The sequence below is a fragment of the Schistocerca serialis genome, chromosome 4 (genome assembly GCF_023864345.2).
Source record: "Schistocerca serialis cubense isolate TAMUIC-IGC-003099 chromosome 4, iqSchSeri2.2, whole genome shotgun sequence".
Lineage (NCBI taxonomy): Eukaryota > Metazoa > Arthropoda > Insecta > Orthoptera > Acrididae > Schistocerca > Schistocerca serialis.
The window spans coordinates 219,874,163-220,998,830 of NC_064641.1; the positions used below are offsets into that span (position 1 = coordinate 219,874,163).

At 41.9% G+C, this 1,124,668-nt stretch overlaps 2 protein-coding genes and 1 non-coding gene across 8 annotated transcripts in view; 2 read left to right on the forward strand and 1 right to left on the reverse strand.

The window, feature by feature from the left end:
• Window positions 1-11,981: 11,981 nt before the first annotated feature.
• LOC126474018 (putative mediator of RNA polymerase II transcription subunit 12) lies at window positions 11,982-963,341 on the forward strand. Of its 6 annotated transcripts, XM_050101418.1 has the most exons (17): window positions 11,982-12,040; window positions 92,753-92,828; window positions 203,565-203,626; window positions 275,775-275,824; window positions 370,031-370,074; window positions 528,169-528,224; window positions 598,745-600,041; window positions 711,840-712,034; window positions 820,950-821,029; window positions 832,980-833,154; window positions 873,833-874,022; window positions 889,282-889,458; window positions 907,603-907,865; window positions 911,804-911,854; window positions 926,367-926,547; window positions 935,773-936,059; window positions 962,548-963,341. In XM_050101418.1, the coding sequence occupies exons 6-17, from the start codon at window positions 528,221-528,223 to the stop codon at window positions 962,648-962,650; spliced, it is 3,003 nt and encodes a 1,000-aa protein (XP_049957375.1). In that variant the 5' UTR covers window positions 11,982-12,040; window positions 92,753-92,828; window positions 203,565-203,626; window positions 275,775-275,824; window positions 370,031-370,074; window positions 528,169-528,220; the 3' UTR covers window positions 962,651-963,341. The 6 variants fall into 6 exon arrangements, with proteins under 6 accessions (XP_049957375.1, XP_049957378.1, XP_049957377.1 ...); XM_050101421.1 differs by lacking the exon at window positions 275,775-275,824; XM_050101420.1 differs by lacking the exon at window positions 92,753-92,828 and having other exon boundaries at window positions 12,010-12,040.
• Window positions 389,780-389,853, forward strand: Trnal-caa (transfer RNA leucine (anticodon CAA)). The gene has a single exon. It is a non-coding gene; the product is annotated as a tRNA-Leu (tRNA).
• Window positions 963,342-1,026,421: 63,080 nt separating the features above from the next.
• The window catches only part of LOC126473594 (NADPH--cytochrome P450 reductase), a 204,628-nt gene continuing 106,381 nt past the window's right edge, over window positions 1,026,422-1,124,668 (reverse strand). The window contains exons 2-15 of the mRNA XM_050100741.1: window positions 1,121,009-1,121,194; window positions 1,112,142-1,112,331; window positions 1,079,014-1,079,163; window positions 1,053,104-1,053,228; window positions 1,052,201-1,052,389; window positions 1,050,817-1,050,944; window positions 1,047,669-1,047,776; window positions 1,047,175-1,047,308; window positions 1,042,467-1,042,664; window positions 1,034,721-1,034,881; window positions 1,028,616-1,028,719; window positions 1,027,749-1,027,855; window positions 1,027,518-1,027,639; window positions 1,026,422-1,027,428 (exon numbers count right to left, since the gene is read on the reverse strand). Of these exons, the coding sequence (XP_049956698.1) occupies window positions 1,027,284-1,027,428; window positions 1,027,518-1,027,639; window positions 1,027,749-1,027,855; window positions 1,028,616-1,028,719; window positions 1,034,721-1,034,881; window positions 1,042,467-1,042,664; window positions 1,047,175-1,047,308; window positions 1,047,669-1,047,776; window positions 1,050,817-1,050,944; window positions 1,052,201-1,052,389; window positions 1,053,104-1,053,228; window positions 1,079,014-1,079,163; window positions 1,112,142-1,112,331; window positions 1,121,009-1,121,193 (2,046 nt within the window). The 5' untranslated portion in view covers window position 1,121,194 and the 3' untranslated portion in view covers window positions 1,026,422-1,027,283. The remainder of the gene's footprint in view (window positions 1,027,429-1,027,517; window positions 1,027,640-1,027,748; window positions 1,027,856-1,028,615; window positions 1,028,720-1,034,720; window positions 1,034,882-1,042,466; window positions 1,042,665-1,047,174; window positions 1,047,309-1,047,668; window positions 1,047,777-1,050,816; window positions 1,050,945-1,052,200; window positions 1,052,390-1,053,103; window positions 1,053,229-1,079,013; window positions 1,079,164-1,112,141; window positions 1,112,332-1,121,008; window positions 1,121,195-1,124,668) is intronic.

Genomic DNA, 1,124,668 nt, shown 5'->3' on the forward strand with positions numbered 1-1,124,668 from the left:
GAAAGGATGTGGGTTTTAAGGGAGAGGGTAAGGAGTCATTCCAATCCCGGGAGCGGAAAGACTTACCTTATGGGGAAAAAAGGACAGGTATACACTCGCACACACACACATATCCATCTGCACATTCACAGACACAAGCAGACATTTGTAAAGGCAAAAAGTTTGGGCAGAGATGTCAGTCGAGGCAGAAGTAAAGAGGCAAAGATGTTGTTCAAAGACAGATGAGGTATGAGCGGCGGCAACTTGAAATTAGCGGAGGTTGAGGCCTGGCGGATAATGAGAAGAGAGGATATACTGAAGGGCAAGTTCCCATCTCCGGAGTTCTGACAGGTTGGTGTTAGTGGGAAGCATCCAGATAACCTGGACGGTGTAACACTGTGCCAAGATGTGCTGGCCGTGCACCAAGGCATGTTTAGCCACAGGGTGATCCTCATTACCAACAAACACTGTCTGCCTGTGTCCATTCATGCGAATGGACAGTTTGTTGCTGGTCATTCCCACATAGAAAGCTTCATAGTGTAGGCAGGTTAGTTGGTAAATCACGTGGGTGCTTTCACACGAGGCTCTGCCCTTTACTTCCGCCTCGACTGACATCTCTGCCCAAACTCTTTGCCTTTACAAATGTCTGCTTGTGTCTGTGTATGTGCGGATGGATGTATGGATGTGTGTGTGTGTGTGTGTGTGTGTGTGTGTGTGTGTGTGTGTGTGTGTGTGTGTGTGCGCGCGCGAGTGTATACCCGTCCTTTTTTCCCCCTAAGGTAAGTCTTTCCGCTCCCGGGATTGGAATGACTCCTTACCCTCTCCCTTAAAACCCACATCCTTTCGTCTTTCCCTCTCCTTCCCTCTTTCCTGACGAAGCAACCATTGGTTGCGAAAGCTAGAATTTTGTGTGTATGTTTGTGTGTCTATCGACCTGCCAGCGCTTTTGTTTGGTAAGTCTCATCATCTTTGTTTTAGATATTTTTTCCCACGTGGAATGTGATACCTTGTGTACAGGCTACAAAGAAGAGCAGTGTGTATGGTGACAGACTTGAGTGTATATATATATGTTTTGCAAGTAATCTCCTTCAAAGACTCATTGCACTTCCTCAGTATCCTAGCGATGAACTGAAGTCTACTCCACACTTTACCTACAATTAAGCCTATGAGACTGTTCCATTTCACACCCCGACAAATAGTTAGAGCCAGGTATTTCCATGAGTTGACTGATTTTAGATTAGGGATATACATACGGAAACAAACCTAATGCTTATCACAACATTTTTCATACATTGAATCCCAACAAACTACATCTAGTGTATTAATCTTAGGAGTAGGCAGACACATTTCACATGGCCTCGCTTAATATTAAAATGTGGAGTGCTTTTTAGATGAATTGTGGGGCAAGTAGGAAAGCATTTAAATTACAGAAAAAATAATTAGGCTAGTGGGAGGCAAACAAATAAAATTTTACAGGCAACTGTTTAAAAAAATTCTCCCACTTCCACATATGTGCACACTAGAAAATTTAGTTATAAAAAAGACAGTGTGCACTTACAGATTTACAGTCACACAAATAAAATAAATGGGACTATCCATCATACACATCTAACTGTTCCTCTGCTGAAACACTGACAAACCAATAACCATGTTTCACTCATTTTAACATTCAATGTCTATCACAAACTTTAACTACAGTCAGAAAGAGTCAATTTTTCAACAATTATTAAACGGACAGACGGCTACTCACTGTAAAGATGACGTGTTGAGTTCAAGACAGGTACAATGAAAAGACTGTTACACACTAAGCTTCCGGCCAAAGCCTTCTTCAAAAAAAGAAAGGAAAACACACCTCATGCTCACAACTGCTATCTCGAGCCACTTTAGCTAAGGCAATCAGAGATAATGGTCATATATGCATGAAGTGTGCCTGCTTATGTGAATGTGATAATGTTTTCCTTTCTTTTCTGGATAATGCTGGGGCCAAAGACTTAGTGTGTCTCACTGTCTTTTTGCAGTGCCTGTTTGCAACTCAAAGTGTCATCTTTATGGTGAGTAGCAATCTGTTCTTTTCGTAACTGTTGATATTCCAACCTGGACTTTCCAGGTTAGAGTCGACTTTTTATTGGTTTTATTTGAAACGTCATTCTAACAAGTTAATGATGGAAACTGAATATTAAAACAACTGCTACTTTGTATCAGAATGTTATGCGCACAAGGGAAATTGTACACTTCTGAAATTTTTTGCTAACAGTACTACGTGAATTCCTTCTAGCTGCCAAAGTTTGACATTGTATTATGAGGAGATGAACAGATCACTAATGTCAAAAGAAATACTTGTGTTGAAGAAAAATATAGTAATATAGTTTTGAAACAACTGCTGAAGTCAACACAAAGTAAAATCTTCTAGACATTCTACAGCTGCCACAAATCAAGATTACATGCACTTTCAGTTTTCTGTGACTTTAGGAACAGGGGACTACACAGACTATGTAGCAGCAATTGTATATCCTTATTATGCCTACATGCATTTACTACTCTCTGAATTACAACCTTCATTGCACTGAGAAAGACAAATTATATGTCGAAATGTATTTTCAAAATCATATAGAGATAGACGTCGAGTGACTAGGGCCTCCCGCCGGGTAGACCGTTCGTTGGGTGCAAGTCTTGCGATTTGATGCAACTTCGCTGACTTGCGTGTTGATGGGGATGAAATGGTGATGATTAGGACAACACAACACCCAGTCCCTGAGTGGAGAAAATCTCTGACGCAGCTGGGAATCGAACCCAGGTCCTTAGGACTGATATTCTGTTGCGCTGACCACTCAGCTACCGGGGGCAGACTGCAAAATCATGATCTGAGAATATTACCTTTCTGGTAACCATGGAGGTACAATTATGTCAATAACAATACACCATCAACCTTTTATTGCTAGTGTTGGATCTCCCACACCCAGAGCTATGTTGGTGATTACTTTTTGTTACACATAGAACACTGAACCCGTGCCACATTTCATATGGCCCCTATCTTTCACAGTTGTGGAACTTGATTTTTGAGTGTTGGTTGAAGTTGACTTTTTACAAGTAATATTATCATGTTTGCATCTGCCAGAACTAACAGTAACAAACAGTTAAGTACTGTTTTGTTGTACAGGAACCAGACGGCAATGGTTATCTCTCTTTTCATAATACAAATATGATTTTAGCAAATACTCAAAATTCTGAATCAGCTTATTTATTTCAGGAAAGGGCTAAAATAGAAGAAACAGAATATCTGTGTAACTATGTGCTGCCAAATGAAATGGCTAGTGAAGAATCAAGTGAAAGAGGTGTAGACTCAAGACTTTGAACTATACAGTGAACACAATGCACAAAGTGGGGACAACAGTGATATGACTCAGAACAATGATAAACATTTTTTGTTAAGAACAGTCACACTAAATAGATGAAAGACATTCCTAATCCTTGTATCAGAAGTAGGTCACTAATATTGTATCACATATTGCAGCTATGAGGGGAACTGTGAAGATAAAAAAGAGAGAAACAGAAATATAGCAATTGTTTTTCAGTGATGAAGTAACGGATGACATAGTGATATGTACTAACCTATGCATTCAAGGCCGTTAATTCTAGATACTATTCTTCTCAGTCCTTCATTCATGAGACAGAGAGAGTTGAAGCTGAAGCATTTATTGGTCTGATGTATTTGAGTGAAATATATAAGGTTGGTAGAGTAAACTTAAAATAACTCTGGGACAGAAATGGTACAGGATTAGAAATATTCTATTCTACAATGACCCTACAGAGGTTCAGGTTTCTAGCACAGTGTCTAAGACTTGAGAAGTCGACTAGGGTCGACGGATGAAAGGAGCCCAAATTGATTCCCATATGAAATATCTTTGACTTCTTCACCAAAAACTGCATGGTGCACTATTCTCTTGGAGAATATCTGACTGAAGATGAAATGATTGTAAAATTTCAAGGACAATGTAGTTTTTGAATGTACATTCTTTTCAAACCTGCTAAATATGAAATAAAAGAGTTCTTTCAAGCTGATGCAACAACAGCTTACACCTCAAATTTGGAAGTTTATTTAAATGAGAAACCAGATGGGCCTTATAAGCTGAATTACTGTGTAGCTGATGCCTTGAAAATATTTTGTTATCATATTTCCAGACCATCAAGAAACATAACCATAGATAACTGATTTATGAGCTAGGAGCTAGCCCTGTCACTTTGAAAAGACCATCAACTAACAATTTTTGGAACAGTAAGAAGGAACAAGAAAGAAAGTCCTCCATACTTCGTGAACAGAAGATACAGATCTGCTTCTACAAGCATCTTTAGCTTTCGAGAATATAGCACAACAGTTAATTATGTACCAAAGAAAAGCAAGCGCATAGTTGTAGTGAGTACTGTGCACCATGGCAAGAAAATGTATGAAACCAATAGAGAAGAAATGAAGCCTGGGATTATAACCTTGTATAATGTTACTAAAGATGGAGTAGATTTAGTAGATAAATGTCTGCCACTCATGAAGTAGCAAGAACTATAAGATGGCCTTTGGTCTTACTCTTATGCTTACTGAATGCAGCAAGCATGAACGGTCACGATATTTTCAGAGGGGTATCATATAAAATATTTGATTGGATTGAGGATTTCTTGGTAGGCAGGATGCAGCATGGTATCTTGGATGGAGAGTCATCAACAGATGTACAAGGAACTTTGGGTGTGCCCCAGGGAAGCATTGGGTCCCTCACTATTCATGTTGTATGTCAATGATCTGGTGAACATTTTTAATAGCAACCGCAGACTTTTTACAGACAATGCAGTTATCTACAAAGAAATCAACAAAAATAGAGGCAGAAACACCAGCACAACTGCCACCAGTGTCACTAAAAGCAGCAGTACCAGAAACAGCAGACACAGCACCGTCAGCAGCAGCACAATCAACAGAAGCAGTACAGACAACAGGAGCAGCAGCAGTTCCAACATCAGCAGTGGCAGAAAAGTACACAACCTCACATGGAGCAACAAGCAGACGGAAGAGAGTGCCTCCCTCCCATCTGCAAGATTTTTTAGTTACAAGCATGATGAAAAAGAAACCTCCAAGATAAGTAACATTAAATCTCTAACAGTGCTTCACCAAAACATTCAGAGTATAAAAAGCAAAGTGCAACAGCTAGAAGTTGAGTTACAATCCTTAGACAGTCCAGTTATCTGCATCACAGAGCACTGGTGCAAAGTCAATGAAATTCAATACATAAATTTGCCCTCATATGTACTAGCTTGTTCTTATTGCAGAAACTCAATGAAAGGTGGAGGATCATGTATTTTTGTTAAGAGTGGTATTTCATTTAAAGTCAGGAATGATATTATCCTACTAAGTGTAGACAAGCATTTTGAAGTGTCAGCAGTAGAGATACCAGCTGTAGATATGCCCAAAAAACTAATTGTACTATGTGTATACCGTTCTCCCAGTGGTGATTTAGAAACATTCTTTTCAAAACTTATGCAAAGCCTAGAACAAGTGTCATCCCTGAAAAGTAATATACTCTTGTGTGGTGACTTAAACATTAACACAGCTAAGGCAGATGAAACCAGTAACACTTTTCTGAATATTCTGAATAGTTTTGGCATGTCCTCTTTAGTTAATTGTGCAACAAGAATAACCAAACACTCAACATCTACCATTGACCATGTAGCTACAGATATAGGTGGGGAAAACTGTGTCATAACTGTCAAAAATCTTGGACTGTCAGATCATTTATGCCAAATCATAAAAGTAAAAGCTTCTGTAGAAAAACCAGTAAACCTCCACATGTTTAAAAGAGTCTACTCAGACGCAGCAATACAAAAATTTTGCTTACAATTAAGACATGAAAGATGGGAAGAAGTATATTCAGAAAATAATGTGAATCAGAAACTCTCCAAATTCATGTCGGAGTTTAAGATAATATTCGAAGAAGGCTTCCCCAAAGCACTAAGTTCTACTGGAACATCCACCAAAAATAAGTGGATTACCACAGGAATTAGAAAATCTGCCCAAACTTTTAAATACCTAAACTCTATAAAAAACAACAGTGATCCAGATTTTCTTCATTACTACAGAAACTACAAAAAAATCTATAGGAAGGTGCTCAATGTTGCAAAAAAAAGGCCAATGATAGACTAATAAATCTAGCTAAAAATAAAAGTAAAGCTACATGGACTATAGTGAAACAAGAGACAGGAACAGCAACACAAAGGCAAATAAACACCCAAATCAGGAACAAAGAAAACCTAACAAGTACCCCAAAAGAACTAGCAAACTTTGTTAATTCTTACTTTAGTAGTATAGCTACAAAGTTACAGGAAAATTTTTCAAAATCTCATAATCCACGAACACGGGAATATACATCAAATTCAATGGTATTGCTACCCACTACTGAGGAAGAAGTATGTAATGTGGTAAGGAAATTAAAGAGCAAAAATTCAGCAGGTTTAGATGAAATTCCAATGTCTGTGCTGAAAAAATGCATAAATAGTATCAAAGCCCCCCTAACCAATATCATAAATGAATCTTTCAAAGCCGGTTGTTTCCCTGATTATCTGAAACATGCAAAAATTTTACCTCTACACAAAAAAGATGATGTAGAAAACATTGAGAACTACAGGCCAATTGCCCTACTGTCATCATTTTCCAAAATAATAGAGTCCATAATGAAGAACAGGCTTATGAGCTATCTAAACAAATACAACCTTCTTTCAAATGACCAATTTGGTTTCAGACCAGGCAGAGATACAGAAATGGCAATAGCACATTTCACTAAAGTGGTTCTAGAAGCACTGGATGAAGGCAACTATGTATCTGGCATATTCCTTGACCTGTCAAAGGCCTTTGATACAGTTGACCACCAGAATCTATTACTTAAGTTAGAAGCACTAGGAGTAAGAGGGGTAATCAACAAATGGTTCCATTCATACCTTAAAAATAGAGTACAGTGGGTAGAGATCTCGCATGTCTCCAGTAGATCAAAGTTCATAGAAAAACACCTGTCAGATCCACAGCATATTAATATTGGGGTCCCTCAGGGAAGTGTGCTGGGTCCGGTGTTGTTCTTGATTTATATAAATGACTTTCCACAATATATCCGACATGGAGAGAAGATATTGTTTGCCGATGACAGCAATATTATAATCACCAGTGAGACATCAGCACAAATGTTGGAAAGTTGTAATGAATCACTGAAAGATGTCTACAAATGGTCTACAGAGAATAAAGTGACCTTAAATATTAAGAAAACAAATAGCATACGCTTTAGAATAAACAGAAAAAACAGTCCCCTAAAGTTAAAGCTACATAACACCTCTGTAGACGAAGTGCCCACCACAAAATTCCTAGGGTTGCATATTGACAGCCAGCTTAGGTGGAGTGAACATGTTAAAAAACTCACAAAAAAGATATCTACAACGTGTTACGCACTTAGAGTTCTCTCCTCAGTATGCAGCGATGAATGTCTAAGAACTGTATATTTTAGCTATGTACATTCAGTCATAAGCTATGGGATAATTTTCTGGGGAAATAATGTACTCAACTTACAAACAGTTTTTAAAGTGCAGAAGCGAGCAGTGAGAATTATAACTAAAAGCAGTAAGTGGGCTCACTGCAGAGAACTATTCAAAATACTTGGTATTCTAACTGTTCCCTGTTTATTTATGTTCCACACTATAGTATATATAAAGAAAAATATAGTGAATTATAGTACAAACAGCATTTTACACAGCTATAGCACAAGAACAAGCCACTGCCTTCATCTAGATAGAAGAAACAAGCATAAGACCCAAAAAAGTTTCTTGTATCAGGGTGTAAAATTGTATAACAAGCTGCCACAGGAAATCAAAGAAATTAACAGCATGTACTGTTTCAGAAAAACTCCTAAACTGTATTTTCAGGAACACTGTTTTTACACAGTAAGTGAATATTTAAATGTTTGAATGTAATTTAAGTGACATAATGACATTGTATTGTATATTCTGTAAATGTATAACAAGCTGCACAGGACATCAAAGAAATTAACAACATGTACTGTTACAGAAAACCCTTAAACTATATTTTCAGAAACACTGTTTCTAAACAATAAGTGAATATTTAATTGTTTGAATGTAATTTAAGTGATAAATGTCATTGTACGAGGGCGGTTCAGAAAGTAACCTCCGATTGGTCACAGTGCGGGTTGTGGGGGGAGTAGCGACGCCATCTGTGCATTCAAGCACTCAACAGGTCAGTCGGCATCAAGCCGTGGTCGAGTGAACGTCGTACCTGCGCTAGTTTAGTTTTTGTGGCAGTTTGAAATGTGTGCTGCAATAGAAAACCCCGCCAAATGTGAAGTGCGTGCTGTCATAAGGTTTTTTACAGCCAAAGGATATTCTGCAGCAGCTATTCATCGTGAGCTTTGTGCCGTGTACGGACCAAGAGTTATGAGTGAAGGAGTTGTCCGTGAATGGGTACGTTTATTTAAAAGTGGACGAGAAAACGTTCATGATGAAGAGAGGAGTGGTAGACCATCATTGGTGACTGACGAACTCGTTCAGACAGTTGATGCAAAAGTTCGTGAAAATCGACGTTTCTCAATGTCGGAGTTGTCTACTGGTTTTCCACAGATTTCTAAGACTCTCTAGTACGAGATAGTGACAGCAAGATTGGGTTACTGTAAGTTCTGTGCACGATGGGTGCCCAAAATTCTTACCGACCACCACAAAACTCAAAGAATGGCCTCTGCATTAGACTTTCTGTCACGTTATGAGGACGAAGGAGAACCATTGTTAAGCAGAATCGTGACCGGTGACGAAACCTGGATTAAGTACGTGAACCCTGAGACAAAAGAACAATCAAAGATGAGGGCACATTCAAATTCGCCTACCAAACCAAGAAAAGCCTCGCAAGATTTTTCTGCCAGAAAACTGATGGCAACGGTGTTTTGGGATGCCAAAGGGGTGTTGTTGGTTGAATTCATGGAACGTGGTACGACCATTAATCAAGACGTGTACTGTGAAACAATAAAAAAGTTACGACGGGCTATACAGAACAAACGCCATGGTATGCTGACTTCCTGTATCGTTTTTTTGCACGATAACGCCCGTCCTCACTCTGCTCACAGAACAACGGCCCTTCTTGAGTCCTTCAAGTGGGACGTTATCAACCATCCACCTTACAGCCCAGACCTGGCGCCAAGTGATTATCACCTCTTCATGCATTTGAAGAAATGGCTCGGGTCACAGCGGTTTGATGACGACGAAGAGCTCAAAGATGCGGTCACAGGCTGGCTCCAGGCACAAGCGGGTGATTTTTATGCAGAAGGAATTTCAAAGCTTGTGAAGAGATATGATAAGTGCCTCAATCACTATGGAGACTATGTAGAAAAATAGTGCAAAGATGTAGTTGTAAGATGTATATATTAAAACATTTTTATTTAACTTGGTGTATTTTTTTAAATCAACCGGAGTTTACTTTCTGAACGGCCCTCGTATTTGCATACTCTGTAAATGCATATAAAAGTGTCAATGTATCTGCAAAAATCACTGTATCCAAACTGACAACATCCATACATTGCAAAATGTCTACGGATGGCTAATCAAATAAATAAATAAATAAATAGTCTGAATGAAGTTGTACAAATATTGGCAGATACTGATAAGATTTCAAAGTGGTGCGATGATTGGCAGCTTGCTTTTAATGTTGAAAAATGTAAAGTTATGCACTTCAAAGAATGAAAAAACACAGTATCCTATGAATACAATATTACTGAGTCACAGATGGAATCTATAAACTCATACAAATACTTGGGTGTAAAACGTAGAAGGGACATGAAGTGGAATGATCACATACACTCAGTCGTGAGTAAAACATGCAGCCAACTTCAGTTTATTGGCAAAATAATATGGAAATGCAATCAGTCTACAAAGGCGACTGCTTACAAATCGCTTGATGTGAATGGTCACACGTTTGTTTGATGCACAGGAGAGTGTCACTGAATGGTGAATGAACTGAACTGGCAGACTCTTGAAGATTGATGGAATCCTTCCCAAGAAAGTCTACTAACAACATTTCAAGAACAGGCTTTACAGATGGCTCTAGGAATATACTACAACCCCCTACATATCGCTCCCTTAGGGGCTGTAAGGTTAAAATTATTTTAATTACAGCACAGACAGAAATATTTAAAGGCATTTTTCCCGATCGGGAAAAGCCCTAATATCGGGTACAGGGGGGCGTACCCTCTTCACATGCAATTCACTGTGTTTCGCAAAGTGTAGATGTATTTGGCGACGTAGCTAACAACCAGCGAATGATGAATACGACAGTGTTTCTGAAATGCGTTGGGGAGATTCTTTAATAGGTCAGTTGCTACAGTGGGCTGGCTACAAGTATATCAACCAACAGCTTGTAAAATCTGTGAACAGATTGACTGAACCCACACATGATAGAAGTGTAAAGCATAGTACAATGTCTAAGGGAGTTCGGTGTTACGGGTGTGACTATAGTAAAACTCAATATTTTTATTATATGTGCCTCAAAAAAACATTTCAGTTGCATATTGTAGTCTTACGCGTTAAAAAAAAAGACACGTGGAGACATTCGGATCATTTGCAATGTTACCGTATATGACATTTAACTCTCAATACCTCACTGTGATTTTCTTAAATATAATTGTTCCACTTAATTTGCCATTATACAGTTTTTGTGAAACAATAGAATCGTGTTAATTCGATTTCTACTGCGTTCATGTAAATTCGTCCTTTTAATCTTTTATGTTATAGGACGTAATTTTAGAATTGTTTTCTAAATTGCATATACGTTCTAAAAAGGGAAGGCAAAACGTGTTTGCTCACTTTATACACACAACATATTTAAATGTAAAGCCCTCATTAAAAAAAAGGAAAAATGGGGAGAAAGCAAATTATCACAGCGAAAGATGATACACGTGAAGTCGTGAACATAGCAATGCAAAGTTAAGCAGTTTCGCATGGTATCAGAGATGTGACACAAATACTTCTTTCTGTCACAAATCGTCAGTGTAACAGTAATCCATAACAGCAAATTTTAGTGAACACTGAACAGTATCTCAAAATTTTTCCACCTGTTTGAGAAATGGGTATAAAATATGTCTCTGAAATTGGTTGGCAGCGACGCACTGTATTTGTTAAACACATCCTGACACTCTTCGTGTTCACAGAAACGAAGTGCTCATTACGATGCATGTTAGTGGTGCATTTGGCGACTGGAAAGAATTATAAATGTTATTTCCGTAGTATTAGAGATACGGAACTTCAATCTGTGAAGTCGGCTGTGGTTTTCGGTTGTTAACGAAGAAATGCGCATGTTTGTCTTGCAGTTTCATTCCTCGTAGGTGGACCTCGAAAAATTACACGATTTTCAGTCTTTAATGAAACCGAATATTAACTTTTGATCAGGTAAAATTAAAGCACAGAAAGTGATTTATGTGCTGGATGTGATGTACTTTCTCTTGCGGATTTTCAGCGCCGGCCACCGTTTTACTGATTGCGTTTGTTGATATATTGTGGTATAGAATCAACTATCGAGGTATTTCTACTCTTACATTTGTGCACCTGAAGAATTAACCGTTGGCTTCAGTGTGAAATAATAATTCATTCTCTCCCAGTTAAGGAACTGTAGTTAAAGTGTAGTGTAAACACATCTTACCTACGCTTGTTTATTTTTCGTATTGCTAAACCACAGGATGATCGGTGTGGCTGCTTTTGGCGAAGGCAGTTGTATTATTTTTCGCAAATATTTGTCCATCAGGTTGTCGATTTACGTGACTGGAGTGTAAATAAATGGCAAAGATGTAATTATTCGATATCAAAGTGGTATGCTGAGAGGTAGATCTTGTGATAAATTATTTAATTCTTATTTGTTGTATTCGATAATGTGAATGTGCACTTGTTTCTTTGGTTGTTCCATCGGTGATTTTTTTCCCCCTTCCCCACCGTCTCCATGGCAACTTGTCAGTCGGGTGTGCTCACTTCCGTCTGAATCAATACTGCACCATCAGAGGTAAGCGTATTACCAGTACTGAGAAAAAGTGTGCTACATAGTGGACACGAAATTCAACCTACCTTTTCAGCCTGTTTTTCAACTGATTACCTCCCGCTACCTAACATCAGTACCTACTTTCGTTACTTAGCGGACTTCTGATGACTGCAAGGATGTCAACAATCAAATTGCAACCAAACAAAAAAGAGATTCTCGAACTCTTATTTTGTATGCAATTATGCTGTACTGTACGTACAGCTAACCCATATCTTGAAAAATAGTGGTAGTGAACATTAAATGAAAACATTCTAAAGTTCATGTTTTTATAAGTAGAGCCATATCGTAAATAGAGAAAGGCATTTAGAGTAAGGAGTTCCTTGGAACATAAATTCTCATGTATCACTTCACATTTCGAGCACCAGTCGTCGCGATAAAGTATTAGTACGTCATCGAATAGAGAAGCGAAGTGTTTTCTTAGCATGTAACCCTTCTATTCAGAATTTTGTGTTTATCAGAGTTCAATGACCACAGCACTTCCCCTCACTGTTACAGAAAAGTGATTGCTTTCCTCCATCTTAAACGTATGTTAAAAATTTGGTACAAATTTAATAACCTTAATCTACAGCGGTTTACGTATTCGGAAATTTTTATCGATTTGTCACATTGCCGAAACCAGCTGCCTTCTTCGGTGCTGGGAGACATGAATGTTACTAAAGCGTGACTCATGTTGACATTGTACTAACTTTGCAAATTGTCTACAGCGTTCGTCTGCCCAAGCGTACAGAGTAATTATGTAGAATTAATTAATTAATTTGCCCTTTCACAATACAGAATAGTAGTAGCCTGTTAATAAACTTAAAAGAATGTACGTGTAGCCTTTGTGTATAGATTAATTTTCATGTGAAACAGCACGAAAGCAGATTTCGTATGTACCCGGTTGGTATTTATAAACGTCATGTACGATTAATTCGAAAATACCACTGCCTTCGTACTTTCGTTACCATTGGGAAAGAGAAAAGCACCACCATATTTGGTAAAGAATAAACACGAGGTTTTGAAAAGTATCAAAACAGCTGCATATTTACAAAAGGAAATAGACATTACGCACGTGGAATCCAGAAACCTTTTACAAAAGTAAACACTTCCCAACATAACATGAAGTGCCATTTGTGTTTGTACACCAGTTATTTGGACAGTTTCTGATTTTCGTTTTCCTTCGTAGGCGGTAGCACGCTCCACTTAATTTTTACATCTGTCTTGTAACTTGCTTTCGCAAGTATGATTTTGCATGACAGCTGCTTGAACATTAATATGTAATACCAAGAGAATAATTGAAGCTACCGAAGATGAAACATCTGTGAAAAGTGTTTGGGTATTAAACCAAGAAGAGGTTTTGGTCGCTCAAAGCAAAACCGCATTTCGTATTGTAAATTAGTATAAATTAGGAACTAAACGCAGGCAAAAAGTGCTTCAGTTACAAAATGATTTAAATTTTCATTGCTGGAAGCTTTTCTCAGTACTTTATTTTGTATTCATACATCGTCATGTTTCTCCTGCCTGAATAGCTGTGTGGAAGGATAAGTATTTTAGGCCAACATATGGTCTTTCCTTCACATAGGCTGAATACTGCGATAACATATGGTCTTGTCGCCTATTAGTCCTTGTCAGCAACTTACGACAGTGGTTTTCAAATGGTTGATGGAGCGTGTACAGCTTCTCTCCAATAAATGCAGGCGACCTTTTCAGTTTGACCTCCCACTGCCACCCCCACCCTCCTTCCTCACCGTCCACCGTCATCGTCCAACCGACACTGACACTCGCTCCCGCCCTGCGCATTAATCTCAAGAAGTTTCATAGCCTACACAGCGCTCTTATTCATAAATCAATCAATCTGTTCTGCATATATATCTTAATATATTATTTGCTTTTGTTTCGTTCACAGTGCCTTATCGTAGTCTAATCTTCCAAACTACCACAAATCTTTGAAAATTTTCGCGTACTAATCAATTTAGAATAGGCAGGTAACAAAAAGCTGCCCTCCGATTGCTGGTATGAACATCGCTGTGTTTCAATGGGCATGGTACTTTCGAAGGTGGCATAACTTGCCTCTCGCCGCCCACCGAAGTTACTCACCCAGGTGCAAGGGGGGATCTGCAGTTCAACCCAATAGCATTATTATTTATTTTTTTCACAAGCACAAACAAATGCCACAGGTAAAAGACGTGGTAAGCGGCCAAGTTCACTTACCATATAGGGACTGAACTCCCGTCCTTTGGACTTTGCCCGACACGTACCTTCGATCTACTGTAGCCCTTTCCTTCTGTACTCAACCATCTGATTTCGGCTGTAGAACGACGAATTTTTACAAAATTCGATGAGCGTAAAATGTTATATCGCTGTTTCTCCAGTTTCAGGTAATGGTTCTTTCCTCTAGTATTCTTGCAGTCGAACGGTTGTACGTTACCTATTTGAAATGAATGTCTTGAGAGGATCCTATGTTTATACGAGTGTTGGAACTTTAATAGTGGGACTTACTTATTTACAGCTCGTACAAAATAGATGCGTGTTTCAAAGTTTTACTGAGCTTCAAAGTAATCACCAGCATTGTGTATAACCCGTTACCAGCGATGTGGAAGTCGTAGGATATCTTAGCATTGCCAGTTGTGTTGACAGTTCGAACGGCGCGGTCTATTGCCCGACGAATTTGTAGCAGTTCTGAAGCGAATGCCGTGAAGTGTTCCCTTCAGTTTAGAAATCGAGTTGGACTTACGAGGGGTTAAGTCAAGGGAGTGCAGTAGGTGGTATAGCACTTAGCAGCCCCAGCAGTCAAACAAATCAGTAACAACTTGCACTGTACGTGCTTGAGCATTGTCCTGCAAAATGATGGTCAGGTCCTGCAGAAAGTTTCATCACTTCTGTCTCTAAGCTGGTCGTAGGTTGTGTTCCAAAAATGAACAGCATAGAGACAGAAGTAATTACACTTTCTGCAGGACCTGACCAACATGTTGCAGGGCAATGCTCAAGCACGTACAGTGCAAGCTGTTACGGATTTGTTTGGCTGTCGGGGCTGCTAAATGCTATACCACCTCCTGCACTCCCCCGACTTAAACCCTAGTGAGATCAACTCGATTTCTAAACTGACGGGAACACTTCACGGCATTCGCTTCAGAACTGCTACAAATTCGTCGGGCAATAGACGGCGCCGCTCGAACTGTCAACACAACTGGCACTTCCAAGGGTATCCTACGACTTCAACATCGCTGGCAACTGGTTATGTACTGGTGATTACTTTGAAGGTCAGCAAAACTTTGAAACACGTATCTATTTTGTACGAGCTGTAAATAAATAGTTGCCACCATTAAAGTTCCAAACCTCGTAGCTTACCCAGTGACAAATCCTACACTGGTCTTTGTACGTTCGTTATAAACATATCGTCTGCATTGCCGTATGTTTCGTCAGCTACAGGTTACAGTAACTCATTTTTAATTAGCAGCAGAAAAATCCACAGTTGTATAGCCAGCGCGATGAATACGTTATTCTTTATTACGAAGTGCGTGGAATTGCAGGCCTATGATTTAAAGTATCACGTAGGTTTGTTTATTTATGCAACTGCTGGTTTTACTGTCTATCTTCATAGATGTCATCACCATTATTGTACACATCTGTAGGTTCTGTGCAGTGTCACGAAACATACAGGTTGATTCTGATTCTGCTGTATCATCTACTACTTTTCCAAGCGATAGGCTGTTTCTCGCAGATTCGTTTTCACTAAACGGGTAACAGCTTTTATAATACCCACCAGCCGATCGTCAGATAGTCTGGTCCTTCCTACTCTTTGCCCCGAAGCGAACACAAGTGAACAAGCATTCGCAGACAGTTCGCAAGAATGTTAAAAATTTGGTACAAATGTAATAACCTTAATCTACAGCGGTTTACGTATTCGGAAATTTTATCGATTTGTCACATCGGCGAAACCAGCTGCCTTCCTCGGTGCTGGGATACATGAATGTTGTAATGAGCACTTCGTTTCTGTGAACACGAACAGCGTGAGAATGTGTTTTCTCAAACAGGTGGAAACAATAGAATCGTATAATTCGATTTCTACTATTCGCTAGTGTCTGTAAGCAAACGTTTACTCCACGAAAGGGAACTAAAAAGAGATAACGAGAATAGCCTATGAATGGTGCATTGTGGGGTCGTGTGGGACAGCAGGTAGAGTCTGCGCAGGATAAGGTAGCCGATGCAAAATGACCAATTTTCGTCCAAAGCATTGTTAGAGTTCGTTCATTCGGCAGGGGAGACCGACACTGTCAGCTGCCTTTCGGCTGGTCGGCGATGACAATCTAAGCGTACACTCTGCAATCTTTCGCAAACTGTTTTGCAGAAACTATTCGGTAAAAAGTTTAATTTTTCTTTTACTTGTAACTTTGTATGTCAGATTAATTATGTTGTTTCCGTAATTTCGTTAATGTTCATAGTTATTGTGATATTTACATGAAAGTAAGACACTGCGAGATTCGGAAAGTGTGCAATGAAAAATAGGGGTTGCTAAGATTTTGCGTTTGGTGCGTATTACATAACATCTTGCTGCACATAAATTCAGCTAACGTATTGCGTATTTCTTTACACTTGGGTGGAGATCTCTGTTACCAATTTCGAGAAAATTTCTCTGACATAGCACACTCATTTGCGATCGCGCTGTGCCAGTGATAAAACCAGAGTGAAATATCCGTAACATTCTTCATATTTCATAAATGGTATCATTTTGGCAAATAATAGCATACAAAGAGGAGAGTATTTTGCCATATGGTTATTATGCAAAACTTTATTATCTACAGTGTTATTCCACTAAGTACAGACTTTTTCGATGAAGGAATCTAATCTGTAAGGACTATTGATAGCGGGTGAAACGAGAAATGCTGCGGGTTTTTGAGAAACATAAGTGAAGACATTACACGTTTATTTTGTACCGAGGATGTGCTTTTTCATGAGGCACTGACCTTGCTTTCCCTCAGTTCCTCACTTAATAAACACACCACTTTCTCAGAATTCTCTCGCAGCTGCGTTTACATAACATGTTAAGAGATGAGACTGTATAAACCTCGCTGTGTTTCGGCAAAATAAGTAGATTTTAACATGGCAACAAGAGAAGTGTGTAGGTTTTGCTCAAAATTCGCTTCTCGTACCACTTCTCTGAAAAAGACAGGCGAAAATAAATCGCTGCATTTTTGGTGGAATTCCTTTTGGACACTAACCAAAGCAGAGGTGGCAGATCTTTTTGAATTGCAGACATGCAAGTGTGGGCGTGGAGGGGGCCCACTTAATATTTACAAAAAAAATGTGCGTAGGCTTCAGTTTAGAACAGCCCTACCTCCAGCGCTTGGCATCACCCCTACAGTGCCTGCCCGCAGCCCCCACCCCCTATCGCTCTCCCCAGGCGTGCCCTGCCGTCTGCGCATCCACCGGCCACGGGATTCTGCGTGTGCTATAGCGACTAAAAGTCAGCAACGTAGGTGAAGGGCGAGTGAGAAAATGAGAGGACGGTATGTAGAACACGATACTTCCTACCTACTTTTATATTAGCGATTCCGCCTCTCGTGACACCTGGTGGTCAATCGCGCATTATATAGGGGAGTCCAGATATTTTTGTTCGAAAATGTCAATAAAACACGGTGAATGAGATGTGAAATATACACAGAGCCTGTCACACAGGCTACCCGATGAAATCTTCTAGCACTGGTCTACTTTAAGGGAAATTTATTGAGCTTTTTCTGAAAAAAAGAAAATAAAGAAATACAGAGCTTCTGCTGGTTCAGTCTCTTACAGTGGCCCCAAGACAGTCAATAATATTGCGTAGTATTATTGACGGTCTGTTGATGAGATTGAAGGTTGTGCAATACATTGACGGATCTAATGATATTAGATTTTTATTGAGCAAACTGCCTAGATTGTATGGGGCGTCGGTGTGCGGATACGGCCAGTCGTACCTAACCACCAGCAAGGTTGAACCACCTGAAGATGTCTGACAGTTGCTCCGAGGAAATATTGTGGAATTTGCACAACGTGATCCGGCAGCAAACCCGTGAAGACTATTTACAACACATCAGCCGGGAAAGTTTGAAGAATCACAATATTATATATCTTTTGTCGGCTCAGTCTCGTATGCTAAACTGTTTATTTTGCGCGATTTGTTGTGTTGTGAAGTGGAAATGGCTTCGAAATTAGCGGAACACACGTTCATTTGAGAATTACTGGAAGTATATAGTGATTTGCTAGCCTTATGCTGTATTAAATGAAACGATTGTAGTAACCGCCAAAAGGAAGCAAATCAATACGATTAACTGTTGTCCAGATATAGCTGGAGATGTACCTGGAACCACATAAGCTTCAATTAGTAAAGGAATTAAATTTAATGCAGCCGAATTACAGGAATGAATAGAAAAGAAATAAGATTGCATCGAAAAGCGGAGCTGGTGCCGACGAGTTACTGGATTTTTCTTTTTTTTTCCGCCATGAACGTATTGCAAAGGCAAGAAATTTGTGGTGTGATTTAAATAAAAACGTATGCACTTCTTGTTTATAAAATTGGATGTAAATAAATGAATGTTGCGTAGACGTAATCTTAATTATGGGTGTAACAATTTGCAAAAGTTCATAAAATGAGCGAGCGCCCATGCTTAGAACGTATAATCATTCGGCACACTTATCCACAAGTCCTTCTCCTTTTACCTCTCCTTCATCCATCCAGGCTCCCTCTTTTTCCTTACGTGAGCGCAAAGCCAGCCCGAAAGACAAATAACAGCTAGCATCCGTATCCGCCATGTTTGCACATCAGAGATTCAACGCTAATATTGATTTGCTGTCTGAAACCAACCGTCAATATGTTCCCCAATATCATTGCCCAATATTATTGTTAATCTAAGGACCGAGTAATGGATCTATTGCCTTTCTCAAGACTCCAGTTGGATCTTTGAACACTTCGGTACGTTTCTAGGAATGATTTTTAATTGCCTTCGGCATTTATGCTATGGATCTCTTGGATGCCAGAAGCACTTGAGATATCTGCAGTTGCTTTTGAGACCACTCCATCGTTCACGCTATTCATGTCAATATTGTCAACAACAAAAGCCTAGACAAGTTAGCAGACGAAGGATTTCTGTATTGCTACGCAGAAGCAGGGCGGATTCGAATTTCATTTGATAGTTCCCTTAGGAACCGACGACCAGCGAACGCAAACGAATGAAAACCTAATGTGACCGAATGCCGTTCGCTTGTGCTCGCGTACCGTTTACGCCAGAGTGAGTTCTCATTCAGTGATGCTTGTTCGCTTGTATTCACTCCGGTGTAAACCATTTTTATTCTATTTATTTTCATTTTTTTTACCAGTCAGTCACCAAAAGCGTGTTTTACAGTTGTTCATAATGATATTAAAGAACGGAAATTATGGGAGAACTAATAAATCCAGCACTTGTTCAGATTAAAAAAGAAGCGCTATGCAAATGAGGCCGCCAGCACATCAGGCAAACACAGCGCTGCATTTCGGAACGCTGCGCAGAACACATTAGATGCGTACGCCTGGAGCATAATGATAAATCAGCAGTGACAGAACAGCCTCAACGCGGGAAACACATTGGAATGTGGGAAAACAAGAATGTGCTGAACTAATGGCTTTTGGGAGAACGTCATCAAAGAATCGCGTGAGATAATGCTCCATGACAATCTTGTGAACAGGAACGTGGGCTAGCAGTTAAATTCGGTATGGAACCCTGCACTAGCAGCTACGCGAAGAACGCACCCAGTATTGGAGGCTTCGCGATTCTGGGCAAGAATGAATGCACTGTCAGTCGAACATTTCCCACCACAGGTCGCCGAATCCTGCGCACGGGGGAAGGCGTGGGGATAGAGAGCCGCCGGCAAGGGAAGCCCACGCAATCTCCAGCTGACGAGAGTGACACTCATCGGAACGTCGCGGAATTTAAAGGCAGCCATCGAAATGGAAGCCCGAGAAAATTTAATTAACTTTATTATTGTTGTGTGATGGATTAAGCATGCATCTGTGCGCTAGTTACGTATTAGGAATAATTACTGATAAGAAATATAGAACGCAATTTGAGGCTTACATAAAGATGTTCACGCCAGTTCACAGAGAAAATATTCTTCTTTGCAGAGAAATTATAAGAAGAGAAATCCAAATCGCTGCTATATTAAAAGTGTTCAGTGCTTTACTGGTTTCCGATGGGCAAATTTAGGCTACAGCGCCATTTTCTAGCTGCGTCCAGCTTTTTTCGACGTCCATGAAATATCGATTGATTTGGTAACAATGCCTTATAAGTGTACTTGTAAACAGAACAAAAAAGCCATATCCAACAAAAAAAACCTCGTCTACAACAACATTAACGATCGACATATCGCGGTATAGTCGGTACAATAATATAATCACGCTACCTATAGTCAGTGACAGCACCAGTAGATGTTTTACCGACGCCAAAAACAGCTACACGCAGCTAGAAAATGGCATTGTACTCGAAATCGGCCCGTCGCAAACCAATAAAGCCATAAAACTTTAAACATAGAAGCGATTTGGATTTCTCTGCTTGTAATGTCTATGCAAGACATACATCGCACTGCGGGCCCTCAGGAATACAAAAAAAGCCTTCCTTTGCATTATTTCGCAATTAGGAAGGCTTGAAACGTATACAGCGATTTGTTATTACCACCTATCTTTCTACAGAGTAACGGGAAAGGTCATACTTTCTTTGGCGTTTTAATTGTTGTCCATAGTAAAGTTAAGCAGAAACATCATCAGCACTGCAAATATTAAAAAGGGAATGAAATCAGCCAAACTAACCCAAATGAAATGAATTAGAGTTGTAGTCGGTTTTGTTTTCCTAAAATGCACAGTGGTTACAGTTTTTGAAACTTCACATAGACGTGTTTTCGAGTACCGGATTCGTGTAAACTCAGTGCCTCAATAAAACGCAAATGATGTCCTACACCTAAGAAATAATAGTGTATCAATGAGCTGTTGCTGTGGATATAATGAAGCTAGCAAAGAACGGTTACTGTTGGCAAGGCAGATGAGAATTTCAATGTAATGCAGTCTTGTTCAAGGATTATGTGAACTATTTGGCACTCAAACCACCAAGCAACGGGTTGTACTCCAAGTCTCATCTGCACGGAATATAGAATCAGGTAATGTAACTTTCTCGTCTTCAGTGGCCATGGATTCGTATAGGGCGTATAACAAATAGCATAGACCCTTGAGGAGTACCTTTGATGCCCCTTACGACATGGCTTATCAGAAACAGTCCTACTAAAAGTAGGTTCATAGTAAATCAAAGATAGATTTTGTACGCAGAATTTTTTTTCCGAGTTTTTGCTGAAAGCATAGGCAGTTAATAATTTTTGTTCAGTTGCCATAAACATGCTTGAAACAAGACAAGACACTCTTTTGAGAAGTGAAATGATTGGTATTTCAACGAGCTGCCCGTCCGTATGGCGATTAATCCGAGGACAAAGCCACGCAACGTATGCGAGACAGAGAAAATAAAACTTGATTCGTGTTCCCCAGTGTAATTTTAAACAGTGCGCTAATACTAACGACGTGGACACTAGGCATGCTTTTCAAAAGTCAAGGATGCTACCCACGATTTCTTGATGCCCCAGTGGCGACACAGTGCTCACGCTAGTGCTACGTTTTAGGCAAAGAACGTAGTAAAGCAGATGAAGAATTGGTGTATTAACGAGGACCACGGAGCTCCTTTTCGTGTAGCCGCTGTGAAGATACGAAGTTAGGTATTGAGTCAGCAGCTACTTGGGACTGTTATTTAGTAACATTTCGTTTATTGATGTCCAAAACTTAAGACACTAGAACGGCACAGTCTTTGTATGAAAGTTGTTACTTCACTGGCACATACGTTTTGAATTTGCCTAGTTTTTCCCTTGTTCTTGTTGTGTCGTGTCCAGTAGCCTAATGTTTCTGGGAACAAATATAGGGCGTTTCAAAAAGAACTTTACAACTTTAAAAATTCATATAAATTTATTGAAAGAAGTGCTAGGTTTAGTGTTATTTTGTAGGGGAACACACAAATTTTTCTTTAACTTAAACTAAAAATGTTGTACGTGGCTTCCGTTGGTTATCCTGCACATGTCCCATCGGAAGTCAGTTTCTTCCCAGACTCGCTGTAGCATTGCAGGTGTAATTTGCTCAGTGGAGGCGTAAATTCTTGCTCTAAGTTCATGTAGAGAAGCCGGCACAAGAGACACAAACACGATATTCTTGATTAATCCACATAAAAAAAAAATCGAGTGGTGTCAGGTTTGGGAAATGTGGGACCATGCAATTGGCCCATCACAGCCAATCCATTGGCATGGAAAGAGGTCACTGAGAAAATCCCCGACGTCAGCCAGGTAGTGGGGTGGTGCACCATCTTGGATGAAGTACACATTTAGTTCTTGGTAATTCTCATCGATCTGTGTTGTGTAACATACCCAGGTACACTGTCCTATTGACGATTCTCTCACAGAAAAAAAGGGGCTGTACACTTTGTTCTTGCTCAATGCACCCTGTTTCTACAAAGCACTTATGCCACTCATAAATTGTAGGCCTACTAGGAGGATCTTTAGCATACTTGGTACAGAAATTACGCTGAACTGTTGTCGCCGACTTCGATTCATCAAACCAAAACACACAGCTAGCACGCTAGGGTCCGGTGAAGACAGCCGGTTTTAACGCAACTGCCTCTAGCTCACCTTACGGTGCGATTCGGCACTAGCGAATTATGCGAGACAAAACTCAAAACTTGATGTATTTCCCTACTAATTGAAACTACAATCACCTCTGTATGTACTATGAATTAATTTATATGAATTTTCAGAGTTATTAAGTCCTTTTTGGTATACCCTGTATTTATTTATATGGACATATTTCTGGAATAATCTCTCATGATAACAAAACAGCACAGGTTTACATGTATTTATTTTGAAGCGTCGTGCTTGTAGAATCTCTCAACATTAACTCTCTTTGTTCCCCCTACAGAATAAAGGAAAATTTTGCAGCCTAATCGACTGCATTTCCACGTTTATGATAGCGGGGAGACGACACACTGTCCGAGGCTGACAGCAGTGTTGATGCCAGACGTTTAAACAGGTAGTCTGACGACCTGTGAAGATGCTCAGGCGTGTCAAGCATGGAGTAAGCCACGGTAGAAGGGAATGTCCGCTGCGTAAATAAATTCCTGGCGGATGCAACAACTGCAGTGTACAACACCTTGCTAATTACAAGGGATGTGTGACGATATACAACACAAAAACACAACAAAGTGGACGACCTGCTCCCAGTGAAAAATACTTTCGTGAGACGCAAGCACCCTGCGACGTGCACTCCACAAAGACGATGACAGCGATACTTATCTATTTCTATTTGTTAACCTATGTTTTTGCAGTAGGTCACTTTAGAGTCTTTGAACTTGCTATATGATATAATTAATGACAACGTTTCATTTCCGCATTGAGTCAATAATAATAATAATAATATAATAATAATGTTAGGTGCAGTTCACCAAGAGGCGCAAGGAATGTACCAATAACGAGACAGAAGCGATGATACTGATACACGGTTTACTGAACAAGCACGATACATGAAACACAGTTATTCACTAGCATAACTCAGAATATACTAGCGTCTTTGTCCCGTGCAGAGATGAAACAGTCCTCGCTCGTCAGCGATGCTCGGAGGTATCGATATCCCCACAAATCTATATAAATGTGAATGCTCGTTTGTTCAAAATCGTAAATCTCCGAAAGTTCTTCACCGATTTCATTGAAATTTTGACACAACGCTTCATTCAAATATGTGGTTGTTTTCATATATCTACTGGAGCGCCACAGATAATACACACATAAATGTGTTGTATATAAAGGGGAAATGTTGTTATTAAACAGTCGAAAGGATCTGGCCGATTTACTTCAAATTTTTATACAATACTGTGATGAACATCCGGAAGGAAATAGGCTATATATTTTTTAAATATACCTAACGGCACTGCAGGCGTTTACTCTGGCATCCAGTCGATCATGGCGAATACTGTTATGCCACGACTGCTGGGCCTGTTCAAGTAGTTCTGTAAGAGTTGGTTGACAAGTTGCACGAGTTACTTCTCGTCCCATTATATCCCACAACTACGCGATTGTAGATAAGTTCGGTGATTGTGCTGGTCAGGGAAGTTGCTGAATGTCTTGTAGAGCACGTTGAGTTTGAACGGCAGTGTGTGGCTGAGCATTATCCTGTAGGAAAAAACACATCACCTTCCTGCTGCAAGAACGACAGATCAACAGGTCTAACAACATTCTGCACTTACCGAGTGCTGGTTAATATCCCCTACAGAAACTCTAAAGGTAAACGAGAGTTGCAGCTTACTGCACTCCAGGCCATAAGGCCTAAAGTGGGGCCAGTGTGTCTTGCACGAATGCACTCCACGAGACGACGCTTACCAGGTCTACGTCGTACGCGCAAACGACCATCACTTCCGTGCAGTCAGAATCTGCTTTCATCGCTGAAGACAACGGCAAGTCATTCCATCTTCAAGAATGGGGTGCCGCAACGTTCGGTCTTGGGTCCTATGCTGTTCTTAATATACACTCCTGGAAATGGAAAAAAGAACACATTGACACCGGTGTGTCAGACCCACCATACTTGCTCCGGACACTGCGAGAGGGCTGTACAAGCAATGATCACACGCACGGCACAGCGGACACACCAGGAACCGCGGTGTTGGCCGTCGAATGGCGCTAGCTGCGCAGCGTTTGTGCACCGCCGCCGTCAGTGTCAGCCAGTTTGCCGTGGCATACGGAGCTCCATCGCAGTCTTTAACACTGGTAGCATGCCGCGACAGCGTGGACGTGAACCGTATGTGCAGTTGAAGGACTTTGAGCGAGGGCGTATAGTGGGCATGCGGGAGGCCGGGTGGACATACCGCCGAATTGCTCAACACGTGGGGCGTGAGGCCTCCACAGTACATCGATGTTGTCGCCAGTGGTCGGCGGAAGGTCCACGTGCCCGTCGACCTGGGACCGGACCGCAGCGACGCACGGATGCACGCCAAGACCGTAGGATCCTACGCAGTGCCGTAGGGGACCGCACCGCCACTTCCCAGCAAATTAGGGACACTGTTGCTCCTGGGTTATCGGCGAGGACCATTCGCAACCATCTCCATGAAGCTGGGCTACGGTCCCGCACACCGTTAGGCCGTCTTCCGCTCACGCCCCAACATCGTGCAGCCCGCCTCCAGTGGTGTCGCGACAGGCGTGAATGGAGGGACGAATGGAGACGTGTCGTCTTCATCGATGAGAGTCGCTTCTGCCTTGGTGCCAATGATGGTCGTATGCGTGTTTGGCGCCGTGCCAGTGAGCGCCACAATCAGGACTGCATACGACTGAGGCACACAGGGCCTACACCCGGCATCATGGTGTGGGGAGCGATCTCCTACACTGGCCGTACACCACTGGTGATCGTCGAGGGGACACTGAATAGTGCACGGTACATCCAAACCGTCATCAAACCCATCGTTCTACCATTCGTAGACCGGCAAGGGAACTTGCTGTTCCAACAGGACAATGCACGTCCGCATGTATCCCGTGCCACCCAACGTGCTCTAGAAGGTGTAAGTCAACTACCCTGGCCAGAAAGATCTCCGGATCTGTCCCCCATTGAGCATGTTTGGGACTGGCTGAAGCGTCGTCTCACGCGGTCTGCACGTCCATCATGAACGCTGGTCCAACTGAGGCGCCAGGTGGAAATGGCATGGCAAGCCGTTCCACAGGACTACATCCAGCATCTCTACGATCGTCTCCATGGGAGAATAGCAGCCTGCATTGCTGCGAAAGCTGGATATACACTGTACTAGTGCCGACATTGTGCATGCTCTGTTGCCTGTGTCTATGTGCCTGTGGTTCTGTCAGTGTGATCATGTGATGTATCTGACCCCAGGAATGTGTCAATAAAGTTTCCCCTTCCTGGGACAATGAATTCACGGTGTTCTTATTTCAATTTCCAGGAGTGTATATTAATGACTTGCTATTCTATATTTAGAAAGATGCAAAGCTGGTACTTTTTGCCGATGATACAAGTATAGCTATCACACCCGACAGACAAGAATTAACTGGTGAAATTGTAAACGATGTTTTTCAGAAGATCATTAAGTGGTTCTCTGCAAATGGGCTCTCATTAAACGTTGACAAAACACAGTATATACAAAAAATGGTTCAAATGGCTCTGAGCACTATGGGACTTAACAGCTGTGGTCATCATTCCCCTAGAACTTAGAACTACTTAAACCTAACTAACCTAAGGACATCACACACATCCATGCCCGAGGCAGGATTCGAACCTGCGACCGTAGCAGACGCGCGGTTCCGGACTGCGCGCCTAGAACCGCGACACCACCGCGGCGGGCACAGTATATACAGTTTCACACAGTAAATGGAATGACCCCATTAATAAATATAGACTTCGATCAGAAATCGGTAGCTAAGGTAGAATATTCAAAATTTCTAGGTGTGTGCATTAGTGAGGGGTTGAACTGGAAAAAACACACTGAGGATCTGCTGAAACGTTTGAGTTCAGCTACTTATGCTACTGGGGTCATTGCAAATTTTGGCGATATACATCTGAGTAAATTAGCTTACCACGCCTATTTTCATTCTCTGCTTTCGTATGGCATCATATTCTGGGGTAACTCATCATTGAGTAAAAGAGTGTTCATTGCACAAAAGCGTGTAATCGGAATAACTGCTGGAGCTCATTCAAGATCATCCTGCAGATACTTATTTAAAGAGCTAGAAATCTTCACTGTAGCCTCACAATATATTTATTCTCTTATGAAATTTGTTATTAACAATCCGAACGAATTCAAAAGTAATAGCAGTGTACATGGCTACAACAATAGGAGAATGGATGATCTTCACTACTCAAGGTTAAATCTAACTTGGCTCAGAAGGGGGTAAATTATGCTGCCACAAAAGTCTTTGGTCACTTACATAATAGCATCAAAAGTCTGACAGATAGCCATATAGCATTTGAAAGGAAATTAAAAGAATTTCTTAATGGCAACTCCATCTACTCATTAGATGAACTTTTGAATATAGTAAGTGGGTAATTTCCCCAACCTCAAAAAAAAATTGAGTGTCATGTAATATTTTGACTAATGTAATATCTTGTATAGACACCTTTTATTAACCTGACACGTTCCACATCATTACGAAGTGTCGTATTCGTGATCTATGGAACAAGTACTAATCTAATCTAATCTAATCTTCAAGTGATCCTCTGACGGCACGAGTCGAGCCGCGCATGTCGATACTATGGCGTGAGTGGAAGACGGGCTAGAGACCACTAATTCGCTACAGTTCGTGTTGAAATGTCTGGGCTCGCAAGCCTTCTTGTCTGTGCTGAGGTAGTTGATTGGTCTGCCACTACTGCCCTTTCAATACGACGATCCTGGCGGGCGTGTGTGCTGCGTGGATGTCCACGGGTCTACGGGTGTAAGAATGTTCACGTGACCACTGGTACCTGCATCACTGCAAAACCGACAGAGCACGTCCAACCTGTGTTTCAGTTCTCCGAAAGGATCATTCCACCACTCGGAAGGCCACAGTCTGACCCCTTTCAAACTCCCTCACTTGGCTGTAAGAAGCACGAGTGCGTCTCCGTGGCATGGTTGCCAGCTTGCTTCACACGTTTGCACCACACTGAGCCTTCTGGCTGTGAGCACTCCCTATTAAAGCGTAGACACAGGTGGTGTTCTGGTAGCTATGCCACTGCGTTGTCAGTTGGCAGACGACGTTGAAACCATTATCAATATATCCATTATCCCCCAGGTGACATATGCTGTTATCGGATTGAAATCAACGTCGGCTTTCCTGGTGTACTATTTTTTTCCACAGTGTATTTTTGAAACATAAATATATATAAATACATAATAGTGAGACGTTGTTAGCTAACAGGAAAGTTGAATTTATGGATATAAATTATGTGTCCCTTTGGAAGTCAGACCTGGAAGCTGGAGAGATTGAATAAGAGTCTCTGATCGTCCTTTCCACCAACCTGTCGTCTTCTACAGTTATGTCCCCAGCGCAGAAGACAGCTGTCGGTCGTGGGATCTTCTTCGGTGGAGGCTGCTACGCAATCAATTCGAACCTGTGATTGTGCTTTTGCGGGATGCCCCTTGCCAGGTCAGTCTCTATATGTACAGAGGGCAAGATCTGTAGTACTGAGAGTGAAGGTAGGCGACACTTCTCATTAATGTATCCTGCTTGGTTATTATTCAAATATTCACACATTTACCTTGTCTTTTACAACACTCGACATAGCTTTCTTAATTGTATGGTAACTTTTTCATCCAACGAGCGAAATATGACACATATGTCCAAGTCTCCGGTACGCACTAGACAGAATGAGTATTACATACAACACAGTTACACCCGATATAGAGTACAATATGTCCCGTTCTGAAGAACATCTGAAACAGAGGGGTTATTACATATTTATATCTAAGTAACGCACGATACTGACATACGTGTCCGGCCCTCCAGAACGCCCGAAACAGAGTGACTATCGCATCCAAAGTGCTTCGTCTCCCAGGCGCCCCAAAGCGACCCGAAGGTGTCCGAAATACTTCGGTTATAATATCGTTAATATTATGTTTCTCGAAACTAGTGAAATTTAATAAACAAAAACGATAGACTCGTAGGGTAACAATGAAAGATTGTCATACTAAAAACTGCGCTAAATACAATGAAAAGTATATAAATAGTTAATAAGAGAAGTTAGGTGTTTTGGCGCCCAGCACCCGAACGTGTCGACCAATCAGAAGCAAGTTCAGTACAACTGGCGGAATCTCCCACGGGACTGGTACATACTGAAGCTTGTACCTCACTCCACTTTTGTACCATATGGTACTTCACGTGTATCAAACTGCATCAAGGCGCGCTTCTAGCAAAATAAAATACCGGCGGCCACAGCCAGAAATATCATATGGGTTATCGTCTTATGGTTAGAATACTACTACAAAATCTGAATTTGCTACAATAATAAACAAGGCTCAAGGTCAGGGAGAGTACAAAGAAAGCGGAAAGGAGGTGACGGAGAGAGAGAGAGAGAGAGAGAGAGAGAGAGAGAGAGAGAAGAGGAGAAGGACATAGAAAGGGGAGGGAGGAAATGGACAGAGACAGTGGGGAGAAGGACATCGGGACGTATATCTAATTCCCCTACATATTTGAAATGTGCGCTTCCTCGTTTCTTTCTTTTCCATTTAACCAGATTGAGCCACAGCAACGTGTGACTTGAAACAGCTAGTAATAATAATAATAATAATAATAATAATAATAATAATAATGAGTATACTGCTGGATATTAAAGTTGAAACACGAAGTAGGATAGCAGATAACGAAACTGTATGTATCGCCCGTACACAGGATAGCAAGCAGAACGTATGATTACATTTGTAGGTGAAATTGAGGGTGCGAAATTTAGTACACAGAGCTCCCACCTCTAACATCAACAACAGCTCCAACCTGATAGCGAGTTGAGTCGGGATGAGCTAGGTTGACATGTGCCAATACGCTACTGCTTGCTGCTTCAGCTCTGTGCCAGAGTTCACCAATCGTAGTGGCTAGCAATTGGTGGCGTACTACTCTCTTGGCAGCCCATAGTCAGATGATGTCAGTGGCTGAGAGGTCTGGGAAATGCCATGGCTGGGTCAACAACCGAACGTTGTATGTACTGAGGTAGGTAGGCACAGCACTCTCAACATGGGGCTTCGCATTATCAGAAATGTTAACTCGTGCTGTCCAAATTACCGACCATGAGAAACAGAGGTGACCGGGTTGTACCCAGTGGCACCCTGTCCCATGAGAACAGGTGCTGTACTTGATGACGATGTATGGAGATCTCAATGGATAGAGGAAATGTTACCCGTGACTGGACCTCATCTGCAATTATCCACATCTGCAAGTCTTTTATTCTGCATCTGAGGATAATAAAATATTGTTAACAGTTTAAAGCCGTTCGATATGTTGGAGCCAGTTTTGTTATTTCGGCTGTTGAAGTCAGATGTCGTAATTTACGTTCCACTGACGAAGAACGAAGATTTATATGATGATCATAGCCTCATCCAACATTTTTTTGTAGTGGTCTTCAGTCCTAAGACTGGTTTGATGCAGCTCGCCTGCTAGTCTATTCTGTGCAAGCCTCCTCATCTCCAAATAACTACTGCAATCTACATCCATTTCCCTGCTTACTCTATTCATCCTTTAGTCTCCCTCTACAAACTTTAACACTTCACACTTCCCTCCATTACCAAATTTGCATTTAATTGATGTCTCAGCATGTGTCCTGTCAACCAATTCCTGCTTTTAGGCAAGTTGAACCGTAATGCTCATTGCATCCCAGTTTGATTCAATATCACCACGTTAGCTACTCGAACTATCCATCTAATTTTCAGCATTCTTCTGAAGCACCATATTTCAAAAGCTATTCTCTTCTTGTCTGAACAGCTTGTCGGCCGCGTTTGACTACCGTACAAGGCTACATTCCGCACAATAATATTGCCTTCAGAAAAGACTTCCTAACGTTTCGATTTATACTTTATCGGCCATCATAATCTCTTTTGCTGCTCAAATAGCAACAGTCGTTTACTACTTTTCGTATCTCGTATCCTAATGTTGTGCGTCACGTTCTTGATAAGTTCTTTAAGTTACAACGTCCTTGCATATTTTTGAATATTCGTCATTATTTGCTTATCACAGGTACGATAATTCACCACAATGTTAAATTACATAAACGTTCTACAACTCTCAGTGTAACAAGCGCTTCACTGTACAGTTTTAATGCATTTAACTGAAATCATGGTAGATTCACTGATTTTGTACCGAACATTATTTTTGTCTTTTGTAACACATAAACAGCAGTCACACCACGAAACGAATATTCCAATGGACGTAGTGTGTCAGATCAGCCTTCATGTAGCTTAGTAGCAGCTTTCCGTTGTTACATAAATGACCTCCCCTAACGTAAATTTAACAGGAATGACTCTGACTTAAGGCAACTGTGGGTACTATGCGAGAAAGCTGTACGTGTAATTCCGCCCCCCCCCCCCACAAAAAAAAACAGGAAGATGGATATGTTGTCGCCGGTACCCCCAAGTTTTTATACCAGTAGCGGCAAAACATTTTTCCCATACATGCGATTTACGATTTAGAAATTTGGAAGACATAGTTATCTGGTCATCATTTTTCTTGTTGATTTCTACAGTGCACATTTAGTATCAAAAATGGTTCAAATGGCTCTGAGCACTATGGGACTCAACTGCTGAGGTCATTAGTCCCCTAGAACTTAGAACTAGTTAAACCTAACTAACCTAAGGACATCACAAACATCCATGCCCGAGGCAGGATTCGAACCTGCGACGGTAGCGGTCTTGCGGCTATTTAGTATTTGGTCAGTGTTATATACAAGGGCTATGCGGAAAGTAAGGAACGATAGGTCGCGAAATGGAAACCACAGTGAAAATCAAAACTGTTTCATTTGCAACAGTAGCTACAACTTCCAGCTACTTGTCGCCGATCCGACTTAGAAGTTTGTCGTAGCGTTGTACCAACTTCCCAATGCGCTCGTTATAGAAGGCAGCCGCCAGTGCTTTCCGCCAATTCTCTGCGCTGGCCCACAGCTCGTTGTCTGTGCCAAAATGTTGTCTTCATAGCCAGCGGTTCATGTGAGCAGAGATGAAACTCAGAGGGAGACAATTACGGGCTGTATTGTGGGTAATCAAACATTTCCAATTGAAAACGATGCAGGAGCATCTTCATTGCCCCTGCAGAATGCAACTGAGAATTGTCTTGAAGAAAAAACGCACGACAGTTATGTAATGTTGGCTGCATAGCTTCAGGCGAAATTTCGCACCAGGCCCTCGTACTTGGCGGGAGACACTATTGTTCTAGGTATCTTTATGTGCTCCCTGCGTGCTCAGAACTAAAAAGAACGACGTAACGCGATCGACGGGCATACTAGAGACACTGACCAACAATCATGGGCAAAACTGCATCGAATTTTCACTGTGGTTCCTTACTTTCCGAATAACCCTCGTACATGAACAAGCTAATGGTATAATTATAGTAAAACCTATTCCCACATTTCAGAATTTCATTTTTCGCGCCATTTACGTGTTTTTTGTTCAATTCTCTGAATTCATTGTTGTCCTGCCCTTAAAAATTTCGTGTAAGGTAATATTTCCCACAGTTCGCGCTTTTCAGCCGCCAGCACAAGCTTTTTCATCGATTTTCAAATCGATTTCTGTGGAAAGGTAAGCATGTTTACGATCACGCACAACATGTAGGAAAATGCATAACATAAAACTGTACATGTCCTCGGAGTTCTACAAGCCGTGTGACTTCAAATGAAAAACTCCAGGCTTTCGATAGCTGTCTGCTCCATTCTCATCAGGAGTTAAAAATCATTGACTGTTGGGGCTGGCATGGTGTTCTGCTTATTCTAATGCAATGGCATCGTCCTCAACCTTCCAGAGAGGGCATTGAGTGATGGGTGCGCGGAGGGCGAGATGGACACCTCGTAGCAGCTCTGTCCCGCCACGGGACGGAATGACATGAGATGCCGCAGGGGATATTTCTAAAAATACTTAGAATCCGATACATCGATATTTAGAAAAGTCATTATCAGCTCTCGATATATCGATATAAGTATTGTTAACTAAACACAATCAAATATTAGATATCAAAATTTTTCACCGGCAACGATACGACTGGAACTGAAATGAGGTATCAAAATTTTTCATCGACAGCGGCATGACTGAAACTGAAATGAGGTATCAAAATTTTTCATCGACAGCGGTATGACTGAAACTGAAATGAAAAGACGAAAAAATTTTACCTAACCGAGATTCGAATTCAGCACTGGGCCAATGTTCTTTCCACAGATGAGTCCCGAATTGGTCTGGAGAGTCGTTCTCGACGGATTCGCATGTGAAGGGAATATGGAACGCGGTTTCGAAACCCGAAAATTGTGGAAAGAGATCGATATCGAGAAGGATCGCTAATGGTGTGGGCTGGGATTATGTTGATCACTCTAAAGTCTCTTCACGAAATTGTACGGGTGAATCGGAAAGGTTTATCTGATGACAGGTGTCGTAACGAGGACTTGGGACTTTATGTATGGTTGCTGCGAGGTGCTGTGCGCCCAGACTTCGTATTGAGGACGATGACAAGACGAACGCATTCTGGCAGTCTTAATTCTCTTTACAGCCTCCACCCACGGATACGTCCATCGTGATGATGTGTGCGGAACCAATATTTGTCTGACTAGGCGCCATCAGTGTGTCCAGCGTCGTTGATGTGCACATCCACAGTCGGCGCGCCTCTAACAGCTGTAGCGTCAGCGGTCCGTGCTACTCCAGACGTCGTCGAACTGTTCGTGTAGTTATTTGTGTAGCCACAAAAAAAAAAAAAAAAAGGTTCAAATGGCTCTGAGCGCTATGGGACTTAACTTCTGAGGTCATCAGTCCCCTAGAACTTAGAACTACTTAAACCTAACTAACCTAAGGACATCACCCACATCCATGCCCGAGGCAGGATTCGAACCTGCGACCGTAGCGGTCGCGCGGTTCCAGACTGAGGCGCCCAGAACCGCTCGGCCACCCCGGCCGGCTGTAGCCACAGACGAGATAACTCAAGGTGAGCGAGGTCGTGCTGTTGAACATCAGGATAGCGGATATTATTTCGAAAGAACTATTCATGTTGTTGGACGTGAGACAGCAGCCGTTTCTCATTCTTGGTGCTGTACATGCAAGGTAAATTTGGCGCTGTAGGTGCAGCTGCTGTAGATGCAAGATAGATGTACTCATTCGTCGTCCCAGTTCTGGATATGTGTGGTATATACTCGTATGTTCACGTTTGAACCTCTGCATACGAAGAGTAGCCATTGCAAATCGTAGTGACCAGAGGAAGATAGGATCCAGTGTTGGACGCAGAATGTCTACTAAGACCATCGAAAATAACGCTGATCAAAAACTTTAGCCCCACCGTCACGAACTGCATAGACAGAGTCGCTGCATACAGCCTGCAGTGCAATGGAGGTAAAGCTGAACCTTCATTCTCAATGCAGTTCGCTAGAGTGTACTGTCTATCTGACAGTGAATGTGTCAGTGCGGCTTGCGTACAGTGCTCGATCCGTTAACATGCCTCGGAAAGTTGTTTTAAGATTACACCATTCACGCTTTGCCAATTCATGTCAAAAGGGATTGTCACCACAGGTAGTTGCCCGCCGAATTGGCGTTCGCAACAACGACTTCATATTAACGTACATCTGCTATCGTGAAACACGAAGCATTGAAGATCTGCCTCGTGGCGTTCGCCTGCGGTCAGAAACAGCGACCATCCAGGAGTCCGTCTATCCCGTGGAACGATCCAGTCGTTCAGTGGTGTTTGTCTGGACTCCAGAACACGTCGGAATCCCAGGCAGTGAACTTGCTGGCAGGCTGGTCAAACAGGCTACGCGGAGACCACTTCTGGAGATCGGTATCTCTGAATCTGACCTGCGTTCGATATTACGCCGCAAGGCTTTTCGGCTATGGGAGACGAAATGGCATAACCTCGGTACGCACAATAAACTGCGTGTCATAAAGGAGACTACGAATGTGTGGAAGTCTTCCATGCGGGCCTCTCGCAAATACTCTGTGCTTCTCTGCCGGCTCCGCATCGGTCACGCTTGGGTTACCTATGGCTGTCTCCTGCGCCATGAAGACCCACAGACCCACCCTAGTGTCGGTGCAGTGGCCGGTTGACGGTGGCCCACATTCTGTCGCACTGTCCTGCTTTGGCTGCCCTGCGACTCGTTACCGTTAGTTTTAGCTGACAACGCCTCATCGGCTGGTTTAGTTTTGCGTTTTTACTTGAGGGAAGGGGGGGGGGGGGGAGGTGTTTATCGTTCTAAGTTTTAGCGCATGTCCTTTGTCACTCTGTGTTCTCTACCTTAGTGCTTTTAGGCTGGAGGTTTTAATGTGTTGCAGAGTGGCTGGCTCATCCTTTTTTATTCTCATGATCAGCCAGCCACGGTCATCTGCCCTCATGTTTTAATCCCTTCTGCTTGTTTCTTGCGTCTCTCTGTGGTTTTCTTGTCCTATTTTGTCCATTGCAGTGTTTGTTGCCTTTCTGTCGTCTTTTGATTTTTCTTTTCTCCCGGTTTTGTGAGGTACGTCTCGTTTGTTTTATTATTTCGCTTGTGTTTTATAGGAACAAGGGACCGATGACCAAGCAGTTTCGTCCCTTCCCCTCCCTTTAAACTAACCAACTAACCAGAAAAACCAGCTAATGATCACTACCTACAAATTATTCCTTGTGGGTATCCTCAGGTGAATGCAACTGAACTAGACGCTGCGTTTTTAGAAGTACTGGGAGGGCTGCGTCGATTCAGACGGTACATAATCGTCTCCAAACGATCACTTTGGCATCGCGGTCTGTTATGCACAACAGCAAAAACGCCTCAGCGTTTGCCTGGTGCTGGTGCGGGACCCAGGTTTCCCAGCAGGCGAAGTGTGTCTCACTACGTTAGTTTCAGTTTCAGTGGAAGACAGCACCTCAAACCTATTGGTTAGAGGGATGGGTATAATACTCTGAGTTCTTCCTAGTCCCAGCCCCTGTACAGGGTTCCTATACCCACCACTGAGACTCACCTCACAGTCAAGAGGCGACAGATTCTGTACTTCTTGTAGAGGAGGCAGGGCCTACAAAAGACGATAGTACTCGATGTGCCTTGCGTATCGCTGTTACATGTAACTCATTAGCCGACCCAACACACCTATTTGCGGAAGCTTCCAATCATGTCAGGGCGATTTCTCAAGAGTTGTCGCTACGTGTTTCGCTGAAACAGAGTCAGTTGCTATTTTCAGGGTTCCGTACGTCAGTCGGTGAAAATGGAGCCCTTGTAGGATCACACTGTTGTCCGTCAGTCTGTCTGTCTGTCCGTCCGACTTTTCAAAACCCTTCTTCTCAGGCACAGGTATAAGCATCAAGCTGAAATTTATGTCACATATAAAGGTCTACGCTCCCTTGGCGATGTAAAAATGTAAAGCTTCTAAGTCAATGCAATCAAAAGATGGCCAAATATGTCACATATTTTGATACCCAAAAACTCACTCATCAAAACCTACAAGGTACTTCCCGTTGACCTAGAAATATGAAATATGCCAAGAGGTTTCACACTGCAACCAAAGGAAAAGAAATCCAAAAATTGTTAATTTATAATTGTAGAACACAAAAGACATTTTTGGGCATATGTTGGCTGTTAAGACCTCGTTATCAGGAGCGGGTGGACCTACAGTATCAAGTTGAAATTTATGTCACATATTAAGGTATACGGACACTTAACAATGAAAAAAAGTGAAGCTTTTACGTCAGTGCAGTCAAGATATACGGCAGTGTACGTCAGATTTTTTGGTACTCGTTCCTCATTAAAGCCTGTAGGCTACTTCGTCTTGACGCAGAATCATGAAATTTGGCAAGAAGAAAAGTTTCACAGTACAAGTAAAGTAAAAAATGACGAAGTTGTTAATTTGTAGTTATATAACACGGAAAAATATTATTTTGTCATTTGTTATCCGACTTCAAACTTGAAATAAAAAAAAAATCTCGAAAGTCTTGGAGTCCCGTAGACCGATATCTCGACAGTATCATTATCGATAACAGGCAAAAATCTTCGACATTCTCGATTTCGGGAATGGATGAACTGTCTGTGTACGTAATTAAATGTATACTGTACTCTCAGTGCGCAAGTCCTACTCGCACACGGCCAAATTTTTTAACGTATGAAACCTAGGAAAAGTGGTAATTCATTTTTTTCTCCAATGTATAATTTTATTAGTAATTTGTAAATTATCCGGGGCACTATATCCTCTTCTAAATCCTTTATTGAAGATATGTGTAAAAGAGTTTTGCTATCTGGGGAGCAAAATAACTGATGATTGTCGAAGTAGAGAGTATATAAAATGTAGACTGGCAATGGCAAGGAAAGCGTTTCTGAAGAAGAGAAATTTGTTAACATCGAGTGTAGATTTAAGTGTCAGGAAGTCGTTTCTGAAAGTATTTGTATGGAGTGTAGCCATGTATGGAAGTGAAACATGGACGATAAATAGTTTGGACAAGAAGAGAATAGAAGCTTTCGAAATGTGGTGCTACAGAAGAATGCTGAAGATTAGATGGGTAGATCACATAACTAATGAGGAGGTATTGAATAGAATTGGGGAGAAGAGGAGTTTGTGGCACAACTTGACAAGAAGAAGGGACCGGTTGGTAGGACATGTTCTGAGGCAACAAGGAATCACAAATTTAGCATTGGAGGGCAGCGTGGAGGGTAAAAATCGTAGAGGGAGACCAAGAGATGAATACACTAAGCAGATTCAGAAGGATGTAGGTTGCAGTAAGTACTGGGAGATGAAGAAGCTTGCACAGGATAGAGTAGCATGGAGAGCTGCATCAAACCAGTCTCAGGACTGAAGACAACAACAACAACAACATGTGTGTCTTCTTTCTGATGAGGTAAAGCCCTGGATGTCTCATGGCCTGAGGCCATCGTCTGAGTTACCTCAGTCCACGGCTCCCAAGTCTTGCACTTACCTGAATATCGACGTCCTAGGACCGCGCAGACACGTTTGAATATTTCCAACCACCAATTTAATTAGTTATGGATGCAAAATACTGATGCGAATTATTTACAGTGGAATGGAGAAACTGGTAGAGACCAACGTCGGGGAAGGGAAAACCGTAGGAACAAATGAGACATTGCTGACCCTACGACTTGTCTCGTAATATGTGTTGAAAAAGCAATCGTGGATTTTTAGCAGTTATAGATCGATAGAAAACTTCTGACAATGTAAACTGGAATATACTTTTTGACGTTCTGAAGGTAACAGGAATCATACATGGGAGTAAAATTTTACCTGCAATTTTGAAAGAAATAAGGCCGTATTTCACACAACAGACACCTTGATGAATGTACGGATCCTTGACTGGCGTGCCTAGTTCCCAGCCAGCTTATTTTTCAGGCACAGCTAGAAATTCCTCAAGGGGACTGTTTGCTCCCTTCCCACACGAACACAAGAGTGTATTCGTGTCTGTGGGGGTCACATCTTAAAGTGGTGTTGATGAAGTATATCAGTTACGAATGAAATAAAATTTTAACCTGTTACGTGATCAACATCACAAAGTTTCATAAATATCGGACTGGTGCTTCACAGTGTAACACTTTCCATTTCCATTAGCGAAGATTGTCACACTGGTAGCCTGTACAAGATCTTGCTCGTATGGGAAGCCAAACTATTCAGTTTCCCGTGGAGAGAGGAGCGCTCGCCGTACAACTCAACAGCTGTCTACAATTTTGTTGTTCAAGAATATACAGGGCGATTTTATCCAACGTCTCTAGGGATTGATCGATGAGAGGATATGAAACAAAAAAGACCTAATGAACTTATTTCCGGGAATGCATGGTTTCCATGCTGTTATTCTTACGGTCTTCAGGACAAAGACTGGTTTGATGCCGCTCTCCATGCTACTCCATCCTGTGCAAGCCTCTTCATCGCCGAGTAACTACTGCAACCTACATTCTTCTGAATCTGCTTACTGTATTCATCTCTTGTTCTTCCTCTATGATTTTTAACCCCTCCCCCCCAACTCTTCCCTCCAATACTAAATTGGTGATCCCTTGATGCCTCAGAATGTGTCCTACCAACAGATCCCTTCTTTTAGTCAGGTTGTACCAAAAATTTCTCTTCTCCCAGTTCTATTTAGTACCTCCTCATTAGTCACACGATCTACCCATCTAATCTTCAGCATTCTTCTGCAGCACCACATCTCAAAAACCTCTATTCTCTTTTTGTCTAAACTGTTTGTCGTCCGTGTTTCACTTCCATACATGACTATGCTCCACACAAATACTTTCAGAAAGGACTACCTGACACTTAAATCTATAATCGATGGTAACAAATTTCTCTTCTTTAGAAACGCTTTTCTTGCCATTTCCAGTCTACATTTTATGTTCTTCCTACTTCGACCATAGTCAGTTACTTTGCTTTCCAAACAGCAAGAGTCATCTACTTCTGTAAGTGTCTCATTTCCGAATCTAATTTCCTCAGAATCACCTAATTTAATTCGACTACATTTCATTATCCTCGTTTTGCTTTTGTTGATGTTCATCTTATATCCTCATTTCAAGACACTGTCCATTGCGTTCAGCTGTTCTCCCAAGTACTTTGCTGTCTCTGACAGAATTACAGTGTCATCGGCGAACCTCGAAGATTTTATTTCTTCTCCCTGGACCTTAATTCCTTCTCTAAATTGTTCTTTTGTTTCTTTTACTGCATGCTCGATATACAGATTGAATAATATCGGGGATAAGCTGCTACCCTGTCTCAATCCCTTCTCAACTACTGCTTCCCTTTTGTGCCCCTCGACTCTTATAACTGCCATCTGGTTTCTGTAATTATAAATAGCCTTTCGCTACCTGTATTTTACCCCTGCCACCTTTAGAGTTTGAAAGAGAGTATTCCTATCAATATTGTCAAAAGCTTTCTCTATGTCTACAAATGCCAGAAACATAAGTTTGCCTTTCCTTAATCTATCTTTTATGAGAATTCATAAGGTCAGTATTGCCTCAAGTGTCCCTACATTTCTCCGGAATACAAACTGATCTTCCCCGAGGCCGGCTTCTACCAATTTTTCCATTCTTCTTTAAATGATTCGCGTTACTGTTTTGCAACCGTGACTTATTAAACTGATAGTTCGGTTGTTTTCACACCTGTCAGCACCTGCATTCTTTGGAATTGGAATTATTATATTCTTCTTGAAGTCTGCGGGTATTTCACCTGTCTCATATATCTTGATCACCAGATGGAATAGTTTTGTCATGGCTGGCTCTCCCAAGGCTATCATTAGCTCTAACGGAATGTTGTCTACTGTCGGGGCCTTGTTTCGACTTACGTCTTTCAGTGCTTTGTCAAATTATTCTCGCAGTATCATAACTCCCGTCTCATCTTGATCTATGTCCTCTTCTATTTCCATAATCTTGCCATGAAATACATCTCCCTTGTATACTCCCGTTATATACTCCTTCCATCTTTCTGCTTCCCTTCTTTACTTGGGACTGGTTTTACATCTGAGCTCTTGATATTCATACAGGTGGTTCTCTTTCACCCAAAGATCTTTTTTAAATTTCCTAAAGCCAGCATCTATCTTACCACTAGTGATGTATGCTTCTACATCCTCACATATGTCCGCTAACCATTCCTGCTTAGCAGTTTTGCACTTCCTGTCGATCTCATTTTTTAGAAGTTTGTCTTTCGTTTCACCTGTCACATCTATCGCATTTTTATATTTTATCCTTTCGTACATTAAATTCATTATCTCTTGTGTTATACAAGGATATCTACTAGCCCTCCTCTTTTTATCTACTTGGTCCTCCTCTGCCTTCACTATTTCCTCTCTCAAAGCTGCTCATTCTTCTTCTACTATATTCCTTTCCCCTGTTCTTGTCAGTCGTTCCCTAACGCTCCATGTAAAACTCTCTACAACCTCTAGATCTTTCAGTTTATCCAGGTTCCATCTTCTTAAATTCCTGCCTTTTTGCAGTTTCTTCAGTTTTGATCTGCAGCACATAGCTAATAAATTGTGGTCTGAGTCCACATCTGCCCCTGGAAATCTCTTATAATTTAAAATCTGATTCCGAAATCTCAGTCTCACCATTATGTAACCAATCTGAAACTTTCCGGTGTCTCCAGCTCTCTTTCACGTGGACAACCCTCTTTCATGATTCTTAAACCAAGTGTAAGCTATGATTAAATTATGCTCTGTGTAAAATTCTGCAGACGGCTTTATCTTTCGTTCCTTTCCCTCCAGTCCATATTCACCTACTACTTTTCCCTCTCTTCCTTTTCCTGCTATCGAATTCCAGTCCCCCTTGACTATTAAATTTTCGGCTCCCTTAACTATCTCAATAATTTCTTTTATCTCATCATACGTCTGCTAAATCTCCTCCTCATCTGCGGAGCTATTTGACACATAAACGTACTACTGAGGTGAGTGTGGCCTTCGTGTCTGCCTTTGCTGCAATAGTGCGTTCACTATGCTGTTCATAGTAGCTCACCCGTGTTCCTGTTTTGTTATTCATTATTAAACTCACTCCTGCATTGCCCCTGTTTCATTTAGTATTTATAAGCCTGAGACTGCGGTCTAATATTCTCTGTACCATGCAGCCACAGTCCCAGTATGTGCTGAAAATGGTTTCCATATGCCTCAACGCATGCGTATAAGCGCCGTAGCAAGTTCTGTCTCAAACGTTCACATCGGCCAGGCTGCATCAGAACAGAGTCAAAGTCAGCATAAATACGCTGCTCCAGTGCCTCCACATCTGCAATGAACTCTGCATACTGCATGCACGATACTTTTGAGATAGCCCCATTGCCAGAAATCGCACAGGTTTAGATCCGGTGAACGAGCAGGCCATTCAACTGGATCCCATCGTCCTATCCATCGCTAAGGAAAGACGCGATTGATATGCGTCCTGACGTTAATGGAGAAGTGGGCTCGAGCACCATCATGTAGCAGGCACATAACCCTTCGAATCATCAATGGCACTTCTTCCAGCAGGGAGGCAAATTCACCCACAAGAAGCGCCGGTAGTTCCGGCCTGTTAGGCGACGTGGAAGGAAGACTGGTCCCAAAATACGGTCGTCAATTATCCCGGCCCACACATTCCGGCTGCACCGATGCTGATGAGTCGCTGTCACCGTACCATGGGGGTTCCGCGTACGGAAGTTGAAGAGACCATTCTCCGTAAAGGTGGCCTCATCTTTAAATAGGATGGATGACAAAAATCGCCAGCCGTGGTGGCCGAGCGGTTCTAGGCGCTTCAATCTGGAACCGCGCGGCCGCTACGGTCGCAGGTTCGAATCCTGCCTCGGGCATGGATGTGTGTGATGTCCTTAGGTTAGTTAGGTTTAAGTAGTTCTAAGTTCTAGGGGACTGATGACCATAGATGTTAAGTACCAGTGTGCTCAGAGCCATTTGACAAAAATCCCGGAATAGTGGTTGCCTGGTGAACAATCCAGTGACAAAACTGCTCCCATTGTGAAAAGTCTGTCGGTAGTAAGCCCTGCACACGTAAGTGATGAGGGTAGTAACAGTTGTCATGGAGAATGTTCCACAAAGTCGTCTGGCTTATCCCGTACTGGCAGGCCAACTGTCTGGTACTGACACGGCGGTCGCCGCCCACAGTGTTACCCACATTTTCCTCCAATCCTGCCAAGTACAATTCAGGTACGTACTTCTTAATGATTTCCTGTTTCCTGAAACGACTCTGTCTCAGACAAACGGCGAAACACTGTTGCAAACATTGACTGCTGTGGCTGTTGTCGGCGGGGATAGGTCTCCCGACAACCTTGCTGCCCGTTGCGATTTGCCTTTGCACAATACGACGTTGGAAAGCTCTCGATTCGAATACGAAACCATTGTGTACAACGCTGTATCACATCGACTGCTAGGTTAGTCAGGAAGAGCAGTGAGTCGGACATAAAATTATCAATTACTGTGGCAGGAGAGGACGCTAGGGCTGCCGCGCGGGATTAGCCGAGCGGTCTTAGGCGCTGCAGTCATGCATGGACTGTGCGACTGGTCCCGGCGGAGGTTCGAGTCCTCACTCAGGCATGGGTGTGTGTGTTTGTCCATGGGATAATTTAGGTTAAGTCGTGTGTAAGCTTAGGGACTGAAGACATTAGCAGTTAAGTCCCATAAGATTTCACACACATTTGAACATTTGATTTGACGCTAGGGCATGACGTATAAGGAACAGTACCACCCTCTAGGATGAAACCATGCATATTCTAACTGTGGCTGCATGGTAAACCGCTAATTAGACTGCTGTCTCTGTAACAAAGAATGATTGAATAAATGATCTCTAAAATGGAAACCATGCTTTTCCTTAGTTCGTTAGACCTTTTTTGTTCCGTATCCTCTAATCGATCAATGCCTAGAGTTTGTACACAGTGGAAAAGTCACCCTGTATACAGAAATGAACCGTAATGAATCCTAAGTGTATCACGTGGTTGTTTGGCCGAGGAGGCAACGAGAGTAGCTAGGGGCGATGCAGTGTGCGAGAGGAAGAAGAGTGTGGAAAAAATTATGATTGTAGTATACGTAGAGTGCGACTAGAACCATGTTCCGTACACCAGGCAGCAAATACCGCGTCTTTACGACCAGTTACAACGAAACACAGTCACTAGCAAACATTATCATGTCACCACTCAACATCAGATGAATTTGCAGATGCGGATAACTTGGAATACAAACAGTGGCCAACAAAATACTACAAGATCTTTTCTGTGAAGAAATGTTAACAAGAGACATAAATTAAAAATAATACATTTTCTTTACAATAATTCTAAAACACGCGGGACAGAATATTAATCTCACTCCTAAAACACCACGCTGGTCGCTTTAGGGCGCCGAGGACAGTATTGTATCGGTACAAGCGGCCGAAACAACACTCCACCGCTGACATATGCGCGAGTCGGCTGTACGAAGGGTACAGCAAAATGGGTGGATGTGTGACAGAATAACAGAAATTAACTATCGTGTTTGGGCGAGCCCATGCCAAGACCGTGAATGAAGCTGCCTGATTTGTTGGTATATGAACCCGGATTGTCGAAAATATCTGCAAAGGATGGTGTATCACTCACTGTCAAGTAACGGAACGTAAGACCAATGATCGTAAAAATATCCTATCCTACAGTGACCGAATACGAGGGCAATGTCCTGTCAATCATAATCGGTTTCAAGCGCAATCCGAATTTCTGCTTTCAGTTAATGCAAGTTAATGTGTACTAGTTTTCGAGCGAACAGTGCGAAGAAACCTTCATTCAATGGATCTTCGGTATCCGGTACCTCGCAGAATGCCACTGCTCACAGCAGCACATGAAGAAGCACTTATTTAATGGGCCAAATATCACAGAAACTGGGCAGTGACTGACGGAAAGCGTTCGAGTGTAGTGTGGTTCGACGGCCGCGGCGTTGCTCTTTTCAGATGATGCAAGACGCTGAATACACGACACCATGAACTGTTTAACCCGCAGTGTATGGAGGGTGGGGTACAGATCCAATAAGCTTCCGTGATGTGTTAGAGGAGTTTTTCGTACCATTTCTTGGGCTCAATTATTCGGGTTACCGTGATCAAGTTCATTTCAACATTCTCAGAGTTCAAGTGTTGCCTTTTCTGGAGAATGGTCTGTGGACACTCTGGTCTTCCAAGATGACAACTTTTTCACATGGCTTCACACATACGTTACTGATTTGACGAAAACTCAAGAATCCTATGGCATCTCGACTGTCCCAATAAGTCAACAGATCTAAATCCCACTGAAAATGTCGGGAACTGTTTGGAAAAGCGAGTGAAACGTGGCAGTCAACATCCTCGCAAATAAGAACATCTGCAGGATATAATCATGAATGAGTGTCTTCAGCTGGATATGGCATACATGAAGAAATCCATGGACACCCTTCCTTACCAAATAGAGGCAGTGTTACATGGTATTAGCGTGATGTCTCCTGGAAGTGACTATTTTTTGTCCAGTGTGCTTATAAGAACCATCAGGTAACTTAATTTTATTATATATGTATTATATATTAATTTAATATGTGAGACACTAATGTTTCAGAGGCTGGACCGGACTTGTGGTATCCCTTGGCAGTACATCAGCGTAGACTAGACCACGTGAATCCAGTCGACTGAACGCAAAATTCAGGAATACAGTAGTTACTGCTACAGGGACTATGTCCTAGCTGGTCGCTAACACGACAATATAGTTGTCCGCTAATAGAAGGCCAGCAAACTACAGAAGCTAGCAACAATGTAGGTTACAGCAATTGGTAAATGAAGTTCTAGCACTGTCGGTAGAGCACTTTCCCGCGAATGGCAAAGGTTTCGGGTTGAAGTTCTGGTCCGGCACACAGTTAACATCTGCCAGAAACTTTCAAATCAGCGCACACTCCCCTGCAGACTGAAATTTCATTGTGAAAATTCTCTTCTCTTTGAGAACACCGGTGACGTCTGTATCATGTCTAGCCAAAACGCAATTGAAATTTATTCCGCATTATGAAACGACAATAATATCGTCTGCAACAAAAATTACTTTCCCGCTAGTGTTCTTGTGTAGCTGACAACCTCTGAATATAGTTGTTGGCATTTCTCCTGTACTTCCCACACGCGCTGTGGTCAGTGGACACCATCTTGGTATTCACGTAGCAGTATTCATTCTGATATGATTTAGAATCGACCAATAGTGATGCTGTTTATTTTGGAACACTACAATAGCTTAGTGGTTACTAACACTGGTGTTAGAATATGTTGTGGCATAACAAGACAGCTACGCCACACTGAAGTAGTCGAAAGGCACGCGTAATCTCACGTAGGCTAGATAGAGGTCTGAAACAGGATACGTAATGAATGGTAGCAAGAAAAGTACGTAGCTGCTTTAATACTTAACTTTTAATCCATTATTTGTGTACAGCATTCCTTGATGATACAAGTGAGACTCTATCTTAAAATGGTTAATGGCGCCTTGCTAGGTCGTAGCCATGAACTTAGCTGAAGGCTATTCTAACTATCTCTCGGCAAATGAGAGAAAGGCTTCGTCAGTGTAGTCGCTAGCAAAGTCGTCGTACAACTGGGGCGAGTGCTCGTCCGTATCTCGAGACCTGCCTTGTGGTGGCGCTCGGTCTGCGATCACACAGTGGCGACACGCGGGTCCGACATGTACTAAATGGACCGCGGCCGATTTAAAGCTACCACCTAGCAAGTGTGGTGTCTGGCGGTGACACCACAGAATACATTCACTAACAAAAGAAATAAGGACTTATAAGGTATGGTCCAATCTAGACGCAGTTCCGTGCACATATATACTATCAATGGGAGTGTATATGATTAGCGACACAATCATTTGTGCCGACGAGAACGGCCACTAGAGTGCGTTAGTGTTGTCATCAAGTGACCATATTATCAAGCCTGACATTGTATATAATTGATATGAACTTGTACTGATAAGTGAGCATTGTGAAATACCACGCAGAATGTCGAATGTTCGCTTGGGACAACCTTAATTGCGCTAGACAGAGACTAAAATGTGCATTATTACGATCTACATATGGCTTCATGGTCGAATTGTGCAATAACTAGGTATTAGTACATAACAGACATTTTTATGACAGATACCTGATGCTGGACTGAATGGAAATATGAGGAAAACCACTAGCGTCGCCAAGACTGTGGTCGGCGAAGTCTGACTATATCAAGGGAAGATTTCCCAGTTGTGCAGCGAGCACTTCATAACACGTTCACACGTCTGCTGACCATCTGGGCACAAATTATGGGCTCGCTACAAAATCTGGGCACAAATTGTGGGCTCGCTACAACACTGAATCGCCATCCAGTGATTCGGCTGCCGTTAATAGCACAACACAGTCGGATGCTTTGGAGTGGTGCCGAATTTGGAAAGCATTTACTGCTGACCAGTGGCGTCGCGTCATTTTTATGGATTAGATTCGGGAGATGACACATGCTGCCACTGTTTGGGAGAGAGACACCGGTGTTGTCTATTGCGTGTGTAAGTGCATGGGACCATCACGTAAGGCTTCAGCTCAGCTCTGGTGGTGATTCAGAGAACTCTAACGGCACAGCCACAGACATCTTGCTTCCTTGTGTGTTACCTTTCGTGAGACGGTGTACTGGCACCATCTTTAATGAGGACAATGCTCGTTCTCAAAGGCCATGTTTCTGTATGAACTGTCTGTGAAATGTTGAGGTAATCATTTGACCAGCAAGATGCTCCGCTCCCACAGCTGCAACACGTGTGGAACCTAATCGTATATCAGTTCCATCACAATACCAAAGTTCAGGATATCGAGGCCAGTTAAAGTAGTTTTGGGCGAGCATACGTCAGGATAGGATCCAATGTTTGCATAGGGGGATTCAGTATCTTACTGACAAAAGACCAGCAGTGTGCTCACAGTGCCAGTCTCACTCTTCATCCTACTTGATTGTGTAATACACGAAGTAAAACGTCACAACCGGTTAAAGCGCGAAGTTACATTCCACTTCTTGCTCCCCATCTAGGTGCTTAACGTTTTTGTATTTCGACATTTTGATTGCAAAATTAGGGATGTGCCACTGCTTAAGATTGAAATTTGTTAGCAAAACTCATATCATAATTAGCTTACGACGAATGTTTATTTTAACAAGACAAAAGTAACCACGAAATAAACGTCTCTGAGACGTCTCAGAACAGTCAGATAGACCTCGTATAGTATATGAGTAGCATTTCGGGATTAACGCGATGATTTAGAAATGTTGACGTATAAGAAAACTCACCTTACGAATTACCTGAGAACAGGAGTTAATAATCAAACTGCATGCTTACACAATAATGACTGGAAAACGTTCTTACAGTTCGAGTTGCAGGTTGTCTATCTGTTGGCTCCCAGCAGCAACAGCAGATTTTATTATTAACACGCTACTGGCCATTAAAATTGCTACACCAAGAAGAAATGCAGATGATAAACGGGCATTCATTGGACAAATATATTATACTAGAACTGATATGTGATTACATTTTCACGCAATTTGGGTGCATAGATCCTGAGAAATCAGTACCCAGAACAACCACCTCTGGCCGTAATAAAGGCCTTGATACGCCTGGGCATTGAGTCAAACAGAGCTTGGATGGCGTGACAAGTACAGCTGCCCATGCTTCTTCAACACGATACCACAGTTCATCAGGAGTAGTGACTGGCGTATTGTGACGAGCCAGTTACTCGGCCACCATTGACCAGACGTTTTCAGTTGGTGAGAGATCTGGAGAATGTGCTGGCCAGGGCAGCAGTCGAACATTTTCTGTATCCAGAAAGGCCCGTACAGGACCAGCAACATGCGGTCGTGCATTATCCTACTGAAATGTAGGGTTTCGCAGGGATCGAATGAAGGGTAGAGCCACGGGTCGTAACACATCTGAAATGTAACGTCTACTGTTCAAAGTGCCGTCAATGCGAACGAGAGGTGACCGAGACGTGTGACCAAAGGCACCCCATACCATCACGCTGGGTGATACGCCAGTATGGCGATGACGAATACACGCTTCCAATGTGCGTTCACCAAGATGTCGCCAAACATGGATGCGACCATCATGATGCTGTAAACAGAACCTGGATTCATCCGAAAAAATGACGTTTTGCCATTCGTGCACCCAGGTTCGTCGGTGAGTAAACCATCGCAGGCGCTCCTGTCTGTGATGCAGCGTCAAGGGTAACCGCAGCCACGGTTTCCGAGCTGATAGTCCATGCTGCTGCAAATGTCGTCGAACTGTTCGTGCAGATGGTTGTTGTCTTGCAAACGTCCCCATCTGTTGACTCAGGGATCGACACGTGGCTGCACGATCCGTTACAGCCATGCGGATAAGATGCCTGTCATCTCGACTGCTAGTGATACGAGGCCATTGGGATCCAGCACGGCGTTCCGTATTAGCCTCCTGAACCCACCGATTCCATATTCTGCTAACAGTCATTGGATCTCGACCAACGCGAGCAGCAATGTAGCGATACGATAAACCGCAATCGCGATAGGCTACAATCCGACCTTTATCAAAGTCGGAAACGTGATGGTACGCATTTCTCCCCCTTACACGAGGCATCACAACAACGTTTCGCCGGCCGGTGTGGCCGAGCGGTTCTAGGCGCTTCAGTCTGGAACCGCGCGACCGCTACGGTCGCAGGTTCGAATCCTGCCTCGGGCATGGATGTGTGTGATGTCCTTAGGTTAGTTAGGTTTAAGTAGTTCTAAGTTCTAGGGGACTAATGACCTCAGATGTTAAGTCCCATAGTGCTCAGAGCCATTTGAACAACAACGTTTCACCAAGCAATGCCGGTCAACTGCTGTTTGTGTATGAGAAATCGGTTGGAAGCTTTCCTCATGCCAGCCAGCCATTGTGGCCGACCGGTTCTAGGCGCTACAGCCTGGAACCGCGCGACCGCTACGGTCGCAGGTTCGTATCCTGCCTTGGGCATGGATGTGTGTGATGTCCTTAGGGTGGTTAGGTTTAAGTAGTTCTAAGTTCTAGGGGACGGATGACCACAGCTCAGAGCCATTTGAACCATTTTTTTCCCTCTCATGTCAGCACGTTGTAGGCGGCATTTTTATCGCCGGAAGTACAGTCGTACTTTGAATAACTGATTACAAAGGTGTTAGAGATCTAGTGAAATCAGTTTCCATTTCCATTTAATATTCCGGAAGGAAGAAAGGGTTAACGTCTCGTCAGCGGCGAGGTCATTACGGACGAAATAAGTATGCGGTCTGGACAAGTTGGAGGAGGAAATCAGTCGCTCCCTTTCCATAGAAACGTTCCCGCAATTCTCCTCAAGCAGCTTCGGGATATCGCAAAAGATCTAAATGCGGATGCCCGGACGGCGGTTTGAACGCTGCTCCACCTGGATGGGAAACCAGTGTCTCAACACCGTCAAACCTCACTCTGTTTAGTAGGCCGAAGCGACCGTCTGAGCCAACAGCAGAAAATTCTAGTCGGGCGATAGCCGTAGTTTTCAGACAGCAGTAGAAGGGGACTTATTAGTCATTCGGTAACATAGTATGATATGAATTTATTTCATATTACTGTTATAAATTAACAGCAATTGTTGCAGATTTACACTCCTGGAAATGGAAAAAAGAACACATTGACACCGGTGTGTCAGACCCACCATACTTGCTCCGGACACTGCGAGAGGGCTGTACAAGCAATGATCACACGCACGGCACAGCGGACACACCAGGAACCGCGGTGTTGGCCGTCGAATGGCGCTAGGTGCGCAGCATTTGTGCACCGCCGCCGTCAGTGTCAGCCAGTTTGCCGTGGCATACGGAGCTCCATCGCAGTCTTTAACACTGGTAGCATGCCGCGACAGCGTGGACGTGAACCGTATGTGCAGTTGACGGACTTTGAGCGAGGGCGTATAGTGGGCATGCGGGAGGCCGGGTGGACGTACCGCCGAATTGCTCAACACGTGGGGCGTGAGGTCTCCACAGTACATCGATGTTGTCGCCAGTGGTCGGCGGAAGGTGCACGTGCCCGTCGACCTGGGACCGGACCGCAGCGACGCACGGATGCACGCCAAGACCGTAGGATCCTACGCAGTGCCGTAGTGGACCGCACCGCCGCTTCCCAGCAAATTAGGGACACTGTTGCTCCTGGGGTATCGGCGAGGACCATTCGCAACCGTCTCCATGAAGCTGGGCTACGGTCCCGCACACCGTTAGGCCGTCTTCCCCTCACGCCCCAACATCGTGCAGCCCGACTCCAGTGGTGTCGCGACAGGCGTGAATGGAGGGACGAATGGAGACGTGTCGTCTTCAGCGATGAGAGTCGCTTCTGCCTTGGTGCCAATGATGGTCGTATGCGTGTTTGGCGCCGTGCAGGTGAGCGCCACAATCAGGACTGCATATGACCGAGGCACACAGGGCCAACACCCGGCATCATGGTGTGGGGAGCGATCTCCTACACTGGCCGTACACCACTGGTGATCGTCGAGGGGACACTGAATAGTGCACGGTACATCCAAACCGTCATCGAACCCATCGTTCTACCATTCCTAGACCGGCAAGGGAACTTGCTGTTCCAACAGGACAATGCACGTCCGCATGTATCCCGTGCCACCCAACGTGCTCTAGAAGGTGTAAGTCAACTACCCTGGCCAGCAAGATCTCCGGTTCTGTCCCCCATTGAGCATGTTTGGGACTGGATGAAGCGTCGTCTCACGCGGTCTGCACGTCCTGCACGAACGCTGGTCCAACTGAGGCGCCAGGTGGAAATGGCATGGCAAGCCGTTCCACAGGACTACATCCAGCGTCTCTACGATCGTCTCCATGGGAGAACAGCAGCCTGCATTGCTGCGAAAGGTGGATATACACTGTACTAGTGCCGACATTGTGCATGCTCTGTTGCCTGTGTCTATGTGCCTGTGGTTCTGTCAGTGTGATCATGTGATGTATCTGACCCCAGGAATGTGTCAATAAAGTTTCCCCTTCCTGGGACAATGAATTCACGATGTTCTTATTTCAATTTCCAGGAGTGTATATCTACGTCATCAGACTGCCGGCTTTTGCTTTTAAGACTGATGTTCCTCCTAATGCTTTTAAGGTCACTGAATGGCCATGGTAAATGTGGATTTACTGTCCAGCGAAACATCTAATTTATTTATTTATTTATTTATTTATTTATTTATTTATTTATTGTTCCGTGGGACCACATTTAGGAGAAGTCTCCATGGTCATGGAACGAGTCAATACATGAAATTATAACACGATTGTAGAAACAGATAAAATGAAACAAGTCGTTAGTTTAAATAAAGAAAATCAAGAATGTAACACTGGAATTTGCTTAATTTTTTATCTCTTCCAGGAGCTCCTCGACAGAATAGAAGGAGTGAGCCATGAGGAAACTCTTCAGTTTAGACTAAAAGTGTTTGGGCTACTGCTAAGATTTTTGAGTTCTTGTGGTAGCTTATTGAAAATGGATGCAGCAGAATACTGCACTCCTTTCTGCACAAGAGTCAAGGAAGTGCATTCCACATGCAGATTTGATTTCTGCCTAGTATTAACTGAGTGAAAGCTGCTAACTCTTGGGAATAAGCTAATATTGCTAACAACAAACGACATTAAAGAAAATACATACTGTGAGGGCAATGTCAAAATTCCCAGACTATTGAATAGGGGTCGACAAGAGGTTTTCGAACTTACACCATACATAGCTCGAACAGCCCGTTTTTGAGCCAAAAATACCCTTTTTGAATCAGAAGAATTACCCCAAAAAATAATACCATATGACATAAGCGTATGAAAATATGCGAAGTATACTACTTTTCGTGTTGAAATGTCACTTATTTCAGATACTGTTCTAATGGTAAATAAAGCGGCATTTAGTTTCTGAACAAGATCCTGAACATGGGCTTTCCACAACAGCTTACTGTCTATCCGTACGCCTAGGAACTTGAACTGTTCCGTCTCGCTTATAACATGCCCATTCTGTCTGATTAAAATGTCAGTTCTTGTTGAATTGTGGGTTAGAAACTGTAAAAACTGAGTCTTACTGTGATTTAGCATCAAATTATTTTCCACAAGCCACGAACTTACTTCATGAACTACATTATTTGATAATGTTTCAATATTACACACAAGATCCTTCACTACCAAGGTGGTGTCATCAGCAAACAGAAATATTTTTGAATCACCTGTAATACTAGAAGGCATATCATTTACATAAATAAGGAACAGCAGTGGCCCCAGCACCGACCCTTGGGGAACGCCCCATTTAACAGTGCCCCATTGGGACTGAACATCATTACCACTCTCAATATTGCGGAGGATTACCTTCTGCTTTCTGTTCTTAAAGTAGGAGGCGAACCAATTGTAAGCTACTCCCCTTACTCCATAATGTTCCAACTTCTGCAGTAATATTTTGTGGTCAACACAGTTAAAAGCCTTCGTTAAATCAAAGAAAACACCTAACGTTCTCAACCTTTTATTTAATCCGTCCAAAACCTCACAGAGAAAAGAGAATATAGCATTTTCAGTTGTTAAGCCATTTCTAAAACCAAACTGTACATTTGACAGCAAATTATGTGAATTTAAATGCTGCAGTAACCTTGTATATACAAGCCTCTCGATAACTTTAGCAAACACCGATGGCATAGAAATAGGTCTATAATTGTCAACATTATCCCTGTCTCCCTTTTTATAAAGTGGCTTCACTACCGAGTACTTTAATCGGTCAAGAAACCGACCACTGCTAAAGGAAAAGTTACAGATATGGCTAAGTACTGAGCTAATATACGTGGAACAATACTTCAGTATTCTGCTAGATACCCCGTCATATCCATTAGAGTTCTTGGTCTTTAGTGATTTAATTATTAACTGAATCTCCCTCTTGTCAGTATCGTGGAGGAGCATTTCAGGTAACAATCTCGGAACACTTTTTTCTAAGAGCGCTATATGATTCCCTGTTGGGACTAGGTTTCTATTTAGTTCACCTGCTATATTCAGAAAGTGATTATTAAGTACTGTACATATATGCGACTTATCAGCAACACGGACATCCCCACTACGCACTGATTCTATATCCTCGACCTGTCTCTGCAGACCAGCCACTTCCTTTACGACTGACCATATGGTTTTAATTTTATCCTGAGACTTAGCTATTCTATCTGCATACCACATACTTTTTGCCTTCCTAATAACTTTTTTAAGCACCTTACAATACTGTTTGTAATGGGCTGCTGCATTTAGATTTTGACTGTTTCTAACGGTTTGATATAATTGCCACTTTGTTCTACAAGATATTCTTATCCCTTTAGTCAGCCACCCAGGCTGCCTGTTTGTGCTAGTACCCTGTTTTAAACGTTCTAACGGAAAGCAACTTTCAAAGAGCACGAGAAAAGTCTTGAGGAAAGCATTATATTTATCGTCTACTGTGTCAACACTATAAACATCTTGCCAATCTTGTTCCTTGATAAGGTTTACAAAAGTCTGTACAGCAACTGGATCAGCTTTCCTAAAAAGTTGGTAACTATATTTAACATGTGTTGAAGCACAAAAATCTTTTAGACTTAAAATTTGTGCATCATGATCTGAAAGGCCATTCACTTTTTTGCTAACAGAATGCCCTTCTAATAATGACGAATGAACAAAAATATTGTCTATGGTTGTTCTACTGTTCCCTTGCACTCTCGTTGGAAAGAATACGGTTTGCATAAGATTATATGAATTAAGGAGGTCTACCAGCATCCTTTTCCTTGCACAATCACTTATACAATTAATATTGAAGTCACCACATATAACTAACTTTTTGTATTTACTATAAAGTGAACCAAGAACCTCCTCTAGCTTTAGCAAAAATGTTGTGAAATCGGAGTCTGGGGATCTATAAATAACAACAGTAAGAAGTTTAGCTCCACTAAATTTAACCACACCTGCACAACATTCAAACACCTTTTCAGTGCAGTACTTTGAAACATCAATTGACTCAAATGGGATACCGTTTTTCAGATACATGGCTACTCCCCCACACCGCAAAGAGCTCCTAGAAAAGCTGCCAGCCAACCTGTACCCTGGTAAAGGAAGCCTCTGAATTATCTCCTTATTTAAGAAGTGTTCAGATATACCAATAATTTCAGAGTCAACATCTATAAGCAGTTCACTAACTTTATCTCGAATACCTTGTATATTTTGATGAAATATACTAATTCCCTCATTAATCGGATACCCAAGCTTTGTAGAAAGTGGTTTCTTTGTTAGAGAGACTTCCCTTAAGCAGGAATACCTATCAGCTGACTTCAATCTAAAAAAGGTACAGCTCTAACACCCACAACTACCGGAATTTTCCCATGAGTGATCCCACCACCCCCACCTATGCTGTCACCTATAAGTTTTGCCAACCTCCCCTTCCCATACCTGTTGAGGTGCAGGCCATGTCTAGTGAAACCCGTCCTACTGATAGACTCCACCGACACCACTGAAATGTGACTCATGCCTTCTGTCATCAGCGCACCCCCAAGTCTCATGTTATTACGCCTGACGGCTATATTAAGATGAGGCCGATCGTGACGCTGAAACAGTTCCACGAAATGCACATTCGTGTTGCCAGTCTGAGTGGCTATCTTTTCCAGGTCACCATCTATGTCATACTTCCCATCCCTATCAATACTATTACCAGCCCCACCCACAATCACTACCTGATCCTCTTTAGTAAAATCCCTACATAACCCCCCTATGTTAAAAGTCACCTGAGCCAATCCTGCATTAGGCTTCACAATTCACAATATTTCATTGTTCCAGATTAACCATTTGTGTACACCAGTGAAAATAATGAACAAGTAACATGTCACGAACCAGTTAATAATAATAATAATAATAATAATAATAATAATAATAATAATAATAATATAAGAAAAAATAGACAAAGACTAATAAAAATGCTGAAAACAGAATTGACAGCAAGAAACAAGACAAAAGCTATAAATACGTGTGCTATACCAATATTGACCTACCCATTTGGAGTAGTGAAATGGAGTAACACAGAACTAGAAGCACTCAATACACTTACACGATCACAACGCCACAAATATAGAATACATCACATACATTCAGCAACAGAAAAATTCACATTAAGCAGAAAGGAAAGAGGAAGGGGATTTATCGACATAAAAAACCTACTTTATGGACAGGTAGACAATTTAAGAAAATTCTTTATAGAACGAGCAGAAACCAGCAAGATACACAAAGCAATCACTCATATAAATACATAGGCTACACCATTGCAATTTCATAACCACTTCTACAACCTTTTAGATCACATAACATCAACAGATACGAAGAAAGTACATTGGAAAAAGAAAACACTACATGGCAAGCACCCGGATCATCTAACACAGCCACACATCGATCAAGACGCATCCAACACATGGCTAAGAAAAGGCAATATATACAGTGAGACAGAAGGATTCATGATTGCAATACAGGATCAAACAATAAACACCAGGTATTACAGCAAGCATATTATTAAAGATCCCAATACCACAAGAGATAAATGCAGACTTTGCAAACAACAAATAGAAACAGTAGATCACATCACAAGCGGATGTACAATACCAGCAAATACAGAATACCCCAGAAGACATGACAATGTAGCAAAAATAATACATCAACAACTTGCCATGCAACATAAACTAATAAAACATGTTCCCACATACAAGTATGCACCACAAAATGTACTGGAGAATGATGAATACAAATTATACTGGAACAGATCCATTATAACAGATAAAACAAGACCACATAACAAACCTGACATCATACTCACTAATAAAAAGAAGAAATTAACACAACTAATCGAAATATCCATACCCAATACAACAAATATACAGAAGAAAACAGGAGAAAAAATTGAAAAATACATCCTACTGGCCGAGGAAGTCAAGGACATGTGGCATCAGGATAAAGTTGACATTATACCAATTATACTATCAACTACAGGAGTCATACCACACAATATCTACCAGTACGTCAACGCAATACAGCTACATCCAAGCATATGTATACAACTACAGAAATATGTAATTATAGACACATGTTCAATTACCCGAAAGTTCCTAAATGAAATGTAACATATACCATACAGTTAAAAGGAAGTCACGCTTGATCAAGGTCCGCGTCACTTTCCATTTTTAACCAGACATAACGTCTGAGAAAGGAAAGAAATAATAATAATAATAGTAATGAAAATAGCAATCAATGAAATTTGTCGTAGAAGGTTGCCGATTATATAAATCTTATAATAACAGAGATTAAGCAGCAGTAGTGACACAATTGTTTTGTTGTGATTTCGTTATTAACTTTTGTCACGATCGTTTACAGCTGATTTAAAGGAGAAAATTGAAGAAAAAAAGACACGAAGCTCGCCAACGAGATCTGGCAGCTTCAGTAGCCTTCGCATGAGGAGACGAGGTGCACTGGTCCAACAAAGCTGACGAAGCTAGACCAAATATTCTGTTACTGCTGTAGTCGTGACTAACAATAAGCCACACAGTTCACAACGTTGGGGACAAGTTATCTCCGTGTGGTGCGACATTACTGATCTTGGAAAATTCAGTTCAGTGACTCAGAAATAAAGGATTTCAGGACCGAAATGCTCTAATTTTAATTTGCCCCAAAGGAAAAATTAAGTTACAGAAGTTTATTTCATTGTGAAAAATAAAATGCGTCGCACAGACGCCCGCAGCAGACACAATAGGCATAATCTCTGATAGTATGTCAGCCCTACAACTGATTAGAAACTGTTATAGTAGTGGTACCAACCCCATAGTTGCAGCAATTACTGACGTTTATTTCGGGTCCAGGGAAATTATCGCAACACCGGAATGGTGTTGATGAAAGGTCAGTCTGGAATACTTGGAAATGAAGAAGTAGATGTTCCAGCAAAACAAGCATCTCTACATGGAGCTATTAAATATGATAAACTCCCTCTCAGAGATATGATACTCATCCTTAGAAAGCGGTTGCCATCAGACTGGCAAGAGGAATGGTCGAGATAATCTAAAATAAAAGGCAGTCACTACACACTAAATCATCCCACCATTCCAAGTGTACCGTAATACAATAAAACAAAACGTCGAGAAGCTTCAAAACAGTTATAGCACGGCTGAAGTTTAATCATTGGAAGTTCAACAAACACCTCTATTGACTCAGCTTAAAGGCGCACCCCTCTATGTGTTTGCGGAGAGGAAGAAGATCCAATCCATATATTCCTACAATGTCCTCGGAAAACGTATCACAAAAACGTACTTGCAAATAATCTTCAAGCTCTTGGTCATCAGTACCTAAGCAGCCTCCAAACCCTATTAGCATCCACCGATACAGCACCGTACGTGCGTGTACGTCAATAGTGCCAACAACTCGTTATAGCCCCCCTGCGTTGCTAATCTACTGCTCCGGGTAATTAGAATGTCATGAGGAAACCAAAGCACAATTAACTGACTAGATCTACACGTGCTACTCAGCAGGATATGGAACGTTCGACCTGTAAATGTAGCCTATGTCCCTATTCACCTCCTATATTTAAGTGTCTGAGTACAGGTGTGTCTATACATGTAGCTGTAATACCCAAATCCGGTCCGCCGCGCGGGATTAGCCGAGCGATCTAAGGCGCTGCAGTCATGGACAGTACGGTTGGTCCCGGCGGAGGTTCGAGTCCTCCGTCGGGCATGGGTGTGTGTGTGTGTGTTTGTCCGTAGGATAATTTAGGTTAAGTAGTCTGTAAGCTTAGGGACTGATGACCTTAGCAGTTAAGTCCCATAAGATTTCACTGACATTTGAACACCAAATCCGCTCCTTGTATTCTGTTCTCATGTTCTGTCTCGATGGTACGTACAAATATTCAATTCTTTATCCACAACTGTTGAAACAATTCTTACAGGACATTTAGAGACACAGTCATTAATATGAATTGAATTGAGAATATCCCAAATATGTACCAACAGCGGTTTATAATTTCTTATTGTGTTACCAATAGGATTATTAGCATACTGCCTTTGTATACCCTGTATTAAATTTCCGTTTTGTTTACTCGTTTCAGTATACTTAGGATGTAAAATTTGTTTTACATCATAATTTGTCCTTTGCTAAGCCTCTGTAAATTCGTAAACTAATGTATCTTCAGATTGTCAAAACAAACTGTAGAATAACATATCCAGTGCTCAGATGGTTGAATGGGCACATTTAAAAAGCCAATAAATGTAAAAAAATTATAAATAAGTTTTACGTAAAGTTTCCAAAAGATTACAAAATCAAAACACTTCCATGCTAACCCCTACGGGGAAGCGAAGACAGTTTAGGCTATAGTCTAGTTTCATCTATGTCCACTGCAACATCTCCGGAGGGATGGTGCTGATGAATTCCACAAACCAAGTATGGAGATCTTGAAGGTCCAGTGCTGCAGTGGCCAATACCATCTGCTTCACATAGTCCAAGAGAAAAAAAATCCAATGTTGTGATCTCAGGCCGATTCATAGGCCCATCGCGGCCAATCCAGCGTCTTGGAAGTGTTCGATTCAGAGTTTCCTGTGTGTGTCCGGAAGCTGCCTATGTCATGCTTTTGTCCTCTTGGCGTCTGGTGTTACAATCTCGTAAACACAACGAAACTGCCTTTGCACCGTACCAAAGTACATTTTGTACCTTCTCATGAACTGACGCCATTTTCTAGTGGGCGGACAACAATGAAGCAATGAAACACGTGAAACGTTGATGCAAATTAGGCAGGAACTTTAGATCCTTCTGCATCGAAGGGACGAGTCGGAACTGAAAGAAAGAAAGATTTACTATTTTTAAACTGCCTAAAAATAGGGCCTTTCGGTCTAGACACTCTACACGTTTGACGTGAGAGCTATCCAGAATATTTCACTGAAATGGCGAGAGAACATCAAGTGAATTTATGCAAATTTCGGAAGTCAGTGGAACGGTCTATGCATCTTAACAGAGCCTGTGCTGGCTGTCAAAGATAGGAATCTGTAATGAAATGAGGAACAAGTCAAAGTACCGAAAAAAGACACCACTGAGTTTTGTTAAGTGCGTATGATTCTGCTGCCAGAATTCTGTCGACAAAAAAGTTTCCTAGGCGTGGCACGGTGGCATATTGGAAAGTAACTATAACTGAACAAAACTGACATTTCGGCCAAGGTTGCAGTCCATATTACCGATTGAAAGAACCAGGCGTGTTCATGTTGTGTGCCCAGGGACTTTCCACAGCTTTTAGCCAGGTACTGTGTTCATATGGTAATAACGAAGGCACTCTCACAACGTTTGGTCTTGGGAGCCTCCACCCATGGACACGTCTATCGTGGTAATTATGCAGAATCGCTATTTGCCTTTAAAAAGATGTGATGTCACTCACCTGTCCAGTATCGTCGTCGGGCGCCCACCGGTAGCTTTTCTCTCCTTACTGCAGCGTCAAGGGAGGCCGCAACTATGGTCGCCGTGATGACAGTCCGTGGTGGTCCAGAAGTTGTCGAACTGTTCGTGTAGTTGTCTTGACGAAACCGAGCCTGTCACTTGATTCAAGATACGCGACAATGCTGTACTATACTACATGGTCGGAAGAACATTGTTAGCGCCTTCTCGGTCGCTAGTCTTGTGGCTGTTGAGATCTCGCATGGTGTTGAGTATGGTCCTTCTGAACCCTTCGATTCCATATTCCATGTTAGCAGTTGAATGCTGACTAACGCGAATAGGAATATCGCTGAACGATTAATGCTGTCTCGACAGGCAACGATCATGCCGCTGTCGAATTTCAGCGTGTACTAGCAGATATCTCTCCTTCTTACAAGAGGCATAACAAGATCTTCTCTCTAACAAGCAACACTCAAACGCTATTCCTGAATGTGAAGCCCGCTGTCTAACCTGTCTTATGTCCGTTATGTGGATGGCGGGACTCCTGTCTACTTTGAACGGTTACTCTGAATTGCTAAATATTAGTATATCCAAGCATGTAGCTCACTGCATGCCAATTTGATGTCTGTTGCATCTCGCCTTTACGTTGTTGCAGTGACTGGGTATCAAAAGCTGTTGATATATCTACGTCTCCAACTACTGCGCACAGTGTTGTGTGCACCCGGTTTAATGTAGGCTTGCTTCAAGGGGAGTCCTGTCAGATTAGACAAAAAATCGTCCCAACCGGAAATTCTAAAAAACTGAAAAATGCCAGAAACAATCAGGATGATTTCCAGATCAAAATACCTAAAGTCTCCAAAATTCTGCTTTGGGAAAATTCGTCGTTTCGGAATTTTCGAATTTTATCCATAGTAACTGGTCACGTGTCCGGTTGGCTTCATTTTTGTGCCAAATTCTCAGCTAGTTGGAAGGAAAAGCGTTTTCTGTTTCATAGGGAAAGCTCACCAGATTCTCAGTGAAGCGTGGTACACGGAAGAAAAGCCAAATGAAACGGAAGAAACGATGAGAATCGTCGAAACACCGGCTAGAATTACTCGCGGGAACATCTGCTTCCAAGTTTACGAGTTTTCCACCTGTTCAACGTTAGAACAAATTTCATCTGGAAATGGGGAACTGATCCCGTCGCTCTTCAGGGCTTTCTGAAAGTTGTTCTTCAAACTCGGAAACCATTTGAAGAAGACAATCTACGAAAAGAAAGACCACAACCATCGCACATTGGACAGTTACTGTTACCAGTCTTCGTTTATTCGTTTCTCCATTGCAACTTTGAATAGGGATACTGTTCATAGACGCAATGACTCGAAGCTTTTGTTTGATATGCGTTCAAGACTTGGTGTAAGCATGTCGTATTATGCAACAACACATTTGAAAGCCTCCATTGCACAACAGTCAACCTAAAGTGAAAGAGGATGTGTTCTTACAATTCGTGTTTGACAATGCAGATTACATCTTGAGGACATTGGACGATCATGGTACCTTCCATACTCTGAGAGGTATAAGATTAATCACGTCTGCAGGAGCTGCTGAAGCAAGCGCCCCGGTCCCAAGAAGCAACAAACCACCTTATACAGCAGAGTTGGCGTCTTTGGGTTCACTCGATCTGATTCCAGTACCCTATGAAAACGCCAGACTCTGGACTGCACACATCGTTGCGCAAGATGTCAGCGTCGCAATCCTAGCACCCACATCAGCCAAACAAGCTCCTCTCATTGACATTCTTTGGATGTGGCGGTACCAGCTTCAAGAAATACCAGGACGCCGCTGGAATGGATTCATGGATCTAATTACCGCTACCCATCAACATTTATTCGAAGAGTCCGAGTTCATCCATTGCCGTTCGTCCGTCTAGCGCCTTCCAACCGTGCAACCATATACACCTGTCTTCTTTCCGCCGTCGATATATGCAGAGGTAGAGGGCAGTCGTCATGCGTGGTGACGTTCAGTAACCCTCTGTACACGAAAGCACTGGGCATCGTTTTTGCAGCTGGAGAAAACAGGCTCATTGTCGTGTGCTGATTTGCGTCTCTGTAGGTTTCACATGCTCACGTCTAACATGCGAACAGCTGGACCAATCATGGCAGGGAGCGGACTGGAATAGCTCTGGGAGACTGTGTATGCAAGGAATACGGAGACTCACATGATGATCGGCCATGCTTACTCTCGAGCTATCCACGCGCATTTTCTGACGTAACTGTTGTTGGCGATCTTGATCATTAAGGACATGGGAGAAGTCGTATCTTGTCTTAGTGATCGATTGGAACAAACACACTTGGGCTTTCTTTCGGAGAGATATGTGGTGACAGTTTTTTCGTCAGAGTTCGTAGTCCACGGAACAGGTCTGTTCGGCGCAAAACTAAAACGCCTTACGTCATCTTGACGGCATACTACGAAGCTTTGCATGCAATACTTCGAAATGGTAGGATGCAACTCTTTGTCGGAGCCGAAGGTTCGGGAGACCTTTTCCTTCGCCTGTTCTGTGTCCAAGGCATGATTCCATTTTCCCACTCCGCGGGACATATCAGATATGCGCAATGTTGCAGTTTGAAAACATTGTGACTGTTGCAAAGCAGTCCGTCGAAAGAACATTTGATTTTGCTGCACTTCCACCAACATTCGCAGCAGCTAAACAGCATCTGTGTCGAGTTTACTGCCAGGTGAGAAAGACATTATCTTCATTAATTTCGTCTCATATAAACACAATTCCTCGGATCCTTAACTGGTTTCCACCATTACCTTTAGTTTTCGGAAATGGAAGTGAGCGTACGGCATTGTGGGCCGGGAGTCCCCCATTCGGGGAAGTTCGGTCGCCGAGGGCAAGTACTTATTGCATTCGACGCCACATTGGGCGACTTGCCCGTCGGACATGGGGATAAAATGATGATGAGGACAGTACAACACCCAGTCCCTGAGCAGAGAAAATCTCCTGCCTCAGCCGGGAATCGAACCCGGGCCCCTTGGCGTGGCATTCCGCGGCGCAGACCACTTAGCTAACGGGGGCGGACAGTTTCCGGAAAAAGAATAGGGATGGGGTGTGCATGCCAGACAGCTTAAACCACTTCCGAGTGAAGACGAACCAGCAACGGAGCAAGTACTTCACCTTATATCCATCAACTGTAAACCTCACTGCATAAAAGTGCCTATGCAGAAAAAGTGGCTTAAATTGTAGAAGTACGTGTGGCAGTTGCGTTGGCGGTAAATGCACAAACTATTTGGACTTCACAGACTCTGACATCGAAGACGAGGTCAAAACTTTGACTGAAGTGTTTACATGAAAATGGTAAACAACAACAGAATGTAAAAAGTCCTGTTCATTGTTCCTTTCATTTTTATAAAAGCAAGTCTAGTCATATAACGTCTTCCTGTAATTAATTTTCGGCCAATGAATGGGCATCGCCTCAGTGAACTATTCGAGCTTACAACAGCTCTGCCCACTTTCATGAAAAACAATGTATTATTGCTTTCCTTCCCGTTTAAACTGTTTAAATTCCATTTTGTTCCTATTTTAAGTAACAACGTTACTCGTAATTAAAAAACAACAACGTATGATCAATGTTGCAGAATATGAGGTCAGTTTTTTAACAGTAGTTGAGTTCAAACAAATATTAGTTTCCTGAAAAGCAAAACTAAACTATAATAAATGATTTTCTCGTTTTAGACGATATCAGTGCGTAAACTCATTAGTTTGGCTGAGCGTGAACCCAATCGGACTCGTGGTTCTGTTACTATGGCTAAATCTCGAAAATTCGAAGAGCACGGCGCTCTTTTGAAAATGGCGGATTTTCCCCACAGTGGACTTTTTTGGGATTTTTGAGTTTTGATCTGGACATTGTTCTGAACGTTGTCGCCAAATTTCAGCTTTTATTTCTTTTATTTTTGAAGTGTCTGGCTAAATGTCTAAATTGAGTGGACTAGAAAGAAAGTACTCAGTAAGTACTCGTAAATAAGGTTAGCAAGTTTCAGAATCTCATTCAAAAACGCGATTGCTGCCGTGTTTTGAGCGACAGTGCGAAAATATAAACCAGGTATCTAACTTATATATTAATGTAGACCTTTCTGATAACCTAGTAATTAATAACAGCAACTTAGAAAGTCTTCTCTAGCGATGGCCAAGTGTAGTGGGCCTGTATACCGATGGTTCAAAATATGTTTACTTCATTGGCTGTGCCTTTGTAAAAGCTAAAAATACAAAAGTGGACTATTCCACTTACCGAATAACGCGTTAGTTCCGACGGTGGAACTCTAAGTCATGGCCAACATACAGTATGACAGTCCAAGGAGATCATATCGTAATAGTGAAGGACTCGATCTCTGTGCTGCAATCGCTAACATCAGCTGGTAAAGAAATACAAGTTGTTATGTGCCGTACCATGTAGCTGCTGCTATATCGGAACTACAAAAAACAGTGTAGAACTATCATTTATATGGACCAAGTGGTGCGCTGGGATTGTGGGGAATTAGAAGGCTGACCAGCTGGCAAGGAACGCACTAAAGAATGGAGTATAACAGAGTTGTATCCCAGCTGTTGGTCCGATTGCTGTACTCAGCGACACGGGCAAAAGCAAATGGATCAAGGAGTGTGAGACTCAAGATCTATACAAGGGAACCTGGTCAGACAAATCCACTTAAATATATAGAAGCCACAATGGTATGCTGAAAATTGAGACATGAAACGTAACTTCACTGGCAAAGGGAACAAAAGACGGTTCATAATGACCATTGCCAGATTGCAATTCAACCACGGCTACTATTGACAACACGTGCGTAGAATTCATATCATTCCATCAAAGATCACAACCTCATATACTTTGGCCGACGTAGACGAGAAAAGGACTTAGAGTGACTACTTACAAAGCTGTTTAAAATTTAGTGGGAACTCCCCCTCATGAACCATGGAACTCTGCGAGCCATAACGGTACAGATAGCCGTACCTTAATTGCAACCACAATAAAGGTGTATCGCTTGAAAGGCCAGACAAATGTATGGTTGCTGAAGAGTGGCAGCAGTCTTTTCAGTAGCTGCAGGGCAACAGTCTAGACGATTGACTGATCTGGCTTTGTAACAACTTACTTGCCCTTGCTATGCTGGTACTGCACTCAAGTGTGTCGCCAGCTTTCAGCAAGGACAGAGCAAATAATACCTTATGTATGAAATGTATTTTATCAGTAACTTTTATGAGTGGTTACAACAATTATGGTTTTATTACTTGATGTGTGATGCTACGCAGGTGCGTCTGCTACAGCAAGTTGGTACATATGCTCATGACTAGATGACAGAGCGCTACATAGAGTGTCACAATATTTGATGTTTATAGATAATCTCAAGACAGAATTTAAAAATGGTTCAAATGGCTCTGAGCACTATGGGACTTAACATCTATGGTCATCAGTCCCCTAGAACTTAGAACTACTTAAACCTAACCAACCTAAGGACATCACACAACACCCAGCCATCACGAGGCAGAGAAAATCCCTGACCCCGCCGGGAATCGAACCCGGGAACCCGGGCGTGGGAAGCGAGAACGCTACCGCACGACCACGAGATGCAGGCACAGAATTTAAAATCTGCCGAGACTAGTCGCCTAGTATATATCTAATTACCCGCGACCTGAGCACATAAAACTTCTCTAACAAGAAGATTATTTTTCTGAAGATTCGATACTCATCACTACAGGTTACGCGTGGACGCAGCGGCCGTGCTGACACTTTCTCTCTTTCTCTCTCTCTCGCCCTCTCTCTCTCTCTCTCTCTCTCTCTCTCTCTCTCTCGCTGTGCGCTGTCTCACCTTTCACACACCAAGAACATTCAACTATGCTCTCTCCATCTCTCTCTCTCTCTCTCTGTCTCTCACTCTCATCCACAAACACCTCGATCCCCCTCGAAGGATTTTGTCGCTTCGCCATCTGTGTACCACCGCCTGGGACTGTATAAATTCGCGCCGCACAGCACAGAGTATAGTTTCTACTCGAGTCTACGAGTGTAACGCACAGTCCAGTTCGGCATGGTGAATCCACGTATCGCTCTCGGACTGCAGTGTATTCGATTCGTGTTTGTTGTTGACTACGGTTGTAAAATTCAGTATCTTTTGGCGGCATTATTCTATGCTCGTCCGGCTGTTGATTTTAAAAGATAGACTGGATCGTTGGCTTAAAGGCGTTGCGCAAAATCTTGCATTGAAATTTCTAAGGTGGTTCACTCAGAAGATGCGGCATCAATCTCAAAGATTACCGATCAAGACTGTGAGATTCAAGAAGGTGGTGTAACGACTTCAGGCTCCATTGTTTCAAGCAGTGAGATATCTAACGACTCACTAAAGATGAAAAAAGAATGTATGATGAATCTTCATGAATCTCGGATTTATCGATTCTAACGGCTCACCTCTCTTCATATTATGGAGCATGCTACTTCCGAGTAGTTCCATGGTACCTGCTGAGATGTGCCAATGTTTAGAAACTATGCACCCCGTTTGGAAAGAAAAGAAAGAAGAATTCTTATATGTAAGAAAAACAATTATTAAGAATTCAAAAAACTACGAAGTTACTACCCAAAATGTGACTGCAAATGCTGGGGAAGCTTCATATTTGATCAGCTATCACATTCTTCAAGCGGGTGAAGCGCTCACTGTCGCAGTAAATTTAATGAAACCGTGTGTGGCAGCCATAACAGACTATATGCTCGATGAAAAATCTGCAAAACATCTCTCTGTAGTGCCACTTCTGAACTAAACTATTAGGCATCGAACTAACTATCTCGCAGGCTGTATCAAACAAGAAATAGTTAATTGGCTTCGATAGGACAAACTCGTCTTGCAAATGGATGAGTTGACTGATGTTGCTGGATTGTCCAGCTTGTTGATAATTGTATGATATAAACACTCACTCCTTTGTGACACAACTTGACTAGAAGATGGGATCGGTTGATAGGACATGTTCTGAGGCATCAAGGGATCACCAATTTAGTATTGGAGGGCAGCGTGGAAGGTAAGAATCGCAGAGGGAGACCAAGAGATGAATACATTAAGCAGATTCAGAGAGGATGTAGGCTACAGTACGTACTGGGAGATGAAGAGGCTTGCACAGGATAGAGTAGCATGGAGAGCTGCATCAAACCAGTCTCAGGACTGAAGACCACAATAACAACAACAACAACAACAACAACAACAACAAACATTCACTCAAAGAAGGATTGTTTATGTGCGCTGCGCTGCCCACTAGCACTACCGGAAAAGAAATTTCTAACACGATTGACATTTGTTTTTAAATGAACCATGTCGAGTGGAATGATTGTAGCAATATTCTACTGATGGGGCCAGGCGAAGGTTGGTAAACAGCAGGAGCTGTATCACAGACAAAAAGTAAAGCACTAAACTGTAGTCCCAGATATTGTATGTTGTTAGACAAGCACTCGCGATAAAGAAGATGACGCAAAATATAAAATTAGTAGTTGATGAATCAGTGAAAATAAATGTTAAATCACACCCTCTTCAGTGCCGATTGTTTTCAGTATTATATGAAGATTATGGGAGCAGACATAAAACACCACCTCTCCACATCGAGGTTAGTTGGTAAGACCTTAGCAACATTATTCGAACTAATAGCTGAATTACACGCTTTTATGATTGACATTCCTTTTAAATTAAAAGACCGTTTGAGCGCTGTGACTTGGTAGTTCAGACTAGTTTTTTGATATAGATATTTGGAAAAAATTAATGCAATACGTCTATCTTTACAAGGAAAATAGGCAACAGTTTTCAGTACTCGTAAGAAACTATCCGCCTTCAAAAACATTAGATTTTTGAACTGTTTTTATTGGCAAGAAGAATTAGAAAGCTTTTTAACTCTGAATGTGTTCGTTGGTGAGGCAGCAGAATTATTAAATGAAATATTTGAAGCGTTGGTACAGTGTCTCCATGATACGCACACATCTCTAGTTGGAAATTTGTGGTCAGGTTGTGTGGGACCAAACTGCTGAGGTCATCGGTCCCTAGGATTACACACTACTTAAACTAACGCTAAGGACAACACACACACCCATGCCCGAGGGAGGACTCAAACCTCCGACTGTGGGAACCGCGCGAACCGTGACAAGGCGCCCTTAAATGCACGGCTACCCTGCGCGGCCACACGTCTCTGCAGACGTATTTTGCTGAAGAACAGAATATAAAACTAAAAATGAATCCGTGGGTAGAAGAATCCTTTTGCACCCGATTTGCAAAAACCAGAAAATACGTCAAACCTATGAATCTTTTTTAAAAATGATATTAGATTTAAGCATGGATTCATTGTTCAAAACATTCACTTGACTTTTTTTGCGCAGGGTTTGTGGTTGACATCCACAACTTGCCGCACAGACTGACTGTCCTTCTCCCGTTCCCAACAACATACTTGTGTGAAATGGAATTCTCAGTAAATGCAGCTACAATGACAAAATACCGCAATAGACTGGATGCTGAACTTGACATGCGCCTTCAACTCTCTTTCTATGAAGCCCACAACTTGTGGTCTTGTGCTTAGCATGGATGATACTCGATTACTGGGTCAGGGGTTCGATTCCCGGTCGGGTGGGATTGTCTTCGCTCTGGAGTGTGTGTGTGTGTGTGTGTGTGTGTGTGTGTGTGTGTGTGTGTGTGTGTTTGAGAGAGAGAGAGAGAGAGAGAGAGAGAGAGAGATCCTGATCCTCCTCATCATCATTTCATCATCATCGACGCCCAAGTCGCCGAAATGGACTCAAATAATAAGACTTGCACCAGTCGGTCGAACATCTCGAACAGAGACTCCTGACCATACGCACAAACATTCTATTAAGCCAGACATTTAATAGATGGTCAAAAATAAAAATAATTGCATACCTCTCAAATGAAAACAAGTTTATCAGTTTCTAGTGAAATCAATACAGTGTTGTTTTGTGTTTTATATTGGGTTGGTGCATAAGCTCGTAGCGTTTATGTTTTGCATCTTGATATTCCGGTTGCTGCATGTTTATTTATCGATTGTGATTTTTTAAATTTGTAGTTCACTATTGCTATTCGAGTCCATATATTATCATTTTGTCATTTGGAGATAGTGAGTGGAGCTATGGACGCTAGAAAACAGAGTAACAATTGGAGAAATCGGAATATTTCCGACATATTCTTCAGTTTGAGTTCATTAGAGGTCGGGCAAAAGCAGAGGCAGCCAGAGTCGTTGAGCCGTATAGAGGGATAATGCCACAGGAAAGACCTCTGCAAGAAAATGTTTTTTTCGTTTTAAGGAGGATCGTTTTGTCATTAGTGACTATCCACGTTCAATAAAACATTCGGGTTTTGATAAAGATCGTTTAAGCCCATTGCTCCACAATGGCCTACGTCAGTGTACTGGAAAACTGGCAAATGTGATGAGCTGTGATCATTCCACTATCGTGCGACATTGACATGCAATGGGAAAGGTTCTAGAGTCGGGTGTATGGGTACTGCATGCCCTAAGCCAAAATCACAAAAATCTACAGGGGGCCATATGTGCACCTCTGTTTGGTCGTCATCAGTTGGCTCGTGGGAAACGCCGACCAGTGCTACTCTGCTGACGGGAAATGTTGCTGTAACAAGTGGCATACAATGCTCGCTATATTCACAATTGGTAGATAACTCCGTCCCAGTACTTGAGCACAGTACTTAAGCTGTCGCGTCACAGCAATCGACATATACACTCCTGGAAATTGAAATAAGAACACCGTGAATTCATTGTCCCAGGAAGGGGAAACTTTATTGACACATTCCTGCGGTCAGATACATCACATGATCACACTGACAGAACCACAGGCACATAGACACAGGCAACAGAGCATGCACAATGTCGGCACTAGTACAGTGTATATCCACCTTTCGCAGCAATGCAGGCTGCTATTCTCCCATGGAGACGATCGTAGAGATGCTGGATGTAGTGCTGTGGAACGGCTTGCCATGCCATTTCCACCTGGCGCCTCAGTTGGACCAGCGTTCGTGCTGGACGTGCAGACCGCGTGAGACGATGCTTCATCCAGTCCCAAACATGCTCAATGGGGGACAGATCCGGAGATCTTGCTGGCCAGGGTAGTTGACTTACACCTTCTAGAGCACGTTGGGTGGCACAGGATACATGCGGACGTGCATTGTCCTGTTGGAACAGCAAGTTCCCTTGCCGGTCTAGGAATGGTAGAACGATGGGTTCGATGACGGTTTGGATGTACCGTGCACTATTCAATGTCCCCTCGACGATCACCAGTGGTGTACGGCCAGTGTAGGAGATCGCTCCCCACAACATGATGCCAGGTGTTGGCCCTGTGTGCCTCGGTCGTATGCAGTCCTGATTGTGGCGCTCACCTGCACGGCGCCAAACACGCATACGACCATCATTGGCACCAAGGCAGAAGCGACTCTCATCGCTGAAGACGACACGTCTCCATTCGTCCCTCCATTCACGCCTGTCGCGACACCACTGGAGGCGGGCTGCACGATGTTGGGGCGTGAGCGGAAGACGGCCTAACGGTGTGCGGGACCGTAGCCCAGCTTCATGGAGACGGTTGCGAATGGTCCTCGCCGATACCCCAGGAGCAACAGTGTCCCTAATTTGCTGGGAAGTGGCGGTGCGGTCCCCTACGGCACTGCGTAGGATCCTACGGTCTTGGCGTGCATCCGTGCGTCGCTGCGGTCCGGTCCCAGGTCGACGGGCACGTGCACCTTCCGCCGACCACTGGCGACAACATCGATGTACTGTGGAGACCTCACGCCCCACGTGTTGAGCAATTTGGCGGTACGTCCACCCGGCCTCCCGCATGCCCACTATACGCCCTCGCTCAAAGTCCGTCAACTGCACATATGGTTCACGTCCACGCTGTCGCGGCATGCTACCAGTGTTAAAGACTGCGATGGAGCTCCGTATGCCACGGCAAACTGGCTGACACTGACGGCGGCGGTGCACAAATGCTGCGCAGCTAGCGCCATTCGACGGCCAACACCGCGGTTGCTGGTGTGTCCGCTGTGCCGTGCGTGTGATCATTGCTTTTACAGCCCTCTCGCAGTGTCCGGAGCAAGTATGGTGGGTCTGACACACCGGTGTCAATGTGTTCTTTTTTCCATTTCCAGGAGTGTATCTGGTACTGAAACAGAGGATGACAGACTAAAGGCCGAAATACTAAATGTGTTTTTCCAAAGCTGCTTTACAGAGGAAGACTGCACTGTAGTTCCTTCTCTAGACTGTCGCTCAGATGACAAAATTGTAGATATTGAAATAGATGGCAGAGGGATAGAAAAACAATTAAAATCGTTCAAAAGAGGAAAGGCTGCTGGACCTGATGGGATACCAGTTCGATTTTACACAGAGTACGCGAAGGAACTTGCCCCCCTTCTTGCAGCGGTGTACCGTAGGTCTCTAGAAGAGCGTAGCGTTCCAAAAGATTGGAAAAGGGCACGGGTCATCCCCGTTTTCAAGAATGGACGTCGAACAGATGTGCAGAACTATAGACTTATATCTCTAACGTCGATCAGTTGTAGGGTTTTGGAACACGTATTATGTTCGAGTATAATGACTTTTCTGGAGACTAGAAATCTACTCTGTAGGAATCAGCATGGGTTTCGAAAAAGACGATTGTGTGAAACCCAGCTCGCGCTATTCGTCCACGAGACGAAGAGGGCCATAGACACGGGTTCCCAGGTAGATGTCGTGTTTCTTGACTTCGACAAGGCATTTGATACAGTTCCCCACAGTCGTTTAATAGTCCGCAGCTCGTGGTCGTACGGTAGCGCTCTCGCTTCCCACGCCCGGGTTCCCAGGTTCGATTCCCGGCGGGGTCTGGGATTTTCTCTGCCTCGTGATGACTGGGTGTTGTCCTTAGGTTAGTTAGGTTTAAGTAATTCTAAGTTCTAGGGGACTGATGACCATAGATGTTAAGTCCCATAGTGCTCAGAGCCATTTGAACCATTTTTTTGAACCAGGTAGGATTGCTAGAAGAGAGAGAGAAGATCCAACGGAGAGCAGCGCGCTTCGTTACAGGATCATTTAGTAATCGCAAAAGCGTTACGGAGATGATAGATAAACTCCAATGGAAGACTCTGCAAGAGAGACGCTCAGTAGCTCAGTACAGGCTTTTGTTGAAGTTTCGAGAACATACCTTCACCGAGGAGTCAAGCAGTATATTGCTGCCTCCTACGTATATCTCGCGAAGAGACTATGGGGATAAAATCAGAGAGACTAGAGCCCACACAGAGGCATACCGACAATCTTTCTTTCCACGAACAATACGAGACTGGAACAGAAGGAAGACCCGATAGAGGTACTCAAAGTACCCTCCGCCACACACCGTCAGGTGGCTTGCGGAGTATGGATGTAGATGTAGATATAGTTCCCTCCTTTATAATATGATAGATGCTTTTTTGCAAAGAGAATAGAACCTATTGGAGCACAAAAAAGGCGAATATGCCACTGTTTAAAAGGCTCTGGCTGAAAAGCTAAATAGCAGCTGTCTCATTCTAGATTCTTCAGCACCTTTAAAAATACTCGCAAAAATTTTCGCATGTGAACACGTTCAGGTTGTTTTTAACATGTAACACATTTCTCGCGCCCACAAGCTCACCTAACTGAAACTCGCTCGCACTTACTAGTCCATCGCTTTAAGTAGTTCATGCATATCCACTCCCACTTGGCCATTCTCACTCACTCATTCAGTCCATCTCATTGTCATTACCTCTTTGTGTCTCCTTCAGTCTCCTCCGTTCTGTCCTACTACAACCATCTCCTCTCACTGTCACTGTTTCCTTCTTGCTCTGTCTTATTGCTACTATCTCAGTCATTCTTTCCGACTGCTACAGGTCTCTTCTCACTATCATTATCTCTCTCGCCCACTTCCACTTTCTCCTTCTCTTTATTCCTCTTTCGTTGGCACTTCTTCTTCAGTCTTTGCCCAGCACTGTTCCGTCACTGTGAACTACGTTCCACTACCGCTCTGTCCTCTCTTTCTCTCACACTGCAGTTGTCTCCTATGCTCTTTCTGTACCACAACCACTGTCTACTATCTTCCAGTATTTATTACTTTTTCCATCTCTTTTCAACTGCTAATGTCTCCTTCTGCTTCAGCATAAAAAAAGTGCGCATATGTTCGCATGTAAAGAGTTGTGGGAAAAGTTTTGATGATGCTGACGAAGATAGAACCCCAGTTTTCGGTCAGAGTCTTTTAAGCAAGAGCATGTTCGCCTTTTTTGTGCTTCAATGGGAGCATTTTTCCGCTGGTTCCCTTCTCTTCCCTGTCACAAGAAGGCATGTCACTCACGTGAAAAGAATTCTGTGGATCAGCAATATTTTGGTAGTTTACTTATGTGAGTTTGAAATAATGCAAAACTAATTTTACACCTGGAACCGGATTTTTTGTGCACAAAATTTTTGCATATGCTTCAGTACTACAACGTGGAAATCCCAGAACCCTTTCGATGATAACGGATTTACATCATATTTTTGTGTGCTACATCACTTTATAAACTACGTTTTCACCCTACACCGGATATTAAGAGTGTATTTTAAGCGTAGAAATAGGGTAACTTTGAAGCTCTGTTTCTCGGTAAGGGATTAAAATAACAAGAACATTTTCAAGGCTATCGGAATGTTAGAAATATATGGCAAACATTACACCTGCCGGCTGTGCATAGCCGTTTTGGAATCCGCCGCTGTGTTTTGCTACACAAAGTAAGTTTTTGGGGTGTTTCTGGATAAAGGATAAAGATTTTTGAAAATTGGAAGATGGCAGTTCCAGGTAAATACCTCGAGAATATACCGTAAAAATTTGGGCAATTAGCCGCAGTTATTTATTATTTAGATTTCGCCTTATACCGGATTTTACGTGCAGTTGTTAGCAACACTTGAAACTCTATAAGTCGTAAATAGATAAATATAGCAAGCAAATTTTGACGTATGTTCGTGATCTGGATCGTAGCAATATATCTTAAAAATTTCAGCCACTTTCTGTGCATAACTTTCTTGGAATCCGCGGCTCTGTTTTGGTACGAAGAAACAGCAAAAAAAGTTTTTTGGGCTTTTCTGAGGAATAGCCCACGAACTAATGGCGCCTCCATAAACCCCTTAAGATACACTGTAGACCATATCAAATGCAAAAAGAATCAACCGATTAGCTCTATTTACGTAAGCAAGAGGAAGTGTGTAACATTGACGCATTGGCCCTGTACTGTAGGCCAGTGACACTAAGACGATCCTTCTGTTTGGTATACAAATGCTCCCTAGACAAAGGGCTGTCCAAAACACTTGATGCTACCTTTCTATTACCAATAGAACCCGAGATATAAGCCGCGGAAGAATCTCGTTTTCATGCGTGGCGATTTTTTAATCAGTCCCTTACTAGGCGACGTATGTTATTTTGGAATTTTTTATAGGAATTCATTAGACCTCGGATAGAGAAAAGCCACCTGCCACATAATATGAGAGAGGAATGATTACATTGATTGCTGTTGTGAAACTATAATTTAAATGCTGTACTCACGCAATGTTGCAGAGACATATAACAGCTGCGAATACTGCCAGCACTTTCAGAGAAACTCCTTCAGAATTGTTGTGAGAAACATTGGAACACTAGAAGACTTTGTCACAGCATAGAAATGATAAGTCGTTGTAAATTTTGGAATAAAATGACATACTGCTCATGATACGGCTACCTGAGGCACGCAAGCCACCCTACCAACGGCAAGGTCTATGGTTCCTGAAGAGGGGCAGCAGCCTTTTCAGTAGTTGCAGGGGCAACAGTCTGGATGATTGATTGATCTGGCCTTGTAACACTAACCAAAACGGCCTTGCTGTGCTGCTACTGCGAACGGCTGAAAGCAAGGGGAAACTACAGCCGTAATTTTTCCCGAGGGCATGCAGCTTTACTGTATGGGCAAATGATGATGGAATGTAGCCATGTACGGAAGTGAAACATGGACGGTAAATAGTTTTGGCAATAAGAGAATAGAAGCTTTCGTAATGTGGTGCTACAGAAGAATGCTGAAGATTAGATGGGTAGATCGCATAACTAATGAGGAGGTATTGAATAGAATTGGGGAGAAGAGGGGTTTGTGGCACAACTTGACTAGAAGAGAAGGGATCGGTTGGAAGGACATGTTCTGAGGCATCAAGGGATCGGCAATTTAGTACTGGAAAGCAGTGTGGAGGGTGAAAATCGTAGAGGGAGACCAATAGATGAATACACTAAGCAGATTCAGACACTAAGAGATGAAGAAGCTTGCACAGGATAGAGTAGCATGGAGAGCTGCATCAAACCAGTCTCAGAACTGAAGACCACCAAGAACAACAACTGTTCATGGAGGTTAAGTAACTTACTGATTATATTCTTGTAATATCTAGACTTTTTCCGGTACAGTCATGAACACTTCATAGTGCATCGCGACACTAGGGTATACTCATGTGAATGTGTCATAAAATATCGATAATACAACAACGCAGGAAATTTTATTTGGGTACCACTCATTAAAGACGCTCTCATTGGTTTATGCAGATAATATTGACCAGAATTAGAACGAAGTCACAACTTATGTCTTTGTCTGCTGCCGCAGATCTATGAAGATGATTTAGTTTGTAAAAGAAAAATAGAATATTTGTAACCAAGAAAAGCAGTGGTACCTGGAATTGCCACAATATTCGATTCTTCCTCAGCCAGCTTCTGGATAAATCGGCAAAATAGTTTTTCATCCTTCCGTATGTCTTAAAGAGCTATACTCGTCTAGGTTAGCCAGATCAGTGGTTTCTAACTATTGTAACTGATTGAATATATTTTTGCTAATCCTAAATTAATTTCTGCTCTGCCTATGTCGGAAGCTGTAAACATGAATATCCGATAATAATTTTGTGGTAAAGATACCTGAGACGAAACGTTAATCAATTCTCACAATGAAAGAATGTTCCGTCATTTAAGAATGGAATGAACTTTTTCTATAGTGACTTTTCTTATATCACACAAAAATGCTGTTAATTGGATAGTTGGCCTTTTTCGTAACAAAAGTGTCAGAAGAAAAAAAAATCCATTTATTACGTCTGCGTCTCCAATGAATAAACAAATTCTAGCATAGATAGCGAAAAATGAAAATCTCATCAGCGAGTTAAAAAATGGAAATAAGTTGACAAAACTATTTAAATAATTATTCACGACAATGAAAAAAGTGTTTAATATTTCTGACAAGAAACATATCTCTGAACTAACAAACTGAAATGCAAATGGCACATTCAGATAGTCTGAGCTTACAGATCGCTCATAAAAAATTATCATATTTAATTTTACCTATTTCTACTTCATATGGACAAACTGATGGAAATCCTAAGGAAACATGGAGTTGACTGGAGGGATAGACGGCTAATTAGAAATTTATTTTTGAATCAGAGAGTAAGAGTAAGAATAGGAGGGGTGATGAGTGAATAAATTGAACTGGGAAGAGGTGTAAGGCAAGGTTGTTGTTTATCACCAACACTGTTCAGTATATATCTGAAGGAAATTATCAGTGAAAGTTTTGATGGAAGGAGAGGAGTTTGTATAAGGGGTCGGAGAGTGGAGTGTATAAGATTTGCAGACGACATGATTGTGATGGCAGAGAGTGCAACAGAGCAGGAACAAATGTTAGATGATCTAAACACAAAATTAGAAAAATATGGAATGAAGATTAAGAAGAGGAAAACAAAAAGCATGGTAATTGGAGGAAAGGGGAGAAAATGCCGTACGAAAATAGGGGGAGAGGAAACAGAGCAAGCGAATAACTTCAATTACTTGGGAAGTGTAATAATGGATGATATGTATTGCTCAACAGAAATTAGGAAAAGAATTGCAATGGCAAAAGAAGGATTCAAGAGGAAACAGAAATTACTTTGTGGACCACTAAACAAAGATCTGAGGAAAAGACTTGCCAAAAGTTACATCTGGAGCGTTGCGCTATATGGTGCGGAGATCTGGACATTGAGTAAGGAAGATGTAAGAAGATTGGAGGCACTAGAGATGTGGATATGGTGAAGAATGGGAAAAGTGAAATGGAAAGACCGAGTAAGGAATGAAGAAGTATTAAGAAGAGTTAGGGAAGAAACATGCTGAAAGTCATGGAAAAATTGAAATGGAAAGACCGAGTAAGGAATGAAGAAGTATTAAGAAGAGTTAGAGAAGAAACATGCTGAAAGTCATCAGAAAGAGAAAACGGGACTGGATTGGACGTTGTTTGAGGAGGGACTGTATATTGAAGGAAGGAATAGAAGGAATGGTGGAGGGAAAAAGGGGAAGAGGAAAAAGAAGATATCAAATGCTGGACAATATCAAAGGTGGCAGATATTCAGAAATGAAAAGACTGGCTATAAACAGACAAAAGTGAAAGAGGCTTAACCCACGACAAGACCTGCTGTAAGGTAGAATACCATAATACTACGACTACTACTACTACTACTACTACTACTACTACTACTTCATATACATTCTAAGACAATAAATAAATAAAAAGAAAGACAACGCACCACGAAACAATTATCCGAATGGGATGAAAATCGGTAGACAAACAAACAAATGTTTACAATTGCGGAAAAATTGTTTATTCAAGAGGAAGAGCTTTATAAATTGAGCAAGTCTGTAGTAGGTGGGTCTGCCTCTGCCCTTTATGCAAGCAGTTATTCAGCTTGGCATTGACTGACAGTGTTGTTAGATGTTCTCCTGAGGGATATAGTACCAATTTCTGTTCAGTTGGCGCGCTAGATCTTCAAATCCAGAGCTAGTTGTAGGGCCCTTCCCATAATGCACCAAAAGTTTGCAACTGGGGAGAGATCTGGCGACCTTTGGGCTTGGCAAACACGAAGAGAAGCAGTAGAAACTCTCGCTGTATGCGGGCGGGCAGTATCTTGCTGAAATGTGAGCCTAGGATGGCTTGCCATGAAGGGTAACAAAACGGGGCGCAGAATATCGTCGACGTAACGCTGTGCTTTAAGGGTGCTGCGGATGCAAACAAGGAGTGTTGCTGTGAAAAGAATGGGCACCCCGGGCCATCGCTCCTGGTTGTTGGACCGTATGGCGAGCGATAGCCAGGTTAGTATCTGACTGCTGTGCAGGACGTCTCCAGACACGTTGTTGCTGGTCATCGGCGCTGGGCAGGCCATCCTGGGCTTACATTTCTGCAAAGTGATGTCCGCTCACACACGGCGAGAGTTTCTACTGCTTGTCTTCGTGCCTGTCAGTACCGTGAGCATTTTGCCAACACTTTATCAGTTGTGTTATTGTACGGATATCAGAGGACGCTTCACTTACAGTGAATACTTTCGCTAGAAGTATCCTTTTTATTTTTATTTCCTCATTTGTTTTCCATTTTGTATTAGTTTCTTACCTGACGCACTTATTTACATTTTGTTTCCATTTCACAACACATACTGACTTTTATTTAGAATTGTTACTAAAAGCTTTCTGTAAATAACTTGTCATACATGTCAGTTGTATTTATTTCTGTTCTTAAAAGATTTCGATTACGTGAAATATTGACCCAGCTATTCATAATTACATTTTTCAGTACATGTATTATTGTAATGATGTTATGTTCATAAATAAATGCAAAAAAAGTGCGCGTAACTTGGGAGCATAATTTTGGTAATCGGGATTGCCTTCACGCTATCCCGAGAAATTTAAAAAAAAAAAAAAAAAAACTTTAGCCAGAAATGTGGCCGGTTCCCTTTCTCACTGAGCACGTTTGGAGTTTTATGTGCAGGACCCTCCAACCAGCACGGGAGTTTGACGATCTAACGCACCAATTGAACAGAATTTGACACTGTATCCCCGAGAGAACATCCAACAACCCTATCAATCACTTGCAAGCCGAATAATTGCTTGAATAAAGGCCAGAGGCGGACCATGAGTTAGTGACTCGCTCAATTTGTGAAGCACTTTCTCTCGATGAAGTCATCCAATTTTTCTGAAATTGTTATCCTGTGTTTTTCTGTACATGTACATCACGTCTACCGATTTCTGTCCCATTCGGATTATTCCGTTGTGGTGCGTCCTTTTTTTCTGTCCTACAGTGTATCTTGTTCCCTCGTACGTGTTTTTCTCACAAAAAAAGCAAAACAATGTAACAAAACATTCCAGCTGAACCAAGCGCTGTGCCCAAGCGTGACACCACCTTACTCAAACATGATCTCAAAATAAAGAGGTCATTACACAAAATATCATTGCTTACATACTGTTTTCTACGAAATTAATTAAAGTCTTGCCAACAAGTACAGGGCTACTTTAAATGAGTCATTCGTTTTCAGAGTTCTTTATTTTCCAAAGCACTGAATTTAGAAGTATGATTGATTAATGAGTAGAACCATAAAAAATGGTTCAAATGGCTCTAAGCACTATGGGACTTAACATCTGAGGTCATCAGTCCCCTAAGGGACTTAGAACTGCTTAAACCTAACTAACCTAAGGACATCACACACATCCATGCCCGAGGCAGGATTCGAACCTGCGACCGTAGCAGCAGCGCGATTCCGGACTGAAGCTCCTAGAACCCCTCGGCTACAACGGCCGGCAGTAGAACCATAATAAACTCACTGAGTTTGCAACGTACCCATCAGTTGGCTTTACGAGTGCAGTGCACTGACAAAATGGGGACAGAGTAAGAAAAGAGTCTTTATGTGCTGAAACATGAGAGATTTTTATCTGTTACAACAGTACTATGCTCATTCAGAAGGAATTATAGAAAAGAACCGCCATGTAAACTGAGTATTCTATGTTGGTATCGACAATTTAGGGACACCGGTTTTCTCTGTAGTCGGAAAAGTAACAATCGACCAAGTGTACCAGCAACAGACGAGAGGGTGAGCGAAAGTTTCGTACGCAGTAAAAGAAAAAGGTCAAGTCTCTGCACAAGCCACCCACGTGGAATACCGTAGCGAACAGCGAACAGTGTGGAAGATTTTGCAACGGCTGTTACATTCCAAACCGTACCGTCTGCACTTCGTGCAAGAATTGGCTCAAATGGTTCAAATGGCTCTGAGCACTATGGGACTTAACTTCTGAGGTCATCAGTCCCCTAGAACTTAGAACTACTTAAATCTAACTAACCTAAGGACATCATACACATCCATGCCCGATGCAGGATTCGAACCTGCGACCGTAGCGGTCGCGCGGTTCCAGACTGTAGCGCCTAGAACCGCTCGGCCACTCCGGCCGGCGTGCAAGAATTAAAACCGGAAGATTATAGGAGCCTTCAATTTTACACCAGATGGCAGGAAGCACTTGAGGATGAACATTTCGCCTCCAAGCTGATATTCAGCACGGAAGCAAGCGTCCTTCTATCTGGAAAGGTTAACTGCCACGATGCGAGACCTCGGGGGCACTGAGCATCCTTATGAACTCTGGAGCATGAACGAGATACACAGAAGGTTAACGTTTCTTGTGCAGTGGCACAGGCGAAACTGTATGGGCCATTTTTCTTCTGCGAGAAGACCTGTCAGTAGCTTGGAAGAGGATGTCAAATTAAACACCGTGCTTTCCAACCTTATTTTCTTTGGCCATCAGTTTCAGCGTTTTACTACGCTTTCTTCAGGCCCCTGACCGACGTGTAGGAAGAATCTACCTCGGTTGTGATCAAAACAGGGCTATCAATACTGGTATTAGTGGAAATTTGCTACAGTGATCACTTCAACCATCACCTGCCGATTCAAAAGTTACGCCAATACGAGGGGCGTTTGAAAAGTCTGTGCAAAATCCGAGAGACGGCACCGCCGGCGCGTATCGATGTCATGTTTAGTTAGTAGCATCTTTGGAAAGAATGACACCAAGTTTTATACATATTGGTCTATTTCTTTGTGTTTGGCAGGAAGTCGAGTGACTGTCAAAAAATGGACGAAGAAGAATTTCGTGTGGTGATTAAACATTACATTGTGAAAGGCAAAACGCCTCAGGAGACTAAAGAGAAGCTTGATAAGCATTACGACGATTTTGCACCTTTGATTAGAACACAGTATAAGTGGTTTCAAAATTTTCGGAGTGGCCATGAGGGCACAAGTGATGCTGAACGTTCTGGACGCCATGTGGAGGCTACGGCTCCAGAAATCATTGATAAAATCCACGATACGGTGATGAATGACACAAGAGTTAAGGTACGTGAGATTGCTAGTTCTGTGGGCATCTCGAATGAACGGCTACATAATATTTTGCATAAATATTTGGACATGAGAAAGCTATCCGCAAGATGGGTTCCGCGATTGCTCACGCTTGACCAAAAACGGAATCGTGTGAAGTGTTGCAAAGTCGGTTTGTTGCAGTTCAAGAAGAATCCGCAGACTTTAAGCATTGTTTCGTCACTGTGGATGAAATATGGACACATTACTATACTCCTGAGACCAAACAACAATCTAAACAATGGGTTACCAAGGGAGAATCTGCACCAATAAAGGCGAAGACCATTCCTTCGGCCGGAAAGGTTATGGCGACTGTCTTTTGGGATTTGCAAGGGATAATCCTCATCGACTATCTCGAAAAGTGTAAAACTATTATAAGTGCATATTATTCATCGTTATTGGACCGTTTGAAAACCGAGCTGCAAGAAAAACGCCGGCGATTGGACCGCAAAAAAGGCCTTTTCCATCACGACAGTGCACCAGCACACACCTCAGCAGTTGTGGTCGCAAAATTATTGGAAATAGGATTCCAACTCGTTTCACGCCCCCCCCCCCCCCCCTATTCCCCAAACTTGGCTCCCTCGGACTTACTATTCGTTGCCCAATTCGAAGAAATGGCTGGCGGGACAAAGATTTTATTCAAACGAGGAGGTGATTGCAGCAACTAATAGCTATTTTGAAGACTTGGACAATTCCTATTATTCGGAAGGGATCAACAAATTAGAACAGCGTTGGACGAAGTGTATAAGTCTAAAAGGAAACTATGTCGAAAAATAAAAAATGTTTATCCCAAACACGTAAGTAGTTTTTATTTTTGCACGGACTTTTCAAACGCTCCTCGCATTGTCAACATTTTTACGAATTTTTGAAAAAAATTTCAGACCTGGAAATAAATTTATGACACTTGGCGTTAAAAAGCTTACGTATTTTTGATAAATTATACAGATGTGGAAATACTGTAAATTACTCCAGTATTGTCATCATCTTAATGTATTTTTGGCAAATAATACAGATGTGAGAATAACATTGACATGAACATTGTGTGTGTGCTTACATATTTTTGATAAATAATATAGATGTGGAAATAGTGTAAGTTACACACTGTTGTCAATAAGTTTCCGTATTTTCGGACAAATAATTCGGATTGCTTGGATGATTTTCTACATGGAACCAATTTATGCACTTTGGATCGTTTGGATACTTTTTAAAAAGACACTAGTTTATGCAATTCACGTCGTTTAGATACTTTCGTACAGGGCTACGACGGCGTCTCCGAGACCACATACTGTCTGACAGACTATTTTTAATAGATAGTACAAAATGGGCTGTGAGAGACCTAAATATGTGTTTAAATACACCCGCGCGCGCGCACGTGTGTGTGTTTGTATGTGAGAGAGAAAGAGAGAGAGATGAAATTTACTGACGAGGCAGAATTATTTGCTGACAAAACTGCAGACACTATGTACATTGTTACGCTCTGCATGTGTGTCAGGTTTCTGCGAAGTCAGACAAGTCCACACCAGATAAAATTTGCCTCCATCTGCAACAGCTTTCGACAATCACTGTACTCACTACAAAACTACCAACAAGAATAATATCATCGTTGATTTAGAGAGCTCTCTGTTTGGCTGATTCACTATAATGACTGGTAAAATATCGGACTGTGATTGGGGAGAGCAAAAAATGTGTGTTTTCGTTTAGAAGCTCTTGATTGGACAAGTATTGTGGCTTAAGATGGAGTTGAAAAAATGTAAGTGTACTCTAAAATACTGGGCTGTGATTAGAAGGTCAAAATATATGTGTATTGGTTTAAAAGTTCTCTGACTGGCAAAAGGGGCGTGGCTTAAGAAGAAGTTGGAAAAATGTGATTGGTCGTTAACATACTGGTCTGTGATTGGGAGATATAAATGTGTGTGTCGGCTTGGAACCTCTCTGAATGGTGTAACACTCCGGTTTAATCTACTGACTTATCCCGCTCGATCTGGATCTGATAGCAGCCCAAATAGATAATAATTAATGTGACCGTGTGCCTAATGGGGCTGGCAATCGGATTGGACTGCTACGGAGTTGTTACATTCCATTTTGTCCTTCGCAAATACTGTAATAATGTACTGTTTGGTGGCAAGATGAACAACAAACACAGCTTCATTAATCGACAACCTATATTTATCACCAAAAACACAAAGTAAGGAGACAGCCACTGCCTTCGTCAATACACTGTTAATAACGGCTAATCTCAGCACAGGCCTCTTTGTTATTCATTATCGTCACACGCAACATACAATCACTGTAATCCAACACTATAATCCAAATAATGCCGGCGCGGTAGACGCGAAAATACAAATATCGGCACAAAAATGTCACTGAACCACACTAGTAATTATACTTTCTCACTTTCCCGTATAATACTAACACAAAGGGGTTGAACCGCGGCGATGGCCACTCCCTTTGTCGGTAATTTCTATCAATTGCTGGCTTCTGCTCAGCTCTGCCCGCCTCGCGGGAACCTACAACACGCACTGACTTGACTCAACTCTCGCTCTCGCGACCCGACACACTAATCGATAGTTACCCTGTCGACCTGTGTGAGTGCAAACCTAGTAGTAAGGGCCTGCGGACCCCTTACATCCCCGCCCTCGAAAACTTCTTTAGAGCCGCAGGCGAAAAAGAATCGGCAAGGGAATGAAACATTGCTACATTTGAACAAACACACAGTGTAAATAATTAATGAAATTACAATTCATCAAAGAATCCCTCGACTCCAGTAGTGGGCTGCCTCCACAATAATTTTTACAAAAGGTTATACATCTCATAAATATGGCATTGTCCAAATTACAATTTTTATATCAACCAGCAATAGTCCTCTCTAGCCCAATATTGAATGAAACACACAACATATACACTCAAAAATTATTACTTAAACACAGGACATATGAATTACTATACTACAAATTAGTTATTACAGGTTTTATACTCATTCTTAGATAATCTTCGACATGAAATATGCAATTCTAATTGTAATACATCACAAAACACAATGTAAATAAACCTTTCCCTCTTTCAAATGTTCATTTTACAGCTAATGTCCTAAATATATCTTAGCATGTTTGTACGAGTCATTAACTACATATCTGTTATAACTTGCTATAGCAAACACAAGAAAAGAAACTAGTTGAATGCCAGCTACCCCTTTGGTATGCCGTCCTTTCAGCGGGGTTCGTGCTGTCCATACTACTATCACTCTAATTTATAACTCACTTGGCCAACACTTATAAAAGTTAAGGAAGAAATTCACGACTTATTGCTACAGCAAAGACAAGAAAACAAACTAGGTGAATGCCAGCTACCCCTTTGGTATGCCATCCTTTCAGCGGGGTTCGTGCCATCCATACTACTACCACACTAATTTATAACTCACTTGGCCAACACACATAAACATTAAGGAAGAAATTCACAACTTATTGCTACATTGTACCGCTAAGCATGTCTTACATAGTTATTTGCAATACTACAACTAATGTGGTCATCCAATGAAAAATTTTAAACTATTGATTATTTCATTTTGCCAAACCTTACTGCCATATGTGAATTGTTATCAAGAAAGCTTAGATGAGAGGTACAATATTCCTTGTTATATTCACATTAATTCAAATCCACTATATGGATTTTTGTCATTCATTACTCAGTACCAGAATCCTGCTTCTAAAGCTTGACCTACGTATAACCATAATTAACTTTGATAGCTAATTGGGTACATGAATTACTAATTATTCATTAATTACACTTGTTTTATCAGCATACTTCAGATAAACATGTATACCTACAAATAACTTGCAAACAGATGTTGCTCATGTGCTAAATGACATACTTCAATATTTCAAACATCCCATGCTCAATATACATCATTACACATAACTCCCTCAACTTAATAGCAACTTCCACTGATATATATCTCTTCAACCTACATCAACCCTCCATATTTGCTGCAATAACCACATAAAAATACTACTTCAGGCTCCTTAGCCTCTCTATTCATCATATTTCACATCATTTATTCGAACAACTATCTCCTTGTGTATTTGTTTCTTTATATGTTCATCTACTTACAAGCTGATACATTACTTCAATTTTCTTACAACAGTTTGACCTTTTCATGTCTCATAAAACAACTCTATAAGATTACACAAAATCTTGTTTGACCAATTAGCTTCCCACGACATTTTGTATACATTAGCTTTTTTATTTGGTTCTCATTTTATTACTTCTGGCACTATTCACTTTGTAATGTACTCACACTAAACTGAGCTTTCAACTTATTGTTTCTTTGACACCTCACACACTACATCAACAGTAACTACTTATCCTTATTTTAAGTCAACTATAAATTTACTACATGGTTCCTGACTAAATTACTTGGATGACCACTACCAATCCTAACTACTACTCACTAACTTTCTTAACCTAAGGATAGAGAAAGATGGTAGAGGAGTGAAACTTGAAATTAGAAATAAAGTCTCACCCAGCTGGGAGTGTACCAGTCGCCACTTGGTATACCAGCAAAAGAGTTGCTAGCTCCCTACACCTAACTTTCTTCAATTCGTACCTCTTCCTCATCTGGGTTATCCCTGTTCTCGTGTGAGTAGTACCTTTTTATGTTTTCCACATGTTCCTTACCATGCACTCTCTTTGTCCGTGCATACTCCAACTCCACAGTGTTAGGATGATCAATTTTTATAATCCTATACGGTCCCTTATAAACGTGGTTAAACTTATGTATTTCAGAGTTTATTTTCTTTGATCTAGCATGAACCTTTACTAATACCAGGTCTCCCACTCGGTAAGTTATCGGTTTCACTAGCTTGTCGTGTCTTTCCTGTCTTTTCCTAGCCTTCTCCTTCATACTTAATTCCACCAGCTCCAATTTCCTTTCCCAGGTCAATGAACTTCCTGGTGGGTAGACTACCAACTCACGAAAAATACTATCGGGTTCTTGATTGAGCAATACTTCACATGGGGCAAACCCTGTAGAATCATGTGGGAGGTGATTCCTAACCCGCTCAAATTCTTCCAGATATTCTTTCCATGAACCATGCTTCCTATGACAGTAGGTTCGGCATAAACGGTTCAATTCCTTCATTGTTCGTTCCGCTGGGTTAGAAGCTGGCCTATACCTAGAAATGGCAATTTGCTCTATTCCGTGCTCACTTAGCATCTCTGTCCATTCCTTTGACCTGAACTGTGACCCATTATCACTCAAAATTCGCTTAAGAATACACACCTTTTGAAAATAGTCTTTCTCAAAATGGTTAATGATGGCTCTACTAGTAGCTTTCTTCAATGGGTAAAATTTTATGTACTTGGAAACCAGTTCTTCCACTACTAAGATTTGTGTGTAATTCCCTCGTGAGGCAGGAAGTGGCCCAAAGAGATCCACTGCAACTATGTCCTTAATTGCTGTTGGTACATTTGGATGCATATATCCCTTGTGCTGTACTGTAGTCGTTTTAGATTTTTGACAGGTGTCACATGTACTCAGTATTTTACGTATACGCCTTCCCATGTTTTTGAATGCACAATCTAATTTCAACTTTTCCAGGCACTTCTTCGGTCCATAATGCGCATTACTATAGTGCGTGTACCAAATTAATTTTTCTACCACATGCTCAGGCACACAGAGTTTCCAGTTCTCCTCACTCTCCTTGTTTCTTTTATAAAGTATCCCATTATGAATATAATAAAATGTGCGAATCCTTTCCTCTCCTGCACACCTGTATTTGTTTTTAATTGTCTTTAATTTCTCGTCCTCGTTCTGTTCCCTATGCACATTCTTTAGGAACTTCTTATGCAGTCTTCATACTGTACTCCCCTCATCAGGTTAATTCTAACTCCTTCTCTTTCCGGCCTGTCCACCAACATTCCTCTTGAGTCAGCTGGTAATCTTGACAGAGCATCAGGTATTATGTGTGTTGCTCCTGTTTCATAAATTATCTCGAAGTCATAGTCCTGTAATGCCAGGGCCCATCGCGTTAGTCTGCTATGCCTCAACTTGCTTGTAGTCAGAAATGTAAGGGCCTTATGGTCAGTCACGACTTTCACATGCCTCCCGGCCAAATAGTACCGGAAACGCTTAAACCCCCACACAATTGCCAATGCCTCCCTTTCAGTAATCGAATATTTCCTCTCCCAAGCATTTAAACTTCTGCTACCGAACGCTATTGTTCTTACACTCTCACCATTTCCGCTCCTCTCTATTTGGTACAAATGTATTCCTAGTCCATAGTCAGAGCTGTCTGCTCCTAAATAAAAATCCTTGGAAAAATCCGGGTGGTACAATATATCCGCACTATATAGTGCTTCCTTGATATTCTCAAACTCTGTTTGGCACTCTACACTCCAATGCCACGGCATCCTCGCCTTAGTCAATTCCCTCATACTCGGGGCATTAAGTACAGATCCTTTGACAAATTTTCTATAAAACTCACAAACCCCGAAGAATGCTCGCAACTGTTTCTTACTATGGGGGGTCGGAAAATTTCTAATAGCCTCCATTTTACTAGGATCAGGATAGATACCCTCCTCGGATATTATATGGCCCAGAAATTTTATCTTTGATTTGCCAAATTCCGACTTGTCCAGGTTTACAGTTACCCCTGCAGTTTCAAAAGCTGCCAAGATTGCATCCAGTCTATTCAAATGTTCTTCCCATGATTCGCTTGCTATCAAGAGGTCATCCACGTAGACGGTGACCTTCTTAAGTAACTCCTCGCCTAGTATCTTATCCATCACTCTTATAAATTCAGACACTGACACATTAAGTCCAAACGGCAACACCCTAAATTGATAGCACTTTCCTCCATAAGTAAATGCCGTATACTGGCGAGACTCTGTGGCCAATGGTATCTGCCAGTAACCAGCAGTCAAGTCGATACTACTAAGCACCTTTGCTCCTCGGAATTTTTGAATCAGTTCTTCTATAGTCTCTGGTTTGTCCCTCTCCGGTTCGATGATTTTGTTCACTGTTCGTGCATCCAAAACTATCCTCACCTTTCCATCCTTCTTATCAACGACAAATAGGGGGTTGTTGTATTGACTATTGGTCCTTTCTATAACACCAAGGTCCATCATCCTCTGTATTTCTTCATCTACTGCTCTTCGTATCGCCTGGGGAATGGAATACTGTTTTATATTGAACGGTTTATGGTTCTTTATCTTTAGCTTACACTCCACCCCTTTCATGATACCTGGCCGTCGAGAAAATACTTTACAACGCCTGTATAATACTGTGGCTAATTTCTTCTTAGTCCTCTCATCTAGGTGTGTCATCTCCTCCAACTTTTTTCTGATCTTATCCTCTTTATGCCTATCCTCTCGTGCTAATCCCTCAAGGTATATCAACACTTCTCCTCCTAGTTCCTCTTCCCCGTATCCCGTGGTGGGTTCCTCTTCATGACACAAATTTACTCTTCTGAATTCTTCCTCTTCTTCGATTGCACTCCCCTCAGTAAACTTTAACCTCTTCTCTTCTCCCTTTCTTCCTTTGACCTTGATAGTACCTTCATCAAAACTCACTACTGCATCAACTTCATTCAACCAATCTATCCCTAAAATAATTGATGTGTTCAATCCGTGACCACCACCAAAAATGTTGCTTCGTATTCTTCTCCCTCTATCTCGAAGGTAATCAACACTTGTTCTTTAATAGGTTTACTCCTTGCACCCAACGCGTTCACAATTCTCACTCCACTCACTGGGAAACTAGGCAAGCTAATATTTGCTTTTAGTATCTGTTCATATAACCTTTTGGATACTGCACATGCTTCACTTCCTGTATCGACTAATGCCTCGATATTCAGTCCACATAACTTGATCCCTATCATGGGTAGCATGGGTTCTTTGGGAATCCCACTTCTTTCCTCCAGTAGATCTTCTCTTAGGTCTCCACCATTGTCGTGTCTTAGTAGGTTTACCCTGGTCCTCGTAGCTCTCACTCCCGATCGGACCTCATCTGGAGTGTCATTCAGTTTTCCGGTCTCTCCACCTCTTCTATATGCACCGTGTCATTCATTCGCCTATCCCATCTTCTCTCATGATCTCTTGGTTCTTCACTCCTTCTCCAATCATTTCTCCATTGACGTTCACCACCATGGGTCCTGTACCTATGACCACCACCTCTTCCTCTATAATTAGACGAATTACCAAAATGATTCCTTGGGTCATTACCTCCCCCTCGGTTTTGATCATTAGCTTGATTGTGTCCCTGTGATCGAACAGATTCCAACTCTTCCAGTATCTCCATCAAGGCCTCCCTATTTTTAATTAGGCTCCCAGATACAGTTTCTTGCATTTTCTGATTCAATCTTCTTTTTATCGCAGATATCATTACGTCATCACTCAGGGGTTGTTCCAGGGTCTCGTTCAATTCCCACAAATGTTCGGCAAACTCTCTCAACGTATCTCTCCATGTACTAAGTGACTTGCGATGGAGTAGGTCCTCAATTGCTGCACATTGATGGCTTTTGGACCAGTATTTCTTCAAGAATTACTCTTCAAACTGATCATAACTAGTAGTCCCTTCCTTCTTCCTGACTCCCCAAGTGAAGGCCTCACCTTCCATTCTATCTATTGCAAATTGAATCTTGTCTGAGTCCTTAAGATGTGCTGGGAAAACTCCTTTTAGCCATTTCATAAATATCATTGGGTCCAACCCTCCTTTCGGTCTAAATTTCTGCCCTGTATTATTAAGGACGCACCAATTATCACTGCTCATCAATGTAACGACCTTACCTCCCCCAATGGCTAAGGTGGCATTGCTAATTCGTGTATCAATTTCTTATGTCTTGCTCTCCAATTGCTGCACTCTCTTGTTATCCTCTTCTCGTTGCGCGGCTATAGCATTTCTCAGATTGATAGCCAGTTGGTTTTGCCTATCTCCTATCCCCTTAACCGCATCATTGCATTGTCTCTGCATCTGCGTCACCTCGGCGATTCGATGATTGCAATTTGTTTCCACTTCGTTGATTCTTTCTCCCAATTCGGCTTTCGTTTCTTCAATATCGTCTTCTATCTTTTTTGTTAACTTTCCTTCCATCTTCTCCACGTCTCCCTGGACTTGGTCTATGCTCTTCTGTAGCTTTCTCTCTCTCTCGTCGACGTCCATCTTCAGTCGCTCTTGTAACGCCTGCATTTCCTTCTTCAGACTACATTCCATCTTCATCTGCGATGTTTTGATCTCTTGTGCTATAGTTTCTTGTAAACTTTTCTCTAACGATGCGTTAGTTTCTTGTAAACGCTTCTCTAACGATTCTCTTGTTTCTTGTGAATTCTTCTCTAACGATTCTCGTAAATCTTCCTTTAGTGATGCGTTATTTTCTTTTAGCAAGGCTGCCAACATCGACCATATATCTGCACCCTCGGAAACTGGCTTATCTCTCGTTGTTCGTCCCGGTGTCTCGGGATAACTAGTTGAGTGTGCTAATGGGCTATCTGATGATACTCCATAATCACTGATACCCGAATCATCTTGGTCTTCCTGTCCTATCCCTTTCCTCTCAACTACTGCCTCACAAACCTGCTTATCTTCAGTAGAGATGTTTGTTTATTTTTAATGCACAGGTAGTAATATAGAATAACCTCTAGTAACCCAAAACACTCCTAATTACCATGAAACTAATCAAACAGCACCTGCAGTATTTTCAGTTAATCCCTAAATTGATACAATATGCAAGAGCATCGAACATAACAACTCTCAAAACCTAATCACTTACATAGCTTATGTAAAATGTTTTAAATAAGATAAATCATACCATTCATAAAATCTTTACATATAAAATCCCCCAAAAACAATGAGCATATCTGTATAATTACCATTTAGACAGCGCAGTATGCATAAATAAGTATGCTCAATTTCAGAGTATGCTTCGCAAATTTTTCGGAAATTACTACAATTGGGCACTTGTCCTAATGTAAATATCAGTTAAAAATTGATTATTTATCGCGAAGACTGCACACCGCAATTTAATGTTATGTCAACCAGTCGTCTTTACTCTCCCAACTGACGTTACTGCGACTCGCGATGTTTTGACGTTTGAGGTGGGCGTGGCGCTGTACTGCCGCTGGAGCTGCATGAGGTCGCGCCGCTGTTGCAAGTCGTCGTAGTTCTCCGTCGGCCGCTCCGTGGCGTTGCAGGCGGACGTAGTTTGTAGTTCGGCTGCTAGATGTCGGGACGGCGCTCGGTGTAGTGCGTCTGTGCTTGAACTACTCTTTGCACAGGTAGTTGGGATGACATGTGAAATCACCTCGCAGATTGAAGCTCTTTGGCGCAACTGCTACACGTGTCTGCGTGACGTCACTCAATAATTGCGTCGCCACAATACGTTGTCGTCTGCATAACAGTTTATGGGTCCACACAAAGCTGTCCGATTTTCACTGTTCAAAAAGCAATTTCAGTCAAAATACTATTATTAAACACTTCTGTGACACTTTCGTGACGAATTCTCGGTTCGTTTTGCTATTTTAATGTTCACACGTGTCTTTCTTTAGTGTCCACTTTTCACAGTTTTTCGCGCGGATTTACGCATTTGCTCATTATAACACAGTTTATTGACACTATATTCCTATTTAATATGGCAAGAAAAAGTTTAGTCACAATCGTAAGATATTATTACTTCGTATTGTTCAAAAATGCACTGTTCCTTGTCGCGATTTTAACGTTCATGCACTGTCTCGATCCAAACTGAAAAAACACTTTCTTGCGTTAAGCAAGGTAAAATTATCTATTGTTCTTTACTACTCGTCCGAAAATTGCACTAGTCCTTTCACGGTAAGCCAAGGGTGTAACACTCCGGTTTAATCTACTGACTTATCCTGCTCGATCGGGATCTGATAGCAGCCCAAATAGATAATAATTAATGTGACTGTGTGCCTAATGGGGCTGGCAATCGGATTGGACTGCTACAGAGTTGTTACATTCCATTTTGTCCTTCGCAAATACTGTAATAATGTACTGTTTGGTGGCAAGATGAACAACAAACACAGCTTCATTAATCGACAACCTATATTTATCACCAAAAACACAAAGTAAGGAGACAGCCACTGCCTTCGTCAATACACTGTTAATAACGGCTAATCTCAGCACAGGCCTCTTTGTTATTCATTATCGTCACACGCAACATACAGTCACTGTAATCCAACACTATAATCCAAATAATGCCGGCGCGGTAGACGCGAAAATACAAATATCGGCACAAAAATGTCACTGAACCACACTAGTAATTATACTTTCTCACTTTCCCGTATAATACTAACACAAAGGGGTTGAACCGCGGCGATGGCCACTCCCTTTGTCGGTAATTTCTATCAATTGCTGGCTTCTGCTCAGCTCTGCCCGCCTCGCGGGAACCTACAACACGCACTGACTTGACTCAACTTTCGCTCTCGCGACCCGACACACTAATCGATAGTTACCCTGTCGACCTGTGTGAGTGCAAACCTAGTAGTAAGGGCCTGCGGACCCCTTACAATGGTCGACGCCCAAAAAAATTTGGCGTGTCTTAGTAGAGGAGAGGGGAATGATGATACTACAGAAAGAGACATATCTTGTTACAATATGGGTACGCCACAAACACAAACACGGTATGTATTCCTTCACCGAAAAGTGTTGTAGAATGGGCTTAACTATCGTACTACTAAGGAACCAAATTATTGTCGTTTCAAGTGCATGTATAATTATTTATTGATAAATTGTCTTAATGAACGAAACTCAAGTCCCAGTAAATGGTAAAAATGCACACCTTGGAAGTTCTGTTAAGCAGACTATTGATGCATCTGACAGCTGTTCACCTTTTAAGAACTGTAAATACTATTTCAGTAACAAACTGCTCTAATGTTAGCTTCTGATACCTTAATGTGTATAGTAAGGTGTGTTTTATTGTAAATTAATGTTTTCTTATTTTTTGACCTTTTGTGACTGCAGCACCGGCGCCACTACAGCCTACACCACCACAAGCACAGCTTGCTGTCGCTAAATTGTTCATAATTACGACTTAAAGGTAAGTAATATTTCTTTTTATTTAAGTTTATAACGACTGCAGCTTCGCTTAAGAATTCGTATGTACACTCTCAGTGATGCTCTTTTGCGATTTCTTGTAAGTGACATTGCAGTGGGACGCAAAAAAGTGAAATTTTATGTGCTGTTCGCCACAGCATTTCCCCTGACTCGTACCTCACACCTCTCTCTCACTACAGACACTCCTAAAATAATATGTGTCGCTTGAGAGCAACCTGATTTACATTCAAGATTCTCTCTTTCGAGACACGTGGCTCCTTCTCGGTTCTCAAACCTGTGCTCCCTCCTGTGCAACATTATTAACGTATTTTGTGGTTAAACAGGCCACTTTTGAAAATGAAACGATGTAATGAAATGAAATGATGTCATGATCATGTTCTGTCCTGTCACCACCACAACTTCATCTGATACTTGATATACACTCCTGGAAATTGAAATAAGAACACCGTGAATTCATTGTCCCAGGAAGGGGAAACTTTATTGACACATTCCTGGGGTCAGATACATCACATGATCACACTGACAGAACCACTGGCACATAGACACAGGCAACAGAGCATGCACAATGTCGGCACTAGTACAGTGTATGTCCACCTTTCGCAGCAATGCAGGCTGCTATTCTCCCATGGAGACGATCGTAGAGATGCTGGATGTAGTCCTGTGGAACGGCTTGCCATGCCATTTCCACCTGGCGCCTCAGTTGGACCAGCGTTCGTGCTGGACGTGCAGACCGCGTGAGACGACGCTTCATCCAGTCCCAAACATGCTCAATGGGGGACAGATCCGGAGATCTTGCTGGCCAGGGTAGTTGACTTACACCTTCTAGAGCACGTTAGGTGGCACGGGATACATGCGGACGTGCATTGTCCTGCTGGAACAGCAAGTTGCCTTGCCGGTCTAGGAATGGTAGAACGATGGGTTCGATGACGGTTTGGATGTACCGTGCACTATTCAGTGTCCCTTCGACGATCACCAGTGGTGTACGGCCAGTGTAGGAGATCGCTCCCCACACCATGATGCCGGGTGTTGGCCCTGTGTGCCTCGGTCGTATGCAGTCCTGATTGTGGCACGGCGCCAAACACGCATACGACCATCATTGGCACCAAGGCAGAAGCGACTCTCAACGCTGAAGACGACACGTCTCCATTCGTCCCTCCATTCACGCCTGTCGCGACACCACTGGACGCGGGCTGCACGATGTTGGGGCGTGAGCGGAAGACGGCCTAACGGTGTGCGGGACCGTAGCCCAGCTTCATGGAGACGGTTGCGAATTGTCCTCGCCGATACCCCAGGAGCAACAGTGTCCCTAATTTGCTGGGAAGTGGCGGTGCGGTCCCTACGGCACTGCGTAGGATCCTACGGTCTTGGCGTGCATCCGTGCGTCGCTGCGGTCCGGTCCCAGGTCGACGGGCATGTGCACCTTCCGCCGACCACTGGCGACAACATCGATGTACTGTGGAGACCTCACGCCCCACGTGTTGAGCAATTCGGCGGTACGTCCACCCGGCCTCCCGCATGCCCACTATACGCCCTCGCTCAAAGTCCGTCAACTGCACATACGGTTCACGTCCACGCTGTCGCGGCATGCTACCAGTGTTAAAGACTGCGATGGAGCTCCGTATGCCACGGCAAACTGGCTGACACTGACGGCGGCGGTGCACATATGCTGCGCAGCTAGCGCCATTCGACGGCCAACACCGCGGTTCCTGGTGTGTCCGCTGTGCCGTGCGTGTGATCATTGCTTGTACAGCCCTCTCGCAGTGTCCGGAGCAAGTATGGTGGGTCTGACACACCGGTGTCAATGTGTTCTTTTTTCCATTTCCAGGAGTGTAATTTGAATGAACATCGTCAATTTCGTGAATGTCTGCAGTTTCGCCTCATTTGAGGAAGAATATGCCAAAGAAAGAAAAATTGTTTTATGTGGGCACTCTCAGATATTGCCGTAAAATTCAGTTACTGATTTTATTCGTTGCCCATGGATGACAAGCACCCAACAAAACGAGTGAATCGTTCATTTCTGTTCTAGCAGCTATACTTGAAATTAATATTTTCTAATTTTAATAGACCATAAGATTGTTTTCTAGGAAGTCTGAATGTAAACTTCTGATAAACGAACACTTTGTATCTCTTTGCTTTCTTTTCCTTGAAACATAAAATTGTTATTTTGTAACTAACCTTGACAAGGGAGTGAGACAGGGGAGCAGCTTATCCACAGTGTTATTCAATCTGTACATTGAACAAACTATGAAGGAAACAATGAAGAAATTTGGAAAGTAAATTAAAATTCAGGGAGTAGAAATAGAAACTTCACAGTTTACCAGTGACATTGTAATTGTCCCAGAGATGGGAAAAGGACTTGGAAGATCAGTTGGACAGAACTGATAATGTTTTGAAAGAGGTTATAAAATTAATATCAACAAAGTAAAAGAACAAAAGCGGAATATAGTTGAAATAAATCAGAAACACTGATAAGAGTCGGATTAGAAAAACGAGACACTAAAAGTAGTCTATGAGTTTTGCTTTTTGGGCAGCAAAATAACTGATGGTGGCCGAAGCAGAGAGCATATAAAATTCAGTCTAGCAACAAAAGCAAAGTGTTCTAAGAAAGAAAAATTTGTTGACAGCCAACATAAATTTAAGTTCAAAAATAGCTCTGAGCACTATGGGGCATAACTTCTGAGGTCATCAGTCCCCTAGAACTTAGAACTACTTAAACCTAACTAACCTAAGGACATCACAACATCCATGCCCGAGGCAGGATTCGAACCTGCGACCGTAGCGGTCGCGCGGTTCCAGACTGTAGCGCCTAGTACCAGCTGGCCACCCCGGCCGGCATATATTTAAGTGTTAGAAAATCTTTTCTGAAGATATTTGCAGTGTAGCGAAAGTGAAACAAGGACACTAAGAAATTCAGGCAAGAAGAGAATAGAAACTTTTGAATGTGGTGCTATAGAAGAATATTAAAAGTTAGATAAGTGTACCAGTTGTAATGCTACAGGGTCTCAAGTCTACCACTCAGCCGTGGTTGCGAGTCTAGAGTTCCAAGCCTCAGGAATTGGTGAGGGTGGTCTTGCCAATATCTGCAGATTGCATAGATGCAGGGGTAGAGCAATGGCATCACAATCCAAGCTGTTTAAATCTAAGATAGCTGTCACAAGAAATTCAGAAATGGAAGGTGACGGTGGTGGGAAATTAATAAATGCAAGATTGCGGAACAAACCTAGTTGTGCTAGGTGGAAACACAAAAAAATGCAAGATGACATAACTATGTCACTTGTACTGGTGGTCATTATGGCGCCATGTTCAAAAATATCTTAACGATTAGCAATTTACGTCATATTCGAAAGTATACAAAAAAACTTGTGTTTTTTCATCAAAAATATGTAATATTGACAGTACTACTATAAATTACAGTATTTCCACATCTAAAATATTGGTATTACCAAGATACTTATGACACAATGCTAATTGCACATACAGGTTAAGTAATGCTTATCAATGGACAAATATTTCATTTGTACTTTACACTCAAATGAAATATTTCAACATTTACATTATCTGCATTATTTTTCTATAAAACACATTATGCCTAGCAACTGTCAGAATGTAATTTCCATATCAAAAATATTTGCTACAATTCGTACCAAAAACATAGCCGTAGACTCTCATATTAAGTGCCCCAAGCTATTTTGTGGTCTAAATTGTTCTATAACAGTACAAAACACACGTATCTAAAAATAACATGCTAAGCAGGTAGTTGAAATTTCATTTTAAATCTAAATTGACACAAACAAATAGAAATTTTGGATTATTGTTGGTTGCTGGAAGAGTGTAATTAATGTGTAACTTAACTTGACATCTAAATATGACTGTAGATTCTCAGATTGCACAATTATATTTCCACCACATTTAAATTATTCTATATCAGTAAAAAACACATGTAGCAGGTAATGTAGTAGTATCTGACTGTTTCGCTTAGGCCTTAATGAGACATAATTATTGGTAGTACAAAACTAAGCTGATCAATCACCATTTTGGGGGAGGGGAACAATTATTCTATAACAGTGCAAACCACACATGGGTAAATGGCTCTGAGCACTATGGGACTCAACTGCTGTGGTCATAAGTCCCCTAGAACTTAGAACTACTTAAACCTAACTAACCTAAGGACAGCACACAACACCCAGCCATCACGAGGCAGAGAAAATCCCTGACCCCGCCGGGAATCGAACCCGGGAACCCGGGCGTGGGAAGCGAGAACGCTACCGCACGACCACGAGATGCGGGCCACACATGGGTAAAGTAACATGCTAATCAGGCAATGCAGGAATAGTTGACACTTCCTCTTAGGCCTAAGTGAGGCTATGTTACCGATAGTATGAAATCAAATTTTCAGCATTTGATTAAGTACCATTCTAGGGAGGGGGAAGATGATAACTATCTTGTTCTCCATTAGAAAAACATGACTGACATAACTGACTGGCTGATATAGTTTTTTTTAATTATTGTTTTTCTTGGACATACCTGGGGTTGTGTTCAACTGGTGATCTATACACCACTCACATTTTCTCGCACACTTACACAACAAACTGTAGTAAAAATGGTGAGTTTTGATGAGGTGTTTAATGTGTTGTATCACTTAAACTACATATTTTCGTAATACACAAATATAGATTCATAATACGAACTGTAGACGTAACTCAGTCAAAGACAATGATATAACAAGCTTCCACACAAATAGGAAAGTTCGATATCATGAAAATATTATCTCAGCATCCAAATAAAATTATCAAAATATGAAAAACTTGGGGTATAAAATACATGCAGATCGCTTATAGTAATACATAAGTACAGGGTGTACATAAAGTCTTGGAACACTTTCAGTTATTTATTGCACAAGAACCAAACATCGTACAGGTATCATACATATGTCATTTTGAAGAGAAACCTTGAAAGTTTTTTTCCATGTATACAACCACAGCGTAGTTTGGTAATTTGCCAATAGTCAGTGCTAATCGCAAACATGGCAAGTTCAGGTGTGTAGCGAGCTTTCTGTGTTGGATTTCGACAAAAACAAGTGTGCTACAGCTATTCAACAGATGTTTAGAACGAAGTACAGTAAGAAACCACCAACAAGGAAGGCCATTTACCACTGGCACAACAAATTCATTATGACGGGTTGCTTGTGCCTGACAAGCAGAAGCAGACGTCCCAGTGTGAGTGAAGTTAATGTGGAGCACGTACGAGAGACATTCATAAGGAGTCCAAAGAAATCGGTGCATCGTGCATCCTGTGAACTCGAAATGGCTCCAGTGATGGCGTGGAAAGTTCTGCGACAGAAGCTGTCTATGAAACCATTCAAATTGGAGCTAGTGCAGAAGCTCAATGACAACGACAAAGACAAGCGTTTTGAGTATTGTTCGCAGTTGCAATAACTGAATGAGGATGGGGATGGTATTGTTGATCGCTTAATTTTTAACAACTAAGCCACTTTTCACACTAATGGGAAAGTGAACACGCATAATTGTCGAATCTGGGGTACAAAACATCCACACGAATGCATTGAATTTGAGCGTGATTCCCCAAAGGTAAATGTGCCTTGTCACGTCGAAAACTGTACAGGCCATTCTTCTTCGCCGAGAGCACTGTCACTGGATATTCCTACTTGGACATGTTGCAGCAATGGTTGATGCCTCAAATGCAGTTGGACTCTCCGTTCATGTTTCAGCAGTGTGGGGTTCCACCCCATTTTCAGTGTGAAGTTCGTGGGTACCTGAACAAGGAGCTGCGCATCGATGGATTGGCCGTGCTACAGAAGGAGACAGCTGTTTCGTGAAATGGCCTCCCCGATCACCAGATCTCACTCAGTGTGACTCTTTTGTGTGGGGACACATTAAAAACCGGGTGTACGTACCGCCTCTACAATATGGGAAGCGACTGCCACAGTCTACGATGCCATGCTGGGACGGGTATGAGAATTCGATTACCATATTGACGTCTGCCAGGTCATTCATGGTTCGCATATCGAATGTTTGTAAAAAAACTTTCAGAGTTTCTCTTCAAAATGTATGACATCTGTACAATGTTTAATTCCTGTGCAATAAATAATTGGAAGTGTTTCTGGACTTTATGTACACCCTGTATAACTGCAGATCTCTGATCATGAGCGAAAATCGTCTTCCACCAAAATAAAACTATATTCATTGTTGATCAACAACAAATGTGGCACTGCTGTTAAAACTTAACTATTCTAGAACAGTAAAAAAGGTTCATATGGCTCACATATTGGCACTGATGGTATAACTTGCAGGTTAAGCAGCAGCTGTCAATGAGCTTAGTTCGATCTTTGTACCACACATTAAAGAAACCAGTATTATATGTGAAAATATGTAAATATTTGTTCTAAAACACTACACACTACTGATAGATATCTAACTGCTGATCCAGCTTACACCTAAAACTGTACTTGTTGATGATATAATTTGATTTTTGTACTAAAAGTAATAGCGTAATTCCCATGTCTAAATTGACTGTGTTATTTGTCAAAAACTCATAGTTTGACTACAGTTGATAAAGTAAGTCGGATATTGTGCTAGGGTGTTAACTTTATCTTGCAGCACAGAAGTTTCAGTGTCTTATGCATATAATACTGACTTATGCTGTCAGACAGTGGAGACTACACGTCACTTCGATGAAATAACATTCTGAACAGTAGTATACACATTGTATGAGTAAGAAACTAAGATTTCTGAGCTTTGATCCATCCACTGTCAGATACCTGTTAAAGTTAGCCATATACTGTAGTGACTGCATGCTATGGTATTAACTTTATCTTGCAGCACAGAATGTTTTTCATCTTCTGCTGATAATGTTAACTTATGCTATTCCACAGTTGAAACTACATGGTTCTTTGTCCCTGTACATTGTCACGTAACGAACTGCTCCATACATCAACAAAATTATAACAAATTGCTCTATACATAAGCATATTACAGCAAAATTGTAGCAAATTGCTTCATAAGCCACTGTATTATAGCAAATTTGTGACAAATTATTTCACAAATCGTCATTTAACGGCAAAATTGTAACAAAATGCTGAATAGACGGCTATGTTACAGATAAACTGTAACAAATTGTTCCACACGTCGACATTTCTTGCTTCATAAGCCACTGTATTATAGCAAATTTATGACAAATTATTACACAAATCGTCATTTCACGGCAAAATTGTAACAAAATGCTGAATAGACGGCTATGTTAAAGATACTCTGTAACAAATTGTTCCACACATCGACATTTTAAAGCAAAATTGTAACACATTGCTCCATATATCGCTATGTTCAGCAAAATTGTAACAAATTGTCCCAGGCGTTGATATGTTACAGTCAAACTGTAAAAAATGGCTTCTTATATCGCCATATTATAGCAAAATTGTAATAAATTGCTCCATGCATCACCAAGTTACAGCAAAATTGTAATAAATTAACCCTTACATTGTCACCACACAGCAAAACTGTAACAAAATGCTCCATAGGTCGCTGTGTTACAGAAAAATTGTGACACATGGTCACATATATCGACATATTACAGCCAAGTTGTAACAAATTACCCCATGCCTCACCACTGTTACATGAGGAAGAAACATTCACCAAACGGTGTGAGAATGCAGAATGATTTGATCGTCTATCGAAATGAAACAACTGAGTGGTATTATGTCACTGGACTAGCACTTGCTGGCCACATGCAAAATCTGATAGGTATGAAAAGGGTTGCTTATCCTGCCAATACGTGAGAATTGGTGAATGAGTGTGTCTGTACAGGGACAATTTGAAAGTGCCCAACGAAGGATGGGTCAGAGAAAAAACCAGTTAAGCCACTTTTTCTTTAAAATTGAGTTAATGCTACAGCTTGATTTGGACTGATCATAGTCATCTGTAAAAGTGAAAAGAAAAACAGATGAGTCCAGAGATATTAGTATTCGAAGTTTTGCTGTAAGGGGAACTAACCGTGTTAATCAATTTTACATTGGAAATCAGCGTTTGGCGGCTTTAGTGCAGGTCTTATTACATTCGACGCCACATTGGTCAACCTGCGCGCCGGATGGGGATGAAATGAAGATGATGACAACACAACACCCATTCCCTGAGCGGAGAAAATCCCCGACCCAGCCGGGAATCGAACCCGGGACGGCAGTCTGTCACGCTGACCGTTCAGCTATCGGGGCGGACCATTTTTATATTAAGCAACAACTTTTAATACGTTCCCTCAGTATGCATGTTCTTGCGACTGACAAATCTTTTTTTCTGTTTATTATGAATACGTTATGAAAAAGGGAACAAATGAAGTGAGGTCATTATTTTTTCACTTCATCACTCATGCCTTGGATGAGGACGCTGAATACCTCTATACAAGGTGTCCTAGGAGGAATGGTTAATATTAAGGAATATGACAGGAACGACCATTTGAAGCAAAAAAGTCTGTTAAACATGGACTCTGAAATGCATACCTTAAGAGCTATGAGCACTTGTTCAATAGAAGAGATGTTTTATGTAGTGAAGATGAACAAATGCTCACAGCTGTTCAGGGACCAACTTTAGAGACCATGTTCACTGTAAATTTATTTCTGTTCTGGTCCATACTATCACCACTCACAATATGGAAAGCAAAAAGCTTGCAATAGAAGAAATTTGTTTCGCATTTTTGTGAGATGAATTGCTCATAGCTCGTAAAGTATACATTTTGGAGCGCATTTTTAATTGACTGTGTTGCTTCGAATGACCATTCCTGTTATATCCCTCAATATTGACCACTCCTCCTTGGGCATCCTCTATATTTTATGATTCTGCTGGTGGTCAAAATAAAAACTTCACTGTCTTCTCCTTTTGTTCATTATGTAACTCTTAATCGAATTAGTGGCTTTGTTGGTTCCTGACCACTTGTCTTGTATAGGTGCCTAAAGGATGCTGCGTTCTCGGAAGTTTAACGTTGTTTCCAAAAATCTCGAGAAGTTATTGACCGATTTACTTCAGACTTTTACACAATACTTTCAAAAAACATTCAGACGGACAAAGACTACCTATTTTTCTAATATATACTGTATATAAATATAAGTATACTATAAAAACCCGAGATGTTAGCAAAAATCTCTTTAAGTTCTTGACCAATTTACTTCAAATTTTCAAACGATGCTCTACTAAACATTTGGTTGTACATAGACTTAGAGCATCGTATAAAAGCTTAAATAACATGGAAAAGTTGTTATCAGAAATCTCGACACTCTCTTGACCAATTTACTTGAAATTTGTACATGATATATAGGATACATATTTTTTTTAAATATATATGGTACGTAAATGTACAGTATAACTAACACACAAAATGGAAATGTTTTTGCAAAAGTCACGAAAAGTTCTTGTCAGATTTGCTACAAATTTTTACACAAAGCTATAACAAACTTTCAGACGGACAAATACACTACATTTTTATACAAATGTACGTACATACATAGAAAAATAGTTGTCAGCAAAAAACTCCAAAATTTCTTTATCAGTTACTTCAAAATTTTACACGGTACTCTACACACTTCCTTAATATGTATAGTATAAAAATATATTATATACTGATTTGGAGGAGGTGGACAGAGTGGAGGAGGAGATGAAGAGAGAGAGGGGTAAGAGGTGGTGGACGCAGAGAGGGGAGGAGACGGACAAAGACAGGGGGAAAGATTAGGCTATACACTGGTGTCCAAAATATAAGCAACAAACTGCTCGTTCCCCGTCCTGTGTCTAATTCACGATATAATCATAGAAACCGTCAACAGTTGTCGTTACGATCATGTTCTGCACGGAAGATAGCATCTGATCACGAACAACCACGCCAGCAATGACGTCAGGGCACCTATCAAGCGGGTTAGTGTTTGCAGAGTGGTGCAATATCCACAATCGCTGCGTACACAGTCACAGATTGTGCTTTGTGGCACTTAGAAAATGCCAACAGACTCTCTGCTGTGGAGGATCGTAGGAAGAATGGAAGCAGGAGAGTCGCAAAGAGATGTGACCCGATGGCTTACTGTGAATCGTTATGTTGTTTATAGACAGTTTATAGAGACCGAAATTGTATCCCGAGACAAGGACAGGGTCGACCACTTGCGACATCAGAAAGAGTTGAATTTGTCTGTAAGGACACGACGATACTGCCTTCGTGCTGCACTGCAGCTGGCATCTGACCTCGCGACAGCCCCTGGGCGAGTTGTATCGAGGCAAACGGTGTACAGAAGGCTTCATCAGAGTGGTCTTTATTGTTGGAGACATGTTGTCTGTTTACCTCTGGCGTGTCTTCACAGAAGGGAATGTCCAGAGTGGAGCCGTCAACATGCCACCTGGACGGTCGAACAGTGGACCAATGTTCGTTTCACAGATGAGTCCCGATTTGGTCTGGTGAGTGATTCTCAACGGATTCGCAACTGGAGGGCACGTGGAACACGATTTCGTGACCCAAACATTGTGGCAAGAGAACGACATCGAGGAGGATCCCTAATAGTGAGGGCAGGAATTATGTTGACCACTCGAACATCTCTTCATGAAATTGTAAGGATGAATCGGCGAGGTTTAACTGCTGTCAGATACCGTGAGGAGATCTTGGAATCTCATGCGCGATTGTTGCGAGGGGCTGTTGGCCCAGACTTCGTACTGATGGATGATGATGCTTGACCTCTTTGAACATGATTGGCTGATGGTTCTTTGGAATGCGCGATTGTTGAGAGATGCTGTGGGCCCAGACTTCGTATTGATGGTCGATAATGCTCGACCTCACAGAGCATGGGTGGATGATGGTTTTTTTTGGAAACGGAAGATATCGCACGCATGCCATGAGCTGCTCGCTCTCTCGATTTGAATCCCATAGAGCATGTCTGGGATGCACTAGGGCGACGTGTTGCACCACGCCAGCAAGCAACAACCACTCCTCAAGACTTGTGAGCAGATCTGCAGGGAGAATGGGCATTATTGCCTCTACTTGACACTGATGACATCATTCACAGCGTGTCCCGTCGATGTCAGGGAGAATGGGCATTATTGCCTCTACTTGAGATTGATAGCATCATTCACAGCATATCCCGTCGATGTCAGGCCCGTATTGCTGTCAGAGATGGTCACACCACACTGTGAACACATTAACCAGTTGTCAGAATCTGTGTGCAAATCGGTTATGTTGAAAAAAAAAAAAAACGAAGAACATATTCGTCTATCGTTGTGCATGTTGCAGTTGATTACGTTCTACATTCTCTACATTGTTTTTACCTTACTATACTGTTTTGTAGCAAAATAAACACAACCTTGCAGAATTTCCGTGTGTTGCTTTAATTTTGTTTCCAGTGTATATCCAATTCCAATACGTATTCAGCTATAGCGAAGCATTGCCGGGTTCACTAGTATGCAACATGAACAACAAGATCTCAACACTCTTACCTGCGACATGCCTGAAGTTCACTTTCTCGTACTAACTATTCGTGATAACATGCTGCGTCCTCTGTTTTAAAAAATCCTCAATGCAGTCACAAATTTTATTTGATGCCCCAATAATCGTAATTTTGTTAATAAACGTTGATCTGGTATCGTGTCATGTGGTTTTCGGAAATCCTGAGATAAGTGCACTAGTTAAATTTCAGATGGTTGACGTTTTCGGTCCTAGTTGGCATGGAGCAGGTGATACAGTTCGAAATGCCTGAATATGTTCGAACTCAGATTATGTTCAAGGATTCTACAACAGATGCGCGTGGATGGGATTTGGTGACAGATTTGTGGGCTATTTCCGCAACCCTTGTTGTAGACCAGTATGACCAGTGCCGTATTCCAGTCACTAGTCACAGATTTTTTTGTTCAAAGGATCGCCGGTAAATAATGATGAAGACAGGAGCTAACACAACAGCCAAGTCTGTACAGAATCCGACTGGGATACCATGTAACGCTGTAATCTTATTTATTATTAGTTATTTCAGCCAAGTCCCATCGTCACTAACACTAATATCTGTACTTCTCGTTTTTGCGGTTGAGTGATAATTAAATATCGAGCAGTACTTCTGCAACTTATCTTCCATGGTAAAAGAACATTTGGAAACGCTGTTTTGCATTTATGCTTTTGCTTTGCTACTCTCAATTTCACTTCTTGTGTCATCCATGAGCTTCTAAACGCAAAGTTTGGTGCCACAGGCAACATTTAGATAAGACCAGAATTTAATTGGTTATGTGAAGGATTGTTTTCTGTATGATTCTGCTATCTGGTATGTGTTCTGATTTACAGTAAATGAACTTAGTTTATGGATAACGGAACAACAAGCCACAATAAGAATAACGAGAAAATCAAGGCCACCGAATACTTTCCTTAGTCTATAGTGTTCTGACTGTAAATGGGAATAGTGTTGAAGTTATTGGCATAGAAATTACAGTGATGAAGCAATGGTAATGCAGAATGGTGTAAAAAGCATTGGAAAGCTTATGATACATAACAAAAAGTGAAAAAAGTGTTTTCTGTTCTTGTTCAATTCTTGCTCAACATAGGGTGCTCATCGTGCTGCATCCACATATGGCTTCTAACGTCTAGACAGCAATTTTCAAGGAGAGCACCGAAATTTTCGAAGATGAAATGTCAATATAGGGTGTATTCCCTATCACAGTAGGGCCTACTTGCGAAATGGTGTGGATCAATGAATTCATGTCCTAGTATTCCACACCACACATTAATGGACTATTTATTTGGCGATAGACTAGATGTACCCACCTAAGGTTTCTCCTGCCCAGAAATGCATATTATGATGGTCCACTGCACGATAATTTGTGAACTTAGCTCATTAAAGAACAAAACACTTTGTAAGACCTCCAGAGTGACATTATTCACGGCTCATTTGCAAAAACTATCTCTTTGATTGAGATGATTCTTATGCAACTCCTATGTCAGTGACCGGCAGTGCAGCTGAAGCTTGTGACCACGCGTTATTCGCCACACTGATGTACAGTTGATTACAGTGACTGCAGCAACTTCTCGTAAGATGACAGGCGGATCGTGGTGTATTGCAATACATCCTCATTTCTTGCTGGTCTTCATTTATTACCGCCGTACCTTCGCAAACTACAGGGTGATTCAAAAAGAATACCACAACTTTAAAAATGTGTATTTAATGAAACAAACATAATATAAACTTCTGTTATACATCATTACAAAGAGTATTTAAAAAGGTTTTTTTTTTCACTCAAAAACAAGTTCAGAGATGTTCAATATGGGCCCCTCCAGACACTCGAGCAATATCAACCCGATACTCCAACTCGTTCCACACTCTCTGTAGCATATCAGGCGTAACAATTTGGATAGCTGCTGTTATTTCTCGTTTCAAATCATCAATGGTGGCTGGGAGAGGTGGCCGAAACACCATATCCTTAACATACCCCCCATCAGGAAAAATCGCAGGGGGTAAGATCAGGGCTTCTTGGAGGCCAGTGATGAAGTGGTCTGTCACGGGCTGCCTGCCTTGAACCAATTTCAGACGATAAGGTTTCATAACTAACCTTTTTCGTAGGACTCTCCATACAGTTGATTGTGAAATTTGCAGCTCTCTGCTAGCTCTGCGAGTCGATTTTCCTGGGCTGCGAACAAATGCTTGCTGGATGCGTGCTACATTTTCATCACTGGTTCTCGGCCGTCCAGAACTTTTCCCTTTGCACAAACACCCATTCTCTGTAAACTGTTTATACCAACGTTTAATACACCACCTATCAGGAGGTTTAACACCATACTTCGATCGAAATGCACGCTGAACAACTGTCGTCGATTCACGTCTGCCGTACTCAATAACACAAAAAGCTTTCTGTTGAGCAGTCGCCATCTTAGCATCAACTGACGCTGACGCCTAGTCAACAGCGCCTCAAGCGAACAAATGTACGACTAAATGAAACTTTATAGCTCCCTTAATTCGCCGACAGATAGTGATTAGCTCTGCCTTTTGTCGTTGCAGAGTTTTAAATTCCTAAAGTTGTGGTATTCTTTTTGAATCACCCTGTACTTGTTTCTCGAAATCAGTGTTCAGCATGTAAGAAAGTAATGGCTGATGAAGCTCTTCTACCAGGACATCTCTCAGCATAATCTTGGCCGATGCATTGGTATCGTGTCGGGATTCGCCGAGCATCGACAACATGTCAACATACTCGTTTAACGTGTATTCCATGATTATTCCACTTTAATTTCCATGGCAGACCGAACCTCCTTCGTTTGGGCGTTCCGACCTCCCTTATAAAAGGCAGTTGTAAGGCTGTATTCTACAATCGAACCGACCATGACATCAGGCACCCAGATTTAGCACCAGCAGATTTCCTTTTGTTGGGGTGTCTATAGAAATGAAAACACTACTCCTGCCGACTTCAAATAGCGTATCGTGGAAACTTGCAACCCCATCGCACCAGCAACTTCATGCACAGCATGTTGCATCCAGCACTAAAACTCTGACCATTTTTAGCACCCTCACTAGAACTAATAGAAATTTGTTTTGAATTGATTTATCCGTAGTTGGCTTCAGTACATCAGCTACACGATCAAAAATGTTCTGTTTAAAAAATTATAGTCCATTCTGCTACTTCCTGAAAAATAACCAATAAACTTCTTTCAAAACTCCGCAGACGTTTCCTACGTTTAACTATCTAAATAATTATTAATTTCATTTATAATTTCGTACGTTACGGAGAAAGGCACCGTACCTGAAACAACCTGTATATCGGAATCTGATCTGGAAAAGAATTAAACAGAAGAATGGAAATGATCTAGAGTGCTTTTGGTAAATTAAAACTAGTTTTCAGAACTAATCTTCCGAAATATCTGAAGCATAAAGTTTAGTATTAATGTGCATCACCAGTTTTCATTTACGACAGTTACGAAACTATGTAAAACTGAGGTGTTGCTCGCTGAACAGTGGGAGGATATAATACATACTTGCTGCAAAACACCTGAAGAGCATACTAAACCGTTATGTGGATAAACGCCCGCATCTCGTCCGTAATTCAATAGATTTTGTGAAACGCCTCAACAACTTCAAGCTTAAGGACTCAGAAATCCTACTGAACTTTGATGCCGTTTGGCTGTCCACCAGAGTGCCTCTACGAGAGTCACTACAATTCATCGGTCAGAAATTTGACTCGAAGAGCACCAATCTTTTCAGAGATGTCTCCTTGTATTTTCTATTTAATAGAGGATAATATGAACAAATGAAGAGAGTGGCAATGCGCAGTTCACTCTCGCCTGTGTTTGCGAATCTGTATAAGGAGCACTAAGAGAAGAAAGCTCCGAAGCCCTCCACATGGAAACCCATTTTTTTTTTCCTTTATGGGGACGACACGTAGTCATCTGGCCTGATGGAAGAGACCAACTCCGTGATTTATTCGCACATCTAAACTCCGTACATCCCACCATCAGATTCACTATGCAGACCGAGGCCGAGGGAAGACTACTGTTCATGGACGCCATGATCAAGAGAAGTCCGGCTGGCACTTTGGAGCACAAAGTATATTGGAAGAAAACGCACACTGATCTGTACTTGCACGCAAACAGCTGCCACCACCGTGCACAGAGGAATGGAACGCTCGAAACTTTAGTACACAGGGCGGGCACCACCTCAGAAAGGGAGTCTCCCCTGGGCAGCCGACCGGTGTGGCCGAGCGGTTCTAGGCGCTTCAGTCCGGAACCGCGCGACCGCTACGGCCGCAGGTTCGAATCCTGCCTCGGGCATGGATGTGTGTGATGTCCTTAGGTTAGTTAGGTTTAAGTAGTTCTAAATCTAGGGGACTGATGACCTCAGATGTTAAGTCCTATAGTGCTCAGAGCCATTTGAACCATTTTCCCCTGGGCACTGGAACACCTCAAACAGTGTTCCGGAAAAACAGTTGCTCGAAATGGCAGACTAGGCGCCCTCTGCGCCCCATCACTACAGTATAATCTACGGAGACAGACGAAGTTAAGAGAGAAAGAGGCAGCCATTGCCTTTACACTGTATATTGACGCACTATCGGGCAAAATCGTGCGCATAATCAAAATGCACCGAGTATGAGTTACCTTTGCACACACAGAAGTGCCTCTGCCACGGCAAAAAATATGAACTACGATACGAACTGTTGCCACACCGCCTCATTCGTTTGATTCGTCTCCGTCAGACTTCCATCTCTATCCCGAGCTCAAAATGTTCCTCCGTGGGCGGAGATTCTTTTCAAACCAATAACTGGCAACCGAAGTTGATAGTCATTTTGTATGTCTGTAGGTAGCGAATTTTCAAGATGGTTGGTTGCTTTGGGGAAGGAGACCAGACAGCGTGGTCATCGGTCTCATCGGATTAGGGAAGGATGGGGAAGGAAGTCGGCCGTGCCCTTTAATAGGAAACATCCCGGCATTTGCCTGGAGTGATTTAGGGAAATCACGGAAAACCTAAATCAGGATGGCCGGACGCGGAATTGAACCGTCGTCCTCCCGAATGCGAGTCCAGTGTCTAACCACTGCGCCACCCCGCTCGGTTTTCAAGATGGTATCAAGGCATTGGAACATCGCTGGCCCAAATGCATTAGTGTATAGGGAGAGCACATTGAAAAATAGTACAGTTTCAGTGAGGTAAGCCGTTATTTTCTATTCCATTCCGAGAACATTTCAAAATACATTTGTAATAACACAGAATACACTCCAAGTACGGCTGTCAAAGCTCTATACATACTATAAAGATACGAGATGTATGTAACAGATGGAAACAATGTTCTGGTCAACTGCAGTTATCAAAATTGCAAGTATTTATAAAATACTCTTAGACAGAAAAACTACGCACTATGAAGGAATTATCCGAATGGCGCGGAGACCGGTAGATATGAAGCACATGTACAGACAAACAAGTGATTACAGTTTCAGAAAAAATGGAAGATTTATTCAAGAGAAAGAGCTTCAACAATTGAGCAAGTCAGCAACGCGTTGCTCCACCTAAGGGCGTTATGCAAGCAATTATTTGGCTTGGCACTCACTGATAGAGTTGCTGGATGTCCTCCCGATTGACATTGTGCCAGATTCTGCTGAGTTGGCGCGTTAGATCGTCAAGATCCCGAGATTGTTGGAGGGCCCTACCCATAATGCTCCAAACGTTTTCAACTGGGGAGCAATCCGGCGATCTTTCCGGCCAAGGTGGGTTTGGCAAGCTCGAAGACAAGCAGTAGAAACTCATGCCGTGTGAAGGCGGGCAAAAAGAAACGATCTCTCTTCTTTAACGAATACTGACTTTTCATTTTTTGTAACACCTGTTATGAAAACTTTCTTAGTGAGCTTTTTCACCAGTACCAATTTTCTGCACAAAGACCCTTTAACCCGGAAAAGTGACTCCCGTTACAAAAATGCAGTTCAAAAGTTTGAAGAGATGATTGTTGTGAGTGATGTTACATAAAGAAGTATTAAACTTATTCAGGACTACAATAACGTTCTCATAAAAGCCGAAACTGAGAAACAGTTGTTGCTGGAGACTATGAGAAACACGCAGCTGCTACTACTAAATCTTCTCTTAGGTATAAATAATGTTCAGTGTGCATTCAATCAAATCATCTTTTAATTCCACAGAATGAATATAGTAAAATGATCAATGTAAATAAAAAAGTTTCTCAAATTGAAAATGTGTGTATTACCAACTGAAACTGATACTTCTTAAATGTTTCGTGTTGTTTCGAATTCCTCGAATGAACATATCAGTAATATGAGGTTTCTTAAATGTTTCGTGTTGTTTCGAATTCCTCGAATGAACATATCAGTAATATGAGGTTTGCTTGAATGTGCCACATACATTATTCTCACAAAAGACAAGTATGTAGTGGAGATAAGGGAGAATACAGTGAGTTTTAACACAAACAGTTGTTGCGGATGTTATTTTACAACTTAAAGACGTTTGAAGGTCACAACCATTCCAGCAATGTCGTTAGGGCACCTGTCAAGCGGGGTACTGATTGCAAGGTAGTCCAACTTCCACAATTGCTGTGTACTTAAATACAGATGGTGTAGTATTCCACTGTGGAGAGCCTTAGCAAGAACGGAAGCAGGGGAGTCGCAAACTGATGTGATCCCATGGCTCTCGGATGACCATGGAGACCAGGACCAGAACAGGGCCGACCACGTGTGACATCAGAAAGGGGAAACCGTTACTTCGCTGGAAGGGCACACGGTACCGCCTTAGCACTACACTGCAATTGGCATCTGACCTCGCAGCATCCTCTGGACGTGTTGTGTCGGGGCAAACGGAGTACCGAAGACTCTATCAGAGTGCCCTTTGTTGTTGGAGACCTGCTACCTGTTTGACTCTGGCGTGTCTTCATAGGAGGCAACATCTAGAGTGGGCCCATCAACATGCCACCTGGACGGTCGAACGATGGGCCAATGTTCTTTCCACAGAGGAGTCCCGATTTGGACTGGAGATTGATTCTCGACGGATTCGCATGGGGAGAGCACGTGGAACACGATTTGGGAACCCAAACGTTGAGAAAAGAGACCGAAATGAGTACCACTAATGGTGTGGGCAGGGATTATGTTGAGCACTCGAATAGCTCTTCAGGAAATTGTATAGTTGAATTATCAAGATGTAACTGTTGTCAGGTACCGTGAGGAGAGCTTGAGATCTAATGCGCGGTTGTTGCGAGCTGTTGTGGGCCCAGACGTCGTATTGATGGACAATAATGCTTAACCTCATAGAGCAAAGGTGGCTGATATACCGGATGATCAAAAAGTCAGTATAAATTTTAAAACTTTATAAACCACGGAATAATGTAGATAGAGAGGTAAAAATTGACACACATGGTTGGAATGACTTGGGGTTTTATTAGAAGGAAAAAAAAAGTTCACAAAATGTCCGACAGATGGCGCTGGACAGCAAAACGTCAGTGACTGCGCATGACAATCGTGTATAAAAGGAGCTGTAATGAGAGAGAGAATCTGATACGCCAGCAGTCGCAGCATGTTGACGTTACCTGAAAAAGCGCTTTTAGTGAAGCTGTATTATCATACTGGGAAATGTGCTAGTTCAGCGTTACGACCCTATCGCCATAGGAAGGGAATTCGAAAGGGTAAAGGTCCGTTGACAAATGCAGTTGTGGCGAGAAAGATTTCGAAGTTCGAAACCACGGGTTGTTTAGACGATAGACCCCGTAGTGGCCGACCGAGCACAAGGCCTAATGCTGCTGAGACAGTTCAGAAAGAAATGGAGACTGTAGCGTGTTCGTCTATGCACGGGGAAGTCAGCGCTCGTGCAGCCGCACGCCGCAGCGGCATTCCATACACTACTGTTTGGTTAGCACTGAGGCGTACCCTCCGACGCTATCCGTACAAAATCCATCGGCATCATGAACTGTTACCTGGCGATTTAGGTAAGCGGAGGGCATTTGCGGTGTGGGCGTTTCAAAAGATGGCGGAAGATGACGAAGCTCATTTCACGCTCCGAGGGTCTGTCAACGCCCACAACTGCAGAATTTGGGCTACCGAAAATCCTAGAACTGTCGTGGAAACTCCATTGCACGACGAGAAAGTCACGGTACGGGTTGGATTTACCACATCTACCGTTATCGGGCCTTTTTTCTTCGAGGAAATACGTGATTCTGGTTTCGTAACTGCTACCGCCACGGGTGAGAGATACGCCGATATGTTATAGAATCGCATCATCCCCAGCCTGGCCGATAAACACCTGCCGGAACGTACAATGTTTATGCAGGATGGCGCTCCACCCCATATTGCTAGACGCGTGAAAGATCTCTTGCTCGCGTCGTTTGGTGATGATCGTGTGCTCAGCCGCCACTTTCGTCATGCTTGGGCTCCCAGGTCCCCAGACCTCAGTCCGTGCGATTATTGGCTTTGGGGTTACCTGAAGTCGCAAGTGTATCGTGATCGACCGACATCTCTAGGGATGCTGAAAGACAACATCCGACGCCAATGCCTCACCATAACTCCGGGCATGCTTTACAGTGCTGTTCGCAACATTATTCCTCGACTACAGCTATTGTTGAGGAATGATGGTGAGCATATTGAGCATTTCCTGTAAAGAACATCATCTTTGCTTTGTCTTATTTGTTATGCTAATTATTGCTATTCTGATCAGATGAAGCGCCATCTGTCGGACATTTTTTGAACGTTTGTATTTTTTTGGTTCTAATAAAACCCCATGTCATTCCAAGCATGCGTGTCAGTTTGTACCTCTCTATCTACATTATTCCGTGATTTATTTTGTTTTCAAACTTATACTGACTTTTTGATCACCCGGTATTTTTTTCGGGGGAGGGGGGGGGGGGGGGGGAGGGGAGAGATACTGCACGCATGGCATGGCCTGGTCGCTCTCCCGATTTGAATCCCTTTAGAGCATGTCTGGGATGCACTAAGGAGACAGGTTGCACACGTCAGTAACCACCGACCATTCTCCAAGACCTGGAGCATCTCTGCAGGAAGAATGGGCGTTGTTGCCTCAACATGAGATTGATGACATTATTCAGAGCATGTCCCGTCGATGTCAGGTCAGTATTGGTGCCAGAGGTGGTCACACCCCGTACTGAGCACATTAACCAGTTGTCAGAATATGTGTGCAAATCCGTTGAGTTAAAAAAAAAAACTAACATTTTTGTCTACCTTTATGCATGTTGCATTTAATTACGTTCTGTATTCTGTACATTTTATCTACTTTACTGTCATCTGTTTTGTGGTAAAACCCTTCAAAATTTCCGTTTGATGCTTTAATTTTGGATACACACACACACACACACACACACACACACACACACACACACACACACACAGAGAGAGAGAGAGAGAGAGAGAGAGAGAGAGATAGGGTTTTGCCACAAAACAGATGACAGTGAAGTAGAAACAATGGACAGAATACAGAACGTAATCAAATGCGTCACACACACACACACACACACACACACACACACACACGCGGACACGCGCGCGCGTATGTGTGTGTGTGTGTGTGTGTGTGTGTGTGTGTGTGTGTACACTGTATAGATATACAGGGTGATTATAATTAAACTTTCAAAACGCTGTAGAAATAACACCACTGGTCAGAATGACGTCAAATTGCAACGGAATATTATCGGAGAAGGGGGAAAACGTATGACAAGAAAAAACTAGTGTGAAAATTGATCAGTAGTTGGCGCTGTATGTGTCAGAATACGTAAATGAAAACACCTGTAATGCGCACGACCCACTGAATTTGGTATAAACACGCCAGGTACACAGCTTTTCCTCCTTTCGCGTCAGCTATGTTCACCATGACTGTCTCAATGCAGGATCGCGCTCTGCTTGTAAAGCTGTATTAAAAGAATGATGACTGTGCACACGTCGCTCGGCACAAGTTCCGGATACTGAAGGGTTTGAAAAAATGCGTTGGTCCAATGACTGCCGTGGGTCTAGAGAAAATGATTCGAAAATTCGAATAGACGGGTTGTATTGGTGTGCAACTTAGTAGAGGGAGGAAACTAATTGATTCGATCACTGGAAGCAGTGGCCACAGCAGTGCAGGAGGAGACGAGTGGTGGTGTGCAAACGTGTAGTGCATGGAGAATTGCCCGAAAGTTGAACATACCCATGAGCACAGTGCGTATATTCCTATAGAACATCCCTCTCCGCTATTCATTCAAAATAACCTATGTGCATGAGTTGCTTCCTGCTGACCTGCCAGCAAGACAGACCTTTGCTTTAGAATTTCTTGCTCGCATGGAAGTGGACAATGATTGGCGAAAGATTTTGTGGACAGAGACAGGATATGTCAATACACAGAATTGTCGAACACGGGCAACGGAAAATCCACACGCAGATCAACCAGTACCACTTCTTCCTGAAAAGGTCACTGTGTGGTGTTGGTTTACGGCATCATTTATCACAGGGCCATGTTTTTTCGAAGAGACAGTTGCTCCCGGTCCTGTTACCTGTACGGTCACTTGTAAGTATTATGACTGTCTTTTGCGCAACCACGTCTTTCCAGCTCTCCAACAGCGTGGATGTGTGGATGGGATCATTTTTATGCAAATGGCGCACCTCCGCGCATTGCAAATCCAGTTAAACAGCTGCTGAAGCGCCATTTCCGAAATGCTAGAATTATCAGCCGCCATTTCCCTACAGCTTGGCCGTCCCGATCACCTGATCTTAATCCGTGTGACTTCTGGCTGTGGGTCTCTCTGAAAGATGTTGTGTTCAGCGTTCCGGTTGCAAACTTAGCTGCACTGAAGGCATGCATTGCGCAACACATTCTGAATTTGACCCCAGAAACACTTCTATCAGTTGTGGAACATGCTGTTTCTCAATTTCAACTTGTTGCAGAAAACAGTGACAGCATATTGAACATGTTTTGCGCCAGTCACACAGAAATTAATAACCCAATTTGATTTTTAATTGCTTTTTTGCGGTTTTTGACTTCTGGACAGTGGAAAACCGATGTGAGTGATGCTTTTTCTGCGGTTTTTGGCCTCAGGACAATTGAAAACAAATTTTTCCCATCTGATGTGTTATGACTCTGCTGTGCTGGATGGTCTTACGTAACAAACAATATCACAACTGCACAACCATGCACATTGAGTAGTACAGTTTGTTTAACGTCAAATGAACACCTTAGGCATTGTAGTATGATTCATTTGTTATTTGTAGTCGACCACTGTTAAATTATGATACTTACAGCGCCATCTCTTGCTACATTTAGCAACTATTTATTTTTCTTCTGCCATACGTTTTCCGCCTTCTCCGATAAATGGAAATGTCGTGTGGCTAGGGCCTCCCGTCGGGTAGACCGTTCGCCTGGTGCAGGTCTTTCGATTTGACGCCACTTCGGCGACCTGCGCGTCGATGGGGATGAAATGATGATGATTAGGACAACACAACACCCAGTCCCTGAGCGGAGAAAATTTCCGACCCAGCCGGGAATCGAACCCGGGCCCTTTGGATTGACAGTCTGTCACGCTGACCACTCAGCTACCGGGGCGGACACCATCTCCGATAATATTCCGTTGCAATTTGATGTCATTCTGACAAATGGTGTTATTTCTATAGCGATTGAAAGTCTATATATTGGTGTCCAAAATATTTATAATGTAATGCATGGAACTGACTTAATCTACTTGTAAACACAAATAGCCCAATGGTGCTGTTTCCTGTGGGTCTGTGTCAGTCTCTCACTGGAACCACCACTATCCAGGGTATGTTCAGGTGATCTGGATCTACCAGTGTTACATCCAGGGTAGCATCTGGAGGTGTAGCCACCATTGTTACATCTGTTATTAGCTATTGTTTGGCGTGGATCTACCCTGGATACAGTTCACAACTGCACAACCATGCACATTGAGTAGTACAGTTTGTTTAACGTCAAATGAACACCTTAGGCATTGTAGTATGATTCATTTGTTATTTGTAGTCGACCACTGTTAAATTATGATACTTAGAGCGCCATCTCTTGCTACATTTTGCAACTATTTATTTTTCTTCTGCCATACGTTTTCCGCCTTCTTTGATAACATTCCGTTGCAATTTGATGTCATTCTGACAAATGGTGTTATTTCTATAACGACTGAAAGTCTATATATTGGTGTCCAAAATATTTATAATGTAATGCATGGAACTGACTTAATATACTTGTAAACACAAATAGCCCAATGGTGCTGTTTCCTGTGGGTCTGTGTCAGTCTCTCACTGGAGCCACCACTATCCAGGGTATGTTCAGGTGATTTGGATCTACCAGTGTTACATCCAGGGTAGCATCTGGAGGTGTAGCCACCATTGTTACATCTGTTATTAGCTATTGTTTGGCGTGGATCTACCCTGGATACAGTTCAGGGGGTGGATCAACCAGCACTACACCCAGGATAACATTTGGAACTGGATCCATAAGCGTTAGGCTTGGGATAGCATCAAGAGGTCGATCCACCTGCCTTACATGTGGGGCAATGTCTAGAGGAGTCTCCAACATTCAGAAGTACATCCACCAGTGTTAGGTACAGGTTAGCTTCCCGCGATAAAATCACACACACACACAAAACAGTGCGACTAGGCTACCTATGTTACAATAGTTCATCAAACGCTATTTTCTATGAGAAAGTACAAATGGACTGTTATCGTTGCTAGGTGGTTCACGGAGTGGTATTTTGTAAGACTTAGTAGCCATAAAGCTGTATATAAGGTATCTAATGTCAGAATTCGACCTCTGCCATAATTCATGCATGTTTTATGGTGTATGGTGTAAGGCAGGTGGCATTATGTGTTTATATAAAAAAATTTCTGGGTTGACATTTGGAAGAAGAAGAACAACAACAAGTGATCTTGCAGCCACTTGGCAGATTCTCTCTGGCTTGGTGAGGAATCCGAATCCCTGTTGGATGCCAAAGAAACTGGGCAGAGCAATTAATAACAGCACAAATATTTTTGCACACTTAAACTTGGTAGATGGATAAATATGACAAATATGGAAAAATATTGAAAACATATGAAAAGCAATTAAAATGTGGAAAAAATCCATATAGAAAATGGGAAGGCAGGGTATCTGTATTTACACAGAGGGAGTAATCGAAATTTGCTGCATACATTGTACGACTTAAATGAAAACACTAGATAATGGAGACGGATGATACTACATGCACGCACTTTGGAAGGGATAACATCACATATATGGTCTTTTAATAGTCACAAGATGGGACATTCTAGAGACGTGGTTTCAAGATGAAATTACGATATGCCCCTAAACATGGGCTGTATTGCACCAGAAATAGATATACCAGAAAGAAATTAGAAGGGAACTGCGGGAAACTACACACATCAAAAAAAGGTTAGCATCACCTCGGTTCCGCGAGTTCCGGAACCTGTACAGAAAATTGGAATAGCGATCACCATAAACATCATTTCCGCCCTTTTTATTGCTCATGAAAACCACACATTCATTGCATCTTGTACCACCATACAGCAAGACCTGCAGAGGTGGTGGTCCAGATTGCTATACACACCGGTACCTCTAACACCCAGTAGCACGTACTCTTGCATTGATTCATGGCTGTATTGGTCGTGGCATACTGTCCACAAGTTCATCAAGGCACTGTTGGTCCCGATTGTCCCAGTACTCAACGGCGATTCGGCGTAGATCCGTCAGAGTGGTTGGTGGATCACGTCGTCAATAAACAGCTCTTTTCAATCTATCCTAGGCATGTTCGATAGGATTCATGTCTGGAGAACATGCTGGCCACTCTAGTCGAGTGATGTCGTTATCCTGAAGGATTTCATTCGCAAGATATGCACGATGGGGGCGCAAATTGTCGTCCATGAAGACGAATGCCTCGCCAATATGCTGCCGATATGGTTGCACTATCGGTCGGAGGATGGCATTCACGTACCGCACAGCCGTTACAGCGCCTTCCATGTCCACCAGCGGCGCACGTCAGCCCCACATAATGCCACCCCGAAACAGCAGGGAACCTCCACCTTGCTGCACTCGCTGGAAAGTATGTCTAAGGCGATCAGCCTGACCGGGTTGCCTCCAGACACGTCTCCGACGATTGTCTGGTTGAAGGCATAGCGACACTCATCGGTGAAGAGAACGTGATGCCAATCCTGAACGGTCCATTCGGTTTGTTGTTGGGCCCATCTGTACCGCGCTGCATGTTGTCGTGGTTGCAAAGATGGGCCTCACCAGGGACGTTGGGAATGAAGCTGCGCATCATGCAGCCTATTGACCACAGTTTGAATCGTAAGACGACATCCTGTGGCTGCACGAAAAGCATTATTCAACATTGTGGCGTTGCTGTCAGGGATCCTCTGAGCCATAATCCGTAGGTAGCGGTCATCCACACAGTAGTAGCCTTTGGGCGGCCTGAGCGAGGCATGTCACCGACTGTTCCTGTCTCTCTGTATCTCCCCCATGTCCGAACAACATCGCTTTGGTTCACTCCGAGATGCCTGGACACTTCCCTTGTGGAGAGCCCTTCCTGGCACAAAGTAACAATTCGGACGCGATCGAACCGCGGTACTGACTGTCTAGGCGTGGTTGAACTACAGACAGCACGAGCCGTGTACCTCCTTCCTGGTGGAAGGACCGGAACTGATCGGCTGTGGGACCCCCCCACCGTCTAATAGGCGTTGTTCATGGACGTTTACATCTTTGGGCGGGTTTAGTGACAACTCTGAACAGTCAATGGGACTGTGTCTGTGATACAATGTCCACAGTCAACGTCTATCTTCTGAAGTTCTGAGAACTGGGGTGATGCAAAACTTTTTTTGATGTGGCTATAATGTGAGATTCAGCTAAGATTTTTAACAAACTGGAGACATGTGATTACGTTACATCAAACCACGAGTTCTCTGTACAAGAGGAAAACAATGGGAAAGTGGTAACGTTATTCACAATCCATGTTTGTTTTGTGTGTAGGAGTTGGGTTTAGTAGTTAGCACTATTTGTTAACAGAAGTTTTTTTCTGTGTGGACCTTTGGAGGAAGAGGGAGATGTGATCTTGCAAACAGTCTGTTTATCTGGCTTGGTGGGGGAGTCCAAACCACTGTTGGATGCTAAAGAAGCCTGGTAGGGCAAGCAATAAAGGCACAAATATTTTTGTGTATTTACACATAGAATATGAAAAAAATAAAAATATGAAAAAATTTCAAAATATAGAAAATATGGGAAAGGGGAAATATGAACATATTGAAAAATATGGAAAAATACGGTTGATGAGTGAATAACGTAACGTAGTCGCTTTCCTCTCAGGTCATTACCCACCTGCAGAGAGATAAAACACATCCATAAGCGCTATAAAGATATGCAGAAGTTGAAGCTTAGCTAATAGGGTCACTTCTATTACAATACCGAAACAGACAGTAATAGTTTCAAATTAATTCACACAAAAAATAGGATACTATCTCCCTATCTGGTTAGGTTGTAATGAATGCACGTATGTTGTTTAAATTCATTTCCGTTACATAAATCAGCAAGTACTGCTCGTTCAATACAAAATCAAATGACAGCTCTTGACATCAAGTTGACCGATTAGAGAGGATTGTGATCACTTGTTGGTGTACAGGCGTAAAAATGATGGATTCAATGCTGTTTACTGAATGAATATTAATTTACGCAATACTTCAGATATGAAGGACATAGAATATGAGTTGTTGCTGTGGATATTTTGCACAAAACCTTTTTGGCATATTAAAACTGTGTACCAGAAAGGGACTCAAAACAGAACATTGTGTTCCACAGACAAGTTCTCTACCAACTGAGCTACCTACCTGAGAATGACTCGCGACCCGTACTTGCAGCTTTACTTCCACTAGTACCTAATCTCCTAATTCCAAAAACCGGAAGAGTTCTCATGTGAAACTTGCGTAACTAGCGAGCCTGGAAGAAGGGAAATTGTAGAGACGTGGTCTTGCCACAGCCTGGGGGACTACTGCCAGAATTAATTTTCACTTTGCTACGGAGTGTGTGCTGATACGAAATTTCTTCCCAGACTAAAACTGTGTGGCAGACTGGGACTCTAATCCGCAATGTTTTCTTTTCTTGCAGGATTGCTAATTCTGCGAGTTTCGCAGGAGAACTTCTGTGTACTGGAAGGCAGGAATGTAGTACTGGCAAAAGTAAATGAGTGAGGATCGGTCGAGGGTCATTCTCGGGTAGCTCAGTTGGTAGAGAACTTTAAGGCAAATGCTGAGTTCAAATCCCAGTGCACACACGTTTTAATCTGCCAAGAAGTTTCATGTCAATGCACACTGCGGTGCAGACTGAAAATTCATTCTGGAAATAATCCCCCACGATGTGGCTAAGCCATGTCTCCGTAATTTCCTTTCTTCCGGGTGTGCTACTCCAACACGTTTGACAGGAGGAGAACTTCTATGAGGTTTGGAATTTAGGAAATGAGGTATTGGCGGAACTGAGGCTGAGGGTGTGAGGGCGGGTTGTGAGTCGTGCTTGGGCAGCTCATTCGGTAGAGCACGTGTCCACGAAATGCAAATGTTCTCGGCTTGTGTCCTGGGCGGCCACACAGCTTTAATCTGCAAAGAAGTTTCATGCAGGGTAGTTACAATTAAACTGACACTGTTTTGAGTACTGTAGTGGGAGCTGAATACATTGCAGGATGCTGGAACATCACTGGTACATTCATTTATCAGTGTACTCGTGGAGTATGCTGAAAAAATTAGTTCCATCTTTTGCCACTGGGAGAAAATGCGAATCTGTAAGGAGCCAGAATGTGAAATATTTCCTTTTTGACGTCAATTTACTGTTTGTCGCTTAGCGATGTGTTGATTTATTTTCTGAAATGACTGTTGGTGTAAAGGATTAAGAAGATTGAAATTTTCCATACGAAACGCAATGGGTATTGAGAAGAAAGGCCGTGACTGCTGCGAAAGTTGTTTTTATCGGAAAGCAGCAATAGCAGCGCTGCATTATGGGAATATCACCGATAGAAACAGATGCGAAAAGTCCCCGTGTCAATAAATGGGCTAAAGAATATGATCAAGAATTTGGAGAAACAGGTGAAGCAGGTGGTGCTACAGGGAGAGGGAGTCTGCTCGTTCCAATGGCAATTGTTGATGAAGTTGCTGTAGCATATCCGACCACAGGCCTCAAATTCTGCAGCTAGTGCTCGAGCTGTGTCATGGGAACTATCTCCGTTGGTCACAGTTCAAAAGATTTTGTGATTCATTTTGCTCTTTTATCCCACAAGATTCAGAATGTGCACAAAATGAAGCCATGAGATAGGCTACAACACTGACTTTCCCCTTCGTTTTGGCTGCTTGGAAATGGGTGACATGTGGACATGGATGGACGAGGCATATTTTAGTCTGCACAGTGCCGTGAATGCACAGAACTGTCGCAAATTGGATTTTACTCCGCCACTTGTGCTGGAGCATCCATTGCACTCAGCTTTGTGGCTTTGTGGTGAGGTGTCCCAAGCTCCTTTATTCTCGGTCCTTTTATTTTTGAAGAGATGACACCCGGTGGGCCTATTAGGTGTGCAGCAACGGCGCTTTGTTAAGTCCCTTCTTGTGCAACATGTGATTCTAACTTGGTAGGAGTTCAACTGTGTCCACGAAAATATTTTCATGCATGACGACGTGACACAACTGGTCGCTCGAGAGGTGAAATATTTGTTTCTAGAAACCTTCGTTTCTGATCACATCGTCTCTAGCCAATTTCAATATTTATGGTTCTCCAGTAGCGTCTACCTAACTCCTTATGACTTCTTGTTGTGAGGATATCTGGAAGATCGGGTCTATCAGGGATGTATCTGGACACTTCCTGATTTGAAATATTTCCTTTTTGACGTCAATTTACTGTTTGTCGCTTAGCGATGTGTTGATTTATTTTCTGAAATGACTGTTGGTGTAAAGGATTAAGAAGATTGAAATTTTCCATACGAAACGCAATGGGTACTGAGAAGACGGTATCTCGCTGTGATCACACTGGGTATTCTGCGAGTAACTATCGACCATGCCATTTTACAGCTGCAGTATGTTGCTGAGTCGGGAGGTCATATTGAACACATGTTGTAAACTGTGACCATGTTCTAATAAACATGCTGGAACCACTGTTTATTGTGCTTTTGACTGTTCCTTCCCTTTTCTTGCACCCACAGCATATTCTGACTGTCTACAGCACCATATTGTCACCTGGTGACGGAAAGGGAAACTATTGTTTTCTCAGCATACTAGGTAAGTGCACCGGTTAATGAAAGTACCTACGATGTTTCGGCGTCCTGCGATGTATACAGCCAGCATTACAGAACTTGGAACATCATCAGTTTAATTTTAACCACCTGATATCAATAGACACCAGACTGCAGAGTGAAAATTAACTCTGGAAACAATCCCCCAGGTTGTGGCTAAGCCACGTCGCTGCTACACTCCTGGAAATTGAAATAAGAACACCGTGAATCCATTGTCCCAGGAAGGGGAAATTTTATTGACACATTCCTGGGGTCAGATACATCACATGATCACACTGACAGAACCACAGGCACACAGACACAGGCAACAGAGCATGCACAATGTCGGCACTAGTACAGTGTATATCCACCTTTCGCAGCAATGCAGGCTGCTATTCTCCCATGGAGACGATCGTAGAGATGCTGGATGTAGTCCTGTGGAACGGCTTGCCATGCCATTTCCACCTGGCGCCTCAGTTGGACCAGCGTTCGTGCTGGACGTGCAGACCGCGTGAGACGACGCTTCATCCAGTCCCAAACATGCTCAATGGGGGACAGATCCGGAGATCTTGCTGGCCAGGGTAGTTGACTTACACCTTCTAGAGCACGTTGGGTGGCACGGGATACATGCGGACGTGCATTGTCCTGTTGGAACAGCAAGTTCCCTTGCCGGTCTAGGAATGGTAGAACGATGGGTTCGATGACGGTTTGGATGTACCGTGCACTATTCAGTGTCCCCTCGACCATCACCAGTGGTGTACGGCCAGTGTAGGAGATCGCTCCCCACACCATGATGCCGGGTGTTGGCCCTGTGTGCCTCGGTCGTATGCAGTCCTGATTGTGGCGCTCACCTGCACGGCGCCAAACATGCATACGACCATCATTGGCACCAAGGCAGAAGCGACTCTCATCGCTGAAGACGACACGTCTCCATTCGTCCCTCCATTCACGCCTGTCGCGACACTACTGGAGGCGGGCTGCACGATGTTGGGGCGTGAGCGGAAGACGGCCTAACGGTGTGCGGGACCGTAGCCCAGCTTCATGGAGACGGTTGCGAATGGTCCTCGCCGATACCCCAGGAGCAACAGTGTCCCTAATTTGCTGGGAAGTGGCGGTGCGGTCCCCTACGGCACTGCGTAGGATCCTACGGTCTTGGCGTGCATCCGTGCGTCGCTGCGGTCCGGTCCCTGGTCGACGGGCACGTGCACCTTCCGCCGACCACTGGCGACAACATCGATGTACTGTGGAGACCTCACGCCTCACGTGTTGAGCAATTCGGCGGTACGTCCACCCGGCCTCCCGCATGCCCACTATACGCCCTCGCTCAAAGTCCGTCAACTGCACATACGGTTCACGTCCACGCTGTCGCGGTATGCTACCAGCGTTAAAGACTGCGATGGAGCTCCGTATGCCACGGCAAACTGGCTGACACTGACGGCGGCGGTGCACAAATGCTGCGCAGCTAGCGCCATTCGACGGCCAACACCGCGGTTCCTGGTGTGTCCGCTGTGCCGTGCGTGTGATCATTGCTTGTACAGCCCTCTCGCAGTGTCCGGAGCAAGTATGGTGGGTCTGACACACCGGTGTCAATGTGTTCTTTTTTCCATTTCCAGGAGTGTATTTCCTTTTTGCAGGACTGCTGCTTGTGCAAGTTTCTGTGAAGCTTGGGAAAGTAGGAGATGAGGTAAAAGTAAAACTGTGAGGACAAATCGTAAGTCATGGCCAGCTATATTAGTTGGTAGAGCACTTGCTTGTGAAATGCAGAGGTCCTGATTTCAAGTCCTGGTGCAGCACATAGTTCTAATCCACAAACAATTTACATATTAATGTACAGTCCACTGTAGAGTGAAAATTCATTCTGGATATTCTGCATAGTTTATACTGAATTAGAGATATACATTCACAGACGATGACTGTAGGATGTCGTTCTTAACTGAGCCGCCTAACCATGCTCCTTTACAGCAGGTCAGTGCTGTCATCCCTGCGTCACCAGAATGGTAATGCTGCCTAGCAGCCTATGAGTGCCTGCCAGCACCCGATGTTTTAACAGTTACCATAGTGCATTATAAAAACAAACAAATACACTCTTGCTATAAGCGGAACAGGACCACGTTGAAACAGATTTTCTAATCACTCAGTTACCTATACTTTTGTAACAGCTTTGTGAAGGCAGCTATTGCCTTTGGCAACACACATACTACACCTAAGTGCCACACACAATTTTTTCCCAATTGAGGATGTTGTTGTTAACAACACAAACAAACATATTTGGATATTACTGAATCAGGTTTCGTTTGTTTTGGGTATGAAACACATATTTAGCACCACTGTCATTCTGCAGTTTGTCTGTGGAGGAATTGTGAGCACATGGAAGTTGGCTGGTGTGGAAGTACACCTTGCAGTACTCGAACCTCCGCCAGGACCAGCCGCACTGTCCATGACTGCAGCGCCTTGGACCGCTCGGCTAATCTCGCGCGGCAAGATGATGGAAGTTGGTTGTCTATACATCATAGAAGACTGTAATTTTTAATTGAAAATTTTGTTGTAGGTGGTAGGCAGCACCATGCACAAGAGTACTCTGCTAAGAAAAGATGACCTCCTGAGTGTTTTAGACCATCTCTTGTTAGAAACCTATGATATGCATCCAGTTACATTACTCTGTTGGAGTAATTGTTATTTGCCATAAGCAAATTGGATTTCAAAATCTGGGGTGTGGAAGCTGGGGTGTAGATGCCTTAAAAAACTGTAGTTTTAGTGGAACATTTGTTACTGGTGGGAGGCATTCACACACAGCAGTACTCTACTAAAAGTAAGGAGGCAGACAGCTGCACGTAATACAACTTTTAGGATACTCTACTAAAGAAAAGGATTGACGTTTGTAATGTAGACAGTCTTTGTTAACACAAGACTCGAACACAGACTACATAGATGTTATACCTACACTGTGTGATCAAAAGTATCCGGACACCTGGCTGAAAATGACTTACAATTTCGTGGCCCCATCCATCGGTAATGTTGAAATTCAATATGGTGTTGGCCCACCCTTAGCCTTGTCGACAGCTTCCACACTCGTAGGCGTACGTTCAGTCAGGTGCTGGAAGTTTTCTTGGGGAATGGCAGCCCATTCTTCACGGAGTACTGCACTGAGGAGGGGCATTGATGTTGGTCGGTGATGCCTGGCACAAAGTCGACGTTCCAAAACATCCCAAAGATGTTCTATAAGATTTAGGTCTGGACTCTTTGCAGGCCAGTCCATTACAGGGATGTTATTGTCATGCAACCACTGCGCCACAGGCTGTGCATTATGGGCAGGTGCTCGATCGTGCTGATAGATGCAATCGCCATCCCCGAATTGCTCTTCAACAGTGGGAAGCAAGAAGGTGCTTAAAACATCATTGTAGGCCTGTCCTGTGACAGTGCCACGCAAAACAACAAGGGGTGCAAGCCCCCTACATGAAAAATACGACCACACCATAACACCACAGCCTCCGAATTTTACTGTTGGCACTACACACGCTGGCAGATGACGTTCACCGGGCATTCGCCATACCCACACCCTGCCATCGCATCGCCACATTGTGTACAGTGATTCGTCACACCACACAACGTTTTCCCACTGTTCAGTCGTTCAATGTTTACACACCTCACACCAGGCGAGGCGTCGTTTGGCATTTACCGGCGTGATGTGTGGCTTATGAGCAGCCGCTCGACCATGAAATTGAAGTTTTCTCACCTCCCGACTGTCATAGTACTTGCAGTGGATCCTGCCTGAAGCAGTTTGGAATTCCTGTTCGAAGGTCTGGATAGATGTCTGCCTATTACACATTACGACCCCCTTCAACTGTCTGCAGTCTCTGTCAGTAATCAGACGAGGTCGGCCTCTGCGCTTTTGTGCTGTACGTGTCCCTTCACGTTTCCACTTCACTATCACATCGGAAACAGTGGACCAAGGGATGTTTAGGAGTGTGGAAATCTCGCGTATAGACGTATGACACTAGTGACACCCAATCACCTGACCACGTTCAAAGTCCATGACTTCTGCAGAGCGTTCCATTCTGCTCTCTCACTATGTCTAATGACTGCTGAGTTCGCTGATATGGCAGCACAATGCAGCACTCATATGAAAAACGTATGTTTTTTTTAAAGATTTCGTTTCGCTGTTTTTATACTGGGAGGGGTTGGGGAGGACAAGGAGGACACAAGAAAGTTGGCTGACGAGAAAGTACATCTTCCAGACAATCAAGACCGAGAAAAAGATTATAAACTATGTTCTGCTGCCTATTTTTTTAATTATATACCTATAAAACAGAGCAGACTGAGAAAAGGTTATAAATTATTCTCTGTCTGTCTGCCCATAGTTTTAATTCTACACATATAAAAAAAGAGGAGATTGTTAACAGAGATGATGCAAGTATTTTATAGAAGTTCTGCTATGTATTTTTTCAAATTACCTAGCAGTATTTGGAATGCATCCCCTGCAATATGCTTATCTTGCGATGTAAACTGCTAAGCATCCATTCGTTTGCTAAAGTGCTAGAAACATTAGTTCTCTATACACAAAAAACAGTAAGATAAGTTGCTGACATATGCTAAGTACTCTTCCTTCAAGTCATTTTATTACTGATGTTAGATTAGTGGGGTTGTGTCAGCAGCTCATCTTGTATTTAGCATTTCTGACTCTCGACCATATTGGTTTCCTGGATTTTATTCCAGCCAAGTCTGGGATTTTCTCTGCTTTTCTTTGACATATACAGGTCTTCTGTTTCTGTACTTGTTCCAACACAATTTGGTGATTGTTCAGCAGTGTACCATCCTGTACATGATGAAGGGTTCAAAAATGGTTCAAATGGCTCTGAGCACTATGGGACTCAACTGCTGAGGTCATTAGTCCCCTAGAACTTAGAACTACTTAAACCTAACTAACCTAAGGACATCACACACATCCATGCCCGAGGCAGGATTCGAACCTGCGACCGTAGCGGTCTCGCGGTTCCAGACTGCAGCGCCAGAACCGCGCGGCCACATGATGAAGGGTGGTCGATACCTCAAAACTCCACACAGCACACTAGTAGCCACAACATCTGAGTAACTAAAAGAAAGTGATCTATTAAAAAACTTGGAGCATTGTAAGGTTTTGTACTAAGAAATGCTAAGGTTATAAACGAGAAATATGTGTATGGGGGCACTGTATAAGAATAATCTAATAGAGAGAGTGACGTGGATAGATACCATTTTGCTATGTTGGGGGTACTGGCTATTCTTCGTGTTTTTAATGTCCTTGCTTTTACATACCAAATAAACAAATACCGAGCCAGTCAAATCTGGGACAGCTATATCGAATGACCACAAGAAAAAATCCGCATTAAAATAATGTTTTTCATTATGGAAAGACCTTAAAAGTTTAGTATTTATTTTGGCTTTAATTTTTCTTTGTAGAGAACTATCACAGGTAACAAAATTTGATAAGCGATACACAATCAGTGGCATTAGACAGCTCATTGGATACACCGATCATACTGTGCCCCTGTATTCATAAAGAAAACGCGAATTTAATGACTCCACTCGGTTATTAGTCACGGTCAGGCTCTCGTCATGAAAAACACATTATGTTACTGACATTGCCAATGTCCCATAACGCTTTTTAGTACAGTTCACTTAATTAAAAATGTTACTGTAAAGATAAACTTTGTGTGGCAAGGCGGTTAAATGTTAATAACAAATAATTACTGAAAAATCTTCAGGAATCAGAGAGACATGTAATAAAAATATTAGAGTGGTTAATACAGCTTCCATTCCGTGTCTTATTGAGGCTGATCTCTCTCTCTCTCAGTATCATCTATCAGATGCATAGGACGCTTTTTACCCATGGAAGTTATTTTTATGCTGGTCTTGCTGGTTAACGGCTCAAGTGTACTAGAGGCAATTGTTTACAGTGTAAATTTTGTGCGGTGTGTGTGTGTGTGTGTGTGTGTGTGTGTGTGTACATATTTAGATTTTGCGCTTTTATTTGCAAGTCTACTATAATCGTATAGTGCCAGACTTCTCTAAGGCAGTCTCAGAGTGATGTTAGTGTTTTTAGCCCGTTAATAATGCAGGGATAAGTTCCTCGTAGACTTGGTATGTAACAAGAGCATATTTGATTTAGTGTGCTAATTGTATAAAATGAGATATCAGTGTATTTGTTAAAGTATCACACTGTGCTTATTGTTCAACATTTAAAGTGTCATATTTGTGCATGTCTTTGGCTATCTAATTTTAAAAATGGGACAAATCACTCAAAAATGCAAAAAAGTATCCCACATTGTAAACAGCAACTGGAAATGGTCATACGTTGGAGTGCTTACAGAAAATGCCGTTGTTTTTAACACAGTATGATATCACACATTAATAATGCATGGACAAGTTTCCCATAGACTTGGTACATATCAGTTGTTTATTTGTTTAAATAATGCTTTGTGATAACTGTTAAACATTAAAAGCCTTGTATCTACACGTGTCTTTGGATTTTAGTCTTGTAAAGTGGGAGAAAATTGGTCAAAAAATGTAATCAAATTGTAAGTAACAATGGGAAGTCGTCATACGTTGAAGTGCTTACAGAAAAGTCATGGCATCATTAAATTAAGTCAGACTTGCCACTTCGATTTGCCCAGTCACACACTCTAATGTCGGAGTACTTAAGTCATAAATTAAGCTAATATTTACTACGACTTTTAAGTAGGATAACCTGCATGTGATCTCTCTGACGATCCTTCTACTACGGTGCACAGATCTTGAATGATGAGGCTCGCACAGTTAGTTCAGTGATAAAAGAGGGAGGGAGAGACGGAAATTTGATTTAAGTCTTCCTGTTGGCTGAGAGAGAGAAAGAGAGAGAAAGAGAGAGAGAGAGAGAGAGAGAGAGAGAGAGAGAGAGAGAGAGAGAAGGGATGGGGGAGGGGGAGAGGGTGACCTTTATTTTGGAGCAAGAATGGGCGTAGTGAGTGAGTGAACTTAGAGGAGGCCTAGTCTTGACATGACAGGTATCAGGTTACATAGTGACTTGAATATATCACACAGAATTGCCCGAGGGTAGCGAATGGGGCATCAGTTTGCACCATGACTATGAGATAAGACCGTTATCTCGGGTAGAATCGGTAGTGTTCTCCTGCTCCAGTATTTATCTGACAACCAGTACAGCTACTTTGCCGATGCTCATTCAAAATGGTTCCAATGGCTCTGAGCACTATGGGACTTAACTTCTGAGGTCATCTGTCCCCTAGAACTTAGAACTACTTAAACCTGACTAACCTAAGGACATCACACACATCCATGCCCGAGGCAGGATTCGAACCTGCTGCCGTAGCGGTCGCGCGGTTCCAGACTGAAGCGCCTAGAACCGCTCAGCCACCCCGGCAGGCGCGCCAGTGCTCATTGTCTGATATGTCAAGAGCCATGCGTGTGTGCAAGGTAAGAGTAATAATCGATCTCCATATTGTGCAACGTAATTCTTTGTTCGTTTTTGCTGTTGGACCTAAGAAAAACCTAAGCTGGGAATTTATAGAAAGCTAACTTGATTATTAATCGCCAAGATCAGATGAGCATCTAACTGCTTTACCTTGAATAATCTTTCTGTCACAAGTACAAAGTACATAATGAACAAAAGGGAATCGATCATTGACACCAGTTTATAGACCGGTTGATCAGAAAGCGGCCATGTCGAGCGTCGCGCTCGTCAGGTCTCTCATGGTGCATGTGGCTTGAGATGAACAACACTGTAGCAGACAGCTGTTAGTGTGCGCAGCACCGCACATGCTAAGAAACTGACTCCATCGGAATACCCCATTTCTGCAGTAGTATTATGAGAGCCCTTCGCGTTGTCCACTCCTCTGAATGACCAGGGAGGAGATTTCCCTTCTGAACCAGCCATTTCTCCAAATTTGGACATTTCCCTCGCCAATCTGAGATCGCTGCTCGCTGTGGTGTTCCTGTAGGAGCTTCAGTAGTTGCCAACAAGATGTTTCTTGATTTCAGCCCAGGATGTGCTGCCTCACGGCCATATAAAGGGTGGACTTCCGTATACGCAGCCTCGCTTTTCTCGAATCTAGCAGCTATTTCGCGTCTCATTTTAGGAGGGGCTATGGCACCAAGATAGTGGAGTATATCTACGGGTGTGGATCTTAAACAACCAATGGTAATGCGACAGGTCTCATTAAGCGCCACAACGAAGTTTCCGGCATGGCCGGACTTGTACCATGGCGAACATACAAATTCAGCACTGGAGTAACACAGCACTAGCACGCTAGTTCCCATGGTACATGGGTGAGCTCCCATGTGGTACTTGACAGTTTCTGCATTATGTTTTTCCTGGCGAATATTTTCTGTTTCATGTTTAGGCAGGGTTTCTTATATGTACACGTATGGTCCACAGTCACCCCCAGATATTTTAGAGTCGTTCACGAACATTTACTTCTCAGATAATTTGAAAGGTTTTTGCTGCTTGTTTGTTCGTGAGGTGGAATACACAAGTTTGAACATTGGCAGGATTCAGTTTCAGGTGATTTTCGTTATAGTAGCTGGCAAATTCTTCCAGGGCTTTAGACAAGGTTTGTTCCACTATTTCAAAACAGTCGGCGTGAGCAGTGATTCCACAGGCATCATGTTGACGAAACTGAGTTGTTTCAGACAATGGCTGATCGTTAGAGTTTTTTGAGTCATCAATCTTTTGCTGGTATGATGTGGCCCGCCACGAACCCCTCTCCTGTGCCAACCTCTTCATCTCAGAGTAGCACTTGCAACCCAGTTCCTCAATTATTTGTTGGGCGTATTCCAATCTCGGTTTTCCTCTACATTTTTACCCTCTACAGCTCCTTCTGGTACAAAGGAATTTATAACCTGAAGTCTTAACAGATGTCCTACCACCCTGCCCCTTCTTCTTGTCAGTGTTTTCCATATATATTTTTCTTCTCCGGTTCTCCGGGGAACCTCCTCATTCCTTACCTTAACAGCCTACCTAATTTTCAACATTCCTCTGAAGCACTATATCTCAAATGCTTCGATTCTCTTCTTTTGCGGTTTTCCCGCAGTCCACGTTCCACTACCATACAATTCTGTGCTCCAGGCGTCCTTCTCAGAAATTTCTTCCTCAACTAAGGCCTATGTTTCATGCTAGTGGACTTTTCTTGGCTAGGAATGCTCTCTCTGCCATTGCTAGTCTGCTTTTCATGTCCTCATCTGCTTTTTATGTCCTAGCTCCGTCCATCGTGGGCTGACTTGCTGCCTAGGTAGCAGAACTCCTTAGCATCATCTACTTCGTAATCATCAATCCTGATGTTTAGTTTCTCACTGTTCGCATTACTTTCGTCTTTCTTCGATTTACGCTCAGTCCATACTTTGCACGCACTCGTTAGACTGTTCATTCCATTCAGCAAATCCTGTAATTTTTTTTCACTTTCACCGAGGATAGCCATGTCATCAGAGAATCGTATCACTGACATGCTGTCACCTTGACTTTTAATTCCACTCCTGAACCTTTCTTTTATTTAAATCATTGCTTCTTCGATGTACATATTGAACAGTAGTGGCGAAAGGCTACTTTCCTGTCTTACATACTTTTTATCCCGAGCCCTTTGTTCTTGGTCTTCCACTCTTATTATTCCCTCTTGGTTCTTGTATACATTACCTGTCTTTTCCCAGAGCTTACACCTATTTTTCTCAGAATTTCCAATATCTTGCACTATTTGACACTGTTGAACGCTTTTGCCAGGCTGACAACTTCTTTGAGCATGTGTTTATTTTTCTTTAGTCTTGCCTCCATTACCAGCCGTAACATCAGAATTGCGTCTCTGATGCCTTAATCTTTCCTAAAGCCAAACCGATCGTCATGTAACACATTATCAACTCTGTTTTCCATATTTCTGTACATTATTCTTCAGCAACTTGGATGCATGAGCTGTTAAGCTGCTTGTGCGATAATTCTCGCACTGATCACCTCTTGCAATGTTCGGAATTGTGTGGATGATATTTTTCATAAATCAGATGGTATGTTGCCAGACTCATATATTCTGCACACCTATGTGATAGTCGTTTTTTTACCATCTCCCCCAATGATTTTAAAAATTCTGGTGGAATGTTATCTATTCCTTCGGCCTTGTTCGATCTTAAGTCTTCCAAAGCTCTTTTAAATTCTGATGCTAATACTGGATCCCCTACATCTTCTGTATCGACTCCTGTCTATTCTATCACGTCGTCAGACAAGTCTTCCCCACCAAGAAGCCTTCAATGTACTCTTTCCCCCTATCTGTTCTCTCCTTTGCGTTTAACTGTGGAATTCGCATCGCACTCTTAATGTTACCACCCTTGCTTTTAATGTCACTGATGGTTGTTTTGACTTTTCTGTATGTTAAGTCAGTCCTTCCGACAATCATTGCTTTTTCGATTTCTTCACATTTTTCACACAGCCATATCGCCGTAACTTCTGTGCACTTGTTTTTATTTCATTCCTAAGCGACTTGTATGTCTGAATTTCCGTAAACGTTTTGTATTTCCTTCTGTCATCGATCAACTGAAGTATTTCATCTGTTACTCATGATTTCTTCGCAGTTACCTTCCTTGTACCTTATCTCTTTCTTTCAAACTTCTGTGATTATCCTCTTTAGAGTTGTCCATTCCTCTTCAACTGAAATACCTACTTAGCTCTTCTTTATCGCAGTATTTATAGCCTCAGAGAACTTCAAGTGTATCTCTTCATTCCTTAGTACTTCCCTATCCCACTTCTTTGCGCACTGATACTTCCTAACTAGTCTGTTAAACTCCAGCCTACTCTTCATCACTACTAAATTGTGATCTGAATCTATACCTGCTCCTGGGAACGCTTTACATTCTGTATCTGATTTCGGAATCTGTGCCTGACCATGATGTAATCTAACTATTCTTCAACAGAGAATTTGCTGTTACAAGCTAAAATTTATTGCAGAAGTCAATCTTTCCCCACTCTCATTCCTAGTATCAAGTCCATATTCTCCCGTAACCGTTTCATTTACTTCTTTCCCTACAACTGCATTGCACCCCCCATGACTATTAGATTTTCATCTCCCTTAACGTACTGAATTACCTGTTCAGTACCGTCACATATCTTCTTTATCTCTTCATGTAGTTCTTTTGACGTTGGCATGTATACCTGAGCTATTGTTGCTGATGTTGGTTTTTTATCGATTCTGATGAGAACGACCCCATCACTGAACTGTTCACAGTAACTCACTCTCTGCCGCAACTTCCTCTTCATAACGAATCCTACTCCCGTTATACCATTTTCTGCAGCTGTTGATATTATCCTATGCTCCATTGACCAGAAATCCTTGTCTTCTTTCCATTTCACTTCACTGATCCCCACTACATGTAGGTTGAGCCCTAGATTTTCCCTTTTCAGATTTCCTAGTTTCTTTACCACGTTCAAACTTCTAACATTCTACGCCCCGACTTGTAAAACGTTATCCTGTCGTTGGTAATTCAATCTTTTTCTGATGGTCACCGCCCCCTTGCCAGTCCCCTCCCGGATATCCGAATGAGAGACGAATTCGGAACCTTTTGCCAATAGTGATTATCATGACATTTTTATCAATTACAGGCCACATATCCTATCGAAACACATTCTGTGTCTTTAATGCAGTGGTTTCCATTGCCTTCTGCATCCTCATGCCGTTGATCATTGCTGATTCTTCCGCCTGTAGGGGCAGTATCCCACCCCAAGCGCAAGAGAGTGTCCTGAACTCTCTTTGACAAGCCCCTTGGCTGAATGACGGTTATTTCTTTTGCCGGAAGTCTTCGGCCGCCATTGCTAATGATTTTTATTCAAAATTTAAGCGATGTTGGGGTTAGAACCCGGTAACGAGGGCGTTTTGTTTACTAATAGTTAGAGTAGATGTCGAATAACAATGGTGCGAGCATACTTTCTTTTGGTAACCCATTCTTCTGTGTCCTCCATCTGCTTCTTCGTTTCTGAAATTGCACAAATAATTCCATTTAACTGAGTATTTGCATTTAACAGTTCGTAGAAGAAAGTCACTATGGACAAAGGTTCGTGGACGAAGTCGAACACACAACTGAAAAGATGAAGTAGAACACAGTTGAAACTGAAACTGAAAATATTATTTCCAAACCAGGTTCGACTAACACGAAAACTGAGATTCTGTTATGGAATTCCTTTCACGACACAAACGTATAGGAGTTTCGAACACTGATGTAGATATCGTATACTGAAAGCAAGGAAAAACTACTGCCTCTGCTGTTTTCCCTGAGGGCATGAAGCTCCACTGTGTGGCTTTATGAGGACGGCATCCTCTTGAGTAAAATAACCAGTATGTTAAATTCTCGATCATTCAGATCTCTGGCTGGAGACTATTCACTAGGATGTTGTCATCAGGAAAAAGAAATCTGGCGTTTTTCGGGTTGGAGCGCAAAATATTAGATGCTTTAATCGGGTTTGTAGGTTAGGGAACGTAAAAACCGAAGCGGGTGGGAATTAGTGGCATGCAATCGCAGAACGAACAAGATTTCTATTCAGGCGAATACAGTGTTATTTACACAAAATCAAACAGGAGCAATGTGAGAGTAGGTCTAACAATGAATAAGGATATAGGAGTGCTGGTTAGTTGCTGTAAACAGTATGATGAAAACACTAGCACAGTCAGCATAGCCACAAATCTAACACGCATCACAGACGTACAAGTTTATATGCGTAACAACTCTGCATATGATGAAGAGACTGAAAGAATGTTCAAAGAAAGAAAAGAAATTATTCAGATCGTTAAAGGAGACGAAAAATTAATTCTAATGGGGGACTAGAATTCAATGGTAGCAAATTAGCTACAGAATATGACGTGAGAGGAGAGTAACAAAAGCGGAATTCGTCTGGTAGAAATTTGCACGGAACACAGTTTAATTTCTAAGACCTGGTTTAAGACTCTTGAAGGACGATAGTGTACGTGGAAGAGACCTGGAGGTTTCGGATAGACTGTGTAATAGTAAGAAAGAGATTTCAAAAACAGATTTTAAACTGAAAAACATTTTCTGATGCAAATAGTCTCTGATCATTATACATTGGTTACGTACTGAAGATTGAAAATGAAAAAATTGCAGAAAAGAAAAAATTAAGGAGATAGAACCTAGACAATTTGAAATCACCAGAAGTTGTGAGTTTCAAAGGGAGCACAACGGAACTATTAACTGAAAGAGGGGAGAGGAACACAATAGAGGACGAAATGCTAGTTGTGAGAAATGGTATAGTAAAGTCAGCAGAGGAGGCACTAGGCAAAAACACGAGCTGAGTTGATATTTTTGAATAACACATGAGATAAATTTAATTAACGAAAGGAGAAAATATAAAAACACAGTAAATGAAGCTGAGAGATGGGAATGCCGATGTCTAGGAAATGGCAGAGCAGGAATGCAAAGAGGAGATATAAAAAGCTGTAGAGATATGCATGACTGTGGGAAAGACAGACGCCCCCTACAGAAAATTTAAAGGAACATTTGCAGAATACAGAAGCAGCTGTACGAATATCAAGACCTCAGATGGCAAGCCAATGTTAAGCAAAGAAAGACCGCTGAAAAGTGGATGAAATATACAGAAGGGCTATACAAAGAAACAAATTTTCAGAGTGTATTCATATTATGGGAGAGTTAGAGGAAGCAGATGAAGATAAGATACAAGATATGATACTGTGAGATGAATTTGGCGGAGCACTGAAAGACTTGAAACAAGGCTTCTGGAATATACGACCTCACCTCAAAATTGCTGAGATTCCTGGGAGATCCAGCCCTGAGAAAACTATTCCATCTGATATCCAAGATATATGAGACAGGTGAAATATCATGAGACTTAAAGAAGAAAGTAACACTCCTAATTCTACAGGTGTGTCATTGTTACAACATAGTGGCACTAAGTACTTAGAGAAGAATAGAAAGACTCCTGAAACCCGACATTTGGATAGATCAGTTTGGGTACAGCAAATTGTAGTAACACACTGGCCAATACTGTCCTCATGATTTACCTTAGAAGATATGCTGAAGACGTTTGTAGCATTTGTAGATTTAAAGAAAGCTTTACCGAGATTCGATTGGACTACAGTCTGTGAGATTCTGAAGGTAGCAGAGTAAGCGACAAACGTTATTCACAGTTTGTACAGAAACCAGACTGCGGTTACATGAGGGAATAAGTTGTTGAGAAGGGAGGGATTAATCTTCAATCTTCGGCCTTAAGACCACTCACAACAACATGTTGAAACTGACTAAAGGTTCTGAAATATTGTTTGTCTCGGTGCAAATTCAATTTCTGGCTCCGCTGTCATATTGGGTATGGCAAGTGTGGGTTCAGTTCGTCTGCATCCACCGTTAATGCACTCTCCAATTCACATCAATCCACACATGACTTTGACATCTCAGGTACTGCGTGAATCGTCCGAGCGCCCTTACGTAGCCTGTATTACTGGGAGTTGTATGCGCTGGCTTTGGGCCCGAGCCCTTTCGGTTTTACTTGCACGCTCTTTCGAAATTCGTGCTGTGTGCAATAGTCCTTGGTATTTGTAATTCTGATTCTACTTTGTTCTCGTACATCGCGACATTTTAAAGATATCGAGTTTCTTCTAACTTTTTTTGAAACCAACAGACTCGCAGCTTCCACTCTTGGAGCGCATGAAAATAATAATTGAGGCGTTCCCTGTAATAGCGACCTCAAGTCCATTATGTCGTTTTCCCGTTTCCTGCATTTATTGAATCAAGTATTGAATATGTATTTACAAGTCTTTCTGTTGACAAAATATTACTCCCCCATAGATACAACGACCTCCAGAAACATTTTGCCTGCTGTGCCGGACTACGTCGTTGTTTCACAGACTGCTATAGGGTAGACAAACAGATTCGATGCTGCTCGAACCTGTGTTTCATGCGCGCTGTGCTGAAACTTATTTATTAGTGACGTGAAATTTTTGTTGAGACCATCTCATTTGAAGCTAATAGAGACTGTAAGAAATAAATATGGGACTGATTGTGATAATACACCCAGTACAGAGAGTGATAATGAGAAGCAACCTATTGGAGCGCAACGTAAATTTTAGAAATGAAAATGGAAGAAAGAGGCTGTGAAGAAGAAGAAGAAGAAGAAAAAATTCCGGACAATGTTATGTTTTGCCAAAAATGGTTTAAAAAAATCAGTTCGAAGAAATTTGAGGCTGGCCAAAAATGTTGCGCAAAGGATGTTTTGTAAAAATAAACGCAAAGATAAGGAAGACATCTATGAAAAATTTTGAGCCATAGGTGAAAAGAACAGGGAAGATACATTGATTTTAACTTAAATTGAAAATTTACCTAATGAAACCAAGTCTGCTCTGTATAGTAGTCGTTCGTGCATTTATCATCTAAAATCCAACAAGTATAGTACTGTGGTTTGTAAATCCCTGTTCCAAAGAGTTTCGTATGTTACTAATAGTCGTTTAAGAATAGTTTCAAGGGCACTGAATGTTGATGTTCTCACAGTAGAAAATAATAAGGGCAAGACAGCAACAGACCGGATAAAATTGCAACGGAAATATCAGAAACGGTCCGATTTCACTGAGATAACTTTTCTTTCAAGCCATCGCATTATTGTCAAGATAAATCGCAAAATAAATATTTTGACAGCCCTGATCTAAGTGTTACAAAATTATTTAGGTGTTCTCAAAATTATTTTCTCCGCGAAACTAACACGGGACCCTAGATCAAGTTGAAAACTTATAAATGTGTAACTGCGTAGGCTTCCGCGGCCAGAGTCAGTTGACATAAAAGTTTTCTAAACATCATACCGCGTTATAATGTAACAAAACAAAAGTGCTATGCTGGAGAAACCAACGTTTAGGCCATGGGTACAGTGGCCTTCTTCTGGGTCTACAAATGACAGTAGAAGGGTATAATTATGACAGAAGAAGGCCACTGTAAATGTGGCCGAAACGTTGGTTTTTATTTATTTACACGTCAAGTTCCGCAGGACCAAATTGAGGAGAAAATACAGTATAGCTTTTTTTTTAACATTATGACGTTATACGATACACAGGTAACTTTTATGATAACTTATCACAAATTCTTTAGAGCGAATAGTCCATATTCATTTCAAAATTTATTTGTTTAATAAAAATATAGTTTTGTTTCATTAAGGTCTGAAAACATTACTTTTAGTCTTAACGACTTTTTCATAATAAAATATGGAAAATATCGTTGTATTTTTCGTGCTATACAATAATCAATAGAAAAACAACTTAACTTTGGTCTATATTGGCACTTCAAATCAGTCAGCAAGTCTTACATACTACACTTTCATGAGATATACTTGTTTTCTAAAATCACGAGACTTCCTTTAAATTTAACGGAAATTTAGTACACATATGAGAGTTTTAAACGAATAAAAAAGTATTTAAAATGTTTGATTCGCTGTATCTAGGTGCCAACACATTTCAGTTAAAGTCGTAGCAGAAAATGCCTCAGCTGATTCACTGGGATTGAATAACGTGTAACCGAGATATGATGCCACTTATGGTCAACTGTTGAATACGTACAGCAGAAAGTAAACTCTCGCCACGAATGTCGGAACTCTCTTGGCATAATCATTTCTCTTTAAAGCGAAACTAAGAGAGCCGCATTGTGCCTATTTTTAGGCGAGTTGTAGAAGTTTAAAATTGCTTCGAAAAGAATCAGGCGCTCACTTGAGAGCGATTGCCCCCCTTACTGTACATTGATTTTAACGGATTTTTCGCTCTGAAATGGCTCACACCATCTATTTGATAAGTATGTACCACAGACTTCCGAAAGACGAGTCAAATCAGTGACCTGTTGGGCGTACGCTTTTTTTGTAAGACAATGCAGCAAACAGTTGAGAACATTATTGAGAGCTTCAGCGGGTATACTACATGTGCAGTGGAGGACAATGTCTGCTGTGCGTAACTTTCTAACATCGGTAATTTCAATCCAAGTCTCTTAAAGTAACTGGTATTGGTATATTTCTTATCTGTAAAATATTACTGATTTTCTTGAAACTTTTTGGAATCTAGAAAAATTCGCTTTTATGTTTTTCTCCTTTTTGTGTATCACTCAGTATTACCAGACATGTACAAATGTGTGTGAAATCTTATGGGACTTAACTGCTAAGGTCATCAGTCCCTAAGCTTACACACTACTTAACCTAAATTATCCTAAGGACAAACACACACATCCATGCCCGAGGGAGAACTCGAACCTCCGCCGGGACCAGCCACACAGTCCATAACTGCAGCGCCGCAGACCGCTCGGCTAATCCCGCGCGGCTCAGTATTACCCATCAGCACTTCTCCAGTAAGTCTTTCCTGTTATCATGGAGAGAGTGTGTATTGTGTCTTTTAGTGCAATGTTTAGTTCGCAATAATTTTTATTGTATTTCACAAATGACTAGTTTGTATCGTTAGCCAACATCAAACCTGTTGAAATGAAACAAAATTTAATTTTTCCAACCTGTGGTAAAATGTAGGTAGAATTTAGTAAAATAACTGCTTATCATACGAATTTGATGTAAGCCTTCTGATGCAAAACATATCGGCGTAATTACAGCACAGACAAGGGCTTAAGTTATATTCACAAGGCCCTGCATTCATGTGCGTCTCCCAGAGGCGGTAGGCGATGCTTGTGAGCTGCGGAACTACGGTTCGGCCAGTGATAAACACGCGACGTAATAACAATATACCTATTTTTATCATTGTCTTTGCAATGCACTCTAGCCAGGAATTACCACACGTCGCTAAAAAGCAAATAGGGAAGCAGTACAAAACCAGGCAAAGTTTAACAGCAGAAAAATAAAATATAGCAGAACGATCAAAGTATCACTACAGGCGATATATTCGTCCAACAGAATTCAGCAACTGTACTGATAATTCTTTTAATATAGCGTTTATTTTTCATCTCCAAACGCGTTTTTTTTTTCCCCAATATGATCAGTTTCGATGTCCCTGGATCCTCGTCAGGGTTACATAGTTGCGTCAGCAACCTGTCGTGTTTGTATCGGAACTACACACTATTCTGATGTGTAGCTCCCACATAATATCGTCTTTGTGGAAATATTTTATGATTTTCTAACTATGTTTCTGTGCAACTAAATGACATAATTATGCGCATTCGTAAGCTGCTAACTTTAAATGTTACTTCACCTAAGGAAGGATCTCTGAATTTACAGTGTAGTGTTCGCTGCAATGAAATTTCCTGGCAAAATTGTTTGTCGCGCAACTAGCTGAATTCTAATATTTGCATTCCGCAAGTTACGTTCGTACCGAGCGAGCCTGCTGAACACACTTCGCAGCTACACTCCCGTTTCGGTCCACCACTATCGCACTTCTTCTAACATTTATAAACGCTACAGTCTCTCCTGAAACACAAAGTTTATCAGCAGTTTGAAAGCGATTCCTGCAGTAAGTGAATATCACTAAATCTGACCCACGAGTGATTGCGTGGAGACTTTCCACCCGCTAAACGATTCTTCATTGGCTCAGAACTATTTCAAATTCTTTGAAAGATCTCACTGTAGAAGTTGTTATTGACTTTTCACGGCCCCCTTATAGACGGCCGGTTTTTTATTTCAATGTTTATTTTTTACTTATAACTAGCTGTACCCGGCCACGTACTGCTGTGGCTCAGTTTGGTCAAATGGAAGCCGGCCGAAGTGGCCGCGCGGTTCTGGCGCTGCAGTCTGGAACCGCGAGACCGCTACGGTCGCAGGTTCGAATCCTGCCTCGGGCATGGATGTGTGTGATGTCCTTAGGTTAGTTAGGTTTAACTAGTTCTAAGTTCTAAGGGACTAATGACCTCAGCAGTTGAGTCCCATAGTGCTCAGAGCCATTTGAACCATTTTTTGGTCAAATGGAAAAGAAAGGAAAGAGTAAACACACGCTTCTAATATGTATGGGGATTGGATATAAGTCATAGTCTCCTGCCACTGTCCCTCTCTTGCTCCCCCTCTCTTTGTCCATTTCCTCTTCCTCCCCCCTCTTTCTATCAATTTTCTCCTTCCCCCTCTCCCCCCATCTCGTCCCTTGCTGCTTTTTGTGCCCATTGCCTCCAACCCCTCTGTCCATCTCCTCTCTCCCTCCCCCCCCCCCCTCTGACCTTGAGCCTATTTTTTTATTGTTATAGCAAATTCAGGTTCCGTAGTAGAATTCTAATCATGAGTCGATAAGCCAGAAATACAACTCTCCTGTTTTCTGCGAAAACTGTCTGTGGAGAAGAAAGCAGAGCAGCACATTATTGTGTATACAATTTATGTTTAAAAATATTTATAATGAGAAAGAATATATATGGGAGAAACAATTTATTTTCTGGCTTAAGTGCCCCGCTATCGTTGTTAAAACTGTCTGCGACAAAGGAAAGAAAACCACACGTTTTTACAGCTTAACGTTTTCTCGTTGCAGTCGGCTTTAACAGAAAACCTATACATTGCTGTTTAAAATACGTGAGTGTTTTTATATAACAGTTTTGAATATAAATAATATATTAATAAATATGTAATAAATAAAGGGCAAATGTTGTTCCCAAAAATTTCGAAAAGTACATGATTACTTTGCTTCAAATTTTTACATTTTACTCAAATAAACATTTGGACGAATATAGGCGTTATATGTTCTTAAATGAACATAATATATAACAGTGAAATGTTGTTAGCAGTAGTCCTGACAAGTTAGTGGCCGGATTTACTTCAAATTTGGAACGACACTCCATTAAACATTCAGACGGACATAGACTCCAGTTTTTTTTTTTAAACAACAACGTACAATTTTTTTTGTTAAACCCAATTGCGAAGAAGAAAAAGCTATGCTGTAAAAATGTGCGGTTTTCTTTCCTTCATCGCAGCCGGTTTTAACTACCATAGTGGGGCATTTAAACCAGAAGACAAATTGTTTCTCCCATACATATTCTTTCTCTTTATAAATATTTTTTAACAAAAATAGTATACACAACAATGTGCTGGTCTGCTTTATATATACATTCGAATGCAACGTGGTGTGAAAATGTCACAGGAATCAGTGAAGAACTTTCGGAGATTAACGATTTTGTACTAACTAACTTTTACATTAATATAATTTTTTTAAACCCTCCACACATTCTCCTTTGAAGAGACAGTCCACACTCTGTTGATTCTGAAGTTTCTGAATCGTACTATTATACCTGACTCTGCTTTTGCCTATTTCATTACGTTAGCTTGTACTTATTTATACAATTCCAGTACGTGCAACGTGTCCAAGCTAAGTGTTCTCATTTTTTAAGGTGGGACGTTGATAACAATCTACCTGCCTTACCAAAACTCTTCTGCTCTTCTTCATTCGTTTTCGCCTGTAATATTTATCGTGATTCTACTGGCGTTCTGATTGCTAATTCATGACTACTTGAGTACAAAACGGAAACAATGCTCTTGTTATCAGGTGAAGTCAATTACTCCTGTTGCTTATCCTGCAATATCAAGAGAGATGGCTGGTGAACTTGACTCGGCATACTGTAGTAACTGGATTTTCTTCAAAGTGTTTTGAAAAATCAGGAGAGCTGGCAGGTTTTTTGGGCCCAGTTCCTCCCGAAAGCCAGTCCAATGTTTACCCATTCTGCCACATCGTTGGGTAATGTCGGATGTGTTCAATCGTTTGCCGATCATGCACAATCTTTTATAGGTGTTTATTATTATTATTATTGATGGATTGTATCATATTGTTTTTCTTTCCTTTTTTTTACAGTGTTCTTTTAATTCTATCCCTTTTATTTTTGATGGCTATGTAGCATTCCTTTCTCCGGCTTGGTACAAGTAAAATATGAACAAGTTTACATAGTCCCTGTAACGATCTGAGAACAAAGCTCTTAATGTGGATTAATAATGTAAAGAAGACGCCGAGTGAATTTTAATTATTACATTTTATTATTTGGCTTTCCTCGCAGCTATGATAATGGATATTTATAATTTCTTACAAATATTAATATGTACAAAAGCGCCGTATCTCGTGAGCTTGTACTTAATGGCGGAAAATAGACTCCTTGGTATTACATTATTGCTAATAGCAGACTAGTTGGCGAATGGGTCTTATCTGTTTGAATGACGTACTGGACTGTCTGTTCATTGTCTCCGTCTTCGGAAAGAGGAAAACAAAAGCAAGGAATCCGTAGATGAATTATTATTATTAAGATCTGTGGGATGCGCCGCTGTAACTTCTTTTCCGTAGGGCTTATCTCGTCTAGTACAGGGTCCTCTTTGTGACAGGATACTCTTTCTGACGCCACGGCCGTCAGGTAACCAAAGGGAAGGAACACGTATGGGCTGTCTGTCTTCGAATATAGTAGTAAAATTTGTTCTGTGTGTTACCGTATATCAACTGTGTGCGTAACGTATCCTGTACGTAATCGTGACTAATAACTTTATTTACATTTAAAACAATTTTAAGATATCGTTTAGTTTTCAGCCCAAGTTGTTTTTTTTCTAATACATAACGAGTTTCGATCTCCCTGGATTAACTACAGATCTATGTAGTTGCGTCAGCAACATGTGTCTACATCAGAACAACAGCGTCAGAATACCGTATTCTGATTACGGTATTCTGATGTGTTGTTCCGATGCAGACACGACACGTTGCTGACACAACTATATAGATCTGAATATGATCCAGGGAGATCAAAGCTAGTCAAATATTTTTAAAAAATATGTAACCGGGTCAGAAAAATAAACTACATGCTAGGATTGTTTTAAATATCGATGCAGTCGCTGTTCTCTCGTGTCGAATATGTCGGCTATAGTGAACTTTATTTCAAAATTACTGATCTGATTCATAACCACATTCAGCAGCGCCCGCAGGGGGCTGTCGTGGTGGGGGGAAGGGGGGGGGCGGAGGAGGAGGAGAACGGGGCAGCTGCTCCCAGTGAGAATTCATGTGATTTAAGAATTTGAAAAACGACCTTTAGCCTCAGGGCCAGTATTTTTATGTCCTACAATACCTGAAAATTTATCATTCATAAAAACTGTGTAGGAGACTGGAAGCGAAATTACGGAAGAGATACTACTTAGTACTAAGTTGGCCACACACGAACTAAAGTTGGTTCATTGCCCCTTACATTGGTCTCTGTCGCTCCCAGGATCTGCAGGTCGTTCGTGATTCCATCCATGCACCTCATTTTTGGTTTACCAAGGGGTTTCGGTCCTTGCGGATTCCCTTATAGCGCTGCCTTCACCATCCTTTCTGCTCTTGTCAGTACACGTCCCAGCCATTCAGCCTTTCTGATCTTTATTACAACTATCACATCAGATTCATTAAAGGGCTTGTGGATTTCTGTGTTTCTTTCCTCTTTGTAAAAATTCCATTTTCTGACACAGGTCCAAAGATTTTTCTTAACACCTTGCTTTCCCAGGTCATAATTTTTCTCTCCATCTGCTGCCTCAATGTCCCCGTTTCAGCCACCTACATTAATAACGGTCGCACACTTGTCTTCTAGATGAGGAATTTTGTTGCTCTTGATAGTGGTTTGCTGCTGATAAGTTTGCTCATTGAGAATACACATTTACCAGCGGATGTTACCCGGTTCATTATCTCCCCCTTCATATTATTGTTCGCCATGATAGTACTTTCTAGATATGTCTTTGTCTTGTTAAATTACCTCCCTTTTATTGCCTGTGATACGTCCGTTTCCTCTTCATTGTTTGTTGTTACAGTCATACACTCTGTTTCACCTTGATTGATCCTCAGACGCACTTTTCGTGCCATCTATAATATCGGTTTAGTTGTTCATATTCCTCTTCCTTTGTAACGACAATATCATCGCAAATGCTCAGAGTTTCACTTGGCCACCTATATTTACACCTCGCCCTGTCTTCAACCCTTACTTTACGTTTAGTTTTCACAATGCGCATTCTGGTTAGTCTGATTAGTTTCGAAGGCACACCTGATTCTTCTATTATCCTTCATATGCTTTCTGTGTGAACACTAACGTAGGCTTTTTTGTACTCTTATAACAGGGTTTCTTTCTTCTAATCAAATTCCCACATCTTTTCCATTATCGTGTTTGTCTGCGAATGACTATTTGGTCCTTCGTTAACATGCCTTTCCGAAATCCAGCCGGACGCTTTTGAAGGTTTTCGTCTATGTACGGGAAGAGCCTTTGCAAAAGTACGCGAGCAAAGATCTTGTATGCGCTACATAAAATGATATATCCCTGTAATTCTCTCACCTTGTTCTTTTTATTTTCATGGATATTGGACATATTACTGCTTGTTGCCATTCCTTGGATATCTTTTCATTTTTCCAGAATTGCAGAATGGTTCTATACATTGCTTTTCTGCATGCTTCTCCACATTATTTCAAAACTTCTGGTGCCATGCCATCGATTCTTGGAGCTTTATTGTTCTTCATTTGTCTTAGAACGTCATCCATTTCCGCCGTTGTAGGCTCCTCGGCTTTTGATTGGCATCGTTCGTAGGTCATAGTTTCCTCAGTCAGACCTTTCCCTACAAAGACATTCACCAATTCTTCGAAATAGTTCAGGCTCTATAGACGGCCACCATGCCAATTTCGTTGTTTTCCTTCATCGTAATTTTCAGTCTGTATCCCGTCTTGAAATACCTTCACTTTCATTAGCCTTTTTACGAAAAGAATAATTAATTTGAAACTGCCACGTTTTCTTTATGAAATGTCATTCTTTAAAGATGTACGAAAGCACTGTTGCAGTGTATGATAGCGTGCGTATGGTGTCGAAAGTAAGGGAATGTCTGTTGACGGACAACATGTGCTTGTAGTTAGAAAATAATTCAACATTTGCTGAAACAACTGGAGGGTGCACTTTGATATTTTTCTTTAATTTCAAAAACTAATCTAATATATGGGCATACGAATATCGACATAATGGACATTACGTTTAGTACAATATCAATACAAAATGTAGATATTTTTGTCTCACTAACAGTATCTAATACAAGTTAACAACAGTAGGTCACGCGACAATGACGGTAAGCAGACAAACCGTCAACTAGTTCTAAGGACGTACATATACATTCTTGAAGAATTTTGTTGCATTTTTCTTAGTGACATGTGCAGTGTTCGTTTTGCTCGACATTGAAGAATGGGTTGTTGTGTCATAAACCGCCCGCATCTCGTGGTCGTGCGGTAGCGTTCTCGCTTCCCACGCCCGGGTTCCCGGGTTCGATTCCCGGCGGGGTCAGGGATTTTCTCTGCCTCGTGATGGCTGGGTGTTGTGAGCTGTCCTTAGGTTAGTTAGGTTTAAGTAGTTCTAAGTTCTAGGGGACTGATGACCATAGATGTTGAGTCCCATAGTGCTCAGAGCCATCTGAACCATCTGTCATAAACCGACGCTAAAAACAAACATGTAAAACGTGAAGCAAAATCTTAAAAATAACATAATCGTCGATAAATTATACAAAACCGTACCCAAACGAGCTAAAAACGCATAGTTAAATTTACATTTCTATAGTCAAAATATTTTGAATTTTGGCACTTGTGAACAATGCGTAACTCATAAGGACAGGAGTATTAAAATGTCAACACACTTCCGCTGTTGCTAATGAACTATAATAAGATGAAATGCAGCTGCCAATCTATTACGTGACGAAAGTACTACATGTGCGGTCGTATTTAAGAAGGCTACACATGGTTAGAGCTCCGCCTCACAGATGTTTCCTTCGCAGGAAAGGGAAAGTCACCTTCCCTGTTCGCACGTTACTAGGTAAGCACATCTTCATTAACCTCAAATGGCTATATTCGCAACAAAGCAGTGAATGACAAAGTACACTCCACAAAAGCATGCTATTTCAAAATCTAAATAATGGTTAAAGAACTGTCAGGCGCTAATTTAAATCAGCATATTGTGTTATATATCTTTTCATATTCGTTCGGATGTGTGGCTGCTGAACGGTATTTGTTGGCAGAAGCAGTCCTTCGTCGTTACTGGGACTAATACCAATCTATCCGAGCTAAGAGTGGATGGCACATATTGAGTAACAGCATCCTCCATTAAATTAATTTCATAATCACTACTGCACACAAGCAACACATTTGCACATGGACAACTCTACAATGTGCTGTCATGGAGCACAGCTGATTAGTACGGAGTGACAGTGTTGTCAGCAGCGAGTGAAGTTTTCAACATTTGAAATATAGGTGGCATTTCTAGGAGCACTTTCAAAATTTTTCCGCATTGTTTCGTCACCTGACTAAACTCTGCATTGCAATAAATAATCAAAAACAGCGTTCGAATTTGTTTCTTCTCTTGAATACAAGTTATATATTGCAGAAAACAATATGCAAAAAACAACTTATTTCAGCTTAGCAACTCTAGTTTGTACTAACTTCGCAAAATTTTCGTTGATGAATTCTACACTCTTAAGCCTAGACACGAGTAAGGAACCCACAAAACGACGAAACTGAAACTGGTTTCGCCGTGTCGACAGTCAGATATGAAACCATTTGCGTGCAGCTCATTCCACGCAACGTGTGGCGATACCCAATGTCGTCGTGTAAACTAGGCTTAAGAGTGTAGAATTCATCAACGAAAATTTTGCGAAGTTAGTACAAACTAGTGTTGCTAAGCTGAAATCAGTTGTTTTTTGCGTATTGTTTTCTGCAATATATGACTTGTATTCAAGAGGAGAAACAAATTCGAACGCTATTTTTGATGATTTATTGCAATGTAGAGTTTAGTCAGGTGACGAAACATTGCGGAAAAATTTTGAAAGTGCTCCTGGAAATGCCACCTATATTTCTCCTGAGCCCAAAATGATTTATCTTCTGGAACAAACTGTACAGCTCTATGTTACTGATTATACTACGGGTTGCAGGAGCGGGAACACGATGTAATTTCCGCATCAATCGATCGGAAAATTGATGTTAAAGCTGTTGGTAGCGGTTCAAAAGCGCAAAATGCTATCCATACGAAATTTTTAATGACAGGAAAACAATTGAGAGAGTAGGACTTACGACGGGATGAACATAAAATAACGTAAATGGAGGGAAACTAAAAATCTGGGAATGTTAAGGCAGGTTTTACTATAAATACGTTGTTAGATTTTTTTCGTTTATGACATCGGCAAGGTACTAAACGTGCTCTGTATAAAACAGTAGGAGAAAATGATGAGCAGAAAACAGTCTCCTCAAAATTGGTAAATAACATGCATGGGGAAAATGTTTTTCCCCCCTGATATAAAAACCTGCGGGCGCCCCATGCCACGTTGGAGGCGGGAAATAGCGATGTGGTGCATCTGTTTATATGAAAGAATTAAAACTGTGGTTTCAGCATGTTGGGAGATGTCACTTTGCCTAGTCGCACAGTGCTTTCGCGGAGTGGGGGCAGCTTTCTCTTGGAAGCCTGGGACGGCGCGAAGCGACGCGCGTCGGCCAGCACCGAACAAAGAGGCCACGGCGCGAGCCCAGGAGCTGACAGTCAGGGGTTCGAGACCCGTCCGCGTTTCTCTCCGAAGGAAAAATGCGGGCTACCGGAGGGGGACGCGGCGGCCGTTGAGCGTCGCCATGTAGCGAATAACCTCTTGCACGTGCTGGCGAGGGGGCGCGGCCGGCAACAGGAACTGGGCGTCATCTGTCAGCAGCCGACCACGCCGCCTCCGGCATCCCACGCTACGCGCGGTCGGCTGTCGGCCGTCGGCTTGTCTGTCCACCTTTCTCAAGGCACTTTCTTGAAGGTCGAGGACAAATATCACCATTCAATGTCAAAAACAAATTGTATTAATTGTGTAAGAAATACGATGGCGTATTCGAAAAGTAAAGGCCATTGGCCTATACAGGGTCATTCTCACTAACGTTTAAAAACCCCCAAAGTGCCGTAGATGAGTCTGAGACAAGTAATTTAGTATGAGACACAAGTGGCCGCAAATGTCGGGGAAAACCCTAAAAGTGGGTGACAAATGTTGAACATGCGACGTCACCAGATGACGTACCTCTCCCACGTGCAGCAATTGAGTTTCCTCCGGCCTTATCCATTCCCCCCTTTCTCCGGCTTTCATTTTGTCTGTTCTGCATCCATCTCATCAGAGGAGTCTACAGATAACGCTGTGCGTAGCTGGACGCACGAAATAAATCCCTTTTTTTGTGTAACGTCGTTTGCTCCGACGAGTCGACATTTTATGCGATTAAAGCAGCCTTTTTTGGTGGGGAGGGGATGATGGGAAGGACGAGCAAGGGTGTTACTTGGGGAATTAGGATTTTCCGCTACGGTATAATATCTGTATGGGAATTACCGAATTCAGATTTTTCTGGAAAAACTACAAGCCTAACCTCGTACTGGTATCGATTATCAGAAAAATTGAACGCCTAATGGCGCAAGATGACAGCAACCAATAACACATTCACCGTTGAATTTCATTACATCCGATTATGTAACATATTCGTCGCTGGATTCAAAGCTTCCAGGAATCTACACGTCTTTCTCTGCAGGGAAAAATCGACAAATACAAAAGTAACTTCGGTAGTACTGCAAGGGCGTGATAAACGCCCGGTTCTGTTAATATTCTGTACTGACGGAAAAAAATCACAAAATCAAGAAAATAATTAATATGGAGTGATTAAATTTCGTTGCACCAGATTATCCCGATCGAAGTCAAGACACGTCGGTGTGGCTCCGCGCCTGTATGCGCGACTTTTCCACGTGGGGCTCAGGGTTGGAGTCCTGCGTCTTGGCGGTAGTATTTTTTTTTCTTTGCGTGAGACAGTTATGTGCTGACAGCGAGGTATTAATTTATTCACCAATTGCACGGCCTTTGCTGGTTTATTGCAAAGTACGCCATTACAAGAACTTACCATGTCACGTCACAAGTAAATGAGTATATGCTTCCGAACTGCGTTCTTACCAGTAAATGAAATACGTTTTCTTGCTTAAATAACATTCGAAAACAAAAAAATAAGGGACAAAAGGCAACAAACTCAAAATGAGAACAGATTTTCCTTGGTTACAGTGAGGACATCACTTTTGTAACTAGTACACTACTGGCAATTAAAATTGCTACACCACGAAGATGACGTGCTACAGACGCGAAATTTAACCGACAGGAAGAAGATGCTGTGATATGCAAATGATCAGTTTTTCAGAGCATTCACACAAGGTTGGCGCCGGTGGCGACACCTACAACGTGCACACATGAGGAAAGTTTCCAACCGATTTTTCATACACAAACAGCAGTTTACCTGCGTTGGCTGGTGAAACGTTGTTGTGATGCCTCTTGTAAGGAGGAGAAATGCGTACCATCACGTTCCCGACTTTGATAAAGGTCGGATTGTAGCCTACCGCGATTGCAGTTTATCGTATCGCAACATTGCTTCTCGCGTTGGTCGAGATCCAATGACTGTTAGCAGAATATGGAATCGGTGGGTTCAGGAGAGTAATACGGAATGCCGCGCTGGTTCCCAACGGCCTCGTATCACTAGCAGTCGAGATGACAGGCATCTTATACGCATGGCTGTAACGGATCGTGCAGCCACGTGTCGATCCCTGAGTCAACAGAGAGGGACGTTTCCAAGACAACAACCATTTGCACGAACCGTTCGACGACTTTTGCAGCAGCATGGACTATCAGCTCGGACATCACGGATGCGGTTACCCTTGACGCTGAATTACAGACAGCAGCGCCTGCGATGGTGTACTCGACGACGAACCTGGGTGCACGAATGGCAAAGCGTCATTTTTTCGGATGAATGCAGGTTCTATTTATAGTATCATGATGGTCGCATCCGTGTTTGGCGACTTCTCGGTGAACGCACATTGGAATCGTGTATTCGTCATCACCATACTGGCGTATCACCCGGCGTGATGGTATGGGGTGCCATTGGTTACACGTCTCGGTCACCTCTTGTTCGCATTGACCGCACTTTGAACAGTGGACGTTACACTTCAGATGTGTTACGACCCGTGGCTCTATCCTTCATTCGATTCCTGCGAAACCCTACATTTCAGCAGGATAATGCACGTCCACATGTTGCAGGTCCTGTACGGGCCTTTCTGGATACAGAAAATGTTCGACTGCTGCCCTGGTCAGCACATTCTCCAGATCTCTCACCGATTGAAAACGTCTGGTCAATGGTGGCCGAGCAACTGGCTCGTCACACTACGCCAGTCACTACTCTTGATGAACAGTGGTATCGTGTTGAAGAAGCATGGGCAGCTGTACCTGTACACGCCATCCAAGCTCTGACTCAATGCCCAGGCGTATCAAGGCCGTTATTACGGCCAGAGGTGGTTGTTCTGGGTACTGAATTCTCAGCATTTATGCACCCAAAATGCGTGAAAATATAATCACATGTCAGTTCTAGTATAACATATTTGTCCAATGAATACCCGTTTATCATCTGCATTTCTTCTTGGTGTAGCAATTTTAATGGCCAGTAGTGTACTTTTACAACAGATCACATTTACAAAAGATGTTCGAAACATGTACCATTTGCTTGAATGCAAGAATTGCATAACTTAATCATCCCTTCATGCAGACGCTCGAACATACCCTCCGTATTTTAGATGTGACGTAACATGCTCAAAATGCGTTACCCACTTCTGAGGTATCTCCGACATTTGCGGTCCCATGTGTTTACTAAATTACTTGTATCGGTGTCATCTGCGTCTCTTCGGGGTTTTTTAAACTTTTATAGGATCACACTGTATTCTTAAATATTGGCATTTCAAAGCCAAGATATTGCAGTGCAGCTCCCTCTGTTGATTATTTACGAAGCTACAGAACTCATAGGACTCATTGTTTTATTCAGTAGCCGTTTGACTGTGGGTGAAAGTAAGCAGGTCTTTCGAAACTCATTGCTCTCGCCAGTCGCAGAGTGCACCTTCGTGCCCAAAAGAAACCATCCGGAGCGACCTAAAGTGGAACGACCACGTTAAACAGATAATTGCAGTAAGAAAAGCAGATGTCACGCTGAGATTCATGGGAAGAATTTTAAGAGAAATGTAATTCGTGGCATTAATGTTAGTCATCGGGCTTTACAAAACATCTGTCTTATCGTTTCATAAGTATTGCTCATCTGTCTGGGACACTTGCCGGCTTGGATTATTTAAAGAAGATTGAGAAGATCCAACGAAGAGCGGCGCGGTTCGTTTTAGTCGGCACGAGACCATTACGGAGATGCTCCACAAATCCCAGTGGCAGACGGTAAGAGATAAGTACTGCGCATCACGGAGAGATTTACTATTCAAATTCCAAGAGGATAGGGTAAGGTGGGGCTAGATGAATCATTTCAAATTTTGGGCCTCAAAGGAGTAGTGAATGTTTTACTGCGCATGTTAAATTGTTATGGTGAATTTATCATAGTTATAAGTTTTGTATGATAAAGGTACATTGGTTGAAGATATATTCTTCTCTACTGTAAATAGCAAAATTTAAAATCTTGAAACAAAGAAAAAATTAAAACTTTATGGGGTTATTTGAATCGCAAATGGCCCTGCGCCGAATAATGATAAACCGTCATACAGATACACAAAATGTAGGATTACACTTAGTTACTTCAGTAGTTGTTATGTGCATTTACCGCAGCGGAATTCTTTATGACCAGCAGCCCCCCCCCCCCCCCCCCCCACACACACACAGAAATTTCGTGAAATCACATCTGACATCTGTCACAACTGATCGATTCGCCTTTTTTCACACATTTAGGGCCGTAATATTTTATGTTGCAGAAACCAAAAGGTATGTTTTCTTCCTCCGACTCAGCTATTTGTGATGATGAAGACGAAGCCTGTTCTGGATTTGACAGTTTGTCTTGAACATGTAGCGCATTTCCGCAACCCTCAAACTTCTGTCTTTGAGAGTTTTCAAAATAGAATTTTCTCTTTCCTGTTGTAAGACTGCGACGAGCTAGTGAAGTCAGATGGCAAAATGGATTCTTCTCTCCCCTCGCACATGTGTTGTAACCTTCCCACCGCAATTTTTAAAAGAAATAATGCAATACTTAATAGAAATGGGAGCCAAGTGTAACCTCGCCCACAAAATTGTGTTGACAATGGCAACCAAAACGTGAAATTCGCAATCTGACTCAAATATAAATCCTTCAAAATTAAAGTCCATTCAGTGACAAGAAATTTCAATTAAACCGAAATATTGGTCTTTGGCCCTGTGTAAAACAATCAGAATTAAAGTCTTACCTCAGAATAAATAGATGTCACATATCTGCTCTTGTCGTTGCGCACCGCTCGGAGGAACTGCATTGCAAATAATAATATTCTCTTTTTTTTTGTGATTCTAGTGAAATTTTTTCTTCAAAAGAAGTGGAATGAAATGGGAAGTGCAACGAGATCTTTAGTTCAATAAAAAATTAAATTTTTGAAAAAATGCTTTTGAAATAAAAAAATTATTATTGGGGAACTTGTTGGAGAATAATTACAATAAATAAAATTTTTCATTATCTAATGATTATATTAATTAACAGTATACCTTATTCCTCATCTTGACCATTGTTGCCGACCGCCTACATCACACAACCGCACTGGGCTGCTACTACTGACCGACCGCTCTGCATGACGACTACAGACCGAGAACTGCTCTCAACTAGACAGAGCTACAGACTCGCAACGACTGAACTGACTGCTACTCTGCATAGCGACAACTAACTCGCAAAGACTACTACTGACTGAGAACCGCTCGCAACACTCGCGCGGTCAAGCGCATACTCTCTGGTCACAGATGCTACAATGCCTCGCCATCGCTGCTGCGTTACATACGTGTTTCATAACCCTCCACTCGGGGGGCAAAAATTTGGCAGCGATGGTGAGTCATTTGGACTTGCCAAGCGCGGCAAAATTTTTCTTTAATTAACAAAATCCTACAACTTACAGAATATTTAAATGGTGTGCACACGCACTAAGTACAAAATATATCAGACAAGGACAAAATGTGAATACTAAACATAGTAGCAAATCAGAAAAGTATATACAAACTTTTTGACAGATAAAGTGCACAGGCACTGAAAAAATTCTTTAGCATATGCAGAACAAATAAACAGACTGGCAAGAATAATTAGATGTAGTACATAAAGTAAATGTTGTGCACACGCACTAAGTACAAAATATATCAGACAAAGACAAAATGTGAGTACAAAACATAGTAGCAAATCAGAAAAGTATATACAAATTATTTGACAGATAACAAAGTGCACAGGCACTGAAAAAATTCTTTAGCATATTCAGAACAAATAAACAGACTGGCAAAAAATATTATGTTGACAAGTGTACATGCACTGAAAAATGTCTTTAGCATTGTCACAACAAATAAACATAATGGCAAAAAAAAATTCATGTCCAAAGTGCACATGCACTGAAAAATGTCTTTAGTATTTTCACAACAAATAAACATAATGGCAAACATCATGTCGACCAGTGACATAAGTGTACTCACACTGGAGTTTAGCGAATCGAAAAATGTATAACCTATGAACATAAATGATGTTACCAAAAAAATATTTTTTCTTTATGTGACAAGAATCAGGATAGGAAAGGGAAGGATTGCATCATGGTTGTAGCACTTTAGATTGCACACAGCTGCTCTGAAAGTCCATATCTTTCCACAGTAGTACAACACCAAGTGACACAACTTGAAGTTCTTTTCCCATCAGAATTTATCAGTGTAGCCAAGACACTGAACTGTCGTAGTAATGTTCCATGTTTTCATTTTGGCAGTACATTAGGTACACCAAACAGTGGGACCATAATAATGTCTTCATCGCTCATGGTGGTGGACAGCATGTCGTGTCAACACCACACTCTTACAAGGCACACCAACGTAGAATTAGTGCAAAACCAAATATAGTGCTCCATGATCACTGGGATAAACAGGACAAATGGACATTGCAGTAATTCAGGGTAGTCAGCTTATGAGGTGAAGGACATCAAGTCACATAATATTGACAATTACAGTCTTCATTGATAGTTCGTGGCATTCATAGCCCAGTTATTGAACATTTCTGTACCAAGTATGTAGTATTACAGAAAAATGTTCATTAATTGTTTTACATAGAATCAGTAGCCTTCTTTTCCTGGTTACAAAATATTATGAAATAATCGCATTCTTTTCAGTTACAGAGTATAATTAAGAATCATTAACCTTCTCCTAATTACAGTTAATTAATCATTTGTCATTCCAATCTATTAAGAATCATTAGCCTTCTTCTAATTACAAAGCATTATTAAACAATCACATTTATTTCCAATTACAAAGTATGAACATTGAAAACAAGAGTTAATTAATGGCATAATTAATAACAATTTCGTTGATTGACATTAATTATTGGCACTCAGTGGCCATCAAGTATTGAATAGAATAAAACATAGTTCATCATTCAGTATTATTCAGATCATTACAAAGTCATTATTAAAAATCAGTTAATTACAGTCAAATCATTAGTAATCACAGGCATTACAATAAACAGTGGCAGTTATTAGCTAGTGACAAAGCATTATTTTGAATATAGTCTCATTAAGAGGTCATTACTCGAGTGACATGCTATTCAGAGTTGATCAGTATTATTCAGAATTATCATAAACTAGTGACATTATGTGGGACTGGTAATACATTTTTTTGGTAGCAATGCATTGCGTTGGGATCGATAATTAATTGCTGAGGCATAATACTTTTTGCTTTTGACCTATTGCTGCAAATGAGGATAGGTAACGTCATTCGTCATGAGTCTGCTGTAGCAAGATTATGTAACAAGGCAGTACATGTGATCACATTTATAAATGATAAACACAAATGGGTAAAAAATATAAAAATGCAAGTACTAGAACAGGTATAATAAGTAACAGGTTTAGTAAGTGTCATGAAAAACTTCTCCTGGAAAAAATACAAAAACGGATTATTGACCTGAAAGAAGAAACGCACACTATGCTGAAAAGTAGTGAACTTCGAATTAACAAGTAGTGAAATGTGTATAAAATGTGTTCCATAGCTGTCCTTTCCAAAACTTTCAGTCATCCTACTATGCAATGTAACACCTGCTGTCAAAGCAAACTGCAACAAATACTTAAATAACTACGTAGCATAAATACATAACTTCAACACTATCCTCATCTGTAAAGAAAAAACTTCATTATCCATATCATCATAACTTCACTATTATCATCACCTGTAAAGAAAAACTTCATTATTCATAACATCATATCCTTCATCATTATTCATCAGTATTCATTATCATCTGCAAAAAATCACTTCATTACTTATTACACAACTATTCCTTATCACTAGCATATTTCATCACTAAAACTAAGATGTGTAGTTCAGTCTGACAGCCTGCATCAATCACCTTGTATTCTGAAAGAAAAAATTAGTTAAGACTGCTATTCTGTGATGAGTATAGTATAGTCTTGTTAATGCTTGTTAATCCTGATCCCTTTACTCTTCCTCATAAAGTTATTGCATCTCCTTTCGTTTATTCCGTAGGTGAAATTCCCATTTATGTTAAATTTATTTCTTAGAATCATCATTCCTTTCTGAAATTGATCAACAAAGATTAATGTCTTGCATTTAAATCCTATACCCACTAAATAATGACTGGTTTATGGTGACACAATTAACCATACAGCATAACATGACAGAAAACGTAATATGTCCAAGACATTGACAGTGTTCGGATGCGAAAAAATGTACACAGAATAATACAATGCAGTAGCAAAAAAAATGTGAAACAGTCACGATGTTGAGATGTCATAAGGCAAAAAAAAATGTCAAAGTCGACTGGTGTGTGTTATATCTTAACTATTTCATAGTGCATACAAACAAAACTGTAGTACAGTCATATACACAAAAAAATGGAAAATGTGCACGGTCTGATGTGTAACGACAAGAAGAGCGACCTGCTAACCTTACCTTGCCGGGCACTTGCCAAGAAAAAAAAACGATAATCATCAATAATTAGTCAGGTGAATTAATTGCATTAGTAAATGGCATCATAGTGTGTTGAATCATACAGTGGTTTCACTCAATAAACGGTTTAATGTTTGAGATATGGTGATTGCCTTTCGATTTTCTGGTTCTCAAAGTTTCGACGTGTACAACATTGGGGTGAGGGATGCTGCGAATCCGATACGGACCTGCGTATAGAAGTTCAAATTTACTGCACTTACCTTTTAATTTGCTGGATAAATAGTGTGTACGTACTAATATCTTCTGTCCAACGTGAAAGTCGCGGCGTGTACAAACCTGTTTTTGCTGTCTTCTCCGGCGCTCTGCGGCACGTTTGATGTTGTTCAGCGCAATGTCAATTATTTCGTGGTGTCGTAGGCGACGATTTTTGGGGAATTCTATTAATTCTTTAATTTTGTTCGGTGGTTCAACGTTTTTCAGTATAACAGTCGGAGATAGCATAGTGGATTCATTTGGAATGGAATTAATTACATCTTGGAATGAGAGTATGTGTGTATCCCAATCAATATGTCTTTTGTGGCAGTATATTCTGCACAGCTTACCAATTTCCTTCATTAATCTTTCACAAGGGTTCGAAGAAGCGTGGTACTTGGATATATAGATCGGAGAAATGTTTCTAGCTCGTAACATGCGTGTCCATACACTACTACGAAATTGAGATCCATTATCAGAAATTACTTTCATTACATGCCCTACATGAAATAGAAAATGTTTTACAAATGCTTTCGAAACAGTTTTAGCAGTAGCTTTGCGTAACGGAGTGAAAGTAACAAATTTTGAAGTGAGCTCAACAGCGACAAAAATGTAGCAAAAACCTCTGTTAGTTCTCGGAATCGGACCAAAAATATCTACTGCGGCCATGTGTCTTAATTTCACAGGTATAATGGGATATAAAGGAGGAATATGTGAAGTGGTGTCTGATTTAGCTTTCTGGCAAATTTTACAAGACGCTAAAACTCGTCGTATACGTTTTTCCATGTTGGTAAAATAACAGTTCTGTCTCAGTATAAGAAAACATTTTCGTGCTCCGTAATGTGCGTAACTTAAATGAGTGTACCAAATTAGTTTGTTAACCAGTTCGTCAGGAATGCATAATAACCAAATGTTGCTGTCAGGATGAGAGCGGCGAAACAGAATGTCATTGCGTACAGTGTAGTGGTTCCTAATCGTAACATTTTTCCTATCTTGCCAAAGGTGTTTAATTTCTTTCCACACATTGTCCTTATTTTGTTCTTGTGCTATGTCCTGTAATGACGATGAAATAAAGTTTTCAAATGCAACTTGCTGAATGTACATGACACTGAAATTTGTTTTGCAGAAGTTGGTTGCTACGTCTTGCTGATTGTTGCCGAGAGAACGCGATAGTGCGTCTGCTATAACATTTTGCGTACCGGGAATGTGAACAATCGTAAAATTAAATTCCTGTAAATACAGTTTCCATCTACTTAATCTATCGTGAGTAAATTTAGCTGAAAGCAAAAATTGTATAGCTCTATGGTCTGTGTAAACGGTGGTATGTCTGCCATAAAGAAAGTGCCGAAATCTCGTAAAAGCCCATACAACGCATAATGTTTCAAGTTCTGTAACAGAATAATTTCGTTCAGCGGGTGACAAAATGCGACTTGCAAATGCGATGTTTTTAATTACTGTAGAGCCATCTTCTTCAATTTCCTGAAAAATGTGTACGCCTAAAGCGGTATTGGAACTGTCGGTGGCAATGGAAAAATTTCTAGTAAGATCTGGGTGCGATAAAAGTGGTGCATTCAACAAAGCATGTTTCAGGTTCATGAATTCAGAGTGTGCTTGCTTATCCCAAGACCAAATACTGTTTTTACCTGTTAATTGGCATAATCTGGGTATGTCTAAAGCAGAATAATGAATAAATTTACGAAAAAAGTTAATTAAGCCCAAAAAACTGCGTAATTGTTTCTTCGTCGTAGGAACACTAATGTCACGTAGAGCCTGAAGTTTTTCTGGATCAGGCGCAATGCCTTCTGCTGAAATCACGTGTCCAAGAAATTTTATAGAAGTTTTGCCAAAGTGCGATTTACTAAGATTAACTGTAAGTCCTTGTGCATAAAAAGTTTGTAACAGTTGTTCAAGAATCAGATTGTGTTCAGACCAGTTAGCTTCTGCGATAAGAATGTCGTCTACATACGTCGTGATTCTGTCTCTAAGTTCTGTCGGAAGTATTGTGTTCAAACCGCGAATAAAAGCTGCAGAAGAAATAGTTAAGCCGAACGGTAGTTTGCAAAATTGATAACAGTCGCCAAAACAGAGAAAAGCGGTGTATTTTCTGCAGTTCGGATGAAGTTGAATTTGCCAAAATCCCGATTTCAAATCTAATGTAGAATAAATAGCTGTACCATGAAATTTCTGTAAAAGTTCCTCTAGTGTCTGTGGTCGATCTGTTTCATTAATAATAATGTCATTAATGTGACGTGAATCAAGTACAAGGCGAAGTGAGCCATCTTTTTTCTTAACAATATGTAGCGGGTTTATGTACGGACTAACTGCCGGTTCAATAATGCCTTGGTCGAGCATATCCTGCAATTCTTTTTTAACCTGTTCTCTGTGAATGTATGGAATAGGATAATGCTTTGCTTTAAATGTGCCATGCGGTTTGACTTGAAATTCATACATAAAGCCGGACATAGTACCAGGAATGTTGTCAAAAACTGGAGCTTGCTGTAAAAGAATTTTGTGTAATTGCGTTCGTTCGTCGTCTGTAATTGCACTACTCTCTTTAACTTTATCGGAAATCATTTGTATTACGTCGTAGTCCATTTCGTCTGGAGTATTATAGTTGTGTACGTACGTATCCGTTAACAATGTGGGATTACAGTCTATGTCACGTGTTGCGGAAATGACCTCTGTGCGGTTAATTGTTTGTTCTTCCGCAGATAATGAGTGCTGAAATTCTAAAGCAAGTTGTACATTTTCATCCTTTAACATTAAATAAGAATTCTGAAAATCAATGACTGCTTCGTGTTGTACCAGAAAATTCGTACCTAAAATAACGTCTGTTGTCAATAAAGGAACAATCCAAAAATTAGAGTGAAACGTGTGACCTGCGATACAAAATGATAAATGTGTCTGTAATTTAACGTCTACTCCTTTACTCGATACTGCTCCTTTCACTTTTGTTTTGCCTAAAGGTAATGTCGGATAAGTATTCTCTTTGTTGCACTCATTAAAAGTCTCCTCATTTATTACTGATATAGGTGATCCGGAATCAATTACTGCTGAGAATTTCGATGAACCAATTTTAATTTCGATAACAGGATGTGAAATGGTTTTCTGAATAACTGGTCTTTCCTGTAAAAGAGTGTCTCTGATGTCGTCAAAAGTAATTACATTTTCGTGAACAACATTTTGCGTGTCTAAGGTAGTGCTTGTATTATTGCAAGATGCGTCCTGTACATTATCTAGTCAGATTCTATCTGACGTGTTATTATTATTAGGAGGATTCTGTGGCATTTCGACTATTTGAACTGTCCTATTACTTCTTCCAGGCGTGTTACGCTCTGGATGGTACCTACTGTCGGGTTCATTCGTGAGAATATGTTCTTGCGTATGATTTTGCTGTTGGTATGACCGACTGTTGTTAGACGTTCGCTGAAAATTGTCTTCATTATTTTTACGTCTGTCGTAATAGTCATTCCTATACGGTGCATTACGATAGGAATTGAAATAGAGTGTTGTCTGTACGTAGTTATTTCTTTGCTGCCATGCGTTACTATTTGTTGGGGCTGGGACTATACGTGCACGCGGCGAAACATTAAAGTTTGGTTGACCTTGTAGACTGCATTGTTGGTTACGTATGCTAAGCGGTTGACTTTCATGCTATTGTGGTGGAAAACGTCTATTGTTACCAAAAAATGCGTTTGCTGTTAATTTTACACATACTGATGATTACGATTTTTATCTGTCATTAAAATTACGGCGGTACTGGAGTGCCTACTGAAAATTGTCACATTCGGTAAAAGTTTGTCACATCGGGTTTTCATTACTCGTTTCTTAATACTAGGTAGAGCAATAGTTAAAGAGCAGTTTGGATAGATATAAAGGATAGTAGAAGAAAAGGCAGCAGTGCAGAAAACTAAAGATGAAACAGCACTACTACAGCTCGGGGCCCTATGCTCGCTACGGCACATATTCATTAAAGCGTAATGAATCCCCTGAGGTCTATTACGCACTGCAAATAAATTTTAGCTTTTGCGTTACAGGCAATAGCGGTAAAATTTCAAAGGCACATTGTTGTATCCGTGTTAATTCTGGTTTCTGCATAATACGTAACGCTGATGAAAATATAATAGCAAATTGTCGCATCAGGTTCAAAACTCGTTTCTGCATTACAGGCAATAGCGGTGAAAGCATAAAAACAAATTGTCGTATACACCTCAAAGCGTGTACCTGTGTTCTGTCATTATTAAATTCTTTACATTTTCTTACAAATACAAATTGCTTATTACCAACGCTCTCGTCACTCGGTTTGATAACACGTTCGGGTTTGTGAGTGAATCTGTTCGTCTGTGTCTTTTCTGATTTCAAGTTGCATAGCTTTTCAGATTTTAAGTCGCGTGGCTTTTCGGATTTTATGTCTCGTAGTCTCTGTAAATTGCTCACATGATACGCGCTGCGTAAGTCTGACAAATCTTCGCAACGTGGCGGGTTCTGTGACGTATTGGTGACTGAAATAATTTTCAACTCTGTTACTGTAACACTTTCGACATTTTGGTTGTTCTGTCGTTCACTCTTATAATTAACTTCCGTATTCGCAGTGTGTGAAACTTCCACTGACTCTAAATTAACTTCGTCGCAAATCTGTACTGCGTTTTTAGGGCATTGTTCAGTGACTGCATTAATTTCGTGTATCTGTGTTTCGTTCGTTGAACATTGTTCAGTGACTGCATTAATCTTGTCTTTATGTGATTCTGTTGTGCCTACACGTGTGCTACTTAATTCTTGTGCAACAGTGCCAACTTCTTCATTACTGTTATTAGCACAAGTCTTAGTATCTACACGTAATTGATCTTTCATGTCCTGGCATTGAACGGTAATAGCTGTATTCTGTTCACTAACTTGTCTGCTCCGTTCGTTAAGGTTGTCTTGTTTTTCGTTCGTCAGTTTGAAACTTTCATTAATTAGTTCGCGAAATTGTTTGTTCCGTTCATCAAGTTTTTCATTAAGTTGTTTATACTGTTCATTAAGTTGTTTGAAACCATCATCCATTATTTCCTTCCGCTGTTTATACTGTTCAACAATTTGTAGCAATATTGCCGTAATTTGACCCAATGTAACATTATCTACTCCATTCTCTGTACCGTTTGACGGTGTATTTGCAAGTGTCGCGTTTTGTGTGACCATTTGGTCATTTTGCAACTTACAAAAGGGATTATCAGTCGGATGTACACTGTCGGTCATTATTTCTGAATTAAATAAATCCGTCGTACTTTCAGTACACTGACCATTTTCACTAGACAAATTTGTCCGTACATTACTTGAGTTTTTCGAATCGGGTGTGTTAAGCTGGGCAGCGCTCATTACAATAGAGCGTTCTGCGTCATCAATTGTCGTCAAATTAACAGACGAGACAATTGAGTTCGTTTGTTCATTATCAGGGTAAAAGTCATCACTAGTTGTTGGAATGCACTGATTGTTAGCGGACGCAGGATTGTCATCACCACGCTGCGTATCACAATTACTATCGGTCACGTTGTTTAAGTCGGTAATTTCATTCACAATACTTCGCGATACACTATTCACAGTCTTTCGCGGCATTTTTGCAATAGTCACAATTATTCACAAAACAAAAAAAAGCACAATGCAAAAGCAACACACAAATACAACAAAGCAACAAATTGCCGTTGACCTGTAGAGAGAAAGTCACAAGATTAATAAAAGCGTAGCGCCAAATCCTAATTATACTTAAGCAAATAAGAGCAGATATCTGACTGTTGCTCAAAAGACTCTCAACGAAATACGATCCTGGCAGGGTCGCCAAGTGTAACCTTCCCACCGCAATTTTTAAAAGAAATAATGCAATACTTAATAGAAATGGGAGCCAAGTGTAACCTCGCCCACAAAATTGTGTTGACAATGGCAACCAAAACGTGAAATTCGCAATCTGACTCAAATATAAATCCTTCAAAATTAAAGTCCATTCAGTGACAAGAAATTTCAATTAAACCGAAATATTGGTCTTTGGCCCTGTGTAAAACAATCAGAATTAAAGTCTTACCTCAGAATAAATAGATGTCACATATCTGCTCTTGTCGTTGCGCACCGCTCGGAGGAACTGCATTGCAAATAATAATATTCTCTTTTTTTTTGTGATTCTAGTGAAATTTTTTCTTCAAAAGAAGTGGAATGAAATGGGAAGTGCAACGAGATCTTTAGTTCAATAAAAAATTAAATTTTTGAAAAAATGCTTTTGAAATAAAAAAATTATTATTGGGGAACTTGTTGGAGAATAATTACAATAAATAAAATTTTTCATTATCTAATGATTATATTAATTAACAGTATACCTTATTCCTCATCTTGACCATTGTTGCCGACCGCCTACATCACACAACCGCACTGGGCTGCTACTACTGACCGACCGCTCTGCATGACGACTACAGACCGAGAACTGCTCTCAACTAGACAGAGCTACAGACTCGCAACGACTGAACTGACTGCTACTCTGCATAGCGACAACTAACTCGCAAAGACTACTACTGACTGAGAACCGCTCGCAACACTCGCGCGGTCAAGCGCATACTCTCTGGTCACAGATGCTACAATGCCTCGCCATCGCTGCTGCGTTACATACGTGTTTCAGTGTTACAGGTGGTTTTCGTTGGGGTTGGAAAAACAAATGAAGATGATGTTGCTGAGCTCTGTCTTTCCGAATTTCTAGGTGGATTAGAAGGAGTTGCAGGGCCTGAGTTTACTTCTGATTGTGTGGTAAAAGAACGATACTCGTCATTCAGGAATCTGGACGAAGGAAGAAATTTGTATGATGGTGTTTTATTGGGATTGAAGGGGAAAGTTCTAGTCCACTGAAATCCCTTCACAAGATTTCCTCCTTACACGTTGAAAATTTTTCCAAAACAAATTTGATAATGGAGACGGATGGATTATTGTGTATAATTAAACTACATGAGCCGGCCGGAGTGGCCGAGCGGTTCTAGGCGCTACAGTCTGGAACCGCACGACCACTACGGTCGCAGGTTCGAATCCTGCCTCGGGCATGGATGTGTGGGATGTCCTTAGGTTAGTTAGGTTTAAGTAGTTCTAAGTTCTAGGGGACTGATGTCGCTGGTTGCTCTGTTGACCGACCTGGTCGATCCCATATAACTTGCAGCGGAAAGATTTATAATTAGCATTCATGTATTTCAACAATAGACCTTATTTTAAACAGACTTAATACTGTATCTCGCTTTGTTGTAAGTAGTTCTGTCTTACCTTTCCTTCTGGGTGATGCGTCGTGTGGATTCTATACAATTTGGAAGCAGCTCCTTGACGCTTGTGAATGACTTGTCTAGCAACGATCCTGGAACATACTGGCATCCGAGTTGTACGCACGGGCTGAGCAGTAGAATATTATCTTATTTGTTTCCACAAAACCCCTCGATTCAGAAAGCCCCAGCCTACCTTACGCTCCGGTAAGAGTCGGGCAACATGTTACTTCCTCTCACGTACGTCTCGCGAAATGACCACATCGAGAAATTCCTAGAAATTAGAGATAATACGGAGGTTAATCGAGGGGCAGGAGGGTGGGGTGGCGCTGGAAGTACTCTTCGCTACGCAGCGTGAGTTGCATTCTGGAGTATAGATGCAGATAGATGGCTCTGAGCACTATGCGACTTAACTTCTGAGGTTATCAGTCGCCTAGAACTTAGGACTAATTAAACCTAACTAACCTAAGGACATCACACACATCCATGCACGAGGCAGGATTGGAACCTGCGACCGTAGCGGTCGCTCGGTTCTAGACTGTAGCGCCCAGAACCGCAAGGCCACTCCGGCCGACGATGCAGATAGATGTGCGCGCTGAATTCGATTTCTTTGTGCAAAAGACTGGTTGATTTGAAGGAAGGGGTCCAAACAGCGAGGTCATGAATCCCATCGGATTAGAGAAGGAAGTCGGCCATGCCCTTTCAGAGGAACCATCCCGACATTTGCCTGAGGCTGTTTAGGGAAATCACGGAAAACCTAAATCAGGATGGCCGAACGAGGGTTTGAACCTGCGTCCTCCCTATTGCAAGTCTAGTGTGCTAACCACTGCACCATCTCGCTCGGTCTCCAGCGATAAAGCCAGAGTGAAATATCCACGACATTCCTCAATTCCTCATATTTCATAAATGGTTTGAGGTATGGAAATGAGATTTTCGCAAATGGCAGCACGCAAAGAGGAGAGTATTTTTCCGTATGGTTATTATGCAAAACTTCATTTTTTGCCGTGTTATTCCACCAATTACAGACTTTTTCAATGTAATTTTTAAGAGCCTCTGATATCTGATGAAACGAGAAATGCTGTGGCTTCTGGCACAACATAAGTGATGGTATTACACGTTTATTTTCTATCGAAGATGTGCGTCTTCATAAGATATTGACCTTACTTTCCCTCTGTTCCTCACTTAATAAACTTAAAGAACTAATGTTTGAGAATTTTCTCGCAGTTGCGTCTGTGCAACATGTTAGTGAGGTGACAGTGTGTAAACTCCGATGAGTTTTGCCGAAGGAAGAAAATTTTAACATGGCAACAAGAGAAATGTGTAGGTTTTACTCAACATTCACCACTCATGATGGTTCTCTGAAAGTTAGAAATCGTTAACAAGCCAGGCGGAAATAAACTGCTGCATTTTCGGTGGACTCCTTTTTAGATACGATCCAAGGTAGAGGTGACATCTGTTTGAATGGTCGTCATGCAAGTGTGGGTGTGGAGAGACCCCACTTAATATTTAGAAAAAACGTGAGTGTAGGCGTCTGTTTAGAACAGCCCTTCCCCTCCAGCACTGGGCATTTCCCCTACAGCGTCTGCCGGTAACCCCCACCACTACTGCTCCCCCAACCCATGCCCTGCCTACTGTGCATCTACCGGCCACGGTACCCTGCGCGGATTCTACTGTGTGCACCGACTTTTGGTTCATAGAAGTTGTCACCAGGCGGCAACTCAGTAAACATTCAATACTTTTGGCAGAGCGAAACAATAAAAAAAACCGAATAAAATGCGTTGTAGTTTAAAAATAGATGTAGAGTACATCACAAAGTACTGCACATAAAAATATGAAAGCTGCAAGATAGCTACAGCCAATCGATGGTGTAGGCGATAAATATTTGACACTCTGATAGTGCACTACATTTGACTATAGTATGTACACAATTTAATGTAAAGTCCCAGACATATCATACAGTAATACGTTTAAAATTACAAAATCGATATACAGTTTGTTTATACAAAATGTTCATATGTATTTTTTCATAGAGAGACGCTATGCAAGCAGAAGATCGTCGACATAGTCGTGAAGTAAATTATATATGAAAAAAAAGTTTGACTGACGTTAAGGATACCTGAAAGCATATTCAGTTATCGACCACATTTAACTGCATGTGAGTACTTTTTTCTGAATTACAGAAAAATATACAATACTTGAGGTTCTGACTATATCCTGATAACTATGTCTAAGACAGTTAAAGATTTTATATAAGAAATGCAAACAAATACATATAAAGGCACGTATATAATGCTGTATAATGAGTGGGCGAAGAGAAATGAAAGTGGTAGCTTACAAATTTTATTTGTTTTTTGTTGTTTCACTCTGTAAAAGTATTGTACGTTTACGTGCACCTGGTGAGAGCTTCAATGAAGCCAATGACTCTGGGTTATTTCCATGTACAGGGTGTTTATAAATGAATATCCGTATTTTAACGCTTTATACAGTTATAAATGACATGTCAAATGAAAGAGCAACTCAAACAGTTTTACCAAGAACCTTACAAATGTTCAATGTGAGCACCATTTGTCACACGGCACACATCAAGTCTATAGCAGAGTTCTTCCCAAGCGCTGGATAGTCCGCAAGGGGCCGAATGACAGGCCTTGCTTTGCATGGCCTCCACGTTCACCCGACCTAACGCCATGAGATTTTTTTCCTTTTGGGCTTCATCAAGGATCGTGTGTACGTGCCTTCGCTACCAGCAGACCTCCCGGATTGAAACAGCTGTTGCTACAATCACCGAAGACACACTTATCCCTTTGGGAAGAACTCAGCTATAGACTTGGTGTGTGGCGTGTGACAAATGGTGCTCACATTGAACATTTATAAGGTTCTTGGTAAAACTGTGAGTCGCTCTTTCATTTGACATATCATTTATAACTGTAAGTTTAATATAATAAATATTATAAAGCGTTAAAACCCCGACGTTCATTTATAAACACCCTGTATTTTACTCGATTTCATCTTGTAGTTTGGAACTGTAAACGTGATTGTGGCAAAGCACCTCGCTTTAATAATCGATATAAACACTTATGTGGTATGACCCTTACATTTATTATGGAACCATTAATATCGTGTATGCTTTATGTTGTAAATATTGACGTATAGCCTTCAGTATATTTTCAGACATGAGAATGGCCATTTCACTGGTCGAAATTAGTAATCGTTGCACCCTTCGTTGCGATCTTGGCAAATAAGAATTTTCCAAAAGAAAACTGCAACACTATATTTAAAGATCGTCACCTGCATCACAGACCCTGTCACGTAGTTATGATGACTCATATGATAAATCTTTCACTATGCAGCGGAGTGTGTACTGTTTTGGAATTTCCTGTCAAACTAAGACAGACCAGGACAGGAAACAGGAAGCAGTTTCTCGTATAGAGGCAGTAGCTCTCTCAGTTGGTAGATAGTAAGGAAACACAGAAAGACTTGGATAAAACTTTCACTTGGTGTTGCGAGTAATGTACGAGGGCAGTTCAATAAGTAATGCAACACATTTTTTTTTCTCGGCCAATTTTGGTTGAAAAAACCGGAAATTTCTTGTGGAATATTTTCAAACATTCCCGCTTCGTCTCGTATAGTTTCATTGACTTCCGGCAAGTGGCAGCGCTGTACGGAGCTGTTAAAATGGCGTCTGTAACGGATGGGCGTTGCAAACAACGGGCAGTGATCGAGTTTCTTTTGGCGGAAAACCAGGGCATCTCAGATATTCATAGGCGCTTCCAGAATGTCTACGGTGATCTGGCAGTGGACAAAAGCACGGTGAGTCGTTGGGCAAAGCGTGTGTCATCATCGCCGCAAGGTCAAGGAAGACTGTCTGATCTCCCGCGTGCGGGCCGGCCGTGCACAGCTGTGACTCCTGCAATGGCGGAGCGTGCGAACACACTCGTTCGAGATGATCGACGGATCAGCATCAAACAACTCAGTGCTCAACTTGACATCTCTGTTGGTAGTGCTGTCACAATTGTTCACCAGTTGGGATATTCAAAGGTTTGTTCCCGCTGGGTCCCTCGTTGTCTAACCGAACACCATAAAGAGCAAAGGAGAACCATCTGTGCGGAATTCTTGCTCGTCATGTGGCTGAGGGTGACAATTTCTTGTCAAAGATTGTTACAGGCGATGAAACATGGGTTCATCACTTCGAACCTGAAACAAAACGGCAATCAATGGAGTGGCGCCACACCCACTCCCCTACCAAGGAAAAGTTTAAAGCCATACCCTCAGCCGGTAAAGTCGTGGTTACAGTCTTCTGGGACGCTGAAGGGGTTATTCTGTTCGATGTTCTTCCCCATGGTCAAACGATCAACTCTGAAGTGTATTGTGCTACTCTTCAGAAATTGAAGAAACGACTACAGCGTGTTCGTAGGCACAAAAATCTGAACGAACTTCTCCTTCTTCATGACAACGCATACCTCACACAAGTCTTCGCACCTGAGAGGAGCTCACAAAACTTCAGTGGACTGTTCTTCCTCATGCACCCTACAGCCCCGATCTCGCACCGTCGGATTTCCATATGTTTGGCCCAATGAAGGACGCAATCCGTGTGAGGCACTACGTGGATGATGAAGAAGTTATTGATGCAGTACGACGTTGGCTCCGACATCGACCAGTGGAATGGTACCGTGCAGGCATACAGGCCCTCATTTCAAGGTGGCGTAAGGCCGTAGCATTGAATGGAGATTACGTTGAAAAATAGTGTTGTGTAGCTAAAAGATTGGGGAATAACCTGGTGTATTTCAATGCTGAATAAAACAACCCCTGTTTCAGAAAAAAAATGTGTTGCATTACTTATTGAACTACCCTCGTAATATAGTATTTAAAGGGAATACCAAAACGCAGCATGAACTGGGGCGACCAGATAAAATCTTACGAGAAGCGGATGGAAGACTACGAGCTTGTAGAAAGGGGAGGGAGGGGAGGGGGGAATTCTCAGGAAAGTCAGCGTTTCCATAACTAAAGCAAATCGCTTACAGGGCCCTAGTGCGGCAATTGCTATAGTGCGTTACGGCGTTTGAGTTCTTGTCAAGTAGGTATCGCAAAATCCATCGAATTCAGAGACGCGCAGCGAAGATTTAACAGGCCGGTGTAGCCTTTATGAAAAATGTAACAGAGATGCTGTGCGAACGTAAATGGGAACCTTTGGAGGAAAGGGGACGTAGTTGTCGCGAAACTTTGTTGCGAAGATTTAGAGCTTGTAATCAAACAATGTGGTGGCATCCGAAGAACGAGGTACGAAGACAAAGTCTGTACCCCCACGACGGAGCCACGAGTATGGTCTTTGCTAGACAGAGCGACGACCACAACAGTTCACTCTCGGACCCGCTGCGGCATGCTTACTTACGTTTACAGGGTAGTATGACTTTATTAAATTCTTTAGTCTTTCCTGATTACATTGATATATACATTATAGGGTTTCAAATGAAAAATGACATATATACCGAATTTTAAAGTTACGGTCGTGTATGCCGCCACGCCCACTTTATTTCTGTTACAGAAACCAGTATTATTTCGAAAATAACTGTGAACTTTCTGCTTCCAGCGGTTATACGTATGATTCATTGTATATGTTGGCAAAAGTGCAGGTTTTTAATGTCTGTAAATGATTATCTTTGCCAGTATTTATTTTTGGTTCGCTGAAGCAGTTTGTTCACGTGTTACAGAATGTTTGTTGCCCAAGCGCTACATATATTTGTGGAAGTACATATCTTTTAGTATGCAATAAATACGAACTATGCCACGCATCAAGAAATCAATAAAAGGAAGTTTCATGGTAACCAGTTCACAAACAAAGCAAGCCACACTCTTGAAAGTAACCTGTGTATCACTTTTTCAGGGAAGGAACTCCCACATGGCACGCCTCCTGCTGATTCAAATTTTTATGTTAACAGTGACGCTGTTTGTAGTGGATTTGTTGTTGTTGATATGGGCATCTTATCTTCTTTGATAAAGGAAGTGGCGAAATGAAAACAATGCGATGGTGTAGGCTGTCTGAAAATAACTGAACAACAAAGTATCAGGAAGGGTTTAGCATCAAAATTAGTTGTTCTGTGTAGATCCTGCAATAAATCTACCTCGCAAATGACTTCGAACTTTGTGCATAATTCATATGATGTGAATTTGAAGTTAGTGTATGCAATGTGTGCAATAGGAAAAAGAAAAAAAGGCTGCCCAAACTTTTTATGGTTTGATGGAGCTTCCTCCTCTTCCCAGTAGGTTCAGCAAATACATAAAAATACTTTTAGGTACCTTGACGGTTGTCTCTAAAGCATCTATGAAACGTGCAATAGAAGAAACTGTAAATATCAGTGGAACCAAGGACACTGCTGTTGCACTTGATTGAGCATGACAACGTCGAGGAAGTGCTACTTCTCTGGAGAATAGAAAAGTTGTTGATGTTGAGCGCTTACCTAAGTACTGCCACACGTGCCATGGTAACTATGAAGGACATATTGAACATCAGCGTTCTAAGAATTATGATGGTTACAGTGGAGGTATGGAGTGTGATGGAGCTCTAAAAACATTTCAGAGGTCGATGCCCTTTTATAACGTTAGATATACGAAGTACCTAGGCGATGGGGACTCTATAGCTTTCAATAAAATTAATGAGTTCAATGTTTGTGGTGATACCTTGGTAATAAAACTGGAGTGTTGTGGACATGTGCAAAAGAGGGTGGGTGCTAGATTGAGGAAGCTACGAAGAGAAATGAAAGGAAAGTTGCTATCTGATGGAAAATCTCTGTCTGGCCGAGGCAGATTGACAGAAACTGAAATAGACCTTCTTCAGAGTTATTATGGACTGGCCATTAGACGAAATACGCCTCTGAATGATGTTACAGCAATGAGAAAAGCTGTATGGGCCACCTACTTTCATAAGTTGTCCACAGATGACCATCCTGTTCACGGATTTTGCCCTAAAGGAGCAGATTCTTGGTGTGGTTACCAAAAGGAAAAGAAAGTGGTCACATATACCATCATAAGCATTTTATTACTGAACCTGTTATGAATGAAATAAAACCAATTTTTAGAGATCTGAGTGACCCTGTTTCGTTTAGTAAATGTCTTCATGGGGGCACTCAGAATACAATTGAAAGTTTCAACCATTGCATATGGGAAAGCTTAGCCAAGAATGCTTTTGTTGGGCTAAATACATTAAAAGTTGGTGTACTAGATGCAGTGATATGTTTCAATGATGGAGTGATAGGAAGGTTGGAAGTCCTGAGAAATTTAGCCATAAAATGTGGCTCTAATACGGAAGGTCAGTTGCTTGCGTGTGACAGACAACGGGTGCATGAAGCTGAAAGATTCGCTCTTTAAGTTACCACAGAAGCAAGAAGTGCTAAAAGGAATGCCAAGAGGAAGCTTGAAGATGAAGAAATGCTGCAGGGTGAAGACTATGCTTCAGGAATGTTCTGAAGCATAGTTTAATTGGACCCATATCTTCATTCGCAATTTCCCGCAAGTTGTATGTGGTACCTCAATTTGAGGAAGCATTTTGGAAAAAAAGATTGCATCAATTTCTTTGTAATTTTTTTCAGAAACCGAAAGCATGTTCAAAAATATTCAAAATACTTCTAATTTGTTTAGAAAGTGTGCTGCATTACCTGATATCAACAAAAATCTGTAAAACTTATACATTATAAACAGTGCCTGAAAGAAATAGATGTTAATTTATACATGATATTGAGCCGGAAAAGTACCCAGTATCCTTACGTCAGAGTGGAGTGTCGCTGAACCCAACTCTGCAGTCATCGCTGAAGACGCCAGCTTTATCTCACTACAGCAAGCACTGCGAGAGTTGTATTGCACAGAACCATGTAGCAAGATTTATAGTGAATTGAACTTTGAGGGAAGAGACTATTATCCTGTACTGTATCAAGTGATAAATTGGTGTTCAGTGACAGTAACAAATAGACATTCATACGGACATGGATTGTTTCAAAGTCAGGTATTACATATTGTTCAATTTATAATAAAGTGATCTAATATTTTGTCTGGGTTGTAGTATCCAGTCATCCTCCTCCAGAAGTAAATCTAACGAAGGAGTGGTCCGATCCGATGTGCCGAAACTTACCCCGAAATTTTACACGCGGGAAGAATACACAGCCGGCCGTAGTGGCCGAGCGGTTCTAGGCGCTACAGTCTGGAACCGCGCGACCGCTACGGTCCCAGGTTCGAATCCTGCCTCGGGCATGGATGTGTGTGATGTCCTTAGGTTAGTTAGGTTTAAGTAGTTCTAAGTTTTAGGGGACTGATGACATCAGCAGTTAAGTCCCATAGTGCTCAGAGCCATTTGAACCAAAGAATACACGGAAAGAAATGTACTGACAAAATTTTGGCTTCTTGGGCGTACTGCAAGTATTTTTTAAAAAACTTACTCACTCACGCCACATGAAGAAACGCTTATAAAAGCGGTAAATCTCCTCTACAGTTTAATTGGGGTAAACTTCGTAATTTTGTGATTTCTTTTTCCATATAATTTCCCGAATGTGTTTCAACAGGTCGAAGAAGCCTGGAAATCAGTTATATGCATCTGACTTGCAATTCAGAGCGCCCAGCCTCGTAGATCTCCCTCCGTTACAGAGCATTGACTCTCACGGGCAGTTCTAAATCTTTGGAACAGTTTTTCTTTCACACCTTCGCGAATTTCATACTTCGGTAAATCTATCTTCCATTTAGGCACTTCATGATCACATTTTACGCACTGCGTAAGCGTTTTCTCCCTTCTTTGTTTCATGAAATAATTTTCAGCCTTTTCTCTCTCACTGGCAGCTGTTAAGGTACTCGTTTTCCTTGGGCCTGGAAGGTACCCTGTTTTTCTTCTCGACTTCAACTAACAGAAAATTATCGTTCAGACCACAGTTCATGGAATCGTCCAAGTTATTTCATGTTTCTTCTAATGTTTGCACAATGTCCGATAAAATGTCGACATCACTGGATTGAATGTCCAAAAAATTAACTAATAAATAACATATTTAGATGTTCACGAGAAGTAGGTGATTTCGATTTGATACCATGTCTTTCCTCTTTGCAAGATTGCAAATATTAACTGGAATCCACTTTACTGTAAAACTCTGCAACCTACATAAAGACAGATGCTGTTAGCAAGCATGTACCAAGAAATCACAAAGAAAATTAATTCAGTTTCATCTCCATTGTTAACAAGTAGCAACACCGCAAAGGCGACAGATAATCATTATGTTATTATGGATATTAAAGAAGTTACCTGAGCGAATATAACTATGAACAGTTGTGTCCGAGAAGCTCTCAACAGAAAGCGACGTTTTACAAATTACGATCGCGTTGTGCCGTGTTATCTGTTTACTGATATGTGTCAAGCAGCCGGTCGAAGTGGCCGTGCGGTTCTGGGCGCTGCAGTCTGGAACCGCGAGACCGCTACGGTCGCAGGTTCGAATCCTGCCTCGGGCATGGATGTGTGTGATGTCCTTAGGTTAGTTAGGTTTAACTAGTTCTAAGTTCTAGGGGACTAATGACCTCAGAAGTTCAGTCCCATAGTGCTCAGAGCCATTTGAACCATTTTTTGCGTCAACCAAGGAAATGTACTCTCCATGTTGCGCACGTGCTGTCCGCTACAGCTACAGCTGGTGTGTACATATCTCCAGCCACCTGTCGGGCTAAGAATTTTGCAAATTTCAGCATTTAAAAAAATACTTGCAACGTGTCTTAGCAGCTAAAATTTGTACAGTGTGTTTCTTTCGGTGTATTCCTTCTGTATAAAAAAGCAGCACACATTTCGACATGTCGAATTGGACAGTTCCGTTGTAAAAACCGACCACTGAGCCGACAACTGTTATTTCGTCCGGCACGACAAGGAAGTCTGCTATCCCCACCGTGTGTTGAAAGATATCATTTGCGGGCCTCGGTCTGGCTGCTAGTTCTGGGCGCTATTGTAGCCGCAACGGCCAGCTTCCGCTCTGCGGGGAGAAGAGGAGTTTTGTTCGGCTTGAAGATGATGGGCTGGTCTCTTCATAATTCTCCTAAATGAATGGTGCTCAGAGCAGACTAGACCGACTTCATGGGCGACTATATAGTGACGGAAAAAAATTCGCAACACCAAGAAGGAGTTGCACAACATAAACGAAAGTTGGCAGGTGTGTTTCTACATCTGAAAGATAATGTCTATTCAGATTTCACGCCAGTCGCACAACAGTGGCGTTAGTAGCGCACTATGAGGATGTAAACGAGGTCTGCTTCAACTACACTCTGTAACGGTCATGAGAGTTAGTTACCTTAGAGACTGTATACGGTGAGTTGATGTTGGTGAAGAGTGTCTTTAAGGCGACAGGGACACCATTATCAACCCGCACAGAACTTGAACGAGGTCGTGTGATAGGGCTACGAGAAGCTGGATGTTCCTTCTGCGATACTGCAAGAAACCTTGGCAGGGATGTAGCCGCTGTACATGATTGCTGGCTGCGGTGTCACGGGAAGGTACCGTCGCAAGGAGACGGGGCTGTGGACGGCCACGCGACAATACCGAGGGGGGAACACCACCGTGTTCGGCATATGGCTCTCGCGCACCGTAATGCATCTGCAACAGCAATTTGAGCAGCAGTTGGTACCACAGTGACACAACCACCTGTTACAATTAGTTACTTCAAGGACAGCTCCGATCCAAACGCCCTGTAGCGTGCATTCCACTGAGCCCAAACCACCGCCCTTGCGACTTCAGTGGCGTCAAGCGAGAGATCATTGGAGGGCAGGGTGGAGTTCTATTGTCATTTCTGATAAAAGCTGGTTCTTCCTCGGTGCCAGTGATGGGCGTGTATTGGTTAGGAGGACGCCAGTTGAGGACCTGCAACCAAACAGTCTGCGTGCTAGACACACTGGACCTATACCTCGAGTTATGGTCTGGGGTGTGATTAAGTACGGGAGCAGGAGTACTCTCGTTGTTATCCCACGCACTCTCGCTGCAAATGTGTATGTCAGTCTCGTGATTCGACCTGTTCCTGCCATTCATAAACAGCATTCCAGGGATTGCTTTCCAATAGGATAACTCCCGCTCACATATCGCAGTTTCAACCCCACATGCTCTACAGAATGTCATCAGCACCAGATCTGTCTCCAATCGAACATATATGAGACATAATGGGAGAGCAACTCCAGCGTCAACCACAAACAGCATAAGCCGTCCCTGTATCGACCGACCAAGTGCAACAGGCATGAAATTTCATCCAAAAAACTGGCATTCGGCACCTGTACAACACAATGCATGGACGTCTGCATGCTTGCATTCAACATTCTGGGGGTTACACGGGTTATTAATGTACCGGCATTTCACATTTGCAGTGGCTTATCTCGTGTTTACATTAACTTATAATCTTGAAATGTCTGTCACCTAAATATGTTTTCTAGACAAATGTATTCCCGAAATTTCATTACTCTACATTAATCACTTTTTGGTGTTCCGATTTTTTTCGATGAGTGTATTTCCCAACACAGGTGGTGGTTTCCAATATTCCTAAAGTTCTTACGGGAAGTATGACCTTGCAGAAGTGCTGTTAGCGCGAACAGGCAGTGACCAGTGAAATTACCTACAATCTGCTCCTGAGTAGGACCGGCTGAAGGCATGTAGTTAAAATAAGTTTGTGACCGGTCTGGAGCCTGCTGGCTCGATGCGTCTGCCAGCAGCGCTCGTGATGTTGAAGTGACAAGCCGTGGGCGCTGTGGGACAGAGTTTGAGTTTGAAAGTACTTTTCGTTTCGGAAGTCTGTAGTTATCTAGGAAGTTACTTCTCCGGAAGGCCTACAAAGCACTAGAAAATGGTTTTTCTCGGCTATTGTTCCGGATTCGTGAGCAAGGACTGTTCCCAGCGTGGATCTATTCAAAAAAAAATTTCAAATGTGTGTGAAATCTTATGGGACTTAACTTCTAAGGTCATCAGTCCTAAGGCTTACACACTACTTAACCTAAATTATCCTAAGGACAAACACACACAGCCATGCCCGAGGGAGGACTCGAACCTCAGGCGGGACCGAGCCGGTGGATCTATTACCTGGCTGGAAATGCTGTTGGAGAAGAAATATATACTTTGCTAGGATTAATTCGTGCCTGCGTATTTCATTTGTGGCCGTGTAAATCCGATGGTGGTGTTTTGTGAGACTTTTTCGAGAGTGAACTGCAGTGTTGTGTGAATATTGTCAACAGAGATTGCTAGTGACCAGTTGGAGGCTATGAATGAACTTTTTGCGGTGAAAATGTCCCACTCCAGTCTCTAAATCTTTCTGAAAGTACGAGGGACGTACCAAAAGTAATGTTCATCATTTTTTTCACTTTATTTGCAAAAACAAATACACCATGCCATCGTGAACTATACAAATTGCACTATTTTTCAACATAGTGGCAACCGACATTGAGAGATTTGTCGCAGCATGCAGTCAGTTTGCAGAAACCACTCTGGTAAAAGTCGATGCCCTGCAGTGCAAGCAGTTGTCGCACAGCCTGCTCCAGCTGAGCATTGGCTTGCAGGTGATGGCTTTTAATGCACGTCAATGTCAGATGGGGCAAGATCGGGACTGGAGGCCGGGTGATCCAATCTCTCCCACCTCAAGCGATGAATGTTATTCTGAGTAAGACCTGTTGTGTGTGGGTGCTGGACACATTAGTTCCACACGTCCATCCATTCCTGATAACAGCACGCACTGCCATTGGCGACCACGTTGTCAGTACACGTCCGTCTTGCCATCGTGCTGTGTACTCGAATAACCTCGGGCACATCGGTCTGTTGCTACTTTCTCTCCTTTAGCTCTCTGCGCATGCATAATTCCTCTGCCACTGACACACTTTCCTTCGTTGGGCCAGAAATGGGTTTGGGTTCATACGGTACTTATTTGTGTCAACTGGTGTACCATCTTCTCTTTCAAAAACTTCTGGAACGTTTCTCGTAGTTGGATTGCTACAGCGCTTTATTGACATACGGGTAGTGAGAAGTTTCACCCTGTCTCGCGGGTCTGAGCGAGGATGGTGACCTTTTTTATATTGATTTGATACTTTAGCAGTTAGCAGAGAATAAGTTCAAATGGCTCTGAGCACTATGGGACTTAACGTCTGAGGTCATCAGTCCCCTAGAACTTAGAACTACTTAAACCTAAGTAACCTAAGGACATCACACACACCCATGCCCGAGGCAGGATTCGAACCTGCGACCGTAACGGTCTCGCGGTTCCAGACTGAAGCGCCTCGAACCGCTCGGCCACAGGGGCCGGCAGAGAATAAATCCAGGTCCGCCCATAAACGTTTCCACTTAAATCCAAGTAGCAGCACGATGCGCCATTTGCCTCGCTCGCCGCACAACGCATGAGTGCATGGATTCTGTGCGAAGTCGTGACTACGCGCGACGCCACACGAGCTCTGAAGAGCGGCCTAAAGGAACTTTTCATTGTCTTGTGTAGGGATCATGAGAATAAGATAATACACTGAGGTTGACAAAGGGCACTGCATAGCGATATACACATACACAGATGGAGACAGCGTCGCGTACACAAGGTATAAATGGTCTGCGCATTGGCGGTGATGTCAGTTTTACTCAGGTGATTCGCGTGAAAAGGGTTCCAACGAGACTGCAGCCGCACGACGGGATTTAATAGACTTTGAACGCGCAGTGGTAGTTGGAGCTAGACCCAAGGGACATAGCATTTCGAAAATCGTTTGACAATTCAATATTCTGAGATCCACAGTGTCAAGAGTGTACCGAGAATAACAAATTTCAGGTATTACCTATCACCACGGACGACGCAGTGGCCGACGGCCTTCACTTAACGATCGAGAATAGAGGCGTCTGCGTGAAGTTTTCAGTGCTAACAGACAAGCAACACTGCATGAAATAACCGCAGGAATCAGTGTGAACGTACGACGATCGTATCATTTGGGATAGTGCGGCCAAATTTGGCATTAATGGGCTATGGCAGCAAACGACCGACGCGAGTGCCTTTGTTAACAGTACGGCACCGCCTGCAGCGCCTCTTCTGGGCTCGTGACCACGTCGGTTGGATCCTAGACAACTGGAGAACCGCGTCCTGGTCCAGATGAGTCCCGATTTCAGTTGGTAAGACCTGATGGCAAGATTCGCGTGTGGCGTAGACCTCACGAAGCCGTGGACCCAAGTTGTCAACGTGGCACTGTACAAGCTGGTCGTCGCTCCATAATGGTGTGGGCAGTCCTCTGGTCCGACTGAACCGATCATTGGCTGGAAATGGTTATGTTCGTTACTAAGAGATCATTTGAAGACATTCATGTTTATGGATGATAATGCGCCATGTCACCGAACCACAATTGTTGCGATTGGTTTGAAGTACTTTTTGGACAATTCGAGCGAATGACTTGGCCATCGGATCGCCCGACATGAATCCCACAAAACATATATGGGTCGTAATGGAGAGGTCAGTTCGTGCACTAAATTTTGCACCGGCAACACTTTCGCAATTATGGACGACCATAGAGGCAGCATGTCTCAGTATATCTGCAGTGGACTTCCAATGGATTCTTGAGTCCATGCCACATCGAGTTGCTGCACGATGCTCGCCAAAAGGAGGTCCGACACGATATCAGGAGGTACCCCATGACCTTTGTCATCTCAGTATTATTACATTTGTGGATTGCTTTTTAGAACAAGGCTCATTCGAGCGAACTGGGAATCTCGTAAAAGTTTGTATGCTGCTAACTTTATTTTTGGTCTAAAAACGACTATGAGGGTAGTTTCACTTACGTATCTTTTAAATACATACTTGATTTTACATATTATTACGTTACTTATCAAAGCAGAAAAATTACCGTCTTTCGTTGTACTTCCGACATCTGAGTTAGCGAGGGTCGAAGATGACTTGCGTAAACCGAAAAAAACTGTATTTTCAAATGATTTACTTTTCTTTATTGTGATTTAAAATTTTTCCCCGCTCCTCATAGGAGAGTGCGGATCACCGTAACCACAGAAGTCTGTTCTGTTATAGAAATGAAACGACCGCAATTTAAACATGAGCAAACATTTACCTAAACCTCAAATATTTAAATGATAGGCAAGATTAACGATTTTCGAAAACTGCTATGTAGCTGTTGCGGTGGGCCGCAGACTCTTAATGATTGTATGGAAGTATAGAGAAGATTGAAGTATGGGGCGTGTTTTGTGTGAAGGATATGTGGTTAAGAACGATGGAATTCGGAGTATGATGGGGATTTCTAGGTCACATTTTTGTAATGAGAAGTAAGAAATAGGAAAGTGAGAACAGGGAGTCATTACAAAGGAAGAGGAAGGAAGCAGGCAAGATCACGCAGAAGAAATCGCGGAATCTGGGAGTTTAAAAATTTCGCTGTGAAAGATTTGCAGTTGATGAGAGAGTGTTACACTAGCTGTATGGGTTAAGCTAGTAGGAAAATGTCAGTAGGTGAGGAAGGAGCAAGATTATCGAGGCGGTTTTTGAGGAAATGGATCTCATTGCTGGAATATGCGGCGTATGTATAGAGACGAAACAGAACGGGTGGCAAGGTTGAGCCTTTGTGAGGGGTGTTTGGTCTTGAAAATATGGCTATCAACTGGGCTGCTGGCGATATTTGTCTCTAGTGCACTATCAATACACCTGACTGAGGCGTCTATGGGATTGTCTGAGGAGGCGAGATGGGGGTTTTGTTTAAAGAAACGATGAACTCTATGGTGGGGACAGGCGGGATGAGGGGGGGGGGGGGGGGGTGATGCAATGAGCGATAGGACAATCACTGAATATAAGCCGCGATAGGACTGAGATTGCGTTTTAATTTCTTGGCGGAAGTTGTAGATAACGCCATTCTCTTCAATAAGATGAATTCTTGTGGAGGGAGATCCCGTGAATATTTGGATAAGGAAACTCCGATCGCGTAGTAAGCTGCTTCTTTTGTAACGTCACTTTCAATTCACATACGATCATAAAATTGTGCCCCTGTCCAACAAATATCTACCAGGCTTGTAACACGTAAAGTAACAGTAAAACTGTTCTCAGAAAATCACTATTTACTTGTTGATTCTGCATTCACTGTACAATGTACTTGAAATGCAGCTCTATCATCGGAAGGAACAATGAGCGATCTGAACAGGTACATACTCTTGATTACCGACGAAACTTTGCGTCGCTGATACTGAAAAAAATGTAACGTACTGCCGAAGAAATCTCACATGACTATACTGCTGTCTTCGTTTCTTTATTGCCATGTGGTTCAACAGCTTATCTTCTTATTTTCCTAGTTTTCTACATGGCTTGAACACTTGCCTTGTGTTCCCGAATTCCTCTTGGCATTTACTGACCGTTATTTCACCTGTAACATAACAATGTGCTCTTTTGGGTCCGCAGCTGAATCAAGTTGAATACACGAGAAGACTCTTTTCGAAATTGTATCGTCAGTTACACTATAAACGGTATGAGAAGATACGGTTCCATTTTAAGGTACAAACAAGCGGGTTTAATGTGGCCTAAAGAAAATGTTACCCACTTTTCCTGTCTCACGTCTTTTAATTTACTGCGTACATCTTGTAGCACGGTCTTAAACTTAGTTTGTTGTAGATCCGCTGTAACTGATATCGCACTAGGGGCTATATGTCATCATCAGCTCCATGAATTTAGCTGTATAAACTAAATCTCAATGGCACTTTGAAATGGTTCAAATGGCTCTGAGCACTATGGGACTCAACATCTTAGGTCATAAGTCCCCTAGAACTTAGAACTACTTAAACCTAACTAACCTAAGGACATCACACACACCCATGCCCGAGGCAGGATTCGAACCTGCGACCGTAGCAGTCCCGCGGTTCCGGACTGCAGCGCCAGAACCGCTAGACCACCGCGGCCGGCGGCACTTTGAATCTCAGTGCTCCCGAGTATGTGTCCAGTGCTTTATTCCAGGACGTTTATGCACTGTTGAGACTCGGAGAGCTGAGGTTACCTTGCGAGCCCAGCTGGCCAGTTACAGAGTGTGGGAGAGTGGTCCATTTTACGCCTGGAGGCTTAGTGGGACCGTGGTACATGCAATAACATTTATTTCTCGTACCGAGTTTACCGAATTATAAAGTGCCTAAGGGCTGCGGTTGGCAGACGGGCGTAAGTGCCCACGAAAAAGACGCCATGGCACGTACGTCACAGCACGTGACACTGCAGGTCTTACTAATGCCAGCAGCCGTCTTCGGTGGGAAGCTAGTAATTATTTCAGACCTGTTTTATAATTCTTGGCTGCGTGTTTCAATGCATGCAATTTCTCTACAGCACACGACAAAATTAAGAACTTTAGTGGGTATATTTTCAATTAAATACTGATTTCCCATGGGCACTGCACGGAACCGAGCGTTCGCTAAGTGTGGAGGACAAGCCGACTAGTGTGACGTCACAAGTTCGTGCAGGGCCCCGGTTAGCAAGATGTGACGCCAACCTACAGATCACTTAGCCACGGCCGAGTGTTGTGTTGGTGGCAGCGTGCGTTAGAAGCCTGCCCAGACATTCTGCAGTGCAGTGCGGCTCCCACGTCAGCACTCTCGAAGACCGCACGTCACGCACTCAGGTGAGGACAGTCTACTGTCGTCCGAGATTTGGAATGTCGTGAAGACTAGGCCCTGGTCATCCACCACGAAGCGACCAAGTCTGCAGCAGATGTTCACGAGTCGGCCAGGGTGTAGCGTGAACGCGCCACACCTGGTCTGAGTGTAGATGAGAGCTTACAGATTATCTGCGATTTCACCATTTTCCCCTCATCCGGGATGTCGCAGTAGGCAGCAACGCCATCGATCACCTTGTTGTGGTCCTACTGGAACTCAATAGAGCCTCATCGCTCTGGTGCTAGTGGCACAGACAGAGTGGCAGCATGATCGAATGTGTCTTTGAACTGCAAACAACCCATTTGCTCTCGTTTATCAGATCCGTCAGTGATCCTTCCCTCGCTTTTGTTATTCAGTAATTATTCTGGGTCGCCGACCTCGGATCTTTCAGCCTACGTTTGACGTTCGCTCTGGCCCTGAAGTTACGAAGTGTTATTTCACACCACCTTGTTACGTAACACTGCGACGCTTACGTTTCTGCTTTCCTTGCTCGGAGGTTGTATGGCAATACTCGGTTCGTGCAATGACGTCCTTTTCATCTGCGGTACGTCTTGTTGACAATCCGATTGGCTGACCGGCCCGTCCATGTACTGAGCTCGCCTGGTACAACTTCACAAAATTTAAACATCTACAAATAAATTACTCTGCTGTGGAACAGCACAATGTAGTGATTGAGAGCTACTCGCCGCTACTTCTGCTCTTCTTGCTGGCAAACGTTTGGTGATGATAATTTCATCCGTTATGGGGATTCGAAGCAGCTACCCCCGAGGGGAGCGATATAGCACTGGCATGCAGTAACCCTCGGTAACACAGCGGGCAGAAAGACAAGAAAGCTCTTTCGAGGTTCGCTTCTTGGACGACTGATTAGCTATTTAGCGATGATTATCATGTATTAGTGTCTCAACACAACTGCTAATAACTCATACTCACGCCTCACTGCTCTGTAAACAAGTGCAAGGCAAGTGCAGTTGCACAGTTCCAGTTCGGCACTACAGGCGATATACTCGTAATTTTCTTCATTAACAAGGCACTGGGCCACAGTTCGCTTTACTGTGGAGTCTGAAAATTTTTCAAGATGTGTTCCACTGTGATCTTCAGTCCGAAGACTGGTGGATGCGACACTCAACGCCCAATGAATCTTATACAAGCGTGTATTGCTACAGCCCACAGCCTTTTGAATCTATTTATTGTATTCCAACCTTGGTCTCCCTCTACAATTTTTACTCCCCCCCCCCCCCGGCCTCTCCTCTCTGCCGCCCCCCCCCATTCCACACTCGCCCCCCCCCGCCACACACACATTTCCCTCCGTAGTGAAATAGGCATTCCTTCTTCACGTCTCAAAATGTGTCCTACAACCGATCCCTTCTTTCATTGAAGTGGTGTCATAAATTTCTCTTTCATCCCGTTCGATAGAGTACCTTCTTACTAGTTATCTAATCTTCAGCACCACATGTCAAAGGCTTCTACTTTTTTCTCGACTGAACTGCTTATCATCTAGGTTTCACACTTAGGCTCAAGGCTACTGTCCAAACAAATACACTATGGGATCAAAAGTATCCGGAACCCTCAAAAACACACGTTTTTCATATTAGGTGCATTGTGCTGATACCTACTGCCAGGTACTCCATATCAGCGACCTCAGTAATCATTAGACATCGTGAGAGAGCAGAATGGCCGGCCGCGGTGGTCTCGCGGTTCTAGGCGCGCAGTCCGGAACCGTGCGACTGCTGCGGTCGCAGGTTCGAATCCTGCCTCGGGCATGGATGTGTGTGCTGTCCTTAGGTTAGTTAGGTTTAAGTAGTTCTAAGTTCTAGGGGACTTATGACCATAGCAGTTGAGTCCCATAGTGCTCAGAGCCATTTTTAGAGCAGAATGGGGCGCTCCGCGCAACTCACGGACTTCGAACGCGGTTAGGTGATTGAGAGTCACCTGTGTCATACGTCTGTACGCGAGATTTCCACACTCCTAAACATCCCTAGGTCCACTGCTTCCGATATGATAGTGAAGTGTAAACGTGAAGGAACACGTACAGCACAAAAGCGTACAGGCCTACCTCGTCTGTTGACTGACAGAGACCACCGACAGTTGAAGACGGCTGTAATGTGTAATAGGCAGACATCTATCCAAACCATCACACAGGAATTCCAAACTGCATCAGGATCTACTGCAACTACTATGACAGTTGGGTGGGAGGTGAGAAAACTTGGATTTCATGGTCGAGCGGCTGCTCATAAGCCACACATCACGCCAGTAAATGCCAAACGACGCCTTGCATGGTGTAAGGAGCGAAGACATTGGACGATTGAACAGTATAAAAACGTTGTGTGGAGTGACGAATCATGGTACACAATGTGGCGATCCAATGGTAGGGTGTGGGTATGGCGAATGCCCGGTGAACGCCATCTGCCAGCGTGTGTAGTGCCATCAGTCAAATTCGGAGGCGGTGATGTTATTTTGTGGTCATGTTTTTAATGGAGGGGGCTTGCGCCCCCTTTTGTTTTACATGGCACTATCACAGCACAGGCCTACACTGATGTTTTAAGCACCTTTTTGCTTCCCAATGTTGAAGAGCAGTTCGGGGATGCCGATTGCATCTTTCAACACGATCGAGCACCTGTTCATAATGAACAGCCTGTGGCGGAATGTTTACACGACAAAAACATCCCTGTAATGGACTGGCCTGCACAGAGTCCTAACCTGAATCCTATAGAACACCTTTTGGATGTTTTGCAACGCCGACCTCGTGCCAGGCCTCACCGTCCGACATCGATACCTCTCTTCAGTGCAGCACTTCGTGAAGAATGGGCTGCCATTCCCCAAGAAACTTTCCTGCACTGAATTGAACGTATGTCTGGGAGAGTGAAAGCTGTTAACACAACACCATATTGAATTCCTTCATTACCGATAGAGGGCGCCACAAACTTGTAAGTCATTTTCAGCCAGGTGTCCGGAAACTTTTGACCACATAGTGTAAGTTCAGAGAAAACTTTCTAACATTTAAATTATTTAAATTTATATTCGATGACAATAGTTGTTTTTTTTTTTTTTTTTTTTTTTTTTTTTTTTTTTTTTTTTTTTTTTTTTTTTTTTGACAGTCGCCTTTCTTGCTATTGTGAATTTGAATTGTATATCGTCTTTACTTCCGTAGTTGTCTGTTATTTTGCTGCCTAAAAGCAAAGCTCAACTACTGCTTTTCAGTTCATATATTTATCTAATTCCCTCGGTATTGCCTGATTTAATTACACTAATTTACTTTGATTTATGTTCACTTTATAAGCTTTTTTTCAAGGCACAATCCATTCAGTTCTTCCAAGTCCTTTAAGGTCTCTGAGAGAATTACGATGTTAATTTCGTCTCGCTGAAGTGTGATAACATTCCCACGTTTCTCCTTGGTTGCCTTCACAGCTTTCTCAGCATGCAACAAGGCTACAGTCCTTTCCCACTCGTTTCTCAATTACTGCTTCTGTGTTATGTCATTTGGCTCTTACAACTACAGTCTACTTTCCGTACAAATCATAATTAACCCTTCGCTCAATACAGTTTATACGTAATAGATTTAGAACTTCAAAGAATGTCTTTTAATCAACAGTGTCATTTCTCTAAAACTTCTGATGTCGACGTATGTCTGCTCTTCATTAACCTGTCTTCTAAGAAAAGCCATTGTATCAGTATTGTTTTGCGTTTTACATGGTTTCTCCGGAGCTTTTCTGACGTCTGCTTGTGTCATTTATCCCATTCCTCCGCAAATAACTCATGTCCGTATTTTGCAATCATATCTTAATAAACTGCTGCCTTCTGTGGAATTGGAATTATTACATTCTTCTTTAAGTTTGATGGATTTTTTCCTGTATTATATACGAGGCGAGCTTTTTAAGTAAATAACATTTCGAAATAAAAATAAAATAAGTAGACTTTTCTTAGAAGTTTTATTTTTGCATGAAAGCCTGTACTTTAATCTCATTTCCTATACAATTTCCACCAATATTAAGGCAACTAGCTTTCAACACCGTCCTCGTAAAAATCTGCCGCCTGCCCGTAACTTTCGATAATTTAAACGTTCTGCAACAATTGAATGAAACATGTTTCTTGACACTTGCGAGGGATCGGATGGTACGGAAATGGGCAAGAACTCTCAGAGATGGCCATACCAATGTGCATGATGAGGAACGAAGTGGGCGGCCTGTATCGTTACTGAGAGAGTTCACATGCTTTACAATTTCGACGTTATGTGATGAGTTTCCTTTGTTATCAAGAAGTGTGCTTTATGAAAATGTTACCGTACGTTTAAATTATCGACAGTTATGCTCATGTGGAAGATTTCTACGAGGATGGTATTCAAAGCTGGCTGTACGATACGGTAAGTGCTTTTATGTTGGTGGAAAGTATGTAGAAAAGTAAAGTACAGGCTTTTATGTAAAAATAAAGTTGCTAAGAATAGTCTACTAGTTTTATTTTTATTTCAGAATGCCTCTTACTTAAAAAACATGTCTTGTATCTTGCATATCAAGTGGAACAGTTTCGTCATGATATATGATCCCAAGGATTCCAATAATTCTGAATGGATGTTATCTATTTTTCTCAACTTTCAGTGATTTGTGAAATTGTTGTCAGAATATGATATCTTCTATGTCGTCTTCATCTACTTCCTATTCGCTTTCTATATTATATTGTGTACTAGTTCATTTCCCTTATATAGACCATTTGTACATTCCCTTCACGTTTCATCTTCGCCTTCTTTGCTTAGAATTGTCTTGCCATCTGAGCTCTTCTCTTTTCTCCAGAGGTCTCTTCAATTAAATATATGCTGAGCAATGTCGAAGATCGATTTTATTACACAGGATGAACCAGAACTCCACTGAAAAGCTTTCAAAGGTGGTAGTATGGACCAAAAGAAGATAAAAATGCCCGCTAAACATCAGTTCTAAAATTCATGGCTATGAGCACTTCAGTAGTGTGAAACACGTCTCTTCTACTGAACAAGCTCCTAAGGTACGCAAAGCCCGTATTTACTGTACATTTTTATCTTGTTTTGTCCATGCTACCTCCTTCCAAAATATGGAAACCAGAGATCTTGCAGTGAAGAGATGTGTTTCACAACATCAAGACTGAACAAGTGCTCATTGCCAATGTGTACTAGACTTTTCTTCTTGTTTTGATCCATACTACTACCTTTGAAAGATTTTTGGTAGAGTTCTGCTTCACATTGTATATTTATTCAGGTTTAAAACACTAATGTAATCAGTACGGGAGATGGGTGATAGCATATCGGAGAGTAACAAGAATTCGATTTTAAAATATCAACAGAGTCTAGGATGGATCTTGAATATCGCAGGAACAATGTTCCCCACACATACAAACCACTACACAAGAAGACCACAAGTGTTTGTTTAACAGACGTCCTGTCGTCTCCGACGGGACATGCAGGGCTATCGAAGGTTTGCTGTGAGTCAGCACACCGCCGATTTGAGTGGGGGGCATCAGGGAAGTATTTCTTCTAGGACTATTTGGAGGCAAGTCCACCGCACAGGCTTCACCAGCCAACGGCCGACTCGTACCCCAGTGACTGACCACGACTTGTGGCCAGTCACCAAGTTGAAACGTTGCTTATCTTGGAAAAGAACAAGCAAACCCCGGCAAGCCATAAAAATGCCTTTACTTTATTCTATAGGATGTTTCTGGCAAAAATCTATCTTAAACCAGCTGCGTTCACTCCACAACAGTTTACGAGAGATTCTTCGACTAATCATTATACTGAACTGCACAACTTTACTGTATGTAATGCAGCTTGACGACCAAGGAGAAGAAGTGGTACCAACATATGATCTACCGCCGTAAAGTAGAAAACCTATCCAAGCTTATCAGGCTATTTTAAATAATGCGAGAGACTATACTGCTCCTAATTAATTTATCTTCTATGTTTATCTGCTGTGTTTAATACACTAAAGAAAAAACGCTATCCAGTATGCACGGTGTTGATACAAATGCATAAAGGATAGGCTGAACACGGTTGGCGGTGGCGTGTTTGTTGCTGTTAGAAGTAGTTTGACTTGTCGCGAAATTGAAGTAGATACTTCCTGTGAGTTAGTATGGGCAGAGGTCATTGTTGGCAACCGGAATAAAATAATAATTGGATCCTTTTACCGACTTCCCAACTCAGATGATTCAATTGCTGGAATGTTCAAAGAAAACTTGGATTTGATTCCAAGCACGTCCGCAACTCATATAATTATAGTTGGTGGCAACTTTAATTTACCCTTGATACGTTGGCGGAAATACATGTGTAATCCGGAGGTACACATACAACATAATCTGAAATCGTGCTAAAAGAAATTATTCCAAGCAGTTAGTTCATGAGCCTACGCGACTAGTGAAGGGTTGTGAAAACACACTGGACCTCTTAACAACAAATAACCCTGAGCTAACAACGAGCATCAAAACGGATACAGGGACTAACCAAAACAAGGTTGTCGTAGCGAGAATGAATATTGTGACCCCCAAATCCTCCAAAAATAAACGAAAAATGTATCTATTCAAAAAAGCAGCTAAAAGTTGACGCCTTCCAAAGAGACAATCTCTACTCTTTCCAAATAAACAATGTGAATGTAGACCAGATATGGCTTGAATTCAAAGAAATAGTGTCGACAGCAATTGAGATATTTATAACGAATAAATTATCAAGCGAAGGAGCTGATCCCCCTTCGAACAGAAAACGGGTCAGAACACAGTTGCAAAAACAACGGAAAAAGTATGCCAAATTCAAAGGAATGCAAAATCTCCAAAATAAGCGAATCTTAACAGAAGCTCGAAATTTAGCGCGGACTTCAATGCGAGATGCTTGTAGCAGTTTCCACAACTAAACTTTGTCTCGAAACCTGGCAGAAAATCCAAAGAGATTCTTGTAGTATGTGAAGTATGTTAGCGGCAAGAAACAATCAATGCCTTCTCTGCGCGATAGCAATGGAGATACTATCGAAGACAGTGCTGTCAAAGCAGAGTTACTAAACACAGCCCTCCGAAATGCCTTCACAAAAGAAGACGAAGTAAATATTCCAGAATTCGATTCGAGAACAGCTGCCAAAATGAGTAACGTAGAAGTAAATATCCTCTGACTAGTGAAACAACTTAAATCACTTAGTAAAAGCAAGTCTCCTGGTCCAGACTGTATACCAGTTAGGTTCCTTTCGGAGTATGCTGATGCATTAGATCCATACTTAACAATCATATACAACCGTTCGCTCGACGAAAGATCCGTACCCAAAGACTGTAAAGCTGCATAGGTCACACCAGTATTCAAGAAAGGTAGTAGGAGTAATCCACTAAATTACAGGCCCATTTCGTTAACGCCGATATGCAGTAGGATTCTGGAACATATATTGTATTCGAACATTACGAATTACCTCAGAGAAATCCGTGTATTGACACACAGTCAACATGGGTTTAGAAAACATCGTTCCTGTGAACCACAACTAGCTCTTTATTCACATGAAGTGCTGAGTGCTGTTGACAAGGGATTTCAGATCGATTCCGTATTTCTGGATTTCCGGAAAGCTTTTGACACTGTACCACACAAGCGGCTCATAGTGAAATTGCGTGCTTATGGAATACGGTCTCAGTTATGTGACTGGATTTGTGATTTCCTGTCAGAGGGGTCACAGTTCGTAGTAATTCACGGAAAGTCATCGAGTAAAACAGAAGTGATTTCTGGCGTTCCCCAAGGCAGTGTTATAGGCCCTTTGCTGTTCCTTATCTATATAAACGATTTGGGAGACAATCTGAGCAACCGTCTTCGATTGTTTGCAGATGACGCTGTCGTTTATCGACTAATAAACTCATCAGAAGATCAAAACAAATTGCAAAAAGATTTAGAAAAGATATCTGAATGGTGTGAAAATTGGCAGTTGACCGTAAATAACGAAAAGTGTGAGGTCATCCACATGAGCGCTGGAAGGAATTCGTTTAACTTAGGTTACAGGATAAATCAGTGTAATCTAAAAGCCGTAAATTCAACTAAATACCTAGGTATCACAATTACGAACAACTTAAATTGAAAAGAATACACAGAAAATGTTGTGGGGAAAGCTAACCAAAGGCTGCGTTTTATTGGTAGGACACTTAGAAAATGTAACAGACCTACTAAGGACTGCCTACCCTGCGCGGTGTGGGATACTTACCAGATACAACTGACGGAGTAAATCGAAAAAGTTCAAAGAAAGGCAGCACGTTTTGTATTATCGCGAAATATGGGAGAGAGTGTCACAGAAATGATACAGGATTTGGGCTGGACATCATTTCGTTGCGATTGAATCTTATCACGAAATTCCAATAACTAGCTTTCTCGTCCTAATGAGAAAATATTTTATTGACTCGACCTACATAGGGAGGAACGATCACCGCGATAAAATAAGGGAAATTGGAGATCGTACGGAAAGAAGTAGGTGTTCATTCTTTCCGCGCGCTGTACGAGATTGGAATAATAGAGAATTGTGAAGGTGGTTCGATGAACCCTCTGCCAGGCACTTAAATGTGATTTGCAGAGTATCCATGTAGATGTAGATGTCCATGTAGATGTAGACAACGTATCATGATAACATTACGACAAAGGTATTTTTAAGAAATAAATATCCTAAATTGTCACCAATTATCAGAATAACACGCGGTTTTGGCTTCGAAACTGTCTGTGTCTATGTTCAGCCCACAGTCATACTGAAGCAGTGTTACAGGAAGAACTACCGCGAAAGTACGCAAATCCAGCAGTAGGATTAGATATACGTATTACGTATACGTATAACAAAATCCAGCTAACAGATCATTCATTGCCACAATTAAGTCAGTACAATTGGCAGAGGCAGAATAAGCATGATTAAGAAGTGTGGAATTCTGCAAGTTTTTCATCTTTAGATCTACAGGGTACAGAATCAAGGTAGCAACAAAACGGCAACGTAAATGGCAAAGTAAGCTGCATTTTCTGTTGCCAACAGCTTCCTGGATTCAAACACATAGATCTGATAGCTTTGTGCCGTCCCTCAAATGAAAATGATTAAGAATATTTAATCTAAATGACAAGAAAATATCAAGTGAATTTACCAAGGTAATTCTCAACCACTCCAGTAAGTGAATCTATAGTGACATAGTTGCCAAACGTATTCTACACTGTTGCCAATTGTCCATTAGACTAGCGATAGGCAGAATACGTTTTACTCACCTGATGTCTTTCTTGAGCTGGCGAACACTGTGGAAGCTTGCACCTCCAAGACGCCGGCTGCCATCGCCTCGACTGGAAGGTGAAATACCTAAAAATAAAGGCCAATGAGTTTATTCGCATTTCTGTAACTATGATTTGGGTCTACAACGTAGTTACAAACATCTATAGTTGTACTATCTGCAACTCAAACAACGTAAATAAAGAACACTTGAAATAATTTGGATGGCTCTCCTGTTTGGGTGGCTTCTGTTTAATTGTTGTCGTAGCTATTTTTGTTTTTCTGCCATAAGTGAACTGCAAACTAATTCATTCATCTGAAGTGATTCGCTTTGTTAACATCACCAGATTATGACGACATAACATTCATTTTAATATTATATACTTTGAATAGTTTTCTTTGTGAATGCTTTCATTAGCATTTATCTCTAACGTATAATAACATACATGGCAAGAAAACAAAACACTCATTACAAAACGGTAAAATCCATAAAGAAATTTCATATTCTGTAACATACAGCTTCTTACCAAAAAAGTAAACTGTTCGAAAGGTAGGACTTAAAAGTCGTGAAGAAAATTAAAAAAGGTGAATGACTGAACTGTAAGTTTGATTCTAGCTTCTGGTAACGTGAAAAGAGAAGCAGTTGAGAATGTGAAACAAGGATCAAAAAATGCGGACAGTAACAACTCGAATACGTCATTCATTTTATAAAAACCAAAGGGATGAAAAATATCATCTAATACACTCCTGGAAATGGAAAAAAGAACACATTGACACCGGTGTGTCAGACGCACCATACTTGCTCCGGACACTGCGAGAGGGCTGTACAAGCAATGATCACACGCACGGCACAGCGGACACACCAGGAACCGCCGTGTTGGCCGTCGAATGGCGCTAGCTGCGCAGCATTTGTGCACCGCCGCCGTCAGTGTCAGCCAGTTTGCCGTGGCATACGGAGCTCCATCGCAGTCTTTAACACTGGTAGCATGCCGCGACAGCGTGGACGTGAACCGTATGTGCAGTTGACGGACTTTGAGCGAGGGCGTATAGTGGGCATGCAGGAGGCCGGGTGGACGTACCGCCGAATTGCTCAACACGTGGGGCGTGAGGTCTCCACAGTACATCGATGTTGTCGTCAGTGGTCGGCGGAAGGTGCACGTGCCCGTCGACCTGGGACCGGACCGCAGCGACGCACGGATGCACGCCAGGACCGTAGGATCCTACGCAGTGCCGTAGGGGCCGCACCGCCACTTCCCAGCAAATTAGGGACACTGTTGCTCCTGGGGTATCGGCGAGGACCATTCGCAACCGTCTCCATGAAGCTGGGCTACGGTCCCGCACACCGTTAGGCCGTCTTCCGCTCACGCCCCAACATCGTGCAGCCCGCCTGCAGTGGTGTCGCGACAGGCGTGAATGGAGGGACGAATGGAGACGTGTCGTCTTCAGCGATGAGAGTCGCTTCTGCCTTGGTGCCAATGATGGTCGTATGCGTGTTTGGCGCCGTGCAGGTGAGCGCCACAATCAGGACTGCATACGACCGAGGCACACAGGGCCAACACCCGGCATCATGGTGTGGGGAGTGATCTCCTCCACTGGCCGTACACCACTGGTGATCGTCGAGGGGACACTGAATAGTGCACGGTACATCCAAACCGTCATCGAACCCATCGTTCTACCATTCCTAGGCCGGCAAGGGAACTTGCTGTTCCAACAGGACAATGCACGTCCGCATGTATCCCGTGCCACCCAACGTGCTCTAGAAGGTGTAAGTCAACTACCCTGGCCAGCAAGATCTCCGGATCTGTCCCCCATTGAGCATGTTTGGGACTGGATGAAGCGTCGTCTCACGCGGTCTGCACGTCCAGCACGAACGCTGGTCCAACTGAGGCGCCAGGTGGAAATGACATGGCAAGCCATTCCACAGGACTACATCCAGCATCTCTACGATCGTCTCCATGGGAGAATAGCAGCCTGCATTGCTGCGAAAGGTGGATATACACTGTACTAGTGCCGACATTGTGCATGCTCTGTTGCCTGTGTCTATGTGCCTGTGGTTCTGTCAGTGTGATCATGTGATGTATCTGACCCCAGGAATGTGTCAATAAAGTTTCCCCTTCCTGGGACAATGAATTCACGATGTTCTTATTTCAATTTCCAGGAGTGTAGTAACGATTAAAATATAGCTGCTGACGGTACTCTCTAAATAAAAGCGAAGAAAAACTTAAGACCGAGAGGAAGCAAAGCAACAAGAAGAGGTTGCCGTATGTGAGCTTGGAATGGAATTTCTATGTGCTACCTCGCAGCTGCGTAGTTTATTTCCTGGTTGTTTAACGTTAACGTTGCCTCTGAGCTATCACAATATTTATATGAGAATTTTCTAAGTGTAATTTTAAAACTGACTGCTACGTTAAATATTACAGTACTTACAGTCGAATCTGACTCAGTGCACAACGCTAATAATAATGTTATTTTATCTTCGGTATACGGGAAATGGTTAATAATTCTTCCAAGGTAGATCCTGTACACATCACCTTTTTCCTGATGGAACTGGTCATCGCTCATGCGCAAGTAATAGCTGGAGATCATATAAGTAGGGCAAAAGCAGAAGGACAAATAGATATGGCACCCTGACACCTTGCTCCTGACACCACCGTGGAATGACTTGAAAAAGTCGAACGCTGGTAAGACAAGGAAGCTTACTTTGGGAAGCCTGATACCATCACAGCAGTCCCAAGGGACTCAGGATGCTGTGATTGGTTTCATTAGTATACTAGTTTCTCAAGACAGACATTCGGAGTCATGGGAATTGGCTCAGCTACGTTTCTGATGCAGAAATATTCCAAGTACTCCGTTTCCATATGCTGCTGTGGATTTGCTGAAACTACATGTATTTCTTACAAGGCGAACTCCCATAGGTCGCTCTCTGGCGCAGTCGAAATTTCGCGGTGTGAAGAATGGTGGAAATTTGACACTTACTGTGTCACTCGATAATTTCCGAGAAAATTACAAAGTTTTAATGCTACTTCATTAATTTGTGCGGATGGCGTTATTCCAAGCAAGTCAGTAGCATAGTGACTGAGACAACAGTTTCAGATTTTCGAGATCTGTGTCCAAATCCAATCTTATGACTTTTTTTTCTTTTGTTGTCGCAGAAGTATGTGACGTCAATAATTTTTATGGCATCAAGAAGTACAATGAAATCATTTACCAAAGAAATAAGCATTCCAGATCTTTTAAAAAATACATTTTATCACCAATAACCTTATATGACCTTATATAATTAACAGTAATTCAAAGTGAAAAGTATGAACCCTAGTATTTCAGTTTTCGCTTTGCTTTTTACTTTTATGCTTCAAGAGAACCAGCGTAATCCCCAGGGCTATGTCTAGCATAAAACATGCAAAGCACAAAAATTCAAGGCACCACCAGCCACGTTTGAAGGCGCGCATCCTACAGTCATATTAATAGTGTGTGTGAATGTCATTAGAGGAGGGAACCTCGTTAACGTAGCTAAACACCCAGTTATCTGGCGATAGTTTCGCGGAAAAACAAGTATGTCAAAGCAGTTTGTCGCAAGCTTGAGCCTGCAGTTGATTACGGACCCAGCTATCTATTTTATTAATTGCATTGCTTCTATTTGTGATTTACGTTTGCTGTGCGATGAGAATAGGGCACTTCTGTAGAGGGCCAACGTGATTCTTCACCTGTCACTAAAAGTATACATCATAGGTTTGACAGGAAGGCATATATGAGGGCCGTTCAATAAGTAATGCCCCACATTTTTTTAAAGGCCATTAATTTATAAACAAACTTTCTTGTTGGTGCTTCACATTCCATGTTTGTCCCGTGCGCCGGTGAAGTTTTGAACCAAAAAAATGGCTCTGAGCACTATGGGACTCAACTGCTGAGGTCATTAGTCCCCTAGAACTTAGAACTAATTAAACCTAACTAACCTAAGGACATTACAAACATCCATGCCCGAGGCAGGATTCGAACCTGCGACCGTAGCGGTCTTGCGGTTCCAGACTGCAGCGCCTTTAACCGCACGGCCACTTCGGCCGGCGAAGATTTGAACCGTTCTGGCAGAGTCGAAATACAGCTCCAAAATGGCTTCTACATACGACTCACGTTACAGGCAGCGTGCTGTTATTGAATTCTTGTGTGCAGAAAAAGAAACCGAGGTGAACATCTATAAACGTTGGTGTGCAGTGTATGGCGATGCTGCAGTTGATAAGAGTACAGTTGGGCGATGGGCAAAGAAAGATAATCCGGCTGCTACTTAGATGATGGCGGTAAAGAAGTGATGAACTCTGCGTTTTTGCCTCGCAGGTTAAGGTATGACTGGTGAGCGTTATCTGCACTTTTTCGTTAGTAACAAGACGAAGCGAGTTGCTCCGGGTCAGATTACAAATTTTCAAACTGTGGTATAATTGTGTCACTTAGTGAGATCACATGCTGCATTGTACCGAGACCCCGATGACGATACTGTGGGGTGGCGGACACTCCCCACCGAGATCTTGAGTTATCAGAGTAAAGCCGGGTTTCCACAGGCATGAATTTCTTAAAAAAACGTGCATCCCCCAATTACCACTCGAATAAGTCATCATACATGTGGAAACACTCTACTTGCGCACTGTCTTGTCAGCTTAAGCTTAAGTTTTACGAAAGTTGAAAGGCGGCGTTCTACTTTATTGCACGATGTTGCTTCTATCTCTGTAGCCTATGAGCTTCAGCAACTGCCGATAGGTGGATCTCATCTCATTACCCTCTGGTTCGTTCGACAGCGCAAATGCAGAACCGTTTGTTTATGTGCGTGGAAAGTTAGCACCATGCAAGAATAATGGGCTTTGTCATCAACTAAGTAAATAAGGTAGGAAAATATTCTTAAGTAAAGCAAAATCACATTTAATAGAGTAACGCAACATCGTTTGGAGTGACGAAATTGATTAAAAGGTACTGTAAATAAGATTGTGAGCTTGCTGAGAATGATATTACTACTGTGAAGGTATTTTTTATTTCTGTATAATGAGGATAATTTTTTGCTTTAGTCATTGAGAGTAAATTTTATGGAGAAATAGAAATTTATTTGTGACTTTCGAGGTTTAAAATTACTCTTGATCCTCATTAAAATCCTACACAAATATAACAGTGTTCGTATTGACGCTATCATTGAGTAGTGACTGTTCTGCACAGTAGTACAAGGTTTGGTTACCAAATTACATAGCGCAATGGGACGTATATTTGCAGCACCCTTGACCTTTCAGAACATTGTCTAACCTGAAAATAAAAACAAAGCTGAAGTGATAAGACAAAAAGCTTACTTTCCGTCTACCTTCCGTGTATCTTCTATGACATGCATTTGGCGTTCGTTGGTTGTGTAGGGGCGATTTCAGAATGGGAGTACTTATGCAGAAATGATTTAGGTTTAATCTCGAAATGTTGACTTTATGTCATCAACCTAATTTCATTTCAATTCGTTGGCTCATGAGTGTTCAAATTTTTGAAGTTATTCCATGACGGTGTCAAGAGTAAAGTGTCACGGCGCCATTTCCAGCTGATTTTGCCCTGTTTACATGACCCCCAAGTTGCTACTTACGCAAGACTCGATGAGCAATTCCATCGGGAGACAAGTTTATCTGCGCAGGACGTATATTGAAAGCATTATTAAACTTTTCCAATATTTGAAAGATGAATTGAAACAATTATCAGCATTGTCCACTGAGTCAGATTCGGTCGCAAGTGCCGGCCGGGGTGGCCGAGCGGTTCTAAGCGCTATAGTGCGGAACCGCGCAAATGCTACGGTCGTAGGTTCCAATCCTGCCTCGGGCATTGATGTGTGTGATGTCCTTAGGTTAGTTGCGCTTAAGTAGTTCTAAGTTCTAGGGGACTGATGACCTCAGAAGTTAAGTCCCATAGTGCTCAGAGCCATTTGAACCATTTTTTTTTTTCGACCGCAAGTACCCCAATATTTAACATAACAGTCTGTTTTAAAATTACACTTCGATAATTCTCATATGAACTTTGTGATAGCGTAGAGGCGTCGTTAGTGTCAAACAACCGGGAAATAAACTACGAGTAACTTGTGCCAACTGCGAGGTACTGCATAGAAGTTCCGTCCCACGCTCACCAATGATAACCTCTTCTTGTTACTTTGGTTCCTCTGTCTTAAGCTGTCTGAAAACTGAGAAGGTCATTCATCAGGCACTTTTCGGTTTTATTGACAAAGTAACATCAGCAGTTACGTTGAAATCGTTACGAGTGGATTACACTTTTGGTTCCTTTGATTTTTATAGCTTAAGAATGGTATATTCTAGAATCTAGACATTACTGTTGGCAATTTTTGTTCCTTGCTTCACATTCCCACGAAGACCGTTTCTGTTTCATGTTATCTGAAGTTGAAATTGTATTTACACTGCAAACATACACTTGCTTAATTTTTTCGCAGATTCTGAGTCCTACTTTTCGGTCATTGCGAAAGTTTCCCAGGGACGCTTTGCTTCTCTGATCTGAAGCTATAAGCAATTTGCAGCTTATGAACGGTTTTGTGTGTGTTCCCGTTTTGTTAACAGTGTTAACAGTGTTACACTTTCCTTTCATTTCTGTTACACTGTGTTACAGGTGGTTGCTAATGAAAGCGTTTACAAGGAAAACTGTTTTAAGTATATAATATTGAAATTAATGTTATTTACTCGTAATGTTAATAGCGTCTGGTGATGCTAAAATCGTAAATCACTTTCGGTGAATGACTTTTTTAGTGTGGAGTTCGCTTAAGGTAGAAAAAAAAACACATGACGTGATAGATGTCGTAGGATACCTCGTAATATAGAGTCGGACGACGTTTTGCCCGGTGCAGTGCAGAAACTCTACGTGGCGTGGACTCAACAAATCGTTGGAAGTCCCCTGCAGAAATATTGAGCCATGCTGCCTCTATAGCCGTCCATAAATGCGAAAGTGTTGCCGGTGCAGGATTTTGTGCACCAACTGACCTGTCCATTACGTCCCATGAATGTACTATGCGATTCATTTCGGACAATCTGGATGGCTAAACCATTCGCTCAAATTACCCAGACTGTTCTTCAAACCATTCGCGAATAATTGTGACCCAGTAACATTCTGCATTGTCATCCATAAATATTCCATCGATGTTTGGGAACATGACGTCCGTGAATGGATGCAAATGGTCTCCAGGTAGCTGAACATCCAAGTGACCCAGTCCGTTCCTTTAAACACATCCCACACCATTATGAAGCCACGACCAATTAGCACAGTGTCTTGTTGGCAACTGGTGTCCACGGCTTCGTGGACCATCAGTCCTTACCAACTGAAGCCGGGACCCATCTGACTAGTCCACGGTTTTCGAGTTGTCTAGAGTCCAACCGATGAGGTCACGAGCCCAGAAGAGACGCTGCTAATAGTAAAGGCGCTCGCGTTGGTTGTCTGCTGCCATAGCCCACTAACACCAAATTTCGCCGCACTGTCCAAACAGATACGTTCGTCGTACGCCCTACACATTGATTTATGCGGTTATTTTAGGCAGTGTTGCTTGTCTATTAGCCCTGCCAACTCTACGGAAACACTGCTGCTGTTGATCTTAAGTGATTGCCGTTGGCCACTGCGTCGTCAGTGGTGATAGACAATGCCTGAAATTTAGTATTCTCGGTAGACTCTTGACGCTTTCCATCGCAGAATACTGAATTCCCTAGCTATTTCCGGAACAGAATTTCCCATGCGTCTGGCTCCAACTTCCATTCCGCATCCTAACTCTGTTAATTGCCGTCGTGCGGCCATAATCACATCGGAAACCTTTTCATACGAATCACCTGAGTACAAATGACAGCTTCGCCAATGCACTGCCCTTTTATACCTTGTGTACGCGGTACCACCGTCATCTGTATACGTGCGTTGTCTCTATCGCATGACATTAATTTGTCAAAAAAATGGTTCAGATGGCTCGAAGCACTATGGGACTTAACACCTGAGGTCATCACTCCCCTAGACTTAGAACTACTTAAACCTCACTATCCTAAGGACATCACACACATCCATGCCCGTGGCAGGATTCGAACCTGCGACCGGACGGAAGCGCCTAGAACCGCACGGTCACCGCGGCCGGCTCTTAACTGCTCACAGCAGTACAAACACGTGTAATTACTCGGAAATGGAAGTACACTCCTTTTTATTAGTCCACTTTTGAAGATGTATTTTACCTTTAAGTATCCATTTTACTACATCACACGATACTTCTCGATGCTTTCCTGTTTATTGCAACTAACGCCAATTCCAACTATCTACTTTTTGGTCTACCTCTGCTTCTCTTATCCTCCACTACTAACGTCACACTTCCATTAGGTATGTCCCCTTCAGTCATAAGCTTAATACTGCGACACCATTTAAGTCTAATGTTTCGTAGCACTTTATCTACTACTTTAAAACTTCGATTCAAAAATACCCACCTGCCAGTCACCGCACTGGTAAGTACCAACCGTTGTTATTGTCAGTTTAATGTCTGTAACATTTAGTGAAGGAATAATGTTACCAGTACGAGTAGCAACTTGCTTTGCAGGTTATTTCCGAATTATTATTTTCTACTATTTACTTTTGGCTAAGGAGTATAACTGAAGAAGGGGGAAAGAATGCTGTAAATGGACACAAAGCCATGGGGGAATGTAGTGCTTGGTAAGCGAACACAGTGAACGCTTAAAAGACAAAATACCTTTCTGCAAGTCGAATAATAGAATGGATTGTACTCTACTGTCTGTTTTAACGTTGGATAATTATACGTGTTTCACAAAAGACCTCCTGTTACTGCTGCTCACAATGGCTAAAAAGTGGTTGGTAAAAAATATGGTGAGTGATTTTTACGTTGCGAAGAGTCAAATGAAACTATATGGCTCCCAAGACCTTTTGAAGTCTCAGACATGTTTGATTCGATCCTGGCCTTAGCACAAATTTTCATTCGTCGCTTCAGTATGCATATATACATTTTGAAGAATATACTGATAGGTCCGTGGTTTTTTTTTTTTGTCTTTCTGTGTCCATTTCCATGAAGTTAACAAATTACAGCATTGTTCCAGTTTTAGGGAATTATTTTTCTCCGCAGAAATAGTGTAACAAAATCTGCAAGTCTGTTTCGCATTGTTTTGTTCCCCCTTTGATTATCACCATTTACTGTCGCCTTTCCTTTCTTCATACCTCGAATGGCAACACACACACCTCAGCTGATTTTATATTTCCGGCGTGACATATTTTTCAGTATTGACTTTAGAATGTTTTATTCATCTCGTCTACTAGAAGATCATGTAGAGAAATCTTTGAATGTCTGGATAAGCTATCTATCCACGTGGATGAATAAAGTGCAGTCCAGGCAGTTAATGTGGTATAAGTGCTTTGTTTATAGTTTCCGATGTCTATAGCGACCTTCTGTCTACCGTTATCAAATTTGACTTATTTTCTCTCTCTATCCTCTTCACTGATGAAATGAGACATTCTTATTTTTAGCAATTTTTTTCCATTGTACCTTTTCACATAGTCTCGAGAACATTTGTAAATAATTGCATCCTCTACCGCCGGACCCCACCCGCCACCCTATTTTTCTTTTTTTGTTACCTATACATGTTCACCAGTTATTTTGTCTATACAACATAGTCGTCTGTGCCAGTGCTCACATGTGTACCGTTTTGTCATTTACATTCTTATACCTTCAATATTTGAGTATAAGATAATGTAAGGTTTATTTATTCATAGCTTCTTTCTGGGTTTCAATATGATTTTGTGTTGCGTACACATATATAGTCGTAAAACGTGATATATCTTCGTAAAAACAATCCTTGTACAGCTGTAAACTCTAGCTGATGATGTGTGAATTATTTATTTTCTCTTCAGTTGTCTGAAAATGGCCGAAAATGGCGAAAGCCGGTTCACAACCAATATAAAATAAATGTTAGTGTGAAAAATCAATATTATGTGTTTCAGTTTTGAATATTTTTATGTTTCTCCAGGTACCGACGGAAAACTTCATAAATATTAAATACACTCCTGGAAATGGAAAAAAGAACACATTGACACCGATGTGTCAGACCCACCATACTTGCTCCGGACACTGCGAGAGGGCTGTACAAGCAATGATCACACGCACGGCACAGCGGACACACCAGGAACCGCGGTGTTGGCCGTCGAATGGCGCTAGCTGCGCAGCATTTGTGCACCGCCGCCGTCAGTGTCAGCCAGTTTGCCGTGGCATACGGAGCTCCATCGCAGTCTTTAACACTGGTAGCATGCCGCGACAGCGTGGACGTGAACCGTATGTGCAGTTGACGGACTTTGAGCGAGGGCGTATAGTGGGCATGCGGGAGGCCGGGTGGACGTACCGCCGAATTGCTCAACACGTGGGGCGTGAGGTCTCCACAGTACATCGATGTTGTCGCCAGTGGTCGGCGGAAGGTGCACGTGCCCGTCGACCTGGGACCGGACCGCAGCGACGCACGGATGCACGCCAAGACCGTAGGATCCTACGCAGTGCCATAGGGGACCGCTCCGCCACTTCCCAGCAAATTAGGGACACTGTTGCTCCTGGGGTATCGGCGAGGACCATTCGCAACCGTCTCCATGAAGCTGGGCTACGGTCCCGCACACCGTTAGGCCGTCTTCCGCTCACGCCCCAACATCGTGCAGCCCGCCTCCAGTGGTGTCGCGACAGGCGTGAATGGAGGGACGAATGGAGACGTGTCGTCTTCAGCGATGAGAGTCGCTTCTGCCTTGGTGCCAATGATGGTCGTATGCGTGTTTGGCGCCGTGCAGGTGAGCGCCACAATCAGGACTGCATACGACCGAGGCACACAGGGCCAACACCCGGCATCATGGTGTGGGGAGCGATCTCCTACACTGGCCGTACACCATTGGTGATCGTCGAGGGGACACTGAATAGTGCACGGTACATCCAAACCGTCATCGAACCCATCGTTCTACCATTCCTAGACCGGCAAGGGAACTTGCTGTTCCAACAGGACAATGCACGTCCGCATGTATCCCGTGCCACCCAACGTGCTCTAGAAGGTGTAAGTCAACTACCCTGGCCAGCAAGATCTCCGGATCTGTCCCCCATTGAGCATGTTTGGGACTGGATGAAGCGTCGTCTCACGCGGTCTCCACGTCCAGCACGAACGCTGGTCCAACTGAGGCGCCAGGTGGAAATGGCATGGCAAGCCGTTCCACAGGACTACATCCAGCATCTCTACGATCGTCTCCATGGGAGAATAGCAGCCTGCATTGCTGCGAAAGGTGGATATACACTGTACTAGTGCCGACATTGTGCATGCTCTGTTGCCTGTGTCTATGTGCCTGTGGTTCTGTCAGTGTGATCATGTGATGTATCTGACCCCAGGAATGTGTCAATAAAGTTTCCCCTTCCTGGGACAATGAATTCACGGTGTTCTTATTTCAATTTCCGGGAGTGTAGTTTTGTAAAATTAAACATATGAGATCATATGCATTCGATAAATTATTAGGAATTCTTTCCTTAAATTCTTCTTAGCTGCCTGAGATTGTTTTGTTTTTTCCTGGTACCTTTGTGAAGTAATTGTCTCATCTATATCTGTGTAATCTCCACTTTTCAAGATGCTGAACGTGTTGCTTAATTTAATATGCTCACATACTTACTGTTAAATAAATTCTCGTAGTACACAATTATGACTTCGTGTTTGGTGATTCGATTTATATCGACTTTTATTGTGAATCCTACTAGTCTGTGATCACAAGAAACTCTAATTTAAAATATTTTCGTCGTACAGTTTCTTTATTGTTTCATAAAATACCGTCAGTTTTGTTTTCATCTGCATTTGGTTCTTGCTAAAATCTTGTTGCAGGATTTGCTGTCATATATCATTTTCTGCGACTCTTCGCCGGTCTTCTACCTCCTCAACAGAGTGTGAGTATTTGATACTAGAACCTGAATGGTTTCCGTGAAATGTAGTTCATTTGGTTTTCAAATAAATCTTGCCGTTCTGTCTAAAGCTGTAAAATTGTTTTTAATTATGCTGGTTACTGACCTACATTTGAATTTTCTCCCTGCACTGTTCCTCTGTAGCAAAACATACGTTCTGATTTTAATTCTTTGAGTATATGGTCTTCAATTTTTTCACCGTCCTTTACCTAATTACATTTTAAAGTGTTAAAATATTCAGCTAACCCACCTTTGTATCCCTACAGTTGTGGAATTTATTAAGCGTAAAAAAAAGTAAGAGTAAGTGGATTAAGGATGGGAAAGACCCATCGTGCTTTAACAACGAATGTCGGAAAATGCTGAGGAAGCGAAGACTGTTGCACTCTAGGTTCAAAAGGGAACACGCAAATGACGGGAAAAATTAGTAGAGATTCGTGCGTCTGTAAAAAGATCGACGCGCGAGGGATACTTCTTGCCGAGAACCCGAGAAAATTCTGGACTCCTATCCAGTCGCTCGTTGACCAGTCTAGTGTGGCAGTAGAAGATAACAAAACGAACGCCGAAGTCTTAAATTTCACGCCAAAGAAATCGTTCACCCAGGAGAATCGTACAAACGTGTCGTAGTTTGACCATAGCACAGACTCCTCTATAGAGGTCATAGTAATATGCATCCCTGGTGTAAAAAAAAAAAAGAGGACGGGTTTGGAAAGGAATCCCTGTTCGGTTTTATAAAGAGTGCTCTAAGGCACTGACCTTATCTCAGCTTATTTTTATCGCGAATCTTTCGCCCGCTGCGAAGTCCCAAGCGACTGAGAAAATCACAGGTGACTCCTGTGTATAAGAAGGATGAAAGAACGGACCCGGAAAATTCCGGACCAATATCCTTGACATCGGTTTGCTGTAGAATTCTTGAACATATTCTCAGTTCGAATACAATGAATTGTCTGGAGTCGGAAAGTTCAGCTCTTCAGCTCGGTTTTAGAAAGCATCGGTCGCGTAAAACTCAGCTTGCACTTACCTCACGCGATATCCTGAGAACTATGGATGAAGGGCAACAGGCAGATTCAACGGTTCTATACAGGGTGAGTCACCTAACGTTACCGCTGGATATATTTCGTAAACCACATCAAATACTGACGAACCGATTCCACAGACCGAACGTGAGGAGAGGGGCTAGTTAATTGTTTAATACAAACCATACAAAAATGCACGGAAGTATGTTTTTTAACACAAACCTACGTTTTTTTAAATGGAACCCCGTTAGTTTTGTTAGCACATCTGAACATATAAACAAATACGTAATCAGTGCCGTTTGTTGCATTGTAAAATGTTAATTACATCCGGAGATATTGTAACCTAAAGTTGACGCTTGAGTACCACTCCTCCGCTGTTCGATCGTGTGTATCGGAGAGCACTGCAACATACATCGCGTTTCTACAGAATGATCTGCCAACGTTGCTTGAAAATGTCCCACTGGAAACGCGTCGACGTATGTGGTATTAGCATGATGGTGCACCTGCACATTCCGCAATTAACACTAGGCTGACCCTTGGCAGGATGTTCGACGGGCGTTTCATAGGATGTGGAGGACGCATAAATTGGCCAGTCCGTTCTCCTGATCTTACACCTCTGGACTTCTTTCTGTGGAGTACGTTAAAGGAGAATGTGTACCGTGATGTGTCTACAATCCCAGAGGATATGAAACAACGTATTGTGGCAGCCTGCGGCGACATTACACCAGATGTACTGCGGCGTGTACGACATTCATTGCGCCAGAGATTGCAACTGTGTGCAGCAAATGATGGCCACCACATTGAACATCTATTGGCCTGACATGTCGGGACACACTCTATTCCGCTCTGCAATTGAAAACGGAAACCACGTGTGTACGTGTACCTCACCCCTCATGGTAATGTACATGTGCGTCAGTGAAAAAGACCAATAAAAAGGTGTTAGCACGTGGACGTAAAGTGCTGTTCCAATCTCTTCTGTACCTAAGGTCCATCACAGTTCCCTTTGGATCCCTACGTAATTCGGTGCTCTCCGATACACACGAACGAACAGCGGAGGAGTGGTATTCAAGCGTCAACTTTAGGTTACAATATCTCCGGATGTAATTAACATTTTACAATGCAACAAACGGCACTAATTACGTATTTGTTTATATGTTGAGATGTGCTAACAAAACTAACGGGGTTCTATTTAAGAAAACGTAGGTTTGAGTTAAAAAAACATACTTCCTTGCATTTTTGTATGGTTTGTATTAAACAATTACACTAGCCCCTCTCCTCACGTTCGGTCTGTGGAATCGGTTCGTCAGTATTTGATGTGGTTTACGAAATATATCCAGCGGTAACGTTAGGTGACTCACCCTGTATTCCCAAAACGCATTTTAGGTGGTGCCCTACTGAAGACTGTTAACAATGGTCCGAGCATATGGAATAGGTTCCCAGCGTGTAAATGGCTCGAAGACTTCTTAATCAGCAGAACCCAGTATGTTCATCAGAGACAAGGTTATCGTCGGGAGTGCCCTTGGAAAGTGTGATAGGACTTCTGTTATTTTATATATACGTAAATGATCTGGGAGACACGGTGGGCAACAGTCTGCTGTTGTTTGTTGTCGTTGGGTGACTGTAGGTAGACACAAGATGACTTGGAGAATGTTTCTAGTTGGTGTGACAGATGACAGCTGACTCTAAATGTGCAAAAATGTAAATTAATCCAGATGAACAGGAAAAACAAAATCGTTGTGTTCGAATATAGCATTAGTAGTGGCCTGCTTGACACAGTCTCGTCGTTTGAATGTCTGAGCGTAACGTTGCAAAGCGATATGAAATGGAACGAGCATGTGAGAATTGTTGTAGATGAGACGAATGTCCGACCTCAGTTTATTGGGAGAATTTCAGGAAAGTGTGGTTCATCTATAATGGAGACAGCTTACAGGACACTAATGTGATGCATTCTGGAGTACTGTGTGTGTGTGTGTTTGAGGTTTACGGGCGCTAAACAGCGAGGTCATCAGCGCCCATCTGGAGTACTGTTCGAGTGAATGCGATACCCTTCAGTAGGGTCACCAGATTATCTGATGGAAATGTAGGACACATTGATAAAAAATGTAGGACATTTGTCAGAAATGTAGGACATTATCGCTCAATGAAAAAAATTATGTAAATTTCAAATTTAAATGGTATTTATAATACCCACAGGCACATACATTAATTTTTTTTAAAGTCTGACACATACATTGTTAAATATGATAATCAACAGCAGTCAGTTATATTTTTCTGAAGAACTACTCCTGTGCAAAGCATTTAGCTTGTTTGAAATATAATCAAAAAATTCCAAACAACTGAAGTTTTTAAAATGATACTTTACAAAAATAATACCTTTGACAATCAACAGATAATCTGTTCCTTTCATGTGTCCACTGTGCTCTTATTAGTGAAAATACTCTTTCAACGTCAGCATTATATGCAGGAATAGCTAAAAAATACTGAATTAGTTTCAATAGTTCAGAATGGCAGTCCTCATGCTTGCTATCACTAAAATATCCAACCCACTAATCATTACAGGACAATTTCTCAAGTTCAGAGCTATGATGCTGCAAAAACTGGTTCACATTACATATCTCATCACGACAGTTGACATCATCTATTACAATGCCTTTATCACTCAAGAACTGCACACACTTTTGTACATCACCCATGCATACTTTATCATTTAAATTTAACCTCCTAAAACAACTGAGTTCTGAAAAGGACACACACCATTTATCTAAATAGCGCAGACATTCGCCATACAACGAAACAGCCTCCTGCTCAAAATTGTTAGCATTTTTATCAAGGCCCTCCTCCATAGCACTTATCAAGACCTTTTTCGTCTTTAGTGACATGAAATTACTCTCTAATCTATCCCTAAGAAGACAACACACATTATCTAAAATTGCGATCATCTCAACAATGGATGTTGGTTCACTTTCAAGTTGTTGTATCCCATGGTGGAACACAGACATCAATGAATGTAAGTGTATAAATAAGCCTTACTCAAACTGTTTTCAAAGAAAATATTTAGAACATTAGGAGCATTGGATATAGACAAAAAGTAAGATTTTAAAGCCTCACACATTTCAATTATTCTGTCTAGTGCAGGTAACAGAGATAACCACGTGGTTTTACTGTGACTAAGAAGCTGTTTTTAACTCATTCTACAAACTCACAATAATGCTTGAGATCCTCAGTTCTTACTGTATATGTAAAAAAGGAGGTTTACAGCTTGAAAACAATACACTCTAAATCTACACTTTAAATATCCGAACCATGCTGAATGGCATTGTTAAGAATGTGTGCTGGGTAACACACTCCAACTAAATTTTCATTCATATAGGACTTTTAAGTTTGGTGAATACATTTTTGCCCTTTGGTCGACTTATACCACCAAAATTTGTGTTCGTTTTGTCAGTACCAATTGCGACACATTTCTTTTCTATTCCTACCCCTACTAAAGTGTCTCGAACATATGATGATATTGTTTTTGCACTTTCATTTGATGTAGTTTTAATTGCGATTACCTTTGTCTGCATACCGCCAGCATTTTAAGATCAAAATATTGTATTAAAATAGGGAATATTTTCTGGGAACCATGATTACTGCTGTCGGTACTAACCCCAAAAAAAGAAATTTCTTCTAAAAGCTGTATCGCCATGTCAACAGATTGTGGTGCAAGGACTTTGTTAATAATCACTTCGGTCTTTGTTCTTGCGCACGAAACTTTCTTCGCAATTTGAGAATCACTGTATAGTTTAGCGTTTAGTTTCGGCGTGCAGTCCATGGATTTGTATGATGTGTGGTGATAAATACGTCAAAGTCAAGCGTTGCCTCTGCAGCGCTAACACGATATGCTGAGTGTGTGGGCTGAGCAAAGAAACGTTTAATATCTGAAGTACCGGCAGAATTTTGAGATGTTTTATGTTTCTTGGAACACAGGTGTACTTCCAAATCTTTTGCACCTACAAGAGAAACGTTTCCGTCTTAATATACCAAAATTGGCAATTATAAATTAAAACTCTTTAAATAATCGCCATAGCAATATGCCGATCAAAGTCAGACGGAAGATTAAAAAAAACTATTTGATAACCTTACCTTTGTCTGCAACAGAAACATATGTTCCTGGAGGACAAATAAGGCATTGTGCTTCGTATCCGTTTCTTCCTGCCTTGAAAGACATACTTTAACGAAAATGCGTCACTGAATTTGCATTTTCGTTTCGGTATTTCGGCTTGTAAAAAAAGCACTGTGAATTAACTGTTGACTTTCCACAATCTTAATCTTCGATAACCAAACTCCAAATGGAAGAGAGAGAAAATCAAGTCACTGGCTCTTCACATCTGTATTATGATTCGTTGTCTCGATTTCCCGTCATTCATCGCACCGTTACCAACATCTGCACAGCACGCAGACACCGCCGACGCTGAAGTCCATTTTAACCCAGAGTTCAAATGCTGTGTAGCTACATCCATCGTTCTTTGTTACTATGGAATGTATATGCTGTATCACTATAGCTGTGTTGCCATAGTGACTTGCAGTTGCGGCTAATAACCAATTATTCGTTTCTTTTTTCACAGCTGCCAGTTCATTTCTAACGATCACTGTTTGTTTCTGAAAATGTAGGACATTAGAAACTTTTCAAAAATTCCCCCCGGACGCCGGACAAACGGTTAAAATGTAGGGCATGTCCGGGAATTTCCGGACATCTGGTAACCTTCCCCATCAGTCAGTTTGAAGGAAGGGAAGGCGACGTTCTTTTCGAGGGACGCTGCTAAGGTGAATCGACATTTTAAGCTAATTACAGAACGATTATTTTGCCGCTAACGTACATTTAGCATGAAAGAGGACAAAGGTAGGTTCAAGTGGTTCAAATGGCTCTGAGCACTATTCGACTTAACTTCTGAGGTCATCAGTCCCCTAGAACTTAGAACTACTTAAACCTAACTAACCTAAGGACATCACACACATCCATGCCCGAGGCAGGATTCGAACCTGCGACCGTAGCGGTCGCGCGGTTCCAGACTGTAGCACGTAGAATCGCTCGGTCACCCAGGCCGGCTACAAAGGTAGGATAAGAGAAACTAGAGGCATATAGACAGTAGTTTTCCCCTCGCTCTATTTGCGAGTGGAACAAGAAAGAAAAAGACTAGTAGTGGTACAGTGTGCCCTCCACCATCCACCGTACGGTGGCTTGATGAGTATGTATGTAGATGTAGATGTAGATGCAGGAGCAATTGGATGTCTAACTTCAGTGTTGTCCATTTAGCTGTATTTTGTATAGAAAGGCGTGGGCGCAGAAATGTCTAGCCTTACCTCACTCCCAGGAAATATTGTCCTCCCTCTGTCCACTAGCCTGTGTGGAATACCGATGTGTCAGCGGCTTTCTTGCGTCAGTAGAGCCTCCAATGGCCGTAGATATTCTAAACTTGCCTCCTGTGACCTGAAGAGTTTGGTGAGACTCGTGAGCAGCCGTCAACGCATTCGGAGCTCTGCTCACAGTGGTCCCAGCGAAGTTCTGGGTGCGTCTAAATCTGAACATGATCTTAAATGAAACAACAAGTTTACTGTTACCAGTCACTGTTTATTTATCTCCACGACACGTTTCAAAGGTTTAAACCACCATCATCAGGTGGATTTACATTTGTTAGTATGATATTTGTGCGTGTGTTGTGTTACGGTTTTTTGGAGGAACTTGTGGCACTACCCTCAACTGAAGGCAGTGGACACACACAACACAGACACAAATGTCATACTAACAAATGTAAATCCACCTGATGATGGAGGTTTAAACCTTTGAAAGGCAGCGTGGAGATACAGAAACAGTGACTGGTAACAGTAAACTTGTTTCATTTAATGTCAATAACAGTCACGGTAAAGCCAGCCTAACCTAAAATGTTCATTTAAAATGAACATGATCTGTTTACTTGCTTATCACATGTCAGAAGGATTCTCACCCCAATATTGTCATTTAGCAGTCACTCTGTCTTTATGTGACTCGTAATGCATTCCAAGTTTAGAAGGTCGCAGATGATTGCTCCCCATGCTGTGCGCAGTGCAAACTGGTGAGCAGCCCATCGGTACCTTAAGGTGGTCACCTTGTGGATACTAACAGCGTACGGCGCCAACAGCTGAAATGGGCATTGGGCTTAACGCGGTTTCTTCCCTTGGACTTCATTAAATTATAATTAAGGCTTCTCGTCCAAGTTTTTAGTAGAATCCCCTTTTGACGTCATACAGTATCCAATATCTATAATAACTGCCCCAGAAATATATTTATGTGAAACCATTCCCAATAAACTCATTTTGATGCTCAGTAAACTATCTTCCGATCCTACGCTTTTTAACAATGGATTGTAATGAGTTTCGGTTTATACTGAAAAGCGGCAGCAGACAATTTATGATTGGCGAGTAGTCTGAAATCGTTCATCGTCCGTAAAAGGCAAGTGGTCGCAGACAAAAAGTAGCTCTCCACTGCTGACTATCTTTGGTTGGACACGTTGACCTCGATATATCCTAGTGGGTCTATAGTGCTGACGTACTTAGGGGACGTCCGTTGTCATACAAGTATGATATCCGATGCTTTCACACTACAATTTAGAAATGCTTCAACTCTCTTTTCATGGACGAATACCTTCCATGGTGAGCGTTTCACTAGAGGGAGGATCCTGTTTATTCTCACGAGCCCTGCATGTTTGGCATCCTCCCGTAACGCTTACTGCTGATTGCAGTCCACTTTCGCAACTAAGAGCAGATTGATAAAGAAAGTAACATCCGCGTCATGTGGAGTTTTAAACGCCATCATTCAGCATCATACATTACACATTGGTGTACGCGTCGTATTCATCATCGGGTATTCTCTCTTTCTACTTGCGATTTTTACTTTCGGAATGTCAAGCTAACACATGGATCTCATTCGCTCAGAAGAACACAAATTATATGTCTGAGACTCCTTTTTCCTGATTTATTTCGAAAAGTTTCATTGCGAATCAAGACATATTTTACAATTCATGGCCTATTTGGACTTAGGCTTGATGTACGGAAAACTTTGTACTATTTCATTCTTATGTGACCCCTGTACTCAACGGTTCACCAATATTACATTGTCTTCAGTTTTTACTCCACCACCTCTACTTTTTTCAAGTGCCCAAAGATGGCTCTGTAAAAATGTAATCTTGTATTTGTCCTAAATTCACACTCAATATCTTATAATAACCCAGCTTCCATGGAAACTTATACCTTTATTTAAGTAAATAATCTTTCAGTTCTGCTGGTTCTCAAATGAACAGTTATTATTATTTGCCTCTTTTGTCGTGTACTTTGCCCGTCATTAATACGATCTCCATTCTGCAGTTCAACTCGTTTATAAGTTATGTTCACTGAGTGATCTTTTTTTGTCAAGTGCATTTATCTTGAAAGAACGACAGATTTCTCTAAACACATTTTGTTGTTGGTAGACTCGCTGCTAACGTTTCTAAAATATCTTACAATTTCTTTTCAACTACAGCGTCTTCAGAGCAAAATGAACCCTCTGTACAGATATAATAAATATAGATTACTCACGTGACACACTCTTGTACTTAAAACAAAAAAAAAAACTGTTTCTGGCTGTTTTGCTCAAGATTAATGTGTTTCCAAAAAACCTAATGCTGGAAACAATGGTAACATTATAATTATTTTCTCTTCTGAATAAATCTAAAGAATCATCCTGAAATGGATTTTAATTTTCTATTCTAGCTAGTAAGAAGATCTGTTTGTATCACACGAACAGTTAAATTATGGTCAGATAGTTTTCCTTCAATTGCCTTTTCTAAAAAGAATTTATATTCCACTATACTCTCGTCTAGCCAACTTGAGACTTAAAGTTTCTTTGTGCATTCATTCATTCCACAATAATTAGGCTGCCTTTTTTTAACAATACATAAGTGAATTTCGTATGCAGCCACATGTTCCGTACCAGTTTCTTCATACGGTTAGTATCACTATCATCCCACTACACAAATGTTACCTTCTACTTTTACATTTATCCGCATGTTTAGTACTCATTTTATACTTCATTTCCGACTTGCGTCTCCGATAACTTCATTCTATATTGTCCCTTTGTTTTCTTCCATGTATCTAGTTTTTGTTAAAATGTAAATGAGTTTTTGTCCCCGTAACTGCACGATTTTACGTACTTTTTCTTTACTGCGCTCTTTCCAGTTCTCCGTGCAACCTGCGTCTAGACGATCGCCTACTCATACGTCTGGTTTCCAAATTCAGATTTAGTTTATTAGTTCAGTGTTCAAAATTACGGACAGTTCCTTTGGAAATTTCGTACGTGTTTATTACCCGGACTTGGCACATTTTCTTGGCTATCTTCGGGTTCCTTTCCCGGTGTGGACTAAACAGAACCTGATGGACCGACTAATCCCGTTAGACTAGACATATCGTCCCTGGTCATCTCCTAAGGCCGCTCATTTCGTCTGCCTGTTGTGATGGTGTCATTTATCAAGCGTGTTGCGGCTGTTTTCTTCAACGAATTTTGGTCTCCTGCTTCGCGGCGTACACCTGTGATAAAATTACGTCCGTCTTCTGTCCTAACCGCATACTCAGCCAGGTGAGTTTACTCCACATATTTTAATTTCGGTCAGTACAATTCTTCTGCCCCACTAACTGAGTGACGTGATACAACAATCCAACTACTGCTGTCTCTTTGTGTTTTCGGTATGTATTGGTCCACTGAAGTGCTGCATTGTACGCTACTGGCCATTAAAATTGCTACACCACGAAGATGACGTGCTACAGACGCGAAATTTAATCGACAGGAAGAAAATGCTGTGATATGCAAATGATTAGCTTTTCAGAGCATTCACACAAGGGTGGCGCCGGTGGCGGCACCTACAACGTGCTGACATGAGGAAAGTTTCCAACCGATTTCTCATACACAAACAGCTGTTAACCGGCGTGCCTGGTGAAACGTTGTTGTGATACCTCGTGTAAGGAGGAGAAATGCGTACCATCACGTTTCCGACTTTGATAAAGGTCGGATTTTAGCCTATCGCAGTTGCGCTTTATCGTATCGCGACATTGCTGCTCGCGTTTAGCAGAATACGGAATCGGTGGGTTCAGAAGGGTAATACGGAACGCCGTGCTGGATCCCAACAGCCTCGTATCACTAGCAGTCGAGATGACAAGCATCTTATCCGCATGGCTGTAACGGATCGTGCAGCCACGTCTCGATCTCTGAGTCAACAGATGGGGACGTTTGCAAGACAACAATCATCTGCACGAACAGTTCGACGACGTTTGCAGCAGCATGGACTATCAGCTCGGAGACCATGGCTGCGGTTACCATTGTCGCTTCATCACAGATAGGAGCGCCTGCGATGGTGTACTCAACGACGACCCTGGGTGCACGAATGACAAAACATTTTTTCGGATGAATCCAGGTTCTGTTTACAGCATCATGATGGTCGCATCCTTGTTTGGCAACATCGCGGTGAACGCACATTGGAAGCGTGTATTCGTCATCGCCATACTGGCCTATCATCCGGCGTGATGGTATGGGGTGCCATTGGTTACACGTCTCGGTCACCTCTTGTTCGCATTGACGGTATTTTGAACAGTCGACGTTACATTCCAGATGTGTTACGACCCGTGGCTCTACCCTTCATTCGATCCCTGCGAAACCCTACATTTCAGCAGGATATTGCACGACCGCATGTTGCAAGTCCTGTACGGGCCTTTCTGGATACAGAAAATGTTCGACTGCTGCCCTGGCCAGCACATTCTCCAGATATCTCACCAATTGAAAACGTCTGGTCAATGGTGGCCGAGCAACTGACTCGTCACAATACGACAGTCACTACTCTTGATGAACTGTGGTATCGTGTTGAAGCTGCATGGGCTGCTGTACCTGTACACGCCATCCAAGCTCTGTTTGACTCAATGCCCAGGCGTATCAAGGCCGTTATTACGGCCAGAGGTGGTTGTTCTGGGTATTGATTTCTCAGGATCTATGCACCCAAATTGCGTGAAAATGTAATCACATGTCAGTTCTAGTATAACATATTGTCCAATGAATACCCGTTTATCATCTGCATTTCTTCTTGGTGTAGCAATTTTAATGGCCAGTAGTGTACTTATATGTTCCTGCAAGAACTTTTGCAACGATTCCCATGCACAACAATACTTCTTATGCATCGTGGTAGCTTTTGTTTCCTTTTCTTACTAAACACTAACTAAGACCGCTGTGCTATTCTGTTTGTCTGTGTTGCAACTCATTTGACATCCCGAGAGCCCTACCTTTGCTCCGTATGTACGTTTCATCACATACAACCGGTAGTTTAAGTATCAGCGCTATCCCTATTGCCCTAATAAATACTACTGGCAGCTTTGGGCTGTGTATGAAGGAATTCGTAAAATTCCGTACCTGCGTATAATAATCAGTCTTTCCAACTCAGGCACGCCTGAAGTTTGAGAAATCATTTTCACTCACTGCTGTTTTACTTTGACATTTTTTCTGTACTCACAATTCTTACAGTATTATTCAGGAAGCTTTCATATATTAATTTTATGTTCTTCATTTAAATACATGATCTAGCCTGACGTTTCATATTTTGCCTTCTAAATGAAATTGGCAAATTCAGGAAATTTTTCATTGTTTTCCTACTGCACTTCTTTTGGTAAACCTGAGAAACTTGTACCGCCTTCTTCCTACGAACGTTTTAGCTAATTTGCTGCAGAATCTGTTTAATTTCATGTTTGAGACATTCACCTACCTTTTATGCTTTTCAAATGTATTTCCTTAAAAGTTTCCTGCTTTTCTCTGTTTGTGTCCTAAAATTGCACTATTTTTGTCCATTATGTCGGTCCTCACCTAAACTGTCAGTAATTAATCATTCTCCATTTCTTCACTAAAGAGCACAATGGTATGGTGGAAACGTGTGTGTACACAGTTGTGTGCTGTGCTGGCAAGTTAAGTCTTCATAGTTCTGCAGATAGAATAACTGCTTCACCGGCAGAGAAGAGAACACAAACGTAGATGCTTCTCTAAGTTGTAGCGAAACTCATACGGCAAAACATAAATTGCATTTATTCAGCTGCACGCCTCAAAATCATTAATGTAACAGAACTAGCAACTGAGGATTGGCAAATTAACAATATTAAACATTTAAGTTAAAGCGAGCAACGACAGGGATCTTGAATTAATCGGACTGATAGAATTGCTATACTTCAGAAAATAATTAAGCAATGTTATACCCTCACGTGTATGAATATTTAAAAGAGAAATAAAAGAAAGTGTGTGTGAGTTTCAGGCACGGTCGGGATGTGCATTATTAATTAGCTGAAATAAACTATACAATTGAATTTCATTAATGCTTCTCATTTCAAAATTTTCATTTTGTTCAGGATTTACGAGACTGTTGATAGACAGAACCTAGACTATAAGAGGCACAGTTTCGTTCAGGCGTCACGATTAGGAAATTTGCGAAGTTCTCTCTCTCTCTCTCTCTCTCTCTCTCTCTCTCTCTCTCTCTCTGTCTCACTTTTACGGTTTCCTCCTGCGATTCGTCCGATAGCCGTCAGAGAAAGTCCGCCAGTACATCGTAATTTCACCGTCATTGCCAGGTTAACATGGCATAAGCAGGCTGAAACTGCGCTGTAGGTCTATATTTCGGCCACAGTGTCTCATATTTCTTGAACAGTTCAAATGGTTCAAATGGCTCTGAGCACTATGGGACTCAACTGCTGAGGTCATTAGTCCCCTAGAACTTAGAACTAGTTAAACCTAACTAACCTAAGGACATCACAAACATCCATGCCCGAGGCAGGATTCGAACCTGCGACCGTAGCGGTCTTGCGGTTCCAGACTGCAGCGCCTTTAACCGCACGGCCACTTCTGCCGGCTCTTGAACAGTTTTCGGATAAATGTTGAAGTCCGAAAGTTAACAAGTGGCATAACACCACACTTCACTTTTCCAACACTTTGATGGAAGTGCGTAGTTTCTTTTTTTTTTTTTTAATCGATTCGTTTTAACATCTTGCTGTATAAAAAGTCACAAATATTACCATTCAGCAAAATAAGTACTCATTAGTGTACTATCACTTGTCTAAATACTTGAACACTTATTACCCACCTCCATCCGTGTACGAATTGTTGGGGAACTCCGGGTCCTTACGCGTTCTTGTACGACGTGCACTGCCGGGGACGTATGGCAGAGATTTAAGTTTCCGGCGTTTCCGTAAATCACTTAAGGCGGAGGGGCGTTCGTTAAAAACACAGACTATTTAAAGCATACAGCAAAACCTCAATTTTGAAGATACGGCAATGAAATTTTGTGTCATGCTGTAAATGAAATTGACATATTTACCGTTAAGTTCCTTGTATTATATATATTCAACTTTATGAAATTTAAAAATTTTATTTCCAAAAAATAATATGTGTATCTTTTTCTCTGAAGTATTCAAGAGACTTTTATAAAATTTTCTCTGTTTGATCTCTTTGCTACATATAGCAAGTTCCTGTCATGAGGATTTTTTTGAAGACATAGAATAGGAGAATTTTAACTATTTTTAAATTACAAGTCTGTAAGTACAATATAAAATTCATGGGAAATTCAGACCTCTTTGCCTCATATCTCAGTTACACTCATAATTTCAAAATTTACTCTTGAGATAACTTTTATTGAGTGGTTGAGAAGTTGCACAAAATTTCATAATTCTAGCCTTGATAGAGGCTGTGAAAAAGGTACAGAAACGTTAAAAAAACAATTTTCTTAAAATGAAATTTTATGTTCAACTTATGTTTCTTCTTATGACACCTCTTCAGAAGGCCCCAGATTTGTTCTCAGCGTCCTCTTTCCCTTCAACGCTTCTCTTCTGCTTTCTTGTTTTCTGCCTTATTTCATCTATCAGGGCGTCAAATGACGGACGTTTCAGCTACCGAGAGAGGCTGAAATCTATTTTTCTCAAGATGCCTCGAGCGAAATTACTTTTCTTAAAGCCCATTCCCTCTAGTGCCTTCACACTCCCTACGTTCTCACCGTTAAATGCAAGAACGTCCTCATAAGTTGCAATTCTGACAGCTGTAGCAGACGAAAATGTGGTTTTGGGACATCGTTTCCATATGAGTGAATTTAGAGAGACATTAGGATTGTGGACTTTGCCATTAACACACATTTTTAGAAGTTCGTGATCGGTCAGAAACCTGTAGGTGGGCTTCACAATATCCAGCACACAATTTGGACGCCTCTCCTTGTGAATGTAGAGGCTGTTATCCCTCAGAGCCTGTAGATATTTACACCAGCTAATGTGGCACAGATGGTGCATGAGATGTTCATCTGCTGACACCATGTGGAAATATATATCCCATACCGCACTTTCCACGTCACTCGCAATGGATAGGTTCTGTCTGATAGCCTTGCCATCTCCGTCAGCAGAAAAACAAGAACCGCTTCTTCATGAACAAGGCAGCTGATTTCTTACTGTTTCTAAGATACAGAATCGAGTTCAAATGATCTATAAAATCGAAGAGTATATGTCATAGCCTTCTAGATGTATACCGTGCAAGTCTGCTTGAAAGTAATCCACGGAATCGTTGTTGCACGAGCTAGTATTGAAGCTTTTTTTTTTTTTTTTTTTTTTTTTTTTTTTTTTTTTTTTTTTTTTTTTTTTTTACGTGGCTGTCAGTTAGCGAATGTTGTGTAATATAAAATTTTGAAAAACACAGCCCTCAGTCGCGAACACAATTAATTTGTGACCTAGGTTTCGGTGTCACAAGGGACACCTTCTTCGGACAAAATTAAAACTAAATGTTACAGCATAACGTACCAAAAAATACGAAAGCTGCGGTCATACCTGACAGCGTCAGATAGTCAGAATTAAAATAAAATGCAACAGAGGTGCGAGCCACTAGGGGCTGCCAAGTGTCCTCTGCTACAGTCAACACGAAACTGAAACATGTGACTTGTGCTCCACGGCAACTTCAAGACAATACCGCCATCTGGTGGCTAATTGGTAAAACAAGCTAATTTGTAAACATCTCTCGTAACTGCAGAGAGGGAAATAAACAAACACCTGAACGGTGTACATGAAGTAAGTACAATAGCGGGATACTGCATGATATAAAATACAACTAATGAATGACTGGCTGTAGTACAAAAATTCCAGAATAAATGCATAAAAAAGACATATACGAAATAATCCATTACATGACATTACTGCTTGCTATAATAGATTCGTTATAGAAACCAAAAAAGTTTTTTTTTAAGTTTACGTATATGAGCCGTAAAATGTAGACAAAAAAGGTATCTCTGAATCTGCAAGAAGTAGTTGGTACATCAAAGTGTTAGATCTCATCAAGCAGCGGCTTTATACCATTGAAATAACTTCTTCCGCGCAACTACACCTCCTCGTTGACAAAAAGTCCGTCATTCAAAGTAAATGCTTGATAATTTCCAGCTCCTCCAAAATATCAAGTTTACGCCTTTTTTTCAATATGCAAAATTTCCAACTTCTCAACCCCTTTAGGAGAGTGCCCTGTGATTAACAAATGATCTGCAAAAGAAGAATTACTGGCACACGAACCGTTTTCCCTCAGAAAATGTTCTTTACAGCGAATTGAAAAGGCACCTCCTGTTTGATCAATATAATAGGCACCGCAAGTGTCACACGAAATCTTGTAGACACCAGAATTCTGCAGAGGGCTAGTAGTTGACTTTAAATTATGAATGACATTTTTTCTCAAGTTGTTATTTGTAGAAAAGGCAGTAATTACATTTGTATTTAATCCGAAGCAACCTTTGAATCTGGTATGACACTGGACCTAACATTGGAATTGAGAAGAATTTTTTCTCTGATTCTTCTGGGACGCTGATGAAAGAACCAAGTGTAGTACCCTTCTTGCCAATCTTCCTTCTGAGGATATCATCTACCAACCGAGCTTCGAAACCATTATTGACCGCCACAGTTTTAATAAGATTAATCTCATTATTAAAGTTTTCTTTCGAGTGGGGAATGGAAAGTGCTCTGTGAATAGCCGAGAAGAAGAAAGCATTTTTGTGAGAGGCTGGATGCGTAGAAGAAGCTGGAACGATTTGATCAGTTTGAGTCTCTTTACGGAAAATGTTGAAGGAAATTCTGTTTTCAATTAATGACAACGTAAGGCCGAGGAAGTTTAATTGACAATTTTCGTTTTCTAGTTCACAAGTGAACTTCATATTATCATGAAGATCATTAAACAGATTGAAAATGTGGTTGATCCCATTAGGAGGACCTTTTTAGACTACTAATATATCGTCAACGTATCTACAGTAGGACAAAATGCCCAGATCAGTAGCTGAAAGTAACGTAAAGAATTTCACCTCTAACGAATTGATAAAAATATCGGCAAGAATTCCGGCTAGCGGGTTCCCCATGGCTAGGCCGTCATTTTGTTGGAACAGTTGCCCATTGAACTGAAAGTAATTATACTTAACTACAACGGTGATCAAATTCATGAAATCTGTAATTTCTTCATCACAGATATCTTTCTTAAACCTACACAGATTTTCCTCCACAATCTTAAGGGTTTCTTGCACGGGAACATTGGTGTAAAGGTTTTTTATGTCTACCGAAAACCATGTTGTATGGTCACAAATTAATGACTATTTAGAGAATTATAAACAAGGTGTTATGTACAGGCATGAAAAGATAATCAGTAAGCTTTTCTGCCTTTTTCCACCTGAGAGATCTTCCGAAAAATTTTAAAAAAAGTGACCATGTCTTTTATCACGGAGTTTTAAATAAGACTAATATTAAGCAGAAACTAGTCTGTTAGAAAAAGGGCCTAAGTATAATGTAAAACCAGATTTGACTAACAAGCAGGTCGTGCAGAATGTCCTTGTAGACCTGAAAACTGGTTTAGATTGTAAAAAATGGGTACTGCTGTGCAAACTAGGATTGCTTATGATGTAACAAATATTTTTAGTAAATGTCAGGCTGCTTCCCCTAATGCCTCATGTAATGACAATGCCTTGATTAGAAATGTTAATAAGAAACTTAAAGATAATGATGCTCTTATAACGAAAGCTGATAAGGGCTCTTCACTAGTAATTGCATATAATAAAGAATATATTTCGAAAACCATGTTTTTTCCGAAGAAAATGGTATTTCTGATCTGCAAGTCGATCCTACTCCCTCCCTCCAGAAAGAAATCAGATCAGCTGTTAACAACGTCAATTTCTTGCTTAAGCCATTTCACAAAAGTCACTTATTAATATGAATCCACATTAAGAGCGCAATTTAAGATACATAAGCTTGGCAATCCCATTCGTCCGATTTCGGACAGTCAGAACAGTGCTTATCATGAACTTGCTAGATTTTTACATGATCGGCTGACAAGTCTTTTGTCTTCACTCATTGCTATTCTTTCTTAAATAGTGTATGTTTTTCAACATATGTTCTGTATACAGTGCCTATTTGTAGTGGAATCGGAGTAATAGTGCGTAATTTTTCTGTCCGATATTACAATTGAAAACGGAGTTATCGTTTCACCTTTAGATTTGCTGCTGTTTGTTTTGGTTTTCGTATCGCAACACATGTAATGAGAGCATGTTTTCTTCCAAAACGTACTTCTGATGTTAATTATTACTCTTTACGATTTCTTTACTCAGATTTTACGGAAGGATTAAGATTTTATCGAGAGATCTTGCGACAGTGTGCTGGTGCAGCAGAGCAGTTTTATAAGTGTTCTATGAAAGAAGAAAAGTAGTTGTGAAAAGAGGAGACAACGCCGAAAGAAACGCAAACAAAGAACGATAATTAATGAAGTTGGTACATGGTTCTTAGAGGTCCCGAATGAAGAGAGAAGGGAATTTGATTGATGTTGCTCTATTATTGAATGACGTGTGTATAAATAAGCATCATAGTTCAGTATTGTCCAGTAATTATAAAATTAATTAAAAATAACTAGTTATCATAAACCTCTTACAAACATTTTGGTTGATATACGTAAATAGTCTATTCAATAGAGAGGGTGATTCTAACAATACCGCAACCAGTTTTGATTTATCGTCTAAAAATGTTTATCTGGCGCGGGAATAACTTTTAAGACTCTGTAAGCTTATCGTCGTTTCCAAGGATTTATAAAAATACGTCATAAAATGTCCATCGAAATTTTGTGACGATGTCAAAGAGCCTGTCTGCTGCTACTAATAGTAAGTGATGTAAGTAAGTAATGCTGCTGATCCAAGATTTCATTGTACATGCTCTCTAAATTTAACTGTAGTCACGGGCGGCTCTCTTTTAAGGACTACCTTATGTGTTGTGCATAACATAAAGTTCTTTAAATGCTTACATCCTATGATGATGCTACATTGGCTTTAAAGTTAGCTCATGGGAGAATATTTGGAAACAATAAATCACTCCTAGTTGTTTCTTTTTCAATGATCCCCTACAGCAAAAAAGGTGTGTACACCAACGTATGAAAAAATCAAGTAAAAAAAAAGTAACAGTTGACATCAGAAGCAGAATGCACTTTCTGATAGGAACGAATCTATCAAAAATAAAAAAAAGATATTAATAACAAGAGGAATGGATCTTATTAAATAACTATGGGAATAACAGAAGATTTAGTTGCGTATAACAAGAAATCTGAAGAAAATGATTCGTCGTGCAAAAAGGAACTAATCGGGTATTTAACACAGCTCGGATCTTATGCGGTCGGTGTAACCACCACATAGATAATGAGAAGGTAACAATTACAAGCAAATAATTTTAGTTCATTTGCCCCTTCTAAAGACATTTTCCTAAATTAATGTGTAACTTTTCCATTACATTGTCTCTTGATTGACTTCAGTGTTCATTCTATAACTAAAACTAGGTTGCCTCCTTTAACATTTCAGAAGTGAAATGACATGCAACCAAATTTTTTATTTCTTGTTTTTCACTCTCTTCATTTAACTATTCTTCCTCTACTAAAATTTTCTTCTGCTTGCATGTGTATAGCTAGCACTCATTTTATAATTCGTATCCCTCATGGCCATATCATAATTTAATCCTCTATCGTGTTTCGTTTCTCTCCTCTGCTTATTTGTAAATATATTACATTTTTGTTCCCTTTCCCGCAAGTAATAGTGCGCCCATCCGCTGTTATTTGGACTTTCTTTTCTTCTAAGTTTGTAATTTTTGTTCTAATGTGAGCAAATATTTGGCCCCTGTAACAGTATGATTTTTTGTACTTCTTTTTATATATTGCGCTCTTCCCAGTTCTCCGTATAATCGTCTTTCAGATGTCCGTCTGCCTCACCTATACAACAAATCTATATTATCACCAGTCGTAGGGTATGGTGCCGGCTTTTGGGCTCGTAGAGTGCAGCTAGTGAAGCCAGCCTCAGACAGAAAATTTCAATGAGGAGTGCTACTAAGATTAACGGGCGCCTACTTCACTACCCTGATTGACGCTCTGTTAGTAATTCTAGGACTATACCACTAGACTTGGAAGTTAGGAAAAGGGGAGACTGGTTAGAGACAATCAATCAGATGGAAGTACGATGAATGCGTGGAACTGAGGCCAACACGAAAAAGTTAATAAAATATCGCATATTACAACTGTGGCACAATGAATGGGAGGATGCTTCAGGCACAGGCAGGAGAACATAAAAATTTCCCCCATAACATCAGGGAGAGACTAAAAATGAGATTTCTTAAGCCTGACTGGCCATGGCCCATATACTAAGTACCTTTATAAAACCAAAAGACCGGTGAATGATAGCTGCTGTTGTTGCAGTGTGGGCCTCCAGAACGCTCTACGAAGATGTGGTGGTAATGCCCGTCAGGCGTCAACGATGTTGGATCCGCTTAAGGAGCGAGTTGATCTGGCGCATCATGAACGATACTGCAGCCGCCGTATCCAGGAATACCTAGGAAGAATTATCGAGGCATTCAATCACACGTCAGCATGCTTCAGTCCCGGCTAAACAACATACTCTGTAGCTGGAGAGAAGAAGACAGAGGTCGGCGATCACCGAATCAAACAGCTTCTCAAAAATTTACATAGCGTTGGTGCAAGTTATCATCGACTTGTGGACTTTAAGACGTAACAGTGATGGGGGTAATTACTTGTTATAATGGAAACGCTGCTGACGAGTTGTTCGGTACCCTAGGAATCCAGCAGACAATGGTTATTGACCGGCTCGCTATAAGGGCAGATCCTGTAGCGGAAAAAACCATGTACATGGTACAGGCATCAAAATAGATGAAAAAAACGGAACAGATTCTGTATTGCTTATACACTCCTGGAAATTGAAATAAGAACACCGTGAATTCATTGTCCCAGGAAGAGGAAACTTTATTGACACATTCCTGGGGTCAGATACATCACATGATCACACTGACAGAACCACAGGCACATAGACACAGGCAACAGAGCATGCACAATGTCAGCATTAGTACAGTGTATGTCCACCTTTCGCAGCAATTCAGGCTGCTATTCTCCCATGGAGACGATCGTAGAGATGCTGGATGTAGTCCTGTGGAACGGCTTGCCATGCCATTTCCACCTGGCGCCTCAGTTGGACCAGCGTTCGTGCTGGACATGCAGACCGCGTGAGACGACGCTTCATCCAGTCCCAAACATGCTCAATGGGGGACAGATCCGGAGATCTTGCTGGCCAGGGTAGTTGACTTACACCTTCTAGAGCACGTTGGGTGGCACGGGATACATGCGGACGTGCATTGTCCTGTTGGAACAGCAAGTTCCCTTGCCGGTCTAGGAATGGTAGAACGATGGGTTCGATGACGGTTTGGATGTACCGTGCACTATTCAGTGTCCCCTCGACGATCACCAGTAGTGTACGGCCAGTGTAGGAGATCGCTCCCCACACCATGATGCCAGGTGTTGGCCCTGTGTGCCTTGGTCGTATGCAGTCCTGATTGTGGCGCTCACCTGCACGGCGCCAAACACGCATACGACCATCATTGGCACCAAGGCAGAAGCGACTCTCATCGCTGAAGACGACACGTCTCCATTCGTCCCTCCATTCACGCCTGTCGCGACACCACTGGAGGCGGTCTGCACGATGTTGGGGCGTGAGCGGAAGACGCCCTAACGGTGTGCGGGACCGTAGCCCAGCTTCATGGAGACGGTTGCGAATGGTCCTCGCCGATACCCCAGGAGCAACAGTGTCCCTAATTTGCTGGGAAGTGGCGGTGCGGTCCCCTACGGCACTGCGTAGGATCCTACGGTCTTGGCGTGCATCCGTGCATCGCTGCGGTCCGGTCCCAGGTCGACGGGCACGTGCACCTTCCACCGACCACTGGCGACAACATCGATGTACTGTGGAGACCTCACGCCCCACGTGTTGAGCAATTCGGCGGTACGTCCACCCGGCCTCCCGCATGCCCACTATACGCCCTCGCTCAAAGTCCGTCAACTGCACATACGGTTCACGTCCACGCTGTCGCGGCATGCTACCAGTGTTAAAGACTGCAATGGAGCTCCGTATGCCACGGCAAACTGGCTGACACTGACGGCGGCGGTGCACAAATGCTGCGCAGCTAGCGCCATTCGACGGCCAACACCGCGGTTCCTGGTGTGTCCGCTGTGCCGTGCGTGTGATCATTGCTTGTACAGCCCTCTCGCAGTGTCCGGAGCAAGTATGGTGGGTCTGACACACCGGTGTCAATGTGTTCTTTTTTCCATTTCCAGGAGTGTAGTAGTACTAGTATTAGGGTAACTGGTTAAGGGTTTTATTGTAGTTTCGTAGTGGTAGAAGTAGTTTTACTATTAAAAACAAAATTAAGTATCAGAAATAGTTAGTATATAAATCTATTATTATCCAAAGAAATGTGGTTGTTATGGCCTATTTTAGTTTTTGAGATAACAGGCTGTAATTGTGAAGAATAAATAAATAAATAAATAAATCTGCCTGTCATATTACTTTAGACTTTGAGATTGCGTGTAGTTCATTATTTCAGTGTCCAGTACATATAGGTCCTTAAGGAAATTCAAACCTCTTTACTGACTGTTCATGTTAAATCGGTCGTCTCTTCTCGGTTCATCTGTTCTGGCCTCTGAATTTCGCAAATGGCTGTGGTCATATGATTTATACGGCCTGTTGCAGTTGGTTTATTACACAACTTTTGATCTCCTGTGTCGCGAGGTATGTCTGTGACGAAAATGTGCCCGACTGACATGCTGCGCTCCGTTTTCTGTCCAGCTGCCTTCAGTTCTATACACTTTATCAAGCAGGTGATCCTAAATGTAATCGGGTTCGTAATGAGGCAAGGCGTGCAGCTTAAGTCGATACAAGAAAAATGCAGCTAGAAAGAAAGGTTTAATTAGAACGGGGCGCACCGAAGAGGAGAGTTAAGGGAAAAACTATGCATCATCAATTACGAAATTACTGCGTGATAAGAAAATGCTGAGAAATTATTCTACTCATCACCTGATAAAAGAGGGGAGAAACAGTCACATTTCTATGTTGATATGTGATGTCAAAAGAAAAATTTGGAGTGGGAATTTAAGTCCAGGGAGAAGACATTGTAATTTTGTGAGAGACAGAAAAGGACTCGCAAGAGCAGTCGAACGGAATGGACAGTGACTTGCAAGGAGGATTTAAGATGGACATCAGCAAAAGCAAAACGAGCATAATGGGATGTAGTCGAATTAAATCAGGTGATGCCGACGAAATTAGAGTAGGAAATGAGAGACTTAAAGTAGTAGATAAGTTTTGCCGTTTGCGCAGGAAAATAACTGATGATGGTCAAAGTGGAGAGGATATAAAATGTAGACTAGCAACGGCAAGAAAAGCGTTTTATTTACATCGAGTATAGATTTAAGTTTCAGGACGTCTTTTCGGAAAGTATTTGTATGAAGTGCAGCCATGTATGGAAATGAAACATGGACGATAAACATTTTACACAAGAAAAGAATAGAGGCTTTTCAAATGTGGTTGTAAAAAAGAATGCTGAAGATTAGATGGGTAAATGATTTAACTAATGAGGTACTGAATAGGACTGGGGAGAAAAGAATTTTGTGGCATAATCTGCCTAGAGGAAGAGATCGACTGGTAGGACACATTCTGGGACATCAAGAGATCACCAATTTAGCACTGCAGGGAAGCGTGGGGGCTAAAAATCATAGAGGGAGACCAGGAGATGAATACAATAGGCAGATGCAGAAAGATGTAAGTTGCAGTAATTACGCAGGTATGAAGAGGCTTGCACAGGTTAGAGTAGCATGGAGAACTGCATCAAACCAGTCTTCGGACTGAAGACAACAATAACAACATGTGGTGTCTGTTCTGTCTGCTAAGTCGGGCACAACAGGCATCACAGATAAATGTTATGTGAGCGAGGACAGCTCTAGGTACTGTCAGAACCTCTGCGGGACTTTGTGAATGGTCCTAGCAGTGGGGCTAACTGGCGGGAGCGCTACTTGTTCCTGATCTATATTAACGACATAGGAGACAATTTGAGTAGCCCTCTCAGATTATTTGCAGATGATGCTGTCATTTACCGTCTTGTAAAGTCATCAGATGACCAAAATGAATTGCAAAATAATTTAGATAAGATATCTGTGTGGTGCGAAAAGTGGCAATTGACCCTGAATAAAGAAAAGTGTGAATTATTCACATGAGTACTAAAAGACATCCGCTAAATTTCGATTACGCGATAAGTAACACAAATCTGAAGGCTGTAAATTCAACTAAATACTTAGGAACTACAATTACAAACACCATAAATTGGAACGATCACGTAGATAATGTTGTGGGAAGAACAAACCAAAGACTGCGATTCATTGGCAGAACACTTAGAAGGTGCAACAGATCTACTAAAGAGACTGTTTACACTACATTTGTCCGCCTTGTTCTGGAGTATTGCTGTGTGGTGTGGAATCTGTATCAGGTGGGACTGACGGATGATATTGAAAAAGTTCAAAGAAGGGTGACTCGTTTTGTGTTATCGCGAAATAGGGGAGATAGTGCCACAGACATGATACGTGAATTGGAGTAGCAGTCATTAAAACAAAGGCGTTTTTTGTTGCGACGGGATCTCATGAAATTTTAATCACCAGTTTTCTCCTCCGTTTGCGAAAACGTTCTGTTGGCACCCACCTACACAGGGGGAAATAATCATCACGGTAAAATAAGAGAAATCAGGGCTCTGACAGAAAAATGTAAGTGCTCATTTTTCCCGCGCGCCGTTTGAGAGTGGAACGGTAGAGAGACAGCTTGAAGGTGGTTCATTGAACCCTCTGCCAGGCACTTAATTGTCAATAGCAGAGTAATCATGTAGCCGTTGTTTTGGTTTTATTTGTTAGGCAACCAGTTTCGGCATTACATTGTGCCATCTTGAGGCCTGCCATGTATCAAGTAACCCTCGTGTTAGAAACCAGTGCAGTGCTGACAACTGGTATCATGAAGATTTTTTCCCCACGGGCATGTGCTTACCTTGGACAGTTGTCTGCAACTGCAGTTGCTTTCTAACACGAGGGTTACTCGATATATGCAGGCCTGAAGATGGCATAATCTAATGCCGAAACTGGTTGCCTAACAAATAAAACCAAAATAACGGCTGTTGGTGTTTTACTATTGGAAATCAAAGTAGTTCAAATGGCTCTAACAAGGGAACCTCCCTATCGCACCCCCCTCAGATTTAGTTATAAGTTGGCACAGTGGATAGGCCTTGAAAAACTGAACACAGACCAATCGAGAAAACAGGAAGAAGCTGTGTGGAGCTATGTAAAAATAAGTAAAATATACAAACTGAGTAGACCATGTGCAAGATAGCCAACATCAAAGACAGTGTGAGGTCAGGAGCGCCGTGGTCCCGTGGTTAGCGTGAGCAGCTGTGGAACGAGAGGTCCTTGGTTCAAGTCTTCCTTCGAGTGAAAAGTTTATTTTCGCAAAGTTATGATCTGTCCGTTCGTTCATTGACGTCTCTGTTCACTGTAATAAGTTTAGTGTCTGTGTTTTGCGACCACACCGCAAAACCGTGCGATTAGTAGACGAAAGGACGTGCCTCTCCAATGGGAACCGAAAACATTTGATCGCAATGTCATAGGTCAACCGATTCCTCCACAGAAAAACACGTCTGATATATTCTATACGACACTGGTGACGGCATGTGCGTCACATGACAGGAATATGTTGTCGACCCACCTAACTTGTACACTTGGCGAATGGGTAAAAAGATTCTTCTACCTTGCCCGATTTAGGTTTTCTTGTGGATGTGGTAATCACTCCCAAAAAAAAGATGAAAACATAAGAGTTTGTCACATAAACTGAAAATAAAAAATTAAACTTTTTACTCGAGGGAAGACTTGAACCAAGGACCTCTCGTTCCGCAGCTGCTCACGCTAGCCACGCGACCACGGCGCTCCTGCGCTCATATTCTCCTTGATGTTGGCTATCTTGCACATGGACTACTAAGTTTGTATATTTTGCTATTTTTTTCATAGTTCCACACAACTTCTTCTTGTTTTCTCGATTGGTCTGTGTTCAGTTTTTCAAGGCCTATCCACTGTGCCAACTTATAACTAAATCTGAAAGGGGTGCGATGGGGAGGTTCCCTTGTAAGCACTGTGGGACTTAACATCTGAGGTCATCAGTCCCCTAGAACTTAGAACTACTTAAACCTAACTAACCTAAGGATATCACACACATCCATGCCCGAGGCAGGATTCGAACCTGCGACCGTAGCAGCAGCGGGGTTCGGGACTGAAGCGTCTAGAACCGCTCGGCCACAGCGACCGGCCTATTGGAAATCGACCAGCCGAAGTCCCGCACTCCGGACATAGGATGGAATTACATTTATTGTGGAGAATGTCTTGAACACATGATTTACAGATACTGCTCCATGGCGATTTGTGACAACAGTGATGAGACATTATGACCGCACGTCGACTGCTTAACAGTGCCTGCTCACACATGACTGGTCGAATGCACGCCTGTTGTTCACAGTTGCCAGTTCAAGCCGCGACCATAGTTACTGTGCTGATGTCGCTCATAAGTCAGGTATATCAGTCTCGGAACTTTGTATGTTGACGGTCCAAATCAAACAGTTTGCAAGGCAAGGGCAAGACAGATTTGTTTGAAATATGTTAACAAAGTTTAACTCATCAGCGATGGAGATTGTTTATAAAACCCCAGCACGACAAATTATTGATCACTCTTCGCCGATCAGGGACCTATACCAAGCCGTATTAACGGAAGAGATGGAGAAGATTCAAAGGAAAATATGTGCTTCATCACGGGTTTCTTTGATCAGTCAATAATGATTACAATTTAAACTGAAAAAACACTTTCGTGAGCTCCTAAAACAACTCAACTCAGCCGGATTAGCCCTTCGAATCACTAAAACTCTTTGGGAGACGCATGTATGTCATTTAATATATTTTGCATATTTTCATAGAGTAATCATCTGTGGGATAATGTTCCGTGTAACCCGGGTTTAAGAAAGGAAGTTCTCATTGCTCAAAACCGTGCTGTAAGAATAATATGTAGTACACACCCACGAGCTGCTTGTAGATTTCTGTTTAAGGAGTTGGGCATTATCACTATTGCTTCGCAATATGTTTATTCCCTCATCAAGTTTGTCGTAAATAAAACCACTAAAGTTCAAAAATATCAATGATGTACATAATTACAAAATGATATTCATTACACATTAAGGCTGGTTTTAACCGGGAAAATGTGCACAATGCAGCCAACGAACCTTCTTTAATCATTCATCGAAATTATATAAAATGTCTATCAGACAACAAAATTAAATCTGGAAACAAACTGGGAAGTTTCTGCTTGACAGCACCTTATATTCCATAGAAGAATTTATATTTGTTAATAGGTTAAATGTAGTGAGTAAGAAATGCTACTTCACATGCGAAATCAAAATTTCTAAAGGGTCAGCATCTATTCATATCTACACAGAAATGAAAATGACGCATTCGCATCATTAGGATTAATCGTACGAATGATCAACGGAACATGAAACTAACCAACCAATCAACGACTCAGAAATCAAATTTTTCAGTAGACACAAAAATGTATTTTACTACACAATGGGGCCGGCCGCGGTGGTCTAGCGGTTCTGGCGCTGCAGTCCGGAACCGCAGGACTGCTACGATCGCAGGTTCGAATCCTGCCTCGAGCATGGGTGTGTGTGATGTCCTTAGGTTAGTTAGGTTTAAGTAGTTCTAAGTTCTAGGGGACTTATGACCTAAGTAGTTGAGTCCCATAGTGCTCAGAGCCATTTGAACCATTTGAACTACACAATGGGTTTAAGTATGGTGTGGCAATTGGCCCCAGGGTGAAATAACATACGCCGTTACAACATATTTTAGCCATCAACTGTGGTCTGTAATCGAGCTTGAATGCAGTGGTGATGACAGTGTTGATGAAGCAACTAGCGTTTGTCTGCAGCGAAAGGATTGTGTTATGCAAGTTTATGTTATTGGCTCTGAGCTCTATGGGACTTAACTACTGTGGTCATCAGTCCCCTAGAACTTAGAACTACTTAAACCTAACTAACTTAAGGACATCACACACATCCATGCCCGAGGCAGGATTCGAACCTGCGACCGTAGCAGTCGCGCGGTTCCGGACTGCGCGCCGAGAACCGCTAGACCACCGCGGCCGGTTTATGTTTTTCATATTGATTATAGCAATAAGAGAGCGTGTTGTGAGCATACAGTTTATTCATAATGTACCCAAAATACAACCATAAACAAAATACAGCAAAGCATTCGTATTGCAGAATTTTCTTTGCATCGCCTGGTTTCTTCTTTTTAATTGGAACAGGTACACTATACTTTTGCTTATATGGGCATGGGCCTTCTCTACCTCAACACTCTTGTAAAGAGCACTTCCGTTGATGGCACATGACCGCTTGTTTTACCAAACGATGTCTACAGATATAAAGATCAGTTACTTCCGGTAAAAGAAGTTTGAAAAAAATATGGACATGACCTCTTTTCCGACTCATCGATTCAGTTACTGGAGCTACCAAAAGCGTCGTCCATCGCGGAAAGCACACCTTCCTGTAAGAAACAAGACACATAATTCCTTCATCTTATAATATGCATTGCAATAATGGGAGTAAGATTAGAGAAATCAGGGCGTGTACAGAGCGCTACTGACAATATTTCTTTCGTGCATCATTTTGCGACGTAACGTGCTTTTTCGCACACCGACGGCGGTTCTGCAACATAAATTGTCCACCTACTTCGATACTGCTGCAGATCTGCACACGTAACTCCTGACTGCAGCTACTGAAGAGATCTCAGAAGAGCAGTGTTGAAGAAACTAAGATTTCATAACTACACGTCGGAGGCCGCTGTAAGTACAAAAAGCTGAAAATAGTTTCGTGAACTCTAAAGAATAAATCGGAAATGGGTTGCTGTTCAAATTTCTAAATTCAAAGTTCGTTTTAAACTAGCATTAGGATTTTTTTATTGGTATTAAGTAAGATCATCAGCCCACATGTGTTCAAATCATTAAAGTTCCTGTTCACAGTCCTCGTCACACTCAAACAGCCAGAACTTTCCGAAATCATTTACGAGAGTAACACAGTCAAAAAACGCTATTTACTTTTGCACTCGGCATTCAGTGGTTGTCTTTAAATAAAGTTTTTGCTCGCCATAAATACTCAGTAAAAAAAATTTACTTAGTACAAAAAAATGGCTCTGAGCACTATGGGACTTAACATCTGAGGTCATCGGTCCCCTAGAACTTAGAACTACTTAAACCTAAGGACATCACACACATCCATGCCCGAGGCAGGATTCGAACCTGCGACCGTAGCGGTCGCGCGGTTCCAGACTGAAGCGCCTAGAACCGTTAGCTTTTAGTTCAAAGTTTACACACGCGATTTTCCCCATAACAAAATATCTCTCGACTCTTAAAATTTCACAAATAGTTAATGGTAAACGCCAGCTACCTTTATCACTGTACCGAAACGCCGAAGTCACAATATCACTTCATTTCACACATAATGCGTTCGGACACTTTCAGCATGACCGGCTCCTTCAAAAGCTAGTCTACCACCTCCTCCTTCTCTCTCCTCTACAAGCACCTCTTATCATGTGTTAGGTGGCAAACCAGCTCACTTCTTATTGACTGTACAGAATTACGGCCAATCAGAACTGACTTTCAGGGCGCGGCTCGCGCCAAAATCTAGCAAGAACCAACCACTGCTCTCAGCTCATTGACGTCATTAAAATAAGCAACTCAAAACTCTCTTGTTAAACAAAGAAAATGAAAAACTTTAAACTGTACTGTACGTCTGGAATTTAACTATATAGTCGCGCACGTTCTGGCTGTCTCTTACATATTCAAACATGCTTGGACATCCGTCAGCCACTAGCAGGGGAACCATCAGTGGATTCGTTCCCACGATGCAAAGCTGGAACACTTGCAAGTTCCTATCGAGAATTAATAACTGAAAATTTAATATTGGTTATTTCCCACATACACCCACACAAGTACTCTCTTTCACACTCACCCTAACACAAAATATAAATATCTACTTGAAATTTTTTTAAGCTATTACTACAGAAAAATTACGAAAGGTTTTCTAAAATGAGAACTTTCCAAATTTGAATCTAAACACTGAAGGTGTTATCATATCTTCAAATAGTCACAGTTGGTGAACTCAAAAACGGTTCAAATGGCTCTGAGCACTATGGGACTTAACATCTATGGTCATCAGTCCCCTAGAACTTAGAACTACTTAAACCTAACTAACCTAAGGACATCACACAACACCCAGTCACCACGAGGCAGAGAAAATCCCTAACCCCGCCGGGAATCGATCCCGGGCGCGGGAAGCGAGAACGCTACCGCACGACCACGAGTTGCGGATATATATATATATATATATATATATTAAGTGTCGGATAATTACGTTTTTTACTGTTCTTTTTTTGTAACTTCCAAATTATGACAGTTATTGACTTCAGATTTTGACAGATTGTTCCTTTACAAAACAGAAGGTTATGTACCTAATATGAAGTTCCTCAGGCTATAGTTCCAGAGAATGTAACTACTCTGTAAGCGCCTCTCCGCTACTTTCACACGCTGCAGTCACGCCATATGGTCATGACGCACGTCTGCAGGACAGAACTCGCCCGTTGCAAATCGTAAAAGATTCTGACTGCTTACACTGGAGCCCACGTACATTCATACAAGAAAGTTTTAATAGACAAATTGGCGATCGCGCCCTAGCTGCGACGCCTCAATTTGCGATGTTAAAAGAAAAAAAACACCAGAGGAGATGGAGATAAAATGATTATGGTACTTTGCGTACACACTGGCCCGTACGGAGTCTTTCGGGGAACGAATGCGGAGATAGAACGTTATCGCGGAGGCAGTTATCTTTTTGAGTAACGCTTCAGCCGATGGCAGAACGGCTTACACTGCTGGAGCGAACATTCGCCCAGGCAGTACACGGCGCAGACGCCGCCTGTCTTCATACACCGACTGAGGAGTTCATTCAGCGGTCACGTCTGGCGGCAGCTTCTGTTCACCGTTCTCTTCGAATCATCGCCTGCGGCTGGCGCGTGGAGCTAAAGTGTTCACGTTGTGCAGTTGTAAGCATCCTCATTTTACTTGTCCTGCAGTTAACAGTTTGTAAGCAGTATTCCACGAAATCCCGTGAGTGCTGGCTGCGCATAAATTGAACGAACTGACAGGAGTCTGAATACACCAGCTTTGGAACAGGAACTTATGGTCTTGGAAGTAATCCCAAGTCAGTGGAGACTCTGAAATGTCCGTAGCGACAGTGAAAATCAATGCACATGCGCCGAAAGTTCTGAAACTTTTAGAGGTTGTACCACAAAATATGTGTCGTCGGATGTGGACGCAAGTAGACGGAACACCTGCACACTTTTCTGTGCATGTACGTGACATACCCAATGCTGCAAATACCAGGCGTTATTGGATCGGAAGTAGAGGTCCAATTGCATGGTCACCTCGCTCCCCTGAATGATTTTGTGTACGACACCAAATTTCCGAAGAGAAAAACTCTTGTCACCGGGATATTTGCAGCGTTTGATGAGGTTCGTGCGATCCTAGTGTACTTGATAGAATGCGCCAGAATTTTCTATGATGATTTTATGACTGTACTGCATGTGGTGGCCGCCATCTTCAGTCCGTTCTATAATGTACAACACTGTTGAGCAAATGGTACATTTTTTTCGCGCGTGTCCGGTGATTGTCCTTGTTCAAAAGGCTCTGAGCTCTATGGGACTTCCCATCTGAGGTAATCAGTCCCCTAGAATTTGGAACTACTTAAACCTAACTAACCTAAGGACATCACACACATCCATGCTCGAGGGAGGATTCGAACCTGCGACCGTGGCGGTCGCGCGGTTCCAGACTGAAGCACCTAGAACCGCTCGGTCGCACCGGCCGCCGATTGTCCTTGTTGATCCTGACATTTCAGAGCTTTCACTGGGGCAGGATTACTTCCAAGACCATAAGTTTCTTTTCCAAAGTTGTCGTATTTCGACTCCTGTAACAGTTATATTAATTTGTGTGCAACATTTTCACTCACCCTGTGTAGAGAGGATGAACTCGAATTCAACCAACAAAATTTTGTAGTTTGTTCAGGGAGAATTCCTGACTAAGTGCATTTAAGAGATTCGTGGTTCAGGTGGCTCGCTGTAGAGTACATCTACATCTACATGATTACTCTGCAATTCACATTTAAGTGCTTGGCAGAGGGTTCATCGAACCACAATCATACTATCTCCCTATCATTCCACTCCCGAACAGCGTGCTGGAAAAACGAACACCTAAACCTTTCTGTTCGAGCTCTGATTTTTCTTATTTTTTTTTTTGATGATCATTCCTACCTATGTAGGTTGGGCTCAACAAAATATTTTCGCATTCGGAAGAGAGAGTTGGTGATTGAAATTTCGTAAATAGATCTCGCCGCGACGAAAACCGTCTTTGCTTTAATGACTTCCATCCCAACTCGCGTATCATATCTGCCACACTCTCTCCCCTATTGCGTGATAATACAAAACGAACTGCCCTTTTTTGCACCCTTTCGATGTCCTCCATCAATCCCACCTGGTAAGGACCCCACACCGCGCAGCAATATTATAACAGAGGATGAAGCTGTCTCTTTAGTGGACTTGTTGCATCTTCGAAATGTTCTGCCAATGAAACGCAACCTTTGGCTCGCCTTCCCCACAATATTATCTATGTGGTCTTTCCAACCGAAGTTGTTCGTAATTTTAACACCCAGGTACTTAGTTGAATTGACAGCCTCGAGAATTGTACTATTTATGGAGTAATCGAATTCCAACGGATTTCTTTTGGAACTCATGTGGATCACCTCACACTTTTCGTTATTTAGCGTCAACTGCCACCTGCCACACCATACAGCAATCTTTTCTAAATCGCTTTGCAACTGATACTGGTCTTCGGATGACCTTACTAGACGGTAAATTACAGCATCATCTGCGAACAACCTAAGAGAACTGCTCAGATTGTCACCCAGGTCATTTATTGCACTTCGTTTGACTTCTTGTCCCGCTTTATCTTTGTATCTGCGCTGCACTGTAAATATCTGCTCAATACTTCAATTATCGACGGTACGTGCCGTGTATCTTGTTTGGAAACAAGCTCGTTCCATTCACTGATCGTACTTGCCATTGGCAATAGTAATGATACACATAATAGGTCAGGACACTGCTACACAAGCGACGCAAAAAGCATGCAAAATTTAAAAGAACGTAAAATCCCCATAATTGGCGAAGTCTTGCAGAAACTCGAAATTTAGCGCGAATTGCAATGCGGGATGCTTTTAATATTTTCCACAACGAAACTCTGTTTAGAAGTCGGTCAGAAAGACCAAAGGGATTTGGTCGTGTCTGAAGTACACCAACAAGACGCAATCAATACCTAAACAGCACGATAACAACCGCCATGTTACTGGTGACACTGCCACTAAAGCAGAGTTAATAAACGAGGTTTTCGGAAATTCCTTCACCAAAGAAGACGGAGTAAATTTCGGAATTCGAATCAACCACTGTCAACATGAGTAACTTACATGAAGATCTCTTCGGAGTAGTAAAGGAGCTTTGAATGACGTAACAAAGGTAGGGCCTCCAGTCCAAACTGTTACCAGTCGGGTTCTTTTCAGAATGTGGTGACACAGTTACACAACACTTAGCAATCATTTACAACCGCTAAGTCGTCGAAAGGTCCGTACCAAAAGTCTGAAAAGTAGCATAAGTCACAACAGTTCCCAAGAAAGGAAATAGAAATGAGCCGCTGAATCAAGGTCCCATACACTAGCGTCCATTTGCAATAGGATTTTGGGACGTATACTGTGTTCTAACATTATGAATTACTTCGAAGAAATCGATTTATTGTAAAATAGGTAACACGGATTTGGAAAATTTGGTCCTTGTGATACCTAGATCATTATTTTAATGGAATAATGCGTGCTATCGACAGCGGATGACAAACTGATTCCATATTCTTAGATTTGTAGATGGCTGTTGGCTCTGTCTCTCACAAGCGACTTCTAATCAAACTGTGTGCCTATGGAGTATCGCCTCAATTGTGCGAGTGGATTCGTGATATCTTGTCAGATAGGCCATAGTTCGTATTAATTGACGGAAAGTCATCAAGTAAAACGGAAGAAATATTTGGGGTTTCCCAAGGAAGTATTATAGGCCCCTCTGCTGGTCCTGATGTCCTGATCTACATAAACGACATAGGAGACGATTTGAGAAGCTCTCAGATGATCAAAACCAACTGCAAAATGATTTAGGCGAGATATGTGTATGGTGCGAAAAGTGGCAATTGAATCTAAATAATGAAAAGTATGAAGTTATTCACACTATAAGTCACACAAATCTAAAGGCTGTGATTTCAGCTAAGTACTTAAGGATTGCAACTGCGAATAACTTAAATTGGAATGATCACAAAGATAATGTTGTAGGGAAAGCAAACCAAAGACTGCGATTTATTGGCTGAACACTCAGAAAATGCAGCAGGTCTACTAAAGAGATTGTCTACTCTACGCTGGTCCATCCTTGTTTGGAGTACTGTTGCGCGGGATCAGCATCACTGGTGGAGCACATCAAAAAACTTCAAAGACGGGCAGCTCGTTTTGTATTGGCGTGGAATATGGGGGAGAGTGTCACAGATATGATCCGCGTTTGGGATGGCAGTCATTAAACGCATTTCCCGTTGCGGTAGGATCATCTCGTGAAATTTCTATCACCAACTTTCTCCTCAAAGCGCGAAAAATATTGTTGGTGCCCACCTACATAGGAGAGAATGATCATTGTAATAAAATAAGAGAAATCAGAGCTCACTCGGAAAGATTTAAGTGTTCGTTCCCCCCGCTCTAAATCAGGATGGCCGGACGCGGGTTTGAACCATCGTTCCCGAATGCGAATCCAGTGTGTTAACCAAAGCGCTACCCCGCTCAGTTACTAGATAATTGTTGGTGTTGTTGACGTAGTAGTATTTTGACAGCATCAATGCTAAGCAAGAATCCGATAAATAATGATCGTTTCTTTTTGAACGGCTTTTGCATATTGAAATTTCTATAAAATCGCTGTAAGTTGTGCAGTGAGTATGGACGCTACTCCAAGTAGCTTCTGTTTGCCAACTAGGTTGATGTTGCTACCTATTAATGCATCTCTTCGTCCGTTTTTTTTTGGGGGGGGGGGAGGGGGCATCTGCGTAAATCTATCTTGTGAAAGTCCATACCGTTAAATTGTCAGCGCACGCTGTAGCAGCTTAAATTTGGTGAAGTGGCGACGTATTGACATAAAGGCAAAGCATCTAAGTAAAAATCTGCTAAGAGTAGTAGCGTCTTGTTAAGACAGTACCTGTCTGCGTAGCACTTAGTTGTCAATTGTCTACCGTTTGTTAATATACTGTCCTGTAAGAAGTGGAAGCGTTTCAAAAAATAATGTATTTCCTGCATGGTTCTAATACATTTCATTTGCTTCTACCAGCGTAGCTTTAGTTGGAGTCGATTTGAATGCTCCAATACTGACTCTGAAGGCTAAATTGGTACCTTAAGGGAAGTATTAAAAAGAGATTATAACTATTTATTACTATTATTCGTGTTATTATTATTATTATAGGTTTAATTTTGAATTAAATTTATTATTTGAGTCTTCCTTTGTCGTTGAGCTGCTTTTGATGAAGCTCACGTATGTGAAAACTTCCTAGAAGTCGCAGTACTGGTTCCATAGTCCAGCAGCGACTTCGCTAAATAAACTCTGCCGTCGACTGTAGTCTAGAAAGATGCTTTACTTCAAGTGGAACACGTAGAGGCAAGATGTTAACAACAGTTTTAGGTCTGGCAGACTTAAGTTCTGCATATGAAACCGTCAACTGTGGGATGTCTCTGAAAAACTCCAACACATTTCAGGACCATCAGCTCGCAAAAAATTGATTCCATCTCTACTACAGAACCATTCAACAGTGAAGATTGCGAAAAGTCGGGCACGTCGACAAAAGAACGGTATCGGCCAGGTCACTGTCCTGGTCACCCCTTTATTTAATCTATACACAAATGATCAGCCAACACCAGGCTATACTACCCATTTCTTGTAAGCCGATGATTTTTGAGGGTAACCCGAAGGGTTGCCCCCCCCCCCCCCCCCCCTCACAAGAGATGTCCAGCAGCATTATATCTAGCTCGAAGATTTGGAGAACTCGGAATCTCATCAGAACGGGTGTAGCGCTAGTCAAAACAAATCAATTTAAATGGGGCCTTAATGATGAAGCAGACAACAAATGCAACTTCGGTGAAGTCCAGGATATGGAACATCTTTTACCATGTCGCAAGTACGCCACGAAGCGTACCCTTGACGAGCTACGGCTTGATAAGAAAGAAGCCTAATACTGAACGGAAAAAACTGTAAAGAAATTTTTCGGACACGAAAAAGTAAAATAAGTGGAAATAAAAGTAGGAAGGCGTGGTCGCTTGGTCAGATATGCCTGTATGTAATGATCCAAAAATTATTTCGATTTTATGATGTACAGATATATTATTTGTAAATGGCAAGATAAGTAAAGTTTTCGGACTTACGACTGTACTAGTCGAGATGTCAATGATGTGAACAAAAATTGTTGTCGTTTTTAGTGTTAACGAGAACATATTGCACCTCATACATACAGTAGTGAATATTTGCAGTATGATTACAATACAGCCTTTTAAAAGATATGTGTGTCTACCGGAAGCAATCACAGTGTTTAAGGATTGTTAACCTTATGACATTAATTTGTTTTCATCCAGACAAACGAATCACTTAATCCTTCAAAGCCTCGCAACAGTTTGCAGGACTTCCGTATTGTATCCTATTTTATAATTACAGCCTGGATTTTTAGGTTTTTATAAAATGGATTTCAGCTATTTATTTTCTTGAAATAGCCCTTTTTAGGTTTAAACAAATTTCAGTTGCGTTTTTGGAATCTTAATGAAAAGTATAATGAACACTAATACCAAGACAGAAAATTCTGTCTTTTTTTTATTTTTTTTACACAGTTATTCTAGTTCTTCGTGTAAAATAAACAATTAATTCTTTCTCATAAGGCAATCGAAAAAATGCATAAATCACCGAGGTATTTACCCATGCTACGATTATTTTCTCTGTTCATAATATTTTAATGAAAAGTCTTCTACTGAAAATTTTCATATGACAACTCACTTAAAAAGCACACTTGGGTTACGTATCTGCGTACGAGTACAATACTTGGCCGAGCGCTGCAACTAACAAGTAATTTTATATTACATTGGGTATTGCAGTACACAATGTTAACCACGTTTCTAAGGTTTGTGAAGTGAAAGTTTTCTGTTGTCTCTGGATACATTTTTGCAGGCTGAGAAGCTCTCTGTACCGCACAAGAGAACAACAGTGGATATTTCATCGATGCAGTTACTCATGGACTCCAGTACAATCCACCTTCGAACTTACCCCCTGAATAATGACAGATACTTTCGTAACATCTTCTTATCCGGGATTCCTCAAAAGAATATTCCTGAATTTAGTGACACATGCTGTACCCATTGAATCAGGTATTTCCTCCAGATACATCTGCACCTCGAAGGTCACGTCTACAGCGTCCTTCAGTGGTAGGGATGCGGATTCTAGGCGTTGAAACTGCAACAGTTAGATATTGGAAGTGAGCTCTTAAAAATGCCAAGAATGCACCATTCTTGATATTCTTGTAGGTCATCTTGACTTTTTTAATAGAAGCTGTTTCGCTAGAGTCCAATGTGTTCACTGCCTCTTTGAATGTTTGGCAGTGTTCGACATGATGTAAGGCTTACAAGAACCAGGTGCACCAACGTATAAGTATGGGTTCATGTGGGAGAGGAATGTTTGAGCTATTTCGTTAAAGGCCTGACTGCTTGTAGGAGCTTCGAGAAGTACTTTCTTAATGGAAAAGTACGATGGTGGATTGAAAAGTTCTCGGAATCACCACGAGAGGTCAGCGGTAGCGCAACGAGTTGTTCACGTGATATTCATTGGACTGTTGCCTGTAAACACGTGCCACGTCAGTGTTCTTGAAAGAGAGCTGCGGCGGTTACGTGGCTCTGTTGTTCCCGCGTAGTGATTTGCGAAGATGGAAAAAAATCGAGATTAGAGCAGTGATTAAGTTCTTCGTAAAGAAAGGTATGAAAGCAAAGGACATTCATGCCGATTTCCAGAATACACTGGGGGGACTCTGCTCCTTGATATTCAACTGTTGCCTAGTGGACAAATGAATTTAAATTTGGTCGGGAGAGCTTAAATGATGATCCGCGCAGTCGTCGGTCAAGATGTGTAACTACTCCAGAAATCATTGCAAAAGTGCACAAAATGGTCATGGAGGATCGCCGATTGAAAGTGCGTGAAATTGTTCACGCTTGCCAGATGTCATCTGCAGGGGTATATCACATTTTAACTGAAGAATGAGATATGAAAAAACTGTCTGCAAGATGGGTGCCGCGACTCTTGACCCGCGCCCGTACACATGTGCCGTCGCCGTGGCAAAATTACACGACCTAAGGTATGAATTGTTGCCACACCCGTCTTATTCTCCTGATATGGGCGCCGCCATACTTCCATCTCTTCCCTCCACCGAAAATTTTTCTTGGTGGACGCAAAATTCACTTCAAAAGACTAATTGATAGCCGGAGTTGGCAACTATTTTGCAGGCCTGGAGGAAACTCACTTTCGAGATGGATCAAGGCACTGGAACATCGTTGGAACTAGTGTATTAATCTACAAGAAGACTACATTGCAAAATAAAAAGTTTCAGTAATGTAAGTACTTTTTTTCTAGTCCGTTCCGAGAACTTTTCAAATCACCTTCGTATTTCCGAATTCCTCTGCTATATGGTGTAGGCCATGGGCAGGGTAGACAGGACACCAACTCCATGGTACTCTGGTGCTCGCACACCCCTTCCTCCCCCCCTCCCACACGCACACACACACACACACACACACACACACACACACACACACAAAAGGAGAAAGATGAAATTAGCGACGCATGTGAATACTAGCAAGTTTCGATTCGCTTTAGATGTGTCAGTGGCGATGATTTTCAAATTAAGGAATTATTTTTTGGTTTCTATAATACTGAATCAGCTATAGCTGAAGTGTTGTTGACAGTTTTAAGGGGCTCCGGAAAGGCTCAAAATCATGAAAAGTTCAATTTTTACTTTTTTGCGTTTTCTGAATCTGCAGACTATTACCTTTTAATAGATATATAATTTATTCAATTCCGAAGACTACAACTATTTTTAAATTTTTTTTGAAATGTGTTCTACATGGGCGTGACCCACTGTGGCGCTGTTAAACTGCTGTCAAATGGTGTTATTATTAACATCCGTGTTCATCAGGTACATTTTAGCGATGTGAGATAAAGTATGTGTTGTGGCTAACCTGTGATGGTTCAATATATATCGCTGGTGTGATTGTCGATTTTTTCATGTTTATTTACTCTGTCGTTATCTCGAAAATATTCGTAATTAATTCTGTTTCTTGAGTCTCTGTTTTGTTGAAGTATAGTAATGAGTAAAAGTAAAGTTATTAGAAATCCTCTGAAGGCTTTTAAGAAAAGGAGAAATGTTGGAAAGCCAAAGGTATGTGTTATTACTGTAAACAATAAAGACGATAACCAAGTGAGTGAACCTAACCTCTCAAGTACACCTGTCCATAGCAGTCAAAGTGGGAAAGAAAATACTTCACAGAAGAAGCTTGGTTCAATGAGTGAAAACTATGAATGTTTTATGGGCGAATCGGATGTGAATCAAATATTTGATGTGTCGGTTCTCAAAGGAATTTTTTCAAACTGTGTAAGATGTATTCATTGTAGTGAAGTTGGTCTGGAACTCTCCATAATAAAGCACGTACGACTTGCTAGTGAAATACAACTGAAATGTGATAAGTGTTCATACATGACCACCTTTTGGAACAGTGTTGCAGTAACTGCAACTGAAGAAAATGGTAGCAAAATCTACGAACACAACAACGAGCGATGCTTGCTTTAGACAAGGAACGCCTTCGGGCTGCAGACAGGGCTGTAAAGAGTCTAGAAATACAAGCAAGAGTAAACAGGAGGAGGAACAAGATGAAGTTGGAGGAGGAGTTTGCAGAGGATGAAGATAATCCATCCTATGGACCTGGAATGCACTAAAAAGTTAATCCAATCTTTGTCGCTCGATTCCCAAAACTTTTATTTTCTCATACTAATTACATGTTTTCTAAGGATCTTCCAAACATATTTGTTTCAAACTTTCAGTAAATGTTACACAGTACCTTCTGCATAATTTAACACAGCCTTTTCCAAAAAACTGTATATTTTTGAATATATAAATAAAAAATTGCAAAAAAATGTTGTGAATTTTCATTACAATTGAAAAAAAATCATCTTTAATAACTGAACAAAAATTTTGTAAAGTCCCTGTGTTAAGTTGTAGCCCATATTCCAATAAATAATCTGTAAAAAGTTCGACTTCCTACCTCAAATACTTTGTGAGGAAAGATGTAATTTATAAGCGTTATTTTAACATTGCAAGTATAGGGCGTTCCGGAGCCCCTTAATGGATGTTCTCACTTGTTGTACTCTAAATATCAAGTCATGCAGAAGTTTTGCTACTGACGGATCGACAAATATGAGCGGTGCGTTTTCTGGGTTGCAAGCAGAAATCAGAGAAATTGAGCTGCGAGTTCTGCATGTTCACTATTTGGGCCATTCTTTGAACCCTGTGATCCAAGAGGCAATGCAAAATGGGATCACGGCGAGAAACTGTCTTTCAAATGTGAAAAAAAGATCTGTTTTGTAGACAGCCCCCCCCCACTCCCAAACAAATAGCAATATTTAAGTCTCTGCAAGCTACTCAAGGTGCTAGTAGTTTTTTTCGTGCTGTAACTCTTCGGCCTTTGTGCCCTTTCAGGTGGTGTGGTAAAATAAGTTCGTTGAAGGTGGAACTCCACTCGAGAAGTCCGATTCGGGTGCTAAATCTAACAGTTTCTTAAATGTTCTGTGTTCTTTTGAATTTATCTTTGTTTGTACACTTCTTATTAAAATTTCAAAACCAGCTGAAATTTCGAATGGTTTTTTGCAAAATCCCTCTCTACAGTTCAGAAAAGCCATGGACAATAGTAATAGTGTACTAAATTTATGAAATTATCTCCAACTGATGCACGTTTCGATGAAGTGTGGACCTCTTGCTTGGAACTGACCAAAAAATTTGATGTCGAAGATTCGAAACTTCCAAAATTTCGAAAGTTTTCTCGAAAACTTGATGAAGGCGCTCTAAAATATGCTTTTGAGAGGCCCCGTGACTATTACGGGAGAACCTATTTTGAAGTTTTAGAAATTTTTATTTAGTGTTTCGAGGATCGATTTTCTAATGCTGTTGTAATCCACTTCAAAGAAATAGAAACATTTGTTCTTTCCAAAATTAAAGATTGAAGTTATTAAAATAATTTTTTAAGAACGAGTTTCGCCCACAAAAATTAATTCTGCGCAGAAAAACGATGTTAGATGTGTGTAAATCAAAAAATTATTTCATTGGCTGTACGGAAGACTTAGTGCGCCTTTTTTCTTAAAATATGCACGTCGACGAATTGATTTCAGAGGAGATGAAACTGATAACCATCGCTTTAACCATACCAGCTTCTACATGCACTGCAGAATGTTCTTTCTACGCCCTTAGAAGATTAAATACATACTTGCGGCACGCGATGACACAAGAGAAATGGTTCAAATGCCTCTGAGCGCTATGGGACTTAACAGCTGTGGTCATCAGTCCCCTAGAACTTAGAACTACTTAAACCTAACTAACCTAAGGACATCACATACATCCATGCCCGAGGCAGGATTCGAACCTGCGACCGTAGCAGTCGCGCGGTTCCGGACGACACAAGAGAAACTGAACGACAACGCAATCATAGATGTCTATAATCAAGATACGAACAACTTGAACCTTGACACTGTGGCGAACATTTTCATCAAAGGACCCGCTTTTCGTAGGAACGCGTTCTTTATGAGTGAGAATTAGGAATTACACCGAGATTTCGAAAATAAAAACAATTCTATGTGGATTGTGGATTTTTTTTTGCCTTAATTAATTGGAAAACGAACCTAATAAACAATAGTTTGCTTACCTCTATCAAGTGTTGCTTATGTGAAATGCAATATGGAGCATACACACTGACTTTCAAAAGCCGGCGCCCTTGAAGACAGTTGTAAAGAATCAGACTTCCACTTTTAACATCTAAGCAGCACAGTCCGTCATCAACAGCAAAAAATTTTCATTCCTGTTTTCTCCTGGCCTTAGGGTGAGTTGGGCATCCCTGACAGTACGGGCTACGGCACTATCATTCGTCTTCTCCAGTTCTTTAAACAGGAGGAGGTGGGGTTTCCCTGGTGCCGTGCAATCTAATTTCCCCATCACGAAATTAGCTATAAATCTGCCCCAAGTGTCAGTGCTCTCGTTGACTGAAGCCCAAGTATTGTGGTTATCAATGTCTGTCTTATGATCAGCAATACCCTGTTCATACACGTGTTTCAAATACTCTTTGCGTAATGCCGACTCATCTGGTATACTGTGGCCGCTAATACTCGCGAGGAAGCCCTTGGAAGTAGGGTTCCTTAGCAAGTTCCATGCCGCACTAGCCGACACTGAAGCCTCACATTAGTCTACATTAAAGCTGTCGACTGCACCACTTTTCATAGGGGAAATTAGTGGCTGAATCTGTTGCTTGTTGTTCTTCCTAGTGAGGCTCGTAATGTGAGCCTCGGAATCTTTATGTTGCAGGAAACAACTTTTCACCATGGCACACTTTAAAGTAAAAAAAACGAACACTAAGAATACGGCAGTAATGAAAAAGTAAGAACGTGATCATGTAAAATGGCAATTTATATTGATCGCATATACAAGTCAGTAAACTAATTTTAAATTTCGATTTTAAAATCCGAGGAAAGAATAGTAGCAAGAAGAGTGGGAGACAAAATGAATGATAAACACCGTTTACCCTACTCGTTTTTGACAAGCTTGGAAAAATAATTAGTCCGCCGTCAGTTGTGAAATTGGAGTCTTGCCCAGTTCACTGCCAGAAAAAGCCAACTTTTGACGATTTATGTTCAGGCATGTTTCGACATTAGTTTATACATAAGGTGCACTATTCAACGCGTGTCAATAAACCACGCAAATGTACTTCGTAACTACAATAGATTCAAGTGTCACCGATTTGTTCCTTACAATGCCTCTCTATTGTTGGACGACATGTAAGTTGGTATAAGGTTGGCTGGGTCTGTCCCAACGCATATTCGTGTGGACATATTCTCAAAGCGACAATGCGTCATACACAGTACTGATTTCAGTGCAAACTATATTTCTTTTATCTTCCGAGCTAAAAATATGACTTGGCTCAGGTGTCAACGGCGCAGCAGCGTGCTGAACACGTTGTTGGTTTCAGTGCAGTGTATAAATTTGTTAACCCTTTTTAGGTTCTACAAAGTTAAACCGTTCAAATCCGGACCCTAGTTATAACACAATCACTGAAAAATAATCTGCCAATACGGCGAAAAAATGATTGGCGTTTTGACACTATGTGCCTACATGTTTCCTGAAAAATGAACCCCGTTGTTCAACGTGCTTAATGTAGAGAGATCTGCTTGGCTGGTAAGTGGTTGCACGTATGTTTTGTTTCTCTGAGTCAACAATACAATGTTCCTCTTAATATTAAGTATCATATAAATGATTTGGATGCGTTTTCAACACTTTGCTTAATTTTTTTTTTTTTTTTGAGTCATCAGTCTGTTTTAATGCGGCCCGCCACGAATTCCTCTCGTCTGCCAATCTCTTCATCTCAGAGTAGCACTTTCAACCTACGTCCTCAATTATTTGCTGCATGTATTCCAATCTCCGTCTCCCTCTATAGCTTTTGCCTTCTACAATTCCCTCTAGTACCATGGAAGTCATTACATGATCTCTTAACTGATGTCCAATAATCCTGTCCCTTCTCCCTGTCAATGTTTTCCACATATTCCTTCGCTCTCCGATTCTGCGCAGAACCTCCTCATTCCGTAAAAATGGTTCAATGGCTCTGAGCACTATGGAACTTAATATCTGAGGTCATCAGTCCCCTAGAACTTAGAACTACTTAAACCTAACTATCCTAAGGACATCACACACATCCACGCCCGAGGCAGGATTCGAACATGCGACCGTAGCGCCTAGAAACGCTCGGTCACAGCGGCCGGCCTTCATTCCTTACCTTACCAGTCCACCTAATTTTCAACATACGTTTGTTACACGACAGATCAAATGCTTCGATTCTCTTCTGTTCCGGTTTTCCCACAGTCCATGTTTCACTACCACACAATGCTATCCTCCAAACCTACATTCTCAGAAATTTCTTCCTCATATTAAGGCCTATGTTTGATCCTTGTAGACTTCTCTTGGCCAGAAATGCCCTTCTATCAGTGCTAGTGTGCTTTTGATGTTCTCCTTGCTCCGTCCGGAATTGGTTATTTTGCTGCCTAGGTAGCAGAATTGTTAACTTCATCCACTTCATTACCATCAATCCTGATGTTACGTTTCTCGCTGTTCTCATTTGTGCTACTTCTCATTACTTTCGATTTCTTCGATTTACTCTCAATCCATATTCTGTACTCATTAGACTGTTCATTCTGTTCAGCAGATCATGTAATTCTTCTTCACTTTCACTCAGGATAATAATGTCATCAGCGAATCGTGTCACTGATACCCTTTCACCTTGAATGTTTGGTCCCACTTCTGAATCTTTCATTTCCATCATTGCTTCTTCGGTGTACACATTGAACAGTAGGGGCGAAAGACTACATCCCTGTCTTATACCCTTTTTTAATCCGAGAATTTCGTTCGTCTCGATCGTCCACTCGTTATTATTCCCTCTTGGCTGTTGTACATATTGTATGTCACCCGCCTCTCTCTGTAGCTTACCCCTGTTTTTCCAGAATTTCGAACATCTTACACCACTTTACATTGTGGAACGCTCTTTGCAGATCGACAAATCCTTGAATGTGTCATGATTTTTCTTCAGTCTTGCTTCCAACGCAACGTCAGAATTGCCCCTCTGGCGCCTTTACCTTTCCTAAAGCCAAACTGATCGTCATCTAACACGTTCTCAACTTTTTTTCAGGTCTTCTAATGTTACTCTAGTCATGAACTTAGAAGCATGAGCTGCTAAGCTTATTGTGCGATACTTCTCGCATTTGTCAGGTTTTACAGTCTTCGGTATTGTGTGGATGATATTTTTCCGAAGGACGGATGGTATGTCGCCAGACTCAAACATTCTTCATACCAAAGTGAATAGTCCTTTTTTGCCACATCTCCTAATGATTTTAGAAATTCTGATCTAATTTTATACATCCCTTCAGCCTCTACGTCTTTATTTACAGTTGATGAGCCACCCCTCACTATTGACGAACATATAAATGCCCAGACTAACAGCGAGTGACTTGGCGTTTTCATCGACTCTAGCAATACGAACGCATTTTCCATTACGTGTGATGCCAAAGGGGAGTGGGGGGGTGGGGGTACTTTATGCCTGCCACAAACAAGTAAAAAAACTGAATTTTGTTAATTGTTAGTAACTTTCATTAACAACATACTTTTTACACAGGTATTGAAATGTAAGTAGGGTACGGACCCTGGACATACCTTATAGCACAATTTTAGCAATATCAATGCATTTTCTGTAATGTTGTTCACCGATAGGAGGGGTACTTTATAACCACCACAAACAATTTTTAAAAAATACAAATTTCTTTAAATGTCGTTGAGCTTCATTCACAACGTACTTTTTATAGATATGCAGATGTACAAGAAGAGTCCTGAACCTGAAATTGTAAACATGATGTTCGTTGCGAAAGTCACATTCACTATTGAGACTTAAATTTTTGTGTTAAATTTTACTGAGACGTTAAAACAATCACGGATTCTGGTATAATGAATTATTAAAAACTATAAATAATTTTTTAAAAATGTTAAAAAACAAGATAAGTGACTAGTTTACAATATTTTCCAAAGATGGTTTAATGCGCTCGTACTTTGATTTAATTATGTTGTATATATTCCTTGAAAATAGTATCATGTTAATTAAATGTTACCGTTTCAGTGAAATTGTCTGTATGTGGCGTAATATTGCTTCAATTGACAAAACAGTAAAAACAATCTAGCAACGCTATTCAAATTCTGAGCCACATACGGATGATATCTTACGAACACATTAAAACACCACCAAAAGCGCCTTAATAATTATTCGTGAAAATAAATACGTTTTTAACTGTCACTTTGCTTTTCAACGTGCTAGGTCACCTTTAATGTCGATTCTTTGTAATAAAACTCGTCGTTCATTATTAATCGCGCAAACAGAGTTGACACCCGGCGCGGTGGCTGATGGGAGCGGCTGTTAAATGTGAAATGCCTTTGCAGTCGCTTCAATCAGCCACCGCGCCGAGTGTGAACTTTGTTTGCACGTACAACAGACGTAGTACAGGTCAGGACCTAACTCCGCACAATGCCTTAAAATGACTGGCAAATTCGTCAATAAAATTGCCTGGTCCAGGTCTCCAGCTTTCCTAGAAGAAACGATATTAAGCAATCTGCGCTGATAGTAACGCGCCGGTAAAACAATAACGTAAATTTTAAATTTGGCGCGGACTGCAGGGCTCCAGCGATGCTGTTTTCGCTGTGTTGCAGACAAGGCTATAATTCTGGAAACTGGGATTATTTGACACAGGTTTAACACTTCTGCAAATATAACTCTGCTGACATAACTTATTGTCCATCTAACATCAGCTCAGTAAATAACATTACAGACCTGGATAAGCAATATACGTAATAACGCTTCGGAAGACAACCACACACACACACAGAGAGAGAGAGAGAGAGAGAGAGAGAGAGAGAGAGAGAGAGAGAGAGAGAGAACACCTTTCAACGTATAAATCGGTCGAAGACCCCAGATGAACAGTTCGCAGTACAATGATAGCCTTCATTTTTCAAATATATTATTGTCTGCGTTTTTAAAGTATTAATTTTCGTCATTGTTCGCATAAAACACTGTATTTACATATTTAAGAGTCACACGACAGTTTTTGTATGTCTCACTTTACTTGCAGAAAATATTGTTATTAGATTTTGGTATGGGGGCACCCGCCCCCTCCCCCCACCTGGGAATTGCGAGGGGTAAGTGTGTTTTGTCTTCCACGCTGACTGAAGCATTTCAATAAGAATTCTTCAAGAGGAGGAATTCAACTTGCCGGGTTCCTCTCATCCCTCCTTGGGAAACTTTTCAGCTGTCTTATCTTTCTTCTTCAGGACTGTAGACAGTGTGGATAACGGAATCCCTAAACTTTTCGCTACATCTTCGTTTTTCCGGTTTTTTTTCCAAGCTGCTTTATTTCTATGGAACTCAAAGCACTTGTACTGCCTTGAAGTCATTTTTGGGACTGAATTATGTGCCATAGGAGGATTTGAATTGTTGAGAAAACAGAGGAGTGTTTAGGATGTTGAATGACGAAATATCTATCTGAACAGCTGACGAAACAATTTCAGTTGCCGAGTGTTTAGGGTCCCACACACGAGCGACGGATCGCAACGATCCGTCGCATGGGCGTCCGACTGCTTCGCATGCCATACGTGTATGGCTGTCTGGCTAGTTAGCAGCGATTTGTGACAATATGGCTGCGACTTGTTTCTGTAGTGGTTAAGCGTGATTTTGCAGTTTTGTTTAGTTTCGGTTTGTCCACGATGAGTAACAACTTGACGTTACAGTTTAGTTATTCAGGAACCATGAACTCCTCACAAAAGTGAAGTGGAGGCCGGAGTGCCATTTACACTACTGGCCATTAAAATTGCTACACCACGAAGATGACGTGCTACAGACGCGAAATTTAACAGACAGGAAGAAGATGCTGCGATATGCAAATGATTAGCTTTTCAGAGCATTCACACAAGGTTGGCGCCGGTGGCGACACCTAAAAAGTGCTGACATGTGGAAAGTTTCCAATCGATTTCTCATACACAAACAGAAGTTGACGGGCGTTGCCTGGTGAGACGTTGTTGTGATGCCTCGTGTAAGGAGGAGAAATGCGTACCAATACATTTCCGACTGTGAGAAAGGTCGGACTGTAGCCTATCGCGATTGCGGTTTATCGTATCGCTACATTGCTGCTCGCGTTGGTCGAGATCCAATGACTCTTAGCAAATAATGGGTTCAGGAGGGTAATACGGAACGCCGTGCTGTATACAAACGGCCTCGTATCACTAGCAGTCGAGATGACAGGCATCTTATCGGCATGGCTGTAACGGATCGTGCAGCCACGTCTCGATCCCTGAGTCAACAGATAGGGACATTTGCAAGACAACAACCTTCTGCACCAACACTTCGACGACGTTTGCAGAAGCACGGACTATCAGCTCGCAGACCATGACTGCGGTTACCCTTGACGCTGCTTCACAGACAGGAGCGCCTGCGATGGTGTTCTCAACGACGAACCTGGGTGCACGAATGGGGAAACGTCATTTTTTCGGATGAATCTAGGTTCTGTTTACAGCATCATGATGGTCGCATCCGTGTTTGGCGACATCGCGGTGAACGCACATTGGAAGCGTGTATTCGTCATCGCCATACTGGCGTATCACCCGACGTGATGGTAGGGGGTGCCATTGGTTACTCGTCTCGGTCACCTCTTGTTCCCATTGACGGCACTTTGAACAGTGGACGTTACATTTTAGATATGTTAGCGACCCGTGGCTGTACCCTTCATTCTATCCCTGCGAAACCCTACATTTCAGCAGGATAATGCACGACCGCATGATGCACGTCCTGTGCGGGCCTTTCTGGATACAGAAAATGTTCGACTGCTGCCCTGGCCAGCACATTCTCCAAATCTCTCACCAATTGCAAAGGTCTGGTCAATGGTGGCCGAGCAACTGGCTCGTCACAATACGCCACTCACTACTCTTGATGAACTGTGGTATCGTGTTGAAGCTGCATGGGCAGCTGTACCTGTACACGCCATTTGACTCAATGCCCAGGCGTATCAAGGCCGTTATTACGGCCAGAGGGCCGGCCGGGCCGTGCGGTTAAAGGCGCTGCAGTCTGGAACCGCAAGACCGCTACGGTCGCAGGTTCGAATCCTGCCTCGGGCATGGATGTTTGTGATGTCCTTAGGTTAGTTAGGTTTAACTAGTTCTAAGTTCTAGGGGACTAATGACCTCAGCAGTTGAGTCCCATAGTGGTCAGAGCCATTTGAGCCATTTTTGAACGGCCAGAGGTGGTTGTTCTGGGTACTGATTTCTCAGGATCTATGCACCCAAATTGCGTGAAAATGTAATCACATGTCAGTTCTAGTATAATATATTTGTCCAATGAATACCCGTTTATCATCTGCATTTCTTCTTGGTGTAGCAATTTTAATGGCCCGTAGAAGTAATACAAAATGTGCTCTCCCATTTTGCAGTGATTAGAATTTTGAAGCTTTTGCTGTAGAAGTAGATTTGATGGGAAGTTCATAATAATAGTCACTGTACTGCGGCTCAATCTTGATGGTTTTGAGTTATTAATGAAACAATTACATGCGTTATTAATTTTCTAACTCCTAAGCAGAATTTATGGTTATTACACTTCAATTTAAATGTAAAGGGCGAATCTATTATAAAGCTATACTTAAGTCCCTTGTCATTTCATATAACCTAATTCAAAGTTTATAAAAAGAGGTACGGTAATGAGCAGTACTGTTATTGATATTTCTTTAGAGACATCGAGGAGGAGAACAAACAGAGTAGATACTTTAAGTTAAGCTATGAGACTAACGAATAAAAAAAGAACTGATGACTAATAAACGAAAAATTCTGCAAAATAAGTTTCAGTTCCCGAGAAATGCGTTTCAAAATAAATTTAATAAATTACAATACCCGTTTTTCTTTAAATTTGTTTTTGCAAGTGTTCGTGGGGATACGAGGATCAAATGCGATTGCTGCTAAACGCAGCAGTTCGTTTTCCGTAGTAAAAATTCTCGACAGAGTGCTGTTTGTAATACTGGTTGAAATCGCTTGGAAAATCGCTCGTGTGTGGCGATGTCGCGGCTAGCGGAGGGTCGCAGTGATACCGCATGCGCCGGGTCTCTGCAATCTGGCCCTCGTGTGTGAGGGGGGGGGGGGCTTTAACACACTGGATTTCTTTGATTTATCGATATTTATTCAAGGAACTTAACAACACATCTACATGAATCCTCTGCAGAGGGTTCACTGAACAACTTTCAAACTATTTGTCGACCGTTCTACTCTAGAACAGCACTTGAGAAAAACGAAGACCTAAATCTTTAGGCGGGAGCTCGTATTTCTCTTTTTTTTATAACAGTGCATCATTTCCCACTACGTAGGTGGGAGACAGCAAAGTATTTTCGTACCTGGAGGAGAAATATGCTGACTGAAATTTTGAGAAAAGACTTCGTCGCAACGAGAAACACCTTTGTTTTAATGATTGCCATCTCAACTCGTGTACCATATCTGTGACTCTCTCTCCTCTATTTCGCGGTAATACAAAACGAGCTGCTCTTCTTCGAACTTTTTCAGTGTCCACCGTCAATCCTGCTCTGTTCGGATCCCATATCGCGCAGCAGTACTCTAGCATAGGACGAACAGGCATAGTGTAGGCAGTGGTTCTGTTGTGTCTCGGAAATGTTCTGCCAATACGAGTAAAACGCACTTCTCGGTTCGCCTTACCCATAATATTATCTATGTCATCGTTCCAATTTAAGCTGTTCGTAATTGTAACCCCTAGGTATTTAGCTGAATAAACAGTCTTTGGATTAGTGTGATTTATCGCGTAACCGAAATTTAAGAGATTCTTTTTAAAGCTAACGTGGAGGAAACGCACTTTCTATTGTTCAGGATCGGTAATGTTTGAGAACACTTTACGAGGAGAACAGCGGTCTGGCAAAAACTACGTTAAAAGTGAACACAAGCAGACTCGACCGCAAAAATCATTTATTTTGTGGTAACCGGCTTCGGTCAGTTTCCAACCATCTTCAGACCTCACCCCACGATGGTAGGCGGTGGCGGTGAATCGAGCGGGCGATATAATTCCTTGAACGTCGACTGCTGTCCTGTTTTATATCCTACTGCAGTTGTAAATTGTACGAGGGTTTAGTAATCTATGTTTAGGTGATTTACGTTGCTTCGCTATGCCGAGGGTATTTGCTAATAAGGAAATGGACTAAACCACAGAAATCACATTTCACATTCCGGTTAGCTATCAGTTTCAGCAGTTGACGTGCGTATAGTTATAATATCCGCTCCATTCACCACCATCGCCTACCATCGATGTATGAGGTCTGAAGACGGTCGAAAACTGAGCGAAACCAGTTACCACAAAACAAATGCTTTCCGCGGTCGCGACTGTTTGTGTGCAGTTTTAATGTTGATGATCAATTGCCACTTTTCACACCAAAGAAACGTTTTGTCTAAATCGTTAAAGTAATTCGTATTGATCTTCTTATGACCTTACTTTACGGCAAACGACTGCATAGTCCTTGCCCGCATCTCGTGGTCGTGCGGTAGCGTTCTCGCTTCCCACGCCCGGGTTCCCGGGTTCGATTCCCGGGGGGGTCAGGGATTTTCTCTGCCTCGTGATGGCTGGGTGTTGTGTGCTGTCCTTAGGTTAGTTAGGTTTAAGTAGTTCTACGTTCTAGGGGACTGATGACCATAGATGTTAAGTCCCATAGTGCTCAGAGCCATTTAAACCTTTTTGACAGGAAATCACGAATCCTGTCCCACAGCTGAGACGATATAGGCATGCAATTTGGTTAGAAGTCGCTTGTGAGGAGCGTTTTCAAAACCCTTCTGGAACTCTAGAATCATGGAATCAGTCTAAGATCCCCTGTAGATAGCAATCATTACTTCGAAAGGATAAGGGAACCAGCTGTGTTTCACAAGAACGATATTTTCTGAATCAGTGCTGTGTGTCAATATACGGGTTTTTTTTTTCAAGGTATTTCATGGTGTTCTAACGCTGTATGTGTACCAAAATCTTACTGAAAAATGATATTACTGATACGGCTCTGAAATTCAGCGCATAACTTCTGTTTCCTTTGTTGTGCATTGATGTGACACGCGCAACTTTCCAGTCCTTAGGTATGGATCTTCTGTCGAGCGAGGGGTCGTATATGTTTATTAAATAGGGACCTATTTCATATGCATACTTCGAAGGAAACCTAATTGGTACACAGTACGGACTGGAAGACTTGCCTTTGTTACCCCTACAACACTGAAGAGGGGAAATTTTATATTGCTACTATACCATCGTAAAATGAACGACTCACAATTTATTCAAAGAAATTCATAAGTGGTAGATAATGCATTAGTTAATCACAATTATTAGATCTCAAGTGGTATGTTACATACTAAATTAAGTACAAAATGTCTTGTCTTATACCCTACTGCAATTGTAAATTTTACGAAGGTTTAGTAATCTAAGCCGCCCGGAGTGGCCGAGCGGTTCTAGGCGCTTTAGTCTGGAACCGCGTGACCGCTACGGTCGCAGGTTCGAATCCTGCCTCGGGCATGGATGTGTGTGATGTCCTTAGGTTGGCTAGGTTTAAGTAGTTCTAAATTCTAGGGGACTGATGACCTCAGATGTTAAGTCCCATAGTGCTCAGAGCCATTTGAACCATTTAGTAATCTAAGGTTAGGTGATATAAGGTGCTCCGCAACACCAAGGGTATCAGTCCTTTGCTAACGAGCAAAAGGAGTAAACCACAGAAATCACATTTCAGATTTCGGTTAGAAATCAATTTAACTTGTTATCTGAAATAGGAGAAGAACGTAAAACAGTTTTTGAGCAAATTAGAGTGCAACAGATTCGTAGGAACAATGGTGATATCCACACTTATAACACCAGAGCAAAAGACCTTTATTATGCATTGTTAAAGCTGTCAGTGGCTCAGAAAGGAGTTCAATATGTAACAACAGAAATTTGTGATCATTTGCCTAATAATGTAAAATGTCTGACAGGTAACAAAGAAAGTTTTAAATTTAACATAAAATTATTTTCCTGGACAACTTCTTCTATGTTTCCATTAATGTTAACACTATCCTGTAAACTGACTCGTTCCACATCATTCCGATAAATGAATCGGTCAAATAACAAACGGAACACGTGACTAATTACTTCCAAACTACTCACGATGGCAGCTGTTATGGATTTAGGTTCTGGAATTTTTTCTGCATCTTCTTTGGTGGAGGAATTTAGGGAAACCGTGTTTAGAAAATCTGCTTTAGTAGTGTTGTCATCGGTAACACTGTCATTGTTGCAGTGCAGTGAAGCTATTGAGCGTGTTGCCACTGGTGTATTTTATATACGACCGGGATCGTTTTGGATTTTCTGCCAGATCTGGAGACAGAGGCTTCTCTCACAGAAGTTCGCGCAAAATTTCGAGCTTCCGTAAAACGTTGCAAATCTTCGAAATTTTGAATTCCTTTAAATCTGGCATGCTTTTTTTCGTTGCTTCTGTAGCAGTGTCCTGACCAGTTTTGTGTACCATGGGGGATCTCTTCCACCTTTTATTAATTTACTTGGTTTGATCATTTTAATTTATGGCACAGTTGGTCTACGCTTACGTAGTTGGTTGACGGAGTGGAGACTGTCTCTTAGGAAGCCGACAAAATAATTTTTGTCTGCTTTTTTAAACAGATACATTTTGCGTTTATTTTCCATGGATTCGAATGTTGCAGTGTTCACACTCACCTTTCTAAAGCCGTCCTGATTCGTGGACATGGCTTTCAGGTCTCTAGGAAATTTATTGTATTCTAACTATGAACATGCTTCAGAATTCTACAGCAAACCGATGCTAAGAATAATGTTTCTGTTACCCTTATTTTACACAGGAGCCACCTGCGTTTTTTTGCCAGTCGCTTGGCACTCCGCGCCGGCCAAGAGATTCGCAATAAATGCAAACTAAGTAAGGGCCCATCACTTAAGAGTACTCTTTGTAAAACCGAATTGGGATTCCATCCGGACCTGGCGATTTATTTGTTTTCAACTCTTTCGGTTGTTTCTTTACGTCAGCGTTGCTTAACACTGTCTCATCCGTACGGGACTCTGTGCGATGGTGAAACGACGGTACGTTTGTACGATCTCCTGAGTGATCAATTTCTTAAAAGTTCTCCGCCAGATGTATAGCCAAGGTATTACGGTGGTACCCGTTGTACGCTTCGCGCATATATCTTTTCATAGGCTCACGAATCTCTACTATTTTTTGCCGGTCGTCCTTTGCGCGTCCTCTTTTGAACCGAGAGTGCAACAGCTTTTGCTTCCTCAGCATTTTCCAGATTTCGTTATTAAACCAGGGTGAGTCTTTTCCGTCCCTAATGCAGTTACTAGGCACACACTTGTCCAGAGCTCGATTTACATTCTGTTTGAACTTTGCCCATAATTCCTCTATGTACATCATTCTAGAACTAAATTATAGCAGTTCATTGTTTAAGTGAGATGCTAACAATTGCTTATCTGCTGTTTCTAGCAGAAATACTCTCCTAGTCCTCCTGACCGATTTATTAACTTTTATAACCATAGTCGCTATGATGACATCATGATCACTAATCCCCGTCTCTATACTGACGACATCGATAAGGCCCGGCCTGTTTGTAACTAAAGGCTAGAAGGTCAGTAAAAGCATCCAATTAAGTTGGTTTCATCTAGGCCTGCTAAGCGCGGGCAGACAACTTCACTCACACACTTAATTTCAACCTAAGTAGGGAGAATATTTTTGTCAACTGTAGTGAACACACCCCCTCCTACGGCGTCAACTCTATCTTTTCGATGAACATTCTAGGACTCGCTAAATATCACAGAGCTCTTTACCTCGGGTTTTAGCCAGCTCTCAGCCCCGGGAATAATTTGAGATAGAGAACTTTTCTGGAGAGCAGTGAATTCGAGTACTTTGTCACGAATACTTCGATAATTTACCGATAAAATTTCTGCAGTCGAACTTTGTTCACTCTGAATGCGTTGTGATTTCCCTACATGCGTATCGACTGGCGAGCGTTTATGAGAGATCCTCAAACTACCGCCTAGCCTAAAAAAAACCTCATGTGCTCTCCAAAAGGACTCTGCTAGCCGAGTAGGTGCTTCCTTTGCGTAGTGCAAGAAGAGGAAGAGTTAGAGGACTTGTTGAATGGAGTGAATAAATACTGAGCACAGAATATGGATTAAGATTGAATCAAACAAAGACGAAGATAATGAGGAGTAGCACAAACGAGACAAGGATTGTTGACCACGAAATAGAGGAAAAAAAGGAATTCTGCTCCCTTGGTAGGAAAATAACACATGGCAGACAAAGTAAGAAGGATAGAAGACAGAAGTGTATTTCTTGCCAAAAGAACTGTAATAGTATGTAACTTAGGCCTTAGTTTGAGAAAGAATGTCTGAGAATGTAATATGGGACACACCACTGTAAGTCAATCGTGGACTGCGGGAAAACCAGAAAAGAAGAGAATCGAAGCTTTTGAGAGTAGTGCTATAGAGGGATATTGAAAATTTAGTAGACCCATAACATGGCAAATGAGGAGGTACTTCTCAGAACCGGCGACGAAAGGAATATGTGAAGAAGACCGACAGGAAGAAAAGATAGGATGATAGGACGTGTGTTAAGGTATCAGGGAATAACTTTTAGGGTACGAAGAGGGAGCAGTAAAGAGTAAGTGTGCAAAGCGGAAGGTGAGAGTGCTTCATTCTCTCTCTCTCTCTCTCTCTCTCTCTCACACACACACACACACACACACACACTCCTGTCGTAGAATAGGATTCTCACGTTAAATTTACGACACGATCCAACTGAAATTATTTTTCTTGTTAGAAACCAAAATAATTATCATATATTTTTAAATAAGAACTGCTGTATAATAACAACACAAGATTTATTACCAAATTAATGTAAAATTGCTATTGTACTTTGAAGGTGTAGTCATTATTCGGATTTATAGGGCTTACTCTGAAAGGTTTTAACAAGAAGTACCGGTATGAATTGTATTAGACCCTTTGGATGGAAAGATCTATGTACTCGCTGCACTTGTTGATTTGTGTGAAACAAACCGTGGTATTTGAGTTACGGCGCAAGTAATTGGACGATGTCTGTGTTGATGTGAGATCTTGTGTAGGATCTATCAAAAATAGCGATATTAAAGACTGTAAATCAAACTGTGAAACTAAACTGAGACATGACACGAAGAAAATGAAACCGAAGGCTAAAAATTCATTACGCAGCAGAGTCCTCATTGGTAGAGAACTGAACCGTTGTGCCTAGTTGAAAAGACAATGATTATTGAAAGGGCCATAAATTCGGCGAAGATCTACGAGAAGCAGATGAGTAAGCGCTTTTTAGATTTTTAAAGGTTATTACGAATTTCTTCCTCACTTAAAACGGATGCAGACAGTGATGGAATTACCAAAAATGTGCATGAGAACAATCGATGATTTTTATTTCGAACAGAGGAGGGGTTCGCGGTTAAGTGCTACTGTGACAATGTTTTTACATAGCTGCTCCGAGATGAGGACGTTTGCGCAGGTGAGAAAGTCGTGCCGAGCCGCATCAAACTGGCAAAAACACAGTTTTAATAAACTCGAGCTTGCGTACTAACATCACAGCGGAAGTTAATGGTCCTGTGCCTCCGCAGCGTCGGCCTAATTATCGACATTGTATTTTCGTAACCGCGGCCTATACCAACGACGAACAAGTAGCAGCGAGAGCACGACGCCGCAGTACTCCGCGATAAAGAGCCACGGCTCCTTCTATCAAAATGGTCAACATCCGCAGACAGGCGAGTGGGGCGATAAAACTAGCGCAAAGTCGGAGCCAGTGGGCTAAACACGTTTACGCCGGAGTTGCGATAAAAGACGACAGCGACAATACTAACGCAGCGCCGAAAACTGTAAACCTCGTTTCCGCATCAGTGTTTTAAATCGGAGCATCGCTCTGAGCCAGGCTTGTAGGCTGAGCAGCGGCGAGCGCGGTCGATAATGGCTGCGGGAGTTTTCCTCGCTAGTGTTGTGGACGGGTGTAAGAAGTTATAGTTGCGAAATGCTTGCCAGCGAGGGCGGCTGATTAAGGGGGGGGGGGGGGAGGGGGCGCACGTCCCGGAGTCCGAGAGGGTGGGAGGGAGGGAGGAGGGACAGATGGGCGAGAAGGGGGGAGGGAGGGAGAGGGGGGAGGGAGGGAGGGAGGGAAGTGGAGGGGGAGGGGGAGGGAGGGAAGTGGAGAGGGAGAGGGAGGGAGGGAAGGGGAGAGAGGGGGAGGGAGAGAGAGAGAGAGAGAGAGAGAGAGAGAGAGAGAGAGAGAGAGAGAATCTCGTCCTAATCACAATTTTTACTTACAGGCAGCATGTAGTTGTGAGTTTAAAAAATGCAGAAAGCCTGGAATCAACGGAATGCAAGTGTGACTTCTGTTATGCCTCCTTTTTTTTCTTTTTTGTCAGAATTTACGATAAAAGTACAAAGAAACATGACGGCGTGCGTTTATCGTTCCATGATTGCGTAGCAGATAAATGAGCTTTCATGTAGATTTTACTCGCTATGCACTTTGTGAAAAATTTGTAAATTTCTAGGGATGCGTTCAAGCTGTTTTCGATAAATATTTGATCTCTCTGGATCTTTTTCGTAGTTAGTAAGAAATAATGCTGCCACGTTTCGATTTTCCATCATCGTCAGGCTTCTTACAGTCAATACGTTTGTTGTTCTGTGCGACTTGGCATTTCGCTAAACTCCTCTTGTTGGCAAATAGTCCCTTGTGTTCTGTTTAGCGTTTTTATCACGAATTGACGTATTTCAGTCATGATATAGCACTTTACTTCTTGTTGAATGGCACAATGAGTAACGCATAAGGTACCAACATTATAAATATGAAAGTAACTCTGTCGGTCTGTCACCTTCTCACGCACCTCCATGTTCTCACGGCACAACCACTGAATCGAATTTGATGGAATTTGAACCCTGTCAAAGAATAAAGGCTACTTTAAAAAAATTGAATCGGTAGTCAGAGATGATAATGTCGATAATAGTGAATCAGGACAGCAAAATCTCTGTTGGCAGTGGACTCTTACAATACGCTGTGCAGGCGAAAAGATCTACGTCAGATTGGAAAGTACGAAACCGTAGATGTCAAAAGATCTACGCAGAAGTCCACGAGAGCATGTACTTAGCTTTTACGGTTCGCCCATATTAATTTTAGTCTTTTGATTGCACCTGAGGCAGCGAATCAGAAAGACATCTCAAGAATGGTGACTGAGGGCGAACCTTAAAAGATAACATATGTTCTCGCGGAATTTTTTGTAGGATTTTTTGAGATCTACAGTATATTGTAATATGACATCAAATTACCTACCCCATATTGACTGGGCAACGTGTTGCTGCCGGCAAACGTTTACTTTATATGGGAGATTAATTTTAAGCTGAACAAACTTTCATCAAACGTATGTCACCACAATTCTGATTAAACTAGCCTTAAAATGAATAAAAAATCTGATTGAAGTCGACGCTTTCGTGTTTGTGCTGTGATACCACAAACATATAAAGACTTATAACACCTGATTTCGTGCGATGGGCCAGCGGTGGGGACGGAGCACATCGCGAGGTTTGCTTCTCCGATACTCACTCATCACAACAATACCATTGATACGCGAACGAAACCACGAGTAAAAGCTAATTGAATGTATAAATAAATAGACAATATTCCTAATCGATGGAGAACGTTCGGAAATGCTTGTAGGCGGCACTCTGTTCACGTAGCTATGCTTTGAACAGAGCAATAGACATAATTTCACGCACAATCTGTAGAAGAATATTAACGTCTGTCAGTGTTAGTACCTCTTCTCGATCATTTGTTAAATGAAATGTCATGAAGAGCCCTTACAGCTAAGCTACAACGAATCGGATATCTACAGAAATTGCTGTCGCAAAACTGTAGTGATAAAGATATAGAGCATGTTTTGCAAAGTGCTGAACCATACGAAGGCGAACTCCCTTGTTTTGGGACTTGGAAGAGAGAGCTACACATTAGACAGTAAATTGACGAAAATATGGAGAAGTATCCAGTAGAGGCGCTGCCAAAAGTTAGAATCTTATGTCAGTTTTACGCATTTCCTGTAACAATCAGCACTGTGGAGAGAACTTCCGACCTAAGCCGTCTGAGAAAATATATCTCTTCAGCAGGATGACGGAAGATCTTTTAAATGAACTGGTACTGACGCATATCCATCAATGTATTGGGTCTGTGATGAACGCTGAGGAAGTGTTGGTTATCGTCTGTAGGGAACGCAAGAGGAAACTTTCATTGCATCGTATGTAATAATGACTGAAAAAATTATGACTGTCGTAAAATCACATTTCTAATATGTGTATCAACGTGATAATGATTGTAATAAAAGTAACTTCTGGTGTGTGTGTGTGTGTGTGTGTGTGTGTGTGTGTGTGTGTGTGTGTGTGTCTTTATACATTCACGAAGTCTCTAAGGACATGTTCACGTTTCTAATCCTTGCGTCGTGGAGTTTCACATGAAACTTGAAAAAAATTCTATTGAAACATGTCTTTTTTCTAAAAGAAGTGAACGGCGAAGATTGTTTATCACGTACGCGAGTTTTTAGTGGCTCAACCGTTTCCAAGATGGCCGTGACGATTTGATGAGTACTCACGGCACGAGCGCCCTTCAACATCACAAATTGCTGAAAATATCAAAAAGTAGGTAACCTGATTTGATCTGACCGTCAGTTGAGTATTCGATCGATTGCTGAAACGGTAGGAACTGCCAAGAATACGTAATGCAAAATTTACAGAACCAGTTTAACATGAGAGAAGTGTGTACGAAAACCGTGCCGAAAATTCTCACGATCGAAAAGAAGCTCGTGAAAATGTTTGTAATGATCCAGATTTCTTGGAAAGAGTTATGACATGTGATGAATCTTGGTTCTCCACTGATGATTCAGAAAGTAAGCGTCAATCCACGCACTGGAGAGGCCCAAACTTACCGAGAGCGAAAAAAGGTCGAATGAGCAAACCAAGACTCAAAGCGATGATGACTTTTTTGCGATATTCATGGAACTGTGTATCTTCACTGGGTTCTTGAAGGTCAGACTATTAATCAACATTACTACATTGAGGTTCTTGCTCAACACGGTGAACAAATAAAAAAAAGAACGACCCGAAATGGGAAGAACAAGTCATGGGTTCTGCATCAAGACAACGCACCTGCTCGTACCGCATTATCTTTGAAAAGGTTTCTAGCGAAATAAAGCATCCCTGTGTTATACCACCCACCGTATTTACCTGACCTAGCATCATGTGAGTTATCTGTTCCCCAGGGTCAAATCTACACTAAAAGGAACAAGATTTCACTCCGCTAAAGCAGTGAATGGAATGGCTGTCATCTAGGAGCTCACAGCACTGTTTCCATCAATGGAAAATTCGCATGGTCCTTTGTAGGGATAGAGGAAGGGAGTACATTGAAGGCGACAATAATTAAATATGTATGCTTTAGAAATAAAATGTCTTACAGCAATACTCGCCTTATTTTATAACCGCACCTCGTATGTAATGAAAGTCTTAGTCATCGTGTCGGAAAAATATTGTTGACTCCACGCGAAAGTGGTCTGCAGAAAGAGAAGACACGACACACACAGAACGGCAAAAGATCGAGCTATGTTTCCTAGACAAGCAAAAATATAAACTAAAAGCAACAGATTCAACAAAAGACTGTGTTTCATTCTGTGTGCGTGATTCTTTGAAACATGGACAAGAGTTCTAGCGTGCAGTCGCTGGGATTTTGTCCTTGAACAGATTGAAACAATACAGAAATGCGAAAATAATCTATTGCATTAGATATTTGTCCTCGGTCGCATTTTATTGACACAATCCTTGCACCATTTTTAATACAAAAATATTTTGATTCATCTTGAAAGTATTTCTTTCTAGGATTTGAGCATCCCTAGAAGATCGAAAAATTTTCTTCCGCTAATTTTTTATTTTAAATCCACTCTTTTAGTATTACTATTTTACAAGGCAGTCGGCGTTCTACATCTCGTACCATTTTCGGAAGACAGGTGTAAGCAGTGTTAATGATGTCGTTTCAGCATTTAACTTCCTTGGATGTGAGGGGCAGGGGAGGGGGACGGGGGGCTAGTGCATCCATTGTTAGAATAGCCACTTTCTTTCGTGGTACGTAGAAGTGTGTTCAGCTTTAATTCATTGTTACAAGATGGTCCAAAACACTTGCAGTATCCAGTGAAATAGGGATCACACTCCTGCTCAGTGTTTAGGCATTTGCAAACTTATCTTGCAGAGAACTTCTCGTACCGAAATCTGCGTATTAAGGAACGTAGGAAACGTAATGTGTCCTGCAAAATATGCAGGACCACTTGCGGAAGTATTTGTGTCATCAGGGTCATGGAGCGACCCAACACGCCTTTTCTACACAATTGCCATTTCATTCGCTCCGCCAGAAGGTTCCTCACCCTTTCACTAAAATGGTCACTTCACGCAATGTCAAAATTACTATTTGTGGAAAAATAAAAGAGACTTTTAACTGTCATAGGCAAAAGGGCATCGTACATGCCCAGCTTCATACCTATATTTTACGAAGCTAACTTATTAATCATGAATAAGACCCTCCTGTCTCACATTATCTTATTACAAATACTATTTTATTTATTTTAAAATACTTATTAACTCGCTAATTTGTATGTAGCAGTTCCGTAGGTAATCACCGTGGCCACTGCGGTAGCCCATTATCTCTGCCAGTCGTACAAGTTAACTTTTCCAAACGAATTTATGTTCAGAAAAGACAAACATATTCGTCATTGTCGCCTTGAATTGAGATTTGCCTACTGCTACTACGGACTAACGTGTTTACATGAAGTACGATGTGCAATTAAAATCTCAGAATATAGTTACAGTATATTGCGGCCTTAGTGATACAAAATAAGAAGCGAACAGTACGTTCTAATCTATACATTTTGCATTGAGTTACTTCTTTGTATTTTATATTTGTTATTTCTCTTTAAACTTCTCTTCACCAACAGGTAAATTTAAATATTATGGTCGAAAGCTAGAATTTACAAGCAATCGTGCATGGAAATGTACGAGGCATGTTTTTTAAGTAAGGTCCGTTTGAACATAAGTACATAACGAAGGGTTATTTCAAAAAAGTAAATTTATTTTCAGAAAGTGCATGCTTCCCTCTGTTTTTCGACACAGTTGCCAAGTTTGTTCAAACACGTATCATACCTCTCAACCAATTTTAAAATACCCTCTTCATAAAAACTTGCCGTTTTCACGTTGTCGTCATCATTGTAACGGTTGCCACTGAGGTGTTGTTTGAGGTGGAGGAACAGATGGTAATCGCTCGGCGCACGATCAGGACTGTAGGGTGGATAGTGTAAAACTTCCCAGCCAAAACTGTCCAATATATCGCGGGTCTGACCTACAGTGTGAGGTCTTGCATTGTCATGGAGAAGGACAATTCCCTTTGTCTTTTGTTTTGAATCGCTCTGTGTAGCTTTCTCAGGGGTTTGGCAGTATGCTTCTGGGTTGATAGTGATTCGTAGTTGCATGAAGTCGACCAACAAAACACCATGCCTATCCCAAAACACCGACGCCATGATTTTGTGCTGGGACAGAGTCTGTTTGGCCTTCACCTTTACAGGCGAGTGTGTGTGTCTCCATTCCATGCTCTATTGCTTCGATTCGGGCGTGATATGCGAAACTCATGTTTAGTCTCCGGTTACGATCTGACTCAAGAAGCCATCACCTTCTTCGTGATAATGCGCCAAGAACTTCATCGCACACTCAAATATTTGGTTTTTGTGGTCCTCTGTTAGGAGCTTCGGGACCCAACGGGAGCACAGTTTCCTAAACTTTAGATGTTCAGAAACAATGTTGTAAAGCACTGATCTCAACACGTCAGGAAATTCGTTTGAGAGACCTGTTATTGTGAAGCGCCTGTTCTCACGAATCCTCGCTTCAACTGAAGCCACCAAATCGTCTGTAATCAAAGAAGGGCGACCGGAGCCCTCCTCATCATGGACGTTGTCAAGTCCATCTTTGAATTCTCGTACCGACTTACGCACTTCGCTTTCATTCATAACAATATCACCGTACGCTTCTCAAATCTGTCGATGAATTTCTGCAGCAGACAGGTTCCTTGCTGACAAAAACCGTATCACTGAGCGAACCTCACACGCGGCGGGAGAGTTGATGGTCTTAAACATTTTGAAAGTACAGAACAGAACCGTACTGGTTATCTACAGAGCTGAAACTGAGCACAGTTGTTCCCGAGGCAGGCTGGTACACGATGCACGCGCTCGTTGCGGTATGTGCGCGAACTACTAGTGAGTACAACAACACTGACCTTACTTTAAAAAATACGCCTCGTATATTCAAGGATGTATCATACATTCATGGTTTCTATTTCACACCGTTCACTTCATTTTTATAGATGTTTTCTCCTCATTACCACAGCTACCCATATCCCAAAGACTATACCTACTGCAAATACTGTCATTATTTAAAACTATAAAAGTGCGAAAGTTTTGCACGGGTCCCTTGGTTTATCATGATCTTCTCGCACCGGTATTAATTCGTAATGTTTAAAATTGACTGCTAGCAAGAAAACTGGCGTTATTCTCTTCAGTAATATTTGCCGACTGCACAGAGTTGGGATGTTAATATGAGAATCGTTTTCGGTCGTCATTCAGTATAAAATGTGGCGTTTAGCGTATTTCTTCCAGCTTGCTACTGAAGGAGTGAAATGCGTAATCGTCTTACAAGAGTACCGCACCTACTCGTCATCACCTATTACGTCCAAATTTCATGGTATATGCAGGCCTTGGCCAGAAGTGAAAGTGACAAAAGTGGGAGCTCCAGAGAGCCACACGTTTAGAAAAATATCGCATTTCTGGTGAGGTTCTGGCGAGGCACGAGCCATTTGTGTGAGCATAGATCAAGCAGTGCTTGGCTCACCGGCCAGAGTGCAGAACGGTAATCCGAGGGTTGTGGGGCCTCTAATATGACAAAAGAAAAAAAGTTAAATATATTTCAGTTCTTTCCACTTTAATCTGATTCTATATATAGTGTTTCATATCAGAATGTCGTGTTCCCAGTTTGGCACAGCTTTGCCACAGGAGACACGAAAGCGGTCGAAGACGTCCGTCTTCTGGTCGGCTCCTGATCGTTGTCAGAAGGAGGCTAGTTTTTGATTACGCAAAGACTTCTATTATTTGGAAAAGAACAACCCGGATTTCTTTACGTAATCAGTATGAAATTTACAATCACCTAAAGGACCTTTAACAGTGAACAATAAAAAAATTGCATTTGCAAATGAAATCATTAATAAATGGGGCAGCTATGAGTTGTATAGAAGACAAGGAGCGGCCTTCTGTCTACGACCAGGATGCCGCAGTATTCTCTGCTGTAATAAGGCTGTTTGATATTTACAAAAATAATATGACATGAAGGTAAAAAAAAATATAAAGGAAAAGAATAGAATAAGAAATCTGGGCCGGCCGGAGTGGCCGTGCGGTTCTAGGCGCTACAGTCTGGAATCGAGCGACCGCTACGGTCGCAGGTTCGAATCCTGCCTCGGGCATGGATGTGTGTGATGTCCTTAGGTTAGTTAGGTTTAATTAGTTCTAAGTTCTAGGCGACTGATGACCTCAGAAGTTAAGTCGCATAGTGCTCAGAGCCATTTGAACCAAGAAGTCTGGTAAACACTAAATATATTCAAACAATTCTCACAAGCAATTAGGGCTTATTTATAAACAGTATAACTTACGTAACTACTTTTCTAACTCTATGGTGCGATCAGATTTCAGCCTGTCCTGTGCTAGCTCCTTGGTTCACGTTTTTGTCACAAATTACAGTCATTACTTTTCTCCTTGCTTCAAGACAATTCTTGCACCGTTCAACACCTTCATAACAATAACTCGCCGGTTTCCAGTATCGAACATAAATTACTCGAATTTTATTAATTAATAATGTTGCCTGCACGTTGACAAGACCACTCACTTTTATGGCTTAAAGACGACCTTCTTTACGCTCTCACATTACAGGCAGAAGTACGATAAAATCTGAAGTTCTAAAAAAGTTCTTACTGTCATCTTTTATTTAGATCGAAGCGGAACGTTCAGTTCAGCTTCTGTTAAAATGTTTCTTTGACTGCGCAATCGATGTATTAGCGTCCGCGCTAGATGCGCATCTTTACAGTTACGTAAACTATATAAAACAAATGTCTTGCAAAGAATAGGTCTCATCTCATAAGTTGATCATTTAATATACAGATAGGTGAATGCCTTTCCAAGGGTACTCAGTGCTTTCAGACGACGGAAATCCCAATAATATTACAGGCCAAGTCTCTAAACGGCAACGTTTTAATTTTTATTCTCAATTTTTGTGTTATTTACACTGCCGATAAACCGAAATAGTACGCAGTATTTTGTATTTATTAATATTTTCATAAACGGCATCAAAAGAAGAAGCAAAGGAAAAATTGGGATTGCAAATACATTTCCAGGAAGGAATTTTAAGTTGTACACCAGAACTTCCTAGATAAAATTCCATATAACGTTAACTGAATTTTTCGTCGGTGCTTGGCATAACATGATATCAAAAAGGGAATCACTTGCCAATGTTCTGCAAAATTATATTTATTTATTTGGTCACGAACCGGCTTTCGGCTTCTCAGGCCATCCTGAGCTGACAACAAGCCACAAGCCAGTTAGTGACCAAATAAAGACTTTTCACACTGTACCACATAAGTGGCTCGTAGTAAAATTGCGTGCTTATGGAATATCGTCTCAGTTATGTGACTGGATTTGCGATTTCCTGTCAGAGAGGTCACAGTTCGTAGTAACTGACGGAAAGTTATCGAGTAAAACAGAAGTCATTTCAGGCGTTCCTCAAGGTAGTGTTATAGGCCCTTTGCTGTTCCTTATCTGTAAAACGATTTGGGAGACAATCAGAGCAGCTGTCTTCGGTTGTTTGCAGATGATGCTGTCGTTTATCGACTAATTAAGTCATCAGAATATCAAAACGAACTGCAAAACGATTTAGAAAAAATATCTGAATGGTGCGAAAAGTGGTAGTTGACCCTAAATAACGAAAAGTGTAAGGTCATCCACATGAGTATTAAAAGGAATTCGTTAAACTTCGGTTACGCGATAAATCAGTCTAATCTAAACGTCGTAAATTCAACAAAATACGTAGGTATTACAATTACGAACAACTTAAACTGGAAAGAACACATAGAAAATGTTGTGGGGAAGGCTAACCAAAGGCTGCGTTTTATTGGCAGGATACTTAGAAAATGTAACAACAGACCTACTAAGGAGACTGCCTACACTACGCTTGTCCGTCCTCTTTTAGAATACTGCTCCGCGGTGTGGGATCCTTACCAGATAGGACTGACGGAATACATCGAAACATTTCAAGGAAAGGCAGCACGTTTTGTACTATCGCGAAATATGGGGGAGAGTGTCACAGAAATGATACTGAATTTAGGCTGGAAATCATTAAAAGAAACGCGTTTATCATTGCGACGGAACCTTCTCACGAATTTCCAATCACCAACATTCTCCTTCGAATGCGAAAATATTTTGTTGACACCGACCTACATAGGGAGGAACGATCACCACGATAAAATAAGGGAAATCAGAGCTCGTACGGAAAGATATAATTGTTCATTCTTTCCGCGCGCTATACGAGATTGGAATAATAGAGAATTATGAAAGTGGGTCGATGAACCCTCTGCCAGGCACTTAAATGTCATTTGCATAGTATCCATGTAGATGTATAAATATAATTTTGCAGAACATTAGGAAGTGTTTTACTTTTTTAATAAAATTAAATTTTTATTATTTTGAAGTTGATTTTTTTGTTTTGTTTTACGAAGCAAAAGAGCTAAGTTCATAAGCGCCCATGTCATAACCTTAGATCAACAAGAAGTAAAATAACTTTAAAGCGACAACACGCTAAGCCCAATCGACGGAATGAAAGCGAGCTAAGAATAAGGACTTTCGGAGGTCTCGAACCAAAGGTTAAATGGCCAACCAAAGATTAAATGGCCTACGCCATATTACTACGACTGATAAAAAATAAAACGCGTCGTTCGCTAAAATAGCCTGTAACTCAGACGGCAAACATACATTAGAAAGTAAGTGGTTAAAAAAGGGCATTCGGTCAGGAAATGGCGAACCGTCAAATGTTGACAACAATGAGCACAAAGTGGCAGGGAACAACCACTTAATAAATGGCGATGGCTAAAACGTAAAACGACAATACCCAATACGCAACATAGCTAAAATGATCGTCTCGCGGCGAGAGAGTCGAGATGTCGTCGGCCAAGCTGTGTGCTGTACATCGTAAAAACGCAGGAAGCATTAATTTTCTTGGCGTATTGCGCAAAGAATAATAAATGCGAACCTATGCCTGTTACGCATTTTATCCCTGGAAAGCAAGATACAGTTGTACATGTGATTAGTGTGACTGGTTAAATAGTGTGGTTGTGAGATATAGGCAAGCACACAGACAAAGGAAGACCGCATCCGTGAATTTGAGAGGAAGATTTTAAGAAAAATGTGTGGTCCACTATGCAATACAGGAACTGGGAGATGGGAAAGAAGGCACAATGTACATCTCTGTCGGCGGTTTGAGAAAGCTGGTACCGGAAGAGGGTTTGCAAAAGAAGACTGCAGTGGGCAGGACATGTTCACCGAGCATAGGGTACTCTGCCTAACAAAGTATTTGTGCATCAACCAACTGGAAGACGTCGAAGAAGTCGTCCGCGAATGTGGTGGACAGACAGAACTTCAGTGACCCTGGAAAAAGCAGTTCCAGCACCCTGCATTGAGAATGCCCGAGATACAAGTAAAGATGCATACATATATAACCATTGTCTAGATGTTATAGTTCTATTTAGTTGTGATTCATGGACTGGGTGTGTTGATCATTTCGTTATGTTTTATGTTTCTGTATTTGTATATTTTTTCTTCTGCCATGGGCCTAACCGGTCTGTTTATGTGTAATAAATGATGATGGTGACTATGATTATGAAGAAATCATTGCACTGGGAACCTAGATTTCGCGTGCAGCTGCTGAGAGCTGCTCGAATGTCAAAATTAAACTACTGGAATACGAAGTGCCGGCCGGAGTGGCCGTGCGGTTCTAGGCGCTACAGTCTGGAACCGCGTGACCGCTACGGTCGCAGGTTCGAATCCTGCCTCGGGCATGGATGTGTGTGATGTTCTTAGGTTAGTTAGGTTTCAGTAGTTCTAAGTTCTGCCTTTGCTTTTCATGCCTTTCATGACGATATTAATAAGTACAATATACTGACTATTATTTCGGTTTATCTGTTGTGTAAATAACGCAAAAATTGAAGATACAATAGTCTCTCCGCAAAGGGACTCGACCCACGGCCCTTTGATTACTGTTCTGCACTCTTTCCGTTACACCAACCGCTGCCGGAAAGCTACGCTCACATACACGGCTAGTGCCCCTCTCGACCCGCACCAAAAAGCCATTTATTTTCTAAATATTTGGCCACCTGGAGCTCCTGCTTCTGTCACTTTCACGTCCGGCCAACACTTGAATATACCATAAGAGCGCGGTCCGCTTGTTAGGACTTCTGCATTAGACTTAGACAATTATGGAATGAACACACTTTTCCCTCTCTACAAGTGATCCGAAGGAAATTGAATAACTATGTGAGAAAGTTAACTGCTGTATACTAACCTCAGACACTATCCGAGAACACTATGACTTGATGCATACAGGGTGACAATTATTGAACTATATGAAAAATACGTAAATTAGTTACAAACTACGGCGTGCACACACTTTATTCAACACAAAAACGTCAGTACAGATATTCGGATTTGGGTTGTGACATACCCGATACGCCTGCCATCACTGGCGACGACGTGGCGCAGACGAATAGCGAAATTCTGCATGACCCGCTGAAAGTCTGTTTTCAGTTCAGCAATGGTTTTGGGTTATTGCTGTACACTTTGTCTTTAATATAGCCCCACAAAAGGGAGCCGCATGTGTTCAGATCCGAAAAATATGGCGGGCAATCGAGGCCCATGCCAGTGGCCTCTGGGTACCCGAAAGGCAGAATGCGGTCCCCGAAGTGCTGTTCCAGGACATCGAACACTCTTCTGCTTCGATGGAGTCGAGTTCCGTTTTCCATGAACCACATCTTGTCGAAATCAAGGTGGCTTTGGATAATGGGGTGGAATCATCGTCCAAAACCTTCACGTACCGTTCGGTAGTCGCCATCAAGGAACATCGCACCGATTATTCTGTCACTGGACATTGCACGCAACACAGTCGCACGTTGTGGGTGAAGAGACTTCTCGATCGCGAAATGCAGATTCTCATTCCCCAAATGCGCCAGGTTTGTTTATTGATGAACCCATCCAAATGAAAGTAGGCTTCATCGCTAAACCAAACCATACAGCGTACTAATTCGCATCATGCCCCGCAGCCAACCGTGCAGTCTGAACGTCCTAACGCAAACCATTCAGAAGTTATGGCAGTCTGAACGTCCTAACGCAAACCATTCAGAAGTTATGGCGATTTTATTTCAGACACTTCAATAATTGTCACACTGTAGGAGAGATACTGATTGTAGATTACAGTGTTTCCCAAGCCGAATTAGAGTAAATTGCCATATACTGGTAACTTAATACGAACACATACTGTGTTTAGGACAACTGTCGCAGAATTTGGACAAAACATAGAAACTGCTGAATCTCACCTTAAATAGGGGGCAACAACACACTATGTTCTCAGAAGCAAAGACAAGACACAACAAAACTGGTGTATATAATTAACTTTGTAATTTCTATTTTGTATTTGTAAATCAGGCAGAGATGTAGTAACTAAACTTGCTGAATATGAACATGGCTGAAAATTGCTGAGTACGCATTGAATGAAAGTCACTCGCGTCGACTACAGTCACTTACAAGGGGGCCGTACAAACTTTCCCTCGCCAATTTGATTCATACTGACAATATGTTTAGGACACGACTCTCACTTCAACATATCTAAATAGCAAGACGTGACTTTCAATCGTTTTCGAGAATATCGAGTTTGTTTATAGGCGTACATACATATTTTGTATGATCGCTAATTTGCAAGGAATCGGCAACCAAGCGAGTAATCCTGTAGGTTCGTAAGGGCGAGGTTTCGCGACCGAATCTCGTTGCCGGTGCTACTCTTTTCTGTGAACTGTCTGTATCAACATCACGTGATATGCTTCGATATGCGTGGTGCGCCACGAAACTGTTCGACAAGAGAGAACTGTTTAAGAATGTAATCCAAGTTTGTTTTGCGGTAGACACGTGGAAAAGAGATGCACATGAAAAACTTCGGCGTTCATTGCTGTATGTGGCAATATTTATTGTTTTCCATGTTGCTACGACCAGTGTCATCCTGAGTCGTGCGTAGGCCCATAGCTTACACATTATACTTGTCACAAATGTATCAAGAACGCCGTCCAAACACACCTGTAAGGTCCAATGGTTCCGACCGGCCGCCGAGTCATCCTTAGCCCATAGGCGTCACCGGATGCGGATATGTATGGGCGTGTAAATACAATAACATAAATAAAATGACTATACTGATTCAATTGAAAGTTCTCATGTAGACTATTTTTTTATTTTTATTTCCGTAAGAAAGGAGCTGTTTCACACTTTTCAGGATAAAGAGCGGGAAAATAATAAATGAATGATTAACTATAGATAGTTTACACAGTCATAAATCTGTTATTAGAATTACGTTAAAAAAAAAGCCACAGTCGGTGAGATTCGATCCAGAGAAGTGGCGTTTATGAAACTAAGTGCTTACTCGATCGGCTGCGGACTCCGTGAATACTGATGGCCCTATAAAGAACATAAACACCACTAAAATTTGCAAACTTGATTTTCTCGAATGCGGTTGAGAGTTGCATCTTCGTGTTTAGTCTTTGTCGTCTCCTTCACACCTTGTCAGTATGAATCAAATTGGTGAAGGGAATTTCGTATGGTCCCCTTCTTAGAACCAAAGGGAGAAACCTGAATCTTTTGAAGTCCTTGAAATCAATAATTATCTAACAATTTCATGTTTCCTAAACTTCATTAAATTCTGTCTTGTAGTTTTGTGCAATGGTACGCTAAGTGTGTGTTTTAATTGAATTGGAGATACCTACCTAGGAGCGCATAGCTTCCCGTTGAATTGCGATGACGGCTGAAATGCATTATAAGAACTCCACGAGACACCAAAAGGGATGATGAACCATCCTAGTCCTAACCACTCAAGCGCCGATCTTAACTCGCGGAGATCGGTCGTAACTGCGTCCAAGACGCGCACATTTTTGTCGATGTCGTCCCACATGTGCTCAACAGGATTCGGGTCGCATGACCTCAGGCGACACACAAGCAGCGTCATCGCCGTTGAGTATTCCTTAGAAAGACGTGACAGTTCGGGAATAATAGAGTGATGCTTTGTCTTCCTGAAAATAGAGGTCGTCTTCGTTTACTGTAATCGCACAAATGATTGGACAGTGTGTAGTCGTGACGTTCGCCGGTGAGAGACTACGTCAGACCTATCGTCGTCGACTTTACTCTGTATGCCCGGTTTACATACACTATCGCCCAAATGGCCGACAGCGGCATTGCCGCAGTGGCAACAGCAATTCCCGTCAGATCATCGAAGTCGAATGCTGTCGGGCTGGACTAACATTTGCATGGGTGACCACCCGGTCTGCCGAGCGCTGTTGGCAAGCGGGATGCACTCAGCCGTTGTGAGGCAAACTGAGGAGCTACTTGATTGAGAAGTAGCGGCTCCGGTCTCGTAAACTTACATAACGGCCGGGAGAGCGGTGTGCTGACCACATGCCCCTTCATTTCTGCATCCAGTGACGCCTGTGGGCTGAGGATTACATGGCGGACGGTCTATACCGTTGGCTTTTATTGCTTGTTCGGGCGGAGTTTATCGCCCGTATGCCGGGAGAAGGTACCTTGCAGTTACAGCGTGCTTGGCGCAGCTGCTTCGAGTCCTTTCCACGACCAATCGAGAAACGCGGTTTTGTTTGTATTTCAATAGTTGCGCAATTTTAGGCGACTATGGCTTTCGGTGAGTAATGGTAACAGGATTTTGCACTTCTCACTTGAAAGCTGGCAAAGCGATGCTAGCTGCCAGGGTTCTTCCTTTCCGTTCGAAGTATAGGCGTTTATTTTTTTGTCAGGTACATGTTGTCCTAGAACTATATAAAAAAAACAGTTCCCATTCCCAGGTTCTGACCATGGTTTTCGGGAGGTTTTCTCTGGTTGTTATTACTGGTTAGGAACTAAACATCTATGGTCCATAGAACGCTAACACGACAGTACCGGCGAGCCCCTGCAACACAGTTATTACTGGAAACCCCAGATGTTCGACCATACGAAAAACAGGCAACCGCAGGGAAACCGTACTGTACACAGCATGCAAACCAGCCACACACACCCCCTACACCATCTGTGAGCCGATCTATGACCGGTCGCCCACTAATCTACAACGACCTTGAACTGTTGCAGGGACGCAGCAACTGCAGCAAGCGCCGCATCGAGCTCCAACAACGACAAAGGTAACGATGCACGATACCTCGAACTAACATAACCACACCTTGCATGCACTGCCGCAGCTAGCAAGCTGCTACTGCCCTTACTACCCGTCCTACTGTCGCAGAGGTTTTTTTTCCCTTGGCTCTTGCCTTGGCACTTTTTTTCCTCTGCCCTTACAACCGCTACCCTTCGATCGCTTTCGTCCACTCTCTATCTCCTGATGGACCATGTTAATGAGTAATCTTACCCAGACGCATGGATAACATCACAGCCCGCATCCTGTGACTCCTGATTCAAAAACTAACATGTTATACGGAGGTGACAGTAGAACTTTTGGTTTGGTCACCACGTTGGTGTGGGCGTGGAGGGGCCCCATCCTTATAAAAAAAAAAAAAAATCTCTGGTTGTTGCGAAGCAACTGCCGGAACTAGAAATCCTGTCCTACGTTTTCCCAACAGAAACGCCCTTTGCCCAGCTATTTGGTTGAAATGGCCCTGAGTATACAATGAGTGAGAATTCGAGCAGCCCGCTCCACTTTGAGGGGTTGATAATTGAAAATATTAAAAAATGTCGCACTTTGTGAAAAACGTAATGGGAATTCCATTGATAAATGTAGAGGGGAGAGCGGATGGATGGAAAGAGTACACTGAAGGCCTCTGTGAGGAGGAGCACTTGTCGAATGACGTGATGGAAGAACAGACAGGCGTCAACAGGGAAGAGATAGGTGACCCAGTATTAGAATGAGAATTTAAAAGAGCATTGGACTGCTTGAGATCAAGCAAGGCAGAAGGGATAGATAACATTCCATTGGAATTTAAAAAAATCATTGGAGGAAGCGACAACAAAACAACAATTCACGTTGGTGACTAGAATGTATGAGACTTGCGATATATGATCGGAAGTTCGGAGAACATCATCTACACAATTCCTGAGACAGCAAGAGTTGACTAGTGCAAGAATTACCACGCAATCAGATAACAGCTCATTCATTCAAGTTGATGACAAGAATAACACACAGAAGAATGGAAAAGAAAATTGAGACTGTATTAGGTGGCGCTCAGTTGGCTTTAGGAAGGGGAAAAGCACCAGGGAGACAGTCCTGACGTCGCGGTTGATAATGGAAGTAAGACTGAAGAAACATCAAGTCACGTTCATAGGTTTTGTCAGCGTAGAAAAATGGTGCAACATGTTCGAAATTCTAGGGAAAATACAGGAAAATTATAGGCAAAGATGGGAGAAAAACAATATTTACAAGCATCAAGAGGGAACAGTAAGAGTGGAAGACCAAGAACGCAGTGCCCGGATGAAAAAGGGTGAGAGATGGACGTAGTCTGTCCAATCTATACATCGAAGAAGCAATAACGGAAATAAAAAAAGGTTTAAGAGTGGGATTAAATCTCAAGGTGACAGAATATCGATGTTAAGATTCGGTGATGACATTTCTGTCCTCAATGAACTTGAAGAATTACAGGATCCGTTGGATGAAATGAACTTTCGAATGACTACGGAATACGGATTGAAAATAAATCAAATAAATACGGAAGTAATGAGAAGTAGCAGAAATGAAAAAAGCGAAAATCTGAACATTGGAATATTGGGGATCACGAAGTAGGCTGCCTAGGCAGCAAAATAAACCATTATGGATGGAGCAACGGAGATGTCAAAAGCAGACTGACACTAGCGAAAACGGCATTCATGACCAAGAGCAGTCTGCTGGTATCAAACATAGGCCTTAATTCGGGGAATAAATTTCTGAGAAAGTACGTTTGAAGCACAGTCCTGTATGATAGTGGAACTTGTACTGTGGAAAAACGAGGGCGGAAGAGAATCGAAGAATTTGAGATGTGGTGCTACAGACGAATGTTGAAAATTAGGTGAATTGATACGGTGAGGAATGAGGAGGTTGTGCACAGAATCTGAGAGCAAAGGAATATGTGGAAAGCACTGACGAGGAGAAGGGACAGGATGGTAGGACATATGTTAAGACATCAGGGAATGACTTCCTTGGTACTAGAGGGAGTTGTAGAGGGCAAAAGCTGCAGAGGAAGACAGAGATTGGAACACATTCAGCAAATAATTAGGACGTAGGTTGCAAGTGCTACTCTGAGATGAAAAGGTTGTCACAGAAGAGGAATTCTTGGCGGTCTGCATCAAACCAGTCAGAAGATTGATGACTTAAAAAATGTGAACGTCACTGACAAGAGAACACTTTCACAACCTGCCTGAACGATGCGGCAAATGTAGTGTAAGTATATATCAAAGGATACAGCTACTAATCAGTCTGAGCGACCTCCTTCCAATCTTCGAGCGTCCAGTGCCTATGTATTATTTTGTCCTGTGGCGTGCGGCAAGCGAAGGAACGCATGTGGGGCAACAACACCTGTACCTCTTAACGAGGAGGCAGATTCGGATGGTATGATTTGTTCTTGTTATGGAGCACTGAGCTGCTGAACGATCTGTTGCACTGTGGCCCGTCTATTATCTGTTATGATTTTCAGTTTTCGACGGCGACTCTTGCCAGTAACACGTTGTTGCCCACGATAGCTGACCGTCAGCGGCGATTGTCTGACCGAGTGAGGTATTCACGGTGTCACGTGAAAATCCCATTGCCACACTTGATCCCGGACACAGCGCGTCCGACGTGTCGAGAACTCGCGATCTGGACACGATCAAGTGCCTTGATACGGCACGACTGTCACCCCGACCTCCAGTACCAGGTCTGGCACGCCCAAGATACTCCACTCGTCGTGGAGAAAGAAGCGCTGTCTCCCAAACACAGCAGCTGTCTCTCGTTCAACTGTTCACGACTATACATGTAAAGCTCTTGCACAGATATACGCTGTTCCTTACATTCTATTCCCAATGTACAGGTTTAGGTATAAAACATTTTCATTTCAAATACCGTTAGAAACGTTAAGGATACTGCTAATTTATTTTCATGTAGATGAGTAGTCTCAAGGGCCTCAGAGAACAGTGAGCAACACGTTAGCGTAACCGTAAGAAAGATCGAGATAAAAACAGAAATTTCCTTTATGCAAGTGGAACTGCGCTAGTTGTTGGCTCCAGGCTTGTGGATAGGACAAATTCAGTGATAGAACTTAAAGTGAGACTCGGAACTAGGAAGCAGAAACGTATTTACAGTTGTAAATTTTGTTATTGTTGTTATATTGAGTTGAGTGAGGTCCATCCGGACGTTTGTTCCAGTCTTAATGAAAACATACGCAACCGTAAGGACACACATAGTTATGTTTGATATGATAGTCTACAACACTTAATATCTGTACTTAAAAAATTCGACCAGGTCGAGTGGGACTCGCGCTCTGAGTGTTCCTTACAATAGTAATTATGTATAAAGACAGTTCATTCACGCTGGGAATCGCGAATCTCGACGAGTTTTGCCTGTTATCGACATTAATACTGGCAAGGAATTTCAAGGCTTTAGAGAACGTTTTAATTTCAAGTTCGAAGTCGGATAACAAAGGGCAAAGAAATATTCTTTTGTGTGATATAATTACAAGTCAACAATTTTCGGCCGTTTCCCTTTGCTTGTACTGCTAAATCTTGCTTCTTGCCTAATTTAATGATTCTAGATCAACGGTAAATACCGTATAGGTTTTGTTGAATGAGTTCGCGAATATAAAAATATGTAACATAAATGACCAAATCTTTTGACTGCATTAACTTAGCAACTTACTTTTTTTCTTTTTTTTTTTTACACTGCTAAAGAAGTACAGATCGCAGTATGTGACCTAAGTTTCAACTTGATACGTCTAACCGATCCTGAGGAAAAGGGCATTTCACAGTCGGGCAGGCACAGACTCTCACACACACACACACACACACACACACACACACACAGACAGACAGAGACAGATGGAATAGACGATCAACTAAGCGATCCTATAAGGATTCCGTTTTTACCTATTGTGGTATGAATCACTAAAAATCGTTAGACACCTTTATTCATATTTGACTATAGTAATGAAACGTTGCTATGTCGTAAGTGTTAAGATTTGAAGGGAAACTTCATTATTTTAAATGTCAATTGAATGGTCTCATAACATTTAACTTTTGCGTCTACTGTGTTGTTAACTTACTAACAAAACCCCGTAGATTAAATAAACAGCGTCAAAGACTGTGTTCGAAAAACCAAAAGATTCTTCCCATTTGTGATCAAAAGGCTGATCCTAGGCATTTTCCTTTCCCTCTCTGCATAAATAACTGACGTCGCTGTCATCTGTCTGTAACAAATTTTTACAGGTGGTAGTAATGCACTCTCTCATAACCTCTACTGCCTCTGCAACTTATTGACTACATTTCTCACAGGAGGAAGACGTCTAATTAGGTCAAGTCTGGGAATGGTGCCTGAACGACGGAAGATGCATGCCTTTCTGACAACTAAAATATTTTGGACAGCGCATCTAATGTGTTGGAACTACATACACTCCAAAACAAAATAAAACGACGCACCACAAAGGAATTAGCCCAGTGGATCGGAGATCAGTAGATGTGATACACATGGACAAACAAACAAATGACTATAGTTCCATAAAAATTGGATGATTTATTCAAGAGAAAGAGTTTCACAAATCGAGCACGTCAATAGTGTGTTTGTCCACCTGTGGCCCTTATGAAAGCAGTTATTCGGTTTAACATTGATTGACAGTGATGTTGGATGCCCTCCTGACGGATATCGTGCCAAGTTCTGTCGAATTGGGCGTTACGTCATTATAATCCCAAGATGGTTGCAGGGCCCTGCCCAAAAGCTCCAAATGTTCTCAATTGGAAAGGGATTCGGCAGCCTTGCTTTCTATAGTAGGGCTTGGCAAGCACGAAGACAGGTAGTAGAAACTCTCTCCATGTGTGGGCGGGCATTATCTTGAATGTAAATTCAGGGTGGCTTGCCATGAAGGGCAACAAAACGCAGCGTAGAATATCGTCGAGTTGCCAATTTGCTGTAAGAGTGCAGTGGATGACAACGAAAGGAGTCCTGCTATGAAAAGAAATGATACCCCAGACCATGACTCCTGGCCGTCGGGCCGTATATGGCGGGCGACAGTCGTTTTGGTATCACACCGCTGTCCAGGGCGTCACCACACACCTCTTAGCTCGTTATCGGGGCTCAATTCGAAGCGGGACTGATCACTGAAGACAGTTCTACTCCAGTCAATGAGATTCCAGGCCGAAGAACTATTTGAAGATGCCCCAGACAGCGGTGGAATAGCAAACTGTCTGTCGCCAACCACGAGAGATGGTCTCGGATGCCATTCGTTTTCATGGCAGGACCCCTCTGGTTGTAATCTGCGACACCCTTACAGCACAGCGGTACGTCGACGATATTCTACGCCCTGTTTTGTTGCCCTTCCTGGCAAGCTATCCCGGGCTTACATTTCAGCAAGTTAATGCCCGCCTGCATTCGGGGAGAGACTGCTTGTTTTCGTGATTTCCAAACCCTACCCTAGTCAGCAAGGTTTCCGGAGCCCTCCCCAATTGAGAATGTTTGGAGCATTATGAGCAGGGCCCTCCAACCAGCTCGGGATTTTGACGGTCTGACGCGGAAATTGGGCAGAATTTAGCTCGATATCCCTCAGGAGGACACTGAACAATTCTACCATCAATGCGAAGCCGAATAACGTCTAGCAAGGACCAGAAATGGACCAAGCATTTTTGACTTGCTCAATTTGCTCAGTTAGGTTCCCAGAGTATCAGTCGCTCCTAGAATTTACGGTGTTCCAAAGATATATAGGGAAAGTTATCATTTGAGGCCAATAGTGAATGGGATCAATTCGCCTACTTACAATTTGGCAAGGTATCTAGCGTGCAAATTAAAACGTCTAGTTGGCAAGACGGACTCTTATATGAAGAACTCGACACACTTCATAGAACGCCTAAAGGGAGAAACAATTTTACATACGGACATCAGCTTTGACGTGAAGTCACTATTTACGAACGTGCCAGTAGACGAAACTATCCGCATCCTTCAGGAGCACGACCCACCAGACATATGCGACCTGGTTGAGTTGTGCCTGACTTCAACTACTTGAAATGGCGAGGAAAATACTACGAGCAGACGGACGACGTAGCAATGGGGTCTCCCCTATCTCGGCTGGCAGCCGACAAATTCATGGAAGCCTTTGACGCAACGGCCCTTGGTTCAGGCGCCCACGATGCTGGTTCAGATACGTAGACGACACGTTCGCTATATGGCCTCATGATGAAACGGAACCACACCAGTTTCACGAATATTTGAACAACATGCACGGGAAGATACAGTTCACGCTCGAATTAGAGAAGAATGGTACAACTCCATTTCTGGACGTCGAAGTATACAGGACAACGGAGGGCACACTGGGGCACAGAGTGTATCGCAAGCCTACACATTCAAACAGGTATCTGCACGCTCAATCCTACCACCACCCAGCGCAAAACAACTCGGTCGTCCGTTCTTTGGTAATCCGTGCGCAGCGCCAAAGTGATGCTCCAAACATAACACCTGAGCTTAAAAGGTTACGCGCAATGTTTCTAGCCAATGGATACAGCCATAAGTCGATCCACACAGCCTTGTCGACGAATACAAGTAAGATAAGCAAGAAATAGACAAACTGCAGCCAGGAGTGCGCTTACCTTATATGAAAAATGTTACTGACCGAATAGGCAAACATCTTCGCCGGGTTGGGGTGCAGCTTGTCTTCTCTAGAGGTCGCAGGATCCAGGACGTGCTAGGCTCCACTAAGGACAAGGTGGGTATACAAGGTGGAATGCGAATGTCAAGAGGCATACGTCGGTGAGACTGACAGGCCAGTAGCAACGCGCATTCGGGAACACGAGCGCTGTATTCGTCCAAGGCAACACAACAAATCTGCAGTGGCAGAGCATCAGCAAGATTGCGGAAAACAAATAAAATTCAGCGAAGCCTGTGTGTTGGCCAAGCAGCCGGTTATGACGAAATGCAAGATCAGGGAGATCATAGAAATACTCAAACACCCAAAGAACATGAATAGAGCCCCATCTGGGCCCCATCACTGTCAACACGAGGCGCGAGCACTGCCGGCGGGTAACTGCCGCCGTCCAGCACTTGGTAAAGGGGAGCCAACTTCTCTTTCGCCGGTGACCACCAATCATGGCACATAATACAAGAGCCAATATACAACAGAGGTTACGCTCTCCCCCCACCGCAGTAACCTATTAAAATAAAGTTGCCTCTCCTTCTTCCTTATGTGACCAATGAAATAGAATAAAATTATGACGTAGTAGCATGCGCAGTGAACGGTTATAACAAAATATACGGGACACTACATAGCTAGAACGCATCAGTAGACCAAGAAGAAGGCCGCTGCAATCGTGGCCGAAAAGTTGGTTTTCTCCAGCAGTAGTTTTATACAATTTGGCGCGGTCCGATACCTAGAAAACTTTTATGTCGACTGGCTCTGGCCGCGGAAGCCAACGCAATTATAGTTTTCGAGTATCAACTAGCGGAGACAAAAGATGGACTGATGGACCAATAGAGCAATGAGTTACTAATTTTTGGTGCGGACGATGACTGACCTGAAAGTATTGGCAGTTTCGACGCTGGAGTTGTAGCATAAATCTCAATAATCAGGTTCAAATGGTTCAAATGGCTCTGAGCACTATGGGACTCAACTGCTGTGGTCGTAAGTCCCCTAGAACTTAGAACTACTTAAACCTAACTAACCTAAGGACATCACACACATCCATGCCCGAGGCAGGATTCGAACCTGCGACCGTAGCGGTCGTGCGTTTCCAGACTGTAGCGCCTTTAACCGTTCGGCCACTCCGGCCGGCCAATAATCAGGCTGTTTAGCTCGTTACTCGTGTCACATTACTTTTGTTACATTATCCCTCTTCCGTGTTATACGTTTGAGCCACAATGCATACTTTTCTTTAACTGCAACTTATTTTGTTTGGTTCCTTCTATGTCTACAATTTAAAATTATTTCCTAAGGTACATTAAGTAAGTGTATTCACAGTTGCGAATACGAACAACCATCAGCTGTACGGAGGAATGTCGACAGTGAAAATTTGTGCCGGATCAGGGCCCGAACCCAGATTTCCCGCTTTACGCGAGCGGTAGCCTTAAGAGCACTTTGGTTTCCGTGCACGACTCACAACCAGCCACAGACTTCCATATGTCTTTGTTCCTACGTCACGACCTGTACTCATACACATATTATGTAATTCCCGTACATGGGGAGGACATTTTAATCGAAAGTCACTGCCCGGCATCGGCGGATAGTTTCAATATTGCAGTGCCTGTGTTATTAACAAGAGCGCTGCATGTTCCTTATAAATGGTTCAAATGGCTGTGAGCACTATGCGACTTAACTTCTGAGGTCATCAGTCGCCTAGAACTTAGAGCGAATTAAACCTAACTAACCTAAGGACATCACACACATCCATGCCCAAGGCAGGATTCGAACCTGCGACCGTAGCGGTCGCTCGGCTCCAGACTGTAGCGCCTAGAACCGCACGGCCACTCTGGCCGGCGCCTGTTCCTTATAACATGCATGCATTCATGCGTGTTGTTCTAAACAATACAGGCTGTGCAACATCGTACTTACGTAACGTGTGTCAGCCTATCGCTCGTTCATTCACAATGTTTCGTACACACTTTCGCGGAAGCGAACTTTCATGGTTGTGGACTGGGTCAAGATTTACATGAAAGAAGAGGAGTAGGAAGTTGCCAGGAACTAATCATATACACTGAATTAATAAGAAATTATCCTACACTATTGCACGTTTATGTTTACTCAGAATATAATGAAAAGGTAACTCAGCAGGAAATCCGTAATTATGGAAAAAGCTGTAGGTTTTTTAGTTGTATTAAACCGCTGCTGTACCTCGTACTATTAGCTTAATATTTACGTGACTGCGTCGGTATTTGTCCAAGAAAAATAATTGTATGCAGGAGGAACAGAGGCCTGTTTACCGTGAATACTGTTACTTGACATTCAACTAATAATAGTCTCTAATTCCTTAAGCTAGATAATTAGAGAATTTCGGAAGAGTGTGCGTGTTGAGATACCGTATCCATGTTTTGAGTTCTCTTTTCAAATTGTAGTAATTTCCAGTTCCTCGCTCTATGTCTGAACAATATTAATACTACTGGCTTTTGATTAACAAATGCTTTACAAACTGTTCCTGTACTTTCCCAGGGATCAAAGTGACCAGAGAGAGTTTTAACTTTCGTTTCCCACAACCTTCAACTACATTCTTCTGTCTATCTATTTCTACTATGCTATCCGGTCTCCAACCATTGTAGGTTTTACTGACCATTTCCATTTTCTTCGTATAAGTCCGTTATTTGTTCACATGTTTCATCTATTTCTTCTTCCTCTGCATCATATTTTGGCATGTAAACATGAAGGATCTAAACATCCACAAGGGTCACTAAGCATCTTCATTGCTGTCATTCTTTCATTCAGTGGAACAACTTAATTAACGTTCTCATACTATTTTTCTTGTGATAACTCCAACAGCATTTTTTCCTCTCCTCCTTTGGATATTAAATCGTATTCTTCCTTTTTCAAATTCTCCTTTTCCTTCGTATGGGACTTCACTTAGTCCTAAAATATTAATGCTGTAATCCTTAATCTCCCTAGTTCGTCCCATCTATTCATCGTTCTTACATCCCACTTCCAGTTCTCCATCCACATACTTTTCTTTCTATCTCCATATTATTCGTTAATACATAACACTGCTGTCCAGAAAAAGCACCCACATGGAGATCCGAATGCGGCTGCATTACTCCCGGAATCTTCTTCTTAGAATTTGCCACGCTTGTGAATTTCATCCACTTGCAACGCATACCGCAAGGATCTTTAATACGGTGGCTTCGCGCTTCCTTCTGCATCCTATACTTAATAGGATCATTTACCTTTAGAAATGTTTGTTGATTCTCATCACTTTGGTGTTGTCTACATTTACCCTCGTATTTTATCCATTTTGGACAGAGAATACAGCAGCTGTTTTCGGAAATAATACTGCAGAAAATAGTGCACAGAGGCACTTCATACTTAACTGCAGATGATCAAAGCGTTGGCTGAATCACAAGATTTATGATGAGAACGATGGTAAGAATGGAAAAAGAATATAGAATCACGATGCATGTGGACAAGACCAAAGTAATGAGAACCAACAATCATGAAGGTTACATTTTATTGGGAGGATATACACTGCAATAAGTAAAATTTAGAAAGTTTGCTAACAGAAAATGGAAGCTGTGAGAAAGAAGTAAGAAATGAAATTTCTGTGGATGAAACAACTTTTGAAAAGGTGAAAGGTGTGTTAATAGCAAAAAGAATTCAGATTGCAATAACAGAGAGATTCACAAAGATTTTATCAGGAGTTAGTGTTACTTGGCAGCGAAACATGGACAGTCAAATAGAGAGAGAAAAAATACGTGGATAGTTTTGAAAGATAGTGGTGGAGAAAAATGGAGTGAATTGGACTGCAGAGGAGAGGAAACTAGTGTAAATAATAAGAACGAGAAAGACATCTCATCTGGGACGAATACTGCGAAGACAACAAAGGCGAAGGCTTAGAAAGTTAACTAATACTCATATTTTCAAGTAAAGGTAATGAGAGACAGTTCTTAGTGCAAAACTTTCTGAACTGAGTTTCTTGATTAGTTTATGTACTCTCTATTTTGTCTGTTCCCGTTTTATCTCATTATCTCTCTGGACACCAAGTAATTTTACACGTTTTGCTTCTTATATTGAATGACAGTTAACAGACATTCCTGTTTGTTTGAAACTGCATAATAAAAGTCTCTGTGAGTTTTAAATATTGACATGCCTACTGTGAAATTGTCGAGGACTGTTGATCTATGTTCAGTGTTTTGTCTGATGTGGTTGAGCTTGCGTCCTTGATTACTGTTCTTCTGAAATTACAACTCGTCAGTTCTGAGCTCCCGTTTAAATTCATTGGAAAGTCATTTAAGGAGGTTAAGAAAACGAATGGAGCCAGTATTTTATCTAGTTGGATTCCGTATTTTGTAATTCTCCATTTTATTTCTGAAGTGCTTTTTGTCAGTGTTACAGTCTGCTTTGTGTTATGAAGGTAAGTGCAAACAAGTGCAATGCGAGTCATGTTACAACATTTCGGTTTGTAAGAAGTTATTTTTGAATGGCCATTGATAATGTCACTAACATTACGCAATAGAATATTTTTTTCTTTTGAGGTTTTCATTCATGAGGTCATTAGTGGTTTTTTTCTTTGGAGATTCCTTCACGGAAGTCAAACTAAGAGGTATTTGCTACGTTCTGCTGTATAAAAAGTGTAAGTAAGAGGGGTCAAAAAAGTTTTCAACAGATTGGAAAGAATTAAAAGGATTAGAGGATTCCGTTATCTCTGCTTTTACACATGGGTGCCATTGTCGCATATTTAAGCCTTTTAAGAAGAATAACGGAATCATTAAAAAGACAGAACAAAGATGGTCCCATTAATTCAGCACAAAATTTCAATAACCTACTACAAACTTGGTCATAGGCACAAGAATTACTGCTCTTTAGTGAGTCGTCTTACAGGTGCACGAAACATTAATCCCAGCCAGTAGTCATTCTTCCGATTCATTTTATCCTCTAATGTTTTAGAGGGAAAGGTGGCTTAAGATACTGCAGAAATATATTTTTTTAAGAACGATATAAACTTTTAATATACACTGTCTACTACGTTAAACGTTTCCAGTTGTTCTTCCAGTAAGATTCCTCTAGACAATGTGACGAAGTCAGTGGCTACTATTTCCTTATACATAGTATTTCGTTTCATGATCTGAACCTAGTTGGTCGGTATATTTTATCGTCAACTTTTGACGATCGTAATTTCCAATATCTACTGAAAAATAAATTTAACGCTCTTTGAGAACTTAACTGTGGGATAAAGTCAACAACTTCATGTGTCCTCTGCCGTGTTATGTCACAGAAAATCAACATTCAAGTCTTAACTTTAGTAAAGCTACTTCTAACAGCTGATTGAAACATAACATGTTTTCTACTGGTGGCCTGACCATTGGCAGTATTGCTTCATATATTGTCTTTCTGTGTCAAAAAGAGATTATCGGTTTGTTATTAGAAAGTGGTGCATTCTTTCCTCTTGCAACAATCTGTTTTCAGATTGCTCTAAGTTGTCCATATCATGTACAGTAGCAATAACAATGCAGCCCATTGTACATTCTATATGCTTATACAGTCCTTCCACTTCTTTTCTAAGCAACCTTTTTTTTTATGCAGTAGTGCTTGTAGATGTCCTTCTATAAAACATGTAACCTATGAAGACACAGTCACCATCGTGGAAGAGCACATTTCCAGTCATTGATGATTTATTCTTTGTGATGTAGTAAAATCGTTGTAGTAGTAGTAGTAGTAGTTTTACTCTCTTTTACAACGATGTTGGACATATCTTGGTGTTACAAGTTAAGAACATCTAAAATAAAGTAATTCACACATACAGACTTTCATGTACTTACAGGTCTATTATGACAAGGATGGAACAGGCAAAGGGGCGTTACCTTATAATAGGAACCATCGTCTCAGTTGCCCGAATTAATTTAGGGATCCCACGGAAAACCTAACTCAAGATGGGTAAAGGTGCGGGCCTACACCCTCCCGAATACAAGGCCACTCTGTTTAAAACAGTGCTACCTCATTCGGTTTATCTCTAGTGTAAAAATAAGTTATTTAATAATGTAAGAGGCTAATGCTACATCGTTCGTTCATTTCTGACTCTCAGTCACTTCACACACTAAGCACAAATTGTTCTCTAATGCTACACACACTACTAGCTGACTTCAGTGCCGTTTTCTGTACCGCAGCTTCCCATTTGCTAGCCTGAAAAACTGAGTTACCATCCGTCTACAACGAGTGAGATATTGAGCTCAGGAGGAGAATTAGATGTTTATACTACAGTAAAATTTTCCAGAAAAGAAAAAGAGAAGGAAAAAATGGTGTGAAAGTGTTGTGTGGAGTAATAGATCTTTTATTATAGTTATTATTATTTATTTGTTACATTTTTTACCCGACGCCTACTCCAGATTATCTAAGTAATCATTCAATCTATAAAATGAATTAGTCAACGGGTAATATTTCACTACCTTCTTAAATAAGTTTATTTTAGCAGTTTCTTTAATCTCCTTCGGCAGTTTATTATAGAAGTGCCATCCACATTTAATTTGTCATTTTCCCTCTTCACAATGAAATTTATGGCACTAGATTTCTTTATGTTCAGTATCACTTCATTGCTTATTGACCAGTTGCCAACTTCTTTGATGGTTTCTTATGCTTTCTCTGCAGGAAGTTCTCTTGTTTTCTCAGTGACTATAATATTGCTGTCATCAGCAAAGCGAATTTTTTCGCGATGACTAACTCTACCAGGAAAGTCATTCATGTGCATCAGGAATAGTATTGGTCCTAATATGCTACGCTGAAGAAATCTTGTGTAAATGTACGAGGGCTGTTCAGTAAAGAATGATCATAACTTTATGGTCATAATTTCTCGCGCTAAAATTTAATCTTATGATATTCTGTTAGCTTAATGTGCAAGAAACACGCCTTAGTAGTTTCATTGTTGGGACTCCTGGTTCCCGCCTGTGAGAGGCAGGCAAGGTCAGACATGTTCAGTATCGCACCGCTGCAGTGAAGGTAACACGCGAGGAACAATTTGCGGCTTTGAAATTCTGCTTCGGTCTTAACAAATCTTCAGCTGGGGGGGGGGGGGGGGACGACAATCATTTCAAAGGAAGGTGGACCCGGTGCTCCAGTTACTGTTCTTACGGAAGAAAACATCAACACTGCTACTGTCATTGTGAGAGAGGATTGACGAGTTACCTTAAGATCACTTTCTGAAATCCTGAACATTTCATTGGGTGCCACCCACACGTTGGTGACAGAAAAATTACACATGACACGCGATGGGTTCCAAGACTGTTGATTCCCGGACAAAAGGACGTTCGCGTGCAAATGTAATCACTGCTGATGAAACCTGGCTAAATCATTTTGATCCAGAGAGCAAACGGCAAAGCCCAGTGTGGAAGTCTCCTTCATCACTAACCCCCAAAAAAGCAAAAGTGATTGTTTATGCTGGGAAAGTTATGGCCATCTCATTCTTTGATATTCATGGAATGGTTTATCAGCATGTTGTGCCTGCACACACATTAGTAACTGGAAAATACTTCAGGGATGTCCTGAAAACATTGCAAGTCCATATCAGGCGCAAAAGACCACGTTTCCGAGAAGCAGGCTGGATGCTGCACCACGATAATGCGCGGCTGCATATTGCCAATGTTGTTGCTGAATGTCTTGCAAACTCAATGTGAAGGGCATCCCTCACCCTCCCTATAGTCCGGATTTAGCCCCATGTGACTTTTTTCTATTCCTTAACATGAAGAAAAGCCCTCGTGGGAGGCATTATCAATCATCAGAAGCAGTGGTGAAGGTTGCGGAGGCGATTTTGAAGGGCCTCTCAAAAAATGGTTTCCAGCATGTATTTGAAGACTGGCAGAAACACTGGGACAAGTACATCGCATTCATGGGAGACTACTTTGAGAAGGACCATCAAAATTATGAGGATTAGTAGAAGTATGTTGTCAAAAAAAAATTATGATCATTCTTTATTGAAGAGCCCACGTATTATAATTCGCAGCATCAACGGTTCCTTCAAATTCCTCAATGTCCTTATAGTCAGCCTTCAACGTTATAGTGAAGATTTTCGTATCCTGAATTAAGCAACCGTACGTGTCCAGGAATGGAAAATCTGGTGGAAATCGATCGCGGGGAAAACGAATTTGGGTTCTGGAGGAGCATGCGCGGCAATACTGTTCGTACGACTTACCTTAGAAGATAGGCTGAAGAACGATAGCCCCGATTTATAACACATGTAGGTTTAGATGAAGCGTTTGACAACGTTGACTGTAAAACAGTATACATTATGAAGTTATCAATAAATTTAAGAAAGCGAAAGTTTTTCTACAAATTGCACAGAAGCAAGACTGCAGTTACAAGAGCCGAAAGAGATGAATGGGAGGTAGGAGCTCAGAAGAAAATAAGGCAGGATTGTGGTCTGTCCGACGTGTTATTCAGTCTGCACTCAGAGGAAGCTGCAAAGGAAAACAAAGAAACATTTGGAAAGGAAAATAAACTTCAGGAAGAGTAAATAAAAATTTTGAGGTTTGCCAATGATATTGTAATTCTTTCACAGATGCCAAAGGACTTGAAGTATCAGCTGAACGGAATGTGTCAGATTGGATAGTATCTTGGAAAGAGATTCTAACAGGAACATCGACGAAAGACAAACAAGTTCACGAAATTTATTCGCAACTACGGGATCTTTCTAATATCAAGTGCGTTAGGTATGAAGATATTACTTACTGGCGACACATGAAAATTTGTGCCGGACCGGGACTCGAACCCGAGTTTACCACTTGTCACGAGTAGTCGCCTGAACAACTTTGGCTATCCGAGCTTGCTTCCATGACCCACCCAAACTTCCACATGTCATACTGTCTACGATCCCGTCGCTCGCAATTTTACTTGGATTCCCGCCACAGGATATCTAGAAGAAAACGTATTCAACTTTAGTATTACGGTCGTAATTTTACCCGTCGAGGCTGGTAATACTTATTTTTAACAGTGTCTGACGAAGCAGACATTGGTGACGATCTTGCAGCTGTACTAAATTTAAGAAATTTTTTCCCAGTTGTGGAATCTTTCTGAAATTATCTGCATTAGGTATGAAGTTATTACTTATTGGTGCCACACGAAAATTTGTGCCGTAATACTAACGTTGAATATGTTAGTGTCGTTGAAACCCTCTGGCGTGAACGTAAGTAAAGTTGCGGGCGATAGAGTCGTAGGCGGTATGACATGGAAGTCCAGGTCAGTCCTGGAAGTGTGCTTGGATAGCCGAAGTTGTTAAGGCGACCGCTAGCGGCAATCGGGAAATCAGGGTTCGAGTCCCGTGTCACAAATAAGTAATATCTACCTACCTAATGCATCCAGTGTCAGGAAAGATTCTGCAATTACGAATGTATTTCATAAAGTTATTATAGGTGCAAGATTGTCACCAATGAATGTTTCTTCAGACATTGTTAAAAATAAGTTAAACAAGTTCGATGGAATGCAGTGGAATTAAAGCAGATAATGCAGAGATAAGTAGATTAGGAAATGAGACACTGAAAGTAGTAAACGGGTTCTTTTATTTTAACAGCAAGTAATTAACGGTAATAGAAGTGAAGAAGATATAAAAAGCAAACTAAAAATAGCAAGAAAATCTCTTCTGAAAAAGAGAAATATATTGACATCGAACATAATTTTAAGGGTTAGGAAGTTTTCTGAAAGTATTTGTTTGGAACATAGTCTTGTAAGTAGCGATACATGGAGTTTATATGGTACAGACGAGAAGAAAATACAAATGCAGTGCTACAGAAGAACACTGAAGATTAGATTTATAGATTCGTATAACTTAGAAGAGGTACTGAATCTAACTGGGGAGAAAATAACTTTATGGCACAACTTGTGGAGTCTGCTCTTTCATATTAAAAAAGTGCAGGCACGTATGCACTACTAATAAGCAAACGATTTGAATAACCAATGGTATTACAAATAACTTAGGAGGAAAAAGGGTATGTATCATAACATAAAGGACGGCAGGGTCCAGTACAGGAATTTTACTCTAGATAATACTGCGAAGTGCTGAGGAATGTTATGAGACAGGTTAAAATAGTGTAATTACTCCACGAGAACATAAAGCTTTCGGATCAAGATTAAAACTATGCATATCGTCGGTTGTGAAAGAGGTATCAGTGCAAAATATGGGTGCCCAACATACTAATATTAAAAGACAAACCTAGGTTGCACAATCTAGGGCTGTTGTTAATATTAATATGTTGAGCACCCATATTCTGCACAAAATAACGTTGCTGCAACACCCCTCCACAATGGATTGGAGTATCTCAACATATTACACGTCTTTTTTGCGGGAATAAAAACGTTAGTGATCCACCAGAATTGTGGAAAATATTTAATAGTTACTTCTTCTCAACAGTGGGCAAGTTAAATCAAAATTTTATTCGTACTGGAAAATACGTAGAGCTTTTGAAATGGTATTCCGTGACAACTACAGGTATGTCATAGGCAGCTACCCGAAGCAAGTAAACACGAAACTGAATCGATTAAACAGGTCGACATGTAAAGTCAGTGGTGTTCTTTATTAAGCTGGGACCCGTTAATGTGAAAATGATATGTGTTTTTCCACCCCCTTAATTGTCTGTGCACGACTACGACTTGTCCCAAACTGATGCGCGCTATTCACTATTTACTATTGGCTTCGAAATCTAGGTTATGTAGTGTAATTTACATTAATGTGGCAACATTGCTTGTTTGTAGGATGGTGAAGTAGACGGGACGAATGGACTTCAAAGCTAACATTCAGTTATCGCCGCAGAAATGGACAGTTGAGTGAGTCAGAGATTTAGAACAAGGTGCTTACGCACGTTGTTGTGTTCGGTGTTATATTATCGAAGCTGTATCAAAATGTGAGGAAGGCGGTTTGTGAATAGCTCAAATCCATTTTGTTACATACGTGGAACTTATGTGATACGTAACAAGACGCCGATAAATAACAGATTTCTGCAGAAATCATATTTTGCTTATTTCGCCATGAAGTTCGATCAGAACAAGTCATTTGCTCCACACATTGTGTATTATACATGTGTGGAGCAATTAAGAAAGTGGAGTGAAGGTAAAATGAAGTGTTAGAACTTCGTCATCCCCACGGTATGGCGCGAATAGAAGAACTACGTCGACGATTGTTACTTCTGTATGACGGAAGTAGCAGTGTACATCGAAAGAGACATGAATAAAATCGTGCATCCGAACTTAGATTCCGCGATTAGACTCCCTCTCATGGTCCAGGGCTACCAGTCGCCTCTGCACCAACATTAATGGATACGTTTGAAACTCTTACTAAAACAGAACTGGTGAAAGATTTGGGACTCTCGAAAGACGCAGCACGACTTCTGGGAGCGCACTTAGTGAAAATAATTACTTTCACATGGTGCTCCGTATCCGTATTCAGTGTAGGGAAATCGTGTTAAAGAGATGTTTTAATGGTGTTTTGTAAAGACGTCGCCGGATTAGCGACGACAGTGCGAACTAAAGAGTACGACAGTAAACAATGGAAATTATTTATACACTCCTGGAAACGGAAAAAAGAACACATTGACACCGGTGTGTCAGACCCACCATACTTGCTCCGGACACTGCGAGAGGGCTGTACAAGCAATGATCACACGCACGGCACAGCGGACACACCAGGAACCGCGGTGTTGGCCGTCGAATGGCGCTAGCTGCGCAGCATTTGTGCACCGCCGCCGTCAGTGTCAGCCAGTTTGCCGTGGCATACGGAGCTCCATCGCAGTCTTTAACACTGGTAGCATGCCGCGACAGCGTGGACGTGAACCGTATGTGCAGTTGACGGACTTTGAGCGAGGGCGTATAGTGGGCATGCGGGAGGCCGGATGGACGTACCGCCGAATTGCTCAACACGTGGGGCGTGAGGTCTCCACAGTACATCGATGTTGTCGCCAGTGGTCGGCGGAAGGTGCACGTGCCCGTCGACCTGGGACCGGACCGCCGCGACGCACGGATGCACGCCAAGACCGTAGGATCCTACGCAGTGCCGTAGGGGACCGCACCGCCACTTCCCAGCAAATTAGGGACACTGTTGCTCCTGGGGTATCGGCGAGGACCATTCGCAACCGTCTCCATGAAGCTGGGCTACGGTCCCGCACACCGTTAGGCCGTCTTCCGCTCACGCCCCAACATCGTGCAGCCCGCCTCCAGTGGTGTCGCGACAGGAGTGAATGGAGGGACGAATGGAGACGTCTCGTCTTCAGCGATGAGAGTCGCTTCTGCCTTGGTGCCAATGATGGTCGTATGCGTGTTTGGCGCCGTGCAGGTGAGCGCCACAATCAGGACTGCATACGACCGAGGCACACAGGGCCAACACCCGGCATCATGGTGTGGGGAGCGATCTCCTACACTGGCCGTACACCACTAGTGATCGTCGAGGGGACACTGAATAGTGCACGGCACATCCAAACCGTCATCGAACCCATCGTTCTACCATTCCTAGACCGGCAAGGGAACTTGCTGTTCCAACAGGACAATGCACGTCCGCATGTATCCCGTGCCACCCAACGTGCTCTAGAAGGTGTAAGTCAACTACCCTGGCCAGCAAGATCTCCGGATCTGTCCCCCATTGAGCATGTTTGGGACTGGATGAAGCGTCGTCTCACGCGGTCTGCACGTCCAGCACGAACGCTGGTCCAACTGAGGCGCCAGGTGGAAATAGCATGGCAAGCCGTTCCACAGGACTACATCCAGCATCTCTACGATCGTCTCCATGGGAGAATAGCAGCCTGCATTGCTGCGAAAGGTGGATATACACTGTACTAGTGCCGACATTGTGCATGCTCTGTTGCCTGTGTCTATGTGCCTGTGGTTCTGTCAGTGTGATCATGTGATGTGTCTGACCCCAGGAATGTGTCAATAAAGTTTCCCCTTCCTGGGACAATGAATTCACGGTGTTCTTATTTCAATTTCCAGGAGTGTAGATTCTTCAAAGCGAAGTTTGAAAGGAGTATTGCTAGATATTGGATATTAGCTAGCCTCAATTCCAATTGTGAATTCAGATCAATTAAAAGAGACATGCAGTACCATGAAAGTATTTCTTCAAACTGTGAATTATGAAGAACATTAGAGGCTTTTATGTGGTAACTTTAAAGTGATTGGCGTTCTTGTCGGCAAAAAATTAGGGTAAACCAAGATGCCTTGCTATACGTGTGGATGGGACAGTAAAGCAGTTACGAGCAATGGAGTAGGACAGAGTGGTCGAAGAAGAGAAACCCGATAACGGGATCGAAGAACGTTGTGAATGAGCATTTGGTTAATCCAGTTCATATTTTATTGACTCCACTGCACATCAAATTAGGACTGATGAAGCATTATGTGAAAGCATTGGACGAAACGGGTATCTGTTTCCAGTATTTGTGTGGCCAATTTCCAAATCTGGCTGCAGAAAAGTTGAAAGAAGGGATATTTGTTGGACTAGATATTGATGTCTGATGGACACTTTGAAATAACAATGACGGAAATATAGCAGCAAGTTTGGAGAAGTTTAAAAATGTTATGCGCCGTTTTCTTGGCCAAAATAGGCAGACTTTAAAATAGTGGAAGACACTCTAGAGTCGTTTAAACAATTAAGATGCGAGATCTCCATAGAACTACATTTTCTGATGTCACACCTAGACAATTATCAGGGCACTTTGGCTGACACATTAGAGGAACACGTGAACGGTACCATCAGGACTTAAAACTCGAGAACATTGTTATGAAACTCGTTACGAAAAAAAAAAAAAATATGATGCCTGATTACTGCTAGTGTATTGCACATGAAGGGGAAGTATCTCGCAGAAGGAAGGACATCAAGCGTTCAGTCGTGAGCAACCGTCAACGCAAGTAATACAGCCACCTGGCAAGTGTCCATACCACCATATTTGCTTCACCTAATTCATATCTCTCACTCTAATTTTTTTGCAGCTTTATTGTTCTTTTTCGCCTCCATCTCTCTGAAATTGCTTTCTGATTTCATTGGATGCAGATTTCGATTATGGTGGTGGTGGTGGTGGTGGTGGTGGTGGTGTTGGTGGTGGTCATGATGCAAAACCCTGACGTGCTGTAGAGAAATAGGCTTTAGATTCGTGGTCAGTGTAACCGGATCAGTCAATCGTTCATACACTCATCCAAGCTCCAGATAAAAATTCAGTATTTGCCGACCTGTGTTATTACCTCATTAAAGAGTAGTCTCCCATCTCCCATGGGTATGATGAAATTTCAAGTTAAATTGTAAAGATCAGCACACCATACATTAGTTCAGTACTCACCTGTGCAATGAGTTTCAGATATGGTCAGTTTCCTGACAAATTCAAATACTCGCTATCTCGTTAGTGAAACTATTTTCTAAAAATAGTGAAAACGATAAAGTAGACGATTACTGGCCACTTCCTTTTCTAACAGTGTTTTCAGAGGCTTTCGGGAAAGCAATGTGTGTGTGTGTGTGTGTGTGTGTGTGTGTGTGTGTGTGAGCAGCAGCACATCTCATTCTCAGTAAACACGGTTTGCTGTCCTGTCCGAGTCTCAATTTGGCTTTTGGAAGGGAGTATAAAAAAAATAAAAAAATAAAAAAAGTTTATTCTTTTGTGTGTGAGGTGGCAGCAGCAGTGCTCGGCTATAGGCTGATAACAAAAAATATTGTCTTTGGTTTACAAAAGAATTTGATTTCGTGAACCCTAAATTGGAACATTGTAAGATCAGGGAAGAATCTCAGCAATGGTTTAAATTATATCTGAAAAGAAGGAAGAAGAAAGTAGTCTTCTAGCGTCCGCAAACAAAGAAAAAATTCGAATCTGACTGAGGTCATATAAAGTTGGGGGTGCCACTGGATCTTGTTCTGATCCATTCCACTGCCGGAAATAAAAATGCAGTGCTCTCAGGGACAAGGTAATTTTACTGACAGGTTGTTGTTGTTGTGGTCTTCAGTCCTGAGACTGGTTTGATGCAGCTCTCCATGCTACTCTATCCTGTGCAAGCTTTTTCATCTCCCAGTACCTACTGCAACCTACATCCTTCTGAATCTGCTTAGTGTATTCATCTCTTGGTCTCCCTCTACGATTTTTACCCTCCACGCTGCCCTCCAATACTAAATTGGTGATCCCTTGATGCCTCAGAACATGTCCTACCAACCGATCCCTTCTTCTGGTCAAGTTGCGCCACAAACTTCTCTTCTCCCCAATCCTATTCAATACTTCCTCATTAGTTATGTGATCTACCCATCTAATCTTCAGCATTCTTCTGTAGCACCATATTTCGAAAGCTTCTATTCTCTTCTTGTCCAAACTATTTATCGTCCATGTTTCACTTCCATACATGGCTACACTCCATACAAATACTTTCAGAAATGACTTCCTGACACTTAAATCAATACTGGATGTTAACAAATTTCTCTTCTTCAGAAACGCTTTCCTTGCCATTGCCAGCCTACATTTTATATCCTCTCTACTTCGACCATCATCAGTTATTTTGCTCCCCAAATAGCAAAACTCCTTTACTACTTTAAGTGCCTCATTTCCTAATCTAATTCCCTCAGCATCACCCGATTTAATTAGACTACATTCCATTATCCTTGTTTTGCTTTTGTTGATGTTCATCTTATATCCTCCTTTCAAGACACTGTCCATTCCATTCAACTGCTCTTCCAAGTCCTTTGCTGTCTCTGACAGAATTACAATGTCATCGGCAAACCTCAAAGTTTTTATTTCTTCTCCATGAATTTTAATACCTACTCCGAATTTTTCTTTTGTTTCCTTTACTGCTTGCTCAATATACAGATTGAACAACATCGGGGAGAGGCTACAACCCTGTCTTACTCCCTTCCCAACCACTGCTTCCCTTTCATGTCCCTCGACTCTTATAACTGCCATCTGGTTTCTGTACAAATTGTAAATAGCCTTTCGCTCCCTGTATTTTACCCCTGCCACCTTTAGAATTAGAAAGAGAGTATTCCAGTCAACATTGTCAAAAGCTTTCTCTAAGTCTACAAATGCTAGAAACGTAGGTTTGCCTTTCCTTAATCTTTCTTCTAAGATAAGTCGTAAGGTCAGTATTGCCTCACGTGTTCCAGTGTTTCTACGGAATCCAAACTTATCTTCCCCAAGGTTGGCTTCTACTAGTTTTTCCATTCGTCTGTAAAGAATTCGTGTTAGTATTTTGCAGCTGTGACTTATTAAGCTGATAGTTCGGTAATTTTCACATCTGTCAACACCTGCTTTCTTTGGGATTGGAATTATTATATTCTTCTTGAAGTCTGAGGGTATTTCGCCTGTCTCATACATCTTCCTCACCAGATGGTAGAGTTTTGTCAGGACTGGCTCTCCCACGGCCATCAGTAGTTCCAATGGAATATTGTCTACTCCGGGGGCCTTGTTTCGACTCAGGTCTTTCAGTGCTCTGTCAAACTCTTCACGCAGTATCATATCTCCCATTTCATCTTCATCTACATCCTCTTCCATTTCCATAATATTGTCCTCAAGTGCATCGCCCTTGTATAGACCCTCTATATACTCCTTCCACCTTTCTGCTTTCCCTTCTTTGCTTAGAACTGGGTTTCCATCTGAGCTCTTGATATTCATACAAGTCGTTCTCTTCTCTCCAAAGGCCTCTTTAATTTTCCTGTAGGCAGTATCTATTTTACCCCTAGTGAGATAGGCCTCTACATCCTTACATTTGTCCTCTAGCCATCCCTGCTTAGCCATTTTGCACTTCCTGTCGATCTCATTTTTGAGACGTTTGTATTCCTTTTTGCCTGTTTCACTTACTGCATTTTTATATTTTCTCCTTTCATCAATTAAATTCAATATTTCTTCAGTTACCCAAGGATTTCTACTAGCCCTCGTCTTTTTACCTACTTGATCCTCTGCTGCCTTCACTACTTCATCCGTCAAAGCTACCCATTCTTCTTCTACTGTATTTATTTCCCCCATTCCTGTCAATTGCTCCCTTATGCTCTCCCTGAATCTCTGTACAACCTCTGGTTCTTTTAGTTTATCCAGGTCCCATCTCCTTAAATTCCCACCTTTTTGCAGTTTCTTCAGTTTTAATCTACAGGTCATAACCAATAGATTGTGGTCAGAGTCCACATCTGCCCCTGGAAATGTCTTACAATTTAAAACCTGGTTCCTAAATCTCTGTCTTACCATTATATAATCTATCTGATACCTTTTAGTATCTCCAGGGTTCTTCCATGTATACAACCTTCTTTCATGATTCTTAAACCAAGTGTTAGTTATGATTATGTTGTGCTCTGTGCAAAATTCTACCAGGCGGCTTCCTCTTTCATTTCTATCCCCCAATCCATATTCACCTACTATGTTTCCTTCTCTCCCTTTTCCTACACTCGAATTCCAGTCACCCATGACTATTAAATTTTCGTCTCCCTTCACAATCTGAATAATTTCTTTTATTTCATCATACATTTCTTCAATTTCTTCGTCATCTGCAGAGCTAGTTGGCATATAAACTTGTACTACTGTAGTAGGTGTGGGCTTCGTATCTATCTTGGCCACAATAATGCGTTCACTATGCTGTTTGTAGTAGCTTACCCGCATTCCTATTTTCCTATTCATTATTAAACCTACTCCTGCATTACCCCTATTTGATTTTGTGTTTATAACCCTGTAGTCACCTGACCAGAAGTCTTGTTCCTCCTGCCACCGAACTTCAGTAATTCCCACTATATCTAACTTCAACCTATCCATTTCCCTTTTTAAATTTTCTAACCTACCTGCCTGATTAAGGGATCTGACATTCCACGCTCCGATCCGTAGAACGCCAGTTTTCTTTCTCCTGGTAACGACATCCTCTTGAGTAGTCCCCGCCCGGAGATCCGAATGGGGGACTATTTTACCTCCGGAATATTTTACCCAAGAGGACGCCATCATCATGTAATCATACAGTAAAGCTGCATGCCCTCGGGAAAAATTACGGCTGTAGTTTCCCCTTGCTTTCAGCCGTTCGCAGTACCGGCACGGCAATGCCGTTTTGGTTATTGTTACAAGGCCAGATCAGTCAGTCATCCAGACTGTTGCCCTTGCAACTACTGAAAAGGCTGCTGCCCCTCTTCAGGAACCACACGTTTGTCTGGCCTCTCAACAGATACCCCTCCGTTGTGGTTGCACCTACGGTACGGCTATCTGTATCGCTGAGGCACGCAAGCCTCCCCACCAACGGCAAGGTCCATGGTTCATGGGGGAGGTACTGACAGGTAAGGTGACCGAAGGATGCTAACAGTCAGTGAGATCTCCCATTTTAAATTCTTAGGACTAAGGGTGGGTAGAAGCTTTCTAAAAAGTATCATGTTGAAGATAATGTGCAGAAATTAAATACTGCCATCTTCACTATAAAAATGACCTCCTCTGTCTCCGACACTGAAACCCGAAGGTTTGTCTACTTTGCTTACTTTATCTCTACTCGTATTATCTCGTATGGTCAACTCTGTGCGATCACCATGAACGTTCTTCGCCCAGAAACGGGCGGTCAGACTGATCTGCGGAGTGAGTTCGCGAACTTCACGTAGGCCCGTTCTTCAGCTGTTTCGGAATTCCGACACTGTATCCTTGTACGTATGTTACAGCATAGGACTTACTTTTGATAACATCGCCTCATTCACGAGAAACTGCAACATTAATTCAGTGAACACTAGGCAGTAAAACGGAATACATTTTTCGTTTTCAATAGGCTTCCAGCAGAACTGACATGATTGTTAGATCCTAAGTATTCAAATCGAAATTGAAAGGTTTCCTTGTGGCTCACTCTTTCCGTTCTGTACTTGACTGCCTTGAAGTTGAGAATATTTGGTTCAAATGGCTCTGAGCACTATGGGACTTAACATCTATGGTCATCAGTCCCCTAGAACTTAGAACTACTTAAACCTAACTAACCTAAGGACAGCACACAACACCCAGCCATCACGAGGCAGAGAAAATCCCTGACCCCGCCGGGAATCGAACCCGGGAACCCGGGCGTGGGAAGCGAGAACGCTACCGCACGACCACGAGATGCGGGCCTGAGAACATTTCTCTGTGATGAGTTATTTATTCTTACACCCAGGGATCGGTTTATAGCATATCTCCAGAAACACCAAGGAATTATCAGTTTGGTAATGGTGGAAACTGTGGGAGGTAAAAATCGTAGGGGCAGACAAAAGCCGTAGTAGCAGCAGCAGTTATGCAAGGATGAAGGAACTTGCATAGAATAGACTAACGTGGAGGGCTACGTCAGACCAATTTTCGAACAGAAGACCTTGACGACAACATGTACGAGGGTAAGTCAATTATTATTATCCGCAATTTAGTAATATTTTTGTTTAGTTTGTTAGTACTGTTGTTTTACGTTGATGATGCATGCTTTGTTTATTTGTTGTTAAGTCTTTGAAATTTTCAGACTGCTAGGCTAGTTTCGTTATCGCTGCCGTGCTGTTAATCATGGCTGTTCCGCTGTCTATGGGCGACCGCTGTGACCGAGCGGTTCTAGGCGCTTCAGTACGGAACGTCCCAGCTGCTACGGTCGCAGGTTCGAATCCTGCCTCGGGCATGGATGTGTGTGATGTCCTTTGGTTTGTTAGGTTTAAGTAGTTTTAAGTGTAGGGGACTGATGACTCAGATGTTAAGTCCCATAGTGCTTAGAGCCATTTGAACTATGTAATGTTCATGAAAGCTTCATAAATCGCTGACTTGGGTGTAACTGCTTTCGAATAAAAGTGTCATTTCTGTCTGTCTCAGTGCCTATTTCTTTCGGTTGCCTACTGTACTATACTACAGCACTTCTATTTGTGTGTGTGCAAGTTCCATCCAGCTGTGTTTTTTGGCAGTAACACGTCACGCGAAAGCTACTTTCGTCCTGAAGTCTTGCACACCAGCGTATTACAACTGTATTACGTAGCCAGATCAGACAGGCATCCTGACTGTTGCCCCTATATCTCTTAAAACCAGTGCTGCTCTCGTTTCGGGTACCATTTGTTAGGCTTTTCTCTCCACATGAATAAATAAATGTCGTGTGACTAGGGCCTCCCGACGGTAGACCGTTCGCGGGGTGCAGGTATTTCGATTGAACCATTTTGAACCGCTGTCTATTTGCACCAAAGAAGAGCAACGTTCAGTGATCAGTTTTTTGTAGTCGGAAGGCGTATCAGGGGCCGAAATTCATCGAGGACTTTTGGTACAGTAGGGGAACAGTATTTTGGCACAACGGAGTGTCTACGAATAGATTGAAAAATTCCGAAATGGTCGCACAAATGTTACGCACGATGAAGGAGCCGGACGACCGTTTACCGCTACAAATGAAGAAACCATTGAACGTTCACGTGAAATGATTCTCTTAGACAGACGATTGACTATTGACGAAGCGGCACATCGTCTGCATATTAGTCACGGTTCTGCCTACGAAATCATCCACACAGCTTGGGTTTCATAAAGTTTGTGCAAGATGGGTCCCAAATCAACTCACACAGTTGCATAAATAAACGCGCTTGGACATCTGCAAAAAAACATTTGGATCGCTATGGGAACGAAGGGGACAACTTCTTAGACAGGATCATTACTGGTGACGAAACATGGATCCAGCCGGAGAGTAAACGGCGGAGTATGGAATGGAAACATCCAAATTCGCCGTGCAAGAAAAAGTTCAAGACCCAACCGTCAGCAGGAAAAGTGATGCTTACGGTTTTTTGGGGACGCACAAGGTCCAGTACTGGAACATTATGGGGAATGGGGCACAACACTAAAGAGCGTACGTTACAGTGAATGCTTACTGCCAGGCTAAAGCCTGCAATTCGAAGCAAACGCCGAGAATTGCTGTCAAAAGGTGTTGTGTTGTTGCACGACAATCCCCGTCCACATACTGCTGCCCACACTGCTGAAACGCTCCAGAACCTCAAAATTTAAGTACTTGATCATCCTACATATAGTCCCTTGCCCCTTCTGACTACCACATGTTTGGTCCACTGAAACAGGCATTAAGGGGCCGCCGATTTGCCTCGGACGAAGCAGTGAAGGAAGCGGTGCATTCCTGGCTCGCAGCTCAACCGAGAACCTTTTTTTATGAGGGCATCAGGAAGCTTGTACAACGATGGACCAAGTGCGTTGAAACGTAAGGAGACTATGTTGAAAAATGATGTTCTTGTAAGTTTCCTATTTGATTACAATAAAATTTCGTAACTACTTTGCGGATAATAATTGACTTACCCTCGTATCTAGAAAGCAACTCTTTACTCAATGCAGTGCCCACTTAAACCTCACAGATGTAGATATGTACTACTGCTGTTGTCACGTTTTGTGCGTTCAAACTGGATTTTCAACGCGAATCTGGCAGGAGATGGTCTTTCGATTCTGTACATCTTCACAGATACATCTCAACTGTCGTACGTAATTCGCGACGATTAAGAAATTGTATGTACTCGTGTTCCCGACCATAACAATAATTTTTGCGTAGCGCATACCACAAGTGCTCGCGGCATCTCATTATTATGAGGTGTAATCATCGTAACTTACTTTCCAGACGACATCATACTGAGAAAGACAGTTTTTTGTCTTCAATTGGTCCCCACAATTAATCTGTTTACGGTTGTCAATCTGTTAACTGAATCATGCACCCGTATGCAGCGGTCTGCGGTTTCTCTCGGACATTTTACTGCAGACGAAAATATGATGTAGTTATAAGGAGGTAATTTAATGCGAGATAGTAATGTTGTGTTACGGACGAAGCACCGTGACAGAGTACTGGGACAAAGTGTCCCAGTCCGCAGCTCGTGGTCGTGCGGTAGCGTTCTCGCTTCCGGCGCCCGGGTTCCCGGGTTCGATTCCCGGCGGGGTCAGGGATTTTCTCTCCCTCGTGATGACTGGGTGTTGTGTGATGTCCTTAGGTTAGTTATGTTTAAGTAGTTCTAAGTTCTAGGGGACTGATGACCATAGATGTTAAGTCCCATAGTGCTCAGAGCCATTTCATTTTCAAAGTGTCCCAATTACTATCCCGAATGTAAGCGGCTGACGACACAGCCGATTTACAAAGACACCAACGCGTTTCATCAACGTGTGGCAACACCTCTCTACTGACTTTTCCCAACATCCACACATGAACTGTTGCTGCTGGCACAAATTCCCAAGCAGTCCAACTATCCGTCCACACTGTCACAGTGGCTTCTCCCCATGAGGCTTGCAGTGGCACTTTTCTTCCCTCTGCCTTAAAAACTGCTACTCTTCAAACGTTTATGTCTACTATCTCCTAGATAGGACCGTATTAGTGGCTGATTGCACGTCGAACGGACGCATTGTGTGACTTCTTGATTAGCTCACTAACTTTTTACCGAAGCGGCAGTAAAACTTTTTGCGATGGCCACCATGCTAGCGCGGGCGTGGCGGGGCTCCACACAAACACATACACCACACACATTACACACTGAAGCGCTAAAGACACTGGTATGGGCAAGCGTATTCAAATCAGAGATATGTAAACAGGCAGAATACGGAGCTGCCGTCGACAACGCCTACATAAGCCAAGTGTCTGGCGCTGTTGTTAGATTGGTTACTGCTGCTACAATGGCAGGTTATCAAGATTTAAGTGAGTTTGACAGTGGTGTTATAGTTGGCGCTCGAGCGACGGGGCACACCATCTCCGAGGTAGCGAGGAAAGGGGAATTTTCCCATATAACCATTTCACGAGTGTATTGTGAATGTCAGGACTCAGGTAAAATATCAAGTCTTCGATATCGCTGCGACCGGAAAAAAGATCCTGCTAGAACGGGACGTACAACGAATGAAGAGAATCGTTCAACGTGACAGAACTGCAACCCTTCCGCAAATTGCTTCAGATTTCAATGCTGGGCCATCAACAAGTGTCAGCGAGCGAATCATTCAACGAAACATCATCGATATGGACTTTCGGAGCCGAAGGCCCACTCGTGTACTCTTGATGACTGCACGACACAAAGCTTTACGCCTCGCCTGGGCGCGTCAACACCGACATTGGCATGTTGATGACGGGAAACGTGTTACTTGGTCGGACGAGTCTCGTTTCAAATTGTATCGAGTGGATGGACGAGAACGGTTATGGAGACAACCTCATGAATCCATGGACCCTGCAAGCCGGAAGTGGACTGTTCAAGCTGGTGAGGGCTCTGTAATGGTGTGGGGCGTGTGCCGTTGGAATGATATGGAACCCCTGATGCGTCTAGATACGACTCTGACGGGTGACACGTACGTAAGCATCCTGTCTGATCACCTGCAGCCATTCATATCCATTGTGCATTCCGACGGACTCGGGCAATTCCAGCAGGACAATACGATACCCCACACATCCAGAATTGCTACAGAGCGGCTCCACAAATACTCTTCTGAGTTTCAGCACTTCCGCTGGCCACCAAACTCCCCAGACATGAACATTGTTGAGCATATCTGGGATGCCTTGCGACGTGCTGTTCAGAAGATATCTCCATCCTCTCGTACTCTTACGGATGTATGAATAGCTCTGCAGGATTCGTGGCATCAGTTCCCACCGGCACTACTTCAAACATTAGTCGAATCCATGCCACGTAGTGTTGCACCACTTCTGTGTGCACGGTCGCTGGGGCCCAACACGATATTAGGCAAGTGCACCAGTTTCTTTGGCTCTTCAGTGTGTAACGCCAAACAGCCAAATAGCTCACGGGGGCGTCATTTATACGGGCCGATCGAGCAACCAGGGAGGTTCGTGTCATCGACCTTGGCCAGACGACTGCCGAGCTGCTAGAGACCCAGCATCCGCTGGCCAGCCGTCATCACCATCAGGCGCCCCGCGTCCACGCCGCAGCCTTCGTCTACACACGGCTGGTTGTGGCCAAGCACAGTCTCTACGACCTGAAGTAATGCTGCGCTAGCGCCAGCTGTCCTCCGCTAATGCCACCGAGAGCCTAGTCAGCGCGCTGGCTTCCAGACACCGTGCGTTACCTTCAGGGACGTCCACCACCTGTACGGTACCAATATGAAGACATTGTCGGTTGACATCAGGCGGCGCAGCTGGCTGCCCTAGCTTGTTGGAACAGTAAAGAGTTTTCCTTAACGCAGTCTGTCTCGCTGCAGCCACCTTCACCTTCGCTGTAGTCCCCGCCAGACATTCGACCACGCCGGCCCAGGGCGGAGAGCCGAACGTCATCCTGACAACCAGAAGAACAGCTCCTCCACTACCCAACGTAGATGTCCGCTTACCCCAGATCTTTACAGTATACTGCGGGTAATTTTTACGTACAGCTGAAGTTGTTTCAGTTGAAGTAGTCCAGTCTTCCGTTACTGCCTTCTTGGAAGATGTTCCTTTAGGTCCTGTTGGATATCAACAGTATTTTGCTTCCTCGTTGCAATATAACAAACAATTCTGTTGCTGTGCAACGTTTTTGCCAATCCTCTCTGTGCTTCTTGCGAAAACGTCGATTCTACTCTTTCGTATCTGTACTGTTAATCTTAATGTTTTATTTCCGTACAAGGACACAGTATACTTTCGGAGAACTTTCTACCATTTCGGTTAATATTAGATATTAATATAATTTTCTTTTTCGGAAATAACTGAATAATTTGATCTCGCGATACACGCTTTCGATCTCTTACTCATGTGCCTAACTAGTATACAGGGTGATCCATTGATAGTGACCGGGGCAAATATCTCACGAAATAAGCATCAAACGAAAAAACTACAAGGAACGAAACTAGTCTGGCTTGAAGGGGGAAACCAGATGGCGCTATGGTTGGCCCGCTGGATGGCTCTGTCATTGGTCAAACGGATATCAACTGCGTTTTTTTAAATAGGAGCCGGCCGGGGTGGCCGAGCGGTTCTAGGCGCTACAGTCTGTAACCGCGCGACCGCTACGGTCGCAGGTTCGAATCCTGCCTCGGGCATGGATGTGTGTGATGTCCTTACGTTAGTTCGGTTTAAGTAGTTCTATGTTCTAGGTGACCGATGACCTCAGATATTAAGTCCCATAGTGCTCAGAGCCATTTGAACCATTTAAATAGGAACCCCAATTTTTTATTACATACTCATGTAGTACGTAAAGAAATATGAATGTTTTAGTTGGACCACTTTTTTCGCTTTGTGACAAATGGCACTGTAATAGACACAATCATATGGCTCACAATTTTAGACGAACAGCTGGTGACAGGTAGGTTTTTTTAAATTAAAATACAGAACGAAGGTACGTTTGAACATTTTATTTCGGTTGTTCCAATGTGATACATGTACCTTTATGAACTTATGCTATTACAGCGTGACTACCTGTAAATACCACATTAATGCAATAAATGCTCAAAATGATGTCCGCCAACCTTAGTGCATTTGGCAATACGTGTAACGACATTCCTCTCGACAGCGAGTAGTTCCGTAATGTTCGCTGTAACAGCACACGTTCTCAGAAATGATAAGTTGACAAAGGTACATGTATCACATTGGAACAACCGAAGTAAAATGTTCAAACGTACCTATGTTCTGTATTTTAATTTAAAAAACCTACCTGTTACCAACTGTTCGTCTAAAAGTGTGAACCATATGTTTGTGACTGTTACAGCGGCATCTATCACAAAGCGAAAAAAGTGGTCCAACTAAAACATTCATATTTCTTTACGTACTACACGAATATGTAATAAAAAATGGGGGGGGGTTCCTATTTAAAAAAAACAAAACGCAGTTGATATCCGTTTGACCTATGGCAGCGCCATCTAGTGGGCCAACCATAGCGCCATCTGGTTTACCCCTTCACGCTAGACAAGCTTCGTTCTTTGTAGTTTTTTCGTTTGACGCTTATTTCGTGGGATATTTGGCCCGGTCACGATCAATGGACCACCCTGTATATACACTATCGAATCGAATGTATCCGACAGTCACATGTAACGCGGAACTGACCACTAGATGTAACAAGAAGCGGACCCGCCAGTATAAAAGGAGGCGGCGGTACAGTGTTGACAGCAGAGAAGCAGTAAGAGCAGAATGGGTCGATCAGTAGAGCTCAGTGGCTTCAATCGTGGACAAGTAATTGAATATCACCTGAGTAACAAATCCATCACGGACATTTCAACCCTTCCAAAGCTGTCCAAGCGACAGTTCGTGATGTAATCGTGAAGCGGAAACGCAGAGGAAAAAACACAGCCAAACACCTATTGACGGACAGTGACTGATGAGCATTACGGACGGTGGCTATAACATATCGCATGTATTCAGCCAAAGAGGTCACTCGTAGGTTAAAAGTGCTACAGTAGTGCAGATAGTACAATGACTATGCATACAGAGTGAAAAAGAATAGGGTACAATCGATGAGCAGGCCCTCTTAAGCCACAAATTTGTATAGTGAATACTAAGCGACGCATGAGGCGGCGCAAAGAGCGATGTTGCTGGACAGTGGATGACTGGAAACGAATGATTTGGAGTGATGACTCGTACTGTGCCCTGTGGCAATTCGGCGGAAGGGTCTGAGTTTGTGAATGCCTGAAGAGCGTTGCCTGGCATCATGTGCGCTGCCAACAGTGACTTACAGAGGAGCTGGTGTCACAGTATGGGGGTGTTTTCCGTGGTTGTGGTGCTTACGGTGTGGTCGTCGTGCTGCACTTAAGAAAATGATGTGAACACATTTTACGGCATTGTGCACTACATACAATAGAGGAAAAGATCGGAAACTGGCAATTGTTTATATCAGCACAACAATGCGCCCTGTCATAAAGGGACAATTGTGAGATAGTGGTTTGCGAGCAACAATATCCTGAAGTGGACTGGCCTGCTGAGAATCCCAAACTTATTCCAACGGAAGACCTTTGGAATGAGTTAGACCGTTGACTTTACATCATACCCCAACATCCAACATCACCCCTGTCTCTGGTTTCGGCTCTTGAGGAAGAATGGGCTGCCATTCGTCCACAGACATTCAGCCGCGTCATAGAAAGTGTTTCCAGCCGATTTCAAGACGTCGTAAAGGCCACAGGTGGACACAGCGCATGTTAATGTCCACTAATAGGTTCCATATACTTTTGATGAGGTAGTGTATATACATGTACTGCTGTGCTTAGTCTTGCTTTCTATGTCTTGGCCAGTGACTTTGGGTTCATTATGCTGTCCATAGAAGCACAGTCGCAATCTTGCTTGCTTATCCATTAGTAGCCCTACCCCTTCATTCCTCCTTTTTGATTTTGTGCCTACACTGTTTCTCATTGTATCTAATTTCAATTTATCCGATTCTCATTTGATATTCTGTAACATACCCATTTCATTAAGGAATGTAAAATTCCTTGCTCACGCCTGTATAACGTCAGATTAGCTATTTCTTGTGACAATCTGCTCCTGAGTGGTACTTTCCCGGAGATATACAGGTATATTTAAAAAGATAGATCCAATTTAATTAATTTGCATTCCACCACGTATAAATTGGACATGAACAGTCTACATACGGTACGGAAGGAAAGTTTTGTTGTGTTAACCACCCGTTGTGTCAACAGGCGCTAGGGCTGTGATAGTTACGTGAATGGCCGCTAGGGTACTCTCGCCAATAAGGAATTGTGAGATGGCTGCGATGGGGCAGGTTTTCTGCGTTCTGCAGACTTCCCTAGAGAATAACAAAGAACAGCATATTGAGTTTTGTGATGTGCTAGAATTGATGTTTGCTTATGAGGTCTGCGAAATCATCGTACAACATTGCAGCATGAGACCTAGCGAAGCTAAATGTGTTCTGTGCCTTACCACGGACAAAAGTTTATGACCATTCTTTTTTTTTATTGAAAGTAGAGTAAGCGGAATAACGTATCTGAACATGTTCGAACAATGGCTTTTTCCTCTACTTACCGGTGATTCACAAGATTTCATTTTCCAACGGGGTGCAGCTACGACCCATCGATCCCTTCCTCGGAAATGGATAGGTTGCATGGGAAGTCAAGACCCGGCTCCACACTTCGGGCCACCGAGATCTCCTGATCCCACGTCCTGTGATTTTTTGTTGCGGAGTTGTGTTAAGGAGGCTGTTTGCGTCTCACTTCTGCCAACAAATCCGTCCGACATGCAGAACCGTGCCACTACTACGGTGAATTCCGTTACACAAGACGTGCTTCTTCGCGCGTGTCACGAGTCTGGCTACCGCTTAGATGTTTGCCGTGCGGCAAAGTGCGGCACATTGAGCATTTACAACTTGTGCGAAAAAAGCTTTGAAACTTCCTCCTTTCATTGATATGTAGACGGTTCATGAAAAATTTATACTTCGTGCAATACAAATCATTTACATTGGGTCCATCTTTTCGAATAACTCTGTAAATGGGGGAATATTTTAAGTTCGGAATATTTTGTACAATATGACGCCGTCATCATTCAATCATACCATAGAGCTGCAAGTCGTAGGGGATAACAACCACTGGCCAAAGACTGTGGGAAAGCAAAGGATGTGATTTCTGTCCTCGGCTGCTGAAATTTACTTTGATGTATTTGTCTTCATACAGTGCTGATAGAAATGGGTCCCCACATTCAAATCGGCGGCGATGGCTATCTCACTCACAGTTGACCCTAGATCGCCCACTGCAGGGGCGACATGGCGGTCGTCCTGTGTGGCGGTTTACGCATATGAAACACTGTCTGTGTATTACTGAAGATCTACCATGGATACTGGTGACCTTGGCAACGAGAATTCTAGTGTAATCTCCGACATACAATGAGCTACATGTCTTGAATCAGTCGTCGTCCACATGTGAAAGTCGTCTAACTCACAACGTGCTGCCCAATTTACCATAAACCAGTCTGTAGCGCTACCGCTTAGATATCGTGTTTAGACACGCGCAACATAGGTGTGTAATAAACGGCACATCCTTAAATGGGACAAACTTTTTCCATTTATTTTGCAGTGTTAGGTTTTATTTTATTTATCTGGTGCTTGACCGTGTCCTCGTGGTTTTGTAATCCCATATAAAACAATCCGTCCTTCAAGGAATCTCGATAATTTGACTCTATGTAATCTCTCTTTAATACAAGCTCTCATCTAAATTAATTTCTAAAATGTTTTTGAAGGTCCGTTTTTTATTTGTTTTAACAGGAGAGAAACTAGTTGCTAGGAGATAATGACAACAATTAACTTCTTATTCATATGCTGCTGTCAGTTACCCCAAATATTTGCCTCAGACAGCCAAAAGATGTATATGTGTAATATAATCCTTCCCTCTGTTCAAAATATGCTTCAGAGTCTTCCTCTTCGCATATTCTAAAATAAAATACACTCCTGGAAATTGAAATAAGAACACCGTGAATTCATTGTCCCAGGAAGGGGAAACTTTATTGACACATTCCTGGGGTCAGATACATCACATGATCACACTGACAGAACCACAGGCACATAGACACAGGCAACAGAGCATGCACAATGTCGGCACTAGTACAGTGTATATCCACCTTTCGCAGCAATGCAGTCTGCTATTCTCCCATGGAGACGATCGTAGAGATGCTGGATGTAGTCCTGTGGAACGGCTTGCCATGCCATTTCCACCTGGCGCCTCAGTTGGACCAGCGTTCGTGCTGGACGTGCAGACCGCGTGAGACGACGCTTCAACCAGTCCCAAACATGCTCAATGGGGGACAGATCCGGAGATCTTGCTGGCCAGGATAGTTGACTTACACCTTCTAGAGCACGTTGGGTAGCACGGGATACATGCGGACGTGCATTGTCCTGTTGGAACAGCAAGTTCCCTTGCCGGTCTAGAAATGGTAGAACGATGGGTTCGATGACGGTTTGGATGTACCGTGCACTATTCAGTGTCCCCTCGACGATCACCAGTGGTGTACGGCCAGTGTAGGAGATCGCTCCCCACACCATGATGCCGGGTGTTGGCCCTGTGTGCCTCGGTTGTATGCAGTCCTGATTGTGGCGCTCACCTGCACGGCGCCAAACATGCATACGACCATCATTGGCACCAAGGCAGAAGCGACTCTCATCGCTGAAGACGACACGTCTCCATTCGTCCCTCCATTCACGCCTGTCGCGACACAACTGGAGGCGGGCTGCACGATGTTGGGGCGTGAGCGGAAGACGGCCTAACGGTGTGCGGGACCGTAGCCCAGCTTCATGGAGACGGTTGCGAATGGTCCTCGCCGATACCCCAGGAGCAACAGTGTCCCTAATTTGCTGGGAAGTGGCGGTGCGGTCCCATACGGCACTGCGTAGGATCCTACGGTCTTGGCGTGCATCCGTGCGTCGCTGCGGTCCGGTCCCAGGTCGACGGGCACGTGCACCTTCCGCTGACCACTGGCGACAACATCGATGTACTGAGGAGACCTCACGCCCCACGTGTTGAGCAATTCGGCGGTACGTCCACCCGGCCTCCCGCATGCCCACTATACGCCCTCGCTCAAAGTCCGTCAACTGCACATACGGTTCACGTCCACGCTGTCGCGGCATGCTACCAGTGTTAAAGACTGCGATGGAGCTCCGTATGCCACGGCAAACTGGCTGACACTGACGGCGGCGGTGCACAAATGCTGCGCAGCTAGCGCCATTCGACGGCCAACACCGCGGTTCCTGGTGTGTCCGCTGTGCCGTGCGTGTGATCATTGCTTGTACAGCCCTCTCGCAGTGTCCGGAGCAAGTATGGTGGGTCTGACACACCGGTGTCAATGTGTTCTTTTTTCCATTTCCAGGAGTGTATATCAGTTGCTGGAACTGACTCTTGTAATATTAATCTTCTACTTCTTCCTCGTCTTTTCCCACTTCTCTATGTGATCGGCATTGATACATGTGTTGTGTCAATGTTAGTGACAGCGGTTGGCCGGATACCCTTCCTGGCACTCCTCCCCCCCCCCCCTCTTCCGCCGCCCTCCCGCCCCACCCAAACACACAGGAACGGAACCTGTAAACCCCATCTTTTTGCGTCCAGAGTACAACTCATGATCAAGTGTCACAAGGTTTTCTAAACGTTTGCGTAGCTCGTACCTGAGGCGTCGCACGGTTACCAGCCCGATATATGGGGAACCAAAATGTAAACTTTCACGGCCGGAAATATCATGTCCAGTATAATTATCCGGGCTGTTATGCCGTGGTCGGTTGATGAATTCTGAGGTGATTCCCAACGTTTCGTCTCCGACTGCGGGAGACATCTTCAAGGGGGTCCGTAGCTTGATGGAAGGTCCAACACACACACTGGCTAGCTACTGACTCGCACCTCAGAATTCATCAACCGACCACGGCATAACAGCCCGGATAATTATACTGGACATATGGGGAACCACCTAAAATCGACATCCAGGGTGGTCGACTCTCCGGCCGTCGTCGTCAACCCGCGAGTCGCTTCCCCGAATCCTGGTAGCGTGGCGTTAACATGTCGTCTATCCGGACTGGTCACTGTCGTAATATTAACAAATCTGAGATAATATTCAGTGAAGATATTCTTCAACTTCACAGAAATGAGAATCACCAACTTGCGATGAACTTTAACTTTTATTTAACATGACGTAGATCTAATCATCACACAACAGGATCACAGCAAACAATAAAATGTACATCCTGATCACTTAAATATTTCCACTTACAATACGAACGGACATCCCTCGGCAATACGCACGCACTTCCCAGAGGAACGATGGACTTCAGCACGTTTGCAGCTAGAGACCCAAGTATAGTACTCAACTCACTACGGCCTACGCATGCCTCAAGTATTCTACCGGTCGTCGCCAGTGACATGAAAAGGAAACATAGCACAATCGTTTTGTAGTTACAAAAAGGAAGACACAATAATGTTAAAATATTGTAAGTCGACCTACTGGGTCCTAGAAGTAACAGTAATGTCGAGTACAAGTTAAGATCAAACAGAGGTATATTTAAAAATGGAGATGCTAACTAATGTAATGAGAAAATGAAGACTACAATTTTACAGACACATATACCGAATGGATAATAGCACACTAATCAAGCACATCTTCAACTTGCTAAACAGCTACAAATCCAAACCCACCTGGATCACCCAAATTGGCAAATATACGAAAAACGCTGGAATTAGAATGGACATTATATATAAAAGATTGCGAGACTACAGTTTTCAGTTCATAACAGACTTTGCCACAATTCAGATAGTGAAGGCTGACGAAAATTTAATAGTCATGGGTGACTGGAATTCGGTAGTAGGAAAAGGGAGAGAAGGAAACATAGTAGGTGAATATGGATTGGGGCTAAGAAATGAAAGAGGAATTTTGCACGGAGTTCAACTTAATCATAGCTAACACTTCGGTTCAAGAATCATAACAGACGACTGTATACATGGAAGAAGCCTGGAGATACTGACAGGTTTCACATAGATTATATAATGGTAAGACAGATATTTAGGAACCAGGTTTTAAATTGTAAGACATTTCCAGGGACAGATGTGGACTCTGACCACAATCTATTGGTTATGATCTGTAGATTAAAACTAAAGAAACTGCAAAAAGGTGGGAATTTAAGGAGATGGGACCTGGGTAAACTGACTAAACCAGAGGTTGTACAGAGTTTCAGGGAGAACATAAGGGAACAATTGACAGGAATGGGGGAAAGAAATACAGTAGAAGAAGAATGGGTAGCTTTGAGGGATGAAGTAGTGAAGGCAGCAGAGGAACAAGTAGGTAAGAAGACGAGGGCTAGTAGAAATCCTTGGGTAACAGAAGAAATATTGAATTTAATGGATGAAAGGAGAAAATATAAAAATGCAGTAAATGAAGCAGGCAAAAAGGAATACAAACTTCTCAAAAATGAGATCGACAGGAAGTGCAAAATGGCTAAACAGGGATGGTTAGAGGACAAATGTAAGGATGTAGAGGTTTATCTCACCAGGGGCAAGATAGATACTGCCTACAGGAAAATTAAAGAGACCTTTGGAGAAAAGAGAACCACTTGCATGAACATCAAGAGCTCAGATGGAAACCCAGTTCTAAGCAAAGAAGGGAAAGCAGAAAGGTGGAAGGAGTATATAGAGGGTCTATACAAGGGCGATGTACTTGAGGGCAATATTATGGAAATGGAAGAGGATGTAGATGAAGATGAAATGGGAGATACGATACTGCCTGAAGAGTTTGATAGAGCACTGAAAGACCTGAGTCGAAACAAGGCCCCCGGAGTAGACAACATTCCATTAGAACTACTGACGGCCTTGGGAGAGCCAGTCCTGACAAAACTCTACCATCTGGTGAGCAAGATGTATGAAACAGGCGAAATACCCTCAGACTTCAATAAGAATATAATAATTCCAATCCCAAAGAAAGCCGGTGTTGACAGATGTGAAAATTACCTAACTATCAGTTTAATAAGTCACAGCTGCAAAATACTAACACGAATTATTTACAGACGAATGGAAAAACTAGTAGAAGCCGACCTCGGGGAAGATCAGTTTGGATTCCGTAGAAATGTTGGAACACGTGAGGCAATACTGACCCTACGACTTTCTTAGAAGCTAGATTAAGGGAGGGCAAACATACGTTTCTAGCATTTGTAGACTTAGAGAAAGCTTTTGACAATGTTGACTGGAATACTCTTTTTCAAATTCTGAAGGTGGCAGGGGTAAAATGCAGCAAAGGACTTGGAAGAGCAGTTGATCGGAATGGATAGTGTCTTGAAAGGAGGATATAAGATGAACATCAACAAAAGCAAAACAAGGGTAATGGAACGTAGTCGAATTAAGTCGGGTGATGCTGAGGGAATTAGATTAGGAAATGAGACGCTTAAAGTAGTAAAGGAGTTTTGCTATTTGGGGAGCAAAATAACTGATGATGGTCGAAGTAGAGAGGATATAAAATGTAGACTGGCAATGGCAAGGAAAGCGTTTCTGAAGAAGAGAAATTTGTTAACATCGAGTATAGATTTAAGTGTCAGGAAGTCATTTTTGAAAGTATTTGTATGGAGTGTAGCCATGTATGGAAGTGAAACATGGACGATAAATAGTTTGGACAAGAAGAGAATAGAAGCTTTCGAAATGTGGTGCTACAGAAGAATGCTAAAGATTAGATGGGTAGATCACATAACTAATGAGGAAGTATTGAATAGGATTGGGGAGAAGAGAAGTTTGTGGCACAACTTGACTAGAAGAAGGGATCGGTTGGTAGGATATGTTCTGAGGCATCAAGGGATCACCAATTTAGTATTGGAGGGCAGCGTGGAGGGTAAAAATCGTAGAGGGAGACCAATAGATGAATACACTAAGCAGATTCAGAAGGATGTAGGTTGCGGTAGGTCCTGGGAGATGAAGAAGCTTGCACAGGATAGAGTAGCATGGAGAGCTGCATCAAACCAGTCTCAGGACTGAAGACCACAACAACAACAACAGATGTACTTTCCGCTTTTTCGGCCGTTCGCTGTACAAAGAAGAGTAAGACTGGACGGCTAATATACTTGCGTCCAAAACTTAACGACAGAAGTAACTTTGATGTATAGGTAGATGCGCCATCCACTACGCCATCATAGCATAGTGCCTTTGCACGACTGCACGGACAACCCTAGCACGTCTCCCTCTTCAATCCAAATTCCCGTTCACACTTCATCCTATTTGATATTCCCCCTAAACTTGAACAGTGAGCAGAGGCCCCTAAACTCGGACAGCAAGCAGAGGCTCTCCAACTGCATTGGAATAGCACCTCAGCATCGAACGAAACGGCGATTCCTGCCTGAAACCCAGACACAGGCGCTTTGATCATATGAGACTATCAGTTCCAGAGGCCTTTTCAAGTGTAAAACATTTATGGTCTATACATGCAGATTACATATGCACAGCGTGGATGAAACTTACTGGCAGATTAAAACTGTGTGCCGGACCGAGACTCGAACTCGGGACCTTTGCCTTTCGTGGGCAAGTACTCTGCCAGTTGGCTCTCTCAGTTGGCAGAGCACTTGCCCGCGAAAGGCAAAGGTCCCGAGTTCGAGTCTCGGTCCGGCACACAGTTTTAATCTGCCAGGAAGTTTCAAGAGTGTATTTGTTTGTTTAAATAATGCACTATGGTAACTGTTAAAACACCGCGTGCTGACAGGCACTCATAGGCTGCTAGATAGCATTACCATTCTGGTGACTCAGGGATGACAGCACTGACCTGCTGTACAGGAGCATGGTTAGGCGGGTCGGTTAAGAACGACATGCTACAGTCATCGTCTGTGAATGTATATCTCCAATTCAGTTTAAACTATGTAGAATATCCATTATCAATTTTCAATCTGCTGCAGAGTGAAAATCTGATTCTGGATACATCGTGGATGTCTGACACTTGAAAAGGTTTATGGAACTTTATAGTTTCATTTGAAAGTAATTTTCGTATGATGAGTCACTCCCAAATAACAGAGCATTATGAAACTTGTCCCATACGCAGAAAGAAACCTTACAGTATCGTACAATAGGCAACTGAAGGAAATACGTCATGCGACGAAGACAAATGAGAATTTATTCAAAAGCAATAATTACACTGGAGTCATCGCCTGGACGTTACAAAAGCCTCGACGTGGCTCTTAATGTGATGGGTGATCACCTTGGACGAAAATGTATGCTCTGCAACGTGTTCCCATACTGGTCACAAGGTTAATGCTGAGTCCTTGTGGTAGGCCGTTCCATTCCTCCATCAGCGCGATTGGTGACTGTTGGTGCAGTGGACGTGCTGGAATACGCCTCCCCAACGCGTCCCACACTTGCTCGATGGAATCTGAGTTGGGATAAAGGGCAGGCCAGTCTGTTCGCCAAATATCCTCTCGTTGCAAGAGCTCCCCCACCTGTGCAGTTTCATGCGGTCTCGCATTGTCATCTATAAAAATGAAGTCAGAGACGAATGAACCCCTGAAAAGAAGCTTATGGAGAAGGCGTACACTGTCACAGGAATGTTGACCTGTGAGTGTACCGAGTTACATGATTTGAAGGTCAGTACGTCCATTCAACTTGTGCCGTCCCACACCAACAACTGATCCCCAAAACGATAATGTTCGATAACGCTGGACGCACCCTCATTTGCCGAGAGGTGGGAACACGTAAATCACCGAGGAATCATTGTCGAATAAGAAACTTCCTGGCAGATTAAAACTGTGTGCCGGACCGAGACTCGACCTCGGGACCTTTGCCTTCCGCGGGGCGTGAGTCGTGCTTGAGTAGCTCAGTTGGTAGAGCACTTGCCCGCGCAAGGCAAAGGTCCCGAGTTCGAGTCTCGGTCCGGCACACAGTTTTAATCTGCCAGGAAGTTTCATATCAGCAAAAACTCCGCTGCAGAGTGAAAATCTCATTCTGGAAACATCCCCTAGGCTGTGGCTAGGCCATGTCTCCGCAATATCCTTTCTTTCAAGAGTGCTAGTTCTGCAAGATTCGCAGGAGAGCTTCTGTTAAGTTTGGAAGGTAGGAGACGAGGTAATGTCAGAAGTAAAGCTCTGAGGACGGGGCGTGAGTCATGCTTGGGTAGCTCAGTTGGTAGAGCACTTGCCCGCGAAAGGTAAAGGTCCCGAGTTCGAGTCTCAGTCCGGCACACAGTTTTAATCTGCCAGGAAGTTTCATATCAGCGCACACTCCGCTGCAGAGTGAAAATCTCTTTCTGGATTGTCGAATAAGATCGTTTTGGTGATCCAGGTGTTACGCTGTGGGGAGGCATAATGTTGCAAGTGCGCACAAATCTTTGAACACGCTACATTCACAGGTCAATTTTTGCGCGACCGCATTAAACTGCACAGGTGGAGGAACTCTTGGAATCTACATCTACATGGTTACTCTGCAATTCACACTTAAGTGCCTGGCAGAGGGTTCATGGAACCATTTTCATACTACTTCTCTACCATTCCGCTCTCGAATGGCGCGTGGGAAAAAGGAACACCTAAATCTTTCCGTTCGAGCTCTGATTTCTCTTATTTTATTATGATGAATGAATGAGAGGATATTCAACGAAAGGACTGGCCTGCCCGTTCCGCCGATTAAAATCCCGCCGAGGACGTGTGGGATGAGTTGGGGAGGCGTATTCCAGCACGTCCACACGCACCAAAAAGCATCCAGTTGTTGCCGACCGCGCTAGTGGACGAATGGAACGCCCAACCACAAGAACTCCTTATCAATATTTCTATCCGTAGAGGTAATGTATCTTTCTAAGAAACATGTCGCAGCATTTCTAATGTTCAGCCGGTCGGAGTGGCCGAGCGGTTCTAGGCGCTACAGTCTGGAACAGCGCGACCGCTACGGTCGCTGGTTCGAATCGTGCCTCGGGCATGGATGTGTGTGATGTCCTTAGGTTAGTTAGATTTAAGTAGTTCTAAGTTCTAGGGGACTGATGACCTCAGATGTTAAGTCCCATAGTGCTCAGAGCCATTTGAACTATGTAATGTTCATGAAAGCTTCATAAAACGCTGACTTGGGTGTAACTGCTTTCGAATAAAAGTGTCATTTCTGTCTGTCTCAGTGCCTATTTCTTTCGGTTGCCTACTGTACTATACTACAGCACTTCTACTTGTGTGTGTGCAAGTTCCATCGAGCTGTGTTTTTTGGCAGTAACACGTCACGCGAAAGTTACTTTCGTCCTGAAGTCTTGCACACCAGCATATTACAACTGTATTACGTAGCCAGATCAGACAGGCATCCTGACTGTTGCCCCTATATCTCTTAAAACCAGTGCTGCTCTCGTTTCAGGTACCATTTGTTAGGCTTTTCTCTCCACATGAATAAATAAATGTCGTATGACTAGGGCCTCCCGTCAGTAGACCGTTCGCCGGGTGCAGGTATTTCGATTTGACGCCACATCGGCAACTTGCGCGTCAATGGGGATCAAATGATGATGATTAGAGCAACAAAACACCCAATCCCTGAGCCGAGAGCCGGCCGCGGTGGCCGTGCGGTTCTGGCGCTGCAGTCCGGAGCCGCAAGGCTGCTACGGTCGCAGGTTCGAATCCTGCCTCGGGCATGGGTGTGTGTGATGTCCTTAGGTTAGTTAGGTTTAAGTAGTTCTAAGTTCTAGGGGACTTATGACCTAAGATGTTGAGTCCCATAGTGCTCAGAGCCGTTTGAACCATTTGAACCTGAGCCGAGAAAATCTCCGACCCAGACGGGAATGGAACCCGGATCCTTAGGAGTGATATTCTGTCGCGCTGACCACTTATTTTTTTCTTTTTTTAAAAATCTCATCTTGTTCTATATTGTTCGTTGACTTTATTCGTGGCGGACGTCCGATGACACTCATTCAGCTTGTTCGTTGATCCTTTCACTCAGTTTTTTTTATTACAGAGGATAGCTAAACCCTCTGACCGAACACGCTGAGCTACCGTGCCGGCACTTAACCACTCAGCTACCGTGTACGACTTCTCTCCACAGACACTCTTTGATGTGGTTGCATCGCCGTTACGGTTATCTCTATTGATGAGGCACAGAAGCCACCCCACTGTAGCAACCTTCATCATTCGTGGTAGTTTACCCAGCATAAGAATAAAAAACGTATGTTATACCGATATTTCTTTTCTTTTTTTCCGGTAGATGTACAGTAACTACTAGTGCTAGTATTGGAGATCTGAAAGAAATGAATTCTACGAGGATTCTATCTCTGAACTCTGGTTAGCAGTTCCGGAAAAATTATACCATAATCCGGTGAGCAGTTCCGCAGAAGTCATAACATTTAGTGCATAGGATTTCTCTCGTAACTTATATCCTAATCATTGTATTATGGGAGGTACGTCACACTTTTCTCACAGAAGGAAATAAGTGACGTTGTATGAGGAAGAAGCACCATGTTGCACTGCAGCGAATACCGATATAAAACGTAAAGAAAGAAAATGCGGCTTTGTAACCTTTCTGTATAATATTCTAAATTTGTATTCATTTTCACTGAGCTCTGTCAAGCCGGGAGATTTATCAGCCAGCCATGACAAATATTCATAATTTCTTGAACTTCTGCATTAGGGAACAATCTGTTGTTCAAAAAAGAGAAATTCTAAGTTATATGCTGTTTCCATTCACTTCACAGAATTAATCGCTGTTGGAATCGTTTTCAATTCCATGTTATGAGATCTACAATGTACCGTAGTTCTGTTTTAAAAAAGAGCACATCGATACCTTAGTAGTTAATACTGCATAACAAGAGACTATAGTGATCTAGTGATGACTCTCTTACAGTGAAGCTTGGCGAAAACAGAATTACGATATTCTGAGCCATTCCAGAAATAATCATCTTGCTGGAGTTGCAATCTCGAGCAGCTGCTTTTCCGCGTTTGTGAGATAAGTATGGGTTTTGAAAACTTTGCTTTCTGCATGTTGTTTCCTAAATCTCGTTTCTTTCTATGAAAACTTGCGATACCAGATGAAGTGAAGTGACAAAAGTGTAAAAAACTATATATAATTACAACTGACAAATAAACACAACAGGGACTACAGTAGGAGAGAAAACTTCATATTCCATCAAAGCCATAAAAGGTACAGAAGCCGTCCAACCTGTACACTCCCTTGATTAAAATTAACACAGTTTTTAAAATAAAAAGAGACCCACTGAAAAAGACACATAGTTGTCCAAGCATGTTTGGTTAAGAAAAAGAAACAAATATTGTCTTTTGCAAAAGACGTACTTATTAAAAGTTAACGGCTTAGGTGGCTCCACACGGTACACTTTTCTTGCAGTCTGCAAACCTCCTGCAGCGACTAATGTTAATCTGCTGTTTCTGTCAGAAGCTGTGAAGTTTTGTACAAAGCGAGTGCTGAAACAAAAAATTACGCGGGAACGTACATCAACTGGCTGGCTGACCTTATCTTTATTGATTAGGTAAAGAGAAGATTAAAATTCTCTTTCTTGTTAGTTTCATGTGCTCACTTTGAAGATACACTGAACTACATTTACATCTACACCTGTATACGAACTTCGCAACCCACTATATAGTACATGGTGGAGGGTACCTTACATGCTGCAGTCATTCACTTTATTGTTACAATCACAAATGGTGGGAGAGAAAACTAATTGTCCACATGCCTCCTTATGAGGCACAATTTTTAATATCTGTTCTTCGCGGTCCTTACGCTAGTGGCAGCAAAATCGGTCTCAAGTCTGTCGTAAATACCGCTTCTCTAAACCGAAGGCCACCATTCACCCTCCCTAATAGTTTTTCGCGAAGAGAACGTTTTTTTCTCCCGGCATTCCCATTAACTTCACGGAACATTTCCGCAATGCTCGCGTGTTGGTCCAACCTATCGCTAACAAATCTAGCAGCGTACCTCTGACTTGCTTCGACGTCTTAATATGACCTAACGAGGATCGGAAACACTATTAGTACCCAAGAATTGGTCGCGCAAATGTTCTGTCCGCTGTCTCCTTTATAGATGGGTTACACTTTCCTAGACTTCTCAAAGTAAACCGAAGGCCACCATTCACCTTCCCTACTACCGCCTTTTCATGCTCGGTTCATTTCATATTGCTTTGCAACGTTATCCCAAGATATTTAATCGACTCGACTGGGTCAAGGCAGCACACCACTGATATTGTATTCGAACTTTACAGGATTATTTTTCCTACTCAGCTGCGTTAAGCTTACATTTTTCGCCGTTTAGAGCAAGCTGCTACTCATCGCTCCAAATAGAAATTCTGTCCAATGAGTCTTTGTCCTCCCACAGCCATTCTACGACGATACTCTTTCCTTAGACAATTATTGAAATAAACTGCAACAGTCTTGTATACACGCGAAGAAATTTCCGCTTCAAAGTAAATCAAAGCAAAAGCGAGCTTGCGACACCGGAGACGACTTGTGGGTTTTAGCATTCTTAATGGAGAAAAGAAAGCGGAAGAGAAATTCATAGTCCAGGTTGCGCGTCGGCCCACAGTGATGGCACACGACTCCCGGGTAGCGCGTCTACAGCACGTGTTGTCGGCACTTTTCAGTCCTCTCTCCCCGGCCTGCCTAGCTAGCCGCCGAGAGCCGGCTAGTGCTGCTCTATTATTCGTAGATCCTGTTCCAGAAGAAAGGAGAGGGGCATCTGCCGCGCCTTTTCTAGTCGTACCCTCGCGTCTATGCGAATAGCGCAACAGCCTCTCTTTGGCGTTAAGAAACTGTCTTTCGTCGACGCACCTCAACGGACGACCGCCTGCTGAAGCTATAGACACCCTCACTGTACAGAAACACTGAAGTTCTCGCGGCGAAACACTTCTGTGAATTCAATCATGAATAAACTTACGAGTATTTTTCTGCATTTTCCGGACAGGACAAGACAGGACTCTGGCTCAACGCTTACAACATCTTTCTACACTCAAAATGAAAGTGATTCAAAACTTTTATTCATTATGGATGTGCAACACTGCGACAGTTATGAATAAATATGTCAAAAATATCTGCAACTAGTTCCGATGTAAATAATTCCAGATACCGTGCCACGTACAGTACATATTTGTTTCGTTTTTCTGTCTTGGCGGAGCTACAGAACGATCCCTATAATACTAAAATCAGTAAAAACTGAACCGTCTGATGATGAGACACTAGGTGACTTGAAACCAGTCATGAGAAAACAAAAATTGAACCTTCTCAAAAGGCAGTTATGTCTAAAAACATTTATAAAAAAGGTTGTACCGCAGGGGAAGACTCCAGTGGGCTACTCACGACGAGTCACTAAAAAACAGTAAACCCCCAATTCTTCAGCCGTCCGCGGTGGCCGAGCTGTTGTAGGCGCTTCAGTCCGGAACTGGGCGACTGCTACGGTCGCAGGTTCGAATCCTGCCTCGGGCATGGATGTGCGTGATGTCCTTAGGCTAGTTAGCTTTAAGTAGTTCTAAGTTCTAGGGGACTGATGACCTGAGAAGTTGAGTCCCATAGTGCTCAGAGCCATTTGCACCATTTGAACCCAATTCTTCAAAAAATCAAACTCCCACGTGCAAAACACCTTCACACTCAGGTTACTTTGCAAATGGGTTAATGCGTTACATATTTGACTTTAAGCACGTAAGCGAGAAAAAATTTAGGAAAGGTTTGAAATTATGCCTAAAGTTTGTTAAAAGTTGATTGCTCTCACTTTGAAACCTTGGATGAATATTCACCGAGATGACAAAAGTCATTGGATCCCTCTTAATACTGGGTCGGACCTCTTTTTTCGTGGTAAAAATGGAAATGAGCGTTTGGCGTCATTGCCCGGGAGGCCCCTTACGCCTTGGTGCAGGCCTTATTACATTCGACGCCACATTGGGCGACCTGCACACCGGATGGGGATGAAATGATGATGAAGACAAGAGAACACCCAGTTCCTGAGCTGAGAAAATCCCCGACCCAGCGGGGAATCGAATCCGGGCCCCTTAGGACGGGAGTCCGTCACGCTGACCATTTTTTTTTTTCTTTTAAATCTCATTTTGTTCGCTTCTGTTCGTTGCATCTGCTCGGGGCGGACGTCGTAAGACATCCGTTTAAGTTCGTTGTTGATCGATTAACTCGGTTTTTTTTACTACAGAGAGCAACTAACCCTCTGACCGCACACGCTGAGCTACCGTGCCGGCGTAAAGAAAGTAAACTTTTCACTCGAGGGAAGACTTGAACCAAAGACCTCTCGTTCCGCAGCTGCTCACGCTAACCACGGGACCACGTCGCTTCTGCAGTGCAGCAACTTGACATGGCTTGGACTCAACAAGCCGTTGGAAGTCTCCTGCAGAAATATTGAGTCACGCTGCCTCTGTAGCCGTTCATAACTTCGAAAATGTTGCCTGTGCAGGATTTAGCTTACGAATTGACCTTTAGATTATTCCCAAGTTCGGTGGGATTCATGTCGAGCGATCTGGGCGGCCAACATTCGCTCAAAAGTGTCCAGAATGTTCTTCAAACCAATCTCGAGCAATTGTGGCCCAGTGACGTGGCACGTTGTCATCTATACAAATTCCATCGTTGTCTGGGAACATTAAATCCATGAATGGAGGCAAGTGGTCTCCTAGTTGCCGAACATAATCATTTTAAGTCGGTGATTCATCCGTTCCATATAAACACAGCCCAAAGCATTATGGAGCCAACACCAGCTTGCACAGACCCTTGTTTACAACTGGGGTCCATGGCATCGTGGGGTCTGCGACACACACGAACCCTAACATCAACTCTTACCAACTGAAATCGGGACTCATCTGATCTGGGCACTGTTTTCCAGTCGTCTAGGGTGCAACCGATATGGTCACGAGCCCAGGATAGGCGCTGCAGTCGTTGACGTGCTATTAGCAAAGGTACTATGTCGATCTTCTGCTGCCATAGTCTATGAACACCAAATTTCGCCGCACTGTCCTAATGGATACGTTCGTCGTACTTCCCATACTGACTTCTGTGGTTATTTCACGCAGTGTTGCGTGTCTGTTAGCACTGACAACTCTACGCAAATGCCGCTGCACTCGGTCGTTAAGTGCAGATGATGCTGTAATTTACGGTCTAGTAAGGTCATCCGAAGACCAGTATCAGTTGCAAAGCGATTTAGAAAAGATTGCTATATGGTGTGGCAGGTGGCAGTTGACGCTAAATAACGAAAACTGTGAGGTGATCCACATGAGTTCCAAAAGAAATCCGTTGGAATTCGATTACTCCATAAATAGTACAATTCTCGAGGCTGTCAACTAAGTACCTGGGTGTTAAAATTACGAACAACTTCAGTTGGAAAGACCACATAGATAATATTGTGGGGAAGGCGAGCCAAAGGTTGCGTTTCATTGGCAGGACACTTAGAAGATGCAACAAGTCCACTAAAGAGGCAGCTTACACTACACTGATTCGTCCTCTGTTAGAATATTGCTGCGCGGTGTGGGATCCTTACCAGGTGGGATTGACGGAGGACATCTAAAGGGTGCAAAAAAGGGCAGCTCGTTTTGTATTATCACGTAATAGGGGAGAGAGTGTGGCAGATATGATACGCGAGTTGGGATGGAAGTCATTAAAGCAAAGACGTTTTTCGTCGCGGCGAGATCTATTTACGAAATTTCAGTCAGCAACTTTCTCTTCCGAATGCGAAAATATTTTGTTGAGCCCAATGATCATCAAAATAAAATAAGAGAAATCAGAGCTCTAACAGAAAGGTTTAGGTGTTCGTTTTTCCAGCACGCTGTTCGGGAGTGGAATGGTAGAGAGATATTATGATTGTGGTTCGATGAACCCTCTGCCAAGCACTTAAATGTGAATTGCAGAGTAGTCATGTAGATGTAGATGTAGATGTAGAAGGCCGTCGGTCAGTGTTTTGTCTATGGTGAGGAAAAAAATGCCTGAAATTTGGTATTCTCAGCACACTCTTGACACTGTGGATCTCGGAACATTGAATTCCCTAACGATTTACGAAATGGAATGTCCTTTCCATCTAGCTACAACTGCCATTCTGCGTTCAAAGTCTAACTGCCGTCGTGCGGCCATAATCACAGCGGAAACCTTTTGACATTAATCACCTGAGTAGAAACGGCAGCTTCGCCAATGCACTGCCAGTTTATACCTTGTGTACACAGTACTATACAGCCATATGTATATGTCAGTATCACTGTCCCATGACTCTTGACCCTTCAGTTTAGCCTGAACAATTAGCGCTCCATTTTAAGCAAAAGTTACTTTTTTCATGCATCTCAGTGTTTATGACGTCATGTCTCCTGAAGTAGTGCCGTTCGATGATATAATTTTGCAGATACATTCGGTGATATATGTGAATAATGCCCGTAAACTGTGTTGCGAATAGAGTCGGTTGTTAAGAAATACCGGCCGGTATGGCCGAGCTGTTCTAGGCGCTTTAGTACGGAACCGCGCGACCGCTACTGTCGCAGGTTCGAATCCTGCCTCGGGCACGGATGTGTGTGGTGTCCTTAGGTTAGTTAGGTTTAATTAGGTCTAAGTTCTAGGGGACTCATGACCTCCGGTGTTTCCCACAGTCTCAGACCCATTTGAACCATTTGTTAAGGAATAATGAATTAATGGCTCTGAGCACTATGGGACTTAACTTCTAAGGTCATCAGTCCCCTAGAACTTAGAACTACTTAAACCTAACTAACCTAAGGACATCACACACATCCATGCCCGAAGCAGGATTAGAACCTGCGATCGTAGCAGTCGCGCGGTTCCGGACTGAAGCGCCTAGAACCACTCGGCCACCGTGGCCGGCAATGAATTAATACATCATGCCTCATGCTGAAGTTTTACTGCATGAACAGCGAAAACATCGTAAACCACAAACAATTTTATGCACGTAGGCTGAAGCAGCGAGTGAAAATTTGTACCATACCTGGGAAGCGAACCTAGGTCTTCTGCTTACTATGCAGGTGCGTTAGCCATTAAGCCAAACTGGCACACGGATTACCCTGGCACACCTTCCTCGTTGAACCAAATTCTCACTGCCGTCCAAGTCTACTTTAAATTCCTGAACAGAATTGCTGAGGCTCTCCACGTGTATTTCATTTATATAAGAACTTGCACATGAGTTTTAGGATGGATCCCCCATTTACATTAGGTACTGTGGTGCTAGAATATTGGACCGAGCGAGGTGGCGCAGTGGCTAGCACACTGGACTCGCATTCGGGAGGACGACGGTTCAATCCCGCGTCCGGCCATCCTGATTTGGGTTTTCCGTGATTACCCTGAATCGCCCCAGGCAAATGCCGGGATGGTTCCTTTGAAAGGGCACGGCCGACTTCCTTCCCCGTCCTTCCCTAATCCGATGAGACCGATGACCTCGCTGTCTGGTCTCCTCCCCCAAACAACCCAACCCAATGCAGAACATGGAGAGCCTCAGCAGTTCTGTTCGTGTGCAAGAGGGAATTCAAAGTAGATTGGGGCGGCAGTGAGAATTTGGATCGAGGAGGGAGGCGACCCAGGGTAATCTGCGCAGTGGTGTGAACCGCTGTGGCAAGGTAGTTTAGTGGCTAACGCACCGGCGTAGTAAGCAGGAGACCCCGGTTCGATTCCCGGCCTTGTCACACAATTTCACTCATCGCTTCAGTCTATATCTATATGAGACGACGAAAGGCTGTGAAATTGTGTCGTTTCATAACATTTTTTCATTATTTTGTAATAGGGTGGGGATCAGCAAGAAAAAGTTTCGTAAAGGTTTGAAGTGTGTGTAAATCTAGTTGGAAGTCGCTACCTGCTCTTATGTTCAAATACTGGATGAATGACGTCCAGGTATTTGTCCTGCGGCCACGCGGGATTAGCCGCACGGTCTGAGGCGCTGCAGTCATCGACTGTGCGGCTGGTCCCGGCGGAGGTTCGAGTCCTCCCTGGGGAATGGGTGTGTGTGTTTGTCCTTAGGATAATTTAGGTTAAGTAGTGTGTAAGCTTAGGGACTGATGACCTTAGCAGTTAAGTCCCATAAGATTTCACACACATTCGAACATTTTTCTGCTGCGTCGGTTACTCTGTCTAAAGACAAACACACTGTTTCTAACTGTAATACTTGTCTCATTGCGTTAGACTTTCAACATGAGACTATACCTCTTAATGAGTAGGTTATGACAGCATTTTTAATTTTTAAATTTGGTCAATAACTATGCGAAATACTGGAAATCAAATTTATTCTGTTCTTGAAAGCTGTTAATAGGGAACCTGCAATTGTACTTCGTTCCTGGATAACTTTTTAGTATTACAGATGACCCCCCAAGGAATTACGTAAAAATAAATTACCATGCGATGGCGATATTACTCCATACTGTTAGAAGGCAACGGTATTCTTTATCAACATACAGTGTTCCCGGTAGTGGCTAAATTTTACAAGCAAAAGCGTGTATTCAGCATATGTTCTGGTTACTGGCAAAGTACCCTAAATACAAACGAACGTGACGTAATATGGGTAATTAACTAAAATCACCAGTACAATGCTACACCACACACTTGCCTTCCTTCCTTTTCTATGCTCTTCCCGTTATGAATATTTGTTAGACGTAGGATTTATAAACTCAGTAACCAAGAGTCTCGGCAAGGCTCGTCCCACTTCAAGATGTTATTGTCGTTTGCAGTTCGAAGACCGGTTTGATGCAGCTCTACACGCTACTGTGTCCTGTGGAGGTTCTTCTTCGCTGATTGACTACTAGAACCTATATCCATTTGAAGTTGCTTGTTGTACCTACGTCCATTTAAATCTGCTTATTGTATTCAAGATTCTCTCTCCCACTACCGTTTTTATCCCTCAGAGAGCCTTCCATCGCCAGATTGAAGCTCCTTCACATCTCAGGATATTTCATGTCACCGATTCCTTCTGCTAGTCAAATTGTGTCGTAAATTTCTTTTTTCTCCAGTTCTGTTTGGCAACATCTCAGTAGTTACTCGATTTACCCATCTGATCGTGAGCATTCTTCTATAGCATCAAATTTCAAAAGCTTCTATTCTCGCCTTGTGTAAACTGCTTATCGCACACGTTTCACTTCCGTGCATAGCAACGCTCCATACAAATTCCTTTAGAAAAGACTACCAGACATTTAAACTGATATTAGATGTTAACAAATTCCTCTTTTTCAGAATTGCTTTTCTTGCCGTTTCCAGTCTGGATTTGATGTTCCTCTCTACTTGTGCCATCAAAGGTTATTTTGCTGCCCAAACGGCAAAACTCATCGATTACTTATAATGTTGCATTTTTTATCACCAGATTTAAATCTAATCCATTCCATTATCTTGTTTTATTTTCGTTGATGTTTATCTTATAACCCCTTTGCAAGACACCATCCCATTCAACAACTCTTTCAAGTCCTTTGCCGTCTCTGACAGAATTACAGTGTCACAAACAAGCCTAAAAGTTTTTATTTTTTCTCTCTGGTCATTAGTTACTTTCCTTTATTCCTTGCTGAATGTTCAGCTTGAATAAAATCAGGGATACTCTACAACTATGTCCCACTTCCTTCTCAGCTACTGCTTCCCTTTCATTCCATGCAACTGCAATCTACACTACTGGTCATTAAAATTGCTACACCACGAAGATGACGGGCCACAGACGCGAAATTTAGCCGACAGGAAGAAGATGCTGTGAATGCAAATGATAAGCTTTTCAGAGCATTCACACAAGGTTGGCGCCGGTGGCGACACCTACAACGAGCTGACATGAGGAAAGTTTCCAACCGATATCTCATACACAAACAGCAGTTGACCGGCGTTGACTGGTTAAACGTTGTTGTGATGCCTCGTGTAAGGAGAAGGAATGCGTTCCATCACGTTTCCGACTTTCATAAAGGTCGGATTGTAGCCTGTCGCGATTGCAGTTTATCGTACCGCGACATTGCTGCTCGCGTTGGTCGAGATCCAATGACTGTTAGCAGAATACGGAATCGGTGGGTCCAGGAGGGTAATACGGAACGCCGTGCTGGATCTCAACGGCCTCGTATCACTAGCAGTCGAGATGACAGACATCTTATCCGCATGGCTGTAACGGATCGTGCAGCCACGTCTCGATCCCTGGGTCAACAGATGGGGCGTTTGCAAGACAATAACCATCTGCACGAACAGTTCGACGACGTTTGCAGCAGCATGGACTATCAGCTCGGAGACCATGGCTGCGGTTACCCTTGACGCTCCATCACAGACAGGAGCGCCTGCGATGGTGTACTCAACGACGAACCTGGGTGCACCTTTGGCAAAACGTCATTTTTTTCGGATGAATCCAGGTTCTGTTTACAGCATCATGATGGTCGCATCCGTGTTTGGCGACATCGCGGTGAACGCACATTGGAAGCGTGTATTCGTCATCGCCATACTGGCGTATCACCCGGCGTGATGGTATGGGGTGCCATTGGTTACACGTCTCTGTCACCTCTTGTTCGCATTGACGGCACTTAGAACAGTGGACGTTACATTTCAGATGTGTTACGACCCGTGGCTCTACCCTTCATTCGATCCCTGCGAAACCCTACATTTCAGCAGGATAGTGCACGACCGCATGTTGCAGGTCCTGTAAGGGGCTTTCTGGATACAGAAAATGTTCGACTGCTGCCCTGGCCAGCCCATTCTCCAGATCTCTCACCAATTGAAAACGTCTGGTCAATGGTGGCTGAGCAACTGGCTCGTCATAATATGCCAGTCATTACTCTTGATGAACTGTGGTATCGTGTTGAAGCTGCATGGCCAGCTGTACCTGTACACACCATCCAAGCTCTGTTTGACTCAATGCCCAGGCGTATCAAGGCCGTTTTTACGGCTAGAGGTGGTTGTTCTGGGTACTGATTTCTCAGGGTCTCTGCACCCAAATTGCGTGAAAATGTAATCACATGTCAGTTCTAGTATAATATATTTGTCCAATGAATATCCGTTTATCATCTGCATTTCTTCTTGGTGTAGCAATTTTAATGGCCAGTAGTGTAGTTTCTGTTCAAATTGTAAATAATCTACGCTTCCTGTATTTTATCCCTGCTACCTTCAGAATTTCAAAGAGTGTATTCCAATCAGAAATGTCAGACGCTTTCTGTAATTCTACAGATGCTATAAACGTAGTTTTGTTTTTCCTTAACCTATCTTCTAAGAGAAGTCGTAAGGTCAGTTCTTCTAAGAGAAGTCGTAAGGTCAGTATTGCCTCGTATGATCCTACATTTCTCCAGACTCGAAACTTATCTTCCCCGATGTCGGCTTCTGTCAGTTTAGCCATCTTTATGTATATAATTCGTGTCAGTATTTTACAATGTGACTTATTAAAGTAATGTTTCTGTAGTCTGTGGCACAATCTCCCCTGTTTCGCGATAATACAAAACGAGCCTCCCTTCTTTGTACTTTTTTGATGTCATCTGATGCGGATCCCAAAACGCACAACGATACTCCAGAATAGGGCGGACAAGCGTGGTGCAAACAGTCTCTTTAGTAGACCTGTTGCTCCTTGTAAGTGATCTGCCTATGAATCGCAGTCTTTGGTTTGCTCTAACCACAACATTATCTGTATGATCGTTCCAATTTAGGTTATTTGTAATTGTAATCCATAAGTATTTGGTTGAATTTACAGCCTTCGTATTTGTGTGACTTATCGGGTAATCAAAATTTAGCGGATTTCCTTTAGAGCTCATGTGAAGAACTTCACAGTTTTCTTTATTCAGGATCAATTGCCACTTTTCGAGCCATACAGATATCTTATCTAAATCATTTAGCAATTCGTTTTGGTCGTCTGATAACTTTACAAGACGGGAAATGACAGCATCATCTACAAATAATCTAAGAGGGCTACTCAGATCGTCTCCTATGTCGTTAATATAGATCAGGAACAATAGAGGGTCTATAACTCTTCCTTGGGGAACGCCAGATATTACTTCTATTTTACTCGATGACTTTCCGTCTATTCCTACGAACTGTGGCCTTTCTGAGAGGAAATCACGAATCCAGTCGCACAACTGAGGTGATATTCCATAGGCACGCAGTTTGATTAGAAGACGGTTGTGAGGAACGATGTCGAAAGCCTTCTGGAAATCTAAAAATATGGAATCAATTTGACATCCCCTGTCGATAGCACTCATTACATCACATTACTTAGTCACTTGTTCCATGGATCTAATTCACGATAAACGTTTATGGAACGTGTCAACAGCACAAACACAGAAAACTTATACACAACAATATAATAAATAAATAAATAAAGTTATATGTCTGCTCGCTAGCTATTTAGATCTATGTGTTTAATAACTAATTCTCTGTAGTCAAGAATACCTTTACGGTATAGGAGGAGTTGTTAAGGAGAAAGCTCTTTTAATCTACATTTGAAAATATTTGTGCTATATGTCAGATACTTTACTTCCACGGGCAGATCGTCAAAAAATTTTACAGCTGCATATTTCACCCCTTTTTGTACCAAAGTTAGATTCATTAAAGCGTAATGTAGATAATTTTTTCCTCTAGTGCTGTATTCTAGTTACTCTCAAACTTAAATGTACTCTTCATAAATTTCGTAAGTGAATAATTCTACTATCAGGCAATGGTTAATACTTCCACCTGCGTAAAGAGATAACAGCAAGATGTACATATGAACTCCACACATAATTCTAATTAATTTCTTTTGTATAACGAATAAATTATTCCTAATGGAGCAGTAACCGTAGTATAGTATCCCATAAGATATCTATAAATGGAAACGGCGAAATATGTTTACTTACTGACATATATATCCCCAAATTAGGCAATTATTTTTGTGGGAAAAGTAGCTGAATCTAAACTTTTTGGCAGCTCTACAATGCAGTTTTCCCAGCTTAGGTTTTCATCGATGTGCACACCTAAGAATTTACCATTTTCTACCCTGAATGAGATTTTCACTCTGCGGCGGAGTGTGCGCTGATATGAAACTTCCTGGCAGATTAAAACTGTGTGCCGGACCGAGACTCGAACTCGGGACCTTTGTCTTTCGCGGGCAAGTGCTCTACCAATATCCTTTCTTTCAGGAGTGCTAGTTCTGCAAGGTTCGCAGGAGAGCTTCTGTAAAGTTTGGAAGGTAGGAGACGAGGTACTGGCAGAGGTAAAGCTCTGAGGACGGGGCGTGAGTCGTGCTTGGGTAGCTCTGTTGGTAGCGCACTTGCCCGAGAAAGGTAAAGGTCCCGAGTTCGAGTCTTAGCCGGCACGGTAACTCAGCGTGTTCGGTCAGAGGTTAGATGCCCTCTGTAATAAAAAAGCTGAGTTAATGGATCAACGACGAACTGAAACGGGTGTCCTGCGACGTCCGCACCGAGCACATACAACGAACAAAAACGAGACCAAAAAAAAAAGTCTCGGTCCCGCACACAGTTTTAATCTGTCAGGAAGTTTCATTTTTTACCCTGTTTATTATTTCTTGTTGGTATACTAGGTTAACTGGAGATGGGGTATTTTTGACAATACAAAACTAGGTGAACGAAATTTAAAACTAACCCATTTGTGAAAAATCAAACAAAAAGTTCAAAAAATATCATTTACTATTTACTTTTTCTGTTTACTTTTACTGCTCGTTCGTTATTTAGTAATGTTGATACTTATTTGCTCGGTTTCCTAACGTCGCTTATATCATCGGCAGACTGAAATAATTCTGCCTGCTAATTCAAATGAAGTGGCAGACCATTGTCACAAAGCAAGAACTGTAGTGAGCCGGTGTTCGAACCCTGTGGGACTGACATTGTAATTTTTCCCCCTGGAGATGATGTCACGTCCCTATTTGTATCACTCAGACAACATGGAGTAACTTGCTGCTCTCTGTTTATTAAATAAGATCTTAGCAGCCATTTGCTGAACTACGTGCTCCATAAAATCTTAACTTCTCTAATAGACTATTATGATTGACTCAAAGAAATGCCTTCGATGGTTCGCAGAAGATCCCATTTGGTGATATTTTATTATTTAAAAATTTTATTATGTGCTCAGTTAGCGTGTAAATAACTAATTCAGTAGAATACCCCTTTTGAAATCCGACCCTGCAGTACTTTACTTCTCAAAAATTTTAGAGAATGTTGTAATGAGTAACACCGAACGGTAGTTATTGACATCTGTACAGTCATCGCTTTTGTACAGAGCGTAATAGTGGCATGTTCCAGTCTTTCTGGAAAACAACCTGAGGTAATGATGCATTACGTAAGTGACTAAGAACATTACATATTATTGAGCCATAACGTTTTAGTATCTTACTAGCTTTACTGTCCACGCCATGTCAACGTTTACTTGTGAGTCATGATGATCTTCCTTACTAAAGATGGGGATGGGAGACTAGTTTTTAATTAACTAAATGTCCTCTGTATTGTTTCTGAAACGTTTGCCCTATTTTATCACCGACTTTTAAAAAGTAATTATTAAAATTTCCTGCTAAACATGAAGTTCCGTTCGCAATGTTCCCATTGTCTTTAACAGAAATGGTGTCTCCTTTTACGCCTTCTTTGCCTTAACAATATACCATGTTGATTTAATTTCGTTATCTCATCTGTCGATTTCTAACTAGATGTGCATACTTTCACAGAGACGATCGATGGTTTGTGAGCCAGACGCACCTGATTTGAATGTAGCGTGTCATAAACCATTTCTGTTAGGGCTACAAGCAAACAAATGCACCGCATAGTTAACGGCAGTCGACGGAAGATTCGTGTCACAGGGCCTCATCATGACTTCCAGCCGCTCACTGCATACCTACCTAGACTATGTGTCCCAAAAATTGCTTAACTTATATTTTAAAACAAAAGCAGCTGAGTACCTGGGATTGTCCGGGTATCTATACATTCCACTCTTCTGCTAGTCCATCTTTTCCTCTCCCCTCTCTATCTATCCATCTCGTCCTCTTGCTTCCTCTCTTCCCATTATCACTCGCTCCCCAATAGAAAGCTGGTGGTTCTTATCCCTACAAAATTTCCTTCCAGATCGTATCTGTGTAGCACATTTGGTTGAAATCATGCCAGGGGTTTGGAATGAGCTTTTTACCCGCGGCTTTATCCGGTACGCGCTAGTCAAATATACAGGGTGGTCCATTGATAGTGACCGGGCCAAATATCTCACAAAATAAGCATCAAACGAAAAAACTACAAAGAACGAAACGCGTCTAGCTTGAAGGGGGGAACTAGATGGCGTTATGGTTGGCCCGCTAGATGGCGCTGCCATAGGTCAAACGGATATCAACTGCGTTTTTTTTTTAAGTAGGAACCCCCATTTTTATTACATATTCGTGTAGTACGTAAAGAAAAATTAATGTTTTAGTTGGACCACTTTTTTCGCTTTGTGATAGATGGCGCTGTAATAGTCATAAACGTATAAGTACGTGGTATCACGTAACATTCCGCCAGTGCGGACGGCATTTGCTTCGTGATACATTACCCGTGTTAAAATGGACCGCTTACCAATTGCGGAAAATGTCGATATCGTGTTGATGTATGGCTATCGTGATCAAAATGCCCAACGGAAGTGTGCTATGTATACTGCTCGGTATCCTGGACGACATCATCCAAGTGTCCGGACCGTTCCCTGGATAGTTACGTTATTTAAGGAAACAGGAAGTGTTCAGCCACATACGAAACGACGGCCACGACCTGCAACAAATAATGATGCCCAAGTAGGTGTTTTAGCTGCTGTCGCGGCTAATCCGCACATCAGTAGCAGACAAATTGCGCGAGAATCGTGAATCTCAAAAACATCGGTGTTGAGAATGCTACATCAACATCGACAGCACCCGTACCATATTTCTCTGCACCATGAAGTGCATGGGGATGACTTTGAACGTCGTGTACAGTTCTGCCACTGGGCACAAGAGAAATTACGGGACGATTACAGATTTTTTGCACGCGTTCTATTTAGCGACGAAGCGTCATTCACCAACAATGGTAACGTAAACCGGCATAATATGCACTATTGGGCAACGGATAATCCACGATGGCTGCGACAAGTGGAACATCAGCTACCTTGGCGAGTTAATGTATGGTGCAGCATTATGGGAGGAAGGATAATTGGCTCCCATTTTATTGAAGGCAATCTAAGTGGTGCAATGTATGCTGATTTCCTACGTAATGTTCTTCCGATGTTACTACAAGATGTTTCATTGCATGACAGAATGGCGATGTATTTCCAACATGATGGATGTCCGGCACATATATCGCTTTCGGTTGAAGCGGTATTGAATAGCATATTTCATGACAGGTGGACTGGTCCTCGAAGCACCATACCATGGCCCGCATGTTCACCGTATCTGAGGTCCTCGGATTTGTTTCTGTAGGGAAAGTTGAAGGATATTTGCTATCGCGATCCACTCACAACGCCTGAAAACATGCGTCAGCGCATTGTCAGTGCATGTGCAAACATTATGGAAGGCGAACTACTCGCTGTTGAGAGGAATGTCATTACACGTATTGCCAAATGCATTGAGGTCGACGGACATAATTTTGAGCATTTATTGCATTAATGTGGTATTTACAGGTAATCACGCTGTAACAGCATGCGTTCTCAGAAATGGTAAGTTCACAAAGGTACATGTATCACATTGGAAGAACCGAAATAAAATGTTCAAACGTACCTACGTTCTGTATTTTAGTTTAAAAAACGTACTTGTTACCAACTGTCCGTCTAAAATTGTGACCCATATGTTTGTGACTATTACAGCGCCATCTATCTCAAAGCAAAAGAAGTGGTCCAACTAAAACATTCGTGTTTATTTATGTACTACACGAATATGTAATAAAAAATGGGGGTTCCTATTTTAAAAAACGCAGTTGATTTCCGTTTGACCTATGGCAGCGCCATCAAGCGGGCCAACCATAGCGCCATCTGGTTTCCCCCTTCAAGCTAGACAAGTTTCGTTCTTTGTAGTTTTTTCGTTTGACGCTTATTTCGTGAGATATTTGGCCCGGTCACGATCAATGGACCACCCTGTATATCGCATATCTAAACGTATTTCACACGTGTTTGTGTACATATTTCACCTGTATCTCTAACCAATTTGACCCTGCAGCTTCATTTTCGCGCAGCTCAATGTATATGACGTATCTCCTGAAGTGTGTGTCGCTCAATGATATATCCCTGTAGGTACATTCAGTAACATACGTGGATACTATCTTCGAAATGTGTTGCGAATAGAGTTTAGCAAAGAGCTAATAAATCTAAATGTCATGCACGATGCGGCAGTTTTTCATGCTTATCAGTGTTTGACATAATATCTCCTGAACTATGTGGCGTACAGTGATATAATTTTGCTGGCACACTCAGAGATATATATGAATACTGTCTGCAAAATGTGTCGGGAATGCAATGAGTAGTAACGAAGCAATAAATTAAAACGTCATTCTTTATGTATCTTAAATGTAGTAAGCAACAAACTTTTTTCCTTTCATAATGTTGTGGGGGTTGTCAGCGAAAAAAAGCTTCGTAATGGTCTGAAATTATAGGTAAAATTCGTTGCAAGTCACTAAATGCTCTCATTGTCAAATACTAGATGACTAAAGATGACTAACGTAAGGGTATTCGCGCGTCATGTGCCGCACTGTTGTTTACACTACTGGTGAAAGATTGGCTGGGAATGGAAGGACTGGGCCGAATAAGGTTGAACATCGTTCGTATGAAGATTTCTACTAACATTCGGCAGCGAAACGACTTTGACTAGGCCAACAAGACCTTGACATATTAAGGCCAAACTGTTAAATTAAATTACTTAAGAACAAGCAAAAATTTATCAAATATTTTAGAGAGGTCTAATAACAAAAGGTTATAGTGTTAATTCAAATACTTGCTCTCAACTTTCCAAAAGTCATTCATGAGAGCATGAAGTATAAACATTTAAATTTCCAACAAACGTTATTCTCCTTCCAAAAAAGTACAAATCTTGTGTACCACCGGTTACTATTGTTCAAATATTTACATCAAATTTTAATAAGAGAAGCAAGGTAATATTTAACCAATTGAATTTACATTATAATCTGTTCAAAGGTACTGAGCAAACAGTCTTCAAATAATTAGTCCACAAACATTTCTTCGATGTGTTTGCCTAACATACAACAAACAGTTGAGGCTTACCTAAAAAAGAATTCATTAAAAGGAAACAAAAAAACAAAAAAGCTGCTCGATATGAAACCACCAAGCGTCAGGCAATGTGGTCCGCACGAACGAATCCGAAATTACGTTAGGGCAGGCCCGATGTGCTGCTCATCGCGCTTCTCCCTTCCAAAACAACCAGTCGGAACACGCCACAAGGCACAAACATATAACGATAGCGTGATGAACAGAGAAGCGTTTTTAAGTAAAACGAGAAAAACGTAAGTCATCAGATGACACGCTGCCACTGCGGACAACACAATTGTGAAAAGTTGCTGAGGGTAATAAGGTAACTGGCCAAGGCAACCACCACCACTTACACCTGGTAGTGAAGAATTTCAGCTGCCAACGGACGTTCAGCTTCAAATCGTGCCACGAGGCGGAAATGGTAAATACTTAACCCTTACGCGAGATGGAAAACGTAGCTGGGCGTAAGACGCGAACAGTTGGTTGATTAAGCTCACCTATTTACACACAAGCTTGGCTTGGAAGTATAACCTACCAAAATACAAGAAACATGATCTGCCGTAGTAAGGCGCTTAAACTAGCAGCCTCCAAATAACTAATCTAATTATTAATCTAGTTCAAATGGCTCTGAGCACTATGGGACTAAACTTCTGAGGTCATCAGTCCCCTAGAACTTAGAACTACTTAAACCTAAATAACCTAAGGACATCACACACATCCATGCCCGAGGCAGGATTCGAACCTGCGACCGTAGCAGCAGCGCGAATCGAGACTGAAGCGCCTAGAGCCGCTCAGCCACAGCGGCCGGCCAAATAACTAGAGACGACGACTTGGCGATTTAGTGCACAACATACCAGATAAAAATACTTTCAACGTCCTAAATAACGACGCATTGAATATTAAAGCAATTTATAAGACCCCCCAATACTTTAAAACACACCATCAAATAACTTTATGACAGTTACCAAATGGAAGCTATTATGCTTTGGTAGGAGCGACGCGCTCCTCAAATCACCTGGTGAAACACAGAACAGTGAACAACAATAACGGGAGACTGAACCGAATCCGATACAGAAGCAGCAGGGCGCAAACACGTGTACGAAGCGAGCCGGTCACAATTATCACGCTCACAAAATGGTTCAAATGGCTCTAAGCACTATGGGACTTAACATCTGAGGTCATCAGTCCCCTAGACTTAGAACTACGTGAACCTAACTAACCAAAGGACCTCACACACATCAATGCCCGAGGCAGGATTCGAACCTGCGACCGTAGCAGCCGCGTGATTCCGGACTGAAGCGCCTAGAACCGCTCGACCACCACGGCTGGCTTTCATACTCACAACGGAGAGCAAGATCACTCTTTACGAATGCCGCGTTGTGTTGGCATCGGTGCAACGAACTAATAACAGCTCACCGAACATACAAAGCCGCTATGCGATGACAAACACTGGAATAACTTGGAGCAGCCGGAAGGTGTGTGGATAACAACGACCCACGGCTCGCATCCAGACATGGTCGGCCAAAGGAATAATGTGCACACTCCCGTTTTCGGTGTTAGTCCCTTGAGTCCAGAAGACCCCCAGCGACCAACCTGGAAGCCACATGGGCAGTAGAACAAAGAACTGCCCGCTGCCCCGCATACATCCCTATCCGTGCTGCTTCACTCAATACCTCTACCAGGAATACCGTCTCAACGACACTCGCGGCAAACGTGCCACGCTCCCTTCACGCCACCACGGAGTGCAGACGTTTCCAGCAGACGTAGCGCGAATTCGCCAACTTCTACCTGCTGGTGGAAAACCAAACATTCGAATTCGACAAATCTCTAATCAGTCCTGGAAGGGAACACACGAATTCGGCAACGTCTACCTGCCCGAGCTCGGCTCACAGTAATTCGGCACCGGCCGGTGTGGCCGAGCGGTTCTAGGCGCTACAGTCTGGCACCGCGCGACCGCTACGGTCGCAGGTTCGAACTTGCCTCAGGCGTGGATGTGTGTGATGTCCTTAGGTTAGTTAGGTTTAAGTAGTTCTAAGTTCTAGGGGACTGATGACCAAAGTAGTTAAGTCCCATAGTGCTCAGAGCCATTTGAACCATTTTGAGTAATTCGGCAACTTCTCTGCGATTATTTGCAATGGTTTCAAAACCTCACTGGAAACGACGGTTCCATGAAAGAGATATAAATGAAAACGAAATGTATATAAAAACCAAGATTTCATGTAACATTACACATACGAAAATATTTCATGAAAACAATTTCATTTATTTTATACTCTCGTCTTCAAATTGCGGCTGCTTTGATGATATGCACTTTGCAAAATATACTTTGCTAAGTCTACCAGTTGTTACTTAATCTAGTTCTTGTTGTATGAAAGCTTGCCTCTTTTTACTGTTTGCTCCGACGCGCTGATATGGCCATTTTTGTCAGAATTAATTTTATATACGTATCGGTTTGTGAATGTTCCAAATTGTTTGAAAATTTGAAGATATTTGGATGAGAGGACTAAAACGAAGTATTGAATCGAGAATGAAAATTCTCTCAAGCGTTAGTAGAACGCCACAAGGACGCAGGATCCGCTGCCGAAATGTGTGGAGGAAACAATGCATGTTCTTCCTCATCGATGTAATTTCCCACAATGTAATCTGCAAATTTCGTGAGTTTTTCGTCTTGTGGCTGTGTGCTGACCACGTCGCCAAAAACACCAGGAATATCTCGGGGGTTTAAGTAAATCAGAACAAAGGCGTTGTGCAGCCGCTGTCCTTTTTAACTGTTTTTTATGTTCTTTGTAAACCAACGACAAAACAACATTTGAGGTTTTCGTCACCAGAACCGATTAGTATGAAATGTTATTTTTGACAATTTAAAAGACGAAAGTTGTTGTCGTTGTTTTTAAGGTAAGGTCGTAGGTTGTGTTCCAATAATGAACAGCATAGAGACAGAAGTGATGAACTTTCTACAGGACCTGACCATCGTTTTGCAGGACAATGCTCAAGCATGTACAGTGCAAGCTGTTACCGATTTGTTTGACTGATGGGGCTGCTAAGTGCTATACCACCTACTGCACTCCCCTGACTTAAGCCCTCGTGAGTTCAACTCGATTTTTAAACTGAAGGAAACACATCACGGCATTCGCTCCAGAACTGCTACAGATTCGTCGGGCAACAGACCGCGCGCGCTGCTAAGACGACTTCCACGTTGCTGGCAACGGGCTATACACAAAGCTGGTGACTACTTTGAAGGTGGTAAAACTTTGAAACACGTATCTGTTTTGTACGAGCTGTAAATAAGTAGTTGCCACTATTTAAGTTCCAACCCTCGTATAAACGTAACATCAGATTATACACTAGCAGACAGTAGAGCTCGAAAGATCCACAAAAAAGTTAGCGAGACTGACGTTGATCCACGATGAACATTTTCGTCTTTTGAAGTTGCCTCGTACGCAACTAGAAAACAGAAAAATGATGATTGTGACTCAACCATAATCTCGACAAGACTCAACCATAATCTCCGCATGCAAAACGACAGCAGATTAAAGCTGGAGGTAAAACTAAGGTCTATTAATTAATTCAGACCTCACATTACTGTGCAACATAACATGACTTGAAGTAAAGTTTCCAGCAAAAAACTAATATCATTGCGCATGCTGGAGTAAGAGTTCCATTGTGGTAATTAGACATTGGGTATCATGGAGACGGATAGCAAGAAACTATTACACTACTGGTCAAAATCCATATGCTTTATTTCAGTGTACAAACATATCGTAAAAAGTAAACAGACCAACAAAATAAATATTCTCCCTAGCTATCATTAAATACAATAAAATTTGGAGTACATTTTAGCTTCTCCAAAGATGAATCGCAAGAAACTAGTACATTACTGGTCAAAAGTTTTCGATCACCTGTGATAATACACTTTATTTCAGTGTGCAAACACAACGTACAAACTAAACAAACAAACAAAATAAATATTCTCCGTCGCTGTCATTAAGTAAATTGCCCTCAGAACTGGTGCACAAACTCCTGGGGATTCCGGAGATAAGAATTTGTAGTGTTTTCCCAGGTATTGCCGTCCAATAAGTCTATAAATTATTCCATAGATTCTTAATATTAAATAATCTCATTTTTCTGACCTTCCTGTTAAGTTCATACCGTAAGTGTTCAAATGGATTTATGTCAGGTGACTAACCTGGCGAAATCATATTCTTCAATTCTCCACATTTCTCTGTTCTACTGCCGGCCGCTGTGGCCGAGCGGTTCTAGGCGCTTCAGTTTGGAACCACGCGGCCGCTACAGTCGCAGGTTCGAATCCTGCCTCGGGCATGGATGTGTGCGATGTCCTTAGGTTAGTTAGGTTTAGGTAGTTCTAAGTTGTAGGGTACTGATGACCTCAGATGTTAGTCCCATAGTGCTCAGGGCCATTTTTATTGATATGCCCCTGCACAATTTAGAACCATGTTTGGGATCATCGTACTGCTGCAGAACAAACCCACGACCAATAAGTCTCCATCCACATGGACTGCAATGTTGATCAGTATCCTTTGCTGTCTTTCCTTCTTTAATGTTCCATTAATTATCGCTAGACCACAGACTTTATCACCCGTAAAACATTCCCACACAATGACCGTCCCTCCACCACGCTTCACCGTTGGCGTCACACACTGACTTTTCACACGCTCTCTACGACGTCGACAAACAAACATTTGACGATGGCTTCCAAATACTTCCAACTTAGATTCGTCCGTGGATAACACCTTGGACCATGCTGCACGCCTCAGTTTTTATGTTGCTGTGCTCGTTGCAAATCTTCTCACCTTATTTTGTTTGCGTAATAAAGGTTTTTTTGCCGCTATGCACCCCTTTAAACCTTGTGCACGGAGACGGCGTTGCACTGTTGAGAGAGAGCTTGGAGCTGCTCGCATACTTTTTACTTCCTCGCGAATTTTAGCCGCCGTGCTAGTCCTCTGGTATTTACTCTGTACACGTATGAACTGATCTTACCTGTATGGTGTTACTTGGGGTCTTCCATATCGTGAAACACTTGTTTTGACAACAGTTTGCTTGAAGCACTGCAATGTACAGACCGCTGTAGACCGGAATATGCTGTTGTCCTAGTAGAATAGCCTTCCTGATACAGAGCTACAATTACAGCACGTTTTTCAATTACATTCTCCTGCTTGGTCCCATTAGGATGTAATGCGGTATGACCGTGATCAGGTATACAAACTTACTACTAGAAGCATACAATGTACTGTAAACTAATGCGAACTGGTTGCTACACAGACAGCTGAAGGAATGATGCACATTCGAATGGAGTCGTCATAGGCAAAGGTACATTAATGTTGTTGTGGATACTCGTCAGCGCCGCTACACGAAAAACCAGTGAAATGCACAACAGAGGCGCTTAAACTTTACATGTCTGTACTTGTTTTATTCTTAGAACGGGGATATGATACAATATTCAAAACGAAATTCCTGTTTTAACCACAAATTCATAGTTGTGATAAGTGATCAAAAACTTTTGACCAGTAGTATATTTCTTTTAGCCTAATGTCGCGAGTAGCATCTGTCGTCCAATACGGGGTACTCAGGGTTTGAGAAAAGGAAGATACAGGAATTTTCGGAAGCTAAAATTGTCCAGAAAATGGAGATGAGAAATCTTCGATGCTCAGAACATAAATCTCGCATTTCTGACCATCTTCGAGGCAAAACAGAGATAGTGGGAATGCCTGAGTGAACACGCCCCCATGGCAACACCTGGAAGAGGTGAGTGAAAAGAAGTCACAAAAGAGCTACGACAGTTTGAATTCTAAGATAACTGGATAGAAAGCATAACAACGCAGTTACTGGAAACAGATTTTAATATCAAGGTAGGCAAACCATCTTCAAGGCTGGACAATGAAGTAACTGGATGATATGATTAATGAGAAAACTGATTTTAAAACTAACCATTTTTAGCTGCTTGCACAAATGTTTTTAGACACCAGAATAAATTATAAATGACGATAAACTGCAAGACGAGAAGCAGTGGTCTGTGGCAGTACTGTTGAAGAACTAGGCAAACATGAAGTTTCTCGAGAAATTAATAATCTGAACCAGGTTTTAAAGCCGAAACCTGTAGCCAGACAACATTTCTCTACATTGAGTGTGCTTCGGTAGCACAGTGGGTAAGTGCCCTACCCCCAATTTTCCCAAGACTTTTTCTGCCAGTTGTCGGTTCTTTCTCCACACGCAATGATTTGTGTATGTGCAAAATGTCGTGGCCCGGAGGCCACGTTAAAGTGGCTGGATGAGCTAGTTGCCGGCCGGTGTGGCCGTGCGGTTCTAGGTGCTTCAGTCTGGAACCGCGTGACCGCTGCGGTCGCAGGTTCGAATCCTGCCTAAGGCATGGATGTGTGTAATGTCCTTAGGTTAGTTAGGTTTAAGTAGTTCTAAGTTCTAGGGGACTGATGACCACAGATGTTAAGTCCCATAGTGCTCAGAGCCATTTGAACCATTTTTTTGAGCTAGTTCAAAGGTCGGTGGAAAGCACTCCAATGTTTAAACAAACATTCAGCTTAAGGCCGACTTTACTTTCTACACTTAATTGCAGGACTCCTGTTCCAGGCATGTAAGCAGGTAAGCTTCAAAACGCAAAGGTTCTGGGTGCTAGCTCATGTGCGGTATATAATTTTTATCTTGCGAAACGTTACAAAAATTCTTTACATTGCGATATAGAATGAAAGATTTACTCTGGGCTCAGGTAACACGTTTGCAAATTTTCATGAGGGTAAATGTATGAATTTGGGGTAAGGGACCCTGGTGCGAAAAAGACCGAATGGAAAGTTATAAGCGGAAACCGTTCTGATACTTCTGACAGTGGTATAGTAGTATATGTACCGATACTGTTTTTACGATGAATGTAGGGTAGGCAACTTTCAGAAGTGGTAGTATGGACCAGTACAAGAAAAAAGTCTAATAAACACGCGCTCTAACTATACCGTAATAGTTACGAGCATTTGTTTTGTCTTCGCTACTGATAAATGCGTCTCTTCTACTGAGTAAGTGGTGTACCTCTCAAGATATGCATTTTAGAGTCCATATTTACTGCATTTTTTCTTGTTTTCATCTACAATACCTCCTACCAAAATACGGAGAACAAAGGGCTTGCAGTAAAAGTTTCACCCTATCGAAGATTCCCAAGTACTCGTAGCTCTTAAGGTATGCATTGTGAAGCTAGATTTTTTTTACTTGTTTTAACCCTTACTACCACCTCTAATAGTTGCCTACCCTGCCATGTTAGCAGTAACAGTATCGGCTCATGTATTCCACAGAGAGAGGTATCAGAACGATTTTCGCCTGTAGCTTTCGAGTCGGTCGTTTCCGGACCGCGGTCCATCACTTCAATTTGATACATTTACCCTGCCAGACATCCCTGAAAGCTGTAAAATCATCACGGAATCACCCTGTATGTATTTCTAATTGCTTTCTATGTGTCACGTTTGTAAAATGAGATCCTCCACTCCTCAAGCTTTGAATCTACATCTACGCATATACTTAGCGAACCACCTTATGGTGTGTGGTGGAGGGTGCTTTATGTAATACTGTCACTTCTCTGCTGACGCGAATGGAGCGCGAAAAGGAAGATTACTGGTAAGCCTCTGTGTGCTGACGAATCTGCCTGATTTACCTTCGTGGTCCTTTCTCGAGAGATACGGAGGAGGAAGCAAACTATTGGTTGATTCTTATCGAAACGACGGTCACGGAACAGCAGATCTCGCTGTGATACCACTGTCTTGTAACGTCTGCCACTGAAGTTTCATGAACATCTCCGTGACGCTTCCGCGCATACTGAAGGAACCTGTGAGGAATCGCGCAACTGTACTGACAAAAAATGGGCTAAGAATTTTCTATACATGCCAGAAGAGAACTTAAAACGGCTTTCAAGAATTATGTTAAAAGTATAACGACTAAAAATTCAGTAAAATATTTATAATAAATTTTTATTCCTTTAAGATACAAATCATAAGCCGGGCGTTTTCGGTTAATTGCAATCGATGAGAAAGTATCCAGATAAAATATAAAGCAAACGATTTAGTGTTAACTTTATATCATGCGTACTTCTTTGTTGTTTATATGTGTCAAAGTATATAAATATGTCGCAGTATATAAATAAACTGTTAAAACTTTACTGACCTACAGAATTCGTTTTATATAAGCAGCACACCCCGTTGTAGCACGAAAAGAAGGGAACCAGCGAAAAAGTGTTCCTGTCGGAGCACAAAGAAGGGGAATATGCTCCGCTTTGAGGGATTCTTAGAGAAAAGGGGTGAACCAGCAACCTGAGTTCTAATTCCGTCTTTTTCACCAAAAATTTTGGATTGCGGACATAATATTGCTTTTTTACGCTGGAGGAGAGTATTCTAGACGGTGAAGGTGGAAGAGAGAAGAGACAGTGCCAGTGAGAAAGAAGCAGAGAGGAGACAGTTATGGTGAAAGAGAGAAAGTAGCAGTGAAAGAGAAACAGAGGTACATGAAACAATAGCAGTGGAGAGCCAAAGGGAGGGGTATACTGATTCTCAATTAGAGACAGTGGAAGTAAAAACGAATAACAGATGGGTGGAGATAAAAGCAGTGGAAACGAAAGATAGAGGAGACAGTGGAAATCAAAAATGCAGATCGGTGGAGACCATACACAGCCATGGGGGAGGGGGGGGGGGTTGGACCCTCCGATATTGGAGAGCTTTAAGACGTAGGTGTAGCGGAGGTCGCATTTTAGACCCTTGAAAGGCGTGGGTATAGGGGAAAAGTAAATTGCTTCCAACCCCTCCCACAATTTCTGATCTGCTTAAGTATGGTGGAGACAGTGGCAGTGGTAAAGAAAGACAAAAGGTGAGAGTGTAAGTGAGGGACGAGACAATGGCAGTGGATTATACTGCAAATCAATGGGAGGAAGGGGACACAGTGGCAGAGAGACATATTCGACAGTGGCAGTGAGAGGAAGATGCTACGAAGAGAGGCTGAGCAAAAGGATTTAGAATATTCTCTGTTGAAAGAGTGCAAATACGTTCGCATATCAAAATTTCTTCTGAGGAAATCAGAATGAGTCATTTGATTCCTCGCTTTTCTGTCAGATTCTTTTAAAGAGGAGCATATTCGCCCTTTCTGTGCTCCGACAGGAGCATTTTTCTGCTCGTTAAATATTTCTACAGATCTCCGTAATGGAAAAACGCCGCAAGTCTAATGAACTTATAACTACATCTATAGATTTGATAGTTCCAAGAACTGAGAAACAATCAGAATGAGAAGTAACCAACATTTTGTTGAGTTCTTCGTGTTGCAATTTTGCTTTTATTTTTCTTTTCTTTTTCTGTATTGTACACACTTAAGTACAAATATGCTGTATACCATCTTGAGCTGTACAGTAATCGCAATTCGGAGAAGGTATTAATCTTAACAAATGTTCCGTTCTGTAGTAGCCATGTCGTCTGTCCTTAACCTGTAAATGGGACAATCTCCTCCCTTTTGAGAGCAGAATCAAGCAACCATCGGATATCAGGTGCGTGCCATTGGATAGCCGAAAACTACATTTATTTGAAATTATTGCCCACATTACAATAGCAGTGGCCATTCCGTGACTTCTTAACTGCAAGCGTTCGATAGTAACCTCAGTGGTATCTGAGTCTGATGAGGTACTTGTTCGATTCGATTCTGTGCGGGTTATGAGGAATAACTTGTTTCCTTTCTAATAACAGTTTTTCGTAGTTCGCTGGAGCAACGAAGGGTTCCAAACGATTGCGAAAAGACGCAAGTCATGCTCTTTTTCAAGAGGGGTCGTCTGACAAATGCAGATACCAATATGCTGTTTTTGTTGACCTCTCTCTATAATACGGACCGTGCTGAAAAATAATGCCTCCGAATATTTTTATGTAAAAGCTGTTTAAGTTTCTTGAATAAAACAGACTTTATTAAAATTCCACATCTTTATTCTTGGTGTCTACATATTTATTTCTGGACATAGTACTCTTGGCGACGCACACATTTCTGCCAACGAGAGTTCTGTTTGTTAACACCGTCACTGTAGAATGTTTGACTTTGTTTACGGTGCCACAACTGCACCTCTGCTTTCACCGCTTCATCACTATCAAAGTGAAGTCCTCGGAGGTGTTCTTTAATGTTTGGAAACAGATTAAAACCGGATGGGGCCAAGTCGGGACGGTATGGAGAATGATCGATGACAGTGAATCCAAGACGTCGGATTGTTGCAAATGTCGCAGCGCTCGTGTGTGGTCTGGCATTGTCAAACTGAAGGAGGAGGTGCTCCATCAGTGAACGAAGACAGACTTTTCGAATTCCAAACTCTTTTACAGCACGCTATTTCTCACGCACCGACATAGTTACGTTACTCACCGGCTTGTTACACGCTCCAATTCGGGGCGCTCTAGCGGCAGAGTACTGCAAATATCTACACAGGAAGAGTAAAGATGTAGAATGTTAAGAACGTTTTTTTCATTTAGAAAGCTTTTACAGTTTTCAAATAAAAAGTTCGGAGACGTTACTTTCCAGCGCGCCCTCAGCTTTTGTACTCACGTCCTTTTTGGGGAACGCAAATTGCCAGACAGGAAATCATTGTACCGATCTTGTGAAACTGCTCGCTATGGTCCCCCGTGAGATGCGCTCTCAGTAGACAAAGGCGCTCAGGTTGATGCCGTGTTCGTTGAGGCTTTCCGAAAGCGATCGCAACATTTCTGCACCGTAGTTTATGAGTAAAAAAAACTTACTCGAGTATGAGATCAGATTTATGATTTGGTTTTCAGCACTTGGAACAAAATACGTTGTTCTTAACAGGACGAAATGAACAGATGTAAAGGTAATTTCAGGGGTGGCTCAGTGAGTGCCACATAACCGTTACTGTTTACAACATAGCCGGCCGCGGTGGTCATGCGGTTCTAGGCGCTCAGCCCGGAACCGCGCGACTGCTACGGTCGCAGGTTCGAATCCTGCCTCGGGCATGGATGTGTGTAATGTCCTTAGGTTAGTTAGGTTTAAGTAGTTCTAAGTTCTAGGGGACTGATGACCACAGTTGTTAAGTCCCATAGTGCTCAGAGCCATTTGAACCAACAAAGTTAATTAAAGTTCTGTTATGAGCTGAGTTACATGTTAAATTATTTGTGTTACCAGTCATTTATCAGTGGAATATTTCCTGAATGGCTAAAATACACTGATGTTAAGTCTTCGTATAAGAAAGAAGATAAAAATGCCGTCAAATTTCCGTCTAATTTAACTTTTCTATGAATTCTCGAAAATTGTAGAGAAGATGATGTACAGTCGCCTTCTTAACCGTCTGACAACAAATAATATTTTTTCAGAGTCCGTACTTCTAAAGGGTTCTGATATTGAGGAAGTTATTTCTACATACATGTAAATTGTACTACATTCATTAGACAACAAATTACAGGCTACTGGCGTGTTCTGTAGTCTGTTAAAATTGAAATACCCTTTATGTAAGTTAGAATATTCCGGAGTAACAGAAAATGTTGCAGAATCGTTGAACTCTTATCTCTCTGACAGGAAACAAAGGTTTAGCTGTAGAAAGATCAGGTAATGAACTCTTTGTGGATGTTAATAAATGGTTTAGAGTCAATTTTTAGTCACAAAATTTTGAAGCAACACATTATATGCAGTGCAGGACTTGTGAGAGGTTTTCGCCAGGTATATCACAGATATATGCCTAAAATGTAACTACATGAAAATAGAAGAAATTGAAAGTCACAAATTCTTGATATTAGAACTTATTAATAAATTGAACCGGGAGGAACGTACCTCAGAACTGCTGTAGGCCGGAAACAAATCTGTTTACGCTGATGTTATTTGCTGTAGTTGATATAAAAATAAAATAGATATCATATTTCGCTTACTGTCGTTTCATAATGTCGTGCGGGGTCATTCATCAACCAAGCTAAACCTTTGCGAGTCCAAAACCGTGATAGCAATCATTTGTGAGCTCGAGAAAGTTTTGCAGAGGCATGTTCAAGAAACTGGAGATATTCACTACCACTACCCAACATGTTTATTCTATGGGAGCCTTTATATTTTATGAAGTAACAGCTTTTTCATGAGATGAAAAAACATTTTATTTTCCAAGCACAGATCAAAAACTAACAAGAATAAACAACTCGTAACCAAGCCGACTACGGCAAAGATAAATATCTATCAGCTGCAGCTTTCACCCGCTGTTTTTGGCGCAGTGGGTAAATGACGTCGCCACATCAGTCCCCCTCCTTTTTAAACCGGTGCACCAGGTATGTGGGGAAACTTGCACTTGATTTTTCTACCAGCTCTCGTGAAAACATCTGGTGCAGGCAATGGCTGCTCCTGTTCTGCACTTGCTGCTTCGTTGTCCTCTTCTGAAACCGAGGGCTCGGCGAGACTATCTGCTGTTTCTTTGGCCTCCACGTTTGAGGGTGATTTTGCAGACCGAGGAAGGAGTGTACCCTCTTCGGTGTAAGCAGGTTTAATCCGCTCAATTGAGACTGTCTCTTCTTTACCATCCTTATCGATTTTGAAGCTGTGGCTTCCTCTTGTGATTACCCTGTATGGTCCAGAGTAAGGCGAAACAAGCGGCGGGCGCACCGTATCATCCCTAAGCCACACGTGGGACGTTGCTTGCAGGTCTTTATGCACAAACACTCTCCGGTCTCCATGTCTGACAGAGTTAGTGGGTTTGATGTTTCTCATTCTAACGCTGAGTTGTCTCGCGAATTGCGTGCATAGCTCAGGGGCGAACGGCTGTGTAGATGCTGGAACGATAAATTCTCCGGGAATCCTCAATTGCTCGCCATAAACCAATTCTGCGGAAGAGCATTGTAAGTCCTCCTTCACGGCCGTTCTCAATCCGAGTAGGACCAGCGGTAGTGCTTCAGGCCATGAAGTGGAACTACACATTAATGCAGCTTTGAGCGTGCGGTGTAGTCGTTCCACCATTCCATTACTAGATGGATGATAGCTTGTGGTGCGTAGGTGATTGCACCCGCACAGCAGTAAAAGTTCATTGAAAAGTTGGCTTTCAAACTGCCTTCCGCGATCTGTTGTTATGTTTTGCAGAACCTGGAGAACCATGAATGCAACAGTGCTTTTGCAACCGACTCCGCAGAAATGTCTTGTATTACAACTACTTCTGGCCACCTGGTAAAACGATCAATGATTGTGAGCAAATAGCGTTGTTCTGAAGAGCATGATAGCGGGCCCACAATGTCCACATGTATATGTGAAAATCTTGCAGGTGGCGTCGGGAAGTCAGCAATAGGTGCAAAGACATGTCTGCTGATTTTATTACGCTGGCATGTTAGGCATGCACGCGCCCATGCACGACAATCTTTTTGTATTCCAGGCCACACTACTTTGGAGGAAACTAACTTGGTTGTTGCTCGTACTCCTGGATGTGATAGGTTATGTAGTACACTATAAATCTCGCGACGATATTGTTCTGGTTTGTAAGGTCGCTCCTTTCCTTTTGCTACATCACACCAAATTCCGTCTGGAACATTTGGGGCAGACACACGTCCAAGCTGCAGCGCAGCTCTCTGTTCCTCTATTAGACGGCGCAAGAAAGGATCTTCTCGTTGTTTAGACGCTAACTCGGTCCAACGAATTGAATTTAAACTGGCACAGGCAATCTGCGACCAGGTTGTCTTTTCCTGAAATGTGACGCACGTCAGTTGTGAACTGTGCAATGTACTCGACTTGCCTGCACTGACGTGGTGAATTGAGCTCTGTGTCTCGTTGAAATATAGCTACTAACGGCTTGTGATCGGTAAAAATTGCAAAGTGTCTCCCTTCGATAGACGTGCGAAAATGCTTTATGGCTAAGTAAATAGCAAGCAACTCACGGTCAATAGCACTCCATTTTTGCTGCTGTCGAGTCAGGTTTTTAGAGAAAAATGTGAGCGGCTGCCATCTGCCATCAACTTCTTGCTGTAGCGCTGCACCCACTGCTGTTTGGCTCGCATCAACCATGAGCGCTAAAGGAGCGCTCAATCTTGGATGTCCCAGTAGTGTTGCCCGAGAAAGACATTTCTTTAAGTCATGGAAAGCTGCTTCAGCATCTGGACTCCATGGAATTTTACGATTTCCTGTTGTATTTTTACCTGCAAGTAACGTTGTGAGTGGCTCTTGGGCGGCAGCTAATTTAGGTAAGTGACGTCTGTAATAGTTGAGCATGCCTAAAAATCTGCGAAGTCCTTTGTAAGTTGTGGGAAGGGGCATCTGTTGTACTGCTTCAGCCCGCTCAGGCAAAGGTGACAGGCCTGCTGCCGAAACCAAATATCTCAGGAACTTAACCTCGCGTTTTCCAAACGTGCACTTTGTTTCGTTAATAATTATGCCATACTCTGTCAGACGGCGGAAAAGCTGCCGCAGATGTTCGACATGCTGATATACAGAACTAGAGAATACTAAAATGTCGTCCACATAACAAAATACAAATGGTAATCCTCGAAGCACCTCATGCTTGAATCTTTGCCATGTTTGGGCAGCGTTTCTGAGTCCAAATGGCATAAAATTGTACTCAAACAAACCGAATGGTGTGATAACTGCTATTTTTTAATATCAGATGGAGCCATGGGAATCTGGGAAAATGCTTTGGCGCAATCAATCACACGAAATATTTTGGCATTGCTAATCGTACTGTTAAAATCAGTCACATTGGGTACTGGGTAGCGGTCGGGAATTGTGCGGGCATTGAGCGCCCTGTAGTCTCCACATACTCTCCATGAATTGTCTTTTTTTCGGACCATGTGAATTGGAGATGCCCATGAACTATCAGACCTACTTACAATACCTGTTTTTAGAAGTCTGTCGAACTCAGCTCGCGCCGCGACTAGCTTCTCTGGAGGCAGACGCCGCGGGCGGAAGGCAACGGGTTGACCTTGTGTCGTGCTGATGTGGTGTTGAGTATTGTGTCTGCATTTCCTGGTTGCGTTGACGGGTTCGGTAAGTGCTGGAAAGTCTTGAAGCAGTTTACGAAAAAGTGATTCCTCCGACAGTGCTCTGATATTGCCTGCAGTATACGAATCGTTACGACTGTCGGGTGTCTTCTTGCGCGACGCACACGTGTGCGCCCCGCTTAGTTGCGGGTACGAACTCGTATCACAATATCCCGACGCGGATGACGCGGTAGAGGAGCCCGAAATCGTGCGGAAAGACACGGGCACATCGCACTGCACTTGAACCGACGCGGAAGACGCAGTAGGCAATATCCCATCTGTGGGAACTGTCACCAAACGACGGTTAACCAGGTCGCGCATAAGTCGGTAGTTCCGTAAAAAGCCCGCTCCAATTATAGGACTCGGCACATCAGTAATCACAAAAGTCCATTTTGGATGGAAGTTGGAATTCAGATGTAATGCCAACTGTTTCTCACCATAGGTAGATATTCTGGAATTGTTTGCCGCAGTCAGCACATGTTGCGTTGTTGTCGTGAGTATATCACCTCTCTTTCTTGGATAAACACTGACTTCTGAACCTGTGTCAATCAGAAACTTCTCACCTGAAGAGAGGTCCAACACGAACAATCGGTGTGATTGGTTGACTGCAGATACCGTGGCGTTTTCACCCCTTTGAATCACGCTATGACTCGGGCGCCTATGTTGTTGTTGACGAACGTTAGCGCCCTTTAAAGCCCGCCTTTTAAGTTTGGGTAGCTGCAGGGTTGAATACATTGACGGGCAGTGTTACCGAAGCGTCTGTGGTACCAGCACCATTGATCTGTCAAATCCTGTTGGATAGCATTTCTTCGTCTTTTCCAACTGCGACTTCGTAGCTGCTGGTGGTGTGAAGTTACTTGCACGTTGAGTTTTGCCACTTGTGCTGCCAGTTGCTGTACGGTGGGTTCGGTCGATGAGCACTGCTGTTGGGAAGTATTATTGCATGTTCCTGGCTCACTGACGTCAGATTCCATTACACTACACGTTCTTGGGCCTCTATCCTGGCTGTAGTTGAATTCGGAACACGCAGAAACTTCGGTTTAGGTGTTTGCGATGGTGTCTGCCTTTTTTGCTAAGACTTGCAATGGTAAGTCTGTTTCTGCTGCAATGACGGCACGGATGTTGGCAGGAAGTTTACGAAGCCATATTAGACGTAAAGACTCTTCAGGTAGGAGTTCCGGGCCGGCTAATGTACGTAAGGCTTTGAGTACTTGTGACGGAGTCTTGTCGCCCAAATCTTCGTATGCGAAATTTTTTTGTAGTCGCAAATCTGGTGACAATGTATAATGCTGTATGAGAGCTTCCTTTAGCACAAAGTAATTTTGTTGCGACAAGGTTTCTTCTACTTGCTCTATCACTTCTAAATTTAGATGTGAAACCACTATATTAAATTTGTCAATGTTGTTAGACACCCCACGCTGCCAAAATATGCATTCAGCCTGCGTAAACCAAAGCTGCGGGCGCGTCGGCCAGAACGCGGAAAGCTTAACATTTCCGTGTCGCGCGTAGGTACTCCCATCTTTTGCGTTAACATCTGTCGTTCCGTTTTGTGGCGAATCAAAGGGCGTGGACCGCGATCCTTGGTCGAACAGACTGTAGTCTTCAATCTTGATTCCACTGCCCCATGCTTTTGTCTCTGAATTCATTATTCTCGTCGGTATATATATTTTCTTTATGCTTCTGCTACGATTTTTCGGGGTCACCACTATGGTAGCCTTTATATTTTATGAAGTAACAGCTTTTTCATGAGATGAGAAAACATTTTATTTTCCAAGCACAGATCAAAAACTAACAAGAATAAACAACTCGTAACCAAGTCGACTACGGCAAAGATAAATATCTATCAGCTGCAGCTTTCACCCGCTGTTTTTGGCGCAGTGGATAAATGACGTCGCCACAATTCCTTGGTGAAATTTGTCATAAATAATATATCCCGCTTTCAAACCAACAACTCTGTTCATGGAGTCAATACCAGAAGTAAGAATAATCTTCACAAAGATTAAAGATGTCCACTATTCAGCAACACGCATCCTCAATAACTTACAAGCAGGCATAAAAATTTAACAACTAATAGCTTCTTCTATTCACAAGTTTCTTGCGCTGGCCATTTTCGCAGCAGCTGTATACAAATTCCAGTAGTTCAAAAGAAAAACGCCTTTTGCATGCTACACGCTAAGTTTTTTTTTACCTTGTGCGGCCAGACGCGTTTCGCCTTCGTTACAAGGCATCTTAAATGGATGTCCTGAAATATTACACGACTTTTCGTTTGCACATACATGTTATCGTTTCTCTCTCTCTCTCTCTCTCTCTCTGTGTGTGTGTGTGTGTAGCCTTTCATTAAAATAAAATTCAATAAAACAAAATAAAATAGCTCCGCGCGCGCGCACCCCCCCCCCCCCCCCCCACACACACACACACACACCGAACTTACGTCAGCACACATTTAGTCGCAGAAACAACATTTGAAAGCAAAACCTTAGAATGTTCGCAACACTTACAGAAAGAAATGCTACTATACGCACAGAAAAATGACAGTTAAATTGCTGTACGTTGAAAACAGCGACAAAAAGCAAAAGCGCAAACTTTCAACCAGTTTGTCACCTGAGAAAGAGTTGTTTGGATTGAAAATAAGGAATTAGACGCTGATCTGTAAGTATTTTTCCATTTTATTCTAAAAAACCCAATGAACTTTTTAAACCTATAATCTCTTAATGAAAACGATAACCTGTATGTGGAAACGAGAAAATAGTGCAGTATTTCAGGACACTCACTGAAGACATTGCAACCAAGGCGAAACGCTGCACAAGATAAATAAAAAACTTAACGTGCAGCGTGCAAAAGGCGTTTTACTTTTGAACTGCTCTTATTTCTTAGATTCAGTTGACGAATTTCTTGCAGCCTTTCTGGGCTGTACATCCTGCTGTACTACATATTAAATCTGTGTCTTCAATTTCCTGTAAAGAGTAATACATTATCTTCGATAACCGTGCATGCACTGTAAACAGTGGCTAACTGCGGCACCATAACACAACAGAATACTGTGTATTGTTTTTCAGAGTAACACCACCAACGTGGCAGCGGAAATTATTTGTTTCTTTTGAAACGTAAGCAGTTTATAGACACTTGCCTTACAGGCGTTGGTCATTCGAGACGTCGAGCCCGAAATATTAATATCCAGCCATTGATTCCCTATACTGTCTCGTCTGCATAGTTTTGATGCTGAAGGTTTGGGACACTGTGAACAGCTGCTCTGAGGTATGGCACTTGCGACGCTGTTGTCCGTTGCCAAATACAATACGTGTACCCTCGTTCACTTCATGTTCGCGATCGTCGGATATTGAGGTATACCGAGCTGCAAGACTTTGTTGTCAGGTATTTTAATTTCAATCGTCCATGTGTGAGGACAGAGGTGTCGGGGAAACAATTCTGTGTTCATTGTGCTAATCACTTTCCGCCACACCTAATTACTGGAGTTAGTATAGGCATTAGCATCTTTCATGGTATCTTCTTTCTGCTACAGCGCGGAAAGCCTGCCCTACCTCCAAGTAACCACACTCCGAAGATATTTTGGTCCTTCTGAATCCCATGCCATTGCTTCACAGAGCTCATAAATTGTGTTTTTGCTGGTGGCTTGAAGAACGGTTTAATTTGTCGTTTAAAGTTCGGACTAAATTTCTCGATTTTAATCCAAAAAAATCAAAAGCTTATCACGTTATTCCTCGGAGATGTCTCACCTGCACGCTCCCACCTCCCTCTGGTCATCTCTCTCTCTTTCTCTCTCTCTCTCTCTCTCTCTCTCTCTCTCTCTCTCTCTCTCTCCCCTGAAACCGCCAACAAGGATAACCATTTTCGTGAATGACTTTTCGCAGGTGGTCAAGTTTAAAATGTCTCTGCTACCTCTTTTGGATACTGTTCAAGTGTGAGATTTTCACGAAAGCGGAATAAACTAAAGACTTAATACAAAGACGAACTGATGTGGTCTACAGTCGGAAGAGTGGTTTGGGCAGCTTTCCACCTTAGTCTTTCCTGTGCAAGCATCATCTCTGCATAACTGCTGCAACCTACATCCATTATTCCTCCTATGTTTTCTTAATTATCGTTGAAATGTTAGACGCAGAGCCCCATGTGACGCAGTTTGCTGAAACTACAACAAATTTCCCATCCTGTGCGAAGAATATACAATATGACTTTTGCAAAAATCGATCCAGCGAGATGCTTCAGAGCATAATTTTTTATATGTAGTAAAAAATCGCAGTGTTCTGACCTACATAACCAAAGTATTCAGAAGAGGATCACCAAACTTTTACCGTAAATGAAGTAAAATGATAGCTGGGACAACACTGATAGCTAACGTGATTCAGTATACTGTAATTTTGTGTAGGTACAAATGAAAACACAAACACCGAATGAACAGTACAGCACTAGTTTTTTGTTATTATCAAAGAATTTATTTGCAAGAACGTGTGATGGTGCTTTATGTATTGCTTTTTATATATTAAGAAAAGTTGAAGTTAATGTTATTGCCCCTGCTTCACAACTGGAAAATTATTTACGTCAGTGACTCAGTTGTGGTGCTTCTCGCAGTTCATTTCACCGACACAATGTTTTTATAATAATAGATGCCAACAGGTACACCATCCTGGCGTACGGGACTACAAGTCCCACCGCCACACCTTCACCTGCCCATGTTAGGCAAAATTCTTCTGCCTGACTCATGTAGTACTATCACCGTCAGAGGGTGGTACGGGACTGCAAGTCCCACCGCCACACCTCCAAAGTGAATTGTGACGGAGTCAATGCCCTGTGGAAATTTACTGCCTCACCAATACAGTTAGACCGCAATAGACCGGTGATGCTGTATTGTAACATATCACCCCGGACTACAAGTCCATTAAAAAAAACAGGTACACATTAGTAAGAACTACCCGAAATAATGGGTAGGTATGGGTTGCTGACGTATATCTCTGAAGTTTAAGTTTGTGGTCCAACATGTAAATAAAATTCCAGACATATGAATGTATTTGTTATTGAAATTGGCGTAAGTTAATTAGTTTCACTTTTGTGAAAATGCAAGATCTAAGGAGATTCTCGCGATTTTGTTAAGCGAGGATCGGAAAAATATACTCAACTCAGTTTACTCAAATATGATTCAGCATTGGAAATGTTGATTACTTTTATTGTTGCAAAGGAAGAACCGCTAATCAAGAGAAATCTCTTACATTTACATTTATTTTTACTTGGCAAAATTAGAGAATATTAAGATATTTATTGGACGATAACTAGTTTGGACAAGAAGAGAATAGAAGCTTTCGACATGTGGTGCTACAGAAGGATGCTGAAGGTAAGGTGGGTAGATCACGTAACTAATGAGGAGGTATTGAATAGGATTGGGGAGAAGAGAAGTTTGTGGCACAACTTGACCAGAAGAAGGGATCGGTTGGTAGGACATGTTCTGAGGCATCAAGGGATCACCAATTTAGTATTGGAGGGCAGCGTGGAGGGTAAAAATCGTATAGGGAGACCGAGAGATGAATACACTAAACAGATTCAGAAGGATGTAGGTTGCAGTAGGTACTGGGAGATGAAGAAGCTTGCACAGGATAGAGTAGCATGGAGAGCTGCATCAAACCAGTCTCAGGACTGAAGACCACAACAACAACAACAACAACAAGATATTTATTACGACTCTGGGCTGCTATCATTTAAAACAATGGCGCTGACCTCTGCACCAATGTTCCCCTATAAAATCTGCATAAAGAAATTAATTTTGCCACTTCATGAATGTAGGAGCTGGTGCATATAAAATTTGACAACACTTTTAAGTAATATTTGATTATATTTAGGCTAAATATTACAAGAAACTTATACGTCTACGTGCGTCGTCACAAAATAGCTTCTTACAATACAAAAAAAGGGAAGAGAGGGAATCTTTTTGCAAAAAAAACAAGAGATTTCAATTACATTCGCAGATCATATTAATTGATTACAAAGTCTTTGTCATTTTTCTGAGAAGAGATAATATTTATATCTTCGAAAGTTCACGCAATCACATATTTCGTTACGACGTTTTGGTATATTTGCGAGGTTATTTAATATCATTTTTATCACGTTATGTGGCGTACCGCCACAAATGTATAATTTCCCCAAATTGCTATAGGAAAAGCCGGGGGTGGTTCTTACCGTAAGGCCATGGTCGACTACCTGTTCCAACCCTGTCAGACTAGATCTGTAATTATGTAACTTAAATAATAGGTAGTGTGAAATACGTCTTTTCTTTGCTCTAAAATTGTAATGTCATGATATGTTCAATATCCTTATAAGAATGATACACAGATGAATAGCAACTAGTAGTAGGCCAATTCTTCTAGTGATGGGAACACTCTTTGCTGGTGACATGGCAAGAAACTAGTCATACGAAATCTACGAATGAGGAGTTTCGGCTGCTTTCTGTAATTTAATGTTGATAGAGTCCACTGGAGTAGCTAAATCAGTGAGGCCTGTGTTTCGAAATCATGTTCGCCTATTCACCCGACTTGTGGGTGATTTTCTCAAATCATATCACGCCGTAGTGTCGTAGGCCCCGGATTTGACTTTCCGCTCATCCCGCGAGCATATGTGTGGATTTGAAATGTAACATTACTATGTGTGCCCTCTGTAAATGTAGAAATCTATATATGTGTGTGTGAGACGCGTATAAATGAGAAATTAAGAAGCTCCATTTAACTTGTACAAATAAAATACGCAGATGGCTGAAGTTTCACAAAACTGATGGGAGAAGGTTATATTATGAAGTTTCCAGACGCCAATTAAATTTCTATGAATGTATTGCCCTAATAAACAACCCTACAGACTGCTCCGTCCTCTCCCAGTTTGTTCAAACGTATAGCATTTTAAGTTCAGTGGCCGGACGTCAGTTTCCTAAAGCAGTACAATGCAATGCTCAAAAAAACTCGCGAAACTTTTAATTTTCGAGCACTGGTCAGTACGAAAGATTTAAAAATTATCAATGCAATAATTGCCAGCTGAATGCGTAGCTAAAGCTCTTTTATTCGAACGTCATTGGTTCGTTTCCCACTAGTAGCAATACACTTTTTTCTTTTATTTAAATTTATTCCGTGTTTATTAGAAATGTTAACCAACATTTATTAAATGATAAGCTTTTAACAAAAGTAACATATTTTTGAAACCTGAGTTTCTCCCAGCATATAAAATGTTCAGATAACTTACGGGAATACAGCCCGGGCGAGGTATTAAACAACCGCCATTATTTTGACAGGTAAACACTCTGTCATTTTCAAGGCACAAAAGCAACAAGGAAGCGGTCTGCAAGGCAAATGGAAACCTCGATTTGCGGAAAGATAAAACACACACACAGTAAGTAAACACTACCGCCACCACACAACAAAAATACCTCATCAGGGCTCAATACTACTGTATCCCACGGTACAAAACTTGTGTGTTCTTTACCGAAATGCAGACCCATTTTTTCATACGATCCAAACAGTTGCAGCAGCACTTCGTAAAAACGAGCGTTATCTGATGCTGTGCGAGGGACATCTTTAAAAGACCTCACGTGAGATCTCGAAATCCTGCGAGGTATACCAGATGATGTACATCTCCAGCTGAAGTTCTCGCGTGTACGGCTACGCTGTTACAACCAGCCATCGGATCACGGCTTCCAGAGCGGAGTATGTTGTAAATGCCATATGGCTTTACTTTTCGTCACTGCCTCTGTAAATAACGTTCTCATCTGCGTAATGAAAGACTACCTTTGAAAGGTCAAGGCACAGTAACTGTCAGAACAAATAATTGTTACGTAGAAAATACATAAGCTGTCATAAAAATAAGTCACGTAGACGACATGGTCCGATGTCAATGTAAGCTCGTGCACATACGCACCATAAATAGAGTTCCAGTTCTCTGTGACAGTTGAAACAACCAACGAAGTACTTTCGTGTTGATCGTTTTTAGTGTTGTTACCAAGTCCGGTATGATATATAAGAGGCGTAAAAAGTGTCAGATGTTCAGTGATCACTTTAAGAACACGGAGATGCTGTATACTCTTGTCAGACACCGTTATCAGCACCTAGCAAAGTTTTAAAGGAGCCTCATGGTGGGCCTCCATTTATCCGACTAGATGAATCGTGCAATATACAGATTTGTGGGGCATTCTGATGTGGCAGTGGCCTGATATTGGCCTACATGGGAATGTGAGGGCAGGCAGACTCGTGACCAAAGTTCCAGCCGAATACGTCTAACCCCCACGAGGGACGATCGCCGTGCACCAAGCACATCGTAACGCCTTCACATATGTGCCTGCCATCCGAAAACAAGGAATGCACTCCATGAATCATTCTGTGTCATCCCACACCATTGATCGGAGACCAGAAGCGGCCAGACTACGGAATTACCATCGCACGCGTAGGCTGCTGTCGGCACCACAAAACAAACGACTGCGTTTGGTGTGGTGCCATGACCGGGAGGCACGGACCGCTGATGAATGGCGTCACATTGGGTCCAGCGATGAATCATGGCTCTGCACTCCCCCGTACGACCATCGTCGGTGACTACGGTGGCGACCTGGGAGAGGTTCATTCTTCCAGTTGCTGAGAATTCTTCCGGGTTGTATGGCCGTGGTCCATGGATCTCTACTATCCCTAACGTTTCGTCCAGGGCTGCGTTGGACATCTTCGGAGGTACTCCTCGTTGTGCTGAGTCTTGCCGACCAGGAGTACCTCCGAAGATATCCAACGCAGCCTTGGACGAAACGTCAGGGATAGAAGAGATCCATCGACCACGGTTGGTTGGTTGGTTTGTGGGATTGAAGAGACCAGATTACAAGGGCCATCGGTCCCTTGTTCCACGAACTTTAAACACCCACAAGATGACACAGAACCAGAAAGACACAGACAGAGACTAGACAAAAGGAATTAAAATCACACAGAGTGTGACAGTGGTTGGCCGACCATGGAAACAAAAAAGGAAAAACCAACCACAAAGAAACACACTAAGAACCACCATCTAAAGCCGTAGGCCAAAGGCCAGACTCAACACAAGAAAGGACACAAACCCTTAGATCGAGCGATAAAAGCCCCCTGCACCAATAAAACGCAAAACTAGGTCTGCCATTGCAGCGTCATCCGATAAAAGTGCAGGGAGCGTATTAGGCAGCGCAAACGTCTGCCTGAGTGCAGTTAAAAACGGACAGGCCAACAAGATGTGGACCACTGTAAACATTGATCCACAGCGACAGAGGGGTGGGTCCTCAAGGCGCAAGAGATGACCCATGTGTCAGCCAGGTATGGCCAATGCGGAGCCGGCAGAGAACAACTGAGTCCTTGTGGGAGGCTCGCAAGGAGGAGCGGCGCCACACACCAGTAGTCTCCTTGACGGCCCGAAGTTTGTTGGGTGAAGGCAGGATGCGCCATTCTTCACCCCAGGTGCCAAGTTCCTTCTGCCGCAAAACTGACCTGAGGTCACTCTCGGAAAGGCCAATCTCCAAGGCTGGTGCACCGACAGCCTGTTTGGCCAGCATGTCAACGCGTTCATTTCCTGGGATGCCGACATGACCCGGGGTCCACACAAAGACCACTGAGCGGCCGCAACGGGCCGGAGTATGGTTGGTCTCCTGGATAGCCACCACCAGACGAGAGCGAGGAAAACACTGGTCGATAGCTCGTAAACCACTCAGGGAGTCACTACAGATAATGAAGGACTCACCTGAACAGGAGCGGATATGCTCTAGGGCGCGAGAGATGGCGACCAGCTGTGCAGTAAAAACACTGCAGCCAGCTGGCAACGAGCGTTGTTCATAATGATCCCCCCAGAGTAAGAGCATAACCGACGCGACCAAGCAACCATCGAACCGTCGGTATAGACCACGTCAGATCCTCGGAACGCATCAAATATTGAAAGAAAGCGGCCGCGGAGGGCCTCAGGAGGGACTGAGTCCTTCAGGCCCTGTGCCAGATCGAGCCGAAGGCATGGGCGGGGCACACACACCACGAGGGTATATGTAGAGGGGCCCGGAAAAGAGGCGGAAGATGGAAAACCTCAAGCCCAGAGAGAAGTGCCCTGACGCGAACCGCGATCGTACACCCTGACCGGGGCCGCTGTTCCGGAAGATGAGCGACCGAGTTTGTGAACAGCAGACGGTAATTGGGACGTCCGGGCAAGCTACAAACATGTGCAGCATAAGCGGCAAGTAGTTGGTGGCGCCGGATCCGCAGTGAAGGGACACCAGCCTCCACAAGTATCCTGTTGACAGGGCTTGTCCGGAAAGCTCCAGTGGCGAGTCGAATCGCGCTGTGAAGGATGGGGTCAAGCAACCGCAACCCGGAAGGTGATGCCGAACTGTAAACCAGGCTCCCATAATCTAGACGGAACTGAATTAACGCCTGGTACAGCCATAGAAGGGTAGACCGATCGGAACCCCAGCTGGTGTGACTCAAGCAACGAAGAGCGTTAAGTTGCCGCCATTTGTTTAAGCTGCCGAATATGAGGGAGCCAAGTCAACCACGTGTCAAAAACCAATTCCCAAAACCGATGTGTCTCCACCACTGCAACAGGTTCGCCGTCAAGATACAGCCGTGGCTCAGCATGAACAGTGCGACGCCGGCAGAAATCCATAACGCAGGTCTTGGCAGCCGAAAACTGGAAGCCATGCGCTACAGCCCAAGACTGCACCTTGCGGATATTGCTGTGCAGCCGCCGTTCAGCAGCCGCAATGGCGGTGGAGCTGTAGTAGAGGCAGAAGTCGTCAGCATACATGGAAGCTGAGACAGACGTCCCCACCGCCGCAGCGAGCCATTAATTGCAACTAAAAAGAGGCAGGCACTTGAGACAGATCCTTGCGGGTCCATCGACCACGGCCATACAACCGGGAAGAATTCTCAGCAGCTGAAACATCGGATCGTGAAAGCCTTAATAGCATTCTTCCAGTGTTTCGGAAAGATACAGTAGTGGTACTCCTGGCATCAATATCTGGGGAGCCATTGAGTATGACTTCAGGTCATGGCTGGTGCTGATAGAGGGACGTCAGTGACATCCTGCGTCCTCCTGTGTTGTCTTTCATGTGACAATATCGCGGTGCCATTTTTTAACAGGACAATGATCTTTCGCGCATGGCATGTATCGCTCTGAACCATCCACGTGATGTAGAGGTACTCCGCTGGTCAACAAAATCCCTACAGCCCGATAGTATTTGTGTGGGACCATCTTGGACATCAAGACCATCTCAGTAGCAGTATCCACGATATCAAGGAGGTTACCTCTGTAGAGGGTACAACGGCTTTGTATCACCCTTTTCAATAGAATCGGTGCATGCATTCAGACCGGAGGTGGTCCAACGTCGCACTGATAAGTTAGCTAATATTGCAAAGTTCTTTGTAAACTTAAATCAAATAATATCACATACCCTCTCAAAATCCGAAATTTCATTTCGCTTCCTCCTCGCCGTATCGGTTCTTCACGTTTTTGGTCAGGCAGTGCATAGCAATGGAATTGAATGTCTGTGGAAATCTGCTGTAGTTACTAGTTTTCCCGCTTGCTTGTGACTAAGTGGACAATAGGTGATCATTAAGAGTTCTGGCCAGAAATTCACTGCCATCAGGATCGTCAGCTCTCAATCAGCGTTCCTGCAATCGCTGACGCCAACATCCGGTGCTCAGGCAACTGTACTTGTTATATTTCGATGCCAGCAGCTTCAACATTCCTGAAATTCTGACATCATCAAGTCCAGATAAATTTTGGTACCAGCCACAGTGTTAGCGTCTCTTTAGTCGTTTAATTGAATAGTTAGATAATTTTGTCTTTGTCAATATGTTATTAATTTCATGAAACACGTAAAGAAAATAAACTCCTGTAATATGCAGATTTGACTTAAATATCAAGATCCTTTGACTTGTGCTAAAACTTTTCTTGGTTAGGCGGCTCATCAAAAATAAATGTGATCTGTTGTATACCGAATTCGTTAACTTCACTGTGCCAGCCTTGTCCTTGCGCATAGTGGCCAGATATTCGTACATTTCGCAATTATCTTGTGAAAATAACAGCGGTTCACACACTCGTCTTGTATCAGCATGATTTGGCTTTCATTAACTGAGAGGAGCACCCACTTTGAATACAAATAATATCTCATCTTAATGTTGATTAAAATGGAATAATTGCCTCTGCTAATGGCCTTTTGGTGTTATGGTCTTCAGTTCGAAGATTGGTTTGATGATGCTCTTCACGGTAGTCTATCCTGTGCACGACTCTTCAGCTCTGCAAAGCTATTGCAGCCTATATCCTTTTGAACCCGGTTACCGAACTCCAGCCTCGGAAGCAGTCTACAATTTTTACCCGTCTCTCTTTCTCTCACACATACACACACACACACACACACACACACACACACACACACGCACAGACATTTCCCTCCATTACTAAATTGATTATTCCTTGAAGTTTCATGACGTGTCCTATCAACCAGCTTCATCTTCTAGCCAAGTTGTGTCATAAAATGCTTTTTTACCCAGTTTGATGCAGTACCTTCTCATTATTTAACCAATCTACCCATTTAATCTTCAGCACACTCCTGTAGCAACATATTTCAAATCTTTCTATTCACTTCTTGTCTGAACTGTTTATAGTCCACGTTTCACTTCCGTTCAAGACTACATTCCTGACGAATAAGTACAGAAAAGAATTCATTACATTTTGACTTATGTTCCCTGTTAACACATTTTTCGTTTGCAGAAATGTTTTTCTTGTGATTGCCGGTCTGCAGTTTATTATTTCTACGTCGGCTATCGTCACTTATTTTGGTGCCCAAACAATAAAACTCATCTATTACTATTAGTGCCTCATTTTCTAATATAGTTCCCTCAGCATCAACTGATTTAATTCTACTAATTTCTTACCTTTGTTTTACTTTAATTTATGTTCATTGTATAACTCCTTTTCAAGATACCATCAATTCTCTTCAGCTGTCTTTCCAAGTCCTTTGTCGTCTCTGATCGAATTACGATGTTATCGGTATATTTTTAAAGTTTTTACTTCTTGTCCCGAAATTTCTCATTGGTTTCCTTTATGCTTGCTGACTGTGCAGATCTAAAAACGCCATGGATATGCTACAGCTCTGTCTCACTCCCTTCTCGACTACGCTTCAATTTTATGTCCTTCTGCTCTAATTACTGCAGTCTGGTTTCCGTACAACTTGTACGTAACTTTTAGTCCCTTGCATTCTATCCCCACTACCTTTGAAATTTCTAAAATTATATTCCAGTCAGCAATGTCAAAATCATTTTGTAAATCCAGAAATGCTACAAACGTAGGACTGCCTTTCTTCAGTATGTCTTAGAAGTCGTTAAGTCAGTATTGCATAGCGAATACCAACGTTTCTGTAGAGCCTAAAGTGATCTTTCCCGAGGCCTGCCTCTACCAATTTTTCCATTCTTCTGTAGATAGTTAGCAGTATTCTGCAACTATGGCTTATTAAACTGGTAGCTTGGTAAAATTCACACCTGTCTGCACCTGCCTTCTTTGGAATTCGAATTTTTACCTCCTTCTTGAGGCCTGAGGGTATTTTCCTTGTCTCAGATATTTTGCACACCAGGTGGAATAGTTTCGTCAAAGCTGGTTCTCCGACGGATGTCAATAATTCTGAGGGAATTTCGTCTACTCCAGTGGCCTTGTTTCGACTTAGATCCTTGTGTGCTCTGTCTAAATTTTCTCGCACTTAATATCCCTTGTCACCTTCAACTGCTACCTCTTCCCTTTCTGTAATATTCTCTTCAAGCACATTTTCCTTTCAGATCCCTTTTGTATAACCCATCCACCCTTCAGCTTTCTCTTCTTTGCATAGTACTGGTGTGCCATGTGAACTCTTAGTACCCCTACAGGCACTTCTCTTTTCATCAAAAGTCCCTATAATTTTCTTACAGGCTGCATCTATCTCTACCATAGTCAAGCATGTTTCTACAGCTGTGCACTTCTCCACAGTTCATTCCTGCTTAGCTATTTTGCACTTTCCCATTTTACCTGCTTCATTTGCTGAAATTGTAAATTAACTCGTTTTGTCAATTAAGTTCAATATCACGTGCGTTATTCAAGAATTTCTATTGGGTCTTTTCTTTCTACCTATTAGGTCAGGGCTTAACAACTGGCCGGTTTTGAGCGCGAGTACTCGCGTCTGCTCAGGCACGTGCTCGCGAGCAGGTGCAAGGTCGCGGAGTAGGGAGTGAGGGGAAATGCGCGCGCACGTTTGAATGTGATCTCGCGTTCTTAGCAGATTTAACTAGCCATCTGAATGCTTTGAACATTTTACTACAAGGTAAAGATCTGCTAATTACTCATTTCATAGATCGAATACGAGCTTTCAAAATGAAATTGACACTTTGGGTGAGTCAGCTGGAAACAGGAAATCTAGCTCATTTTCCTACATTACCGTCCATGCAAGATGTTCACAAAAACTGTGAACGTTATTCACATAGTTTAGTTGCCCATAAGGAAGAATTTGATCAACGCTTTCAAGATCTGACAGCACTAGACAGTGATTTTGATCTGTTCTCCTCTCCATATTCACCGAATATTGAAGAGATTCGTCCTGAGCTGCAACTAGAAATTATTGATCTGCAGTGTGACAGAGAATACGGAGACAAATTTCAGAACAAGAAAAACATTTTGGAATTCTACAGACACTTCCCTCAGCATAGATTTCCTCGTTTGCACAAACTGGCGGCTACAATAATATCAATGTTCGGTTCCACGTATGTTTGTGAACAACTGTTCTCTGCAATGAAATGTAACAAGACGCGCCTGAGAAACGCATTGTCTGATCGAAATTTAAACTGCATGCTGCGCCTAAAATGCACAAGAACAATTACTCCGAACATAGACGCAATTGTAAAGGCAAAAAGTACAAGATAACCGAGAATCCCACACTTCAGTGACACCTTTTATTGTGTAACAGTTCACAAATTAATGCGAATGTAGAGGCATACACTAAGCTAATAAAATTATGTGGCATGTGTACATTCTCCTTTATTTGTTTCATTTGTTGTAGTAATAATTCGTGAGTGATATCCCTGCAGGTGGCCGCGGATTTACATTGACTGGCGGCAGTTGTGCCCCACGTGACTTTCCCCACTCTCCGCTCTGGTCTGGTCTGGTAGTGGGGGTAGCGTGCTGGTGCTGCTCCGTGCTCGCTCGCGCCTTGCTGCTCACAGCTTGCTCCGCGAGCACGTATGTTGTGAAGCCCTGTATTAGATCTTCTGCTACCTTTGCTCCTTCGTCTCTCAAAGCTATTCACTCATTTTCTGTTGTATTTATTTCCCGATTTCCAATCACTTGTTTCCTAATGCTCTCTTTGAAACTCTCGGTAACTTCCGTGCTGTTAACTTATTCAGGTCTCATCTCCTTAACTGCCTTCCTTTCCACAGTTCCTACAGTTATCATGTGCATTTCATAACTTATAAATTATCATCAGAGTCCACATGTGCCCCTGGAAAAGTTTTACAGGTCAAAATCTGGTTTCGAAAACTCTGTGTTACCATTATGTAATATATCTGAAACCTTTCAGTGTCACCAGATCCCTTCCACGTATACAACATCCTTTCATAATTCTTAAACCAAGTATCACCAATGATTAAATCGTTATCTGTGCCATATTCTACCAGTCCACGTTCTCCTACATTTTTCCTTCTCTTCCTTTTCTACTATCAAATGCCAGCGCCTATCACAATTAAACGTTTCATCTCCTGTAACTGTCTGAATAATTGTTGTTATTTCATAATATGTTTTTTGAATCTGTTCATCAACTGAGCTAGTAGGCATACAAAATTGTACTATGGTGGAGGGTGTTATTTTGTATCTACCACGGCTACAATAATGTAGCGATCGGACATGCGACTAGTTTTAACAATCGATTGGCCAGTCGATTCTTTCTTTTCATTCAGTCAGTTTGTCCGTCGGTAGGAACAACCAAACGAAGCTACTCTCTGCGAGGACTTCAGCTGTATGAATGTTTTTCACTTATTCTCCTGGTTTGAGTGCTTTCTCTTAAATACTTTTGCAGGCTTTTCATTAACCATGACTGTGTTTAACAATTTTTTAAAGACAAATGATGTATCTTGTTTCAAGTAATAATAAGTATATTTGTACAAATGAAGTATTTTCAGAATTTATGTATTTATTTACTTAAATACGAATTGTTTGTACTTCTGGCATTAAATATGAATTTCTGTTTGGTTTTTAAAAGTTATCCACTGGCACTACATTAAAAATTTATTTGAAAATTAAAATTACTTTTTTCTGTAAATTTATTGAAGCTGTTTCCGTCTCTTCCCGCAGGTGCCGACCATCAACGAGATAATTCTCTTTCGGCAGATACTGAGGTAACTTGAACAGAAAACATATAAGGTACTTTTTTAATTTATAATGATTTAATCGCTCGCTTTTTAAATATATACCGTGACTTGTCGGAAGCATTTTTTGTCTTTTTTCGCGAGAAATATTTGTCATCATTTACTTTTCTGACTTTCTTGAAGTAACATAATTCAATATGAATCATCCTTGCATATTCTGTATATCGTATTGGATTTGTCTTGAGGCTTACTTTTTATACACTTCGTTCCCACATCACTGATTTTTTCAGCATTTTGATACAGACACAAAATTCACAATTAAGGAAACGCCTATTCATATACAAAGGCGAAAAGCTGAACTAAAAGCTGCTTATTGGCACTCAATAAAAAGCAAATCTCCGAATGACAATAACAGTGGCGTCAGGCGATAGCAAAGTGCACTCAACAAAAATGATTTAATATTTCCAAAACAACAACGGACTGTGTTAACTGTTGTCATACACGGTTGCTCTTTTCATTCGAAAGAAATGGAGGAATAATAATGCAACCCTAACTGCAACTGACTGAATCAATTATTACCGTTTGGTTGTTCTCATTAACACAATAATGAGATCACTATGCTGTTCATGCAGTAGTTGCTTACTCGGTTTCCTGTTTTCAGTTCATTGTTAGACGTATTCCGGATTTCGTGTTGAACAAAAGTCCTGTTCTTCTTGGCACCGCACTTCACTAGCTCCAATCAACGAACTCTGTTTTAAAATCCTATGACCTGGCTACCCGATAAATGGCGTAAGAAAACGAAATATATGCATCAGACACACAGCTACTGAAGCGGTATAAATGAAAATTCGACACGAGTTATTAATTAGTTTTCTGGATATGGAAATCTTTTTATTTAGGAAAAGCAGTATCAATACAGCTCTGCACGAGTCAAGGTGTACTTTCATCACTAAGAAGGAAATACGTCAAGTAAAAAAGAACGTTCAAAGTGCACGTCAGACCACATAGAACAGATTCAAACCTCTTGTGAATAGCTGCTTAAGCAATTAATGTTACTAACAACAAATGTACTTCGTTCCTTTGTGCAGTTAGTCGTTAGTAGGCAGCGAGTCAGCTGCAATCTGGAAACAGCAGAAGCCACCTTAAAACGTTAGAGTACAAAGCAAAATTGACAACTATTTATGACATGATCTGGCTACGAGACACTAACAGGCAAATTATGCAGCTTTTAAAATACTCTGCCGTCTAGCAAACGCGCCGAAAGATAATAAAAGCAATAAAGTTTCAGCAATAAGACCTTGTGTGTATTAGCCAATACATAATAATAAAAATAAAACTGGAATTAATGTAATGTTGATTTAAATGAAAGGTATTGTGCAAACGGCCGGCATGTAGCCCAGTATTTACTTGAACAATTCAGTTGATGCAATATGTTTAACAGTGAATAATGTTGAAAGTTACAAGTGAAACATGCAGATCATTATCTAATTGTTAGTAAACATATTTATGTGTACGTTCCACGTCAAAAGGCGACTTTTTGTTATCCTTCACATGGTTGCAATATTGGAGGAACCATCGGCTTCAATGTTTGTAGTAGTCAAACCAATATTCAGTAATTTCGTTAGAAAGAGGGTAGCCTCTCACACTGATAACGAAAAGGTCGTGCTAGCATCGTAGCTGTTTTAACGTATTACACAAATACAGTCTGCTGTTCTGACGTTCTGTCATAAAAGTAACGGACTTGGAAGCCTCTGTTTCGTTGTCAAGTTGGGTGAAACGGTGTGTAGTCCCATAACGCAACGACATTTACCAGTGGGCTGCAACTTACGTAGATGGAAATCTACGCCTACGTTTGCATCCACATTTTATACTGGTGGATCCAACAGTAGAATAGTAGCTGTTGTGGACTGCGCGTTCCAGTGGTACACAATTGGACACACGGAAAAGGAGAAATTCAGACTTCGTCCAGCATCATACATTTACAGGTCTGAATGTATTGCCATGTAGAAGGTAATGCCCTACAAATCTGCTCAAATAACGATATATTTTCGATACTGTCAGAGGCAAGAAGTGCACTCCAGCCGAATAGTAAAACTGTTCAGAACGTACCAGTAAATACGTGAAGGATATATGGACGCGGCTCACGGTGCTTTCCCAAGGAATAAATACATTTATTTCATCTGTATCAAGATACATGTAGCAATATGCAATAGTGAAACTTTGGATAGTTTGACAAGGCAGACTGTTACATCTGAGAGGCCTCTTAATGTCAAGGTGCTGTTTACCAATCTGTTGCAATTCGTGTGTACCAATATTAAAAACACATGGAAAAAAATTGGGAGACGTCAAATAAATTCAAAGATCAGCGTTGCGCCTCGACCCAACGAAACATTTCGCTACAGTCCTGCTATTGCAACGGATAAGCACGTCGACGAGCCATTACATCAGTTATTCGAATGTCATTTAACTACTGCAGATTCACACAATATTTGCGACTGAGAAACAGGAGATGTTGATTTTTGGTGTTTTTCTATGTGGGAAGTACGCGAGAGACAGGGAAGATCTGTACATGAACTTAAAGGACTGGAAATATACTTTCCTGTTTGTATTCTATGTCTTTTGGCATGAAACGGTAAATATGTTTACAGACACTTAATCATATTTCAGAAACCAATTTTAAAATTTAAATTCGGTGGTCTCCAAGCATAGCCTGCTTTTTATTTACTTTCACTTTTAACTGATACTCTATCTTAGATACCTGTAATTTGTTTGTTATTGACTTTTTATGCTATATGAATCACATATCTGAGATTATTTGTACTGGTGTTTCGGGTAAAGAGTATGCAGTTAAGGATATAAAGCAGATATAGATTTAACATTTTATTGTAAGCTAGGTGGTGGATAAAAGTGGGCATTCCGTCGTGCAAGAATTCACACGTGAAGTTCTTCAGCAGTAGACACAGACATAACGAACATAGCTTCACAATTTGTAGGATTCTTGTTGTCATCACCAAAGCCTCTCCTCTTCGTTCTATGTACTGACGACAGTTTTGGCAGAGAACATGTCGATATGAGTATGTGCACGCTTGCAGCACAGAATTCTAGCACACACAGAAAAGCTTCTGCTTGCGTTTCCTTCGTTAGACCACTGTCTTGTCTTGTTATTGTAATTGAGGCTCTGAATCGTAGTTACTTCTACTGCCCTTACACTAGGAGGAGGGAAATTCTCCGCATAATAAAGATTAGGGGTGACAGGGATCTTCCCATTACTCCAAATACTTCTGCTATCTTCTCTACTGTTGCAGTGCAGATGAAGAGATCAGAAACAGAACGAGTGTGAGTTGAATTTTGGGGGTTGCATAGCATAGCAACCAAGGCGCAGCTGTTGCGTCAGTGCTACACTAGCCTCTCTCCTTCGTCTGTAACTTCGCCAGAATGACGAATCTGAGAAGGGTGGCGCCGCGGTTGCATCCTACTCGTCGACTCGTGACTGAAGCGTGCAGGAGCGTCTCATGAGTGGCGAGTTTTGAATAACACCTACACTTCTCTTGTTGCCGTGTTAAAATCGGCGTCTTTTGCCAACACTCGCAGTCTAGGGGCTTTTTCCGCTTTTTCTATATACCTTGGTCTAAGGCGACTTGTCACGGTTCGGGTGGCTCCCCCCATCGGAGGCCGTGCAGTTCTAGGCACTACAGTCTGGAACGGCGTGACCGCTACGGTCGCAGGTTCGGATCCTACCCCGGGCATGGATGCGTGTGATGTCCTTAGATTAGTTAGGTTTAAATAATTCTAAGTTCTAGGGGACTGATGACCATAGATGTTAAGTCCCATAGTGCTCAGAGCCATTTGAACCATTTTGAACCATATAGAGAACACAATATTCAATAACATTGTGAAACAAGGAGGGTACAAAATAATCTACTGTTACCGATATGTGGGTGACATAATCTGACTTGTAGATGAAACACATGACATGATAGAAGAGCAACACAGTACACCCACAAATCCAATTCACAATGGAAATAGAAAAAAAAAACAAGAAACTAAATTTCTTGGATCTTACAGTCACAAGAAACAACCACCAACATGAATTCTCCATCTACAGAAAACCCACATCCACAAGCACTGTTATCCACAGCTCATCCAACCACCCGACAGTGCATAAATATGCCAGTTTCATACGCATGCTCCACAGGATAAACAGAACACCTCTTAAACCAGTAAACTACACACAGGAACTAAATATAATCAAACAAATTGCTGTTGAAAACGACTACAAAACAGACATCATAAACAAACTCAACAACAAGGTAAAACTGAAACACGCAATACACACAGACAACACAGCAGACCACACCACTTCAGGAAGAAGAGAGAGATGGTACATACAAACATACAATAATAAAATATCCCATAGAATAGGAAACATATTGAAAAAGCAAGGGATCCCAATAACATTCAGAACAAACAATACAGTTCAGAAAAGACTAAGACCAGTCAGAAAAACCTCAGACAAATTCAGCAACGCTGGCATATAACAACTCACTTGCAACTCCTGTCAGGCCCAATACATAGGACAAATAAGCAGAAACATCCGAACGAGGTACACAGAGCACATGAGAGCTCTAAAGAGTATTAGCACACATTCATCTTTTGCAGAACATCTAATGGACAGAAACCATAACCTCACTAATATCGGAAATGATCTAGGCCTAGACATTCTGAAAAGCAGCAACAGTCCGTACCGACAACTAACAATAGAAGAAAATTACTACATACAAAAGGCTATAGTCGAAGGGAAAAATGTAATAAACGAAAAAACAACACTTTGCAACAACACACTCTTTACCGCTCTGAGAGAATTGATCAAGGACGCGGAACAGAAAGCAAACACACGGAAAAGAATCACTTCCCCATAATACACAGAGACGTAAATAAGGAACAGAAGTCGTCGTAATTCGCGTTACAGTTTTCATAGCCTTTCTCGCCATATGCGATACACTTCTCGCCCGCGAACAGCAAGATGGTGTAATATTCTTTATGATAAACAAAGTGCGAAAGTTTTGTTTTTGTGTGTATAGAATCAGCTACATATCGTCCAACGAATGTGAGTACACGAATAGCTAAGTAACAGTTCAGTACACACCAAATAACTGGTTCCACAACACTACCGCAACCCCAAGTGTATATTGCTGACATACGAAGTTCACCTTTTAGTATTTTGTTTACTGACAGCCGCTCACACAGTTTCAGATGACATGATGTTCGCTGAGTAAAAACGGCAAGAAAAAAAAGCGCACATAATATATGTCGCAAACAGCGACAATAATTCTCAAAAACATGCTGTAACATACAATAAATAAGGTAGTATGAAAGTATCCGTAGAAAACTGTATTTCAAAAAACGAATAGTAAAAATGTAATGATGTGCCACTGTGTTTGTATAACCATGCTATTAACTGATGTTTTAGATTTAAAAAATCCACTGATGGTGGTGATATTTGTCGCCGAAACTAGTTTGGGAAAATAAAGAAATAAACGAATGACAAGGTCTTTTGCATCAAGGCGGACTCAATCTCTGATATTGTTGTTTTTCGCTTTTAACAGTTGAATTTCAGTTTATTAATGTCCTATTGCACGATTTCAGACGTAAGTCACTTTCAAGTACCTTGTTAACAGATTATACAAAAAATACACCTACATACATACTTCGTAAGCCACCACACGGTCCGCGGCGGCGGGTATCCTGTAACATTCCTAGTCATTTCATTTCCTGTTCCACTCGCAAATAGAGAGAGGGGAAACGGACTGACTGTATGTTTCCGTATGAGCACTAATCTCTCGTATTTTATCTTGTGGCCCTTATGCGAAATGTTATGTTGGCGGCAGTAGAATCCGTCTGCAGTCGGATTCAAATGACGGTTCTCTAAATTTTCTCGAGAGTGTTCCTCAAAAACATCGTCGCCTTCCCTCCTTGCATTCCCATTTGAGTTCCCGAAACGTCTACAGAATACCTGTAAGATGTCCAAACCTACCGGTAACAAATGTAGCAGCCCGCCTTTGAATTGCTTCGACATCATTCTTTAATCCGATCTGGTGCGGATTCCAAACACTCGAGCAGTACTCGAGAATGGGTCGCACTAGCGTCCTAATCGCGGTCTGCTTTACAGATGGACCTCACTCTCCCAAAATTCTCCCAATAACCGAAGTCAACCATTCGCCTTCTCTACAATAGTCGCCACATGCTCGTTCCACTTCATATCGTTTTGCAACGTTACACTCAGATATTTAAACGACGTGGCTAGGTCAAGCAAAACACTACCAATGCTGTATTCGAACATTATGGGTTTGTTTTTCCTACTCGTCCGTACTATCCTTCATTTTTCTATAGCTACCAGCTACTATAAAATAAGTGTAAGTCACCTTTTATCCGCGTACTGTCACTCAACTTCGACACCTTCCTGTACACCACAGCACCATCAGCAAACAGCCGCAGATTGCTGACAACCCTGTCAGATCATTTACGTATGTAGAAAATAACAGCGCTCCTATCGCTCGCCCCTGGGGAAGTCCTAACGATACACGAATCTATGATGGACACTCGCCGTCGAGGACAACGTACTCTGTTCTGTTACTTAGAAGTCTTCGAGTCACTCACATATCTGGGAGCCTATTTTATATGCTCGTAGCTTCGTTGACGGTGTGCAGTGAGGCACATTGCCAATGCTTTTCGGAAGCCTAGAAATATGGAAGCTGCCTTAGCCATTGATCCGTAGTTCGCAGCATATCATGTGAGAAAAGGGCAAGCTAAATTTCGCACGAGCGATGCTTTCTAAACCGTGCTGATTCGTGGACATAAGCTTCTCCGTCTTGACGAAATTCATTATATTCGAAATTGAATATGTGCAAGAATTATGCAACAAGCAGATATTAAACATATTGGTCTGTAATTTTGCGGGCCCGTTCTTTTTTGCCCTTCTTATACACAGGAGTAATTAGCGCTTCTTCCAGTCGCTTGGGACTTTGCGCTGGGCAAGAGATTCGAGATAAATGCTAACTAGATAAGGGGCCAATGCTGTAGAGTACTCTTTATAAAACCGGAATGGGATTGCATGCGACCCTGGTGACTTATTTGCTTTCATCTATTTTAGCTGTTCTAGGTTCCGTATTTCTATGAGGTTTTCACCCTCACTAAACAAGAGCGCGGCTACATGTACAATTACTATCGTTGATAGGTCAAGTACACAGTAGTGACTAAACAGAAAACAGATGATATTATATGCAATAAATTAGTACATAAAATCGTTGTGTGTTTGGCTGTCAGAACTGTGTGATGATAAAAATACAGTATAAAAAATCCTATGTTCTGTTCAGTAACTGATTTTAAATTTGACTGTAAACGATATACTGAAGATCTAAATCGTTTTTGTAAAAATTGAGAACAGGGTACCTGAAAATTCGCAGTTGAACACGATATGGAGTCATTTAATAATGCTCAAGAACCGAAAGTACGAAGGTTGTGTAAGTTACCTCCGCAATGGGTCTAATACATTTTTAGAACTGCGGGGTGTTCAAACGGCTCTCCGCAGTGCCGTATGATTGTTAGCCGCGCGTGCCGTATCATTGTTCGCCTGCCTGGGTTACTTCTCTTCACGTGGACTCTCCCAACATTCCACTGTTTCGTTTATCTCAGCCAGCGTCGGTAGTATCGTTGCTATGTGTCTGTTACGTGTTGACGTGAACGTTAAAAGTTTAGTTCCTTTGTTTGTTTGTTTCGTTTTTGTCACTTTTAAAATGCGTATCATTGAAGAACGTGTGTTTTTAGTCGAACAAGTATTCAAAGCTGGCGGTAAATACTCAGTTTCAGTTCGTCAAACATTTAATTCAGTTTTCCCGGAGACAACACTCCCGCATCGCGATACTGTGCGAGATTTGACTAACAAATTTCGAAGTACGGCTTCAGTGACAGATGCACCGAGAAGTGGTCGTCCTAGCGCTTTGTCTTAGGATATTTCCGATAAAATGTACATGAGTCCGAACAAGTCAGTAAGAAAACTCGCCCAGGAAATCAGTGTTAGTGTCGGAACGGCCCACACAGTTGTAAGGAAAAAATAGGAACTTTTCCTCTACCAAAAGTGACAGTCGTGTAAGAACTGAAAAATACTGATCATGGCAAGAGACTTCATTATTGTCAATGGTTCAAAAATTTCGTTCAACAAAATGGAAGGGATATTCTTAATGAAACGTTTTTCACTGATGAGGCGTGGTTTCATTTATCTGGTTACATGAACTCGCAAAATTTTCCTATGTGGAGTACTGCAAATCCATTGTATATTCATGACGAACCACTTCATTCTGTGAAAACAGGAGTTTGGATTGCAATTTCTAGACGTCGGCTTGTGGGTCCCATATTTTTCAGCGAAACAATAAACGCGCAACGATACTGCAGTGATATTCTGTAGCCTTTAATAGGAGAACTTGTGTTAAGTGGAATACTGAACGCTTATTTTCAACAAGATGGTGCAACCGCGCATACAGCTCGCGTTTCAATGTCACTGCTTGCTAATGTTTTTGGTGATCGCATAATTTCACAGGGACTTTTTCCTCCAGGATCTCCTGACCTAACACCACCTGACTTTTTCTTCTGGGGTGCAGCGAAAGCAACTGTCTATTAAAACCGTCCTAAATCCGTCGATGAATTGAAAACTGGAGTATTCATTTTCACTGCTTCTGTTACAGAAGCTATGTTATAGCTTGTGTTTGGAAACATGGTTAGACGTATTCATTAACAGGGGGGGGGGGGACACCCTTTCAACGTTTAATGTGAAAATTTGTAAGCAAAAATGAATATTCAATAAATTAATAATTTGTATTTCTCTGAGTTTCATTTCGGTATATGCACTGCGGCATACGGAACTCGCGGCTAACAATCATACGGCACTGCGGAGAGACTTTTTGGGCACCCCCTATTTCTATGTGGACATTCCAACTGACATAGCACAACCCTACATATTTACAGCTTCGACTGTTTCCTGTTTAGGCGCAATAGATTTCATTTGTTCATATCGATTGTCAGGTAGAGATCCCTGCACCAAAGTTTGATTTTATGGAAGTCGAAGTGCGTTTTGTTACAATACTCCACTGGTACATGATATTGTCTTATAACAGTTTATTATACGTATGTTTCTACTCCACAAACCGCCTTATGGTATGTGGTGAAGGATACTTCGTGTACCAATTCCATTTTTCATGTTGTCCCGTTCATGACTGGCGTGTGGGGAGAACGACTCTGGCGACTGTCGGCAGTCTTCTGTTGGAGCTGGAAGAGCTCTCCGAGTTACCGTCGTTGTCGTTTCTGGAGATATATGAGGCAGGAAATAACACACTGCTTGACTCTTTTCGTAGCGTAGGCTTTTGGAATTTTGAAAGTAAACCTCTCTGCGATGTGCAGCGTGTGGCTTGATGCACTTGTCTCTGATATGTGAGCATCTCCGTGAAGCTCCCGCATTTACTAAACTGGGATCGTTAAGAAATTGAGCTTTCTAACGTATTTACCTCGCCATTAGCATGTATCTTTATAACAACGACTTTACTCGTTGAGTTAGTTCTACAACTTACGCTATTTGTCGCGTCCTAACACTGGAGAGAGGGAAGACAGGGAATCTCAGGTCTGTCCATAATTCCCAAACAGTTAGGAGTAATAAGAAAAAGACAAGTTTCCAACGATGGGAGGTTGATTGCTTGCAGCAGCGCCAAGTATTGTCACACGGGACGTAGAAAGGAGGGCGGGTCTGAGACTCGGTACGATACTCGCAGCAGGAGACTTAAGGATACTCAAGGGTCTTCTTCTTCTTCTTCTTCTTATTATTATTATCTTCACTTCCTCAGACGTTAAGTCCGGTTAAAAATGGAGTGACGCGGACCTTGATCAAGCGTCACTTCCTTTTAACTGTACGGTATGTGTTATATTGCATTTAGGAACTTTCGGGTAATTGAACATGTATCAATAATTACAGATTTCTGTAGTTATATATATATGTTTGGACGTAGCTGTATTGCATTGATGTACTGGTGGATATTGCGTGGTATGACTCCTGTAGTTGATAGTATAATTGGTATGATGTCAACTTTATCCTGATGCCACATGTCTTTGACTTCCTCAGCCAGTTGGATGTATTTTTCAATTTTTTCTCCTGTTTTCTTTTGTATATTTGTTGTATTGGGTATGGATATTTCGATTAGTTGTGTTAATTTCTTCTTTTTATTGGTGAGTATGATGTCAGGTTTGTTATGTGGCGTTGTTTTATCTGTTATAATGGTTCTGTTCCAGTATAATTTGTATTCATCATTCTCCAGTACATTTTGTGGTGTATACTTGTATGTAGGAACGTGTTGTTTTAAAAGTTTATGTTGTAAGGCAAGCTGTTGATGTATTATTTTTGTGACATTGTCATGTCTTCTGGGGTATTCTGTATTTGGTAGTATTGTACATCCGCTTGTGATGTGATCTACTGTTTCTATTTGTTGTTTACAAAGTCTGCATTTATCCGTTGTGGTATTGGGATCTTTAATAATATGCTTGCTGTAATACCTGGTGTTTATTGTTTGATCCTGTATTGCAATCATGAATCCTTCTGTCTCACTGTATATATTGCCTTTTCTTAGCCATGTGTTGGATGCGTCTTGATCGATGTGTGGCTGTGTTAGATGATACGGGTGCTTGCCATGAAGTGTTTTCTTTTTCCAATTTACTTTCTTCGTATCTGTTGATGTTATGTGATCTAAAGGGTTGTAGAAGTGGTTATGAAATTGCAGTGGTGTAGCCGATGTATTTATATGAGTGATTGCCTTGTGTATTTTGCTAGTTTCTGCTCGTTCTATAAAGAATTTTCTTAAATTGTCTACCTGTCCATAATGTAGGTTTTTTATGTCGATAAATTCCCTTCCTCCTTCCTTTCTGCTTAATGTGAATCTTTCTGTTGCTGAATGTATGTGATGTATTCTATATTTGTGGCATTGTGATCGTGTAAGTGTATTATTATTATTATTATTATTATTATTATTATTATTATTATTATTATTGTTATTCCATTGGCACTACATCCCAGGATGGGACTTGGCCTCATCGCAAGGGTCTGATTAATACTATTTATTTCCATTCAGACGAAGTACTACACAGAAGGCTAATTCGAACATCAGAAAGAGCAAAGAAGGCAACTGGTTGCACAACAAGTCAGAGCTGAATCCTTGATTTTAGCGCTAACAGAAGTATCGAACACTAGCAGTATTTTAAGAACAAACGGTGAGTGCAGCACTCCAAGTGAGAAAAACAGACTTGTCAGAGCTTACCCGAGACTGCCGACGACCGACACGGAGCTGGTATCACAACGATCTGACAGAACTCTGCCTCAATACAAAAACATGGATTTTCAAAAGATTACTCCGGCGCACTATTTCTCCCTTCCTATAGTTGGCCCGCCAATCGACCGGCTCCTTACAGGCTTCGGCCAATCTGACGAGTGGCTCTGCACCTCGAGGGCGCCTGTGACCAACCACGTTCAGATTCCTCCCCTCCTCCTACTCGGTAGGCATGTCTCTGGCCTTTGCATTAACTAACTCTAACTTTGGTAGCAACAGCGTTCACTTGAAAGCTAAACGTCACTTCCTCTTATAGCCAGCAACAACAGTTGGGCTTCCTGACAGATTAAAACTGTGTGCCCTTCCTGAAAGATTAAACCTGTGTGCCCGACCGTGACTCGAACTCGGGACCTTTGCAAAGATCCCGAGTTCGAGTCTCGGCCCGGCACACAGTTTTAATCTGCCAGGAAGTTTCAATCAACGCACACTCCGCTGCAGAGTGAAAATATTTCATTCCGAAAGCAACAACAGTGTTTTACATCACTTGATCCGCCCAGAGGTCTTTCGTCAGTGGGGACAGCTATTGTAACACTCTAACCTGCATAAATCTTCTGACTTTGCTGCTCTCAGGATGAAGTATCAGGCTTACTGTCTCTGCATTGACGTGCCTTTTTTGTGACCAGCTTCTACTGCGATTGCTTAACAACAGCGTCTAGACAGTGGTTGGCGTTACCAGTTAATTCTCTCAACACATAAAAAAACGAACGGCGAAAATCGGCCAGTATTATCTCCTGCTCTGCCCTTTTTAGACACCTTACGCCGCTTACTGTTCGGAATTGTGGCCGACAAGTTGTTCCATAATAAAGCGCGTGTACAGTACTCAGGAGCACTCGCAGAGCACAGACAGAGAAATGTAGCGTGGCTAGTGTATCCCGGAGCCCTTCCGAAACTGCAGCTTGCTTTCCATGCTACTAACTCTACGCAGCATAACAAACAGCAAAAAAATTTTCACGGTCGTATTCTAATCACCGTGTCGTTTCCAGTGACTACTGCATCTGTCGATATCTCAAGAAGTGGCTTGTACCTCAACTTACGGAAGAGCGAACGTTAGAGTTAACATCTCGTCGACAGCGAAATCATTACTGGTGGCATAGTAGGTCAGCTAGAGAAAGACACGAAGTGGAAGCAGCTGTGGCCCAGCCTAAGATATGAACTCGTCGTTTGATGGAAACTATTTAGAGAAACGTGTATCAGGGTAGGCGGACGGGCATCGAGGTCTGGCGTCTTACGCACTGCGCCCTCGGTAGGTGCGACGGCAGTGGAAATTATAATACTGAATGGACTGCGCAGTTTTATACGGAACTTTTTAGACAGTCTATGTCACGATGCTAAAACTCTTTGCCTGACATGGTGATGACGAAATAAAATCATTTGAAGATGTACGCTATGAAGCCACGTCACTCTAAATAACTATTTTTGTTCGTCACAAAATGCGTTATGCACTTAATTGATAACGGGTAGTCCTTTCTTTTGTTAATATTACTATATTTCGTAATATTAGAAGCTAGGCTCGCTTGATGTGAAATAGTTTATCTCGTGACCGGTTTCGACAATAATTAGCCGTCATCTTCAGCTTCTCTGATTTCCCAGAAATGTAACTACACATTAGTCTCGTCGACATTCTGGGAAAATACTCCGATTACAATAATACAGCTCCACACTCATTACAACATTAGAGCACCCCAACAACATGTGTATATCACTGTATTTAATATGCGAAAAATGCTTTACCCTGTAATCTTACCCTCCAACACATCACTATTAAGATTCTCTGTCTCTGCATAAGTTTTGAAATCTTCGTGAGTTGTAAGATATACAAAAGAAAAACTTTTTACTTATCTTCATTTTCTCTTGTTTTTGGCTCCAGTACTTGCGTTACTTGCGTCTAGGCGTACAGTCTTGCTGCTACAATTTTGACTTAATGGGTTTCAGATGACTAAGTAACTGATCTGTTGCCATGATTTTATTTTATCGCATTCTTCTATATCACACTGATTTCACAATCTCCATTTTCATACAACCATCAACAACATTGTTGTAGACAAAATTAAAAAACACGTGCGTTTCCATCAGAAGCATGCTCACTACTACAAACATCCTGCTGTACTTACAATATTCCAAAGAGTTTACAAAGCGAAAGAATTTACACACTTTCTTGACAAAAGAAGAATCATCACCAAGTTATATCGTTATTTTATAAATGAATCCAGAAATAAATTTAATAATCCAGCATTAGATTTTGCAATTAATAATATTAATTTTAAATATGCCAGATATTTCGTAATTTCAAATATTTTAAAAAGAAGAGTAGCTGTACGCTCATAGTACTACCAAATTAATTTACTTTTATACTTTTTAGCCGGAAATAGAATACATTGCATACAAAATCATATGAAACACTTTTAGTTAAACAGCTGAGATAATGTTCACCTATACAACAACAGATAGTATAAATGGTATCGATTATTTCTATAAAAAAGGTAATGTTAGAAAAGGGTGTCCCCTTACAACCCTTAGCTCTGGTACGCCGCCCTAAAGTAAGGTTAATAAGAACTTCAATGCTTCTTGACAAATTGCGCCCTATCGACAATCAGGGAACATTTCTCCAGTGACCAAAACTAGTGACCAGGAATCAATTCCCTGCGATAGATTGAAACCACATAATGATGGATAAGTACGTATAACTTCAATTGTTCCATGGATTCATAGTGAGGAGACCCTCAAGCATTTAGAACATATCAAAAAACAAAATTATAAAATACATATTTATAAAAGAAACAGAGATACGCTAATTTACCTTCCGCTAATCGTAAGATCCTCATGATTTTGGAATAAGTCTAGAAACTTTAAACATTTTCATTCAACAGGTGATAAAAAATTTGTCACTAAACATCTAAGTGCATATGATAATAACTTAGGCTATTGTAATCACACATGGTAAAGCAGAAAATCAGTTTATGATACTTGTTTACAGCGATAGCACTGCTGCACTGAACAAGTACAGAAGTCAGACTTCACGTAACACATTTTTAATATTATTTAAAAAAACGATACATCAGTTGGGAGCTGGTAAGAAATTAGTCCTTGGAATAGAAGGAGTCGTCCACCAACGAATCCTTTGGGCTCCTATTAATGTGAACTTTATTAGCATACTTTTCATGGCTACTATTAAGTTGTTGAGAAATGTGTTTCTGAACAATGGATTCCTTTCAGGGTCTAAGTAATTAACTTCAAATTTTTATTAAAATTATTCTTATAACTAGTATTGATTCCGTGAACTGACATGTGAGTTTGATAAAGAAATATATTTTATTTGTGACAAATTTTAGTAAGGAATAGTTATATTGCGAAACATTAGTTAGATTGCCCACCTCCTTAAACAGACCTCTGCTGGACGTCATTGAGTTCACATCACAAAACGTTTGAAGGTTAGTGACAAAGAATTGGCTAGGAACCATTTATTAATGTCCATGAAAATTTCATTAACCAATCTTTCTAAACATATACTTGATTTAAGATTTATTGCAATTTTTGTATCATCTGCAAACGAAGACTGTAAACCGCTAATAATGTTGATGATGAAAATTCATTAATATACACAACAAAAAGTAAGGAGTCTAAGATGTAACTTTGTGGGAGAACATATGCATTTAATTCTCGGTTGTATGATGACTGATAGCCTAATGCAGGACTCTTTCCTATTGACATTCGTTGTTTCCTGCCAAAGAGAGCGCCCACGATTTGAACAATTTTGCGGCACTGCCTGGGTATTGTGATTTGCACAGTCAGCTGTCTTTGACAGAAGAAAGGATATACCAGTAGCATGTAATTTACTGTGTAATGAATTAAGTACATGCTCACTGTACGAACAAATAGAATTCTCAGTATCGTAAACCTTTAACGATTCAGACTGGGAATTTCGCAATGTATTATTTATAGTCTCATGGTTAATAAGCCCCTTGTACATTATTATTTCTAAAATTTTCGAAATTGGTGGCAAAAGTGAAACTGGATGGAAGTTTGAAGGTACCTGTTTATCTCTTTTTCTCATAAAGAGGTTCATGGACAGTGTATTTCAGTCAGCAGAGATATTTTCCAGTGACAAACGACAGCTTAGAGAAATACCTTAACGTGTAACTAAATTCATAAGAAATATTTTGATATTGTATTAAAACCACTATAGTTTTTTGATTTGAAAGATTGCATGGCGGACATTACTTCTCCTGTTGTCGTGAGGATCATATTCATTTACTGAAGTTATTTTCAATTTCATACTGTCTTTGGTGTTTTACCTGATGTGACTACCTTTTCCTCAACGCACTATATTACTATCTTCAGTATTTTGCAATACGCCTTCTAATGGACGTATAGCATCATATCAGAGTTGCTTCGTACTGCCAGATAAAGTTTCTTTTCAGTAGGACCTGCAGCGTGATCTAAGTCAATATACGACATTTTATAAGAAGTCAACTCAAGTAGCTGCAATGCAGTTTTTATTTGCTTTTATTTGGAGATTTCTGTACAACAAGCTAGCCTGTTTCGACTTACAATGCCATTTTCTAGTGCACCTGTGAGTGTTGTGAATAGTGGATCTTATTTAAGTTTTATGATCATTAACATTATTTTTATAAATTACATTTTTAGATACGTCTAGGTGAAGTTGAGGATAATATGACATTAAGCGGCCAGTTGTGAGCTGTCTGTAATGTAACAGTATTATTATAATCATAAGGCTTTTATAACACCAAATTTTTCGTGATAATTGTGTGGCAGCTATTTGACAGTTGGGTTCCTTAGACGCAGTAGGGTTACATCAAAGATATATATTACTAGAGTGGCAATGGCATGTACAGTATCATTGATATCACTGTAGCCAGCATTTTAGAAGAGAAATATGGTGGCGAGTGTAAACAGTGTCTATTTACCGACAAAAAAAGTCGCAAGAAATGGGAATAAACTGATACAACTACGTTAACTGGTACGTTACCTTCAGAGTTTTGACATAATGATCAATACATGCGTCGTGTTTGGCTGTAATTTTTCGTGCAGCAGACGGAACGTTCAAGCAAAGGAAAATGTCTCAAAGCAAGCATAGCTAGAAATATTTACGTATTTTTGCTTTTAAACTGTATATAAGCCTAGATAATTGCATTACATTTTGTCTTATCCGAAATACCGGCATGTTTAAATATTTTTGTATACTTTAACGGGTTTAATAATCTAGTATTAACAGGCGTAGCTTAATGATGTGTTTTTAGCCAGCTTTAATCTACTCCGGATTTTATTCGAATAGTATGCTCCTTATAAAAGTGCTCCTACAAACACAACGTGCTATTTGTCGTTGACAATAAGTATCATTATTCATTTGAGTGTTCTTCCGAAAACTACCGTCTTCTTTAAACGTGTATATGTGTAACTTGACGTTCTTCTCATAGCACGATTCTACAGTGTATGCGTTAAACTGAACAATACGCAAATATTTGTTCAACTGCGGAACTTCTTTGAAATATCTCGTAAAGCTTAAACGCCATTGCGTTTCAGAAACTTGTATTAATATCAGACGCATATTTCCCGACGCCGCCATCTTACCTTACCAAATGTCAGGTCTCAGTAAAGGCAGTCATAATCGCTGACTCTTAAAGCGTTCTGAAATCCATTAGTTACAGGAATTGGGACAAAAGAACTAGTAAATACACCCTCGGGATAGGCCTACAGGATCATTATCACAAAGCTAAGAAGACTGGCCAAATTGTAGAATTTTTATGGGTCAAATCACATTCCGGCTTTCCATACAATGACAAAGCAGATCAACTAGCGAGAAATGCGATTAACAGTGGAAGACCTATGGACATTAAACTCCCATACACAGAATACTTCCTAAAAGTAAAACAAAAAGCTATTCTCTCATGGCAGCAAGAATGGAATGAAAGCCAACAAACAAGAGATAAAGGCTATGCCCGAAAACAGACATTCATGCCCAGACAGACACGGTTTGCGAACTTCAAACATTCAAGGAAAATTATAGCGTCCATTGTGAGAATGCCTCTCAATCACTGTCCACTTACATAGAATCGGCGTATCCGAGACACCCTACTGTCACTGCGAAGAAGAAACAATTGGGGATGTAAATCACATCTTATTTCAGTGTAGACGCTGTGAGAAAGGCAGAGTTAGATTTTTACAGGAGCCCAAGGCTTGGTCGCTGCCAGCCGCTTTGCACGATCCCAATTCTCGGAGACACACCCAGGGGTACATATGATGCCATATCCCAGTTTTTAGCGAAAGAAGACATAATAATCTAAAATGAATTGAACTGAACTGAAGAACTTAATCAACAAATAAATTTTTAGCAGTCAACTGTGTTTTGTAATCTGATTACGATAATTTTGATCTGAAAACATATGAATGTATGCCCTAAACATTATGTATGACGAAGAAAAAAATGTTACCTTGTTATGTCTGTCAGTACATTTATTTGTGATGGCTAAAAGGTTTGTTTACTAGAAGCCAACAAAAAGGGAAAAAAACTGCGTCTTTGCCAGTCTAGTAATATATGTCTGTAGTTTACATATTTTTCATCCTTGGGAATCAGGGATGGTATGTTTGTTGCACAGATATTATTTGGTTAAAATTGTTTGTACATGTATTATCTTTGAATTCATACGTTTATCCTTTCTCGTGGTCGAAAATTTCAATAAAATTTTACAAGTAGGGCTTGTGTGTTAGATCAGTTCGTTCATTGAGTAAGCCGTTAGGAAAAATTTTCGTTTGTGTGTATATATCTCTAATTCTTCCAAAATATTCATAGTACGTCCTTTAGATATTTTGTGTAAAATTTGTATGGTCATTTCATTTGTTCTTCTATCTACATGTTAAAAATCTCATTTCCTGGTAAGTATCAAATTGAAAATAAGGAACTTCATATCGTGGTATGAGAAGTCATTGACAATTGGTTTTATAATACAATTTTATTCATTATACCTGTGTCTTAACATATTATCAACGGCTGCTTTGAGCAATTAGCCACCCCAGTTGGTAATTTTGCAGTAGGAATTAAGTTGAATAGTAATGTTATCAAATGCAATAAACTGATAGTGTTTTAGGAAAATCTTTATTATGTTTCTCTGGCGGAAACGCGGAACTAGTGGACTACTTTCGCACTTCTTAAATCCGCACCGATAAATCTCTTTCTAACATATGAGAACTGTATGATAGTCACTCAGTGAACATGGAGTTGTTCCCTCACCGGTGTAGTGATGATATGGGATGTCAGGAGGTTTCTCTCCACACAACATGTAGTGTATATCAACAGCTATCGTACACCCCCTGCTCGATAAAGGCCTCCTTCAGACTTTGCTATTTATTTATGTTTTCTAATGTTACCTACCCATCTTCTATTAGGGCATAGTCTCGTTTTTTCCCCTTATATCTTCGAATCCAGCGAAGATCTTCCTTGGTCCATACACTATCAATTCATCTGGCTCTAAGTGCCAACCACCCATCTCCATAACAGTCATGATTACGTCTTTTATTTCTGTTTGTTCCCTAATCGATTGTTTGTTCTCCAGACTGTCATGATAATAACTAAGCGAGGTGGCGCAGTTGTTAGCACATTGCATACACATTCGCGAGGACGACGGTTAAACTCCGCGTTTTGCATCCACATTTAGCTTTTCCTTGATTTCCTTCATTCGCTCCAGGCAAATTCAGAGATTGTTCCATTGAAAGGTCAGTGCCGATTTTCTTTCACATCCTCGAAATATTCCAATCTTGTGCTGCGCCTCTAATTTCTTCGATGTTGCCGGGACGGTAAACCATGACCTTCCTTCCTTTCTTCCTTCTTTCTTCTAATAATTCACTGCACGCAACACAGCATTGCTCGATGAGTGACTATCAGCTTTCTAATGCCAGAATGATATTTTCACTCTGCAGCGGAGTGTGCGCTGATATGAAACTTCCTGGCAGATTAAAACTGTGTGCCCGACCGAGACTCGAACTCGGGACCTTTGCCTTTCGCGGGCAAGTGCTCTACCACTGAGCTACCGAAGCACGACTCACGCCCGGTCTCACAGCTTTACTTCTGCCAGTATCTCGTCTCCTACCTTCCAAACTTTACAGAAGCTCTCCTGCGAACCTTGCAGAAGTAGCACTCCTGAAAGAAAGGATATTGCGGAGACATGGCTTAGCCACAGCCTGGGGGATGTTTCCAGATTGATATTTTCATTCTGCAGCGGAGTGTGCGCTGATATGAAACTTACTGGCAGATTAAAACTGTGTGATACTGGCAGAAGTAAAGCTGTGAGACCGGGCGTGAGTCGTGCTTCGGTAGCTCAGTGGTAGAGCACTTGCCCGCAAAAGGCAAAGGTCCCGAGTTCGAGTCTCGGTCGGGCACACAGTTTTAATCTGCCAGGAAGTTTCAGCTTTCTAATGGTTTTTTCATTAACAAAGTCCACCGCAGACTGAAAGCTTTATTTTCCAAACTTAATTTACAAAAAGCCATTCTGCCATTTTTACCCTTCTGTCTATTTATTTTGCTTTCCTTCCAGTTATCTTTAGATGCCCTTTATACACTTAAAAAAAATCAACTGGTTGTATGAATATGTACTTTTTTTCTTTTCAGTGTCTTAATTATACATTACTTTTGTCTAATTTAACAAATTTCCAGGCTAATTTCAAAATTTCTACATTAATTTTTTCCATTAATTGCCGCTGTTTATATGCACTTGAAATGAAGGTGGTTCAAATGGCCCTATGTTTCCCTAATCCGTATTCCTTCTTTGTTTTCCCATTCAGAAGATTAGAAAAATTCATTTAGAGCTGCTAGTATTAGAAAACTATAATAAAATGTAAAGTAAAAGGAATTGTGCAATGTAATAATGACGTGCAAGCGTATCTCAGACTGCAGAATTTATGCACCAGGGATCGTGTTCGAAAAGCAGTTTAGATATCCGTAAGCCAATATCTAGACTACAACAGCGTTGCCACTTATTAATTGCGAGTTGATTAACTGTATTAAATTTCATTATTTATATTACGTTACTGTGAGAAGTACACTAACCAAAGTTTGGTAATTAGGCGAGACACTGATGCGTAATCTAATGGTATCCTCAGCTTGACTGTAAAATGAATCGGTAACTTCTCCTAGAACTACGTTTCCAATGTCTGTCTCACGGTCTATTGTCATCGCATCGAATTGAATTAAATATTTTGATGGCATAGGCGTATTTTATCCGACTAGGGAACTGTTGTGTTATTCACTCTTGAGTACTGTGCGGCTTAGACTGTGCGGATTTCCTACCGTGTGGGAGTGAAGGACGTTTTTACAGTAGTAACCGATAAGCATCTCCTTATATCTTACACGGAAAACATTAAAGAGTTAACATTTTTCTTATAAAATGCTATGGGCGCATTTGTGGAAACTGGAATTTTTGGTATTTTTAAAAAATTTGTAGACTATCCTTTTCTGTTTCTGGGTATTGAACACTACTGCTATATAGCATGTAATAGTCTATGCTCGCCAAAAAACAGTAAGCCAGACAGATTTATTTATTTATTTGTTTATTCATCCAGGGATCATCTGACACAATGATACAGGATATGTCATCATAAAACAATAAAAATACGGTAAATTAAGAAGTTTTTGTGAGAACAGGACAGGTGGCCAGTAATGTTGGTAGAACGAACCATCTTGGCGTTTGCCTGAAATTAAGAAAACCAGTAAAAACCTAAATCTGTATGGTCGGACAGAAGTCCAGCCTCCAGTGCCTTAGAATCGCATTGCCTCAATAAATTATTGTTAGAGTCCAAGTCCAATATGCCAGAATTTCAACAGACAGTGATATGTATCGAAGTTAAATCTGTACTTTTGTAAAAATTTAAAACAGCAAACAACATGATAACTTTAATTCTACTGAGTTATTAATTTATATCCAGCTATTACCACGTTTATCAAAGCATGTAAATTAATTTGAGCCGCCTGAAAACAAGGAAGCCATAGATAATGTTATTAAACATGTTGTTGTTGTTGTTGTGGTCTTCAGTCTTGAGACCGGTTTGATGCAGTTCTCCATGCTACTCTATCCTGTGCAAGCTTTTTCATCTCCCAGTACTTACTGCAACCTACATCCTTCTGAATCTGCTTAGTGTATTCATCTCTTGGTCTCCCTCTACGGTTTTTACCCTCCACGCTGCCCTCCAATGCTAAATTTGTGATCCCTTGATGCCTCAGAACATGTTCTACCAACCGGTCCCTTCTTCTTGTCAAGTTGTGCCACAAACTCCTCTTCTCCCCAATTCTATTCAATACTTCCTCATTAGTTATGTGATCTACCCATCTAATCTTCAGCATTCTTCTGTAGCACCGCATTTCGAAAGCTTCTGTTCTCTTCTTGTCCAAACTATTTATCGTGCACGTTTCACTTCCATACTTGGCTACACTCCATACAAATACTTTCAGAAACGACTTCCTGACACTTAAATCTATAATCGATATTAACAAATTCCTCTTCTTCAGAAACGCTTTCCTTCCCATTACCAGTCTACATTTTATATCCTCTCTACTTCGCCCATCATCAGTTATTTTGCTCCCCAAATAGCAAAACTCCTTTACTACTTTAAGCGTCTCATTTCCTAATCTAATTCCCTCAGCATCACCCGACTTAATTCGACTACATTCCATTATCCTCGTTTTGCTTTGCAGACCAATTAAAAACACACATTCAGGTAATATAACGCTCCTACAGTTTTCGGTTGTGCCTTCACAGATAATGTATAAACACACTGAAAAATATGATTTCAGCAGATACATTATTAATAACGTAATTAACATAGCTCATCTCATCCAACAGAGAATTGATTATGTTTAGAAGTCCGGTCGTTTGTACTGAATTAAAAAACTCACTCGTGGTTTCCGTATAAATACGTAACAGATAATTTTAGTTCTGCCATATACATGAAATGTATTCGCAGTTGCGAAAATGGAAAGCCATCAGCTGTATAATGGAATGAAAACAATGAAAATTTGCGCCGGACTGGGACTCGAACCCGGATAACCCGCTTATCGCGAGCTGTCGCCTCGCCATCATGCTATCCGAGCACGCTACACGGCCAGATCCAAACTTCGATATGTCACCAACCATTTGTCTACAACCTGCATTCTTATATTCATAATGCATATTCCATAAGAGGGGAGGCTTGTGATGGAAAGTCGCTTGCTCCGTGTCGGCGAATAAATACGATAGAGCAGTGCTTGTGTTCACAATCGCATGCACACATGTTCGAAGGAACACTGCATCATAATTCTGAACAACATGTGCTCTGCAATATCGTATTATTTCTCCCGGTTTCTCAGTCAGTCTCAAAACTGTCACATGAGGTTCAAAATCCAAATCTCTAAAATTCCATTAGCTAATTTATATTTCATTATTCAAAACTAGCCAGCGAAAGATCTCACTAGGTGTCGCACCTACTCGTCATCACCGATGTCGTCCAAATTTGTGTTGTATGCAGAGCTTGGTCACAAATCAAAGCGACAGAAGTGGGTGCTTCGGCTGGTCAAGTGTTTAGGAAAAAAATATCATTTTTGACGTGGGTCGTGCCTGACATGAGTGATTTATGTTAGGGTAGTTGCCAAACAGCGATTCGCACAGCGGAAAGACCGCAGTACAGAGTAGTAACCCGAAGTTGATGGGGTCGAAACGCTCTGAGTAAACCGTTTATTTTGTTTTCAGTTTTTGCGTTACTTACACTGTAAATAAGCCGAAATAATGATGAATACATTGCATTTATTAATACTTGTATAAAAGCCATGAAAGGGAAAGCCAAAGGCAATACTGGAATTGCAAATAAATTTCCAAGAAAGAATTATACTTACGGCGTTCACGAGGACTCTGCAAATATTTTCCAAGAAGGAACAAATTAAAGCGTTAGTTTCATTTAGGTCGTCGAACAGCCTTCTGCATCTGCAGGCAAACAACAGGTTCTCGGGGCGGGTAAAATAAACAGTCGAGAGAGAAAAAGGTGTTACGTCTCGAGAAGGCTGCATCAAAATACATTCCACTGTACATCACGAGCTATCCTCGTCAGTATTTGCAGAAAGCATGCGTAACGCGTACTTTGTCGCCAAACTGTGCGATGAGAGAGAACTTCTATCTGTACAACTTTAAAACAACCATGTAGTAATAAAAATGCGACGTTTGAACGCGTGGTAGATGCCAAGACAATTACTGTTTCCCCGGTTTTTTCGGTGAATATTACCCCAGCATGTGTAAATCAACTGTAAAATCATAAAATTATGTAATTTTGTATACAAAGTTCACGTGTACGTCTTACAATCCATTCCTGGAAATTTCCACACAATCCCAAATTTTCCTTTGCCTCTCATAATCAAGCCTTTAATAAAAATACTAACAAATACAATATATTGAGCATTATCTCGGTTTATTGCAGCCTAAGTAACATAAAAATTGAAAGTTAAAAATATTGCTTTCCTCAGAGAGTCTCGACCCCACGACCTTCACTTTATTGTTCTGTACTCTTTTCGCTGCGCCAACCGCTGCCGGTAATTACGCTAAATCAAAATTGTTCATCTTTGCAGCCATTTTTCTCAGTTTCTATTAATATCTTCACAATGTTTTATCACAAAGATAAGAAAACTTCTGGCTTTTGAAACTGAAATTTACTGTCGAATACCAGACATGTTTCGCCTATTCATGTTAGGCATCTTCAGTGACACTGTCAGCTCTAAAACATCTGACCAAGAGCGGTGCAAGTATGTGCAGTTTTCCACAGTGTAGGTTATACGCAAAGAAACAGTTAATGGAAGAAACCTATACCATGTGCATTTAGCACATTTAGAACAACAAATGGGTGCATCAACGGCATACAAAAATCGTAACTACTGAATAGAGCGGAACATCTCTGGTACTAAAGAATAAGATATTGCATCCCGAGAAGACTACATCAAAATACATTCCAACATACATCCCTTACGTTAACATAAATGGCTCATGCCTCACCCAGTCCACGAAAACAGTGCTATTTGACACTAAACGCGAGGCTGTCTAGAGCTCACACTTCTGTCACTTTCACTTCTGGCCAAATCCTGCATATACCGCAACTTTGGACGACATCGGTGATGACCAGCAGGGGCGGTCCACTAGTCAGTGCGATTGCTCCATCCACTGTTTATACGATACGAGTCATGTGTAACTTATAGAGTACCTGTGATTTTCGTAGGTTTGCTTACTTTCTTTTCTTGGCGGCGACGTATTTAAGTAGTTATCAATAATGAAAATTCTTTTATTACCTTTCCAACTTCACGTCACACCGACTGTATTGTTAGAAAGTCATACACAGATGAATTGAATATGATACATCGTAACTCGTGAAAAGACTGCGTGCGGCATTTCGGTACACGTACTTCATAATTTTGACGAGTTACAGGGTATTGTAATGAAATATTCCTGTGAAACCTTCCAAAGTGGTCGAAAGCAGTAAAGTTATGTGACCCGGGAATGCAGAGATACGATAAAATAATTTGGTTTACAAAACGGTCATTATGTTTGCCTTAGAAAGCATGCCTGTGTATTTGCCAATAAAATCGTTTGTTTGCTTTTAGCATGTCTCATATATGTTGCACACTATGCGGAATGGTTTGATCATGGGGTGGCTCTCCCAAAGATCTCAATAATACTGAAGGTGGTATGTCGCGTACTCTAGATCCCTTGTTTCGACTTAAAAGTCTTTTAGTCGTCTGTAAACTATTCTCGCAGTGCTGTATGTCCCATCTCATCTTTATCTATTTCCTCTTCCAAAATATATATTATTGTCGTAAAATCTATCCCTCTCCTTCATAGCCTTTCTATATATTCTTACGTATGTTAGTTTTTTGATCTTTGCTTAATATTTGCTTACCATCTGAGCCTTCTGAGACTTGGCCAACATGAGGAAGATAAGCGAGTCTTCGTTTTTCTTTCCCTTTCTCAGTCGTTATCTCTTCCATATGTGGTGTCATTGTAAAAGTCTGTTCAAAACATTGGGGACTTTAACTACACCATACGAGTACATTTACCAATCAGTTACGCAAATCAACAAGTTCGATAATTATTGCACTAAAGAGTTCTGTCCATGAGCCTGGAACATCGAACAGAGTGACCTTACACGTATCAAGAAAGAATAACAAAAAACACAATACATCATTTGCTTCGAAGGAATAAGATTGTACAATAAATTGTCCAACCAAATTAAAGAGATTACAGATACGAACTTACTTAAAAGGGCAGTTAAAAAGTACTTCTCAAGCAACACATTTTAAACAGTGGATGATTACTCAAAGACGGGATTTGATTTGTGACTTCCTGTCAGAGAGGTCACAGTTCGTAGTAACTGACGGAAAGTCATCGAGTAAAACAGAAGTGATTTCTGGCGTTCTCCGAGGTAGTGTTATAGGCCCTCTGCTGATCCTTATCTATATAAACGATTTAGGAAACAATCTGAGCAGCTGTCTTAGGTTGTTTGGAGATGACGCTGTCGTTTATCGACTAATAAAGTCATCACAAGATCAAAACAAACTGTAAAAGGATTTAGAAAAGATATTTGAATGGTGTGACAATTGGCAGTTGACCCTAAATAAAGAAAAGTGTGAGGTCATCCACATGAGTGCTAAAAGGAATCTTTGGTTACATGATAAAACAGTCAAATATAAAGGCAGTAAATTCAAATAAATACATAGGAATTAAAATTACGAACAACTTAAATTGGAAGGAACACACAGAAAATGTTTTGGGGAAAGCTAACCAAAGACTGCTTTTTATTGGCAGGACACTTAGAAAATGTAACAGATCTACTAAGGAGACTGCATACACTACGCTTGTCCGTCCTCTTTTAGGATGCTGCGGCGCGGTGTGGGATCTTACCAGATAGGACTGACGGAGTACATCGAAAAAGTTCAAAGAAGGGCAGCACGTTTTGTATTATCGCGAAATATGGGAGAGTGTATCACTGAAATGATACAGGAGTTTGGGCTGGACATCTTTAAAATGTCAGTTTTTGACAAAATAGCATTAAAAGAAAGGCGTTTTTCGTTACGACGGAATCTTCTCACGAAATTCCAATCACCAGCTTTCTCCTCCGAATGCGTAAATATTTCGTTGACACCGACCTACATAAGTAGAAAGGATCACCGCGATAAAATAAGGGAAATCAGAGCTCGTACGGATGTTCGTTCTTTCCGCGCGCTATACGAGGTTGGAATAATAGAGAATTGTGAAGGCGGTTCGATGTACCCTCTACCAGGCACTTAAAAAGTGATTTGCAGAGTATCCATGTAGATGTAGATGATAACAGTAAAGTATAATAATAAGAATAATAGTAAATGTCTTGGTATTTCACGCAACTGTTTCGCCCTATAATGTATATTCACTTTCCTTTTCTTTTCTAGAAAACCGTACTCGCAAAGGTGTGCAATATATAATACTAACACCTTTTCCTCTTTCTCATCTCAGCACCTCACACATTCCGAAGGGAGGCTAAAAATTTTTCTGGCAAGCATGTTGCAAGTGGCGATACACAAAATGGAAACCAAATATCGTCGCCATGGCTCTGATGTCAGCTGATAGTTTGTGCATTGGTAGTGTATAATCGTGCAGTGTTAGTGTATAATGTGTGCAGTCATTGGCATTGAGAAATGAATGAACAGTGTAGTAATAGTCTTTTACATGATTAAATACCTTGTTTACAAAACTGTATAGTACAATGTTGTTGTTGTGGTCTTCAGTCCTGAGACTGGTTTGATGCAGCTCTCCATGCTACTCTATCCTGTGCAAGCTCCTTCATCTCCCAGTACCTACTGCAGCCTACGTCCTTCTGAATCTGCTTAGTGTATTCATTTCTTGGTCTCCCTCTACGATTTTTACCCTCCACGCTGCCCACCAGTACCAAATTGATGATCCCTTGATGCCTCAGAACGTGTCCTACCAACCGATCCCTTCTTCTAGTCAAGTTGTGCCACAAATTTCTCTTCTCCCCAATCCTATTCAACACCTCCTCATTAGTTATGTGATCTACCCATCTAATCTTCAGCATTCTTCTGTAGCACCACATTTCGAAAGCTTCTATTCTCTTCTTGTCTAAACTATTTATCGTCCATGTTTCACTTCCATACATGGCTACACTCCATACAAATACTACCAGAATCGACTTCCTGACACTTAAATCTATACTCGATGTTAACAAATTTCTCTTCTGCAGTAACGCTTTCCTTGCCATTGCCATTCTACATTTTATATCCTCTCTACTTCGACCATCATCAGTTATTTTGCTCCCCAAATAGCAATACTCCTTTACTACTTTAAGTGTCTCATTTCCTAATCTAATTCCCTCAGCATCACCCGACTTAATTCGACTACATTCCATTATCCTCGCTTTGCTTTTGTTGATGTTCATCTTATATCCTCCTTTCAAGACACTGTCCATTCCGTTCAACTGCTCTTCCAAGTCCTTTTCTGTCTCTGACAGAATTACAATGTCATCGGCAAACCTCAAAGTTTTTATTTCTTCTCCCTTGATTTTAATACCTACTCCAAAATTTTCTTTTGTTTTCTTTACTGCTTGCTCAATATACACATTGAATGACATCGGGGAGAGGCTACAACCCTGTCTCACTCCCTTCCCAACCACTGCTTCCCTTTCATGCCCCACGACTCTTATAACTGCCATTTGGTTTCTGTACAAATTGTAAATAGCCTTTCGCTCCCTGTATTTTACCCCTGCCACATTCAGAATTTGAAAGAGAGTATTCCAGTCAACATTGTCAAAAGCTTTCTCTACGTCTACAAATGCTAGAAACGTAGGTTTGCCTTTCCTTAATCTAGCTTCTAAGATAAGTCGTAGGGTCAGTAATGCCTCACGTGTTCCAATATTTTTACGGAATCCAAACTGATCTTCCCCGAGGTCGGCTTCTACCAGCTTTTCCATTCGTCTGTAAATAATTCGCGTTAGTATTTTGCAGCTGTGACTTACTAAACTGATAGTTCGGTAATTTTCACATCTGTCAACACCTGCTTTCTTTGGGATTGGAATTATTATATTCTTCTTTAAGTCTGAGAGTATTTCGCCTGTCTTGTACATCGTACTCACCAGATGGTAGAGTTTTGTCAGGATTGGCTCTCCCAAGGCCGTCAGTAGTTCTAATGGAATGTGTCTACTCCCCTCTTCCATTTCCATAATATTGTCCTCAAGTACATCGCCCTTATTGAGACCCTCTGTATACTCCTTGCACCTTTCTGCTTTCCCTTCTTTGCTTAGAAGTGGGTTTCCATCTGAGCTCTTGATATTCATAAAAGTGGATCTCTTTTCTCCAAAGGTCTCTTTAATTTTCCTGTAGGCAGTATCTATCTTATCCCTAGTGAGATAAGCCTCTACATTTACATTTGTCCTCTAGCCATGCCTGCTTAGCCATTTTACACTTCCTGTCGATCTCATTTTTGAGACTTTTGTATTCCTTTTTGCCTGCTTCATTTACTGCGTTTTTATATTTTCTCCTTTCATCAATTAAATTCAATATTACTTCTGTTACCCAAGGATTTCTACTAGCCCTCGTCTTTTTACCTACTTGATCCTCTGCTTCCTTCACTACTTCATCCCTCAGAGCTACCCATTCTTCTTCTACTGTATTTCTTTCCCCCATTCCTGTCAATTGATCCCTTATGCTCTCCATGAAATTCTGTACAACCTCTGGTTTAGTCAGTTTATCCAGGTCCCATCTCCTTAAATTCCCACCTTTTTGCAGTTTCTTCAGTTTTAATCTACAGTTCATAACCAATAGATTGTGGTCAGAGTCCACATCTGCCCCTGGAAATGTCTTACAATTTAAAACCTGGTTCCTAAATCTCTGTCTTACCATTATATAATCTATCTGATACCTTTTAGTATCTACAGGATTCTTCCATGCATACAACCTTCTTTTATGATTCTTGAACCAAGTGTTAGCTATGATTAAGTTATGCTCTGTGCAAAATTCTACCAGACGGCTTCCTCTTTCATTTCTTAGCCCCAATCCATATTCACCTACTATGTTTTCTTCTCTCCTTTTTTCTACTCTAGAATTCTAGTCACCCATGACTATTAAATTTTCGTCTCCCTTTACTACCTGAATAATTTCTTTTATCTCATCATACATTTCTTCAATTTCTTCGTCATCTGTAGAGCTAGTTGGCATATAAACTTGTACTACTGTAGTAGGCGTGGGCTTCGTGTACAATAGGGATAAACAAAATGAGATTACGCTGTTTTAAGCAGACTGGTTTTGTATTCAGAAGGATGGAGATTCAAATCTGCATCCGGATAGCCTGGCTCACGTTTCCAATGGTTTCCTTAAATTACTTTAGACAATGCCGAGATGGTTTTTATTATAAGGCCATGGCCGACCACCTGTCCCATCAGTATCAAAGTAGACTTGTAAGTATGTAAATGTATGTTCTACATCAATTATGTTCTTTGTATTCTTAACCTGTAATATAATTAGTGATCTAATAGCTAGTACCTTACCTTTTCCCTGTCGACTTTTGTGGAAATGTTAGTGATATGTGTTGATGTGAGTGCCATTTTCTTTCGAACACTATTTTAACATTGAAACAAATGATCAGAAGCGGACTACGAAATGATGACCTACAGATTTTCGTATGCATATTAACCATCAAGAATCAGACGACAGTTTTGTATTTTGTAGTAGGCCTATTCTGTTTCTGACTGTATAATAGTACTTCTCTGTGAAACTTATTCATGGCACATCTTTTTCATAGGTATGACAATTATTAAACTGACAGTTTATCTCTTAATAACATGACGAATAGAATGATAAAGTATCTCGTAGTATATGCCCTGCTCACCGAAAATATATGTTTCCTAAGTAGATGGGAAGACATGTAGGAGTGTTACATTATTATACAAAATTTTAAAAAACGTATTTTTGTTAAATATCGTGACTACAGAAAATGTGTCTTTCAGAACTACGTGTCATCGTGTAGAAATAATGAGCTAATTTAGTTTTCGTTGTCCTCTAAAGCATGTGATGCTGGTAATGTAGTACTCATATTTGTTAATGACACACAGGTTTTAGTTTTTGAAGATGTGTCTCAAGACATATTGCTGGAACCTTTGGTTTGTGAGTCAGCGTGGTCACTGTGTCTGGGGAAATCGCTTTAGACCCACAAACAGTAACCATAATCATCGTCGTCGTTGTATTCGTCATTACAGACATTTGACATACAGTACATTGCTGGAGAGAGCCTCCTGCAGATATTTCCATTTATACTCTTCAGCTGTAGACATTCACGTTGCTGCTGGATACTTTTTAATGTCACCCCAGCATCCATTAGCTGGTCTTCTAACTTTTTCGGGTTCCATACCTCAGTCGTTAAAAGACCCTTGTAGGATCAATTTATTGTACGACCTTCTGTCTGTCGGTCTGTCTATCCGTCCGTCCAATTGTTAAGAACATTTTTTTCTCACAAACGGGTAGACGTATGAGTATGAAATTTATATTGCATACTTTGGTCTATAATGCACTTCTTGTTGACCAGGAATCATGAAATTTGGCAGTACAAGTAAAGGAAAAAAATCAGACAGTAGATAATTTGTAATTATATCACACGAGAAAAATTTTGTGTCATCTGTTATCCGACTGTCTGTCCGCGCGTCTGTTAAGAACGGTTTCTCTCAGGAAAGGGTATACGTTTCAAGTTGAAATTTATGTCACACACTAAAGTCGCCCAGTGTCTTGGCGGTGTAAAAAATTTAAGCTTATAAGTCAATGGAATCAAAAGACACGGCCCTTTGTGTCACATATTTTGATATCTTGTCAATATCGATATCGATTATAGGCAAAATTCGTCGAAATTCTCGATTCCAGGGATGGATGAAGTCTCTATACGTATACGTAATTAAGTATGCATGAAACGCTCGGTGCGCGAGTCCTACGAGCCCTTATCCGAATTTTTTAAATTATCTTTTAGAATCAAGCAAAACGCTTAGTTGGTGCACCTAGCATCTATGTGCTTCGTTACAAATGGTTCAAATGGCTCTAAGCACTGTGGGTCATCAGTCCCATAGACTTAGAACTACTTAAACCTAACTAACCTAAAGACGTCACACACATCCATGCCCGAGGCAGGATTAGAACCTGCGACCGTAGCAGAAGCGCGGTTCCGGACTGAAGCGCCTAGAACCGCTCGGCCACAGTGCTCCGTTACATCTCCTGCAAAACCTCTACTTCGTTTTCATTGCGATCATTATTATATCTATCACTCTAGTCTGTTCCCATATTCGTTTGCTTGTTTTCTTGTCTCTGCTAGTTCAAATGGTTCAAATGGCTCTGAGCACTATGGGACTTAACTTCTGAGGTCATCAGTCCCCTAGATCTTAGAACTAGTTAAACCTAACTAACCTAAGGACATCACACACATCCATGCCCGAGGCAGGATTCGAACCTGCGACCGTAGCGGTCGCGCGGTTTCATACTGAAGCGCCTAGAAACGCTCGGGCACACCGGCCGGCTCTCTCCTAGTAATTCCCACCATACAGTTCTAACTTTTGTTCTCCTGGCATCCTCATTTGCATGGTTTCCAATATTATGGTTGTATTTATCACGTTGGGTTCCTCTAATTTACGACTGAATGAAACGAATTTTCGTACCATTCTAATTTCGAATTATTGTTTTCAAGGCATCATCAGTGGCAAATTTCCTGGGCGCTGCTCTATATTTATTCTTGTTCTGCTTTTATAGCTGTAGTTCTTCTTGTGCAATCGCAATATCATCTGTCCAGCAGTAGGAAATGAACAATCGTTTACTTTAAGATGTTTTGGATGTTGTTGAATAACTATTGCTGGTCGCTATTGTGAACCCAGCGCCGATTTTCCAGTTTCTGGGAACGGGGACTGTTCTCCAGTCTGGAAACAGTAGGTTGGTCATTCCTTAATCCGACTAAATGGGTGGTTGTGTGGACGTACCATGTTGCTTTAAGAGCCGAGGGATTTTTGCGGGATAGTCGGTAATTCCTGACACAATTTGGGAAAGAAAATTCTGAAACGGTTGAAAGTAGGCAGCGCCTTACAGAATATAAAGTATTAGCAGCAAATGACCAAATTGTACACTTCGTTCAACATTTGCTGTTACCTTCTACATCTACACTACTGGCCATTAAAATTCCTACGCCACGAAGATGACGTGCTACAGACGCGAAATTTAACCGACAGGAAGAAGATGCTGTGATATGCAAATGATTAGCTTTTCAGAGCATTCACACAAGGTTGGCGCCGGTGGCGACACCTACAACGTGCTGACATGAGGAAAGTGTCCAACCGATTTCTCATACACAAACAGCAGTTGACCGGCGTTGCCTGGTGAAACGTTGTTGTGATGCCTCGTGTAAAGAGGAGAAATGCGTACCACCACGTTTCCGACTTTGATAAAGGTCGGATTGTAGCCTATCGCGATTGCGGTTTATCGTATCGCGACATTGGTGCTCGCGTTGGTCGAGATCCAATGTCTGTTAGCAGAATATGGAATCGGTGGGTTCAGAAAGGGTAAACGCCGTTCTGGATCCCAACGGCCTCGTATCATTAGCAGTCGAGATGACGCATCTTATCCGCATGGCTGTAACGGATCGTGCAGCCACGTCTCGATCCCTGAGATCCCTGAGATGGGGACGTTTGCAACACACAACCATCTGCACGAACAGTTCGACGACGTTTGCAGCAGCATGAACTATCAGCTCGGAGACCATGGCTGCGGTTACCATTGACGCTGCATCACAGACAGGAGCGCCTGCGATGGTGTACTCAACAGCGAACCTGGAAGCACGAATGGCAAAACGTCATTTTTTCGGATGAATCCAGGTTCTGTTTAAGGTATCATGATGGTCGCGTGTTTGGCGACATCGCGGTGAACGCACATTGGAAGCGTGTATTCGTCATCGCCATACTGGCGTATCACCCGGCGTGATTGTATGGGGTGCCATTGGTTACACGTCTCGGTCACCTCTTGTTCGCATTGACGGCACTTTGAACAGTGGACGTTACATTTCACATGTGTTACGACCCGTGGCTCTATCCTTCATTCGATCCCTGCCAAACCCTACATTTCAGCAGGGTAATGCACGACCGCATGTTGCAGGTCCTGTACGGACGTTTCTGGATACAGAAAATGTTCGTCTGCTGCCCTGGCCAACACATTCTCCAGATCTCTCACCAATTGAAAACGTCTGGTCAACGGTGACCGAGCAACTGGCTCGTCACAATACGCCAGTCACTACTTTTGTAGAACTGTGGTATCGTGTTGAAGCTGCATGGGCAGCTGCACCGGTACACGCCATCCAAGCTCTGTTTGACTCAATGCCCAGGCGTATCAAGGCCGTTATTACGGCCAGAGGTGGTTGTTCTGGGTACTGACTTATCAGGATCTATGCACCCAAATTGCGTGAAAATGTAATCACATATCAGTTCCAGTATAATATATTTGTCCAATGAATATCCGTTTATCATCTGCATTTATTCTTGGTGTAGCAATTTTAATGGCCAGTAGTGTACAAACACACCTCGCAAGCTATCGCACGTTGCGTGGCGGAGGGCACCCTGTACTACTACTAATCATTTCCTCTCCCGTTCCACTCGCAAACAGAGCGAGGAAAAAACGTATGTCTACACGCCCCCGTATGAGCGCTAATTCCTAGTATCTTATATGGTTCTCTAAATTTTCTCAATAGCGTTCCTCGAAAAGAACGTCACCTCCTCTCCAGGCATTCCTATTTGATTCCCGGAAGCACCTCCATAACATTAGCGTGTAGTTCGAACCTACTAGTAACAAATCTAGCAGCCCGCCTCTGAACTGCTTCGATGTATTCCTTTAATCCGATCTCGTACGGATCCCAAACACTCGAGCAGTACTCAAGAACAGCACCAGCATCCTATATGTGACCCCCTTTACAGGTGAAACACATGTTCATAAAACTCTCCCAATAATCGATGTCGACCATTCGCCTTCCGTACCACAGTCCTCACAGGCTGGTTCCATTTCATGTCGCTTTACACTGTTACGCCCAGATATTTAAACGACTTGGCTGTGTCAAGCAGGACACTGCTGATGCTGTAGGAGAACATTACGTGTTCGTTTTTTGTACTCATCCGCAGTTTAAGTAACTATAGTCAGCACTGAAGTCTATTTCGCCGAAACGTATCCGTGATAAAATTATTTCATGGAACCGTTTTTGGTAGTTTGCGTAAACGGAGTCAGCCAGCAGCCGTCGAAAAGAGTAGGACAGAATGGGCGCTGTGCGGCATAGCTACGGTTTTAAAAGTGTTGCGTGTATGCAGTCGGGAATGAATAATTCTCAGTGATCAATGAAGTTGTTTTCCGGTTTTTGTGAGAAAGAGTGCAACGTAAGTTGAGAACGTTTGTTAGGTGTACAGACGTCTAACATTAGAACGCGGAGGCATCAGCTCACTGGAGGTTTCCATAAAAACGAGGCGGGCTTGGACAGGTCTTACAGAAAACAGTACCCGTAAATTTCATTTGTTCCTTTGGAAACTTATGTATTTTTGTGTGTCTTCCCGTTTAAATTACGATGGTTATCCCGTTCTGTCTATGGACAAAATTTAAAAAGGCAGACAAAATTCGCTTGACACTATCCTAAGAGAGAATGTCCACTGCTCCAAAGCCGGCTATATAATCGTAGATCAGATGTGGTTAAAATTCAAAGAAATAGTATCGACGACAGTTGAGAGAAATACACCAAATAAATTAATAAGAAATGGTACTGATCTTCTATGATGTATAAAACGATCAGGAAACTGTTACAGAAACAATGGAAAAAGGACGCCAAATTTAAAAGAACGCAAAATCCCCAAAATTGGCAGTCATAAAAGATCGGGGTCCAGAGCAATCTTCAATGCGAGGTGCCTTTAATAGTTTCCACAACTAAACTATTAAAAGCACCTTGCACTGAAGATAGCTCTAGATTTCGAGCTTGTGTAAAACTTTGCCAAACTTGAGGATTTTGCGTTCTTTTGAATGTGGCATCTTTTCTCTCGAAATCTGACAGAAAACCAAGAAGGTTCTGGTCGTATGAAAAGTACATCAACGGCAAGACGTAGTCACTACCTTCACTGCGCGATAACAATGATAATGTTATTGATGACAGTGCAACTAAAGCAGAGTTACTAAATGCGGTTTTCAGAAATTCTTTCACAAAGAAGACGAAGTAAATATTCCAGAATTTGGATCACGAACAAGTGCCAGAGTGAGTAACTTAGAGATAGATATTCTCGGAGTAGTGAAGTAGCTTAAAGCACTTAATAAGAGTAAGGCCTCCGGTCCAGATTTTATATCAGTCAGGTTCTTTCAGAGTATGCTGCTACAATAGCCCCGTACTTAGCAATCATATACACACATCAAAAAAGTTTTGCATCACCCTGGTTCCCAGAACCCCTGAAGATAGACGTTGACTGTGGATATTGTATTACAAAGTCCCTTTGACTGTTCAGAGATGTCATTAAACCCGCCCAAAAGATGTAAACAACCATGCACTGAAGCTGAAATCGGAATAGGAACGGAAAGCTGGCTAAAGCCGGAGATAAATTCTGCGGAAATTTTTACAGAGGCGCAAACCGTGTTCAGAAAGGATAGATTAAATAAAGCAGGTGGTGGTGTGTTTGTGTCTGTTGGTAGTAGTTTATCTTGTAGTTGAAATAAATGTTGTTGTTGTTGTTGTGGTCTTCAGTCCTGAGACTGGTTTGATGCAGCTCTCCATGCTGCTCTATCCTGTGCAAGCTTCTTCATCTCCCAGTACCTACTGCAACCCACATCCTTCTGAATCTGCTTGGTGTATTCATCTCTTGGTCTCCCTCTACGATTTTTACCCTCTATGCTGCCTTCCAGTACTAAATTGGTGATCCCTTGATGCCTCAGAACGTGTCCTACCAACCGAGCCCTTCTTCTAGTCAAGTTGTGCCACAAACTTCTCTTCTCCCCAATCCTATTCACCTCCTCATTAGTTATGTGATCTACCCATCTAATCTTCAGCATTCTTCTGTAGCACCACATTTCGAAACCTTCTATTCTCTTCTTTTCTAAACTATTTATCGTCCATGTTTCACTTCCATACATGGCTACACTCCATACAAATACTTTCAGAAACGACTTCCTGACACTTAAATCTATACTCGATGTTAACAAATTTCTCTTCTGCAGAAACGCTTTCCTTCCCATTGACAGTCTACATTTTATATCCTCTCTACTTCGACCATCATCAGTTATTTTGCTTCCCAAATAGCAAAACTCCTTTACTACTTTAAGTGTCTCATTTCCTTATCTAATACCCTCAGCATCACCCGACTTAATTCGACTATATTTCATTATCCTCGTTGTGCTTTTGTTGATGTTCATCTTATATCCTCCTTTCAAGACACTATCCATTCCGTTCAACTGCTCTTCCAAGTCCTTTTCTGTCACTGACAGAATTACAATGTCATCGGCGAAACTCAAAGTTTTTAATTCTTCTCCATGGATTTTAATACCTACTCCGAATTTTTCTTTTGTTTCCTTCACTGCTTGTTCAATATACAGATTGAATAACATCGGGGAGAGGCTGGACTGCTTCCCTTTCATGCCCCTCGACTCGTATAACTGCCATCTGGTTTCTGTACAAATTGTAAATAGCCTTTCGCTCCCTGTATTTTACCCCTGCCACCTTCAGAATTTGAAAGAGAGTATTCCAGTCAACATTGTCAAAAGCTTTCTCTAAGTCTACAAATGCAAGAAACGTAGGTTTGCCTTTCCTTAATCTAGCTTCTAACATAAGTCGTAGGGTCAGTATTGCCTCACGTGTTCCAATATTTCTACGGAATCCAAACTGATCTTCCCCTAGGTCGGCTTCTACCAGTGAGGGTATTTCGCCTGTGTCATACATTTTGCTCACCAGATGGTAGAGTTTTGTCAGGACTGGCTCTCCCAAGGCCGTCAGTAGTTCTAATGGAATGTTGTCTACTCCCGGGGCCTTGTTTCGACTTAGGTCTTTCAGTGCTCTGTCAAACTCTTCACGCAGTATCATATCTCACATTTCATTTTCATCTACATCCTCTTCCCTTTCCATAATATTGTCCTCAAGTACATAGCCTTTGAAATAGATAGTTCCTGCGAATTACTATGGGTAGAGGTTATACTCAACAGCCGTACCAAAATAATAATTGGTTCCTTCTACCGACCCACCGATTCAGATGATATAATAGCTGAACAGTTCAAAGGAAACTTGAATCTCGTTACAAACAAGTACCCCACTCATACAGTTATAATTGGTGGAGACTTCGATCTACCCTCGATTTGTTGGCGAAAATACATGTTCGAAGCCGGTGTTAGACAGTAAACATCTTCCGAAATTGTACTAAATGCTATCTCTGAGAATTACTTTGAACAATTGGTTCATGAGCCCACACGAATTGTAAATGGTTGCAAAAACACACTTGACCTCTTAGCCACAAATAATCCTGATCTAATGGAGAGCGTCATGACGGATACAGGGATTAGTGAACACAAGGTCATTGTAGCGAGGCTCAAAACCACATCAGCCAAAGCCACTAAAAAGAAACGCAAAATATATCTATTTAAAACAGCAGATAAAAATTCGCTTGATACCTTCCTAAGAGAGACTCTCCAAGCTAATTATGTAAGTGTAGACCAGATATATCTCAGATTCAAAGATACAGTATCGACAGCAATAGATTCATACCGCATAAGTTAGTAAGAGACGGGACTGACCCACCATGGTACACAAAACACGTCAGAACACTGTTGCAGAAGCAACGAAAAAAGCATGCCAAATTCAAAAGAACGCAAAATCCCCAAGGCTGGCTAAGTTTCACGGAAGCTCGAAATTTAGTTCGGACGTCTATGCGAGATGCTTTTAATAGTTTTCACAATGAAACATTGTCTCAAAATATGGTCGAAAACCCAAAGAGATTCTGGTCGTGTGTAAAGTACACCAGTGGCAAAAAACAGTCAATACCATCACTGCGCGACAGCGATGGAAATGTTACCGATGATGGTGCCACTAAAGCGGTATTAGTGAATACACTTTTCTGTAATTCCTTCACGATAGAAGACGAAGTAAATATTACAGAATTCGAAACCAGAACAGCTGTTAGCATGAGTGACATAAAATTATATATCTTAGGTGTTGCGAAACAACTCAAATCACTTAGAAAGACAAGTCTTCCGGTACAGATGGTATACCAAGCAGGTTCCTTTCAGAGTATGCAGACACAATAGCGCCTTTCTTGGCAATCATATACAATCGCTCACTTGACGAAAGATCTGTTCCTAAAGACTGGAAAGTAACACACGTCACACCAATATTCAAGAAAGGAAATAGGAGTAACCAATTGAATTACAGACCCATATCAGTGACCTCAATTTGCAGTACGATTTTGGAGCATATACCGTACTCGAACATTATGAATCACCTTGAAGAAAATGACTTATTGATACATAACCAACACGGATTCAGAAAATATCGTTCTTGTGCAACACAGCTAGCTCTTTATTCCCATGAAGTAATGAGTGTTGTTGACAAGGCATCTCAGATCGATTCCATATTCCTAGATTTCCAGAAGGCTTTTGATACCGTTCCTCACAAGCGACTATTAATCAAATTGTGTGCATACGGAGTATCGTCTCAGTTGTGTGACTGGATTCGTGATTTCCTTTCAGAGAGGTAACTGTTCGTAGTGATAGACGGTAAATCATCGAGCAGAACAGAAGTGATATCTGGCGTTCCGCAAGGTAGTGCCATAGGCCCCCTGCTGTTCCTGATTTACATAAATGATCTAGGTGATTATCTGAGCAGCCCCCTTACATTTTTTGCAGATGACGCTGTAATTTACCGTCTCGTAAAATCATCAGACGATCAATTCCAATTACAAAATGATCTAGAGAGATTTGTGTATGGTGCGAAAAGTGTCAATTGGCACTAAACAAAGAAAAGTGCGAGGTCATCCACATGGGTACTAAAAAGAATCCGATAAATTTTGGGTATAGGATAAATCGCACAAAATCCAAGGGCTGTCAATTCGACTAAATACCTAGGAATTACAATTACGAGCAACTTAAATTGGAAAGACCACATAGATAATATTGTGGGGAAGGCGGAACAAAGACTGCGCTTTGTTGGCAGAACACAGAAGATGCGACAAACCCACTAAAGAGACAGCCTACATTACACTTGTCCGTCCTCTTATGGAATATTGCTGCGCGGTGTGGGATCCTTACCAGATAGGACTGACGGAGGACATCGAAGAAGTCGAAAGAAGGGCAGCTCGTTTCGTGTTATCGCGCAATAGGGGTGAGAGTGTCACTGATATGATACGCGAGTTGGGGTGGCAGTCACTGAAACAAAGGCGATTTTCTTTGCGTCGAGATCTGTTTACAAAATTTCAGTCTCCAACTTTCTCTTCCGAATGCTCAAAATGGTTCAAATGGCTGTGAGCCCTATGAGATATAACATCTGAGGTCATCAGTCCCCTAGAACTTAGAACTACTTAAACCTAACTAACCTAAGAACATCACACACATCAATGCCGGGGGCAGGATTCGAACCTGCAACCTAGCGGTCCCGCGGTTCCAGACTGAAGCGCCTAGAACCGCTCGGCCACGGCGGTCGGCTTCCGAAGGCGAAAATGTTTTGTTGACACCCAGCTACATAGGGAGAAATGATGATCATAATAAAATAAGAGAAATCAGAGCTCGAACGGAAAGATTTAGGTTTTCCTTTTTCCCACGCGCCATTCGAGAATGTAATGGTAGAGAAGGAGTATGAAAATGGTTCGATGAACCCTCTGCGCCGGCCGGTGTGGCCGTGCGGTTCTAAGCGCTTCAGTTTGGAACCGCGTGACCGCTACGGTCGCAGGTTCGAATCCTGCCTCGGCCATGGATGTGTGTGATGTCCTTAGGTTAGTTAGGTTTAAGTAGTTCTAAGTTCTATGGGACTGATGACCTCAGTAGTTAAGTCCCATAGTGCTCAGAGCCATTTGAACCATTTGAACCCTCTGCCAGGCACTTAAGTGTGAATTGCAGAGTAATCATGTAGATGCATGAGCAGCGCCTATTAGACGGAGGTGGTTCGACAGCCGATCAGTTCCAGTCATTCCTCCTGGAACGAGGTACACGGCTCGTGTTGTCCGTAGTTCAACCATGCCTAGACGGTCAATACCGCGGTACGATCGCGTCCGCATTGTTACTTTGTGCCAGGAAGGGCTCTCAACAAGGTGAGTATCCAGGCGTCCAGGAATGAACCAAAGCGATGTTGTTCAGACATGGAGGAGATACAAAGAGACAGGAACTGTCGACGACATACCTCGCCCAAGCCTCCCAACCGCTACTACTGTAGTGGATGAACGCTACCTACGTATTATGGCTCGGAGCAACCCTGACTGCAACGCCGCCACGTTGAATAATGCTTTCGTGCAGCCATAGGGCGTCGTGTTAAGACTCAAACTGTGCGCAATAGGCTGCATGATGCGCAACTTCACGTCTGACGTCAACCACGACACCATGCTACGCGGTGCAGATGGGCCCAATAACATGCCGAATGGACCGCTCAGGATTGGCATCACGTTGTCTTCATCGATGAGTGTCGCGTTGCTTTCAACCAGACGTGTTTTGAGGCAATCCAGTGAGGTTGAACGCTTTAGGCACACTTTCCAGCGAGTGCAGCAAGGTGGAGGTTTCCTGCTGTTTTGGGGTGGCATTATGTGGGGCCGACGTACGCCGCTGGTGGTCATGGAAGGCGCCGTAACGGCTGTACGATACGTGAATGCCATTCTCCGATCGATAGTGCAATCATATCGGTAGCATATTGGCGAGGCATTTGTCTTCGTGGACGACAATTTGCGCCCCCATCATGCACATCTTGTGAATGACATCCTTCAGGATAACGACATCGGTCGACTAGAGTGGCCAGCATGTTCTCCAGACATGAACCCTATCGAACATGCCTGGGATAGATTGAAAAGGTCTGTTTATGGATGATGTGACCCACCAACCACTCTGAGGGTTCTACGCCTAATCGCCGTTGAGGAGTGGGACAATCTGGACCAATAGTGCCTTGATGAATTTTTGGATAGTATGCCACGACGATTACAGGCGTGCATCAACGCTAGAGGACGTGCTACTGGGTATTAGAGGTACCGGTGTGTACACCAATCTGTACGACCACCTGTGAAGGTCTCGCTGTATGGTGGTACAACATGCAATGTATAGTTTTCGAAACTTTTTTTATGTGTGTACAACCACTCACTCTTCGAGAGATCCGCAGCTAAAAATTGTAAAGTTACACAAGTCACACCAATGCCCAAGAAAGGAAACAGCAGTAATCCGCTTAATTACAGACCCATATCACTCACGTCGATTTGCAGTAGGATTTTGGAACATATACTGTGTTCGAACATTACGACTTGCCTGGAGTAAAACGATTTATTGAAAAATAGCCAGCAAGGAAGTCAGAAAATATTATTCTTGAGAAACACAAGTAGCTCTTTATTCTAGGAAGTAATGACTGCTATAGATATAGGATGTCATATTGATTTCACATTTTTAGATTTCCAGAAGACTTTCGACACCGTTCCTCACAAAAGACTTCAAATCCTATTGCGTGCCTATGGAGTATTTTATCTTTTGTGTGACTGGATTCGTGATTTCCTGTCAGAAATGTCACAATTCGTATTAACTGACGGATAGTCATCGAGTCAGACACAAGTGATATCTCGCGTTCCTCAAGGTAGCGTTATTGTTCTTCTGCTATTGCTAATATTTATAAACGATTTAGTAGACAATCTGGGCAGTTCTGTTAGATTGTTTGCTGCGGTTCACCGTCTAGTACAACTATCATATTATCAAAACCAGTTGCAACATGATTTAGAAAAAAACATCTATATGGTGCGAAAAAGGGCAATTGACTCTACATAATGAAAAGTGTGAAGTCATCCACATGAGCACTAGAAGAAATCCGCCAAATTTCAATTACACAATAATTCACATAAATCTAAAGGGCGTCAATTCGACGAAATACTTAGAGATTACAATTACCAATAAGTTAAGTAGCAGCGAACAAATAGAGAACATTGTGGGGAAGGCAAAAGAAAGACTGCGTTTTATTGACAGAATACTTAGAAGATGCAACAGTTCTAGTAACGAGACTGCCTACATTACGCTTGCCCGCCCTCTTCTGGAGTGGCATCCGCATCAGATAGGAGTGACGGAGGACACGAAAAAGTTCACAGAAGGGCAGCTCCTTTTGTATTATCGCGCAATAGGGGAGAGATTGCCACGGATATGAGGATATGATACCCGAATTGGGGTGGCTCTCATTAAAATAAAGACTTTTTCTCTGCACCAGGACCTTCTTATGAAATTTCAATCACCAACTTTCTCCTCAGAATCTAAAAATATATTGTTGGCACCCATCTACATAGGGAGAAATGATCATCACAGTAAAATAAGAGAAATCAGAGCTTGCACGGAAAATTCTTCGTTTTTCCCGTGCGACTTTCGAGAGTTCAACGGTAGAGAAGGGGCTTGGAAGTGGTTCGATTAGCACTGTGCCGGACACTTAATTGTGAATGCAGAGTAATCATGTAGATGTAGATGCTGAGAGGTGGAGACGGTGCACCAGTGGTTGTGTTTTGAAATCTTTTGAAATCAGTTGGATTACTACAAATCAGTGATTAGTAGCATAGAAGAAGTTACTATTTTAATCTTGTATCGGTGGTCAAAGATACGCTGGAAGCCCGTTTTTAGCTTTACACTGTATGTGACGTAGTGCACAGAAACAATCTGGGTAAACCAACAAATATTCCTGGGGAAGTCTTCGGAGCAATCCGTCGTGTCATTTCGCTCACGCACCAGATAGCGCTAAGAGCGCATGGACTATGAGCTGTGTTGCACTGTAGTTAGCACACGGGGCTCGCTTTCGGGAGGACGACGTTTCAAACACGCGTCCGGCCATCCTGCTATAGGTTTTCTGTAATTTCCCTAAATCGCTTGAGGAAAATGCTGGGATGGTTCCTTCGATAGGGTACTGCTGCTTTCTTTCCTTATCCTTCCCTAATCCGTACTTGTGCTCCGTCTCTAATGACCTCGTTGTCGACGGGGCGTTAAACACTGACCCCCTCCTCGTCCTAGTGCATGAACTGTGGCCACGGCTGCCAGTGGAAATTGGCACAAGGCTACGGAAGCTCCGAGATAAGGGGGTGAGAAAGAACGTTCAGCTCCTCTCCTATGCAAGGCTAGAGGAAGCTGTAACACTGATGTACATGGTTCTTCAGTGTACTAACATTATGTCAACCACAGACTCGTTTAACTAGGAGCTAATCTTACCATTGAAATCGTTCTTAAAATCTACGAAAGTGATAATTCTTTTTAACCACTTTCGTAGATTTTTTTTTTTTGTCATCAGTCCTGTGACTGGTTTAATGCAGCCCGCCACGAATTCATCTGTTGTGCCAACGTTTTCATTTTATTAGATTCGCACATGCAACCTACGCCCTCAATTATTTGCTGGATGTATTCCAACCTCTGTCTTCCTCAATAGATTTTACCCCTTACATTTCACTATAGATCCACGGAAGTTATTAACTGATCCCTTAACACATGCTCTACCACCCTTCTTCTTGTCAGTGTTTTCCATATATTCCTTTCCTCGCAGATTCTGCGGACGACCTCTTCATTTCTTACCTTATCAGCCCACCTAATTTTCAACATTTTCCTGTAGCACTACATCTTCTATTCTGTTCATTACGGTCCTCCTACAGTCCATATCTCACAACCATACAATGCTGTGCTGCAAACGTACATTATCAGAAATTTCTTCCTCAAATTAAGGCCTATGTTTGATATAAGTAGACATCTCTTGCCAGAAATACCATTTTTGCCAGAGGTAGTCTGCTTTTAATGTCATCCTTGCTCCGTTCGTCATGGGCTATCTTGCTGCCCAGGTAGCAGAATTCCTTAGCTTCTTCTACTTCTTGATCACCAATTCTGATGTTAAATTTCTCACTGTTCTCATTTCTGCTACTTTTAATTACTTTCGTTTCTCTTAGATTTATTCTCAGTTTTATTCTGTACTCATGAGATTGTTCGTTCCATTCAGCAGATCCTGTAATTCCTCTCCACTTTCAATGAGGATAGTAATGTCATCAGCTAATCTTACCATTGAAATCGTTTCACCTTGAATTTTAATTACACTCTTGAGTCTTTATTTTATTTCTGTCATTTCTTTTTCGATGTACAGGTTGAACAGTAGGGGCAAAACTACATTCCTTTCTTACACCCTTTTTAACCCGAGAGCTTCGTTCGTGGTCTACCCCTATTGTTCCCTCTTGGCTCTTATACGAGGCGTGTTTTTTAAGTAAGTACCGTTTTGAAATTAAAAAAGACGTGCTAAGATATCCCAATAATTTTGTTTTTACATGAAAGCCTGAACCTTAAAGCCTGAACAGTAAGTAACACATGATATAGCGAAATATGAAACAAGAGATGTAATATCCGTGAGTATTAAACTGTATACTGTTCTGACTGATACAAGATCTGTGACATTGAGATTTATTACATTTGCAAAAAATGAGCGTTCCTTATTCTATCTTGAAAATATTTTCAATTCATCCTCAAAGTAAAATATATAGTAATCATCTTTTTGGATGTTGGCGTTCTTTCCGTGCTGGTCGAGAAAAACTGGAGGGTTGTTCTACTTATGCAAGATATTGTTTGTTTTTCTTTACCCAAACATGTTCCAGAATTTCTTGTGCTATCTTCAGTGGAACTTTTTGTATTGTTCAGTGTGAAAACAATATCGTAATACTGGAATTTCAACTTAAAGTTATTTATATATCTACAAAGGAGTCAAATTTCGCGAAGTCCTTTAACATCGTGACGAACGTGGTACGATTTGAACAGAATACGCTATTTATTCATTTATTTGGCATCGTATATAAGGTTTGCCGTATAGCGACTATGACAAGCCATACTAGATAAAAAAGAAAGTATACTACAGTTTCATAACACAATCTCTATCATTACAGAAATTGCACTATAAACACGATACACTAGACTAGAAAGTCATTCTGTATGCGGTCTGCAGCTCTTTCCCGCAACGACCACTCATTTTTTTTTTAAACGTGCTAGTTTGCTTCCATATAACCTGTGAACGTAACGAACCTCTAGTGATATTTTCTTTTAATAATTCATAAACTGGCCGAAGCTACCCTAATTGTGATGCATCATCTGACAAATGTAATCAACATTTCTGGAGACACTAAAACTGTCCGTTTCTTCATTTGCAAAGCAAGGAAAATATCGTAAAATTGGAGTAACGACTTCGGATTGAAGCCACTTATCCGTAAGTTTGAGGTAACAGACCCAATTATCGTCGCTGCTCCTAATTTTGTCCCCTAGGAATTTCCAGTGTCCACTGTTCGTAAGAAATGTTCAACAGTGCGTGCATGCGTGACCTCAATCCATAGCTTTGTTGAGAGTGTCTGTTGGTGCAGCTCGTTTAGCTTCCGTATACGAGGGAATTCATCTTTTTACACTCATTAGATGTATTCGCATTTGCGACAAGCATCAGCTGTAGAATGTAATGACGACAATGAAAATTTGTGCTGGACTGGGATTCGAATCTTGATTTCCCGCTTATCGCGAGCTGTGTCCTTACCACATGGCTATCCGTGCACGACTGACGGCCAGACTCAAATATCCACATGTCGTCAACGGTGTCTACAATCTGTACTCGTACATTCATCATGTATATTCCGGTAGAGCGGAGGCTTTTTACTTGAATGTGGCATGCATGCTTGTCCCAACTGGAAAATACAACTGTACGTTTGTTAGAGCCGTTTTTGTAAATAAACAAATAAATTTTTGAATTCCTACAATGGCTAAAGATCTAGTTCTAAACATTTCAATAGAGAGTGGTTTAATTTCCCATTCCAGGAAACCTATTTTGTCTGCCTTTTATCGACCGAATAAATCTTTTAAGTTTCTTTTGAATGCGTCTCTATGAATAACCAAAAATCTCATGAGGTAGTATATCTATGGCAAAATTAGGAATCTGAAATGTTTGACTAACGGCCTCTACGAAGTATGAGTTGAATTGACGCCGAATATACGAGGCGTGTTTTTTAAGTAAGTACCGCTTTGAAATTGGAAAAAGACGTGCTAAGATATCTCAATAATTTTATTTTTACATGAAAGCCTGTACCTTAATCTACGCACTGACGCCATTAGAGTCTGATTCGTCCTTGTTCACGTTGTGTAGTGAGTGTTTAAGATGCTTGCGATAATCGTTGAGTCCCGCCGACTGTGAAGTACTGGCTGTTATAAGATTTCTTAGTGCTAAAGGCCTAAAAGCGATCCGATATTCATCGTGAGCTCTGTGCAGTTTACAGAGAAAACATTATGAGTGATGGAATGGTAAGAAAGTGGGTGAGAGCTTTTAAAGATGGCCGCACAAATGTGCATGATGAACAACGGAGTGGGCGTACTTCGGTCGTTAATGAAAGTTTGGTGCAGGAAGTGGACAAGGTGAGAGAAAACAGACGGTTTACGATTTCCTCCTTGCGGGATGACTTTCCTAATGTTTCTCGTAGTGTTTTGTGTGACATTGTGACCGAGCACTTGTATTACCGAAAATTGTGCGCACGTTGGGCACCGAAAATGCTGACAGATGTTCACAAAACCAAACGTTTAGAGAGTGCATTGACTTTCCTTGATCGGTACCACAACGACGGTGATGATTTTTTTAAGCCAAATTGTTACTGGCGATGAAACATGGGTGGCCTACGTCACACCAGAATCAAAGCAACAGTCCATGGAAGTTGAGCAAGAGCATCGTTTTGCTGCAAGACAATGCCCGTCCGCATGTGGCGAATCAGACCAAAGATCTCATCACATCTTTTCGATGGGAAACTCTAGGTCATCCTCCGTACAGCCCCGATCTTGCGCCCAGCGACTACCATCTGTTCCTGCACTTGCAGAAACACCTGGGCGGTCAGCGTATTCAAGACGACGACGAAGTCAAAACAATGGTGATGCAGTGGTTAACAAGTCAGGCGGCAGACCTCTATGAGGAGGGTATTCAAAAACTGGTACAACCTTATGACAAGTGCCTCAATATTGACGGAAATTATGTAGAAAAGTAGATTAAGGTACAGGCTTTCATGTAAGAATAAAATTATTGAGATATCTTAGCACGTCTGTTTTTAATTTCAAAACGGTACTTACTTCGCCTCGTAGCTCTGATTCCAAAGCTCCAAGTGCGAACTGAGAGATCGGATAATGACATTGAAATTGATTTTGGCCAATAATAAGAAAGTAGATGCTGTACATGTACTTGCACCAGCAGCATTTCTCTTTATATTGCAAAAAGCATCACAAGTGGACGAGTACAATGCGATTCGATATTTGTTATCTCGAACTGCGATGCATGCATGTCCAAAGGAACACTGCATCGTAAATCAGAATAAACACTGGCACTGTCGCATCGTATTTATCCGCTGAGACCGGGCGAGCGACTTTCAAGTAAAGTGTCCCGCCTGTACGGAAATGTACATAATGAGTGTATGAGTTCAGGTTGGAAGTTCGACTCTAAGCGCGAGTCGTGCACGAGTAGCCATATGGTAAGGCGTCCATTCGAGTCCCGGTACGGCACAAATTTTTACGAGGTGCATTCAAGTTCCAAGGCCTCCGATTTTTTTTCTAATTAACTACTCACCCGAAATCGATGAAACTGGCGTTACTTCTCGACGTAATCGCCCTGCAGACGTACACATTTTTCACAACGCTGACGCCATGATTCCATGGCAGCGGCGAAGGCTTCTTTAGGAGTCTGGTTTGACCACTGGAAAATCGCTGAGGCAATAGCAGCACGGCTGGTGAATGTGCGGCCACAGAGAGTATCTTTCATTGTTGGAAAAAGCCAAAAGTCACTAGGAGCCAGGTCAGGTGAGTAGGGAGCATGAGGAATCACTTCAAAGTTGTTATCACGAAGAAACTGTTGCGTAACGTTAGCTCGATGTGCGGGTGCGTTGTCTTTGTGAAACAGCACACGCGCAGCCTTTCCCGAACGTTTTTGTTACAGTGCAGGAAGGAATTTGTTCTTAAAAACATTTTCGTAGGATTCACCTGTTACCGTAGTGCCCTTTGGAACGCAATGGGTAAGTATTACGTCCTCGCTGTCCCAGAACATGGACACCATCATTTTTTCAGCACTGGCGGTTACCCGAAATTTTTTTGGTGGCGGTGAATCTGTGTGCTTCCATTGAGCTGACTGGCACTTTGTTTCTGGATTGAAAAATGGCATCCACGTCACATCCATTGTCACAACCGACGAAAAGAAAGTCCCATTCATGCTGTCGTTGCGTGTCAACATTGCTTGGCAACATGCAACACGGGCAGCCATGTGGTCGTCCGTCAGCATTCGTGGCACCCACCTGGACGACACTTTTCGCATTTTCAGGTCGTCATGCAGGATTGTGTGCACAGAACCCACAGAAATGCCAACTCTGGAGGCGATCTGTTCAACAGTCATTCGGCGATCCCCCAAAACAATTCTCTCCACTTTCTCGATCATGTCGTCAGACCGTCTTGTGCGAGCCCGAGGTTGTTTCGGTTTGTTGTCACACGATGTTCTGGCTTCATTAAACTGTCGCACCCACGAACGCACTTTCGACACATCCATAACTCCTATCACCACCTCTCCTTCAACTATCGATGAATTTCAGTTGGTTTCACACCACGCAAATTCAGAAAACGTCGCTATTTTAAGTATTTAAAACAGTTCTCATTCTCGCCGCTGGCGGTAAAATTTCATCTGCCGTACGGTGCTGCCATCTCTGGGACGTATTGACAATGAACGCGGCATCATTTTAAAACAATGCGCATGTTTCTATCTCTTTCCAGTCCGGAGAAAAAAAATCGGAGGCCTTAGAACTTGAATGCACCTCGTTTTGTCTTCATTGCATTATACCTCTGATTTTTGTCCATATTCGCAATTGCGAACACATTTAATGTATTTCATAATGGCTGTAGTCGCCTCTGTGCCTGTTCCTATCGGAGTAACACAGGCAATGCAATATATTTTTACACTCAGGTGAGTTAGTGCAGAAGTCTGATTAACAGTCTGCTATTCCTAGAGTGAGCACTGGTTTGTGTTCGAACATTGGGCTTTATGTCAGTCATGTCTTGAGGTTTCTGGCGTGTAATCGCTATTGTTAACGGTTAGGTGTGTGTTGATCTAGCGGCCATTGTACTAAATCACTCGGATGTTGGTAATTTAGTCCCCCTTGCAGTTCCTATTTTCGTCTCAAGGACAGAACTTGGAACTGTTATTAAGAATTCATTTTAATTGTTACAGAGATTATTTTATTTTTTTCTTATTGAAAAAGACAAGCGGGGAGAAATAGATTCGTTGCACAAAATGCTTGGTTTGTTAACACGAAACATGCTCTTCATCCACCCACACTATCAAATTCATATGCGACATTTGTTTAGAAGTCCGTAAACAATTTGAAAACATTGTTCATTCATGGGCTTCAAGTGATTTATAGTAGTGAAAGTGTTTGGCAATGTTATAATAGTAAAATGTTTGATTACTTGTATTTTTGAGAATTTTTACGGGGAACGAAATTGTAAACACTTTTTTGTATTCCTGTTTTAGCTGGGATAACATTTATGATAAACACTGGCTTTAGCATATTATAACAATTAAATTATAAGTTGCCTACGAGTGGAGAATAAATTTCGGAACATATATATACCAATTTGTAGTCTTTTTCCGTAACCTCCCAGGGCTTATACAGGTCCTAACCCACTAAGGTGACGAAATTAGGGCCCTCTACTTTATTGCAAATCAGAAAGAGGCCAGGGCGCTGTTACTGTTGCCTTCAGTAAGTGGAAAGAGTAGGGTAACCACTGTTAAATATAGAATTGTTGAGGCCTTCGCAGTCGCTCATGGACGTACCGACTGTTTCCTCTTCTGACGTTTCAGACGTCAGATTGGGTGGCATCGTGAAACAGTCATCCTCCAGTCCACAACCAACAATGGAAAGTGAAGCTTTGGCCATGCCAGCCATCTGGCCCACGAAATAGATAAATCATCCGACAAACGTGGGCCGAAGGGACGAAGTCATCAGGCGGTACACACTTTTACCGTCGCTGAATTAGCAGCAATTGCAGGGGCTTGCGTGCAGGCTGTCTCTAAACGGATTGCTGTTTATCACAGTTCACGTTAAAGCGTGAAATGTACCGTATTATAAACTTGTAGAGTTTAGACTTCCTGATAGAACATAATTTCAATAGTTCCATGGTATGCAGGAAAACGTCATGACTCATCGTCTGGAAAAGCCTTAATTATGTCACGATTGATGGTGGAAGGTGGGCGGGAGGAAATGAGAACAAAAGCGTGTCGTAATGGAAAGAACTACGAAAACTTTACGTAAACGCCTTAGAGCATACTAGACAAGTATACTGCAAAGACGCACCGTGCCCGAGCTCAAGATTATTGAAAAAAAGCACAGCAGGGTAACAAAAAATCATTAAGTGAACTAAATTATGGAACGAATGGATTTCAGACTCCGGGAGTCATGTACGTATAATGCTAAATAGTGTTGTTTTCAGTTCAAAATTGCTAATGGTTAACGTTCTCCCACTGAACGCGCGGTGCCCGCAGCTTGTGTTACATGCGCCACGTGGATAAACCGTCTATACTGCTTTGTAGGCAGTTAGGTGACCTTCCGTCCAATTAATACAATGCGAGCAAATCTTTAATATTAATTAACGATCGTATTTCCATAATAATTTGCGAGTTAATAACTGTTCGACATGGTAATGTTTACGGAATAACATAATGGAATTAATTTTTACATACCTCGTAACATACTGTATAAATTTATATTGTAGTTTCACTGCACTTAATTGAAAAATTGAGAAGGGCAATATACAGCTGCTGAAGTATTACCTATCTCGGTGACGCATGTTTCAGTTGAGGAGGACATTAATTTCCGGATGATGCGCATTTCTAATCCCAAGCAAGAGCGAGAGAGTTAGCTCAACTTTAAATGCATTTTCGGGTACTCTACATCTACCTCTACACATTTCCTGGCTGCTCTACGAAATAATGTACATGTATCAGTGAATTTGTCACAGTGGGGACTCTCAAACAGTCGCAGTTACATGAAAAAAATTTATCTTCGTCTTAATGGTCAATCAAATTTCAAAAATACGTTCATCATAAATTTATGAACCTCTTTTTCGTTCGGGTGAAGGAAGATTACGAGCACTGTTCACTTGGCGAAAGGTAATTGCGGCGTAACATTACTTGTTTTGCCCTATACAGACAGAAAATCTGTTTCCCATTGGTCGTCACGAAAGATAATATAAACTTTTAAAATCATTATTATTATTATTCCCCATCGTAGAATATTTTCTAATAACCCAAGACTTTCAAAAATGGTTCAAATGGCTGTGAGCACTATGGGACTTAACATATATGATCATCAGTCCCCTAGAACTTGGAACTACTTAAACCTAACTAACCTAAGGACATCACACAACACCCAGCCATTACGAGGCAGAGAAAATCCCTGACCCCGCCGGGAGTCGAACCCGGGAACCCGGGCGTGGGAAGCGAGAATGCTACCGCACGACCACGAGATGCGGGCCCCAAAACTTTACACCAAATTTAATTTTCATTCTTCATTTATGCCTATCCGTCTATAATTCATTTCTATATTTGTTCTTCTAATTAATGTCTTAATTCATTTTGGAATCAACATACACTCCTGGAAATTGAAATAAGAACACCGTGAATTCATCGTCCCAGGAAGGGGAAACTTTATTGACACATTCCTGGGGTCAGATACATCACATGATCACACTGACAGAACCACAGGCACATAGACACAGGCAACAGAGCATGCACAATGTCGGCACTAGTACAGTGTATATCCACCTTTCCCAGCAATGCAGGCTGCTATTCTCCCATGGAGACGATCGTAGAGATGCTGGATGTAGTCCTGTGGAACGGTTTGCCATGCCATTTCCACCTGGCGCCTCAGTTGGACCAGCGTTCGTGCTGGACGTGCAGACCACGTGAGACGACGCTTCATCCAGTCCCAAACATGCTCAATGGGGGACAGATCCGGAGATCTTGTTGGCCAGGGTAGTTGACTTACACCTTCTAGAGCACGTTGGGTGGCACGGGATACATGCGGACGTGCATTGTCCTGTTGGAACAGCAAGTTCCCTTGCCGGTCTAGGAATGGTAGAACGATGGGTTCAATGACGGTTTGGATGTACCGTGCACTATTCAGTGTCCCCTCGACGATCACCAGTGGTGTACGGCCAGTGTAGGAGATCGCTCCCCACACCATGATGCTGGGTGTTGGCCCTGTGTGCCTCGGTCGTATGCAGTCCTGATTGTGGCGCTCACCTGCACGGCGCCAAACACGCATACGACCATCATTGGCACCAAGGCAGAAGCGACTCTCATCGCTGAAGACGACACGTCTCCATTCGTCCCTCCATTCACGCCTGTCGCGACACCACTGGAGGCGGGCTGCACGATGTTGGGGCGTGAGCGGAAGACGGCCTAACGGTGTGCGGGACCGTAGCCCAGCTTCATGGAGACGGTTGCGAATGGTCCTCGCCGATACCCCAGGAGCAACAGTGTCCCTAATTTGCTGGGAAGTGGCGGTGCGGTCCCCTACGGCACTGCGTAGGATCCTACGGTCTTGGCGTGCATCCGTGCGTCGCTGCGGTCCGGTCCCAGGTCGACGGGCACGTGCACCTTCCGCCGACCACTGGCGACAACATCGATGTACTGTGGAGACCTCACGCCCTACGTGTTGAGCAATTCGGCGGTACGTCCATCCGGCCTCCCGCATGCCCACTATACGCCCTCGCTCAAAGTCCGTCAACTGCACATACGGTTCACGTCCACGCTGTCGCGGCATGCTACCAGTGTTAAAGACTGCTATGGAGCTCCGTATGCCACGGCAAACTGGCTGACACTGACGGCGGCGGTGCACAAATGCTGCGCAGCTAGCGCCATTCGACGGCCAACACCGCGGTTCCTGGTGTGTCCGCTGTGCCGTGCGAGTGATCATTGCTTGTACAGCCCTCTCGCAGTGTCCGGAGCAAGTATGGTGGGTCTGACACACCGGTGTCAGTGTGTTCTTTTTTCCATTTCCAGGAGTGTATAAAGTAGGACGATTGAGAACGTTATGTTCAGTTAGCTTTGCAGTAATCCATCTGAGGGGTTACAAACGTTTCGGCAGAAGTATTACACATTTTTATTGATTTCACTTTACTATTCGGATACAAAGCCTCTCAGTTGAATTTTGTGATACAGCCTTAACCTGACGAAAGGAGGATACCGATTCTGTTATTTGAGATGCTCTTTCGTAAGTGAAATACAACAAGAACTTATCGAAAGCTTTCATAACCGTAGTTATCTAGTCCCCATTGATATGAAAATACAATATCAAACTCCCAAATAGAAGACTTGAGTCAATAAGGCCGAAATTTTTGTTTCTTTACAAGTGTACTGTTCAAGTGTTCTGAAGTTCATACTGAAGCGGTGTGCTACGATGTACCAAGTGAGGTGGCTGACAATGAATAGCGATTCCTGATTTGTGTTTCTAAACGGTTCAAATGGCTCTCAGCACTATGGGAGCCTACATCTGAGGTCATCAGTCCCCTAGAACTTAGAACTACTTAAACCTAAGGACATCACACACATCCATGCCCGAGGCAGGATTCGAACCTGCGACCGTAGCGGTGTCGCGGTTCCAGACTAAAGCGCCTAGAACGCTCGGGCACAACGGCCGGCTACGGAATAATTAAAAGTGCGTAGAATGACAGTATCGGAACACAATGCACACGCACGAACTTCACTGTAAAAGCCACCCATGACAAAATGATTAAAAGTTGGTTAGAAATGAACTGGAATTCATTGTAATTAACGAAATCCAGTACTGATTATCTGTTAGTAATATATGACATGGTTATTACTGAGATACGTAACTCAATTTAATACTATCTCTTGACAGGTTTTTGAAGCATATACTCACGACTAACCACTTTTTCGTAATAAATGTTACTTTAGAAAAGCTCGTAATGACTTCAACAACTAATAACGAACGCTTTTGCAATGTCAGTATTATGAAAGTCACAAACATGTGAAACATTTGCAGACGCACAGCAAAAATTATGAAAGTCACTTTAGTCAAAACTGAATATGCGTTTTATTTTATCTACACTTGATGTTCGCCGGCCGGTGTGGACGAGCGGTTCAAGGCGCTTCAGTCTGGAACCGCGCGACCGCTTCGGTCGCAGGTTCGAATCCTGCCTCGGGCATGGATTTGTGTGATGTCCTTAGGTTAGTTAGGTTTAAGTAGTTCTAAGTTCAAGGGGACTGATGACCTCAGATGTTAAGTCCCATAGCGCTCAGAGCCAATTGAACATTTGAACTTGATGTTCCTTTTACTTTGCACTGTCTTTTCTTAGTTGCTGATTGGTTGCTGTAGAAACAGTACAATGCAAAAAAATGGCTCTGAGCACTATGGGACTCAACTGCTGAGGTCATTAGTCCCCTAGAACTTAGAACTAAACCTAACTAACCTAAGGACATCACAAACATCCATGCCCGAGGCAGGATTCGAACCTGCGACCGCAGCGGTCTTGCGGTTCCAGACTGCAGCGCCTTTAACCGCACGGCCACTTCGGCCGGCAGTACAATGCACAAAGAACATTAAATATTACTGCATCTGGCTTCATGCAATGTTTGTTTCTAGTTAACTGTAAATGTTAATTTCCTCTGCACTGAAATAACTTTATCTTTTTCACTTCTTACTGTATCGGTAATAATGATGAAATGATAGGACCCTGCTGATATTTAGTGGATTGGGATAATCAGTACCACTCACAATAATTCATTTCGAAGTGCTGAAACTACGACGCTGGCAAGCTGTGTACATAACTAAAAAAAAATAACAGGCTTGATCTTACTTTGTGGCGAGTTGTAGGTGGTGCAACGTAATGCGTCTTGTAACGACAGTTACCGGGAATAGGCTGTTCTTTAACAACGAGCAATTTTTAATAATTTTGGCCACACAGTACTCTTCGTTATTTACCAGCTCTTCTACAGTAGTTCGCTTTGTACTGTACCCAGATATGTGCTCTCTCATCCATTCACAATGCCTTGTCACGCCGAAAACAACGTTTCGAGAACAGTTTCCCTTACGCCCTCCACCACTTTGCGTCCATACTTCACCACAGAAGACTTACAGTTCTCCCTCTGCTATTGAACCTGCGCACGCTCGCGCCCAACCATATTATTGTCAAGTCTGATACAGATCCTTTGCATTCTTTGCAGTACGAACTCCTCAGACTTCGCCACTGTTTCTACTACGAAGTTTTTACATTATTTTTTGTCAATGGTTATTTAATAATTATATTACAGTGTTTAATATTGAATACTGATGAACTTAATAAAGTACACACATTTACAAGAAATTACTTTAAAATTACAGAATTAATTAACTGAAAAATTATGGGACAATGTGTTATGGTGTTATAAGGTAACCCCTGCGTAGGAGAAGGGTAACACAACGGAGCCGCAACTTTAAAGACGAATATCTTAACATGAATTTGCCACAGATTCTTGAACCATATTCTCGGTTTGAATACAGTAAATTTCCTTGAGATGGAAAAGCATCTGTTCTTAGACCACCACGCCACCACAATTTTAAAATGTAGCGCTCGCCGGCCGAAGTGGCCGTGCGGTTATAGGCGCTACAGTCTGGAACCGCGACACCGCTACGGTCGCAGGTTCGAATCCTGCCTCGGGCATGGATGTGTGTGATGTCCTTAGGTTTAAGTAGTTCTAAGTTCTAGGGGACTGATGACCTCAGCAGTTGAGTCCCATAGTGCTCAGAGCCGTTTGAACCATTTTTGTATCGCTCGTCCGGAACTCAGCTTGCCTCTTTCTCGCACGCTACCCTGCGGACCATGAACAAAGAGCAACGGGTAATTCCGTATTCCAAGATTTCTGAAAAGCGCTTGTCACGGTGCTTTACTGCGGACTAATAACGCAGGCACGAGAATACAGCTTGGGTTCCCAGATATGTAAGTAGCTCGGAGACTACTTTAGGAACATAGCCCAGTATGTTGTCCTCGACAGCGATTGTTCATCAGTGACAAGGGTATCCTCAAGAGTGTTACGCGAAGAATGATAGGACCGTTCTTATTCTCTATAGATATAAACGACCTGGCGGGCAGGATGAGCAGCAATCTGTTTGCTGAAGACTCCGTGGTGTGCGAAAAGGTGCCATTGAGTGACTATAGGAGGATACAAGATAACTTAGACAAAATTTCTTGTTGGTTTGATGGATACCACCTTGCTCAAAATGTAGAAAAATGTAAGATAATGCAGATGAGTAGGGGAAAAAAAATCACGCGTGCTCCTTGACACAGTCACGTAGATTAAATATGAAGCCGTAACGTTGCAAGGCGATATGAAATGGAACGAGCATGTAAGAATTGTAGAGGAAGGTTTATTCGGAGAATTTTAGGAAAGTGTGGTTCATCTGTAAAGAAGACTAGTGCAAGCCATTCATGAATATTGCTCGAGTGTTTGGGATCCCCACGAAGTCGGATTAATCGAAGACATCCAAACATTGTTGGATGTAAGGTCCGCCAGTTATACAAAACACCGTTTTTTCCAAGTTCCCAAACGTGTTTCAGCGCCTCTGTGCCATCATCAGCGGGTTTCTGTCTTATTTAGTCTTTACATTCGGTTTGCATGGTTTTGCAGGACCACTTGCGTGTTTTGGTGAAGTGTGAAGTGCTTTTACGACCATATTTCTGAAAATATGTGTTATATTTACGTGTGCTTCACAACACCGCATCAGGTTGCCGGGCAAAAAGGGGCTTGCCACACAAAAACATGACATGCTACCTGTGAGAAATAATCTAAGTGGTCCTGCAAAACCATGCAATTCGAATGTAAATATTAAATAAAACAGAAACCCGCTGATAATGGCACAGAGGTGCTGAAACATGTTTGTAAACTTGGAAAAAACGGTGTTTTGCATAACTGTCGGACCTTACATCCAACAATTTTAACTGCAAGCATGAAAAACACAAGGAGCTGCAAATCCAAATGATGGACGTCCAAACAGTTCAGAGGGTGGCTGCTAGCTTTGTTACTGGTAGGTTCGATCAACGCGCAAGTATTACGGAGATGCTTCGGGAACTCAAATGGAAATTTCTGGAGAGAAGGCGACGTTCCCTTCGAGAGAATCACTGCTGAGAAAATTTAGAGAACCGCCATTTGAAGCTGACTGTAGAACTTTTCTACTGTCGCCAACGTACAATCGTGTAAGGATCACACACATAAGAGAAATAAGGGTTCTTACGGAGGCATAAGGCGCTTACGGAGGCATATACAACAGATTGTCATTTTTCGCTCGATCTATTTGAGAGTGGAACAGGAAAGGAAATGACATGGTACTCTCTGCCACGCACCATACGGGGGACTGCGGAGTAAGCATGTAGATGTAGAAATTGAGTCAACAATGCTTTGAAATCGTCTAACTTTAAAAGGCAATTTTGCTGCTTTTTTTTTCAGAATTGCGGCAAACTGCTTTAGGAAACTGACGTCTGGCAGTGACTTTCAGATCCTACATATGGGGTATAAATAAAATGCTAAAAAAAGTAGTCCGTTTTGTCTGCTTGTACGAGAAAATTCAGAACGGTCATCTTGCTAGCAAAACGGCCGACTAACATGAAGGGTGAAGAGGCGTACGACCCCTGGTCGTCTTGGTTGCCAGTTTTTGCTGCAGGTCGGCGGGTCGACCGTGCTTGTGGACAGTATGTGAAAAAAAACTGTGATCAACGATCTGAATAGTTCCCCAAGAGTTCTTCAGAAAACCTTAATAAAATTTTCTCTGCAGATAATAGTTCATGAGATAATTGCAATAATGAAGGATCTATTTTGACCACTTGTGAAGTTGGCGCCCGACTTTCAAGAGACATACATTTTTTTCAGAGATAGTTTTAGGTATGCTGTAGTGAAACGTCCCCTTTTGAACAATTATACATGACTGTGCTTAAACTGACACACAATATTTTGTTAGCGCAACGCAATCTGACTTTCAAAATTCCCTACTAAAGAATGGCCCTGACTAACATTAAACTATACCTTTCACATATCACTTACCTCACAAAAATCTTCGCTGCTCAAGCTACTGCAATACAGCGAGCGCCACTACTGCCAGCTAAATAAAAGATTCAAACTATGGAAGGCACTAACTACTGATAGGGATAGTTAGCAAATGAAAGATATTAATAGAGAACAAACAATGTATTTACCTTGATATCATCATACATAAATATAGCAGTTCATGACAAATTTCGAAACTCCGCCATGTCTCTCCCCACATCCACCACTGCTGGCGGCTCACCTCCAACTGCGCAACGCTACGCGCTATTCACAGCCAGCTGCCTAACACTACAATGGCGAGTATTACAACAATGCAAAGCAGCCACAGACTGCACACAGCACAGCCAGTGATTTTCATACAGAGGTGGCGTTACCAATAAAAAAACCTAAACAGCCTACTTACAGTAGTTCTATAGTTCTCAGTGCAAAATTTGAATAGTTCTATAGAATTTCGCAAAAGATAAAATTGTGATCGCAATTGTGAAGCCGACCGCCGCGTGCCGTAAACACTTTGCGGGTAAAAGGAAGCAACGACAGATGTGTCATCACAGACTAATACAGCAGCAACGCTACGGCAGCATGGGTACTTTCATCTGATTCGCACCAAACAACCAATAAAATTTAACATCAAATATTCATTGCAATAAGCAGTCGACGTCCTTTCCTCCTTGGTCCTGCCAAACAACCGACACACAATACATCAAGACACGATCATTTTCGGCTGGAGGTACAGCATCTACGTAAGTCAGGAAGCGCAAATCACAAGTACATGTCGAGTAGTCGGCTGCGATCAGTAGCGACATATGTAAACTGCAAGAGTTGGTAAGTCATCAACTTTACTCTATGTACACATAAAAATATACATTTACACATACACTAAGCATTGACATTTTTGTCTGCGACAATGAAAATTAGTGTTCATACTTCGGTCCTGGCCAAGGTTTTCGGAAGTTTCTTTTCTAAGGCAAGTGCGGGAATAGGAAATCTCTTACCAAATATTCTCCACTTGGAACTCTCTGTGCCTCAATACCAGTTCGCCTCACATTTAGCAGAAAAGATTGTATAAGGAATCAGACGTCGAACAGCCTGCTCTACCTTTACAGGTGAAAAATTAAAAGTATACAAAGTGAATGGCCTAAAACTTTCGTACCTTGTATTTCACGAACTGTTCAATACATCGAAACGAGGTTTTCAACAAATAATAGTAGGGAGACCGGCGCGTAATTTTGTTCCAAAGACAACTCTTCTATCGATCGAGATATTTAAGGAAGTATATGTTGTTTAATGGAGCCCTATACTTTTTAACACCATGCGAAAGCTCTTGAAAACATGAGTACAGTGATGCAACACTTGTTAGTGTTGATGTTGAAATTGTTCGCAAAAATATCTGAGAAATGTGGTACAATTGTAAGGCAAGGCGAACAGAACGGCTGTTGTTGTGTGAACGCCGCTCAGTTGTGCTCTTTAAGTTTCGCGTTTGTGAAGCCTTTGGACTCTTTACTCGTTTCCCTTAAAGCTGTTCACTTCAATATGTGTCTGTCAGCATACATAACTCATAAATGATTCTCCTAAGTCCTTCTCACACACCAGCAGTTGGCATATAATTCCCTTTACAACAATCCTAGCTCGTTTTCCACAAAGTAAGACCAAGAGGAGGCACGTTTTAACTTAGTATTGCAGGCCTCTCTGGTGCAGACAACGACGGTGCCTGGCATGAGAGCCTCAGCTTACTCCGCAAGAGCCGATACTGGGGGCCTTGCTTTTTCGCTATAAGCTACAGCTAACACTTCTACAGTTAGAATATTTAGTGGTCATCAAACATTAATATAGCTTAAATCGCCAGAGCCTAGTATCTGTAAATGGGTAAAGTCCACAAGAAAATAAACGAAACACAAGGAACTAGCACTTGAAGTTCAGCGCCTATCCTCGAACAAAGTCAGTCAATTGATAATAATGTGAGTAAGTTTCATTAGTGTCCCACAAAACCTAGAACACAATAGCACAGATAACCAAATGGAATCTCAAGTTTGTTGATCTTGTCAACCAGGAGATACGCGATCTGTTGTAACATTTTTTTTGTTTATATTAGGGATTCTTTGCTTTGATGGATTGCTGGTTTCGGCTAAAAATCTAGCCATCTTCAGATCTGAGATATAAAGCAGATTTTTTTTCTCGTGTTAGCAACGTACAGCAGCTTTCAGAATTGCACATAATATTGAAGCAGAGTTTACAGATTACATCCTGGTGTAACCTAGACCTCGGGGAGCATTACTACTGTGACCATGATAATAGATACTATCTTTACGAGTGCTAGTTGCTAGTATATATTAGGTATTTATAAGCTTTACATGCCTATGAAAGTACAGAGATGTAAATAAGCGCACTAGCAATGTCATTATACAATGAATTACGGTTCAGTAATTGCCAATAGACAAGGTATCGGTATACTCAGACCTAACCCATGAATATTAAAAATATTTGCTCCACTATATGTACTTCACGCACAATAAAGAGATACGTAAATATTATTATCGTGCTTTGTCTTAGGAAGTCAATTAAGTTACGATGGCTTCCACCTACCACCGATTTGAACGTAGACTTTGGGCAACAGTACTACCTAATTTTGGAAATTTGTGGTAATGTCTTATGGGACCAAACGTCTGAGGTCATCGGTCCCTACGCTTACACACTGCTTAATCTAACTTAAACTAACTTACGCTAAGGACAACACACACACACACACACACACACACACACACACACACACACACACACATCCATGCCCGACGGAGGGGAGCCGCCAGCGCTGACCGTGAAAAGGCGCCCAAGACCACGTGGCTATTCCGCGCGGCAGTACCACCTAATAAAGTTCGATTGTGTAAAGTTTTTCTCTCATAATAGTTGGAATGCCAACAAATATTATGCAAAGTTACATATACACTCATAAGCCAAAACATTATGACCAGTGCACACCGCGACATTGGATACCGCCTGGTGATGTTGCGGGCACGTGATGCGGTAAGAAAAGCATGTAAGCGAACCAGACGCGGACGGGGGATCACCCTAGCGAAGATATTGGCTGCAAATGGGGAAATCCATTGAGATAAGCAACTTTGACGAAGGGCAGTTTATTATTACGCAGAGCCTGTGAACGAGTATCTCGAAAACGGCGAAGCTGGTCGAATTTTCACGTTCTCCTGTCATGAGCATCTACTGAAAGAACGAGAAGGACAGTGAAACAACGACCAGGCACTAAATGGTTGGACGTCCACGACTCTTCACAGAACGTGGGGTTCGGAGGCTTTTCTGCTCTTTAAAGTAGGATAGATGGTGAAAATATGATCTGAGGCATCTTTCCCGAAAGAACATAGTGCTGATGCACGCACAAGTGTTTCGGAGCACCCCGTTCATCGTACATTATTGAACATGCAGCTCCGAAGCAGACCACCCCTAGGTGTTCACACGTTGACCCCCAACATCGTCCGTTACTATTGCAGTGGGCGCAAGACCATCGGAATTTGACCGTCAATCAACGTGTCGGCTCTTCAGGTGAATTACATTTTTGCTACACTAGGTCGATGGTCGTCTCCATAAACGCCATTATGCATGGGAACGGCGGCTCGAAACGTGAAGCGCGCCACGGACACAGGCTGTTGGGAGTAGTACAAAGCTGCACTTGCATGTTAGTTTAGACAGTAATCTAAGACACGTTGATAGCTGCGAGCCACGTGCATCCCTTTATACTTCATGTCTTTCCCGACGGCGACGTCATCTTTGAGCAGTGTAATCGTCCGTGTCTCGTAGCCAGAAACGTGCTACAGTGGTTTGAGGAGCATTATAGTGAACTCACGTTGATGTCTCGGTGATCAAGTTCACCTGATCGAAATCCTATGGAACCCATCTGCGTTGCTAACGGGCACCATCAACTCGTACGCAAATCAGCGGTCCGTTATTTACGCGAATTATATGACCTGTGCGTACACATCTAATGCTACATACCTCCACAAATCTACCAAGAAACTGTCGGGTTCCTGATAAGCAGGCTGACTGATTTATTTCGTTCCAAAGAGGTACAAACAAGTTATTAATCAGGTCGTCATAATGTTTTGGCCCATGAGTGTATTTCTGTGAGTGGATGACGAACAATGGTACATCGAATGTATAAGATTACTATAAATTCCAAGAACCTAAGTACTGTTCTCTTAGTTACGCACTGAGTAAGCATCTAGGCCCAGAGCTAAATGCAGTTTTTATTATTTTTCTTTTATAATATCTCTTTATATTACTTATGTAATCATACAATTTGTACTTTTTCATCCCTCAGCGGACGGGATATTCCCGTCGTCCTAGTTTCTCTGTCTGCCGACTGGAATGGCTGTCAGTAACGTGGCGTGGTTAGGCACATTTTTAGCCTGTAAAGATTTTCTTCAAATATCTTTTATAAAAAAATCCGATAAAATCTTTGACAGTCTACAGAGGCACTTTATCATATCTTTGACAGTCTACAGAGGCACTTTAATCATATCTTTTGTAGAAATTAGAGCGTGATCCTAGCCGGCCGTGGTGGTCTAGCGGTTCTAGGCGCTTAGTCCGGAACCGCGGGACTGCTACGGTCGCAGGTTCGAATCCTGCCTCGGGCATGGATGTGTGTGATGTCCTTAGGTTAGTTAGGTTTAAGTAGTTCTAAGTTCTAGGGGACTGATGACCACAGATGTTAAGTCCCATAGTGCTCAGAGCCATTTGAGCAAAATATCGGTCCTAGGGATTCCAAACCTTTCAAAATGTTTTTATTTTAAATTTGAAGTCGGATAACAAGTGACAAAAGTAAAACCTATGGGGTTGACATAGAATCACTGGGAAGAAGCACGATTTCACAGTACCCGTAAAGGAAAAAAAAAATCAGAAAATTGTCAACTTTAAATTATATCACACGGAAACAGTTTTACTTTTGTCATTTGTTATCCGACTTCAAATTTAAAATAAAAACATTTTGAAAGGTTTGGAATCCCTAGGACCGATATTTTGCTCAAATGGCTCTGAGCACTATGAGACTTAACATCTGAGGTCATCAGTCCCCTAGACTTGGAACTACTTAAACCTAACTAACTTTAGGACATCACACACATCCATGCCCGAGGCAGGATTCGAACCTGCGACCGTAGCGGTCGCGTAGTTCCAGACTGTAGCGCTTAGAACTGCTCGGCCACCCCGGCCGGCCGATATTTTGCTAATTACAGTGTCGGTAACAGGCAAAAATCTTCGAGATTATCGATTCTTGTGGTGGATGAACTGTCTATGAACATAGCCTGGAACCCTCAGAGCGCTAGTGAAATTAAATGAAATGTTCGTATGGCATTCATGACCGGAAGAAGTTCGACTTACAAGTCTTTTCAGTTGACGCCAGATTGGGTGACTTGCGTGTCGACGATAATGAAATAATGATGAGGACAACACAACACCCAGTATCCGAGCGGAGAAAATCTCCGGCCCGGGCGGGAATCGAATCCGGGCCTGTCGCATGGCAGTCAGACGTGCTGACCACTCAGCTAAGGACATTTTCTTTAAAAAAACGTGCTCTCTTCAGTTTCTCGGTTGATGTATGAACTAAGAGTATTAATCATGCAACAAAATTAAACGCCCTTCTTCCTACTATCATTCGTAGGAAATCTCGTTTCGACATCTTGAAGCGGTCACGAAAATACCCTCCATCATACTCTACACTTAGCAAACCTCAACCCGACCCGCCTAATATCCCTGTGTTGCCAGGATATCGCCAGCGCCAAATTTTACCACTTCCTGTCATTTGTAGAGAACCTCGTTTCTACATCTTGAAGCATTAACGAAATAAAATACTCTCCATTACACTCTTCACTTACCAAACCTCAATCCGACCCATCGCTTAATGTCCCTTTGTCGCCTGGATATCGCCAACACCAATATTTATCTACCGTTCCTCACTCGAATCCTGCATTTAGACACAATGCCCTTCCAGCATTTTGCTTGTAACCGAAAAAAATCTCACAGTCCTGAAAGCTGTGCTGCAAACATTACTTATAGAATCGTTTTCTCGAACCTTCAATATGACGTGCAATGATTAAGAACTTCCCTCCGTAATCCTGATTTTAAATAAGAAAAAGTTTGTTTTTAATTTTACCTTTGGATTATTCATTTAGCTAGAGCCCAACGTGTTAAATTCATATAATGTATTTTGCCGTGCGTATTGTGATGTATTTAAAAAATACAGTGATGGAAAAAAATATTCACATACTGTTGTTCACGTAGATTAACTGCATTTTTTGGAACTAAAGATCACAGACAGTGATGTTTATTTTGTAAACTAATAAATGGCTCTGAGCACTATGGGACTTAACTTCTGAGGTCATCAGCCCCCTAGACTTAAACCTAACTAACCTAAGGACATCACACACACCCATGTCCGAGGTAGGATTCGAACCTGCGACCGTAGTTGTCGCGCGGTTCCAGACTGTAGCGCCTGGAACCGCTCGGCCACCCCGGCCGGCTGTAAACTAATAGTACGGAGCTCCCCTCCTAGTCTGTACATAGGAAAGTATTAACTAAATTAGCCTTCTGCAAAAAGTAAGTAAAAATTCTGTACCGGCTAGCTTCACATGGTGGTGAAAAAGGTGTTCATACGCGGCCGAAAATGTAAACATAAAAACGACTGACGAACCAGTTGTAGCAAGGAACGCCTTCAGTGACAAGCTGCACCTCGTGCATATTGGTTCTGAAACGTGGTGAATGCCGTGCAACAGCGAAATTGGCCACAAAGGAAACGAAATAACTGTAGAGGAAAGGCAAGTAGTTATCTGCCAATATGAAATGGGAAAATCACTTCCAGAAATAGCCGATATTATTGGAAGAAGCTGCACCACTGTGCAGTCCATAACATCGCGTTTAGACGGAGAAATGCTCTCATTAATAGTGAAAGAACAGGACGACCACGGGAGCTAACGCAAAGAGACCGAAGTATGTTAATAAGGATGGTCAAAAAAGATCCTGAAGTGACAGCTACTGAATTGTCTGTGCATGTTGGTGATCAGTCGGGGAGGAATTTACGCCAAGGGGCGTCCGCTAAATTTTAAGTAGTGGGAGCTATTGTACGTAGAAGAAAACCATATTTCAGAAAAAAGAGCAAGAAATCGAAACTTGAATTTGCTCGAGAGCATAAAAACAAGAACATAAGTTTCTAGTACAAGGCGCTGTTCACAGATGAAAGTAAATTTAAACATTTGTAAACGATGGTAGTATTGTGGCGTGGAATCAAGCAGATACTGAGCTGGATGCCAAACACATTCGATCCACAGTAAAGCGCGCTGGTGGAAGAATTATGACATGACGGTTGCATAGCTACATCTGGTGTGGGGCAATTTGCTTTTGTACAAAGTAACATGGATAGATTTCAATACTGAAATATTCTAAAGGGAAATGTGCAATGACACCTCCGATTTGGCACAGATTACTACTTTCAACAAGACAATGATCCAAAGCTTACAGCGGAAAGTGTTCGCCTGTAGTTGTACCATACTCCCCATGTTCTCAAGTTTCCACCACAGACCGCAGACCTTAACCCAACTGAACATCTGTGGGGTACTCTTGCCAAACGGGTTAATAAAAGCAGTACATAAAAAGTAATGCTACCCAGTATTAACATTGTCATTAAATTTATCTACATTGTAATTTTCTTTGTATGTACGAATACTTTTTTCCCCACTGTGTGAAGCCAGCTGCTACACAATTTCTAGTTACATTTGCGGAAGACTAATTGCATTCGTTAGCGGACGACTGCTGTAGAGCATCTGAAAGCCACAAGCTGTGCTGGGAACTTCAGGAGCACTGAGACGTAGGTGTTTCCTCGAACGCCCTTTGAACCAAAAGCTCCCCAATGGTACGTCATTGTTTGTAGACAGACGCGGTGAGTAAAATATTCTTTTTATTTCCCAATGAGAAATAGAGGAACTTAGAACACTTGGTACAGCTTCAGAGACAAGAGATTCCAACCTTCTGTTACTCTGTAACACGATTATGACCTTATTGTCTTGGCATTAGTAAGTTAAACTCTCTCTCATCGAGATACAAAAATAACAGACCCAGGTGTTTCTAAGACCGGACATGACACAAACTGTACGACAGCAGACGTTGATGGAATATAGAGGATGACGGTTGAAGTGACAGATACAAAACAGCTGTAGTTTTGCTATTTGGAGTGAATCGACGATAAAGGGAATACAGACAGTTTAACAAAAGCATCGCTATTCAAGTTGTACAGATTGAGTACAAAATGGAACCTAACACCGCAGTGAATCGCATAGCCTTGGCCGATGATGTGGCATCGCTACATGAGAACTAACAAGATGTAAACATAGCACTGGAAAAACTTTTTGCAGTTGCAGAAAAGCTGACCTGAAAATAATGCACAAAAATACCGAAGTTCTGAACGCAGAGACCAGCCGGAATGTAGGTCGAGTAACCGAGAATGTGAACAGCTTCCACTGCCTGGGGAAAAACACAACAGGCAGCTATAAAGCAAGATGAATGTAGTAGACAGGTCCCAAACGCTGCAGAAACTGTTAAATCTCCTTTTCCGCACACAACTGGACACAGAGAACAGTCGATCGATTAACACACACGCACAGTCAATAAACGCAATTTTTTGGTTAGTAATGATAGAACACTTTTACAGCTCTCCTATCTTCTGTGGCTGAAAGTAACAAGCGTTGGAATATGTAGATATAGATCTTGGTAGACGGTAGTACACAAAAAAGTAGCCAAAAACACTGGGCTGTGAGAGGTAGAAAATCTGAAGTTCTAGAATTCTGAATGATTTAAGTGCAGCTGCTACTAACTCTTGTCCGCAGGACACAATCCAGCACTCAGTGTACTCTACTGTGACGTGAGCTCGGCAAAGCGAAGATTCGACGACTCCATCCACGGTATGCTGAAACAGTGCCCCCTCGCTTGCCCCAAGGGGCCGTATTTCATTAACCTCTGCATGGCGGTGGCGCCTCGCAGCTCCAGGAGGCGTGGCTCAAGCCTCGTCCTGATACGGGCCGCTGGCGACGCTGCGTTGACAGGCACCGTCCACGCGGTGGTTGATGGGTGGCGTGAAGTTGTCGATGATCGGCGAACCACAGAAACTGCGATATGTTGCAACGACAGTCTGTGGAAAGAAAAACTTGTCCGGGAACGCCAAATTGAGGCATTATATGTGAACAATAAGAAATACCACATTGTATGAAACGACCGCGTTGGGCAAGAGAAGCCGCGTCCGTCTGGAGGAAGAGGAACGGAAGATCTTGAGAGACATCAGGGCATAAGAAAGGATGGATTCTGGATACACCGAGCAACAAAGGAGCTGATTGAGAGTGTTGAACCAATTTCAAGCATGATACGGAAGAGAAGACTGAGATTTACCTGGCACAACATGTGGATCGAAAAAATGGTTCCAATGGCTCTGAGCACTGTGGGACTTAACTTCTGAGGTCATCAGTCCCCTAGAACTTAGAACTACTTAAACCTAACTAACCTAAGGACATCACACACATCCATGTCCGAGGCAGGATTCGAACCTGCGACCGTAGCGATCGCGCGGCTCCAGACTGTAGCGCCTAGAACCGCTCGGCCACTGCAGCCTGCATGTGGATCGAGGACAACATATTGACCAAGACGCTATGGAAAGCAACTTGCTTAAAACGGAACAACTGGATGAAAGAAGTTCGGTGGGAGAGGGGGCGAGGGGGGGAGGGAGGGCGAACTGAATCAGCGGAAAGAAACGTTACACAGCAGTACAGGATACATCCAGCTGTAGGAATGCGGTGGAAGGGCATAGACCAGAATCAAAACCAAGACCACAGAGGCAGACACAACCAAGAGGAGTGAGATAATGGACAGGTATTGGGAAAAAAGAAGTCATGCTGGATAAATCATCCGTGATCCTGAAGGCTCGAAACGAACCAAATAAATAAAGTAAATACGGAGCTGATCTTAGAAAAGCAAAAGTTTCAGGAAAGTGTGTATAAAGCAATGACTGGCAAAGACGTCCAGGAAAGTTACCGGGTTAAGACAAAATGATGGAAGATGGGAAGCGCGTGGTTGCGACTCCCGTAATTAACACTCCCATTATTTTTTTAGCGTCATTTTAAAAGACTGTCCCCAGACTTACGTTTTGTTAGAGTATCTGCTCAAAGTTCTAGCACGTGGTATGATCAGTGACGTTTGCCTCGAAGTGTGTCTGCCGACTGTGGTTGTCTCGGTAATACAAGCCGCTGTTGTTCCTGCGAGAATCTCGCTGATCATTCTTCTGCAGTGCTGTTCCTTTGTCACAATTGTTTTTTAGCTGCTAGCCTTGGTAGGAGGTAAATCTTTTGATTCTAATATGCACAGTGTACAGCACCAAACTGCGGAGCTTCTACTAGAAAATGTTGTTATTAACAATATTCAGCGCGTTTAAATACAGCAAAATACTGACTACCCGGGTGCGGACTGTTTAGTTCTACATATATAGGAACTCCGAAAGCCACTATACGGTTCATGGCGGGGGTTACCTTGTACCATTACTACTCGTTTCCTTTCCTGTTCCACTCGCAAAGAGAGCGAGCGAAAAAGGAATGTGTAGAAGCCTCTATAGGAGCCCTAATTTCTCTCATCCTATCTTCATGGTCCTTACGCGAAATGTGCGTTGGGAGCAGTAGAACTGATCTGCAATCGGCCTCAAATGCTGGTTCTCTAAATTTGCGCAATACTGCCTTGCGGAAAGTACATAGTCTTTCCTCCACGGATTCCCAGTTGAGTTCACGGAGCATCTTTGTAATAGTTGCGTGCTGATCGAACCTACCGGTAACAAATCTAGCAGCACGCCTGTGAACTGTTTGAGTGTCTTCCTTTAATCTGACCTGGTGGAGAATCCAAAAACCGGAGCAGAACATAAGAATGGGTCGCACTGATGTTGTGTACGTGATCCCTTTTACAGATGAACCACACCTCCCTAAAATTATCCGAATAAATCGAAGTCGACCCATCGCCGTCCCTGCAACTATCCATACAATGTCATGGTCTTTCCATTTCATATCGCTTTGCAACGTAACGTCTAGATATTTAACCCATTTGACTGTGTCAAGCAGCACACTACTGATGTTATATTCGAACATTAAGTGGTTTGTTTTACCTGCCGCCCGCGGTGGTCTCGCGGTTAAGGCGCTCAGTCCGGAACCGCGCGACTGCTACGGTCGCAGGTTCGAATCCTGCCTCGGGCATGGATTTGTGTGTTGTCCTTAGGTTAGTTAGGTTTAAGTAGTTCTAAGTTCTAGGGGACTGATGACCACAGAAGTTAAGTCCCATAGTGCTCAGAGCCATTTGAACCATTTTTTTTTTACCTACTCATCTCCACTAATTAACATTTTTCTACATTTAGAGCAATCTGCCATCAATCACACCATCTAGAAAGTTTGTCTAAGTCACCTTGTATCCTCCTATGGTCATTTAACAACGAGCCCTTCCCATACACCACAGCATCACCAGCAAATAACCGCAGATTCCTGCTCGCCCTGTCCGTCAGATCACTTATGTATGTAGAGGATAACAGCGGTTCTGTCACATTTCCTTGGGGTACTCCTGACGATATCTTTATCTCCGATGGACACTCGCTGTTGAGGAGAACGTACTTGGGTTCTATTACCTGAGAAGTCTTCGAGCCACTCACCTATCTCAGAACCTATTCCGCATGCTCGTACCTTCGTTAACAGTCTGCAGTGGGTCAAAGTGTCAAACGCTTTTCGGAAATCTAGAATTATGTAATCTGCCTGTTGTCCTTCGTCCGTTGTTTGAAGAATATGATATCATGCTTTCAAACATCGTGGTTATTTCTGAGCAGGAGCTTTTCTGCCGCAAGGAAATGTATTATGGTCGAACTCAATATGTCTCCAATATTTCTACAGAAGATCTATGTTAAAGATATTGATCTGTAACTATGCGGGTCCTTTCCTTTAAGTTTCTTATATACAGAAATCACCTGCGCTTTTTTCCAGACGCTTGGGACTTTGCGCTGGGCGTAAGATTCGCGATAAATGCTTGCTATGTAAGCAGCCAATGCCGCAGAGAACTATTTGTAAAACCGAACTGGGATTGCCTCTGGACCTGGCCACTTACGTGTTTTGAACTCGTTCAGATGCTCCTCTCTGCTAAGAATGCCTAGATCTATGCGGGAGTCGCACGTTCAAACGACGGTATGTTTGTGCAGTGCTCCTGCGCGAATGATTTCTTAATCGTGGACTGTGAAACATCACCTTTCTTTTGCTATCTTCTATCGCCACACCAGCCTGGTTGACGAATGACTAGACAGAAACCTTCGATCCGCTCAGTGATTTTGTGCATGGCCAAAATTTTCTCGAATTCTCAGCAAGATCTTTCGCTATGGTATGAGGTTGGAAGTTCGCGCATTGGTCCTCTTACTTTCGTACGAGTTTCTACTAACTTGTCGACAATAGCGCGTTCTTGTTTGAACTTAGAGTGCAACAATTTTTGTTTCCTCAGCATTTTTCGAATTTGATTATTAAATCACGTAGGATCTTTCGCGTCCTTAACCCACTTACTTGGCACATAGGTCTCCGGACCGTGATTTACAAACAGTTTATGTCTATTTATTGCGTAAGTGGAATGCTAACAACTGCTTATCTACTTTTTCTAGCGTAAATACTCTCCTAGCCGGGTTGATGAATTTATTAACTTTAGTAACCATCGTCGCTACAATATCATGTTCACCAATCCGTCTCTGTATACTGACACTGCCGATAAGATCAGGCCTGTTGTAGCTACAAGGTCTAAAATAATTTAGTCGTGTGTGGGTAGTCTAACTAGTTGATGAAGACAGTTTTCGGAAAAAGTGATCAAAAGTACATCAGAAGACTTACCGTCCGTAACACGTACAGTGAGTCCATAGAAGTCCCAGTCAGCATTCGGTAGCCTACATTGAAGTTGGCTCCAATTAAACTGCGTATTTTCGCGCTACTGAGCGTAGATTCTCATCGAATGATTCTACAGCTGTTACTGCGCAATCAGGTGGATGGATTATGCTGCACAGTTCGGTGATTTTTGAAAAATATAAAAAACGAAGCCTCAAGTAATCTGCTATAATCATAACGAATAATTTCGTTTAATATACAGTGTAATGTACATGACTCATGTTTTCCGTCGACAGACGATGGGAACTCCAGTTTCATCATCGGACACTGACGAAATATTTTTCCATTGGTTACCATTTCATCTTCAGGTAAATCGACTCTACCACTATAGCATATTCGCGGCCGATTTACTCTCTATACTTTTGACTGGGATTTTCCTTACAAACAGAAGGTCGATAATTTCCATCTCATTGTTTGAGACAATTATTGAGTTTGTTTGAGACAATTATTGAGTAATACAGTGGAGGTATTCAAATGTGGTATAAGGCATTTTATGTCACTACAGTAAATAGATTTAGCGAAACTGTACATATTTGTGACGAGGGAGTTATCCGCAATCCTTATTTATACACAACAGCCTTACTTTTCTATCTCTCTAGAGTTGCTTTTTATTTCAAAGTGACCGGTTCAAATGGTTCAAATGGCTCTGAGCACTATGCGACTTAACTTCTGAGGTCATCAGTCGCCTAGAACTTAGAACTAATTAAACCTAACTAACCTAAGGACATCACACACATCCATGCCCGAGGCAGGATTCGAACCTGCGACCGTAGCGGTCGTTCGGCTCCAGATTGTAGCGCCTAGAACCGCACGGCCACTCCGGCCGGCCAAAGTGACCGATTTCGGGCATTGTTGCCCAACTTCACATCTGTTAAACAACAAAATAAATTTCAATTGTGTTCTAATCCTATCTTTACAAAACTGCAACGACATATGGTATGTTATACAACTTTTGTACTGTAATTAGATTACAAAAAAAAATGTATAAGTATTGTGAAGATAGGCTTTATTGTTTAACAGACCTGAAGTTGAGTGATATTGCTCGAAATCGGACATTTTTAAATAGAAAACAGCGATCAACAGACAGAAAAACAAGCCTATAAAACTAAATAGCAATTTTCGCTAAAAATATGTCTGTCCTGGATTATCCATGTTTCTCGGTTATCCGTGCACTCTGGGATTCCACAGACTAGCGAGACGACTAGAAAGACCTGCTTGTACCTCGTATCCACTATGGTGGAGCATGAAAAATGGCGTCAAGCGGTTTTCGGGGAGGGGCAGGAGGGAGAAGCATGGTTGCTTCAGCATCGGCTGCAAGAGCACGACTTCAACCATAATACGTTTACTGCACGTTTTATTTTTTAGTGTAAAACGTTAAAGGGAACTGCAGTGTAAAATTGATGTTAGATGACACCAAAGACCTTTTTGTGAATCAGCAGCTACTGCCCACTTTCCAATTTAAGCGCCACATTACTAATACAGCAGCAGGAACATCATCAGAAAACCACTAACACTGGTGATGACGCGTGAGCGAGCTGAACACTGATCAAACTAATTGTTCGACTGAACACCTCGAACACCTCCCGAGCGCGTCCCATAGCTACGAACCGAATGCTTATTACTTCGAAAAAGTGTGGGTTTTTTTTTTTTTTTTTTTTTTTTGTCGTCAGTCTTTCGATTGTTCTGGTGCTGTCCTCATTCTTTTCCTGTCTTCTGCCAATCTTTTCATCCGTACGTAACTTCTGCACCCTACAACCCCTGTTGCGTAATCCTGTCTTCGCCTGTTAATTAGCATCACGTTTCAAATGCGTCCGGTTGTTTTTTCTCCAGGTTTCCGATAGCCCAACATTTCACATCCATACAGTGCTTCTCCTCAGTTCCATATCAACATCTGATATCAGCAAAGCTCTTTTCTTAAAGCGTGCTTCCTTCGCTTGTCTATTCTATACCTGGTACCCTCCTTGGTTCGACTCCGCAGTTTTTGGTCTAGTGGCTAGCGTTGCTGCCTCTGGATCACGGGGTTCCGGATTCGATTCCTGTACTGATCAGGGTGCTTGTGCTGTCCTAATCACTTCTTCATCATTCGGAAAAGTGGCGAGACTGTACAGCGAAAAGATTGGGACTTTGTACGGGCGCTGATAACCACACAGTTGAGCGCCCAACAAACCAAATATCATCACCACCATCCTTGCTTCGACCATTCGTGTCATCTTGCTTCCTATGTACGACAATTATTTCACTATCTTCACTCGTGCGTCGTTTCCCATTTTGATGTTAAGTAAGTTATTATTCAGCTTTCTTCTACTCTTCATGACCTTTGTGTTTGCTTTGTTTATCCGTAAGCCATTACTGTTTTAAGTCGGGAGTCCTCTTCTTTCTACATTTTCCGTATCTGCGGTCAGAAGTGCTATAGCGTGTGTCTGCTGACCTTAGTATTGGAACCTGTTCCCCTTTCACCTTAATTCCTCTTCCGACTTTGTTCATCTCCTTCATTGCCTCCTCGTCCTACAAGATGAATAACAGTGTCGATTAGCTGCAACCAGACCTTAAACCTTCCTGACCTTTAACTTGTCTCCTTTAATCTTCCGCCTTTATTACTCCCACATGGGTTTTGTAGGAATTGTAGATTATTTGAAGTGAAATAATTTCTGACTCGGCAGTAATTATGCAGTGGAATGATTTCAAACGCAGTGCGCGTTCCGGATTTTCCGCTTCTCGTGTACGATAGCCGTGACTGCTTCGGCTATCCGGACATCCACCCCAGCTAAATTCCCATCTTGTCGCACACTTTCTGACGTATCACCCCCTGTCCTGTATACACAGATTAGCAGGCATAATATCTCTTCAGTACGAATACAGTCTCTCTCCTGAACTCTTCCGGAAATCCAGCGAATGCCGGCGAGCAACGAGTACGATGGACAGGCGGCGCTACGTCGGTAGTGTGTGGCAAGATGGGAAGTTCTGTGGGACGGGAGCAGTCATGCGCAAAATAGTTTATCAAAAGCATTTAAATTCAAAATACAAATACTTGGTTATTTTATCTATTTCAAATATAAATACAAAATGGTTTTAAATAAAAGTATTTATATACAAAACGCAAAATATATATTTTCAAAATACTGTTATTCAAATAAAACACCTTTACTCAGTGAACCTTTTACATGCCATTTATTTCATTGATTTTAACACCAATAATTGTTCAAATATTTGATCTTTCATCTTTGCCTATGTGGCCTTCATTATTATTCCACCAAAGGAAAATGGTCGTTCAAGAGGAGCAGAACTTGGTAAAGAAGTATTATATTTAAGGAAAAAAAATTTTTTTTTTTGCTGTTGGATATCTGTTCAAGAAATCTGAGTTATTGTCGTTATCCCATTAAATTATATAGTTTTTGCAGATCTGTTGTAATGCTGGCACTATCAGTGGCTGCAGAAGAAACAGAGTCCTCAACAATATATAATAAGATTCAACCTTTTTTTTACCAGAAACTTGCGAGATTTTCCCATCTTCTTCTTCTTGTTTCATCTTCCGCACTTCTCAAATAAACAGTCCTTTAATATATTCTCTGCTAGCATTCGGTACACATTGTAATTTCTAAAAAGATATTAGGTACGGATGCTAACACACCATCCTTTGCTTCTGGTTCCTTTAATTTACAGAATTTCGCAAAATGCCTATTAAGATTTTTTAAATAACTTCTATCAGCACACCACTGTATGTAGGTTTATCGATTTGTATGCAGCTTAGCGTTCTTTTCATTCTTACTAGCTCTTCCAGAAAACATCCATATTAGGTATCTTTGCCCCCTTCTATACTTCTGAGCCGCTTATGTATTAAGAAACCATATTTCAGTTTCTTTAAAACCAGCTAAGTAGCTCCTTGGTAGTTGATTCTAAATAGTCTTCACAAGCTTTAGGAGATCTTCAACATAGATTCCAAATTGCATGATATTTTGACATTGCTGCATCAAAAAAAATTTTTGTAGTAATTACGTTGAAGATCGCTTGAAGCTATTAACATAATGTGTGAGACCCGTCTCCCTCCTCCTTTCAATTCCTTTGTTATCATCAGATGATTTCGGTACGGCATACTTAAACAAACAGTAAGGGTAATAATATAAAGTGTACACTAGTCTTACTACCTCTCGTACTAAATAGGGTCATTGTCATATCCAACTGACAGGCACTTATTGTGCCATCTGTATCAATCGTGGAAGTACTTTTGTTTACAAAAATGGCTCCTTAAATGAATGGAAACTACGAAATATGAAGTAAGAAAATTTAGGAGAAGCATTCTGCATTTTAGAAATACCAAATATCTGTATTTTAGGTACGTGTATTTCACATAATTCACGTCTCTGGGCGGGAGTCATGTCCGGATAGCCGGGACAGTCAAGGCGGTCGTACGCGAGAAGCGGGAAATTCTTGTCGACTCCAGGTCTGGCACAAATTTGCACTTGTCAGCATTGAATTTCGTTCAATGCATAGTCGTATCCTAGTCAGAAATTATTTCATTTCATTTTATGTATATGTACTGCTGCAGGATCATGAGCGGTGTCTCTTCTTTCGGACATATCCGAAAGAATGTATATAAATATACAATATATACGGCTTGACGGCCGTAAGATAGCCTCAGTGCGAGTACATTCACTCCTCTGAAGTATGGCGGGAACGCAGCAACGCCGGCGAGAAATGAGTACGATGGACTCATTGGATTACAATTGTAGATGATTTGTCTTGTCTTTTGAGGATTGAGAACACCGTACTTTACGTTACAATGCGGAAGGCTTTCTCTAGGTGTGTAAATGCTGAAAAGGGGTCCTGAATTTTGTGAAATCTGCCTTCCATTAATAAGAGAAATTTCAGAATTGCTTCTCGGGTATCTTTCCCTTTTCGGAAAACAAAATTATCTCTGTCCTGTACGTCTTCTTTTTTCTTTCATTAATAAGAGAAATTTCAGAATTACTTCTCGGGTATCTTTCCCTTTTCGGAAAACAAAATTATCTCCGTCCTGTACGTCTCCTTTTTTCTTTCTATTCTTCTGTAGACTGTTTTAGTCAGCATTTTATCGTCCGATAGTCGCCACATTTATCTGCTCTTACCATTTTTGGCAGTGTGATGATAAGGCTTTTTTTTTAAATCTGATAATAATTTGCCTGTTTCATAGATTTCTGGCAATAAACTCAAAGAAGGGGACATCAAACAGAACAGACGAAGAGCCTAAAAGCTAGTAAAAAATCTTAGCAATGGTCCTATGACTCCGCCGTCAAGCACAAACGTTACTCCGAACCAGATTGCTCCCTAGCTACTGCTTAATGGCATCACATGACATGAGACAAGGCGACTAGACTGAATCCAACGGGAAGCATAGAAGGATACAGCGAATCTCCAGAAGCGCAATTCTCACCTGAAAGGCTGGAACGAGCAGCCCGAGGACCGAGAGAAAATAACGCAGCAAGCCTTGATAAATATGAAGTAAACAAATAAGGCAATTTGGTCCAAAAACTATTGCATGGTTAGTGATGAACAGATGTTGGGAATCATTCAGATTCTCAAACTGTGGAGGAAATCACAAGTTCTGGCATTACTAAAGCCTGGCAAAGAGCCGACTGATACAAAGAAATTCCGTCCTATTTCCTTAACCTACCACCTATATAAGCTATTTCAGAGAATCATTCTATCAAGCATAGCAACGAAAATCGATGCAAAACTTATTCTTGAAGAAGCTTGTTTCAGATCATAGAAATCGTGTTGTACTCAAATACTCTATCTGACTCAACAATTTGAAGACGATTTCGAAAGGAAATTAATACGTATTGCTGTATTTGTCGACATTTCTGCTGCGTACGATTCAGTAAGTCACCAGCGCCTCCTCACGAAAGTCAATGAAATAACAAAGAACATTCTACTAACTTCATGCTAAGAGGCATGCTGAAGAATCGAAGATTCTACATGATCCTTTAAGGGAAGAAAAATAGATGGAGGAACCAAAAGAATGGATTACCACAAGGGAGCGTTTTCCCCTATTCTCTACAATATATGCACAAATGACCAGCCACACCTGCCGGAAATAGAAACATTCGTATATGCAGACGACTTCGCTGTTACTGATCAAGGAAGAAGTTTTGAAGAGGTTGAAAGAAACCCGATAGAAGCTCTGAAAACTTTGGGAAACTACTATGAGGAAAATCATCTGTGATCAAATCCACAGGTATGCGCATTCGATCTGCGTAATAGAAAAGCCACGAGACAGTTGGAAATAAAATGGAGAGGGGTTAGACATATCAATCCAAAATACTTGAGAGTGAGCCTAGACCGTACAATGTCATTTAGAAAACACTCCACTGAGCTCAATGGAAAAATATGGACAAGGAACAATAACATACGTAAATTGATTGGATCAACATGAGGAATACAGCCTCTGGTTCTTAGGTCATCAGCAGTGTGACTCTCTTAGAGCCGGAGGATATGCATCACCAGTATAGGAGGCGTCTTACCACTCCAAACAAATAGCCATGGCTTTAAATGAAACCATCAGCATTGTCACCGGATGTGTGAGGCCTACACCTCTTCACAGAATCTACCCGTTTGCGGCGGTAGTAGAGAGAGAAAACCAACAAACTGATCCACAGCACTTGATATTTAACCACAAAATACTTTTAATGCGTCTCAAGTCAAGTAGCAAAATGTAAAGTAAACGTGATTAAGTGGAGCTAGTCTGAGGATGAAGTGTGTGAATGCAGAGAAACAAAAACAAATGAATATTTCTCGTGTGCCCAAGGATTGAGTTCGTTTGCACAACGGAAGATCTATTTCTATGCTATGACAAGGCCTGTAGAGTTTTGGAAGGAGAGACGTTCTTGCCCTGGCACGGAAAGTAAAATAGTAGCTCCAGTAACTACTTCCTGCATCTTCCACATATTTCAGCAACTTTGCAGGTGTATCATCGACTTATGCGGCCTTCTTTGAGCTCAAATAGTTTAGAGATCTGTCGAAATCCACCAATTTTTTGATTTACCTATGTCTGTCACGTCAACTACCTCTTTTTCTTCTATCGCACTTCAACACAGCTCCTGTATACTCTAGAGGCCTATGATGTACTGTTGCCATGTCTCTCCCTACCTTCTGCATTCAGTGGCAGTTTTGCACCTGCATCTTTGCATTTTGCATCTCCGAAGTTACATTTTTATTTTCCTGCTGCACTGTAAGACAAAAAAAGCGACACATAACGGAGGAATTATTCGAATGGGACAGACATCGGTAGATGTGGCGTACATGTGCAGTTTTAGAATAGTTGGATCATTCAGTCAAGAGAACGAGCTTCACAAATTGAGCTGTTGCCTTTGCTAGGCGTTATCCGGCTTGGCATTCATTGATAGAGTTGTTCAATGTCCTCCTAAGGGATACCGTCCCAGATTCTGTTCAATTAGGCGTTAGATTGTCAAACTGGTTGGAGGGCTCTCCCATAATGCTCCAAATGTTCTTAACTGGCGAAAGATGCGGCAACCTTGTTAGCAAGGTGGGGTTTTTCATGGACGAAGACAAACAGTAGCATTCGGGAGGACGACGGTTCAATCCCGCGTCCGGCCATCCTGATTTAGGTTTTCCGTGATTTCCCTAAATCGCTCCAGGCAAATGCCGGGATGGTTCCTCTGAAAGGGCACGGCCGACTTCCTTCCCCGTCTTTCCCTAATCCCATGAGACCGATGACCTCGCTGTTTGGTCTCCTCCCCCAAACAACCCAACCAAGCAACAAACAGTAGCAACTTTCTCCGTGTGCAGAAAGGAATTATCTTGATGAAATATAAGCCCAGGCTGTCTTGCCACGAGGGGCAACAAAACGGGGCGTAGAATGTCGTCGACGTACCGCTGTGCTGTAAGCGTGCCGCGGACGACTAAGACTGCAAACCGTAAAACTTCTAGGCGGCATCCAAACGTCGTATTAAGCGAAATCTCCACGGGATAGAGCAATATAAAACTTTTAATAACTAACTAATGATGGTTTAGCGTTTGGGGCTCACCAAAGTACGATTAAAATTTTCGCGACTCTCCTATTTTTTAAATTTTTTTTATGAATTTGGCCAGCTATGGACCGCATACAACTTAAGACTTATGGTGTTTCCAGTTCTTCCGTTCTTCGCAGTACTTCTTCGTTTTCTCGCCAACTGCTCGTCTCTGCTCATCTGTCCACACTCTCTTGGGTCGAGGTTTTGGCTCATCTTCTTCATAGTTCGCGTTTTCTATCAGTAGCCTGAAGTGATTCCTGTCACGTATTATTTCTTCTGTAACACCTATTTTGTTGGCGTCTTTCTTTACTGCTTCTATCCATCCTACAGTTTTTTTCAGCTTACTAATGTAATTAAAAATTTTCTTTGTAATCTGTGTTTCTTCCATTCTTTTTAAATGTCCATAAAATTTTAGCCGTCTCTTCCTCATTGTATCTGTAATCTTTTCTGTATTTTTGTATAAGTCTTCATTTATCCTTTTAATCCACCTATTTTCCTTGTTTTTCTCAGGACCGAGAATTTTTCTTTGTATTTTTCTCTCTCTTTTTTCGAGTTCTCTTAATTCGCCTATCTTATTCAATGTTAGGCACTCTGATCCATACGTTGCTTGTGTCCTAATAACTGAATTATAATGTTTAATCTTCGCTTTTATGGATATTGATTTCTTATTGTAGTAGTTTTGTGTTAATTTATATTCAAATTCTAATTTTTTAAATTCTTTCTTTATTTGTTTTGTTATCCAGTCCATTGGCTTGGATCCACTCCCCCAGGTTATTTTTATTTATTTATTTATTGTTCCGTGGGACCACATTTAGGAGAAGTCTCCATGGTCATGGAACGAGTCAATACATGAAATTATAACACGATTGTAGAAACAGATAAAATGAAATATAAGAAACATATTCAGGCGACAAGTCGTTAGTTTAAATAAAGAAAATCAAGAATGTAACACTGGAATTTGCTTAATTTTTTAGCTCTTCCAGGAGCTCCTCGACAGAATAGAAGGAGTGAGCCATGAGGAAACTCTTCAGTTTAGACTTAAAAGTGTTTGGGCTACTGCTAAGATTTTTGAGTTCTTGTGGTAGCTTATTGAAAATGGATGCAGCAGAATACTGCACTCCTTTCTGCACAAGAGTCAAGGAAGTGCATTCCACATGCAGATTTGATTTCTGCCTAGTATTAACTGAGTGAAAGCTGCTAACTCTTGGGAATAAGCTAATATTGCTAACAACAAACGACATTAAAGAAAATACATACTGTGAGGGCAATGTCAAAATTCCCAGACTATTGAATAGGGGTCGACAAGAGGTTTTCGAACTTACACCATACATAGCTCGAACAGCCCGTTTTTGAGCCAAAAATACCCTTTTTGAATCAGAAGAATTACCCCAAAAAATAATACCATATGACATAAGCGTATGAAAATATGCGAAGTATACTACTTTTCGTGTTGAAATGTCACTTATTTCAGATACTGTTCTAATGGTAAATAAAGCGGCATTTAGTTTCTGAACAAGATCCTGAACATGGGCTTTCCACAACAGCTTACTATCTATCCGTACGCCTAGGAACTTGAACTGTTCCGTCTCGCTTATAACATGCCCATTCTGTCTGATTAAAATGTCAGTTCTTGTTGAATTGTGGGTTAGAAACTGTAAAAACTGAGTCTTACTGTGATTTAGCATCAGATTATTTTCCACAAGCCACGAACTTATATCATGAACTACATTATTTGATAATGTTTCAATATTACACACAAGATCCTTCACTACCAAGGTGGTGTCATCAGCAAACAGAAATATTTTTGAATCACCTGTAATACTAGAAGGCATATCATTTACATAAATAAGAAACAGCAGTGGCCCCAGCACCGACCCTTGGGGAACGCCCCATTTAACAGTGCCCCATTGGGACTGAACATCATTACCACTCTCAATATTGCGGAGGATTACCTTTTGCTTTCTGTTCTTAAAGTAGGAGGCGAACCAATTGTAAGCTACTCCCCTTACTCCATAATGTTCCAACTTCTGCACTAATATTTTGTGGTCAACACAGTCAAAAGCCTTCGTTAAATCAAAGAAAACACCTAACGTTCGCAACCTTTTATTTAATCCATCCAAAACCTCACAGAGAAAAGAGACTATAGCATTTTCAGTTGTTAAGCCATTTCTAAAACCAAACTGTACATTTGACAGCAAATCATGTGAATTTAAATGCTGCAGTAACCTTGTATATACAACCCTCTCGATAACTTTAGCAAACACCGATGGCATAGAAATAGGTCTATAATTGTCAACATTATCCCTGTCTCCCTTTTTATAAAGTGGCTTCACTACCGAGTACTTTAATCGGTCAGGAAACCGACCACTCCTAAAGGAAAAGTTACAGATATGGCTAAGTACTGAGCTAACATACGTGGAACAATACTTCAGTATTCTGCTAGATACCCCGTCATATCCATGAGAGTTCTTGGTCTTTAGTGATTTAATTATTAACTCAATCTCCCTCTTGTCAGTATCATGGAGGAGCATTTCAGGTAACAGTCTCGGAACACTTTTCTCTAAGAGCGCTATATGATTCCCTGTTGGGACTAGGTTTCTATTTAGTTCACCTGCTATATTCAGAAAGTGATTATTAAATACTGTACATATATGTGACTTATCAGTAACACGGACATCCCCACTACGCACTGATTCTATATTCTCGACCTGTCTCTGCAGACCAGCCACTTCCTTTACGACTGACCATATGGTTTTAATTTTATCCTGAGACTTAGCTATTCTATCTGCATACCACATACTTTTTGCCTTCCTAATAACTTTTTTAAGCACCTTACAATACTGTTTGTAATGGGCTGCTGCATTTAGATTTTGACTGTTTCTAACGTTTTGATATAATTGCCACTTTGTTCTACAAGATATTCTTATCCCTTTAGTCAGCCACCCAGGCTGCCTGTTTGTGCTAGTACCCTGTTTTGAACGTTCTAACGGAAAGCAACTTTCAAAGAGCACGAGAAAAGTCTTGAGGAAAGCATTATATTTATCGTCTACTGTATCAGCACTATAAACATCTTGCCACTCTTGTTCCTTGATAAGGTTTACAAAAGTCTGTACAGCAACTGGATCAGCTTTCCTAAAAAGTTGGTAACTATATTTAACATGTGTAGCAGCACAAAAATCTTTTAGACTTAAAATTTGTGCATCATGATCTGAAAGGCCATTCACCTTATTGCTAACAGAATGCCCTTCTAATAATGACGAATGAACAAAAATATTGTCTATGGTTGTTCTACTGTTCCCTTGCACTCTCGTTGGAAAGAATACGGTTTGCATAAGATTATATGAATTAAGGAGGTCTACCAGCATCCTTTTCCTTGCACAATCACTTATACAATTAATATTGAAGTCACCACATATAACTAACTTTTTGTATTTCCTATAAAGTGAACCAAGAACCTCCTCTAGCTTTAGCAAAAATGTTGTGAAATCGGAGTCTGGGGATCTATAAATAACAACAGTAAGAAGTTTAGCTCCACTAAATTTAACCACACCTGCACAACATTCAAACACCTTTTCAGTGCAGTACTTTGAAACATCAACTGACTCAAATGGGATACCGTTTTTCACATACATGGCTACTCCCCCACACCGCAAAGAGCTCCTAGAAAAGCTGCCAGCCAACCTGTATCCTGGTAAAGGAAGCCTCTGAATTATCTCCTTACAGGAGGTTAGTGGAGTAAACCCATCTGCCCTTTCTTTCCAACCATATTTCTTATTTATTTTATTTATTTATTTGAATCTATCAACTCTTTTAATTTTTCCATACTTTGTTTTCATAATCTTTTCTGTATTATGTTTGTGTTCTATATTCTCGCTTTTTTCATAGGATATTTTTAGCCCAGTCTTTTCATCAATCTCTCCCTATATATATGGTTTTTATCCCTAGATGCAAAATAAGCAAACACGTAAAGTACATAAAAATTTTTTTGTTAGTATGCATATAATCACTTTTAATAATCGGTGGCTTCTTCCCAGCTGGGTTACTTAAAGAAGCGATTTGGTGATACATTTTTTGTGTTCCAGATGTTTTATCTACGGAAGATTAAAAGACATTAAAAATCTCGCAACGCGCCTGACACCTGTTCGCGACACACCAAAGTGTCGAAAGCAATGCGGTTGAGAAAAGTGTGTTTAGCGTATGGTTTTCTGACTGGAAGAAATGTATACTGACGATATCAGCCTTTGAGGTACCTGCCTGACATTCAGAAGCGAGGAGCTGTTACGGTGATGACAGTGGTTCAGTCGTCATGAACAGAATTCTATGATTCTCTTCGGTTTACGTTGCGGCAGGCTCTTCTCAGGAAATTTCCGTCACCAACTTTCTCCTCAGAGTGTGAAAATATTTTGTTGGTGTCCACCTACATAGGAGGAAACGATCATCAAAACAAGATAAGAGAAATAAGAGATCGCACGGACAGATTTAAGTGTTCGTTTATCCCGGGCGCTGTTCGAGGTTGGAACGGTAGAGAAAACGCTTGAAGGTGATCTGGTTTACCCACTGCTAGACACTTAATTGTGAATTGCAAAGTAATCATGTAGATGTATATGTAACACATGACAGTGTCAGAGCAGGGAATTACAAAAATATACCCTGCTGCCAATTTGTAAATGAGCAAAGTGTCCGAGAACATGACTGAGCACTCGTCCCTATTGCTCTTTTATGGAACTGTTTGTAATAAATGGAGGATCAGCTCGGCCTAGTGATTTTAACCTGCAAAAACTTTTACCTGATTATTTTGGGATGCTGACCTGGCAATTACATCTACATCAGTACTGCGCAGACCACCTAATGCCGTGTACCACTGTCACTTCCACCTTTGTTCCAGTAGCGAATAGCGCGCAGGAAAAACGATTATTTGTAAGCCTCCGTGTGAGCTCGAAACTGTCTTACGAGGGGGACTTCAAAAAGTAAGTTATACATTATTATGGCAGGCTAAGTGACTTTTACTGAATGCTGCGCTACACTCCAAAGTGCCACGCGTACATGACACAGCTTTTCAACATAGTCACCATAACTTTGCAAACCAAGGTCGGAACGACCTACCAATTGTCACTTCCTCGCCGGTCCCTGGTCACACAGCCATTCGTGAACCACTGCGTGAATGTCCTCATTGTTGCATCTTCTCTTTCCCGCCAGATGTCCTTTCAGCTTTCCGAGAAGATAAAAATCGCATGGTGCGAGATCTGGGCTTCCCGACCACCGTGATACGCCTTTGCGCCCTTGGTCAAATTGCTGGCGCTATTTTCGTGCGCCTGGACACGACATTGCATGACACTTTATTGCACTTCCCAAACGAACCTGTGACGAAAACCACTGTTCTTCTGTGAATTTTCTTTAGTTACTTTCTGGTGCTGTGCAAATGATGAGCAATATCCAGTTGTGGCATGCAAGTAAATATAGGCCAAGCGTCAAAAACCTGATTGTTAGACATAATCAACAAAATGTGTATAGTATAAAGGTAGGGAATCGCGACAACACACACACACACACACACACACACACACAAACTGTTCAAGTTTCTTGTCATCTGTGTGTTTTTGTTGTACCCCAGCAGGTTTAAGAAAAAAATAGTACAACGTTTGAAGAAAATGAAACGTTCTGTATGCAGTGGTTTTAATATAAATAAAGATACAAGTACCATCATACGCATTTTCACCCATCTCACAATTATTACCCTCTTTTACAAATGGAATAAGTTGTGCTAAATCCCTTCTCCCTTTTTCAGACAACCTAGGTGCACAGTGTAATGTTGCCAGCTGCACCTGATGAACGTCAGGTTCCTCTTCAAATGTAATGTTTCTTCAGTTCTTCAACCAGTTTCAGAGTTGACTGAACTTGTAGTATCCCTAGCCCTAGCGTCAGTCATATCCACTATGCTTTCAAAATATGCACGTTGGTGGAATTAATATTTTTTCGGCAGCTGACAAAGTCGTAAAAATCTTTTTCTTGCGTAACAGTAATTGTGGATGGCGTTGCGCGCGTAGATTCAGTGATGAGGCTACCTAAATCTTTCGGGACGTCACACACAGTAGGCCTCTTTCGCTTCACAATGTGAGCAAATTCACGATCGCAAGACATAAAAGATTGCCCTTTCACCAAAAACTTGTGTTCTATTTCCCTAAAGTAATCTTTTTCTGTTAGATAAGTAAATGATTCCATGCAAGAAGTTAACTATAATCTCATAATCAGAATGATGATTTTTGTCGACGCGAAATTCCTTTCAATAATAAATTAAACGCATTAAAATATGTTAACACTCCGTACGTTGATTCAAAGCCTTATAATAAATTAAATAAATTATTAAAAGTAAAAACTTTTAACGCATAGACTGCAATTTCCGTTATCACGATTAAAATTCGGTAACTAGTTTCGGTTGTTATGTGCAACCATCTTCAGATTGTTCATAATATGAAAAGGCGGCTTTCTGTCGTCGAGGAACTGAACAACTGGTTGGACGTTCCGACCGTTGTTTACAAAGATATGATGATTCACCGTCTTTTCATATTTTAAACGATCTGAAGATGGTTGCAGATAGCAACCGAAACTAGTTATTAAACTTTAGGTGTGATAGCAATATTGCGGTCCACGCATTAAAAGTTTTTACTTTTAAAAATGTTTGTTTAATAAACCACATTAAGACCGCCGTCTCCCCCCCCCCCCTGGCCATGTCAGGCTTCACTCTTATAACAAATGTGAAAACGACAGTCAAGGTCTACCTGGTGCTTGCGAGCCTGTTTAGCTGGAACCATAATATTGCCTTTTCGATTATATTTCTTTCCTTCGCTGCCTACATTCTTCCCTTCATTTTCAGCAGTACCTCCACCTCACTTCCTCCGTTTTGGTCTAGTTTTCCTAACAATTTTGCAATATTGTGTAATGTTTACAAGTAATAATTACTTCAGCAATGCCTCATTGCTGCGAACAAACCTCAAGAGCTACTTCAACTGTCAGAAATTCACAAAAGTGCACGCCAAGACACTAACAGAGATTTGGCGCCTGACTCACTATTTGAACATCGATGTTGGTCTGAGACACGAGTGCCATCTTTAGACAGCTGTAAACACTGTTTCCGGTTATCCAGGCGCAGTTTATCTTATTGGCCTTGGCATTTACAGCGGAATTTCACCATAGCTCAAATTTTCCTTTTTTGGCGCTTAACCCGTTATTTACTTACATGCCACAGTTATCTGTCGAACGAGGATTCAGTAACTTACCTCTTTCATGGGTGAGCAGCCACTTTATGAGAGTCCTTTCAATCAAATTAGGTCGCATGTGCCTTTCTTATCACTTAGTTTTAAGAAATTGTTCCACTTTGAATCGCGCCGTACGCATACTCCCAGATATTTAACCAATGTGATGGTTCCAGCGAAGATTCAGCAGTTGTGAAAAATAAATGTGCTATTACACTCCGTGGGGTATGGCCGAAGTTATTTTTACCTCTGAAGGTTTCACTCCGTCATTTGACGGGTCTCTTCAAACCAGTCACGTAGCTGGTCTGATATTCTGTTCTCTCATATTTTGATCATCAATTAACAGTGCCCAACTATTCCTAATGCCTTCCGGAAATCAAGGATCGTAGCACAACCGTCTGACACCTGCCAACCATTTTCATACGTAATTACGTATTAAATACTTTGCGATGTACGTACAGTTAGAAACAGCCGACCATGAGCTAGTATTTCAGCAGTGCAACACCTTAAATGATGTCAATTTTCGTTATTTTTGAATACAAATAGGGAGATTTTCCAGCGATAAAGGTAAGAAATATGCAAAATAAGGAGCAAGGCAAAGATAACAAATAAAATTTATACGTCCTGTTTCATTTGCGAAATCATTTTGGAAATATTAAAAGCTGTCTTTTTTATGATAGATGAATATATCAAGCAAATGTAATCTGGATAAAAGGTACTCCTTGAGAACACAATTTCATGTCCGAAACTCTTCGGACACAAGAGAAATAGTAAACAACAGTGACTGGAGAAATTTTAGTATTACTGAATATCCTAATCCAAGAGTTACAGTCACGGCATGCGGTCGCAAAAATGTCAGTTTATCAAGTTAACAATAAACGTAAGCGTACCATAGTTCAAGTATTGTTTTTTTGAGCCCATGTCTATGCCTGTACATACGGTCTGTAGTATAGCGATATTTACAAAGCCATTATGTATTTGTTTTCATCAAAACTATTATCCGTTGTATATTCCAGTTACACATCAATATTTAAGGTTCCTGTCAGAGAGGTTTAACAAATGCTATATACCTAACAAAACCAAGAGAACAAATAATGCAGTAAATTTATACACAAAGTAGGCTGCCCGCAGAAGACGTCCACAACAGACGATAAGTAAAATACATATGACCACAAGCTGAAGGTCGTTTAATTCTTTACTACTTTATCTTCACGTAGCCGCAGCGGACCTGACCCTAAAATGTTTGTATTTAGTGTATGCGTCAATCAGTCGACATTAGTCAGGGTACTATTAATATCTTTTCTCCTTATTATGATATATTATGAATGTAAAACAACATAATTTTTTATTGCTGGTGTTATTTCGTTGCACTCAGAATAATGTACACTTAGATTACTATTTATTGGGCTGGTGCATTAGCTAGAAACTTCTTTTCCGCGAGTTAAACAAACACAGCAGATCCATATAAAAGACACTGTAGTCTTCAATAAAGTATTCTGCTTCACTGTTTACAACAGTCTGCCAACGCTGGAGTAACTTTTCGATTCCTCGACTGTAGAAATCACGTAGTTTTGAGACGAAGAAGCTGTCGAGCGACGTTCAGACAGCACTTCCATCTGGAAAGGAAGTTCCTTGAAGGCTGTTCGATAGAGAGCGGAAAAGGTGAAAATCTGAGGGCGCAAGATCGGGTGAATAAGGTGGGTGCTGAATGATTTCCATAGCCAATTCTTGTATAGTGTTTTTTGTGTCTAGAATAACGTGGGCGGAGTAGCATCACTTCACGCAGTCTTCGAGGTCGTTGTTCTTGGACTGCGTCTGCAAGACGTCTCAGTTGTTGACAATAAAGTCAGCAGTGATGGTTACACCTCGGGCAAGCAATTCGTAGTACACCACACCGTCGTTATTCCACCAGTCAGGCAACATAAACTTTTGTGGACGCGCACAGGTCTTGGAGTTGTTGCTTTGTTTGGGCTCAACCATTCCTTTGTTTTCCTTGTATTACCATAGAGACACCATTTCTCGCCACCAGTAACGACACAGCATAGGAATGATCGGTGTTGTTCATCAGTCCATTGCTGACGAGCAAGCAGAGATGGACGTTTGACCACCCGCTGATTTTTGTGACTTTGGCTTAGAGCATGCGGTACCCATACACCCGCTTTTGAACCTTCCACACTTCCGCACGGTGGTGGAATGATCACAGTTCATCACATTTAACAGTTCTCGAGTACACTGAGGTAATGCGTTTGAACTCCAAAGGTTTTCCTAAACGTGGAGAGTCACTAATCTCAAAAAGATCTTCCTTAAAACGAGAAAAGAAAACCATTTTCCTGCCGTGCTCTGTTCAAATGGCTCTGAGCACTATGGGACTCAACTACTGTGGTCATCAGTCCCCTAGAACTTAGAACTACTTAAACCTAACTAACCTAAGGACATCACACACATCCATGCCCGAGGCAGGATTCGAACCTGCGTCCGTAGCAGTCGCGCGGTTCTGGACTGCGCGCCCAGAACCGCTAGACCACCGCGGCCGGCCCGTGCTCTGTCCAATGGCAATATCCCTAAACACGGCGCAAATGTCTGTGTGTGCTTCGCCCGCATCTCGTGGTCGTGCGGTAGCGTTCTCGCTTCCCACGCCCGGGATCCCAGGTTCGATTCCCGGCGGGGTCAGGGATTTTCTCTGCCTCGTGATGGCTGGGTGTTGTGTGCTGTCCTTAGGTTAGTTAGGTTTAAGTAGTTCTAAGTTCTAGGGGACTGATGACCATAGATGTTAAGTCCCATAGTGCTCAGAGCCATTTGAACCATCTGTGTGTGCTTCCGCAAGCTGTCACTCCTCTATTGAACTCAAACAGAAGAATATGTCAGAAACGTTCCGATTTCTCCACTTGGCTCTCCATTTTCTAGCGTCCACAGCTTCACTTACTACTTCCAAAGGACATAATGACAATATTTCAACTCAAATAGCAACAGTAAACTAAAAATAAAAAGTGACAATCGATAAATAAACCAACAGCCACCGGAATACCAACAAGCAACACAAAAACGCTACGAACTTATGCGCCAACCAAATAGTAAGGTTTTCAAATAATGGAAGTGTGAATCTTCCCAGTCTTGTATAATCTCGAGTTGCAATAAAGAATTTTGGTTCTTAGATATAAAGAAATCTGTGGTTACGTTATAATTAAATGAAATAAACTTTTAGCGTTTATTTCATTTCAGACGCTAATTATCTGCATGTGACTCTTCCAGGAGTTTACTGCCTAGCTCTACCTCGGTAAATGGTTTGTCAGTATAACTAGCGTTGCTACTGTATGGCACTGAGATGACTAAATTTGCAATCGACTTGTATTCGCGAAAAACTGGCTTCAAAGCCCTAAACGGCTCTCCCGATTTAGGTTTCAGGCGGTGATTTTAAATCACTTCAGAGGACTACCGGATTGATTCTTTCAAGGAACCTTCGATGACGTCGGGATGTAAAATCATTCAGCTAGAAACTGTATGTATCTGCGTTCGTATAGTTCGTATTTCCTAGTTCTAAGGCCACAATTATAAGTAAAAGATACGTTTCCTCCCGCTCAGAACTGCGTTGGATTAGATCACTTTTTCCAGAAACGGAATTAAATTTGAACATACAACCTTCTTATGCGGCTCGCGGTCAAGTACGAAAAAAATGATACAGAAATTTTATTTTATTCGATATAACTCGGTGTAAACTATGTACTAAACATCACACGAATTTTTGAGAATACTAAATGAGTGGAAAGCCATGGCACATCCTTTGGTATATCCACATTGGCTGATGATCAAGCTTTTCTGAAAAAGGTGTGTTGCTGACTTGACTCGCGCGCATATCATGGTATTGCGCAGAAATTTGGAATTAAACTGCTCTGGTTTCCGATACGTTAATACAGAAATTCTAGAAGCGTCTCATCTGCTGTTATTTATTATAGCAACACTAAAACCATAAATAAATAATTAGGAAACATTACTTCTGAGACATAGAAAGCTTTTATAAATATTTATTAGTTTGGTACGGTGATATTCGTAAAGCACATTGCAACCAAAATTAAAAGTGTCTGACACTGTCGACATAGTTCAACATATCCTTAATGCCCTGGATTAATAACGCAGGAAAACGCACAATATTTTCTGAACTGTTTAAAACATCGAAACACTCGTGATTTTGCTTTGCCTGTTATTTAATTCGTCAAAACCAAGCGAAGCGGTGCAGTATCTGAGGCACAGTATTCGGATTCGCGCGGAGCTGAGTTCAAATCCCCATCCGGTCATCCTGATATAAGTTTCACCTGGTTTCCGTAAATTGCTTAAAATGAATGCCGAGAGGATTCCATCTAACGGGATATAGTCACTTTCTTTCCACATACATGTTCAAGCTGAGCGTCAGCTTCTCGTCTAATGACGTCATCGTCGAACGGATATTTGAACTGATACAGATATATCACCGAAACACGGGACGTTCGAAAGGCAGTCGGAGGATTTCAACTTACTCGTCCGCAAATTATTGTACTGGAAATTCGCATCTCGATAGTTCCCTTATTGTTATAATTACTGCTCACGTGAAATATAAAAAGTTAGCAATACAAGATGTGGTGCATCAGTAAATTGTGTGATACTCGCAAATTCTTTTTTAAAAACAGATATCTCGACCTTGTAAGTTCGTCTGACGACTAATGACTGGATTGGTGTTAAGTAAATGTGTTTTCCAGGTGCAAATAACGTCATGAGACAAACTTCTTTAGGCTGCAGGGGAAATGTCCTTAGTGCAAACATTAGTGGATCAATTCCACAAAGTTAATTTCTTAACACCAGTACAAAAAATTGAAAATACAGCACAGCAATCGTAAAAATACAAGCCTATGTAGAAGTCGCACATCTGAAAAACCAATTCAGTCTGTTTCGTTACATGAAAGTAAGAAATAAACACCTTGTATTTACAACGCTAAATATTTCCTGTGGTTACAGGCCTTATGCTGTCGCTTCTACAATTACTACCGCTTTTTACACAGTCTTTCCATTTTATGCTCGCGTGGCGTGCGATGTGAGCTTTTGAGATTCTTCAGATGAGTTGCATTTAAATTACAAGGTGTTTCACGTTTCCTATTATGCCAGCTCTTACTTTTCAGTGCGGAATTCGTCCATTTGGTGTGAAATAATGTAAGCAGGAAATCCCGGCTTCGAGTCCCGGTCGGGCACACATTTTCACCTGTCCCCGTTGATATATATCAACGCCCGTCAGCACCTGAAGGTATTAATATATAATTCTAAGTTCAATATCAGTCATCAACTAAGACTCACCGAGCCATCTGCACTGGTTACTTGACAGATTACGGTTTGGTCTCTACTCCATTGTCTTTCCTCGCCTAATTGACGTAAATACGAGTTAATTTTTTCCCACAGCGACACAGTTACACTCCCTCGGTAATCTACAGACTGATTTAGCACATCAAGAATATTGAAAAACACCCCGTCAACAACGCGGTCACTAGCAGCAATGGATCGGATAGGCAACGATTAGACAAGAAATCAACTGCTTCAGATATTAAGTAACCATGCCGACACTAGCATGAAGTTGTCTAGTGAAACCCTGGAAAATCTAAAGGTAGATGACCGGGCGGAAATTCGAATCCCACTCTTCGTAAAAAGTTGAGTTCGCTAACTCACTTTACAAACTCACCAGAGTTTCTAAGCTAAGCGTTCATTCCTCATACTTATCCAATACTGACAAATGTGTCCGTAATTCAGTGGACAACTTTGAAAGACATTTCGTTAGTTCTTGTAATTAAACATCGTCAGTGGACGTGAGAAATGATGTCAACCCACCTTCTTGCTTATTTTCTACTGTTTTGTGGTACAAAGCGATTTTGCTCAATGGGATCAATCGACCGTCTGTCCCGTCGCTCTATAAGAACTGAATTCTGTATGACGCACAATAACTGCTACTCGCCTTACGTTATTTTCTCTGTTTCGCTCAAAAATTTTTTTTATATGTCTTGAGTGATCTATTATTCGAATTTTATCAAATTCGCCTAGACAGATGGCGCAGTGGTGTAAGATATTCTGTAGACACAGGGCTCAAATTTCTGTCGGTCGTAAAGATTTAGATTTGCCGTGGTTTCCCTAAATCTATTAAGGAGAATGCTTTGATGGTTGCTTTGAAAGACGCACAGTTGATCTTCTTAATTATCCTTGTTCTATTTGAGCTTGTGCTTGTCCTCTAACGATCTCTTCGTCAGTCTTTCTTAATGTCAAACTCAATGCTTAATTGTAAATTGGCAGTTTACATATCTGTAGTGATTATTACATTTAAATGTGTGATCGTAGCTCGTATCTCAGCGTGCTATTTAGTAACAGATTAATGGCTTTTATTAGCGCTAAAATATTTCATGCGAACTAGAAACAGATGGCTGTGTAGTAATCATAATAACAAGAAGGCTCGTGGTTAGCCAAATTCGTATAAAAATGTTTGCTTCCGTCCGAAGACGGTCTAAGGTCCGCAAGTATTCTAGTTAAGATTAAATAAATCGTTAATTCCTCAAATTTTTACTTTTTGCAACTACTTTGTTATTTCCTTTTCATTATGATTTTGCATCCAATACAGGAAAAATATTTATGTATCAAATTTTACTTAAATATATTTGAGTGTACTCCTTTCGCTTAAAATAAGAGATGAGCACTTGAAAATGGAAGATTTCCGATAATTCACCGTTACACGTCATTTAAACCGAAAAAGTTTGTGTATCATAGTTTTCGTAGCAACTAGGCAAATACGGCTGGTGGACGTCCGTCCAGTAATGTAGACAGAGACAACCTCTGAAGAAATGGGAAATAGGTTTACTTTAAGATTCGAAAGTATTTGACGAAATGCAAGTTGAGTTTTTAATTGTTATATGTATCTCGTATGGGGCCCTCCTTCAATTACGGGTGTTCAGAGACTATACGTTATAGTAACGGATAACATATTGTTTTATAATATTAATCCCAAGCATAAATAATATTAAAGTTCCCACCAATCCTTATCGCCTCTCTCTATTGAACTGAATGCTTTACAAGTGTGAATGTCATGGATTCCCCGATTTGAAACAAGTGCCGCGCAAGTGTCAGATTTCATTCAGCGAGTTCTCTGTCGTGCCGGTTGAAAGCACTGCGTGTCAATCAATGAGACAGTCGTTGTATTCTACAACACATACAAAGCCGATGTTTTGTTTCAGCATGCATTTGTATTAAAACTTTTCCAGTGCGTGTGTTAAACGGCGTGCCGACAAGTCAAAACACACGTTCGAGGAAGGAGTTAATCGTCTGTGGAAGGAAGGTAAACTGAAGTTCACTGTCAAGAATTCTCTTCCTGATCATATAAATCAAGAGACTGAAAAGCTATGTAATCATTCGGTTCAAAAGAAGGGTGCTACCAATGTTGTCTTTAATCTGCAAAGTAAGAAAAGGTTCCGTGACATTTAGTGTATATAATACGCTAATAAAATGTCAATTTTTTTGGGATTCGTCAAAACTGTTAATACCATTTTTGTGGAGACTTCTTGTCCGTCTGTCTCTGCCTGTCTGTCCGTCTGAATACTGAGCAGGGTTGGCATGTTTAAAGTGTTTTTACTCACATGTTGAAAACACTTTCTAAATAATATATAATTTTATTAAAATATTTTAATCAATGCTTAAAACAAAAAAACTCATTTTATTTATTTTTATCCGACTACGGGGTAAACCTCACGTTTAGGATTGGGGGTGAGGGCTCTCAACAAATCTCACCAAGGGGAGAGGTGAAGGAGTTCTAGTTTTAAAGAAAACCCCTCACGCAATCAATGGATCGAATTCGTAGCCAGTATGAATTTTCCCTCTGCACCGCAGCGTAGGCTGATGTGCTGTCTGCCAGACCGGAACACGAACTCGGAACTTCTGGCTTTCGTGAATAAATGCTGCACCGACATAGCTACTTAAGCAGAACTCGCGACAGGCCCTCACAGATTTACTTCCGCCAGTACTTCACCTCCTGTCGTCCAAGCTTCACAGTTTTCCTGCATACCTTGCGGGTGTAGCACTCCTGGAAGGAAGGAAGTTTGAAAAACACGAGTGAGGTACTGGCGGAAGTACGAGTAAAGCTGTGAGGACGAGTCCTGAATCGTGCCTAGGTGCCAGCACGGTAGGTCTACGTGTTGAAACACTGAGTGAAGTATTCCATGATGAACTTCAAGGGGCGTCGTGTGATGTCCGCCCGGACCAAATGCCGAGAACAATGACGGAAAAATCTGTAGAGCTTTTGCCCGCGAAAGGCGAAGAATCCAGTTTCGGATCCCAGTCCGGCACACACTTTTAATATGCAAGAAGTTTTAAAAGTCGTAGCATTGGCCCAGTGTTTTCTCTCAGCGCAAGTTTCGAAACAAAAATTTGCACTGTAGCTTACTGTGACTACATCACACTGAAGATGTAGGAAGTTTCGAACTACGCAATGCTGTAAGAAGAAAATATAGGTCTACGCGAGATCATCACCAGTTGTCTCTTAAAATATAGTCACCTGATAAATTCGGTCCACGTGACTTTCGATCGCGACGTACAGTAACGTCGATTCTTCTCGTTACTAGCAGGGTCAGTAATACTAGAGCTGTCCCTCGTAGGAGGCTAGCGACTGCGTTCGCTGACCGATGGACGTGTCCGCTAGGACGGTAACATCGGCCACTAGGAAAGCGGCCAGTGCGCCTTCAATAGACGCGGAAAGAATCTAGCCCTTTGAACCGGTCGCAGGCGCGCTCGCTCTATAGAAACCAGTTGTAGCGTAGCCTAGTACAGCCGTGCCAGTACGCGCGAGTCGTTTCCGGCGCAGCTGCCTAGAACTAGCGGCGAGTAGATCTCGCAATGCGGTCGTACGGGAAGCCGTGTTTCGCGGTTGTTGACTGTTTTCGGAGGGCGGTGAAAGTGTGGCTAATGAGGGAAAGCAGCTCGATGCGGAGCTCTTCTTATCACCTTCTCGACTCTGTTGTTTTCACCTCTGACGCTCCTCATACACTCCAAAGGAAAGTGCCTGTGCCGAGTGGACGTCACACAGCGCTATGGGTTCATCGGTTTATTTACTGCGTTGGCGTGATCGCCGCACAGGAGAAGACAGCAAGGTACGTTCGCCTACAATGCGCGTGCTTTTTCTGGTGAATTGTAGAACTACTGGAACACACGCCCCGGCTTCGATCCGGCAAATGCTCTGGTTGACGTAGGCCGTGGTTGAATCATCTGAACGTCCATCCTGTTGTTTCGGCGCTCCCTTTAGCCGTTTAGCACCCGTAACATTAATTTTCCGACCCTGTGGGATTAGCCTCTGTGAAAACATCTGCTGATGCGTATACAAAACACTATATTTATGCTATTGGCTAAAAAGAAGTATTGATAAGTAATTTCATACACAGCGAACAGAAAGTTTGTACCTGTGATTCTCATCGCAGATGTAGAGTAATGAGATGAAGAAGCAAATTGAGCTGCCTGAGTGGGCGTGGAAGAGTCTGTACAGTCTAACTACATTTCTATGCCTATATCACGCAAGCCAATGTATAGTACATCGTACCAATATTATCTATTTTCTTTCCTGTTCCATTCACGTATTGATAGAGAGAAAAATATCCATGCCTCTAGGCTTCTAAAATATACTTATCTGTTGCCGGGTGGCCTGTTCACTCTCTAAACGTCTTGCAGTGTACAGCATGTTAGTTACTGATGATCATGTTAGTTACTGATGATTATATGAGACAGCTGGTCTCGGTAAACGAATTGGAGTACATGTTGTACTTCGATGACTTCCCGTATAGTACTTTATTATTTTTTAAATGATGAAAACCAATCGCCTGTAAGACTTCTATTGACCACCTGTTTCCTACTGTAGATGTGTTTGTTTCTAAAATCTGTTCATCCCAACTATATTTGGCGTTGCTGTACCAGGTACACTGTTTCTTCCTTCTTGTATAGTTCGACAAATGTATAAAAATTTTCATGTGTTCATCTGTGTGCTGAGACGATAATAAAAAAGCTAATATTGCTGTTATTCTTGCAAATGTTTACTCCTTTGGTCTGCAGTGGAATTAGAAAGGCGGAGTAATACAAAGTTGCTTAAACTTTGTATCCCTTGTAACATCTCAGATTTTTTTCAGTATATCTCGATGATAATCCTAGATTTCAATACCTCGTATTCATCTACATATGCTTTCTATGTTGTTTTTTTTAAAATTCCTCCTTGTATTTGCCTTTATGAAGCAATTTAGAATCCAACAATATTGTTCAGTTTTAGGTAGTGTTTTACCAGAAGAAATTTGTGCGCCGTTACTCCGGTATTGAACGCCGAATCGCAGCCTAATCATCGGACAAGGAACAAAACAAATTGTGAACTGCTGGTTTATACATCGGCATAGTACACAGTAAAACAATGACATGTTCTGCAGATATTTACTTTTACCAGAAGAAATTTGTGCGCCGTTACTCCGGTATTGAACGCCGAATCGCAGCCTAATCATCGGACAAGGAACAAAACAAATTGTGAACTGCTGGTTTATACATCGGCATAGTACACAGTAAAACAATGACATGTTCTGCAGATATTTACTTATACATGCTCTGGCCTCAAGCTAAGAGTAAAATCTCCCAGACAACTATTGCAATGTGTGTCAAACTTTCAGCCCGTTTTGTACTACCGTAAGCTTGATGCGAATCACTGTTATCTCCAGAGGGGGCATTCTCTTTCATACTTTTTGTTTGGTTGGATATGTAACCAAGCTGTTCTGAAGGATCGTTATATAATGTTCTCATGTTCCCTTTTGTGTGTGCTAAATTTTAACCTATTACACTTTCCGTTGCCGCTGCAGATGAATTTAGAATCTTTTTGCTGCTAGATTTATTGGACACGTCTTCTATAAATCATTTCTCTTGATGAGTAAAAGCAATCTATGCAAATTCTTTTGTTACTAATACTAAAAAAATGGTTCGTTATTTCCAGTATACTTGGAGTTTACTTGAGATATGAAAAGACATGAAAATAGTTAGAATAAATGAGACACCTCTTACCCTTACAAGAAAATTATCATATACACACAACAAAAACTGGAAGGAAGGTACTACCAAATGACAAAGTAAATATGACTAACTGCTAGCTGTTTACACTGATTAATTATATAATAGAGAGTAATCCCAATAGCTGATCACAAAATCCAGTTTCTCTTCCAAAAATATAAATGTATAAAAAAATAAATAAAACAAAAAAGAAAAACTAAAGTAGTAAAATAAAAGTGCGCGCGCGCGTGACATACATAAACTAACTTTTTACATCACCATACTTTGTCACAAAAAAACAGTTGAAAGCAATACTTGAGAAAGATGGCAACACTTACAGAAACAAATGACACTATCCACACAAAAGTGACAGTTAAAATACTAAACGTTGAAAACAGTGACAAAAGAAAAAGTGCAAACTGTCATCCAGTTTGCCACGAAAGAGAAAGCTATTTTTCTTAGGAAAAATGTATTAGACGCTGATCTGTAAGTACTCCTCCTTTTCATTGCAAAATCTCAACGAACTGTTTCAAATCTACACCCTCCAAGTACAGGCAATAACCTGTTCGTGTGAACGAAAAAAATCGTGTGGTGTTTCAGGACGCCCACTGAATACGCCTTGTAATTAAGACGAAATATAAGATAAAAAGCTTTATGTGCAGCATGCAAAACGCGTTTTTTATTTTGAATCATTTTAATTTATATACAGCTGCTGTGAAAATGGCCAGCAGAAGAAGATTGAAATGTTATTGCGTTTTTAAATAAAACGAAGAATATAGGCTACACGCGAGTTTTTCGTACGTCGCCGCATTTGCTTGAACACTAAACAACAAATTTGTCTATCATGCAGAAAAGCGTAAACGTCTACTCTACACGAGCATTAGAAGAGACTCAAATCCAGTACGAAATTGTAATGGCCACGTTGTAATGTATCTATTACATTTATGGATCTAGAATATCACTTCACTTGCCTTATTGACAATTTTATTTTTTCCAACGGCCAACTGTTTTTCCTTTTAGAAGGTAGGCTGTTCGGGGACAGATAGGGACGAAACATGTTGCATAAAAGTAACATGTGATTCAGCTGTCGTAGTTTCACTTCTATAACGCAGTTGTCATTTAATGAGACCAATTTATTTTGTTTAACTACTTCTTATCGTTTCAACCATTGGCCGTCTTCAAAGAACTCTATAACATCAGGTACAAAGTATCATAAAATAATCACGCAAAACCTGTAATCAGTATACGCCGTTAAACTATGAGGGCGACAAAGTTGCGAATCACTTTAAAATTATGTACGTGTTTTTAGTTAGTTATCACATAATTTTTGCACTACGCAGCTTGCAATTAGGGTTTCCTCGCTGCGACGTCTTTCTTAGACAGTTAGTAGCTTTCTTTTGGGAAGTCGTCAGCATTTTTGTCGTTAAGACGAAGAATGAGTTGCGTAGAACGTACCTTCTAATACGTCAGTCTGAGTGGCCATTTAGCCCTTGGCTATTAAAATTATACTTTTTCTTTAAAATAGTAAACAACCATTTTGAATTCTCTCATTTACAGTAAATCCTCGTTAATTCAAATGCGACCTGGTTTTATATAGAAAACGTTAACGATGGACGAGCTGCTGCAATACTTCACGTCCTGCTTTTACATTACTTACAGATTCAAAGCAGTAACTTTCTTAGTTATAAGTAAACGAATTAGAGGCTTAGTTTTCCTTTGTATATGTTGATCCTAATTTTGTTCTCACGTCAGCACAGGTTGGAATTTCCGCTTACACTTCAATATTGATTATTTTGCACATATTCTTAATATTTTTGCTCATGTTGAATCCGTAATACCCCACTTCAAATATATTGCGGCAAATACATGACACGAAAGTGTACAAAACAGTTGAATGTTTTAGTGAAATTAAGCAGTAGTAGACAATCAGTATGCGTTAAAGAAAGCTAGCAAAGATAGTAACTTTTTGTAATTCATTACAGGCAGGTAAGTCCTTCAACTACAAAAATAAGTGATACCAAAATATTTATTATTACGGAATCGTTTTATGAATAATGCAAATCTATCTGGACTGATGTATTGTTGTAAAAAAATTATGAACTTCGATCAGAGTTTAGATTTAACCTGTTCGGCGTTTGATTGACGGTACTGGACACAAATTGCAGGAGCGGTAGAAAAACACTGATTCGGTTAGGGAATATTTAATATTACGTAGTCAGGTTGAAATCCAACGTTCGTGTCGAATCACAGAATAAATCCGAGTTCACCTCTCAGAAAGTATTCCTTTTCGTAGTTCTTATTTTCTGTGTGAGCTTTGTTTTCACAAAAATGAGAATCACGTTTTTACAGTACGGGACCGTTGCGAACAGTATGATACTGTAAAGAATTGGGAGAAAACGCTATCTTTGAAGACACAACCGGCATTATCCCCACCCCCACCAGAGTACACTTCCACAGCCATGCGCATGCACGCCGTTCTCTCTCTCTCTCCCTCCCACCCTTAGCATCGTGCGCGCGCACGTACACACCCCTTAAATTGACGCGTTGTTTTCCTTTCTCTCTCTCTCTCTCTCTCTCTCTCTCTCTCTCTCTCTCTCTCTCTCGTCAGGCTCCGCCTACCCTTCATCACTCAATAGCCCTGGCCGCAGCGAACATTTCAGTACTCGGCAGAGTAGAGTTTCGCCCGTATCCATCCAGCACAGCGAGCGAGAACTATGATCACAAAAAAGTAAGTTTTTAGCTGGCTACGTGTAGAACTCGACTATAATATTGGTAGGCCACGTTAGTTGCCATGCTAATGCTATGTAGTTTCAAAATCTTCTTAAAGTGGTGCCTAGCTGAAATATTTTACTACAGTTCCGTCCGTGCCAGATTATCCTCCTCGCAATCATGCGCACGACTCCTGTGCACACACGCTGACATAAAGATTGCTTTCCACAAGCATAATCAAAAATTATTTTTAGTTCATTTCACAATCCCCATCGTATTTGACCAATTGAAGTATCTCCAGTTTTTTTTTTTTTTTTTTTTTTTTTTTTTAATACATCAGCTGTGGCGCCGTTTTTCCTACGCAGATTAACTGGATTCGTGAATATGTCGCTATGAATGAAAATTTGCGACAGACCGGGTTCTTAACTGTATTCTCCTTGTTGTAGCGAGCAAATCTGTAATGTCACCTACGTCTTTCACCTATGTTTCCAAATAAACTACTGTTCTCCCTTCGTGAAGAATACCACCGGAGGAACGGAGGCCAGTGGTTTATACGCCGTAACGATGTACAACCAGCGAATAAAAAATTGCTATAATGAAATGAATGGTATGAAATCAGCGGGTACGAAATTAATGAAAGTTTAGTAATTGCAGTTTCGGGGACTCTTAAGCAGGAAACATGAGTTACATTGAGTTTGTCCCATAACACTGCGGGTTCACATTCTCTGAACAAATGTAAATACTATCATTACATGTAATTACAGTTAATTGATTTCTTCATTCATTCGATTTATCTCAGTGAATTTAATTCACTTGGTAATAGGATGTTACCGCCCAACCTTTTTCTTTAGGTAATGTTCCCAAAACCTGAACTTTATGAAACCACTTAGTCTGTGGAATAAGGAAGCTATGAACCTGTAAAGACGAGCGTTCCTGTGAATGTCCTTTATACCTCTAATGCTGTAGTACCCCTTGCCTTCAGCATCCTCACATTGTATTCGAAGAACAGAGTCCTTTCAGCGCCACGACTGTGGCCTGATCTAGTTTCGTATCAACAAACACTAAGGGAGGGGCTTGGATCCGTTGCAGAACTGTCGTTTCTTTTTAGTCATATCCCAGTGAACTGGGAGTGGTATGGGAGGGGACTCCCAGTTAGGATGCACTGGGAGGAGGTATTTAGTTAAGTTTTTCATTTAATTCCATGGGTGTACCCAGAGAGGGGAGCGGGGAGGGGGAAGTAGAGGGGTGAAATGCTGCCCGCTCTCCTCCTAGGAAAAAAAAAAAAAAAATCGCAATTCGTACTCGCGTCCACCGAGGCATCAGTTTCAAGGAGGTAATAACGTGTAATGGACACGGACAAGTAGCAAGTGTACGCTGAACCATTTGTTGTGACACATCAAAACTTTCTTTTAGATAATGCCCTTTAATAAACCCCAAAACTATTTCGCCATTCATCGCAAAGCTACCGGGATGTCTGTCCCCTCAAGTGCCCTCCTCACCCTCCTGCCCCCCCCCTCCTCCGCATCCACCCCCCTCCCTCTCACCCCTCATAACCCCCCCTCCCGCCCCACCCCATCCAGTCCCGTCATTTCCACCAAGGCTGTCGGATGATCCTCTCTTTCACGGGACCTCTTTTTGCTAGCCAAATATACACGATGCTGGCAGGTGAATGTGCAGCTATGTGTGTGTGTGTGTGTGTGTGTGTGTGTGTGTGTGGGAAGACAAGTTAGGTCGATGAAATGCTCGTGGAAAAGTGAGTGGTGTTTCTCACAAGTAACTTGGTTGCCATAAAGTAATCTACGAAAACAGTTAGCGCCGTATGAAGTTAATATTTGCATATTTTTTCAAAATTGTCTCCGGGGCTCCATTCACAGCTCGTGTATTCCGAAATATTTTTCGAACTACTTCTAAATGTGAATATTCTTTTTCTATTTAACCTTACAGGAGCACTGTCTGTGCACAAGCACTGCGAAGAGTTGTGTTTTAATTTCAGTGGAATGAAACTTCAACGTTTGCCAATACAACTTCCATAATGACAGAAAAATAGCTCGACGTGAAACACTGAAGTAAAGTAGAGAAGACAGAGTTTGAAGTACCGAGCAGTTACTGTTACTACGTCAAGTGCAAATTCCGAGCACTAGTCGAACGCTTGAGATTATATTACAGACGTCCAGCCAAAAATGTTGGAAATCACGGAAAATTAATTTAGCTCCCTTCCAATTATCCATGTGCCGTAGATGAAAATCTCGTGCCTCACTTTTACTACCAACTATTCGTTTCCTAACGTTCAGTATTTCACTGCTTTGACGCCATTCTCCGTGCTTCCTGAACTGTGAAAGTAGTGTCATCTCTTTAAATGTCGTACACTAGGATATCTGTAACTTTAACATTGCAATTTTTCAGTCCCTACAAACGTTTCCCCTGTATTCGTATTTTCGGGTAAGTCAGCTATTTGTAGATGCATTTTCGATTAAGTTGTCCTTTACTCCGGTATAGGGTTCAGTAAACTTCTATATGCGTATATTCTTTCTAGTATCTGTTCTGAATATACCTTAACAGTTTACATAATAATCAACTTCACTCTGTAACAGTTAATCTCAAACAACAGACCTGTTTCTTTTGCTACAGTTTTTATTTCACTTCATATTGCAATGTACATTAACCGTGGAGGTTCACAGGTGTGTTCCGCAATTTTATGTCGATGTTAGAATTCAGTAGATGTATAGCTCTTCTCCTCGGCCAATCGCTTTCCGATATCTTCTTGCGTCTGCCACCTTGCTTTATAATTTAGTGTAAATAAGTTACATAAAACTGCATCCAGTTACTTTTTTGAGTAATTATGTTTTATTCCATGAACCGGTTTTTCGATCCTTTTCAGGTTCATCTTCAGAGGGTTTCTGGAAGTTAAATCATTATTTATAGCATAATTCTGGGTGCTGGCTCTGTGACAAGAAAATGGAAGGCGCTTCTTCTTGTGACAGAGCCATCACCCAGGAGTATGTTAGAAGTAATGATTGACTTCTAGAAACCATCTGAAGATGAACCTGAAAAAGTTCGATAACCGGTTCATGGAATAAAAAATAATTATTCGAAAAAAGTGATGGTTGCAGTTTTATGTAACTTACTTACATTCCGTTAAGTAACTCGTTCTAAAATATCCGTAATGGATAAGCATAAAGTTATAATTTAGTTCCTCAATTTTGGTGTTAAGAAAGTCGTTGAACGTCTCTCTGATACTTCTAATTTTTTCTTTGTTACATATCTTTTAACCTAACTTATGCGATATATTACGTTAAACGCTTAACAGAAAAAAAATCCAGTGGAAAACACAGGCAGAGCGGTTATTTCTTAACGCACGAACGCGCGTTCGTATACGACACTTGACAGGAAAAAAGTATTAGATGGCATCTAAGTTAAACGAAAATATCCGTAAGTTAATGCCGTAATATATAAAAATACCATTTTTCAGAAGTGAATAGTGAACAGTCTGCTTTCTTCACGATTTTATCGTTGCCACGGTCGTCTACAAACATCCTTTCATGTAGTTTACTCATTCAGCCTTGGAAAAAATGAATCGGTCTATGTGTGATCTTTTATGTACGATGGATGCACCAAAACATCAACCAAACTGAAACAGTTCGTATATAGCACTTGGGAACTGCGGTCCGACGTTGTGCGACGTATTTCTATTTGTTTTATTACCTGGACGTGGTTACTGAAACTTTTTCCAGTAGACATAGACTTTGACAATTTGCCCTCCAAGAACACGTCGACGACAAGTAGTAATTTTCTGCCACAAAAATTAGTTACCATGAAAATAGAATTTTTTATTTTATATTTTATTTTTTGTTGCTAGTGTGGAATGTGAGTTTTCGTCCTATTGATTATTGTTTATGTTGCGGCCTATGATTGTAACTATTAAAGTTTAATTTCCTGCCACTGCACGAACGTCAACCCTGAACGAATCTCAAATCGAATCGCCAATTTTCAGCAAATTTCACGAACATATCAATGAAGTACTTCAGGTATTGTATCACACCGTGCGTACTCATGAAGAAAAGTCATAGCAGCCAACTGTTGAAAAGTTTGTTTTCTTTGTGAATACTTCTACATGGACAAGGTAAAAATGGCAAAACATGGTACACCGATGGGGTTGGTATCATGAAATTAATTTTGTCTGTCATTTCGATGCATGTTGTTCAGTAATATGTGTCATTGTCGTCAAGACAGTCTTTTTTTTTTTCTTCGGATGAACCACCTAACGACCATTTGCCAATCAGGACACATGCTGATGTAACACGAAAGCGTACATTGCCCAGCACAGTTTACATACTGTCGGTGTAATCTATATTAGAATGTGACTACAGTGACAAACTCATGGTTTTATTATCAAACGTCAGTGATAATACAGGCGCGCAATATGAAGAGTATTTAGGAGACTACCAGTGTCCTTTCAGAACGAATAGCTCCAATACATATAAGAGTTTACTATCAGATAGATCCTTGAAAAATGTTACATTATCAGATGTCCCCAGCTCTTAATTCATTTCAAACAAGCTTGTGATGGTATCAGACGGGATCAACTCTGGAAGGCAATGCAAGAGGCAGGAGTATCCAGGGAACTGATAAGATTGGTTCAAATGACTTTCAGAGCAACAGTGTGCTAAATAAAGGTTCAGGGCGCTATATTAAAGGCATTTGAAGTTATACAAGAATTGTGGCAAGGTGATGTGCGCTCCACTATTCTGTTTAATGTCTCCTGGAGAGGGTAATGCGAAATACACAGAGCGGCATGGTCTTCCATATGCATATGATATTGGTTTGTTATCCAGGAGGAAACAGGACCTGGAAGAAAAGCTTGAAAAATTAGAAAGACATGGAGCGGAGACGGGGCTGACAATGTCAAACAGCAAGTGTAAGTTAACATCTAAGAGAGCGTATTGTGAAGGAGAGAGAATATGAACGCTGTGAGCGCTTTAAATATCTTGGGTCACTGGTAACTGAGAATAATATGAGGGGAAAAATGCATGCAAGGATTTCAGCGGATGAGTTACTTTGCACTGATGAAAGTATTTAAAGCAAGAAGCTGTATTAGGAATCTGAAGTTGACTGTGTATCGTACAGTAGTGAGACCTGTTCGGAGACTTGGACAATTACGCGAAATGATGAGTTGTTGCAGGGACAGGAAAGACAGATGATATGGGGTTCTGGCGAATCAGAAATAACAACGAGATCAGAGAGTTGTATAACAAACCAGATATCGTGACAGAAATAAAGAATAATAGACTGCGTTGGTTGCGACATATAGAAAGAATGTTGGAGACCGGCACAGTCAAAGTTCTCAAACTGAAAACAAAGTGTACGCCGTATAAGGTGCAGACCAAGGCCCTGAAGGCTACACAGCTTGGAGAACGACTTGAGAAGAATGGGAGATATATGGTGGAGAACCAAGACAGCCAGCAGAGAAGAGTGGGCGAAGATTGTCCAGGAGGCCAAGGCCTTAACACGGCCTTCAGCGCCAAGGAGTAAGTAAGTAATGATGATATATTCGCGCGTTATGATGCTGTAAATACTTTTAAGAACATGGTGAGTCAGTCGACCGAAAGTGGTTGTTTACCTAAAGATATCGTCAGCAGCTCAAGGCAGTAATCATCTCACTTTTGAAATATCTACAAACTGTGGGGCACCACCTGAAAATTTCTCTAATTTATTTCGTCATCTTTTATATATTTTTTCCTAAATCCTTGTTTACTTCGTGGATCGAACTAGTTGTTGAGTTCTAATCCCACAAATATTTGAAGATCTTTTTGGTTAACATACACGGACAGCTTGTCATCTGTAAACGACGCGGTTTGCAGATGACAAGCCATCAGTGCAGGACACCATACACTAGACCCTGCAAAACCATATAAGTTAAAATAACGTGAGAAACAAAGCGAACAAAAACTTTCTTTAGGCCTCACTTTGTTTAATCAGTTATATCGTAAAATACTTCCACTTTTTACACCTTTCAATAAAGAAACCCACTGATGACGGGACAGAGGCGCTAAAACATGTTTTGGTAAAAAGAAAAAAAGTTTGCAAAATGGCGAAACCCATATCCAATAATTTAACTGCAAATGCGGAAAGGAAGGACATGAGCTGCAGATTAGAAAGATAAATATGCGTCTAATGAAATTTCTTATTTATTTTCCCTTCCACAGAGATCAGTAAGTGTCAGTGAAATAGGGAACGTGATGAAGTAAAATGTTCATCTGATACGCTTGAAGAGAGACGTGATTATTGGACGTGCAGGTGTAGTAAAAAAGTAGCTACGATTCTAAACGTGTCAGTTTCTGGCCGTAACGCTCAGGTAAGGATTATATACCACAAACGATAATCTCTCTTCCTTTATAAAAATAAGCGAATGTCTCGGTATAACGATCTTCTAAAATTAATATCGTTGTTATTAAGGCGATAAATGGAACTTTTTATTTGCTCATTCCAGTTACAACTCCAATAATACAAATATTAGTAGTATATAGTCCAAATTAAATAATAATAATAATAATAATAATAAGGCCCGTGAAAAGAATAGGCCTCCGGTATGTTCTGCCAGTCGTAAAAGGCGACGAAAAGATCAAAACACTAATAGGGCTAACCCCCCTTTTAGTGTGATTAGTTGGTTCAGGACAGAACTAAAGAAGCCTCGGACAAGCGCCGTCATGGTCGGGGACGACGCTTGAACCCTATGCCCGCCCACAATGGTAATGACACTGCTAGCCAACTGGAAAATGATTTAAATCCAAATAGAGGTGTTTTGCAGGATATGCTTCCTGCAACCACCCTAGAAGGAAAACAAAGACAGAGGATGAGATGGTCAGATGAAGTTAATCGACACCTCATGTTCTGTTATTACCAAGCAACAAACCTAGGAACCAACACAACTGGATACAGATCACAAGTATACACAACATTTATTACCAGATACCCAGAATTAAAATTTTTAACAGAACAACGACTAGCTGATCAGATCCGTGTAATAATAAAAAATAACAGGATACCCCAGTCAGAATTAGAAAACATCAAACAACAAGTACAACAAATACTGGAACAAAATAATGTGCAATCAGAGGAAGAAGAAAATACAGTAATGGACTCAAACATCCCAGAGCAAACAAACAAAGAACAACACGCACCAATTAAACAATCAGAGGAAAACGAAATCTTAAGACAGCCACCAGAACAAGCACAAATAGAACACGAAGTGACACAGATGTTAGATATAGAAGAAAAATTTCAGCTAACATATATAGAATACAAAGACACAAATACAGACATTAGACCATTCTTGCATAGACCACCAAACAACCCACAAGTCGAAACAACAATAAAAACTATCAACACAATCATACACAACAAAATAAATGAAAACACAACTATGGAAGAGTTACAACTACTGGTTTATATAGGAGCACTCACTACACTAAATATACACACTAGGCAGAGATCAGAACCAACCAACACACAGAAGAAACCCACAAAACCAGCATGGCAACACAGGCTACAGATCAAAATAGAAAAACTGAGAAAAGACATCGGACAGCTAACACAATTTATAAGAAATGAAATCTCGGAAAAAAACGAAAAAGGTTAGGTAAAATCTCACAACAAGAAGCGACAGAGCAATTAGACGAAAAGAAGCAGAAATTACAAGCATTAGCCAAACGACTTAGAAGATACAAAAAAAGTGAAAATAGAAGGAAACAAACCCAAACATTCAACACAAACCAAAAGAAATTTTACCAGACAATAGATAACACACACATTAAAATAAACAATCCACCAAACATAACAGACATGGAACACTTCTGGAGCAACATATGGTCAAACCCGGTACAACGTAACAGGCATGCACGATGGATACAAGCAGAAACAGACACATACAAGATGATACCACAAATGCCTGAAGTGATAATTTTGCAACATGAAGTCACCCAAGCAATTAATTCTACTCACAATTGGAAAGCCCCTGGAAATGATAAAATAGCAAATTTCTGGTTAAAGAAGTTCACCTCAACACATTCACATCTAACTAAATTATTTAACAGTTACATTGCAGACCCATACACATTCCCTGATACACTTACACACGGAATAACATATCTGAAACCTAAAGATCAAGCAGACACAGCGAACCCAGCTAAATATCTCCCCATAACATGCCTACCAACAATATACAAAATATTTACTTCAGTTATTAAACAGAAATTAATGACACATACAACACAGAACAAAATTATAAATGAAGAACAAAAAGGCTGTTGCAAAGGAGCACGAGGATGTAAAGAGCAACTGATAATAGATGCAGAGGTGACATATCAAGCTAAAACTAAACAAAGGTCGCTACACTACGCATACATTGATTACCAAAAAGCTTTTGATAGTGTACCCCACTCATGGTTACTACAAATATTGGAAATATACAAAGTAGATCCTAAATTGATACAGTTCCTAAACATAGTAATGAAAAATTGGAAAACCACACTTAATATCCAAACAAATTCAAATAATATCACATCACAGCCAATACAGATTAAGCGTGGAATATACCAAGGAGACTCATTAAGTCCTTTCTGGTTCTGTCTTGCTCTGAACCCACTATCCAACATGCTAAATAATACAAATTATGGATACAATATTACTGGAACATACCCACACAAAATCACACATTTGCTATACATGGATGATCTAAAACTACTGGCAGCAACAAATCAACAACTCAACCAATTACTGGAGATAACAGAAGTATTAAGCATTGATATAAATATGGCTTTTGGAACAGACAAATGTAAGAAAAATAGCATAGTCAAGGGAAAACACACTAAACAAGAAGATTACATATTGGATAACCACAGCGACTGCATAGAAGCGATGGAAAAAACGGATGCCTATAAATATCTAGGATACAGACAAAAAATAGGAATAGGTAATACAAATATTAAAGAAAAACTAAAAGAAAAATATAGACAAAGACTAACAAAAATACTGAAAACAGAATTGACAGCAAGAAACAAGACAAAAGCTATAAATACTTATGCCATACCAATATTGACCTACTCATTTGGAGTAGTGAAATGGAGTAACACAGACCTAGAAGCACTCAATACACTTACACGATCACAATGCCACAAATATAGAATACATCACATACATTCAGCAACAGAAAGATTCACATTAAGCAGAAAGGAAGGAGGAAGGGGATTTATCGACATAAAAAACCTACATTATGGACAGGTAGACAATTTAAGAAAATTATTTCTAGAACGAGCAGAAACTAGCAAAATACACAAGACAATCACTCATATAAATACATCGGCTACACCACTGCAATTTCATAACCACTTCTACAACCCTTTAGATCACATAACATCAACAGATACGAAGAAAGTAAATTGGAAAAAGAAAACACTTCATGGCAAGCACCCGTATCATCTAACACAGCCACACATCGATCAAGACGCATCCAACACATGGCTAAGAAAAGGCAATATATACAGTGAGACAGAAGGATTCATGATTGCAATACAGGATCAAACAATAAACACCAGGTATTACAGCAAGCATATTATTAAAGATCCCAATACCACAACGGATAAATGCAGACTTTGTAAACAACAAATAGAAACAGTAGATCACATCACAAGCGGATGTACAATACTAGCAAATACAGAATACCCCAGAAGACATGACAATGTCGCAAAAATAATACATCAACAGCTTGCCTTACAACATAAACTTATAAAACAACACGTTCCTACATACAAGTATACACCACAAAATGTACTGGAGAATGATGAATGCAATTTATACTGGAACAGAACCATTATTATAACACATAAAACAACGCCACATAACAAACCTGACATCATACTCACCAATAAAAATAAGAAATTAACACAACTAATCGAAATATCCATACCCAATACAACAAATATACAAAAGAAAACGGGAGAAAAAATTGAAAAATACATCCAACTGGCTGAGGAAGTCAAAGACATGTGGCATCAGGATAAAGTTGACATCATACCAATTATACATCAACTACAGGAGTCATACCACACAATATTCACCAGTACATCAATGCAATACAGCTACATCCAAACATATATATACAACTACAGAAATCCGTAATTATTGATACATGTTCAATTACCCGAAAGTTCCTAAATGCAATATAACACATACCGTACAGTTAAAAGGAAGTGACGCTTGATCAAGGTCCGCGTCACTCCATTTTTAACCGGACTTAACGTCTGAGAAAGTGAAGGAAATAATAATAATAATAATAATAATAATCCTTAAAGTATTCTTCACTTAACGTTACCACTGTTACCCCAGATTAAATTAATTTTTAAATTTTCCTTGCGCGCTGTTTAAATTTACGCGCCTGTATTTTCCTCTCTGCACAACAGCGCTGCATGTTTATTCTGCATTTTTCAAAAACTTATCCAAAATAGTGTAACAATAAGCTAGATACCAGTTCTCGCAAATTATTTCTTTCTGTACTAGCGCTGCTGCCGCCGCCGCTGCCACTGCCGCCCTCACTGTTGCTCAAAAAACAAAACTTCTACAAAAAAATTGTTATAATATTATCTCCACTAGCGAGAACTCTTGTTGCTATGGATTAGTTTTCAATCTATGCACGGATCTAATATGATCTTATGCTATCTACCATGAAGAGGAGAAATAAAATCTGGCTCTATGAAAGAAGGGATCGTATTTACTGCTTTGCTACCCGTTAGGCTAGTCGTACGTTGATATTATCGATCGTATGAAAACTATCTCCAGCATTTGGGACAGAAACTAAACCCGGAGTGAAACGAGGACGGGGCGGAGGCGTTTCTTAGTTCACTCCAATGATATTTTTGATGGAATCAGCAGTGATTAGAGAAGAGAACATCTACCGACCGTATTGTAATCTTTTGATGGCTAAAAGCTGTGAGTTAACGCTTACAGCAAAGTAAGAAACTAATTTTACCGGCATGATAAATTTTGTCATTTTGATTTTCAGTAAGTCATCTCGCTTCTATTGGCTTGTGTTTAGACCGTGGCGCATGATGTGGCTAAGATTCATGTTCTGTAATAAACAATTACACCAATATTTGGTTTTACGTATTAGTGAACTTTTACAGTTGTGCTCATACTCGCAGATAAGCGTAAACAAAATTAGGCCTACTGGTAGAGGCTTCTAACACTGAATTCTCGTTAATAAACACTAAGAATTTCGATAAACTGTCTTTTTTATAAAACAGAAACGCGGACTAATAAATCAAAACGTTTATCCTCTTTGTTGTGAACAAAAACTAAGCGCTCTGTTTACCGTTGTACGAACGTTTCATATTTTAGTAATATGACTGCAAATTTGAATTTTGCTCAGGTACTAATATAATTATTTACTACGTAATTTAGACGAAATTAATTCTTGAAAACCGATTAATAACTTTACGGCAGCGCAAAATGCCAGCGTCTTGTTCGCAACCAAATATACGGTGGACTTATAAAGTCGTAGGCGATCATTTTCTTTTATAAAGTTTTATTCAGTTCTGGTCCCCACTCAAGAATATTTTTTGAAAATGATTAGTTTAAAGCTAAGCTTACATTTTGGGATTATATTCAGTCTGTGACATAAAAAGAATAAATTGTGAATTATTTTTCAATTTGTCATTACAAAAAAACTGTACGTTTAAAGCCATCGCGCACCTCTCTTCACACAGCCAACCATGTTTTTTCATGCTTATATATATAAAAAGTTCAGTGATTTAAGTTTTTTAGTCTAGTTGTACCATATCTGTTGCACATTTTACATTACATTAATACGATGAAAGACCACATGTCTTTAAACTGATATTACGATGAAAATTAATTTAGAATATTAGTGGTAGACAACTCTTTTTGATAAGTCATTTTATAATTTAAAGATTTACAAAGTGAAATACTACTAGAAAATTCTGTGTCCGTGTGGAAATCAATTAGCTCCCGTTTATGCACTCGAGGTGAGACTATCGCAACTAAGTTTTACTTTTTAGTAGTTTATGATGGTATATTATTTGGCAGTGTTTTTACACACCTATAAACAAGTACAATAATAATCAGACGAGAGAGAAGTTGTTCATATTTATGCAGTTTGGGAAACATGCCATGTCAAAGGCTTTTTATTTATGTTAATGAGCTATGCTCCTTGCCTAGGTGGGGTGGCTTGCGTGCCTTAATGGTACAGATAGTCGTACCGTAGCTGCAATGACAACGGAGGCGTATGTGTGGAGAAAAGACAAACATGTTGTTCCTAAAGGTGTGCAGTAGCCTTTTCAACAGTTGCAGGGGCAACAGTCTGGATGGCTGACAGTCACATCAACCAGTATGGCCTTACCGAGCTGATACTGCGAACGTCTGGAAGCACGGGGAAACTACAATCATTATTTTTTTCCCGAGGGCATTCAGCTCTACTGCATCATTAAATGCTTGCGTAAAATATTCTGGGGTAAAATAGTCTCCCTATCGAATCTCTGGGTGGGGACAACTCAGGAGGATGTAATGTAGATCCCTTTAGCTGGTAGGCAAGTTAGAGAATATGAACAGAAAATGGATAGATTATAGTTATAAGTGCGATGGCAGGAAGAACAGAACTTCTAGTCACTCACAAAACCATATAGCGGTATTCAGGAGTGGTCTAATTGTGGATAAGAAAATAAGAATGTGGATAAAGTATTATGCACAGCTTAATAAAAGCAGCATCGTGGCCAAGATGACACGGAGACAACACCTGCCACAGTAGTAAAAGTTCGTATGCCAACTATCCCCGCAGATGATGATGAAATTGGATGTATGTACGACGATGTTAAAGAAGTTCTTCAGATAGCTAAAAGAGAGAGAAATTTGCGATGAGCGATTGTAATTTGGTAGTAAGAAGAAGAGGAGGAAACGGAAAACAGATAGGAGATTATGGATTGCGGTAAAATCATGAAAGATGAACCCGCCTGGTAGAATTTTGTACAGAGCATAATTCACTCACGGCTAACACTAGGTTTAAGAATCGTAAACGAAGATTTTATAGATGGAAGATACCTGGAGTCACAGAAAAGTTTCAGAATGATTGCACAGTATAAAGTTAAGACAAAGATTTCGGAACCATATTTAAAACTTCAAGACATTTCCAGGGGCATACGTTAACTATGATCGCAATTTGTTGATTATGAACTGTGGACTAAAACTAAAGAAACTGCAAAAAAGTAGGAAACTTAGGAAATGGGACCTGGATAAGTTGAATGAACCGGAGGTTGATGTGAGTTTCAGAGGGAGCATTAGGCAAAATTTGACTGAAACGGGGGAGAGGAATATCGTAGAAGACGAATGGGTAGCTTTGAGAGATTGAAATAATAAAGATAACAAAGGATTAATTACACAATATGTACTGAAAATCCTTGGATTTCACCAGAGATACTCAATTTAATTTGTGAAAGGAGAAAATGTAAAAATGCAGCAAATAGAACGGTTGAAATGGAATATAAACGATTAAAAAAAGGATATGGGTAGAGCGTGCAAAATGACTAGAGGACAAACGGAAGTTTATATAAGCATGTATAACTTGGATGAAGATAGCTACAGCCTACAGAAAAAATAAAGATTCCTTGGGAAAAAAGGAAAAGTAGCTGTTTGAATATCAAGGGCTCAGATGGAAAATCAGTGGTAAGCAAAGTAGGAATATGTAGAGGGGCTGTACAAGAAAAATAACTTCAAGGCAATATTATAAAAAGGGAAGAGGAAAAAGATGGCGAGATGCGATATAATATACTGCTAGAAGAATTTGACATAGCACTGAAAGATCTAAGCGAAACAAGACCACTAGAGTAGATGATACTACCTGAGAATTATTGAGATCCTTGGGAAAATCAACCATGACGAAACTATTCCACCGGCTGTGCTCGATATGATACGGGGGAAATACCCTCAGATTTCAAGAAGAATGTAATAATTCTAATTCCAGGGAAAGCAGTGCTGACATGAGTGAATATTACTGAGATCATGGTTGCAAATTACTGGCATGAATTATTTACAGAAAAATGCAAAAGCAGGTAGAAGTAGTAAACTTCGGTGGAGATAAGTTTGGGTTCCGGAGATATGTATTAACATATGAAGCCATACTGAACGTACGACTTGTCTACCAAGATACGTAGGAACTTCGGAAAGTAAGTTAAACATGGCATTCCACACTACGACCATGGCACAAGAAGAGTGGCTTATTGTCAGTAGGGAGTTTCCTGTAGACGCAGGTCTAATACTGCGCAGAGAAATGGTGAATCACATGGAGTGAAATGGCGCTGCGTCTACTAACGTACTGTCAAAGTGAAAGTACGCGCAACAGTGAGATCCTTGTGGGCAAAATGTGTAAACTGCGCACAGATTCACCTTCAAATTCTGACAGTATATGCACCAAGTGTAATGTCGTGTCAAACTGTAGTGGAATGGTAACATTTTGACCAGGGCCGTGCAGACATGTGTGATGCTGATCGGGAAGTCCAGATCTTGCACCACGTAATGTCCATCATTTCGGTATACCGAAATAACTTCTGGGGAAATAGAGATTTTCCAGTGCTGAGAACATTCAAACAAAGGTTCTCAAATGGCTCCATGGTCAAGGAGCGGATTTTTGTCGTTGATGAAGTGAATCACTGGTACAGCATTCCTACCATTTTTTGCAGATTTTTAGTGACTATGTTGAAAAATAGTGTTATGTATCTGTTTCACTTTATCTTGAGTACAGTATTCAATAAATGTTTGCTGGGCAGTTATAATAATATGTAACTGTTTAAAGTCCGCTCATAGGTTAAAGAAAGGCAGAACTATGTTTGTAGCATTTACAGACTTAGAGAAAGCTTTTCACAGTGTTAATCAGAACGCACTCTTCGAAATACTGAAGATAGCAGGCATAAAATAAACGGAACGAAAAATTATGTAAAACATGTACAGAACCAAATTGCAGTTAAGAGTCGGAGGACAAGAAAGGGAAGTGATAGTTGAGTAAGAAGTGAGACACGGCTGTAGTTTACCACAGTGGTGTTTAATCTGTAGTCCGCTGAGAAAGCTATGGCGGAAGCGAAGGAGAAATTTTGAAAGAGAAAGTTCATTTTGTCAGAGATGGCAAATGACTTGTAAGAGCAATGGGACGGAACGGATAGTGTCTTGAAAAGAGGTTACAAGAAAAGCATCAAGAAAAGTAAAACAAAGGTAATTGAATGTAGTCGGCTCGACTCAGGCGATGCTGAGAGAATTATATCAGAAAAAAACCTCTAAAGTGAATTAAGGTATTTGGACAGGGAAGAAACTAGTGACGGCCGAAGTAGAGAGGATACAAAAGCATACTGGCCGTAGCAAGAAAAGCATTTCAGATAAAGAGGAATTTGTTAACATATAACACAAATTTAAATGTTAGGAAATCTTTCTTGAAGGTATTTGTCTAGCGGGTATCCTTGTTACGGAAGTGATATCTGGACGACAAGTAGTTAAAAGAAAAACGTGATGCTACAGAAGAATGCTGAAGATTAGATGTGCAGCTCGTGTTACTGAATCTAATTGGGAGAAAAGAAATTTACAGGATAACTTTACTAAAAGAACCAATTGGTGGACAGCATACATTCTGAGCCATCAATAAATGATCTTAATTTTATCTATTACTGTCATTAGGTTACCTTTCGTTAGGAAAGTGAGTGCACTCAGCGACTGTGACATGATTTACAATTTATAGAGCACAGCAATCAATCTGTCTTTGGAAAAGAAAACCTGCAAAAAAAGACGACCGATTGCTATGCTGTATCATTTGTATTACTGTCATTCTTGCTTCCATGACTGTATTTCTCGCGTAAAATAAAAAAACAATCGCCTTCAGTCACATCGCGTTTTTTTTTTTTCAATACACGATCTATTTCCAGCCCTAGTGGCTCATCTTCAGGTGCTTGGTGGGTCTACATCGTTTTTTAACTTCAGGTTACTTCTGGTCCTGATTAGAGTACACAGGTATATTACGAAGTGGCAATTTGTGGCTACAGTTTTTACAAAACTAAGAAAACACCAAAAAATCACTTAAATGTTTCCACTAGTGGTTACACGGTTTTAAGCACAATATGAGTAGAGATCGATTTAATATAGATATACACGCTTCGTCCTGAACGCATACGATTCAGAATTACGTCATTCTGAACAGATCAATGTAGTCTTTGATAATGGTTATCAACATGCGTGTCTCCACTGCTCGCTTAACCATCACGGGTTTTGAATGGATTTTCATATTCAGAGTTCATATTCCACTAGCATAAGACGAGCCAGTTAACAAAAAATATTCAAATGTGGGTGAAATCTTATGGGACTTAACTGCTAAGGTCATCAGTCCCTAAGCTTACACACTACTTAACCTAAATTATCCTAAGGACAAATAAACACACCCATGCCCGAGGGAGGACTCGAACCTCCGCCGGGACCAGCCGCACAGTCCATGACTGCAGCGCCCAAGACCGCTCGGCTAATCCCGCGTGGCACCAGTTAACACATGGATTAATTCTAAACTGTCTCTTTCGGGCACACTGTAGGTTTACTTTCGAAAAATTTATTTTGCTTACAAAAAGCAGTCCAGTTCATTTTAACTCTTCTTTTTATTTCTTCTGCCGTCCATCCATATACGGGCTTCATCTGCCCTAAACACACAAACCCAACAGTGTGTTTTTCTGTCGTTCACTGTTGACAGTGTGCTATTTTCTTTTCGGTGTGTTGATCGTGCAGTATCTTTGTCTAATTACAATTGGTTACCAGGCCTGTCTAAAACTTGCTCTGTTAAATTACACCATTGTTCGTTGAAGCGTCTGCACCTGTCTCAGAACCCTATGGGCCGTCCATGGCGCTCTTTAACCTCTTTTTCGTCAAACACATTTTTGTGTGTTATTACTTTTATGCTGTAAGTTCATGTACTGATACGTTCCATGACCTTGGAGATTTTCTCCTCAATTTGGTCCTACGGAACTTGACATGTAAATAAATAAAATAAATAAATACATTCGCCGGTTTCACGTATAGTGCATCGAGAGTGAAGGGTATTTCCACATTACATTGTCTGAGACTTTCGTTACAACTTTATTCATGACTCTTTTCCATATGAAGTAAATATTTATGATCTTCTGCCTAGACTGTTTTCCGACAGGGAAGCAATTAACTTTCTTAGTGCCGTGCAGTCTTTTCTGCCCTAATATCTGTATGCTGCGTAACTGGATTTTCGCCAGAGCCGTTAATAGCTATTAGACTACACGATCTCTTCCAGCTGAACTGAGTCTCATCCCTCTCTTCCTTGTCGTTGCCGTCGCTGTCGAGCATTTCAGCACTTCTGCCACTGTATAGATTAGGTTGCTGCCGGTACTGAACCACCACCGTTGTCCCTTACCCTTTCGAAGTAAACGCGTACATCATCCCTAGACAAATTTGCGTGCATGGCCTTTCATCGCAGCTTATTTCCCAAATCGCCACTAGGCTGCGCCACAAGAATCTATTTCAAGGCAGCCGCCGAGAAATTCTTTCTTACAGTTCGCAGAATGTATGCAAAAACACGCAAACACACGAAGAAAATGTGTCATAATACTGAATGAACACCACGTAGTGGCTTAGAACGTAACTCTCAGGCATTACCCTAGAGACTTCAACAAAACTGCACCACGTGAATGGTTGTGGTAGACGCCTGAAAGGGCTGTCACAAAAAAGTCTCACATTTTCTCTAGACGAATGGCATCAGCAAGCATGACAATTTTGAACACCATATTAAAGTCAGTGGGAGGTGAATTACGTAGTTTGAGATGCTGCAGAAGGAGGTTAAAAATTAGGTACACTGATAAGAAATGAGTTGACTCATAACAAAATCGCAAGGGAGTGGAATACATGAGAAACATTGACTGGGTGTGGCCAGGGAGGGGAAGGGGGGGTTATGGGTGTATGATGGTGGGACATGTGTAAGGATATCAGAGAATTACTTTCATTGTACTACAGGGAAGACAGTGATTGTAATATATCCAGCAAATACCTTCAGATAAGACAAGGTGTAAATTTTCGTCAAAGATATAAGGCGACCCCAAACTACCAGCGGCCTGTAAATTTAGTTTAGAACAATGATCACCTGGATAATGATACGCGCACTAATTCGAGGAATGAACTTCAGTGCTTATAAAAGCGTTGCAGTCTTGCGGGCTTACCGCTCTGTATTACTAAAAAATTAGTACGGTTGCACACGTCATGAAACCAAAGCCTCCTTGTTTTGCCTGTAGAAGCGCGTGCCGAATAACAAATCTATACGCACAGATAACAAGCATTGTTGTAGTTGCGTTGTGTGTCGAAACAGTTTGTACTGGAAGTGTGATCGGCGTAAAATATGTAAAGGGTGTGCCTAATGATGGAACCAACGAAAACAAGGAAATACGAAGCAAGATAAAAGTTAAAGAATCGATAAAGAATCGAACAACTGTACTGCAGCAAGGGGTTTCGATATAACAGAGAAGATGGTAATAGATTGACGAAAGACTGAAAATGCTATGTAAAAAAATGCCAATGAAAAGTGTTCTATGAGGAAAGGAATAGCTTGCTGGCCAGATTCAGAAAAAAAGCGTTCGGCAATAGGTAAAAGAACAGGGGAAGAATTGTTATGTTGTTACAAGTGATATGATTAGGGCTTATGGATTGAAGTAGGCACGAGCCAATCCAGAGCACGACAAAGAATTTAAAGCAATTATAGGTTGGTGCACTTGTTTCACGAAAAAATCCGGTAAAACGGGAGGAAACAAAAATTGCGCAGAAATTACCGAAGGATCTTGATCGTAAATTTGAGTTTTAATAAGTTTGTTATTCACACGAGGAAACACACAACTTTCCACTATCTTATATTGGAAATAGGGACGAAACACCGATGAACTTCGATACGATAAACAGTACAACTGTGGAAACAAAAGGCGTTAAACAAAGTCAGAAGCGCAGACCATGTAAAGACCAGGTTTACAGTAGTATTAACATGTTTGGCGGATGGAACGAAGTTGAAACCTATGGTCACTTTCAAGGGGAAAACCATTCCTAAAATAAAATTTCCACCAGGCATTTTGTAAATTTTCACGAAAAGGGGTGGATGGACGAGAATTGTGTAAAATGCAGATGGAAAATGTATGGCAGAGGCGACCAGGTGCTCTACGAAATCAACCAAGCTTGTTTGTATGGGATTTGTTTCGCAGTTACATAACTGAGCGTACCAAACATCACATAGCACGAAGCAACACTACGACCTCGGTTATATTGCATGATTTGACATCGATGCTACAACCTTGAGACGTCTCTCTGAATAAACTATTCAAAGATCACATCCGTGAACAATGGTACAACTGGATGATGAATGGCGAAAAGTCGTATACGAAAGGTGGAACTATGCGGGCTGCATCACATGATGTTTTGTGTGATTTCGTGACCAAATCGTGGGAAAAAGTGAAAACGGAAACAGTGATCAAATCCTTCAAGAAGAGTGGGATTTCCATTGCTATACATGGTATTGAGGACGATTTGTTATGGGATACTGATGACAAAGCGCAAATCATTTCACAAGGTGCAGAATGAGACTCATTTTCTTTTTGATTTTCTTAGATGATGATTGTGAGGATTTTGCAGCGTTTTAAATGCATTGATGATTGGTTGTTTTATAATAATTTTCATTTATATAATTTTCAATCTATGCATTATATCTGTAGTGTAAGACTAACTCGATTTTGGATGCGTTTCTTTGTGCTTCAGCTATTGTCTTATCTAGCGAAGTATACGATGAAGAGGATGACACAAATGATAAAAGTCTAAGAGAGCTGCGGCATGCCATTCAAAAGAAAATGAAATGCGTCCTCCCCAAAGGAAGGAACGGAACAATTCAATGTCAAATTTTACGTGACTCATTGTTCTGCGTATCGCTTAGTGAATTTAGTCAGGCGCTCAAGTGTTTTGCAGAATCGTAATCTCGTTCAGGAATCGAAAATAATCAGTCGCGCCGAAACAATTCGATAGTCAGTAGGAGCTATAGTTTGGAGCCGAGCGACCGCTACGGTCGTAGGTTCGAATCCTGCCTCGGGCATGGATGTGTGTGATGTCCTTAGGGTAGTTAGGTTTAAGTAGTTCTAAGTCTAGGGGACTGATGACCTCAGAAGTTAAGTCGCATAGTGCTCAGAACCATTTGATAGTCAGTAAAGCAGATTAGTTACAGTACCGAATTAGATTACTTTACTGAGTACAGGGTGTTCCTAAGTCATTAGGTTCAAACTTACGCAGACGGTAGAGAATCTTAACAGGGGAGTAATTTGTCGGAAAGAGATACTTCATATGGTACGAGGTTTTGAATGAACTATACGTTTGAAACTTGTTTTGCTATATCGATTGTGTTTCAAAGGAACCAACTGCGTACTGCATCAAGTTGGTTCAAATGGCTCTGAGCACTATGGGACTTAACATCTGAGGTCATAAGTCCCCTAGAACTTAGAAATACTAAAACCTAACTAACCTAAGGACATCACACACATCCATGTCCGAGGCAGGATTCGAACCTGCGACCGTAGCGGTCGCGCGGTTCCAGACTGAAGCGCCTAGAACCGCTTGGCCACACTGGTCGGCCGCGTGCTGCGTCAACGTTGGTAACGATTCCTTGAAAAACGGTCGTATGTGGTGTGATCTGTTTACGATGGGTTTCATCACCGTTTACAGTTCACGACTGGTTGTCTAAGGTGGAGCATTGTCCCTTCCAGGAATTTGGAGACATTTATTTAATGTATGGTGCAGCAGAATGAAATGCAGAGAAAGCTGAACGAATGTGCAGAGAAATATTTCTCAACGGGCACCATGCTGTTTGAAGGAAACTGTCGAAGTGGCTAGAAACGTACGAGAAAGTGCGTTGTCCAAACCACGACGGAGTTTTTTGTCAAAGAATAGCATAATTTGAGAAGATAGAGTTGACTCGTTTGGGAGTCCGTGGTAGGTACTCGTGGGAGAAAAGTGCGTGGAGAGCACTGATAAATTAGTAGTTGAACCGCTTTCATAACAAACGTGTGCAAGACGTGGGGACAAACGCATTTAATTCGGAATATCCTGCATATAAGCTACGCGAAAATCCTCCGTCTGGGGAGCGGTACGAGCGCTCTCGCGCATGATGACCGACACTGTCATCGATGATCTCCCCTTCTTTCTCTCCCCTGCCCCCTCCGGAAATGGTGGATCACACCAACTACGTAAGTTTTAGCTGCTCAACACACTAATTCTGCAACTTACTCAAAAATTCCCTTACCGCAAGTACACGAACTTCGCAACATGCAACACACTTCAGATTTTCTCTACATCTACTTTTCCGCACGCCACCATGCGGTGTGTGTCGGAGGGTACTTCGTATACTAGTCTCACTTTTTTCATGCTAAGCCATCGTGTGGGCTTGAACACCTCTAATTTTATATTGATGGCCGTTTCACGAGATCATAACAGGAAGCAATATACTGGTTCGCTCTTCTCGGAATGTACGCTCTCGGAATTTCAACAGTAGACCATAACGTGATGCGGAGTGCGTCTCTCGTAGCGTCTGCCACTGGAGTTAGTTGAGCATCTTCGTGACGCTTCCGCGCTTACTAAACTAACCTGTAACGAAACGTGCCGTTCTTCTTTGGATCTTACGGGGTCACTCCAAAAGAAATGGACACTATTTTTGTAAAAACACAGTTTTCATTCTGCATGTGTGAAAGTTTTACAGTGTGTAGATACATCCTTCCCGCTTGTTTTCAAACTTAGTTCAACCTGTTCCCGTTAGTGGCGCCGTCACAGCATGTCTTCAAGATGGCTGCTACACTTGACGTTCGTCAGAAGCAACGTGCTGTCATGGAATCCCTGTGCTGTGAAAACGAGACAGTGGGAAACATTCACAAGAGGTTGAAAAAGGTGTATGGAGATGCTGCTATCGATCGCAGTACAGTTAGTCGGTGGGCAAGCAGGTTACGTGATGAAAGCGGGCACGGCAATATTGAGGATTGTCCTCGCAGCGGCAGGCCTCGTACTGCTCACACTCCAGACAAGGGGCAAAGAGTTAACGAATTGGTGACTGCTGACAGACGCATCACAGTGAACGAATTGTCACACTACGTTGGGATAGGGGAAGGAAGTGTTTGCAGAATATTGAAAGTGTTGGCGTTAAAAAAAGTTTGTGCCAGGTGGGTTCCCAGGATGTTGACAGTGGCTCACAAAGAAACAAGAAAAACGGTATGTAGGGAACTTTTGGAACAGTACGAGAATGGTGGAGATGAATTTCTTGGAAGAATTGTGACAGGTGATGAAACATGGCTCCATTTTCACCAGAGACGAAGAGGCAATCAGTGGAGTGACATCATGCAAATTCACTCAAGAAAAAAAAATCAAAACCACGCCTTCTGCTGTAAAAGTTATGGTGACGGTGTTTTTCGATTCCGAAGGACTCTTGCTTGTGGACATCATGCCAATTGGAACCACCATAAATTCTGATGCGTATGTGACGACACTGAAGAAACTTAAAACTTGACTGAGTCGTGTTCGACCACATCGGCAAAAGTAGGATGTTTTGCTGTTGCACGACAATGCACGGCTACATGTCAGTCAAAATCCATGGAAGCAATCACAAAACTCGGATGGACAACACTGAAACACCCGCCTTACAATCCTGACCTGGCTCCATGTGACTCTTTGGGAACCGGAAAGACTCTCTTCGTGGAACAAGGTTTGATGACTCCCTTGTGCACGCTGCCAAACAGTGGCTTCAACAGGTTGGTCCAGAATTTTACCGTGCGGGTATACAGGCGCTGGTTCCAAGATGGCGAAAGGCAGTTGAGAGAGATGGAAATTATGTGCAGAAATGAAAATATTGTTCCTAAAGGATGTATCTACACACTGTAAAACTTTCAAACATGTAGAATAAAAGATGGATTCAAAAAAATAGTGTGCATTTCTTTTTGAGTGGCCCTCGTATTTGTTTCCTCTATCAGTTCTGTCTGGTACAGATCCGATAATAACGAGCAATATTTGATTATCGGTCAAACGAGTGTTTTATGAGCTACTTCCTTTGTTGATGGATTAAATTTCCTGAGGGTTCTTCCAATGAATCAATCTGGCATCTACCTCACCTGCAATTGCTATTCTGTGGTCGTTCCATTTCATACCGCTTGGTACGCATATTCCTAAGTATTTTATGGAAGTAACTGCTTCCAGTGATTGATCTGCAATTGTGTTAACATAAAGTAAAGGGTCTTCCTTTCGATCTATTCGCAGTACGTTACATTTCTTTATTTTGGAGGTCAATTGCCACTCCCTGCACTACGCGCCGATCCTCTTCTGGTCTTCCTGTATTTCTTTACAATTTTCTAGCGTTGCGACTTCTCTGTATACGACAGCATCATCCGCGGAAATCCTAGTGGAACTTCGTACGTTATCTACTACGTCATTTATATATAGTGTGAATAGAAAAGTAATGGTCCTATAACGCTCCATTGGCGCACACCTGAAGTTACTTTCACGTCTGAAGACTTTCCTGCGTCCAGAATGACATGCTGCAATCGGTACTCTATGCTAGAAATTCTCCACTCCAGTCACACAGCTGAACGATATTCCGTACGCCCGTGTTTTGTTCTTTAGGCGACAGTGCGGAACTGTATCGAATGCCTTCCGGCAGTAAAGGAATACGGAATCTACCTGGCGCCTGTATCGCAAGTTCTTTACTCTGAACAATTTATTTAAGTCCCTGCTGATGTCACAGAAGGAAAAGATCCAGCTATACATGACACTAATACGACCGGTGAAAGGCGACATCAGCAAGAACTGAAAAAGCAGTCCGTGCCTTCGAGAGGAACGTGCTTCAAATACCTGTGGACCCGTCTGCAACACCATGGAAGATAAATGGGGCCGGCCGAAGTGGCCGCGCGGTTCTGGCGCTGCAGTCTGGAACCGCGAGACCGCTACGGTCGCAGGTTCGAATCCTGTCTCGGGCATGGATGTGTGTGATGTCCTTAGGTTAGTTAGGTTTAACTAGTTCTAAGTTCTAGGGGACTAATGACCTCAGCAGTTGAGTCCCATAGTGCTCAGAGCCATTTGAAAATAAATGGGAACGAAGATCGAAAGACTACCTCTACCAGCGGTTTGGAAAGCAACACATTAGTCGAATATTAGGGCACAATCGGCCACAGGGGGTTTGGCCATATCCTTCGAGCTGATAAATCCTCCCATACGATGTCCTCCAGTCTCAATCTGCTGGAAAACGCCAAGGGGACGTTCAAGTATCGAGTGTTAAACAAACCTCAAAGAAGTGGAGCCGACAGTGATGAAAGATGAAGCTAGAGACCTGCAACGATCGACTGCCATCTGCTGTTAGGTATCTCCTCTGTTGTGACTGATGTCCTTTTTTTTTGTAATGTGTTGGTCTATAATTTTTTATACTGCTGTTTTTTCTCCTTTTGCAGTGTGGTTATTTCTTTTTCTACTTTGCACCTTAAAATGGTTCAAATGGCTCTGAGCACTATGGGACTTAGCCGAGGTCATCAGTCCCCTAGAACTTAGAACTACTTAAACCTAACTAACCTAAGGACATCAGACACATCCATGCCCGAGGCAGGATTCGAACTTGCGACCGTAGCAGTCACGCGGTTCCGGACTGAAGCACCTAGAACCGCTCGGCCACCGTGGCCGGCTGTGCGCCTTGAAGGTCCGTTGATGCAAAAGGTGGTGGTGGTGGTGGTGACAGCGGCTGGTACTTTTTGTGTGTCAAGAAGTATCAAGTTTTATAAAGTTTTCGGCTGTCCCTCTGGGTCACATCGTAAGTTCTCTACGATAGTTTGGTAAACAAACTTTTTCCTATCTTCATGTGAAATGATCGGATCGCATTGTTGGTCGGGAGGCCCCTTTCGGGGGAGTTCGGCCGCCGTGTTGCAAGTCCCTTTTAGGTGACGCCACTTCGGCGACTTGCGAGTCAATGATGATGAAGGGCACACAGCACCCTGCCGGGAATCGAACCCGGGCCCCTCCGTAGTAGGCGGTAACGCTACCGCTACGCTACGGAGGCGGACTATCTTCAGGTGTTTCCCGACGACTACTGATGTGATCTGCTCTGCCCGGGGGGGGGGGGGAGGAGGGGGGGGGTCGCTGTCTTATATGCTTGGCCGTTACGCCCCCCTCCTCCTCCCTCCCCCAACCCCTCCTCCCTCCCCCACCTCCCCCTCCATCCCCCTACTCCCCCCCCCCCGCGACACTGCTCCCATGGCTGTCCATGCAGCCACCGCGGTGGGTGGTGGCGGTCGCAGTGGTGGGGATGGCGACACGCGACTGCTAACTGCGGCCCTCACTTCCCACGCTATCGCTGCCGGATGCGGGCTTCACTGTGAGGGAGCGCTTTGCTTTTTTTCAGCTCAGTGCAGGGTTCCGAGCCTTTCTCGGTGTAGGCTGCTATGTTTGTGAATTAGGCCGCCTTTGAGCCTTAATTTCACTGACATCTTTAAACACGCAATCCCTGAAGACAGAAGGTAGCATATGTTTCTTTGTTTACTTGTAATCCATTTTTGTTGTTGTGGGCCGCATGGGCAACCTTTGGTGACCCGTCTGCCTGATTCACATACTTAATCTCGCGGACCGTCTCGCCAAGTGACGTGACAGCAGCGCTCCTAGCGCATAAGTCAATAATATAGCGCCCGTGACGTTAATGTTTACGGGCTGACCCACCGATATGAATGGCACCCCATTCTCGATATGCTACGCCGACAGATCATGCCTCAAAACCCGCGGTTTTAAATACTCATTTTATATTCACCCCATTTTCAGGTGTTTACGTATCGAGAACATTGTTTTTTTACTTACGCGATTGGTTTTTACAATAACTGTCATAAAAGCTACCATTGCAAATTTCAGTAACGCCGTTAGTAAAGAAACAATGTTCACTACATATACATAAACGTAAAGGTTTTATGAAGTATTGCCAAGCATCTTGAAATGTCATTACGGAAAAATAAACACCTATAAAAGCAGCTCTTTGCGGTTAATTCATTGTAAATTACTGCCAGTTTGAAAGTTTGCAGTAATCTAATACGTCTACAATGGAAAATAATTATTTACTAATGTTAATACCAGATAGAATAGAAAGAAGCAATTAGGACTAACTTCGCTATTTTTGGCCACAGGCAGGTCACTGAAATTTCTAAAATTTACTGTGAAACCACAAGTCTGTTACCAAGAATTTTTTAAATATTTGTCCAAAAATACTTTGGCGAGTGACTGCCTAGGCGTCCGTTGTTTCCGTAACATTAAATTAAGCTATCATATTTCTGTTCATTTTAAGAAGTTTAAAAACCTAAATCGCTTGAACATAATGTACATCGGCTGTATTATACAAAAGACAAACTGGGAAAATTCGAACAACAAAATGGGAAATATCCGAAAATGCGTTATGGACGGATTACAAAGCGAGCGTCTCTCTCTCTCTCTCTCTCTCTCTCTCTCTCTCTCTCTGTCTCTCTCTCTCTCTTTCCCCTATGAATTTGTTCCACGGGTCGGATTGAAACCAGTCGCGGGCCAGATGCAGTCCGCGGGTCGCCGGTTGTCCACCCTGTTGTAATCCACTTTATGGCCAACTTTTATACTATGGTCGGCCATTGTGTACTTCAGTGTGATGTTCATGTTCACGGCTTCTCTCTCGTACCGTGCGTACATTTTCCTCAACGAATGCCTTGCGGCACTGGCAGTGGACTTGGAAGACCCCTTGTTTGTGAAGGCGTATATCTTTGCTTACTGAACTTCGTAGTGACAAGGTCTTAGAGGATGGAAGAAATGCCGGCCGGTGTGGCGGAACGGTTCTAGGCGCTTCAGTCTGGAGCCGCGCGACCGCTACGGCCGCAGGTTCGAATCCTGCCTCGTGCATGGATGTGTGTGATGTCCTTAGGTTAGTTTAGGTTTAAGTAGTGCTAAGTTCTGGGGGACTGATGACCTCAGATGTTAAGTCCCATAGTGCTCAGAGCCATTTCAACCATTTTTTGATGAACGAAATACACGTTTGACATATTGTGACACTCCAAGGTTCTGCTGACTTCGAGCTACATAACCACGAACGTGTATTTCGCGGACCCGCTTGACACTACTAGATTCAGTAAAGGCTGCTACGGGGCTTCTCAGACCAAGGATCTATCAAATCTCCTGCCATTGAAGCAAGGGGCACGGTAGAAGAGATGTGCCATAGAACTCAAACTGATTTACGTTAGACCACTGTGGCCGACCATATTATAAAACTAGCTCTACTATAAACAGCAAAACTAAGATATTTAGGCAGTCTTCCTCCTCTCTTTCAAATTCTGAAGGTGGCAGGGGTAAAATACAGGGAGCGAAAGGCTATTTACAATTTGTACAGAAACCAGATGGCAGTTATAGAGGGGCATGAAAGGGAAGCAGTGGTTGGGAAGGGAATTAGACAGTGTTGTAGCCTATCCCCGATGTTATTCAATCTGTATATTGAGCAAGCAGTAAAGGAAACAAAAGAAAAATTCGGAGTAGGAATTAAAATCCATGAAGAAGAAATAAAAACTTTGAGGTTTGCCGATGACATTGTAATTCTGTCAGACGCAGCAAAGGACTTTGAAGAGCAGTTCAACGGAATGGACAGTGTCTTGTAAGGAGGATATAAGATGAACATCAACAAAAGCAAAACGAGGGTAATGGAATGTAGTCGAATTAAATCGGGTGATGCTGAGGGAATTAGATTAGGAAATGAGACACTTAAAGTAGTAAAGGGTTTTTGCTATTTGGGGAGCAAAATAACTGATGATGGTCGAAGTAGAGAGGATATAAAAAGTAGACTGGCAATGGCAAGGAAAGCGTTGCTGAAAAGAAAAATTTGTTAACATCGAGTATAGATTTAAGTGTCAGGAAGTCGTTTCTGAAATTATTTGTATGGAGTGTAGCCATGTATGGAAGTGAAACATGGACGATAAATAGTTTGGACAAGAAGAGAATAGAAGCTTTCGAAATGTGGTGCTACAGAAGAATGCTGAAGATTAGATGGGTAGATCACATAACTAATGAGGAGATATTGAATAGAATTGGAGAGGAGAGAAATTTGTGGCACAGCTTGAGTAGAAGAAGGGATCGGTTGATGGACATGTTCTGAGGCATCAAGGGATCACCAGTTTAGTATTGGAGGGCAGGGTGGAGGGTAAAAATCGTAGAGGCAGACCAAGAGATGAATACACTAAGCAGATTCAAAAGGATGTAGGTTCCAGTAGAGACTGGGAGATGAAGCTTGCACAGGATAGAGTAGCATGGAGAGCTGCATCAAACCAGTCTCAGGACTGAAGACCACAACAACAACAATCTCCTCCTGGAATTGCATGATTAAGGAGACCATTGAAATTAGGGTCAGAGATGGTCTAATTACCAAAGGTGGCAGCGTACAATTAGTCAGGCGTGGAACTCTACACTGTCCTTAGAGAAAGCAAAGTGTTCCTGGACAGTGAGGTCCCCGACCGGCGGCGACAGTGCGAAAAGCGAGGACCGCAGTTCGCAGTGGCCGTCGCCGACCACGCCACTGCCGCCACACACAGCGGCGGCAGCTCAGACAGCGACAGAAGGGGTGACGGCCAACTCGTATAGGACACCAACCAGAACAGAGCAAGCAGATATAAATATCGCGAACCAGGCGGACAGCCGAGAATACTGGGAGTTAGGAAAACGCCTGGAAAAATTAGATCGCCGTACTGTGTTCAATAAATATTGTGAAATATAGTGCTATTCACGTAAGTGGTGTGGAAGAAGATACGCGATAGTCACTGTGCGTCACGATGTAGTTTACTATTAAAATTCCAATAACATTCGTTCCTAGAAGAGTCATCCAATATCCAGGATGATTCCGTGATGTTACAAACTTACAGGGATGATGGAGGAGGGTAAAAGTATAAATTTGAGGTAAGGGAACCTGGTTCGAAATGACCGAATTGAAATTTATAAGCGAAAATCGTTCCGATACTTGTGATAGTGCAATGCATGTACCAGTACTGTTGTTGCTACGATTGTAGAGTAGGCAACTTTCAGGGGTGGTAGCATGGACGGAAAGAAATAAATGTCTAATAAACATGGGCTGTCAAATGCATACCTTACGAAATATGAGCACTTATTCATCTTTGATACTGTGAAACATATCTCTTCTACCGCAAGCTCTTTGGTTTCCGTATTTTTTGAAGGAGACAGTATGGACCGAAACAAGAAAAAAATTCCAGAAAATACGGGCTCTAATACACATGCCTTACGATCTACAGACAGTTTTTCAGTAGAAGAGATGAGTTTCACTGCAACGAAGATGTAAAATTGCACATAGCTCTTTAAGTATGCATTTTTGAACCCATATTTACTGTAGTTTTTGTTTTGTTTTGGTCCACACTAGCACCTATGGAAGTTGCCTACCCTAAAATCTTAGCAAGAACAGTACCGGTAGAGGTATTCCACTGCCAGAGGCATCAGAACGATTTTCACGGAATTATCCTGTATTGCTTCTAACTACGTATATTTCAAGGGAAGCCCATGAAGGCAAGACCACAGAGATCTGAGCTCACTCTGAGGCTTGCCAACAATAGTTCTTCCATCGCGCCTTTCGCGACTGAACAGTAAAAGTGGGCGAAGTGTCAGTGATACACTGAAATACCCTCTTGTCGTACATCACAACGTGAGTTGTGGAATATAGATGTTCATACTGATTCTTAAGTGTCATAATGGAGATGTTACATATCCATAGACGCTTGAATGCTTCCTCAGTACCTCTGCCACACTTGTACAGAGTATCCGAAAAACTGTACTGTGAAAATTATGCAGATGGCAGAGAATTCTAAAGTATTTCGAAATATTTAAGTTTTATTCACATAAACAACTCCCATCTCAGAGCAGTTCATAGCACGAAAGTGGCGTCTGTCACTGGTAACATTAACAGTTTTTAACACTTGTCTTAGCTAAATGAGTGGAATGTAATTGCCGGTTGGAATTGGTGGCATTTCGAGACAGATACGAGTCCGTATCTCAGGACAGGTCGAGGAATGGTCGACTAGTCCCCCTTTTCGAATTCCCCAAATTGCGCTCAAGCAGAAAAGCGTGTTTTCCGCGTCCGGTAGGTTCATCTCAGTACCAGGGTATCCTGTATTTGTCGCCAGAAATGAATGTAGTAATGGTGAATCTAGCGCCGAGAGAGCAAGTTCATGAAAAATACTGCGTAAAGATTGTTGTTACGGAGCGGTAGGGAAATGATTGGGCTCGGTTGATTACGTGCACCGCTGCGCTTTCGTGCTTTGACCTTTTAAACGAAGCCTGTTACACGAACCTAGTTAGTAACGGAGTGCTCTTCTTTGATCTTCTCTGATTTATCTATCAATCCTATCTGATACGGATCCCAGACTGAAGAGAAGTATTCTGATATTCGTCGAACGAGTATTTTATAAGCTACCTTCTTTGTTGACGGACTACATTTCCTAACGATTCTTCCAATGGAACTGCTCTGGCATCTGCCTTTCTTACGATTAGTTTTTTGTAATCATTACACAATAAATCGTGCTATAGGCTTACTCCCAGATACGTAATGGATGTCACTGCTTCCAATGCCTATTCGGCAATCATGTAACCACAGAAACACCAGCCTTGCCACCAATTGATGTCCAATAAGTTGTTTGTGTTCAGAGTCAACTACGAATCTCCACACAATCGTTGATCCTCTGTTCGTCTTCCTGCATTTCTCTAAACTTTTCTAGCCTTGCCACATTTCTGTACAATAAGAGCAAAAAGCCTCGTGGGACATCCAACGCTATTCTCTAGGTCGTTTAGACATTGGATTTCTAAGGAGGATTGATCAGTATTGAGGGATATGACAGGAACAATCATTCAAAGCAAAGTCTGGTACACATGGAGTCTAAAAAGCATACCTTAAGAGATATGAGCACTTCTTCATCTTCAATACTACGGAACGTATCTCTCCTACTGAAAAAAAGTGCTCATAGCTGTTAAGACACGCGTTTTTGAGCCCATGTTTACTAGACGACTTTTTGCTTTTATCCATGGTTCCTTGTCCAGAAATATGGAAAACCAAGAGCTTGCAGTAGATGACCTTTGTTTCACACTATCGATGATGATGAAGTGCTCATAGCTCTTGAAATATGCATCTTAGAGCCCATGTTTACGTGTAATTTTTGTTTCGAATCGTCGTTCCTATTGCATTCCTGAATATTGTGCATTCCTCCTGGGACACCCTGTACACAGTGAACGGTGTTGGCCTATAACACTTCCTTGGGATACGATGGAATACTTCGAAGTTGGAATATTTCTCTCCATTAAGAATGACACACCGTTTTCTATTTCCAAGGAACTTTTCACTTCATCGGACACGTTGAAACGTCCCCTTTGAACAATTCTTACAAGACTGTCCTTAAACTGACATACAATATTTTGAGCGTAACGCAATCTGACTTTCAAAATTCCCTACAAAAGAATGGCCCTGACTAACATTAAACTATACCTTTCACAAATCACTTACCTCACAAAAATCTTCGCTGCTCAAGCTACTGCAATACAGCGAGCGCCACTACTGCCAGCTAAATAAAAGATTCAAACTATGGAAGGCACTAACTACTGATAGGGATAGTTAGCAAATGAAAGATATTAATAGAGAACAAACAATGTATTTACCTTGATATCATCATATATAAATATAGCAGTTCATGACAAATTTCAAAACTCCGCCATCTCTCTCCCCACATCCACCACTGCTGGCGGCTCACCTCCAACTGCGCAACGCTACGCGCTGTTCACAGCCAGCTGCCTAACACTACAATGGCGAGTATTACAACAATGCAAAGCAGCCACAGACTGCACACAGCACAGCCAGTGATTTTTATACAGAGGTGGCGTTACCAATAAAAAGACCTAAACAGCCTACTTACATAGAGAAAACATAAACAGCCTACTTACATAGAGAAAACATAAACAGCCTACTTACAACGTCGTAGTATTGAAATTTAAGAACAACAAAAATAACATAATTCATACATATTGGCATTTACATACCAAAAGGTCTACTTTGCCAAGGATGTGACAGGTAGTCGGTCGTGGACTTATAAAAAGAATTATCCTGGTATTTATCTGAAGTAATTTAGGGAAAACACGGAAAACCGAAATCACAATGGCCGGAAGGTGGTCCTGACCTGCACACTCTTCGAAAACAAAGCCAATCAGTTTAAAACGGGGTTACCTCATTCGGTTTACCCCTAGTATAAAACACTGTTTTGCAAAGAAATTATTTAATGCTGTAAATGGCTAGTGATACAATGTTCATTTCTCACGCCCACACTCAGTTCATAAGATCACATTACACATACACTGTCTGCTGATGTCATGAGAACGACGACGATGCCCGGTTTCCATTTGGTGTACGGTAACTTCCCATTTGCTAGCCTGATAACTGAGTCAGCAGTCCTGTATAACTGGTGAGATGTTGTGGTCAGAAATTGATAACGTGTTATTATTACGCATTGCGTAGCTTTGGGAGTGAGGTTTTCCAGAAAAGAAGAAAATGAAGAAAAACATTGTGTGAAAGTGTTACGTGAAATGACATTTTATTATCGTCATTATTTTATATTTCTTACATCTTTTCCAAACCTCTACTCTTTATTACACAAGTAAACTTTCACTGGGGGAACGTATGGATCAAAAGGTACAATTTAACCGTCTTTTTAAATAAGTTTGTTTTAATAATCTCGTCAGTCTCCTTGGGTAATTTACTGCACAGTTTTATAACTTGGTAAAAAATGCTATTCAGAGTTTTATGTGTTGTCTGTATTGGTAAATGTAGGTTCAGTCAAGATCATGTTCCATGGTCATGAAACAACTCTTTGTGAAGTAGTTGTCAGTGTTATTTTTAATGTGCACAACTGATTGGTAAGTGTTGTACTCACATGGTGCAGTTACAGTCCCTCAGTGTTTCGAAGAGATCCTTGCAATGAGCTCGATTACTATTTCTGGCTATTGCGCTTATGGCCCTCTTCTGCAGTCTGAAAACTGTGATCATATTTTGTGCAGTTGTTCCTCGATGAATAACTCCATTTCTATGAACTGAGTGTACGTGCAGGGTGGCACTTATTGAACTATATGAAATAAAATTTTCATAACTTCTGAACTGTTTGCGTTAGAACGTTAAAACTGCGCTGCTGGCCACGGAGCATGATGGGAATTAGCAGGGTTTTGTTTAGCGACGAGGCCCACTATAATTTGAATGGGTTCGTCAATAAGAAAAACTGGAGCATTTGGTACTGAGATCCCGCATTTCACGGTAGAGAAGTCTCTTCATCCTCAACTGTGTGGTGTGCAATGTCCAGGTCACGGAATAACCGTTGAGATATTCCTTGATGGCACGGTGACTATGGAACGGTACGTGAAGGTTTTGGAAGATGATTTCATCCCCACTATCCAAAATGACCCCGATTTCGGCAAGATGTAGTTCATGCAAGACGGAGCTCGACCCAATTGAAGCAGCAGAGTGTTTGATGTCCTGGGGGAAGCAATTTGGGGATCGGCTTCTGGCTCTGGGGTACCCAGAGGCCATGGCATGGGCCTCGATTGGCCGCCATATTTTCCGGATCTGAACACGTGAGACTCCTTTTCGTGGAGTTGTATTAAATAAACAAAAGGTGTACAGTAATAACTCCAGAACCATTGCTGAGCTGAAAAAAGCCTTTCAGGAGGTCATCGACAGCATCGATGTTCCGACACTTCAGCGGGTCATGCTGAATTTCGCTATTCGTCTGAGACACATCATCGCCAAGGATGGCAAGCACATCGAATATGTCATAACTTAAATCCGAATATCTGTAGTGACGTTTACATGTTGAATAAAGCGTGTGCACGCCATAGTTTGTAACTAATTTACGTTTTTTTCATACAGTTCGATAATAGTCACCGTTTATGAATAGTAGGCAATTAAAAGCCACTGCTGTCACACACTGATGAGAGGGCGCTAAGGTCATAATACGTTTACTGCATTCTATTTTCAATTAATTTTGCGTGTTCTCATCACTTGAACTGAGAATCAATATTCATTCCTCGAAATTTGGTGGTTGTTAACAAGCCTGTAGAGGTACCCACCTACACTCAATACAGCAGCGTCATTTTCTCTCTTCAAATTGAAATTCATTGCATTGGATTTTCTATATGACCAATGTCACTTTATTGCAATGTCACTGACCAAATATATACAGCGCAGAAACGTATCGAAAACATACTTGGATGTTAAACCAGCTCTCGGGTTGATAAAAGCGCTACCTTGTTTGTTTGTTTGTTTTTTCTTTTTCTTTTGGAGAAATATTAAACGATTGCAGTTGATGTATGTATGGAAGGAAAATCGGTCCGTGCACTTCAGTGCACGGTAGCAAAACGTCCCAAAAAGCCGCAGGCGAAAATGCGAGTTTCCAAGGGCCATATCTCGGATTCTATTGATCAGAGATAAGAGGACAAGTGTTTTGGATAGTCTAGCGACCATTTGTAGATCGATAGGAAGAACGATTATAATGTAGCTATCCTACGGTACAGGGTCAAAATTTACATATTGCACACTTTCTCCAGCGCAGGCAACTACAGCAAATCGGTTGGTTCTTTCGCGTTAATGGTAGTCTATGGAGGACCTTGGCCGGTTTATACAGGTGAAAGCACCATTTGTTCATTAGCAGTTCCTGAGAAAACACGGAAAACCAACGATTTTTGGTTCCCAAGCGTACCAATTGTGGAGATGGCCAAATCTGTAATTCCTGTTCATGGCAGATGGTCGAAAGTTTTACCGTATCTTCTTAAGATAATATTCTCGAGGAACTTGGAAAGTTTATTCGATATCATTCTCCACTATCGAGAGTCAGACGTTCAAAGTTACCGTACTTATGCACGTAATGACCGTTCTGAGGCGTAAATGTAGTTTCAACTGACGTAGGGAATACATGGCAAGGGCCTATGCGAGGTTCCTGTAGTCATCAGACTGTTTTTAGTCAGCATTTTTTCATCAATAAAACTTTGACGCGCTGTCTCTCCGTGTGTGAGTTGGGTTGGGTTGATTTGGAGGGGAAGAGACCAATCAGCGATGTGCCCTGTCAAAGGACCCAATCCTGGCATTTGCATGAGGCAATTTAGGAAAATAACGGAAAACCTAAATCAGGATGATCGGACGCGGGATGGAACCGTCGTCCTCACGAAAGCGAGTCCAGTGTGCTAACCACTGCGCCACCTCGCTCGGTCGCTGTATCTGTATAATGGTCACTAAACCTCTTTAAAAATATGCCCAAAGTACTACTCCAGTGAGAAAAATGAGCGAAAAAGAGTGCTAACATCCCTGATGAGAACATAGTGACTGCCAAGGAGTATGTAAAACTGGAAAGACTACAAATCCCGTAAAAAGTTTATCATATTTATTCTTTAAAGGTTCAGATCATAAGCTCAGTGGTCGGCGAACTGTGATCGATGAACAAATCAAAGTATCCGTAAAAATGTTAAGCAAATGATTTTGTGTTAACTTTGTACACTACTGGCCATTAAAATTGCTACACCAACAAGAAATGCAGATGATGAACGGGTATTCATTGGATAAATATATCATTCTAGAACTGACATGTGATTACATTTTCACGCAATTTGGGTCCATAGATCCTGAGAAATCAGTACCAAGAACAACCACCTCTGGCCGTAATAACGGCCTTGATACGCCTGGGCATTCAGTCAGAGAGCTTGGGTGGCGTGTACAGGTACAGCTGCCCATGCAGCTTCAACACGATACCACAGTTCATCAAGAGTAGCTGTAAATAGAACCTGGACTCATCCGAAAAAATGACTTTTTGTCATTCGTGCACCCAGGTTCGTCGTTGAGTACACTATCGCAGGTGCTCCTGTCTGTGATGCAGCGTCAAGGGTAGCCGCAGCCATGGTCTCCGAGCTGATAGTCCATGCTGCTGCAAATGTCGTCGAACTGTTCGTGCAGATGGTTGTTGTGTTGCAAACATCCCCATCTGTTGACTCAGGGATCGAGACGTGGCTGCACGATCCGTTACAGCCATGCGGATAAGATGCCTGTCATCTCGACTGCTAGTGATACGAGGCCGTTGGGATCCAACACGGCGTTCCGTATTACCCTCCTGAACCCTCTGATTCCATATTCTGCTAACAGTCATTGGATCTCGACCAACGCGAGCAGCAATGTCGAGATAGGATAAACCGCAATCGCGATAGGCTGCAATCCGACCTTTATCAAAGTCGGAAACGTGATGGTACGCAATTCTCCTCCTTACGCGAGGCATCACAACGACGTTTTGAGAAATCTGTTGGAAACTTTCCTTATGTCAGCACGTTGTAGGTGTCGCCACCGGCGCCAACCTTGTGCGAATGCTCTGAAAAGCTAATCATTTGCATATCACAGCATCTTCTTCCTGTCAGTTAAATTTCGCGTCTGTAGCACGTCATCTTCGTGGTGTAGCAGTTTTAATGGGCAGTAGTGTATTATGCGTACTTGTTGTTTATATGTGTTAAAATGTATGATGGGGTCGCAGTATATAAATAAATTGTTAAAACTTCACTGTCGTATAGAATTTCTGTTACATAAGCAGCACACCCTACGGTAGCGGGGAAAAGAGGGGGACCAGCGGAGAAGTCCTACTGCGAGAGCACAAAAAAGACGAATATGTTCATCTTTTGAAGACTGACAGACTCCGCTGATTATTATTATTTTATTTATTGAATGCACTCTCCTTTATGTAACTGCAACATTGTGGTCCGGGGATCAACGCCCGAAACTGCCTTCATTTTTTACTGTGGTAGAACGAAAAAGCGGTGCACTCAACACGGTGAGGAAGCGTTGAGGGACTGCGCTGACTGCCGGCCGATGGGTGAGCTGACCACACGCCACTCCAGCGCTGCCGGAAGGTGATAGTTAATGCAGGGCACGAAGCAGCGCTCTGTGAGCGAATCGAGGGCGTTGGGAGACTACGGCGCCGTCGAATTCGCCTTCCATGTTTAGAGCACGCAGTGTTGCATTACTTTCACACGAAACCAGTAGCCACGAGTTTCTGCTTACTCGAGGGAATGTTAGGAAAAAAGGGCACAGTGAAAGGTATGTCTGTAAGGTTTAAATGATAAGAAAATTATGAATCATATAGCTGGCCCGTGATACTGAGACAGTGTCATCTATTTATAAATATGTTTGCTCCTTTTTTGTTGACGTGAGCATGGGAGAAACAGCACGCACTACATTTGGTGACATATGTCTCTCGATCGATTGTCGGGAGGGCCTTTTGTTTAATGGCCGATTCTTGAGACAGGTAGAGAGAGAGGGAGAGGGGCGGGGGAGAGAGAGAGAGAGAGAGCTACGTCGAAATCTCGGTGGACAAGACAAAAATAATGCCCGTTACACGACTCGTCTACTATCAGTCTTGCGGGGAAACTTAACGGAAAGAACAATACTCTGGCGTTCATGTACGAGGTGCGTGCGTAAAAAGTCAGTTCCGTTCACAGCATGAGAGGAGCCAGCGCCGGAGACACTCTAAAGACGACTAGTGAATGAAACAAAATACAATCTCCATCCGAACAGGCCTTAAAGGCCAAACGGCACTAAACGACCGCCATGTCATCCTCAGATTTGGCGTCACCGGACGCGGATAGAGGAGGGGCATGTGGTCAGCACAGCGCTCTCTCTGCAGTTGTGAGTTTTCGTGACCGGAGCCGCTACTTCTCAGTCAAGTACCTCCTGAACTACCCTCATAACAACTGAGAACATCCCTGCTTGCCAAGAACGCTCAGCAGACACGGTCGGATAGGGACCGATGACCTCAGCAGTTTGGTCCCGTAGGAACTTACCACCACCACCACCACCAACAACAACAACAACAACAACATCAACAACAACACGGTCACCCATCGAAGTGCTAGCCAAGCTCGATACCGCTTAACTTCAGTGACCTGACAGGAACCGGTGTAAACTCTCTGACAGCCGTCTTTTCCTGTTCCGTGAACGCTACGAGGCGCTGGTGGACATCCAGAAAGCGATTCTTCGGTGCCTTGGGCCAGGCGGGAAGGACTTCCACTGGAAGGGAATTTTCAAGACTTTCAGAACAGCGGGACTGATGTTTGCTTACATGTTTCATCAGGAAGGTGAATTTGTTGCTTGTGGATCTAGCTTTCTTCAGTTTTCAGAAAGGCTGAGATAGTAACCAATGTCAGCAACATTGTCCGGTTTCAGACTCGAGAACAAGATCGAACGTAGAGTACTATCTACATTTCACAATCATTAAATTACTTTTGGCGTATTTTCAGGGCTGGTTATTTTTCTAATTCACTGCAATATTCACTAGTAAAATCTGTACATAGTACTCATTTGTTAAGTTTTTTTTTCATTGAGATCCCAAAGCTAATTTAATAAAAGACCAGTGATTTCGGTAATCATAATTAAACTGTCATTTTATTTAGAGAAGTAGTCAATGCACCTGACACAGATCACATTTCTTCTGAACGATAAATCGCTTTGTTGTGTGCGTCATAAAATGTCTCTTAAAATTTAAATTAGTAGAAATAACTGTACTCAATTTATTCCAATGTACATAATAGTATAAAAAATTACCTTTCAAAGTAATGGAACATGAGATTAATGATCTTGTAACAGGGGTATCGTAAAATGAGCTGCTGAAAACTATATTTCCTGCCACTGTTTCAGCAATTGATGATGCCTAACAGGGTGGAATGCAAGGAGGATATAACTGAGTTCTGGTGTTAACTGTTCTGCTATCATTAATCATGGCAGCATGAAGTCGACGTCTGAACTCTGTTCCACAGAAATCACAAAAAATCATTGTTCACTTGTAACCATGTTGGCTGATAACATTAAATTCTAAAGTTACTAGACAGATCAGAGCACCTCTTGGAGAGCTCTTGGTTGTAAGATATTATACATAAATTATCGTAAACGGCAGAACGTCGTCACTTCCAATGAACCCATTAAGAGCGAGATGTTTACGACATTCGGCGCCCCACATATTCCCCCCTGCGGGTCCGGGGTAAGAATAGGCCCGAGGTATTTCTGCCTGTCGTAAGAGGCGACTAAAAGGAGTTTCAACCGTTTCGGCCTTCTATGTGATGGTCCCCCTTGGGATTTGACCTCCACTTTTCAAAATTCTACAGAAGTACGAGCCTTTTGGGGAAGGACACCTTACATGGTGTAACACTGGTCCTAAGTGCACTAAGACCTTGGCACTCAGCATTGCACCGGCGTTGTAACCATACCCACTATTCCTCAAATTGGGACTAAACGCCTGATGGGTTGTCCAAGTTACGCCCATAGTGCATCTCCATCTGCACCAGCGATCATGATGGACTTTCCATGGCACCAGAAATCCAGCACGGTAGCCAGCCCATTGTGGTGGGGTCGTCATGTACCCTCTAGGTTGTAGCCCCCTGACAACACAGGGATCGTACTGCCGATACCTGAGCTGCACCCTCCCCACGTTGGCCAAGGAGTAGATGCCCGTCTCCTTGGGGCATCAGGACTCCCGGCAATGGTCATCCTGCCAGGTGGCCCTTGCTGCGGCTGGGTGGCGCCCGTGGGGAGAGCCCCTGGGGAGAGCCCCTGGTCGGAGTGGGTGGTATCGGGGCGGACGTTTCGCAGATGAAATGTCAACACGTATCAGGTTGCTCTGCGGCTGAGTCTTTCAAAAGAAAAGGTACCGTTTCTAGTTCTGGTTCTCCTGCCCTTTCCCCCTTGGCCACTCCATGGGAGGAGGGACAGGCCCGCCGGCTTGGGGCGAAGTACTTCCCCCGCTATTTGGTCTGTTCTCGAACCGATGGGGGACGTTCGCCACCTCCAAGCCCATGTTCTTTGTTCAGCACATTGAGGACGTCTTCGGAGAAATTGAGGCTCTCAGCAAGATGCGATCAGGGTCCGTTCTTATCAAGACCACCTCCGCCACACAGTCGGCGGCGCTCCAGGCGTGCGACCGCCTAGGGGACATCCCAGTATCCATTGTCCCACATCCGGCACTAAATAGGACGCAGGGGGTTATTTTTCATCGTGACCTCCTGCTACAATCTGATGAGGAGCTCAGGGCCAACCTAAAGCGCCGCAGCATGCATTTCGTCCGGCGAGTCCAGCGCGGCCCCAAAGACCGTCGCATCGACACCGGTGCCTTTATCCTCGCCTTCGATGGGGACGTTCTCCCGGAGAAGGTAAAGGTGATGTGCTACCGGTGCGACGTGCGACCTTACGTCCCGCCTCCTATGCGCTGTTTTAGGTGTTTGCGCTTTGGGCAAATGTCGTCACGGTGTGAGGCTGAGCCCCTTTGTGGCGATTGTGGACGTCCTCTTCGTGAGGAACATACATGCACCCCACCACCTCGGTGCATTAATTGTCCTGGCGTCCACTCGCCTAGATCCTCAGACTGCCCCGCCTATCAGAAGGAGAAGAAGATACAAGAAATCAAACTTTGGATCGGCTCTCTTATTCTGAGGCCAGGAAGAAATATGACCGCCTTCATCCCGTGCCATTGACCACTTCGTTTGCCTCAGTTGTGTCCACTCCTTCCGCGGTCTCCTCACCCCTATCCTGTCCCGTCCCCCCTCCGCCTCCTCTGCCCATCAGGGGGCTCTGCCTCCGCCTCCCAAATCCCTCCCTTCCAAATCATCCTCCCCCATGGCCCCCACCCCCTCTGCCCCAGGGGCCACCCTTCCTCCTCCTCCTCCTCCTCCCCCCACGCCACCTGAGAAGCGATTCTCTTCTCAGGTGTCCATCGGGGAAACGTTCCGGACCCCAGCTTCCGAGGTCCGGCGTTCCAAAACGGACCCCGCGCGTGAGGACCTTCTTCGGGTCCAGCCCACCATCCCTGTGCCTCCTCGGCCTTCTAAGAAGGCCTCCAAGAAGAAGTCGCTATCCCCCTCTCCACCCCGGCACGTTTCGTCTGACGCTCCCTCCGTGAGTCGCTGCTCCCGGCCGTCCTCAGTTTCGCCGGGACGTGCTGCTGCCAGGCGCTCAGCTGGCCTTTCGTCGGCAAATGATGCTGCCCCTCCTACACAACCTGGGACAGCGGCCGCAGCTGGTGACGTGTCGATGGAACCGGATCCGCCTCCCGTCGGTTGTAGCGTTGTTCCCTCGCAACCTGGTCCTCCGCGGCCGTCGAGGTGACCAGCTCTTCCCCCGTCTCGTTCCACCAACTTTTTGACTAGCGATGGCGTTGTTCCATTGGAACATAAGAGGTATTTGATCTAATCGGGAGGAATTACAACTGCTCCTCCGCCTGCACTGTCCGCTCGTCCTTGGTCTCCAGGAAACCAAGTTGCGCCCGACTGACCGTATTACCTTTACCCACTATACCTCAGAGCGGTATGACCTCACCCCTGTGGACGGTATCCTGGCTCATGGTGGGGTCATGTTGCTCGTTTGGGACGATGGATATTACCATCCCATCCCATTGACCACCCCACTCCAAGCAATAGCTGTCCGCATTACTCTTTCTGCTTTTACTTTTTCAGTTTGTACCATCTACACTCCACCGTCATCTGCTGTTAGTCGGGCTGACCTGATGCACCTGATCGTTCAGCTTCCCCCGCTGTTTTTATTGTTTGGCGACTTCAATGCCCATCATCCCCTTTGGGGCTCTCCAGCATCCTGTCAAAGAGGCTCACTCTTGGCGGATGTCTTCAACCATCTCAATCTTGTCTGCCTCAATCCCAGCGCCCCGACTTTCCTCTCGGACTCTACTCATACCTACTCCCACTTGGACCTCTCGATCTGTTCTACCACTCTTGCCCGTCGGTTCGAGTGGTATGTCCTTTCCGACACCTATTCGAGCGACCACTTCCCCTGTGTCGTTCGTCTCCTGCACCACACCCCATCCCCACGTCCTTCGAGCTGGAACATACTGAAAGCTGACTGGGGACTTTACTCCTCCCTGGCGACCTTTCCGGACCACGATTTTCCCAGTTGTGACAGTCAGGTCGAATACCTCACGGCTGTTATCATCAATGCTGCCGAACGTTCCATTCCTCGTACTACTTCTTCTTCACGTCGCGTTTCCGTCCCCTGGTGGAACGAGGCTTGTAGGGACGCTATCCGTGCTCGACGACGTGCTTTACGCACCTTTCGCCGCCATCCTACGTTGGCGAATTGTATCGAATACAAACGACTCCGAGCGCAATGCTGTAGAGTCATGAAAGACAGCAAAAAAGCTTGTTGGGCCTCCTTCACCAGCTCCTTTAACAGTTTTACTCCCTCTTCCATCGTTTGGGGTAGCCTGCGCCGGTTGTCGGGCATTAAGGCCCACTCCTCAGTACCTGGCCTGACCTCAGGTAATGAGGTCCTTGTTGATCCTGTGGCTGTCTCCAACGCCTTTGGCCGCTTTTTCGCGGAGGTTTCAAGCTCCGCCCATTACCATCCTGCCTTCATTCCCAGGAAAGAGGCAGAAGAGGCTCGGCGACCTTCCTTCCACTCGCTGAATCTGGAAACTTATAATGCCCCCTTTACTATGCGAGAACTCGAACGTGCGCTTGCACTGTCCCGGTCCTCTGCTCCGGGGCCAGACGCCATTCACGTTCAGATGCTGGCACACCTTTCTCCGGCGGGCAAAAGCTTCCTTCTTCGTACCTACAATCGCGTCTGGACCGAAGGTCAAGTCCCCATGTGTTGGCGTGACGCCGTTGTTCCTATACCCAAACCCGGGAAGGATAGACACCTTCCTTCTAGTTACCGCCCCATTTCTCTTACAAGCTGTGTCTGTAAGGTGATGGAGCGCATGGTTAATGCTCGGTTAGTCTGGATTCTTGAATCTCGACGACTACTTACTAATGTCCAATGCGGCTTTCGTCGCCGCCGCTCCGCTGTTGACCACCTTGTGACCTTGTCGACATTCATCATGAACAACTTTTTGCGAAGGCGCCAAACGGTAGCCGTGTTCTTCGACTTGGAGAAGGCTTATGATACCTGTTGGAGAGGAGGTATCCTCCGCACTATGCACAGGTGGGGCCTACGCGGTCGCCTGCCCCTTTTTATTGATTCCTTTTTAACGGATCGAAAGTTTAGGGTACGTGTGGGTTCCGTATTGTCCGACGTCTTCCTCCAGGAGAACGGCGTGCCTCAGGGCTCCGTCTTGAGCGTAGCCCTTTTTGCCATCGCGATCAATCCAATTATGGATTGCATTCCACCTAATGTCTCAGGCTCTCTCTTTGTCGATGACTTCGCGATCTACTGCAGTGCCCAGAGAACATGCCTCCTGGAGCGCTGCCTTCAGCGTCGTCTCGACAGCCTCTACTCATGGAGCGTGGCAAATGGCTTCCGGTTCTCTGAAGAGAAGACGGTTTGTATCAACTTTTGGCGATATAAAGCGTTCCTTCCGCCATCCTTACATCTCGGTCCCGTTGTTCTCCCATTCGTGGACACAACTAAGTTTCTAGGGCTCACATTGGACAGGAAACTTTGTTGGTCTCCACATGTCTCTTATTTGGCGGCCCGTTGTACACGTTCCCTTAATGTCCTCAGAGTTCTTAGCGGTTCATCTTGGGGAGCGGATCGCACTGTCCTGCTTCGCTTGTATCGGTCCATAGTCCGATCGAAACTGGATTATGGGAGCTTCGTCTACTCGTCCGCTCGGCCATCCCTCTTACGCCGGCTCAACTCCATCCACCATCGGGGGATACGTCTTGCGACCGGAGCCTTCTACACTAGTCCTGTCGAGAGTCTTTATGCTGAAGCTGCCGAGTTACCATTGACCTACCGGCGCGACATACTGCTGTGTCGGTATGCCTGCCGGCTGTTGTCTATGCCCGATCACCCCTCTTACAAGACCTTCTTCGCCGATTCTCTCGACCGTCAGTACGGGTTGTATGTGTCTGCCCTGCTGCCCCCCAGAGTCCGCTTCCGTCGCCTGCTTCGACAATTGGATTTTGCCCTCCCTACCACCTTCAGAGAGGGTGAGAGCCCGACACCACCTTGGCTCCAGGCTCCGGTTCATATTTATCTCGACCTCAGCTCACTCCTGAAGGAGGGTACTCCGGCTGCAGTGTATTGCTCACGGTTTGTCGAACTTCGTGCTCGACTTGCCGGTCACACCTTTATTTAAACCAATGGCTCCAAAACTGACGATGGTGTCGGCTGTGCCTTTGTCGTCGGGGCCGCCACCTTTAAATACCGGCTCCTCGACCAATGTTCGAGCTTTACGGCCGAGCTTTTTGCTCTCCATCAGGCCGTTCAGTATGCCCGCCGCCACCGCCATTCATCGTATGTACTCTGCTCTGACTCACTCAGTGCTCTTCAGAGCCTTGGAGCTCCCTATCCGGTCCATCCCTTGATTCAACGGATACAGCAGTCCCTCCATTCTTTCGCTGATAATGGTTCTCCTGTCAGCTTTCTGTGGGTTCCCGGACATGTAGGAGTGCCTGGGAATGAGGCTGCGGATGCCGCAGCCAAGGCTGCAGTCCTCCTGCCTCGGCCAGCCTCCCATTGTGTCCCGTCATCTGACGTTCGTGGGGCTGTTTGTAAGAGGCTTGTGTCGTTGTGGTGGGATGCTTGGTCATCCCTCCAAGGAAACAAGCTCCGGGCAGTTAAACCGCTCCCAACTGCTTGGACAACCTCCTCCCGACCATCTCGGCGAGAGGAGGTCCTTCTGACCAGGTTGCGGATTGGGCATTGCCGGTTTAGCCACCGCTACCTGCTCTCCGGTGACCCAGCCCCGCAGTGCCCTTGTGGTCAGGCATTAACAGTGCGCCATGTTTTATTGTCGTGTCCCCGTTTTAGTCAATTTCGTGTTGTCCTGTCCCTGCCATCTACTTTACCGGATGTTTTAGCTGATGACGCTCGAGCAGCTGCTCGTATTCTGCGTTTTATAACTTTAACTGGCTTGTCCAAAGACATTTAACCTTTTTACTTATTTTATCTGCATCTTTGTCAGGTCCTTCTGGTGTCCCCCCATCCCCTTGAGTTTTAGCAGATTACATGTGCTCTAACACCAGTGACTGGGCGCTAATGACCTCAGCAGTTGAGCGCCCTTAAACCCTACAAAAAAAAAAGCCCCACATATTGTCTACTAATCAACCACAATATTTGCTGCTAATGGTAACAGGAGGTTGGGACAGGAAGTATCCAATGGTGAGCACAGCATGACGCTACGAAGTGTAGTTGAACTGCTTAGTCGACGAGTAAATCACGACAGTACTACAGTGCTAGTGGCGTTGACTATAAGCAGAGCAATGGCAACGATAAAGATAGCAAATTTTGCATTATATCTAGAAAAACAGTTGCTAAAGTTGACATTTCGCAGAGTGAAAAGAAGAGGCCGATGAAATGTTAGGGTTTCTGCAAAATGAGTCAGTGGAATGTGTGCTGTCGTATTATACCCTCGACTATGCGGACAAGGTACATGACGAGTACAATGACGACGATACGTGATTAACAAGCGAAAGTGACATTAAAACAGATCTCGAGCCATGTAGTTAATCATCCCTGTTGGACAGGGAATCTCAAATCTCGTCTCCAGTGAAACGCAGTAAGGGACAATCGTTGTCCAAGGAGCGGGTATTATACTTAATTACGTACGTGGAAAACTATCCGCTGCTTAGCAAAAACAAAAAAACGAAAACAAAAAAGAACAGAATTCGAATAAGTCCGCAGCAATATAACAGTGTAGTAAATAATGAAAACTACGGATATTCAAGGGACTTCGGGGCTCACTGGTTACAAACAGTAGTGTTCGCATGTTTCAAGGAAGCTCGATACGATTTACAGGATGTGCGCGGCAGTGACCTACTACTTATGCACATCAAAGTCCACGCGACAGAGATTTCAGTGATTTCAAGGGAAACAGTGGATGGTTGCGTGACTTCAAACAGTGCTACAGAACTGGAAGACACGAAATAACGAAATTTCAAACAAAACGTCAACTTGGCGAACTGCTGAATCGGCTCGAAAATTTGTAGATTACATAAACAAAATTATCCCACTGTCCATTCAGGAATTTGTTTTCATCTCCTACCATTCGGGATTTGCGGAGGAAATTCATTTGATAGGAACACCGGAAATTAGAGGTACCAAGAGAGTAATACAACATCAACTAACATTAACGCCTTAACACATCTGTATACAATTATTCCGCCTATCTTGGTGATAAATTGGCTAGAAAGTTATTTACTGTGCTGCGAGAAGCTGGAGGTGCTCTGTCCCCAACGATTCTTTCTCGTGTGCGTGATCTTGCAAGGGCAGTACGGAATATTTGCGCCACTGTGAGCAAGAGTGGGAAAATAGGCGTAAGATAAGTACAGTTGTGGTATGAGCACTGCTTTTTGCCAATAGCTGGTCAAGATAACTTGCTTTTGCTTCATTCCTGGTCTGCGTATAAAAACCACACTCCTTCAGAGCTCCCTGAAAACTGTCAAATTGCAATTCATACCTCCGGGAAACATTGGAAAGATTCAGCCTCTGGATGTTTTTTTTTCCTGCCTATAAAACATATTGTCGCACTATCTGCAGCTAAGCCTTAAAGGATAGCCAGTTATACGATAAGCTCCACGATAAACTGTTTGGTGTTCAGTTGCATGTCATCACATTCCATCAGCTCTCATCACCCCGTGACAGCAGTATGATCCTATTTTTGAAGAGTGGATATCTAGCTGAACGTACTGCACGGTTGGAGTTTTTGATGGTGCAAAGCTTTGTGATCACTGAGGCGCGTAATTTTTTATTTGGTGCGCATGGTGCAAGTTAATGGTTTGTTTTGAACAGTTCCTGAATCTCGACGATGTCCATTTGTCACGTATAACACATGCGTCCCATAGTAGGTCGATCTTTGCACCTTGCGGACACTCATTTTCTCTCGCCCTCCTGATGCACATGAGGAGTCGTTAGCAGCTATAATTTCTCTTTTCATAATTCTTAACATAACACTTTCAAATGAGCCTTAGTAAGGTTTGAACTTGCGACCTCGCACTGAAGGGGGGGTCCCTTGTTAGTGACGTCACAACCAGCAAATTCTTCTTTCCACATGAATTCAAACGAGTCGTGTGAGATTATATTATTAAATTCATGTAGAAAGAATTGTCATTAAAACAGTCACAAACGCGTTCAAAATGATCAGCGAATATTCACATTCCTTTAAACAGTTCGTTTCCTGTTCCTCCCATGGCAATGGGCTGTGGGAGGATGGGGCTATATTTATGCTTGGAAGAACTTATTATATTTTAACATAGTCTATGATATTACTTTCGTTTTCCGAAAGATTTAAATATTTCGATTTCCGGATATTGAAAAGAAGTTCTACGTTACTGTACAATGGAACGCTAGCTGGAAATATGTTGGTATTAGATGCAACTACTGTATCTAAAATCCTTCATGTAAGTGGGCGGCGTCAATAATTATAACAGTATTTTCATTTGGCAACGTGATTTCAAGAAGCCAAGATGTCGAAGGAGGATGATCCTTATGTACTGACTGTGTCGGGTAAGATGCGGAGACGGTTGGAGGAGGGGACCAAACAGCGAGGTCATCGGTTACATCGGATTGCGGAAGGATGGGGAAGGAAGTCGGCCGGGCCCTTTAAAAGGAACTACCCCGGCCTTTGCCTGAAACGATTTATGGAAATCACGGAAAACGTAAATCAAGATGGCCGGATCGGGGTTTGAACCACCGTCCTCCCGAATGCGAGTCCACTGTGCTGACCACTGCACCACCTCTGTCGGTAATGCGGAGACGCTGGCTTGAAAGAGACACGAGGAGTACGAGGAAGGGCCTCCCTTGCCTGATGGACCGCTGCTCGAACTACGTGGCGGAGGGGGAGACCGCAAGTGTCCGGCACACCCAGGCTACCGCAAATGTCCGCGGTCGTAACAGTCCGGCATTCGTCGCGGCGTATTGCAGCTGTGTAATACAGCGTAATGTCCCAGCCAGCCTTATGGTTGTTGACGGCATTGCCTGCTGGTCGCACGAAGGGTGGGTCCACGTAAATATCAGCGCGGGCGACGCCGCAGGAGTGGTGCCGTCTGCACGGAGTTCGTCTCCATACTGTCTGGTGGGCGGTCAACCTTGCCTTCGAGACGAGAGACAAGCATTAAAAAAATTAGTCACGGTGAGCGGTAGAATAGGAGTCAGTATGACCTGTAAAAAGTGTATTACATAAAAACAAAGTGTACACGTAATGCAGCTTCAACGCCCGACACGACGAAGCTAGCCAAGTAAGGATTAATTCTGCAACGAAATCGCCACGGATGAAAGTAATAAAATACATAAATCTCGTTGCCGACCCCATTGGAAATGGACATACCATTGCCGTGACACTTTTTAACAGCGCTTTTTGTTAAATCTGTAAGGTGATATGGTAGGTAGTGATAGCCTTGGGAGAGCCAGCCCTGACAAAACTCTACCATCTGCTGAGCAAAATGTATGAGACAGGCGACATACCCTCAGACTTCAAGAAGAATATAGTAATTCCAATCCCAAAGAAAGCAGATGTTGACAGGTGTGAAAATTACCGAACTGTCAGTTTAATAAGTAACGGCTGCAAAATACTAACGCGAATTCATTACAGACGAATGGAAAAACTGGTAGAAGCCGACCTCGGGGAAGATCAGTTTGGATTCCGTAGAAATGTTGGAACACGTGAGGCTTTACTGACCCTAAGACTTATCTTAGAAGAAAGATTAAGGAAAGGCAAACCTACGTTTCTAGCATTTGTAGACTTAGAGAAAGCTTTTGACAATGTTGACTGGAATACTCTCTTTCAAATTCTAAAGGTGGCAGGGATAAAGTACAGGACACGAAAGGCTATTTACAATTTGTACAGAAATCAGAAGGCAGTTATGAGAGTAAAGGGGCATGAAAGGGAAGGAGTGGCTGGGAAGAGAGTGAGACAGGGTTGTAGCCTATCCACGACGTTATTCAATCTATATATTGAGCAAGCAGTAAAGGAAACAAAAGAAAAATTTGGAGTAGGAATTAAAATCCATGGAGAAGAAATAACAACTTTGAGGTTCGCCGATGACATTGTAATTCTGTCAGAGACAGCAAAGGACTTGGAAGAGCAGATGAACGGAATGGACATTGTCTTGAAAGGAGAATATAAGATGAACCTCAACAAAAGCAAAACGAGGATAATGGAGTGACTAATTCAGGTGATGATGTTGAGGGAATTAGATTAGGATATGAGACACTTCAAGTAGTAAAGGAGCTTTGCTGTTTGGGGAGCAAAATAACTTATGATAGTCGAAGAAGAGAGGATATAAAATGTAGACTGGCAATGCAAGGTAAGCGTTTCTGAAGAGAAATTTGTTAACATCGAGTATAGATTTGTCAGGAAGTCGTTTCTGAAAGTATTTGTATGGAGTGTAGCCATGTATGGAAGTGAAACATGGACGATAAATAGTTTAGACAAGAAGAGAACAGAAGCTTTCGAAACGTGGTGCTACAGAAGAATGCTGAAGATTAGATGGGCAGATCACATAACTAATGAGGAGATATTGAATAGAATTGGAGAGAAGAGAAATTTGTGGCACAGCTTGAGTAGAAGAAGGGATCGGTTGGTAGGACATGTTCTGAGGCATCAAGGGATCACCAATTTAGTATTGGAGGGCAGCGTGGAGTGTAAAAATCGTAGAGGGAGACCAAGAGATGAATACAATAAGCAGATTCAGAAGGCTGTATGCTGCAGTACGTACTGGGAGATGAAGCAGCTTGCACAGGATAGAGTAGCATGGAGATCTGCATCAAACCAGTCTCAGGACTGAAGACCACAACAACAACAACAACAACAACATAGTAGGTAATCAGATAAATAGGGTTGTTTTATCAAATCACATTACTCTCCTGCTGCAATAGACCTCCTTCAACTTGAAAAAAATTCCAGAAACGGTATAAAGCGTATGAAATAAAGCGGACTTTTTTGCCATTTTGAACTAGATATATCGATGTCTTACTCTGCGTATATCCCTGTATGCCATCCTGTGACTTGTGTGCCATTAGGCTGAAGATAACACACAGTTTTGTTTTACTTAGTCATATTCTAAAATATATGTCTGGAAACGCAGACATAAGACCGAATATCTTTGGAGATAACTAAAACAATATTTGTGGGCGTACGTTAACGTTTCCCTTAAACAGTCGTGTTTGTATTACATATTTATTGGACATAAAAGGCGTTCCCGTAAAAATCGTTGTGGTCTGAAACTATTATTTCTAAATGGTCCAAGTTATATTTTCTTGACAAAAGTTTAGCAGTTTATAGAAACACTAAAAGGTCACAAAGACTGTTGAAAAACCTTGTGCCTGTTATCCGATCGACAAATGGAGTTCTTGGACGTTTATTTGTGTTTAATAATTTGTTATCTTCGTATCTGCTGCTTACATGTAGAGTACGTGAGCTGCTCTTACCAACTACAGACTAACGGCAATGTGAATGTGGGTATGCGAGCAAGAAACAAAGCGACATTGATGCGTTTCAGAGACAACATTGGCGTTCTTTGTGATAAGAAGCCTCTCCACCTAAAATCGAAGTTAAACTGCGCAATGGTGAGGCCAGATGCATTATATGGAACCGACTGTGATGAACACTCACTACATTTCTTGGAAATGCAGACACTGAGAAGATCATTAAGCATTTCCCTGCTCGACCACATCAACAACAGAACGATCCGACAAGTAGTTAGTCACCCAAATCAATGATGAGATGCAAGAATTGAGACTTCGTTGGTATGGGCACGTCATAGGGACACTGCCGACTTCTGTTATCAATTCAGTCACTCATCTGTCAAGGGCCGTAGACAACGTGGAAGACGTAAATTACGGTGGCTTGGCGTTATGAACACAGATCTAAGGTAAAGAAGCCTAAATCCACAGGAAGCATTATACCGTAAGAAATGGCGTGCGTTGGCCCGAAAGCAGAGCCGTCCCAACGGGAAGGCGTTGAGGAGAACTAGAGTATTTTATCAATTTCGGAGCTATATAATCTCATGGTCGATCGATGAACTACAAGAAACGATCCCTGAGAGGATAAACATAAAGTAAAGGTCAGATGAACATAAGGTTGGAAATGGATTCCAAAGGAGGTACAACCACTTGGACGTGGAGGTGAAATATCTTTGAGAAGATGGATTTCATTGATTGAAAGCATGTATGAGAATACACCAGGCAAGTGAGAATTTTCTGTCTGTACTAGTGTTTCAGCTCTACATTTGAGAGAGCAGTGATCCGGAGCACAATCATATAAGTAACCACATTAGGGTAAAGTGCCCGATTTTCGGATGGTGATCTAATTCCGGATAGATGGATATTTTTCTCCCTGGACAGTGCTGCCGATGTGGAAACTAGCCGAAATTCTTGTGCTTCCGCTGTTTTAGTGACCTGCTAACTGCCGAGCGCATCAGTCGCTTTCCGTACTCGCACTTGATTTTTTTTTCGTAATATCTAACATTTCAATTTAACATTTTGTAGACACAGCGTAAGCTTCACAGCTGCGTAGTGAGTAGTTCGATATTTTATTTATTAGCGATATATCATATTTAATAAAACTTGTGAGTAGTTTTTAAATTCAGTAATTCATTACATGTTTCGGAAGTTCGGCCTTGTTTGTCAAGTGGCAGAGGTGCCTAATTTCGGATGCTGCTAGGCTGCCTATTGTCGGCCATCTGACAAATGCGCCCCTTTATTGATTTCGCTTTCATTTTTTTTTTTTTTTAAGGAGATGGCTGAAGAAGAAAGTATAGTGTTAGGCAGAGGAAAATATGAGTAAGGCAATGGAAGCCATTAGAAATAAAAAAGGAATTCTTAAAGGTGTCCAAAGTGTTTAAAGTGCCAAAATCTGCACTTTTAGCTTACGTGTAAAAGCAGGAAACTTGGAAGAGAAACTGGACTCTAGGATAGGTAGATAATGTGCTTTAGGAAGAGCGTTCAGCCCAAGACAAGTTAAAATGCAAAAGGACAGTTTTAGAGGAACTATGAGAATCTTCAAAAGGGGAAAACATCAAAACATCCAACCCAAAGGCCAGCCAGAAAACAACAAAGGTGGCGGAAACGAGAAGGCGACAAAGAAAATCGCCGTTTGAGTTGTCGTCTGCTGAGGATTCCGAAAGTATTGTTCCCCTTGTCTCGACAGATGATGAAGAGAGTACAGATGAGGGATGCATCTATTGTTCTGCACTATACCAAGAAGATAATTCTGGAGAAGATCGGATAATGTGTTTAGGATGTTTGCGTTGGGTACATGAACTGCATGCTGCGACTGAGAAACATGGCTCGAGTACGGACAAATGTGAAAACTGCAAATATAGTCTTAGCGTAGTTATACGTGTATAATTATTGCACTCTAACTGGAATATCCCAACATTACTTTTTGTACTAAGACAATATTCTTTCACTCTAAAAATGAACAGGTTTCTTTGACATAAATTATGAAATGTAACCTCCTAACTTCAGCCATAAAAGATTTATATATAACCAAAATGTATTTGGTTTTAACACGCCATTTTCGGGGGCTTTCAGCTTATTTTTAACCAACCGTATACTTAGATTGCCTTAGCTATTCCAAAACAGGGCAGCTTAACCCACCTTTCCTACTACCGAAAGCACGTCTTCCACCTAGGGAGGCAGCGTCGCTCGCAGGAAGTGCAGATATGCTTCGTCTCCGTGTCGTTGTCAAAGGATGATTGGTCCCACGATGTAGTTGCCAATAATTCTCGCCCAAACACTGAGGCTGAACCAGTGCTGATGATTCGCTGCGACCTTACCACGTACATGTAGGTGGGTGTTGTGAAGATTGACGACTTCACCTCCTCACAAAGGCAGCTTAAACTGTGAATAAGGCGAGTGACAGAAATCCCAGCACCGTGATTGTCTATGCGACGAACAAACGACAAAACCGTTGCTGCGGAGGAATTCCGTAACTTAACAAGGCCTGCAAGCGTTGTAAGTCGTGGGGTCAAGTACGGAGAATGTTCCACGTGGTCGTCTGGCTTCCCCACGCTGCTGGACCACCTGGCTGATGCTGATACGTTAGGTCACTGTCGGAGATCTTTTATCTCCACATTAAAGTGGGTGTACCTACCTTGGAAATCATTTCCGGCCGTATGTACATAAGACCTGTTTTGCTTCTTGTTCTCTCAGGGATCGATTCCTGGGTTGGTCCCCATTTAGGAAAATAATACTGTATTATTAGTGATTTTTTTCCTTGAAGCTTCCACGTTTAAATGCACGGATAAATAAGATTTTTTATAATACAAGTAAAAATTAACGTAAGTCTCCTTCAATAGTTATGCCCTTGATTACCAAAAGATGCAAAGACCTCCTGAAAGAATAGGAACCGTCTGCTAGAAAGCTTACTAGCTTATTATTTGCTTCCAGTTTGGAGTGATAATGATTAATCTTACAATCATTAAGTATAGAATATTTCATTGGACCCAATAATGTTTAGCCATTAGTTCAAACTTGTGCCCATTAAGCATCATCTAATGGGAGATACTGTGGAATTATTATCTACATCTACATACATACTCCGCAATCCACCATACGGTGCGTGGCGGAGGGTACCTCGTACCACAACTAGCATCTTCTCTCCCTGTTCCACTCCCAAACAGAACGAGGGAAAAATGACTGCCTATATGCCTCCGTGCGAGCCCTAATCTCTCTCATCTCATCTTTGTGGTCTTTCCGCGAAATGTAAGTTGGCGGCAGTAAAATTGTACTGCAGTCAGCCTCAAATGCTGGTTCTCTAAATTTCCTCAGTAGCGATTGACGAAAAGAACGCCTCCTTTCCTCCAGAGACTCCCACCCGAGTTCCTGAAGCATTTCCGTAACACTCGCGTGATGATCAAACCTACCAGTAACAAATCTAGCAGCCCGCCTCTGAATTGCTTCCATGTCCTCCCTCAATCCGACCTGATAGAGATCCCAAATGCCCGAGCAGTACTCAAGAATAGGTCGTATTAGTGTTTTATAAGCGGTCTCCTTTACAGATGAACCACGTTGTTGTTGTTGTTGTTGTGGTCTTCAGTCCTGAGACTGGTTTGATGCAGCTCTCCATGCTACACATATTCCCAAAATTCTACCAATGAACCGAAGACGACTATCCGCTTTCCCCACAACAGCCATTACATGTTCGTCCCACTTCATATCGCACTGCTATGTTACGCCCAAATATTTAATCGACGTGACTGTGTCAAGCGCTACACTACTAATGGAGTATTCAAACATTACGGGATTCTTTTTCCTATTCATCTGCATTAATTTACATTTACCTATATTTAGAGTTAGCTGCCATTCTTTACACCAATCACAAATCCTGTCCAAGTCATCTTGTATCCTCCTGTCACTCAACGACGACACCTTCCCGTACACCACAGCATCATCAGCAAACAGCCGCACATTGCTATCCAACCTACCCAAAAGATCATTTATGTAGATAGAAAACAACAGCGGACCTACCACACTTCCCTGGGGCACTCCAGATGATACCCTCACCTCCGATGAACACTCACCATAGAGGACGTTACTTTCTCAATTTCCGATGCGAAGAATCATTTACCAAAAATCTTTGTCCAACTAGTTTTTTTCTCACTATTCAAGAAACGTAAAACCCATAAATTCATTTGACAATGGAATCCAAGTTTTTGAAAAAGTAATGGTATAACTATGTTAAGCACGACATAAACCGTTTGGATGTTTCATTTTTGTTGTGAATAAGAAACAGTCTTCTTTTCCTAAACTGATTTAATATGTTAGATATGTTGTATGTCAATAATATACGTCAGTTATTTGCCTATCTACTCGAGACCCAAGAATACAATATATCGTCTGTTTGCATAGCATCTGTAACTTGTTGCAATAAGCTTAAAGATGGAGAAATCAATAATAATTGATCTCTGTGTCTGTATACGTGGGCATCCTGAAAAGTAGTGCTTCCAATTTTTTTATGTGAAGACTCTTAAATCTCTTTAAATAAGTCAAACGTTATTAACATTATACATCTTCATACTTCATGTCTACATATTTGTAGCGTTTAACATGGCGGTGTGTAATATAACTGTGCCGGTGCGGGAGAAACAGCGTGTTGTAGTAGAGTTTCGAAACTGAAGAGTTCCTTCACACATGCAGCATGCACTCTCCTTCAGCGAGATAATTCCAGCCCACACACGAGCGCTGCGACATCTGCAACAATTCGACGCCTTGGATTCACTGACATTGATCATTCCCCATACAGTCCCGACGTGGCCCTATCCGATTTTCATCTGTTTCCAAAACTTAAAGAACACCTTCGAGGACTTTGCTTTTTGCTAGTCATGAAGCTGTTAAAGCATAGATGAGGTTGTGGCTCAGTCAACAGAGCCAAACATTGTACAGTGACAGTGTCAACAAACTGGTCTCATTGGGACAAATCTGTGAGTCACCAGAGTGACTATGTAGAGAAATCAATATGTAGACTTGAAGAATATTGTAGATAATGAAAACTGCACCAGTTGCTTGTGTTCTGAGGCATACCACAAGGCGTTTCGAGAATTTATTCTCATTTTCGAGTGTTTGCGCATTTGTTTATAGTAGTATATTTGGTGATGTTTGCATGTGGGATGTTCTGCCTCTCATGCAGTCTAACCGCAAAAAGATGCGAGAGAAGTAAAAAATCACACATGTAAACATCACCAAACATGTTCATGTAAACAAATGCACTTGAAAATAAAGAATAAATTATCGAAACACCTTGTGATAACCATTAAAACATTAGTAACTGTAGCAGTTTTCATTATTTGAATCATGAATGACGCAGTTGCAGAAGTTGCTGAAATATCTAGTATGATGAAAGAACTGAAGAATAGTGACTTAGCGTATTAATAATGTTTGTTTTATTCGAAAAGGATTAAGAGTTGTCGCATAAAAAATTTGGAGTCATTACTTTTCAGCACGACCTCAGATTATCACAAAGTTGTCATGCGGTGTAGGACGGAGGGTACCATGGTACCCTACTAGTTATTTCCTTTCCTATTCCACTCGCAAATGGAGCGAGGGAAAGACGACAGTCTATAGGCCTCCGTACGACTCCTAATTTCTCTTATCCTCGTGGCCCTTAACGCGAAATCGAAATTTACGTTGGCGGCAGTAGAATGGTCCTGCAGTCAGCCGCAAATGCCTCTTCTCTAAATTTTCTCAGTACTACTTATTTGCATGTCTGAAGGAACAGACCTTGGTGACAATCCACAGTTGTACGAAGTAGTTCAAAATTTATTCGGCGATTGAGAATTCTTTGACATCGGCTATACTGGCTGTAGCTGTGCTACCTGCTAGTGACAGAAAATTTGTGCAGGACCCGGGCCTCGAATCTGGATTTACCGTTTATGTAAGCGGTCGCCTTAACCTGTTCGGGTATCTGCGAACACTCCCCGGACCGACCAAAACCACCATACGTCACACTGTCTACGTCATTACGCCACAGTCCACAACATTCATCACTTACTATTCACCAACAGTATTCGCAGATTAGCAGGCCACCTAAGGTGTGTTCTTTCGGACACGTGATGAGTATTAAGACTAGACGGGCATACGACAACAATAACAGCAACATTGGTCTCGAGTCGTCGTAGTTTCATTTCCCTGGCGTGGCTATCAAATTATGTTAGTGAGTATTAGCTGATGAATATATTGGATTATGGCGTGACCCAGGTTCAAAAATGGCTCTGAGCACTATGGGACTTAACTGCTGCGGGCATCAGTCCCCTAGAACTTAGAACTACTTGAACCTAACTAACCTAAGGACATCACACACATTCATGCCCGAGGCAGGATTCGAATCTGCGACCGCGGACTGAAGGGCCTAGAACCGCTCGGCCACAGCGGCCGGCTGGTGGAGATCCCAAACACTCGAGTAGCAGTCGGTAATTGGACGTACAAGTATTATGCAGGCGGCCTCCTTTATAGACGAAGTACGCTTTTCTAAAATTCCCCCAATAAACTGAAGCCGACCATTGGCCTTCCTTACTATCGCCCTTAAGTGATCATTCCATTTAGATCGCTTTACAACGTTACACCTGGATATCTAATCGACGCCTCTGTGTCAAGCAACACACTATCAATCCTGTACTCGAAAATTACGGCTTTGTTTTTCCTATTCAACTGCATTAATTTAAATTTTTCTACATTTCGAGCAATCTGCCGTTATTTACACCAAATAGAGGTTCTGAAATATGAATAAATCTCCTTCAACGTTTCTATAAGTGATAGTTATTGATTTTGCTGTACTTGGATATAGTATATGAAAGATAATAAAGACCTTACAGATTCAATATTTTCTTTTTTTCAGGCGCACTTTGGCAGAAAGTTCAAACAGTCGCAGTCCTTGGTTCGCCTTCTCAATGGGTATGTAATAAAAATAAAGACAAATAATCTCGTTTATTGTGACGCTTTTCCAAAAGTAAATCAAAAAACGCTATTCTTTTGTCATATGATTGTCATGTCGATGTCTCCCGACCCATCTATATTATTATTAATCATATGGCACACAAAAGAGTTTCTCAATCATAAGAGCCGCTACACATATTATTGTTAAACTATTTATTTTATTTAACGTGATGTGATTAGGGCCATCAGACCTTCTCTACCACAGGATTAGTGTTAAGACATATACAGTAGTAACTTTTTTGCATCATGGTTACATAAGAAATAACACTTTTAATATAACAAATTGTATTAAACCTATCCACGTGTGTGGGACAATTGAGTAAATAATACTTACTGTGAACTAATAAAGTTAATACTGGCAGTACTTCTGTTGCTGTTACTGTTGCCCCTTAATAATAATAATAATAATAATAATAATAATAATAATAATAATAATAGACCCCGTGGAGGCCCAGGAAAAGAATAGGACTCTGGTATGTTCTGCCAGTCGTAAAAGGCGACGAAAAGATCAAAACACTAATAGGGCTAACCCCCCTTTTAGTGTGATTACTTGGTTCAGGACAGAACTAATGAAGCCTCGGACAAGTGCTGTCATGGTCGGGGACGACGCTTGAACCCTATACCCGTCCACAATGGTAACGACACTGCTAGCCACACGGCAAATGATTTAAATCCAAATAGAGGTGTTTTGCAGGATATGCTTCCTGCAACCACTCTAGAAGGAAAACAAAGGCGAGGATGAGATGGTCAGATGAAGTTAACGGATACCTCATATTCTGTTATTACCAAGCAACATACGTAGGAACCAACACAACTGGATACAGATCACAAGTATACACAACATTTATTACCAGATACCCAGAATTAAAATTTTTAACAGAACAACGACTAGCTGATCAGATCCGTGTAATAATCAAAAATAACAAACAGGATACCCCAGTCAGAATTAGAAAACATTAAACAACAAGTACAACAAATACTGGAACAAAATAATGTGCAATCAGAAGAAGAAGAAAATACAGTAATGGACTCAAACATCCCAGAGCAAACAAACAAAGAACACGCATCAATTAAACAATCAGAGGAAAACGAAATCTTAAGACAGCCACCAGAACAAGCACAAATAGAACATGAAGTGACACACATGTTAGATATAGAAGAAAAATTTCAGTTGACATATATAGAATACAAAGACACAAATACAGACATTAGACCATTCTTGCATAGACCACCAAATAACCCACAAATTGAAACAACAATAACAACTATCAACACAATCATACACAACAAAATAAATGAAAATACAACTATGGAAGAGTTACAACTATTGGTGTATGTAGGAGCACTCACTACACTAAATATACACACTAGGCATAGATCATAACCAACAAACACACAGAAGAAGCTCACAAAACCAGCATGGCAACACAGGCTATTGATAAGAATAGAAAAACTGATAAAAGGCATTGGACAGCTAACACAATTTATAAGAAATGAAATATCAGAAAAAAAACGAAAAAGGTTAGGTAAAATATCACAGCAAGAAGCGATAGAGCAATTAGATGAAAAGAAGCTGAAATTACAAGCACTGGCCAAACGACTTAGAAGATACAAAAAAAGTGAAAATAGAAGGAAACAAAACCAAACATTCAACACAAACCAAAAGAAATTTTACCAGACAATAGATAACACACACATTAAAATAGACAATCCACCAAACATAACAGACATGGAACACTTCTGAAGCAACATATGGTCAAATCCGGTACAGCATAACAGGCATGCACAGTGGATACAAGCAGAAACAGACGCATACAAGATGATACCACAAATGCCTGAAGTGACAATTTTGCAACATGAAGTCACCCGAGCAATTAATTCTACTCACAATTGGAAAGGCCCTGGAGAAGATAAAATAGCAAATTTCTGGCTAAAGAAGTTCACCTCAACACATTCACATTTAACTAAATTATTTAACAGTTACATTGCAGACCCATACACATTCCCTGAAACACTTACACATGGAATAACTTATCTGAAACCTAAATATCAAGCAGACACAGCAAACCCAGCTAAATATCGCCCCATAACATGGCTACCAGCAATATACAAAATATTAACTTCAGTCATTACACAGAAATTAATGACACATACAACACAGAACAAAATTATAAATGAAGAACAAAAAGGCTGTTGCAAACGAGCACGAGGATGTAAAGAGCAACTGATAATAGATGCAGAGGTGACATATCAAGCTAAAACTAAACAAAGGTCGCTACACTACGCATACATTGATTACCAAAAAGCTTTTGATAGTGTACCCCACTCATGGTTACTACAAATATTGGAAATATACAAAGTAGATCCTAAATTGATACAGTTTCTAAACATAGCACTGAAAAATTGGAAAACCACACTTAATATCCAAACAAATTCAAATAATATCACATCACAGCCAATACAGATTAAGCGTGGAATATACCAAGGAGACTCATTAAGTCCTTTCTGGTTCTGCCTTGGTCTGAACCCACTATCCAACATGCTAAATAATACAAATTATGGATACAATACTACTGGAACATACCCACACAAAATCACACATTTGCTATACATGGGTGATCTAAAACTACTGGCAGCAACAAATCAACAACTCAACCAGTTACTGAAGATAACAGAAGTATTAAGCAATGATATAAATATGGCTTTTGGAACAGACAAATGTAAGCAAAATAGCATAGTCAAGGGAAAACACACTTAACAAGAAGATTACATATTGGATAACCACAGCGACTGCATAGAAGCGATGAAAAAAACAGATGCCTATAGATATCTAGGATACAGAAAAAAAATAGGAATAGATAATACAAATATTAAAGAAGAACTAAAAGAAAAATATAGACAAAGGCTACCAAAAGTACTGAAAACAGAATTGACACCAAGAAACAAGACAAAAGCTATAAATACTTATGCCATACCAATACTGACCTACTCATTTGGAGTAGGGAAATGGAGTAACACAGACCTAGAAGCACTCAATACACTTACACGATCAGAATGCCACAAATATAGAATACATCACATACATTAAGCAACAGAAAGATTCACATTAAGCAGAAAGGAAGGAGGAAGGGGATTTATCGACATAAAAAATCTACGTTATGGACAGGTAGACAATTTAAGAGAATTCTTTATAGAACGAGCAGAAACTAGCAAAATACACAAAGCAATCACTCATATAAATACATCGGCTACACCATTGCAATTTAATAACCACTTCTACAACCCTTTAGATCACATAACATCAACAGATACGAAAAAAGTAAATTGGAAAAAGAAGACACTACATGGCAATCACCCGTATCATCTAACACAGCCACACATCGATCAAGACTCATCCAACACATGGCTAAGAAAAGGCAATATATACAGTGAGACGGAAGGATTCATGATTGCAGTACAGGATCAAACAATAAACACCAGATATTACAGTAAGCATATTATTAAAGATCCCAATACCACAACAGATAAATGCAGACTTCATAAACAACAAATAGAAACAGTAGATCACATCACAAGCGGGTGTACAATACTAGCAAATACAGAATACCCCAGAAGACATGACAATGTAGCAAAAATAATACACTCCTGGAAATGGAAAAAAGAACACATTGACACCGGTGTGTCAGACCCACCATACTTGCTCCGGACACTGCGAGAGGGCTGTACAAGCAATGATCACACGCACGGCACAGCGGACACACCAGGAACCGCGGTGTTGGCCGTCGAATGGCGCTAGCTGCGCAGCATTTGTGCACCGCCGCCGTCAGTCTCAACCAGTTTGCCGTGGCATACGGAGCTCCATCGCAGTCTTTAACACTGGTAGCATGCCGCGACAGCGTGGACGTGAACCGTATATGCAGTTGACGAACTTTGAGCGAGGGCGTATAGTGGGCATGCGGGAGGCCGGGTGGACGTACCGCCGAATTGCTCAACACGTAGGGCGTGAGGTCTCCATAGTACATCGATGTTGTCGCCAGTGGTCGGCGGAAGGTGCACGTGCCCGTCGACCTGGGACCGGACCGCAGCGACGCACGGATGCACGCCAAGACCGTAGGATCCTACGCAGTGCCGTAGGGGACCGCACCGCCACTTCCCAGCAAATTAGGGACACTGTTGCTCCTGGGGTATCGGCGAGGACCATTCGCAACCGTCTCCATGAAGCTGGGCTACGGTCCCGCACACCGTTAGGCCGTCTTCCGCTCACGCCCCAACATCGTGCAGGCCGCCTCCAGTGGTGTCGCGACAGGGGTGAACGGAGGGACGAATGGAGACGTGTCGTCTTCAGCGATGAGAGTCGCTTCTGCCTTGGTGCCAATGATGGTCGTATGCGTGTTTGGCACCGTGCAGGTGAGCGCCACAATCAGGACTGCATACGACCGAGGCACGCAGGGCCAACACCCGGCATCATGGTGTGGGGAGCGATCTCCTACACTGGCCGTACACCACTGGTGATCGTCGAGGGGACACTGAATAGTGCACGGTACATCCAAACCGTCATCGAACCCATCGTTCTACCATTCCTAGACCGGCAAGGGAACTTGCTGTTCCAACAGGAGAATGCACGTCCGCATGTATCCCGTGCCACCCAACGTGCTCTAGAAGGTGTACGTCAACTACCCTGGCCAGCAAGATCTCCGGATCTGTCCCCCATTGAGCATGTTTGGGACTGGATGAAGCGTCGTCTCACGCGGTCTGCACGTCCAGCACGAACGCTGGTCCAACTGAGGCGCCAGGTGGAAATGGCATGGCAAGCCGTTCCACAGGACTACATCCAGCATCTCTACGATCGTCTCCATGGGAGAATAGCAGCCTGCATTGCTGCGAAAGGTGGATATACACTGTACTAGTGCCGACATTGTGCATGCTCTGTTGCCTGTGCCTATGTGCCTGTGGTTCTGTCAGTGTGATCATGTGATGTATCTGACCCCAGGAATGTGTCAATAAAGTTTCCCCTTCCTGGGACAATGAATTCACGGTGTTCTTATTTCAATTTCCAGGAGTGTACATCAACAGCTTGCCTTACAACATAAACTTATAAAACAACACGTTCCCACATACAAGTATGCACCACAAAATGTGCTGGAGAATGATGAATACAAATTATACTGGAACAGAACCATTATAACAGATAAAACAACGCCACATAACAATCCTGACATCATACTCACCAATAAAAAGAAGAAATTAACACAACTAATCGAAATATCCATACCCAATACAACAAATATACAAAAGAAAACAGGAGAAAAAATTGAAAAATACAATCAACTGGCTGAGGAAATCAAGGACATGTGGCATCAGGATAAAGTTGACATTATACCAATTATACTATCAACTACAGGAGTCATACCACACAATATCCACCAGTACATCAATGCAATACAGCTGCATCCAAACTTATATAAACAACTACAGAAATCCGTAATTATTGATACATGTTCAATCACCCGAAAGTTCCTAAATGCAATATAACATATACCGTACAGTTAAAAGGAAGTCACGCTTGATCAAGGTCCGCTTCACTTTCCATTTTTGACCAGACATAACGTCTAACGAAAGAGAGAAATAATAATAATAATAATAATAATAATAATAATTTCGGAAGGATGGAAGCCTTTGAACTGAGTGCCACTTTGGCGACTTGCGTGTCCCTAATCTATCCCAGTAGAGGAAAGGAGACCTACGATTTAAAGTGAAATCCCAACAGTGTCACTGGCGACTCCTCACATCGTTGAGAGGTGAAGACTAGATTCAGAACACACACAAAAATTCCGGGATTCGGTGGTGGTGGTGGTTGGTTTGTGGGGCGCACAACTATGCGGTCATCAGCGCCCGTGCAAAGTCCAAATTTTTACACACTTCAATTTTATACACAGTCCGATCGATCCACCGTCAGGGATGATGATGATGATGATGATGATGATAATAACACAAAACACCGAGTCCCAGGGCAAAGAAAATCCCTAACCCGGCCGGTCCGGGATTTGATCCCACCACTTCTCGGTTTCCAGGCACGCTGTTTACATTTAGACCACCAGCTCGACGGTATGCAATAAGAACGATCTTATATGAAATGGAGAATTTGCTGTTGATGAAATAATAGTATTTAATTTTAGAGACCCATTTCGCCTTTTACATGAAAGGCAATGGGTTTTACTAGACTTCTGTACAGTTCTGTTTTTATCTCTATCATGAATAGATTTAAAACGGTTAACGTAGTAAGAGTTTCACGTAAATAAAGTATTTACACTTTTTCCTAGGTCTGACAATTTATGCGTTTCCTCACATGTCCTCATAGTTTCAAATACAGAATTCCACTTCAGTTACAAAAATTAACTCAAATTCATCTAAAAATTTTCGGTTTCCTTATTTTTCTACACTTCGTTTTGCGTGTATCATATGATTCAGGTCTGTTAATCATTTGGGTAGCTGAGTGGTCAGCGTGACAGACTGTCAATCCTAAGGGCCCGGGTTCGATTCCCGGCTGGGTCGGAAATTTTCTCCGCTCAGGGACTGGGTGTTGTGTTGTCCTAATCATCATCATTTCATACCCATCGACGCGCAGGTCGCCGAAGTGGCGTCAAATCGAAAGACCTGCACCAGGCGAACGGTCTACCCGACGGGAGGCCCTAGCCACACGACATTTCCATTTTTATACCTTTCTTCTGCTACCATTCTTAACGTGATTACCGTAAATGAAGGACGGATGCAAGCTCGTCTGGAACAATGCTTCCACAAAAGGTATTCCTGTAACAGGAGTTTTTGTAACCAAAGTTTTCTCCGAAACAGTTTCAGAAATTGCATTCAAGAGAACTTTCTCAGAAAGTACCGTATTCACTTTTGAACAAAGATCCAGAAAAATATCCAGAGTACAGATGTAAAGTATGACACGTCAAATAAAAATGTAGAGCTCACATCAGTTCCTTAAACACAAAAAATAAACTGGAAACCTTAAAACGTCAACCACAAATTTCAAACAATACCTTTTTGGGCAGGGTGCCCTCTGTACTCCGTGGGATGTAGGCTGTGGGTCATAGACTTGTATGACGCCGCTTTGCACAAAATATCTGTCTTCCCTCCTATTCCCTCACCGGTCGGTTTGCCGTCGACTCATGAAACCCAAGAGACAATTTCCAGAGCTTTCTTTTGACAAGCGCGGCGACCCCTCTGCTTATTAGGACAGTTTCTGCGCTTTCTGAGGTCAGACTGCTGGTCTGTCTCTGTGCTATACCTCTTCCAGAGCAGGGGCATTAAAATGAGTCGAAACCAAGAGAGAAGGAACTGTTCTTTCCTGGCACTGTTTTATTGTAATATATAAATTTCGGTGAAAGACTTAAAAATAATTTCATCATAGCTTTCTTCGTCCTCGTCACGGGTTTGCAGTGATACGTTTTCTGTACCAATGCTATTAAATGAGCTGTCTGCAAACATCAGGCGAAACTGAGAATTCCAGCAGATTCAAAAAAAAAAAAAAAAGAGAAAGTTACCTTAGTGATTCATATGAAAAATTCCGTATATCCCCTTAGCAGCACAATCAGCAGCTTGCTTGTTACAACACACTGGTGTGTCAATCCATTACGACCACTACCCATTGCGAAATTGAGTGTCTCTGGTGACGTAGCGGGCGCTTGCTGTCGTAGGAAAATACGAGCGGAGCAGAGGTGAATGGGAAACCATTATAGCAGTGATACAGACCGCATATTGGAAAATCAACTGACGTGAGCGACTTTGACAAAGGATCAAGTGTCGTGACCCGGCGCGTGGGAACTAGCATCTCAAAGAGGCGAAGCCGTTCGTCTGTTCTCGTGCTACAGTCAAGAGTGTCTATGGAAACTGCCTGAACGATGGCGAAACCACGAGTTGGCAACAACGCGTTGGACACTGACGACGTCTCGTTACAGAACCTGGACGTCGGATGATTACCCAACCGTTTCAATCCGGCCCGCGGAAGAAATTAGCAACATTTCTCTGAAGAGCTTCTATGATGTTTGGAAAGTAGGAGACGAGATACTGGCAGAAATGAAGCTGTGAGGACGTGTCGTGAGTCGTGCTTGGGTAGCTGAGATGGCAGAGCACTTGCCTGCGAAAGGCAAAGGTCCCGAGTTCGAGTCACGGTCCGGCACACAGTTTTAATCTGCCAGGAAGTTTCGTATCAGGGAAGTTTCGTATCAGGGAAGTTTCGTATCAGGGAAGTTTCGTATCAGGGAAGTTTCGTATCAGGGAAGTTTCGTATCAGGGAAGTTTCGTATCAGGGAAGTTTCGTATCAGGGAAGTTTCGTATCAGGGAAGTTTCGTATCAGGGAAGTTTCGTATCAGGGAAGTTTCGTATCAGGGAAGTTTCGTATCAGGGAAGTTTCGTATCAGGGAAGTTTCGTATCAGGGAAGTTTCGTATCAGGGAAGTTTCGTATCAGGGAAGTTTCGTATCAGCGCACACTCTGCTGCAGAGTGAAAATCTCATTCTGCTTTCTCCTAATTGTTTGTCTGTTGGGGTTACCTACACCAGTGCCGTATTTTTTCTATTGTTTCTCGTATTAACATTTGTGGACGTATTAAACTGTTGAAATCGAAGGTAATTTACAATGAATTAGCCGCAACCAGTTGCTTTTTATCCTGAGGTGACAGAAGTAATAGAATAGCGATATGCACATATACATGTGGCGGTAGTATCACTTGCACAAGTATAAGGGCAGTGCATTGGCGTAGCTGTCACTTGTAATCGGGTGATTCTTGTGAAAAGGTTTCCAACGTTTGGCCGCACGACGGGAATTAAGACTTAGGACGCGGATTAGTAGTTGGAGCTAGCTAGATGCATGGGATATGTAGTGAATTGGCAGGAGCCAATTTACGGAGTTTGGAGGAAGCCGAAAGGCACGCGTTTAAGCTCACGCAGACTGGCGTGAGGTCTGGAAAATGACAAGGAATTATAGTAGCCAAAAATAGTACATAACTTCTGGAATACTTAACTTTAATCCATAATTGGTGTACATCGCTCTTGACGGTAAATTAATAACAATCTCAATATAAACTGGTAATGGCGCCTTGCTAGGTCGTAGCAAATGACGTAGCTGAAGGCTAACTATCGTCTCGGCAAATGAGAGCGTAATTGTCAGTGTAGCATCGCTAGCAAAGTCGGCTGTACAACTGGGGCGAGTGCTAGGAAGTCTCTCTAGACCTGCCGTGTGGCGGCGCTCTGTCTGCTATCACTGACAGTGGCGACACGCGGGTCCGACATATACTAATGGACCGCGGCCGATTTAAAGGCTACCACCTAACAAGTGTGGTGTCTGGCGGTGACACCACAGGATATTCCATTTTGGAAATCGTTAGGGAATTCAATATTCCGATATCCACAGTTCCAAGAGCGTGTCGAGAATACCACATTTGAGGTATTACCTATCACCACGGACAACGCAGTGGCCGACGACCTTCACTTAACAACCGGGAGCAGCAGCGTTTGCGTAGTCAGTGCTAACAGACAAGCAACACTGCGTGAAATAACAGCCGAAATAAATGTGGGATACACGACGACGTACCCCTTAGGGCACTGCGGCGTAATTTGGCATTACTGGGTTGTGGCAGCAGACGACCCATGCGAGTGCCTTTGCTTACAGTACATCGCCTGCAGCACCTCTCCTGGGCTTGTGACCATATCGACTGGATCCTAGACGACTGGAAAATCCTTGTCTGGTCAGAGATTTCAGCTGATAAGAGCTGATGGTAGGGTTCGATTGTGGCGCAAGGCGCAAGAAGTCATGGACTCAAGTTGTCAACAAGGCGCTGTCCAAGCTGATGGTGGCTCCATAATGGCGCGGGCTGCGTTTACATGGAATGGACTTCCTCCTGTGGTTCAGTTGAACCGATCATTGACTGGAAATGGTTATGTTTTGCTACTTGGAGACCATTTTCAGACATTCATGGACTTCATGTTCCCAAACAATGACGGAATTTGTATGGATGACACTGCAGCATGTCACCAGACCACAATTGTTCGCCATTGGTTTGAAGAACATTATGAATAATTCGAACGAATGATCCGCCCAGCCAAATAGTCCGATGTGAATCCCGTCGAACTTTTATGGGACATTATCGAGAGGTCAGATCCAGCACAAAACCCTGCACCGCCAACACTTCGCAATTATAGATGGTTATACAGGCAGCATGACTCAATATTTCTGGAGGGGACTTCCGTCTACTTGTTGAGTCCATGCCACGTCGACCTCCTGCATTACGCTGGGTAAAATGAGGTCAGCCACGATATTAGGAGGTAATCCATGACTTTCGTTACCTCAGTGTATATGAGTTTATTTTTCCATGATATTTCAAGATGCCTGGCAACCCACCGTCAGATGTAAACATTTATATACATGTCGTGAGCATTAGTAAAACAACAAAGTCGTTGCAGAATTTTGCAACGGAAGTTCACGACACGTAAACAGCTATAAACATCTGAAGATGGGGTGAACATAAAATGAAAGTACTCTCAAAAAGCCTCTTTTTGAGGCATAATTTGCTAGCGTGTCGTGTCAGCAAAAGCGTTCCATTTGTATTGCTGCGTTGCTCCATAAACATTTAAGTCAAGGACGTTAAAGTTCTCAATTCATGCGCCAGGAGCGCTACTGTCGCGTCACGTCACCGTGCAGCCCGCGACTTACGTATAGGATCAGACCCGTTGGTTAACAAAGGTTGCCCTTGCCTCGTGTAAAGTATGATAGACACCGATCTGTGATGGATCTGATAAAAGAGAGCAATGCAGGCGTAAACGCAAGCGTTTCGGTGCGCATTGTTGAAGGTGAGGCCGCGCAGCAGGCGACCGCTGCATATTCTCATTCTGATCCAACTACATCAACTCATATTGCAGTGGACAGAAAATCAGAGAGGCAAGATAGCGGATTAAGGGGGACGTGTCGTCTGGTCGGATGAATCATGTTTTTTTTTCTCAATCTGGTCGATGGTCGCGTTCGGATACACCGCCATTCAGGCGATTAGCTGTTCGAAACACGCTCCACGCCACGGGCTCAGTCCAATAGGGTCAGTGGTGTGCTATGGGAAATATTCACTAATGCCTCCGTGGGACTTCTGATAGTAATCGAAAGTACAAAGACAGCTATGGATTATGTGAACATTATTCTGGACCACCAGCATCCTTTCACGCTTGATGTCTAACTCGACAGCGTTTCAGCAGGACAACTGACCGTGTCACAAGACCATAATCGTCTTACAGTGGTCAGGAACAAGACAGGGAACTTGTGTTTTTGTTTTGGCCACTATATTCGCCTGAGCTGAGCAAGATGGAACACATCTGGTACGCTAATGGTCACCAGCTCTGCGTACACACACCACCGACCTGTAATTCACAGGAACTGCGTGACTGTAGCGTAGTTATCTGGTGCGACATACCGTCGGAAATCTACGAAGTCTTTCAGAATCCCTGTTGTGCAGAGTACCTGCTGTATTGCATTCCGAATGTGGAGCAACGCGCTATGAGCAGGTGGTCATTAGCGTACATTCTCACAGTTACTTTTCCACTTCTTGATGGTTATTAGTACAATCTTGCAGATAAGGAATTTATAAATAGTTGTAAAACTGTCTTACGGTACTGTAGATTGTTAAAAATGAGCGTAAACTAATGTAGTTTTCCTGGCAGCTTTGGTCTGTTAAGATCGCACCTGTATTACATACATTTCTGTGTGTTGCATACCTGTCAGGCGTTCCCTCGTAACGATCGCTTTCTTTATGAGGGCGATAACAATTGCTTTATCTACGTGTGCGATCAATGTCTTACTAGATTCCCCTAAACCAGGAAGCAGTGAACCGTCTAGAAACTGAGTTAGGATAAATATGAGCAGCCCGGTAACCTAAGGGTCATTTTTGTTTTACTTAGTTGTCCTCCTGTCTGTTACTTAAGTGTAAACGGTACTTGTAAGAAAATTGAAACTTTCACTGTTTAATTAAGGTTTTATTCGAAAACTGTTGATTTGTAATGTCAGACAGAGGGATACTGTAGTAAAAATGAAGAAAAAATACAGATTTATCATACAGTGCTGCAAAAGGCAATTTTCACAACAGAAAGATGAGACGCAAAAAAAAGATATTGCTTCAATACTTCATCGAGCACAGAAAAAAAAATTTCTATTATTCATAAACAACTTCCGCATTTGTCAGTAATAACAAGAAATTCTTGCCTTTGATAATGAGAAAGAACTTCCTATTGAGTAAAAAATAACAATTATACGTATTTTTATGTTGGTGCACGTAAACTGTACTTGCATCGAAAGTAACTGCTTTCGTTATATAAAAGCGAAGAAGTTACGCGATCAACTAATTCTTCTTATTCATAAAATGCGTATTATATTCTGTAAGGACATAAAATACACAATGGGCTAACAGTAAATTGTGTGTGGTTCTACTTATGTGCAAAGCAACCAAGTAGACAAAAAAAGACGTCGATTCGCGCTTGTTGTCTTGAACATTCATTTATGTTTCTTTCCCTACCAGTGCTGCTAATACTACCAATAATCCTACCATTGACTAAGTCATTTATGTTGTGCACTAAAATTACCGAACTTTTTTTAGTGCGCAGCTCTAAACACACAGATACGAGTAAAATGAACTTTATATCACAGGTTAGATACATATCAGTATACAAATGATTGCGATTTCCGTGTATATCTGATCCATGGCTTTGAGAAATGTTTAGTTTTCTTAATTTACATAAAAGCAGAAACTGTCATTTTTAACCAGTGCCACAAGAACTCGTACCTTTTTAAACTAGTCTATTGTTCAGAAATTATTTACCCTTAGTACCCGCTCCTGTGAATTTTGATGCCATCTCCTTCCTTATGCATCTAATTCGAGTATCAAGAAACACAGGGGGCTGTGTGGCCCCTGCAGTGTGACTCAACCGATAAAAACAGCCTTATAGACTAATTAAAACTTCTTTTGAGAACTGAGAAAATTGCTGATCTAGCATTATTCCGAACCTAAACTGTTATGAAGTCGGGATGAGTCACAGTGAGTACAGCGGGAATTAAATATGAAAATCATAACTGAACGGAGTAATATCGACGTATTGCAACTTCCACTACAAATCGTCAGTTACAATTAATTTGTTTACCTGCGTATCAGGCTCAGAATCGTCGTTAGCGAGCAGATAAGTTTGGTGATGGTGGTACATACCTGTATCAAATACAATGAAACATATTTTAGCGTAATGTTGAATAACATAAATCTGACTTCGTAAAATAAATGTAGTTTGCAAAGATTCGACTTTCCTGTTGCGTGCAAATCTGCACGTAATGGCAGTTGGTTGTTGTGCAAATCGACACGTCACCAAACTGATCTTCTTACAAGTTCAGTTAAACTGAAATAGAAAAAATTTTTTTTTAGTGTCAAAATGTGACAACGATGATATACATATAAAACATGAACATAAGCAGTAATTACTATTATGTTTAGTATTATTATTATTATTATTATTATTATTATTATTATTATTATTACCAAACCACTTATGTGCAATTAGAAGGATGATTAAATGATAAACAGATGAGAATATATAGAAGGCGAATCGTGCCTCTCTCATTTACAAAAAGAACGTCTTATTTCACATCAGCGATCGCTGTAGCAATGTAATACCAGCTTCATAGGTCAAACTGATATCGAAATATTTACTAACAGCACTTTACTCATACCGTTTTTAACGCACGATTTGATATACTGTGTGTGTCTGTGGTTCTTCTATTGTCATGAATAATACTTCATTGCAGAGTAGGTGTGTTCACGTAATATTGAGATCACCACCCAACAGATTGCTCGACTGATAATAGGTTCTCAGATAAAAACATACTCAACGTGTGAAACGAGAGCATTTCATTCGCGACCTACTGTTCTGTTACTGGAAGAATGCCGGTGATGCTGGTTCAAAAAAGCGCCAGCACAACTTCCTCATTGACGAAAGTCGCTCTCATATATCTGTAATACACAAATCAAAAAAAGTTTTGCATCACCTCGGTTCCGGGAGTTCCGGAACCTGTACAGAAAATTGGAATAGAGATCAACATAAACATCGCCCTTTTTACTGCTCAAGAAAACCACACATTTCATGTTGTAGCCTCATACAGCGAGACCTTCAGAGGTGGTGGTCCAGATTACTGTACACACAGGTACCTCTAATACCCAGTAGCACGTCCTCTTGCATTGATGTATGCCTGTATTCGTCTTTGTCATACTATCCACAAGTTCATCAAGGCACTGTTGGTCCAGATTATCCCACTCCTCAACGGCGATTCGGCGTAGATCCGTCAGAGTGGTTGGTGGGTCACGTCATCCGTAAACAGCCCTTTCCAATCTATCCCAGGCATGTTCGATGGGGTTCATGTGTGGAAAACAAGCTGGCCACTTTAGTCGAGCGATATAGTTATCCTGAAGGATTCACAAGATGTCCACGATGTGGGTGCGAATTGTCGCCCATGAAAACGATTGCCTCGCCAATATGCTGCTGATATGGTTGCATTATCGGTCGGAGGATGGCAATCACGTATCGCACAGTCGTTGCGGCACCTTCCATGACCACCAGCGCCGTACGTCGGGCCCACATAATGCCACCCCAAAACAGCAATGAACCTCTACCTTGCTGCGCTTTCTGGACGGTGTGTCTAAGGCGTTCAGCCTGACCGGGTTGCCTCCAAACAAGTCTCCGACGATTGTCTGGTTGAAGGCAGTGCGACACTCGTTGGTAAAGAGAACATGATGTCAGTCCTGAGCGGTCCATTCGGCTTGTTGTTGGGCCCATCTGGACCGCGTTGCGTGGTGTCGTGGTTGCAACGATGGACCTCGCCATAGACGTCGTGAGCGAAGTTGCGCATCATTCAGCCTATTGCGCACAGTTGAGTCGTACACGACGTACTGTGGCTGCACGAAAAGCATTATTCAACATGTTGTCGTTGCTGTCAGTGTTCCTCCGAGCCATGATCCATAGGTAGCGATCATCCACTGCAGTAGTAGCCCTTGGGCCGCCTGAGCGAGGTATGTCATCGACAGTTCGTGTCTCTGTGTCTCCTCCAAGTCCGAACAACATCCCTTTGACTCAATACGAGACCCCTGGACACTTCCCTTGTTGAGGGCCGTTCCTGGCACAAAGCACAATGCGGGCGCTATCGAACCGCGGTATTGACCGTCTAGGCATGGTTGAACTACAGCCAACACGAGCCGTGTAACTCCTTCCTGGTGGAATGACTGGAACTGATTGGCTGTCGAACCCCGTCCGTCTAATAGGTGCTGCTTATGCATGGTTGTTTACATCTTTGGGCGGGATTAGTGAATCTATGAACAGTCAAAGGGACTGTGTCCAAAGTCAACGTCTGTCTTCAGGAGTTCTGGGAAACAGGGTGATGCAAAACTTTCTTTCATGTGTGTATAATAAGACTGCCGAAAGTCGCTCTCATCTATTTGTAATAGAATTCCAGGACATGTTCAGAGCTCAAACATAATGGCGTACTCAGCCTTGTAGCCTTCTCCAAGACAGCCATAAAATGATGCTCAGGCAAATTCAATTCACACATCGCTTGAAGTAACCAGGTGCAATCATTTGTAGGGTTCCGTGCCTCAGTGGGCAAAAACGAAACCCCATATAGGATGACTTTGACTGACTGACTGTCTGTCTGTATGTCCAGACCCCCTTTTTTTCAGGTACAGGTGGACGTATCAAGTTCAAATTTGATCCACATTTCTTTAGCAATGTAAAATATTTGAGTTTCTAAGTCGATGCAGTCAAAAGATACCACAATTTGTGACGTGTTTTGATACTCGAAAACTCACTGTTCAAAACCTGTAGGGTACTTCCCGTTGACCTATAATCATGAAATTTCAAGAAGAAAGGTTTGATAGTACAAGTGAAGGCAAAATGAAATTGTTAATCTGTTATTATATCACAAATTCACAAAAAATTCTCGAAAGTCTAGGAATTCCCGGGACTAGTACCTTGTTAGTATCGAACTCCATAACATGTAAAGATCGTAGAGATTCTCGATTCCTGGGATGGAAGAACTATCTGTATGCATAATTAAGATTGCACGAAGCCCTCAGAGCGCGAGGCCTGTTCGCACTTACCAATTTTGCTTCATGACAGAGCAGTTTATCAGTACAGCAACAACACTTAAGGAAGGAAATACTCTCATATGGATAAGTCTGCAATTTATTGATGGTATGTCAAGAGGCAGCGGGTAGCACATTTATTATGTGCGGACGGTCCTCCAGACAAGAGTAATTTAGAAAATCCGGTACATAAAACTGATTAAATATCATACATTCGCAGATGGCACAGTTGTATGTGAGGAACAGATACGCAAAAGTAATTATCCTGTATGATCTCTACAGGAAATCACCTGTTTCAGAGCTCGCAACAAATCTTGAAATCTAAAGAAAGATCGCAATATAAAGGTAGTAAACTCAGATTTTGAGTACAAGATTATCTAAGCACTTCTGGAATCAGTCACGTCCTATGAATACCTGGGAATACAACGGTTTGTGAAGTGGAAATGTCTATCATGTTCACTTACGGATAAATGAAATCGCGTCTAAGATTTATTGATAGGATACTAGTATACTGCACATTTTGTACGAAACAGTGTCAGCCTGAGAATAGGCACAGAATCTTACACCACCTGAACACTTTTCCTTAACTTAATAACCTCAATACGCACCTACTGCATGTTTTAGTGCAGCAGTTGCTTAAATGCCTCTGAATGTGTGGGATCCATGTGAGGTTGGACTTGGAGACATGGAACATGTACTTGTATAACAGACCTTTCGACACACGGAAGCGCTGAAAAATCTCAGATATAGCAGAATATCTAGAAACATCTAAAATATAGCAAGAAACAGCTTCCAAATTCTGAGACGTTATTTTGATGGAAGAAATCTCTGTCTTGTGATCTCACGCGTGTCGTGAAAAGAAAACTACTCGCTGTTCTCACAGATTACTGCTTCCCGCTTTATGACCCGTCGTCTTGTGGTTAAGATCGATCATAAATAACACTGTACAAGGTGTTCCTCGGGGGGAATGGCCAGTATTCAGGAATGATCATTCGAAGCAAAAAAGTCTAGTAAAAATGGCCTTTAAAATATATACTATATACGTTCAGAGCTATGAACACTTCTTTAGTAAAAGGGGGGTGTTTCAAATTAGAGAAGATGAAAAAGTGCCCACAGCTCTTAAGGTATGCGTTTTTACAGCCCATTTTACTAGACTTTTTTGCTTGGAATGTTTGTTCCTGACAGATCCCTGAAGACCGACAATGCCTCCTCAGACACCCTGTCAAACACAAGGAATGGAGAACTTGGCAATTCGTAATAACGAAATAAATTATTTTCTAGTGTGTTTTCGAGTGCCTATAGAAACATTAAAATTTCGTGTGTATTTAGTTGCAAATGTATTAAAAAAGTCACTACATAACTTGTAATAAACGAACGCTCTTACCAGCTACACTAATAGTGGAGAAAAAAATATGCTACGAAAGGTGGGAAGACACAAAACTCGTACTCGGCCCCGACAAGTGTCAGCCTGAGAATAGGCATATTTCTGTACCTACGGTGGATTCCCCTTAAGTTAGTGGCCCCAGTTTGCAACTGATAGTGTGACCATGAGGAAATGTCTCGGTGAAGACTGCCACAGCAAACTCGTTGCTAAATTCTCGTATTTTGGTATTAATATTTTATGTGCGTGTTCTCAGAGGCATATACGAAACTACTGTTCTCGCTCGACAGCCTTTAGTGGCACAGGAAAAACCCTAAACAATATAGTGACAAGTAGAATACGGCAGGCTGGTTTACGTCAACGGGGGAATTCTAAGAAGAGTTATCGACAAAAAGGTATTTGTCAAAACATGATTGTAACTCAGATCTCTGCTATTCGTATACAAAACGTGTAACGAATGAGCATCCGAGCCAGCTGAAAGGCTCGATTCTGTCAGTTGTTCTCTCCTGGACTTGACATAAGGTATGCTCTGGACCATACTGTCTGGGTGAAAAGATACGGCTGTGATGAGCTTGGCCAAGGCTAGACGTCGTTTTCAATTTGACGTATGCATTCAAGACTGCTTTATACAGGTTGTTACAAAAAGGTACGGCCAAACCTTCAGGAAACATTCCTCACACACAAATAAAGAAAAGATGTTATGTAGACATGTGTCCGGAAACGCTAAATTTCCATGTTAGAGCTCATTTTAGTTTCGTCCACCTACGCTCAATAGAGCACGTTATCATGATTTCATACGGGATACTCTACCTGTGCTGCTGTGCCTTTACAAGTACGACACAACATGTGGTTCATGCACGATGGAGCTCCTGCACATTTCAGTCGAAGTGTTCGTACGCTTCTCAACAATAGATTCGGTGACCGATGGATTGGTAGAGGCGGACCAATTCCATGGCCTCCACGCTCTCCTTACCTCAACCCTCTTGGCTTTCATTTAAGGGGGCATTTGAAAGCTCTTGTCTGCGCAACCCCGGTACCAAATGTAGAGACTCTTCGTGCTCGTATTGTGGACGGCTGTGATACAATACGCCATTTTCCAGGGCTGCATCAGCGCATCAGGGATTCCATGCGACGGAGGGTGGATGCATGTATTCTCGCTAACGGAGGACATTTTGAACATTTCCTGTAACAAAGTGTTTGAAGTCACGCTGGTACGTTCTGTTGCTGTGTTTTCCATTCCGTGGTTACTGTGATTTGAAGAGAAGTAATAAAATGAGCTCTAACATGGAAAGTAAGCGTTTCTGGATACATGTCCACATAACATATTTTCCTTCTTTGTGTTGAGGAATGTTTCCTGAAAGTTTGGCCGCTCCTTTTTGTAACACCCTGTATATCCAATATATGATGAAAACTCCGAAGTGCATGTTTTTAACAGCAAGCAATAAGGAAAATCGTGGCCTGGTCAAATGAGTCACGATTTCAGGTGGTATGAGTTGATGGTAGGTTTCGAGTGTAGTGCGAACCCCAAGAAGCCACGGACCCAAGCTACCAATAAGGCACGGTGCAAACAGATGGTGGCTCCATATCGACGTGGTCTGTGTTTACATCGAAAGCACTTGGTGCTCTGGTCGAACAGAACTGATAATTGACAGGAAATGGTTGTCTGGCTGCTTGGAGATCGTTTGCAGCCATTCATTGATTTCATTTCTCCAAACCACGATAGAATTTATGTGGATGACCTTGCGTCAAGCCACCGAGTCATAATAATTGTCGGCGATTTGTTTGGAGAACGTTCTGGACATTTCGAGCAAATGATTTTTGCCATACAGATCGCCTACATAAATCACATCGATCATTTATAAGACATAATCGAGAGGTCAGTTTGCGCACAAAATCCTGCGCCGGCAGCACTTCGCAGTTATGGACAGCTATGGGACAGCATTGCTCAGTATTGCTGCAGGGACTTCCAACGAGTTGGTGAGTCAATGCTGCGTCGACACTCTGCACTGGTCCGGCCAAAAGGAGGTCCGGAACGATATTAGGGGGTATCTCTTGACTTTTGCCACATCAGTGTAGTTACTTTCGCTGCAGAAGACAAACCGTGCATATTTGTTGAGATAAGCATGAGCTCTGCTGTGGAATGCGAATTGGCCTTTAGTAGTGCCAACTTCTCAAACTGGCGAAACTTCAGAGGAACAGCTGTCTGTCTTCGACCGAAGAACCAAAGAAGCACGCAGACAGACAACCGGTTGGAAAGTGGCTAAGAAGGGCTCAGCGATATCGCGCGAGTAATGGTTAAACGGAAACAAAGATAGACCGTAATCATTTACAGGAGAGAACATAACTGTAACGTTTAGTAATTTACGAAGTGTGGGGGACATTGATGCAGTTACATTTTATCCCTGGAATTTTATTGGTGTCATATGACCAATAGATCTATATCCATTCTCCACCAGTTACTGTCAAGTGCGTAGCAAAAGATACTTCCTATTATACAATGTCTTATGGTTTCTTTCCGTTTCACTTGCGTATGGAGAGCGGGATAACGGGTACTTAAATTCCTCTATGCATGCTATAATTGAAAACCGGTTTTGCAAAACCAAAAATTTACAGAATTGTCGATTTCGAGATATAGGACTACACAAATTCATATATTTTTAAATGAGATTAATCGATTGCGCTTGTTAAAATTTTAAAAACCTTAATGTATACTGAATCAAACACACGTAAAATATTGTAATTTTTTACAAAACTTAACGTCTACACGACATTCGGTTTTGCATCCACTTTAAAGCAAAGTTTATCATGATATGCCGTGTTGTACACACCATCAATGTATGTTTTGATTGCCAGCAGAACAGCATCACCCAACGCCGTCTGTTGGGCAAATATTTTACCCAAGACAAATTTGGATATATAATAGTACAGTAATGGAGGTAAATGGAGAAAAGTAAAATACTTGGCATTACACATTGCTCGAAACACACACGTCACATGGAGCCTAGCAAAATGTAAAATGCTTTTAATTAAATTTGAAGAAGAGACATCATTAAGCTAAGATTCGGAGACTGTTATGAATTTTCTCAAACTCGTGCAGTTCAATAAGTAAAAGCACGGTCACCAGTAAACTACCTCGGAGAAACGGAGGAAAAAGGAATTGCTAAGATTATAAAATAGTCAATGCTAGGAAAAATGAAGATGGAAAGAAAGTACTAAAGTATTCTAATTTCTCTTTGAATGAAGCAATAATGTTTTAAAGAATGGTGTTACTGTATTTGTTCAGTTTTGCAAAAAAAACCGTATCATTTCAATGTAGATTTCATTGCTATACTTATATAAAAATATTATTTGGATGTGACACATTTTTTGCTCGTTACTAGGAACAAAAAACAAATGTGTGTTTAAATTTCTGTTCCGAGGATTACTAAAGTTATTTAATAAAAAGTGTTTCCTGTAAATTTTATTTTTTTAGATGTTAGTTTTGCAAAAACTGTCCTGAGTTATTTTCTCGCTGTCCCTCCAGGAGAATAGTTAGTAGTTGGCTGTAATATATTCCTAGATTTTACACTTAATACCGTTTCTTAAAAGAGCGTGTCTTTTCATTTGGCTTGTATTTTCAAGCATCTGCTTCTTCAAGTTTCTCAACACTTCTGTGAGCCTCCCCCTTGGGGACAAACATGTTCTCCGTTAGTCATGCTCTGTATGGGTCCTACAGCTTTAGTAATTTTATAGAATGGGTTACATTAGCGTTTTATAAGAAATCACCTTCGTAGACTCACTGACTTTTCATAGTATCCTTGCAATGAACCAAGGGCTGGCACCAGCGTTACCTACGACTGAGCGTATGTGATCATTGCATTTTGTATCGCCACGAATTGTTAGACGCAAACATTTGTGTGAATTGACTGATTGCAATTGTGTCTTACTAGTATTGTTGTCATTGGAATACTACACTTCTGCGTTTTGTGAAGTTCACAGTTCTTCATTTCTGAACATTTAAAGTAAGTTGAAAGTTGTCAGTCTTTTCACCACTTTGAAATGTTTTCAAAATCTGATATTTCTGTAGCTTTTTTTCAAATCGTACTCAGTGATACGTAATTGCAACATCTTTAAAAATTCTGTTAATATTGTCTTCCAGGTCATTTACATAAAATACGGACAGCAAGGCTTCACTGGATTGCTATAAGTCAAGTCTCCTTCTGTTGATGACTCTCCATCCAAGTTAAATATGCTGCGATCTCATCACCAAGAATTCCTCATGCCAGTCACAAACACCATTTGATGGCCCATATGATCAGACTATCTAAAAGTCTGGTAATGAGTCTAATGGAAGTCAAGAAATTCTACATCCCCCTGATTGCTTTGATCCGAGGTTATGAGGATACGTGAGAAAAGCGCTACTTGGATTTCCCATGACCGATATTTCCGGAATCCATACTGGTTGACATAGAGGTCGTATTTATGTTCGAGATATCACTATATACTTGTGCTCATAATATGTTCCAAGACTCTACAAGAGATCGATGAAAAATATGCTGGACGGTAGTTTTGTGCATCGTTTCTGCAACCCTCTTTGTAGACGGGTGCAACCTGTCCTTTCTTCCAACTACTGGACAAGTTTGTTGTTCTGGGAACTACGTTATATTGTGGTTAAATTGTATAGAATCTCACATTGTTCCGTTTTAGTGATTTCATGTCACTGACACGAATATCTGCATCATTCGTCCTGGCAGTTTTGCGAGAACTGAAGTGGATCAGTACTCTTGTATCTTCAATTGTTAAGGAACATCTGTAAAGGTGCATCTGGCTGTCCATACTTTAAGCTTTGTTTTACATACATGTGCTGTTACTTTAGAAATTGTATACTATCATTAGTGTTCCAAGTAAAATACTGGAAAGGTAGTTATCGAACATTTTTACATGTTACTCCTCTCCATCTCCACACTCACCCTAACTCCTAGAGGTAGTATGGTATCCTACACCCAAATTATTTTTATGCAAATGAGTCATGTATATACCAAATCCGGCTGAAATTTCTCCAGGTGTTCGTGGGTTACGCTTCTGTCTCCGTTTTTACCCAATCCTCAGACATATGGGTGCCTGAGGTGTCTTACTGTCACAGTAATGTTTTCAAGGTAGTAACTGATACGTGTGTAAAGTTTGGTAGAAATTGCTTAAGGCATTAAGGAAAAATACTGGTATCTTAGTCTGTACATCCCAGAGGAACTGTCAACTTCATTGGAACTGTCACCAATGAACCTGAGATCCCGAAAATAAATATTCTATACAAATATCGGCCATTGTCTGATGTTTTTACTGGTCACCCTGGTGGTACCAGTCACAAATTTTAGTGTTAAATCTGAAGGTGCCTCGATTCAACCGAAACAGCCAATAGCAACTAATAAAAACGTGATCTAGACTACAGAATGAGTTTTACACTCTGCAGTAGAGTGTGCGCTGATACGGAACTTCAAGGCATATTAAAACTGTGTGCCGGACTGGGATTCGAACTCAGCACCTGTGTCTCTGGCGGACAAGTGATCTACCAACTGAGCTACCCAAGCACAAATCACGACCTGTCCTCACAGCTTTACTTCCGCCATAGGTCCCGAGATAGAATCTCGGTCCGGCACACAGTTTTAATATGCCAGAAAGTTTCGTGATCTATACTGTTCAATTCATTAAAAACTTTGATATGAGTATTTTATAAATTTAAGGGTCGACCGAGCTCCCCTTTTCCTATAGATCCCAAACTTCACACAACTTTTTTCCGCGCAATAGAATCGAACAGAGGGGGGAGGAATAGCACTAAGCAGAATTCAAACTTCAAAAAGAATAAGAACTATAATAATCAACAGTTCTTCGTGATAACAAAATTCCGCCGCTACGCTTTGTGCTCACAATATGTTTGCATATGACAGCTCAGAATATTACAGAGTTAAATGAAAAGTGTTTAATAGATACTGCCTACAGGAAAATTAGAGAGACCTTTGGAGAAAAGACAACCACTTGTATGAATATCAAGAACTCAGATGGAAAACCAGTCCTAAGCAAAGAGCTAAAGCAGAAAGGTGGAAGGAATATATAGAAGGTCCATACAAGGGCGATGTACTCGAGGACAATATTATGGAAATGGAAGAGGACTTAGATGAAGATGAAATGGGAGATATGATACTGCGTGAAGAGTTTGACAGAGCACTGAAAGACCTGAGTCGAAACAAGGCCCCCGGAGTAGACAACATTCCATTAGAACTACTGATGGCCTTGGGAGAGCCAGTCATGACAAAACTCTACCATCTGGTGAGCAAGATGTATGAGACAGGCGAAATACCCTCAGACTTCAAGAAGAATATATTAATTCCAATCCCAAAGAAAGCAGGTATTGACAGATGTGAAAATTACCGAACTATCAGTTTAATAAGTCACAGCTGCATAATACTAACACGAATTCTTTATAGACGCATGGAAAAACTGTTAAAAGCCGACCTCGGGGAAGATTAGTTTCGATTCCGTAGAAATGTTGAAACACGTGAGGCAATACTGACCCTACGACGTATCTTAGAAGAAAGATTACAGAAAGGCAAACCTACGTTTCTAGCATTTGTAGACTTAGAGAAAGCTTTTGACAATGTTGACTGGAATACTCTCTTTCAAAGGCTATTTACAATTTGTACAGAAATCAGATGGCAGTCATAAGAGTCGAGGTGCATGAAAGGGACGCAGTGGTTGGGAAGGGAGTGAGACATGGTTGTAGCCTAACCCCGATGTTATTAAATCTGTATATTGAAAAAGCAGTAAAGGAAACAAAAGAAAAATTTGGAATAGGAATTGAAACCCATGGAGAAGTCATAAAAACTTTGAGGTTTGCCGGTGACACTGTAATGCATTTGAACGGAATGGACAGTATCTTGAAAGGAGGATACAAGATGAACCTCAAAAAAGAAAACTAGGATAATGGAATATAGTCGAATTAAATCAGGTGATGTTTTGAGTGAATTAGATTAGAAAATGAGACACTTAAAGTAGTAGATGAGTTTCGCTATTTGGGGAGCAAAGTAACTGATGTTACTCGAACTAAGGAGGATATAAAATGTAGACTTGCAATGGCAAGGTAAGTGTTTCTCAAGAAGAGAAATTTATTAACATCGAGTATAGATTTGTCAGGTAGTCTTTTCTGGAAGTATTTGTATGGAGTGTAATCATGAAGGGAGGTGATACATGGACGATAAATAGTTTATACAAGAAGAGAATAGGAGTTTTCGAAATGTGATGCTATAGTAGAACGCTGAAGATTAGACGGATAGATCACGTAGCTAATGAGGAGGTTCTGAATAGAATTGGGGAGAAGAGGAGCCTATGGCACAACTTGGCTAGAAGAAGGGATCGGTTGGTAGGACATGTTCTGAGGCATCAAGGGATCACCAATTTAATATTGGAGGACAGTGTGGTGGGTACAAATCGTAATGGGAGACAACGAGATTAATACACTAAGCAGATTCAGATGGATGTAGGTTGCAGTAGGTACTGGAGATGAAGCGGCTTGCACAGAATAGGGTAGCATGGGGAGCTGCATCAAACCAGTCTCAGGACTGAAGACCACAACAACACATTGTTTTTGCTGTCAGTACCGAAATTTACTATCATTATTCGCGAATTCTCCCCAGAAATGGAAGACGTTAAGCAAATAACGCGATCAATTTTTCTTTAAGTTGTTCTTCCAGTAGGCTTTCATTCTTTTCGAAAAGTCTTGTTTACGCTCATCCTACCACTTTAGTCTGTACTTTCTTCCCTTTGGTTGCTCTGGTGTAACTTCCCATTTGTCTGCTTTGTGTCTGAAGATGTCTCTTTCTAGAATGTCGGCTGGTCTTATGTTTGCATTATTTATGTCGTTTCGAATTTCATCTAGCCAAGGTGTGGAATTGTTAAGTGGGGTTACATAATCTATTGTTCTCTTCGTCAATCGATTTTCTAGCAGTCGGCTGAGATGGCCAAAGAATTTCATTCGCCTTTTCCTAATATCAATTTCGATGTTTGAAAAGTTTTCTGTTGTTTTAATTGATTGTAGCCTATAATCATCTTGGGAATGTCTTCCTCCTAGAATTTTCCTGATCTTTGTCTTCTTTTTTGATGTCTTCAAGTTGTTGTTTTCTGTTAAGGGTTAGTGTTTCACTTGCGTATAGGATTGCTTGTTTTGTGACAGTATTGTAGTGTCCAATTTTTGCCCCGGTTGACACTGAATTTTTGTTGTAGAGGTTTTGCGTTAACCCTAATCCCTTTCTAATTTTTTGGAGGGTTGCTGTGAGATTTTTTCAGTAACTGTCAGTTCGATGAATTCTCCAAGGTATTTAAATTATGGGACCCTATTAATTTGACAATACTTCGTTTTCAAGCTTACAGTTTCTGCTTTTGAACAAAAGAACTCAATTTTCTCAAATAAAATTTGTAAACCTACTTTTTCAGCACATTCTGTGACTGTTTCCAGCTGTTTGACTGTAGTCTGCTCTTCCTCTGTTAGTATCGACAGTTTGTCCGTAAATACAAGATGTGGTATGTAGAGGTTGATTTTGGCAACACCCAGTCGAATTAGCTTCCAAACCCCACATTTGAATTTTTTCTCCCATTCTTCCCTAACTTTGTGTAGAACTAAGTTGACCACAATAGGAGAGTTTCCATCACCTTGACTCACACCTGTTTGAATGTCGAAACGTTCTGAGATCTTACACATAAATTTTACTTTAGATTTCGTGCCAATTAGGGTTCTGATATTGAGAAGGCTATCTACACTTACAGTGAAAATGTGCTTAATTCATTAGATAAAAAAATGCAAGCAACTGGTATATTTTGTGATCTGTCAAAGGCATTTGACTGTGTAAATCACAATATCCTTTTAAGTAAATACAGGAAATCTGCAAAATGGTTCAAATCTTATTTCTCTGGCAGGAAACAAAGGGTGTTATTAGGAAAGAGATATGTATCAAGCTATCAGGCATCATCCAACTGGGAACTATTTACATGTGGGGTCCCACAAGGTTCCATTTTAGGCCCCTTACTTTTTCTTGTGTATATCAATGACCTTTCATCAGTAACATTACCAGATGAAAAGTTCGTTTTGTTTGCCGATGATACAAACATTGCAATACATAGCAAATCAAGTGTAGTCTTAGAAAGGTCAGCTAATAAAAAATTTGTGGACATTAATCACTGGTTTCTAGCGATTTCCTTGTCATTAAACTTTGAAAAAATACACTACATGCTGTTCAGAACTTGTAAGGGTCATCCCACAAGTATATACCTAACATATGATGACAAGCAGATAGAAGAAGTGGACAGTGTTAAATTCTTGGGATTACAGCTTGATAATAAATTCAGCTAGGAGGAGCACTCCACAGAACTGCTGAAGTGTCTTCACAAATCTCTATTTGCAATGCGAATTGTCAGACATAGGGGATATAAAAATGAAAAAGCTGGCATACTATGCTTCCTTTCATTCCATAATGTCACATGGGATTATTTTTTGGGGTAATTCATCAAGCCAAGCTAAAGTTTTTCCAGGCACAAAAACGTGCAGTAAGAGTTATATGTGGTATGAACTCAAGAACATCCAGCAGAAGCTTGTTTAGGGAACTAGGGATACTAACTACTGCTTCCCAATATATTTATTCCTTACTGAAATTTTTCATTAAAAATATCACTATTTCAAACCAACAGCTCAATTCATGGAATCAATACTAGAAATAAGAATAATCTTCACAAGGATTAAAAGTCACTTAGTTGTGTACAAAAAGGTGTGCATTATTCAGGAACACACATTTTCAATAACTTGCCAGCAGCTGTAAAAAGCTTAACAACCAATGAAATTAAGTTTAAGACAAGCCTAAAGGATTTATTGGTGGCCAACTCCTCCTACTCCATTGATAAATTTCACAGTAGAACCAACTGATTTGTGTGTGTGTGTGTATATATATATATATACTTCTGCACCATTTCAGTGCAGTAATGTGTTCATTGTAAATAAGTATTATAGTAGTTATATTACACGTTTATTACCTTATAAATAAATTTAAAAAAAACTTTTTTATTTTAAATTCAGTGGATTAGTATTTGTAAAATGATCCTTTCATATAGTGTTCATTAAAAATGACCATCATTCCACTTGGGACATGTGGAATGGTACATTAGCTTATTTGTTTGAGTTGTAAATATTTATCATGTATTGTTGTTTTTCTGACATGTTCTACATCCTGGACGATCTCCTCAATACGGATCAATTGGAATGAAAGTAAATCTAATCTAGTGTTTTTTTTATGATTTCTCGTGTTTTGGAATCTAATTCCCTCTTCTAAGATTTGGAATAGTGAGGGCCCGTCTATTGAATCGTTTACTTTTTTGAAATCTACAAATGTGCATACTACAGGTTTTTGTCTGAGAGTTCGGATTTCGAGTATGGTTTTGGGATTGAAAATTTGCTCCGGACGATCGGTTCGTCTGAATCCTGCTTGATATTCTGCAACTTTGGGTTCTAATTGCTGTTGTGTTCTATTCAAGAGACAAGCTGATAGAATTTTGTAGGTGACTGGTAATAGACTACTCTATAGTTGTTTACATCTGATTTATTAACTTTTTTTACGCATCGGATGAATCAGAGCAATCTTCCAGTCATCCGGGATTTTTTCGGTTTGCTAGATGTTTTGAATTATTTGAGTAATTTCTTTGTGAATTTGGACCTAAATTCTTCAAGAGTACTGCTACAATTCCGTCCTCCCCTGATGCCTTATTTAAGTTTCTCGATATGCGCATACATTTCTTCTTTTGTTGGTGGTGACAAGTTTTGTGGTGAGATTTCTGGCTGCACTTTCGGGAATCTCTCTTTGGGTTCTGGACAATTTAAAAGCTGTGGAAAATATGTGGCTAGTACTTGCCAATTTTCTTTATTTGTCAGGTCCAATTTAGTATCTTGTTTTCGAATGCAAAGGTTTTGTGATAGTAATCTTTGATCTGGTTGGCGAAGCTGTTATAGATATCGTGTGTATTGTAGTTTTTGAAGTTTTCGTCGACCGACTGCAGTTGCTCACCGACATATTTTGGTTTAATTTGTCTCAAAATCTTAGAAGTCTGTTGGCGCATTTTGTAAAATTTCTTATGTTTTCGTTCTGATTTCGTGCAATTGTAATTTTGAAATGCTTTTCTTCTTTCTTCTAGTGCGTTCTTGCGTTGATACCACCAATGGTGTTTTGGTTTTTTGTGAAGAGAGATCAGATCTTTTACTGCTCTGATGATTTGTTTGAAATTTCTCCCAATCTTATGCGTGTTGCTGTTCCCATTTATCAGTGATTTTGAAGTCTTTGGTTTTGTGTAGATAAAATTTTGGGATCAGCGGTGTTCTTCTTTTGAATTTCCTCTTGGGTGTGAATTTAATTTTCATTCTTGTTGAATGATGATCCGAATCGATATTTGCACCTCTGCGTACTTGCACATCGTGTATTTATTTTTGGTAGTCACATGACATTGCAACATGATCAATCTGAAATCCTCCCAAATGATGGATGGGTGACAGCCACATTTTTTGTTTTGTTTTTTGGGAGGTTTCCGAAGTGAGGTTGACATAATTTTTAGATTATTATTAATCGTATGGCTAGGGCCCCCCTCGGGCAGACCTTTCGCCGGGTGCCGGTCTTTCAATTTGACGCCACCTCGATGACCTGCAGTCGATGAGGATGATGATGATGACAGCACAACACCCAGTCCCTAGGCGGAGAAAATTCCCCAACCCACTGGGAAGCGAACCCGGCCCAGAGGATTGTCAATCCGTCACGCTGACCATTCAGCTACCGGGGGCGGACAATTTTTAGATTGTTTTGTTGGCGTAATTCAATGAGTCGTGTGCCATTTCTATTAGTAAATTTGTATGCTGGATAGTTTCCTATTATTTATTTATTTATTTATTTATTTAGATTTTCCCCTATACAAAGCTTTTTCTCCTACCTATCAAATACGCGGAAATTATTACATCTTTTACGTAAAATATTCATTTATCTCCTCAGGATGTCCCTCCAGTTGCTTCGATTTTGTCTATCTTCTTTCTCTGCGCCAAGTCTTCTCATTGTTAAGTGTAAATTTTAGAGCCAGGTGGTCATAGGGCGTCCTCTTTTCTTCTTTCCTTCTGGTTCCCGTTCCAGGAGCATTTTTGGAATTCTGGCTTCCTCCATTCTTCTTACATGCCCGTACCATTGTAACTTCCTTTTATCCATCACGTCATGTTTTTCTTCCTTTTAATTCCAATCTATTTATTATTTTGTCGTTTCTTACTTTCTCTTTTCTAGAAATTCTTGCTGATCTTATCCAAAAGTATATTTCTACTGCTTGCAGTGTTTCAGGTGTTTCAGATTTGAAGTCCAAGTCTCCACTCCATGCATAACTAAGCTCTCTAGTATCGATTTATATATGATTTTTTTGGCTCTGCTCCGTAAGATTGAGTTGAGCATCCCAGTTACCTTCCTTCCACTGCTAATTCTTTTATTAATTTCTGCCTCTGATTTTCCCTACAACTCTAAAATAGATCCCAAATAACAAAAAGTGTTGACCTTATTAATTTTCTTTCCCTGTATGTATTGGTTACACACATAATTTTCATCTTCCCCGTCTGGTGCTATAACTACTTGATCATCAGCAAATAGTAGGTGACGTAAATAAACTTTATCCTTGATTTCTAGCCTCACCCACTTGCATTTACGACACCATGTCCTAAGACTGATATCTATATAGGTTTTAGATAATGTTGGTGACATGAGGCAGCCTTGTAACAGACCGTTGCTTGTTCTAAACTTCTGTGAAAGTGTGTTACCAATTGTCACTTCATATATATTATCTTTATACATTTCTTGTATTATTTTAAAGGACTCTTTTTGTTTGCCGAATGTAATTCTCTCCAAAGTAGTTTTCTCGGGACAGTATCGTATGCTTTTTCTAAATATATAAAAATTAATCCTCGGTTTTTTTATTATCCTCTGTTTCTCCAAGATCTGTCGTAATGTGAAAATTTGGTCTACGCATGATCTACCACCTGTAAAGCCACTTTGTTCTTCCTGGGTTTTAAAATTTATTTTCAGCTTATTTTTAATTATTTCCCAAAAATTCTCCTTAATGTATTAATAATACAAATTTCTCAGTCGTTTGAGCAGATATTAATCAGTAGTAAATAATGGTTCCTGCGTTTGAGGGAATCTGATGATTTTAATCAGAAAAATCGTAGGGCCAAGTTTGAAAAGAAGTTTCTGTATTAACTTCGCCAGGAGATCATGGGACACAGAATGGAACAGGTGAAAGTTTGAGGGACCATGGTGTCCTCAAGAAATCAAATTGAAAAGTAGCTGCAAGTCGCCGAAGTGGCGTCAAATCGAAAGACTTGCATCCGGCGAACGGTCTACCCGACGGGAGGCCCTAGCTACACGACATAAATTTTTTTATCGTACTGGAGCAGCACTTGAGGCATCTGTTCCACTTCAGTACTGAACCGAAGGCATCGTGATAATTAATGTTGGGAATTAATGTCATCACTTTTTGTTATATTCCTAATTTCGCTTATAATAAGAGGGTTACCAAACTTTCGGCGTTTTCAAAAATTAACTGTGTAATATTCAAAACTTTTTAACTCTTTGCAGGACAGAAAGTCTCTGTCAGACCACAGTTATCTTAATGAATATGGAAGATTATTCACCTCAGATTCATTCTGTTAAACAACAAAAACTTTTTCTTGTCGTGCATCCATCTGCGACACACAGATTTTGTAATATTTTGTCCATATTTCACGTATGACTGGACAGTTATGTAATGGTTAAGTATTTTGGTATTAACAATGTACCTCTATTCCTTTTGAAACGTCAATACTCTCAAGCCGTTTTGAAAAATGCTGTACTCGTATTGATGCGTATTCATTCGGTAGCCTGACTCAGAAAACGTACTTCCCCAGCGATGGATTGACACCTAATAAGCATAGACATTAGCACAGTGGACGTGGTTTTCTCCTTTTCCGCCTGAAAACTGTTTATCACCATCGTCTGCGTGCCGGCCGCTGTGGTCGAGCTGTTCTAGGCGCTTCAGTCCGGAACCGTGCTGCTGCTGCTGCTGCTGCTGCTGCGGTCGCAGGTTCGAATCCTGCCTCGGGCATGGATGTGTGTGATGTCCTTACGTTAGTTAGGTTTAAGTAGTTCTAAGTCTAGGGAACTGATGACCTCAGATGTTCAGTCCCATAGTGCTTACAGCCATTTGAACCATCGTCTGCCAGCCTATTAGGTCGAATATCTGCATATAGTGTGTAAAAAAAATTTTCACTAGTAATCACAAGGCCTTTCCGTGAATTAAGCATAAAATTATTTTCCATACGCTTTTGCTTGTGTTTGTACGGTCTCTTTGTACTCAGAGTCCCGTAACAGACACGACTTGAAACAACTAGAGCTGAATTTATTTTGTAGTTAAGTTGCTCTACTTCTACTAAAAAACCTATCGGGAGTTTTTTCAAATGGCGAAGTGTCCTCCATTTATTTATTAGAATAACCCTTTTGGAGGGTACAGTAAAACAACTTGGTTTTACTTCTTTGTGTCCAATTTTCGTTGCTCCCAGACTTCCTTCTTCCTTCGAGAGTGTCATTCCTTTTCTTCCTTCGTTCACCTTCTTCCTTTTGCAAAACCCTTTCTTTCCAGAAATTCTTTCTTTTGTGTTGCTTCTCTAAAAGATATTCTGTTATCTATTATATCCATTTTAATTCCTGTGTTTTTCCATATCTTCGCAAATTTCGGGGAACCTTGTGGTTTGGATAAGTTAAAGATTTGCTTGATTAGTCTATTGTTATCCATTCGGTGTATGTGTCCATAAAACTGTAGTCTTCTTTTCCTCGTTAGTTTTTTTTTCTCAAATAGATCTCTGTTCGATCTTAATTTGTAATCAACAGCCGGCCTCTGTGGCTGAGCGGTTCTAGGCGCTTAGGGCCGGAACCGCGCGGCCGCCACAGTCGCAGGTTCGAATCCTGCAGTAACATTACTGTTACTTTCAGGTCTCAATACTTTCCTTAGAACTCGTCTTTCAACTTTTTCCATTTTTCAAGATACCCGAATCTTGTTAACTGAACTGGTTCTGCTGCATACAGCGTTTCAGGCCTTCCCACTGTTTGATAGTGTCTTAGTTTTAAGTTCCAGGAGCAAGTTTTTTGTTATATATGGCCTTTTTGTAATTTTGAATGCCCTTTCCATTTAATGTACTCTAATTTTTATGTCTATCTTTTCTTTTGTGTTGCTTGTATACATTTCCCTAAGTATTTAAAAAAGTTTGTTTTAGGTGTTTTGTTGTTATGAATTTGAAGATATGGAGGGGCGTCATAGATATTTGTCATGAAATGTTTTTTTTTCCAAATGATGTTTTTAGTCCTATTTTTGTCTGCTTGTTCCTGTAGTTCTGTAATTTGTTATTTAGCACTATCCAGTTAGTCACTAATTAGTGCCCTGTTATCTGCAAAAGTTAGACAATCTGTGGTGATGTTATTTGGGTTTCTTCCTAGCTAAACACCTGTAGTATTGATGGATTTTATTCATTGTCTCACTGCCTTCTCTAATGCACTGTTAAAACGTAGGAGTGATAAACCATTTCCCTGTCTTACTCCTGATTTTATTTCTTATGTTTTTGACAGTTCCTCCATAGATTTTACTTTTAATATTGTTTTTGTTAATGTTCCTTTAATTATTTCTGTTGTTTTATTGGCGAGGTCGAACGCCTTTGTAGCGTTGACTTGCGAATTTGTCAACTGAGCCATACGTCTTTTAAAAATCTACAAAAGTTATCACGTATTTTAAGTTTCTGATTTTCCTCATTTGAGAGTAGCGAAAGTCAGAGCTTATTCCAGTTACTGCAGTGACGCATTAGAGAGAAAAAAGTGTTCTATCAACATTGTCATCAGGAACAAAAGCGTTACGAACTTGATGCCTTAACTGAATAGGAAGATAGAATTGATCGGACCGCCTGCCCGCTAACTATGAATGGGAAACAGCGAACGCACTCCTAGACACTATTTCAACGCCTGAGGGTCAGCGCTCGAGCGCGCGAGGGGCGTTTCCGGAGGGATGGGGTCGGGGGGGGGGGGGGGGGGGGGGGGAGGGAGATGGGCTTCCAAAAAAGCTGAAGAAACTTTCACGCTTGCACTGTCACGTCATAGCAGGATAATTAATATCAAAAGAAATCTCGATTAAAATTTTGTTGAAAGGGTGCGCGATTTTAATTCCGTGTTACTTAACTGCTAGCAGCTGCGAAATTACCTCGTATCAGCAAATGGACACGTACGTTGGAAAGGCTGTCAAATATTGGCAGAGCACCACGGATGCGTTGTGGTCTGCCCGCGGGTTGCGCTCGCTCTGCCTCAAGACGTGTTATGTTGGCACTAAGCAGCACGCGGCGCGCGACCTAAGCAATCAATACCCTGTCGTGTCCCTTCCGACGACCGAGCAGTCCCCCTAGGACTTGGCAGCAGTCGAACCCAGCACCGCAGTCTCCAACGACGCTCTCCGCGCTCAGCGCCACGCCTGGATTCGAGGCAAGTTTTTCGTGCATGCGCAATGGACCGTTGCGCGGTGGCGCCCCTTTTCTTGTAAAAACACTAAGGTTTGCTTTGACGCTTTGTTTTCTTGATGCCACCCTTCCAGTTTGACAAGTGGGTGGAGTGTACTGTGTACACTTTTTCTCTTCTGTATTTCGATATTGGACTGATCATACAGCTCGCTGTGTAAATTTTGCGCAGACCGCCATTTTGCGAAGGTTCGCTGAAAAGTCGCTAAGAGCGCTGCAGGAGCGCGCATGCCGCGCCATACGAGTTCGCTAATTTGTGTACTCTGTCCGCCGGTTCTAGTTTTTATGCTGTTATCTATATAGACTTCTGTGGTTTCAGTATTCTCAGAACCTTCGATAGTCTTCGCAATAATATTTTTATCTGTTTGCATGTTTTTAGCACAGTTTAGCGATTCACTGAAATCCTGTGCTGCCTTACGATACTTTCCGTGCACACTTGTGCATCTCTATACTCTTTGCGAGCTGTTTTGTTTTAATTTCATGCAGCCCTCACTACGTCTGTGGACATATTTATTTTTTTCTCTATGTGCGAATACAGTTTCGTCCGTAGTCATAATTTTATATCAAAATTTTGTATTTTCTCTTCGAAACTATATGTTCATTTTATGACTCTTCTACGTTGTGTGTTCTTTATTTGTGGCACGCGCGTTTGCTAGTTTATGATTTTTTTTGTACAATTACGTCGTATAATTGGTGTAAACATCTGTTTATTTTGGAGGATTTAATTGTTTGTAGTTTCAACTACGCCCCTACGTTAATGAACGTTGATAGACATCCGAGCGAGTATTTATATATCGAGCAATAACGAAAATAAAGCTGTTGATCTATAGCTCGTGCTGTCTTTGCCTAGGAATATTAATTTAAAGCGTTTTTTCTAGAACTGTCAGTTGTTCAGACTTGTTTTTTGCCATCAGAACACAGCCACTTACTCAGTAATATAGATTAATATTTGTAGATTAAAAGCTACCACAATGGAAATAATCTTTGCTCGGTTTCTATACTTATGCATATACGGATTGCAGCGAATGGTTTTTAGTTGCGGCATTTCAAGCATTCGTACCAACGACGACTGTCCATTTGGAAATGTTTTGCTGGAAATTTCGATAAAAGAAACAGATTCCTTATTTCAATTATAAGAAAATTGTGCTGTTAACCTGTTTCAGTGCTACTAGACGAGCTTTTGATTGTTGGTTTTGTTTCATTCCTCTTCGTAAATTTTTGCAGTGTTCACAAGCAATAGCGTAACAGATTTTGGGTCCCATAATCAATATTAGTCTTGGCGTTCTTCCCCTCAAACTGTTTTTCGTCATCTTTTGTTCTCTCTTCCACCGATATTTTTTGTTTTCTTTCTCTTTATTAGTCATATTTTCGGTTAACTATTGATGAAGTCTTCATTATTGTTCTACCGCTGTCACGGCCAGAGATCAGAATTTATCATTTTTAAAAACCTGTTTTTTTTAATAGTGTGGGTTTGGCTTAGATAAAAGCTAGTTAATGTTATTGTCTTTTATTATTATTATTTTCGTTTATTCCCATTTAAGAGAGCGTTTGAACTTGAATTCCTTTATGATGATTGTTTGTGTTTTTTCTGAGCCCAAATTTTCTTCATGTGTTCACTGTGTTGTTTCTTTCGCTCCGCTGTCAATTTGCATCCTGGTCTCTTCTGTGTTGTGGTGTCAAATTTATGTTTTTTGATGATGTTCCTGAATTCAGTTCTGTTTTCTGCATCGTTTACTGTTATTTGTGCTTGTCTGAGGTCCTCTTCAACTTCTTTTATCCATTTTGTTTTTCCCCTGCCTGAGTTGATGACTTTAAGAATTCGCTTTGAAATTCTGTTTTCATTCATCCTGTGGATATGTCCGTAGAACTGCATTCTTCTTTTCCTTACTGTATCTGTAATCTTGTCTGTGTATTTATATAATTCTGATGTTGGTCTCTTCTTCCAGATTCCTTGCTCTTGTATCGGGCCAAAAATTTTCCTGAGAATTTTCCTTTCTTGTTTCTCTATTTCTTTGATTTTAGTTTGCCCACCTATTTGTGTTGTTTCAGATGCATACAGTGCCTCCGGAAGTACGACAGTGTTGTAGTGCCTCAATTTTGCGTTAGTGGATATGGACTTTTTGTTATAATAGTTCCACGTGAGTTTATATGCTTTCTGTAATTTTTTATTCTTTCCTCATTGGCCTTTAGGTTGATCCCTGATGGCTGAATGATTTCTCCCAGATATTTAAAATGTGGTACTTGTATGATTTTCCCATGGGTTGTCACAATAGGCAATTTGTCTTGTGGCACTCTTTCTATGTACTGGGTTTTCTCATATGAGATTTGCAGGCCAGTTCTTTGTGCAATTTCGTGTAACTTCTCTATGGCGTTAGTGGCTTCTTTTCTATTATTTGTGAGGATTGCAAGGTCATCTGCAAAAGCTGCTAAACACTTCACATTGAATCTATTATCTTTTCTAATGCCAATTTGGATTCCTTTGACTTCTTTTGACTTCTTTTTCCCATGTCCTGATGATTTTTTCAAGAATGATATTAAAGAGTAATGGTGAAAGTCCGTCACCCTGTCGCACTCCAGTTTGGATTACAAATGGTTCCGAGATATCCCCCATAAATTTAACCTTGGAGACTGTGTCAGTTAATGTTTCCTGAATGATTGCTCTTGTCTTTCTGTCAATGCTGAATTCTTCCAGCGTCTTGCAGAGCACTACTCTGTCTATTGAGTCGTAGGCCTTTTTAAAATCTACAAAAGTAACCACTGTGTTTCGGGTGTTTCTCATCTGGAGAATCATTTTCAGATTCCAGATCTGCTCTATGCATGATCGTCCCTTGCGAAAACCAGCCTGGTATTCTCCTATTTGTGGGTCAGCTTGTTCTTCTAATCTATTCATGAGAACTTTTGATAGGATTTTATATGAGACCGGTACGAGTGAGATACCCCTGTAATTATTTGGTTCAGTTTTGTCCCCTTTCTTGTGGAGTGGATGGATGAGTGCGCATTTCCATTCAGAAGGGATCTGTTCTGTTTCCCAAATGTTTAATATGATTTTGTGAATTTTTCCTGTTAATCTTTCATCATTTAGTTTCCATAGTTCTGCAATAATTCCATCTTCTCCTGGGGCTCTATTGTTTCTCAGTGTCTTGATAATTTCTACAATTTCGTTGATGGTTGGCAGTTTAGCGTCAGGATTTGGTGTAGACGTCTCGTAGTGAATGTCCTCTGTAGGTCTTTCACAGTTGAGAAGTTTGTTGAAATAGTCTGCGAGGATTTGGCAGTTATTCTTCGTGTTAGTTTCTAGTGAACCATCCAGTTTCTTGAAGCAAAGATTGGGTGGCTGGTATCCTGCAATATGTTCTTTAAACGTCTTATAAAAATTCCTGGTGTTGTTCTTCTTAAAGTCTTGTTCTATCTCATCTAGTCGCCGTTTGTCATAATTTCTTTTTTCCCTCCGAATAGTTTTCGATGTTTGTTTTCGGATTACTAGAAATTGTTGCCATTTTTCTGATGTTTTGTGACTATTGAAGTTTTTCCAGGCATTGGTCCTTTCTTCTATTGCTTGGTCACATATTATATTCCACCACCTGTGTTTTCTCCTTCTCGGGGGTTGACCCAATTTCATTGTGGATTTGAGGACGTCCACAAGTTCTGTCCAGTTTGTGGTGTTTGTCTGACTAATTTCCTGTAAGATGTTTTCCTTGTTGAGTTTTATGTATTCGGGGTCTGGTCTCAGCACTTTGTTTAGTTTTGGTTTTTTTCTATTGGGTTGTATTCTGGTCTTTATCTGTAGAAGATGGTGGTCTGAGTCAAAAAATCCTCTTCTCGTTTTCACATTCAGAATTTCTGCTGTGTTACTCTTGGAGATGGCCACATGGTCTATCTGGAATTCACCCAACATTGTGTTGGGCGACTTCCAAGTATACAGTTTCTTGTTGGGTTTTTTGAATTGTGTTGACATAATTACGAGGCCGAAATTTTCGCAAAAGCTTATCAATCTTTCCCCATTCTTGTTAGTTCTCTTGTGAGCTGTATGGATTCCGGTGATTTTCCTGTATTTTTTCTCTTTGCCTAATTGTGCGTTAAAGTCGCCTAACAAGATTATTACATGGTGTTTGGCAATTTTGTTTGTCGTCTCTTCAAGGTCATTCCAGAAGTCATCCACTTTCTGGCAGTTCTTCTTGTTATAGTTATTTGTGGGTGCGTGTGCGTTGATCAAGGTATATGCTTTGTTGGCCGATTTGACGGAGAGCGTTGATATACGTTCTGAGGCAGACTGGAAGTCAATGACAGAGTCACTGATAGATTTGTGGACTGCAAATGCTGTGCCAAACTGTTTGAGTCCTTTCTCATTAGTTTTAACTGCTGGTTTTCCTTTGTAGATCCTGTAGTTGTCTGTATCAAAATGGGTTTCGTCCGTAAATCGTGTTTCCTGGATTGCAAGGATTTTGATCTGGAATTTTTGCAGCACGTCTGTAAGTTGTTTGATCTTGCCCAGTTTGAAAAGAGTATTAGTATTAAGTGTACCGATGAAGTGTCTTTGTTTTGTGTGTAATTGTCTTGTGTGTTATTGTCTTTTATTATTATTATTATTTTAATATTATTATTATTATTATTATTATTATTATTATATGACACACGTCGTCATCGTCGTTATGATAATCATGATCGGATCATTAGTAGCAGTAGCACTGATGCTTTTATTATTACTGAATTTTTTTCTTCTTACTGTACATTTTTCTTTCGTTTTACCGCTATTCGTAAAGCGAGGTTGATGAAATAAACTTCGGCAGATTAAAGGTAAGGCCTGAAATATCCGTGTTGTGAGAAAAAAAAACCCTTACGTGACATGCAACTGAGCCACATTAATGGTCTCTTCTTTCTCCCGTTAACAGAACAAATTCATATATGAATATGAAAATAAACAGCCGTGATCATTCTTGCGCAATTGAATGAATTAACAGGACAGCTTTCGGCTTGCAAAGCCGTTCTAAATGTGAAACTTACTTTATTGCCATACGAGAAGACGATAATGTGAAAACCTATAATTTTACAGGTAGTTTCCTGATGCGACACGACTGTGGGGATTTTTCCCGTACTTTTAATGTTTACTCATTACGTCTGTTCACTCCGAAACGCTACCACTGTTTTATCTGCAGTACGAATATTCTACGTATTACAGAAGTGGTAGAGTGTAAAAAATTATTTTCATGATTGTTAATGCATGCTTTAGTTTTAAACTACGATAGTTGCTGCCTGCACAGTGCTTGGTAACCGAAACGCAGTTTGTAATGTTATTAGATAGAAACGGAATATCAACAATGCTTCGTGTTCATTACTTGAGGTAACTTAGTCTTCATACGATGCCGTGCTAGATTTAAAATTGTGATCGCTGACACAGACCCCAAAATTAAGTTACCACAAATTGCTTACTGCTTTGCTAATGTTCAGTACAAGCCGATGTAAATCCTGTGTATACTGGTGTCTCAACGCGGCGAAACTGAGCTACAAGAAAAACTCACTTGTGCAACCAGTGATAAACTCTACTGAATACGGTCACTGAAGAAACGGCGAAGATATATAACAGCTTCTGAGAATACAAATCACAATTTAATTTTAATCCTTCAGGAACAGTACATTCAAATTGCCCCCTTACTATGCAATAATAACGAGGCACAGAAGAAACAGAAACGTAAAAAGTATAAATCAAAGATTAAACAAAACCAAAACACACATATAAAGTGTCTGTCGCGAAATGTTTGACAACGCAATGTTAGTAAACACGCGCACGCGGTACGCGCGATACAATACTACGTAATGGCAGACGTTCGCTACACTTATTTTTATAGTATCAGCGTAATGATGTTGTGGCATATTATTGCTATTACTAATGATGTTTTTCTGCTGATCTTACTGGTTATCTGGTAGATCTCTCCCCCCCCCCCCCCATTTAAATCAACCAACTTAATTCGTATTTGGGAGAAATTCGGCATTTAGGTAGTAGTAGTAGTAGTAGTAGTAGTAGTAGAAGAAGAAGAAGAAAAATCCAAAATTTTTTAGCTAATGCACTACTTGACTGGCAATTTAGTGACATCACTGAAATATTCTAGTGGTCGTCAATGTTTAAAAAATTTTTTACATCAAGGCATAAGCTGTGTTAATAAAAATCTAATGCAGCCTCATCGTTTGCCGTACGCTGGAGTTAGTGTTTTCCCAATGGTCTTTGTCAGATTCACACATGGACGATATATCTGAGAAACTGTAAAAAATATTAGCGCACAGCGATATCATTTGTTTAGACGGTTACATTGTATCAGTATTACCGTAAAATTCTCCGGATGTTCTGTTTGACCATAGTTTTGGTGTCACAAATTTGAAAAATATATGGAAACCGTACATTCGGCACATTAATAAGAATATTCCGAAGAATCCACACACTCATAAATATTTTACTGCGGCATTTTTCTTATGACCGCACACGGTTACGTAGTACATGTAATTAGTACTGTGCCACGTGTTCGGAGATACCTGCCTCACCTGATGTGTCCGTACTGTTATATTTACCGTTGAACGGTGTATTGTACACTGCAAATTAATCTTAACTTACCTTAAATTTCTGTAAGCTCCGCTATATTTGGTAGGTGAGTACGATGAGTTTAAAAGTGCCTGGACAGCGTTTGTTGATGTCAGTATCAGGAATGTCAGCTGAAGTTTCAGCAATGACGAAGTAGTTCGTTAAGAGACAGCGCTTATGTAGCCTGAAATAACTGTTTATCAAGTTACGCGTGGAGTGCTACAATGGAATCCTTTGTAGCTGCTTCATTTCTTCAGGTGCAAAAATATTTCGAATGAAATAATAACGAAGTAGTAAAAGATTTTACACCGTCAAGAGACCTGTACAACTGCCTCTAAAGATGAGGCAGAGACAGCAACACGATAGTTGGGCTCTGGCAATAAATTAAGATCTATTGTACACCGAAAATTAATGTTTCACTGCAAATATTATTGTAATTACGTGCCGGATGATGGGACATAAATGCAGTGTAAGTCCAGGAAAAAAAAACATACAAACATTTGAGAGACCGTGTGCTTCAATAATTACAGAATCCTTAAACAAAAATAACGCAAAAGCAAAGCTAAAGAGGGATATCATACGTGGAGAATCAGAAACATACGATATTTACTTTAATTCTGCTAGATAAGTTTTAACTAGGAGAAGCTCTAATAGTTATGAAAAAAACTTGACTGTGCTTTATTATTTGTAATATAACTTCTAAATTTCTTTAAAAACATTAATTTATGTAAAGCTTTGAACTCGTTATCTTCGCAACAGTATCAAAGTTCTATAGACGCGTACAACATGAAAGAAGGTGTATATTTTAGTATTTTAATCATTTGTTTAACATATTATACACATCTACTCACACACAGTTTGGCACTAAAAATTGTGTTACCACTTCAGGTTCAATGCAAACAGTGTGGTGCAGCGTCGATCGGATTCAAGAAATCTAGGAATACAGAATCTACCTGTTAACGTTTTTCTAGGAAAGTCGTACTGTTAGAGTTCAGGATGTATTGGAGTATCCTGCAACAATTGGACTTAAGGAATATTGGTCTGTAATTTGGACATCCGTTCGAAGTCGTAACTTTCGCTTTTTTATTCAGTATCCACATGGATGAATAAATTTTTAAGAGAATGGATTAAGTATTTCTGCGTTCTGTTTGTTTTACATTACGATACACGAGAAACTAGATGGAAGACTTCCGATATGTTCCTTGAGTGTGCACATGATCTGAACTTCCAAAATTTTCTGATTTATCTTCACCAGGATCTGAGCGTGGAAACTATTCAGGCGTGATGTGTAGCCCTTCTTACTATTATCCAGCTTACCGTGAAGTTTTCAGTGTGACTTTTTTTTGTAGTATGTGTACAGCAAACCGTTTCACAAACATTAAAAAAAATTGGGGTTCGGCGTTTCTTATTATATTATGTCGCACGCATTTATTTAGAGTGCTTTATGAGACGTTTGATCTTTGGTCATAGCTTTTCTGCGTCTGTCGGTTTTGAACCGAAACTTCTCAGTTCTTCTTTGAAGTAGATTGTGGCTATTAATTCGACCAAACACTAATATTCCAGTATTCATGAAGACGTTTTGCCTTTCGTAAGTGTCTCTAAAAGATCCCCAATCCCTGTGTCTTTCATGACTCCCTGTAAACGATCAGGTCAGCGTGTAGGCAGGTGGTGTAAACTGTTTCTTTCACACGTGGGCTGTCGTTTTAAGAGACAGTTGTCCATACCTGACAGAGTAAATGAGAAACATCCACCTTGAGAACGATTCTGCATACGATATGGACTACAGACGAATGTGAAACAGGCCTACACATTCCCCGAGTCAATTTTACAATGGAAGTGAGACATTTAAAAGCGACCAATGTGTTACAGCAAATGTGCGAACTGTGCATGTGTGGAGAAAGCTGCAAGCAGCGCCTTCATCTTATTGAGCTATGATACATGTCTTAAAAAATATAACAATGCCAGACTGGGTCAGTTGCACTGGCTGACCACTATTTTCCAGGTTTCCGCAATTCACAAGAACTTGTAGATAATTGTTAGACACTTGTTTTATCTTCTGTTTGTCCACGCCCATCTTTGTTATGATTTTGTGCTCGCCTGAGTCTAGGAGTAATATGTCAGTTTAAGATGCAATACGAAAGTGTTAATTAATATTACTGTTATTTTCACTTACGCTTTTCTAAATTCTCAAACTTCAACTAAAATATCGGTATCATCATCCCAAGAACATTTTCATCGCATGTTGTGTTATCTCTTTAGGTAGAACAGTAGCCTCCATGAAATCGTAGCCAACTCTAGAATTTTAATATTTCCAATTTCTTTCAACAGACCAAATTTCACTTCCACAGAGGGTTGTGGTTCAAAACAGTTTTGTAACCCCTTCCTGAAACGCGGGCCACCGTTCGAAGCAGTCGCTTTTAATGAAAGATACAATGGTTTGAAATTGCGTGATTTTCGTACATGTCACGCTTTTACTCCCTTGCATCCTTCTGCTTCCGAGAAAGCGAAGATTTCCTCGTATCTTACGTATTTGCCTGTATTTTGACTTTGATCGTTAAGTTTTTTCCAAACTTCCCTTACCTTCAGGCAGAAGGGTAATGCCTCTGACGGATTATGATGCTGAAATTTCCTCTCTTAGTCTCTTGTAACGTATCGATAAAAATAGTCATCTGCCCATATTCATGGTCTTCTGTTTCTTAATTCGCTCTTTTTTTAGGCCACCCTATAATTTGCAAACATTTTAAGTAACTTACCTTTATTAATCGCAATACCTTTTAGGAAGATAAGCTTTGACTTTAGCTTCCAGCACTAATCTCAGGAATATTTTTAAAACATCTAAATTAATTTTCTTTTGCTTAACATAAAATAACATTCCACTGTAGTATAAGAAGCTGCAGTTGTGCTCTTTTTGCGTTATCTTTTTATTGATAAACCTTTCATTCAACCACCACAGCCAAACGTAAAACTAATGTTTGTTTCATAACATTTTTTGGGTGATGGTTTAATCCCACGTCTTTTAGGGCACTAAGTCCATATCTGACCTCAGGTTTTATCATTTTTTATTTTAATGTCATATCGTTATAAATTAGAAATTCAGTGAAACTGTATTTCCTGGGGTACTTGACGGTAAAGTGCCCAACAGAAGTCTTCCCATCACGTGTCACGGCGTCCCTGAAACTGTCTTTTCATCGCTTTGCCCTGATGAAATCATTTATCTTGTTCCTCACTGTCAGCACTCAAATTTTCAGGGGGAAAACATTCAGATAACCATTTAAAACGTGGATTTTCGGGGATCATCAAACAGCCTAACCTCTTGGGGCTACACGAAAGTTAGATATGGACCCACTTTTCTGCCTAAGAACATAGTAGACTAACAACGTTCTTGAATGACATTCAGTCCTCCCTCTTACTCATTTTTTAATGGAATCCAACATTTTTTCGGGTATCAGGTCCAACAAAGTATCTCAATTCCGTTTAGTTCTTGATAAAGAAGGAAACTTCTCCCAGAAACATTTAAAACAGTCTCCATCTTTGGCTGAGGCTTTCATAAATATTCCCTTAAACCCAACATAATGTGGAGTGCCGGTAATAGAAATGTTTTCGTATCCACAACATTCTCGCTGAAAAAGAGAGACAAAGAGCTTATTTGAAGCCATATTGACAATTAATCGACCGTGACTGTTTCAGAAATATGAAAAGATTTTAAAATACCGCTACCTGTAACAAAATTTGTTGGTAACTATATTACTTACTTAGCATCATGTTTAGACATTATACCTCATCATCAGGCTATATTGCCATTAAAAAAACCATCACATGTTTATATACACATTAAAGCTTCTTTACAAGACTGCTGTATCATCCTTTGTATATATATATATATATATATATATATATATATATATATATATAATCCTAGTAAGAGGCGATGTCACTTCGTGTACTGGTCTTCTGTTCACATGAAAATTTTATAAAACAGTCAGTCACGTTGTTCTTGTAGTGTGGCAGTTTTCTTGTGATGTGTTGAGGCATAGCTATTTCCATGACTTCAAACGATGTGAAGTCTGTGAACACTGGTGAAGAAGTCCAAAAGAGTTACGGGAACGGCGATGCCTCAACACATCGCAAGAAATCTGCCACGCCTTAAGAACAAAGCGAGGGATTGTTTCATAAAATTTTCATGTGAACAGAAGACCAGAAGACAGAGACGTCGCCTCTTACTAGGTTAGGTTATCTCTCTCTCTCTCTCTCTCTCTCTCTCTCTCTCCCCCTCTCTCCCTCTCTCTCTCTCTCTCTCTCTCTCTCCCCCTCCCCCTCCTCCCCCCCCCCTCACCACACAGGATGATCACAGAATGCTTGTAAAGAAACTTTAATATCTCTATAAACATGTGTTAAATGTTTTCTGTAATGCCAATATAGCCTAATAAGGTATCACCTCGAAAGATGCCACTAAATAAATAATTCAGTTATCAACGAATTTTGTGACTGGTAGCGGTTTTTTTTTTCAAACCTTTTCACCATCCAAAGAGCTTTTCATAGCAGTTAAGATATATACTAACAACCGCAACAATTATCACCGAAATTTGAACTTCATCTTACAAATAATTGAAACGGTTTGAGGAATATATATAATTAATTTTGTCAAAGATGTTTGCTTCATATATTCTGTTAGTTAAAATAAGGTGATAATTGTTTGCAGGACACCAATCCATTCTCTTGAAATTTCTTTGCTAATCGATATATCGTCAAAATACTGTGAACTCCATCATCAAGAAAGTTTCGTGCGACAATCCACACACGGCACTGTTTCTCGTAATTTTTCTTGGTCTATCACGCTTCGCCCCCCCCCCCCTCCCCCCACCCCCCACGCCTTTCAGTCCCATTCGATGTAAAAGAGAAAAATGATCTGTGGGAAATTTAGGCTCAATCAGATAAGGGAAACAGGTGCACCTAGGCCTCCAAAATCGGAAAATCCATGTTGTTGTTGTTGTGGTCTTCAGTCCTGAGACTGGTTTGATGCAGCTCTCCATGCTACTGTATCCTGTGCAAGCTTTTTCATCTCCCAGTACCTACTGCAACCTACATCCTTCTGAATCTGCTTAGTGTATTCATCTCTTGGTCTCCCTCTACGATTTTTACCCTCCACGCTGCCCTCCAATACTAAATTGGTGATCCCTTGATGCCTCAGAACATGTCCTACCAACCGATCCCTTCTTCTGGTCAAGTTGTGCCACAAACTTCTCTTCTCCCCAATCCTATTCAATACTTCCTCATTAGTTATGTGATCTACCCATCTAATCTTCAGCATTCTTCTGTAGCACCACATTTCGAAAGCTTCTATTCTCTTCTTGTCCAAACTATTTATTGTCCATGTTTCACTTCCATACATGGCTACACTCCATACGAATACTTTCAGAAATGACTTCCTGACACTTAAATCAATACTGGATGTTAACAAATTTCTCTTCTTCAGAAACGCTTTCCTTGCCATTGCCAGCCTACATTTTATATCCTCTCTACTTCGACCATCATCAGTTATTTTGCTCCCCAAATAGCAAAACTCCTTTACTACTTTAAGTGCCTCATTTCCTAATCTAATTCCCTCAGCATCACCCGACTTCATTAGACTACATTCCATTATCCTTGTTTTGCTTTTGTTGATGTTCATCTTATATCCTCCTTTCAAGACACTGTCCATTCCATTCAACTGCTCTTCCAAGTCCTTTGCTGTCTCTGACAGAATTACAATGTCATCGGCGAACCTCAAAGTTTTTATTTCTTCTCCATGAATTTTAATACCTACTCCGAATTTTTCTTTTGTTTCCTTTACTGCTTGCTCAATATACAGATTGAATAACATCGGGGAGAGACTACAACCCTGTCTCACTCCCTTCCCAACCACTGCTTCCCTTTCATGTCCCTCGACTCTTATAACTGCCATCTGGTTTCTGTACAAATTGTAAATAGCCTTTCGCTCCCTGTATTTTACCCCTGCCACCTTTAGAATTTAAACAGAGTATTCCAGTCAACATTGTCAAAAGCTTTCTCTAAGTCTACGAATGCTAGAAACGTAGGTTTGCCTTTCCTTAATCTTTCTTCTAAGATAAGTCGTAAGGTCAGTATTGCCTCACGTGTTCCAGTGTTTCTACGGAATCCAAACTGATCTTCCCCGAGGTTGGCTTCTACTAGTTTTTCCATTCGTCTGTAAAGAATTCGTGTTAGTATTTTGCAGCTGTGACTTATTAAGCTGATAGTTCGGTAATTTTCACATCTGTCAACACCTGCTTTCTTTGGGATTGGAATTATTATATTCTTCTTGAAGTCTGAGGGTATTTCGTCTGTTTCATACATCTTGCTCACCAGATGGTAGAGTTTTGTCAGGACTGGCTCTCCCACGGCCGTCAGTAGTTCCAATGGAATATTGTCTACTCCGGGGGCCTTGTTTCGGCTCAGGTCTTTCAGTGCTCTGTCAAACTCTTCACGCAGTATCGTATCTCCCATTTCATCTTCATCTACATCCTCTTCCATTTCCATAATATTGTCCTCAAGTACATCGCCCTTGTATAGACCCTCTATATACTCCTTCCACCTTTCTGCTTTCCCTTCTTTGCTTAGAACTGGGTTTCCATCTGAGCTCTTGATATTCATACAAGTCGTTCTCTTATCTCCAAAGGTCTCTTTAATTTTCCTGTAGGCGGTATCTATCTTACCCCTAGTGAGATAGGCCTCTACATCCTTACATTTGTCCTCTAGCCATCCCTGCTTAGCCATTTTGCACTTCCTGTCGATCTCATTTTTGAGACGTTTGTATTCCTTTTTGCCTGTTTCACTTACTGCATTTTTATATTTTCGCCTTTCATCAATTAAATTCAATATTTCTTCTGTTACCCAAGGATTTCTACTAGCCCTCGTCTTTTTACCTGCTTGATCCTCGCTGCCTTCACTACTTCATCCCTCAAAGCTACCCATTCTTCTTCTACTGTATTTATTTCCCCCATTCCTGTCAATTGCTCCCTTATGCTCTCCCTGAATCTCTGTACAACGTCTGGTTCTTTTAGTTTATCCAGGTCCCATCTCCTTAAATTCCCGCCTTTTTGCAGTTTCTTCAGTTTTAATCTACAGGTCATAACCAATAGATTGTGGTCAGAGTCCACATCTGCCCCTGGAAATGTCTTACAATTTAAAACCTGGTTCCTAAATCTCTGTCTTACCATTATATAATCTATCTGATACCTTTTAGTATCTCCAGGGTTCTTCCAGGTATACAACCTTCTTTCATGATTCTTAAACCAAGTGTTAGTTATGATTATGTTGTGCTCTGTGCAAAATTCTACCAGGCGGCTTCCTCTTTCATTTCTGTCCCCCAATCCATATTCACCTACTATGTTTCCTTCTCTCCCTTTTCCTACACTCGAATTCCAGTCACCCATGACTATTAAATTTTCGTCTCCCTTCACAATCTGAATAATTTCTTTTATTTCATCATACGTTTCTTCAATTTCTTCGTCATCTGCAGAGCTAGTTGGCATATAAACTTGTACTACTGTAGTATGTGTGGGCTTCGTATCTATCTTGGCCACAATAATGCGTTCACTATGCTGTTTGTAGTAGCTTACCCGCATTCCTATTTTCCTATTCATTATTAAACCTACTCCTGCATTACCCCTATTTGATTTTGTGTTTATAACCCTGTAGTCGCCTGACCAGAAGTCTTGTTCCTCCTGCCACCGAACTTCACTAATTCCCACTATATCTAACTTCAAACTATCCATTTCCCTTTTTAAATTTTCTAACCTACCTGCCCGATTAAGGGATCTGACATTCCACGCTCCGATCCGTAGAACGCCAGTTTTCTTTCTCCTGATAACGACATCCTCTTGAGTAGTCCCCGCCCGGAGATCCGAATGGGGGACTATTTTACCTCCGGAATATTTTACCCAAGAGGACGCCATCATCATGTAATCATACAGTAAAGCTGCATGCCCTCGGGAAAAATTACGGCTGTAGTTTCCCCTTGCTTTCAGCCGTTCGCAGTACCAGCACAGCAAGGCCGTTTTGGTTATTGTTACAAGGCCAGATCAGTCAATCATCCAGACTGTTGCCCTTGCAACTGCTGAAAAGGCTGCTGCCCCTCTTCAGGAACCACACGTTTGTCTGGCCTCTCAACAGATACCCCTCCGTTGTGGTTGCACCTACGGTACGGCTATCTGTATCGCTGAGGCACGCAAGCCTCCCCACCAACGGCAAGGTCCATGGTTCATGGGGGGGGGGGGGGGGGGAAATCCATAGTGATTGATAAATGGGTTCAGTACTCAATGTAGACAGTTTGTTCACCTCGTACCACTTAACAGAATGCGTTCCCATGTCAGTTCACATGGTGGGGGAGGGGGGAGAAGGGTGGTAGTACAAGCCCAGTCGTTCCTTTTTAACAACCCTACCCGGACCACCCAGCAGTCTTTAACTTTCTAGGGAAAGCAGCAGTCGTAGCGATGAACAGGACCTTCTTCAGTCTGATCGTGCGAAAACATTTATTTACTGGGATATTACATCCATGAAAGAATTGGAAACAAACGCTGTCTGTCAAACAAACCTAAAAGGTTTTCTTGTGCAACGTGGGGAAGTGTAAATTAACTGGTCTGAAAGGGAACGAAGACAATATTGTTGAAAGTGAAGAGGAAGTAGATGAAGATGGGAGGGAGATATGACACTGGGAGGAGAATTTGACAGAGCACTGAAAGATCAAAGTGGAAAACTGGCCCCTGGAGCAGAAGGTATTCCCTCAGAATTATTGAGGACTGTGGGAGAACTAGCTATGATGAAACAGTTCCGTCTTGGGCGAAAGGTACGTGAGAAAGGCAAGATACCCACATAGAGAAGAATATAACAACTCCCATCCAAAGAAAGTGTGTGATAACCGAACTACCAGATTAATGTATCATGTTTGCAAAATACTGGCACGAATTATTTACCGAAGACTGGAAAAACAGAAGACGCTGATCTCGGAGAAGTTCAGTTTTGGCTCCAGAGAAGTAGGAAAGCTAGAGGTAAAATACTTGACCCTACGACTTACCTTACAAGAGAGGTTAAAGAAAGGCGAAAATATATTTATAGCTTTCGTGGACTTATAGCTTTTCTCAGTGTTGACTGGAAAGTACTCTTGGAAATTTTGACCGTATTCATGCTGTAATAAATTGAGAAAGCTTTGAAGGAAACGTAGGAAAAATTGGGAGTAGGAATTAAAGTTCAGGGAGGGGAAACAAAAAATTTGAGTACGAGAAAAAGTACCACCACAGCTATATGTTGAGAATGTCTTTGTTCTATCACACGACTAGTTTAGACGGCAAATTACCGCCATCCTCAGGCCCCACCACTGCCAAAAGAGGATTTGATTTCCTTGGTGCATATACTGTCGGATCGTTGTTACCAGCACACGAGGGCTAGCTTTCATACCGTGGTGTCTCGATTGTCCCGTGCACTGGAGACAATGCCCATTACATTGGAGACAACACGTTGTCGACTTTAGAATCCTGATGAAAGCTAGCCCACTTGTGCTAGTAACAAGGATCCCACAGTATATGCGCCAAGGAAATCAAATACTCTTTTGGCAGTGATGGGGCCTGAGGATGGCGGTGATGTGCCGCGAAATTAGTCGTGTAAGACAATAAAGACATTCTCAAGATACAGCTGTTGTGGTACTTTTTCTCACATACATCATCAGCTGAAGTCCCTCGCCCATGCAACAAGCTCGACATCCACATTTTTTTTTTTTTTTTTTTTCTTTTTTTAAGGTTTGTCGATGACAGTAATTCTGTCAGAGACGGCAAAGGACGTGTTAGAGCAGTGGAACGGCGTAGATAGTGCCATGAAGCGAGATTGTAAGGTGAATATCAACAAAAGTAAAACGCAAGTAATTGAATGAAGTCGAATTAAATGAGGCGATGCTTATTTGCTAAATAGTTCATAGATGGCGCCAAATGTCAGCCAGATGGATGGTTGGTGTAGCTGGGCTATTCCGTTACAGATGTAGAGGGTACTAGCCTTCTTGTCACTTCAAACCGATTTTTCTTATAAATACAATGAAACCAGCACACTGAATTGCTGTTAATAACAATGTACATGCATCTGAGCTAATATTATTTGGACAGCAAAATAACTGATAATGACCGAAGAAGAGAGGATATGCAATATAGAAAGGCAGCAGCAAGTAAAGCGTTACTGAACGTGATAAATTTCTGAACATCGATTACAGATTAAAGGACGTCTTTTCTGAAGATAGTGTGTGCAGTGCAACCGTGGATGGAAGTGAAACTTGAAAGATAATTGATCATTTTCTATCACATAATTTGCTATCAAATATAAAGTGCGGTTTTAGACGTGGTTTATCAACTGAAAATGCTGTATTTTCTTTTCTCTGAGAGATACTGAATGGATTAGACAAAAGGTTTCGATCGCTAGGCATATTTTTTTTTATTTAACTGAAGCGTTTGATTGTGTTGATCACAAAATATTGCTCCAGAAGTTGGACGATAATGGAATACGTGTAGTAGCTTACAATTGGTTTATCTCTTACTTTAACAACAGACAGCAAAAGGTCATTATTCGTAAAGTTCAGAATGGCCGTGATTTGGGATCTGAGTGGGGTACAGTCAAATGGGGGGGGAGGGGAGGTGCTCCAGGTATCAGTGTTGGGGCCCATTCCTGTTCCTTATTTATATAAATGATATGCCCTCTAGTATTACAGCTAATTCTAAAATATTTTTGTTTGCTGATGACAGTAGCCTGGTAGTAAAGGACGTTGTGTGCAACATTGGCTGTTCCAAATAGTGCAATTCATAATATAAGTTCATGGCTTGTAGAAAGTAAACTAACGCTAAATCACAGTAAGACTCAGTCTTTGCAGTTTCTAACACACAATTCAACAAAACCCGACGTTTTAATTTCACAGAATTGGCATATGATCAGTGAAACTGAACAGTTGAAATTTCTAGGTGTTCAGACAGATAGTACACTGTTGTGGAAAGGCCACGTTCAGGACCTTGTTGAAAGACTTAATGCTGCCATTTTTACTGTTCGAACGATATCTGAAGTAAGTGTTCGTTCGACACGAATATTATTTTACTTTGCTTATTTTCATTCGCTTACGTCGTATGGTATTACATTTTGGAGTAACTCTTCCCATTCTAAAAAGATACTTTTGGCTCCGGAACGGGCGGTTCGGGCAGTAAGTGGTTTAAGTTCGCGAACGTCTTGTAGACCCCTCTTCATCTGGACATTGGCCTCTCAGTATATGTCTATTCTTTACTGTCGTTTCTTGTTAACGGTATCAGCTTATTCCCAAGATTAGCAACTTTCACTCAGTTGGTACTGGGCAGAAATCCAGTCTGCATTTGGATCGCACTTCCTTAACTCTTGCACAGAAAGGTGTGCAGTATATTGCTGCATTCTTTTTCAATAAGCTACCACAAGAAATCAAAAATCTTAGCAGTAATCGATGCGCTTTCAAATCGAAACTGAAGAATTTCCCCGTCCGCAGCTCGTGGTCGTGCGGTAGCGTTCTCGCTTCCCACGCCCGGGTTCCCGGGTTCGATTCCCGGCGGGGTCAGGGATTTTCTCTACCTCGTGATGACTGGGTGTTGTGTGCTGTCCTTAGGTTAGTTAGGTTTAAGTAGTTCTAAGTTCTAGGGGACTGATGACCATAGATGTTAAGTCCCATAGTGCTCAGAGCCATTTGAAGAATTTCCCCAGGGGACACACTATTCTGTTGAGTTGCTTGGAAAATTAAGTTGATTCGTATGTTGTTGATTGCATTTACTTAAACTTACGGCTTGACTTTTTTTGGGTTCATAAACATTTTATCTGTTATTACTTTTATGTTTTAATTTCATGTACTGACACGTTCCATGACCTTGGAGATTTGATCCTCAATATGGTGCTATGCAACTAGACGTGTAAATAAATAATGTGTAATAAATAAATAAATTCAGATAACAAAGGAATAGCAGTTTTTGTAACATGGCGCTGTAGAAGAATGCTGAAGATTAAACGGGTATATCGTGTAACTAATGAGGAGGTATTGAAGATAATTATGGAGAAAAGAAATTTGTGGCACAACCTGACTGAAAGAAGGGATCCGTTGCTAGGACACATTCTGAAACATCAAGGAATCTCCAATTTGGTACTGGAGGGAATTGCGGAGAGTAGAAATTGTGGAGGGAGGCTAAGGTATGAATACAGTAAGCAGAGATGAAGAGTGCGTGGAACAATCGAGGCAGCTGGAAGACGTACGTAAGCGAAAAAAAAAAAAAAAAACAAGATTTTGACCAAACTTGAAGACATTACTCAGATGGGGAGAGGCGAGAACGAAATGAATATCAAGTTTACTAATACTGTAAGTCATTTGTTTCTGACTATGTAACATATTTTTATGTGATGGAAAAAAATCTCAACAACAAGGAGGAGTTGTGCGACATAAACGAAAGTTGGTAGGCATGTTTCTACATCTGAAAGATGTCTATTCAGATTTCGCGCCAGTTGCATAAGAGTGGCGCTAGTAGCGCCACTGCAAGGATCCAAATCACGTCTGCTTTCAATACACGCTGTGAGGGTTTTGAGTGTTAGTTACCTTTGAGAATGGACGTGGTGTGTTGATGTTAGTCAAGAACGTCCCTAAGGCGACAAAGACGCCATTATCAACTTTTCACTGAGTTTGAATAAGGTCGTGTAATAGGGCTACAAGAGATGGATGTTTCTTCTGCGATATTGCGGAAAAACATGCCAGGACTGTAGCCGCTGTGCATGATTGCCGGCAATGGTGATTACGAAGATATACAGTTGCAAGGAGATCGGGCTGTGGGTGGCCACGTGGCACTACCGAAAGGGAGGACGATCGTGTTAGAGATCGCATCGTGCTGCATCTCCAGTAGCAGTCCGAACAGCAGTTGGCACCACAGTGAGGCAACGAACTGTTACAAATCGGTTGATTCAGGACAACGAGCCAGACGACCTGTAAGGTGCATTCCATTGAGCCCAAACCACCACCATTTGCGACTTCAGTGTTGTCAAGCGAGAACTTACTGAAGGGCGGGGTGGAGGTCTCTTGTGTTCTCTGATGAAAACTGGTTCTGCCTCGGTGCCAGTGATGGCCGTGTGTTGATTAGGAGGAAGCTAGGTGAGAGCCTGCAACCAGTCAGTCTGTAGCTTATACACACTGGACCTACGCCTGGAGTAATGATTGAAGGTGCGGTTTCGTATTGCACCAGGAGCAGTCTCTACATCTACATCCATACTCCGCAAGCCACCTGACGGTGTGTGGCGGAGGGTACCTTGAGTACCTCTATCGGTTCTCCCTTCTATTCCAGTCTCGTATTGTTCGTGGAAAGAAGGATTGTCGGTATGCCTCTGTGTACTCTCTAATCTCTCTGATTTTATCCTCATGGTCTCTTCGTGAGATATACGTAGGAGGGAGCAATATACTGCTTGACTCTTCGGTGAAGGTATATTCTCAAAACTTCAACAAAAGCCCGTACCGAGTTACTTAGCGTCTCTCCTGCAGAGTCTTCCACTGGAGTTTATCTATCATCTCCGTAACGCTTTCACGATTACAAAATGATCCTGTAAAGAAGCGCGCTGCTCTCCGTTGGATCTTCTCTATCTCTTCTATCAACCCTATCTGGTACGGATCCCACACTGCTGCGCAGTATTCAAGCAGTGGGCGAACAAGCGTACTGTAATCTACTTCCTTTGTTTTCGGATTGCATTTCCTTGGGATTCTTCCAATGAATCTCTGTCTGGCATCTGCTTTACTGACGATCAACTTTATATGATCATTCCGTTTTAAATCACTCCTAATGCGTACTCCCAGATAATTTATGGAATTAACTGCTTCCAGTTGCTGACCTGCTATTTTATTTGATAAGGGATCTATCTTTCTATGTATTCGCAGCATATTACACTCGTCTACATTGAGACTGAATTGCCAATCCCTGCACCATGCGTCAATTCGCTGCAGATCCTCCTGCATTTCAGTACAATTTCCCATTGTTACAACCTCTCGATACACCACAGCATCATCCGCAAAAAGCCTCAGTGAACTTCCGATGTCGTCCACCAGGTCGTTTATGTATATTGTGAATACCAACGGTCCTACGACACTCCCCTGCGGCACACCTGAAATTACTCTTACTTCGGAAGACTTCTCTCCATTGAGAATGACATGCTGCGTTCTGTCATCTAGGAACTCTCGTTGTTATCCCACGCACCCTGACTGCAAAATTGTACGTCAGTCTCATGATTTGACCTGTTGTGCTGCCATTCATGAACAGCATTCCGGGGGGTGTTTCGCAACGGATAACGCTCGCGCACATGCCGCTGTTGTAAACCAACCAACCATCAACAGAGCGTTGACTTCCTGCCTTGGTCTGCACGATCACCAGCACTGTTTCCAATCGAGCACGTGCGGGACTTCATCGGACGACAACTTCAGCGTCTCCCACAAACACCACTAACCGTCCCTGTATTGACTGACCACGTGCAACAGGCATTGATCTCCGTCCCACAAACTGACATTGGTACCTGTGCAGCACAATGCATGCACGTTTGCATACTTGCATTCAACATTCAGGCGGAAATTTCATTACTGTTAACATTATTTTTGGCGTTGCGATTTTTTTTCCTTTCAGTGTATTTAAGAACATGAATGCATTGCAGATTTAGTACCGTTAATGTTACTGCTATTTCGGTCGTTTAAATTGCTATGATCAGATTTTTTTCAGTGCACCTACGAAGTTACCAAACCTCAAGTTCAAGAAATGCTTAGAGTCAACGTGATTTCGGAGAACCTCCAGGATCGGCGACCGTTAACACTGTACCAAAAATTCCATTGCCACAAAGTAAAAAAGAGAAGATGACGTCCCACAGTAATGACTTCCAAGCTCGCTGGTAGATGAACGATCAGTGACAGTGAATCGTTTCACATTCTAATTGCTAAGAATAAGAAAATGCAGGCTGCTAACATCAATTGGGATCGTAAATTATTTGCAACATTAAGAGTTAACAATATGGTAGCGAGACCTCCTGTGATTATTTGAATTTCTGTTATTGACCAACTTCTTGTAGTGCTGCCATTGCGATATAAGACTGGAAAAGAGTGTGTGGAAGTGTGTGGAAGTTACTGAATGGGGGCTTCAGTCCTATGTTTAAACTTAAGTTTTTTTTTTAACTGAATGTTGTAAACTTTACGCCAGGAAGAGGCACCACGCACAAGCAGAACTGCAATCACTAGTATACAAAAACGAGAAAGGGAACCAGTATGTGCTTCAGATTGTATTAGAGTATTCGAGGGCGTGACAAAGAGACATTACCAAAAAATAAGCTTATAAATTATAGAGTGCAGCAATCTGTCGTCCTTTTTAGATTTTATTATGCAAATCCAGTTTTCGACTAGTAGTCATTCTCAGTGCTAAAAATACAAAAGTACTGAGTCAGTTGCTATAATAAAAAGTTACAACCAATGGCATAATTTATATGGTTTGTATATTATACACCGCTATTTTCAATGCATGTAAGCCCCTGTTCTTCGGACGTCAGTCACAGTACTATTGTATACAGAAGGTGGAGAACACGTTGGTTTGTTGTATGGTGCCCTCTATATGAACTACGTACATAATATTTAAGGGAAGTAAAACACTTCAAATTTACATGGGAATTTCATAAATTAAAAACATAAGTAAAATTCTTTAAATTGCTCTCTGACTTATTTCATATTTGCCAGTATATATATATATATATATATATATATATATATATATATATATATATATATATATATTTCCATGTTCCACTCCTTGTGAGTCAGTTTTCTTATTCTTTAAACATCTAAGTAACGTCAGATGGGTAAATCCTTTTTTTAAAAAATTATTTATAACACACAAGAAGGCACATATTATATACAACTATTACAGTTGATCTGATTAAAATGTTTTTATCTTCGTATTATTTTTCTCTCTTTATTAAAACATCATAACAGGTATATTGTTCCTCTTATTTGCTAAATAGTTCATAGATGGCGCCAAATGTCAGCCAGATGGATGGTTGGTGTAGCTGGGCTATTCCGTTACAGATGTAGAGGGTACTAGCCTCTTTGTCACTTCAAACCGATTTTTCTTATAAATACAATGAAACCAACACACTGAATTGCTGTTAATAACAATGTACATGCATCTGAGCTAACATACCATGGAGAAAGTTCTGTAGGTTCAAACTTATAACCATCATACCCGTACAATATTATGCTAAAGGCTGCTACATATTGGCAAGACAGTAGGAGCTACTTCGTTCCCCCTGGGTCAAAGATAGAAATTTAAATCAAATCAACTCTAATTGTTGTATATAGCATGTGCCTTCTTGTGTCTTATAAACAATTTTTTAAAAAAAGGGTTTTACTCATCTGATGTTACTTAGATGTTTCAAGAATAAAACAACTAACTCATAAGGAGTGGAACCCGGAAATTTTCTGATGTTTTCTTATATATGTTTTCTATATTTACCGGCAAATATGAAATAAGTCGGACAGCAAAATAAGAATTTTACTTATGTTTTTATTTTATGAAATTCCCATGTAAATTTGAAGTGTCTTTCTTCCCTTAAATATTATATACGTAGTTCATATAGAGGGCGCCGTACAACCAACCGATGTGTTCTCCACACAGCCTGCCTTCTACATACAGTAGTATTCGAAGAACTGTGACAGACGTCTGAACAACAGGGATTTACATGCATTGAATAAAAAATAGCGGTATGTAATATATAAACCATATGTTATACCATTAGCTGTAACTTTTTATTATAGCATCTGACTATGTACTTCTTGTATGTTTAGCATTGAGAATGGCTAGCTACTAGCCGAAATCTGGATTTGCATAATAAAATCTAAAAAGGATGACTGATTGCTGCACTCTATAATTTATGATTCACATTGAGTCGCTGAGTGCATCCACTTTCCGAATGGAAGGTAACCTGACAAAAAATAAGCGTTTGTAAAAGAAAATTTGGTTCTCATAATTTCGATCCACAAATATTGTACATGGTAGTGTTACTTATGAACTATTAAAGTTAATACAACAAATTTAAATATTAAGTTTTGGGTAGTTAGATGGCGGGGTTCTTAGCTAACTGGAATGAACATAAGATGGTAATAACTTCCTTTGCCCAAACTTGTAATCTTTTATGAATTTTCAAACAAGAGATTTTTTCCGGTATTCTTACATTTAAAGAAATTCTCAGAAAGTCGAATTGTTACGTTCTTAATTTGCGTGCTAACAGTAGTGGTACCATATTTTGTCACGTTTCACATCAACAAATGTATAATGCAGCAAAACGATGTGGGACTACGTAAAGAACAGCCATGAGTAAACACCAAAAAATGTGCAGGCAGACAACACTCCTCGATTTGAACGAAAATCGGACATAAAATACCAACACTATATCAATAAAACGAAACACGTTTGGTGACAAAAGTACACATTTTCTTGTTGTTGGACAGACAAATTTTAGATATCTTCAGTAGTTGTTATATGCTTCCACGTTCCCAGCGGTGGATTCTAGACCTGTTTTTATATGTTTGTTTAGAAAAATATTCTCTGAACTGTCTTTCTTTTATCAGCTACGCGCTGAAGCATTTTGTGTTCCAAGTGTAGCCTGAGGAGATCCACTGGTTTGCTATTAAGAGGACGAAAATTTCAGTGGCTTGTTTATTGTTGCCATTGTTGACTAGCAAATATTTATCATCATACTGGCCACCTTTTACGATACTGCAATGTCACAAAACTCATTTGTGCCCATGATACTATGCTGTGATTCAAGTGCTAAGTACTTGAAGTCTTAGTTTCCAGCCATCTTTCTCTCGTTCACTTTCATTTATCTGTTGATTTATCTGTTGTTGTTGTTGTTGTTGTTGTTGTTGTTGTTGGCTTCAGTCCTGAGACTGGTTTGATGCAGCTCTCCATTCTACCCTATCCTGTGCAAGTTTCTTCATCTCCCAGTACCTACTGCAACCTACATCCTTCTGAATCTGCATAGTGTATTCATCTCTTGGTCTCCCTCTACTATTTTTACCCTCCACGCTGCCCTCCAATGCTAAATTTGTGATCCCTTGATGCCTCAGAACATGTCCTACCAATCGGTCCCTTCTACTTCTCATGTTGTGCCACAAACTCCTCACTCTCCAATTCTATTCAATACCTCCTCATTAGTTATGTGGTGTACCCATCTAATTTTCAGCATTCTTCTGTAGCACCACATTTCGAAAGCTTCTATTCTCTTCCTGTACAAACTATTTATCGTCCATGTTTCACTTCCATACATGGCTACACTCCATACAAATACTTTCAGAAACGACTTCCTGACACTTAAATCTGTAATCGATATTAAAAAATTTCTCTTCTTCAGAAACGCTCTCCTTCCCATTACCAGTCTACATTTTATATCCTCTCTACTTCGCCAATCATCAGTTATTTTGCTCCCCAAACAGCAAAACTCCTTTACTATTTTAAGCGTCTCATTTCCTAATCTAATTCACTCAGCATCACCCAACTTAATTCGACTAGATTCCATTATCCTCGTTTTGCTTTTGTTGATGTTCATGTTATATCCTCCTTTCAAGACACTGTCCATTCCGTTCAACTGCTCTTCCAAGTCCTTTGCTGTCCCTGACAGAATTACAATGTCACGAGCGAACCTCAAAGTTTTTATTTCTTCTCCATAGTTTTTAATACCTACTCCAAACTTTTCTTTTGTTTCCTTTATTGCTTGCTCAATATACAGATTGAATAACATCTGGGATTGGCTACAACCCTGTCTCACTCCCTTCCCAACCACTGCTTCCCTTTCATGCCCCTCTATTCGTATAACTGCCATCTGGTTTCTGTACAAATTGTAAATAGCCTTTCGCTCCCTGTATTTTACCCCTGCCACCTTCAGAATTTGAAAGAGAGTATTCCAGTCAACATTGTCAAAAGCTTTCATTAAGTCTGCAAATGCTAGAAACGTAGGTTTGCCTTTCCTTAATCTTTCTTCTAAGATAAGTCAGAAGGTCAGTATTGGCTCACGTGTTCCGATATTTCTACGGAATCCAAACGGATCTTCCCCGAGGTCGGCTTCTACCAGTTTTTCCATTCGTCTGTAATGAATTCGTGTTAGTATTTTGCAACTGTGACTTATTAAACTGATAGTTCGGTAATTTTCACATCTGTCAACACCTACTTTCTTTCCCCCCAGGGGATCCACAACTCTTTTGTGGATACGTGTGTAGCGAGCACGGGACCCCGAGCTAATGTGGCCTTCCTTCCTTTCTGGGCTGCATACCTTCCCTTTCCGTATCCTTCCCCATCCCCCATCTTCGCCCCCCCCCCCCCCCACTCACCTCTGGCTCTTTCCTTCCCTTTCTCCCCCTCTGGGGAATATGGTTTGTGCCTACGTCCGGAGACGGACGCTTGTAAATGTACCGCACTCTTCGCCTTCCTTGCTTGTATGTCTTCATCTTTCTTCGTCCTTCTCTATTCCTTACCTCTTCTCTTTACCTCTTCTCTTTACCCTTTTCTCCGCTGCGGCGTTTGAGACCTCTCTTCTTTCCTTTCCCTGTCTCTTTCTTCCTCCCTGTGCGTGTCTGAAGGCCGACCCACGCACTTCCATGCGTAGCCGGTGACGGGGTAACGCGTAATTCCCCGCCCCGGATAGACAGGTAGGACACGTACGTACCCCCTGGTAAAGGCCAGGCCCAGGGAGGGGTGATTACCCGAGCTGATACCTTCCGAAAGTGCCGATTGGTCCCTCCGTCCGTTTGTCGGGAGGTGTGACCTGAGGTGTGAACAATCACCTAAGGCGGGTGTGCCCTCGGTGAGGGCCCCCACAAGGGAGGAGCGCGCCATCGGAGACGCCGGTAATCATGGGGGATTCTTCCGCAATGGTTTCTTCACCTTCCACTATGTCTGCTCACAAACGTAAGTTCACTGAGTCTCAGCCACAGACGGTTCTTCCATCGTTGCCACAGTTCCTTGTTGTTTCTCGGTCTGACGAAGGTCACGACTTTTCCACGGTCAACCCTTTCATTATTCAGAAAGGTGTCGACGCAATTGCGGGTCCTGTAAAGTCTTGTTCCAGATTACGGAATGGCACCCTGTTGTTAGAAACACACAGTGCCCTCCAGGCTCAAAAATTGCTGCGTACTTCTCTGCTCCACACCTTCCCTGTCCGGGTGGAACCGCACCGTACCTTAAATTCCTCGCGTGGAGTCGTTTATACGCGCTCCCTCGATGGATTGTCTGACGAAGAAATTCAGCACTATCTGTCTGACCAAGGCGTCACGGCTGTTCATCGGGTTATGAAAAGGGTTGACTCGAACATCATTCCAACCCGCACTGTCTTCTTGACGTTTGACAAAGTTCAACTCCCATCAAAAATCAAAGCAGGCTATGAGATAATTTCCGTTCGCCCTTATGTCCCAAACCCTACGCGTTGCTATCGATGTCAGCGGTTCAACCACACCAGCCAGTCCTGTTCCAATCCGGCCAAATGTGTTACGTGTGGCAGGGATGCCCATGAGGGTGCTTGTCCACCTCCATCCCCTCGCTGCATCAACTGTATGGATGACCACGCTGCTTCCTCTCGAGATTGCCCTGTTTTTAAGGACGAAAAGCTGATCCAGGAAATAAGAGTGAAGGAAAAGGTGTCGACCTTTGCTGCTCGAAAGTTACTCGCCAGTCGACAGCCCACCGTGCCTCAGAAAGGAAAATACAGCACCGTCCTTGCTTCTCCTCGGCCAACAAAGGAGGCGGCCACGCAGACTTGCGACCTCACATTTAGTACCACGGTCGTCCGATCGGCCAGCGCAAAGATCGCCCGTTCAACCTCACCTCTTTCGCCTGCCCACTCTATGGCTCACCCTTCGTCGGGTTCTGCTAAATCTCGAGCCCAAAAGTCAGACGCCAAGTCTTCAAAAAAAGAGCATTCTCGTGAAGAGTTTTTACGTACTGCAACTTCACAACCATCGGTTCCTCCTTCATCTAAACATCATACCTCCAAGAAAGCTACGAAGAAACACAGTTCCTCTCCTTCTCCGCCAAGGCGTGTCCCATCTACAGCACCACCTGGCGGAAATCGCCCTCGGCCATCTTCTGTGTCGCCGAGGCGCACTGTTGGTGGCCGGTCAACTGGCCGATCGTTGGTGGCAGGAGCTGCTCCTGACCAACCTATGGATCAGGATCTTCTGCCTTCGACTGAATGCCATTCCATGCTGTCGGTCGCAAGCTCTGAGCAGTCGTTGAGTTGACAGCACCCTTGGTCACGTTCCTCCATTTTCTGTTCACCCTATGTCCATTATCCACTGGAATATCCGCGGCATTCGCGCCAATCGGGATGGAATTGTCGATCCTCTTACGATCCTACTCGCCGGTCATCTTCTGTCTTCAGGAAACAAAGCTGCGTCCCCATGACCGCTTTGTTCTCCCTCATTTTCAGTCCGTCCGATATGACCTCCCCTCTGTTGAAGGCTCTCCAGCCCATGGAGGACTCATGATTCTGCTCCATGATACTCTCCATTATCACCCAATCCCCTTAAACACTTCCTTCCAAGCTGTCGCCGTCCGTCTTTCCCTTTCTGGATACACGTTCTCTCTTTGTACGGTATACATTCCATCGTCTACACCAATGACACGAGCTGATCTCCTTCAACTTCTTGATCAGCTTCCACCCCCCTATTTGCTGGTTGGGGACTTCAATGCCCACCACCCGCTTTGGGGATCTCCACATCCTTGTCCACGTGGCTCACTATTGCTAGACGTCTTCCACCAAGCGGATTTAGTCTGCCTCAACACTGGGGTCCCCACATTTTTGTCTGCCTCCACGGCAAATTTATCCCATTTGGACCTTGCGGTCGGTACTGTTCCGCTAGCTCGGCGCTTCGAATGGTTCGCCCTTGATGATACACACTCGAGTGACCACTTTCCATGTGTTCTTAGACTGCAGCCTCAACTGCCATATATGCGCTCGCGACGCTGGAAGTTTGCCCAAGCCGATTGGACACTTTTTTCGTCTCTAGCGACATTCGATGACCGTCGCTTTCCCAGCGTCGACGATGAGGTCACACATTTTACCGACGTTATTCTCACAGCTGCGGAACGTTCAATACCACGCACCTCCGAATTGCCCCGGCGCCCTCCAGTCCCTTGGTGGAACGAGGCATGCCGTGACGCAATACGTGAGCGGCGACGTGCTCTTCGCATTTTCCGTCACCATCCAACTTTGTCCAACTGTATCCGATATAAGCAGCTCCGTGCGCGATGCCGTCGCGTCATCCGCGATAGCAAGAAGGCAAGCTGGAAATACTTTACTAGCTCATTTAACAACTTCACTCCCTCCTCGGAAGTTTGGAGTCGGCTTCGACGGTTCTCAGGCGCGCCTAGTTTCTCCCCGGTCTCTGGGCTCACTGTCGCGCATGATACCTTAGTGGACCCCGTCGCAATTTCTAACTCATTGGGTCAGCACTTTGCTGAGATTTCGAGCTCTTCAAATTACCCGCCGGCGTTTCTCCCGAAGAAACGTGCTGCGGAAGTGCGACATCTTGCTTTCTCCTCTCAAAATCGCGAAAGCTACAATACTGTTTTCTCCATGCGCGAACTCCAACATGCACTCTCTTCTTCTCGCTCCTCCGCCCCAGGACCGGATGGTATCCATGTCCAAATGTTGCTGCATTTATCAACCCATAGCCTGCGTTACCTCCTTCGCCTTTATAATCGAATTTGGACCGACAGTACCTTTCCCAGGCGATGGCGGGAAGCTATTGTCGTTCCCGTTCCGAAACCTGGAAAGGACAAACATCTCCCCTCTAGCTATCGCCCCATTTCTCTCACGAGTAGTGTCTGTAAGGTTTTGGAGCGTATGGTGAATTACCGTTTAGCTTGGTGGCTGGAGTCCCGCAGTCTTTTAACACCAGCCCAATGCGGATTCCGAAAGCATCGTTCTGCTGTTGACCATCTTGTTGCTCTCTCCACTTATATCATGAACAATTTTCTCCGGAAACGCCAAACGGTAGCAATATTTTTTGATCTGGAGAGAGCGTACGATACCTGTTGGAGGACAGGCATCCTCCGCACACTGTTCTCTTGGGGCTTTAGAGGCCGGCTGCCCCTTTTTCTTCGCGAATTTATGGCAGAGCGCACATTTAGGGTGCGGGTGAACACTACTCTCTCCCGTACTTTCTCCCAAGAAAACGGGGTACCCCAGGGCTCCGTGCTGAGTGTTGTACTGTTTGCCATCGCCATTAATCCAATTATGGATTGTCTCCTTCCTGATGTCTCGGGCTCCCTCTTTGTGGACGATTTTGCGATCTACTACAGCTCTCAACGGACCAGCCTTCTTGAAAGACGTCTTCAAGGATGTCTCGATCGCCTCCACTCGTGGAGCATCGAAACCGGCTTCCGTTTCTCACCCAGTAAGACCGTTTGTGTTAATTTTTGGCGACGTAAGGAGTTTCTTCCGCCCTCCTTACATCTAGGTCCTGTCAACCTTCCGTTTTCCGACGTCGCTAAATTCTTGGGTCTTATGTTTGACAGAAAACTGTGCTGGTCCTCCCACGTTTCCTATCTTTCGGCTCGCTGTCTGCGTTCCCTTAACACCCTCCGTGTCCTGAATGGTACCTCTTGGGGAGCGGACCGAGTGGTCCTTCTCCGCCTCTATCGCGCCTTAGTGCGCTCGAAATTGGATTATGGAAGCATAGTCTACTCCTCTGCTCGGCCGTCTATTCTTCGGCGTCTCGACTCTATCCACCACCGTGGATTACGTTTAGTGTCTGGAGCTTTTTACACCAGCCCTGTGGAAAGCCTTTATGCTGAGACTGCTGAACCTCCGCTGTCCAATCGGCGGGCAGTCCTTCTGAGTCGTTATGCTAGCCATCTGTCTTCCATGCCTGCTAATCCAGCCCATAACCTTTTTTTCGACGCCTCCTTTGATGTCGGGTATGCAGGCCGCTCCTCCTCCCTACTACCCCCGGGAGTCCGCTTCCGTCAACTGCTCCATTCTCTCTCCTTCCGCTTTCCTAAAACCTTCTTGACAACTTGGGGTACAGCACCGCCTTGGCTCCGTCCCCGGATTGACTTGCTCAGAGACCTATGTCAATTTCCCAAGGATGGTACCCCTACACTTGTTTACCGTCGGGCATTTGCTGCTCTATGTTTACAAATGACGGAAGCCACGTTTATTTACACCGATGGCTCGAAAACATCGTTAGGTGTAGGGAGTGCCTATATTGTTGGCGACACCCCAAATCACTTTCGGCTTCCCGACCAGTGTTCGGTTTATACTGCGGAGCTTTACGCTGTTCTCCAGGCTGTCCACTACATCCGCCGCCATCAGCGGATACAGTACGTAATCTGCTCAGATTCTCTCAGCTCTCTCCTAAGTCTCCAAGCTCTTTACCCTGTGCACCCTCTGGTCCACCGGATTCAGGACTGTCTGCGCTTGCTCCACCTGGGGGGCGTCTCAGTGGCGTTCCTCTGGCTCCCGGGACACGCTGGTATCTGTGGAAATGAGGCGGCCGATGTAGCGGCCAAGGCTGCAGTCTCTCTTCCTCGGCCAGCTCTTCAGTCTCTTCCGTTTAGCGATCTACGGAGCGGTTTATGTCGCCAAGTTACTCATTTATGGCATGCGCATTGGTCAACACTTCCCCACAATAAATTGCGGGAAGTGAAAGCCCTTCCTTGCGCTTGGACCTCTTCCTCCCGAACGCGTCGTCGGGAGGAGGTAATTTTAGCTCGACTCCGGATAGGGCACTGTCTTTTTAGTCATAGACATCTTTTAAGCGGTGATCCTCCCCCACTCTGTCCCCACTGCTCTCAGCTGTGGACGGTCAGACACCTTTTAATTGAATGCCCCTATTTTAATCCGTTACGATCCCGTCTACAGCTATCGCCTGATCTATCGTCGATTTTAGCAGATGACACGCGCTCAGCTGACCGCGTTCTACAGTTTATTAGTGACAGTGAAATGACGTCAGTCATTTGAAGCTTTTTTTGGGGGGACAACAAACCCCTTTCTATAGTGCACTTTTAAGCATTCCTTCTGCCTTTAGTTTCTCCAATTTTCTGACTTTGTTTCCATTGCTGCTGATTTTACATTTCGTTTTTTTTCCTGTTTTCTACGTCACGGGCTGGGCGCTAATGACCATAGTAGTTTTGCGCCCTAAAACCACAAAAAAAAAAAAAAACCTACTTTCTTTGGGATTGGAATTATTATATTCTTCTTGAAGTCTGAGGGTATTTCGCCTGTCTCATACATCTTGCTCACCAGATGGTAGAGTTTTGTCAGGACTGGCTCTCCCAAGTCCGTCAGTAGTTGTAATGTAATGTTGTCTACTCCTGGGGCCTTGTTTCGGCTCAGGTCTTTCAGTGCTCTGTCAAACTCTTCACGCAGTATTGTATCTCCCATTTCATCTTCATCTACATTCTCTTCCATTTCCATAATATTGTCCTCAAGTACATCGCCCTTGTATAGACCCTCTATATACTCCTTCCACATTTCTGCTTTCCCTTCTTTGCTTAGAACTGGGTTTCCATCTGAGCACTTGATATTCATACAAGTGGTTCTCTTTTCTCCAAAGGTCTCTTTAATTTTCCTGTAGGCAGTATCTATCTTACCCCTGGTGAGATAAGCCTCTACATCCTTACATTTGTCCTCTAGCCATCCCTGCTTAGCCATTTTGCACTTCCTGTCGATCTCATTTTTGAGACGTTTGTATTCCTTTTTGCCTGCTTCATTTACTGCATTTTTATATTTTTTCCTTTCATCAATTTAATTCAATATTTCTTCTGTTACCCAAGGATTTCTAGTAGCCCTCGTCTTTTTACCTACTTGATCCTCTGCTGCCTTCACTACTTCATCCCTCAGAGTTACCCATTCTTCTTCTACTGTCTTTCTTTCCCCCATTCCTGTCAATTGTTCCCTTATGCTCTCCCTGAAACTCTGTACAACCTCTGGTTCTTTCAGTTTATCCGGGTCCCATCTCCTTAAATTCCCATCTTTTTGCAGTTTCTTCAGTTTTAATCTACAGTTCATAACCAATAGATTGTGGTCAGAGTCCACATCTGCCCCTGGAAATGTCTTACAATTTAAAACTGGTCCCTAAATCTCTGTCTTACCATTATATAATGTTTCTGATACCTTCTAGTATCTCCAGGATTCTTCCATGTATACAACCTTCTTTTATGATTCTTGAATCAAGTGTTAGCTATGATTAAGTTATGCTATGTGCAAAATTCTACCAGACGGCTTCCTCTTTCATTTCTTACCCGCAATCCATATTCACCTACTACGTTTCTTTCTCTCCCTTTTCCTACTCTCGAATTCCAGTCACCCATGACTATTAAATTTTCGTCTCCCTTCACTATCTGAATAATTTCTTTTATTTCGTCATACATTTCTTCAATTACTTTGTCATCTGCAGAGCTAGTTGGCATATAAACTTGTACTACTGTAGTAGGCGTGGGCTTCGTGTCTATCTTGGCCACAATAATGCGTTCACTATGCTGTTTGTAGTAGCTTACCCGCACTCCTATTTTTTATTCATTATTGAACCTCCTACTGCATTAGCTCTATTTGATTTTGTATTTATACCCTGTGTTCACCTGACCAAAAGTCTTGTTCCTCCTGCCACCGAACTTATACTCGTTCGTAAAGTACAATCAGTAACTACGGGTCCATCAATTTTTCTTGCTTTATGCTCTTCTTCACGTGAAAAGGTCCCAGTATAGTCATTTAGCCGTCATTTCAAACAATGCACATTGCGAAAAACCAAGGAAAAGATAATTTGGAAGGCAAGATAATGAGTCTTTAGACTTTTTTAGTTGCTAATGTAAACATGTTTTCTTAGCTGAAAACATTCGCAGTGTTTAGCACAAGAATTCACCCGCTTAAAAGCGTCAGCCGTACGGCCTCTCGGCTCATACTGACGATCTTGAGCGCCAGTCACGAACTTGTTAAGGCACTGACTCCATTTCGAGAGGAGTGAGGTCTCCGGCCAACCAGGCTTCTTTCCGTGCTTCCCGAAACCAGTACCGGTAAACGCCAGAAAGTTGCTTTTGAACAGGTCACCGTCGATTTACTACTCCATCTGGTCCAAATCTCAACGATTTAAAGGAACTTCGTTCATTGTTTCCAAAAGAGGCGTCCGAAAACGAATCCATGACCGAAGCATGGAAACGTGGATGCTCACCACAGATGTCGTCTTCCTCCATGTCCAGCGTACCTCTCACAACACTCTTTTCTCGTTTGACTGTCTAACTTGCCTTTCAGTCCGATCAATGAAAACATATCACTGCACGTAGCGACTCTAACATTGTGCGTAGGAGTTCCACGCTGTTTCTTTCAGTGTTATTTCATTTAAGTTGATAAGTTGTGCTGCTTCGATTTAAGTATAATTCTTTGATTATTTGTTCAGAACATTCACCATCGAAGACATAAGCTCCTAAACTCATAGCGTTGTGGAAATCTCCGTTTTAACTTTCCAATCAGTATTTTCCTGATTGTTCGTACCCATGTCATACTTCCATCCTTGAATTTAATCTCCCACGAACAAACATTGGTCATTATTACAAATATTCTTTGCTGCTTGCTCAAGCAAAAGTTGAAGACTTTTGTAAAGCATTACGCACCGACACGCAGTAAAGCGACACAGATGTCAAATCTCTCTCTCTCTCTCTCTCTCTCTCTCTCTCTCTCTCTCTCTATATATATATATATATATATATATATATATATATATATATATATGTGGAAATTTTTCGATAAGTACGAGGGTCCTTCAATAATTAAGAGACAAATTGTCCTAGGAAAATACTGTTAGCAGGGCAAGCTTGATACTTTCATGGCTTTAAGTGGGCATCACTAGGGACGAGCACTGATCAGCTGATGTATCAACATTGTTTTGTTTATAACCTCAAAAATACATTTCAAGATAGCGAGTCCGCTTGAAACGTCCACATTAATTGAACAACGTTCTGTTGTTCGGTTTTTACTTGCTGTAGGCGAGAAACCAGTGAATATATAGTGTACAATGTCTAAAGTTTGTGGTGAAGGTTTTATGAATCGTGTAATTTTTTTACAAATGGGTAGAGCAGTTCAAAAATGGTCGCGACTCACTGACTAACGAACACCGCTCTGGCCGACTAGTTGCAGTTTCAAGTCCCTCACTTGGAAGTCGTATTGACGACATTATTCGTGCCGACCGCCGTGTGACTGGAGATGCTAGTTGATAAGGTTCAATTAGTACTGGTACAGTTCGTAACATTATCTGTAACAAGCTGAAGTATTGCAAAACATGTGCAAGATGGATCCCAAAGGAGTTGACGCGGCTACACAAGGAAACAAGGTTGAGAGTGTGCACAGAGCTAAAGGAGCGTTATGAAAGAGAAGGTGAGCACTTCCTCAGCAAAATTTTAACTTTTGATGAAACTTGGGTTCACTATTTTGAGCCAGAATCAAAAAGACAAAGCATGGTGTGGAAGCACACCAACTCACCTGTCAAGAAAAAATTAAAAACCCAAGCATCAGCAGGGAAAGTCATGTTGACGGTGTGTTGGGATGCTGAAGATCCGTATTTTTGTGATTATCTCGAAGAGCAGCGTACAATGAACAGCCAATACTACTCGGGTTTGCTTTTAAACAAGGTGAAGCCAGCCATGAGAGAGAGACTTCTTGAATATCAGAGGAGAGGTGTGATTCTCCAGCAAGACAACGCACATCCTCGTATTGTACAACTAACCCGTGAAACCATCGACAAAATGGGCTGGGAAATACTGCCTCATCCCCTTTACAGTCCTGATTTAGCACCTAGTGATTTCCATTTGTTTGGTGCATTACGTAGACAGGGGTTCCAGGATAACGAGGGCTTGTAAAAGTTTGTGGGAAATTGGTTCAAACATAAAGATAAAGAATTATTTGCAGCCTGAATAAAAAAGCTTGCAACCCGTTGGAACAAGTGCATAAATGTTCAATGGGATTATTTTGAAAAGTAGAAAAAGTATTGTTTTGGAGACACACACTTTTTTTCTCCAGACCAATTTGTGTGTCTCATTATTGAATGACCCTCGTACATTATCCGATCTGAGTAGTATGCAGGGCAAAAATCGGTTAGTAAAATGTTTAATTTCAACTATGTGATTTTTGGAAATAGTGCTTCGTATTGTGCGACCTTTTATACTATTAATGAATGAGTCACAGAAAAGATTAACTTTTTCTTAATAAGTAGTTACGAACTTAGTCTCAGATTTACCTAAAAGCTATGAAAAATCCGAACTGAAAGTGACAAAGAAAGTAAGAACATCGCCGCCACGCAGAATATCACAGGAACTTATTTATAGCCTGCAAAGAAAGTATAAAAGTACGTATTTCTGACGTGTACGCTGAGTTCTGTTTTTTTACACTTCCAGAAATTTCGATTGGGTGTTGTGAAATAACTGAAACTTGCACGAGTAAGTGCCGGTCCGCTGCGGAATTAATATGTACTATAAAGCATTTCAAAAGTACCTCTCTTTCATTTTGTATGATGATTTCATTGTGTATTATTTGCCTTATTCGTCCTGCGTCCTGTCACGTGGAACAGTACTAAAAGTAGCTCTAAAATACTAATGATAAACATCATAGAGAGATTTTTACTTTCGATACCCACTTCCTATATTTACAGGTATGATGTATCATGGTTAGTAAAATGAATCATTTTGTCTTTTAGGAATTTCCGGGTCAAAGGAAAAGAACGGCGCTAAACGACGGCCAATGGATGTTGAAGTGGATGACAGAAAGCACTGGCAACAACAAGTGGAACAGAAAGAACAGCAACTGCAGCAGAACCACTTACAAGAGCAACAACAAAAAGATCAGCAAGAACAACCACCCCAGAAGCAGTACCAGCACACACAGCATCACCAACAGTCTTCACCTCATCAGCAGCCCTTGTATCACCACCAACAGCCTTCTCCATACCAGCAGTCCCCATATCACCACCAGCAACCTTCACCACATCAGCAGTCACCATATCACCACCAGCAACCTTCACCACATCAGCAGTCACCATATCACCACCAGCAACCTTCACCACATCAGCAGTCCCCATACCATCAACAGCAGCCTTCACCACATCAGCAGTCCCCATACCATCAACAGCAGCCTTCACCACATCAGCAGTCCCCATACCATCACCAGCAACCTTCACCACATCAGCAGTCCCCATACCACCACCAACAACCTTCACCCCATCAGAAATCTCCATATCTCCAACAAGCAGCTTCACCACATCCACAGTCCCCACTTAATCACCAACAGCTGCCACCTCATCATCAGGCTGCTCAACACCACCAGCAGCCATCAGAAATACACCAACAGCCCCCTCAACATCACCAACAACTGTCACCACTGCAACAGACCCCTCAGCATCACCAGCAGCCATCACCAATTAGCCAACAGGCTCCTCAACATCACCAGCAGCCATCAACACTACAACAGTGCCAAGAGTCATCACCACTTAACCAACAGGACACTCAGGATCACAAACTCCCATCACCCCCACAGGCCCCACAGAACCGTCAGCAGCCATCGCCACTTCAGAAACAGAGCCTACAGTATCACCAGCAGCCATCACCTTATCACCAACAGTCATCACACCACCAGCAGTCATCACCTTATCACCAGCTCCCATCCCCTTACCACCATCAACCATCACCATATCAACAGCAGCCCTCTCAATACCACGAGCAGTCTTCGCCAAATACCCAAGAAGCACATCAACAGCATCACAAATCACCACCACAGAATCACCAACAGTCTTCGCCGCAGCAGCAGCACCAGCAGCAGCACCAGCAGCAGCAGCAGCAACAGCAGAAACCGCCTCCGTCGCCCCATCAGCAACTGCCTCTGCAACAGCACCACCACCAAGCCTCTCAGCTCCACCAGCAGACTCCACAGCAGGTGTCACAGAAAAAGCAGCAACAGCAGCAGGAAAACCACTGCGATACTCGGCAAGGTCAAGCCGAGTAAGTATTTAAGCAAGTATGTGATAAATTTCTTTTCAGCCTATAATAATACTGTTCTCATGAATTACAATTCTACGTGACTTCACGAAAGAAGACAGACCTGCATTAGCACTAACTGTTCACTGAGTGAACAGGTATGTTCTCACCACTTCGTTACTGTTAAGATGCAAATAATTCGGACTGTTGTGAATGACACATTGTCTCTGACACTCGAGAATTCCTTATTAAGGGAGACGATCAGTGAAAAGTAAGTTTTTCGTTTACACTGACATCATACAAAATATTCCTTTAAATAAAATACAATATACTGAAATAAATTTACACTATGTGATCAAAAGTGTCCGGACGCCCCCAAAACATACGTTTTTCATATTAGTTGCATTGTGCTGCCACCTACTGCCCAGTACTCCATATTAGCGACCTCAGTAGTCATAGACATCGTGAGAGAGCAAAATGGGGCGTTCCGCGGAACTCGTGGACTTCGAACGTGGTCAGGTGATTGGGTGTCACTTGGGTCATACGTCTGTACGCGAGATTTCCACACTCCTAAACATCCCTAGGTCCACTGTTTCCGATGTGATAGTCAAGTGGAAACGTGAAGGGACACGTGTAGCACAAAAGCGTACAGTCCGACCTCTTCTGTTGGCTGACAGAGACCACCGACAGTTGAAGACGGTCCTAATGTGTAATAGGCAGACATCTATCCAGACCATCACACAGAAATTCCAAACTGCATCAGTATCCGCTGAAAGTACTATAACAGTTAGACGGGAGGTGAGAAAACTTGGGTTTCATGGTCGAGTGGCTGGCTGCTTATAAGCCACGCATTACGCCGGTAAATGTCAAACGACGCCCCTCTTGGTGTAAGGAGCGTAAACATTGGGCGATTGAACAGTGGAAAAACGTTGTGTGGAGTGACGAACCACAGTACACAATGTGGCGATCCGATGGCAGGGTGCGAGTATGGCGAATGCCTGGTGAACCTCATCTGCCGGCGTGTGTAATGCCAACAGTAAAATTCGGAGGCGGTGGTTTTACGATGTGGTCGTGTTTTTCGTGGAGGGGGCATGCACCCCTTGCTTTTTTTCGTGGCACTATCACAGCACAAGCCTACACTGATGTTTTAAGCATCTTCTTGCTTCCCACTGTTGAAGAGCAATTCGGGGATGGCTATTGCATCTTTCAACACGATCGAGCACCTGTTCGTAATGCACGGCCTGTGGCGGTGTGGTTACACGACAATAAGATCCCTGTAACGGACTGGCCTGCACAGAGTCCTCACCTGAATCCTATAGAACACCTTTGGGCTGTTTTGGAACGCCGACTTCGTGCCAGGTCTCACCGACCGACATCGATACCTCTCCTCAGTGCAGCACTCCGCGAAGAATAGGCTGCCATTCCCCAAGAAACCTTCCCGCCCTTGATTGAACGTATCCCTGCGAGAATGGAAGATGTCATCGAGGCTAAAGGTGGGCCAACACCATATTGAATTCAAGCGTTACCGATGGAGGGCTCCACGAACTTGTAAGTCATTTTCAGCCAAGTGTCCGGATACTTTTGATCACATAGTGTGTACAGGGTGAAAAGTATTTAAACCGGCAAACTCAGGGAGGTTGTAGGGGACATCGAAATAAATATTTCTCCCTAATGTTATTTCTCCCTAATGTCATTCTTCCCTATGAGGAGTATTTAAACCGGTGGAGGCCGTATTACGCTCTTCAGTTGTAGGCAACTGCTGTCCACCAGTGAAGTTGCGCATTGTCTCTGTTTATTAATGGAGCGATTCACATGGAGTAAGTACACTGAAATGCTTGGTGCGTACTACGTAGCGCGCGACAGCGGACGAGCTGCACAGCGGGTTTAACAACAATATCCTAATCGCCGTATCCCGCATCATGCGACCTTTGGTGCTGTGTACCAACGTCTGCGTGAGACCGGGTCATTTAGCAAATTACATGGACAGGGACGCAGTCGCACAGTAAGTACGTTGCAATTTGAGGAAGCTGTCTTGCAGCATGTGGAGCGGGATCCTTCAATCAGCACTCTTGCAATTGCACGTAACATGGGGATGAATCGGACGCATGTAAGAACAGTCCTTCGAGAGCAATTGTTACGTCCATTTCACTTATAGCGTGTCCACAACCTGAAAGCAGTTGATTATACACCCAGAGCACAGTTTTCGCAGTGATACCTGGGACACTGTGAAATGCATCCTACATTTCCATCCTCTGTGTTGTTTACCGATGAAGCAACGTTCGGGCGTGATGGAGTCTTCAACATGCACAATTCGCATATTTGGAGTGAGGATAACCCACATGCCACAGTTACTAGCGCTCATCAAGTGCGGTTCTTCGTTAATGTGTGGGTCGGTGTTGTTGGGGACTGTTTACTTGGGCCGCACCTGCTACCTGGGCCATTAAATGGCAGGCACTATTACAATTTCCTCTCCAGAGCATTGCCAGAATTGCTGGAAAACGTCTCGCTCCCTACAAGACAACGCATGTGGTTCCAACATGGCGGGGCGCCGGCACATTTCAGTCGTCGTGTGCGTCGATTCCTGGACCGACGGTTCCCAGAAACGTGGATTGGCATAGGTGGTCCTGTACCAGGGTCTGCTCGATCCCCAGATTGTTCCTTCTGGACTTTTTTGTTGGTTTAATTAATTTGTTGCCAGAGAAATCTTCCTCTACCGGTTTAAATACTCCTCATAAGAAAAAATTACATTAGGGAAAAATATTTGATGTCCCCTACAACCTACCAGTTTGTCGGTTTAAATACTTTTTACCCTGTATAATTGCACTGTAAGTACTAAGACATAATGAAACTTTCCTACTAGTGTAGCAGACTGTAATTAATGTACGTCTCTACACTGCGTCCCGTCTGAATTCATGAGATTATTGATGAGATCCGTGGCAACTTTTTTCTGCTCTTCGAGAACAGCTATCATCAGCTGTGCAATAGTCGTGTGATGTATTAGCTTAGTTAAAATGTGTCTTCCAAGAGAATGAAACGCTTACTGAAAAGGATTTGCCGCTAAAGCATACTGGTCGTGTCATTAGCGATGCGACACCTTGGGAGCAAACTTACAGCGCTATGAGTACGAGCATGAACATTAATGAAATGGAAAGCATCGGCCATAACGCCAGGCTGTCAAATCAGATGTCAGAAGAGGACATTCCTGTACTACAGAATAACGAGTTTAGAGCATCCACAATTTTTCATTTTAAGCTACACGCCAGATCAAATGTTCACCTGCTTCTGGTTCCGCGCTGTCTTCGTAAAAACGCGTGGCCGCCATGATCGACAGCAAAAGGCGAGGTCTATAAAACGCTGCTCCAATCGTTCTGATCCGTCTGAAGTTATCTTTCCAGTGCTCTGCATTTATGCAGTTCCTTGCCTCACACAATCCCGCAAAGATCAAGTTATCAGTTCATCTTTTTTAATCGTTCGATTATTAAAGGAAAGAAGGAACTGTCGACCTCGTTCGTATAGTCCTCCTAAACCTCACCAAAAACTCTGTAAATCATGTCGTTCGTTGTGCCCCTATCCACAGTATTATTCCACTTCGTCTTCATACAACACCGCGCGAATTGGTAGTAGGGCAAATACCATGGGTCTGCACGCATATAATCAAACTTCACGTAAACGCAGTGGATGAATAACTCTGGTCAAGGTAACGTTGCCGCGGTAGGGTGGAGCGATACTCTAGGCTCAGCTGTGGGCGTTCCACGTGTAAACTCTGACGGTTCTCGCCTAGTGTGTTGGCGTAGTGGTTAAGCAGGACTATAGGAAGTGCAGGACTATGATCCCCGTCCCCTCATCCAGATTTAGATATTCCTTGCTATGCAAGCACTGTGAGCAAGTCATTCGTGGACACACTGAATAATATCCTGGGATATGGCATCAGTATACAGGAGTAGGCTCCGAATGACTTCCAACACAGAAATCCGATAGTCTTCACAGTATGATGTCGTCGTCGTAGTCGTATCTCCATCTTCGTCCCCTTCAGCGAAATGCGTAGGACTGCTGCAGCATACATGCTTAATAAAACATTGAAATGCCATTTATAGCGATCAGATTCTAGGTGGAATGCGAAAACAAAAATCGTCATTAAACGTCTCTTGCCCATATTTAAATAAGTCTGCTGATTTACAAGGAAAATTAAAATTCAAACAACAGTAAATAACTTTCATATTTATTCTCTGGAATAGTCTCGTTGCGAATAGCAGTTATTTTGTCCAAAGCTTGTTGGTGAGCAACTCGCTCTACTTGAACATGTAGACACTCGGGAGAAAGTGGCCTCACCCGATATAGGTCCGTGGATGGTACCAATATGTTCCAAAACGCCGCGCGAAAATGATTTTTCAGAGGGCCATATCTTGGGTTCTATTTATCAGAGATAGTCCTTGGCGTAGCGGCCATTAGCATTCCCATTGGAAAAACGGCCATACCGTAGCTATGATGCAGTAGGATCAAAATTAAAAATTTGGGTAGCTCAGATGGTAGAGCACTTGCCTGCGAAAGGCAAAGGTCCCGAGTTCGAGTCTCGGTCCGGCCCACAGTTTTAATCTGCCAGGAAGTTTCAGATCAGCCACACTCCGCTGCAGAGTGAAAATCTCATTCTGTAAACATTACACACTTTGACAAACTGCCTATTCGCTTCTGTCTCGGGTTCTTCGGCCGACGTTCATCTAATGATTTTTCTGACGTTTCGCCAGCACGAGTGGCTGGCATTGTCAAAGCTTCACCCTCCATTGCCGGTGGTGAACTGGAGCCGAGCTCGCGGCCGCAGTCTATATGTACCTGGCGCGCCAACGTCCGAGGGCTTCTCCGCGGTCATTTCCGGTGCGGTTCTCCTCTTGCTACCTGCGAAGGTCGTTCGCTGCAGCACGGGAAGCCAGGATCCGTTTACCTTAAGGATTTCCTCTTTCTTGTTGAAGCCGTTGGCGTGTTTTTGTATTTCTACAGCTTCTCTGAGCAAGAGTGTGTGATAGTGCTTCTCCACAGCCAGAACTTCCGTGTCGGCGAATTTTATTACTTGGATGGTCTCACTCAGTGCGTGCTCTGTCACGGCCAATTTCTCTGCCTGCCCCAACATGCAATGACGCTTCTGTTCTTTGATCCTGGTGTTGATTGATCGTCCTGTCATTCCGACATCAACTTTTCCGCATGTACACGGTGTACGGTATATTCCCAACATTTCAAGTGGGTCTCTTTTCTCCTTTGCCGATCTAAGACACTCTTTGATCTTCCTTGTCGGTTTGAAAATCATCTTTATGCCATGTTTGCGCAGTATACGGCCGATTCTGTCCGTCACTCTGGGAATGTGTGGCAGAAAGGCCGTATCCGACATTTCTTTTTCTGATTCCTTACTTCGCCGAATGTTTGGCGCTGTTACACTTCTAACATAATTTGTGGAGTACCCATTGCTCCTCAGAACACTTTCCAGGTGTTGCATTTCGCGTCTGAGGTGCTGCGGCTCACATATTCGTTCTGCTCGCGATAGGAGCGTATTAATCATGCCTCTTTTTCTGGCTCGAGTGGTGGTTTGGTTTGATAGTTTGTGCAGATATCGGTCCGTGTGTATCGGTTTTCGATACACGCTGTGTCCCAGGTTTTCGCCATCCCTTGTGACCAGCACATCTAGGAATGGCAGTTTTTTTGTCCTTTTCTACTTCCTTGGTAAATTTTATGTTGGCATGGAGGCTGTTCAAGTGTCTTAGGAAGTAACCGAGCTGTTCTTCACCATGGCTCCACACAACGAAAGTATCATCGACGTATCTGTACCACACCTTAGGTTTGCAAGTCTCCAAGTCAAATTCGAAGCACAGGGACTGGAAAGCCTTAAGGTGAACGGATCCTTGCTTCCCGTACTGCAGCGAACGTCATCCGCAGGTAGCAAGAGGAGAACCGCACCGGAAATGACCGCGGAGAAGCCCTCGGACGTTGGCGCGCCAGGTACATATAGTCTGCGCCCGCGAGCTCGGCTCCAGTTCACCACCGGCAATGGAGGGTGAAGCTTTGACAATGCCAGCCATTCGTGCTGGCGAAACGTCAGAAAAATCATTAGATGAACGTCGGCCGTATAACCCGAGACAGAAGCCAGTAGGCAGTTTGTCAACAAGTGGCCACAAAAGCCTTAAAAATTTTGTATTACACACTTTCTCCAGCCCAGACAAATTCAGCAATTGGTTCTTTTGCACTAGGTATGGTTAGGGTGGACCTTAGATGAGTTAAGAGCACAATTTGTTCATGGGCAATTTTTGGAAAAAGCTATGATTTTTGGGTTATGGCCTATAATTTCTGGTCACGATCGATCGTCGAAATTTTTCCCGTACGCTTTTAAGATGTTGTTCTCAAGGGAACTTGAAACTTTTTCAGTATCACTATTCGCTACCGAGATCCAGAAGTTGAAAGTTATCGCACTTACGCACGTAAAATATGCAGGTAATATCCAGTCTGAGCCATGAAAGTAGTTTTAACTGACGTAGTGAACGCACGCCAAGGGTTCTGGGGTCATTGCAAGGGTTCTGAGTTCACGATTTAGTTAGGAGGCGCGCGTTTTTGAAATGGTGACGAAAAACATAGTTTGGTGACCTCGGACATTTCAAAGTATTGTCACAATGAACGAAAAAATTATTTCCACAATCAGATTATTTTTGCCATTGAACAAACACATTAGCCTCAAGGATAACCAGACTTCACCCAATGTCTTTAGCTGGCTACTGGAGGCTCACATGACTCAAACTTTTTTTTTTTGTTTCTCCGTGAAAGTGGGTAGGGTTTATTGTTTTAGAGCTCGGCCCAACGTAAAAACACAGTGAGCTAGGTGTAGAATAGAGGAGCCCGGTTGGGAAAGTTTAAAATGAAATGTACAGTTCTGGCATTTCTTTCAACTAAAGTAAACCACCAGAAAACATTGACTGCGGCATGTTTTAATTGCAGTTATTGAACATAATATGTTGTATACAGGATGTCCCTGGTGGATTTGTCAATTTTCAGAGATATAACACGGACGTTACTTCGAAGCAAGAAAGGCTAGCAAACACGGCCTCTAAAATACATACCTTAAGAGCTACGAGAACTTGTTCATCTTCGCTACTGTGAAACAGATCTCTTCTACTGAACAAGCGGTCATCGCCCTTGCAGTACGCATTTTAGAGCCCATAGTTGCATGACTTTTTGCTTCGAGTGATCATTGCTGACACCCGTGAATATTGACCAATCCTCCTGGGACACGTTGTAAAGAGGCTGAACCTGAACCTCATCAACATCATTTCAGAGAGTGTTCAGGGATATTTCGTATTTTGATATAAGGAACCTGTTGTCTGCGGTGGCTCGTTGCAGGATACGTTATTTGGAAATAAACTTAATCCATTCCTCTACAGCAGTGATGGGGCAAACAGACCTGTTAACCGTACCGGTACTTCAGTATTGAATAACCGGTATTTTTCGGTATTTGTTTGGTCTCGGCTGCGACAAGTTTTCTAAATTTCTTACTAATAACTGGGGAACAAAATGGCATCTAACTTGCCAAAGCAGAGGTGGAAAATTTTTTGATTTTAAATAAACAATTTAAGTAACATTTTTACTACAAATGAGTGACGCTTATTCTTAAAATTTAAATAATGGGCGGTTACATAAAATGGGTAATACCATCAATGCTATTTCAGCAACAACACAGACAGTTGGAAACTAGCAACAAACACATGACATAAGAATCTGTACAGTACTGCTGAGACGATAACGTACTTGTTGCCGTGTGGTCTGGGCTACTACACGGTACGCGTGTTGAACTAGATATGCTCCGCCTCGTCTATTCGGTACTTTCGCCGGCCGGTGTGGCGATGCGGTTCTAGGCGCTTCAGTCTAGAACCGCGTGCCCGCTACGGTCGCAGGTTCGAATCCTGCCTCGGGCACGGATGTGTGTGATGTCCTTAGGTTAGTTAGGTTTAAGTAGTTCTAAGTTCTAGGGGAGTAATAACCTCATAAGTTGAGTCCCATAGTGCTCAGAGCCATTATTCGGTACTTTCTCGTGTCGCCTTCAGACGGTTTGATCGCAGAATGAAACCACGTTAGTTTGTACGTATTTTGCGAAGCGCGGAAGCAGCGGAGTACAATGCTCCATTTGTTTTCAAAGATTAAAAACGACAGGACGCACAGTATATTTTCGACATCAAAGAAGAACAACAAATTCACAATGTGCGTCAGAAAAAAAGGTAAATTTGGCTGATATATCTATTAACTGACGTGTTATAAACATAGGATAACTGATCCCTTAATTTTCTCTCTGTCGGTCCGTTATGGCCAGGGGACAACGGAAGGTACGTACTTTTTCAAGTCAATAAACTTTGCCAAAAGTCGTATACTTTAAGCTACGAGTATTTTATTTCGAACCCAACCAGTTTCGGCAGTTCATTTTGCCATCTTCAAGCCTCATACGCCTTTTTTCGAATCAATGAGCTTATCGTATAGTGCCATAAAACTGGATACCGTGAATCCCAATCGTTGTGCAACTGATTCATACGAAAGCGTGACCTGAACTCAGTCAGTTGGGGTCACACTTTCGTATGTGTATGGGGCCTGAAGATGACAAAATGAATTGCCAAAACTGGTTTCGTCAGTAATAAAATAAAATAACCTGAAGTATACGGCTTTCGGTAAAGTTTATTGCTTTAATTTTGTGGTTGCTTTAGGGTAAAAAATTTATACTATCCAAAAGTGGCGATGCAGGAAATTTGTCGTCTTTTGACCTTTCGCTCTCTCTCCGTCGCAGCTGACCGTTTCCTTCACTTTCACCTTCTGCCACAACCTCGATCTCATATCGTTCTAATTCTCCTTCTCTTCCAACTTCATTACCTTTTTTAAGCTTTGTTAGAGATTCGTTTATTTCTGGAAATAATAGCAATAAAAAGCCGAAAATCAGTCATTTCAGAACCCAGTTATTTCGAGCGTTTTTAAGTCCGGTTAAACCAGAAACGAAAAATCCGGTGTAACCGAAAACCGGTTTGTTTCGGCGATAACTGCCAGCCCTACCCCACAGTACATGCTTTCAGAATATTAACGCCCACTTCACTCTTAACCTACATGTTTGTAGCATCGGAAAACTGCAGATGGAAAAATGACTGATGTGGCCTTCCATTGCATCCTGCGAACGCCTGCAGGAGGTGCATATAGACCATTTCTGAATCAGTAAACCGATCCATACTGTTGCATATCACTGTTGACGTGTAACACTGTTGGAAATTACAAGCCCGAGATAGAACACAGCAGTACCAGATACGAACTTGAGAAGGAATAGTTAAAGAGGCCACTACAGTTGTTAACGGCAGATATCGTGAGTGAAAGGAACAAGTTTTTTTCCAAACAAGCGCTTACATTTGCACTGTTCTGCAGATATTTATAGTGCAGTCGAGACAAAAATAAGTGAAGCTAACAAATCAAGTGAAACAAAATTGTGTTTCGACCACGGTAGGCTAGTGGCGAACAACATTCGAAATTTAGCCTGTAGATTTAGGGTTAACCCTGTTACTTCCCAAACCATCAGAGCACACTGTCTGAAAGGGATAGCCAGAATATTTTATTCGCTGGACGGCAGTGTAGTTCAGGAGCCAATTGCACAATTAAAGCCGCTTACCATAAGAGGTCGAACTACTAACAGACAATTACCTTGTACTTTTCATAGTTTCAGGGGCAGTGAAATACAGAGGCCATTTCCACCTCATCAGGTCATCCATATCGTTTGTTGGCAAGTTGAGAAGCCAGCAAGTAAGTTTATATCTCTTTCTATGTCTGTAAATCCCAATATGGAGTGAAAAGTGGACTGGTCTGTAACTTCGCGAACAATCTATACACTCAGTTTCTTGCCCTCTAAATATCGCTAGGATATCATACCATACTTGTTATACAGACATTGTTTCGTTCGAGCCAAATATCAATGTTGGAAGGGTCATGGAACAATTTCTTTATTCACAAAGCACAAAATACTTCTGTACCATTGTTAAAGCAATATCGGTAACGAACTTAAATTGTATTTGTCTCTGTGTTCCAATCACAAGTCATGGACAAATCCCGAAGTCTTTTAAAATTTGTTCGATTTGGCCTATCGTTTTAAATCGCACTGCTTTAAGTATTGGTAATTATGACCTTTCATTGCTGCACAGTGTTCGACTTGTAATTGATGTTTTCAGTGAAATGAACTAAATTTTATCTCAATTTGTAATGCCTCTGAATAAAAAGAGAGATGAATTGAAGGAAATAAAACAAAGTTGGAATTTCTTTTATGATTCCAACAGGCACACGACATACTCGGGCGCTACTCCTCTAAATACTAATGCCTCTGCTGCTCTTATCTCAAGAGTTACATACATATATAAAAAAAAGTTTTTCCTCAACCCAGCTCCCACAACTCCTGAAGATAGACGTTGACTGTGGATCACAGTCCCTTTGACTGTTCAGAGATGTCACTAATCCGCCCAAAGATGTAAAAAGCCATGCATGAGCAGCACCTACTACTAGACAGAGAAGGTCCGACAGCCGATCAGTTCCAGTCATTCCACCAGGAAGGAGGTACGTGGCTCTTGTCTGTAGTTCAACCATGCCTAGACGGTCAATACTGCGGTTCGCTCGCTTCCGCATTGTTACTCTGTGCCAAGAAAGGCTCTCAACAAGGGAAGTGTCCAAGCGTCTCGGAGTGAACCAAAGCGATGTTGTTTGGACATGGAGGAGATACAGACAGACAGGAACAGTCGATGACATGCCTCGCTCAGGCCGCCCAAGCGCTACTACTGCAGTGGATGACCGCGACCTACGGATTATGGCTTGGAGTATCGCTGACAGCACCGCCACCTGTTGAATAATGCTTTTCGTGCAGCCACAGGACGTCATGTTACGACTCAAACTGTACGCAATAGGCTGCATGATGCGCAACTTCACTCCCGACGTCCATGGCGAGGTCCATCTTTGCAACCACGACACTATGCAGCGCGGTACAGATGGGCGCAACAACATGCCGAATGGACCACTCAGGATAGGCATCACGTTCTCTTCATCGATGAGTGTCGCACAGGAGAGCAACGAGGTGGAGGTTCCCTGATGTTTTGGGGTGGCATTATGTAGGGGCGACGTACGCCGCTGGTGATCGTGGAAGGCGCCGTAACGGCTGAACGATACGTGAATGCCATCCTCCGACTGATAGTACAACCATATCGGCAGAATATTGGCGAGGCATTCGTCTTCATGGACGACAATTCGCTCCCCCATCGTGCACGTCTTGTGAATGACGTCCTTCAAGATAACGACGTCGCTCGACTAGAGTGGCCAGCATTTTTTCCAGACATGAACCCTATCGGACATGCGTGGGGTAGATTGAAAAGGGCTGTTTATGGACGAAGTGACCCACCAACCACTCTGAAAGCTCTACGCCGAATCGCCGTTGAGGAGTGGGACAATCTGGACCAACAGTGCCTTGATGAACTTGTTGATAGTACTCCACGACGAATACAGGCTTGCATCAATGCAAGAGGACGCGGTACTGGGTATTAGAGGTAACGGTACGTACAGCAATCTGGACCACCTCTGAAGGTCTCGCCGTATGGTGGTACAACATGTAATGTTTGGTTTTCAGGAGCAGTAAAAAGGGCGGAAATGATGTTTATCTTGATGTCTATTTCAGTTTTCTGTACAGGTTCCGGAACTCTCGGAACCGAGGTGATGCAAAACTTTTTTTGATGTGTACATTTGATAATGACAGCTAAAAGCACCTTGTTGCGTGGAGAAAGCAAATCTTATTCAAATGTTTTGATTTCCAGTTGTGATGGGTTCCTGGAATTTTCGTGACACATCTCGTGACACGCAAAGTAATTCTTTCCTTATGTGGAAAGCACTAAAATGTCCGGTCACTCGCTATTAAAATAAAAAACTGTGGGTTCGCCAGAACGAGCTATGTGCGGGTAGCTCCTTGGGTAAGAGATAGCCGAGAGTGTTAATTTTCAGTAAGATATGAAGACACCGTAAAGTTCTTCCATGCCTCTTTTGTGACTACTTGCCTGTATAATGCGTCCTAAGTGACAAGTGTGTCCGGAAAACGACAAGAACTCTGATTTTCGAATGTTTCCAGTGCTCGTCCCTCACGAGCGGAAGTGGCTGAACACGTCTTAAGGGGGCTTAATTCGGCGATGAACTATTTTCTGTCGGTTTCACAACTACGTTTCGTCACAGAAAGTGAACATACAATTCCTGAATTCGCTTGGAGATACACTGGTGTGCAAAAACTTCAGGAAGAAAATAATTGTCGCGTGACGGCAAAGTAACATAGGTCGATGAATCTTGGTCGATACAAGGAGATAACTGCTACAACATAATATAGAAGGTAAATGAAAGAATTATTCATTGAAACGTCAGACATGACGCTATTATTCAAAGGCGTTAATTACACTTAAGTCAGTGATTTATGATGGTCCCGTGATGACTGGGTGTTGTGTGATGTCCTTAGGTTAGTTAGGTTTAAGTAGTTCTAAGTTCTAGGGGTCTGATGACCATAGCTGTTGAGTCCCATAGTGCTCAGAGCCTTTTTTTTTTATGATGGTCCCCCGGACATTACGAAGGGCGGGACATAGCCTAGTTCTAAATAGGGCGTGTGATCACCACGGACGACATTGCGTGCTCTTCAGCGGGCTCCCATGCTAACTACAAGGTTGATCATGAGTTCTTGTGGTATGGCGTTCCAGCAGAGACGTCGACAAGTGTGTGTGTGTGTGTGTGTGTGTGTGTGTGTGTGTGTGTGTGCGTGTGTGTAAACATGCTGCAAAACGTCTTCCCAATTCTTTTGCCGAATATCCTCTCGTTCCAACAGCCACTCTACCTGCGTTGTTAGATGCGGTCGCGCATTGTCACCAATAAAAACGAAGTCAGGGCGAAATGCATCCTCGACCTGAAGATATACACACGGGTGAGGAACAGTGTGTCACAATAACGTCGACCGGTATGTGTGCACTGTCAGTACGCACATGCAACTTTATGTCTCCTAACATCATCAACGCTTTTACCACCAAAATTAGCATATTCGACATTTTTACTGGGTGCATTGCGTGCTTCCACTTCTTGCCATACGACGGTAAGTTCAATACTGTCGGACATGATGGTTTAGATGATCTGATGAAGCATTACGTTATACATCTACATGGATTCTCTGCAAATCACATTGAAGTGCCTGGCAGAGAGTTCATCCAATCACCTTCACAATTCTCTATTATTCCAATCTCGTATAGCACGCAGGAAGAATTAACACCTATATCTTTCCGTACGAGCTGTAATTTCCCTTACTTTATCGTGGTGATCGTTCCTCCCTATGTAGGTCGGTGTCAACAAAATATTTTCGCATTCGGAGGAGAAATTTGGTGATTGGAATTTCTTGAGAAGATTCCGTCGCAACGAAAAACGCCTTCCTTTTAACGATTTTCAGCCCAAATCGTGTATCTTTTGTGTCACTGTCTCCCATATATCGCTATAACACAAAACGTGCTGCCTTTCTTTGAACTTTTTCGGTGTACTCCGTCAGTCCTATCTGGTAAGGATCCCACACCGCGCAGCAGTTTTCTGAAAGAGGACGGACAGTCTCGTTAGTAGGTCTGTTACATTTTCCAAGTGTCCTGCGAATAAAACGTAGTGTTTGGTTAGCCTTTCCCACAACATTTTCTGTGTGTTCCTTCCAATTTAAGTTGTTCGTGATTGTAATACCTACGTATTTAGTTGAATTTACGGCTTTTAAATTAGACTGATTTATCGTGTAACCGAAGTTTGAGTGGATGACCTCACACTTTTCGTTATTTAGGGTCAACTGCCACTTTTCGCACCATTCAGATATCTTTCCTAAATCGTTTTGCAGTTTGTTTTGATCTTCTGATGACTTTATTAGTCGATAAACGACAGCGTCATCTGCAAACAACCGAAGACGGCTGCTCAGATTGTCTCCAAAATCGTTTATATAGATAAGGAACAGCAAACGTCCTGCAACACTACCTTGGGGAACGCCAGAAATCACTTCTGTTTTACTCCATGACTTTCTATCAATTACTACGAACTGTGACCTCTCTGACAGGAAATCACAAAGCCACTCACATAACTGAGACGATATTCCATAAGCACGCAATTTCGCAACGTTGTATGGGAGCTATTGACCTCCAAATCTTGGAAGATTAACCGGTCATCGTTACTGTGACACTCTAGTCCTTCTCCATGTGCGTCTTTTCAGGAGTGCATTCGGCTCTGGCTTCGTTTTTATGGGTGACAATGCGCTCGCGACGTCATCGCACAGCGCAGGTGGAGCAGCCCTTGGAACGACAGGATATCGATGAAGTCATTGGCGTGCCCGTTCTCTGGAATTAAATCCCACCGAGAACGTGTGCGATGCGTTGGGGAGACGTATTGCAGCGACGACCACGCAGCAGTTGTCAGCTACGCTGGTGGAGGAAGGGAACGCCCTACCACAAGAAAGCCTTACCAACCTTGCGGGCAGCACGAGAGTGCGTAGCCGAGCCATGCACTGCTGTCCGTGGTAGCCACGCGTCGTACTAATGACCATTTGTAATGTCGAGCAGATAATCACAAATACTGTGACCTGGGTGTAATTATTGGCTTTGAAAGAAATAAGCAAAGAGGCAAACTGAAACGACATTTCTATTGTTACCTTCTGTATAACTGTAATTTCTTTCCAAATATGGTCCAAACTACTTTGCTGTTTCAGTGAAATACACTACTGGCCCTTAAAATTGCTACACCACGAAAATGACGTGCTACAGGCGCGTAATTTAACCGACAGGAAGAAGATGCTGTGATATGCAAATGATTAGCTTTTCAGAGCATTCACACAAGGTTGGCGCCGGTGGCGACACCTTCAACGTGCTGACACGAGGAAAGTTTCCAACCGATTTCTCATACAAAAACAGCAGTTGATTGCCGCTGCCTGGTGAAACGTTGTTGTGATGCCTCGTGTAAGGAGGAGAAAAGAGTACCATCACGTTTCCGACTTTGGTAAAGGTCGGGTTATAGTCTATCGCGAGTGCGGTTTATCGTGTCGCGACACTGCTGCTCGCGTTGGTCGAGACCCAATGACTGTTAGCAGAATATGGAATCGGTGGGTTCGGGAGGGTAGTACGGAACGGCGTGCTGGATCCCAACGGCCTCGTATCACTAGCAGTCGAGATGACAGGCATCTTATCCGCATGGCTGTAACGGATCGTGCAGCCACGTCTCGATCCCTGAGTCAACAGATGGGGACGATTGAAGGCAACAACCATCTGCACGAACAGTTCGACGACGTTTGCAGCGGCATGGAGTATCAGCTCGGTGACCATGGCTGCGGTTACCCCTGACGCTGCATCACAGACAGGAGCGCCAGCGATGGTGTTCTCAACGACGAACCTGGGTGCACGAATAGCAAAACATCGTTTTTTTCGGATGAATCCAGGTTCTGTTTACAGCATCATCATGGTCGCATCCGTGTTTGGCGACATCGCGGTGAACGCACATTGGAAGCGTGTATTCGTCATTGCCATACTGGCGTATCACACGGCATGATGGTATGGGGTGCCATTGGTTACACGTCTCGATCACCTCTTGTTCACATTGACGGCACTTTGAACAGTGGGCGTTACATTTCAGATGTGTTACGACCCGTGACTCTACCCTTCATTCGATCCCTGCGAAACCCTACATTTCAGCAGGATAATGCACGACCGCATGTTGCAGGTCCTGTACGGGCCTTTCTGGATACAGAAAATGTTCGACTGCTGCCATGGCCAGCACATTCTCCAGATCTCTCACCAACTGAAAAGTCTTGTCAATGGTGGCCGAGCAACTGACGCGTCACAATACGCCAGTCACTACTCTTGATGAACTGTGGTATCGTGTTGAAGCTGCATGGGCAGCTGTACCTGTACACCCCATCCAAGATCTGTATGACTGAATGCCCAGGGGTATCAAGGCCGTTATTACGGCCAGAGGTGGTTGTTCTGGGTACTGATTTCTCATGATCTATGCACCCAAATTGCGTGAAAACGCAATCACATGTCAGTTCTAGTTTAATATATTTGTCCAATAAATGCCCGTTTATCATCTGCGTTTCTTCTTGGTGTAGCAATTTTAATGGCCAGTAGTGTACTTTTGTTTTTAAGTTTTGCACACCAGCGTAGCTCCACGCCCAGCTTCACGCAAGAAAGAAATTCTTTTCTTTGCCAGAATTTACTTTTAAGAGCTAACGATGAAGTGAGATGGTTCTCTACGAACTTCATTCGCTAGTGCTTTACTGCCGTAGCTGAAGAAGACAAATTTTTGTTTTGCAACAAGTAAGTGCAGGGCGATCGGTAAACAAAACGTGTGCAATCGTCGGCATCACAAGAATTCCACAGTACTAATCTCACATCGTTATTTTTTCAGTATTTAGTCAAAATGTATTGCGCCGGAATGTACTTATCGACAAATAAACCACTTGCTGATTAAATTCCAGTGTATTATTTTTCGCTAGAACACTTAAGTGCCTTCGAAGAGTTCCTTCACTTCTCGAAGCAAATTTGTATGCGACAGAGCTCTGCTCTTCGCATTGTCCGAATTTCTTTGCATTGTTCACGACATCTAAGAATCTGCTGTCTAATATCCTATTTGTCCATACTGAAATGGCATACGTATTGCGAGCACTTAACGGGTTCATTGCTTGAATCACTGACCCTTTGGCTTTCTGACCCTCCTTGCTTAATTTGCATGTAAGAGATTTCTTTGTAAGGACGTTCCGTTGCCAACGATGTTGATGAGAAAGTTTTTTTGCTGGGAGTTAACCTATTTTCTAGAATGTATTTTAGTTTGTCGCGATGTTTTCTCGCCTATATTCGTTTTTTCTTAAGTTTTCGTGTGGCAAGCACTTCCATTGCCTGCATCATGCTGAGGTGTTGTGATGCACACGTAACTATAACAAGTATTTTCCACAAATAACATAGTAAAAACACTTTTCACTTCACCAAAAGACAGTGTGATTGTGGTTTGTTGCGTGTCCCAGCCCAGTCAGTGTTCATTTGTTCACCAGAGAGTTCGGCGCCAAATTTGAATCTCATCATCATTCGCGAAGTGTCGAGACTGGAAATGGACAGATTTGGAACTTGTGTGGACGCTGATCACCACGATGTTGAGCGTCCCACAAATCATCATCATCATCATCATCATCATCATCGTCCCCAATTACAATATGATTTTTGAGCAGAGTTTCCAACATTCAGAATCAATAGGAGAATACTGGTAATTTTTTATAGTTGTCAACCACTTACATCATTTCGAGAAAAGTATCGGTGGGCGGACTAAATTTTCTTTTATTTGCCTATAGGATATTTTAATTCTTTTCATCTTGAAACTGAGGGTGTCAAAATGTTTCAATCTTTGTTCGATTTGTAGTTCATTACATGAAATAATTGGAAAAACCGAAAATTGGTTATTTCGAGCAGTTTTAACAGTCCGGTTAAACTGGCGTTGAAAAAAAAAAATCCAACCGAAAACCGGTTGTTTCGCTGATAACCGCTATTCCTCCTGTGCAAGCATGTAGCATTGTTGGTCTTTCTGCCTTTGGAGTCATCCCTAAACCACCCTTGTGCCATCTAGGGGCAGTGGGTGGAAGGCAGAGAATTCCAGCGACAGGACAAAAAATGGAAGGACAGCTCTGCGCGGAAGTGAGCGAAGCGCCAGGCGAGGTCAGAGTGGGGCCAGCTGTCGGCAGTGGGAGCGACACGGCGGTTGGAGAGGCTCGTGCGCGAGCTTGTTTACTGCGCAGTAAGGCCCCGGCGTCTGGAAGAAGCGAGGACCTGCCCGTGATAGCAGCGACGTTACGACGACATCCAACACGGTAAACAGGCCGGCGAGATTATCTGCTGCTCCCGTCAGGGCCACATCCCACAAACATCAAACCACTACTGTAGCTCTACTGAAGAACTGTACAGGTTACATGTTTGTTTGCATTGTCATCTTACGCAGCTGCTGTTAAATCAGTTGTCATTGTGTCTCCGTCTTAAACCTACTGTAATTGGTTAAAGAGAATTTTATACCAGACGCGTCTCACTCTGTTATAAAGCGTCCCCCGCGATCATTCTGCGAATATGAATACATACAGTCATGGAAAAAGTATTCATACACCGTAGATCATGCAGAATAATATTATTTGTTAGAACTAAAGAAACTAAAGATCGCAACCATAGATGTTATTTGGTAACCCAACAGTATGGAGCTTCCTTCCTAATCTGTACATATAGGATTGACTAACAAATTAGCTTTCTGCAAAAAGAACATAATTCTTTATCAGCTGGCTGCACACAGCGGGGGAAAAGAATTCACACATACAAATAAAATTACGTTGTACATAAATAGTCCGCAGCTCGTGGTCGTGCGGTAGCGTTCTCGCTTCCCGCGCCCGGGTTCACGGGTTCCATTCCCGGCGGGGTCAGGGATTTTCTCTGCCTCGTGATGACTGGTTGTTGTGTGATGTCCTTAGGTTAGTTAGGTTTAAGTAGTTCTAAGTTCTAGGGGACTGATGACCATAGATGTTAAGTACCATAGTGCTCGGAGCCATTTGTACATAAATATAATGACAATATTAAACACGTCTCCTATATATCATTTCTGTTAAAGTCTTTGGCATGACATGAACGAGTTTTCTGGTAATGTCGCTGTTGATCCATTGTGGACGTGGGGCAGCGGCTGGTTAAATATTCAAATGGTACAAATGGCTCTGAGCACTATGCGACTGAACATCTGAGGTCATCAGTCCCCTAGAACTTAGAACTACTTAAACCTAACTAACCTAAGGACATCACACACATCCATAAGAGGCGGGATTCGAACCTGCGGCCGTAGCAGTCGCGCGGTTCCGGACTGAAGCGCCTAGAACCACTCGGCCACTGCAGCCGGCTGGTTAAATATTCAACAAAGATATTCACCAAACAGCTGTGCAAAGTGAGAACTTATTTTGTTTTCGCTACCAGTTTCGGCAGTTCAATATGTGCCCCCTATGCCAATGTCGATAATTTTTGAAAAGTGCGTGTGGGACCTGAAGATGGCATATTGAATTTCTGAAACCGGTAGAAAAATAAAATAACTTCTCGACAAACACAGCTGGTTGGCGAATACGTTTGTTAAACAAAAAAAAAAGACTTTTGCTAGTCTCTAGCTTATCTTTTGTCACTCTTGTTGTAGACATTGTTTTAGAGCAGTCTTTCCTCGTGTATCATGTTTTCTGACCATTCTTTCCAGCTTACTCCATAGATATTCAAGTGGTTTAAGGTCAGTTGGAAACTTGAGAATATAGGGAGTATGCAACAACCACCACCACAGACGAACAATTTCGCTGTATCCTTGGAGGCTATTGTCTTCTTAAAAGTAGGAATTTGTGCTTAAACTCAAGCTATCAACAAATTTTTGCAGATTTTACTTTAGGATACCTAACTACTGAAACCTATCCATCTTTACCTTCAATAAAAACGAGTCGTGCAACACCAAATGTAGCCACACATCTGCATACCATAATTCCTTCGTCACTGTCCTTTACTGTGGGTCGTGTGTGTTTGAGGTCCAGCCCACTGTTTCGTCGTCTCCGCACCAAAATTCTGCAATCGTTTTCAAATATTTAAATTTACTTTCATCCATGAACTGTGCCTTGTCCCAGAAACTTGTGTTCTTGCTTATATGCTCTCGAGCAAATTCAAGTCTCAACTTCTTGCCCTTCTTGCTGATGTATGGTTTTCTTCTAAGTACCCTAGCTCCATAACCTGCACTACTTAAAACATAGAGAACAGCCCTTGATGTTGTTTCCTTCCCGAACTAATCTGTAACAAGCGTAGACAATGTATCAATTTAGAATCTTTTTGACCACCCTTATTAACATATTTCGTTCTGCTTGCATTAGCTTCTGCGGTCCTTTTCTTTCGCTATTAACCAGGATTTTTTTTATCTCTAAATCGCGACGCTATGCACTGCACAGTTTCCCGTCTTCATCCAATAATATCAACCATTTCTGAAAATAATTTTACCTCCGTATATTGGGAGATAACAAATTTGTCTTTCCTCTACAGTTGTTTCCTACTCTTCGCGGCCCATTTTGCTGTTGCACGGCATTCACAAGGTATCAGAAGCAACATGCGTGAGGTGCAGCTTGCCACAGAAGGCGTTCCTTGCTGCAAATGATTCGTTAGTCTTTTCTACGTATATTTACATTTTTTGTAGTGTATGAATACTTTTTCTTCGCTGTGTGAAGCCCGCTGGTACAGAGTTTTTGTGTATTCTTTGCAGAAGGCTTTATAGTTAACCCTTCTAAATGCACAGATTATGAAGGAAGCCTCATACTATTAGCTTACCAAAGAACACCTCTGGTTCTGATGTCTAGTTCTAAGAAATACTGTTATTGTCCATGAACAACTATGTATGAATACTTTTTTGCATGACCGTTTGTACATCTTTGGTTGTTTTAGATTAAAAACAGTATTTTCTTTATAAAATTGGCGTGCAGGTTACTTAGTGTTTCTGCCCCTTGTCCACACATTCTGGAAACCATTGTTTCTTCCCTCTTCAAACGGTTTCTTCATTCTGGGGTAAGGCTCATCGGTGCTGTCATGGCTAATGTTTTTCTGATAGCTGTAAGTTGTTTACATGTGCCACTGATAAATTGATGTTCTTCGGTGCCAATTAGACTGCAGAGGGCGCACAGCGGATAATCTGCCAGATGAATGGAGTGTAGTCTTCAGTTCGTTCGGAATTTTCTGGTGATAACGTAGCACCACTTAGCCCTTGGATTGGTGGGTCGTGTATATTCTTCCAAATTTTGTGCCAGTTGAAATACTTTATTCCGTGGCATTCCTATTTTTTAAAATTTGTCGTAAGGTCTTATGGGACCAAACTGCTGAGGCCATCGGTCCCTAAGCTTACGCACTATTTAATCTAACTTGGACTAACTTACACTAAGGACAACTCACACACCCATGCCTGAGGGAGGACTCGAACCTCCGACGGAGGGGGAGGGGTGCCGCGCGGACCGTGACAAGGCGCCCCAGATCGCACGGCTACCCCGCGTGGCTCCTATTTTTATTTTGCGTCAAATTCTTGTACATTCTTTAACTTTGTTGATATTGTAAGATTGTTTAATTATTCATGTAGCCCCACATACATATTTTTATTCACATTTTCATGCTCTCATATTACTCCCCATGTCTATTAACATAATTAATGGTAACTGAGATGTTTTTTTTTCATAATTCGTTTTACTACTTGTAAAATGCATGTGCAATTTCACACATTGCCTACGGTCAGGCTAGGAACTGAATTAGCTGTTCACATCTGATGCGAGAAGCTGTATTTCCCCGTCTATTCGTCACATCAGCTTAGAAGATAGACGGCGGTGGGATGGAAGTGCCCGGCCTTTGGCACGGCTATAAATGTCAGAAAAGAGGAAAGAGGAAGCCGTCTGGTAGAATTTTGCACAGAGCATAACTTAATCATAGCTAACACTTGGTTCAAGAATCATAAAAGAAGGTTGTATACATGGAAGAATCCTGGAGATACTAAAAGGTAGCAGATAGAATATATAATGGTAAGATAGAGATTTAGGAACCAGGTTTTAAATTGTAAGACATTTCCAGGGGCAGATGTGGACTCTGACCACAATCTATTGATTATGAACTGTAGATTAAAACTGAAGAAACTGCAAAAAGGTGGGAATTTAAGGAGATGGGACCTGAATAAACTGACTAAACCAGAGGTTGTACATTGTTTCAGGGAGAGCATAAGGGAACAATTGATAGTAATGGGGGAAAGAAATACAGTAGAAGAAGAATGGGTAGCTCTGAGGGATGAAGTAGTGAAGGCAGCAGAGGATCAAATAGGTAAAAAGATGAGGGCTAGTAGAAATCCTTGGGTGACAGAAGAAATATTGAATTTAATTGATGAAAGGAGAAAATATAAGAACGCAGTAAATGAAGCAGGCAAAAGGGAATACAAACGTCTCAAAAATGAGATCGACGGGAAGTGCAAAATGGCTAAGCAGGGATGACTAGAGGACAAATGTAAGGATGTAGAGGCTTATCTCACTAGGGGTAAGGTAGATACTGCCTACAGGAAAATTAAAGAGACCTTTGGAGAAAAGAGTCACTTGTATGAATATCAAGAGCTCAGATGGAAACCCAGTTCTAAGCAAAGAAGGGAAAGCAGAAAGGTGAAAGAAGTATATAGAGGGCCTATACAAGGGCGATGTACTTGAGGACAATATTATGGAAATGGAAGAGGATGTAGATGAAGATGAAATGGGAGATACGATACTGCGTGAAGAGTTTGACAGAGCATTGAAAGACCTGACTCGAAACAAGGCCCCCGGAGTAGACAACATTCCATTGGAACTACTGACAACCTTGGGAGAGCCAGTCCTCACAAAACTCTACCATCTGGTGAGCAAGATGTATGAAACAGGCGAAATACCCTCAGACTTCAAGAAGAAAGCAGGTGTTGACATGTGTGAAAATTACCGAACTATCAGTTTAATAAGTCGCAGCTGCAAAATACTAACGCGAATTGTTTACAGGCGAATGGATCAGTTTGGATTCCGCAGAAATGTTGGAACACGTGAGGCAATACTGACCCTACGACTTATCTTAGAAAATAGATTAAGGAAAGGAAATCCTACATTTCTAGCATTTGTAGACTTAGAGAAAGCTTTTGACAATGTTGACTGGAATACTCTCTTTCAAATTCTGAAGGTGGCAGGGGTAAAATACAGGGAGCGAAAGGCTATTTACAATTTGTACAGAAACCAGATGGCAGTTATACGAGTCGAGGGGCATGAAAGGGAAGCAGTGGTTGGGAAGGGAGTGAGACAGGGTTGTAGCCTCTCCCCGATGTTATTCAATCTGTATATTGAGCAAGCAGTAAAGGAGACAAAAGAAAAATTCGGAATAGGTGTTAAAATCCATGGAGAAGAAATAAAAACTTTGAGGTTCGCCGATGACATTGTAATTCTGTCAGAGACAGCAAAGGACTTGGAAGAGCAGTTGAACGGAATGGACAGTGTCTTGAAAGGAGGATACAAGATGAACATCAACAAAAGCAAAACGAGGATAATGGAATGTAGTCAAATTAAGTCGGGTGATGCTGAGGGTATTTGATTAGGAAATGAGACACTTAAAGTAGTAAAGGGTTTTTGCTATTTGGGGAGCAAAATAACTGATGATGGTCGAAGTAGAGAGGATATAAAATGTAGACTGGCAATGGCAAGGAAGGCGTTTCTGAAGAAGAGAAATTTGTTAACATCGAGTATAGATTTAAGTGTCAAGAAGTCGTTTCTGAAAGTAATTTGTATGGAGTGTAGCCATTTATGGAAGTGAAACATGGACGATAAATAGTTTGGACAAGAAGAGAATAGAAGCTTTCGAAATGTGGTGCTACAGAAGAATGCTGAAGATTAGGTGGGTAGATTACATAACTAATGAGGTACTGAACAGAATTGGGGAGAAGAGGAGTTTGTGGCACAACGTGACAAGAAGAAGGGGCCAGTTGGTAGGACATGTTCTGAGGCATCAAGGGATCACAAATTTAGCATTGGAGGGCAGCGTGGAGGGTAAAAATTGTAGAGGGAGACCAAGAGATGAATACACTAAGCAGATTCAGAAGGATGTAGGTTGCAGTAAGTACTGGGAGATGAAGAAGCTTGCACAGGATAGAGTAGCATGGAGAGCTGCATCAAACCAGTCTCAGGACTGAAGGCAACAACAACAACATAAATGTGTAGCTAAAAGTGGGCTTCAGGGCCGGAGCTGGCTCCACCCACACTATCTCCCCTGGGTCGGGGCTGGTCATGTTAACGCGCCGGGAGGTAGCGCGTACGCCGGCTAGCAAGTGCTCGTGCAGTCTCGAGGGCTACGGGAAGGAATGTCACCTTTACTGAAAAAAGTGAGGGTTGGGAGCCTACCGTGGGAACTGAAAGAAAAAGCGTCTCATCGGTTACTTTCGAACGTGGCTTAAGATGACTGTTAGATTGTGCCCTTGTCCCAGTCAAAAAGTGAAACAAATAGTATACCTCATGTAGACGCTCTGCCGAAATCTTTAAATTTCGTACTCAATATTGGCAAAACTCATCTAGTGCTTGGCCGGCGCTCGGAATCAGTAGTCATTGGTGGATGATTTGCAGCTTTTCCAAAACTGGAGAGAAGTTAGAATTTTGGTTAAGATAGTGTCTGCCTTCTGGCTCCAAAAACGACCGTTTTCCTGCAGCCACGCTGGCCGCACACACGACGGTTTGTCTCGAACGCCGGTAACTGCCGCACGCGACCGGCTAACAAGCAGTCAAAATTACTGGAAGTTATGTGGTGAGGTTGGGGAAGCAGCGCTTTTCCGTGGTGTAATTCAGAGGGGGCACGATATTTGCTAACTTTGTGGAGTTCGTCGTTTCGGTATTTGATGACTGCAGTTGGTTGTTTGATTTGCGGGATTCACTTTGCGTCTTCGAACGGTGTTTGCTCTTCCAGAGTTTACTTTTCCATTAGCACTTTCTGATATGCTTGTCGCTTGACCATTGGCGATATTCATTACGCTATCCCAAAATTGGTACCAAAATCAGATTTAAACATAATTATTTCTTTAACTACTTCTTAATCATTGGCATCTTGTTGAAGGTTTTGCCACTTGAATGCACATTAAGGGAAATAAATAACATCTTTTATAAGCGTGCATTGTCATTCAGTAGTTAGATGTCTCCCTTAACTAACATGTAGTGTCGTGTGATGGTTGATCTGTGTACTTTATGCGTTGCTATTAACTTTTAAAAAGTGGGCCTATCCCTGTTAAATTCAGATTTAGTAAGACGTTATCCGTTGCGCGACTTGTTTCGTTACCGTTTAAGAGTAAATTCGCATGATTGCATAGCGAGCTTCACTACGATTTCCGATCACGGTACTTTAATATTGCACAACTACGATCACCGCATCTTAGAACATTTTTCTCAGGAGTCCTCATTTTAGTATAACTATATTCTTATAGTAAGTGTTTCAGATGGAATAATTCGTTCCGAATGTGGTAGACATCTACTTGTGGAAAGGGGCCAATGTTACCGGTGCTATTTCATTTAATAGTGGTGCCATCATGTTTTTACTAGTTGACTTCTTCCCCTGTTTGTATATTTTAAACATTCACAGCGCTTGTGCTTGTTGTATACATCTGTAAGATTTAAACCACCGTGGCCTGTGGTCAATGTCAGCGTTTCAAACTTCGCTTTAAATACATGTCCACGGCTAACGAAGTGTCCGACAGCAGATGAAATTCTTTTGGTCACTTACTTCTCGGGCTTCCACGACCGACTGTGTCGTCAGTCTACTGTGTGATGTAATGTCGAACATTTTCACGTAATTTACGAGTATGGAATTTATATGTTTGCCTGCATCTACCATTTGCAAGGTATCGTTCGTAGAACAATCGAGAAGTTCTCGACATTGCTAACTCAAAGTAAAACCAGTAATGTCCCAGTAGCGCTCATGCAAATTTAATTATGACAATGAAATTTTAAAAAAAAATCAGTCTGCAACCATGACTTCGTGCAGGTGTCATTGATTTTTACATATTCACCCTTCAGTGTAAGGCATTTTTGTCAAAGTTGATTGATTTAGCGTAGACTTTGTCTGTCGATGTCTGCATTTTGACTGTTCATGAAACGTTCAGCTTCAAGGCCAGGAAAATTTGATAGTCCAAAGGAGCAACATTTATGATAGTGCCCTGCTAGAATGACGGGACGTTGTCCTGGAAGGAAAAATCCCCATGTACTGCTTTCCACGACGTTTCGTACGGACAGCCTCCCATAACATCGCCACGAAATTTTGGTAGCATGTTCTTGTGACAGTTTGTCCCCTTAAGAGCATAGGTTGTTCACACTCACCATGGCAGTCCCAAAACACTCAGCATCGCCTTGTACAATGACGGTTGGGTCTTTACCATTCTGGGCGGTGGTGAACCCACGTGTCACACTGCCTACTTTACACCTTTGTCTCTGGGAAAGTGATTCCATGGTGATTACGCAGCCAAAGAAGTAATCTGAGTTGGCCTGACAGAAGTTCAACTTTCCCTTTGTTGCCTCGGTTCGGCGGACTTTTTGAATGGATGTGACCTTCGACGTTCAAAACGCCATGAAAGGTAACGAAAACTTGTCAGTGACTGACTCTCACATATTCCACTATAGCCTCGATGCGATACGCCCATCATCGAACAACAGGGCGTCCACTCCTTGCGATTTCCAGTTCTTCACGGGGAGATGGTCTGCCACTTCGGTTTTCGTCTTTCACACCTGCCTGAGCAACCACACTGGAGGCGACTGCGCCACTTGGTCACTGTCATTTAATAATAACTGTTGCCATATACTTTCACGAACTCAACATGGATTGCTGTAGCACTGTTCCCCTTTCAGAGGCAGGAAACGTATTACCGTGCAATACTTCAGTTTATCATTAAGCTGCGCCATTTCGTTTTAGCACCTTAAGCGCCGTGCCTCGGTAATGTGGCGCAGCAATGACGTCTGACAGGTCTATAGTCATGAACCATCAAACAATCAAAAAAATTATGACCTAACTTTAATTTTTGAGTTGATAATTAGATGAATCGTATCCCAAGGAGTAAAGGCCATCTGTCACTCAGCGGACGTAGAGTTGCGACATTGGCGTGCGAATATCATGACTGCCCCACCTTAAACGTGTCAAAACGAATTCAAAGTTACAAATATTTGTCTTTTTAAACACGATTTTACTCGGTCCAGACACATTGTGACCGCCGCCTATGTTAGACGTCAACGTGCAAGAACCACTCAGACGACATGTGGCAGCACCGGCAGTGGAGGGCATATAAATCGTATTGGAGGGACACGTAAAACAGTGCAGTCGTTGTCGTAATGCGGAAGTGCAGCTGTTCATCAGACGTCCAAAAGGACATGATAACTGCCTTTGGGGACAGGATGGATGCGTTTCCGAAACGGCTAAGTTCGTAAACTGTTCGTGTGCCGCCGCGGTTAATGTATACTGTGCGTGACGAAATGGCAAGGCAGCTCTGAAACACGACGACACGGGTGAACGACGTTCCAGCACTCTCTAAAGTCTTCGAACGAACTTTACATGAAGATTCTTTGGATGGTCGTCAGCCAAGAAAACATAATACTGCCAGAACAGTTTCTTGCGCGGGCATAGCACGCAACTACTACTATTACAACTTCTAGAGGATGCGATGGCCGCATCGGGCGTAGGGGGTATGCGGGGGTGGTACTCCTTGAAGTCTCTAAAGCCTTCGGCAGCGTATGGCACGAGGGCCTCCTTTACAAACGTTTTGTACTGGGGGTCCCGACACCACAAGTGGTGCTCATTGCGTCGTACTTGCGTGACAGGACTTTCTACGTCCGTGCCGCAGATGGCTTATCAAGTGCTGGGCTTACATGAGCAGGAGTGCCGGAGGAGTCCGTCCTTGATCCCCTGCTGCACTCCTCGTATGCCTCCAAATTCCAAAACCAGAAGGAGTGTCGTTGGCCCTTTATGCTGACGATAACGAGCTGTGCGCGAGATGCATAAAGGTAATGTTCTCCGACGCCGCTTACAAATGGCATGTGACGTCCTGGAAGCATGGGTCACAAAATGGTGATTATTAGTGTGTCGCAACAACCTGAAAATGGATTGATTTCCATTCTGGGCAACCAAAGGTACAGGAGAGGGGTCACGACATGGCCCGACCTGTTTTGATAGTGATTACACCAACAAGATGTAGTGTGTGTCGATGCAAACATGGGTTACACACGCACACACTTCAGTGACACACAAGATATACCCCACACGCTAGGACACAAACATATACACATAGACTGAGAAAATGCAGAAAAAAGTTAAAACATCAAAACTGCTCAAACTCAGGGCATTTAGGATGAAGAACTAAGTACGTGAATGAATGAATGAGTGAGTGAGTGACGGCTGCGGATATGTGCATGGGCGAATAGAGGTGCAACTGTTGAACAACTGACTGCTCAGGGGAACCAAGGGGCTACCAACAGTGTCTCCTCAATCAACAATTCACCAAAGTTTGCTGTGATTTCCCTAAATCGCTCCAGGCAAATGCCGGGATGGTTCCTTTGAAAGGGCACGGCCGACTTCCTTCCCCGTCCTTCCCTAATCCGATGAGACCGATGACCTCACTATCTGGTCTCCTTCCCCAAAGAACCCAACCCATCCCCAAAGTTTGCTGCGTATGGACGTCCGCAGCAAGTGTCTGGTTCATGCGCCCATGATGACACTTGTTCATCGGTGACGAAAGCTAGAATTTGCGCACTAATACAGCAACTGGACGTCCGCTGGGTAGTGACAGGTGACCTTTTCAGACGATTCGGCTTGAAACGTCTGAAACCAAACACCCTGCAACAATCGTTGGGAGGGTCCAGACTGGAGGCAGGAGCCTTACGATCTGGGGGGAATGTCTTCGTCGCATTTCCCGAGTGCTCTTGCCATTCTGTAAGACACAATGGATCAACACAGTTTTGCATCTAACCTTGGGGACCATGTCCACCTCTACAATCCGTTCGTTTTCCCTCGGCACCATGACCTCTACCAGCGGACAATGCAACGTGTCCCACAGTTCGTAGTGTACGTACGTGGTTCGGAGAGCATAAGGATGAGTTTACCGTACTACCCTGTCCACCAAACTCCCCGGATTTAAACCCAGTCGATAAACTGTGGGACCACCTGGATCGGGTTCTTTGTGTCAAGGATCCTCAACGGCGAAATGTAGCGCAGCTGGCCATGGCTCTGAATTCGGTATGGCTTCATATCTCTGTCGGTACCTCTCGGAACTTCATTGACTGTCTTCCTGCACGTCTCGCAGTAATCCGTGGGTATTCAGGCTTCTCTGTTCAGGTGCAACTTCTGCAATTGATTTTTAAACTAATTTCCCAATGAACTAGGGACTTGAAACTTTCAACATAGACCGGCCAGTGTGGCCGAGCGGTTCTAGGCGTTTCAGTCTGGAACCGCGCGACCGCTACGGTCGGAGGTTCGAATCCTGCCTCGGGCATGGATGTGTGTGATGTCCTTAGGTTAGTTAGGTTTAAGTGGTTCTAAGTTCCAGGGGACTGATGACCTCAGATGTTAAGTCCCATAGTGCTCAGAGCCATTTGAACTTTCAACATAGCTCAGAACTAGATGACAATGCAATATTCATTCGCTTTCGCGTCTGGTGTTTGGCGGAGGTTAATTTGTGTACCAGTGATGTTTTCTACTTTTCCTGTTCCAGTTTCGAATCTTTAGAAGCAAGAACCTTTGCTGATAAGTCTGAGTCAGCTCGATTTTCTCCAGTTTTTCGCTTCAGTCTTATCGGAAGAAACAATGAGGAAGCAACATATTTTTAAAATGGGCTAAAAAGTATAAAATAATTTCTCCTAGCCCCATACATATTCATGACCCAATACAGATAGTGCTGAAGATTTGTGCTTGTAGATTTTTAATAGCTATGATAATGCTTGTAAAAACTAAAGAAAAACAGGAAGCGCGTACAGTAGATAAGAGTAATGAATATAGAGTAAGCGTCGTTGAGAAAAATTAAAAGAGAGATCATATCATTCACAGTGCATTAAAATAATTAGTGACTTATTCATGCATTAATTACGTATTGCGTGCGCCCCATGTTTTTCGTTTTAAATTTTACGTGTAATGTCACAGCTATTAAAAAATCACAAGAAAAAATTTTCAGCACTGTCTATGTAGGATTAGAAACCTGTAAGGGGTTAGGTGAAATTTTATACTTTTTAGTCCATTTTAAAAACTACTATGTTAAAGTTTATTTAAATAATTATTTTACGAATTCGTTTGACAAAAGACGCTGGAACAGTACCCATTAATTTTCTTAATAACAACAAATAAAAATCCGGATAAGTCCAAGTAGGAATCACGCACTGTGGGTTCTGTACAAACTTAATTATGTATAGGGTCTATAGATTGTTCATATATCCTAGGCATCCAGAATATTGACGAATTTTGCCTGACCTCGATATAGATACTGGCAAGATATCAGTTCTGGGAATTCAAAGACTTTAAAGAATGTTTTAATTTCAGGTGTTAAGTTTAAAAATTTTGTTTAATTTCACATTTATTATTGTAATTTTTCATTTATTTTAATAACTTTGGAGTTATATTAACATGCTGTGCTAAATGGCAATTGCTATGGGTTAACTTCGTGTGCACTCGTCGCTGTAGCGATTCGATGGAAGTCTCCAGAGAAGAAGACTGTATAGTCGACCATAGGGCTATTGTTGCTGCGAAAATGTCGAATTGTTCTGTGGAACGCTTCAATAGGTATTTTAAGGGATATGAAACTCATCCCAAACAATGGAAGCGCAATCCTGCATTAGTTACGAGTATTACAAGATGCATTCAAGTTCTAAGGCCTCCGATTTTTTTTCTCCGTACTGGAAAGAGATAGAAACATGTGCATTGTTTTAAAATGAGGTCGCGTTCATTGTCAATACGTCCCAGAGATGGCAGCACCGTACGGCAGATGGAATTTTACCGCCAGCGGCGAGAATGAGAACTGTTTTAAATACTTAAAATGGCGACGTTTTCCTTACTTGAACAGCGTGCAATCATTCGTTTTCTGAATTTGCGTGGTGTGAAACCAATTGAAATTCATCGACAGTTGGAGGAGACATGTGGTGATGGAGTTATGGATGTGTCGAAAGTGCGTTTGTGGGTGCGACAGTTTAATGAAGGCAGAACATCGTGACAACAAACCGAAACAACCTCGGGCTCGCACAAGCCGGTCTGACGACATGATCGAAAAAGTGGAGAGAATTGTTTTGGGGGATCGCCGAATGACTGTTGAACAGATCGCCTCCAGAGTTGGCAATCCTATGGGTTCTGCGCACACAATCCTGCATGACGACCTGAAAATGCGAAAAGTGTCATCCAGGTGGGTGCCACGAATGCTGACGGATGGCCACATGGCTGCCCGTGTGGCATGTTGCCAAGCAATGTTGACGCGCAACAACAGCATGGATGGGACTTACTTTTCATCGGTTGTGACAATGGATGAGACGTGGATGCCATTTTTCAATCCAGAAACAAAGCGCCAGTCAGCTCAATGGAAGCACACAGATTCACCGCCACCAAAAAAATTTCGGGTAACCGCCAGTGCTGAAAAAATGATGGTGTCCATGTTCTGGGACAGTGAGGGCGTAATCCTTACCCATTGCGTTCCAAAGGGCACTACGGTAACAGGTGCATCCTACGAAAATGTTTTGAAGAACAAATTCCTTCCTGCACTGCAACAAAAATGTCCGGGAAGGGCTGCGCCTGTGCTGTTTCATCCAGACAACGCACCCGCACATCGAGCCAACGTTACGCAACAGTTTCTTCGTGATAACAACTTCGAAGTGATTCCTCATGCTCCCTACTCACCTGACCTGGCTCCTAGTGACTTTTGGCTTTTTCCAACAATGACAGACACTCTCCGTGGCCGCACATTCACCAGCCGTGCTGCTATGCCTCAGCGATTTTCCAGTGGTCAAAACAGACTCCTAAAGAAGCCTTCGCCGCTGCCATGAAATCATGGCGTCAGCGTTGTGAAAAACGTGTACGTCTGCAGGGCGATTACGTCGAGAAGTAACGCCAGTTTCATCGATTTCGGGTGAGTAATTAGAAAAAAAATCGGAGGCCTTAGAACTTGAATGCACCTCGTATTTTACTTTGAAACATAATGGAAGTTGTAGGCGTCGTAGGCGCAGACTGTCAGTGCGATACTCGGGCTGCCTTTCGCCTAACACTGCTAGATGGCAAAGGCATGATTTAGACAGCGGGCAGGGGACTTAATTTCTTCTTAGATCAGCTACTTAACATAAAAGATTAGTAAATCATGCACACAACCATTCGTCGTGAGTCACTCTACCCATACTAAAGTTCGGATCAAAATTCCCACAGTAGCTCGTGAGATTTTTGACGGACTGCGAATGCAAAGTAAGTTGGTAATGGCATACAAAATATTTTTATATGATATGATTACAAATTAACAATTTCCTGATTGTTTTCCTTTACTTGTATTGCGAGACCTTTCTTCTTGTCAGTGTTCTTGAGTCTACGAGTATGTTAACGGGAAGTAGAACTTACCTTATAGCTTTTGATGAATGAATCTGCGACTAATAAATTGCCGTATTGTTTTACTTTCTTGACTTAGAAGCAGCTTAGATTTTTTACACTGCCACGGGACGAAGGACATTGGTATGTACAAAAATTTCTTGGGGAAAAAATGGATCTTAACATTCGCGCAGACAGACAGATGGACAATAAAGTGCGCGTATAAAGGTTCCGTTCTTACCGAGTGAGGTACAGAACCCACAAAAGAATATGCAGAAAGAAACTATTTTTGATATGTCTTAAACGTATGAGGTTATTTCTCCCTAAGTAAATGCCGGGAAAGCCGAAAATGCGTACATTCTACTACGCGCTGTTTAAGCACTAATAATGAGCCGGCACCTCGTCGATGGTAGAACAGTGGCGGTTCGCGCGCCGCGTGTTTAATCTTGCTGCGGATACCGCAGACCCACGATCCTAATGCCGCTGCCGTCGCGAGAGGGCGTGGTACGGGGCGCTGCGGGAAACGTCCAGAGGCAACGCAAGCCGTCTGGGCTGTAGTTCTCCCAAGTGCCAGGGGACAGACACGTACCAGACCAGACTAGAGCGGGCGCTTAGCAGAGCTCTGCTGCCAAGTCTCCTCCTGTGCACCTCGCCGTGCGGTTACCGAGAAACTCAAGACTGCCGTTTCTCTTCTGCAGGAATTACCAGGTCCATCTGCATCTCTGTAAATCACTCTGAAATGCATGGCAGAGGGGATTTCCAGCTGTACCAGTTACTAAGGGTTTTTCCTCTTCCATTCACAGGTGGAGCGCGGGAAGAATCATTGTTAAAGCGCCTCTGAGCGCTACATACACTACTGGCCATTAAAATTGCTACACCACGAAGGTGACGTGCTACAGACGCGAAATTTAACCGACAGGACGAATATGCTGTGATATGCAAATGATTAGCTTTACAGAGCATTCACACAAGGTTGGCACCGGTGGCGACACTTACAACGTGATGACATGAGGAACGTTTCCAACCGATTTCTCATACACAAACAGCAGTTGACTGGCGTTGCCTAGTGAAACGTTGTTGTGATGCCTCGTGTAAGGAGGAGAAATGCGTACCATCACGTTTCCGACTTTGATAAAGGTAGGATTGTAGCCTATCGCGATTGCAGTTTATCGTATCGCGACATTGCTGCTCGCGTTGGTCGAGATCCAATGACTGTTAGCAGAATATGGAATCGGTGGGTTCAGGAGGGTAATACGAAACGCTGTGCTGCATCCCAACGGCCTCGTATCACCAACAGTCGAAATGAGAGGCATCTTATCCGCATGGCTGTAACGGATCGTGCAGCTACGTCTCCATCCCTGAGCCAACAGATGGGGACGATTGAAGGCAACAACCATCTGCACGAACAGTTCGACGACGTTTGCAGCAGCATGGAGTATCAGCTCGGAGACCATGGCTGCATCACAGACAGGAGCGCCTGCGCAGCTGTCCTCAACGACGAACCTGGGTGCACGAATGGCAAAACGTCATTTTTTCGGATGAATCCAGGTTCTGTTTACAGCATCATGATGGTCACATCCGTGTTTGGCGACATCGCGGTGAACGCACATTGGAAGCGTGTATTCGTCATCGCCATACTGGCGTATCACCCGGCGTGATGGTATCGTGTGTCATTAGTTACATGTCTCGATCACCTCTTGTTCGCATTGACGGCACTTTGAACAGTGGACGTTACATTTCTGATGTGTTACGACCCGTGGTTCTACCCTTCATTCGATCCCTGCGAAACCCTACATTTCAGCAGGATAATGCACGACCGCATGTTGCAGGTCCTGTACGGGCTTTTCTAGATACAGAAAATGCTCGACTGCTGCCCTGGCCAGCACATTCTCCAGATATCTCACCAACTGAAAACGTCTGGTCAATGGTGGCCCAGTAACTGGCTCTTCACAATACGCCAGTTACTGCTCTTGATGAACTATGGTATCGTGTTGAAGCTGCATGGGCAGCTGTACCTGTACACGCCATCCAAGATCTGTTTGGCTCAATGCCCAGGCGTATGAAGGCTGTTATTACGGCCAGAGGTGGTTGTTCTGGGTACTGATTTCTCAGGATCTATGCATCCAAATTGTGTGAAAATGTAATCACATGTCAGTTCTAGTATAATATATTTGTCCAATGAATACTCGTTTATCATCTGCATTTCTTCTTGGTGTAGCAATTTTATTGGCCAGTAGTGTATTTAGTCTGATCTTGCCCTCAAGGTACTTACTGGAGTGATACGTTTGGTGTTCTTGTACTTGGAGGCTGTAATTAAAGTGCAGCTACTCAAAGAGGTCCAAGTGTGGCCTGTAATTATCTATGGCCCCGAAACTTGGTAGATATTGTAATGCGTTAATGCGGAACCAGTTTACGCTGGAAAAAAGTTCCAATTTCACCCAGCAGGTGCAGATCTGTACACCATCTCGTCGTCGTTTCCGGTGCTCATATTGAACAAATTGTGTAACGGCAGTTAATAATGAAATCAACGTTATGCTTTTTTACATGTTTGACCTCTTCTGCCCATGCCCCTTTACTCATCCATTACACATGGAAAGATTGCAATACGTCTTTCTCGCATTGAGTGTCAGATTTGCACCTGGTGGCCAAAATTGGAAGTAATTTTTTTCCATAGTAAATTGGTTCTGCATTAACGCATTAGAATATCTACCTAGTTTCGCTGACATACCATATCTCTGTGACTAGCTGCACTAACAGAATACGACATCGCTAAATTGCAGTTAATTTTAACAAGTATGTTTTCATTAGTCCTATACGTAGTTTCTACACAAAATGGTGCTTCGAACTAGTGCCTTTGCTGCCCACCATTAAACCATCACACGACGAGTCTGTCGAAGGATGTCACAAAGAGTGTTACGTATCAGCAATATAGTGGCAACTGGTCTGCAGGTCTGAAAAAGCGGAAGGTCTCTGAGAAATTGGTGAAGTTGATTTCGTGAGACAGAGAAGCTACGATCAGTGTTCTCCGAAATGCAGACGCCTCACGTTAGCGTGTAGTCAGTTATGTTTTCTCTCGCCCTTAATCTTAATTGTGATGCACAAAGTGGTGATAAAGACAAATAAGAAGAAGCAGCTGGAGCATCGTGCACCAACTAGAGGATACTGATTTTGCCGATGATGTGTGTTGCTCCTCACTCAAAACTTGTCTTATGAGTCATTGAAAGATGTACAGGAACAAGCGGAAATGATTCGGATAACTACAAATGTAGGAAAGATCAAATCTCTACGGTCGATTGAGGCTACAGTAGTAAGTTTCAAATAAATGGAAGAAACGTAGTGCATGTCGAAGACTTTACGCATTTCCGAAGCACTGCGACTAAAACAGGAGAAGCGAGGGCGATGCTGTAGCAGGATCAAGCAAGCAAATGCCTTCATTCAACTGCATCCTGCCTGAAAAGCAATAAGATTTCCTTCCGATCAAAACTTCAAGTATTCAACAGCCCCTTGAAGGTGATAGAATCAGTCACTAAGAAAATGCAGACCTCTACCGACCGGTGTATAGGAAGGCTCCAGACAGTAATTTGCAGTGAAGAGCTGTTGAACCGTTCGAATACATATTCACATTATTACAAAAATGAACGTATTTATGTGTGTTCTACATTTCCTCCTAAACCACTGGACCAATCTCAACCAAACCTGGTGCACATATTCTATTTTGTCAGGCAACAATCGCTATAGGGGTAAGAACCACCGACCTTGATAATTCAGGAGATATGACGTCATAAACAGAGAGGTAGGTGAAAAAATGCCGCTCCATGCATGAAGTTTTAATACATTTATCCTTTACTAGTAAGACACTCGTACATCCGAGTCAACTTAGGAAACCCATGACACCTCGCAGCGCTTCTGACAGCTTTAAACTGTGAAGTGAAAACTATAGTAACGACAACGATAGCCGTCTATTAAGCTACGCTATGGCGTTACCGTAAAGACGTACGCAAAACAGCTGCGCCTAGCATACAGAAATTGTGCGGGATCATATTTCTTAATTTGGATACTGCGCTTACACATTTGACATTATGCATATTTCTTTGCACGACTGTTTCATAATTTCGAAAGTGTTTTCACTAACACATGGAAATGAAATTTTTTCGATAATTCACTCAAACACAGCTGGTGTGTGGTCCCTGAGGGCACACCGAAATCACAGTCGAAATCAGTTGTAGTTGCCACACGCTTCTTTATTACAAACACATTGCTCATAATACATTCACCGTAACCATAATTACAACAAAGCTTGTCTTATAGAACACAAAAATCTTTTAAGCTGTCTTCCACATATCGTTTTCTTTCAACCACTTGCATTAATTTAAACTATGTCCATGGACACACAATTAATTCAATATGACTGGCAAATCACACCTACTTCATCACTTACATGGAAACTCTTTTTATCTATGTTTTCATCACATCCAAGTTCGGAATTCAACAGACAGTAATGTTTTAAGGCTTCTTTGGCCATCTTTACACAATTTAAAAACAATATTCATGAAAGTATGCTCGAATATATGACTAACATAACTACCCTACTTAAAAGTTCTGAGTTCAACAAACACCAAAATTTTAAGGTTTACTCGACCAACTTTTCATTAACTATGTACAATGTTCATAAAATCCTGGGCGGCCGGTGTGGCCGAGCGGTTCTAGGCGCTTCAATCTGGAACCACGCGAACGCTACGGTCGCAGATTCGAATCCTGCCTCGGGCATGGCTGTGTGTGATGTCCTTAGGTTAGTTAGGTTTAAGTAGTTTTAAGTTCTAGGGGACTGATGACCGCACATGTTAAATCCCATAGTGCTCAGAGCGATTTTTTTCATAAAATCCTGATTCATAAAATATGACTGACATGACTAAATCACATCAAAGTTCTGAGCTCAACAAGCCCCAAAGTTTTTAAAAGTTTACTTGGCCAACTTAAGATTAATTAGAACATTACTACTTGCATATACCAGGTTCGTATAATTTCAGTACATGACTATAACGAGATCTTCAAAAAAAAAAAAAAAAAAAAAAAAAAAAAACTTAACAGGGGCCGCTTCCATTCTACATGAGAATTAGTGATGGACGCGAGCACACCAAAAGATTTTATCCAATACAAGAAATCCACGGGACAGGAAATGAAATAAAAAGATACTCAACTTTGCACTGCGATTGAGTTTCAGAAACCAAATTCTCCACCGAAAGGATGGAATTGCAGGACAGTAACAACATAACCCGAGAAATGTGGGAGGGGCAGGGCCTTAAATATCACTCTGCCACTATGGTAGTCCTATTCCAGTTTGCTCGCGTCAACCACTGCCGATTATCTGCAACATAAAACACATCAGCGGCAGACAATATTCTGAGGCATGAGATTGTGATGTAACAAAATAAAAGTGATGTTACTCAACGGAAAAATTGGAATTTGAGATTTCGCTTACTGTTTTATCATTCGCAATTGGCGTAGGAATCATGGATTGACCATTGTCATAAAATATTGCAATATGAAATGTGAATAGTCTTTACTTGCAGTTTCGCGTGGCTTGAAGCAGTCACAGCTAGCGTGCTGTTGATTAAGAAATTGCATTGTAGTCTTTCTAATTGCTTCATGATCGTAGATACGATCATACGCGGTTGTGAAGTTATTGTTATGAGAAAACAATTTCCTAAGAGACCAGAAAGTTCTGAAGGGCGCAAAAACAACTGTAACATTAAACAAAAGGGAAATTCAATATTAAAGCTGTTGCAAGAAGACGATAAAACAGTTTTGTTTTTGTCAATGTAACACGCACATTGGACTGCTGATCTTGGCGTCTGTAATCTTAGCAAAATGCATAATTAAAATGAAAATAATACTGAGGAGATGATAGGAATGAGCACTGCTAAATGATTCAATATTTCCGGAACAAATATTTATTATAACTAAAACATATATCGTACCTTAAGCTTAGTACTACAATGACGGTAGATTTTTATGTCCGTATCATGTCCATTGAGCGCTCTTTTATATAGCCATTGTCCTTTTGAGTCGCCCGTGCGTCGTCACGATAAGTTATAACAGTTCTTTTTTTTACACTTCACTCAAACTTAGACGTAACACGTTTTTATGCGTTTAGTAAAAATTAGATCAGACTGCCACAAATCTGCGTCAGTCTTAAGAAAAACAGTACAAGTCTTTAGCGCTCAGGGCTTCATTTCTTCTCCAGCAAACAAAATAGTGAATGATCGCATATTGATCCGTATTCTTCTATTTATATTGCCGCCCAAAGACGACGAATTACGTTATTTAGGAAATTCCACCGTCGCTATGCGACGCCTTATTATACGTTAATCATTCTTTATAAACAAATATTTGCCTTCTGGCTGAAAATGTTAACTATTTGCTGTTTTAATGAAGCCAAAAATAGCGAATATCCCAAGATACACAGTCCTAAATACACAACTAGTTCAATATCTTTCAATGATATATTCCACAAATGAAACCAACAGAATTAACATCCGTGACTTACTTGGGCAGTCACGGCTCTTAAAATTTGGTTACCCAATCCCTTAACACCATCACTAAAATAATGGCATAAAAGTTAGAATAGCAAGAATAATTTCGGCGCACATTTAAAGGCCAGACTAAAATAATGACAAAACAGGCAGAATGTGAAGATATTTGAGCACAGCTTGGAACGCCAAACACAGACGCACTACTTAGTTACACTTCTAGCTAAGTGTTTAGCCATGCTTAGTGTCTGTTTTGTGGGCGTCGTTACACTTCCTTAACAGCCAGAAAGGTATCAAGTGACGACACCGAATTCAGTGATAAGCTACTGGAACGATTCCAAACGGTTTTTAGTACACTGGAATATTTAGTTAATATGAACACCACCCACCGAAGCAACTCGACGACTCAAATTCATTCGGCGTGTTAACTCGTAACCAAGACGGTGGAACTTGTCCTTTCAACCTCTACGAAATCCCCATCACCATGGACAGAAGATTTGCATCGCAACTGTTAAACTCGCAATAGCGGCTGGCCACGCTCCTTCATCATGCTGACTCGGCCTTTCGCCGTGCTGCGCGCGCGCGCGCGCGCGCGCACACACACACACACACACACACACACACACACACACACACAAAGTCCTACGTCACTCCACCTCACACGGCGGATACCCGCACACTAGCCACCAGCAGAGCGCGCGCACAGCAGTTAAAATTCCCCGCCGCCAGAGATGTGAAGAAGACAAATAAGCATCGAAGTCGACTCAACGATGAAAAGACAATCGATGGAAACTGGTGCCAGCAACGCACCAGCTCAACAACTCATTTTTTGTTATCGTTTCTAATAGAAAATTGGCAAAATTAATAGCCGGACGATGCCGGGTTTGTCAGCAAGTACTACACATAGGCTCTGCATATCCGGATCAAGGTAACAAACAAGCTGCACAAAAATCAGGCAGCAATAGGACGACACACCCTGTTTTGGAATCCTCAGGACATTCCACAATAGGAAGTCCGAGGAGAACGTGGCGGAGGAATTGGGGGAGGGAGAGAACGAATACAATCAGGAAGAATGCGGTGAGAAATGAGAGCAGTGGTACAAAACTGTTTGTTTTCTGGAACAATCAGATGGAAAAATACGCCCAAGAGGCTTGAGTTGCCAAGAAAAATAATAATCTCTCATCAAATCAAAGCATTTCCACACAGGTGCTTTAATGATCGGAAATTTGAATGATTTCAAGTAAGACATACTGGAACATACGCCGTCTTCACAAAATTTCTCACCCTCTGAGTCCGACATCTAAAGATATTTCCGACTGGAAAATGTTTTCAATTCAGTGTAGAGATTTTGCAGAAAAAAGCAGGACGTTGTGCACTGCTGTAAAATTGGACTACGCCTGATAATAAGTGAACTTCTGTCCAAAAAAAATGGTCTGTGAATAGTTAAAGCTCTGTGCTGATTTGGTATTCGAACACAGATCGCTGGCTTTAACAGTGTGCTACGAATTACGCCTTAAAATAATAAAAAGATAAGTCGTTTATTGTACTACAATACACTGATCTACAACGTGGTACAGACGTTGGTGCAAGGCTTAAGCATTATCAACTCATCCTCCAAATTATTTACATTAAACAAGGATTTTAAAAAAAATTAAATTATCATTCTACATTTTTATTCCCAAGAATGTGGTTTTATTCAAACAACATAAATTTATTTTAGCTTCTGTAGAATATTTCCTCTGTGCTCTGTTGCTATATTATGTGAATTGGTTTTACACGTAAACTAAATACCAGAATTGCAACAATTACCGCACAATAGTTGCTACCCTAAAATAACAATTTCTTGCCTATTACAAGAAAGTGAACATCTGATATTCGTGGTAACTGAGTGACTCTGTGCACGCCTTCCGAATCTAGTGCAAAACTCAGCTTTCCTTCCAAACTCTGCAGAGGCGCTCTCATGTTTCTGTGAGACTGGAGGTGATGCAGTGGGCACTTTCGCTTATTCACAGCCTCAGGTTTGTCGTTGATGATTGTTTATTTTACTCGGAGCAGGGTATTTGCTGGGATGATTAAGTCGGTCAGTGATCATGCTCAGTGGACGTAACTGCACGCGAAATACAGGCATCTGGGTTCGAACCCCAGTTCGAAACACGTTTGTAACCTCTCACATTTATTCATCCCCAAATACTGTGTTGCAATTAAACGAATTACAGACATTACACTGCCAGGCCGAAAAATTTTCACCCGGCCGCTGCAGCCACAAACTTCATAGGAGAATTTTTTGTTTTACGGTACGGTAAAGTTAGCGTTATTTTCAACAGTTTTTATCCTCTTTTGAGCAAGGTACAGTGAGGTGACAAAAGTCACAGGATACCTCTTTTTGCCAGGCTTAGTGCAGCAATTCGACGTGGCATGGACTCAAGTCGTTGGGAGTTCCCTGCAGAAGTATTGAGCCATGTTGCCTCTATAGCCGTCCATAACTGCGGAAGTCTTGCCGGTGCAAGATTTTGTGCACAAACTGACTCTGGATTGTGTCTTACAAATGTTCAACATGATTCATGTAGGGCGGTCTGGGTGCTCAAATAATTCGCTCGAATTGCCCAGAAAGTTCTTCAAACCAGTGACATTGCTCCTTATCATCCATAAAAATTCCATTGTTTTTTGGGAACATGAAGTCCATGAATGGATGCAAACAGTCTCCATGGAGAAGAACATAATCAATTCCAGTTAATGGTCGATTCAATTGGTCCTGAGGATCCAATCCATTCCTTGTAAACACCAGCTTGTACAGTGTCTTGTGGATAACTTGAGTCCATGGCTCCGTGGGCGTCTGTGCTACATTCGAACCCTACCATCAGCTCTTACCAACTGAAATCGGGATTTATCTGATCAGACAACCGTTTCCCAATTATCTAGGTTCCAGTCGACATGATCATGAGCCCAGGAGGGGCGCTGCAGCCGATGTCGTGTTGTTATCAAAGGTATTCGGGTCGGTTAACTGCTGCCATAGCCCATTAACGCCAAATTTTGCCGCACTGTCCTAACGGATACGTTCGTCTACGTGCTACATTGATTTTTATGGTTATTTCGTGCAGTGTTGCTTGTCTGTTAGCACTGACAGCCCAGAAGCCACTGCTCTTGGTCGTTAAGTGAAGGCCGTCGGCCACTGCGTTGTTAGTTGTGGGAGATAATGCCAGAAATTTGGCATTCTCGGCACACTCTTGAGACTGTGGATCTCGGAATATTGAACTCCCTAACTATTTCCGATCTGGAATGTCCCATGCGTCTACCTGCGAGTACCATTCCACCTTCACAGTCTGTTAATTCCCGTCGTGCGGCAATAATCACGTTGGAAACATTTTGCACAGGAGGAATGACTCGAGTAAAAATGACATCTCTGTCAATGCACTGCCCATTTATTCCTTGTGTACGCACTATTACCGCCATCTGTATATGTGCATGTCGTTATCCAATGACTTTCCTCACCTCAGTGTACGTATTCCCATGCGATAAAAATTGCACGTCCGTTATTGAAGGTTTCTTGATTTCATAATTTTGGACCCGTTCTTGAGGATCTTTGGATCTTTTGGCAGATTTATTTTGCTTTGACTTTCTAATCGGCTGCAATTCCGGTCACGCAGTTGTTTCTTAAGCTAACGTGGGAGGCCCTGTGCGCTGTCTGTGAGTCGTCGAAACTTTATTGTGTGTGTTGTATATATTAACTGTGTGTTTATTGTATTTTCTGAGGCGAAGAACTAAACTACTGTGAAAACTGCCTAAAACCTCATGTCCGGCTTGTGTCCAGACCAACGGTCGTTAATCCGATGCGCATATTCCATTCGGATCTCATATCTGTGCCTCAAAAACTAATACGCTGTGCTTTAAGCTGTACGAGCAGCTTCCCCGCTCGTCGATCATTGCCGCGCGGAATTGTACAGTCTGCATTTTTAGACCACGGTGATCTTAGTGGTCCGAACTGATGGTAGCCTAATGATGCTAGACTGATAGTGTACGCTGAATGTGGTAAGAGTTTCTGTCCAGTTCTCACAATCTGAGCAATAGCTTGAAGATTTGTGTTGTCGTACAATGTCGTTAAAAACTCACGGAATTTCGGAAGGAGGAACTCAGGAAAGAGCTGACCTCGTTTCATTTTAAAGTGGTGCTATGAATTAGTGGCCACTAATTCCCTTCTACTTTAGTCGGATCGGCCAACATCCACGGTAGCCAGTGCAAAGAAACCATTTGCGAAATTCAGTTTGTCAGTAGTGTGAATGACGCTTTATTTATCACTAGTAAAGTTGTTTTGTTACCTTTTGGGTGGCAGTGAACAGAAATGATGTCGCTAGGCGCTGGATCTCCTTTGTAGTTCTTACAGTAGTACCTAGGCTGCGCTGCATTTGAACCGCCAGCGTCATTACCCTGGAGTAGTTGTTTAGAGGCTACCTTACAGTCAAACACTGGTAATGTCCACCTTAGCTGCTCCTTAAGCGTTCGTCAGTCTTCCGGCGACGCAATTCGAGGATTCCCCACCCAGTGATAAGGAATTCTGTCATGGTCCTTCGTGTGATTTGAGCACCGATGTCAGCCATTTTCTCAACGCCAGCGTGCTGCCTCATGTTAACGGAAATGCCGATATTTTTTTGTAGTTTTCAGACTGGTCCGATGTGGCCCGTCACATGATAATATCCGGTACAAAACTCTTTCTCAGAATAACACTTCCACCTATGCTCAATTATTTGTCGGGTATATTCGTACGTTTACATGTAGATGATTACTCTGCAATTCACAATTAACTGATTGGCAGGTGGTTCATAGAACCACAGTCAAGCTGTTTCTCTAGCGTTCCACCCTCGAATAGTGCACGGGAAAAACGAACACTTAAATCTTTCCGTGCAAGCTCCGATTTCTCTTATTAATCACAAGGTGTCAAACAACTTCTGGAAATCTAAAAACTGGAATCAATTTGACATTCCCCGTCACTAGCACTCATTACTTCGTGTGAATGAAGAGCTAGTTGTGTTACACAACAATGATATTATCTGAATCAGTTTTGGCTCTTTGTCAATAAATCATTGTCTTCGAGGTAACCGATAAAGTTCGAAAATTGCATGTTTCGAAATCCTACTGCATATCCACGTTAGCGATGTTGGTCTGTAATTCAGCGGATTAGATATGTTACAAAGTAGTATTCCATATTTTGAGAGGTGGTAGTGCGGACCAAAACAAGACAAAAATGTCCAGTAATCAAGGGCTCTAAATTTCTTACCTTAAGGGCTGTGAGTACATCATCTTCGGTACTGTGAAACACATTTCTTTTACGGCAAGCTCTTTGCTATTACTACCGACCTACAAAATGCAGTAAACAAATGAGGACACACCCCTCTTTTATTATCCACTAATACAATATGCACTAAACATCTATTAGTATTTTTACTGTAAACGGTATTGACACTTCTGGGTAAATGCGGAACATATATTAGTTTGTGTTTTGATAAGTTTGTGAAATACGTTTACATTGAAGTTCTATGGTTGCACTCACCAGTCTATTATTTCACACGAGAATGTAGCACCTGAACGAAGTGTGGCTGTAAATAAGGGTACTATTGCTGTAAAACAGTTCATTTCAAAAACATGCAGATTCAGTTATTGTCACACTCCTCTATCCCTACAACGCCACTTACGAATTTTCCATAGATGGAAGTCTTCTTGCTCAGTGAGTTCCTTGATGGTTGCCACTTTTTCTTCCATTGCTTCAACGGACTAAAATCTTGCTCCTTTTAATGCAGATTTGAACTTGGGGAATAGCTACGTCACACGGTGCTCGGTCAGGTGAATAACACTGGGATGCTGCACTTCGCTAAAAACCTCTTAACACGCAGTGCAGTATGAGCCGGTGCGTTGTCTTGATTCAGAACCCATGACTTGTTCTTCAATTTCGGTTTTTTCTTTGTTTTCTCGTGCAGTTGAGCAAGAACCCCAAGATAGTAATTATGATTAATAGTTTGACCGTCAGGAATCCAGTGAAGATACACAATTCCATTTATATCGAAAAAAATCATCATCGCTTCGAATCTTGATTTTTCTCTTTCGAACTTTTTTCGCTCTCGGTGAAGTTGGGCCATTCCAGTGCATAATAGGCTGGCGCTTAGTTATTGGGTTAAAAGTGAAAATCCAAGATTCGTCGCATCTTACGACTCTTTTCAAGAAATTATGATAATTCTCATTGGTATTCGAAGAGTCGGTACAAACATTTTCACGAGCTTCTTTTTGTTCGATCGTGAGAATTTTAGGCATCAGTTTCACACATGCTCTTCTCTTGTTAAATTGGTTACGTAAAATTTGCCTTATACATTCTTTGTCAGTTCCTAGAGTTCTAGCAATCTGTAGAGTACTCAACCGACTGTCCGATCGAATCAAATTACCTACTTTTTCGATGTATCCATCCGTTTTTGAATGGCCAGGGGTCATCTTCAACATCTTCTCAGCCATCATGGAAATGCTTGAACAACTCAAAAACTCGTTTACGTGATAAACACTCCTTGCCACACTCTTCTTTTAGTAAAAGATAGTTTTCAGTAGCAGTTTTTCCAAGTTTCATTTGGAACTACATGACAATTTTGTTGCTTAACTATTACACTTTTCATTTTTCCGGCCAAACAAAATAACAGCTCATACACGAACGAAGGCCACGGCCGCATTGATTTGTATACAGACACGAGAGATGAAGCACTCAACTGAGAAGGTTTCCTGTTTCGCAGCTATTGGTCATTTATCTTACGCACACGCGTACTTATTCTGTGACGGCATTAGTCTGGTCATTTTAAAGCCACACCACCTATTCCAATCTCTGTCTTCCTCTACAGTTTTTGAGTCTGACTCCTCCTGCAACAATGGAAGTTAATCGATAATGTCTTATCATCCTCTCCTTCTAGTCAGTGTTTCCAACGAACCCATTTCCTCGCCGATTCTCCGAAGAACCACCTCATTTCTTATCCGACTGTTATACCGCTACGAAGATATTAGCAACAGTGTTACGTTACTTCTCTCCACATGGGTTTCTCCACTCGGCTAATCATACTTGTCCCTTTAGTAGCATAGTACGAAACGGACAGTAAACGATTTATTTTACAACAATTAATGACGAATGATAAAATGTATTGTTTATAGCTGGAATTGTTCTTTTTTTCTAATAGCTGATCTAACTGTAGTTTTCTAATCAAAGTCTCGTATGTTGTACGACCAATTCGTTTTAGATTCTAAGTTTTTAGACGATCTTAGTGCCCACATTGCCGCAATACAGTTAGCGGTATGTTTATGCTGCTACTACTTCTACCTGTAGCTTCAGGTAGACAGTTTCACCGAAGGCTTCGTCTTGCGTTATTTCCTTCAAGCTTTGGAGGTGTTATTGGTTAAACTTTGCTCTTAGGTGTGTCTCGTTTTGATGTTGTTGTTTTTGTATACTTCTTGTTAACCGAATAGCGGTTTGAGTCTTTCGTACTTGGTATGTGAAGTTTCGTTCTTTCCTAGGACTTCGATAAGATCACTATCTGACTCCCTATCAGTTTCGTAGAAAATGCGCTTCAAACTTCGGAATCTGGTGACCAGGGTTTCAACGTCAGGAACGGTGTGTAGCTCCGCCGGCAAGAATCTTTGGGGCATGTACAGAGAACGACGAAGTAACCTATTCTGCACTGTTTGTAGCGTTGATTTGGCTGGGTATGCCCGTACTAGGCTAGCATGGTCCAAAATAGGACTGCAATAGAGTCGCACACCTATCGATGTCGATAGTGAGCTGTCAAATGACGCAAGATGTTGGAAATCCTGATAAAAGTACGGGTAAGTTATAGGGAAAGATGGCTAATATATAATATGTACAAGAGCCAAAAGGGAACAATAAGAGTGAAAGACCAAGAACGAAGAGCTCGGATCAAAAAGTGTGTAAGACAAGGATCTAGTCTTTCGCGCCATTTGTTCAATCTGTGCAGCAAACAAGCAATGACGGAAATGAAAGCAAGCTTGAAGACTAAGCAAAATTAAAGATAAGATTCGCTGGTAGCATTGTTATCCTCAGTTAAAGTGAAGAAGAATTACAGGATCTGCTGAACGGAATGAGAAAGGAATGTGGATTGAGAGTAAATCGAGGAAAGACGAAAGTAACGAGAAGTAGCAGGAATGAGAACAGGGTGAAACTTGACATCAGGATTCGTGATCACGAAGTAGATAAAGTTAAGGAATTCTGCTACCTAGACAGCAAAAAAATACACGACGGACGGAGAAAGCAGGACATCAAAAGCAGACGAGCACTGGCAAAGAGAGTATTCCTCGCCAAGAGAAATCTACTAGTATCAAGCTCAGGCCTTAATTTTCGGAAAAAATTTCTGAGAATGTGTGTACGGAGCACAGCGTTGTGTGGTAGTGATAGTGAAACAAGGACTGTGGGAAGACAATCGAAGCTTTTGAGACGTGATGCTACACAAGAATGTTGAAAATTAGGTGGACCTTTATGGTTAGGAATGAAGATGAAGATGTTCTCCGCAGAATCGGCGAGGAAAGGAAAGAATGGGAAACATTGAAAAGGACAAGATGGTAGGATGTATGTTGAGACATGGGGGAATAACTTCAACTGTACTAGAGGAAGTTATAAGAGGGTAAAAACTGTAGAGAAAAACCAAGACTGGAACATATCCGGCAAATAACTGAGGACGCACGTTGCTAGTACTACTATCAGACGAAAATTTTGGCACAGGAGAGAAATTCGTGGCGGGCCGCATCAAATAATTCAGAAGACTGAGGACTCAAAAAACATTTCAATCCTACCACTGTCTAAGTTCCACACGTGGAAATTGTATCACGTTACTGCTCCCGCTCACATCTCACATTTCAAAGCTCATTCGTGATTATTAGGAAAAAACAAAACCGGTATGTTGTCTTAGCCACAGTATTCGCCGGTTGGTTCAAATGGCTGTGAACACTATGGGACTTAACATCTGAGGTCATCAGTCCCCTAGAACTAACCTAAGGACATCACACACATCCATGCCCAAGGCAGGATTTGAACCTGCGACCGTAGCAGTCGCCCGGTTCCGGACTGAAGCGCCTAGAACCGCTCGGCCACGTATTCGCCCTAAATGGCTCCCTGCGACTTCTATTCTCGAGGCTGACAAGAACCATGGAACGACGCCGTTTTGCCACAACTGGCGAAATAAAAACAGAATCGTTGAAGGAGCTGAACACCGTAACGAAAAGAGTGTTCCAGAAGTGCTTCAAAAATTGGAAAAAGCGCTGGTACTAGTGTATTGTATCCGAGGGGCACTACTTTGAACGTGACAAAGTTGGTGTTAGTAAATAAAGATTCTTTAAGAAAAACAGAAACTACCTCTATTTCTTCTATGTCAAGCGTTACCCCTAAATATACTGCTGTTTTTCTCCGGGTAAGATAAAGCCTATGGAGTCTCAGCAGTAGAATGGATCATTGCACGGGACATCATCTTCCAAGACACCTAGTGAACAGAACGGCTTGCGTTTTGTCGGAATTTATTGTGATGCGTTATTTCTTTGTGCAGTTTCCCGTTCTATTCAAAACGTTTTGCAGACGCCTCTTCACTACATTCTAGTTCTTGGAGCAGGTGAAGAAAGCATTGTCCTTTGCATGTCGCATTGTGTGTGCCTGAGGTCTGTGGGTGTATCAATACTGTACAAGCTATAGAGTACAGGGACTAATGCCGATTCTTGTGGTATACCTTCCTGAGGGCTTTGATGGTCATATTTTCAAGAAGCAGCTCCAACATGAAATGTAGCTCTTGATGATGTTTACTATTTTCTCAGGGAAGCCTTGGGTGCATAATACATAAGGGGGCGTGGAAAAAAGTTTCCGTTTGAGGGCGTCTCTGCAGCGTATATGCAACGTAGCGCTACTCTGATGCGGTTACATAGGCATAGATACGTAGGCAAGGGATTAGTGTAGCGTTTGTGACTTTCCGACGAGCGCGCAGTAAATGCGGAAACGTGAAGAACTATGGCGACGTTATTACCAAATGCGTCCAAACAAGACCAACGTGCTGCTGTTGTGTTCTTGGCTGCCAAAGGATAAACATCGGTAGACATCCATCGAGAATGAAGAATGTGTGTGGAACAGCATGTCTGTCGAAAACCACCGTTTTGGAATGATGCGCGACAAGGGGTGCTGCTGATGCTGCTACCCTATGACAGCACACTTCTCCATATCGCAAACGCCGTAACGCAGAAGTTAAGCTGGAGCATCAGCCCTTTAGTCCTGACGTCTCCCCAAGCATTTACCATGAATTCGGTCTCTTGAAGAAGGCCTTGAAGGGTCTTGTCGGACGAGGACGTGCAGCAGGCAGTTAGGGGCTTCTTCATGCAGCAGGACAAGGTGTTTCACCAGATCGGTATCTTCATCCTTGTCACCAGACCGGTATCTTCATCCTTTTGCTTTGGTGGGTAGATTGTCTCAATGCTCACGGCGATTTTGCCTGATTGGCATACCGACTCTCGACTGTACAACCTTCGAACGGAAACTTTTTGATCGCCCCCTTACATGTAAGAGACCAGTGTGCCATGTACAGTCGAAGGCTTCGGCATCATCAAGTAGCATTTCCCAGGAACAGCTGTAGTTGTTGTAGCTGTATTTGACTGCTTGAACTATTTTTATAATTTGTTGTGTAGCGATGAGTTGGTGACCAAATACGAAGTACGGCAGTACTTGTTCTCTCGATGTGTTGCATTGATGGGCACCATTAGGAGGCGCTGTTAGACTTCACTGATGCCAGCAGTAGATCATTAATTAGGTCTATAGTGTTGCGTGGAACAGAGTCTTTTTCTGGTTTCGTGATCGCGACCACTTCTACGTATTTCCTCCGCTTTGGAAACTCCTGTGATCGCGAGATTCACAAAGTGAGTTATCGCACTGGGAGGAAGGTGAGTGCACGTTTTTTAGTAATCCGTTGGTAAGCTGGTCGTGACCTAGGGCCTTCACGGTAGACAGCGATTTGATGACTGTTGTCATGTTCTCTTAAGTAAAGAGCGACAGATCGTCATCCTCGTCTTCTGCTATGAGAGATGCTGTTAGTTGCCGTCGAATAGTGGCTTCGTGTTCTCTGCCCTTTGTCTCTGCAGGGCTGACCTGTTTTTTCAAACACGTCTGCCAACGCAATGGACTTCGCTGAAGAGAAGTCAGCACTCTCCGTGCAGAAGGGACATTCTGACGCGTCTTTCTGTGAACGGCTAGTTTCTCGCCATGAAGCCCCTACTATGTCATGGTAAAGAATTGAAGAAACTGTTCCCGAATTGCAGACCGTCATTTGCAGAGTCGAATGAGAATACTGGCCTAACATTTAAATGGTGTGCGAGGCAACGAAAAGAATCCCAAGAACGAAATGAAAGGATGTTTACTTCACAGTTCCTACTGAGTAATCAAATCTGTCTTAAATGAGTGTAGTTTCCTAGTTTTCTGTATGAGCTCTCCGTCAAAAGACGGGAAGTTATAAGTATCTGATCTAGAAAGTAGGGTTTGTTTTTGAAAAGTATGAGTGAGTGAAAGTACGTCGAGATAGTTACGATGTAGCAGATGGTGATTGATGAAATAATCTAAGTTTTTCGCTTTCAGTTCCTGTTTAATATTTCCTGGCACACACTCTGCGTCTGTCTTTTGCGGTTATTTTTCAGTCATTAATTTATTTTTGTATGGCATAGTATTATCTACCGTCTTTTCCACAATTTTATCGTATTTTTCATTCGAGTAGATTGGAGTGAATAATTATTACCTCCGATATAACTTGAACTTTTTCTAACAGGGACACAGAGTGCTTATGTAAGTTATTTGCATCCGTGAAGTCATTATGTATGCAACGCTTTGTCGTATACTTGACATTATTTATTAAGTGCAAACATAGCGTTGCCCTGCAAATGGCTGTTTCAATACGCGAACGCTACACTAGTACTAATTTGAGGTTTATTTTTAGTAAGTTTATACTCGCCACACTGGTTAGTAACCCAGTCAACTCCTCTTCATATTCAGCCTTCAGTACGACATTTGGTGGCTAAGATATATCACTTGGCAGAGACATTGATTGCAAAAGCCGTCCAAGAAACGTTACATCTCTAAAAACGCATCGTCGTCATTCTGGTAACGTCTGCCACGCAATGGTCCCTTCATCCGAGAAAGGAAGAGAGCCATACTAGGAGAATACGGGGGTTAGGCAAAATCTGGTAGCACAAAGAAGCAACGTGTGTCGCTCGGTTCTGCGCAAAATGACCTGCGGTTTGTCATGGAGCAAAAAGCACCCCCTGGACAAGTTCCCGGGTTGCTTCGTCGTGACAGCTTTTTTTTTTTAACCACCTCAGGTCGTATGCTCCTATGGACGTTTACGCCTTACGAGCATACGAGCTTTATACATCCGATTTTCGATTTTTTTATCTTGTTGGTAAACACGCTCTTGTTGTATGTTTACGTTTTCAGTTGTTTTGTGTATTTAGTTTTCTTTCGAAAGTCGCAAAGGTTATAAGTGTTTTCGAGTGCTCGGCGAATTTTTACTACTGAAAAAGATGAATCAGAGAATTTATATTAACTTTTGTTTGAAAAATAGGATAAAGTGCAGCACCACATTCTAAACGTTGATTGTGGTTTTTGGCTAATCTACTATTAGTAAGAAAAGGGTTTGAGTGGTATAAATGTTTGAAAGAGGGTGAGAAGACGTTGAAGAGGCTCTGGACGTTCGAGCACATCAGTTAGTGACGGCAGTGTGGACGAAGTTAAGAAAATGGTTGGGTCATGCCTAGTAATTGTTTCGGATTTTTTGGGGATGAAGCGTGTATTAGCAATTTTTGTTCCGAAATTGTTGAATTTCGACCCAAAACAACTTCGCGTAGACATCGCTCAGTCGAGAACGATTAAGAACTTATAAAAAAGGTAAACAGGTAACGAAACATGGCTATGTAGGTATGACGTCGAAACCACGGCCAAATCGTCCCAACGAAAATTGCTTGAAGTACCAAGACCGAAAAAAATCGACAGGCTCGATCACTTGTGAATTCTTTTCACTGTTTTCTTCATTTACAGTGGGGCAATGCATCAGTTCCTGCCTTATGGTCACACAGTCAGTGAGGAATAATACCTAGAAATGACGCGCCATTTGCGTGAAGCAATCCAAAGAAAACGACCAGTTTTGTGGCAAAACCACACGTGGAAATTGCATCGCGATAATGGTCCCGCTCACATCTCAAAGCTCGTTCGTGATTTTTTGGAAAAAACAAAACCGGTATGTTGTCTTAGCCACAGTATTCGCCGGAAATGGCTCCCTGCGACTTCTATTCTCGAGGCTGACGAGAACCATGGAACGACGCCGTTTTGCCACAACTGGCGAGATAGAAGCAGAATCGTTGAAAGAGCTGAACAGCGTAACGAAAAGCGAGTTCCAGAAGTGCTTCCAAGATTGGAAAAAGCGTTGGTACTAGTGTATTGTATTCGAGGGGCATTACTTTGAAGGTGACAACGTTGGTGTTCATAAATAAACAAAGATTCTTTAAGAAAAACAAAAATTACCTCTATTTCTTTATCTAATCCACTATTTCGTTAACACCACATCACGGAGTCCCAAGAAACGCTAAGAATAGCTTTGCCAGATGCTTGCAGGAACTTCGCCATTCCCGGCGGTGGCGAAAGCTAGTGTTTCTATTGTTTGCTTTCCTCGTTTGTCTCGGTTTCGTAGTGACACACGCAGCGCTCGTCCATGGTGATTATGTGGCTAAAGAAGTGATCTGGCTTGGCTTGACAAGGCTGCAGCTTTTCCGCTGTTGTCTCTGTTCGGCAGGGTTTCTAAAGGGGAATGATTTCCCTGCCCCACCTAATCACTGTGTGGCAAAAAATAACTTAAGTCATAGAAATAACCAGTTACTGAAAAGTAGTAGTTACTGAAATAAACACTCATGTTACTAGCAGTTATTAAAATAACTGCCAATATATCATGGTGCCCTCTGTTTACCAAAGTGTGTACTATGCTTCTGTATCACCTGACCAAGGATAAATCAAGAGGACAGGGGGACCGACCATCTATTAGGTATTCTATGGCTCATGGAAATAACTTTCAGACTACGCGCCATCTGTTCGTGCGCCTATGAAAATAACCGTCAGTAGATGAGTATACCATTAAGTTATTCTTCTGTGGCTGTTACTTTTCGCTCACAGTTCTTTCTCTATGGAAGTTATGGGCACCACTACAGGTAACCTGGAAGGTGATAACTGTGACCTGGACTACACTACTTTGTAGCAGACGATGATATCTCAAGAGGGGACAGATATTGGAGTGAAATAACTGTCGGCTGGCAGGGCGTTCCACCGAGATTACAGACTTCTGAATTGTTATTGCCCATAATATGATCCACGTTCTGAGACACGCAGTTGTTGTAACTTGCGTACTGTAGCTTTTAGCCTGGTTTTGCGCGCCGGAATAAACTTGCACGACTACCAAATCAAATAAAAACAGTCAAATATCTCATCGTACGTTTAGGAGATTAAACTAAGGACTACTGTAAAGACCGATGACCACGTATTTTGGTCCTTTCAAACTTCAAATCAGACTACTGTAAAACAAAACAAAAAACTGAATGTTAATTAAACTAAGTTTCAAAATGGGCTGTGACGTCACACAGCTGGATTCGCGACGAGGCACTGGTAGTTGGCTACATTGAGATACCAGACTACTTAGACATTAAGCGACTAAAATTAAAGTCCCGCCCATAAGAAACAGAGTGAAGGGAAATTATTCACAGTTAATGCGTACGCGAGCTGAGGGAAATTTAGCAGCTCGCGTTTCGCGGGCGCTCAGAGTTAACTGTACCCCTCGTTGTAGTACAAATAACTGGAAGTTATTTATAACAGTTGAAAGTAGCTGGTATAAAGAACAACCGTAATCGCGACAACTGATGCTCTGAAATAACAGTTTGGCCCACCTCTACTGTGTTCGTACGATGGTGTGTTGTTGCCGTCCGGAACCGCGCGACTGCTACGGTCGCAGGTTCGAATCCTGCCTCGGGCATGGATGTGTGTGATGTCCTTAGGTTGGTTAGGTTTAAGTAGTTCTAGGTTCTAGGGGACTGATGACCAAAGATGTTAAGTCCCATAGTGCTCAGAGCCATTTGAACCAGCCATTTGTTGTTGCCGTAGACTTCCATCAACTCAGTATGTAATGTTGTTCCTATTCAAGTGGAAAAACGAATTATACTACGATACTGCACTTCTTCAGTGGGCTACGTCATTTTGTCTTGACTGCTCTAGCAGCTTATTATAATACTCTGATGCGGAGATTTTACTGCCTATCGGGACTGCAGATATGTACTTGCAAACAAAAAGAGTTAATCACGTACATCTGGTTTTCTTTCCGATGTGATATTTACACTATGGCAGTCACAATTTCGTCACACATCACGGTATCTCTAGAGGATACTCGTTTATTTTTAAGGACATTAGCAATCACTGCTAGGTACAATACGGGACGTATCATAATAATTACGAGGACTATTCGGAAAGTAAGATCACGAAATGGAAAGCACAGTGGAAATCAAATTTTTTTATTTGCAATAGTTACAGTACCTACACCTTCCAACAACTTGTCTAAATAGTCGCCGTTCCGACTGAGATATTTGTCGTAGCATTTTACCAACTTTCCAATACCCTGTGCTTTCTGCCAATTCCCTACGTGATTCGCAGCTTCTCATGTGTACCAAAATGTATTCATAGCCAGCGGTTCTTGTGAGCAGAGCTGAAAATCAGACGGACCCAAGTCCGGGCTGTATGGTGGGTGATCAAATACTTGCCATCGAAAACGCTACAGGAGCGTTCTCATTGCCCCTCCAGAATGCGGGTCATTGAAAAGGAATTACATGACAGTTACGTTTTGTAGGCTGCATGAAATCAGACGAAATCTTTCGCAGGCCCTCATACTTGGCGGGAGACACTATTTTCTAGGCATCTTTACGCACTCACGGTGGGCTCAGATCTGAAAACAGCGACGTTAACGCGATCGATTGGCATGACAGGGTGTCCGACACATCTATGCAAAACTGCTTCATATACGAGGTGCGACAATAAAGTAATGAGACTGATGTGAAAAAAAAGTTGCTTACCGTTTTATTCAAGTTGAGAGTTGTCTCCATCAAAGTAGTTCCCTTCTTATTGCACACACTTTTTCCAGCGCTTCTGCCATTGATAGTAACATTTCTGGAACTCATCTTTGACCCTCGTCACAGCTTTTTGGACATCTTGTGTTGTTTGAAAATGGTGTCCCTTGACCGCCGTTTTGACTCTTGGAAATAGAAAGAAGTCGCACGGAGCGATATCTTGTGAATAAGGTGGCTGTGGTAGTACTGAAATTTGTTTTGAGGTTAAAAATTGCTGTACTGACAGAGAAGTATGGGATGGAGCATCATCGTGATGCAGAATCCAATTATCAGCAATGTTGGCACAGACACGAAGAACTCTTTTACGAAGTCTTTCTAAAATTTCTTTGTATTAATATTGATTAATTGTTTGTCCAGGAGGCACCCACTATTTTTGAACAATTCCCTTGGAATCAAACAAGCACACAAGCATGTATTTCACTTATGACTTTGACAAGCGAGCTTTTTTGGTCTGGGTGATCCCTTTGAGCACATTGCGAATTTTGGCGTTTTGTCTCTGGATCGTACCGAAAAAACCACATTCATCCCCAGTGATAACATAGCCCAACAATTCTGGATCGATTTCCGTTTGCTCTAGCAGATCGCTGCCGCATTTTTCCGTTTTTTTCGCTGTTGTGGTGAGATTTTTGCGGACTGTTTTTGCACAAATCTTTCTCATACCAAGATCTTCAATTATTATTAGACGAACCGTTTATCGATTGATGTTCATTACTTCTGCAGTCATTTTCGCAGATAATCTTCGATCAGATGGTACGAGTTCACGCACCCTGGCTAAGTTGACATCCATCCGTGAGGTTGATGGTTGCCCACTGCGGTCTTCATCTTCAACATTCGTTCTGCCTTCACTAAACATTTTATGCCAATGAAAAACTTGAGCTCTTGACATAACTTCCTCTCCAAAAGCCTTATGAAGCTTACTGTAAGTTGTCGTCACGTTTTCATCCAATTTAACTCAAAAAGAAATGGCATACCGTTGCGCAGTATTATGCAGTTCTATTTCCGTGACGAGAGACACGAACATGTGTTAACTTATTACAGCACAACTCACAACTGAGCGTTTTATTCTATGTTCCTTGACAACTGAGCAGTTGCATCGGTATGCCGCTTGGACTAGAAGCAGCTTATAGACCAAGGTCAAAGATATTGTGCCTACGCAAGCCTGCAGGGTTGCCACATCCTGCAAAGAAAATCAGCCTCATTCCTTTAGGTCCGCCAACTAGCCGTTCGAGAGATAGTTGTCAGTATGGTTACAAATCGCCACTGACTTAAGTATGAAATATGCTTTTATTCAGTATAAATTTATTTGAAAAACAAAACGTTCAGTTAAATCCTCACATGAGAGTCGAGATAATTTAACTGTTTTGTCTACCGACAGCCATGCTACTTAAATGCCCATATCTACTAACTCCCTCACACAAGCGAAAAAATGTTAGATAGTAGCAAAATATTTTACTACATATAGGGAGGCTGTCATAATAATTAGTCACTTCACTACTAATTCTAGTAGTTTGTCTTTTTTATTTTCACTTACACAATGAAGAAACCAATGAAATTTCAATAAACGGAAAATGCATACTCTTAACAAATACAAACTATGGTATAAATTTTCTTCTTTAGTGTAACAAGACAACAATCTCTTAAATAATATTTCACAGCTTAACAATGTTGTGTGTTTACTGTTCGGTCACAACATACCTGTTCTTGAATGGTAGAACAATATTGGAACTCAGTACTTCGTGGGATATCTTTTCTTATTTATAATATCTTTCAAACGTTCCTGTAAGTTGCCGGTGATTTGGGTAGTGCTCTCAACCAAGTTAGTGCCCACTCTTCCTTCAGGTTCTTTTTCAGATCTTCTATGGAGTTCGTCCCACAAATTCTTTATGGTGTAATGTTTCGAGCAGAGGTGCTGTCTTAATTACTTTGGACAGTTATAAAGAATCAGTTCTTTTACAGGGTATGATGTGAGCTTCGTGTCATTAGCATCGAAAAATTTGTATGTGGTTCAAATGGTTCTGAGCACTATGGGACTCAATTTCTGAGGTCATCAGTCCCCTATAACTCAGAACTACTTAAACCTAACTAACCTAAGGACATCACACACATCCATGCCCGAGGCAGGATTCGAACCTGCGACCGTAGCGGTCTCGCGGTTCCCGACTGTAGAGCCTAGAAACGCACGGCCACTTCGGCCGGCAATTTGTGTGTGTATCTAATACCTATCTTACTGGCATTCCTGTGTAAATATTTCTTCAGAATGCTGAGATATCTCTCCACCTTCACCCTTGTTTTACGCGTTGTCCACGAAAGTTATATGTCCACGTCAGATGAGGAAATAGAGCTCCATACCAAAACACTCCCCCGGCCGCCTTTTACAGTTGATTGCAAATGTCTAGTCTGCTTCTTATTAATTGATTTTCACAACAGCGTAGTTCTTCCGTCAATTGAAAAGACATTGAATTTGCTCTTATCAGCAGTTACATCATTTCACCACTCACAGCATGTGTTAATGTGGCCGTTTGCGAACTGGATCGCTTACCTCGGTTCAGTTTGTTCACGTATGATGCTTCTCTTATCGTTGTACGGTTGTTCCCCTCTATTAGACAAACCTTTGAACAATTGATTCTCAGACTTCAGTACTACAATCTTGCAGCAGCATTATTTTTAGGGGTATTTATTCGAGGATTAAGCTTAATATCATGTTTAATGTTGATTCTTACATTCAGTTCCGTTGGCTGTCCTCATAGAGGGACGCATTTTATGAGATCCTCCTCCTCGTGTTGCCCCATTGCCCTCTTCTAGGTATATTCAGCAAACCAGCTTTACATCTGTGGCTGCGATCCTTCACACGATGTAAGTTATTGCTGTTCGAACGTCCATTTTCGTTCCCTTCCGTCAACGCTGTAGGCCACATTTCTATACCTATAAATAAAAACTGAGTGGAGAGGGAGAAAAAGAATCGTGTCATACTACACCCACCGGGCATTTATACAAGGAACTCGTGTTGTGGTCTTACATGGCCGAATATTAAAGATTCATTCCTTTTCGACCCTAACAAATTACTTACTTTCAAAAATGTACATGTAATGTTAGAATGATTTAGTGACACTTTATTATTATTAGCGTTCAGAATTAAAATGGACCAAGCGCATTAAAGTTTACTTTCAGAGGAAGAACTGAAAAGATAAACGATCTGAATTAACAGTGCGTTTTAAATCGTTTTCAAGTTAGAGAAATGTTTTGCAAGAGTTTCTATGGTCTATTAAGCTAAATAATATCCACTAACATTACTTCTTAGTGGGAAGGAACTATGAGCGGAATTCGTTAACTTTCCCTCTGAATCTTTTAGCAAAGAACTATCTGAAAAGGGCCCACCTCCCTTGTTTACTTTGGTTTTCTTAATTAAAGAAAACGTGGAGTTAATCATCTTACTTGTACAGCATCGGACTTACTCAAAATATATTTTTCTCAAGTAGATTTGGTGCTTTGATTTCGGATGCAAAGACAAATACGTTTTGAGATTGTCCAACACGCGAACACTCTACGGATAGTTGTCCTTACAAGAAACGCGATCCTTTGAAATTCAGTCCATTACAATAGAATGCTTGTCGCTGTATTTTATTGATAGTCATATTGTACGCTAGCCTTACAGGAAATTGGAGCTTTCAAAAGCTGAATAGCAAGTTAGTTGAAGTGAGTGGGACTCGTGGTATAAATAGCGGCCTGTCTTTTTTATCCTCGTTATTTTTTCTGTTTCTGTGACGTTGTTTACAAGCTTTTCTTGTGAGAGCATACGAGCATATTGAGCTAATTTTGTAATTCTGTTGGAAAGTGTACGCTTTTGTCTTCGTTCACTGTTCCCAGTGGATGAATCCTTTGCTGTTATCACAAAAGTATCTCTTAACGTTTTGGTTACAATAACGTCATAGGAAATTCGTTCTGCAAAGGTTGCATTGATGGACCTTGTGTTCAACTATACTGGAATGACACTGAAATACGCATGATGTATTGGTAGCGCGTACGGCAAGGGTGATTTAATATCGTTCTGCTTCTACACACTTACTGGTCTTCTTCACTGACAAAGTAAATCTTGTTACTTGTTTCCTGAATTCTGTAAATGTTTTTCTTGTGCTTCCTTTTCCAAACTAATCTCTAGAAAGTAAGTTTCCACGAATTTAATCATTAAGGATTACCTATTCAGAAAAGTAGATAAAAATTCACTTGACGCCTTCTTGAGAGACAATCTCCACTCCTTCCAAATTAATAATATAAGTGTAGCCCAGATGGAGCTCGAATTCAAAGAAATAGTATCGGCAGCAATTGAGAGATTTAAACCAAATTAATTAACAAACGACGGAGTTGATCTTGGTACACAAAACGGGTCGGAACACTATCGCAGAAACAACGAAACAAACATGCCAAATTTAAGCAGACGCAAAATCCCAAAGATTGTCGATCTTTTACAGATGCTCGAAATTTGGCGTGGACTTCAATTTGAGATGCTTATAACAGTTTCCTCGACGAAACTTTGTCTCGAAACCGCCATAAAATCTAAAAATTACACGGTTAAAATTCTGCGCACTTTTTTGTACGTTATCCTAAATAATTTTAATTATACATAGCATTATGTTCTTCTTTTAGTTCAGTACACTCAGGATATATATGTTACTACTCCCTGAAAATTTAAATACTCTACTCAAAATGGTTTCTGAGATTTAGGGAAATTGCAACAGAAAATCTAAAGTTTCAAAAGACTGTTGTTGTTGTTGTTGTTGTTGTTGTTGTTGTTGTGGTCTTCAGTCCTGAGACTGGTTTGATGCAGCTCTCCATGCTACTCTATCCTGTGCAAGCTTTTTCATCTCCCAGTACCTACTGCAACCTACATCCTTCTGAATCTGCTTAGTGTATTCATCTCTTGGTCTCCCTCTACGATTTTTACCCTCCACGCTGCCCTCCAATACTAAATTGGTGATCCCTTGATGCCTCAGAACATGTCCTACCAACCGATCCCTTCTTCTGGTCAAGTTGTGCCACAAACATCTCTTCTCCCCGATCCTATTCAATACTTCCTCATTAGTTATGTGATCTACCCATCTAATCTTCAGCATTCTTCTGTAGCACCACATTTCAAAAGCTTCTATTCTCTTCTTGTCCAAACTATTTATCGTCCATGTTTCACTTCCATACATGGCTACACTCCATACGAATACTTTCAGAAATGACTTCCTGACACTTAAATCAATACTGGATGTTAACAAATTTCTCTTCTTCAGAAACGCTTTCCTTGCCATTGCCAGCCTACATTTTATATCCTCTCTACTTCGACCATCATCAGTTATTTTGCTCCCCAAATAGCAAAACTCCTTTACTACTTTAAGTGCCTCATTTCCTAATCTAATTCCCTCAGCATCACCCGACTTAATTAGACTACATTCCATTACCCTTGTTTTGCTTTTGTTGATGTTCATCTTATATCCTCCTTTCAAGACACTGTCCATTCCATTCAACTGCTCTTGCAAGTCCTTTGCTGTCTCTGACAGAATTACAATGTCATCGGCGAACCTCAAAGTTTTTATTTCTTCTCCATGAATTTTAATACCTACTCCGAATTTTTCTTTTGTTTCCTTTACTGCTTGCTCAATATACAGATTGAACAACATCGGGGAGAGGCTACAACCCTGTCTTACTCCCTTCCCAACCACTGCTTCCCTTTCATGTCCCTCGACTCTTATAACTGCCATCTGGTTTCTGTACAAATTGTAAATAGCCTTTCGCTCCCTGTATTTTACCCCTGCCACCTTCAGAATTTGAAAGAGAGTATTCCAGTCAACACTGTCAAAAGCTTTCTCTAAGTCTACAAATGCTAGAAACGTAGGTTTGCCTTTCCTTAATCTTTCTTCTAAGATAAGTCGTAAGGTCAGTATTGCCTCACGTGTTCCAGTGTTTCTACGGAATCCAAACTGATCTTCCCCGAGGTTGGCTTCTACTAGTTTTTCCATTCGTCTGTAAAGAATTCGTGTTAGTATTTTGCAGCTGTTACTTATTAAGCTGATAGTTCGGTAATTTTCACATCTGTCAACACCTGCTTTCTTTGGGATTGGAATTATTATATTCTTCTTGAAGTCTGAGGGTATTTCGCCTGTTTCATACATCTTGCTCACCAGATGGTAGAGTTTTGTCAGGACTGGTTCTCCCACGGCTGTCAGTAGTTCCAATGGAATATTGTCTACTCCGGGGGCCTTGTTTCGCCTCAGGTCTTTCAGTGCTCTGTCAAACTCTTCACGCAGTATCATATCTCCCATTGCATCTTCATCTACATCCTCTTCCATTTCCATAATATTGTCCTCAAGTACATCGCCCTTGTATAGACCCTCTATATACTCCTTCCACCTTTCTGCTTTCCCTTCTTTGCTTAGAACTGGGCTTCCATCTGAGCTCTTGATATTCATACAAGTTGTTCTCTTATCTCCAAAGGTCTCTTTAATTTTCCTGTAGGCGGTATCTATCTTACCCCTAGTGAGATAGGCCTCTACATCCTTACATTTGTCCTCTAGCCATCCCTGCTTAGCCATTTTGCACTTCCTGTCGATCTCATTTTTGAGACGTTTGTATTCCTTTTTGCCTGTTTCACTTACTGCATTTTTATATTTTCTCCTTTCATCAATTAAATTCAATATTTCTTCTGTTACCCAAGGGTTTCTACTAGCCCTCGTCTTTTTACCTACTTGATCCTCTGCTGCCTTCACTACTTCATCCCTCAAAGCTACCCATTCTCCTTCTACTGTATTTATTTCCCCCATTCCTGTCAATTGCTCCCTTATGCTCTCCCTGAATCTCTGTACAACCTCTGGTTCTTTTAGTTTATCCAGGTCCCATCTCCTTAAATTCCCACCTTTTTGCAGTTTCTTCAGTTTTAATCTACAGGTCATAACCAATAGATTGTGGTCAGAGTCCACATCTGCCCCTGGAAATGTCTTACAATTTAAAACCTGGTTCCTAAATCTCTGTCTTACCATTATATAATCTATCTGATACCTTTTAGTATCTCCAGGGTTCTTCCACGTATACAACCTTCTTTCATGATTCTTAAACCAAGTGTTAGCTATGATGAGGTTATGCTCTGTGCAAAATTCGACCAGGCGTCTTCCTCTTTCATTTCTGTCCCCCAATCCATATTCACCTACTATGTTTCCTTCTCTCCCTTTTCCTACACTCGAATTCCAGTCACCCATGACTATTAAATTTTCGTCTCCCTTCACAATCTGAATAATTTCTTTTATTTCATCATACATTTCTTCAATTTCTTCGTCATCTGCAGAGCTAGTTGGCATATAAACTTGTACTACTGTAGTAGGCGTGGGCTTCGTATCTATCTTGGCCACAATAATGCGTTCACTATGCTGTTTGTAGTAGCTTACCCGCATTCCTATTTTCCTATTCATTATTAAACCTACTCCTGCATTACCCCTATTTGATTTTGTGTTTATAACCCTGTAGTCACCTGACCAGAAGTCTTGTTCCTCCTGCCACCGAACTTCACTAATTCCCACTATATCTAATTTCAACCTATCCATTTCCCTTTTTAAATTTTCTAACCTACCTGCCCGATTAAGGGATCTGACATTCCACGCTCCGATCCGTAGAACGCCAGTTTTCTTTCTCCTGATAACGACATCCTCTTGAGTAGTCCCCGCCCGGAGATCCGAATGGGGGACTATTTTACCTCCGGAATATTTTACCCAAGAGGACGCCATCATCATGTAATCATACAGTAAAGCTGCATGCCCTCGGGAAAAATTACGGCTGTAGTTTCCCCTTGCTTTCAGCCGTTCGCAGTACCAGCACAGCAAGGCCGTTTTGGTTATTGTTACAAGGCCAGATCAGTCAATCATCCAGACTGTTGCCCTTGCAACTACTGAAAAGGCTGCTGCCCCTCTTCAGGAACCACACGTTTGTCTGGCCTCTCAACAGATACCCCTCCGTTGTGGTTGCACCTACGGTACGGCTATCTGTATCGCTGAGGCACGCAAGCCTCCCCACCAACGGCAAGGTCCATGGTTCATGGGGGGGGCAAAAGACTGTAACTCTCTTAATATATGCTTAATTTTTTATTTTTAGTCGGTCGGAAGCACCCTGCACCATACTATAATCGTCCTCTTGATCTCTTCCCAAGTTTTTTCTTCTTTCTGGAGTCCTCAGTGACCAACTGTGCTGCATACTCTGCTTTATCAGTTCGAACCTTGTCCATCCGTTCAAGTTCTCTGATGCAGTTTGCTCCAGGATTAATTCCCATGTGCTGTAGCACTTTAACCCTACCAAAGTTTCCATCATTAAAAGCAATAACAGCATCACTGACCCTCCCCCCTCCCCCTCTTTAGTGTCTTCATTCCAAGAAAAACATTTTTGGTAAGCGAGTCCATATAAGATTATTGGACGACTCATTGGGATTTTGAGTCTGACCATGCAGACACTACTTCAGTAATTCAGGATTTTCCAGGTCTCTGCAAATAGATTTTAAGAGATCCGTGACTGCTGCTGGGTTGGAATGTTCATGGCCATATGAACTGTTTGAGTACTGGGCATTGCGGTAACCCATAAATCAGGTCCAGGAGGGCAAAGATGGTGTACTGGGTTTTCATCAGTTGACAGTCTATGGAAGAAGGTAGCCCATACTGCCTGCTTCATTTTCAACAAATCGTCAGTATTATTTCTAATGGCCATGGCATAATACTGCTTTAGTTCATCAATCATTTTGTCTGTCAGCCTGCCTCTTATGGTTTCACCATCAGAAATTTTCTTGGCTCTCAAACTTTGTTTCAACTTCCTCAACCTGATGCCCATGCACGTAACATATAATTTAACCTTTATAACACAGCAATACACAGCCTTCTATATAAAAAATTACCGGTTTTATTAGATCTTGAAGTAATGTACGTAAAAATTTTAACTTTTTCAACTGGTGTAGATTATATTTTTAAAAAATAAAATACTTGCCATGTGAGTTTATGTATAATCATATTATTCGAAAAATTAGCTCCTTACTTGACAACCATATAGGTGCAACCGTTCGCTCGACGAAAGGTCCATACCCAAAGACAGGAAAGTTGCACAGATCACACCAATATTCAAGAAAGGTAGTAGGAGTAATCGACTTAATTACAGGCCCGTATCATTAACGTCGATATGCAGCAAGATTCTGGAACATATATTGTGTTCGAACATTATGAATTACCTCGAAGAAAACGGTCTATTGATACACAGTCAACATGGGGTTAGAAAACATCGTTATTGTGAAACACAACTATTTAGCTCTTTATTCGCATGAAGTGGTGAGTGCTATTGACAAGGGATTTGAGATCGATTCCGTATTTCTGGGCTTCCAGGAGGTCTTTGACACTGTACCACACAAGCGGCTTGTAGTGAAATTGCGTGCTTAAAGAATATCGCCTCAGTTAGTTACTTGACTGTAGTTCTGTCTTCCTTTCAGAGAGGTCACAGTTCGTAGTAACTGACGGAAAGTCATCGAGTAAAACAGAAGTGATTTCTGGCGTTCCCCAAGGTAGTGTTACAGGCCCATTGCTGTTCCTTATCTATTTAAACGATTTGGGAGACAATCCGAGCAACCGTCTTAGGTTGTTTGCAGATGACGCTGTCGTTTATCGACTAGTAAAGTCATCAGAAGAGCAAAACAAATTGCAAAACAATTTACGAAAGATAATTGAATAGTGCGAAAATTGGCAGTTGACACTAAAAAACGAAAAGTGTGAGTTCATCCACATGAGTGCTAAAAGAAATTCGTTAAACTTCGGTTACACAATAAAACAGTCAAATACAAAGGCAGTAAATTCAACTAAATACCTAGGAATTACATTTACGAACAACTTAAATTGGAAGGAACACACAGAAAATGTTGTGGGAAAGATCAACCAAAGACTACGTTTTATTGGCTTGACATTTAGAAAATGTAACTGATCTACTGAAGAGACTGCCTACACTACGCTTGTCCGTCCCCTTCTAGAACAGTGCTGCGTGGTATGGGATCCTTACCAGATAGGACTGACGGAGTACATCGAAAAAGTTCAAAGAAGGGCAGCACCATTGTGTACTATCGCGAAATATGAATGTGTCCCTGAAATGATACAGGATTTGGGCTGGACATCATTACAAGAAAGGCGTTTTTCGCTGCGATGGAATCTTCTCACGTAATTCCACCCTCCAACTTTCTCTTCCGAATGCGAAAATATTTTGTTGACACCGACCTACATAGCGAGAATCGATCACCACGATAAAATAAGGAAAATCAGAGCTCGTACGGAAAGACACAGATGTTCGTTCTTGCCGCGCGCTATACGTGATTGGAATAAGAGAATTGTTAAAGTGCCAGGCACTTTAATGTGATTTTCGGAGTATCCATGTAGATGTAGATGGATGACTCTTTTTTAAATTTCAGTAACAGCTTGCTCACCCAACTGACAAGCTGCCTTCATGTGTCTGCTGTCCGGTATTGAAGCAATTTTCTTAAATTTTGGTGTTAAGAAATTAATTTTCGAACGTTAAAACATCTGTGAATAATAGTCATTTCTTTCTGCTGATTTTATTATTTTGATCTAATCCTCTGACACGTAGCAATATTTATTGTTCATTTTTACTAGCTGTTACTATTATTTGGAAATCAGCATCGTTAGACAAGAAAGAACGAACGTCCAGACTCGACTCCAGGAAATTCATATCTATAGTTTGTTTGCAGGTCAAGAAACTGAGCTTGTTTAAATAGGGGTCTGCCTATTTTTATTTTGTAATTTGGTCCAGCGGACGAGTCTGATAATCAGAATGAGGTGCTAGTAGTTCTTTAACGATGTTGGCTTTTTTCCCACTTTACCAAACTAGCAAAATTCAGGTACACATTTCACTGTTAATTTATCAAGCATTTAAACCACAATAATACACTCTAACTCTGTGTAGTCGAACAAGGCTGTTGTGGACTTGGTTCTCCATTGCTCTGAAAAGAATTGTCTGGGACTACGTACACTTTACCGGCGTATTAACTGATCTTATTCTTGCCAGGTCTGCAGCCGGATCATACAGCTGCATAAATTCTAGGCACAACATTTCAGCTATTGGCTAATCTCACCGGAACTGACTTATACCGTGAACGGCGACCCCGTTATACTCCGCGGAAGACCGATAGCGCTAGCGGCAGAAATCGTCGCTGCCGGTTTGGTGAACTGCGCCGCAGATCTGAAAGTTGACAGCAACGGCGAATAGCTATCGAGTACCTCTTTGTTAACACGTTTTGCCATCCGACTCAAAGACCGTTCTTTTTTACGGAAAGGGTAGCTCTTGTCTCCACTTTTAATGTCGTCTGGCAGTGTAATTTCGATTGATTCCTTCAAGAGAGAGGCCCATTAGTGAGACACAGATGGAACTATTTGTCTCATGTTATATCATTATGTGTCCGTCGGTTAGACAGTGCTCCACCACCGCAGTTATCTGTAGTTGAAGTAATGGTGTGTGGGAACGGTGCCAAACACCTGTCGCGAACGGCGCGGATTGTCTGTACAATACATGCTTTCCCATAACGGTAACATATTTTGTAAACGCCGTACTACCTCAATTCTACATGATATTGTATCTAGCCAAGGACTGCTCTAATCTCGGCTGGCGTACGAAATACACTTCCTATATTAGATATGTATTAATAAAACCCTTCCTGTATCTGGAGATATCCCCCCTAGACACAGTAAGAAGACAACCAATCTACTACTATATAATCTTCTGATGGTACCGGCGAAGGTCCAGACTCGAAGGCAGTGTTTGTCAGTGTTTCTGACCTGCTTGAATCCGAGCTTAAGGTGTTCTAACTCTTGTCAGGCTTTCCGAATCCGAGATAGAATAAGCCTTCTTGGCCGACGTCCTCAACATCCACTTGTGTTGGCACTGTCTATGGCAACTCGGTGCCGGTAAATACCGGTCAGCATGCGACGGTTGTCTATGAATACGTGAGGGCTGAGAACAGACGATAAATACTTCATCAGTTTGGAGATCGGAGCATGCCAATTACAGTGGGGCGTAAAAGAACGCCTTCTTTATGGACTTATGGCAAACCGCATTATCTCTGCGGAATGGCAGCACCCACGTCAGAAAATTTGAACACCATATTTCCAATTCTACGGCTTTTATACAGCGTTTGAAGTATTTGTTTCCTCGTCCCTCGGATCTTATTGTGTGCGTCTTACCCGTGTTACTCTTGAAACGCATTTGATGTTAGTGAAAAGATGAAAATGGAAATAACGAAACGTTGCAGTCATTTGCTGACATCGACTTATTTTTATTCGATGACAAATATTTTGTACAAGCTGACGGAGTTGCTATGAGAAGTCCATTATCCTCCGTTGTCGCAGTTTATCTATGGAAGATTTTGTAGATAAAACGCTGAGGACGGCGTTTCTAAAACCTATTTTTGGAGGTACGTAGATGATACGTTTATGGTGATGTCACATGAGTTAGACGCTCTGAACAGTTTCGTAGGTCATTTTAATTGCTTTCATCCCAACATCAAGTTCATAATGCAGATAGAAAAGGATGCAAGGCTTGAGTTTCTGGAGATTGGACTATAGAAAGGACGATGTACTCGGGGACACCGTGTTTACAGGATTCCGACGCGTAGGGACCGGTATCTACATGCAACGAATTGTCGTTCAACGTACAGACGAGCGGCAGTCTGAGGATGTTCCAGCAAGGACTTAAGACACCTCGGACGCTGAAAGCTTGATCCTAGAGTTAGAACATCTTGATCTCATGTTCAAGCAAAAGGGCTACACTGAGCAACACATCCGCCATATCTTTGATTTTGGACCATCGCAAGAACTGGTAGGAGATGCAGCCTATATGGATCGCTTTCTTCCCTACCAGTCTGGAGGATAGAGATATTCAGAAATAGGAATAAATTTGAATAGATGTAATATTAAAAATGTATCTCGTCCGCTAGCGAAAATTAGAGCGGTTTTTGCCATCGTGGGGAAACGTATTTTGGTCTGACAATTCGCACAGTTCAGTATAGATCTGCTGAGTACCATCGCCACACACGGTTGCTACAAACTGAGAAATTTGCAGTGGCAGAGCGCTGTCTAACCGAGGGACACAGAATGAGCAGTTACGATACACTTATAGCTACCCTGTGTTTCGGTGCTGGTACTTCCCTTAAGGAAATCAATCGAAAGTAGACTAGCACACAACATTGTAAACGGAGAAAAGAAGTCACCTTTAAGTGAAAGTGGAACCCTGCTTTACATGACATTAACCCTAGATCACTAAAGTGTCATAAAATTGACGATTGCATTACGGTATAAAACAGTGCCTTTGTACTTCGTGTGGTATGGAATATGCCATTGGAGATAAAATAATTGTAATTAACTACTGTCTAACCTATAAATAAAAAATGGAGTATTAAACTTTTTAGCGGCATTGTTGACATAACCTCCCCTTTAATATTCTCGAGTTAAAAACGATCTTTGACTTTGACACAATATTTCCGAGGGAAAGAGGCGTAGGCCTAGCTGATGAACGAATATTTAACTGTGAACTCGATTTAATGCCACACAGTAAAATAACTTTTTTTACGATTCACTGCTGGCCTCTATTGATAACAGCCAGTTATGGACTTGGTTCACTTTAACAATGAACCCTCCATTTAACATATGTCTCTAATGATCTGAAACATTACTCGGTTGACATCTACATCCACTTGATTACTCAGCTGTTCACACTTAATTGCTTGTGTTCTTACATCTGCTCCTAAACTATTTTTCGGCCGTTTACTCGCGTACAACGGATGGAAAAATATGAACATACCATTCCGTCGATGTAAGCTCTGATTTCCGTCATTTTATTACAATGATCATTTCTCCCTATGAAGTTTGGCGTCGACAAAACATTTTCGGATCTGGAGGAGAAAGTTGGTGCTAGTAATTTCGTGAAAAGATTTTGCAACAACGAAGAGCACCTTTGTTTTAATAGTTGTCATGCCAGTTCACTTCTCAGGTACGAGACACGCTCTCTCTCATATCGCTATAATAAAAATGGGAGCTGCCCTTCTTTCAACTTTCGCGATGTCCTCCGGCGATCTCCTGTGGTAAATACTCCGTAACGTGCTGCCATACTGCAGAAGAGGACGAACCACTGCATCTTTTTATCAGATTTTTTTGTATCTTCTTAATGATCTGCCAATAAACTGCAATCTTGGTTCGCCTTCCGAACAACATTTTCTATGTGGTGCTTCCAATTTACGTTGGCCGTAGTTGTAATCCCTCGATACTTAGTTGAATCTATAATCTTTAAATTTTGTGATTTATCGTGTAATTCGTCTAGGGTCCAACCGATATCGTCACGCGTCGCTCATCTGTTGCCATAGACTACTAATGACACATTTCGCCACACTACCCTAATGGATATGTTCGTCATGCCTTCCACGTGGATTTTTGCTGTTGTTTCACGCAGTGTAGCTTGTCTGTTAATGCTGACCATACGCAAGAGCCACTGTTCTTGGTCGCAAGTGAAGGCCGCCGGCCACTGCGTTGCCCGTGGTGAGAGGTAATGCACGAAATTTGGTATTCTCGGCACTCTTGACGCTGGGAATCTCGGCATATTGAGTTTACTTCACGATTTCCGCGATGGAATGTACCATGCGTCTAGCTCCAAATATCATTCCGCATTCAACGTCTGTTAATTCCCATCGTGAGGCCACAATCACATAGGAAACCGCTTCACGTAAATCACCCGAGTGCGAATGACAGCTCTGCTAATTCATTGTCCTTTTATATCTTGTGTAATGCGATACTACAGCTATCTGTGTACAGGCTGACAATTATTGAACTATATCAAATAAAATCATCGTAACTTCTGAACGGTTCGCGTTAGGACGTTCAAACTGCACGGTTGGCCACGGGCATGATAGGAATTAGTATGCGCATTTATGATTTGGTTTAGCGACGAAGCCCACTTTCAACTGGATGGGTTCGTCAGTAAGCCAAATTGGAGCATTTTTTGGGACAGATCCCGCATTTCGCGATCGAGAAGTCTCTTCACCCTCAAAGGGTGACTGTGTAGTGAGCAGTGTTTAGTCACGGAATAATCCGTGCGATATTCCTTGATGCCACCGTGACTACCTAACTGTACGTGAAGGTCTTGGAAGATCATTTCATCCGCGTTATCCAAAGCGACCCAGATTTCGACAAGATGTGGTCCATGCAAGGCGGAGTTCGACCCCACCGAAGCAGGAGTGTGTTTGATGCTCTGAAGGAGCACTTCGGGAACCGCATTTTGGCTCTGGGGTACCCAGAGGGCACTGTCATGGGCCTCAATTGGCCGCCATATTCTCCGGATCTGAATACAAGCGACTCCTTTTTGTGGGGCTATATTAAATACTGCAATAACCCCAAAACCATTGCTGAGCTGAAAACAGCCATTCAGTTCACTGACAGCATCGATGTTCTGACACTTCAGCGGATCATGCAGAATTTCGCTATTTGTCTCCGCTACATCATGGCCAAGGATGGCAGGCATTTCGAAATGAAATGAAATGTCGTGTGACGAGGGCCTCCCGTCGAGTAGACCGTTCGCCTGGTGAAAGTCTTTCAATTTGACGCCACTTCGGCGACTTGCGCGTCGATGGGGATGAAATGATGATGATTAGGACAACACAACGCCCAGTCCCTGAGCGGAGAAAATCTCCGACCCAGCCGGGAATCGAACCCGGGCCCTTTGGATTGACAGTCTGTCGCGCTGACCAATCAGCTACCGGGGGCGGACAGGTATATCGAACATGTCATAACCTAAATCCGAATGTATGTAGTGACGTTTACATGTTGGCAAAGTGTGTGCACGTCATAGTTTCAAAAATGTGTGTGAAATATTATGGGACTTGCTTACACATTACTTAACCTAAATTATCCTAAGGACACACACACACACACACACACACACACACACACACACACACACACACACACACACACACACACACACACGCCCGAGGGAGGACTCGAACCTCCGCCGGGACCAGCCGCACAGTCCATGACTGCAGCGCCCATAGACCGCTCGGCTAATCCTGCGCGGCAAGTCATAGTTTGTAACAATTTTTTTTCATGTAGTTCGGTAATTGTCACCGTGTATGTGCACACCGCTTATCCCATGACTTTCGTTACCGGAGTGTATGATATCCATCTGTTATATTCATAAAAATTTCTAGCTTAGTATCAACGAAAAGTCTGATAATTATAACGGAAGGGGTAAGATTACACACTGCGCTTTTTATGCCGCCTGCAACGCGTAAACTTGCCTCGTACTACGCGACTGCAGCTTTCGTCTGCACCTGGAATTGCTTTTTTAGGAATGTCGATGAGTTAATACAATACAAGACTGACAATACTTCATAGCACACGGTGGTATGAAGTAAAATTCGTGAGTTCATTACTGCCTGCTATAAAGCTTATTTTCGCAACACAAAATTTTATATAAAAATAAGTAAAACCGTTGCGTAGGTAAACGCTAGCGCCAGGACAACAGCTAAACTATGGGACAAAGAGCTAGTCACAGAAGTTGTTTCGTGCCCTGCAGAGTAGCCAACTGCTGGGTTATTAAAAGTATTACCACAGTCTAACAAACAGTCATGACATTAACAGCTATAAAAATTGTTATAGTCTGATGGTTGGAAACGACGCTAACATCCCTTGAGGCGAGGACACCGCCGTAAAGTCATAGAAACGTTAGTTTTTAAATATTTTTCTATTGAATTAGCGATATATTTATGTGTATCCGCGTTGGAAACATTAGTAATGTAATCGAGAGACATGAATTATTGTGAAATAAATGTGAAAACGACCTAATCTCGTTGATTCAGTGCCATAAGCGGCAACTTATTCGTGAAGCAATACTTTCGAATAGTATGTACAAATGCAGCTTATACCGCTCAAATCAAGAAAATGTAAACAAATTTCATGCAAGACAAACATATTTTTTGTTGTCTGTTCTTCACTTTCCTCTGACACACAACAGTTTTGTGTTAAATCTAATGATTCGCACGTTATTACAGTTCGCTAGACTTCGCAGTGCACGAATATTTTTGTAACTGTAGCTATTTTTGCTTCAGAAGCGAAAGTGCAAGATTCTTGCCGTTTGAGTGTCCGATGTAGCAACAATAGAGGAATTGTTTTTTTATTTGTTGGGCAATAATTTTGTTCCTTTTCACGTTTTATTATCACGTCTGTGTCGTTTTCCATTCAGTTACAGTTGAGATGGAGTTACAGTTGAGGTAGCTTACTTGGTACGTTACATAATGTAGGTATTGCATTCCATAAAAGTTTCCTGCGTTCCCCATTCACTGATTTGACCGGTATTGAACATTGTGGACAAAATGGTCATGTGTTTGAGTAGAAATACGAAGTCTTTCTGCAAAAGGTCATGTCTTCTGTTGTTTAATAACTGTTTTTCTTCAATAAATATCTGTAGGTCACGAGAGAAACGCGAATAAACTTCTCCGTAATATATCGTTTAATACCTCTCAGCATCCTTCGAAAAATAAAGAGAAATGCGGTGTAATTTTTTAGTTATTGTCAAATTTCATGGCATTAATACCTTCATTGTAAAAACTGTGTTACAAATAACTGGAAATGAAACTACTCGCTCTCATCCGATATCGTACTCCAAAAAAAGCAGGAATGTCACGACTGTGTGTTAGTCTATGGTGTTACCCGCAGCGCAGACTTAGTCTTTTTAAGGGGATGGTGGCTGCAGGTACCTTGTCCAAATTAATTGTTAATTATGACAAAAATGAATTACAGACGCTGGCTACGTGTTGGCATTGATGTAAATCAAAAGGAAAAGTTTAAAATTTATGCTGAGTCGGGATTCGAACTCGAGCCTCCTGCTTATTAGGCAGATGCTCTGACCATCGAGCCAACCATACACAGTGGTCATGTAACTTCACGGAGTACCCTAGGAGGCTTCCCGTGAGGCCCAAATTCTCAACTTACCACACACTACTGATGTAGTGCCCCTTGCCCATTATCCACATTACTCGCGGCACTTCGCTGATTCCCGTCAGAGTTCGGGCCTGGTGTGCATGCGTACTGAAGAAATCATTGGCCGTCTTCGCCTTAATGATTTATATGTGGTGTCTGTTCTTTCAGACATGTCCGAAATAAGACACCATTTTGATCCAGCAGCCACTATGCCGATCTGGCAAAAATTTTCAACTTTCCCCGTTTATCTAAATAAATGCCCATACGCAGCCAACAACTGTAATTCCTTCGCGTCGTAATTCATAACGGCCGATCTATCAAAATTGTGCCTTTTTCTGTGGACACGTCCGAAAAAACAGCCACCATAATTAAGACGAAGATCGCCAATGATCTCTTCAGTGCGGATGCACACCAGGCATCGTGAGAATCGGCGAAATACCGGGGCAGGAGCACTACATTGGTAGTGTGTGGATAAGTTGAGAATTCGGGTCTGACGGGAGGCGTACTAGGGTATTCCGTGCAGATGCGGGGTCCACTGTGTGCAGATGGTTCAGTGGTATGTCAGCACGGTAGCTCAGCGTGTTCGGTCAGAGGGTTAGCTGCCCTCTGTAATAAAAAACTGAATTAATCGATCAACAACGAACTTAAACGGATGTCTTACGACGTCCGCCCCGAGCAGATGCAACGACCGAAAGCGAACAAAATGAGACTAAAAAAAAAAAAAATTGGTCAGATCATCTGCTCAGTAAGCAGGAGACCTGGGTTTGAATCCTGGTCCAGCAGAAATTTTTCAATCTTCCCCATTGATAAAATCTACGCCTACATGCAGCCAACATCGGAAATTTCTTTGTTTTAATTCATAGTGGCTACTGGTTCAAAACTGTGTTTTTTCTTCCGAGCATATAGATATTTGGTACTTCGTTTTGATCTCCTGATGACTAATAGACGGCGAACGACGTCATCATTTGCAAACAGTCCGAGGGCTGCTCATATTGTGTACTTTACTTTCTCCTGTCTGGGAGAGTTTTCAGCCTTGATCTTTGATCCCTGTCATCCGTTCTAAAATTTTCAGCCCAGTATTAATCTATATCAAGAGCTGCACTGTTTTCCAGTCATAGACAGGCTATCCGAAGGTGCACTTTAATTGATGTATGCTTACTTTTATTAATGTCCTTGTCATAAGAGATAATATGAAAAAAATATTTCTCGCTGTTTAGTTTTTCAATGCTGGGAGGGGTGGGGCATACAGAGTTATTCGTAAGTACCTTCGTTTTTTCAGATAACTGCACAGAAACTGCAAGACATACAGAAAACACACACACACACATCAGTGGATAGAGTAACTCCGAATTTTTAACTTATATTGTAGGTGTTCAGTATGGGCACTTTCTGACGTGGCAAACGCCAATACGTGCGTGCAATGCATTGACACGAATTGTGTGGGAAGGCGTGACGGCTGCCACCTTTACATTTCTGTTCACTTGGTTGCCTGTATGCAATTGCAAACGAATTCGATGCGACGACTGGTAGTAGTGAGTTAAGAATGCAACTTGAGACAGAACAACCTACAGGTGCAGTCTGTAATTGCAAAAATTCTGCAGACCATTAGCAGGCTTCCCTTTAGCAGTGGAACATTGATGTACAGCAATAACACGTAGTAAATTCTCACTCATTCTTTGATACCCTGTCGAGGGACGCACACGTCCCTTTAGTAGGGACATGGTTAAGGGCTGATAGGAAAATAGTCGTAGGTCATATCCTGCGCATCGCCCCCATCGCAGATAGTGTGACTGTCATCTTGAAGCCCCCGACTCAATAGGTTTGTCGTTAGACGTGCAACGCCTGTTCTTAATCTGTTGAGAAACCTGGGGTTTTCCACTGTAGTTGGATATCTGTTGGTTCAGGTCCTTGTGGTGGGTACGATCGCAAGGTTCTACGCCGACATTGTTCATAAAGCTGATTCTGAATTTTCATCTTAGTGGAAAATTGCTCTGTGCACGGCCCATTACGGTAGCTCCTGAATAACATTTTTCATTGAAGATACCATAAAATTTCCTCCTCTGGCCAGATGTATTCCAGACAGGGCAAGCGTACTCTCCAGTGGAAAAGTACATTTGTTCTGAGGGTAGTAGCATTTGCTTCCCACTTACTGCAAGTAATTTTTTTCAAACTGTTATTCCTCGTTGGAATGCAGTCTTTTGTTTTTCTGTGAAGGTTCTGTCTTTTAAATCATGTTATAGGGTTGTAACATATGTAAAAGTTGGACACAAAGTCAAAAATATTGAAAAAAATAGTTTTTCTATTGATCGGTCCCTAGAAGCGTGTGCTTGTAAGTTGTTACTTCAGAATACTTAGGATAGTTTCAACAGTCTACAGATCCCTCTAGGAAACTCGCAGCTATTTGTGAAATTACTGTCAGACAGTAAAAAAACAGTTTGTAGTTTGTGGAGATTTCAATATAGATTTCTTAAAAGATACGGACGGCAAAATTGAACTAGAATTATCATTTGGGTGTTTCAATCCAATTTCAGTAGGCCATGTTCCAACTCATGCGCAGCAAAATAGTGGGACACTGATTGATAACATTTTTGTAGACATTGCTCAGACTGAAACAATTAATGTGTACCCAGTTTCTACTGGCTAACATAAAATGTCTTTGTGATATATGCTGTGCATTTCTGGCACAGGGAATTTCTCCAGACAGGTTAAAATTTTCAGTTGTTACACCACTTCATAAGAAAACTGACAAACAGTTTGAAACAATTACTGTCCAGTTTCGTCGCACACTTAAATGGAAATAATTGATTTAGCATTAGACAGTTCCGATTTCAGAACGGTTGTCGACTGAGATTGCTATTTATACATTCACTCACCAAATATTACAAGCCTTAAATAATAATATAGCGCCAGTTCGTGCTTTTTGTGAGCTTTCCAAGGAGTTTGATTGTGTACATCATGTTACTCTTCTAGAAAAACTGAAGTTTCATGGAACTAATGGCTTTACGCACAGCTGGTTCGAATCATACATAACACAAAGAATTCAAAAGCTTCGAAAAAATAAGTAATTGGTGCAGATTTCAGTATTTAAAACCCAAACAATTGTGTTGAATAATTCAGAAAGTGTCAGAAAGGTAGAAAATTTTTGTGCTGGAAAAGGTCACAAAGGAAGTCCCACAGGGTTCAGTTTTGGGTCCACTCCTGTTCCCTGTATATTTAAATGACTTTCCACTTAACATTCAACAAGCAACTTTTTGCGGACGATACTAGTGTAACAATAGATCTAAATACAGAAAATCAACAGAACAGTTTGTAAGTGATATTTTACAAAGGGTTGTTAAATGGTTCTCTGAAAATGGACTTTCCCTAAAGTTTGTAAAAAAAAAAGCACTTTCTGATCTCTGCAACAAATAGTTATACCACCAATACATGCAGTACATGAGCATGAGTCAGTAAACAGCGTAGAGTGCTCCAAATTTTTGGGTGTACATACTGATGAAATCTGGACCTGAAAGAAGCACATTACTGAGATTGTCAGTTCAGTTCCGCTACTTTTGCTCTTCGTATAATTGATTATCTTGGAAACATATTTTGCATATTTCCACTCGATAATGACTTACGGAATAACTTTTTGGGGGTAACTCATCACTTAGAAAGTATTGGCTAACCAAAGGTTGTTGCTGTTGTTGTGGTGGTCTTCAGTCCTGAGACTGGTTTGATGCAGCTCTCCACGTTACTCTATCCTGTGCAAGCTTCATCATCTCCCAGTACTTACTGCAACCTACATCCTTCTGAATCTGCTTAGTGTATTCATCTCTTGGTCTCTCTCTACGATTTTTACCCTCCACACTGCCCTCCAATACTAAATTGGTGATCCATTGATGCCTCAGAACATGTCCTACCAACCGATCCCTTCTTCTAGTCAAGTTGTCACAAGCTCCTCTTCTCCCCAATTCTATTCAATACCTCCTCATTAGTTATGTGATCAACCCATTTAATCTTCAGCATTCTTCTGAAGCACCACATTTCGAAAGCTTCTATTCTCTTCTTGTCTAAGCTATTTATTGTCCACGTTTCACTTCCATACATGGCCACACTCCATATAAATACTTTCAGAAACGACTTCCTGACATTTAAGTCTATATTCGATGTTAACAAATTTTTCTTCTTCAGAAACGCTTTCCTTGCCATTGCCAGTCTACATTTTATATCTTCTCTACTTCGACCATCATCAGTTATTTTGCTCCCCAAATAGCAAAACTCCTTTACTAATTTAAGTGTCTCATTTCCTAATCTAATTCCCTCAGCATCACCCGATTTAATTTGACTACATTCCATTATCCTCGTTTTGCTTTTGTTGATGTTCATCTTATACCCTCCTTTCAAGACACTGTCCATTCCGTTCAACTGCTCTTCCAAGTCCTTTGCTGTCTCTGACAGAATTACAGTGTCATCGGCGAACCTCAAAGTTTTTATTTCTTCTCCATGGATTTTAATACCTACTCAGAACTTTGCTTTTGTTTCCTATATTGCTTGCTCAATATACAGATTGAATAACATCGGGAATAGGCTACAACCCTGTCTCACTCCATTCCCAACCACTGCTTCCCTTTCATACCCCTCGACTCTTATAACTGCCATCTGCTTTCTGTACAAATTGTAAGTAGCCTTTCACTCTCTGTATTTTACCCCTGCCACTTTCAGAATTTGAAAGAGAGTATTCCAATATACATTGTAAAAAGCTTTCTCTAAGTCTATAAATGCTAGAAACGTAGGTTTGCCTTTCCTTAATCTTTCTTCTAAGATAAGTCGTAGGGTCAGTATTGCTTCACGTGTTCCAACATTTCTACGGAATCCAAACTGATCTTCCCCGAGGTCGGCTTCTATCAGTTTTTCCATTCCTCCGTAAAGAATTCGCGTTAGTATTTTGCAGCTGTGACTTATTAAACTGATAGTTCGGTAATTGTTACATCTGTCAACACCTGCTTTCTTTGGGATTGGGATTATTATATTCTTCTTGAAGTCTGAGGGTATTTTGCCTGTCTCATACATCCTGCTCACCGGATGGGAGCGTTTTGTCAGGACTGGCTCTCCCAAGGTTGTCAGTAGTTCTAAGGGAATGTTGTCTACTCCGGGGGCCTTGTTTCGAGTCAGGTCTTTCAGTGCTCTGTCAAATTCTTCACGCAATATCATGTCTCCCATTTCATCTTCATCTACATCCTCTTCAATTTCCATAATATTGTGCGCAAGTACATCGCCCTTGTATGGGCCCTCTATATACTCCTTCCACCTTTCTGCTTTCCCTTCTTTGCTTAGAACTGGGTTTCCATCAAAGCTCTTGATATTCATGCAAGTGGTTCTCCTTTCTCCAAAGGTCTCTTCAATTTTCCTGTAAGCAGTATCTATCTTACCCCTCTTAAGATAAGCCTCTACATCCTTACATTTGTCCTCTAGCCATCCCTGCTAAGCCTTTTTGCACTTCCTGTCGATATCATTTTTGAGACGTTTGTATTCCTTTTTGCCTGCTTCATTTACTGCATTTTTATATTTTCTCCTTCCATCAATTAAATTCAATATTTCTTCTGTTACCCAAGGGTTTCTACTAGCCCTCGTCTTTTTACTTATTTGATCCTCTGCTGCCTTCACTATTTCATCCCTCAAAGCTACCCATTCTTCTTCTATTGTATTTCTTTCCCCCATATCTGTCAATTGTTCCCTTATGCTCTCCCTGAAACAATGTACAACCTCTGGTTTAGTCAGTTTATTCAGGTCCCATCTCCTTAAATTCCCACCTTTTTGCAGTTTCTTCAGTTTTAATCTACAGTTCATAATCAATAGATTGTGGTCAGAGTCCACATCTGCCCCTGGAAATGTCTTACAATTTAAAACCTGGTTCCTAGATCTCTGCCTTACCATTATATAAGCTATCTGCTACCTTTTACTATCTCCCGGGTTCTTCTATGTATGCAACCTTCTTTCATGATTCTTAAACCAAGTATTAGCTATGATTAAGTTATGTTCTGCGCAAAATTCTACCAGGCGGCTTCCTCTTTCATTTCTTAGCCCCAATCCATATTCACCTACTATGTTTCCTTCTCTCTCTTTTGCTACTGACGAATTCCAGTCACCCATGACTATTAAATTTTCGTCTCCCTTCACTACCTGAATAACTTCTTTTACCTCATCATACATTTCATCAATTTCTTCGTCATCTGCAGAGCTAGTTGGCATATAAACTTGTACCACTGTAGTAGGCGTGGGCTTCGTGTCTATCTTAGCCACAATAATGCGTTCACCATGCTGTTTGTAGTAGCTTACCCGTACACCTATTTTTTTATTCATTATTAAACCTAGTCCTGCATTACCCCTATTTGATTTTGTATTTATAACCCTGTATTCACCTGACCAGAAGTCTTGTTCCTCCTGCCACCGAACTTCAGTAATTCCCACTATATCTAACTTTAACCTATCCATTTCCCTTTTTAAATTTTCTAACCTACCTGCCCGATTAAGGGATCTGACATTCCACGCTCCGATCCGTAGAACGCCAGTTTTCTTTCACCTGATAACAACATCCTCTTGAGTAGTCCCCGCCCGGAGATCCGAATGGGGGACTATTTTACCAAAGGTTGTAAGTGTAATATGTGGTGTTCACCCACGGACGTCTTGTAGGTACCTCTTCAAGAAACTAGGCATTTTCACTGCGCCATCACAATAAATAAATTATCTAATGAAACTCATCATAAGTAATCCATCACAATTTGAGAGCACTGACGTCCATACCTACAACACTAGGAAAAGAAGACCTTTTTAGCCATTGTAAAGCTGTCGGTGGCTAAGAAGGGAATTCAACATGCAGCAACAAAAATTCTGGATCATTTGCCCAATAACATAAAATATCTGACAGCGAAGCAAGTTTTAAACCTAATCCAAAATCATTTCTGCTGGGCAACTCCTATTTCATTCATCAATTTCTACTTAAAAACTTGTGGTCAGTAACAAAACTGTAGTAGCACGGGTTGGACTACAAATAATGTGTTCATTGATGTTAACAGTAGCCACGCTTACATATCTGAATACTCCTTACATATCCTTACATATCTGAATACTCCTCAAGCCACCGTGTAGAGCATGGGAGAGGGCACCATGTACCACTATTAGGCATTTCCTGTAAACTGACTAGTTCCACGTCATTTCGATAAACGACTCGTTCAACTGACGTATGCAATATGTAAGGACCTAACTAAGAATAGTGGAGGGCCTTCAAATCCTTCGTGTGAGGACCCCAAGTATCACTTCTGTCTCACTAGACCACCTCCCGCCATCCGCTGTGAACTGTGACATTACTCCCCGAAAATTACGAATCCAGTCGCATATCTGAGACATAGAAGAATCATTACAAAAGAGTGCGGGACCGAATATGGATGAGAGCGTCTGTAGTGTTGGGTATTCAGCCTTTGTCTCGTCTGTGAACACGTCTATCGACCGCGCCTTCGTGGGTGCCTCGGCTTGCACTCCTAAGTGCTACCCTATCTCTTCGGGCGCGCTCCTTCCAGGCCGGGCTTGCTTACACGCGCACCCGCATGATGGACGGGTTATTGTTGTCAGGGGGGGCCGCGGCAGGCAACACGTGCTTCCATCCCTCAGCGCGAGGCCACGCCCCCTGTCGCCTGATTGGCCAGCGCCACCCTCCCTAGCCTGCTGCCCCTGCGCAGGGCCGCCATTGCTGGGTGGCGCGTCCATGTTTACATCCGGCCACGAGGAGGCGGGCACAGCGAAGCTTCGTGGCGCCCACGGGCATAACGCCGCGTCCACAGCGCCGTCATTAAACACCAAGTTGATCATGGACCGCAGCCGGATTATACATGCAGTACATGCTACGGGCCTGGGCTGTCACAGACCCCGCAACTCCACTGCCAAATTTTTTGAAGGAGTATTCCCCAGAAACCAGGTGTGCTGTGAACGTGAACCGTAGGTGTATAAATTCTCCTCACTACCTCTGCCTGCCCCTATCTCAGAAGCAAATATTAAAGCAGCTCAACCTGCCTGCCGCAACGGAGACAAGAGCACACGTGTACTGAAGCACAGTCAAAGCAGGCGAGCATGGGTTTCCTTTAGCCTGGCAAGCTTCTCGGAAAACTTTCAGCCTGCTGCACCTGACAGGGGGTGCGCTTTTGGTCTAAGAATTTTCACTGCAGCTCATTTATCATAACGGTTGGTGTATCAAGATAAACAAACTTGAAGCAGATTGTAGAAAAATTGAGGATTAAGGAATGAATACCAGTCACAAAACAGCGCAAGACCAGCAGGGAAAAAGTTATCGTGTGTTTGTGAGGCGGCTTCAAATAAATCGGTAAGTGTCTCGCAACGCAAATTGTGTAAAAGTTACTGATCACTCATTTGGGAACCTCGAGTATATTAGGTCATGTTTGTAAATCCTCACTTCATAAATATTTTGAAAGAGGACAAAGACTTAGTGACTGACAAGAATGTGGAAATGTGTGCTAAGGAGTTGGCTGTTCGACAGTATATGGACTTTCTAAATTTAGGGCAAACATTGATTGAAACAGAGAAAAATATGGCTCAGTGGATATTAAAAACCATATTCTGATGGTATGAAACTTATTGCAAAGAAAGCTTAGTATGAAAGAAAAGACATGCACTTTTTAGATTAATGAATAATATGGAAAACGAACTTCGTGTTTGCTAAAATGCATTTAGGGAATTCAGAGTGAACTATTTCGGTCACTTAGAATGAATTCAGTGAATCCGCAATACGCATCTTGGAAAAAGCAATTAAAACTAGAACAAGTGGCATCATATTTCATCGGACACACCAAGATTACAAGAACTAGATTTCTAAAACCTCACTTTAGTTGGCGTTGCACTATAATAGACATCGTCAGGTTCTTATGTGTAAACTATCTTTACTTTCAGAGACGGTTTTCATTACTACAAAAGTCACGTAGCTATTGGATGTGACCTTATGATGATTCGATTTGGGAATAGAGTGTACTAGTCGAAAGAGTGTGAAGTTCTAGAGAAAACAGTTCATACCGAAGTAAATAATTAAATAAGCCCGAAATGCACGCTGGCCGTGGTGGCCGAGCGGTTCTAGGCGCTTCAGTCCGGAACCGCGCGACTGCTACGGTGGCAGGTTCGAATCCTGCCTCGGGCATGGATGTGTGTGATGTCCTTAGGTTAGTTAGGTTTAAGTAGTTCTAAGTTTTAGGGGACTGATGACTTCAGATGTTAAATCCCATAGTGCTCAGAGCCATTTCAACCATTTTTCGAAGTACACAGAAAGGGGAAAGAGGACCAGTGTCTGGCCTACAATGACCCACAATGAATATGTTTCTTTGAGCCTCGTCTTGTGATGCTCGAGTATTTTCATCAACTTCTGAACCCGTATTCATAACACAATGAAAGTGTACAGAATAAACTGCTGCGTAGCATAGCACAGCGGGAAGATGGGCAGGCAACCAAGATTCCTGTACCCTGCTTGGGTTGGGCATAGAAATTAAACTGATGCCTAATCTGTTACCCCAGAACACACAAAATGATAGATATCCCCATGAAGCTAGTAGGCTACATGGAAAAAAAATCAACTTCCGACCACATAGGAAAACGTTGATTATTTCCTGAACTCATCGGGGCCCTTGCCTACTGCTTAAGGTTGGAGGTCCCGGACATATCACCACAATAATTTACTTTAATGATTGCTGTATGAAAGAGTTTCATCTGGTAAAACATTTATTCAAACAGTGTGTAAAAATTACTCATGACACACAATCGTCGAGGTTATAAAACAACTTGAGAATAAATTTATATAATTAAAACAGAAGAATGGTAAGAAAATGTGGTTGTTAGGTTCGCCATCAACATGATGCTGGACAACTGTGGTTGAGATGGTGCCATAACACACAAAGGATACGAATTATGCTTTCAACAGTGATTGCAATTAGAAAAAAAAGGTATGAATTCCAACAGAGCCTGCAACAGGTCAATGAAGAAAGGAAGCATTAGGAAGAAACATCACTAGACGGGTAAGCTCCAATGAGTTAACTCGATAGCAAAACAAACATGAGTGTCAACGAGAAAAATACCCTTTTGAAGGAAGAATTAGATTACAGAAAAACGCAAAGAGCGTAGATCAAGTTAGGAAGACTAAAAAATAGAAAAAAAAGGAATGAACACCTCATCCCTCAATATATCGCGATTCCCGAAGGCGGGAGAGAGCATTGCAAATGCGACTTTACCGACACCGCCGTTGAGGTGGTTGCCGACAAGGCGGGGTGCGCCGAACTGCGACTGCTGTTAACTATTGCTGGGCTAAGGCGATGGGATGAGACAGTGAATCACGGATCTCATCATCCTCATTGTTACCCGCTGTGGATTTGCTTAAGTTCAAAGTGAACCTTCGAAACTTGGCAGAGGGGCGAGATCAAGAAAAACGCTTCCGCGTAGCCTCGCCAAGAAGAAGCTGGAATCAGAATACCCATGCGAATCCGAAACCGACTAAGAATGCCTCTCTCCATTTTGGTAGCCTTCCTTCAGACCTTGGAAAGGCAAACCGTACAATCTTTTCTAGCCAGTCCCAAAGGGGCCAATGTGTTTTTCCAGCCAGAGATATGAAAGTCCATTCCCTAGCTCCCACCATTAAGTTAAAAGTATCCAGCAATGAGATACCTGTACATGGAAATGGGAGACGAGTGTCGTCCCGTTCCAACCTCCCGACTTGTTTGTTGGAAACTCTGGAGATTTTTTTAGGCTTCGCACACCGTTCCCTCGGGAGAAGTCAAGTTTGGAAATTTGGTGACACACAAGTGGCTATATATTTTGCTTGAGGAAACGTGTCTGGAGACAGCACGCGGCAGACTGACATGAGCAGCTGACTCCAGCCGAAGTTTGCTAACAAAGCAGAGTTCTCATCCCCTCGACCTGTGGTTTCCCATTCTGCTGTTGGACTCCAGTCTTCCTTTCCGCCACTCGTTGTCCGTGGAAGCCGAGTCAAGAAGATAATCCCTGAAAATGTCCATGCGACCCTGCATCGTGAGACCTTGTCCTCTAAGTTACAGACAGCTCTTCCGGAACTCGCGAAAGTTCGTCCTGTTTTCGCCCCAGCGGAAAGGTGTTCCCGTGGTCAGGAACAGATGCATTTAATGTAAAAGAACCAGTAACAGAATGGAAAGTTAAGAGGGGCTTTTTACCTACATTTCTACTCGTTACCCCTTGCCTCTCAAGTAGACAATTCACAATACATGTCGAAAGTCGACAAATAAAACTGAAACAAAAAGTAAATTGAGCAATAAAGTCTCTTATGCGAATTCTGTATGCAAATACGATAAAATGTGAGGGGAAAGCCTGAAGCAGGCCGCCGCCTCACAAATTAACCATTAGCAGTTTCGATAATTCCATTTCAAAAGAAGTGATAAATATGAACTTTATTGAACTAGCAATTTAATAAATCATACTGACACGAATTAGTTAAACAGGTGTAGATAAACTGTTAGAAGCTGACTTTGGGGAAGATCACTTTCGTTTCTGTAACAGTGTAGGAACATCGGAGGCAATGGCTACAACACATCTTACAACATAGCTCGAAGAAAGGCAAAGCAGCTTTCATGACATTTTGCAGATTAAGAGAGACCTTTTGACAATTTTGACCGGACTACATTCCTTGAAATTTTGTAGGTAGCAGAATGAAAGGTTATCTACAGTTTGTACAGAAATCACATTGTAGTTATATGAGTCGAAGCACATGAAAGGGAAGCAGTAGTTGAAAAGGGAGTGAGACAGATTAATCAGCTATCCCTGATGCTATTCAGTCTGTACATTGAGCAGGCAGTAAAGGAAACCAAGGAGAAATTTAGAAAGAGAATTAAAGTTCAGCGAGACGAAATAAAAATTTTGCGGTTTGCCGATCACATTGTAATACTGTCAGACGGCAAAGGACTTGGAAGAGCTGTTGAGCTGATAGTTTCTGGGAAAAGGATTTTAAGATGAATGTCAACAAAAGTAAAAAACGCTAGTGACATGTAATCTGGCTAGACCAACTGATGCTGATACAATAGACCTACATTACGAAATCGGACTCTAAAAGTACGATAGCCGTAGATCAGCTTTGCTATTTGATCAGCAAAATAATTGATGATTACAGAAGTATAGACAATATAAAATGCTGACTGACAATAGCAAAAAAAAAATTCTGAAAAAGAGAACTACTTTAACATCGAAATTCTAATGTTTTTGTCGGTAACATACATTCATTTTCAGGCGTCAAATGTTCTCGTGAAAATATGACCATTTGTGCAAGATAAAAAAGTGCATTGTCTGTTAACGTCGGTCGAATTACTTTCCAGTGATACAATATTTCCTGTGGGACAGAACATGTTTGAACCCTTGAAGAATCTAACGCACAAGCGTGACACAGGGGCTTAACCCGATTGTCCAACTTTCTTTGGAGACTAGCGGGCCAGCTCACGGCCGCAACAACAACACAAAAAATCGGTGTATTCAATACATTTTTACTCCGTGATTTCTTGTTAGGTCTACGAAAGAGATAAATTATTGAATTTGTCCCATTGAGATCTGCAATATGACGGGAAAGATACCTTAGTTGCAAATATTTTAGTAGGTTGAAGTCCACACCTCGGTTATTAACGACACTGCGAGACCGCATTGCTGTTTGATTCATGAGCCCTGATCACTATTAATCTAGTTGAACAGAGATTACAGATATATCTTCAACGGGGCAGAAGTAATTTACACTGAAAGGGTTAGGCGTTTCACTCTTGATACTGGAAATAGAGAGTATGCCTACAACCTCACAGTAAACCGCTTATGCCGCTTAGTGAATACTGCCAAGGTTTCAGTGCAGTGATAGGCCTAATCAAGCTCACTTAGCGCTTTTACTGGAATCCTCCTTTATGTTCACTTCACTAATAACTTAGTGAATTAAGGCACCCTGTGTCTTCACAGTTCATTGTCTACCATGTTTCAATCCAACTCAGACACGCCAGTGTTCTCAGGTTCTCCCGCCGAATGTTGCAGTGTTAAGTTGTTCTCAGTACTACGTATATTAAGTCTGTCGCGATGTGTTACTTTTTAGCAAACATCTATCGAGTGTGTCGCTAAATTTTGTTCAGTAAAAGCTCTAAATTTCAAGTCCACAGTACGATGCATTCCTATCTAAATGTGACTCTTAGTAATCTATAATCGGGAACAGTTCGAAATTCTACGCCCAACCCGAACTCGTGGTATTTTTCACCACTGATGCACGCTATTTGTACATAATACTCACGAAATTCTTACTGAGTACTTTCCTATTCTGCAATACAGCTTTCCTGAACTTATCTCGTAGATTTAGTACGCCTAATGAAAAATAGCATTATGTTAATGTTCTACAATTTTATTTTAATCAGGAAAAGATTTAGCCCTGTTTGTAGACGATACAAGCATTGTCGTGAAGCCGAGCAGATCTGAATCGGCAGAGAAAATGGTAAATGATGATTTTTCGCGAAAGTCCTACATTGGTTTTGTAGAAATGGGCTAGCTTTGAGCTTTAGAGAAACACAGCTCATACAATTTGTAGTGTCAAAAATGTCCCACCTACTTTTAATGTAGTATTCCAACAGGAGATGATAAACAGGACAGAAAGTTCCAAGTTGTTGGTTGTTCATACTAATAAAAGCTTAATATGGAAAACCAAGTAGTATATCTGATAAAACTTTCAGGCTCAGTTGCTTTTGCCATTAGAATAATTCCGACTAAGTCAACATATAAGGAGCAGTCAACTGAAAAAGAGATAGCTGAAAAAATTAAGTAAACGACATTAAGGGAATGTGATATGTATCGCACGTTGCGAGAATGCTAAGGTACACAAATAATTAACAGCCCAGTACACACCAAAACTGTATTCCGTAACACTACCGCAACCCCAAGTGTATAATGCTGACATACGTAAATTCACCTTTTGGCATTTGTTTACTGGCAGCCGCTCACGCAGTTGCAGGTGGCATTATGTACGCTAAGAAAAAACGGCAACAGAGAAAGCACAGAAAATAGGCCGCAAACGGCGACAATAATTCTTAAAAACAAGCCGTAACATACAATAAATAAGGTAGTATGAAAGCATGTAAAGAAAACTATATTTCAAAAAACGAACAGTAAAAATGTGTTACTGTGTTTGTATAACTATATTATTTTCTGCGTGTTTTAGATTTAAAGAACCCACTGATAATTGTGATATTTATCGCCGAATCTAGTTTGGGGGATAAATAAGTGCGCCGGCCGGGGTGGCGAGCGGTTCTAGGCGCTACAGTTTGGAACCGCGCGACCGGTACGGTCGCAGCTTCGAATCTTGCCTCGGGCGTGGTTGTGTATGATGTCCTTAGGTTAGTTAGGTTTAACTAGTTCTAAGTTCTAGGGGACTTATGACCTCAGAAGTTAAGTCCCATAGTGCTCAGAGCCATTTGAACCATTTTTGAATAAATAAGTAACCAAATAACAAGGTGCTTTGCAGGCGGACTCAAAATTCCGACATTGTTTTTCTATGCAAACACGGACCTAATGTAAGAATTCCAAGATAAAGTTATCAAATAGACGGCTTATTATTTAAGAAAAAATCGCCGTAACTGTTAATACATTTATTACACTTAGAGACAAGACGATCAATGCCTTCCTCGGAAAATGTTTGCGTTTGCCTTCGGAACCAAGATAGTAATCCAGTCCTGCACATCTTCGTCCGAAACAAATCGACGTCCACAAAGGTCTTTCTTTGGAGCTCCAAAAGTACGTAAATCGCATGGGGAAAGAGCGGACTGTATGGAGGATGTCTAAGGCTTCCCAGCGAAACTTCTGCAGCGTAGTCGAAACAGCGAGCGCATCAGTTCCAGAAAGGTCACGTTGACTTTTTTTTCTTTGACTGTAAGTGCCTACTGCTCATTGACTTTCTGGAACACGGCGCTACAGTAAACGCACAGAGGTAGATTAGATTTACTTTCATTCCAATTGATCCGTAGTGAGGTGGTCCTCCAGGATGTAGAACATGTCAGAAAAACAACAATACATGACAGATATTTACAACTCAAACAAATAAGCTAATGTACCATTCCACAGGTCCCAAGTGGAATGATGGTCATTTTTTAACGAACACTATAGGAAAGAATCATTTTACTGATACTAATGCACTGAATTTAAAATAAAGTTTTTTATTTATTTATAAGGTAATAAACGTGTAATACAACTACTATAATACTTATTTACATTGAACACATTACTGCACTGAAATTGTGCTACAAATCAGATGGTTTTACTGAGAAATTCATCAATGGGGTAGGAGTTGGCCACCAATAAATCCCTTAGGCTTCTCTTCAACTGAATTTCATTGGTTGTGAAGCTTTTTATGGCTGCTGGCAAGTTATTGAAAATGTGTGTTCCTGAATAATGCACACCTTTTTGTACAAGACTAAAGTATTGCTTCCACGAGTTGAGTTGTTGGTTTGAAAAAGTGATATATTTGTAATGACAAATTTCATTAAAGAATATATTGAGAATCAGTAGTTAGTATCCCTAGTTCCCTAAACAGGCTTCTGCAGGATGTTCTTGAGTTCACACCACATATAACTCTTACTGCACGTTTTTGTGCCCGGAAAAATTTAGCTTGGCTTGATGAATTACCCCAAAAAATAATCCCATATGACATTATGGAATGAAAGTAAGCATAGTATGCCAGCTTTTTCATTTTTATATCCCCTATGTCTGACACAATTCGCATTACAATAGAGATTTGTTAAGACGCTTCAGCAGTTCTGTGGTGTGCTTTTCCCAGTTGAATTTATTATCAAGCTCTAATCCCAAGAATTTAACACTGTCCACTTCTTCTCTCTGCTTGTCATCATATGTTAGGCATATACTCGTGGGCCACCCCTTACAAGTTCTGAACTGCATGTAGTGTGTGTTTTTTCAAAGTTTAGTGACAAGGAAATGGCTAGAAACCAGTGATTAATGTCCACAAATATTTTATTAGCTGCTCTTTCCAAGACTACATTTGATTTGCTACTTATTGCAATGTTTGTATCAGCAGCAAACAAAACGAACTTGGCATCTCGTAATGTTACTGATGAAAGGTCATTGATATACACAAGAAAAAGCAAGCGCCCTAAAACGGAACCTTGCGGGACCCCACATCTAATTAGTTCACAGTTGATGATGCCTGATAGCTTGATACATGTCTCTTCCCTAATAACACCCTTTGTTTCCTGCCAGAGATATAAGATGTGAACCATTTTGCAGCATTTCCTGTTACACCATAATATTCTGATTTAATTAAAAGGATATTGTGATTTACACAGTCAAACACCTTTGACAGATCACAAAATATACCCGTTGAATGCAATTTTTTATCTAATGAATTAAGCACATTTTCACTGTAAGTGTAGATAGCTTTCTCAATATCAGAACCCTTTACAAATCCGAACTGTGACTTTGAAAGTATGTTATTTGAGATAACATGGTTGGTTATAAAGCCGATTGTACATTACTTTTTCTAAAATTTTTGAGAACGCCGGCAAAAGTGAAATTGGACGGAAATTTGATGCTCCTTCTTTATCTCCCTTCTTAATCAGTGGAATAACTTCAGCATGTTTTAATCATTCAGGAAATATTCCACTGATAAATGACTAGTTACACAAATAGCCTAAAATGTTACTTAACTCAGAATCACATTCTTTAATTAGCTTTGTTGATATTTCATCATTGCCCACTAGATGTTTTTGATTTTAAAGATTTTATGATGGACATTATTTCTGCTGGGGTAGTGAGGGTCAAATTCATATTATGGAAGTTAATTGAAATGTCTGGTCTGAGGTATTCCATAGCAGCATCTACAGAACCTGACAAATCCATCTTTTCAGTAACAGTTATGAAATTTTTGTTAAAAAGTTCTGCAACACATGTCACCAAAGTATCATTTACTCTTAATGCTATTTTCCCCTCTTCGTCTCTGGTTCTACTGGTCTCCTCTTTCACTATATCCCATATTGTCTTTATTTTGTTATCCGATATGACTATCTTTTCCTTGTAATATATTTGCTTTGATGTCCGTATTACAGTCTTTAATATTTTGCAGTATCACTTGTAATGTGCTATAGCATCAACATTGGAACTGAGAATACTGAATGAGAATATGCAAAGTATGGGGGGAAGTCAAATGAAAACGAGACGGGTGAAAAAAATAGGTAAGCTTATATTTCGGAGTAACTGCACACTAAGCAAAAAATTCATTGCACAAATGAAAGTAATGAGAATTACGTTTCTTGCAGGCAGTCTTTAAGCAGCTGAAAATATTATCCACAGCTCACAACAAGAAATTTGTTAGGAGGGAACGTAAAAACTAAGATAAACTTCATTATGATAAGCCAAGTAACTTTTACTTAATTCTGTACTACACTTCAAAGTGCCACGGTTTTTCACCACAGCGCCGGCCGGGGAGGCCGAGCGGTTCTAGGCGCTGCAGTCTGGAACCGCGCGACCGCTGCAGTCGCAGGTTCGAATCCTGCCTCGCGCATGGATGTGTGTGCTGTCCTTACGTTAGTTAGGTTTAAGTAGTTCTAAGTTCTAGAGGACTGATGACCTCAGAAGTTAAGTCCCATAGTGCTCAGAGCCATTTGAGCCATTTCACCATAGCCACAAGCTCCTGTAAACAACGTTAGGAATATTCTACAATAGTTCAATTCCTTGGTTACAGACCTCGTCGAGAACCGTTGTGTAAGCAACCTCGTCACTGGATAATCTGTTTCCCCTAAGATTTTCTTTCAACTCCCAGGAATACACAAATCGAAAGGTGCAAGATGTGGACTTGGCGATCAGCATTACGTACGTTGTGGGCACAGCTTTTCACTGCGGCTGCACAGAACATTGCATTTCACGATGAATCTGTTCGCAGTTTAGACGTTTTGCCCACAAGAGTCGTGCTGTCTCTAATACTTCAACTTTGGTTCACGTTCCCAGTTACCGCGCCATTCGTCTCGTCCTCTGTGATGCACGTGTTATCTCTACTGCACCGAAACCCGAAACATGTACTCATTTCTGACAATGCGCCACTCTTTTTACGCAGTTGTCTTTACGTGGGGACGACATATATAACTTAACTTTCTGGAGTCGCTGTGCACCAACAATCCACCAAAGTTTGAAGGTAACAGAGTTACTCACCAGTATATTGAACACAGGATTGTCGTACCGAGATGAATATTGTAATCCACAAATTCTCCAAAAATTAACGAAAAATTTACCTATTCAAAAAAGCAGATAAAAATTCACTTGACGCCTTCCTGAGAGACAATTTCCACTCCTTTCAAATTAATATTATAAGTGTAGCTCAGATGTGGCTTGAATTCAAAGAAATAGTATAGGCAGCAATTGAGATATTTATACCAAATAAATAAACAAACGACGGAGCTGATCCTCCTTAACACAAAACGGGTCAGAACGCTGTTGCAGAGAAACAACGAAACAAACATCCCAAAGATAAACACGCAATATCCCAAAGATTGGCGATCTTTTACAGAAGCTCGAAATTTAGCGCGGACTTCAATGCGAGATGCTTATAACAGTTTCCACAACGAAATTTTGTCTCGAAACCTGGCAGAAAATCCAGAGATTCTGGGCTATGTGACATATGTTAGCGGCAAGAAACAATCAGTGCCTTCTCTGAGCGATAGCAATGGATATACTATCGAAGACTGTGCTGCCAAAGCAGAGTTACTAACACAGCCTTCCGAAATGCCCTCACTAAAGAAGACGAAGTAAATATTCCGTAATTCGAATCAAGAACAGCTGCCAACATGAGTAACGTAGAAGTAAATATCCTGGGAGTAGTGAAGCAACTTAAATCACTTAATAAAACAAAGTGTCCTGATCCAGACAGTATACCAGTTAGGTTCCTTTCAGAGTATGCTGATGCATTTGCTCCATATTTAACAATCATATACAACCGTTCGCTCGACGAAAGATCCATAACAAAAGACTGGCATCGTTCTTGTGAAACACAACTAGCTCTTTATTCGCATGAAGTGTTGAGTGCTATTGATAAGGGATTTCAAATCGATTCCGTATTTCTGGATTTCCGGAAGGCTTTTGACCACTGTACCACACAAGCGGCTAATAGTGAAATTGCGTGCTTATGGGATATTCTCAGTTATGTATATTTATGACTTCCTGTCAGAGAGGTCACTGTTCGTAGTAATTGGCGAAAAGTCATCGTGTAAAACATAAGTGATTACTGGCGTTCCCCAAGGTAGTGTTATAGGCCCTTCGTCGTTCCTTATCTATATAAACTGTTTGGGGGGGACAATCTGAGCAGCCGTCTTAGCTTGTTTGCAGATGACGCTGTCGTTTATCGACTAGTAAAGTCATCAGAAGATGAAAACAAATTGCAAAACGGTTTAGAAATGATGTCTGAATGGTGCGAAAATTGGCAGTTGACCCTAAATAACGAAACGTGTGAGGTCATCCACATTAGTGCTGCAAGGAATTCGTTAAACTTCGGTTACACAATAAATCAGTCAAATCTAAAAGCCGCAAATTCAACTAAATCCCTAGGAATTACAATCAGGAACAACTTAAATTGGAAGGAACACACAGAAAATGTTGTGGGGAAGGCAACCAAAGACTGTATTTTATTGGCAGGATACTCAGAAAATGTAACACATCTACTAAGGAGAACGCCTACACTACGCTTGTCCGTCCTCTTTTAGAATACTGCTGCGCGGTGTGGGATCCTTACCAGATAGGACTGCGGAGTACATCGAAAAAGTCCAAAGAACGGCAGCACCATTTTGTACTATCGCGAAAAATGGGAAAGAGTGTGTCTGAAATGATACAGGATTTGGGCTGGACATCATTAAAAGAAAGGCGTTTTTCGTTGCAATGGAATCTTCTCACGAAATTCCACCCTCCAACTTTCTCCTCCAAATGCGAGAATATTTTGTTGACGCCGAACTGCATAGGGAGAAACGACCACCATAATAAAATAAGGGAAATCTGAGCTCGCACAGAAAGATATTGGTGTTCGTTTTTTCCCCGCTCTGTTCGAGGTTGGAATAATAGAGAATTATTGTGAAGTGCCAGGCACTTAAATGTAATTTGCAGAGTATCCATGTAGATGAAGATATAAATATAAAAAACTTGCATACTTTTCGTACTTCCATTCTGTTATGTCATATGGGATCATATTCTGGGGTAACTCATCAAACTGAGCAAAAGTTTTTTGCTTGCGAAAGCACGTATTAAGATTCATTCGCGGTGTAAATTCGAGAACATCATGTACAAACCTGTTCAAGGAACTTGGTGTTCTAACTACCGGCCGGCCGAAGTGGCCGAGCGGTTCTAGGCGCTACAGTCTGGAACAGCGCGACCACTACGGTCGTAGGTTCGAATCCTGCTTCGGGTATGGATGTGTGTGATGTCCTTAGGTTAGTTAGGTTTAAGTAGTTCTGAGTTCTGGGGGACTGATGACCTCAGAAGTTAAGTCTCATGGTGCTCATTTGAACCATCTAACTACCGCTTCTCATGATATTTATTCCTTAATGAAATTCGTTGCAAGTAATACGTCTATTTCCAACCAGTAGCTCAATACATAGTGTCAATCCTAGAATAATATCTACATAAAGACCGAAAATCACTTACCTTAGTCCAAAAAGGCGTCCAATATTCGGGAACAAACATTTTCAATAAATTGCCAGCAACCATTAAAAACTTGGTTCCAGATAAACCACGGTTTAAATAGAGCCTGAAAGGCTTTTTGGTAGGCAACTACTCCTCCTGAGATGAATATCTTAAAGGGACTGTTAGACAAGCTTAGGTAAAAATGTCTGTTAGATTTCAGTTTTGACAGCACTTGGTCGCAACAATCAAGATTAGGTATTTTGTGTATGATAACTTTATTAATGGTGCGTAACAATGTTTTATTATGACAGTATATTAATTCTGTAAATATTAGCAGTTTCCGTTTACTGTGATGTATTCACCTATTTTGACAATCACCTGACAAATAAACAAGCTAGTAAGTACTGTAGTCAAATGTTTTTTTTTATGTTATACTTTCTGAAATGTTCCACACCGACGAGAATCACCTAATTTTTGGGTCTATGGAACGAAAACTGAATTTAATATAATATAATCTGTACAACAGCAGAAGAACCTTTGATCTCCATTTCCTTTCAAGAAAGCCAACTTTGAGACAGAAAGGGATGAATCAAGGCTGTTTTAAAACTATGGCAATCTGCCCGTAGTAATAAAATGAATGACAGATAGCAGAAGATTTTCAGATGTAGACTAAAGATGCTTCTCCTTCAATTTTTTCATCAGGGCACGCTACGGATCACTCTGTTAACAAAACCTTTATTTCTTGTAACAGATTATGGACTTCACAATCTGACTTAGACGGACTACGCTACAAATTAGTCCTTCACCACAACCATAGAGTGAAGCTACTATCAAACTCTAAACTTAATAACCGATTTCGAGACAGTTTGCCCATGGTGAAAACCTGAAACTGTGGTCATTTCACTCTTCATGCGTACTGAAAACAAAAGTAAGAGTAGGCTTTCCATTTCCAGCTTCAGTATGCACACAGCCTCAATAGCTAGTTGTCGAAAGCTTTATTACCGATTTGTGAAGCAGTGGTTTTTATTTGCAGTGGAGAGTGTCATCTTTCCTAGACAGTTTTTTGTAACAACGTCAAAATTAGTTATGTTAGCCAGAAATTGCTCCAAAAATAAATGTGCATAGCGTCTACTAGTGCTTAAATTAGTGAAATAAACTTTTATTAGCTGTTTTTGTAAGGAAGTAAAATAATATACCAAAAGCTGACCTTGTAGTGGACAAAAGTATAGGCAAAAATTAAAAAAGTAATAAAAAAGCGGTGATCGCACCAACCTTTTTTCCCCAGAAAGTAGGGGTAAAATATTCCATTATTAAATAATGCTTTGAGAAACAGTAGAAAATTAAAAATAGTGTAATATTTTTTGCCCAGTAACAATTGTTTGAACGTGATATAGGCAAACGGCGCGTTCCAGAAGTAAAAAGGCATCGTCTGGAAAATTAGAACACATAGGAAACTTGAATATGTATCAGCGACATCAGCCGTATACCGTAAGGACTTTGAGCTCATCTGGAGACAAAACATCTTAAGAGTCCACTCACAAAACTTAAGAGTCGAAAGTCGAGAGGTGATAAGTCGTTGCATGAATCAGAAATATAGGCCCCTTATGTAGGAACCACTCGTGCGACGTAAGTTCCCAGTATAAGGGTCAAGTAAATGGATTCTTGATTTTGCGATGCTTCGTTACTGCATCGCGCCATTCGCAATAACTAACTGTAAACTAAAGAAACACGCAAGGAGAAAAATGCGAAAGGAGTACGAATTGTGGCCACTTAAAAATCAGACAAAGTTTCAACGCGCAAATAAAATTGTCTCGTAATAGCAATAAAAACGGTTCATAAAATTCCGTTTGGCCCTCTTCACTTGTCAACTTTTATTTTAAATAATTTCTCAGTAGGATTAAGACCTTACATTGTAAAAGTGCTTCAGTAAATGTTTTGTTATAAAATTTTTTTGCGAAATTCGGTCCTCTATTACGGTTTACCTCCAGCTTTCTTCTTACCTCTCTGATTGTAGCCTTGGCATAAGGCATCTCTTAACTGTTAGGGTTTGCTTTCTTCCCTGCATGACCAGAAAGCTCCGTTTAAGCATGCTCAGACGTTGATTTCGCCATAATAAATAGGATTGAATGACTGGATCACTTTATTGCAGAGTATCGATTATCATCTACGTTCCTGTATGGCCGATGAAGTATAAGCTTATGATGTCACTGGGTTTTGAGCAGGATCTGTTATCTTCATGAGGACGCATCACCAGATGTGGATCATCAAAGGTGGTGGTGTCTCCCACTTTCCCACCTGGTCATTGTCGTATTGCTGAAAACACTGTTGTACTGCAAAGTAAGACACGAAGTACATTCGTGGCATTTCTTGCTATTGCAGTGAGGAAAAAAGATACTCTCTTCATTCGATGGCAACGTATCGCCATCCACTGGACAGAAGGGAAATGTCAGGTAACTGTAGGCCGGAATCAAGACTTACAATACTGCCGCTATGTCAGTGGAAACCTAACTTACTACGCTGCGTAATTTCTGTGTGGTGTACAGGTTTTCTTAAATATTCTAACGATAAGTTGTCTAAGTTCGTTCGTAGAATATTAATATTATACAATATAAACAAACAATATATTGCCCGTGGTGGATAGAGGATTCCATGATTTTAATAACGTAAATTCATTCGAAAATGCAGTAATCGGCAACATGTTTAGGGTGAATTATATTTCGTTAAACTGTTATCACTATTGAACGTTGCTTGTCCATTTCTTATGATTTACAGTAATTGTAATAGTTCCGTATGAATGCTACACGCATAATCTGCAGTACATTCTAGACTGGTCTTCTTACACTGAATCTCGAGATGTAAAGTGAATATCATTGCAAACTGCGTTAGACTTACCACTTAAGCTGTTCATTCAATTTAGTGGCACATTTCATTGCTTGACACGTCGCACTAGTATTTAAGTACAATCGATACGTTTGGGGGAAGTCACGAAAAGGTGTTTCACTTAGAGAAAAACGCACTTATTTACCACTTGTTTAAGTAATTACTTATTTTTGCTACCTTGGTTTAGAATTATTAGCCTATTGGTTAGCAGTACTCACGAAGATGGTGTTGTGCGTTCAGTAACTATTCAGGGTGGTTCTTGCGGTATTCCAGACAGCGACAGCGACAGTGTCTGTCCTTTGGACCCAGAGTGCAGAATTTCTACACCTACAACACATCCGTTTCTAGTTTCGCAGGCAATGATGCGCAAACGTGGAGACTATTATCTGCAGCGTCCATCTTATGTGGTTCTTCATGTGTGGTCCACACTGATTTACGTGTTATTTCTATGTAGTATACTCACGTTAATCAAAAGAGCCTCATTTTTCGAATGGTATTTGTAGCTCAGCAGGCTTGTCTGTTATTAAAGACCAGTTCCAATGCAACTCAATGCTATGTTGCACCTCTCTTAGATTACGAATACCACTCTAAAGCGAAACTCTCCCGGTGAATATGTGCGTCACTCCAACGTAACTTGAGCGTACTTTGGTCCTGATGTGACATGGGTAGCAGTTAGATCTGCCGCCTGTATTGGAAACGAACAGCTTACACAAGAACTATCACGTAATTTTCATCGATATTGAAAGTAACTTTCATTCCAGCTTCATTTTGACTTTACATATCAAACTTTGCTATTAATAATCCAGTGGAGCATATACTGCAACCAGGGCGCGGACTATACACATGAAGCATCGGCACTAACTGTAAATCGTATAAAGAAATGCTCGAATGCAGTTACAGTTCATCGGAATAAAGTTCATACAGCCCGTGTCACTGGTTGGTGCCTCTTCAGTACAATAATACAATTTCAGTATGAATAAAATAAATAACCGAATCGGGTCAGATACAGCAAACTGACATTTTACCACCAAATAATGCTGCATATACCGAGGAGTACCGCTCTGAAAGCTATGCACAAATGGTAATCTACAGGCCGCCGCACAGATTGTTCAGGTGGCAACTATAGTGTGGACTGTCTGTGTTGTAAACCATCCTCATTTTATCGTCACAACGCCCGAATTCCTCTGATGACAACGGCATAATCATTACGCGAAATGAGACTATGCAGCAAGCAATATCTTTGTTTACTTACATTGTAGTGCACGCTTTCGGAGTGTTGAGAGTATGCCTCTTCGTGATGTACAATGCCTCTATTGCAACATTTGCCACTGGAATGGGTTGAGAAATTCCACACCACTTTTTTTAAACGTTCTCGCCTCATTTCCTAATACTGTGTGGCAAGGCTAGCAGATCTATGAAGAATAATCAGGACTGAATCGGACAAGAATTCTACAAGGAACTTCATTTGTGAAACAGCTATGCTTCCTTTGAATTCTTGTAATGAATCTTCATGGCACCTACCACCTCATATCAAGATATACACTACTGGCCATTAAAACTGGTACACCAAGAACAAATGCAGATGATAAACGGGTATTCATTGGACAAATATATTATACTAGAACTGACATGTGATTACATTTTCACGCAATTTGTGTGCATAGATCCTGAGAAATCAGTACCCAGAGCAAACACCTCTGGCCGTAATAAAGGCCTTGATATGCTTGGGCATTGAGTCAAACAGAGCTTGGATGGCGTGTACAGGTACAGCTGCCCATGCAGATTCAACACGATACCACAGTTCATCAAGAGTAGTCACTGGCGTATTGTGACGAGCCAGTTGCTCGGCCACCATTGACCAGACGTTTTCAATTGGTGAGAGATCTGGAGAATGTGCTGGCCAGGGCAGCAGTCGAACATTTTCTGTACCCAGAAAGGCCCGTACAGGACCTGCAACACGCGGTCGTGCATTATCCTGCCGAAATGTAGGGTTTCGCAGGGATAGAATGAAGGGTAGAGCCACGGGTCGTAACACATCTGAAATGTAACGTCCACTGTTCAAAGTGCCGTCAATGCGAACAAGAGGTGACCGAGACGTGTAACCAATGGCACCCCATATCATCACACCGGCTGATACGCCAGTATGGCGATGACGAATACACGCTTCCAACGTGCGTTCACCGCGATGTCGCCAAACACGGATGCGACCATCATGATGCTGTCAACAGAAGCTGGATTCATCCGAAAATATGACGTTTTGCCATTCGTGCACCCAGGTTCGTCGTTGAGTACACCATCGCAGGCGCTCCTGTCTGTGATGCAGCGTCAAGGGTAACCGCAGCCATGGTCTCCGAGCTGATAGTCCATGCTGCTGCGAACGTCGTCGAACTGTTCGTGCAGATGGTTGTTCTCTTGCAAACGTCCCCATCTGTTGACTCAGGGATCGAGACGTGGCTGCACGATCCGTTACAGCCATGCGGATAAGATGCCTGTCATCTTGACTGCTGGTGATACAAGGCCGTTTGTATCCAGCACGGCGTTCCGTATTACCCCCCTGAACCCACCGATTCCATATTCTGCTAACATTCATTGGATCTCGACCAACGCGAGCAGCAATGTCGCGATACGACAAACCACAATCGCTATAGGCTACAATCCGACCTCTATCAAAGTCATCAGAAACGTGATGGTACGCATTTCTCCTCCTTACACGAGGCATCACAACAACGTTTCACCAGGCAACGCCGATCAACTGCTGTTTGTGTATGAGAAATCTGTTGGAAACTTTCCTCAAGTCAGCACGTTGTACGTGTCGCCAACGATGCCAACCTTGTGTGAATGCTCTGAAAAGCTAATCATTTGCATATCACAGCATCATCTTCCTGTCGGCTAAATTTCGCGTCTGTAGCACGTCATCTTCATGGTGTAGCAATTTTAATGGCCAGTAGTGTATGTTGTTATTTCACTTTGAAGGAAGACGTTCTACTAGAGTAGTGCCAATAGAATGCTTCACATAGTCGATACAAATTTGCGAGACACACTTACTCATTTCAGTGGATATGTGCCGTCCAATAAGCACGCTGCCCTGATGCAAGAGAATGGGGACGTCTGGAAACAGAAGTTTTTGCTTTGTTTTGTGGGAAGAAACAGGAGAATAAAGCACATGGTATCAAATAGAAGTGGCCTCAATACAATTGTCAGTCTCCACTAATCTCATTTTACTCTGAGATTCTTAAGAAGCGGTAAAATAGGTTTCATTATATTTCTCCAATAATCCCCCAAACAGTTTTTAACATTTTCATCTCAATCGTGTCTCATGTTAGCCATTCCAGACGTTAAATTTGGCTTTCTTTTTCGGCCATCGTACTAGAAGGCTGGCGGTAATGAGTCTTCTGCAAATACTGGAGGTACAAATAGATACTCCATACTCTTCCAAGTGATTCTTACCTTGATTTGTAGCACGTCTGTTGATTGCGCGATTTGGACAAATTTTGCGTTGAATTCGTGGACTCAACTTTCTCTTTCCTCTTTATGTTCCTTGTCAAGTAGAACGATAGTCATGCCTGTTAACTGCCTAACTTACTCGGTTTACTGACTTCTGATAAATTTTTAGTTTTACACACGTTTTTATTTAACATTTACAACAGGAAGTTTGTAAGCGAAATGCGACTTTTTCCACACACAATCTCAGAAATCTAAAAGAAAACAAAGAGGAGTTATTGAGAATCTGCTCACGAGACACGATAAACAACTGATCGAGCATTCAGTTTCATCAACCCAGTTTCATAGACAGAAATAATAAATTCATCGAAGTAATGAAGTTCAAATATGTAATAAATATTTCAGATGGCAAAACGTGTGTAATGCCTTAAGAATATTTTCTCATTGAGTCTACAAAAATTCTCATCTGTTGATGTATGTGACGATAAAATAGTAATAAAACAATAGTTAAGTGCACCTGCTGTAAGAGGTGACATAACCTTCCCGGTACGTTGTCATCGTTAAGATCGGCGTCAGTAGGTAGAGAGCTAAGTTTTATAGGCGGAGTGGAATCTTGTCTTTGTCTAATCATATACATTTACATTTTCGAAACGAAAATCCATTTGTTTCAAAATTTGAATTTAAATAAATCGTAAAAAAATCATGTCAAATTACTGTAAATAATACAAGTATTAAATCGGTCTAAGCGGTTTTTCCATTCACTAAGCTAGACATATGAATAGGCAAAAATAATATTGCATCCCACCTCCAAAACCTTCACTTCTACGTATTGTTGCCTATACTTAAAAGCCCGATGCGAGAGCTGACTTGTCGCCCACAGGCGAGGCAAATGTGAGTGAGTGTCCCCAGCAGGAGAGTTAGCCATAAGCTCATGTTTGCGCCGTCGTTTTGCAGCTAAGTTGTTTAGCCATACTTGGTCATGCGTCTTGCTTTCATCTGCAGTTTCCTCCATTTGCTGCGATAGTCAGCGAGTTGCTCCCACTTGTCACTGCCAATATTAAATGCTTTCATATCACGCTTGACGCAATCCCTAAAGCGTAGTGAAGGTCTTCAACGAGGTCTCTTTGCTTCTGCTATTTCACTGAGTAATGTGCGCCTGAGCAGACGTGAGTAGTCCGTCCATAAGATGCAGGTATCCTAACCACCGCAGGAGACGTTGCTTGAGCGTGGCAGTGATACTCTGTTGTTCTGCAGTTTTCAGAACCGTATCATTTGTCACATGATCCTTCCATGATATTCCCAAGATGCTCCGTAAGCACGCAGGTAAAGGCGTTGAGCTTTCGTTCCTGTTTGGCATACGACTTCAGTCTCCGCTCCATACAAGAGAGTACTCAACACACATGATTGATACACAAGCATTTTTGTTGACAATGTAAAATGTTTGTTGTCCCATGCTCGTGTGCGGAACTTTCAAAAAGTGCTGGCATCCTTTCCTATTCTTGAATTTGTCTCGTCATCCAGGGAGAGATCTTCTTTCGTTATTGAACCAAGATAGCAGAATTTATCGACTACCTTCCACAAGGAACCGTCCAGTTTGATGACAGGCGGATCTTACGTTTATAGACATGGAGAAGAGCTTGCATGCAGTAGAGAATTTATCCACAAGCTCTTGCAGATCGTCTTGAGTATGCGCTACAAATGCAGCATCGTCAGCAAATAAGACTATTTACAAACAAATCTTCTCGAAAGCGCTTGGATCTGAGTAGAGAAATGTTGTAGAGCTTCCCATCAGCTCTGGTATACAGATGAATGTCTAGGTTAGTTTCGCCAAAAGCGACTTTGAGGAGCGCTGAGAAAAAAATATTGAACAGAGTGGGAGCCACTGCGCAGCCTTGACGAGAACCCTCTTTTCACAGCGAAAGGGTCAGATGTTATTCCGTCGAAGACCACAGCACCTTCCATATCTTCGTGAACAGCCTTGATCGTCTTTAAAAGCTTTGGAGGACACCCTATCTTCGAAAGTACCGCATACAGTACTTCTCTGCTAACTCTGTCGAAAGCCTTGTTTAGGTCGGTAAAGGCAATGAACAGAGGGGTTTTCTGCTCGCGGCAATTTTCCTGAATTTGCCGGAGTGTGAAGATCATATCAACTGTAGATGGTTGGGGACGAAACCCACATTGTTCCTCAGGGTATATGCTCTCGACAAGCTTCTGAAGTCTGCCCAACACTACACGGGCAAATGTTTTTCCAGGTATACTCAGAAGTGAAATTCCACGGTGACAGTTGCAATTGCCGTGATCACCTTTACCTGTGTGTAAGTAACGATACTGGCATCGTGCATGTCTTGCGGCACAGTACCCTCAGCCCAACATTTCAGTAAGAGGTTGAAAAACAGTGGAAAAAATGGCTTAAGTTTTACAATTTCTGTGGAGGTGTTGTCTTTGCCAGGGCACTTCCCACATTTGAGCTGTGCAATTGTTCTTTGTAGCTCCTCCATAGGAGGCGTGGCATCCAAGTCATGGTGAGGTGTCATCTGACAAGGGAACCTCCCCATCGCACCCCCCTCAGATTTAGTTATAAGTTGGCACAGTGGATAGGCCTTGACAAACTGAACACAGATCAATTGAGAAAACAGGAAGTAGTTGTGTGGAACTGTGAAAAAATAAGCAAAATATACAAATCGAGTAGTCCATCGGCCACATAGGCAACATCATGGAGACTGGCAGCCCAGGAGCGCCGTGGTCCCGTGGTAGCGTGAGTAGTTGCAGTAGGAGAGGTCCTTGGTTCAAGTCTTCCCTAGAGCGAAAATTTTACTTTATTTATTTTTGCATAGTTATTATCTGTCCGTTCGTTCATTGACGTCTCTGTTCACTGTAATAAGTTTAGTGTCTGTGTTTTGCGATTGCATCGCAAAACCGTGCGATTAGTAGACGAAAGGACGTGCCTCTCCAATGGGAACCGAAAACATTTGATCGCAAGGTCATAGGTCAACCGATTCCTCCACAGGAAAACACATCTGATATATTTTATACGACACTGGTGACGGCATGTGCGTTACATGACAGGAATATGTTGTCGACCAACCTAATTTGTACACTTGGCGAATGGGTAAAGAGATTCTTCTACCTTGCCCGATTTACGTTTTCTTGTGAATGTGATAATCACTCCCAAAAAAAGTGATGGAAACATAAGAGTTAGTCACATATACTGAAAATAAAAAATTAAACTTTTCACTTTTTTTTTTTTTTATTAAAACATTTATTAAAAAAAACAATGTTACACATTCCAAATACATACTAAGTTATACATACATGAAGTTATTTAAACAAAACAGTTTGATCATTTCAATTATGCTGACGTTAAGGAAAGACAACAGAACATTGTGTTACTGACTAAATTACCAGAAAGAATTACGTTAAGAAAAAAAAATTTTTTTTAAGGCATTTAAACTTCAACCTGAAGAAGTAAAATCTGCACTTTGAATTACATGAGCTGCAATCTTTACAGAAGCATAATTTCTTTATGATGGATATCAACAAGTTCGTGGGATAATTTTAAATATAAAACAATTTAATAATCATATTAGGCAATTTCTGAAATACTTGAGAATGGCGGAAAGGAGATATATATTACATTTATCAGATAGAATCTCATGGTTTTAACCAATCGATAAGGACATTTCTATAAAAACTGTCTATTTCCAAATTTCTAGTATAACCAATAATGCACCTTCAAGGTATTGTGTTTTGACACTATTAGACACACATCTCAATGTCACATAAGTTCTGTACATTAGCTTATAAGTTTCAAACACTACGCTCTGAAGTAGAAAAGCACACATCATAAATATACTGTAAAATCGTAAATAGTATCCTTAAGGTAACTACAATACATCATTGTCAACACAGCCTTCTTTTTTATATTAACCAATGCCCATTCTTTCAAATACAATTTTTAACATATTGCCGAACTTTTTCTTGTGATTCGAATAGCTTCTAATTTTGTGGAACTCACACAGCATGTATACCTTGAACTCTATGAGGCTATCGGATCCTAATTTGTTAAGGACGTAGTTAATAAAGTTTCCCAGCAACCAGTACACAGCGTTATTTTTTGCATCTGGGAAATAGCGTGCTTCAGGCCTGTGTATCAATGACAGCGATACATACTCAGGGGATGTTCTTGTAATCAGAGCTATTTGCTCCCGGATCCACTTCCAACTATTCATGTGACCACTGCAAGTATATCTATGAATTACTGTGTCAACTAGATGGCATTGTTGACATAAATTTGTTTCACAGAGTCCGATTGCATGCAGTCTTTCATTGGTGCAAACTATGTTGTTAACCGTCTTGTACCATGACGTTTTTATATTAGACGTGAGCACATTAGAACTAATGTTCTTCCAAATCTCAGTCCACTCAATGTTTGGAAATTGTCGTTATATTTTGTTCCTTCCTTCGCTTTTCTTTCGTTCCCGCATTATGGCTCTCGATGTTAAGTGTCGGGACTGCCTGAGTTCGACACTGACATAACTAAACTCAACATAGAAAATCCTCACGTGCTGTAAGCGACTGTTGATATTCTGCACGTCAATCGGGGGAAGCAGGCTTGGAGGTTTAATGATCTCGAAAAGTTGGCTGGTTATGCTTTCTCGCGAGTCTCTTATTAAATTAACTTGCCTTTTGATAGAAAGAGCAGAGGCTTTATCCGTTATATCAGTTAATCCTAGTCCACCATTTTTAGGATCTAAAGTGGCTACTTTAGCAGGTACTCTGAACACTTCACCTCTCCACAAAAAGTTGGTGATTTTAGACATTATTCTCCTCGCTATCATTCTCGGTATTGGAAACAGCTGGGCAGTATAATAAGCCTTAGCAAGGATGCATGAGTTGATATACTGTGTTCTTTGAACTTGGTTCATATAACGAGCTAAATTCTCTACAATGGCTCCTTGCACTTTATCTGCTGCAACTTTCCAATTTAAAGCCGTCATTTTCATAGGGCATGCTGTCAGGGTGATCCCAAGTGTTTTATGTTGTGGGACTAATTTTGCCCACTCGACGTTTATATTATCAAAACCTCTGAGATTTAACATCTTACTTTTTTTTTCGTTTGCATTGGCTCCAGATGCTCTACAGTACGAATCAATCACTGTTGCTAGCGTGGTTACCTCATCATTGTTCCTTATAATGACCCCTATATCGTCAGCATAGGCTCTTATAACGGTTTTATTTCCTGATAATGTTAAGCCTTTTAATCTAGCATGGACATGGCGGAGGAAAGGTTCCAGCGAAATGGCGAAGAGCGACATGGACAGAGGACTTCCTTGAGGAACACCTCGTTGTATTTGCATCGGCCTGGATTGTTGACAATTCACCGCTATTTTAGCATTTATTCCAGTTGCTATGTTCTTAATCAACTGTATGACCCTATCGTTGAAACCTATTTTCTTCAATGTCTGTAGAAGATATTCATGATTTACTACATCGAACGCTTTATAAAAATCTAAAAACAATAAAGCACACTTTATGTTTGTTACCGAAGATATAGCAATGATATCCCTGAATTCCGCTAGATCTTGAAAAATGGTTCTGCCTTGCGCACAGTTCTGATGTTGACTAATAATTTTATCTGTAAGGCATGAAATTCTCTTGTTTATTATTCTAGCTATTAATTTATAATCAGAATTCAGCAGTGAAATTGGACGAAAATTATTTAAATCTTTTTTTCCATTATTTTTGGGCACCAGAACAATTTTACTCTCCTTAAACTCAGCCGGAATCATTTTACCCTGAATAACCTCATTTACAATGTCCGTGATTTTCGCACCTACTATTGGCCAGTAACGGATGTAAAACTCTGCTGGCAGACCATCCGGTCCTGGGGATTTTTTTGGTGGTGAGGCGCACAGAGTCTCATACACGTCTTCTTCACTGACAACCTCTAGAAAATTTTCGTTGTCATCTTCTGTCAGCTGTGGGGCTAGGATGTCAAGGAATTCTTCCAAGGCAGCATCACTACTTTGATGTACAGAATATAGCTCGCAATAGTAGCGATAAATCTCGTTCATGATATCGTGCTGGGTTCTGAGAGTCGTACCGTGTTTTGTTCGAATTTCATCAATAAAAGTCCTTCTCCCGTTTTTCGTATGCCTCACTAAATGATATAGGGAAGTAATTTCATCTTCTGACACCGAATTTGCCTTCGATTTTATTTTCAACCCTTCCATTTGACTTCTCTTGATATTAAGTAACTTGGCTTTGACTTTTTTGATGTCTGCTATCCGAAGTGAGGAACCTGCGGAGACTTGATCATATAGATCTCTCAAAACGGAATAGTAATACTCTATAGCATTTCATTTCCCTTGCGCTCTGGGCACTGTATTGAATAAGAACTTTCTTCAACTTTGGCTTTGCCATTTTAACCCACCAGTCAATAGCAGTGGCATATCTACTACTGGCTCGCAGGCATATTGCCCATGTTTCTTTAATCAGATCTTCTAAATCATGATTTACTAACAAGGAAGTGTTCAAATTCCACTGATTCTTGAATCGGTGAACTGGCTGTCTTTTTAGATTTATGCAAGCTAAGACACTTGAATGGTCTGAAAAGTACGTAGGAATGGTTTCTACTTTTGTCACGGAAGTTTCAAGATTTTTAGAAATATATAGTCTATCAATCCTGCTACGTGATGTTGCCGTGACATAAGTGAACTCAACAGTGGAGGGGTATTTGATTTCCCATATATCTTTTAATTCTAAACCAGTAACTAGTAGTTTTAATTCACTTGAGAAATTAAAATTAGGTAACTGATCTTTTCGATTTAAAACACAATTAAAATCACCTCCTAGTAATAACTGTCTTGGCGATTTCCTTAACAAGTATATCAGGTCATCTTTGAAGAAACGTGCCCTGTCAGCTCGATGAGAACTTCCTGAAGGGGCGTACAAGTTGATGATAGTCACATCATAGATATTTAGTCCTATTCCCCTTCCGGATTCCAGTCGTTCCACCTCGCTTACTGTAATCCCTTCCCTCACCAAAATAGCTGTTCCAGCACTTGTTTCGGGAGACACATTTATGTAACTGACAAAGCCGGGAATTACCAAGTCCGAAACTAGAACTTCTTGTAATAGGGCAATATCCGTCGCGGATTCGTACAGAAATTCCTTAAGGGCCGATAATTTCAAACCGGTCGTGATTTTATTTATGTTTATAGTGGTGACAGAATAAGATTGCGTCATTGTGTTTTCACTATGTAGTTGTTTTGATGAACTAATTTAGTTTCCTTTGGTTCAGGGTTCAGCTAAGCTGTAACAGTTTTCTCGGAAGGCTGAACATGGAATAACACTTCCATCTGTTTATTAGTTACTGTCCCGTTTTTTTCTGCTTCTGATGTTTTCTCTTGTAACGCAAGCAGAATGATTTCCTGGTAAACTTTCTGATTTTTCCTCCAGTGATTCGTGTACGACCGTTTCGGACTGAACATTCTTTGGGCTTGGGTCGCCCCTACCGGATTTTCCCTTCCCTTGGTTACGAGCTACATTCTCATTTGGTTGCGTCGGTATTTTACTTCGCGGCTTATCTGGAGCAGCAGCAGACGCTTTCGCAATTTCTGTTGCCGGCGCCTGCCCTGAGGTGTTGACCGTGATTTCAGTTTGGCCACCACTTCCTCGTTCTTTATGAATTTCACTCACTTTCTGATCGAGGGAAACAAATGGAGACTGCAGTTTTGCAACCTCTCCCTGAATTTGTTTATTATCAGATAGATTCTGATCTTTGCAATCGCCTACTGCACCTGTTGTTTCTTGCAAATTAATGCTGTTTACACCCCCTTCATTTTCTGGTACCGTATGTGTATTATCTTTCTGTTCATCAGTTTCTATTCGCATTTTGCCTTCAGGTTCCTCTGCCTCCTCATCGCACTGTTTTTGCTTGCGTAGTGAGGGAGTGGGACAAGACAGCTCGTCCTCTGAACAACTATCAGTTATCTCCAGAGGTCGTTTTTTCGGTTGCGTTTCAGTTTCACGAGTAGTGGCAACAGGGTTTCCTTTTGTTGTTAACGGGGTAAATTGACTGTTATCGTGAAGGAACACATCAGTTTGGCCTGCTGCGTTAACATCCTCAACCAGTTGTTCCGGGCTATTCTTTGGTAACAGATCATTTAAGGTAAGCTTCTGACGCTGTATCAAATTACTTTTAAGAACAACAGTTCGCCGCGGACATTCCTGTCTGAAGTGGCCGGTTTCGTTACATATATGACATGTAGCTTCCTGACCTGTATAAACAATTTGTGCCTTATACCCACAAACAGTTATGTGGGACGGAATATTCGTCTTAACGTCCATCTCTACACTGCGGACACCGTTAAAACACTGCAGTTTAAAGCGAGGCGACCATCTTTCATTTGCAATTGATTTAACGTCTCCGTAGTTTGAAAGAGCTTCCTTAATCTTATCATTTTCAATTTCAATGGGAAGATTCAAGACACGAACTGTTTTGTAATGAATGTCCGCTCTATAGATGGAAACCTTACTTTTATAACCATTTCTATGCACAAAATCTACTTCATAGCCCCACTTTCGTAACACTTTATCAACAGTCGAAGCACTGATTAACTTGACAAAAACACAGTATTTTTCCTGATCCAGTTGCCAGGTATGAACGGTTTCAGAATTTAATCCAATTACCTGTGTAATCCAGTCATCTATTTCCAGGGATGTCGGCTGAACAGGACGGGATTCCTTGTCAAACGCAAATACCAGAGTATTCTTCCTGAGGTTTGTAGCCATGGTTAATTCAGCGAAGCAATTTCGGTTAAACAACCGAAATTCCACGTAGCAGCAGCAAGACCAGAAAGAGCGATCAGATCACAAGGAACAGGAACGAACACGGAGATTAACGGACGGACAGCACTCGGCGAAGCACAAGTACAGCGATGTAAACACTGAAGCGCAGCGCAACAGTTAACAGCGGCCACTCGCGAGCGCGGCTGAAACGGAACTATTTCACTCGATGGAAGATTTGAACCAAGGTCCTTTCGTTCCGCAGCTACTCACGCTACCACGAGACCACGACGCTCCTGCGCTTCCAGTGTCCTTGATGTTGCCTATCTTCCATGAACTACTCAGTTTGTATATTTTGCTTATTTTTTCACAGTTCCACACAACTTCTTCCTGTTTTCTCAATTGATCTGTGTTCAGTTTATCAAGGCCTATCCACTGTGCCAACTTATAACTAAATCTGAGGGGGGTGCGATGGGGAGGTTCCCTTGTGAGGAGCATCATCCGTTGCGTTTGGACTACTGTTGATGGGATGTGAGTAGAGGCTGGAGTAATGTTCTACCCAGCGGTGCAATTGACGATTTCGATCTGTGATGACTTTTCCTCTATTTCCTTGAGTGGTACTCTCTTCTTTAGAATGGGTCCAATGGCCCGTTTAATGCCCGGGTACACACCACCAATGTCGCCAGCATTGAAACACTTCTGTATGCCAGTGCAAAGTTGCCCCCAATAGGAATTGATGCAGTTGCGGACAGTGCGTTGAACAGCTGCCTTTGCTTTGCTTAGCTCCCTGCGTGTAGAATTGCATGGTTCTTATGCCAGATGACAGTGGCCTGACCTTTAGCTTCAAGGATAGGTTTCTGAGCATCTACGTTCTCGATGAACCAATCCTGGGATCTTGCTTCCATATTACCGAACACATTTACAGCCGTAACGGTAAGAAGCGATTTTATCTTCTGCCAGTCTTCAGAAATATGAGCGGCTGGGTCCCAGGGAGCCATCTCTTTTCGTATCTCGCCACTAAATACTTACACTGCAGCAGTGTTTCTTGTTTGGCAAAGATTAATTTTTGTTTTGCGAGCTGTTCTGGCAGAGTGGAACTTTTTAATCACAAAGCGCACTTTTGCATGATCCGTGCCACAGTCTGCACTAAGGAAAGAACGTGTATGAAGAAAGTAACGCAGATTTTTCCTTTTAATTAGAATAAGATGTAATTGTTGCCAATGTTTTGAGCGGGATCTCAGAAGCCATTATGGGCTAAGTACACTTGTTTGATTCGAATCAGTTTTGTACTGTCATCTACCACATCTTCGATTCCAGTCAAGTTGATTCTCCTTGCTGTTATAATTTTCAGTTACATCGGTGTATGTAACGGTGATTACATTAGGTACAATGGCGAAACACCGCCAATATGAACACAAATTGCTGATTGTAACAGTCGATGTTAGCGACTATATTACACTAAAGCGCCAAAGAAACTGGAATAAGCATACGTATTCAATTACAGAGATATGTAAACAGGCAGCCGGTCGCTGTGGCCGAGCGGTTCTAGGCGCTTCTGTCCGGAACCGCGCTGCTGCTACGGTCGCAGGTTCGAATCCTGCCTCGAGCATGGATGTGTGTGATGTCCTTAGGTTAGTTAGGTTTAAGTAGTTCTAAGTCTAGGGGACTGATGACTTCAGATGTTAAGTCCCATAGTGCTCAGAGCCATTTGATTTGTAAACAGGCAGAAAACGGCTCTGCGGTCGGCAACGCCTATATAAAGCAAGTGTCTGGCGCAGTTGTTAGATCGGTTACTGCTGCTAGAACGGGAGGTTATCAATATTTAAGCGAGTTTGAACGTGGTGTTATAGTCGGCACACGGGCAATGGGACACAGCATTTCCGAGGTAGCGATGAAGTGGGGACCACTTCACGAGTCTGAATATCAGGAATCCGGTAAAACATCAAATCTCTAACATCGCTGCGGCCGGGAAAAGATCATGCAAGAACAGAACCAACGACGACTGAAGGGAATCGTTCAGCGTGACGGAAGTGCAACCCTTCCCCAAATTGCTGCAGATTTCAATGCTGGGTCATTAACAAGTGTCAGCGAGCGAACTATTCAATGAAACATCATCGATATGGGCTTTCGGAGCCGAAGGCCCACTCGTGGACCCTTGATGACTGCACGACACGAAGCTTTACCCCTCGCGTGGACCCATGAACACCGACATTGGACTCCTGATGACTGGAAACATCTTGCCTGGTCGGACGAGTCTCGTTTGAAATTGCATCGAGCGGATGAACGTGTACGGGTATGGAGACAATCTCATGAATCCATGGACCCTGCATGTCAGCAGGGGACTGTTAAAGCTGGTGAAGGCTCTGTAATGGTGTGGGGCGTGTGCAGTTGGAGTGATGTGGGACCCCTGGTACGTATAGCAACGACTCTGACTGGTGTCTGATCACCTACATCGATTCATGTCCATTGTGCACTCCGACGGACTTGGGCCATTCCAGCAGGACAATGCGACACCCCTCACATTCAGAATTGCTACATATTGGCTCCAGGAACACTCTTCTGAGTTTAAACACTTCCGCTGGCCACCAAACTCCACATACATGAACATTATTTAGCATACCTGGGATGCCTTACAACGTGCTGTTCAGAAGAGATCTCCACCTCCTTGTACTCTTACGGATTTATGGACAGCCCTGCAGGTTTCATGGTGTCGGTTGTCTCCAGCACTACTTCAGACATCAGTCGAGTTCATGCCACGTCGTGTTGCGGCACTTCTGCGTGCTCCTGGGGGCCCTACACGATATTACGCAGGTGTACCAGTTTCTTTGGCTTTTTATTTTGCCGAATATGGTTCTTGCAGTTAATATTCTTATCTGAAAATAAGGGATCTCGCTCCACTTGCTACTTTGTCATTGCGTTATAGGGGGTCTAAGCGTATCGAATTTCGAGCACTGAGATAAATCATTAGCTATAAATTTGCGCTTATAGGATGGAAGATTGTATACTTCTTAAGCTGTTGTAGGATACAAGATTGCAGCAAAGGTTGGAAGCTAGGGTGGAAAGAGGTGACAGGCTGAAACGAAGATTTTGTTAAAACATTTTTACCAACTTAAGAGTTATGTTTCTATTTGTAATTTCTTGCAGGCCAGGGGAGAAACAAAGTCCACCTGTTGAAGTGAAGACGGAAGTAGTTGACGACGAGCCAGAGGAAATAGAGGAAGAAATTGAGGACGTCGAAGACGTAGAGGACGTGGACGACGAAGAGGAATTGGTCGAAGACGAAGAGGAAGCGATAGCTGAGGACGAAGACGACGAGGAGGCGGAATCTCTGGGTGAGAGGTAAGTGCTAACGTTAGAGCTCTTTTTAACGACTGGATCAGAAAGTTTGATATTACTGCCTCCGGCACGTCTGGAAAACAAAATTCCGTTTGTCACCCTGTGAAATGCCTAATTTTGTTTCCAGTAGATGCTAGTCCATTCTAGATGAATAAATGAGTGTTTCAGTCGGTGGCATTGACTAAAAAATATCTAGGATAGGAATAAAGAAGAATTTTTTAAAAACGCACTGATTAGTTTTTTCAGGGACATTAGGATTTATAACAAGACACTGCAGTATGCATAAATAGAATAATAGCAGTCATCAGATAATGCCATTAATTTATTACTTCAGAACGAAGAACTTGTCTGCATCCTACTCTCATAAAAGTAAACAAACTTCACATGAACACTTCAGATATTTTTCTATGGTGTTAAGATCTGTAATGGGATCCATGCAGCATTATGAGACCAAATCAGTAGCTGTCTGATAAAAGAACCAGCGCGAATCTGACACGCAAACCGCCGACGTGGCGTCACAACCAAAGATTTGTATCAAGCTGGGAGCCATACGGCATTCATTTGACGTGGTCTTTGAAATACCGCTGACACGACGTATATGCACCACAGACAAATCTATCCAATTTTTTTGATCATGTAAGCTAAGGTAATACGTGTTATCTTAAACATCTGCACTGCGTATGCCATTTGAAGAGCACAGACCTGCGGGAGAGGGAATTCTAGCGCCGCTCGGACGGTGCGTGTGAGTTGTTTGTTGCGTAGACATACGTCACTATATGCATCCGTAAAACATAGGAGCGCGTGTACTGCTTACTCTCGTGTAACTCCCATGCATGTCACATCGCAATGCAAATGAGCCACTCCCACTCTGCTTTTATACGGGTAAACTACACGGAGGTATCTTCAGCCCACTAATAATTCACAAGGATCGGCATTTTTACGGCTGACAGTCTGTTGTACATCTGTTGCCTCTGTATTCACAATTCTAAGAATTCCTTTCGTAGTCTACGTCTTATGACGACACGTGGAACGTGTGTCGGAAAGATAGATTGAACTCTCGAGGAGCTGGAGTGTTTATAATGAGAAGCAGAAACATTGGGTCCTGCGAACGAATTTGAGGATAGAGAAACGGGGGCCGATGGTCATATATCAGTAATCGAATGTTGCTAGCGACCAGAAGATTTACGCAATCACTTTGAGTTACTCAGAGACGCCTAAATTCGATAAGAGTACGTGGCGAGTTTATCCTGCCCAGTATCAGCTGGGAAAACTACGCATACTTTACCGGCGGTAAGGACAAATAGTCATGCGAAATAACACTGAAGAGGTTGTCTAGCAATAGCCCATAACAAGTAGTCCGACAATCTACAGGTGAAAGAATTATTGTAGCCCACCTGACTACAAACAAAAGCCCACCTGACTACAAACAAACGTTATCTTATCGAGTGTGTCATCGATGAGAGAGCGATTAGTGACAAAAATGGACAGGAATTATGGTCGCCAGAGGCAAAAAGGTTACCAAGAAATCTAGGGAAGTATTTCTCTTTGGATGAACTGATTGTCAGTATCAACTTACTTAAAAGATGAACAGAGAACATTCACTTCACACTAGACAAACGTAGAAAAAATTCTGGTTAAATCTGAAAAATGTTGTAAACAAAACACAGAGAAGACACTACCTGATTATACGAGAAGTGGTAAATATCTTACGCACGTCATACCGGGTAAATATTTAGAGGTAGGCTAATGCTAAGAAGCGATCTGAAATGGGATGACCGCGTGAAATCAGTATTACGGAAGGCAAATGGAAGATTCAGGTTTGTTTGAGGGTTGTGGCCAAGACTCTTGAGTGCGTATAGGAAACTGCATGCAAAAGTTGACTGTGACAAATTCTTATGCATTTGGAGTCCTTATCAAGTAGGAATGCTAAGAGACCTCGAACGCGTGCGGTGACGCAACAGGACAGAATAGTGCAACAGAAGTGCCGGGAAACTTAAATGGGAATCTTTGGAACGACGGCGACGTTAAGACTATTCGAAGACGACATTGCGACCATTTTGCTGCCACCATTGTTCAGGGTGTTATGGAAAAGAACTCTCTAGTTTTAAGTATAAATTAAATGGGGAAATTAATGTAAAATTACATCAATGAATACATATCATGAAAGAGAATTCCTTCAATTTTTGTTTGATGTTAGTAGACGTCCGCGTGGGATCCATTTGTTGCTCTACACACGTCGAGCCGATATTCCACTTCTCGCCACCCGTTCACCAACATTTCAGGTGTAACTGTCCCAACCGCCGCGACGATTCTTTCCTGTAATCCTGTAAATGATTGATCTCTCTGATCGTTTCACTGTGCTCATCATTTTTTATGTGGTCCCAAAAGTCTGGGCTTCGTGGTGGCCAATTTGTAGGCGCGCAACTCAAGTCTTTCGTGCACGTCATACACAGCACCTTTAGGCACTCCTAAATGTAGACTACGTCTGGTCAATGAATTCTTCGGGCTCCGAACACACGAAACACGGATCTGTTCAAAATCATCTTCATAAGTTCTCGGTCTACCTGGTGGTTCTGCTTGTAAAACACCACCGGTTTCCCTGAAAGACTTTAGCCAGTCACGGATAGTTTTTGCTGTAGGTGGTTCACCACCATACTGGCAACTAAAATTACGTTGCTCTGTTGTAACTCACTCAGTTTTCACGAGCCGATTAACACACTGCGCTTTTTGTTGCGAAGTACACATTGTTGCTGAGTTGCACTGCACTGCACTGCACTGCACTGCACGCACACCTAGACTGGACTAAGGGAACAGCGGAGAAAAACAGCACTGGTGCCGTTTCAAGGTCAAGTAGACCTGCCAACTGCAGCGGAACCAAACTCGGAGAGTAGATGAATCAGACATCACAAACTAGAATAGTGTGTGTCAGTTTGTACACATTCTAGGACACATTAAAACTACGGAGTTCTTTTTCAAACACCCTGTATATTGGCGTGGGGCTCACAAGGATGATACAAGAGAGGTTACAGTGCGTACAAATGTACAAAGACGGTCATTTCTTCTCTGTCACTCAATACACGAATGCAATTGGGCTAACAGTCGATAAAATTAGTGCGTTATTACCCTCCGCCATGCAGTGTACAGTGGCTTGCAGAGTATATTAAATATACTACAAATTTTTTAGTTGAAAATGTACCAATTGGATGTTGCGCGTGTCATTCTACCATGAGAAAAAAGGAATCTTAAAAAAAAAAAAAAACTGATTGTCATGATGTTTAGATCTATTGCTACGCCGCCTCCATTTATCAGGTTCGAATGCTGACTACTTTTGCTCCGTTTGGTGAAAGTGAAAGGCACGGCATTGTTGTTGTTGTGGTCTTCAGTCCTGAGACTGGTTTGATGCAGCTCTCCATGCTACCCTTTCCTGTGCAAGCTTCATCATCTCCCAGTACTTATGCTACTTACACCCTTCTGAATCTTAGTGTATTCATCTCTCGGTCTCCCTCTACGATTTTTACCCTCCACGCTGCCCTCCAACGCTAAATTTGTGATCCCTTGATGCCTCAGAACATGTCCTACCAACCGGTCCCTTCTTCTTGTCAAGTTGGGCCACAAACTCCTCTTCTCCCCAATTCTATTCAATACCTCCTCATTAGTTATGTTATATACCCATCTAATCTTCAGCATTCTTCTGTAGCACCACATTTCAAAAGCTTCTATTCTCTTCTTGTCCAAACTATTTATCGTCCACGATTCAAATTGAACTGTACAATGGGCAAATGCCCCCGCCAGCACAGTTAAAACGAGCCGCTCTCGGGCATGTTGTTCGTACACGTGGTTCGTAAAATTCATTTACGCCGATGCAGGACTGCAAACAGTCTATACACTAAGATTTGAGGTGTTCCTCGCCGTTGCGGTTGTTTAATCGTTACTTTCCAGTAAAACAGTAACAATTCGATGCCTCTGTGGATACAATCAATCAGAGTAACATTTTACCAGCCAGGTTATCTTTGTACTTACTATATTTGTTTCAAACGGCTGATGTTCCATCTACTTGCATTATTTTGTACTACAAGTAACAGTTTTATTTTCTCTGTGATTTCTAGCTCGTGTTTGTTGTCTTCCACCTTCCTACAGGCTCTTTGGCCTCTGATTATTGTTTCATTGCATTGCCTTCTGACGATAGCCATATCAGCTGAACAGTGCAATACTGAATTAACACGTGTTTTTCATCGTATCAGCATCTGATTTTCTTTTGGCGTGATCTAAAGTTACCCAGAGCATTCGGAAAATACTACGTTTCAGACTGATCTAAAAACCTGAGTGGCTCTGAAACTTTGTAACGGTATTAAAATTAATATTTTACTTTAAAAGGAGATAATTAGTACTCCATTTCACTTTCCCAAACCCTCAGTGACCATAAATCTAAAGTTTTACGTCTCTGCTGTGATGCGTAAGTGATATTGCACCCTGTATTTTCAAAACATGGAAGAAAGTTGTACAAAGATTCCCCTGTTGACTACATCAGAATTGAGTTTTACCGCTGTCACACGCCTCACTCAAATGTCCACACTATATTGAATTTTTTGCAGATAACATTAGCTCGCACCTACAATGGCTACGTCTCAATAATGGACAAAGATTTACCTTCCTAATCCTATTGGCAGAGAATACAATTATACTGTGAATTGCGAAATCTGTAGGCAAACTGTGACTGGGATATTGTTATCATTTTTCTAGCATAACGTTCGTAGCATACAGCAATCAGTTTGAATAAGCAAACAGCATATTAAGTCACCTCCTACGACGAACTTAGATTATGACATCAGATATCTAGTTCCACCGGTATGAGAATGAGTGTCGGGTAAGTCGTTTTTATTTGAAAGTTTTTGACGGAATGTGTGAAGTTCTAATGTGGAGCATGCTGCTAGCAGTGTTACTGGGATGGCGAATTTTTCACAAGATCTAGTTTGGAGAGTAAGCAGTTTAATGGAGATAGTATGTAGCACGTCTTTTATTGGAGAACGTCTTTTTTGTACTACTGGTAGGAGTTCTGATAGCATATTTGTTATGCTATGCGACCGAAGAGGAGCAACACTGATAATTTTATCAGGTTCTAGTGTTGGGATTCCAACATTTCCTTAAAAAAGCTCACTCTACGGACGAAGACTTTCCGATTTACACATTTCTCGCTTGTTCGCAAGTATTTACTAAGGTAGCTATAGATAAATCATTTTTTAAAATAGTGTTTCATTTTATCAATAAACGAATCATGTATTTCTAGAGTTAGATGCTTCTGATCGAAAACGTTATTTTATAACATTTATTTGCTGTTTCCCACAGTTTCACATTATAATCAGTAGACCACAAAATATTTCAATTAGATATTGTAGTTCTAATTGTTTCTGCGGGCATATATTTGTGTTTTAGTAGCATATCAATACATATTCTGATGACTAATAAAACTAAGAAGCTAGCAACATGAAATGAAATGAAAGGAAATGACCGTATGGCATTGTTGGCCGGGAGGCCCCATTCGGGGGAGTTCGGCCGCCGTATTGCAAGCCCTTCTTACGTGACGCCACATCGGCGACTTGCGAGTCAATTATGATGATGGACATAAAACACCCAGTCCCTTGCCGGGAATCGAACTCGAGCCCCCTGCGTGGTAGGCGGTAACGCTACCGCTACGCTACAGAGGCTGATAGCTAGCGACATTACTCCACTTCTCTGGCATTTAATAGGGCCCCATTATTATTATTATTATTTTCATATCAGTTACCTCCAGCTTTTCAACTCTTTATGTTTTTATAGATTTCCTATTGTTTTCTCTGGCGCCTGCGAGTCACTTCAGGGGTAGTAAGCGTAAACAGCCGTCAGCTTCAATGAACAGTTAATGCTGGTACTATTATTTTTACCATTGGTTTATATCGTGCAGTAGGGACCTGCACAGGTTGCTGATTTTTAAACATTTTATCTTAACGTCTGACTATGGCCTTATCCGCAGTATTGTTTGTTTGTCACTTTTTTTACTATGAAGCGACGGAAGAATCAGTTAACATGATTCTTCCTTTCTTGTTATATTCGGTGACAAGTTTAGATACTTGGAAAGTGTTTATGAAAAATAAAGATTTTAACTATGGACCCGTAATTTATGGCTAAAGGCGGCAGTTATCACGCTAGTTCAGAGAAACAGGAAACTTCAGAAGCAAATTAATAATTTTAACTGAAACGTAGCAGCAGCATCATACTTACGAATTAGGTCAACTGAACCAGTTAATTATCCTTTGCAATTCTAAAGAAACAGGGGGAACACTCTTTAGGCACCTGCAGAGCTGTCATGTGCGTAGTAGGTGTACATTCTGCGAAAAATTAAGATTTTGTACCAAATACGAAAGGCAACGTAATGATTTTTCATAGCAATTTTGAATACAAAGTGACTTAGCATGTGTCAGTGGGAAAGAAGAAATCATCGAAAAATTTGTCAAAAGAATTCAGTTTTGCTCTTAGATAATGAAAGTACATCAGAATTAATAGCAAGTTTTCTGTAATTTGTATCGTTTTTTGCTAATGAATTTCTTGGAATAAATTAAAAATGGTTCAAATGGCTCTGAACACTATGGGACTTAACATCTATGGTCATCAGTCCCCTAGAACTTAGAACTACTTAAACCTAACTAACCTAAGGACAGCACACAACACCCAGCCATCACGAGACAGAGAAAATCCCTGACCCCGCCGGGAATCGAACCCGGGAACCCGGGCGTGGGAAGCGAGAACGCTACCGCACGACCACGAGATGCGGGCAGGAATAAATTACTCGCCGATTATAACTGCTGAAGCCCATCCGTCACAATGCTTGGTTTGCTGTATAAATATTTAACCCTTTTTACAGAAAATCCGTGCGTGGTTCCTAAGATCACAATTCAAAACATCTACCGAGAAATACTGCGTTCTTACAAATTTTCTGCACGTAGCTCCCTTATAAACGCACCAGAAGCAAACATTTTCAGACCAGTATTTTGATTCTTTTTAATGATTCATTATTTTCAAATTTCGGACTGAAATATGACACGGTTTTTAAGCTAAATACAGTTGCGGAACTATTGTTGAAGAGCACAGCAAGTACTTAATCGTTGCGCACCTAACACCTTAACAAACTGTCCTATAACTAAATTAATGAATATTAGCAACACCTCCAGGAATTTCGATAATACCTACGATCCGTATTGGCCTGATCTGAGGAAGTCTCTAAATGTAAGACATATCGATGTCAAGATAAACCGATCCACAACCCGAGCGAGTCGAAAAGTTGTGTGGATGTCGCCTCTATTTGACGAATTGTTTCAGATGCCAAAAGATCCCAATAGGATTGAAATCCTGAGAGGTTTCGGGCCAGTTCAGATGCTTGAAAGTTGCTCCATAATGTTCTTGGTCGCTAAAAGCCACGTTATCATCATGGAGGATGCCACTTTTCCCGTCCTGCAGTATAGAACTTGGTGACGTTACCATCCCTGCTGTTGGCCAGTAGATTCTGTGATTGAGTACCTGCCATTTTAACCAAAGTACCTGGTTTTAGTTAATATACGAATTCGGAATACCACCGTGAAGTTACGGCAAGTGGGGAGGGGGGAGGGGGGGGAGAGAGAGAGAGAGAGAGAGAGAGAGAGAGAGAGAGAGAGAGAGAGAGAGAGAGAGAGGGGGGGGGATATAAGTGCGTATGATAAATTTCTCCCTTCATACCTCCTCCGTGTTACCACAGATGGCCGCCGGAGTGGCCGTGCGATTCTAGGCGCTACAGTCTGGAGCCGAGCGACCGCTACGGTCGCAGGTTCGAATCCTACCTCGGGCATGGATGCGTGTGATGTCCTTAGGTTAGTTAGGTTTAATTAGTTCTAAGTTCTAGGCGACTGATGACCTCAGAAGTTAAGTCGCATAGTGCTCGGAGCCATTTGAGCCATTTTTACCACAGATGACCTGTCACTGATCTCATTTCTACTAAGACTGCAGTACACACGAGGTGCCTAGTTGCTTCCACCGGCCTGGGTGGAATGCCTAAGTTCTGAGTAATGTTCACTAACCTGCATTCTTCTATAGTTGTTGTCCCCTGCGCAGAAAACAGCACGTAGATCGTGTATCCGTTATCTTGCGGCTGTAATAAACTGTTAGCGAGGAACTGGTATTGTAGAAATAATTAAATTTTGAATTAGTTTGTTTAAACGGGATGCTACTCCCTTTTTATTAGCATAATAATTATAGTTCATTTTATGAATGACAGATAATTACCCTCCTAAACACTTTCACCGGAAATAAAATTAGGATTTGCGCGTTTACGTAATTACAATCTCATTAGTTCTCAATTACGTGTCCAAAGATCCAGAGATTGCCAGTTAAATTCTTGACCAATACCGGTCGCGGCAGACATGTCTGTCCTCATAAACGGCCAATCGATTCCTAATCTTACGATCGAACCCTAATCTTACTATGGAATCACCTCGCCCGTTCGATCCGAAGATCTCGGAGTGCTTCGTGCGTCTTTTCGTCCAGCAATTGTTTATTATTCTGGTGGTAATCAACAGTTTTGAAATAATGGAATGATAGGCTGTTATTGAGAGATGCCTCTAAATGAAATGCAAGTAAATCCACTGTTTGGTTTTTATATTATAAATAACAGAAGTTTATCCTTTTGGGGCGCTACTTCCGAACACAGCAGCCGATCGCGGAAAAGACTTCAATTTATGCTGTCTTTCTCACGACTTACGTACGAATAAACCATCTGTCACCAGTACCTCAAACAACTAGGGCTGTGTCTTGAACACAACTCGAACTGATCGAACAGTTTACGTCACAGTTAGGGAAATTTCGGATTCTGTTCGGTTTTGATCGGTCTGCTGTCTAGTGACTTTTGTTCGTACTGTCATAACGACCCTTCTTTGCTTTATTAATGCACTGTGGATTTTAACAATAAAAATAACTGTGAAACATGCACTGAAATATCTTCTAGGTCGTAGGTCACACGAAACAACGGAAACTAATAAGCAAATGCAAGATTGCAGTCATGATTCTGTTAATTCTTGAGCTTTCGATCGTCCCGCGATCTGATGAGACTTTGTTTCAAATTGATTAAAATCTGATAAAGTTTTTATGTGCTGCTCAAATATGTGAACAAGGATTGTATTCCCCATTTGCAAACTAGGTAAATCATTACCGCCTCTCATAATCAAATATATTAGATATTGACTCTAATTAGTCCTCTGTGAGATTATAAAGTTGACCTTTTTAATCAAATACGCAATACATCATATTGCCAGGAACACACATTTTTAGAGACCATTTATTCAGCGATGTACATAACGAAGATCAAGGAGAAAACATAAACTACCTTACATATAACACATCAAAGAGAAAAATATGAATGGTCCCAACACCCCCACACGTTCGCGAGATGTCAATTCGTGAACTCTGGAAGTCCCACAGCTTGACAGCACCACTGATGTTTACTTTTAGGCAGTGCCTTTGTCAAAAAATCAGCTTGCTGCTTATCGGTATTTACAGGTTTCACACTGAATTTTCCTGTTTTAGTTAAATCACGAATATAGTGGTGCCTCACGTCAATGTGTTTTGTTCGAGCGTGATGCACACCATTGTGACTCAGTGCAATGGCACCTCTATCATCATAGCATACACTTACTGATTTTTCACTATGCGTAACACACAATTCACAAAGTAAACCTTGATGGTATACCGCTTCTTGCGCTGCTGCTGACAGCCGTATACTCAGCTTCTGTAGTTGATAGAGCCACGGTTTGTTGTCGTTTTGAAGTCCAGGAAACTGCTGTCCCAGCTAACTTGAAGATATAGCCGGTCGTTAATTGCCGCTGATGGAGGTCTGATGCGTAATCAGCATCACAGAGACCTTCAATTTCAGTTGTTCCACTTTTTCGGAAAGTTAGTCCTACATTGACTGTGCCTTTAATGTATCGCATAATTCGTTTGACGCTTCCCACAGCATATGCAATGTCCGGTCTTGTGCTTTGAGCTAAATACAGTAGTGATCCTAAGGCTTGCTGATAAGGAATACGATGTAACACAAGGTTTTCCTCATCTGTCAATTTATTTTCACATTTTTGCAGCTTTGAACCAGGTTCAAATGGATATGCAACCGGATAACAACGTTCCATACCAAATTTCTTGAGTATGTTTGCTGCATATTTGCTTTGATCAATACTAATCGTCCCTTGTTTCCTGTTTCGTTTTATTCTCATGCCAAGACACCAACTAAGTTCACCAAGATCTCTCATCATAAACTGAATTATTAATCCTTTCTTCAATTCTTTCTTCCACCTATTATTTCTATTAGAGAAAATGATCAAGTCGTCTACATAAAAAGCTATAATGAGTATATTTTGTTTCTCAATTCTGAAGTAAATGCAAGAATCATATTCTGACTTCTTTAGGTTCATTTTATATAATGTCACATCTACTTTCATATTCCAAACGCGTGACGCCTGTTTTAGACCATAAATTGCCTTCTTCAGCTTGCAAACCTTCATCTCCTCCCCCTTCTTCAGGTAGCCTTCAGGTTGACGAATGTAAACTTCTTCATCGAGATCACCGTATAGGAATGCAGTTTGAACATTCATATGTTCAGTGTCAAGATCAAATTCATCTGATACAGCTAACAGGATGCGAAGTGAAGAACGACGAACAACAGGCGAGAACGTTTCATCAAAGTCTATTCCTGGTATTTGGGAATAACCTTTCGCTACAGGATGAGCCTTATAACGTTCAATTTCATCATTTGGCGTTTCTTTCATCTTGAACACCCATTTCGAATTAATTACCTTCCTGCCTGGTGGTAAATCAGTCAAAATCCGTGTTTCATTTTCAAGTAAAGATGTAAATTCATTATCTAAGGCTTCCTTCCATTTTTCACAGTCATCACAATTCATTGCTTCTTCATACGAATTTGGTTCAGAAATACAAGCAAGACAAGCAAAATCATAATTAAAGTATTTAGTATTTGGTTTTCTTTCACGTGATGATTTTCTAATCTCTGGTTGCATTTCTGGCTGCGCAACTTCCGTGTGTCTATGTACGTTGCTATTTACTGTTTTCTCTGTGTCACTTTGTGCTAATTCAAGATAAACTGCATTTCTGTAAACTTCAGCAGGTTGTCAGTTCATACTATTATCGTCAATTGCACATCACGGGCTTTCACAATTGTCTTTGGTGAATTTGGATCAATCAGACGATATGCTTTAGAATCTTCGCAATATCCAACAAAGATAAGTTCCTTAGATTTGTCTTCTAATTTCGTCCTTTTTTCTTTTGGTATATGTACAAATGCTCGACATCCAGAGATTCGTAAATGACTCAGATTTATCCGACGACTATTCCATAATTCCTCAGGAGTGACATTCTTAACAGCTTAAGTTGGAGATCGATTCTTTAAATAAATTGCTGTGTTTACAGCTTCAGCCCAAAATTGTCTACTTAGACCTGCATCTGTTAACATTGATCTTGCTTTCTCAATGATTGTCCGATTTAAGCGTTCTGCAACACCATTCTGTTCTGGCGTGTAAGGAGTTGTTGTTTCATGTTGAATTCCATTCGTCTTTAAAAATAAATTCATGCGCCGATTGACGAACTCTTTTCCATTGTCTGTTCGAAGTATTTTGATTTTTCGACCAGTTTCATTTTCTACTTGCGCTTTGAATTCGATGAATGTGTCAAAACTTCTTCTGTTGATTTTAGCATATAACCAAAAGATTTTCTTGACAGATCATCCGTAAAAATGAGAAGATATCGTGATCCTCCCCCACGAAGCCATGCTCATTGGTCCACAAACATCAGAATGCACAATGTCAAGTAGATATTTTGCTCTTCTACTTGATGTTTTAGGAAAAGGTTGTCGTGACTGTTACCTTTTATGCAGGGAATACACGGATCTAAATTGACGTTCGTCCAGTTCAGTCCATCAGCCATTTTTTCTTTTAATAAATGCATGCTTACACGATTCGAATGTCCCAATCTTCGATGCCACAATTCATAACTGTCAATTTCTACAACATTTGCGTTATGATGCACTTCATCTAATCGATACATACCATTTGAGTTGCAGTTGCTACTGGTGTTCCAGAAACAATTACATCACTTTTCTTGTATACACCGCACTGCACATTGTCAAACAATACACACAATCCACGTCTTGTCATCTGACTAACCGACAGTAGGTTGTAAGCAGGGCTTGGAACATACGCAACATCATCAGCAGTTACCTGTTTATTCTTGTCGTCACAAGTAACTCGAAGATGAACATCGCCTTCTCCAATAGCCTGAAGATCCTGTTGTCTGCTGCCGTCACTTTAGCAGCTGTGGTCGAGAGGAAAGCGTTGAACGAGTCTCTTTGATTCGTCATGTGTCGTGAACACCCGGAATCCACATACCAGCCGTTACTATTAGGCGAAGATGCAGTTAGTAGAGCCATTAACACAGTTTCGTTTTCAGTTGTCACTGCATTCGCAGAATTTGAAAATTTATTTGGTTTCTTCTTTGTTCTACACTCATTCGCCTTGTGACCACGTTTTTGACATTTATTACACTTAAAAGGCCTGATATTTCGCACATTACATTGGATATTCGTCTTCTGGTGTTTACTTTCCTGCTTACTAGCTGCCAGCGCCGAGTCTGTGGTCTCATTTCTGGATGCAAACTGACGTTTCGTCGATTCTTGGATTGACCGCTGACTTAATTAAATCACTAGTAATCTTGACACCAGAATTCTTAATTTCCATAATCAAGGGTTGGAAATCTGCTGGAAGTCCACTTAACATAATTGCAACTACGAAATCATCGTCCATTTACTTACCAATGCTTCGAATTTGTTGAGCAAGTAACATAATTTTCGACAAATACGCCTCCATATTTTTCTCAGAAGCCAATCGTACATTCATTAAGAATTGTAACAGCCGAATATAACTAGATAAACTCTTATCTTCAAATGCAGATTGTAAATTTTGCCGTGCTTATTTAGCAGTCGTTGCTCCTCGAAGCTTTGGATACACAGATGAATTTACAGATAAACATAATTTCGATAATGCTTTCTGTGCATTTTTCTCATCTTCGTCAGTGCCAGCAATTGTGTCCCATAGTCCCTCATGTTTCAGGTACATATCCATCGTGAATTTCCAGTTGTTGTAGTTTGTCATACCGGTCAACTTTTCAAAATTAAACAGTGATTGTCCACCCAAAGCCATCTTGAATACGTTCAGATAGTTAAACAAATAAATGTTGAAAGTTTCTCTGCAAACAAAAAAAAAGATAGCAACACGTTTAACACGCGCGAAAATTATGTAACCTTGATTTATCAGTTTATTTCTTTGTTATGGAAAGTTCAATAATCTCTCCTGGGCCCATAACCTATTAGTTATTGACTCTAATTAGTCCTCTGAGACTATAAAGTTAACCTTTTAATCAAATACGTAATACACCATATTGCCAGGAACACACATTTTGAGAGACCATTTATTCAGCAATATACATAACGAAGATAAAGGAGAAAACACAAACTACCAAACATATAACTCATCAAAGAGAAAAATATGAATGTTCCCAACAAAATAAAATATTATATTGGGTTCAGTCAAGCAATAGTTTTTTGGAGGAAAACATATTCGTATTGCGTATCCCTTGCACTCTCGCTACGTGAGTCAAATGTCACTTGATTGTTCTAACAAGCTGGATACCGTATCGAACGCTGCGGCGTATTGGGAAATCTCGAGCCTGTTCGAACATGAGTATCGTTTGCACAGCCCTGCACATCACATTACGTCATCTTCCAACTGCTGCCTTCTCAACTGCTCTAAGAAGAGCTTCTTAGCTGCAAAGCCAGAAATATTACACGTCCACTTCTTTCATAGATTTCTAAACATTAGGATGTTCTCGTAGACAACAATCAGTTTTGCAATTAAGCAAATTTTTACTCAATTTTTTTTATAAACTTTTCAGTTCCCTGTCAAGAGCCATACCATTGCACTATACTCGGCATTCGTTATTATTTTTCAAAACTTTAATCTGTTATATATTTTTCATTCTCAAATTATTAATTTATATAATTTAATTATTTTGTGATTAAAAACTAGTAATTACCCACAATAAATTCGTATATAACCTTATATCCCGAAATCGTTAGTCTTTAGTTACACATTCTATAGCAATTATATTGTTCTTTTAATAATAAAGATTTTTAAAGTAGCGTTAATCGGCACTTTTATGTTGTTAGTATTTTGTTGACTTACAATTTATCATTTCTGCTGGAATACTCTATAGCAGTCCATTATCTCCTAGCCAAGTTTCAATCACAAAATTATACACTGCTGTTAAGCTACAATCGGTGCATTGCCGTCCATTAAATTCATGAAAATATTTCTTGTGAAGTTAAATCGCTATACCACTACTATCGGCCCATTGCCGTCCATTAAATTGGCCATATATTTGCTATAAGAAGTTATATGTCACACAACTACTATCTGCGCATTGTCGTCCTTTCAGTTCGATGAAGCATTTGCATCTTCAGATGCAATCATCATGCCGTTCCTTACATTTTTCCTCACTATTGTCGGCACAATGCCATTCTGCACTTACATACGTTTGAATGCGTTACAAAGACGACCATTTCACATGGTTACAAATACAACAAACACAACACCTCTACATTTCACAAATACGTGGAAATGGAAAATTAGTACACTCACCATTTTTACTAGAACATACACAACCAGCCCACAACAGCAGACCGTATTGATAGTTCTGTTGTCCATGATGTGGTCTTACACTGTAAAACTCCAAACCTTCCCAACTGGTTTTGAGTTCAACTGTCAGTCCATTCTCCCATCTCCATCCCCAGCGTAATCCCCCTAATTAGTTTAACCAGCTGTTAAATAAACATTTTCTTACAATTTAACAATATAAATAAGTATAATGTAATGTTTTTTTTATTTTGGCTGTTAATAAACAATGCCAATGTTTACATCTCACCACGTGAGTGGTTGATCTTTGTTTTTGTTTCGATCGCAGCTGTATCTACTGTTTACATATGGCCTTTCCAAACGCTGTCCTGCGTCTCTTGATATGCTCTTTAAATCTTACATACCAAAGCTTACAATTGCGATTCACAGATACATTGAGAAAATCTTTTAGAATCTTGCTTCAAGCATAACACACACACACACACACACACACACACACACACACACACACACACACACACCCGCGCGCCCGCTCGTTACCAAATTGTTGCTTCATTCTACAGTACGGGATGTCGTTCCTTCTATGCTTGAGTGTCATTGTTACTACAAACCATACTAGTGGAACTGTATTCATGAACTTATTGTGTTATTTTCTACTTACTTTTATATACGAGCATTATGTGACTTTGATATGTATGGGCTAAATATCTTATTCTTAAAAATTGGGTTATTTTGAAGATCAGCCTTAGGGCGCGCAAACACAATTATTTTATTTTCGTATTTACCCAGACATGTTTCGGCGCTTGTGTGTCATCTTCTGTGGATCGAATTTTTATTTCTGTAAAGTAAAATATCAAATTTATAATAACTGCAATGGCGGATTTAAAAATTTTGCGCCCCTAGGCTCACCATATTATGTGCGCCTCCCCCCTCCCCTCCCAAAAAACATGTTTTAAATAATAACTATTACCCGATGACTTCACAATTGCCGTTTTGGGTGGGAGCGCTGTGAGCTGTTTCCGTACTCTGCTATTCGTTGTTCCGAAGAACGCGTCAGCAGTCTAGTCGCGCTTATCAAAATGTAATATGGTTCCTGAACTGTACTTGGTGTATGGCAGCTGATAAAACAAAACTGCATTGTGTTAACACATTCTTCTGCCGAAAGGCAACAGAAACGAACTCAAGGAAAATAACTTTTCTTTTATGACCTAAAAATTCAGCAGAGATGTAGGAGACAACGGATTTTTGTTATACATTCACTTTTAATATGTTCTTTTACACGAAACAGTTGAAAATGAAAATAAAAAAGTTGTGTTACGATCTAAAAATATAAGCGAACGTGTCGTACATTAGAAATTAATATGTACTTTTACAGAGATGCGTTCAAAATTAAAATTACACTGTCGTTTTACGATCTAATAACTTCAGTGTATAGCAGAAAAAGAATCCTCGTTCGGTATTAATACGTGAAACTATAGGAAATAGTAAGAAACGAAAATGAAATAGAGATTTCGGTGCACGAACTAATAACTAAATACAGACGAACAAACACAGAACTGGATTTGCTATTACATAATTTTTCAGACTAGTGTGGAAAAATCAGATTTGTTTTATAATCTAATAGCTAACATGTAAAGCTCTCATCATAGCTCTGTCTAATAGTATTAGCAAAGCTTTTACGTATTTATCGGCAGAACTGAGCTGCATTATTTATTAACACTTTTTCAACTGAGCGTACTCTCCGATAAGGTATATTTCCGCAATAACTATACATTTCAGCAGACACCAAGAATAGGCATCATTTGTAATATACTACAGTATCAGTATGACTTGACTGTACAGCACAGAGCGGCCTGGGTCATTCGGGTATTGTTTAGTATTGTCGAGCGCTTTCGGTCTCGTCTGCATGTAAACTAGGTTTAGTTCAGCGTTCTGCCATCGGCAACTGTAAAATAAACAGGTAATACGTAGTTTGTAAATCCAATGAACGTGCTCTAACTTATAATAAAAATCACATTATAATCTGAAATTATTAAAACTAAAACGTAAAAAAAGCAAACGCACTAGTCAGCAAAGTTTGCATCTGGCTTTGAGGCAGAAAACTCGTTGGTGGTAATTTTCATAGTTCAGGCGGTTATCAGTTATGTGGTCGGATTCGATGTGAAGAATGGACTAGGAGTTCTATCTCTCCTCAGACAACGTAGAACGTAGGTACGATTTCAGTCTTTTAAGAGCCGAAAACGAGCGCTGTGCTGAACAATTTGTAAGTGCCATACATAGAAATATTCTAAGAGCAATGTCAACATTCGGAAACACGGACTGTAACCTATCTTTTCGAAAAAATTTACTCAATTCGACTGGTATATCACTAATATCATAAGATTTCGAAAGTTCCGTGAAATGTACACATTCACTAGGGGAGGAAGGCTCTAAATCTGTCATATGATGCTTGGAGTTTTGCTGCACGTTCAGCAATATCGTCAGGTCAACTGTTCTTAAGGTTATTGATAACTGTGAAGGAGTCGAAGAGTGTTCTATAGCTTTTCTTCCGCCTAACTAATTCGGCGTACATGTTATCATCGAATACTGGGAGAAATGCATCGACTCTAAATTTGTTCCTTCCAGTCAGAAAAACTTAAAGAGTGCAACTTCTTCAGAGTACGCTTGTTCGTCTTCATGAAGTTTGCGTTTTCGTGATCTTTTGTAGGTGCATTCATAGTCTATATCAGTCACATCCTCCATGGATTTATTTTTATAATAGTCGAACATGCCACGAATAGATGCAATAAATCCTAGAAGTGATTCACATGATTCATGCACTATTTTAGTACCAATATTTACATTTTGCAATTTCAGATTTGCACTATTAAATCTCTGGAGTATGTCCTTCCAAACTGCCATCATGAATGATGTTTATAGTCTGCCGAGTCGATTCAATAAAGCTGAAGCCTCTTTTCGCACAAGTGGTTTTTCAAGCGTATTATTGGCAATATGTGTGAGGGCATTGATAACGCCCTCCCAGTTTTCATACAGACTTACACATGCTTCCTCTCTTACTGACCAACGTGTTATTGATAAACTTTTTACCGATTTGCTTCCTGGTTTCATGAAAGAAAGAAGTTTATCCCAGCGGCGTGTAGAAACAGAGAAAAAATTACAAAGGTTTTGCACTACATTGAAAAATGAACATGCTTCCCGACAACAGCTTGCAGCACTAGTACTGACTAAATTCAAAGAATGTGCCGTACAAGGCACATAATGCGCTTTCGGATTTCGTTCTTTTATGCGTGCCTGCAAAACTAGTGTAGGTTCGTGATATATTGCTTGCATTATCATATGACTGGCCTCTACAATCAGTAATATCAATGGAATTTGTAGACAGGACTTTTTGTACGGCCTCAGGTAAGTTCTCGGGCTCGTGTCCCGGGTTTGGCAAAATCAGAAGGAAGCGTTCAACAGGTTCACCATTCTCGTTCACATATATTAATATGAAAGATAATTGATCAATATGTGAAGTGTCTGCTGTAGGATCTACTATTATAGATAAATATTTGGTCTGTTTTATTTCACTTATGGTAATTCTTTTTATTCGTTCAGAAAGAAGCTCTTATTATTTCATTACAGATTGTTGAAGAAAGATAGCTTTTTTTCCTTGCCCAGGATTTCCATATCATTCAGTGTGCTCTGCGAGAAAAGGGCAAAACTAGGCTAAAAGTTAGACATCATAAACTGACTATTATGTAATGAATGGAATCTTTCAACGTGTCCACGTAGGGGAAGTCCACGACTTGTTAGCTTCTTCACTACTGCAAACACCCTTTTCAACACACAATGCCAGTACATTTTTTCGATCCCAACATATGATTTGAAATGGTTATCTATTGTCCCAAGTGACTTTTTCTTGTTAAGAGTGATAACTCAGAATTTTTGTGTTCAAGTGAATTCTCATGAGGAGATAAAATATTAGAAATATTTTTTCCAATCTGCAATACCATTAGCAGCAATCGCGGCCTTACCTCCGAACAATTTACCTGGTGCACGAAAAACAGCACATGTGCTACAGGAGTATACTAGAAAATCACGCAAAGTTGATTCACCATTTACAAGTTTATGGTAAAGTATATTTTTGTTCAAATATCTGGTTGTATGGCCTATTGATCTTCTTGAATTAGAAAAATCGCCGTTAAAATTTTGATCAATGCCACGCTGTAAGAGAATGTCGATTGTTGATTCATTGACACACCATTCTGCAGGATCATCACTAACGAGGCTATTTCTTTTTGTAATGTCTGACTCAACACTTAATTTTTCTGAAACTCAAAAAAATCAGGAACAGTTTGCTTTTCTTCATTTTTACTTTGGTTTCGTCTGTATGTACTTCTTTTACAACAGCTGCAGTGACAGAAATATCATCCGTACTGCTTGAATTCGAAGTCGAACCAGCAACATTTTTTGCGAAAAATTTACCTACTCCGCCAAGCGTTTTTAGAACATTGGCTTCTCGTTCTCACCTTTCCTTCGATAATTTCCGAAATGCCCGCCCCGCTTAATTTTGCACGTTTGCTTTTTTTCACTGTTATTCGTGTTAAGGCACTCACAAAATTTTCAACCAACAGTCAAAACAAAAGAAAAAAAACGGTAAAAGTAAAGAAAGAAAGGCTGTATCCAGTTCCAATCGTACTACAGCGCACGTGTGAACAAAGCTTTTTACTTTGAACACGGATCGAAGAACTGGCCATCTCGGATTACTCGCCGTAACTGTGCTATGAAAGAACAATGCAGAATAATTGAATTTCAATTTACCCCACTTATTCAACATATTAGCGGTTTCTGTGGGCAGAGAAGACAGACTACAAAGCTTAAGTAGACTTGTTAGCAGTTGATGTGGTGTGTTGTCATTTGTGTGAACACTGCTGATACGTCTACACGCAAATGCACCTTTTCTTCCAACATAAAATAAAAATAACCTTTCGTCGAAGAAAAAAAAGCTTAGTTAAGAAGTTAATATAAAATTTGCAATGCCACGTACTATCCGATTGCACAGAGTGGAAACTTTGATATCGTGCAGGCTGCAGCACAATAAATAAGACAAACGAAAGCTGGATTCTTCCTCTTTTCTCGCCAAAAGCAGCAAATAAATAAATAAAATTTTTAGTCTGTTGTGAAGTGTGTTTCACACATTTTTAGATATTCTGCTTATGTTCTTTTCGTATAAACACGTGTTTAAAAATGTAAAACATTCCCAGTATCATCGTATTTTGTTAAACAGGTGTCATTAAATCAAAGCTCAGATATTGAAGGCCACAGAGCTTTCACATTAATTCGGTAATGGGGGGTTGACTTGATAATTCCCGTAATGTCCACAAGAAATTTAAGTGGAGTCGGGTTTTACATACTGAGGCCCACACGTTACAGTATTTAAGAAACTGCTGATAAGTTTATCACAGCTTTTGAGGGGGGCCGGTATTTTCACGAGGAAAATATGGTACGGTAATGTAGAAGCCGACAACATTCTCGGAATAATAATGTTTCAAACATTGAATTGTAGATTGCTGTCCTGACAGCTTACTTCAAAATATTTTGAACAGTCATGAAGATGATACCCAATGTTAAAATTCCATTCCGTCACCAAGTAAACTATGTAGACAGGGTGTACATAAAGTATGGGAGCACTTTCAATTATTTATTGCACAAGAACTAAACATTGTACAGATGTCATACAGATTGCATTTTGAAGAGAAACTCTGAAAAAAAAAATTTTTTTTTACAAACATTCGATATGCGAACCATGAGCGACCAGGCAGAAGTCAATACGGTAATCGAATTCTTGCCATACTCGTCCCAGCATGGCATCGTAGACTGTGGCAGTCGCTTCCCGTATACTCACCCGGAGCTCTGCTACTTCACATGGTAGAGGTGGTACATACACCAGATCTTTAAGTGTCCTCACAGAAAAAAGTAACATGGAGTGACATCTGGTGATCGGGGAGGCTATTTCATGAAACAGCTGTCCCCTTCTGTAGCACGGTCGATTCCATCGATGCGGCAGCTCCATGTTCAGGTACCCACGAACTTCACGATGTAAATGAGGTGGAGCCCCTTCCTGCTGAAAGGTGAACGGAGAGTCCGATTGCATTTGAAGCATCAGCCATTGCTGCAACATGTCCAAGTAGAAATTTCCAGTGACAGTACTCTCGGCGAAGAATAATGGCCCGTACAGTTTTCGACCTGACAAGGCACAAAAACATGTACCTTTGGGGAATCACGCTCAAATTCAATGCATTCGTGTGGATGCTTTGTACCCCAGATTCGACAATTATGCCTGTCCACTTTCCCATTACTGGAAAAGTGGCTTCGTCGCAAAAAATTAGGCGATCAACAATGCCATCCCCCATACTCATTCAATTTTTGCAACTGCGAACAAAACTCAAAACGTTTGTCTTTATGCTCGTCTTTGAGCTTTTGCACTAGCTCCAATTTGAATGGTTTCATAGACAGCTTCTGTCGCAGGGCTTCTCACACTGTCATTTGAGCCATTTAGAGTTCACGGGATGCATGACGCACCGATTTCTTTGGACTTCTTATGGATGTCCCTCGTACGCGCTCCACATCCACATTCACTTCACTCACACTGGGACGTCCGCTTCTCTTTGCCGGGCACAAGCAACACGTCGTAACGAATGTGTTGCGCCAGTGGTAAATGGCCTCCCTTTTTGGGGGATTCTTGCCGTACTTGGTTCTAAACATCCGCTGAACAGCTGTAGCACACTTGTTTTTGTCGAACCCCAACACACAGAAAGCTCGCTCCGCACCTGAACTCGCTATGTTTGCAACTAGCGCTGACTATCGGTAAATTACCAAACTACGCTGTGTACATGAAAAAAAACCTTCCAGGGTTTCTCTTAAAAATGTCATATGTATGATATGTGTACAATGTTTGGTTCTTATGCAATAAATAATCGAAAGTGTTCCCGGATTTTAAGTACACCCTGTATTTCCAGCTTGTATTGTCAAATTTCGTTTGTTAAGGCTTATTTAAACTAGCAATTAGTTTAACAATATTAAAAATTTTTGTAGTTTGTAAGCGCAGTTATTTTAAAACGTAAGAGGTTAAAATGAGTACAGAGCAAAAAATGTCGCCCCCCCCCCCCCCTTACGGTGCCTCCCGTACCTATTGGGCCTATATGTAAATCCGCCGCTGGCCTTGTCCACATGTATTCTGTCAAATGTCTGTTTTTCACCTGTGTTTTGCAGATGTTTATTCTGTTTGGTTACTATGTTTCTGTTATAGCTTGTTTCTTTGTTAACGCATTCAATGTGAGAAAATTTTCTCATCTTAACCTTGATAGTGAAGAACGTTAAAAAAGACCAATATAGTTCTGAATGAAAGAAGGGGAAGAACTAACAGCAGGAAAAGAAAATGAAGTGTTCTGATGGTTAACTCTGGCGCCTGGTAACCGTCAATTACCTAGCAATACAGAGAACGTTATTGCTCCCTGAGGTTCAATAGTTGTAATATTTTTTCATGACAATGATTATCATTTCATCTCATTGTTGTGGCGGTATTTCCGTGGTAGGCACTTCATTCGACTTATTCCTGAAATTCGACCGCGTAATCTACCCCATATGATGCTGCTTAGAACTGAACTGACAGCTTTGTCTCCTATAGAATACAGTACCGGTATACCTTTGACCATTTTTTGCTTGTGGCCTCTGACAGAAGCTGGCTGTGAAGTCTGTGTTTATTGATGTCTTGACGCCATTCGGTACAGGACCTTCCAATAACTTACTTCTAGTGATTTGTAGTATAATGACTTTTTCACCATCTAACCTTCTGTCCACAATTACGTCACCTCTCGTTGTTTTGTATGCTACAAGACCTGTATTGATTCAATAATGCGTGAATAAATTCTTTATGTTTTGCTTGTGTTCCTGAGCCCTGTTCTCCATGATACTGCTTCTCCTATTCTACTGGCCACGAATTTGATTTTTTGTTATTCTGTTGTGTTTTCAGAAATGACTCCCTCAGACTGTCTAATGAAGGCTACTGGATGTGTAGTTTCCTCACTAGAGAAGTGATGGAATGTATACGCATTAGTATTGCTGCATCACTTACATGGGCAATACCTTTTTTTCTTGTTCACGTCAAATTTCGACTTTTTGTTTAACTTCATTTTCTATTTTGTCTTGCACCTGAGGTATTACTTATTCTTTGTTTCTCCCAGTTTACCCTGAATCGCACCTGTGTTGCCTTTACAAGAGAATTCTACATGTGAAATATGACGACTCAGTACAGGGTGTATCAAAAAGAATCATCAGATTTGGCACGTCTATATTTCTGAAACTAATAAACATATACAGTGAATTTTGTTTTTTGATGAATGGGAGACTCAGTTTTTTCTTCCACTCCTTTTCATAGGTATTAAATATGCCACCCTTGAATTGCACGGCATGTCAGTGCGGCATTCAGATTGTTCCCACACTGCAGCGAACATGTCTTGAGTTACTGCTTCCACAGCTGCTGTTGTCTCAGTTCATTCACTGTTGTTGGTAACGGAGGCACACACAGTGCGACCGATCCATCATTTAGTAATCCTTTGATTTAAAAATTCCAGCACTTCCAGACGCCAGTGTGGCGATACCCCATCCTGTTGGTAAATGACGTCGTTCGAATCAGTCTCCAACTGTGGGAAAAGAAAGTTCTCAAGCATATCGAGGTATGTGCTGCCTGTAACAGTGTTCTCGGCAAAGAAAAATAGACCATACACCTTTTCCTGTGAAACTGCACAAAACGTGTTAAATTTTGGAGAGTCCCTCTCTTGTTGTACAACTTCGTGTGGCTGTTCCGTATCCCATATTATCATATTATGACGGTTCAACTTTCCATTTAAATGGAATGTTGCATCGTCACTAAACACTAAGTGTGGAAGGCAAGTGTCATCCTTCATCTTGCCAAGAACGAAATTTCAGAACTCCACACCTTGTCGTCGGTCACCTTCACGAAGAGCTTGCAGTAGCTGAATTTTGTGTAGTTTCATGCGTGAACGTCGACGCAACACACGCCAGATGGAAATAGGGGGCATGTTGAGCTATCGAGCTGTACGGCGAACGGATTTCTGCGGATTCCTTGTGAAATCTGTGGCGGACACGTTCGACGTCTGTGAAGACACTCTGGAACGGCCCGGCAATTTACCTGTACACAAACGTGTTTCTTGGAATTGTTCCTGCCATCGTCTAATGCTCTGTGCTGCAGGATGAACCACACCATACGTAGTACGAAAGTCACACTAAACAGCTATTATTGACCCGCACTGCGCAGAACGTGGGATATAAAACGAAGGTTGCCGCCTGTGTATTCAACAACGTGGTAACATGTTCCTTCAGCTCGTCATCATCGTTGAAGTGTTGACCACCAAGGACAAATGGCTCTGAGCACTATGCGACTTAACTTCTGAGGTCATTAGTCGCCTAGAACTTAGAACTAATTAAACCTAACTAACCTAAGGACATCACACACATCCATGCCCGAGGCAGGATTCGAATCTGCGACCGTAGCAGTCGCTCGGCTCCAGACTGTAGCGCTTAGAATCGCACGGCCACTCCGGCCGGCCACCAAGGACAGATTTTAGATGTAAAAAGAGATGAAAGTCTATGGGAGCGAGGTCCGGGCTGTACGGACGATGACCAAACTCGTCCCAGTGAAATTCCCGTAAAAGCTGTTTGGTCACATTTGCCGTGTGAGGTCGGGCATTGTCGTGGAAAAAAAACACCTTTTCACCGTAATCCTCGGCGCTTGTTCTGTATTGCGCGACGCAATTTCTTAATTGTCTCTCAGTAACCGTTAGCATTAATTGTTTGACCTCGTGGTAAGAAAGCAATCAGCAATATGCCATTTCTGTCCCAAAAAACGGTGCACATGACTTTTCGAGGTGTCAAGATTTGCTTAAGCTTAACCTTCATTGGGGATGAAGTGAAGTGTGCCTCCATTCCATTGATTGCCGTTTTGTTTCAGGTGTGTCTACGATACCCAAGTTTCATCCCCCGTGACTGTCAGAGAAAGAAAACCGTCGCCTTCTTCATTGTAGCGTGTCAAAAACTGAAGTGCACTGCCCATCCGTTGTTTTTTGTGTTGTTCAGCAAGAATTTTTGGTACCCAACGTGAGCAAAGTTTTCGAAATTTAAGTTTTCGAAATTTAAGTTTTCGAAATTTAAGTTTTCGAAATTTAAGTTTTCGAAATTTAAGTTTTCGAAATTTAAGTTTTCGAAATTTAAGTTTTCGAAATTTCAGTTTTTCAGTAACAATTTCGTGAATTTGTGATCGTGATATTTGCAGAACTTCCATAGTAAGGGCACCAAGTTTAAACTTACGGTTGTGCTTAATCTTCTCTTCAATTGTGTGAACCAGTTCATCAGTAACCGCAGACGGGCGTCCACTTCATTCTTCATCGTGCACTTGATCACGTCATTCATTGAACAGGCTGATCAATCTTCTAACCATTGAATCACTCATAGCATTTTGTCCGTAAACCTCGCAGATTTGCAGATGAGTTTCCTTTGGTTAGAAAACGAATCACAGATCTAATTTCACACGCGGCGGCCTTTTCAATAACAGCTGACACTATAAAGACGCACTACAAAGCACACGTTGGCAGCAGCGATCTGAAAATGGCGTCCGTGTCTTCTCCTTGAGTCAGAGTAACTGCCGCCCATGCTCGGAAGTGCGATCGTAGCTCTGCCGCGGATAGAAATAGAAACGGAACTTACTTTGTGGACGACCCTCGTATTACTGACTTACAAACTTCTAATTTTTTATTCCATTGTTTTGTTTCATAATCTATTTTCTTGGAACATCCATCAGTTTTATTTTAGAAGTTTGGGCAATCGTGGAACTTAGCGTTAAGTTTTGCTGTTTCTACCTTAACTTATTTATATCCACTTTATTTTCTTTCCTTGCTACTTCTTGTTCTCGAAAAGTTGTAGCATAGACCTTATATCCTGATTACCATCCTGAGTTGGCAACGTATCAGCTGATACTGTACCATGACTTACTGTACTTAACTCATCTGTTGGCTCATTAGTAATGTCGACGTCAGAGTCGTTTTCTCTAACATCATTCCAGTCAGTCACTTCATTTTGCCTAAGTGCTACGCATCCTGGGTTTACATTATCATTGTTTTCCACTAAATCTGAATTTTCACTGTCTTCATTATTAGTTAACTCTACATTCCCAGTGAAATCGTTCACAGCTACTTCAGAATTGTGAAGGAGATCATTAGTTACTGAATTTACTGTTTGAGATAAAACCTAACTACCATAGTTCTCTGTTCATCTACAGTTCACACGAATCTCAAGCCTTACATAGTTTCTAGTTGGTTACAGTTCACAGTTCTTGTTAATAAAATCTTGCCTCAAATTCCAGAGCACTTAGACTTCAAAGATTTCCCCACAAAGGATTCCATATACGGCAGGTGAAAGAGATGGCGAGATACTAGGTGAGATGGGAATTTACGTGTGTGTGGTAAATCACTTCCCTCATTAATTTCCTCCCTTCATACCTCCTCCGTAGTACTATGGATAACGTGTCACTGACCTAATTTGTGTTCTAAGATTACATTACACTCGAGGAACCTAGTTCCTTCCACCGCGCTGAGTGGGACGCATAAGTTCTGATAAATGTTCACGAGCCTGCAGCTCCTATAGCTGTTGTCCCCTGCGCAGAAAGCAGCAAGTAGATCGTGAATCCTTTATCGTGAGGCTGTAATAAACTGTTAGCGAAGAATTGGTACTGTATAAATAATTAAATTTAGAGTTGGTTTGTTTAAACGGGATGCCACACGCTTTGTATTAGCATAATACGAGAAACTGCACAGTTATAGTCCACTTCATGAATCACAAATAATTTCCCTTCTACACTCTTTCACAAGAAATAATGACTGTGCATGTTTGCGTAATTACTATGACCCTAGTTCTGAATCACATGTCCAAAAGACCATGTAACACCTCCGATTTACTATCCCGACCTGATCTGATTGAATAGCAGTCCAATATTTATTATTAACATGACCGTGAACCTAATGGGGCTGGTAATCGGAATTGACTGCCACGGAAGTTGTTACTTTCCCATTCGTTCTGCTCAATACTATAATACTGAATGTCTGGTAATGAGGAACACCAACAGTGTTTTACTAATTACGAACTTATATTCTTCTCAAAACACAAAAAAGGAGACAGCCACTGCCTTCGCCATACATATCAAATTACGGCTAATCTCAGCACAGGCTTTCTTCATTTTCCTTTATCGTCACACGCTAATCCATCACTGCATCCAACACTGCAATCCAAGGTTAGGCCGGCGCGGTAGACGCGAAACCAAATATTGGCACTAGTAACGTCACTGATCACTTTCGTAATGATACTTCACTTTCCCGGTATTAATCTATTACAGAGGGGTCCAACCACAACGATGGCGACACCCTTCTCCGTTAAAGCCCTGTATTTCAACAATGGCCTTCACACACATATACCCACCAAACACACTGGCGCATCTCGACACTCGCTCTCTCAACACGTCACAATCGATTGTTCGTCCTATCGACCTGTGCCAAGTGCAAAGTTATAGTAAGGGCCTCTGGACCCCTTACATCCCCGCCCTAGAAAACTTCTTTGGAGCCTCTGGCGTAAAAGAATCGGCGAAGAAATTAGATATTATTACATCTGAACAAAACACACAGTGTAAATAATTAATGAAATTACAATTTACCAAATAATCCCTCGACTCCGGCAGTGGGCTGCCTCCATAATAATAATCTACAAAACGTTATTACATCTCACAATCATGGCATTGCCCAAATCACAATTTTCCATCAAGCAGCAATAATCCTCTACAGTCCATATTGAACGTAACACACAACATACAATCAAAAATTATTATGTGAACACATGACATATGAGTTATTATATTACAATTGAGTTGTTACAGGTTTTACAGTCATTCTCAAGTAATTGTCGATATGAAATATGAAGTTCTAGTTATAATACATCAGAAAATACAATGCAAACAAACATTCCCCTTTTTCAAATGTCCAATTAACAACTAAATGTTCCAAACATGTCTTACTCAACTACATCATGGAGCTTGAACACCCCATTTCAGACATTTGCCCTAATCGAATTCCACTTCCTCATCTGGGTTATCCCTGTTCTCGTGTGAGTAGTACCTTTTTATGTTTTCCACATGCTCCTTACCATGCACTCTCTTTGTCCGTGCATATTCCAACTCCACCATGTTAGGATGACCAGTTTTTATAATCCTGTATGGTCCCTTATAAACGTGGTTTAATTTGTGTATTTCAGAGTTCATTTTCTTTGATTTTGCATGAACCTTTACTAGTATTAAGTCTCCCACTCGGTAAGTTATCGGTTTCGCTAGCTTGTCGTTTCTTTCCTGTCTTTTCCTAGCCTTCTCCTTCATACTTAATTCCACTAGCTCCAATTTCCTTTCCCTGGTCAATGAACTTCCTGGTGGGTAGACTAGCAACTCGAGAAAAATACTGTCGGGTTCTTGATTGAGCAATACTTCACATGGTGCAAACCCTGTAGAATCATGCGGGAGGTGATTCCTGACCCGCTCAAATTCTTCCAAATATTCTTTCCATGAACCATGCGTTCTATGACAGTATGTTCGGCATAAACGGTTCAATTCTTTCATTGTTCGTCTGCAGGGTTAGAAGCTGGCCTGTATCTAGAAATGGCAATTTGCTCTATTTTATGTTCATTTAACATCTCTGTCCACTCCTTTGACCTAAGTTGTGACCCATTATCACTCAAAATTCGCTTAGGAATACACACCTTTTGAAAATAGTCTTTCTCAAACTGGATAATGATGGCTCTACTAGTGGCTTTCTTTAACTGGTAAAATTTTATGTACTTGGAAACCAGTTCCTCCACTACTAAGATTTGTGTGTAATTCCCTTGTGAGGCAGGAAGTGGCCCAAAGAGATCCACTGCAACTATGTCCTTAATTGCTGTTGGTACAATTGGGTGCATATATCCTTTGTGCTGTACTGTAGTCGTTTTAGATTTTTGGCAAGTGTCACATGTACTCAGTATCTTACGTATACGCCTTCCCATGTTGTTGAATGCACAATCTGACTTCAATTTTTCCAGACACTTCTTCGATCCATAATGCGCATTACTATAGTGTGTATACGAAATTAATTTCTCTATCACATGCTCAGGCACACAGTTTCCAGTTCTCCTCACTCTCCTTGTTTCTTTTATAAAGTATCCCATTGCGAATATAATAAAATGTGCGAATTCTTTCTTCTCCTGCACACCTGTATTTGTTTTTAATTGTCTTCAATGTCTCGTCCTCGTTCTGTTCCCTGCGCACATTCTTTAGCAATTTTCTTACGAATTCTTCATACTGTACTCCTTTCATCAGGTTAATTCTAACTCCTCCTCCTTCCGGCCTGTCCACCAACATTCCTCTCGAGTCAGCTGGTAATCTTGACAAGGCATCAGGTATTATATGGGTTGCTCCTGGCTCGTAAATTATCTCGAAGTCATAGTCCTGTAATGCCAGGGCCCATCGCGTTAGTCTGCTATGCCTCAATTTGCTTGTGGTCAGAAATGTAAGGGCCTTATGGTCAGTTACCATTTTCACATGCCTCCCAGCCAAATAATAACGGAATCGCTTAAACCCCCATACGATTGCCAATGCCTCCCTTTCAGTAATCGAATACTTCCTCTCCCAAGCATTTAAACTCCTGCTACCGAACTCTATTGTTCTTACTCTCTCACCATTTCCGCTCCTCTCCATTTGGTACAAATGTATTCCCAGTCCATAGTCAGAGCTGTCCGCTCCCAAATAAAAGTCCTTGGAAAAATCCGGGTGGTACAATATGTCTTCACTACATAGTGCTTCCTTGATATTCTCAAACTCGGTTTGGCACTCTGCACTCCAATGCCACGTCATTCTTGCCTTGGTCAATTCCCTCATACTCGGGGCATTAAGTATGGATCCCTTGACAAATTTTCTATAAAACTCACAAACCCCAAAGAATGCTCGCAACTGCTTCTTACTATGGGGGGTCAGAAAATTTCTAATAGCCTCCATTTTACTAGGATCAGGATAGATACCCTCCTCTGATATTATATGGCCCAGGAATTTTATCTTTGATTTGCCAAATTCCGACTTGTCCAGGTTACGGTTACCCCTGCAGTTTCAAAAGCTTCCAAGACTGCATCCAACCTATCCAAATGTTCTTCCCATGATTCACTTGCTATCAAGAGGTCATCCACATAAACGGTGACTTTCTTAAGTAACTTCTCGATGAATTCAGACACTGACACATTAAGCCCAAACGGCAACACTCTAAATTGATAGCACCTCCCTCCATAAGTAAATGCTGTATACTGGCGGGACTCTGTGGCCAATGGTATTTGCCAGTAACCGGAAGTTAAGTCGATACTACTAAGTACCTTCGTTCCTCGGAATTTTTGAATCAGTTCTTCTATAGTCTCAGTCTTGTCCCGCTCTGGCTCGATAATCTTGTTCACTGTCTGTGCATCTAAAACTATCCTCACCTCTCCATCCTTCTTATCAACAACAAATAGGGGGTTGTTATATTGACTGTTGGCCCTGTTGGTTCATCGTCCTCTGTATCTCCTCATCTACTGCTCTTCTTTTCACCTGGGGAATGGAATACTGTTTTATATTGAACAGTTTATGGTTCTTTATCTTTACTTACACTCCACCCCTTTCATGATACCTGGCCGTTGAGAAAATACCTTAAAATGCCTGTATAACACTGTGGCTAATTTCCTCTTAATCTCCTCATCTAGGTGTGTCATTTCCTCCAACTTTATACTTACCTTATTCTCTTCATGTCGATCCTCTCGTGCTAATCCCTCAAAGTACATCATCACTTCTTCTTCTAGTTCCTCTTCCCTGTATACTACTGTGGTTCCTCTTCATAACACAAACTTATCCTTTTCAATTCTTTCTCTTCTTTTATTGCACTACCCTCAGCAAACTTTAACCTCCTCTCTTCTCCCTTTCTTCCTTTGACCTTGATAGTACCTTCATCAAAACTCACTATCGCTTCAACTTCATTCAACCAATCTATTCCTAAAATAATTGAAGTGTTCAGTCCAGCCACCACCAAAAATGTTGCTTCGTATTCTTCTCCCTCTATCTCGAAGGTAATCAACACTTATTCTTTAATAGGTTTACTCCTTGCACCCAATGCATTCACAATTCTCACTCCACTCACCGGGAAACTAGGCAAGCTAATGTTTGCTTTCAGTACCTGTTCATATAACCTATGGATATTGCACATGCTTCACTTCCTGTGTCAACTAATGCCTCAATATTCAGTCCACATAGCTTGATCCCTATCATGGGTAGTATAGGTTCTTTGGGGATCCTACTTCTTTCCTCCAGTAGATCTCCTCTTAGATCTCCACCATTGTCATGTCTTAGTAGGTTTATTCTGCTCCTTGTAGCTCTCACTCCTGACCGGACCTCATCCGGAGTGCTTTCAGTTTTCCGGTCTCTCCGCCTCTTTTATATGCACTGTGTCATTCCTTTCCCTTACCCCTTCCTCTCTCATGATCTCTCGGTTCTTCACTCCTTCTCCAATCATTTCTCCATTGCCGTTCACCACCATGGTTCCTATACCTATGGCCACCACCTCTTCCTCTATAATCAGACGAATTATTAAAATGATTCCTTTGGTCACTACTTCCCTCTCGGTTGTGTTCCTGTGATCGAACAGATTCCAACTGTTCCAGTATCTCCATCAAGGCCTCCTTATCTTTAATTAGGCTCCCAGATACAGTTTCTTGCATTCTCCGGCTCAATCTTCTTTTTATCACTGATATCATTATGTCATCACTCAGGGGTTGTTCCAAGGTCTCGTTTAATTCCCACAACTGTTCGGCAAACTCTCTCAACGTTCCTCTCCATGTATTAAGTGACTTTCGGTGTAGTAGGTCCTCAAGTGCTGCACACTGATGATTTTTGGATCAGTATTTCTTCAAGAATTCCCCTTCAAACTGATCATAACTAGTAATCCCTTCCTTCTTCCTGACTCCCCAAGTGAAGGCCTCACCTTCCATCCTATCTATTGTAAATTGAATCTTGTCTGCGTCTTTGAAATGTTCTGGGAAAACTCCTTTTAACCATTTCATAAATATCATTGGGTGCAACCCTCCTTTTGGTTTAAACTTCTGCCCTGTATTGTTTTGGACATACCGACTATCATTGGTCATCAAGGTAACGACTCTACCTTCCCCAATGGTTAAAGTTGCATTGTTAATTCGTTTATCAATTTCTTCTGTCTTGCTCTCCAATTGTTGCACTCCATGTCGTAATTGCCTGACCTCCATTGCGACCCTCTTGTTATGCTCTTCTCGTTACATGGCTATAGCATTTTTCAGATTGACAGCCAGTTGGTTTTGCCTATCTCCTATCCCCTTAACCGCATCATTGCATTGTTTCTGCATCTGCGTCACCTCGGCGATTTTATGATTGCAATTTGTTTCCACTTCGGTGATCCTTTCTTCCAATTCGGCTTTAGTTTCTTTAATATCGTCTTCTATCTTTTTGTTAACTTTCCTTCCATCTTCTCCGCGTCTCCCTGGAATTGGTCTATGCTCTTCTGTAGCTTACTCTCTCTCTCTCTCTCTCTCTCTCTCTCTCTCTCTCTCTCTCGTTGATGTCCATCTTCAGTCGTTCTTGTAACTCCTGCATTTCCTTCTTCAGATTATATTCTTATCTTCATTTGTGATGTTTTGATCTCTTGTGCTATAGTTTCCTTAAATGATTTTTCTAAGCTTTCTTTGGTTTCTTGTAAATCTTCCTTTAATGATTTGTGGAATATTTCTTCCCTTTCTCTAGTTTCTTCTAATTTCTCTTTTGTTGCCTTGGTTTCCTTTAGCAAGTCTGCTAACATCAACCGTATATCCTCACCCTCTGAAACTGGCTTCTCTCTCGTCGTTTGTCCAGGTGTCTTGGGGTAACTAGTTGACTGTGCTAATGGGCTTTCTAATGACAATCCATAATCACTGATTCCTGAATCATCTCTGTCTTCCTGTCCTATCCCTTTCCTTTCAGCTACTGCCTCACAAACCTGCTTACCTTCGGTAGACACGTTTGGTTTATTTTTAATGCACAAGCAAGTAATATAAAATAACCTCTTGTAACCCAAAATGCTCCTAATTACCACTAAACAAATCAAATAGTAACTGCAGTATTATCAGTTAATCCCAAAATTGATACAATACGTATGAGTACTGAACGTAACGACTCTCAAAACCTAATAAATTCAAATATCAATTTTCACATAGTTTATGTAAAATGTTTTAAATAAGACAAATCACACCATTCATTAAATTTATAAATGTAAAATCTCCAAAAACAATGAGCATATCTGTATAATCACCGTTCAGACAGCGCAGTATGCATAAATGAGCATGCTATATTTCAGAGTATGTTTCGTAAAATTCTCTGAAATTACTGTAATTGGGTACTTGTCCTAAGGCAAAACACACCTCGAAACTGTTTATTTAATGTGAAGATAGTATATTGCAATTTAATGTTGTGCTAACCAGTTGTCTTCACTCACCAATTGGCGTTACTACGAGTCGCGAAGTTTTGACGTTTGAAGTGGGTGTGGCGCTTATGTGACGCGCTGCTCTACTGCCGTCAGAGCCACGTGAGTCGCGCTGAAGATCTGTGGTGAGTTGTTGAAGTTCTCAGTCGGCCGCTCCGCGCGCTGCAGGCGGGCGTAGTTTGTAGTTCGGCCGCTAGATGCTGGGTTGGCGCTCGGTGTCTCCAAGTCGTGCTGGTCGCTGTCCAGTGTAGTGCGTCTGCATCTGACCTACTCCTTGCACAGGTAGTTGGGATGATGCGTGAAATCACCTCGCGGATCGAAGCTCTTTGGCGCAGCTGCTGCACGGGTTTGCGTGCCGTCATTCAACAATTGCGTCGCAACATAAGTTGTCGCCTGCATAACAGTTTATGGGTCCACATGAAGTTTCTCGATTTTCATCATTCAAAAAGCAATTTCGGTCATACATTACTATTAAACACTTCTTTAAAAGCTTTCTTGACGAATTCTTGGCTCGTTTTGTTGTGGTAATGTTCACGCGTGTCTTTCTTTGGTGTTCACTTTTCACAGTTTTTCGCACGGATTTACACGTTTGCACATTATAACACAGTTTATCGACACTACTACTCTTATCTAATATGGCGAAAAAACAGTTTATTCACAATCGTAAGATGCTATTACTTCGTATTGTTCAAGATGCACTTTTTCTTGTCGCGATTATTAATTTTTCAAAACATGGTGTAGACATTGTCCACTGTCCAACATTCGTTATGGTTACACAGTTTTAATTACGGTAACCAGTTATAAGGTCCTATACATCGAAACACTGTTTTAAAGTTTCAGTTTTGCATCTACCTATGCATATGTAACCGAATGAATTTATTGCCACAAGTTTAAAGTTTATATACTGTCTTCATCCGAAATTGGAAAATATTTTCTCGCGTTAAGCAAAATAAAATTACCTATTGTTCTTTACTATTCGTCCAAAGATTGCATTTGTCCTTTCACGGTAAGCCAAGGTGTAACACCTCCGATTTATTATCCCGACCAGATCTGATCGAATAGCAGTCCAATATTTATTATTAACATGACCGTGAACCTAATGGGGCTGGTAATCGGAATTGACTGCCACGGAAGTTGTTACTTTCCCGTTCGATCTGCTCAATACTATAATACTGAATGTCTGGTAATGAGGAACACCAACAGTGTTTTACTAATTACGAACTTATATTCATCTCAAAACACAAAAAAGGAGACAGCCACTGCCTTCGCCATACATATCAAATTACGGCTAATCTCAGCACAGGCTTTCTTCATTTTCCTTTATCGTCACACGCTAATCCATCACTGCATCCAACACTGCAATCCAAGGTTAGGCCGGCGCGGTAGACGCGAAACCAAATATCGGCACTAGTAACGTCACTGATCACTTTCGTAATGATACTTCACTTTCCCGGTATTAATCTATTACAGAGGGGTCTAACCACGGCGATGGCGACACCCTTCTCCGTTAAAGCCCTGTATTTCAACAATGGCCTTCACACACACATACCCGCCAACCGCACTGGAGCATCTCGGCACTCGCTCTCTCAACGTCACAATCGATTGTTCATCCTATCAACCTGGGCCAAGTGCAAAGTTATAGTAAGGGCCTATGGACCCCTTACAAGCAGAGATTGCGAATTAAATTTTTAACCATACCGACTACGGCAAACAATAAGTGTGTCGTCATAGACTGCCGATCGATCACTGGTCAAACAGTCGAACCACCTCTCCCGCCATCCGAGTTAGGCGCGATCCGAAGGTCTTCGACGTGCTTCGTCTGTCTTTTCATTCTGCAACTGTCTATTGTTCTGCTGGTAATCAACGCTTTCGAAATAATGGAATGACAGATTGCTATTGAGAGATGCTTTTATATGAAAAGCAAGTAAATTCACTGTTTAGTTTTTCTAATATTACTAACAGAAGTTTTTCAGTTCGGCGCGCTACTTCCCCAGCAGCCAATCGCGGAGGACAACAATTTAGGCGGTCTTTCTCGCGAAACACGTACCGAATGAACCAACTGTCATCGGTACCTCACACCACATTACGTCATCTTCCCACTGATGCCTTCTCATGTGCTCTAAGAAGAGCTTCTTGTAGCTGGATACGATGGATGGCTCTAAATCTAGAAATATTACAACGTCACAGACAAATTCCTGCTTTACAATGAAGCGATATTCAGCTGTAAGTCTGAACAACTGAGTTCCTTTCTTCATCCGTTTCGTCCGCAATTTTAACGCAGCCACATTTACAGGCGCAAATTCCTTATTGTTCACCGAGCGACGTGGCCCAGTGGCTAGCACACTGGACTCGCATTCGGGAGGACGACGGTTCAATCCCGCGTCCGGCCATCCTGATTTAGGTTTTCCGTGATTTCCCTAAATCGCTCCAGGCAAATGCCGGGATGGTTCCGTTGAAAGGGCACGGCCGACTTCCTTCCCCATCCTTCCCCAATCCGATGAGACCGATGACCTCGCTGTCTGGTCTCCTTCCCCAAACAACCCAACCCTTATCGTTCGGAATATATATCCACTGCTCGGCTGGTACGTGGTGATACGCGTGCGATGTTCACCACTTTCTTCACATGTTTACATCTGATACGCTCGAAGACGTTTCCTACTTAATCATGCAGGCCTTCCGTCTTTATAAAACATAGGCATTCCTCAGTACCGCCTCAGTGAAAAATCTGAACACTGAAGCCAACACTCTCTAAAGCGGTCCTCTCACGGGACATGAAGACGCACGTGGAAGAGGAGTTGGTGACGTCACAGCGTGGAATACGAGTCCCACGAGAAAGTCAGGCCATGGGACGTACGTCACAGCTCGTAACGAGTGGCAGCAGCTGTCTCCGTCGGGGAACGTGTGGCTGTTTCAGACGAGTTTACTAATCCTTGAGTGAGGGTTTAAACGTATGCAAGCTCTCGATAGCACACGACAAACTTAAGACCTTTGGCGCCTACCTTTCCAACTAGATATTAGTTTCCAGTGAGCCCTGCAGGGAGCCGAGCGCTCTCGCAGTGTGACAGACAAAATGCGTTTCTAAACCTGTTAACTCGCAGCTGGGCGTGCACGTGCTAACGAGAATCGTATCTTTTTCTGGAATCTGCTATTATGAAGTCTTACTGATTAACAGTACAACAACAGAATTTAATATCAGTACTTGATACAAACGTGGTAACGGCTTGTTTATAGCATTTAGTCCCTTCTGCTTAGCAGTCCTCATTTCATACAAGAAGTTGTGCCTTTTGCAACTTATAATCATTTTGACATGATTTTAATTTTATTATACCCCAGTACAGCCGTAAGAAATTATAAGTAGGTCTATGGACTTTAGATTATTGTAGGATTAATAAGTTAGACTCTACAACAGTGGATTCCAGTCGAAAATGCAATTCTCGTTTGTACGTACACACCTAGTTGCGATATAACAGGTGTAGAAACGTAGTTTGTCTGCTGAGCTGAGCGAGAGAGTTCAGGCCTACTTTCGTGACGTACGCGCCGCGGCCTGCCTTTCTCGTAGGCCTCGAGCCAACTAGTGCGATGTCACAGGTTCGTTGCGGAGCCCGTATTTCTCGTGGACTCTGTTGGAATACCAAGTTCCACTACACTGCGGAGCGTGATATAAAGAATCTGTACCACTTGTGTGCTACGAAAGTATACCGTTTCAATGCTACGGCACAATGATGATCTATCAAAGGCGCATCTTCTGTACAATGACATTTGTAGATTGTGTATGCCATACACGGCGATCTCGTTGCTACGTCGAAGCTGTAGCGCAGTTTGATAGCATCGAGAGCACATGTCTGGGTTATTTATTATAATTATGAATTTGCTACAATTTTTGTTTCTCCAGTGGCCAGAAATCATGTGACTATGTCTGAAATGAACCCAAGTGATCACAAGTTGCACACGGGAAGTTTTCGCTGTTCTATGAAACTTTCTGTAAAATACACTTACGGAATAAGTCGCAGCACCAAGAAGGTGTTGTGCGACATAAACGAAACTTGGTAGGCGTGTGTCTACATCTCGAAGGGGATGTCTGTTCAAATTTCGCGCCAGTCGCAAAGAGTGGCGCTCGTAATGCCAATGAGGATGCAAATCAAGTTTGCTTTAAATACACGCTTTAACGGTAGTGAGCGTTAATTGCCTTTGAGATTGGACGTAGTGGGCTGAAGTTAGTGAAGAACGCCTTTAAGGCGACTAAGACGCCATTGACACCTCACTTAGTTTGAACGTCACGCAATAGGTCTATGAGAATCTGGATGTTCCTTTCGTGTTATTGCTGAAAGCGTTGGCCTATAAATGATTGCTAGCAGCGGTGTTCACGAGAATGTTCGGTCGCATGAAGAGCGGGCTCCAGACGCCACGTGGCACTAGCGAAAGAGAAGACCATCGTGTTCGGCGTATGGATCCGACGCATCATATTGCATCTGTAGCAGCAATTTGTGTTTCAGTTGGCACCACAGTGAGCGAACGAACTGCTGCAAATCGGTTACTTCGAGGACAGCTCTGAGCCAGACCCTCCAAAGTGTGCATTAACTGACCCCACACCCACCGCCTTCTGCGATTTACTGGTGCCAAGCGAGATCTCATTGGAGGGCAAAGGGGAATCTATTGTTTTCTCACGAAAGCTGGTTCTGCCTCGGTGTCAGTGATGACCGTGTGTTGGTTAGAAGGCGGCCAGCATTTCACATTTACAATGGCTTATCTCGCACTTACATTAACTGTGATCTTGAAATATAAATCACTTAAATTTGTTACCTAGACATACGTATTTCCGAAATTTCATTACTCTAGATTATTTTTGGTGTTGGGATTTTTTGCTGGCCAGTGTAAATATATCTATCTCTGAGTTTATGTACTTAACATGTTTGTATCTTCCCGGTAAATATCTTTTTCAATGACAGTGAGGAGTTTAACGAAAAGTCTCTTCTGCCATTCGGATGAAATTGCGAAACGAGTCTAGATCTTGAAATCAGTATGAAGTAGCAAGTTTTTTTTCACGGTATTGGTAGTCAATACAATATAGATAGTATGGATATTATGCATGCGCATACTGACGTTAGACACTATAGATTAACTATAAACAATTTAACACCGAAAATGGGTTAAAAATTCAACTGGGTTAACGAATAACTTCTACTAAATAGTGTGTATCTCAGATCGTTGTAAAACTTTGTGTAGTGTTCCTTTACCGTCGGTCGCTGTTCAGGCCATCGACGTGTCCAGAATCTTCTTCGCGATTTCCTCAGCTCTTCTTCATCTGCATCTACATCCATACTCCGCAAGCCACCTGACAGTGTGTGGCGGAGGGTACCTTGAGTACATCTATCGCTTCCCCCTTCTGTTCCAGTCTCGTATTATTCGTGGAAACAAGGATTGTCGGTATGCCTCTGTGTGGGCTCTAATCTCTGATTTTATCCTCATGGTCTCTTCGCGAGATATACGTAGGAGGGAGCAATATACTGCTTGACTCCTCGGTCAAGGTATGTTCTCGAAACATCAACAAAAGCCCGTAACGAGCTACTGAGCGCCTCTCCTGCAGAGTCTTCCACTGGAGTTTATCATCTCCGTAACGCTTTCGCGATTACTAAATGATCCTGTAACGAAGCGCGCTGCCCTCCGTTGGATCTTCTCTATCTCTTCTATCAACCCTATCTGGTACGGATCCCACACCGGTGAGCAGTATTCAAGCAGTGGGCGAACAAGTGTACTGTAAACTACTTTCTTTGTTTTAGGATTGCATTTCCTTAGGATTCTTCCAATGAATATCAGTCTGGCATCTGATTTACCGACGATTAATTTTATATGGTCATTCCATTTTATATCACTTCTAGTGCCTACTCCCAGACAATTTATGGAATTAACTGCTTCCAGTTGCTGACCTGCTATATTGTAGCTAAATGATAAAGGATCTTTCTTTCTATGTATTCGCAGCACATTACACTTGTGTACATTGAGAGTCAGTTGTCATTCCCTGCACCATGCGTCAATTCACTGCAGATCCTCCTGCATTTCAGTACAATTTTCCATTGTTACAACCTCTCGATACACCACAGCATCATCCGAAAAAAGCCTCAGTGAACTTCCGATGTCATCCACAAGGTCATTTATGTATATTGTGAATAGCAACTGTCCTACGACACTCCCCTGCGGCACACCTGAAATCACTCTTGCTTCGGAAGACTTCTCTCCATTGAGAATGACATGATGCGTTCTGTTATCTAGGAACTCTTCAATCCACTCACACAATTGGTCTGATAGTCCATATACTCTTACTTTGTTCATTAAACGACTGTGGGGAACTGTATCGAACGCCTTGCGGAAGTCAAGAAACATAGTTAACGCAGCAATTTCACGCTCGTACTTTTCATAAAGAAACTGTATGATTGGGAGCCAAATGAAGCCGATAGCGGCCGCTGAAGACTACAAATCATGTTAACCAGCTCGTCCCGTGTGACGACGGCGCTGCCCTATTGAGTTCGGATGTCCCGCCCACGTCAACGCCAACGTTAGCTTTCTCGCCCCGTGTGAGGACGGCGTAAGCATTCGATAATTTATTATGTGTCACAGCTACGTAGAATTTTTTAAATTTTCGCCATTTTACGGTTTATTTCCTTTTGCACGCGTTACTGGAACATCGTCTTTGTAACCATTTGCAAGTGCTTCATTATTCTCATTTCGAAATTAATAACATTGTATGTCGTAATGCACATAGAGAACATTGTCATGTTAATGCCATTTACATCACATTACCACCTGTACTTTTTTCACTAACTTGATCTTTTTACTCGATAAGCACTTGATTTTCCTACTAATAGTAATCACAGTTCTTGATATTTAGTGGGAGCGTCCAGTATGTAACGCAGCACATTCTCTCTCGGCTAATTACGATTGCAAAAATGTGGAATTTGTTGCGGGACATCGTGGAATATATCCGTTTCAGCCCCTATAGTTTTATAAATTTCCGACGGGTGGCGGCGCTATACGTAGCCTCAAAATGGCGTCTGTAACGGAGATGCATTCCGAGCTCAGAGCTGTCTTTCGTGTCTTCTGGCGGAAATCCATATCACTGCAGATACTCATAGGTGGTTGCAGAATGTCTACAGAGACCTGGCAGTAAACAAAAGCACGTTGAGTCGTTGTGCGTTGTGCACGAAGATCGCGCTAACCTGTCCGATCTCCAGCGTGCCGGCCGGCAGCACACACCTGTGACTCCTGCACTGTTGGAACGTGCGGACACACTCATTCGAGGTGTTCAACTGGACGTCTCTGTTGGTAGTGCTGACATACTTGTCCACCAGTTACAGTACTCAAAGGTTTGTGCCCGCCGGGTTCCTCGCCGTCCAACAGAAGACCATAAAGAGCAACCGAGAACCGCCTGCGTGGAAATTGCTGTTCGGCCCAATGTAGGATGCGCTCTGCAGAAAGCAGTACGTAGCTGATGGGGAGGTTATACATGCAGCAAGATAATGGCTCCGACGTCGACCAATAGAGGGGTACCGTGCGGGGGTAATACAGACCTTCCACTAAGTTGGCTTAAGGCCTTTACGTTAAACGGAAATAATGTTGAAAAATAGGATTTTTGTAGACAAAAGAGTGAGAAATAATATGGTCAATTAGAATCCTGAATAAAAGCAACCTGCTTTCAGGAAAAAATATATTGCATTTCTTATTGACCTCGCCCCTCCCCCCGTATTACGACATTTAGTGTATCTAGTTTCGAAAGGATGGTAGTGACCCACTCCATAATGGCTACAAAACCGAAATCGTAATAGTACCCAGAAGGAAATAAAATGGCAGAGCTCTAAAACATTATCATTTAGATTTCTTAAGCAGTTGCGGCCGCTGTATTTCCTTCCAGTTCCTCTGCAGGTGTTTGAAATTGTCATTGTCTATAGATAATGTAATAAAAGCTGCCTGTTTGTACATTCTTGAATAATTGGACATTTATCTAGTTTCGTATACTACCCAAACTGTTCAAATGGCTCTGAGCACTATGGGACTCAACTTCTGAGGTCATCAGTCTCCTAGAACTTAGAACTACTTAAACCTAACTAACCTAAGGACATTACACACATCCATGCCCGAGGCAGGATTCGAACCTGCGACCGTAGCAGCAGCGCGGTTCCGGACTGAAGCGCCTAGAACCGCTCGGCCATAGCGGCCGGCACTATATTACCCACTTTTACCTTAAAACAGCGATGACACGTCGTGACGTAAAGCGTTTTTAAAGGGTAGTGAGATCAGTCAAAATGTGAGGGAACTGGGTGAAGGTAACGCAAAAGGCGAGCCAATATCAAGCGTATAGCACACGTTTAGAGGCAGGGGCTGAGAATACTGCGAAAGAGCGATTTGTGAGGTAGAACACCCACTAGAAAAATATATTGGATTTTGGGCAACAAAGATGAGCGAACTTTTCAATTCAAAGAACATACAGACAGGAATCAGTCATCGTATGGCTATTACAGCGTTATTGATCACTGTAGTCGAACGAAAAGTTGTAACGATCGAAAGATACTCGTGCTTAGCAACTCAGGACGGAAAATTGTTATGAACTTCTGGCTGTAGTCGACAGAAACTTTCGGTTCTGGGAAGGAGAATGGAACAAATTCAGACATCATTTGCGAGGTACGTTGGTGCCATGGAGGGTAATGACGAGTGGTAAGGACCCATCATGGTTCTATGCAAGTCACTGCGAAAGTAGAAGTGGGTGAACAGCACATTAAAACGAATGAGTAACGTTGATGACAGACAGCTGCTGAACGAAGTAAAAACAAGGATAAGGACAGTGAGCAAGAATAGTGTACTGAATTCGAAAACCAGTTCGTACCTAGCACGGTGTCAAAAAATCGAAAATAGTTTTGATGCCATAAAATGATCAGTGTAACGAAAGATTATGTCCAGAAGCTCAACCACGATGGCATAAAAACGGAAAGTAATGAAATGAATGCCGAAATACTAATTTTGCCTCCCTAAATTGCGTTCTCAGAAACGATTACAAAGCAGTTACTACCTTAGATTGCTGTGCGGTCGCAAAATTTTAGGTATAGAAATAAGTAAGCGCGATGGGAGAAGTTCTACAGGATCAGATAAACTGCCCGCTAACATGCCATCTTAGATATGCACAGGAAATGGCCAGCCCCACTTCTAGCAGCAGTACACCGTAGATTGCTGGAACAACACAGCGCGCCAAGTTACTGAAGAAATGGTGCAGTCGTTTCAGTCTACAGGAAGGGTAGCAAGAACGAGGTACGAGGTACAGCTATATGTACTTCCCTAACTGACGTCAATTTCTAGAAGAATTATAGAACATATATGTGCTCACGTGTGATGAATTGTTTGGAGACAGAACAACTCCTATGTAGGAATCAATAGTTTTCCCCGCTTGTATCCATCAAGTGAATCCAGCTTGAGCAGTTCCTTCATGAGATCGTAAGCGATTTAAGTGAAAATCTCTTGACAAATAGCATATTGTGATATTCTCATTTAAATAAGTCCATGCGCGAAATTCGAAAACTTTGCAATTAAAAAAATGTGGGTCAACATGATCTTGCGTTTGGTGTATCGTACACCAAATGTTGCTGGAAATGAAATTAGCTAATGTATTGAATTTTTATTTAGACTTGGGAGGAAGTCTCAATCTGCCTCCAATGTCGATAAAATGAAATTATGTAGCATGTACACTTCCGAGGCATCTCCTAAAACTGTACGAGATTTTGGCAAGTGATAGCAATATATATATATATATATATATATATATCCCCCACACACACACGCTATATAACAAATGTGAAACACAGTTGCAATTTTACAATTAACATAACGCCGTTGTATCCCATTGTAGTAACATTCCACGCACATAGGTAGATAAATGAAGAAAATAAACTAAATAAAACAATAACCAGTTTCCGAAGACGGGACGCAGAAATAAGAGACACCGCCGCAAGCCACTAAATCACTAGGTTTGCCGAGCACATCTCGCGCATAACGGCGTATTTATCACATCAAAAACTTTGATCCTCGTTTCCTCAGAAACGGTTGGGTATGTACGGGTAAGCCGTGACTGGTGTTCGGCTATTTAGGCTTCTCTTCCACTGAGTAAAGTTTCTGGAAAATCTGGTTATGGCAATGACCGTGCTCTCCACTGCCATGTGGGCGAGAGTAATCTCATGAAAGCAAAGCAAATGGAATTATGCTGCATGTCACGTGACTGGGCGTAATAACACCTTGCACTGGCCGCCGCCAGGTCAGTAAAGTACAGAATGCGCAAAATGCGCGATATGAGCGCATTTTGGTGCGCCCAGATCGTGGGTGCCAAACACTGTACGAACACACAGGCAGTCTTCTTGAGCGTAGTCCAAAGATTGGCAACTGGGTTTGAAGGTTCAGAAACGTAGAACTGAGCACTCCAAAAAACGAAAATGCGTGACTATAATATTAAAGAGTCAACTAAAATCTGTCAATTCATACGAATACTTGTATGTAACAATTACAGAGATATGAAATGGAACGATCACGTTGGCTTAGGCGTAGGTGAAGCAGGTGGAAGATTCATTGCTAGGGTACTGGGAAAATGCAATCAGACTACAACTAATCTAGAATGAGATTTTCACTCTGCAGCGGTGTGTGCGCTGATATGAAACTTCCTGGCAGATTAAAACTGTGTGCCCGACCGAGACTCGAACTCGGGACCTTTGCCTTTCGCGAGCAAGTGCTCTACCATCTGAGCTACCGAAGCACGACTCATGCCCGGCCTCACAGCTTTACTTCTGCCAGTATCTCGTCTCCTACCTTCCAAACTTTACAGAAGCTCTCCTGCTCAGATGGTAGAGCACTTGCCCGCGAAAGGCAAAGGTCCCGAGTTCGAGTCTCGGTCGGGCACACAGTTTTAATCTGCCAGGAAGTTTTACAACTCATCTATTCGGGCGACCCATACTAGAATATTGCTCAACTGTGTGCAACCTAAGTCAGGCACAATTATCATGGAATGTCAAATGTACACGAAGATACGCAAGAACATATGGACACACGTTTGATCGACTCGTGGGAGAGCATTATGGGGACGCCGAAAAGCCTGAAGTGGCAGACGCTTGAAGACAGACGCAAGGTACCCCGTGAAAATAAAGCTTCAGGAACAACTGTCAAGTGAGGAATCCAGGAATATTGATGGTGGGAAAGTTCATCACTTCACTCTGAGTTGGGTTGGAGCAGAAATAGGGTACACTCTTTCCTGCGAATTATTTTCATATTTCTCAAACGAAAAACAGGGAGAAAATCCTTTCGTAAGTTTCCATTCCAGTCGTTCACTATTAAAAATACAGTGAGTTACGGGATTCTGCCAAAATTGCAGCAGAATTCGCGATTTATTTTTGTCAGAATTGTTAACGATTTCTAATTTGAAGCAGCTTCATCATTTATGAGGAATGGCTACATTTTACTTGTTGACAGGTCTAATTTTGCTTTTTTACCAAAATACAGTATAAATTGCACAGACTCAGCTTGCAATAGCTATTGCGATAGAATCTTTAAACAGAATGTCTTATTAAACTAGCAATAGGCGGCCAGCGTGGTCAATACCTGATGGAAACCTCAGTGTGTCGGTTTGCTGTAACATAACGTAAGAAATTTCACGTTTATTTTCATACTAGCAATTTATCTTTCCCATAGCTGCCAAAGACTCTTAAAAAATTACAGTACTGGAACGAAAAAATAAAATACCATACCTTCCGCTATATCGCCGTAGGTAAGGAAGTTCTGTGCGTTGACCATACTTCTCAGTTCTTATATTTTATTCATATATTCTTCAGCAAGTTTAAGTGTACTCCTTTAGATGATGATAGAAACGTTCGACACACAGAAATTCCGAACACCACGAGCATCGCGTGAATGTAGGTTTGCCACAGCGACATTCCTTCGTATGATCCTTAATCCGGAAGGAAATGTCGTTAACATTACTGAGGATTCATGCGTCGCCAGTAATTTCCCGTCAGACCACGCGTAACTGAGAACTTTTCCGAAACTGCCATTTGCAGTTTGTTATAAATCAAGATAAACAACAGGAATTTCATCGAATAAATTTTAAATAATTTTTCCATTAATTTTTTTAATTCATTCATTAGACATAGAGTTAGTACACGAATAAGGACAAAGTTACTTAAATACACGTTGGGAAACATCCGTGTAATACATTTTCAACTTTTCGCGGCGCAATGAATAATCCATTAAATTTAAGGCATGCAGCCGCTCAAATAAAATTTTGGATGGATTTTCTCCGTAACATATTCATAGAGCATTCAATTTAAAACCTAGAATGCAGCTATGTGATGGGGGAAGAAGATTGTAAACCCTTTACATCTACATCCACATCAATACTCTGCAAATCACATTTAAATGCCTGGCAGAGGGTTCATCGAACCACCTTCACAATTCTCTTATTCCAATCTCGTATAGCGCGCGGAAAGAACGAACACCTATATCTTTACATACGAGCTCTGGTTTCCCTTATTTTACTGTAGTGATCGTTCTCTCTATGTAGGTCGATGTCAACAAAATATTTTCGCGTTCGGAGGAGAAAGTTGGTGATTGGAATTTCGTAAGCAGATTCCATCGCAACGAAAAACGCCTTTCTTTTGATGTTGTCCAGCCTAAGTCCTGTATCATTTCAGTGACGCTCTCTCCGTATTTCGCGATAATACAAAACGTGCTGCCTTTCTTTGAACTTTTTCGATGTACTCCGTCAGTCCTATCGGGTAAGGATCCCACACCGCGCAGCAGTATTCTAAGAGGACGGACAAGCGTAGTGTAGGCGGTTTCCTTAGTAGGTGTGACACATTTTCTAAGTGTCCTGCCAATAAAACGCAGTCTTTGGTTAGCCTTCCCCACAATATTTTTTGTGTGTTCCTTCCAGTTTAAGTTGTTCCTAATTGTAGTAGCTAAGTATTTAGTCGAATTTACGGCTTTTGGATTAGACCGATTTATCGTGTAACCGAAGTTCAACGAATTCCTTATAGCACTCATATGGATGACCTCACACTTTTCGTTATTTAGGGTCAACTACCAATTTTCGCACAATTCAGATATCTTTTCTAAATCGTTTTGCAATTTGTTTTGATCTTCTGATGACTTTATTAGTAGATAAACGACAGCGTCATCTACAAACAAGCTAAGACGGCTGCTCAGATTGTCTCCCAAATCGTTTATATAGATAAGGAACAGCAAAGGGGCTGTAACACTACTTTAGGGAACGCCAGAAATAAGTTCTGTTTTACGTTTAACGTCGATATGCAGCAGGATTCTGGAACATATATTGTGTTCAGACATTATGAATTACCTCGGAGAAACCGGTCCATTGACACACAGTCAACATGGGTTTAGAAAACATCGTTCTTGTGAAACACAACTAGCTCTTTAGTCGCATGAAGTGTTGAGTGCTATTGACGAGGGGTTTCAGAAAGATTCCGTATTTCTGGATTTCCGGAAGGCTTTTGACACTGCACCACACAACCAGCTTGTAGTGAAACTGCGTGCTTATGGAGTATCATCTCAGTTATGTGACTTGATTTGTGATCTCCTGACAGAGGTCACAGTTCGAACTAATTGATGGAAAGTCATCGAGTAAAACAGAAATGATTTCTGGCGTTCCCAAGGTAGTGTTACGGGCCCTTTGCTGTTCCTTAACTATATAAGCGATTTGGGAGACAACCTGAGCGGCCGTCTTAGGTTGTTTGCAGATGATGCTGTCATTTATCGACTAATAAAGTCACCAGAAGATAAAAACAAATTGCAAAACGACTTAAAAAGATATCTGAATGGCGCGAAAATAGGCAGTTGATCCTAAGTAACGAAAAGTGTGAGGTCATCCACATGAGTGCTAAAAGGAATTCGTTAAACTTCGGTTACACGATAAACCAGTCGAATCCATAGGCCGTAAATTCAAATAAATAGAAAGTGTTACGGGAAGACTAACCAAAGACTGCGTTTTGTTGGCACGACACTTAGAAAATGTAACAGACCTACTAAGGAGACTGTCTACACTACGCTTGTCCGTCCTCTTTTTAGAATACTGCTGCGCGCTGTTGGATCCTTACCAGATAGGACTGATGGAGTACATCGAAAAAGTTCAAAGAAAGGCAGCACGTTTTGTATTATCGCGAAATCTGGGAGAGAGCGTCACTGAAATGATACAGGATTTGGGCTGGACATCATTAAAAGAAAGGCGTTTTTCGTTGCGACGGAATCTTCTCACGAAATTCCAATCACAAACTTTCTCCTCCGACTGCGAAAATATTTTTCTAACACCGACCTACATAGGGAGAAACGACCCCGCGATAAAATAAGGAAATCAAAGCTCGTACGGAAAGATACAGGTGTTCGTTCTCTCCACGCGCTATACGAGATTGGAATAATAGAGAATTGTGAAGGTGGTTCGATGAACCCTCTGCCAGGCACTTAATTGTGATTTGCAGAGTATCAATGTAGATGTAGAAGCACATACAAAAATTTTGTGGTCACATACAATCCAGTCTGTTACGTAGTTTGCATTATTTCAATTTCTCGTAAGCAAACTATCAAAATGTTACTGTCACAAAATTCATTTCACATAAACAACATGCTGTACTGTGGCAAGGAAAAGAAGGGCACCAGCGAAAAAAATGCTTTTATCGGAGTATAAAAAGGTGAATATGCTCATGTTCAGAAGACTCTCATCGAAAAATGAGGTACCAGCTGCCTCATTCTACCTTTCTCAGCGCCTTTTAAATGTGCCCAAAAATTTTTTTGATGCGAACATATTCGGGATTTTGGAGACCGAGGTAGGAGGAGACAGTGGCAATGGGAAAGAGGCGGAAAAGTAATTAATGCTGGAAGACGGTAGACATTGCTTGTGGCATAGAAAGAGCGAAGGACAAAGGCAATGTGAGAGAAACAGAGTGACAAAGAAGCAGTGGAACATAGTTGGCAGTGACTGAACAGTACTAGGAAAAGAGTGAGACAGTGCTAGTGGGAGAGAAATGAAGAAATGGCAAAGTGAAATTGGGTAAGAGCCAGTGATAATGAGAAAGTGTCTGACAATGACAACGAGGACGAGAGAGATAGTGGCAGTGAGAAGACACAGCAGCAACTGGATGGAATGAATGAGAAACAAGCAGCAAGCAGTGAGAGAGAGAGAGAGAGAGAGAGAGAGAGAGAGAGAGGACAGAACCAAGGAGACTGGGGATATGAGACAGGAGGCAGTGATTGTTAAACGGAGAGAGATAAGAACTACACGTTGTGCTAAATGGGCAAGTGGGAGTGGAGGACAGATACTGGCGACTTACAGTGGACTAGTATGTGTGAGCGAATTACAACTACGGGAGCTAGTGAGAGGTGAATTTGCAAGTTAAAAAGAACGCGAATACGTTCGCATGCCAAAATATTTGGGAAAATTTTGAAAGGTGCTGAGGAAGGTAGAATGAGGCAGTTGGTAACCCATTTGTCAGTCAGTCTTTTAAACAGGAGCATATTCGAATTTTTCGTGCCCTGATAGGAAGGTTTTTCCGCTGGTTGTTATGTTCGTAATAAGCTGCAATTTTTTGGTTAGTGATTTTTAGCAAAGCACCCACGTGAAACCAGGTGAAATCGCTTAATGGCTTGTGATCCATTTAGAACGTTTTGATATAGAGTGCGGAAAATTTCAAATAGATCGGCCAGTGGCAAGACATCGATGTTCAAATATGTCCTAGTTGTCTTCTAATGTCAGACCGAGTGAGGTGGCGCAGTGGTTAGACACTGGACTCGCATTCGGGAGGACGACGGTTCAATCCCGCGTCCGGCCATCCTGATTTAGGTTTTCCGTGATTTCCCTAAATCACTCCAGGCAAATGCCGGGATGGTTCCTCTGAAAGGGCACTGCCGACATCCTTCCCTAATCCGATGAGACCGATGACCACGCTGTCTGGTCTCCTTCCCCAAACAACCAACCAACCAATCTTCTAATGTCTATCAAGCAAGCACCACGCCTTCCCGTGTGCTTTTGTATTCATATTGTTTGATACTTGTTTCAGTTGTGAGCAGTCTTTGGAACGTATCAATTTGCGATAGATGTTCATCGAACAGAACAGATTCTACATTTACATACTAATACTCTTATGAAAACACCCCTTTCTTAATAATAAAATTAAAGCGTTCACCTGTAGGATAAATACTTTCGTGTAATTTTCAGCTCATCATGTTTTAAATATCATACACATTTTCCTAGAGTACACTCCAGAGAGTTGAAGGAACATTAATCGAAATTTTGTGTCACTATGGTTTCGCACAGCGATAATTTCTAAAAGGTTTTATACTTCCCTATGTTTGTATCAGTTACAGAAACATAGTCTGGATTTATTTTACCAGTGTCTTCCATTTGTTCTACTAAGCTAATTATTCGTGCAAAGGATTGCATTTTAGAGATGGGTGTGGCCGGTTTTAATGTTTCACGTCGAGGTTGGAGCAGATATCCACCTTGGCTGCTCCAGAGGCCCAGACTGATTTTAGATTTGGCAAATTTTAAGAAAGACAGTACATCAGATTTTACTTTCAAATCTTTGTTTTCTAACATTTTAGATAGGCATCATGATTTTACAGTAGTCTACACTGACTGATCCCAACAGGGGGATTTTCTTGGCTGCTCAGTAGTGTTCCCCGAACGTGTCATCAGGATTCGCCTTCCCCAGGAATACACTGTTTTTTCCGCAGAACTTCACGCGATTCTGAAGGCATTGGAGCAGATACGGTGACTCAGGGCAAACACTTCCTAATTTGCTCTGACTCACTGAGCGCGTTACAGTCACTGCAGAACCTGTACCCAGCGTAGAAGTTGGAACAGCTGATTTACGACCAACTGTACATCTGAAACGTCCCCTTAGAACAATTATACATGACTGTCCTTAAACTGACACACAATATTTTTTGCGCAACGCAATCTGACTTTCAAAAGTCCCTACAAAACTAACATTAACCTATACGTTTCACAAATCACTTACCTCACAAAAATCTTCGTTACTCGAACTACTGCAATACAGCGAGCGCCACTACTGCCAGCTAAATAAAAGATTCAAACTACGGAAGGCACTAACTACTGATAGGCATAGTCAGCAAATGAAAGATTTTGATAGAGCACAAACAATGTATTTACCTCAATAGTGTTCAAAAGTCATAATGTATATAGCAGTTCATGACATCCAGTCTTACAAATTTCACAACTCCGCCATCTCTCTCCCCACACCCACCACTGCTGGCGGCTCACCTCTAACTGCGCAACGCTACGCGCTGTTCACATCCAGCTGCCCAACACTACAACGGCAGACAACAATGCAAACCAACCACAGACTGCACACAGCACAGCCACTGATTTTCATACAGAGCGCTACGAGGCGTTACCAATATAAAAACTTAAACAGCCTACTTACATAGCCGCCATGCTCCCCACAAAAAATTTTACAAATTGTTTTGGGCAGTGGCCAATAATGATTTGATAAAATTTTTCATAATTACAATAACAAAGATTTCAAATGCACACACTTATTGATACAATGTTGGTCAAAAGCTAAAATTTTCTTACAGTCCATAAAGACAGTCCTGATCATTCACCACAGTAAAATTGCAGTGTTTTTCTCAAAGTCTGAGCAGTAAAAGAAAATGCACATGGAAGTAGTGGATTTCCATGCAGTCTTGAAGAAGTAGTGTTGTCCTTCCAACGGAAAGACAATGCTGAGTCTCAACTTGCAGACAGGTAATGGGCCACAACAGAGCAGACCCACAGCAGAGTCATTCGAAGTTTTGAAGAATATTGGTAGGTAGGTCATCACAGAGCAGACCCACTGTAGTCCTGGTAGAGATTGTGGTACTGGCGGGCCACCAGAGGTGCAGACCCACTGCAGTCCTTGTAGAAATAATGGTACTGGTGAGTCAGCAAAGGTGTATACCTACTGTAGTCCTTGTAGAAATAATGGTATTGGTGGGTCATCAAAGACGCAGACCCACTGTAGTCCTTGTAGAGATGGCCAGCAGCCATCTGTTGTGACTGTGCAGGTGCACAATCACCACTGAAGAGTCTTGCGGATAATATAGCAAGTCCATAACCACCACTTGTGCACTCACAAAGTTTTTGGAATTGTCCTTTGGAATTTCTTTTAGCATCTTCGCCACTTCAAAATGTCTTCGACCAACCAGATTCTCATTATTTATCTTCTCAATGTGATCACCAACCTGTATCACATTTATGCCATCAATAATACTGCCTCCCTTGATTCTCTTTATAAATGCATAACCAGCTCCATTATCAGTAATTGTTAGGCCCAGTGCATCTTCTGTCTTTGTGATTTCTATTTCTTTAGGTCTTCCTTTTCTATGTACAAATATGAAATCGTCCAAACCAATCTGGCCCCCAAGTAACTTCGACATGTCTACTTTGTGGGTATTCAGTGTGCAAAACAGGATATCTTCGACTGGGAATTCATAGCACTCGGCAATCTTCTGGTAGAGCTCCCTGACGTTAGAAAAACCAGAAATAAGTCCGGTAGGACTTCCCTGGGCTTGCTGACCATGGAACACAAGTTTGGGTCACCCAACGTTGGGATCCGCCGGCTTCTGGGTAGCTCTGTTTCCGTTTTGTTGAGCTAAAGCACTTTCGTTCTGATTCTCATTATTACTTTCCACTGAACGTCCTTTCTTGTTTGGATTTTTTTGTTTGAACAGCGGCATATTTACGCTTAATCTTTAGGACTTATAAAACAGAGAAACAATAGTAATCAATGCGCATACGAATTCACCACAGTCCGCTAAATGATCTACAAATCAGCTTCTAGCTTTTAAAATGCTCTTACTGTCGGAGAGATAAAGTACTAATCTTATACTGCCACTGTCGTATCATCCGTTGTTCGAATTGTGCACTATCTTATGATAAGACATCCGTAAAGAGAAATGCCAATGTCCATATCTACGCAAACGAACATCTAACCACAGACCAAATCTGCTGTCAGAATTCTCCTTCACTGTGGCAATCGTGAATGACCGATCGCATTCTTACAGCTGGTTCATTCTCTAAATAGCCACACATAAATTCTAATCTGTGCTCTAATTACCAATTGGGAGGAAAACAATGAGAGAATTGATGAAGCCACGCTTGTGGATGAATGTCGTTGCCAGAATTCTTAAATATTTTGAATTTACGTGTAGTAAAGAACAGCTTATAGCCAAAATCATCGTCTCGGCGAGTCGCATATCGGTCATTGTTACATCGTGTCGGCGGTTCCATCTCAAAATTCGGTGCACATTGCCAATTTCTTTCATAATTTCCGAAACGCGCTGTGTTATTATTTTGTGGCTTTTCCGTATTTCTAAGTCCCTCTTCCCGTATTGGAGCGCGAGTGTCCTCTGAAATATGTAATTCTTGTATTACTTGTGCCAACTGATCTTGTACTTCCCGGACTTCTCTTTTGTACTGTGTATTGATTTGATTTTGATTTTGGTTGAATTTTCTAATTTGTTCATACTCTTCAGTGTCAGTGAAGGCTACAGGTCTTGTGTCATTCAGCTCATCATCTACCTTCGTAGATAAATTATTTAGCTGATCCGAAAGTTCGACTACTTTCTCTGATAATGAACTAATTTCCTCCATGTGTCTTTCTGAACCAATTTTCAGAGTATCTACTGAGTCCTTTAAGTTTTCATGAGTTTTTGCAAGTTGCGTAACCGAATCGGTAGATGCAACTGAGTCAATTTTAGCTTGCAAGGTCTCATGATTTTCATGAACAATAGTTTGCAGTTCTTTTATGGCTGCTTCGTGATTCTGTAATGCATTTTCATGCCGCGAAAAAATAGGTTGAAAATGCTCACAAATTTGTGTTTTTACGTCATTACAGACTTTTTGACATTTCGATTCAATGTTATGTAACTCAGTAGTTAAATCTTCACGTGTTTGTTCAAGCGTGGTGTCTAACTTCCGAAGGTTTTGTTCCATTGTGTCTAACTTTTGAAGCTTTTGTCCCATTTGTTGCATTAATTGTAATAACAATGCACTGGTGTCTGAAACATGTTGCTGAGTGCTTTTCGGCAGTGAATTTCCACCGGCAACATTCACATTTTGACAAGCGGAAAATGTGTCTTGACTCATTTGAGAAATCGGTGAGAACCCAAAACCTGAGTCTACAGTATTTGCAATATTGTGTTCTGTCATTCCCGATTCCTGAGGCGAGCTGTTGCCGACTGATCAATCGATAATGCTTCCCTGTTCACTACTTGTTTCACTGTCTACACCATTATTTGACGCCCGCTCCATTTCCCTATGCACAGTTACCAAATTACTACTTTGAATGTCTGTTAATTCATTACACAGTGGTGTTGGTAAGCTACGCTCGTCGTCACTATTATTTCTCAGTTTACTTTGGAGCCAAGTGTTACGTTTTTCACACGCCATTATTGTCACAATATTTCACACGATAACACAGAAAAGCACAATTTGAAGAGCAAAAATAAGAGAACACATTAACATAGCGCTGAAAATAATATCTAGTTAATTGCAAGCGCAGCTGCGAAATACTTGGTGCAAATCTACATGCATGCCACAACTGTTTTCCTGTACAACAGTGACAGACTGCAACTACAAAGGAGATTCTCTCTACAATTACGCGCTAGCAATAAACAAAAGCTACACTAATTACACAAACTACATGAAAAAATCAGAAGATTCCAGTGAGGTATCCTCGGCTAAGGGTCGACATATGAAACGTCCCCTTAGAACAATTATACATGACTGTCCTTAAACTGACACACACTATTTTTAGCGCAACGCAATCTGACTTTCAATAGTCCCTACAAAAGAATGGCCCTGACTAACATTAACCTATACGTTTCACAAATCACTTACCTCACAAAAATCTTCGTTACTCGAACTACTGCAATACAGCGAGCGCCACTACTGCCAGCTAAATAAAAGATTCAAACTACGGAAGGCACTAACTACTGATAGGCATAGTCAGCAAATGAAAGATTTTGATAGAGCACGAACAATGTATTTACCTCAATAGTGTTCAAGAGTCATACATCTACATCTACATTTATACTCCGCAAGCCACCCAACGGTGTGTGGCGGAGGGCACTTTACGTGCCACTGTCATTACCTCCCTTTCCTGTTCCAGTCGCGTATGGTTTGCGGAAAGAACGACTGTCTGAAAGCCTCCGTGCGCGCTCTAATCTCTCTAATTTTACATTCGTGATCTCCTCGGGAGGTATAAGTAGGGGGAAGCAATATATTCGATACCTCATGCAAAAACGCACCCTCTCGAAACCTGGCGAGCAAGCTACACCGCGATGCAGAGCGCCTCTCTTGCAGAGTCTGCCATTTGAGTTTATTAAACATCTCCGTAACGCTATCACCGTTACCAAATAACCCTGTGACGAAACGCGCCGCTCTTCTTTGGATCTTCTCTATCTCCTCCGTCAACCCGATCTGGTACGGATCCCACACTGATGAGCAATACTCAAGTATAGGTCGAACGAGTGTTTTATAAGTCACCTCCTTTGTTGATGGACTACATTTTCTAAGGACTCTCCCAATGAATCTCAACCTGGTACCCGCCTTACCAACAATTAATTTTATATGATCATTCCACTTCAAATCGTTCCGCACGCATACTCCCAGATATTTTACAGAAGTAACTGCTACCAGTGTTTGTTCCGCTGTCATATAATCATACAATAAAGGATCCTTCTTTCTATGTATTCGCAATACATTACATTTGTCTATGTTAAGGGACAGTTGCCACTCCCTGCACCAAGTGCCTATCCGCTGCAGATCTTCCTGCATTTCGCTACAATTTTCTAATGCTGCAACTTCTCTGTATACTACAGCATCATCCGCGAAAAGCCGCATGGAACTTCCGACACTATCTACTAGGTCATTTATATATATTGTGAAAAGCAATGGTCCCATAACACTCCCCTGTGGCACGCCAGAAGCTACTTTAACGTCTGTAGACGTCTCTCCATTGATAACAACATGCTGTGTTCTGTTTGCTAAAAACTCTTCAATTCAGCCACACAGCTGGTCTGATATTCCGTAGGCTCTTACTTTGTTTATCAGGCGACAGTGCGGAACTGTATCGAACGCCTTCCGGAAGTCAAGAAAAATAGCATCTACCTGGGAGCCTGTATCTAATATTTTCTGGGTCTCATGAACAAATAAAGCGAGTTGGGTCTCACACGATCGCTGTTTCCGGAATCCATGTTGATTCCTACAGAGTAGATTCTGGATTTCCAAAAACGACATGATACTCGAGCAAAAAAAACATGTTCTAAAATTCTACAACAGATCGACGTCAGAGATATAGGTCTATAGTTTTGCGCATCTGCTCGACGACCCTTCTTGAAGACTGGGACTACCTGTGCTCTTTTCCAATCATTTGGAACCCTCCGTTCCTCTAGAGACTTGCGGTACACGGCTGTTAGAAGGGGGGCAAGTTCTTTCGCGTACTCTGTGTAGAATCGAATTGGTATCCCGTCAGGTCCAGTGGACTTTCCTCTATTGAGTGATTCCAGTTGCTTTTCTATTCCTTGGACACTTATTTCGATGTCAGCCATTTTTTCGTTTGTGCGAGGATTTAGAGAGGGAACTGCAGTGCGGTCTTCCTCTGTGAAACATCTTTGGAAAAAGGTGTTTAGTATTTCAGCTTTACGCGTGTCATCCTCTGTTTCAATGCCATTATCATCCCAGAGTGTCTGGATATGCTGTTTCGAGCCACTTCTGATTTAACGTAAGACCAGAACTTCCTAGGATTTTCTGTCAAGTCGGTACATAGAATTTTACTTTCGAATTCACTGAACGCTTCACGCATAGCCCTCCTTACGCTAACTTTGACATCGTTTAGCTTCTGTTTGTCTGAGAGGTTTTGGCTGCGTTTAAACTTGGAGTGAAGCTCTCTTTGCTTTCGCAGTAGTTTCCTAACTTTGTTGTTGTACCACGATGGGTTTTTCCCGTCCCTCACAGTTTTTCTCGGCACGTACCTGTCTAAAACGCATTTTACGATTGCCTTGAACTTTTTCCATAAACACTCAACATTGTCAGTGTCGGAACAGAAATTTTCGTTTTGATCTGTTAGGTAGACTGAAATCTGCCTTCTATTACTCTTGCTAAACAGATAAACCTTCCTCCCTTTTTTTATATTCCTATTAACTTCCATATTCAGGGATGCTGCAGCGGCCTTATGATCACTGATTCCCTTTTCTGCACATACAGAGTCGAAAAGTTCGGGTCTGTTTGTTATCAGTAGGTTCAAGATGTTATCTCCACGAGTCGGTTCTCTGTTTAATTGCTCGAGGTAATTTTCGGTTAGTGCAGTCAGTATAATGTCACTCGTTGCTCTGTCCCTACCACCCGTCCTAAACATCTGAGTGTCCCAGTCTATATCTGGTAAATTGAAATCTCCACCTAAGACTATAACATGCTGAGAAAATTTATGTGAAATGTATTCCAAATTTTCTCTCAGTTGTTCTGCCACTAATGCTGCTGAATCGGGAGGTCGGTAAAAGGAGCCAATTATTAACCTAGCTCGGTCATAATGTATATAGCAGTTCATGACATCCAGTCTTACAAATTTCACAACTCCGCCATCTCTCTCCCCACACCCACCACTGCTGGCGGCTCACCTCTAACTGCGCAACGCTACGCGCTGTTCACATCCAGCTGCCCAACACTACAACGGCAGACAACAATGCAAACCAACCACAAACTGCACACAGCACAGCCAGTGATTTTCATACAGAGCGCTACGAGGCGTTACCAATATAAAAACCTAAACAGCCTACTTACACATCCTCCAACGACAGGGCAGGGCAAGCAAGTGTCCTTTTGCTGGGCGCCAGGGCATGTGGGCATACGAGGCAATGAACAAGCTGATAGAGCTGCCAAGGACGCCTGCAGATTACCGGAGGTGACACAATGTTCTATTCCTTTGCAAGGTGTCGTTTCTGTGCTGCAGCGGAAGTCTATGCAATTGTGGGATGAGGAATGGCTGGCGGTGAGGGAAAAATAAGCTGCGGTTGGTGAAACCCACCATCCAGCCGTGGTGTTCCTCCTGCCGGTCACCTAGGCGGGACGAAGTGACCCTTACACGTCTTCGCCTAGGGCACTGTCCTCTTACGCATGCCTTCTTACTACGGCGAGAGGAACCCCCGCTGTGTGATGCCTGTGGCGTACGAATCACTGTACGCCACATTTTAGTTGAGTGTGATTTATATCGTTCTGTCGGGGCGGAAGTTGATATTAGTGGGGATCTGTTCTCGATTTTAGCCGATGACGAGACGAGTGTCAAGAAAGTTTTAAGGTACTGTGATGTTTCTGGGCTTCAGCCTGAAATTTTAGGTTGGAATTGTTAGTGTGTTGCCGAGTGGCTGACCACTCCTTTTTATTCTTGTAATAGGCCAGTTCCAAACGTGTGCTATGTGTTTCATTGTAACCCGTTCCCCTACGTTGTCTTGCAGTTCTCCTCTTTACGTGCTGCTTTCCATTTTGCTACTGTTGACGTGCAACAGTGCCTGTGTAGACTGCCACCTTTAATTTTAGCCTTATTTTTGCACTTGCTGCATTTTAGTGACACTCGTCCGTTGTTGTTTCCGTTCGGGCTCTAAAGACTACACTGTTGAGCGCCCATAACACCATACCATCCATCCATCCATCCATCCATCCATCCTAAGCTCATTATTATAAAAATGAGCATCAGCTGCTTCGCGGCTGCTAACGAACAAATAGGAAGTTACGGCTAGCTAGGCAAGTTTAGATTTGCACTTTTAATAATTTAGTAACTACGTCTTTGTATCACCTGAGGATGTCTCCAGCTTTAGGCGACAAGACTTAGCCACACAAACATTGCTTACACCACTGTCTAATGCTAAAAAAAGGAAGCCTCCATTATATGCTTATAATTCAGGTGCTTAAGATTTTATTTTACTGCGACGCAACGTATCGTATTGTTACACCGTTAGTGTGTTGTGTAGGCATGGAAAATATACTGTGAAGGAGTTTTTGCCTTTCATAAGCTCGTAATCTACAGAACCTAGATCGTATAGCGGGATCTAAACCTGAGAGGATCTTGCCTTATTCAAACTGCCAAACGACTGTCTTGCGTGTGCCTTACGTATAGGTTATTGTAATGGTAGCGAAAATCTTGCAACAAGTTTAGCTAGCGTGGAACTCGAAGACATTGCAACCGTGCCAGCTCCCGTTTGCCGTCGCCGTCGTGTTGTTAGCGGGTATTTTTAGTGCACTCGTGTAGTAAGTGGATCGGGGACGCACGCGATAGCATCCAGAGGCGGCGGCTGATCGTAAGGTACCTGCACACGCCTTACGTCGGACAATGTGTGAACAACAAGCAATGAAACGCAAGCAACTGGTGGAGTTCTGCTAATCCCAATCGCGTAAGGTGAACTTCGTACCCTAAACTGAGCATTTATTCATTTATTTCTGTTTTGACTTGTAAAAAGAGTTGCGAGAATACGACTGGAAAAAGATTGCTGTTCGTACCGCAAAAATTTTTGAACTGTATAAGATTTTGTGGCTTCCGCTTCAGTAATGCTGCTCATCATAGTGGGTTTCTGCACTCGCATCAAAATGCCTAAAGACTTCAAAAGCGATATTTTCTTGAGTGTACATTTATACAGGGTGTTCCAGGAGGAATAAGCAGTATCCATGGATGACAGACCGACCACCTGAAGCAAAAAAATTCATATGGACATGTGCCCTATTCTGAGTGGTTTCCTAGGTAGAATACATGCAATGTGGATTGTTATGTTTTCTGCATTACTCAATTCATTGTCAGATGTACACATGTACAACAATTAGTAAACATTACAACACGGGTTTTACAAAGCATCTGTTGAATACACGTGTTCGTGGGACATTGATACGTGTAGAAAGTCGCCGTGTGCTGGTAATAGGACTACAGTGTAACATTTCCACAATGTGTTGCTTTTCCTGCACAGGTTGTGAACTACATGTCCAGAACAAAACTGGATATTTGGAAGAATAGGTGTTTCACGCAGTGTGTTGAAAACTGGTAAACACTCTACGATGAGAAATTCGACGTGTCGGAAAGTGCCTACAGTATTTTTGGACAGTAGCAGGAGCACTACCATCGCAGAAACCGCGAACATACATCATACGTGCATACTATTCATTAGTTTTGATGTGTGGCATTTTGGCCAGCGCGTGTACAAACAGTTAACCGAAGCTTCTCTCTGATATACTCTCAATCCCACGCACTTCTTCATTCACAACACACCATGGATAACTGCGATTTCGTTGGACTACTTTAACAACAGAAAGACATCCCGAGCAAAGAGGCTGAAAGCAATGACGTAGGAAGGGCTGGAATAGAACATCCAAGAGGGTGAGTGGGTAAGACATAGACGTGCGTAAGACTAGCCAAAAAACAAATGTGTGTTAAAAGTGTTCTATCTCGGAAACCATTCGCAACATGGCTTATGTCCACATGAAGTTTCATGCTTCAAATAAGTTTTCGTCTTATATCAATGAATATTGGCTATTCCTTGTGAGGACACATGCTTCCATTAATGTAACGTCTTACATGATTTTATACCATGACACACTTTTTTTTTTCCCCCTCGACATTTCAGCGTAACGGCTAAAACCTGGGAGCAAATCCCAACAGTAAGGTTGAAACGTTAAACTGTAAATGATTTAACGTGCCGTAACACCTTTTTATTTTTGTTAGTTTTGTAAGTAATTGTCGAACAAGAAAAATATATCGATGAAAGAATTATTTTTTAATAATCGTGGTCCACTTTACGATTCCTGGTTCTTCGTACTGCTATCTAAAATAAATTGTGAATCTGGAAACTCTACATCGTATAGCAGTCTATATTCCACTTCCAGTTTTAGATTGCCCAGTTACTTGATAGGTGAGGTGATTCACAAATCAGAAGGCGACAGGACCGTACCATCTCCATTACTACGAGAGCCTACGATCAGAATTTTTTAATTATAACAATACGGCCCAAACCATATAAGATCGATCGATTCGATTACCCTAAACCAAAAAATATTAATTTCAGAATCTTTTCGTGTTACGTTTAATCTGACTGCTGTTTCAAAAATGTCAACAAATTTTGCCGAACTGTATCATAGAAGTATCTCTGATTTTAGTAATGTAGTTGAGTTGAATGATAGCTTTAAGAGACCAAAAAATACAATTTCCAGACACCTGTAGCATAGCGAAAATCTAGGGAACCATTTGAAAAATCGTAGCAGACCGTCTGAAAATCTGTTGTACTAGTAGATTCACGACAATTAAGGCGCAAAAACATTATTACAGAAGAAAATATGAGCACCTTCCACCTTGAGACAGTAAAGAAATTGTTAAAAATTTTCATCGCTCGGTAACAAAGCATTACGTGAGAGGACTTTGAATATAATAAAATAAGTTGCCCAGATACAGAAAAAAACTATTAGACAAATTTAATCACTTGAAAGATGGAATGACGCGCCATGGTCTTCAGCGATGAGCGCAGATTCTGCTTGCACGCAAGTGATGATTGGTTGTGTCCACGACGAAGACTTTGTGAGCGCTGTCCCGTAGAATGCATTCGGCCAAGACACACAGGCACTATGTGGGGTTGAGTGATGCGATATGCAACTCCCGTTCACCTTTGCTGTTTCTTGAGGGGACACTAACCAGCTCTCGGTACGTGCAGAATGTTATTAGACTTGTGTTTTCGCCGTTCTTGCAACAGGAATGTGATGCGTAGTTCCAACAGGATAATGCTCGCCTACACAATGCCCGCGAAGCTCAACGCACTGTGCAAGATCTACGGACTTGTCTCCGCTGCAGATTGAAAATCTCATTCTGGGAGCATCCCCACAGCTGTGGCTAAGCCATGTCTCCGCAATATCCTTTCTTTCAGGAGTGCTAGTTGTGAAAGGTGCGCAGGAGAGCTTCTGTAAAGTTTGGAAGGTAGCAGACAAGGTACTGGCAGAATTAAAAGTTGTGACGACGGGGCGTGAGTCTTGCTTGGGTAGCTCAGTTGGCAGAGCACTTGCCCGCGAAAGGCAAAGGTCCCGAGTTCGAGTCTCGGTCCGGCACACAGTTTTAATCTGACAGGAAGTTCCATATCAGCGCACACTCCGCTGCAGAGTGAAAATTTCATTCTGGATCTAAAGTTATAACAGGAAGGCTCATTTGAAACATAAAACTTCATATCGACGTATGCCCTATTCTGAATGATTTCAGACATATACAACTTATTGGCCGGCCGTTGTGGCCGAGCGGTTCTAGGCGCTTCAGTCCGGAACCACGCGACTGCTATGGTCGCACGTTCGAATCCTGCCTCGAGCATGGATGTCCTTAGGTTAGTTAGGTGTAAGTAGTTCTAAGTTCTAGTCGACTGGTGACCTAAGATGTTAAGTCCCATGGTGCTCAGAGCCATATACAACATATTTATTGACAATTTGTTTTTTGAGCTAGTGGCACGCACGTATGTCTTACCCACGGAATCCCAGTGACGTTTTATTCTAGCTCAGCCTATTTCGTTGCTTTCAATCTCTTTGCTAGGGATGTCTTTCTGTCATTAAACTAACCTACTGAACGCGCAGTTGTCCGTGGTATGTTGAGTGAAGTAATCAGAGGGATTGAGAGGTTATCAGATAGGAACATCGGTTAAATGTGTACGTGCGCTGATAACGCTAGTGAGTATACAGATATGGTGTATGTTCAGTGCTTCTGCGATGGTAGTTCTCCTGCCGCTGTGTAAGGGTACCGTCGACGCTTTCCGACACGTCAAATTCCGATCGTAGGGTTTACGGCGTATTGCGTGAAACAGGTATTTCTCAAAGGTCCCATTTTTCTTCTGAGCATGTAGTTGAACAACCTGTGTAGGGACAGCTGCACATTTTTGAAACGGTGCAACGCAGTCCTGCTACAGGCACTCGGCGATTTTCTGTGCTTCGAGGTGAATGTGTGTAAAACATACATTTTCAGCTGATTCTTTGTAAAGCGCGCATTCTAAAGTTTATCAACTAACACACACGTGTAAACCTGGCACAGTAGGCTTCGGAATAATAGAGAAAAATGTATATTAAATGGGTTCTGTCTCTGAATCTTTCAGAATAGGGCTTATGCCCATACGAAATTTTCTTGCTTCAAATGATCGTTCCTGTCATACACATTAATATTGACCATTCCTCCTGGGACACCTTTTATAAAAGAAAAGCTAGTGTGATACCAGCACATACTCCAGTTACAGTAGTTGAATGATGAATTATCCTTAGATGCTACGTCCTTTGCCGCTTAGCTGGTACTACGTTCATCCAATCAAATGTAGCCAAGCGTGCTAAGTACGAGGTGCATTCAAGTTCTAAGGCCTCCGATTTTTTTTCTAATTAACTACTCACCCGAAATCGATGAAACTGGCGTTACTTCTCGACGTAATCGCCCTGCAGACGTACACATTTTTCACAACGCTGACGCCATGATTCCATGGCAGCGGCGAAGGCTTCTTTAGGAGTCTGTTTTGACCACTGGAAAATCGCTGAGGCAATAGCAGCACGGCTGGTGAACGTGCGGCCACGGATAGTGTCTTTCATTGTTGGAAAAAGCCAAAAGTCACTAGGAGCCAGGTCAGGTGAGTAGGGAGCATGAGGAATCACTTCAAAGTTGTTATCACGAAGAAACTGTTGCGTAACGTTAGCTCGATGTGCGGGTGCGTTGTCTTTGTGAAACAGCACACGCGCAGCCTTTCCCGAACGTTTTTGTTGCAGTGCAGGAAGGAATTTGTTCTTCAAAACATTTTCGTAGGATGCACCTGTTACCGTAGTGCCCTTTGGAACGCAGTGGGTAAGGATTACGCCCTCGCTGTCCCAGAACATGGACACCATCATTTTTTCAGCACTGGCGGTTATCCGAAATTTTTTTGGTGGCGGTGAATCTGTGTGCTTCCATTGAGCTGACTGGCGCTTTGTTTCTGGATTGAAAAATGGCATCCACGTCTCATCCATTGCCACAACCGACGAAAAGAAAGTCCCATTCATGCTGTCGTTGCGCGTCAACATTGCTTGGCAACATGCCACATGGGCAGCCGTGTGGCCGTCCGTTAGCATTCGTGGCACCCACCTGGATGCAGGATTGTGTGCGCAGAACCCACAGAAATGCCAACTCTGGAAACGATCTGTTCAACAGTCATTCGGCCCACGCTACTACCTCTGAAAACACTGAATACGTTTTTATCACCCTATGTATGCTCGATGGAAAAATGAAAAAATCTTGTGGCGTAGAGCTTTTCAAAAATGATGGAAACTTATTTATGGATATTTAGTGTCAAGTTCATAGCACTGTAAATAGCTTAAGTTTTCATCGATCCCATGGAAGCGCTAAATGGGTTTCTATTCAGTCTTCATAACAATCATAATAAATAGCGCAGCATTTTGAAACAATGAAACTAATTGTGATAATTAAGGTTTTATTCCACTAAAAATGTTTCGTACGGACTGTAATTCACGAACTTGGCGTTGCGGTGTTGACTAGGCAGCACTAAAGCCTATATACACAGAGATTTGAAACGTGACGCCAGAGCAGCACTTCTAGCTTATTATCTGGTGCACGGATAAAGTGAGTACGATTTCTGTATGGCTATACATTTAATATGGAATAATGAACACCGAATAAAGCAGTGTATAAGTTGGGCGTACGCATCGCACACGTGCTCGATGAGCGTCGGAGGGACGGGCAGGATAGTTCATTCGCTGAATGTCCTCTCATTCCAAGAGGTGCTCCACTTGCACTGTTCGATGCGATCACGCATTGTCATCCTCAACAATTAAGTCAGGACCGAATGCACCCCTGAAAAGACGCACTCGGGGAAGGTTGTAACATTATGTGATTGCCCTACCATTTTAAATCATTCACTAATCGAGCAGTCGCTCGGCAACAGCTACAGTTAGCAAACAACGTCCTGTGACGTGACGTGTTTATTGTGGAAGCGCCGTCAGAGATACAGTGAGCTACTGACTTTGAAAGCTGCTGCGCGAAAGGCGGGCAGAAGAAGAGCATTTTTACACATCCTTTTGATGTCCGAGATATTCTCGATGAACAGTTACTCATTCTTCTGTTTCTCGTAATTTGTGTCTGCCACTCATTTCTTGCCACCGTATTATTATTGTTTAAAAAATATTACTTTAGTGTAATGTGAAAGTGCCATACTGCATAGCAGTAGATTCATGTGAAAAGCTATATTGTGCGGCGTGTATCTGGAAACGTTAAAAGATGTAAGTTCGTTATATATCGACTGCCATAAATTCAAAGTTAAATGGAACTTATGTATGGACTAATTATTTAGTATAGAACCTATGTCTCACTACTTCATGACCGTACGTATTTAATTTTCTTTCATGTTTCTGCAAATTTCGATGGTTCAGAGTCACAAGTTGTTTCGTCGAAATCGGACGGAAGTTGCATACGGCGAGATAGTTTTTCCGCACCTTATTCTACTGCTAAATGCATTCTAAACTTCGGTCTCTTAGGAAATTCATGTTGAGCTATTCAAAGACAATTATATTTTCAATAGTAATTTAGCCCTGACCAGTAAAGGTATTCAAAACCACTACAATAACTAGTCTATTGGCCTACAATACAATATATATCATTATGTGCTTTTCTCTGCAAATATATTTCCACCGCCGATTATAGCTGTATGTTAACGCACAAAAGTAAATGTATTGTTATAAGGTGTACAGTGTCACAATAGCATTCAGCGGTGAGTACCGCGTTCAAAGATTTGAAGGTCAGTACGCCCACGCATTATGCCTCCCCACGTCATAGCACTAGGATTACCAAAACGGTCATGTTCGACAGTGTTCGTGGGTGATAGCATACGATTACGGATATTACAAGAAATGTAATGAAAGGTAGGAAAGTATCTTTGCTTACCAAGGCTGACAGGGTACAAATCGTAAAATCTCCGAGCAGGCTACGTCATCTACGTCTACATGATTACTCTGCAATTCACATTTAAGTGCTTGGCAGAGGGTTCATCGAACCACAATCATACTTTCTCTCTACCTTTCCACTCCTGAACAGCGCGCGGGAAAAACGAACACCTAAACCTTCCTGTTCGAGCTCTGATTTCTCTTATTTTATTTGGATGATCATTCCTACTTATGTAGGTTGGGCTCAACAAAATATTTTCGCATTCGGAAGAGAAAGTTGGTGACTGAAATTTCGTAAATAGATCTCGCCGCGACGAAAAACGTATTTGCTTTAATGACTTCCATCCCAACTCGCGTATCATATCTGCCGCACTCTCTCCCCTATTACGTGATAATACAAAACGAGGTCCTCCGTCAATCCCACCTGGTAAGGATCCCACGCCGCGCAGCAATATTCTAACAGAGGAGGAACGAGTGTAGTGTAAGCTGTCTCTTTAGTGGACTTGTTAAATCTTCTGAGTGTCCTGCCAATGAAGCGCAACCTTTGGCTCGCCTTCCCCACAATATTATCTACGTGGTCTTTCCAACTGAAGTACTAAATCGCTCCAGGCAAATGCCGGGATGGTTGCTTCGAAAGGGCACGGCCGACTTCCTTCCCCGTTCTTTCCTAATCTGATGAGACCGATGACCTAGCTGTCTGGTCTCCTTCCCCAAACAACCCAACCCAACCAACTGAAGTTGTTCGTAATTTTAACACCTTGAATTGACAGCCTTGAGAATTGTACTATTTATCGAGTAATTGAATTCCAACGGATTTTTTTTGGAATTCATGTGGATCACCTCACATTTTTCGTCATTTAGCGTCAACTGCCACCTACCACACCATACAGCAATCTTTTCTAAATCGCTTTGCAACTGATACTGGTCTTCGGATGACCTTACTAGACGGTAAATTAAAGCATCATCTGCGAACAACCTAAGAGAACTGCTCAGATTGTCACCCAGGTCATTTATATAGAACAGGAACAGCAGAGGTCCCAGGACGCTTCCCTGGGGAACACCTGATATCACTTCAATTTTACTCGATGATTTGCCGTCTATTACTACGAACTGCGACCTTCCTGACAGAAAATCACGAATCCAGTCGCACAACTGAGACGATACCCCATAGGCCCGCCGCTTGATCAGAAGTCGCTTGTGAGGAACGGTGTCGAAAGCTTTCCGGAAATCTAGAAATAGAAACGTTCAACTCTGAGGACGAAGGTGAGAAGTACAAATTGACAAAATTCAAAAGCTTTGTTGAAAACGCTTTATACAAATGTGTGCGGAGCAAGATTTTAAGAGATGGGAAAGACCCACCTCTCACCATGTGAGGGTACGTCAAGAATCGGTATTTAAACTGAATTTGCTCTCATCCTCATTGGTCGAGTCTGTCCTTTTTGCAACATCCCCAACGGTGCCGCCGGCGTACGGGTGTCAGTGAAAACAATGCGTTAGTAGTCGGGCACTGTGGAGCGTGAAATTGCTTGCCTGTAGTCCTGTTAAATGTGGTTAAAATTGCATCCGATGTCTGACCTGGATCCCATCTTGCCTGTTGCACGCTCTAGAGGTCATTTTGCTACTGTGGTTGACCTTGGTCGGCTACCTCCTCTCCTGCGGGTAGCAGAGCCTGTGTTTTGGAACGCTCTCGTACGTGTGAAACAATGCTGTCAGCGAGGGCAAACTCCTGGGCTACACTCGTCGCACATAGTTCTTCTTCCATTTTCCCAACGATTCTTCCCCGTTGTAACAAAGATCACCACCACAGTGCAACGTAACCTCTCACTGACTGATAGTCTCTTCCTGTCCCTTAAACTGCCACGTGTTGCGGAGCCGTCTCTTATTGGGAGCTGTAGTGACGCAGACCTCACGCCATATGACATCCAACTTCCTGTGCACGACTGGGAAACCTCTGTCAAGAAGCTGCCGCGATTTCATTCATTTCCACCGAGTAGTTAATATGTTACATTATTTCGCCTATCTCGTTATTAAGTTCTGCAGAACAGTGTAAGAGGATATGGTCAATTGTGGAAGAGAGAGCCGGGCGCAGAGTGAGTGCTCAACACATTATGTCTCTCTTGTCAATAGTGTGCAAATTAAATCAAAACTTTACTGGCACAGCTCTCTTAAAAACCTGATGTTTCGATAGAAGTGTATTTCATATGCACGTACATGAAACTACCAAAGTTGAAATTGAATCAGCTATTAAATCACTAAAGTGTGCAAATTCCCATGACTATGATGGAATACCTAGTAGGATTATAAAGATCAATACAATATAAATTAATGGTATACACAGTCACCAGTGCAATGTCTTTCAGGTGTGACCGATTTCCTGACAGGTTCAAACAGTCGCTAATGAAACTACCGTCTGAAAAGGAATATATATATATATATATAGGACAGCTATGGACAGCATACAACTTAAGACTTAAGGTGTTTCTTTTTCTTCCGTTCTTCCCAGTACTACTTCATTTTCTCGCCAACTGCTCGTCTCTGCTCATCTGTCCACAGTCTCTTGGGTCGAGGTTTTGGCTCATCTTCTTCATAGTTTGCGTTTTCTATAAGTAGCCTTAAGTTATTCTTGTCACGTATTATTTCTTCTGTAACACCTATTTTGTTGGCGTCTTTCTTTACTGCGTCTATCCATCCTACAGTTTTTTTCAGCTTACTAACGTAATTAAAAAATTTTCTTTGTAATCCGTGTTTCTTCCATTCTTTTTAAATGTCCATAAAATTATAGCCGTCTCTTCCTCATTGTATCTGTGATCTTTTCTGTATTGGTCTTCATTTCTCCTTTTAATCCACCTATTTTCCTTGTTTTTCTCAGGACCTATAATTTTTCTTAATATTTTTCTCTCTTTTTTTCTAGTTCTCTTAATTCGCCTTTCTTATTCAATGTTAGGCACTCTGATCCATACGTTGCTTGTGTCCTAATAACTGAATTATAATGTTTAATCTTCGCTTGTATGGATATTGATTTCTTATTGTAGTAGTTTTGTGTTAATTTATATGCAAATTCTGACTTTTTTATTCTTTATTTGTTATGTTATCCGGTCCATTGGCTTGGATCCACTCCCCCAGATATTTGAATCTATCAACACTCTTAATTTTTCCATACTTTGGTTTCATAAACTTTTCTGTATTATGTTTGTGTTCTATATACTCGGTTTTTTCATACTATATTTTTAGCCCAGTCTTTTCAGCAATCTCGTGTAACAGATCAAGCATAACTGTTGCGTCTGTTCGGTTTTCAGTTATCAATGCCATATCATCTGCAAAGGCTAAACATTTCACTTCAAATTTGTTCTTTGCTTGGCCCATGCTTATGCCCTTTGTGCCTCTGTTTTTTAATGTGTTTTCCCATGTTTTTACTATTTTATCTAAAACCAAGTTAAAGAGAATTGGGGACAGTCCGTCTCCTTGTCGAACTCCTGTTTTAATTTTGAATGGTTCAGAAATTTCGCCTTGAAACTTAATTCTTGATGTTGTATCTGTGAGCGTTTGTTCAACAACTCTTCTGGTGTTTTCATCTATCCCTGATTCATAAAGTATCTGGAATAGTGTTTGTCTGTCAACTGAGTCGTAGGCCTTCTTGAAGTCTACGAAAGTAACTACTGTATTTTTATTTTGTATAGCTCTCACTCTCAAAATTATATATATATATATATATATATATATATATATATATATATATATATATATAATACAGGGTTATTACAAATGATTGAAGCGATTTCACAGCTCTACAATAACTTTATTATTTCAGATATTTTCACAATGCTTTGCACACACATACAAAAACTCAAAAAGTTTTTTTAGGCATTCACAAATGTTCGATATGTGCCCCTTTAGTGATTCAGCAGACAATAAGCCGATAATAAAGTTCCTCCCACACTCGGCACAGCGTGTCCCCATCAATGAGTTCGGAAGCATCGTTGATGCGAGCTCGCAGTTCTGGCACGTTTCTTGGTAGAAGAGGTTTAAACACTGAATCTTTCACATAACCCCACAAAAAGAAATCGCATGGGGTTAAGTCGGGAGAGCGTGAAGGTCACGACATGAATTGTTGATCATGATCTCCACCACGACCGATCCATCGGTTTTCCAATCTCCTGTTGAAGAAATGCCGAACATCATGATGGAAGTGCGGTGGAGCACCATCCTGTTGAAATATGAAGTCGGCGCTGTCGGTCTCCAGTTGTGGCATGAGCCAATTTTCCAGCATGTCCAGATACACGTGTCCTGTAACGTTTTTTTCGCAGAAGAAAAAGGGGCCATAAACTTTAAACCGTGAGGCATCCAGAAGCTTTAAACTGCGCATACCATGGCTGAATGGAGTTAGCAGTTGGTGGATCTTTGTTGAACTTCGTCCTGAAGTGTCGTTGCACTGTTATGACTGACTGATGTGAGTGCATTTCAAGCACGACGTACGCTTTCTCGGCTCCTGTCGCCATTTTGTCTCACTGCGCTCTCGAGCGCTCTGGCGGCAGCAACCTGAAGTGCGGCTTAAGCCGAACAAAACTTTGAGTTTTTCTACGTATCTGTAGTGTGTCGTGACCATATGTCAATGAATGGAGCTACAGTGAATTTATGAAATCGCTTCAATCATTTGTAATAGCCCTGTACATACAGGGTGTCCCAGCTATCTTGTCTACCCAAAATATCTACATCTAACTCTTCAGGCTTTCCCAGCGATCTAATGACATCTTGGGTTGTCGGGTGTTCTGCCGGATATCAGCGTCGTACTTGCACGATATTTCGGTCACGTAGCTCGAGACCTTCATCAGGTGCGACCTGAGACTGCTCCTCGAGTGGACCTGGTCCAGTATTTATGCCTATGGACTTCCCCCTCCACCAACGGCTGCAGGCGCTTCCTCTGTGGTCCGCGCCCATTCCCTGTGACCTGCTGGAGCGTTGCTGCTCCGTTTTCCGTCCGCTGCGGTTCTAGGTGTTCCCTCTGCGGTCCGCGCCCACCAAACCCGCTCCTGGGGGTTTCATCTACGGTCTGGGGTACCAGGCGTTCCCCCTGCGGTCCGCGCCCGCTCACTGCGACCTGTTGGAGCGTTGCCGCTCCGTTTTTCATCTGCTGCGGCTCTGGATGTTCCCTCTGCGGTCCGCGCCCACCAGTCCCACTTCTGGGTGTTCCATCTTCGGTCTGGTGCTCCTGGCAGTCCGTCAGGGGCTCGTTTACCATCTCCATGTCTCTGGTTCTTCTGTTTGTGTAGTGTTGCAGCTGGCCCCGTTGCTCCTTTAACAATTCCAAAGCCGGATCCCAGGCTCTGCTTAGCTGGTACCCTGTGTCACGATTCATAAGATCGTCAGCCATTTTAATCTCAATCGATTCTCTTATGACACTGTCCCAAAATCTGGGTGTTTGTGCTAGAATCTTGGTATCCTCATACTTCATGGCATGATCTAGCTCTAGACAGTGTTCAGCAATGGCTGACTTAGTCACCTGTCTTAATCTAGTGTGCCTCTGATGTTCTTTGCACCTGATCTCCACAGTTCTTGTCGTCTGGCCAATGTAGGACATGCCACATTGGCAAGGTATATTGTAAATCCCTGGTTTTCGTAACCCCAGGTCGTCTTTGACACTCCCCAGCAGTCCCCCGATCTTGTTGGATGGACAGAAAACACACTTGATATTGTGTTTACGCAGGATCCTACTGATTCTGGCAGAAATAGAGCCAGCATAGGGCAGATATGCCACCTTCCTTGCTTCATCTTGGTCTTCTTCAGGAACCTGTGGTATAGTGGCTGGTCGGAGTGCCCTCTCAATTTGTCTGTCCATGCATCCATTCTTGGAGAAAACTGTTTTGAGACGTTCTATCTCTTTGGGTAGATTCTCTTGGTCTAATAGGGCACGTGCTCTGTGGACCAAAGTCTTCAGAACCCCATTCTTCTGTGCAGGGTGGTGACAACTGCTGGCCTGCAGATATAAATCAGTGTGTGTAGGTTTTCGGTACACACTGTGGCCAATTGATCCATCTGCTTTCCTCTGGACTAGTACATCCAGAAATGACAGCTGGCCATTCTTCTCCAGTTCCATGGTGAACTTGATATTTGGGTGGCATGAGTTAAGATGTTCAAGAAACTCATTGAGCCTGTCCATCCCATGTGGCCAGATCACGAAGGTGTCATCCACATACCTAAAGAAGCATGTGGGTTTAAATGTGGCTGTCTCCAATGCCCTCTCCTCAAAACTCTCCATAAACATGTTGGCAACCACAGGGGACAGTGGGCTGCCCATAGCTACACCTTCAGTTTGCTCATAATATTGGTTTCTGTACAGGAAATACGTGGATGTCAGTGTATGACTGAACAGGTCCAACAGAGCACCATCAAATTTCTCTGCAATCAGTTCTAGTGAGTCCTTCAGTGGGACCCTGGTGAACAGCGATACCACATCAAAACTAACCACGATGTCCGAATCTGTGATGTGCAGTTGCTTGAGGCGTTGCAGGAAATCTTCTGAGTTGCGGATGTGGTGAATACATTTCCCCACATATGGAGCCAGGAGACCTTTCAGGTACTTGGCTGTTGTGTACGTAGGTGCCCCAATATTACTGACAATAGGACGTAGGGGCACACCCTCCTTGTGTATTTTAGGCAGACCATACAGTCTGGGTGGCACTGGCGCTTTTTCCCGTAGTTGTCTGATGATCTTATTGGGCATTCCTGTTTCCTTCAAGAGAGCACTAGTCTTCTTGGCCACCTTGTCCGTGGGGTCACACTCCAGAATTCTGTATGCAGGGTCCTCCAGAAGTTGGCGTACTTTCTCATCATAATCCACTCGCTGCAAGATGACAGTGGAGTTCCCTTTGTCTGCTGGCAGTACCACAATGCTGTTGTCTTCCCATAGTTTCTTGAGTGCAAGCCTCTCCTCGGTTGTGATGTTCGATTTCGGCGGCCTGGCCTTGGTGAGGGCCCTGCAGGTCTCTCGGCAGACTTCCTCTGCCACATTAGGTGGAAGTGTGGCTGCAACTTGCTCCACTGCACTGACGAAACCTGAAATGGGTACGTTTCTAGGGGTCATAGCAAAGTTGAGACCCCTGCTGAGTACCTTTAAGGTTGTATCATCAAACTGTATGCCACTCAGATTCGTCACCGTGCGTGTCTCTTCCATCTGCTGTAGTTTCTTGCTCATGCGGTCAAACTTTGCAGATTGGCAAGATGAGGCATTCCTTCTAGCACACTCAGCTAAAGACCAGGAGGCACGGTCTACCCAATCCCAATCTTCTCTTGTTAAGGAAGCTGCCATGTACAGATGAATGTGTAACAGCTCCCTGGCCACAACATCTAACCTGTGGCGCATATCTCGAATCCTCTCTCTCACCAGTGCCATGCTAGCTCTGCGTTTTATCTTGTTCGCCGCTCTGGAGTTGATGTGATGTTTAATTCTGGCAAATATTGGTACCACTTCTCCATCTCGACACCTCAGTAAAAAACTGAGAGAACTCAGCATCTTCCCTTTCTTCTGCCGTAGCTTGTCCAGCTTCTTGATATTCTGATACATCTCCTCCCCGTAGAGTGTCAAAGACGACCTGGGGTTACGAAAACCAGGGATTTACAATATACCTTGCCAATGTGGCATGTCCTACATTGGCCAGACGACAAGAACTGTGGAGATCAGGTGCAAAGAACATCAGAGGCACACTAGATTAAGACAGGTGACTAAGTCAGCCATTGCTGAACACTGTCTAGAGCTAGATCATGCCATGAAGTATGAGGATACCAAGATTCTAGCACAAACACCCAGATTTTGGGACAGTGTCATAAGAGAATCGATTGAGATTAAAATGGCTGACGATCTTATGAATCGTGACACAGGGAACCAGCTAAGCAGAGCCTGGGATCCGGCTTTGGAATTGTTAAAGGAGCAACGGGGCCAGCTGCAACACTACACAAACAGAAGAACCAGAGACATGGAGATGGTAAACGAGCCCCTGACGGACTGCCAGGAGCACCAGACCGAAGATGGAACACCCAGAAGTGGGACTGGTGGGCGCGGACCGCAGAGGGAACATCCAGAGCCGCAGCAGATGAAAAACGGAGCGGCAACGCTCCAACAGGTCGCAGTGAGCGGGCGCGGACCGCAGGGGGAACGCCTGGTACCCCAGACCGTAGATGAAACCCCCAGGAGCGGGTTTGGTGGGCGCGGACCGCAGAGGGAACACCTAGAACCGCAGCGGACGGAAAACGGAGCAGCAACGCTCCAGCAGGTCACAGGGAATGGGCGCGGACCACAGAGGAAGCGCCTGCAGCCGTTGGTGGAGGGGGAAGTCCATAGGCATAAATACTGGACCAGGTCCACTCGAGGAGCAGTCTCAGGTCGCACCTGATGAAGGTCTCGAGCTACGTGACCGAAATATCGTGCAAGTACGACGCTGATATCCGGCAGAACACCCGACAACCCAAGATGTCATTAGATCGCCGGGAAAGCCTGAAGAGTTACATCAAAAGTCTCTACAGGGAGGAGATGTATCAGAATATCAAGAAGCTGGACAAGCTACGGCAGAAGAAAGGGAAGATGCTGAGTTCTCTCAGTTTTTTGCTGAGGTGTCGAGATGGAGAAGTGGTACCAGTATTTGCCAGAATTAAACATCACATCAACTCCAGAGCGGCGAACAAGATAAAACGCAGAGCTAGCATGGCACTGGTGAGAGAGAGGATTCGAGATATGCGCCACAGGTTAGATGTTGTGGCCAGGGAGCTGTTACACATTCATCTGTACATGGCAGCTTCCTTAACAAGAGAAGATTGGGATTGGGTAGACCGTGCCTCCTGGTCTTTAGCTGAGTGTGCTAGAAGGAATGCCTCATCTTGCCAATCTGCGAAGTTTGACCGCATGAGCAAGAAACTACAGCAGATGGAAGAGACACGCACGGTGACGAATCTGAGTGGCATACAGTTTGATGATACAACCTTAAAGGTACTCAGCAGGGGTCTCAACTTTGCTATGACCCCTAGAAACGTACCCATTTCAGGTTTCGTCAGTGCAGTAGAGCAAGTTGCAGCCACACTTCCACCTAATGTGGCAGAGGAAGTCCGCCGAGAGACCTGCAGGGCCCTCACCAAGGCCAGGCCGCCGAAATCGAACATCACAACCGAGGAGAGGCTTGCACTCAAGAAACTACGGGAAGACAACAGCATTGTGGTACTGCCAGCAGACAAAGGGAACTCCACTGTCATCTTGCAGCGAGTGGATTATGATGAGAAAGTACGCCAACTTCTGGAGGACCCTGCATACAGAATTCTGGAGTGTGACCCCACGGACAAGGTGGCCAAGAAGACTAGTGCTCTCTTGAAGGAAACAGGAATGCCCGATAAGATCATCAGACAACTACGGGAAAAAGCGCCAGTGCCACCCAGACTGTATGGTCTGCCTAAAATACACAAGGAGGGTGTGCCCCTACGTCCTATTGTCAGTAATATTGGGGCACCTACGTACACAACAGCCAAGTACCTGAAAGGTCTCCTGGCTCCATATGTGGGGAAATGTATTCACCACATCCGCAACTCAGAAGATTTCCTGCAACGCCTCAAGCAACTGCACATCACAGATTCGGACATCATGGTTAGTTTTGATGTGGTATCGCTGTTCACCAGGGTCCCACTGAAGGACTCACTAGAACTGATTGCAGAGAAATTTGATGGTGCTCTGTTGGACCTGTTCAGTCATACACTGACATCCACGTATTTCCTGTACAGAAACCAATATTATGAGCAAACTGAAGGTGTAGCTATGGGCAGCCCACTGTCCCCTGTGGTTGCCAACATGTTTATGGAGAGTTTTGAGGAGAGGGCATTGGAGACAGCCACATTTAAACCCACATGCTTCTTTAGGTATGTGGATGACACCTTCGTGATCTGGCCACATGGGATGGACAGGCTCAATGAGTTTCTTGAACATCTTAACTCATGCCACCCAAATATCAAGTTCACCATGGAACTGGAGAAGAATGGCCAGCTGTCATTTCTGGATGTACTAGTCCAGAGGAAAGCAGATGGATCAATTGGCCACAGTGTGTACCGAAAACCTACACACACTGATTTATATCTGCAGGCCAGCAGTTGTCACCACCCTGCACAGAAGAATGGGGTTCTGAAGACTTTGGTCCACAGAGCACGTGCCCTATTAGACCAAGAGAATCTACCCAAAGAGATAGAACGTCTCAAAACAGTTTTCTCCAAGAATGGATGCATGGACAGACAAATTGAGAGGGCACTCCGACCAGCCACTATACCACAGGTTCCTGAAGAAGACCAAGATGAAGCAAGGAAGGTGGCATATCTGCCCTATGCTGGCTCTATTTCTGCCAGAATCAGTAGGATCCTGCGTAAACACAATATCAAGTGTGTTTTCTGTCCATCCAACAAGATCGGGGGACTGCTGGGGAGTGTCAAAGACGACCTGGGGTTACGAAAACCAGGGATTTACAATATACCTTGCCAATGTGGCATGTCCTACATTGGCCAGACGACAAGAACTGTGGAGATCAGGTGCAAAGAACATCAGAGGCACACTAGATTAAGACAGGTGACTAAGTCAGCCATTGCTGAACACTGTCTAGAGCTAGATCATGCCATGAAGTATGAGGATACCAAGATTCTAGCACAAACACCCAGATTTTGGGACAGTGTCATAAGAGAATCGATTGAGATTAAAATGGCTGACGATCTTATGAATCGTGACACAGGGTACCAGCTAAGCAGAGCCTGGGATCCGGCTTTGGAATTGTTAAAGGAGCAACGGGGCCAGCTGCAACACTACACAAACAGAAGAACCAGAGACATGGAGATGGTAAACGAGCCCCTGACGGACTGCCAGGAGCACCAGACCGAAGATGGAACACCCAGAAGTGGGACTGGTGGGCGCGGACCGCAGAGGGAACATCCAGAGCCGCAGCAGATGAAAAACGGAGCGGCAACGCTCCAACAGGTCGCAGTGAGCGGGCGCGGACCGCAGGGGGAACGCCTGGTACCCCAGACCGTAGATGAAACCCCCAGGAGCGGGTTTGGTGGGCGCGGACCGCAGAGGGAACACCTAGAACCGCAGCGGACGGAAAACGGAGCAGCAACGCTCCAGCAGGTCACAGGGAATGGGCGCGGACCACAGAGGAAGCGCCTGCAGCCGTTGGTGGAGGGGGAAGTCCATAGGCATAAATACTGGACCAGGTCCACTCGAGGAGCAGTCTCAGGTCGCACCTGATGAAGGTCTCGAGCTACGTGACCGAAATATCGTGCAAGTACGACGCTGATATCCGGCAGAACACCCGACAAACCAAGATGTTATCTACATCTACATCCACATTTCTACTCCGCATGCCACCCAACGGTGTGTGGCGGAGGGCACTTCACGTGCCACTGTCATTATCTCCCTTTCCTGTTCCAGTCGCGTATGGTTCGCGGAAAGAACGACTGTCTGAAAGCCTCCGTGCGCGCTCTAATCTCCCTAATTTTACATTCGTGATCTCCTCGGGAGGTATAAGTAGGGGGAAGCAATATTTTCGATACCTCATGCAGAAACGCACCCTCTCGAAACCTGGCGAGCAAGCTACACCGCGATGCAGAGCGCCTCTCTTGCAGAGTCTGCCATTTGAGTTTATTAAACATCTCCGTAACGCTATCACCGTTACCAAATAACCCTGTGACGAAACGCGCCGCTCTTCTTTGGATCTTCTCTATCTCCTCCGTCAACCCGATCTGGTACGGATCCCACACTGATGAGCAATACTCAAGTATAGGTCGAACGAGTGTTTTATAAGTCACCTCCTTTGTTGATGGACTACATTTTCTAAGGACTCTCCCAATGAATCTCAACCTGGTACCCGCCTTACCAACAATTAATTTTATATGATCATTCCACTTCAAATCGTTCCGCACGCATACTCCCAGATATTTTACAGAAGTAACTGCTACCAGTGTTTGTTCCGCTGTCATATAATCATACAATAAAGGATCCTTCTTTCTATGTATTCGCAATACATTACATTTGTCTATGTTAAGGGTCAGTTGCCACTCCCTGCACCAAGTGCCTATCCGCTGCAGATCTTCCTGCATTTCGCTACAATTTTCTAATGCTGCAACTTCTCTGTATACTACAGCATCATCCGCGAAAAGCCGCATGGAACTTCCGACACTATCTACTAGGTCATTTATATAAGATTGTGAAAAGCAATGGTCCGATAACACTCCCCTGTGGCACGCCAGAGGTTACTTTAACGTCTGTAGACGTCTCTCCATTGATAACAACATGCTGTGTTCTGTTTGCTAAAAACTCTTCAAGCCAGCCACACAGCTGGTCTGATATTCCGTAGGCTCTTACTTTGTTTATCAGGCGACAGTGCGGAACTGTATCGAACGCCTTCCGGAAGTCAAGAAAAATAGCATCTACCTGGGAGCCTGTATCTAATATTTTCTGGGTCTCATGAACAAATAAAGCGAATTGGGTCTCACACGATCGCTGTTTCCGGAATCCATGTTGATTCCTACATAGTAGATTCTGGGTTTCCAAAAACGACATGATACTCGAGCAAAAAACATGTTCTAAAATTCTACAAGAGATTGACATCAGAGATATAGGTCTATAGTTTTGCGCATCTGCTCGACGACCCTTCTTGAAGACTGGGACTATCTGTGCTCTTTTCCAATCATTTGGAACCCTCCGTTCCTCTAGAGACTTGCGGTACACGGCTGTTAGAAGGGGGGCAAGTTCTTTCGCGTACTCTGTGTAGAATCGAATTGGTATCCCGTCAGGTCCAGTGGACTTTCCTCTATTGAGTGATTCCAGTTGCTTTTCTATTCCTTGGACACTTATTTCGATGTCAGCCATTTTTTCGTTTGTGCGAGGATTTAGAGAAGGAACTGCAGTGCGGTCTTCCTCTGTGAAACAGCTTTGGAAAAAGGTGTTTAGTAATTCAGCTTTACACGTGTCATCCTCTGTTTCAATGCCATCATCATCCCGTAGTGTCTGGATATGCTGTTTCGAGCCACTTACTGATTTAACGTAAGACCAGAACTTCCTAGGATTTTCTGTCAAGTCGGTACATAAAATTTTACTTTCGAATTCACTGAACGCTTCACGCATAGCCCTTCTTACGCTAACTTTGACATCGTTTAGCTTCTGTTTGTCTGAGAGGTTTTGGCTGCGTTTAAACTTGGAGTGGAGCTCTCTTTGCTTTCGCAGTAGTTTCCTAACTTTGTTGTTGTACCACGGTGGGTTTTTCCCGTCCCTCACAGTTTTACTCGGCACGTACCTGTCTAAAACGCATTTTACGATTGCCTTGAACTTTTTCCATAAACACTCAACATTGTCAGTGTCGGAACAGAAATTTTCGTTTTGATCTGTTAGGTAGACTGAAATCTGCCTTCTATTACTCTTGCTAAACAGATAAACCTTCCTCCCTTTTTTTATATTCCTATTAACTTCCATATTCAGGGATGCTGCAACGGTCTTATGATCACTGATTCCCTGTTCTGTACATACAGAGTCGAAAAGTTCGGGTCTGTTTGTTATCAGTAGGTCCAAGATGTTATGTCCACGAGTCGGTTCTCTGTTTAATTGCTCGAGGTAATTTTCGGATAGTGCATTCAGTATAATGCCACTCGATGCTCTGTCCCTACCACCCGTCCTAAACATCTGAGTGTCCCAGTCTATATCTGGTAAATTGAAATCTCCACCTAAGACTATAACATGCTGAGAAAATTTATGTGAAATGTATTCCAAATTTTCTCTCAGTTGTTCTGCCACTAATGCTGCTGAGCCGGGAGGTCGGTAAGAGGAGCCAATTATTAACCTAGTTCGGTTGTTGAGTGTAACCTCCACCCATAATAATTCACAGGAACTATCCACTTCTACTTCACTACAGGATAAACTACTACTAACAGTGACGAAGACTCCACCACCGATTGCATGCAATCTATCCTTTCTAAACACCGTCTGTACCTTTGTAAAAATTTCGGCAGAATTTATCTCTGGCTTAAGCCAGCTTTCTGTACCTATAACGATTTCAGCTTCGGTGCTTTCTATCAGCGCTTGATACTTTACCAACGCAGCTTCGACATTTGACAATCACAATACCGATTGCTGCTTGGTCCCCGCATGTCCTGACTTTGCCCCGCACCCGTTGAGGCTGTTGCCCTTTCTGTACTTGCCTGAGGCCATCTAACCTAAAAAACCGCCCAGCCCACGCCACACAACCCCTGCTACCCGTGTAGCCGCTTGTTGCGTGTAGTGGACTCCTGACCTATCCAGCGGAACCCGAAACCCCACCACCCTATGGCGCAAGTCGAGGAATCTGCAGCCCACACGGTCGCAGAACCGTCTCAGCCTCTGATTCAGACCCTCCACTCGGCTCTGTACCAAAGGTCCGCAGTCAGTCCTGTCGACGATGCTGCAGATGGTGAGCTCTGCTTTCATCCCGCTAGCGAGACTGGCAGTCTTCACCAAATCAGATAGCCGCCGGAAGCCAGAAAGGATTTCCTCCGATCCATAGTGACACACATCATTGGTGCCGACATGAGCAACCACCTGCAGATGGGTGCACCCTGTACCCTTCATGGCATCCGGAAGGACCCTTTCCACATCTGGAATGACTCCCCCCGGTATGCACACGGAGTGCACATTGGTTTTCTTCCCCTCTCTTGCTGCCATTTCCCTAAGGGGCCCCATTACGCGCCTGACGTTGGAGCTCCCAACTACCAGTAAGCCCACCCTCTGCGACTGCCCGGATCTTGCAGACTGAGGGGCAACCTCTGGAACAGGACAAGCAGCCATGTCAGGCCAAAGATCAGTATCAGCCTGAGACAGAGCCTGAAACCGGTTCGTCAGACAAACTGGAGAGGCTTTCCGTTCAGCCCTCCGGAATGTCTTTCGCCCCCTGCCACACCTTGAGACGACCTCCCACTCTACCACAGGTGAGGGATCAGCCTCAATGCGGGCAGTATCCCGGGCAACCACAGTCGTAGTCCGATCAGGGGATGCGTGGGACGAGCTGGCCGTCCCCGACAAACCCCCATCCGGACCCCCACAGTGATGCCCATTGGCAACAGCCTCAAGCTGTGTGACCGAAGCCAACACTGCCTGAAGCTGGGAGCGAAGGGATGCCAACTCAGCCTGCATCCGAACACAGCAGTTGCAGTCCCTATCCATGCTAAAAACTGTTTTGCAAAGAACGTCTGAACTAATCTACAGAGAGTGCAAACAATTCGACAAAATTTAAACGATTATTAAAGTACAAGATTGCCTAGTAAATGCAGTAATGCTGCTACTTGCGCACTGCTGACACTGCTCGGCGGGGGAAGGAGACTACGCGAATTTACACTATTCAGGTACTAAAACGCGATGCTACACTCTCAAATACTATAATACGCCCGAAATTTATGAATTAAACAATGCAAGCACCAAAAACACGCAAAGAAATTAAGAATTAAACTATGTAACAAATGAGTGAGCTAGGAGTATACGACTTGCTGCTGCAGCTGCTTATCCAACGGCGGCAGGGAGCACATTGACTGTGACCAACCGACACTGGCCGTTCAAAACAAAAACAGAAGACAAACGACTACGCGAATTTACACTATTCAGGTACTAAAACGCGATGCTACAACTCTCAAATACTATAATACGCCAGAAATTTATGAATTAAACAATGCAAGCACCAAAAACACGCAAAGAAATTAAGAATTAAACTATGTAACAAATGAGTGAGCTAGGAGTATACGACTTGCTGCTGCAGCTGCTTATCCAACGGCTGGAACAATAACAGCTATTGGAAAACGACTTTCACCGGTATCAATGTAGGGCTGGGGCCCATGAATGTACATATTTGGAAACATTCTAAAACGAAAGCATACGTGTTTTTTAACACAAACTTATGTTTTTTAAATGGACCTATATTTTTTCTTCAGCAATCCATAGCATGACAAAGCACATACACCATGGCGTTGATTGCATTGCAATATTCCCATTACATCCCGAGATATTGAGACGCGAAGTTGACGCTTGAAACACCCGACATGCGCTGCTAGCGCACGTCCTGAGGCTCAGGCGTGAATCCCATGCTGCCCGTAATCGCAGCAGGATGGCAGCAGACCGTATTATTCGTTTCGGACCTCTTGATAAGTATGGAAGTGTGATTACGCACGTCAATCACATCGCGATTACGCGCAGCATGGGGCTCGCGCCTGAGCCTCAGGACGTGAGCTAGCAGCGCATGTCGGGTGTTTCAAGCGTCAACTTCGCGTCTTAATATCTCGGGATGTAATGGGAATATTGCGACGCAATCAACGCCATTGTGTACGTGCTTTGTCATGCTATGGATTGCTGAAGAAAAAATATAGGAGGTCCATTTAAAAAAACGTAAGTTTGTGTTAAAAAACACACATGCTTTCGTTTTAGAATGTTTCCAAATATGTACATTCATGGGCCCCCAGCCCTACATTGATACCGGTGAAAGTCGTTTTCCAATAGCTGTTAGTGTTCCAGAGATATTTTGGGTGGACAAGATAGCTGGGACATCATATATATATATATATATATATATATATATATATATATATATATATATATATATATATATATATATATATTCCCATTTCTTTGCTACCAATGTTGTCGACAGCTTTGGAGAAAACATTGTGTAAGTATAGTGGCAACTCTCAGTAAAAATAATTTGTTATTAGACATGCAGTTTGGCTTGAGGTAAGTAGTATGCACATAAAATTCAATTTGTTCTTTCGTCGTGAGGCACTAGCAGATCTAAGCGATAGGGCAGTAGGTATTTTCTTTGAGAAAAAAAAATGACTGTGTGAACTACATGTTATTTTTACGTAAGCTGGAACGCCGTGGAATCAGGAAAAGGACCTCAACAGTGGTTCACTTCGTATCTGGGCAGTAGGAAGCAGAATGTTGTCTTCCAGTGTAAACAAACAGGGAAAGGAATTGAACCTGATTAGGATGTTGTTAGCGGAGGACGCCCACAGGATTGTATTACGTGTCCGTTGATTTCCTTGATTCGTATCTATGATTTGCCACTGTACATGGTGCACGATTCCAAAAAAAATTCCATTTGCTGGTGGCAAAAGTGTTATTGTGAAAGACATGTAACGTAATGTAAATAATCCAGCTAAGAGGATAGTCGGTTGCCATCAGCAATTATTTCTCAGCGGACAGATTAGCGCTTGTGAAACACTAGCTTCTTTCGGCGTAACAAACGTTCAAGTAACTTACAGAAATGTATCTGGGTAACGTTCTCAGCGATCGTCAGTATCACCATAGGTGAACGCATGTCATTTTCATGGCACAGATGAAACGAGAGGTAAGTGTGCATGGCAACGTAAATCCTCTGTGGGAAGAACTAAGTCAGTTAGGGAAAACAAAAAGCAGCGTATGCAAGGCTCACATTGAAGTGGTGCCAGTTGAGTCTATCAATAGATCCATTTTCAGTAGACATGGCCTGAACCTCAATACTTATGGGAAGGGGAGGCTGGCGAAGCTTATAGGTGATAGTGTAGTGGGCGGTGGTGGGATCATTGATGGAAAAATTCCTGTAGTAGCTTGTGTTAAAACTGCACCCTTTTAGACTGAAGTCAGCTGGTAAGTATCCCTGCTTAAAGAAAGTCTCTCACACAAAAGAATCACCTTCAGAGGAGGTCAGTTATTCAAGTAGTGAAGGAATTAACATATTTCATCAAAATATAAGAGGTATTAGACATAAAGTTAGTGAACTGCTTATAGATGTTGACTCTGACATTTTCCGTATATTGGAGCACCACTTAAATAATCAGCAAGTTCAGAGGCTTCATTTACCAGGACACAGATCAGCTGGCTGTTTTTAAGAGTTCTTTACGGGGTGGGGAAGTGGCCGAGTATGTTGTTGTTGTTGTTGTTGTTGTTGTTGTTGTTGTGGTCTTCAGTCCTGAGACTGGTTTGATGCAGCTCTCCGTGCTACACTATGCTGTGCAAGCTTAATCATCTCCCAGTACCTACTGCAACCTACATCCTTCTGAATCTGCTTAGTGTATTCATCTCTTGGTCTTCCTCTACGATTTTTACCCTCCACGCTGCCCTCCAGTACTAAATTGGTGATCCCTTGATGTCTCAGAACATGTCCTACCAACCGATCCCTTCTTCTACTCAAGCTGTGCCACAAACTTCTCTTCTCCCCAATTCTATTCAATACCTCCTCATTAGTTATGTGATCTACCCATCTAATCTTCAGCATTCTTCTGTAGCATCACGTTTCGAAAGCTTCTATTCTCTTCTTGTCTAAACTATTAATCGTCCATGTTTCACTTCCATACATGGCTACACTCCATACAAATACTTTCAGAAACGACTTCCTGACACTCAAATCTATACTCGATGTTAACAAATTTCTCTTCTTCAGAAACGATTTCCTTGCCATTGCCAGTCTACATTTTATATCCTCTCTACTTCGACCATCATCAGTTATTTTGCTCCCCAAATAGCAAAACTCCTTTACTACTTTAAGTGTCTCATTTCCTAATCTAATTTCCTCAGTATCACCCGACTTAATTCGACTACATTCCATTATCCTCGTTTTGCTTTTGTTGATGTTCATCTTGTATCCTCCTTTCAAGACACTGTCCATTCCGTTCAACTGCTCTTCCAAGTCCTTTGCTGTCTCTGACAGAATTACAATGTCATCGGCGAACCTCAAAGTTTTTATTTCTTCTCCATGGATTTTAATACCTACTCCGAACTTTTCTTTCGTTTACTTTACTGCTTGCTCAATATACAGATTGAATAACATCAGGGAGAGGCTATAACCCTGTCTCACTCCCTTCCCAACCACTGCTTCCCTTTCATGTCCCTCGACTCTTATAACTGCCATCTGGTTTCTGTACAAATTGTAAATAGCCTTTCGCTCCCTATATTTTACCCCTGCCACCTTCAAAATTTGAAAGAGATTATTCCAGTCAACATTGTCAAAAGCTTTCTCCAAGTCTACAAATGCTAGAAACGTAGGTTTGCCTTTCCTTAATCTTTCTTCTAAGATAAGTCGTAGGGTCAGTATTGCCTCACGTGTTCCAATATTTCTACGGAATCCGAACTGATCTTCCCCGAGGTCGGCTTCTGTCAGTTTTCCCAGTAGTCTGTAAAGAATTCGCGTTAGTATTTTCAGCTGTGACTGATTAAACTGATAGTTCGGTAATTTTCACATCTGTCAACACCTGCTTCCTTTGGGATTGGAATTATTATATTCTTCTTGAAGTCTGAAGGTATTTCGCCTGTCTCATACATCTTGCTCACCAGATGGTAGAGTTTTGGCAGGACTGGTTCTTCCAAGGCTGTCAGTAGTTCTAATGGAATGTTGTCTACTCCGGGGGCCTTGTTTCGAGTCAGGTCTTTCAGTGCTCTGTCAAACTCTTCACGCAGTATCGTGTCTCCCGTTTCATCTTCATCTACCTCCTCTTCCATTTCCATAATATTGTCCTCAATAACATCGCCCCTGTGTAGACCCTCTATATACTCCGTCCACCTTTCTGCTTTCCCTTCTTTGCTTAGAACTAGGTTTCCATCTGAGCTCTTGATGTTCATACAAGTGGCACTCTTTTCTCCAAAGGTCTCTTTAATTTTCCTGTAGGCAGTATCTATCTTACCCCTTGTGAAATAAGCCTCTACATCCTTACATTTGTCCTCTAGCCATCCCTGCTTAGCCATTTTGCACTTCCTGTCGATCTCGTTTTTGAGACGTTTGTATTCCTTTTTGCCTGCTTCATTTACTGCATTTTTATACTTTCTCCTTTCATCAATTAAATTCAGTATCTCTTCTGTTACCCAAGGATTTCCACTAGCCCTCGTCTTTTTACCTACCTGATCCTCCGCTGCCTTCACTACTTCATCCCTCAAAGCTACCCATTCTTCTTCTACTGTATTTCTTTCCCCCATTCCTGCCATTTGTTCCCTTACGTTCTCCCTGAAACTCTGTACAACCTCTGGTTTAGTCAGTTTATCCAGGTCCCATGTCCTCAAATTCCCACCTTTTTGTAGTTTCTTCAGTTTTAATCTACAGTTCATAACCAATAGATTGTGGTCAGAGTCCACATCTGCCCCTGGAAATGTCTTACAATTTAAAAGCTGGTTCCTAAATCTCTGTCTTACCATTATATAATCTATCTAATACCTTTTAGTAGCTGGCCGTTGTGGCCGTTCGGTTCTAGGCGCTTCAGTCTGGAACCGCGTGACCTCTACGGTCGCAAGTTCGAATCCTGCCTCGGGCATGGATGTGTGTGGTGTCCTTAGGTTAGTTAGGTTTAATTAGTTCTAAGTTCTAGGCGACTGATGACCTCAGAAGTTGAGTCGCATAGTACTCAGAGCCATTTGAACCATTTGAACCTTTTAGTATCTCCAGGGATCTTCCATGTATACAGCCTTCTTTCATGATTCTTGAACCAAGTGTTAGCTATGATTAAGTTGTGCTCTGCACAAAATTCTACCAGGCAGCTTCCTCTTTCATTTCTTCGCCTCAATCCATATTCACCTACTATGTTTCCTTCTCTCTCTTTTCCTACTCTCGAATTCCAGTCATCCATGACTATTAAATTTTCGTCTCCCTTCACTACTTGAATACTTTCTTTTATCTCATCATGCATTTCATCAATTTCTTCGTCATCTGCAGAGCTAGTTGGCATATAAACTTGTACTACTGTAGTAGGCGTGGGCTTGGTATCTATCTTGGCAACAATAATGCGTTCACTATGCTGTTTGTAGCAGCTTACCCGCACTCCTATTTTTTATTCATTGTTAAACCTACTCCTGCATTACCCCTATTTGATTTTGTATTTATAACCCTGTATTTACCTGACCAAAAGTCTTGTTCCTCCTGCCACCGAACTTCACTAATTCCCACTATATCTAACTTTAACCTATCCATTTCCCTTTTTAAATTTTCTAACCTACCTGCCCGATTAAGGGAGCTGACATTCCACGCTCCGATCCGTAGAACGCCAGTTTTCTTTCTCCTGATAACGATGTCCTCTTGAGTAGTCTCCGCCCGGAGATCCGAATGGTGGACTATTTTACTTCCGGAATATTTTACGCAAGAGGACGCCATCATCATTTAATCATACAGTAAAGCTGCATGCCCTTGGGAAACATTACGGCTGTAGTTTCCCATTGCTTTCAGCCGTTCGCAGTCACACAACAGCAAGGCCGTTTTGGTTAGTGTTAAAGGGTCAGATCGGTCAATCATCCTGACTGTTGCCCCTGCAACTACTGAAAAGTCTGCTGCCCCTCTTCAGGAACCACACATTTGTCTGGCCTCTCAACAGATACCCCTCCGTTGTGGTTGCACACACGGTACGGCTATCTGTATCGTCGAGGCACGCAATCCTCCCCACCAACGGCAAGGTCCATGTTTCATGAGGAGGAGGGGGGGGGGGGGGGGGGCGGGGGCGAGTATGTATAAAAAGTAAATAAATAATACTATTTCATTTGAGTCCGTAGACGTATCACAGCACTGCAGTGAACAGTTGAGTGTTGTGCAGGGGCAGTTGAATTTAGTGAAACTAAACTTCTAATTGTTGTTGTTTTTATCGTTCCCTAACTCTGACTTCAGAGCATTTCTGCTCAAGCTAGAGAGGGTTCTTGGTTCACTTTGTATGAAATCCCAAAAATTAGTCATATGTGGCGACTTCAGAATTAATTTTATATGCTATTGTGCAAGAAATAGGATGCTGGGAGATCTCCTAAATTCGTATTATCTGATGCCCATGTTAGCCCCCTACTTGGCCACATTTGTAATTTTTTCTGTAAGAAGTCAGTTTTAGAAGTGGCTTAACAACTACAAATGCTATACTCTCTTTAACGTACTTTATGGATTAAACAAATGGTTTCGAAAGCTAGGCATCTTTTTCTGGTGTAACTAAGGTGTTTGATTGTGTTGATCACAAAATATTGCCCCAGAAATTGGACCATTATGCAATATGGGGAGTAGCTCACAGTTGGTTCACCTCTTACTTTAACAACAGGCACCAGGAGGTCATTAACCACAATGCTGAGAATGGCTATGATGATGTGGGGTCTGAGTGGGGCATGGTCAAATGGGGGGTGCCCCAGGGATCAGTACTGGCGCCACACCATGATATGTCCTCCAGTATTACAGGTGATTCTAAAATATTTCTGTTTGCTGATGACACTAGCTTGGTAGTGAAGGATGTTGTGTGTAACATTGGCAGTTCATGACATAAGTTCATGGCTTGTAGAAAATAAACTAACGCTAAATCATAGTAAGACTCAGTTTTTGCAGCTTCTTACACACAATTCAACAAAACCTGACGTTCTAATTCCTCTGAATGGGCATTTGATCAGTTAAACTGAACAGTTCAAATTTCTAGTTGTCAGACAGTAAACTGTTGCGGAAGGCTCATGTTCAGGATCTTGCTCAAAGACTTAATGCTGCCAATTTTACTATTAGAACGGTACCTGAAGTAAGTGATAGTTCGAGACGAAAAGTAGTCTACTTTGCCTGTTTTCATTTGCATATGTCGAGAGGTATTATATTTTGGATAATTCTTCCCGTTCTCAAAGAATATTTTTGGCTCAGAAACGGGCGCTTCGTGCAATAAGTGGTATAGTTCACGAACCTCTTGTCGACCCCTGTTCACTATTCTGGGTATTCTTACACTGGCCTCTCAATGTAATAGATATTCTTTACTGTCATTTCTTGTTAACATCAGCAGCTTATTCCCAAGAATTAGCAACTTTCACTCAGTTAATACTAGACAGAAATCCAATCTGCATTTGGTTTGCACTTCGTTGACTCTTGTGCAGAAAGGTGTGCAGTATACTGCTGCATGCTTTTTCAGTAAGCTGCCACTCGAGTTCAAATATCTTAGCAGTAATTCTCGCGCTTTCAAATCGAAACTGAAGAGTTTCCTCGTGGGTCACTCCTTCTAAAATTCCTTAAAAATTAAGCTGATTCCTGTGTTCTATTGCTGATTGCTTTTACATAAACTTTTGGCTTGTCTTTTTTTGGGTTCATAAACATTTTATTTTATCTGTTATTACTTTTATGTTGTTGTTTCGTGTATTTATACGTTCCATGACCTTGTAGACCTGCTCCTCAATATCGTCCTACGGAACTAGACGTGTGAAATAAAATAAAACTTACATTCAAAGTTGGCATGCATGAAATGTATTCGCAGTTGAGAATGTGAACCACCTCCAACTGTATAACGGAATTACAATGAAAATTTCTGCCGGATTCGAACTCGAACCCGGATTTCCCGCTTTACGCGAGCTGTCTAAATGATTCGGCTATCCGAGCGCGACTCACGGCCAGACCCCAAACTTCCAGATGTCGCCCTTGTGTCATATCTGTTCTCCTACATCCCATTAATGTTATGCCCGTACAGGGGATACATTTTATTTTTATGTTGCAGGAACATTGTATCGTGCTTTTTCGCAACATACGCACCACAGTGTCGTGAACTTGACAAAAGTCAGACAGTGAGCAAATAGCGCTATATACTTGTGTTGTCTGAGCTGGGAGGGACCTACATTCGTCAGGCGCTACAGTACGGGACGTCCACAGTGTACAACACCACAAGAACACTGATATCTCACCATCAGTGCCCGCAGACGGCCACGGAATACTACAGGTAGCCCTGCTCGGGACCTTACCGCACAGTTTTCGCCAGACACACAGTCTACAGTCTACAGACGACTGAACAGACATGGTTTATTCGCCCGAAGACCTGCAAGGTGCATTCCACTGACCACTGGTCACAGGAGAGCCCGTATAGCCTGGTGTCAAGAACACAGTACATGGTCATTGGAATAGTGGTCCCAGGTTATGGACACGGACGAGTCCAGGTATAGTCTGAACAGTGATTCTCGGCGGGTTTTCAATTGGCGTGAACCAGGAACCAGATACCAACCCCTTAATGTCCTTAAAAGGGACCTGTATGGAGGTCGTGGTTTGATGGTGTGGGGTGGGATTATGATAGGTGCACGTACATCCCTGCATGGCTTTGACAGAGGAACTGTAACAGGTCAGGTGTATCGGGGCGTCATTTTCCACCAGTATGTCCGCCTTTTCAGAGGTGCAGTTGGTCCCACCTTCCTTCTGATGGATGATGACGCACGGCCCCACCGAGCTGTCACTGTGGAGGAGTTCCTTGAAACAGTAGATATCAGGCGAATGGAGTGGCCTGCCTGTTCTCCAGACCTAAACCCCATCGAGCACGTCTCGGATGCTCTTGGTCGACGTATCGCTGCACGTCTTCAAACCCGAGCTCCGACAGGCACTGGTGCGAGGGAGGCTATACCCCAGCAGCTGCTCGACCACCTGATCCAGAGTATGCCAACCCGTTGTGCGGCCTGTGTACGTGTGCATGATCATATCCCATACTGATGTCGGGGTACATGCGCAGGAAACAGTGGCGTTTTGTAGCACATGTGTTTCGGGACTGTTTTCTCAACTTATCACCAATACCGTGGACTTACAGATCTGTGTCGCGTGTGTTCCCTACGTGCCTATACTATTAGCGCCAGTTTTGTGTAGTGTCACGTTGTGTGGCACCACATTCTGCAATTATCCTTAATTTATGAACATGAGTGTAGTTTGTTAGAGTGGAGAAGGCATGATCGCGGGAAACCGATTTTTATTTATTCGATTATTTCATCAAAACATCCGAACTAACAGTGACAAGGCAGCCATGATCATGATGGAAAATAATAATAAAGTCTGTCGTATATTTTTGATTGTTATCAGCATAACAGCTACATATTTCTATATTGTTACTTTCAAGAAAATGTACTGCGCTGTTTTTTTTTCGATAAAAAGGAATAAAACACTAGTGCTTATTCACTTCATTCGCACTTAAATGTACGTCTATAGAATTTGTCTTTCCCACGTCCACAGTTGGACCTCTGAGTGCTTTGGTAATTTTTTACCAATCATATTTTCTTCGACATTTGTGCTGTGGATCGCTTGGATTCCACAAGGACGTATAATATCGATATTTTTGTGTCTACACATTCCATTTTCTTCCGACCAATCAATAGCTCCTCATACAACTAAGGTTAACAACAAAAGTAGGCTAATTTGCAAGCAAAATAGCACACACGCGGACGTACCGTTTACACGAGGGAGACCCGTTCGCTGATGATCGTTCGCTTCTGTTCAATCCAGTCAAAATCAGACTTCACAGCAGAGAGGTATGCAGTGCGTTCACTCAGGGCGCATTCCATAAGTTATTTGGATAGATTAACACTTAATTGCAGCAAAATTCAATGCATAGAGTTTCTGATTCGGAAATTATAGTGCCTCAAGGTGGACAAATTGTCGGTAAAGACGACCGTTCGTAGGTCTAAGGACAGATGAAAAGCTTTCTTAGAAGTGTAACGTTAAAAATTTTATGCAGAAAGTGAATGCTGTTATCTTCACTATAAGATTGATCCCTACTGCTCATTGCATTGAAACGCTTTGCTCACTTGCACTCTAACATATATCCTATGTATCATCTTCTGGGGAAACTAACAAAGACCATTCTTATCTCGGAAAAGGGCGGTCATTTCTCAAACTTCGTGTAGGTCGTTGTTCATGTATCTTGGAATTCTAACTCTCTCATCATTGTACATATGACCGGCCGCGGTGGCCGAGCGGTTCTAGGCGCTTCAGTCCGGAACCACGCGGCTGCTACGGTCGCAGGTTCGAATCCTGCCTCGGGCATGGATGTGTGTGATGTCGTTAGGTTAGTTAGGTTTAAGTAGTTCTAAGTTTAGGGGACTGGTGACCTCAGCTGTTAAGTTCCATAGTGCTTTGAGCCATTTGAACCATTGTACATATGTCCCATTATGAAATTTATTGTTTACGATACTGACTCATTCAGAACCAACTGTAACACAGATTCAGCCAACACTAGCTGGAAGAACGATTTGCTTATGGATAACACTTCCTAAAAGATTGTACAGAAAGTTTTGGAGTATACAGCAGGTTTCGTGTTAAACAGGCTTCCACCAGAACAGAAATGAGCGATAAACGTCAAGTCGTGAAATTTGAATTGTGGTCTCCGCGAAAGTTCCTTGCTGTAGTTAAGAATTCTTCTGCCATATGTTGTTTATTTGTATCGTGTTCCTACATCTACATCCATACTCCGCAAGCCACCTGACGGTTTGTGGCGGAGGGTACCACGAGTGCCTCTATCGGTTCTCTCTTGTATTCCAGTCTCGTATTGTTCGTGGAAAGAAGGATTGTCTGTATGCCTCTGTGTGGGCTCTAATCTGATTTTATCCTTATGGCCTCTTCGCGAGATGTACGTAGGAGGGAGCAATATGTTGCTTGACTCCTCGGTGAAGGTATGTTTCATATTTTTCGTGCGTTATTAGTTCTATGATTTCTTCTGTTTACAAAGTTTTTAATTATCAGCGTTCCATCAACTACCTACTGACTCGTTCCATGATTAGTAGCTGTGGCTCACATAGAACCTGATAAATAAAATAATTATCAGTAACAACGTTCCATTCACGTCTAGAGGCGTGCTAGATAAAAACTAATCTCAAGTCGTATGACGTTGTTGGCTGGGAGACCCAAAGGGCAGGTTCAGCCCCATAAATGGAAAGGTTTTTGCGCACAATGGCACGTTTCCTTCGCGAAGTGCAGGGGTTGCGTTTGTTTAAGTCTGTCTGATAAGTGTAGGGACTTCGATGAGTATGGTGCCATGTTTACTTTGGATGATGATGATGATGATGATGATGACATAAAGGAAAGGGTGAAACCTGGTAGCTGCACATAGCCAAATCCTATGGAATAACACATAGATGCCGCCGAGCTTACATCCCCTTCCGTCGAACGGATGATCATCAACAGTGTCACATGCCCCTCACCGTTATACACTGCGGAGAGAGATGGAATTTAATTAGGGACATTGGCGTAAAGTCTTGTGGTCAAGAACTTCTACGCCATCACCCCTTCCCCACTTTGTCGTGAAGGCAAGGGGAAAGCTGCCAACAGCATGCGGTGTACCCGCGCGGTTACCGATCAAAGTACTGGCTATAACCGACATTGCTTAACTTCGGTGACGTGACGAGAACCACAGTATTCAACGACGCAAGGCCTTTGGCAGGCGCACTAGATAGCCTAACGGCAGTTTAATTACGGCTGTGGTAGAGCGCGGATGTGTTTACGTGGCAGCCTCACTACAGTGTGTTATAGACTTGGTCACTGTTTCTATGTTTCGATACAGTGTATCGATACGTGGAACTGTTTCAGTGTTTCGGAACGGCTACGGTTCACTGTTTCGAAACAGTGATGTTTCATTCGGCCCCTGCCTCGGATAACTGGACCAGATTCGATGTCGAGCCAGACAACAAAAACTGTATCGTTGTTTCAAAATAAGGCTGTTTCAGTCCACCCGTGCTTGGACTAATTGTATCGAAACAGTGATGTTTCATTCCCCTCCGTGTCGGACGAGATTCGGGCTCGGCACAGATACTGAAACACATTTAACATACCACTTCATGAAGCACTTTCAAGAGTGTCGAAATCTTTTTGACAAGCAATAGCATGAAGCTTAAGATATCCGAAAATAAAGCTTCGTTTCTAGCTGACTGTCATATTCTGAAATGGCGTAACATCTGCTTTATAAACACTAACCAAACAATAAAACAACACAAACTATTCACATTCAGAATAATAAATATGTGAAAATCATTCAGTTAAATTACACTTTTTGATAACATACGCTTCTCTTTTCATGTGCAGTAATCATATTAAGAAACGCAAGTAAGCCTACAACAGTTTGAATAAAAAAAGGCGTAGAGTGACAATTATTAGACATATACATAAATTTGATGTACGTATAATTGCAAGCCATCTGTTTGACATATCACTGATAGTGTAATGGTGAACAGGAAGGGCTAGGAAGCATGTGGATTTATTGTAACGGTTCGAAAGACCTTGAAAGACAAAATTTTTTCTGTTATATTTTGATATTTATTTGAATTATTTGGCGTTATTTGTGAGTCTTTAGTCACCGTGCCTATTATCCTCAATGATTGATTCCCTTTGTGTGCATGGAAATTAACAGGATGGGTATATTACCCATACTAATATAATGTGGGAATCCCAGTAGTATATCCGTTGTTTCTGCAGTTTGCTCCCACCTCCAGTCCCGTTCGTTATGGCTCTTCTGTCTTCAGCTATGGCTGTCCTCAGCCGATTGAAAAGTATGAGTCACACGCCACGAAAGCAACGCATTTGCTGCAGGAAATACGAAACTGCCAAGACACCTAAGTGATAATTTCACACTTTCTGCGATATGATTAGCGCTCTCGCACCTCATTTGTGTTCATGTGGTCATACTTATACAGTAGACAGTCAAGATGATAAACTGTGTACGTTTATTAGATTACAAAACACAAACTGTTTCGAAACAGCGCATCGAAACATTACATTGTACTGTTTCATTTGTTTCGCAAACAGTTACGTGTTTCAGTTTGCCCATCTCTAGTGTGTTCACTGTAAGACGGCAGAGTTGCGAGGGGAGTGCGGGGAGAGGAGGAAGCAAGCATTGGCTGGCGAGTGGAGAGGAGCCGTTAAGGTGAGGGTGGGGGGGGGGGGGGCGCCTAGCAGTTGCACCTAGCAGTTGCAGTGCTGGCACTACAAATTGCGCGCCATGCTTACACGAAAGTAGACGAAAGGCTTGGAAGTAAAACTCGCTTTAAAAGTTGTTCCTAAACGAAACTGAAATGTCTACTATGCGCACAAAAACCATTCATCCGATTGCAATGTACAGTAATATGAATGTGTTTCGAAATAATACAGTAACCAGTGGTGTTTCCATACAAACCAATATGGTAGCAAGGAGATGAAATATAAGGTAATTCGGACGAAATTGGGGGCTCCTTCAAAGTGATCGCGAACAAAATATCTGAAATGGAACCTCACCTTTTGTTGCCAGGCGTTTGTGGTGATACGCCAGGACGATTATTGGAAAACTGTTTGAATCTTCCAATGCTACGCAGGCTTTGTCCTGTGTAGGTAGCAGCTGTCACTGTAGATTTGTAAATGGGGTGAAGCAATTTTTTCTGCTCACTTTCCCTTTCGTAGCATTCAATCACACGCAATATAATTTTGCGAGCATCGCTACGTAATACTGGTTTCCTTCTAACCGTAGGCCTACCGGTACGGGTTGTTCAGCAACTGCCTCTTCACTCATTTTGATAATGTTTAGCACAACTGCACAACAAAAAGCCGCAAAACAATGACGGAGCAGACGACAATGGCTACCTTGTACAACACAGTCAGCTACGTAATGTTGGCAGCAGTCTAAACTGTGTGCCTACCGAAACCTCCCGACGTTTACAGACCTCTACCGATTCAGGACTAGGGAGAGGTCTGCCATCTAAAAGTTTACACGCTGACGTCGGTTAGTGCACTGCAGAGGAGCTGCTGGAGAGCTGTTGTCGGTTGCTGGAAAAGGTTTGCTGTTCAGCTGTATTGTCTGAATGTTGTCAAGACAATGTGAGTCACTGCATTGGCGCAACTCGATTGGGAGACTCAGGGCAGCCAAAGTCTCCTTCATTAAAAACTTTTATTAGGGCTTTGGCCTACTAAATTTTGCATGGCTGTTCAACAAAGTCATACTTGCACGTAAGGATGTTAACGAAGTCAGTTGGACTTGTTCTAGAATTGTGTATTTGTAAGATCGAATAGTCAAAAATATTGCAATAAAATTATAGAAAATTGCTGACACTCAATGATAGCCGTCAGCTGCGCCACAGTTAAAAACGTAGGAATGGGCGTAAGACACATAAAAGGTTTGAATTACCATTTGAAATCGGTGAAATTATTAGTGAAATGCATTCTACACTTTACTGATACATCGAGTGATGGATGAACAGCAAGGAAATGTACAGTAAAAGAAGAACGGTGTCAGAATTATCAAAATGCAGATATCTACACACATTTCCTTGTATGTAACCCGGCGGAGGTTCGAGTCCTCCCTCGGGCATGGGCGTGGGTGTGTGTGTGTGTGTGTGTGTGTGTGTGTGTGTGTGTGTGTGTGTGTGTGTCTTTAGGAAAATTTAGGTTAAGTAGTGTGTAAGCTTAGGGACCGATGACCTTAGCAGTTAAGTCCCATCAGACTTCACACACGTTTGAACGTTTTGAAGACAGGTCTGTCGGTGTAAACGAAGGCCAGCCACGCACTTGCTTCATGTGCAACTAGGCTGAACTTGTCGATGTGCACAGGATGCGCAACGTATTCACCAGTCTGGATGTAGATAACAAGTATCGTGCTCTTGTCAGATGAACATCCGCCTGCGCTGGAGGGAATAGTAGCTTGCTATTCAGAAGTACAAAAGAAGGAAGATAGGTCCAATTTCAAAAACAAATGACAGTGAAAGTAACTCGAGTTTACTAATTTTTAATGTATGTGAGGTCGTAGATGCATTATGTTCTTACCCTCAGTAGGTGGGGTACGCCGACCAAGAACCACAAGACGACACACTCTCTCTCCATCTCTCCCCCTCCCTTCCTGCCTCCCTCCACCGTTAACAGCCACCGCCACCAAACAACCAAAGATGCTCTATGTCGTAAGTCATCGATAATGAATCTAAAGTACTATAGGACGAGCAAGTAGCATTAATTCTATCCCTCTGTTGTTTGTCCAGAGAGAGAGAGCAGGATATCAGGCACAATTTAAGCAACAAGCTCCCTCTCTGTTTGCAAGATAACTTGGTAATTTAATCTCAACTAATTCATTGATAACACTGTCCCAATACTTGGAAGTGCACGCCAAAACCTTTGTTATATTCCATAGGATGACCGTTCCAAAGCAGTGTTCTGCAACAGCAGATTTGCTGTACTGTTGTAAGCGTGTGTGACGCTAATGGTCTACACACCGCTCCTCCACTTTATTTACTTACACGTCAAGTTCCGTAGGACCTAATTGAGGAGCAAATCTCCAAGGTCATGGAACGTGTCAATACATGAAATTACAACATAAAAGTAATAACAGATAAAAATAAAATGTTTATGAACCCGCAAAGTCAGGCCGTAAGTTTAAGTAAACACAGTCAACAGTTTAACATAAGAATCAGTTTTAAGTTTTCAAGGAACTTGTCAACTTTAGAAGGAGTGAACCATGAGGAAACTCTTCAGTTTCGGTTTTGAAAGCACGTGGGTTACTGCTAGATTTTTGTATTGTTGTGTTACCGTAGCTTATTGACAATGGCTGCAGCAGTATACTCCCACACCTTTCTGCCCAGGAGTTAAGGAAGTCCGAATCCGATCCAAATGCAGGTTGCATTTCTGCTGAGTATTAACTGAGTGTTATTCTTGGGAATAAGCTATTGTTAACAAGGAACGACAGTATATATATAATTGCCCGAACCGCCCGTTTCTGAGCCAAAAATGTCCATTTAGAATGGGAAGAGTTACCCCAAAATATAATACTATACGACATAAGCAAATGAAAATAAGCAAAGTAGACTAACTTTCCTGTCGAACGTTCAGATACCGTTCGAATAGTAACAGTGGCAGCATTAAGTCTCTGAACAAGATCCTGAATGTGGGCTTTCCACGACAGTTTACGATCTATCTGAACACCTAGAAATTTGAAGTGATCAGTTTGACTAATCATATGCTCATTCTGTGAAATTAAAACGTCAGGTTTTGTTGAATTCTGTGTAAGAAGCTGTAAAAACTGAGCTTTACTGTGAGTTAGCATTAGTTTATTTTCTACAAGCCATGAACTTGCGTCATGTACTGCAATATTTGAAGCCGAGCCAGTGCTGCACACAACATCCTTTACCACCAAGCTAGTGTCGTCAGCAAACAAGTATTTTAGATTTACCCGTCATACTAGAAGGCATTTCATTTATATAAACAAGGGGCAGTAGTGGCCCCAGTATTGATCCCTGCCCCCCCCCCCCCCCATTCCGCTTGACCGTACCATTCTCAACATTGTGGATAACATGGAGGTATACCTCTATGGTGGATAATGACATTTTGCTGTCTATTGTTAAAGTAAGAGTTGAACCAACTGTGAGCCACTCCCCATATTCCATAATGGTCCAATTTCTCGAGCAATATGTTGTGATCAACACAATCAAACGCCATAGTTAAATCAAAAAATATGCCTAGCGTTCGGAACCTTTTGTTTAACCCACCCAGGACCTCACAGAGAAAAGATAATATAGCATTTTCAGTTGTTAAACGACTTCTAAAGCCGAACTGTACATTTCATAGCAAATCATGTGATATAAAATGATCAATTATCCTTACACAGTTTCCGTCATTCATCGTGCGAGCAGGTCGCAGGTTCGAATCCTGCCTCGGGCATGGATGTGTGTGATGTCCTTAGGTTAGTTAGGTTTAAGTAGTTCTAAGTTCTAGGGGACTGATGACCACAGATGTTAAGTCCCATAGTGCTCAGAGCCATTTCATCGTGCGAGCCAGTGTTAATAATAATACAAACTATGATTGGGTGACTACTACTGCCTTCCAACCAGGATCTGGGAATATAAGAATTGCTTACTGGGGTGTCCAGAGATTCCATGTCAGTAGGGGCAAAACATTTTCGCCACATACGTGAATTAGAAATTTTGAGAGATGCTCGTCATTTTCTGCTATTACTTTCTTTAGCGCATTTGTAATACCTGGTCAGTGTTAAAAATATCAACAAGCTAACAATATAATTACAGTAAAAGCTGTATTTACATTCACAAATGTTGTACATGTTGAAAATAAATTTGTTTCAGCTGCTTATTGTCCTTGTCACATCACTTGGTGTTGTGAATTTTTACTATTACTGGTATTGAAACAAACAAAAAATGAAAATTTGTATCGAATGTATTGTCCATTTGTGAAATATCGGTATTGGTGTGTCGGTTATTTAGATTCGCGTTTGAAGCTAAAGAAAAATATGGAAGTGCACGTTCCAGTAGTTTCAGCAAATGTTCAAAGATTTTGTGACTGAAAGCATATGTTGTGCAACCATGGAGGTAAGAATAAGTCTTACCTCCATGTGTGCAACAACAGATGTTCGCCCACGACTTTCGTGAGTCTCTGCGGGCTGATTGTCATACATTGTAGTAGCTCAAGGATGTTATATAACAATTTTCGTACATCTTCGTAAAGAGAAATACAGCGATTTTAAATTAATTACCCTCTTTGTAACTGCAGACATATCAGACGCAAAGCGGGGGTTAAATAAACTTAAGTTTCGAAAAAAATTGACGAGAATACCAGTAGTTATTTCTATATTAACTGTTGCCATAACAAATTTCAATGTTATTACATCTTCGTCTTGCAACGAAATTAGTGGTAAAGATGAGTCTGATTTATCATCATCAGCTCTTCAAATCTCGACATCAGGTGGACCGATTCATGGCCCAAGCAACACAAGCGGTCGCTTGGGGCGTCAACATCTGATGGTTCGTTTCAAAACAGACAACCAGCGAATCACAAGCGAACACCAGGGGATGCGACCAACGTACGACAGAACACCACTCGCTATTCGCCCAACGTTTACTTGAGAGAGAATTCTTGTTCACTATTGTGGATTCGTTTTGGTGGGTAGGGGGATCGCTATGAAAGCTACAGCACTATGAAGCAAGGGAGAATGCCATGGAGGTATTCTTACCTCCATGGAGAACGCCCTCATTCTACTGCAGTCATATCTAAGCAATAGGAACCAGTGCATGGAGATAGCAAAAATCTGGCTCTTTACCTTACACATAAGGAGTGCCGCAGGGCCTTGTTCTTGTATCCTTACTGTTAATTATATACGATCTACACTCCTGGAAATGGAAAAAAGAACACATTGACACCGGTGTGTCAGACCCACCATACTTGCTCCGGACACTGCGAGAGGGCTGTACAAGCAATGATCACACGCACGGCACAGCGGACACACCAGGAACCGCGGTGTTGGCCGTCGAATGGCGCTAGCTGCGCAGCATTTGTGCACCGCCGCCGTCAGTGTCAGCCAGTTTGCCGTGGCATACGGAGCTTCATCGCAGTCTTTAACACTGGTAGCATGCCGCGACAGCGTGGACATGAACCGTATGTGCAGTTGACGGACTTTGAGCGAGGGCGTATAGTGGGCATGCGGGAGGCCGGGTGGACGTACCGCCGAATTGCTCAACACGTGGGGCGTGAGGTCTCCACAGTACATCGATGTTGTCGCCAGTGGTCGGCGGAAGGTGCACGTGCCCGTCGACCTGGGACCGGACCGCAGCGACGCACGGATGCACGCCAAGACCGTAGGATCCTACGCAGTGCCGTAGGGGACCGCACCGCCACTTCCCAGCAAATTAGGGACACTGTTGCTCCTGGGGTATCGGCGAGGACCATTCGCAACCGTCTCCATGAAGCTGGGCTACGGTCCCGCACACTGTTAGGCCGTCTTCCGCTCACGCCCCAACATCGTGCAGCCCGCCTCCAGTGGTGTCGCGACAGGCGTGAATGGAGGGACGAATGGAGACGTGTCGTCTTCAGCGATGAGAGTCGCTTCTGCCTTGGTGCCAATGATGGTCGTATGCGTGTTTGGCGCCGTGTAGGTGAGCGCCACAATCAGGACTGCATACGACCGAGGCACACAGGGCCAACACCCGGCATCATGGTGTGGGGAGCGATCTCCTACGCTGGCCGTACACCACTGGTGATCGTCGAGGGGACACTGAATAGTGCACGGTACATCCAAACCCTCATCGAACCCATCGTTCTACCATTCCTAGACCGGCAAGGGAACTTGCTGTTCCAACAGGACAATGCACGTCCGCATGTATCCCATGCCACCCAACATGCTCTAGAAGGTGTAAGTCAACTACGCTGGCCAGCAAGATCTCCGGATCTGTCCCCCATTGAGCATGTTTGGGACTGGATGAAGCGTTGTCTCACGCGGTCTGCACGTCCAGCACGAAAGCTGGTCCAACTGAGGCGCCAGGTGGAAATGGCATGGCAAGCCGTTCCACAGGACTACATCCAGCACCTCTACGATCGTCTCCATGGGAGAATAGCAGCCTGCATTGCTGCGAAAGGTGGATATACACTGTACTAGTGCCGACATTGTGCATGCTCTGTTGCCTGTGTCTATGTGCCTGTGGTTCTGTCAGTGTGATCATGTGATGTATCTGACCCCAGGAATGTGTCAATAAAGTTTCCCCTTCCTGGGACAATGAATTCACGGTGTTCTTATTTCAATTTCCAGGAGTGTATATTCGATATTTCCGCGTGAGACTCTACTGTACCGTTGCAGAGGTCACCACATTAACTGCTCAGAATAACAATCTGCATGAGTTGTAATGGAATGTAACAGTAGTAATCGATAGATGTACCCCCTGGGTTGAGGCTAATGCATTACTGGTACATACAAGAAAGTAAAACAGTCATCAATCTGAAGACTGTTTTGAACACAACAGTGCTTTACCAGGCATTGTCCTGTTGGAGCTGGTATGCCATTACCTTCCTCTACTGTTTACTGTTTTTTGTTTTGTGATCTCTATCTATATCTAAAATGTATTTTTTTTGTAGTGGGACCTAAGTTACTGTTTACTGTTTTTGTTTTGTTTTATGTATTACCATAAATTCTGGCCAAAAGCTTGTAAAATTGACACGTTCCATATCCTGTGATACTGTCACAACATGGATCACTGGAACAAGAGATAAATAAATAAATAAAAAATAAATCACCTTTGAACCAATTTACCCATCCAGTTATAGGGGGACCAGCAAGCAGTTTAATGTGGATTCTGAACCACGCTGCAACTGTGCATTTTTCACGTTAACAAACGTTGCCTGCATAAATACTAGCAAAACAGAAAACATTGTATTCACTCTCCTACAATATGCATACTTGGCTTTCTTAAATTCCCATCTGACATATGTAATTTTGCTATAAGAAACTCATCTACATCTAATATTGTATTTAAATGGCAAAAAAGCCTGTAATGTATGTTGCAGGACTCACACTGTAAGACTCATTTAGACACTAATTCAAAGAATTGAATATTGTGACAGTCCCAATTTTATACACTCCAATTACAATTACTTTGTGTGGTTGACAAACTGCAATGGCGTGAGGGGGTGGAGGGCAGTGTATTGAGCGTGTAGCAAGCAATGCTTCACAAAGTGCTCCATGTACCTACAAAACAGGAAACACAGCATGCGTGTGGTGCTCGAGAAAGAACTAAGATTGCATGGCATCTGCCCCCTACCACTTGACCCACTGTAACATGTCACAAAGCATTTTTCATTGGAAGTGTAGTTACCTTGTGTACACAAAAAAACCTGAATAACTTTAACTTTAGAATATCAATACACCACCATAACACAAGAAATAAACATGCAATTGACAAGGCATATTCCAGGATAGCATAGGTCCATAACAGCTATAAATATCTTGGTCTCATATTTTGACATACTAGTTAAAAATGCGCATTCAGTGACCCTGAATTTATTTAAGTGTAGTGATAAAATGGCTAAAAGGTAAAACTTTTTATAGAGCAGAAATTTGAAGAATGTGAACCTGGAGTTCTAAAGTGGGTCTGTACAGAAGTATAAATTGTAATGTTTTATAAGTTACCAGTGTGACATGTTGATTCGTTATGGTGTAGTAGGCTATATGCGGATAGAGTTTAACTATTTGTGTAATCACAGTGAAAACCCACTTTTACGCTTTTCAAGGGACTTCAAATAAATGGTGTAAAATACAGGAAAATGTGAAATGTGGGAAATAATGTTTTAAACTGTAAAAGTTATGTATGTGACGCCCTCTTGCATTTTCGCACTTTATATATGTAGATAATAAGCATTAAAATACTTGTCTGGGACTTATTTATTGTCTAAGAAAAGCTGCTGGTGTAACAGGAATTGATAACTGTCTGCGAAGTAGATACGTTTGACTCAACTTCACACATCACAATCATTATTTCTGGAAAGCCTGCAACTGTCATTCATTATTTAAATAATGAAACACCGCACCAGTTAAGTATTTTTCCTTGCTTAGCGTAACACGTTCTGAGAATTTTTTCTCGTTGTCAATTGAAAATATGTCCATAAGTATTTTGGGTGGTGTTTGCATTTGCCTTGTTCTGCATCTCTTGCACTGCACTCATCTTCTTGAGATTACCAGGTACTATGCCTCCTCAGTTACGTACAAAACCACACACACGCAAACTGTCACTCATATTGTCTGTCTGTGTAACGTCACAAAAAAATACACATGTAAATACTACACTTGAAGCAAGAATAAATTCTCGAGACACACTTTGTTACACATTAAAAAATACGTACTTTACGCGAAAAACATTTGAGCAACGCTAAGTGAGTGAGTTGTCAACTAGCGCTACAAGTGGCCCAACGTCGAAACGTGCTAAATATATAGTTTGATAAAATTGTCACGACGAACACAAAAATCGCAAAACTGCATATGCGTAGTAGATACAGCGTGGAAATTGTTGTGATTGGTCATGATAGGTTCCTTTAAGCAGCTGCCAGACTGTTTGATGAACATGCGCACAGAGCTGAAATCACGTATACGAGGTGCCTCTTCGCACTTATGGTTACTTGGAGTGTGCCCGTTTGGTGTACGAGGATTGGAACTTAGTGGCAACACTGCTGTGGAGACACTGTACAATGGAATCTACTATTGTCGCTGATAGGACAAGCCTGTCCCACGTCACCGGCAGCACATAATCAAGGGAAACACAGTCACTGGTGAGCAAGTGGTCTAACGTAATGGTGTCACTATGTTTTCAAAACAGGAACAACAGGGTTGGATCAAGAATGAATGTGCCAGAGGTCATGCAGCACGACAGTGTCATCAAGGTCTTACAGAGGTGTGCAGGAAATCGGCATTGCAAATACAGAACAGTGGCATGTTGGGTAAAAGCCTTCAACGAAGATCAGAAAACTGTGGCTGTCATGTGTCGGGTAGGTTAGCATCTCTGAAGTAGTAGTGCATGCTGTTGCCTTGTTAGTGGACTGTGATCGTGCCATACGATTCGTGAGCTCACCCATGAAACTGGATTAGCGCATGCGAACTGCTTCATATCCTGAAGAAACGCCTGCGCATGCGAAAAATTGCATCATGGTGGGTTCTGCATGACTCGACGGAAATGCAGTAATGGATGCTTTATGATGCTGCTCAGACGCACTATGAGTGCAAAGGAGAGGCTTTCTTATGCCACATCGTAACACTGGATGAGACATGGGCCACATCGTACGAGCCAAAACTGAAACGCCAAGCCAATGAATGGCATCATTATGGGTCGCCGTGAAAGTCGAAAGTGACTACACACACGCACGCACGCACACACACTCACACTCACACTCACACTCTGGTGTACTAATTTTAATAATCAACAGCCTCAGTTTCACCATTTACCTAGGTTTCAGTCGGGATAACCCAACCTTATTCAGAATAACAGTAACTACCGTTTGTCCATAGTGGACATCGTCAAGCTAAAACTACAAATCCATAAATTATCGTCAGACTATAAAACTTATCTAGAATTGCTTCGGCCACACTTAGCGACCGCTATGTGACAGCCATGAGTTCAAGTACAGCACTTATGGCTGCCACATTGCAGTCGCGAAGTGGGGCTGAGCCAGTTCCAGATAAGTTTTATAGTCTGACGATTTATGGATTTGTAGTTTTAGCTTGATGGTGTCCACTATGGACAAACGGTGGATACTGTTATTCTGAATAAGGTTGGGTTATCCCGACTGAAACCTAGGTAAATTCTAGGTAAACGGTGCAACTGAGGCCATTGATTATTAAAATTAAAATTATTAATAATATTTATATAGTTGCTGACAGGGCCGCAAAATGTTAGTCATTTTCTGTATGACAACTTCCAATTAGCTATCCTGAAAAACTGAGTCAGCATCCCTCTATAATAAGTGAGACATTGAGCTCAGAAAGAGGAAGGGGTGTTAGTATTGTGCTATGCATAGTTTGGGGGTAAGTTTTTCTATAAAAGAAAAAAGAAGGGAAAAAGAACATGTTGTGAAGGTGTTACATGGAATGTTATACAAATAAATAACTTTTTTTTTTTTTACCCAACCCCTACTCTGTTTCAACTAAGTAATCCTTCAATATGTAAAATGTATTGCCTAACAGGTACTTTTTAGCTGCCATTTTAAATAAGTGTATTTTTGCAATTTTTTTTATGTCTGTTTCGGTAATTTATTGCCAAGGTTTATTCCTTGGTAGAAAATGTTGTTTTGAGTTTTATGTTTATTTTTTCTTGGTAAATGTAAGTTGAGTCTAGCTCTTGTTCCATGGTCATGGACAGAGCTGTTTGTGCAATAATTACCAATGTTATTTTTGGTGTGTACAACTGTCTGGTATATGTATTCACATGGAGCAGTTAAAATCCCAGCCATCTGGAGTTAGTGGGGGTACACTTCACGTGACGTGTATTTTGTTTGTGGCGTGTTTTTCAGTCATGTTGGAGCTATTGCATGTTGCACATTCGGCTATTTCAAGTTTACACTTCATTGTTAGTTGCTCTGCCTATCCACCACTATGCGCAGGAATCTAACCAGAAAGGGGGGCTAGAAGTGTTTAGGCAGTGGAAAGACCAGACACAGATTTCTACATCATCGTAGCTGTGCATGCGCACTATAGCGTGTTCTTAGCACTTGAAAGTAGCAGTCTACCAGCTGCTTAAACGAACCTGATGTCTTTATTTGAACGAACATACATACTCCCTTCAGTGAAGCCGAGTAGAGCTTCGCAGCGGAGGGAGATACGGTACCAAATGTTCCAACTTTTACCAGTTCAAATCCTGTGTGCCGTGGTGTCAAGAAACTTAACCACATAATGTTTGTGAGCACTACTTGATGGCCAGTATCATGCCAGCATCATTTTCTGTAATTTTTACTCCATGAACATTGTTTCGTAATGCAGAAATCACGAGAAAGTTATCAATGTGGCGACACAAAATCAGGTGCAGATTAACATTATAGACAAAGAAAATTTGACAGTAGAGGTAAAAAATGTTGTAAACATTGGGAAAACGTTAATTTCGGGAACATAAAACGGGGTTATACTGTACATGCTTCCCTACAGTGGAAACTCACATAAAACCTTCTTGTAACATACTTAATAGAGGATCCGTGTAAGAATACCTTAAGGCAGTAAATTCATATATACACTCCTGGAGATTGAAATAAGAACACCGTGAATTCACTGTCCCAGGAAGGGGAAACTTTATTGACACATTCCCGGGGTCAGATACATCACATGATCACACTGACAGAACCACAGGCACATAGACACAGGCAACAGAGCATGCACAATGTCGGCACTAGCACAGTGTATATCCACCTTTCGGAGCAATGCAGGCTGCTATTCTCCCATAGAGACGATCGTAGAGATGCTGGATGTAGTCCTGTGGAACGGCTTGCCATGCCATTTCCACCTGGCGCCTCAGTTGGACCAGCGTTCGTGCTGGATGTGCAGACCGCGTGAGACGACGCTTCATCCAGTCCTAAACATGCTCAATGGGGGACAGATCCGGAGATCTTGCTGGCCAGGGTAGTTGACTTACACCTTCTAGAGCACGTTGGGTGGCACGGGATACATGCGGACGTGCATTGTCCTGTTGGAACAGCAAGTTCCCTTGCCGGTCTAGGAATGGTAGAACAATGGGTTCGATGACGGTTTGGATGTACCGTGCACTATTCAGTGTCTCCTCGACGATCACCAGTGGTGTACGGCCAGTGTAGGAGATCGCTCCCCACACCATGATGCCGGGTATTGGCCCTGTGTGCCTCGGTCGTATGCAGTCCTGATTGTGGTGATGAAGAAAATGGGACCATAATAACACTGGACGATCTCAGGAAAGAAATGATAAACTGTGAAGAAGAAAAGGAGGCAAACTTTTTTTAAGCCAAAGATAAAATTACAGTTGGAAACTATGTTCTGGTAGCTTTTGCAACAAAATGTAAGAAGGTTCATTTTATTGGCCATGTTACCAAAATTAGTGATTTAGGAGATCCAGAAGTGATTTTCCTCAGATGCAAAAATAAGACAAAGCATGGCACCACATTCTACTGGCCTGATAGAAGAGATGAGACGGAAGTTCCATCCTCTGACGTCATTCCAGTGCTGCCTGAGCCTACTTTGAGTCGCAGGGGAGACCTGATATTTAGTGTTACATTTTATTCATACAAGATTCAGTGACTAAATAACAGTTAGGGCCTAAGTGTTAATATAATAAGTTGAATTAGGGCACTTTAGTGTTAAACACAAATTGCCAACAACTTGAGTTCAATTACCATGAAAAATAATAGAAAGTGAACTTATAAAGTGAATTTTTCTTTTCTATTGATACTAGATATTTTATTATTTTTGTTAAATTGCCTACTAAAGAAAAAATATTACCTTTGTAGAATTTAAACTAGTAAATTACTGGCCTAAAACAAAAATAAATCATCTATGAAGCATTCTGTTTCAGTGTTTTATGGTTTAGACTAACACTTATTTTTTAGTTTAGCTAACATTTTCTGTGTATTTCATAATATACAAAGAGGCGTGTGCAAAAAAGTTCATATCCTGAGTAAAAGTTAAGATATTTTAATAATTTAAAAATCCTCAAGTTCAGTAAAAATTGGGTAATCAGGTCACTTACCCCAAGTCTCTTTTACAATGCTCTGTATGGGTACAACAATGCGGGGTTACACTTGCCCCGAACCATGGGGCAAGTGTAACCTCACAACACAAAATTTTGAAAACAATTAATTGACCATATAATTTCTTTTTTCAAAAACAAAATGTAGATTGTTTAAAAGTCAATAAGTTAAACTTTAAGCATGAAAAATTTCAAAATCATATCTTCAATAACAAGTTGGCAATTTGGTGTCAAAGTTGAACTATGCCAAAATGTGGCTACACTTACCCCACTTCACCCTGTTAGGAACTATTTAAAATGTTGCTTTTGTACTGCAAAGTCATTGAACTTCTTTGAGAAATTGACACGAACATCAATCTGGAGGTTTTTGATCTAACTTAGACTGGGCCAGTATGGGAAGGACAATTGGCTGTCATCTTCTCCTCACATTCCTGGTGTTGATGGAAAGATAAAATCTGTTTCCTTCTTCATGAACAAAATATAAGTGATGACTGTTAATTCTTGTGTATAATAAACACAAATTCAACATGATGTCAACTGCAGTTTCTATGTGATACCCTGATAGTTAGCAATGCACTTTGGTCATATTCTGAATTGTTGGTGTCACAGAACAGCTGCATTTGCAAATAAGTTACTGTTACTACCAGTGGAATAACTGAGATAGCATATGGCATATTATATTTTTGCTAGTAATCTTGGACAAAGTAACTACCTGTACAGCTCATTACTGAGCTGTCATTCACTATCTTTTCCTTCCTGCCAAATGAAGTTGCCAGCTGCCTTTGGCCTTACTGATAAACATTGTACAGATGCCTAATGACTTGACAAGCAAATGTATACATGAGATAGTTTAAATACATTAACATTTGTGAAAATTGCAACATACAGAGAGATTGGCTTGAGAAACCTCAATTTGTAAAACAGTGTACTGTTAAGAAGTGTTTGAAATTGCAGAGGTGGCGTGTCCACTCCATCCTTAGCTCAGTGTGGTCAGTGTTATCTAAGCTAACTTTGTGAGGAGCTGTCCATCTGCCCTACTTCCAGTATTTTCATTGTTGTCAGAGTGAATGGCTTCAACATGGGCATGAGTTCAAATGGAGTGGGCTGACGTTCAGTGGCAAGTGAGCCTGTCATATTGTGACACTACATCATACAATTCACTGTATTGATGCATGTGTGTTACTAGCATATTCAGTTAAGAGTGTGTACTTACCCACACATTGCAACCACAGCATGGGATTACTGCCATGTCAGCTGCACATTTGTAACAGAACATGCAGCTTTATCCACAGCGTTAGCCCAATTCTCCAGGAATATGTTAACACCTTGCTGACATACTGAGTGACACAGTGGGTTGCTTTCATATGATATGTGTTTCAATTGTCTTGTTGTGATTGCAGAATATGAAATGAGCAGTATAAAAGTGGCCCCAATCTGGTAGCCTGTAATGTTGAGCAGCCCAGTAGACAAGCACAAGATGTGGCTATTTTCTTGTCCTGCACATTGGCCTGACATGTTGCCCAGAGCACACGTCTGGGATATAGGCATTTGGAAACTGTTGATAGATGGTTGTGTCATGTAAAAACCTTGTGGAAGGAGATTCCTGAGAATCATAAAGTGTCCCCCTTCAGTTCCATGCCACAGGGCCTTTAGAGGTTCTAATTCCAGGGCACAAGAACTTCACACAATAGTGAATTCTCAGTAACAGATCATTTCCGGTTTTGTAAATCTATTGGTTAGTGTACTGTCATGTAACTAATATATGCTCTGAAGTTCAGTACAGTTATTTGTGGTGTTCTTGGCATTGCAGTTTTAATAAACATTGTATTTTCCATGTATGAGTATAGTTTACACATAGTCAATGCTGTTGTTTATTGTTCTATCTAGCATAGCACAGCTGAGTGAGGAGTACTTCACGGACGACGCAAGTGACTACGGGGCTTCACCGATGCCAAAAATTCCAAATGGTAAGACAACAAAATTTTAGGGTGTATGCCTTTTTCTCTAATGTAATATTGGGATAAATATTAATTTGCAAAAACAAGTGCACATTTATACAAACTATTGAGAGACTCGTTTATATTGGGTTGTCCCCTGTTATCAAGGCATGTTACACATTAACTGGCATCTCTGTTCAGGTACACTACATGAACATAATGATATTTTTATGTTGCCTTCACTATATCTCCTCTCAAAGCTACCCATTCCACTTCTATTGATCACCCTCCTCCCCACACTTGTTAGTTGTTGCTTAATGCCACCTTTGAAACTCTCATCAACCACACCTTGCTAATTCACAAACTAGGTAAGTATGAGACAGAGGGCAGTGTGCTACAGCGGTTTACATCATACCTATGTAACAGAATGCAAAGAGGAATGGCATCCTCGAATGCAACAAATTATCATTCAGAACTCAGATCAGTGACAGAAGGTGTTTCTCAAAGCTCTGTTCTCAGTCCAGTTCCTTTCCTGTTCTTGTTAATGATTTGCCCATCAGTGTCAATACCCCATCAGTTTTGTTAGCAGATGACGTGTCTGTACTAATTGAAAATCGAGAGTCGGGGAAAAAATCAATGACTGCAACATTAATACACTTGCTAGGTTAGAAACAAGGTTGCATCTAAACACTTTAACTCTATAAAAACACACACAGTACAATTCAGAACCCAACATTCAGAATTTCAGGAAAAGTAAATTGTAAAAAGGACATAGGAGAGGAAATGTTCGGATTTCTGTGACTAAATATAGACATGAATCGGGTAAATTATGCGGCTTTGCATTTGCAGTGCAAGTATTATCCAGTGCCTCTGATGTGGACACACAGAAAATTGCATACCACAGTTATTTTAAATCCATAATCAGATATGGCATTGTTTCCTGGAGAAGTACTAGAAACATATCATGAATACTGAAACTCCAGAAACACATAATAGAAATGTGTGCTTCACATCAGAATTTTTGAAGTATCAATCTCCAAGCGAGATTTGAACATCTCTGATCAGCACAGAGTGGACAATCTTCCGACAGAGTGAAAGGAAAGACAGCATGTTCTTATACTAATTTTTGTGCTGACAGATGTATAGTTGCACTCTCTTGAATGAAGTTACACTACATTTATCACACTGTGTGTGACTAGCAGTAGTTCCTACTGTACCGTGGACAATGCTTCCTTTAGTGGTGATGCTGTGTCTGTCATGAAACATGCAATAAATTTGCTACTATGTGTACTCTGGTCCAGTGCATTACGTCATGAAAATGTGGCCATTACTCAATGTGCTGCCCATCATGTTGTACCTGGATTACAGTACCAAAATGATTACAGTGCAGGATGTGCAGTGTCATTACTGTGCAATTCCAACAGTGAAAACCAAGTGCACTGACAATTCACACCTTTTACCTACAGATAAAACCAGCCTAACTATGCCCTACAGTGGAAGCCAACAATGAATCTACTCTTGGTCTTTGAGGGCAATGCTACCGCAGATGGTTCTTTTAACCAACAACATTTGCAACATAATTGTAATGCTACTTCCACAGCTCATACACCACATAGGGCATACAAGCACCTGCTTACTGCGGTGTCACAACCTGTTGTGTATCATGAATAATTGGTAGCAATATTGCCTCCTCTATTGTGCAATGCTGCAATTACCTGTCATCACCACCTCTGAGGTTCACCCTGCACCTCGAGCTAAGACAATTTGATCCCAATCACTTGTCTTTGTGGTTTGTGACAGTGAACAGCGTTTTTGAAGCAAAGGGAATTTTAGTTGATGATTCTAAATAAACTAACCTATGGTGCCATCTGCGGGGACAGGCAGAACTAATCAGTGAGCTTATCCTGTTGCTGCCACCTACAAACAAGTGCAGCATAGCGAAGACAGTTCTCCTGTGGAAACTTTCTCGAACCCTGAAATAACAGCTACAAGAGATTGTCTATCAACAGTATCTCCATGACAACGTGCCTTCACAACTTTGGCATCACCTCCGCACAACTGTTGATCATACTCTCATGCCAGATATGATCTTATGGCTGCTGTAGATCATCAAGTTACCAACAGTGTTGCACAGGGTGATGATTGCATATGAATCTGAACATCTAGGAAAAGACTCGTGTTGGCAGATCAAGTGCCCTCAGTGATAGGCCACTAACATCTATTAGACAGACAGATGGATGCCACCCTGCATATTATGCGCCAAGGACATCTCGCATGCCACCCATTCCCAGGTGAACCAGCTTGATGTAACACAACGGTGATGTCCCTTTGTCTCAGCAGCTGACTGTGTGCCATCACATGCCACCTAACCTGCACTACTAACCAATAAAACAGGTACTGTTACAGCCAGACCACAGCAGTTGATATGCTGGTTCCACAGTAAATTTCGATACGATTCTAGCAGATGTCTTGCTCCTTGCAAGTTCCCAAACATCAATGGACAGAAAAAGGTGCTTCATCATGCTCCAGTGAGCAAAGTTGCTTACCTCATTTGCACATAGTGCGAACTCCACGTCACCTCCGTGATGGGCACACAAGGAAGCCTCTTTATTCCTCACCTCATTACACAACAGTATGGGTTCTGACATCACCTCATTCCCAAATGGCAGCATTGGAAACTTCAAATTGACATCATCACTCTTGCTTCACTGAGTGAACAACATGCAGATACCAGTCTACGGAACTACTACATGCACTGTTCATGTGTTGATGAACATACCTTGACTTTCTACATAACTGGTGTCTGTAAACCAATCATTGGCATGGACTTTATAGAGTTTTCCAGTGCTCACCTGACATCGTACAAATGCCATTGATGCTTTATGCTGCTGCGAATCACATAAAGGGACTTTCCACTCTGACCATGCTACTGGGACGGCTTCACCTGAACACCTCACCACTAACGACTCCTCTTCTGATGCACTCAGCAAGTGCTTCAGAAGGTGGTAGGTGGAGTGCCCCAAACACTTTGGTTCTTTGCAAAGAAACTATTTTCCTCACAGTCTAAGTGGTCAGCTTTTGTTAGAGAACTCCTTGCTGTATACATGTCAGTCAGATGCTTTGAAGAGGTCTGCCAAGTGACCATGTACACAGATCACAAACTGCTGGTGGATGCCATCAAGAAACCATCTCAGGACACCGGCCTATGCTGACAACAGACATCTAGACCTTATTGCACAGCACTTCATAGACATGCACCACATCCATGTTGGGTCTTCATATGGGCCAGTATCAAATAAGACTGTCATCACTGGGCACAAAGCCGGCTTGCATGCCAATGTAGTAAGAGAGGCTGTCAAGCATAGCCTCACCTTGGATGCTTCCCCATGCCTAAGACTCCGTTTCAGAATGTCCACATCAACATCGTCAGACCCCTGACAGTCAGAAGGATTTTATTGCCACCTATCAGTGCCTGACAGGATGTCATGATGGGTAGAAGCTGTAATCATCTGTGACATCACAGCTGATCATGCACTCGTTGTGGTTTGAATTGCGTGCTTTGCCATACCCAAACTAGTACCTACTGCTCAGGGCTGTCAACTAGAATTGTACCTCTTCAACACCCTGTGTTGCCTCTGTGGGGGTCACTCACATGTGTACTATCACATATAATCCACAAAGTAATGGCCTTGTTGGGAGGTGGCACAGGACCATGTAAGTGGTCCTGATATGTCGCAGCAGTTCCTGGGCCAAGGCACTCCTGTGGGCCCTGCTCGGCATTCAGTCAGTTTACAAGAATGACCTACAAGCATTGCAGGCAGAGTTGTTCAACAGAGAGCTACTGGTCTTGTGTGCACACTTCACACAGCCTGTGGACATGACAAGTCAGATGTACTTACCTATGCTAGCGCATCATTTTCAGCAGCATGTCTGGAACATTGACATTCTGCCTCCCTCATCTCATTCAATCCAAAAGTGTTTATATGCAAGAATCTTGTCTCCTGCAACTTTGTAATGACGTGAGATGATTTTGTACAAGCAGTTCAGCAGCCTCTTATTCAGGCCCAAACAGGGTGCTTAAATGTGGTTCAAAGAAATTTAACACCCTAGTGCATGGCAAACCTATGACCGTCTCACTCACCCAACTTAAACCCACTTGGGTACTCCAGGATAAATCTGCCTCCACTCAACCAGCTGTCAACACACTGATTAATGAGAATGATGACCAACACTCATCACTCACATCTACCCCACCCTTGGATACACCCAGAGATAGACAGGACTTCGATGAGCTTCCACCATGACTGCCTCCTTCCATTGCACCATCTGAGTTGCAATACAGCCATGTCAGATACACCCCACACTTTGTACAACATCACAAAGCCATACAGAACCATGAGAAATGGCTCATTTGTGCTTCAGACGCTTGCCTGCCCCAGCACTCTGTCACGCACATCTGCGCATCACTTCTCTGAGAAACAGTCCAGTCATGCCTCACTCAGGTGCCCACCACAATACAGATGATAAAGTGCATCTGTGTATGCCGACACACACTTGCCACAGTGCTCTGTACTCCTAGCAGAAAGCTCTGTGGGGATATTGACCTCTACATGAGAGCTGAACGTCTCTGCCCAGCACGGAGTGGACAAACTTTGGACCCGGTGAAAGACAGTACGTTCTAGAACAGGGCTTCACAACATACGTGCTCGCGGAGCAAGCTGTGAGCAGCAAGGCACGAGCACGGAGCAGCGCGAGCATGCTACCCCCACTACCGGACCAGAGCAGAGAGTGGGGAGAGTCACGTGGGGCACACAACAGCTGCCGCCAGTCAATGTAAATCCACTGCCACCTGCAGGGATATCACTCACGAATTATTACTGCGACAAATGAAACAAATGAAGGAGAATGTACACGTGCCACATAATTTTATTAGCTTAGTGTATGCTTCTACATTCGTATTAATTTGTGAACTGTTACACAATAAAAGGTGTCACTGAAGTGTGGGGTTCTCGGTTATCTTGTACTTTTTGCCCTTTACAATTGCGTCTATGTTCGGAGTAATTATTCTTGTGCATTGTAAGCGCAGCGTGCAGTATAAATTTCGATCATAAAATGCGTTTCTCAGGCGCGTCTTGTTACATTTCATTGCAGAGAACAGTTGTTCACAAACATACGTGGAACCGATCATTGATATTATTGTAGCCGCCAGTTTGTGCAAACGAGGAAATCTATCCTGAGGGAAGCCTCTGTAGAATTCCAAAATGTTTTTCTTGTTCTGAAATTTGTCTCTGTATTCTCTGTCACACTGCAGGTCAATAATTTCTAGTTGCAGCTCAGGACAAATCTCTTCAATATTCGCTGAATATGGAGAGGAGAACAGATCAAAATCACTGTCTAATGCTGTCAGATCTTGAAAGTGTTGATCAAATTCTTCCTTAAGGGCATGTGAATAACGTTCAGTGTTTGTGAACATCTTGCATGGATGATAATGTAGGAAAATTAGCTAGATTTCCTGTTTCCAGCTGACTCACCCAAAGTGTCAATTTCATTTTAAAAGCTCGTATTCGATCTATGAAATGAGTAATTTGCAGATCTTTACCTTGTAGTGAAATGTTCAAAAGATTCAGATGGCTAATTAAATCTGCTAAGAACGCGAGATCACATTTCCATGAAGGCTCTTTCAATTTAGGAACACGCATATTATTTATTTCCATGAACATATTTATCTCGTCTAATAGGCAAAAAAATCGATTTAATAATTCGCCACGACTAAGCCAGCGGACGGACCTCGCTGTAATAAGGCAGGCTACCATACTGGCTTTCTACATACTCAAGAAAGCTTTTAAATTGCCTGTGTTGTAGCCCATGCTTCCTTATATAATTGGTTGTACGAAAAACATCACTCATCACATTTTTTAGAGTGATACTCTTTGCACATAAGTTTTCCTGGTGGATCAGCCAGTGAACGCCACTTGTTTCATTTGGCACGGTCAGTTTTTGCATTTTCTCCTTCAACAGCGCGACGAAACCTGATTTTTTTTCCCTGTCATCGCTGGTGCGCCGTCTGTAGACACTGAAACTAAAGAATTCCATGACAATCCTATATTTTCAACACTTTCCTCAACACTACTTAAAATATCACCTCCGGTTGTAGTGTTCTTCATGGCTACTACATCGAGGAGCTCCTCCCTCACCTGAAGATCTCTATTAACACCTCTAATAAATATGGTAAGCTGCGCTGTTCCTGTGATATCAACACTTTCATCCAGAGATAGAGAATACGCCATAAAATCTTTAAGGATACTTGCAAGCTGGCTCTGGATGTCGTCTGCCATGTCCTGTATGCGACGCATAATGGTCATGTTAGATAATGGCACAATCCGAAACAGTTCAACTTGAGATGGACACAAATGTTCCACGGCAACTACCAAACATTCTTTTATTAAATCGCCATCAGTGATGTGGAGCAGGGATTTTGCTAAAAGCAAAGCAATTTTGTAACTCACTCTGAGAGCTGCCTCAGTTGATTTTTCTTCGTCATCCAGATCTTCTTCGGATAGCTTCCTTTTAAGTTTAATAACTTCCTGTGCACGATCTGGTCCATCACATTTTCCACTTCCGTAGTCTTTCGCGTGCTACGACATATAATGTCACTGCAAATTAAATTTCCTAAAAGAATTCAGCGTTTTGTGACATACTAAACATATTGCAACACCATCTTTTTCTGTAAACAGATACAGTTCCTCCCAATGGGGGATGAACTGTGAAAGCATGGTTGGGGTTACACAACGGCGACTTGACATGATTCTCAACCATCGAAGTGACTGTTAGAGCTGATTGTAGTGCTTTAAATGTTACACAGTCAGCACAAATTCAATAGGCACGCTGCGGCCCTATCCAAACGTGCGCGCGTGTTTCCCCTCCCTCCCTACTCCGCGACCTTGCACCTACTCGCGAGCACGTGCCTGAGCAGACGCGAGTACTCGCACTCAAAACCGGCCAGTTGATAAGCCATGTTCTAGAATAATGTTAAAGATGTATGTATGTATGTGTAGTTGCTCTCATAAATGAAGCGTATGATTGGAAATAGTTCCTACCACACTCTGGACAACTATTCCTACAAAGTGATTCATATCAGCTTTTATTTAAAATACTATTTAATAGTACTCTCCCTCTACATGTATGAAATGATGTTAGTATATAGCAATCCAGAATTATTCACAGAAAATGATTGTTATCATTTGCATGACATGGGGAATAAAGATAATTTTAAGCTTAATGTCCATCATTTAAAATTACATCCTCAGAATCCCCAATATATGGGAATGAAAATCTTAAATGGGCCGAAAGATACAAACATTATGGGCATTAGCTAGGTCTACTGAAAAAGAATCAACTCACAATACTGTACAGGTTTTCCGTTAAAACCAACTGCAAGAAAGAAAATGTTGCACTGTGTGATGCAAATGTGTGTTTAGTTTTGTTTGTCACAGTTAATTTTACTGAGATGGCAGGGCATTAAAAATATTAGACAAATTGCTTTTTCATGTCTGTGCTTTCTCCTTACACCAAAGAATGGAAAATACAGATGGAAAATAACAATATTATGAGGAGGACAGTTGCTGCTCACCACGTAACAGAGATGCTGAGTCACAGGTAGGCACAATAAAAAGCCTCTCACAATTAAAGCTTTTGGCCATTGGCCTTTGTCAACAATACACACACATACACACACTCGGGCAAAGACAACTCACACAGGACTGCAGTCTGACAGCTGGAACCTGGTTTCAGTTGCCTGAGACTGCAGTGGTGCAGGTGCGTGAGTGTGCGCTCTCGGATGTGTGTCTATTGTTGACGAAGGCCAATGGCCAAAAGCTTTAACTGTGAGAGCCTTGTTGTTGTGCCTATATGTGACACAGCATCTCCACTATATGGTGAGTAGCAACTTTCTCCTTACATATAATTAAAAAAAGATATTAACTTAAGAGTTCTGTGCCATCTTAGTAGCTTCAGTTGTCTGTAAGTGAAATGTATTATAAGTTTTTGACATGTCTCTTGTACTGTAATCTGATGATTTATAAGTGTATATTATGATATGATTAATCATTATTCCCTTTCTGGTTGTTTCAGCAGGAAGTGTGTTGAATAATAATAATAAATTTGTTGAACAGTTAAAAATTCTGTATAGATTTATTCATGCTTAAGTGAAATATGCTTGGGACTGTTATCGTGGTGGGAAGTGAAGATTATTATATTGTGAAAACAAAATAACAGCTGTTGTGGATATATAGTTGATTTCACTATAGTTACTTTTTGAAAATTTGTGCTGGTGTAAGTGAGGATTATTATGCTCTTAAACAGTGAAAGTCAAGCAGGGTTTCAGAATGGTGACTTGCAGGTTGTCATTGATGCTCCACTATTGTGATGTTCTCCACTGAAATATTAAACAAAAATTCAGGACCCTTTTTGTCACTTTCTCTGTGATCTAGCATTTAGAGAGCACTTCCCAGAAAGCAGTAACTTTCAGTAATGATTTTTCTTGAAGCAATGCTGGAGAGTGTGTACAAATCTTCACTTCTTTGATAAAAATTTTGAGACTGTATCTTCGCCTCTGCTTTTGATGAAGAACACAGGGATTTTTTTCCAGTGGAGATGATGGCTTGCAAAACAACTGTTAGTCAATTGCACATCAGGCATCCATCAGAAATTTCTGGAGACACTGCTCAGGACCATGTGAAATGGTGGAAAGGACTTGACTGAGTCACCAAATACAGTAAGTGGGATGAAACAATGTTTGGCAAATGTGTACTTTTACTCGCACAGCACAGCCCAGCAGTGTTTTGAGAACAATGCAGAGAAGCTCAGTAGCAGGGCAAATTCTAGGCTGAACTGAAGGAAATGTTTGGTGACAATCAGCAGCAAGTCTGCTTATTGGAAAAACAATTGAATAACAGAGCCCATTGTCATGGGAAAGCACTGTAGATATACATGCAGAATGTTTTTGGCCCTGTATCACACCATGCATATGAATGTCAGAAGCTAACAAAATCTCACACTTGATGCAAGCAGTCGTAGAATAGATGTACGACAGAGGAATTCACCAAGTGGTGCCAGCAAATCATGGAAATGCAACAGAAAAATATCAAATGAAAGAGTATGACTGACTGCCAAATGTATAGCAGCTGTGGGAGACCACCATGAGCTCATCTCTCTCTCATGCCAGGCAGTAGGGGAAGAGAAAGCAGTGTACAGCAGCCAGAAATGTCAGCTCGATACATCAGGAGGTAATAAATAATGTCTAAGAAGAGGTTTATTGATCTTCAACACCAGTATCTACCATTAGTCAAATGCACCATGAAGTACACACTTGGCCTACTCAAACTTAGGCCACAATGGTCAAATGATAACCCAGCATCTGACTGACTCCTCCACCAGGTACAATGCCCCCCAGAAAATATAGTGAACATGGAGAACAACATTCCAAAACATTTTCCCCCTGAGCGCCCTGGACAGGTTGTACCCTACTGCAGAGAGAGAAAATGAGTGTTGACAAATATTATGCCACAAAATGTCATCTAGTGCAACAGTCGTAATTACGTTAGTCAACTGCAGGCAATTGTAGTCAACCTGTGGGATGAAGCCAATTACCATATCCTGGACAGGGTCACTCCCAAAGATGCTGTGGCTGTTACCCGTCACTGTACAAATGTACCAGCTGTTTATTCAGGAAAACTGAAAAAGGTGAAGCCAGCACTAATGAAAATACCCCATGGATTACAGTCACCATTAGGAAATCTCATTGACAGCCAATCAGTCTGGGGGCTAGTCAATTCAGGGGCGTCATTTTCCATTATGCCGGATACTTATAATTGTCAGCTAAATGAAAGTTTTCAAAAATCCGCTCAGCTGACAGCAACATGTATTGCAAGAATAATTATCAATGGCAGAATGCAGACCATTGAATTTTCATTTTAACAGACTGTAGCCATAATGTTAAGTGTAATGGGACTTCTTGCAGCCATCACAAGCAGTTAGACTGTGAAAGATAAGAGCTCCAAATTGACAAAGCTATTCCAACAGGCACAGGTAACATGTTGCTCTGGGCGATTGTTTGCCATTGAAGATGTTGTACCACTGTCATCAATAACGTGAGTTCCAGTCTTCAATTTTATATGCTCAGTTCAACTATGAAGATTTTGTTAATTCTAACAGCTACTCAGGTGCTCAAAAGAAATCTGCATGCCAGTGACAGTCCTAAACATTTCTGGTGGTCAAGACCTTTTGATCACTAGTTGTCACGAGTAGTAACAACTCATCCCTAAAGATAAAGATACTTGCATATGTACAGCTGAACCAGTCAAGGAAGGGCAGTTTAGCATCAACAACAGAGTCATGCATGGCTACCACCATATGCAGTACAGGTGTGGAAGTTACTATCAAACAGCAAATAGGATCTGATTTGACCGAAGAACAACAAAGTGTGTTAGCTGTCTTGCATCAATTTTTGGATGCTTTGAAATGAGGTGTGGAGAAAAGGTAGGCCAGAACTAAGGATCATCCTTTAATTAGCCAGAACTTGTGTAAGGTGTCGCTGGCTGAACAAAAGATAATCCATCTGGGAGGGAGTAGAGAAGATGCTGTAAGATGATGCCATTGAAGCTTCAGTATGTCCTTGGTCCTCTCTGGCATTTGTTGTAGAGGAGGACAATACATGGCAGTTCTGCAGCAACTACTGACAAAACACACTCTTGAAGAAAGACGTCTATCCATTGCTGTGCATTCATTAGACCCTCAACTGATTAAAAGGAGCCCAGTATTTCTTAACCATGGGCGTGCAGGCAGGCTACTGGAAAATCAAGATTGACAAGGCTGACAGAAAAGACTAATTTCATGATTCCTCATGGCCTCTATGACTTTAAGTTAGTCCGTTTGCTCTGTGTAACACTCCAGCCACCTTCCACCAACCTGCTTCAATGTCTTAAATGGACAACTTGGCTTTGTGACGTTGTCATATTTTCGAAGATATTTGAAGAATGACTAAGCTGCCTGACAACCTTGTTGATCTATGTTCAGACTGCAGGTCTCTGTCTGAATACAGACAAGTGCCTCTTCATCACTCAAGAAATAAAAACTTGGTGCCACTAGTGAATGGTGATGGAGGCATTCCCTATACAGAGAAAATAAGAGCAGTCACAGATTTTCTGACGCCTTAGAATATTTGTGATGTGAGAGATTTTCTCAGAATGTGCTCATACTACTGGTGATTCACAAAGATTCTGTATTAAGGCACGTCCCTTGCAGCCAGCACAGCATCAGTGACAGCATAGCCGGTGAGTTAGACAGTGCGAACTGTACCACAGGCTCAACAACTTGAGACTGATTTGCAAGCATGCTCTACCTAATACGTTCCAAAACTCCTCACATAAAGACGAGTTTTTCACGGGGCTTATACATTGGGTTCTGTTGGTGATAGAAAGGTAGGTTCAAGTGCTTCGGATAGCCCTTGGGCTAGTGTCCATTTGTGTATCCAACAGAAGGATCATCTTAGTATAACTATCCTACAGTACAGTGTCAGAGTTTGAATATTACACACTTTCTCCAGCTTAGGCAAATGGAGCAAATTGGTTGGGTCTTAAAACCGATCTCGAACGAACTACAGAATTTTCTTTATCTTTATCTGTTTCCGAGACAGCAGCATTCTACGTGCTGTCTGTTCCTGGTGTATATGGTATTGAAGTCTCGTGGGGAAAATCATGAAATAATAATGACCACTAACTTCACTGTCACTATGTTGCTATATTAAAACAGCTACACTCAAAATTAAAAAATATGATCACACATGTGTTAATCTAGCTAATCAATATTTTAACAGTCATACCATAAAGTGAGGCTGGTTAAGTTTGAAAAGTGAAAATTGCATATATTATTTGATGTAAGTGAAAAAGTTATTTCCAGGTGAAGTATAGTGGTTCATTTGCAGGTATTCCAGGGAAAGTCTTCCATGATTGTGTCCATGGATCAATGTGGCTGCATCCACTGTGTGTCAAACTTGTTGACACACTTGAGTTCCAGAGGCTTCGTAACATAAAACAGTTGGGCCTCGCATATCTAGTGTACCCAGGTGCAGGCCACAATCGTTTTGAACATTCCCTTGGGTAAGTTCCAAGCAGCTGCAGCAGTAGATGAAAGGTTAAAATACAGAAAGCACTGTTTTTAACTTTATTACTTTATGTTCAATGTGCATTATAAATTTTTTAGGTTACCTTCGTTACACAGAGTGGGTGTACTGAACACATACTGATAGTATAGTTAAACATGTATTACCAATATTCTAGAGTGCTCTGTTGATCTTTCAGTGTCTGGTCATCTAGCAGAATATCAGTAATATACGAGGGGAGACCCAAAAGTAACCAGAATCGTAATTCTGCACATTGTGTACTTGTAGTAGCAGGTTGCGCCGCCAGAGGGTTGCAGTAAGAGCTCTGCTGAGTCATTCTGTCATGCGGAATCACCCAACAGTGAGAAGTGTGGTTTCTTTGGCAGTCCTTTTAGTGTGCGTACAGTGCAGACGTGACACGAGGAAATGGCTAGTTCTTATGGACAACGTGCGGCAGTGAAGTTTTGTTTCTTGCTCAGCAAGAACGCAGCAGAAACTGTTACGATGATTCAGACAGCCTACAAAGACCATGCTCTTAGTAAAATGCAAGTGTATGAATGGCTTTCTCGGTTTAAAAGGGGAGAAGTAGTGGTTGAAGATCAGCCCAATTCCGGTTGACCTTCAGCTGCTCGAAACAAAGACATCATCAACATAATCCGTGATCTCATCAGTGAAGATCGACACAGGACAATCGACCAACTCGAGAACTTGTCCAGGTTGTCCTGGAGCTCAATTCAGTGCATCTTGACCATCGATTTTGGGATGCGAAGAGTGGCAGCAAAATTTGTGCCGAAGCTTCTTACTGGCGATCAAGGGGATCGTCACGTTCAAGCCTGTCTCGAAATAATGGATGCGTTCAAAGATGATCCACATTTTTTCAACAAAATCATTACAGGTGATGAGTTGTGGTGCTATGAGTACGATTCAGAAAGTAAACAACAGTCATCACAATGGAAGTCACCTGGCTCACCTCGACCAAAAAAAGCTCGACAAGTGAAATCGAATGTGGAAACAATGTTGATCTGGCTCTTTTTTTTTTTTACATCAAAGGGATCGTACACTCTGAATTTGTCCCTGAAAACCAGACAGTAAAGCAACAATTCTATTTGGAGGTTATGGAATGGCTTTGCAGAAATTTGTCGTGAAAACGTCCAGTTTTGTGGGATTCTGACATGTGGTTCCTGCATCACGACAACGTTCCCCCGCACACGGCTCTCAGCATTCGCCAGTTTTTGGCCTCGACGAAGACTACCACCTTGACCCATATGCCCTGTTCACCAGATTTAGCACCCTAGGACTTCTTCCTATTCCAGAGGATGAAAAGAGACTTGAGAGGGAAGCGTTTTGCGGATGTGGAAGATGTGAAACACAATGTCATGAAAGTGCTAGCAGGTATCAAAGAGGACGAATTTAAAAGGTGCTTTGAACACTGGAATGAATGTGTGGAAAAGTGTATTAATGCTAATGTAGAGTACTTTGAAGGAGATGACGGTTGTATTTGAAAACAATAAAGTATACGCTTTCTAGAAAGAAATTCCGGTTATTTTTGGGTTCCCCCCCCCCCCCCCCCCCCTCGTATCTTACCGTAAATATTTCTTTATGATAATTTGAATTAGAGTAGATTGTTACTCACCAAGTGGAGGTTGTGTTGACCAACAGATGGGCACATTTACACATTTAATACTAGAACCCCCCCCCCCACACACACACTCACACCAGTGGGGGATTGTGGGGGATTGGGGGGGGGGGGGGGGAGGGAAGATCTTTTACTGGGACATAAGCCATGGGGCATGGTTGGGAACAGAGCTGGAATATGGTCAAACAAGGATGTTGTGTGGTGTGAGTGGGTGGTGGAATAGCAGTGCAGAAGGGGTTGAGCAGATAGTAGGGAGGACATTTCTTATTTCAAGGAATGACAACAGGTAATGGAAAAGTCCTGGGTGGTACCGAGTCATGAGTGGGATGCTCTTCTACGCCCAGTCCATGGGTAAGTGGAGGAAAGTAGGTGACTAGGGAGACAAGATGCAGATGATTGGTTTCTAGATAAGGTAGGGAGGATAATTTCAGTCTTGCTTCTCAGCAAGATCCTTGTAGAAGGACTGTTTCTGACTGTAGATGTGACAATTACAGGTGGCAAGGTTGTAACATGGTGTGGAATTGGTGGCAGATCTTGAAATAGAGATGTTGGTGTTTCGTATGTTTGAAGTGGACAGAAGTATTTATGGAGCCATCTGTGAGGTGACAACTCATTGGGCTGTGAAGGACCAGGTGAAGTGAATGGGGGAAGGTCTTGAGGTTTTGAAGGAATGTGGATAGGGTGTCCTCACTCTCGGTCCATATCATATAGGAATCTGCCCCACAGCCCATATCTTTATCAAGGGCATAGATGCAAGATCTGACCTTATTACCATCTACTCCTGTCCTGTCACAGGCATTTCCTAACACCCCATTAAAGGCATGGAAACTTGTGAAAGCAGTCATATGGTCTACCAAATTAGCTACAACCACTCTGTGGCTTTCTACATGGGCATGTCCACCAATAAGCTGCCTGTCTGCATAAATTGCCACTGCCAAAACTGTAGCCTTGGGATAGCTGGACCACTCAGTTGCCAAGCATGCTGTACAACACTTACTTGGCTTCACAGCCTATGCCATCAAGACCCTTCCAGTGACAGCAGCTTTTCTGAATTGTGCAGGTCTTCCAACTGCCTCTATCCCCTTCCCTGATCCTACTCCAGCCTTACATGTCCCCCAGCTCACCTACATGCACTAATTATTTCCCTTTCTCTGTTTCTCTCTTCTCCATTCTCCCACTCCCCTACACCACAGGACAACACTCCCAATGCTACACCTAGCAGCCCGCTACCTTGTCCCTTCCAAGTCCCGTGGACTCTCTCATTGGCAGCATTACAGCATCTCCTTCCACCTCTACCCAGCCATTCTTCCCCCTCTCCACCCCATGCCTTTTCTGTATCCTCTATACATAGCCCAACTGAGATTGCTGCTCAGTTGAGTGGGGCCACAGTGTTAAGATAAAATAGTGTTTGTGTTCATTTTTTTCCCTTCCTCTGATGAAGGATGTTGTCCAGTAGCCAACAAATATGTGACAGTATACTTCTACATGTCTGCTCTCTTTGGTGAGTGGCAATCTGTCCTAATTCATATTGTTATGTCATTATATTTTCCATAGTTAAATTTTTCACATATTGATTAGTACTTACTGATTAGTTTCTCAATAATTTGTCCAGGTGAGTGCCCACACACAATCCATATACAGGACTTTGACCAAATATGAACACCTAGCAGAAACATCTAACATAGCTTGTGTTTTGACTTACCTGTGGCACTTCGGTGTGGTCTTTTGCTTTTCCTTTTCAGAAAATATATAACTCAACTTATCCTCTGACTTTCTGTACAAACTAGCATAGCTTTTAGTTTTCTGTTTCCACTAGAGTACCACAGGAAGTGTTTTGAGGTACTGAGCAGACGTATCCAGTTTGCTGTTTCAGATACAGCTGATAACTAAGAAAGCCTCAGATTTTGTGAACATAGCTGCTTATCTTCTAATGTGTTGTCTCTGACTGGCCATAGCACCTGATGTCAAGTTGAGAATTTCTATATTTGAGCCATAACCAGGGAGCATTGTCTTTGGATGGCAGATAAATCAGTTGGGAAAAACAGCCACTCAGTTGTAGCAGATCAGTGCATGGATTACAGAAACACACAACAGAAAATGGTATTCACCCTAGTCTTCAAGTACTAGCTCTCTTTCAAGAAATAATATCCTCATTTACACACAGAACCATGTAGACACCCAAATGCACTCTTGTGACCCTGGCAAAATGAATTTGTGGCCATGGGAGTGTGTGTTTGGACGCCTGTGTAGTTGTATGTGTTAATGTGTTTACTATTGCTAGAAAAAGATCTCGTGTTCAAAAGCTAGTCTGAATGATGTTTTGTGTTACGTGTTCATCCTCCAAGCTTAGGTGAGTGGTTTCATTTCCCATGCTTTATATATTGCTCCACCCAGGAATTTCCATTATTATTGTTACTTGCTCTCAAATGTTAGTGTTCAGTTTACTTCAACACCATATGTATACTGCTGCTCATCTGGTATTCTGTAACCTCAAATAACTCGCCTGAAATACGGCTTTAAACAAGGGTTTGGACAGTGCATTTACATCCAGAATAAAATCATTATTTAATTATAACTGTATTCCGTATGAGCCTACTTGTCATAATTGGCTCACAAATATGAGCACCCACTATGGATACTGAACAAAACTGACTCACTCCTGCCCCTCAGCATGGGACCATTATGTATGCTGCCACTTCATTATGAAAAATGTAAATGGTGCAGTTGTGCACATGTCTGTCCACTTGATGGTATTGTATTTTGGGTTCCTTAGTACTTTTCAGCTGCCTCAGTAACCTCTTTCTATGGTATGGCACTTAAACATCTTCTATGTTGATAAAAGCAGTTTCTGCTGTATATTGCCTAATCTGGCAATGTCTAATGCCACATTGATGAAGGGCACTAAATTTTCAGATGTTGGCCTAAGCACAGTGCAGATCATGGCTGGTAGAAATTCTAACAAAAGGACAATCTCAGAATGGGAAGCCCAAGGGCATACCTGATTCATCAGTGGAAATGTTCTGTGTTGTAGCTGTGCTGTACATGTTTTTACCTCCTTTTAAAATTAAGTCCATACAGCCTCTAAAATTGTTTACAAGTATTATTAATATTTCTTGTAACTTCAAACACACAAACACTTACTTGTTGGTACTCTTCTGTATGTCACATTATTTTGCTGTAGGTTTCAGTCAAATTATGAATGTGTGCTGAAAAATGATGCCTTCAGATTTTCATATGTGAACTCTTAAAGCTTTTTAAATGAAACAAATGTTATTGACATTCTAAATCTTGATTCCTTCATTCTTCATGTCTACATACTTACAGCCCTCAGCCACTAGAGGGCTCCAAATTGCAGCATGTAACATGGTGGTGTGTAATGTAACTATGTCAGTGTGTGGCAGACAGCATGCTATAATCAAGTTTCAAATTCGAAGGATTTGTCCACACATGGAGCATCCTCCTCTTCAGTATGACACTGCCAGACCCCACACAAGAACTGTGACATCTGCAACAATCCAACACGTTACATTAGCTGTCATTGATCATCTTTCATGCAGTCCCGACTTGGCCCCATCCGATTTTCATCTGTTTCCAAAACTCAAAGAACACCTTGAAGGACTTCAAATTGACAGTGATGAAGTGTTGCAAGCAGAGGTGAGGTTGTGGCTCCATCAACAAAGTCAAACATAGTGCAGTGATGGTATCAACAAACTGTACTCTCATTGGGAGAAATGTAGTCATTGCCAGCGTGACTATGTTGAGAAATAAATATGTATACATGAAGAATGAAGATGTAGAATGTTAATAACATTTGTTTTATTAAAAAAGCTTTAAGAGTTTTCACAGAAAAATTACGAGGCATTACTTTTCAGCACTCTCTCATACACAATTCACTTTCTTTATATTACATATAACACAAAATGTTTTGCATCATAAATTTGTTCCAGTGTTACCTGAGTGACTCTGAATTTCTCTGTAAATTGCTGCATTTATGACAATCGTCATTGTTCTCAGGAAAGTTGTAGCAGTAATACCCATTTGTAAAACTGGAGACAATCAAGTAACCTCTTATAGACCCCTCTCTCTCCTTCCTTCCTTTTTTTTCCCCCTCAAAAAAAATTGGAGAATGTAATTTAAAAAGGAATATTTCACAACCTTTCTGAGAATAATAATTCAACAGAAACCCAGTTTGGCATCTAAAAAGGTATCGTTACAGAGAAAGCAAATATGTGATCTGACAAAGTCAGTTCTTGTAAAACCAAACAAACACACTGTTGACATTTCTTGTGTTTTTGCAAGGCTTATGATTGTGTAGTTCATAAAATTCTGTTAGTGGAATTAAACTTGTATAGCATAACAGGTCTTTCCCTTCCATGGATGGAGTCATATCTTAACATTAGGATACAGAATGTCACATTAGCAAATGATACGACAGGAATATGATTTAATTCAGAGTCAAGAAGCTTTAAATATGGTATACCACACTGTTTGGTGCTTGGTCTTGGAATGTTAATGACATGTTTTTGTCCCTCTTAAATATCTGGAATGTTCACCTTCATAAATCTTATTCCTATGATAATTTGGTATTGTAAATAGCTGTTAATTAGCTGTACACAACACTGTCAAATTTACCTTTCTATTCTCTCCCTATTTATTGTTCCTTAACTTGGTTAAAGTCATAAACTTGCTTGTAATGTATTAATATAAGTTTCACAACACAGACTATGGATTCAAACAATTTTAAAAGTGGCAAAGACCAGTATGGTAACTATGCATCATGACTAACATAGATGTTCATTCACATTTTGAGTGATGGGCAATGACTGACTCTGGTTTTGTGTATGGCACATACATAAAGATGCATCTAGTACAGAAATTAAAAAAAAAGTTAAGAAACAAAGCTATTACATTTTAGGTTTTAACAAAAAACACGAAAAGCGAAAGAATGCCATAAGCAATATAATTGTCTCGATTGACTACAAAATGTATAATCAAAAAGTCGCAGAAAGATCTATACTATTTTATTGGGTGAAAATGTTAGTGTGCATTGGGAATTCCAAAGCCTGCCAAGAATTTTCTGGAAAAATGAATTTTCTAACTTAAATATTTCAAAAACTAAAATGTTCTTCTAGAAAAGTTACTCATTCTTGGAAACAGAAAAACTGGGTCTGCAAAACCATAACAATGAGATTGTGAAAAGATCAAGATTAACATTCCAGAATATGAGAATTATGAAAGTACAACTTTTTAAACATTAAGTTTTCAGAAAAAGCAAAACATTTGTTTGAAAGAGGAGAGTGGGGGCTTACTCTTAAGGTATATCAACCCTAAAATTGATAATTATCAGCAAGGTCAAATTTTGAAGATAAAATGGTTTTTGTGAATAGTAAATTTAGAATATTTCACCAAATATTTTTTTTCTACATGAACTATTTACACTATTGTCGTAAAAAGTCTGTAAACGATATTCTGAGTAATAAAGTACATGAGACATGGTGTGGATAAGAATTTAGTAATTTTGTATATTCAGGGCACATACATTACGTGTAAAATAGCAAATAAAAAAAGCCACTGAAACAACTGAATTTTATATAGAGGAGCTATTACACGTAGATCACATACTGGAGTACCTTTGTTAATGACACGAGACAACTGATAAAAGGTCCAAATACTTTCATACCAGGCACAACCAGGAGAATAATAGAACAAGCTTGCAACTGGTTCACTGCAAACAGTTTGACTTAATCTTACAAAGACTCGTGCTGTGCAATCCCTAACATATTAGAATGACCTGCAGGTACCAGAAGTAGAGATGAATGAACACATGGGTGGATGAGTAACTGAGGTGCCACCAGAATGTGGATAAGTTAACCAAAAAGCTTAGTTCTCCTGCAGTGCACTTAAATATTCTCTCTGACTGTTGATCTGCAGAAGGGCTGGCATACTTCATACCTCTACTCATTACTGCCCTATAGTATAATCTTGTGGGACAATGCAGCAAAATTCAAAAACATATTAATTCTACAGATGTGAACAGTAAGAGTATTGTGTTTTTACAGAACTGTTTGCTGGTACCAAAGCATTTGTACACTTGCACCTCACTGCACCTACTACTCAGTGGTATTTTTGGTCAATGACAAGAGAGAAGTTAGCGTGAATACTAGAATTAAACAAAATTTGCACATATACCATGCATACCTATGTAAGATTGAGGATAGAGTTTTATTTACTCTAGCATAGAAGTATGTAACAGTTAGCTGGTAAGCATAAGGCAGGGAATAGAAAATCCCTAGATATTGAATAACAAAGTAAAAAACTACCTCATTTGCCACTCTTCCTACACTTGATTAGACTATTTGGATTCAAAGATGCAAATTATAGATAAACCTAATATTGATACTAAATGATCTCTTCTTCACAATGCCCTCAGGGTCTCAGTATTCATTGTCGAGTACGGGCTTGGCGATCCTGGGGTTTCCGAACTGGGGACTGGTAAGGACTACTAGTCCCATCATTGTAGATTCTAGGCACGTTTCAGAGACCACTGTGTGGCACAATGGTGGAGCATGTGTCACAGGGAATGGGGACCTTTGCTTGACTGTCTGGATCATGAGGATTGTAAAAACCTCTACAATAAACCCACCAATGTTACGGTGTGCTGCAAACTGATGAGATACATGGCTGTTGAGATGGAACAGTCATTAGTGGGCAAGCTCTATGGAACTTGCCACATCTCAGTTGTATAAGTCTTACATAGGCACGCAGGGTTCTGTCTAGGTGGACTTTAATTTTCCTAGTTGTTTGTGGAACCAGGATACATCCCTCAAAGTTCTTCTTCCTCCTCCCAGTGGAAAGGGTGGGCTGCTGGTAGGTACCAACACCCAAACAAGGGGGCTTGTGTAATCAATCCTCCTGATTCTGGACTTATTGAAGATGGAGGTATTTATAGTAACAGACACAGGCTGCTCGCCAGAATGTGGTTTTTATAATCGAGCAGAAAGAGGGTAGTTTTGACAAGATTTCACACTTCCGAAAGAGCATAGAGGGGATTTGTGGCTCTTTAAAGTCAGTCAAGTGCTTGCAAAATGGAACATTGCTAGTGGGAACTTATAATTCCCAGCAAGCAGTTGACCTCCAAAAAACTAGATTTCTTGAGGAGTGTGAAGTAGACAGAACTGCACAACACCTTGAACTACAGCAAGTGTGTAAAGACTTCCAGGGATCTTGTTGGCATTCTCAGAGAAGAACTGAAAGTGGGGCCAAGAAGGTATTGTTGATGTACAGAATATAATGAAAAGGATGGATGGTGACTTAGTGAAATTGGACTCATTTATACTTACATTCAACAGCACAAAACTTCCAGAGGATATCAAGGCAGGTTTCTTTTGCCTCAGGATGCAGACTTATTTCCCAAACCCTGTGCACCATTTTAAGTGCGAGTGCTTTGGGCACACTACTTTTGGATGGTAAGGGAAATGCCGCTTGTGGCAAATGTGGGAACACCAACCATGAAGGAATTGGTTGTTCATATCCTGTGAAGTGTGTCAACTGCTCTGAGGGATCACGCTGTCTGGAGTAGGAACTACAGTGTCTTTCTTGAAAGAAGGAAGATAGAGGAAGTAAAAACAATCCATCCCAAAGTCCCAGGTCATCTTAGAAGGTGACCTGTACCTTGGTGGACACACTTCGGATTCAATGCAGTCCTACAGCAGACAACCTCTTAGCCTTTAGAGTCATGGGAACCAAGGGTCGACGTGTAATTAAGGAGAGCAAGAAAAGGTCATGGCAAGCATTCCTGGACTCTGTAACATTCCACTTGTTCCACAAAAGTACGGGAAGCCACCCAGAAGATTACCAATAAACACAGTTATTTACCAATAGCAGCAGTACTGATACAGGTGTGTCTCCAGACAACACCAGCTCAGCTGCTAGCAGAACATTTTGCAAAAACTACTGGCAATGCAAGCCAGGATCCAGCATTTTGTCACTATTGTGCGACTGTAGAGAGGGGCAAGTTGGACTTCAGATATGACAGTTCTGAGTCCTACAATTCCCCTTTCTCCTTGTGGGAGCTGGAATCAGCACTGTTGGAGACTCGTGACACTACACCTGGTCATGACCCAATGTGGTACTACATGCTTTGGCATTTGCCAGAGGCATCAGAGGAAACTGTTTTCAAATGTTTCAATTGTATCTGGCAGACAGGCAACTTCCCTAGCTCTTGGAGGGAGGCAATTCTCATACATCTCCTTAAACCAGGAAAAGACTGCACATCTCCCAGTAGTAATAGGAGTATCACCTTAATGACCTATGTAGGAAAGACGCTGGGATGAATGGTTAACTGTCGTCAGATCTGGCAACTTCTTAGCCACTCTCAGTGTGGATTCCAGAGATTTTGGTCCACTGTTAACAAGATGAACCTGCTAGAGACGGCTACTTGCCAGCCTTTCCTACGTTAACGTTGCTGTATTGGCATCTTCTTTGATACCAGTAAGACATGTGACACTACTTGGAGACACAGTATTCTCGTGCAGCTGCATCAATGGGGCTTTTCTGGCTGCCTTCCCATCTTCTTAAAGTTTTTCCTGTTCCAGTAGTTTTTTAGGACTTGAGTTGGTGCCACACTGTCAGATCGATTTGAGCAGGAGAATGGTATCCGTTGAGGCAGTGTTTTTTAGTGTTACCCTCCTTGCCATAGCTGTAAACAGTACCACATCTATGGTAAGGAGTCCTGTACAGTGCTCCTTACTTCTGGATGATTTTGCTGTTCTCTTTTCTCCTTTGGTGTGGCTACAGTGAGCCATCATTTGCAACTTACCTTTTGGAGGTTAGAGTAGTGGGCTGCAAAGATGGAATTTCAGTTTTCATGAAGTGCCTTATCCACAGGTCTTTGGGAGTGAACACAGCACATCTGTTCCAGTTTTAGAGGCTTTCATGTGTTCGAGACTGGAATTCTGGTGCATGAGTCAACAAGGCCTTCTTATTTGAAGATCGTTGATGCTGTCCACCATGAGAGAATTCAGCTGGACACGGATGCTTATAGGACCAGTCCGATACCCAGTCTGTGTGCAGAGGCCAAGGAACTGCCTCTTAAAATCCAGCAGCAGCTCATCATGGCGTGTCAGGCATTAAAGTTCCTTGCAGCTCTGCTTCACATGCGTAACATACTGTTACTCATCCACCTCCAGAATGTCTTCTCTCCAACCATCGATAAGCCACAATGCTGGTTCGTATCTGCATGCAGCGTGTGCTGGAGTTACTCAAGGTTTTAACCGTCTGCTGTCCTGGTTACTGGAGAGGTCCGGAATAATTTTAGATTAGTTGCAGTACAGGAGAGAGTGCACACCTACTTCTGTTTACCATATGATATTTTCTGACATTTTATCTGGGCACCACAATTATGTAGCTCTCTTTATGGATAGGTTAAAATGTGAGGAGTGTTGGGTTGCTCTGTTGTTCTCCTGGTTCATGTCCTCAAGGTTGGACTGCCTCAAAATTTTACTATGTTTGATGCTGAATTATATGCGATCTTGCAGGCACTAGAGCAGATGAGATAGTCTTCCATTGTTAAGTTTCTTGTCTATTCCAATTCTCTGAGTGCCCTTAACTCTCTGAAATGTTTGTAATGCCCAGCAGATAAAGTAGTCTAGATTAACAGGATGCACTCTTTCAACTAAATGACTGGGGAAGGAGGCATTTTTCTGCTGAGTACCAGGGGCATGGGACTTGTGGGGAACAGAAGGGTGAATCTAGCATCCAAGGTGGTGGTGTGATTCTCAGGCATTTCAGTGTTCCATCCTCCTGCATGCTGTAACCTCACTGTTGAGCTCCAGTGTCTTGTGTTGGTGGGGGGAGCAGGGGGGGGGGGGGGGGGTGTGAGTGGCTGGATAAGACAGACAGTAAACTCTGTATAGTAAAGCCCTAACACAGCTCTGATGTACCTCCTTCCAACCATACTGACAGGATGATGTCCTCCTTACTAGTCTTTGTATAGGCCACAGCCCTAGGACAAATAGCCTCTTGCTCCAGTGAGAGGGCCCTCCAATATGTGGTACTTGTGGCATACAGATAATTGTGCGCCACATTTTATTGGAAAGTGTGTTATTTTCTGACCAGTGGGCCATGGTGAGTTTGCCAATGGATCTGCCCTCTCTTTTAAGAAATGTTCAGATGAATATAATTAGTTTTAAAGTTTTGTGAATTGTCCAACATTTACCTGAGATTTTAGGGAGATGGTTTCAATGTGTTAACGTGGTGACTGGTTCGCTCAGAACTTTTGTAAGTGTTCAGCCAGTGACATGACATTTCCTTGGGCTTTTCTTTTAGCTCCTTTGTCATTTTACTTGTGTTTTAATCTCATGTACAGCTCCTTTTACTCTTTTTCCACTGTCTTAGAGCATGTAAAATTGATTGTGCGGTCATTTCAAGTGCGTAATTTTCGAAATTTTAGCCACATTCATTTGTTTTAATAAGTTTAAGGGTGCTGATAACCTCACCGTTGAGCATCCATAAGCTCCAGTCATCATCGTCATCATCATCATCATCATCATCATCATCATAATACAGGGCAATAAGAGTGGTTGCCAAGGTAAACAGGAGAGTGTGCATGGGTACAATACATGGGGAATGGTAAATTTTCACAGAATTAAAAAAAAAAAACCTTCCATGTGACCTCAAGACAGCTAATTTAAACACTTCAAAGAACAAACTTCAGCATTTAGTAATAGAGAAAAGCTGTTATTCAGTAGAAGAGTTCAAGTTGTAATATTCCTTTGTAAAATGGTATCTATAGCACAAGTTTGTTTTTGCACCACAAAAATGATAATTTCTGATCTTCACACACTACACCAATGCATGCATTTATATTTCAAGTTGTAAAGTCTGTATGTAAAACAGTGTATAGAGTGTAAGTTTGTTTTTGCAACAACAAAATTATTTCTGACCTTCACTATTTATCTCTATGCGTGCACTTAGGTATGTTAACTAAAGCTTCATATATATGAACTAAAATCTATGACAGTGTCCAGAAACTGATTGTTATATGGACAGCAAATAACTGAACAAATCATCATAATCATAATCATAATCATCATCATCATCTTCACTGATATATAGACAGCTCATACTGGTTGGTGTACAGTTGCATCAGTATGTAGTATTAAGTACTGAAGACAACAACAAATTGTACAAGAGGGGGAGCAGCAGTTTTTTTTTTTTTCCAAAGTAAACTGTCTTTTCGTAAATGTGAATATACATGTAAATCAAACAATGGAAAATCTAGGATCGAATGCAACAGCAGCACCAGTGTATGATGGGAGTGGCAACTAGGTGGGGTTAAGGAAGTGGGGAGGAGGGATAGTAGGGTAGGGGTGGCAAACAGTGAAGTGCTGCAGGTTAGGAGAAGAGCAGGGAGGGGGTAACAGAAAAGGAGTGAAGTAAAATGACTGGGTGCGATGGTGGAATGGGAACAAGAAAGCGGCTGGTGGGTGAGGACAGTGACTAACGAAGGTTGAGGCCAGGAGGGTTGTGGGAATGTAGGATGTATTACATGTGAAGTTCCCACTTGCGTAGTTCAGAAAATCTGGTGTTGGTGGGAAGGATCCATGTGGCACAGGCTGTGAAACAGTCATTAAAATGAAGGACGTCATGTTTGGCTGAGTGCTCAGCAATAGGATGGTCCACTTGTTTGTTGGCCACAGTTTATCAGTGGCTATTCATGTGGACAGATAGCTTTTTGGTTGCCATGCCCACATAGAATGCAGCTCAGTGGTTGCAGCTTAGCTTGTAGGTCACATGACTGGTTTCACAGATAGTCATGCCTTTGATGGGATAGGTGATGTTTGTGATCAGACAGGAGTAGGTGGTGGTGGCAGGATGTATGGGACAGGTCTTACATCTTTGGCTACATCAGTAATTGTGTCAATATCAAACCTACTAACCACCAGCAATACCTCCACTTTGACAGCTGCCCCCATTCCATACCAGGAAGCCCCTTCTGTACAGCCCCCAGGGGCTCAACATTCATTTGCTGAGTATGGGCTTGGTGACCCTGGGGTCCTGAGCTGGGGACTGGTCAGTGCCGCCAGTCTCCTGTCACCGTAAACCTCGGACATGCTTCAGCGACCACCGTATGGTGCGGCGGTGGAATGTTGTGTGCTTCGGGGAATGGTAATCTTGGCTTGACCGCCTGGATTGCGAGGAAGGTCAGCCTCTATAAAAAACCCTCAATCTTACGGTGTGCTGCGTGCCTATAAGATGCATGGCTGTTGGGGTGGAACGGTTGCAAACGGGCAACCTCTGGGGTACCTGCCGCACCCCAGTTGTATAAGGCTTACTCAGGCACGCGGGGCTCTGTCCGAGTGGACCTTTAGTTCCCTAGCTGCTCGTGGGACTGCAATGGACCCTTTAACCTCTACGTTTCCCCCTACCAGTGGATTGGGTGGGCCACTGGTAGGAAAACACACCCCATTGAAAAAGTGACTTTGTGCTGCGAGTCCTCCAGCACCTGGTGTTACTAGAGATTTACCAGACTGTCATAACAGAGCACATGCTGATAACCAGAATGTGTTTTTGACTGTCAAACGGAAAGAGGGTGGCTTTAGAGGGTTTCTCCCTTTTACATCCACAAGGGTCTTGAGGGAATTGCAGGATCACTGAAATCTGTGAAGCGACTGCGCTATGGGACTCTGTTAGTTGAGACTTCTAGTTCCCGTCAAGTCACTTCTCTTCGGAAAGCAACCTGTCTCGGAGAGTACGCTATCGAGACCGAGCTCCACTCCACTTTGAACTATAGTAAGGGTGTTGTGACATGTAGGGACTTGGTGGATATCCCCAAAGAAGAGTTGAAATCTGAGTGGGCTGACGAAGGTATTGTTGACGTGCAGCATATTATGAAACGAGTCGGTGGGGACCTAGTCAAATCCGACTCGTTTATTCTCGTATTCAGTTGCCTGAGACTCCCAGAACATGTTAAAGCGGGTTTCTTAAGTTTGCCAGTACGGCCATATTTCCCCAACCCAATGCGCTGTTTTAAATGTCGGCACTTTGGGCATACTACGTTGGGGTGCAATGGGATAGCCACTTGGGGTAAATGTGGTCAGCCTGCCCATGAAGGAGCCGATTGTTCATTGCCTGTGAAGTGCGTGAATTGCTCTGGGAGTCACCCTGTCTGGAGCCGGGTCTGCCCCATCTATCTCGAGGAACAGAAGATACAGGAGATCAAAACATCTAAGCGCATCCCCTATGGTGAGGCAAAATAGCTCTTTAAGGCCATGCAGCCTCCTGTGTTTACAACATCTTTTGCTTCCGCTCTGAAGAAACCGGTACAGTTGGTCACTGTTGCTACACAAATGGAGGTTGCTACACAAATGGAGGTTGCTAGTGTCAGCACTAATACCTGCGTTTGCCAGTGCACTTGTGCTGCTGCGGTTGTTTTGCAACCTGCAGCTCTCCCAAAAACGTCGGACAAGGCCGTGATTGCTGACATTGGGGTACTTCCTGCTTCTCCCCATATGGTGCCTTCTGCCCAGGCGAGTAAAGCTCCAACTGTTGACAAGGTTCTGCATTCTAAGCCCCCCAAGACAAAGACGCCGAAGGTGAAGGTTTTGCCACCTGAGGAGACTAGTCAGGGTCAGTCCAGTGACGAGGCCATCCTACTGTCTGACATCTCCCTTGGGTCGTCATTGGAGCTGATGGCCATTGATGTCGACCGGGGGCGATCTTCTCGCCCCAGGAATAAATCTCCGGCCAGTACGGGCTCTCCTCCAAAGCACAGAGGCAGGGTGAAAGTTCAGCCACCCTGATCACTGGCTCCCGTATTACAGTGGAACCTGAATGGGTTCAGGACGCATGTGGCTGAATTACAACTCCTTGTATGAGAGTGCCCCTTGTGCTTATGTCTCCAAGAGACACATTTTTGGGCCACTGATGCTCCTTCTTTTTGGGGCTATACTGTGTATCGAAAAGATGATGTGATGGGGGAACGGGCAAAGGATGGTGTTGCGGTTTTTGTCCCTGACATGCACCACTCATCTGTGCTCCCTCTCGTTATGGACTTGCAAGCAGTTGCAGTTGACCTTCTTGTGGGGTGGAGGCTCACAGTCCGTTTACTTACCGCCTCAGGATGCAATAGACTCTGAGGCTCTCACAGACCTTATTAGCCAACTCCTCCGCCCATTTCTCCTTCTGGGGGACTTCAATGCGCATAGTGTCTTATGGGGCTCTATGACTACTTGTCCCAGGGGTCGCGTTCTGGAAAGCCTCGTGACGTCCGAAGAACTGTGCATCCTCAACTCTGGTGCTCCCACTCATTTCTGTACTGCTTCTGGGTCGTCGTCAGCTATTGACCTTTCCTTTTGCTCTCCAGCACTCGTGGATTCTGCTGTGTGGGAGGTTGCTGCTGACCTCCATTCTAGTGACCACTTCCCCCTTTGGATTCGCCTCCTGGATGAGGCTGTGGCATTACCAGTGCCGCCCAGGTGGCACCTCTGCAGCGCTGACTGGACACTTTTCAGCCATCTGGCTGTTTTGGAAAACCGTGCCAGCGTCCACGAATGGGTCGACCATGTTCCAGCCATGATCTCCCATGCTGCTGAATTGTCAGTCCCAAGGTCCTCAGGTCATTCCCAGAGACGTCCTGTCCCTTGGTGGACCACTGAGTGCCACTCAGCCATCCGAGCCCGCCATGCAAGTTCTGCGCCACTTCAAGTGCCGTCCCTCAGCTGACAATCTTGCGGCCTTTCGGGTGCCAAGGGCAAAGACGCGGCGAGTGATTAAAGAGAGCAAACGACGGTCATGGCAATCATTCTTGAACTCCATATCCCGTTTATAATGGTCGCCTAGTCGTAGATATTGCTATAATCGCACTATTTCACTCCCATTTATGGAGCTTGTTAGCACTTGATGTTAGGTTGGCGCCATTAAAATGCATTGTGGTAATCGCTGCTGCTTGCTGGATCGCTGCTGTGTCTCAATGCTAATGCTGGCTCTAAATCTGGTTGTCTAGGGGTAAAAAGATGAGATCCCGTGTTTTTGATGTGCCTTTGATGATAAATAATGAGCGAAACCAACAAATATTTAAACTTCAAATATTTAAACTTCAAATATTTATTACTCTGGTGGCCATCTTAATTACACTGTCCACCAAAGACAATGACACAACACAAAGTAGCACTTCTTTTACATGTTCTTTGCAATGTTTATCCACCTCGAACAATAACACACATACACTTTACCAAAGTGACATTCAGACTCCGCTCCCGACCCTTCCTGCTGCTTGTATTTATAACCTTGTCAAAGAACTACTAAAAAGAGATATAGTTTATAAGTCACTTGTACATTTGCTATCGTAATTTGTGCGGAAAAGTTATTAATTTATATGGAGTGACATAATTTAACAGGTTATTAAAATGACACAGATTTGTTGACTTGACAGAATAATGCTTTGTTACAAAAAGGCTGTTTTTTAGAAGTTTGTCAATTGAATAGTCTAATTTGCATAAATAAGTAAGTAACATGAATGATTAAGAATTACATTGGTTTTCGTCTAAAATAGGAGTGTTTACGTGAATACTGAGTGAAAACAGTCCTAGTGAACAAATAGGTTTCACTGGGTGATTTTTATTTAAGGAGATCCAAAATACTTAAGTTGGCCACTAATTTTTGTACTGCATATTAATTATTTAAGATGAACTTAGTGTATTTACCTGATGACATTTGCTGTATCAGTGATCAAGTGATATTAACTTTTGTGTGAGTCAGTTATTCAGTATAATTTAGTGGGTTGACTGTTTATGGAGGCATGTTATGCAATCATTGTTAACATACACAATAACTTCTCTATAATCATAAATACTCATTAAACTGGTTGAATTTGGAGGGTACCGCATACTTCGGTAAAGTAAAGCCTTTAATAGGTTCCGTTACATGCTCCACTAGTTCTACGAAAGTATGGGAAGCCATCGGGAGGATTTCCGGGAAACGCAGCCAACTACCTGTCACAGCATTGCTGCATCAGGAATGTCTCCTCACAGCACCGAGAGACATTGCCCAGACACTGGCCATGCATTTTGCGGTATCTACCGCCACTATTAACTGTGATCCAGATTTCTGCCACTACCGCACTGCCATCGAGAGGGGTCACTTGGACTTCCAGTCTCCAAATTGTGAACCCTACAACTGTCCCTTCACAGTGTTGGAACTGGATTTGGCGCTGTCTGTGGCTCATGATACTGCACCCGGTCATGGTCAAATCTGGCACAGCATGCTGCAGCACTTGTTGCTGCCATCCAAGGAAGTTCTCCTGAATTGTTTTAATATGGTATGGTTATCCAGCACGTTCTCTGACTCGTGGAGGGAGGTGATTTTGATTCCCCTCCTCAAACCGGGGAAGGACCGAATGCATCCCAGTAGTTATCGAAGTATTGCTTTGACGAGCTGTGTTGGGAAGATGTTGGAATGTATGGTCAACTGTTGCCTGGTTTGGCTGCTTGAGACCAGGCAGCTCCTTAGCCACTCTCAGTGTGGCTTTCAGAGATGTCGTTCAACTGTAGACAACTTGACCCTGCTTGAGGCGGCCATCCAGCATGCTTTCCTATGTAACCAGCATTGTCTTGGTGTATTCTTTGACATTAACAAGGTGTATGACACTACTTGGCGCCGCCTTATCCTCAATCAACTCCATCAGTGGGGCTTTCGTGGCCATCTCCCCATCTTCATTCGGTCCTTTCTTTCCCACCGCCTCTTTGGATATCGGGTTGGTAATGTGCTATCTGATTTGTACGTGCAGGAGAATGGTGTTCCTCAGGGAAGCATTGTAAGTGTCACCCTCTTTGCCATCACCATTAACAGTATCACGTCCACTATCAGGAGTCCTGCACAGTGCTCCTTGTTTGTGGACGATTTTGCTGTTTTCTGTTCTTCCTCTGGTTTTGTCACTGCTAGTCGGCAGTTGCAGCTTATGATAAAGCAATTAGAGGCATGGACTACAAAGACGGGTTTTACCTTTTCTGCAGACAAATGTGTGTGTGTTCATTTTAATAGTTCTCGACGTCTTTTTACCTCCCTTGAATTGTGTCTGAAGGACACCATCCTTCCTTTTAGCAACACTGTGAGGTTCCCGGGCCTCACTTTTGATTCCAAGTTGTTGTGGTTGCCGCACCTTAAAGACCTCAAGGTGCGGGCCCTGAAGGCACTGAATATTTTGAAGTGTCTGAGCCATCGGTCCGGGGGAGCAGATCGGGCGTGTCTGCTGCAGTTTTATAGGGCTTTCGTCTGATCGTGTCTTGATTATGGATACATCGTGTATGGGTCAGCGAGGCCTTCGTATCTGAAGATTCTTGACGCAGTACACCATGAGGGTATCAGGCTGGCCACTGGTGCCTTCTCTACCAGTCTTATCCCCAGCCTGTTTGCTGAGGCAGGGGAACCGCTGCTCGCCATCCGGCGGAAACTTCTCATGGTGCGACGGGTGTGTCAATTCCATCAATTCCTTACCTGTCCTACCTCTCCTGCATACCCTACCATTGCCCGACCGCCTATGGAACGTCTCTTTTCCAGTCGTCCAAGGGCAACGAGACCATTTGGGATTCGTGCCAAGCATTTGCTTGAGTCCCTTGGTGTGGAGTGTGTGGCACCCCAACTCCAGGGTTTTACCCGCCTGTCTCCCTGGTCCTTCTAGACTTGTCAGAGTACTGGAGGAACTGCATCCTGCGTTTGTTGTTACCTCCTTATTTTACGATATTTTAATCCAGCATCCTGACCATGTACCAGTATTTACAGATGGCTCTAAACAGGGCGGACTCTGTTGGTTGTGCTGTTGTTTTCCCTGATCGAGTCGTCAAGTTATTGCTTCCTGCCGCATTTACCATCTTTGATGCCGAATTGTTTGCGATCTAGCGGGCATTGGAGCAGATGAGATGTGTTCCCAGTCTTAAGTTTCTCATCTGTTCTGACTCCCCGAGTGCCCTTCAGACCATGCAACACTTGTACCCAGCAGATACGGTCATCCAGAACATCCAAGATGCCCTACTCCACCTGAAACGGCAGGGGAAGGAGGTTTCTTTCTGCTGGGTGCTGGGGCATGTGTGTATTAGGGGAAACGAACTGGCAGATGTGGCTGCCAAAGATGCATGTTCCCTCCCTCACATTGTTGAATGTGCCGTCCCCCTCCATGCTGTTACCTCCCTTTTGCATTTTCATGTTACGCGTCAATGGGAAGAGGAGAGGCTGACAGTTGGTGAAAATAAGCTGCATCTGGTCAAGGCCACCACGCGGCCATGGCATACATCCTACCAGTCATGCAGATGGGATGAGGTTCTCCTCACTCGCCTCCGCATCGGGGACAGTCCCTTAACGCATGGTTTTTTACTCCGGTGGGAGGACCCCCCAATCTGCAATGCTTGTGGCGTCCAGATTACTGTCAGCCACATTTTACTTGACTGTCTTTTATTCTCTGACCAGAGGTCGGTGGTTTCCTTGCCACCGGATTTGCCCTCTATTTTGCAAGACGACGCAGCAACTGTGGTTAAGGTCTTACGGTTTTGTGTCCTGTCCAATTTGTTGCCTCGATTTTAATGTGCTGCTGGGTGACTCGCTCACCCAGGTTTTAGGTAAGAGGTCCGCCAGTCACGATTACCTACTTGTTTCACTTCGATTTCTGTTCTCTTTCCTTGTGTTTCCTTTCCTTTTTTAGTGTGTTTCTTCTCCTCTTGTTTTGTCTCTTTATGTGAGGATTTGGAACTGCGTCAGGTCTGTGTCTTTTAGCCGTTCTTGTTCGCTGTCCATCTTCGTCCCTTCACCACATGTGTTCCTGTTTCTATGTGTTTGGGTGCTGATGACCATTCTGTTTAGTGCCCGAAAACCTCAAAGCAACACACACACACACACACACACACACACACACACACACACACACACACACACACACACGCCCTTCCATACAGCTTAGCCACCCATGGTTGTCACATCTGCAGTGGCGAGCAGTACCTCTCAAAATATACTGAGGGTCTCACTGAAGTTCTTTATTTTTATTTGGTATGCTTATTCCATGGATCCATACATGCGAGCAATTTGCGTGGATGTGGAACATGTCAATACAATTGTACAAATACAATTAATGCTACAGAATAGTAATATAATACAATGATATAGATATTAATAAAAATCACTTTTTATCATTTACAAGCTGTCATTTAACTAGTATAGCAATTCACACTATAACATTATAACTATAACATTAACATAATATTGTATCGTCCATCTAATAACTATGAGACTAAATACATCTATTATTAAGGGAGTGCATTACTTCTGGAAAAGATTTCATATAAGGAGTAGTGGATGGTCAAGCAGGTATTTTTTTAACGTACCTTTGAACAGCATTTCATTTTCTCTTGTACATTTAATATAATTAGGCAATGCATTAAAAGTCATAGCAGCATACTTTACTCCCTTCTGTGCAAGTGATAAATTTTTTAGTTCAACATGTAGATCATCTTTACCTCTAGTATTGTAGTTATGGTACGAACAATTTGTTTCATACTGAGCATAGTCTTTATTAACTACATTCATCAGAGAGTATATGTACTGACATGTTGTGGTCAGTATACCTATCTGTGTGAAAAGTTTTCTACATGATGTTTGTGGAATTACCTCACAAGATTATTCCATAACTCATTAATGAATGAAAGTATCCAAAGTAAGCTGATTTTAAAATGTTGATGTTCCCAAAATGAGTAATGGTTCTTAGAGCAAAAGTTGCTGATGAAAGCCTTTTTAGATTAAGGGACACATGCTGTTCGCAGTTAAACCTACTGTCAATGTGAACCCCCAGGAATTTAGTGGAATGCACCTGTTCTAGTTCCTGGTTGTCATGAGCAATTACCATATTTTCTAGAGTTTAATTGACTGTAGTTATCCTCCCAACCTTGTACAAAAACAAACCTCCTGTGCCTTTTCTTTCCAGTCTCCCACCACCTCCAAAAGCCCCACCATCTGGCCACAGAGGAGCATTCCCCTCGTAACTCAGTACCATCTGGGACTGGAGCAACTGAATTACATTCTCTGCCATGGTTTGAACTACCTCTCACTGTGTCCTGAAATGAGAAATGTCCTCCTCACTATCCTTCCCACTCCTCCCACAGTGGTATTCCACTGTCCACTGAACATACACAATATACTCATCCATCCCTACACAACCCGCACTCCCAATCCCTTACCTCATGGCTCATACACCTATAACAGACTTAGATGCAAGACCTGTCCATACATCCTCCCACCACCACGTACTCCAGTCTGGTCACAAACATCACCTATTCCATCAAAGGCAGGGCTCCCTGTGAAACCAGTCATGTAATCTACAAGCTAATCTGCAACCACTGTGCTGCATTCTGTGTGGTAATGATAACCAACAAGCTGCCTGTCCATAAGAATGGCCACTGACAAACTGTGGCCAAGAAACAAGTGGATCACACTGTTGCTGAGCACACTGCCAAACATGGTGTGCTTCATTTCAATGACTGCTTCACAGTCTGTGCCATATGTATCCTTCCCACCATCACCAGCTTTTCTGAATTGTGTAGCTGGGAATTTTCCCTGCAATATATCCTATGTTTCCATAACCCTCCTAGATTCAACCTTCATTAGTCACTGTCCTCACCCATCCGGCACAACACAGCCCTCATTCCACCATTGCATCCAGTCTTTTTACTTCTCTCCTTTTCCGCTACCCCCCCCCCCCTCTCCCCCCCCCCCCACCTCCACTCCACCTCTCCCATGCCCTCTGTGTAACCTGCAGCACTTCACTGTCAGCCACCCCTACCGTACTATCCCTCCCCTCCCCCCACCCCCTCCAGCCTCCTCCTTGCCTCCACCCTGTCACCACTCCCATTGTGCACTGGTGCTGCTGCTCACAGTGTGGTTTCAGCTGCCAGAGACTGCAGTGTGTGTGTGTGTGTGTGAGTTGGGTTTGTGTGTGAGTTGGGTTTGTGTGTGAGTTGGGTTTGTGTGTGAGTTGGGTTTGTGTGTCTGTGTGTCTCCTTACTGGCCAAAAGCTTTATTTTTTTTGTTCCTATCTGTGACTCAACATCTCTGTTATGCACATAAATCAGTTGAATTAGAAGAAATCACAATAATTATCTGAGTAGATTACCACTAGTTACAATGTGTTGATAGTAACTTCACAGAAGCAGTCCATTAATCTACAACTTGACTTGTTCCCCAAATGTTGTCCTTCGTGATGGGTTTATGGAACGTGATTGAATGAATGAATGGTGATTCGAGCTAAGAGCTTATTGGATTTATTTCAGTCATGCTCTAGTCTTTACTTTCCTCAGATACAGCATATGAACCACATTTATGTGCAGAACAAAAAACTGTAACTGTTTCTTGCTCTGAGATAGCTATATTATTGTTGCCTGCTGTTTCTGATGCTGTGGTCCATAGACTGGCCCTCAGTATTTCATCTACTTTGCTTTTTATTTCTCCACTTACCCAAATATTATATAACTTCAGTCCCCTTGGATTTGGTGGAGTGGAATCTATGCTGAAGGAACCACGTGTGGTATCACTATAAAGTTGAGGAGATACTGACCTCTGTACAAGTCTCTAACATCTCTGGCCAGCATGGAGTGGACAATCTTTGGACAGAGTGAAAGAGAGAACAATGCACTCTAGATTAATCTTAGAGATGGACAGATGTATAGTTGCTCTTGTGAATAAAGTTACATTAGGTTCAGTGTATTGTGTATCATTCGAAGTAGTTCCAACTGCACCATTGCTGACACTTCCTACACTGGTGATCCTGTGTCTGTCTTGAAACCTGCAGTAAATTTGCTGTTTCGCCTAATCTGGTCCAGTGTTATTACATCGTGTCAGTGTGGCTGTTACACAGTGTATGGTCCATCATACCGCATCTGGATTACAGCACCAGCAGGATTGCAGTGCAGTGCAGTGCAGTGCAGTGCCATCATTGTGCAAATACAATAGTGAAAACAGAGTGCACTGACAATTCGCACCATATACCAACAGACATAACAGGCCTAACTATACCACAGACAGTGCTTTTACCCAAAAAGGTTTGTAATAAGATCGTAATGCCACCTTCACGTCTATCGTGCCTCCCATGCCATGAACTGGATACAAGCTATGGCTTATGGCAATGTCGTAACCAGTTGTGTGCCATGAACAGTTGGTAGCTATGTTGCCTCCTATACCAAACAATGCCAAAATTACCTCTTCAGCCTCACCCCTCCCCCACCTCCCCCCCTTCACGAGGTTCAGCCCAAACTTCACTTACCACAGTTCGAACCTGCACAGCTGTCTTTGTGGGTCATGAGAGTGGATGGCATTTTTAAAGCAGTCAGAATTTTCGATGATCATTCAACATGCGTTAACTTGCTCTGCCATTTGGCAGGACAGGATGAACTAATTGGTGACTTATCCTGTCACTGTTGCACACAAACAAGTGCAGCACAGCAAAAGCTGTTATTTTGCTGAGACTTTTTCAAATCCCAGAACAGCAGCAACAGGAGATCATCTTGAGCAGTATCTCCACAACACCACACCCTCACAACTTTGTTATTGCTTCTGCACAACTATCCATTGCACTCTTGTGCCTAGGAATCAAGCTACCAAACCACATTCCAATTGGCAATGATCACCCAAGTCTGAACCTCTAGAAAAGCAACTCGTGCTAGCAGACACATGTCCTTGGTGATAGGCCAGCAGCATCTATTAGACAGATAGGATGCCACCCCACACTACAATGTTTTTAGCTGGGTCAGTTTGACACAAAACGAGAGTGACGTCACACCTCGCTGGCAACAGATAGCTGGAATGTAGAGCAATGACACTTACCATTGCAGCTGGCACACAGCCATTGATTGGATGACTCCACAGTCAATCTGGACATGCCCCTTGCAAATGTCATGCTCCTTTAGAGGTCCCAAATGACGTCATTGAATGGAAATATGTGCTTTGGCCTGGTTCAACAAGTAAAGTCACCTACCTCATCTACACATAGTGTGAATCCACATTGCCTCTGCAACAACCATACAAGGAGGCTTCTTCATGCCTGACCTTATTACTCAACAGTATCTTCTAGCAGATACATGCTCTGACATCAGCTCCTTATCATACAGCAGCACATCAAACTTACAATCGATATTGTCACTCTTACTTCACGAGGGTACAGGGCTATCGTCATTGAACATACAGTGGTCCTGTACTTTCTACATAACAGGTGTCTGCAAACCAAGCATTGGCATGGACTTTCTACAGTTCTTTGAGCACTTATCCTATGTGATACTTCCAGCACTGATGCACCGTGCTACTAGGAATTACATCAAGCGACTTTTTGCTCAGACTATACCTATTGGCCTCCATCCGCCTGACTGCCTTACACTAGTGACTCGTCTTCCAATGCTCTTCACAAATGTGTCCAGTTGTTAGATGACATTCTTGCTACACACCAATGATACGTCAACTGCAAAACACAATCACAGGCCCTGTGCATCGAAAATACAGACCTCAAGCATTGCAACAGGGAGACAGAGGCAGTGCTCACCTTGGTGCACGAACACTTACACAATCTACACTCTCAACAGTCAGCAGCAGCACATGGTGTGCCACCTCCAGTCACACCCACTCCACCTAGCTACATTCTGCACACAACAGTCAGCTTGGCACAGTACACACCATCAGCCGTTGACAACAACTTTGGCTCACACTTGCGTGATTCGAGATGCAACTATGCATCAAATTTTGACCATCGACAGTCCTCCACCACTGATAACCTTGCCATTTGTGCCCTGTAAGCTTGCGGGCTACTAAAACCATGACACAAAAATTTTTGCAAATAGGCATTGTCTGAGCCTCAGACAATCTGTGAGCTTCCCAAATCAAGCTCATACCTAAGGAAGACAGTTCAGTCAAACTTAACGGAGACTGTAAAGCACTCTATTCCAGAAACTTACATTACAGTTACTGTATACCTAACATTCAGGTCTGTATGCACGTGCTTTTCGGTGCAGCAGTATTCATTGTTACTGACTGTAAGTGTGCTTATTTACTAATGCCAATTGTACCTAGACAACATCCTGAAAATGGCGATAACCTCTCCGTTTGATGTGGAAGAATATCTCTTCATGCCATAAGGCCTCAAGAACAGCACACAAACATGTCAGTGTTTCATTGATGGACTACTCTGTCCTGTACTGCTGTATCTACTTTGATGACATACCCATATTCTTCAGCACCTGTGATGAACTTTTGCATCATCTGGAACAAGTTCTGTGGCAAAGTGGTGATGTCAGTAATGAAACAGTCACAATTTCAACTAACAGAGGTGACTTGTTTAGGTTGCATATCAAATCAAATATGGAACACATGGACATGGTGAAAAACCTTCCACTGCCAGAAACTTTTCATGATCTGCATTGATTTTTTGGAATCCTTAACTTCTGTTGGTGACACCTTCCCCATGCAATTGCATTGCAGTCTCCTCTCATGAATGTCTTGGCTGGCAAAGATAAACACAGCGATTAGAAAGCTGAGTGGACTGCAGAGATGACAGAAGCATTCCATTGGATGAAGAACTGTTTAGCACAATTTGTTACTTCAACACGTCCTCACCCTGAAGCACAACTTGCGCTCATGACTGATAGGAGCAACACTGCGGTAGGGGCAGTGTTTCTGCAGGTGGTAGATAGTGTGCCACAACCACTTTGGTTCTTCATAAAGAAACTGTCTTCCTCACAGTGTAACTCTAAGTGGTCAGCTGTGAGGATATTGACATTCCATGCGAGACTTGAATGTATCTGACCAGTACAGAGTGGACCATCTTTGGACAGAGTGAAAGAGAAGACTGTGTTCTAGATTAATGTTAAAGATGATGGGATGTATAGTTTCCTTTGTGAATAAAGTTACATTAGTTTTATCACATTGCATGTGATTAACTGTAGTTCACACCATACTGTGGCTGATATTTCCTACAAAGTCTCCCCTGCTAATGGTGAAGAAAATGTGAGATAGCAGCCTCTTGCTTTTTTCAGTGGTGTTGCAAGGGAGTGCTGTGTGGGGGTGACATCTGGTTTGCTGGAACATGTTAGGTTCTTCTCATGGTCCCATTCTTCAGTTTCAGACACAGTGCCTTGGTGATTGTACTATACACTTTAAAACTATTCTGTTTTGCTATTAGTGATAGTGATTTTTCCTTAATGATTTGAATTTCCATATCCTCAAATGTGAGTTATGGCTTATTTGTCACTGTCAAAATGGTTTCCATATTAATTACACATAGAATGTACCACTGATAGTCACATTTGTGTATTTGGTTGTGTTTACAACAATCAACAACTGTGGCTATGATGTCAGTATCCATGTGAACCATCACCATCACACGTGCCAGCAGATGTGGCAGTGTGTACATGAAAGCTTGTGACTTTACTTCAGCATTGGTGTTGCAGATAACCATAAAAAACACAATGTTTCAACATAAATCACTGAATTGTAATGAACCCTTCATATGTGTGAGTCCATTAACCACAATAAAAATAGTGCTTATACTGATGTAAGAGAACATAAGTAGTTTACTAAAGATTTCAGCAGGAAACGTGTAACAGAGCACAATTCAATAGCAACCAAACACAGGGAAGAACAAAGAGAACTGAAAGCAAAGGTTAACCTATCCAAAGATATCACTAGTATCCCTCGGTGACTGTATTTTAGCTCCCTGACTAATTTTGTCACCATTCTGTGCCCCACCCTGGTCAAGCAAAGCTCTGGGTATTTAGGGTATTTGTAGTGCACTACGTTACCAGCCCTGATATGAATCAGTAACAGATTGTGTGCAACTGAAATAGCATCCAGAGAAGATGCAGGCTCTGTTGGTGATTGTGCACACTCCATATTAAGTGCATTATTTGGTTTAGGCAATAGGGGATGGTCATTATGTAGAGTTGAAGTATAGTCTTTGTAACAGATAGGCAGGCTCTAATGACTCTGTAGTGAGTTCACCATTCTGTAGGATTTTCAGTGTGTGCTCATCTCGTACCACGACCCAAGATCAGATATGGGCCAGTGTGCAATGGTTGTAACGGCACTGTATCTCAATCGGTTCACAATATTACATGATAACAAGTGTGTAGGTCTTTATGACCAAAGATATTTGTAGCTGTGTGAGGAGATGTCAGATGACAGAATTTAGAAATACATTATTTACTTTCGAAGGATGATTGATGAATCCTATTGAGAAAGCTCTTATTGATATGTAAAAAAGCTATGATTAAAGCAAAGAGGTGTCAGTACCTGTCATTGCCCTCACATGTAGTCCAAGTAGAACCAAAGACAGTGCTGATATCCAAGAATTACTACAGCTCAGCAAATTTATGAGGGCTATTAAGAAAGAAGGGAACATTTCCATCTGACGCTGCTAGGCATGCGCCAATCGTGTATATTTTGGTATGTGCATGCTTAGCAGCTCAGTCGCCATCCATCCATGACAGCGGGAACATCTCTGCACATCTGGTTTTTTCGATATTCGAATTTGAAATGTTTGCTGCAGCCGAAAATTCTGCCAGTAGTGAGGTGCGTTCTGTGATAAGGTTTTTTTTTGGGGAAAAACCTAAAACCTATAGAAATTTATCATGAACTGTGCAAAGTGTACGGAAACAACATAATGAGTGAATGTCCATCCAGAAATGGTGTATTCGGTTTAAAAATGGCTGAACCATTGTTCATGATGAAGAGAAGAGTGGACGCCCGAGCATTGTGACTGACGACATTGCACACATAGTTTTAATCTGCCAGGAAGCTTCATATCAGTGCACACTCTGCTGCAGAGTGAAAATTTCATTCTGGAAACATCCCCCAGGCTGTGGCAAAGCCATGTCTCTGCAATATCCTTTCTTCCAGGGGTTCTAGTTCTATTTACAAGAGAGCTTCTGTGTAGTTTGGAAGGTAGGAGATGAGGTAATGGCAGAAGTAAAGCTGTGAGGATGGAGTGTGAATCATGCTTGGGTAGCTCAGATGGTAGAGCACTTGCCCATGAAAGGCAAAGGTCCCCAGTTCGAGTCTCGGTCTGGCACCAGTTTTAATCTGCCAGGAAGTTTCAAAAGTTTCAAATGAAAGGCAATTTGTGATCACTTGAGAGTAACAGAAACAAAGTTCACTTGTGTGATGCCAATTCAGAGGCAAGGATCATCCTAAGTGGTTTGTAGAATGATGTCCATGGGGGCCATGCCATGTGAAGCAATGTGAAGCAGTGCATAGATGGTGTAGTATTGAGTGGAGCATCCTACCTGGTCTCTGCAGGTTCTAGTTGGTGACTTAAGAGTGTAGCTGATACCTGGCCTGGAACTGAGTGAGCAACTGACTATCCTGCTGGAAGTTCTATTTGACATTTAAGTGTCCAGCAGGTGGGAGTACATCCTGAATTATGGTGTGCAGACAATACTCATTTCCTCGATAGCAATGCTGCCAGTTTCCGTACACCACCACTTCCCTCTTATGGAGAAGTCCACACAATCTGCATCCTGACTCCTGTGAGGAGTGGTGGCAAACCCATAGAGGGAGTGTGGAACCAACAGACATCCACTGGAATGGACTTTCTCCCTCGTGACATGGAAGTCTACGGAATGGGGAGCTTGTGGCAGCTGTGATCCAGTCCCAGGAACCCAGGACTAGAGGTTCTGAAGCAGATGCTGTCCAGGATTGGCAGAGCTGGACAGCACTGTGAAAAGAGAACGCAGGAGAACACACGGGTGTGTAGACAGCAGTCAAGCGTGAGTGGCGTAGCAACTCCAGGAGGCAGACCTGGTGACCCAACATTCACCCAGTGTGGTTCATGAAGGCACCAGCAGTCACAGTGATAGCACTGGGAGCCTGGAACTTTGACCAATGCAATTCCAGGAGCACAGCAATGCTGATGACCAATGGGGTGTTGAAAAGTGCTGATGGACCAATTGGGGGGAGGGGGGGGGGGGCACTGGGTGCTGCTGCTGCTGCAGGTATAGTCAGGATGGCTGTGGATCTGGTGGCAGCAGCATCAAGAGAACTAACTGTAATAAGACCAGTGATGACAACACTTACAGAAGCTTGAGTCAATAACACTGGCCATGATAGGGCTGGCTGTGACAGGGCCAGTGATGGCAGGAGGGATGCCACAAGGGTCGGCATCCAAAGAAGACCCTTGCAAGGGCTCAGTGAGAGTAGAGGGACTTCCGCCACACAGTTCTATGAACAAGAAACAAACAACATTGCAAAGAACCAGTCTGTAGGTAGCCAGCTTGGGTGCCCAGCCATGATTACTGTTCATGAACACTCTCTCTCAAACACTGTCTGTCACTAACCATAAAATTGGTACAATTTGGTGTGTCCAAAAACAACTGTCATTATAAAAATGCTTATCTAACTGTTCCACCAATAACTCATTGTTGGTGTGATCCGGACAAAGATCTGGGAAAAATTGACAATATAAATGAAAGACTTTTGTACCCAAACATGCCATAAAGGGACTGCTGTGCTGTGTGCCCTGTATGCGTATACCAGAAAGAGCATTCCAGCTGTTGACAATATGTGACCCAGTCCTCTTTCTGGCCATCAAACACTGCTTGAAAATCGCTTGAACAAGTGAGCAAAGAAGGAATGCTACTCTAGCTTTGTTTGCACACACAGCTATAAACATGAAAACAGAATCACCACCACTGTTATTTGTGGTAGACAAGGTGAAATAAGATGTCTTCAAATTGCACATTAACACATGTAGGAAACAGACTTGCCACCAATGTTTTTTTATCCTTTTTCTTGGTGCATACCATTCATTATAAATGATGATTACAAGGTAGAAGTCAAGAACACTTTATTCATGGCAAAATTTCACAAATAAGTTGTTTCCAGTAACAACTGTACATTCATTTGTGATCACTTGAAAATAATAGTAATAAAATTACTGATGTGTTTGCAATTCAGAGGGAAACCGTATCCTTAGTGGTTTGTAGGGTGGAATCTGTGGTTGCCATGATATGTGGAGCAATGTGGAGATGGTGCAGTATAGAGCAGAGCATCCTGCCTGGTCTTGGTTAGTTCCAGTTGATGGGCTAATAGTGTGTCCAGTGCCTGGCCTAGAACTAAGTGAGCAACTGATAGCCCTGCTGGAGGTTGTGCTTTCCTTACGTATCCACCAGCCGGAAGTACCTGCATGACCACATGGTGTGTGGATGGTACTTACTTCTTGGATAGCAGTGCCACCAGTTTGCTGGTGTGCATGCAGCTTGGAAGGAAGACTGGTGACCCCTGGTGGAGTCTGTAACAAATGTTGAATCATGAAACTGTTTGTTTACATATTGTGTCAATAACATGTGATGCCTGTGTGATATTGGTAAATGGTCACCAAATGAAAGGCACCTGCTGGTGACAGATAGGCAAACCCATAGGGTGGAGATGTCATACCGGCAGTGTACAAAGTCAGCCTGTGGCTGATACACAACAGTACCAACACCCAATCGGGGTCCCTTTATTGACACTACTGTGCTTACCATTGCCCACCCAGCTTGTCTGAGTCAAAGTTTTGTTTTCTGTTTCCTCGCATAATGAAGATCTGCTCTGCTAGTGGAAGGTGCTGCTCTCCAGTTGCATCAGATGAATCTGTTGCTGCTACACCATTACAGTATTGTAACATCATCCCCTTATAGTTATTTAGAAAATCATTGTACTTTTTGTCAGCAATGTCCAACTGTGAAGACATATTGCAACTATTGTTGGAAATCTCGACAGTTTTAATGGCAAAAACTTTCTGTGTGTGTAGTTCTTGAAATTTACTCACTCATTTAAGTGCACTGTCTGTAAGGTGTTAATATATGCAATGTACATGAGTGTAATGTCCAACAATAAAAGTAAAGTTTAATCAAACAATGTGCCAATGGTAAATATAAATTGCATTTCATTGTCACATACGTCATAAGCAGTGAATGAAAGTTCCATCATTTTGAACCATAGGTCCAGCTGCTGCAGCATATAAGGCAATAGCATCACTTTGCTGTGTGGTGCAGTTGGGATGATGCAGTTGAAGGATGAAATGTTCATAGGATGTATGCAGCCCAGTAATACTGGAGAATCTCCATCAATTGGAGCTGTTTGAGGGTGAAGATTTGTATTTTCCCTGTCCAAATCACCTACTGATTGTCCTGGTAGAACGTTGGCCTTTATTACCAGCATTGTCACTTCATTTCATGCTCTGCTTGGTGTTCATTGTTGTTATATGGTCACCACTTGTGGGTATGCTTAGCACTATAAAACCAGTACGTATAATGATGCAAGAGAACAAAAATACTTTATTGAACACTTCAGCAGGAAACATATAAGACTAAGAGGATAAGATGCATATATTGTTCTTTTTGTCAGTATCTTACCTAACAACCTTACACAAACTATAGATTTATCATTTGTACTCAGCGCAACAGTTTTTCCCAGCAATGCGCTGAAATGCATGCCGTTTGTTTTCTATATGCTCAATGTTTGTTTATCCTGTACTGTCCAATTTCTAACATCGTTGAAGGTTTCATTTGCTTTCTCTATCAAGAGTTCTGAATGACTATGGTGTTGCTGTCATCAGCAAAAACACTATATATCCATGTCTTATATTGCCCACAAAATCATTGGTATATATTGAACCTAATACACTACACTGATGAACACCTCTGTGTGTGTGTGTGTGTGTGTGTGTGTGTGTGTGTGTGTGTGTGTGTGTGTGTTTCTTTTCCGACAGTTGTTTTATGATAAATTTATCATCAGCATATGTGTGAATTCTCTCTATCCTTTGAATTTTGTTCTCCAGGTAAGACTGGAACCACTTGTTTGCTATTCCTCTTGCAAATAAAGTTCCTAGGTCGTGTAATAGTATTTCCTACGTCTACATCTACATCTGCATCCATACTCCATAAGCCATCATACAGTGCTCGATGAGTGTGCGTTGTTCTGCTACTAGTCATTACCTTTCCCGTTCCACTTGCAAACACAGTGAGGGAAAAATGACTGTGTGTCTGCCTCCATATGAGTCCTAATTTCTCATATCTCATGGTCCTTGCATGAGATGTACCAGGTGTGAAAGTATGAAACCAGAATTTCCATATAGATGGTGCTAGCCATCAGTGTGGGACCCATGAGACTGCATCTGCTGTGCCATCTGCTTCCTGTAATGGCTGACAATGAATGTCAACACACATTAACCCAAGTTCCATATATTGGTATCTGTTTCAAACCCGTAAACATGCTGAGTTTTGTGCCTACGAACTAAGATTTAAGGACAGCATTGTATTTCTATTATCATTTGAAAAAAACTGCTGTGGAGTCATATCGAATGCTTGTCAAAGCTTTTGGCAAACATATTCTTGAGAAAACACACTGTTTCAAGAGGTTCAAAATGTTAACAGTGGTGATTTTGAGGTGAGAAATGACAAGCGCCAGAAACCGCCAAAAAGTTGGAAGACAACAAATTGCAGGCTTATTGGATGAAGGTGATACTCAAACTCAATAGGAATGTGCAGAATAATTAAATGTGATGCAGAAAGCAGTTTCTCTCCATTTGAAAGCTATGGGAAAGGTGCACAAAGTGGGAACATGGGTTCTGAATGAACTGAATGAAAGACAGCAAGCAAATTGATAGACTACTTGTGAAATGCTGCTCGCCAGATTCAAAAGAAAGTTGTTTCTCCATCAAACAGTGATAGGTGATGAGAAATGGAAATGTTTTAAGAATCCTAATAATCATAAATTGGGGATGAATCCTCTGAAAGACCAAATTGCTTTGGAGAGAAGACGATGTTCTGTGTTTGGTGGTATCAAAAGGGTGTCATCTGTTATGAGCTGCTAAAACCTGATGAAACCATTAACTCTGATTTCTACCAAAAGCAAGCGATCAATTTAAATTGAGCATTACATGGAAAATGACCTAAATTTGGAAAAAGGCAACACAGTCATATGGCTCCATGATAACGCCCCATAACACAAAACAAAACAGATTAGGGAAATGATTGAGGCATTCAGTTGGGAGATACTAGTGCATGCAGCTTATTTCCCAGGCTTGGATCCATCTGATTATCATCTATTTGCATCACTGGGTCACACTCTCGCTGAACAATGCTTAAATTCATACAAAAATGGCTCGCTGACTGGTTTGCTTCAACAGAGCTGTTTTTTGGCGTGACAGCCATAGCCTGCCAGAGAGGTGGGAGAAATATATAGATAGCAATGGAGATTATTTTGAGTAAAATATTGTTTTGTCAGTTTCAAACAATAGACGTGTAATTATTGCTTATTAAATATCTAATTATTGGAGTCTGGAACGTCTGTACTTTACAGGATAACAATCATAATCGGTTGGTTGGTTGGTTTGGGGAAGGAGACCAGACAGCGTGGTCATCGGTCTCATCGGAATAGGGAAGGATGGGGAAGGAAGTCGGCCGTGCCCTTTCAGAGGAACCATCCCGGCATTTGCCTGGAGTGATTTAGGGAAATCACGGAAAACCTAAATCAGATTGGCCGGACGCGGGATTGAACCGTCGTCCTTCCGAATGCGAGTCCAGTGTCTAACCACTGCGCCACCTCGCTCGGTAATCATAATCAGTGCCCAGAGAGAAAGACAGGACTTATCGCAAAGGAATTGGCTGGATATAACATCGACATTGCCGCCATAAGTGAAACACATCTTAGTGAATCTGGACAAGTATGTGAATCGCTCGGAGGTTATACCTACTACTGGAGTGGAAAATCATCCACTGAAAGGGCGGAAAGTAGGGTAGGCTTTGCCATACGCAATAAATTGGCATGCTCACTAACATAACTCCCAAAAGGTATCAGTGACAGAATAATAACACTCAGACTTCACCTGGCATCCAAGAAATATCTTCACTTGATCAATGTATACGCACCTACATTGCCATCTCCGGATGAAGAGAAGAACAAGTTCTGCCAAGACCTCCGACATATTCCTTCTGCAGATAAACTTCTGTTACTTGGTGATTTTAATGCTCATGTTGGGAATGATTTCAGTGCTTGGAATGGAGTCCTCGGTCGCCATGGGATTGGAAGATGCAACTCGAATGGTTTGGATCTTCTAACTCTATGTGCCAAGTTTGAACTCTGTCTGACAAATACATATTTTCGTCTGCCTGAAAAATATAAAACGACATGGATGCATCCGTGATCTAAACACTGGCACCTTCTGGATTATGTGATAGTATGGAAAAAAGATCTTGGTGACGTACTGGTCACACGTGCAATGAGAGGCGCTCAGGGATGGACAGACCATTGACTCGTGAGGTCCAAATTAAAGATAACTTTGAAGGCACCACGCCGAGCTTCACACAAAATACAAACAAAATTGTCCTGCAAAATCTTGGCCAATGATCAGACTATGAAAGCAAAACTGGATGAAAAATTTGGTGTCGATGACCTTTTGATATCTGAATCTGCCCCTGTGGATGAACAGTGGAATGCATACACTAGCAGACTGCATGGCTGTGCTTCAGAAGTCTTGGGAAAGCCTCAGAAGCAGCACCAGGACTGGTTTGACGACTCAGATCTAGAGATTAGAAAGCTAATTAATGATTTCAGAACCTCTCTTCGCACCCCTGATGATAACAAGCATAGAGCAGCGCATTACAATCTGAAAGTGAAGGTACGTGCTCTCAAAGACAGTTGGTGGGCAAATAAAGCAAATGAAATACAGTTATATGCCGACACACACCAAACGGGCAGATTCTTTGAGTCCGTGAAAACTATCTTTGGTCCAAGAGTTGGGAAGATTGCACCAGTCTATAACAAAGATAAAAGTTGTCGGCTGACGCAACAGAGTGACATCCTGTCTCGGTGGGCGGAACATTTTAATGACGTTCTTAATCCCGACCATCAGACAACTGATATTCCATACATAGAAGCACTTGAAGACCTGCCAGTTGAGGAACAACTTGCGGATGCCCCTTCCTACGATGAATTCATTTCAGCACTGGCTAAGCTGAAAAATGACAAAACAGCAGGATTAGATAACTTGCCATCAGAGCTATATAAATATGGGGGGCCAAACATCAAGAAACCATTGTTTGCTCTGATCTTAAGGATTTGGGAGTATGAAATGATTCCACAAGACTGGAAAGATGCTTGTATTTCCAAGATCTATAAAGGCAAGGGTGACATATCAGACTGCAGCTCCCACAGGGGCATTTCTCTTCTCTCAGCAGCGGGAAAAGTCCTTGCCCACATAATTAACACCCGGTTAACACACTTTGCAGAAAAACTGCTACCAGAGACCCAGTGTGGCTTTCGCCCAAACAGAGGCACAGTGGATGCCATATTTGTTGTCAAACAAATGCAAGAGAAAAGCTTAGAGCAACATCGGCCTTTGTTCATGTGCTTTGTAGACCTGGAAAAAGCTTTTGATCATGTCCCACGGGAAGCTCTCTGGATCATACGAGTACTAAAGAAAACTGGGTGCCCTGACAAAATTGTCAGTTTGATTCGGCAGTTTCATGAAAACATGATGGCAAAAATCCGCCATGAGGACAAGCTCTCAGAACAGTTTCCCGTGACATGTGGTGTAAAACAAGGCTGTGTTCTGGCTCCTACACTCTTCTCACTTTACTTCGCAGTTGTTATGAGAGACACGGCCAAAGCCTGTAGTAATCAAATTAGTCTTGACACAAGGACAGACAAAAGTGTCTTCAACACCTCTCGCCTCAGAACAAAAAGTCGCGTAACCAAACTATCCATCTTAGAGATTCTCTACGCGGATGATGTATGCATGATGGCTAATTCTTGCGAAACTCTTCAGACTTACATAAATCTGCTAAATACCTCCTGCAGAAGATTTGGCTTAGCCATTAGCATCACTAAGACGCAAGTTCTCAAACAGCCACTTAGAGGTCTTAATGCAGATGACTCCTGTATTGAGATAAATAACAAACCCTTGCAAAATGTGTCAAATTTCAAATACCTGGTAAGCCAAATTAGAAGTGACAACAGCCTGACAACGGAAATCGCAGCACGTATAGCCAGCGCAGCCTCAGCCTTCGGTAAGCTTAATGACCGAGTATGGAAATCACATGATCTCAAACTACAAACAAAAATTGCAGTCTACAAAGCAGTAGTATTATCCACCTTACTCTATGCCTCGGAAACCTGGTGCTGTTACAAAGCTGACATTAAGAAGCTAGATAAATTTCATCTTTGATGTCTGAGATCAATTCTGCGCATCAAATGGGAAGACCGTGTCCCAAACACGGAGATTTTGCGCCACGTGAAACTGGCTGGTATTTAAGCTTTAATAATGAAACACCAACTGAGATGGAGTGGTCACATAGTACGCATGGATGACAGTAGGCTACCTAAAGCGGTGTTCTACTCGCAGCTCTCGTGCGGGAAGAGGAGGAAAGGTGGTCAACACCTGCGATATAAAGACACCATTAAACGCCACCTTGCAGCCTGTGGCATTCCAAGCAACCGTTGGGAGGAGCTAGCATTGCACCAATCGGAGTGGCGATCAACTGTACATAAGAGCATCGAACAATTCGAGCAAAAGCGTCTAATGAACCTGGATGCTAAAAGAGAGCTCCGAAAATCTCAGCTCAAGCCTGTCTACATGTATACTTACAACTCTGCTGGTCAACTTCACTGTGCTTCATGCAACAGGATATTCAAAGCGAAATTCGGATTCGCGAGCCACATCCGAGCCTACCACAACAAGGACAGAGAAGACTGACGGAGTCGCTGTCGCTGGACACGGCGAGGAAGACATCATCATCAATTATTGCAATCAAATTCCGGTTTATACTTCTACACCTGATATGGTGGCAGCAGTAGAATTGTACTGCAGTCAGCTTCAAATACTGATTCTCTCTCTGTTATGCACAATGTCAAAAGGTTTGAACAACTCTAAGAATATGTTTCAACACAGCCATCCTTATCAGGAGGTACAGGTACCACTTCTGTAAATTTGTTTTGGCTGATGTTGTACTTCAGAGACCAAGCAGTGCTTCATTAAAAAGATTGGACTTACTCATTTAACTCATTAGTCTCTTTCATGACTTATTCATTTGTTTTTCGGAACACTGACAATAATGAAACTGACTTGTAGTTTTCAGTGATTTCTACACACTTTACGTACTCTGTATTCATGAAAGCAGATTTGTTTGTTGTCTATGTAGGCCTTCAGAAGTGTAATTCCTTGCAGTTGCTATAAGTGTTTTAAGAATATTTTGTTGAAACTTCTATGCAATACCAGAAGAATACTTATTTACAAAATTTCCAAATTCCTGAAGATTTTTTAATATTCTACACTCGTCTTTCTTTTTTTTAAAATGGTACTGTACTTGTTTATCCTTTCAGTTTCATGTTTTATGGCATCCCAGACTGTTCTACATGTATTTTCTGCATTGTATATTGCAGGATGTTTCTAAATAAATATATGGGTTTTAAGGCTTTGTAGTATTTATTACATTTAACTTATAATTACAAATAATATGTCAAATAAAAGAGAAGCTCAAACAGTACTTCTTACAAGTGTTCAATGTGAGCAACATTCACAAGGAATGAAGGAAGACTGGGTTTAACGTCCTGTCGCCATCGATGTCACTAGAGATGGAGCAGCAAAGTTCGTTTGCAGAGGTGTTACGTAAACCATAGTCTGTAGGCTTTAGAGCATGTAATAATTGGAAATGACAAGGACATTGTAAGAGGCTCCTTAAAAGTCTCCACACAGACATCACTGGCACTGCTAATTCATGACTAGCCTTCCGAACTGATTTCTTGGGGTTACGGGTGAAAGACTCTACCTCATTCAGCACATTCAGTCACTCTTGATCGATCCATACTTCTCCCTTTGCATGCAGGTATACAAATAAAACTATTTGAGTTATTCTTTCATTTGATATATTTTTTATAATTGTAGGTTGAATGTAGCAAAATCCCATATATTCATTTTGAGACACCCTGTATTTTGCATTGGACGATTTTTTGCTGCAAGCAGTACTGTCCTGTATATATTTTCATAACTGTGATAGTAATTTGGGAATTTTGGGTTATTGGACTGCTTTTGCAAAGAACTGAGAAATTTAAGTTTGTGGGAGGACTTTCTAAAACCCATTGTTATCCACCTATTTTTCTTAGCTGTTGCTGTTAAAGTGGCTACTTTCAGAAATACCTCCTTAAAAATTTATTTAAATAGTGTGTAGAATTCAGAGAACTTAGTAACTACACTTCATCTCAGGTCAGTTTTTCCAGTGCCCAGGAAAAGTATGTAATTGGCATTCTGAAAAAACCTGTTTGTAGATATGTAGTTTTGTGGACTTTACCAAGCCTGTCTTTAGCTTTATTATCTGACTACAATGACCAAGGAGTTAAAGACTTGTAAATACTATACAGTTTTCCATATTTGTATCTCTAAGTATATGTTCTAATACTAATACTGAACTTTTTGATATCCTAATGGCAGTGTTCACCATTTGTGTCAAGCCAGAAGTTTTCAGTGTGTTTAGGAAGTTATTACTAATTTAACCCCAAAACCTGTTTTAATATTCATGCCTTCCTATATTATTATTTTAGTCTCAGGGGCTGTGACCCTTTTCATGACTCCAATTAATTTGTTGAAGAAAGTGTTCACCTTACCACTAGGTGAATGGTACATGCACAGAATGATTAAATTTTTATGTATACCTGGTGTTGTTGTATCAGCAGCTGCCAATTCGAAATTTTTATCTACAGTACTTGAGTTCAGATCTTCAGCAGCTTTAAAATGAGTGCCATTCCAGCTCTAAATATGTGACCCCTCACCCTTGAAGGTAGTTCTGCAGTAGCAGCTTTTACATTCATTTTGTGATAGCAAGGTACACTGTATTTCAGTGTCTCTGCACCAGTGCTCCTTTCCCATTCCCTTCAATTCTGATGCTGATAGCTAGAACCTGTTATTGGTAGGCACAACAAAACTCTGACTGTGTCCCCCTCTGTCCTGCCTTCCTACTAACTGGCACTTGCAATCTGTCTTCCTTCATCCTCACCAGTTTTTTCCTCACTACTTCCATGTGTGTCTGAAGGGCAAAGATCTTCCTTCTCTACTCTTCTTTCACTTTATTTCTATTGCCTATTTTGCAGTTCCAAGAGAGAGCCTCAGGCCTGCGTGACATCCCCAAAGTTCTCCCAACTACATCCCCTGGCTGGAGTGGCCGGAAATATCATCCATATGTGTGTGAAGTGTGCTTGCTTTTGTGCGTGTGCTTGTGCATGTTTGTGTTTGTTTTTCCTTTCCAAAGAAGACCTTGGCCAAAGCTCATATGTAAGAGTCTTTTTTTCATACTTGTCTGCAACTCAACATGTCATCTGCAACTCAACACATCATCTTTACTGGAAGTAGCAGTCTATCTTTTTCAAAATATTGTTGATATTCCAACCTGTACTTTCCATTGTTTTATTCAAAATGTGAAATACACAAAAAGAACAAAAAAAGTCAAAATAAAATCAAAACTTACATATTAATGGGCACTAAAATTAAATTTTCTGTTTTTTCAGTTTTCTTAAATATGAAATAATAAAAGATTTTTTTAAAAAAATGTTGATACTATAGTCTAGTTTGTGCAGTATGGAAGTAGTTGTTATAACACAGAGATATGTACTACACTGTCTGTGACATGTAACTCATGTGAGGCATAAAAGATTTCTAATAAAAATGTACTATCTTGATGTTGGATTTGAGTGGTTATTTAAGTCATGTTAAGAAATAGCTAAACATGCTTTCTTTGTTACTTCTCCTCCTCTGCCTCATGAATTAGACTGAAATGAACAGAAATAGTATTCTTTCTACATCATATTTGCTTTTGACAAGATGTTGATCAAAAAAATTATAAAATTAGAATTATTTATTTGTACTTAACTATGTGTGACAAGGGACAGATGCTGTATACATTTAATTATAGAAATTGTAATGTGTTTTTGTTTCATATGACTGAATAAAAAAAGAATGAAATGTACAATATTTTGTTACTAATCAGTATAACTGTTTCAGTGTATGCTACTTAGCAAGTCGGATGCTTGAAGCATTAGAACAGAATTCTACCAATACATCAAATGAGAGGCTTGTAACTGAAGAAGAAGCTCTTTGTGTTCAGATTGCAGGACTCTGCCATGATCTGGGTCATGGCCCATTTTCTCATACATGGGAACATTTTGTTAGTGACTATGATCCATCATGGAAGGTAATCTATTATCAAAAGTTAAATAATTTCTTGAAATAAATAATTTTCATAGTACCAATAACAATTTACTTAATAAAGCTGTCAAGGATTTGCAAGAAAAGTTATTAGTTGTTATCCTTAAGGTGGACAATATGCAAAGCTACCTTAATGGTCAGTTGTACAACTGTCCTACTACATTATGCATAGGCTGTACAGATGCCACTAAAGAATTGCTGAGGTAGATACTGTTTTTTCAAGAAAGCCAAATGGACTTTCCTCTTGATCTGAAAAAAGCTGTACAATTTCTCATGAATTTCCCTACCATCACTCCGTTATGTATATCACACAAAATCATAGTGATTTGGCATAATTTCAAGGTACCTATTTTCTCTTAAGTACCAAATAACTTAACACACACAAAATCAAAGTTTAATAACAGTTTCATCATAAATTTGTTTTTCCTAGACCAAACTGGAGTCTTGACCAACTTCATGTAGCGCTACATTGCAGTATTAGAATTTTGATAATGTACAGACAACACTAGGCTGTTTCCAGCTCGAGAACATATTGGCAGATGTTTCATGATTTTTCTTCTTCTCTGTTAATTAAAAACAAATTTAATACAGGAAATTTATAGGAAGATTTATCCTTTGGTCCATATTTGTGCCTGTTGCCTATTTTATGTAATATTCATACACATAGTGTTCCGTTTTAGTGCTCCAACTGATAGTGTATTTTGCTATCTTGTTGCCAGCTCCAGCACATTTTCTGATGTAGAGCATTGACTCCACTCCACCTTGTTCTGACACTGTAACATCTACTGCTGCAGGCTCTGGACTCTTGCTGTTTCTCCACTGCTGTCCAGCTCTCATCCTTTATTCCTTTAGAGTTTATATGACTATTATCCAAATATAATATTATTTGTAATAAAAGATGAAGTAGCATAAAATGTCTGGCATGTTGCAATAAAAACTCTCACTAGCTCAGTTATCCTTTCACTTTATTTTCTCTCTCCAGAACACAAGAGAAAATAATGACTTCAATAATATGAGTGCGCAAGTGAGCTGATAAGTTTTTGTAAGACATTTGTGTTCATTGCTGTGACGGATAATATTCACCTTAAATTTATGTTGTAACTTTGGGAAAGGTGCATTGCTACTTTATTAATCACAAGATGATATTGGATGTGAAAACTGAACTACATTTTATGACATTTACACCTCCTACGCTTTCTGGTAGTTGTTCAGCAAGCTTTTAGTTGATAACAGTTGCGATCTAATGGCACCTCCTAGTACCATACCAACTGCTCATCTCATTTCTTTGCCCATATGGCCTTGGCATTCGAGGCAAACATATTTGTTTCAATGCAGACTCTTTACAGCAATACATCACCATTTTCACCTCAGCTTTCACTGGACGTAATTACCCCACCAGCCAAGTTCGAAAGCAGATTTCCCAGGCCATCACATCCAATCCTGATACTGCTGATCTCTCCAAAAATCACTTTAGGGCACACCACTGGTCACTCAGTATTATCCTGGTCCGGAATGTATTAATACTGGCAACACACTTTAACAAGGCCATGACTCCCTAAAATCATGCCCTGAAATGAGATCCATTCTGTCTGAGATTTTGCCCACCACACCTAGAATAGCCTTTTGACACCCTCCCAATATCTTCAATATTCTTGTCAACACTGCACTGTTCCTGTATGTACCCTTCTCCCCACCCTTCAGGTACTATCCCTGTGGCTGTTCCTGATGCAAGACTTGCCCTATGTACCCTCCTACAAACCAACTATAGTAGTCCTGTAACTGGCAAAACTTTTACTATCAAAGGGAGAGCCACTTGTGAAATGACACGTCATATACCAGCTGTTATGTAAACATGTTTGCCCTTTTATATCAGCATGACTACCACCAAATTATCAGTTAGGATGAATGGGCATAGGCAGAGGATGTATACTGGCAACACACAATATCCTGTTGCAGAGTATGCTCTACAACATGACAATCATGACCTTGGTGCCTGTTTCACCATATGCACCATAAGGATTCTCCCCCCAGACACCAGTTTCTCAGAACCCCACAGGTGGGAACTAGAGCTACAACATGTTCTTGGTTCTCACCACCCACCTTGCCTTAATTTATGTTAATTTCTTCTGTCTTAGTATTTCTTCATAGTAACTACTCTTTTCTCCACCCTGTTTTAGCTTTCTACATATTTCATTGTCTTATTTGTCTATTTTTCGCTGCTCTCCGTGCAACTATGTTACATACAATGCAATTAGCTTCTTACTGTTATTAACTCATGCACGATGTTTAAGCAGTAATCTCTGTCTTGTATACTACCCTGTCTTCCACCTTTAAGCTCTCAGGTTTTCAAATCTCATCCGATGCAGTCCCCAACAATTAGTCTTTCCTTCTCATCCCATCTGGGAAGTCTCCTCTGATCCACAGTTCTGGGTGACTTTCCCAAAATCTGCTCCTTTTTCTAGACCTCTCCAGTCCTTTTCCTTCAGCTCTCTTCCTTCCCCTTCAACCCTTGTGCCTCCAGTAGTAGCCACTGGCTCTGAAAGCTTGCCTAATTATAAGTTTCTTTTATGTGTGTGTTCTGCTGCCACTTGGTAAGAAAATTTTTTGTCTGTCTTTTTTTTGCCTATGTACATATCAAAAGTAATCTAGAAGTAGTTACCATAATTGTCAGTTTGAGTACAGTATTACTAGTCATGTGTGTATTGTGGGCTAAAATTCCACTGGGATGATGGTATTGGGGAATGCAATGGTGAACTCAATGAGGATCTCCCTGGGAACTGCAGGCTTTGAATAAAAGACAAGACAGTTGCCAAGTAGGAGGCAAAGATTTATGTCCCTCAGGCTGAATTAGATCACATGAAATTTGAACCAGATAGTTTGTAGAGGGGGAAATGACTGGAACTGAGTAAACGTAACAACTAATGGGTGGAAGGAAAACAGCTCTCCAACTTCTTCTACCACATATGAGCTTGTAATATCTGGTAAATTTCACTTTTTACCTGAAGTAGAAGAGGAAAGCCCTCATTTAGCTGTTGATCACAGTTGGGTGTAGCAGACTTAAAGCAGAGGAACTAAGTTTACGTTGGTAACTAAAGAGATGGGGGAAGAAATTAGTCTTGCTGCTTGGTAGTAGCAATGACAGGGCTGTAGACCAGATTGTACTGGACAAATTAGGAATAGGGTACCAGGTGACAAGTTTTGTGAATCCAAGTGACAGAGGATGTAAGGAATAGTCTTAAATGAAAACAACATGGCTAAAGACAAAAATTACGGCATTAGGGGTGACCTGGATGGAAAAGGAGTAGAAACTTTACACAAAAGTGTCAGTTTTTTGGGGGTCCTAGAGTGCCATGACTGGCCCTGGGTAAACACTGCTGTGAGCTGTGTTAGCACAGCTGAGCAGGCTGCTGCTGACTGAACTGAAATCTCATATGAGTGCAGTACCCTTTGCTACAGTTTCAAGATGGGGATATACTAGACATGTCCTACACCTGAAAAACAGTGGGAAAGATAGGTTAGCTGAGTGCCTTGCTGAAAATGTACAGGGACACTGACATCCAAAGCAAGATCCTTGGTGTCAGTGGTGACAGGAGGATACCTTTCTTAGGTTAGAGTCAGGAATTTGGGCACCCTGTTGTGAAAGTAGGCAAAACAACACAAGAACCCACAAAATGCTTAAGAATGCACAGAAAAGTAAGGTTAGCTTTTTTCATCAGGATATTACAGGATTGACCAATAGGGTAGAAGAGCATCTTGTCTGTTTGGAAGATTTGGAGAGCTCTGAAAACAGACATCCTGTGCCTATTTGAGCTCCAAATAACCAAGCATTGGAGAAGCTAAATATAAAAGGTCACACCATAACATCTTACTCATGTACAACTAATATAGGGAAACAAGTTGTTACACAGAGACAGAATACAAGTTCAGAAACATCGACACAAGTACATTTACTAGTGATCACACAGAGAAGTATGTGCTTGTGAATTAACACTGAAAAAAGTTCACTTTTAATAGTAACTGTGTATAGATCCCCACAGGGAAATTTTGAACTGTTTTGAGGAATGTGGATTCCCTATTATGCTATCTCAAACAATGGAAAATCCAGGATGGAGCTATTATGCTTTCTGTCAGACAGCAACCAGAGGTTGTGATTGCAGTGTAGATTTTTCCAAGGGATTCTGATATGAAAAGTCATCTGGAAACCTTATTTGCACTCTAAAATTTGATCCCAGTAATTAACTCTCTAACATAGGTGGTTAAAGACAGTAGGACCCTAAATGATAACACTTTCTTTGATGCACCTCAAAACAAGAAAACAACTATATACCCGTACCAAATATTGTCTCTGATCATGATCCATAGATATGATAAATGAAATAGTGCCTTAGAGTATAGATACTCAGTTCTAATTAATTAGAATAATACTGGTTTCAGGAGAAACATTTTTAAAAATTGTTTACAAGAGATGATCTGGGAAAAAATTTATTATGAACCAAATACTTACATAAAATTTAATCTGTTCCATGATAAATTCACATCTTTTTGAAAATAGATTTCCACATTAGCTAATCAGAAAGGACGTTAAATAGCCATGTAGGACACCATGGATCAGTAGAGCGATTAAAGTATCTTCTGAAAGGGAAAGGGAATTGTATGGGTTGATAAGATCAAGTAAAGATCGTGCCATAGTTGCACACTACAAAAAGTATTCACAATTATGAAGATAAGTTATTAAAAAAATCAAGTAACATGCACATTATGTGAGAAATCAGTGCTTCTGACAACAGACTTATGACTACATGGAGTATAATAAAATGAGACAGAATGACTGGCCACCAGTTACAAATAGCAGATATGTTTGATAATCATTTCTTTAATGTAGTAGAAAATATAGGGGACAAACAGTTCAAGAGAAAAATCATATGGAGGCCTCTCCCACTTCTGCTTCTGAAATTCCTATACAATAAGCATTATCTTTTCTGGAATATGTAGTGAATTACCAGCTGAGGGCATTTTTCCAGAGAGTTTGAAATATGCCATTGGTAAACCCCTCTATAAAAAAGGTGATAGGAGAGATGTCAGTAACTACTGACCCATTTCACTACTGACATCATTTTCCAAAATTTTTGAGAATGTTATGTATTCTAGAATAGTATCCCACCTAATTAACAACATCCTTAGTAAATCACAGTCTGGACTTCAGAAAAGTTGCTCGACTAAATATGCCATTTATACATTCACTCACCAAATTTCAGGAGTACTAAATAACAAAAGACTACCAATTGGTATTTTTTGCAACCTATCTTAGGCATTTGACTGCATGAATCACAGTATTCTCCTCAATAACCGGAGGTTTTATGAAATTTGTGTTTTAGTCGATCAGTGGATAATGTCATACCTAACTAAAAGAAAGCAGAAAGCTATACGTAATAACTCAACCAATGTAAGTATGGGAGTTTCTTCTGATGGGGGAGCTCAACCTTATATCCACTATTGTTCCTCATATATGTAAACAACTTTCTACCTAACATAAAACAAGCAGAATTAGTTATTTTTGCACATGACACTAGTATTGTAATCCATCCAAACATACATATAGCAACAGAAGAAATGATAAAGATTGAAGTGTTACTGAATGGTTGTCTGTGAATGGCCTCAATCTCAGTCTCAAAAAAAGACAACATTTTCAGTTCTGTGTTTGTAGAGTTAACACATCAATGATAAGTGTAACACATAGTAAGGAAATAACAACTAGGGTGGAAACGCCACAAAAATATAGGTATCCATATTAATGAGAATTTAAATTGGAAAAATACATTTTGGAACTCCTAAAACAACTTAGTTCAGCCACATTTGCATCTCAAATCATTGTAAACCTCTGAGAGATACACAAATCAGGAAGTTGATATATTTTGCAAATTTTCATTTAGTAATGTCATGTGAAATAATGTTCTGGGATAAATCAACTTTAAGAAAGAAAGTGTCCATTGCTCAGAAATGTGCTTTAAGAATAATATGTGGTTCTCACACACAGTCATCTTGTCGACATCTGCTTGAGGTGCTTGGTATTTTGACTACTGCCTCACAATATATTTAGCCCATCATGAAGTTTGTTGTAAATAACCTGCTGCAATTCAAAAGGAACAATGATGTGCACAATCACTATATCATAAGAAAATACGACCTTCATTTCTCCACTTTAAGGTTATATTGAGCACAAAAAGAGGTGCACAATGCTGCTGCCAAATTTTTTGATCACTTACCCAGTGATATAAAATGTCTGACAGACAGCAAAATAAAATTTGAAAACAAATGAAAAAAGTTTCTCTTTGGCAACTCCTTCTATTCTATAGAAGAATGTCTGTTATTGTAATATGAAATAGTGGTGGGTAGGAATTATTACCTCACAACAATACTAAAAAAATTGTAGATGATCAGTGTGTAGCCATATTTACATGCGAATGAGTAATGTGAATGTAAAATGGCTTGTGGTCATACTGCTAGAGTCATCATTGACCAGTTCATTGTCTAGCCTGTAGATGTATGAAATGACATATTATTGCATATCTGAACTGTCTCTTTATTGCATTTGCCTAAGGAATTATCTACAAATAAATAGCAAGCGCATGGCTTGGCGGTACGCAATCTTTGTACACACAAAATGTATCTGAACTAAAAATTGTCTCTCGTTGCTAAGATAAGAGCAACACAAGAACACACATAAAAATCCTAAAGTTCTCTAATGGCTCGGAATATTCACCACTGATACTAGCGTCTCAGGTGGCTGACCCAGAAATCTGATTGACAGCTGCACAATAACGATACTGATACTCGCATGCACACAACAAAACTCTTACTTTGCACTGCACTACACTGAAAGAGAAACTGAAGTGCAGCCACTACAGACTTGGGTTGGGACTGGGAGTGGCATAGGGAAGAACTATGATGTTGTGGAGGTTGAGTGGGCAATGGAGCACCACTTCAGGAGAGGTGAGAACTATCTTGGGTAGGCTGTGGGTCATTTCAGGGCATGATGGTAGGTAATCAGAGCCCTGGCGAAGGATGTGGTTCAGCTGTTCCAGTCTAGGGTGGTACTATGCGATGAAGGGGACACTCCTTTGTGGCTGGTTAATGGAGGCTGTGGGAAGACTAGGGGTGTGAGGGGAAATGGCCCAGGAGATCCGTTAGTGGACTGGATGGGGGGCAGGGGGAGGGGGGGGGGGGGAGTGTAGTGCCTGTATGTAAAGACCTTGGTGAGACCCTCAGCATACTGGGCATGGGAGTTTTTGTCACTGCAGATATGCTGTCCCTTGGTGTCCAGGCTACGTGGGACCAATTTTTTGGTGTGAAAGGGATGAAAGCTGTCAAAATGCAGGTACTTTTGGTGGTTGGTGGGTTTAATGTGGACAGAGGTGCAAATGGAGCCATCAGAGAGGAAAATGTCAACTTCTAGAAAGGTGGCCAGCTGGGTTGAGGAGGACCTGCTGAAGCAGATGGGAGAGACATTGAGGTTGTGAAGGAATGAAGTGAAGGTGTCTTGGCCATGAGTCCAGATCATGCAGATATCATCAATGAACCTGAACCAGACTAGGGGTTTGGTGTTTTGGGAAGTTACATAGGTCTCCTTTAGATGCCGCATAAACATGTTGGCGTAGGAGAGTGCCATGTGGCTGCCCATGGATGTACGGTGGATTTGTTTGTATAACGTCCCTTCAAAGGAGGAATAGTAGTAGGTTAGGATAAAGTTAGAATGATGTATGAGGGATGAGGTAGTGGGACTGGAGTCTGAAGGAAGTTGGTAGAGGTAGTGTTCAATAGCGGTAAGATCATGGACATGAAGGATGAATAAAATCTTCTCGGCTTTCAAGCCACGTCAGTTCGAATAAAATTTTTGAGCTTTCGATGGCTAGCTCCGCCATCGTTGTCAATACTAACACTATTGACTGCTGGGGCTGGCACTATTTCCTGCTTATATAACTACAATTATGGCCCCTGGCACCAGAGCGGGCCAAAACAATGCATACCCAGAAGGTGAGTTGGGCAGCTCTTAGCAGCTATGGCCCACCTAAGGACTGAGTAACATCAGGCGGCATGAGGGGCAGGTGCCACCTTTGAAACTGCCACTCCCGCCTCCCTACAAGTATTAACCATCCGTTGTAGCTTTCTTTTGACATCAACAGCATGCACCCATGCCTTACTCAGTGAGTAACCCTGGTCTCTGTTGAAATTCTTGCTGTTCATTCTAATCTCAGCCACTCCTTTTATAATGGAGACCCAGTATGTTGACATATGAGCCGAGACTGGCATGTTTTCAAACTGTATTTTATGTTCATTTTTGAGGCTATGCTCAGCTACGGTCGACTTTTCAAGCTCCCCGTGCTTGATGTGTGTCTGACGCTCAGTACTATGCTCTGCAACTGTGTGAATTGTGTGGCCTATATAGATGCTGCCACACTCTCAAGGAACACTGTACACATGAAGAGCTATCTCGTCTTTAACAGAGTGCATCCTGTATCCTGAGGGTGGGCCAGAACACTGGTCTCAATCCTTGTCTCCGCAGTACATGTCCTAACTTGCTGCTCATTGCCCCACAGTATTGCGGGAAAGCCGTCAGTTTGGCTTCTTCTGCTGATTCACAAAGCATCCTTCTTTGATGACACCCGAAAGCATTTGCAATGTCTCTTTTGCTGTAGCCATTCTCCCTGAATACGTGCCCAAGTGCTGCAATTCAGATTGCTGGTGGTAATCATCAGAAGTAACTTTAGCTCTGTGTGGTAATGTGTTCAGGACCGTTTTCTTGTGTACAGGGTGGTGAAAGCTACCGGCGTTCAAATATCGATCAGTGTGTGTTAGTTCCCTATACACTGAATGACCAAGCCAGCCTCCTGCCTTCTGCTCAACTAAAACGTCGAAGAACGGTAGCTTGCCATCCTTCTGCATCTCGATGGTAAATTTAATGTTGGGTAGGACACCATTCACAAGATCCCTGAACTGCTGCAGTTTATTTTTACCATCAGGCCATATCAGGAAGGTATCATTGACATACTAAGGAAGCAAGACAGACACAACACCACAGATTTCAGAGCCTGCTCCTGAAAGTGCTCCATGAAGAAATTTGTGACTGCAGGAAACAATGGTGAGACCATTGCTGTGCCATCCGTCATTTCATAATATTTGTCATGGTACAAGAAGTACGTTGTCGTTAGAACATGACAGAACAACTTTGCAATTCCATGTGGAAACCTTTGGGCCAAAAGATCCAGCGTGTCTTGTACTGGCACCCTCATATAAAGTGGCACCACGTACAGACTAACCATTATGTCATTTTGATCTATTTTCATTTTCCTTGAGCGTTTCAACAAATGGCTGCAAGTTCACAACTTGGTGTTCACAATGATCCAATTTTGGCACTAATAATCCTGCAATATGTTTTGCCAGTCTCTAGATGGGCGAGCTGATTGCACTAACAGTGGGCCGAAGAGGAACATGTTCCTTATGTATCTTAGGCAGTCCATAAAGCCTGGGCGGTCTGATGGTGTGAGGCACTAATTTGTTCACTACTTCATCTGGTAAACCAGATTCCTTTAATAAATTCCCTGTCTTCCTAACTATAGCCTGTGTCAGATCACAACTAAACTTCTGGTATGCATCATCTTCTAATAAATGTAGCACCTCCAGGTGGTAGCCTTCAGTGTTCAGAACAGCGGTGGTATTTCCTTTGTTGGCAAGCAAGTGGGAGACTGCTGGAAAAACTGCACAAAAAGAAATCACATCTGCTGAATTATTTAGCATTTTTGCAATGCTACTGGGACAAGGAAGTAATTCCTTGCTTTGCTGCAATGTACAGAATTTTGAAGAGGACAATTCATGCCATTGTGAGACAGTGGATATGGCAGACAAGATATGAGCTTGATCTCAATGCCAGAAACCTGTTCGATTGTCATCAACTTTGTTGCCATTTGACTGGGAATGGGTGGATGTGGCCACTGCAGCACAACAGCATGCTAGTTTATGCAAGACAATGTCTAAGCAATGTCACAAGTCTGACTGCTTAACTTGTGGAGGAACTGACATGGATAATGATAAGGTCAACAGAACAATTGTTAATCTCTCCAAACAAAGATTGAACAATGGCTATGTGACAGTCCCACCATGTCTGCCAATTTTGCAGATGATTAGTGCAATAGAGCAGTGCATTTGGCATCTCTGCATGATGCAGCTGAGGATGTCAGACTAACCACCAGCCATATATTTTCAAAAGCTGAGCCACCAGAATCAAATATTAGTCAGGAGGACCAATGTGACTTATGCTTATTGCATGAGAACTAGGACTTGGTTGTCTTGCCATCTGACGAAGGAAATGCATTGTGGTTCTGAACACTGAAGGCCTGAAGATGCTACACTTATTACATGATGACGCATACCGGAAGCTTAGTCATGATCAGAGACAGGCCGTAGTCAAGAAGACAGAGAAATTATTAAAGGAATACGGTTTACCAGATGAATTGGTGAACAAATTACTGTCTCATGCTGCCAGACCTCCCAGGCTTTATGGACTGCCAAAGATACATAAGGACCATGTTCCTCTTCGGCCCACTGTTAGTGCAATCAGCTCACCCATCTAGAGACTGGCAAAACATATTGCAGGATTATTAGCGCCAAAACAGGATCATTGTGAACACCAAGTTGTGAACTTGCAACCATTTGTTGAAATGCTCAAGGAAAATGAAAATAGGTCAAAATGACATAATGGTTAGTCTGTACGTGGTGCCAGTACAAGACACGCTGGATCTTTTGGCCCCAAGGTTTCCACCTGGAATTGCAAAGTTGTTCTGTCATGTTCTGACAACGTACTTCGTGTACCATAACAAATATTATGACATGATGGATGGCACAGCATGGTCTCACCATTGTTTCCTGCAGTCACAAATTTCTTCATGGAGCACTTTCAGGAGAAGGCTCTGAACTTTGTGGTGTTGTCTGTCGTGCTTCCTTAGTATGTCAATGATACCTCCCTGATATGGCCTGATGGTAAAAAAAAATTGCAGCAGTTCAAGGATCTTGTGAATGGTGTCCTACCCAACATTAAATTTACCATCGAGATGGAGAAGGATGGCAAGCTACCATTCTCAGATGTTTTAGTTGAGTGGAAGGCAGGAGGCTGGCTTGGTCATTCAGTGTATAGGAAACTGACACACACTGATTGATATTTGAACGCCAGTAGCTTTCACCACCCTGTACACAAGAAAACGGTCCTGAACACATTACTACACAGAGCTAAAGTTATTTCTGATGACTGCCACCTGCAGTCTGAATTGCAGCACTTGGGCACGTATTCAGGGAGAATGGCTACAGCAAAAGAGACATTGCAAATGCTTTCGGGTGTCATCAAAGAAGGATGCTTTGTGAATCAGCAGAAGAAGCCAAGCTGACGGCTTTCCCGCAATACTGTGGGGCAATGAGCAACAAGTTAGGATATGTACTGCGGAGACATGGATTGAGACCAATGTTCCAGCCCACCCTCAAGATACAGGATGCACTCTGTTAAAGACGAGATAGCTCTTCATGTGTACAGTGTTCCTTGAGAGTGTGGCAGCATTTATATAGGCCAGACAATTCACACAGTTGCAGAGCATTGTACTGAGCATAAGAGACATATCAAGCAAAGCGAACTTGAAAAGTCAACTGTAGCTGTTCACAGCCTCAAAAATGAACATAAAATACAGTTTGAGAACATGCCAGTCTTAGCTCATGCGTCAACATATTGGGTCTCCATTATAAAAGAAGTGGCCGAGATTAGAATGAACAACAACAGTTTCAACAGAGAGTGGGGTTACACACTGAATAGGGCATGGGGGCAGGCTTTGGATGTCAAAAGGAAGCAACAATGGATGCTTAACACTTGTAGGGAGGCGGGAGTGGAAGTTTCAAACATGACGCCAGCTTCTCATACCATCCGACGTCACTCAGTCCCGCGGCAGGCCGGAGCTGCTGTGAGCTGCCCAACTCACCTTCTGCACACACATTGTTTTGGCCCTCTTTGATTGGTGCCAGGGGCTGTAATTGTAGCTATATAAGCAGGAAATAGTGCCTGCCCTGGCAGTCAGTAGTTTTACTCCTGACAATGATGGCAAAGCTAGCCATCAAAAGATCGAAAATTTTATTCAAATTGGCGCAGCTTGAAAACCGAGAAGATTTTATTCAGTCATGCTGACATGAAAGACTTGGAGGGCATGGGAGATGTTTGTGCGTAGGGGATGGTATCAACAGTGATGGGTAGGATCCAAGAGGCAAAGGGCTGTGGATGGTGGAGTCAGTGAAGGAAGTGCTATCTTCGACATGGGAGGCTAGATTATGGGCAGCTGGTTGGAAGTGTTGGTCATAGAGGACAAAAATTCTTTCAGTTGGGGCACAATAACCAGCCACAATGGATCATCCAGGATTTTTGGATTTGTGGATTTTGGGGCAGGGTGTCATAGGTTTGAGGAGGGAAATGGGATCATGTGAGAGGTTCTGGGAAGGGCCTATGGCTTTAAGCAGGGATTGGAGATTGTGTTGGCTTTCTGGGATGTGATCACTCTGCAAGAGTTTACAGGTGGAGGAGTCAGATGATTAGCAGAGGCCTTCTGCCAGGTAGTCATTGCGATACATAACAACAGTGGTGGAACTTTGTTTGCAGGTAGGGTGATTAGATCAGGATTTGTTTTAAGGTTCTGTATGGCTATTCTTTCTTCTGCTGAAAGGTTTGTGTTCTGAGAAAGGGACATAGGGAAGGATAGTGAAGCAAAGTCAGAAGTAAGGAATTGCTGGAAGGGGGTGGGAGATCACAGTTGGATAGGGCTATGAACTGGAGAGGCAAGATTTAATGTTGGAATTAGGTTGGTTTTGGTTGAAATAATTGGCAGCAGGAAAGTGCTTACATTGCAGGACCAGGAGAGGGATAGTATATCTTTGACAAGTTCAGCATGTTTAAATTTGGGTATAGGGATAAAGGTGAGGTCTTTGGATAGGACTGAAACTTCTGTGGAGCTGAGGGTTTTGATGGAAGGATTGACAACAGTATTATGGGAATGTTTTGGCTCTGGATTTGGTGGAGTGCTGGTAGGGAGCTTTGGAGGATGTGGCAAGTGAAGGTCAGCTAGGCAGCATTTAAGTGCTATGAGAGTTGGACAAGGAAGATCACTGTGGGTGGGACAGGGGTTGGATAGTGGTACTGCAGGGCACCAGTGGGATGTAAGCAAGTTGGATAACTTATGAAGGTGGTGTCAGGAATGCTCCTCCAGGTACTGGAGAGCAAGGGATTCAATTTCAAATATGTAATGTGTGAAGCAGGGATTGCACAGTGGTAATATCTTGTGGAGGGAACAGAGGTGGTCCCGGGATGCCTGTGCTATGGAGATTTGTTTTTGCAGTACCAGTTTTGTTAGGGCAGGACAGGGGACAGGGCTTGGATAGTGGTACCGCAGGGCACCAGTGGGATGTAAGCGAGTTGGATAACTTATGAAGGTGGTGTCAGGAATGCTCCTCCAGGTACTGGAGAGCAAGGGATTCAATTTCAAATATGTAATGTGTGAAGCAGGGATTGCGCAGTGGTAATATCTTGTGGAGGGAACAGAGGTGGTCCTGGGATGCCTGTGCTATGGAGATTTGTTTTTGCAGTACCAGTTTTGTTAGGGCAGGGACTGGCAGAATCTAAAAAGGTGAAGGTTGTTGTGAAAGGCGGGATGGGATCCAGAGAGAAGAATTTTTATGTTTAGGCCATTTGGGGATATGGTTCAGGCAGCATATGAGACATAGGATGTGGGATTGGGTTTCAACCTGACAGGCACTATTCCCCAGATCTAGTCTGCAAACAGATCTCCCATACTATTTCCCCTCACACCCACAATCCACCCATCACCTCCAAGAACCAGCCACAAAGGAGTGCCCCTTCATCACACAACACCACCCAGGAGTTGAACAACTGAACCAGGGCTCTGATGACCTTCCATCATGCCGAGATGAGGGACATCCTATCCAAGATCCTTCCCACCCATCCTAAAGTAGTGTTGCATTGCAACCTCGGAAGCATCTTAGTCGATCCCTATGCCACTCCCAATCCCAACCCCAACCACTTGCCACAAGGATTGTAAGGATTGTAACTCTGTGGAAGACCCAACTGCAAGACCTGCTCAATCCACCCATCCAGCACTTCCTGTTCCAGTCCTGTCACTGGTTTATCCTTCCATATCAGGGATCGGCCACCTGTGAAAGCAGCTGCAATCACTGCAGCTGAGAACACTGCACAGATTTTTATGTTGGTATGACTACCAACCAGCCGTCCACCAGCATGAAAGACTACTGCCAAACTGTGGCCAAAGCAAATTAGATTACACCATGGCACTACATGCAGCTGAACGTTGCATGCTTGATTTAAATGGCTGCTTCACTACCTGAGCCATCTGAATGCCTCCCCCCCCCCCCCCCTCCACCACTAACTTTTCTTAATTGTACAGTTGGGAGTTATCCTTACAACACTTTCTCAGCTCTCATATTGTCCCAAACTCAACCTACAGTAACATACTGTCCTACACGCTCCACTCGACAGTTTCCACCCCCTCTGTCCTATTATATCCTCCCCATTCTCATCTCCCACCCTCTTTGTCACCCTCTGCCAATGCACTACCAATCTTTCCCAGCCCCTCTCCTTTTTTGATCTGTTTTTCCCATCTCCCTGATCCACAACCACCTGATGCTGCACCAGTTGGCATTCTAGTCCCTGCAAACTCCAGCAGAAAGCATCCCCCCCCCCCCCCCACACTCCCCCCACTTATACCTAACTATCCCTTCCCCACCCCCTCTTGATTGCTGTTTCCATCCCATGTGATAGTTACGTTCTCCCCCGAGCTGCCGGAGTTGGCGGTCATGTCTGCGTGAGCTATGTGCTTGCTTGTGTGTATGAATGGTGTGTGTGTTTCTCTTTTTCTGGTGAAGGCTTCAGGGAAAGCTTTGTGTAAGTGTCATGTAATTGTGCCTATCTGTGACTTAACATGTCATCTTTATGGTAAGTAGCAATCTTTTTAATTTTTGATACAAAATCTTCTGTTGGTGCTGGCAGTAATTTTTATTTGTTCAGTTTTTGGTTTATCAAATAAATAAAAATATGACTGTCAGCTGCCATTTTTTTGTGATGAAAGCAAAACCATTGTTTTCCTGTCACAAATTTTTAGACATTTTATAATAGATAAAACCCAATTCTGTTTCAGCATGAAACTAGCACACTTGAAATATTTGATGAACTAGCAAATCGTTTTGATGAAGACTTCAAAATGTTTGGCTTAGACAGCCCAAAGAAGAAACTAATTAAAGAGCTGATCAAAGGAGAACCACTCAATGAGGGTGAGCCTATGTCATTGAGTGCTGATAAGTATTTTATATATGAGGTATGTAGCAGAAAGATAAATGTTTTCAATGTTTCTTTTTCTTCTCTCCTTGACACACAAAGTTCTTATTTATATTGTTTAATGTTCTGCACTGTTTACCCTTTTGATCATAGCATCTCTCTGTAATAAACAATATCATGCCAAAAGTCTCCTGAAATGTGTGTTTCCTTACTGGCAGATAAAAAAGTAAGAGAAATATTTAAATTCTGTTAAAAGTTTTACCTTGTAAAAGACATGGTACAAGGGCAGCAGCATGATGTGGATAACGATATTTCGCACATAAAGATGTAATAAGGTTTTCTGTAGTACTGAATCACATTCATTAACATTCTTCACCATTAGGTATCATAATGTACTGATGTATCAGGGTCTGGTACCTATTGTACCTCATTGCTGATTGAAGGTCTGTTGACAGTGAAAATACTATCTTGAACTCCACTTCAAAAGTGGTAAAGCATAGTGATTCGAACCTTGTGAACTACGTTTGCAGGTCCGACTTACTGAGAATGCAATATCTAAAGGACTAGATGCAGTGAGCAACTGCTCATTCCACTTACAAGCAGTGACTGTACAACTCCATGAGACATCTGTGTCAAACACACAAAATCATCAGCATAAAGTCAATAAGTTGCTGAGAAAAGTTTCTACATTAAATGCAGATACCATTAACTGTAAATATACGGATTATTGTTTTTCAGTAAAATAGAAAATATGCAGACAGTAAAACAGGAACCTTGTAATCATTTGACAGTGAAAACAGTAGTGAACAGCACAAAGAGAAACTGACGCTTCCTACATTTTCTTTTGTTTCTCAGAAAAATGAATGGAACTAGAGTTTATTTAATGTGTATTGTATGTACTGTCTAACATCTGTTCTCTAATTTGTGTTACGTACATGCACATGTTGGAACATAAATCTCTTACAGATTAATTTTTTTTCTTCATAAAATGATAAAAAAATAAAGTAAGCCCTCTCTTACAAGATATGTTTCAACCCAGACACTCATTCAAAAGATGCCAGACCTATAACTATCTCTTTACAGGACCCATTATTGTTAGCATTACAGGCTTAACCTGTAGGAAAGCTTTCCATTATATTCTTATTAACTGATAGCAGAATTTCTTTCTGTTCTTCCTTAATCATAGTGAATGGGTGTTACTGGTTTCTTGAGTGAAATGATCTAGCATGCCTCCAACATTCTAACTCGTCCAAAAGATCTAGAATGGATTTTTCAATCTCCAGTGTAACCTGGCTGATGGCAAAGTTACAACTACAGTGGACTAGGACCTTGGCTTTTACCTTTCACAGGCAATGCTTGTACTAAATGAATTCTCTGTGCACAGCTTATGACATGCCCTCACAGCTTCAACTCTTCCAGTTCCTTGCTGCAATATTCAAAACCCAACAGAAGCTTTCCTACCTACATAGCATGACTAGCAATCCAGAGACGAAGAATTTTTCTTTTTCCTTGTGATGTCTGACTATTTGAGATGAGATATGACTGTAAGGATTCTGAGACATATTATGTCAAGTGTTTGTACAATTTCACTGGATAATTTCGGTACTGTACAGCTTCAAAGGAATAAGGAATGCTTTTAAATAATCTTTTGTACTCTACATCCTGGATGGTGGTTATTAACTGAAATCAGTAGATGACTAATGGGACAAATGAACAGCTGATGGTTAAAATGTATTTTATAAAATACTTTACAGCTGTTGAACCTAACCTTACGGAGAAATTAGAATTTGCAGAGACTGTCATAGCCACAGCATAGGTTTTGTTTCACTCTGCAACAATTGTTCTGCTGCAGTAAGTCATGTTGCGTAAGTAGGTGTGTACCCACGCAAACACAGTTAGAAATCGGAAACTAATGGAGTCTGAACTCAAGTTTCTTTTTATTTCATCACATATAACAGGTTGTCAAGTAAGAGAATACATAAAAGAAAATCAACAACTAAGAGTAAAAAGGTAGGTATGAGAATCACAGTTGACGGCTCTCTTCTCTGTGACTTCCGTGTGAACTGTGGAGAATAATCTCTGTGGTTGGTGCGAATTTTACGCGTCAGCTGCGATCGACGTGTGCGGTAGTCGCCCCATGAACCCCCTTGGTGAGAGCGGAGCTCAGATGTTCCTCTCTGTAGTGGGCAGGGATGTGCACTTGTCTGCCAGAACGTGTAGTGCAACGAGGCTGCTGCTTTATTGACTGCAGAGGTAGCGAAGTGGGGTTCTGCATTGTTGTCTTGTGCGTATCACTGCGCGACACTGACATCGCCGGACTGTCTTGAAGCATATAAGCAGGTTTCACTCTACTTAGCGATATGGTGGCCTGTTTCCCATTCAGTACTATGTCTAGAGTGTGTGAATCTCTGCGTATCACACGATGAGGTCCAGTGTATGGCGGTTGTAGTGGTGGTTTGACGCCATCTGTGCGTAACGATACATGCATGCAAGTTTTTAAAACGTTGTGCATGAATGTTACCAGGACTCCACGCCTGGATGCTTTTGCAGGTTCGATTTTCTTGATCATTTCTCTCAATCCTTGTAAATATTCTGACTGGTCATCTGCGTTCGGTACCACTGAGTTGTCAGCGAACTCTCCGGGCAGACGTATTGTTTCGCCGTAGACCACCTCTGCCGGGGAGGCATCCATATCAGGTTTAAAGATCATCCTAAGACCTAACAGTACAATGGGTAATGCTTCCGTCCATTTAGTATTGTGGCACATGAGGGCTGCTTTTAAGGTACGGTGCCATCTTTCTACTATCCTGTTGCTTGCCGGATGGTAGGCGGTGGTGCGGTGATGGCAGTACCCGCAGAATCTTGCTAACTGAGCGAATAGTTCTGATTCAAACTGTTGTCCTCTATCAGTTGTTACATGGAGTGGGCAGCCAAACCTAGATATCCAAGTTGACATGAATGCCATTGCCAGAGTTTTCGCCAAGATGTTGTTGGTAGGTATTGCTTCTGGCCAGCGTGTATACCTGTCAATGATTGTTAGCAGGTAGCAATTACCATCTGATGGTGGAAGAGGTCCTACGACGTCCAAATGTATGTGCGAGAAGCATGCCTTGACATCCGGGAATTGTCAGATTGGAGGGTGCACGTGTCTGCTTACTTTGCATAGCTGACAGTGTGGGCAAGATCTAGTCCAGTTACGGCAATCACGGTTCATTCCTGGCCATACAAATCTTTTGGACACCAGTCTGGTAGTTGCTCGAACACCGGGGTGACATAGGCCATGGAGACAAACAAACACTCTTCTGCGATGTGTGATTGGAACCTAAGGGCGTGTTCGACCATGTTGTAAGTCACAATGTAGTCATACGTCTTCCCCGGGCACGTCATCTAGCTGTAACTTCAACGCCGTCTTGTCGTCACTCAACAGGGTATTTAGCTCATCATCTTCCTGCTGGACTTGCGCTAGTTCTGCCATAGTTACAGGCTCTGTTATACTGGATACTCGTGGCAAACAATCAGCTACCACGTTAGTTAAACCTGAGATGTGGCATAAGTCTGTGCTGAATTGGCTTATGAACTCCAATTGAGAATACTGCCTTAGAGAGCATTTGTCAGTGTTCTTGTTGAATGCATAAGTCAAGGGCTTATGATCCATAAAAATTGTGAAGTCACGCACTTCAACTTGTGGTCTGAAGTGTTTGATCGCTAAATATATAGCCAAAAGTTCTCTATCATAAGCACTCCAGCGTTGTTGTATTGGCGACAACTTGTGCGAATAGTATGCCAGAGGTTGCCATGCGCCATCCACCAATTGTTGCAGGGCTGCACCAACACCAAACTGGCTAGCGTCCGCCACCAGCGCCAAAGGTGCTTCTAGTTTAGGATGTGCCAGCAGTGCGGCCTGAGCCAGGCTCTGACGTGTCACTTCGAATGCTGCATCAGATTCCTCATTGCATTGTATGGTTGCATTGCTGCGAACCTTTGGGCCAGCTAATAATGCGTTTAATGGTGCCTGCTGTTCAGCTGTCTTTGGTAGATGCCTTCTGTAAAAATTTAACATGCCTAGGTATCTTCTTAATTCTTTGACCGTAGTAGGCTTGGACATGTGTAGAATAGCCTCAACTTTTCTGGGTAAGGGTGCTGAACCTGTAGCAGATATGCGATGACCTAGAAATTCCACTTCAGGTTGGCCAAACAGGCATTTTGCTGTATTTAACACTATTCCCAACTTCTCTAAGCATTGGAGTACTTCTTTTAAATGCTGCTTGTGCTGTTCATTGTTTGCGGAATATATGAGAACGTCATCGAGGTAGGCAAAACAGAAGGGCAGTCTTCGTAATACAGAATCCAGAAAACGTTGCCATGTCTGTGCGGCATTTCGCAGACCAAACGTCATGAAATTACTTTCAAGCAATCCAAAGGGTGTTGTTATGGCGGTCTTTGGTATGTCTTCTGCCGCTACAGGAATTTGTGTATAGGCCTTTGCGCGAACTAGCACACTAAAGACTGTGGCTCCGTGCAGCGCGTGATTGTAGTCCATTAACAAAGGTACAGGATAACGATCCGGAATAGTTCTGGCGTTCAGTGCTCTGTAGTCGCCACATGGACGCCAGGCTCCACCTTTTTTTGGTACGAGGTGTAAGACCGACGCCCATGGACTGGATGACGGGCATATAATTCCTTCTTTAAGCATTAGCTCGAATTCCGCTTTAGCTATAGCGAGGCGTTCCGGTGCTAGTCTCCTAGGTCGACATGACACAGGCGGGCCATCCGTGGTTTTTATGTAGTGTACTGTATCATGCAACACTTTCTGCGGTGCCCCTGGCGGTTTCGTTAATTCAGGAAAATCTGCTAGGATTGCGCGGTACTCTGTGTCTGCCATTTGAATTAACTTAATACTGGTACAATCTGTGTCACAATAATAACAAGCCGTTGATAGATTGGTGAGACTGTCTATCAGGCAAGCATTGGCCATGTCTGGCAAAAGTCTGAAGTGTGATAAGAAATCAGCTGCTAGTATTGCTTCTGTGACGTCTGCTACCGTGAAATTCCATTTAAAGTCTCTATGGAGTCCCAAGTTCAGATTCTCTTGTTGTAATCCGTATGTTGAAATCTGCGAATTGTTGGCAGCGGGTAAGTTAAATGCAGTGTGCAGCTGGCAACAATGCAAGGACTGTCTTGGTAGTATACTGAGGTCTGAACTGGTGTCAATTAAAAACTTCCTGCCTGACGCACGATCTGTTATAAAAAGGCGTCGAGATGCAGGAAGGTAGGAGGTAGTGTCTACTGCCACTTTCTGCTCCGATTTGGAGAAAGTGCACGGGCTAATGCATTTCCGTGCTTGCTCTCCATACCAACAAATGGTCTGTCTGTTGTTGGCTGTAGATTGCAATGCAGAACAACTTCCATGTCGTCGTTGGCTACGGCTTCTCTAATTGACATTGATGCCATTCGACATTAGGTTCGAGAGCTGTATGCATAGGAGATCGACCTTGGTGGTTAGTGCATCATAATTCGCCCGAGACACTGTAGTAGATGCAGCTGCTACACTGACAGGAATGTCTACAACACTGACCTGTGAGTTTGGTGTGATCGCTTCCAGTATGCGGTCGGCGAGTTCTGCTACCGCGTCCAGTCGCATCTTGTTCTGCGTGGCGATGACTGCTTTTACCTGCGGTGGCAGGCGGGAACTCCACAGGGTACGCAGAAGGCTGTCTGGAATCGTGCCGGGGTCCACCTTGCTGTGGAGATGGCGCAGGAACTGCGAAGGTTTCCAGTCACCGATTTCTTCTTGCGTCAATACTTGCCGGATTCTGTCTTCTTGAGAAATGGCTAAGCATCGTATCAGTTCAGTCTTTAACCATTCATATGCATTCTCTGTCAGAGGAGCTGTTATGATATCCTGAACTTCAGATGGGTTGTGTGGCCAAAAGGGGGGTAAGCGAACCGCTAATCTTGATACTGCTGCCGTGTCCATATCTGTATCTGCTGTTTGTTTTGCAGTCGGGGTCACCAATGTTGCGTAAGTAGGCGTGTACCCACGCAAACACAGTTAGAAATTGGAAACTAACGGAGTCTGAACTCAAGTTTCTTTTTATTTCATCACATATAACAGGTTGTCAAGTAAGAGAATACATAAAATAGAATCAACAACAAAGAGTAAAAAGGTAGGTATGAGAGTCGCAGTCGACGGCTCTCATCTCTGTGACTCCCGTGCGAACTGTGGAGAATAATCTCTGTGGTTGGCACGAATTTTACGCGTCGGCTGCGATTGACGTGTGTGGTAGTCGCCACAGTCTCAGGATCCCATACAGTTTTAATCTGCCAGGAAGTTTATCCAAAAGATATTGAGTGAGGGTCAATTCGAGGATTGTTGCAGGCCTGTCCAGCAAATCTACCTGAACTTCAGCAAATCATTGTTGAATGGTGCTTGGGATCTTGAAACAGTAAGGATTCAAGCCGTGCCATCGTAAACAGCCCCAGGCTATTACACAATCTCCAACAAATTTCACACACAGATCTACACATCCAAATCATTTCAATACCTGATACTCATCAGGCCGTCACACAACCAATTGATTCGCACACCACGTGTAAAATATATTTCCGCTACCCCACAGTATTTTTACACCACTCCAATAAAATAAAAATGAGTTGATTTTATTGTAATAGTGCAAACAGTGTGTTCCGCTAGTGGAAAGAGATTATATATAGTGGTGAATCATGGTTCATAATGTGGCACTTAAATGATCATAGTAAATGTTATGCATTTATTCTTAGGACACTAGTACAACCAGTAAAACTATATCGTGCCATTCTTGACGGATCATTCTGTTACTCGTCTTTGTGCCTGAACCGCAATGAAGAATTATACATTATTTGAACTCTGTGACAGTTTATTTGTACACTTAATGTAAAAAAAGTGTGGTAGTCTGTATAAGTTAACTTCTTATATCTACTTCAACAACAATTAGTTCTTCTTTGGCATGTTCACCTCACAAGAACATGACTAACAGGGGTACATATAATAAATGTGAAATTTCTGTTCGACTGTAATCGTGCTTTGTTTGAACTCACTTCTATCACCCGATACATTCTGGGGAAGGAAAACAAATCTGTAATGTTGGCATATTATGCCTACTCTTGCATACTCTGAGGTATAACCTCACTTCACACAGAGATAATTCTGTGCAGTTGCTGTAAGGTTTTGGTCTCACAATATACATGAACTACAATAAGCATTCAAATTCCATTCTCATGGAAGTAAACACAGATGTTCTTTCATGTGAGGCATAATATGAAGTAAGTTTTAGCAAATCATAATTCTCCCTTTCTATGCCAATTACAAACTTGTTGAACAGTTCTGTTGCTTATTTTTATGATTTCTTTGTGTCTTCTACATGTAAATCTACATATATACTTCGCAAGCAACCATATGGTGCATGATGGAGGGTACCTTGTACCACTAATAGTCATTTCCTTTCTCATTCTACTCAAAAATAGTGAGGGAAAAACAACTGTCTATAAACCTCCATACAAGCACCAATTTCTCTTACCTTTGTAGTCCTTACACAACATACTTGTCAGCAGCAGAATCATTCTGCAGTCATCTTCAAGTGCTGGTTCTCTAAATTTTCTGAACAGTGTCTCACAAAAAGTATATCATCCCTCTTTCAGTTATTCGCATTAGAGTTCAGGGAACATTTCTGTAATACTTGCATACAGATCAAACCTACCATAACAAATCTATCAGCACTCCTCTGCCTTGCTTCAATGTCTTCCTTTAATCTGACCTGGAGGGGACACCAAAAAATTGAGCACTACTCAAGAGCGTGTTGCAGTAATTTTCTATATGCAGTCTTCTTTATAGATAAGCTACAATTTCCTAAAAATCTCCCAATAAACAAAAGTCAACCATTTGCCTTTCCTAGCACTGTCATGTGTTCATTCCATTTCATATTGCTTTGCAATGTTCCACACAGATATTTAATTGACATGACTTTGTCAAGCAGCACACTACTAATGTCCTATCCGGACTTTATGGGTTTTGCTTTTTCTACTCATCTCCATTAACTTAAATTTTTCGACATTTAGAACAGGCTGCCGTTCATCATACCATCTAGAAATTTTGTCTAAGTCATCTTGTATCCTCTTGCAATCATTTGACAATGACACTTTACCAATACACAGCATCAGCAGCAGCAAACAGCTGCAGATTGCTGTTCACCGTGTCCATCAGGTCATTTGTGTATGTAGAGAATAAGAGAGGTTCATGATAAATGCAAGCTAAGTAATAAACTGATGCTGTATAGCACTCTCTGTAAAACCAAATAAGGTTTCCATTCAGATCTAATGACTTCCTTGTTTTCAACTCCTTCAGTTGCTTCTCTACACCAGAGATGCCTGTTCTATGTCTTTCATTTGGGAGTCTGTGCAATTGTCAAATGACTGTACGTTTATACAGTCCTCCTTCATGAATAATTTCTAATTTAAAACTTCAGCTTTCCTTTTGTTGTCCTCTTTTGCACACCAGACTAGTCAGTGCATGACTGGGTAGGAGCCTTCAACCCACATAGTGATTTTACGTGGGCCAAGAATTTTCTTGTGTTCTTGGCAAGATCTTTTACTGTGGTATGATGATGGAAGTTGTCTGATTTGGGCATGAATCTTATTCAAACGTACTTATGTCTACTACCTTTTGGCTGTCAGCATTTGTGTATTCTTTTTTGAATTGAGAGTGCGATAGGCTCTGCTTCCTCAGAATTTTGCAAATTTTTTAAACCACATTGGGTCTTTTATCCAGTTACTCAGCACATACTTATCGAGAGCAAGGTTTACAATCAATTTAAAGTTAGCCCGTAATTTGATCATATTGGAAATAAATAATGTCTGTTCCTTGTCTAAGTGGGATGCTAACAACCGCTTATCTTCTCTTTCAAGTAAAAATACTCTTCTAGCCTTCTTGATGGATTTAATAACTCCAGTAACCATTGTCACTTTATCATGATCCCTAGTATCCATGTTTATACTGGCACTGTCAATAAGCTCATTCCTGTTTGTTGATACAAGTTGTAAAACATTTCCATTTCATACAGGCTGCCGAACTAGCTGCTTAAAACAAGTTTTTGGAAAACTTGTTCCAAAACTACTTCACAAGACGTGAAATGAATCCACAGATTCTTACAATCAGTAGGTTAATGTCGCCTCCAACTAGTATTTCATGACCTATGTATTTCTGCATTACTGAGCAAAAGCTTGCTTTCACTGATTCCAATACTGACACATCAAAATCATATGGCTGGTAAAAATGTCCAGTAATTAATTGGAGTTCACCTAGGCTAGTTATTTACAACTTCACAGTTAGACTCAATTTCAACCCAAATAGTCATACTATTTTTGTCAACTGTAGTGAACTCTCCCCCTCCTGCGGAATCTAATCTATCCTCTTGATATACATTCCATGTCTCACTAAATATTTTGTAGCTTTTAACTTTATGTTGCTGCCAGATCTCCTTGGATCTGAGAATAATTGGAGAATGATAATTTTCCTCGGTGGCAGTAAATTAAGGATGTTCACTAACAATACAGTTTACTATTAAAATTTTGGCAATCAAAGTGTGTTTACTTTGTATGTGGTCCAATTTTGCTCATTGTGTATTGACTTCAGTGGACCTCCAACCACGGCCTAGCCTAGAAAAACCCCATGTGTACTCCACAAGAACTCTGGTACCTGTGTATCTGCTTCCTTTGTTTAGTAAACCTCAGACCTATCAAGGGGTGTCATACAATTCTCCACCCCATAACACAGGCCCTTAAATCTGGAGCTGTGACTGTCAAAGAATCGATGGAGCCTTTGGTTGAGACCCTCCTCTTTTCTCCAAACCTAAGGACCTCAATCAACTCTGAGTACAATGCTGCAACTTGTGAGCTCTGTTTGCACCCCATGAACAAGGCGAGTAGTCTTCACCACTTCTGCCAGTTGCCCATACAAACTGAGGGTGGCCTCACAACTAAAGTGACAGACATTACTGGTACCAATGCGAGCCACAGCTTGCAGGCAACTGTGCCCTGCATCCTTGATATCAAGCCTCCACTGCTTTTCAGATGAGGCCTTTCTGACAGACATACCGAGCACACATTGGACTTCTTTACAGTGCAGAATGCCATTTCCTGAAGGGGCTCCATAACATGCCTAACATTGGAGCTCCCAATAACTAGTGACCCCTGTCCCCCACATGCCTGCTTGGACCCTGCTGAAGGTCTGTCCACTCACAGGGTGAATGGTCAAGACCAGATGGCCAGCCTCCATACTGACCTCCACCTTGAGCAACATGAACGTGCTACAATCCATCACTCCAGCTGGGGTGAGGATAGAGCCCATGGGTGAAATGAACGACACCTAAGTGTCCTGTGCAATGTGGCAGATTATCTGCAATTGCTACACCACAAGGCAGCAGCCTGCAGGTGGCTGACCATGGCCAAAAGCATTTTCGGCTGTGCACAAACTGTGACCAGCTTGTCCTACACCTAAACAAAGCGTGCAAACACCCTATCAATACTAGTACTACTAACTTAAGAATTAAACTATGAAAGCACAGAGAGAAATCTAAATATGTAACTTGCTATTCTTCTGAAAATCACCATAGGAGTCTGGAGCCTGACTGAGATGTAACAAGCAGTTGCTGGTCTTTCAAAAGAGACAAATAACAACTCCAATACAGACCACACAAATTTACACTTTACAGTTACTAAAATGCAAGACTACACCTCTTAAATACAAAAATGTGAAAGGAATTTAATCGTTAAACTGTCAAAGCACACAGAAAAATCTTGTATGTAACTTGCCTGGTGAGATACAATATGTTTGATAAATATTGCAATAAAATACACACATCTTATGAAGCTGTTTATACTATACAAAACTGCTCAAAAAATATACATTTGACAATCGTGAATAGTGACAACATTATGTTGTTACTGTGATCTTTTTTGTAATGTAGAGCTCTTGACTGAAGAACATACCAGCAAACAATAATAAATTAACAATCAGAATATGAATTTTAATGATTTGCTGTCTCCAAAATTGAAAATCGTGTGAAGTACAACAACCAAAGGAGTTAATTGTTTTAAAATTTGTGTAATACCTTTCCTATTTGTTGTCATTAGTAAACATGCACATCTTTTAAAAATATTATGAAAACAGAATGACAGCATCCATACAAGTACTACACTTTCCAGCATCGATAGTAAATCCTTTAAATGTATAAAAGTTGGTAATGAACCTCTATTCACTGTATCACATGACATTATAAGTCCAAAAAAATTAAAGTGTTTGTTTTATTGACATTGCCTCCTTTGAACATTCATATTGATAAATACTGTCCATCACAAATTAGCATAAAAAGAAAGAAAAATGCCTAGAGCTGAACTAAAATGGACATTATGTAATAAGAGTAACTGAAGTAGTTTAGTCATATTATAACCTCTTCTACATGGATGTATTGTAGATTTAGATACTTTAAAGCTGCATTTTAATGTGAAGGTTGAGTCATATTGGAGGAGGAGATCAGGAAGAAAGTTCCACTCTACATTTAGAATTATGTAGGGTAACAAGGAATGTATAGGGAGTAAATGCCGTCTGCATCAAGCAATGCAGCCACATGATAAATGGGACTTCAGTTTTATGACTGATTGATACACATAAAAGTAACACACATTCTACATCCATAAGTTTTCTCCTTTACAATGTGATTTACAGAAAATGGTAAACAAACAAACAAACACAGGAGTGGATGGATCAATGGATGATGGAAGAATTGAATAAGGATTACCAAAGCGAAGTGATTAATGCGTTCAGTAATGTTGTGTAGTGCTACTATACATATGATTTTTTTTTTTCACTCACCACTGTATTGTTTGATCATAAAAGTTAGTAAATATTTGAGATACAGCATTAGCACCCTAACAAGTCTTCAGAGTTCTACCAATTGACAACTGGAGAGTCAATGAATTAACATTTGTGCACAATTCATAGCAAGCCACTATTATCAGAACATATGATAGTGGAGAGAAGCTAATCATCAGTCATCATAGTTGAGCAAATACTGAAGATGGTTATTATCAGACCTCTGAAATTTGAACAACCTTGGTTGCACTCAATGTGTGGAACTGGACTGCTCAAATTAAATAACATCGGTTGGATGACAATCTCTAACTTCTTACTCCTTTATGGAATTCATTATCATAACACGAATAGTGTAGAGACAAAACAACATTATTGTTGTTGTGGTCTTCAGTTCAGAGACTGGTTTGACGCAGCTCTCCATTGTACTCTGTCCTGTACATGCTTCTTCATCTCCGCAACCTACATCCTTCTGAATCTGTTTAGTGTATTCATGCCTAGGTCTCCCTCAACAATTTTTACCCTCCACACTTCCCTCCCATACTAAATTGGTGATCTCTTGATGCCTCAGAACATGTCCTACCAACCGATCCCCTCTTCTAGTCAAGTTGTGCCACAAATTCCTCCTCCCCCCCAATTCTATTCAATGCCTCCTCGTTAGTTATGTGATCTACCCATCTAATCTACAGCATTCTTCTGTAGCACCACGTTTCTCTTCTTGTCCAAACTATTTATCGTCCATGTTTCACTTCCATAAATGGCTACACTCCATACAAATACTTTTAGAAAACACCTCCTGACACTGAAATCTATACTCAATGTTAACAAATATCTCTTGGCAATAAACACTTTCCTTGCCATTGCCAGTATACATTTTATATCCTCTCTATTTCGATCATCATCAGTTATTTTGTTCCCCAAATAGCAAAACTTGTCTATTACTTTGTCTCATTTCCTAATCTAATTCCCTCAGCATCAATTTGACTACATACCATTATCCTCATTTTGCTTTTGTTGATGTTCATCCTATATCCTCCTTTCAAGACACTGTCCATTCCGTTCAACTGCTCTTCCAGGTGCTTTGCTGTCTCTGACAGAATTACAATGTCATTGGGGAACCTCAAAGATTTTATTTCTTCTCCATGGATTTTGATACCTACTCCGAATTTTTCTTTTGTTTCCTTTACTGCTTGCTCAGTATACAGATTGTGTAACATCGGGGATAGGCTACACCCTGTGTCACTCCCTTATCAATTACTGCTTCCCTTTCGTGCCCCACGACTCTTATAACTGCCATCTGGTTTCTGTACAAATTGTAAATAGCCTTTCGCTCCCTGTATTTGACCCCTGCCACCTTCAGAATTTGAAAGTGAGTATTCCTGTCAACATTGTCAAAAGCTTTCTCTAAGTCTACAAATGCTAGAAACGTAGGTTTGCCTTTCCTTAATCTAGCTTCTAAGATAAGTCATAGGGTCAGTATTGCCTCACGTGTTCCAATATTTCTACGGAATTCAAACTGATCTTCCCCCAGGTCAGCTTCTACTAGTTTTTCCATTCGTCTGTAAAGAATTCATGTTAGTATTTTGCAGCCTTGACTTATTAAACTGATAGTTCGGTAATTTTCACATCTGTCAACACCTGATTTCTTTGAGATTGGAATTATTATATTCTTCTTGAAGTCTGAGGGTATGTCGCCTGTCTCGTACTTTTGCTCACCAGATGGTAGAGTTTTGTCAGGGCTGGCTCTCCCAAGGCTATCAGTAAATCTAATGGAATGTTGTCTACTCCCTGGGCCTTGACTCAACTTGGGTCTTTCAGTGCTCTATCAAATTCTTCATGCAGTATCATATTTCTAATTTCATCTTCATCTACGTCCTCTTCCATTTCCAAAATATTGCCCTCAAGTACATCAGCCTTGTATTATTTATTTATGTTTTATTTATGTCTTATTTATTATTTATTTATTTATTTAACCATCTGTAAACAATAAGTATTGTATGGATGTTGTCCAAAAGTACATGTAAATTTATGGGAAACAATTTGTGAAAAGGATCATACACAGTTTTACATTAAGTAGTACAAAGAATACAAAGTTGTGCAAAAAATGTACCAAGAATAATACTTGGTCATACAAGACACAATAATACAACTTTTTATACATGTATGCTAACAGTATTGTAACTGCATAGTCTGTTTTCCCTAAGGCTTTACTTTTGTGTACCCTAAACAGGAAGCCCTTACACTCACTACAATAATTCAGTAAAGATTTTCAGTTTGGCGTTAATATAATCATTATCAGAATTATTTATTGGCCTAAATAGTCATTTACTGAGTAAAAATATTGTTCAAGTAGAAATTCTTTAAATTCTACTTTAAATCTGTTTTCATCTTAACTTTCTCATGTTGGCTGGCAGTATATAGTAGAGTTTCTTACCAATATGGCTCACATGCCTTTGTGTGTGCATGCATGCTTTCTTGCATGCACTTTTTGTTTGCTGAGTATTGAGTGCTGTGCTATTTTGAGTATTGTAGTTATGCTAGTTGGCATTTGTCTGAAAATCTGTAAGGTGGGGCCCTAACATATAAAACACATTTGTGTATATATATACAAGGAAGGTATTATTAGAACTTTAAGCTTGTTGAATGAGGGTTTGCATTGTGTCTATGGATGACTGTGTGTTCTTGTTCGGATAGCCCTCTTCTGTAACAGAAAGATTTGTTTTAGACGGGAAGTGGTGGAACCCCAAAATATTATTCCGTATGTTGCAAGAGACAGAAAATAGCCAAAATACGCCATCCTGGCACCCTCTGCAGTAAAAACATTTGCAAAAATTCTAAGAGCAAAGCAGGCTGAGTAAATTTTCTGCATGAGTTTCATGACGTGATCATTAAAATTAACATTTTCATCTACATGAATCCCCAGCAATTTTGTTGATGTCACTCTGCCTATGACCTTGTCACCCAACAGCAGATCAAGATTTACATTTTGGCATATTTTCCTAAACTGCATACAATTTGTTTTATTTGCATTTAATGTCAACCGGTTTGCATTGAACCAAGTGTGGACATTCTTTATTACTTGATCAATAGTTGTTTGCAGCATTTGCTTCGGTGCACCTATTGTCACACTAGTGTCATCTGCGAGTAGTATGGCCTTGGTGGCTGCTGTAGCTGAGGTGTGGAAGTCATTTATGTAGACAAGGACAGTAAGGGACTTAGAATACTGCCTTGCAGTGCTCCTATTTCTTCTTTTCTTGCATCTGATACTAAATTTATTTTGTAGTTGGAGTAATCTGACATCAGTCCTGCAATGTGTGTTCTGTTTTGTAGATATGTTTCAAACTCCTTTTTCCCTGTACCATGAATACTTAATGCTTCCAGTTTTTCTAAAAGAATGCCATGATTGACAGTGTCAAATGCTTTGGAGACACCTAAATTTATTCCTACTACACTGTTGTCTTTTTCTAGAGTTTTGATTATTTGTTCAATGTAGCACATTAGTACTGTTTCTGTATTTTTACCACCCTGGAAGCAATGCTGATTTCTATTCAGTAACTTATGGTCATTTAGATATTTGTTGATTCTGTGCTTCATTAACTTTTCTATTATTTTAGAAAATGCTGGAAAGAGGGATATTGACCAATAGTTTTCTACCTTATGCTTGTCGTCATTTTTGAATAATGGCTTCACTTTTGACATTTTCATACTTTCTGGAAACACTCCTTCACTAAATGATCAGTTGGCTATTTATGCCGAGGGCCTTGCAATTTGTGCAGCTGTCCTTGTTATGATATAAACAGGCACCTCCTGCTGACATTTTAGGTTTCAAGCTTTTTATTACTTTGAACACTTCATGTTCATTTGTTGGATCTATCCTCAGCTACATGCAGCTTTTGGAAATTCAGCTTTTTCCTGGGGTTGTAAATTTACAGCTTAATGAAACTGTTGCATTTATGAAATAATTGTTGATGTAATTTGGCAAATCTTGTTTTTTAATATTGGCATTTTCTGTGTTTTTGAGAATGATATCCTGGTCTTTGTATCTCTTTCCTGTTTCACTTTTCACAGTGCCCCAAATGGCTTTTGATTTGTTATCAGACTGTCTTATTAAGTTGTCATTACTCATAAATTTTACCTTGGTAATTACTTTTTGATATACTATATTCTATGAAGTGTGGATCTATAGATACCTTCAATTTTGAATTTAGTTTCTTTAGAGTTCCACAAGAAGTTTTGATGCCAACTGTGGTCCAAGAACTTGGCTTTGTATTGTGATGTGATGTGAGTCTTGACAGCTTCTTTGGAAAGCACATTTTGAAACATCCCATAAAAATTGAAGAAAAAGTGTTATATGCATCATTTATATTTGTTAGGGACAGCACTTCTGCCCAGCACTCTCTAGTTAGGATATGTGTAAATTCTACAATTTTCAGGGGAAAATTTTCTTTTATACATGAGTACACTTTTTTTTTTCTTGCAATGGCCTTGATGGAATTTTGAGGACAGGACCATTATGGTCTGATAATCCCAAATCATTATTTGTTACTTCTACTCCTGTGGATTGTACATTTCAAAATATATTATCTAGAAGACTGCTTGTATTATATGTTATTCTTGTGGATTCATGTATGTGTGGAAACAGATTAAAACTACATAATAGATTTAAGAATTGATTTTTTTATCCTACTTTCATTCGTAAGATGTATGTTGAAAACACCACAGACAACTACAGTGGCTCTTTCAGTAAAAAGAATGTTAAGCAGTGCTTCTAATTGATTAATTAATATGTCTGTATTCCCAGTAGGTGGTCTGTATATTGCTGTGACTATGACTTTTCTCTGTATTTCATACAACTGTATAGCTGCTGCTTCAAAATTATTTTCCACACTCAATAATTCAGGTTTACACCTTCTTTTGTGCCTGGTACTTGATTTAGTAAAGATACATTTCCATCTGAGCTCTTGATATTAACATGTAATATTTCTGTAAAATAAATATGAGTTAGTAAGTTGCTCATCACCAAATTTCTGAAACAAATCTAATTTTTGTATTGTGTACAGTTGCCTACATGTTGGAAAATCTGCCTCCTGCTATAAGAAGATCGGACCTAAAAAAGTAGGTTCAAAATCACCAGATAAAACAATCGCTATGTTTTATTTTGAAATCACCATCATAAATTATGAGATCACTCAGGTGGATAGCAATATAAATAAGTCCCTCTAGAGTTTTCAGACACTGCAGAATAGATTTGCCTTGACACACCTGGGCATTGAGTCAAACAGAGCTTGGATGGCGTGTACAGGTACAGCTGCACATGCAGCTTCAACAAGGTACCACAGTTCATCAAGAGTAGTGACTGGCATATTGTGGCGAGCCAGTTGCTTGGCCACCTATCATCAGACGTTTTCAGTTGGTGAGAGATCTGGAGAATGTGCTGTCCAGGGCAGCAGTCAAACATTTTCTCTATCCAGAAAGGCCCGTACAGGACCTGCAACACGCGGTTGGGCATTATCCTGCTGAAATGTAAGGTTTCGCAGGCATCGAATGAAGGGTAGAGGCATGGGTCGTTGTGTATGTCTAAGGAGTGATTGGATCACATTATCATTGTGATTAACCATATTGCAGATGAATCCATTCCTAAGAACTTTGATCTGTCTGAGATAACCATGCTCTTGGACACACTGGCTCCATTACAGAGTTTCAAATACAGAATTACAGAAACTTGCAGCACGTGCACTTGCACACATGGATGCAGAAAAATATGTATGCAAGCCAGTATTGCATTATCTTTACAATCATTTGGATACATTTACTTTGCCACATTTAACAAGCAGTTTATTGATAATACTTGCTACTTGTAAATTTTAATTTGTATAGCCTGAAAGTGAACTGTCTGTTTCAGTATTTGTCATTCTTTGTATTACATCACATTATTTTATATGTGCTTACTTTAATTGGCAGAATTAATTTTTCAATGTAACTGGCAGCTGTGTTTCTGGATACATTGCACAGGCTACTTCTTCAGTCTCGGATTGTACTTCTTCCAGTTGTCGCATAAATTCTGCTTTTAAATGAAGTATCTCAGTCTGTTAATATTTAAGAATTCTAAATATATTTTTGATGTTACTCTGCAGATAATGCAGTAACCTTGAATCTTTACTTAATAACACAGATGCTTTTTTTGTAAATGACTTACATTTCATGTTGAATAACAAAGTAGACAGTAGTTTTTTTTAACTTTTATGAAAATAAAGAACTATTAAATGTATATTTTGTTGACAGATAATATCAAATAAAACTAATGACATTGATGTCGACAAATGGGAATACCTCGCAAGAGATGCAGCGCAGCTTGGTGTGCCAGTAGCATTTCAAAGCAAACGTCTCTTTGAATTTTGTAGAGTTGGATTTGTGGAAGGTGATGAACGTGCTCACATAATAATCAGAGACAAGGAGGCCATTACTGTCTTTGCTATGTTCCAAGCTCGATCAGAACTGCATTACTTTGCATATCAGCACAGAGTTGTTCTCAGCTTAGAAGAAATGTAAGTACAAACAATTAAATCAAGACCATTCTATGCTAAAATTGCACCAACAGTTTGATAATACCTGTTTTATGTCAGTGAAATTCCTGATCTCTCTCTCTCTCTCTCTCTCTCTCTCTATCTATCTATCTATCTATCTATCTATCTATCTATCTCTCTATCTATCTTTCTCTCCTGCTATGCGTATGTTCTTTGAAGTCACTGCTTAATATGCTTAATATATTTATCTTCTAGCATTAACTTTTAGGAGAGATATCTGATGGTTGTAAATGTCCATCTTAAGTGAAATGTTTGCACAGTCATTTTAATGACTGTGACAGGCTGCCTGTTTTGTGGCACCAAGCAGTCTCTCCTCCTTATGAAGGTAAAAGACTGAAATTTCTGAAGGCCACTACTTAATTGTGAATTAAGTTAGTTGAATGAAAAAGAACAAAGAATGTGAAGTGAATTTTGAATAATCACTTCACTGAAAAAGGAAACAAAGTAAAAAGGTAGAAACATGAGTGAAATGTCTTTTTGAAGTTGTCACAAAACATTTTATGTACATGACCACATTTAGCGGTCCTTTAAGAGACTGGCATTCAGCAGAGTCATCCAATTAATAACTTGTGCCACTTTCAGGATGACACTAGTTACACATTAACATTATGAAACATCAGCATTGTATTGTGATCTCACAAAGTAAATGGACAAGCTATACATACAATGATGGTTCAAAATAATTATAATCCATAAGTATGGCTACTGGAAATGAATTATACATTCATTACCTGTGATTTATAAGGCAGACAGCATGAATTGATTGAGTGTAGCACTTACAGAACTTCAGTCTCATTTTGTGCATATTATTCAGAACTTTTGTACCACCTGTAGGAACTGGATAACATGTTGGAAGCTCCATTTATGATTCCTCATAATGTTACTTTTCGTGAATGCACCTTTTTTGTTCTCCTCCAAAACATGATAGTTCATGCTATGAGATTAGCAAGCAGTAAACGTAAACATGCAATCTCAGTGCAGTTCATTAGAGTGCAGTGTGTTTTCAGTTGTGAATGGGACACATTAGGGTGCACCATGTTTCCAGTTGTGAATGGAACAATGTGATTTGAGTAGATTGTTCAATCTGTTGACATATATTGAAGGCTCTTTTCAAGCATAGACCAAGTGGGCATAGATCTCTTTATGGCAAGGAGGGTTGCTAGCACAGGAAGCTGCTTGCAAGTTGGTGTACAATGTAGCAATGTCATTCAAACATTCAGCTGCTATGGTGAGAGACGAAAAGCTGAATATTTGCCTTAAAATGATCATCAAAAATTCAAACTTATGGCTGATTCTAGTAAATTATGGCTCATAGGTACCTGAGAAAAATGCAACAGAACTGTGTGTTGCATTGTTAGAGGCAACTGGAAGGGCTGTGTCAACGCAGCTGCTACAGAACTGACCTATATAATCTGTTTGACTTCTAAGCATTTTTTTTTAACAATTGCACAAACACCCAGTGTCATCGTGCACAGGGAGGGTCAGCAAGGGAACACCTGGAAGGAAACCTAGATTAATGTTGCCAGTTTCTGTTCACAGATGGGTGCCAGATTTGTCTGATGATTGTTGTAGAAGAGTGTGAAGTTGGCTTGGTACCAATGTACATTTCAGGCATGCCACCTCATGTGTTCACCAGGGAAGTGGGTCAGGCATATTTTCAGCTAGTATTCTGGATGAATTTTGGATGCCTCCCATCAGTATCAAGAGTAATTTGAGGTGTTTTGTAGGACCCTCCAACATGCTGTCCAGTCCAAGAGCCAATATTTAGGTGATGGATCCATGTTTCAAGATGATTGTTAATGAACACAGTGCACTGACCTTCTGAAAACCTTCTTCAATGAAGCATGAATCAACTTGATGGAATGACCTGCAACATCTCTGGACAAAATGTCAATTGAGTATGCTTGAAACCAGTCCAAACATCCTGTGTGTCTTCTCCAAAAACTTCTTCCCACATTGGATTGGGTGAATTGAAGAATGGGATGAAACTCATTGGCTTTGACCAATGATGTCATATTTAAGTCATAGATGATAATTTGTTTACTTCTCAACCATAGATAATAAATCTGTTATCTTGGGAAGCAAAGCATAAAACCATAAATTTAGATAAATAATTGTGTCATTAAAAGAAAGAAATTATGTATAGATTTTGTTGTTGGTCGTTATTTTAAGGAATCTGTGTACATATTTTAATTTAATAATGTATCCACCATGGATAACGAATAGGATATCAGTGTCAGGTTTGTTGTTCTTTTTGTTATGGGTAATACTAGTATCCTATTTTTTGGCTCACCTATATAGATCAACTGAAGTACAGGATACCTATGTAAGATTAGTAGTTTTGTCCACAATAGGTAATTTATAGATCTACGAGAGAACAAGATACCAATGTTAGATCATTTGTTTTGTTCAGTGTGGCTAGTACTACAATCATGTTCGTCAGCTGTCCTACATAGGTTAACTAAAGTACAAGATACCAATGTTAGGTATGCTGTTCCTTTCACTGTTGGTAACACTAGTATCCTATTCTTCAGCTGGCCTACATAACTCATCTGAAAAACAGGACACCAGTGTTAGGTATGTTGTTGTTTTCAGCATTGGCAATACCAATGTCAGGCTGGTCACTTTTTCCTTCATCAGTAACATGAGAATCCTCTTCCTCAGTTGAAGAACAGGATATCAATGTCTGATTTGTCATATTTTTTATGTTGTGTGATAAATTGTGGCTATGTTTGTAGTTCTCTTTTTAGGTTGTACCCACCAGAAACCCTCTAATTCCCAGGTCTGTCCCATTTTCATGTATTTTATGCACTTCGATAAATCATTTTCTCTTCTTATTGTTTTTTTTCTTTACAGAAGGTTCTTTTATAATTATGCGTTTCTGTAATGAACATGTACAATCTCTGTTCTCTGTGACATATTTCAATTTTTCATTGTTTTGTTACATTATACGATTACATTACAAATATGGGTTTACTTGATGTACGTCTGTGATCTCTGTTCTCTGTCCTACATTTCTTTGTTTCTGGTTTATGCTTTCAAATGTTTTGTCATATATCCTCTGTGGTTTACATACGGTGTTATCAGTCAAAACTGATGAGTTGTATCCCATTCTTCAGTATTTCCGGATGATGTTCAGACAGTTGAAATTAAAGAGGCACGAGCTGCAATCTCTCGACCACCTCGTCAGTCAGAAGACTGATGACACAAAAAGAAATCAGCCACTCGTCCTATAATTTTTCAAAATATTTGAACTCCGGAATATAAGTTCTGTTTAATTCTAATATTCATATTAAATAGATCTCAGCTTTTCCTGTGCATAGACTGCTCATAGATCTATCAGAAACCTGTAAAGTTATTTAAATGTATGCAGTAGTAGGTCAAAACATAAAAGTTATGAAAATAACTCCTTTTCTACTAATACACTTAATATCTTGATACATAATACTTTGAAAAAATTAGTTTAGAAATAATGATTAAAGTTGAGAATCTAAGTAGATAACAGTATTCGTAGTTGGTTGTTAGTATTCTTTATAGTAGTAGCTGTCAATGACTGCTTCTACCTGTTAATGTATAACATGGCTTAACCTACATTCCTGAAGACCTCAGTTATGATGGCATTTATGGAGTATGTATGAATAAATGGAGTAGTATGAATTCAAAGATATCATTCTCCTTTTACCCATTGACTCCTTTGCAGTTAAATTACATTACACATATCTAATTTATTCACATTTGTGAGTGAGTAAGAGCAAGCCTTACTTACAGGGATTAATTTTTTTTTAGAAATAATGCTGTTTTTATAAAATCAAAATCTAGTAGAACTTAGAGTATACTGTTTCAATGTGCTAAATTGAAAATGTAATAAATTAAGTGTAACAGTTCTAATTTGTCATTAGGTTGCTGGATGCATTCAGAGAAGCTGACAGAGTTGGATACACACATAATGGGTGAGCTCTATTTTCTAGTATGCTGTTTGGCTACTGTGTGGCTTTTTGTATATGAGAGGTCAACAGAAAATGGTTTGATTTCAGTAGATTTGTAAGCATTCTTATAAGGAACGCAGATAAACCAAGCATTGACATACACTACATGAATCAGCAAAGGTTTATCTTGTTGGTTGTCATTCAGGCCTCTGATCAATTTCCCTTAAATTTTTCTAATGTCTACTTCTGTCTCTAATTTCTGATCTGCTGTTTCTTTGTCAGATTCACTGGACCACACATTCACTAAAGCATCTTCTCATAATTCCTCCATTTCTTTTAATTTTTTATTAATTTTTTTCTTTGTTTCTTGCTGTTGTTCTGTTATGGCTCTTGCCATGCCCCCTTCAGTAGTAGTAGTAGTAGTAGTAGTAGTAATCAAATTGCAGTACCTACATACGAGATATCATGACTTTGTCCTCAACAGAAAGCACTCAGAATGACAATGCAATCAAAGAACAATTACTGCTCACTTCTGCATATTCCAAAGAGTGTCTATTGAACTTCACTTGGGGATATGTCTTTTCCCATAAAGCACTCCCCTTAAAGTGGAGAATATTAGGAACATAGGGGTACTTGAATTTTATAACTTTGCCAGCTTTTGTGCAGACAGTCTTCAGCTGCAAAGACTTGGCAAGTAGAACAGGTGCCTGTGAGACCAGCATGAATTGCCCAGGACTAGGTTTATCATCTGCTGGTTGCATGGTTGTGGGAATGTTGTCCCTGTTCTCCATCGCATTACTCGCCTCGTTGTCTGAATTTCCCACATTGGGTTCAGTCTTTCCACTGATACGTCACTAGCCTTCCCATTTTGCAGAATCTCAAATATGTGTTTATGTTGCCACAAAACTTGGTTGGGTCCTGTATATGGAGGCTGAAGAGGTGTCTGCACGGAATCAGTGCACAGCATGATATGCGAACAGTCTGTTAGGGTCTTGTGCAAGAAAACATGGTGTAACTGTGATGCACAGCCAGTGCTTATCAAATGTTTGCCATGTTATTCCAAATCCCCTATACCAAAAAGTGTCTCTCTGTTGGGTCCAAGAGCAGTGGAGAGGTGAGAAACTCCACTATGATCCTTATGGCTCTCCATATACCATCTCAGCCACTGAAGGACTGATATCAGCCTTATAAGCTGTTTACAACACCAACACCAACACCAACAGTACAACTTTCCCAGTGGCAAATGAGGACTGCTTTCAGCATGTGATGATACCTCTCCCTACCTATCCACCATACCATTGCTGGATGGTTGGTAATTGGTGGTGTGGTGGTATTGGAATCTGCTCAGTTTAGCCAGCTTGCTGGATGGGGTGGACTCAAACTGCCTGCCCTGATCTATCACAGTGTGAAGGGAATAGCTGAAGCACACCAACTAGTATGTGATGAATGCATTTGCAAAAAATGCCAAATGTTATGTTACCTTAACAATGGTGTTCATCCCTAAGTGTGCCAGATTGTGCACACTGTCAAACGTTATCTTGCAAAATTTTTGTGTGATATAGGGTCGTGGTGCCTGCCAAGAGGTATTGCACCACAACTTGACACCACAACCAGGTACTTCAACCTGCTGGTGTCACAGACTCACAGACTGATACATCAGTAAGTCTTTCAGCTGATGATCTGCCTTTTGTGCCTTAGAGAGGTTGTCATTCTTCAGGACTGCAACTGCACCACATGCTTAGGAGATTGGAACTGCACCAAACACATGAAGTGGCATCTCTCACAACGAAGTCAACTTTTCTGGCAGTGGAGTGATTATATCACATGAAACTCTATAACTGAGGAAAGTCACTTCACTTTTACCCACCATGAATTTGTCTTACTTCAGTACCACATTGTAGTCTTGGAACCTTTGCTGTACATCATCCAAATGCTTGGCATGTAATTGTGCATCAGCAGAGCATACCAAAATGTCATCGAGATACGCAAAATGAAACAGCAATCCCTGCAGCATTTTGTCAATAAACCCTTGCCAGCTCTGCACCACACCTTTAAGTCAGAAATGCATGCTCAAGAACAAAAGGCTGAAAGATGTGATCACTGCTGTCTTTGGAACGTCCATAGGTGCTAAAGGAATCAGGTTTCAGGCCTTGTGGCAATCCAGGACTGCAAAAACTGTTGCATCACCCAAAGCATAAGTGAAATCTTGAATATGTGGAATAGGAGATTTGTCTGGAATGGTACTGGCATTTAATCCTCAGTGACCTCTGTAAGGATGCCAGGTACCACCTTTCTTCCTGACAATATGTGGTGGAGATGCCATGGTGTTACCTGAATGCCGTAGGCTACCAGAATGCAATCTCTTCAAAAACAATTTTAATTTCCAGAATTTTATCTGGTGCACTTCTATAGACACACCGTTCAACTGGTGGTCCAGGTATAGTACGTAAGTTGTTTAAAGTATTGTGCTTTAAGCCCTGCAGCAGCGTCGATACCTGTAGAACAGGTTGTTGATGTATATTGCTGACATGAAATGTCCTACCATCCTACCAACTGCAGAAATATTCAAAACCCCACAGACTTTCCTACTGTTGGATTGACTTCGTCCGCAGCTCGTGGTCATGCGGTAGCATTCTCGCTTCCCGCACCCAGGTTCCCGGGTTCGATTCCCAGTGGGGTCAGGGATTTTCTCTGCCTCGTGATGATTGGGTGTTGTGTGATGTCCATAGGTTAGTTAGGTTTAAGTAGTTCTAAGTTCTCGGGGACTGATGACCATAGATGTTAAGTCCCATAGTGCTCAGAGCCATTTGGATTGACTTCTCAGCCAGGCTTTAGACAAGTCCACAGGCAGTGCAAAATGTGCAGGGAAATTTGCTCCTAAGATAGGTTGGGAAATTTATACCACTACAAATATCCACTTGGAAGGAGTAGCGAACCACATCTCGGTTGCCAGTTCCATGCAACCTAGTGTCCTCATACTAGTATTATTGATGCCTAACAGCTGCAGTGGCTCCAGGGCATCCAAGTCGGTTGCATATGAGGTTGGCTGATTGTTGACTTATGAATGCGTGACCACCAGAAATACTAACCCAGGTCGTCTGTCAGCAATGTGCAACCAATTGATTTTCCCACATGTTTCTGTTGAATGACCAATTGATTTGCAAAGACAGGTGGTTGTGTATTCTTCACAGGTATGTCAATATTGCACTGTGGTTCAGGAACTACTACTAGTAAAAGTTTCATATACCGATGATGCCATGGTCCATGGTGCCTATTGCAAAGCACTATTACCATTCTGGTAATCACTCAGCCTCATGCACTTCAAGCCTGTGGCCGAAACTGCCTAAAACACCAGCAGATGGTCAATGCAGGATCTTGAGCTTGTCTGCAGTCCTGGCAGATTAGTAGAATGTTGTGCTCATTGCCATTTGTGTCAACCTATTTGAAGCTCGAATGCCTGCAGTCAGCCAGCCATCTTTTGCGGTATAGTTTGTAAATCTTGTTGAGATGTGGTCTTACTCAGCATTCACTGAAATGCCTCCAGTGCACAACAACATCAGCATTCTTCTGAGGCCTTTTGTGCCTGACTGTGACATGTACCGTCAGTATCTGCTGGTGCTGCAGCCACTATAACTGCCAAGTCTAATGTGCTGTGGACATGATTGGCTACCCGCAACAATTTATCAAAGGGCTGCTACTCATGCACTGTCTGGGTTAATTGCACCTGTATAAGCAACTGCTGTTGCCAGGTGTGGAGTAGCCACTCTTAAAAGACCACACTAACTTCCACTATAGAGAGTGTCTCCAGAATTCTGATGGTGTTTTTCACCTCTTCGCTCATAATACAGGACCTGCTTAAGCTTTTGTTTTGGGGACTCGGTGCAATGAATGATAAACACCATCTTGATAACATGGTGGGTCCGTTGGTGTGGAGGTCGCAGGATAACATCTGTAAATATGACAGTTGCTCCCTGGTGCAAATTACTGACCATCAATGTAAATTGTTCCTGGTCCTCTGTGATTTTTTGCTGGGCAAAAATACTTTCTAAATGTACAAGGATATTGAGTATTTCATGGAACTGAAATTAAGAACAAGGATAAAAAATGATTCATAGGCATTTACATTCTTCTAGGTCTAATTTGCCAAGGATTGGATAAATGGATAGATAGATAGATAGATAGATAGATAGATGACTGTGGCCTTGGAGTCGGAACCATCCCACAATTTGCCTCAGTAATTTAGGGAACCCACAGAAAACATAAACGAGATTTCAGAACACCACACACACACACACACACACACACACACACACACACACACACACACACACACACACAGAGAGAGAGAGAGAGAGAGAGAGAGAGAGAGAGAGAGAGAGAGAGAGAGAGGTGGGGGGGGGGGGGGGGCTCACCACTCTTTGGTGAATTCATGCTTGGGGAACATGTCTGGGATATTTCTGGAAATGTGTTCTGAAGTTCCAGTAGCCTGACACTGGAACAGTCCTTCCACTGTTTTTTTCTTTCTTTCTTTGTTCTCAGTCTCCTATCCTTCCTCTACTTCGGTGTTTGAGGTTCCTCTTTGTTTCTTCATCCTTTCTGTGCACTTCTGGAGGTTATCCCATGTGTCTGACAGGTGACTGGGTAATGCATAATTCCCAGCCCCAGGTTGGTGGGTAGGATTCGCACATACCCCCTGTTTTGGGCCAGGCCCAGGGAGAGGTGATTGCCTGACCAGCGACTGTCCCAAACTGCCAATTGGCTTCTCTGTCTGAAGTTTGGGAGGTTTGAACAATCACAAGTTGGGTGAGCCCCCCCCCCCCCCCCCCCCCCCCCTCTGAGTGGCTCTCCAGTTGGAAGGAGTGCACCATTGAACTCGTGGCAGATTTTCTCACAATTCTCTCACAAGCCACATCACCATCTCGGACTATTGTTTCCTAAACATAAATGAAATGAGGCTAAAGATTCCAAGAAGCTCCCAGCTGCACCTCAGTTCCTCATGACATCACGTAGGGAAGACAGTCATTCCTTTGCAACAGTTAGTCCAGTTACTATTCTGAAAAGTGTTGATGCAATTGCAGGCCCTGTAAAATCCTGCTCTCATTTATGTAATGGCACTTTGGCTTGAAAATCACAAATGGTCTCAAAAAGTAAACAACTGCTTGCAGCTTTGCTCCTCCACAACTATCCTGTTAGTGTCAAGGCCCATCCAATGCTGAATTCTTTGTGTGGTGTTATTTACACTAGGCTGCTTGATGGTCTGACCAAGGGAGAAATCCAAACTTAGCTCTCTGATCAGGGCATCACTGCATTCCGTTGGGTGTAGAAAAAGGTTGATGCATCCTTCATGCCTGCGTACTCTCTTTCCCTCATTTGATAGTATAGTGTTTCCATCAAAGATCAAAGCAGATTATGAAGTTATCACATCCTGACTGTACATTCCATACCCAATGCACTGTTACCAGTGTCAATATTACAACCACACTGGAATGTCCTGCCAAAACATGGCCAAATGTGTTACTTGTGGCAGGAATGCTCATAGGGTGATTGTCTACCTCCTCCTCCCTGCTGTACCAACTGCAATGGCGACCATGCTGCCTCATCCCAAGAATGTCCCGTGTATCTCGATGGGAGGGGCCATCCAGAAGATCCAGCTGAAGGAAAAATGCCTTTCCCTGTCGCTCACAAGCTGTTGGCTAGTCGAAAGCCCTCTGTTTGCCCATATGGCTCTTACAGTACTGTTCTTGCTACACCTTGCTCGATGAAGGACATAACTACACAGACTTGTGACCTCACATTCAGCCCTGCAGTTGTCAAATCCCCCAGTATCACAGTAGCATCTCTATCTCCTCCTCCTCCAGCTGTGAAACAAGCCACCAAATCTTCACCTACAGTGGCAAAATCACCTGCTACACAACCGGTAGACCAGAAAGGACAGAAGGAATACTTCTATAAAGACTTCTTACATCCCTCAAACCAACAAACATCTGAGTCATTATCTGCCAACCACAAGGGGGTGGTGGTAATAGTGATCTTCTCTGGCCATAATGCTGCAGATGGTGAGGTGAACCTTTCACACCACATGTCATGCAGTCTTCCTTCTCAAATGCAGCTGGCAGACAGAAGCAAAAGAGTGTGACCTCAGAAGACCAAGCAACATTTCCGTCAACATGAGCAACAGTTTACAGCCAGCTACACCCAGTGCGTTCAGTAGTTGCAAACAGAGCCTCCTCCACATCTTGATGTAGAAGTCTAAAACAGGTTGGCAATGGACATCAGGCAGGAAATTGAAAATCCTAAATATTCAAAAACAAATTGAAAGAATATCTCTTGAGCCACTCCTTCTGAAATTTATCGGAATACTTGGACTCAGGAATGTAAATTCTGCAGAACTCTAATATTACTGTTATAGTTCCTGACTTTTCCAGTATATTGACAGCTGATACTGGTCTGTATAGAGTTAAATAAATGCTTGTTTGAAATATTAAATAGAGACAACAGCTGAGTATTGTAGGAGGAAAAGTGGCATTTCTGAAAGTAACAGATTTTCTCCTTGCATACATATGAAAGTAGTGGCGTGCGTGCGTGTGCGTGCGTGTGCGCGCGTGTGCGTGTGTGTTGAATTCTGATACCCTGAATATGTTGAAGTTGACATATTCTACTGCTCTCATGGTAACCAAATAATTGTTTCAGTCTCAAAGAATTGCTAACTGATTGCACATTTATACATGCAAGGGATGTTCAATAAGTAGTGGCAGCATATTTCCTTCTCAGCCAATTGCTGTTCAAAGAAATTGTAATTTGGTTTGTGACTTGCTTAAATATTTTCACTTCATCTCGTATGTTTTCAGTGACTTACAGTGGGTGGCAGTGCTTTAACTGGCCTTCAGAATGGCATCTACAACTTCGAGTATTTATTGAATTTCTTTTGGTAGAAAAGCAAACCATTATAAATATTCACAGGTATTTATAGAATGTCTACAGACACTGGGCAGTGAATTCGAAGTACTGTAAACCATTCAGCGAATCATCTGTCATGAACAGAGCAAGGAGAGGAAATATGTCAGAACTGGGCTGGCGATACTGTTGTGATTCCTGCAGTATTTCAAAATGTGGACACTCTTATTCAAAGTGACTGACGGGAAAACAATCTAACAACTCAGTGCTCACTTTGAAATCTGTCGGTAGTGCCCGACACAATTGTCCACCGCATAGTGTATTCAGAGGTTTGTGCTTACTCAGTTTCTTGAAGCCTAGCTGAAGAGCAGAAAGAGGAAAGAAGGGTCATCTGTGGCAAATTGATTGCCTGTTAAGAGTCTGATGATGATGATTTCCTGTGAAATGCTGGATTTACTTCTTTGAGCTTGAAATGAAGCATTGATTGGAGTGTGTAGTCTCATCCCTTCTTCCTGATCACATCTATTGTCCACATTAAAAATGTCCAGTCCAGGTAATTAGTAAGCAAGGTTTTCTGTCAAGAATTGAGGGGAGCAAAGACTACAATAAACGTTCAGGTTTACTTAGCTTGTCGTGCTGAGATGGCTCCAGTTATTCTTGTCTAGGATCTGATTCTTGAAGCTGAAAATCTCACATCAGGTCCTCATGGTTGGTTTGAATTAAATAAATTTGAAGTGTTGCAGCATTTTCTACGTAAATATATTTTTCACATTTTAGTACGTCATACAGTAGTTTGATTTTTCACATTAACAAAGCTGAAACTATATTGTTCACACAAGAATACAAAGATACATCCGATCACATCAGAGGCAAGCTTATGACTCCCACCCTCTGCTAAATGACAATATTCCAAAGGTTTACAAATTTTCTTAACGAATGAATTTCTATTGGTTTCTGCTACATTATTAATTTTGATCATTATTTCATAAATGAATCCAGAAAAAAACATAGTAAACTGTACAAGATTGTATAATTAAGAACAGTAATTTTAAGTGTGCCAATAAATTCAAATGTTTCTAAAAAAGTAATTTCAACTGTACATCCAGAATTAGTACTTATTGATTATAGAGACTAAAATATTTTATAAAGTAATTCCTTTTCATACATTTTAGCTTGAAATGTAACATACTGTGTATAAGTTTTCAGAAAAGCAATTGAGATAATATTGACCTGTCCACAATTCAAAAAATAATACTGCTATCGACAACTACTGTTGAGGAAAACTGATGCTAGAGGATGATGTCCTGTTTCAAGTGGCACCACACAACGTCTCCTTTCATGAAGAAGTTCGCAACAGTACACTCAACTGATAACATCGTGATTACAGTCATTGAGGCCCTGAAGGGGTTTTCTGTTCGATCTCTCTCTCATGGTCAAATAATTAACTTTGAAATCTATTGTGAGACTCTAGGAAATTGAAGAAAAGTTTACAGTTTGTTTGTGACCACAAAAATGCAAATGGCCATTTCTTTCTCCATGATAACACAAGGCCACAAAAGAGACTGCACACCCAAGAGGAGACTACAAATTTAGATGTGCATTCCTTCTCACCTGCTCTACAGCCTGGATCTCGCACTTTCTGATTTCTCCCTCTTCAGCCCACTGAAGGATGAGCTCCATGGAAAGGACTATAGCAATGATGGGGGAGTTATTGGTGCAACAAAAAGTTCACTGAGATGCAGACCAGTAGAGTGGTACCAGGATGGCATACAGGCTCTTCCATTCACATGGCATAAGGCCATATAATTTAATGAAGACTTCATTGAAGACAGCGATGTACAGTCAAATAATTTAGGAGCAGTATGATGTATTTAATTCATGAAAAAAAACTATCCTTAGAGAAAAAGTGGAGCATTGCTTATTGATGAATACTTGTACATCAGAAGTACAACAGACTGCTTTCAGTTTGTATAACACTAACTCCAGTGTTATTTCTGGTAGAAAATTAAACACAACTTCTTTGAGATCATGAGAAGCTGTACAGTTTTTACACTAAATACAGTATATTTTACACTAAAAAAAGCAACTACATTACAAAATAAAAGCCTCTCGTGAATGTAAAGTTCACCTTATCAGAGCAGGATGTTTTTCTCTGTTGCCAGTTTGTTCCATGTGTACCAAATAATTCTGGTTCCTCTCCAACCCCTCCTGAGACAAGTTTTCTAGACAAATTTAGCAGGTATTTTCGGTTTTATAAAGCAAAATACAAAGTTTTAAAACATCAAAAATAAATTTAACAAAAATTGTTTCACAAGTGTCATTGTTTTCTTTTTCTTTTTGGGAAGAAACAGTATTTTTTCCATTAGTAAGAATAGTTGCTTGCTTAAATTCTGCTCTGTAGTTGTTTCACTCGTTAATAGTTTCAGGCAAGATAATGGCACCCTTTTTAGATCAAGTATTAAGGTAATAATATTATTATCCAAATCTACTGTGTCAACTTATGTAGCCAAGAATTTCTGCAACTGAGAACTCTACAGCAGCTTCACTCTAGGTAGTCTTTATGATGGCTGTGATGAACAAAGAATTTTGCTGTTAACCATTTGACTGCAATGGCTGCTATAAAACAGTTTATCATTTAGCAGTGGTGAAGAGTAAGGTATTCGTGATTGCATCACTACTGCCAGACTGTAACCACTCCTCACTGCTTGCTCTTCACCCAAGAAATAGCATTTCAATATACCGTAAATGACATTTTCATCAGTTCAGTGTTAACATCTTTAATCATCTCACACCAAACTTTGTAGCTTGCTGTTTATCCAATAGATGGCAATAATGTTTATTGTACATGATTTCCTTGCCTATCTGATGTGAGTACTTTTGGCAGAATTTCAGCATATTTTGTTACCGAGTAAATTCAACATTTTACTTTCACATTTTATGATTTCTGTCAATTCTGTGCTCTCACAGTTTCCCAAGGGACTGTAGTGTTATTATAGAGTGCAGTAAATGGTGTAAATGTTGTATAAAATACCCCCAGTGCTAATTAAAAGCCTGAAACATAAACAATATTTTTGTGACCATCTATCTTGCTCAAAAAGTTACAAAATGAGTTAGTTCAGTTTTTTTTTGCAGCCCTTGGTTCAGTGTTTCTTCAAATTTCCTTAGTTGAGCCTTTTTTCTGACAGAAGGGTAAACAGGACATTAAGCATTGTGGATTATTAAAGTGTTTAAGTAAACTTTAAGATATTTGTTCCTGTGGGCAGAATTTTAATTCTTATCTTAGACTGTAGCCATATATACCGGATTACAAAATAAAAATATATAAAATAATACTTACACATGAAAAATACTTGTAAATTACTAGTACAGAAAATAGAAAACAAAGCTTTATATTTAACATACTATTTCGATAAAGCACATTCTTTGTAAGCTCATTTCAGTGAGTACTTAAATTTTTTTGCAATGTGAAAGACTTGTTACAGTTCTCAACTTTAACAGAGAAATATATTGCAAATGAGAAATAGCTTCCATCTGAGATGTAACATTTGATTTCTTGACTAATGAACAAATTAAATGACTCAAAATCTGTAAATGTCTGCAACTAGTATTACAGCATGTTCTTCCAGCCAACCAACAAAAAGGGGTCACCATTCCATCATGAGACTGTAGGTCTGCTACTCATAACTCGTTACATGAGGTAATATAAAAACTGTATTTTTCAACACTGCTGTTGCTACTGCTACTTCTACTACTACTACTAATACTACCACTACCACCAACACCAGCACCACCACCACCACCACCACCACCACAAGTAATAGTAATAATAATAATAATAATAATAAACCCCGTGGAGGCCCGGGAAAAGAATAGGCCTCCGGTATGTTCTGCCAGTCGTAAAAGGCGACTAAAAGAACAAACCACTAATAGGGCTAACCCCCCTTTTAGTGTGATTACTTGGTTTAGGACAGAACTAAAGAAGCCTCGGACAAGCGCCGTCATGGTCGGGGACGACGCTTGAACCCTATGCCGGCCCACAATGGTAACGACACTGCTAGCCAACTGGAAAGTGAGGTGTTTTGCAGGATATGCTTCCTGCAACCACCCTAGAAGGAAAACAGACAGAGGATGAGATTGTCAGATGAAGTTAATCGACACCTCATGTTCTGTTATTACCAAGCAACAAATCTAGGAAACAAAACACAACTGGATACAGATCACAAGTTTACACAACATTTATTACCAGATACCCGGAATTAAAATTTTTAACAGAACAACGACTAGCTGATCAGATCCGTGTAATAATCAAAAATAACAGGATACCCCAGTCAGAATTAGAAAACATCAGACAACAAGTACAACAAATACTGGAACAAAATAATGTGCAATTAGAAGAAGAAGAAAATACAGTAATTGACTCAAACATCCCAGAGAAAACAAACAAAGAACAAAACGCGTCAATTAAACGATCAGAGGAAAACAAAATCTTAAGACAGCCACCAGAACAAGCACAAATAGAACATGAAGTGACACACATGTTAGATATAGAAGAAAAATTTCAGTTGACATATATAGAATACAAAGACACAAATACAGACATTAGACCATTCTTGCATAGACCACCGAATAACCCACAAGTCGAAACAACAATAATAACTATCAACACAATCATACACAACAAAATAAATGAAAATACAACTATGGAAGAGTTACAACTACTGGTTTATGTAGGAGCACTCACTACACTAAATATACACACTAGGCAGAGATCAGAACCAACCAACACACAGAAGAAACCCACAAAACCAGCATGGCAACACAGGCTACAGATCAGAATAGAAAAACTGAGAAAAGACATCGGACAGCTAACACAATTTATAAGAAATGAAATATCAGACAAAAAACGAAAAATGTTAGGTAAAATCTCACAACAAGAAGCAATAGAGCAATTAGATGAAAAGAAGCAGAAATTGCAAGCATTGGCCAAACGACTTAGAAGATACAAAAAAAGTGAAAATGGAAGGAAACAAAACCAAACATTCAACACAAACCAAAAGAAATTTTACCAGACAATAGATAACACACACATTAAAATAGACAATCCACCAAACATAACAGACATGGAACACTTCTGGAGCAACATATGGTCAAACCCGGTACAACATAACAGGCATGCACGGTGGATACAAGCAGAAACAGACTCATACAAGATGATACCACAAATGCCTGAAGTGATAATTTTGCAACATGAAGTCACACGAGCAATTAATTCTACGCACAATTGGAAAGCCCCTGGAAATGATAAAATAGCAAATTTCTGGTTAAAGAAGTTCACCTCAACACATTCACATCTAACTAAATTATTTAACAGTTACATTGCAGACCCATACACATTCCCTGATACACTTACACACGGAATAACATATCTGAAACCTAAAGATCAAGCAGACACAGCAAACCCAGCTAAATATCGCCCCATAACATGCCTACAAACAATATACAAAATATTAACTTCAGTCATTAAACAGAAATTAATGACACATACAACACAGAACAAAATTATAAATGAAGAACAAAAAGGCTGTTGCAAAGGAGCACGAGGATGTAAAGAGCAACTGATAATAGATGCAGAGGTGACATATCAAGCTAAAACTAAACAAAGGTCGCTACACTACGCATACATTGATTACCAAAAAGCTTTTGATAGTGTACCCCACTCATGGTTACTACAGATATTGGAAATATACAAAGTAGATCATACATTGATGCAGTTCCTAAACATAGTAATGAAAAACTGGAAAACCACACTTAATATCCAAACAAATTCAGATAATATCACATCACAGCCAATACAGATTAAGTGTGGAATATACCAAGGAGACTCATTAAGTCCTTTCTGGTTCTGTCTTGCTCTGAACCCACTGTCCAACATGCTAAATAATACAAATTATGGACATAATATTACTGGAACATACCCACACAAAATCACACATTTGCTATGCATGGATGATCTAAAACTACTGGCAGCAACCTATCAACAACTCAACCAATTACTAAAGATAACAGAAGTATTCAGCAATGATATAAATATGGCTTTTGGAACAGACAAATGTAAGAAAAATAGCATAGTCAAGGGAAAACACACTAAACAAGAAGATTACATATTGAATAACCACAGTGACTCCATAGAAGCGATGGAAAAACAGATGCCTATAAATATCTAGGATACAGACAAAAAATAGGAATAGATAATACAAATATTAAAGAAGAACTAAAAGAAAAATATAGACAAAGACTAACAAAAATACTGAAAACAGAATTGACAGCAAGAAACAAGGCAAAAGCTATAAATACTTATGCTATACCAATATTGACCTACTCATTTGGAGAAGTGAAATGGAGTAACACAGACCTAGAAGCACTCAATACACTTACACGTTCACAATGCCACAAATATAGAATACATCACATACATTCAGCAACAGAAAGATTCACATTAAGCAGAAAGGAAGGAGGAAGGGGATTCATCGACATAAAAAACCTGCATTATGGACAGGTAGACAATTTAAGAAAATTCTTTCTAGAACGAGCAGAAACTAGCAAAATACACAAAGCAATCACTCATATAAATACATCGGCTACACCACTGCAATTGCATAACCACTTCTACAACCCTTTAGATCACATAACATTAACAGATATGAAGAAAGTAAATTGGAAAAAGAAAACACTACATGGTAAGCACCCGTATCATCTAACACAGCCACACATCGATCAAGACGCATCCAACACATGGCTAAGAAAGAGCAATATATACAATGAGACGGAAGGATTTATGATCGCAATACAGGATCAAACAATAAACACCAGATATTACAGCAAACATATTATTAAAGATCCCAATACCACAACAGATAAATGCAGACTTTGCAAACAACAAATAGAAACAGTAGATCACATCACAAGTGGATGTACAATACTAGCAAACACAGAATACCCCAGAAGACATGACAATGTAGCAAAAATAATACATCAACAACTTGCCATAAAACATAAACTAATAAAACAACACATTCCCACGTACAAGTATGCACCACAAAATGTACTGGAGAATGATGAATACAAATTATACTGGAACAGAACCATTATAACACATAAAACAACACCACATAACAAACCTGACATCATACTCACCAATAAAAAGAAGAAATTAACACAACTAATCGAAATATCCATACCCAATACAACAAATATACAGAAGAAAACAGGAGAAAAAATTGAAAAATACATCCAACTGGCTGAGGAAGTCAAGGACATGTGGCATCAGGATAAAGTTGGCATTATACCGATTATACTATCAACTACAGGAGTCATACCACACAATATCCACCAGTACATCAACGCAATACAGCTACATCCAAACGTATATATACAACTACAGAAATCCGTAATTATTGATATGTGTTCAATAACCCGAAAGTTCCTAAATACAATGTAACATATGCCATACAGTTAAAAGGAAGTCACTCTTGATGAAGGTCCGCGTCACTTTCCATTTTTAACCAGACCTAAGGTCTGAGAAAAATAGAAATAATAATAATAATAATAATAATAATAATAATAATGCCTTTTATTCTTTCAGGTACAAACTATCAGAGATACATAAGGATGCGAGAGCATTTGTGACTTTGAATGACAGCATATTTTATAATTTGTTATACAGCCATGATGAATACTTGGAAACCTCAAGAAGACTGCTTGCTGATATATGTGAAAGAAAAATATACGAATTTGTCTGTCTAAAGCATATAACACCAGCAGAGGTAATAATTTTACACCAAGAAATATTATGTGTCATAAATTTCACATGAACAACGGGATACCGAATTTTTCAAGTGGGAAAGTACATTCAAATATATTATTTCTGTTACTGTCTGATATTGCATGCTCCAATGGAAGTGAGTTAAAGTTTCTTAATTAAAATTAATTGTATATGTGAGATGGATGTGTTGCATATAAATAGACAAGGTAAGAACAGGTTTTCTGTAGGTTTACTTAATTATTAAAAATGTGACAAATTTCAGATAAGACAAAAAGTTCGCAACTCCCATTCTTCATTAAGAGAAACAAATAAGTCCCACGGAGAAATCTGTAAAATTTGCTGTAAATGTAAGCAATGAAAAATCCTCAGAAAAGGAAACACACATTTCTTGATGGTGTCATAGGAAGAGCCAAGACAAACTTACTTTAGGCCACAATCAGAATCCAAAAGTCCCAGAGGAAAAATTACTGACAAAGTACTAGGCCAAACAAATATAAAAATAATTCACCAGAGTATGCAGTGCAAGAAAAATAATTTAACCAATTAGAAATAATAGTAAATAAGCTAACTCCAGATATTCTAGCTTTGCAGAACACAAACTAAATTAGCTAGAAATATTTAATCTTCCCATAGCAGATTGTATAACAACTAGCTCATACAGAAGTGATATGGAAGATGAGAGAGTGGCTATGTTAATCCATAATAAGATAAGCAGAAACTGTATACATAGTCCTGACTAATGAAAAAAATATAAAATTGAAAATTAAGAAAAAGCAATAAGACAGAAAATAAATTTTAGTAATCTGCAGACTGCCAAATGGATGTGTAGACACTTTCCTGAGAAGTAGGAGACCTTTTGTATATCAAATTCAGCAAAAACTGTAAACGTGTAGAATTAGGCAGTCTAAACATACATTCACTGAAAGATTCAAAAAACAGTATGGGATCTTATTAAAACAATGAAAGCAAATGTCTTAAACACGGCAACAGTAAGTCCAACATGTACAACTACAAACTCCTGAATATACATCTGTATGGCTCTCAATACAAAAGTGCTGTTTTAGAGACAGCACTGTCAGAGCATGATGCTTTAAAAATAGGCATAAATTATTTCATCATAATAAAGGACGCCCAGAAAAATCTTACATGATTAATCATCATATCATGTTTAGAAATTTCTTCAATACAGCAAAATTAAAGTGTGGGCTGTTAGTTACAATAAATAACTTGAATATAGAAATGCTGAACCAGAACGAGATTTATTTACAATTTGATAAATATATATACACAACATTACCTCACAAACTGCACAAAGTGAATCAAAGTGAATGTGGTAGATATCAATGAGAGATTAACTTAAACTTAGCTACTTAGCATAACATCCACCACAGTGTCTACACTATACTCGAAGCAGTCCTGCTCCCACACAGCCACCTCCCCCCACCCCCCCTCACCCCACCCCCACCCCCTCGCTCACTGTAGAGCAGAGCTCCAGGAACATAGGGGAACTGGCAGTGAACTTGACATCTTATCAGTTGTACAGACTAGTGTGGTTGTGGTTTGTGAAGCTCGAAGGATCACCGAGTGAGATGATACTGTGACAGTATTATAACTGCGGTGTACAGTTTGTTGACCTCACTCATCACCTTTGGTGAAGGAAGATAGGTGCTGTGCTTGTAGGTCATCATCGGCAAACAGGAAACTGGCTGCACATTGTTGAGTGAACTGTTGTAGGCTTCTGGATGACAGTTCTTGATGTGGTGCGACTTGTTGTGCTTGATGCCATTGTGCTGTTCTGTTATCCATAAATCGGTCGGAGATTTGCACATTGCAATACCCAGTAGATTTTTTAGGATTAGTACTTTCCTTTCTCGTCTCTTATGGTATTTATCTTAGATTGTGAAACCAGGCAATTATCGTTTAAGGGGACCACACCGTGGTTCAGGTCGAAAAAAATCGATTTTCGGTTTTCATCGTATTTCGATAGATTAAGATTTTATTTAAGTACTCTGAAAAGGATTTTGCTGAAAAAAAATTTTTTCAAACATTTAAAGAGCATTTTCCTACCACGTGTGTTTATGTGTCACATCCACTTTTCTGTCACCTACTTTTCTGCATGTATTTTAGATCTTCATATCCCCTACATTGCACGTTAGGGATTTTTTTACTCCAGAGTGTGTTGGCTATCCTTCAAATGCAATGGGCGGTACTCTTTTGTTTCAGCTGTTTGTAAACAACACGCTTTCAAACACGCGGTTAGTTTTGTTCAAGTGTGATTGTGAGTAGTTGTTATACTTAAGTTTGCAGTGCTTGTTTACAAATGTACTCACCTCTTTCATGGCTATTTATATAGAAGCTCCTGCAAGTTAAGCCTATACCTAACATCTTCCACTGATAAGCCATGTCATGGATTGTCTCTATCAGGGGAAAATTCGTGGTGCAAATACAATAGGGCTCAGGCAATTAGAGAATCTTATTCTCACCAGCATTCTCTTCCTGCTGCTGTTATTACAGCAATTAAATCTATTTTCAGAGACTTGGCTCATCCTGACCTTCTAAGGAAATGTCTGCATGGGGAGACACACAACCCAAATGAACGTTTCAATAGCATAATTTGGAACCACCTTCCTAAAACTGTATTTGTAGGCATACAATGAAATTAGGAGTTCATGATGCTGTTATTACATTCAATTGTGGTAATGTTGGAAAGTGTTGGGTACTGAAAAATCTGGGAATTAATCCTGGTGAAAATATGATCACTGGGCTGCAGCATTGCAATAAAATGAGGATAGCCAATGCAGACAGGTCTGCATTAATATGGCCAAGAAAGCAAGTCAAACATCCAGGAAGGTGAAAAAGAAGCTGGAAGACCTGATAGAGGCCAAAGAATGGCCATCTTATGAAGCAGGATAGTTTTAATTAACTGTAAGTAACAAATTTCAAAAGTTTTTTTCTTTAAAGTCAATTTCTCGCAAATTAAAATTTTCAGTACATATGCCCCATTATATCATAAATTATCATAGATAACTGAATGAAATTTTCAGAGACTCTGCATAACATAAAAAGCCACCTCTGGTACTACATTCATTAGTATTACCCCGTTAGGAAGTTCACATAAAATATTTTCTGCAGAAAAAAAGTTAATATTTTTTGTTAATAAATTTAAAAAAGTATTTCTTAAAAACTATAAAATGGATAAAGTAGATTTTAGTACAGTTGACTCTATTAGCATCATGTAACATACAGCAAAAATATTAGGGTCCTGCATCAAATAGTTTTTTCAGACATGGGTCAAATACTTGCCTAAATTAACATGGATTAGATAGGCAGGGTGTGGTGCCCTTAACTGTGAAAGATTTTCTAAAATATATTCTGGAGATATATAATGGTTTGGATGAGGTGACAATGTTTTTATTGTTCCTGCTCATACTCAGTGTCTGCTACCATTTTGCATTTCTGGAAGTCTTGCATAATTTTCCAGTAACTTATTCAGTCCCCTTCCTAAGCCATGCTGTGAGTAAGTGTATTTCCAGTTTGTAATGACATAAGAGAGAGGTGCCTTTTTAGGATCCATTTTTCTTCTCAGTGTCACCAGTTTTGGGTACATTAGCCTCAATAAATAAGATGCATATAGAAATACTGAGCTAGAACAGATTTATTTACAGCTTTGTAAATACACACAACATTAACTCAGGCACTGTACAAGAAGTGAATGTATGGTACCAGAGAGAAGCTAACTTAGCTGCTTGGTACGAACAGAGATATTATTGGTGCACTAAAAATTTTACTCTCTATTCAAAGCACTTCTCCTTCCATAAAACTATTGCATAAAAAGGTTCATGAATACAAACCAGAAAATTATAGAACTGTACCTCTTCTGCCAGTTATATCAAAAATATATGAATGAACGGAACAGAGAGACCCACTGCATTCCTGATGAAACATGGGGTAGTAAGTTAAAGCCTATTTGCGTTCCAGAAAGACCAGTGTACTGTAGACGCAATCATAGATCAAGTGGGGACTGGACTAACAGCACCGCTGCTTCGAGTGAAAAATTACATTCTGGCTCTTGGCAACAGTGTATTGTGTGGCCTTGCTTTGGAATATCAGTCTGTTTGGCTTGGAATGTGCTGCTGTACCTATGGTGCGAGTTTCAGTACACTGGTTCCACTTACACACCAGCCTACTCCACGTCTACAACCTTGGGACAACTTGTCTACTTTCTATTCAACATTAAAGCTTCAACCATTCCATGCCAATCCACCTGCAAAGCAGTCTACCATCAGTAAGTGCATTCATGACAGCACATAGGATAATTGATGACAGTGCTAAATTTGTCACTCTCCTGAACTACCTTGGTGACCAGGTGGATTTGATTAGTCACTTACTTTCACACCAACCACAGCAAACAAGTACGATACAGCCAAATCTCTGCTGCTCCAGAGTTTCATAGACATCAGAACAACAACTCAGACAAGTTATTTATGAGGAAGCCAGTGGTTGACAGCACTCCTTTACAACTATGGCACTACCTCAGAACCCTGATGGATACAAACCTAGTGCCTGACTAGGCTCTGGGAACTTAGTGGGTCATTAAACTACCCTCACAGGTGCAACTCTTTGCATGAACAGGAACCCCTTGGTGTGAAATTATGGCTCACTGATAGAATACATTACTTCAGCCAGCACTGACAAAGCATCAGTTACCCAGCTACAAGTGCACAAATCACTGCCTCACAACCACCTCACCACGCAACTCGCTATGACACTGCCAAGGCCAACAGAGTTCACCTGACTCCACCTGAATTTCCAGCACCAGTCACCATGAAGGACACACCTCTCTCTCTCTCTCTCTCTCTCTCTCTCTCTCTCTCTCTCTCTCTCCCCTGGTAGTTTCACTCTCAGTTCAGGAATGTGGTGCATAACTGTCAGCTATCATGTGTGTTGCAAAACTCCAACAGCAGTCTGCTGCATGTGCACTGGGTAACTCTCATCAGTCAAGCTGCCTTCATGCACAGAACGTAGTTATCACAGACAAGACCTTCCAGCTATCACCCCTGCCTGTTTGACTGCACAGCACAAAACTACCTACTTGTTGATACAGGCACTGATGTCAGTACTTCACCCCTGACAGGCACACCCTGTCTTGCTGTCACAGCACACATTCTACTTCACAAGGCAAATGACATTACAGTCGCTGTGTACAACCCAACTACCGTCAATGTCAATCTGGGTTCTGACAACCCATTACCGTGGGCCTTCCTTATCACTGATGTCACAGAACCCATCCTTGGTGCAAACTTCTTACTACACTACCAGACCTGGTTCGCTGCGTTTTACTTCATCAGGACAGTGGTCAACCCATCATCGGCGTCATCAGCGAAAACTCCCCTCACCTGGATCTGTGTCGATCTCTGATGGCCCTCTCACCATCAATCCTCATGAGCACCTCTCTGAGTCTTACTATTCTTGATGAGTCATTATTTTAACATGTGCCTCTCCAACACTTGTATGTGGCATAAAAACAACCACCTTTGCAACATATTGCTACAGTTGCTATTGCACTGAAAGATGCATGGCATGATCTCACCAGCTTATATCATTGTCATGCACCCCCGTCTACATCAGGTTCAACCCATGAGCCATTGACGCTATTCTCTCTCCTGACAGTGCCATTGTGCATCTTGCAGACAGACTCAACCAGCCCACTGGATATCATGCCAAGGTTAGTGAAGGGCTGTTATCAGATACTGTGCATGAACCCACCAGTGCAACTGACAAGCCTCCCTCATATTTCCCTCCACCCCTTCTGCTCAATGCTGTCTGTAACAGAACTGTACATTGAATCGTCACCACCCCAGGTCCACCTGCTCGACACCTTCTCCCAAAAACTACATGCTGCAAAGGCTGCCATAGATGAACTATTAAAATGAGCAATTGTCCACCCCTCTCATAGTGCATGGGCATCACCCATTAAACTGGTCTTAAAAGAAAGACGGTACTTGACATTTATATGGCTATTAAAGAGCTATTAACTTGCACACCATAATTGACAGTTACCTAATTCCCAATGTGCAAGACTTTGCACATTCTCTTGCAGGCACATCAATCTTCAGTGTGGTAGATTGCAAGAAAGCATAATTACAAATTCCTGAGAGGGAGGAGGACATTCCAGAGGCCTCTGTTGTTATGCGATTTGGCCTTTTTTGAATTTCTCTTCATGCCCTGTGGCTTTAAAACACAGCCCAAACTTGTCAGCACCTTATTGATTGCACCCTGTTCGAACTGCCCTTCTGTTGTGCATATCTTGGCGAGACACCATATTTTACGGACTAAAAGACACACTTTTTTTCTTCAAAAAGTTGTCTCAAAAATTTAGGTGTGTCTTATGCTCAAAATTAATATAAAAATGTCCAGAGCTTGATTTAAAATTCCCGACAGTCTTAGAAATGGCCATATATTTGAAGCTGCAGAGAACCTTTCCCTACCTGGCAACAAAGGATTCAACAGGCGGCAGTAGTGCACCAATGTGGCGAACATGAGTTGCAGAGATTCACAAGTTTGCTAACACTGTCTCCCTCCTGCCCTGCAATCACAAACCCAGAACATTGTCTAGCCTATGCTGCATCATTGCAATCTACTGGACTAGTAAAGTTGAACTGAAAGTGATTTGTGTTATCAGTAACAATACAATATTTTTATTAGTAGTTAAAAGCAAAATCTATTCATGTGATGCAGGCTGTAAATTGAAAGTAATAGCATCCTATGCTGAAGAACATGAAAATAGAGCAGCTGAGCAGCATTTCAGCCATCCACCAATGACGGGCTAGTAAAAACAAACTGAAAAAAAAAGACAACTAAATGTGCATATAGAGGACTGAATGCAAAATGGCCAAAACTAGATGATGACGTATTGAAATAGATCCAAGGACACTGTCAAAGTGGCACTGGAATTAACACAAAAGTGATTTAAATACGTGCTTGTAAGTCAGCGCTACAGTGGAACATGACAGGCTTTAAGGGTGGACTTGGTTGGTGCTACAGGTTTATGAAGTGTCATGGACTTAGGATGTGAACCAAAAGCAAAATATCTCAGAAAATGCCACAAGAGTATGAAGAGAAAATATTATCTTTTAATCGCTTTATTATTCAACATCAAAGAAACCCAACATGGAACTAAGCCAAGTATCGAATGTAGATGAAATTCCTCTGACCTTTGAGGCGCCAAGTAACAGAACTGTTGCCATGAAGTGTGCTGAAACTGTAACTATAAAAAAAGTCGGCATGAAAAAATGTACTACACTATTGTCATTTCATGTTGTGCTTACGGTACCAAACTTTATCCAGTGATCATTGTCAAGTGCAAAACATGGTCCGAAATACTGCCAGGTGGTGGTGTTCAACTACATGATTAGGGTTGGATGGATGGATGGATGGATGAGGCTGGTATGAAATTATGGATTGACAGAATGTGGGAGAGAAGGGAGGTGCTTTAGTGAAGAAGAGCTCTCTTGTTGTGATAGAGTAGTCTTTTGAAAAATTCTGTGAATGGGAAATTGAAACAGGGAAATACAGAGCTTGCTGTTATTCTGGGAGGACTTACTGCACAATTACAACCAACACCTGCATTTCTTCTCACAGGAACTGTCTAATTCTCAGAGGAAATGATTCACCTTTGAACATGAACTGCTCTGTGGGGACTCAGCTAATCACTCTCTCACGAGTGAAAAATACATCTCTGCTTCCCAACAGCAGTATATTTTGTGGAGTCTCTTTGGAATAAGTCTGTCCTCAGACTTGGACTGCCCCAGTCATGTTTAGGTAAGCTGTACACATGGTAATAAATCACTGTTTATACCAGCTGTATGTGTATGGCTTATGTTCCTTTACTGCCACTGTAGCAAGGAACTACAGCCTCATCGAGGATGTCATAAACAACTTAGACATGAAAAAGAAAAAGTGTAGGACTATTAATGGGTATCTCAAAGGTGTTTGGTTGTGTGGGCCATAAAACATTAGCATAACGTTAGTTGTGCATGGGGCAAGAGGAAATCCTATACCTTCTTATGTTTCATAAAACAGGAGCCAATGTACAGAAGCTATAAAAACAGCAGGAGAGATCTTAAATAAGAATAATACATTTCTCTGTGCTGCAAGGAACTATACTTGGTCCATTACTCTTGATGCTATACACAAGTCACATGCCAAACACGGTTAATTGTAACAGTATTGTTAGTTATGCAGATGATAAAACTCGACTGTTAAAAGACTGAAAAATCTAGAAATAAAAGGCATTTTGGAAATAATTAAGGTTTTCAGAAATAAATTTACACAATATTATTAAAACACCTTGTTTAAATTTCAGACTAAAAGACTTGGTAAAACATAGATATTAACATTTGCATTGATAATTACTTACCAGAAAACTCTGTATACACAAAATTTATTGGCATGATAATTTAGGAAAGTGTAAATTAAGGTCAGCACAAATCTATATACTCTGCACAAACCAAGCTATGTAAAACACAAATATTAGGAAAATGACATACCTTATGCTAAGTCAGTCTGCATTAAGCTCTGGTATAATTCTGTGGGGAGCCCCTCTGAAACAAATAAAAACAGACTATTCAAACTGCAGGAAAGAAAAATAAGAATGACAGCAACCCACAATGGAGTGAATCCGGGTGGGTGTTTAAAGCACTTAAGATATTCACCCTATTTGGTATATGCCTTTATGGATAGCTTCCATGATCTCACACACACCACTATGAAATTTGAAGCAAAAGCAAGTTGTTGCGGACCAAAAGCCCTATAAGGAGTCTTGTAAATGTAAAAATTTTTTTAAAAAATATATGAAACATTTTTTGATAAAGTTTTTCTGTAATATGTGATATTTTATGCAATAAAGTGTAAGCCAGATTGTAGTATAACACTGTGTGTAATATGTAATATAGTTTACATTAACAACAAAATTCCCTGAAAGAATATATAATGTTGCATAAATGACGTAAGCAAAATTGTGATGTCATGTGATGTAGGCATAGGACTTATGATGTATGTAATTATAGTTTACCTAATGCAAGTTATTAGATGTAGTATTGTATACTTTCTCCATTTATAAACAAATTTGACTTGAGCTATACACTGTACATTGTCAGCATATCCAATAAGCATTATAATTACTGTTAGAGTATTGTGTTCGTTAATGGTAATGTTGTGTTCCCAGGTTGCTGAACGGATGCAGTCAATAAGAAATCAGACAAAAGATGAGAGTGAAATTCAGAGATTACTGTTAAAATCTTTTGTTTCAAATGCAAAAGAAATGATACGGAAAACTGGACTTCTAACAGATGCTCAAGTAGAAAGCCTAATCTACAAAAAAATAGAGATGAAAGTTCGGCATGCACCTGAAAGAGATGCTCTCGACACTGTTTATGTGTACAGTAAATACACACCTGAGAAGGGGACTGCACTAAGAAACTGGAAGAATGTTCCTATTTATCCTATTGATGTGTAAGTATAACTAAACAGATAAACTACGTAACTGTATCAGAAAGAGAATTCACCAAAAAGAAAAAAAAGATAAGCTGAATAGCTGGCTATCTTTGACCTTCAGGAGGCAAAATGTTAGCTACTGCCGACGGGTGCACACTGAAGTAACACAGGGGATTAGCTTGTAGAGCTATTTGTCTCTTCCTTGGTAAGGAGAGAGGGATAAGCTGGGGAAGGTTAAAGAGGAAGAGCAGGTTACTCACACTTCAGGGTTAGAAGGACCTATCTGTCGAAGATTTGTATTGTATTGTATTGTATTGTATTTATTGGTCCAGTAAATCTTACATGTACAGTACAGCACATCAGATATTGGACAGGTCAAAGTATATCTTATAATTAAAACACTTTAGAAACTAGAAAATTATGTTCACAAAATTTTACAGCACTTCATATACTGGGCAAGTCAATGTGTAAGTTATAATTAAACCACATTAGAAACTTGAAGTTCACAACTGAATACATGTATAAGCCAATATTAACGATTAAAGTATTTGCATGATCCTTACTTAAGCTCTAAGGATTTTTGAGGAACTCTTCTACACTATGAACTGACATGTACACTAGAGAATTACATTCACAGAATTTTACTTCATATACTGGGCAAGTCGCTATACAACTTATACTTGAACCCCATTATAAACTTGAGAATTACATCTGAATGCATTTATAGGCCAATATTAATGGTTACAGTATTTGCATAATCATCACTTAGACTCTTGAGGATTTTGGAGGAACTCTTCCACACTGTAAAAGCAATGTGTCAACAGATATTCTTTTAATGCTGCTTTAAAATTTTTTACATCTGTCATTACTTTAATTTCTCTTGGCAATTTATTGTAGATAATTTTTCCATGGTGTAATGTTCCTTTTTGGCACAAACTGGTTTTTGTATGGAGTACATGAAAGTCAGTTTTCTGTCTTGTATTATGATGATGAACATTTTCATTTTTGGGGAGGATACTAGGATTTGTTATTGTGTATTTTTTTATAAACATTGCACTTTCAAATAGGAAAATACATGGAAGGGGAAGAATCCCCATCCTTTTAAATAATGGTCTACATGGTTTGTTCCTTTTTATTCCAGCCATGATTCTCACTATTCTTTTTTGCATCCTGAAGAGTTTTAGGCAGGATGGCGAGTTACCCCAAAAAGTGATCCCATATTTTAGGACAGAATGTATATTAGAATAGTAAACTGTCATTAGACAGTCCTTATGACAGCAGTTTTCTAGCACTCTCATTAAATAACACATGGTACTTAGCTTCTTTAATAAGTTGTCAATGTGAGTTTCCCATCTAAGATTATCCTGTAGCCAGACCCCCAGAAATTTTGTATTAGGCACACTTGCAATATCCGTGTCTGACACCTGAATTCTTATATCCTCTTCAATGTTTCTCTTGATATTATGAAAATTTAATGCTACTGTTTTGCTTTTATTTATTATTAGTTTGTTTTGGTTGAACCAGTTTACAACATTTGTTAATGCTTCAGACAGTCTTGTCTGTAGTATCTCTGCAGTCTTCCCGCTGACTAATATGCTTGTGTCATCTGCAAACTGGACAGTGCTATGGTACTGGTTGGCTGATGTTAGGTCATTTATATATAGCAAAAATAGGATAGGGCCCAGCACCGAGCCCTGCGGTACTCCATATTTTACTGCTTTATAATCAGAATAGTGTCTTGTTGATTTATTTTCTTTGTGAAAATGTATTTCTACTACTTGCTTGCGGTCAGTAAGATATGATCTAAGCCAGCTGTTAGGCATACCTCTGATACCAATTCTTTCAAGCTTCTGCAGCAATAGAGTGTGGTGTATGATGTCAAAAGCCTTAGACAGATCAAGGCATATGCCAGTTACTTTTTGTCCACTATCAATTTTTTCGAGTACTTCACCCAGAAATTCATATATTGCTGTTTCTGTTGATCGGCCTTTCCGGAAGCCATGTTGGGTTGTGGATAATATTTTGCACTTTTCTAGAAAATCTAGCAACCTCTTATGAAAATTTTTTTCTAGTATTTTAGAAAATGTAGATAGCAAGGCAATAGGTCTATAATTGGCTATGTCTTCTTTCTTACCCTTTTTGAACAGTGGTTTTAGTTTCACTGTCTTTAAGCAGGAAGGAAAGACTCCATTTGTTAATGAACTGTTGAAAATGTGGGCTAATGGTATTGCAATGAGGTCCCCCACATTTTTAATGACATAATCTGGAATCTCATCCACACCTGTTGAAAATTTTGTTTTTAACTCTCTTATTGATAGTATAATTTCCTTAGGGTTGGTTGGAGTAAGAAATAGGGAGTTGCAGTTTCTATTTTGATTGGATGGTGTTGTAGCAGGATTTTTATTTGAAGATTTTATGTCAGATAGTAATTTTTCACTAATATTTGCAAAGTATGTATTAAAAGCATTGGCTACTTCTTCTGGATTTGTAATTTTTTTGCCATCTTGGATTACCTGGAGATTTACATTTTGGGAGGTCTCGTTTCCTACTTGTTCTCTGATTATCTTCCACATGGCTTTCATTTTGTTCCTGGCCATTTTTATATGGTGATCATTTGTTGTTTTTTTAGATTCTTTTATGACTTTGTGAAGCACTCTCTTATAATTCTTGAAATGCGCCAGAAATTCTTCTGTAACATTTTGTGTTTTTGAGATTTCATAAAGTCTCCTCTTTTCAGCACATGATATTTTAATGCCTTTCGTCAGCCATGTAACATTTCTTTTTTTAGTTTTTAATGTTTGGTTTTTAACTGGAAAAGAAATATTGAAATAATGGGAGAATATTTCCATGAACATGTCAAACTTTTTACATGTGTCCTCATAGTTGTCTATATCATTCCATGTTTCTTTTTTCAGTAAGTGCCTGAAGTGTTCTAGGTTGTGCTTGCTAAAATTTCTACCTTTTCTTGTCATTTGTTGTTCAGTATTTCCTGCAGTGTCTACTGGGAATTCAATAAACTGTGCATAATGATCACTGAAACCTGTATTCATATTTCCAGATTTGTATAAATATTTATCTGTATTTATTAGTATCTGATCTATAGCACTGCTTGACGATTTGGTGACTCTGGTGGGGGATTTGATAGTTGTATGTATGTTGTAGGTTTTTAATAAGGCCTCAAGGTTTAATCTGTCTTTTGAGTTCTTGTTGACATCTACATTAAAATCACCACATATGATGGTTGTTTTACTAACTATTTTTATACTGTTAAGTGCCTTCTCAAGATTTTCAATGAAAGTAGTTACGTTTCCATCTGGGCTTCTATATATGCAAATAACAATTATATTTAAATTTGTCAGTTCTGTAGCAGAAATTTCGAAGTTTTGCTCTTCCCCTAGCTGGTTAGTGAACTTTAAATTTTCGTGTTTGACGTCCTCTCTAACATATATGCATGTTCCTCCATGCATGGAGGTTTTCCTACAAAAAAAAGATGAAAGGGTAAAGCCCTCTATCCTTGTGTGATGTAACATATTTTCGGATAACCAGTGCTCACTAACACATATAACAGACACTTCTTTTAGTTCATTTTCTAACAATATTTCTATCTCACTAACTTTATTTGATAAGGATTGTACATTTTGGTGCAGGAGCATAAATTTCGACGATGACTTATTTACTAGGTTGTTTTGGCCTACCTTATGTTCGACAGCTGCACATGACATATCATTTTTAACACTTTTACAATTGAAGTTTTCTTTCCAGAGAGATGTTTTAGAAGATGAAATCAACATTTCTCTGGAATCACTTGCCATAAAAAACGTTGTGGTTCTTTCCTGTTTCGTATTGGGCGAGTTGACTTGTAGTGTGATGGCGTTTCTGCTGTAATTTTTGGAGTTGTAATTTGAGGAACCGCAACCAGGCTAGATGGGGATCCTCTTCTTGCCGCTTCAACACTTCCTGAAGTCATTGGAGTGATATTCTCTTTATTTGAAATTGGTGATTCCGTTGCTGCTGCTGCTGCAATTGCAGGCTGCACTAAGCCTGGCTGATTTCGGTTTAATTGTTCCATGATTGCATCGCACAGTGCTACTTTCCCTTTCGTGTTTCTGTGCAATCCATGGGTAGTGAAATTCTCTCTTTTTTGACTGTCTGCATTAATATATGTCACATTGCTGAAGAGCTTACATATTTTCTCGAACTTTCGGTTGGTTGCTTCGATTTCTGCATTCACACACGATGTTTTGATGAGATCATGTCTCATAGGGATGCTTATTACGAAAACTTTCATGTCCATAACTTTTGCCAATGTTTCCCTTAAAGATCGCAAAGCGAATTTTGCCTCGTTCTTGTAGACATCGTTTGCGCCAGCTAAAATAATGCAAGAGTTACAACTTCCATGGTTACTGTGTGTGTCAATATGCTGAGTAACTTCTCGCAGTGGAGCACCTGGCTTCACAAATCCAATAACACTTTCATTTATTAGTTTTTCGTTCATGATCTTTGCCAGTCCTTTTCCATGACTATCAGAAAATAAATAAATAATGCCAGCATCTTGTTTTTTACGTTGACTGTTTTCGTTTGTTGTTTTCGGTTCCGAAACTTTCGTTTGTATATCTGCTTCACTTTGTCTGTTCGTTTTTTCTGATAGCACACTGAATCTGTTTTTGCACACGATATTAGAATCAGTCAATAACTTTCTTTGAGAATTTGACAGTTTACTTTTCACTACCGGTATGTTTTGAAGTTCGCGATTTCGAGGAAAGTTTGATCTGTTTTCATGCTTTTCCGCTACCATGCTATAGTTGTTTGTTTGCACACGTTTTTGTTTACTTTCAGTTCCTTGCAACAGTTTTTCTTCATATGGCTGTATTCCATGATTTACTACACTCGATTTTTGCACACTGTTTTTTGTATTAAAGTTACACTGCTTCTTTGAGATTTATCTTCCTGGATAGAGTTTTCTTCGGTCACTGATTCCCATTTTCCTGTGGAGGCCGTGTCTTCTTGCTTCCCGTATTTTCCCGATTGAAGTTCTTTTATATCCTGTTTTAGAGTACCGATTATGAATTGTAGACTTTTTATACGTTCATTTAGCTTTGATATCTCGTCCTTACAACTCATACACGATTTCTTTTTTCCATCGAATTTTACTTTTTTTTGCGGAGATACACGATTTACAAGATGTGGGGAGACATGAATATATTGGGCTTTCTTACTTCCCTTCTTACAAGAGGAACATAAATTTAACAGCATAGTACTCACTATTGTCCACTGCACCAGATGAGTCTGATAGTCTATAACAGAAATGGACCTAGCCTACCTGTCGCCATGGTTTTAGCACTACCTTGATGCCCCCAGATGATGAAGTTAAGCCGACTAGCTAATCCACTCCTAGTATTAAAAAATTGGGGATATTAATTTTGTTTTTGGATCCACACACAAACATTTTGGAGAAGTTTCATTTATCATCACACACAAAACACACAATTCTGTCATTCTGTTTTATAAATAAGAAAAACATTTGCAGAAAACCTACTTTCTGAGCTTCAGTATTCACAAAATCAATGACAATGTCACCAGTGTGAATATGGACACCATGTTCAGTACTAATCAAAGATAAATTGATGTCTTCTTTGTGGCAATGTTGATCAGAGCTAATTAGTTATTTAGAAAAAGATCTTTCACATCGGTCCTGATCCCCCCCCCCCCCTTCAAAGGTCAAAGGTAGCATCCATTTTGCGAAATGTATTGGACAGAGTTTAAATTACGTGGTTGGCTGGGTTTGGCATCAAATTTGAAAGGCCCACCTTTTATTGAACCTGGTTTGTTTGGAAACACCTTCTTATATTTCAGAAGCAAAGTCTCTAACTACCCTTCTTAAGTTTGGTTAATTACTTTAACATCATTCACTTTATATTATCATCTGAAATTTCAGTTTCAACCTTGTTCTGACTATTTCTTTTTCTTTTTGTGAGGCTGTTTCATTCTTCCTGGTTTCCTATTGAAAACATCCACGAATCACCTTTAGGTAGCATTTACCCTGTACTACCTTGTGAGGACTAGCACTGTGAACAAATCTTATCTCATTCTTTGCACCATGTACAATCATTGTCATATTACCCTTTTCAAAATCTGTAATAGCTGTGTGGTTTACAAAGAGATTTGTACCTAGACAAGACGAGTACAACATCTAGTACCACCATGGCACTAACCTTCAATACTATTCTCAACCTAGACCCCCCTGCAACGGTAATACTGGTACATCTCTTTAGCTTATTATCTCCTCAAAAAGCCTCAGTACCATTAATCTCAGCACTTACTACAGGTTGACAGTCCCCTTTATTTCTATCTATGATTCTCTCCCACACCCCCTCTCCCTCTCCCACACCCACCCTCCCCATCTCCCCCACCCCCTCACACCCACCCTCTCTCCTTCTCCCCCACCCCACCCTCTCTCCTTCTCCCCCACCCCACCCCCTCTCCTTCTCCCCCACCCCACCCCCTCTCCTTCTCCCCCACCAGACCCCCTCTCCCCCACCAGACCCCCTCTCCCCCACCAGACCCCCTCTCCCCCACCAGACCCCCTCTCCCCCACCAGACCCCCTCTCCCCCACCAGACCCCCTCTCCCCCACCAGACCCCCTCTCCCCCACCAGACCCCCTCTCCCCCACCAGACCCCCTCTCCCTCTCCACCGCCCCACCCCCTCTCCCTCTCCACCGCCCCACCCCCTCTCCCTCTCCACCGCCCCACCCCCTCTCCCTCTCCACCGCCCCACCCCCTCTCCCTCTCCACCGCCCCACCCCCTCTCCCTCTCCACCGCCCCACCCCCTCTCCCTCTCCACCGCCCCACCCCCTCTCCCTCTCCACCGCCCCACCCCCTCTCCCTCTCCACCGCCCCACCCCCTCTCCCTCTCCACCGCCCCACCCCCTCTCCCTCTCCACCGCCCCACCCCCTCTCCCTCTCCACCGCCCCACCCCCTCTCCCTCTCCACCGCCCCACCCCCTCTCCCTCTCCACCGCCCCACCCCCTCTCCCTCTCCACCGCCCCACCCCCTCTCCCTCTCCACCGCCCCACCCCCTCTCCCTCTCCACCGCCCCACCCCCTCTCCCTCTCCACCGCCCCACCCCCTCTCCCTCTCCACCGCCCCACCCCCTCTCCCTCTCCACCGCCCCACCCCCTCTCCCTCTCCACCGCCCCACCCCCTCTCCCTCTCCACCGCCCCACGCCCTCTCCCTCTCCACCGCCCCACGCCCTCTCCCTCTCCACCGCCCCACGCCCTCTCCCTCTCCACCGCCCCACGCCCTCTCCCTCTCCACCGCCCCACGCCCTCTCCCTCTCCACCGCCCCACGCCCTCTCCCTCTCCACCGCCCCACGCCCTCTCCCTCTCCACCGCCCCACGCCCTCTCCCTCTCCACCGCCCCACGCCCTCTCCCTCTCCACCGCCCCACGCCCTCTCCCTCTCCACCGCCCCACGCCCTCTCCCTCTCCACCGCCCCACGCCCTCTCCCTCTCCACCGCCCCACGCCCTCTCCCTCTCCACCGCCCCACGCCCTCTCCCTCTCCACCGCCCCACGCCCTCTCCCTCTCCACCGCCCCACGCCCTCTCCCTCTCCACCGCCCCACGCCCTCTCCCTCTCCACCGCCCCACGCCCTCTCCCTCTCCACCGCCCCACGCCCTCTCCCTCTCCACCGCCCCACGCCCTCTCCCTCTCCACCGCCCCACGCCCTCTCCCTCTCCACCGCCCCACGCCCTCTCCCTCTCCACCGCCCCACGCCCTCTCCCTCTCCACCGCCCCACGCCCTCTCCCTCTCCACCGCCCCACGCCCTCTCCCTCTCCACCGCCCCACGCCCTCTCCCTCTCCACCGCCCCACGCCCTCTCCCTCTCCACCGCCCCACGCCCTCTCCCTCTCCACCGCCCCACGCCCTCTCCCTCTCCACCGCCCCACGCCCTCTCCCTCTCCACCGCCCCACGCCCTCTCCCTCTCCACCGCCCCACGCCCTCTCCCTCTCCACCGCCCCACGCCCTCTCCCTCTCCACCGCCCCACGCCCTCTCCCTCTCCACCGCCCCACGCCCTCTCCCTCTCCACCGCCCCACGCCCTCTCCCTCTCCACCGCCCCACGCCCTCTCCCTCTCCACCGCCACACGCCCTCTCCCTCTCCCACGCCCTCTCCCTCTCCCACGCCCTCTCCCTCTCCCTCTCCCACGCCCTCTCCCTCTCCCACGCCCTCTCCCTCTCCCACGCCCTCTCCCTCTGCCCTCTCCCTCTCCCACGCCCTCTCCCTCTGCCCTCTCCCTCTCCCACGCCCTCTCCCTCTGCCCTCTCCCTCTCCCACGCCCTCTCCCTCTGCCCTCTCCCTCTCCCACGCCCTCTCCCTCTGCCCTCTCCCTCTCCCCCGCCCTCTCCCTCTGCCTCTCCCCCACCCCACACCCTCTCCCCCAAGCCACACCCTCTCCCCCAAGCCACACCCCTTCCCCCCTCTCCCCCACCCTCCCCCACCCTCCCTCTCCCCCCTCTCCTCCACCATCTCCCCCCTCTCTCCACCCTCTCCCCCCTCTCTCCACCCTCTCCCCCCTCTCCCCCACCCTCCCTCTCCCCCTCTCCCCCTCACCTCCTCTCCCCCACCCTCCCTCTCCCCCTCCCCCCTCTCCCCCTGTCCCCCACCCTCCCCCTCCCCCCTCTCCCCCACCCACCCTCTCCCCCTCTCTCCACCCTCGCCCCACCCTCCGCTCCCCCCTCTCCGCTCCGCCCTCTCCGCTCCCCCCTCTCTCACCCCCTCTCCCTCTCCACCGCCCCACCCCCTCTCCCTCTCCACCGCCCCACCCCCTCTCCCTCTCCACCGCCCCACCCCCTCTCCCTCTCCCGCCCTCTCCCACGCCCCACGCCCTCTCCCACGCCCCACGCCCTCTCCCACGCCCCACGCCCTCTCCCACGCCCCACGCCCTCTCCCACGCCCCACGCCCTCTCCCACGCCCCACGCCCTCTCCCATGCCCCACGCCCTCTCCCACGCCCCACGCCCTCTCCCACGCCCCACGCCCTCTCCCACGCCCCACGCCCTCTCCCACGCCCCACGCCCTCTCCCACGCCCCACGCCCTCTCCCACGCCCCACGCCCTCTCCCACGCCCCACGCCCTCTCCCACGCCCCACGCCCTCTCCCACGCCCCACGCCCTCTCCCACGCCCCACGCCCTCTCCCACGCCCCACGCCCTACGCCCTCTCCCACGCCCCACGCCCTCTCCCTCACCCACACCCCACGCCCTCTCCCACGCCCTCTGCCTCTCCCCCGCCCCACGCCCTCTGCCTCTCCCCCGCCCCACGCCCTCTGCCTCTCCCCCGCCCCACGCCCTCTGCCTCTCCCCCGCCCCACGCCCTCTGCCTCTCCCCCGCCCCACGCCCTCTCCGTCACCCCCGCCCCACGCCCTCTCCCTCACCCCCGCCCCACGCCCTCTCCCTCACCCCCGCCCCACGCCCTCTCCCTCACCCCCGCCCCACGCCCTCTCCCTCACCCCCGCCCCACGCCCTCTCCCTCACCCCCGCCCCACGCCCTCTCCCTCACCCCCGCCACACGCCCTCTCCCTCACCCCCGCCACACGCCCTCTCCCTCACCCCCGCCCCACGCCCTCTCCCTCACCCCCGCCCCACGCCCTCTCCCTCACCCCCGCCCCACGCCCTCTCCCTCTCCCACGCCCTCTCCCTCTCCCACGCCCTCTCCCTCTCCCACGCCCTCTCCCTCTCCCACGCCCTCTCCCTCTCCCACGCCCTCTCCCTCTCCCACGCCCTCTCCCTCTCCCACGCCCTCTCCCTCTCCCACGCCCTCTCCCTCTCCCACGCCCTCTCCCTCTCCCACGCCCTCTCCCTCTCCCACGCCCTCTCCCTCTCCCCACGCCCTCTCCCCCACCCCACGCCCTCTCCCCCACCCCACGCCCTCTCCCTCTCCCACGCCCTCTCCCTCTCCCACGCCCTCTCCCCCACCCCACGCCCTCTCCCCCACCCCACGCCCTCTCCCCCGCCCCACGCCCTCTCCCCCACCCCACGCCCTCTCCCTCTCCCCCGCCCCACGCCCTCTCCCCCACCCCACGCCCTCTCCCTCTCCCCCGCCCTCTGCCTCTCCCCCACCCCACACCCTCTCCCCCAAGCCACACCCTCTCCCCCACCATCCCTCTCCCCCACCATCCCTCTCCCCCCTCTCTCCACCCTCTCCCTCTCCCCCCTCTCTCCACCCTCTCCCCCCTCTCTCCACCCTCTCCCCCCTCTCTCCTCCCTCTCCCCCCTCTCTCCTCCCTCTCCCCCCCTCCGCTCCCCACCCGCTCCCCCCTCTCCGCTCCCCCTCTCCGCTCCCCCCTCTCCGCTCCCCCCTCTCCGCTCCCCCTCTCTCACCCCTCTCTCACCCCCTCCGCTCCCCCCTCTCACGCCTCTCTCACCCCCTCCGCTCCCCCCTCTCACCCCTCTCTCACCCCCTCCGCTCGCCCCTCTCACCCCTCTCTCCCCCCCTCCGCTCGCCCCTCTCACCCCTCTCTCCCCCCTCCGCTTCCCACCCTCCGTCCCCCCCTCTGTCCCACCCTCCGTCCCCCCCTCTGTCCCCCCCTCCGTCCCCCCTCTGCTCCCCCCTCCGCCCCCCTCCGACCCCCCTCTGCTCCCCCCTCCGCTTCCCCCTCCGCCCCCCTCCGACCCCCCTCTGCTCCCCCCTCCGCTTCCCCCTCCGCTTCCCACCCTCCGTCCCCCCCTCTGTCCCCCCCTCCGTCCCCCCTCTGCTCCCCCCTCCGCCCCCCTCCGACCCCCCTCCGCCCCCCCTGCTCCCCCCTCCGCCCCCCCTGCTCCCCCCTCCGCCCCCCTCTGCCCCCCCTCTGCTCCCCCCTCCGCCCCCCTCCGCCCCCCCTCTGCTCCCCCCTCCGCCCCCCTCCGCCCCCCTCCGCCCCCCCTCCGCCCCCCCTGCACCACCGCCGCTCCCCCATCCGTTCCCCCCTCCGCTCCCCCCTCCGCTCCCCCCCCCTCCGTTGCCCCCTCCGTTGCCTCCTCCGTTCCCCCCCCTCCGCTACCCCCCTCCGCTACCCCCTCTGCTCCCCCCCTCTGCCCCAAAGCTTTTGAGCTTTTGGCCATTGTCAACAACGAATGCACACGCACACAAATGCAACTCGTGCACGCGACTGTAGTCTTAAGCAACTGAAACCAGACTGCGAACAACAGCACCAGTGCATAATGGGAGTGGCGACTGGGTGGGGGTGAGGAGGAGGCTGGGGCGGGGAGGGAGAGGGATAGTATGGTGGGGTTGGCAGACAGTGAAGTGTTTGAAGTGTTGCAGGTTAAACGGAGTGCAGGGGTGATGTTAGGAAGGGGGGGGGGGGACGGAGCGGAAAAGGATAAAAATGAAAACACTGGGTGTGACAGTGGAATTACGGCTGTGTAGTGTTTGAACATGAATAGGGAAGTGACTGGATGGGTGAGGACAGTGACTTACAAAGGTTGGTACCAGAGGGTTACAGGAACGTAGGATATATTGTAGGGAAAGTTCCCACCCACACATTTCAGGAAAGCTGGTGTTGATGGGAAGGATCCGTGTAGCACAGGCTGTGAAGCATTCATTGAAATGAAGGATATCATGTTTGGGAGGGTGTTCAGCAACAGGGTCGTTCACTTGTTTCTTGGTCACAGTTTGTTGGTGACCAGTCATGCGGACAGACAGCTTATTGGTTGTTGTACCTACATGGAATACGGTGCTGTGGTTGCAGCTTAGCTTGTAGACCACATGACTGGTTGCACAGGTAGCACTGCCTTTCGTGCAATAGGTGATGTTAGTGACCGGACTGGAGTAGGTGATGGTGGGAGGATGTATGGGACAAGTCTTGCATCTAGGTCTATTACAGGGGTATGGGTCATCAGGTAAGGGACTGGGAGCAGGGGTTGTGTTAGGATGGACGAGTATATTTTGTAGGTTCGGTGGATGGCGGAATACTACTGTGGGAGGGATGGGAAGGACAGTGGGCAGGACATTTCTCATTTCAGGGCATGACAAGAGATAATCAAGATACTGGAAGAGAATGTAATTCAATTGCTACAGTCCTCGGTGGTACTGAGTTACGAGGGTAATGCTCCTCTGTGGCCACAGTGGGACTTTGGGAGGTGGTGAGAGACTGGAAAGATACAGCACAGGTGGTTTGTTTTTGTACAAGGTTGGGAGGATAATTACAGTAAGTGAAGGCTTCAGTGAGACCCTCGGTATATTTAAAGAGGTACTCCATGTCACTGCAGATGCGACGACCATGGGTAACTAGGCTGTACGGAAGCGACTGCTTGGAAATGGGTGGCAGCTGTCGAAGTGGAGGTATTGCTGGTGGTCAGTGGGTTTGATATGGACAGAGGTACTGATGGAGCCATCTTTGAGGTGGAGGTCAACATCTAGGGAGGTGGCTTATTGGGTTGATGAGGACCTGGTGAAGCAAATGAGGGAGAAGTTGTTGAGGTTCTGGAGGAATGAGGATAGGGTGTCCTCACCTTTGATCCAGATAGCAAAGATGTCATCAATGAATCTGAACCAGGTGAGGGGTTTAGGATTCTGGGTTTTTAGGAAGGATTCCTCTAGATGGCCCATGAATAGTTTGGCATAGGATGGTGCCATGTGGGTGTCCATAGCCATACCCCGGCTTAGTTTATAGGTAATGCCTTCAAAGGAGAAGTAATTGTGGGTGAGGATATAGTTGGCCATGGCAACTAGGAAGGAGGGCACCATGTGGTAAAGGGACAGGGACAGTGGAGAATGGATGGAGGGGGTGGGTTCCAGGTAATAGGTTGAATGTGTTGGTCTACGAGAGTAGAGATTCTCTCAGTGGGCGTACAGTAACCGGCCACAATGGGGCATCCTGGGTGGTTAGGTTTATGGACTTTTAGGAAGCACGCAGGAGGTACGAGTGCGGGGAGTGATAGGGGTGAGTAGAGAGATGGACACTGGGGAGAGGTTTTGGGATGGGCCTAAGGATTTGAGTAGTGACTGGAGATCCCGCTGGATTACTACAATGGTGTCACCATGACAAGGTTTGTAGGTGGAAGTATCAGACAGCTGGCAGAGTCCTTCCACCAGGTAATTCTTGCGGTTCAGAACAACAGTGGTAGAGGCTTTGCCCACAGGTAGGATTATAAGGTCATGATCAGTTATTAGGTGGGAGATTGCGACTTGTTTTGCCGATGTGAGGTTAGTCTGCGAGTTGAGGGATTTGGGTAATGATGGTGAGGCAAGTTCGAGGTTAAGAAATTCTGGAAAGTTAACGGGGTGGTTTGGGAGCAGTGGAGGTGGATCACGGTTGGACACAGAAGTGAACTGAGTTGGGCAAGGTTCAATATTGGTCTTTGGTTGAGTCTGAGTGTTAGGGTTGGTGGCGAAAAAGTGTTTCCACTGTAGGGACCGGGAGAAGGAAAGAAGATCATTAACAAGTCCTGCACTATTGGATTTGGGAGTGGGGCAAAATGTGAGGCTTCTGGAAAGGATTGATATTTCTGTGGGGCTAAGGCATCTGGAGGAAAGGTTCATGACTGTGTTGTGGGTCTGTTTAGGTTATTGATTCTGTATGGTGGTGGGAGTGAGTTTTGGGGGGTGGGATAAGTGTAGTAGCTCTGAGAGAAAGGGTTTGTCAGGTATGAGGTGATGCGGAGGTGGTTTGGATGTTGTTGTAGAGGTGGTGGACAGTGGTACTCCAAGGTGGTAGTAGGAAGTGAGCAGGGTGGAGAGCTTTTCGAGGTGGCATTGTGCATGTTGCTGAAGTTCCTGCAGGGCAAGAGTTTAAATGTGTGTTAGGGTTCCAGGAAATTGGGATTGCATAGCAGGGATTTTCCAGATAGAGTGAAGGTACTGCATGGAGGTTTGGGCTTGATTGATTTGTTTTTACAGGACTATGTTGGGGTGAGCTAAGGATTTGCGGAATCTGAACAGGTGGGGGTCATTGCAGAAGGAGGGGTTGCAGACAGAGATGGGTAATTTGATGTTATGGCCATTAGTGAGGATTCCTTGAACCTAGCAACAACGCAGGAACAGTATGTGGGACTGGGATGTGGCTAGGGATAAGGAAACTTTTCGTATTGACACAGATGGAAGGAGCAAGGATCCATGATGGTGGAAAAAATGCAAAAGTATATGTAAATAATGTAGAATTATGTCCGAAAAATTTCACAAAAGTACACCCAAATACATGTGAAAAATTCATGAAAAGGATAAAATGGATGCAAAAAGGGGGAAACATTATGAAATCTGAGGGAGTCGACAATAGTGAAAGGCAAAAACTCACTAAAATTGGTGAGAAGTCACAAGGGTCAACGTAAAGAATACCTTCACTGTGGATAGCAGGTCTGAGGGTGGATAAGTGTGAAGAAGGGGATGACGAATGACAGATGGGACTGGATGGTGGAATTAGGGTGTGCAAACTGGCATAGAACGGAGAGTGAGTGAGTGAGTGTGTGTGTGTGTGTGTGTGTGTGTGTGTGTGTGTGTGTGTGTGTGTGAGTGTGTGTGTGTGTGTGTGTGTGTGTGTGAGGGGGGGGGGGGGAGGGGGGAGGATACGTAGAATGAGAATGAGATACAATATCATGTGGCACTGGAAAGGCGCGGGAGTTACATGCAAAAATACAGGAAATGACACTGGAAGAGTGATCAGTTTGAAAGTATAGGATTAATTATATTGGTGGTAGAAATGAGGGACATAAGATGCTGCACCAACAATCAGTGTGGTCGTGTAGCTATCTGTTGTGCGTAGCCAATACAGTTGATATAGTGTGGCTCATAAGTAGTGTGTGCAGTGCAGTTTGTAAGGCAACAAGAGAAATGCAGGAAAAAAGAGAAAGAGGACGGACATTGAGTATAGCGAGGCAAAAGAAAATAATAGGAAAGTAAAGCATCACTGGGTTAGGATCGAAGAAAAGCTGTCGGGCAAAAATCAAACAATGGAAAATCCAGGGTGCTGCCACACACCAAATAGTGGAGATGTTGAGCGCCAATAGGCACAGCAAAAAGACGCTCACAGTTTAAGCTTTTGGCTCATGCAAACGCAACTCACACACATGAATGCAGTCTCAGACAACTGAAACCACGCAGCAAGCAGCAGCACCAGTGCATGATGGGAGTGGTGACTGGGTAGGAGTAAGGAGGAGCCTGGGGCAGGGGAAGTAGCGGAAAGAAAGAGAAAAAAAAGTCTGGGTGTGGTGGTGGAATGATGGCTCCTTATTGCTGGAATGGGAACGGGGAAGGGGCTGGATTGGTGAGGACAGTGACTAACAAAGGTGAGGCCAGGAGGGTTATGGGAATGTAGGTTTCATTGCAGGAAAAGTTCCCACATGTGCAGTCCAGGAAAGCTGGTGTCGATGAGAAGGATCCATATGGCACAAGCTGTAAAGCAGTCATTGAAATGAAGGATGGTCCACTTGTTTCTTGGTCACAGTTGGTCTGTGGCCATTCATGCAGTACAGTGGTTGCAGTTTAGTTTCTAAACCACATGACTGGTTTCACAGGTAGTCCTGCCTTTGATGTGATAGGTGATGTTAGGGACTGGACTGGACTGGACTGGACTGGAATGGGAGGTGGTGGTGGTGGTGGTGGTGGTGGTGGTGGTGGTGGTGGGAGGATGTATGGGACAGGTCTTGAATCTAGGTCTATTACAGGGGTATGAGCCATGAGGTAAGAGATTGGGAGCAGGGTTGTTTAAGGATGGACGAGTATATCGCATACGTTCGGTGGATGGCAACGATGAGAGGTAATCAAAACCCTGGTGGAGAATGTAATTCAGTTGCTCCAGTCCTGGGTGGTACTGAGTTACAAGGGTAATGCTCCTCTACGATCGGGATTGTGGGACTTTGGGAGGCGGTGATAGACTGGAAAGATAAGGCACAGGAGATTTGTTTTTGTACAAGGTTGGGGGGATAATTATGGTCAGTGGAGTCTTCAGTGAGACCCTCGGTATATTTTGAGAGGGATTGCTCGTCACTGGATGTGCGACGACCGTGGGTGGTAGGCTGTACGGAAGGGACTTCTTGGTATGCTGTTTTCCTTTGTTACCAATTTCTTTTGCATTGCTATACTCAGTGTCCATCCTGCTTCTATTCTTTCCTGCATTTCTCTTGTCACCTTACAAACTGCACTGCACGCCCTACTTACAAGCCAGTCTGTATCAACTGTCTCAGCTGCGCATAACAGATGGCTACAAGACCACACTGATTCTTGTTGCAGCATCTTATGTCCCACATTACTCCCACCGATATAATTAATTCTGTACTTTCAAATTGACCACTTTCCCTGTGTCATTTCCCACACATTTGCGTGTCAACTCCCACACCTTTCTGGTGCCATGCGATATTGTATCTCGTCCTACGAACCCCTGCCCACCCCTCACACTTTCTCCTGCAGATTTCATCTTCTTCCCCCCTTTTGCATCCATTTTGTGCTTTTTGTGAATTTTAACACGTATTTGGGTGTATTAATGCAAAATGTTTGTACATAAATCTACATTATTTGCATAATTTTTCACATTTTTCCACCACCGTGGATCCTTGCTTCTTCCATCTCCAGCAATACAAAAAAATTTCCTTATCCCTAGCCAGATGCCAGTCCCACATACTGTTCCTGCATTGTTGCTTGACGCAAGGAATCCCCCCTAATGGCCATAACATCAAAGCACCCATCTCTATCTGCCACTTCTCCTTCCACAATGAACCCCACCTGTTCAGATTCTGCCAATCTTTAGCTGACCCCAACATAGTCCTGCAAAACAATATCAATCATGCCCAAATCTCCCTGCAGTACCTTCTCTCTATCCGCAATCTCATATTCCTGGAACCCATAACACACATTTAAAGTCTTGCCCTGCAGGAACTTTAGCAACATGCACGATACCATCTCAAAAAGCTCTCCACCCTGCTCACTTCCTACTCCCACCTTGGAGTACCACTGTCCACCACCTCTACAACAACCTCCAAACCTCCCCCACGTCCCCTCATAACTGACAAACCCTGTCTCATAGACCCACTACACTTACCCCTCCCACCACCACCACACAGAATGCAGAACCTAAACAGACCTGCAACACAGTCATGGAAATTTCCTCCAGAAGCCTTAGTGCCACAGAAATATCACTCCTTTCCAAAGGCCTCGCCGTTTGCCCCATTCCCAAAATTCAATCATGCAGGACTTGTTGAAGACCTTTCCTCCTCCTCCTGATCCATACAGTAGAAACACTTTTTCGCCACCAACCCTACCACTCAGACTCAACCAAAGATCAATATTGAACCTTGCCTAACTCAGTTCACTATATCAAACTATGATCCACCCCACTGCCCACAGATCACCTCTGTTAACTTTCCAGAATTTCTTAACCTCAAACCTTGCCCAAATCCCTCAACTCACCGACTAATGTTGCATCCGCAGAATGACCTGCAGTCCACCATCTAAAAACTGATCACAGCCTTATAATTATACCTGTGGACAAAGGCTCCACCACTGTTGTTTTGAACTGGAAGGATTACCTGGCTGAAGGACTCTGCCAGCTGTCTGATACTTCCACCAACAGTGACATGCTCTAGTAATCCAGCAGGATCTCCAGTCACTACTCAAATCCTTAGGCCCATCCCAGAACCTCTCCCCAGAGTCCATCTCTCTACTCACCCCTTCCACTACCCACACTCCTACCTTCTATGTGCTTCCCAAAGTTCATAAACCTAACCACCCAGGATGCCCCATTGTGGCCGGTTACTGTGCCCCCACTGAGAGAATATCTGCTCTCGTAGACCAACACCGTCAACTTATTACCCGGAACCTACCCTGCTATATAAAAGATACCAATCATCCCCTCCATGGACTTTCTACTGTTCCTGTCCCTTTACCACACAGTGCCCTGCTCAGCACTATTGATGCCACCTGCCTCTACAATAACATTTCAAATGCCCATGGCGTTATGACTATTGAACACTACCTTTCTTAATACCTGACAGATTCCAAACGAACAACCTGCTTCCTAGTCGCTATGACCAATTACATCTTCACCCACAATTACTTCTCCTTTGAAGGCGTTACCTACAAACAAACCCAGGGTACAGCTATGGACACCTGCATGGCACCATCGTATGCCAACCTAGTCATGGGCCATCTAGAGGAATCCGTCATAAAACCCCATAATCCTAACCCTTCTCCTAGTTCAGATTCATCGATGACATCTTTGATATCTGGATCAAAGTTGAGGACACCCTATCCACATTTTTCCAGACCTGAACTACTACTCCCCCATTTACTTCACCTGGTCCTACTCAACCCAACAAGCCAACTTCCTAGATTTTGACCTCCACCTCAAAGTTAGCTACATTAGTACCTCCGTCCATATCAAACCTACTGACCACCAGCAATACTTCCACTTTGACGATGCCACCCGTTCCATACCAAGAAGTCCCTTCCGTACAGCCTAGCTACCCATGGTCGTCGCATCTGCAGTGACATGCAGTCTGTCGTGAAATATACCAAGGGTCTCGCTGAAGCCTTCACTGACCGTAATTATCCTCTCAACCTTGTACAAAAACAAACCTCCCATGCCTTATCTTTCCAGTCTCTCACCACCTCCCAAAGTCCCACCGTCCGGCCACATAGGAGCATTCCCCTCACACCTCACCCAGGACTGGAGTAATTGATTTACATTCTCTGCCAGTGTTTTTATTACCTCTTGTCATGCCCTGAAATGAGAAATATCCTGCCCACTATTTTTCCCACCCCTTCCACAATGGTAATCTGCCATCCACCGAACCTACAAAGTATACTCGTCCATCCTCACAAAACCCCTGCTCCCAGTCCCTTACCTCTTGGCCCATACCCCAGAATAGACCTAGCTGCAAGACTTGTCCCATACATCCTCCCACCACCACCTACTCCAATCTGGTCACTAACGTCACCTATCGCATCAAAGGCAGGGCTACCTGTGAAACCAGTCATGTGGTCTACAAACTAAGCTGCAACCACTGTGCTGCATTACCTGTAGGCATGAAAACCAACAAGATGTCTGTCTGCAAAAATGGCCACCGACACACTGTGGCCAAGAAACAAGTGGACCATGCTTCATTTCAGTGACTGCTACATAGCCTGTGCAATATAGATCCTTCCCACCAACACCAGCTTTTCTGAATTGTGCTGGTGGGAACTTTCCCTGCAATACATCCTACGTTCTCATAACCCTCCCGGCCTCAACGTTCATTAGTCACTGTGCTCACCCATCCAGTCACTTCCCTGTTACCACTCCAGCTGTAGGTGCCCCGGTCGCCTACGGTGGACTGGATGGCCGAGCTCTGACCTCTCCAGTTGTCAGGATGCTAGGAAATGGCTGTAGAAGCGTCAGAAAGGCCAAAGAAACATTCTTAATTCATAACACCTTTTTTCCTGCTGAGTACAATGTGGCTTGGTGATATCAACGGCCTTCCCCGAGTCCTCGCTGACTCGTAACGATGACACCAGATCCGGGCCACACAGTCTTGCTAGTGCAGCGCCGCGTGCTGTGACGTAGCGGAGGAATGGGGCTGGGTGGCAGCTCAGCTGTGGACAGCAAGCTGCTGCGCGTGGAAGGCTCCGGGTTGGAGTCCCGGCGCTGTCGGCACCAGAAGCGTTCTCATAGTGCGGAGTGTACTCTATCCCACCCCGTCTTCTTCCCTGCTCCCCCTGGTGGCTCGTCCGCAGTGGACGGGCGGAACGGGCTGCAGTCCCCCAGCGTCGATGGCTCACCCGGTTGTGACGGCAGATGCACAGGGCCTAGGCCCCACATGATCTCGACAACGGCTCACTGATGTGGTCAGCATTGGCAGCAAGCGAGTCTGCCACAATGTCTGCTAATCCTGGGTTGATGATTGACAGCGGCTGCAGAGAGGACCAGAGCTGGTATTGTCCCCTCACGTCTGCTGCTGGATCGGCCATCCTTACTGCAACATCTCCTTCATAAAGGTTAACACGTCGATCACCGAGCTGAGTGCTTCTGTGTGTGTGTGTGTGTGTGTGTGTGTGTGTGTGTGTGTGTGTGTGTGTGTGTTGGAGGCCAATAGCCGAAAGTTTTATTTGTGAGAGTCTTTTTGTTGTGCCTGTTTGTGACTCAGCATCTCCGCTATTGGGTGAGTGGCAACTTTCCTTCTCATAATATTGGTGGAACTTGTAATTCTTTCATTCATTTCTTTAAATTCTTTGCTAGAATTCATAATAACTGTTGGTATCTTTTTAATTACAGAAACCTCCATTTTGTCATTATTCTCCATGAATTTTTCCTTATGACACCAAACTTTTTGTTAGTAGCCTTAGCAGATTCTTCTAATTTGCTGTTAGTATGCTAGGAGATATTGATCTATTTTTTTTTTTTTTTTTTTCAGTGATAGCTGTCTCCACTTTTTTCGGGTTTCTTTTTAGGTGCTTCTATTTTGCTTGTAACATTTCTTGCATATTAAAGTTTACACTTTTACTCTCATTAGTTTCACCCCATTTACTTACTGCCTGAGTTCTTTCTTAAACAGAGTCTGGCATGTAGCCTAAAATTTCTTGAACCATTTCTGGCTCTTCACTTTCTGCTAAATCACTTACCATGCTCTGCCTTTTCATTTTAGGTCATCTCGAGCAACACACACCATAATATTTAATTACTACTAATTATTAACCTCTTCTTATAACTAATGAGAGACATTGCTTCTTTGTTTAAGCTCACTTGCCTTCTGAATGATGTTACTGGTTGCAGAATGTGCATGCACCTCTTCCATGTGCCGAACTCTGGACTTTGAGTGTGCATCTCAAGCGTACACCCTTACATCTTTCACTGTGTACTGAATTGCTTTCCACATCTTTTCCAAGCATGATGTTTCTTCCTGTGAACGCATCACTAGCCTCATCATGTCTGCTGCCACTATATTCCTTCTTCCTTCTCATATTGTCTTTCTGATGATAATTCATTATATTTAACTCACAAAATTTTTATAATCCTGGGACACAGATTCAATGTTTCTGCAACATTAAGTTATTACATTCTGCTATGCATATTTTTTGCACTCTGTGATGTGCATAATACCACCTCACATTACACTGGACTCACATACGGGCGGACAACAGTTGAGACCCATTTCTGGCTTTTTCGTGATTTCCCTAAATCACTTAAGGCAAATGCTGTGATGGTTACTTTGCAAGAGCATGGCTGACTTTCTTCCCCATCCTTCCCAAATCCAATGGGTTTGATAACCTCCCTCATTGGTCTCCTCCCCCCGAATCAATCAATCAGTCAACCAACCAACCACATTACTACCCACAATTACAGTCACTCTTAGTTCACAGTTCACTTCCAGCACAATTCTAAATCTATACTAAATTTTGACACTATTCCTCTTATTAGTTTGCAGTACTGGCATTCTGAATCAATGAATGTCAGTTTGCATCTCCTATACACAATACTGGCTTTTGAACAAATTATTCCCAGCATAGAGATGCCACACAGCAAGAATGGTACTAAACTTGTATAAAAGTCACTCCTTCGCATGTAAGACTGCAAAAGTTAAGTTAACCTTTCGTGGATCAACTTAGAGACCCAGTGCTTAGAACTCGTCCCCACCTTTCATGTGTCATTTTCTCACTGATGTAGTCCCTTGAAGCAGTTCTTGCAATGCTATTGGGTTCTTTCAAAGTTGCATACAGTCTATCTGTGTGGTTGTTGGTGGAAATGCAGGTACCTAATCAACTCTAAATTAATTCTGGGATGCCACTACAGTGCATTTATTGATGCCACTACAGTGCATTTATTGATGCCACTACAGTGCATTTATTGATGACATTCTAAAATAGTTAACACTGACACTGTTAACATAGATAACTTCAAAATTATGAAGAATTGAGAGCATGGGTTGCACAGAGATTAGGACTGAATTGAACCCTGAATTCAACTGACCAGCTTAGCATGCATCAGAAATCTCAAGTACATTTTGTATAACTTTGGGGCTATTTGGATGTTGTCGAGGGTGGCTGTTGGCAAGAGATCTGCTAGGAGAAGGAGATTTTCAGATAGTTTTACTATTGGTGTTTGTAATAGATATGACCAACTGTCAGAGTCTAGTGGAGAGGAATCTCTAGTAGCTGTAGATGTAGGAAGTATGCAGCAGACCTCAGCAGTTACGGTGGCTAGGACAGTTGCAAAGTCTAAGAGAAAGAAGAAGGTTCTGCTGTTAGGTAGTTCTCATGGTAGAGGTGTAGGCCAGCAGTTGCAGGAAGTTTTGGGGAGTGAGTACCAGGTCACCAGCATTGTGAAGCCTAATGCAGGATTGGCTCAGGTGACTTTTAACATAGGGGGGTTATGTAGGGATTTTACTAAAGAGGATCAGGTAGTGATTGTGGGTGGGGCTGGTAATAGTATTGATAGGGATGGGAAGTATGACATAGATGGTGACCTGGAAAAGATAGCCACTCAGACTGGCAACACGAATGTGCATTTCGTGGAACTGTTTCAGCGTCACGATCGGCCTCATCTTAATATAGCCGTCAGGCGTAATAACATGAGACTTGGGGGTGCGCTGATGACAGAAGGCATGAGTCACATTTTAGTGGTGTCGGTGGAGTCTATCAGTAGGACGGGTTTCACTAGACATGGCCTGCACCTCAACAGGTATGGGAAGGGGAGGTTGGCAAAACTTATAGGTGACAGCATAGGTGGGGGTGGTGGGATCACTCATGGGAAAATTCCGGTAGTTGTGGGTGTTAGAGCTGTACCTTTTTTAGATTGAAGTCAGCTGATAGGTATTCCTGCTTAAGGGAAGTCTCTCTAACAAAGAAACCACTTTCTACAAAGCTTGGGTATCCGATTAATGAGGGAATTAGTATATTTCATCAAAATATACAAGGTATTCGAGATAAAGTTAGTGAACTGCTTATAGATGTTGACTCTGAAATTATTGGTATATCTGAACACTTCTTAAATAAGGAGATAATTCAGAGGCTTCCTTTACCAGGATACAGGTTGGCTGGCAGCTTTTCTAGGAGCTCTTTGCGGTGTGGGGGAGTAGCCATGTATGTGAAAAACGGTATCCCATTTGAGTCAATTGATGTTTCAAAGTACTGCACTGAAAAGGTGTTTGAATGTTGTGCAGGTGTGGTTAAATTTAGTGGAGCTAAACTTCTTACTGTTGTTATTTATAGATCCCCAGACTCCGATTTCACAACATTTTTGCTAAAGCTAGAGGAGGTTCTTGGTTCACTTTATAGGAAATACAAAAAGTTAGTTATATGTGGTGACTTCAATATTAATTGTATAAGTGATTGTGCAAGGAAAAGGATGCTGGTAGACCTCCTTAATTCATATAATCTTATGCAAACCGTATTCTTTCCAACGAGAGTGCAAGGGAACAGTAGAACAACCATAGACAATATTTTTGTTCATTCGTCATTATTAGAAGGGCATTCTGTTAGCAAAAAGGTGAATGGCCTTTCAGATCATGTTGCACAAATTTTAAGTCTAAAAGATTTTTGTGCTTCAACACATGTTAAATATAGTTACCAACTTTTTAGGAAAGCTGATCCAGTTGCTGTACAGACTTTTGTAAACCTTATCAAGGAACAAGATTGGCAAGATGTTTATAGTGCTGATACAGTAGACGATAAATATAATGCTTTCCTCAAGACTTTTCTCGTGCTCTTTGAAAGTTGCTTTCCGTTAGAACGTTTAAAACAGGGTACTAGCACAAACAGGCAGCCTGGGTGGCTGACTAAAGGGATAAGAATATCTTGTAGAACAAAGTGGCAATTATATCAAAACGTTAGAAACAGTCAAAATCTAAATGCAGCAGCCCATTACAAACAGTATTGTAAGGTGCTTAAAAAAGTTATTAGGAAGGCAAAAAGTATGTGGTATGCAGATAGAATAGCTAAGTCTCAGGATAAAATTAAAACCATATGGTCAGTCGTAAAGGAAGTGGCTGGTCTGCAGAGACAGGTCGAGGATATAGAATCAGTGCGTAGTGGGGATGTCCGTGTTGCTGATAAGTCGCATATATGTACAGTATTTAATAATCACTTTCTGAATATAGCAGGTGAACTAAATAGAAACCTAGTCCCAACAGGGAATCATATAGCGCTCTTAGAAAAAAGTGTTCCGAGACTGTTACCTGAAATGCTCCTCCATGATACTGACAAGAGGGAGATTGAGTTAATAATTAAATCACTAAAGACCAAGAACTCTCATGGATATGACGGGGTATCTAGCAGAATACTGAAGTATTGTTCCACGTATATTAGCTCAGTACTTAGCCATATCTGTAACTTTTCCTTTAGCAGTGGTCGGTTTCCTGACCGATTAAAGTACTCGGTAGTGAAGCCACTTTATAAAAAGGGAGACAGGGATAATGTTGACAATTATAGACCTATTTCTATGCCATCGGTGTTTGCTAAAGTTATCGAGAGGCTTGTATATACAAGGTTACTGCAGCATTTAAATTCACATAATTTGCTGTCAGATGTACAGTTTGGTTTTAGAAATGGCTTAACAACTGAAAATGCTATATTCTCTTTTCTCTGTGAGGTTTTGGATGGATTAAATAAAAGGTTGAGAACGTTAGGTGTTTTCTTTGATTTAACGAAGGCTTTTGACTGTGTTGACCACAAAATATTACTGCAGAAGTTGGATCATTATGGAGTAAGGGGAGTAGCTTACAATTGGTTCGCCTCCTACTTTAAGAACAGAAAGCAGAAGGTAATCCTCTGCAATATTGAGAGTGGTAATGATGTTCAGTCCCAATGGGGCACTGTTAAATGGGGCGTTCCCCAAGGGTCGGTGCTGGGGCCACTGCTGTTCCTTATTTATGTAAATGATATGCCTTCTAGTATTACAGGTGATTCAAAAATATTTCTGTTTGCTGATGACACCACCTTGGTAGTGAAGGATCTTGTGTGTAATATTGAAACATTATCAAATAATGTAGTTCATGAAGTAAGTTCGTGGCTTGTGGAAAATAATTTGATGCTAAATCACAGTAAGACTCAGTTTTTGCAGTTTCTAACCCACAATTCAACAAGAACTGACATTTTAATCAGACAGAATGGGCATGTTATAAGCGAGACGGAACAGTTCAAGTTCCTAGGCGTACGGATAGATAGTAAGCTGTTGTGGAAAGCCCATGTTCAGGATCTTGTTCAGAAACTAAATGCCGCTTTATTTACCATTAGAACAGTATCTGAAATAAGTGAAATTTCAACACGAAAAGTAGTATACTTCGCATATTTTCATACGCTTATGTCATATGGTATTATTTTTTGGGGTAATTCTTCTGATTCAAAAAGGGTATTTTTGGCTCAAAAACGGGCTGTTCGAGCTATGTATGGTGTAAGTTCGAAAACCTCTTGTCGACCCCTATTCAATAGTCTGGGAATTTTGACATTGCCCTCACAGTATGTATTTTCTTTAATGTCGTTTGTTGTTAGCAATATTAGCTTATTCCCAAGAGTTAGCAGCTTTCACTCAGTTAATACTAGGCAGAAATCAAATCTGCATGTGGAATGCACTTCCTTGACTCTTGTGCAGAAAGGAGTGCAGTATTCTGCTGCATCCATTTTCAATAAGCTACCACAAGAACTCAAAAATCTTAGCAGTAGCCCAAACACTTTTAAGTCTAAACTGAAGAGTTTCCTCATGGCTCACTCCTTCTATTCTGTCGAGGAGCTCCTGGAAGAGATAAAAAATTAAGCAAATTCCAGTGTTACATTCTTGATTTTCTTTATTTAAACTAACGACTTGTTTCATTTTATCTGTTTCTACAATCGTGTTATAATTTCATGTATTGACTCGTTCCATGACCATGGAGACTTCTCCTAAATGTGGTCCCACGGAACAATAAATAAATAAATAAATAAATAAAAATTGTCTTTCTTTTCCGATATAAGTAGTTTACTATGTATTGACACAGAAGCAGCGCAGTTTTAATGATGCTTAGGCTTCCCCTAGCATTTAATATGCTCAAAGTGGCTTTTAATAATAAATATTCAATAACAAAAACGTCTTAGCTTTACACCTAAATGTCTGAGGGTACCAGGTGTTACGGTCTCGGACTAGGATTCACTCTCCCAGCTTGCACATCATGACTCACACAAAAGGGTACTCTGGTGCCGTATGGTGAATATTTTATCACTGCCTGTGTTCTGGTCATGGGAACTACTCCTTACTTGCCAATATAGCACTCTGTAGTCCCGCTCAAGAAAGTGAGTTGCTCTTATTAACTGCAGCATCCCAATAAAACATTAAAATTAGCCAATAAAATGTGGTCCAATATAAGAGGAACATCACAAATTGTCTTCCTCCAACATGGCAGCTATAGTACTGCTGCAACATTAATAATCATGGTATTCTGCGTAGTATTGTGAAATATGTTTTATTTTTAAGTGTTGTGATGTTAAAATTTGTAACTGATGCTGACTGAAAGAGGAAAAATCATATTGATAAGATGATTTTGTAGAAGAGAGATATGTTCGTATTAAATATCCTGTTTTTCTGTTTGCAGTGAAAAATTGTGTCATGTTGACATACTAATTCTCACAAGGACCAAGCTGAGTGATACTGTTTTAAAAAAACTAAGAGAACTTAGTGATCACAGAGTGTTCTGATGAAGTGGTTAAGTAAGTTTCTTTAAAATAAAAGATGATGTCATGTTCCTAAGACAGCGAAATTCATACTATTTTTAAATACTAAGCTGTTCCAAGTCTTATCTAAGATGTCATAAATCAGTTTTTTGACATTTGTTATGAAAAAAGGTTCCACTTTTGTGGGGTACTGTGAATTATTAAACAAAAAATTAAGAGGTACAAATATTTTGTATATTTTGTATTTGAATAATCTGTCATTAGTCATAATTTAAATATATTTATTTTCTAAGTATGTATGCATTGTAAATAACTACCTAAGTTATTCAAGGACTTGTGGCTTAATGCTCAATTAGTGGTGAGCTGTGTGTGAAATATCACTCTGAGATTTTTTTAATGTGCTTCATTGTTCATTTGGTAGTTGCTCTGAATTATAAGCACAGAGATCTAACACTCTCTAAACAGTTGCAGTACTTTCTAGCCTACAGTCTTATTTTTTCTTCAGTTGTATGGTGCTTATGTTGAAACTGATGTAACAAGTTTGAGTTTTATTTGGTAAGTTTGAATTTTATGTAGCTATGTTTCACTCACACAAAGAAAAATTTTAAGTATGGCTCCAAAAGTGTTTTATAATTTCCTGTTGAAATACCAGTGTCGTGTAACATTTTAAGTTTATTTATTATGAAAGTCAATTATATTTATTTATTTGTGTGTTAACACCTCAGTCATAAAACTTATCTCCATATGCTGTTAAAGTTTTATGAACAAGAAAAAAATGGTTTTTCATAATCGAAGATGGAAATTTATAACTGATTCCTTTGTCCTGTCTTGATTCCTTTGGCCTGTCTTGCTGTGCATTCCTTGAGTTAAGCTTCCGTGTAACTTCCCTACTCAAATTTGGTATATCAAATGACATGAAATACTGACACAGTCAAACAGAGTGATGTGCAGGACATAGTCAAACAGATGGATGTGCTGATGTAACAGACATGAGTACCTGTAATAAGTTACTCAGTTCCTAAGAGTTCTTGCTTCTCTTTCTGTGCTGGATTATATCAAAGTTGTAGATGTTCAAGAAATGATTGATTGCATAATTCCTATTAAACAGTCGTATCAAAATTTGTTCCCGTAATTTAAGGAGGATTAGTGAAGCATAATACTTCCTAGATGTGGCAACAGGGATTTTTACCCAGCTGAGGTTGTCATTCAAAGGTGTATCAAAGTTCTTCACAGATTGGTGATATGATATTATAGCACTGCCAACAGAATACTCAATAAGTCTTGACAAAATTCAGAACTGATCATCTTCTGATGAGACACTAAAAGCAGCAGATGATTTCTCATCTTTAATATTAGGCTCAGGTTCTGAGCTCATCTCAGTACTGAACACAACTGGCAACTGTGTGAAATTACAGTATTGATATCTTCAGGACTGCCACCCATGCAAAGCTGGAGGTCTTCAGCATAGAAATGGTTTTTTACATACCGGTAACAGCATTAATGAGATCTACATCAACATCTGTACTGTGAATGGCAGAGGGTATATCTAGTTATACCAATTAGTAGAGTTTCTTCCGTTCCATTCATGTACAGAACAAGGGAAGAATGATTGTTTGAATGCTTAATCTTATCCTCGTGATCCCTGTGCAAGTGATACTTGGGGGGGGGGGGGGGGGTTAGTATATTCCTAGGGTCATTATTTAAGGCTGATTCTTGAAACTTTATCAATGGACTTTATCATGATTACATCAATCTTCAAGAGTCTGCCAGTTCAGTTCTTTCAGTATCTCTGAGACACTCTCCCACAAATTCAGACATATGACCTTTAGTGCTGCCCACCTCTGTCTAAGTCCAATATCCCCTGTAAGTCCTATCCGGTATGGCTCCCATATACTTGAGCAATATTGTATAACCTGTCATGTGAGTGATTTGTAAACAATTTCCTTTGTAGACTGATAGCACTTCCCTGGTGTTCTACCAATAAACCAAAGTCTACCACCTGCTTTACCTACGACTGAACCTATGTAATCATTCCATTTCATATCCCTACAAAGTGTTACACCCGGGTGTTTGTATAAGGTGGCAGATTACAACTGTGACCCATTGATATTATAGTCTTAGGACATAACATATTTTTGTTGTGCAAAGTGCAAAATTTTACATTTTTGAACATTTAGAGCAAATCTGTACACCACATTGAAATCTAATCAAGACCTGACTGAATATTTATGCAGCTTCTATCTGCCAGTACTTCATTATAGATAATGGCATCATTTGCAAAAAGCCAGATTTTATTATTAATATTGTCTGCCAGATCATTAATATAAAACGTGAACAGCAAGGGTCCCAACACACTTCCCGAGGGTGCACCCGAAGCTACTTCTACAACTGATGATGACTCTCCCTCCAAGATAACATGCTGTGTCCTCCATACCGAAAAGTCCTCAATCCAGACACAAGTTTCACTTGGTACCCCGTATGTTTGTGCTTTTGATAGTAAGCATAGCTGTAGCTGCTGTACTGAGTCAGTTACTTTTCAGAAATCAACAAATACTCCAACTACCTGGTTGCCTTAATCTGAAGCTTTCAGATGTCATGTGAGAAAAGTGTGAGTTGGGTTTCATATGATCAATGTTTTCGACATCCATGCTGGATGGCACCAAGGAAGTCATTCTGTTCAAAATACCTCATTATGTTTGAGCTTGGAATATGTTCAAAGGCTCTACAGTGAATCGATGTCAAGGATATTGTTCGGTAGTTTTGAAAATCACATGTACTACCCTTCTTTTAGAAGGGTAGTAGATGTGCCATTTTCCAAAAACTGGGCACAGTTGTTGTTTTGTTGTTGTTCCCCCCCCCCCCCCCCCCCCAAGGGATCTGTGATAGATTATATTAGAAGAGTGGCTGACTCAGCTGCAAATTCAGTATAGAATCTGACAGGGATTCCATCAGGGTCTAGAGCTTTGTTCAGTTTTAATGATTTCAGCTGTTTGTCAACAGCACTGTCACTGATACTCATTTCATCATCTTTTCAGTAGTGTGAGGATTAAATTGAAGCAATTCTCCTGAGTTTTCCTTTGCAAAGGAACATTTGGAAATGGAGTTAAGCATTTCACATTTGCTTTGGTACCCTCAATTTCGTTTCCTGCGTCATTCACTAGGGACTGGACAGTAACTTTGGTGCTGCTAAAAGCCTTTACATATGACCAGAGTTTCATGGGTACTGTGAAGGTTCACTTGACACTATTCTGCTCTGGTAGTCATTGAAGGCATCACACATTGCTCTTGATACCCAAATGTGTTTCAATCAGCATCTCTCTATCTTACCTATAGCTCTATGCTTTGTTTTACACTTATTATGCAGGAATCTCTGTTTCTTAAGAAGTTTCTTTACAGTGACTAGATATCATGGAGGTTCTCTCCCATTATGAACTGTTGTACTGGGTACATATTTATCCAGTGCATGATCAACTATTCTTTTAAACTTGAACCAGAGTTCCTCTACATGCTCCTGCCCTGTGCTGAAAGTTTCAAGTTCCTCAGTGAGATAGGACACTACTGACTTTTATCTAGTTTACTGAACATATGTATCATTCTGCTTGTTATAGTTGTCCTTTGTACTTTGGTAATCATTGTTGCCACAACCATTACACGATTTTGATGTGGACATCCTCAAAGATGCGGCTCGTAGTGAAACTGCGTGCTTATGGAATATCGTCTCAGTTATGTGACTGGATCTGTGATTTCCTGTCAGAGTGGTCACAGTTCATTTAATTGATGGAAAGTCATAGAGTAAAACAGAAGTGATTTCTGGCGTTCCCCAAGGAAGTGTTATAGGCCCTTTGCTGTTCCTTATCTATATAAACGATTTGGGAGACAATCTGAGCAGCCATCTTTGGTTGTTTGCAGATGACGCTGTCATTTATTGACTAATAAAGTCATCAGAAGATCAAAACAAACTGCAAAAAGATTTAGAAAAAATACCTGAATGGTGCAGAAAGTGACAGTTGACCCCGAATAACGAAAAATGTGAGGTCATCCACACGAGTCCTAAAAACAACGCATTGAACTTTGGTTACACGATAAATCAGTCTAATCTAAAAGCCATAAATTCAACTAAATACCTAGGAATTACAATTACGATCAATTTAAATTGGAAGGAACACACAGAAAATGTTGTGGGGAAGGCTAACCAAAGACTGTGTTTCATTTGCAGGACACTTAGAAAATGTAACAGACCTACTAAAGAGACTGCCTACACTACGCTTGTCCGTCCTCTTTTAGAATACTGTTGTGCGGTGTGGGATCCTTACCAGATAGGACTGACGGAGTACATCAAAAAAGTTCAAAGAAAGGCAGCACGTTTTGCTTTATCACGGAATATGAGACAGAGTGTCACAGAAATGATACAGGATTTGGGATGGACACCATTAAAAGAAAGGCGTTTTTGTTGCAACGGAATCTTCTCACGAAATTCCAATCACCAACTTTCTCCTCCGAATGCGAAAATATTTTGTTGACACCAACTTACATAGGGAGGAATGATCACAAAGATAAAATAAGCGAAATCAGAGCTCGTATGGAAAGATATAGGTGTTCATTCTACCCATGCACTATACGAGATTGGAATAATTGAGAATTGTGAAGGTGGTTCGATGAATCCTCTGCCAGGCACTTAAATGTGATTTGCAGAGTATCCATGTAGATGTAGAAAGAGGTGATGTCTATTTGTTACCAGTAGATCCAATATATTTCCATCCTGTTCTAGGTAATTTTCAGAGAAGGCAATTAGTAAAATTCCAGAGGCTGTCTTATCACAACCAGTTAACTGTTAGATGATCAAAGTCTTCACTGATGATTACAGTATGATTGAAGAACGTGTGTACAAGTGAACTGAGGTTTTCTCTAATGTTGTTCATCTTCGAATGTAGTAGCATTTCAATGTACAATGAAAATCCGACTGGCAAGACTGTTCGGGATGTTTGTCAATATGGCCAACTCTACGTTCTGAATTTTTTCCTACCTGTGAGAAGAGATGGTTGCTAATAGGAACTTTTATGAATTGTGAATAACATGCAGTATTCTCTTTACCATAAGAATAATACGAATATAAACATTTTGCCATGTATCCTTTCGTGTTTGCTATCATCTCATTTAAATCCTTTCTGCTTAATTAAGTACAAAATTAGAGTGAGACAACAGCAAACGCTGAAGAATATACATATCATGTCATATTTATATTCGTATTATTCTTATGCCTAATAGTGATACAGTCAGAAATGAAGCACGGCAACTCACTAGATTTTTAAATCTAAGATGTCTCTAAGTTCCGTGCAGAATGTAATGTACTAAAGAGGCGTATGCAAAGATTTTCAAACGGAGAAAAATTTTCGCTAAACTCTCATTCAGAACATCTTCTATCATACGCAGTCTATTATTTGGTTCTTGTTGATCATTATCAAAGAAAGCAGCAGTGTAAGTAACAGCAAATAGCAGTCTCTTGCCATCGTTTCGCCAATGAGATAATTCCTCTCTCTTTTTTTTTTTTTAATTGTAAGCGGCAGTAACGCGCACAAAAGCAGGTCATGCCGCGAGCGGCGACAGGTCGTAAACACTCATTATCAGAATGCGACAAACAATGCACGACACAGTACAGTAATGCATTTTCAGCTTCAAGTGATGTAAACAACTATAACAAAGAGAATGGCACTTATCAGATCAAAGAAAAATAAGCAATCAATTCAAACCAGATGAAGCACGCGAAAAAGGAAGGATACCCGTATAAATACGAACGGAGCACCTGACGCATAGCAATGGCTACCTGATAAAGCTTAACTGCTAAGCTTACGACTCGAACCAAACAACTGTAGCTGTATCATCATTCATCTGACCTAAATTGTCTCATATTACAATGGACCAACTTTGTTTTGATTTGGAGGTGCGGCCTAAAACTTCTCTATCCCCTTGAATTTCGAGTCTCAAATTTCACGTGCGGCATAGATTCAGGAAAATTTTTTTCCCTTCATTTTAGAGTCTCATTTTTCAGGTGCGGCTTAGATTCGAGTAAATACGGTATTTAGGGGGACACGGGTAAAGTGAGTCCCACTGGCTCTGTTTCAGTTACAGTGAAAAACAACATCTCAAACTTGTTAGTTAGGTGGATTGATACAACACCAGACAGCTAGATCTACTATTGCCACGCCACTCACAATCAAGTGGACGTGTAATGACAGATCCTGTATTTTCTGCAGAGAAGACAGGATCCACAGGAGAGGACAAAACTTAAGGTACCTCTGGTAGAGGTATCATAGGTACATGACTCTCAGGAGCTCTTCCAACACATCGATTTGCAGCATCTGCCAATTGTTTGACAGTAGTCAGAGCGATTTCCAGCTGCTTATGAACATCAACCAACTCGTCCTGTGTTTGAGAACAGCATTCACAATGAGGCTGCCTTTTTTTTTTTTTTTTTTTTTTGTGCAGTGTATTACAAGGAACTTTAAATTAAACCCGCTGGTTGTCTTTTAATCTGCTGAGCTAAAAAGTTGCTAATTCCCTATAAGAATTGAAGCAACCCTATAAGAATTGAAGCAAGTACACAAAACAACATTTCTATTAAGGCAACACAAAAATCAGTGGTAAAAATTCGTAGTTCCATGAAATGTTTACATGTTAATTATATTTGTTATCAAACTCAAAAACAGAGTTAATTTATGGTAAATGCAGATAATGTATGGGGCTGTTCTACTTTAACAGAAAACTATATGTAACACAAATGTTAGTTAGAAAATTTGCTTCAGTATCTAAATCACAAACGGAAATTTGCTACAAATTGCTCATAGACTATGCAAAGGACAACGTTAGCCTCTCTTTGACTGAACTGTGAACCACAAATGCTGATTTTCTACAAAATAAATTTTATATCCAGAACACTCATACCGGAAACTTATGAAAATATAGTTTTGAAGCATCTGAAAATTCTCAGACTAACCTATTTCTCATGTATTTGTACAATGAAATTAGAGAATGATTGTTTTGAATGAGGACAGGCCTACTGTTCTCAAATTTCAGAAGAGAGAAATTTAGTTTAAGCCTACAATTGATGATAACAGTAAGGGTTTATCATGGCACTCACGAATGTTCAAAATTTCGCAATATATCACAATGCAAGTGGGTATTGATGCAATCAGTGAAAGATTATGCAGAAACAACATGAATAGTTTAAATCAGCACATGGACTTGTACATGTGATTGCACACTAGGGAAATTTCCTAAATGGCTTTTATCTATGAATAAAGGTGTGTATTGCAGGGATTTTTCACTTAGGTGATTCTGTGCACAATTCTACATTCACGTGCTGAAGAAGAATGCTGCAGTGTGAGTTTATCTCAGTGAAAATCACTACGTATCTGTTTATGAAGCTTTCATAGTTGATGGACTGAAATGTACTTTTCATTTACATCACAAAGTTAAATTTAGTATTGTTTATTCATTCCATGTTGCAGCTGATGCCATCTACTGAAGGAAACCTTTGAATTCCAACATATAGAAGTTGGAGTCCAAAGAGCAACCACATTCAGCATCAATGAGAAATTATCACAGAGCACAGCAGGAATATATTTCCTCTACTAGTAAAAGATACTGATGGAATCAAATGCTTTGCTGAAGGCTAGAAACATCAACATCAAGGCATTACAGCTGTGTATGGCAAATTCCATCTCATTAGTTATCTTAATTAGTGTTTCACAGTCGTATACAGTGCATAAAACGTTGATTGTCCAGTAATCACTGGATGGTTGTGGATCTTTCTTCTTTGTAACAGGTTAAGTTATGTTGATGACAGTGATGACTATTGGTTTGTGGGGTGCTCAATGACATGATTATCAGCTCCTGTACAAATTCCCAATCTGTTCACTGTCCAGTCTCTCCATTATTCTGAATTATGAGGAAATGATGAGAACTACACAAACACCCAGTCCCTGGGCGGAGAAAATCTCGAACCTGGCTGGGAATCAAACCTGAGACCCCGTGGTCCAGAGGCAGCAATACTAACCACTAGACCACGAGCTGTGGACTAAGCTATGTTTCATTTCCATTTAGAGGAATATGTGTTATTTATAAAAAATAAATTAAATGTGTCTGTATTAGATTAATGTTATGCTTACCACAAGATTTTTGAACAAGGTTATTCTGAAACTGTCTTCTCAACCAGATAACAACAGGCCTGTCCTGCAACAAAGCAGAAAGTGACCACAAAGGCCCTAGCTGTGAAATAGTGTAAGTGGCCTGGGAGGGGGGATTTACAAAAGGTAATGTCTGCATCCCTCTAAACATAGTTTCTCACATAGTTACATACACAGGCACATGGAACAGAATGACAATATGCCTCAATCACATGTACCTTTGGTTGACTTGGCACTTTTTTCTTCTTGCTGCAACCACCAACTATGACTCATGTCCTGCAATTGCTTATTTAATTGCAGGTTGGGGAAGCATACATGTAAGGAGGACCTGGCTGCACTGTTCAGACTGTTTTAATAATGAAGCAGATGTAAGATGTTGTTAGAAAGTCACAGTCCAGATAATCATTTCTACTGTTAGTAGTTAACAATGGTTTCTGCAGAAAAGCCGGTGATAAGTTTTATGAATGTTCGTGTAATTGTTCTGTGACTTGGTTACCTGCTGATCTTGCAACACGATACAAGAACAAAAGTACCTTCACTGTGAATTATAATTGTGTACAGTTTAGAAGTCTCTCTAAAATAGAATATTTGCTGAATTGTGTTCAGTTTCATGTTCCTTGATTCTGTTACTAATATAGAATATCTGATGGTTACCTTGATGACATGTGTAATTGCCCTGTTAGATTGTTAGACTCTTAGTCAGCCGGTGTTTTAATTTTGAAATGAGAATTCGTATGAATGTCGCATAATAAATATTTTGTGTGAAGCGTTGTTGCAACACAGGCAAAGGTCAATTGTGGAAACGAAGCCACTGAATATTAAAAGTAAAGTTATTAAAGAATACACCCAACTGACAACACAAAATAAAAGGGCACGTACATTCATGAGTGAGTGGTTCAAAATAAGAATTAATACTGTAAGGGTCATAAGTTTAGTTACATCAATACACATGCAGTTGTGTGTGAACGTACGATTAGGATAGAGGCACGTACATTCTAAGTACTATCATTCCCTGTGGCCTGATCAAAAAGAAGTGTTGTTAAAATGCATTTATTCATCTAAGAAAGAAAATAATTGGACTTCATAATTAAATGAAAAGAAAGAGTGCAGGTTTTGAATGTCGCAGCAAATATGACCTTTCTATTGAAATTGACATTGGTGGCCTTGAAGAGAAAGAACACATTCATGTACCTCTATTGTTGAGCAGCGCCATTGTGAAGATCATCACCTCCATCTAAATTCTCCATACAAAATTAAAATTAAAATAATCTTCCAGAGTTAAGGAGCTGGGATCCATGGTATCGTAAGTGAGAAAGTCATTCTGTTTCAGAAGTTGCTTTCATTATTTAGCACAATTTGACTAGTAACTGCACAGCACAGCTTATCACGAAGACATGAGAACAACAAAAGGTAACTAATACTAAAACTTAATAAATGAAGAGTGTAAAGCTTCTTTTGTCAGTCAGTGTTAAATACTTTTTAAGTGGATCGAAGGTGTGAGAGTCAAATAATTATATATACATTTAACAATAAGAAAAAATTATTAAGTTCCTTTACACATGACACACAAATACAGAAAGTGCAGTTATTGTAATAGTTTATAAAACATTAACTGATGGCCACTGATATACTATACACAACTACAATATTGAATTTTCTTTTGTAAACACAGTGGATAGAGGTCTGTAAACAGCATGTCCAGCCTTTCTTATGCTGTCCATAATGAAGACTCGTGCAACGCACTCTAAAAATCACTATTTGCACTCTTGGAGGAGGCAACTAATTGATCCTGAGGGATGTTACAAAATACTTAAAATAGGTTCAGGATATTGTACCTCAGCGTTATGTTGCAGACACTCATTGTCAAGAAATATCCCCATGAGATGCCGCTTACAAAAGAAATCCTCTTGAACAACCACTTCAAATCTGGTAAGGTTATCAGGGGATGAGGAATATTTTATAAATCCATAATGGAACCAGTTGATCAGTTTTTGTTATTCATGTGTCTACGTGATGGGCCATTTAACTATATGTTCAACACTCTCCTTTGTAAATAGGCGAGAGCAATACGAAAAACAGTTCTTTGTGAAGGTATGACCCTTGCATAGATCCAGAAGGGCAATCAAGATGGCCTCTACAAGAGTTGGAATTATAGTCAAATGGTTGAATAGGCTTAGGGTCTTTTTAGACACTTTATTTGGACGAAACAGCAGGCAGTGTCTAAAACCATCACTTCTATGAGTGCTTTATTTAATCATAAGTTAGTCAGATTAAAAAACACACACACAAATAAAGCTGTTATTTAATTATTCATTGTTGGAGTTAAAGTTTAAACACTTGCTGTCTACAGCTGCCTCCTGATTAGGAGCATAGATTGTTTTTATTATAAAAGAATTCTGCCATTGGCTATGCTATGCTATGCCTGGTGATAAAATTAAGAGCTCTCAGTTATTTAGTATAATTACGAGTAGCAGTTTTCTATAAGGTGCACTCAAAAAGAAATGAGCAGGTGGCTGTAAAATGAAATCTGCTGAAAGGTTCATAATGTCTGCCTGTGGAAGAAGGCGTTGTGCCTATAAGAGCACTGAGGTCCCAAACTCACTCCTAGAGGGCCACAGGTGCACACCCAGGTGCTGACAGAGTAAGTGCACACAAGTATTGAATGTTGGAAGAGAAGGGAATTACCAGAACACTGTAAATGATATTTCAGAGAAGAATGTCTGGATATACCCCTAGAGACAAAATAAGAAATTTAAACATCATACAAGAATTAGAGATATTTACCATAAATGAAAATACAGAACCACATCTTTAAGGATCCCATTCTCTTGTTTAGATGCATTTGAGTGTGTATCACTGACTTGGCACATGAAAAATCATAACGTATAGAAGTATCATACGAAAATGGGACACTGTCTGTGGAAGTCTCATTTATTATGGAGATATTAAAGGATATTATCCTTCAAAGTAGTGTCACAGACCATCTGTCAACACATATACCTATATTTTTATCTATGTAAAGCAGCATTCTGGACTGTCACTCCAGCAGGGTTAAACTGTCAGCACTGAAGCAATATCTCCTCGACTCACAATACAGGAGGCAGAGTAGTTTCCTGAAGTCTTTGGTGAAAGTGAGAAATCAATGTACCATGCACACCAGGTGCACTGTATGTCACCTTACAGTGTGTAGCAGATGGTACTTCATGTAGCACTGTCATTTTCCTCTTCTCTTGTTTCAGTTGTGAATTTACTTCAGAAGAAGATGGATGGTAAGCTTCCATATGACCATGAATCTTGCTGATTTTATGTTTGTTGTCTTTCTTTTTTTTGTGAAATATGCATGGGAGGAAGCAGGATATGGGTTGACTCTTAGAATTTCAACAGCAAATCACATTATGGTGCAGGTGCCTCTCTTGTAGTGTCTGCCACTGGACCTGGCTGAGCATCTCCATCGCATATCCGCATTTACTAAATAAACCTCTAACAATGTGTACTGCTCTGCTTTGAACCTTATCTATTTCCTGTGCCAATTCTAGCTGATACTGATCCCACACTGACAAGCAATGTTAAAGTATTTGATAAACCAAGATTTTGTAAGCAACCTCTTTTTGTGGAAGGATTACAGTTTCTGGGGTTTCTTCCAGGTAATTTGTGTGGCATCTGCATTACTTGCAATTTGTTCTATGTTGGTCATTCCACTTTAAATTTTTCTGTACACATACTCATAGATATTTTATGGATGTGACTGCTTCCAGTGAGGGTTTTGCAATAGCGTAATAGTAGGGTGTAGGTACCAACATGACGTCACATAACAATCTGCTCTGAAGGTCACGCTGTAACATGATACCCAGCCCATGCCTTGTAGTCAAATGCATGTGGTATGTTCAAGGCCATGATGTAAACTGACACCTATCATGGGTCAAGACAGGACACCCCACCCTCTTTTCCACTGCTTATGCTTGTGCATCAGTTGTATGACACAAAAATGATGGGAAAATGAAGATCACCCACCCACTGTGCCGGTTGTTACACCAAAATTGAGATCAATCTCCCCTCATTGATCCAGCCCAATAGGAAGACGTAAAAAGGGCAGAGAAATAGATTACCCCCTCTTCCCCTTCTCTCTCTAGGCCAATTACGTGAGTCTTGTCACTTGATGTCTGTACGGCCATGAAAGGATCATAACACGAAGAACGAGCAGCAAACTTAGACTGCTTAAAAATGGCAGTAAATATTATCGTAATTCATGAAGATAAGTTACCTATGACTTTTTGACATTATGGTGTGTGCCTAAAAGTTGTGGGAAATTCAAAGGGGTGTGTTGTCCTGTTGGCCGAATTACTATAATTTAATTATGTCCTGGCATTTTGTGTAAGCACTTCAATATATGACCATCTTCCACTGCTATTCACTATTTTGTGGTAATACCTTACATTTTTGACTGATTGCATCCCCCCACTCCCAGTATTACAGATAAACATTTTTCAAAATTGTTAACCAAAGACCACATGTAAAACTTGTAATTTTAACAATTACCACACTGCATTATTTAAACAAATAAACTATTGATAGATACCAAGACTGAGTTTTACTGTAAGAATCTTACCCCCTACATTACTAGTGTGTTAAAAACAATGACATCACTAATGGGATGTCTTAGAGCAGGTAGAAACTGTAAGAGTACAGTAAACTTGTAAATAATGGCAGGAAAATCCGAGTGGTAGTATTATTTCTACAGACAAGTATTTTGTGTTAAATATTACACCTTAAACAGTGTTCCCCATTTATGCAGTTACCACCACCACCACTGGCATTGGATAAGAATGGTAGAGGAATGCACATTATTTAAAACGAACAATAAATATCTTCCATTATCCATTCAGTAAGTGCACGCAGCCTGTGCACTGTCTGTGTGCATCATTCTGAGCCACCTCAGAATTGCTGCTGAGGTCACTTCCCCCTGCTAAAATGCTAGTTATGCTACTGGAGTGTAAATAAGATGGAGAATGGCCATTATTTGGCACACTGGCAAAGTGAATGTGAGACTTCCAACTGTTGAACACCCACCCATCAGATACATAACACCACTGGGGGGATAAGACCTCTGGGGTGCCCTCTGTCACAGTAGCCATCAGCCTTCAAAAATCACCTACACATGATAGGTAACACCCAGCAAGCTGTAACCTGCAGAGCCACAGTGTTCACATGTCATCACCCATAGGTTGTGTGGTATATATCCACAATTTTGTATTTTGCAGGTTGTAGTTGGAGTCGACCAAAAAAGTTACTGCTCACACATCTTAAATATGATACCAGGTGTTAACAGAAAGCATTGATTTGTGTTCAGTCATGCAAAAATATTTTATGTGGTCATTCAGTATTCATTTAATTGGTGTATGTTAACAGGAACATAAAAAAGGGGAGACTAACCAGCTCTCCTACATAGCAAAGCACTAATCTATTCATCTCAGCTTCCCAATTGGATCTTCCTTACACAGTGCCTCCCTACATGTATTCATCATATATAACCTTCGCATTTCTTCTTATAACATCTTATAATGCTCCACTCTTTTTAATAGACTACTTTCCTGTAGTTACTTGGATGTCACACATGTCAACATGCTGTATGAAATTTTGATGCACTCTTGGTTATTGGTGAATTGAGGTGTACCAAATACAGAAAGAGAAGTGCTGTATATCTCAGAGACAATAGTTTGTTAATGGCGAGAACATTTGTGGGAGGCACAGCAATATTTATCCAGAGCAATGATCAAATAAGCCTTCCTGCTGCACCTTTGATAATAAATGCTAGTTTTCTCTTTCTATCGCTTGTTGTTACTCGTATAGAATAACTGCTATTATTACCGTGACATATTTTGCAGAGGCTAGTCATACAATTTCACATGACTCTAGGAATGGACATCCAACTACTTAGCAGTGTAATGAAACAAAAGGCACTTGTAGATCACCATACATAAGAGCCTTTTTAGGGCTTTTTTTCTTTTGAAAGGGTAGCAATAAGAAGGCAAATATGTGGTTACAAAAACTTTATTAATTTTTGTACATGCATTTACACACAGAAAACAACTCTTTTTTTATGTTTGCTTGGTGTAGTTTTAAAAATGCTTACCTTCATTTTTTTGCTTATAATTTAAAAGTACATCCTTATCATCTTTCTCCAACAACTAATTTGACAGATAAAAAGCAGATATATTGTTGAATTCTAATATGTATCTAACTTTTTTCCTGCAGAATCTCTCTCATACCTTCACCAATTATCTGTATTCCTTCTTGCAATTCTTCTAGCCAAGAGCATTCACACGATGTTGATTTTTGCCACTTATTTCCTGTATAGCACTATTTTGAAAACATTCATTGTCTTCATTGGTTTATGTTGGCAGCTCTTCTGTTCCACGAACTTGTCAAATTTCTGCATAAAACTTTAAGTTTGCAACTTTCCCTAATGAATCCCAAAATGTAGTTATTCCATCAGTTCTCAACTTTGCAAAAGGTTTTCCGGTGCAAGATGCACAGTGTCCAGTCTGACACATTTAGAAACAATGTAAACATTCTTCTTAAGCTCATTCAAATAGGAGTGCATGTTTATAGAGAAATTTTTCATATATCCTTTAATATAATAAACGTCCACTGATTTCTGTGAGCACTTCAACATATGATTATATTCCATTGTCATTTACTGTAAATGTTGATATTTTGTAAAGCCCACATACATCCAGAAACACACAGTGTTTGAAGTGAACCTTGCCTGCACATTTGCAATCAATAGCATCTTATTTTTACAATAACAGTTTGTGCTTCTCCATTGGAGCAAGTACCTCTGCCACTTTCTCTCTCTCTCTCTCTCTCTCTCTCTCTCACACACACACACACACACACACACACACACACACACACACACACACACACACACACAGATAGAACTCTCGCAGACATGACTGCTGTCTCTCAGCAGCCGACACACACAGTGGTCACGTGTGTGTGTGTGTGTGTGTGTGTGTGTGTTTTCATAATTCAGAGGGAGGCCAAAAGCTTCCTTGTTTAATGACCTTTTTGTTGTACCTATCCGTGACTCAACATTTCTACTGCATGGTGAGTAACAATCTACCCTTTTCATAATATTTAATAAAACACTTATTTATAATACTTATGTCATCTTTGTTGGGGTCTGTATTAACAAACTCCACATAGTTTACAGGCAAATAATTAGAACTTTAGTCACACAGAACAGAGCTGATAAACTTTTCTCTGTCTTGATTATCTGGATAGTGTACATCTACATTAGTCAAATTTTTTTGTGTTCTTGTTAACCAGTAGCCTAATTGCAGAATGACAGTAGTGCTACATATATACTTGACAGGAGCCAGTCCTAATTCAGCAGTATCCATGTTTTCGATGGTATTGTGGACAACAATGTCGTGGATTAGAAAAATATATGTTGCTCCAGTTTTAATAATAAGGCACGTACATATAATACTTGTCATCTAAGGTGAAAGTCATTTACATCAAGCTTTCACAATAGTCCAGGTATTTGACTCATTGAACCATGGACCTTGCCATTGGTGGGGAGGCTTGCGTGCCTCAGCAATACAGATGGCCGTACCATAGGTGCAACCACAATGGAGGGGTATCTGTTGAGAGGCCAGACAAACGTGTGGTTCCTGAAGAGGGGCAGCAGCCTTTTCAGTAGTTGCAGAGGCAACAGTCTAGATGATTGACTGATCTGGCCTTGCAACACTAACCAAAACGGCCTTACTCTGCTGGTACTGCGAACGGCTGAAAGCAAGGGGAAACTACAGCCGTAATTTTTCCCAAGGGCATGCAGCTTTACCGTATGGTTAAATGATAATGGCGTCCTCTTGCGTAAAATATTCCGGAGGTAAAATAGTCCCCCATTCGGATCTCCGGGTGGGGACTACTCAAGAGGATGTCGTTATCAGGAGAAAGAAAACTGGCGTTCTACGGATCGGAGTGTGGAATGTCAGATCCCTTAATCGGGCAGGTAGATTAGGAAATTTAAAAAGGGAAATGGATAGGTTGAAGTTAGATATAGTGGGAATTACTGAAGTTCAGTGGCAGGAGGAACAAGACTTTTGGTCAGGTGAATACAGGGTTATAAATACAAAATCAAATAGGGGTAATGCAGGAGTAGGTTTAATAATGAATTAAAAAATAGGAGTGCGGGTAAGCTGCTACCAACAGCATAGTGAACGCATTATTCTGGCTAAGATAGACACAAAGCCCATGCCTACTACAGTAGTACAAGTTTATATGCCAACTAGCTCTGCAGATGATGAAGAAATAGATGAAATGTATGATGAGATAAAAGAAATTATTCAGGTAGTGAAGGGAGACAAAAATTTAATAGTCATGGTGACTGGAATTCGAGAGTAGGAAAAGGGAGAGAAGGAAACATAGTAGGTGAATATGGATTGGGGGGAGGGGGGGGGGGAATGAAAGAGGAAGCCGTCTGGTAGAATTTTGCACAGAGCATAACTTAATCATAGCTAACACTTGGTTCAAGAATCATAGAAGAAGGTTGTATACATGGAAGAATCCTGGAGATACTAGAAGGTATCGGATAGATTATATAATCGTAAGACAGAGATTTAGGAACCAGGTTTTAAATTGTAAGACATTTCCAGGGGCAGATGTGGGCTCTGACCACAATCTATTGGTTATGAGCTGTAGATTAAAACTGAAGAAACTACAAAAAGGTGGAAATTTAAGGAGATGGGACCTGGATAAACTGACTAAACCAGAGGTTGAACAGAGTTTCAGGGAGAGCATAAGGGAACAATTGACAGGAATGGCGGAAAGATATACAGTATAAGAAGAATGGGTAGCTTTGAGGGATGAAGTAGTGAAGGCAGCCGAGGATCAAGTAGGTAAAAAGACGAGGGCTAGTAGAAATCCTTGGGTAACAGAAGAAATATTGAATTTAATTGATGAAAGGAGAAAATACAAAAATGCAGTAAGTGAAACAGGCAAAAACGAATACAAATGTCTCAAAAATGAGTTCGACAGGAAGTGCAAAATGACTAAGCAGGGATGGCTAGAGGACAAATGTAAGGGTGTAGAGGCTTACCTCACTAGGGGCAAGATAGATACTGCCTACAGGAAAATTAAAGAGACCTTTGGAGAAAAGAGGGCCACTTGTATGAATATCAAGAGCTCAGATGGAAACCCAGTTCTAAGCAAAGAAGGGAAAGCAGAAAGGTGGAAGGAGTATATAGAGGTTCTATACAAGGGCGATGTACTTGAGGACAATATTATGGAAATGGAAGAGGATGTAGATAAAGATGAAATGAGAGATACAATACTGCGTGAAGAGTTTGACAGAGCACTGAAAGACCTGAGTGAAAACAAGGCTACGGGAGTAGACAACATTCCGTTGGAACTACTGATGGCCTTGGGAGAGCCAGTCCTGACGAAACTCTACCATCTGGTGAGCAAGATGTATGAGACAGGTGAAATACCCTCAGACTTCAAGAAGAATATAATAATTCCAATCCCAAAGAAAGCAGGTGTTGACAGATGTGAAAATTACCAAACTATCAGTTTAATAAGTCACAGCTGCAAAATACTAACGCGAATTCTTTACAGACGAATGGAAAAACTGGTAGAAGCCGACCTCGGCGAAGATCAGTTTGGATTCCGCAGAAATGTTGGAACACGTGAGGCAATACTGACCCTACAACTTATCTTAGAAAATAGATTAAGGATAGGCAAACCTACATTTCTAGCATTTGTAGACTTAGAGAAAGCTTTAGACAATTTTGACTGGAATACTATCTTTCAAATTCTAAACATGGCAGGGGTAAAATACAGGGAGCGAAAGGCTATTTACAATTTGTGCAGAGGCCAGATGGCAGTTATAAGAGTCGAGGGGCATGAAAGGGAAGCAGTGGTTGGGAAGGGAGTGAGATAGGGTTGTAGCCTCTCCCCAATGTTATTCAATCTGTATATTGAGCAAGCAGTAAAGGAAACAAAAGAAAAATTCGGAGTAGGTATTAAAGTCCATGGAGAAGAAATAAAAACGTTGAGGTTCGCCAATGACATTGTAATTCTGTCAGAGACAGCAAAGGACTTGAAGGAGCAGTTGAACGGAATGGACAGTGTCTTGAAAGGAGGATATAAGATGAACATCAACAAAAGCAAAACGAGGATAATGGAATGTAGTCAAATTAAGTTGGGTGATGCTGAGGGAATTAGATTAGGAAATGAGACACTTAAAGTAGTAAAGGAATTTTGCTATTTGGGGAGCAAAATAACTGATGATGGTCGAAGTAGAGAGGATATCAAATGTAGACTGGCAATGGCAAGGAAATCGTTTCTGGAGAAGAGAAATTTGTTAACATCGAGTATAGATTTAAGTGTCAGGAAGTCGTTTCTAAAGTATTTGTATGGAGTGTAGCCATGTATGGAAGCAAAACATGGACGATAAATAGTTTGGACAAGAAGAGAATAGAAGCTTTTGAAATGTGGTGCTACAGAAGAATGCTTAAGATTAGATGGGTAGATCACATAACTAATGAGGAGGTATTGAATAGAATTGGGAAGAAGAGGAGTTTGTGGCGCAACTTGACAACAAGAAGGGACCAGCTGGTAGGACATGTTCTGAGGCAGCAAGGGATCACAAATTTAGCATAGGAGGGCAGCGTGGAGGGTAAAAATCGTAGAGGGAGACCAAGAGATGAATACACTAAGCAGATTCAGAAGGATGTAGGTTGCAGATGAAGAAGCTTGCACAGGATAGAGTAGCATGGAGAGCTGCATCAAACCAGTCTCAGGACTGAAGACAACAACAACAACAACAACAACAGAGCACCTATTCAATGTTGAGCAGTTCCACTCTGTATCAAGAGTGTATATGTTTGTTAAATAAAGCACCGCAATTATCGTTAAACATTAAATCGTGGTATCCTGACTGGTGCTCATCATTTTGACATGGGTGGCTGGGGCAAGTTAGGGGCAGCAGCAAGGCCCACTGCATAGCAGTGTGCTTTTGTGGGTGCAAGTACGAGTGATCTGTTATGGTGGTATTTGTGTAGACCATGTTGGAGACATCCCCACATTATTTGCTATCTCTGAGGAACTGACCTCGGAATCTGTGAATGTGTATCTCTCATGCAATATAAACCGTGCAAAATACCCAAAATACTGACTCATCTTATAAGTCACTCATGTCCAAAGTACCATGTAAAGTGATCTGTGTATAGTAAACACCATCAATTCCATTATTTCTGTTTAAACACAAAAGTGCAATCACTCTACTCAAAAATCAGTCAGTTTTATGTTGAACTGTGTCATTTAAATGTCAAAAGCTGTAGATTTTCCACCACTGGTTTACTGCCAGAGAGAACAACAATAAAAAAGCCTATAATCATTATAACTGACTTAAAATTAGGAAAGTACTGAGCAATAATATTAATTCTAATTGAAGCCATGGAGATTAATGTAAACAAAATGTGTACAGTCATCACAATGTAGCTATTTAGGGAGATGGTAATCTGTTATTTGTATGCATTAATTTGAATCTGTTGCAGTATTTCAATGGAGGTAAGCTAATTTTTGCTTTTTAATCTAGGACCTTGCCACCTGAACTATAACTTCTGCACACCTTTATAGCTCATAAGGATGTGTTTTATCTCTCCACTGGCTGGTAGAAGCCTAAGAGGAAAGTGATTCCATTGTGTTTATCAGTACCAAGGTTTGTTATTCACTCATCAACCACATTGGCCATATTTTTTGTAATTTCTGTATTTTTCCTGGGTTCTGCATGTACATGTTGAAGAATGTTTGTGGTGGACCGGCCTCCAAATTTTACCATGGACATAACATGGGTAGATACACCTCTGAACACTATTCTGGATGTAATGCATCCACATCCACCTCTGCACTGTATCTGGACTTAACACTGATGGAACCACATCCAACACTATTCAGGTTGTAATAAGTGGATCCACCTCTGGACACTATCCTGGACATTACGTGAGTGGATCCACCCATTCTTCTCGTGTAGCCATTGGAGAATTCAACACATTCAGTTGTGCTAGGTGTTTACAGTAGGATGAAGTCAGTTCCATCAGTGTATATAATAAACATTAGGTAGATGATCTATAATAAACTGTTGGTAGCTGTGGTTGATCACTGTTCTGAACTGTATTTTCATCAGTTAGATACACCTTAAGCTACATTTTTACAACACCTAACATCAGCACTCGATCACAGTCCATGTGTGCTTTAGTGTATATAAGGGTTGACTTTGGCAGTCAGCATTGCGCGTTGATGGAAGGCTTTTTTTTTTTCTGGGCAGAAATTTGGAAGAACAGGAAGAAGTGATCTTGTGTAGAGACTTTGTAGAATTTCCGGCTTGGTGCGGAAATCTGAATCACTGTTGGATGGTGAAAAAACCTTTTAGGGTAAGCAATGAGAGCATAAAGCTTCCTGCACAGTTACGCATAGAATATGGAAAAAATGTGCAAATTATTTAAAAATATGGAATGTATGGAAAAATATGGTTGATGAGTGAATAATGAAACTTGATATTGATTACTGCACTGTAGTCACTTTCCTCTTAGGCCACTACCCACCTGTGGAAAGGTAAAGTGCAGTTGTAAGGAATATAAAGATGTATGACCATTATAGCTCAAGCTGATACTGTGCTAGATTATAAAGCAAAAAGTAGGTTACCTCCATTACAATACCACAATGGAGATTCAAATGAATTCATACAAAAAATAATCCCCACCCCTCTCCCCACTAGCTAGGTTGTAATACCAAATGACCAGATGACCAGACATATTTTAATAAATTCATCTCCATGACTTAGACTAGCAACAAATACTACACTGCTCAGTGTTTGTGTGATTTTAAGTCAGTTATCATAATTTTAGAAATTTGTTTCCTATGATCTCAGTGGTTGAAAATTCACTGCTTCCAACATGAAAATGTGAGATTTGGGAGGAGAGTGGCATACATGCATAAAAGTCATTTATTTGATGCTGTTTACTATATGCATATTAGTTTACATGATACTTGGGGCATGATGGACATAGAAGATAAGTTGGTGTTTTGGATATTCTGCATAGTTTACACTGTATTACAGACACACACACTTTCAGGTGCTAAAGTGAGTTCATCAGAGATGGCCAACAATGCAGGGGTATCTACACCATGGTCCACGGGAATCCTGCCAAGGTACATCACACTTAACTGGGCGCACCCAACTTTGCCACCTTGCAGTGGGTTATGCTGCTGCCACTGACTTGCCGGTGACACTATCTAACAGCCAGTGATCACCTGTCAGCATCCCATGGTTTAATGGTTAACAATCACTACAGTGGACTATTTAAAGAAACAAGTACACTCTTGTTACAAAGTGGAACTAGCTGACATTAAGATGGGTTATTAAATGGAGTGACTGCTGGGACTGTTGCAATGGCTCCACATACATGTCTATAGTCTTAGACAACCCAAGTATTATGATGTATAAGTCTCATATTATAGCTGAAGAAACACATTTGTTTCACAATATAGTATGTTGTTCTCCACAATACCATCAAAATTATGAATATTTCCAAATTAGAATTGGCTTCTTTTGAATATAAAACATATATGTATAGCACTACTGGCATTCTGCAGTTAGTCAGCTGGTGTAATAAGAACACACACAAGTTTGACTGGTCTAAATGTGCACCTTCCAGATAATCAAGAAAGAGAAAAGATTATGAACTGGGCTCTGTCTGCCTATAGTTTTAATTATTTGACTGTAAACAATGGGGAAATACATGTTATGCATCTGATTCCATTGCTATGATTGAATACTATCTAATCTTTAGAAGCAAAGTGCATTTCACATCATGAGGATGGAAGACAGGAGTATATATGCCTTAGACGACTCTAGTTTTAACAGAACATTTGGTATTGCAGGAGGCAGTGCCACACAGCAGCACACTACCAAAATGGGACTGATAGCCCTGAATAATTCAACTTGTAGGATATTATATCACAAAAGAAAGTGGTCTTACCAGCAAAGTGTAGATGATGTTTGTTAACATGTATGGCATAGATATACACAGGATGACTAACTTTCGAATGTGATTTTAAGGGAGACAGCCAATGCTGACCATGATTTTAAGGGTGTTTTCAGGGAGATTTAGCCACAATAAATTTCAACAGCATAATTACGCCTCATTGGAATACATGACAATGAGGATATAAATGTAGTATGAAGTGTGTATACTTTGCTTACTTTTACTCTGTTATGTCATATGGTATCGTATTGTGAAGTAACTCCACAAAATGAGAAAAGTTTTTTAGAGTACAAAAGTATGTAATAAGACTCATTTCTGGTACAAATTCAAGAACAGCATGCTGAAACCTATTCAAATAATAACTACACCTTCTCAATATATTTATTCCTTAATGAAACAATATTATGAAAAGGAGAATTGCTACTAACCATATAGCAGAGATGCTAAGTTGCAGATTGGCACAACAAAAAGACTGTCAAAATATGAGCTTTCGACCATGGGATGGGAGATGCAACCAGGTGGGGGTTAAGGAGGAGGCTGGGATGGGGAGGGGAGGGATAGCAGGGTAGGAGTGGAGGACAATAAAGTGCTGCTAGTGGGAGCATACAAGGATGAGGTGGATGGAGGGTACAGCAACTAGGTGCAGTCAGGAGGTTAGATGGAGGACACTGGAGGGTTAGCGGGAAAGGAGAGAGATAAAAAGACTGTCGATGTGTTGGTGGAATAGAGGACTGTGTAGTACTGGAATGGGAACAGAGAAGGGGCTAGAGGCTAAGGACATAGACTAATGAAGGTTGAGGCCAGGAGGGTTACGGGAATGTAGGATATACGGCAGGGAGAGTTCCCACCTGCACATTTCAGAAAAAGTGCTATCAGTGGAAAGGATACAGATGGCACAGGCTATAGAGCAGTCATTGAAATGAAAAATGTTGTGTTGGCCACAGTGCTCAGCAATGGGATGGTCCAGCTGTTCCTTGGTCACAGTTTGTTGGTGGCTATTCATGTGGACAGACAGGTTATTGGTTATCATGCCCACATAGAATGCAGCACAGTGGTTGCAGCTTAGCTTGTACATCACACAACTGGTTTCACAGGTAGCCCTGCCTTTGACGGGATAGGTGATACTTGTGACCAGACCGGAATAGATGGTTGTGATGGGAGGATGTGTGAGACAAGTCTTGCATCTAGGTCTATTACAGAGATATGAGCCATGAGGCAAGGGGTTGGGAGCAGGAGTCATGGATGGAACTGAGTCATGAGGGGATGGTCAGACATTGGGAGGTGGTGATTGGAGAGATAAAGCATGGGAGATCTGTTTTTGTACAAGTTTGAGAGGGTAATTTCAGTCTGTAAAGGCCTCAGTGAGACCCTTGGTCATCACTACAGGTGTGATGGCATGGATGACTAGGCTGTATGGAAGCGACTTCTTCGTGTGGAATGGCTGGCAGCTGTTGAAGTGGAGGAATTGCTGGTGGTTGGTAGGTCTGATATGGATGAGGTACTGATGTGGCCATCTTTGAAGTGGAGATCAACATCGAGGGAGGTGACTTGTTGGGTTGAATAGGACCAGGTGAAGCAAATGGGAGATACAGTGTTGAGGTTCTAGAGGAATGTGGATAGAGTACCGTCTCTCTAGATGCAGATCATGAAGATGTAACCAGGTGAAGGGTTTGGGATTCCGGAGTTCAGGAAGGATTCATCTAGAGGGCCCATGAATAGGTTGGCATAGGATGGCAGTATGCAGGTGCCCATAGCTCTACCCCAGATTTGTTATATGTGATGCCTTCAAAGGAGAAGTAATTGTGGGTGAGAACATAGCTGGTCATGGCGATTAGTAAGAAGGTTGTAGGTTTGGAATCCACTAGGCATTGGGAAACATAGTGTTCAATAGCAGTATGGCCTTGGGCATTAGGGATGTTGTGTAAAGGGAGGTGGCATCAATAGTGATTAGCAGGGCACCATGTGGTAAAGGAACAGGAACTGTGGAGAGTCGGTGGAGGAAATGGTTGGTATCTTTTGTATAGGAGTGTAGGTTGTGGGTAATAGGCTTAAGGTGTCAGTCTATGAGAGCAGATTCTCTCAGTGAGGGTACAGTAACTGGCCACAATGGGGCAGCCTGGGTGATTGGGTTTATGGCTTTTAGGAAGCATGTAGAAGGTACGAGTGCGGAGAGTGGTAGAAGTGTGGGGAGAGAAAGAGGGGGGGGGGGGGGGGGGAGGGATAGGGAGACTTTGGGGAGAGGTCCTGAGATGGGCCCAAGGATTTGAGGAGAGATTGGAGAGTCTTCTGGATTTCTGGAATGGGATCACTATGGCAGGGTTTGTAGGTGGATGGATCTGACAGCTGGAAGAGTCCTCGCATCAGGTAGTCCTTTTGATTCAAAACAGCAGTGTTGGAACCTTTATCAGCAGGTAGGATTATAAGGTTAGGGTCAGTTTTTAAGTGGTGGATTGCGGTTCTTTCCTTGGATGTAAGGTTAGTTTGCATGTTAAAGGATTTGGGGAATGATGGTGAGGCAAGGTACGGGGTTTTAGAAGTTCTGGAACGTTAGCAGTGGGGGATTTTAGGGCATTGGGGTGGCATATTTCATCAAAATATAAGAGATATTCGAGATAAAGTTAGTGAACTGCTTATACATGTTGAGTCTGAAATTATTGGTATATCAGTGCTTAAATAATTTGACACTTCAGAGACTTCCTTTACCAGGATATAGATTAGCTAGCTGTTTTTCAAGGAGTTCCTTGCGGGCTGGGGGATTGGCCATATATGTAAAAAAACAGTATTTGATTTGAGTCCATAGACGCATAATGGCACTGCAGTGAACAGATATTTGAATGTTGTGCAGGGACAGATCAATTTAGTGAAATTAAACTTCTAATTGATGTTGTTTATAGGTCCTCTAACTCTGACTTCAAAGCATTTCTGCTCAGGCTAGAGAGGGTTCTTGATTCACTTTATAGGAAGTACCAGAAATTAGTTATATGTGACTTCAATATAAGTTTTGTATATGATGGTGCAAGAAAAAGGATGTTGGCAGAGCTAAATTCATATGATCTGATGCAGACTGTATTTTTTCCAACTGGGTAGGGAGCAGGGGAACAGTAGCTTAGCCATAGACAATATTTTTATTCATTCTTCATTACTAGACGGGCATTCTGTTAGTAAAGGGGTGAATAGGCTTTCAGACCATGATGCACAAATTTTAACACTAAAAGGCTTTTGTACTCAAATAGTTTTCACATATAATTACAAACTATATAGGAAAGTTAATCCAACAGCAATAGAGAGTTCTTTTAAACATCATCAAGGAACAAGAGTGGTAGGATGTTTATAGTGCCGATAACATAGATGACAAATATAATGCTTTCTTTAACACATTTCTCATGCTCTTTGAGAGTTGCTGCCCATTAGAACGTTCTAAATGGGGTACTAGAAGTAAAAGGCAGCCTAGGTGGCTGACTACTGGGATAAAGAACAAAGTGGGAATTATATCAAAATGTTAGAAGTAGTCACAATCAAGCTACAGTAGCCCATTATAAACAGTACTGTAAGGTGCTTAAAAATGTTATTAGGGAGGCAGAGGATATGTGGTATGCAAACAGAATAGCTAATGCACAGGATAAAATTAAAACCATATCGTCAGTTGTGAAGGAAGTGTCTGGTCAGCAGCACAAGGTTGACGACATAAGGTCAGCTCATAGTAAAAATATTTCTGTTCCTGATAAATCAAATATATGTACAATATTTAACAATCATTTTCTGGCCATTGCTGGTGAATTAAATAAAAATTTAGTTTCTACAGGGAATCATTAACTCTCTTGGTAAATGCCTTTCTGAGATTGATGTCTGAAATACTCCTCTGTGATACAGACAAGGGGGAGATTGAGTCAATAATTAAATCACTGAAAACTAAGGAGTCTCACAGATATGATGGAGTGCCTAGCAGAATATTAAAATACTGTGCTGCACATGTTACCCCTGTATTTATCCATATTTGTTATTTTTCCTTTACGAATGGTCAGTTTCCTGGACAATTAAAGCACTCAGTAGTCAAGCCGCATTACAAAAATGGAGAAAGGGAAAATGTAGACAATTTTAGATGTATTTCTGTGCCATCAGTGTCTGCTAAAGTTATTGAAAAGGCTATGTATGTAAGGATAGTTCATCATTTTATATTACATGATTTGCTATCAAATGTACAGCTTGGCTTTAAAAGTCATTTAACAACCGAAAATGCTATATTCTCTTTTCTCTGTGAGGTACAGGATGGATTAAACAAAAGGTTTCGAATGCTAGGCATATTTTTTGATTTAACTAAGATGTTTGATTGTATTGATCACGAAATATTGCACCAGAAGTTGGACCACTACAGAACTGGTTTACCTCTTACTTTAGCAACAGACACCAAAACGTCATTATCCACAATGTTGAGAAAGGCTGTGATGTGGAGTCTGAATGGGGTTCAGTCAAGTGAAGGGTGCCCCAGAGATCAGTGTTGGGGCCACTCCTGTTCCTTATTTATATAAATGATATGCCCTCTAGTTTACGGGCTGCTCTAAAATATTTCTGTTTGTTGATGCCACTCCCTTGGTAGTAAGGGAAGTCATGTGCAACATTGGCTTGGCTTCAAATACTGCAGTACGTGATATAAGTTCATGGCTTGTAGAAAATAAACTAACACTATATCACAGTAAGACTCAGGTTTTACAGTTCCTACACACATTTCAACAAAACCTTACATTTTAATTTCACAGAATGGGCATATGATTAGCGAAACTGAACAGTTCAAATTTCAAGGTGTTCAGATAGATAGTAAACTGGCATGGAAAGCCCACATTCAGCATCTTGTTCAAAGACTTAATACTGCCATTTTTACTATTCGAATGGTATCTGAAGTGAGTGATCGTTCGACATGAAAATTAGTCTGCTTTGCTTATTTTTGTTCACTTACACCATATGGTATTATATTTTGGGGTAACTCTTCCCATTCTAAAATGATATTTTTGGCTCAGGAATGGGCAGTTTGGACAATAAGTGGTGTAAGTTCACGAACCTCTTGTCGACCCCTGTTCACAAGTCTGGGTATTTTGACATTGGCCTCTCAATATATATATTCCTTACTGTCATTTCTTGTTAACAGTATTAGCTTACTCCCAAGAATAAGCAGCTTTCACTCAGTTAATACTCGGCAGAAATCAAAACAGCATTTGGATCGAACTTCCTTAACTCTTGTGCAGAAATATGTGCAGTACACCGCTGCATCCATTTTCAATAAGCTGCCACTAGAATTCAAAAATCTTAGTAGTAATCCATATGCTTTCAAATCAAAACTGAAGAGTTTGTTGTATTAGTGATTGCATTTACTTAAACTTATGGCTTGACTTTTTTTGGATTCATAAACATTTTATTTTTATCTGTTATTACTTTGATGTTGTAATTTCATGTACTGACACGTTCCATAACCTTGTAGATTTGCTTCTCAGTTTGGTCCTATGGAACTTGTTGTGCAAATAAAATAAATAAAAAAATCACAGTTGGATGGAGGAGGCAGGCACGCTTCAGCATTGGTCTTTGGTTTAATCTAACTGTTAGAGTTGGTGGCAGAAAAGTTTTTCCACTGTAGGGACTGTGAGAAGGAGGAAGGTCTTTAACAAGTCCTGCATGACTGAATTTGGAAGTGGGGAAAAATACAAGGCCTCTGCAAAGGACTGATACTTCTGCAGGGCTAAGGATCTTGGTGGAAAGATTCATGACTGTGTTTTGGGTCTATTTAGGTTCTGGACTATGTATGGCGGTGGGAGGGAGTTGGGGTGAATGGAAGGTTGGGGTAAATGTAGGTCTGCAAGGCAGGGTTTGTCAGCTATGAGGGGCTGTGAGGGAGGTTTGGAGGTTGTTGTAGAGTTGGTGGATAGTGGTAGTCCAAGGTGGGAGTAGGAAGTGAACAGGGTTCACAGTTTTTTTTGAGGTGGCATTGTGCATTTTACTCTAGTTCCTGGAGGGAAAGGCTTTCAATGTGCGATATGAGATCCATGAATTTGAGATTGCATAGTAGGAGAATTTTATGGATGGAAGGAGGTATGGTGACGAGGTTTGGGCCTGAATGATATATGTAGTTTTGCAGGTACAATAAATGGAACTGTGTTCTGGCAAGGCATAAGGAAAATTTTCTGTGTTGACTCAGATAGAAGGAGTAAGGATCCATGGTGGAGGATAAAAACACATCAAAATACATAAGTAATGTAGAAATACATCCAAACACGTGGAAAAAATCACAGAAGGATGAAATAGATGGAGTAAGGGCAAACAAGATGAAATCTAAGGGAGTAGGCCGATAGTGAAAGGCGAAACCAACTGAAATTGGCATGAAGTCACAATGAGATCCAAGAAAAAAATAAATAAGAAGACTGTAATGAGAGAGTGTTGTTGGTGGATACATGTCAAGAAAGGAGACAGCAAATGTGACTACTTAGGTGAAGTTAGTATGTGCAAACTGGAATAGAGAACAGGAGGAGTGAGGTTAGGGGTTGGTAGGATGAGATACAAGTTCATGTGGCACAGGAACATACTCACGAAAATACGGAAGAGTGAGGCAGGAAGAGTAATCAGTTTGAAGATATTGGATTAATGACATTGGTGGGAGTAATGAGGGATGTGAGATCCTTCACAAACATTCAGCATGGTCTTGTTGCAGTCTGTTGAGCACAGCTGAGGTGGTTGATACTGTGTGGCACATAAGTAGGGCATGCAGTGCAGTTTGCAATGTGACAAGAGAAACACAGAAAAGAAGAGAAAGAAGGATGGACACTGGGGAATAGGTGTGCCTTCATCATTGGTGCTGACGTTTTTCAGTATCGGCTTCTGGCACACTGCTCAGTATTTATAGCAGAGTTCTTCACCTGTATCAGGCCACAGAGTACTTCTTGGGACACAAGGTTTTAAATTGCATCATCTGCTCAGACTCTCTCAGCGCCCTTCAAAGCCACTTTGCACTTTACACAGTCCATTCCTCAGTGCAACAGGTCCAGGAAACACAGCTTGATCTTGATGGAGCCACTGTGATGTTTATGTGGATTGCTGGTCATGTCGGTTTGACAGGAAATGAGTTTGCTAGCCCACTAGTTCTTATAGTCCCTCCAGTGATTTCTGTGTCACTGTCTGTCAGGAGGTGGAGTCACATTGGCATCACCACTGGTCCTCCCTTCATGAGTGTAGGCTCTGGGTTACTAAGCTTCTCCCAGCGGCTCAGACGACCCCCTCTCAGCACTCCCACAATGAAGAGTTGATTTTAACTAGGTTGCACTGCCTTTTTAGCCATCGCCATTTGTTAAGTGGTGCTCCCCCACCACTTTGCGCGCATTGCGCCCAACTTTCAATTGTCCACCATTTCCTGACGGAATGCCCTTTCTTCAACCATTTACATTCCCATTTGAGTTTGCCACCTGAGCTACTGGCCATTTTAGCAGCTGACACGTAGGCTGTCAACTGCGTTTCACTTTTTACTTGTTGTGCCAATATGGTGAAGGCCATTTTATTTTTAATTCAGGACCTCTGTTTCTGTATGACGTATTTTACAGACCTTTCTCCATGTCTCTGTTTGTAGCTTTATCTTTGATTGATTGGGATTGATGTATAGTTGTTTTTAACTCCTCTCTTTGTCTTCATGTTTCACCTTTTTTACATGGTCGCATATGACCCAAGTTGTTCTTGCACCCTAAAACAAAACAAAACAAAACAGATAAACAAACTGGGAAATAGTAATCCATTAGAAAATAGTAACGAAGAAAAACAGCAATGGGTTATGGTGAAAGGACAAATTTATCTTCCCTTCTATACACCTAAGGGGTGCATGTGCCTCAGCAGTGTGCAAGTTAAGAAAATGGCAATACATGACAGGACATGCTGGAAGAGCTGTGGGGGCTGGTTCTAACATATTAGCCCAAAAGCTAATGACTTTGGTAACATTCATAACAAGCTAATATGTCTTAATCAAGGAGAATGTGAATTGGGTGGACCATGGGTGGCTTACAACCTTTGTTGGGTGTCATCCAGCGGGATGGGGAAACCATTTCAATTGCGCGTTTCATGGCAAAGGGGTGTCCAAACGGCTGTGGATAGAATAGTAATAAATCAGCCTGATAGTCCTGGTGCGTATTGCACTTCACTGCACTATTTGCACTACACAGCATGTGGTATTCTAATTGCCGATACTGGGAGGACAAACTGGGCATCTGGCATCAGGCTTTACACGTCTGTCGTCAGTAGAAGCACCTCGAGGAGAATCAGACCAGGAAGGCAGCATGGAGAAAAGGTGGCAGCCCTCCTGTTCTTAAACAGACCATGACAGGACAATGACAACAAGCGTGGGGTAAGAATTCTGTGGTTTGCTCAAACCTCATCAAAATGCAGCTGGCGACAATGCGGGCCATGTGCCGCTGTGCGGGTGAGCTGCTGAGAGCATGGCCGGGGATGTTGACTCGTCAGAGAGGAACAAGAGACTAGCCAAGTGATGGTTTTGCATGCCTAGCATCTGGAAAGCATGGTCATCTAAGTTCTTCCTCTTGCAGAAGTGACCAGTGAGGGTGTTAGGGGGGCTGGTTCCCAGTCTACACAGTCTGTTGTCTGCTGCTACAAGTGGAGGCGATGGAAGGAGTCACCACACAGTTCACCCCTTTTGAGAGGAAAACATCAGTGTCAATTGCACAGTGAGGTGTTTGAAGCTGACTGCTGATGCTTGTCGCTATTGCGCTTATGCTGTGGTTTCCGGTGAGAGGAGGGGCATAGGCACGTCCTGTGCACAGCATTGGGAGTATCTTAAGTAGGATCACTGCTCCAATGTGCAGGTGCTGGAGGTGGTGTTGGTGATGGCACACTGTTGAGAGTGATGGGCACCTGTGGAGTTGGGGCACTGTCTATGTTGGCTGGAGAATATGAAAATGGTAGTGCAGGGGCGACATCAGAGTCCCAGGCACTGGGAGGTGTGTCACTCACGTAGTTGGTTGGTAGTGGACCAAGGCAGCATTGGCTGGTGATATGTCAGGGGTGGCATCAGCTGGTGACACATCTGGGACAGCAGAGGGGATGGTGCTGGCCTGCGTCATATCAGGTGCGATGTTGTTGGTGCTGTGGCTGGTTCCAGTGGTAGGTGGGGCAACTCTACCTTGATGGTGCTGTGTTTGATGGATGGAGGAGGTTCTAGGACATAGGCCGACTTCAGCCTGTGTATAGAGACAGTTGTTGTGACCCTGTTCAGATGAATGAAGAATGTCTTGTCCCTGCATTGCAACACTAAGTGTGGGCCCAAATACTGAGGGCATAGGGTGGTTGGTATGCATCCACCTGAACATGCCATGTGTGCATGCTGTGCGGTTACAGTGGATGAAAGTATGATGCACACCATGCCGTTGTGGAGGTGTTGGTCACGGATGGGCCATGTAGCCCTGGAGCTGCTGCACAAAACCTGGGATAGTGATGTCAGGAGGGAGTGGGGTCACTTCTAAAAAATTTCCAGGAATGGCAAGTGGCTGTCCATATACCACCTCAGCAGCTGAAGTTACCAAGCCAGTTGTGTGTGTTCTGCAGGCCTAGAAGTACCAGGGGTAGGGCAGCAGACCGTTCAGAAAAATAACATGTGAGGGTGGCTTTAAGTGTGCTGTGGAACTGCTCCACCATACCGTTGGCTGCAGTATGTTAGCTGGTGGCATTGTGGAAATTGGAGCCACAGGTGGCTGCCAGAGATCGGAAGAGGACCAAGGTGAAGTGGGACCTGTGATCTGTAGTGATGTCATGTGGACAACTGAAGCAGGACAACCATATGTGAACAAAAGCTGCAGCCACAGTTTCGGCTGAAATGGTTGGGATAGCGGTGGCTTCTGGCCAGCGAGTAAATCTGTCAATAATTGTCAGAGATATCAATACCCATTGGAGGAGGATAGTGCTGACAATGTTGAGGTGAACATGCATGAACCAAAGTTGTGTGGGGGTAAAGGTGGCTGCAGGGGAGGCAAACATACCATCTTGCCTTGGTGCACTCGCATGGGACACAGGACAGGGCCCAGTTTCTGCAGTCACTCTGGATGCCCAGCCAGATTGTGATGAAGCAAGCTGGGATATTTTGACTTATATTTTGACTTCCCCTCTCGTTTGGCCATCTGCCTCCTTAAAACACTTTTTTAAAAATTTTAACTAATTACCATTAACATACGTGAATATAATCTGCATTTTCATAAAAGAGAAAGGTTAGCCCTCAGTTTTAAAGAATGTAACACCAGATCTAATTTTGTGCTTAGTTTTCTGTATGTAATTAATTTTCTAATTTATTTCGACTATTCATAGTTAGTATCTTTTGTTGTAGGGTGAAATCAGTAATTGTTTCTTAACTTAAATTCTATTATTGACATATAAGGAAATATAAATTCTGTACTAATTATAAACATTTCGAAGACAAAATACTAGTAATATTAAAGTATCTATTTAGCTCTATTCAAAAACATGTTAGCAAAGCCAGCCCTTAATTAATTCCAAAGTAATTAATAGTTTTGTCAAAGGTATTGTTTGTGTAACTATATTTATTAATTATGTCTGCTTGTGTCTGTATGTGTGGATGGATATGTGCGTGTGTGCGAGTGTATACCTGTCCTTTTTTCCCCCTAAGGTAAGTCTTTCCGCTCCCGGGATTGGAATGACTCCTTACCCTCTCCCTTAAAACCCACTTCCTTTCGTCTTCCCCTCTCCTTCCCTCTTTCCTGATGAGGCAACAGTTTGTTGCGAAAGCTTGAATTTTGTGTGTATGTTTGTGTTTGTTTGTGTGTCTATCGACCTGCCAGCGCTTTTGTTCGGTAAGTCACCTCATCTTTGTTTTTATATATATTTATTAATTTCATGATTTAAACAAATAAGTCACCCTTTCTCTTCTGGTAGAAGAAACTATTTAAAAGAACCAATTTTTCGATGCGTTCAGTTAATTTAATGAGTTAAGTTTTAATGGTAATTTCTGTAAATTTAACTTTGAACAGTTTGTAGTTTCAGTACCTATTATTCTGATGATATACAGGGTGTTACAAAAAGGTAGCGTTTCCGGACACATGTCCACATAACATATTTTCTTTCTTTGTGTGTGAGGAATGTTTCGTGAAAGTTTGGCCGTACCTTTTTGTAACACCCTGTATAAGGGCCTGATTTATGGTCATGAGACAGTCAGTACACAGATGAGTTTCAGACGAGGAACCTGTGTTGGTTAGAATGATGACAATGCATGAACTTAACAGTGAAATAAGTGTTACACAGTTAGGCCGTGTGTTAAAACAGTGACAATCTCTGCTCCGTACATACCTTTCTATTCTTCAAGAACTGTGAAATTTGTCGCTAGGTTTTTACTGCTCATAGATATTCAATAGTAAACTATGGTAACAGTATGTGGACGTTTGCCTGAAAACTATTAACGAGGCTTATGGCAAGTTAAAACAATAGTGCACTGGTCATATTAAATGTGTGAAAAATGAAAGTAAACATCTGTGAAATGCAAATTTGCATCTGTTGGCTACATCATTCAAAGTAGTCAGTCTTTACTTCCAAAGCCCATTTTTCAGCCAGTGTAGCAATGCAGTACGTCGACACTGAAGACAACCAGTCAATGAAGAAACAAAGTAGGCAAACCCCTACATATGGTGCCCCAATATGAGGAATATTGTACGTAGGCACAATAAACAAGGACTCACAAATTTTTGGCAGTGAACTCGACAGCAGTTTACAGTGTAGCGGTGCAACAACTAACCAATGCATGTGTTTCATGGCCACAGTATGACAGCAGCCAATCAGCAAGTGGGTTCTATTGAAGCAGCCACTGAGCACAGGTGCAGCCAGTCAGCATGCAGGCGGACACAGCTGACTGCAGGTAAAGAAGACGGCGTGAGGTCGGTCGCTTGACGGCGCGTTCGGCGCGGCCCTGCCCGTTGCCGGCACGCCGTCATGCACGGAGGCTCGCACTGGGGCGTATCGCTTCTAGTCGGGCGTGCCGCGGCAATTCTCACAAGGGGAAGTGATGTGCCTCTTATAGCCTCTCCTTCCCAAGTGGCTCTTTCCACCTTCCCGTGGTGCCAGACGTTAAGATCGGCATTTTGCCTTGCGACAAAAGGGAGAGCTGCGACCCAACCCAATGTGAAAGTGAAGGATGCGTGGCACAGGGGGAGCTGTGTCGAGGGACCGAACGTCAGTCCCTTTCTGTTCGCAGGGCACAGACCAGCAGGTGCTCTGCATGCCGGCAACCTCGTTTGTCGACATGGGATCACGGCGCGAGTCAGCAAGGGTGCTTCACCACGCCCCTGGGTAACCGGGGCATGTTCTGCCAAACCCAGGAGGTGGTGACATCGCCTGGGCCAGGTTAGCTGGGTCCAGACCACTGAACGACTGGGTGACCGGCCCACCACCCGAGTAGGAGTGGGTCCTTGGCCGAGAGGTGGAAGCTTGGGCTAGTAAGCGGCAAAGGGCGAAGGGTGCATCCGCCTCTCCAGAGTGCGGGGTGCACTTGCCAAGGAGCGTCAGGTGAAATCGTCGATGATGGGGCCACCGATGGTGACCAGTGCGCTGGCAAAGGCGCGTTGAACCCTGCAGTTCGAGAGTGCCCTTGGCCTTGGGGTGAGGTCGGTGGGCGAGCTGCATTCCTTGTCCCCCCCCATGCCAGAGGAGCCGATCCGGGGAAAGAGACGGGCTCCCAATTCTTTTTCGCATGTCGACAATATGGCTGATGCAGAGACAAGCGATTCATGTGCACCTTCGAGGGCTTCTTTGCTTACTGTTCCCTCCCCATCAGGGGGCACGGGGCAGACTGAGGAAAGCATCAGTGAGAGGCATGCCAGGATCACACAATACCTGGAAGCCAATGTCAAAAATGGCAAGATAAGCCAGGCTGTGAGCCTGACTTCAAAAAATGAACTCGCCTCCTGGGCCATTGCTCACGCAAAGCTCGAGGGGTGGGTCGAAGAACTCCAAAAGGAAAATGAAAAGCTGCGCAAGCAGCCAACAAAATCATGGGCTGGTGTATTTGCTCAAACTACACCTAAGAGACAAACTATAAGGGATACCATAGTCAAAGTATCACAAAGACCGGACACTGCTGTCTTTCTGAGACCATTGCCCGGTCAAGATACTAAGAAAGTACAAGAGATTTTCACGACAATGATCAATCCGGCAAAAGACAAAATCAAAGTGAACAAAGTAAAAGCTACAAAGAACGTAGTAATAGTCGATGTAGCAACAGAGGACGACAGAAATAAAATACTAAATAATCAAAAACTATGTAAGGCCGTAAAATGCGAACCCCCGAAAAAGAGAAATCCGCTAGTGATTATGTATGATATACAAGTTACATTTGACAATAATGAGCTTTATGAAACTGTTCGAAATCAGAACTTTGACGACATAAGTATAGAAGGCTTCAAAATGAATTCAAACTCAAATTCAAAACAGGACCAAGAGACAAAGACGTTGTGCATCATGTGGCGGAAGTCTCTGGTCAAATGTGGAAAAAATTAATCTCAATGGGTAAGATTTACATTGGCTTCCACGCCATCAATGTGCAGGACTTTTTGGTGGTACCTCACTGCTACAATTGCGGTGATTTCAATCACATACACAAATACTGCGAAAGGAAGTCGGCTTGCTCCAGGTGTGGAGAAGAAAATCATATCAGAAAGAATTGTACTAGATCTGCAACATGTATCCCCTGCACAAGAAGGGGCATAAAGACTTGCAGTGCCTCTGGTCGCAACTGCCCAATGTACAGGATGCTGGAACAGAGGTTAATATCAAGAACTGACTATGGCTGAGCCTACTTCAGCACCCAGGATGCTTAAAAGAAAATCCCCATGCAAGAGGAGAAGGGATGCGGCAATAGCAACCCAGTTCAAACAGTTCCTCGCAACACTTGCAGAAGGAAGAGATGGAAGGAGGGAAATGAAGGATGCACGCGTCCAAACGGACCCACAGGAACAAGTGGCAGCCCCCTCTCCCTATTGCTGGGGATCGCGAACGCCAGGAAATCGGGCAACTCGAGACAGGCGTCCTGTAGCTGTGGGCCGACCAGATAGTGACCTGCAGACTTGCGTTCCTTTAAGTATATTGCTCATAATAAATCAAAAGATTCGTCTTCTGATGTTAAGGGCAGACGTTGACTATGAAGCACCAATGACTCTGGCCGAAATGTGAGCTTTGTATTTACGTTTCCAGTTACAGTGTAGAAAGGTCATTCAGCACAATGAATATGGTGATGACAAAATTAAGAAATAGACTAGTCAGGATACACTTCAAGCTTGTGTGAATGCATCAACAGAAGCGGAGGAGGAACCCGGAAAAACTTTCATTACACATTAATGGATTGAGTGATTGACTGACTGACTGATTTTTATTGTTGTAGAGACCTCAGAGGTCATCTGAGGCATTACAAAAGTCAACATTACACAGTATAAATGTTACACAAATAATTGTAAAAACAAGAAAAATATTACACAAATAATTATAGTACTTTCACAAAAATACAAAACAGAGAAGCTTCTGGTACAAATTGATATTGCATAGTAAATTTAGCCAATTACAGACTTACTCAGATATAGAAGCATATACAAACTGATCACAAAAAGTGTAGTCATATCATATTCTTTGCCTCTCTTAAAAATTCATCAATTTCATAAATGCTGAGCCCAAGAAGAAATTCTTTTACTTTTACTTTAATTAAATATCAGAGATGAATGGAAGTTTTTCAATATTAATACCATTGGTATTTTTCGCTATGTTGCCACCAAAATTTCAAACCTTTAACATCCTCCCAGCCCCCCGAAGCAATCAGCTGTATTCATCACTGTGTTGAAGCAAATCGAAATCCAGTTGGTCATTATCTGGTGAGAGGATAATATCACCCAAAAATATCAGAAATAAAGTATCTGTCAACATGAAAAGCAATACGTAAAGGAATGAATTCCAAGAAAATTGATTTTTGGTGTTAAGTGTTCCAGTAGCACGTTATTACATCCTCTCGTACAGTCAGTACAGCCACACAATTTTGTTGGTTTGCCATCTTCAACCAAATAACTAGCATGATTTTATCACAAACAGAAGTATCTGAATGTCTAAAAAGAAGAGTTCACGCAAGCACACTGTGGATGATAAGAGAAAAAACTGCCTCATTGCTTTTAAACATATCATAAAACTGGGTTTGTCTTCCCGCTATCTTATCTAAAGAAAGTACGACTGAGTATTTGCATTGGAGATAATGCATCCATTGCACTCAGTCTTCTCATTTAAAAGATATGACTCCTCGTTTCTTTCAGCTTGGAGTTCTCACAGCACGAACATAGCGGTCACTAAATAAACTTCAGCAACGGTGAAAGAGCCCCAAACTAACATTACTTACATATTCTTGTCTCATTGCACTCACTGGCATTGTAGCCTCCATTCTTGTGTGTGTTTTGTGAATACCAATGTACTTAATTCCAGTTTGTGATAATAATAATAATTAGAAATATCTTCATTTCAGTACTGGCAAAACGTTATGACCAGCTTTGACTATGGGGGTTTCAAGATTGTGGCTTTGAGGCAGTGTACCAGGAGGACAGTTAGCAAATTGGCAGCTTGCACGATTACGACCACCACTGCAATGTCATGTGTGCTCTTCTTTGCTTAGCACCCTGACCACAATAAGAAGCATTTAACGATATTCTTGCACTCACTCTCACTTTATGCCGAATGCCTTTAACAGTCTAGAAAGTTGTTTGTAGCAAATTCTCTGGCACAACATCAACAGCATTCTTATTCTTCGATGAAGTGTACCTTTTATTAACTGCCTATTTCTTTATAGCTGAGAGGGATTCTATTCTTGGATGCAGGCACCACGGATTACTTTCAGAAAGCAGTACAAGGAAATCTGAAATTATGAAATAATTACAAGTAACGTTCTGACATAATCTCCTTTGTGTTCAAGTTTTAAGTTAACAATCTTATCACACTTGTTATATTGTTTATTTCTTTGTAACTCTTTCAATGCACATTATCTCTAACGTGTTCCATAGTTAGAGAGATTAACTTATATACCATCAAATGGGGTACAATTGACCAAAAAGTTAAAAAAGCATTTTATATTAAATAAATGCACATTGGTAATGAAAATTCTTTTATTTTAGTTATTTTCTTTATTGTTAAAAAGTTCTGAATTATGGCAATGGCTTAATGTACAGCTCCCATTGTTCCCAACCTCTATCTGAATACAAATCGTTTTCAGATGGACTGATTTTTTCAACTTTTCCAATGAGCTTACACTTTTATTCTTGTGACTGACATAAAAAAATCATGTGTTTAATCCTAGTAAGACACACTTAGTAAATGCTAAGAGAGCAGACATTGCGGGGTGTTAAACACCCCGATTTTAATTTTAACAGTATGTTGTCATGTTGTTGTGGTCTTCAGTCCAGAGACTGGTTTGATGCAGCTCTCCATGCTACTCTATCCTGTGCAAGCCTCTTCATCTCCCAGTACCTACTGCAACCAACCTCCATCTGAATCTGTTCAGTGTATTCATCTGTTGGTCTCCCTCTACGATTTTTACCCTCCACGCTGCCCTCCAGTACTCAATTAGTGATCCCTTGATGCCTCAGAACAAGAAGAGAGTGTCCTACCAACCGATCCCTTCTTCTAGTCAAGTTGGGCCACAAACTCCTCTTGTCCCCAATTCTATTCAATACCTCCTCATTAGTCATGTGATCTACCCATCTGATCTTCAGCATCCTTCTGTAGTACCACATTTTGAAAGCTTCTATTCTCTTTTTGTCTAAACTATTTATTGTCCATGTATCGCTTCCATACATGGCTACACTCCATACAAATACTTTCAGAAAAGACTTCCTGACACTTAAATCTATACCTGATGTTAACAAATTTCTCTTGTTCAGAAACACTTTTCTTGCCATTGCCAGTCTGCATTTTATATCCTCTCTACTCCGACCATCCTCAGTTATTTTGCTCCCCAAATAGCAAAACTCCTGTACTACTTTAAGTGTCTAATTTTCTAATCTAATTTTCTCAGCAGCACCCAACTTAATTCGACTACATTCCATTATCCTTGTTTTACTTTTGTTGATGTTCATCTTATATCCTCCTTTCAAGACACTACCCATTCCATTCAACTGCTCTTCCAAGTCATTTGATGTCTCTGACAGAATTACAATGTCATCGTTGAACCTCAAAGTTTTTATTTCTTCTCCATGGATTTTAATACCTACTCTGAATTTTTCTTTTGTTTCCTTCACTGCTTGCTCAATATACAGATTTGAATAATATCTGGGAGAGGCTACAACCCTGTCTCACTCCCTTCCCAAACACTGCTCCCCTTTCATGTCCCTCGACTCCTATAACTGCCATCTGCTTTCTGTATAAATTGTAAATAGCCTTTCACTCCCTGTATTTTACCCCTTCCACATTCAGAATTTGAAAGAGAGTATTCCAGTCAACATTGTCAAAAGCTTTCTCTAAGTCTACAAATGCTAGAAACGTATGTTTGCCTTTCCTTAATCTAGCTTTAAGATAAGTCGTAGGGTCAGTATTGCCTCACGTGTTCCAAATTTCTACGGAATCCAAACTGATCTTCCCCGAGGTCGACTTCTACCATTTTTTCCATTCGTCTGTAAACAATTCGTGTAGGTATTTTGCAGCCATGACTTATTAAACTGATAGTTCGGTAATTTTCACATCTGTCAACACCTGCTTTCTTTGGGATTGGAATTGTTATATTCTTCTTGAAGTCTGAGGGTATTTCGCCTGTCTCTTACATCTTGCTCACCAGATGGTAGAGTTTTGTCAGGACTGGCTCTCCCAAGGCTGTCAGTAGTTCTAATGGAATGTTGTTGTCTACTCCCAAGGCCTTGTTTCGACTTAGGACTTTCAGTGCTCTGTCAAACTCTTCACGCAGTATCATATCTCCCATTTCATCTTCATCTACATCCTCTTCCAATTCCATAATATTGTCCTCAAGTACATCGCCCTTGTATAGAACCTCTATATACTCCTTGCACCTTTCTGCTTTCCCTTCTTTGCTTAGAACTGGGTTTCCACCTGAGCTCTTGTATAAACACAAGTGGTTCTCTTTCCTCCAAAGGTCTCTTTAATTTTCCTGTAGGCAGTATCTATCTTACCCCTAGTGAGATAAGCCTCTACATCCTTACATTTGTCCTCTAGCCATCCCTGCTTAGCCATTTTTCACTTCCTGTCGATCTCATTTTTGAGACGTTTGTATTCCTTTTTGCCTGTTTCACTTACTGCATTTTTATATTTTCTCCTTTTATCAATTAAATTCAATATTTCTTCTTTTACCCAAGGATTTCTACTAGCCCTTGTCTCTTTACCTACTTGATCCTCTGCTGCCTTCACTACTTCATCCCTCAAAGCTACCCATTCTTCTTATACTGTATATCTTTCCCCCATTCCTGTCAGTTGTTCCCTTACGCTCTCCCTGAAACTCTGTACAACCTCTGATTTAGCCAGTTTATCCACGTCCCATCTCCTTAAATTCCCACCTTTTTGCAATTTCTTCAGTTTTAATCTACAGTTCATAACCAATAGATTGTGGTCAGAGTACACATCTGCCCCTGGAAATGTCTTACAATTTAAAACCTGGTTCCTAAATCTCTGTCTTACCATTATATAATCTATCTGAAATCTGTCATTATCTCCAGGCTTCTTCCATGTATACCACCTTCTTTTATGATTCTTGAACCAACTGTTAGCTATGATTAAGTTGTGCTCTGTGCAAAATTCTACCAGGCGGCTTCCTGTCATTTCTTACCCCCAATCCATCTTCACCTACTACGTTTCCTTCTCTCCCTTTCCCTACTATCGAATTCCAGTCACTAATGACTTAAATTTTCGTTTCCCTTCACTATCTGAATAATTTCTTTTATTTCATCATACATTTCTTCGATTTCTTCATCATCTGCAGAGCTAGTTGGCATATAAACTTGTACTACTGTAGTAGGCATGGACTTCGTGTCTATCTTGGCCACAATAATGCATTCACTATGCTGTTTGTTGTAGCTAACCCGTACTCTTATTTTTTTATTCGTTATTAAACCTACTCCTGCATTACTCCTATTTGATTTTGTATTTATAACCCTGTATTCACCTGACCAAAAGTCTTGTTCCTCCTGCCACCGAACTTCACTAATTCCCACTGTATCTAACTTTAACCTATCCATTTCCGTTTTTAAATTTTCTAACCTACCTGCCTGATTAAGGGATCTGACATTCCATGCTCCAATCTGTAGAACCCCAGTTTTCTTTCTCCTGATAACAACGTCCTCTTGAGTAGTCCCTGCCCGGAGATCCAAATGGGGGACTATTTTACCTCTGGAATATTTTACCCAAGAGGACGCCATCATCATTTAACCATACAGTAAAGCTGCATGCCCTCGGGAAATATGACGGCTGTAGTTCCCATTACTTTCAGCCATTCACAGAACCAGCACAGCAAGGCCGTTTTGGTTAGTGTTACAAGGCCAGGTCAATCCATCATCCAGACTGTTGCCCCTGCAACTACTGAAAAGGCTGCTGCCCCTCTTCAGGAACCACATGTTTGTCTGACCTCTCAACAGATACCCCTCCATTGTGGTTGTACCTACAGTACGGCTATCTGTATTGCTGAGGCACGCAAGCCTCCCCACCAACGGCAAGGTCCATGGCTCATGGGGGTGGACTGTACACCTTATTGATTTTAAAAAAATACCCATATCTAATATTGCCCACATAGGAAAGCATGCTGAGTAGTTGCCTATGGTAGGGTGACATTGTCAACAGTGGATCGATATCTCTCAAATCCACAGTGAGAGCAGCTAAAGAATTGCCTGGTCTCTAACGTCCAGACCAGATGACAGTTGAACTTGCTTTCTAAGGTTTCTTGTACACCTTGTTAATTCAACAGTCCTGTAACTATTGGGTCCTTTCCTTGTTTGAGGATAGGTATCAAAGTTGCCTCCCTCCATAAGTTTGGAAATTGTCCTGTCTACTATATCGAATTAACACATTCTAGGAGGAATTACTTTGATGCTGTTTGCAAGTTTCGCAACATGCTGCATTCAATCTGGTCATCACCCGATGCAGTATCACTAGCCCCAGAAGGTGCCAAACCCAGGTAACACATGGGAGAGAACCATTGTATGACTCAGAATTGATGGATCTGTAGTGTTACTTACCCCTCTCCATGGTTGCACATCAGCAGTGGGATGCTGCATCCTGGCTGGCAGTAGCAGCAGTCATTACAAAATTCTGTGTTATTCTCTGGCTATTGTCTGTAAGCAATGCTTTAGCACAAGTGTTATAGGTATCCAATTGCACTTACCAGAAATCGTCCTGATGGTTTCCTATGGAGTGGTTGTAATGGTTGCCATGACCTTTTCTTGCTCACCTTGATTATGTGCTGTGGTTAGTCTATTGCTACTCTAAAGGCTGTGAGGTTTTCTGATGTTAGGTGGCACTTAAACCATTGCAAAGCTGCATGACTGACACAGTTTACTAAGCTGTGAAACAAATACTAACAAAGAGATAGAGGGGCTGGCCAGTACTTACCTCAGCTCAGTACAGCTGATAGATACACAAAAAACAGAACCAAAAATTTATGTTCCTAGCTTTCGGAATAAATGTTCCTTCGTCAGGGAGGAGAGAGGGGAAAGAAAGGGAAGACGGGAAAGTGGATTTAGTTACTCACAGCCCAGGTTATGAAGCAACAGGAAAAGGAAAACAGGGAGGGTAGCAAGGATGGAGGCATGGTTGTCAGAGGGAAGCCAAAGATATTCTACTGTAAGTTCTGTGCCAGCTTCAAACCAAAGAGGATGCATACAGAAGTAAAGAGGTATATAGTATAAAGATAAACACAACTACGTAGGATGAAAAGATGTGTGAATGGCTAAAGAGGAAAGGGAAAGAGGAGGAGACTGAAGAGTAAGTGGGAGTGAGGTTGTTTAACGTAGGTTTAGTCCAGGGGGATGGCGGGATGAAAGGATGTGTTGTAGTGCAAGTTCCCATCTCCGCAGTTCAGAGGGACTGGTGTTGGGTGGGAGAAGCCAAATGGCACATACGGTGTAGCAGGTTCCTAGGTCCCTAGAATTATGCTGGAGAGCATGCTCCGCTATTGGGTATTGGACATCTCCTAGGCGGATAGTTCATCTGTGTCCGTTCATGCGCTCAGCCAGTTTAGTTGTTGTCATACCGATGTAAAAGGCTGTGCAGTGCAGGCATGTCAGCTCATAAATGACATGTGTAGTCTCAAACGTGGCCCTGCCTTGAATTGTGTATGTTTCACCAATAGCGGGGCTAGAGTAGGTGGTTGTGGGGGGATGCATGGGGCAGGTTTTGCAGTGGGGTCGGTTACAGGGGTAGGAACCGCTGGGTAGAGAAGGTAGTCTGGGAATATTGTGGGGTTTAACAAGGATGTTACGGAGGTTAGGGGGGCAACGAAAGGCAACTCTGGGTGGTGTGGGGAGAATTTTGTCAAGGGATGATCTCATTTCAGGGGCTCACTTGAGAAAGTCATATCCCTGGCGGAGTAATTTGTTGATGTATTCGAGGCCAGGATAATATTGGGTGACAAGGGGGATGCTTCTGTGTGGTCTGAGGGTAGGAACATTGTTGTTGGACGGGGAGGAATGTATTGCTCAGGAGATCTGTTTGTGGACAAAGTCTGCAGGATAGTTGCGGGAGAGGAAAGCACTGGTCAGGTTATTGCTGTAATTGTTGAGGGATTCGTCACTGGAGCAGATACGTTTGCCACGAATACCTAGGCTGTAGGGAAGGGAGCGTTTGATGTGGAATGGATGGCAGCTATCAAAGTGAAGGTACTGTTGTTTGTTTGTGGGTTTGATATGGACAGAGGTGTGGATGTGAGCTTCAACAAGATGAAGGTCAACATCCAGGAAGGTGGCTTGGGTTTTGGAGAAGGACCAGGTGAAATTCAGATTCGAAAAGGAGTTGAGGTTATGGAGGAAATTAAGGAGTGTTTCTTCACCATGAGTCCAGACCACAAAGATGTCATCTATAAACCTATACCAGGCCAGGGGAAGCAGCTGTTGGGTCTTCAGGAAAGCCTCCTCCATGCGGCCCATTCCCACTCCTCTCCCACCTGAAACCTTTCTTGTCACCATAGATGCTACATCCCTTTACACAAACATCCCACATACCCATGGTCTCTCTGCCCTTGAGCACTACCTCTCCCAACGCCCACCCGAAGATCTTCCAAAAACCTCGTTCCTTATCACACTTACCAACTTCATCCTCACCCATAATTACTTCACTTTTGAAGGCCAGACCTACAAACAAATCAGGGGAACGGCCATGGGAACCAGGATGGCTCCGTCCTATGCCAACCTCTTCATGGGCCGCATGGAGGATGAAGGAACATTTATTCCGAAAGCAAGGAACGTAAATTTTCGGTTCTGTTTTTTGTGTATCTATCGGCTGTACTGAGCTGAGGTAAGTACTGATCAGCCCCTCTATCTCTGTGTTAGTATTTGTTTCACATCTTCATGTGAGATTTTTCATTAATCATTTAGATCACCTATATGGTCCACATCCTTCATTGTTTTGCCCCTTTTGTTAGCTATCACTTATATCTGTCATCTAAACACTTTCTCTTCTTCAGTGTTTTATATAGGGGAAAGTGGGGGAATTACACGCATGTGGGTAATCCCACACAGGCTGATTTACGCAGTTTTCAAGCGCAAGCTGTTCCCAGTTGGTGCTGCACCCCGCCGGCAGGAGTAACAACTACTATGTGGCTTACGCCAGCCATTTTCCAGTGGCATTGTTGGAGCAGTGAAGTATTGTTTATTTTCGGCGTGTCTCATGTAATTTTGGTCAGCTGTATTTTGCAAGGTAAGTGCTACTATAAGTTGCTTTAATGTAATTCTTGCATATCAACTACTACCCCTAGATGAAACCTTCAATTTAATTGTAGATTTGTCCCGCTATTTGAATTAGGTGCCGAGTTATGCTTAGGTTAGTCATCGAATTTACAGTGGGGTAATTACACGCATGTGGGTAATCCCACACAGGCTGATTTACGCAGTTTTCAAGCGCAAGCTGTTCCCAGTTGGTGCTACACCCCGCCGGCAGGAGTAACAACTACTATGTTGCTTACGCCAGCCATTTTCCAGTGGCATTGTTGGAGCAGTGAAGTATTGTTTATTTTCGGCGTGTCTCATGTAATTTTGGTCAGCTGTATTTTGCAAGGTAAGTGCTACTATAAGTTGCTTTAATGTAATTCTTGCATATCAACTACTACCCCTAGATGAAACCTTCAATTTAATTGTAGATTTGTCCCGCTATTTGAATTAGGTGCCGAGTTATGCTTAGGTTAGTCATCGAACTTACAGTGGGGTAATGCCACGCAGATGTTGAAGTGCGTGGTATTCCCCCTTGCAGGTTATATTTTCAATATTAACGAGTTTTTTTTTAAATTTCAGATGAGTAGATATTATAAAAGAAAAACCCAGAAAGCAAAATGGATGCAAGAGGAACTTTGTAAGGCTCTTGATGCCATCAAATCTGGAAGAAAAATACGAGGAGTATCAAGAGCTTTCGGGATTCATGAAACTACTCTGCGAACGAGAATGAACGTTAAAAATACCGAGGGTCCAAAACTTGGAAGAAACCCAACATTTTCGACAGAACAGGAAAATGAGATTAGGGATCATGTTATTACAATGGCCAAGCTGCTCTATGGCATTACGTGCATCCAGCTGCAAAAGATTGCATTTGAGAATGCAGAGGCTAACAACATTGCAAGCAATTTTGATAAGTCATCTAGATTATCTGGAAAGGATTGGCTAGCTCTATTTTTAAAAAGAAACCCAAGTATTAGCATGGGAAAACCTGAAGCAACTAGCATTAACAGAATACAGGCATTTAATGAAGAAGAGGTTAATGCATATTTTAAAAACTTAGAACATGTCTTTGAAAAATATAAATTTAAAGAGGGGAGAGTGTTCAACGTCAATGAAACGGGCATAAATACTGTACAAAAGCCTGTGAGAATTTTGGCTCCTAAAGGCGTTAAACAAATAGGTGGGGCCACGTCTTGGGAAAGGGGGAAAAACGTGACTATGATACATTGTTTCAGTACTGCTGGTACCTACATCCCCCCTATGTTTATCTTCCCCACGAAGAGGATGTCATCTCTCTTAAGTAAAGGTGGACCAATTGGAGCAATATATGGTTGTTCCATCAATGGCTGGTCCAATGAGTCATTATTTTTCAAATGGATCCAACATTTTCAGAATAATGTAAAATCAACTATTGATAATCACAGCAGCCACGTTTCACTTGAAATTTTTGAATTTTGTAAAAAATATTCTATTGTCATGATAACCATACCTCCACACACTTCTCACAAGCTTCAACCACTAGATGTTACATTCTTTTCTTCTTTGAAATCAGCCTTCAATCGTGAATGTGACATGTATATGAAGTCACAGGTGTACCAAAGAATTACACCATATGAGTTAGCAGAACTTTTTCATAAGGCACATATTAAGGTCATTACCATGGACAAAGGGCAGTCAGGGTTTAAGGCAGTTGGGATTTGCTCTTTCAATCCAAACAAATTTCAGCATGACAACTTACAACAATGTTAGATCTTAAGAGATGTTGTCCTTGAAGATGAAGAGGTTCCGAATGCAAGAAATGGAAATGAAGTGGTTGCATCTACAAACGAGCCACATATTCCAAAAAGGCGTCAGGAACAGATTCCTGGATCTCCAGCAGAAGATGTTCCACTTATAGCAGGCCTAGAAGAGGTCACAACAACATTAACTAATAGTGTATGTGTCAGGCACGTTAGCGTATTTGACGTACCTCCTGTTCCAAAACAAATACAACTTCTTCCTAAGACGAAACAAGCCAAGGGAAAGCCTAAGGGAAAGCCAGTGATCCTTACAGCAACTCCAGAGAAGAATAAACTGCTAACAGAGTTATCAATAAAGAAACAGAAAGAAGCCATGAAAAAGAAAGCTGAAGGAAACAAGAAAAGAAATCTTAAGAATAAAGCAGATAAGTGGAGAAATCTGCAACTTAAAAAGGTCTCGAAGAAGAAACAGACATTATATAAAAAGAAACACTACCAAGAAAGTGAAAGTAGCATTGAGGATGACCTAAATCTGGACTTGCAGAACATTTGTGATGACGATGAAATGGATGATATTGATCCATTGGCGATTTCAGAAGATGTCTGTTTAGTTTGTGGAGAGTTTGGGAAAGATGGAGAACCATGGTATCGATGTATTTCTTGTAGCAGATGGAGTCATGAAGACTGTAGTGGCTGGAACACTCCAAAAGTTACAAGTGCGATTCTTGCTGTATAAGAAAATGAACTCTTTTCACATCAATAAAAATGTAAAAAACGAAAATTATAAAACATGTTTGTAGAATTACATTATTTCATTCTTAAATATACTGTTTACTATTTGTAGCAACTAATAAGCAAATAAAAATAGCAAGTGTTGTACATTTTTATGGTTTGTTTGTTTTGCATGCTATTACCCAGTACTTTGCATGTCATTACCCTCAGGGGTGGGGAATACCACGCATTTGCACTTTTTTTATTTTAATGTTCAAAATTAAGGTACTGTTTATAACTATTTACAGACGATTGGAATTTGTGGAGAAATGTCCATTGTATGGTATGTACTTATTTTCATAGGTTTTAATGACGTAACGAATGGTTCACATCGATTTTTCCTTAGGTGCGTGTATTTTCTTCACTCTCCACTATACATAGATAAATATTTTCGTCACTAACTGTGCTAGTTTCATTTTCCTCATTATCTTGTTCCGTTTATAGTCCACTTTTTTTAGTTTATTGATTTATTTATTTAACATTCCATAGTTTTAACGTTCGTTATTTGCTGTTTTCCAGCCAACAATCACTGCCAACAATCTCTTCCACACCTACCAGTATCATCCATTTCCGTCGATTTCGTGTTCCTGGTGATATTTTTGTGCCATTGGCTATCTTTCTCTGCCACAGAAAAATTTTTTTGGGACATTTCTGCGCCACCCGCGAACTTTTTTGCGGCACGCGCGATCTTTTTCTTGAGCAACGTGTGTTCTTTTCCCCTGATCTGGACATACTTGCTTGGTCTGGTCAACTTTTTCCGTTTTTTTTATTTTTTTTTTTTATTTAGTGGTCTTCCTTTGGTATTGAACATTACCAACACAATTTCTTTCTTTCTCGTCCTTCCTTCCGTGTTTTATTCCTTCTTATGATTACTATTTTAACTTTAGTTATATAATTTCCCTACCCACCAGTTACCCACTATGTACCCTAATCCTACACCACATTATTTACATTCATTCCAGAAACATGCATTCACCGTAGCCAAACTGCAATCCCACATACTTTTCCTCTGGTCCTGCTTAACCGTTGGAATTGCCCTTAAAGGACTTACCTTAAAAGTTCCCATCTCTGGGTGCAATTCCTCCATCCGCCAGTCTCTCCTGGACTTCCAGAACCTTCAATCCTTAGCGTTTACCCAACTTGTCCTGAATCTCTACACTACTTCATGTAACCACCACTCCCAACAGCTCCTATCTCTCTTCAAAGTCCCCCACCTCTCAAACCCTTGCTTGGAGAACATACTCAGGAACATCATCCTAGAAGCCAGCTGCAAACTTGAGTTCCATGCCACACACCACCTGAAAAAACTATCCACAGTGCTAGTGCAACACCTAAGAAGTGGGGTCCCTCTCCCTATCCCTCACAAACACCAACCACAACAGAACCTTCAACAAACCCCACTCACAGCCAACAAACATAGCCTAGCCACCCTACTCAATCTCCCCATCCCAGCACATACCCCACACAGACCAAATCTCAACTATAACCACAGTCAAATACCACATATCACCAGTCGCAATTCAGTTCTAAACCTCTCATCCAGATCCCTCTCTCCTCCAGAGACATCTGTTCTATCAAAAGGCTTAACCTTTAGCCCAACACCTAAATTCAACCACACTGCCCTGGTTAAAGATCTCCTCTCATTCACCCAGAACCTCAACTGGAAATATCACTTCACTACCCAAACACAGCCCCCAAATACTAGACCCAGTGTTGAACCTTGTCTAGAACAGTTCCGACCGCCTTCTCAAAGGGATCCTCCTCCCCTCCCCCAAAACCATCCCTTGCAGACATTCCAGGAATTCCTCACATCCAGTGTTGCCTCCCAGTCCTTCTTGAAGAACATCCCGACAACCCCCAACATCACCCCAGCTGAATCCCGTGCCATTAAGGAGCTGAAAACAGACCGCTCTATTGTCATCCTCCCGGCGGATAAAGGCTCCAAACTGTGGTACTTGACCGTGTGGAGTATGTGGCAGAAGGACTGCGTCAACTCTCTGACACCTCAACCTACAAAGCTGTTACCCAAGATCCCATTCCCTCCATCCAGACTGAGCTGCAGAAAATCCTAAAAATTCAAGGACCCTCAGAAGGCCTCACAACGGCTTCCATAGACTTACTCACTCCACCTGAGCCACGTATCCCTACCTTCTACCTATTACCCAAAATCCACAAAGAGAAACATCCTGGCCATCCCATTGTAACAGGCTTCAAAGCCCCAACAGAATGTATCTCAGCTCTGGTAGACCAACACCTCCAACCTATCACCCGCAGACTCCCATCCCACATCAAAGAAACCACTCCCTAGAACGCTCAAATCCATTCCCACTCCTCTCCCACCTGAAACCTTTCTTGTCACCATAGATGCTACATCCCTTTACACAAACATCCCACATGCCCAGTCTCTGCCCTTGAGCACTACCTCTCCCAAAGCCCACCCGAAGATCTTCCAAAAAACTCGTTCCTTATCACACTTACCAACTTCATCCTCACCCATAATTACTTCACTTTTGAAGGCCAGACCTACAAACAAATCAGGGGAACGGCCATGGGAACCAGGATGGCTCCGTCCTATGCCAACCTCTTCATGGGCCGCATGGAGGAGGCTTTCCTGAAGACCCAACAGCTGCTTCCTCTGGCCTGGTATAGGTTTATAGATGACATCTTTGTGGTCTGGACTCATGGTGAAGAAACACTCCTTAATTTCCTCCATAATCTCAACTCCTTTTCGAATCTGAATTTCACCTGGTCCTTCTCCAAAACCAAAGCCACCTTCCTGGATGTTGACCTTCATCTTGTTGAAGCTCACATCCTCACCTCTGTCCATCTCAAACCCACAAACAAACAACAGTACCTTCACTTTGATAGCTGCCATCCATTCCACATCAAACGCTCCCTTCCCTACAGCCTAGGTATTCGTGGCAAACGTATCTGCTCCAGTGACGAATCCCTCAACAATTACAGCAATAACCTGACCAGTGCTTTCCTCTCCCGCAACTATCCTGCAGACCTTGTCCACAAACAGATCTCCCGAGCAATACATTCCTCCCCGTCCAACAACAATGTTCCTACCCCCAGACCACACAGAAGCATCCCCCTTGTCACCCAATATTATCCTGGCCTCGAATACATCAACAAATTACTCCGCCAGGGATATGACCTTCTCAAGTCAACCCCTGAAATGAGATCATCCCTTGACAAAATTCTCCCCGCACCACCCAGAGTTGCCTTTCCTCGCCCCCCTAACCTCCATAACATCCTTGTTAAACCCTAAAATATTCCCAGACTACCTTCTCTACCCAGCGGTTCCTACCCCTGTAACCGACCCCGCTGCAAAACCTGCCCCATGCATCCCCCCCACAACCACCTACTCCAGCCCCGCTACTGGGAAAACATACACAATTCAAGGCAGGGCCACATGTGAAACTACACATGTCATTTGAGCTGACATGCCTGCACTGCACAGCCTTTTACATCGGTATGACAACAACTAAACTGGCTGAGCGCATGAACGGACACAGATGAACTATCCGCCTAGGAGATGTCCAATACCCAGTAGCGGAGCATGCCCTCCAGCATAATTTTAGGGACCTAGGAACCTGCTACACCGTATGTGCCATTTGGCTTCTCCCACCCTCTGAACTGCGGAGTTGGGAACTTGTACTCCAACACATCCTTTCATCCCGCCATCCCCCCTGAACCTACGTTAAACAACCTCACTCCCATTTACTCTTCAGTCTTCTCCTCTTTCCCTTTCCTCTTTAGCCATTCATGCATCTTTTCATCCTACGTAGTTGTGTTTATCTTTATACTATATACCTCTTTACTTCTGTATGCATCCTCTTTGGTTTGAAGCTGGCACAGAACTTACAGTAGAATATCTTTGGCTTCCCTCTGACAACCATGCCTCCATCCTTGCTACCCTCCCTGTTTTCCTTTCCCTGTTGCTTCATAACCTGGGCTGTGAGTAACTAAATCCACTTTCCCGTCTTCCCTTTCTTTCCCCTCTCTCCTCCCTGACGAAGGAACATTTATTCCGAAAGCTAGGAACATAAATTTTTGGTTCTGTTTTTTGTGTATCTATCGGCTGTACTGAGCTGAGGTAAGTACTGGCCAGCCCCTCTATCTCTTTGTTAGTATTTGTTTCACATCTTTATATGAGATTTTCCATTAGTCATTTAGATCACCTATATGGTCCACATCCTTCACAGTTTACTAAGCAGCACTCATTGGCCCACCAAGATACGGGCCACCTTGTAAGAAGACAAGTCGGTGGCACCCTGAACCACATGTGCAATGTGATCTACCTAGTTTTGGATGCTTTCCTCAGTATTCAGACAGTCATATGGCTGAACAGAATCCAGTTTCCTCTGCTGATTATCCTTCTCAGCAGCTTCCTGTCAAGGACTCCTCCATCTGGTAAGTAGACCCAGAGTGGCAAGTAGTCACTGAAATTAAGATCATCAGCTGCTTCCCAGTGAGCAGAATCTGTGAGGCCTGGAGAGCAGAAAGAGATGTCCTTGTCTGAGGATAACACAGTAGCAGTGTTGCAATGAGTGGGACTGGCTTTATTGAGGCTGCAAGCACCAGAGACATCTTGTAGCTCCTTAAAATTCGGCACTAGAGTGTGGGCCCTTTAAACATTATCAGCTTGTATGTCTCCCAATAGGAGGAATGGTTGAGGAAGATGGTCTATAAATTGTACTATAAATTGTACTGAATACTTTCTCAGAAAATTATTTTGAACAATTAGTTGATGAGCCCACTCGAAGCGTAAATGGTTGCGAAAGCATACTTGATCTCTCTGAAACAATAAATCCTGGACAAATAGGGAGTATCATGACAGACACAGGGATTGGCGACCACAAGGCAGTTGCTGCTAGGCTGAATACTTTAACACGCACAACCATCTAAAAGAAACACAAAGTACATCTATTTAAAAAAGCTGATAAAAATGCTCGTAATGCCTTTTTAAGAGACTGGCTACACTCCTTCCAATCTGATCATGTAACTGTAAAAAAGATGTGGAATGATTTCAAAGAGATAGTATTGATGGCAATTGAGAGATATACACCACATAAACTAATAAGTGTTAGTACTGATCCCCCGTGGTACATAAAAAGGGTCAGATCATTGTTGCAGAAGCAACGAAAAAAAGCATGCCAGATTTAAAAGAATGCAAAATGTCCAAGATTGGCAAAGTTTTGCAGGAGTTCAAAATACAGTGCATACTTCAAATCGAGATGCTTTTAATAATTTCCACAACAAAACTCTGTCTCAGAATCTAGCAGATAACACAAAAATATTCTGGTCGTACATAAAACACACCATGGCAAGTCGCAATCAATACCTTCACTGCATGATAACAATGTTGAAGTCACTGATGACAGTGCCACTGAGACAGAGTTATGAAACACGATTTTCCGAAACTCCTTCACCAAAGAAGATGAAGTAAATATTCGTGAATTCCTATCAAGAACAACTGCCAAGATGAGAAACATAGTATCAGATGTCCTTGGTGTAGCAAAGAAGCTTAAATCACTTAATAAAGGCAAGGCCTCCGGTCTAGATAGTATACCAGACAGATTCCTTTCAGAGTGTGCTGATTCAATAGCTCCATATTTAGCAATCTTATACAAATGCTCAATCATAGAAACATCCATACCTAAAGACTGAAAAATGCCTTAAGTCACACCAATACCCAAAAAGGGAGATAGGAGTAATCTGCTGAATTACAGGCCCATATAATTAACGTCAATTTGCAGTAGGGTTTTGGAATATATAGTGTGTTCGAACATTATAAATTACCTAGAAGAAAACATTTTATTGACACAATCAGCACGGATTCAGAAAATATCATTCTTGTGAAACACAACTATCTCTTTATACTCAGGAAGTAATGAGTGTTATCAAAATGGGATGTCAAATTGATTCCATATTTTTAGATTTCCAGAAGGCTTTCGAAACCATTCCTCACAACTGTCTTCTAATCAAACTGTGTGCCTATGGAATATTGCCTCATTTGTGCGACTGGATTAGCGATTTCCTGTCAGAAAGGTCACAGCTCATAGTAATAGACGGGAAGTCATCAAGTAAAACACAATCAATATATCCGGCATTCCCCAAGAAAGTGTTATACACCCTCTGTTGTTCCTGATCTATATTAACGACATAGGAGACAATCTGAGTAGCTCTGTTAGATTGGTTGCAGATGCTGCTGTCATTTACCATCTTGTAAAGTCATCAGATGACCAAAATGGACTGCAAAATGATTTAGATAAGATATCTGTATGGTGCAAAAAGTGGCAATTGACCCTGAATAAAGAAAAGTGGGAAGTTATTCACATGAGTACTAAAAGAAATCTGCTAAATTTCAATTATGGGATAAGTCACACCAATCTGAAGGTTGTAAGTTCGACTAAATGCTTAGGGATTACAATTACAAGTAACCTAAATTGGAATGATCACATAGATATTGTTGTGGGTAGAGCGACCAATTCATTGGCAGAACACTTAGAAGGTGCAACGGGTCCACTAAAGAGACTGCTTACACCACGATTGTCCACCCTATGCTGGAGTACTGCTGTGTGGTGTGGGATTCACATCAGATGGGATTGACAGATAACATTGAAAAAGTTCAGAGAAGGGCAGCTCATTTTGTATTATCATGAAATAGGGGAGATAGTGCCACAGACATGATACGTGAATTGGAGTTGTAATCATTAAAACAAAGGCATTTTTCGTAGCGACAGGATCTTCTCATGAAATTTCAATCACCAATTTTGTACTCCAATTGCAACAACATTCTGTAGCACCAACCTACATAGGGAGAAATGATCATCACAATAAAATAAGAGGAATCAGGGCCACACAGAAAAATTTAAGTGCTCATTTTTCCCGCGCACCATTCAAGAGTGGAATGGTAGAGTGACAGCTTTAAGGTGAGAATGAGCTTTTCACTCCGCAACAGAGTGTGTGCTGATATGAAACTTCCTGGCGGATTAAAACTGTGTGCCAGACCAAGACTCGAACTCGGAACCATTGCCTTTCATGGGCAAGTGCTCTACCATCTGAGCTACACAAGCACGACTCATGCCCCGTCCTCACAGCTTTACTTCTGCCAGTATCTCATCTCCTACCTTCCAAACTTTACAGAAGCTCTCCTGCAAACCTTGCAGAACTAGCACTCCTGGAAGAAAGGATATTGTGGAGACATGGCTTAGCTACAGCCTGGGGGATGTTTCCAGAATGAGATTTTCACTCTGTAGTGAAGCTGTGAGGATGGGGCCCCGAGTCATGCTTGGGTAGCTCAGATGGTAGAGCACTAGCCTGTGAATGGCAAGGGTCCTGAGTTCGAGCCTCGGTCCGGCACACAGTTTTAATCAGCCAGGAAGTTTCATCTTTAAGGTGGTTCATTGAACCCTCTGCCAGGCACTTAATTGTGAATAGCAGAGTAATCATGTAGATGTAGATGTATAAGATTTGTGAGATCAGGTAGAGCATATAGTGATCTTTCGACCAATGTTGGTTCAAACTGCAACTAGGGATACAGCAAGGGAGTGGCATGTGCTGTTTACAAATACAATATCCCGCCCTTGGCACTTTCTCCAGTCAGGCCGCCCTTCCAGTAGAGGGTATAGCCTCACAGCACAGAGGAGTCAGTGAAACATTTTGTCCTCAAGATTAATGTGAAAATATATTTTGTACAAATATTGAAGCTGATACATACAGTGTAGTCCATAGGTGTTGATTCATGCTTCTAAAATAAAAACAGGCAAATAAACAGAAAGTTAAAGTCAGGTAGTAAGGGGGGGGGGGAGAGGGGGGGGGGGGGGAGAGAGAGAGAGAGAGAGAGAGAGAGAGAGAGAGAGAGAGAGAGAGAGAGAGAGAGAGAGAGAGAACGAACCTGTGCTGCGAGTTTTGTTTCCAAAATGGTGCTCATTTTCTTTTGGAAACCACTATCTTGGATACAACTCATAATTTTCAAATGGAAAGCCATATGACTCATCAAACAGACAAACAAGAAAATCAATGGTGACTCATTTGAATATAGATTTAGTGACTCAAGGTATGGCTGAAGTTTCTTCTTTACGGTTGGCCTGGAAGCAGGTGATATTAACACAAGCTGAACACACTGAGATGCTCCAACTATTAGGAGAGAGGAGCATCTTTGTTATCACAGAGGGTTTCAACGACTGTAACCCAGACAAACCACTCATAACCCACACTGTGGTGGTGAAACTGCTTGCAAAATTCCGTAAATCTGGCTCTGTCACAGACGAACCAAAAAATGGATGATCAAAAATGACTGGATAAAGCAACATCAACCATTGTTCTGGCATCATTCAGTAAGGAGTCCAGAGTGCAGTACTCCTCACATCTTGCAGGAAAGTGAGTCCGTTATACATCAATAATGGTAATTTTGGCCTTACATAAATGGCACGTTTACAAAATGCAGATGTTACACTATCTCACCATGAACGATCCAGTCTGCAGGAAGAGCTGACAAAAAAATGTTGTTTCCCCTGTGACACACCCTTTACGTATGTAGCTAATTTCTATGTAAATGGAGAGACTAACACCATCACAGACGCTGGTCAGAAATCGAACCACATTAGATGAATCCATTAAAAGGAGTTGGTACATCAAACGTGATGGTTTGGCATGGAATATGGGATTCTTCTCTTGTTAGGTCCTTCTTCATTCAAGGTAAATTAACAGCAGTCTGTTGTCTGCAGCTGTTAGATGAAAATGTGCTGCCGCCGCTGTTGTCTGAAGATGTGACATTTCCATTTTGCTTTTAGCACAATGGTGCCACAACTCATTATGAGCTAGCTGTCCAGGCTTACATGGATAACTAGTTTTCCTGGATGTAAGTCCGTTAAATTTTTATCTGTGGGGTATGTTAAGACAACTGTGCATGCAGTGAACATCAGAAATCTTATGCACCTCAGGGAGCACACTCTTGAAGCTTGTGCTCACATTCTGGTACTCACATTGTTTAAAGTGCATGAGTAATTATATAACAAGCACCTTACAATGTGCTAGGCAACACCCCAACATCCTGGTTCTGTACATAACTTGAGAATGATGTAAGGTACACTCAAATGAAAGACATTTATTTTGCTCATAAAATTCTCATCTGTTTGACACATAACATGACCTTCTTTCAATAATAATAATAATAATAATAATAATAATAATAATAATAATAAAAAGTGTCCATCACAATTTTTACTAATTTTTTGAAAATCACTTTCACCAAGTATAGGCTAGTTTCATATCTAAAAACTCATTGCAGCAACTGTTGACAATGCACAATAACAGCTGCAATGAGTTTTTAGATCTAGAGACGGCCTACACTGGCTGAAACCAGTTATAAAAAAATAATAGAAGTTGTGACACAGATTGTATTATTCACATACTCAGAACATACAGATCACTGTGGTGTCTCCACAATAGTACAATGCAAACTTTTTCTAGTGATAATTACAAGTTGCATTTCAGATTCTAGCTTCCAGAATAGCCGCAATGTGGTAACATAGCACCACACGTTCCATCACCCCTCACCATCCCACACTACTCTATTTTAAATTTCTGTTTAGCCACTTGTTTTCGTTTTAGAAGGGTAATCGAAGATGGAGGTAACTTTTCGAAACAGTTAACAACTGCACAGGGAATTAGACAACATCTACATACAAGACATCGTCACCTATGGCATACATATCAACAGACTAATAAAACTGAAGTTATGGCATTCAAGGGAAAATTACCTATCAGATCTAAAATTGTAGTAAATAATGTAGTAGTGGAACAGGTAACCTACTTTCACTATCTCAGCTGTAACAAGGAATTAAATTTCAACAATGAAATTGACAACAAGATCCTAAAATTTAATGCGTTTTGTGAAGGGGCAAAAAACATACTATGTTGTATGGATCTGAAACCTGGGTTCACAGACAAAAGGATATAAGCAGGGATACAGGCTGCAGAAATGAGATTTCTCTGCAGTATTAAAGAGTGCACTAGAGAAAATCAGTTCAGCAATGAAGACATTAGGAATGAATTACAAGTTGATGCAATGAACAAGAAATAGACCTATATAAAAACAGATGGTGGGAACATGCAGACAGAATACCTCAAAGAAAAGTTTCAAAATTAATTCTTGACTACAAACCATGAGGGAAAAGACAAAGGGGAGGCCATGGAAGAGATGGCTAGACCTTGTTGACCAGAACAGGTGAAATCGCCTAATCCATGAAGGGAGAAGATATATTGCATTCTTCAAGAACCCTTCCAGCAACTACGAGGGCAGTTCAATAAGTAATGCAACACATTTTTTTTCTGAAACAGGGGTTGTTTTATTCAGCATTGAAATACACCAGGTTATTCCCCAATCTTTTAGCTACACAACACTATTTTTCAACGTAATCTCCATTCAATGCTACGGCCTTACGCCACCTTGAAATGAGGGCCTGTATGCCTGCACGGTACCACTCCACTGGTCGATGTCGGAGCCAACGTCGTACTGCATCAATAACTACTTCATCATCCGCGTAGTGCCTCCCACGGATTGCGTCCTTCATTGGGCCAAACATATGGAAATCCGACGGTGCGAGATCGGGGCTGTAGGGTGCATGAGGAAGAACAGTCCACTGAAGTTTTGTGAGCTCCTCTCAGGTGCGAAGACTGTTCGTTCAGATTTTTGTGCCTACGAACACGCTGAAGTCGTTTCTTCAATTTCTGAAGAGTAGCACTATACACTTCAGAGTTGATCGTTTGACCATGGGGAAGGACATCGAACAGAATAACCCCTTCAGCGTCCCAGAAGACTGTAACCATGACTTTACCGACTGAGGGTATGGCTTTAAACGTTTTCTTTGTAGGGGAGTGGGTGTGGCGCCACTCCATTGATTGCAGTTTTGTTTCAGGTTCGAAGTGATGAACCCATGTTTCATCGCCTTTGACAAGAAATTGTCACCCTCAGCCACATGACGAGCAAGCAATTCTGCACAGATGGTTCTCCTTTGCTCTTTATGGTGTTCGGTTAGACAACGAGGGACCCAGCGGGAACAAACCTTTGAATATCCCAACTGGTAAACAATTGTGACAGCACTACCAACAGAGATGTCAAGTTGAGCACTGAGTTGTTTGATGGTGATCCGTCGATCATCTCGAATGAGTGTGTTCGCACGCTCCGCCATTGCAGGAGTCACAGCTGTGCACGGCTGGCCCGCACGCGGGAGATCAGACAGTCTTGCTTGACCTTGCGGCGATGATGACACACGCTTTGCCCAACGACTCACCGTGCTTTTGTCCACTGCCAGATCACCGTAGACATTCTGCAAGCGCCTATGAATATCTGAGATGCCCTGGTTTTCCGCCAAAAGAAACTCGATCACTGCCCGTTGTTTGCAACGCACATCCGTTACAGACGCCATTTTAACAGATCCGTACAGCGCTGCCACCTGCCGGAAGTCAATGAAACTATACGAGACGAAGCGGGAATGTTTGAAAATATTCCACAAGAAATTTCCGGTTTTTTCAACCAAAATTGGCCGAGAAAAAAAATGTGTTGCATTACCTACTGAACTGCCCTCGTATTACCGCTAAGTGCTTATACAATATGATGTGCTCAAGAAGTTAATCACTAACCATTTATTCAGTAACTACAGGATCATTTCTCATTGTTACAGGCATTATCTTACATTTATTCATATTTAAAGAGAACATTTGGTCATTACAGCCAATCCCCTTAAGATTGTCCTGATGGTACTTTCCTGTACACAACAGTATCATCAGCAAGTGATCTTATAGTACTGCTAATCCAGTCTGATAACTCACTTATGGATACTGAACAATGGAAACTGCAGGTTGGAATATCAACAATGTTAGCAAAAAGGATAGATTGCTACTCATAGTAAAGACGACATGTTAAGTTGCAGGCACGCACAATGGACTGACTTTTACATATTTAGCTTATAGTCAAAGCCTTCTTCAGAAAAGAAAAAATAACACATGCACATTCACAAAAGCAAGCCCACATCATACACACGTGATCATCACCGGCACCTCAGATCGGAATGCAATTGTCACACTGAGTGGCAATCTGGAGTGGGGCAGAAATGGGGGAGGGATAGTAGAGCATGGGTGGGGGAGGGGAAGGTGCTGTCTGGCAGAGGTGAGGGGACTAAAGGGAGGTATGACAAGACTGCCATGTGCAGTGTCAAGAGGCTGTGGGGAAGGTAAGTGTGGAACAGAAAAGGAGAGGAACAGCATAGAGGAAGATGGGTAACTGCATTGGCAGAGGGTGGCACACAATGACAGTGAGGGACATGATTAGGGAGAAAGTAATAGGACAGGAGGGATGGAAAGTGTTGGGTGGAGGGTGTGGAGTTAGTAGGTTACTGTAAACCAAGGTCAGATTTGGGAGCAGAGATTGGGTGTAAGCGTAACTCCCATCTGTGCAGTTCAGAAAAGTGCTGGTCGAGGAGAGAATCCATATATCCCCTGTTGTGAAGCAGCCACCAAAATCAAGCAATTTATGTTCTGCATGTTGAGCCACAGGGTGGGATACCGTGCTCTTGGCCACAGTTTGGCAGTGACCACTCATTCTGGTAGACAGTAGTTGGTACCTGTACCAGCATAAAGAGCTCTGCAATGATTCCAGCAGAGCTGGTATGTGACATGACTTCTTTCACAGGTGGCCTGGCCTCTGATGGGTTAAGACAAGCAGGTGACAGGATTGTAACAGGAAGTGCTGGTTGGTTGAATTGGGCAGGTCTTACACCTGGGTCTTCCATAAGGACATGATCCCTGTGACAGGGGTTGGGATTGGGAGTGGCATAGGGATGGACTAGGATGCTGTGGAGGTTGGGTGGGTGATGGAACACAATTGTAGGAGGATAGGATGTCCATTTCAGGTGATAAGACAGATAATCATAACCCCGGCGAAGGATGTTGTTCAATTTTTCCAGTCCAGGGTAGTATTGGGTGACAAAGGGGGCACTTCTTTGCAGCTGTTTCTTGGGGGTGGTGGGAGGATTGGGGGTGTATGGGGATATGGCACAGGAAATCTGTTTGCGGACTAGGTCTGGGGGTAGTGCCTATCTGTGAAGGCCTTTGTGAGATCTTCAGTATACTGACCAAGGAAGTTCTTGTCAATGCAGATACACCATTCCCTGGTGGTCAAGCCATATGGGATTTTTTAGGTGTGTAAGGGATGGCAGCCATCAAAATGCAGGTACTGTTGGTGATTGGCGGGCTTAATGTGGACAGAGGTGTAGATGGATCCATCACAGGGGAGGTGGTCAATGCCCAGGAAGGTGGTACGCTGTGTTGACAAGGATCAGGTGAAATGAATGGCAGAGAAGGTGTTGAGGCTGTGAACGAAAGAGGATAGGATGTCTTGGCCCTGAATTCACATCACGAAGATATCATCAATGTACATGAACCAGACCAGGGGTTTGGAGTTCTGGGAGGCTAGAAAGGTTTAGCCTAAATTGCCCACAAGTTTGGCATAGAAGGGTCTTATGCAGATGACCATGGCTGCACCACAGATTTGTTTGTTTATCTTTCCTTCAAAGGAGAACTAGTTATGGATATTGAGAACATTAGAGATCTTATTACACTTCCTTGTGCTACACCAGATGTTGCAATTGTTTCTGTGGAACATTTGTCTTTCTATACAGAATATTGCATATTTGCAAAGATATTCCAGAAGATGACATCCTGGCTAATAGTGATGTAGTATGATGTCCAATATTGTTCTAAAATCTGGAAATGGAGAATCTGCCTTTTCTTTTGCATCTGTTTGAATATTATCATGTATGAATAAAACAAATGTATCAGTTGGCTGCATTATTTCTTGATTTCCGAAAAGCATTTAACTCAGTACTACACCGACTTTTATAAAGAGAAATATGATTACATGAGGCATCCAACAAAATTTTTGACTGGATCGATGGTTTCTTGAAGGTAAAGATTCAGCATGTTATCACAGATGGGAAGTCATCAGAAGAAGGTGAAGAAACTTCAAGAATTCCCCTGGGAAGTGCTGGGTAGCTAACTGTTCACTTTGTATATTAAGGAGTGAGTGAACAATGATAACAGCAACATCAGACTTTTTGCAAAAAATGTAGTTCTCTATACAGGAAGAACTATATGGAAAAAAGCTGCACAGAAGAATGGCATATTATTGAAGTAGAGAACACTCTGAAGTGCTGGAGTTGCAATAACATATAAAGGTAGCAAACAATGCACATCAGATTATAAACTGCACAGATATAAGTATACAAATCTGCTGGAGAAGAAACTGGCTTGTTTTGTGCATATTCCATTCACCATGAATGAAGGTGGATAACTTTCTTTTGGAATTTTAGGTATTATGAGGCAGAAATTGAAATTTAATTATAGGATATCAATGAAAATAATCAAATCTTGAAAATATAAAGTTACTGGATAGATGTAAAATCTACTCATCAAGCAGCAGCAGGAGGAAACACATGTTTTCAAGATTTCGGAGACTGTGGCTCCTTCTGGCAGAAGGGTTGAAGGGAAAGGACTCGTGAAGTTTAGGGAAAGGGATAGAGTTTGGAAAGTCACCCAGAACCCTGGGTCATGGGAGTCTTACCAGACAGGAGGAGGAGGACAGTCTGATTGATGGGGACTGCACCAGATGAGATTTGAAAATCTGAGAGCTTAAAGCTGGAAGATTGGGTAACATGCAAGACAGAGATTACTGCCAAAACATCATACATGAGATAATAAGATTGGAAAGCTAATTGCATTGTATGTGATAGAAGTGTGAAAGGGGGGGGGGGTAATGGACAGTTCAGGAAATGAAAGATGCAGAAAATTAAAAGGGAGTGAAGAAAGGAACAGTTACTGTGAAGAAATGCTATGCGCAAAGAAATTAATGAAAATTAAGGCCAGGTGGGTGGTGAGAATGAATGACATTTTGTAGTCCTATTCCACCAAATGTGCCATCTAGATTCTTCCCCCAGACACCAGTTTTTCAGAACTCCGCAGGTGGAAAGTGGCACTATAACATGTCCTTGGTTCTTGCCACCCATATTACCTTAATTTATGTTAATTTCTCCAGTCTCAGCATTTCTTCACAGTAACTCTTTTCTTCACTCCCTTATAGTAGCAAATAAGAGGAATAGGTCCGTAAACACACAATAATTTTTTTGCACTAATGGAAGTGGGTAGGGTTACACCAAGAAGTACTAATCCAGTATTTATCAATCATTGTGGAGTTGTTCATCACATAATTGATATTAAATGACTTAACTTTCAGTCCCTTGAGGACTGATGTCTGTTATCATCAGTAGGAGGTGTGACTGCTGCAGACACAAATACAGTCTTGTATTCACTGTGATACGGAAGCAAACAGCCTCCAAATGTCATCCTGAGGAACTCGTTGATATTCTTGAAATGGATACTGTGTCAGTTCACACAGATTGCTGGCTGTAGGCCCTGATTTCCCCCCCACCCCCACCCCCATACTTACTTGAAACAGGGCTTGACGGACCGAATATCTCTTGACAAATTAATACTTAAATAAATGGACTTTTTCCTTTTGTGCTAAACTACCTTCAAATATTACCTATTACATAAGGTGTGTACATTTTCTACTCCAACAGTACACATAAAACTAAATGCCAGAATTAATAATTGCAGAAGAAGAAAGCACTCCAAGAAACAACAGTTGTTTTGTGGTGTACACAATTTTTCACCCTAAATAAAAATTTTTTCCCCCAAAAACTATCTGTTGCATTACACGACGGTGTCAACATTGTTGTACACTTATGTTGTAAACTTATGGTATCATGTTTTAGTATATGAAGTGAAATCTTTAAAGTCCGTTAACAGGCTAATTTCATTTTTGATGTGTGGTTGTTTTCTTATAAATGATATAAATTTAAATTTTCAGTAAACAGATGAAAATTTTAATATTATGCTGCCTTGTTCCATTTTACTGTTTTGTCAACTGATCCTTCTAGTGCATCATCATCTCTCCAACAGTGTCACTCTTGTAAACTGGAATACTGGCATGTGCACAACTGCAAAAAGTTTCAATATCATTTATTTGGATGGCAATACCACAAGGAAAATAAAACATTAGCATAAAGACTTATTTTAAACAATACTTTAATACTTTAAATATCACTTCCAGTGAATTTCACATAAATATTTTAGCACCCAGATTATTTCTGGATCAATGTTTTTCTTTTTTACATTTGATCAAATATTAAAGCATTTCTTATTCAATAGTTACCGTACTCAAGGGAATAACTTACAGTGATACTTAAAACAGTAGACTGGTGTGATCTTGGCTTAAGGCAAAACTGTTTAGACAAAGAATGCTGCAAAATATATCACAGTTATCTATGCAAAATGTGTCAAACAAGCCAGGAATCTAAAGATTTGAAATTTATATAAAAGCAATTTGATATAAAGACTATAGATCACAGCTGCCTTTGTGAGATATTTTTCCAGTCACCTGAACTAGAAAATTGTTAACACAGGGCCAGAATTATTACAAAGAAATTGAGTAATTGAGTATCGTCATTATTCTGTCAAACCTCATGAAATTCATTTTGAAAACTTGTGCCTTCTTATTCTGTCAAACAACACAAATTTCATTCTGGAACCTTGCACAAAAAACTAAATGGTGAGGTTTGCATTTCTGCAGTATAGACAAAGAGGGTTTCGCAGGTTTAAAGTTGCACATGATTAACAATTCACATCTATTTACTATAAATACAAAGTCTCTCTTCATAAAAAAAATAACTGTAGTTTCACATTAAAATGATCACATAAATGTCTGTCCCTACTGATGAAAATCTGGGCAGTTTCAACATTTTACAAAACGAAAATGCTGCAGACACTGCCACTTTATGGAAACAAAAATGATTCTCATGGGAATGTCACAGTTCATTTCATCTGTGCTTTCTGTAGTGATATCACATGCCTTGACTTCTGAACCAGCAGCTTCAGCTCCATACATCTGAAGAGTATCTTTTCTGGTTCTCCATCTTCTTCACATAGGCCATAGCTTCTGACTCTGACATGTTTCCTTTTTCCATGACAACTTTCACAACAATGTCATGCACATCGCGTGCCATATTCTTTGCATCTCTGTAAATGACAAAAAGAAATGCCTGTAATCGCTTTTTATAACAAATTTACACCAGTATTCTCAAAATATAGTGTTCAGGATTACCTACCCACAAACATATAAGTGCCCATTGTTTTCTCCAATGATACTCCAGATTTCATCTTTGTTCTTCTGTAGTAGGTGGGTAACATAGACTTTCTCTGCTTGGTCTCTTGAGAATGCAACATAGATCTGTGAACAGTTAATCAAAATTGAGCAACCTGACTGATTCAATTTGCTCAGCACTATACCCACAATTAATGCAGTATAAAACCCCCTGAGGTCAAACTATGATCCATACCTTAAGTGAACCATCATTGACATACTGTTCCAGTTCATCTTGATAGATAAAATCTTCAGATTTCTTACGACAGCCAAAATACAGTATAGTGTCACCAACTGGCTTCCCTGTAAAATAATCCAAATATCAATACTCTGTGTTAAAAAAAGTTAATATGAGTAATAGTAAGTTGCACATGGTGAACCTGAAGCACACATTCTGACAAATGGGAATCTGTTTCAATATCAAAATCAAATATTCTCTTTTGAAAAGCTGCAGGAGACAAGCACACAGGCGTACCAGGTGGGATGGCTGCAAAGCAAAAGTACTCTATGTCCTGTATTAGAACGAGAAAGATAATGCAGCCACAATAATACCAATATTGTACATTCTCCATAGGTGTGCTTCTTAATGCCTAATGACTCCTTTTATCAATTTTTCTTATGCCAAGATTACGAGAAGTGATCGTGCCCAGTTGCCAATTACCAGCCTGTGTGACAATGTGCTAGGGTGAATCCAAACCTCTCTATAATGCATCTTTAAGTATTGAAACACAACACTGTTAAGGGTGAGTCAACCCATGATTTACTCATCGATGCAAGTTTTGAATTTTTACTGGTAATCTTTCATGTAACCTCACACATCATGAAAGATTGGAATTCCCATTTTGGACACCTCAACTTCAGTATTCATAGTATCTGTGTGTGTGTACTGCCTTCCTGTCAGCATTATATGTGAACATCAATGCTTTTATTTATCAACATCTAGTTCAACTTCTATACCGCATAAGCTATCATTCTAGCAAAAGCAATTTTCAGTAGTTATTAATTGCAGGTTAACCATAGCAGATAAACAAAAATATCGACAACAACAGATAAGTGGCTCTACCTTCTTTTTTTGAAAGATGCCGTTCTTGAATAAACCCACGGAAAGGTGCCAGACCTGTCCCTGGGCCAATCATTATAATGGGTGTCTGAGTTCTTGTTGGCAGCCTGCAAAGAAATACAGACATGAATAATTGTTTCAGATCAATACAGACATGAATGAAAAACTTAATGATTTCAGTAGCCAAGAGACTGAAAAGTCTCTGAGTTCTCTGGGGCTAAAGACCAATGAAACAACTCTACAGAATCCGTGACTGATAAACTGTTATGGTTTGTCCCATCAAATTTGGACTGTGAATGACAGAGCTCCATCTCACTAGGAAGCAACAGTTTTAGCAATAATTCCTGCAGACTCATTTTATAGTTAATATTCACTCAGTATGAGAAATGAGGGGCTGGTGGAAATTAGCACTTGACAAAATTATATATTTTTTCCAAATAAATGGGAAAATTAGCTTTTAGAGAAGAATTTATAATCAGATTAATTGATTGCTTCATTCATTCATTCATTCATTCCATAAATCTCATCATCAAAGGGAGCCTTAAGGATCTGGAGTGACTGACAATATGCATTAAAATTGTCCTGGGAGGAATACAGACAAGACGAGGATTAAAAGTAACTACTCACTGTACCCTTGAAGCATTGAGTTGACAATAGGGACATCAAAAAAAATCATAACTAAGTTTTCAGAACACACAAAACAAGTTAATAACACACACACACACACACACACACACACACACACACACACACACACACGTATTTGCTTCATTTTATTGATTAGAAAGAAGATATTCAGCAAAGAAGATATTCAGCAGTCTGTATACTGGAAAAGTTACAACTTTAATATGAACACATGTGTTAACCAGGAAAAAAAAAAAAAAAAAAAAAACCCACGAGTCCAAACATTCTGATAAATTTCTGTATCTACATCTATACACCATGTCCACCTTAGAGTGCGTGGTGTGGTGGATGGTGTTACTGGTACCATATCGTCCCCCCTCCTCCCCAACCTTCCTTTCCTTGTTTTATTTGTGAATGATAATGGGAAGAACAACTGCAAGCAAGATCTAATTTCTCAGATATTCTTTTTGTGGTCATTTCAGGAATGAAGCAAGTAGAGGTAATAGTTCCCTGATTCTTCTTGGAATGTACATTCACACAATTTCAACAGTAAATCTCTGTGATGCACAATGCCCCTCTTGCAGTGACTGCTGCTGAAGTTTGTGGAGCACCTCCATAACACTCATCCAGATCAAAAGAGCATGTATGAAATGTCACTTATCGTTGATCTTCTCTATCTGTTCTATTAATTCAGCCTGGTAAGGGTCTCAGTCTGATGAGCAATACTCAAGAATTACCAGAGGTTGAAAGGTTCTTTTATTTAGAATATGACTGGTTTCAGGTTCCTATACGCCCATCTTCAGGTGGTGTAACTTCATGCTGTGACCCCGAGCATCACGGTGGATAAGTACAGGATGTGGTGAATTACCAGCGTGCGCAGAGCACGTTCACTGGCAATACACTGTGTTCTGTACTTGTCCACCATGGCACCTGGGGTCACAGCACTAAGTTATAACACCTGAAGATGGACATATAAGAGCCTGAAGCTGGTCGTGTTCTAAATAATAGAACCTTACAACTGCAGCAGTATTTTCAACCTCTGGTACAATGCTCAGTTGTGGATATTCCTCCGACAGGATTGATTGTACTCAAGAATTAGTCTACAAATGTTTTGTAAGTCACTTTTTCCACTGAACCTCAGCCTGACCCTCTGCTTTTCCTACAGCTAGGAGTTGTTCCACTCCAGGTCACTCTGGATCATTAGTCCTAGGTATTTTATGGCTGTTACTTTTCTCTCAGTGATTTATAGTTAATAGCATAACTGAAAAGCAATGGATCTCTTTGCTTATTTAACATTCAGTGCCAAAAAGCAAATCCTTGCTTTTGTTGTCTATCCTCTGCAGGTCATCCTGCGTTTCCCTCTGCAATCTTCTATTATTTCAATGTTCTTTCCTGTCAAATTATGTCTTCTAGGAAGTCCTTAATTCAGTTACAAATTTCATCCAGTAATGAGTAAACTTTTATTTTGTTCACTACATTGCAGTTTGTAATTGTACCGAGTACATTCTGGAAGTTTAAGATGATGAAATTAACTTGGCTGTTGTTACACATCATCTTCTGGTGCTCATGGAGGAACAGAGTCAGCTGAGTTTCACATGATATCTATTTGTAGAATCCATAATTATTTTAATGGTGTCTTGCCCCACTCATTACTAATAGGGTGCCTATGGGATGCAGTGTTCTCGGAGTGCTATACAACAATTCAGTCAAATAACATTAGGAGTTTTATTCCCAGAAAGCAAATTGACAATACTTAACTTGACTATAGCCAATGTTGCTAGAGAGAGGCGGCATCAAAACAATACAGTCTGATAGTGAAGCACTAAACACACTGCAGGCTTGGGCTGATCTAGGCAGCAGAGGCTAGCAGGAGCTGCGGATATATTCACTTGCTGCAGGGGGCGCGCCTGGTGCGGCACCATCCGATTATGCGCACCATTGGCTGCCCTTTTTTCATCACCTTCTCTGCTCTTGCATGCCACCTCTTCATTCCGGTGTTTGTGGTTACGCCGGAACAATTTTTATGAAGGTAAATGAAATGAGCGTGTGGCATTGATGGCTGGGAGGCCCCAACTAGGGAAGTTTGGCCAACGAGTTGCAAGTCTTATTTCAGGTGATGCCACATTGGGTGACTTGCGTGTTGGTAACAATGAAGTGATGATGAGGACAACACAACACCCAGTCCACAAGCAGAGAAAATCTCCAACCTGGCCAGGAATCAAACCCACTGCATGGCAGGCAGACCCATTACCACTCAGCTAAGCAGGCGGAATTTATAGAGGTGACTGTTGTTTTCTAAAAAGGTCAATGCCTTAGCATAAAGAAGTTCTAACAACTATTCTTGAAAGCTGAATTACCTTCAGTTTTTTTCCAATCAGCTGGTACCCTTGATGTTTGCCAGCAACCTGTTAATGGCTTTTGCACCAGAACATAAAACTCCATTCAAAGTAGTAGGCAGGAATGCGAAGTCTACAGAAGCATTCTTAATTTAAGCATTGTGGCTGTTAATTTTACAATTAATGTTAAATTCACTAGCTAACCATTAACCACAAATATCATTAGGAGGTAAATACAGTGTATCCATTTATGTGATGACCGTGTGCATGGGGTTGTGTTCATCATGAACCGGAACCACATAGCCTGGTCGAATGGGTTCCATGTCTCCCTCTCAATACTGCACTGCAAACCCCTTCAGCCTGTGTCATTCAAGCAGTAAAACAAACATCATGGGTGTAACAGTGAAGTCTATGAATGCAGCAATGGCAATACCAAATTGTTCCATTCCACAATGAGTGTTTATTTACAATTTGTATGCCTGTACGGAGTTCAGTCTTACTGTCCAGAGATTGTTTGAACAGAGGTTGCCAGGTGTTTGAATTCTGAGTTGTGATGTAATTCACAAATTAATGAATAAACTTTATGATATGGGAAGTTTTCATGACAAGAAGTGTAAATGACGTCGTACAGTGGTCACAGAAGTTAATCTTGATGACATTGCATAATGCCTGGAAAATTGCATTATTAAGTCTCTCAGATGTCTTTCACAGCAAATCCAAATTTCTTACACATCTGTTCAAAGAACAACTAAGTTACTTGGACTAAGGCCATATAAAGTAACATCAGTGCAAGTACTTAAACCTGGTGATTCTGTGCACAGGGTTATATTTTGTGAACGTGTGTTGAAACAAGTGCATGATGGTGAAATGGATCCTCACCTCTTCTGTTTCCAGACAAGACTTGGTTCCATATACAAGAGTATGTCAATTCCCAAAACTCTCAGAATTGTAGCACTGACAGACCTATTCCATTGAAGCACTTCATGATCAAAAAATAGGAGTGTGGTGTGCAGTTAGTGCTGACAGAATAATAGGTCCAGTTTTTTTTAATAACACAGTTAAAAGTGAAAAATAAGTGCAAAAGATTTTGCAACCATTTTTAATTAAATAAGTGCAAGAGTATGAAGCTTTGCACTTTTTCCGTAGGTTTTGACAAGGGCTCATACAGCCAATTTGCACATAATTCACGATGTGTTCCATGCCAGAGTCATTAGCAACAATATCTGGCCCAAGCGTATTCCCAGTTCAACTCTGTGTGTTTTCCATTTGAGGGGAGCACTAAAGGATAAAGTGCATCCAACAAATCCACAGACATTACAGAAACTCAACAATAAGATCTGCAAGTCAATTAATTCTATTTCTCAAAGAGAATTACATCGTGTGATGAATAATTTCTTGAGTAGATATCAGAAATGTGAGGAAAACTATGGCACGCAGTTCCACCACCTCCTTGTATGACATGGGTGAGTACAAAATTTGCATATATTTTTAATTTAGTACTGCAGTAGTAGTGAGGCAACACAGCATCTCATTCACAGGGCAAAAGTGCCCTTACTGCCTGCTATCTACTGTGCTGTACATGCACTCATCGGATAAATGGAACACCCTGTATACTGGCACATGATTGTAAGAACCCCAAAGTCCCTGAAATGCATCTGCCAGATCTTTATTTGATTTACATTGCACACGTACTGCAGACTACTGTATGGTAATAATTTTTGACCTCTGTTACACTGCTTCAAAATATTATGCCATTGGACATTTCTGAGTCAAAGTACGCAAAGTACAATAGCAGTCCCATCCCCAAGTTAACACAATGTGAGATATTTGCAAGTACAAATCAGGTAGAATTGAGCATTTTGACTAACTTATCCAGGCACTGGAATAATGTCAGTTCACTGTAGAAAAATATAATAAGCACAATCTGCTTTCCTTAGATAGTCAGAAATATTTGTTTAATTCAGTTACAAACAGGAATGACTTCAAACAGAAGAACAAAATCACATTCAAAGAGCCCAACCGCATAACAAATGAGGATTGATATGGCTGTAACATTAATACAAAATAAGCCTGAAAGTAATTAAGAAAGATTACAGTTTAACTTCCTACTGACAACAAGGTCATCAGAGACTGGGCACAATCTCTGATTGAATAAGGAAGAGGTTCGGAAATTGGCAGTGTCCTCTTCAAAGGACCTATCCCAAGCTTCATCCAAATCAATTTATGAAAACTACAGAAAACCTTAATCTGGGTCAGTAGACAGTGATTTGAACCCCAATTTGAACACTATTCCCCCTGAAAGTGACCATCAGCTAAATCACTGTCACCTTGACTGGGTTTTTTGAATATATTTATTGTCTATGCTATCATTAACTAGTATAGCTTTTCTTTAAAAGAGGCAAAGTAATGAGCAAAATTGGAAAATAAAAACTAAGTGTATGTGAAAGGATCAACTGCTGCAGATGCATATTGCCAATAATAATAATAACACTGAATCTAGACGCTACTTGGCGAAGTTTTATCTTTCGGCTGCCAATTTGTAAATCGGTATTTTACCCCTTCCCCAGTTTATGCCTTACATCAGCTCTCCCTTTGTGTTCTATATATGGAGTACAGTGCAGTAAGCTGGTTACCATGTAGCCAGAAAAACCAATATCATGTAGCCAGAAAAACCAATATATTTATCTCAAGTCATCTCAGTTGTTGCTGAAGAATGTTCAGTCATAAGGTTAAAGGAGAATTTTGTTCTCTATGTCTGCGATTTCCTATGTAAACTTATCTCTTTGCTACAGTTATAAAGTAACTATTTACATTCGAAAGAAGGCTACAAGGAGAGATACTGAAGTGAAATGTGAATATTTTAGTTAACTGTGTGATTGCTTATTCCCACAGAACAATTTCAGCTGCCTTGACAATCAAGCAGCAGCAGTAATAGAAGTTAGTTGGAATGTTTTACAGATAAATTTAACCCAAATCACATTCAAGCACAAGTCCTCATGTTAATTTTTAATCAGTTACGAGACCTAAAACAAGAGATGTAACTACATCATTAAGCAGTGAACAGGCATCCAGTTGCTTTGGAACAGATTAAAAAAGAACCATACAATGCTAATTTCACTAGAGCCAGATTAAGCATTTGCACTATTACCTGAACTGTGATCTTCTAATGTAGATTGGAGTAGTGGGTGTAAAATCTTCTTTTGGTTGCTTCTTCTTCAGCCAACTTGTTGCAACACCCTTGTTGTGGCGACCAGTAGGTGTCGTATAATCCACCAACACTGCTGTCACATGCACTGAATTTGGATACACCTAGAGGAGCACACAGTAGTTATTAATATCATAATGAACTAGCAGGAATGTGATACAAATAAAGAGTAAAATTATGATTACATGAAGCTGCATGTATATGAAATAAATGAAAAATAGTTTTATCCGTGGTCAGACTTGTTTGCTTATTGGTAATTGGATACATACTTCCTGTGATGTACCTGCACATATTAATTTTTCGATTGTACAATGTATCTTTCTCTAGAAATCAGTTTTACTTTAACTCACATCTCCCTTCTTTTATCACTTTCTTATGCTCCATTTGCCACAGGATATTTTTATATTATTATACTAATAGTAGTATTATTAGGTTTTCTTGCACGTAAATTGAGAAGATTTGGATTATTTTCACAAGTGTGGGGATGCTCCCGTACTACTACTACACCAAAACCAATAAATCAGAGCCACTACAGTATGGTACTCTGATAATACTGTCTTTGCACTTTGTTCAACGAGTGACTTTTCTTATGGTTTTCCACCTTAGGCTATGTCCTATCTGAGTGACAGAGGCGACCAACAGCGTGTGACATACGGATGGGTGACAATCCAGCTATAGACAGCAGCATCAGGGATTATGCCCTAGTGATCGGTGTGTTAGTCAGAAACTCTGCTACAAGATGGCTACAAAAGCCAACCAAATGATTCTATAAAAATGTGTTCATACATTGTGAAATGTTGTTGTACCTCATAAGTAAGCCAGGAAAATTAGCTTTACTTAGGAAAATAAGGTGATAAAGGAGCACTGTGCTGAAATTTACAACAGGTGGGAGGGGGGAAGGGGGGGGGGGGGTGCTCTTCATGGAGAATTACATCATTTATATCATTAAATATGAAGATCACTGGACAAATTCTTGAAATATATGAGAATGAGGACATATGTTTAACTATCTCATCAACGAATTAAATCAAGTGTTTCTTACATGACCATGAATGTTCAGTGACCAATAACTACACAAGAATGACTGACCACTGCTAGTAAAGAAGACTGACTCATTAAGCAACAAGTTGTCCTTAGGGTAGCAGTAGCATCTTTGACTAGCAATCTACTTTGTCATGGGTCTCAGGTTTGGGCCTGGTTACACCTTAAATTTTAACAGCCTCAACTATAACCTGTTAAATGTACAAAGTTTTATCTATACACTTAGACTGCATCACAAAATATATTTTTAAGGTCTTATCAAAGTACTTTATCTTTAAATGTATACACACCTATCCCAATATATCATACACATTAAATTCCTAATAAAACACACTGAACAACCAAGAAGTGTTACTGATTTTTGATTGTTGAGAACATAATTCATCAGCAATCAATGTTAATTCCACGTGTTTCAGTTAATCTAAATAGTCTGCATAAAGAGAAGGTCAAATGTTTTACAAATTGCTTTTTCTAAAAGTAAGGAATAAAATATATTAGAGAAATATTTGATGTATCTTATTCATTGTACACGATTCAAAGGCATTGCCAAGTTTGAAATAACTTTAGGCCTCTGAAGACACCAAGGTAGCAAAGGGTTGCATCCCCAGATGTGTATTTGGAGGTCTGATAGATCCAGATCCTTGAGACAGTCAACAGCATGTATCCCAAATGGCTTGGTCACATGGGGCCGACTCCTGAACAGCCATTCAAAGGCAGGTTGGACCACTGCACTAAATGACAATGACTGAGGTGATGCTGAGATTTTCAATGTCTGTTGAGCCAAAAGGATACAGTGCCAAATCCAGAGTGATGGTTCACAAGCCTCTGCACACAGACTCTAAACTGGGCTGGTCCGAAAGGCTCCAGTCGATATACCAATGCTCTCATGGTGGATAGCGTCTAACGTCTTGAGGTAGGAAATATGAGCTGACCTATAGACCACGCTGCCATAATCTAAATGTGATTGACCAAATGCCCTATAAAACTGTAGGAGGCGGGACCTGTCAGCTCCCCATGTTTTTCCACTAAGCCCATTTCAAAATATTCAATGACTGGAAGCCCTTTGTATATAGGTCTTTCAGGTGTGGGAGCGGAGTTAACTGGGAGTCAAATAATAAACCCAAAAAGCACACAGTTTCTTAAAAACGTAAAATATTGTTCCCCACTGTGAGCACTGGTTGGTTAAAACTTCAACGAGCACAGTTAAGATTGACACATGTAGTCTTCTCTGGTGAGAACCGAAAACCAGTTGTCCTGGTCCAGGTTTCCAGCCTTCTAATGGTCAGCTGAAGCTGCCTCATCATCATTATAAGATCAAAGGAAGAGTAGAAGATTGCAAAGTCATCTACAAACAAAGAGCATTGACTGCGGAGGAAATGCCATTGATAGTGATGGCAAACAACGTGACACCGAGTACACTGCCTCGGGGGATCCCATTGTCTGGAACATAGCAGTCAGACAAGGCATCGCCAAAGCAATATTGAAAACACCGGTCCTCAAGAAAGGATTGGATAAGAAGTGGCAGGCGACCATGTAGTCCCCTTTCACGAAGTTGGCAAAGGTTGTTGTACCTCCAGGTAGTGTCTTATACTTTTTCATGGTCAAAAAACCACACAAACCAAACGGTTTCAGCATAAGTAGGAACCCTGTATCACAATCTCCAGTAGAATTAAGTTGTCAAGGGCAGAACAGTAGCACCTGAAACCGCACTGGGAGCAGCTCAGATGACCTCAGGATTCAAGCATCCAGATGAAGTGGCAGTCAACCATACGATCAAGGGCCACACACTGGTAACTGTTGGGAGCAATTCGGTCCTTTCCTGATTTCCAGAATGGAATTAATATCGCCTCCTCCCAAGTTTTGGGGTACTGTCCATCAAACCTGATCTGATTGAAACAAGAGAGGAGCTGTCCTTTCACTTCAGGGCACAGATGACGAAGCATGGCATAATGAATCTCACCAGGTCCTGGAACAGTGTCTCTGGCTGCAGGCAGAGCTGATTCCAGTTCCCACATGGAAAGCTGAAGCTTGTAGACTTCCTCATTATGTGAGACGAAATGAGAGTTCCCTCATCTCTGCAGTCCTATGGAACACCTGAAAAGCAGGAGCTTGTATGGGTTACGTAGTGCCAGCAAAAAAGTGTTCGGCTAAGACCTGAGCCATATCTTCTGGCACATCCACCAAGACCCCATTACTTGAGAAGGCTGTAAGGGGATGTCCACTGCCCTTGCCTGAAATCCACCTTATTGATTCTCAAACTTGCTCAGTGGAAGTAGATCGATTAATGGAAGTCCTTCCAGGAAGCCCTCTTCTATTCTCATACAGATTTGAAAACATGAAGGTTTTTCTGAAGTTGGATGGAGTTTGAAGTTCCGCAGAGCTGTTTGTCTGGCTCTGATTGCCAATCGACAGTTATCGTTCATAAAGGTACAGGCCGTCGTCCGAGATGGTTACTAGACTGGGGGGTGGACTCTGCACCAGCCCGCTGGATCTCAAGTTATATGGGTCACCATCTCCTCTGCACAATCCTTTTGTTCAAAAATAGCCTATGTAAATCTGTAGCCACTTCCCACTGAACTGAGTCTGCAATAGCTGGGAAACAAAAACAAAGGTCAATGGCTGAGAAAGACACTGTAGCTGTGGAAAAGTGTGTCATCTGACCCCGAGGTTAGAAGGCACATATGAGTTGCTGTTTCAGCTAGAAGTGTTCCATTACAAAGTCGTTTGACACTTTTTAGGGACCCAGCAATACTTTCCAATGCCTTGTGAATATAGAAAGGGGAGACCATCTCAAAGATTTCCCCTGTTTCTTCATTACAATGAAAGTGTTATGGCACACTAATGCTCTTTTACATAATTCTGCAACTTCTTTTTGGGAGGATTAAACAACTGAGCTCTCTTTGATGAGTGGGTGTAGGTACTACCTGAGAATACACCCATCCCATCAGTAGTAGTAGTAGTTTGATGGGACCATTCCATAGGGATCCCATGAGATGCTAGGAAAACAACCCTTGACCAAGTCAGAGCTCTGCATGACTGAGCAATCTTTATACAACTTGGGGGATGGCACGCACACCTTGATGCTGAGGGTTTTCTTATAGATGTGTGTACCTTCCTTGCGGTCCAGGCAGTGAAGCAAATCTACGTTCTGCAAAGCACACAACATTCCACCGCTGCACCACACAGTGGTTGCTGAAGCATGCCTGGAGTTTATGGTAACAGAGGACTGATGGCGTTTACCAGTCCAGAGCTCAGGAACCTGGGGTCACCAAGCCCAAAACCAGCAACCAAATGCTGAGACGCTGGGGGGTACTGACACCTTGTTTGCTTTCCTAGCATCTTCTGTTCCCAAAAAGTCTTACATTTAATATATGATTGAAAGGAAGCCTTTTTGGCACTTAAATATCACAACAATGTATCATTTTATGTGCAAAATAGCTAGGCCTTGAAGAGATGAACTTTTTGACACTTCATTTTCATAGCCAGCAGCAATTGTTTGTGAAATATTTAAATGTTCCCTAAAATCACTAAGTTTTTCTTAACTACCTGATTACTTTAAATAACTAAATATTTCTTTGCAAAACTAGACTGGTCAGTTCCGTATCCTATTTGTTTATTTCCCACTCTTTGTATGTATATGAAAATTTGGACAAAAACCCATTGTGTAATTTATAGACTCATGTGTCTGCACTAAAACATTGGGTATTTTTTATCATTTATGAAATGTGACACTTTATATAGCCACACAGTTCTGGATGTGCAGGGATGGAATTTTATGTGCCACAAATGACCTGTCCCCAAATTTTGTGCAGTTATTTATTTAGTTTCATGCAGCATAATTACTATGATGAATAATGAAAAGAGATTCAGCCCTCTGAGTAAAGATATCAATCTGTAAGATGTGAAAGTATCAAATTTTGTCAATGATCAGGCAGTAATATAATACCAAAACTACTTCAGTTTTTCCTTTTATGGCAGACTTACAGAAATGTCAGCATGTGAGCATTTTGTCATTCTTATGTAGCCTTAGCCTTGAACATCTGAAGTTATGCACCCACAGTGTTGAATGCAACTGGGCATTGTTGACACATTATTAGCTTTGTCACTGACTAAGCACTAGCAGTCCAGGTCAGAGTAAGCCAGGCAAGTCTACACAAGTACCATGGTGTTACTATTAAGTACAAAGTATGGTTTAAATATTCTGATAACAGTGTAGAAACACGTGATGTATTTTAGGTAAGTGTGTTCTAGTATGATCTGATATATAGAAAGTGACTGATTGTAGGAGAAATATGCACTGAAGCACCAAAAAAACCGGTATAGGCATGCATATTCAAATACAGAGATATCCAAACAGGCAGAATATGGAGCTGCAGTCGGCAATCCCTATACAAGACAACGAGTGTATGGCACAGTTGTTAGATCAGTTACTGCAGCTACAATGGAAGGTTATCACGATTTAAGTGAGTTTGAATGTGGTGTTACAGTCGGCACACGAGTGATTGGACACAGCATCTCTGAGGTAGTGATGAAGTGGGGATCAACATGACAGAAGTGTAATCTTTCAGCACATTGCTGCAGATTTTAAAGCTGGGCCATCAACAAGTGTCAGCGTGCAAACCATTCAATGAAACGTCATCGGTATGGGCTTTTGGAGCCAAAGGCCCACTCGTGTACCCTTGACAACTGCACGACGAAAAGCTTTATGCTTCGCCTGGGCCCACCAACACCGACATTGGACTGTTGATGGCTGGAAACATGTTTCCTGGTCGGACGAGTCTCGTTTCAAATTGTATTGAGCAGATAGACGCATACAGGTATGGAGACAACCTTATGAAGCCATGGACCCTCCATGTCAGCAGGGGATTTTTCAAGCTGGAGGAGGCTCTGTAATGGCCTCAGGCGTGTGCAGTTTGAGTGATATGGGACACATGACATGCCTAAATATGACTGACAGGTGACATGTATGTACACATCCTTTCTGATCACCTGCAACCCATTGTGCCTCCCGACTGACTTGGGCAATTCCAGCAGAACAATACAAAACCCCATTGTCCAGTATTGCTAAACTCTCCCGAGTTTAAACACTTCCACTGGCTACCAAACTTCCCAGACATAAACAATATTGAGCATATCTGGCCGGCATGCCTTGTAATGTGCTGTTCAGAAGAGATCTCCACCCCCTCATACTCCTACACATTTATGGACCGACTGCAGGATTCATGGGGTCAGTTCCCTCCAACATTACTCCAGACATTAGTTTAGTCGAGTCCACGTCACGTCATGTTGCAGCACCTCTGCGTGCTTGTGGGGGCCCTACATCAATTAGGCAGGTGTACCAGTTTCTTTGGCTCTTCAGTGTATATGCACTCTTACTATACAGCCAGACCAACAACAGCATAAACTCTGAAATATTTTTGTAACATAAACAGACAAACAAACTAAAAATTATGTCTATTCAACCATGTCAGGACTGACTGAAATATAATAGGATTTCAATAATCGAACTTGGAACCTCACTCCAATAATGGTCTGCCAATGGTCACCACACTTCTAAATACATTGATGTACCAGCAGCCAAGCCAAAGTATAGCTAAATAATTTGGGAGGAGCACTTTCAGAATATAATGCAAGTATGCCCATAAATTGCAGAATACTATTTAGCACACTTTCCATACAAGTAGTGTAGTGAAACTGCAGGTGTTGTGCAAAAGTGGAATGGCCCGTGGCTTAACTGTAAACTATTGCAAAGATGCATGACTTTGATGAACCATTCTCATCCTCCAGAGACTGTGTACACCCATGCACTTTATTTATAATGCACCACACACAAGTTTTAGGTGCACAGTCCAGCTGCCAAATAATACTTTACTACCATACCAAAAAGGATAGGGAACTTAACACTCCATGTTCAGAAGCAGTTAATACAGTTACAAACATGACATGTTGGGTGAATGATACAGAGTGGTAAAAATGGATGAGAAGGAAGAAAACTAGATGTAGTACAATGTTCGATCAGGCAAAACCCAAAAGACAACTGCAGTGGAAGAACTGTGCTCACAAATTGGATTTACCTACATTTTACAAGGAATGATTGAAGAATGAGTAAATCAAGAAATAGGAGAGAGTGGAATGAGAGTCTTGTTAACCACAATTGACAAAAAGATAGAAACAACATAAAGCTGAACACATAAGGAAAGTATGGAACGCGTCATGTCACTGAATAAGAAACAGCTGCAATATTAGACTATCAGGATGAGCTGCCACAAGTTGTTTGAAACTTGTGATTGATTCCTTTGCATTTTGGCATTATTTCAACCACATCAGTACTTATATCAAAAGGAAGAGAGAGTGTTATTCTGGGGTTCTAAGGATGTCTCATGGACAATTCAGAATTTATCAATATTATGCAGGTATAATAAATAATCTCCTAGTCAAATGTTCATTCCACAGGATACAGTGTATTGAAATTAGTGATTAAGGAGTTAAAACTTTATCCAGATCAGGACTGTAACATGAATTTTTCTACTCTTCACTGTTAGTAGTGTTCTACCTGAATTTTAATCTTAACTAAAGATACAGTTTGAACACACCATTAAGATTCAACTGCATCTTTATTACTACAGTATGTAAATATAGCTCATGTACCTTTGGAGATGATGAAATGGAGTAGTATCTCGCCTGCAGGCGGGGAAGCAGTTCACACAAGTGATCAAGAGCAGGCTTGCAAGAGGGCAGATCTTCCAGTATATGAACAATGTTACGGTTGTCTTTAATTATCCATTGATTGTACAATGACTTTCCTTCAGGAGATGTGCTTGACATTAGCTTCAGTTTCTCTTGTTCCTGAAAAAGAAGAAAATTTATTTTAAATATCTGATAATTAACTGAAAGACTTCCACTAGCAGTCAAAAGTAAACTTCATACAGTTAACAGTTTCTCTTACATGCAAGATAAAAGAGCACAGACACCATAAGACAATAAAGATGTTTACCTTTATGAAATATTGTTGAGTGTCATCATTACAAGCACCAGTTTAGAAGTGTATTGCACAATAGAACAACATATATAGATCTCACAGCATTTGTCTAATCTTAATGGTTACTCATTGTTCATTACGTTCTCTCATGAGCATGACAGTACAGTTTTGAGAATTGGAGTATTTCAAACAAAGACAGTTACAGTGCAGTTTGTAAATGAAGCATCAGTCTCCTATCATTATACAGTGATACACCAATTTCACCCATTTGTATAGTTCATAAAGTAAATACAACAACCACATAATGTTACTTCTGGTTAAATTCATTTCTGTCAACACTGATTGCATCAATAAAATCACCCAACAATCTTAAAATTTTTTACCTCCTTAATTTATGAAAAAGTTATTTATACTCTTGACTTTTTTCTGGGATTTTTTTTTAATTTGTTGTTGGGCTAGGAAGCACATCTTCAAATACAAATTTACTCTGATGAGTTTACTGCAAGAAAATAATATACTAAACAGTCAATGCAGAACTAGAAGGTATTGCGGTCAAGATACTGCATATTTATTCTGAAAGGGTGTTCAAATCCATGTCCTCTCTCCCTGATTTAGGTTTCTCATTGTTTCTACAAAATTCTGCCAGTGAATTCTGTGATGATTTCTTCAACAAGGTCACAAGTGATTTTCTTTCTCATTCTTGTCCCTTGTTGTACTTCACCTCTTCACCTCTAATTTGGTATACTCCTCTGACAATTGTGAGCAAGATTTCCAGCAACCATCAGAGATGGAACTTTCGATTAGACAGTTATCTCCTCAGTAGCTACGACCTTTCACCAACAGTGGTGTCATGCAACACTATTGCCTTCATCCAGTTTCTCTAAAGGCAATGTAATAATCATTATTAGAGCATCCAATGACCTTGATGTTTAAGTCCATCTTGGATTTCTTCCTTTTAAAAAATGCCAACAAACATTTTGATTATGATTTGTATTCATCCTACAACTCAGAATAACTTAGAGGGGATTTGCATTCCTCTTAATGTAACAGCGAACAGGAAGCATAATAGCTTCTCATTTTGAAACACAATATCTGATCATGTTTAATTATTTAAAGACTGAAACTATCATATATTTCTGAGACTTTATATAAATTCTTTTCCTTCAAATATATGGGCACTGCTGAAAATACACAACATTACAAGGGTATAAGATCATGAAAAGAATTGCAGGAGTCACATAAATATATGTAAACAAAAGAAATGTAGTCTCATAATCCAGGAGGAAGAGCAGAAGGGGCAAGGGGACAGCAGTAAAACAACTGCTATATGGTCCCGTGTCCTCTGTCATTTCTGTGCAAAAGATGTTTCACAGTTCCATAGATGAGTTTGGATGCGAATCCGTCCCTTCTGCGATTGTATTTGGTTCAATGATATGAAAGCAATCTTCTCAAAGAGGAAATTTGCGTTACATTGTAGCACATTCATTCTGTTCTTCAGACTGTCTTATCAGCAGTCTACAATATCATTCAGAAGAGTTTTCAGGTGGTTTTCATGTCTTCTAGTAATTGGACAACACTGACCAATAATAGAGCCAGTGTTTTGAGACCTGTTATGTGTCTGACATGTTTACCACTGATAACTGAAGATGAAAATTTTTCCAGTGTAATCCTATAATTTAGCAATACCAATACACTTGAATCCAACAAATAACAGCTAATGCCCCAAAACTGTAATCAACCCATAAAAAAGCTAGATCTTTTTATAATGCTTGTTAAACAAAAGTGCTGACAGCAAGCACTGAAAAAAAAAAAAGAATGTGTAAGAAACCACTTTCCTCCCAATTTCAGAGTGTGTTTGTTATTACGCATTTCCACCGCTCAGAATGTCAACTCAATAATTAAATAATGTTTGTGGTTTTTTCTGTACAGTATTTTGCAATGGACAAATTTTTGTCTTATCTATACTACTATTTAAAAGTAAGTGATTGTTTAATGTTGTTATCAAAAATCTTGAAAGGTTCTCAACCTATTTGTTTCAAAGTTTTTACATGATACTCAAAAAGTTCTGACAGACACAGGCTACATATTTTTTAAACAACAATGTAGAGGTTCTCTGTTAAAACTAAAATGATGTGTTCTGAACATGTGAGGTATCATTTCTTTTCTCACAGTCAGTTCTAACTTTGATAGCTGGGCATTTAAACCATTAGACAAATAGTTTCTCCCATATATATTCTTTCTTCTTATACATAACTTCAAACAAAAGTTGTATAAACAACTGAATGCTGTTTTTTCTCTTTCTTGCAGTTGGTTTTAACAGAAAACAGGAAAGTTGTTTTGTGGCATACTGGGTTATGATTAGACTGCTACTAAGGAATCTGTTCGTACAAAACGGAGTTACTATACATTCACATACTAAAATTATGTGAAAAACTGTTATTGAAGCTACTATTTTCACAGATCCAGCAGCATGAGAAGTCTCTCATATGCCATATACTCCCAACAACCCTAATCACTTTACCCAACTTCAATTCCCAATCAAGGTTATATTAGCAATAATAAACAACGCTCAAGGTCAGAGAGAGGGGAGAAGGGGTGATGGATTGAGGGGGGAGGGAGAAGGAGATTAGGATGTATATATAATTCCCATACATATTTAGCAAGTGCAAAGCACAGTCAAGTTTGTTAGTAATTTACATTAATTGTAGTTGGAATTATTACATTGCATGTATCTTAAGCTGCTCGAGAGAGCTGGGGCAATAGCAAACCCACCTACTAGTGATAACCTGGACCACATAAGCTGCTGGGCACCTACACCATAAATGGGAGAATATCTGGCCTCTATCAGCAGAGGCTGTTACTATTATAATGACTGTAGTGAATTAAAAGACACTCCTTCCTCCACGGAAAATGGCCTACACAAGTTTTTATCAAATAAAGTTGTGACCAGAATTGGCAGATATATAAGGTAGTTTATGTTTATGCTAATAGGTGGGAAAATATTAAAAGGGGCATATTTTAATTCTCATCTCGTATGTAGTGTGAGTGCAGGCGATTTAGTTCGGTGGCAACACCTAAAGATGATTTTTGTTTTGCTTGTTTGAAAAAAATGTGATTAGTAAGATCAGTTTGGATATAGCGAGAAGTAATGTGATAATTAGAAGCTTCAGCTCAACGAAGGTCCATTCATTCATTGAACAAGACATCCTCTTCTGGAGTACTGCTGGATGGTATGGGATCCTTACGAGATAGAACTTATGGAGGACACTGAAACATTTCAAAGAAGGATAGCACCTTTTCTATTATCATGAAATAAGAATGAGCTTATCACGAATATGGTGCACTTGTTGGGATGGCAATCATTAAAACCAACGTGTTTTTCTTTGGGGTGAGATCTTTTCACGAAATTGCTATCACCAACTTTCTCCTATGAATGCTAACATATTTTGTTGGTGACCACCTACATAGGATGATACAATAACCATAATAAAATTACAGAAATTAAAGCTTTCACTGAAAGATTTAAGCTTTTGTTTTCCCCATGCTTTGTTTGAGAATGGCTTGAAGTTCAATTAACTCTGCCAGTACTTTAGTGTGAATTGCAGAGTATTCACATAGATGTAGATGAACTTAACTGTAGGGGACAAAAATTTAAAATCAAACAAGCTCTTTAAAAACATATCTAAAAATGATGCAATGAGAGAAAAAAATTTATGGTAAAAAATTGAAGGCTTTTTATATGTTTTTCTGGTGCAACAGGCTGTGAGGCAACATCTCAGTATCAAAGATAATATGAAGACAGACAGCCACACAATAAAAAAAAAATTATCACTACTCATCTGATAAGACATTCTTTTCTGAAGGCATAAACAATCAAAATCTATTTGTCAGTTCATATAAAAACAGAATTGTTAAGAAAGTATTAATGAGGATGCATTGAAATTTGTGTACCTTGTAATAGCATCATAAAACGATTAATACATGAAGATTCTGTTGAAACAACAACACTGATCTGACTGACTATAACTGTCCCACAGGGGTATCAGTTACCACTATGTTAAATTTGAACAGGGCTAAAATTATTTTTAGATCATGCAGAATTTTTGAAATTTGTCATCATGGCTAATTTGCACAGCCAGAAGTAAGAAAAGAAAATTAAGATTTCTGATATCTGCAAGTAGAATCAACATCCCAACTGAACTTTAAGTATCCCAGTAACCAGAGATTCAAATCTTTGAAAATGCCATACTAAGCTTTCCAATTAACTATGAGAATCACCTTCCAAAGATGGCATATGTAGAAAACACAGCAAGTAATAATAAAATTCTAATCATAATTTCAAACTAATGTGTTACAGATATTTTAAAATAAAATTACCTCTGGATCCTTGGTATACTCTATGAGTTCCTTCAAAATGTGAGTGCGGGGATTAGAAGTGATGTCCAAGTAATGCCTCAGAGCTGTACGATATGAACAAGGACAAGGGAATGGGTGCTTCTTAGTTGATTCCTCTGTAACAGACGTAAGGTACATTGTTACTATTAAATCAAGTTAGCAATAAGGAAAGACAAAACTTTGGAAAAAGTTCCTTTAAGGCAATTTAAGAAGCCAGTTAAGTTTTAATAAGCTATTTTTATCATAAAGAAAGTAAGATGTCTGTAACAAAAGAGACCCTCAACTACACTGAGTAAAGATAATAAAGGGTTTCTATTCACTGGCGGGACCAGGAACAAGGATATAAAATTTTCTGACATGTAATTCATTATATTAGGCAAGCCATCAAGGTCCAAGTAAATATTGAAAAATATAATGAGAATAATAAATCTGAAACCAACAAGAAAAATTCTTTAAGAATATGTAAGTTTACGTACCATCAGTATTTGTCAATGTGATCACAGTGTCCAAGTCAATATTCAACAGTTCACCTATCCTGTTCACAAGTGCTTCATCATTCATGGGATACACAGCCACATGGTCACCTGCAACAAGCACAACAAATGTCGCATAATGTTACAAAAAACATCTACTAGACACTTGAAAGAATTATTGTATATCATTTTTGAAACTGATTTTAATAACAAAGGATTGTATTACTTTTAGATAAATGAATGGGAAAATGAAGAGATGGGAGAACATAGCCAGGTTTAAAAAGAAGAGCAACTAACCGATACCTTCCACATAAATTCTTTTTATAGAAACCGAAGGATTAAGAAACATCCTGTTACCCCATTCCCACTACCCAAAATGCATTGGTGTCTTGATGAATGACATATTTTTCCACTTTAAGGGAGATCAGGATTTAGCTCTGCATCGACATTAAGGTCCTCAGAGACCATTTTCTCATTTAGTGGTAAATGTATCAATTAATCCTACCTTTCAAGACACTTTTGCAGTTTCTCCTGCATCTGCTTTCTTTGCTTACTGTATTATACATATCAACAGAAAATCATCATGCATAAATGCAGGTAATAAATTTGCACAGTACAGGATAAAAATGTGCAGTTTCATAATGAACCATACATAGCATGCATTTAAATGTCATCTTTAAAGGATGGAGAGACCCCAAGACTGTGTTATAATAATGTGCAACTAAGAAGTCAGCTGCGTGATGCATTCCATGTAGAATAGGCGGAGAATACCTTGCTCTGTCATGTTTACATAATGTCATACATAATTAACACTATAGTGGCTAAGTATCCTCACAATACCTAAACCAACATGAAAACCATTGCCAATAGTAGTATGTGCACCTTGCAATGCATGCTATATACAGACAAGATAGAATCTGCTATTGCCTGGAGTGTCATGTGGTACACTGCTCCTTTCTACATTGCAACATCCCACCATCTGCCTTCTCACATGCATACCATTACAGCATCATGCGGTCATCGCAAGTACAAGATAAATGTTTCTTGAAATTTGTGCATCAATACACCACACTGCACTAGGACAAAGTTTGAAACTTTAATAGGTATTCTGTTCATTACTAGGTATGTCCAACTGCAAGACTTCAGTTGATAATCCCATCCCAGTAAACTGCAACAATATTTTTATTAGCATCAAGTACTCTGAGTAATCGATTTGTCTGTAACAACAATTTGAAAATAAGTATAATATGAGTAATATTAAATTAAGTGCAATGAGCTTTTTTGTGTTTCCCAAATATCTTTATATCATTCAAGTGAACTGTATGAACATCACGAGTTGAGATGGTGGGCAGTAATAATCAATTAGGGAAAAGCTGGTAAGGTGGCAGACATATATAAAAGAAATCAAACTTTAAGATAACATCATGGAAAGGGAAGATGAGATTGGAGATTGATCACACTTTAAGAATCTGACAAGAGCACTGAATTCTAAACAAGCCTAAACAACACCCCTAGAGTACACTACATTCACACAGAATTACTGATATTCACAGAATAACATACCATGACAAAACTATTTCACCTGCTATCCAAAATATATGGGACAGGTGAAATATCTTCAGATTTCAATAATAATAATAATAATAATTCTGGCCCGAGTGGTTGGAGTTGGCGGTCATGTATGAATGAGGTGTGCTTGCTTATGTAAATGAATGGTGTGCATTTCTCTTTTTTCGATGAATGCTGTGGCCGAAAGGTTATGCATAAGTGTTGTAATTATGCCTGTCTGTAACTTAGTGTGTTATCTTTGTGGTACATAAGTAGCAATCTATCTTCTTTTAGACTGCAATAATTCCGATTCCAAAGGAGACAGGTGTGAATATTATTATACCATCAGTTTAATAAGTCATCATTGCAAACTACTGTCAAATAATTTACAGAAGAATGGTAGAAGCTGACTTTGGTGAAGGTCAGTCCGGCTTCAGCAGAGATGCAGCTACATACAAGGCAATACTGACTCTACGACATAGAAGAAAGGCAAACCTACATTTACAGCATTTGTAGAGTTAGAGAAAACTTTTGACACTGTTGACTGGAATACACTCTCTGAATTTCTGAAGGTAGCAGTGATAATATACAAGGAGTGAAAGGTTATCTCCAACTTTTACAGCAACCAGACTGCAGTTATAAGAGTCAAAGGACATGAACTGGGAGCAATACTTGAAAAGGGAGTGAGACAGGGTTGTAGACTATCCCTGATGTTATTCAAACTGTAAACTGAGCAAGGAGAAACACAGGAAGGGAATTAAAGTTCAGGGAGAAGATATAAAACTCTTTGTGGTTTGGTGATAACATAGAGCAATTCCAGCAGTGCAAAGGATTTGGAAGAGTGGTTGAATGGGATGGATAGTGTCTTGAAATGAAATTATAAGATGAACGACAAAAGCTATACACGAGTATTGGTATGTAGTTGAATTAAATAAGGTACTGCTGAAGTAATTAAATTAAGGAATGAGACACAAAGTAGAACATGAGTTTTACTATTCAGGCAGCAAAATAACTGATGTCGGCCAACGAAGAGAGGATATAAAATGCAAACAGGAAGCAGCAAGGAAAGTGTTTAAAAGAAGCTGACATTTAAAATAAATGTAAGTGTTTGGAGATCTTTTCTGAAGCTATATGCCTGCAATGTAAGCTTATACATAAATGAAATGTGAACAACGGACAGTATATAGAAGAAGAAAATAGAAGTTTTTGAAAACTTGTACTACAGAGGTACTGCTGAAGAATAGATGGCAGGATCACATAACAAGATATGCAGTTCTAAGTAGATAAATTTATAATAAAATATTCCAATTAAAGTAAATATAAATAAGAATATTGATTATGATAATCATTTTTTTGTGTAACTTCAGCTGTCACATCTTCCTGCCCTGCTAGAACCCAACTGTTTTTTCCTGGTATAAAGATATTTATGAGGTTTTCCTTTCAGCTGAAGTGATTTGCTCCCCCCTCTTCCCACCCTTCCCATCCAGGTCCTGGTTACACCTTTGGCAAAATAAAAGAAGTATTCATAAAGTAATGCACATTTATCATTCAGGGAGATTTATTCGATGTAGTCAATAAAAGAAATACCGAATGTTCACTGTACCTGAATCGTATCTCATTTTGGATCCCTCAATATCAAATTCTATATGCATGCAGGATCGATCACCAGCCTTATGAAGTTCTCTGTTGACTTTAACTGGTGCAAGAAACGGGTTCTTTGCATCATATGGGCTGAAAAATAAAAGTATTCATTTATCTCTTCATCTAATCTTAATATTTAAGTGTTGTTACTATTTTTGTACTGTCATGTACCCATTAAACATTAAAATTATTGTTCCTAACATGAGGAATCAATAACAACACTATTATTATATACAAGGGTTGGAACTTAAATAGTGGCAACTATTTATTCACAACTGATACACAAAATTTACATGTTTTCATCTGTTACTGTCCTTCGAAGTAGTCACCAGCATTGTGTAGAACTCATTGCCAGCGATGTGGAAGGCATAATATACCGTTAGCAGAATCTGTTCTGTTGATGGTGTGAATGGAGCAGTCTACTGCCTGTCGAATCTCTGGAACAGTTCTGAAGCGAATGCCATGAAGTGCTTCCTTCATCTTCGGAATCAAATCAAAGTCACAAGGACTCGAGTCCAGGGAATATGGTGGATGGTACAGTACTTCCCAGTTCCATCGACCAAACAGAGCGGCCACAGCTTGCGCTGTATGTGCCCGCGGACTGTCGTGCAAAATGATGGGTGGATTGCGCAGAAAGTGTCGCCACTTCTTTCGCAAAGCTGGTCGCAGGTGATGCTCCAAAAATGAACAGTAATACTGTGCACTGATGGTCTGCCGTGGAGGAACGTAATGCATTGGGATAACACCATCACAGTCATACACGAGAATCACCATAACTTTAGACCACTCCATTTGCACCATCAATAGAACAGGCTCTGCTAACGGTATACTATGCCTTCCACATCGCTGGCAACTGGTTCTACACAATGTTGGTGACTACTTTGAAGGACAGTAACAGATGAAAACATGTAAATTTTGTGTATCAGTTGTGAATAAATAGTTGCCACTATTTAAGTTCCAACCCTTGTACTTCATTTTTAACATATTGCCATAAAAGAAGTAAAGAAGACTGATACACCATAAAGTAAGAAAGATCATGAAAGAAACTCATCTGTGTTCGTGTTATTACATGAATATGATACGCAGCTTACAGTTTGCATCAAAAGAAAGCTGCAATTGTTGTTCAGACACAGGGAAAGGACACAAGTCACAAAATTGCTGAGCTGGAAAGAGTGTGTTTTGTTTGTACATGTTCCTATTATTACCGTACAACCAAGGAAGCAATAAAGATTTTTAAAATAAAAAATTATGTTTATGTCCTCAGAGGTTGCTCAAAATATAACTTAGCTTATAAACTGAAAGTATTGGAACATTAAGAAACCTGAAAATGAAAATCTTCTACTCACGGTCTCTGGTTTGCAAGTGAATGCAGCCGTGCTACTTCTCCTGTGTAGATCTTATCAGGTGAAATGGAGTCGTGCTCAGTGAGTCGATATTGCCGCACACTAACATCTTCACCAGTGGATTCTATACCAAAGAATTCACAAACAGCTGGCCAAAACTGATCCTTCCATGTGATAAAATCGTCTTCAATACTGTGAGAATGAGAATAAGATAAGATGAGTAAAACAATGTTGGAAATACTTTACTTACCATAAAAATTACATGTTAAGTTGCAGACAGGCACAATTAAAAGTCACAGATGCTTGATAAACTCACTCACTCACTCACTCACTCACCCCCCCCCCTCTTCCCTCCCTCCATGCATTTATCTCACATGATGTACAGTAGCCACAACACCACTCAGAGAATAAAAAGACCTTTCCACTCAGTTAGCCATATCAATCAGACACACACCTGTTTAAAGGTTCAACAGTAAAGTATTGAAGCTCCAGGACTCATTGTTGGATGGTGATCACATTCACTACAGTATGAATAAATGTGGCACAACACCTAAGCAATGTTCCCTTGATCTGTTGTTCTCCATAATTACATTTCAGGCAAGTCACACCAAATGGTTGTATGCAAATTACAGCAGTGAAATTGCAGGTACTGCCACTTCAGCATAATCAGGTACTAACAATGTCCATAAAATGAGGCAGCAAAGAGATAACGTCCAGTTAAAGTCAATATTATTTGTGTAAATTGTTAGCTAGTCATCCTGCGCCACCTCTTAAGCAAATAATGTGGAGGTTCTGCCACAAGTCCACACTCTCATGGCCACTACGTGCTTTAACAATTGCCACCAAAAGTTTGGTGTTCTGATTCGTGAGACTAAGCCTGTACTTTAACAAAGTGATTGTACTCACTTGGCATCATCGTCGCCAAGGCCCATTTCGTAGACACGTGTTGCGCCTAGGTCTTCCAGCCTCTTGTCAATGTACTTGGCCACCTCATTGTAGTGCTCGTATGTCTTATTGCCCAGCCCAAACACCTGCAACAGAAAAGCGAGTGATATAAACAACAAAAGTGCAGAAATCTCTAGGCCAGCTCAAAAAATGGTCAGAGGAAGTTCACACATACTAAATTAGAAGGAAGGAAAAGTATTCAAATTTCATTGATGACAACGAGAAATGTATTTTGCGTGTGTGCACAAGTGTGCAAGTGGTAGTATTTGTGTGCCTGGGCATGTGTAGCCTTGCAATAAAAAAAAAAAAAAAAAAAAAAAAAAGTTTGGTTTACATGCGGGGAAGCAATGAGTGGGGAAACTCATCAAGAAAGAAATCAGAAATGTGAAAAGAGTATGGTTCACAGGCACAAATAATTGCTTCCTTCGATTCTGACCATTAGCAATAAGCACAAAAGCAATAGTTCAACACCGTCCCCTAAGTAACAGAGCTTTTGTTTGATAAGATATGGACAATGATGTGTCAGAAAACTATATGAGATCAGATTTCCCAAGCTTTTGAGTACTAGTTAATACAGAGTAACATAGTATCATTCTATATACTGTAGGTATTGGACACATCTGTTGCTGTTCTAAACATGTGTATTCCATTAGGGTATGCCACCAGTTCCTTGGTCTTCTTGGCACAATATTTTGATGCATAAAACTTAGATGTCATCTAGTGTTCCCTACTGCACTAAATCACAGATAATTTGGCAATCTTTTTATATGTGATGATTACTGGGAGTACCCATTAGGAGTGATTTAAAATGGAATGATCATATAATGTTGATCGTCGGTAAAGCAGATGCCAGACAGATTCACTGGAAGAATCCTAAGGAAATGCAATCCGAAAACAAAGGACGTAGGTTACAGTACGCTTGTTCGCCCACTGCTTGAATACTGCTCAGCAGTGTGGGATCCGTACCAGATAGGGTTGATAGAAGATATAGAGAAGATCCAACGGAGAGCAGCGCGCTTCGTTACAGGATCATTTAGTAATCGCGAAAGGGTTACGGAGATGATAGATAAACTCCAGTGGAAGACTCTGCAGGAGAGACGCTCAGTAGCTCGGTACGGGCTTTTGTCAAAGTTTCGAGAACATACCTTCACCGAAGAGTCAAGCAGTATATTGCTCCCTCCTACGTATATCTCGAAGAGACCATGAGGATAAAATCAGAGAGATTAGAGCCCACACAGAGGCATACCGACAATCCTCCTTTCCACGAACAATACGAGAATGAAATAGAAGGGAGAACCGATAGAGGTACTCAAGGTACCCTCCGCCACACAGTCAGGTGGCTTGCGGAGTATGGATGTAGATGTAGATGATTACCACACACTGCCATTCCCTTTTTGGCATTTCGAGGTCCTGCAGTCACTGTTTCCAGGTGCTTCTGGACCATCCAAGGTTTTCTGCACCATGTCTAATCCCACAGGTGAAGGCTGGTGGCCAGATGAACTGTCAAGAGCTTACGCTACTATTGGAATTATGTGATCTCACTTCTGTCCTTTCAACGATTTTATGGCATAATCCCAGAATTTGCTGAGTTCATACCCACTGTCTCACTCCTATGGATTTCTGCCAATTTGACAAACTGCAACTGGTTACACTAACCCAGAGTGCTGGCATCTGTGCCAGAGATTTTGTTACATTTTAATATGATATGATGAAGCTCTATACCATGTTTACTGACATCTGAACTGCACGGTTGCTCCAGATGATGGATGTGTTCATACACAATACATTGTACCTTCCTCATCCTAGTTGTTAGGTTGATGAATGATATGCTGAACTGTAATTGAATACTGTAAATTGCAACATTTCACAAGTTGAAGTGATTTTTAATATTTAAGGAGATTGCTTGTTTTGTTCAATATCAAATCAACTTCCATGTCAGATATCATCCACACAGAGGTAAGTTTGAACCTGATATTACTGAGGAGGTACTTCCTACAAGGTGCTTTCACTGCCGAAAGTGAGATGTGGAAAGCAATGGCCACCAATGCCAGCGAAAAGTAGAATGAAAAACTGTCATCAGGTCTCATAAACCAGCCCCCCCCCCCCCCCCCTGTGGAGTATAGAGACAACTAGAAGACCTCAAAGAGTAGCCTTATTTGGTGTCAGCTAACACCAGAAATGTTCTGTCATCAGCCCACAGAAAGAAAACAGAAAACAACCAGAATAATGGAGAAACAAGTATTACCAGCAACATCTGAAGGAAGTCATGAGATTTAGTCCTCATCAAAACTCGAAGGTTCAGTACATGGCATTGGTTTTTCTCAGCAGTCGGTACCATTGAACAACCACTGGGGAGCACCTTACGACGATGGTGAATTACGTTTGCAAAATATTGTGCCAAGAAACACTCAAGGAAATGGCTGCATACCAGGAAGACATCATGCGTAAGAGTCATGTCATGTATCACACTTTGCAATTTAATCGGCAGGATTTTATAGCTCTCAAGGTCTTCAATGACATCCTCCTGCTTTACCAGTCTTCTTCTTCTTCTTCTTCTGCAAGAATAATTCAACCATCAAGAATCAACAAAATAATTCCGTCATTTGACAGCGATTGTCTTCAGCTGCAGCTACAGTTCAACAGAATATTCACACTGAGGAAGTTTCCTTGAAGTCTTGATTCAATTTCCCTCCTTTAGGAGAAGGGCCCCCACCCCGTCATCTGGTTCCATCAAATTGCCATTTTGTGAACAGTAGCGAGGGACAGTGCAACAGAAACAAAAGATACGTGGGAAATCTGATGCACTCTCACAGAGCCGGTTCGAATAAATTTTTCCACATAGCAATTTATCTTTTAGCACTAAACCCCCCCCCCCCCCCCCCCTCTTTCTCGCTCGAGCGTCTCGGCTTGGCGCCCGAAGCGTCTGCTTGTTTCGTTTGGACCTTAAACTGATTCGAACCCTGAACTCGCAACAAACAGAATCTTGTGCAGCATGTTTCTGGTAAAGATGGAGTTGAAAATGTCATGGTACAAGTGTTCATCAAAGTTTTATCACGTCGAAAAACAAAAAAATTATATTGTGTGTGGGTTTGCAGGAACATGCGTAAGGTCGTGATAAGCATAGAAATCCAAGCGCCACTGTTCCGTAGCATGGCGCTAGAGCCCAAACGAAACGGAGCACCCCATTTTGTTGAAGTGAAATATCGCGCCGGAATTCGCTTCCCGAGTTTGAAGGTGAAAAACGCTGCAGAAATTCACGCCGAAATGCTCGAAGTGTATGGCAACAACGCGCCATCGTATGACACAGTGGTAAAAGTGCGGGATAAAGCCATGTAGCCAGTTACCAGAAGCTGCAGGTCCCGGGCTTGGGTGTAAAAAAAAACATGTCAAGATAGATATGAGTGGTATTCTACCTGCCGTCCAATGGAAATACAGCGGTGTCCAAATTTAATTAAAATGAGTACTAACAATTTTAGCTGATTTCAAAATCTGAGCGTTAGCCACATCATACATTGTGTGTCATAAGTCGACACACGACGATACTTAGAAGATGGTTCCATTGATTTCCAGTAAGAAAGTAATTAACGGACGCCGTAGTTATTTCTGTAAGTCGTTCATTACTACTAGGATAAACCTGCTTTTCTTAGATTACTTTTGATATGAGTCGTCTAGAGTGTTGGTTGCTTTCTTGCTGGACCTTTGTTGTACAACGTGTTGTTTAGCGGTTCCTGCATTTCTTATGTTTTGTTGTTTCTTTCCAGGTGACTGTGGAATAATAGAATATATACTACCGTTCACCAACAGTAGAAGGTATTAAGACTGTGCCGACGAAAACACGAGAAGCACTGAAGAATAAGGTGAGCTTATTTGTTTTGTTTATATACGTTACCGAGTAAAAACACACAAGTAATTTCTACAGCTAACAGTGTTTGATCTGATGATAAAATGTTATCGTTGTAATTAATTTACTTCAGAATACGATAATAATGACTATCGCTTGGAATGAAACCTTAGAACGCTTCTAAGCAACTAGCGCTGCCTTTCGCTGCAGTAGTCTGATCAAGACACCACGAGTTACAGCCTTTACGAACACACATACGCCCAAGCAATGTGCTTCACATCTGAGACATTGAAGCGAAAGGCAAAGTGCTGACCATCTGTGAGATGGAATACCTCTTCAATTTAACCTTGATAGCAGAAGAGATATTGAAAAGCACTCAAATTATCGTCAGTGCTTACCCAGTCGAACTTAGCTGACAAACTGGGGCAGTTCGTTGAGCTGCTCAAAACGGATGTGAGTGCTGCTGACAGCATGAAGCACGAGCCTCTGAAACTGCAATTTTGCAAACTTTTGATAGAAAATTCATTAGAATCTTGTTTCCCAAATGTACAAATAATCTTGCGCATTTACTTGTCTTTGATGATCATTAAGGACAATGGAGAACGTTCTGTTTCAACAAACCGCATTAAAAATGAGTTAACAGTCACCGTCGGACAGGAATGTCTGGACGATCTCACCTTAATGAACATGTAATGGGTTTTGATTACAGACATTGATTTGACTTGCGTAATCTCTAACTTTGCCCAAATCAAATCAGGAAAAGTCTTTTTTGTTAACTATTGTTTCATTTTATATCCTAAACTTTGAGTGTAAAGCAAATCAGTGGTTTCTTCGTAGCCTTTGCTACAGGCTTCCTGCTGGCTTAATTCGGCACTGAGTGGTCAAGCTAGTCCGAAGAACGACGCGGCAGTCCATCTCTCCGTGAAGAAACGGGAATCGCAAGGGAAGTGGATATCCTGATGCCCTAAGACCGGCGTATCGTTATCCAGAAGAAGGGGGGAAAAGTGAAAAATCATTACATTTTGAAATCTCTTACATTTTGAACATGAAAAAGGTCACAGTGTTCTGCACTGATCACAGGAAATGCAACTGCCAGGTCAGTCCAAATGACTACTTTGGCCGGGCGATTATCATAGACAAGTAAAGAGCCTATCACGAGACGAAGGAGCACAGTAAGCGGCGTAAATCCGTGGATTCGTCACTGACGAAAATGAAACAAGGCCCAAGCTCCGTAGAGAACGGAGATGCTGAGGTTTTTTTTTTTGTCTTTTGCGAGAAGTCGTCAAGACAAAGCATCAACAGAACCAGTGTTTTTGCTTCACGACACTGCCACAGTTCATTCTGCACAGAACACACATACTGCTTTCTTTGGGCTTTCAAATCCCCCCCCCCCCTCCTCCCCCCTCCCGGTATTATTCTGATATGGCACCGAGTGACTTTCTTTCTTCATGTGAAGAAATCATTGCGTGGCAGGCATGTCCAAAATGACAACGATATGCTTTTTTGGGTGGAATGTTCCGTGAAAGGTCAAAATGCAGACTTCTATAACCAAGATCCCCGCCAGGTCATCAGTCGTCGGAAAATTGTGCCACACTGAAGGATGGATATATAGAAATGCTCTAACACCCTCACCAAGCTTCATGATCGCAGCTTAATTTTTTTTCAAAGCGATTGTTAAAACTTTGAGTGGCCCTCGTAGAATCTGTAAACCCATCACTTTCGACTGACAGGGGTGTGCTGATACTGAAAAGAGTACGGGCGAGTCGTCAGAAGCTGTAGTCTAAGGAAAGGTAGAGAGAGATAAGCAGGTCGGGTCAGCTGCGGTCTTCGCGATGGTCAGATGTCTCCTCGGTGCGTTGCCCGAGCTGCCACCGGCTCGCGAGGTCAACGGCTGATGCTTCCTCAGATAGCACACCGGAGCGGCAGTGTGAAACTGTCTGTTTCAAAACTTCTGACGCTTATACTTTAAACGCCGCACTCTTGCCTACAGTAATGTTAATGCGTGTCACGTTCATCAGTGCGCAGGTTATCTTTGCCAAACGCTTAAGCGGGAAACTACCGGTAATCCCGAGGGTACACACTGCGGGGGTGGGGGGTGCCCATTATACGTTACTAACCTGAAGAAACCGTGGCGACCTTAACAACATGCACAATTTGTCATGTCTTTGCAACACTGCTTCCAAAATCGTGACGGCGACTTTTGACACTGAACGTTTTCGAAGGCTTCGCTTTTGGTTCGCACGCATTTAAGAATATGTGGAGAAGTACAATACATTCTAGCATTAGCGTTAGGATTTTAATTTGCTTCGTTTTACTAGAGCCTTTCAATAAATAAGACTTGTAATATTATTCATAATACTATTATTAATACAGTCGTTAATGTACGCAGGAAACATCCTTTTAGGTGCTGATGTTTCTTCTGCAAGTGGGAGAAAGAAACAAGGAAAATTATATGAAAAATCTTGAAAACAGCATAGCAAGAAAGATGCTAGGGCACGCTGCAAGAAAAGGAAGAGCATCTAAAGGTTGTAAAAGGAGTGAAAACTGATAAAGCACCAGAATGTGATTATGTGACTGGAGAACTGATTTTTATTTCCTGAAAGTAGATTGGTTTTATTCAGGATTCTAATACAACATATTACTCCCCCTTCCTTTAGCTACAAAGCACTACTTTTTAACACATCCGATCCGTTCAAGGCGACAGCCTTAAGCCATCCTACTGGGACAGCCTGTATGCCTGCACGTCGATGTCTGAGCCAACGGCTTGCTGCATCAATAACGTCCTCGTTATCCACGTAATGCTTCCCGGGGAGTGTATCCTTCCATGGGCCAAACACATGGGAGTCGGAAGGCGCGAGATCCGGGCTGCGCGGTGGACAAGGAACAACATTCCAATACAGATTTTTGAGCTCGTCTCTATCGCGCAAACTTCTTTGAGGCCTTGCGTTGCCATGGAAAAGGATTAGTTCATTTGCGTTTATGTGGCGACGAACACGCTGAAGTACACTACTGGCCATTAAAATTGCTACACCACGAAGATGACGTGCTACAGACGCGAAATTGTACCGACAGAAAGGACATGCTCTGATATGCATTTAATAGTGTTTCAGAGCATTCACACAAGGTTAGGTTAGCGCCGGTGGCGACACCTACAACGTGCTGACATGAGGAAAGTTTCCAACCGATCTCTCATACACAAACAGCAGTTGACCGGCGTTGCCTGGTGAAACGTTGTTGTGATGCCTCGTGTAAGGAGGAGAAATGCGTACCATCACGTTTCCGACTTTGATAAAGGTCGGATTGTAGCCTGTCGCGATTGCGGTTTATCGCGTTGCACGAGATCCAATGACTGTCAGCAGAATATGGAATCGTTGGGTTAAGGAGCGTAATACGGAACGCCGTGCTGGATCCCAACGGCCTCGTATCACTAGCAGTCGAGATGACAGGAATCTTATCCGCATGGCTGTAACGGATCGTGCAGCCACGTCTCGATACCTGAGCCAACAGATGGGGACGTTTGCAAGACAACAACCATCTGTACCAACAGTTCGACGACGTTTGAAGCAGCATCAGCTCGGAGACCACGGCTGCGGTTACCCTTGACACTGCATCACAGACAGGAGCGCCTGCGATGGTGTATTCAACGACGAACCTGGGAGCACGAATGGCAAAATGTCATAATGTCATTTTTTCGGATGAATCCAGGTTCTGTTAACAGCATCATGATGGTCGCATCCGTGTTTGGCGACATCGCGGTGAACGCACATTGGAAGCGTGTATTCGTCATCGCTATACTGGCGTATCACCCGGCGTGATGGTATGGGGTGCCCTTGGTTACAGGTCTCTGTCACCTCTTGTTCTAGCCGAGCGGTCTAAGGCGCTGCAGTCATGGACTGTGCGGCTGGTCCCGGCGGAGGTTCGAGTCCTCCCTCGGGCATGGGTGTGTATGTTTGTCCTTAGGATAATTTAGGTTAAGTAGTGTGTAAGCTTAGGGACTGATGACCTTAGCAGTTAAGTCCCATAAGATTTCACACACATTTGATTTTTTGAACCTCTAGTTCGCATTGACGGCACTTTGAACAGTGGACGTTCCATTTCAGATGTGTTACTTCCGTGGCTCTACCCTTCATTCGATCCCTGCGAAACCCTACATTTCAGCAGGGTAATGCACGACCGCATGTTGCAGGTTGCGGGCCTTTCTGGATACAGAAAATGTTCGACTGCTGCCCTGGCCAGCACATTCTCCAGATCTGTCACCAATTGAAAACGTGTGGTCAGTGGTGGCCGAGCAACTGGCTCATCACAATACGCCAGTCACTACTCTTGATGAACTGTGGTATCATGTTGAAGCTGCATGGGCAGCTGTACCTGTACACCCCATCCAAGCTCTGACTCAATGTCCAGGCGTATCAAGGCCGTTATTACGGCCAGATGTGGTTGTTCTGGGTACTGATTTTTCAGGATGTATGCACCCAATTTGCGTGAAAATGTAATCATATGTCAGTTCTAGTATAATATATTTGTCCAATGAATACCCGTTTATCATCTGCATTTCCTCTTGGTGCAGGAATTTTAATGACCAGTAGTGTAATATGTTGTCAGATTCTTCCCGGAAAGTGCTCTCTCGAAATTTTAATAGCAAACCTCTCCATGATGAACGACGTCTGTTGTAACGTCTGCCACTGGAATCTATTGAGCGTCTCGATGAAGCTCTCGCGCCGACTAAACAAGCGCGCCGCTCTTCGTTGAGTCTTTTCTGTTTCTTATATCAGTCTTACCTGTAAAGGATCCCATATTAATGAGAAGTACTCAAGAACTGGTCGAACAAGCACCTTATAAGCCACTTCTTTGGTGGATGAGTTACATTTCCTTAAGATTGCTCCGCTCTCGGTCTGGTGTCTACTTTTCCTACTATTTTTTTTGTGTAGCCATTCCAGAATGTTTCAAAAAGTTCCTCATAATCTCAGTAACAAAGAAAGTCCAAATGTGAAGGATATGACACCCTGTTTTAGCACATGTCGAAAATATGTTTGAGTAAATATACAGAGTGTTCAAAACAGTGTCAGATATTCCTACAGGGGGCAGTACTGGTCAAAAATGGAAGGAAAATTCCTCAAATTCCTCCGGAAATAAATATCTGCGGAGATATGGGCCGTTTTAGTTGTGACGAGTAATATGTTGTGTTCCGGAGTCACAAGAGGTGGCATACTAAATTACCACAATTCGCACATTGTGGCAGGAGCAAATCCTCGAGAAATAGTGTAAATGAAGCATTACGATCAGTGTATGGGCAGGAATTGTCAGTGGGACTAAGTCCATACACTTTACCAAACAGATTAACAGATGCTGAGTATCACCGATTTCTGCGCGATGAATTACTTGACTTCCCTATGCATCAGACCTGAATCCGTAGGTTTTCTGGCTATGGAGACCTTTAAAGGCTTGGTGTATGCCCAGCCCATCGGCAATGTGCAGGCGTTACAAGAGCATGTGAGGCAATCTGAATGGAGCCATGTGTATTTCAAAGAGTGCGTCATTCGTTTTAGGCGAGTAATGTGTAGTATTCAGGATTCACAAGATGGTATACTAAATTGCCGCAATACGCACGTATAGGCAGACGCAAATTCTCGAGTAATCATGGAAGTGAGGCACCAGGGCTGAAGGATATGTCAGGATGCAGCACTACCTGTGATGTATACTACTACGTAACAGACAGACAGGAGTGAGAGAACAGATTGGCCCACATATCAACAAGTATTTATCTCCGGGCATATCATTATACGAACTTTTCTTCTAGTTTTGATCAATTTGCCTTCTATAGGAATAAGTGGCACTTTCTTTTTACGTAAAAAAAGTACTCTTTATAATCGAATAGGCAATAAAACTGAACCAAATCCAGTTGAACAGCAGTTTGGATTTAGACGGAAAAGAGGCAAAAGTGAAGCTACAGGGTGTTTCAAAAATGACCGGTATATTTGAAACGGCAATAAAAACTAAACGAGCAGCGATAGAAATACACCGTTTGTTGCAATATGCTTGGGACAACAGTACATTTTCAGGCAGACAAACTTTCGAATTTACAGTAGTTACAATTTTCAACAACAGATGGCGCTGCGGTCTGGGAAACACTATAGTACGATATTTTCCACATATCCACCACGCGTAACAATAATATGGCGTAGTCTCTGAATGAAATTACCCGAAACCTTTGACAACGTGTCTGGCGGAATGGCTTCACATGCAGATAAGATGTACTGCTTCAGCTGTTCAATTGTTTCTGGATTCTGGCGGTACACCTGGTCTTTCAAGTGTCCTCACAGAAAGAAGTCACAGGGGTTCATGTCTGGAGAATAGGGAGGCCAATCCACGCCGCCTCCTGTATGTTTCGGATAGCCCAAAGCAATCACACGATCATCGAAATATTCATTCAGGAAATTAAAGACATCGGCCGTGCGATGTGGCCGGGCACCATCTTGCATAAACCATGAGGTGTTCGCAGTGTCGTCTAAGGCAGTTTGTACCGCCACAAATTCACGAAGAATGTCCAGATAGCGTGATGCAGTAATCGTTTCGGATCTGAAAAATGGGCCAATGATTCCTTTGCAAGAAATGGCTGCCCAGACCAGTACTTTTTGAGGATGCAGGGACGATGGGACTGCAACATGGGGCTTTTCGGTTCCCCATATGCGCCAGTTCTATTTATTGACGAAGCCGTCCAGGTAAAAATAAGCTTCGTCAGTAAACCAAATGCTGCCCACATGCATATCGCCGTCATCAATCCTGTGCACTATATCGTTAGCGAATGTCTTTCGTGCAGCAATGGTAGGGGCGCCGAGGGGTTGCCGCGTTTGAATTTTGTATGGATAGAGGTGTAAACTCTGGCGCATGAGACGATACGTGGACGTTGGCGTCATTTGGACCGCAGCTGCAACACGGCGAACGGAAACCTGAGGCCGCTGTTGGATCACCTGCTGCACTAGCTGCGCGTTGCCCTCTGTGGTTGCCGTACGCGGTCGTCCTACCTTTCCAGCACGTTCATCCGTCACGTTCCCAGTCCGTTGAAATTTTTCAAACAGATCCTTTATTGTATCGCTTTTCGGTCCTTTGGTTACATTAAACCTCCGTTGAAAACTTCGTCTTGTTGCAACAACACTGTGTTCTAGGCGGTGGAATTCCAACACCAGAAAAATCCTCTGTTCTAAGGAATAAACCATGTTGTCTACAGCACACCTGCACGTTGTGAACAGCACACGCTTACAGCAGAAAGACGACGTACAGAATGGCGCACCCACAGACTGCGTTGTCTTCTATATCTTTCACATCACTTGCAGCGCCATCTGTTGTTGAAAATTGTAACTACTGTAATTTCGAAACTTTGTCCGCCTGAAAATGTACTGTTGTCCCAAGCATATTGCAACAAACTGTGTATTTCTATCGCTGCTCGTTTAGGTTTTATTGCAGTTTCAAATATACCGGTCATTTTTGAAACACCCTGTATCTTAATGTTACGAAAGGTTGCTGACAAAATACTGTACTTACGAAAACCACAATTTATTGCATTCGTTGCGCTGTAGAAAGCCTTCGGTAACGTGAACTCGTGAACAAGATGTGCTAATAAAAATTATGTCTGGTAATTCCGAGGCAGACAAATAGTGTAAGCAATGCATTAAAACAGAAGAAGCATCATACACACAAATGTTGAAGTACAAGAGGGTGACACACAAAGAAGTATGTCAGCGATTTAACTTATTATCAGTTTTGTTCGGCCTGTGTACTGAGAAGTGCTCTAAGGAATGTAAAAGGGATATGGAAGGAATAAGTTTGATGGAGCCAGAATCAAAATGGTAATATTTGCTGACGATATACCCGACACTGAGGAGAACGAAAAGAAATTATAAATAAGTTAGCACAAACGATGTGCTAGTAAGAACTAAATACGAAAATTTAAAAGAAGTCTAAATATGGTATGCTGCAGCAACATAGCGCAGCAGACGGAGTTAATGATACCACTCTGACAAATAAGTACCTTTAACTACTTAGTCAAACAATCTCAGTTGGCAAAAGTTCTGCGGACATAAAGTAAAGAATTGGAAACGCAATAAGGGAGTTGTGTGGAGTGTGCCGTTGTATTACCCGCAAACCCTGATTATTGATGCATGCGACAAGAGATGTCTGGAGGCACTTTAAATGCGGCGCTGGAGGAGGGTGAAACACAGCTCGTAGGCAGTAAACTTGCAAGTGAAGAAATTCTTAGGATAATCTGTGGAGAAAAGATCTCTACTATCAATGGCAAGAAAAAGATGAGTTCAGTTAACTGGGCACCTCTACCGACACAAAAATTTCGTAGCTTATGTAATGGAAGAAATGATTCAATGCAAGAGGGGGGAAAAGAAGATCTAGATTGCAGTATTCGACAAAGATCAGATACGATGATTAGCAAGTCCGTACGAGGTAATAAAGAGACAAAAAATGAACATAGTGGAACGAAAAAGAACAACTGCTGTCTGGCAACCAGTCTTCGAATTGAGAATTAAGAGGAGCCGAGCGACGTGCAGGTTTCGTAACTATAGACAGAAGGCGCTGTTTCTGATGTCAAAGGCGTGAAGCCGCATGGATAACGACCCTTGCTCCGCTGCCCTATGGCTGCTGTGCTATTAACATCCAAAAAGATGCTCATCGACTTGTAAACGACAGTGTTATACGCCAGGCCAAGAGCATACAAGGGAGACCTGAATAGGCTATGAGCTTTCAGGGTACGGTTCGGTATTTAACGACTGCACGCGTTACCTGATGAGGGTACAGCTCTTGTTACTCATCAAGGGACACAAAAAAAATGTTCGAAAGATTTTTTTTAAAAATTATTCTTAACAAAACATTGGCCGAATAGGTCTGTAACTGAGGACAAGCTGTGGCTCTTTTTATCGGTGTCAAGCATTTTCGTTTGTGCGACACAGCAAGCGCACAGAACTTTTTAAACTGGGTAGTGAACTTTGTTTCTTGGGGCCCGCAGTGAACAATATATTTTGTAGTGACGTAATTAATATAATGACACACCGTTTAGACTGCTCTTTTGACGAGTTTTGTTTCGTAAATCACAATGAGATCATTTCGGCACATTGCCATCGGCAGGTGTCCTGTAAATACATTAATAGGTGATAGAATATCAAGTCTAACCTGTAACTATGATCGTAAAGGCATTATACATCCGATTGATGTTTTTACCTTACGGGCAATATCGATGCCTCTACACGCCGTCTTTCTTGAAATTTGTATTTAGATCTTACTTGGACGTACGATGTAGACGTACTGTTCTATCTGATTTTCAGATATAGATTACTAAGTTTTTGTGCGTTACTTTCCTTCTTGCACCTCGGTTGATACGACATCAGCGATATCACATGTTTACATCGTTACCGCTCCAAGTAGGTGATGTGTGGAAATTCGGTTACGTTTTGATTATTTTCTTAAGTTTGTTTCGGATTGATACCTGAAACTTCGTCTGGTCTGTGTTGAGATTATTATGTTATATTTTTACTTAATGAAACAAGGCCCCGGGAATAGACAACATTCCATTACAAATACTGACAGCCTTGGGAGAAATGGTTCAAATGGCTCTGAGCACTATGGGACTTAACTTCTGAGGTCATCAGTCACCTAGAACTTAGAACTACTTAAACCTAACTAACCTAAGGACATCACACACATCCATGCCCGAGTCAGGATTCGAACCTGCGACCGTAGCGGTCACGCGGTTCAATACTGTAGCGCCTAGAACCGCTCGGCCACACCGGCCGGCCCCTCGGGAGAGCCAGGCCTCACAAAACTCTACCATCTAGTGAGCAAGATGTATGAGACAGGCGAAATACCCTCCGACTTCAAGAAGAATATAATAATTCCAATCCCAAGGAAAACAGGTGTTGACAGATGTGAAAATTACCAAACTATCAGTTTAGTAAGCCACGGCTACAAAATACACTACTGGCCATTAAAATTGCTACACCAAGAAGAAATGCAGATGATAAATGGGTATTCATTGGACAAATATATAACAGAACTGACATGTGATTACATTTTCACGCAATCTGGGTGCATAGATCCTGAGAAATCTGTACCCAGAACAACCACCTCTGGCCGTAATAACGGCCGTGATACGCCTGGGCATTGAGTCAAACAGAGCTTGGATGGCGTGTACAGGTACAGCTGCCCATGCAGCTTCAACACGAGTTCATCAAGAGTAGTGACTGGCGTATTGTGGCGAGCCAGTTGCTCGGTCACCATTGACCAGACGATTTCAGTTGGTGAGAGATCTGGAGAATGTGCTGGCCAGGGCAGCAGTCGAACATTTTCTGTATCCAGAAAGGCCCGTACAGGACCTGCAACATGCGGTCGTTCATTATCCTGCTGAAATGTAGGGTTTCGCAGGGATCGAATGAAGGGTAGAGCCACGGGTCGCAACACATCTGAAATGTAACGTCCACTGTTCAAAGTGCCGTCAATGCGAACAAGAGGTGACCGAGACGTGTAACCAATGGCACCCCATAGCATCACGCCGGGTGATACGCCAGTATGGCGATGACGAATACACGCTTCCAATGTGCGTTCACCGCGATGTCGCCAAACACGGATGCGACAATCATGATGCTGTAAACAGAACCTGAATGCATCAGAAAAAATGACGTTTTGCCATTCGTGCACCCAGGTTCGTCGTTGAGTACACCATCGCAGGCGCTCGTGTCTGTGATGCAGCGTCAAGGGTAACCGCAGCCATGGTCCCCGAGCTGATAAGCCATGCTGCTGCAAACGTCGTCGAACTGTTCGTGCAGGCTGTTGTTTTCTTCCAAATGTCCCCATCCGTTGGCTCAGGGAACGAGACGTGGCTGCACGATCCGTTACAGCCATGCGGATAAGATGCATTTCATCTCGACTGCTAGTGATACGAGGCCGTTGGGATCCAGCACGGCGTTCCATATTACCCTCCTGAACCCACCGATTCCAGATTCTGCTGACAAAACCGCAATCGCGACAGGTCACAATCAAACTTTATCAAAGTCGGAAACGTGATGGTACGCATTTCTCCTCCTTACACGAGGCATCACAACAACGTTTCACCAGGCAACGCCGGCCAACTGGTGTTTGTGTAGGAGAAATCGGTTGGAAACTTACCTCATGTCAGCACGTTGTAGGTGTCACCACCGGCGCTAACCTTGTGTGAATGCTCTGAAGCACTAATAAATGCATATCACAGCATCTCCTTTCTGTCTGTTAAATTTCGCGTCTGTAGCACGTCATCTTCGTGGTGTAGCAATTTTAGTGGCCAGTAGTGTACTAAGACAAATTCTTTACAGACGAATGGAAAAACTGGTAGAAGCGGACCTCGGGGAACATCAGTTTGGATTCCGTAGAAACACGTGAGGCAATACTGACCCTACGGCGTATCTTAGAAAATAGATTATGGAAAGGCAAACCTACGTTTCTAGCATTTGTAGATGTAGAGAAAGCTTTTGACAATGTTGACTGGAATATTCTCTTTCAAATTCTGAAGGTGGCAGGGGTAAAATACAGGGAGCGAAAGGCTATTTACAATTTGTACAGAAACCAGATGGCAGAGCCGAGGGGCATGAAAGGGAAGCAGTGGTTGGGAAGGGAGTGAGAGAGTTGTAGCCTATGCCCTATGTTATTCAATCTGTATATTGAGCAAGCAGTGAAGGAAACAAAAGAAAAATTTGGAGTAGGAATTAAAATCCATGGAGAAGAAATAAAAACCTTGAGGTTCGCCGATGACACTGTAATTCTGTTTGAGACAACAAAGGACCTGGAAGAGCAGCTGAACGGAATGGACAGTGTCTTGAAAGGAGGATATAAGATGAACATCAACAAAAGCAAAACGAGGATAATGGAGTGTAGTCGAATTAAATCGGGTGATGCTGAGGGAATTAGATTAGGAAATGAGACACTTAAAGTAGTAAAGGAGTTTTGCTATTTGGGGAGCAAAATAACTGATGATGGTCGAAGTAGAGAGGATATAAAATGTAGACTGGCAATGGCAAGGAAAGCGTTTCTGAAGAAGAGAAATTTGTTAACATCGAGTATAGATTTAAGTGTCAGGAAGTCATTTCTGAAAGTATTTGTATGGAGTGTAGCCATGTATGGAAGTGAAACATGGACGATAAATAGTTTGGACAAGAAGAGAATAGAAGCTTTCGAAATGTGTTACAGAAGAATGCTGAAGATTAGATGGGTAGATCACATAACTAATGAGGTGGTATTGAATAGAATTGGAGAGGAGAGATATTTGTGGCACAACTTTATTAGAAGAAGGGATCGGTTGGTAGGGCATATTCTGAGACAACAAGGGATCACCAATTTAGTATTGGTGGAGGGTAAAAATCGTAGAGGGAGACCAAGAGATGAATACACTAAACGGATTCAGTAGCCAATACGTGCTTCTCCCGGCTGACAGCACAAACAATTTAATTTTTCTCACAGTGTTTTTTGGATTTTCATGAATCCTTGCAATATAGCCTGCTGGACTGTTGGCGGATATTGCAGCAGCATGAAGGCATTATCTGTTAAGGTTGGTTAATGGATTCTTCCATCGCTGCTCCGTGTGATAGTTTCATACTTATTCGCAGCACGACACAAATTTACGGAATTTTTATAGTACAGATTTATTTCGCTAATTGGTTTTCAGGTTACAATGCAGTCGTTAAGCGATGGCTAGCTTTCTATGGCGTTTTAAACCAAAAGCCAGTTCGGGAAGTAAATCAATACTGTATAATTTCCACAGTTTGTGTTTTTTATTGATAAAGTAATGGTCGGAAGTATGTACACACCCAAAGGTATGCAAAGCGCCCACCCGTTCAGAGCAATAAAGCAATATTACTTACCCAAAAACAGTACAAGGTGTCCCTTCCAAACCTTCCACAGTTCAGACGCCCTTGAAGAAAAGAATAGATATGAGAATGAAACTGCACCATATGCCAGAGCATCTCAAGGGATTTATATTTCCGTGCCAAACGTGCAACTACTGTCGCCAGAATGCAGCACGATTACGTAAAATGAAAATGGCGATTCACAGTAGCGCCCGCAAGCAGTAGTTCGGTTTGCAGGAACTAAATAGCCGATTATTTTGCAAAGAAACCGTCGCAGGTGATGTAGATGTGAGTTACCGGATCTGAAAACGACTAAGGAATTTTAGTTTCTGGTAATTTGAACTGTTCTGAAATGTTACAGTGTTTCAGAAGAGACAGTGGAGGACATCAGACAAGCTTTTCTAAGAAGCCCACCAAAGTCAATTCGGCAGGCATCTAGCCATCTTAACGTACCTCAAGTAACATCGCACTGTGTAGTATGTTAACACCAGCGTATGCTCACTAACTGCAAATTCCGGAGCATCTGATGCCGAACGACAAACCACGCCTACAACGGTTTGCTACGGATATACTGCGGCGTACTGACATGAGTGCCAGGTTTCTGCAAAGATGTTTATTCTCAGATGAGGCAACCTTTGGTGTTTCAGGAAAGGATAATGGGCATAATGTACGGATTTAGGGGTCGCAACATCCGCACGCAGTTATTGACCATGTTCGTAATTGCTCTAGACTGAACGTCTTGTGCGGGATACTGCACGACATGATTGCTGAACCGTTCTTTGAAGAAAACACAGTGAATGGTTCATTGTATTTGGACATGTTGGAGCAGTTTGTATGCCCTCAGATACAAGATTTGGCAACGCAACATCTCCTTTCCACAAAATGGGGCTCCGCCACATTGGTGAACGGCTCTTCCCAAGTTCCTGAATACGAAATTTCCCAATCGCCGGATCGCACGCGGAGGACTATTTGTCTGGCCACCACATTTCCCCAACATAAGCCGCTGGATTTCTACTTGTGAGGGATTCGTGAAGTAACGTATGTATGCGACCAAAGTGGATGCTATTCCTATGTTAAGATGTAGTATTACCGATGCGATTGCAACAGTGACAGAGGACATGTTACGAATAACATGGCAAGAAATTGAATAGACTATATTCTTCGTGCTACAAATGGTTCACGTGCAGTGGTGTACTGATGATTATTTAATAAATTCTTTGGAAAGCTCTAGCATATGGTGCCATTTCATTATCATACCTACCTTTTTTTCCGGGCCTTTGAAATACGGAAGGGTTGAAAGGGTCCTCTGTTATTTGTTGGCTACATTCGAATCTCTGTTTTCCCCTACAGTTTCTTTTACCTCTACAATTCCCTCTAGTAACGTGAAAGCTATTTCTTGACGTCTTTACTGATGTCCTAATAGACTGCCCCTCCTCCCAGTCAGTGTTTACTACACATTCTTTTTCTCGCCGTTTCTGAGAAGAATCTCGTCATTTCTTATAAGCCCACATCTGAACCGCTACAATTTTCTTCTGTTCTGCTTTTCCCACAGTGCGCGATTCACTTCTGTACAAAGCTGTACTCTCCAGGCCGCTCTCTCACAGAAATTTATTCCTACGTATGTTGCTGGTTGATTTCTTTGAGGGAGGGTGGACCTATTTGTCTCAGCTAGTTTGCTTCTCATAGTTGTGTTTACTAGTGTGTAAAGCCCAAAAACAAACAAAATAAAATGGTTCAAATGGCTCTGAGCACTATGGGACTTAACTTCTGAGGTCATCAGTCCCCTAGAACTTAAAACTACTTAAACGGAACTAACCTAAGGACATCACACACATCCATGCCCGAGGCAGGACTCGAACCTGCGACCGTAGCGGTCGCGCGGTTCCAGACTGTAGCGCCTTTAACCGCTTGGCCACACCGGCCGGCCAAACACAATAAAACAAGGGCTAAGTGAGGGTAGGGAAAAATGTGTCTGGTTATTAATCTATCACGAGACATCCTGCTATACGATTTGACTTAAGTTCATGAAATCAGACTGCGCAGGGTGTAGTGAGTTATGTGCAATAGCTGGTGGGAAACAACTTTCCACTCCGGCAGCGAGAACTGTCAGTTGAGAATAGTGTTCTCTGTACTTCATGTTTGGACTTGATGAGCTACACCCGGTGAACAAACGGATAACAGTAGTGTGAGGGCTTTAGCACGAACTGCAATGTAATTGCACATCACCGCATGACAATCAGCAAAACGTAAAAGATCGGGAATACAGCGCGCGCAGAGAAAGAGTGATATTTATCCGTGCTACTCTCTAAATTAAAAACTAAACTCCGTCCGAACAGGCCTCGGAAGGCTCAATGGTGCTGACTGACCTCCGTTCATCCTCGACAAATCGTGGCAGCCAATGAATGCGGGAATGGAGGGGCGTAGGGTCAGCGCACCGCTCTCCCGGCCGTTGTCAGTTTTCGTGACCTGGAGCCGCTACTGCTCGGTCAAGTAGCTCCTCATCTGGTATCACGAGGCTGAGTGAACCCGGTTCCCGTCCTCCCACTGAGGAAGAATCCTTGGGATTATCGACAACCGAAACCGGGTTCTCCGCATGACAGTCGGCCGCGCTGACCACTCAACTACGGAGGCGGACCCGTTTATAGTAATAAAGGCACTCCGTCTTCAGGCCACAAGTGGCCCATCGGGACCATCCGACCGCCGTGACAACTGCAAATTTTAGAGGTAAGAGCAAGAGCTAGCAGGCAAACGGATCGGACGGTACGGCGCGCGAACTTCGGCCCAAGGGTTAATCAGTGTGGTGACATGCTAGGATCGACGTGACCTCTGTTGGCATCCGATAATTGTACACTGAAGCGCCAAAGAAACTGGTATAGGCACGCGTATTCAAACACAGAATATGTAAACAGGTAAATACGGTGCCGCTGTCGGCAGCGCCTATACAGGGTGTTACAAAAAGGTACGGCCAAACTTTCAGGAAACATTCCTCACACACAAATAAGGAAAAGATGTTATGTGGACATGTGTCCGGAAACGCTGAATTTCCATGTTAGAGCTCAGTTTAGTTTCGTCAGTATGTACTGTTCTTCCTCGATTTACCGCCATGATTTCATACGGGACACTCTACCTGTGCTGCTAGAACATGTGCCTTTACAAGTACGACACAACATGTGGTTTATGCACGATGGAGTTCCTGCACATTTCAGTCGGAGTGTTCGTACGCTTCTCAACAACAGATTCGGTGACCGATGGATTGGTAGAGGCGGACGAATTCCATGGCCTCCACGGCTCTCCTGACCTCAACCCTCTTGACTCATTTATGAGGGCATTTGAAAGCTCTTGTCTACGCAACCCCGGTACCAAATGTAGAGACTCTTCGTGCTCGTATTGTGGACGGCTGTGATTCTCCAGGGCTGCATCAGCGCATCAGGGATTCCATGCGACGGAGGGTGGATGCATGTATCCTCGTTCACGGAGGACATTTTGAACATTTCCTGCAACAAAGTGTTTGAAGTCACGCTGGTACGTTCTGTTGCTGTGTGTTTCCATTCCATGATTAATGTGATTTGAAGAGAAGTAATAAAATGAGCTCTAACATGGAAAGTAAGCGTTTCCGGACACATGTCCACATAACATATTTTCTTTCTTTGTGTGTGAGGAATGTTTCCTGAAAGTTTGGCCGTACCTTTTTGTGACACCCTGTATGTATAAGACAACAAGTGTCTAGCGCAGCTGCTGGATCGGTTACTGCTGCTACAATGGTAGGTTATCAAGATTTAAGTGAGTTTGAAAGTGGTTACAGTCAGCGCACGAGCGATGGGACGCTGCATCTCCAAGGTAGCGATGAAGTTGGGATTTTCCCGTACAACCGTTTCACGAGTGTACCGTGAATATCAGGAATCCAGTAAAACATCAAATCTGCGACATCGCTGCGGCTGGAAAAAGATCCTGTAAGACCGGGACCAATGACGGCTGAAGAGAATCGTTCAACGTGACAGAAGACCAACCCTTCCGCAAATTGCAGCAGATTCCAACGCTGGGCCATCAAAAAGTGTCAGCGTGCGAGCCATTCAACGAAACATCTTCGATATGGGTTCAAATGGCTCTGAGCACTATGCGACTTAACTTCTGAGGTCATCAGTCGCCTAGAACTTAGAACTAATTAAACCTAACTAACCTAACGACATTACACACATCCATGCCCGAGGCAGGATTCGAACCTGCGACCGGAGCGGTCGCTCGGTTCCAGACTGCAGCGCGTAGAACCGCACGGCCACTCCGGCCGGCCTTCGATATGGGCTCCACCCTTGATGACCGCACGACGCAAAGCCTTACGCCTCGCCTGGGCCCCTCAACACCGACAATGGACTGCTGATGACTGGAGAAATGTCGGACGAGTCTCGTTTCAAATTGTATCGATCGGATGGGCGTGCACGGGTATGGAGACAACCTCATGAATCCATGGACCCTGCGTGTCAGGTGGGCTGATCAAACTGGTGAAGGCTCTGTAATGGTGTGGCGCTCGTGCAGCTCGAGTGATATGGGACGCCTGATATGTCTAGATACGACTCTGGTGACACGTACGTAAGCATCCTGTCTGAACATCTGCATCAATTCGTGTCCATTGCGCATTCCGACGGACTTGGGCAATTCCAGCAGAACAATGCGACTCCCCCACACGTCTAGAATTGCTACAGAATGGCTCCAGGAACACTCTTCTTAGTTTAAACACTTCCGCTGGCCACCAAACTCCCCAGATATGAACATTACTGAGCATATCTGGGATGAATTACAACGTGCTGTACAGAAGACATTTCCACCCTCACGTACTCTTACAGATTTATGGACAGCCCTGCCGGATTCATGGTGTCAATTTCCTCCAGCACTACTTCAGATATGAGTCGAGTCCATGCCATGTCGTGCTGTGGCACTTCTGCGTGCTCGCTGGGGCCCTACAAGATATTAGGCAGATGTACCAGTTTCTTTGGCTCTTTCTTCCTATGGTGGCATACATATATGACGACCGTTCCTTATTCCCATTCTTGGCTGTCCCGAGAGCACTTTGTCAGGTCACACAGCTCCAGATTACTGCTTAGTTTCCTCAAAATTACTCGAATTTTATCAACCTACAACAACTGCCAGTGGCTCCTCCCACGCGCAATGAGCTCTGAAAAGGCTCGAACTGAGTGATGGGAAAGAAATTTGAAGTTATCTGTTTCCTTTCGGAAGGAATCATCGCTATTTACAAAAACCGCGGTAAACTACAAGGTGGATTGAAAGCTGTTTCTCTCAAATCAGAGTCCGTCTCCTTAACCACTGCGCCACTTCGTTCGACTACGTTCTTGAGGTCTATAAGATACACAGTTGGTAATGCACAACTATACACTGAGGTAACAAAAATCTTGGGATAACTCCTAATATCGTATCAGACCACTTTTTGCCCCGCGTAGCGCAGAAACTCGACGTAGCTTGTACTCAATTAGCCGTTGGATGTCCCCTGAAGAAATATTGAGCCATGCCGCCTCTACAGCCGTCTATAATTACGAAAGTGATGCCGATGCTGGTTTTTTGCACGAACTGACCTCTAGATTATGTCCCATAGATGTTCGATGGCATTCATGTCGGGCGATCTGGCTGGGCAAATCATTCGCTCGAAATGACCGCAATGTTCTTCAAACCAATCGTGAACAATTGCGGCGCTGTCACATGGCGCTTTGTCATCCATAAAAATTTCATCGTTGTTTGCGAACACTAAGTCCATGAATTGTTGCAAATGATCTCCAAGTAGTCGAACACAACCATTTCCAGGCAATGATCGCATCAGTTGGATAAGAGGATCCATTCCATTCCATGTAAACACGGCCCACATCATTATGGAGCCAGTACCAACTTGCACAGTGCCTTGTTGACAACTTGGATCCATTACTTCGTGGAGTCTGCACCACACTAACCCACCATCAGCTCTCGCCAATCGAAATAGGGACTCATCTGACCTGGTCACGGTTTTCTAGTCGTCTAGGGTACAACCAACGTGGTCACGAGCGCAGGAGCGGCGCAGCAGGCAATGTCGTGTTGTTAGCAAAGGCACTCGCGTCGGTCGTCTGATGCCATAGTCCATTAACGCCAAATTTTGGCGTATTGTCATAACGGATACGCTCGTCGTAAGTCCCACATTGATTTCTGCGGTTATTTCACGCAGTGTTGCGTGTCTGTTAGCACTGACAACTCTAAGCAAACGCCCCTCCTCTCAGTTGTTAAGTTAGGGCCGTCGGCCGCTGCGTTGCCTGTGGCAAGCGATAATGTTTGAAATTTTGTATTCTCGGTACACTCTTGTCACCGTGGATCTCAGAATATTGAATTCCCTAACGATTGGAATTACGTAAAGTCCTGTGTCGTTTGCTCTGTGGAGTGATTTCAGTTGCTTTTCTATCCCACGATCTCTAATTTAGATATGTGATTTTGACATTGTGTGAACTCCAAAGCGACCAAACTGCAGAGATCATCGTTCCCTAGACTTACACACTACTTAAACTATCTTATGCTTAGGACAACACACACACCCATGCCCGAGGGAGGACTCTAAACTCCGGCGGGAGGGGCCACGCAGTCCGTGACATGGAGCCTCATACCGCGCGGCCACTCCGAACTATTTAAAGGAGAAACTACAGCATCATTTCGCTAAGCCAAACAGTTTTGGAAAAAACTGTTAGTATTTTGACCTTCTGTGTCATCCTCTGTTTCGATGCCATTACAGTCACTGAATGACTAGACAGATTGCTTGGATCTGTTTACTGATATAACATAAGACCAATTATCGTTCAGTATTTTTCGAATACCGGTTCACCAAGATTAGTCAACAGGGTTGAGCTATATGTAAACAAACAGAAATCTTCCGAATAATCTACATGAAACTGCAGTATAAGAAATTTATTAAAACAAAAAAAAAAAAAAAAAAAAAAAAACTGTCTGATAAACTAGCGCCGTACGTAAGACCCACTACTTATCATATGACAGCTTGTCTCGGTTGTGCGTCATCACACTGACACATTTCATAACAGCGTGTTTACAAGAAATGTCATGCTACATTCGGCAAATGAACTGATCACAACTGTTGATATTACGTATTTCAGATTTCAACCGTGACGCAGGATACTACTTTTATATGAAATAATGATAATTTGCATGCAACCGGAGGTTTTACCCTGTCACTATAACTTCAATAACCAGTACCTTCTAGCAATGGTGAAGTGTTCAAATGCGTGAATTTCTGAGCGACCAAACTGCAGAGGTCATCGGTCCCTAGACTTACACACTACTTAAACTAACTTATGGTAAGAACAAAACACACACACACACACACACACACACACACACACACACACACACACACACACACGCGAGGGAGGACTCGTACCTCTGGCGGGACCGCGCAATCCGTGACATGGCGCCTCAAACCAGGCGGCCAAAACTTGCGGCAGCAATGTTGACCTGGAGGCTGTGCAGAGAATACTACGTTCTGCAGAATGCGAGAAGTCCACAGAGAGTACGTTTTACCCCCTTAGAGGTTTTAGTTACTGTGATTAAATTAAGCGAAGAGCCGATTACAGTTTCACTGCACACAAATACAGCACTGACTTGCATTCATGCGAACAGCTTTCGCCGTGCACTATGATTCGTCTACAATGACGTCATAGCCTCACTCCTTCGCACGTGCGCTTTTCTAGCGAGCCAGCGGATGTGTTGGCGAGCCAGAGCAACAACACGTCATTAAGCACCTGAAGATGATGAGCAGCTGTCTCGTTGATATATTGTGCAGCTTTCACAACAGTATCCGATGTGACGCCCGTGAACCAATGAGGCAACAAATTTAAATGTAATCGGAAACTTACTGAAAGTAGGTATAAGAAGCGATGGTCTTGGTTCCCTCCTCCCAATTCCTAGACAAATCTACATCTTCGTTGGCGCTCCACAAGCTACTTGCGGTGTTTGGTCTCCTCAAAAAAGACAGCTTCAGAGTTTTCAAAGTATATCGTTGGGTTTGTGTCGCACCTCATGAACACAACACCTAGAGAGGCAGTCGCATCAATAGTTCTTGAAAATAACTATACGATACGTTAATTTTTTTACTATTCTCTCCACTGTTTTACAAGGAAACCTTTCTGGTTCGATAGCTAATAAAATAAGAAATAACAAACGACTCATTAAGCGAGGAGAACACAAAATAAGACAGGAGCAGAGGAAAGGGCTTTCCTGGCCAAAAGATGTCTGTTGGCGTGAAACATCCGCCTTAATCTGAGAAATGCATTTCTGAGAATGTACGTTTAGAGCAGAGCACTCTACGTAAGTGAATGATGAACTGTGGAGAACGCGGAGGAGAGGAGAATAGAAGAATTCGGGATGTAGTGCTACACAAGAATGTTGAAAATTGAGTGATCTGGCAACATAATAAATGAAGAGGTGTGCAGAATCGTTAAGGAGAGAAACACATACAAAACGATGAGAAGAAGAAGGGACAGGATGGTAGGATAGCGTTAAGGCTTCAGGAACAACTTCCACGGTACTTGTGGAAACTGCAGAGGATAAAAACTGTAGGGGAATTCAGAGATTGGCATATATCCGACAAACAATTGAGGACGTAGGGTCCAAGTGCTACTGTGAGATGAAGAGGTTGGCACAAGGAAGGAATTTGTGGCGGGCTGCTTCAACGAATCAGAAGACTGATAAAAAAAACTACTGAACAAGTATCTTCCCGGAAAGAGCAGTTGCTGAACTGCAATGTATTGTGTTTATTTTTTTATTTGCTATTACTTTAGCGGTCGTAGCTCTATTCTCAAGCGGTCATTTCTCTAATCAGACACCCTCAAGCTGGATAGTGGCATCGACACTGACAACAGCAGGGCTAAAAACTGAGCTTTTGACAGGATGCTGATTACAAGAACGACGGCTTGAGAAAATGGCAACGACCGCTAGCAAAGAAATAAAAATAATGCACTGCAGCTACGGAACTGCTATTTTCGAAAAGATACGACGGTTGTTACGGTTACAGCGATTTTTTTTTCGCATAAAAGGGATATATGCAGGGCACGTAGGAAAGGAAAGAAAAAAAAAAAACACTAAGAGGAGAAGAAATGAAGGTGGTGTGTGTGACGAGCACTTACCGCGTAGTTGAGGCCGGTGAGGTCGGGGTCTCCGTTCTGCAGCCACTCGTAGAACTCCATGGCGTTGTCCGTGGGGTCGCCCTCGCCGTACGTAGCCATGCAGAACACAGCCAGGGAGTTGGGGATGTCCTTGAGGCTCGTCAGCTCTTCCTGCAAGCAGGACGGGCTCATTTAGCACAAGACTGGCTGACTGAACTAATTCGTTCAATTAGGAGACGCTTCCGTGCGCAGACAATTGAGGAACACATGATTTGTAAATTGCCACGTATCAGCCATTAAGACTGTCAATCGCACTAATACGAGGGCAGTTCAATAAGTAATGCAACACATTTTTTTTCTCGGCCAATTTTGGTTGAAAAAACCGGAAATTTCTTGTGGAATATTTTCAAACATTCCCGCTTCGTCTCGTATAGTTTCATTGACTTCCCACAGTTGGCAGCGCTGTACGGAGCTGTTAAAATGGCGTCTGTAACGGATGTGCGTTGCAAACAACGGGCAGTGATCGAGTTTCTTTTGGCGGAAAACCAGGGCATCTCAGATATTCATAGGCGCTTGCAGAATGTCTACGGTGATCTGGCAGTGGACAAAAGCACGGTGAGTCGTTGGGCAAAGCGTGTGTCATCATCGCCGCAAGGTCAAGCAAGACTGTCTGATCTCCCGCGTGCGGGCCGGCCGTGCACAGCTGTGACTCCTGCAATGGCGGAGCGTGCGAACACACTCGTTCGAGATGATCGACGGATCACCATCAAACAACTCAGTGCTCAACTTGACACCTCTGTTGGTAGTGCTGTCACAGTTGTTCACCAGTTGGGATATTCAAAGGTTTGTTCCCGCTGGGTCCCTCGTCGTCTAACCGAACACCATAAAGAGCAAAGGAGAACCATCTGTGCGGAATTGCTTGCTCGTCATGTGGCTGAGGGTGACAATTTCTTGTCAAAGATTGTTACAGGCGATGAAACATGGGTTCATCACTTCGAACCTGAAACAAAACGGCAATCAATGGAGTGGCGCCACACCCACTCCCCTACCAAGAAAAAGTTTAAAGCCATACCCTCAGCCGGTAAAGTCATGGTTACAGTCTTCTGGGACGCTGAAGGGGTTATTCTGTTCGATGTCCTTCCCCATGGTCAAACGATCAACTCTGAAGTGTATTGTGCTACTCTTCAGAAATTGAAGAAACGACTTCAGCGTGTTCGTAGGCACAAAAATCTGAACGAACTACTTCTTCATGACAACGCAAGACCTCACACAAGTCTTCGCACCCGAGAGGAGCTCACAAAACTTCAGTGGACTGTTCTTCCTCATGCACCCTACAGCCCCGATCTCGCACCGTCGGATTTCCATATGTTTGGCCCAATGAATCAAGGTGGCGTAAGGCCGTAGCATTGAATGGAGATTACGTTGAAAAATAGTGTTGTGTAGCTAAAAGATTGGGGAATAACCTGGTGTATTTCAATGCTGAATAAAACAACCCCTGTTTCAGAAAAAAAATGTGTTGCATTACTTATTGAACTGCCCTCGTATTAAACGTCAGCCCCTACATAGCACATCCCACTTACTAATGATTCATCCAGCTCTTAACTTTCCTTTTTCTTTTAAGTGCAGGGTGACAACTATTGAACTATATGAAAGAAAATCGTCATAACTTCTGAACGATTTGCATTAGGACGTTCAAACCGCATGGTAGGCCGCGGAGTACGATGGGAATTAGTATGCGCATGCATGGCCTGGTTTAGCGACGAAGTACACTTTCATTTGGATGGGTTCGTCAGTAAGCAAAATTGGCGCATTTGGGGATCTGAGAATCCGCATTTCGCGATCGAGAAGTCTCTTCACCCTCGACGGGTGGCTGGCGCGCAATGTCTATTCACGGAATAACCGGTGCGACATTCCTTGATGGCACAGTGACTACCGAATGGTACGTAAAGGTTTTGGAACATGATTCCACCCCATTATCAAAATGGTTCAAATGGCTCTGAGCACTGTGCGACTTAACTTCAGAGGTCATCAGTCGCCTAGAACTTAGAACTACTTAAACCTAACTAACCTAAGGACATCACACACATCCATGCCCGAGGCAGGATTCGAACCTGCGACCGTAGTGGTCGCTCGGCTCTAGACTGTAGCGCCTAGAACCGCACGGCCATACCGGCCGGCTCTCCACCCCATTATCCGAAGTCACCCTGATTTAGGCAAGATGCGGTTCATGCAAGACAGAGCTCGACCCCCATCCCAGTAGGGGACTGACTGACTGACTGACTGACTGACTGACTGACTGACTGACTGACTGACTGACTGACTGACTGACTGACTGACTGACTGACTGACTGACTGACTGACTGACTGACTGACTGACTGACTGACTGACTGACTGACTGACTGACTGACTGACTGACTTTAATGTCCTGGAGGAGCACTCTGGGGCTCGCACTCTGGCTCTAGGGGAACCAGGAGGGCACTGGCGTGGCCTCGATTGGCCGCCATATTCTCCGGATCTGGACACATGCGACTCCTTTTTGTGGGGCAGGGACAAGGTGTACAGAAATAACCCCAAAACCATTGCTGAGCTGAAAATAGCCATTCATGATGTCATCGACACCATCGATGTTCCAGCGGGTCATGAAGAATTTCGCTATTCGTCTGCGTCATATCACCACCAATGATGATAGGCATATCGAACATCTCATAACCTAAATCCGAATATTTCTAGTGATATCTACTTGTTGAATCGAGTGTTTGCACACCGTACTGTAGCTAATTTAGGTTTTTTCATACCGTTCAATAAGTGTCACCCTGTATCTGATATATAGCAATATCGTTTATCCTTTATGAAGAGATGGGGTGCAAAATGACAAAAACTAAGAAGAAGGAATTCTGTGGTGCACTATCTGTGGTCTTCATATTTCTTCTGCTGCGCATCGTGCTTTCCGGAGAGAATTGCATGATGGGGCGCTGTCACGTTTAAGCTCATTAATTTAAGACGGCATCTAACGAGCCAATACGGTGAGAGATGGAGAGGTTGAGCATGGCCTATGACTTGGCTTGCACGTTCACCTGGCCTCAGTTCTCTGGACTTTTCTGTCTAGGGTCATCTCAGAAATTAAGTTCGCGGCACTCCCTTTGAGACTGTTGAATTGCAGCAGCATGTTGTTCAGTCTTGTTTAGATGCACGAGATAATCTGGAGTGATCTGGAAAAATTCCTAACTCAGTGCAGAGACGAGTGGAGAATCACATCAAAATTAGATGACAAAACGGGAAACATCTTTTAAAAGACATGAGTGTACAGTAAATTGTAAAATGCAATGCGATGAAGACATATTTCCTGAAAATATCCTTTTTTCAGTCTGTCGACCGTTGTTTTATTGTCTCAATATTACTGGTTTCCAGCAATGTTCCAAACTTCAGATCATTTTTAGGGGTCCATAGGGGACTGATGACCTCAGAAGTTAAGCCCCATAGTGCTCAAAGCCATTTTTTAGGGTTCCGTCACTCAGGTGGAAGAAACGGAGCGCTTAGAGACTCACTTTTTTTGTCTGTCTGTCCGACACTGAAGATCCTTTTTCTCTGAAATGGATAGGCGTATCATGTTCAAATTTGCTTGCAGCTTAGGGCAATAAAAAGATAGGGCCATTTATGTCAGCTCTTTTGATAGTCGCAAACTCACTCATCAAAACCTGTAGGGTACTTCCCGCTGAACCTGAATCATGAAATTTGGCCGGTACAAGAGTTAACATGATTATTGACACGTATTTTCCAATCTGATACACAATGCAGTACTACCGAGTCCTTATTTCAGCCATCACTTACAAATCTGTTTCAAATATAATAATTAAGCAATCATTTTTATTTAATTTTTCGATTTTCATAAGAACTCTGAAACCGCGTTTCACCACAATCTCAGTGCTGTAGATATACATTCCGGAGACTGTTTTTGTGCGAAAAAATGTATTAGTATAATACCTACTTCTAGTTTCGGCGAGAATTTAACTAAATTTCGAAATTCCCCTGTGGTTTGAAGTGAAGTATCAGATGTCAGCATCTATTAGTCAATTTCTCTCATAATTAGATTACTTTTAGTGTTATAATTTAAACGATTTAAATGACTCCAGAGCGCAAAGGATTCCAACAACTTACGTTTGCTGATCTTTACACATTGATTCAGCTAATTCAAACATTTAATAACGAATTTTTTTCAATTTTAAATAAGAGATGTTACTAATTAGCATAGCATGTGAATATAGCCCTTAAATTAATCAAATATGAAAAATTCCAAAAGCGAATGCGAAACTGCACAAATAATTTAAACTTGAAACTCAAAATATTCTCGAAAATCTTGGAATTCCGGGACCGATATCTTGCCAGTAGCGACATCGGTAACAAGCAAAAATTTTAGAGGTTCCCGATTCCCGGGGTGTATTAACTATCAATATACATAATTAAGTTGTACCCTCAAAGCTCGAGTTCTACTCGCATTTGGCCAATTTTGTTGTAGTTGGAGCGACCACTCTTAACGGAAACACTACCACAATACATTTATTTTATTAGGTAGTTAAGTTATAAATTAATTTAAAAAAACCTTCCCTCCCGATTTTCTGAGTGTCCCTGAGGTGAGAGAGAGACTGGAATTACAGACCTCCATACGATCGGTATAGGTGTAAATTGTTAAATTAAAAATCAACGCCTTTTCAAGTTGTAATTATTGGAAGTCGCAAGATGGCAGTGACCGTTAGACACATTCGTTGGTCTGAAGAAAGGCGCCAGGAGCGCAGGGATACCTTACTGGGAGGTTGTTGGCATTCAGGACCAACAACGTAATGGCAACCCACAGATCTGGGGCGTTCCCTCAGAACTCGCTGTTAAGACGGACACAGCTTCTTAAAGGAACGGCCGTTTAGGATGGCAACAGAAAATCCACCGTTTCCTTGCTGCGACCGACTTTTTAAATGGGCTCCAGCAGGATCACTCTGCCACACTCGTGTTTGTATGCAGCAGCAGACAACACTCAGCGTCCGCGTAACCGCGTGTCCATCGCGGAAGACCTCGTACTGGCGCCATGTGGTTGTAACACTTCACGCACTTAACAGTCGTAGGAGAGCCTTTGAAACAGAGTATGAAGTTTAATATTCGCGAGACGTAAATGATGTACTTGACTCACGCGATCGGAACACAACATCCGGCCACCGTCTGAATAACACAGCGAGATGCTACGTCCTACAGGCTATAATAAATCACCGTCCTTTTAACACTACCATTTTTTATATAGAGATAGGCGATACCATGTATACTATCGATTCTTGCATAGGTTAAAATTATCTCAGCTGTTTCATTAAAAGAATTCATATGATTTTGTATAAGATGTATTATATTTCAGACTAAAATGTATAAAAAGAAATTAATGTGTTACAGTCGATATATATATAAACCGTTAAAACTACTCTTCAAAAATATTTGAAATTACGAAATTTCTGGTATACTTAAAATTCATATTATTAATTCCACAATCTAAATCCAATTATTAAATTTATTTATAAAATAATGATATAATTTGATGAAGATTCTTCTTTAGTAAACAAAATTTGTAAACTCTTTTGCTTTGTAAACACTCTGGAATAATGTGAGTAGCGCAGAATGTAAGAAGTGGTGGGCATGCCTGTGATGGTGGTAGACGTTTACTAAGTTTGTCACCAACAATGTAATTGTTTTTTATTGAATGTGGAAACTGTAAAAACGGTGTGATGTTGAAAGATGTAACAAAGAATAAAATTCAAGAATAACACAGGCAAATTTTCATTAGTTATTTAGTCATCAAGAACCTACAAAATCGAAATTTCAGCTGCAAGAATGTACTGCTGGACAAGACTTTGACCCATCGAAAACAACAAACAGATAATGAAGATAAGTAAAATGTTATTCCTTTGTATGTCTTACGCCTCTCTAAGCTTCCAAAATTTGTGCACAGAATGAGAATTTTAATAGTAATGTGTGGGAGAGTAAGGCCAATGTCTCTACCCATTGCTAGTATTTCTCTCCCCCTCGTCTCAGCCCTAAAATGGCTGCCTTGATATCGTTTTGTAGCTTTTAGTTCTAATTGATGCTTCGTCACCTGATGTTGGATACCAGTGTACTCTTGCTTCTCGATTTCAGTGCTTAATTTTCGTTTTTCTGTATGTTTTCAAATCTTAAATGCACAATACATTTTCGATGATTAGGCAAATTTGGACTCCTCCCATTGTTATGATTGTGGTGCGGCCCTTTCGGTTCACCTACATCTGCATGATAACCTTTGGTTGGTCGATGTTCAAACTGACTGCTTGATTTACGCCTGGAAGTAGCATCGAGTCAGACGCTTTCAAGGCCACACGTTACGTCATCACATCCTTTGGGTAGCAGGCGACGTGCACCGTAACAAGTGAAACTGCGAATGTTTCTGCAGAACACCGCTTACTCCAACCAAGAATGATCTGAAGATAGCAACAATGTCCAAAACCAATAATTTTGAGATAATAAAACAGCAATCGACAGACTGAACATGACTGTATTTTGCAGAAATAAGGATCACGAATCACTTCCTCCTGACAAATATGTCCTGTTTTTCTTATGTACTTCTTATTACAGTACGCCATGAGAGAAATTTGAGCCTAATTAGACGGAAACTTAATCAAATACGTTTCTCCAAACCAGCACAATATTTCACACTGAAATTGGTGTCTGCTCATCGTCACACATTCGCACTTATTTCTAAACGACTGCCGGGCGGTTCTAGGCGTTACGGTCTGGAACCGCGCCATCGCTACGGTCGCAAGTTCGAATCCTGCCTCGGGCATGGATGTGTGTGATGTCCTTAGGTTAGTTAGGTTTAAGTAGTTCTAAGTTCCACGGGACTGATGACCTCAGATGTTAAGTCCCATAGTGCTCAGAGCCATGTGAACTTTTCAACACGCCCTGATACAATGGTGGCAGCAGAATGGTTGTGCAGTCTGCAGGAAATACCCGTTCTCTAATCCTTCGCAATTGTGTTTTGTGCAATGAAAGCCTTCTTGCCGTAAGTGATTCCTATACTGAGTTCGCGTAGAAATTCCGGAATGTTCGCGTGCTGATGGAACCTACCGGGTACTAATCTACCAGCACACCTCTGAATTGTTTCGATGTCTTCCTTTAACCTGGTCTCGCGTATATCTCGAACACTCGGGCAGCACTCGAAAATCGGTCCCACAGGTGTTCTGTGCGCGGTCTCCTTTTTAGGTGGGGCACAACGTTTCCAAAATCGTTCCGGTAAACTGAAGACGACCATTCGCCTCCCCTGCAACGGATCTTACGTGCTCGTTCCATTTCATCTCGCATTGCAACGTAACGCCTGGTATTTAATCGACCCGAGTGTGCCAAGCTGCGCAGCACTAACGCCGCACGGTAGCATTAGATGCTTCTTTTTTCCTAGTAGTCAGCATTAACCTACATTTTTTAATTGTTCATTTGTATTTTATGCTATTGGTCACTTCTATTTGTTTTGTGTTTAAAATTACGCAACGCGTTTCGAGCACGTTCTGCCCATCTTCAGGCGCTTATGCAGACAGAAAATTCTTACTTCAAAAGGAGTTGACAAACTAAGTTAACATGGAACATTTTGTTTAGTGTTCGTTGCTGGAGGGGCTGTTGTGGTATTTGGACGGAGGGCGGACATTGTTCGGCCAAAAATTGATACACACTGATGTTTTCTGCTTGAGTGGGTTGTGTCTTGTTGTTGATTATGATTGAAACAACACCGATTTTGGCATCCAAAGCTTCCTTTTTTCATCCTTCGTACACTGGCGGAACTGTTGTGTAACATTAAACTTTGTACCATTTATTTTGTCACTTCTTTTGACGAAATTGCGTCAAAAAACTGTGATAAAATAAATATTACAAAGAATAACGTTACACAATAGCGTAACTACGTAAAAAACAGTGAAAAAGTGAGTTGTGCGAGTTTAATGTTACGTAATATTTCCGCCAGAGTACCAAGAACGAAAAACGAAGCTTTGGGACGCCAAAATGGCTGTGGTGTCAATCGTAACAAACCACCGAGCGAGGTGGCGCAGTGGTGTGCACACTGGACTCGTATTGGGAAGGACGACGGTTCAAGCCCGCGTCCGGCCATCCTGATTTAGGTTTTCCGCGATTTCCCTAAATCGCTCCAGGCAAATGCCGGGATGGTTCCTTTGAAAGGGGACGGCCGACTTCCTTCCCCGTCCTTCCCTAATCCGATGAGACCGATGACCTCGCTGTCTGGTCTCCTCCCCCAAAACAAACCAACCCTGTAACAAACAACGAGAGACAGCCCACAAAAGCAGAACAGATCACTGAACATCAATTTCTCCCCAACCACTGCGCCCCCCCCCCCCCCCCCCGCCCTTTACTGCCAAAAACCGCAACAGCGCATTCAGCAACCAACAGTGAACAAAAAGTTCTATATTAACTCACAAGGGGAGGCCACGACGTTTGGAACGCGGATTTACAGCAAACTTCGTACAATCGCAGTACTCCACGATGACAACAAAATGTGTAAGCAGTAGCGCGTTCTTCTCAAGCGTTATTGAGAAAATTGCAAGATAATTTCGGTCGTCAAACATATACCTGTGAGTGGCCATTTTTACCATGAAGCGCCGGCAGCCGAGTGGTTAGCGTTCAAGCCCTGTAATCCCTGGGTCGCTGGATCTAGTCCCGCTCGTCAGTTTTTTTTATTTCTAACAAAGTCATTTTCTCTACTATTTATATTACAATTGATGTAATGGGAAAATGTGTAATCGGAACTTTTATTAAATTTACAATGTTATTTGGCAGTCTACAAATTTTTATTATCACAAATAATATAATATTCATAACTACCGACTATTAAACGGCCAAACGCATGAAGTGATACTGAAAATGTATGTTTATGCGTGATTTGAGAAATCACTTATACCCGGAAGGACCCGAAACGACTTGTTACCTCCAAGTTTTGACCGGCACAGACGGCTTTCGAAAGATGTACAATTAATCGTCGCTTTCGACATTACGGGTACAAGTTGCGGGATGGTATTTTTCGTAAAAACATGAAAAACAAAGTTAAACGGCACCAGCTGCATTGAATAAATGCTTGTTTCCGCACACGCGAGATCTTTTGAGGTTTTCCGTGGAAAAACAAACCTCTTAACATTTTCAAAAACCTCTCTTTCAGCCGATAATTTGGAAGCAAACCATGCATAACGCAGCAATTTCCTTAAATATAGGCGCTGATCATTTGTCAAGCAGTATCGAGTGCATTTTAATAGCGTCTTCAAGAGAAGCAATTTCTCGTTCTCTTTCGATTAAATACGAACAATTTTGAAGACACGGACAAGCACACATTTTCAGTATCACTTCATGTGTTTGGTCGTTTACTAGTCGGTAGTTATTAATATTATATTATTTGTGATAATAAAAATTTGTAGACTGCCAAATAACATTGTAAATTTAATGAAGTTCATCCGATTACACGTATTCTTCCCATTACATCAATTGTTCAAATGGTTCAAAATGGCTCTAAGCACTATGGGACTTAACATCTACCGAGCGAGGTGGCGCAGTGGTTAGACACTGGACTCGCATTCGGAAGGACGACGGTTCAATCCCGCGTCCGGCCATCCTGATTTAGGTTTTCCGTGATTTCCCTAAATCACTCCAGGCAAATGCCGGGATGGTTCCTCTGAAAGGGCACGGCCGACTTCCTTCCCCATCCTTCCCTAATCCGATGAGACCGATGACCACGCTGTCTGGTCTTCCCCAAACCAACCAACCAACTTAACATCTGAGGTCATCAGTCCCCTAGACTTAGAACTACTTAAACCTAACTAACCTAAGGACATAATACACATGCATGCCCGAGGCAGAATTCGAACCTGCGACCGTAGTAGCAGCGCGGTTCCGGACTGAAGCACCTAGAACCGATCGACCACAACGGCCGGCACATCAATTGTAATATAGATAGTAAAGAAAATGACAGTGTTAGAAATTAAAAAAAAAAAACTGACGAGCGGGACTCGATCCAGCAACCCAGCGATCACAGAGCTTGAACACTAACCACTCGGCTGCCGGCGCTTCATGGTAAAAATGGCCACGCGCAGGTAAATACTTCACGACCGAAATTATCTTGCGATTTTCTAAATAACGCTTGAGAAGTACGCGCTACTGGTTACACATTTTGTTGTACTAATGGAGTACTAAGGGTGTACGAAGTTTGTAATAAATCAGCGTTCCAAACGTCGTTGCCTCCCCTTGTCAGGTTAAGTCAATTTACTTTTAAATAATAGTTTTCTGTATGCATAAGGGCCAGAAGACGGACAGAACATGCTCGAAATGCGTCGCGTTATGTTAAATTATACTTAATACAAATAAAAGTGATTGGTAGCAGAAAATACAATTAACTATGCCACACAATCACGGTTCGGAAACATAGCCACAATTAACTTATTTTTTTTTTTCCTTTCAAATTTGGCGAAACTTGTCATTCGTGGCACCAAATCACCCTGTATCTTACAGTCACCCATCGATGACAGCTTCCCATACACTTCCGGGTGCACTACGAGTCTAGGGGAAACACAAGAACAGCTGTATATTTCTTGGAATGTTTCAAATTCATGCCACTGCGCGTTATTTCCGTTGTCCGCGCTGCCGTTAGGTGGCATTTTCGTGCGTACTTTGTATTCGGTAGTCACAGGCGTTTAACGTGAGAGCCACGGCGCGGGCCGGGCTACGTCATTGTTGACGGCGCCCGTGTCCAGGCCGAATGGCGGGCGCTGTTGGCCACTGGAGAGGCGAGGCTATTCCGGGAGTGGAGGAAGGTCAGGCAGAGCCCCGGCGTACTGGCGCAACATCCTCTCCGCGCCGCGGTCCCACGCGCTGCGTCGGGCTAGCGCCGTCCTCGCCACGAGCCGCTAGCGTGTCCCTGGACGTGTTTGTGTCGACTCTACGCTGGGGGCGACATCATCATGACAGGGAATCTGCGAGGCGAGCTGACGCTGCTGATTGGGAGACATTATCTCATCACGCGCTGCCTGCAGCACGGGCTAGCACCTAATGGCCGTGAGTCCGCTTTTGCCGGCCTCTGTCTGCGGGCCACGACGCCACGTCTCCGCACAATGGCGGTTATCGCTGAAACAACTGGTTTTCGGTTAAATCTTTTTTTCAATGCCAGTTTAACCAAACTGTAAAAACTATCATATAGACACACCATCATACACACACACCATCATACACACACACCATCATACACACACACCATCATATACACACTAACAACGACCTGCACGCATGGCGTAACGCGCAGCGCGCTAACTTGCCGCCCAGCGACGTTAGCTACTACTGGTTCGAATCCACGCGGCAGGATAACCAGAGTAGGCTGGTACACAGGGCAGCGAAAGTGTGGGTTTTAGGCGGTTTCCACATTCGTTTAGGCAAATGCTGCGCTGGTCTACACCTACATCCATACTCCGCAAACCACCTGACGCTGTGTGGCGGAGGGTACCTTGAGTACCTCTATCGGTTCTCCCTTCTATTCCAGTCTCGTATTGTTCGCCGGCCGAAGTGGCCGTGCGGTTAAAGGCGCTGCAGTCTGGAACCGCAAGACCGCTACGGTCGCAGGTTCGAATCCTGCCTCGGGCATGGAAGTTTGTGATGTCCTTAGGTTAGTTCGGTTTAACTAGTTCTAAGTTCTAGGGGACTAATGACCTCAGCAGTTGAGTCCCATAGTGGTCAGAGCCATTTTTTTCGTATTGTTCGTGGAAAGGAGGATTGTCGGTATGCCTCTGTGTGGGCTCTAATCTCTCTGATTTTATCCTCATGGTCTCTTCGCGAGATATATGTAGGAGGGAGCAATATACTGCTTGACTCCTCGGTGAAGGTATGTTCTCGAAATTTCAACAAAAGCCCGTACCGAGCTACTGAGCGTCTCTCCTGCAGAGTCTTCCACTGGACTTTATCTATCATCTCCGTAACGCTTTCGCGATTATTAAATGATCCTGTAACGAAGCGAGCTGCTCTCCGTTGGATCTTCTCTATCTCTTCTACCAACCCAATCTGGTTCGGATCCCATACTGTTAAGCAGTATTCAAGCAGTGGGCGAACAAGCGTACTGTAACCTACTTCCTTTGTTTTCGGATTGCATTTCCTTAGGATTCTTCCAATGAATCTCAGTCTGGCATCTGCTTTACCGACGATCAACTTTATATGATCACTCCACTTTAAATCACTCCTAATGCGTAATCCCAGATAATTTATGGAATAAACTGCTTCCAGTTGCTGACCTGCTATATTGTAGCTAAATGATATGGGATCTTTCTTTCTATGTATTCGCAGCACACACTTGCCTACATTGAGATTCAATTGCCATTCCCAGCACCATGCGTCAATTCGCTGCAGATCCTCCTGCATTTCTGTACAATTTTCCGTTGTTACAACCTCTCGATACACCACAGCATCATCCGCAAAAAGCCTCAGTGAACTTCCGATGGCATCCACAAGGTCATTTATGTATATTGTGAATAGCAACGGTCCTACGACACTTCCCTGCGGCACATCTGAAATCACTTAATTCGGAAGACTTCTCTCCATTCAGAATGACATGCTGCGTTCTGTTAACTAGGAACACAATCACACAATTGGCCTGACAGTCCATATGCTCTTTGTTCATTAAACGACTGTGGGGAACTGTATCGAACGCCTTGCGGAAGTCAAGAAACACGGCATCTACCTGTGAACCCGTGTCTATGGCCCTCTGAGTCTCGTGGACGAATAGCGCGAGCTGGGTTTCACACGATCGTCTTTTTCGAAACCCATGCTGATTCCTACAGAGTAGATTTCTAGTGTCCAGAAAAGTCATTATACTCGAACATAATACGTGTTCCAAAATTCTACAACTGTTCGACGTTAGAGATATAGGTCTATAGTTCTGCACATCTATTCGACGTCCCTTCTTGAAAAGGGGATGACCTGTGCCCTTTTCCAATCCTTTGGAACGCTACGCTCTTCTAGAGACCTACGGTACACCGCTGCAAGAAGGGGGGCGGGCAAGTTCCTTCGCGTACTCTGTGTAAAATCGAACTGGTATCCCATCATCAGGTCCAGCGGCCTTTCCTCTTTTGAGCGATTTTAATTGTTTCTCTATCCTCTGTCGTCCATTTAGATATCTACCATTTTGTCATCTGTGCGACAATTTAGAGAAGGAACTACAGTCCCCACATTACCATCCACAAACAATTAAAATACACAGAACGAAGTTTCCACGATTCGCAGGCAGGTGGCACAAACCACTTCCCTCTCTTAGAGGACCTTAATGACTGTGACGTAACGGAAAGCATCACAAAATTAAAACATAAAATCCACTAAATCCCGAAAAAACCGACTTCATACTAGACGGGATAAACTCTAGGGAAAGGAAACAAGAAAAAGACGCGTTAGCGGTGTGGGTTTTTCTATTGCCTTACGTGAAATGATTGTCGGTCTTAGGGCTAGTTATTAGTCCTTTGAACAAGGTTGAGGTGTATTGTTCACCTATCTGTCAGAAGTTACGATTTCGTAGAACTGTGGAAGAGGGCACATTTCAAGCTCCACGCCTCGCGGAATTAGCCGAGCGGTCTCAGGCGCTGCAGTCATGGACTGTGCGGCTGGTCCCGGCGGAGGTTCGAGTCCTCCCTCGGGCATGAGTGTGTGTGTGTTTGTCCTTAGGATAGTTTAGGTTAAGTAGTGTGTAAGTTAGAGACTGAGGACCTTAGTAAGTCCCATAAGACTTCACACACATTTGAACTTTTTTTGTTAAAACTGCTCAAAATAACCGGTTTATGAAATAACCTCCGTCTTTAGGCCACGAGTGACTTACCGGGACCATCCGACCGCCGTGTCATCCTCAGAATGCGGATAGGAGGGACGTGGGGTCAGCACACCGCTCTCCCGGTCGTTATGATGCTATTCTTGATCGAAGCCGCTACTATTCGGTCGAGTAGCTCATCAATTGCCATCACGAGGCTGAGTGCACCCCGAAAAATAGCAACAGAGCATGGCGGCCTGGATGGTCACCCATCCAAGTAACGACCACGCCCGACAGCGCTGAACTTCGGCGATCTCACGGGAATCGGTGTATCCACTGCGGCAAGGCCGTTGCCACTTATGAAATAACCTATTTTCGGTTTTTACGTGCTGCTATTTGAAAGTAGAAATCGAACAAAGAACAAAGATTGAAAAATTTTGTCTCTCAGTTTCAAAACATACAGAACGGAATTATTAAATTAAATACGTAAATGAAAGAAAACTTAGTCCGTCCACTGTTCGCCACTCTTCTAGAAAGGTGATATGGGGATGACTACAATAAAAAAAATTACCAGTGTTCTATTGATTCCAATTCTGCTCAAAAATCAAGTTGTAATCGCGGATTGGACATTACGAATAGTCAGTGCTAAAGGGTAAAAATTGAGATTGAAGAACTATTTTTCATGTTAATTTGTCCGTTTTCAAAGGCTACAAGGAGATAAAAGGCGTGTTACGTAGACACAGGCACACGATCAGCTGATTTCTGTTTTTATTGTAAACCACGAATGAACTGCTAAGTTTTTAAGTTCTCTCTTCATTTTATGTCAAGTTTTTGTGACCCATCCCGTTTTCAATCGCGGAAAGCGAATGAACTGGTATCGCACTTCGTAAAATACTTCCCAACTAGGGATCGTTCCATTCTGTAATGCAACTGACGTCCGCCGGCCGGTGTGGCCGTGCGGTTAAAGGCGCTTCAGTCTGGAACCGCGTGACCGCTACGGTCGCAGGTTCGAATCCTGCCTCGGGCATGGATGTGTGTGATGCCTTAGGTTAGTTAGGTTTAATTAGTTCTAAGTTCTAGGCGACTGATGACCTCAGAAGTTAAGTCGCATAGTGCTCAGAGCCATTTGAACCATTTGAACAACTGCCGTCCGACGACAGTGAGGAACTACCATATGGACCAGATGGGGCAAGTCTTGCTCAATGCTTGCACGCGAGTACCGTTTAATAAACAACACTATATGTTAACAAGTTCATTACTGTCTCAGCAGTGCCACACCAGTTTTTATGCCACGTGTTTGTCGCTCGTTTCTGTCGGCATTGTTATTAAAATAGCACTGATCGCTTTTCTCGTTTTCTATTACAACGCAATATTTGAAACCGATGCAAATTTTACAAATAAAAATTACTCCTTTTTTAAGAAATAAAATAAATGAGAACAAGCAAATACCGAAAAATACAGGTTATTCAGAACTAAAATACTGGTATCGATTTTAACCACTCTATTGTTCTCAGCCCTAACACACTAGCGCGAGTCTACTTTAACTGAATATGAACACGTTACTTAAACATACAGTAAGCATTAAAGTGGTAAAGAACGGTGTGTGACAGAGGGTGCTCCGTGCATCACTGTCCTCCTCCCCTCCCCTTCCCACTACCCAGTCCCCTTCTGTTCCAGTCGCAAACAGTCCGCGGGAAGATCTGCTTACAACCTTTCAGGTGAGCTCTAATATCTCTAATCTTATTATCAATTTCTTTTCGAAATCTCTGTGTACGAAGAAGCAATATTTTTTTCTATTTGGTCCAGTTTCGTACAACAATATTTTACACCAACCATTTAATTTTGGTCTGTGATGATAACCCGAGCGCAAACAAATTGTCAATCACATCGCGCCACATATGTAAATATGGCACAGTAAGAAAGTAATAAGTATTATTAGTTATAAGATTCGCCTGTTATCCGAGACACGGTTTTTTCATATAGACCGAAACACGTTTCAGCACCTCCGTGCCGTCCTCAGTGGGTTTTCTTTATTTCAAAACGGAAAATTTGAATGTTTTAAGTGATAATTAAGCTACGAAAATTAATCCTAAAACAGTTTTGTTGTCATTACCTTAATTTTACATTATGGGATTATGCAGGACCCTCTCTACATTCTCATGTATTGGTAGCTTTGTCATCTGCAACTAAATTTTTTGATTCGTGAGTTAAGTCATCACTTGTTTCTCTCTCTCTCTCTCTCTCTCTCTCTCTCTCTCTCTGTCTGTCTCTCTGTGTGTGTGTGTGTGTGTGTGTGTGTGTGTGTGTGTGTGTGTGTGTGTGTGTGTGTGTGTGTGTGTGTGTGTGTTGCGTCGATGTAATTGAAAATATTGTCTTCGAGTTGGTCATCCTAGAGCAAAATTAATTATCCAGTGTAAGATATTGCACTCTATAGCTGGAATAAATATCTAAAAAAAAAAAAAAAAAAAAAAAAAAAAAAAATATTTCTGGATTACTATGAATTTTACTGCGAACATCTCCCCCCCCCTCCCCCACAAGACTCGTGAGGAAGAAATATGAAGTTGACTGTAAAATGAACTTACGCTTTGGGAATTTTAAGACTACATCACACCGTGGATTACCGTGCCTCTGTTGTGACTTGGGAGAGCATTTCTGTGGCGCTTTCGTCTTTATTACACTAAACTCTTAACAAAACGCGCTGCTGTACTTTGAGTCTTCCCTATTAAAAAAAAAAAAAGGTTCAAATGGCTCTGAACACTATGGGACTATCAGTCCCCGTAGCGGTCGCGCGGTTCCAGACTGTACCGCCTAGAACCGATCGGCCACCCCGGCCGGCTTCCCTATTTCCTCCACGAATCACACATCGTAAGTTTTCCAGACTGAGGTTAAATATTCAAGTACCGGTACATCGAAGATTTTTTTAACCCCTTCGAAGGCGGAATACGCTTTCTAAGAATTCTCCCTATGAATCTTAGTCTGGTATCTGCCTTCCCTCTGTTAATTTTATGCGATCGTTCCACTTTTCATCACTCCGTAGGGTTGCTCCCATATATTTAATGGCTGCGGCTCGGTCCAGACATTAATCGGCAGTCCTGCAATAGACGAAAAACTGATTCTTCCGCCATTTTAGGCTTACTGCCACTACAATTTTATGGCGTTGCAACTTGTCTACATACAACAGAATCGCTTTAGAAAAGAACTATAGGGCTTCCAACGTTATCCAGTAGGCCATCTGTGTGTGTTGTGATCAGTGATGGTTCTAGAACACTCACGTGATGTACGGACTTTTTACTTCTTAAGATTTCTCTGCGTTAAGAACGACGTGTGCAACGGTACTCGGGCTCGTTCGCCATTTTACACGTGGTTCATCTGCAGGGGGGGTTGGTAGTGAACGGTTGCATTTGCGTCCCTAATACTGAGTCATATATTGGCTAGCCTTTGAACAGCAGTGAATTCAATACACAATTGTCTCTACCACAACCTTGCGAAAATGAGGTACACTATACAAGTTCAGATTTAAACTTATTTATTTAAAAAAGAAACCCTTCTAACTTTGTGGCCATGCGTTTTTAAGTGGACAAATAAATCCGATCTGGATAAATAATAATTGGTGTAATTCGCACCTGCACACTTTCACGGTGTTCCTTCACAGTTTATTCGCATCCACTGGCGTCCATGCTTACAGCCGCGGCACTTTGCCGCTCCGAACTTACCACCACAACGGACAAAGACCCGATTTTCCCACTCATATCCCCAGCCCTGAGTCGGATCACGTGACACTACATTAATCAAAATAGTTCCTAAACATGGACACAATTCGTTTACAATTTTATAAGATTTAAATACTTAAACCTAAACACATTACATAATTTTACACACATTTATCACCACATAATTTTATAATTCGTTGCAATTAAAAAAACAGAACACTATGCAACAGAACTACAAACGCTCATCAAAACACGAACAAGTACATTCATGTCCATTTTGCATTACACTATTTTCACTCTGCATTTAATACATAATTTTATTCTTAAGCACGGAAAATTAAAATCAGTACTAATTTATGACATGCTAACAGATTACATGATTAGGAATAACTCCATGTTTTGGCACAGCTTCACCCCTCTCCCTTCATTTAATGACGTCTTTGCACGAAATATGAGACACACAAATACTTGTCTGGCACTACGAAGATCGAAACTGAATGGTGTCTTCATAATAAAATAACGACTTACTTTGCAGTTGTTCTAAACAGCTTCATAACTTAATTCTACTATGAAATGTTTTGATTGAAGTACACCAGCCCAACATATTTCTGCTGCTGTACTTTAAATTTAAATTACAAACTACTTGGAAGAGCTCCATATTATCCGCCGTTACCTTACACGTAGAGTATTCTGTTCGTTGTAAATTCTTCAATACACTCACAAAGTTGGTCTGACAATCTACAAACTCTTTATTTTGTTCATTCCACATTCGTTTACGTCTCGGCATTATCTTAGGTACTGCTAATGACTAAGACACTAATTCTGTTTTCAAACATAACTTCTGTAAACGTAAAAAAGGCGTTAGGTCACGAAAGACAGCATGTCCTTGAACCAACTGCCCCTGTGTCTCGTTCAAAACTTATACTATAATCTAGTCTGACATCAAAAATTGGTTTGTAGATTGTCTGATCCCATCCGATATGAACTACTCGAAAGCCAGGGGTGGTCAAGGTATTTCTTTTATTTCGTTACTGCTTTTACCACCTAAACACACCCTACAGTCTCTCAGCAATACACCATTTTATCACAATCCGTTCTCCGTCTCCGGCGAACAACGACCTCTAAGAGCACGCGTCGATTCCACAACAAGCGTCGACCTTGTACTAGTTTATTCCCCGTCATAATGCCAAGGAAGATCTTTAAACATTGTCACTGAGCCGTTCGAGAAACGACTCTGGTTATCGATTCCAGAGAAGTGTCGCTGCAAGTGCTGTTGTGGCTGAGTATTCTCTTCGGACGACGAAGAGGTGGACGTAGGTCGGGGTCGCCAGTCAGCAGTCACTCAGCCGGTGAACGAGAAGCACGGAGTGAAGCCTCTGTGTGCCGCGAGAAAACAGTAGCAGTACTTTACGTAGCGACACGCATCCAGTGCCGAGCTGGTTGGCTGGCTAGTTAGCTCCGTACACAGCAGAGAGAGAGAGAGAGAGAGAGAGAGAGAGAGAGAGAGAGAGAGAAGGAGAGAAAGAGAAAGAGAGAGAGAGAGAGAGAGAGAGAGAGAGAGAGCTCTCTACATAGTCTGGGCACAGAGGACGTTGCGCTGGTGCAAGCTATGCATGTTACCTTCCGATAAGGCAGTAATTACGTAGAAATGACAGTTACATGCTAGCATGGATATCAGCTGTGGTTGCCAGTGGAATTAGCCTACGGAAAGTGGCGGAGTGGAATTTGTTTGCTACAGTGCGATTAAAATTACGCCGGCCACTGTGGACGAGCGGTTCTAGGCGCTTCAGTCCGGAACCGCGCTGCTGCTACGGTCGCAGGTTCGAATCCTGCCTCGAGCATGGATGTGTTTAATGTCGTTAGGTGAATTAGGTTTAAGTAGTTCTAACTCTAGGGGACTCACGACCTCAGATGTTAAGTCCCATAGTGCTCAGAGCCATTTGATTAAAATCACTTGACGGTTTGCGTCTGTCACTTGCTGGTAAAGTGTTGCCACAGCAGCTACCGGTTACCGCTCGGTTCTGGGTGACACAAAAATACGTGGGATCACTTCGCAAATGCTGGTAATGTGTAACTCGGAGCAATGATGAAAGTGGCAGCGGCGAGGTATGACGGAAGTGCGGGATGCTCTGTCGACCGCTGATTTTCAGTCACCGATGACTGAACTGCGGCAGCCGACGCGTTTCGTAGCCTAAGCTAGCCACAACCTTGTGATGTGCAATATATCCGAGAAAACGGTGGCCAACAATCTGCAGCAGAACCTAAATCACGATCGCTATGTTCACGGCGATTAGAGCTAGCCTTTACGAGCAAATTCAAGGCAGAAGAAAATTAGATTCAACGCTAAAAGCGAACTGTAATTTTCCGCTATCATTTGATTACCTGAAACTAGCCCCATGCTGGCTACACGAGCTGCCCGTTACCAACTGCTGAGCAGTCTTCGTTGGCACTTGATTTGCATAATTACAGACGACACAGGCAGCTTTTTTTTTTTTTAAAAAAAAAAAAGATAGAATATGCTACGCTACAGCGCTGGGAAGTTGTTTTTACAACTATGGTGAGCCAGTCGCAACGATGAATTGTAGCCTTAAAAAGTCTGGTTCAGGCAATGTCGTGCCACTTTTATCTATCGTAAGCCGATCTCTGTGATTAGAACTGTGTAAGTGGCGCTGAATGGCGTCTTCTGCAAGTATCCAGTAGTGTTGAATCAACGCTGTGAATGAAACGTGTGTATTTCATTAGCATCGTTCGTTTGTTTTGTTTTAGGTAGCCAAAACAACTGAGGCCATAAGCGCCCATCATTAGCATGGTGTGTGTGTGTGATGAAATACGAAATAAAAATGTCAGACCCACGATTTGGGATCCAAACACATTAAGGAAGAATGCCGGACAAGGACTTTGAAGCGAACTGCTAATCGTTGTGGTAGTTTGGCAATGGCGAGCGGTTCGCGAGTGACGTTGAGCGCTCATGAAGTGTCCACTACCAAGTAATTTTAATCGGACTACTGTTGGTGGCGCTCAACTGCATTTCAGTGACTGGTTAAGGCTATTCAGCATGTTGATTACTGCAGCGGGAGAATGTTATATTTTGCCCGATCAGCTTATGGACGTCTTTATTCTTGAATCATTCGCTTTCTCCACGGCTTTCTTTTTCTTAGTTGTGGCCCCGGGCAGGATGGTGTCGTCTTTGGTCAGGTATGAAGTTGCCTCCTAGAATAAAACAGTCTATCTTCAAGCTGTTCAGTTTAGTGTATTTGTGTGTAGTATAAGTTCTGTGGTGTCTGGCTTTACTAAAAAAGATTCTTCCTCGTTCCCCTTTGCTTGTGAATTAGTAATAAGGTTAATGTTTAGTACTGGGTTACATGTGCCGCTACTGTGTGCCTTTTAGGTAGTGTTAAAGAGTGTAATATTTTATCAAAATCATCATATGAAGTGTTTTTCATATTCAGCTTGCTGGTGGCGCCGACTACTTTTTTTTTTAAGTTATCATTTGTTTTTAAATACTCAGTGTCCTGTATGGGATACAGGCTTTCTCGGAGAATTATTCTCGGGTTTCCAGCCAGTTCAAGGTGTCGTTCGGCGACAACGTTTTAACAAGTTTCCGGGTTCACGTCCACTTCGTATCTTTATGGACGTTGGATCTCAAGTTCCTCTGCCTCTTCCGCAACGGATGGGACATGGCAGAGGGGCATGCGATCCACCGTCTATAAAGAGAACCTCAAAATTCAGGCAACATATTACATCCTCCTACATATATATCCCCAAATGACCATAATGATAAAGATAAGAGAAATTAGAATTCACGTGGAGGATTACCGATAGTAGTTCTCCGCACACACTGTTCGCAAATGAAACAGGAAAAATGAGGGAGTGTTGGAGAGAGGGAGAATGAATAGTAGTGGTATCGTAGGTACCCTCCACTATACACCCTTACGTGGCTTGCAGAGAACAAGTGTAACGTTTTTGAAATCCCACACTGTATTATCATCAGACGTAACAAGTGCAGCAAGATACAATCAACGAGACATGAGCTGCAGCAAAATACAAACATTCAACATAATAAACAGAAGAAAAAATCTCAACCTTTCACGAACCAGACAAATAACACAAATCCCCACAAACACCGTACTTGTTAATGTTCTACTAGACGTTCCAAAATTGTCACGAATTATTTACCGAAGAATGGTAAAGATCAGTTTGGGATGTGACGAAATTCAGTAACACACGAAGCCTTACTGACCCTTCCACTTACAAGAAAAGACAAATAACGTTTATAGTACTTGTAGATTTAGAGAATGATTTCGACAATGTTTACTGGGACACACTGACATTTTGAAGGTAGTGGGGATAAAATACAGGGAATAAAACGTTATTCACAACTTGGGCAAAAATTAGACTGCAGTTGTAAGAGTTTAAGGACATGAAAGAAACGCTGTAGATGAGAATGAAGTAAGTCAGGGTTGTAGCCTTCCCCCCATCCCCCCGTGTTATTTAATCTGTACATTGAGCAATCATTAAAGGAAAACAAGGCGAAATCCAGAAAGATAATTAAAATTGAGGGAGAGAGGAAAAAAAAAGCTTTAGCCAAAGACACTGTGATTGTGGAAGAGACGGCAAAGGACTTGACAGAGAATATGAATGGAATAGACAGTGTACTGAAAAGAAGTTATGAGATTTATATCAACGAAAGTGAAACAAAGGTAACTTGAACGTAATCTAATTCAATCAGGCGGAGCTGAGGGAATTAGATTAGGATGTGACACACTAAAAGAAGAACACGAGTTTAACTACTTGGACAGCAATATGACTGGTGGTAGGAAAGAGCAATATATTTATATCTATCTTTTCTAAAGGTATTTGTATGAAATGCAGCCTTATAAGGAAGTGAAACGTAGAAGATAGGCTATTGAGGAAAGAAAAGAAGATTTTAAAATGTGGTGCTACAGAAGAATGTAGAAAATTATAGATGGTTAGATGGAATAATCAATAAGGTGGTAGTGAATCGAACTGGCGGGCACAAATTGTCTAAATGCAGGGATCACTCGGTAGGACACATCCTGAAGCACCAGGGAAACGTCAGTTTGGAAATGGAAAGAAGAGTGTGTATGTGTGTGTCACGAAAATGGAACAGCAGAATTTAGGGCAATGTTATGCAGTCAAGTTTTGTATTAAACTCGGGAAATCCGCGAGTATGACCTTTGAAAAGTTGAAATAGGCATATGGGGAACATTCCTTATCAAGAGCACAAGTTTATCGCTAGCACAAATCATTTTTGGAAGGTCGAGAACACGCTGAAGATGAACCACGCTCAGGGAGACGTTCGACTTCGAAAACCGACTATAACGAAGAACGGGTGCGTGCTCTTGTGAGATCAGACAGACGTTTAAGAATCAGCATAACATGTGACCTGTTAAACACTTTCAGCAAGCATCAAATTTTGGCCGAAGATTTGCAATTTGCACATGCGAAAGGTTTGTGCCAAAATGATGCCAAAAAAATCTCACAACTGAGCAGAAGGGCAATCGAAGGAACGTGTGCGTTGAACTTCTTGAGAGTATTGTCAATGACCACGAATGGTTCAATCGTGCGATCACAGGTAAGATGAATCCTTGATTTTTCAGTACAATTGTGAGACAAAGCGGCAAAGTGAGGAGTGGCGCACTGGGATATCTCCTCGACCGAAAAAATCTCCAGTGAGTAAATCAAGGATCAAAACAATTCTGATTTCCTTTTTTCCACAGCAGTCGTATCGTACATTACGAATTTGTTACTCCAGGACAAATTGTCAATGAAGTGTTTTTCACAGATTTCCTTGAACGTCTCAGGAAAAGGGCGAATCGAATGAGACTGAACATTGCAGACAAGTGGATGTTGCATCATGACAACGTCTCATGTCACACAGCCACTATCGCACGGTCCCCCCCTCCCCCCTCTAAAGTCATTCCTGCTATTCTACAGCCCCCCTATTCACCTGTGAGTCCTTGTGACTTTTCTTTTCCCAAAAGTGAAAAATGTCTTAAAAGAACGTCATTTTGGGGCTCTGGAGAACACTGGGCTCCGGAGAACATTCAAAAGAATGTGACCGCCATGTTAAAGGACCCAGCGGTTGAAGCCCTTCAGGCAACTACCAAGAGTGGGAACAACGACTCTGCTGATGTAGAGCCCCCGAAGGGAATTACTTTGAAGGAGACAACGTTGTTGTTTCAAAAAATAAAAACTTTGCTAGAAAAGAAAATCAGTTCCATTACTTTTCTCACACCCCTTGTATTCGGAAGTGAAGGTAGATTAATGTGTGGAGCTGCATCAAACCAGTCTTAGGGCTGAAGATCACAACACTAGACGCTCAAGGTTTCATTGGTAGAGAGCATAGGCCACACTTCACGACCGCGGAGAACGCGGAACGGAACAATTAGGCCAGTTGGACAAGGGCACGACGTGGCATCAGCCGTGAAATTTATCTGCTGAATCATTCCAGCATACGGGCGAGATGGCTGAGCCGCTAGGGAAACCTAGAAAAGCGTGAACCGCTCCGAGCTGGTATAAATTTGAACACCTGACCTTCAGAAAATGAGTGTGGTTCTAGAAAACTGCATGTCTTCCCTACGTTCCCATTTTTAACTAATTTAAATCTATGGTGGATACGTATTTCTGTTTACTCGCAGGCAGATGGGCTGCTCTCGCACACGACTTTTATGTCAGTATGGTCTAATGTCTCCAGATACTGTGTTACAACAACTGTTTAATATATTATTTAATTACTGCCCAAGAAATTACACAAATACGCTAAATGTACTGAACTCAACAACAAACACTGTCCGAATAGGCCTTGAAGGCCTAACAGTACGACCGGCCGCCGTGTCATCCTCAGGCTTTAGGCGTCACTGGATGTGCATATGGAGGGGCATGTGGTCAGGACACCGCTCTCCCGGCCGTATGTCAGTTTTCATGCCGCTACTTCTCAATGAAGTATCTCCTCAATTGGCCTCACAAGGGCTGAGTGCACCCCACTTGCCAACAGCACTCGGCAGCACCGCACAGTGCCACATCCAAGTACTAGCCGAGCCCGACAGCACTTAACTCTTGTGATCAGACAGGAGCCGATGTTACCACTGCGGCAAGACCGTTGGTTTCATATTTTGAACTCAGTCATTCTAATTTGAAAGAAAAAGCCACCGTAAGGTGGCCTGCAGAATACAGCTCTAGACGTAGAAAATGTTTTAAAATCATCAGTTATTCAGTATATTACGGCATATTATTTGGAAACCTTCGCAGACTCAATATATCTAACGCTACCACTGATCAGCCTCGACTTCTCGTAATAGAACACACACACACACACACACACACACACACACACACACACACACACACACACACACACACAACAGGAACAGAAGCTGTGACTTTCTCACGGGTATTCTAATCACATTACGCAGTCACGTACGACGCGGAACGAAACCACGATGGGATGATTTGAAGCATAATCCATTACTTATCGTCAGATACGCACATTAGGAAACACCAAGCAATTACACTTTGTTCGCCAAGGCTGTAAGCAATCGGAAAATTAAGTGTTAACACCTACTGAAAACATTTGGAATTTTCTTCCCTTCATGTGTATATTGCTTTAACGAAGTAATACGGTACAGGTATGGGTAACCATCAATTTGGGGAATCCCTGACTTCCAAACAGCCAGCTGGAAAAAAAAGTAACGACAACATTTGATCTGAAACTTCCTGATTACGGTTCGTTCATTTATGTAGGCGACAGCATAGTGCTGTATACTGCCAATTTGTTTGGATTACCGAAAGCTGAGCACTTTTTTTCTGCAGGTGTTGCTGCAGCAGCCACTGGCATAAAATAATTTGAGTGGCTTTGACTTCCCTTCACAGTCACTAGTAAACACCTATAAATGCAATTTGCGACGTGTTCTCTCTCTCTCTCTCTCTCTCTCTCTCTCTCTCTCTCTCTCTCTCTCTCTCTGGTTTAGTGTACCTCTCCACGTCAGCTTTCCTATGAAGCCTCTCCATCATAATAAGCTACATTCTTTTCCGTAACTATTTTTAAATAGAAAAATCGATACATTTAAGTCTACCACTACCTACTCTCTACTTAGAAATTCAGTTACGGAGTAAAAATGAGCTGCGAGCGGAAATAATTTAAAATCGTTTTCAATACTTTCATTATCTGCGAGCACCTTTAACTCTCATGGGAGTACGTCAATTATTTTTATGGCTGCACACTTTGCTCCTTTCTTTCCAAGAGTAAGGTTAAACTATAGTCAGATGAGGCCATTTTTGTTCCTAGTGTTACATTTATAAATGCTACAGTTATTTTCGGATTGCGCCTTATTAATCCTAACAAACTTCATAAGAAAAATGGTTCAAATGGCTCTGAGCACTATGGGACTTACCTTTTGAGGTCATCAGTTCCCTAGAACTTAGAACCACTTAAACCTAAGGACATAACACAAATCCATGTCCGAGGCAGAATTCGAACCTGCGACCGTAGCGACCGCGCGGTTCCACACTGTAGCGCCTAGAACAGCTCGGTCACATCGGCCGGCTACAACCGTTCGCTCGACGAAGATCCGTACACAAAGACTGGAAAGTTGCACAGGTCACACCAATATTCAAGAAAGGTAGTAGGAGTAATCCACTAAATTACAGGCCCATATCATTAACGTCGATATGCAGCAGGATTTTGGAACATATATCGTGTTCGAACATTATGAATTACCTCTAAGAAAACGGTCTATTTACAAACAGTCAACATGGGTTTAGAAAACATCGTTCCTGTGAAACACAACTAGCTCTTTATTCACATGAAGTGTTGAGTGCTATTGACAAGGGATTTCACGTCGATTCCGTATTTCTGGATTTCCGGAAGGCTTTTGACACTGTACCACACAAGCGGCTTGTAGTGAAATTGCTTGCTTCTAGAATATCGTCTCAGTTATGTGACTGGATCTGGTTTCCTGTCTGAGAGGTCACAGTTCGTAGTAACTGACGGAAAGTCGTAGAGTCAAACAGAAGTGATTTCTGGCGTTCCCCAAGGTAGTGTTATAGACCCTTTGCTGTTCCTTATCTGTATAAACGATTTGGGAGACAATCTGAGCAGCGGTCTTCGGTTGCTTGCAGACGACGCTGTCGTTTATCGTCTAATCTAGTCATCAGAAGATCAAACCAAACTGCAAAACGATTCAGAAAAGATATCTGAATGGTGCGAAAAGTGGTAGTTGACCCTAAATAACGAAAAGTGTGAGGTCATTCATTCACATGAGTGCTAAAAGGAACTCAAACTTCGGTTACGCAATAAATCAGTCTAATCTAAAAGCCGTAAATTCAACTAAATACCTAGGTATTACAATTACGAACAACTTCAACTGGAAGGAACACAGAAAATGTTGTGGGTAAAGCTAACCAAAAATTGCGTTTTATTGGAAGGACACTTAGAAAATGTAACAGACCTACTAAGAAGACTGCCTACACTACGCTTGTCCGTCATCTTTAAGGATACTGCTGCGCGGTGTGGGATCCTTACCAGATAGGACTGACGGAGTACACCGAAAAAGTTCAAAGAAGGGCAGCACGTTTTGCATTATCCCGAAATATGGGAGAGAGTCTCACAGAAATGATGCAGGATTTGGACTGGACATCATTAAAAGAAAAACGTTTTTCGTTGCGACGAAATTCCAATCACCAACTTTCTCTTCCGAATGCGAAAATATTTTGTTGACATCGAGGAACGATCACCACGATAAAATAAGGGAAATCAGAGCTCGCCGGCCGGAGTGGCCTTGCGGTTCTAGGCGCTACAGTCTGGAACCGCGCGACCGCTACGGTCGCAGGTTCGAATCCTGCCTCGGGCATGGATGTGTGTGATGTCCTTAGGTTAGTTAGGTTTAAGGAGTTCTAAGTTCTAGGGGACAGATGACCTCAGAAGTTAAGTCCCATAGTGCTCAGTGCCATTTGAACCATTTTTGAAATCAGAGCTCGTACGGGAAGATATAGGTTTTCATTCTTTCCGCGCGCTATACGAGATTGGAATAACAGAGAATTGTGAAGGTGGTTCTATGAACCCTCTGCCAGGCACATAAATGTGATTTGCAGAGTATCCATGTAGATGTAGAACAGAAATTATACGAAGAGAAAATGTAGCTGAACGTAAGTATTTGAGAACGTTTGTAATATGAGGTTTCGACTTCCAAGTTCTGGTCATATAGACAAATAGAAACTTTGAAAGATCAATTGTACTCTGAGATGACAAAAGTCATGGGATGGCGATATGACCATATACATATTAGGCTAGTACAGCGTACACATGGTTTAACAGGCAGTGCATTGGTGGAGCTGTCATTTGTATTCATGTGAGGTTTCCGACTCCAATTGGGCCGCACGACGTGAATTAACAGATTTTGAACGCAGAATGGTAGTTGGAGCTAGATGCATCGGGCGTCCCATTTCGGAAATCGTTGGAGAATTCAGGATTTAGAGAGCCAAGAGTGTACGAGAATACCAAATTTGAGGCATCCCCTTTCACAACGGACAACGCAGTGGCCGACGGCCTTCATTTAACAACAGAGGTCAGCGCCGTTTGAGTAGAGTTGTTAGTGCTAACAGACAAGCAACAATGCGTGGATTCAATGTGGGGCGTAAGAAGAACATGTCGGCTAGGATGGTGCGGCGAAATTTGGCGTTAATAGGCTAAGGCAGCAGACGACCAAAGCGAGTGCCTTTGCCAAAAGCACGACATCGCCTGCAGCGCCTGGTCTTATCAGTTGGATCCCACACGACTGGAAAAACTGGTCAGGTCAGACGAGTCCCGATTTCGGTTGGCAAGAGCAGATGGTAGGATTCGAGTGTGGCGCAGACGCCACGAAGTTATGGACCCAGGTTGTCAAAAAGGCACTGTACAAGCTGGTAGTGGCTCCACAATGATGTCGGTTGTGTTTACATGGAACAGACTGGATTGACTGTAAATGGTTATGTTTGGGATCTGGAGACCATTTGCAGCCATTGATGGACTTCATGTTCCTAAACAACCATGGAATTTTTATGGTGAGAATGCGCCATATCACTGGGCCACAATTATTTACGATTGATTTGAAGAAACATTCTGGGCAATTCAAGTGAATGATTTGGTCATCGAGATCGCCCGACATAAATCCCACCGAACATTTATGGGACATAATTGAGAGGTAAGTTCAGGCCCAACATCCTGCACCCGTTACACTTTCGCAATTATGTACGGCTATACAGGCAGGATGGCTCAATATTTTTGCAGGGGACATCCAACGACTTGAGTCCATGCCACGTCGAGGTACTGCACTACGCAGGGCAAAAGGAGGTCCGACACGATATTAAGAGGCATCCCATGAGTTTCGTCACGTTACTGTATGTAATTTCCTTTCTCGCGTGCTTTATTGTTAGTTATTGATCCTACATCCTGTAGCGGATCAACAGCAAGTGGATGGCTTTAGTTCTCTGTCATTCGATATTTCTATTGTATCTTTACAAGTAATGGAAGCCAAGCGTTCCTATAAGCATGGCCACATGTTTTACGCCCTGTCGTTAGAGCGAGATGCTGCGGCGTTACACCTTGCCAGCCGAGCACTACAGCTAACCAATGGAACCCAATGAAGATTATGGAAGGCTGTGCCTCGACGCTACTTGCAGCTGTTACTCAAGTAGTCACTCTGAACACTGACTATTCGGTGCTAGTAATGGAAATGTACAAAACAGGAAGGGCAGTACCAGTATCAGTCCAGATTGCACTCTTTGATTGCGGTATCTTCTGCGTCAAGGTTTACAAGGCAATAGAAAACGAATCTTAAGCACTCAAATCGGGAGGACAGAGTGGATTAGTGTGCAGTACACACTTTATCATACATCAGTTAAAATAAAAATAACAAAAATGTAACCAATGAAGTCCCTGTACGGTAGAGACGAGTGAGAGAGACAAATGCTAGCAAGGAGGAGATACTACATTGCAGCATGATGGCGCATTACCTAGCCTGGGAGTGATGTGCCGACAGTGACTTCCGTTTGTCTGGGAGGTCAACTGTGATGGACATGTGTCGACTGCCCCGGGGCACCGACAAAAAGACTGACAGTGAGTGACCCTATTGGATGGCGTTTAGAAAACTAGGCCCAAGCAAGAAAACAGCAGACTGTCAGGGTTGGCATTGTTTTATATTGCCACTGTAAACAGCCCTTCCTACACAAAGTTGTTTCTCACCAGCGCGTTCTGGGACAACTCTCTACATCCTTTGCTTTGCCATTACCTAGCTGGTCTTAACCGCTAACTACCTCCCATGAGTACGAGGTGTGGCTATAAAGTAAAAGGGACTGATGAGGTTATAAAGTAAGTACACATGCACGACCAATATCTGTGAAGCGTGACGGCTTTTCAGTCGAATGTGGAATCTCTGGTGTCAGTAGACATATCAGCGTGGCCGTTGGCTTCGTTTGTGTCACAGCTGTTATTTTATTTTACCGAAAAATTGACAAGTATAATAACGGAGTAACGATTGTCTTGAACTTTCACATGAAACTTGGAAAAAAACTGCTACTAAAACCTATCTTTTACTAAAATGAAGCATATGGTGAAGACAGTATCACATACGCTAGTTTCTCAGTGGCTCAAGCTGTTTCAAGATGGCCGGGAGGACATTTGTGGTAAGGGCCTACGGGACGAAACTGCTGACGCCATTGGTCCCTAGACTTACACACACTGCTTAATCCAACTTAAGCTAACTTACGCTAAGGACAACACACACACCCATACCCGAGGGAGAGGTCTCTAATCTCTTGGGGGGGGGGGGGAGAGGGGGAGCCGCGCGAACCGTGCAACGCGCCCTTAGACCGCGCGGCCGGAGGAGTCATTGAAGGTTACTCGCGCCCAGGGCGCCCTCCAACATCAAAAACGGATTAAAACATCGAAAAAGAAGGTAATATTCGATCTGACCGTCAGTTGAGTATTCGATCGATTGCTGAAACCGTAGGAACTGACGAAGGCTGCGTAAGGCAAATTTTACAAAAATGGTTCAAAAGGCTCTGAGCACTATGGGAACATCTAAGGTCATCAGTCCCCTAGAACTTAGAACTACTTAAACCTAACTAACCTAAGGACATCACACACATCCATACCCGAGGCAGGATTCGAACCTGCGATCGTAGCGGTCGCGCGGTACCAGACTGAAGCGCCTAGAACCGCTCTGCCACACCGGCCGGCGCAAATTTTAGATGATCTGCTTAACATGAGAAATGTTTGAGAAAACTGGTGCCGAAAATACTCATTTTCGAACAAAAAGAACCCTTGAAAATGTTTGTAGTGACGCTTTGAATACCAGTGAAAATGATTCTTATTTCTTGGACACAGTGATAAAATGTGAGAAAACCACAAAGTTAGCACCAGTCCGCGCACTTGAAAAGCCCAGCCTCACAGAGAGCGAAGAAAGCGCGAATGAGCACATCAAGATACAAAGCGATTATGATTTTTTTTTCGGTATTCATGGAACGGTATATTTTCACTGGGTTCCTGAATGTCGAACTATTAATGACATAACTACCTTGACGTTCCTGCTCACTCCGTGAGGAAATAAGAACAAATTGGCCGGGTACGAGTAGCACCTGCCCACTAAGGATTCCGTACAAACTTAATTATGTACGTAGACAATTCGAGAAATTTTACCATTTTTGCCTTTTATCAAGATTGATACTGGCGAGATACTGGTCCAACGTATTCCAAGATTTTCGAGAATATTTTAATGTCGATAATATAAATGTGATGAAGTTATGCATGAGACAAGTGACCATCATTACAATAATCAGGAGTTCTCCATTCAGGCTGACTGGGTCGCAATGATAAAAGTCAAACATCAGGCAAGCATGGTTTGTTTCACATACAACTTGAAACGCCGTATCTTCATACAGTAATTGCTCCTGGATATCTGATGACGGATTAATTCCGAGACGCGTCATATGAGCAATAAAGTCATTCCTTGCCTGATGTTTGACTTAATATGGCAACCCAGTCAATGTGAACGTAGAACTACTCATTGTTTCAATTTCAAGTTTGACGTTGGATAACTAATGATAAAAGAAATACTTTTTCGTGTAATGTAATTACAAATTAACAATTTTCTGCCATTACTTGTACTGCGACACTTCTTTCTTACCAAATTTCATGATTCTAGGTCAATGAGATATACTGTATAGCCTTTGATGAGTGAGTTTAGGAGTATTAAACTATGTGACATAAAAGGCCGAGGCTTTTGGTTGCATTGACTTAGCAGCTAAGGGTCTATAGATCGTAGTATGTTACAAATTTCAACTTGACACATCTATCTGTTCCTGAGAAAAAAGGGGTCTTAACAGACGGACTAACAATGAGTCAGATAAGAAATGACAAAATTTCGTGTCGTACAGCTATAAATTTACAGTTTCTGGATTTTTTCCTTTTGTTGTATTGTGAAATATTCCTTCTTGCCAGATTTGACGATTCTTGGCCAATGAGAAGTACATTATAGGTTTTGATGAATAACTTTGCGAGTATTAAAATATGTGACAAATGGCCGTATTTTTTATTGCACTTACTTAGAAGTTTACATTTATAACGTAGTCAAAGGACCGTTTACCTCAGTATGCGACACAAATTTGAATTTAACACATCTAACGGTTCCTGAGAAGAGTTTTTAACAATCGGACGGACAGACACAGACAAGAAAGCGATCCCTTACGGGTTCCGTTTTTACCGATTGAGGTACGGAACGACAACGCACCCGCTCTTACCGCATTATCTGTTAAGATTTCTCGCGAAGTGAAACATCTCCGTGACACACCATCCACCTTATTCGCCTGAAGTAGCACCCTGTGACTTACATAGTCCCCAAGGTCAAATCTGCATTAAAGGAAAGAGATTTTAGTCCATTGAAGCGGTACGCGTCATCAAGAAGCTCACACAGAATGACTTCCAGCACTGCTTCCATCAATCCAAAATTCACGTAGGGGAGTATACTGAGGGTGATAATAATTAAATGTTTTTTTTAAGAAAATGTTTTACAGCGACGGTCCCGTTATTTTATAGCCACACTTCGTCTATGGTGTCCTCCTTCAAAAGGAGGAGCTTCTCTAATAGTCACTGCTATCTAGGTGACCAATAATTACAGGTCAAAGGCGGGACCTAAATTACTCCTGCACAGAGGGAATAAAGTTCAGTAATTTCCGTACGACTCTCGTCTCGAAGCCGCGCGGGGTAGCCGTTAGCGTAAGCTAGTTTAAGTTAGATTAAGTAGTGTGTAAGCCTAGGGACCTATGACCTCAGCAGTCTAGTCCCATAGAACTTACCACAAATTTCCAATTTCTCGTCACGAGATGGGGCTGGAGGGAGGGGGGAGGAGGGGTTGCGGCAGGGGAGGGGGGAGGAGGGGTTGCGGCAGGGGAGGGGGGAGGAGGGGTTGCGGCAGGGGAGGGGGGAGGAGGGGTTGCGGCAGGGGAGGGGGGAGGAGGGGTTGCGGCAGGGGAGGGGGGAACAACACAGAAAATATGGAGGCAGGTTTTTTAATTTTAAATTATAGCTTAATTCTCTAATAAGAAAGATATCGTGCCAGCCACTGACCATGTCGCATTCCTCGGGGTCCGCCACCATGCCCTTGAGGCGGTAGCGCGCTCCCTCCTTGGCGAGCCGGCCGGCGAACTCCTCTGCAGTGCCCGTCTGGCTGCCATAGAACACCACCAGGCTGCGACCCGACGTCTTCAGCTTCTGGATGAACGACTGGTCGGACGCGGGCGCCGTCATTGCCGTTGGTCTGCAACCACCGAGGCGAGTCACCTCTCCTTCCTACCGCTCACAGAACATATTGTCAAAATACATGGACGGAAAAAAGTCCCAACACAAAAAAAAAAAGAGTACAGTAAGGAAATTTCGAATACATTTGTCTAGGTAACATAATTGACAACACTGCAAGCTCACAGGATAATGTAAGCACGAGATAAACCATTGCAAATGTGAAATGATGGTACATTAATAAGCTGTGTAATCGCCAGGATGTTGAATGAAAAACAGACGCGGGTGTCAGTTTGTGGGATGTGGAGTTCCATGCCTGTTGCGCTTGGTCTGTCAATACTGGGACGATCAATGCTGTTTGTGGATGACACTAAAGTTTCCGTCCGATGATGTCCCATATGTGACTGATTGGAGACAGTTCAGGTGATGGAGCAGGCCAATGAAACGTGTCGACACACTGTAGAGCACGTTGAGTTACAACAGCCCTATGTGAGCGAGCGTTGTTGTGTTGGAAACCACCTCCTGGAATTCTGATCACAAATGACAGCACAACAGGTCGAATCACCAGATCGACGTACAGATTTGCAATCAGGTTGCGTGGGATAACCACAAGAGAGTGCTCCTGTTGTCATACCAAACAGCACACCAGGTGTAAGTCCAGTGTCTCTTGCATGCAGACAGGTTGGTCGTAGGCCCTGAAGTGACCTCCTCCTAACCATCACTGGCACCGAGGCAGAACCAGCTTCCATAAGAAATCACAACAAACCTCCACCGTACCCTCCAATGAGCTCTTCCAGACTATTTTGGAGGGTTTACAGGACCAACCAAAACCGGTATTGGAAACTCAATGTACGTAATCCGGTTTTTGTAGCCCATGTAAACGTCAGTGCTGTGTACGGCTCTCTTGCCTCCTCTGGTTCCACATACGCCTCACTATTGAAGCAGAATGCCCTGTGCGAGCTGCGGTGTTAAGGAACGACAGACCGCCTCCCTGACACCAACCATTCTGCCACGTTCGAATGCATTCACATGCCGATATTCCACCCTGTGATGGCGAGGATCGGCTGAGCTTGCATAACACTGACCTCTCTGGTCACAGAAAGAGGACCCTGTTGAACCTACATGCACGACACCTCTCTGCCATTTAAATCACTTCTTCCGTTGTTCTACACGTCGTCTTATCGTGGCGTGTTGCTATCATTACTCCTGAGCGTTTCACTTTTTACAAATAGTAGTGTAGCTTATTTTTGGTATTCAACGAAGGTTATTTGAGCTCTCTTTTATTCGATATGTCACACTTCTATTTGAAAAATATCCAGTGTACAAATATGAAGTCTTCAATGGTACGTTACCCGAAAGAGATTCTGATAACAAGCGAAGTGATCTTTGGTTGTCAGTAACATTGTTCAAATGGTTCAAATGGCTCTCAGCACTATGGGACTTAACATCTGAGGTCATCAGTCCCCTAGAACTTAGAACTACTTAAACCTAACTAACCTAAGGACATCACACACATCCATGCCCGAGGCAGGATTCGAACCTGCGGCCGTAGCGGTCGCGCGGTGCCAGAATGAAGTGCCTAAAATCGCTTTGCCACACGGCCGGCAGTAGCATTGTCATTGCCATTGAAAAATAAGTGAAAGTCAGGTGTTGATCACGCTGTTGATCGGTATGAAAATAAATGGCTGGTCACAGAAATAGACACACAGAGTGTGTCGCTTTTCGAAGATACGATTTTATAAAGATTAAGTTGAGAAGTGTAAAGATATTCTGGCGATGTTGTTGCTGAATTGCGTGCTCGCGTGTAATTTACCACGAGTTTGAGAAAGAGAAATATTTAGCATGATTTTTGTCTTTATCGGTTCGGGCCAATTAGTTTGTGGATTGTTGAGACGTGATTGAACAAAGTTATCTACTTATACAGCTAGGACTCAAGAGTTATAGATTTACCACTTCCTTAGCATTTCATTAACTAATTTGATGGTAAAATTATATTTTGTATAAAAAGTGATTTTTCTGACGATGGTTGCGATTTTTAAGGAATGAGATTCACAATACATTTTTGATGATAGACTTTTCAGTCATTGAGTAAGTTCCTCCTGTCATCTCCTCACGGAAGTTTTATTTTCTAGTCACGTGTTGCCGCACTGCTCTTGGTGGAACACAGTTCCTCACACTTGGTGTATGATGTGGTTAGCATAGTCGCTTTTCCTTGCATTGCACTTCGACAACGTTACTTTCTTTAGCTGGTTTGCTGCTGCGTTTAATATTCATCACTTTCGAGCAGTATCGAGCTTTCGTTACCACAAAATTTGTTAGCGCCGATTTAATACCAGTGACGCATTGCATTTCAAAATGATCTTCAGGGTCGGTTCAGTAAAGACCAGTTCAGCCCACTTTTCTTATGCAGATAATCTTACTCTTACAGTGCAGTATTACATTGGCGCGTACATCATTTGGTTTACGGGATTTTAACCAATCAGTTTGCGCACATAAATTTACAGGGCATTATCACGGGAGAATTTTGGATAGTTCTTTCAAATTTTTACTCTGCTGGGCTTTGTGTGTTGGAATTGCAAGACACGCACTGTGATGTCACGCCCTGTAGCACTTGACTGCACTGCACAGTGCAGCATTTCACAGCACAGTTTCTTTAATATACAGATTTAGATTTTTATTTATTTTTAGTAGAAGTTAACTGTAACACAATTATACTGTTTCTGATTGATTTGGCACCTCTTTATCAGATAGCGTTTACACAAGTACACCACTTGCATTGTTCAGGCACACACTGGAACACAGACATACGGAAGTACAGAATACCAAACGTGTTTACACACACCACAACTACAGTACAGTAATGAAACAGAACCGTTGTTGTTGTCTTCAGTCCAAAGACTGTTTACTTCTCCAGTACTGTTGATCCCTTGATGTCTCAGACTGTGTCCTATCAACCCCTTCTTTTAGTCAGATCCTCCCAGAAATTTCTTTTCTCTCCACTTCTATTTAGTACCTTACCATTAGTTACATGATCTATAGATCTAATTTTTTTATTTTTTTATTTTTTTATTTATTTATTTTTTATTTATTTTTTTATTTAACCTGGCAAGATTAGGGCCATCAGGCCCTCTCTTACATCTAGCCAGGCATTCTACTTATTTTACATGCATATGTTTTAGTACGCATGTTAAACTACATCTAGTACAAAAAGTGAAAAAACAATTAAAAAGGCACACCTGGAAAAATATATTCCTAGATCATAAGTACTGTTATAATTAGACATTACTGAAGAGACAGATTTTAGATAGGAGTGCCAGCAGCAGGGAGTATGAGGGGGACTGATGGTGAAGGGAGGAGAAGAATAGAGACATGATGAAACATAATTAAGGAAATATAAAGGAAAAGAAGATTGCGTGGCTAATAGAGATACATGAAGAGGAAGGCATCTCAGGAGCAAGATAGGAGACGCTAGCTTTGCTATTTGCCAGAGGAGAGGATTGGCCATGTATATTAATTTTGTGGAGAACGTTATGAGGATGATAGTAGGAAATGCTTCAACTTCTTCTTAAAAGCAGCAGGGGATTGAATTTTGCGCAAGGTAAGGGCAGTTTGTTCCAGAGACGGACCAAGGTACAGGGGTGCTTGCGCGACGAGGAGTCGGTGAAGTAGACATAGAGTGTTGTAGTCACGCAATTTGTCCGGCCGCAGCCACCCTAGCTGGGAGCATGAAGCACTAACATGATCATATCGGCGAATGTTGTAAGTGTAATGCACACAGGCATTCATGGTTAGTTCTAGCCGTCTTTTTTTTTTCACTACTCATGCCTTGTTGAATTACATCACAATAGTGGAGGTTCGGTAGAACGAGTGCTTGCACGAGCTGGCGTTTGAAGTCCTGTGGAAATATGTTCCGAAACTTTTTGAGAGCATAGAGACAAGCAGACGTCTTCCGGCACACTGCGACTGTATTCTCCGCCCAGTTGAGATGCTCATCCAAAGTTACACCCAAGTTCTTCACTGTTTTCTGATATGGTATTGGAGTACCGTCGAGCAGAATAGGAGGCAGCCGATCGCGGAAATCTGAACTTGTTAATTTCTGATGGGCTATTAAGATTACTTGTCTTTTTTGCATTTAGTTTAAGCCCCAGGTTTTTCGCCCATGTCACTACTGAAGACAGATCATCATTCATCTGAGCGATAGCAGTGTTTATATCTTCAGGTCTGACGCTTAGGTAGAGCTGGAGGTCGTCGGCATAGAAATGATATTTACAGGAGAACAGAACCGACGAAATAGCGTTGACATATAAAGAAAACAAAAGTGGTCCTAAGACTGATCCTTGTGGCACTCCCGAGGAAACGTTTCCAGGAAGATTTTCATTTACGCAGGCAACACATTGCTGTCTGTCTTAAGTAGCTTTCAAACCATCTCATTGCACTATCTGAGAAATTAAGCTGTTGCATTTTTCTGAGCAATATATCAAAGTTAACAGTGTCAAAAGCTTTACTGAAGTCCAGTAGCGTCAATATTGTTGCCTTTCGGTTGTGGATGGCATATTTCAGGTCATCAGTTACTTTAATTAGAGCAGTGTTTGTGCTGTGATGTTTACGGAAACCAGATTGAAATTTGTCATATAGGCTGAATTCATGCAGGTGTTCAGTGATTTGATCATGAACAATATATTCAAGTGCTTTGGAAACAGCAGGCAGTATGCTAATTGGTCGGTAACCACTATGCAGTTGCGGGTTTTCGATTTTTGGGATGGGTCAAATTATGCTTCTTTTCCATGCAGTGGGGTATATTCCGTTCACGAGGGAAAAATTAAATATGTCAGTTAAGACTGGTACTAAGATATCGGCAACATTCTTAATGATGGTTATACTGATACTGTCATTGCCTATTGCATCAGAAGATACTCTCATTATTGCTTTTCTTGCCGTATTTATTGTTACATGTTTTAGATGGAAGGTATCGTTAATTACCGTCCACAAGAATCCCCAAACAGGATAACTATCAGCCGTGTGGGTATTCAGAGATGCAAGGAAGAATTCATTTAATTCGTTAGCTGAGACATGGAAAGTAGTTTCCGATTTTGCCTTTCCGACCCCCCAAGCTACGGAGATTCTTCCATAGAGTCATGGGCGTCAGATCGCTGCATACAAGGGAGCGAGCGTGCCTGATTTTAGCATTGCGAATGCATTGTTTCACTCTGTTCCGTAGCTTTCTATATTCTTCGAAACGCTCGGGTTTCGGATCTACCTTGAAACGCCTGTGGGCAGCATCCCTATTATTCATCATTTGACGTAACTCAGCGGTGAGCCATGGAGCAGATGATTTTCTTATACGGATTGTGCGTACAGGTGCATGTTTGTCATAGAGGGCAGTGAGTTTATCACTAAGTTCATTAATTTTGCCGTCGATTGTAGGTTCTCTGGTTATTTGATGCCATGAGATTTCTGAGCAATCGGCTGTTACAGCGTCAAGGTCAATACGTTTCATGTTCCTATAGGTTATGTAACGCGATTTGGTCCTTGGGGGATGCACATAGTAGGCCAGGAATATTACATCATGTGCTGAGAGGCCAGGGGCCGATGTTCGACCAACATCTCTTACTTTGTCAGTCTGTTTCGTTGCGATCACGTCTATAAGAGTATGACCGTGCGCCGTATGGTGTGTAGGTTTTAATGGAAGACTGTTCATGCTATTGCAACTAAACAATCTTCTTAGGTTTATTGCGGAGGGAGTGTCTCTTAGCAGGTCTATGTTCAAGTCACCCATTACGATGACATGTTCGTATTGACACTGAAGTGAATGTAATTCAGACTGAAAGGAACTCATTGAGCTTATTTTTGGCGGCTTGTACACGACGCCAGTCAAGAACTTACGACTTTGTATATTTATTTCAATGAACATGAATTCAGCCTCTTTTTCATCAGCAGGGTTTGACGTACACAAGACTTTTGCTTTCAGATCTGTTCGTATATACGCACCGACCCCGCCACCTCGCTTTTTTGATCTGTCTGCCCTAAGAAATGTGTACCCTGGGAGATGAATAGATGCAGAGGATATGTGTGGTTTTAATGGCAACACATTTCAAAAGTTTCTATTGTCTTGTCTAAACTGTTTATTGTCGATGTTTCACTTCCATATATGCCTAAACTCCACATAAACATTCAGAAAAGAATTTCTAACACTTAAATCTATATTCGATGTTAAGAAATTTCTCTTCTTCAGAAACGCACAGTTACAACTGTTTTATTTCTATAAGTATATATAGCTATATCCTTAGTGATAATTTCACTATTTGTAAACTAAAATGTACTTTATGTCCCATCGTCTATTACACAAATTAATGGCGGTAAAATACTGTTATAATTTACCAGAATTTGTATCTTTATGCTGAGACTATTAATGCATTACTTTTATGCAGGGGCGTTCGAGACGGTGTCTGCCACTCCGAAGTGCTCACACTACGAATGAAATATAAACGATCAAAATAAAAATAAAGGTGGTTGTCGAACTGATGTTTCCAGAGAAAACACAGGCCAAGACAATTTCTCACCCTGCAGCAAATCACGTGTGTGAAACCTACCTAACTGGTATTATGTTGGAGAGTATTTTCTTTTTATTAGCTTAAACTTGCTGACAAACCCGAAGTTATTAATGACTTAGCACCGTCACATTTCTGACAAGGATGGGGCAAGAAATAGAATGTAACGTTTTTGATAGAATAAAAATCCGATCCAGTTGCCAGTAACTTCTTTTTTATTGTGCGACCAGTTTCCAAGCCTAATGCTTCATCTCCAGGTGTCGCCAAATAATTAGGGGAAAAATAAACGTGTGGCAGCCGGCCCAGTCAGTTATAAGGGGTCACGCCCACGGCTAACAAACGCGTGGGAGCGTAGGATCTACAGCCCTTCTCGACAGCCAAAACAGTCCTTCAAACTCATTTCACATCCAAAGAGCACGTTTTCGGATATGGCTTCCTAATCAAAATTTTAACTACGAAGTTCCTCTACAACCTCAAGGAGCTAGTAACAGGAATTTTCAAACACACTATGCAGGGTGAATATTAATGAAACCGACAAACTGCAGGGACAGAGTCCTGACTTGAAATGCAAGAGAAAAGGTCCTGTCAACACGTGTCCGGAATTGGATGGTGTGCGTGCAAAGACAACATATCGTCCTGCAACACAGTACAGAGTTGCATCGCATCCATGTCACAGCAGGTATTCAAAGTGGTCTCCATGGAATGCAGTGCACGCGTTTACCCATCCATCATCGATTGCCGCACTCTTTGCAACGTTCCTGCCGCTCTCCGAATCGCGTTAGAGTGTGAACACGCTGTTGAAGGGTCTGCACACCGGCAACGGGTTCAGCACGCACAACGCTTTTTCAAATGCCCCCAGGGAAAAAAAAAAAAAAATCAAGGGGTTTAAGTACGGTGATCTAGCAAGCCACGCTACAGAGGCTCCACGTCCCATCCAACGTCCGGGGAAGATGTTGAGGTGCTGGCTAACTGTAATGCGGAAGTGGGGTGGTGCTCCGTCATTCAGAAATCACATAACCCGTCGTAATGCCAAAGGCACATTCTCCAGCAGCCGAGGCAGAGTTTTCCGCAGGAAGTCCAGGTACGTTCGTTCCTCCCTCGAGGCGTTGTGGAATAGTAAGCGGCTAAGTATGTAGTCGACAAGAACCCCTGCCTACACATTGACGCTGAACCGATGCTGATGAAACGCATCAACCATTCCCTGAGGAGCGTCTGAACCCCAACGGTGACGATTATGCAGATTTATGATTCCAGTTCTGGTAAAGGTTGCTTTCTGACTAAAGAGGACTGATGACTTAAATCCTATAATTGTGATGGTCTGGCGCAAAACCATTGACAAAATCCTTCCCGTAGAGGTAAATCCGCTGCAGATAATCCTTACGCTCATTGCATGTGATAGGGATACTAGCAGGTGTCATACAGGATACACATAATCGTACTTTGGCTTACACCACGTTGACGGGCCACTTGCCTGTAGCTTGTTCCGGGGGTTCGTCACATTAGCCTGTACAATCCAGTCTTCCAAATCTAGTGTACGCAAAGTCCTCCGCCTCCCTGCTCGTTCGTCTGTCTCAAAGAACCCATGATCACACAAACGCCAGAAAAGGGCTTGAAATGTGTGATGTGGTTGGGTCTGTGAGGGTACTTGTTTTGGTATAGCCGTGATGCTTCTCGACTGCTCCCATCTGCTTGGCCGTACACAAACACCACCTCGGCATGTTCCCAACAGGAATACTGGGCCATTCTGCTGCTTACAGTACGTTGCGCCAATCACACAGCCTACAACACACAAGGAATACACGACGCGAGGAACTGTCATTTGTCAGCGCCATCTACCGTGGCAACGATGCATTTCCAGACACATGTTCATAGGACCTTTTTCCTCCATTTCCAGCCAGGTATCCGATCGTGAAGTTTGACGGTTTTATTAATGTTCTGTTGTTTAAACTAAAAATGCACATAATTTTACAATCATTTAACGAAAATGTTCGCATTGCAGAATAAATAAAAACGAAAACCCACTGATGATGGCACAGTGGTGCCTAAACGTGTTTGGGTACTGAGATAAACGGTGTTTTGCATAACTGGCGGACGTCACATCTAAAAATTATTAGTGTTCGCTCTGTACACACTGCCGTGGCGTGTACTCACTGTATGGTGTAGGACTTTGTGGAGAAGGCGGCCAGCTGGGCCTCCTTCTTGGCCTTGCGGCTGCGCAGGTACCAGATGGCGAGCCCCAGCAGCGCGGCCAGCAGCAGGATGTCGACGGCGCCGAGCAGCGGCTCCTCCTCCACCGGCTGCGCACCCAACTCGTTGCCTCCAGCCTCCGCTTCCATCCTGCAACAGCCGCACACACGGACACGTCAATAACGATGGCGACCACGGGGCGGCACTGTATATTATACCGCTATATGCAATCAAAGTTGAATACAGAAATTTGTATCGAAAGTAATCTTTGCTTAGTACTACACTATTGGCCATTAAAATTAGTACACCAAGAAGAAATGCAGATGATAAACGAGTATTCACTGGACAAATATATTATACTGGAACTGACATGTGATTACATTTTCACGCAGTTTGGGTGCATAGATCCTGAGAAATCAGTACCCAGAACAACCACCTCTGGCCGTAATAAAGGCCTTGATACGCCTGGGCATTGAGTCAAACAGAGCTTGGATGGCGTGTACAGGTACAGTTGCTGCTTCAACACCATACCACAGTTTATCAAGAGTAGTGACTGGCGTATTGTGACGAGCCAGTTGCTCGGCCACTATTGACCAGACGTTTTCAACTGGTGAGAGAACTGGAGAATGTGCTGGCCAGGGCAGCAGTCGAACATTTCCCGTATCCTGAAAGGCCCGTACAGGACCTGCAACATGCGGTCGTGCAGTATCCTGCTGAAATGTAGGGTTTCGCAGGGATCGAATGAAGGGTAGAGCCACGCGCCTGAAATGTAACGTCCACTGTTCAAAGTGCCGTCAATGCGAACAAGAGGTGACCGAGACGTGTAACCAATGGCACCCCATACCATCACGCAGGGTGATATGCCGGTATGGCGATGACGAATACACGCTTCCAATGTGCGTTCACCGCGATGTCGCCAAACACGGATGCGACCATCATGATGCTGTAAACAGAACCTGGATTCATTCGAAAAAATGACGTTTTGCCATTCCTGCACCCATGTTCGTCGTTGAGTCACCATCGCAGGCGCTCCTGTCATGTAGCGTCGGGTAATCGCAGCCGTGGTCTCCGAGCTGATAGTCCACGCTACTGCAAACGTCGTCTAACTGTTCGTGCAGATGGTTGTTGCCTTGCAAACGTCCACATCTGTTGACTCAGGGATCGAGACGTGGCTGCAAGATCCGTTACAGCCATCCGGATAAGATGCCTATCATCTCGACTGCTAGTGATACGAGGCCGATGGGATCCAGCACGGCGTTCCGTATTACCCTTCTGAACCCACCGATTCCATATTCTGCTAACAGTCATTGGATCTCGACCAACGCGAGCAGCAGTGACGCGATACGATAAACCGCAATCGCGGTAGGCTACAATCCGACCTTTCTCAAAGTCGGAAACATGGTGGTACGCATTTCTCCTCCGTACACGAGGCATCACAACAACGTTTCACCAGGCAACGCCGGTCAACTGCTGTGTGTGTATGAGAAATCGGTTGGAAACTTCCCTCATGTCAGTATGTTGTAGGTGTCGCCACCGGCGCCAACCTTGTGTGAATGCTCTGAAAAGCTAATCATTTGCATATCACAGCATCATCTTCCTGTCGGTTAAATTTCGCGTCTGTAGCACGTCATCTTCGTGGTGTAGCAATTTTAATGGCCAGTAGTGCAAACGCAACCACAAGGTGTAACGTGGACAAACAGAAAAAAATAATTCCAGACTTTTCCTGGTTAAAAATACCGTTTAAAATATACCTTTTCCCGGGTCAAAATACACTATTGGAGTATTTTGCTGCCTACGTAGCAGAATTCCTTAACTCTGTTTACTCCACGATCCCCGATGCTAACTTTTAGTTTCTCGCTGTTGTCAATTCTGCTCCTTCTTATTACTTTCATCTTTCCATATTCTGTACCCTTTAGACTCTTCATTCCGTTCAACACATTCTGCAATTCTCCTTCACATTCACTGAGACAACAATGTTGTCAGCGAATCTTATCGTTGATATCCGTTCACTCTGAATTTTAATCCTACTCTTGAACCTTTCGTTTATTTCCGTCCATGTTTCTTCGACGTACGGATTGAACAGTAAGGGCGAAAGACTACATCCTTGTCTTATACCCTTTCTAGTCAGAGCACTTCGTTCTTAGCCTTCCAGTCTTATTGTTCCCTCTTGGTTAGGAAGTCTGTAATGTCTAAACAGGGACCTTTAGCCGCAGTGCTGCATGAGGAAGAGATATCAGAGGGTTTCGAAATTACATCTGGTCGAAGAGATTAATTTAGCTCCAAGCGGGCGGATAGATCAGCAGTATACGTCAAATGATGTCTCATCATAAATCAAAAGCCTATGCAGACGACATTTTACTTGTCAGCCAGAACGAGAATGGGCTGAGAAATATGGCAAAAGGCGTCATGGTAGAAGCGACGAAACTGCGTTTACAGATCAATGAAAACTAGACTGAACAACTACTTGTATCACGCACAGAGCAAGATCAAGTCAGGTCACGCTGTCTTCACACAGACTGGCGTGTGTTACTCAATCCTGAGAAATACACTAGGTTCAACGCTATTACACACAAGACTAAACTCAAGACATCCTCCTCATCATTTGCCCAGTTGTTTTCTACGGCGTAGTAACATGGAAAGCGAGGCCCACAAGAAAAACAGACCGTGGCGCATACGTCACAGCACGTGACACTACAGATCTTACGAGTGCTAGCAGCCGTCTCCAGCGGGAGCAAGTAACTACTCCAGACGAGTTTAACAATGCGTTTACATGCATGCAAGCTCTCATTAGCACACGACAAATGGGTATCTTTTCACTGATATTTTGATTTCTCGTGGGCCCTGCACGGAACGGAGTGTTCGCGAGGTATGGTGGACAAGGCGACTGCTGTGACGTCAAATGCTCGTTGCGGGGTGGGGTGGGGCGGGGTGGGGGGTCTTAATTCTCACTGCCTCCGATGGACAGCTAGTAAGGAAGAGAGCAAACGTGTTGTCTTCTTTGTATTACAACCAGGCAGCTGAGAGGACGACGAGTGGCGTGACGGGAAGTCAGAGGATCATAAATGCATTGAGAAACAAGAGACTCCAGAACATTAGCGTGAGGCGAGAACATGCGAGAACGCAATGCCTGGAGATTTGGCGGGACAGCTATAAAAACCGCTCCTCCTTGACAGTGCGGGAATACGTGCGGGAGAATGGTACAACAAATTGGGCATTTTAAGACTGAAAGAAGTGGCCCTAAATCCACACAGGTTCAGGCACCTTGTTGTAACAGCGGATGATCTTTCTGACCGATGATAGCTTCAAAAAATGGTTCAAATGGCTCCGAGCACTATGGGACTTAACTTCCGAGGTCATCAGTCCCCTAGAACTTAGAACTACTTAAACCTAACTAACCTAAGGACGTCACACACATCCATGCCCGAGGCAGGATTCGAACCTGCGATCGTAGCGGTCGCACGGTTCAAGACTGTAGCGCCTAGAACCGCTCGGCCACTCTAGCCGGCTGATAGGTTCACGATAATTAAGGTCCCGGTATTTATTTAGCTTTTGACCTCCAAATACTTCGTTACAAAACAGTACACACACATTTCCACCGACGTATGAGTGTGGCTCGTAATGTCG

Excerpts from the sequence above, each read along its gene's own strand:
- LOC126474018 (XM_050101417.1), top strand. The coding sequence starts at position 271,008 with ATGTGGTGGACAGACAGAACTTCAGTGACCCTGGAAAAAGCAGTTCCA. Across the intron at positions 370,075-528,168 it reads CTCTTTCGGCAGATACTGAG|GCGCACTTTGGCAGAAAGTT; the intron begins GTAACTTGAACA and ends TCTTTTTTTCAG. Across the intron at positions 712,035-820,949 it reads GCGGAATCTCTGGGTGAGAG|CATAGCACAGCTGAGTGAGG; the intron begins GTAAGTGCTAAC and ends TGTTCTATCTAG.